Raw genomic sequence first — 1,004,125 nt, 5'->3', positions numbered from 1 at the left:
CTGTCTCTGTTCAAGTGAAGGGAAGAGCTTTAGGTCTCTCATTCTCAATTAAAAGCTAGAAATGAGCTTAGTCAAAAAGCCAAGATAGGCTAAAAGATAGATCCTCTTGCACCAAACAGTTGACCAAGTTGTGAATACAAAAGGAAAGTTCTTGAAGGAAATGAGAAGCCTACTTCAATGAATGTACAAATGACAAAAAAGCAGAGCAGCCTTAGGCTGAGATGAAGAAAGTTTTAATAATATGGAGAGAAGATAAAACAGTCACAACATTCCCTTAAACCAAAGCCTCTTCAGGAGCAAGGCCCTAACTCTCTTCAATTCTGTGAAGAAGGAGCAGTGGGGAAGCCACAGAAGAAAAGTTGGAGGCTAGCAGAGGTTTATTTATGAGGTTTAAGGAAAGAAGCCGTCTCCATAACACAGAAGAGCAGGGTAAGGCAGCGGGTTATTCGGAAGATAGAGCTAAGACCCAATGGAGATGAAGCCTTATATTGGAAGAGTCATCTGGGACTTTAATAGTCAGAGGAGTCAACGCCTGACTTCAGGAGAAAGCTGGCTCTCTGGCCAGGTGCTCATGCAGCTGGGAGAAAACCTGGATGACAGCACCTCTGTTTATAACATGGTTTACTGGGTATTTTAAGCCCACTATTGAGACTGACTACTCGGGGGAAAAAAAAAGAAAAACCATATATAACTGCTCACCCACAAGCTCTGATGGAGAAGGACAGCAAGGTTCATGCTGCTTTCATGCTTGCTGACACCACACTCGGTCCGCAGTTGTGGGTCAAGGAGTAATCTGGCTTCTAAGTCTTATTTAAAAAAAAAAAAAAAAAAATTGTGGAGCAGCTGACCGGTTCAGTCAGTGGCATGTGCGACTCTTGGTCTCAGGGTTGTGAGTTTGAATCCCACATTGAGTACAGAGATTATTACTTAAAAGTAAAAATCTTTTTAAAAAATGAAAAGAAATAGATTTCGTAAAGCTACAGCAGGCGCAGATAGTGATTCTTCAGATGGATCTGGGCAAAGTAAATTGAAAACCTGGAAGGGATTCACCATTCTAGATGTCATTGAGAAGACTCGGGATTCATGGGAAGAAGTCCAAATACCAACATGAACAGGAGTTTGGAAGAAGTTGATTCTGCCCTCTTACGGATGACTTTGAGGGGTTCGGGCCTTCTGTGGAGGAGGTAACTGCTGAGCTAAAGGACTGGAAGTGAAGAGAGTGGTTTTTTGTTTTTGTTTTTGTTTTTTTTTAAGATTTTGTTTATTCATATGACAGAGATCACAAGTTGGCAGAGAGAGGAAGGGAGGCAGGCTCCCTGCTGAGCAGAGAGCCCGATGCGGGGCTCAATCCCAGGACCCTGAGATCATGACCTGAGCCGAAGGCAGAGGCTTTAACCCACTGAACCAACCAGGCGCCCCAAGAGAGTCATTTCTTAAGATGGAATCTAGTCCTGGTTAAAATGCCATGACAATTATTGAAATGACTACAAAGAATTTAGAATCTGACATAAACTTAGTGACAAAGCAATGGCAAGTTTTGAGAGGATTGACTAATTTTGAAAGAAGTTCTCTTATGGATAAATGCTCTCAAACAGCATTGCATGCTGCAGAGTAATTGTCATGAAAGGGTCCACTGATGTGGCAGACTTCATTGTCCTATTTTAGGAAATTGCTCAGATGGTAGTTAGCATATTGTAACAATGCAGTATTTTTTAATTAAGATATGTACATTGGTTTTTTAGACATAACACTGTTGCACACTTAATATACTACAGCACCATGTAAACAATTTTTATATTCACTGGGAAACCAAAAAAGTCATTTGACTCACTTTATTGCAGGGGTCTGGAATCAAACCCACAGTATTTCCAAGGTAAGCCTATAACCATCTTGTTCTCCAAATTTGCCTTAGCTGTTCTAACTCTTCCTCTGTGAATTCTAGGATCATTGTGTCAAGATCAGTGAAAACACTGTTGGTACTCTTACTGGAATTGTTTGAATTTATATAATTTATATAAAATAGATTTATATAATCTATAAAGAATTAATTTGAGAATTAATAGGTTTTTTTTAAAGATTTTATTTATTTATTTGACAGAGAAAGATCACAAGTAGGCAGAGAGAGAGAGAGAGAGGAGGAAACAGGCTCCCTGCTAAGCAGAGAGCCCGATGTGGGACTTGATCCCAGGACCCTGAGATCATGACCTGAGCCGAAGGCAGCGGCTTAACCCACTGAGCCACCCAGGCGCCTGAGAATTAATAGTTTTTAAACATTCCCCTTATGAAATAGCTCTGCATTCATTTGTAAGACTTAACATCCATTGCCTTATTGGACTCCCCTATCTTGTTCTGATGGTTTGTCCAGTATGATCCTTTTGTCCTATGAGCTGTAAATAAGGTGACAGATTGGGAGAAAATTTTTGGAACTTATAAAACAAAGGATTCATACCAAGAACATGCAAGGAATTTTTGCAAGTTGGTGCAAAAATGAGTTCTGTAGAAAAATGTGCTAGAGGATGTAAATAGACAGTTTATAGAAGGAAGCTCATCTGGCTAATCTGTGAAAAGATGTTCAACCTCACTAGTAGAGAAATGAAAAGTAAATCACCAGGGAGGTATCACATTATATCTGTCAAACTGGTGAAAAATAGGCAGGTAATACCAGTTATGGTGAGGTATGTGGGTAAGAGTATAAGCTGGTAAGGAACCATGCCAGACACCTTCTGGACGATATTAGGGAACTTGTATTTGTATATAGAGCACTCCAACACTGCATGACCTTGAGCAAGCCACTCAACCTTCTCGCTCAAGTTTGTCATGTGTGGAATGTACACAACAGCAGAACCCACTTATCAAGCTGAGGCTAACTAAGCGCCTCAGGCCCTTAGAGCAGGACTCTGTGGCCCATAGGCAGCACAGGCAGTGTTATAGTTGAGGTCCCTGTCACACAGTCTGCTCTTTGAGTCAGGTGCAGGGAGTGGGATTAGGGAGAAAGGGGAAATTTTAAATAGAAGGCATCGGGGTCTTTGCTTCATTGAGTCCTAGTGAACTAAGAAATAACTTGTAAACCCGAAACCAAATAAGTAAGCTAGGTGTATTCATCATAGGCAAACTGGCAAGTAGAGAAAAACAAGAAAAGCCACCCATGAAAGAACCCCTGCTTATTACTGTTGATTATGAAGACCAGGAAGTATGTCACCCACGTTAGCGCCTATTTAAAACAGTGACAAAATTTAATTTAAAACCATGACTTCTGAATACCACCCCAGACTAGTTAAGTCAGAATCTGTGGTGGGTGCCCGGTGCTTGCTGAAGCTTGAACTCGATGTGGGTTCCTTTGCCCACGTCCCAGGCTCTGCAAGAAGTAACAGTTGCTGAATCTGCTGTGTTATTCCCTAATTGTCAGAATCAGGGTTTTTGTCCCGGTTAGGTTCAGAAACTTAGCATCTACATATTAAGCTGTTGTAGAAGAAAGACAAGCAAGTTGCTGTTTTTATTGCCAGGAACAGTTCTGAGATTTTAATATAAAAGCGGGACCCGCTGCTATTATTTATGACAGAAAAACCTGGAGATTCACTGTGAATCCTTGGATGGACATCCGCCAACCAGTAAATCCTGGAGAAGCCATGTTTCATGATCTCATACTACCTAAATCATTACCAAGTCTTAAACCACACAAACACGCAGTTAGAATTTCTATTTCAAGATAGGTAAGTGGCTGTATTTTGAGTGTGATCATATCTCACTGGGTGCTGGGAATAGACGACCTGGCAACAGTCCAGAGTGTGGCCTGGTGCGATCTGCATGGAGACCTTTGATTCTAGCCTAACTTGCTGTGATACAGCTAATGAAGTTCTAGGGCTCTTCACAGATCAAGGTAACTTACTGCACTTGAGTTACAGAAATAGTAGTGATTCCTTAGTTTCACTAAACTAAAACTGATTCCCCTCTTCCAAGAACACTCATTTCCAGTTTCATGGTTTTCTGTCTTTAAGGGGCTCATTTCCTATTTGCATATTGGTTAAGTAGTCCATGGATGCCCTTTGTTCTCTGAGCCGACGGGGGCCATTAGGGTCTTCTGCATTAAAGGGTCTTTCATAGGGACCCTTCCTGTTCCCGATGGGGACTTGAGGCTGGCTGTCGCAGTTTAAGCTTATTTCATCTGCTTCATCTATCTGAACTCATGGAAAAGGGGAAAGGACAGTTAACAGAACATATCAAATGTTGAGTGTTTCATAACATAGTGAGCTGTGTGTTTTGAAGCCATAAAAGGGACTTCCAAGTAACACTAACCTACAGTATTTAGAAACCATTGATACATCCTTGTTGCCAAAGGAGCTGATGAGCTTTCCAGCCCCACTTAAGCCCTAGGAGTGGGTGAGGAGTCTGGGTGGCTCAGCCAGTTAAGAGTCCGACTCTTGGCTTTGGCTCAAGACGATCTCAGGGTTATGAGCTCGGGGCCCACGTTGGGCTCCAGGCTGGGTGTGAAGCCTGCTTGGGATTCTTTCTCCTTCTACCCACCTCCTCCGCTTGCAGGTGCACTCATGCTGTCTGTCTGTCTGTCTCTCTCTCTCTCTCTCTCTCAATAAATGAATCCTAGACTGGAATATCCCCAACAGTGTCGAACCCAAGTCATCTCTCCTCCCTTATGCTTCTGTTTTTACAGTTTAACCCATCATGTTAGGTTTGGGTTTTTGTTCTTCATTTTATTTCAGTGTATGAATCTCACTGTTGGATTTCTATGTAATCATTTATAGTACACTTTTCTCCCTTCATATTTATTTAGATCAGTGATTCTCAACCTTGGTTACAATTTAGAACCATCCAGGGAGCTTTTAAAAATCCCAAAGCCCAGGCTGCACACCAGCCTAGCTTGTAAATAAGAATTGGTGGAGGGAGGAGTGGGAGGATATGATCTATGCATTAATAATTCTTTAAAGCTCCCCAGATAACAAGAATGGGTAGCCAGGCTTGGAAACCAGCATTTAAGTTGTTGGTCTCTAAATGTCCCAGAGACTTTATTTAGAACAGTAGCTTTCAAGCTTTACAAGGCACCAGAATGACCTGGAGGGCTTATTAAGACAGATTTCGGGGTCCTGCTCCCCAAGTTTCTGCATCAGCAGGTGCAGGGTAAGGCCTAACAATGCACCTTTCTAACAAGATCCCAGGCAGTGCCGATGCTGGGTCGTACGGTCCACACTTGGGGAACCATTGGAACTTAGAAACTGGGTTAGAAGGGAGCACTGGAGTGTCAGTCCTAGACTGAGAGTGCAGCTCCATCTCTCAGTGTGAAGGGACGCCATCCAGAGCACGACCCACAGCGTGGGGTGGGACCCAAGGGGGAAGATATCCCCCCCTGCCCCGGCCCAAGGAGGCAGAGTGTGTCGCATGACTGAGCAGCAGCCAGGTCCCCAGCTGCTGTGGAGCCCAGAGGTGAGGCTGAGGAAAAACCTTCACCTTTATCAGATCTCGGGAAGGTCAGGTCCTCCTGCTGCTCAGGGCTGGTTTCTCTAAGAGTGGATCGGTGACTCTTTCAGCCGCTGGCACAGTGCATTTACTCTCATAGGAATTATTTCAGAACATCCATGATCACCTTTTGCTCTCTAACTACAACAAAATAGCCTGAAGCAACATGGGAAAAAATTATCTTGTATTTGAATGCCTTGGGCAGGGCCATTCACTCCAGACCCCCGCACACCGCATCCCTTCCTATAGTCCCAAGACCGATTTTCTCCATTCATTTTTTTACGGACCTAGGTGTTGTAATGCGATCCCTGGAACTAGGCTCCCACTTTATGACCAAGAGAGAAGCTGGCCAGAAAGCAAAGCTGTCTTCAAAGAGAAGGGAAGATGGAAAGAACCTAGATCCTTAATGATTTCCTTGTGCTGCTGGATTAATCCAAGCTTGCGAGAGCCTGACTTTTAGACGCCTGTATAGTAATAATCTTCTTTTAAGAGAAAAAAGGAAGTGAAAGAAAACGGAAATAAAGGAGAAAAGGGAGAGAAGAGAAAGAAGGGATAGGAAGAGGAGGAAAAATGAAGGAAAAAAGGGAAAAAAGGCAGGCCGCCTCTAAGACTTTTACCTGTGCTAAGGAATGATGTAGCTGGAAAAAAAAAAAAAATAACTAGAGAACTGTCTCACGATTTCTGCTTCTGTCCCCATCTATTATAAATTTTTAGAAGTGCAACCAGGTGGTATTCACAATCTCAAAACAGGGGAGAAAAACACCTATTCCTTGTGGGTTTTTTAACTCAAGTAGGGAGGAAATGCAACCTCCGCAGGCAGTGAGGACATAAGTCCCAAACTGGGGACGGGTGCCCCGGGAACCCCGCCGAGCCCGGGCCAGGCTGTGACTCCCATGGCTTCAGGGCCCCACTCCGCAGCCCTCCGGCTCCAAAGGAATGTCCTGTTCCTTTCCTCAGGGAAAGTGAGCCCATGGGGAGCTGCACACAAGTCTGGCCGCCTCCTCCTCCCGGGCTCTGCTTGTGTCCCTGGGCAGCCCCCCGCCCGCTCTGGGCCCTCTTCTCTCTTTGCTAGAGACAGCACCAGCTTCTACCGAGATGCCGAATCCTCAAACTGCTGAAGCCAGATTGTTTCCCTCATTGCTTTTGTTTTGATGTGTCTTAAAATAATTAGGCTTTTACTCTCAAATATTTCCATTCCCTGCTGCTGGCTAATGAGGCCTCTGTCACACAGCCTCTGGGCGAGGCGTGCTACTATGGTAGCCAGTAAACAGTGGCTAAACAAAGCCCAAGGCTTGCTTACGATGTGTTCTCTCTTGTGCTTGTCTTTCTTCAATCTGTCCTGAGCTCTGTACTTGCTGTCAAAACATGTAACCTGGGGCACCTTCAGGAAAGCAGCTCCTTGAATCTTAACCGATGGCTTTCTTGAAACATCTTACTTATCCATTCATTGGTTAGCTAGTTGGTCTAGGAAGAAGTCTTTCTTTATTCTTGGAAAGGGTGTACTTGGGAATGGCCAGCAAGAAGCAGAAGGCACTAATCTTGTGCCGTGTGCCAGATGCCGGGGCATCAGAGGCTGCCTCTGAGCAAGGGTCCCCCAAGTCCGGGTGGGAACCGGGAATGACCCGTGAGCCGCCACCTGCACGAGGCCAGCTGCTGAGGTCAGACTCGGGAGGTCACTGGGAAGAAGGGACTCATTTCCGTGTCTGGCGGCGGCCACCAGCCCGTCACCCAGTCCCTGCACTGTGAACCCAAACCCTCCCCAGGCCCAGGTGACTAAGCAGCAGTCTTCATGCCGCCTCTTCTCTGGTGCTTCCCTCTGTGTCCTCGTGGTGCCCCTGCGAACACCAGCCAAGTCCCCGATGTCGTTCACGGACACGGCACAGTGGGATTCAGCCTCTCATCGCTGACGACGTGGTTATGATCTTATACGCAAGACTTCATTTATTCCTCGTAACCCAGTAAGGGCGGGATAATTCTGCCCAGATCACAACAGGAGACGTCAGACGTTAAGAAATTTGTGGAGCCAGGATTGAAACTCTGAGGGGTCTGGTTCTCAGCCCTGCTAGCGGCACAGACACACGGCAGATAATGCGATCTATGACGTGACCCAAAGAAAGAAAAACCCAGCAGCTTCCTGTTTTAATTATCCTTGCTAATAACAGTTTCTGAAGAAATCCGTGTGGTGTCAACACACAGACATAACTTTTTTCTCTTAGGGCCTGAGCCTGCCTCCCTGTGGGCCTTGCACTGTGGGTCCCTGGAGTTTTGCAACCGCTCTGCTCGCAGGACGGAGAAGTTCGCACGAGTAATCCTGAATTGCTTAAACGCCGCATGTGCCTACGAGACCAAGGAAGCTCTGCTTATTCGGAGGGGGCCCTGCACTATGACAGGAGGCGTCAGGGGAGGTCGGGAGGAACAGGCAAGTCCTACCTGTGGGAGGACTTAGGGCAGAGGAGAACTGAAAGCAAGGACTGGAGTACACAACTGAGGCTGGGAGGAGTTCACGCTGCCAAGTAAAAGTGGACACAGGTTAGACCCAAGCTGCTGAGGGCTTTACCTGCCAGGACGAGGAGTTGGACGGTGCTGGGAGAATAGGCAGGAAGGAGTTGTGCTCCAAGAGTGGGACAAAGCAGGTCTGTCCCCAAGTGGGTGCACAGGGGGAAAAAAAAAAACTGCAAAGCACTTTGAAGGAAGCATTCCCCACACCCCACCCGGTCCCATGCCCCGCGGTCCCTGAACTATGCTGAGCAGGACAGCCAGGAATGATGAATCCCTGAGTTGTTGGCAGGCGACGGTGGACCTCGAGAACCACACAATGTCCTTTCTGGAGCCAACATGGGATCTTCACTCCCAGGAGCCTCCCTGCTCAAAGGCCCATTTCCCTTGATTCCTTCTGTCCACTGTGCTTAACCTCTCAAGTCTTTAAATCAGCACGAAACAGTTCCTCATTCCTGAGGTTATTGGGAGGTCAACTGAGAGAATGCATGGAAAATGCAAAGCACGGGGCCTGGCGCGAGTGAGCAGTCAGCAGATGGGAGCCGCGGATAGGATGGCTCTGCTCCCTTGGTCAGCGGAAACCAGTGCCTCCCGGGTGACGAGCATGCTTTTTGAGGACTTGCCTGCTGTGGAAAGTGGCTGGGTCGCCACTTTCCACAGCAGGCAATTTAAAGTATCACTTTTGGGGCACCTGGGTGGCTCAGTGGGTTAAGCCTTTGCCTTCGGTTCAGGTCCCGATCCCAGGGTCCTGGGATCTAGCCCTGCATCCCGGCTCGATCCCAGGGTCCTGGGATCTAGCCCTGCATCCCGGCTCTCTGCTCAGCAGGGAGCCTGCTTCCCCACCACCCCCCACCTGCCTCTGCCTACTTGAGATCTGTTTGTTAAATAAATAAATAAAAATCTTAAATAAAGTATCACTTTCTAGGGCTTCCTATAAGATAAGCTGGACAGAGGCCACTGTCTCACACGAGGGGCAGAAGTCATTCCATGCTGACAGCAAAGCATGACTTCATAGTTACTTAAATTGTACATACAGACTTGGTTTCCCCTTTGTGTTTATGCTCTGAGGCTCTGGAGCCAAGCCGTAACAGGTCTTTGGGTGGGACTCCAGGATGCTTCTGGATCCCAGCTATAGAGGTCATGTCCCCAGAACACTAGGCAGACCCTTTCCATAAGACTTGACTCCTCTTCTTCTCCAATGCACTGTGCACAGGAGAAACAGAGAAACTAACATTTATCCATCTCTGTATGTCCGGACGCCACACTGTGCATTTGACAGATGCGATGTTTCGCAGTCCTCACATCAGTCCTGTGAGATAAGGATTGTTCTCCACATTGTGGATAAATGAGAAGATAGAATCCTGGTTGAAAGGTGTTGCCAAAACCCACTCCTTTAGCCAGTGTTGCAACAAAATCCTGTCTCTTGTGCATCTGGCTCGAGCCCCTTCTTTCCTGCAGGTGCTCCCCGCCCCCCTCCACGTTGTCTCAGGCCTCACAGTAAGCCCAGTACTGCTGTTCCGACTACCCAAGTTCAGCAAGTTTTTTGTTGCAGGAATCATGAGAGGCTTGTAGCTGCATAATGGTGATTTGCTGTAAGAATGACCTCCAACTGCATACTTGGGAAAGAATGTGAGCCCTGCAAGCTCTAATCAGCCCCAAATAGCATCGCAGGTCATGACAGGTAAATGACAGGTTGAACGAAAACAAAAGCTGTAGGACAGAATATGGAAAGATGTGGTAAAAAGGAATTTCTTGCTCATCACTCAAGAGTAGAGTGGCGTGAGAGTCGAATCAGACACGCAGAAGATCCAACAACCATGTGTTAGCTTGCTTTAATCATGCTGTTTACCAACAACCATGTGTTAGCTTGCTTTAATCATGCTGTTTACAGTTGGATTCCAAAGAGGATATATTTGCACTTCTTGCCTTTTCAAATGTCTTTGCTGATAAAGCTAGTCAATACATCGAGCGTCCCTGTGGTCGAGCTACCATACATTTCATAAAGGACGGAGGAGGAGGGACTGTGTCCCTGCTACAGAACACATGGCACTGTAAGGAAGAAGTGTAAAGGAAGGACTTATGGAAGACAGAATATGTACAAAGTAACTTACCAGCAAGCAGAACCAGAACCAGGACAGCTGCGAGTGTGGAGTTGCCGGGTTACACTATCCCATGGCTCAAGCCGAGCCTCAGAGGGCATCTGTGTCCCAGGGCGGGTCTGGTCTAGATCAGGCCCTTCGCTTCTGGATTTCAGGAACCTCAAGTAATGGATCCCCCCAAGACTGACTGGTCCCCAAGAGGTGAAATCCTCCCAGCCAAACTCACTGCGGACTGATAGAAAAACCAGAATGCTGGTTGAACTGACTGACAACGGAGGATGTGCCTTTCCAATTGCTTCTCCAGGGCCCCCTGGTACAGCAGTGTACCAGGAAAAAAGAATTTGCATTTTTAAAAATTACTTTTTATTTCTAGTTCAGCATGCAAGGGGCTTGGAAGTCACTTCAGTCCCAACAATAAGTAAGAAAAAAAAAATCTGAGGAACCTGAAAAAGCAATTCTTTTAAGACCTGTAAAAAAGGGGCACCTGGGTGGGTCAGTGGGTTAAAGCCTCTGCCTTCGGCTCAGGTCATGATCCCAGAGTCCTGGCATCAAGCCCCACATCAGGCTCTCTGTGCGGTGGGAAGCCTGCTTCCTCCTCTCTCTGCCTGCCTCTACGCCTTTTTGAGATCTCTCTCTGTCAAATAAAATCTTTAAAAATATATATATAAGATCCATAAAAGAAGGAGGAGGGCATAGGACATAGCACTGTCCTCAAGACAGGAGAGACAGGTGAATACAGGCATCACAGTTCGCCAGACAGATGCAGGAGCGGTGACCAGCCGGGAAAGAGTGGAATGAACTCCAGGTCGGAAAACATGAACTGTAGTTGATGATCTCTGGAGGCTCAGGGTGGACACCTGAGAGGTAAGAACCCTAGGAGGAACCTCATCATGGGCGAGAGGGAAGGGGCACCCTGCTGCGAAATTTGCCTCCAGTTTCCCACAGTGAATACCTGGGGGAAATGACCCTCTTGCTGCCAGCATGGGCAAAAGGAACCATTTTGAACTTTGGCCAAGAACTCTTCCTCTTAAGGCCTGCCCTCAGGAAAAACTAGTGAACTAGAGCATAGCCTGCTGGGTGGGGTATTATCAGAGCCTAGCTGACCTGGGAGGAGGCTAATATCCCATGCCGGCAGATTCTCACCATCTCACCCCAGCTAAGGGGAAAGGAAAAGAAAACAAACAAACAAACAAACAAACAAACAAAAAACACTTGGGAAGTTTATGGTCCAGAGGTATAGGCTCACCAAAAAGGCTGGGACCTAGTCACAGGAGTTAGAATGCCTCCCCTCCCCTGACACCTCACCACCTCATTACTAAAGGGCTATTCGGAGAAATTTCTCTTACCCAGGGTGTTGTGTTCAGCTATCCAGAAAAAACTGCAAGACACACAAAAATCAGCAAATCTGGTTTGAAGAGACAGAGCAAGCATTAGAACCAGATATGGCAGGGACGTTGGAATTTAAAGCAACTATGATTAATATGCTAAGGGATCCAATGGTTAAAGTAGACAGCATGTAACAACAGATGGGCAATGTAAGCAGAGAGATGGAAATCCTAAGAAAGAACCAAAAAGAAATGGTAGAGATGAAAAACACTGTAATAGCCATGAAGAATGCCTTTGATGGGCTTAACAGGACCCTGGACACAGCTGAGGAGAGAATCTTGGAGCCTGAGGATATTTCAGTAAAAACCTCCAAACTGAAGAGCAAAGACAACAGAGACGTTAAAAAAATAATAAATTTTAAAATAAAACTAAAGAAAACAAAAACAAAAAGACGGAACATCCAAGTTTTGGGAGACAACTGCAAAAAATGTAACATACTTGTACGGGAGTCCCAGAAGGAGAAAAAAGAAAAAATAGCTGAAAAAATATTTGAAACAATAATGACTGAGAATTTCCCCCCAAATTATGTTACACATCAAACCACAGATCCAGGAGCTTGGAGGACACCAACAAGATAAATGCAAAAACAAACAGAAGAGCAAGAATCCATGCCTAAACCCACCATTTTGAACTACTGAAAATCAAGAAGAAGCAATCCTGAAAGGAACCAGAGGGAAAATACACTTTACCTCTAAGAGGAGTCAAAGTACAAATCACATCTGGCTTCTCCACAGAAACCATGCAGGCAAGAAGAGAAAAGTGTTGAGAGACCAACACCACCAGCCTAGGATTCTGTATCCTGAGAAATTATTGTTCAAGAGTGACCAAGAGAGAAAAGTATTCTCAAAGAAAAATTGTATTTGTTGCCAGTACACCTATCTCGCAAGAAAAGTTAAAAGGAATTGCTTGGAAAGAAAAATGGGTTAGGAACCCAGATTTACACAGAGAAAGGAAGAGCATTGAAGGTAGGATAGGTGAAAGTAAAATTAAAACTTTATTTTTCTTGGGACGCCTGGGTGGCTCAGTTGGTTAAGCAGCTGCCTTGGGCTCAGGTCATGATCCCAGCGTCCTGGGATCGAGTCCCATATCGGGCTCCTTGCTCCCACGGGGAGCCTGCTTCTCCCTCTGACTCTGCCTTGCACTCTGTCTGCCTGTGCTTGCTCTCTCTCTCTCTGATAAATAAATAAATAAAATCTTTAAAAAAAAAAAACTTTATTTTTCTTAATTGATCTAGCAGATACCAGTTTGTTCAAAATAGTAATAGCAGCAATGCCTTAGCTTATGTATGCTTACATATGTATCTGTGCATATATATGCTTATGTATGCTAGTATCCAAAAATCTATAAAGAACTTATCAAACTCAACACCCAAAGAACAAATAATACAATCAAGAAATGGGTAGGGGTGCCTAGGTGGCCCAGTGGGTTAAGCTTCTGCCTTTGGCTCAAATCATGATCCCAGGGTCCTGGGATGAAGCCCCACATCAGGCTCTCTGCTCAGAAGGGAGCCGGCTTCCTCCTCCCCCTCTGTCTGCTTCTCTGCCTACTTGTGATCTCTCTTTCTCTCTGCCAAAAATAAATAAATAAAATCTTTAAAAAAAAAAAAGGATGGAGAAAAATATACCATGCTAATCCTAATTTAAAAAGAGCAGGAAAAGCTACACTGATTTCAGACAGAGCAGATCTCACAGCAAAGAAAGTGATCAAGGATAAAGGAAGGCATTCCATGATGATGAAGGGCTCAATCTCCAAGAAGACCTAACAGTCCTCCGCATTATGCTCCAAACAGCCGAACAGCCAACTACATAATAACTGCTTGTCAAGCAGGAATCGGGAGTAGGTAGTGAAGAGTGTGGGGCTCAGACTGTGGTAGAGTCTGGAATGCCTTCTCTACCATTCCCTTGACACCCCTGGATAAACACTAACTACATTCTTACTCTTCAGCCCTCTTTTCCCAGGCTCTACATGGGATGTTTCATACCTACTTTTTAATTCTCCTCAAATCAACTCTCTTCTCTTTATCTTCTCTTATTTGGTCATGACTTTACGTGATGTAATCTTCTGGTAAACATTGGGTTATCTCCTCTTTTTTTTTAAGATTTTGTTTATTTATTTGACAGAGATCACAAGTAGGCAGAGAGGCAGACAGAGAGAGAGTAGAGAGAAGCAGGCTCCCTGCTGAGCAGAGAGCCCAACATGGTGCTCAATCCCAGGACCCCGAGATCATGACCTGAGCTGAAAGCAGAGGCTTTAGCCCACTGAGCCATCCAGGCACCCTGGACTATCTCCTCTTAACGTAGCAAACCGTGATATCCTTAGCAGCACACATGCAAAACCTCCTTGAGGGCAGGCTGTGTCTGTAGATGGTTCTGTTAGTGAAGATTCTGTTAGCTTCTCCCTTCAACAGCTGACACCTTCTGATCCTGTCCCCAAATGCTCTCTACTGCCCACATAGACAACCGATGTGTTACGGACTCTAAAAGTGCTAGAAGATTCTGGAGGGAAAGAGGAACTGAATTTATTTTGGCCTGAAACAGAAGTCTGGTATCACATAGTTTTTTTTCTTCCACGTCTAATGCAGCTCAAGTGTTCAGATAATTCACAGAGCACCTCCTCTCTCCCCTGAATACTGTCTCCATCTGCTTGGGCTGCTAGTACAAAGTACCGTAGACTGACTGATTTAATAGACATTTACTTCTCACAGTTCTAGAGGCTGGGAAGTTCAAGATCAAGGTGCTAGCAATTTCTGTTCCTAGTGAGAACTCTATTCCTGCCTCACAGACAGCTGTTTTCTTGCTGTGTGCTCACAAGAAAGAGCTCTGGTCTCTCTGCCTCTTCTTAAAAAAACATTAATCTCAAGGGTGTCTGGGTGGCTCAGTCAGTTAAGCGTTGGACTCTTGGTTTCGGCTCAGGTCATGATCTCAGGGTTGTGAGATCGAGTGCTGTGTCAGGCTGCTTGAAATTCTCCCTCTGCCCCTCCCCTCCCTTTTATTTATTATATTATTTTATTTTATTATTATAGTATATATAATATATATAGTATATATAATATAGTATATTATATAGATTATATATTATATTTATATATAATCTATATAATATATATATATTATTTATTTATTTATTATAAAATAAATAAATCTTACTTTTTAAAGGCACTAATCCCAACTAAGGGGGCCCCACCCTCATGACCTCATCTAAAAATCGAGTTACCTCCCAAAGGTGGTTCCTCCAACTACCATCACAGAGTGGGAGTTAGAATTTCAAAATACGAATTTGGAGAGGACACAAACATATAATCCATACAGATACCCACTGGTCATACCAGGCATTTTCTGTGAAACGGGGAAACGGTGTTTTCAGTTTCAGAGTTTTCAGTTCTCATGCAGCCGTTGGTATAGAGCCCAAGGGAATGGTGGAACAGAGAGGTTTGTCTCCTGACCAGCTTATTAAGTGAGCTTCAAGTAAAGCGTATAGGAAATTAATGTGCCTAGGTTTTGGAACATGGTTTTGCTGAGGATTGTCCAGGGTCTTTTATGGCCATAATTAGAGAGCAGACCAGACCTTTCCATTCCTCATCTGCGCTTCTGGACTCCAAAGTGTTGCCTTTTTCCAAAAAGGAAAATTAAAAACACAAACTCTCAAGTGGTTTGATAGTAAGTCAGCCCAGCAAATTTTACTTTCCATTAAAAGTCACCAGCTGTCATGTGCTTAGCTTTAAATGGAAATAACTTGCTCTCAAAGAACATTTTTCAGTTGATGTCTCTTGTGAGTTTTATTTTCACCTAATGAAAAATGTATTTGCATTTGTGTGGCTTTGGTGACAGGAAAGCCCTGGACAGAGGCCTGACTGGGTGATCTGCCCACGCCCGCCCCAGGAAGCTTATTGCTCTAATCCATCTGTGGCCAGAGCAGTGGATTCCGGTGGAGGAGGCTCTGGGGAGCAGAGGGGAAGGGGGATGGTAACCGTCTGCCTTCTGGCTGTGAGGGTCTCACAGTGCTCCTCCCCTTAAAAAAAAAGAAAAGAAAAAGAACCACTTCAACAAAAAAGTGCATTCAAGTGTTGAAGAGGTTTGGAGAGGGGAGTGAATTAAGGTGATGAATGGTTTTAGGAAGGCGTGTTTGCTGAGAGGCTGCTGTGGCTGAGGCAGGAGCCCTCCCCAAGGTCTTCTCAAAGGAGGCCCCCCATGGGCCCTCCTCCCGCTGAACGCAAGTGCTTAGAATCTCTGGTCTGGTGGCTGCCGGAACCATCTCTCCAGACTCTTCAAGTACAAAATGAAAAGAAACCTCTAGGTGGACTGGCTCTGAGGCCTGAACCGTCATGCGCAGTCAGGACTGCGGCGTCTGATGGAGGAGCCGGGCCCCCCAGGGCTGCTTGGAGTGGGCACTGACCAGCCTTGGGGCCCAGCAGATGGATGAGGCGGGAGGGTGACACCCAGGACCCCCAGCTTTTCCTACTGGGTGGTCCCTGGTGGGGAAGACAGAGCCAGAGTGTCCCTACCAAGGAAAAATGACCCGAGGGGACCAGAGGCATGGGGAGCTGGTTAAGCCCTGGCAACCAGGCACCAGGGAGATGGCCTTCCACTGGACCCTCAGAAGGGACTGTCAGGCCTCCCCGGCCCCTGACATGAGCACACGTGCTTGCTCATAGGTGCCCACACATCCCAGGCCTGGGCCTGAGCTCCCCACGCTCCCAGGCCCGTTCTCAGAAGTGAAGAGTCCACAGACACTGGAGCTCCCTCCTCCTGCAGCCTGAGCCCCGGGGCTGCCCCCAGGGAGGACTCCCCTGGCAGCTCCCTGAGCGGCTGGGGCCAGCTCCAGGAACACTAAATTCTAGCTGCACTTCAGCCAAGGCCTGGTTACTTTAGATTCCCTCTCCTCCCCCCCTGTCTTCTGGAGCAAGAGCCAGCCAAGGGATTCGTCATATTTCCGAGCTCTACCCTGCTGCTTGATTTATGCCAGAAAGGGCAGGAGCGCAGACTCCAGAGCCCGGTGAGGGTTCGCTCCGGGGTGGGCGGTGGAGAGGCGCTGGAGGTCCTGTCACCTGGGGAGTGGAGGGGCGGTGGGGGGCACTGACAGGGTTCCGGGCTTTGAGATTGACATTCAGCTCAGTGAGGGCGGAGAATGACAGGATCCACAGACCGTGGTGGGACAGAGACGAAACTCTCTCGATCTCTCTGTCTCTGTCTCTGTCTCTATCTCTAGTGACTTGTGGCCATAAACGGAGTAAAGCTATCTTTGCCCTCTCAGTGGGCTTCACCTAAAAGGGCTTTCAGAAAAGTTTCCAGCGTTCTCCTTCAGGACATGGATGTGGTCTCTTTGGCCAAAGAGAAAACGAGTAACAGATGAAGTCCACGCGGAGGAAGAGGCCAAACCGAAATGTTAATCACTTCAAAGTATGTGCTGCTGCCTCCAAAGCCTCCCTTGGCTCTCCTCGGAGGCTCCCTGATTCGGGACGTTTCCCCTGTGGGGTAGGGGTTCACCGCCACTCTCTGGGAATGCATTTGAGGGTCCCACTTGCAAGAAGATAAAGAGCTGTCACCAGCGCGTCTACTGGGCTCGCGGCGGTGACTTCAAAGGGTTCAAATACCGACTGCAGCGCTTGCTTAAACTAATACTTCTGCGAGGCTCTCATAAAAGCTCGGGACGCTGTCATCCAAGATGAATAAAAATGCCTCTTTTTATTGCACTGCATATGAAAACATGAGATCATTGGAATATATTTAGAGTGAGGTTTGGCAGCCTATACATGTTTACGGTTCTTGGACTCGACGCTCTCCTGTGCACCGAAGGCTCTTTTCCCTCTTCACCTTCTTTCCTTTCTCGGGGATAGGGACTGCCTGCTCCCCGAGTTTATAATCCCTTCTCTTGCTAGGACCCGAAGCTACTCTTGCTCTCTGGCTAACAGCCTCCTCGGCAAGGCCGGCTAGCCACAGAGCCTGGGGCTGGAGACCTTAAGGTGTTACTGCCTCACCGAAGTGGCTCCCCATCACCCATCAGCTGGGGCAGAGCATCCAGGCGCTTTGAGCAGAATACCTGAAAATACTGACTTCGACTCCATGCTTTGAATCATAATTTGGTCTGACTCTTGGGTAGAAGTCTAAAGTGCCTTGTGATCACTGACGCTACATAGATTTCCGAGTTCTTTCTGGAAACTTCCGGAACAGCCTGGACTCAGCAGGGGGCAGCTTTCAGAGCGCCACCGTCTTTTTTTTTTTTTTAAGATTTTATTTATTTATTTGACAGACAGAGATCACAAGTAGGCAGAGAGAGAGAGAGAGGAGGAAGCAGGCGCCCCGCTGAGCAGAGAGCCTGATGCAAGGCTTGATCCCAGGACCCTGCAAAGGCTTTAACCTTTAATTTAAAGGCTTTAACCCCCTGAACCACCCAGGCGCCCTCACAGGGCCGCGGACTTGTACTAATTTGCCTCTAGAGTGCTGGTTCTCAACGCTGGCTGCGCCTCAGAATCCTCTGGGAAGCTTTAAACAACACTGACGCCAGGTCCCCCGCTCTCGGAGATTCTGATTGGACTGACCTAGGTATACCTAAGCATGGAAAGTCTTAAAAACAGTATTATACTCTACTCCCAATTCTGTTTTTTTTTTTTTTTAAATTATATATCACAGGAAAGAGATTTGGAAGAACTTTCCCCCAGGGATTGACTATCTCTGAGTAGCAGAATTAAGAGGAATCTTTATTCACTTAGATACTTTTCTGTGTGTCCTGATTTTTTTTTTTTTTTTTTTTTTTGCAACAAAACAAGTGTCAATGAAACAAACGTGTAAAGGAGGGAAAACCTGTTTCCCCATTTGAAAGGAAAGAAACTCAGGATACACACTGCAGAACTCCCCTTCTTTACCCCTTCCCTAACTCCATCCATCCAGTGACTTACTAAGTTTCTACATTCAGCTTCCTTCACACTGCTTCAATTTCTCTGCTTCCATCCACAGGCCCCCTTCCTCTACCACCTTCATTTGAGCCTCCCGCTATCTTGCGTCCCTATTGATGGAGCCGGCTGTCCGGCAGGCCCCGCCCTTGCCCCGCCCTGGCTCCGCCCCCTCTCCGCACCCCCAGCTGCTGTGCTCACTACAGACACAGCCATGGACCCGACACCCACTCCTGTTCCTGTCCCTGTCCCTCACCTGCTCACAACTTCAGCGACCTCCTCTTTCCAGAACACAGCTCCAGGTCCTGGTGTGGCTCCCAGGGCCCTCCCCGGCCGGACCTGCCCCTCCTCCCAGCCCTCACCTGCACCCTTCCTACTCGCCATGGACGCCTGAGTTCCTCACTCAGAACCCTTGTGCTGGGGCTCACGTTTCTGGAAAGCCCTTCCCTCCTCATTCTAACCTTTCCCCGGTGGTAAATTCCTGCTACGCAAGATTCCGTGGGGGCCTCCTTCTCCAAGAAGCCCCCGTTTTACGGGCTCCTCGACCCCTACCCCCCGTGTCTTTCACGCTCCTGTTTGCCGGGTTGGCGCTGGTTATTTTTTCTGTCTGTCTGCCCCACTACTGTCTGTCTAATGCGGAGCTCTCACTTTGGCCCCAGCACTGCTCACGTTGCCTAACAGTTTCCAGGCCGTCGGTAAATGTATTAAGGAAGGAATAGATAATACTAAGTCCTCAGGTTTATACAGCTCTTTATTTTTCAAAGTACTTTTACATGTGTTTGGTATTGGATTGTGTGCCCCAAAATTGTCCCCAAAAGTATCACTTGCCCTGTCTGCATTCTAGTTTAGCCCTGGGCAAGGTTGGGAGAGAGGAGGAGTGTATCCCTCCTCGGTATAGGGAGTGGAGTGCGGGGACTCGAGGGAAAGATACCACCTACCCCGCCCCCCCCCCGCCCCCGCCCGGTGCTCCCAACTCAGATGCTCCTACAGGCTATAGTGTGAAGCCCTGGGACAGACTGCCCCTGCAAGGAGCAGGAGGGCACATAACTGACTTCCATAAACTCTGAAAAAGCACTACAAAGTGCCAGATATTATGCTAAAGAGCCTGTCAGATGGAGACAAATTAGACATTGTACCTTCATCAGAAAAAAGGCACGTACCCCTGTAGACAGCCACCATGCAGGAAAATGATGACAAGGAATGCAAGTAAAGTGCCATGGGTGTTTAGGAAAGATGGTTTCCAGATGGGAATTCACCAAAGACTTCTTGGCAGAGGTGGCATTATTTCAGCTAAACCCCGAAGTGAGGGCACAATTTGGACAAGAGGCATCGCTGGTCAGGGATGGAGGGAGACCGAGCAGTTGAGACACGTGAAGGCTCTTCAAGTTGCAATGTGTACTATTAGCTCAAACCACATGAAAATGCTGATATTTTACTGGTTTTACCTATAATAACACCAATTTCGAACAATTCGACATAATACTTACCAGGAAAGTGGCAGTGGGAAAACATGGCATAGAGAGAAAACAAGACAGAAGTTCAGTGTTTTCATCAGTAGTCAGTATACTTGACACTGAATTTAACTTTTAGATAATTCATTGACAGAAATGTGCTAGGGGTGACATTTTCCTACTTTCTCAAAAGGAGACGGATACTGTAAGCTTTGTCTATTGTCCAGAGACTAGTCCAAGTTGGACTTGAACTTTAGAATCAGCCTGAATTTTGCAGGCACAGGAAGGCAGTATCGCACCCCTGAATCCGAAAGATGGGAGTTTGCACCCTGGCTCTACCATAACTTTCCGAGCTTGGCTTTTCTCACCTGGAAAATGGTAACAGTAAGAGAACTCTGCTTCGTCCCAAGATGGTGGAGACTTTACATGAGATGGTGCCTAAACATTGCTTAGCACAATCACTGACCCACGGAAGTACCCAGCGGCTGTTTGCGGGGTTGACCTGCTTCAGGAAGAACAGGAGGCATAGAGGGAGGCACCCGGCCCATAAGTTATAAAGGGAATTCCATCATTTTGCCTTGGAGCCATGGCTTGTTCAGGTGGTGACAGCAGGACTGTCACCTAAAGAAGATACAAGGAGACATATGACACTTGAGTTGCTCAGGCCGGAATAACAAGAATAACGAGGCCTCCTCAGGATCCTATAAAACCCTAGAGTTGCGGGAAGCCTGGGTGGCTCAGTTGGTTAAGTGGCTGCCTTTGGCCCAGGTCATGATCCCAGCGTCCTGGGATCGAGTCCCACGTCGGGCTCCTTGCTCAGCAGGGAGCCTGCTTCCCCCTCTGCCTCTGTCTGCCTCTCTGTCTGCCTGTGCTTGCTCTCTTTCCCTCTCTCTCTCTCTGACAAATAGATAAAATCTTTAAGAAAAAAAACAAAAAAAAACCCTAGAGTTGCTTCCAGCCCTCAGAGCAGACCTGCTGAGAAATTTCACACTCCCAGCTCTGTCTGGCAGGCACACCTGCCTCAGAGATGAGTTCTTTGAGCAAAGGGTTTCTGCAAGCTGCGAAGTCGCGCGCGCGCGCGCGCGCACACACACACACACACACACACACACCGGCCCCTGGGCAGTGGTGATATCCTTGAGGGCAGGCCTGCATGGGCACCAGAGGTTCAGGAAAAACAGGCTCCTGGCTTTCCAAGAAAAAGCCATCTTGGTCACTCAGGAAACAGCAAGTCCAGAGCAGTAAGGCACTCAAGTAGAGGCCCAGGCGGGCAGCACCTGGGCAGAACTTGGCTGTCCCCCTCGTGGAGTGACTTGCCTGTCTTGGCTCCCAGCCTTCTATTTTATTCTAAGCCATCTCCTGCTGCGATGGAGATGGTGTCCTACCAGCACCGGGAAGACTGGCTTGTGTATCTTACCAAAAATGTCAGTAGAATTTCTAGATGTCAATTAGAACTCTGAAGTAAATGGTGTTAATGATGGGGCACTGCCTGAGAGCAGGAAACAGCATCAAGAGAGGTTGTCTGCCTGTCCCTCCCCCTCCTGGCTGCTTCCTCCAGAACCCTCATCTCCCTGACCAGAGGGGTGGCAAAGCAGTCCAGAGGCCATCCAGTGAGGCCCTACTCCCTGCAGGTTCCTGAGGCCAGTTCATCTGGCACCTCTCCGTTTTCCTGCTCCTCTTCTACCACCTTTTTCTCCCAAGGAGAATGGATGGAGCCAAGCACCCTGAGGTAGCATCTGTTTTGGAGACTAGAGACCCTTGTAAAGGCCCCAAGAACAGCTCTTTTCTCTACAGCCCTGAAAAATTCCCCTGCAGCTTAAATTTTTCATTCCAGTCACCATTTCCAGCCCTGCTGACAAGTCCACAGGGTTGGAAAGTGACACTGGCTGGAAGCAACATGGTCAGTGGGCAGCCAAGGCCTGGGCCTGGGGCACTAACACGTTGGAGCCAATCCCAGAGGCCTGAGGCCCAGTGCATGGCGGGATGGGTGGGACCACAGGCCTCTGCTGCCTTCTGGAGAACCCCATGCCTCAGCACTTGGCAGGGGCTCTCCTCTGTCATTCCCTGTCATCGTCAGCAGGCCCTTCTCTTGCTGTCCCTCAGCTCACTTCATCCAAGATGCCCTGGAGAATTTCCCTCTAAATTAAAAGATGGCATCATCTTCTACTTGGTCCTGCATGACTGTCCTTCAGGACTAACCTGCCCTGGGAGATCAGTCTGTAGAAGTTCAGAGAGGTTCCGGCCTCACACCAGACTCTCCTGACACAGAAAGGAAGGACAAGTGCACAGGCGCATCTCAAAAGCCTTGAGCTGGAGGGGATGGGATGAAAGGGAGGACGTCAGAGGGTCAAGACACTTTTTCCTTGTGGATTCACACATCAGCCCTGGAACAGAGCCTTTCCCCAGGAGACGACACTGGAGTTGAATCTTGAAAGGGATTCAGGGGTGGGGAGCCTGGGTGGCTCAGTGGGTTAAGCCGCTGCCTTCGGCTCAGGTCATGATCTCAGGGTCCTGGGATCGAGTCCCGCATCGGGCTCTCTGCTCAGCGGGGAGCCTGCTTCCTCCTCTCTCTCTCTGCCCGCCTCTCTGCTCCTCTCTCTCTCTGCCCGCCTCTCTGCCTACGTGTGATCTCTGTCTGTCAAATAAGTAGATAAAATCTTTAAAAAAAAAAAAAAAAAACCAAAGAAAGGGATTCAGGGAAAGGCGGACAGCATTTGCAGAAAGCCAGGAGGCAGGAGTTGTGAAGCCTCTGGCATCAGTGTGAAAAGCAGGATGTGACAGGAGCTGAGCCTGGAAAGAGGCCAGGAGCCCCATCACGGATGGCCTCACCTGCCATAGTGCACCAGTCACCGTTTACCCGGCCGTTGTAAGCAGAGTTGGGGAAGTTGCTGATTTGCAATATTTGTGCCAACTTCTGTGGTGTAAATGCTTCCAGGCAGATTTCTATCTACTGATAGTTTAATAAGCAACTCACAAAAATTCCTGAAAATGGAACAGTCAGCTTGTGAGCTGATAAAGGCCCGTTCCAACACACTGCTGCATTCCTGAGTCACATAGAGACCTCTTCCCCTGCCCTGCATCCCTGGGGGAAGGGGCCCCCATTAGTTAGTTAGCCTGTAGCCTGCTGCTACAGGCTGTGGTGTCCTCACCTCGCCCTGCCCGTAGCTGGTCCTTCTCTACCCCTCAGGGACACAGGTAAGGAGCTCCATCACTTCTCCTGGAGTTCTGCACAAAACAGCCCACACTCACGCAGGGCAGCCCACTTGTGGAAATGGAGCCCATCCCAACAACGCTGATTTCACCAAACAAGATATTAACCTTCCCATTCTTAAAATCTTTCTTAGCCATTTCCACCGTCCTGAGTTTTGTTCTCCCACCATATTTCTTTGTCCCCCTCTCTCCAACCTTGACTAACTCCCTTTGCCCTTGACACTCCTCCTCCCTAAGTCCTCCCGTCTACAACCAGGAGTAACTCGGCACTTCCTCACCTGCTCCACTCAGGCACATGCTTTCTGGCGCGTAGTCAGACCACTGATGTCTCATCAGGTCTGCAGAGCTTCTGGGCAATGGAGAGGAATGTTGACTACTATTTACATGTGGTTTGATGCCTATTAAAAATTTTTTTTTAATTGAAATGTGGTTAACCTATAATATTAAATTAGTTTCAGGTATATAACATAGTGATTTGACAGTTTTATACATTTTGAACTGTAAGTGTATTACAATATTACTGATTATAGACCCTATGCTGTACTTTTCATCCCCATGACTTGATTGTTTTATAACTGGAAAACTGGACTTCTTAATCCCCTTCACCATTTCCCCCTACCCCCACCCCATCTCCCTTGGCAACCACCAGTTTATTTATATTTATGAGGCTGTTTCTCTCCCATTTTTGTTATTATTGTGTGTTTGTTATGTTTTTTAGATTCCACATATAAGTGAGATCATATGGTATGTTTTTGTCTAGCTTATTTCACTTAGTATAACACCCTCTAGGTCCATTCATACTGTTGTGAATGGCAAAATTTGAGTCTTATTATGGCCGAGTAATACTCCGCCTCTTCCGTATCCATTCATCTATGCGTGGGCACTTTGTTGGCTTCCGTCTCTTGGCTACTGTGAATAATGGAGCGATGAACATGGGGGTGCATGTATCTTTTCCAATTAGTGTTTTTGTTTTCTTCGGGTAAATACCCCAAAGTGCAATTACCAGATTGTATGGTATTTCTGTTTTCAGATTTTTGAGGAACCTCCGTACTGCTTGCCACAGTGGTTGCCCCAGTTTACATTCCAACAGTGCACAAGGGCTCCCTTTTCTCCACATTGTCACCAACACTTGTTATTTCTTTTGTGTTTTGTGCTAGGCGTCCTGACTGGTGTGAGGTGATATCTCATTGTGGCTTTGATTTTCATTACATTTCATTGTAAGTCATCATGAGACACCACTACCCACCTCTTAGAATGGCCAACGCCCCAAACAATGATAGTAACAAATGCTGGTGAGGATTTGGAGCCACAGGAACTTTCCATTCATCACTGATGCCCCAGTGGGGGGCTTACTGGGGGGCCATGCAAAATGATATCACGACTTTGGAAGGCAGATGGCAGTTTCTTACACAATGGAACGCACTCTCATATGATCTGGCGATTGTACTGCTTGGCATTTACCCAAAGGAGTTGAAAACTTCTGTCCATGCAGAAACCAATGCACAGATATTTATAGTTCATAATTTGCAAAACCTGCAAGCAAATGAGATGTCCTTTTGTAGGTGAACAGATGGACAAATTGTGGCACATCTGGACCGTGGACTATTATTCAGCACTCAAGGGGAGAGGGGGATGAGCTAGCGAGCCATGAAGACATGGAGGAAATGTAAGCACGTGTTACAGAGTGGAAAAAGTCCAAGTGTAAAGGCTACATATGGTATGACTCTAACTATAGAACAGCCTGGAAAAGGCAAAACTAGGGAAGCATAGAAAGATCAGGGGTTGCCAGGGACTAGTGAGGAGGAAAGGATGAGTAGACGGAGTGCAGAGGATGTTTAGGGCAGTGAAGCTCTTCTATAGGACTGTACAATGGTGGATACATGTTATTATACCTTATTATTATACCTTTATCAAGACCCATAAACTGTACACCACCAAGGTGTACAACCTAATGTTGGCTGTGGACTTCAGCTGATAATGACATGTCAGTGTGGGTTCATTGATTGTAACATGTGTCCCACTCTGCTGGGGAATGTTGGGAGGGTGGGAGGCTGTGTGCTGTTGTGGGAAGGGGGTATATGGGAACTATCTACTTTCTGTTCAGTTTTGCTATAAACCTGAAGTTGTTCTAAAAAAAATAAGATTTTTTTTTTAAATCATGCATTTAGCACATTGGATTTTCACAAACATTTAACACAGATTGCCAGCATAAAGAAACACCTCCAAGCATTTAAATACACAAATTTAATACAGCAGATCCTTTTAAAAGCTCTAAATGTATTAAATATACAGAACATCACAGTTCCAAAACTGCTTAATACCTTTATATCAAAACCTGTTATAAAAGTGCTAATAATATGGATTTCACTCTGTTTTTCATCCTAAATTCCACACCTTCCTGGGGCGCCAATTTTAACACCTTCCTAGGATTTCAGTGATTTTTACCAAATACTATTTTTACCTTCCTAGGGATTTTAACAATCTTACCAGACCAAAAGAGAAGCATCTCAAACCGCTAGAGTCTGTGAAAATCTGAGTGGTTGAATCAGTCCTGGGTCAGCCTGAGTCTGGGTTGCAAAGTCTGATGAGAAGAGATCAAATATGGGGAGAAGTTTCCTTTGTATAATTACACTTTGTTACTTCACTAAGACTTTTCAAGTCCGCACCTTTCGGGAACGTTTTCAGTTTTGTGGCATTACATTTTCCCCCCTAAAATGAGGTGAGCTGGCATTTTGCTTGGCCAGCCTTATGTCATGATATAGTGCCCTGGTCTGTTAGCGTTATTAAAAATCTGAGTCTCAGGGCGCCTGAGTGGCTCTGTCGTTAGGTGTCTGCCTTCAGCTCAGGGGTTTGAGCCTGGCATTAGGCTCCCTGCTCGGTGGGAAGCCTGCTTCTCCCTCTCCTCCCCCACTCCCCCTACTTGTGCTCCCTCTCTCACTGTCTTGCTATCAAATACATAAAATCTTAAAAAAAAAAAAAAAAAAGAGGTGCATCTCCTTGCTGATGTTGTGTTATCACCTAGAGGGGCCATCTCGAACTTTTTCTTTTTTTTTAAAGATTTTATTTATTTATTTGACAGAGAGAGAGACCACAGTTAGGCAGAGAGGCAGGCAGAGAGAGAGAGAGAGAGAGAGGGAAGCAGGCTCCCTGCCGAGCAGAGAACCCGATGCGGGACTCGATCTCAGGACCCTGAGATCATGACCTGAGCCGAAGGCAGCGGCTTAACCCACTGAGCCACCCAGGCACCCCCATCTCGAACTTTTATCCCCTAAGGAAGGAGGAGCCAAATCTCTGCATTTCCTGCCCCTCCCTGGGCCCACTGGGAACACAGGGGACCCTGCTTTGCTCAGTTGTCATGAGTGACCTCAGGACTGAGAAGCCCTTTCTTGGGACAGTGCTTACTTTAAAAAAACAACCACCACCAAAAATTTGGCTGACTCAGAGTTCCCTGCATTTATTGTTTCTGGCTTTCACAGTTAGAAACAAGCACATGTCTATCCTTTATAAGCAGATTTATAATTAGTAGAAGAAATAGAAGACCTGTTCCTATGAAATGCCTCACTTACTAAAGCTGAGACAAATTAACATAGCCCACTGTATTCACCCTCTTTTTGATCTCCAACCACTTCTCTGCACACTTTAAGGTTTTTAGTTGGGTTTGGTTTTGGTTTTGGTTTTTTGAGTATTGTAATGAACCCGCATTCCTTCTCCGGTTCAACCTGTTCTAATTAATGTCCTAATGGTCAAGGCTTGGTTCAGGAACCCCTTGGTTTGGCTCCTCGGTCCTCAGAGCACTGCCCTTGACATTGTTGAAAGCATTCTTGCTTTCTGGCAACAAGAAGACATTCCAGACCCCATCCTGATTTTTTCCCTGCCTCTTAAAGACGTGGAATCGGCTGTCCTCGGTGGAATCCTCATTCCTGTTAGTGGAAAATGATACTAGAGACCACAATCTGGGAGCTTTGGGCGCACGTGAGTATGAGACAGGGGGGTAGTGAGGGACGGGGGCAAGAGGACTCCCTTGGTGGTAACGGACACTGAAAAGTATTTATTTATTTATTTATTTAAAAGGTTTTATTTATTCATTTGACAGAGAGAGATCACAAGCAGCTGAGAGGCAGGCAGAGAGAGAGGAGGAAGCAGGCTTCCCACTGAGCAGAGAGCCCGATGTGGGGCTTGATCCCAGGACCCCGGGACCATGACCTGAGCTGAAGGCAGAGGCTTTCACCCACTGAGCCACCCAGGGACCCCAAAAATATTCATTTTTAAGATAAGGTGCTCATAGCCCTCTTTCCAGCATAACACAACGTGCCTTATAGCTTTCACCTACATTTTTTTTACAATATGAACCTTCAGTGACTGCTAAGTCTTTCTCTGTGCTGCCCTAAACAGTAAGTCACAAATTCAGCCATTCTCATGTATTCTCCCCACTGCTTCCTACAAGGGGAAGGAAGCGGGACAGAGATCTACATCCCCACTTACAGAGACTGGACCCTGCAATGAATGGTTTGCAACTGTTTTCTCCTCTGTCCCTGTCAAGGGAGTGGGGGCAGGGCACTCGATCAGCTTTATATTTTGGATGGATCCCCCTGGTAGCTGGGTCAAGGATAATTTTGAGAAGGGACAGGACAGAGGTAGGAGGATCATCAAACAGTGAGCTGTGACAGTTCAAAAGGAGACCCCTAAGCCCAGGAAGCAGCAGAAACGGGGAAGAAGATGGGGAGCTGCGGGGACTGCCTGGTGTCTGGATAGAAGAGACAAGGGCGTGTCCCACGTGCCTGGTTCCGGTTTCCGGGAGGAGAGCGGAACCCACCACCGAGTGAGAAAGAGTCAGAGAGAACAAAGTGGACATACAGGGCTGTCAGGGGTAGGGGGAGACTTTGGCTTTGACCTATTGAGGGTGAGGTGTTTCCATTCAGATGGAAATATCCAAGAGTCAGCTGGACATGTGGGTCAGAATTTCTCACCTGAGCCACAGGCCGAGAAAAGCTCCCCAGTTAAATGCAGGTGGTGCGGGGCTGGCTGTTGCCAAGGGGGGGTTCTCCAGGGGCCGTCAACAGCTTGGGCTGTTGTTGCTTACACTGCTTGGGAAGACCTGGACACTCTTCTGTTTTTCTAAGTCTCATTTCATCTGAGTGCCTGCCAGGAATCCCTGATGTTTTTACTTAACACCAGAGTTCAACCAAAATTAGCAAACAGCCCAGAGGCTGAGACCCAGAGAAGGGGCTGACCCCCTCCTCCACTGCCGACCCTAGGGAACATGGCGAGGGTGGTGGAGCCCCAGAGTCGAGGTGCAGAGGCATTTGGAGCGAGCCCTGGTCATTCCAGAAGATGGTCCCTGCCTCCCCTGGTTTTCCTGGTAGATCTGGAGCTTCTGGTGAGGAGCAGAGGTGAGGAACAGAGGGGGCATTGCAGAGAAAGGACCCTCTCTCACCTCCCAAGCAGCCACCCTGTTGGTGCTGTGCAGCGGGTCTAGCCTGAGCGTCACCTGCCCCCCCAACAAAGCCTTGTCCAAGGCAGTGGTTAGGCCCCGCCCTCAGAGTCCCTGCGGCCCCCTCGGGACCCTATGCAGGGCTGTGCTCATGGGAGACTGTAGTTTGAATTGAGACAGGCACTAGACAGCCTGTTTTCACTCAGGGTCTGGACTTGGCAACGTGGATCTCGGTTGTTTACCTAATCTAGTGTTGGGTTATGTTTTTCCCCTTGACTGATCACAAGAAGGTGCCAAATGTAATCAACCCCCAACCCTCATCACTGTTCTCCACTCTGAGCCAGAGAAAATCAGACATGGAAGAGGAGCTCTCTCCAGGCTAAGGGCTCTTCTGGGGGCCCTGTTTCCAGCCTGGTTTCTTTTCTCAATGCAGGCCCAACCTAGTGCATGCGGTCTTCTCACTGATCCCCCACTCACCCCACACACTCCCTGCCCTTTCCCCTCTCCCAGCCTGGCTTGCCCTTCCCATTTCTTTATACCAACTCAGATCATACCCATCCTTCAGAGCCGAGCTCAGGAGGCTGCCCCACAGTGGTGGAGACTCATCGATTCCCAAGGTTGAAGTAGAGTGTAACCCAGACCCTGCCTTCCAGAAGCTTCTCACCCAGATGGAGGCACAGTGCGTACATTAAAAATGATGGCCACGTTGGAGAGGGATAGGAACCCCCTCTGGGGTATTGACAGGAAAGCCCCAAGTGGACTTAGACCTTTGCCTTCTTCAGCTTTCAAGGGAACTTTTGCCCCTCACCTCATTGTCACTTCACCACCACGTCAACACCCCAGCCCCTCTTCCTGCCCAATGGGGTGTGGCTCCAAAGTTCCAGCTGCTTCCTGAGGTTGTTGGAAATGACAACTTTTGCTCTGTTGAGACTTCCTACCTCTCCAGGTCTTGGGAGTGATGGAAAGCTGACACATGCGGATTCGAGCCCATGATCACTACCTCCTAGAGGAGACAGCATGGGTCCTTCCTGGCCACCTCTGTCAAACAGCTACTCCAGCGTGTGAGGGGATGCAAGAAGCTCATTTGCATGCAGCATTAGGGTCGGGGGCACACGGTATTCACGCTGGGGTCCCCAACAGCACAACGTACACTCCTCCCCCCCACCCCCACCCTGCCGCCACGCACACTGTTCTGCATCCAGCGACTCTCCGGAAATAGCCTTCCGGGGTGAGTCTTCTCTTCACGGTCAAGTTTTGCAAATGTAAGCAGGAAGAGCACCAAGGGTCTCAGAGCCTGAGACCGCACAGAAGTTGCCAGAGCTGCACGGGCCGCGGCTGCCCACAGGGCGGTGGCCGGGAAGCCTGCTTCCTGACCCTGGCTGGGGCAGACACAGCCCAGGTGACAGAGGATCTGCCCGCACTCCCCGCCCCAGCCCAGCCCTTCTCATCCCACAGCCACACACAGCAGTCCTGGCCTCTGCGCCCCTGCAAAGGAAGTGTGTGACAGAAGCATCCCTTACGCAGTCACGTGTAAAATGAACCGCAGTTTCGGGCTATTGGGGAACGATTTGACCATGGCACAAACTAGGGGACAGAAAGACTCTGCAGATGCTAGATCCGAGCAGTGTGAGGACGAGCCTAGGAAAACGTATTTATAAGCTGGTTCGAAATAAAATAAGCAGAACACAAAATTGTTTATAAGCGCTGTAGTTAGAACACAGTTTTTAAAAAATGTACATTTCTCCAACTCAAGATTAGAAAGTGGCACGAAAGAAGACTGTGGAAGAGGAGTCGTTAAGATTGTACATTGTGCTGTTTTCTCTTTAAATTCCCTTAATGTGGGGTGTCTGGGTGGCTCAGTGGGTTAAAGTCTCTGCCTTCGGCTCAGGTCATGATCCCAGGGTCCTGGGATTGAGCTGCATCAAGCTCTCTACTCGGCAGGGAGCCTGCTTCCTCCTCTCTCTCTGCCTGCCTCTCTGCCTACTAGTGATCTCCGTCAAATAAAGAAATAAAATATTTTAATAAATAAATAAATTCCCTTAATGTTGTTTTAATTCCCTTAATGTTATGTTAATAATAAAACTGTCCTGTAAAATTAAAGTGCCAGCCCACTGTCCCAGGCTGAGTGTGTCCGTGTCGGGAGGATCCTCCCATGGGCTGGGTCCAGAGGGGCCCAGAGGAGTGCAGAAGACACCCCGACCAGGCTGTGGTGTGGGTTATCAGGCAGGACCGGAAGCAAGCCACTGAGATTTCAACAGAGGAGGAGGCCCTTAACAGGTGAAGGACCTTGGCCTTGAACAAGGTGAAGCTGGTACTGGGGGACATGGTGCTCCAGATGAGAAAGCAGGGACTTTGCAACCTGAGTTTAGATCCCAGTGCTGTGCCTTCATACCCAGGTGATCTGGAGCAAGCGATTAATCTCCCTGAGCCTTAGCTTTCCCATCTGTAAAATGGGCATTAATAATCCCCAACTGAGTACAGAGAGGCCAAGCATGAGAAGGTATCGTTCCTGCTAATGGCAGGCACTCAGCAAATACTGGTTTCCAGCAGGTGTTGGTGGTGGAGCTAGAGGGGAAGCAGGCAGTCGGCCTCCAGACCCATGATGCTCCCACCGAACTGCATGCTGGGATGGACAAAAAGAGCCCTGGGAATCAGGGCCAGGAGCGCAGAGACCCCAGAGAGCCCCCCAGAATATGTGGGGTGTGTATGGCCCAGAAGGCTCCCCTGGGTGTGGTTCTTCCTTCCAGATTTTTCCTCCAGCAAGTTCGTGTTTAACCTTTACCATCTTCATCAGCCTCAATACCAAGACACTCTACGCCCATGCTCAGAAATTGGGCAAGGTCTCCCTGAAGGACTTTGCCCTTTGGGTTTACTAAAAGTCAGGGGAGGGGAGTGGTTGCCCCGTGCAAGTTCTCTGATCAAAGTCAAGTGGGAATCTCACGACCTCTCTTGACCAAATCAGCCAACCCAAACCCTCCAGTTGTGGGTTTTCCTGGCTGGAGGGAGTGTCCTTATGTGCCCTCCGCCCGCCCTGTGTGACAGGATGAGCCCTGGCCTGGGGGTCAGGGCCCTGGAGCTGGAGGGGTCAGGGCCCTGGAGCTGGAGTCGTTTCCTGCTCCCACTGGGTATGCCATGTCCCCAGGGAGGTAATTGACTCTCTGGGCTGCAGGTGACTCGTGGACAAAATGTGGGCTTTGAGCTTGATCAGACCTCACCCCGATGCAAACTAGGATCACCTGGACACCTAACACAACCACAGACCAAAGGAGACCCAGGCACCCGAGAGCCTAGTTTCATGGGTTCAGGATAAGGCTAAGGCATGGGGATTTCTTTAAAGCTCCCTACATCACCTTTTTTCAAACCTGGCTGTACCCTAGAGTCACCTAGGGCATTTTAAAGGAAACTGACGCCTGGGTACCAGTCCAGCGCTGCTGTGACATGAAGCCTGGATGGGGGCATGGGGAGAGGGGCTGGGGGTGGAGGGCACGCTCAGCGCGCCCCAGGTGATCCTAATGGGTGGCAGAGACACACCTCACCTGGAAGTCACAGGAGATTTGCCTTTCATTCGTGCTCAGACACAGGTGCCTCAGGAGAGAGCCTGGAGGGTCAGAGGCTAGCCATGCCCATGCCCAGCTGCAGCTTGCAAAGCTGAGGCTCACCCCCCAGGATGGCCCCCGCGGCAGAGACCCGTACTGGGTGCCTGTGCCCTCCCCGCCTGGGGCAAGGTGAGTGTGCGGCCACACGCCAGCTCTGTGGGGCCGTGTGCTTGGGACCCCCTCCCCCCAAAGCGCCCGCAGACCCCTGGGACAGACCAGGGCAGGAGAACGCAACGCAGCTCACGCTGGAGACGGGTTTGGGGCTCAGTTTGAATACTGGGGGTCCCGGGTGGGCCCTCAGTTCTCCACTTCTTCATTTCTTCATACTTGTTTTCCACCAACGTTTATCCAACACTCTGCTGGGCCCAGAGGGAAAGGGGGAGGTGGTGTAGGTGATGGCCGGGCACAGGCGCGGGAGGAGACCTTGCAGGCAGGGGGCTGTCCGCCTCCACTTCTCATGCACGTGAGTCTCAGTTGAGTCGAGGAGCATCACGGTCACGAGACTGAACGGTGCTGGTCTCTATGTCCACCTGCCATCGTGGGACCCCTGCTTCAAGGGCCCCCCAGGGGTGTCTCAGTGTGTGCGAGACAGCTCTGCAGCACCCACCCCACTCCTGTCGTGCCTTCCTCCCAGCCCCTGGAAAGATTTCCCCTGCCCAGTGCTCCCCAGAGCCCAAGAAGGGCCCCTGGGATGGGCGCTGAGTTGTCTCTGTGCACTACCTCGTTTTGCAGGCCTCATCCCTGGCCTGACAACACTTAGGGGAACCCCTCCACCGCTTGTGTCTATTGATTTCCCGCTAGAACTCTCCAGAGGTACTTGAAGCCTCTCCTCTCCTTCAGACGGCCTCTCCAAGGCCTGTCCTTGACCCTTCCTACCCTGAGGACAAGTTCTCCCCTAAGAGGCTTCATGGTCCATCCTAGGAATATTCCCCAGTGTCCAGAATCCTGGGACCCACAAGTGTTGCTGGCCACCCAGAGCACCCAAGATGGGAAGGTAAGGAAAAAAAAAAAAATATATATATATATATATATATATATATATATATATATATATATGGAAAACTGCAAATTCATGTGTCGTCCTCAGGGCAGGGGCAGACTCACAAGCACCGAGACCTGAACAGCAAGGGAGATGAGGTGTCCCCTCCACAACAGGCACCTCTAGCTGTTAGAGCTGCACAGCTTAAAAGTGGGTTCACTGGCATTGTCTCACAGACTTCCAACAAGCCTGGGAGGTGGGAGTTGTTCTTGTCCTCATTTCACAAATAAGTAAGTCCAGGCTCAGAGAGGTTAGGTGATTTACCCAGAGTTGCACAGCTAGGACCAAGAATCAGAATTCAAGCATTTTGGCTCCAAAAAACTGGCTACATCAAACTGCTGACAGCATTTTTTAAACTATGAAGTGTTACACGAAAGTCAGGCATTAATAATTATTATCGCTCACACCATGCGGCGCTTGGCCTGACTCCCCCATAGAGCCTGCATTTCAGGTCTGATGCACTGTACGTGCTCCCTTCCCACTGGCCGGTCCCTCGTGGGTCCCACAGGAGGAGCCACCATCAGGAATGGGTAGAGTTATCTCGAGACTCTGGAGGCCCAGGCTCCAGGCTCCCCCACAAAAATGTGGACCCCTGTCTGGTTTCACGTATGTCTTTGTACTGTCTGGTTGTCCCAAATCCAAGTGTGTAAAGAGGCTTTGAGCTCCTTCAAGCTGCCTCCACTGTTTCCAAAGTAGAGGTCAGGGAGCGGGACACACATGGAGCAGTGGAGGGCAGCCCATGTGACACAGTGTGAGGCCTGGAGGTGATAGCCCAGGGGGGAGGGCGCCGTGGGCATCTCAGCAGTCCAGGGCCATTTGGCCTTCCCAGAGTATAAGCTTCCTGTTTCCCCCCAGGTTCACTTTTGCTGAAATGTGAATTCCTGTTTCTGGAGTGCTGGGGGTGCCGGAGACAGGGAGAGGAAAGTGGGAGAAGGTTCTGAGGGTTTTGCAAGTCAAATATTCCCTAGGAAACGGTTCAGCATATGAAAGGTTAAGAAACATATGGATTGAATTTTTCCGGAAAATACATATATAGGGTTTGGATTCTTTTTTTTTTTTTTTTTTTGGATGATTGGGTATTTTTTTTCCTCCGCACAAAGCACAATTGGAGAATTTTACTGGCAGCCAAACCACTTAATACCTCCTGAGATGTTAACCAGACATGGAATCATCCAGGTGACCCATCACCCAGCTCAGCAGGTCAGCAAGCTGATTGCCTGCCCCCCCACCCCGTTTCGGAGCACGCATTCCTGCCCTGCACCATATCCAGAGACAGCGTGTATGTAGGGAAATGATGACTGCATGTCTTCCCGTTGCCAGCTGGCGCGCTCTGACCGCGGCCCAGGGGTGGGGCTGGTGGCCTGGGTTCATCCCCAACGAATGTGGCTGAGCTCCGCCATGTGACTAGAAGTCCGGCAGAGACCAGTGGGTCTGGCCTCCATCTCTCTGTCCTGCATTCTCCTCCTGTGACAAACGGGAATAACAATAGCTTAACTTCTTATTCAGTTATTGAGGATTAAATGGGTAAGCACAACTCGCAAACTTCTAGGTGCTGGCATTCAAGAAAATCCTGACTATCATTATATATGATATACTTAGAGTGGGATTTTTTAATTCAGGACTTTAAAGGAGACGACAAAGGGATTCATTGACAACTCATTAATTTATTCGATATCTGTGGAGGGCCCACTGTATCCATCTGCAACAACAAATTCCCCAAAATCTTAATGACTCAGGACAGGGCTACTGAACCCTCCGGCTACAGGGACTCTGCTGCGCCCAGTTCGGACCAAGGGACAAGAGCAAACAAAGCCACCACCACCACCTGGCGAGGAACCATCGATCACTGCACCAGAATGACAGGGGAATTGTGACCAGTCACATGCCACCTCTGAAACGTCCCTTCTGGAAGGAGCACATGTCCCTCTTACTCTCCTTTCAGGAACCCAAACAAATGACATGGCCATCCCAGGAGCTGGGGAGTGTAGCTGCACACATGTCAGAAGGGGCACACAGGAAGCGGCAGCAGAGACTGCTAAGGCGGCCTGTGGTCCAACAGCTGCCTCGGAGGCTTGAGGTCTAGCAGCAAAGAAAACTGACCAAACCCCTGCCGCCAGGGAGCTGAGTGAAGGGAGAAAGACTAGCGGCCTAGAAAGCTACTGGCTGCAATTGTAAATAGGATGGTGGGCTGGGCCTCGTTAGGAAGGTGAACTATGAGCGAAGACTTAAAAGAGGTGAGGGGGCGGGCCACCCAGACTTTGGAGGAAGAGTGTTCTAGATGTGGGAGAAAGCCCGTGCAAAGCTCAGAGCCTGGCGTGTTTCAGGGAGAGCAGGAGGCCGCAGGGCCAGGGTGGGGTGTGCGAGGGGAGGGCAGCGGGGTGAGGAACCGCTGGAGAGGTGAGACTAAAAATTTAACAGGATAGTTAAGAGTGGTTTTCGGTCTCCTTATTTTCCTTTGTTCAATTGTGAGTTTCTTAAATTCCACATGTGAGTGAAATCATAAGGTATTTGTTTTTCTCAGATTTATTTCAGTTAGCCTAATGTACTCTAGATCCATCCGTGTTGTGGCAAATGGTATGATCTCATTCTTTATGGTTGAGTAATATTCCAGTATATATCACACGACGTCTTTATCCATTCATCTGTAGAGTTGTTGAATCACTCTCTTGGATGCCTGAAACTAATATAACACAGTACATTAATTATACTGGAATTTGAAACATTTTTTTTAAAAAGAGAGAAATTGACAAGTGAAGAAATGGGGATATAAGAGGATACTAGGTGGCTGTGTGGAGCATAGACCATGGGGAAGCCGGGAGACCAGTCAGGAGAGAAAGAGCAGCTCAGCCAGACTAGGTGACAAGAATGCACATGACCGGGACACATCTGCTTGTTACCTTGCTCAGCCCAAGGCCCACAGTCCTGGGCAAGTGGGGTCAGAGTTCCTTCTGCACTTCTCACGTGCACGGCTGGGGGAGTTCGGGGCAGAGAGTGTTGTTAAAGTGTTTTGAAAAAAAAAAAAAATCTTCTCGTACTTATTTCCCACCTGGATTTAAATTAGGCAACCCCCCTGCTCCCCCAAAACCCTGCCAAACATGCCCCACTCCCTGACAACACTAACCGCCCCCTCCACCCAGCAACAGAGACACAAGAACAGACTACTTAGTCACACAGCGGCAGGATTATGACCTACATCTTATTCAGGGTGAGACAGGGCTCCTCGGCAGACAGGTGGCCAGCACTCACTGGCCTTTGGGGACTCTGTGGTCGCTGAGTCTTCCCCAGGGTTGCGTGGGCCACTGGGAAGGGCTGCGGGCTGTCTCTCTGGCCTGGTTACCACTTCTGGCTCTGCCGCTGGTAACAACTGGGTTCATTTGAAACCCACAATAACCCTGGGAAAGAGGCCCCTCTTCATTATCCTCAGAGTCATGTCATAGAGGGACCAGCCCAGACAGGCTAAGTCACATGAGACCTACATACGAGAGAGGTGGGATTTGAACCCAGGGCCCCACACCGAAGCGTATGGTTGTTTGGCTACATCGCAAGGCTTCTGGGAGCTCCGCACACCCCTTTCTGCTACTCCTCCCATTGAAGCCTCCCTAGGTAGCTGGCCTGGCCCTATGGCCTCCTTAAACCAATAAAATGTGGCAGACGTGACCCTGCCTAACTTCTGAGCCTGGGCCTCCCAAGATCCACTGCTTCTGTGAACCTTCGCCATTTGGGACTCCCCCTCTTGAAAACTTGCCGCCATGTCGGAAGTCCAACTATTGATGGGCACCATTCTCTGAGCAAGTTCAAGCCTCATGGAGGGGGACAGGCCACATGGCAGAATGTGGGAATCCCAGCTGTATGACTGAAGTCTTCTTGACCTTCCAAGCCCCCATCAAATACAGCTAAGTGCATGGCTTCTGCCAGCACACGTGGAGGAGAAGAGCCACCCAGTGAAGCCCTCGCTGGGTTCCTGACTCACAGAGCAGGGGCAAATAAGATAGTTACTGTTTTCAGACACTCAGTGTGGGAGTGGTTCGGGGTGTAGCAATAGATCATCAAAACCCCTTCCTATGGCAAGAGCAGAGCAGCAGTCAACTTGATTCCTCTCTCCTTCTCTTCCTTCCTTTCCTCCTTCCCACCCCCCTTCCCTCTGCAAATGCTTATCAAGTACCTACTACATGCAAGGCATTATGCTAGGCGCCCAGAGAGAAAGGAGCAAGGCCGTCACGGCACTTCGGGAGCCTGGGAGATCGCAGCCGGGACTGCATGTAGGAAGACATACGTTAAATCACAAATTACAAAGCAAAGGGCACAGCCCCGGGAGGGCTCAGCTTCCTGGGAACACAGGTCCACAAAGACTTCACCGAGATGACATGGGAATGGAATGTAAAGAAAGGAGAGCGTGTTCCTGGACTAGACAAAAGCAGAGGGCCATTGTCGGTACAAGAAAGAGTTCAGGGACACACGTCACGAGAGCGTGGCACAAAGGGAGGCGGGGGGTCTGCACGTTGAGTTCCTCGTGGAAGCAGGCTCTGTGCTGGAGTTCCATTATCTGACCTGTAAGCTAGCCCTCTGCGCACCCCCAGCCCAGGGCAGACTTCACATGCGTTAGCTGCTTTACCTTTCACCGTGCAAATGATTCAGATGTGGGATGGCATAGGTCCAGGGCACGTGCACCCTGTATATGTTAATTTAGGTCTGCCCTGATCCCCACCACCACCACCCCGACCCTGATAGAATTTCATTAATCACTTTTCAAGAACTTTCCCTGAGCCAGCTACAAACCCATCTGTGTTCGTCTGCTTGGGCTTCCATAACTAAATAGCATAGACTGGGAGGCTAAACCACCAGATTTATTTTCTCACGGTTCTAGAGACCGGATGTGCAAGGTCAGGGTGCCAGCACGTTTCGGTTCTGGTGAGAGCCCGGCTCCTGGCCAGCTGCCGTCATGCTGTGTCCTCACACAGCAGAGAGAGAGCTCTGACGTCTCTGCCTTCTCCCACAGGGGCACTCAACCCATCACGAGGCCCCATCCACAGGACCTCATCAGAGCCTGATTCTGTCCCAAAGTCTCTACCTTCAAATGCTATGACATTGAAGGTTAGGGCTTCATCACGTGAACTTGGGAGAGACACTTGGGCGAGGTCTCAGTGGGGGTCTTCATTTAGGTTCCTGTTTCAACCCACAGCAAGACATCTCCAGTCTGGAGAACCCCATTATTAAAGGAAACAAGACCATTTCCTCTGCTAATGGCTTACAAATTACGTGTTTAATAATCTCTTCAGAAGGTTTTGTCAACGTTCAGATCGGTCGGTTTGGAATCTACCTCTTTTTCCATTTTTAAAACATCGGTTCAAAAATCTGCTAGTCTCCTGGCACCCTCAACCTTCCCAAGAGATGACTCAAAGAGGCCCAAGCCAAGGCGTGGAGATTCCTCTCAGGCTCTCGCCATGCTCTGGGACATAAAGGAACTAACTCGAGGATGCTGGGCACTCTCTTCCTTGTGTGATGGGATACTTTCTTGAAGTCTTAATGGGGGCATTTTCATCTTTAAATGTCCTAGTCCCCAGATGGGTGAGGGTAGCTGGATCTGTGTGCATTCCCTCCCCACAGGGGAGTTTTGTACAATGAGGCCCAAAATAGAAGTATTCACTTGGCTGTCTCTTCCCAGCATTGGTTGAAGACAAGATGATAAATATTTTTAATGGCAACTGATTCTCTGAGGGGGGAAAAAAACAATCATTAATCTGGGTAGAGGAGGGAGCAGGTCTGGGCAGAGCTGAGCAAGTGGTGCGGTTGCTGGGTGGCCGGCTGCGTGGTATCCCTGGTGCGGAGGGGGGCACAGGGGCCAGGGTGCCCCGTCTTAGCAATGGTTACCTCCTGTGTGGCATTGAGCCAGCCAAGACCTGTAAGGAGCTACTCCCCCCTTGAAGAACATGGAGGATGTTGACCACAACCACAATGGCCTGGAGCTGTGTGGCCTCAGGCGACTTCCTGAACCTCTCTGGGTCTCCGCCTCTTCACGGGTCAAATAGGGACATTAGTAATACTCGTCTGGTCTCAGGCCTGTCGTGAGTTGGTTGGTCCATGCAAGTACTCAGAACAGCGCCAGGCACACGGGATCGCAGGGGTCGTGGTAGGTAACTGTTTGGAGGGGCGGCCTCTGGATTCTGGGGAGAGGAGAAGCTTTGGTAATCATTCCTGTTGAGTTTCCTGCTGTACTGGCAGGATGGGGACTTGGAGTCAGGTTGAAATCAATTTGAAGAAATCAGCTAAATGTGGCCTTTCTTGCACATTCGAATTCCTGAGCCAGGATTCTTGTCTGCTCCGTTACCTCCTGGCTGGGTGGGATCGCAGCTCCCTCTCAACCCCGCCCGTGCTCCCTTTGTGGGCCTCCCAGCCTCTGCGTGGACTCTGACAGCCCCTCGCGCCTACCACCTTCCCCACACTGCGCCTCTGCCCCTTTCTCGTCCATCTTTCTTATTAGCCCTCTTCCCGCCAAAGACTCGCACACTTCCCATAAAACCAGAACGGTGCCCCAGAGATGAGCACACCCTCGCCCTCAGAATCGGTTAGGCTGCACGACTGAGATGCTAGAAGGGGGTTCATGGAACTTCAGGTGGAATTAAGGTTGCTTGGTCAGCAGCTCTTACAACAGGGAGATGAGCCTGGGGGCCCCCGAGGTCCTCACAGGGAGACGGGACGGGAGGCAGACATGGCTGAACATCCCTGGCCTTGCAGATGCAGGAAGGTGCCACCAGGCAAGGAATGCCGGCCACATCTAGAAGCCACGGTGAGGGCAAGGAAACCGATTCTCCCCTGGAGCGTCCAGAAGGAGTGCAGACCTGTGACACTTCAATTTTAGTCCAGTGAGACCGGCGTCAGACTTCTGACCTCCAGGATTGTCAGATTATGAGTTTGCGTTGTTTCAGGCCACTGTAATCTGGGGTGATTTGTCAGAGCAGCAACAGAAAACAAATACACAAACAACCACAGTAACAAGGAACAAAAAACTAAACAAACACCCGTTTTGGGTGCCTGGTGGCTCAGTCGGTTAAGCGTCTGACTTTGGCTTAGGTTGTGACCCTGGGGTCCTTGGATTGAGTCCCAAGTTGGGCTCCCTGCTCAGTGGGGAGCCTGCTTCTCCCTCTCCCTCTGCTCCTCCCCTCTGTTCATGCTCTCTCTCTCTCTGTCAAAAAAAAAAAAAAAAAAAAAACTTTAAAAACACTTGTTTCTTGCAAAGCTTTGGCTTTCCTGATGCTACTCAAGAAGTGTTCTCGAGTTTGACCTTGTCTCTCCGACCCTGCTCCAGGACTGACGTGAGTTTCTTTACATTCAGTGTTTTGTAAGAAGCACCTGCTTGTATTTCAACATGTCTCCTTCTTCACTGAGATTATCCCTGGTTATGTTCTCAGAGCCTTCTTATCTAGAGCCTCCTGTCCCTCTGGCATATTTCTTTTTCACATCTCTGGGGTCACACCTGCCCTTCCTCCTGACTTCTTGAAATTCTTTCCTAAAGCTAGTGCATGTGACCAACTAGTTAAAACCCCATACCAGGTGCCAAGGACACCAAGACACAAAGCTACTCACCTACAAGTAGCTCATGATCTAATGGGTCAGACCCCACGAAATTGCCTTTTTTTTTTTTTTTTTTTTTAGGTCTTAAAAAAAAAAAGTCAAGTATCAGTAATAATTCCATACGTTCAATCTAAGGAGATAGAAGAGCATAAAGAACTGTAAGTATGAGAACTACACAACAGAAAGCAGAAACAAGAAAAGGAATCATGACAGAAGGGACCAAAAAAATAAGAAAATAGTGCGTAAGGAGAAGTGCTGTGGAGAAAGCAAAACTGAACCGCCTCACAGAGAGCACCTGGGGGGCACTTTGGGTCGGTGGTCAGGGAAAGCGACTGGTGTGCCCCATGCTCCCCACGCAGGAGCCTGCCCTGGGAAGACTCGGGGGTAGGGAGAAGACTTCAGACGGGGAGGACAGGCCCCCACTTTGTGGCTTGCTCACTCTGGGAGGAAGGGGGGGCACGGGAGAGGGCCAGGCCAGGAGACTAGTCAGTTGGAGGGGTGCTTGCAGTAGCTCACTTGTGAGATGGCGGTGGCCTAGAGGAAGGCCGTGACAGGGTGGGGGGGGGGGTGTTAGGGAAGAGTAGAGGTATTCAGGACATGGAATACATGGGACTTTGTGGTGACAGCATGATGGGGAGGGGCAGGAAAGAAGAGGAAAATGTCAGGAAGCGTCTGAGTTCAGTGTTAAGGGCCTGAATGGTTATGTCACTCCTCAAGATGAGGAACGAAAAAGGAGAGGCCAACCAGGTAGTCAGAAACATGAGTAGAGGAGAATGGAGCGGGTAACAAGCCCCGGTTCTGGAAAGGCTTTGTGTGGTAGCTTGTGTCCCCAAATGGCCCCCAATGACCCATACCTCCCAGCATTCACAGCCTGGTGGTGTGTTCCTCCCCTTGAATCCCGGCCAGGCCTGTAGCTCTTTTTAACCAAGAGCCTCTGGGAGAAATGTTGCTGGACCAGGCCTGGGCCTGAGTCCTATGAATGCCTGGGAGCTTCTATTTTTGGCACCTCTGGGATCCCTGAAGCACCCTGTGTTCAGCTCCACTCTGTCTCCCCACTCCCGGGTTCATGGGAGATTTCCTCACACAGTCACATATATCGATCTGGCTCCTCACTCTCTTCCGCATTCACACGCTCAAGTACAGAGTCCGGCCCTGCTGACACGAGTTATAATGAAGCACAACCAGAGCAGCCAGAGCCGGTCCCATCTAGCTGCCCCGGGGCCCTCAGCAAGCCTGAGAGCGGGAAGGAAGAGGTGAGCAGCTGGGTGGAAATGCTGGGGAAGGTCCTGGGCTGCTGGGATCACCTGGGGGAGCTTCCAGAAATCTCGACCTGCAGGCCACTGCTCGTACCAGGGAAATCAGAATCTCTGGGTGTGGGGCCCAGGCCTCAGTATCAGCAGACTCAGAAGTCTGCTTCTCCTCCCACTCCCCCAGCTTGTGTTCCCTCTCTCGCTCTCTCTTTCTTTCTGTCTCAAATAAATAAATAAATAATTCTTTTTTTTTTTAAGATTTTATTTATTTGAGAGAAAGAGAGCATGCAGGGCAGGGGATTGGGCAGAGGGAGAGGGAGAAGCAGGGTCCCCGCTGAGCAGGGAGCCCGACTCCATCCCACGACCCTGAGATCATGACCTGAGCCGAAGGCAGCTGCTGAACCGCCTGAGCCCCCCAGGCGCCCCCCAGTTTAACCTTTTGAGAAGCTGCTCCCTTGTCTCCCACAGCAGCTAGACTGTTTCATGTTCCCACCAGCGATGCGTGAGGACTCTGGTTTCTTCCCAGGCTCAGCAACACTGGTTATTTTTCATCTTCCTGTTCTCGCTGTGGCCGTCCTTGTGGGCACAGGTGGCTGTGTGGCTGAGACTTTCCTGCTCACCAGCTCGTGACTGACAGTACGGAGCAGCTCTCATGTGCGCCTGGACTGTGTGCACATCTTCTCTGGAGAAATGTCCACTCGAGGCCCAGATATTCTGCAGCACCCACCCCAATCCACACACCACCACCAAGAGGAGAGGAGCCCATGTTTTTATAAATGAAGAAACCGAGGCTCAGAGAGGCTACGTTGCCTGAAATCTAGGTCACCCTGCTGGAAAGCAAGGTTGGTCTGATCCTGAAATTCACAGCACATGCTTGTCCCAGACTTTTAAGTTCACAGATGCTAGCATCAAATGGGAATTGCCAACAGAGATTCGGGGTGTGGAGGGAGGAGAGCCCCCAAACATGGAGCACCCCCCCACCATGGAGAGGGTCTTCAGATGAGAAGTTGGGAGGGAGTGGCACACTGGTTCCCAGCAAGAAAGTTCTCAGTGACAGAGAGACAGAGTTCTGGGCCCCGTGAAGGGGGCCCCTTTGGCCAGGCCTGTGTCTGCAGCAGAAAAGGACACAGCCAGGATGTGCAGCTGGGGCCACTCGTGCTTCGAGCTCTGGGCTCACGTCCCAGGAGCTCTCCCAGCTTGGCCATGCTCAGCTCCAGCTACAGATCGTAGCATGGGCTCAGACAGACCCAGACTCACCCTGGGTCACTCACATGGAAGCAGTAAGTCAGTGCCTGGTGCCAGGGGCCGCTGCAGCTGCAGGAAACTTGGAGGTGTGAGATGGTATTTGTGTTAAACTGTCAGCTTCATCAGAAATCTGCACCAGAAAATGGCTTTGCAGCTCTGTGTGTGTGCGTGTGCATGTGTGTGTGAACACAGACTCCAACACCCTTTAAGAAGCAACCTCTACCCCAAGAGGTGAGAGAGAGGTGGGGTGCACTGCAGGGGAATGAGAGGGCTCAGATGATCTGAGGCTGAGGAGAAATACAGACCAGAGCAGCTCTCAGGCCCTGGCAAGGAGCCTTTGCCTCTGCAAATGATGCTGACATATTTCAGCCTCTCTCCTGGGGCTTCCTGTTTCCTATTTGGTCTCTGGTTTCCAGGAAACACACGAGCACCCCCAAAGTCCCGACATGTGCAGGTCTCCAGTGCCCCCTCTGACTCCAGGGCTCACATCTGTAACGAGTTTCCCGCCTGCGGATCTCCCTGGGCAGCCCATCCCCTCTGTTCTCTCGGGAGGACAGGAGCCATTGAAGATGCCTTGTGGCTGGAGGGGGCGGGGGGGGGGAGTGGATGTTTTCCTCCTCTGTAGGTTCCTCCAGCTTAATAAATCCTCCTGCAAAGTCAGTTTGGCTGGATCTGGTGTGGGGGTGGGGCAGGAGATTTAGGGTTTGCAGCTTTGATTTAGTAAAGCGCTGATCTTGGCAGGAAGCCAGCAGCCTGGAAGGAAGGTGGGGGGAGAAGGGCAGAGCTTGACCCTCTGGGGCGCTGTTGGTCGCCTTCCTCTCTTCCAAGTCAGTGTGAGGACTGCTGCTGCTTTAGGTCACCCTGGTGGGCTTTACAGGGCTCCGAGCCCTTCCTTAGATGTATGGGGAGCCGGCTTCCCAGGGCAGAGGGCCTGTTGGGGAGCAGTGCAACATGATGGCAGGCAGAGTTTTGGGGACCTGTCCTTTGGGGGCTTAGCCTCATAATCCAGGGTGTGTGTTTTTCAAAGCGAAACAGTACTTCAAGGCTCCTGTCCTCCTCTGAGCCCCAACCCTAGGGGCTACCACCTTTATTTCCTTGAGCTGTGTTTTTCAAATTTACCTCCATATTTATAAGACCACTTGTCACCATGAAAGATAAGGATGAGTCTCCCTTGCACACACGTACATTTCACTCTCCCACCTTACAGTAAGATGCACGGCGGCGATATTTAAAACACAATGTTCAGTATTTGCCTCATGACAAGGTAAATGCTGTTCCCAGAGATACATCAGATGACATGTCCTTCCCTGTGCAGCTTCCTCACCTCCGCCCCACTCCCACATTAAGAACTGCCTTGTGTTGTGCCTTCTGTTCTCTATGTACCTATCACTAATTTTTCTCCAAAACCCCTTCTCTGTGCGTGATCCTGGTAATGGGCCATTTTTGTTTTTCCTCCGAGACATCTGTGCCCCAGCCCTCAGCCTCCCACTCTAATCTGGGCCTGGGAGAGCTCAGAGCCCTCATCTGAGACTTCCTACAAACTTAGCCCAGAGATTCTTGTCCCCTCTCTCCTGGATCCCTTACACCCCCATCTTTCCCTCTCTGGACACTCCCCCATTTTGGTGGGGAGCTCCTGCTCCAGTAACTCCTAGAAAGAGGGTGCAGGAAAGGTCAATCATTTTGAAGTCATGCATGCCTATGAAAATGCCTTTAGTCTGTTCTCCCAAGATTAAGAGTTTGGCTGGACACAGAATTTGAGATTGGAAGTCATTTCTCCCATTATTTTGGAGGTATGGTTCCCTGTCTCCGAGTTCCCGGTGGTGCTGGTGAGAAATCGCATCCCATTGTCATTACCAATCTTCATATGTGACTTTATTCCTCAGCTGCACACACCAATAATATTGTCTCCTTATTCTTGACGTTTTGACAATCCAAGATTAAGTGCCTTGGTGTAGGTCTACTTTCATTCTTCTTTCTGATACACTGTATCACTGTATCACTGGTATCTTTCAAACTGGTAATTTATGGCCTCCGTACTGAAAATGTTTCTTGTGTTCATTTATTGATAATATCCTCTCAATTTTTTCTGGTCTCTCCCACTGACACTTCTTTCGTATATTTGACCTTCTTATTTTCCATCTCTCTTTTTATTCTACTTTCTGAGAGATTTTCATGAGTTTATGCTCCATCCCTCCTATTTATTTTTGACCATTTTATTTTAAATTTCCAAGAGGTATTTTTTGTCCTCTGGGCATTTATCTATCTATACATATAAATATATATGTAGCATCCTCCTTTTTTATGGATTTTGATCTTCCTAAAAATCATTAAAATTGTTTTTTTTTTTTTCTTCTGCACATTATCTTTGTTTCCTGATTTTTTGTTTGGGCAGGGGGAGGTGCTTGTTTTGGCTCAGTCTTTAATGTTGGGGGTTATCTGGTATAGATGAAAAATACATAAGCAAAAAAAGAAAGAAAGAAAAAAATTAAGTCTCCCTCTAGAAATAAAATATGATAAAAATATGGAAGCTCCCCTCTTAAGAAAAAAAAATCAGATTTCTTTCAACAAAATGCTTTGCTAGGTAAAGTCACTAGTATAAAGTTTACAAATCCCAAATCAGATTGCATTTGGCTGTATTTTCTGTTCTTAAAAGCTCCTGACATCCAAGGAATAAAAAAATAAGAAAACATAGTTGCATTAAAACTTGTTTTTAATGTAGGAAATGCAAGAAAACACTTCCTAATATTAAAACAGTCACTAGAATTGTGAAATTTTAGATAATTACATTAATCATAAATCTATGGTTATGTGAATAATATTAACGATTCTGTCAACCTTAAAATTGTCAGCTATTTTAACAGCAAAAATGGGTCTATTCAGGAACAGCTAAAAATTGCAATTTGGGACAAGCAAGCTACAGCTAAGACATAAGCAAATCCAGAGACCAAAGGAGACAAATGCTCTTTCTTTGAGCAAAGAGTGAAGTTGGGAGGGCTGTTGTAAACAAAAGGCCCATTGGTGTAACTTGGGAGTTTCAAGTGTACTGGCTTCTCATTGGCTTGACTGTTGCTAGGGTGGAGGAAAACCTTTCTTACTCCTGCTGGCACAGTCAAGTAGTATCTTAAGGCATCTCTCTTCCTGTTGGGTCTGTAATTGATGACAAGTGGTAGGGTGTGAGAGCTCCCCCTTCTGGCCTCCTGACTTCATTTTATTTTATTTTATTGGTTCAAAGATTTTATATATTTATTTGAGAGAGCAAGAGGTATAATGAGGGAGCAGGGACAGGGGCAGAGGGAGAGACAGAGAATCTCAGGCAGGCTGCACTCCCAGAAACGCGGGGTTCAATCCCAGGACCCTGAGATTATGACCTGAGTCAGGTGCTCAATCAACTGAGCCACTCAGGCACCCCATTAAATGAGGTTCCCTTTAATTAATTTTCAAAAGAAACATCTTGATCAAAAGGGAGAAATATGAGTTTCTTTGAAAACATCATTGATTGAGAGTAGGGTTTTCCATATTTAGTGGCTTTGTCCCTCAGTGCCAGGAAGGACCTTTCCTGGTTGTCATGGCCCACAGGGGTGGGCAAGTACGTGGCCATTGGAAATCAGTTAAGGCCATGTTTGAGTAACTAAGAAGGTTATGAGGGAGCACTCTCAGGTACTTTCTATGTATCATCCATATTTATCAAGATGGTAAGCACTGGAGATCATCTCCTTATTGGGTACATCATTTTTATAAAAGTTTGACCGGAGTCGTGCCTGGGTGGCTCAGTCGGTTAAGCATCTTCCTTTGGCTTGGGTCATGATCCTAGGGTCCTGGGATGGAGCCCCATGTCATCAGGCTCCCTGCTTAGCAGGAGCCTGCTTCTCCCTCTGCCTGCTGCTTCCCCTGCTTGTGCTTTCTCCTTTCTCTGTCAAATAAATAAATAAAATCTTATAAATACATAGATAGAAGTTTGACAGGTAAATGCAAAATTTAAATAATTTTATAAGACTGAAGAAATCCCACAACAATTCCAAATTGAATGATGGTTCTAAGCTAGGAACCTAGGTCTAAAGGAACCAACTGAAATATTTCCTGGCATGTTTGTCAACTTCTGGGAAGAAAGTTCTCCATATGGGGACAAACCCAGAGTCACACACACCTCCTAGGAATCTCCATTTAGAGAGGCCATGAAGCAGAACAGTGACTATGGCAGGAGCATGCTGAGAGAGGGGATCAGGTGCATTTGGGAAGATATGGTGCTGTTATAAACACGAAGCAACAGATGAGGAAATTTTTGCAAAACAACAAAACTTCAAAGATGTTCTAAAACAGTACTGTCATATCAAAAGAACTGTTGAGAACAAATGTGTTAGCAATAATACTGCCTCTCAGGTTGCAAATTCAGAAACCATGAATATGGATAAGAATCCAAATTCAGTTTAGAGTTCAGATGAAGGAAAGGCTTTTGTGAATTCTGAACCTTCTAACCCTTCCAAAAAGTGTACAGGATCCAGATGATGCTGATTTCAAAAGGCCATAATCCAAGTAAGAGTTTCCCCCCCTTTCACAAGAGATTGGGAAATATGGACAAGATCATTTCCTTTTCATAAAAGGCATCAAAGAAGCAAAGAATGAGAAGAAGTCAGACAGGCCTTGGTCGGACATCTGGAAAAAGTTGTCTTGTCGCATGTCGCCTGCTTCAAGTCCTGGAAATCTTTCAGGTCCCCAGATGGGGGTGTAAGTCCATCTGGTTTGAGGCTGACTATAGATGAGTCCAAGAGTCTCCTCCCTGGCTCTTGGCAACCCAAGGGTTGGTTTATAATCCTTGACAAGGGCCTTTCCAGCAAGGTTGAGAGTCTTTCTGGAGGTATCTTAAAAAAAAAAAAAAAAAGTTGCATTTATTTATTTGACAGAAAGAGAGGGAAGGAGAAGCAGGCTCCCTGCTGAGCAGGAAGCCCAATGCAGGGCTCCATCCCAGGACCCCAGGACCATAACCTGAGCCAAAGGCAGATGCTTAATTACCTGAGCCATCCAGGCAACCTGGAAGTGTCTTTTGCAATAGAAAATATCTCCAGGTTGCAAACTGTGATGCCTGGGGGTTTTTTCTCTCAGGAGTGTGCTGTGAGAGGACTGCCCTACCAAAGCATGGTTATTTCTGATAGAAGCAATTAGGCCTTTGCAATATTTAGTATATCTCCTTTTATTAACTGTGGATCAAAGGAAGCAGAGGCCAAGAGCACTGGATGTCCTGTGACTATCTCAAAGCGTGATAGTCCAGAAGTTCCAAAGGAAGTGGAACTGAGATTCAGAAGCATCAAGGACAATGCTTTTGGCCAAGGTACTTGGCGGGTCTCTACAAATTTTGCTGATGACGTCTTGATGCTGCTCTTAGTGCATTCAACTCACCTGAGGGTTGAGGATGACCCACACAATGAAGCGTTGTAAAGTCAGCCAGATAACACAGACTTGGTCAAGTAGGCTCCCCAATCAATCTGAAGTTCAAGAGGGGTCTCCAGGTGGAGATAATGTTTTCTAATGGAATTTCAGCCACAGAAGAAGCATTGGCCTATCTACAGAAAGCTTTGGTCCAGTGAGAAAACAGACAAACTGAGACTAAAATATATGTATATTTGTGAGATGGGACAGCTGTGGGAAATCCATCTATGTGAACAGGTTTCCCTGAATTATACTTTGGACAAGCAGGGCAAGCAAGGTTGGCAATTTTGGAGCTTCTTATTACTTTCCCACCCAGGCTGGTTCAAACTTACCATTTTGTCAGTACACCAGTGGTTTGTGGCATATACAGTGGTAAGTTGTGGGATCTTAGAATTCCCGGTAGGGCCAGGTTGTTATCAGGTCTAAACCAGAGTTCTTTTTATTAAACCGACAATTATTAGATTTCCAATATTGTCTTTCCTTTAATGGGGCCAGTTCTTGGGTGTCCCTGTTCAATTTTCCCACGTTATCTTTTGGGAGAACATCCTTTCAGAACATGATGAGAAGATTAGCTATTGGTTCCCTTGACAGCAGCGGGGGTTTTTTGCAGAAGTATCGGGAAGTTGGTTTCCTTTGGCCTCCAGCGAGTCAAGTCCGAGATGCCCAGGAACCTTAATAATAGTAAGAGCTGCCTGCAAAAGTGCAGCAGCTCATAAATTTTGAACACAGGAGCCATTTTAAATTTTATCCCCATTGGAGGGTAAAGATATCTTGTTGTTTCCAAAATATTTCAAAGTCATGAGCTACCCCAAAGGCATACTGCTACCAGTATAAATGTTTGTGGTTTGGGTTTTACCCGTGGCTAAGGTACAAGCTTAGTAAGGGCACAGAACTCGGCCTGTTGAACTGAAGTGGCTACCAGTTAAGGTGCTGTCTCGATGACTTTAAAAGAACTTGCAGTAGCAGCATAATTACCTTTTTTGTACCATCAGTAGGAGCGCCCGTGTGGCCTAGTTGGTTGGCCGGCTGACTCTTGATTTCAGCTCTGGTCATGATCTCAGGATTGTGAGATCAAGCTCCAAGCTGGGCTCCCTGCTCAATGGGGAGTCTGCTTGAGGATTTCTCTCCCTCTCCTCTGCCCCAACCCCCACTCATGCTCTCTCTCAAATCGATACATAAATCTTAAAAAAACACACACACAAAAAAAATCTACATCAGTTAGAGGAGCTTCCTATAAATTGCCACAGGGTCAAACGCTGAACTGTCAGTATTAGGCAGTCGCGAGGGTTTTCATCTGAATCCAAATGGTACCAGATCAGGTCCCAGATCAGATGAAGTTGCATTTGAGCAAACCACAATTTTTCTTTGGAGACTCTATGTCCCTTTTGGTCCAAAAGTTTTAACTTTTGGATGGTTGGATGTTGGTGGATGGATGGATGGATGGATGGATCTACAAGAGGATGCTGTACCTGTAGAGAGGTTTGAGAAGGGGAGCAGAGAAGCAAGTCACCTATGTATTCGAACGAAGCAGAACCTACAGAGAACTTGCCATCACCCATTTCAGCTTTTAAGGTTTGTGAAAAACAAGAAGGACTCTGGGTGTTCCTGGGGCACGACCGTCCAGGTGTGTTTCTGTTCTTCGCAAGTCAAGGGAAGAGGAGACTCACCATCCTTACCAGCTGGGACACTAAAAACACAGTGCATCGATCAGTTGCAGTGAACCATTTGCTTTCGGTGACAAGGGATGTCAGTAGCACATGGGGGTTAGGAGCAGCAGGGCGCACCACGGTGACAGCATTGTTTATTGCTTGGAGGTCCAGGACAAGCCTCCATCCTTGGCCATTGGGTTTTCTCACGGGTAGAACAGAGATATTACAGGGACTAATGGGGGGGGGCGGGGTTGTGAGGTCCTGAGCTTTGTAATGTTCTATTATGGGCTTGGTGCCTGGAAGGGCTTCTTTATTTATAGGGTATTGATTAGTTCCGGGGAGAGGTTTTGGAGGATCTATCTGAATCCTGATGAGCAGTACCCTGTGAATTCTGCCAACATCACTTGGGGATTCTGCTCATACAAAGAGTGGAAGCTGGTGCAACAGGAGCAAATAATCAGCATCCTCAGGACCAACCATGGTGCTAGCAGAGACAGAGCGTCACCTAATCCACCTGTTGGCTCTTTTGATTATGGTCACATTCTAGAATCATCCTCCCTTTTGAGAGGAGAAATTCCTGCATGCCACTTTTCTAAGAAATCTCAACCCAATAAATGAAGAGGGGTGGAGGAACCAAGGAAAAAAGGGTGTGTACCTCTCCAGGGGCCTAGACAAGAGGGGACAGGCTCAGAGACAAGGATCTGTTGAGGCTTGGTGGAGAGCCCCCACTTCCTGAACTGGCTTCATACTTCAGAACTTAGGGACTACCTTAGAGCAGCAGGGCTCAGCACGGAGAGTATAGCTCTGGAGTCCGTGAGGGGAGAGAGTCATTCCCAGTCTGGAGAATGGTTTCTCTGAGCCAATTAAGAGGGAAGATTGGGAGGAGTCCCTGTAGTGCCTCAGAGCCCCATCAGTGGGACAAGGAGGAGGACATTGGCAAGGCTGGCCAGAGGGTTGAAGGTGCTTGAACTCTTAAATTTATAGTGATATTTTTCCCAATGTCCTGGCTCTTTGCAATAATAGCAGAAACTTGGGTTTTGTTTAGGGACCTTTATTTGCCGAGTTGAAAGTTGAGAATTTTGGCAGTCTTTCTTTTAGGTGACTCATCTAGGGTGCAAAAGAGCTGGCTTGCCTAATTAGTTAAATATGGAGTGGACAGGGTTTCTTAGTCCATCAGTGTTTCTTTTTAACTAAAAGAGAAAGATCTCAGTCCAGTCATTTAATAAACAGAGTTAAATGTTATCCAGGTGAATTTAATATCTAAGGGAAGACCATAATTTTCTCTGGATACAATTTGGAGATGTTAATATTAGTCATGAACAGGTTCGTTAGGCCTTTGTGTGCAAGCCTATGTTCTGTTCCAATCAACAGGCTTAGGAAAAGTTACTGCAACTGCTTCGTAGAGATTTCCAGCAAGTGTTCTAGCATCTTGCCAAAAGTTAGAGCTCTGGGGCACCTGGGTGGCTCAGTGGGTTAAAGCCTCTGCCTTCAGCTCAGGTCATGATCCCAGGGTCCTGGGATTGAGCCCCACATCGGGCTCTCAGCTCGGCAGGGAGCCTGCTTCCCCCTCTCTCTCTGCCTGCCTCTCTGCCTACTTGTGATCTCTGTCTGTCAAATAAATAAAATCTTTAAAAAAAAAAAAAAGTTAGAGCTCTGTTCCCTTTCAGGATGTTCCCATCAGGCTATTGTCATTCAGCATTTGGCCTGTCCTTCACCAACAGTCCTGTGGATTAATTGATATAAACCTGAGAAACCAACTTGTTAAGTCTGACTAAGTGAAACTCTTCAGCAACCCTATGGGTTCCTCAGTTACTTTGGGGAAACTGTGGCTCAAAATTCATCCTTAATCTAGAGAGCATAAGAAATTTGCAGTTTATTTGGATCCTGAGAATTCACTATTTATTTATTTATTTATTTGTTTGTTTGTTTGTTTGTTTTTAAGTAGGCTCCACATCCAGCCTGGAGCCCAAGGTGGGGCTTGAACTCAGGACCCTGAGATCAAGACCTGAGCTGAGATCAAGAGTTGGGGGTTTGGGGGGTGGGAGGAGAGTTGGGGGCTTAACCAGCCAAGCCATCCAAGCACCCTGAAAACTTAATTTTAAAGAGGCAGGTTTTCATGGGTTCAGAAAAAGAGGGAATGGGGAAAAGGGAAATTGGGTGAAAAAATGAGAATGAGGGAGCAGGCAGTACTGAGGGGCTGGGGAAGGTGCAGCCGGAATAGAGGAAAATGAAGCCTGGAGGGGGGCCTGAGCCCCAGGCAGCTGCACAGGTGCATGCCAACGTGGGAGAGGGGGGAAAAGAGGCCTCAGAAACCATTTTGACTTATTTCATTGTTTATTTGCCTCAGTCAAGTTAGAAATAGTATTTCGCAGAGAAGCAAACTTGGAATCCTGAAAATGTTTGGAAGCCTCAAGGTACCAATTAAAATAAACATCCCATTAAATTTTTTGTTCTTGCTTTTTTTGGAACTGTCGCTTTCAAATTTAGTTTGGAGTAAAACAAATTTGGGAAGATCAAAAGTTCCCCATAATGGCCACTGAAATTCTAAATTACTCTAGGTTAAGTTGGTCCATTTAGTTAGAAATGTGCTTGAAGTGGGACCACAGTTTTTATCCATAAAACCAGGCAGGAACCCAGAAGGGGCGACACTATCAAAGCCTTTTGATGACTGGTATCCCATTTCTTAGAGATTTTTCTCTAGAGTAAAAAGGAAAAGTTCCTAAACATTACAGTTTCAGTGGGAACAGCCTGGCTTCAAAAGGAATCAGACCGAAGGCCAAACATGTACTCTCAGAAAGGACAAGACCTGAGACCAATTCTGAATAAAACCTAGAGAGCTCAAAACACAAAGAAAGTGGAGCTTAAAAGCCCAGAGAAAACTTACCCTCAGACTCCAGAGGTGGCAAGACACACTGACCTCAACTGGTCTAATGGGTGTAAGTACTCGTTTGTTCACCAGCCTTGGAGTTGGGGGGATCTTCTCTGAATCCCACTTCCGATCACCAGGTGCTGTTAATCTTAAAACTGCCCATTATTTTGGGGGCTCAGTTGGTTAAGTGAGTGCCTTCGGCTCTGGTCATGATCCTGGAATCCGAGAATGGAGTCCTGCATCAGGCTCCCTGCTTAGCAGGGAGTCTCCTTCACCCTCTGACTCTCCCCCCTCTTATGGTCTCTCTCTGTCTCCCATCCTCTCTCTCTCAAATAAATAAAAACTTTAAGAAAACAAAAGCCTGTTATTTTAAGAGCAAAAATGGGTCTATTCAGGAATGGCAGAGAGTTGCAATTTGGGACAAGCAAACTAAGCCAAACCATCGGCAAGTCCAGAGAACAAAGAAGGCTCTTGGATAGAGGAAAGAGGGAAGGTGGGAGGGCTACTGTAAAGGAAAAATCCATCCCAAATTCCAAGGATACTGGCCTCTCATTGGCTGGGTTGTGAGTCTCTCATTGGCTGGGCTGTTGCCAGGGGAGGAGAAAACCTTCCTTCTACTAGGGTAGTAAAGTAACAGCATAAGTAGTATCAATTTATAAGGCGCCTCTCTTTTCATTGGGGCAGTGATTGATGAGTTGTAGGGTGTGAGAGTTCCCCCTTCTGGCCTCCCGCCTTCATTATAAATGAGGTTCCCTTTTACTAATTTTCACAATTTAAAGTTGATGTAAGTCTTTTTGCCCCCCATAAAATACAAGGCTTTCAACACTCAGCCCAGACTCCTAGCAGATAAGAATAATTCTACTTGTTCTCTTCTACAATACAGGGGTGGTTGTCTTTAAATATAGTGTTTTCTCAGCGTTTTCCCTACAAGTTGAACTCAAGGCAAAGCTTGTGTTTGTTTGGCCCACCCACGATTTTCTCCCACCTTGATGACCCTGGGCTGTCTGTGGGTGGTTGTACGGGGGCATCTCTGAGCACAAGGACAGGGCATGGGGACTGCATGCAGAGCTTATCTACAGAGTGACCAGTTTAAGACTTGGATATTTTGATGGGAGGACCCAAACTTCAGTCGCTGTAGGTCTCTTCTCTCAGGCTGGTCCATTTTTTCCAGAGAAGAATCCTCCAACTGCCCACCTGGAAGGTAACAGCCAGCCTTGCTCAGATCAGAGTGGGAAAGAGTCCCCGGGGCCCCAGGGCACAGGCTGGGGACTCCCAGTCCATTGTCCTGACCTCAGCTTGTGCCTTTCTCCCCCATCTGCTCGGCCTGGTGGCCTGGAGCTGGGTCTGGCTGGTCTTTCTCTGAAGAGTGAACTTCCTGTCTCCTACCAGAGTGAGGGGCAGAAAGAAAGATAGATTTTTAGGGTCCCTCTGTTCTCTGTGCCACCTCTTCCCTGACCCCTGAGGAAGCCGAAGCCCATGGCAGCCTCATTGTCCCTGGCTCGCCAGTTCCAATTATTCAGTCTACTAAGCAGCTGTTGACATATCTTATCTTTGTACTTGGGAGTGTACATGGTTTGTGTTTCTTAAGAAAACCTCTTACATGCAGCGTGGGGAAGGAAGAGAGATGTACAGCCGTTTCCCATCCATTTGGTTTAAACTAGAAATTTTCATTTTTCTTTTGTGACCTCCAGAGATTGTGCCTAATAGGCACCAGCCCCTTTCCCAAATGCCTTCTCGACTATCCAGTCACTTGCCTATCTAGTTATCTGACCAGGTTGGTTGGTTGGTTGGTTGGTTTCAGGGCCTCACCCCAGCCTTGGAGCCTGGGGGACTGCTCCTGTAAACAGACCAGTTAGAGGCCAGAGTGATAAAGCTCGTTGCTGACAGATGGGGGACTCAAATCTGGGTTTTGGGATCAGACCCAGAGCTCTTTCCACACAGGAAGCCAAGTAACAGATTCTTGAACAGACTTCCAAAACTCTGACCTGGGCAGGACACAAGAAACGTTATTTCCCACAGGGAGAAGATGAGCATAGCCCTCTGCAGGGCTGGGAGCAGTGGGGAACATGGGGGTCGGGTAAGGAGACAAGGGTGAGCCGTTGCCCGTCATGGGTGTTCCACAAGTGTGAGGTCGCTGGAGAGCCCCTCGGATGCCTTCCAATCCCCCATTCCATGCTATCCCCCAAGCCAAACACAAACAAGGCTGAGATCTCCACGTGGAGCGATATGGACCAAAAAGACATTGACATAAACCTAGCAGTCCTGCACCAGTGTCCTGGCCCCCAAACCGTGACTCTCTCTCAGTCCCCTAGTTTGACATTGGATCCTCACTAAGGCTGGAATAGCATTCCCAAATTCTTGAACAGATGGTTAACGTCAGAACACAGGAATAAGAAACTGGAATCCCGGGGCACCTGGGTGGCTCAGTGGATTAAAGCCTCTGCTTTCGGCTTGGGTCATGATCCCAGGGTCTTGGGATCGAGCCCCACATCGGGCTCTCTGCTTGGCGGGGAGCCTGCTTCCTCCTCTCTCTCTGCCTGCCTCTCTGCCTGCTTGTGGTCTCTATCTGTCAAATAAATAAATAAAATCTTTTAAAAAAAGAAAGAAAGAAAGAAACTGGAATCCCTGGGAATTCTTGGAAATTCCCCAATCCTAAGTTATTCTTAAAACACCTCCAACATTCCTCATACTCTTTACTCGTATGTATATCTTCACAATTTTGTTTAGCACCTAAGAATCGCTCAAGTTCGTGGTACTCATGAAACACCACTGCCTATGGCCGATATTCAAACCCTGGGAAGCCCCAGGGCACGTCGTTGGGGAGAATCTGGACATGCAACAGTCAGATCTTTTTTTTTTTTTTAAAGATTTTATTTATTTATCTGACAGAGAGAGAGAGATCACAAGTAGGCAGAGAGGCAGGCAAAGAGAGGGGGAAGCAGGCTCCTTGCTGAGCAGAGAGCCCGATGTGGGGCTCGATCCCAGGACCCTGAGATCATGACCTGAGCTGAAGGCAGAGGCTTAATCCACTGAACCACCCAGGTGCCCCAATGGTCAGATCTTTTAACAAAGCTAATAACGCTACACACAATTGTGTGTTATAATCTGTCAATTTAGGGATCTATTTTTGCTTTCAAATCTTGTTGGTTTTTTTTTTCTTGGAACACCACTCATAAGATCTGTAAAACATATACTAAATGTATAAACCTATTAATATTTATTTTGTTAGCAATACAACTCAGCACCAGAACAGGGACACACACACACACACATACACACAAAATACTAAAACAGCTACAAGAAAGACTGATGATATGATGAGCACATCCCTCCCATGTGTTCTTGTTCCCGTCCTCCAAAACATCAACCTTAACCTTCAACTTGGCGTTGTTAGCACTTTCCACTCCTGGTTTCACTTGACGTCAATGGAATCCTTCAAACCTGTCATGTCTCTATGTTGATTGCTAAGCTTCAGTTCTCACAGGAGAATTATAGTATTTTTCCTGTTTTCCCAATTGATTTTTCTCAGGACTCGTGGCTTGAAAAAACACGTAAATTTCCCAAGAAACTCTCAGAAGAAATCCCTGCATAAAAAAAAGCCAGGCCGTAAGTTGGTCTTTGCCTGATTTCTAAAGGAAGAACCTAGTTAAATAAAATAGCATCATAAATGAGAGCATGCACCAAAGGAGGAGATGAAGAGGGCTTGGCCCGCTTACCTAGTTGCTGCCAGGTATGGGCAGTCTCCTGGCCTTCACAGACCTGTAGCCACTCACACCCAATGCAGTCTTTCTTACTGCCTCTGGGGCCACGCGGGAGCAGTCAGATCCCACAGTCTCATTTCACTCTTCAGCATTCATTGAGCACCAACTATGTACCAAGAATCATGCTAGGAGCAGGAGACGCAGCCTCTGCCCTCGGGAAGCCTGGTATCTTCCAGGGAACAGCTCAGGATGGGGTCTGGGAGAGCCAAGTGGGGAGGTGGCCATGACCCCAGCCTTGGCCACCAGTTGCCCCGGCCTCTATCCTATTTGTCTACCTACTGAGTTTCACTCCTAACTCCAGGGATAAAAGCCCCAGGAGATCCTAAATCTGTTTTGCTTAGAAATATGGTTACTGACTTCAGGCCTCCAATCACAGCTGGGGGTGCATTGTAACACCTGTGTGTGACTTTGCCTCTCAGGGGCACGTCCGAAGAATTTGCTTTATTCCCTATGTCTGTGGTCTCTAGCTATTAACTCAATGGAAAGCTTAGAAGAGCTATATGTTTAGTGGAAGGAAGGCCAAGGCCCCGGAGAGGCTGGGGAGTGAGACCGGCTCTGCCTTCCGCCTGGAAGGAAACGAATTCTTCCACCAGAAACAACACAGGTTGGGTGGAGAAAAAAAAAGAAGACAAGGAGGAAAGAGTGATGGGTTCCAGACAAGGGTGAGTTTAGCTAATAAAGCTTAAGCTTTAAGACCCCTCACTTGGGGCGCCTGGGTGGCTCAGTGGGTTGGGCCGCTGCCTTCGGCTCAGGTCATGATCTCGGGGTCCTGGGATCGAGTCCCGCATGGGGCTGTCTGCTCAGCGGGAGCCTGCTTCCTCCTCTCTCTCTCTCTCTCTGCCTGCCTCTCTGCCTGCTTGTGATCTCTGTCAAATAAATAAAAAAAAAAGACCCCTCACTTGCACGGACCTCTTCCAAGTTCCTGGGAGAGACCCTTAGCAACTGCTTACAATCTAGAGAAGTGTGGTGTATATAAACCATAACCAGTTAAGACTCCAGTGTCTTCCCACTCTGACGTTCTTTGCTCACACTTCCTTTCATGTTGGGTGGGGTTTGGAGAGGCTGTAACATTATTAAGTGTCCGGCTAAGGGGAAACTGAGTTAAGAGTGCATTTATGTATATGATTTTTGTCACTTCCTAGTACAGTTCAATGATTTCTAGCATCTTCCCCCGAGGTAAGAGTGGTTTCCAGAATATTCCTACTGTCCCCTGTACTGGCTCATGGTCACGTGGCAACAGGAATGTGACCTGGGGCCCCTGGCACCCGAAGCAGGTGGGAAGTGTAAGAGAAACAAGGCTCAGAACATCCAGGGTCAGAAGCGAGTTTGTGGGGAAATTCTTTCAGTCATCGTACATGTAGAAGCAGGGTTTGTGCTTGTTGATGCTTTGTCAAAGTTGTCTTCTGCCAGGAGGTTCTCCTCTCAGGAACAGACTTCATAATGTGGCATATACAATTCTAAACGTGTAACATTTTTTTCCTCCTTGTTGGGGTTGACAAAACAGAATGTACCAACGTCCTGAGTTTGTAAGCACAAGCCTGTAGCATTTTACACCAAATTTTGACCAACCATCTTAGAGGAAGAGCTGGATTATCTTTCTGTTCTCCATGTGGAAAATGATGTTACCAGATCATTGGCAAATGAAGTGGTGATCAAAGAGCATACATCCAGGTACACCTGGGAAAGTATTCTAGAAGTCTGTCAGGCAGTTCATAGAAATGAGATTTTTCTGGATTTTGTGATATCTGCACTACTTGCCCCCTTATAAAAATTTATAATTTGATATGATCTATTTTCTCATTCTAACTAAATATTTGCTTTTAGGCCAATTTAACAGTTGTAGTGTAGTGTTATATTATTTTTCTTGAAAAGATCCTCAAATGGCATAAGCTTCAGGCCACATAAAGCCTAGCTCTGGGCCTGAGCCTAGGTTTGGGGTTCAGGGGTTTATACCAGCCAGTCCTGGCCCTCAGAGTTCCTTGGCCCTAGCCCCCTCTGGCCGGCCTCCAAGTCTCCACCCACACCTTCGCCTCTTAGGTCCTGGGAGCCATCAACAACCTGAGGTCAAGGAACCCCTAGTCCGTCTGGGGAGTGGGAGGGTCCAGGAGCCCGTGAGACGTGCTTGTGCTGGCTTCACTCTCTGGGGGCTTCCCCCCAGCAAAGCCCTGCCCAGCAGGAGGGTCGGCCACCTGCCTGATGTACGTTGAGCCTCCTGGGTCTGTAGTCCTGAAACCCAGGACCAGCAGGGGTGCTCTGCAGAGGACAGGAACCACCAGATGTTCCTGAGGGGTGTGACCCCCTGTCTTTCCAAAGTCACATAACTCAGCCATCTCCCTGCTCTGGTAGATCTTCCTGCCCACCCCTCACCCGTCCAGGTGAGCGCTCACTGTTGGTGAATCAGAGAGCATGGGGCCAACGGGGCCAACGTGTGCAGGGCATCTGGGCAGGGCCCCATGATGGCTCTTGGTGAATCGATGTGACTGTGGAACTAATCTGCTGCTCTTCCACCTTGCCCAGACCATGGGGTCCCTCTCCCCTCAGGGCCTATGTTGCTTCCAGGCTCAGCGAAGTTTTCTCCGTTAGCCAGAATTCTGCAGAACAAACTGTAGGGAGGCAACGGCCCAGCCAGGCTGCGTCAACCCAAGCATGAAAGCACAGTGACCCCGTGTGGCCACTTGTGGAGGTGCAGCACCACAGGAGAACCCGCGGACAGTTGGCACAACGTGGTCCTCTGGCTCTTTGACCTCAGCAAGGACCCCTTCATGGCCTCGGTGATCAACCCAACTCTGTCCCTACTCACAGCACAGAACCCCCAAGGAGGGATCTGACTTCCTCAGGACCTACTAAGTGTCCTCCTCTGGTGACATGTCCCCGTGAGGCACTCAGCTTTGTGCTGTGTTGGGCCGTCACTCCACTGACGACCCGCGCTCCTCTTGGGGGAGAGACGGTGTGCCACGGAGGGGGCGGGCATGAGCCCAAAGAACAGGGAACATTTTGACAGGGGGAGGGTAGCAGAGTTCTGTATCTCACTCATCCTCAGGCCCCAAAGTGCAAGAGAATGGGCCTGAGCAGAGGCAGGCGTGTTCGAACATACACGTCGGCTGGCCAGCAAGCTGCCTCTCCATGAAGGCCCCAGGTGGCCACGGGCCTAAGTGCTGCAGTCTGTGGAGGGGGACACATGGGTGTGAGACCCGGCAGCTGCAGCATTTCTGATTCCATTTGCATCCCTAATAGATCAAAATCAGGTTCTATTTCTAGATATTCATTCTTCATGGACACTGTGATCAAAGGTCCCTAAAAAGAAGGTGCCATGCTTGGGACAGCCAGGGGAGAGGCTCAGAAAATTTAAATACTATGTCCCAAGGCAAAGCGGCCACGCCAGGGTTTGAACAACACTATAAAAATGCAGCATAGGCAAGGCTGTTGGGCTCCTGGGTCCATGCCCAGCTCCCACTGGCACCCTGTAGCTCTAAGGGAACAAAAGCCTAACTAGGTAGTGTCTAGGGCTTCTGTCCCCTGCCCCCAACAACCACTCTACTTTCTCTAGTCATAAAAAAGAATGAAACGTTGTCATTTGCAATGACATGGATGGAACTAGGAAGTATGACACTAAGCCAAATAAGTCTGTTAGAGAAAGACAAACATAGTATGATGGCACTCGTATGTGGAATTTAAGAAATAAAACAGGGGCACCCAGGTGGCCTAGTTGGTTAAGTGTCCGACTCTCGATTTCAGCTCAGATCATGATTTCAGGATCGTGAGATTGCGCCCCATATCAGGATCCGCACTCGGTGGGGTGTCTCCTTGTCCCTCTCTCCCTCTCCTCCTCCCCCACCATGCTCACTCATGCTCTCTCAAATAATTTTTTTGAAAAGAAACAAATAAGCAAAAGGGGAAGGGGGCGAAAGAAAGAGACAAACCAAGAAACAGACTCTTAACCGTAGAGAACAAGCTGATGGTCACGGGCAGGGTGGGGGGGCGTGAACCAGGTGATGGGGATGAAGGAGGACACTTGTCGTGATGAGGACTCGGTGATGTATGAAAGTTTGAATCACTGTATTGTACACCTGAAACTCATAGAAGATTGTATGCTAACTAACTGGAATTAAAAATAAAACTTAAAAAAAAAAAAAAAAAACCACTCTCCCCATAGCCGCAGGGTTGCTGTCTAAAAGGCACATGTGATCACACCAGTCCCTGCTCAGAACATTCGGCAGCCCCTCCCGGAGCATTTGTCTTCACTCCTCATCCTTCTCTCCTGCTGCAGGAGCCCTCAGGCTTCCCTACAACCCAGGGCCTCTCAGACCTAGATGCGCAAGCCAATCACCTGGAGATTTTGATTAAAATGCAGATTCTGATTCCTAGGCCTGAGCTGGGGCTCTGGCTCCTAAATTTCTGACAGGCGCCCAGGTCATGCCACATCCATTCCTTAACAGACCATAGGTGAGTGGCGGGGGGCTAAACACACCTTCTCCCCTAACCTTTGACCTCTTACCTTTGACCTCTGCATGAACTGTTTTTTGGTCTCAAACCTTTTTTCCCCATGCCCCATCTCCTCCCCACTATCACTCTGACCTGGCTGCTACTCCTCTTCCTTCTCCAAGCCTCGGTTTAGATGCCACCTCCTCTGGGAAGCTTTCCAGCCCCCTCTGAGACTGGGTAGGGCCTGCCTCATTCTTTCAAGCACCAAACAGAAATCTGAAATAAGTAAATGATAGGGTATCTGGGATGGGTCTTTAAATACTCAAGAAAAAAAGAAGTAGGGGCAGGAAATGAAATAAGAATGACAGAATGTTGATAGCTGTTGAAACCAGGAAATGGATGGGTATGTGAGGAGTCATTATACTGTTCTCTCAACATTTGCATGTGTTTGGAAGTTTCCAAAAGAAAAGGTTTAAAAAAAAAACCAACAAGGCCTGGGACTGGAGTCTCTGCCCCATCCCCAGCCTAGCGCCTACCTCACTGCATGGGGTGTGTTCAAGGGCTGAGCCCGGCTGTGTTTGGTTCACTTTTGTACAATGGCCTCTAGCACACAAACTGGCACAGAGTCAATTCTCAATGTCTTTTTGTTGAATGAATGAAAATCCTGCCAGTTTGGATTCGTTGGCAGAAAAGAAGCAAATCCTTAAAAATACAGGTAGCGGCAAAACAATGCAACTTGCTCTGCCTCCATAGAGCCTCGCTGCCTGTGCTCCTGGAATCCTCTGTGAAGCCCAGGAAAGGCACAAGAGCACTTGAGAGAATCAATCTAAATGATGACGAAGAAGGCAAATGTGGATACTGGACCCTTCAGCGTGGGCATGTGTTTCAGAGCTGCTGGAACATGCATAGCACAGATTCATCTGTTCGATCCTAGATACGAGTTCAATGTCAGCGTGTCTGCATGTTGGAGGCATCTTTTCTCCAAAGTACTTACTTGCATGAGTTTATATGAACAGAAGTATTATTATTTTTTTTTTTCATCTGAGTAGCTTTTGAAGATCTTCTTGGCATTATTCAATGGTTCATGAGTCAGGCCACATCTAACCCAGCAGATAGAAAGGAACTCCAAGGAGCTATACAACAGGAAAGCCTGTTAAAGGCAGGAGGGAGCAGAATAAGGAAGTGACACTGGACAAAAAGGTAGATTGGTTATCGGGATGGCAGGGGTCTATCGGGCAGATTATCCGAGTAGCGCTGATCAGGGAGTCCTGGTTGACTGAGTTAAGGTTCCATTTCTGGGAAGGCTGAAACTGTAGTCAAGTCTCAGTTTGGTGACCTAGGGCTTGGCATAAGCAACTCTATTTTGAACCTGGTGTCTTTTTTTTTTTTTTTCTAAATGTTTTTTTAAAAAAATATATATTTATTTATTTGACAGAGAGAGATCACAAGTAGGCAGAGAGGCAGGCAGAGAGAAAGAGGAGGAAGCAGGCTCCCCGCCGAGCAGAGAGCTTGATGCAGGACTTGATCCCAGGACCCTGAGATCATGACCTGAGCCAAAGGCAGAGGCTTAACCCACTGAGCCACCCAGGTGCCGCTGTTGTCATATTTTTAACAGAAGCTTGTGTTTAGGCCAAAAGAAAGAGGCAGAAGTGGGGGAGGTTTTAGAAGGGAGGTTTCATGGGTGTCTTATGCAGGGGAACCTAAAAAAGAAAGAAAAAGGAATGGGACAATGGCAGGGATAGTGAGACTTCTGGGCCACATTCCAGTTGAATGAAAGGAGTAAGTTAGGGCCGGAGGATAAAGACCTATCTTTGTAGGACCCAGATGGCGCCACAGCTGATGAACCACTCTCTTCCACTCCATTTCTTATACCCACTTGCTCAGACCCATGCTGCTTTAATATTCGTGATTTCTGGCTTGAACAACAGGATGAATCGTGATGCCATTCAAAAGCACAAGAAACACAGTGGGAAGAGCGAGCTTGAAGGAAACACGGCAAGTTCATACATGGAGACTATTTACCAGATGATCCCCCTTACTCAGGAGTTTCCCCAGTTCCATGACTCATCACCTTAAGAGGCAGGATCAGAGGCTGGAGCTACACACAGATTCACAAAATGTGGGTGAGTCCAAGAGTCAGGGAGACACAGCTCAGGGGAATTAGGAGGCTTCATGGCAAGCTCCAAACTTCTGAAGCAGATAGTAAGAAAGACACCAGAAAAGAAGACATCCAGTGGGCCAATACACGTAGGACGAGACGCTCCACATCACTCATCATCAGGGAAATGCCAATCAAAACCACAACGAGATTATCACCTCACACCTGCAGAATGACTAGAATCAAAAAAAGATAAGAAATAGGGGCGCCTGGGTGGCTCAGTGGGTTAAGCCGCTGCCTTCGGCTCAGGTCATGATCTCAGGGTCCTGGGATCAAGTCCCGCATCGGGCTCTCTGCTCAGCAGGGAGCCTGCTTCCTCCTCTCTCTCTCTCTCTGCTTGCCTCTCTGCCTACTTGTGATCTCTGTCAAATAAATAAATAAAATCTTAAAAAAAAAAAAAAGAGGGGTGCCTGGGTGGCTCAGTGGGTTAAGCCGCTGCCTTCAGCTCGGGTCATGGTCTCAGGGTCCTGGGATCGAGTCCCGCATCGGGCTCTCTGCTCTGCAGGGAGCCTGCTTCCTCCTCTCTCTCTCTGTCTGCCTCTCTGCCTACTTGTGATCTCTCTCTGTCAGATAAATAAATAAAATCTTAAAAAAAAAAAAAGATAAGAAATAACCTTTGTTGATGAAGATGTGGAGAAAAGGAGAGCCTCGTGCATTGTGGGTGGGAATGTCAATTGTACAGCCACTTTGGGGAGAAGTATGCAAGATCCTAAAAAATCAAAAACAGAAATACCAGCGGTGCGTGGGTGGCTCTGTGGGTTAAAGCCTCTGCCTTCGACTCAAGTCATGATCCCAGGATCCTGGGATGGAGCCCCGGATCAAGCTCTCTGCTCGGCAGGGAGCCTGCTTCCTTCTCTCTCTCTGCCTGCCTCTCTGCCTACTTGTGATCTCTCTCTGTCAAATAAATAAATAAAATCTTTTAAAAATTAAAAAAAAAAAATACCATATGACCTAGTAACTCCACCGTTGTTACTTACCCAAGGAAAATGAAGAACATTCATTCAGAAAGATACACGCACCCCTATGTTTATTGCAGTGTTATTTACAATAGCCAAGATATGGAAACAGCCTAACTGTCCGCTGAATGATGAATGGACAAAGATGTTGTAGACACACACACACACACACACACACACACACAGGAACATGATTCAGTCATAAAAAAAGATGAGATCTCGCCATTTGTGACAACATAAATGTAACTACAAGGTCTTATAAAGCGAAATAAGTCAGAGAATGACAAACACCATATGACTTTACTTAGAATCTAAAAAGCAAAGCAAATGAACATGAATAAAAACCAGAAACAGACCCATAAACACAGAGACAAACTGATGGTTGCCCAGAGGCTAGAAGGAGGAGTGGCCTTCACTTTGGAGGAGTGGGGTGGGGGATGGGCAACCTGGGCAAAGAGGACTGGGAAGCACAGGCTTCCGGTTACGGAGTAAGTCAGTCACAGGGATGAATGGTGCAACCGAGGGAATATGGTCGGTGGTATTGAGACAGTGTTGTGTGGGGACAGATAGATGGCAGCTACACTTGTGGTAAACTTGACATCATGTATAGACTTGCCCAATCACCGCATTGTGTACTTGAAACTAATGTACACTGTGTGTCAACTATAATTCACTTGAAAAATGTATGTATGACATGAGTCATACAAAAAGAAGAAAGTCAACAGAGCCCTTTGACAGCACCTCTTTGTCCCAGAGTGGCAAGACTTATGCACTTAAGGGTCTCATGTTCAGAAGCTGGCTGGCTTCCACAAAACCATGCAATTTTGAGGACGGTCCCAATGTCTTAGCCATTTCTGTACGACAGGCCCTCGCACAATGTCGACCTCAAAGGAGGTGCTGAGTCAACATGAAAAATTAGCCAGTGACCTGAACGCGCTTGGCATGGTGTTGACTTTAGCTCTACCTCCAAGCTGGAAAGCTTCCTCGAACTCCTACTCCTCGTTGTTGTTATTATCTTGGCTACTGTGTCTCCCAAACTTCAGGGACGTTGATGCATCAGGAATGAGAGAAATCTTCACTGGATGGTTTTCTGTAGGAAGTCAGTCCCAGTTCACGTCTGGTGGCCTGAGTGAATTCTCACTGTCAGTGGGGTTCCTGCCTTTGTCCTTCTGCCTGCTAGATCCAAACCTTAAAAAAACAGACTGTCCTCTTTCCATTAAGAGGAAGTTCCCTCCCGGGATGCCTGGGTGGCTCAGTTGGTTGTACGACTGCCTTCGGCTCAGGTCATGATCCTGGAGTCTTGGGATCGAGTCCCGAATCGGGCTCCCAGCTCCATGGGGAGTCTGCTTCTCCCTCTGACTTTCTCGATCATGCTCTCTCTCACTGTCTCTCTCTCAAATAAATAAATAAAACCATTAAAAAAAAAGAGAGAGAGAGAAAGTTTCCTCCCATCTAGACTCTGTCTTACTTAGGGCCTGATTTTAGGTAGGCAGAGCCGAGAGAGGCGCCCGCAGTTGGGGTCGGGCTGTTCCAGGGTGAGGGGAGGCCCAGAGGCTAGAAGGAGGAGTGGCCTTCACTTTGGAGACCCCACCTGTCTGGGTGGGGCTCTCAGATGTGGTGGGCCTGGCTCTAGCCTCCCCAGCTGCCCCATTCTCTCTTCGGGCTCCCTGCTGGTCCTGATCTGCCCCCGTTCTTCGTGCTCCTCTGGACGTCTCTGCTGCTCGCTCCTCTAGCTCCCAGCCACTTTCCTTCACTCTGCATCCGGGTTATGGATTTCAAATTTAGGAGCAGTGCGACTCCTGCCCTTTGAACAGTGTTCATTCATTCAACAACTACTTATTGAGCCTCCAATACGTCGTACTAAGCACTGCTCTAGCAAGCATTGGGAATATAACAGTAAACAAGACAGATACATTCCTGCCCTCATGTGGTTTATATTCCGTTGGGGGAAAGCTATGTTATTGCTGAGCAAATGAACAGGCCCCAAACTTTCTAATGGGATGTGCTGAGAGGTGCATCCCTGAAAGGCGGTCGTTGACTCCACCCCCCTCACCAGCCACATTTAAATAGGTAAAGCCTGATGCACGTGAACCACTATGACAATGACCACCACAGCCACAGCTCCCATTTGGCAGAGCTGGGATTTGAACCCAAGCAATCGGGAGGCAGCGCTCATGTATTTGCCTTTCTGCTATACTTCCCAGGGGCAGGAAAGGAAAATAATCTCATTAAGAGACAATGCGCAATGCAGAAATGGCGAAAGAAAGGCTTTGGGGTCAGAGGGAAGTGAGAGGGTACAGATGGTCTGATTCCCTTCCATCCTAAACCACTGGTGTGTGTGTGTGTGTGTGTGTGTGTGTGTGCACACACGCGCACAGATGCACACACACATTCCTTGACTTACACCTAGAACTCAAGATCAGCACCATCTTCTTCTCCGTGGTCTTGCCTAATCCTTCTTCCTAAAGCTGGGAAGAAAACAGGGCACACAGGTAACTGGCTGATGAACAGGTCATTGAAACTAGTCTGCTTAGTGACATTTGTAGGGCTAGTGTTAGTTACTTGAAGCAACTATCATATCTCTTCTAGAATAATTTAAGTTGCTATTTGTACTACTGGAAACCAATACTGAGCATTTACTATGTCCAAATCACTGGACTGGGATGTTTTAAATATGAATTATGTATTGCCTTCAGAAAAGGCCAACCTGACTTGGAAAGGTTCAAGAGAGCCTGCCAAGTCCTCCATCCAACTTCTTTAGCTATGTTCCTTGTAATTGTGCTAAATTTATAAATTAAATTACAATTTCAAGGCCAGTGCCCATTGGTAGGTGAAATTGCTAGATGATACCTAATTCAGGTGAGGTTAACCATGCCACAACTTTTGCATGGTGGAGAGAAGAGACCCAAGAATATGAGGATCATGGGAATGGCTTCTGAAATAGCTCCAGCCACCTTCCCCTGAGTCCCACCCCCACCTTCAGGAACCCTGTGTTGATGGAACTGGGTTGGTGTTCTGACACCCTCCCCCCACTAGTTGTCACAACTGCAATGTTTAAAAACCATGATTCCCACCAGAATGGCGAAAAATTAGAAACTGACCATAGCAAGAGGAGCAATAGGAACCGTCATGAACTGCTGCTGATCGGAGTGGAAATGAGGACCGCCATTTTAATACCTCTCTGGCAATCTTGACTTGGAATGGTGTTGGTGAGCACGGGTATACTTTAATAGCCAGTGATTCCACACCTCGGTCTAGAGCCACACAGAGTGCATGAAATAGGTGCCTCACATGACATGATCAAGAAGGTTCAGAGTAGCACTTTCTGTAAGAACTCCACTAGAAACAACCCCCATGTCCAGCTACAGGAGGATAATGGCTCTGTGGCATAGTCCCTCCATGGAGGCTCTACAGCAAGAAGAAGAAACGGTCTACAGCCGCATGTAATCACATGAATGACTCAGTCAACATCATGTTGAGTGAAAAGGTCAGACAGAAGAGAAACACAACTGCGTGATTCCACTTACTTATCCCTGCACATGAAGTTTAAAAACAGGCAAAATTCATCTGTTAAAACCAGGAGTGGATACTTTTGAGGAAGACCAAGTAGAGACAGAGAGACACAGGCCAGGGCCCCGGGAAATGACCTGAGTGGTTGTTACCTGGATGTGTTCACTTTGTGCTCATTTTTTTTTTAATCTGTAAGCTTATGGTTTTTAAACTTCTGGAAACATAATTCATTTCAATAAGAAAAGTTTTCATAATTAGACTATGCTCCTAAAAAGACAGATGATGTACATATAACTTACACAGTCAGATAGGGTCACAGGCCCAAGGGCATAAGCAAGTGAAGTCTTCCGGCTCTCCCGTAAGCCCCCTTGGACACAGGGCTAGAGTCCCTGGATGTTACAACTCGCTCAGGGGTGTCTTACTGCATTAGAGAAGCAATTATGTCACTGGATAGCAACCTGTCTCATTCTGCCCACCAGAGAGGTCTTTCCTCAATAAAGAGCCTGGCCGGTTGTGAAGAGCAGTCAGCACTGTGTTCCAGGAGGAAAGGCCAGTCCCTCCCCAAATCCTAATCTCCCAGGATTTACCAAAGGGATTTGCAGAAAAGGGACTCTGAGGACCTTTGAGGTGGGTAGGTCAACTATACAGAACCTCCCAGTCCATGCAAGTTTTCAGAGATGACAGCTCCCCCTCTCTCTTCTACAGGAGAGTGTATAAAGGTGTTGAGGCATAGTCCTATAATGCAAATGACTCAGTATTAGGTCCTTTATTAAGCGAAATGAGACTGAGACAAAGTGAAAGTTATTTAGAGCTTTATTTTATAATAAGTATTAGAAGTTAGGCTGATCAGCCAGGGGAACGAGACTGAGACAAGGTGAAATTATGCAAAGCTCTATTCTATGTTAAGCATTAGAAGTCAGACTGACCAGCCAGGGCCGTCTCCGAAGAGAGTGACCACCCCCAGCTTACAGACTACCTTTTATAGAGCAAAAGTCTGGCCACACATAGGTGGCCAATGAAATTGTAGTCATGTTAGGTCACACGCAGGTGGCCAATTGAATCACAATTTACCCTATTAGTAGCTGTTTGACCTAACCTATTACTCTGGTCAGAATTGGTGCTCAAGGTTGGCACCCAAACGGCGGGGTTTACATTCTTTGGTGGTTAGGGGAAAAATATATGTGTTTCTTACTGATTGGATGTCTCTACCTGGCCCAACTCGTCCTTGTATTCTGGGCTCTGTTATCAAGAACTGGCCGACCTGGTCTTGTATTCTGGGCTCTGTTATTAGGAATTAGCTGACCTTATTTTATTGGTTTCCCAGACTTGCTTCTCAATAAGTTCCTCTGTGGGGAGGGGAGCAGGGTCAGTCTAAGTTTTACTGCATAAACAACAAAATGGCACTCAGCAATATAAACAAGCTTGAGATGTAAGTCTGGAGAGCAATTCTTTTGTGGAACTAGGGGGCATATGCAAGGAGGAGGTGCTGGAAATGTTCCCTATGATCACCCAGATGGTAGTTACAAGCCTGTAACCCTTTGTCTAGTTTTATCCTGAAGATAGCACATAAGTTCTACTCCAGTGAAAATGTGAAAGAAAGAAAAGGCAAATGAAGAAAAGAAGGTGAGTAGGAAAGAAGGGACGAATGAAGGAAGGGTCATCTGAACTCTGAAGGAACAGCTGAACTCAACTGCAAAATGGTACAACCATTCTGGAACACAGTCACGTCCTTAATAAGTTAAACCGTCACTTCTCATGGGGCCCAACATCTCACTTTCTGGTATTTATCCTAGAAAAATGAGAATTTATTTCACATCAAGCCCTATATGTGAATCTTTATAGCAGCATTATTCACGATGGCCAAATACTGGGGACAACAGAACATCTCCCAGAGATGAGGAGGCAAACCGTTAGATCCCTACAACAAAATACTTCTCAGCAACGCAGAGGAATGGGCTACTGAGCACACAGCAACATGGGTGACTCTCCAGTGTCATGCTGAGGGAAAACCCAGCCTCAAGGATTCCATACTACATGATTCCATTCACAGAACTTTCCAGAAATACAAAAATGTAGGAACAGAGAACAGATCAGTCAATAGTTATCAGAGTTTAGTTAGTTGTCAGAGTTTAAGGACAGGGAAAGTTCTGACTACCAAAGGGGCAGCATTGAAAGAAATCTGTAGGGTACTGGAAATGATCTGTATCCTGTTTGAGGTAGCAGTTATGAGAATCTGTATGTGGATAAAAATGCATAGACTGTACATCCCCATAAAAGTGACTTTGATTATTCACAAAGAAAACATGTTAGGAAAAGCCAAAAACAGCAAAAGCCCATGACAAAACTCTGACCTCTCCTCATGTACCCTGGCCTTCACTCCCAGCTCAAAGAACAAGATGGCAGAGGCCTTCAGGGACTAGGACAGGGCCTGACTCAGAGCAGACAGACATTCACGAGCTTAATTTCCTTTCTTTTTTTTTTTTTTAATTTTTTTTTTAAGATTTTATTTATTTATCAGAGAGGGGGGGGGAGAGCGAGCACAGGCAGACAGAATGGCAGGCAGAGGCAGAGGGAGAAGCAGGCTCCCTGCTGAGCAAGGAGCCCGACGTGGGACTCGATCCCAGGACACTGGGATCATGACCTGAGCCAAAGGCAGCTGCTTAACCAATTGAGCCACCCAGGCGTCCCCTTAATTTCCTTTCTTATACCATTTACACAGCTTAGGAATTACCACTGTCCTTTGAAATGCCATTAGCTTGCCGTCCATCTCCATGTGTCTGCTTTGTAATCCTCAGCCCTGAGCTCCCAGAAACAGTTAAGCTGCCGCCATGACTCCCTCAGGGAATTTCTTCTCTGAGATCATGGCGAACACGGAGTCCTTTTGGAGACACAGGGGAAAACATATCACCCACTAGATCCACCTTACTCACAACACAGGCTGGTGGGGCCAGGCCATGAGCTGTTGTTACTTCTCCACATGGAAAGAACTGCAGGGCGGTTAGCCTTGGTCATAGAGCCTTCCCGCCATTCCCCTGAGGGCATGTCCTGTCACCCCCTCAGCGCTTGCCTTTCTGTCAGACCCCACCACAATGCCATCTCCCCCCACAAGGTCTCCCCTGACCACCATGCCTGCCTTCCGTCTCCCAGGAACATCTGCTTGATTCAACAAGTAGTGGCCACACACCCCCTTAGCTGGGCTTTAGGCCAGTAACCAGGCTGGATAAGGACCTTGCCCCTGGGTGATGACATAGACAGGCACACTGTAGTTTCAGAATAACTGAGGTGTGGGGCTACAGGGCACGAGGATGGTTGTGGAGGCCTCACCGGGAGATGCCTCCCGGACAGAAGCAGGGGCCCCAAGGAAGCCCTTCCCCCACTCCGCACTCCTGAGCACTTTGCCTTCTTTATGGCCTCTCCTTGGGAGAGCTGCCAGACTTAGCAAATCAAATTACTGCATGGGACATACTTACACTAAAAGCATTGTGATTTGTTCATCTGAAATTCAAATGTAACTGGCCGCGCTGTCTTGTATCAGGCAACCCAATGTCTAGGGTCTTGTACCCTCAGGACCCAGCCCTGGGGGCCGCCTCACAGTGAGGACTCAGTAAATGATGAAAAAATGATCCAGTAAATGGATTCATGAGCAGCCCTCGTTACCCAGTGTTGCATTTTTTATTTGCATAGTGACTCCCCAGGACAAGGTAACCTCCTCCAGGGGGATGCGGCAGGGGGCGGAGGGGGTGGGCACACAGTGTCCGATGGCACTCTCGCTCTGTTTCTAATGCAGGGCCTGGAGGCCAGTAGCCCAAGGGTGGCCTGTGGGGGGGTGGGCTGTGACTGCGTCTTACAATCCCACCGTTGCCTCCTCTACTTCCCCGCATAATAATAAGGGTAATATTCTTAAATGTGGTGACCTGTGTAATACGTAAAACTAACATTTTTTTTTTAGTCTGAGACACAAGAAAGCATCTTTGGAAATCTTTGCTCTATTTATTAGTGTCTGATCTAAGAAGACACTGTTCCATCCAGTTCCCTGGCTACCAGCTTCCAACCCCAGGGGCTCCCCAAAGCCCCTCCGCTGTGTGGAGAGTGTGCCGCTCGCAGAAATAGCTTGTGGGTAGATGTTTGTTCAAGGAGCAGGCAGCATGAACAGACCGTCTTGTGAGTCTGGGGGTCGAGGTCTGTCTCCCCACCGAACTGATGCCCTCTGTCAATCCCAGGCCCAACATATGGGAGCAGTTCAGGAAATGTGGGTTGAAAGGCTGACTCTCAAGAGCCACAGATGAAAGTGAACCAACATTAAAGTTTCCACCTCAGTGGGCTTCCACAGAGGAAGGTTACTTCACAAGCAGCCCCACGTTGCCCTCTGGAAGTCAGCAATCCTATCAAGGCCCAGCCTCAGCCCTGGGTGCGAGCAGCAGCCCACAAGGGTGTGGTCTAACTGCCCAGCAAGTTCTATGTATGAATAAGCCCAGTCTTCACTCCCACTTCATGAAAGGAGTACTGTCCCAGAGCAGCCTCAGCCCCCGTTGGTTTCAACTCAGAAGAAGAATGTTGTTGCTTGAGCCTCTTTTGGGTTTTAGAAAGGACAAGGAGAGGCACTGTATAAAATGTTTTACTTCTGACTTCTTTCTTCACTACTCCAAATTGTTGGACGTTGAAAACCTTGCATTTACTTGTGAATTGCTGGTCTGTGTTTGTGTATGGAGGAGGGTAAAGACTGGAAGGGACAAACTTATTTTCATTTTCCTTGGAGGTTTCTCCATAACTTAAGGTTTTAACTGAGCAGTCTATATTTATTTCTGCATAATTATGTCATTATTTGGTGCATTTTATAACTGGAGATGCTGAGAGCTGCTCTCCCCCACAGGATGTGCTCAAGTCTAATGGGCCAAGATGGCGGGCGGCAGAGAGCCCACCAGAATTTAGAAGGGCCCGATTCATCCGTGGAAGACCATCACAGTGACTTAGCTAGGAGAACGAGCACAGAAACATTGCACTTGATAGTGTCAATGATTAACTCAAAGACATTAAATTATTAGCACGCTGTTTACTTGTGTGCAGGGAAGACAGTAATAGATTTATCTCATATATTGAAGGCAAAATTAGGAGTTAAATGAGAAATAGAGTAGTAAAGGGAGAAAGAAAAACTGAAAACAAGTTGAAAATAAGGAACTCTGCCTTTTCTCGGGTACAGGCAGCTAACTAAGAAGACATTCAGGATGTTCTACCCTTAGTAGGTGGATGGGTCATTAAAGAAAATTGTAGTTGCTTGTGGATTCTCTGGAGCCCCGGGGTGTGTAACTGTGCTGTGTGCATGACAAGCTGCCTCTGTGTTATCTGTCAGGGTCCTGGGTGAGCACCTCCATCTCTGTTATGCTCCACAACCCTCATAAAAATTTCTCGGAACAATGCAAACAGCCTAAATATCCAACAAAGGGAAACCTGGTACTATCCTCTGCAGGGAATGCCAAAGACCTTTTAAAATATTGCAGTAATTTAAGGAAATGTTGTAGTAAAAGAATATGTAATAATGTGGGAAGCAGGTTGTGATATACTGTTAAGTTAAAAACTTTAAAAAGTTGGGGCACCTGAGTGGCTCAGTAGGTTAAAGCCTCTGCCAGGGTCCTGGGATCAAGCCTGGAATTGGGCTCTCTGCTCAGCAGTGAGCCTTGCTTCCCACCCCCACCCTGCCTGCCTCTCTGTCTACTTGTGATCTCTGCCAAATAAATAAATAAAATCTTAAAAAAAATTTTTTTTTTAAGTTGACTTCAAAAATATATATATACAAGGAATTCTGGGTAAAGACGGCACAAAAAACACATGTGTGTGCTTTTTTTGGTTCCTCCCCAAACCCTACTAAATTAACAATATAAGGATTTTTCCCTAGATATAATAAGCTCTTTATCAGAACCTTAGCAATGAGATTAATAAACATAGATTCTATACAAAGGATAACAAGTAAATGAAACTTTGCTTTAAAACAAGGCCAAAGAAGCATAAACGTGGGCATGTAAGGAAAGCCCCAAAGGGTATTTTGAAAAACATATGTCTGTAAAGACAGGGATGAAGAAATAGACAAAAAAGATAAAATCTGGAAGCGTGTGCATGAGTGCCCACACAACAGGGAGATGCTCAACATGATGTGGAAGGCAGACCAGGGAAAAGGGGCAAAAAGATGGTGTGGGAATGCACCCAAGAACTCCAGAAAAGTTTTCTTAAGGCGAAAATGAGAATAACTAATATGTTTGTGTTTACAGAGAGGAGATACAGTTTACTGGCTGACATATTTGGATTAAAATAATAATAGTAGGGAAAACTCAACAAAATGAAAAAATATATATCATTAATTCCCAAAAGCAAACCAAACCGGGGCGCCTGGGTGGCTCAGTGGATTAAGCCGCTGCCTTCGGCTCAGGTCATGATCTCAGGGTCCTGGGATCGGGTCCCGCATGGAGCTCTCTGCTCAGCAGGGAGCTTGCTTCCCTCTCTCTCTCTCTGGCTGCCTCTCTGTCTACTTGTGATTTCTCTCTGTCAAATAAATAAATCTTTAAAAAAAAAAAAAAAAAAAAAAGCAAACCAAACCAAACCAACCAAACAAAACAAAAAACAAAACCAGAAGCGCAATCAGAAGAGGGTTATATCCATCAGGGTCCAACCAGAGAGTAGAAATTTAGTAATTTGAACAGAGAACGTTGGAGGCGAAGAGGCGAAGAATTATTCACTGCAGGAGTGGGTTGGAGTAAGGAGGGACTGGCTTGTAAGAAGCGAACAGAACTCTACAGAAAAGGAGAGAAGCAGCTACAAGAGGCAGCCGCCACCTTGTCCTGTGGAGCCAGAGCTCCAGGACAGCCCCTCCCCTCCCGGGGCTGGGATCCAGACTGCTGCAGAGGGCATAGCTGGGGCTCATTGGGGAGCAGCGGACAGACCATGGTGGTGCTGCGATGGAGGACTTGCTAGAAATCTCTAAACTTGCTGGAAACCCACCCTCTCTGATGCTCAGGAAAGCCAATCAGGCAGGCACCGGGAGGGGTGCGGGGTGAAGCAGCAGGCCCCTGGACTCTCCTAGAGTCTGGCGGTCGGAAGGGGATAGTGCCTCACTGGCGCCCTCTACTGACAAAACACAACATGGTGGCATCCGCGAAAGAAAAACTTTCACAAGGTCCAAGCTGCTTTTCCCAGGGCAGGCCATGAAAGCTGTGGCTTGGAGCTGAGAGGCCACACCTTGATCATTGGCGCGAAGATTTCGAGATTGTTGTGAGGACAAAATGAAACGGAGGTGCCGCTCTTAGCACAGGACTTGGCAAACAAAATGAGTTCTCAGTCAAGAATAGTTACTATACTGGGTGATTCCGTGACAACAGTAAAGAAGCCATTCAGTATACTCTTGGGCAGACAAATGAGTTGTCAAAGAAAGAATTTTGGTTGTTTTGGGATTATCCAGAAGACTTCAGAAGTTCAACTGAGAGGTGTATATGGCAGTTAATACTGCGAGTGTATGAGGGATAGACTGGAGTGGAAGAGCCCCAGAGGACAACACCCAGGCGCAGAGCAAGCAATCGTCCAGGACAGAAATGAGGAAGACCTGGATAAGAGCTGGCAGGGGTAATGACAAGGAAGGAACCTCTGTGCCACTCCCTAAGGAGACACGATTCCCCGGCTCCGGAGGTGGTGGGTGAGACACATATCAAAAAATGGTTGGCCTTTATTTTTGTTTTTCTTTTTTCTTTTTTTTTTTTTTTAAGATTTTATTTATTTATTTGACAGACAGAGATCACAAGTAGGCAGAGAGGCAGAGAGGCAGGCAGAGAGTTGTGGGGCGGGGGAAGCAAGCTCCCTGCTGAGCAGAGAGCCAGATGAAAGGCTCCATCTCAGGACCCTGGGATCATGACCTGAGCTGAAGACAGGGGCTTTAACCCACTGAGCCACCCAGGTGCCCCAATGGCTGGCCTTTAAAGAGAAGATGCCTTTCAGGGCAAGCCCCCTGACTTGCCCTTGTAGAGTGCCTTAGCCAGGAAGCTCTGGTCTGCACATAACAGAAACCAGCCATTGCTTGAACACTCAGGTCGGAAGTATACCATTCCGGGTTCGGTTAATGCCGTGGCTTGGAGAGCACTCAGGGGGCAAGAATGTGGGGCTACTGCCATTTGTACGCTGCTGATAGAGGTGTAAATTGGTTCCACTTTTTGGAAAACTGGCACTTTCTACTAATGCCAAACATGAGCATCCCTGGGACCTAGCCCCTCCACTCCTAAGTAAACCCAAACATTCTTCATGGCAGAAAGAATGCTTACGGCAACACCGTTTGTAACAGCCCAAATCTGGAAACTACCCACATCTCCAACGAGAGTAAAGCTGGATAAATAAATTGTAACACATTCTCCCAACAGAATTTTCTTCAGCTGAAAGAATGATCTAGAATTCTACAACAGGGATGGCCATGAGGTGTTGGATCCTTTCTCCCTGGGCTCAGAGTCCTACTGCGTCAAATATCTTGTCCTCCCCTGTTCTGAGCCACCTCTCTGTGCCATGAACAGCCATCTTCTAGGACAAGGTCACAAGCTGCGGGCCTGAGTGCCAGGCTTCCTCCATCCATGGGATTTATTTGGCCTGCCCTATATTTAAGATTTATGCATTCATCAATGTACATGCCTATGAAAGAGGGACCAGACTCTCTTCGTCATATTCCCTCAGAACTTCTTGTCTCACCCGTGGCCTGCTCCTTCCATTTCCCTCCCTGCACGGCAGCCCCGGGGCTGCTGAATGTTTCAGCTGCACTGGAAGGAGACATGCAGGCGGGTCTGGTCCACGGAGCTGGGGCATCTTGACCACCTAGGTCATTGGCCTCCGGTCCCATTTTTCTCACCCTCACACACTGCAGAGCAGGATTTTGGGGAGAAATGACTGGTTTCCTATGGAATACCTTCCAAAAGACCAATCTTTCCTCCCGCTCAAAAATATAAACCAGTTGCCTGAATATTAGATTGAATCATATGAAATTACCAATATTCAACCGGTTTTGCCCTCCAAAGACTGCAACTTCACACGGTTCAACATGATCTTGCCTTAGCATCTGGTAGAACAGCAGTCCTCAGCCTGGGTTGCAAATGAGAGTAAGCTGGGAGCTTTGTAAAAAAACCAAAAAACAAAAAACCTGGCTAGGCCCTCCCCCTAAGACAATTACACTCAAATCTTTGGGGGAGGGCAGGCATAGGGGTCCAGACTGAAGACTGAAGCTTTACCATATCCCCGGATTAGTCATGAGAGAGGCTCAAAGAGCCCTCAGCTTAACTCTTTGCACCTTACCTGTGGGTGAGGGGAGCTGAATTTGAGGAACTCAGAACCTCCAGGTGGCTGTAAAAACCTCATGCAGTAATTAATGCAATTACTTCATGCATTAAATTGAGCTAATAAAAATTAAATGGCTTCCATCACAGCAAAAAGAAAAAAAGATGTGTATTAAATACCCATGTGCATGGCTACGATGCTGAGCATGTTACAAAATGACTGCCTGGTGGGAATTAGCAATCTGGAGTCGGCAATATTGTCTCTGCCAAACCCACTGAAGAGCCCGCTGGCATGAGAGAAAGGCACAACAGACTGGAGAATGTTCCAAGACGTGGCCCCAGACGCTCACCTGGGAGCATATAACACAACGAAGTGTACATCTTGGAGTGGTTAATTAAATGACTACAGCCAGGCAATGGCAGCGAAGTGAAACAGCTTGGAGAGCTAGGATTTCTTTGCATTCTTCATCATTCTAGGAGTTCCACTGTCCCCTTGAGGTATTTTTCTTCTTGGCTCTAATAAACAAATTATAAACAACAACAACAACGCTAAACAAACATATATTTTCAGAAGAAAAGAAAATAGCCCAAATTACTTTTTGGGGTGAGGGACATGTTCTAGACTCATGTTAAGTGCTCAACTCCATACTTATACGAAAAACCATCAGACTGTCCAATTTAAACAGGCGAGTTTTATGGTATGTAAGTTATATCTCAATAAGGCTGCTTTGAAAAGAAATAACTAGGATAGAGAGAAACAACTGAAGGATCGGCACCACTTTTAGATATATGCCTCCTGAACGATTCCTTGGCGGAGAAGCGGGGGTAGGAGGGACTCCGGGCTTGAGAGGCTCCAAGGCTCGCTCAGATGACAGACATGCCCTGCGAAGGGTTAAGTGGGCAGTCCCAGTGCTGCAAGCAAGGGGTGGGCTAGGAGTAGCTCTGTAGAACCGGTAGCAAAGGGAGAGAGATAGGAGTTTGCCCAGCTGGGAAAGAAATGCAAAAGATGCAGTCCACAGAGAGCCCCATGCAGAGAACAATCCTGCCGGGAGGCAGAGGAGGCAGAGGATGAACTCCTGCTCCTGCAAGGGACACCTGTGTTCCTTCACTCAGTAATCCTTCCGTTCCCGTCTCCCTCTCCTCGGCTCCTACACCCTGGACTGGCAAGAACTGGCCTCCAGCTCCTTTGGACTTTCTTTTTTTTTTTTAAAGATTTTATTTATTTATCTGACATAGAGAGAGATCACAAGTAGGCAGAGAGGCAGGCAGAGAGAGAGGGAGAAGCAGGCTCCCCGCCGAGCAGAGAGCCCGATGCGGGACTCGATCCCAGGACCCTGAGATCACGACCTGAGCCGAAGGCAGAGGCTTAACCACTGAGCCACCCAGGCGCCCTCCTTTGGACTTTCTTGATGTAGTATTAATTTGTTTCAGTAGGACCCACCATTGTGGAGGTATTCTTTTTTTTTTTTTTTTAATATTTTATTTATTTATTTGTCAGAGAGAGAGCGAGCACAGGCAGACAGAGTGGAAGGCAGAGTCAGAGGGAGAGGGAGAAGCAGGCTCCCTGCGGAGCAAGGAGCCTGATGTGGGACTCGATCCCAGGACACTGGGATCATGACCTGAGCCGAAGACAGCCGCCTAACCAACTGAGCCACCCAGGCATCCCTGGAGGTATTCTCTTAAAAGCTGTGTGTGTGTGTGTGTGTGTGTGTGTGTGTGTGTGTTCTGTTGGTGCTGCTGTATACAGGCACCTTCAGACACTACTCCCCTTATACCTTGGGATTGCTGGACTGTTATTTGAGTCCTCGGGCTTGACAAATTGGCAGAGACCTGGAAATTGTGAAACAGGTTAAGGAAAACACAATGATGAAGAGGCCAAGAAAGATTGCTTCTGATGGCCCATGTCTACAAGGACCTGTTTTAAAACTTCTTTTCCAAGGGTTGCGTGTTCACCATGGGCCATGGACCCTGTTAGTGCTAAGAAAGATACAGTTGGGAATAAAACACTGTCCGTGGCCCTGAAGGGTTTACAATCCTGTGGAAGGGGTCAGAGACATCCCCAAAGATACCAACAAACCATACTCCAAAAGAGGCATGAAGGACTGAGTCTTAGAAGGCCAGGAGTGCACGGACAGTTGCAAAAGTCAGGAAAGGATTTGTGAGCAAATGGTATTTGAAAGATGTATAACATTTCCACAAGAGGCGATGGGGATGGGGTGCCGGTGGAGACCAGAGGAAGATGATCACAACCGTGGGTGCAGAAAAGGGGATGTTTCCAGAGCAAGTGAGTCTTTTAGGGTGGAAGGTAAGAAATTAGCAGAATATGGGCCTGGAAAGCTGCACTGGGCCTGGACATGCCAAGCAGAGGAGTTGCTATTGAGTTCTGCAGGCCGTGGACAAGGCCCTGGAGGATTCCGCCCTGGGCCACTAACCAGGATTCTTCTACTGAGGACATATGTGCACCGCCTTTGGCTGGAGGGGGTCCCACCAAGTTCTGGCTCCGATTTCCACTCAGGGCACCTCGACACATCAGGGAGGGGAAAGTACTCCACAAATGGAAATAAAGATGAAATAAAGTCAGTTTGTATCTTTAAGAGCCTTGCAGTTTGGGGAGAGGGAAGAGAGAGGCAAATGGGGGGAGATCAGACAAGGAGAGCTAGAACTACATCACGAGTTCTGAAAGAAGCATCCCAGAAGCCTCGGCAAAGTCTCAGGCCTTCCTAATGGGGGTTCTGCCTGACCTTCTGTTCTATTTCCCAAGACTAAACTGTCAGCTTCCCAAAGATAAGAACCGGGCTTTCTTTGGCCTTTCCATGGATGGGATCCAGCTCAGCATCTGGCATTGGGTAGACATTCACTGAAGGGCCAAAGGAAGTTAGAAAACTCCCCAGTCTCTATCATCAGATAAGGATGTCCGTCTTCAAATTCACACGGCATGACCTAACTTTAGTTCATTTTTTTTTTTTAAGATTTTATTTATTTACTTGACAGAGATCACAAGTAGGCAGAGAGGCAGGCAGAGAGAGAGGGGAAGCAGGCTCCCTGCCGAGCAGAGAGAGCTGGATGTGGGACTCGATCCCAGGACCCTGGGATCATGACCTGAGCCAAAGGCAGCGGCTCAACCGACAGAGCCACCCAGGTGCCACTTTGGTTCATATTGTCCCTCTCTTCTCCCACCCGTATTTTGCTCAACTTAATCCTCCCTCACTGGTGATACCAGCCCACATTATCTTCCTGGACCCTGCTTCTTTCAGTGATCACAGGGTCCGTGCTGCAAAATTTAAGTCCCCTGTATCCCTTGCAGCTGCTTCCTGTGTGCCTGTCATGTAAACTCTTTGAAGGCAACATCCCCTTCTTAAAGGACTGCATCCCCCACAGTATCTAGAATATACTGACTGTCGATTGGTTGGGAAACAAGGTGCATTCCAGGAAGAGAAGGCAGGAAAGAGCATGGTGGAGGGTCAGGATTGTGTTGGTGCAGCGTACACGTTCACAGAAGCCTGAATCACGTGGCCCAGTGAAGAGAAAACTGGGGGGACAGAAATTTTGCTGTCTGAAAGAAGGAAGGTCCTGAATCCTCGGCTTGCCATCTATAAAGACAGAAGAGGAGACAGTGTGACTCTTCTGCAGCCTGTGGAGTGGAAGGAAGGATCTGATGGATGTGAAATTAAGCCCTGGAATGGATTGCCCAGAGAGGCCGTGAACCCACGTCTCTCAGTGTCCCTAGTGCCAGAAGGGGTCACCAGAAAGCCGATGCTGCAGACTATGCTTGCCTTCTGAGCAGCGACTGTTCAACAGTCAACTACCCGTCAAGAGTTCCAGGCAAGAAAAGAGGAGAGGGCCCCTTTCAGATAAAGGATCTTAGAGGAACTGACCTTGGCTGTTGGTTTACGATCTGATGTCGCAAACAAGTTTCAGGGAGATAAACTGATGGCAGTCAGACCAATGCTCCTATGCAGAGAAGCTAGGTAGACTCTCATAGCTATCCAGCTCATTTCCCTAAGAATTATGTATGCATGGTCCGCAAATGACACCCAAGCCCTTTCAACAACATCCAGTTAAAAGCTGATACAACTCCTGTGTTTGACAGTGGACTCCTTGTAGGGATTGTTTTCTGCAGAGGGCTGCCTCCCTAACCAGACCGTCTGGAACTAGTGTCAAGCCCAGTCATTTCTCTAGGCTCTTCTGATGGTAGGTGCTCAGTAAACACACATGTGCAAAATAACTCATGTATTATACAATAGGGCGAAAGTACTTTCCCCACGCGTTTCCTAATTTGGACCTCACAACAACGCTGTGAAACAAGGACTCCGATTAACTCCCATTTTGCATATAAGGAAACCGATACTCTGAGTGGTTGGGTGGCACACCCAGTATCACACCACCAGTTAAGGAGGCGTTCTACCCACTACACCCTACTGCTTAAATGAACTACGCAGGGGCACCTGGGTGGCTCAGTGGGTTGAAGCCTCTGCCTTCTGCTCAGGTCAGGATCCCAGGGTTCTGGGATTGAGCCCCTTGTCGGGCTCTCCTCTCCTCTCGGCCGGGGAGCCCGCTTCCTCCAATTTCTCTCTCTGTCTGCCTCTCTGCCTGCTTGTGATCTCTGTCTGTCAAATAAATAAATAAAAATCTAAAAAAGAAAAATGTTTAAATGAACTACGCAGCCTGAACAGTGTCAGCTCAGTCTCACCATCTCATCCCACAAAGCAACCTGTGTTATGTTTCAGGCATACACTAAGTCCAAGCTTAATATATGGTGTACTATACAGCAGTTGGGAGAAAGGAAGCAACTTCAGGCAAGGGAGACTTTCATGCAAACCGTTTATAGGGAGTCTACTGGGTGTGGGGCATTGGAGACTGGGACACGACTGCCCTGCCCTCCTGGGGCTTACCGTCCATTGCAAGAGACAGACATTGAAAAACTAAGAGTACAGCAAACTAATCACAGTTTTGCAAAATGCTACTAACTGTAGCGGGGAGTTTGCTCTGGTTCCAAGGAAGAGCAACTTGTGCGCGCTGTAGGAAGGTTGGCCTCTTTTGGGTAAGGGGGATACATTCTAAAAGGCAGAAGCATCAGTCGAGGCGAATTAAATGGGCAGAAGGAGTAAGAAAATTGTTTCTCACAAGTAGAATTGGACCTAAAGAACCCCAACTCTCCAGTCCCGCTGCCTGGTCTCCTACCTGCTTACGAAAATCAGGAAAGGAAAAGCGAAAACAAGAGAGAAGTTCGAGGTCAGTTTCTGCAAGAGGGGAGGGCGGCAGGGAAGAGGAGGAGGAGCGATGGGAGCCGGAACCCAGGGAGTTAAACGGGGCCATGCTGGGACGGGAAGGGTTAAGGAGGGCCGTCCACAGCGAGGCGGGTAGGCCCGCCCACCAGAGGGCGGGGGCGGGGCCTCGCAGAGTGAGCCCTGGGATTGGTCGCGAGGAAGGCGTTACGCTAGGACGGTACCAACAGTCGGGCGCCGCGGAGGCGGGAGGGTGGGTGTGGGACCTCCGGCACTGCGCGGGGAGAGTGGCCAGGGAATGGCCGGGCAGGGGGTGGGCCGGAGCCGCAGTGGCGGCGGCGGCTGGGGGCGGTGAGCGCGGCGTGGGGCTGCCCCTCCCCGGAGGCGGCGGGGGCGGCCGGGCCGCACCGCACCGCACCGCGCGGGAGGCCATGGAACGAGCCTAGGGCCCAGCAGGTGAGCGGCGTGGGGGGGCGGGGAGGGCGGGCGACCCCCGCCCCCGGCGCGGCGGGCGGGAAAGTGCGGGCCGGCCCGCGGGCGGGGCACGGTGCGTGGCGCGCGCCGGGCTGGGGCCGCCTGGGGGCGGGACGCCTCCCAGAGGGGCCGGACGCCGGTGCCTCGAGCGGTCCCCGAGCGGCTGCGAGCGGGTCCGGGGTCCGGCCTGGCTACCGCCTCGGAGACCGGCCCGAGCCGCCCGCCCCGCCTCGCTGGCCCCCCGTTGGGCTCCTGCGGGCGGGCGCGGCTGGAGGGGCGCCTCCTCGGCCCGCCTGAGGCGTGGCCTTACCTGGGGCCGCCCGGGGTCCTTCTAAGTGAGCGCCCCTCGCGCCCAGGCGGCATCTCCAGAGGCGACTGGCCCCGGTGCCGCCCTCGAGTCCCGCCGAGCGCCCGTTGCGGCGGCCCAGGGAGGATCGCGCGCCGGCGGGCCCACCTCGTGGCGGAGAAGCGCAAGTGACCACCAGGCCCGAGGCGGGAGGCGGGGTAACCGTGCCCGGGGTCAACGGTCTCTCGGGGTCGTGGACCCCGTACTCGCAGTCGGGCACAACTTAAGGAAATGATACGTAGTCCGAAGTGGATTGCGCTTGAGATTTCATTTCCGGGTGTGAGAGCCCCGCGATTAAAAGCGAGCCGAAACGTTGCCATTAATGATGAATGTGAGCACTTGTCAAGCTGCAACCTTGATGGTCGGATCTGACTAGAGTTTCCTCCTCATCAGGCTTCTGTTGTCCGCAGGTCTTCTGGTGGGAAGACAAGGGATGGAAGGATGTTGGAGGGAAAGTGGAGAGGACAGGGCATGACTGGTGGTTATGGAATTTTAGTCCTTTAAATGGCTCTATCATCGCTCAAATGGGTGATGAGTTTATAATTTGGGAAAATTAGAGATGCTTGGTACCGCGACTTGTGGTTAGCTAGAAACAGATTTCAGGGTCCTCCCCTCCCCACACAGCCAGTTTCCCTCTGGAGATTGGATTTCTCACCTTGAAAAGAGGGAATAGGAATGTGGGATCTTCTAGCTTTTAAACTGTAGGACTTTATACATTTGTACTCTGGTGATTAAGATTGGTGTTTGCTAACTGTTCCCATTTTCCTGGTGTTATAAATTAATACATAAATTTCATTGGGGTTAATTTTTAAAATTGAGGTAGAGACCTCAGTGTGCCTTTTCCTTGAGTTTATGCAGGACTTTTGAGCAAAGCCATAGAGACCTTCCACGTATATTATTGGTCATCAAGACGTGGCTTTGGGAAGCTGTGGTACAAGTGTTAAGGATACTAGATTATTCCCCTAGACTCAGAGCCAAGGTAAATTTAAAATTAACGTTCTGTTTGAAGTTAATAACTTTTCTGAAGCTTATGAAGTCCTTGGACTTCAGTCCCTAGTACCCTGCGGTGGAATAAGTCAACAGGAGTGGATTCTGCATTTGAAAATGCTTACCAAAGGAGAATTAAAAGGCACAAGCAAGTAATTGGGATTCTCAGCCTCATGCACAAGAAAGTGTGGTGATAGAATGGATTGGACAAAAGATGGTCAAATCTTGGAGCCCACGGCTTCTCTTCAGTGTGGTTGGTGAAAATGCGGTATGGATTTGTTCTGCTCTTTCTCTGAAGCCAATAGGCAATTAACTAAGATTTGGTTAAAGAGTGAAAACTTGACAACACTTGCCCTGCTCGTCTTTCTGGGTACTTTGAATTAGGGAACAAACAAACAAATCACTCTCTGTACCATCTAACCTGGTACATCCTAGAATTATTTTATGTTGAGTTGATAACTCTTTGACTTTCAGTCCATTCTCTTCATTTCCATTTGTGGCCTCCAGCTCTCTCACAGAGCCTGAAAGCTTTTGCTTTCTGTCTTTTCTGAATTGTGAATTTCTAAATGAAGTTTGTTTGTTTACTTGCAGGGCAAACTTCAGCTTCCTACGCTTTGTGTGACCATCATTTCTGCGGTGTGAGCCCTGAAGCCAGACACTTTAGGTCTTGAATTGATAACTTTTTAAAATAGCAGCCACAGTGGTTGTCTCGTCATTGGTGCTGTCTCATCATAGAGACAGAGGCCGCTCCCTCTATCCTGTAGCCACAGTTGCAAGCAATGAAAAGGAGACAGTCTTCTGAAGCTGATGTCAGGTCACCCTGGGACTAAGTGCCATGTGGTTTTATAGATTGAGGTAGGAAGTGTACTTCACGACAAGGCACTACAGTATGTTTTAACAGTGATGATAATTGGCCTACTTTCCTCTGTGCACCTGAAATGCGGAGTGCATAGTAGGTATGCAGGAAATGTTTGGTGGTTGAATGAATGAATGGAACATAGTATGAAGGAAGGGGAAATACTCTAGTACATGAATTGGCTAGTTCCTCTCTTCGTTAAGAAAAAAAGGACAGGAAAACGTGTTGCAGATTACTGTTGAAAGTTGCCATTGAGCTGGGTATCTGTACATTGCTTTAAGGGTAGAGTTGAAGGCTTACCAAATATTAATAATCAGATTCAATTTCATGCAAAAGCAGATATGATCTGGTGCTTTCCATTTACTATAAAATCTTTAAGAGTTAGAGCTATGTGCTATTGTAACTGAGCCCCTTTGAACTGAAACCAATCTTGAAAATAGAAACATATAAAACATCTAATGTAATAGAACAAAATAGCTAAATAGTCCTTAAAAAAAAAAAAAGGGTGGGCATCTGTGAAGGGTATTCCATACTGGAGTTGCCTTGCACTTTGATTCTGTGACTGTTTGGTATTCTAGCTGTCTGGGGGCAGCTTGTGGTGCCCTGGTTAGGCACAGCTTCACAGACTTGGCTCCTGGAGCCTTTTCTGGCTAGACTAATTGAGCAGTTGGATTGGTAGTCGATATTTTTGCCCTAAGAGAAGAACTGGAGTTCTTGGTAATGGCCACGCCATTATCATTGACCCTGATAGCGCATCTTCTGTGGCGGGATGGGAAGGGAGAGCTGTCCCTCCCCGAAGTACTTCTCCCGCAGCTCCTCATTCCAAACCTGTATAATCTCTCTCCCTCTTTTCCGTACTTGAGCTGCCTCGGTGACCCCCACCAAGGACTAATGAATTCCTTCACCCACACCTAGGATCCAGGAGACCTTACTTTGCAACTGACCAACTTAAAATATCACTATGACTGCTTGAGCCATCTCGGAGAGAATATGATGCAGAGATCTCACTTGGGATTTTTGTCTTGCCTATTTAAAAGCAAAAGAGGAAAGAAAGGCTTTGTTCCAGGCTTGATGAGTCTTGGGGGTGCATCTTTCATCCCAGGAGGAGATAAGAAATGGAGCCTGCTGCAGAAAAGAGCTTTGGTGTGTGTTTGAAGGTTTGTACTTTCTGACAAGGAAATAAGCCCTACAGAGGGGACGGTGTATCATGTGTCATGGGTACATGATAAAAGGAGGTCAGGGAATATGAAATGGTGAGTGTGTAACAGGGCACGTACAGGGCCAGCCTGTCCTACCATGCCCTCAAATACTTTCCACCCTCTGTCTGTGGCAGTGCCATCCCTCTTCTGTTTTTAGGGAGTAAGGTGTTAACGTGTGGAAGCTCTTGTTTTGGCTATACTATTGTGGAAAAAAATTTCGCAATGTATTCCGTGGTTTGTTTGCTTCTCAAACAGTAGGGTTTCACCTTTCTCTCACTGACTTGAGGTGGTGCTACTAGTTTCCATTAGTGACCGTAATCAAGCAAGGCTTTGAAGCAATCAAAACATGCAGGCTGGGGGCGCCTGGGTGGCTCAGTGGGTTAAAGCCTCTGCCTTCAGCTCAGGTCATGATCCCCGCGTCCTGGGATCAAGCCCCACATCGGGCTCTCTGCTCAGCAGGGAGCCTGCTTCCTCCCCTCTCTCTCTGCTTACTTGTAATCTCTGTCTGTCAAATAAATAAATAAAATCTTTAAAAAAAAAAAAAACATGCAGGCTGTGTGCTCCCTCTGCGTTTTGAATTATTGAATCCGCTTTTAGTAGTCAGGCTCTTCTTTCAGAGGTGGGAAAGCTGAACTTCGGCTGTTGTTAGTGTCCCTGCTGCCCTCTCTAAATTGGCAGCTTCTGATCTTTGGTGGAGTAGCTGCCCAGATGACTGCTTCCCGCTCGAACGTAGAACAGCCAGGTGCGCTGGGCGAGGGTCTGCCACCCTTCCCCGTCTGTGGATGCACTTGGGGACCACAGCTTTGGCTGCCCGAGAGCTTTTTCTTATTGGTTCCTTATTTCTTATCCTTGGTTTAGATAGCGACCTTGCGCTCTGGGTACATTTGTGTTCCTGTGGGTCTTCTGCAGAACAGAGAAAATTATATAGAAGTACTAAGTGTCAGTTCGCATTTCAGAATGCGAGGCCAGATTGAAGATCTGGTTCCAGCCCCGTCTTGTGTCACTCTTGGGCAGCGTCTTGGACCATCTCCAATCTTCTTAGCATTTGCAGATCGTCTTCATTCCCAGTCCCAGTCAGCAGCAGGAACAAGGTTGGCAGTAGTCACTGCTTTGAAGGGTGGAAGCAGGGTATACAGAGGCAGCAGTTTAAAATTGGATGAATAACACTGGTATATATGTTTGATATTTCTACTTTTTATTTATTTATTTATTTATTTTTGCTGTACTGTATTTCTGAATTCATTACAGGACTTGGTTTCTCTTTACAAAAGAGACCATCTTTAGACCAAGGAGCCGAAGAAACTTTTCTGACCTTAAATCTTTCTCTCCCTTGCTCTCCCCTCCTTTTCTTCAGTAGGGATGTATCGAGCACCTCTCTTGCACCTTGCACTGTGCCAGCTTCTGTGGAGGTACGAAGAGAGTAAAATATATCCCCTGTCCTTGAGGAAGTCATGGAAGAGTAGAGGAGACAGGCATGCCCCAAACTGTGTGTGTGTGTGTGTGTGTGTGTGTGTGTGTGTGTGTGTGTGTATTTACACTCATATTTTAACAAAGGGATCATATCTGGAGCCACTCAGCCTCAGTTCAGCCCAGACCTGCGTAGGGGTTCTGCTGTTGCCATTTCTAGAGTGACCTGTGGCCCATCAGCTTGAGACACCTGGAACGTGAGGCTAATAATGTCAGGTGTTACTGTTGCATAAAGCTAATACACCTTTCCAAAAACTCTAATGAATTTAAAAGTAAAGATGGAAAACAGGAAAATGTTACATTTTTTGAAATCCATATTTCTGCACTATATGGGAATTACATTCTATGCTACAGTCTTCCATGGGGGTTATAAAGTGATGATTGAGCAGTGAAATACCTAGAACGTGGGAAGGTTCCTTTTACCTGGCCCATTTGAAACAGAATGCAAATTCTTAGGCATTCCTACAGGGTCTCTAGATCAGTGACCACAGCCTCTGTTGGTTTTTTAGAACAAACCTCACTAGAAGTATGAGCTAAAGATTTTTTCTTTTCATTTTTCAAGGAATAGGGTTAGAGAGTTGCCCTAAATCAAGGTTTAAATGGGACAGGTTGGGGTGCCTGGGTGTCTCCATTGGTTAAGCAACTGCCTTCAGCTCAGGTCATGATCCCAGAATCGCCGGATCCAGTCCCACATCGGGCTCCCAGCTCTGTGGGGAGTCTGCTTCTTCCTCTGACCTCTCCCTTCTCATGTGTGCTCTTTCTCGCTCTCAAATAAACAAATAAATAAATCTTTAAATGGGACAGGTTGCAGGAATTGAATTTTTTCAGAGGAAGCAAACACTCTTTATTGCCTGTTTCGTTTTTGCTCTCACACCCAGGAAGAAAGGCTACCTTAATGCCTCGTTAATGCCTAGTGATCATTTAGTTGGCTTCCTTCACAAGAAACTGTTAGAGGAGTTCATGTAGGGCATTGTGAGTTTATGGATATGAATAAATGTTTAAGTGGAAGTGAAAACAATGAGGAACATGTAACACTTGGGGTAATTTGGACTATGTGGGAATTCAATTTTCTATACCTGTAGCTTTAAGTTACTCTTAAGGCATACCTTAAGAACTTTTAGGACAGGGTACCTGGGGGGCTCAGTCTCTTAAGCATCCAACTCTTGGTTTCAGCACAGGTCATGATTTCACGGTTGTAGGGGTGAGCCCCATGGAGGCTCTGTGATGAGTGGGGAGTCTCCTTGAAGATTCTCCCTCTCCTTCTGCCCCTCCCCCACTCCCGTGCACACACATGCTTTCTCTCTCAAATCTTTAAAGAGAGAGCTTTAAGACATGCAGTGCTATCATCTTTAAAACAGAGAGCTAATTTTCCAAACTGAAGAAGGCATTTTATTTCAGCCTTTTTCATGGAATAGAAGAACCTAATGCTTTTAATCATTGACTGAAATTAGACTTGAACTTTGTAGAGAAGAGAAATAGGTTGGTCCAATTAGTGACGTAGCCTCCCAGTGTTCTGCTTCACACGGTACCCATTTTAAAGACACCTACTGGCCTGCAGTCTTAGCTAGTCTTCCAGTTGAGGAAAGGATTTGTTCAGGAATAGAAGACCATGGAAACTTTCTATAATGTGACTTGGGAATTTATTCCCACACTCTGCAACCCAAAAGACAACATGACTAGACAGGTTTATTTTCTTTGTCATTCAGATCGTCCTCTATGGGTTTGTGACCTGGTAATAATGACTAACAAGGGATCACGATGGGTTGTCCAGGCACTAATTTTAGCACAGTGTATATGGTAATGTCATTCATGTTTAGCAACTTTGTGAGTTAGATCATAGTGTTCTTATTTTACTTTTCATATGAAAGGACTGAGGCCCAGAGAGGTTACACATTAAGTCACTTTCCCAAGTCCCATCATAGGTGATAAAGTAGGCATTCTGAATCCAGTGCATCCCTCTTAACACTTCTGCCTTGGAAGAGTTTTTATTTGGAATAAGCAGGTGAATTAACCTATTTCTTTTTTTAATTTTATTTTGATTCCAGTGTAGTTAACGTACAGTGTTATATTAGTCTCAAGTGTACAGCGTAGCGATTCAACAATTCTACACATTGCTCATTCCTCATCTTGATAAGTGTACTCTTAATCTCCTTCACCCATCCTCCCGTCCATCTCCCCTCTGGTAACCACCAGTTTTCTATAGTTAAGGGTGTGGGGTGTTGTTTTTGTTTTTTCTGGTTTGTTTCTTCCCCCCACTTTGTTCTTTTGTTTTGTTTCTTAAATTCCACATATGAGTGAATCATATGGTACTTGTCCTTAAGCTATTTCGTTCTTCTTCTTCTTTTTTTTTTTTTTTAAAGATTTTATTTATTTGACAGAGATCACAAATAGGCAGAGACAGGCAGAGAGAGCGAGAGGGAGGGAGGCAGACTCCCCACCGAGCAGAGAGCCTGACGTGGAGCTCAATCCCAGGACTCCAGGTCCACGACCCAAGCCGAAGGCAGAGTCTTTAACCCACTGAGCCACCCAGGCGCCCCTCTAAGAAGCTATTTCTTAAGCAAAGAATTAGCACAGAAAGGAAAACTATGTGTAGATACTGGTTAATATGGTATTTTTGTTTTAGTTGAAGACTCCTATTTGAAGATGAAATAAAATGTGCTCTTGTGGTAGCAGTGGGTGGCAGTGCAGGAATGGGCTGGTTTTCTGGGCATACTCAGGATTTATTCAGGTGCTAAACACTTGATGCCGTTTGGTATTGGTGCTTTGACTTCCTATAAAGGAGAAGCATACAGTGCTAAGTGGAAAGATTTCTGAATGCTCTGATTTTACGTAGAATTGCCAGTAACCATCAGGAGAAACTGCATTTATTTCTAGGGAACAGTTAATAATAATGTAGCATAATGTTCTGATGTCACTTCCAATTAAAAAACAAAAGGGCATTATAACAGCCTCAGCCCAGGGTGAAAGTATATGTTTCTAACTTTTTTCGTACTGAAAGGTTGTGATATTTGCTACTGGTTATGCTTTGGCTAAAGGGTGAATGATAGGTTTTATAAATCGGGCATGTGTATTTGTGTGAGGGTGCTGGGTTAGCCTTGATTGTTCTGAAGTATGTAAATGGACTTTATTTAGTAAATGATCCAGGTAAGTATATTTTTTCATTGTGCTACCTTAAAAAGACCTTAATTATGTATCTTCCTAAGCATCTGCAATGACGACAAAAAAAAGTAGAAATGGTGTATAACTTTCATAATGAGCTTATTGCTCTGTAGAAGGCATTAATAATCATTTACAAATATAACCTAACAATTTATAATCCAATGTTTATTTATAGTTAATGGTTACTTTAATATTTCCCTTCTTCCTGAGAGAATTGTTTTCAGTGACATGATTTATTTCTCTGTCTTTTCCCTCAATATTTTTAATGTCTCCAAAATAGTTAATAAGGACAGACTAGACATGAGTGTTGGATTTTACAAGCCACCCCAAAATTTAGTGGCTTAAAATAGTTACTTGTTTTTTCTTACCATCATATGGGTCAGCTGGGCTCAGCCTGTTGGTTCTTCTGGATCACATGTATGACCCCATTCAACTGGGACCTCTGGTGGAACTGAGATGGCTTCTCTTCTGTGTCTGGCACCTCAGCTGGGGTTGGCCAGGCCTCTCTCTCCGTCTGGGTCCCTCATCATTCAGTAGTCTAGCCCAAGCTGCTTTACGTAGTGGCTGGGTCCCAGCAGGAAGCTGCCAGGTCTTTTAAGGAGTAGGCCCAGACTTGGCACACAGTTGCTTCCACTGCATTCTGTTGGCCAAAGTCAGTTACAGAGCCAGCCTGGATTCCAGGGGAGGAAAAATAGATTCTACTTTTTTCTTTTTTCCTTAAGATTGTAACTATTTCTTCATTTGAGACAGAGAGAGTGAGCACATGAGTGGGGAGAGGGGCAGAGAGAGCGAGAAGCAGCCTCTCCACTGAGCAGGGAACATGATGTGGGACTCGATCCCAGGACCCTGGGATCATGACCTGAGCCAAAGGCAGACACTCAACTGACTGAGCCACCCAGGCACCCCTAGATTCTACCTCTTGATGGGAGGAATTGTTGGTGTCTGTCTTTGTAGATAATCAACCAAAAACTCTTAAGTAAATTCAGGCATTACCGCTTCTTATACTCAACAGACCATCAGAGCTTTGTTGAAACCAATTGTTACTAAAGAAGAAGTTTATAAAAGGGTCCTTGTGACTCCTATGCAAGATCAAGGGCACGGAAGTTATGTGGTTAAATGTGATTATATACTAGTTATATAATAAATTCTACCTGCTGTGCCCGAAATTTCCTCTAATAGCCTTCTGCATGGAGTATTTCCTCGTGGTACTTTACAGTCACAGACATCCACATTCCATTTATGTGGAAAGAACTCGATTGGACCATTGAGCTGAAAGCACAAGAAAGGGTTAGTCCTGAAGCTTTCACTTTCAGTTACATTCTGCAGAAAGGTGGGGATTTCTTCTCCATGACCTGAGGAGAAATAGTGTGAAGATGTTGGTTGATCAGAGGGAGAGTCAAGGGAGTACCGCTGCCAGTGAGCCTGGAACATCACTGGTGGCTTGTGGGAGTCCCTAGTAAGGTAGTAAGTAAGGAGCCGGGTGTTCTCGTGTTCCTCGGCAGCCACAGATGTCATATTTTCTCGCACAGTGACATAGACACAGACGTCATATTTTGTCACACAGTGACTTAACCTGTGCACCGACGGGTTTCTGTAGCTGTTCCGCCAGGACTGAATGAAGGACTTCATACTAAGACCTCACTTTTGTTCTGTGGAATCTGTATCTCTTCTCCCCAAGCAACGTAATAGTCCTAAGTTTGTCCTCATAAAACAACTGTCAGATGTGTAGGATGGTGTGTGTGTGTGTCTGAGAGAGAGAGTGTGAGTGTGAAGAATGAGCCGCCGTAGCAAGCCTCATTGAACTGATGGAGCTGTGGGTGAAACCAGGGCTCAAGAGGAAAATTCTTCATAAAGAACTCCAACGTGAGAGTTTCTGCCAGCTTTTAGTATGAAAACTGTCATTTGCATTGCCTTTTTTTGAGCTTAACATTTTTTGACTTGTCTTATCACCTTGAGTCTATTTGTTCTTTGAGGTAGGCTATGTTCCACATAACAGAACCATTAAAATAAATGACTATAATATAAACTGGATGGTGTTACACTGTTGGAAACATTCAAGGGAGGAGGTAAAGGCATGAAACAGAGCAGGCAGAGTCCTCTGGGAATGCCAGTAAATTTTTCATGAAGAATTTGGAATATACTCTGGTCCTGCTTTAATTTCCTTAGTGTCTGTAATGGGGTATCTTCTTAGGAACCCAGTTTGCAGAGTGCATAACATGTATGCTGCTGTTTCCAATAACACAAGACGGTAACGCAGCGTGGAAACCCCATCCTGGGTATCCTCCCTTCTCGGGCATATAGGTAGTAAAAAGTATAATGTCACTGGTATGATTCCATATCATGCATCTCATACATTTTTCGGGAATAGGAGAGACTTTTTGCTAGAAATTCTACTATAATCTCTACAATGCTGATTTCTTAAAAATCTTTGTGCTTGCCCTGTGGGCTGAAGGAATAGCAGCTTTCCAGCTAAAAGAAAACATCTTTTCTGAACTGGCAGTGTTTCTTCAGAAAAGGAGACTACACTCTGCACTAAACCGAGTAGTCAGAGCATCGGTAGAGAAGTAGACTGCCAAACGAAAGAAGACAGCTGATAAAGGAGAACCAGCATGAAGAGGCCACACACATGTGATCCTGCATCTTGGAGGAAGTAAACATGAGTCCCAAAATACTTGTAGTGATTTGTTCAGTTTCCTGCTGGGCACTGTAGGGATCGTGAAGACAGTTGAGATCACCAAGGAGCCAGGTTTCCGAGACGGCAGTTGAAAACTACATACAAGGAGATACTTGGACAAGGCAGAATGTAGTTAAGCGCTGGTCTGAAGGAGAAAGATTACTGAAGGGTGTGGAGAGGGTACAGAAATGGCTTTGGGGATGGCCCTCAAAAAACAGATTAGGCCTTAAACAGGAGACAATGGGGAAAAAGGTAGGAGGAAGAGGAATTTTGAGGACATCCCAGGATGAAGACTGTCCAGGGCAGAGCTCAGGTCCACACATGGCGGGGAGGGCAGAGTACGGTCGCGGTCCGTTTGGTTGGAGCTGAGAAGATGGATGCCCGGGGAAGCAAAGCCATTTAGGGTAGGGCTTTTCCTGTCTTGCTGAGGAGTCTGTAGAAATCAGAAGTCGTGTGCCATCAGAACAGTGAGTGTGGCGTGTCATCTGGTCCGTGCTGGAGAACTGGAGGTCCAGAAGGCAGTTCTTTTAGTGACTCAGTAGAAGGGGCACTAAATGAAATTGGTGGCTGTGGGAATGAAGGGCAGTTGCAGAGAACGATGCCAAATGGCTGTCTTACTTGTTCTCCTGGGATGTGGTGACGAGTCACAAAAGAAAACATATTTCGCTTCTTGCAACCTGCGCTCACTCCTAACCTGCAGAGGTAAATGGTAAGATAATGCAACAGCTGAACTCTTCAGTTCACATCATGTGAACTCCTGTCCTAGTTGAGCGGGTGCATTGTTTGTAGCCCTGAATTGAGAAATGTGTTCTTCGGGGACCTAGTCAGAAGGTGGTAAGGTTTTGGAACTTAAAAGACTGCTGAATCAGTTTGTTTTGTTTGAATTTTGGAGTTTCTGGAACTTACTATTGCATTAGTGAGGGGGAAAAAAAAAACCACCTCAATCTCCCCAGCGTTTATGGTGAGTGTTTAGGTATGATACGTTTCTGTAGCACAAGGGAGGAATTTATGCTAAAGTCTGGGTTAACCACACTTCAGTCCTGAAGAATGCTTTACAGGAGGAGGAAGGCTGCTCACCCTGCTTACCTCTTGGCAGCAGAATTATCCCAGGCCTGTCACTCTCTGCAGCTGGAGGGGCTGAGAAAGGAACCACTGGCACCGCGGCCACGGCCTGTCTGCTCTAACAGATCGTTGGAGGAGCTGTGTGGTTGAGATTGGGCTGGGATGAGCAGAAGCCTCTGAAATCCACTCTCCTAGCACGGCTCGGCCCTGAAATCACACAGAACCCTTGTGCTGAGTTTCCCACCAAACTCACTACCCTCACAGTTACTCTAGATGCACTGGAATTACCGTGGCTTCAGCTAAAAGTGTTATGTATTCCCTGGGAGAGGAGGATGACACCAAACAGGTGGAGACCATTAGAATTCAAGCTGGACTCTGACGTTCTGCCTCTTCCTGCAAACGAGGAAAGGGGTGGACGAAGGATGAAGGGCCCGGCAGCATGCTCGTGGCCGCAAGTTGTTGCCCTTGGAACACATGGTTGCCCTGGTCTTCTGGGTTTCCATGTGTTTCCAGCTGTTACCAGGAGAGTAGTCTCCGGTTGGGCTGGGAGTCTGCCCTGTCATTCGTAGTGGCATTGTGTCTTGAGTTAATGTTGTGAGTTGTTAAGGAATTGGAGAGTGAAGGGGCTCCCACTTAGCATGCTGTCCTCTTTGTCTCGGCCCCGTGCTATGTCATCGGTAGGCATACAGCACAGCAGGCTCATGCGCGGAGCAGAAAGCTACCCGGTAGCATGCAAATGAGACTGAACCGTGTGTTCCTAATAGCCTAGCAGAAATCTTGTGTTTGGAATCTGTGAGCTTGAGATCTGACCGGAGTGCGGCCCGCTCCACACTGGAAGCAGGTGCTGCTTGACGTCTGTGTATCGGTCCCTTTGTCAGGTGCCCCACCAGCCCAGACTCCCTCGTGTTGCTACAGCACCACGTTTCTTTCACTTCCTGGTCATGTTCTTCTAATAGCCAGAGGGATAGGGCTAGGTTTTTCCTTTACTTAATTTATCTAGATTTGATTATCCCTATTTTACAGGGATTTTCATTTTGAAAAATAACTACTGGAAAACTGATGAAGTAGAGCTGTGCATGTGGGTGTTGTATTTAAATACGTGAGCAGCATGCTAGGCGCTCCCGGGGTGGCTGGGGGTTGGGATTCGGAGGAGTTACTGCTGTCCTCTGGATCCTCCGTGGCACTTTTAGAAGTTCCTGACTTACAGCGTGTCATAAAACTTAACATTGAGAGGAGATAAGAACTGGAAAGTTTCCAAATACTGGTGGTTTTAGATGGTCAAAAGTCCTGTATGGATTTTGAAAGGTAAAAATGAAAGTGAAGGAGTTAGGCGTCTCTTTGCGTTGCTTTCGTCATGCTCTTTCTCCTCGCTGTGTTGGTGTTCTGTTCTGGAATTTGTAGCCAGTCCGGGGCTTCCTGGCTGACTCTGCACCCTATTGAAACAGGAGTATTTGCTTTAAATTTTCCTTTGTACCCGGTTCTCACCTATGAAGTCCTTCTCCACGCTGGTTTGTTTTAAACTATTGGGTCCTCTCAGGCATGGGATTAGCAAGGATAAAAGAGTGAGTAAGATGCTGGAGGTTCACAGAAGATTTGGGGTGGAAGGGACGGGATTTCTGACTGAACATTGCTCTGTGCTTGGCCTTGCAGGCGTTGTGGGAGGCACTGCAGTGAAGAAATGAACCAGTGCGCGTAAGCATGGACTCTCCTTGCTGACTGTCACTACCTGCTCTCCTTGCTAAGTGAGAGAGAGTAGGTCAGGGGAGAAGGAAAAGAGGCCAACATGAAGCTAAAGCAGCGAGTTGTGCTCTTAGCGATTCTTCTTGTCATCTTTATCTTCACCAAAGTTTTCCTGATTGACAACCTGGACACATCAGCCGCAAACCGAGAGGACCAGAGGGCTTTCCACAGAATGATGGCTGGCTTGAGGGTGGAGCTGGTGCCCAAGCTGGACCACACCTTGCAGTCCCCCTGGGAGATTGCGGCCCAGTGGGTGGTTCCCCGGGAAGTGTACCCAGAAGAGACACCAGAGCTGGGGGCAATCATGCATGCCATGGCCACCAAGAAAATCATTAAAGCTGACGTGGGTTATAAAGGGACACAACTGAAAGCCTTACTGATACTTGAAGGAGGACAGAAAGTCGTCTTCAAGCCTAAGCGGTAAGTCTTCATCTTGGGAGTCCTCTGGGCTAGTTGGTTGATTCACGTAGCTTGTAATTTCTCTAAGACTGTTCCTCTCTTTCTCTTGGTATTCTCCTCAGTAAAATGAGGGGAGTAAACCACAAGATCTCTCAAGTCTTTTCTAGCTCCTACTGTTCCATGATTCTTTTTTTTTTTTTTAAAGATTTTATTTATTTATTTATTTGACAGAGAGAAATCACAAGTAGATGGCGAGGCAGGCAGAGAGAGAGAGGGAAGCAGGCTCCCCGCTGAGCAGAGAGCCCGATGCGGAACTCGATCCCAGGACCCTGAGATCATGACCTGAGCCGAAGGCAGCAGCTTAACCCACTGAGCCACCCAGGCGCCCTGTTCCATGATTCTTCGAGTAGAGGAGATTTATAGGAACGTGTCTTGGTTCTGTACAAGACTGCACAGAGTTCTCCTTGCTTTCTAAAGGTATCACACTTGTGCTTTGTGCCAGTTGTGATACATACAAAATGAATTGGTTAGGAAATAAGTGACTTGTCACCAAAAGTGTGCAGTTGGAAGCTGTATAAGTAACCACATGCCAGGGATAGAGCAGGAGCTCGCCAGAGCGGGAGTGGGTTCAGACAGTGACTGAAGTTCCTTTGCAGTACTGAAGCTACAATTCTTTCATATGGGTTTTGTTCCAATTAATAATCTTTATTTTTTGGAGCAGTTTTAGGTTTCCAGAAAAATCAAGAGGAAAGTATAGAGGTCCTTCCGTCTATCCCCAGGGTCCCCATTATTAACATCTTCTGTTAGTGTGGCACGTTTGTTACAGTTGATGGGCCAGTACTAGTTTATTAACTAAAGTTCATTGTTTGCAGTAAGTGTCACGCTTTGTGTGGTACTTTCTGTGGATTTTGATAAACATGTAATGACAGGTATCTACCATTACGATATCCTACAGAACAGCTTCCCTGCCCTAAAATTACCCCGTGTTCCACTTCCTCATCCCTCCGTCCCTCCCCTAAACCCTGGCAACCACTGATCTTTTACTGTCTCCGTAGTTTAGCCATATCCAGAGTGCTATATAATTGGAATCATACCTTTGTGGCCTCTTCGGATTGGCTCCTCTCATTTAGCAAAAATGCATTTACGTTTCCGCCATCTTTTTGTGGCTTGAGGCTAATTTCTTTTTATTACTGAATAATATTCCATTGTCTGGATGTACCACATTTTGTTTATCCATTTACCTGCTGAAGGACATCTTGGTTGCTTACACATCTGGGCAATTATGAATAAAGCTGCTATAAACATTCAGGTACGCATTTTTTGTAGATGAAAGTTTTCAACTCATTTGGTTAAATACCAAGGAGCATGATTGCTGAATCATATGGTGAGAGTGTGCTTAATTTTGAAAGAAATAGACAAACTGTCTTCCAGAGTAGCTGTACTGTTTTACATTCCCACCAGCAGTGAATGGGAGTTCCGTTACTCCATATCCTCACCAGCATTTGGTGTTGTCAGTGATTTGGATTTTAGCCATTCTGATAGATGTGTAGTGATGCCTCATTGTTGTTCTACCTGTTTTGAGGAGAAAACTGAACCATTTTAGTTACCTCAGTCCAAAATCCAAGAAAATGAGCTGAATTGTATGTTGTTAGACAGTGATCCCTTGGGCACTTCTCTAAGGCTCTGCAGAGATCATTTGTTTGGCAATTTTTTAAATAGTTTTCTGTGAGTATATGAATTTGAAATACGTTAACATGATGGTGATTTGTATTCTTTTGCCAGGAATTATTTACCAGTGAAGTTTCTCAAAGTTGGTAATGTCTAAAGTTTTCTGTGTACTAAACATTTTTTTCATTCCCTAACAGAGCTTTTGAGAGAATTATAACACATACCTTTGGGTCTCTTGCTGGGGTAGGAGAAGAAATATGGGGTAAAGATGTACAAAATTCAGCTGTGATGAAAGTGGTTAGCTTAGCTGTCTTCACAGCCCTACCGTCAGTAGATAATATGCAGCGGGAAAACAAATCTGTTGGGATCCTAGAAAGGGAAGAAGTCTGCATTTGCCTGGAACTGGGAGGTGGGATGTACGGAAAATACGGAAATTAGGAAAGTTAAATATACGGCATGCTTTTGGAGAACAGAAAAGTCTGATTGGCAGGTGATGTGGAAAAAGTGTGGGTATGTGGGTATATAACCTTGTGATATATTTTCCACTGGACACACACCATTCTCCAGGCACCACACAAAGTACTTTGTTTCTGTCTGTGCTTCCAGCCTCCATCACAGCTGTGGGCAGTTACAACTCTTGTGTCTAGAATGAGAAACTGAGGCTGAGGGAGAATAACCAACTGGACAGGGTCATCCTGTCGTAAGTGGCGGGATCGGAGTCTGAGCGGCCGGTGTTCTGCCACACACATGTAATTTTCTTCGGTTTGTCTGCCTTCCCGTAAGTGTGAGCGCTTGCAGCACCATCATCAGAAGTCGCTAGTTTAGTCTTGAAATGTAGTCCTTGACCTTGGTTGGTGGGCCTGGGTGAGCAGCAGCGTGAGCAGAGTGATGGAAAGAAGGCAGACGAGAAACAGAAATGAAATTCACGTACAGAGATGAGTTGTGGGCGTTTAACATGATGGTGTTTCAAGAAGATCTGTTTCAAGAAGATCCTCTCTGTGAGCCAGCAGGAGGCGTCAGAAGGCAGGTACTCTGGGTAGTGCACCCTGTCAGGCCTAATCCAGGCGCTTGGCAGGTGGAGATGGAGGGCGGGAGGCTCGGGAGGTGGAGAGCGGTGCAGCAGAGAACCGTACAGACCAACCCGTTCACTGTAGTTTCATCTCCTGTCTCTTTCCACCACCACATCCGTCCCCATACCTTCGTCTCCCACACCCTCCTGTGGATCCCATTCGTTACCCCTCCATGTGCCCATGTGAGCCCTGGGTTCTCAGCTTGAAAACATCCAAGGACCTCGTATTGCTCACCAGACAGAACTCGGCCTCCACAGCCTCATGGTCCACCCCTGGCAGTCTGGTCCTCCGTTCCACACCCTGTTCTCGATTCCTGTCCCACTGGTCCCAGCTCCCCCCATCCCCATGTCACTCCCAGCCCCAGGGGACTGTCCTGCCTCCCCCCCCCCCAGCTGCAGGGGCCCTGCAGTGGGGGGTCGCCCTCCTGGTCATGGCCCCTGGTGACCTGCACTGGATACACCCGGCACCGTCACTGGCTGTGGAGGAGGGGGGGTCCACATTTCAGTGCTTGTAGAAATTGACTCTGGCCCCGAGACGCCTAGCAAATTGCTATTCTGACCCTGGGGGCCTCCGAGGCTATTTAGTTCCAGTGTAAGCACAAATTAATGTCCTTGGTCAGATGCTGATGTCCTTCACCAGAAGGATAGGAGTGATTTATTGGCAGTTACTATATGAATTTTGCTGCTCTGTCAGTGACTTAAGATGGATCACTCTCTGCTGAGAGGAGGCTCTGCGTCCCAGCTGCTGAGACGGCACGTGCACCCCTCTCTACGAGCCGCTCATGGTTTCTGGGCTTCTGAAGCCCCAATGGCCATGTCCTCCTGTTAGAGATAGGAGATGTGCATGGTGGGTGGGATTTATAGGCAGACAGTGATGCTTATATTCGCATGTTTTTGCCTTACGTTAGAGAAGTGATTTTTTTTTTCCCTCATTGTAGTTGTCGGCGTTCTGGAGGTAGATGGGCTTTCACAGGCCAAGACTAGTTATGGTGGGAAGACAAGATAGCAATTTAGGCCTCAGAGTGGGGAGAAATAAGGGAGTGATCCTAGGATGTGCTAGGAGGGACCTTGGAGGTTTGTCCGGCCGGGCCAGCTGCTCCTTTGAGCGGTGAGACACAGAGTTGGGACTCGCCACAGTTCACACAGCCCACAGGGAGCCAGGGAGGCTGCAGCTCTTTGATTCTTTTTTTTTTTTTTTTTTTAAGATTTTATTTATTTATCAGAGGGAGAGAGGGGGAGAGAGCGAGCACAGGCAGACAGAATGGCAGGCAGAGGCAGAGGGAGAAGCAGACTCCCTGCTGAGCAAGGAGCCCGATGTGGGACTCGATCCCAGGACGCTGGGATCATGACCTGAGCCAAAGGCAGCTGCTTAACCAACTGAGCCACCCAGGCGTCCCAGCTCTTTGATTCTTATTCGAATCTTCCCTCTTCTTTCCCTCCCTCCCCCTCCAGGCCACCCGCAATGTCCCTGGATTCCTGTAGGGTTTAACATTTCACCCCTGAGCTGCCTTTCGGGGTATTGGAAAACTCTTGAACCTTTTACTGGAAGGAGTGGACTGCGCAGTGCACACATGTCCCTGTGGCTCCGCTGGAGCCCCGGCGCAGAAAGTGTTCCAGGATTGTCCCCCAGCTCTGTGGACAGCCTACAGCTGTGTTGGACAGAGACTTGCTCTAATAGTGTCTGCTTTTGCTGCAGTTCTATTTAAAAATTGAGGCTTTTTCAGGAGGCAGCCAGTGGAATCCTAGGTAGTCTGAATAAAGCTTTGACACTAGAAATGAGAAACGACGTTGGAGTGTACTGACCATGCTAAGAAGAAACTGGCCTTCCAGCCAGGGGGTGATGCACAGCTGTCTTCCGACAGAAGTGTTCTGTCACTTTGCCTTGATAATTTGTTTTGTGGGCATGATTTGTTTCACTTTTGACTCCAAGATCATTTACAGTGAAGCTCACAGCCTTTGACAGCACCGTCACCCACTTCCCCAGTTCATGTGTCCCCAGTGGAGCAGCTCCTCTTCCCTCCGGCCTCCGTTCATTTCTATTTTATACTTGCCTGGAAAGTGTAATAGGTCTTTTGATTCAGGGAAATGTAGGCAAACAGTAGTGGTCATAGGCAGCTTTAGTGTCTTCTTTCTTCCCAATTAATCATTAAATGGTATCTTTCTTTATGATTGGTAGAAAGAAATATGCCAGTTTTGATTATCTTTTGTTGATGTCATGCATGTGATGGAAAAATCATCAGCGTAGAGTTTAAGATGAAAGAGATCTTGGAAATTGCTACCTAGTCCAGCCCCTAGTATGTTATAAAAGAAGAATCTAAGACCCAGAGAAGAGAACAGTTTTGCTCAAGGTTACCCAGACAGGTGATGACAGAACTATATGCCTAGCTCCTGTGCCAGTCTGGGATCCCTGCCACTATAGCATTGTAAATGTAAACAGAGAAAAAGAGGATGGTTTGTCAAACAGATTTTTTCAAATGCACCTTTGCCTACTCATTAAACAAACACTGAGGCATATGAAGACCATTTATTTCCAAGAAATTTAAACTTCTCTTATAAACCTTGCCATAGCCATTCTGGTAATAGAGACATTTTGATTATAGGGTTCCCTTCATTTCTTCAGTTCAGTCTAATAAAAATGGTAGCAAACATTCAATAAGCACCAACTGTAGGCTTCACATCATGGTAGAGATACAGAGATAGTCCTTGCCTTCCAGAAAACGACCTTTGAGTTTTACTTAGACTACATGGAAAGTCTTTCAGAGGAGTAGAAAGAACGTCTTGTGTGTTCTATTCATAGAGTGATTGCTGAAGCAGATAGAGAAATCTAGGTTCCTTCTCCACTTCATCTTTACCCCCTCTTCCAGATTCGTCCGAATCCGCAGCCCCGCTCCACTTTGGCAGGGAAGCCCTCCGTAGGGTGGAGTCAGGCGTGTTTACTTCTGCTGTGCTGTCACGTGCGGTGCCGATGTAATTCACTCTCCATCTGTGCTTCCCGTTCACTCTGCAGGTATAACCGAGACTATGTGGTAGAAGGGGAGCCATATGCTGGTTATGATAGACACAATGCAGAGGTAGCAGCCTTTCATTTGGACAGGTATGTGTCATCCTGGAGGGTTACTTTGCTTTGTTTCCATTTAAAAACATCTTGGAGAGGACTTGTGGACTCTTTCGAGCAACTCATAACTTTGACTTGGTACCTACTCGAGGTAGCTGATTGACGGATTCCATTAAAGTCGCACGAGTCCTTCGTAATCTGGGTGGTTCTCGGAAAACCTGAGTACATATCTTCACTCTCCACTTTTTAAGATCATTTCCTTCTGGTATGCCCTCTGGCACCATGAGTGAAGATATTCTTGGTAAAGAAAATGGCAGGATGAAAACCAGAGCTGGAACTCAAGTCCCTGAACTGAACTGATCATTAACTGGGGCCTGACAGTGCTGGTTTTTTTGTTTTTATTTTTGTTTTAAGTAATACTCACTTATTCTAGAAGCATACAGCATGACATATATAATCAATTTTATTATCCTTCACACAGGAGATGCTTGGCTTTAGTAGCCAGAATAATTCCAAAAGCAAAACGGTTATAAATTCAAAATATGTAAGCTAACTAGGAAAATTAGTATTTTTTCAGCACAGGCCTCGCCAAGAGCCTGGTAACTGGAACGTCTGGTAGCTCACTTGCCCTTCTGAGCAGCTCCTTTGTCCAGGCATACTGACAGACTTTAGAAGAATTATTCACAATAGTTGTTAAATGAATACATAAAGGAAACCAGAAGAAAATAAAGGTGATTTTTTTCTTTTCTGGATTAGGAAGGATTTTCTAGGCATAAAAGCAATAATTGAAAAATTGCAAAGAAAAAGCTATTCCAGCAGACACAGCTAAATACAATTAACTCCAATGTCAGGAAACATCAAATGAAATTTGAAAGCAAGGTAGGAGAAAATACTTGAATCTAATGTAATCCAAGCATTAGCAACCTTAATATATAAATGTTTATGCAAATCTGTATATATGCTAAAACTTTAATAGGAAATGATCTAAGGGCACAGTTGACTGAATAGAAATGATCAATTGCTAATAAATATGGCGGGGGGGTGGTGGTTCATCCTCACCAGGAACAACAACAACAAAAAATCCATTTGAAACAATGGGATTCTTCTGCTGAGAATGGCCAGATTTAAAAAAAAAAACAAAAAAGGTAGTACTATATTGGAAGGAATGCATTGAGATTTGGATGCAGCTTGTGGCATTGTTAATCAGTTCCTTCTTTCTTTTTAAGAACTCTGGCATTATATATCGGAAACCTGAATGCTCCTGGCCTTTAGATGAGTAACTACCTTTTTACGCCAATATTGAAGATATTTTTAAGAATGTATTTCTAGGAAGTACCTGGAGAAATAATGGAATTCAGAGTTAACATATATCCAGGATCTTAGCCGTAGCGTGAAATTTTCAGTAGTGAAAAACTAGTGGCAGTCTAAATATCCAGTGATAATGGAAAAAGTTAAATAAGTGTTCACAATACCATGAGTTTTTCACTTCCTCTTTTTAAGACCTAGCGGTAGAGAATTGGGTAAATCTTGTTCCTCACTTAAAGGCCTGCTAGCATCAGTCTTTCCAAGAGCTCATTTTTTCCTCGTTTTCTTCATTCCCAACCTGATGTCCCAGTTGACAGACACCAGCAGCACGTGAAGATTGTTTTCCCCTACCGATACCAATATTTCATATACCAGTATTTCATCCAGCACACGAATTTGTGTTCATCTAAGATATGTAAAGGGATACCTCATTCTTAGTGATTTTTGTTTTTCCACAGCCATTATTAGCAAAATTTAACATGTCCGTATCTTTTCACACCCCAACACCTATTTGTTAACTTAGAGTGAAGTAGTCTTTGTAGTCTTTGTACAGAAATCACTCCCTTTGATGTTAATTAAATCTACTAATGTTTCAGTGCATGACCTGTGCTCTGGGAGGTCTTGCGTTTCAAAGGGAAACCTCCCTCAGAGTCTGAAAGTTCTTCTATAGCCAGGCCCCCTACCCCTTTTGTTAACTGCCACCCCAGCCGGGCTCACATGCCCCCACGACATGGCCCCTCGGCACTGGACTGGCTGCTAGTGGTTGTCCTGATGGTGGTCAGTGGGGAGAAAAAGGACCTCCCCGCTCTCTTTACCAGCCACGGCTCCTGCTCCTTTCTGCTCTGGGTTGCTGTTTCGCCACACGAGGATTTAACCACTTGTCTGACCACAGGAGACTTTCTCGATCTTTATGTTATTTTGACCCATCTGTTGATCTACTTTTGTGGCTTTTAGAAGATTGAGTTTAAGACCATCAGCAGCCCTGAACAATGCATTATTCCTTTATGTAGCTGTTTGGAAAGGTTTTATCATGACATGAGGAAGGGCTCATAATGAGTGAAAAGCAGGATACCCAACTGTGTTTGTATAATCTCAATTGTGTGTCTATACACAAGAATGTGTTTGTGTGTGTCTACATACATGTGTAAAGGAAAAAAATGCTCATATACCAAAATGTCAGTAGTTATTTCTGGGCTGTGCAGTTATGGATGATCTTTATTTTCTTCATTGTAACTTTTCTGTGTGGTCCAAATCCTGCCTCCTCCAACATTACTTCAGTGAGTGTATTTTGTAGCCAGGAAAATTCATTTTTATAAAAATGATTTTTTTCAACCATTAGGTTGATCTTTTAGACCATCAGAGAGAAGCATCTTCAAATACCTGTATTTAGTTGTTCCCTGGGTTTATCTTTTTAGATTAATCTGTATAGTTTTCTGCCAATGTGCTGTTTTATCCAAAGCTTTGAACACATGTATAGGTTTAAGCCTGTTTTTTTAATGCTTTGTTGAAATTTGTTTAAAAATTTTACTATGAAAAATATCTAAAGAATTAGAATAGTTTAATGAATCCATATACTCATTCCCCAAGTTTAACGGTTGCTCTCATTTTGCTAGGTTTGCCTCACCCTTTTTGCTGAAGTGCATATTAAAATACATTACGTACATCTTGATGGCTCAGTCAGTAGAGCATGGGACTTGTGATCTCAGGGTTGTGAGTTCAAGCCCCACACTGGGGGTAGAGATTACTTAAAAAAAAAAAAATTTTAAACATGTATAAATAGAAATATACATGTATATACCTACCAATCAGCAATATATTTTCTTTATAAAATACACCCCCCAAAGATTTTTCTCTTTTGTTCTTCAACCTCCCAAACCAGGATTCTGGGTTTCCGTCGCGCCCCCTTGGTGGTTGGCAGATTTGTTAATCTACGGACAGAGATCAAGCCCGTTGCCACGGAGCAGCTCTTGAGCACCTTCCTAACCGTAGGTAAGATTATAGAGGACATTTAACTAGGGGAGTAGTTAAAAAGTTAAGTGGGACATCATTGAGTAAGCTGGTTTGTGACTTTTAAGAATTGAAGAACTCGGGGCGCCTGGGTGGCTCAGTGGCTTAGGCCACTGCCTTTGGCTCAGGTCATGATCGCAGGGTCCTGGGATCGAGCCCCGCATCGGGCTCTCTGCTCTGTGGGGAGCCTGCTTCCTCCTCTCTCTCTCTCTCTCTGCCTGCCTCTCTGCCTACTTGTGATCTCTGTCTGTCAAATAAATAGGTAAAATTTTAGGAAAAAAAAAAAAAAAAAGAATTGAAGAACTCAAGGGAGTACAAAAACATATTGGGCCACTTGTTTTTAGGCTACTGGGGGATATGGATCCTAACGGTAGGTAGGTGGCCAGAAAGTGAGAGTTTTCCCTGACATGTACTTGGCTGTGTGAAGGTAGGAAGTGAGGTCATTTACTGATAGTGTAAATAGGTAATAACTTTGTTTCCTTCTGCCTGATCTTTTTATTTTTTTTTTTAATGTTTTATTAATTTAAGAGAGAACACAAGCTTGAATTGGGGGGACTGCCCGATGACAGGGAGCACGATAAAGGGCTCCATCCCAGGACTTTGGGATCATGACTTGAGCCAAAGGCAGCGGCTTAACCAACTGAGCCCCCCAGGCGCCTCCTCTTCTGCCTGATCCTAAAGTAAATCTCAGACTCAGATTTTGGCCTAAATCCATTACTGTATGTGTATCTTTGACTTGGTGGATTTTTCATATACATGTATTTTCTTGGGAACTGTCTCCTTAGAATTGAGGGAACTATAAGGCAGCTCTGAAAGAGGGTCAGAAATGCCCTTGGAAGGTTGGATCTGGGCCTGGAAGATGACCACTGCCTTCTAACCCGCAAGGGTCAGCCTGTAACCCACTGTGCATGAACTTGACTCTGGTCCCTGGCCTCTGTGCTCTGTTCTCTCACTCTGAGGTCAGGCATCTGAGCTAACATTCTCACTCCTGTTCTGCTCGTGGGCACGGTGAGAATGGGAAGAAGTCAGAGGTGCCATGGTCTCTTGTCTCAGCCTCATCGTGGTGACATTCTCAATGACACGGTGCTCCGCGTTACAATATGACTGTTGAAACAGACATTGCCAGATGAATTTCACCTTGCTTTGCTAGAATGAATGGATTTATATTTGAAATGAGGTGAAATTGAATATATTTTTTTAAGATTTCATTTATTTATTTGGCAGAGATTACAAGTAATCAGAGAGGCAGGCAGAGAGAGGAGGAAGCAGGCTCTGCTGAGCAGAGAGCTCGATGCGGGGCTCGATCCCAGGACCCTGGGATCATGACCTGAGCCGAAGGCAGAGGCTTTAACCCATTGAGCCACCCAGGTGCCCCTGAAATTGGATATTTAAAGGACTTGTGACGGAGTCATCTTTCAGAATTTAAACCTACAGGGCTAAGGCTTAAGCTGTTCTTACAAATAACCCAAAGTGAACAGTGTCAGTGATTTGTTTCATGTGTTTTCTAATTACTTTTGCTGGTCCAGTTCTGTGCTCTGGTAGACATGACTTTCTGATGGATGAGAGGAGGTCAAGAAGAGTAGGCCAGAGCCCCGCTCTCTGGAGACTCACAGGTTCACTCTCCTACATGGTGCCGAGTGTGGGGGTCGGAGAGGCCAGGATAAAGTTTGTAGAGGAGGCTATTAGCAACTAGGCTGAGTATTGAAGAATCAGTAAGAGCTACCCCGGCAGCAAAAGGAAAGGGCATGAGGCAAAATAATAGGAAGTCATCATGGGAACGAGAGCCTAAAAACCTGGAAGTACACAAGACTGGTACCTTTGGGGAATGAGCTTCTGGATACAGCCTGCAGCACACTCAGTGTTTGAGTGTGGGCTGCCATCACAAGACGTCATGGATGATGTGGCTTAAACAGTAGAGACTTATTCCTCATAGTTCTGGAGGTGGGGTATAGGGTCAGGGTGCCAGCATGCTTGGGTTCTGGTGAGGACCCTCTTCCTGGTTTATAGTCAGCCACTGTCTTGCTATGTCTTGCAGAGAGTCCTTCTTAGAAGGACACTAATCCCAACATGAGTGCTCCCCTCAAAAGTCCCACCTCTAGATACCACCACACTGGGATTAAGAGCTCAACATCTGAATTTGGGGGTATACAAAAATTAAGGCAGATAGAGGGATTGCACTGGAGATAGGTTTTAAATAATGAGCTGACCTTAGCACAGTTTTGGGTTGTTGTTGTTTTTTTTAAGATTTTATTTATTTATTTGACATACAGAGATCACAAGTAGGCAGAGAGACAGGCAGAGAGAGAGAGGGACTCGGCTCCCCACCAAGCAGAGAGCCTGATGCGGAGCTCAATCCCAGGACCCTGAGATCATGACCTGAGCTGAAGGCAGAGGCTTAACCCACTGAGCCACCCAGGTGCCCCATCAGTTTTTAAAAATATTAGATAACTTGATAAAACAACCAAATTCTGCATAACCCTTGCAACTTGACAAAGCACTTTCAAACAGTTACCTTATGTTGATCCTCTTGACAAAAGAGTGCAGTGAGTAAGGGAGATTTACCCACGTAAATCTCAGAAGAGTTGGAAGACTTTCCTGAGTCATGTAGCTACTCTTAGCCAGGATTCATAACTGGATTTTCAGACTATCTATATTTCATCTGCTAATATTCTTTCAACACAATTTTATTTCCCTTCTGTGTGGTGGGCTCTGAACTATCTAGAAATGAATGACACCTCCCTACCCCCAAGGAACTTCATTTGATGGGGAAGCCAGACATGTACAGAGGGCCCGTGGCGGCATGGACGGAAAGGGGAGATGTGCAGGTCAGGGTGGTGGCTCCCTGGTGAAGGTGGCGTTTCATTCAGGTCTTAAAGGGAGAGTAGCACTACCTCAGGGCGGTACAGTGGGAAAGAACGTCCTAGGTGTTGGGACTTTCAACCTTTTTTGTACTACAGACTCTTGGTATGCTGGAGAAGCTTGGGGATCTTTCCTTAGAATAGTGTTTTTTGGGGGCGCCTGGGTGGCTGAGTTGGTTGAGCAACTGCCTTCGTCTCAGGTCCTGATCCTGCAGTCCTGGGATCGAGTCCCTCATCGGGCTCCCTGCTTGGTGGGGAGTCTGCTCTTCCTCTGACTTCTCCACTCTCACTCTCTCTCTCTCAAATAAATAAGTAAAATTAAAAATAAAAAAGGGGGCGCCTGGGTGGCTCAGTGGGTTAAGCCGCTGCCTTTGGCTCAGGTCATGATCTCCAGGTCCTGGGATCGAGTCTCGCATAGGGCTCTCTGCTCAGCAGGGAGCCTGCTTCCCTCTATCTCCCTCTCTGCCTGCCTCTCCATCTGCTTGTGATCTCTCTGTGTCAATAAAATAAATAAAATCTTTAAAAAAAAAAAAAAAAGAATGTTTTTTAGGGGCGCCTGGGTGGCTCAGTGGGTTAAGCCTTTGCCTTCAGTTCAGGTCCTGATCTCAGGGTGCTGAGATCGAGCCCCACATCAGGCTTTCTGCTCAGCAGGGAGCCTGCTTCCCTCTCTCTCTCTGCCTGCCTCTCTGCCTACTTGTGATCTCTGTCTCTGTCAAATAAATAAATAAAATCTTTAAAAAAAAAAAGATTAGTGTTTTTTAAAGGCACACATTTGAATACATAGAATTTTACAAATGAAATCAATAATATTGAAATCTAGTTTCGTTATCAAAAATTCGAAGCTTGCCATCTATAAGCTTGTGCTTCATTATTATTTAACACATTAAATAACAGATCTAGCAGTGATCCAGTAACTGTCATAATTTCAGACAGTATAAATGATATTTTGCAAGAATGATTGATATGATATGAAAAGTCTGTGGTTTCTTCCGGCGAAAGAGTCACCGGTAATGTTAATACCGCCATGGTTTGCTTCCTACTGTCCTAATTGAAGGAACACTAAGTTTCACATAGAAGTTAATGAAAATAAAGGGGCGTCTGGGTGGCTCAGTCAGGTAAGCATCTGACTCTTGGTTTCAGCTCAGGTCATGATCTCAGGGTTGTCATATTGAGTCCCATATCAGGCCCCATGTTCAGTGAAGAATCAGCTTAAGACTCTCTCTCCTTCTTGCTCTGCCCCTCTCCCCCGGCTCCTGCATGCGCCTGCGTGTGCTCTCTCTTTCTCAACTAAATAAATCTTTAAAATAAAACAGTTGTTAATGAAAATAATGTGACTTTGTTCCCATCCAGTGCACAGGCTCCAGAGTCAAGTCTGCTTCAGGTGAGGGCAGCGTGTAGACAGGGGTGACGAGAAGCAAGAGAAGCCTGTGGCAAGCTCAGGGGAGTTGAGCTACAGTGAAGGGAGGCTCGGGGCTGGTGAAAGAGAAAGGCAGGTGGTCAGGACGGTGTCCAACGGGCCTCGTGCACCAGGCTTAGAAGTGGAGACCTTTTCCTTAGACACTGGGAGGCCATTAAAAGGGCTGGAGCGTGAGAAAACCAGATTGGAATTTTGGAAAACCAGCCACAGCAGTGTCGTGGAGGCTGCATTGGGACGGGGGTGGGGTGAGAGCTAGGAGCGCGTGGTGGCCGCCGTACTCTGTGCATATACAGGGCGAGTCATAGCTCGATCACGGACAGCCGGTAGGAAGCGTTAAGAGATGATCAGCAATTAGAATGGAATGAATTTGGTGAACATTTGGGCTGAGTGGGACAACTGAGAGAGAAGGAAAAAATTAAGAATGACTCCCAGTTCCTGAATTGGATGACTCAGTGTATTACAAAGCTGTCAGCTGTCTTAGGAATGTATGAAGAGGAGGAAGATCATGAATCAAATTTTGGACATTTTGTTTTCTTGTGTGAAATAACAAGAAAGATATATACCGGTTTCTGCCCCCGGTGCCTGAGGGAGAGCTCAGAAAACCCTGGTAAATTCCTAAGCCTTAAGAGCACGGGGAGTATCTCTTGTTCTAATGAGGAGGCTCTGTGTGGGCTGGTCACCGGAACGACAAGCGTAGCTGGAAGCCTGGAATTCTCAGCTCCCCACCCTCCATTTTCCAGGGAGGGGAGAGGGATTGAGAATAGAGTTTATAATAGATCGTGCCTACTGGAGAAAGCCTCCATAAAAATCCCAATAGTACGGAGTTTGGGAGTTTCCAGGTTGGTGAAGCAGGATGTTTCCATGTGCCGCCGGCCAGGCCCCAAATTCCATGAGGACAGAAGCTCATTGGTCTGAGACCTTGCCCTGTGTATGTCTTCACTGGGCTTTTGAAATGTGTCCTCTGCAATACACCTAGTAACCAGTGAGTAAACTGGTTTCCTGAGTCCTGTGAGCCTCCCTGGCCATTTCTTTTTTTATTTGAAGTGTGATTGACATTGAACACTTAAATTAGTCTCAGGTGTGCTTCGTAATGACTTGAAATTTTATTTATGGTGAAATGATTACCACAACGTCTGGTTAACATCTGTCATTATATACATAGTTATGGGATTTTTTTCTTGTGATTGGAACTCTTACGATCTTTTCACATAGCAACTTTCGTTATGGTCTACTAACTTAATAGGCGCATTTCTGTACTTCACATCTCCGGTCTGATTTATCTTCTAACTGGAAGTTTGTGCCTTTTGACCCCTTCACCCATTTCACCCACCTCTGGCAGCTACCAGACTTCTCTCTGTATCTAAGAACTTGGTTTTGCATTGGTTTTGGTTTTGGTTTTAGATTCTGCATATAAGATTATATGGTATTTGTCTTTTTCTGACTTGTTTCATTTAGCATAATGCCCTCAAAGTCGCATCCATGTTGTTGCAGATGGCAAGATTTCATTCTTTTTATGGCTGAGTCATAGTCCATTGTGCATATATGGCACATCCTCACTCACTCATCAGCGGACACTTAGCTTGTTTCCACGGCTTGGCTGTCATAAATGATGCTGCGGTGAACATGGAGGTGCAGATAGGTTTTCGAGTTAAAGTGTTTTCTTTTATTTTTCTTTCTTTTTTTTTTTTCTTTCGGATACTTAGAAGTAGAGCTGCTGGATCATACGGGAGTTCCATTTTTTTAGTTTTTTGAGGACCTCCATAGCATTTACCATACTATGATATATACCTTACTATGCCAATTCACATTCCCACCAGTGGTACCCAAGACTTGCCTTTTCTCCACATCCTCACCAGCACTATTTGTCTGTATGTTTGATGGTATCTTATTGTGGTTTTGATTTGGATTTCTCTGATGACCAGTGATGTGGAACATCTTTCATGCAACTGTTGGCACTTGTATATCTTTGGAAAGATGTGTATTCAGATCTTCTGCTCATTTTTTAATCAGATTGGTTTTTTGCCTTTGAGTTGTAGGAGTTTGTTTTTTTTTTATATTTTGGGTACTAGCCTCTTTTCATTTTGTCCATGGTCTCTGACTGTGCAGAAGCTTTTTAGCTTGATGAAGTCATACTTGTTCATTTTCGCTTTTGTTGTTTTTGTTCTTGGTATCATATCCAAAAAATCAAAACCTCATCACCCAGACTGACGTCGGGGAGTTGACTGCTGGTGTGTCCTAGGAGTTTTATGGTTTCAGGTCTGATGTTCAGGTCTTCAGTCCATTTTGAATTAATGTCTGTCTGTGGTGTAAGATAGTTCTTGTTCTTCTGCATATGACCGTCCAGTGTTCCCAACAGCATTTACTAAAGAAATTGTCCTTTCCCCATCATATATTCTTCTGTCCTAGCAAATCAAACCCCAAGATGGGGCTCATGGACCCCTGATATATAAGCCAGTCAGAAGCGCAGGTGACAACCCAGGCTTACAGCTGGCCTCTGAAGTGGGGCATAGTCTCGTGGGACTGAGCCTTCAACCGCTGGGACCGGTTCCTCTGGGTAGACAGTGTCAGCGTTGAGTAGAATTGTAGGGTGCCCAGCTGGAGTCGCAGAATGCAGTTCTCCACAGTGAAATTGGCTACAGAGTCTTACCGTGACAGGAGCATCCAGAAGTGAATGGTGACGAGTCATTTAGGGGCTTTAGACAGTCTACAGCTTAGGAGAGAAGTCTGGGCTAGAGGGTTAGATTTGGTTATTAGAGGTGGTGATTCATCCAAGAAGAGCACAGAGACCAGGGTGATCAGAAAGCCAGTTATAAAAGTTAAAAAATCCAGGAAATGAGAAAAGTTTCAGAGCCTAGGCAAATTAGATATTGAAGTCTGGAAAGAGATTGGAGTGAGATTATTAATAATAAATAGCCGGCATTGACTGGTCTCTGACACTGTGTCGGGCTTTGTGCTGAGCATTCCTGTGGATTATCTCACCCCTCACAACGCAGTGGTAGGGGACTGATACCCATTTTACAGAGAAAGCTTAGAGAGTTAGGATCATGTGCCCAAAGTCTTATGTCTAATGACTGGTGAAGGTCCATATTTTAACCCCAGAAACCTGATCCTGCTTCCCACTCAACCATCACACATTCTCTGTTCACTTACTGAAGGGTCTTACCAGACTCAGGAGTTCGGATTTTGTCATGTGTGCGCAGGTTTCCTGCACCCAGCAGGGTTTTGCTTTGTTTTCTAACTGCTTTTTGAATCAGTAATACATTCACCTAACTCAAAATTTTTAAAAAATATTAGAAAGATTGCAGTGCAAAATTTTCCTTTCTCCCTCCATTCCCTCCTTCCTCCCAGTGGTCATTTCTATTGGTAATTTCTTTGTCCTTTTGGTACGAAATAGGAATATATATTTTTATTTAACTGCCATTCTGTGAAACGTATGTCACAATTTGCGTACTTCTGCATCTTGTTCTTTCACCTAATCTTTTACCTAACAGATCTTGGAAATCTATTATCACATTAAGAGCGTCTTCATTCTTCTGTTGTGTCACCAGCTGTAAAGTGCTGCGTCGTATGGCTCTACCGTAGTTCATCTAACCAGACCTTTATTACACATACAAGTGCCAATCCTGTTTTTACAACCAGTGTTGCCCAGAATTAATGTGAACATATGTTACTTCAGACATGATCACATATATCCAGAAGTGAAAGCACTGGGTCAGAGGGCATATGTGTTTTTCCATGAATGTTCAACCAGTTCACGTTGCCGGTGGTGACGTGGGAGAATGCCTTTGTTCCACCAGCGGCATCAACGGTGTGTTTCCAAACTTTGGCTTTTGTCTGTTTCACACGTAACAGCTTTTTATTTAAGAGCCCTTTGTATTTTTCTTTTACCTGTCTTTCTGTATCCTTTGTTCATTTTCAGCTCTGCTTCTGGTCTTCTCAAGGTATAGGAGCTCATACACAGGGAGAATAGTTCTTTGTGATATAAATATTTTTCCCCAGGTCTTTAATTTCTTTTGACTTTGATAATGGTATTTTTTCTTTTCTTTTTTTTTTTTTTTTTTTTTTTTTTTTGCCTTACAGACATTTTTGTTTATTTTTAATGTAATGCATCTTTTCTTAAGAGACTTCCTGATTGTGAATCATAGCTTTGCTCACTCAGAGATTATGGAAGAATTCCACCTTTTTTTATTTTGACTACTTTTATAGTTTTATTTTTCACATTTAAGTTTTTGACATAGTTTAGAATTTATCCTAGTATGTGGGATGAAGTATGGCTCTAACTGGTTGGGGATTTTTTTCCCACTGAAATAAATTTTTGTTTCTATGTGTTTTAGTTTTTGGGTTTTCTGTTCTCTTATCTGTTACTGAGTTGATCTATGTTTTGATACCTGGTAAGATTAGTCCCCTCTCTCTGCTATTTAAGAGTTTGCTAGCAGTTCTTTCTTATTCCTTGTAACCTTAGAAATCATCTTTAAGAAAAATGACAGGAAGAAAAAAAAATAATAAAAATAAATTAATTGAAAAAAAAATCTTATTCAGGGGCATCTGGGTGGCTCAGTCGGTTAAGTGTCTTCCTTCAGCTCAGGTCCTGATCTCAGGATCCTGGGATCGAGCCCCACGTCAGGTTCCCTACCCTTTAAAAGATCTATTGCTGTTTTTGCTGGGGTCAAATTAAATTTATAAGTTTATATTTTTATAATTATGAACATTATATATGTGGTATATTGTTCCATTAGTTCAAATTTTCTTTACCTAAAAACGTCTTTAAGATGGAAGAGTGACAGAATCAGCTTTGCGGTTGGGTGTGGAGTGTGTGCTGTGCTGGGGTTAGAAATACTTGAGAGGCTTGAGGGCTGCTCATCTCTTCAGGGACACGTGTGTGAGAACAGAACAGTCATTAAGGAGTATGTGAGGGGGTTATAGGTAGGAAGTCCGCTCTTTTGATGGCTATATTTAATAGGTATGGAGTGCCAAAAAAGCATTACTTAAGCTTTTTCAGTTGTTTTGTTTTTTAAACTTTTTATTTTGAGATAATTTTGGATTTGTATAAAAGTTGCAGAGACGGTTCAGAGTCCCCCAGATTCCTTAACTGTTAACACCTTCGGACTGTTAACACATTTGAGAACAGTGTGCGACATGAATGCTCCTCACACAGGTGTGGGAAGACGTCAGTACCCCCAACCACCAGGGCCCACGCCTCCACACCCACATCCAGTCATCAGCAGCAAGAGACCGACCTCGCACAATGCAGCCCCGCATCGAACCCACGGGCCCTAGAGTGCAGATTTTGCCACTTGTCCCTGTAATGCCCTGTAGAAGTCCAGAACTCAGTCTAGGATCACATCATGTGTTCGTAGTCATGTCGTTTTAGTCTTTGTCCATCTGGAACAAATCCTCACTCTCCTTATTTTTTCATGACCTTGACATTCGTAACTGCACAAGTTGGTTACTTTATAGAGTATGCCTTTATTTGAGTGTGTCTGACGTTTGCTCGTGACTTACCCATGCCGGCGGGAACACCAGAGAAGTGCTCTTGTGCCCTTCTTGGCATGTCCTGTCAGGAGGCACGCGGTGGGGGTTTGCTGTCGTGGCCCGTTACTGGTGATGTTAACTTGTATCCTTTGATTAAGATGGTAAGTCTCTGTAAGGTTTCTCTAGTGTCCAGTTAGTATTTTATTAACAGGATACTTTGGAATGATATAGTCTAGAACTATGTAAATATTACACCTGCATCAAGCCTTTACCCACCAGTTATAGCATTCATTGATGACTCTTGCCTGGATCAATTGCTACTGTGATAGTTGTCCAATAGTTACTTGCTAGTTTTTCATTCCTTCTAGACTTAATAGTCACCAGTCTATTAAAGGGTAGAACTCTCCCCGTGTGACCCACATTTATGTAGTTATTTGTTTGTTTATATCACTATGAACTCTTAGACTCTTAATTGAGTCAGAGTTATGATTTGCTGTTATTTATTTTGATGCTCACGCTGTCCCAGGAACTCCTACACACTGTCTTGTAGATCCTTTGGAATGTCCCCGTCATTCTCTGAGTGCTTCTTTACCCTGGCATAGCAGTAAGACCCTTTCTCTGCTCCAGCCCTAGAGTCACCAGTTTCTCCAAGGAGCCCTGAGTCCCTTTAATACAGTAGTAAAATGATATTTAGAAATTAATATGTGAGTGCTGGGTGTTTACTGCCTTTTTTTTTTTTTTTTACTGGTTGTCAATGCTTCCAGGCTCTCTTGAGGGACAGAGGGAGGAAAGCCGTACACACACACACACACACACACACACACACATATCTGTCTTTTTCTGTATCTCTGTTCCAACCAATAGCTGCAGTCCAATTCTAATTCAACACCACAAGATTTATTCTGGCTTTCTGCCTTTCTGTGTGTTAATCTTCTCCCTCTGTGAGAAACCTGGTTTCCATTATCCTCAATATATTTCTTTATTTGCTTGGCACCCCCCCCCCCCAGTACCCACACTCCCAGCCCGAGCCTGTCCCTGGATGGGACCACTCTTCCCTCCCCTGGGTGCTCTGGCCAAAGTGTCGGCCCTGACAGAAGAGGAGGGGCATGACTTTCCTTAGAGTGAGTTCAGACGAGATCGGGTGCGTTCAGGGTGGTATGGCCGTAGACTTTAGAGTGAGTTCAGAAAGATAGTGGTGATGCCGCTTGACTCCTGGGAGGGGAACTGGGTGGTGGGGCCCCAAGGGCAAGGAGACTTCTATATACATCCTTTTCTGCCCTTTGACTTTTTTTTCACTGTATGCTTTTTTATAACATGTACAGAAAATAAATAAATGTTCAGATATCATTCAGGATCATTGTTTTTGCAGGTTCTATTCACTTAGCTACTCCCTTCTACATTGTTGGGGGAATTTGGAGTTTTCCTTTTTCCCTTAAGTGTTTTTGGCTCCTTTCTGTCCCGTAGGAAATAACACTTGTTTCTATGGGAAGTGTTATTACTGCCGAGAAACAGAGCCAGCTTGTGCTGATGGAGACACGATGGAGGGATCTGTCACGCTTTGGCTTCCAGATGTGTGGCCTCTGCAGAAACACCGACACCCATGGGGCAGGACATACCGCGAGGGCAAACTGGCCAGGTGAGTGCTCCCACAAACCTCCAGTTTGTTCTGTCCCAGGAGGTGGGTCTGGGAGCAAACCTGCCAGGCAAGGACATCTTTTCTCTATGTTGTAAACAGGGCCAGCTACAGAGACACCAGTGTGGCTCCCTTGGTTATATGTTGGACTCTTGATTTCGGCTCAGGTTGTAGTCTCAGCGTTGTGAGATCAAGTCCCACGTGGGGCTCCTTGCTGGGCACAGAGTCTGCTGGAGATTCGCTCTTTCCCTCTGCCTCTGCCCCACACTTGCGTTCTCTCTCTCTCAAAACAAAACAGAGCCAGGTACAGTGCTGGCACTCTGTAATGTTAGGGGTGCTCCTTGCCTCTAGGTGGGAGTACGACGAGAGCTACTGTGATGCTGTCAAGAAAACGTCCCCCTATGACTCGGGCCCACGCCTCTTGGACATCATTGACACCGCTGTCTTTGATTACCTGATCGGCAACGCGGACCGCCATCACTATGAGAGTTTTCAAGATGACGAAGGTGCCAGTATGCTCATCCTTCTCGATAATGCCAAAAGGTAGGACCATAGGACCATCCTCGTCAGTTAGGGCTTTCTGTGTATACAAGAAGGACATTTTCTAGGACATCCCGGGAAATGTCTAGGATACAGTGGATGGAAGGTGTCCTTCCCATTTCTGGTCAGGGTCTTTGCTTTTGGCACCCGTCCTTCCATCTTGCTCAGGGTTCGTACTCCCTCTGCCCTCAGGGTTCTGAGGACTTTAAATAATGGAAAAGTGGGGGTTTTTTCCCCCAGGAGTCTAACACTGACTCTCAACACAGACAGCTGGATGCCCAGGTCTTTCTTCTGTCATTCTTCCTTGACTATGGTGTCTAGAGTCTTGAGAAATACATATTTAATAGAACATGAAATTTAATTCCTGTTAAATTGAGTCTATCCAAAGGTTCATGTAGTTTAAATATCAGTTAGATAGGATGTTTTGCTATATTTATGGCAGTCTAGGCCCAGACTTTTTGTGATCGTAAGAAGAATAGTTCCTTCTGATACATAAAAACAAGTTACTTTTATCTTGACTAAGACAGTCTTATTTATTTTGAATAAATGGATGGTCCTTAATTTTTTCAGCATGGGCTCTTTGAAGAGCATATTATATTTTTATTGTGCCCCCTGCATTCTCCATGGTGCCCGATTCAGTATTTCATTTACAGAATTTCATTTCAGAACTTCATGCAGTTACATTTAATAAGTGTTAAATGGAACACTTCCTTGGAGCCCAGAATCGTCCAGGCTCTAGGTCGTTGGTCAACGTGGGTCAGTCCCACGTTGGTGCTGAGGCTCACCTGAGACCCAGGGGTCCTCAGCAAAGAACGCCCAAGGGGCGCTTGCTGGTAGCACCCTGTGTTACCCCGAGCCCCGGGGCCTCATGCTCCATGAAGGGGGCTGCCACCTGCAGAGCACGGAGGCCGGCACAACAGCAGAGCGGTGGAGGCCAGTGCTACATGCATTCCTAAAAATTTGTCTGGTTTATACAAATGATCTTTGTGTGTTTGTTTAAATGATTGTGTGTGCTGTGGAAATAGTTGCCTTAGCTGTTAATTATTGGAGGGCTGCACTGTGCTCAGAGCTCCCAGACCTTCCAGCTAAGGCTGAGCTTCCAGGAGAGAAGTAGAAGATTGAGTTTTTCCAGAACCACTTCTCGTGTACCTCTGAATTACTGCTGAAGTCATTTTTACAGATGCTTTGAATCACCGTTTTCTCAGCCTCCGTGAGCTGCTTGTCCTGTTTGAATCTGGCTATACTTACTTGTAGGGAAAGGATAATCCTGCTCTTTTCTGATTGGTGATTTCGAGGTAGAACAACCTGTTACAAGTGACGACCATCTGTGTGTTAGTGGGAACTGTGGGCATAGCCTTTTCCCCCCTGTGCCCGTAAAACCTCCAGGGGTTTGGGTCCTCCCTGTGGCCCATGGGCTCCACACCATGTGCCGTGGTTCTGCTTCAGCACCGTGCCATAGCCAGTGGGACACAGGAAGCTTGTACATGAGGACCTTTGTTGTTTGATGCTGCAGTACAGACTGTTAGGGATCCTGTGTCAGATTGGTCACGCCCTGTTTATTTTTAATTTAAGTGATCTGAGCCGTGGGAGCATGAAATTATCTAGGATCACATTTGGGTTGTCTTAGAGAATTTGCTCGCGCTTTGATGCTAAGAAGGCAACTGGAGCCACTAAGTAATTCACTAAGTTTTTTAATCTTAATTTTCAGCTTTGGGAACCCATCGCTGGATGAGAGAAGCATTCTTGCCCCCCTCTATCAGTGTTGCATGTAAGTTCCTCACAGCAAATACATTGGCCTGTGTCATCTTCCAGGCTCACCTAACAGTACATCCGTTTTCCAGGCCTTAAAACTTCCTAAGACCTGAGCAAATGCTTCTCATGCTTTTCCAGGCCAGAACCCCTGGAGCTCAACAGTCATTTCAAATTTTGTATGAATAGAAATTTTCAGTCTATTCAATACATATTCGTGTTTGTTTTAATATCGGGATACGGTCCTCTCCCCACCAGGACTCTAGTACAGTCTGCATCCCTGGCCCCTGTACCATGTTCACCCTGGGGTTCGAAGTCCTCTCACTGCCCACAGACCACCTGTGGTTTGCAGATCTCAGTCTGAAAGTGTGTAAGCCAAAGGTAACTTTTTCAGAGGCATTTAGCCTTGTATTTTTTTTAAAGTCTGTGTTCAAGAACAAAGAAATTAGAAGGCAAATCAAAATGAGATCAAAGAGCGGGATCTAAGGAGCTCCTTTTCAAAGCATTATGGCTGGTATCAGTTTGAAGGAGAGCCTTAAGAATCTGCTGGGTTGCACGTTGCAGAGCCACACAGAAAAAAAATGTGGGAGCACCGTGTCCTACTTTGAGCTCACCGCCTGAGACCCTCAGATCCCATCTAACTGCCCCTCATCACAGCCAGGCTGTTTCTCTGGCCTCTGTTTTTAGTAGCAGCAGTACGATATTCCGCAGGAAGTGTTGCCCTAAGAGCCCCTTAACTGTTTTCATCAATAGGAGGCAGTAGTATGGCCAGTCAAAAACCACATACATCTATGAAGGAAGATGTTTTTGTAATAATAATATTATCTGTCTGATCCAGTCAGAAGCTAGAAAAGACACAGTAGGTTAAATGGGAAAGTTTAAGCTGGTACAGCCACTCTGGAAAACAGTATAGAGGTTCCTCAGAAAGTTGAAAATACCCTGTGCCTAGCAATTGCACTAGTGGGTATCTACCCCAAAGATACAAGTGTAGTGATCTGAAGGGGCACCTGTACCCCAGTGTTTATAGCATCAGTGTCCACCATAGCCAAACTATGAGAGCCCAGATGTCCATCAGCAGATGAATGGATAAAGAAGATGTGGTGGGGACGCCTGGGTGGCTCAGTTGGTTAAGCAGCTGCCTTCGGCTCAGGTCATGATCCCAGCGTCCTGGGATCGAGTCCCACATCTGGCTCCTTGCTCTGCGGGGAGCCTGCTTCTCCCTCTGACTCTGCCTTCCACTCTGTCTGCCTGTGCTCGCTCTCGCTCGCTCTCTCTCTGACAAATAAATAAATAAAATCTTTAAAAAAAAAAAAAAAAAGAAGATGTGGTGTATATATACAGTGGAATACCATGCAGCTATCAAAAAATGAAATTTTGCCATTTGCAGTAATATGGATGGAACTAGATGGTATTATGCTAAGTGAAATAAGTCAATCAAAGACAATTATATGATCTCACTGATATGTGGAATTTGAGAAACAAGGTAGAGGATCATAGGGGAAGAGAGGCAAAAATGAAACAAGATGAAACCAGAGAGGAAGAAAAACCATAAGAGACTCTTAATCTCAGGAAACAAACTGAGTGCTGCTGGAGTGAAGGGGGTCGGATGGATGGGGTGTCTGGGTGATGGACTTTGGGGAGGGTATGTGCTATGGTGAGTACATGAATTGTGTAAGACCATTGATAAATCACAGACCTGAAACAAAAAATACAAACAAAAAAAACAAAAAATACCCCTGAAACAAAAAATACATTACATGTTAATAAAAATTTTTTAAAAATAAATTCAAAAAAATAAATGGGAAAGTTTATATAAAGAAGCTCTGATACAAGCATAACTATAAAAGGGCTGAGAGAGGGTACCCAAGGAAGGACAAACTTGGAAGAGAATCTTGTCACCAAGGCTAGGGTGTGGACCTCCATGGAGAAGGATAGTTTAGTTCATGGGATAGCAGAGAAGTTGGCTAGTTTGCAGGCCCTGCACAAGCAGGAAGCAGCCCTCTGGGATGCACATTCTGGCAGTGACTTGCATTGGGGTCAGGGCAACAGAGGGAGGGACAGCTCAGGAGAAACCGCCTCTGTCACAGGCAGGGCATGTGTGAGGGCCTGTCTTCGGGGCTCGGGTTTCCATGTCAAGAGGGCCTGCTCGTTCTGGCAGTGTGGACCAGGGCAGAGCACCGTTTGATGACCTGCTCTCCCTAACTATCGACCCACCTGTGCAGTAGCCTGAGGTGTCTGCACTTCCCTCCAGTGACCGCTTCGGAGAAAGCTGGACTGGAGAGATGCTTTCAGGAATTCTCTGCGTCATAGCAGGGCATACATCTCAGGAGGATGGGTGTGGGACTGAGAGGCAGACAAGTGAGGCCTTAGTTACACAGGGGAGGCTCTGATGCTGGGGGCGCTTGTCGTGGACTTGAGAATAGTAAAATCGTACCGCCTCTGTGCCTGTCTGCCCCTTCTGTGCTTTGTCCAAAGGTCGCTCTTCCTTTGTTAGTAGATGCGGACCCGGCTGCCTCTTGCAGAGTCAGACCTCTGTGCCTACCTCGTAATCCTCTCATTACCCACAGGAAGTGGATAGGATTATAATATTGATATTGCAGTTTAGTTATAATATTGCTGGTAGGAATTTTTTACATTCAGAAGCATGGAAAGAAGAGAGTTAAAACTACCTACTAAGATATAAAGCTAACTCCTATTAACATCATAGTGACTTCGTTCTAACTGTATGTGTATGTCTGGCTATATATGTGTGTGTGTGTGTGTACATACACACACATTCTCTTTTCCCATAGATTTGGAGTAAAACTTTTTTCCCACCAACTTTTTCCCCCCACCCAGTATTATATCATGGGTATTTTTCAAGCCATTAAATTTCCCAGAACTGTTTTTAATGGCTGCATGGTATTTCCTTGAATGGGTAAGCCATACTTTTAACTGTTTCTGAATAGATGAACATTCGTATTGTTTCACATTTTTCCTGTTACAAATTCAGTTGCACATTGGAGTGAACATTGATAAATCTTTGCATATACCTCTAATTAATTACCTAGAAAAAAAATCTCAAAATGTGGTAATGTAGAGGTCCTTTGGAAACAGATTTTTTTTTTTCCTTAGTTGAAACGTCTTACATAATTATTTCTTGACTTTTGCCCACCGAGCAGGCTTTAAACTCCTCTTGACAGTAAGAGGTTTCACGTCATCTCCCTTACAACTCTCTCTTCCAGCATTCGGGTGTCCACCTGGAACAGACTGAACTACCTGAAGAACGGCGTGCTGAAGTCTGCCTTAAAGTCGGCCATGGCCCACGACCCCATCGCCCCCGTGCTGTCTGAGCCCCACCTGGACGCCGCGGAGCAGCGGCTCCTGAGCGTGCTGGCCACGGTGAAGCAGTGCACTGACCAGTTCGGGGCGGACACCGTGCTGGTGGAGGACAGGATGCCTCTCTCCCACTTGTAATCCGCTCCACAGAATAAGCGAGACTCCTTTTTACAAAGCTAGAGAAACAGCACAATCACTTCCGAACGGGATGAGGGGGATCGGAGACAGCCGGCAGAAAGCTCTGGTGATGGGGGGCAGGGTGGCCTTGGATGCCTCTGGCGACTTCTGTAGGAGAAACGAAGGCAAAGATGACAGGTTTCAGACCACGGGAGCGCTCCCGCCGACCCCCCAACTTCCCGGCGGCGGGCCTCCTGGTTGGTCGGTCCTCGCTCGCATGCCACGGGACAGATAGAGGGGGACGTGCGGAGAGGTGAATGCTGGGCCTGCTTCTGGAGTGTGTGGTTTGAGTTCATCCTTAGAATCCTTTCTCCACCCCGATGGAATTTCTGAAAACCCTTGGCCATCTCTGGAGTCCTTTTTGCACCAGGACCGATCCAGCTGGGAATTTGACCACCTCCTGCGGAGTGGCAGCCGGGGAAACTGGGCCTCTTGAGCCCGATAGCATGCTCTGTGGGCAGGGATACATGTTCAGGATCGAATTAGCGGGAACAACAGCAGCAGGAAGGATGCTTGGGCTTTTAAGCGATTGGCTGATAGTGCTTTCCGTGAGCTCTTAGAGGAGGGAGGAAGAGACCCCCCGGTATTTGAGCTCCACGTGTGTAGAGAAAGCAAATAGGACTTGAACCTCAGTGGATCTGTGTGCTCACAGTGGTATCCCAGTTAGCCCGCAAATTGTCCAAGCAGGATGCTCTCATGGAGACTTTTCTTTTTCCCTTTGCCCAAAGCAGGCAAATCCTTTCTGAATTAACAAAGCAAACTGAGCTAACACCTTGATGAGAGTTAAGTTGCCTACGATCTCCACCATCCCAATTTCTCATCTGAAATGATTTCCACCTCAGCCTTTAAGGCATTCGGTCACCGAAGCTGCTGTTCCCAAGAGATTGGCAGTTCCTGTCTGTGCCTTTCTCGTGGGAAGAGCTAGCTCCCGCGCTCAGCCGACCACGCGTTCTGCTGGTGGCCGGACCAGTCTTGTGATGTGGGCCATGCCGATGACTGGGAACAAAGAGTTGAAGCTCTCTGAGCCTCAAAACGAAGGAGGTTACCAGGAAGAGCCTTAAGATTTTGGTTTATGTCAAGCCCTGATTTCTTCGTTTAATTTCATCGGGTGTTCAGAACTGGTGGTGGAGCGCCGCTGTCCCTGTCCCTGTCCCGGTAGTGACAGAAGGCCAGGCTCAGCTTGGTCTGTGTTCCTGCAGAGCCTCCCAGACCTATAAGCCGTTGCATCCTGTCTAGGGGCCGGTCCAGCCTTGTGCTTCTGTCAGGCAGAGGCTGCTGTTTCAACGGTGTGAGGGAGCAAATGCCGTGCCAGCCTCTGGAGACCAGTGTGGGGCAGCCAGCCTTTCAAAAACAGCTTAGAATCTAGGTCCTTGTTCTTGCATTGAAAGGCAGCTGGGCAGCCTGTAACTATTAACAACAGTCTGAGGTCAGGATGCTTTTGTACTTTGTAAGTATGTTTGGAGACATCCACAAGAATGGGTTGAGTTCTAAAAGAAGGTATTGAGTCTAAGGAGCCAGGTGTTAGCACAAAACACTGAAATGGTGTTAACAGAAGGAGGCCTTAGATTTCAGTTGTAGGACCATTTATTGTGTGCATCGAGCAGGATTCATAGCTGAGCTGGAGAATATCGTGGATGGTGCTCACCCAGAGGGTCAAGGAGCTGGCTGGAGGGAGACGGTGGGAGGCAGTGGGCTCGCCTGGGTTTATGTTGGTTCAACCAAATGATGGCCCAGTGTCTTTGCAGACACATGGTACCTGTTGTGTGGCGCAGTGGAATGGGTAAGACTTGTTCTCCAACTGGGAGCTTGCTTCCTAATGTTGAAAGCAGAAGATATTGCTAAGGAAACAAGCAGGAAGAAATATCCCATCCTTTTTTCAAAACATGGCAGAAAATGTATGAGTTCATTCTGTTTCCTGCTGTTAAAAATTCATGATCTTAAGAGGTGTTCAGATCTATCATGTTTAATGTCGTTTACTAATAGGGTGGTGTCACAGGACTCTTGGAACATAGATTTATGTTCTAATCAGGATTGGATTAAGTTAATCTTAGAGAAAACCAACCAAAAGCTTATAGCCCTGAAAGTCACAAAAACCAAATTCTGTTGGAAAAACAGGCTGATACCTTTTCTTTCTTTTTTTTTTTTTTTTTTAAGTTTTTTCACTGTGTCCTCTTTGTGGTTTCTTTAGCACTGTTAGACAAGTCACTAGAAGTGGTCTTGGTCAGTCCTAGGTTGGGTGTGCCTAGTCAACATCTAAAGGTAGAAGGGGATACATTTTAATACTATCAAACTAGGAAAATCAGAACTGAATGCCATTTCCTTACCTCCTCCCACTTCTTAAATATGTCTATTGCAGAGTTTGAATGGGGAAATATGGGTATAGAAGTTTTATTCTAAATTGTTCTTTAATATGAGGCTCTATTGTGGGTTTGGGTGTAAATAATTTTCTGTGCAAAACAAATTAATAGACAGGATCTGTGATTTGCTCAGAGTATTGTTCGATAATATATTAATAAGGCATTTCTCCCTGTTGCACTCAGGACTAATATATCAAATGAAATTTAAGGAGGAAATGGAAGAATTCAGGTACATCTATTGCATATTATTTGGGGAAGGATGAATCCTGTACATGTCAATTTTTTAGTGTCTCCTGAACAGTAAGTTCTTCCAAGGAAATTCATCTTTCTTTTCCTTAAAAAAAGAAAAGAAAAGAAAAGAAGAAAGACTTTTGGCTTTCCCTTCCCATCCCCCATATTCCTTCAGCGTCCATTCGTAATGGTCCCTTTCTTATTTGACTGTAAGTGACCACACCTCAGTGGCGATAAAAACCGCGTCTGTCACTGAGCTGTCCTGTAGGAGTGATCTTTTGAGCTTGAGCTTCAGGAAACATGAGTAAAGGCATATGTATGTATATAGTCATATCTGTTATTGTAGCAAGAGAAAAAAACGTATTTATTTTGACACAGGGAAACACTGACTTATGTTGCTGAAGAACTTGAAGCTAGTGAATGGGTCTCTCCTCAGTCTCTGTGAATGGCTCTGAAGTCACAGAGAGACCATTCAGCCGGCATTTTCTGGGCACCTTTGGAGAGCTGGGCGTGGCCAGGCACACGCAGGAGCCAGACAGACCTGACTTCGTGAAACCTATCGTCCAGGGGAAGACCAGTTTCTCTCCCTTCAATGCATCCAGCCTGGGTTGAAAAGGCAGGGGCTGGTTACTCCACTGCCACAGGTTTTTAAGGAACTAAGGTGTTACAAATACAAAGTGTAAGCAGGGGAGCTGGGGAGTAACTTACTGGGAAGCTAATTTAGTTTGCTCAAAAGGGAGGTGTAGGAACCGCTACCCTCGATTTTGATCTGCCAAGATTTCCTCTCAGAGCTGTCACACAGCAGGAGGTTGGGCTTGGTAAGATACCAAACAGGACAGATATGCACCCAGGTTTCTAATGTGTTCTATGGGTTTCAATTCTGAAAAAGAAGAAAAAAGTGAATAAAGATTTTAATAAGTATCGATGTATCATCTTTTCCTCTTACTCCTTTTTTTCCCTTCTTTGAAGCTATTTTCAGTGTTCTCTTTTCCAGCTTCCTGTCTGTTTTGTTAGGGGACAGAAAAAGACTCCTGCTCCCACTTAAACCTCCACAGGGACTGTTTCATGGTATCTGATGAGTAAGACCTTTGCACTTACTCACTAGCCTCCAAAAGGCTAATTCCAGGTTGTGACTCTACCAGAAGTTTCCATTGGATAATTCTTAGTTTCTTTTTGTATACTTAGTAGTTCAGCCCATTCCTGCAGCTTCTTTAGAAGTAAAGCATTACAAATCTTAATTTAGCCCAGTACTGTACAGATGTGGAGGAGACCAAGGACCTGATTATTATTCTTCAGACAGCCAGTTTTTTAACTTTTGAAATAGAAATCCAGCATCATAAACCCCAACTAGACAATGAAGCAGACTTTCTTGAGTTTTTACTTGGTTTGTCGCATTTTTGTTTGTGCCACCTTTTGTCCTGTGAACTTGAATACTGGTGGGAGGCTGCAGCCTTGTGTACTTCAGTGATCTTTTTAAGATACAGTTCAGGCTGTTTGCTTTTCAAGCATATCAGAAGGACTGGTATTAAAGCTCGGAAAAGGCAGCTGGAGTAGGGAGAGTTCATGTTTGGTCTTCAGTAGACATTTGGGCTTTGGGAGTCCCCTCAAGAACAGATGGTCCCAACAGAAGAAAACTGTGAAGCACCAAGTGTGTTAGGAATGATGTCAATGAATTACAGTAGAAATCAGAGCAGGAACGAATCCCAGGGGGTCAGGAGGGTGAGAGGTAGGCAGAACCCACGTGGAAGACGGGGAGAGTGAGCTAGGCCTGCCCTGTATAGAGAAGCCCGATTTCTGAAGTACACAGCCTCCTGGGCCTGTGCCCTGTTTCATTCCTTCAGGGGTGTGGGAAACCATGGAAAGGTTTCCATCAGGCGTGCCCTGTCTCTTGAAAGGACCCTCTGAGTCCAATGTGTTGTTTTAGTTGCTCCTTAGTATAAACATTAAACAAAGGAGCCACCAGTGTATAGATGAGCTGTGAAACATTGACTTTGTTTTCAGAATTTGCTTTTTACATGTCAAGTGTAATTGGAGATAAAGGCTTGATTTTTACTCAGAGATTGTTTTCAGGGCAGAGAAAGTTCGGTCTGCCTCCAGCCGGGGTTGAGAAGAGGTTCGTGGCAAAGCTTGGTACCATGTTGATGACCTCAGGATAGGTTTGTGTGCCCATTTTTCTCTTAGCCTTTGTTAAAATGCAGATTTTGATTGAGTGGGTTTGAGGCCTGAGATTCTGCCTTTCTAACAAGCTCCTGACCACACTTCAGTAGCCTGGAGAGGGGTTTGCCTGCTAAGGAATCATGGCGGCCTGTAGTTTTCACAACAGCCTATAGATGTCTCCATCATCCATGAGATCTCGTTCCTAGACTTGGAACCAACTGCCTCGGAGCCCTGAGAATGAAATGTTTTATTGAAATCTGAGGTTTGTCTAAAAACTGGTGTTTGGATCCATTGTTTCTGTGTGGAACTAACAAAGGTGAAGAAAAAAAACCACGTTTACTTTTACTCTTAGGGAAAAAATGTCCTCTTGAAATTAAGAACTTTCCAGCTGCCTACTTTATTTGCCACTAAATGCTAAATTCAAATCAGAACACTTCAGAAATTAGCAGTTAGTCCTACATGAAAGTTAACAGTAAGAGTGTTATTTTCACAGTCCCAAAACTTGGGTTTTTAAAAGAAACCAGTGTTACTATGAGTAATTTTATCACCATAAATTCATTTGTAAACTGAACGAGCTTATGGCCCCCAGTCAAGTGACTGTTTTATTATGCCATTTTCTAGATGGGGCATCAGGCCTAGGGCAAATAATACCCAGGATCATACATAGGAAATGGTAGAGGCCCTACTGGGTTGGCATTCAGGCTCATTCACTGATTGAGTTCATGTCTTCAATTTCAGGATAAGCATAAAGGTGTGTTCCTTGTCAAGAGTCCTTGCCAGGTTTCTCGGGCTTGTCTGCACATGGAGCAGGGCTGGGGAAGCTGCCCTGTGGGAGGTTTGGGCTCAGTGTTGCCATCACTCTGAGTGGCGGAGACCTACAGTGTGCCGCAGTGTAACTGTGGTGGTGTCTTAACGGGTGCTCAGGGGATTTCTGCAGCTGTTCTGAGAGGGCAGATGTGGGGAGCTGTTGAGGAAAGAGCACACGGTTTGCTGAGTGATCTGAAAGACTGGACACCATGAGGCCTGGCGTCGGGGTTCACCTTCCTGCCTGCAGAACCCAACCTCAAAGCCACCGAGCCTGTGCCGTTCATGCGTCGAGTCCCACGACCTCTAGACAGCACCTTGTTCCAAGGACAAGAGAGCCCCGCGAGGCAAGTGGCTTCCGTCACTCGGGTGATTCTGAAAAATGCATTAAGGTCTTCTGAAATCCGACAAGCAGGTGGCAGGCTCATGCTGTGGAGACCAGGTCCCGGAGGAAAGGCGCCCTCAAGTCCTGCCAGTGCCATCTGAGGAGCGGCTCGAGGTAACACGCACTTGAAAATTGCCAGCGTAGCCAAGAGAGCGGACACAGTGTCGCCGAACTTCCCTCAGTGGAGTGCCCCTGACGGGGGTTTCCAGAAGCCGAGCATCTCCAGCCTGGCGCCCTCAGGCCTCCGCTCTCCGCGGGCGGACTCCTAGCTGTGGAGACCTGCTGCTGCCTGCAGCGGTTTCACTTCCCGGGGCGGAGGAGCTCCCCGCCTCCCCAGGGCCTCTCTCCACCCCGCCGCCCCGGCTCCGGCTCCCGGCGACACGCTGCGAGCTGGCCCGGGGCTCATCCGCCGCCGGGGCAAGGCCTAGACGGAGGCCCTTACCGGGCCGGCCTCCACCGGTCCCGGGGCTGCCGAGGGGACTCTCCGGGTGGCCGCCCCTCCTCCGGCTCCCCAGAGAAACGCCCAGCCGGAAGCAAGCCCCGGCGGTGGGCGGTGCCTGCGGGCGGCCCCGCGGTGCGCTCGGGTCGCGGGCCTGGACCTGGGTTCCAGCGGCGGCGCCCATTCCCACGGCCGCACCCGCCCGCCGCCCCGGCACCACCGAGAGCGGCGGCGGGAGAGCCATGCCTTGCCTGCGCCTCCGCCTGCCGCTGCTGCCGCCGCCGCTGCTGCTGCTGCTGCTCCTGCCGCTCCCGGGCGCGCCGGAACCAGGCGACGATGCGAGCCAGCCGGTCGGGGCCCAGGAGCCCCTCCGCGGCCTGCGCGAGCGGCTGAGGGCGGCCGCGGCGCTCTCCCGACGGTACTGGGCGCTCCTGCGCTGCCGCGTGTGGCCCGAGGACTGTGAGCGCGCCGAGAAGGCTGGCCCGGGGCTCCTGGGTAAGAACGGCCGCCCGGGGTCCTTCGGCCGCGGCTCGGGGACTGGGGATTTGAGGGCGGCGGGGGGACGTGCGCCGGCCCGGGAAACCGGGCGCCAATGTCCCGGTCGTCGGGCCGCGGCCATCAGGTAGGCTCCCTGGCTACCCGCTCTTCCGCCCCGCCTGGCCTCGGCCCGGGCTGCAGGCAGGGGCGCCTCTGGGGACCGGGCCGCATCCCCGGCCTGTATCCATAACAAGGTCATCTCCTTCCCCCGGATGCACCCGGACGGGCCCCGGGGCTGCCGAGGGGACTGGTTGGGTGGCTGCCCTGCCCTCGGCGCCAGTCCTTGACCCCTCCAGACAGCTCACACTTCCTGGAGTCTCCCAGTCCACCATCGAGCTGCTCTTCCCCGCCGCCTTCTGGGATTTCAGCAGAGTCCCGGGCTGCACACGACCCCAGTACCTTCTCTCTTCTGCTGCTGAGAGCCCCGCACCTGCGTTCTGGTTCCCGCTAGTCAGTGACAAATTCTGCGCCGGGGTTATCTGTCACATTACTGTTATGGACCAGATGCTCTCTGAGGCTCCTTGCAGTCTGGGTCGAAAATTCCAGGTCCCTAATGCTATTCTAATGATAGTCCTACAATGGTACTGTGAACATTTTTCATTGAAATCAAAAGATTTCGAAGTCCCAGTGTTTGGGTTTTGTTTCGTTGTGGTTTTGCTAGTGCTGGGTATGTTCAAATTGACATTTGACAAAAGAATTGAGAGACCCTTGGGGTTGGCTGTAATCACATCGCTTTGGAATTCACAGCAAGTAGGCAGAATGAGCATCACCAGCTGCTGTTGGTCTCCCTGCTAGACTGGCACGAACTCCTTGTGGGCAGCTCTGGCTTTCTTACATTTCTGGCAAAGGCATTCTGTGTTGAACAAATCAAACCTTTGCCAGAGCTGTATTCATAACAAGGACATCGACTTCCTCCAAGCTGGGGGTGCCCCCTCCAGCTCATTCCCTGGCCAGGCACAAGCCAGGCCCATGGAAGAACAGTGCGGAGCAGCTCTGGAAGGAGGACCAAGGACAAGAAGAACCTCTCTGCTTGGTTGCAGTGAGACCGTGTCTACCTTCCCCGTGGCCCTGGGCTCTGTCCTTGTCTCACAGCTCCTTCTTTTCCAGGCTGGAGCCTTCCCCTGTTGGGCCAGCAGTACCTGGACATCCTGACCTCGTGGTACTGCAGCTTCCAGGCCTGCTGCAACAGCGGGGACTGCAGGATCTCCAACAACTTCACAGGTAGCACCTTGCATGGCCCTGAGGGGCTGGGGATCTTTGGGGAGGAGAGGCAGTCCAGGGGGAATGGCTAGGGTGAAGGCACCCTTCATCGTCCTGCCCACAGCTGACAGTATAGCCTCCCTCTCTCTGCTGGGACTCCCAGAACCCCTCTCCATACCCTGTGATCTCGTGGCTGGAAGGAAGGCAGGCCTCACAGAGGACTTTGAACACACTAGCCACCTTCAATAAGTGTTTGCTGAACTGAATTTATTCACGTGAGGTTGTCTCCATAAAGCACTTAGGGGTTCTCAAAATCTCTGGGTGGGAGCAATTTCTTGGGCATGGGGATGGACTTCCTCCTCCAGACAGGACTCTGCCAACCATTCCTTTTTTTTTTTTTTTTAAGATTTTTAATTTATGTATTAGAAAGACCTCTTGTGCTCATGCAGGTGCACGCACAAGTGGGGAGAAGGGCAGAGGGAGAAGCAGACTTCCCTTTGAGCAAGGAACCCCTAGGGGGCTTGGTCCCAGGACCCTGAGGTCATGACTAGAGCTGAAGGCAGATGCTTAACTGACTGAGCCACCCAGCCACCCTCTGTCAACTGTTCTGGGGGGTCTTCAGGACCTTCAGGGTGATTCCCTTCCCTCTCTACATTCAATTTTTTTTTTCTCAAACTCTTCAAAAATGGCCCTTGAATCCCTTTGGGCTGCAAGGTCTGTCCAGTGGTTTCTTATTCTGAGGCCAGATAATCCCCACAGCACCCCCTCAGAGATGTTCAGAGGGGCTCAGTCTCCCTGCTGTCATTGAGCCTAGGGGAGACCACATCTGTGCGACCTCACCATGGCTGCCTCTTTCCCCCTCCCAGGCCTGGAATCGGACCTAAGTGTGCGACTGCACGGCCAGCATCTGGCTCGGGAGCTGGTCCTGACCACGGTGAAGGGCTACTTAGAGCTGCCCCAGCCAGGCAAGGCCCTGGCCCTGTCGTTCCACGGCTGGTCCGGCACAGGCAAGAACTTTGTGGCGCGGCTGCTGGCTGAGAACCTGTACCGGGATGGGCTGAGGAGCAACTGCGTCAAGACATTCATCGCCACCCTACACTTTCCTCACCCGAAGTACATGGACCTGTACGAGGTGAGGCTGGGCAGGACTGGGGGCCTGGGCCGGTGGGACGGGAACGAGGCTCTGACAACCTGAGCAGCAGCTTCTGGGATGGGATAGAAGGCCTGAAATCAGCCCTTCCCTGCAAGGAGGTGGCCTCAGAGAAGCCTGGCTATGGGGGTTGGTGGCCCTGGTGACACCATTCCACAAATATCAGGCCCTGAGCATGTGGAGGAAAGACTGATATTCAAACACCGTGCATCTTGAGCTCTGTCTCCTTATCACCTGCACACCGAGCTTAAACAGAGGATCCAATGTTGGTTGTCTGTTCTTGAAGTAGTGGGAATTTTGCAGGAAATGTGGAACAGAGAAAAGCAAAAACTTGATCAGAATCTCCACACACAGACACAAGCACAGTTCACATTTTGTTGTGCTTCCTTCGAGTTTTATGTCATTGTGATTAACATTGGACAGAAAGTTGCAGATCCTGCTTTTTTGGGAGGATGGGGTACAGGGAGGGAGAGGGAGAATCTGAAGTCGGTTCCACGCCCAGCATGGAGCCCATCACAGGGCTCGATCTCACAACCCTGAGATCATGACCTGAGCTGAAATGGAGAGTCATATGCTTCACAGACTGAGCCACCCAGGTGCCCATATCCTGCCCACCCCCCTTTTTAAGGAGGCATATCATATAAGATTTTCCATATCTTCCCAAATCACCAACAAGTAGTGGGACAAAAATTGTCCTTGCCACTCTGCTCTTGTGGGTTTCTTCCATTTAGACATGTAGTATTTCAGATAAGCCAGATGATGAACAAAATGTCATGTCATTGCTGCATGACCTCTGTCTTTGGCTTTCAGTTCTGCTCTTTACAGTGTGTTAACCTGGGAAGATTACGTAAGTTTCCGAGGATAGAGATGGTTGAGTCAGCTGCCGCTTCAGTGCAGTGTTGGAGGGCAGAGGTGAAGTGTCCTAAGGTCTGGTGACTGGTGGCTGGTCTACCAGGGCTTCGCAGAAAGAACAAACCGGCTTTGTGGCAGAACTGCTGTGACTCTCCGCTTACACACACACACACACACACACACACACACACACATTAGGGAGATGGGTCTGAGGTCAGAATCTGGGAAGGCCAGAGGTGGATGGAGGGGGCCTCTGCTGACAGACCCACCTGTTGTGGACACTGGCCCTATTCTCCTGGTGAAGACTGCAGAGGGCTTTCGACTCTCTGGCTAGGGGTGGGGTACCCCAAGGGCCAGTTGGCTGAGTCCCAGACAGGTCCCACCCAGGTTTCTCCTCTGAGGTCTCAGTCTAGCCTGGGTACTAGTGAGCACCTGCTCCCGGGAGTTCAAGAAGGGGGACTTGGCCACCTGCTGTGAACCTGCTGTGCCTGTCTCCCCAATATTAGAGCCTGACTCCTACCCCAAGTGAGGCTGACTGATTCCTTCTGGGATGGGACCTCACCGTGGAACACATGAGGCAGGTTGCAGGCTAGGGCCTGTTTCCAAGGCCTGGCCAGCCCTCTTCCTCTCCACAGAGCTCAGGGTGCATGAGAATCTCCTGGGAAATTCATCAGAGGTGTGGGCGCTAGCCCCACCCCCAGAAGTGTGGATTGGCAGCTGGTGGGAGCCCTTGATGCATTGCAGATGCCAAAGCATGGCCTTAGGGCTGGAGGATGAGTTTGGGCCTCCCCCTGCTCCCCAGCTCCCGGCAGCTCCCTGTATTCCGTGCAGGAGAAGCTAACAAGTGAGATCAAGGAAACACAGGAGCGCTGCCACCAGACCCTGTTCATCTTTGATGAGGCTGAAAAGCTACATCCGGGACTGCTAGAGGCCCTTGGGCCACACCTGGCACAGCAGACCCCCAAGAACCACAGGGTCGAGTCCCCGAAAACCATCTTTCTTTTTCTCAGGTAAGGTCTGAGGAACAGTAGTCAGGAGGGCTGGAGGAGGGGAGGAGGAAGGACTTGGCCCAGGTGCCTCTTGGGCCAAGCTTGGGAGGCAGCTGATGGGGGGAGGGGAGGCTTCCGTGCTCCCCTGGGCCGCAGACCCTTCTCCACAAGGGAAACCAACACACACTCCAGCAGAGGAAACAGAAGCCTCGCTGCTTGGGTGGTAGCAATGGTGGGGGGCCATAGTCTCCCGGGTCCTGCTCTGATTCCACCACTGAGGCACCTGGGAAGACTCTGCCTCCCACCCCTCCCCCCCCACCACCGGCATGGGTGATGAGGAAGAGCAGCTGTCCCTCGTCTCTCCTCCCCAACCCTGTCCCCCATGGCTATCTAAGGGTTGTGAGGCTCTCCTCGGACTCCCTAGAATACCTAGCCTCCTCAGGGAGAGACAGCTCATACGCCAGGCCTCCCCTCCTAGAAGGGCATTTTGGGGATTTGGGGTCTTTTTTATTGCCCTATAATTGATAGTATAGTGTCAGGTGTGCAACATAATTCACTAGTTGTATATACGTGTATTGCCAATGATTGTAGTAAGTCTGGTTAACACCGTCATCATACATAAGTACACAGCTTTTGTCCTGTGATGAGTGCTGTGATCTGCTCCCTCGGCAGCTTTCAGGTCTTCCATGCGGTGTGACCCACAGTAGCCACGCTGTGCTCTGAGCCCCCAGCCTTACTCGTTCCTCACCGCCACTGCCTCTGGCAACCAGCCGTCTGTTCTCGGTATCTGGGAGCTTGGTTCGCTGCTGTTCTTGTCGCCAAGAGTCCACGTATGAGTGGGATCGTACAGAATTTGTCTTTCTCTGACTTACTTCATCTCACATGCTACTGTCAGGGTTGTTGTTGCAAATGGCAAGATTTCTTCAAGTTTTATGGAATTTTATAAATAATACTGTGTGTGTGTGTGTGTGTGTGTGTGTGTGTGTGTGTGTGTAGCACATTATCGTCATCCATCAGTGGGCACTGAGGTTGTTCCTGTATTTTGGCTAATGTAAACAGTGCTGTAAAGAACATGGAGACATATATATTATCTTCTTGAGTATTTTCATTATCCTTGGATAAATCCCCAGAAGTGGAACTGCTAGATCATAGATAGGGTGATTTTACCTTTTGCTCTCTGAGGAACCTCCATAGTATTTCCCACAGTGGCTGCACCAAGTTACGTTCCCACCCAGGGCACAAGGGTTCCCTTTCCTCCACATCCTCAGTAACATTTGGTATTTCCAGTCTTTTGGTTGTAGCCGTTCTCACTCATGTGAGGTGGTATCTTATTGTGGTTTTGATTTGCATTTTCCTGATGACACTGCTGTTCAGTGCTTTTTTTTTTTTTTAAAGATTTTTATTTATTTATTTGACAGAGAGAGATCACAAGTAGTCAGAGAGGCAGGCAGAGAGAGAGGAAGGGAAGCAGGCTCCCCACTGAGCAGAGAGCCCAATGTGGGACTTGATCCCAGGACCCTGAGATCATGACCTGAGCCAAAGGCAGCGGCTTAACCCACTGAGCCACCCAGGCGCCCCTGTTCAGTGCTTTTTCATCTACCTGTTGGCCATCTGTATGCCTCCTTTGGAAAAACATCTAATCGGATCCTCTACCCATTTCTAATCAGATTATTTTTTGTTACTGAGTTGTATGAGCTCTTTATATTTTTTGGATATTAACCCTTATCAGATACATGATTTGCAAATATTTTCTCCAATTCAGTAGGTTGCCTTTTCATTTTGTTGGTTTCCTTTGCTATGCAGAACTTTTTAGGATGTAGTCCCACTTGCTTATTTTTGCTTTTGGTGTCACATCCAAGCAATCATTGCCAAGACTGATGCCAGACAGCTTACTGCCTGTTTTCTTCTAAGACTTTTACGGTTTCAGGTCTCACATTTAAGACTAATCCATTGTAGTTAATTTTTGTGTACGGTGTGAGGTCCAGTTTGATTATTTGGAATGTGGCTGTTCAGTTTTCCCAACACCATTTATTGAAGAGACTGTCCTTTCCCCATTGTCTAGTCTTGGCTCCTATGCCATAAATTAATTGATCATATGTGCATGGGTTTATTTCTGGGCTATTTTGTTCCAAGACACAAAAGATGTATGTGTCTTTTTACGCCAGTACCGTACTGTGTTGATTATTGTGGTTTTGTAATATAGTTTGGAATATAACTCTCATACTGTGAGTCCCTTCTTAAAAGGGCATTAAGTTTTCAAACCAACACATTTGTTGAAAAAAAATTTTTTTCCTCACTATAGAATATACCCTCCCCAGTGGCCATCAAGCCACCTATCCCTCCTCCCTCTACCTCCCAGCAGCCCTCAGTTTGTTTCCTGAGATTAAGAGTCTCTCATGGTTTGTCTCCCTGTCTGGTTTCATTTTTCCCTCCCTTCCCCTATGATCCTCTGTCTTGTTTCTCAAATTCCTCATATCAGTGAGATCATATAATTGTCCTTTTCTGACTGACTTATTTCGCTTAGCATAATACCCTCAAGTTCCATCCATGTCATTGCAAATGGCAAGATTTCAGTTTTTTGATGGCTGCACAGTATTCCTCTGTGTGCTTGTGTGTGTGTACATACCACATCTTCTTTATCCATTCATCTGTCAATGGACATCTGGGCTCTTTCCATATTTTGGCAATTGTGGACATTGCTGCCAAAAACACTGGGGTGCAGGTTCCCCTTTGGATCATTACATTTGTATCTCTAGGGTAAATGCCCAATACTGCAATTGCTGGGTCGTAGCTCTATTTTCAACTTTTTGAGGAACCTCCATACTGTTTTCCAGAGTGGCTGCCCCACTTGCATTCCCACCCCTTTCTCCACATCCTCACCAGCATCTCATTCCCTGACTTGTTCATTTTAGCCATTCTGACTGGTGTGAAGTGGTATCTCATTGTGGTTTTTTTTTTTTTTAAAGATGTTATTTATTTGACAGACAGAGATCACAAGTAGGCAGAGAGGCAGGTAGAAAGAGAGAGAGGAGGAAGCAGGCTCTCTGAGGAGCAGACAGCCCGATGCGGGGCTCGATCCCAGGACTCTGGGATCATGACCTGAGCCGAAGGCAGAGGCTTTAACCCACTGAGCCACCCAGGCGCCCCTCTCATTGTGGTTTTGATTTGTATTTCCCTGATGCTGAGTGATGTGGCGCACTTTTCTGTGGGTCTTTTAGCCATTTGGATGTCTTCTTTGCAGAAATGTCTGTTCATATCTTTTACCCATTTCTTTTTTTTTTTTTTTTTAAGATTTTATTTATTTGACACACAGAGATCATAAGTAGACAAGAGAGGCAGGCAGAGAGAGGGAAGGAAGCAGGCTTCCCACTGAGCAGAAAGCCCAATGTGGGCTCCGTCCCAGGGCCCTGAGACCATGACCTGAGCTGAAGGCAGAGGCTTAACCCAGTGAGCCACCCGGGGGCCCCTACCCATTTCTTGATTGTATTATTTGTTCTTTGGGTGTTGAGTTTGATAAGTTCTTTATAGATTTTGGATACTAGCCTTTTATCTGACATGTCATTTGCAAATATCTTCTCCCATTCTGTTGGTTGTCTTTTGGTTTAGTTGACTGTTTCCTTTGCTGAACAAAAACTTTTGATCTTGATGAAGTCCCAGTAGTTCATTTTTGCCCTTGTTTCCCTTGCCTTAGCGCTATTTCGAGGAAGAAGTTGGTGCAGCTGAGGTCAAAGAAGTTGCTGCCTGTGTTCTCCTCAAGGATTTTGATTTTGATGGATTTTGATTTTGATGGATTCCTGTCTCAAATTGAGGTCTTTGATCCATTTTGAGTCTGTTTTTGTGTGTGATGTAAGGAAATGATCCAGTTTCATTCTTCTGCATGTGTCTGTCCATTCTTCACAACACAATTTGTTGAAGAGACTCTCTTTTTTCCATTGGACATTCTTTCCTGCTTTATCGAAGATTAGTTGACCATAGAGTTGAGGGTCCATTTCTGAGCTCTCTGTTCTGTTCCATTGATCTGTGTGTCTGTTTTTTGCCAGTATCATACTGTCTTGATGATGACAGCTTTGTAATTAAAGTATGGAATTGTGATGCCACCAACTTTGGTTTGCTTTTTCAACATTCCTCTGGCTATCCGGGATCTTTTCTGGTTCCATATTAATTTTAGGATAAGTTATTCCATTTCTTTGAAAAAAAATTGGTGGTATTTTGATAGGGATTGCATTAAATGTGTAGATTACTTCAGGTAGCATAGACTTTTGCACAGTATTTCTTATTCTAATCCATGAGCATGGAATGTTTTTCCATTTCTTTGTGTCTTCCTCAATTTCTTTCATGAGTATTTAAGTTTTCTGAGTACAGATTCTTTGCCTTTTTGGTTAAATTTATTCCTAGGTAGCTTATGGCTTTGGATGCAACTGTAAATGGGATCGGCTGTTTCATTACTCTACTGTCTTGTTGGTGTATAGAAATGAAACTGATTTCTGTGCATTGGTTTTATATGCTGACACTTAATTCCTGTAGGAGTTCTAGCAGTTTTAGAGTGGAGTCTTTTGGGTTTTCCACATAAAGTGTCATATCATCTGTGAAGAGTGAGAGTTAGACTTCATTGCCAATTCAGATGCCTTTTCTTTTTGTTGTCTGATTGCTGAGGCTAGGACTTCTAGTACTATGTGGAATAGCAGTGGTACCAGTGGACAGCCCTGTCGTGTTCCTGACCACAGGGGGAAAGCTCTCAGTTTTTCCCCGAGAATGATATTCACTGTGGCTTTTTCATAGATGGCTTTTATAATACTGAGATATGTACTCTCTGTCCCTACACTGTGAAGAGTTTTGATCAAGAAAGGATGCTGTACTTTGTCAAATGCTTTTTCAGCATCTATTGAGAGTATCATATGGTTCTTGTTCTTTCTTTTATTAATGTATTGTATCACACTGATTGATTGTGGATGTCAAACCAACCTTGCAGTTCAGGAATAAATCCCATTTGGTCATGGTGAGTAATCCTTTTAATGTACTGTTGGATCCTCTCAGCTAGTATTTGGTGAGAATTTTTGCATCCATGTTCATCAGGGTTATTGATCTGTAATCCCCCCCCCCTTTTTTTTTTTTTAAGATTTTATTTATTTCTTTGACAGAGAGAAATCACAAGTAGATGGAGAGGCAGGCAGAGAGAGAGAGAGGGAAGCAGGCTCCCTACTGAGCAGAGAGCCCGACGTGGGACTTGATCCCAGGACACTGAGATCATGACCTGAGCCGAAGGCAGCGGCTTAACCCACTGAGCCACCCAGGCGCCCCTGTAATTCCCCTTTTTGATGAGGTCTTTGTCTGGCTTTGGGATCAAAGTCATGCTGGCCTTATAAAATGAGTTTGGAAGTTTTCCTTCCATTTCTATTTTTTGTAACAGTTTCAGGAGAATAGGTATGAATTCTTCTTTAAATGTTTGGTAGAATTCCCCTCAGAAGCCTTCTGGCCCAAGGCTTTTGTTGGGAGATTTTTGATTACTGCTTCAATTTCCTTGCTCATTATGGGTCTGTTCAGGTTTTCTATTTCTTCCTGGTTCAGTTTTGATAGTTTACACATCTTTAGGAATGCATCCATTTCTTCCTGGTTGTCAAATTTGCTGGTGTATAGTTGCTTATAATATGTTCTTATAATTATTTGTATTTCTTTGTGTTGGTTGTGATATCTCCTCTTTCATTCATGATTTTATTAATTTGGGTCCTTTCTCTTTTCTTTTTGATAAGTCTGGCCAGGGAGTTATCAATCTTATTAATTCTTTCAAAGAACCAGCTCCTAGTTTTTATTGATCTGTTCTACTATTCTTTTCGTTTCCATTTCATTGACTTCTGCTCTGATCTTTATTATATCTCTTCTTTGGTTGGGTTGAGGCTTTATTTGCTGTTCTTTCTACAGCTTCCTTAGGTGTAGAGTTAGCTTGTATATTTGTTTCTTGAGAAAGGCTTGTATTGCTATATACTTTCCTCTTAAGACTGCTTTTGCTGCATCCCAAAGATTTTTAACAGCTGTGTTTTCATTTTCATTTGTTTCCATGAATTTTTTTAAATTCTTCTTTAATTTCCTGGTTGACCCATCCATAGCAGATTCTTGCTGCACTGCTCCTCCTGGAGGAGGAAGGTGAGTCTCCCTAGATCTGCTGCTACTTGTTGACTGTGCCTCGGATCATGGTTGATGGTAACCCTGAGCTGAGACCTCACTCCTAGGCTCTGTCTTGGCAGCCAGCTTCTCTGCTCTTATACCTGGGAGCTCTGTCACACTTGGACACCCCTGGTGTTTTAATGACCCCACAGGTCCTGAGACCACACTGTCCCTAAGAGGGCTCCACTCCCCACTTAGCCTCTGAAGCAACATCCTTCAGTGGAGCCAACTTCTAAAAGTTCCGATTTTGTGCTTTGCTGCTCTGCTGCTTGCTGGGAGCTGGCCCCTCCCCACCGTGGTCTACCTTCCCATGTATCACCTCGGATTCACTTCTCGATATGTCCTACCTTCCAGAAAGTGTTCGCTTTTCTCTTCCTAGAATTGCTGCTTTTCTTCTCTTCCATCTCCTGTTGAGTTTGTAGGTGTTCAGAATGGCTTGCAACTATCTAGCTGGATTCCTGGGACCTGAAGAAATTTAGGTCTCCTATTCCTCCACCATCATATTTATTTAAAATTAAGTACAGGGGCACCTGGGTGGCTCAGTGGGTTAACGCCTCTGCCTTTGGCTCAGGTCTTGATCCCAGGGTACAGGGATTGAGCCCCACATCGGGCTCTCTGCTTGGCATGGAGCCTGCTTCCCCCTCTCTGCCTGCCTCTCTGCCTACTTGTGATCTCTGCCTGTCAAAAAATAAATAAAAATCTTAGAAAAAAATCCTTTAAAAAAATAAAATTAAATTAAAATAAAAATAAAATTAAGTACAAACTATCCTTGAAAATTCCCAAGGTAGACCCAGTTGGAGGATGGTATCCCACTAAGTCCAAAATGGCCTGTTCTTTCTCCAGCCTTGGAAGGTCAGTTTCTTTTCTGATCACGAGAGGAAGTCACTGGCTCTAAGCTTAGGGTATGATGTGTTGAATGAAAAGCTCATGCTTTCACCTGTGCTGAGATATACCCTGATCATGCAGGACTCATCCCTTAGCCATTATATGTTGCCTGTTTTGTTTGCCTGTATGCTCTGGAAGTGGTTTTGTAAAGAATGACTTGAGAAATCAGCTTGTCCAATCCTATCTTTGTGGCGGCTCCAACTGGGATAATCCTGACCAACGTCTGTTAGAGGTCAAGTTTGGGTTCCTGTTGGCTCAGCCTGAAATGCTTCACAAGCAAGTTCTTGCACTCAGAGTGGAAGGGTTACCCATTGCTCCCTCCCCCTCAACCTACTTCTCACCTTCCACAGGCCCATACGCCAGCTAGGGGCTTTCATTCAGTTTTGTATGCACCTTGTGAAGGTAGAGAAATAGGGAATCTGGATTTCCATCCAGCTGGAACGTGTCAAGGTGCCAGGTGTGGAGGCAGAGCTTGTGTCATTGTGGACCCACAAGACGAAACCAGCTGGAACTTGGCCTGTTGGGATTTCAGTGTGGTGATGGCAAGCCCTTCCTGTTCTATGATTAAGGCTTATGGGACTCAACTGTGCACTGTGGAGGGGTGCAATGCTGGGGGGCGGTGCTCCCAAGGGGATTTTTTTATTTTTTATTTTTTTAAATATTTGAGAGAGACTAAGCGAGAGCACGAGCATGCTGAGGGACAAAGGGAGAAGCAGACTTCCTACTGAGGAGGTTGCCCAACACCAGCTCCGGGACCGTGACCTGAGCCAAAGGCAGACGTTTAACTGACTGAGCCCCCCAGGAACCCCCCCTCCCCAAAGGTGATTTATAAAAGAAAAGCAGAGAGAGAATCTGACCTTTCCCTGACTTGAGCTGTGATGCCAAGGTGCTGCCCTTCCTGGCAGTTCTCAGCTTGGAAAACCCTCACTCTTGCCAGGACCAGCATTTCCTAATGCGACCCAGGTGAACTTGGGCTCTCAGGGCAAACATTTGCCTTTGTACTATTTTGGTCATTGGCCTGCGGGCAGTGCCCTAGTCCCCTCTAGCCCTGCCCTTTCCCTCAGTGACCGGCCTCTGTGCACTGTCCGAAGCCAGGCAGTCACCAGGGAACAGCCATGAGGCTGGGGTGGTGGCTGGGCTTGGGGAGAGAGCTGCTGGGGGAAAAGCCGCCCTGTGGGGCCCACACTTGCTAGGGATGGAGAGGCCGTGCCAGCCCTCCAGGAGGAACCCCCTGGGAAGGACGCACACCTGTGACAGGGCCCACGAGGACATGGTTTCCAGTTCTGGTGTCTTCAGGGCAGGCCTGGACCCAGCCTAGGAGAGTCAGTGGAGTTTGACAGGCCTGGGACCCGACCCAGAGTCCTCAGGCTGGCCAGGCTGACTGTGCTGCTCCACACCAGCCTCACCCCTGCCCCCATGTGTCCAGAAAGCAGCACTTTTAAACCCTGAAGGTTTCCAGGTACACACCTTCCTCAGTTTGCAGTGGGATTGTGGCCCAGTGAGCTCATTGTAAGTTGAAAATGTATTTAACACACCTAAGCTACCAGACATTATGCTCTGCCTAGCCTGCTGTAAATGCGCTCTCAACATACACATTAGCCTGCAGGTGGGCAAAATCCTCCAACACAAACAAAGCCTGTCTTCTGACCAAGTGTCGTCTCATGTAATTGGCTGAAAGCCACATGGACGGAAACAGCGTGGTTGCGCAGATGTCACTGGCCAGCCCCTGTGAGCGCACGGCTGCCGCCCGACATCACAAACCAGGTTCGTACCGTGTGTGTCGCTAGCCCAGAAGATCGAAATTCAGAGTGAGATTTCTTCTGAATGCTTACTGCTTTTGCACCCTTATCAAGTAGAACATTCCTAAGTTGGGGACTGTCTGTATCCTAGGGATGGGTTGGGAAGACCATATTTGAGTCTCTGGATTTGATGCCTGTGGTGGCCTCATCCATGTGCTGAGTTCTTTTGTGTTTGTAAGGAAAGTAGGGCTGATTCAAACCGTTGGTGAGAACAAGTCACATTTGGTGAAGGCCAGCAGTGTAATCCCGAGAGAACTCCTAACCGTGTTGCTTGCTTGCAGTGAGGTGCGAGGGGCGTCGCAGTCTCCCCTGTGCCGGCGTTAGTCAGAGCAGGGGAGTCCTGGGCACCAGGCTTGAGGGCCTCCACTAACACAGAGGACTTTCACCTGTCCCTGCCATTCTAGAAGATGTTCCTGGAACAGGGTTGTGGAACTCTGGAAATCAGAGCTCTGTCCTCAGTGAATCAGTACAGTGAAAGGGTGATTGATGTCTCTTCGGGCTGTTGTCAGGGAAAGAAGAGGAAGGACTTTGAACAATTAAAAGAATATGAATATAAATTGTTCATGGAATCAAAGGTCCTATAGAATTGTGTATTTGTTGACCAATGAACCTAAGGTGACATAAGGGGGCAATCTGAAATTGGCCAATTTTCTTATTTTACAAATGAGGACACTGAGGCTGAGAGATAGTAACAGAGTGTTTACATCTCTTTAAGAAACACTTAGCAATTAGGGTTGGGATTTAAGAGTTCTGGAGAGGCCTTTGAAGTCCCCTTCCTTTGAAGTTTTAGAACTAAAGGCTGGGAGGAGGACCTGTTGTCCTGGCCCAGAGCCAGGGGAAGGGCTGGGCTCCAGAGGGGCCTTCAGACCCCTCAGCAGCTGCGGACCTGGGATGATGTGGAGAACAGACGTGCTCCGGGAAGGCCCCAGCTCTTTAACAGAGCGATCCTGGGGCCAGAGGGACAGCCCTGAGGAGCTGAAGACTAGGGCAGGTGAAGAGAGAGAGGGCCCAGTTGTCTGTCTGAGATAAAAGCCGTCCATTACAAAGAAAAAGAAGACATGGGCTGTGGGGCAAAACAAGAAGAGAAATTGAGAGAGATGGAAATGGTGTAGACAAATGTGCAGACGCCACAATTCGTTAAATAATGTTTACTAAGCAGCAAGCATGGTAGTCCCTGTTCCGGGGACTGGAGAAGTGCCCCCCCACTCCTCTCTCTGGCTGCCTGCCCTCCAGGCAACCCGTGTCCACCTCCCCTTGCCCATGGGGAATGCGGGGTGGGGCAACCCCTCGGCAGGGGACAGTTCTTGCCTCCATTGATGGAATCATGGCCGCTTGCAGCGTGTGCAGAGAGGACCTGGCTAGGCCTTCCTAGCCGGTCCCTCCCATTCCCTTCTTCTACATTCACACCACTTGTCAGCAGCTGGGGGACAGCGGGCAGCTCCCGACAGATGCTTGTGTGTTTTGATGACTTCCTTTCCCTCACTTCTCACATCTGTCAGTCACAAGGGCCTGGCAGTTGGGCCTCCTAAACTAATTCTTCAGTCTTTCTATCTCTATACATGGACTGCTGCAGAAAGCTCCCGCCCTGCTTTCTGTAACAATACCCTGCCTCTTCAATCCAACCTCTGTGGCTCTAGAATGACCTTTTTAGGAGGTAAAGCAAATCAGGTAACCCACCACCCTGCACTCCCAAGTACATACCCCTTCAGTGGTTCTCTTCGGTTTATAAGCTGACTTCTGTGTGTGCGGCAGACGGTAGCCTCCACCTGCCTTCGGGGCTCTGCTGCTCCCGGCCCCGAAGCCAACAAGCCCTCTGGTCATCCAGGCTGGGACATACGCTGCCTGGTCTGGAGATCACTGACGGGTCTGTTTGTACTCAGAAGCCTCATCCTCCCTCTTCAGTCATCGCCCTGGGCCTCAGGTGCTCCTCCCTTAGCACCTGCCACTCAGTCTGGAATCACAAGCCTCCTCTTCCCTACAGAGGTCAAGGAAAAGTCCCACATCATCCCATCTCTGTGTGCCTTGCCCGAGTGGCGTGTGTGTGTGTCAAAAGGGAGTGAGGAGTGAGGCAGGAAGACAGTGTCTTCTGTGTGACTCTGGGTTGTGACAAGATCTCCTGGACAAGGAGAAGCCCCTTGACCTCCATTCTTCCAATCACTAATGCACAGCCTCAGTGGTCTGTATAGCTAAATATAAAAAGAATAAAATGTGTTCACAAGCTCTTGTTTCTTTCAGTAACCTTGGAGGCAATACCATCAATGCAGCTGTCCTGAATCTGCTTCAGGCCGGAGGGACCCGGGAAGAAATCAAGCTGGACCAGCTGGTGCCCCAGCTCCAGGCCGAGATTGCAGAGTCCACGGGTAAGTAGCTCCTAGCCTCTGGGGACAGTTTGGCGGCGGGGGGGGGGGGGGGGGGGGGGGGGGGGGCCTCTGGGCTAGGATGTGGGCTCCTGAGTGGGACAAGGCCCAGAGGATATACCTCACAACACCTCACAAGAGACGGTCTAAGAAAGCTAAACTTTTTCTGAGAAGGCTTTGATGGTAGTTGGTTGCCCCAGCCCTGGAAACCCAGGCATTGGCTCTTGAGCAAGAGTGTCTGTGAGCTCAGTGGTTCACGCCTCTAGCAACCTCCTGCTTTCTGCTATGAAACAAAACCATAAACCTGCACGCAATGATTTGGAGTTAGAGGGGCACATTTTCCCTCAAAGGAAACGTGGCTCTATAGTTCCTGACATGAGCTTTAGGACTGGGGATGGACACTTTAAAACTCCAGCTGGGGTCAGCCCCAGGATGGGCACCATGTAACTCTGGTCTCCATTTCAGACACTGGCTTTGGCCACAGCTGTCTTGTCAAGGAAAATCTGATTGACTTCTTCATCCCCTTCCTGCCACTGGAGTACCGCCACGTGAGGCTGTGCGCACGAGACGCTTTCCTGAGCCAGGGACTCCCGTACACAGAAGCAGCCCTGGACCAAATTGCCAAGATGATGGTGTATCTCCCCAAGGAGGAACAACTCTTTTCTTCTCAGGGCTGCAAATCTATTTCTCAGAGAATTAACTATTTCCTCCCTTGAGGGCTAGAGGAGGACTTCCTGCAACTGCCTGCCTTTCACCAGTGGGACCCTAGGGTGGGTCACGGCACTGTCTGGGACTCTAAGGGCAGGAGGGGTAGGCTGGCCTCCATCCATCACTGACACACAAAACGTGTAAAAAGGAAGACCTTAAATCAGAAACAGAGCTAACACTTTTTAATCACTTGGTGCCTTAAAGAGCCACATTCCAAAACGTGGGCCAGTGGTTGGAGAAAGCCACAGGCCAGATTGAGTCCCAAGGCCTCGCTAGCATCTCCACTCTTGCCTGCAGATGCCTGGACTTGGGCGTTGAGGCTGGAGGTCACAGGGTCCTCCCTGACAGGGAAGGGAGAATCAAGTTCTGCTTAGCAGCTGCCAGGCTGTGCCTCAGGTGTGCAGGCTGGGGGCTTAGCTTTCAAGTTGTTCCAAGAGGGAAGCTGAGCAGCTTCTGTCTGTGAGCAGATCAGGAGAGAGCCTCAGGCTAAAGGAAAAGTACACAGAGGAATAATTTTTTATAATATATATGATGTCAGTGGAGGTTAAGACTTGCTCTCTTAGATTTAAAAGAAAAATTTAAGTAAGGCGCTTTGACATGGCTGTGTCACGTGTAAAGATTAAAGTTTGTATTTTTCTAAAACCCTCTCTCTTACTGAGACCTGGTCCTCGTGCTCACTTACCACAACTCCGAGTGGGCGGCGGGTGCTGGCGGACGGGGTGACCCCAGCTCTGCCAGGTCACTTCCCGTCACCTCATGCAGCGGCCAAGCTATTACTAAAGCCTCTGACTGAAGAGCCTCCCACAGCATCGTGCTCCTGTACGTGGAAACGCCACTCCCGGGCTCCCAGCCGTAAAAAATCTTCATTTTTGAGGTTAGAATGGCCATGTATAAATGTGAACATTGTGTTTCTAGACACAGGGGATGTGTCTTGTGTCTTCCCTGCTCTTCGTTCTTTTGCTTGTCTGGAATCACACACAGGTCTTTCTCTTACTTTTGTCATCACCTCAAGTATCGCCTCTTACTTAAAACCCTCCCCAACCCTCTTCCGTTTAGCCCTGGAAAAACAAAGCTTCGGGCTCTCTCCCATTGAGCACTTGACTGCACTCGTTTACACACTGTCTCAAGCTCAGGGAGTACCTGCAGCCTGAGCCACATTACCTTCTCAGTGTGCAAACAGGTGATTGAAGGGACTTCTCACTAACCACAGGACAAAAGTTCGGCTTCACTGCACAATAACATGGGCTGGGTATGTGGTTGGGGTGGGGGCAGTGTTAGCCACTGGCTGAGTGTCTCAGTCTAGACTATTTTGGGAAGAAGATGCAGCCCACCTGATCCTGTTACAACCCCAGCTCCACACTCTGTAAATAGGATTTTTTTTAGATTTTTTTGCAAGACAGCATGCAGGAGTCGGGGTGGTAGAGAGGGAGAAGCAGGCTCCTTGTTGAGCAGGGAGGCAGCCCAAGACCTGATCAAGGACAAATCCAGGAGCCTTGGGATCATGACTCGGCTCCACCGACTGCGCCAGCCAGGCGCCCCCATGATAGACACTTTACAAGGTAGAACTTTCTATCTTCCAGTCTCAGAGCCACACACCCGCTGCCATCCTTTAGCACTGGCTTATCACAGCTGATGGTGTAAACAGAGGGTGTGACCTGCTTGCACGTGAGGGATGAAGGCAGGCAGCAGGACACAGTGGCCTGGGTGCCATATTTTTTGTGCCAAATATGGCACAAAAAAGTGCCATATTTCCCTGGTGCTCAGTTGCTTAGTGCTGTGAGACCACAGAAGGCCACAGACCGCAGCTGAACCTTGCTTTCTTCCTCTGTCCCTGCACTTCCCTCGAAGAGCTTCTGTGAGGATCAAACGAATCCATCTTTATAAAGTGCTCAGGAGTGCTCGCTTCGGCAGCACATACACTATAAAGTGCTCAGGACACAGAGCTCTGGTGTCTAGTAAATCTAATAAAATCTAATAAAACTGCTGTCAGCTGACACCACACTCCAAGCCAAGGTGGGGCCCAGCCCCTGGCCCCACTAGTCCGCACAGCCCCAGCGGAAGTCTGCTGTTGGTAGCCAACACTTGAGGACCTCCCACGGGCCCCGCATGCCCTGTGCTGAGCACTTCATAGCCATTTCATGTCATCGTTAACGCTGACTCTGGTGATGAGGAAATCGAGGCTCTGAGAGGTAAAAGATCGTGCACGGAGTCTCAGAGCTAGTCAGTGGGCTGGAGGGGCTCAACCCAGGCATTCTGCCTCCAGCTCCCACGCTTTCATGACTTGTTCCTACAACAGATTTCCTCAGCTGTGTGGGATGTTACAAATAATACAAAAGAGGAAGAAAATCACAATGGAAGGTTCTCCTCCAGAAACTCTAAAACAAGATTTCCCAACTAAACCGAAACTGGGCAGGAGGAAAGGACTGCAGGGGGAGTGCGAGCGGGTATGCAAGGGGATGGTGAACAGCCCTTCCAACTGAACCTTACATGTGCGCTCCATGAATACAGCCTACTCCGACCTAATTACAGTGGTACTTCTAAAAGCAATGAATGTTTTTTAAAAAAAACGATGACCAAGTCAAGCAAGAGTAGGATGCTCCGACATTCTATACGTGCTTTATTAATGCTACTTTGCCTCAAAACTTTTTCAGAAACAAGGTGCCTGGGAGACTCAGTTGGGTAAGTGCCTACCTTCAGCTTGGGTCATGATCCCAGGGTCTTGGAATGCTGCTCTGCCTCTTGTGATCTGTCAAATGAATAAATGAAAAAGCTTTTTAAAAAAATACCTTTCTGGGCGCCTGGGTGGCTCAGCGGGTTAAGCCGCTGCCTTCGGCTCAGGTTATGATCTCAGGGTCCTGGGATCGAGTCCCGCATCGGGCTCTCTGCTCGGCAGGGAGCCTGCTTCCTCTTCTCTCTCTGCCTGCCTTTCTACCTACTTGTGATGTCTATCTGTCAAATAAATAAAATAAAAAATCTTAAAAAAAAAAAAATACCTTTCTGGGGCACCTGGGTGGCTCAGTGGGTTAAAGCCTCTGCCTTCGGCTCAGGTCATGATCCCAGGGTCCTGGGATCGAGCCCCGTGTCGGGCTCTCTGCTCAGTGGGGAGTCTGCTTCCTCCTCTCTCTCACTGTCTGCCTCTCTGCCTACTTGTAATCTCTGCCTGTCAAATAAATAAAATCTTAAAAAAAAAAAAAACCTTTCTAAAAAACTAAAAAATAAAAATTTAAAAATACCTTTCTAATAACACAATTGGCACTTGGATAGAGTAATTAAAAACACACACACTTACACTTTTTCAGAACCTATTTGGAGTGTCCCCAGAATGGACTCAGAGAATTAAGTCTCCCTTCACAGTCACCGTATGTTAGATACCCACATGCACATACACACATTGCCCACCATATGTACCTGTTGGGCTCCATTGATGCCTTTGGCCATTTCCAAAAGGTGTACTCCATCGAAGAATGAGCATTCACTCCCACAGAGGACAATTGAAACAATGTGCCAGAGGGCCATTGCTAAAACCAGCTTCTTTACCTTACAGACTTCTATTTTCCTGTGGGGAAAGATACATCCTGCACAGATTCCCTCTCAGTTAAAACTGTAGGAGAAACACTCCAATCAGAAGCCACTTTGCCAATAAAATATTGCAACCTTTATTTAAAATAAAACACAAGTTGGCAAGCCTTGTGAGACAACAGGCAGACAGCATTCCCCTTTCAAGGGCCTCATTTATTTACATCAAGTTTAACACTGTTAGCAGTTCACAGTCAGACAACAGGGTGAGAGAATTAAATTAGAAAAACAAAACACCTGAAAATATATTACAAGAACAAACACCTGACAACACTGGTAGTGTGACCCATGATTGATGTGTTTTCAATGACATCCCGTATTGTCTCACTGTGTCCCCTCAGCGGTAGGCACAGTGCCAGGCCCTCCAGGCCTCACCCCCGTGCACCCACCACGCATACACCTGTGGAGTGTGACCTTTGGTATAAACGCTAAACAAGTTTTAAAGACTGAATCATGGGTTTTAGGATAAAGGTTTGTCAACCACCATAAAACGTTCAAACTTATTTTTGACGAGCATTAAAACTGGGTTTCTCCACTGATAGTCATTACAGAATCAGATTGCAAGAAGGGAAAGTGTGGGGTCTACCGAGGAGACGGGGGTTCTGAGGATGCATACACAGCTCAGTCAGCCTACTTGTGGCCAACACACCAAACCAGGGCACAGTTTCTGTTCACCGTGGGGAAAGATCTGAGTGACTCCCCTTTCACCGACTCCCCTCATTTTTCAGCACAACAATGGTGCAGGTACAGAATGTGGACAGAACACGTACCCTTCTACACAGATCTGAGAGATGAGCGTTTTCAAACATATACCCTAAAGAACTCTGAGTACCTCACTGTCTTTTCTAGTTTCTGAATACTAATTTCTCCCAAGGACAATTGCCCTAACCAAGGTGATTTCTTAAGATCACAGAAAATCTCTCTCATAACGGAATTCCAACAGTGGCCACAGTGAAAAATGGCTTGTCAAAATGGAGGCAAGCTGGCTAACCTGGCCCTCGCCTACCAGAAAAATCTCAGTCTCCGGGCATTCTTGCCAACTCTCAATATATGGTATGGTGCTTCTTAATCATGCAGAACAGTATTTGGGATTCAACAGTGAGGACCCTTTATAAAGCCCTACATGATCCTGCAAGATCTTCTGAATCAAGAAGAAATTTATTTGGCATACCTGTGTTACTGTTGTGTCATGACTGATGAAAACTATCCTTACATGTGGAATCTTTATTAACCCATTCTCCAACTGAATTTTATGCTGCTTAATTACAGCATCTGAAATGCCTATCCTGAGGCTCAGAAAAAAAAAAAAAAAAACCAATAAGCAAGCTTCAACAATATGGACTATTTCCTTTCTTGAAGCCCACTAGTGTTGGACAGTTCATCGCCACCATGTCCTGAGGAACTGACTACAACCCTCCCAGACCTCAAGCCCTGTGTGTACAGCTCAGCAACTTGGAGGGATATGCAGGACCCGGAAACTTGCTCTTCTGAGTAAAATGATGAACAAAGGTTTTCACAGAACACATACAGAGGGCACGTATGGGGTGTAGTCTGAGGACAAAGTGGAGGTTAGGCTTTCGACTTAAAGGAGACACACTTTCCTTCCGATGGGTTGCAGGTTAGATCTGTTCACACGTCATCTGTGACCTTGGGCCGTACACATACTGTGCTCAGTATGTGTACTCAACAACGGGAAAGTTAAAGGATGTAAGTTCTCTAACAGACGTAAACAGTTTCAGATTCCTAACTGTACACAAGAGCAAAGATGTGCACTTGGAGGGAGGGAAGGGTGAAGGGAGAGCAGCCTTCCCCCAGCTCACCAAGTGGGCTGGAGAAAAGTGCAGTCTGTCACATCAGCATCCTATGGCGGGGTGGAGGGGGGGTTGGTGACAACTCAAGCAGGGACTCTCACTGACTGTGGCACTGAGCCACCACCACCCACCTAGCCCGTTCTAGCTCACTAATTGTACACCATCAACCCAGCTTACACGTCCCTCCTCCACAAAATGCACAAAACTCATCTTTGAAGGCACAATTCTCAGAGTGACCTTTACCACTCCAAGTCATCCTAGAATCAGGATGACCTGCCTTGGCCTCCTCACCCAGGGAGAAGCACGCGGTCTTCCTACCCTATCATAGGGTGGAGACTTCCCTAATGTCCTGCTCTTGGGCTCTAGGGTACAGAGTCAGAAATGAAGGAAATACCACTTAACACGTGTTATCTCAAGACAAAACCTACATCTTAGGTATGGCATGAGAAACAACAGCCCCAGAGCAGGTAAACTCTTTTTGGACACTGCAGTAAACTTCAAGTGAGACAGACTTGGATGCTTTCTTAGTCACCTGAGTAGACGCTCTGCACAGGTGGCCCATTGCACAGCCCGGAAATCCACCCACACTTCCTGGCAATACAGGAGGACAGGGAGCGGCAGCGAAGTTCTGGCAGTACCAGGGCAGGTAACAACAATCACTGCTACTCCGGCTGCTTGCCCAAAAAAGAAAGCCTTGCATTTGAATTTTTCAATTCTGGTAGTTGGAAAAGTGGAATTCTGTCCAAAGATTTAACTATCCTGACTATTAAGAGTGGGACAAGCTTGAGAACCAGCCCCAGACCCCTCCTCTCTGACTAGTGAAGCTAATGGCCAGTGGCAATTTCCTGGGTTGTCACACGGAAGGGACAGGCTTCTGTGGGGCTGCCTTGGCCTACCTTTGTCAGAAGGGTAGAGGCCCCCCTGAAGCTGTCTTTCCCTCTCTCTTTCCTGCTCCCACACATCCCAAACCAAAGCATTTACAAAAACCTGAGCTACTGGCTTGACAGAGCTGAGACAGAGCTGTAGATAGCTAAGCGGGGGGTCCTATTAATTCATAAGAAGAAACATACATCCACCTACATAAGAAAACTGTCATAACAAATGCTTAGGACTAGAAATGGACCCAAATCCAGGTAGAACAAGTTAATGCCAAGCAAGATGATGAAACCCAAAAATCGTGATGAACAAAAACATAGACAACCCTGTCGGCCCAATGCAAACTCCTGTAGAGACAGAGCCTGATAGTAACAATGACATTAACAGCAAAACTGGAAGCGAGAGGTCAGAATGTAGTGTAGCTGTAACTCAAAAGTGGCCACCAATGCAATTTACTCTGGGGTATTTTATAATCTAATAGGCAAATTGTTTGGCTACTCATTTCAGAAACACACACACACACACAGATGATGAATGTCAAGCTCATTTCTAACTGGCAGGAAATCCTAGAAAACTAATTCCCAAAGTGCACTGGTTCTACAGCCATCTGATCCCACCCCTCTCTCCTCCCCTCCCAAAGCCCCCAACAAAATCACACTGGACATCAGTTTAAAAAGACACTGTCAACATCAACAGGTACGAGTTTGCGCCCACCTTGTTGGGATGCTGTCTGAACACGTTGTGGAAAAATGGTCAAGGAAAAGAGGGCCTCAATTCTTCCTGAGTCAAGATCCCTGGAAGAGCTGCTGTATTCCAGAGTACACATTACTACTTTTTAATGATTACAACTGAACCAGAAATTTGTGGGCACCTGGGTGGCTCTGTCAGTTAAGCAGCTGCCTTCGGCTCCGGTCCTGATCCCAGGGACCTGATCAAGTCCCTCATTGGGCTCCCTGCTCAGCGGGGAGTCTGCTTCTCCCTCAAACCCTCCCCCTGTTCTCTCTCTCAAATAAATAAATAAAATCTTTAAACCAGAAAGTTGGTCCGCAGTTTTCTGAAGTAATTCGGCTGAGCTACAATTTTAGCAAAACACTTACTATGCCTGCACATATTCATTTAATAGTTTCCTATTTACAAATGTGGTAAGTCATGGGGTGATTACTTATATATTTGCATTTTCTGGTCTCCCACAGGCAAAAGCCTATTAAGTCAATCAGCATCTAACCGACTGTTTGATCTTCTAAATATAGACAGTAATAATACAACCTTATAAATTACATTTGATACTTTTCTCAAAGTGCTTTCATATATATTACCTCATAGTCATTAAAATGATATGGAATAAAGTTTTATTTTAAGAAAAAGGAATGTAGGACTAGGTTTTTTAAAAATGAAGTTGGTATTTTTTTTATTACAAAGTGCAGACTACTGCTGTGTTGCCAGGGTCTATCCAAATGAATGACCCCACACTTTTTTCTAAATACTGAGCTCTACTGAATGCCTGCTTCGCTGGTGTTGCCATGACTCAACATTCAAGACCCGTAAGGTCAGAGAGTGCCAGGCGCATGTGCTTTAGAAAGTGTGCAGCACTGTGCAGACTGATTGTCTATCTGAGACGCTTTGTTTTGTTTTGTTTTGTTTTGCAGTATCTCACAAGGCAGCAGGAAAGGTGGAAAGACCCCACAACCAGAAAGTCCAGAGACCTGAACCCAATATAACCTTGGCTCTGCCACTAACTAACTGAGACAGTGGGCAAGTAACTTCATCATGCTCTCTTCCAATTTCTGAAGCTGTGATGAAAAGGGCTGGAGTCCTGACAGTGTTCAGACAGTACTGGGTGTCTAAAACACCTGGAGGGGTTCTCAGCTGGGACCTTACCCCACTGGGAAGTCTGGTCTGGGGTAAGCCATGCATCAGACTGTTTTAAATGCCAGGGATTTCATTGCCCATCCCTGGCCAAGACTCACCAGACTGAGTGTTAGTGACAGCAGGAGCTGCGCCCGCTTATGGAGCGCTCGTTAGTGCCAGGCACTCAAGCTGAAAATCTCACATACATTATCTCACTGAATCCTTACAACAACCCTGAGGTAGTTACTATTATTATCCCTGTTTTCCAATGTGGAAACTAAGGCTCAGGCAGGTTAAATGACTTGCCTTCTAGACTGGCTTCAGAGTCTCAACTCTTAATCACTATCCTTTAAAACTCCAAAGCTCCATGACTTTAGTTAAATAAACATGGGCTATATGTTTTGTTAACAGGGCACTATCTTACTAGCCAAATTTCAATTCCATTGTAAGAAAATTCTAATTTAAGCCCAAAATACAACTGGCAAAGGGTCTCTAATGATATCAATGAACAGGGGTTCACTTGGAAAAACACCGAATGAATTTCTCAGGGCCAATCTTTTTTAAGGCTATTATCTCTGAAAATCACAATGGAAGTCTGTAGGAAAATATACACACTTCAATTTTACACAAAGCCTTTTAAGAAAATACTTCATGTAAAGCATAATCAAGATGTATTCTACACAAAACACTGCGTTTTAAGGTAAGAAATCTACACTGAAACCCTGTTATCCAGAGCTGAAAGGACGTAGGCGGTGCCAGCCCGAAGGTGCGCACATGTATCAGCCACGTGAGAAAGTCGTCAAACTCTTGCAGAAGGCCTCGTGCTCCTGGCTTTGCTTTTAAAGACGACTACGTTTTAAGTCTTGGAGAAGCAGTTTTCTCTGCTGTGAATTCAAACTTTTAAATTTACATAAGGTTATTTTAAAAATCTAATCCTTTTCTATTAGAAAAAGGAGCAATCTAAATGATATTTTTAGAGTAAGTTGACAGTGCCTCTTTCACTTGACCCTGGAGTCCCACACAGTTCAAGCATCATGTGGCTGGGCTGTGCTACAATCGTTCATGCTGCTCTTGACAGTGTTGAGAAAAATCAAATTCATTTCATGAACTTATTGAGCACCTACTGCAGGCAAGACAGAGCCAGGTGCTGCCCCTGAGTAAGACACTGTCCCCATCCTCAAGACTGTTCTGCCATGAGAAAACCAGGGAGCTTACACACACTCAGTAGTGTTCCTCCAAGGCTTATTTTCAGAGCTCTCAAGGAAAGATCCTTTGCTTTAAAAAAAAAAAAAAAAAAAGTCCCCTGAAAAAACGCAATTATAATTAACCCATCAACTTGCATCCCACAATGACAGATAAACTTAAAAAGCAGCATAATACTCTATAAAGTTTTAGCTTTCCCTGTCCCACCCTTAAAAAAGGCTAATGGCTAAAACGATTTCAAGTTCACAGAAATGACTGCTGAAAGGGAGTGGCAGAGAGTGGGAGGACCACGGGCCCATGTTCAGGTTAAAGGGAACTCGTCTCCTCATCCACCTACCACAGGAAGCTCTGCTGGATTGCTAGCGGCCTGTGCTGCCTGTTAACCTCTGGCCACGGCTCATCCACACCCTCCCAGGAAGGCCCGGGATTGTCTCCTCCCTTCTTACCCTGCTCCTGACCTGGGCCTCCTTCAGAGCAGCCACAGTAAGAATCAGGGTTTTCTGTCTAATGAAAACTGAATTTCCTCCTTGGTCAAAGATGACGAACTCTGTCCAAAACACAGTTTTTCCTCCTTAGTATTCTAGCCCAGTTAGGATCATCTCGGCACTTCAACATTTCCATGACTGCTACTGAGCAAAGAAGAGAATGCAAATCATTCAACGTAACAAGGCTGCACTGAAACGGCTCTCAAAGGGATAGAGCTATACACTTGTTTGCAAATGGCCCTTAAGAAGATGAAGCATTACCTTCATTCAACAGATTAAGAGATGGGGCTGTGGCTTGACAGTGGATCGATGACAGAGCCAGGAAGAAAAATCACAGGCCATCAGTGTTCAATTCTTATCTTCCTAAGTTAATATTCCTTTGGGAAGAAAATAATGTATTTATTCTCTTGTATCAGGTTCTCCTTGGGCAGGTGTGGGAGGTGGTTGTAAAGCTTTAAAAAGAGAATGAAGTGTTAATTAAAATTAGACCTGATATCAAGGATATTAGTAATGTCTAACTGATTAGGTTCAGTTAATATGATCTTAATTAGCTTCCATAACAGTAACTGAACAGAAAGGAAACGGCTCATTTTTCAAGGCAAAACACATTTGGGGATTAAGTTATTAGGTTTCTAGGATTTAATCAGTGTTTCCTGGAAATGACCTGCCCCCTCAATTATGCATTTTTCAAGGAGAGGTGAAATGACAAAATAAATATCAAAGAGTGTTCCCAATAAGATTATTTACAGATAAGCACAACAACAAGGGGGAGGAGGATATGTGAGATGAGAGAAGCATAGGAGAATAATTTGGGGTGATTCACTTGAAATCCACAGAGAGTGAGAGAATGTTTTTCCTTATCCTATACCTAGCCTGAGTCTAAGTTGATAAGGGAGGAGAAAGGTACAGAGAAATGGTGATTGGGACCAAGTTAGCCTCTCGAAAACTCTTGTCACAGACCTCTGAACCTCGCTGTTGGATTCCAAGAAGGGACCTCCCTCCCTGGTATTTTAGCTGATTAAAAAAATACAGAGCTGCTCAATTCCTTGGCCAGTATGTTGGTATGCAGGGACACCGTATCAGAAAAGGATTTCCAAGAGAACCTGTACATGACCACTATTTTCAAAATCAGCATTGGTGAATGCCCCGAATACTGCCAGAGATAAAGGAAGACAGCCTGCCCAGCGCAGAGCAGAGAGGAACCACGAAGGTCTACCCCCATGCCTATGATTTATAGATAGGCACCAGCAAGTAGAAACCCAATCCTGGTCCATCAGGAAATCACGAGACTGGGAGAAAGGACTTCTGCTCATCAGTGGAGAAGATGTGAGAAGGAGGTTTCAATCTCCCTGACTACTTCCTAGCATTCTTTCACTTCCTGCACCAACTAGCACACCATGGGGGAGAGGATGGGAGCACACCCAGCGATCTGATCTGCAGTTCCTACTACTGCAGGGAGCTCTGCAGAAACCGCTGCGCTCAGCAGCCTCAAAGAAAAGGTCCCTTGGTACATTCCCAGCTTTCCCTTCTTCTGTCCCACCCCATTCACTTGACGAGGTGGAATGACATTACCAATAGTACCTAGTGGAGCCGCAAGTCAACCCTCCTGTGTGGCACGGCCAGTCCCCGAGCAGGCGCGGGCCTGCAGCCCTGCCGAGAGCAGCCCCACGACATCACCGCGCAGCATCCTGGGTAGGAGTGGCCTGCACTGGGTTCTTCGCGGCCTGACATACACACATTCCCTGATGTTCCGGGGCACCTTCCAATCCTGTCCACGACTGCTCCGTCCCCATCTCATTTCCCTGTCCTACATGTTTTGTTTTTTGTTATTTTTGAGATGAACCTGTAAACGTGAGAACTCAGAGATCTGAGGTACTTCACATAAACACACTCAAGTATCAGTCTTTCATTTTTTGAAAACAAGAACACAGGAAAACAAGTCCCTCCCCTTCTCCCTCAGAACTGTGAGCATCTTCCCACGAGGCTCACAGTGGCTACCTCTGCACCACATCGCTGATCTCCTGCACACATGACAATAAGTTATTAAGGACAGGGTTGGCCCCGGGCACCCCAGCAGCGGCCGAAGACACCTGCAGCTCCTGCAGGCTGAGTTCCAGTTTGCTCACAGCCTCTCGGAAGGCAAATTTGTTGCGCGTCTGAGGGATGCAGTCCACATAGCCTGAGCAGTAGTCAAGGAGCTGGTGGCCAGTGTCCACCAGCTGGCTGTTGGGCACAGGTTCTGTGATGGCACTGGACAGTAGGTCAGCACATTCCAGCAGGGCCTCTTTGCTGATTTTGTCTGCTGAGATTTTCTCAGCTGCCTGTTTGGTTTTTCTCAGGGCCACTTTAGTACCTGCTGTGCCATTAGCCATTTTGGCTGGCGAGATGGAAGATGTGGGCAGAGGCACTTGAGGCGGAGGCATCACTGGCCTCCCGGCTTTCCCACCGCCAGGTACTGCCCCCAGAGCGGCCTTTTTCCCTCCGTCCTGTGTTTCTAGTGCAGGCTGTCCTGCAGTCGAGGTGGTCAGCTCTTCCGCGGGGTCTGAGCACAAGGACGGATGCTGCAGTAGTCTCATCACTGGGGGTGGGGGTGGGGCACACTTTGGTTTTACCCGTCGGGGTCGGTCCTTGTCTCCAGAGGATGTGACCTGATGCTCAGATAAGAGTTTGAATTTATTGCCCTGAGAGTCTGTGCCAATGAGCTGCACGTCAGCAGGAGTGTGCTTCAGAGTGGGTGAGATAAGGACTGGCACTTTGTGGTTGTGAGTGGTTGGGAGGGCTGCTGCAGCCTTGGCCGGAGAAGACCAGCCCGTCTGATCGCCGTCCTCTGGGACTCCAGCCATGCCGAGTCGCGCCCCACCATTCCTCTCCTTGCTCTTTGGGGCAGCTGCCACTCCAGCCACCCCCGCCCCTGGAGAGTCCTTCTCTATAATGGCTGGATCCCCAGAGGGGGTTCTGAGAGGAAGAGCCGCGGCTCCTCTGGGCAAAAGTTTGGCTTTTGGTCTCTCCCTGCTTGGAGCAGCACCTTCCTCTGATTTTTTTGGAAGCATGTCATTGGCCCTGTCCACATTCTCTTCTGGCTGAGAAGAGGTGGACACTGTCCTTTCCAGCTGGAGTTTGGACCTCTGGCAGTTCCTGGGAAGGGTCATTGCCATCCTATCCTGCTCTGGAAGCCCTGAGGACATGGAAGATGTAGAGTTTGACCTTGGAAAAGGCTTGGAAGTGTCATCAATGGCTGTGGGTTTCCCCGCTCGTAAGCCCAGTGTCTTTTTGATTAAGCGTGGTGTAAAGAAGCCTGTGATGCCAGACCACCCACCCCCAGCGGTGCCACTGCCCCCGCCCCCACCGCCATCGTCATTACAGAGGTTCCTCTGCGCAAAGCTCCCCCCATAGCACTTGGGTGGCACCAGATTCGCCTCTTGCTGGGCAGGAGTGAAAGAGAACCCATCAGCATGCTGCAGAGAAGCAACAGATGAGAAGTTACCCGTGAGCTCATATTTCTTGTGGGGTTGATTCTCCATTTCTCGGAAGGAGCTGCTGCGTTTGGGGGGTGTGGGAGCATTTCTCTTTTTCATGAAGGAGCTGAAGAAGCCTCCCTTTCTGTCTCTGGTGAAGCATGTCTCTTTGGCATCTTCCAAGAGGCTGCTAGGTGACTTGTCTCTTTGTTTTCGAGGCAGTGCTGGGGACCCAGTGGGGGCCTGTGCACCTCTAAGGAACCCTGAAGAGAAACAGCCAGTCAGTAATGTGAAAGACAAACAGTGACTCCATTACACTTGAGTAAATAAGGTTACATTTTAAGAGTTTTTTCAGGATCTCTTAAATGTCAGGCATTAGCAGGACTCAGAGAAAACTAATAAATACAATATCACCGATAATACTATTTCATACCCATGAGTGTCCCAAATACAACATGGGCTATAAATGCAAAGGAACAACCCACTGATTTTCACCTCGGCATCTGTCTTTTCTCTAAAAATGACAGCACGCCCTGGCCTCATCTATCAGGCAGTTTTTGCCAGAACTGTAAGGACGGTAAGCGGCTGGGATTCGGGAGCTGAGGAAAGAGAGCAGGAGGCTGAGCTGAGCAGCGGACGGAGAGGTCAGGACTAATGCCAGCACTGGGGGGCTGAGCCCAAGAGCAGGATCTGTTTCAATGCCGGCCGCTCTCTCCTCAGGGAAGACGGGCAGCACAGTGGAGATAAAGCATCATCCCCAAGGTTCTGGAAACGAAGACAGTTTCCTGCTACCCGCCTAGCGACCAATACCTGGTGCTGAACTAGAAGCAGAATTTTCTGTGGTGTCCTGTGCCCCTTCGATGTTCTCCTTGTTCTCCACCTGTTTCTTCAGCGTCCGGGTCTTGGAAGGAAGTATAGGCAGTCGGGGCAGGTATGGAACAACAGATGAGGAGGAGGCGGCTCTCCCAAGCTCCTCAGCTACCTCTGTGAGGACAAGGGTACTGATAAAAAACCATTTCGTGACACAGAAAAGGTTTTCTTCTCAGAAAAGATACACAACGGAGAAAAAAACTGGAGAAAAGAGCACTCAAATATGTAATGGAATCACAGAGTACAGACTCTTCTACGCCAGGCTTCGGTGGTCCAACATTGAGCATAGCCTCATCCACGATGTGATCTGTGGCGGGGGCTTTCTCTCAGGGTGCATCGTTCAAATGTGTGACTCAAACAAAATGAATCTATCTCTCTTTTACGGGTATTTAGGCTGCTTCCAGTTTGGGGCTACTGTAACTAGGCCACTAGGAACACCTGGCTACGTGTCTTTTGCTTCAGAATCATACGTGTATGTCTGCTGGCCCTAGGAGTGGGACTGGTGGGTTACAGGGCACACAACACTCAGCTTCGCTGGGTCCTGCCAAACTGTCTCCCAAGACGGCTGTACCAATCTATACTCCCACCCGCATTGTGTAAAAGCTCTGGTTACTCTGCATGCTTGCCAGAGTTTGGTATTATCCGTTTTGGGGGCTCAATTTTAATTTTAGCCATTCTGGTATTGGTATATGGTGGCATCTCACTGTTCTATTTTGGACTTCTCTGATGAGGAGTAATGTTAAGTAAGCACGGTTTCACAGGCTTTCAAATCATTTGGCTAGCCTTGTTTACTGAGTGCTTGCTCAGAGGCTGAACAAAGGCAACAGATTTCTGGAGTTATTTTCATTTTTAGGTTGCACCTTACCCAAAGAAGGAGGGTAGATACATTTCATTTCATGCAAATGAAGCAAATGAGGCTTGTGAAGAAGTGTTCACCCTTTTGAACATGGCTATGTGTTTTGTGGCTCCTACTGGGGCAAAGACATACTTTGGTATTCATTCCAGAACAAAAATGAACCAAGTGAGAGCAATTAAATTTCTGGGTAACTATTTCAAAAATCGGCTCCCTCACAAGAATGGGTACATGGCACATAACCCAAGCCATGCCACCAAGACTCTTTTCCTACACTGCTATATACAGCAGCTGGCAGAGAGACATAAACTATGAGGATATGACCTTAAGGATGCTAGCAACTGTGCCCCACGCCTCTTGGAAGATTCCAAGGATGACATCAATGCAGAGACAAAAGAAAAGTGATACTGCGTGGGAGAGGCTGTGGAAGGAGGAAGTCCCAAAGCTACTTGAGTCTGTGGCTTCTACTGACTTTGAACCAAACCAGGGTTTGGTTATGAGCAAGTAAATCCTCCTTTTATTGCTTTAGAAAGCTTGAGTTAGGTTTTTTCCACTCACAACCAACCAGTAAGTACATCCTTTTAAGGTAGGTACTGTGTCTTATCTCTGTTTCTTCAGTAATGTGCTTCCCACAGATTAAACGCTTAATAAAATGTGGGTTAAATAATCATATATTTGTTTAGCAATTTTGAATTGCAGTTACCTTTGAAAACGGTTTGAAAATGGTTGATTTTTTTTAAAAGGATAGAACATTTTCAAGAGAAACAAATACTTAACTAAGGAGTCAAAAGAAGTTAAAAGTTGACACAGAAGCATCAAAGAAATGGAGCCTGTTATTTCTACCACTTGAACGCCACATGAAGTAAAGCACAAAGAGGAAAGAAGAAGGTCGTGAGGGGCAGCTGCTCAATCTGGCCCAAAGGCTGATGTGCACAAGTTTGAGCTAGCAAAGTACTAGGAAGAAAATACTTTTCATTCAACTTCAGGGTTGTACTTTTCCCTTTCTTCTTGTCCAAAATGATAAATAGCTAATGGAAGACAACAAAATTCAACTTGCCTGATTTCCTCTTCTTGTATTTTAAAACCTGAACTTAAGTCATAAGCTCTTATGCTCAATTAGGAAGGAAAGAAGAAATTGGAAAAATATGTGCAAAATTCTGGAGCTATACTAGAGAATCCAATCAGCACACATAACTAAGAATTCTGTTTTTAGCTCCTAGGAATAGGCTGTCTCTGTAACAAGTGTACTGTCTCACTTCAGCACATAATTGTTAGAGGCACTGTGATACTGACGTTGGAAGCTGCCTGTATGTGCCCATACATTCGTTTTTCGGATATGAAAAGGGTTCTCACTGTTCACAGCTTAACATGCTCATTTTTAAACTATTTTCCATGTCAATATATCTAAGAGTATCATTTTAAATATTCAATTATATGAATATATCAATTAGCCCACTGGATTTTTAAATTGTTCATTTTTCAATATTAAAAACTACATGCTGATGTAACATCCTTGTAGCTAAATCTTTATTCACACCCATAATTATTTCCTTAAGATCTATTTCCAGAAATGAAATTTCTGGATATTGCTTTTATGATTTGATTCTGTCTTTGTAGGTATGGTTCATGGAGGCAGAATATTCTTCCTACTCAATTTTAATTCCCTTCCATATATGGTTAAGTGTTGGTGGTTTAAGAACTACCCAACTTCTCTATGATGAGATTGAATTTCTAATTAAAATACAATTTCAATATTAGAAATGAGCTTGAGACATAAAGACACATTTAAAAATAGCAAAACAGAGGGCAAAATAAGAATTAACGAAGGCCAAGAATTAATTCAGTCCTCTGAAATGGAGTCCCAAACTAGAGGAGTCTATCATTTTTGCAATATTATTATGACCCCTGCCACCACCAATAACCTGCCAGAGTCCCACCTTCGGAAATGCTGGAGTCATGGAACATGGTTTCAAAAGCCTGATGTGTTTCAGCAAAAGACGGCCGGTCAGCAGGGCTCCACTTCCAGCCTGTGGAACAAAAGAAGGAAGTGCTGAAAGCTTCTTGCAGAAACTAAATACCCGGGGGCACACCTGCAAGGGAGGCTACTGAGGCGGAGGTACAGCAGGTTCACAGTGAGCAAGGCAGCTGCTTCTCAGTTCCAGACTCAGGTGTAATAAACCCACTTCCCAGGGCTGGTCCTTCTATGTAGCCCCAGCTTCTGTTTTTCTTCTATAGGGATAAAGAGGGGTAGAGAGATGGTTTATGAAATGGAAAGTTGTTTTCTACTGGGAAAATGAAGGGCATGATGAGACCTGTCTTCAAACTTCTAACCTTACAATCAGCTGTCCATGTTCAGAAATATAACAGGATATCAAAAGGAGGAACTTAAGAGTTCACTTTGACAAAAACAGCAGTTTCTTATTAGCTTTATCATATAAGTGGGCTGGGGAAATTTAGTCAATATATGGGCCATGGATGACTGTGTCAGGATTCCAATTAAACTTGATGATTTATCATATATGCCAACTGGATGATGAATGATCAACCTTTTCTTTTCTTTTTTTAAAACATTTTATTTATTTATTTGAGAGAGAAAGCATGAGTGAAGGTGGCGGTGGAGGGCAGAGGCAGAGAGAGAAGCACAGAGGCTTGATCCCAGGACCCTGAGATCATGACCTGAGCTAAAGGCAGAAGCTTAACTGACTAAGCCATTCAGTGCCTGACCAATCCTTTATATGTCAGGAGGCTGGAGTCAACCTCACACTGAGAGGAAAACGGTTTCTTATTTCTTTAATCATCCTGAATCACTGACTTAAGTCTTCAAAATTAAAATACGAAAGAAAACACTCACATGCTCTCATAAGTTCATAAACCTTAGGGGGGCATCCTTCAGGTTGTTCCATTCGATATCCTTTCTCCAGTAGATCATACACCTGAGACAGGTCAATGCCTGGATATGGTGACATTCCATATGTAGCAATTTCCCACAACAGTACCCCAAAAGCTGCAAAGGGGATATAAAAAAAAGCTGAATGTTTCTTCTGATTTGTTATCTATTTTATACTATTAGGTGACTTCTCTTTCAAGTTTTGGATTAACATCCACACTGTTACAACATTAGTAAACTGTTCTAATTCTTAGTAACATTCTAATTTTTACAGCTGAACTTGTCCTAAGGTATCTGCAACAAAATGATTCAGATAGTCTGTTTTCTATAAATTTCCCAATTTTTTTTTTAGGATTTTTTATTTGACAGAAAGAGCACGCTTGAGCACACAGTACAGGAACAGGGAGGGAGAGAGAATCCCAAGCAGACTCCGCACTGAGTGCGAGCAGGGCTTGATCCCACATCACTGACACAGCAAAATCACAATCCAAGCCAAAACCAAAGAGTCAGACGCTCAACCAACCGAGTTACCCAGGTGCTCCATTAATTTCCCAATTTTTAGATTTAACTGTAGTGAGGGAGAATAAATTATGACCATAAAAAGTCTGGGACAGAACCAAACTACTCTTAGAACAATTGATGATCTATTTAATGAGTTCCAGTTTTTAGATCAGCTAATACTGAAGGAGTAAAATAGAAAATGGACTCTTTTAAAGTCAGAGGGGGAAAAAAATCAAACTAGCAAAGAAAATTTGCTTGAGTTTGTCACACATTATTTCTGAGTTTGAGATTTCTGTAAAAAGTGACTCGCCATCTTTCAACTATTTCTGTTGGCCTATAACCCAAATTTCTAGACTTGTTCAGTCCAAGAGCCTCTGCTAAATCAGACTGCTTTCCAGGGTAACAGAAACAAGATGAGTTAGTTACAAGGACAAACTCTAGGTGCAATTCCATCATGCCTTCCTTGAAGAGAAGAGGCTACTCTGTGTCACAGCACTTTGAAAATGAGCAATAAATTTAATATAGAAAACAGGGACTTTACAAAGAGAAGATCAGTAAAATTCCAATGCAATCCAAGATCTAGACTGTGAGCTCTTTGAAAGTGAGGACTTCCCCCCGACACTTTCCTCTTTACACTTCTATGCTAAGTGCCTAACACAATGCCTGGCAGGTAATAGGTATTTAATAAATCCTTCCTGAATTTAAAATGGGGGCCAAGGCAGAGTTTACTGATTGCATAAACGAGAAGCTCTAAAGAATTAAGAACATTAAAAACCTAAAATGACAGACACAGAAGAAGTTCCTTCCAACCTTACCCCAGACGTCAGATTTAATTGAGAAAGTATTGTAGGCAAGACTCTCTGGTGCTGTCCATTTAATAGGAAATTTGGCTCCAGCATGCGCAGTATAGGTGTCTCCCGTCATCAATCTACTTAAGCCAAAGTCGGCTACTTTCACCACATGGTTTTCTCCTACGAGGCAGTTACGGGCTGCGAGATCTCTGTGGAAAAGAGAACCCTAATGTGATTCCATTCAGATGTTGAGAAAAATGTCCAAGAACAGTCTCTTCTTGGTCCTTTGTGCTGTAAACAGAGTTGGTTAAGTCCATGCTGACAGACACAGTAGCACCTGATGATAGCTGCTAACACAGGAGAAAGCCACTAATTATGTATCACTTGTAGAGTCATCTCCAAGAGGCAGCAGTCATCTGATACTAGAATAAAGCCCACTTCAGAACATGGGTTCCTATTTACCAGTACGCTGGGAGAGGTTTCAGAGGTGAGCAAAAGATGCTTTTCTACAAGGCTTTACTAAGACAGCAAGCTATTTTTACAATTAAGCCATTAGGTAGAGCAAAAGGCTCTTGGAAATGGTCCTGGGCAAAATAAAGAGCATTCTGTTTTAAGAATCAGCAAAGGCCCATTAATACTTTAACCAAAATACTGTAGGTTTATAAACTGGAAATGACATTATAGTGGGTGGGTCCTGTAAAAGAGAAAACTGTTTTTCTGGGTCATCTGGAAATTTCCAGTAAGATTCTCACATTCTTTTATTTGCACATCAAGCAAGGTAACTTCATGGTTAGTCACAGGCCATAATCAGGCTTTACACACCTATGGATGAAATTCTTCTTCTCTAGATACTCCATTGCAGAGGAGATCTGAGTGGCCATGTACAGCAGGACCACTGCAGTCACCTCTTCTCGGCTGCATTCTCGGAGGTAATCGAGCAAGTTGCCATACGGCATGTACTCAGTCACGATGTAAAATGGTGGCTCCAAAGTACACACACCTGATAGTGGAAGAACAGAGCTTGTTTTATTAGGATATTTCCAAAAATTCCCAAGCACTTGGACAAGATTAACAGACACAATTTAAAGTCTAGCTCAGCAGTAATCTTTTCCCTTCTCGCCACCACACTCTCCTAAAATAACAGAGCAAAGTTCAGATAAAAGTGGTTGATAAGGGAGTCCTGGCTTTCACTACATCATTCACTACATCTGAGTATCTGCCTGCTTGGGGAAAAGCATTAATTTCATAAGGGGTCAAGAAGACCAAAATGTCCTTAGTTCGATATATGCCCACGATTCCCATCCTCACCTGTACACTAACAATGTTTATCTTTAAGTAACAGCAATTTTGTGTTGAAGACCAGGTGAGCCCAGTCTGTATCATGCTTTGTAAAAAGAATGTTTCCACAGTCAAGGATTTTACTGATACATGGCAGACTCCTTGAAAAGATTCAAAAAGAAACTGTCCCAAACTTCCTTTGGGACAGTATGGCTCAAGGTGAACAAAGAAACTGGTCCTCCTTTAAGAAGGGCCGAGAGTTCAGTCACTAGTTTCTCTGCGACCTGAATGGGTGAGAAGCTGTTCTGCAACAGGACAGCACCTGCTGCTGAGGAAGGTGAACCAATGTGTGTGGCCACAATTTGGAATCTGCTTCTTCTCAACAGTTCTTTGTTTCATGTCTATTTTGTAAAATATTTTTTGACAATGTTTGGTGTGGTATCATTCTGAGTATTCTTGAACCTTGATTCTGAGGCAATTACCATAAGTTGGCCAGTTTTATATATTATAATCAACCCAGGCCACTTTCCCGGGCAATTTTTATTAAAATTTTTTTAAATTAATTTGTATGTATCTATGTGATCTCTACATTGAACTTGGGGCTCAAACTCATGGCCCCAAGATTAAGAATAAGATGCTCTACTGAATGAGCAAGCCAGGAACCCCGTTTCAGGGCAATTTTTAAACAGAGAGCCTGCTGATTAAAATTAAGTGTCATTAAATATGACAACCACTTATTGAAGTAGATTTGTACTAGAGCTTCCACCATGGTGATACAAAAGCAGCATTTGGAAATAATGGGGTTGGGAGACAAGGACCTGTGAGGAAACCTATGGTTCAGGCAATCTTCCTCACCTAATAGTTGGACCAGATTAGGATGCTTGATTTCCTTCATCACTGCAGCTTCTTTCAGGAACTCTTCCACCTCCATGGTATCTTCCTGGAAAGAGGGAAAAGTAAGGAGGGGAAAAAAAATAATAAATAAATAAATAAAACCCAGAACAGGGGACAAACCCCTATTTTAATCATTTGAGTCAACTTATAATCCTAAAACTACAGTTTTAAAAGGAGGTATCTTTTGAATATTCTAGCAGATTACTTACAGAAACTTTATCAGAACCTAATAATAGGCTCCAGAGACATCGGATTAAGAGAGTGTCTCTAAATTTATCCAATATTTGAAATTGGAGTGAAAATTATCAGGGCAAGCATAATTCAGCCATCATATCCCATCACAACTGAGGCCTGGGAGACCTGGATGGATAACTCAGTTCTCTGACAGTTTACTTCCCTAGGTACCTCAGCCTTCCAAAGAGGAGACAGAAGAGTTAGCTGTTCATGCATTTGTCTTCCTGACAAGTTCCTTAAGGAGCAATACATGTGTGCAAAGCCATGTATACTGTCTCACACTCAAAGTATGCTTAATAAATATCTGCTGACTGAAACTGATCACACTCAGGAAGCCGAAGAGCAGCCCTTACACGTGATTCGCCAGAGCTACGAGGCATATGGGAGATCTTCAGAGAATGGAATGAGTGACAACTTTGTAATTAGATAATGGGACGCTTAAAGAAGGCAGTGGCATCAGAAAGAAGATTCCTTGACTATTAGGAGAAGAAGTGATCTAATCTCAGAGAGATGGGGGAGCACGAGGCAGAGAGCTCAAGGAGAAAAGAGAGAACACACAATTCTTGAGCACTGCATGAACAATGTCATCCAGCAGGGGTCATTCTCAGGAAGCAAAACAGCTTGTTTGGCTTTTATAACTTCTTTAATCCGCTCTAACCTTCCACTAAGACCTACATCAACACCCTCCAGAGACCAACCTTCCCCACATGTGGGTTTCACTGCGTCGCAATGAACAATCTGTCCCCGCACTGTCAGCAAGGGCACTGAGGTTACTCATCAATTTGCTGATGTGCTTGGCACCAGTGGGTGGAAAGTGCTCCAAAGTTAAAGAGGGGCGCGCTCATATTTCCCAGTGATTCAGCACAAAAGGGAAAAAAAAAAAAGGCCTGGAAACTGTAATTCTCAGCAACCCACCTTCAACGTCTTCACAGCAACCGTAAGGCTGTATTTCTTCCAGACGCCAACATAAACTTCTCCGTACTGACCACCCCCAAGCTTGTGCTTCATGGTAATATCCGTTCGTTCCATTTCCCATTTGTCATGGATGGGGGACACACCATAGACTGTGGGCTTATTACACTTGGGCGCTGGGTAATGTAACGTTGTCACCAGCCCATCAGCCACCGTGGAGTGATGGTGCACGAGCTCTGCCAGGGTGCTAAAGCGGCTCTCCGCAGTGACGTAAACCTGGTGAGAAAGGCAGGAGAAAAGCTAGCAACTTAAAGAGAGGTCTGAAAACCTTTTTCAAAGCCCATTATTTCACTGGTCTGAAGATATGAAGATAAGAGGCTCTTTTACGGAGGTAAGTGAAAGAATTAAGGGATGAGGAGAAAGGAAAACACAACTTCAGTTTAACCCTCTTTACACCACTCTTCCCAGGCAGAGTGGGGGAACGAGATTTCCAAGCTATCTTTCTGGATCATCAAGATCACTGGTCTTCGAGGGGTGCCTGGGTGGCTCAGTGGGTTAAATAAAGCCTCTGCCTTCGGCTCAGGTCATGATCCCAGGGTCCTGGGATGGAGCCCTACATCGGGCTCTCTGCTCAGCAGGGAGCCTGCTGTCTCCTCTCTCTCTCTGCCTACTTGTAATCTCTGTCTGTCAAATAAATAAAAAAAATCTTAAAAAAAAAAAAGATCACTGGTCTTCGAATATGTTGAAGCAACAAGACTGTGAAACCCAAATTCATAAGATAAAGGCAGAAATTCTGATTTAAGTGGAAAGGGGAGACCTGGTCTCTGAAAGGTCATGAAATCTTGCATAGAACATAATTTGAAAACCACTGGCTTCCTTTTTTTTTTTGGAAGGAGGAGAATATTTAAGGATCTTACAATTTTTACTTAATTAGGATGTGCTTTGAGTGGCTAGGCCATTAAAAAAAGAGCCACAATTTTATTTCAGGGTTGTTAGCAAAACAGTAGTTATTTTGTGGCAAGTAATTAAAGTATAAAAGATGAGCAGTCTTTGAACCCTATGTCCTGTGGGAGCTAACCTGTTTATTGTTTACCGGAAAAGAGACTTGTGCTGTATACAGATACATATTACATACAGAACTGATGATTTTTATACAGTGAACTCACCCACATAAACCTCTCCCACACCAAGAATTATAACACTACCAGCACCATCCCAGCTAAGCTATTCACTCCTTCAAAAGTAACCACTCTCCTGACTTCTCACAACTTACAATAGCTTTGCCTGCTTCTGAACTTACACAAATGGAATCATACTACATGCACTGTTGTGCCTGCTTTCTTCCATTCCACTCTTCTTTATTGTGAAAGAATTCACATACCATAATGCCCACCATTTTAAAGTATACAATTCAGTGGCCTTCCCAAAGTTGTCCAACACCACCACTATGTAACTCCAGAACACTTACATCAGCCTTCATTATGAAGAAATCCCATATCCTCAGCAGCCCTTGCCACTCCCCTCACACCCATCCCAACAATGACTAACTCCTTTCACTCAACTTTACATAGGTGTGAGACTCACCTACGACATGGGTCAACTAACTTTTCTGCAGAGAGCCAGAGAGTAAATATTTCAGGTTTGTGGCCATGGTGCCTCTGTGCTAACTACTCAAAGCGGCTATAAGAATGAGAAGGCAGGGGGCACCTGGGTGGCTCAGTGGGTTGATACCTCTGCCTTTGGCTCGGGTCATGGTCCCAGGGTCCTGGGATCGAGCCCCACGTCGGGCTCTCTGTTCAGCAGGGAGCCTGCTTCCCTTCCTCTCTCTCTGCCTGCCTCTCTGCCTACTTGTGATCTCTGTCTGTCAAATAAATAAATAAAATCTTAAAAAAAAAAAAAAAAAAAAGAATGAGAAGGCAGCCATAGACAATACATAAACAAGCGGATGTGGCTGTGTTCTAATAAAAATTTATTTACAAAAGCAGGAAACTAGGTGGGCCACAGATTTTCCTCAGAATGTACACAGCAGTATCACACTCATTTTTTGTTGCTGTATGAGATTCTATTTTATGAATATACCACAATTTATTAATTCATTCTGTTGTTAGACAATTAAGTGTTTCTAATCTGGGGCTATGACAAATAATGCGACTACAAACATCCTGGACATGTCTTCCGTACACACATGCACTCATTTCTGTTGGGTATGTAACCAGAAGTAGAGCTGCTAGGTCTCTCCTACATTATCACTTAATCTGATTCAATGTGATTTCATCAGGGAACAGTTGTGTCTGTAGGATGATGCAAAAAAGAAAGAGAATAATTACTTCCTACTTTGTACCAGCTATTATGTTTTAAGGAAATCATTTCATTTAATCCTCAAGACAATCCAATAAAGTGGGATGAGAAATTGAGGCTTATAGTAAGGTCACAAAGTTAACGAAGAGAAACGGTGGAGTTGTCCAGCAAACCAGGTCTGCTTGCTCTTGGCAAAGTCTGTGTGCTTTCCCCTACTATGCAGATCACATACAAGGAAAGAACAAATGATTCAATGTAAATTTACTGTTCCACAGAATGGACATAAATCTGTGCTTCACAGTTCAGAAAGTAAAACAGCTCCATTCTTACACTACCATTCTACAATGGTTGGTCTTTCTAACAGGTACATTGCTAAATATCCAAATTATCTATCTATACTACCCATCAATCCCAGTCTCAGAAGCCCAAATTCTTACTCTGCAAACTTTCTGGGAGAGATTATTATAAGTTTCAAAGATCCAAGGCTTATTAATTTGCCAATTCTGGGGCGTGTGGGGGGCTCAGTGGGTTAATAAAGCTTCTGCCTTCGGCTCAAGTCATGATCTCAGGGTCCTGGGATCAAACCCCGCATAGGGCTCTCTGCTCAGCAGGGAGCCTGCTTCCCCTCTCTCTCTCTCTGCCTGCCTCTCTGCCTACTTGTGATCGCTGTCAAATAAATAAATTCTTTTAAAAAAATAAAAAGGGTTAATTTGTCAATTCTGTACAACGTACTAGATGCACGTGTGTGTATGTATCTGTATATGATGATTAGAACCACTAACTGATATAGCAGTTCCCTTCACTCACCTTCAATTCTATTTCATCATTAAACTATAATGTAGTACTGTTTTTAAATCCCATTACCATATTCTTTTGAAAAAAGAAAGGTTCCACATGCCAAATAACCCAAATTCACATCAGTGATTATTTCGTTTTATGTCTGACATAAAAACTATATTCTTTAGTCATTCTGAGTATTTTTTCTAAAAAACAACAGTCCACACCTAGAGGCAGAGCTGGCCCGTCTTACCTTGCCATCTGTGGTCGTATTGATCCTGTAGTGATATACACGCCCCTCGTACCTGAGCGAGATGGACAGCTGCCCGGGGCTGCTCTCACTTTCTCGCACCAGGAAACTGCCATTAATTAGACTGCTGAGTAGATACTCTGCTGCACTGCGTGACACGGGTCCATGGTACCAGGAATGTTTCTCTAAGCTGTTCACTGGGGTGATGTAGTTGCTTGGCACCCAACCTTGTCCATTCTTGGAGCGAACTTCACTCCACTCACCATTCTGGTTATAACCAAGGACTCGAAGCTTTTCACCTAGCCATGAAGTCATCAGAGAAGAAAAGAGAAGGTGTTAGGACTTTATCTCAAGCAGTAGCAGTCTATTGTCAAACTCAGAGAAAAATCAATCAGTAACTCCTATGCCAACTTTTTTTAAAAAATTAATGAAAACTAACTTGGCTGTTCATCATATCCTGATCAACCTCTTTAGAGTGTAGCTTAAACAGAAGCAGCATAGTTAGAAATAACCTGCTGGCATTGACTAATGGCTTTTACACCAACTAAAAAAATGTCTTCATGCAACCCCATGTGTGGTATAGTACAGAGGCATACAAGGATAGAAAGGTTATGGACCTATAAATACAGAGTAGACACTGATGGTTGCCAGAGGGGAGAGGGAGGGGCAATGGGCAAAATGGGTTAAGAGGAGTAGAAGATACAGGCTTAAAGCCCTTTAGAGAATGAATAAATCACCAGGATAAAAGGTACAGCTGCATAGAGAATATAGCTGATAGTATTATACAGCACTGTGTGATAATAGATGTGTGTGATAATAGATGGTAGCTACACTTGTGGTGCGCACAGCATAATGTTTAGAATAAATTACTATGTTGTATACCTGAAAGTAATGTAATATTATATGTCAACTGTACTTCAGTTAAAAAAGAAAAAAAAAAGACAGAAAGAAATGGAAAATGGAAAATGGCACAGCCTCACCCCTCAAAAATAATTCATTTTTTTTTCTCATATAACAGTCTGTCAAGGAATATATCTTATATATGGTTCAATGTTAGTAATAATCAAGGCTTTGGTATGAGAATCATGAAATACAAAGTTACTTCTAAATTTTGTTGCCTCCAGTTGGCACCGAGGCAACAAAACCATTTATGTAAAAAAACAAATAAGAAAACAAGACAAAACAGAAGCAGACCAAAGGGCTTTGGGCAATGCTTTCAGAACAAAAACTGCTGGGGGTGCTGGGCAGGTAGAACTCCCAAAGCACATTCCAGGACTCAAGTTTTAACAGTTATAGTTTCCCAACTTCCCTCCCATTTCCCAAGAATATGAGTCAGTCCTATTCATTCCTCCAAAATTAGTGTGTGGGAAGGGAAGCTGACACTGAAGCTGGAACCTAAGACAAGTTACTCAGAATGTCTTTGCTTGCTATCAACGTCAATACCCTTGATTTCTGTTCAAGTTGTGAACTTTAAACTCACTAATATACATTTTGCCCCTGAATGTGCAACTCAGACAAAACAGGAAAGGTGATAGGTATCATTAGTAATAACTAATAACCTAAACCTTTTTTGCAGGGGGGTGGGGGGAGACTGTGGAAAAGGCCCTGGGCCCCTATCTCTGAGAGATGCACACCGTCCTACAGAGTTCATACCTACTTCTCAGTGTCGGCAGAAGAAAACCAAACCAATTAAAATCATATGGCCCACTAGCTGTCAGACATAGGCCACTGAGGAAAAGCTCAAAATCATTATTCTGGCAGTCATCAAATTTTTCCAGCAACCCACAGAAATGTTTACCATAGGATAACTTTATCACTCTCACCATTGACACCTGGACGTGAGACATTTAATGACAAAAACCTAGGAGTATGTACTCATACGATACACATATGTATAGAGGGACAGATAGGACTGTGTGTCCTGTGGCTGTGGAAATGCACCAGTATGCAGAGAAATACTCCCCAGCCATATCTGTAGGAAAACAAAAAACTCAATGCTACTAGAAAAGCTAAATAAAACTCGTTCCTGTGTAGCTTTCCTGTTGTACCACAAAAACCAGAAAATGTAAACATCAAGTATACCGTTGTTTCTGGTAACAGCAAGTCATCATAAGTAGGATACAGTAAAAAAAAAATCCTAGGTTTTTGTTTTCCTCTCTTTTGGAAGTTAGGAGAATATCCTACTCTGGAAGTTTTGAGTACCATGGAAATTGATGAGTCTGACTAATGGGGATGTACACATCAGCTCTACTGACAGAAATGTTGGGAGAACTCTTATTTTTTAATTCAAGCAAAAAAAAATCTTCAAAGAAGGAAGTAAAGTAGGAATCATTATTTTTCAAATATACTTTCTTGTCCTTTAAAATAGTAAGATAGCTTTAGCATTACATCACTTTATATCAATATGAACCTGATAGAAAAATCTGACATTTCAGGTTTGTTTTTTTTTTAAGATTTTATTTATTTGACAGAGAGAGATCACAAGTAGGCATAGAGAGGTAGGCAGAGAGAGAGGAAGGGAAGCAGGCTCCCTGCCGAGCAAAGAGCCCGATGTAGGGCTCGATCCCAGGACCCCAGGATCATGACCTGAGCTGAAGGCAGAGGCTTAACCGACTGAGCCACCCAGGCACCCCCATTTCAGGGGTTTTGAGACAAATCACTGTTCGCCATGAGAGAACAAGAATCCCAGCCTTTGAGCTGCACACCAGCAGCTGCCATAACTGGTAACTGAGGCAGCAACACAGTCTTGACTGGTATTTCCTTGGTGACAGAGCTATCTTGGAAAACAGTGACATGAAAAGTGTATCTAGGAAAGAATGTTCTGAGTCACTGCTTCACAAACTTCTCTCCTGAAGTATCAATAAAGGTAAAAGAGTGTGTTGTAGCCCAAAGAGACTACGCACAGTATAAAATTCTTTGAAATCCTTTGTTTTATCCTAAAACTTTGTGTAAAATTTTCCCCTGATACATAAACCTCACACACATACAAATACTATCACCATCCGTCCCCCAAAACTACCCAAAGTTTTCAAGTAACTTGCAACTAGGAGATCACACATGTTTACTTTTCCTTCACCTCCGACACCTCCTGGCACAAGTATGTATGTATGTGCCTCCCACCCACTCTGGAACACATCTATACCCCAGTTTGAGTTACAGGTTTCTGCTTTGGACTTAAAAAATAGAAGCACATAAAAATTTTATAAAAGGGTAACAATCCCTGAATGGAGGCCTATCTTAATCTGGTATATTCACTCCCATTTATTACCTCATTCTGAACCTTATAAATAAAAGGCATATGTCTGACAAATTATCACCTAAAGCACAATTTCATTTAAGTCAAAAATTATCCTGAGGGGCGCCTGGGTGGCTCAGTCCTTAAGTGTCTGCCTTCAGTTCAGGTCATGATCCCAGAGTCCTGGGATCATGTTCCATATTGGGCTTCTTGCTCAGCAGGGAACCTGCTTCTGCCTCTGCCTGCCACTCCCCCTGCTTGTGCTCCCTCTCTCTCTGCCAAATAAATAAACAAAATATTTAATAAAAAAAAAAAATTATCCTTGGGACGCCTGGGTGGCTCAGTTGGCTAAGCATCTGCCTTTGTTCGGCTGGGGTCATGATCCCAAAGTCTTGGGATCAAGTCCCGTATGGGGGGGAGGGCGGTCCTTGCTCAGCAGGGAGCCTGCTTCTCCCTCTGCCTATCGTTCCTCCTGCTTGTGATCTCTCTCTCTCTCTCACTGACAAATAAATAAATAAAATCTTTAAAAAAAGTTATCCTGAAATATGTTCTTTCCAGGAGGAGGCTTTCATAGGTTCAAAAGAACAAACTTGGGCAGATTAGCATTCCAATCCAAGGACACAATGAGAATGGTCCATGCCTCTTTCTTTCTTTCATTCCTTTTTTTTTTTAAGTTTTTAAGTTTTTATTTATTTATTTTTTAAAGATTTTACTTATTTATTCGACAGACAGAGATCACAAGTAGGCAGAGAGGCAGGCAGAGAGAGAGGAAGGGAAGCAGGCTCCCTGCTGAGCAGAGAGCCCGATGCGGGGCTCGATCCCAGGACCCTGGGATCATGACCTGAGCCGAAGGCAGAGGCCTTAACCCACTGAGCCACCCAGGCGCCCCTCCTTTTTTTTTTTTTTTTTTTAAGTAATTTCTACACCCAATGAGGAGTTCAAACTCATGACCCCAAGATCAAGAGTCACACATTCTACCAACTGAGCCAGCCCGACGCTCTTTCTCATAAAAGTTCCACATTCTCTATCGTTGTTCAGAAACACTAATATTCAATGATTTTACTTGGTCATATTCTTAATCCTCCCTTTTATAAGAATTTTCTACCAAAATAAACTACTGCTCTCTTGAGAGTATTAAAATTACTACAACAGAAACCTTTCCTATGACCCCTTTCAGTAAGGCACTTAAACAGAGATGAGAGATGGTCTCCGCCAGTGCTACTTGAAGCAGGTCCACAATGTGACAGGACACTTGCACTAGCATATGGAATCACTAGACTACTTTCTTCTTGTTGCAAGTCCTGCTCCCCCCCAAAAAAGAAAATGTCTCTAAACAAAATAAGTAGTATACCTAGTGATTAGTTCATTTACATATTGGGAACAAGTTCTATATCTTAACAATGAGGACTGGTAACGAAAGGTTCTCAGACTGGCAGTCAGCCCAGGGACAGCACTCCAAGTAGCAGCGGCTCTGGCAGAACGACTCGTGTTAGCCATGGTTCCATTAGAAGGGATGTACAATGAACCTTACCGCCATATAAGATGAATGCTGGCCTATTACAGAGAGAATTGAATCCTGAGAGTGAGAAAAGTTTAGTATAGACCGTGTGGTGCTTTTTCTAAAGTTCTTTATCTCCTCTTACCCTTAACAGGACAGATAAAGGAGACACAGGTTTTTTAAAAAACAAAACCAAACCAAGACAATGAACCCTAAAGTATTGGGGCCCAAATCACCTAATTTTGGTCAGAGGCAGAATCTAGAACAGACCCCTTTATTTCTTAACCACATGAAAACTAGAAAGTGAAGCTTACCTTTAGTGATGCTGAGTGTGTTATCACCACTGGCTACGAAATCGTAAAGTGCAACAAAGAGATTAGGGTCGCTCTCAGTGGCTCCAAGTAAGTTCTCCTTGGAGCTCCACCGGATGGCTTCATTCAGTGCCTGGGGTTCAACATCACAACTATAGGGGCGGTGCAAGGCTTCTGAAAGACAGAGAAAGGAATTCACAGTAAGTTCAACGGTTAAATTAAGTTCATTTAATTCAGTACATACACAGTATTTTAGCTGCTGGCATGTGTATACTGATGGCTCCAGGCCGGAAAAGAACTGTATAATATGGAGCCATGAAGAATGAGCAAATGGCACCGTCTCCTAAACATGAGAGAAGTCTACTTGTTGAAAACGCAACAAGACAGAGAAGAGATCACAAAGGAGCATTCAGCTGTGATTCATATGCACTCAAACCAGAATCAGAAATAAACAGAAAAAGCAGGGTTTCTCAAAATGGGGGGGAAAACCCCACACTCAAAAACATGGCAATTCATTTTATAAAACATATAGGCTACTTTGTGGTGGTGGTGATTTTAAATTGTTTTTAAAAATCCTCCCAAACTTCCCTTCTTCACTGACTCTCTCCACACAAAACAAATTGTGGAAAAGGTAACAGAAACTTTAAGAAATATGTACATATTTCATAAATCCGGATCCTCTGTGTACATACAGAAAAATTATAGAAACAGTGCTTCCAGAAAAAACCAAAAATACTAAAATTATCTGTTAAACAACAGAAAAATGTTTTGGCTTAATACAAATATTCTTGGCACTACAAAATACCTTTGCATTACTATGCACAGTGTATAATATAACAGCTTTTCCAACTGTTGTTTTTAAAAAGTTTTTACCTTATTTTCTTTTCCTAGGTGGTACATTTTTAAAAATATTTTGAGAACTTAATTGACAGCTCTAGAAAATATCACCAGCAATAGCCATTTGAGTATCTACAATGTGTAATGTTGAAGCCTTCTAAGACCTAATTCTTTTTTTACCTCGAGGCTTTATGGGTTCCTAAATTTAGTCACACTACACAAACAGGTGATCCCTATAAAGATCACCTGCTTTTTGCAGTTCAGGTCATTTACACAAAAAATACACCATGCCTTCAGCAATGATCTTCTTGATCACAGGAACTGTTTATAGTGGCTCTCTGCCATTCTCCAACTACCCAATGTGATGTAACACTTTACTATCATCTCTCTCTCTCCTCCCTGCACTCATTTTTAATTTAAAATTGACTTTACTACACCTGAAGAAGAAAAACCTTGAATCTGTGGTTTCATTTCTTTTCAAACCCACACCCTCCTCTCCATCTCTACTGCCAACACCGCAGATCAGACCCCCACCATCTCTCACCTGGACTACTGCCTCCAGTCTTGTCTCCCTCAAAGCCATCCTCCACACAGCTGGCAAAGTGATCTATTTAAAACAAAAATTTGACCAGGTCACTCTTTTTAAAATTCTTGAATAGTTCACCATCAAGCTAAAATCTCTTTAATTGCCTTCAAGGTCTTTTATGGTCAGGTCTCTACCTGCTTCTCCAGGTTACCTTCCCCCCTCCAAATTTCAAATTCTAAACTTTAACACACACCATGATGCTTCCTGCTTTTTTGTGCCTTTGCTCACGTAGTCCTGGCTACATGGAATGGGATCTCAACCCACCCGTCTTTCGACTGGCTCACGTCTCCTCATTTTGTAACACTCAGATGTATTTTAATCTTAAAACAGAATTAACTTGTTTTAAAAATGGCTTCATAACAGTCTACAGACATTCCTGCGGTAGGATGGATCATAATTTTCCTAATCGGTTTAGAGGTCACTTCATCACATTCCTTCCTCCTCTTAAACAGAATGTATCTTTACAGTTTCAGAGCTAATTAAATTTTGTTTCACATTAAGAATATTATGACTGGGGCGCCTGGGTGGCTCAGTCGTTAAGCGCCTGCCTTTGGCTCAGGTCATGATCCCAGGGAACTGGGATCAAACCCTACATCAGGCTCCCTGCTCAGCGGAAAGCCTGCTTCTTCTCCCTCTCCCACTCCCCGTGCTTTTTCCCTGTCTTTGCCAAATAAACAAAATCTTTTAAAAAAAAAATTATTAAAACAAATCTGAAGGTATGCCCAGATGCCCTGAAAAGCTAATGTGAATCAGATGCTCCTTGTTTAAATGCAGTTACAAGGAATGGAAACAGCTGTATTATGTATTAAGATAACCAAGTAGGCTTACCAAACAAAACACCATATTCTATGAAACAACCTCCAAACAAGTCACATGTACTGTTTTCCCTTATGCTTGAGAAAATATCCACTCTAGTAGCAAAATTTCCATGAGACTACAAAATGCCAATCTTTTATTAAAATGAAAAAAAAAAGACTGCCAAAAAGTATAGAGAATATTTGTAATATATATTAGATTCTATACTAAGTATCACATGATCCTCATTAATAAATGTTTCTTGTCAATGATGGTGTTTAACATTATAATGTTTTGTGATTATTACCCTGTTTAATGATTATCAAACAGTTCAAGAACATTTTCCTCTTTTGCAACAGAAGTCCCCCTTGTTTAAGGCTATACAAGGAACAAAAATCAAGGGCAATAAGAACTTCTCTACTATCATTGACAAAGTTAGAAACAATAATTAAGCAGATACTGAAGCCAACTCTTAAATCCCAAAACCAGCAGACCAAAACCAGCAACGTCATACAATTATACCTTGTGAAACCCAATACATGAAAACTTTAAGGTTTACAAATCTAATAATTTTAGAGAACATCTACTATATGTCATCAATCTGAGTTTCCGAATATAAAAATTATAAATCACTAATAACACTATTTAGACTTAGAAAAAAACACTCTCTGTTCTGTCCCCAAATCTGCTTCTCTCCCACAATTCCCTATATCTCACTTAACAGCAATTTCCTCTTCTCAGCTGCTCAGGCCAAAAACCGTGAAGTTTAAATACAAACTTCTTGCTATAAGGGATGTCTGGATGGCCAGTTGGTTAAGCATCTGCCTTTGGCTGGGGTCATGGTCCCAAGGTCCTGGAATCGAGTCCCACACTGGGTTCCTTGCTCACAGGGAGCCTGTTTCTCCCTCTGTCTGCCTCTCTCTCTCTCTCTGAAAAATAAAATCTTAAAAAAAAAAAAAAAAACTAATGGTGGCACCTGGGTGGCTCAGTGGGTTAAGCCTCTGCCTTCGGCTCAGATCATGATCTAAGGGTCCTGGGATCGAGCCCTGCATCGGGCTCTCTGCTCAGCAGGGAGCCTGCTTCCCCCTCTCTCTCTGCCAGCCTTTCTGCCTACTTGTGATGTCTCTCTGTGTCAAATAAATAAAATTAAAAAAATTTTAAAACCTAACGATATATTTTATGTTAGCTAATTGAACATAATAAAATAATTTCTTAAGAAAAATAAATATACAATTTATTTTTTAAAAGCTAGCTATAAGATGAGTAAGTTCTGGGCATCTAACATATACCACAGTGATTATAGTTAATAATACTGTATTATCTACTTGGAAATTGGCAGAGTAGATATTAAATGTTCTTACCACAAAAAAAGAAGTAATTATGTGATGTGATACAGGTATTAGCTAATGCTGCAGTGGTAATCATTATGAAATACCTAAGTATCAAATCAACACACTGTACACCTTAAACTTACGCAAAATGTCCATTATATCAATACAGCTGGGGGTGGGGACCAAAAGTAAAATCCTTAGAATCACTCAGGACTCTTTTTTTTTTTTTTTTTAAGATTTTATTTATTTATCTGACAGAGATCACAAGTAGGCAGAGCGGCCAAAAGAGGGAAAGGGAGAAGCAGGCTCTCCACTGAGCAGAGTTTGACATAGGGCTCAATCCCAGGATCCTGGGATCATGACCTGAGCTGAAAGCAGCCACTTAACTGACTGAGCTACGCAGGTGCCCCTCAGGACTCCTTTTCTGCACTCACATACTACATCTAATCCGTAAGGAAACCTTATTGGCATTGCCTTCAAAAACATACCCAGGATCTATTAATTTCTCACGCCCTTCACCACTATTACCCTGTTACCACCATCATCTCTCTCCTGGGTTTCACCACACTCTTGATTTCCACACTTCTAGCCCTTGTTCTCTGTCTATTCTCAACACACCAGCCAGTTTATAAAGCTTAAGTCAGATCATGTTACTCCTCTGCTCAAACTCTTTGATGGTTCCCTACCAGAGAGTAAAAAGCCGAAGGCTTGCGAGAGCCTGCAAGGCTCTTCACAACTTGTCTTGCCCATATTTGTCTATACTCCTCCGCGGGTTTACCTCATTCTGGATACTGGCCTCCCTGCCATTACCTGAACAAGGCAGGCACGCTCCTGCCTAAAGACGTTTGTACTGGCTATTTCTTCTAAAACATTCCTTCCCCAAGACATTCACATGACACTTCACTCAAGTGTGTCCCTCCTGATATAGCATTCTCTGACTACCCTATTTTAAAATGTGGCTATTCCTGACAACACTCCCACCTCCCCCCACGTCTCCTTCCCTATTTCTCTCCATAGCTCTTACTACCTCAAAGAATATAATTTACTTATTATATTCATGTATATTACCTAACTCCCCCCAACTAGAATATCGATTTTATGAAGACAAGGATTTTTGCCTGCTTTGTTCACTGATAAATTCCAAGCACCCAGAATAGTGCATGTATGTAAGAGTCTCTCAAAAAACATTTGTTGAATAATGAATCATGTGTAGTGTTATATTCACATGCTATGGTGCTATGAGAGAACAGGATAGAAAACAAAACTCTGGATCACAAAAGGTTTCAAAGAAGAGAAAGCATTTAAATTAGATGAGCAGGATCTGTGCACTGATGAGATAGCTGACAGGCTGTCAACGCGTAAGGACATGTCTACAACATGTGACTCATCTGTACTGGAGACAAGCTCCATCAGCTCAAAGAAGGTTTGTTAAAGGCAAGTTCAGCTTAAAAACCACATTACTTGAAAAAAGGCAGGGGCACCTGGGTGGCTCAGTAGGTTAAGCCTCTGCCTTTGGCTTGGGTCATGGTCTCAGGGTCCTAGGATCCAGCCCCACGTTGGGCTTTCTGCTCAGCAGGGAGCCTGCTTCCCCCACTCTCTCTACCTGCCTCTCTGCCTACTTGTGATTTCTCTCTGTGTCAAATAAGTAAATAAAATCTTAAAAAACAAACAAAAGGCAATGAGCACAATTTTATGTAAACAAGAAAAGATTATTATAGGCCAAACAATACTGTGAATAGTACTTTGAAGTCAAAGTACTAAAAGAACCATGACTTGGAAAACAATCCTTTTCATTTCTCACTCCCCTTCTTCCCATCTCTGCTTCTGTGATCTTTTTGGTCAAGTCAAAAATCGTACTTCCTGGGGCGCCTGGGTGGTTCAGTGGGTTAAAGCCTCTGCTTTCGGCTCAGGTCATGATCCCAGGATCCTGGGATCGCCCCACATCGGGCTCTCTGCTCAGCAGGGAGCCTGCTTCCTCCTCTCTCTGCCTGCCTCTCTGCCTACTTGTGATCTCTGTCAAATAAATAAATAAAATCTTTAAAAAAAAAAAAATCTTGCTTCCTTCCTTTCTTCTTTCTTCCCACTCATGCTTTTGTTCTCATAGAACTAAGGGTCAATTTCCTGTACAATCCGTCTGCACAGGATATCCACTTAAACACCATCCTATCCGCTAGCACCAAACAAAAGGAAAAATGTTCTGAAGACAAAAAACATCCTAACATTTTCCTAAGACCAAGAATGAACATGTATTAAATCATGAAGAGTTAAAGAACTAAATGCAGGAGAACAAGCTAAGGAATAAGGGCAAAAACAAACAAACAAACAAACAAACAAAAAATCCATAGGAAAGGCAAGTAAATGTCACCATGTTATTTATTCAGTGGGTCTAGTCTATGCCACTTTACTTGTCGGCTTAAAACAGACACAGCTGGATGATTCAGATGCACTGTGCCCTCACAAATCCAAGCGGGAAAGCTGGGAATGGGTTTCTGCTTTTTTGTTTTTGTTTTGTTTTTTTTTTTTTTTAAAAAAAAAAACAATGTGAAGTGACTACTATATATTAGGTGCCTTAGCGGGTTGATCTTTCATTTAATCACTATTACCGAGGTAATCATGGACTTAATTAAGATGAGACAATAGACTTGATTTTCACCGATGCAACACAGGACACAGCTAGAAGAAATATGACTATTAAGTAAAGGTAATTTTATTACTTTTATCTGAAAGACTTGCTGAAGACAATAAAAATAAGGCAAAAACACAGAAACAGCAGTTTGTACAAAGTAAATTATCATGATTAAAGAAGTTAAAAATCCAGAATAAGACTCAGGCTCAAGGGGCACCTGGGTGGCTCAGTGGTTTGGGCTGCTGCCTTCGGCTCAGGTCATGATCTCAGGGTCCTGGGATCGAGCCCCACATCGGGCTCTCTGCTCCGCAGGAAGCCTGCTTCCCTCTCTCTCTCTCTCTCTCTGCCTGCCTCTCTGCCTACTTGTGATCTCTGTCAAATAAATAAATAAAATCTTTAAAGAAAAAAAACAAAGACTCAGACTCAAATTCAGAGACAATTCCTAAATTTAATGTTTAATTTTATTAAAAAACACTTTTACCAATTAGTCATTCAATAACTTTTATCATTTTAATTAGAAATTCATCAGGAAAGTAACTGGAGAATTAAATACAAACATTTTTCACTTGAGGCATTTATTTCCAAGCATTTACAAATCTGTATCTTGCCAGAATTCCACTTTATCTGATTGCTTATTCTCTAAGAAGCTACTACTTTTTAATATCTCTTTTAACAACTATGTAAGGTAGGTGGATAAATCATTCAGCAGCTCTCAGTATAGCTTAAGTTCTTCATATCAAGCAAGACATATCTGAACATCACAAAATATTACATATTATTCACTATTCTTTCTTTCAGTAAGTACTTACTGAGACCCTACCTATGAAATACCAGAAACAAAGCACATAAAACTTCCCTGCCAATGAGGACAGTTAACAGTAGAGAGAATTTTTCTGAAATCTCCATTCACGCTTGATTACTGTGAATATTCACACCCCACCCAAGCTATCACCTCTGAACCATACCTGTCAAGTTGGGTACAGCAGTGTCTGAGGCCTCACTACTACACAGGCAGCAAAGCGAAGACGTGTCCTGATCCCTGCCATAATTATTGGGTGAAAGCAGGACTGTTCCAAGGACCATTCTTCTGACCAGAAGCACAAAAGTTAAACTGTTCTATGTAGAGGAAGTCTTAGAATTCCACTCCCTGATAAGCCATACCACATGCATGTGGCATTTACTCATGTATTCAGTGGCCACAGGGAACCAATAGGAGGGTAGGCATTTACAAGTCCCAAAGTGGGTGGAGAGTAACCTAAAGGAAAATGTCTAGTAATCAGCAAAGACTGAGTCACAACAAGGTTATTCAGAAGAACCTCTGCGAATGTTTTGAAGGAAAAGAAAAAAATAAGTAAAATAAAAACCAACACACATAAGAGTAACAAATAATAAAATATGTAGGGATCAGTATATATAGATGGGATTTTGTTCCTAAATGGATGATGATGTAAGCTGTAGAGAAAAGTTTCCTTGGAGAAAACCTGTTTACAATAAAATACCAAATATACTTTTAAAAGAGGAAACGCCCTAAGGAGACTCATCTTTTGCGTCCCTTAAATTAGTTCAAGTAACCACAACTCCAAAGTCAAAGAAATAGTTACAATCTGATTCATGAGCACAGAAGCCAGGAAATAACTGCCTTCACTAACATTTTGGCTCTACAGCTTAATACAGTTAAAAATATGGCATAAAGGGGCGCCTGGGTGGCTCAGTGGGTTAATAAGCCTCTGCCTCCGGCTCAGGTCATGATCTCAGGATCCTGCGATCAAGCCCTGCAGCGGGCTCTCTGCAAAGTGGGGGGCCTGCATCCCCACCCCCACCCCCGCCTGCTGCTCTGCCTACTTGTGATCTCTGGCAAATAAATTTTAAAAATCTTTTAAAAAAAAATACAGCATGATTGAGACAACACAGATAGACCTAGAGGGTATTACATTAAGTGAAATTTTCAGACTAAGACAAATATATGATTTCATTTAAATGTGGAATCTAAAAAAGGAAACAAACAAATAAAACAAAAAGCAGAAACAGACCCATAAATACAGAGAATGATGGCTGTCAGAAGAGAAGGGGGTTGGGGAGATGGGCGGCTGACACAGGTTTCCAGTTATGGAATAAGTAAGTCATGGGGATGAAAGCTATAGTGTAGGGAATACAATCAATGGCACTGTGATAGCACTGTGTGGTGACAGATAACTACACTTGCGGGGAGCACAGCATAACATATAAATTTATTCAATCACTGAAACTAATGCAACATTGTGTGTCAATTATATCTCAATTTAAAAAATAAATAAAATTTTAGGGGCACCTGGCTGGCTCAGCTGGAAAAGCATGTGACTTTTTTTTTTTTTACAGATCTATTTACCATTGGAGAAAGAGCGAGCATGAGCAGGAGGGGCAGAGGGAGAGGAAATCTCAAGCAGACTCCATGCTACTCGTGGAGTGTGGAGCTGGAGGCAGGGCTTTTATCTCATAACCCTGACTGACAGACAACAAGGTCCGAAGACCATGACCCGAGCTGAAACCAAGAGTCTGACACTGAACTGCCTATGCCGTCCAGGTGCCCCAAAAGAGCCATCTTGATTTCAGGTGGTGAGTTTGAACTCACACTGGATGTAGAGATTACTTAAATAAACTTAAACAAAATAAAATAAATAAACTTAAACAAAATAAAAATAAATTTTTTGAAAAATAAAAACATGTCATGACAGTGTTGAGAATTTCTGAATGTTAACACTTGAAAAAGCAAATCTTTACTAATATATAGGAACAAAGTTAAATAAAATGTAAAAATCTGAGATGAGAGTACTTTGTTGAGAATTAAACTAGTAAATCTGCAAATAGTACACTAAATTATTCAGTGGTATTATCTACAAAACTAACACAAGAATGCTTCTAACTGGGTGCCTGGGTGGCTCAGTCAGCTGAGCATCTGCCTTTGGCTCAGGTCATGACCGCATGATCCTGGGATCAAGTCCCCCATCAGGCTCCCTGCTCAGCAGGAAGTCTGCTTCTCCTTCTCCCTCTGCCTCTCACCCCTGCTTTACTCTCTCTCAAAAAACAATAAAATCTTTTTATTAAAAAAAGTATTTCTAAGAACACTCATTGATCAATATTTAATAAGCACCTACTTTGTACTAGCCACTGTGCTAGGTTTCAGGTCCATAATGGATGTTTCCATTGTATTGTAATATACCAGGACTGAAACAGTGTTTTATAAAGTTGAAACAAAATTACAATGTAACCTTAGAGAAAGACTGTCTCTGAATTACTAAGAGCTTAAAAAAAAACAAGGCTTATACTTTCAATGAAATTAACCTTTTATAAAGCCAGTATTGTTAACATCATGGGAAAAGCAAGAGTTAAATGACTAATAGTTACCTCAATTAATGACTCAAATACCAGGTGTTTCAAACCCCAGGTTGAATTTCTCCTTCCCTAGATAATCTTTAAAAATGTAACAGTAAGGGGCACCAGGGTGGCTCAGTGGGTTAAGCCTCTGCCTTCGGCTAGGGTCATGAACTCAGGGTCCTGGGGGAGAGCCCCGCATCAGGCTCTCTGCTCGGTGAGGAACCTGCTTCCCCCTTTCTCTCTGCCTGCCTATTTGTGATCTCTCTCTCTCTTCAAATAAATAAATAGTATCTTTAAAAATATATAACAGAAAGGAGCTCCATAATCCATATTCTATACACACCTATATTCCATACCACATAATTTACTATTTAGCCAGAAAATCTGCTCTTCAAATTACTAATAATAGCTACAACTCAGAAAACTAGAAAAATTAAGACACTACAAAAGTATAATATAAAGAAAATAAATACTTTTGTGATTCTATGCTGCTTTTAACTATCTAAACTATCTAATAACTTCTAAATATGAAAAAGAACACATGCAAAACTAATCACCAAAAAATAGTATATGAAACCTAAGGAAATTAAACTCAACAAAACCATTAGAAAGACAAGTTCTTCTTTTTAAAATTCTTTGTTTTCAGTTTATAAAAGTAACACATGCTTATTACAGAAAATTTGGAAACAATATATAAAAAGACAACAGCACATCACCCACTTCTACAGCCCCATTTGTTATATCATTAAAATAACATTGATAGGGGCGCCTGGGTGGCTCAGTGGGTTAAACCGCTGCCTTCGGCTCAAGTCATGATCTCAGGGTCCTGGGATCGAGGCCCGCATCGGGCTCTCTGCTCAGCTGGGAGCCTGCTTCCTCCTCTCTCTCTGCCTGTTTCTCTGCCTACTTGTGATCTCTGTCTGTTAAATAAATAAATAAAAATCTTTAAAAAAAAAAAATAACATTGATACCTTTGCATTTGGCCCTTTTTTTTTTTTAAAGATTTTTTCTTTATTTATCTGACAGAGATCACAAGTAGGCAGAGAGGCAGGCAGAGAGAGAGGAGGAAGCAGTCTACCTGCAGAGCAGAAAGCCCGATGTGGGGCTCAATCCCAGGAACCTGGGATCATGACCTGAGCCGAAGGCAGAGGCCCAACCCACCGAGCCACCCAGGTGCCCCGCATTTGGCCCTTTTAATCTGCATGTTTCATTCATTCAGCCAATTATTTCTTGAGTGGCTACTATGTGCAAAGCACTTCACCTTAAATATCAGGTGCTAGGCAAGAAATGAAGTCCGTAACAGATGAAGATAATGGGTTGGAGAGGGGAGGAATTTCACTACTTTAAAGAAGGTGAGGGGTGCTTGGGTGGCTCAGTCAGTTAAGGGTCTGCCTTTGGCTCAGGTCATGATCCCAGGGATTAAAGCCCATGTCATGCTCCCTGCTCAGGAGGAGTCTGCTTCTCTCTTTCCCTCTGCTCCTCTCTCTTTACTCCTTCCTGCTCCATTCTCAATCTCTCTCTCTCTCTAATAAATAAATAAAATCTTTATAAGAAGAAGAAGGGGGGAAGGAGGAGAGAAAGGAGGAGGGGGGGGGGAGGATACAGACATACAGCATACAGTGTTAACGCCATCTGTAGGAACTTTTCAATGCATGTAGATATATGACGACTACATAACACAGTGAAAAGAAAAATCTGTATGATGGCAAGGTTCCCATATTTCACTTGAGGTGGCAAAATACTGAATTTAAGTAGTGTGAAAAGTTCAATATGTATACTGAAATCCCTATAGTAATTACAGGAAAACCTATCCAAAGAGATAAATCCAGAAACTACAGGTAAGTGATATGGAATATTAAAAAGACATTAATAATCCAAGAGAAAGCAGAAAGGGGCAAAGAGATGAAGTAACAGAAAAAAAATATTGTAGACTGAAATCCAAACATATCAATGGTTAACATTAAATGAAAATGATCTAAATACAATTATAAGCTAGTTTGTCCTAATAGATACGTATGATAAAACTACAGGCTATCTAAAAGAAACTCACTTCAAATATAACCATGGAAGTAGGTAAAAATAAAAGGATGAAAACATATGTCCACAGAAAAACCTGTATATGAACCTTCATAGCATTATTAATAATAGCCAAAAGTAGAAACAACCGAAATGTCCCATCAGTTAATGAATAGATAAATAAAACAGCTCAGCAAAAATTTTTTTAAAAAGGGAGGGGGGGAATACTAATACATGCTGTAACATATATGAACCATGGAAACATGTCAAGTGAAAGAAGCCAGTCAAAATGAACGCATGTTAGTATGATTCCATTTAGATGAAAGGTCTAGAATTGGTAAATCCGTAAGACAGAAAGTAGCTTAGTGGTAGCCTAAGGTTGGGATGTGGGGAGGAATACAGAATGATTGCTAAAGGCTATGGGGTTTCTTTTTGGGGAGTTATGAAAAAAATTTTTTTAAAGATTTATTTATTTGACAGACAGAGATCACAAGTAGGCAGAGAGGCAGGCAGAGAGAGAGGAGGAAGCAGGCTCCCCACAGAGCAGAGAACCCGACATGGGGCCTGATCCCAGAACCCTGAGATCACAACCGAGCTGAAGGCAGAGGCTCTAACCCACTGAGCCACCCAGGCACCCCAGGGGTGATGAAAATATTATAAGAGTAAATTGTACTGATGGTTGAAGAACTTTGAATATACTAAAACCATTTTATCATACACTGTAAGAGGGTGGATCTGTATTTCATAAAGCATTAAAAACATTATGCTATGGGAAAAAGGGCCAGATTTAAAGTCTACATGTTGCAGGGCACCTGGGTGGCTCAGTTGGTTGGACGACTGCCTTTAGCTCAGGTCATGATCCTGGAGTCCCGGGATCGAGTCCCACATCAGGCTCCCAGCTCCATGGGGAGTCCTCTTCTCCCTCTGACCTCCTCGCTCATGTTCTCTCTCACTGTCTCTCTCTCAAATAAATAAATAAAATCTTTAATAAAAAAAAATAAGTCTACATGTTGCATGATTCCATTCATATGAAATACCCCAAAAGAGCATGTATATATAGACAGAAAGCAAATTAGTGATTACCTGGGACTAGAGCAGGAATGCTGACTGACTATAAAATAGTACAAGGAACATTTTGGGTGATGGAAATATCCTAAAACTAGACTGTGGTGAGAGTTACAAAACTATGTACATTTTTCAAAAAAATCACTGAATTATGTATCTTTTAAAACTTAAGTTTTATGAAATGTAAATCATAGCTCAATAATGCTATTTTTCTTAAAGAACAAAGGGTAAAAAACAAATTCAGACTTTTGTTCTCTGAAATGTATCATCAAATGATAAGCCACGGACAGGAGAAAATATTTGCAAGTTACATTTTCTGACAAAGGATGTATCAAGAACTCTCAAACTCAACAGTATGAAAACAAACCAACTTCCAGCGGACCAGGAAGTTCAAAAGCATAGATTCTTCAAAAGACAAAACCACTGTGGTTGCCAGGGGCCAGGGGTCAGGCAACCTGGTCCCTGCGGACCAGGAAGTTCATGACCAACTGACTAGTTCAGCGCAAACAATGGTTATTGATGTCCTTTATCCTGGAAAGGCAACAGTACCTAAGACAGAAATTCGGGAAAAATTAGCCAAAATGTACAAGACCACACCAGATGTTATATTTGTATTTGGATTCAGAATCCATTTTGGTGGTGGCAGGGCAACTGGCTTTGGCATGATTTATGACTCCCTGGATTATGCAAAGAAAAATGAACCCAAAGACAGACGTGCAAGACATGGCCTCTATGAGAAGAAAAAGACCTCAAGGAAACAGCGAAAAAAAATGCCAAGAACAGAATGAAGAAAGTCAGTGGACTGCAAAAGCCAATGTTAGTGCCGGCAAAAAGAAAAGAAGTGTCTAGCAGTAAGCTGGAGATTGAACAACAGAAGGAGTAAAGATGCTGCAGTGGCTTTATCTGTGGTGATTGTGCAGATTTTTCATGAGAGGATTAATAAACTAAGAATGTTAAAAACAAACAAATTTTCTAGTCCAAGGACCTTTTCAACTCCTGTACCTATTTCCAAAAAAGTTTACCACTTTACACTAATAACAATGTATAGATGTTCATTTCACCAAGGTGTATATATGTATGTATGTATATATAATTAAGATTTAAATAATTGACATTTAAATAAATATTTATTTATTAAAATAAAATTTAAATAATTTAATATTTAAATAAATAAATAATGTTTAAATAAAATAAATAATTTTTTTTTAAAGGCAAACAAAAGTAACTTGCTTAAATTCACAATTTACTTCCCAATTCTTTGGCTAACTACACAGTAATTTATTCCTCGTGACATAAAATATTTTCTCGTTTCTTTTGCTATTTGTTTCCTATTTTTCAAGCTGTTAAGAGGCACAAGCAATAAATCAAAATAATAAACAGGAAATATACAAATATATAACTTCTAGTGGCACTCTTCCCTCTAGATATGACAAAGAAAAAAATCTGATTCTTCCCTATGTAGGCCCTCAATTTCAAACAGTTCATCACTGGAGCTGTCATTTCTTTTCTTTTCTTTCTTTCTTTTCTTTTCTTTTTTTTTTTTTTTTTTTGGAGCTGTCATTTCTATACCAGCATGTATTCTTAGAGTGGACAGCCACACCAGATGAACTATCCCCAACAGATCATCTATCCGTTTTTCCTATCAGCATCACACAGACAGCATTACAGCATCCAATGCACAGAAAGGTACTTTCTAAGACAGGGGTCTTTTCAAGTAATATTTTGGGACGGAATGGTAGACCTCAAAACATGTTCAATTCCATTATTACAGAGTGAAAAAACAAAGCCAGTGTCAGAACCAAATGATCCCTAGTGTGGCAGGTGCCACAGCCCTGTCTGCTGCTAACCCTCACCCCTCAACCTCCCAACACGGCAGCTGACTAGAATTCTAAGAGAGCAGAGCACCAATTCCATGTCATGCTACTTCACTCTTGGTGTTCACCACCTTACCTTTCCTTTTGTGAATTCAAGGCTTCAGGAATAAAAACTGGCCTCTCATTACAAAAACCAATCCCTAATGTTAAGTTTTTTGTTTTTTGTTTTTGTAATCTAAGACCTCAGGCTCTGTTCTAAGTAGCCCTGGGCTCTGCCATTCAAAACATGAGGTTTCAACTTGGTTAAGTTATTTACAATATCTGAGTGTCCAGTTTTCATACATAAAATAGAAAGAAAATGGTAAGTACTTTTATGTAGTCCTTAAATGAGATTAAATGGATGTAAAGTGTTTACGGGAAAACCTGACACTGTAAGTTAAAACTTTAGTACCTTCTGTTCTAAAAGTATACCTTCCTGCCTGGAAAATACATCTACTAAAAGATAAGAATACATTTGTTGAGCTCGAGTTAGACGATCTGTATAGCTAACAAGAAGTCAAAGTTACAGAAATAAAAGTAAGCAACTCTAAACTTTTTTGCAAAAGTAACTCTCTTAAGGTCAGTTAGTAATAGTAGTTATAGATGATCTCCCAAGCTCTCATACACTCTTAATTTGAGTATATCACAAAAAGTCACAAGAATCAAAATGCTATTTTAATGAGGACCATACTTATACTCCTCCTTTGTCTATTCAAATTCTGTATTATCTTTCCAAGTGTAGCTCAAGTTCACAGATTTCTCCCTGAACCCTACCTCTCTGACCATTTCTGATTAAGTACTCTCTGCCTTTGCCTAGAACAGCAACTGTCATACTATATTGGGACATCTTCTATAGTGTATTTACTATAATTTACTACTTCCTTTTTTTGTCTTTTTTCATCCAGTATGATTAAGTTTCTACAGGTATAGAACCATTATGTTTCTCTGTCCTATGAAACCCAGCAAAGTACTTTACTAATAAATAATGACTGGTAAAAAGGATTAACTCATTTAAAAATTCAGTGAGACTTATTGTTACAAAAATAAAACCTATTAAGAGCATCTTTTCCCTTTTTCTACACTAGTGTTTCTGAAACTTTTTTTTTCATTACCACTACTCTAAGGACTAAAATTACATTTAACTTAAATTAACTAATAATTTAGCTTAATTCAATTTCTCCCTAACAAGAGAAAGTAAAAATTAAAAGGGTAAGTAAGATTTTATAAGGTAGCACTGAGATTTGGAGGGTCACAAACCACTGTAAATACCTAAGTTATTATCAGGCCTGTTGAGAATGCATGTTCTATACTTAACCAAATCCTCCAAACACTTGAAGGTCCGAACAGGACTCATTTGTTCCTATTAGAGTAAGAGCTTTCTCTAACTGCAAAACCAAAGATGTCAACACACTTCAGACTCAAAGTTTTCTGTTACAGAGAAAGGAAGAACACGTTTTCCTAAGCAGGGGGTAAGAACATAAACACACACGCATGCATACATGACAAAGGCAGAGAAGAAAAAGCATTGAGCATTTTAAGTTTTACAAGACCAGACCAAGACATGTGGGAACCTGGGTAGGCTATTAATACAGCTTCAAAACAACACTCCTTAAATGTATTCAACATTTACTCATCAAGAAGCCTGAAGTTTGTGCTAAGGGAGAAGGGAAAACAGAAACAAAGGAGTGATCTGGAATAACTCATCTCTAGCGCTAAACTCAGGAGTCCTGACTCAGCAAGAGACCCTGCAGTTAACCAGAATTACCCACCTCAGCAGGCACTTTCCCATGCCCTTTCGTGGTCTAAGGCTCTAGCCCAAACAGCTTATGAAAATATTCCCCAACACCACAGATAATACTCTTTATGAGAGGATTTTTAGAAACCGATTTCTTCTCCTTGTTTCACTTCAGGTGAACCTTTAGAAACACAATCTGGAGAGGAGCCCAGCTGGCCCAATCTTTAATCCAGCTCAGTGATTCTGCTGCATGAGAAACTTGGCCTGATTAGAAGAGACAAGAAATCTATGTGTCTTTGTCAAGCAATGGGAGATATTTATGAGCCGAATGACACAGACAACCTTGACAACCAGACAAAAGAAGAATTAAGACTATACTGAGATACAGTAAGTAATCATTGTAGATTTGTGAGAAGTAGTAACACATTGACTGTGCTATTTAAAGAACACTGGTCTAAGACACCTGGGTGGTTCTGTCAATTAAGGTTCTGGTTCTTGATCTCACGGTCATGAGTTCACGCCCTGGATTCAAACCAGACATGGGGCCTACTTCGGGCGAGGGATGAAATTGGGGAACCTAGATGGCTCAATCAGTTAAGTGCCCAACTCTTGGTTTGGCTCAGGTCATAATCTCATGGAACTGAACCTGGTGTCAGGGTTCACACACAGTGTGGAGTCTGCTTGAAGATGCTCTCCTCCTACCCCTCCCCACACAGGCATACAGACTGAGTGAGTGAGTGAGTGAGTGTGTATGTCTTGTAAATAAATTAATCTTTTTTTTTTAATATTTTATTTATTTGACAGAGAGAGACACAGTGAGAGAGGGAACACAAGCAGGGGGAGTACGAGAGGGAGAAGCAGACTTCCCGCTGAGCAGAAAGCCTGATGCAGGGCTCAATCCCAGAACCTTGGGATCATGACCCGAGCCAAAAGCAGATGCTTAACACCTGAGCCACCCAGGGACCCTAAATAAATCTTTTTTTTAAAAGAGTAAGGGAAAAAAATAAAAAAAATAAAAAAATAAAAGAGTAAGGGAAGAGGACTGCTCCTGATGGACCCCCTGCATTTACAGAGACCAACTAAAAGTTTGCCTCAGAAAACTAAGCAGGGATAATAGCCTGTTCATGGCATAGACAATGACATATTCAAGAAATGTTTTGAAGAAGGGAGTTGACAATTATCTAGTAATAGAGGATATAGGAAAGGAAACTAATAGGGGCACCTGGGTGGCTCAGTGGGTTAAGCCGCTGCCTTCGGCTCAGGTCATGATCTCAGGGTCCTGGGATCGAGTCCCGCATCGGGCTCTCTGCTCAGCAGGGAGCCTGCTTCCTCCTCTCTCTCTGCCTGCCTCTCTACCTACTTGTGATATCTCTCTGTCAAAGAAATAAATAAAATCTTTAAAAAAAAAAAAAAGGAAACTAATAAATCTATCTCTAGTTTGGAGCAAAATGATTTCAAAGCCAGAGTTGTAAGACAAGAAATATAAATGAGGTATATCCACTAAGGACATTACTTTAGGAATTGTCAACATGGTTCAACATTTAATACAAAAGGCAATGGAAAGCAGAATTTCATCAAGACATTTTTTAATCAACTAAAAAAGTGGCAATAATCACAAGGACTGGTATCACTGGGACAAAATGTAGTTAACAAGGCTTCGGCCCCCTTTAGACGCTCTGGGGAAGAATCCATCCCTGGCCCCTGTTAGTTTCTGGTTGCTACCAGCATCTCTTGGTTTGTGGTCACATCACTCCAATCTTCAAAATCAGCATCTTCAGAGCTCTCTGCTCCAGCTTCATATCATGTATGTGACGTTTCCCTCTGTCTCCCTCTTACAGAGATACTGACTGCATTTAGGGCTCACTCAGGTAACACAAGATAATCTCTCCATCTACAAAGACATCTCCTCTCCCCACTTTTTTGCCATGTAACATTTACAAATTCCAGGGATTAGAGCATGGGTATCTTTTGAGGGGGCACTTTTCACCCCACCATAGCTCCCAAATCTCTCCAACCCCAAATCTCTCTCCTGGTCAGTTGACTCCAAGAGCCTCTAAGTACACTCAGATATCCTAAAAGAACCAAAAACCCATTTTGTTCTTCTGCTTTTATTTCTTTTTCAGTTTAGCATGTGTATGTGCATGTGTGTTCTTGCTAATGGCATACCCATTCACCCAAGTATTTAATCCGGACACCCCATCATCATCCTAGAATCCTCTTTCTTCCCTAATTCCCTCTAACACTATTATCCTACAGATTCCAGCTCCTAAATCTCTCTCAAATCCATTAACTCTACTCCCTTACCACCTGTCCTCATTTAGGCCCTCTTTATTTCCGTGCCTGAGCTGCTACAACATTCATCCACCTGATCTTCTTGATTTCAGTTTCACTCTGCTCCAATCTAATACCCACATTGCCTCTAAACTGCAGTTTCAAAGGGCAAGACCACCTAGAGTTATGTTTCTACTTAAAACCTTTAAGGTTGGGATGCCTGGATGGCTCAGTGGGTTAAAGCCGCTGACTTCAGCTCAGGTCATGATCCCGGAGTCCTGGGATCAAGCCCAGCATCAGGCTCTCTGCTCAGCAGGGCACCTGCTTCCTCCTCTCTCTCTGCCTACTTGTGATCTCTGTCTGTCAAATAAATAAATAAAATCTTTAAAACAAACAAACAAAAAAAAACCTTTAAGGTTTAAGGGGCTGCTGGGGGGTGGGGGGGCACAATCAGTTGAATGTCTGACACTTGGTTTCAACTCAGTTGGTGGTGAGAGTCCTAGGATCAAACCTCATGTCAGGCTCCACAGCAGAGTCTGCCTGGGCTTCTCTCTCGCTCTCTCTCTCCCTCTGCCCCTCTTCAGCCACACTCCTGTGCCTGTGCTCTCTCTCCAATAAATAAATCTTTAAAAAAAAAAAATCTCTAAGGAAAAAAAAAATCTCTAAGGATTTGGGCTCTCTACTGCACAGAGTTAAATTCCAAATTTCTCACCATGAGCAAGATTAGCTATGATCTGGCACTTAGCCAGATCCTCAATCTTATGTTCATCTATATACAACTCTCCCAACAGTTCTCTGAATATATCAATTTGTTCAACCTTTGTTGCTAATTCTCTTCTCCCATAATCTTCCTTTCCAGTTACCTAGTGAACTCATTTAACACAATTCATATTCCTTCTGTTCAATGTTCTCAAAAGAATTTTCCCTCTCCCCTAAAATAAAGTCTGTAACTCTACACTTCATCACATTCACACAGATTTTAATTAGTAGTAGTTATTTGTGGGGGTGAAATACTGCATAATACAGAAAAATGCAAAGTATTATTATTTACAATGTATGACTCCAGCCTTACCCCCATGTAAAGGAAGGGATTATGTTTTATCCATATCTATTTGCCTAGGACATGCATTCAATAAACACTTATTGACATATCATTTTTTCTCAATCACAGAACCAAGACTTGCTCTTTTTTTTTTTTTAGAAACTAAAAGATACAGTATGAAGACAATTAAAAGCAGCCATGATCCCAACACCCAGAAATAATTACTGACAACAATGTTCATACATTTTAATACAGTCTTTTCCTCATTTCCTTCCTAAAGATGTTCCCTTATATACTCTCACAGCAATTTTAGCCTTAAGGCTAACCTTAAGGCTAAATAATAACCTACCAATTCCTGTAGGTTAAGGTTTAGAACTTGGCAACAGAATGAATTTAGTCACAGATTTGTCTGGGAAATGTGCAAATTTGATTTATCTCATTTAAATTTCTAGATATTCAGATCCCTAAGATCTAAGATCTGTACAAGTGTTATGGTTTTAAGGAATTTCAAAGCAAACTTCAACATTAGGTAGTTTTTATACATTTATAAAACAATTTTAATTTTGAAAGATGAACAAAATTTAAAATAAAACACAAGACGTGATCCATTCCTGAAGTAGTTTACCCATTTTATGGCCAAAATACCAAATGCGCAAAAGTATATAGTCCTTACAGACTGTCAAAATGAAACTGCAAAGTTTCCAAAGTGTTTCAGAGATTTGGTCTAATGAGCTTATAATTTTACTTTTAAATGGCATGCTTAATTATGTACTGGTCTTTGTGAAAGAGAAGTTGAAGGCTCCCCTCTCCCTTCCCAGATCTTCATTTTCTCACAAGTTGAATCAGAAGCTTGGCTTCCAATTCAACCATCAAGGAGACGGAGGACTTGTGATTTACTATATTCGAGACAATGAGTAAGTCACACTTTTTCCCATCTCTTGTGTTCTCCTCTTTTTTCTTATTAGAAGGTATAGTCTTTTCATGCAGCTAGAGGTAAGATCTATTAATTTGATCCTACATAATTGTATTTCTTCAATAGGGTCCAAAGCCAAAACTCTTGCTAACAAAGTGTTATCCTGCCTTGCTAAGTTCCACATGCAAGCATCATTCTTGAAAGAGGATCTTGTATGAAGGGAGTGATATAATATGGACTTAGGAATTCTTGTGTTATAAAAGCATCTCTTAGAACATCTCCCTAACAACACCCACTTCTCATTATTTCTTACATTATCATTTGCCCTCTTTCTGAAGGTATAGTTTTTTTGGAGGTATAGTTGCCTTTAGATAATATGAGGATATAGGCATTTGGGAAAGAATCACCTAGCCACAGATCAGACTCTTTAAACAGCTGTTTGCATTTAACAATATGATCACTAATTTTCTTCTGTATTAATCACTGCATCTTGCACATTGTAGGCCTGCAAGTATTTTTAAATTAATGTTCACAAATCTCTACCAGCATGAAGTTTTTATGCAAACTAAAAATGACTCAAAACAATTCTAGCCCTCTACAGTAGGAATAGAATGACAGCTACCATTTATGGAGCACATACGTACAAGGCACTTCACACACTTTTACTGATGTATTATAATTTATAATATCATTACTTACAGCTCTGAAAGAGAGGCATTATTATTACCTCCCTACAGCATGAGTGTTAGAAGTAAGAAGAAAAAAAAATAGTTCAAATTACAAAATTCTTTTGGTTTAGTACTCATATTAATATATACTTTTTGTTCAAATAATCTATTAAAAAATGCCCAGGATTTAATCCCTATTGCAAAACTCTGTATTTATCTCCAACTTAAAATAAGACTATCATTGAATTACAAAATTATTGAAAAATTTTAATGATATATCTTTGTTAATAAAGCTATTAAAGTTATTTTTATTTGAACATCTGTCAGCATCAAACTGTGAGTCCCTGGTATGCTAAGTGTGACATGAATACTATGTATTCACATGACTGTGCACAATAACTCATAGTAGAGTTGACTATTATCACTGGCTTATTTTATGATGCAAGGTAAAAACCCCAGGACAGCAGAAAAGTCTGCGTTCACACTCCTACAACTACCAATAATGTCTTCCCAGACTAATAGTCCAAATATCAGTTGAGAGCCATAGAGAATTAAAAAAGAAAGAAAGTGAATACTTTACAGGTATCTACAGATAAAAATACAGAATCCTTAAGAGCAGGAGTCAGCTAAGTTTCTTCACCAAGATAGCCAGGCCCAGGTCAAGAAAGAACTGGCTTCCCAAAGGTATGACTAATTTCAATTTTCCTTTTCAGTTTTGCTAGATTTCCACTGATTCTATACTGATGACAGAAGGGAAAATACTGTGCTCAGTAGCAACATCTATAGGACCTAGAAAGAACGTAAATCAGACATCAAAATTCTTCCTAAACGGTGAGCAGGATTGTGAGGAAAAGGGATAAAGGACAGAAAAAAATAGTAAGAATATGGGAGGGTAGGGAGAAGCAATGTTATACCAACCCTGTAAGAATAAAACTTGAAGTCTGGCTTTTTTTTTTTTTTTTTTTTAGATTTTCTTTGAGAGATAGAGCGTGTAAGCACAAGCAGGGGGAGCAGCAGGTAGAGGGAGAAGCAGGCTCCCCACTGAGCAGGAAGCCTGACGTGGCGCTCCATCTCAGGACTCCCGGGAATTCTGACCTGAGTTGAAGTTAGACGCTTAACCGACTGAGCCACTTAAGCATTCAAAGTCTGGACTTTTGAGCACCATACCATCTAGTAGAGAATAGAAGACAGAGATAGAAAATTAAAATCTAACAACTGTTGAGTACTTGCTTATATAAGCCAGGGAATTTACCTATATTATCACTAATTCTCATCTTAATACTGATAGGAGAATACTATTCCCCTTTCTCAGATGAATAGCCATGTGCTATAAAGCAGGGAGATAATTTAGTGGAATTTTTCAAAGATGTACTTAATTTATTTATTTAGAGAGTATGTGCACAAGTGGAGGGAGGGATAAAAAAACAGGGAGGGAGAGAATCTCAAGCAGAGCTCGAACTCAACGATCCTGAGATTATGACTGGAGCTGAAATCAACAGTTGGACGCTTAACTGACTGAGCCACCCAGGTGCCCCTACAGAGACAATTCTGGAGTAAGAGCTGAAATTATGCCTCTAGCACATACGAGCCTTGAAACCTTAAATTACCACGGGCAATTAATAACTAAAAATATAGCCATCCTATTATCAGCAAAGCACAATAGAACCATAATAGTCTTGCAAAAGCATATGTGCCTTATTAAATATCCTCCTGTGCCAGGGATCACCTGCCCTGGGCTGCCAAAGCCAGAATGTTTTAAAGGGCCCCATAACTGCCTAATTATTTGGCTGTCTGGGCCTTATGCAGTGAAACTGACCTCTGACTTAAAACTAGAGACGGGTGAGTAAAATAAGCCTCTTCCATGATGGGGGCAAAGAGAGTAGAGAAGGACTTCAAGAAAAGATAAAGCTGGGGCACCTTGGTGGCTCAGTGGGTTAAAGGCTCTGCCTTTGGCTCGGGTCATGATCCCAGGGTCTTGGGATAGAGTCCTGCATTGGGCTCTCTGCTCGGTGGGGAGCCTGCTTCCTCCTCTCTCTCTGCCTGCCTCTCTGCCTACCTGGGATCTGTCTGTCAAATAAATAAATAAAAATCTTTAAAAAAAAAAAAAAGATAAAGCTGAAGATACCACAAAAAAACCAAACATACAGACCAATATTCGTTATAAACATAGATGCAAGGGACACCTGGATGGCTCATTCAGTTAAACCACTGCCTTCGGCTCAGGTCATGATCCCAGGGTACTTGGGATCAAATCCCACATTGGGCTCTTTGCTCAGCAGGAAGCTTGCTTCTCTCTCTGTCTCTGCCTGCCACTCTGCCTGCTTGTGCATGCTCACTCTGACAAATAAATAAACAAATAAAATCTTTTAAAGGGGGGGGGCCTGAGTGGCTCAGTGGGTTAAAGCCTCTGCCTTCAGTTTAGGTCATGATCCCAGGGTCCTGGGATCAAGCCCCACACTGGGCTCTCTGTTCAGCAGGGAGCCTGTTTCCTCCTCTCTCTCTGCCTGTCTCCCTGCCTACTTGTGATCTCTGTCTGTCAAATAAATAAATAAAATCTTAAGAAAAAAAATAGATGCAAAAGCCCTCAATAAATTACAAGCAAACAAATCTAGGAGTATATTAAAAGGATTATTCACCATACCATGTAGGATACATCCCAGGAATGCAAGGTTGGCTGAATACACAAAAATCAATCAGCTAATACCCCGCGTCAATAAAATAAAGGGGGGAAGCATATGGTTATCTTAATATAATTCTTATTTTAAAAAAAAAATTTAGGACATCTGAGTGGCTCAGATCCTGATCTGAGGCTCCTGGAGGATCCTTTGGCTCAGGTCATGATCCTGGAATCCTGGGATCAAGTCCCACATCAGGCTCCCTGCTCAATGGGGAGTCTACTTCTCCCTCTAATCTCTCCCCATCATGCTTTCTCTCTCTCTCTCTCTCAAATAAATAAATAAATAAATAAATATCTTTCTTTTTAAATTAAAGCATGAATTCTTGATTTAAATACATAATTTCTGCATTTTTTTGTAAAGAGATGTTTAAAAGTAATGCTTTGCGCATGAACTCCCCCTAGTTGCGTTTAACAAAATATATAATATCATCTCTCAGTTATTGAGTACATAACACATGTGAAGAGTTAGGTACATGAAATTTAATTACAACCATCCTGCAAGGCAGCTGTTACAGAAGAGGCAGAACAGCCAGAACACAGTCAATAATAACATAAACTGCAGAGCCAGATTCCCTGGGTCTGAATCCTAGTTCTACCACTTACTAACTACATGACCTTCAACAAATTAACATATCTGTGCCTCAGTTTCTTCATCCAAAAGAGTGTAATAGTAGCACTCCTCTAAAAATAAGAATTAAATGATGCTTGTATGTAAAGACCATAAAACAGTGTCTGATATGAAGAGTTGTATAAAATGTTTTTTAGTTGATGAAGAGAAAAAGGCTAAATAGAAGAAATGTACACCGAGCATTACCTTCAAACCTTAACAATAAAATTTCCGTCTTTTCTAACAGACTGCACGGGATGCTTGGATGAAAGCTGGTTTCGATTTAATGTAGATAATATGCACACTCTAAGTACAGATAGTCTCTTTAATCTGGAATCCTTAGAACTTAATGTCCAAGGACAATTTTCTAGTTCACAGAGAGGGTTTATGCTAACCCCCTCATTTTTCACAAGGTAATACATGGTGAAACAGTCAAGAGGGTACATGACGATTATCACATCTTGCTGGTGAAGGAGTGGTCAGCAGTCCTAGACTGTATTGTGCTGATGGCTGTTTCATAAATTATCAGTAACAGACGTCTATAATGGAATTTCTGGCTCAGGTGATATCTTGATTTTCTGACCATATATTTAAGAGATTGCTCTGTTTCAGAAAGAGCTAGAAAATATAGTGTGAACAGTGCTTATCCTTTCAAAATTTGCTGATTCTGGTTGTTTTAACTTGCAGCCTTCCTGAAAATCTGATTAAAAGCTGTTAAATAGCTATACTTTTTTATACTTGACTAACACAGAATAGCACAGAATTACATTAATCTCTCAAATAATCTAGATTGGTATAATGTGTTTAAATGCAACTTCTCTGATGTTGCTTATATTGATACAAAATCATTTCTTATACAAGTACTCTACCTTCTGCACTGCTCCTATATGTCTACATATTACTTAAACCAAATGAGGGTTTGAAAAATGTATCAAGATACATGTAATTATCAGGGCACCTGGGTGGCTCAGTGGGTTAAATCCTCTGCCTTCGGCTCAGGTCATGATCCCACGGTCCTGGGATCGAGCCCCACATTGGGCTCTCTGCTGCAGAGAGCCTGCTTCCTCCTCTCTCTCTGCCTGCCTCTCTGCCTACTTGTGATCTCTCTGTCAAATAAATAAAATCTTGGGACGCCTGGGTGGCTCAGTTGGTTAAGCAGCTGCCTTCGGCTCAGGTCATGATCCCAGCGTCCTGGGATCGAGTCCCACATCGGGCTCCTTGCTCTGCAGGGAGCCTGCTTCTCCCTCTGCCTTGCCTTCCACTCTGTCTGCCTGTGCTCGCTCTCTCTCTCTGACAAATAAATAAATAAAATCTTTTTAAAAATAAATAAATAAATAAATAAATAAAATCTTTTAAAAAAAGAAAGAAAGAAAGATATATGTAATTATCCTATTAGTATGTATCTAATTGGTACCTATCTAATTATCAAATTCTCATAATTCTGTCAGGTAAAGAACTTAACCAGATTATACAGGTCTGCTCCAATTTCCTTTATCTTCCTTATATGCTATATTTTATGATAAAAATTCATCTTTGAAAGATAATACTGAGACATAGGTCTTTTTAAAATACTTAGATATGGGGCACTTCAGTGGCTCAGCTGGTTAAGCGCCCGACTCTTGATTTCAGCTCTGGTCATGACACAGGGCAGCGTGGGGCTCCAAGCCCAGCTTAGGGTGTAGATTCTCTCTCTCCCTCTCCCCACCTCCGCGCTTGCTCTCTCTCAAAAAATTAAAATTAAAAACCAAAGTACTTAAATATATTCTTTTTTTTTTTTTATTAAGACTGTATGTATTTATTTGAGAGAGAGAGAGAGAGAGAGAAAGCACCAGCCAGGGGAAGGGGCAGAGAAAGAGGGAGAAGCAGACTCCTCGCTGAGCAGGAGCCCAACACAGGCTGGATCACAACCAGAATCACAACCTGAGTCGAACAGACGCCCCAATGAATGAGCCACCCAGGCACTCCTTAAATATTTCTTAATAAAAAATATTATGGGGGCACCTGGGTGGCTCAGTTGTTAAGCATTTGCCTTTGGCTCAGGTCCTGATTCCTGGGATCGACCCCCACATTGTGCTCCCTGCTGGGTGAGAAGCCTGCTTCTCCTTCTCCCATTCCACCTACTTGTGTTTCCTCTCTTGCTCTCTCTCTGTCAAATAAACATATAAAATCTTTTTTTTAAAAAAAAATATTATGTACCTTATATGACAATTTGTAACTTTTCTAAATGTAATCATTTAATCCAGGGTTTCTCAACCACGACCCTACTGACATTTGAGCCAGACAGTTGTTTTGTGAAATGCTTAGCAGCATCCCTAGCCTCTCTACCCACTCAAAATCAGTAGCACCCTATCACCACTTGCAACAACCAAATACGTCTCCAAAGGTTATCTAGTCTCTTGGAGGGCAAGCTGAGAACCCCTGATTTTATCTTTATCTTTAATCCTATGATATACAAAGCTTTGATAAAAGCAGTAACTGAGTGGTGTACAAGCTTTCAGACTCTGAATCCAGGGCTCCCTCCTCTACAACACATCTGTCTCCCCTTATATGCCCCCAATTCATAGCCACAGTAAAGAAAACATGTGATAGGGGTGCCTGGGTGGCTCAGTTAGTTGGACGACTGCCTTCAGCTCAGGTCATGATCCTGGAGTCCGGGATCAAGTCCCGTATCAGGCTCCTCCATGGGGAGTCTGCTTCTCCCTCTGACCTTCTCACTCAAGCGCTCTCTCACTGTCTCTCTCTCAAATAAATAAATAAAATCTTTAAAAAAAAAAAAAAAAGAAAAGAAAACATGTGATAGTGTGACACTCCATACCAACATGTGCAAGTGAAATAAACTCATAAAACATTGTTTAACACAGGTGACGCTCTCATGGTCTCCTTCCCTTCCCTCTATATATTCTCAACTGCTGGTGGCTTCCCAATGAAGTGATTTCACAACCTACAATTGGAAAACTACTATCCAAGGCAAGAAAATGAGACAATCTGATCTATTAGTAGTGTTCTAATGCATTTTACAAAGTTTTTCAACATTAAGAGATAATACAGTAAGGTATTCTAGTTAATCCAAGTCACACCTAGATGATCTCAATCTTCTCAGATTTTTATTTATTTATTTATTTGTTTGTTTGTTTGACAGAGAGCGATCACAAGTAGGCAGAGAGGCAGGCAGAGGGAGAGGGGGAAGCAGGCTCCCTGCTGAGAGCCCTGAATCTTCTCAGATTTTGTTGCTCTGACAACAAAACCCTAAACTTAATGATTCCCTAGAGTGAGTTCTGCAATCACCTGAAGGACCTATTGGAAAACACAGATTATAAAGCATCATTCTAAGTTTCTGACTTGGTTGGCCTAGGGTAGGACCCAAAAAATATGCTTTCCAATCTCACCCAGAACTGATATTGAGGCTAAGGGTCTACAAATCAAACTTTCAATCCATTGCCCAGAACTTTCTCAAAAAGGGGATAGGACACATATGAACAGATGAAGGGGATTAAGATGAAGGGCACACTTACTGTGATGAGCATTGAGTCATGTACAGAACTGTTGAAATCACTATGTTGTTCACCTGAAACTAACATCATGTATTAATTATACTGGAATTTTTAAAAAAATAAATGAAGAAAAGGAATCATGAACAGAATATTTTAAAAAGAGGAAGATTATGTTAATCTACATAACCCATCCCAAAATAAGAGTTAATATATTTTTTAAAGATTTATTTATTTTAGAGAGAGCAAGAGAGCAGGAGGGGCAGAAGGAGAGGGAGAGAGAGAATCTCAACAGAGCTCGACCTTACAACCCTGAGAGCACATCCTCAGCCAAAACCAAGAGTTGGATGCTTACCCAACTGAGTCATCCAGGTACCCAAAGAGTTTATATATTTTTAAATGCTATTTCAAGACTTAAACTAAATGAATCGTGTGTGTGTGTGTGTGTGTGTGTGTGTGTGTAAATAATATTTATGTTACCACGTGCCACACTATTTGGGGTAACATGCTAAGTCAGTATTCCCCAAAGTGTGTTCCATACAAGCAGGTTAAGCACCTATGACATAGATGTCATAGGCCAAGTATTTCCACAGTTGAGTAAGATTGGAAAATGCTAAATAAAAGTAGTTCTACAACAAAAAGTCTAACTTACTAGAGCCAGTAATATACTCATGTTCATAGCTAGCCCTCCAAAAAGTGGCTATATCAAGTAGCCTATCTCAGATATAGCTAGCCCTCCAAAAAGTGGCTATATCAAGTAGCCTATCTCAGATTCATTGTCACTGAGCATTTTCAAAGACTAGTATTCCAGGGAATGCACTCTAAAATAGGAATTGAGGGGGGAAAGAAAGGCTTAGATAAAGCTATGTGCCAAGCACTTCATGTCTATCAATTAAAATTTTCTAATTTTTTTTAAAGATTTAATTATTTGACACACAGAGACTACAAGAGAGGGAATACAAGCAGGGGGAGAGGAAGAAACAGGTTTTCCACTGAGCAGGAAGCCCGATGCGGGGCTTGATCCCAGGATCATGACCTGAGCTGAAGGCAGACATTTAACAACTGAGTCCCCCAGGTGCCCCCAAATTTTCTAATTTTCATAATAATCCTGTCAGGTAAATAATTTGTCCCAGACCAGAAAGTGATTTACAGAGTAACCCACATTTAAAACCCAGCTGTTGGTCTGTCTCCAAAGTCCTGTCACACTGTCTTTTAATAAGAAAATAAGAAAACTGATGGGAACAAGAAACATTATTTACTGGGGCGCCTGTGTGGCTCAGTGGGTTAAGCCTCTACCTTCAGCTCGGGTCATGACCCAGCGTCCTGGGATTGAGCCCAACATTGGGCTCTCTGCTCGGCATGGAGCCTGCTTCCCCCTCTCTTTCTGACTGCCTCTCACCTACCTGTGATCTCTCTCTGTCAAATAAAGAAAATCTTTAAAAAAAAAAAAAAAAGGAAACATTTACTGAGGATATACATAGGCCAAACAAAAATGGGTAAAGACACTAAGAAAACACATATATAATAACAACAACAACAACAATAACAAAACCAGGCAAAACTCTACCAAAGAGGTTACATGAATGGCAAACAGGCACATGAAAAGATGAAGAGCAGCAGCCACTAAGGAAATGCAAATTAAAACTATGAAATACCACTACATGCCCATGAGAACAACTAATACAAAAACGACTGACTACATCAAGTACTGACAAGGATGCTGACCTACTGGCTCTCTCAGACTTCGTTAGGGAGGACATAAAACGATACAGGCACTCTGGAAAACAGCTGGGCAGTTTTACTCGTAAGTAAAACATACACTTACCACATGACCCAGCAATCCCACTGGTGGGTTATTTCACCACAGAGAAATGAAATTTTCTATTCACAAAAACCTGTACAGAAATGTTTATGGCAGAGCTATTTATGACTGCCCCAAAATGCAAACAACCTAACGTCCTTCAACAGATGAAGGGAACACACAGGGGAACACAAGCAGCACTAAAAAAGGAATGAACTATTGACACACACAGCAACTTAGATCTAAGTCTCAAAGATACCATGCTGAGTTTCCAACAGAAGCCAGTCTCAAGAAGTTAAATGCTGCATGGTTCTTTTTCAAGTGACATTCTGGAAAAGGCAAACCTACAGTGACAGAGAACAGGTCAGCAGTTGCCAGGAATGATGAGATAGAGAGAAGATGAGACTACAGAGGGAATGCACAACAAAGTTTTTAGGGATAATGTAATTACTTTGCTGCTGATTGTGGGTTTAAACAAATCTATAGGGGTTAAAATTCATAGAACTGTACAGATATAAAAATCAATTTTACTGTATGATAATCTAAAAAGTAGAGAAAAAAGGCAAAGAAATAAGTTGAAGCACATTTAACACCAGTTACATGAAAAAAATCAAAGCCATGTCATAAATATCAGATGAACAAAACACTAAAATTTAGCAATACCTACCTATAAGAATTTAAATAAGAATTTAAAATTTCCATACTTATTTTTAGATATAAATACCTTTCTGTTAAGAACTGTGACAGAAGTTTGGAGGAAGGATCCTTCCTAAACACATGAAATTTGTGGAATTTAGCATTCCAAGATCTTTGCATCTTAGCAGAGACACATCATTGCCTATGTTATTATGGCAAAAGATAATGAAATATCTAAGGGATGAAAGGAATGTGCCAATCCTCTTTCCCTCATGGAATTCCCAAAGTCAATGTAGCTGGCACCTGGTATAATAACTTCAATGCAAGCTCAGAGCTGACATTCTAGGGAGGAACTCACAAATAAACCTAGATCATTCCTAAAGGTCTACAATACAATCCTCTGAAATCCAAGCGGTCAGCTGTTTGAAACTATGGAAGTATGTAACAACTGCTTTTTTACACACACACACACTCTCTTTTCTATGCATGGAATGTTTATGAATGTGTCTGTATATCCAGAAAGAAATAAAATAACTCAATCCACAGGAAATAATGCAATGCCTAACTCTGAATAATTAATACACTGATGATTACTGAAATATTTACTGAATATCTACATTGAACCAAGCACTATTAACAAGCGCCAGGAATATATCAGTAAGTGGAAAGATGAAATCTGGCTCTCACATATCACCTCTGGTTTAAAGACAAGTATTCTGTATCAACCATCTGAAGCAGGTAAAGTGAATGAAGATAAAGACATTCCAAGTAAAGTATGATTAGTAATAATAAGCTACAAACTGGGAAAGAGGAGAAAAAAAAAAAGTGTGGGCCAAATATTTGAGTGGGTGGAGAAGTGTGTATGCATGAAATGAAAGTGCTCAGAAAATTAAAGCAGGAGAAATAAGCAAGGACTAGATCTTGGAGAACCTTGAATGCCACGCTAAGTTGTTCAGATTTATTTTGTTGGCAATTAGAAGCCATTAAAGAGCAGTAAGAATTTCAAGAGTTTTTCTCTCAAACAGATGCTTTGAATTTTCTGGATTATGGAAGAAGGGGAAAATATTTAAACCAAGGAAATAAAAAACACACAATACACACTAGGTCAGAGATAATAGTGTTTCTCTATTTCAATAAAATAATATTCATTTATTAACTCTTTTCCCAAGAAATTAAAACAAAGAACATCCTGCACAATATTAACAGTTGGCACTGTAGTAAACGTTACTATTTATGAAGCATTTTAAACATACATTGTTAATATTCACTGTTCTGTAAAATTAAAGACTGATGAAATGTAGTGAAAAGAAGGGCACATGCACCCCAATGTTCATAAAAGCAATATCCACAACAAACTGTGGAAGGAGCCGAGATGCCCTTCAACAGATATGGTCCAGATATACAACAGAATATTACTCAGCCATCAAAAAGGATGAATACCCACTATCTGCACCAACATGGGTGGGACCGGAGGGGATTATGCTATGTGAAATAAGTCAAGCAGAGAAAGACAATTATCATATGGTTTCACTCATGTGTGCAACATAAGGAATAGAGCAGAGGACCACAAGGGAAGAGAGGGAAAACTAGGAAAAAATCAGGGAGTGAGACAAACCATAAGAGATTCTGGGCTCCGGAAACGAAACTGAGAGTTACAGAAGGGAGGAGGGTGGGAGGAATGTGGTAACCAGGTGAGGGTATTAAGGAGGGCACATGTTGTGATGAGCACTAAATGTTATATGCAATTAATTAATCACTGAACATTACATCAAAAACTAATGTACTATATGTTGGCTAACTAAACAGAATAAAAGAAATACTGATGACATATATCAATTGAAAAAATGCCCTTGTTCTAATATTCAAATTATATATAAATGAGAAAATGTGACCAATATACTCCTTGGCTGAAAACAGTTCGAATTAGTTCTCTGTTGCTTAACATCATCTCTTTCCAGCCCTAATTCTACTCCCTTAGTTTCGGCCACCTTCATTCCTCACCTAACTTCCTGCAATGATCTAATCACTGGTCTCTCAGACTCTGATCTTCCTTAACAACATTCTAATGTTCATAAACAGTCAAAATGATTCTTTTTTTTCCTTGAGCACAAGAAAGTCTGACCACATCACTACTCTATTTAAAACATTCCAATGACTTCCCTACTGTATTGAAGTTAAAGTCTAATCTCCCTCACATGGCATAAAAGGCTCTTTTGCAGTGACCAAAGCCTTGGTCCTGCAAAATTCTTTTTGATAAACACCTGGCCTCTCACCCATGCTTTGGGCATACTCAACTCTCTGGTTTCCCAAACTCTCTCTTATTTTGATAAATACTATTTCCTCAGCCCCAAATATTTTCTTCCCACTTATCTCCACTGCCATTTTGCCTGGCTTAACTCCTACTGCTTCAGATCTCAATGAAGAGTCTCATTCTAATAAACGGTATCCACAGACACAGAAAAAAATACCTCTTTAAAGATGCACAAAATAGGGGCACCTGAGTGGCTCAGTGGGTTAAGCCTCAGCCTTCAGCTCAGGTCATGATCTCAGGGTCCTGGGATCGAGCCCCGCATCGGGCTCTCTGCTGGCAGGGAGCCTACTTCTCCCCACCCTTGCTTGCCTCTCTGCCTACTTGTGATCTCTCTTTCTCTGTCAAATAAATAAATAAAATATTTTAAAAACCAAAAAATTTAAAAAATAAAAAAAAATGCACAAAATAAGTTAAGATTTTTGTTCCCAATTTTTAAGTTCCTCACTGTTACAGAATTATACATGCGTATCTTTGGCCAAAAGACTTTACAGTTATGTACCACTGGAATGGGCAAAATATATTTCCCTTCCCCACTGATGCTGGGCTTGGCCATGTGACTTCCTCTGCCCAAGAGTATGGGCAATGTCCAATTTTGAACTGGGGCTTTACCAGGCCTCATGTGTGTTTGTTTCTCACCCTTCCTGTGCTCCCGCCATCTCTAGGAGATGATTCTCCAGTGGGACATGCAGAGCAGACCTGTGGGTGTGGAGCCAAATCTAGCTGAAACTAGGCAAGCTAAGCTGGGATCAACCAAATCCCAGCTGACAGAGAGACTTATGAGGAAAAACAAGGAATGCTGTTTTAAGCTACTGAGATTCAGATTATTTATGACATAGCATTTTTGCACCAACGGCTGATATAATGCATTTCCAATAAAATTTTACTTTTAATTATCAAAATATATGCTTATATTGTCTTGATTATGTACTAACAGGTTAAAATCTTAAATCAATCATAAAAATTTTAAACAGAGATACTGAAAGAAAAATCTAACTTCAATTTACTTACCTATCTTAGGTGCAGAGAATTATGATATGGCATTTGGATAGTCAAAATACATTAGAATAAACTTCTCTGAAGGAAGTGGAATAGAAATACAAATCCAAAGAAAAACACGAACAACTTACAACTTTAGGCTGTTAAAAAAGAGCCTATTCATGTACTTTGTAAAATGGATTATGGTAATGATGAATTACTATAGTATTTAGATTCCTAGATACATTTTTTAAATGATGTCTTATTTTAAAATGTCATTATTTATAATACACCAATAATTACATAATTTGCAATTTTTGAAACTTATGATGAAAACTTTTGTTATCACCCAAAACATGTGCAAGACAGTAGACAGCTACTTTCTTTCTCTTAGTATACAGTTCTGTGAATTTCATGTAATCAATACCTATTTGTATAAGATACAGAACAATAATCCCTCTCATGCTGTCCCTTCACAGTATATCCCTGTCCCTGTCACATTCTCTTCTCACCTAGATCTGTTTGAAGTTCTTTTAGGAAATATGTGAACAAAGAAGTTGAAGAACACTGCTATATGACACTAACGAGCATGATTTACTAGACTGGTTACAGAAGCTGCAAATTTTTAGCAGAATTCAAGTTCCTTGAGCAATATTAATAACACCCAAAACATCCAATAAGCAATAATAAAATCTACTCAAAGGGCAAAATAATATATCCAAGTCAGTCTTGAGTTGGTTAATATGCTTACTGACTCATAGTCCACTGCAGTCAATACTTAAAGTTTCTGGGGCGCCTGGGTGGCTCAGTGGGTTAAGCCTCTGTCTTCCGCTCAGGCCATGATCTCAAGGTCCTGGGATCAAGCCCCACAACAGGCCCTCTGCTCAGCGGGGAGCCTGCTTCTCCCTCTCTCTCTGCCTGCCTCTCTGCCTACTTGTGATCTCTGTCTGTGTCAAATAAATAAATAAAATCTTAAAAAAAAAAAAAAAAAGACTTAAGAGTTTCTCCACACTACTCATAAGGGATGCCTATTTTCATCTGAAAATTAGTATTTTTTAAATACATCTGTGTGGTTATCCCGACTGTATTAAACAACCTCCGAGTCAGAATTTTCTTCCATTTCTGCTTGCTTTAATTTTACAGGAAGTTTAGACTTGGATAAATATCACTTTTAAAGAGCAATTCCAAATGAAAATCAAGGAAGTATAACACAAACAAAAAATAAACCCTTTTGCACACAAAAGGGTTTCAACCAGTCTTTCTCAAAACTACCAAGCATACCACCACTAGGAGAAACATCAAAAGTCAAAGCCAGGCAGGGCCACTTACATGGCTCAGTCAGTTAAGCATGGAACTCTTGATTTCAGCTCAAGTCAAGATCCTACAGTTGTGAGATTGAGCCCTGGGACTTGGAATCCCTGCTCAGCAGTTTGCTTGAGATTCTCTCTCCCCGCCCCTCCCTCTAAGCGCACGCACACACTACATGCATTCTCTTTCTAAATATAATTAAAGTCTTTTAAATAAAAAAGTTAAAAGCAAAGGACTTCAAACAATTATGGAAACTGTAAGCAAGTAAGGTCAAATATAGGACATAACCTAAAGTGGCCCCTATTGAATTATTTAAGAACACTAATTTATTTCTAACTCTACAAAAAAAAAAAAAAGAAAGAAAGAAAGACTGACAATAAAGATGGATTTAGTCATTAAGGCCAAACAGTAAAAATCACTTTTTTCTAAAAAACAGAAAAACACAGTATAAACCCCAACACTGTTGTACTTGAGAATAACAAAGAATTAAATGGAAAGTAAGAACTTAATCATCTCTATTCGTATTAATACAAACAGAAATGCCCATTCACTCAAAAAATTCAGAACTTACTTTGCTCGAGAGACTACAGTTCTGAAATACTATGACTGGTGACTGGCTCTATGTCTACTGACTAACCATATTGGTAATCTTACTAACTTTTCCCTTTTTTTTAAAGGCTTTATTTTTTTATTTACTTGACAGAGAGAGGGAGAGAGAGAGAGCACAAGTAGGCAGAGTGGCAGGCAGAGGGAGAGGGAGAAGCAGGCTTTCTGCTGAGCAAGGAGCACAATGCGGGGTTCAATCCCAGGACCGTGGGATTATGACCTGAGCCGAAGGCAGCCCCTTAACCGACTGAGCCACCCAGCCACCCCAATTTTACTAACTTTAATTATATACCACATTTTTGGGGCTCCTGGGTGGCTCAGTCTGTTGGGTGTCTGCCTTCCGCTCAGGTCATGATCTCCAGGTTCTGGGATTGAGCCCCATGTCAGGCTCCTGGCCCAGCAGGGGGTGGGGCCTGCTTCTCCCTCTTCCTTTCCCCTCCTACTACTTGTGCTTTCTCTGCCCCCCTCTCTCAAATGAATAAAGAGAATCTTTAAAAAAGATATACCACATTTTGGACCCCACTTACAATAGGGTTCTGTTACTTAGATACTGGAAGGTACAAAGATGAAAGATACGAACACTACACTCAAGAAGCTTGATGTCTGAGAGATTTGGTTAGAATAAATTCATTTTACACTTAGGAAATAAAGTACAACAGGTACTTAATTATTCTACACCTAACTACAATGAAACAGAAATACAATTCTATAAGGAGTTCCATGACACTTCAAAGAATGGGTTTTCATGTTCATGTTGTCATATGTCCAGAAAAGTCCTGCATAATTTATGTTCTCATTTCTTTAAAAAAAGAATAAAAATCATCAAACCTAAGTACCAATGATCGCAAATATCCCTTATTTGTTGCTATGTTATCTTCCCCCCACCCAAAAAAATCCCAGCAGAAACCACAAATACTTTTCTCCTTACTAAAACTGATCAGAGTTAGAACTTAAAAGAATTCATGACAAAATGAAAAAACAAATTAATTTACCTCAAAAGAAAAAATAGGCAATCATTTTCAAATGGCAGACTTGAATTAAAAGTTGGTGTATGCTCTACTTTGAGATACATACTCCTTAATTTATCCTAGAAAAGATGGTAAAGTTGGCCTTGACAGGCAGGTACCCTCCTTTCCTAACCTCTCTCTATTTTCCAAGGCCTTTAACCCCTCGAGATAAACACGCCTACCTGAATGCACATACAAACTGCCCCAAGTCAGTCTATCTAAAGAGCTGAAGCTATTTTATGTTTTTTTTTTTAAAGATTTTATTTATTTATTTGACAGACAGAGATCACAAGTAGGCAGAGAGGCAGGCAGAGAGAGAGGAGGAAGCAGGCTCCCTGCTGAGCAGAGAGCCTGACGTGGGGCTCGATCCCAGGACCCTGGAATCATGACCTGAGCCGAAGGCAGAGGCTTTAACCCACTGAGCCACCCAGGCGCCCCTATTTTATGGGTTTTTTGTTTGTTTGTTTGTTTTTGTTTTTGTTTTTAGCAGACCCCAATGGGGGCCTTGATCTCACAACCTTGAGATCAAGACCTAAGCTGAAATCAAAGATCTGCTCAACAGACCGAATGAACCACTGAAGCACTCCTAATTCATCTTTGACTGGAGGGTAGTAATGGGAGGAAGAGAGCAGATTCCACTTATCGTTTTTTTTTTTAAGATTTTATTTATTTATTTGACAGAGAGAGATCACAGGTAGGCAGGGAGACTGGCAGAGAGAGAGAGAGAGAGAGGGAGGGAGGGAAGCAGGCTCCCTGCCGAGGAGAGAGCCCGATGCGGGACTCGATCCCAGGACCCTGAGATCATGACCTGAGCCCAAGGCAGCGGCTTAACCCACTGAGCCACCCAGGCGCCCCAGATTCCACTTATCTTAATAAAGATCTAAAGGTATTTACTCTTCTAAGGTCTCCAGAACAACTGTGCTCTAGAACCTTAGAATTGAAAGATAATCTATGAAATTTAAAGATAACTTCATAAGAAACATTTACAAAGTATAACGGTCCTGAATCCCCGCCCCCCCGCCACAACTCCCCCACACAACCAGCCACTGCAGTAATATTTACACCGTAATAGGTTAGGCAGTTAAAAATAAAAGAAATTTCCCCAAAGAAATAATTTTAATCATTAACAAGTAGGCAGGGAGACACTGCTGGTGTTCCTCAAATCATGCCATAAAGCTTGTTCTATCCCTGTAGAAATACATATGGGCTAGCTCTGTTTTAACAAGCAAATCTCCACTGAAGATACTAAATTAACAGGGTCCAACAAATGCCCACCCAGAATATTATGAGGAAATTTATAATATAAAATATGAATATAATATGCCCCATCTGCAGGGGGAGGGACAGAGGAAGCAGCAGACTCCCCGCTAAGCAGGGAATGTGATGCGGCTCTAGGGGCTCAATCCCAGGGCCCTGGGATGATGACCTGAGCCAAAGGAAGACACTTAACCAACTCAGCCACCCAGGTGCCCCGCAAAAGGTTTTAACCGTTTTTTAGAAGTGACAACCCTTTAGTGTACAAGGAAGAATGACAGGCAGAGAACCTACAGAGCAGAGATCTGAGATACCTATGAATTGTATTAGATACATCATTAAATAATTCTATCAATTATTAAATATATCACTGTGACAAACAGGTCTTGTCTGGATAGTAATTCACATAACCTGAAAAACAATGACATCTGAACACTGATTATGGGACTATAGCAAAACAAGTAAGCATTTTTTTAAAAAGTATAAATTACCATGGTGCCCTGTCAAAAAAAAACCTTGAAGCATGATATTGTTATTTGCAAGAAAAAAAAATTTCAAATGAACTGGCAAACCAGCATTATTATTACAGTTTTCTCTTATTACTGTGCTTGTATTCATATCAAATTTTATGTGAAGAAAAACATTTGCTGGCCCTAAAAGCAGCTACAGAGCCTCCCTCCTTTGCCCCATCAGGTTCTCTTCCTTTGTTTCCCTCTTAATGTTCCGCCACCCTCCCCTGCATGTCCTGGCAACATATGATGCTCCCTTCTCCTATGTCCTCACTTTAGACTAGGAATAAGAAGCTTATCCTCCTACGGTCCTTACAGACGCGAAATGCAAAGCCTTTCTAGTTACTAGAGTTCCTCTTTGATATTGCCCACTGCAATTCCCACATCTGCATGTACACTTGAAAATAAGTCTGAAATACTTTAAATATATATGCGTATATACATATAAATGAATATTACTTCATTTAGTCCAGTGTAGTCTTTAAACCTTCTACAATTTCATACCTCTCAACTTTCCAAGCAAAAAGGAGAAGTCTTTTAAATATCAAAGGGAGACTATCCCCTGTTGTCCCTTTAGTGTCTTTACATTTTGTTACTCCCTGTGAAATTTCTTAGAGTATTTTCTTATCTCAGTAAGAGGAGAAAAGATAGGGGCACCTGGGTGGTTCAGTGGGTTGAGCCTCTGCCTTCGGCTTGGGTTGTGATCTCAGGGTCCTTGGATCAAGCCCCAGTTGGGCTCTCCATTTGCGTTGGGCTCAGGTTGGAGCCTGCTTCCCGACACCCCCCACCCCTGCCTGCCTCTCTGCCTACTTGTGATCTCTGTCAAATCAATAAATAAAATCTTTAAAAAAAAAAAAAAAAAGAGGAGAAAAAATAGAGGAGATGAATTTTTTTGTCGTTGTTTTTGGTTTTGTTTTTTAAAGATTTTATTTATTTATTTGACGGAGAGAGATCACAAGTAGGCAGAGAGGCTGGCAAAGAGAGAGAGAGGGAAGCAGACTCCCTGCTGAGCATGCGAGACTGGATCCCCAGACCCTGAGATCATGACCTGAGCCGAAGGCAGCGGCCTAACCGACTGAGCCATCCAGGCGCCCCTGTTTTTGTTTTTGTTTTTGGTGCAGACTGGCAAAGTAGAAAACCCACATGGCCATAGCAGCAAGAAAGCTAGGGATACCAAAGCCAGGGACAGAAAATAAAGATGGACAGGATTGTTAGTCCAGGCTGAAAGATGTTCAGCTAGCTATTCCCTGGACCTGGTAAACTGGCCTTCTGTCCCCTGTCCAAATCAGAAACGAAAAGCTATCACCAGTCACTGACAGAGACCAGACTCCTGCCAAGGCTGTTTCACAATAGTAGAAGCTTAATAAATATTTGGTGGTGTATTTAGAACATTAGAACAGACAAGTGTGAAGCACCTAAAAGAAATAAATTAGCTATTTGAGGAGTGGGGTAAGAAGGGGAGGAACCACTCTCCCTGAATGGATGTCCTTAAGGAATAAACATCTAGCTCTTAATTTTAGTCTCCTAGCAGACAGATATCCTAGGAAGTTTTACTACTGTCTGGCATGCCACTATCTTGTAAGTCCAATAAATGGGAATGTGAGCTCATGCCCTAGGCAGTAACACATAAATGCTGATGAAAGGGAATGATGAAGCAAATTAATACAGGAGATCACAGGCTAGACAAATTCCTACCACAGTCTCTATAATCAAAATTAGTTTTAACAAATTAATGAAAATCAATTATCACTCCTTTTAATTATATGCATAAAAGAATTTTTACAGTTCTAAGAGTATTACACTTGAGAGATAAAGGCAAGTATCTAGGAGAGTGAAGTGCTATTCAAGAAAACAAAAATAGTAAGGCTATTATTAATAGCAGCTAGTTTTAATTTTTAGTGTTGTTACATTTTCCTATCCTAAGAAAAATAAAACAGAAGCAAGTGAGCATTTTTTAGTAGTAAAATGGATTTTGAGGATCCAAGTTTAGGAGTCAGTATGCCAACAGAAAGAATAAACTAGTTTCATAAGCCAGCCCAGGTGGAAGAGATGGACTAATAAGGAGGCTCCTATTCAAGAAGAAAAGGATTAAAACCACGGTAATGAGATTAAAAACTAATCAATCAAACAAACGAAAAACACAATAAGAGGACTGAGCCCTGATTGCAAGCCCGGCTGCTACACTAAGCATGTTGATTATTCCAAAGATGCCCTGAGATCCAACCCAACCCTTCTGTCTTCTGCCGGAGAAGCACAGTTAACAGCCAAGTCAAGTTCCAAGAATAGTCATAACATACCATCCCCTTCTAACTACAGTTTTCCTCAGGGAGACTGCTGGTCTTGGGAACTAGATTGTCCTGGGACTAATGGCACAATCACTGAAACTCAAATAAAGAGAAACCTTAAATTTAATAGCAATGCATGCATTTAACAGCAATTACCTCATGTAATTTACTGGGGGTGGAGAGAATAAGCTACAACTGTTACCTCTTTCACAAATCTTACTTTCAGGGGCTATCTGGAAAACAATTAACTACTAAAATCAACTCTGGGGCGCCTGGGTGGCTCAGTGGGTTAAGCCACTGCCTTCGGCTCAGGTCATGATCTCAGAGTCCTGGGATCGAGTCCTGCATCAGGCTCTCTGCTCAGCAGGGAGCCTGCTTCCTCCTCTCTCTCTGCCTGCCTCTCTGCCTACTTGTGATCTCTCTCGGTCAAATAAATAAATAAAATCTTTAAAAAAAATAAAATAAAATAAATCTTTAGAGTAAGAAAGAAAAGCAATAGTGATAAAAGAGAGTGGAAATTAGGAAACAGAAATGCATTAACAATAGTTACATCTTAAGTAGGAACAATTTAACAAGTCACCAACTTAAAATGTGCAAACTCACTTCAAGATAAAAACCTTTTTTTTTTAAGATTTTATTTATTTATTTGACAGAGATCACAAGTAGGCAGAGAGGCAGGCAGAGAGAGAGGAGGAAGCAGGCTCCCCGCTGAGCAGAGAGCCCGATGCGGGGCTCGATCTCAGCACCCCGGGATCACAACCTGAGCCAAAGGCAGAGCGCCCACCCAGGCGCTCCAAGATAAAAACCTTTTTGCACAGCAAAGGAAACAGTCAACAAAGCCAAAAGACAACGGACAGAATGGGAGAAGATACTTGCAAATGACATATCAGATAAAGGGCTAGTATTGAAAATCTATAAAGAACTTATCAGGGGCACTTGGGTGACTCAGTTGGTTAAGCCACTGCCTCTGGCTCGGGTCGTGATCAGGATAGAGTACCGCATTGGGCTCCCAGCTCCATGTTAAGTCTGCTTCTCCCTCTGATCTTCTCATCTCTCATGCTCTCTCTCTCAAATAAATAAATAAAATCTTTTTAAAAATTAAAATAATAAAAAACTTATCAAACTCAACATCCAAAGAACAAATAATCCAATCAAGAAATGGGCAGATGACATGAACAGACATTTCTGCAAAGAAGACATATAAATGGCCAACGGACACATGAAAAAATGCTCAGTATCACTCAGCATCAGGGAAATCCAAATCAAAACCACAATGCCACATGTTAATACCAAGCAGTATGGCTAAATAAAGTCAGAATGGCTAAAATAATTAAGTCAGAAAACAAAAGATACGGTAAGGATGAGGAAAAAGGGGAACCCTCCTACACTGTTGGTGGGAATGCAAGCTGGTGCAGCCACTGTGGAAAACAGTATGGAGGTTATGGAGGTTCCTCAAAAGTTGAAAATAGAGCTACCCTGTGCCCAGCAATTACACTACTGGGTATTTACCCCAAAGAAACAGATGTAGTGATCTGACAGGTTATCTGCACCCTAATGTTTACAGCAGCAATGTCCACAATAGCCAAACTATGGAAAGAGCTCACATGTCCACTGACAGATAAATGGATAAAGATGATGTGGTATGTACATACACACGCACACATGCACGAAGGCGTGCAAGAATATTATGCAGCCATCAAAAAAATGAAATCTTGGGGTGCCTGGGTGGCTCAATGGGTTAAGCCTCTGCCTTCGGCCCTACACTGGGCTCTCTGCTCAGCAAGGCGCCTGCTTCCTCCTCTCACTCTGCCTGCCTCTCTGCCTACTTGTGATCTCTGTCAAATAAATAAATAAAATCTTAAAAATAAATAAATAAATAAAATCTTGCCATTTGCAACAACATGGATGGAATGGGGGGATTATGCTAAGTGCAATGAGTCAATCAGCAAAAGACAATTATCATATGATCTCACTGATAGGCAGAATTTAAGAAATAGGGCAGAGGATCATAGGGGAAGAGAGGAAAAAAATGAAACAAGACAAAACCAGAGAGGGAGACATACCATAAGAGACCCTTAATCTTAGGAAACAAATTGAGAGTTGCTGGAGGGGAGCTGGGTGATGGACACTGGGGAGGGTATGTGTTGTGTGAGTACTGTGAATTGTGTAAGACTGACAAATCACAGACGTGGGCCCCTGAAACAAATAATACATTAAATATTAATAAAAAATAAAATATCAAAAAAGGAAAGAAAATGTGCAAACTCAAATGTACTGATCTAGAAGGGTATCTTGTCCAGCTATTTAAATGCTCAAATAATTCCTCTACAGGAAATTAAGTGTGAAATTCTAATTTTTGTACCCAACATCCCAATCCCCCAATAAGCAAAACCATGATGTATGATGTACAATATATACTCATTAAAATACTGATTATTTCACAAGTTAAGTGTCCATGTAATTTTCACTTAGGAAGGCCAAAAAAAAAAAAGAAAGAAAGAAAGAAAAAGGGCAGGAATACTGAACACATAACATTACATAATGTAAACATGAGGAAACAAAAACAACAGCTAACTTAAAGACTTATTTTAATAATAGAAGATGCCTATGAAGAACAGGGTAAGAGCTATGGGGTACTAAGGAAAATAACACATGGTACCTGGCCTTCAAGCATGTCATACACTTATGAGAGAAACAAAGAAGTCAATCAGCTATCATATACAGAGATGTGACCTGAATGTTTTGATATCATAGAACAAGAGTGCTTACAAAAGCAGAGAAGGGCTCTTGATAAAGGATTCTTGGCCTGAGTCTTAGCCATGGAATAAAAGTTATGTCAAAAACTACAGCTTCAAGATACAGACACAGAATAGACAGAGACAGAGAGAGATTCATTCTCTCCAGAAGGATTTCTGGACCATGTATGTGCCAGGCATACACCATACTGATGGAACTAAAAGGATTTTAGTGCCGCTGGGACCTAGAGAGCATGTACGAGACAAGGCAGGCACCAGATCATGAGAGCCTTGGATGGGGCTCTGCTAAGGAGTTTAGACATCATCCTTAAGATGATAAGAAATGAAAGCTTTTTTTTTTTAAAAGATCTTTATTTATTTGACACAGAGAGAGAGACCACGAGAGATGGAATACAAGCAGGAGGAGTGGGAGAGGAAGAAGCAGGCTCCCCGCTGAGCAAGGAGCCCAATGTGGGGCTCAATTCCAGGACCCTTAGATAACAACCTGAGCTGAAGGCAGATGCCTAACCACTGAGCCACCCAGGCGCCCCAGAAATGAAAGCTCTTAAGGAAGTAACAAGATCAAAGCTGTACCACTCAGACTCTGACTCGGGCTTTCTTATACATTCTCTCCAAGGAGCTGGCGCAAAGTCTCCAGGGAGAGGGAAGAAACAAGCAGATACAACCCCCATTTCACAGATATTGTAGGAGGGAGCATCAGCTACTAATAAGGTTTACCATTTCCCTAGCCTCCTGTTCTATCATCAGACTCCATTCTAGGGAGGTAAAAGGTTTCAGTACCAGTAGCAGGTAGGAGACAGAAAGTGGTAACAGATAAGGGGAGTTCTTCTGACCAAAGTGAATTTAAGGATCATCCATAGGAAACTATTCCTATTTTAAACAGGAAGAAAATATATATAATCTAAATATATAAATGTAAATATATATAATCGAAATATATAAATCCTGCTATTACAGGAACAAAATATATATAATCTAAAGCATATTAGAACATTATCTGAGAAGATGAGGAGTTTGATGTCGTGTGTCTTTTACCACAATTAAAACAACTTTTATTTTATTTATTTTTTTTTGAAGATTTTATTTATTTATTTGTCAGAGAGAGAGTGAATGAGAGCGAGCACAGGCAGACAGAGTGGAAGGAAGAGTCAGAGGGAGAAGCAGGCTCCCTGCGGAGCAAGGAGCCCGATGTGGGACTCGATCCCAGGATGCTGGGATCATGACCTGAGCCGAAGGCAGCCGCTTAACCAACTGAGCCACCCAGGCGTCCCTAAAACAACTTTTAAAAAAAGAAAAAAAGGGGCGACTGGGTGGCTCAGTGGGTTAAAGCCTCTGCCTTCGGCTCAGGTCATGGTCCCGGGGTCCTGGGATCAAGCCCCACATCGGGCTCTCTGCTCAGTGGGAAGCCTGCTTCTCTTCCTCTCCCTCTGCCTCCTTGTGATCTCTGTCTGTCAAATAAATAAATAAAATCTTTAAAAAAAAAAAAAAAAGCCTCTCCTTCGGCTCAGGTCATGATCTCAGGGTCCTGGAATCGACCCCCCCCTCCCCCGCATGGCCTCTCTGCTCAGCAAGAAGCCTGCTTCCCTTCCTCTCCCTCTGCCTGCCTCTCTGCCTGCTTGTGATCTGTCTGTCAAATAAATAAATAAAATATTTAAAAATATATTTTAAAAAAAAGAAAAAGAAAAAAAGCCTAAAATTTAGGCAACCTATTTTCATACTCTGGCAAACATTAAAAATGGTAAGTTCATATTATATTTAATTACAATTCCTTCATTCCTCCTTCACATTTAAAGAACTGTTCAAAATCTATCCCAAACACAAAACTAAATGTGTAAGAACACAAAGAAAAAGAATAATTACTATCTTGCTGGGGGACAGAAGACAATCATATCCCAAACAGATGTTATCTAAGAGCCAACTATCCGTTCCAAGAGATCTTGCAATGGTGCAAATTGCTTCCATAAAGAATGCACATGGATTTGGGCAGACACATTTGACAGCACAGCTGTCTGTCCAGGCACGCTGCTGAAAGAATAGTACACTCCTACTTGTCCTGTCCTCTACGCACCTTAACTCTCCTTACAAAAGGAGATTTAAACAAAACTGTCATACTTAAGCCTCTAATATGCGTGCGTGCAAGTGTGTGTGTGTGTGTGTGTTCAGTAAGGTCAGTTAGATAATATCAGAAGCAATAAACCCTTTAACATCACCCTTACCCTAAAGTTAGTCTCTGAAGACTTCTGAACAAAATAAATTTTGTTCATGTACATTTATTAACTCTTTTTTTTTTTTAAGATTTTATTCATTTATTTGACAGAGAGAAATTAGAAGTACACTGAGAGGCAGGCAGAGAGAGAGAGAGAGAAGGAAGCAGGCTCCCCGCTGAGCAGAGAGCCCGATGCGGGACTCGATCCCAGGACCCTGAGATCATGACCTGAGCCGAAGGCAGCGGCTTAACCCACTGAGCCACCCAGGCGCCCCACATTTATTAACTCTTGATTTGAGGTTGCCCTTCAGTTTCAAAGGGAAGGTAAAAAGCCACTAGCTTTCAGAAAATTGATACAGTACGGTAAAGGAGTGCATATTGAGAATCAGAGTAACAGAGTTAGGAGTCCTAACTTCGTTACCTTGGGGCAACTGTCCAACCTCTCTAAGCTTCAGTTTTTCATCAAACACGAATAATGATGCTTACACTAGTTACATTACAAAGTTGCTTGAAGATCAAAGAACTAAATGTAACCTTACCTTATCCACACACTGCAATGCACCCTTCTCAGCAATTTCAATTTCATGCAACCACTATTGAACACATCTTCTATCCTATTAGCTCATTCCTTCTCGTACAGGAGCTCCTGCCACCATCTGATCCCAGCAGAACCTCAAACCTATTGACCCAACCATCTTTTTACTCTCCCTCCCCGCTGAGTCCCCTCTTCTCTCCTTACCCAGTTTAAACTCCATGATGCATCATGAACATTCACACCTCTCTCACTTGGACATACTCACTTTGCAAAACCACAATCCTGCTTAAATTCAATTCTCTGTTCTCCTACTACTCAAGGAGAGTACTGGAGCAAAAAAGCACACAACCAAGCTGAATGGCCTCTTTTAACTCATGACCTTTAACCTCAAGTGAGCCCTGAGTTCTGCCTGGTAATCATAATCTATTTCCCTAGCCCATGCACTCTCCCACTTCTCTAAACACTTACATGCTCTCTCCTCTTCTCAAACTTCTAATATCTTCTTCCATGCCTTTTCCCACTCTCAGCTGATGACTTGCTTAGAAAATTAAAGCAGTCAGAAGAGGATTTACAGGAATTATCATCACACCCACCCACCGTGTATCAGCATCTCTCTGCACCCATATGTTCTGCCTTTCTTCTTGTTATGATAAATGAACTACTATCTTTTCTCTATCTAACCCCTTCCCTCCTGTACAAGCTCCAATCCCAACCACCACCAATTCTCCTCCTCTTCTGTATCATCAGCTTTTTTCCTTCCCTTTTTTCCCTCTCTACCACATCACTTCCATGAGCATACAAAATACCTATGAAAATGCTGTAACTCCTATCACAAAAACAGTATGAGCAGAAACAATGCCAGGTAGAACTAAAAAGAAACACAAAGAAAAATGAAAACAGGCCTCTGGATCCCCACATCTCTGAGCAGGAGACGCTGAAAGAAAAAAAATGACTCCATTGCAAACATGGGCTTCCTTCAGGGAAGACTAAAAAGGACTGAACAAAGGAAGCTAAGAAGGGCTACTTAACTTTTACAATATCATACTAAATAAGTAGCAGGATTAAGATATGAACTCAGAAAGGCTACATTCTTTCCCCCTCCCAGGCTTTAATTCTCTTTATTTTTCTTCTATAAAACTATAGTGGTGGCCACAGCAGGAGCCTGGGTCCTCTACACCCTCTAGTGTGGGTCCTTACAAGCTGGTTGGTGAATCCCCCGATAGGGAGATTTGGTGAACACAGTCTCTTTCAGAGGTTGGGACGGAGGGTGGGGAGGATGTGAGATAGCTGTAGGTCTTAGAAATGGCATCCAAAGTGGCCTTGGCAAAATCGCCCAAAGTGACAGTGCAGCCCCTGGCCAAGGTGCAGGAGCGGTCAGTATTAGCCATCATCAGGAGTTCCTTGGGCGGCTGAGACAATGCCAGCGCCTTTGGAAGCAGGGATGAGGTGCACAAGGAGAGCCACAGTGGCCGGTCACCTTGTGAGGGACAGTGTGGGGCTAGCTGATCTTGTTCCCCTTGTAGTTTCACAGCACAGGGACAACGGAGAGTTTAGCCAGGATCATGGCCCCATGGATGGCAGTGGCTACCTCCCTGAAGCACTTAACATCCAGACCAACATGTCCACTGTACTCTTCGATGGCAACAAATGCCTAGAATCTGGTCCACAGGGCAGCAGGCATCTGCTTCTGCACAGGCATAATCTTCAAAACCTCATCCTTGAGGGATGCCCCAAGGAAAGAGTCAGTGATCTCGGACTCCCTGACGGGCTGGGAGAAGAGATCTCCAGAGACTTGATCTTCATGTCCTTGAACAGGTGGCCCAGCCTGGTGACCCGGAACCACTCCTTGACTTCGGCTAGGCCTCAGCACCATCCCACCCATAGCCAAGACTCATCCTGGATGCCGCTATGTCCGCCAGCCTCCCACTGCAGCCCCCACACCCACTCTGGGTCTCTGGGTCTCTGGGCCCTTCTGCAGCACCAGCATCATCCATACATTGGTGTTTTCTAGAAGAAAAGGTCTACATTCTTAACACACATTATCTCATTAAACCTTTACAATGCTGTGACATAAGCACTGTTATTACTCCCATTTTACAAAAGGGAAAACTGACTTAGTGATTTAATATACATTTAATACTCAGTGTTTTAATACACATCCAAAATGTATTTAACAACTACACTATATTCAGAATTGAAATAAAACTTTCAAAACAAAAAGATACACAGGATATATATTTACAGTCCTCTAAAGTATGCTTTTACAAAACAATTACTCCATCAAAATTTTATTCTTAAGGGCCTCATTAATACTTTATTGGGAGTTAATAAAATTTGTCTCTACAAATCTGTAAAAATTTGGCTTGCTAAATAATCATGTCAAAAAGAGTTTGGGCGGGGGGAGGCACCTGGGTGGGTCAGTGGGTTAAAGCCTCTACCTTCCACTCAGGTCATGATCCCAGGGTCCTAGGATCCAGCCCCTCATCAGGCTCTCTGCTCAGCGGGGAGCCTGCTTCCATTCCTCTCTCTGCCTGCCTCTCTGCCTACTTGTGATCTCTCTCTGTCAAATAAATAAATAAAATCTTAAATTTAAAAAAAATGTTTAAGGATAAAGTTACTTAAAATTTTTAAAAGTTATTTGTAAAGACACTTTCTCTATTTAATTTAAACTATTAAATTAAAATGGTACTAAAAACATCCTTAGCTGTATGTTAAAATCAAGTGTCCCAAAGCTTACCAGCAAGACCATAATAATCTACTTTCAGTTATTTGCACCTCAAAAAATAGCAACAAATGCCCTAAAATTTTCCATAAATCAGATATCCTATAAAGCCAAACTGTTTCTTCATACTAAAATTAGTAAGGTTCGGGGGCACCTGGCTGGCTCAGTTGGTTAAGTTTCTGCCTTTTGCTCAGGTCCTGATCCCAGGATCCTGGGACTAATAAGCCAATTATGGCGCTCCTTAATCAGCGGGGGAGTCTGCTTTTCCCTCTGCCATTCCTCTTACCCACATGCACTCATGCTGTGGGTAAAAATCTTTAAAAAATAAAAATAAAATTGGTAAGGTTCTAGAAGATTTTAACAGATAAGTTGCCACTTATACTTTTGCACACTTAACTCTTCTAAATAACTTTAACTATGAAAAATACTAATTCAAATAAAAATATTTAAGGAAGCAATAAACAGTCATAAAGCTGGCAATTAAGACTGAAAGTTTAGATAATGTATTCCTACAAAATACAGGTTCACTTTCACTAACAAGACTTACTTGTTTTGATAACAAGACTGTTAGTTCTTAGCAATTTAACAACAAAATTCCTGTCTTTGTTAATATACAACTAAAATAGTCAAAAAACTGTAACTCAAAAACAAACATAAGGCAAAATCTGTGGAAGAGCACTGAACTGGAAGTCAAGACCTGAGTTCTAATCCTTCCTCCATCGTAACTGGATATGAAAATTTACCATTGTGTTTCTACTTCTCCAACCTGTAAAAATAAGGGGCAGGGGAAGGTTATTTTCAGCTCAAAAATCTTTTGATTCCATGAACCAAACTGAGGGATATATTTTGTTTTCGTATTTTAGGAACTCTAGAGAAGTGATCAAATTAGCAGAAATCAAGAATAAATAATCGATGCCCTTTTAGACTGTAACTACAATTATGTAGTATGCCTAAGTTGTACAAGATAGCTTTGGTATTCATTCTCAGAGTTCTTTTGGAGTGTACACGTTAAGTCATTTTAACTCTCTCTGAACTTGACTGGATCCAGCAATTCCTTATTTAAAAGTTTTCCTAAACTCTGAATATGCTAGGCTCTCCCTTTAACTTTCATTTTCTATTCCTCTTCTCCTTCCAACACTATCTACATTTCAGTATGCTTCGCAGTGACCATTTTGCTTATCTACTTCCTATACCTTTACCATGCCTGGTTTTTAATGCCTCCCTTATCCATGATTTCATTTTTCTTTTAAAGACACAATACACCTGAACACATACAAGGGAATGGGAGAGGGTCAGGGAGAAGGAGAGAGAGAATCCCAAGCAGGTGCCACACCTAGTGAGGAGGTGGGGCTCAATGTCAGGACCCTGAGATCATGCCCTGAGCCATAACGTGAGCCAAGATCAAGGGTCAAGTGAGCCACCAGGCAGCCCCATTTTTTTATTCAAAGTGTCCCTAAGTCTATGCCCCCCCCAAAGGGGGGGCTCTGTTGACCCAGTTAGATATTAAGAGTTCTGAGATCCTCAAATTTCAGATTTATTCCCTATGATGCAACTCCTTTCCACATTATCAGACATAGCAGGTTTGCTAGCAAATTCAGACATATTATTCAATCATTCAGAAGTTTAAATTTTACATGTTGACATTTTTATATTCCATTTGTTTTCATCACTAGCAACCTGCTTACTTAAAGTCTAAGAATTTTAACTTTTAAATACTTCTCAGCACATTGATACATGCTGGAGAAACCAAAGCAGCTTCAAATTTGAAATGTTACCTAGTAAAAATAGAGAGGAAAAAATAGCACCCAATATTTAATTTCTCAAAACTCTACTGCTCAGCCTTTTTTGGAAGGCCTAAGGAATAAAAATTTATTTCATGCTATAACTATAAAAGGTATTGAAGATTCTTTTAGGAATCTTACCACCTTTCTTCAAGATCCAAGTGATACATAGGGGATCTAATCAAATTTAAATCACTACAGAGTTTTGACTATAATTCCTAAAGTTACTATTTGAAAATATAAACACTTATTATGAATTCACTTTTATTTCATGCCCTGTCTTCAATGGTAGAAAGTCACATCCCAGAGAGAAATGACACCTAACTAAATTTGATAAAACCCACTTTACGTAGTACAGTGCTACATATTCGATGGCTATTTTAGAGTCATGTGTCTCTCTGCTTTCATCCCTGTCCCCAAGAATTTATTCTCCCCAAAGCAGTCAGACTGAAACTTTTAAATATAACCCCCATGGCCCAAGATTCCCATCCTACTCAGAATAAAGTCCTAATTCCTTACGATGGTAAGCAAGCCTTCTGTAAACTGGCCCTCAGCAGTCTCCCTCATCCCACATGCAACTTTTACCTTCTTTCTCCTTCTACAGATTATCTCTCAGCATTCTCCCACCAAGTCAGTCCTCTCTAGCCAGTCCTCCTCTACCACTCCAGAAGGATATCTCTGCCTTGAAAATGTTCTCCAGAGATGTCCTTGACGGTCCTCTCCCTGGAATACTTAACTCCTGAAAGCCCTAAGTCTCATTCCTTCAGATCATTCAGTTCTCTGCTGAAAAATCACCCTCTCAGCCAGAGGCTTTCTCTAACCATCCTATCATCAACAGTAGCACCCCTTGGGTCCGCTCTTTTACTCAGCAGTATTTTTCTCCTCGATCTCATCACCATAGTTATTTAGTGCCTGTCTCCAACCACTACCACTTACCACAAAGGCAGGAGTCTCATTTGCTCACTAACATACTCCCAGTGTCAAGAAAGTGTGTGGTAGGTGCTCAATAACAGTTAAATACAGGAAAATCTGAAATGCCTCACTCAGGAAGTCATGCTGTCATTATTATTCAAGCATACTAAAAAAGTCCTTTAAATAATAGTTAAAGTGTTATTTAAACTAGGAATGTCGCTTGCCTCTAAGGAAGAGAAACAGGTAGCTGAGGGCAGAGAGATGCAGGGCAATTAAATGTATATACCTCTGGGGCACCTGGGTGGTCCAGTAGGGTAAGCATCTGCCTTCGGCTCAGGTCATGATCCCAGGATCCTGGGATGAAGCCCTACATCGGGCTCCCTGCTCAGTGGGGAGTCTGCTTCTCTCTCTGCCTCTGCCTCTCCCCTGGCATGCTCTGACAAATAATATCTTTAAAAAAAATTTAAAAATAACTGTATACCTCTTATAATCTTGAACTGTCTTAATGTGTTAACACTATATTAATGTGCTAACTTCATTAACTATATTAATGTGTTAACTTAAATCTTGAACTGGACCAATGTGTGATTCGTCTTAATATTTATAAAATTTCAAATTTAATAGTAATATTGTTGCTTGACTTATGTAAACACTCCAGTTCAATCCTGCATTTTCAAGATATGGAATACTGGGGCGCCTGTGAGGCTCAGTCATTAAGCATCTACCTTCTGCTAAGGTTATGATCCCAGGGTCCTGGGTCCAAGCCTCCCCCTGCTTGGCAGGCGGCCAGTTTCTCCCACTCCCCCGCTTGTGTTCCCTCTCTTGCTGTGTCTCTCTCTGCCAAATAAATAAAACCTTTAAGGAAAAAAAAAAAAAAATATATGGAATACTACTTGCAAAAATACAGCATTCTTTATGTTGTTCTGGGATGTTTTAATATGATTCTTCAGGAATTTCTCAGAGCACAAGAAGTTTTATGCTCCTTCTTTAATGCTCCCTTTAGTCTTATATTTACTAGCAATCACCTGGTCACTAGGAATTTGTTAGCTACATTCACTAGTTCACTAGTAAACAAGATAAACAGTATGATAATACCTTTACTAATTATAGGGTTGTAAGCCAATGGTATTATCAGAAACTTGGTCATTAAAGAGCAATAACAAAGACTATTCCAAGGACAGGCTCTAGTGTATCAGGAAGGTAAAGTCTTAGGTCTGGTAATGGGATTGGGTGGGAAGAATGTTGGAAAAGGAGAAGTGAAAGCAGCTACTGTCACTCCCCTTATCATTGCAGCTAATACATAGTTAACCAGAAAGTCCCTCCCAGTTCTCTTGAAAACAGTGTTCCTCTCACAGGATAGGAAGGACACAAAAAGGTTCCTTACAAAAGAGGAAACCCGGCAAGATAGGGATAAACTCCTTCAAGGACCAATATTAACTCTAACAACCTTCCAAGTACTTTCTACTTGTATTTTATCACAAAGGATCAGAATTATAAAACTAACTTGGAAAGAATAAACACTGATTTCTGCCAAACAGATTATTATACTTCTTAGTTTTCAAATTCAGATAGTACTGGATACTTATCCAACTCTTGTATATTAAGACATTAGGTATTACATGGTAGTATGACAAGCATAATCTTTCTGTATTTAATCACTTAAACTATATACACCTATTTTCCCATTATTTAAATAATCTCTACAATTATTACTAAAAAAAAAAACTTCTCCCCTTGAAATTATTAAGAAACAGTCCACATAGTGTTACATGAAAGACGGAATCATTAATTACTCCCTAAACTGAAGTTAGAGAAAAAAGTTGAACAATCAACTGGAATCTGTCCTATAAAACTAAGTTCAACCGTAATTTAAATAAATAAATTAAGTTTGGACCTAAACAAAAGCACCATAAATGGTCTTTAGTTTCCTTTAAACACACACACATACATTTCACTGCAAACAAAAACATACAGAAACAAAAGAGCAACTGTAATACTCTGGACATTCTGCCTTTCCTCTATAGCCAAAATATAACAAAACATGAACCAGTGATAGTTCAAGTCACTGTATACAAGAGGGAGCTTACTAATCAGACTTAGTAGTTACAGAACTAATTAAGAAAAATGGCTCTAGTTACAGAACTAATTAAGAAAAATGGCTCTAGTTACAGAACTAATTAAGAAAAATGGCTCATAGGACTATTCTGGCTCTCATTATACCATAGGTATGTACAGCTAGCATCAAGGTCATGCCAGTCAATCTATCCAGAAGCACAACCAAAAAGCCATATTATCACATTCTCTAGCTCCTTCCCCATTTTGCTAGGGAAAAAGAGATAAAACAAAAAAATATGGAATCAGAATGTCAAATAAAATGTTTCCACACAATACTGTTACTTCTTTAATACCCTGTAAAGGTTATCACCCAACTCTAATCAAAACAAACTTACTGAATAATTCCTTCACTGCTTTATTTTCTGCGCAAGAATAAATAAACTTTTTCTTTTTTTTTTTTTTAAGATTTTATTTATTTGTCAGAGAGAAAGGGAGAGAGCACAAGCAGGGATGTGGCAGGTATAGGGAGAAGCCGGCTCCCTGCTGAGCAAGAAGCCTGATGGGGGACTTGATCTCAGGATCCTGGGATCAGGACACAAGCCAAATACAAATAAATGCTTGACTGACTGAGCCACCCAGGTGTCCCCTATATATACTTGTTCTTATCCCAGCCTGCCTTTCCATTTTCTAAATCATGCTGTAATGATGGCACATGATTTCACCCATTTGTTGGGTTTATAAATAGTAGAAATCAGGTAAACTGAAGAGTTAAATCAGAAAAGTCACTTAACCTAAAGATATTTGTGTGCACAGAAAAGTCATGTACATCCTATGCAGAAAATGTGTACAATCCTATAATAGACAAAAATTTTTAAATGAATCTAGAAAAAACAGTAAAATTTTGGTTAACTGAAGTACTTTCTGAAACATAAGTCTGATAACCTTTTCCTAATTCAAGAGACTAAATTTTTTGAGACTAAATTTCTTGAAACTTTGCTATTGTTTTTTATTTTTTATTAACATATAATGAATTATTAGCCCCAGGAGTACAGGTCTGTGAATCGCCAGTAAACTTTGCTATTTTAAAAACAGAACTCAATTTTTTACATTTTTTGAGAGTATTAAATAATTGCACTGTGTCTACTTAAATTACCAGAGAGAAATCAAGATAATACTAAATTCTGTTGAATGCCTTTAATAGCAGCACCAACGGTCCTGTGTTACATGTAGCTAAGGTCATATTTCATTTCTAAGTTAAGAGATTCAAAGATCATATATCATACAATGGAGAAAATTTAACAAACTCAAACCAAATATCACCTTTTTTGCCTTCCCAAGGAAAAGCACAATTTGAAAATAAATGAGAAACCTTTCCTGTACTAAAAAATAAAATAACCAGTTTTTTCTAAAGTGCTCAAAGAATTAAGTTTAAGGGACTACCATCAGAAAAACTGGCCAAGGAATCACACTGAGTTTCCACACTTTAAAAATGCAGCAAATTCCATTATCCCATTTATATGTGGACTCTAAAATAGTCAAATTCAGAAACAAAGAGTACAATGATGGTTGTTCTGGGGAAAGGAAGGGAATGAGAACATTCTGGTCAGAGGGTACAAAGTTTCAGTTATGCGAAATGAATAAATTCTGGAAAACTGTGGTCTAGTATGGTGACTATGCTTAATAAAATGGGTCACATACCCGAAATTTGCTGAGAGTAGGTCTTAAGAGTTCTCACCATACCAAAAAATAAAAAAAGAAAATGATTAGCTTGTGTTCACTTCACAAAATGTATGTATATCAGAACATCATGTTGTATCGTCAACATACAACAAAATATAAACATGCAACTTGATATTTTTGAGAGCTAGCAAATGTGTGGGCACAGGAGCAGGGGGAGGGGAAGAGTGAGAGAGACAAGCAGACTCCCTGCTGAGCATCCATCCAAGATCCAGGGATCACTGCCTGAGCTGAAGGTAGACACTTAACCGACTGAGCCACCCAGACGCCCACAACTTGATGTTCTAATCAAATGTATACAATTCCTAAAAAAAAAAAAAAAAAAAAAAAATGTATACAATTCCTATTTGTCAATTATACTTTTAAAAAGTTAGGAAAATCCTGCAAATTCTTCCACAGGTAACTATTATTGTTAAATTAATAGCCCAAACCAGACCAAAAAGTCTTTTTTTTTTCCCATATAAGCAAATAGGAAAGTAGTAATTTTTATAAAGAATAGGTAATTTTTAAAGACTTGTTTTTTAATTTCTTTATTTGACAGAAAGAGACACAGGGAACACAAGCAGGGTCGGTGGGAGAGGGAGAAGCAGACTTCCCACTGAGCAGGGAGCCTGATGTGGAGCTCAACCCTAGAACCCCAGGATCATGACCTGAGCTGAAGGCAGATGCTTAATGACTGAGCCACCCAGGCACCCCAAACAGGAGATAATTTTCTTTTTTTTTCTTTTTTTAAAGATTTTATTTATTTATTTGACAGAGATCACAAGTAGGCAGAGAGGCAGGCAGAGAGAGAGGAGGAAGCAGGCTCCCTGCTGAGCAGAGAGCCCCCTGAGGGGCTCGATCCCAGAACCCTGGGATCATGACCGGAGCCAAAAGCAGAGGCTTTAACCCACTGAGCCACCCAGGCGCCCGAAGTAATTTTTAAAACTTTGTATAGTGGCAACTGGATTTTCTTTCTAAGTCCTGGAGTATCCCCTAGTGGACTGGTAAGGAACAGGTTTCTTTTGCTTATTATAAGTTGAACTTCAAGTCTCTGATAGTAACAAATTCACTAACAGTACTAATCCCCAAAGCATGTATTTTTCCAATCTTCTATAATAATTTCCTAATAATTTAAAAGAAAGGAAATTATTCTGGAAATTACTCATACCATCTCACTGATCTGAAGGTCAATGAAATTATGAATATCAAGTAGAGTGTTTCCCAAAGAGCCAGAGGTTACCAGAAATGAATTTGAGAAACTATGAAAGGGGGTTGAAAATGATTCTTTTACATACTATGTAATTTCTGAAAACATGTGGGAATTTGAAGAACGACTAAAAAATAATTTTTAAGGCATCAACAACCTATACACAAATAAAAACAACACAATGACTATTTCATGTTTTTGCAAGCAAGCAAAATCTACTGAAGAGTAGTACACAAAAAAAGTAACAAAATCTTTCAATCATACTTGAATGCACTGAAAACAATGCTATCCACTAAATCAACACTAACCTCCCTGACTAGATACAATTCTATTACTGCTTCTCATAACATTATGTACCTCAACTTTTACAGATTTATTTAAGCAATGTCTGCTTGTTTTATTACAGGGTTATTTAGAGAGTCTATTATCTTACAGGGCTGTTGGGACAATTTAGTAACACCTCTGTAAACCACCTTTTAACAATGCCAGCCATCATGTAAACACTATTAGTACTGGCCCCATTAAACCTGTCAGAAATAGGGGCGCCTGGGTGGCTCAGTGGGTTAGGCCGCTGCCTTCGGCTCAGGTCATGATCTCAGGGTCCTGGGATCGAGTCCCGCATCGGGCTCTCTGCTCAGCAGGGAGCCTGCTTCCCTTCCTCTCTCTCTGCCTGCCTCTCTGCCTACTTGTGATCTCTCTCCCTGTCAAATAAATAAATAAATAATCTTTAAAAAAAAAAAAAAAAACCCCTGTCAGAAATAAAATGTGCTTCTGTCATTTAAGATTATTCCTTAGAGTTTTATTCTGTTGTTAAAAACCACTTTATTGGGGCACATGGGTGGCTCAGTCAGTTAAGCCCCTGCCTTCAGTTCAGGTCATGATCTCAGGGTCCTGGGATCAAGTCCCACATCGGGCTCTCTGCTCAGTGGACAGCCTGCTTCTCCCTCTACCTTGCTTGTACTCTTATGCTTTCTCTGGCTCTTGTTCTCTCTCTCTCTGGAAAATAAATAAATAAAATCTTTAAGAAAAAAACAAGAAAACAGTATGGCAGCTCCTCAAAAGATTAAAATACAATTACTATGCAATCCAACAATTCCACTCTGGATATGTAACCCAAAGAAATTAAAGCAGGGCTCAAAGAGACATTTGTATACATTATGTTCACAGCAGCATTATTCACAATAGTCAAAACGCGGAAGTAACCCAAATGGTCCACTGACAGATGAATAAATAAGATGTGGTACACGCATACAATGAAATATCATTCAGCCATAAAAAGGAAATTCTGAACATGCTACAACATGGATGAACATTGAGGACATCATGTTAAATGAAATAAGCCAATCACAAAGGGACTAATATTGTATAATTCCACTTTATGGTACTTAGTGTAGTCAAATTCATAGTTGTTGCCAAGGGCCAGAGGAAGAGGCAACAGGGAGTTATTTTGTTTAAAAGGTACAGAGTTTCAGTTTTGTAAGATGGAAAGAGTTTTGGGGATGGGTGGTGGTGATGGTTATACCATGTGAATATAATAATGCCCTCAAATGTATATTTTTAAATGGTTAAAATGGTAAATTTTATGTGTATTTCACAATTTTTTTTTAAAAAGCCAGATATTTTAAGGAAAATCAAATAGAACTTGCAGAAATGCAAAATATATTAACTAAAATGAGAAGTTAAATGGATAGATTAAACAGCAGATCAGACCAGCTAAAGGCCACTCTGAAGAAATACACAAAATGCAGCACAGTGATACAACAAATGAAAACACAGGACAGCAGTTAAGCAACATGAGGACAAAGCAAAAAATCCTACATAGCTCTAAACAATATTCAAGAAAAGAGTAGAGGGGCGCCTGGGTGGCTCAGTGGGTTAAGCCGCTGCCTTCGGCTCAGGTCATGATCTCGGGGTCCTGGGATCGAGTCCCGCATCGGGCTCTCTGCTCAGCAGGGAGCCTGCTTCCCTCTCTCTCTCTGCCTGCCTCTCCATCTACTTGTGATTTCTCTCTGTCAAATAAATAAATAAAATCTTTAAAAAAAAAAAAAAGAAAAAAAAAAGAGTAGAGAAAATGGGAAGGAGGCAATATTTGAAGATATAATTGCCGAGACTTCTCCAGAATTGAAGTTTTAGGAAGTACAAATAACCACTAGTAGGATAAACAGTAAGAAATCTAAACCTAGTTACTTAGCAATGAAAATGCAGAATATTAAGGACAAAAAGATGTGTAAAACCACAGCATAGAAATGACACTGTCTCTAAGAAGGATAATTATACTGACAGCTAAATTCTCAACAGCAATAATGGAACCCAGAGGGTAATAACATACTGAAAAAGATGAACACTAAATCATCAGACAAGCTTAACAGTTGTGCAATTTAGCCTACATGACTCTGAGAGGTCCTGTGGCCCAACAAAAAGAAAAGAAACTCTCATCACCCTATTGTAATGAACTACAGACCTTCCTCAACTTACGATGGGGTTACAGCTCAACAAAACCATCGTAAGCGGAAATACTGTAAGATGAAAATGCACTTAATACACTTAACCTACCAAACATCACAGCTTAGCCTAGGCTACCTTAAACATCCTCAGAATACTTACGTTAGCCTACAGTTAGGAAAAATCATCCAACACAAAGTCTATTTTATAATGAAGTGTTGAGCAGCTCATGCAATTTATGGAATAATGAATGTACTCAAAGTGACGAACAGGCTATCTGGGTACAGAATGGCTGTAAGGGTACCATCAACTGTTTACCCTCCTGATTACATCACCGACAGAACTCTGTGACTTAGCTCACTGCCACTGCCCAGCATTAAAAAGTATCATACCGCATATCAAATTAAATTTTGCAGTATGGTCTCTACTGAATGGTATCATTTTCACACCATGGTGAAGTTGAAAATCGTAAGTCAAGTCATCATAAGTCAGGGATCATCTGTATTTCTTCACCTGATGTGCACATCCAAATCACAAGGGAGGTTGTTTTTTCTTCAGAATATACCTGTTTGGTTCAGTAGGAACTTTTTTTTAATATTCTAGAGGTGATTTTATCTACACTCCTCGTTAAGGAGTGAGAAGAGAAAGAGGAAAAGGAGAGAGAGGAAATATGATAAAAACAAATGAGACAAAGTATTTACAACTGGGGAATCTGGGCAAAGAGTAAATGAGGGTTCTTAATGTTTTTCTTGCAACTCTTCTATAATCTTGAAACTTTCAAAATAAGTTATTTTATTTTTTAAAAGTTTTTTTAAGTAATCTCCACACCCACCAATGTGGGGCTTGAACTCACAACCCTAAGATCAAGAGTTGCATGCTATACCAACTGAGCCAGTGAAGGACCCATAAAAGTTATTTTAAAAAAACACAGATGCAGGGACGCCTGGGTGGCTCAGTTGGTTAAGCAGCTGCCTTCAGCTCAGGTCATGATCCCAGCGTCCTGGGATGGAGTCCCCCGTCGTGGGGCTCCTTGCTCGGCAGGGAGCCTGCTTCTCCCTCTGCCTCTGCCTGCTATTCTGTCTGCCTGTGCTCTCTCTCCGCCCCCCCCTCTGATAAATAAATAAAAATCTTTAAAAAAAAAAAACACAGATGCAGTACCAGAATTATACAATTCTGGGTGGGGTTTTTTTTTTCTGTTTTTTAAAGATTTTATTTATTTATTTGACAGAGATCACAAGTAGGCAGAGAGGCAGGCAGAGAGAGAAGAAGTGAAGCAGGCTCCCTGCTGAGCAAAGAGCCTGATGCAGGGCTTGATCCCAGGAGCCTGGGATCCTGACCTGGGCCAAAGGCAGAGGCTTAACCCACTGAACCACCCAGGCACCCCTACAATTTGGTTTTAAAATGCTACTATCAGGGTGCCTGGGTGGCTCAGTAGGTTAAGCCTCTGCCTTCACCTCAGGTCATGATCTCGGGCTCCTGGAATCAAGCCCCGCATGAGGCTCTCTGCTGAGCAGGGAACCTGCTTCCCCCCTCTCTCTGCCTCTGCCTGTCTCTCTGCCTACTTGTAATCTCTGTCAAATAAATAAATAAAATCTTAAGAAAAAAAAAAAAAAAAGGGCGGGGGCACCTGAGTGGCTCAGTGGGTTAAGCCTCTGCCTTCAGCTCAGGTCATTATCTCAGGGTCCTGGGATTGAGCCCCACATCAAGCTCTCTGCTCAGTGGGGAGCCTGCTTTCCCCCTCTCTCTGCCTGCCTCTCTGCCTACTAGTTCTCTCTCTCTCTCTCTCTCTCTTTCTGTCAAATAAATAAATAAAATATTTTTTTTTAAATGCTACTATCTTTGGAGCGCATGGGTGGCTCAGTAGGTTAAGACTCTGCCTTCAGCTCAGGTCATGGTCTCAGGTTCCTGGGACTGAGTCCCGCATCAGGCTCTCTGCTCAGCAGCGGGACTGCTCCCCCCGCCACACACTTCTGCCTGCCTCTCTGCCTACTTGTGATCTCTCTCTCACTCTCTCTCTTTCTGTCAAATTAAAAAAAAAAAAAAAAAGCCACTCTTTATAAACACTGATTCTAAAAATTCTAATAAAGTAATATGCCCATAAATTAATCCGAATTGTCCATTACCTGGACGAATTCATGGTAAGAAAAGAGAGGTTTATGTGTTGAGTCAGTTATTAAAACACACGAACTTCTTTAAAAAAAATAAAGGGGGGGGATGCCTGGGTGGCTCAGTCGGTTAAGCAGCTGCCTTTGGCTCAGGTCATCATCTCAGGGTCCTGGTATCGAGTCCCACATCGGGCTCCTTGCTCCACAGAGAGCCTGCTTCTCCCTCTGCCTCTACCCGCCACTCTGCCTGGCTGTACTCTATCTCTCTGACAAATAAATAAATAAATCTTTAAACACACACACACACACACACACACACAAACACACAGCTGTCAACTAATTCATGACAACCTCACCTTAAAGGTATGGAAAACATTCATAATGTTTCTGTACTTCTCATCCCCTTCTTTATTTTGTACTTAAGATATTCTTAGTTTTTTTTTTCAAGTTTTTAATTCCAGTTAGTTAACATACAGTGTTATATTAGTTTCAGGTGTACAATACAGTAATTCTACTGTTCCATACAATACTGTGCTCATCATCCGAAATTCTTAGTTCTTAAAATATTCATAGCTCTAAATATATATATATATATATATATATATATATATATATATATATATATTCATAGCTCTTAAAATAAACCAGGAAAAGTTCCACTGGGCAATTTCAGAGATAAATTTAAAATGGATAGATTAATCTAAAATTTAATGTTCTAAACTTTAAACTTTTAGATGTCTAAAACTTCCTCTTTACTCACTAACCTTGCTACACAACCTCACATTAAACCAATTAAAAGAGAAACACAAACTTCAGCTTCTCTTTCTCCTGCTTAAAGTTCAATCTCTCCACATCTTGGAAGAGCAGAAAAGGAATACTAACTATCTGATCTACTGTTGTATCAAGGGAAGGGGGTCCCTTCAACCCCCAGCTTTTGATGATTCACTAGGAAGACTCAGAGAACTCAGCAGATTGTCATACTGAATAGTAAAGCAAAAGGAAACAAAGCAAAAGCAGCAAAAAGAAAAGGCAGATGGTATAGAAGAAATCAAACACAAGTTTCCAAGAGTCTTTTCCCATAAGAGTCATACCGGATACATTTAACTCCTCCAGAAATGTTAAGTATAACACGTATAAAATACTGTCTACAGGGTAAGTTCATTAGAGATTCAGCAAGGTTTTTCCTGGCTTTTCCTCTGTCTACCATGCACCAAAATTCTAGACTCCTAGATGGAAAGCAGGTGTTTCACATAAACCACACTGTACAGTTTAGGCACAGTGAGCCACTCTTCACAGTTCAGAACTGTGAATTTCTCTTAAAATCTAGCCAAGAGCCAGCCTTATTGTAAGCAGACCATTCTAAGGATAGTAGTCTCAAGTCCACCATGTTAACTCTTTTCTGCACAAATGAGATGTTCCCTTTAGAAATAACATTTAGTGGGATGCCTAGGTGGCTCAGTAGGTTAAGCGTCTGCCTTTGGATCAGGTTATGATCTCAGGGTCCTGGAATCGAGTCCCATATCAGGTTCTCCTGCCCGGTGGGGAGCCTGCTTCTTCCTCTGCCTGCTCTGTCGGCCACTCCCCCTGCTTCTGCATACTCTCTGACAAATAAATCTTTAAAAAAAAAAACAAACACGCACGCATTTTGTTTTTAGCAGTCTTTTTTCTATATAATATGGGTCCCCATTTCCTGTCATTTTTCTGAGATTTGTATTTTTTTTCCTAATTTATCAGCTACTCATGCCCAAGTTTTAAAACTCTTTTATAAGCCATGGTATGATTAATTTTTGTATCTATCCGTGAGGAGAATACCTGTGAGGGGAAAAAATCCTTTTAAATTTTAAAGACAGGGGCGCCTGGGTGGCTCAGTGGGTTAAAACCTCTGCCTTCAGCTCGGGTCATGATCTCAGGGTCCTGGGATGGAGCCCCGCACTGGGCTCTCTGCTCAGTGAGGAGCCTGCTTCCATCTCTCTCTCTGCCTGCCTCTCTGCCTACTTGTGATCTCTCTCTGTCAAATAAAAAAAAATAAAAAAATTTTAAAAAACTAAAAAAATAGGGGCACCTGGGTGGCTTAAAGCCTCTGCCTTCAGCTCAGGTCATGATCTCAGGGTCCTGGGATCGAGCCCCGCATCGGGCTCTCTGCTCAGCAGGGAGCCGGCTTCCTCCTCTCTCTCTGCCTGTCTCTCTGCCTACTTGTGATCTCTGTCTCTCAAATAAATAAATAAAATCTTTTAAATAAATAAATAAAATAAAATAAATTTTAAAGACCGTAAAAAAATTAATCTTAACCACTGGAATATATACATCATTCAATGCAACTTAATACATATTACTGATCATCTATACTGTAACAGAATCAGTAACCATAAGCGCTCTTTAAAAAAGGTTTTTATAGGGGGGTGGCGCCTGGGTGGCTCAGTGGGTTGAGCCTCTGCCTTCAGCTCAGGTCATGATCTCAGCATCCTGGGATAGAGCCCCGCATCAGGCTCTCTGCTTAGCAGGGAACCTGCTTCCCCCCCTCTCTCTGCCTGCCTCTCTGCCTACTTGTGATCCCTCACTCTAATGAATAAATAAAACCTTGAAAAAAAAATTTTTTTAAGTAGGCCTCAGCCCCAGGAGATTTTTACATATTACCATTTAATATGTACATTTACAAATTACCTGTTAACACTGTGGGAGTGATATGCTTTTATAAATCACCACCTAAAAACTAGACAGTAAACCCACACTTTCCTCTTAAGAGATTAAACAACTCATGACATTTAAAAGAAATAAAAAATAACCTTACTACCCTCATTTTATTTTCAAAAGAGTTAATTCCTCAAACTAAGTATGTTCTGTTCAAAGGAGCATATTATAAAAAATTATAATCATAGGAATACTTTACTCTAGCTTTAAAAAAGGGAAGAATTTTAAATATATGTCTACAAATTTGTACTTAGTTTTTGGTTGTATCAGCAAATTGAACAATGCTGGACTGTAAGTGATTTAGTGATTGATCTATACCCTGAAATAACTGATGAAATGTCTTCTACTTGTTTCCCTACAATCTCTTCCATTAATGTACATCCTGTCCTTAAATTAACTTAACATGAGTCAGCAGAATGAAGAATACAGAAAACTCCAAGGAACTTAATCTAACTGAGGAAACAGGAATAACAATAAAAATTGCAAGGCAAAAGTATGGATATTAAACAGTGTGAGAAGTAAATACAGAAGTCCTAAAAAGAGGCCTCAAGGGGTGCCTGGGTGCCTCAGTTGTTAAGCGTCTGCCTTAGGCTCACGTCCTGGAATCGAGCCCCACATGGGGCTCGGTGCTTGGTGGGAAGCCTGCTTCTCCCTCTCCCACTCTCCCTGCCTGCATTCCCTTTCTTGCTATCTCTTTCTCTGCCAAATAAAGTCTTTTTTTTTTTTTTAAAGATTTTATTTCTTTATCAGAGAGAGAGAGGGAGAGAGAGCGAGCAGACAGAATGGCAGGCAGAGGCAGAGGGAGAAGCAGGCTCCCTGCCGAGCAAGGAGCCCGATGTGGGACTCGATCCCAGGACGCTGGGATCATGACCTGAGCCGAAGGCAGCTGCTTAACCAACTGAGCCACCCAGGCATCCCTCTGCCAAATAAAGTCTTTAAAAAAAAAGAGGACCCCCAAAAAACCCTTCCTCCCTTAAGATTTCTAAGGTTCAAAATATACATAAGGTGCAAAATATATACAATGGGTGCACTTATACATGGATTCTTCTCAATAAATACAGTAAATTACTATGAAATCTATTTTCCGGGCACCTGGGTGGCTCAGTCGCTGGGTGTCTGTCTTCAGATCAGGTCATGATCCTGGAGACCCAGGATGAAGCCCCGCATCAGGCTCCCCGCTCGGCAGCGAGCCTGCCTCCCCCTCTCCCTCTCTCACTGCTTGTGTTCCCTCTCTCATTGTGTATCCCTCTGTTAAATAAAATCTTTTAAAAGTAAATTGTAGAATGTATTTTCCTTAGGATCTTAATTTTTTTAAGATAGTTGACACAAGGGGCACCTGGGTGGCTCAGTGGGTTAAACCTCTGCCTTCGGCTCAGGTCATGATCCCAGGGTCCTGCAATCAAGCCCCACATTGGGCTCTCTGCTCAGTGGGGAGTCTGCTTCCTCCTCTCTCTCTGCCTGTCTCTCTACTTGTGATCTCTGTCAAATAAATAAAAATTTAAAAAAAAAGATAGATGACACAAAATGTTAATTTGTTTCAGGTATTCAACATTGATTTAGAAACTCCATACACTATGCTGTGCTCACCACAATTAGCTACCACTTGTCACCATGTAACACTGTGACAGTATCACTGATTATATTCTCTATACTATGCCTTTTATTCCAGAGACTTATTCTATAACAGGTGCCTATACATTCACCCATTTTGCCCATCCTCCATTTCCCCTACACTCTGGCAACCATATGTTTATTCTCTGTATTTACAGGTCTGATTCTGCTTTTTGTTTATTCATTGCTTTTGGTTTTTAGAGTCCACATTAAGTGAAATCATATTTATCTTTCTTAAGCTAAGTGACTTATTTCACTTAGCTTAAGACCCTCTAGGTCCATCCACATTATCACAAATGGCAAGATGTCATCCTTTTTAATGACTGCATAATATTCCATTGTGTACATATACCACATCTTCCTTACCCATTCATGTTACATGGACATTTAGGTTGCTTCCATACCTTGGCTATTATAAATATGGTTTTCTTAACATTTTCTCTATTTTAAGTGTACAGTATGTAAGATGTGTAACACACAAAATATGTATTAATTGACAGTTATGTCATTAGTAAGGCTTTTAGTCAACAGTAAGCTATTAGTAGTTAAGTTTTTGGGAAGTCAAAAGTTATATGTAGATTTTTAACTGCTGGGGAATTGGTACTCTTAATCCCCAAAGATCAAGTGTAAAGTGAAAAAAGTACCATGAGAGACTACGGACTCCGGGAAACAAATTGAAGGGTTTAGAAGAGAGAGGGGTGGGGGATGGGTGAGCCTGGTGATGGGTATTAAGGAGGGCACTGATTGCGTGGAGCACTGGGTGTTACACAATAACAATGTATCATGGAACACTACATCAAAAACTGATGATGTACTGTATGGTGACTAACATAACACACATTAAAAATTAAAAAAAAAAAAAGAAAAAAGTAATAAAAAATTATATGTTTTGTATGCACTTTGGTTAACAATACAAATTATATGCATGAAGAGGATTTCAAAGGATACATACCAAAACTTTAATGATTGTTGTCTCTAAATAGGAAGGTGGATTTTGAGGTTTCATTTGCTTTTACTTTTTTTTTTAATGTACTTTTTTTCCCATAATGAAATATATGCTTTTGTAATAAGAAAAAGTTATTTCCCGGGGCACCTGGGTGGCTCAGTTGGTTAAAGCCTCTGTCTTCGGCTCAGATCATGATCCCAGGGTACTGGGATCGAGCCCCACATCGGGCTCTCTGCTCAGCAGGGAGCCTGCTTCCCTTCCTCTCTCTCTGCCTGCCTCTCTGCCTACCTGTGATCTGTGTCTGTCAAATAATTAAAAAAAAAAAAAGATAAAGTTACTTTCCTTTCTGTTTAAAGAAATAAAGAGTAGTAAATTAGCTCTTTCCCCTTTCTTCTAATTTAAAAGATGAAGCAAGGAATTTATAATCTTTTTAAAAAAGAGTTTATTTGAGAGAGAGAGAGAGAGAGCATGTGTGCATGTGGGGGGAAGAAGGAAAGGGAAAGGTAAAGAATCTCAAGCAGGGGTGCCTGGGTGGCTCAGTGGGTTAAGGCCTCTGCCTTCGGCTCAGGTCATGGTCCTGGGATCGAGCCCCACATCATGCTGTCTGCTCCGCAGGGAGCCTGCTTCCTTTCCTCTCTCTCTGCCTGCCTCTCTGCCTACTTGTGATCTCTGTCTGTCAAATAAATAAATAAAATCTTTATTTAAAAAAAAAAACAGGGGCGCCTGGGTGGCTCAGTGGTTTGGGCTGCTGCCTTCGGCTCGGGTCATGATCTCAGGGTCCTGGGATCGAGCCCCGCATCGGGCTCCCTGCTCCGCAGGAAGCCTGCTTCCCTCTCTATCTCTCTCTCTCTCTCTCTGCCTGCCTCTCTGCCTACTTGTGATATCTGTCTTTCAAATAAATAAATAAAATCTTTAAAAAAATAAAAATAAAAATAATTAAAAAAAAAAAAAGAATCTCAAGCAGACCCCAACGTGAGCGCAGTCCCCAGCCTGGGACTCAATCCCACAAAACCATGACCTGAGCAGAAACCAAGAGTTGAATGCTTAACCAACTAAGGCAGCAAGGTGCCCAACAAGGGATTTGTATTTAATAAACATGTTATACTTGGATAAATAACAATATAAAACACAAACATACTACACTTGGTCATTCTGCTGGCTTTCTAAACTGTCCCTTAAAACTCAGTCAAATATAAAACTAAATGCTCCAGGGAAGATCTTCAAGCCAGAAAACAGTTAATATGCACCATCACCCTCCCTGTTAGTACAGACTGCCCTCTCACTGAGGTCCTCAAGGTAACTTTCTTTAAATCATTCTTCACTTCACTTCACTTTCTTTAAATCATCTTCCTCAAAGTAAACAGTTTTCTATGTTCACTGCAAGTAACAAAAGCATCTACATTGTCTTTAGAAAGCTATACACAAAAGCCCATGCATTAAAAGAGGCATCTTGGGGCACCTGGGTGGGTCAGTGAGTTAAAGCCTCTGCCTTCCTTCAGCTCAGGTCATGATCCCAGGGTCCTGGGATCAAGCCCTGCATCGGGCTCTCTGCTCAGTGAGGAGCCTGCTTCCCTTCCTCTCTCTGCCTGCCTGTCTGCCTACTTGTGATCTCTGTCAAATAAATAAATAAAATCTTTAAAAAATAAAAAAATAATAAAAGAGACATTTTGGTATACTAGAAAGTACAGTGGGGGCGCCTGGGTAGCTCAGTTGATTAAGTCACTGCCTTCAGCTCAGGTCGTAATCCCGGAGTCCCGGGATCGAGTCACACATCGGGCTCCCAGCTCCGCAGGGAGTCTGCTTCTCCCTCTGACCTTCTCCCTTCTCATGCTCTCTCAAGTAAATAAATAAAATCTCAAAAAAAAAAAAAAAAAAAGGCACAGTGGGTCAGAACCTTATATTACATTCCAGTTCAGGTTGTACCACTTATTATACATTACTTAATTTAGTGTGAACAGGACATCAGACAATCCTTTGTGATAGGTTGTGTTAACATTTCTCTTCACACAACATATATTCACCATGAAAAAAGAAATTCAAATAATATAGATATATGCAGAGTTACAAATGGAAGTTCCCTTTATATCTCCACTCCCACCACCCACCAAGGAGCCCAAGAAAATACTAATAAAATGTTGTTGTGGTGGTTAACAAACCAGCTAACTGACCTGTTTTATTCACAGCTATCTGGACCCAGACAAACCTCTGAATCTAACATCACTCAGAGATTCTAGAGTTTGAACTCGGCATAGTTACTAGATAGAAATTAGGGTTTTTTAAGTTAGTGTGTTGCATATAACACAACAGTTACTCAATATTTAGCACACAGGGGCGCCTGGGTGGCTCAGTGGGTTAAGCCGCTGCCTTCAGCTCAGGTCATGATCTCAGGGTCCTGGGATCGAGTCCCGCATCGGGCTCTCTGCTCAGGAGGGAGCCTGCTTCCTCCTCTCTCTCTCTGCCTGCCTCTCTGCCTACTTGTGATCTCCCTCTGTCAAATAAATAAATAAAATCTTTAAAAAAAAAATATTTAGCAAACAGTAAAGCAAACCAGGGTAATCATCACTGCTCTCCACTAAATATTCCAGCTGCCTTCGCAGGCACAGGCAAAACTGCATCTTCCCCAACCCTGTGACATGATTTAAGGCCACACAATTTGCTCTGGCCAATGAAATAGAAGAAGTAGTGATGGGGGCACCTGGTGGCTCAGTCGTAGGTATCTGCTCTTGATCTCAGGGTCATGAGTTCAAACCCAGCCCTGGGTTCCACACTGGGTGAGAAGCCTACATTAAAAAAAAAAAAAAAAAGGTGATATATGTCTCTTCCAACTTTTAAAGTTTCCACTAGTATTTGATTTCTCATTCCTCTTCCCCATGCAATGGCATCTGCCAACTTTCCAGCCTGGGTGTCTCATTACAAAAGATGGGCACAGCCCCTCTCTTACCTCCCGCCAAGCCCTTCCACCAACATACATGCAATGATCCACACTGAACATGTACTGTGAGTGACAAACTTTTGATGGGTTATTCCACTAAGATCAGCAGGGGAGCTATTGTTACCAACCCATAACCTAGTCTACCCTAACCAGACAGACCAACTGATTCTTAAGTTAATGTAAAAAAATAGGCAATAAAGGAGACCCAGGAATATTCTGAACATGAAGAGCAATGAAGAACCAGCCCTACTAGTTAGCAGCAATAATAAACTGGTAAAATGGTAATACTAACTATATGCCAAACACTGTTCTAAGAACTTTATATACATGAACTCATTTATACCTTATAACAACCTAATCAAATAGGTATTATCATCATCTCCAATTTACAAATAAGGACACAAAACTACAGGGATGTTAAGTAACTTGGCAAAGGACACACAGCTAAGGAAGTGATAAAGACAAGATTTTAAAGCAAAGCAGTTTAGCACAAGTCCATATTCTTTTTTTTTTTAAGAGTTTATTTATTTATTTGACAGAGAGAGATCACAAGCAGATGGAGGCAGGCAGAGAGAGAGAGAGAGAAAGAGAAAGCAGGCTCCCCACCGAGCAGAGAGCCTGATGCGGGACTCGATCCCAGGACCCTGAGATCATGACCTGAGCTGAAGGCAGTGGCTTAACCCACTGAGCCACCCAGGTGCCCCACAAGTCCATATTCTTAACCACCACGCTATCCCACACATTATAGAAAGTACCACAGGGCGCCTGGGTGGCTCAGTGGGTTGAGCCACTGCCTTCAGCTCAGGTCATGATCTCAGGGTCCTGGGATCGAGTCCCGCATCGGGCTCTCTGCTCAGCAGGGAGCCTTCTTCCCTCTCTCTCTCTCTCTGCCTGCCTCTCCATCTACTTGTGATTTCTCTCTGTCAAATAAATAAATAAAATCTTAAAAAAAAGAAAAAAATCTATAGAAAGTACCACAGTTAGGAGGCACCAGAGTGGCTCAGTCAATTGGAAAATCCAAACCTTGGTTTCGGCTCAGATCATGATCTCAGGATCATGAGACTGAGTCCCACATGGGGCTCCATGTCTGTTTCAGATTCTTTCTCCTTCTCCTTCCCCTTTTGCCCCTACCTGCTTACGCATGCACTCTCTCTCAAATAAAATCTAAAAAAAAAAAAAAAAAGATACCAAAATTAAAACAGCATGTACTGGCACATAATTAGACAGGCAAATCATCAGAACAGAAAATCCAAAAATAGAATTAAATGTGCACAGGATTTTAGTATACAATAAAAGATAGTTTATTTGGGGTGCCTGTGTGGCTCAGTTAATCTGTATTCAGCTCAGGTCATGATCCCAAGGTCCTAGGATTGAGCTCCACATCAGGTTCCCTGCTTTGCAGGGAGTCTGCTTCTTCCTCTGCCTGTCGCTCCCCTTGCTTGTGCTCTCTCTCTCACACTCTGCCAAATAAATAAGTAAAATCTTTAAAAAAAAAAAAAAAAAAAGATAGTTTATTCAATAAGTGGTTATTATGAAATATCCATATCCTTTCTTTTTTTTTTTTTTAAGATTTTATTTATTTATTTATTTATTTGACAGAGAGAAATCACAAATAGACGGAAAGGCAGGCAGAGAGAGAGAGGGAAGCAGGCTCCCCGCTGAGCAGAGAGCCCGATGCGGGACTCGATCCCAGGACCCTGAGATCATGACCTGAGCCGAAGGCAGTGGCTCAACCCACTGAGCCACCCAGGCGCCCATCCATATCCTTTCTTGTCATCAAGTTCAATTCAAGGCATTTATCCTAGAGCTACACTAACATGTTTGCAAAAAATAATAAGGCTTTTCACTGCAGCACTGTTTATAAAACAACCTAATTATATAATTTATCCCTATAATGAAATGCTATGCATGCATTAAAAAAAAAAAAAGAAAGAAAGAAACAGGGGCGCCTGGGTGGCTCAATGGTTAAGCCACTGCCTTCGGCTCAGGTCATGATCTCAGGGTCCTGGGATCGAGTCCCGCATCGGGCTCTCTGCTCAGCAGGGAGCCTGCTTCTGCCTCTCTCTCTCTCTGCCTGCATCTCTGCCTACTTGTGATTTCTCTCTGTCAAATAAATAAATAAAATCTTTAAAAAAATAAAAAATAAAAAATAAACAAGTTCTTTATTTACTAACATGAAAGAATCCCCAAGATAAATTAAGTTGAAAACGCCAAGGTGCAGGGGCACCTGGGTGGCTCAGTGGGTTAGGCCGCTGCCTTCGGCTCGGGTCATGATCTCAGGGTCCTGGGATCGAGTCCCGCATCGGGCTCTCTGCTCAGCAGGGAGCCTGCTTCCCTCTCTCTCTCTCTCTGCCTGCCACTCTGCCTACTTGTGATCTTTCTCTGTCAAATAAATAAATAAAATCTTTAAAAAAAAAAAGAAAAAAAAAAAAGAAAACGCCAAGGTGCAAAACAATGCATACATACATGTTTCCACTGGTCTTAAAAAAAAAAAAAAAAGGATTGGGGAGATACACAGGCATACACATACATATAAACTATATCTCTGGAAGTATACACAAGACGCTGGTGAATGGATTGCCAAAATTTGAGTGGCCAGAGGAAAGGAAGTGGCAGGAACATTTCCATACCATATGAATTCTAAACCATGTAAAGATACTGACCATTCAATAAACAGACAAATTATTTAAATTTTAAAAGAGTAAGGGGCACCTGGGTGGCTCAGTGGTTTAAGCCTCTGCCTTCGGCTCAGGTCGTGATCTCAGGGTCCTCGGATCGAGCCCCGCGTTGGGCTCTCTGCTCAGCTTGGAGCCTGCTTCCCCGCCTCTCTCTGCCTGCCTCTCCACCTACTTCTGATCTCTGTCTATAAAATAAATAAACAAAATCTTTAAAAAAAAATTTTTTTTAAAGAGTAAGACTGAGCCATTGAACAGCAAGGATTAATGCCAAAAGAATATATTGAGAGTTTTCATGATAAAAAGAAGCTCACAGCCATTACACTTCATATACAAGCTAAAACGGAGAAAGCCAGCTGGAAGAAAAGGAAAACTGAACAGATGTATACAGCAAAAAAGATGCCAAAACCTTGTAGCCTCTGAAAGAGAATGATGGAGCATGCAGTCTCAATTTCTAGTTGCTTACCGGCTCCAGTTTCCGTAAGGACCAGCTGCAGAAGGATTCCTATCTACGGAGTGTCATGATCCCCAGGGCACCCACATACAATTCTCCCTTCTACCACCTTCTGGAGTTAGCACCACTGGTTCGCCATTCCTTTTTACCTTAGAGCCCCTAGCTAGCTCTTCTACCTATATGAATGAGAAAGCACTTTAGGATGACTTCCAAGTGCCCCGTGTAGAGAAGAAAGATTATGATTTACCTAAGTGCTAGAGATAACTAATCAGAATGCTGATAATTGTGTCAAAACAGAATAAAACTACAAACTACACTTACCTATATATCCAGAAGCACTGAAATCTGATAACTAAACAGAGGCACATAACAAGTCTAAGTACAATATACTACCTTGTATTAAGGCCTCAACATGGTCATAATTGTTATTTAAATCATTTGGAACTTATAAAACTTAAGTATATTAACCAATAAAAATACCAGCCATTTTTGTTAAGTTGCTTTTCTACCACTTTTTTTTCTATCGCTTTGTTGCTTTTTTATCATTTTTTGAGCACTTTTATCATTCACCATGCACTCTCTGGGAATTTTATACATAATCATTTTCACAACAACTCTGTAAAGTAGGTACTATTAGCATGACTATCTTATAGATGAAAAAACAGAGAAAATAAGTAACTTGTCCAGAAATACTATTTCCAAGGTCTCCCAGGGTTCTAAATTTGTCATACCTTTGTCAAGATACCAAAGTCACAAATGTAATCCAGGCTTTAAACCCACACAGTCTAACACCAGAATCCTTGCTGTTAACAGCATGCTTAAAAATGGCTGCAACTCTGACTGATGTTTACAACTGAAAGCACTCAACTAGGGAACCCAAATGCTTCAAGAATTCCAAGTGTAAAAAATCTGTTCACATCAAGATCAGAGAGCAAACAGTCATTCTTGGTAGATCAGTAATCTCATAAATTTAATATGTATATATTTTTTTAGATTTTATTTATTTATTTGTTTGTTTGACTGACAGAAATCCAAAGTAAGCAGAGAGGCAGGCAGAGAGAGAGAGGAGGAAGCAGGCTCTCCGCTGAGCAGGGAGCCCAATGTGGGGCTCGATCGCTCGATCCCAGGACCCATGACCTGAGCTGAAGACAGAGGCTTTAACCCACTGAGCCACCCAGATGCCCCCGTAAGAGATTCTTAATCTCACAAAACGAACTCAGGGTTGTTGGGGAGGCGGGGTAGGGATAGGGTGGCTGGGTTATGGACACTGGGGAGGGTACGTGCCATGGTGAGTGCTGTGAAATGTGAAAGCCTGATGATTCACAGATCTGTACCCTGGGGTAAATAATGTATTATATGTTAATATAAAAAAAAATCTGTATACCCAAGGTGGGGCTCAAACTCATGACCCTGAGATCAAGAGTCACATGCTCTACTGACTGAGCCAACCAGGTGCCCCCTGGGGGGGAAATTTTTTTTTAAGTAAGCTCTATGCCCAGTTTGGAGCCCAACACTCACAACCCTGAAAGCAAGACCGGAGCTGACATCAAGAGCTGGACACTTAATTGACTGAGCCACTTAAAAGGGATACCTAAAAATACTTAAAAAGTGCTAAATTTATAGTTGCTACCAAAACCCAAAAATATTTATCCAAAGTCTGGAGTACCTAGCTCACAATGACTCTCCTGAAAAGTCCTTCTCATACATGGTATGCCCACAGCAGCCAAACACATTCTAGGTCAGAAGTTTTCCACCAGAGGTAATTTTACCCCCAGAAGGACACTGGCAATATCTACAGACATTTTTTGGTCATCACAATTAGGTGAGTGCTATTGGCATTTAGTTATTAGGAGCCAGAGTTGCTGCTAAACATCCTACAATGCATGTGATAGTCCCCACTACCACCACAACAAAATCCAGCCCCAAGTGTCAATATTATGGAGACTAAGGAATCCTATTATGGGTGAACTCACCACCAATCACAGTGACTGTCCAAGGAGTTTAGAAATGAGGCTAAGAAATGAAAGTTTACTTATAAACCATCCTCTTGATCAAAGAAATTTTAAAGAACTGGAAAGTGTGATATGAATTGAACGCCTAAGAGGGAAGAATCAAGTGAGTAAATAGTTAAAACAAAAGTCAACAAATAAATATTGCCTGAGTTTCTAGCAGCCTTTCACTTCCTGTTTCTGGACCAACCTAGCTGCATTATTGTACTTGAGCAGCCAATGTCCCATATAAATTTTCTATAGATTACATAATCTAGAATTGGTCTCTATTACTTTTAACCAAGAGTCCTACTCACACATATCACCCAAAGAAAACTGCTAAGGTAGAGAAGACTTGACTATAGTACACAATAGTTCGACACTGTTAAATCAGAAATAAATAAGTGAATCAAATCAATTTGGTGAAATTTTATAATAATGGAAACCAATGGTGAGATATAGAAAAAAGACCAATGACCACTAATCTATAAATATATATAAATATATGGATAGCAGAGGAAATAGGTTAGGCAAATAATGTGAAAACAGTCAAAACGTCCTAAACTAGCTAGGGAGGTGGGAGAGATGGGGTAGCTGGGTGATGGATATTGGGGAGGGTATGTGCTATGGTAAGTATTCTGAACTGATGAATCACAGACCTGTACCCCGGAAACAAATAATACATTATATGTTAATAATAAAAAAAAAGTCCTAAATTAGCAAGACAACCAAAATCCAAATATATAGGTAGTACATTACATAAAGATTCAGAAATAATCCTTTAAGATAGATTTCTCAAAGATTTACCTATTAAGCTCTTGAGCTTTAAAAGGAAAAATTTTATATAACTCAACAGCACAAAAATTCTATTAAAAAATGGGCAGAGGAGGGGCACCTGGGTGGCTCAGTGAGTTAAAGCCTCTACCTTCAGCTCAGGTCACAATCCCAGGGGATCAAGCCCTGTATCGAGCCCTGTATCAGGCTCTCTGCTCAGCAGGAAGCCTGCTTCCTCTCTCTCTGCCTGTCTCTCTGCCTACTTGTGTCAAATACTGTCTGTCAAATAAATAAATAAATAAATAAATAAATAATCTTTTTTAAAAAAAATTTTTAAACAGGCAGAGGAAATGAACATCTTTCCAAAGAGACACAAAGAGCCAACAAGGATATGTTTCATATCCTTGTGCTGAAAAATCACTAATCAGAAAAATGTCAGTCAAAAACCACAATAAGGGGCGCCTGGGTGGCTCAGTGGGTTAAGCTGCTGCCTTCGGCTCAGGTCATGATCTCGGGGTCCTGGGATCGAGTCCCGCATCGGGCTCTCTGCTCAGCAGGGAGCCTGCTTCCTTCTCTCTCTCTCTCTGCCTGCCTCTCAGTGTACTTGTAATTTCTCTCTGTCAAATAAATAAATAAAATCTTTAAAAAAAAAAAAAAAAACACAATAAGATATCATCTCACACCTGTTAGAATAGCTATAACCAAAAAAGATGAGATGACCAGTGTTATCACCCTTGTGCATTGTTGGTGGGCATGTGAACTGGTAGAGCCACTATGGAAAATAGTATGAAGGTTCCTCAAAAAAATTAAAAAAATAGAACTACCATATAAGCCAGCAATTCCACTTCTAAGTCTGTACCCAAAAAATGACACTTAAAATTACAACAATTATAAAATGCCCACAAATAAGCCTAACAAGAAATACCCAAAACAGTAACTGAAAACTCTTTTTTACTTAAAGACATTTTTTACTTATAGGCAAAAGGATACCTTACTCTTTGAATTAAGTACACAATGATGCAACAGTGTCAATTTGCCTGCAAATTAACCAGTAATTTTACAGATTTTTTTTTAAGATTTTATTTATTTATTTGACAGAGAGAAATCACAAGTAGATGGAGAGGCAGGCAGAGAGAGAGAGAGGGAAGCAGGCTCTCTGCTGAGCAGAGAGCCCGATGCGGGACTCGATCCCAGGACTCTGAGATCACGACCCGAGCTGAAGGCAGCAGCTTAACCACCCAGGCGCCCAGTAATTTTACAGATTATCCAAATCCCATCAAAATCTAAATTTCTAAATCTTAACAATCTAAATCCTAGTGATCTTTGAAGGTCATAATAATAATATGCAAATATATTTTGAAAAAGAACACAATGATGGGGAGCTACTCAAATAAACACATATGCTTTAAGCTTATAATCAAATTATTATAAATAAAACAATGTGTAGGAAGAGAAAGAGGAATGGAATCATGTAGATAATTTTTCAAAGGTGTGTACATTTAAGATTTTGACATATGAGAAATATGGCTCTTCAAAGCAGTGGGAACTGATAAGCTATTTTGTTAGTGCAATGGAAAAATATTAAGTTGGTTCCAACCATCAATGAATGAATGAATGAATGGATGGATAGATGGATGGATAAATATTTCACATAAGTTCAAGTTGGTAATGTAAAGGGAAAAAATACCAGAAGAGAAAAACAGATCTTTGATAATCTTGTAAACAAATATTCATCAACTTAGAAAAATGGCTAATATCTAAACAAAATGGTTATTATATGTATCTAAATGATGCAACACGATAAAGCTGTTGAAAAGAATGGCAGATTGACACATACTGGCATAGAAAGGTCTTCCAGATACATTAAATACAAAAAAAACAAATCCGGGAGAAAAAAATTCATACAGTTCAATACTATTTATGAAATGGCAAGAGAACTCTAAGTATGTACACTTTTATACATGTAAATATATACAACGTTCTGGAAAAATACAAATCAAACCACGAACAGTACTTACCTCTAACAACAGAACAGAATGGTGGGATTATCAAAGGTTAGTCTTGGTTTAGTCTTGGTTATATGCTTTTGTATTAATTTGGTCTTTTTATATTGCGATACCTCTTCATAGGTTTATATACAATTAAAACTACAATCTCAAAACAAAAAGGAAGCTATTTAACAAAAACCTTAATGTATCAACCTTTCTTTCCTGTAAGAAACACGTAAGTGGGTGTGCTTGGGTGGCTCTGTGGGTTAACCATTCAACTCTTGGTTTTAGCTGAGGTCAGGATCTCAGGGTTATGAGATCAAGCCCTGTGTCCGGCTCTGTGTTCAGCATGGAGTCTCCTTGTCCCTTTCCCTCTGCTCCTTCCTCTCTCTTAAATGAATAAAATCTTGAAAGAAACAAAGGAAGAGGGGCGCCTGGGTGGCTCAGTGGGTTAAGCCACTGCCTTCGGCTCAGGTCATGATCTCAGGATCCTGGGATCGAGTCCCGCATCGGGCTCTCTGCTCAGCAGGGAGCCTGTTTCCTCCTCCTCTCTCTCTCTGCCTGCCTCTCTGCCTACTTGTGATCTCTCTCTGTCAAATAAATAAATAAAATCTTAAAAAAAAAAAAGAAGATACGTATTAAAAAAAAAAAAAAAAAGAAACAAAGGAAGAAAGAAAAAGGGACTCCTAGGTGGCTCAGTCGGTTAAGATCTGCTCTCCACTCAGGTCTTGATCCTGGGGTCCTGGGATCAAGTCCTGCATCATCATGGGGCTATTTGCTCAGCAGGGAGCCTACTTCTCCCTGACTGCAGCTGTGCCTACTTGTGCTCTCTGACAAATGAATAAAATCTTAAAAAAGAAAGAAACAAACAGATGGGTGATACCAACTCTGCCTGTTAGTATGCTAGTTTTAGGAAAATGTTTTCTTAGTAATTATCTAGAACCACAAAATGCTAAGTGGCAATCTTTAGTCCTAACTCAGTATTGTTATTTTAATTTGCTGGAATTACTATAGAGAGAGGAACAGGCTAACAGACAGTATGCATACATACTATATATTAGATGAAGCCACAGATCATTTTCTTTGACCCTGACCACATCAAGTGAAAGGTTTCTGAAACTCCCCTGTCTTTGGAAAGCAAACCAGAGAATATAAATTGCCTGGCTGGGCCTGTGGAGCTTTGTGTCCTGCTAGATCAAAACCCCACACTGGCAGAGTTCACCATGGAGAAGCCAGCAATTCTACCACCACAGACTCAGCACATTTACAGCATGAAGCAAAGAGGCACAGGGGAGGCTTAACAGATTCCTAAGTTTTTAGCAATCATAATGAAATGTGGCACAGTATTGTACTTAATGTGTATCAACCTATGTATTTGAGTGAAAGTTTAAGCAAAACAATACTGAGAAATTTTTCTAACTAGTGTAATAATCATAAATTTACACACTGAAATTATGCACTCAACTCAAAAAGGCAGGATTAGCAACCAAGGGTTATTGTATACAGTATCACACTTCCATACATGCAGACACACAAACCAGTAAGGATGTTCACCAACATCTATTTTAGCAGCATCAGTCTCTTGGACAGCTGTTCTAAATTACACCTGATCATGATCCCAGGGTCCTGGGATCAAGCCCACATAGGGCTCTCTGCTCAGCAGGGAGCCTGCTTCCACTCCTCCCTCTCTGCCTACTTGTGATCTCTGTCAAATGAATAAATAAAATCTTTAAAGAATAAATAAATAAATAAATAAATAAATAAATAAATAAATAAATTACACCTGAAAAATTCTCTCAGAGGCATTAAAATAAGCAATTACCGGGGGCACCTGGGTGGCTAAGATGGTAAAGCATCTGCCATGGGCTCAGGTGATGATCTTGGGATCCTGGAATGGATCTCCACATCCGGTTCCCTACTCAGTGGGGAGTCTGCTTCTCCCTCTCCCTCTGCCCCCAATTTGTTCTAATAAATAAGTAAAAATCTTAAAAATCTTAATTTATAAAAAGCAAAGAGAGTTGTAATCTGTAAGATGGAGAAAGTATAAAATTATATAAAATATGACATATATTAATATATTAATATATTAATAGAAGTCCCATGTTAAATTATATAAAACATAAAATTTTAAGGGGTGCCTGTGTGGTTCAGCCGGTTAAGCATCTGCCTTCAACTCAGGTCATGATCCCAGGGTCCTGGGATCAAGCCCCATGTCAGGCTCTCTGTTCAGCAGGGAGTGTGCTTCTCCCTCCCCTTCTGCCTGCTATTTCACCTGCTTGTGCTCTCATTCTCCATCAAATACACAAAATCTTTAAATACATATATTTTTATATATAAATATATAAATGTACATACTACACAAACAAACATACACACACGGTTTTAAGTATGAAATACCAGTAACGCTAAGCCTCGAAGTTAGGACCATAGTTCCACATTACAGTGAGATTCCAAACAGCATCCTGAGTACTTACTGCTCCCTTTGTTATACCATAATATTGGGAGTCTCAATTAATAGCCACAGAATATACAGACCCAACTCTGGCCTACCATTCTGAAAACCTCATCACTGGTCTCAAGAGAGATTTTAAAAAACTAAAACTCACAGATACAGATGTACGTGGACACATCCTCCAAAAGGCCCAACATATACCAAAAATATAGTTACAAATAGGTATCCCAGTATCTTTGGGCTCTAATCTCTTTCAGCTGGCAAGCAGGGGGTTACGCTTTTAAATGAAAAAACATGCCTGACACATAGCAGTCAATAGGTGGCAATTCTTTCTTCACCACTTCTTCTAAAAACTGAGGCCCACCTAAATCTGTCAACAGAACCCTGTGTCCTACCTTCTTTCTCTCTAATACTCTAGATTCTTTCAAAGTAAGTCTCTCAACAGACCTCCAAACATATGAACTTTCAGAGATCAAAAAAAGCTGAGGCTAAAGCAAAAAGACATCTCTCTTTGTGCCACCAAAAGATGGTTTAAGATGGTGGACACTTGCATACAGACACACCCGACTTGGAACAAATGGACTTTTGAACCAGTTTTAAGTAGAACAGAATCAATACGTTAGATTTTCTGACACAAATGACAATCTCTGAATAATCCTGATTCATTACTATTCTTAATTTCACATCACTCAAAGTGTTCTCTTAGTTCTCAAACTGCTGCCCCCAATAAGAAGCATCAGCAAGGGGCGCCTGGGTGGCTCAGTGGGTTAAAGCCTCTGCCTTCGGCTCAGGTCATGATCCTGGGGTCCTGGGATCGAGCCCCGCATCGGGCTCCCTGCTCAGCAGAGAGCCTGCTTCCTCCTCTCTCTCTGCCTGCCTCTCTGCCTACTTGTGACCTCTGTCTGTCAAATAAATAAATCTTTAAAAAAAAAAAAAAAAAAAGAAGAAGCATCCAGCAATACCTGGAAATTTGTCAGAAATGCAAATTCTTAAATCCCACCTCAGACCTGAATCAGAACCACTGGGGATGGGACCCAGCAATCTGTATTTAACAAACTCCCCACAAAGTTTGAGAACTATTCTATAAAATCTGGTGAAGACTCTACAGTGAAACTCCAAATTCATCTATTCCAAAAGAAATCTGTTAACACCGACAAGGTTAACATTCTCAAGTATTCTGAAATCTATGTGTAGTATATGATAAAAAGCACATCTTTTTCTTTAAAAAGAAACTTTACAATGAGAGGTAAAAATAATGCAGGGAAGCACAAAAAGGTCTCAAAGGATATCAGATGAAGGAAGTTTTATTATGAAGTCATTAAATATTAACCAGAAAACAAATGTGCCAGCTCAGAATGAGGTCTCTACCTAAACATTACATTTGCATTGGCCTGTGTTTCTGGTTCACCTTCTCCAAGGGGGTGGGGGGGAAACATTCCTATAAAAAGAGTCAGTGAGGGCGCCTGGGTGGCTCAGTGGGTTAAAGCCTCTGCCTTCGGCTCAGGTCATGATCCCAGGTCCTGGGATCGAGCCCCGCATCGGGCTCTCTGCTCTGCAGGGAGCCTGCTTCCTCCCCTCTCTCTCTCTGCCTCCCTCTCTGCCTACTTGTGATTTTTCTCTGTCAAATAAATAAAATCTTAAAAAAAAAAAAGTCAGTGAAAAAGAACCATGGGCTATGTGTCCTCTGACTGACACCCAGCCCCTAAGACAAATCATTCTAAGAGAATAACACTTAAAACACTAATTCAGGGGCGCCTGGGTGGCTCAGTGGGTTAGGGCCTCTGCCTTCGGCTCAGGTTGTGATCCCAGGGTTCTGGACTCGAGCCCTACATCAGGCCCTCTGACTGGCAGGGAGCCTTCCTCCTCTCTCTCTGCCTGCCTCTCTGCCTACTTGTGATTTCTGTCTGTCAAATAAATAAATAAAATCTTTTTAAAAAATAAAATAAAACACTAATTCAGGGGCGCCTGGGTGGGTTAAGCCTCTGCCTTCGGCCCAGATCATGATCTCAGGGTCCTGGGATCCAGCCCTGCATCAGGCTCCCTGCTCGGCGTGAAGTCTCCTCCCTCTTCCTCTGTTGCTCCCCCTGCTCATAGTCTCTCTCTCTCAAGTAAATAAATCAAATCTTAAAAAAATAAAAAAATAAATATATGTGCACCCCTATATTTACTGCAGCATCATGTACAGTAGCCAAGATATGGAAGCAGCCCAAGTGTCCAACCACAGATGAATGAATATGTGGTGTACACACACACACACACACACACACACACACACACACACACACCCAATTAGAGTATTACTCAAGATGAGATCTTGCCATTTGCGACAACATGGATAGACCTGGAGGATATTATGTTGGTGAAAAACAAATACGATATGATTTCACTTACATATAGAATCTAAAAAACAAACGAATGAACAAGAAGAAGAATCAGACCTATAAACAGAAAACTGATGGTTGCCAGAGCAGAAGAAGTTGGGGGGGAAGGATGAGCAAAATAGGAGAAAGGGTGTGGGAGATACAGGCTTCCAGTTATTACAGGAATAAAAAGCACAGCATGGGGAATATATGCACTGGTCCTGTTATAGTGCTGTAAGGTGACATATGGTAGTTACACGTGTGGTGAGCATAGCATAATGTATATCATTGTTGAATCTCTATGTTGTACTCCTGAAACTAATGTAACATTGTGTACTAACTATAATTCAAATTGGAAGAAAGGAAAAAAAGGGGGTAACATTTACTTTCAGAGAAAGTAAGGCCTAATGTGAATTCAGGTCCCCAAAATTTCCCTACCTTTTTTTTTTTCTTTTTAAAGATTTTATTTATTTGACAAAGAGAGAGAAATCACAAGTAGGAAGAGAGGGAGGCAGAGAGAGAGTGGGGAGGAAGCAGGCTCCCTGCAGAGCAGAGAGCCTGATGTGGGGCTCAATCCCAGGACCCTGGGATCATAACCTGAGCCGAAGGCAGAGGCTTTAACCTACTGAGCCACCCAGGCGCCCCTTCCCTACCTTTTTGATGCTTTCTCAAAGTCAAGAGTCACCTCAGAGGAAAAAAAAAAAACTCAGAAAAAATAGAAACTTAAAATGTAAGTGGTAAGACAATGCTACGCTTTAGCATGCCCTCAAAATGACAACAGCAGTGTTTTATTTACAAAACATGTTCACATACAACTGACACAATCTCTACAACCATCTCAAAATAAGTGACAACACTCCTACTTATTGAATACTTAGTACATAATTTTATGAAGCTGGAAGCTGTAACTCTTTAGCAATGTCAGAAGACGAGATGTGAATGCAATTCTACTTCTAAAACCCATGTTCTCTAAATCTCTTCACTGGAGCAAAATTTGGAGGCAAAGCCATGAGTTTCAGGTCCATAATTTAACAGTTATGTGACCTTAGGAAGTCATTTAATTCCTTTAACTCCTCACCATTTATAAAACGGGAAGATTAATACCTGCCCCTACCTATTTCAGAGTAAAGAGAATTGTTTTAAAGATCAAATGAAATAGGGACGCCTGAGTGGCTCAGTGGGTTAAGCCGCTGCCTTCGGCTCAGGTCATGATCCCAAGGTCCTGGGATTGAGTCCCGCATCAGGCTCTCTGCTCAGCAGGGAGCCTGCTTCCTCCTCTCTTTCTCTCTGCCTGCCTCTCTGCCTACTTGTGATCTCTGTCAAATAAATAAATAAAATCTTAAAATAAATTAAATTAAATTCTCTTGCAACAGCCTTCCTATTCTTTTCTACACTACCATTTTCAACCTGGGGTGCCCACATCTTTCATTCTGCAAAGATTAAAACATGAAGTATAGATCCAAAATAAAGAAGTAAGTAAATAAGTCCATTTAAAATGATGAAATTGGGGCGCCTGGGTGGCTCAGTGGATTAAGCCCCTCAATAGGCTCTATGCTCAGCGGGGAGTCTGCTTCTCTCTCTGCTCTTCACCCTGCTTGTGCACCCACAGGTGCTCTTTCTCTCTGTCACACTCTCTCTCAAATAAAGTAAAATCTTAAAAAAAAAAAAAAGTACCAGAATATTTTTAAAGTTTATAAACACTCATCTGTCTAGAAGTAGTACTAGAAGTAAATAAAGTAACCTTTATTTCCTATATTATCCACTAATGACAGTCTTTTCTTACTAAACTTCAGCAACAAACTTACCCTGTCCCATCCTTTTGATCTGCTTCTGACTTCCAAAATTGCTTATTACTTAAGCCAATTTCAAAACTTCATAGTCTCTGACTCACCCCTAAAAATATACTATTTTTATAATAGTAGTGGTAGTAATCGCAGCAGTTAATAATATCAGCTCTTACTATTGGTCAGGCAACTAGTGCCTTATGAATATTAACTAATTTAGTCTTGGTACTATTATTAATGGTGCTCTTATCCCCATTTTACCAATGGAGTCCAAGGTATAAAAAGTTAAATAACTTGCCCAGAATCACACAAATAAACAGGTGAGGCGGGTTTCAAATCCAGGCAGAATGGCCGCAGAGTACATGCCCTTAATACTCCAAAGTGATCTCTCTTTCATCCTCTATACTGAATCATGAAGTCCTTCAAGTTCTATAAGGGACAGCAACATTCCCAGAGCCCAGTTAGGTAACAGGTAGTCAAAAAAACTTTTGTTCATGGAATGAAATATCCCTCAAACTTACTCCTATTTCCTTTGCCTCCACTTAAGGCCAGTCTTTCAGCATTACACACCTGGGTTTGTTGATATATCCTATGAATTAGCCAATCATGTAAACTGATATAAAGTCCTCTGCCACATTTTCCATCACCCAGGCCCAATCAAACATACCCAAAGCTTTTTTGCCATCACTTCAATTAGAATCATAAAATCTTAGAGTCAGAAGGTACCTCAGGGATCATCCAATCCTACATTTTGCAGATAAAGAAACCCAAAGATGGCAAGTAACTAAGTCACACAGCCAGGTGGAGCCAGGACCAGAACTTGATTCCTGCAGTTTTTGCTCTAGGATTGACTCCTGCAGAACTTGCTTCATTCCCAACAGATGTCTCCTCACCACCCCAACAAGAAATCATGTTAATTCCCACTGTTTATACTCAAGTTGTCCCTCCTGCCCAGCCTGCCCTCTTTTCCTTGCTCCATAGATCCAAATCCTTCCATCCTTCAAAATCTCTTGCTATTCTGTTCTTCATGACATTCCTCCTTCTCAGAAAAGTTTGTCTTCAATAAGGTGCTGGAGGAAGAAAATCACTGTTGCCTGCTGGGCCAAGTTTAATGCATTCTAACACTTACCATAAAGCTAGGCTACTTGGATGATCTTCCTTGAAAGCGTGCCATCCATTCCTCCATTGTTCTAGGAAGTCATTTTAATAAAGACTAACTCACATATAACACCTTCATAAAATGTGCATATATATGGAAGAGAAGCTCACTCACATCTTTAACAGTAGACATGTAACACCTAAATAGCCCCAAATCACTTGTTATCTTCTTCATATAGAAACAACTCAGCATATTCACAAAGTCCAAATCCAGAGCTCTTTGATACAACTCAGCTGGCAGCCACAGTTCCTTGGGATCATGGCTCACTGCATACTACCATCTATCATTACTTCCTCCCAAACTCCCATTTCTAACAAATATTTCACACTTCTTTTTCTTCCTCCTCTTCTGTACATTGTGCAATTTGGACACCCTCTTTTATTCTTTATTATTAGTGAAACGTATTTGCCACCCCTCATCCAACCTCAACTATCCAGTCCTTTGTATAATAAGTCATAGCTATCTCTTCAGCCTAAGGTCGTATGGTATCCCAACCCCATGAAGGTCAATTTGTTCTTCCCCCTCCCCACTCTTCCTTCCTCTAGAAAACTGGTCCCAAAAGTAGTGTGGATGCAGCTCAGAGGAAGCACAAAAAGATCTACTTGACTGCAGGAAATAAAAAATATTGGAAATCTCATTATAGGGGCACCTGGGTGGCTCAGTGGTTAAGCCTCTGCCTTCAGCTCAGGTCATGATCTCAGGGTCCTGGGATAGAGCCCCACATCGGTCTCTCTGCTCAGCAGGGAGCCTGCTTCCCCCTCTCCCCTCTGCCTGACTCTCTGCCTACTTGTGATCTCTTTCTCTTTGTCAAAAAAATGAATAAATAAAATCTTAAAAAAAAAACCTTTCATCATGTTTTCATCTCATCCCTTCCTAAATTCTGTTTCTGAGTGCATGTAGAAGTTACATAACATATTGATACAACAGAACAAGTACATATATAATTAACGATAACAAATTCTTGGGAGTGTGTGCTCTTTTACCGATAAGAGGATATGATCAAAAGAGTTGGAAGACAACCATTCTAAAAACACCTTGATAATGAGGTCAAAGTAATAGGTCCCAAACTATACAGAAGATTTATGTACACATGCACACACTGTAGGAAGAAAACTCCTGTGCATATCCAAAGTCCTAACCATGCCCACCAACCTCTAACCGCTGCCGGGTTCTCAGAATCGCGTCCTACTCAAAAGAAAACGTAGGACAGTCTGGCAATGCCTTTCATTTCCAGTCTGGGCTGAGGGGTGGAAATCCCAAAGCGCTGAGATACTACCCTTATCTTTGCCTTATCAGAGTATTTCAAGTCACTGCTCACTATTCTGACACTGTTCACAGTCTGACTTAGACGTGTGTATACTTTATACGCCACCAGCTCCAGAGATTCAGTTCCTATTTCCAAATCCCTCGAGGCACAACCGATTCCCTTCGCTAACGACCGATTTACACTAACACCTACTGGACTGAGCTCACACCTCCCAGCATCCTCGCCTCCCCAGCGGATACTACCCACCGTCTTCCCCGAGCCACACAGTGTGCCCCAGGGAAGAGGACAGTCCATCCACCGCCCCTCAGACCACTTCTCTTCCCTTCTCCGCCCCCAGGAGCTGCCAGCCAGGCTGGAGACGGGAGGGGGGAGGGGTGTGACTCGCCTCCCGCGACTGGCCCAGATGGCAGCGGATTCCGCCCCCACTCTCAGGCACCCCGCCACCCCTAGACCCCTTAGAGCTGCCTGTCTCCTTCCCACCCCGCCCCAACCCCACCCCCGGCCTCCCTCACGCCAGCTCCCACACACACTCACCATGCTGGGTGAAGATATTGAAGCCGGCCTCTGTGGTGCGCCCCGCCAGGTCCCGCCTGCGGCCGGAGGGCCTGGCTGCACTGCTGACCCGGATCCCGCGAGGTTGCGGCTGCTGAAGCCCCGGAGCCTCCCCAACGCGGCCCACCTGCTGCCCCATCCCTGCGCTCGCGTACTCCCGCGCCCCCGCCGACCCCAGGTCACATTCCTACTCGGCTTCGGCCTCAGGCTCCCGGCGCTGCTCCGGCCTCTCCTTCCCAGCCCAGGCCCCGGCCCCGAGCGGTAGGGCCGTCGGCGGTTCCGCACGCAGACTCCTCAAAGCAGCCGCCGCGCTGCCTCTCGGCGACTCACAGATTCTCCTTCTCGTTCCTCCCGCGGCTCCGCGTCCCCAACACCGCCGCCGCCGCCGCCATCTTTGAACCACCGAGCGCTGGGAAAGCGTGGGACAGAGCGTCTCCCGCCCCCCACCCGACCAGTCACCTCCGCTACTCGGAGGGAGGGCTTCCCGGCGACCCCGCCCCGCCCCGGCCCCACCCCGCCCGCGCCGCCCCCGCCTCCTCGCGGGGTAGGTCCCCCCACTGCCCACCGCGTCGGCCAGTCCACCGCTCCTTCGGGTTTTTCGGTCTCTGGGTGTCTTCGCGCCACCTGGGCCTCCCAGGTCTGAGTTCGTCCTAGCCGACCCCTCCCAGCTCCGGCTCTACATTGCTACCTACCGCCTTTTGGAGCTGGACGGTCTAAAGCCTTCCTTGTCCCACCTCCACTTGTCAAATGAGTCCGTTGCGCTGAGCCCCCCAGGTAGCTCTGCTAAAGAGCAGGCACAGTTGAAAAAGGAAAGCACAAGGCATTTGCAGCTTGCCATCCAGTTGAGGATCCCTGAAACGCCCAGGAGAATCCCTTCCAACTCCATTGTCAGCAGCAGGCCTAGAGTCGAAGATTATACAAAATTTACAGGAAGGTAGTAAAAAGGTACATTATTATTTTATTGTAATTTTTTGAAATTATTTCATGATGTTAAATTGCAGTCGCCTCCGTTGTCTGTACTCTGCCGTCTCATTGGAGAAGCAGTTGTGGCCCCATTCCTCATATTACCATGAATTTCTCTTGACTTCCTTCACCGTCTAACCATACCTGTGTTTCTGTTACCCTTACAATTCTTGACAGTAAAGCTAATCTTTGCACTGGTGTGATTTATATACAGTGCTCGTGGTCAGGTCTTCTTTCCATGACAAAGGGGAAAAGAAAATTTTTCTTTGACCCTGCTTCTGAGTCAGATCTTTTTTTTTTTTTTTTTTTTTTTTCTGAGTCAGATCTTATCATTAATTTATATTGCCTAAAGAGAGTGACGCCAACAGCTGTTTTTTATACATGCACCCGCATATATATGTACAAATATTCACTAATCATTGCCCTTTTGCACATTCTGCTTCTTAATACTGACCCAGTTTTTTTTTTTTTTTTTTTAATACTTATTAGGTATTTGCTCCTGGGCAAATATTTAACCTTCTGTGTGTCAGTTCTTTTATCCATGAAGCAATGGTTATAACAATAATACCTATAGGGCTGTTGTTAGAACTAAATTGGTTAACATTAAAAAATAATAATAATAAATAAATAAATAAATAGGTTAACATGAAGCTCTTTTTTTTTTAAACTTTTTAAAAGATTTTTATTTTTTTATTTGACAGGCAGAGATTACAAGTAGGCTGAGATGCAGGCAGAGAGAGAGGAGGAAGCAGGCTCCCCACTGAGCAGGGAGCCAGATGTGGGGCTGGATCCCAGGACCCTGGGATCATGACCTGAGACGAAGGCAGAGGCTTTAACCCACTGAGCCACCCAGGTGCCCCTAACATGAAGCTCTTAAAACAGTATTTGACATTTAATGAGCGTCATAGAAGTATTAGTTCAAAAAAATTAATGTTTTCAGAAGTCCATCAGATTTTCCAAGCCTAATTTTCTCAAGTGGTACAACTTAAATTATGGAATAAATGCTACAGTATTTATTCAGGTGAGCCCCCCTTCCACTTGCCACCAGCTAACAAAAAAACACCAATCAACCAATTAAAACATGTAGAATCAAATAGCACTTTATTAGTCATTCCTACATGGTTATGCACACATGGACTATATTATGTAATTCATTATAATTATATCACATATATTATATATATATAACATGATAAATGTGAGATATATATATATATCATGGACTATAATCCATGATTATTCCTACATGATTATGCACACATGGACTATATAATATAATTCTTATTTTGCATATGAGGATTCCTCTACCATTGATTCTTAGGATCCTTTCTAGACTAAAGCAAATATTCTGTAAGGGGAGATTAGGATATATGCATTATCTTGTAGATATTTTCCATTCTTTCATTTTCAAAGTGAATTGGGAACTTTAAGAATGAACCTTTAAGAATGGGAATTTTAGGGCGCCTGGGTGGCTCAGTGGGTTAAGCCGCTGCCTTTGGCTCAAGTCATGATCTCAGGGTCCTGAGATCGAGTCCCGCATCGGGCTCTCTGCTCAGCAGGGAGCCTGTTTCCTCCTCTCTCTCTGCCTGCCTCTCTGCCTACTTGTGATCTCTGTCAAATAAATAAATAAAATCTTAAAAAAAAAAAAAAAAAAGAGGGGCGCCTGGGTGGCTCAGTGGATTAAAGCCTCTGCTTTCAGCTCAGGTCATGATTCCAGGGTCCTGGGATAGGGTTCTAGGATCGAGCCCCGCATCGGGCTCTCTGCTCAGCGGGGAGCCTGCTTGCCTTCCTCTCTCTGCCTGCCTCTCTGTCTGCTTATAATCTCTGTCTGTCAAATAAATAAATAAAATCTTTAAAAAAAAATGGGAATTTTATAGGGGCACCTGGGTGGCTCAGTGGGTTAAAGCCTCTGCCTTCCGCTCAGGTCATGATCCCAGGGTCCTGGGATCGAGCCCCACATCAGGCTCTCTGTTCAGCAGGGAGCCTGCTTCCTCCTCTCTCTCTGCCTGCCTCTCTGCCTACTTGTGATCTCTGTCTGTCAAATAAATAAATAAACAAAATCTTTAAAAAAAAAAAAAGAATGGGAACTTTATAGACTAGGTAGAAACCTATTTCATTAGGCATGGGAAATTATTTCATCTCAATATAACCAAAGCAAGATGACTTACCTGAGGACAACATTTAAACAATCCCAAGTAGTATCATCTCAAATTGAACTGTGGGGCAGCTGTGAGCTCCAGGCAGGGGCAGAAACCAGATGAAAAAAAAGTAGCGGGGATGATACACAATAGCCCAGGGACAACCTCAACCAACCGATAGCCTGGGTCTGGCATGGAAGAGCAGACAGACCCATCACCAACATTAACAAAGCACACAGAAGACATAGATGCTTATCATCTTTACCTTCCCTGTAATAGGAGCAATACCACTATTTCCAGAAGCAAGGGACTTGTGAGCAATGCTCCCTTTCTTCACCACTCTGCGTTTCCAGGCTATCATCACACTCTTACTGTCTTTCATATCTATTTCTTTCTCTACCTCTGTGTGAACACAGTGTTCATTTAGACTCAGGTCATATCTACTGGATTCTTCTGCTATTATAAGCCTTTCCTTCCTAAATTCCTGACCTTTAGTACCAAGCAACTCACTAAGACAAAAACATTTCTTCCTCTCATCACTTGGACAATGTTTCCCCTGCCCTTCATTATGTGCAATGCCCAAATTTTTCACCTGTTTCAAAATTATTTTCCAGAACATCCTGGATTATAATTGTTTAAGGTATGTCATCTCTTGGTCCTCAAACCCCCACCCCTCCTACGGCATGCATGGGTATTTCATCCAATTAGCTTATTTCATGATGTTTTCTTTCTTAGTTATGACTTTTGCAATAATCATATTCTCCCCAATATGGCTCCCAGGTGACTCCTCTTATAGTACTCGGGATTCTATTCGGATCCTGCCTCCTTCGTAAGAGAATCCCAGACACATCCACAGATGCTTAATTTCCCTGGATTCTACCAGTCCATACCTAAAACAACCACAGCTGGTAACAATTCTCTGCCTTAACATTCAATTACCTTCCTCTAACGTAATTGGAGGGAGGGGAGTGTTGCAATGCTGCACTGATCCCTGTGCATTTTGATCCCTGCATCTCCAGGCTGGTAAATTTGCTTAATTTTGACATGGGGCTCAGCATCACAGGGTTGGAAAGAGCCTTCAAGTTCACCTAGGCTAATCTGGAATTCCCTTGACAGTAACTTCAGTGACGGAACTCATTTATTTGGAGGAGTTCTTTTGTTTCTGTTTCTGGTTTTTTTTTGTTTGTTTTTTAAGAGAGAGTCAGGGGCACCTGGGTGGCTCAGTCGGTTGAGTGTCTGTCTTTGGCTCAATCCTGGGATTGAGCCCAGTGGGTATCTGGTTCCCTGCTCAATGGGGAGCCTGCTTCTCCCTCTCTCTGCCCCTACTCATGCTCTCTCTATCTCAAATAAATACATAAAATCTTTTAAAAATAAAACAGAGAGGGGTGCCTGGGTGGCTCGGTGGGTTAAAGCCTCTGGGTCTTGGGATCAAGCCCCGCATTGGGCTCTCTGCTCAGTGGGGAGCCTGCTTCCCTTCCTCTCTCTCTGCCTGCCTCTCTGCCTGCTTGTGATCTCTGCCTGTCAAATAAATAAATAAAGTCTTTAAAAAATAATAAGATAAAAAATAAAAATAAAACAGAGAGCAGGCAGAGGGGGATGGAGAAGAAGCCTCCCAGCGAAACAGGGAGCCAGATGCCCTTTGGGCTTAGTCCCGGAACTCTGAGATCATGACCTGAGCTGAAGGCAGACACTCAGCCAACTGAGAAACCCAGGCACCCTTAAGGAGTTCTAATTGCTAAAAAGTTCATCCTAAAGATAAACTGACACCTGCCTCCTTGAAACTTCTACCTGTTTCACCCTGGTCCTAGTTCTACCCAGTAGCTGAACAAAACAAATCTAACCTTTCTTTTACACAACCACCCTTCAAATATTTGAGAACTGTCATGTGGCCCCAAATCTTTTCTTTTACTACTTGTGTACATGTATATGCTTCTTTAGTTATGTTTATCTCTGTTTATATTATCTACATGAGCTAAAAATATTTAGGTAGATAAATTGGAAGAAAAAAATGTCATTTTATACGTAGCCTTTTTCTTTTTCTCCCCAGCTTTATTGAAATGTAATTGACATACAACATGCGGTTTAAGTTGTACAACGTGGTGACTTGATACACATATTTTGCAAAATGATTACCACCGTTGCTTTAGTAAACACCTCCACCACATCATATAATAACCATTCTGTTTTTGTGGTGAGAACATTTAAAATCTACTCTTATAGCAACTCCCAAGTATATAATACAGTATTATTAGGTATAATCACCATGCTGTACATTAGATCCCCAGAGCTTATCCCCAAATTAGATGTTTTGGCCAACATCTCTCCATTTCCCCCACCCCACCCCTGCTACATTCTAGTTTCTGTTTCTATGAGTTTAGCTTTTTTATTTTTATTTCATTATTTCTCAAAGGTTTTATTTTTAAGTAATCTCTATACCCAACACAGGGCTCGAACTCACAACCCCTAAATTAAGGACTGAGCCAGTGAGTACCTCGAGTTTGACTTTTTAGATTCCACACTGAAGTGACCCACAGTATTTGTCCTTGTCTGTCTGACTTATTTCATTTAGCACAATGCCCTCAAGGTCAATATCTGTTGTTGCAAATGAAGGATCATATCTTTCTCATGGCTGAATGATATTCCCGTGTGTGTGTGTGTGCGTGCGTGCGTGTATGTGCGTATCACATCTTTTTTTTTTTTTTTAAGATTTTATTTATTTATTTGACAGACAGAGATCACAAGTAGACAGAGAGGCAGGCAGAGAGAGAGAGAGGGAAGCAGGCTCCCTGCTGAGCAGAGAGCCCGATGCGGGGCTTGATCCCAGGACCCTGATATCATGACCTGAGCCGAAGGCAGCAGCTTAACCCACTGAGCCACCCAGGCGCCCCGTATCACATCTTTTTTATCCATTCCTTTTAAGCTTTTTGTGCATGCTGTACTTTAGATTTGTTTATGTGTGGTTTGTCTCTGCAGTGTTCTTGTATTAAATCTTTAAAGGCCTGTACAGTGCCAAATACAGTTCCATTTATAGATCGATATTTTAAAAGTTTTTTTGGATGACAATGAAGAGGTGGAGGATTCTTATCTGGCTGGGATAGAGTAAGTCATTCTCTTTGAAGATAAGGAGTTGAATTAAATGACCTCTTGTTTTTTTAGCCCCATGGGTCTATGATTCAATATTTCTTTGATTAAAAAACTTTATTATTTATTAAAGATACTCTTTCAAACAATTAGCAAAATGCTATATAAAATGTTACAGGTTGCAGTAATAGCATCTATTCATTGTAAATTAATAAATTAGTACTCACTCCTTTTCTGTGGTAACAATAACAAGCTGGCTAAACAATCCATTTGACATAGCCCATCAGTAAATGTAGAGTAGTAGAACTGGGCCTAGTTTGTAACTTATGTGTCACTATACACATTGTTTCCATTAGATCCTGGATCCCAAGACCCTGAGATCATGATCTGAGCCAAAGGCAGATGCTCAACTGCTCATACACTTTGTTAATTTTTTTCAAGATTTTATTTATTTGAGAGAGAGACAGACATAGCAGCAGAGATAGCAAAAGATAGCACAAGAGGGAGAAGCAGGCCCCCCACCAAGCAGGGAGCCTGACTCAGGGCTCAATCCCAGCACCCCGGGATCATGCCCTGACACGAAGGCAGACACTTAACCAGCTGAGCCACCCAGGTGACCCTACATACATGTTGCTTCAATTGCGTAACAAACCATCCCCAAACCTAGGGCTTAAAAGGACAGTGATTTATTACTCCTTGCAATTCTACAGATGGCTGGACAGTTCTGCTGAGGGCACCTCAGCTCACTCATGTGACAGCATTTGGAGGAAGGGTCAGCTGAGCTGGAAGGTTCACAATGGCCTCATTCACATATCTGGCAGTTGGTGCTGCTGTCAGTTCAAGCTCGGTTCTCCTCCATCTGGCCTCTCATGGGCTGAACTGTGCCCTCCCCCAAATTCATAGGTTGAAGCTTATGACTCTATTTGAAGATAGGATCTTTAAAGAGGTGATTAAGTTAAGATAAGGTCATTGTGGGGCACCTGGGAGGCTCAGTGGGTTAAGCCTGCTTCCTCCTCTCTCTGCCTGCCTCTCTGCCTACTTGTGATCTCTCTCTCTCTGTCAAATAAATAAATAAAAATCTTTAAATAAAAGATAATAATGGGCACCTGGGTGGCTCAGTGGGTTAAGCCGCTGCCTTCGGCTCAGGTCATGATCTCAGGGTCCTGGGATCGAGTCCCGCATGGGGCTCTCTGCTCGGCGGGGAGCCTACTTCCTCCTCTCTCTCTCTCTGCCTGCCTCTCCAACTACTTGTGATTTCTCTGTGTCAAATAAATAAATAAAATCTTTAAAAATAATAATAATAATAATAATAATAATAATGAGGTCATTAGGGTGACTCTATTCCAATATGACCAGTGTTCTTATAAGAAGAGGAAGTTGAGACACAACCCACACCAGAGAAGATCACATGAAGACTTGGAGAGAGAAGATGGCTATCTACACACCAAGGAGAGGTCTTGGAAGAAACCAACCCTACTGAAATCTTCATCTCATATTTCCAGTCTCCTGAACTTTGACAAAATTAATGTCTGTTGTTTAACTCGCCCAGTCTGAAGTACTTTGTTATGGCAACACTAGCAAACTGAAACAAACAATCTAACCTTAGGGAGTCAGAGGTGAATTGGTTTGCTAGGGCTGCTGTAACAACACACCACCGCCACGGTGACTTACATGACAGAAATTCGTTTTCTCACAGTTCTGCAGCCTGGAAGTCTGAGGCCACAATGTCAGCAGGGCTGATTCTGAAGGCTGTGAGAAAGAATCTGTTCTCTCTCTGTCTCCTAGCTCCTGGCAATTTGCTGGTGATCTCTGGTGTGGAGAAGCAGCATCCAATCTCTGCCTATCTTCACAAGTTTGCTGCTCTTTCTGTCTAAATTTCCCCCCATTTGGGAGCGCCTGGGTGGCTCATTTGGTTAAGCATCTATCTTCCACTCAGGTCATGATCCCAGAGTCCTGGGATTGGGTCCCACATTGGGCTCCCTGCTCAGCAGGGAGCCTACTTCTCCCTTTCCCTCTGCCTACTGCTCTGCCTATTTGTGATCTCTCTCTACCTTTCTGTTAGATAAATAAATAAAATCTTGTGATCTCTCTATATATCTATATCTATAAATAAATAAATAAATACCCCCCCCCTTTTAAGGACCTCTGTCCTATTGGATTAGGGCCTATCCTAATGACCTGATTTCAACCTGACTGCCTCCCTACAGACTCTATCTCCAAATACATTCACATTGTGAGGTACTGGGAGTGAAGACTTCAACACACAAACTTTGGAGAAAATATTCAACCCCTAACACAGAGCTTCCTCATAGCATGGTGGCTGGTCTCAGGATTCTAAGACAGCAAGAGTGGAAGCTGCAAGATCTCTTGAGGCTTAGACTCCAAGACTCTGAAAACACCCATTCTACCACATTCCATTAATCAAAGTAAGTCACAAAACCAGCCCAGACTTGTAGAATGGGGAAAGAGACCCCATGCCTTAATGGGAAGATTAGCAGAATATTATAGCCATGTTTTCAATCTTCTATGGAGTCTTATCCTTTTTTACAATTAACTCTATGAATGTAGGCTAATCATAGACGCATAGATTCTCAGAATTGGAAGGGACTAAGGCCAACCTTATTTCCACTAATGCATATATTTCCTCTGCCCCTTTCTTATTCCCATGCTCCCCTTCTCTGTCCATTCTATGGGCTATTCCCACATGAACTCATCAAGCCTCTGTGTCTGAGCTTATGCTGTAACCTCTGCCTCGAAAGTCCATTTCCCCTTCCCTTATTTCCATCTTTTTTAAAAATTTCCATCTTTTTATTGAAGGATAGTCTTTATATAGGAAAGTGCGCACATATGTGTACTGCTTGACGAGTTTCATAAACAAAACACATCCCTGTCATCAACATCCAAATCCAAAAGCATAACACTAACAGCACCCCAGAAGCACTCTCATGCCCTCTCCCAATCTTTACCCATACCCTCCCACACAACAAAGATAACAAGTGTTCTGACTTTAATAGCATATGTTAATTTTTTCATGTTTTTTTGCTTTATATAATGGTAACATACAATATGTAACCTTTTGTGTTTGACACCTTTTCCCCAAAATAGTATATGTGTGATTCATTTCTATTTTTGTTCATACTTGTAGGTTTTTTTTTTTTTTTTTAAAGAAAGCTCTAGGCCCAACGTGGAGCTTGAACCCGTGACTCCAAGATCAAAAGTTGCTTGCTCTTCCCACTGAGCCAGCCAGGCACCCCGATATACTTGTAAGTTATTTTCATTGTTGTATAGTATTCCACTATATGAGGCTGTGTTATACTTCATTTATCCATTCCACTACTGATGAACATTTAGGTAGTTTTCATTTGGGGCTCTAATAAATACTGCTGTTATTAATATCCTAGTACGTGTTTTCTGATGACCACAGATAAGTATTTTGTTAGATATTTATCTAGAACTTAGAACTAAGTTAGAACTAGATACTATCTGATATTCCAAAGTGTTTTTACCAATTTATACTTCTGCAAATAGTGTGAAAGAGTTTTAGTTATTCCAGATCATTGTTCACCTCCATCCTGTAAGATTTTAACCCAGTTTACACTTCTTTTGTTGCCTAACTCCTATTCGTTTTTTTAAAACCCAGCTTAGGAGTCACCTTCTCTAAGAAGCCTGACCAACATCCTGGACTAGAAGTCGTTCTCTGGGCCGACAGTCACCATCATCTGTAGTTAGTCTGTTTCTATGTTTTAAGAAACATATGTTTCTAGTTGTTTGTTTCTTTCTTTATTTATTTGAGAGAGAAGGAAAGAGAGAATGAGTAGAAGTAGGGGGAAGGGCAGAGAGAGAGGAAGAAGCAGACTCCCTACTGAGCCCATTGTGGGACTTGACCCCAAGACCCTGAGATCATGACCTAGGCCACAGGCAGATGCTTAACCAACTGAGCCACCCAGGTGCCCCCTGTACCCTAGTTTTTAGAAGCTATCTGTTTAGAGTTGTTGAGGTTAGTGTGAAGAATGACCAATAGGCCCATGTTTGAACTGTAACACGTCTTTGGTGAGCAACTTACCAAAATCTATTATTATGTACACTCAGTATATATACATAGTATATCAATTCGTACATTCTTTTATCTAATAATTTCTTTTAATTATTTTAAATTACTCTTTAATTACTTTAATTACTCCAAATTACTTTTATACGTACACAAAGATACATGTTCAAGTACAGTTGCAGTATTGTTTGTTTTGTTTGTTTAAAAGATTTTATCTATTTATTTGTCAGAGAGAGAGAAAGAGAGAGAGAGAGAGACCCCAGAAGCAGCAGGCAGAGAGAGAAGCAGGCTCCCTCCCTGCTGAGCAAGGAGCCGGATGCAGGACTAGGTCCCAAGACCCTGGGACCATGACCTGAGCTGAAGGCAGATGCTTAACCAACTGAGCCCCCCAGGCATCCCACAATATTGTTTTTAATAGTGAAAAATTGAAAGCAACTAACCAACCATATTTTCAATATGGAAATAGTTAATGTAATGCCAAGCCCTGGTTTGTTTGTTTGTTTGTTTGGTTGGTTGGTTGGTTTAAAGGAGGTTGAAATAGGTACATGTGTATGGGCTTAGGAAGATCCAAAGTATATTAGAAAAAAAAAAAGCAAACACCCCAGCAAGTCACAGAACAATATGAAAGCCTCTTCAGGCACAGTATTGGGGAACAGTTCCCAGAAGAAGGGGGTGTTGTGTTGATAACCAGACCTGCTACCATCTTGTTTGGACAAATTACAGCATTTGCTATTATGTTTATGCCTCCTTCTGAAAACTCTTTCAGTTTCTTTACCTATAATATGAGACTAATAATAACATCTATCTTCAAGAGTTGGATGAGGAGTTAATATAAGTGAAGCTTCTAGAACAGTCACAGGAAATTGGTCTAGGGGTGGTCAGCTGACCCAACTTGACCGATTACAGTCCTTCCCAGGAAAATTTGACATTGAAATTGAAAGACCAGCCCCTCTTTGAGAACCTGGACCATGATCTGTAAAGAACAAAATATTTTGGCAGCCATGTTTCCTCTATCTGGAGTAGAGAAGAAGAGGGAACTGGCATGCAGGGAGAAAATGAAGCATTTATCTCTATAATCTATTTTTTGCTTCAACCAGCTTAAGCTGATTTTCTGCCATAATCCTCACCAATACAATCAATGCAAATGCTCTACTATAACGACTTTTCTAAAATTTTTTAAAATATTTTATTTATTTATTTGACAGAGATCACAAGTAGGCAGAGAGGCAGGCAGAGAGAGATGGGGGAGAAGCAGGCCTCCTGCTGAGCAGAGAGCCCAGGACCCTGAGATCATGACCTGAGCTGAAGGCAGAGGCTTAACCCACTGAGCCACCCAGGCGCCCTTCTATAACCATTTTTATTTGATGCAAATTACTTGTACACATTGGAAAATTGGAGAACAATATCAGTAAGCAAATAAGTTGTGCAGTGTCATTCAGACCTTTCCCAGCATGTTAATGTTTTGACGTGATCAGTAATAACCTTCCTCACAATTAAAGAGAAAGTTTTAGCAATCAATGAAGACTTAAAAACAAAAATTAAAGTGAATTTTAAAAAGCTGAAAATCCTTTTATTATAGTCTTTTTATAGTCTTTATTATAGTCTTTTATTATAAATATAAATGCCTTCCTTTATAAGTGCTTTCCTTTAGGAGGCAAGTGGCTAGTTTATTGGCTTCAAGAACTGCTGTATTTTCTACTGAACTATCTAGAAAAGCTCCAAGTGCTGATAAAGGAGCTACAAAGAGATTTTCACATGTTTCCCTCAGGATGCCTTACCAGGCCTTCCTGAGCCTCCTTGCTTCCTCTCCAGCTTCATAACTATATCTCTTGAGACTCTGCTTTCTGCAAAAGAAGCAAGCTGAATTTATTGCTCAATATTCCCCCTGCTAAAATGCAGTTCCCTTTCCAGGTTGCCTGGCTAATTTTTACTTAGCTTACCGCCCCAGTCTTCCCCTGGGGGGATATCCCAATCCCTAGTCTAGTCTCACCTTCACACTGCTGTGTGCTTTCGTAGCAACTGCTTTTCCCCTACCAGCATCCCACATTATTGTAATGACTTGTTTATTATCTGTCTTCCTCACTAGACTCTCAGCTTTATGAAGGCAAAGAGAGGGTCCGTCTCATTCACCAGCAACATGCTCCAGCAGCTAGTACAGTGCCTAGTGTACACAAAGCGCTCATTAAATATTTATTGAATAAAATAGAACATTAGAAATCTCTATTTTCTATATTGTCTACAAATAACTTTTCAAATATATTTCTTTTTTTTAAGATATTATTTTTAAGTAATCTCTAAACCCAACATGGAGCTTGAACTTACAACCCTGAGATCAAGAGTCACATGCTCTACCAACTGAGCCAGCCAGGTGCCCCCTCAATTATATTTCTTTTGAAAAGTTAAGTGGAAATCTATCAGAGTAATAAATTTTCATTTTAGGAGATTTGGAAAATGTGGAAAATTGTAAAGAAGAATGACAATGTTTCCTATAATCTCACCATTCAGATATAAATATTTTTGGTGGTTTTCCTTTGTGCCTATATATGCATGCGTTTAAGTTTTTTTTATTTTGTTATTTTTTAAAAGATTTTTAAAATTTATTCAACAGAGAGACAGTGAGAGACAGAACACAAGCAGGGGGAGCAGGAGGAGGGAGAAGCAGGCTCCCCACCGGGCTCAATCAGTTGCTTATTTCGATGCTCAAGTTTCCCAGATTCGAAAATGAGAGCGCATGTGAGTGAGCCCTTGTGCTCTGTTGACATGTCTCTTCATTCTCTGAGCATTTCTCTGCCCTCTGGCACAGCCCCAGAGTCAACTCTTTCCTGCTCCAAATCCATTTCAGACTATTTTTCCAAGGAGCTCTGGTTCCTTTTGGTAGAGGATGGTATTCAGAAGCCAAAATCTAAGCACTAGAAGTACTACTACTTTTGGTGTGTTGCTAATCTCACATATATTCATGAATAAAAGTAGGGAATATTATATATTTTAAATTATATATCACATTTCATAATTGTAAATAAATATAGATGTACATTGCTACCTCTATAGATAGAAAAACCATGAAAACATCTAGGGCTGGGGCGCCTGGGTGGCTCAGTGGGTTAAAGCCTCTGCCTTCGGCTCAGGTCATGATCCCAGGGTTCTGGGATCGAGCCCCGTATTGGGCTCTCTGCTCAGCAGGGAACCTGCTTCCTCTTCTTTCTCTGCCTGCCTCTCTGTCTACTTGTGATCTCTGTCTGTCAAATAAATAAAATCTTAAAAAAAAAAAATCTGGGGCTATCTTCAGGGACATCAGACCTGTAGTCACACAGGACTCTGCACTTAGAAGGACCCTGAGCTTGGTTTAATAAAAACTCGGCTCTCACCATCTTGAAAGTCTTCTATTTATTTGTTTATTTATTTATTTATTTATTTTTTAGACTTTTTTATTTAGTTTTAAAATTTTATTTATTTATTTTAAGTAATCGCTACACCCAATGTGGGGCTCAAACTCATGACCCCAAGTTCAAGAGTTGCATGCTCTACTGACTGAGAGGGCCAGGTGCCCTGAGGATTCCTTTTTCTCTCCATCCCTGCCAACATTTTTCAGTTCTTGTCTTTTTGATTCTAGCCATTCTGACAGATGTGTGGTGATATCTCATTGGGTGGTTTTGATTTGTATTTCCCTGATGATCAGTGATGTTGAGCATCTTTTCATGTGTCTGTTGGCTATCAATATGCCTTCTTGGGAAAAAATGTTTATTCAGGTCTTCTGCCCATTTTTTTTTAAGATTTTATTTGTTTATTTGACAGAGAGAGAGATCACAAGTAGACAGAGAGACAGGCAGAGAGAAGAGAGAGGGAGAAAGCAGGCTCCCTGATGTGCAGAGAGCCCGATGCGGGGCTTAATCCCAGGACCCTGAGATCATGACCTGAGTTGAAGGTAGAGGCTTAAGCCCCTCAGCCATGTAGGCAGCCCTCCTCTGCTCATTTTTAATCAGATTATTATTATTACTACTATTTGGTGTTGAGTTATGTAAGTTCTTTACCATTTTTATTAACCCCTTATCAGGTATGTCATTTGCAAATATCCTCTGCCACTCAAAAGGTTGTCTTTTAGTTTTGTTGGTGGTTTCTTTTCCTATGACAAAGCTTTTATTTTGGTGTAGTTGGTATGGTCCTAATAGTTTATTTTTGCTTTTGTTTCCTTTGCCTGAGGAGACACATCCACAACTGTGTTGCTAAGCCTACCCATCTTGAAATTCTTAATTTTCAACAGAGGACCCCCACATTTCCATTTTGCATAGGGCCTCCTAAATGAAGTAGTCTGTTCTGAATATACTAAGAACTTCCATTAGAAGGCAAGCTTTCTTTAAGCTCCTTCCCTTTCCACAACAGGTAAGTCCATTCTCTGCTAATAAAAAACCTGGTTGATTTTCTGACTAAATTTATTTCTTTAATCATGCCTCTTGTATGCAATAGATCTTCCATGAGCGCTGCTGCTTCCTCCCTTATGTGGATACTCTCCTCGTGACCTTTAGACTCTGTCACCTCAAACTGGGTCACCCTTCCACACCGTTGTTCACCTTATTCTATTCGGGTCCTGACAGTTCATGCAAGACTGTTGCTCCACAGAAATGCTGTCCTTACCCCACCTGAACTCTGACATACCCCCTCCCCACTGGCTGGCTGTTCTCCTAACATTTTCCTTCTACTTTGCCTGGCTCTGACAGCCCATCCTGAGTCACCTCTCTAGCACCATAGTGCTTAAACAAACAAAAATGGATATAGCCCAAATTAGACTAGAAAATATGAGTATATTACAAGAGTCAGTAGTGTTTCCTGATTTTTTTTAATTTTAATCATGTATCAGTGTATGTGTACAGGCACACATCGGCATGTATGTGTGTATATAACTGGATTGTAACATAAAATACATTTTTTTACTATTAAGTAGAACAGAATTCAAAAACCATATATATGCATTATGATCTCAATGTTGCTTTATTTTTTTATTTTTATTTTATTTATTTATTTTTTTTAGATTTTATTATTTATTCGACAGACAGAGATCACAAGTAGGTAGAGAGGCAGGCAGAGAGAGAGGAGGAAGCAGGCTCCCTGCTGAACAGAGAGCCTGATGTGGGGCTCGATCCCAGGACCCTGGGATCATGACCTGAGCGGAAGGCAGAGGCTTTAACCCACTGAGCCACCCAGGTGCCCCTATAAAATTCCCATTCTTTTTTTTTTTTTTAAGATTTTATTTATTTATTTGACAGAGAGAGATCACAAATAGGCAGAGAAGCAGGCAGAGAGAAAGGGGGAAGCTGGCTCCCTGCGGAGCAGAAAGCCCAATGTGGGACTTGATCCCAGGACCCTGAGATCATGACCTGAGCTGAAGGCAGAGGCTTAACCCACTGAACCATCCAGGTGCCCCAATTTTTTAAAAAGTACCACACACTTGTGATGCCTGGGTGGCTCAGTCATTAAGCCCCTGCCTTTGGCTCAGGCCTGTGGTCCCTGGGTCCTAGAATCAAGTCCCTGTATTGGGCTCTGCATGGTGGGAAACCTCCTTCTCCCTCTCACACTCCCCTTGCTTCTGTTCCCTCTTGCTGAGTCTCTCTCTGTTAAATAAATAAATAAAATCTTTAAAAAAAAAAAAAAAAAAGATCCCACACACATACACAAGGAGCAGGAACTATGTGAAGTGATGGATGTGTGTGTGTGTTTACGGATGTGTTAACTAACCTTATTGTAGTGATTGTTTCACAATATATACATAAAGGAAATTATCACTTTTAACAATTGGGAGCAGAGTTAAAGGACAACTTTCACTTTTAAATCTATGTTCTATAATATTTTAATTCTTAGGATGGAGTAAGTTGCATACTATTTGCTGAAAAAAGTAAAAAATATGGGACACATTGGGACGCCTGGGTGGCTCAGTTGGTTAAGCAGCTGCCTTCGGCTCAGGTCATGATCCCAGCGTCCTGGGATCGAGTCCCACATCGGGCTCCTTGCTCAGCGGGGAGCCTGCTTCTCCCTCTGCCTCTGCCTGCCACTCTGTCTGCCTGTGCTCGCTCTCTCCCCCTCTCTCTCTCTGATAAATAAATAAAAAAAAAAACATCTTTAATTAAAAAAAAATATATATGGGACACCTAGGTGGCTCAGTTGATTAAGTATCTGCCTTTGGCTCAGGTCATGATCTCAGGGCCCTGGGAACAAGTCCCACATTGGGCTCCCTGCTTAGTGGGGAGTCTGCTTCTCCCTCTCACTCTTCCTTTGTGCTCTCTCTCTCTCTCCCCCTCAAAAAATAAATAAAATCTTCAAAAAAAAAAAGATATAAGCAATTTTGAAAAAAGTAAATATATTCAGGATAATGGGATCCAGGTTTCTCACTATCAGAGAAGGATGTTACAGACATGGAAAGGGAGAAAACCAATGAATAAAATAAGAGATCCTAAGTCCATGCTGATATAAAACAATACATAAATAATTCAAAATTTGAAGTCACAAGTTATGTATATGTTTCAAGTTACCTCCCCTCAAAATATGTATTAATAGGTACTTATTAATGAAGAGACACTCTACAATGGAGAAAACTGACAGACACCAGACAGGTAATTGAAGTAAACAACATCATTGTGGGACTAATGAACATTGTGGCCCAGTCAATAGCTTGCAGGGAAAACATGGATCTTCCTACCAAAAATGAGTCATTGGAATCTAATCATTAGAAACCCCCAACTGAGGGGATGCCTGGGTGGCTCAGTTTGTTAAGCAGCTGCCTTCAGCTCAGGTCATGATCCCAGCGTCCTGGGATCGAGTCCCACCCACATCGGGCTCCTTGCTCAGCAGAGAGTTGGCTTCTCTCTCCACCTCTGCCTGCCACTCTGTCTGCCTGCGCTCACTCATGCTCTCTCTCTCTCTGACAAATTAAAAAAAAAAAAAAAAAAAAGAAACCCCCCAACTGAGAGTTGCATGGGTGGCTCAGTGGGTTAAAGCCTCTGCCTTCAGCTCAGGTTGTGATCCCAGGGTCCTGGAATCGAGCCCCGCATCGGGCTCTCTGCTCAGCACAAGCCTGCTTCCTCCTTTCTCTCTGCCTGCCTGTTTGCCTACTTGTGATCTCTTGTCTATCAAATAAATTAAAAAAAAAAAGAAGAAGAAAGAAAGAAACCCAAAACTGCAACCCACTGAAATCCCAAATGAGAGACATTCTACAAAATATCCTGAAATCTGCAAAAACGTATCATGAACTAAAAAAAAAAAAAAAAAAAAAGACTGGAGAACTATTTCAGAATAAAAGGTCTAAATACTAAAGAGACATTGCAATGTAAAGACAACATGTTATCCTGGTCAGATCTATTTATTATAAGGGATGCTCGGCAAAATTCGAATGTGATCTGAAGTAAAAGCTACCAGTATATGAGTGTTAATTAATTATGACTATATAGGTAAATGTTTATAGAAAATGCACACTAATATAGTACGGAATAAAGGCACATCAAATTGGCAACTCAGTCCCAGATGCCTCCCCACCCCCAAAACAAGATATATAGGTCTTTTAATATTCTCCTCATTGACTAATCTAGTAATCTTTTTTTTTTTTTAAGATTTTATTTATTTGTCAGAGAGAGAGAGGATGGGAGAGCAAGCACAGGCAGACAGAATGGCAGGCCGAGGCAGAGGGAGAAGCAGGCTCCATGCTGAGCAAGGAGCCTGATGTGGGACTCAATCCCAGGATGTTGGGATCATGTCCTGAGCCAAAGGCAGCTGCTTAACCAACCCAGGCGTCCCACTAATCTAGTAATCTTATTAAAAAAAGAAAGAAAGGAAGAAAGAAAGAAAGAAAGAAAGAAACAAGGTTACCTCAGAATGACTTATTTTTAATGAACACTGTATATCTGTCTGTTGCAGGGTTGTGGAGCTCAAAGGCCAAGAAAGAATTCTTGAGACATTGTACAGTGTAACTTGGTAAGTTTATTTAAGTAGCACAGGGACAGGACCCATGGGCAGAAAGGCTACACTTTTGCCTTATGAAGCTGGTGGGTATTCGCTTAGTGCTCAAGAGAGAAGGGACATGCAGGGATTGTTAAATCATAGAGGCGCTCTTAGAATTTCTACTTGTAAAACTACTTCTTCAAGATTTCTCTGGTGCTTATCATCCAGCTGGATATTAACTATCAGTGAAGTATACAGGCAGTCATGAGACCATTTAAGAATGTAGCAACCAGGGATACCTGGGTGGCCCAGTCAGTTAATCATTTGTCTGCCTTTGGCTCAGGTCATTATCCCAGGGTCTTGGGGTCGAGTCCTACATCATCGGGCTCCTTGATCCATGGGGAGACTGCTTCTCCCTCTGCCTGTCCGGCCTCCTGCTTGTGCTCTTCTCTCTCTTTCTCCCTCTGACAAATATGTAAGTAGGGGCGTCTGGGTGGCTCAGTCATTGGGCATCTGCCTTGGGCACTGGTCATGATCCCAGTGTCCTAGGATCCAGCCCCACATCAGGTTTCCTGCTCCAAAGGAACCTGCTTCTCCCTCTCCCACTTCTCCTGCTTGTATTCCTTCTCTCACAGTCTCTCTCTCTCTGTGTCAAATAAATAAACAAAATCTCTTAAAAAAAAAATCTTAAAAAAAATGTAGCAATGGGGGGTGCCTGGCTGGCTCAGCAGGAAGAGCATGTAATGCTTGATATTGAGGACATCAATCCAAGCCCTGGGTTGAGACTACTCAAAAAACAAAGTAAATTTTAAATTTTTTTTTTTAAGATTTTGTTTATTTATTTATTTGACAGACAGAGATCACAAGTAGGCAGAGAGGCAGGCAGAGAGAGAGGAGGAAGCAGGCTCTCTGCCAAGCAGAGAGCCCGACGTGGGGCTCGATCCCAGGACTCCGGGATCATGACCTGAGCCGAAGGCAGAGGCCTTAACCCACTGAGCCACCCAGGTGCCCCAAAACAAAGTAAATTTTAAAGAAAGAATGTAGCAACCAGCACATGTTTCTCCTTTATTGAAACCATGCTATGCAGGCTATAGGTCAACCTTCTGGGCTAAAGGTAAACATTTTTCTGTTTCTGTCTCTCATGTCTGTAGTGGTTATTGCATGTGTGTGTGTGCGTGCGTGAGTGTGTGTGTGCCTGGGCGTGCACACGTATTCTGACAAATTTTCTATTAATTAGCATTTGGTCAAGGACTGGTATTACAGTCTCAGAGGGATATATTTCTGAAAATTTCTCATTGCTAGTCTCATCACCATGTCTCTGATATTCTAGGGATTGCCGCTCATGCTCGAGCAAATCAGCCCTCCCAGTTTGCTGGGGATTGTCCCAGTTCTAGCACTGAAAATCCCACTTACTTGGAAACCCCTTGTGGGGACATGAAAAGTGTCAGTTGTTCCCCACTTTCTAGGGAAAGGTGCAAAAGCCATGTGGCAGCCCACAATAATAGAGGCTGAAAGCATTGGGTACCTAATGACTTGGACACAAATTATCCACCTTCTGTAGTCCCTGGATGCTGTTTTTCCCCTGAGGCTGATGTTGACAATCTTTTTTTTTTTTTTTTTTTTTTTTTTAAGATTTTATTTATTTATTTGACAGAGAGAGTTCACAGTAGACAGAGAGGCAGGCAGAGAGAGAGAGAGAAGCAGGCTCCCTGCTGAGCAGAGATCCCGATGCGGGACTCGATCCCAGGATCCTGAGATCATGACCCGAGCCGAAGGCAGCGGCTTAACCCACTGAGCCACCCAGGCGCCCTGATGTTGACAATCTTGATTAGCCACATTCACAGTAACAGATCATCCATTGTTGCCTGACCCCTCGTGTTGTAATTACAATGAAAAATTTACATGCTTTGTGTAACAATCTGGTTTTGGTTTTGCCTCTGCTTTAACAATAGTTAAATAGTGCTTTGTATCAAGATGGAGCACATTTAATTTTTTACACTGTGAATATTGTGACCATGCTTTCTAAGAGTTGAGTAATGAAAAACAATTGTAGTACCTACGGGAGCAAGACCTACACATGGCTGAAAAAGAAAGCTCCCCAACGGCTTTAATGAGAGGTGGGTAGGAGGGCCCATATCATAGGATTAAGGAGGTAAATAACCAAAACAGGGTGTACTGCACTATCTGCAGAGAAGAATTTGAGGATTGAACCTGGAGAAAAGCAAGGGAAAGTGCTGACTTTGACCATCTCACAAATTCAGGATAAGAAAGGCAAGTACTTCTATAACAATAAAAGGTTTTCATCTCCTCAAAAGACACCCTGGCTCATGTAATAGTTGCTGTTTAATGAGCTTGGGTGTGCCAAACTAACTTGGGATGAACATAGCTATTGTATCTTTCCTTGATTGTTTTATGAAACTGGATAAAGTTATATTTCTTAATTCAGAGCAACTAAACATCTTGTTGGGGCACCTGGGTGGCTCCGTTGGTTAAGCATCTGCCTTTAGCTCCCATTGTGATCCCAGGGTCCTGGAATCAAGCTCCAGGTTGGGCTTCCTGCTCAGGGAGGAGCCTGCTTTTCCTTCACCACCCTGCTTGTTACTTCTCTCTCTCTCTCTCTCTCAAATAAATAAATAAAATCTTTTAAAAAATATATCTTATTGGCAAACAGAAGGAAAATTTTTGATGACAGATACTTGGCCCCTTAGAATGTAGAGTGATTCTGACAGGCCCTACCAACAACCGTGCTTTCTGCAGTGTACTAAGGGATGCCTGAATCACAGAAACAACAAAACAGTCTCCCTAGCCCTTAGGCATTTGGATTTTTAAAAAGGAGTTTCAAAAGATCTTCCTGATTTGGCTGAAGATTTTACTGAAGCAGCATAATACATAAAATAAAAGATTGCTTATATCTTGTCTAAATGCAAACAACACTTTGGTCATCTACCTGTACATTCAGTAGACAGTGTTAAGCGTACATGCTAGGAAACTCCATTCGGTTTATAAACTTCTTACCGAAGAAAATGAAAAGAAGTTCACCTGTTAAAAATCCTGCATTGCATACCTTGTACGCAACACTGCTTTTAAAGACGTGATTTGTTTACCTGTGTTCCTGAAGATTTTACAAAAAAGTATCTGGTGACTCTTTTTTTTTTTTTTTTTTTTTTTAGATTTTATTTATTTATTTGACAGACAGAGATCCCAAGTAGGCAGAGAGGCAGGCAGAGAGAGAGGAGGAAGCAGGCTCCCTGCTGAGCAGAGAGCCCGATTCAAGGCTCGATCCCAGGACCCTGGGATCATAATCTAGGCTGAAGGCAGAGGCTTTAACCCACTGAGCCACCCAGGCGCCCCATATCTGGTGACTCTTAAGCTTCCTTCAAACATGCAGAAGCACTTAATGAGATATCTAACTTTATAGAAATGTAAAGAGGTAATATCCTTGAAACATATGCCTTCAAGGTGACTATCATTGTCTGCCATAAAAAAGATGTTGGCCCACTATAACATCAGATTTTCAAAATGTGGGACAAGAAGAATGGTCTCCTCTACTTTGCAAATACATTGAGGATGGGAATGGAGAAAGGGATTATAGTAAAATAGAGATTTGTATCCTGTTTCTCCAAAACTGTTGATTTGTAAACAGGGCATAAGAGGCCTTAAAAAAAAAAAAAAGATAAATTGACCACCCTGAGTCATTCACTGTAATGTGTAAGTTGCAAAAACAACAAAAAAATCACACAGTAGGAAAAAAAAAGACAACTTGTTTTGGGGAATAAGACTCCTTCAACAAATTTTTTTTTTGTAAGATTTTATTTATTTATTTGACAGAGAGAAATCACAAGTAGATGGAGAGGCAGGCAGAGAGAGAGGAAGGGAAGCAGGCTCCCCGCTGAGCAGAGAGCCCGACGCGGGGGGGTCGATCCCAGGACCCTGAGATCATGACCTGAGCCGAAGGCAGCAGCTTAACCCACTGAGCCACCCAGGCACCCCAAGACTCCTTCAGAATGACAAGAAGAGTCACCATTGGAAAAAGAGAGCCAAGTCAAATAAGACTGTCAATATCACTAGTAAAACTGTAACGGATTTGGAATTGGACTTTAATTCCTCAAGTTCAAATTTAATAATTTCCTTAATTAATACAATTGACATAATAACATATATTAATATATACAACTCTCATATTGAAATATAGAATGAAGATAATGATAAGGAAATAAGTGCTATAATCCTAAAAAGTTGATGAGTTAGACAGCAAAGAAAAAGGGACTGTGGAATGCTAATAACTCATTTTCTTTTTTGGGGCAGAAGGAGAGAGAATCTTTTTTTTTTTAAGATTTTATTTATTTATTTGACAGAGAGAGACAGAGAGGGAGAGATCACAAGTAGGCAGAGAGGCAGGCAGAGATAGAGGGGGAAGCAGGCTCCCCGCTGAGCAGAGAGCCCGACGTGGGGCTCTATCGAGATCATGACATGAGCTGAAGGCAGAGGCCCAACCACTGAGTTGCCCAGGTGCCCCAGAGGAGAGAGAATCTTAAACAGGGTTCCACACCCACTGTGGAACCGTCATGGGGCATGATCTTTGACTCAGAAATCATCACCGGAGCCCAAAAACCAAGAATGGGTGTTAACCCGCTGAGGTACCCAGGTACCCCATCATTTTATTTTTCTGACACAATTACAGATATAAAATGAGAATCATTTAAATTTTTTCCAACATGTTAATTACCTTAATTATGGTAATTATTTTATAATGTATATGCATGTCAAAACATCATGCTGTAGGGCATCTGCGTGGCGCAGTTGGTTAAGCAGCCGACTCTTGGTTTTGGCCCAGTTCACGATCTCAGGGTTGTGAGATCAAGCCCCAAGTCAGGCTTAGAGCTCAGCTTGAAGTCTGCTCTCTCCCTCTCCTTCTGCCACTGCCCCCCCACCCTGCCCCACTCATCCACACTCATATGCGTGCTCTAAGTAAAGAAATAAAATCTTTTAAAAAAACCCATCATGTCGTATGCCTTAACTATATATAATTTTTATTTGTTAATTGTATCTCAACAAAGCTGGAAAAAAATGATGCATAATTGGCATATAGTGCTAAGGTGATGTGGAACTGTAAGACCTTTAGGTATTAGTTTCAATGAGACTCAGTTTCTTGCACTATAAAATGAGATAGGTTAGATAACTTGAATATATATATATATATATATATATATATATATAATTGGAAAGTTTAACTATAATCCTGACTATCAGTACCAAAAAGTACGCCCTTTTATTTATTTATTTATTTGTTTATTTTTTATTTTTATTACTTTTTAAATTTATTTATTTTTTAAGATTTTGTTTATTGGGGAGCACCTAGGTGGCTCAGTGGGTTAAGCCTCTGTCTTCAGCTCAGGTCATGATCTCAGGGTCCTGGGCTCTCTGCTCAGCGGGGAGACTGCTTCCCCCTCTCTCTCTCCCTCTCTGCCTGCCTCTCTGCCTACTTGTGGTTTCTCTCTGTCAAATAAATAAAATACTACAAAAAAAGAAAAAGAATTGCAGATAAAGAAAGAAATATATACATATGCAAACATATGTATGTATATGAAATAAGTTGATCAGAAATATATTAAGTGGGAGTAAGTGGGAAACTGTAATTAAGAACACAAAGGAGTGCCTAGTGGCTCAGTTGGTAAAGCATGTGACTCTCTGGATCTTTGGGTGATGAAGTTAAGCCCCACAATGGGCAAAGCACTTGCTTAAAAAAAAAATCCTTTTTAAAAAATAGGTTTTATTTATCTATTTGACAGGCAGAGAGGCAAGCAGAGAGAGAGAGGGGGAAGCAGGCTCCCTGCTGAGCAGAGAGCCCAGAGGCAAAGGATTAACCCACTGAGCCACCCAGGTGTCCCCCATTTTTTTTTTAAATTGAAAAAAAAAAAAGAAAAAAAGGGATATCTGGGTGGCTCAGTGGGTTAAGCCCCTACCTTTGGCTTAGGTCATGATCTCAGGACACTGGGATCAAGCCCTGCACTGGGCTCCCTTTTCAGCGAGAAGCTTGCTTCTACCTCTGCCGGCTGCTCCCCCTGCTTGTGCTCTCTCTCCCTCTGACAAATAAATAAAATCTTAAAAAAAAAGTTTTTTTTAAATGAAAAGAATATAAAGATTAACTAGTAAGTAGAAAATTCTTCCTGAGGAGAAAGAGCATTATAAATTATAACTTTTTTTTTTAAATATTTTATTTATTTATTTGACGGAGAGAGAGATCACAATTAGGCAGAGAGGCAGACAGAGGGGGAAGGGGAAGCAGGCTCCCTGCTGAGCAGAGAGCCTGATGCGGGACTCAATCAATCCTAGGACCCTGAGATCATGACCTGAGCTGAAGGCAGCAGCTTAACCCACTGAGCCACCCAGGCGCCCATAAGTTATAACTTTCTAAGAAATTGTTTTACCACAATTTTAACAAAAATCCTTGATATAAAATAAACACCTATTTTTAATATTTTCTATCAATTGAAGAGCACATATGTGTATAATTTTTAAGTACACACACACACACGCACGCACACATATCGAGGGAAAGAGGGAGTATGATATGGCTTATATTCAGTTTGGCTCTCTAAAAAGTTGGTCACCCTGTACTGGGCATTCATTCACTAAATATTTATTAAGTTCTTACTATGTGCCAGAGGCTGTGTCAGGGACTAAGGAGTAAGGTTACAGCTGTAAAAAGGTGAACAAAACTCCCTTCTCAAGAAGACCATATAGTTTAATGGGTACTCAGTTGAGATAACAGATATTATAATGTACTGTGTGGTAAGTGTTAAGGCAGGGGAAATGATCTAAGAGCACAGAGGCAGGTCAAGGAAGACCTCCCCTAGGATGGGAAACTGGAGGATGAATATGAGTCAGCCAGGGGAAGCTGGCGGTTGGGGAAAGGACACAAGGAAACATCCTTCAGGCCCTAAATAAGGCCAGTGAGATCATGGCACAAGTGGGGAGCTATGAAACTTTCTATCATGTTTTTTAACCCAGCATCAGCAAATAATTGTGTTTTCTGTGTGCCCTATGAGAAATACAAAGGGCAGCCAATAATTACAGAGTGATTACAATATGGTGGGAATGTATGAGATAAAGTGAAATTTTAGTGGAGGAACATCACAGCACAGGAAATGTCACAATTATTGAGATACAAATTCAGTTTACATTGAAGGGTGCCTGGGTGGCTCAGTCAGTTAAGCGTCTGACTTCGGCTTAGGTGATAATCTCAGGGTCCTGGGATCGACTCCAGCATTAGGCTCCCCGCTCAGCAGTGAACTGGCCTCTTCCTCTACCTCTCCCCTTCCTTGTGTGCACTTTCTCTCTCTCTCTAATAAAATCTTTTTTAAAAAATTCAGTTAACATTGTAAATTACTTAGGTCAATGCTTTCACATTCCAATTTGTTTATTTTGAACAATCTCGCCCTCCCCACCTAGATTCGCCAGCTACTAACACCTTACCATACCTGCTTCCTCTCTCTCCATATGTGTACACACACTTTCCTTTTGCCAAAACAGCTGAAGGTAGGTTGCCCACATCCTCCTACATTAGTCTTAAATATGTTATCCTGAATCTCCTAAGAACAGAAACATTCTCCAATACAAGCACAATGCCCTAACTACACCTAAGAAAATCAACACAAACTCAATCACAACAACCAACACACAGAGTGAACACTCTAAGTTCCCCAACTGTCCCCAAAATGTCCCTTCCTTAATCGTTCCACCTACCTATTACATTTAAAAAGTTCTAATTGGGGCACCTGGGTGGCTCAGTCGGTTAAGCTTCTGACTTAATCTCAGCTCAGGTCTTGATCTCAGGGTGGTAAATTCAAACCCTGCATTGGGCACCACGTTGGGCTTGGAGCCCACTTAAAAAGAACAAAGTTTTTCTGTATCTGTGATGTACTTTTGTTCCTAGAAAGTGAACATAACCTCTGTAGATCTGTTTCCTTCCCTATATGATTAGCTATACATTAATGTTTATTCTATCTGGTCTTATTGGATCTATGATTTATGACAGGATCTGTGAGGAAAACATTTGGAAAATGTTTCAGAATAGGCTTCCACATCACAAATAGCCTCTAGGTGTCCTCCTTGGATAGAGGAAACCTGTAGCTTACTGCTACAGAGGACTATCCCAGAGCAGTCACGGCCTGAAGAAATAACCTTTTTCTCTTGTCAGTGTAGGTCAGAGAGTCTCACAAATGTCTCAGCACAAAAATAAACTCACTTCATCCGGTTCTCCAAACATTTGGCATGCTTGACCTGGGTAACGAAGTGAGAGTGTGAGGATAATAAAGTGACAGAACAAAAATAAACCAGGTTAAGTAGTGACCGACTTGTTTTCCCTACTTCTGTGCTTTTTTAAAAGGAACTTTTTTATTGCTGGGTATTGTGCCCTGTGAGACTCCTCAGTTAAATGGATAGAGAAATAGACTAGAATGAGCCTAAGTAAGAAGGCCCAGGGGAGGGCTCCTGGCTGGCTCAGCTGGAAGAGCTTGAGACGCTTGTTCTTGGGGTCATGAGTTCGAGCCCCACATTTGGTGTAGAGATTACTTAAAAATACAGTCAAATAGGGGCACCTGGGTGGCTTAGTTGGTTAAGCATCTGCCTTCTGCTCAGGTTACGATCTCAGGGTCCTTGCATAGAGCCCACGGGCTATAAGCTCAGTAGGGAGTCTGCATCTCCCTCTCCCTCTGCCCCTCCCACCCCCCTTACACAGGCATGAGTGCACTCTCTCTCTCAAATGAATAAGTAAAATAAAATAAAGTCTTTTAAAAAAAAAAAAGAGGGAGCCATAGAGAAGATGTCTGTCAGGAGTGGTTCAGGAGGAGAGGAGAAGGGACCAAGAAAGGGTGGGAACTTCTGAAAAAGAAAGAAAAAAGGACTTGCGACCTTTCACCCTCTCCTTCCCTCTTTCTCTCAAAACCAAGGCACTGTAGGTTGCCCACTTCTATTCTTTGGAAGAACAGCAGCAGTGAGAAAATGGCCAACATTTCCATGTATGATTCAGAGAAATGCGTTCCCCACCATTGGAATAAACTCCTTGCCCAGTAGGGTAGGCAAATAATGCCCCTCTCCCCGGAGATAGTCAGGCCATAGTTTCTGGAACCTGTGACTATATTACCTCACAAGGTAAAGAGGATTTTGCAGGTGTGATTAAATTAAGTGTGCCGAGATGGGGAAATTTTCCTTGGCTATCCAGATCAGCCCCAAATCAACACAAAGTTCTTGTCAGGGAGTGGCAGGAGAGTCAGAGATGTGCTCATGGAAGCAGATGTTGGAAAAATGAGGGTCTACAAGCCAAAGAATTCAGGCAGCCTCTAGAAGATGGAAGAGGCCAGAACAGATTCTCAGCCAAAGCCTCTAGAATTGGTTTCAGCAGCCACAGGAAGCTAATAGGCCCAATGCAGGGTTGCACAAAATCCTTCAGGCCGACTCACAGTCACACTTAAAGCAAAAACTCCTGGTTCACAGGAAACCCAGTCCAAGCCCAGCCTGATGTGGGGGGTGGGGGGGTGGGGGTAGGGAGCAGGGGATGGGCAGAGTTCTCAAGGAGGCCAACTCCTCCACAGGCAGGGGAAAGGAGTCTCCCACATCTGTAATAATGCTAAAAATTCATACATTTTTAATCCTGCACCAGGTATGTTCTAAGAGGTTCTGCCTGTTACAACACTGAATTCTCACTGCAGATGAGGAAAGTGAAGCCCAGAGAAAGCAAATTCTCTGCGCCCCTGAACGCCTGCTTTATTTTTCTCCTTAACACTTAACTTTATCCTGGGATCTCTGGAAAACAGTCAGAGGGAATGATTAAGTGGCCATGCTTTCCCTCAGAGAAGGAAGTCAGGGCAGCCATCCGCAGAAGAAGGGAAAGTGAAAATGTGAGGAAATGTGAAGTAATGCAGGACGACTGACGTCTCACTTCTTGCTCTGGAGACTTAGTGGGTCTCCAGATCAGCCAGCTGGGCCGTCATGAAGGGACGTGAGTTGGTTGTCCGGCCCTGGAGACCTGATAGATGATCCTTTTTTCCTACATCGTCTCTCTTGGGAAAAAATATCCTTAAATATCACTTCCTCTTTTTCTTTTTTTGGTTGCTCTCAGGGTTCTGGAATTCTCCTGTTCTTTCTGCTCTGTAACTTCCAGGGTCCTTGGAGAAAGGAGGAGACTCCGACAAGGAGATCACAGGTCACACGGGGTCAGTACTTGTTTATTTCATTTCTGTTGGCTGAGGAAGCACACACATTTTTTTTTTTAATATTTAATTTATTTATTTGAGAGAGACAGAGATAGTGAGAGAGAACATGAGCAGGAAGAAGGCAGAGAAGCAGACTTCCCGCTGAGCAGGGAGCCCAACCTGGGGATTGATCTCAGGACCCCGGGATTATGATCTGAACTGAAGGCAGACACTCAACCAGCTGAGCCACCCAGGGACCCCTGTCCCACATATTTTTCTTTTATGTTAATTATGTGCCCATAGTCAGTAATCAGAAGTGTTGTAAGGTTGTTTTTTTTTTTTTTTAATTTATTTTTTATTTTTTTAATTTTATTTATTTATTTATTTATTTGACAGACAGAGATCACAAGTAGGCAAGGAAGGCAGGTGGCAGAGAGAGAGGAGGAAGCAGGCTCCCCGCTGAGCAGGGAGCCCGATGCGGGGCTCGATCCGAGGACCCTGGGATCATGACCCGAGCCGAAGGCAGAGGCTTAACCCACTGAGCCACCCAGGCGCCCCATGTTGGTTTTTTTTTTTTTTTAATATTTTATTTATTTATTTGTCAGAGAGAGAGCACAAGTGGGGGGGACCAGCAGACGGAGAGGGAGAAGCAGGCTCCTGGCCTAATGCGGTACTGGATCAATCGCAGGACCCTGAGATCATGACCTGAGCCCAGGGCAGCTGCTCAAAGGCCAGAGCCACCAAGCACCCAGTATTACATTTTTAAGAATGGTTTTTTATTAACAATCTCCTTCTACTTAATTGTTATGCATAAACAATATTTTACGTTCTTTAGCTGTAAATGCCTTTATAAGTGTGGTATAAGCATGGAACAGAATTACAGGGTGTGAGAGAAGCCCTGGGGTCCCAGGGTGACTCCTGGCCTGATCTTCCTGTGGAAGTCCCCTCCTCCAGGCTCTCACACATCTAAATTATTAGGAATTTAGGGTTTTCTATTCTGCTTCTAAAAATGCCCACAAAATGGTATTTAATCCATGGTAGTGATTTGAATTTTTAGCTTTGTAATGTAGTAAGTATTGATACAGGGTTTATGAGTGCCAGGGAGTATTCAAACTATTTTACAAATATTAATTTGTTTAATCCTTGTAACAACCCTATAGGGTATGTACTATTATTATCATCCCTGTTTTGCAGATAAAGAAATGGAGGCCCAGAGAGATGAAATTACTTGCCCAAAGGTTATACAGCTAGTAAGTAACACAGCTGGGATTGGAACACAGCTTCTATGACTCAAGAGTCCATGGACTTGACCAGCTGGTAATGATGCTTGCCAGGCCAATAAAGAGCTCATCTTCAAATGGCATCATTTTTTTTTTTTTTTAAATAATGCAGAGGGATGCTTAGAATAACAAAGTCATAATGCAGGAATAAAACTGTGGGAGGTCACTTAATCCTCAAGTACTGGATGAATTCCATTGATTTACATGCATTTAAAAATTTTCTTTCCAAAATTGGTAAAATGTCATGTCACTGTCTACACGCCTGAGCATTAAGGTTCTTATTTAAAGTACAATTAATTGGAGTGCCTGGGTGGCTCAGTCAGTTAAGCATCTGCCTTTGGATCGGGTCATGATTCCGGGGTCCTGGGATCAAGCTCTGGGTCCTGGGATTGAGCTCTGGGTCCTGGGATCAAGCTCTGCATCGGGCTCCCTGTTCAGCAGGGACCCTGCTTTCTCCTTCTCCCTCTGCCCCTCCACCCTGCTTGTGTACACACTCTCTCTCTCTCAAATAAATAAATAAAATCTTTAAAAAATAAATTAAAAAAGTACATTTGATCCCCAAATCTGAAGCTGGCTCTGGGACCAGCCCCAGCTTTTTAATGAGCTTGAATCAGGAAGGATCTAGGACCTAGTCAGTGCTCTGTACTAGCTCACTAAGGGAAAGGGTTCCAGGGAAGTAGGAAGCAAGGGGCTAGGAATGAGTTGGTTGAGTTGTCATTTACCAGCCTGAATTCATCCCTTTACTGATGAAAATATTCCAAAGTCCCAAAGTAAAAGTTAAATTTACTTTCTATACAATCAAAGTAAAATAAATTACTTTGATCTCGATTTGTGTTTTAGAGAAAAAGAGGATAGGTAGCCTTTGGGACTGGATCAGTTTTAATTCTTATCCCCATCCCTTCTACACACATCTCTCACCTAGGCGATGGTCCTTTTTGTTTCTAGAACATCTAAGCATGACACAGAATTATCTTTTTCCTGGAGAAGGGATATCTGTATCCATTATTTACAGGATGTGAACAGTCATATTGATGAAGTTCTAGAACCTAGGTGAGGTTTGGTGGGCTGAGGTCCGGAGCCGATGACCAAGAAAGAATTCTTGAGACATCTTTGGTGCAAAATGGTGGTTTATTAAATCACGGGGACAGGACCCGTGGGCAGGAAGAGCTGCTGCCCCGGGTTGTGAGGGATGGCAGGTTATGTACCCTGCTGTTGGGGGAAGGTGAGGGGAAGGGAGGTTTCAGTGGAGTTTTCATATGCTAAAGAGGGCCTACAAGGTGCCAGGATGTTCCAGGCCTGCCGGAGGCCTTGCCCTTGCTGCTGGATCAATGTTGTCTTTAGACCAGCCATTAACATTAAGATCTTTGGGAGACTTTTTGGTGGGGTGTCACAATCCTGCTATCAATCGTCTTTGTTAGTGAGATTTAGAACATTTGTAAGCCAAGGGAGACTCCGGTCTAGCAGGATTGTGAGCTCTGCAAGTTAACTATTTGCTTATTGTTCATGGCAGTCAGGGCTGCCTGAGGGATGCTACACATATGGAGGGGAGCGGATGAAGGGGGGGGTGCAAGGCGCCAGCTTTTGCTTTGTCCTCAGCCAGCCTCCTGCTCCCTCATCATTCCCCCCTGAACTATTTTGACCCTTAAATCTTTAAGGTGGTTGAAGGTGGAAGGTCTCCTCTTCTGTAACTTCTTCCTGCTGAATAGGGGCGTAGAGCTGTCCCTACCTACTGGGGTCAATATTGATCAGTGGAGGAATGTATAGGGGAGTTACGAAAGGCAGAGGCAGCCGAATCCAGCGCTGACAGTGAAGGAGTGTCTTTGCGCGTGGTAAGGATCATCTGTCGTGGTGAAGTCATTGCAGCAATGGAGTCTCGGCACCAAGTAGAGAAACATGGAACAAAGCAACATATTAAAGTTAATAAGGCGATAAGAATGAAAAGGAGATTTGGCCATAGTCCTCCTTCAAACCAGGAACTTAACCATTCACTGAGAGAGAAGGATCTTGTAGATCCTTAATCTGGGCATTCATGTCTTTTATTAGTCCTGTGACATTTTTGTGATAGTCTGGAATGTACACACAACATTCTGTCTTGATAATTGCACATGTGCCACCCTGTGCTGCTGTCAGGACATCTAAGGCCATCCTTAGTATAGCAATAAGGAGGGTTTTGGAACTTAGGCCCATATTTGATTGGGGAGTTATGGCTTGATAGCAATCCCCTTTCCTTCCAAATTGCTCCATGGGCATGTAGTACCAGGAAAGCACATTTGGAGTCAGTATAAATGTTAATTCTTAGGCTTTGGCAATTGCAAAGTGCTAGTGAGCACTATGGCACACTTAGCTTATCTTATTTTTTTCTATGAAAACTACTGTCATCAGAAAACCAACTGTCATTTGCATTTTTAACAGGGGCATCTTAAATCTGGACAAATAGAGTAAGCAAGATCAATAACCTCTGAACATTTTTGCTCTAGAGAAAGGAGTACAGGTCAGGTTCAGGCATACAGGTAACTAGGTTTAAAGTCTGACAAATTTTACGTATTATTTCTGGCATATCTGTAAGTATAGTCCAATAGTTAATTAGTTGGCCTACATCATCCATTGGTGGCCTTTGGCTTTCTAAGACAAATCTGGACCTGATGTGACATCATTACAGTCAAGGACTGTCCCATAGTGAGCTTTGAGGCTCTTTTTATGAGGAAGGCTGTTCTAAGTTTCGCTAAAGCATCTGTTTGCAATTGCACCTCAACAGAGGTGACTTCTAGGATAAATATGACTAAGGGATGAAACCAATAAGAAGACCTTTGAATGGTCCAGCCTTAAAAATATCCTGATTACAGAGGATCATTGTCAAGTGGGAGAAAACTTGTCAAGAGATAAGGGGAGTCCCCCATGCATCATACAATCCACTCATAAAGAAAGTGGGGTCATCCATTATCTCCACAAGTCCATAGTTAATCCTATGGAGTGCGGTATGCTGGCTTTTAAACAATTTCATTATTCCAGTTGTTTCATCATGTGCCGTGGGGTCTGCTAATATCCCCACAAAATAATAAGATCAACTAAAGAAGCTATTGTCCATCTTCTCTGAAGTTTACCTCAAATTGTTTAGCTTAGGTAAACAAACATTTAAAGACAATCAAATCTAGAATTTAACATCCATAAAGGTGTTACTAAAACAATTTTCCTCTCTAAAATAACCCTCATTTACAGAGATAGCCAAATCAGGACTAATTCACTTGTGAAACAAGTCCAGTTTTAACAAACTTGGCCTATTTACATAAGCTCAGCAAGAACAGGGAGTGTGATCAATAGATCTTTTAGAATCTGCTTTGCTGGAACTTTGTATAAGGAATCTCTAGGTTGAACTTTTAGTAGCCTCTCCGGGCCAGAAGCCAAGCCACATACTTGCCATCAGGCATGCCTGCAATACCTGTTAATTTGGGCGAATGAGTCTCCGCACCTACCAAAGAGTGACATTCTTTACTCACCTGGTGAGGCTGCTGGGAACCCTGTAAGCAAGGTATCAATCAGGCCAACAGTCCCAAGGGGCTTTATGGCTCCAGGTTTCATAAAGTCAACCTTAGTTCCTTTAAAGCTGTCTGGTCATATCTGAGTCTATGCATGTCTTTCTCAAATATGACATTCCAGCCAAAGCCTTGGTAAAATAACCCATGTTTCCAATGGTGTCCTGTTAAAGGAGAACAGACTCTTATTGAACTTATGCAAATGACTGATTGCCATGGAAGAAAGAATACTTAACTGAGACCTTTTGGTTTCAGAGGGTTCAGATAGAGAGAAAAGGTGAATGCTTTGAGCACTTTTTTACAAATGAGCACTTTTACATCTCTGTAAAGTTACAGATAACTTAAGAAAAAGTATCCCTAGTCTGGAAGAGCAAACATTAGAGAGAACCAGCAATGTTTAAAGTAAGACAAAACATTAAGAGACACAACACTATAATCTTTTAGTTCATTTAGTCCCATGTTACTAATTCTGGTGAATGCGGCTTTAGTCCGTTTTGGAAATTCTTACCCATTTCAGTTTTAGGATTTTCAAGTATATCAAATATCTGTATTTGTCCTGAAAGTCCTTTACAGGAATCTCCTTGAAGATAATTTTACAAGAGAATTAAAACAATTATAAATGACAAAAATTCAGAATGGATATGGTTAGAGTTGATGAGGAGAGTTTATACAATTTAGCTGCAAGGAAATCAGGTTACAATTTCTGTGACACATAACATTTTCATAATTACAGTATCAAGCGATGATCTTTCAAAACATTAAAACTTTAGGAAGTGCGTAGAATCTCTAGAATAGTTATAGCATTTTCCCAAATGTAACCCAAGGTTTATCATTGGTTCAGTAGTACTTCATGAGCAACTTCACATACCAAGGAAAAGCCTGAGTTAAAGAGATTTACAACTTAAATCTTGTCAACATTTGCTAAAATCTTAGAAAGTTTTAAAGCACATGCCTAAATATAATTAGGGATGTTAAACACCTGATAAAACAAAGCATAGAAACTGGTTTTTCTGGGCAGGCAAAGAGAAAACCATTTACATTTTCTTAACAGCAGATCAATTGATCTAAGAAAACATTGTCCTTTTGAACAGAGACAATTTCAGTCTTGTACCAACGTACCTTAAAACCCATTCATTTCAATCTTAATCCATTCTTGACCATCGCTAAAATTCCTTTTCTGAAGATTTCCCTTCACAAACCTTCTACAACTTTCCTTTGCATTCAGGTTTTGTCCCAAGTCATTTCTTTCTAAACAACCATCTCATTTAGGACAAAATTACCTTCCCTTACCTTCCATTCCTTAAGTCTTCCTTACATATCTCCTACTTTCCTACATACAGAGTTTCCCTTTATTTCCATCAGTCTTAGTTACACTAAGCAGAACTTTGTATTCTTAGAAACACCTTTAGTTATTAACCAATTGTGAACTGCTACCAACAATTCTTTAGATGACAAATTTATGAAACCGTGCAAATTTATGAAAAGTGCAAAACACGTTTACCAACAGATTTAAATACCCTTTCGTTTCTTTGCAGTTAAGTCAAAAGCACAAACCTACATCCAGTAATTAACAACTTAGCATTTTATCCTGTTTGGTTAGGACCTAGATGTCCACAATTCAATTCCATTTGTCATCCAAGCAAACTTTCAGGTTACCAAAGACTTTGAAAGTTACTTCAGCAATTACATTAGAACTTTGAGATAGACATTTAACCACCAGTTTAGTCATTTCTTTGCTAACAAATTTTAATAACACAAGCTTATTTAACCTTCAGTAAACTTCCAAGTTTCACATTACTGCTGATAACTTAAAAGACACATCTTTCTTAATTAAACCAACAAACTTAACTTAGTTCCAATAGTGATTTACTTTCCACCTGGGCCCACTCCACTTTGAATGTTTACCTGAGACATGCGTGGGAAAATCTGGAGTGGGGGTGTTCTTCTTGCTCCTTGACAGTGAAGAGAGAAGGAGCCGTGGTGCATGATCTAGAAGCTAGTCATGCAGGCTGCACGCACCTTGGTGCAGAAACAGAAGGGGAAAACAGAGGAAACAAGGTGCTGCCACGAGGCAGAGAAGGGATTCCTGGTTTCAGAGCTCATAAGCCCCAACAGAGGAGCAGATGCCATGCTTTCCCACCAGCAAGGGGGGAGGGGTTAGGCAGTCCAAGTCAGGCCAGAGAACACAGGGAAACTTCCCCGAAACAAAGAGAGTTTCGGCAGCTGCTTGGGAATATTCCTTATAGTCTCTGTCTCGAGTTAGACCAACCCCAGTTGGCTCCAGTTATAGCCATTAACACGGGAAGTGAGTGAGGGAGAAGCCCCCACACCTATTAGGAGTAACAGAGAGAAATAAAGCCAGAATCCCCTTTGCTAGGGATGGCCCAGCAACCTGGGTTTACTAGAAGAAGGCTTATTTACGTAATTATCATTGAATATGTCAGGAGAAAGTTTACTAGCTGACTCATTTGGGCAAACACATTTCACAAAAGCCCCTTAGTCTAGGGTCCTGGTGTAGAGCAATGAAGGCCTAGGTATGAGCAATGCAGGCACCCTAGGTCCATTTGCCCTGTTTCCTGCAGAGATCTAACTGATAGATGCAGCGTTACAGGAGCTCAGTCCTTTCCTAAGTTTTGCAATCCAAATTATTTCCAGTGGGTTAAAAGGCACCCCAAGGTAGAGTCCTTGGGAACTGAAGAAGCCTACTGAGGCCATGCTTCCAGAAAAGTAATGAAGGTCCATTACCAAATCCCCCCTGACTCCTGGGTAGCGTCCCACGCAGGATATGTCAGAGGTTCCTGTGTGTCAAAAGCGACCTGAGGCGTCCCTCAAGATACGCTATTGATCACCATCCTGCCTTCCCTGGGAAGACATTCCTGCCATAAAAGGCCCTGGAGGGGTGCCGGCGTCCCTCCACTTCTCCATCGCATCCTAGGCTGCTGATGGGTGCCTGGTGAATGGACTAAAACGCTTGTGCCATGCTATCATATGTCCTGAAGACTGCATACTGTTTTGTCATATTAACCCATGGAAATACTAGAAAAGTTTGGCAAGGGGAAATTACCCAATTTCATAGCTTTAGGCGGTTTGCAGAAGACACTGATGAGAAACAGTAATGATTGAAATCCATCATGGTCTATGCGACATTCCAACACATGTGGTCCTTACAGCCAACTTCCCTAGGAAACGGTCCCCGGTTGCGTTTTAATTCAATCGGGTACTGGTTTCGGCCGGCTCCCAGTGGAGGTCTCGCAGCCAGAAATGGCTAGACCGGGCATGTGGAGGGGATCACATTAGATCAATCAGGAGGAAACCTCACACGGGAGTCTTAAGATTGGCAGCCGTCCTGGTGACTTAGTTGGCTGTCCCGTGCCCAAGAGAGACAACTTTCTATAAGAACAGGAATAGAGTGAGGCCATCAAGTTTCTGGGTCTTATTGCCATTCCGGCCAGGGTACTAGCTTACAGCCAAAAGGCAGACGCTCTCCTCCCCATGGAGTAGCCACGGGCTAGAGGATTACAGCCTGAGCAACTGACATGCAAGTGTTCCAATAAGACCATACTCCTTGAAAAGCCCCTGAAATCAGAGTAAATGGAGAGAAAGTACTCACCAATTTTGCACCGAAGCTCAGAGTCCAAATGTAAAGACTCACAGCCCCACGTTGGGCACCATATGATGAAGTTCTAGAACCTAGGTGAGGTTTGGTGGGCTGAGGTCCGGAGCCGATGACCAAGAAAGAATTCTTGAGACATCTTTGGTGCAAAATGGTGGTTTATTAAAGCACGGGGACAGGACCCGTGGGCAGGAAGAGCTGCTGCCCCGGGTTGTGAGGGATGGCAGGTTATGTACCCTGCTGTTGGGGGAAGGTGAGGGGAAAGGAGGTTTCAGTGGAGTTTTCATATGCTAAAGAGGGCCTACAAGGTGCCAGGATGTTCCAGGCCTGCCGGAGGCCTTGCCCTTGCTGCTGGATCAATGTTGTCTTTAGACCAGCCATTAACATTAAGATCTTTGGGAGACTTTTTGGTGGGGTGTCACAATCCTGCTATCAATCGTCTTTGTTAGTGAGATTTAGAACATTTGTAAGCCAAGGGAGACTCCGGTCTAGCAGGATTGTGAGCTCTGCAAGTTAACTATTTGCTTATTGTTCATGGCAGTCAGGGCTGCCTGAGGGATGCTACACATATGGAGGGGAGCGGATGAAGGGGGGGGTGCAAGGCGCCAGCTTTTGCTTTGTCCTCAGCCAGCCTCCTGCTCCCTCATCAATATGGACATTTTCATTCCATACTTAAAACTGCCAGTGCTTTCATTCAGTCATTCAAGAAATATTTATTGTTTGATCACTGTGTGCCAGGCACTGTTCAAGGTAGCTGGGATACAACAGTAAAGAAAACAAAGATCCTGCTCTCACAGAATCTGTATGCTGTTTCAGGAGTTCTACTTACATTTCTGAGTCCCTGTCATTCAAACAATTTTTCTCTGGTTGTTTATTTAAAGATTTTTTTTTTAATTTATTTATTGGACAGATAGAGATCACAAGTAGGCAGGGCAGAGGGGTGGGGAGTAGCAGGCTCCCCACTGACCAGACAGCCCAATGGAGGGGATCGGGGGTGGGGGTGGGGTGCTCCATCTCAGGACCCCAGGATCATGACCCAGCCGAAGGTAGGGGCTTTAACCCACTGAGACACCCTTGAACCCTCTCTGGTTGCTTATTTCAAGTATGTACGGAAAATCTGTCTTTATTAACAGATGTATCAAAATGTTTCTCCAGCAGGTGACACTAAATTGTACTTTTTTTTTTTAATCTAGGGCTTTCATAACCATTTCCAGTCTTGTTCTAAAGTACTGATCTTGGGACACCTGGGTGGCTCAGTTGGTTAAGCATCTGTCTTCCACACAGGTCATGGTCTCAAGGTCCTGGGATCAAGCCCCAGGTCTGGCTTCCTACTTGGTGGATAGTTGGCTTTTCCCTCTCCTTCTGCTGCTCCCCTGCTTGTGTTCTCTCCCTCTCTGTGTGTCAAGTAAATCAATATTAAAACAAAAACAAAAGTTTTAAAAAAATAATAAAGTAGTGATCCGTAGCTGGGAAGCACTACTGTTCTCAGGTAGGGTTCCCAGATTTAGCAAATAAAAATACAGGATGTCCAGTTAAATTTGGGTTTCAGATAAATAATGAATTTTTTTTAGTATAAGTATGTCTCACATATTGCATATATCCTACACACTGTAGTTTTTCTGGCAACCCTACTGATGAGGGAGCAGGACTTGCTGAAGACTAGCAAAGCTGATCCCCTGTAACCCCCTCACCACCATTTGGGTGGAACAAGTGTTCCATTCTTCCAGGAACTCCCAACTATCTTAATGTTAATGCCTTGCTGGAGGGGGCGATAAAACAACCTTAACCTGACAATGGCAAGCCTATGTATCTTATAGGTCTTCTTTAGCATATGAAAGTTCTTTTGAAATCTCCCTTTTTCCATACCTCCCCCAACCCCAGAGTATGTAATCAGCCACCCCTCTCCCCCACCTTTTTGCACCAAAGACATCTCAAGAATTCTTTCTTGGTGGTCAGCCTTGGAGTCTACCCCACTGAACCCCACCTGTATTCCAGAACTACATCACTACCCACAAATGCCTGGAGACATTTTTGGTTCTCAAAGCTGGGTGTATGGTGCTGTAGGGCATCTAGGGAGTAGAGAGACCAGGGACGCTGCTAACCATCCCAAAACACACAGGGCAGGCCCCCCAGAGAAGAATGATTGGGCCGGAAATGTCAGTATTGCTATGGCTGAGAAACCCTGCTCAAAAATGATTTCCAAAAGAAACAGGACAGCTCAAAATCGCCTGAGAAGGTTTTTCAAAATGTACCTCACTACCCCTCCCCAGCCTGGAATATATCGGGGAGGTGTGTACTTCCAAAAAATAAAAAAATTCCCCCACTTTAGAGATGCACCCCAGGCCCGCCTTTGAAAACCAGTGTTCTGAATGAGTCCTAAGGAAATTAAGGAATGTAAGGGCGTATTTAGCCAGAGCGATTCCATACAGTTAAACAGTGATTTTGTTGTTTATGCAGTAAAATTTAAACTGTCCCTGGCCCCCTTTCCCCCAGGGGACTTACTTAAAAACAAGTCCCAGAAACCAGTCCCAGGTAACAAAGCCCAAATACACCTGTCAGGCCAGGTGCAGACATCCGATCAGTGGGGGGTTGCATACTGTCTCCCTAGTTACCAAGGAGTATGGGCCCCGCCCTTTGGGTGCCTTTTGGGAGCCAATTCTGACCAAGGTAATAGGCTAGTTCAAATATCTACTATAGGGTAAATTGTAATTCAATTGGTCACTTATGTGTGACCTAGCATGACTGTGCAGCTTTCTCTGTGTGTTACAATCTCATTGGCCACCTGTGCATGGCCAGGCCCAACCACATTGCCTTTGCCCTGTAAAAGCTAGCCTGTAAAGCAGAGAGGGGTCGCCCTCTCTGTAAGAAGCGCAGACCCAGCCGGTTGGTTTGATTCTTGATGCTTGGCGCGGAATAAAGCTTTGCTTGACCTTCGCTTTCTTTATCAGTCTCGCTCCTTTAATCACCGACCCATTAGTGGGGGACCTTTCAGGAAAAAAGAAATCCTTTTCTTTTCCTTTTACTGGACTGCATATTATTCATAACACAGGTAACATTTTACTTGGCATTATAAAGTTGGGGTACATATCATATCCTCTACCGGCCTTAAATATGTAGGAAATGTTTAACTGGAAAATGTGGGTCCCCAGCCCTTCTCTCTCCATTTACTGAAGTAGGTGCTAGAAAGTTACCTTGGTCCCTTTTATCCATTAATCCTGAAAGTGACTCCTCCTCCCCTCATCACACATGCATAAAAGGGAATGTGCAGCGACACCAGGAGGCAAGCAGGGCAAGTAGGTCAATTATCTGGGAAAGGTAGTGTAATTAGGACTTCTGTGTTTGGGAGTTGAAAATAAAATGTTGCTTAACCTGTTGAGCAGTGGATCACACTTGTGAGAGAAAAGCCTCTGGGTCACAAGTGATGAACATTTTAGCCCACACTGAATAAGGCGACCAAACATCCCAGACAGCCTGAGACCACCCCCCCCTTATCTCTTTGTCTCTTTCTCTGTGTCAAATAAATAAAACCTTTTAGAAAAACAAAAAAATGAAAACAAGAGAAACAACCTCAGATGAGCTTATCATTAAGTAAAAAGGCTCATCCTCCTTCAAGGTTCTACCAAGCCCTGTGCTGAGATCTGCGTCAGGAGTCTACCAGTATCTTCTCTCAGTAGAGTTAGAACAGAGGTCAATACTATCACCTTGTACAGTGAGAAACAATAGGAACAGTAGACTGGTCTACTTTAGGGGCTCCCCACTCAACTGTTTTATTAGTTCAGATCTGTTTCCCTAGATCAATGGTTGTCCAACTTCACTGTGCATCAGGATCCCCTGAAAGGCTTGCTGGGCCCCACACCCAGTGCTCTGGTCTGGGGGGGGGGGGGTCACACAGAATTTGAATTCCTTCCTCCCTTCTTTCCTTTCTTGAAAAGTTGGATTTCTAACAGGGTGCCAGGTGATACTGATGCTGCTGGTTTGGAGCCACCTTTGAGAGCCACTGACTTAGATGAGTCCTCAAAATCTCAGTGGTTTGATATAATTGTCATTCACCCCAATAGTCCAAAGTGTGTGTTTGGGGTTAGGTGGCTGTCTTGGGCAGTTCTCATCTGAATGGTGATTCAAATGTCCAGCTTCCTTCATGTTGGTTCTGCCATCTTCAGTGTGTCCCCAAGGTGGCTATAGGAATCATCATCTTCTAGTCATCTGGAAGGGGGAGAAACATAAAGGGTTGTAAGGGCCTATTTAGCTAGAGCAGCAGCTCCATCTCGCTTGAACAGCCATTTTTGTTGTTTATGCAGTAAAACGTACACTGACCCCCCCCCCCGCCCAGGAACTTAGAAGCAAGTCTGGGAAACCAGTAAAATGTGGTTGACCAGTCCCTGATAACAGAGCCCAAATACAAGGGCAGGGCAGGGCAGGTGGAGACAACAGAGCCTGGATGTAGGGATGAGTCGAGCCAGGTGGAGACATCCAATCTGTGGGGTGCGCATGCATACTGTCTCCCTAGCTACCAAGGAGTGTGGGCCCCGCCTTCTGGGCACCAATTCTGACCAAGGTGATAGGCTGTTCAAATAGCTACTATGGGGTGAATTGTAATTCAAGTGGCCACCCATGTGTGACCTAGCATGACTGTGCAGCTTTCTCTATGTTACAATCTCATTGGCCACCTGTGTGTGGCCAGGCCCAACCACATGGCCTTTGCTCTATAAAAGTTAGTCTGTGAGGCTAGGGGTGGTTGCCCTCTCTGTAAGAGGCAGCCCCGAACAGTCTGTTTGATTCTTGACGCTTGGCGCAAAATAAAGCTTTGCTTGACCTTCGCTTTGTATCAGTCTCACTCCTTTGATCACGGACCTCTCAGGGTCACTTCTGGGAAGTCTTTATGGACCAGGCCTAGAAGTCACTATATTGCCGAGACATATGGCCACACCTAACTGCAAAGAAGGCTGGGAGATGTTGTCCAGCCATGTGCCCAGGAAGAAGAGAATATAGATGAGGTCTCTGTGGTAGTCCACTTTTCTGGTCATCAAATATCTATTTCATACTTTTCACTATAGATAGAGTACAATCCTCTTTCTCTATCAAGAGAAACAATCTGGTCTTTTTTAGTCATCACACCAAGCTGGAAACAGGATCTCTGTCTTCCCCATTATGTTTGGATCGAGCTCCTCATGATCTAATCACTCTTGAATTAGGAAAAATGTTTTCTCTAAATTGCCCCTCTCCTCTTTTGTAGATACAATGGTAGAGCTAGGATATATTGTCCACAATGCAACAAACAAAAAGAAAAGTTAGGAAAAGGAAGAACAGGAGATAGACGCAGTTGTTGGTCCTTAGCAGTTTTGAAAAATGTCTGGGCAGGCTTTGCGGAGACCTCTGTCTTGGGATGGGAGAATCTCCTTCATTAGATCATGTCCTACCTTTTGGGAAGAGTTCCTGCTACTGTTTTCCTTGGGAGTCCCTGGCTCCATCTTCTCAGAGGCTCTTCCTTTTTCTTTATCCTTCATAGGTGAAATTGGCGTTGCAGAACATGTCAACTTTGAGGACTTTTCATAGTGTGCTTCCTGCCCAGGCAAATTTGGAGGCTTAATTTTATTTATTTTTTTAAAAAGTTTTTATTTCAATTCCAGTTAGTTAAGATACAGTTCAATATGAGTTTCAGGGGTACAATATAGGGATTCAACACTTCCATATAACACCCGGTGCTCATTATAGCTTGATGGTTGTTTTTTAAAGTTTCCTGGATATGCCAAAGGTTTTATAGACTAGGCTCTCGGTTTCTTTGCCAGTGCCACTCCCTCAAAAAAAAAACTTGGATGTTTCTGTGATGCCTGGGTGGCTCAATCATGTGAAGTATCTGCCTTCGGATCAGGTCGTGATCCCAGGGTCCCGGAACGGAGTCCCACATTGGGCTCCTTGCTCAGTGGGGAGCCTGCTTCTCCCTCTTGCCCTGTTTGTGTGCTCTCTCTCCCTGTCTCTGACAAATAAATAAATAATATCTTTAAAAAAACAACAACAACAACAACAAAAAAAAAAACTTGGATGTTCTGACCTATTTGCTTTCAGAAAGACTCACGTGCTAGTAACTATTCCCAAAGTTATTTTCTAGATGTAGGATTACCAGAAAAATTATTGGGCATCCCATATTTTTATTGGCTACATTTTTTTTAAAGATTTTATTTATTTATTTGACAGACAGAGATCACAAGTAGGCAGAGAGCAGGGAGAGAGAAAGGAGGAAGCAGGCTCCCTGCTGAGCAGAGACTCCCATGTGGGACTCGATCCCAGGATCCTGAGATCAGACCTGAGCGGAAGGTAGAGGCTTTAACCCACTGAGCCACCCAGGCACCCCATATTGGCTATATTTAAAAAAAAGAAAAAAGATTTTATTTGGAAGAGAGAGGGCAGGCAGGGGAGAAGCAGGCTTCTTGCTGAGCAAAGAGCCTAATGTGGGATTCAGTCCCAGGACCCCGAGATCATAACCCAAGCTGAAGGCAGTCACCTAACCAACTGAGACACCCAAGGATCCCTTATTGGCTAAATTAGACAATTATATCAAGGTCCGGTTCTTTTTTTTTTTAAAGATTTTATTTATTTATTTGACAGAGAGAAATCACAAGTAGATGGAGAGGCAGACAGAGAGAGAGAGAGGGAAGCAGGCTCCCTGCCGAGCAGAGAGCCCGATGCAGGACTCGATCCCAGGACCCTGAGATCATGACCTGAGCCGAAGGCAGCGGCTTAACCCACTGAGCCACCCAGGCGCCCTCAAGGTCCGGTTCTAAAGGCTATCTTATTTCTTGGCTTCTTTACCCCATGATTTACTCTTTCACCTAAAAGATGGTTGATTACCTGAAGGCTTGGCAGACAAGGGAATATCCTTAATCTAATTGCCACACAGCTGTTATTTTGTTTAATTAGTAATCTTACCTTTGTCACTCAAGGCTTTTACTACCTAATTCCTTAATTTTGGATTCTAGAAGCAGTAGGATTTTCCAGCCCTCCGAAGTTCATGATCCCTGGGTTTTCTTCATCCTCTCCAATCTCTGATTAAATTGAGTCTAGGGGCGCCTGGGTGGCTCAGTGGGTTAAGCCACTGCCTTCGGCTCAGGTCATGATCTCAGGGTCCTGGGATCGAGTCCCATATCGGGCTCTCTGCTCAGCAGGGAGCCTGCTTCCTCCTCTCCTCTCTCTGCCTGCCTCTCTGCCTACTTGTGATCTCTCTCTGTCAAATAAATAAATAAATAAAATCTTTAAAAATAAATAAATAAATAAATTGAGTCTAGCTCAATGGTAGCCTGTGTTTCTCCCTCTTCGATAGTAACTTGCTGAAGAGCATAAAGTTAAACCTCAAGCACGCCAGCAGTCAAATTCTTTCCAACCACTTCCCCTAGAACAGGAATTCTTGAAGAAAGCGTTATATAACTTGGATGGTGTATTAAGTCAAGTTTTCTGGAAGCAGACCCTGAAATGAGGCTTCGTGTGCAAATGGTTTACTAAGGACCGATCAGGAATGAGGGAAAAGCAGAATAATGATAGCATGCAATTTTAGGCAAATTCCCAAGCTCACCACCCTCATCCCAATGTAGGAAGCTGGGTTTTCATATATGCTTACCAGTCAGTCATTGGCTGACTTTGCCATGTAAACACCCATGCACTTCCAGCTTTCTGATCAAAGGTTTGCAGTAGCCCAAGGGTAGGCCTCTAAAGTAAGTCTCAGGTGAGAGCTGATTAAAAAAAAAAAAAAAAAAGGGACGCCTGGGTGGCTCAGTTGGTTAAGCAGCTGCCTTTGGCTCAGGTCATGATCCCAGCGTCCTGGGATCGAGTCCCACATCGGGCTCCTTGCTCGGCAGGGAGCCTGCTTCTCCCTCTGCCTCTGCCTGCCATTCTGTCTGCCTGTGCTCTCTCCCTCTCTCTCTGATAAATAAATAAAATCTTTAAAAAAAAAAAAAAAAAAAGGTAATAGAAGCTGTAGGATTAGCACATGGAGCCCCTAAAAAGGATCTGAGGGATCTGAGGGGATCAGGCAGACTACCAACAGTGTTCACCAGTATGGGGGATAAATTACTTCTTTTTTTCACCAACCCCCAACTGAAATGTAGCATTTGCTTCACTCAGTTTTAAATGAAGGCAACAAATCACAGTAGTATTAGCTGTTCCTGCGAATTATAAGTCACAGGTATTGTCATCATAGTAGTTGCACACATATTGCAACATCTCTCAAGATATCGTTTACACTCAGGGTGCCTGGGTGGCTCAGTGGGTTAAAGCCTCTGCCTTCTGCTCAGGTCATGATCTCAGGGTCCTAGGATAGGGTCCTGGGATCGAGCCCCGCATCGGGCTCTCTGCTCAGTGGGGAGCCTGCTTCCCCCTCTCTCTCTGCTGGCCTCCCTGCCTCCTTGTGATCTCTCTCTCTGTCAAATAAATACATGGAATCTTTAAAAATAATAATAACAATTTTTAAAAATTTCCTAAGTTAGCAAGACAACCAAAATCCAAATATATAGGTGGTACATTACATAAAGATTTGGAAATAATCCTTTAAGATAGATTTCTCAAAGATCTACTTATTAAGCTCTTGAGCTTTAAAAGGAAAAATTTTGGGGTGCCCGGGTGGCTCAGTGGGTTAAGCTGCTGCCTTTGGTACAGGTCATGGTCTCAGGGTCCTGGGATCGAGCCCCTCATCGGACTCTCTGCTCAGCAGGGAGTCTGCTTTCCCTTCTCTCTCTGCCTACTTGTCATCTCTTGTTCTCTGTAAAATAAATAAATAAAATCTTAAAAAAAAAAAAAGGAAAAATTTTATATAACTCAATAGCACAAAAATTCTATTAAAAAATGGACAGAGGAGGGGCACCTGGGTGGCTCAGTGGGTTAAAGCCTCTACCTTCAGCTCAGGTCACAATCCCAGGGGTTCGAGTCCTGTATCGGGTTCTCTGCTCAGCAGGAAGCCTGCTTCCTCTCTCTCTCTCTGCCTGTCTCTCTGCCTACTTGTGATCTGTCTGTCAAATAAATAAATAAAATCTTAAAAAAAAAAGATATCGTTTACACTCATCGCTCATCACTACTTTGAAACTGTGTTAGTCCCAAGATCTTTAGATAGCAAACCGAAGGCCTCAGAGAGCTGATGGTGTCATTCTATCTCAGCCCGATGGCCTTGATGTGGTTTTGGAATGTTGGTGAGGTCCGGATCCGACAACCGGGAAAGAGTTCTTGAGACATCTTTGGTGCAAAAAAGTGATTTTACTAAAGCATGGGGTTAGGACCTATGGGCAGAAAGAGCGGCTGCACTGGGGTTGTGAGGAATGGCTGATGATATACTTGGGGGGTTGGGGAGGTAAGACTGTTGAACTGCTTAAGGCCCTAAGTTAATTGCAAATTCAGGGAGAGAAGGAAGTCTGTACAGGGAGATCTAGACTTCCTGATTTGTGGGATTGAGACTAGTGCAATTTACTCAGGAAGATAAAGAGATGGGAAAATATTTGTATCATGTATTCACAAAGGGAATATGTTACATTACCAAGGGTCTTATGCTAGGGTATTTATGAAATTTCCATCCTGTACATACTTCTTTTTTTTTTTAAGATTTTATTTATTTATTTGACAGAGAGAGATCACAGGTAGGTAGAGAGGCTGGTGCAGAGAGAGAGAGAGAGGGAAGCAGGCTCCCTGCTGAGCAGAGAGCCCGATGCGGGACTCGATCCCAGGACCCTGAGATCACGACCTGAGCCGAAGGCAGTGGCTTAACCCACTGAGTCACCCAGGCGCCCCAACATACTTCTTTTATGGACTATGAAAACTCAGGGTGCCTGGGTGGCTCAGTGGGTTAAGCCTCTGCCTTCAGTTCAGCTCATGGTCTCAGGTCCTGGGATAGAGCCCTGCATGCGTCAGGCTCTCTGCTCAGCAGGGAGACTACCCCCCACCCCCGTCTATTTGTGATCTCTGTCAAATAAATTAAAAAAATATTAAAAAAAAAAAAAAAAGGACTACGGAAACTCCCCAAATGGGAAGTATTTTATATTTTTTAGACAGTGGCTATGATGCTGCAGACAGGCTAGAACACATCGGTGGGTGTAGATACTTAAAAGTCTCTGCTAATGTAGGGGACAGACACCAGTGGTCTGTGGCAAACCGGCATTCTGCACTACACTTTCAAACCAGGCAGGTTAGAGTGGTTGGTGATGTAGTTTTTTGACTGTAGGTGAGGTCCAGAGCTGACAGCCAAGAAAAAATTCTTGACACGTCTTTGGGGTGAAAAGATGGTTTTACTGAAGTACAGGGACAGAACCCATGGGCAGAAACAGCTGTTGTACTGGAGGGAGGTATGGCTGATGATATGCTTGGCAGTTGAGGGTAGGGAAAAAGGGAGATTTTCAAAAGAACTTTCACACGCTGAAGAGGACCTATAAGATATTGGAGGCCTTGTCATTGTCAAGTTAAGGTTGTTTTTCCCTCTAGCAAAGTATTAACATTAAGATAGTTGGAAGTTTCCTTCTGAAAGTTAGACTATTGATAAGAATGCTTTTTTCTTGTAAATCACCAACAGTTGGAAACTGGGAGAGGCTCCTGTTCCGAGGGACTGTGTTGTCTATAAGTTAACCCTTTGTTTTTCTTTCCCTTAGCTTCAGGGCAGCTAGGAGTACCTGAGGAATGTACCATATTTCCCACCTGGAAGCAGGGACAGAAGGGTACAGTTTGTGCTTTGCCCTCAACTTGCCTTTTCCTCCCTCATCAGTTGGCAGACAATGCAGAAGAGAAGACCTGATGATATTAATTCTTTGTAATCCCTATCCCTAGAGAATTTTGCGTAAGGTAGATATATAAAAGGTAGTTTCCAAAACTTCTAACTCAGACTCTACAGAGTTCTAAAAATACCAGCACTCTTCCTTAAAGCAGGGACTGTGGCAAGTCTTGGTGTACAAAAAAAACTTTATTACCTCAAGCCTGCCTGAACAAGTCAAAGACATGCCCAACATGTTCTATTGCAGTAGTGGGGGCAGGTGGGAGCCATTCAGCTTCTGATAGAAATAATGTTTCCCAGAATCTGAGGGTCTGATCTGGAATGACCTTTACATCCCCAGAAAAGAAATAAAATTTTTAATTAGGATATATTGCTGAAGGCCCAGAAAAGAGGCAGATAATAGAAGAAGATATTAGAAGTTAGGACAGGGGCGCCTGTGGGTTAAATCCTCCGCCTGCGGCTCAGATCATGATCCCAGGGTCCTGGGATTGAGCCCTGTAAAGGGCGCTCTGCTCAGCGGGGAGCCTGCTTCCTCCTCTCTCTGCCTGCCTCTCTGCCTACTTGTGATCTGTCTGTCAAATAAATAAAATATAAATAAATAAATAGAATATATAAATACTTATATTAAATATAAATAAATATATATTAATACAAATAAGATATAAATATATTATATATAATATATCAATATAAAATATAAAAATAAATAAAATACATATAAACAAATATAAATAAATAAATAAATCTTTAAAAAAAAGTTAGGACAAATTGCAGAAGTCCTGTAAAAGAGACAGATATCAACACAGTGCTTCAGTGGGAGTGCCCTGAAAGTTACTGGTGACCCTTTGATAGAAAATACCTTTATGGCTGTGCAAAGTATTTGGAGGTCCTTAAAAATATTTGGACAAAATAGTTTTTACCATTTTTATAAAAAAGCATGATTTTTATGTAAAACTCGCTCTTTATCAAAACTGGACATGAGCTATAGTTCTGTGAGTTTTGAGTCATTTAACATCCACCAGAATCAAGATATGTAAGTAACATTTCTATCTCCCCAAATCACTGCCCTTTGTAATCACCCTCTCCCCCGAGCCCCAGTCTGTGGCATCCACTGATCTCTTTTCTGACACTCTGGTTTCACCTTTTTCAGGATGCACATCAGTGTAATCTATATAGTACGTAACCCTATGAATCTGACTTGTTTCACTGAAGAGAACATTTTTGAGATTCATTCCTGTTGTTGCAGGTATTAGGATTTAAGACCTTAAAACTTAAAAAAAAATTTTTTTTCTTAGAATATAAAGAATCATCAGACATTTATTTATTTATTTATTTTTAAAGATTTTGTTTATCTCTTTGAGAGAGAGAGAGAGAGCGTGACAGCGCAAGAACCAGGGGGAGGGAAAAACAGACTCCCTGCTGAGCAGGGAGCCCAAAGTGGGGCTCAATCCCAGGACCCTAGGATCATGACCTGAGCGGAAGGCAGATGCTTCACCAACTGAGCCCCCTAGGCGCCCCGTGATGGGTATTCATAGAGGACTGCACAAAGGAGAACCTTAAATGATAAGCCATGTTTTGGAGTTTTCAGAAAACAAGGGTAAAGAGAAAGGAGGATCCCAAAGCTGATACCAGCTTTCCCTCCCTCCATAGGTAGCAAAGGATCCAAAACAGAGAGATGGCAGAGGCTCGAATGTTCACAAAATAATAGGGAATATGGGAGCTGGCCACATCCAAGCTAGATCCCCTCTTATTTTGCTGCCTAAATGGTAGTTACTATCCATTCTTTGAATCCCATGGAAGGAACCAAGAAAAGTCTGGGGAAAAGTGCCCATTAATATAAAGAAGGAGCTGTATCTTCCCTTCTGTGGGGCTCATAGACTTAGGGGGTGGTCATAATTATGAGGATAAAGAAAGCTTGGCTGGATAGTCAGGCTAGAAAATCAATGTATCTTTCTGTTTAGAGCTGAATTTGAAAGTAATGTGTCAGGTTCCCAAAGAAGAAAAGAGAACAATTAGCCAGAGCCTTGGGTTCATGAGGTGGCAGGTACCAGAATACATCCCAATTCTGGGCCTAAGGCCAGTTTATTGTCTATAAGACAGTAGTGCTTAAGGATGAAGGAGATTTTTATAAACAGGCATCGTACCAGCGCCTTAGCAGAAGCCAGAACCAAGCCCAGCCTTCTGCATAGGCCTGCTGCCTTTTTATTGTCAGTATTCTACTTTATGATAGCATAAGAAAGTCAGTGTACTGATTAATCTGGATTCTCCAAGAGTCCTAGATTACAGGGACCTAGGATGCACACTACGAGGAAAAGCTAGGGCTTGAGTAAACCCCAGTCTTGGAGACTAGGAGAATGGAGTCTCTAATTACATACACTGTTGTTGTTGTTTTAAGATTTATTTATTTTTAGGTGGGGGAAGAGGAGAGGGAGAGGAAGAGAATCCCCAGCAGATTCCCCACTGAGTGTGGAGCCAGACAAGGGGCTCCTGGGCCCAATCCCGTGACCCTGAGATCATAACCTGAGCTGAAACCAAGAGTCAGATGCTTAACCTACTGAGCCACTCAGGTGCCCCAGGTTACATATCCTTTCATAAAACTTTGTCAGACATAACTCTGCATCCCTCACAAAGCTTTTTAAAATTATTCATTTAATTAAATGTTTACTGAGTGTCTATTATGTACAAAGGTCTGTTAGGGAAGTCAAGTTCACCTATTAATCCCCTTTGCCCTGGTGACTTGAAACACTGATCCTATCGGTATAAACACTTATGGAGTACTAATCACAATGATGGGTTCAATAAACTGTTCCATAATTTATTTATGAATTATTCAGTGGGTTAAAGCCTCTGCCTTCGGCTCAGGTCGTGATCCCAGGGTCCTGGGATCGACCTGCACTGGGCTCTCTGCTTGGCAGGGAGCCTGCTTCCCTTCCTCTCTCTCTCCCTGCCTCTCTGCCTACCTGTGATCTCTGTCAAATCAATAAAAAAAATCTTAAAGAAAAAAAAAAGAATTATTCAAAAAGATGGGGCATCTGGATGGCTCAATTGGAGGAGATGCAAATTTGGGGCCACCTGGGTGGCTCAGTGGGTTAAAGCCTTTGCCTTTGGCTCAGGTCATGATCCCAGGGTCATGGGACCAAGACTTGCATTGGGTTCTCTGCTCAGTGGGGAGCCTGCTTCCTCCTCTCTCTCTCTGCCTGCCTCTCTGCCTGCTTGTGATCTCTCTCTGTCAAATAAATAAATAAAATATTTAAAAAAAAATAAAAAGAAAAATAAAGAAAAGAAAAGGAAAGAAAGCCCTGCTGGCATCACATAAACCTCACTATTCTATTTGAGGAACTCCTGTAAAAAGATAGGCTCTTGTTTTCAGAAAAGAGCACCTAATATTTTGTATTCAGGTTATAGGTGAACTCTAGTGAACTCTGCTTGATTACCCAAGAACTAACCTTTGGGCACGAGTACCTGGTTTACAGGCAAACCTTGCAAGAAGTAGGTAGATAAGAACATCAGGAACATTAAACACCTGTATTCTTAAATTTTCACTTTGGTATGGCTTTATCTATATGATCTGATTTCCCAGAATTTATCTTCTTATTCTCAATGGACATCACAAACAAAATAATCAACGTCACAAACAAAATAATTAAATCTAGCCAGAAAACAAATACTGTAGCTTTTTAAAAATTTAAATTTCAATTCAATTAACATATACTGTATTATTGGTTTCAGAGGTGGAATTTAGTGATTCATTGGTTGCATGTAACACCCAGTGCTCATGGTTCCAAATGCCCTCCACAAATACCATAAGTTTAAAAAGATCTATTTTCTATTTTCTCTTCACTGGGACTCCTAAATTTAGATGTTATTTCCAAACTGGCTTCTTACATCACTTACATGCACTATTGTAACCCCAGCTATCTAATTGCTTTTCCGGTCTCGTTTTGGGGCTGTCAAAGGTCAGTAGCTCTTTTATGCCTGGCTATACCTTATCTGTATTAAATTAATCAATTTTAAGTGATGATGTTACAATATTGACTTTTACCCTCTATTCATTTTACAATAAACTCTCCAGGATTATTAACAAACTATGTACATTCTTTAGATGAGAATGGAAAAAAAAATCTATTCTCTATTTACATATATATTCTACAATATTATTTATTTCACATTTAGCATAGAAATGCAACATAAAGATCATGCATGATCGTGGCTCATTACAGGATTTGTTCTGTGATCTTGATGGGGTAGCAGCAAGCCTGGGCCATTTCTCTTCCAGTCGCTTCTCATCATTCAGTAGCCAGCCTAAGCTTTCTTACATAGCCCCCTTGTTCCAGAAGAACAAAGGTAGAAGCAGCAAGTATCCGAAAGCATAGGCTCCAGAACTCATGTGCCATTTCCACTGTGTTCTATTGGTCCGAGCAAGTCACAGGGTCTGTTCAGATTCTAGAGAGTACAATGAAAGACTCTACCTCTCTACCTTTTTTTTTTTTTTTAAAGATTTTATTTTATTTATTTGACAGACAGAGACCACAAGTAGGCAGAGAGGCAGAGAGAGAGGAGGAAGCAGGCTCTCCGAGGAGCAGAGAGCCCGATGCGGGGCTTGACCCAGGACCCTGAGATCATGACCTGAGCCGAAGGCAGAGACCTTAACCCACTGAGCCACCCAGGCGCCCCAAGACTCTACCTTTCGATGGAAGGAAAAGCAACACCACTTTGCAAAGGGCTACAAAGACAGAGACTCATGATACCATGGGAAAATTATTTTGCTACATAGGGATTTGATCAAAAGTTCTTTCTTTTTTCCTTTTGAATTATTCAGGGAAAATCTTTAGGATAAATCCCATGTATTCATTCAGCATAAAATATATTCCTGAACCATTTTCAATGAACCTGGAAAGCAAAACTGAAAGTTCACCTAGAAATTGGCAAGAACTCTGCATTTTTCTTTTCCATTTGAACTCTGTGTCTGAAGCATAAGAATTCCCGGGGTTTGGACTCTCTGAACTACAAGCACTACTTAAACACTGATTAAAGGGAGCACTTACCGAAGAGAGGAAAGAAGTGATTTTTATCCTGTATAAGGCAAGAATAGAATGAATTTCTCAACATGATGAATGCTCCTCAAATCTGTTCTTTTCTACTTTTTTTTTTTTTTAAGTTTTTATTTATTTATTTGACAGACAGATGACAAGTAGGCAGGGGGGCAGGCAGAGAGAGAGAGGGAAGCAGGCTTTCTGCTGAGCAGAGAGCCTGATGCGGGGCTCAATCCCAGGACCCTGAGATCATGACCTGACCTGAAGGCAGAGGCACAACCCATTGAACCACCCAGGCACCCCAATCTTTTTTAGTTTTTATTGAACACTTTGGCTCATCCTATGCTTTGTGATTTCTTAGGAAACAATACATTTATCTGTATTGAGATGATGAATTTCAAGGTGAACAATACTTAAGCTTCTCTTCTTACTTGCCCCATACCTGCACATGCATATGATGATTTTCTTTATTTATGCTCCATTTAAGCAACAGTGAGGCACCATGGAGTCCTGTATAGCAAATTCAGTTTCAAGGTATATTAACTCAGCTGAAGCTAAATTCCAAAAAAGACTGAAAATGGTGTTGCCTGGGTGGCTCAGTCGGTTCAGCATCTGCCTTCAGCTCAGATCATGATCTCAGGGTCCTGAGATCGAGCCCCATGATGGGCTCCCTGATCAGTGGGGAGTCTGCTTCTCTCTCTCCCTCTGCACACACTCCCCCCAACCCTGCTTCTATGTTCTCTCTCAAATAAATTTTTAAAATATATTTAAGAAAAAGAGACTGAAGATGGTCTTTGCAATTAAATGGGTATAAAATGATCTGGAAATTTATAGGGTGAAAAGGATTATAGAGAAGTAACATGGTATACAACAGGATTATAGAAAAGGATATAAAAAAGAATGATAGGAGGCGAGCCTGGTGGCTCAGTGGGTTAAAGCCTCTGCCTTAAGCTCAGGTCATGATCTCAGGGTCCTGGGATCCGAGCCCCACATTGAGCTTCCTGCTCACTGGGGAGCCTGCTTCCCTTTCTCTCTCTCTGCCTACTTGTGATCTCTGTCAAATAAATAAATAAAATCTTCTTATAAAAAGGATTATAGGAAAGTAAACAAGGAATACAGTAACTAAAATATTTCTCTGGGTTCTGACTTCTTTTTCTCTCTTATGGTTTCTGTAGATTTTACTTTTTTTCCCTTTATTTTATTAATTGTAGCTCATTATGTGTATGAGAACATAAGGATTAATTTCCTCATCTATAAAATGCAAGTTTATATTAGGTAATCTCTACAATTCTGTGTTTTTTTTCTTTTTATTTGTTAGAAAGAGAGAGAGAGAGAGAGAGCGCGAACGAGGGAGCACAGGCAGAGAGAGTGGTAGGCCAAGGCAGAGGGTGAAGCAGGCTCCCCACTGAGCAAGGAGCCTGATGTGGAGCTCCATCCCAGGACTCTGGGATCATGACCTTAGCCAAAGGCAACCGCTTAACCAACTCAGCCACCCAGGCATCCCTGATCCTGGGAGTTTATTTGCCATCATGGGAAACATTCATGACTCATTCAGGCTGGCTTTGATTCTGATATTGATACCAAAGGATGTTTTGTGAGCAGATTTCTTTCCCAACTTCAACTGTAAGAAGATGATACGATTCTGAGATTTTAATTTTCTCAGTAAGTCTTTAAAATATCATGAAGTAAATTTTCTTTTAAGTTATTCAAGAAAACTCATTATTTTTTTTTAAGATATCTTATTTGTTTGATAGAGAGAGACAAAGAGCACTAGCAGGGGGGAGCAGGAGGGAGAAGGGGAGAGAGAAGCAGGCTCTCTACTGACCAAGGAGCCCAGCACGGGACTCAATCCCAGGACCCTGGGACCATGACTTAAGCTGAAGGCAGATGCTTCACTGACTGAGCCATTCCCCAACTTGTTTTAGAAAATGCAGTAAGTTGAATTAAAATTCACATGCAAGTGAAATTGATACCATAATGCCTTTTTTTTTTTTAAGATTTTATTTATTTATTTGACAGAGAGCGATCACAAAAGGCAGAGAGGCAGGCAGAGAGAGAGAAGAAAGGAAGCAGGCTCCCTGCCGAGCAGAGAGTCCAATGTGGGGCTCAATCCCAGGACCCTGGGACCACAACCTGAGCGGAAAGCAGAGGCTTTAACCCACTGAGCCACCCAGGCGCCCCTTATAATGCCTTTTAAAAAAATATTTTATTTTATTTTTTCAGTGTTCCAAGATTCATTGTTTATGCACCATACCCAGTGCTCCAAGCAGTATGTATCCTCCATAATACCCACCACCAGGTTCACCCAACCCCCTAACCCCCTCCCCTCCAAAACCCTCAGTTTGTTTCTCAGAGTCCACAGTCTTTAATGGTTTGTCTTCCCCTCTGATTCCCCCCTCTCACTTCTTCTCTCCATCTCCCAATGTCTTCTGTGTTATTCCTTATGCTCCCTACATACAATGGAGTATTATGTCTCCATCAGAAAGGATGAATACCCAACTTTTGTATCAACATGGACGGAACTGGAAGAGATTATGCTGAGTGAAATAAGTCAAGCAGAGAGAATCAATTATCTTACTTGTGGAGCATAATGCCTTTTTCATAAGGGGCAATATGGAGCTTGGGGAAGTAACATATTAGTTTGTTCATTTCTGGTAGTACATTTCACTGTTTTATAATCTTCATGGTGAAATAGTCTTACCTTTCATTTGTTAATATTTACTTTTCAAAAGCTTCTAGGTATGTCCTGGCCAAGTAGGCCAAACTGATAGGTGGAATAATGTCAAGGGTCAGGACCTACAAGTATATCTCATTTGGCTCTAATTCACATCTACCTTTGCTATCCCAATCCAGTTGTCGAGAATGTGGCTAGCAGGTGGAGAAATATCAGAAGGAAACGAAGCTTATTTTCAGGAAAATAATATAGGTTTCATTGTTTTATCGAAAAAACGGTGCTTGGTGACACCTGGAATATATTCAAAAAATAAATGGATTTATCTCAGTTTGAGCCTTATACAAAGAATTGTAGGGGACCCGGGGGGTGGGGGGTTGCTCAGTTGTTTGTGAATTCAACCCTTGATCTCAGAATGGTGTGACTGAGCCCTGTGTCAGGCTCTGTGCTCAGCGCGGTGTCTGCTTGTCCCTCTCCTTCTGCTCCTCCCCTACTCATGCTGTCCTTCTCAAATAAATAAAAATCTTAAAAAAAAATAAAAAAGAATAGACTTTTATTGGTCTAATGGGTCTCCTAGTAATGAAAATAGACCCCACTAAAAAAGAATGGAATCCTTGATGCAAGGGTTTATAAACTAACAAGAAAGAAGGAAAGGAAAAGAAAATATAAAGGACAAATTAGGGGCGCCTGGGTGGCTCAGTGGGTTAAGCTTCTGCCTTTGACTCAGGTCATGCTCTCAGGGTCCTGGGATAGAGTCCCGCATCGGCTTCTCCACTCCGTGGGAGCCTGCTTCCTCCCTCTCTCTCTGCCTGCCTCTATGCCTACTTGTGATCTCTCTCTCTCTCTGTCAAACAAATAAATAAAATCTTAAAAAAAAAAAAAGGACACAAATTAAAAAGTAGAGAAAGAAAAAAGGAAATTAGTCAAATTTAGTTGAAGCATCAAATGCAAGATCATTAAACACAAAAATGCATCTTTATTATTTTTTTAAGAGATTTGCTTATTTATTTGTCAGAGAGAGAGAGAGAGCACAAGCAGGCGGAGTAGCAGGCAGAGGGAGAAGCAGGCTCCCCATTGAGCAGGGAGCCCAATGTGGGACTCGATCCCAGGACTCTGGGATTGTGACCTATGCTGAAGGCAGATGCTTAACTCACTGAGCCACCCCGGCATTCCAAAAAATGCATCGTTACATTAAAAAAAAAAAAAAAAAAAAGAACTTACTGGGGCACCTGGATAGTTCAGTTTGTTATCCGGCTCCTGATTTGGGCTCAGGTAATGATCTCAGGGTCATTGGCTGGAGCCATGTGATGGGCTCTGAACTCAGTGTGGAGTCTGCTCGAGATTCTCCCTCTCCCTCTGTACCCTCTGCTCACACACTCTATCTCTCTCTCTCTCTCTCAAAAAAAAAAACAAAACAAAAACTTACTAAAATTAAAATTTGAAGCCTTTAGGGAAATGTTCACCTGGGTTTTCAACTAATAAATAGTATTACAGAAAGCGCTTGGTTAAACATCAAAAGAGTCCCAGTATTCAAAACCAGGCTCTTTCATTAACAACCTGAATGAAACTGAGCAAGCTAATTAAACCTGTTTATTTTCAGTTTCCTCATAGAGTTAAAATAAACAGGGATCTCTGATTCATTCAAGTGCTGTCGTTCTGTGTTATCGGTTATGGGTCACATCTTGAGCTGTAAATTCTATGTTGGAGTCTTTGATATTGATTGAAGACATTTCCTACCCTCTTGACCAACATAGGCGATTAGCAAGAGGACTCCTTGCATTTCACAATGGGCGGCGGACACAGTGAATCATATTGACCTTCACAGGTGTCATGTTATCTTTCTATGATAGATTAACTATCTTTAATAGGATCACGTTTCCTCAGACTGGCCTGAAGTGTGGCTTTTAAAACCACGTGGTTTGTTATCAGGAGCCTCTCACCTCCTTTTCTTCACCTCCTCCTACTAGTGTTGCCTTTGGCCTGACCTCAGGCGTTCCCATTTTCACAATTACTCTGCGGCTGCCTTCGCCCACCTAACCTCCTCTTCCTCACCTTCTCATGCCCTGCCTGTGAGTTTATCCTTTAATACAATACCCAATTATTAAAATTTTGTCATATTTACCCACAAAAACCAATGTCTGCTCTTAATGTTCCTAATTTGGTGGATACACCAAGGAAAACTATCTAAATGAAAGAAAGAATCAAGGGGTGCCTGGGTGGTTCAGTGGGTTAAAGCCTCTGCCTTCAGCTTGGGTAATGATCCCAGAGTTCTGGGATCGAGCCCTGCATCAGGCTCTCTGCTCAGTGGGGAGCCTGTTTGCCCCTATCTGCCTGCCTCTTTGCCTACTTGTGATCTCTGTCAAATAAATAAATAAAATCTTTTTAAAAGAAAGAAAGAAAGAATCAAGGGGCGCCTGGGTGGCTCAGTTGATTAAGCATCTTCTTTCAGCTCAGTTCATGATCCCAGGGTTCCAGGATCAAGTCTGGAATCGGGCACCCTGCTCAGTGGAGAGTCTGCTTCTCTCTCTCCCTCTGCCCCTGTCTCCCACTCATGCTCTCCCTATTTCAAATAAATAAATAAAACCTTGGAGAAAAAAAAAAGGAGGAGTCAATATTAAGTTATACATAAAGCTGCAACTTGTTTCAGAAGAGTATAGTTGGTGGAATTTCAGATTCAGCAGCAAGTAAAAGAATTTTAGGGAATGGAGGGAAATTCGGGAACATACAAGTGGCAGAAAGAGTGATATATAGTCCTAGAAGTGCTAGCAATAAAATCTACTGGGAGCTTGTTGGAAATGCAAACTCTCAGGCCCTCTCTGCCCTCCTAGTCAGGCTGTGGGAGAGGTGGTGGTAGTCCACATGCACGGTACGGTATGAGAAACACGGTTTATCATATTCCGCATAGGTGAATACCCTGTCCTTTCTTTACTGTAAAGTTGGCCAACTACTGCTTCATTCAAATGAAGATCCATTTTCTATTTCTAAGCAGCCTTCCTTCTGATTATTGACCCAAAGACATTATTGCTGCAAATACAGATTCCATCGTAATCTAATACATTTGGAGAGGAGTAGGCATTACAGAAAGCTCTCATTTAACACAGTATTGGAAGGAAGGATAGAAACCAAAAATTAGGAAACCAGGTAGGATACTCAAGTTGGAGTAGTGAAAGTGGAAGCCAATGGTTGACTAAAAGATCTCCATCCATATGGCAGTCCAAACAAGGTATTCCCAGGAACACAATCACGACACAGTTGCTAGGACTGCTATTTGGCTAGAGAAGAGAAGACGTTGAGTTCTTGTGTATGTTACAGGTATCAATTGAAGAAGGCAGCCAATCCAATCCGACTAATTTTTTTTTTTAAGATTTTATTTATTTAGGAGTGCCTGGGAGGCTCAGAGGGTAAAGCCTCTGCTTTCAGCTCAAGTCATGATCTCAGGGTCCTGGGATCAAACCCCCGCATTGGGCTCTCTGCTCAGCAGGGAGCCTGCTTCCCCATCCCCCTCTGCCTGCCTCTCTGCTTACCTGTGATCTCTCTGTCTGTCAAATACATAAATAAAATCTTTTTTAAAAAATTATTTATTTATTTATTCACCAGAGAGAGAGGGAGAGCACAAGCAGGGAGAGCAGCAGGCACGGGGAGAAGCAGGTTTCCTGCTGAGCAAGGAACCTGATGCAGGGCTCGATCCCAGGACCCTGGGATATGACCTCAGCCAAAGGCATACGCTTAACAGACTGAGCTACCCAGGCGTCCCTCCAACTAACTTTTTTTTAAAACGATTTTATTTAGGGGCACCTGGGTGGCTCAGTCAGTTAAGTGCCATGATCAGTTCATGATCTCAGGGTCCTGGAGTCCAGTCCTGTGTCAGTTTCCCTGCTCAGTGGGGAGCCTACTTCTCCATTTTTCTCTACCCCTGCCCCCTGCTTCTGCTCTCTCTCAAATGAATAAATAAAATTTTAAAAAGATTTTATTTATTCATTTGAGAAAGAGAGAGAGAGAGAGAGAGAGAAAGCATGCCTGAGTGGGGGAGAAAGGGCAGGTGAGAGAGAGAAACAGACCCCCACCGAGTAGGGAGCCTGACATGTGGCTCCATCCAGGATCAAGAGACCATGATCCAAGCTGAAGGGAGACCCTTGACTGAGACCCATCTAGGTGCTCCCAACTAATTTTTAGAGGGTCCTTTTCAATTTTCATTTCCTGTCTTCCATGAGGTCTACTCTGACTCCCCTTACAACATTGCCTTTGTTAAGGTGACCAACTGTCCTGTTCACCCAGTACTATCTTGGTTTTCTCTCTGAAGGTTCTGTGTTCCGGGAAGCCACTCAGTTTCAGAAGACCAGGACAGTTGGTCACCCCGCTCACACTCGAGGCTAGAAGAACTGATCCTTACCTTGAACTTCTTTAGCTATTTCAACTCTCACCCTTTATTTGGCACTTGCCATGTTTACTTTGCGTGGTAATCATTTGTACACAAGAAATGCTTCCCAGATTTGCTCGTAAATTACATAACAGCAGAACTTGTCTTTCATGATTTCTTTCACTGCACACAGCAAGAAACAAGTGTCAGGCACACAGGAACCGCTTACCAGTTTGAATGAAAGAAACTATTTGTTGGGGCACCTGGGTGGTTCAGGCGGTTAAGGGACTGCCTTTGGCTGGGGTCATAATCCCAGGATCCTGGGACGGAGTCCCACAGCGGGCTCCTTGCTCAGCCGGAAGCCTGCTTCTCCCTCTACCTGCCGTTCCCCCTGCTTACGCTCTCTCCCTCTCTGAGAACAAATAAATAAAATATTTTTTAAAAAATGAATGAAAGAAACTATTTGGAAAGGAAAAAAAAACCCAAACAACTGGGGCACCTGGGCGCTCAGTGGGTTAAAGCCTCTGCCTTAGGCTCAAGTCATGATCTCAGGGTCCTGGGATTGAGCCCCGAGTCAGGCTCTCTGCTCATCGGGAAGCCTGCTTACCCCCGCACCCCCCATACTGCCTGCCTCTCTGCCTACCTGCGATCTCTACCTGTCAAATAAATAAAAAAAATCTTAAAAAAAAAAAAAAACCAAAAAACCCAAACAACTATTGCCAGTTAGAATTTCATCCTACTGAATCACAAAAGTGACAATTTGGAAATACAAATAAGCTTACATGTGCACTGAAGGCTTTAAATGTGACCTCAACTTACTTTTCAATCTAATCTTTCCCTCCTCTGTGTTACTTCAACCATGACTGATGCAAGAATGTCCAGGGTAAAAGAGAGCACAGAATGAGCAGGGCACATTTTCCCAAAGACTAGTGTTTGTTTAAAGTTTTTGCTTTTGTTTTTGTTTTTTTTAAGAGTGGGGTAGAATGGGGAGTGTGAACGGCACAAATATACTTTGTCAGATTTTTTTTTCATTTGGGGTCTTATGGCAGATTAATAGTCTAGAGAAATCCTAATATGGCATACCTAAAAACACTAAAGCACACATTTGTGAATGTGTGTGTGTATGTGTGTGTGTGTGTGTGTGTGTGTATAGCTTTAAAATGTATGGCTGAATTGGTTGAAAACCTTGAAATCATTAGTGCAGTCAGGTTGGTATTTATTCTAGGGGCATCTATATACATAGGTGGCCTAATGTTTGAGTTCTAAAAGGTGTAGTGAGTAGGGGGAGAAAATTAAGACTTGCCCTGTTACGATGGAACATTGGTTAGAAACCCTCCCTTGAATGCGAAAATCCCCTCAAAGCTACTTTTCTTCAGCATATAAACCAGGAAAAAAAAATACCATAGAGAGTTTGCCAGTGACTCTTGTAGGTCTCCACCTAAGCGTTGTCGGAGTAAATGCATGACTCTTGAGGACTTCCCAGTCATTCAAAAAACAAAATAAACAAGACTCTAGCTAAAAATGTAGTTAAAACTGGTCTCCGATTGTTACTGCTTCACTTGGCAGAAGCACTTGACAGAGTCAATTTAAATACTCCCAGGAAGGACGCACTTTAAACCGGGGCCTCAAAACCAAAAAACAAACGACAAAAACAAGGAAATAAACCGGGGCCTCCGAGATTTCCCAAAGCATATGAGTTATAACTGTGCTAACTTCAAGTTTAACTTTTTGGGGGAACTGTCAAACTGTTCCCACATTGTGTAATGCGGGCTACACCACATTACATTCCTTCGAACAATGTGGCAGGATTCCAGTTCCTCTGTATATTTGCAAACACCTGTTGTTGTTATTATTATTCTTATTTTAAAATATTTATTTATTTATTTATTTGACAAGAAGAGATCACAAGTAGGCAGAGAGGCAGGCAGGCAGAGAGGTGGAAGCAGGCTCCCTGCTGAGCAGAGAGCCTGATGCGGGGCTCCATCCCAGGACCCTGGGATCATGATCTGAGGTGAAGGCAGAGGCTTTAACCCACTGAGCCACCCAGGTGCCCCTGTTGTTTTTATTATTATTATTTTTAATTACAGACACATTAGTCAGTGTGAAATAGTATCACATTGCGGTTTTCATTTGCATTAGTCCGTAATGACTAATGATGTTGGGCATCTTTTCATGTGGTGTTGACTGTTTATTTGGCTTTGGGGAAGTGTCATTCACATCCTTGGCCCATTTTTAAGTTAGGTTATTTTTCTTCTTATTGTTGCATCAAAAGTTCTTTAGATATTCTAAAAATGATTACTTTCTGATAAAGTACAGTTTACTCTTTTTATCCTTTTAAAAAAATATATTTTATTTATTTATTTATTTGGCAGAGAGAGAGGGAACACAAGCAGGGGGAGTGGGAGAGGGAGAAGCAGATTTCCCACCTAGCAGGGAGCCTGATGCGGGGCTCGATTTCAAGAGCCTGGAATCATGACCTGAGCTGAAGGCAGACGCTTAATGACTAAGCCACCCAGGTGCCCTTATCCATTTTTTTTCTATTGCTGCTTGTGCTTTTGGTGACTTTTTTAAGAACCCATGGAAGAATGTAAGGTCATTTATTTCTAGGAGTTGTGTAGTTTTCACTCTTGCATTGGGTTTTGATCCATTTTGAGCTGTGTTTTGTGTGATTGATGTGAAGTAGATGTTGAACTTCATTCTTTTGCGTGTGGGTGTCCAGTTGTCTCAGCATCATGTGTTGAAAAAGATTACTCCTGGGGAGGGGGGTTGGGAGAAGGGGGGTAGGGTTATGGACATTGGGGAGGGTATGTGCTATGGTGAATGCCGTGAAGTGTGTAAACCTGGCGATTCACAGACCTGTACCCCTGGGGATAAAAATATGTTATATGTTTATTTTAAAAAAATTAAAAATTAAAAAAAAAAAAAAAGAAAAAGACTACTCCTTGGGGCACCTGGCTGGTTCACTCAGTAGAACATCCAACTCTTGATCTTGAGATTGGGTGTAGAGGTTACTTAATAAAAAATTATAAAAAAACTAAAAGGGAAAAAAGAATATTTAATGATAAATTTTTAAAGAAGGAAGAAAAGAAAAAGACCATTCCTTTCTCATTTAAATAATTTGGCACCCTTTTTGAGACCAACTGTCCATAAATGTAAAGTTTGTGTTTGGACTCTCAGTTTTTTTCCCCTGACTTATATATCTAAATTTATGTCATAGGATCTTTAATAATGTCATCTAATGGCATATTATCACTTCTGCCGTGTTCTATTGATTATGCTGATCATCCCTGGTACAGTATGGGAAAAACTATGTAAGGGTGTGAAAAACAGGAGACAAAAATAATTTGGGGTCATCTTGGAGGCTAGGTACCACATAGCAATAACCATATCATTACCAAGACATATACAGAAAAAAAATGCTCTTAACAATTTATAACACAAGAGCATTTTAAAATCTGAAAAAAGTTAGTTTCAAAATACCCTATATGTATGGGGTGCCTGGGTGGCACAGATGGTTAAGTGTCTGCCTTTCCGTCAGGTCATGATCCCAGGGTCCTGGAATTGAGCCCCGCATCAGGCTCCCTGCTCAGTGGGAAGCCTGCTTCTCCCTCTCCCACTCCCCCTGCTTGCATTCCTTCTCTCCCTGTCTCTCTCTTTGTCAAATAAATAAATAAAATCTTAAAAAAAAAAAACCCCTAAATATCACATTCAATGGTGAAACACTAGAAGCCTTCCCTTTATTGTTTTATTTTTTTTTAAAGATTTTATTTATTTATTTGACAGAGAGAAATCACAAGTAGATGAAGAGGCAGGCAGATAGAGAGGAAGGGAAGCAGGCTCCCTGCTGAGCAGAGAGCCCGATGCGGGACTCGATTCCAGGACCCTGAGATCATGACCTGAGCCGAAGGCAGAGGCTTAACCCACTGAGCCACCCAGGCGCCCCGAAGTCTTCCCTTTAAAACCAGGAATAGGGGACACCTGGGTGGCTCAGTGGGTTAAGCAGCTGCCTTCAGCTCAGGTCATCATCCCAGCATCATGGGATCGAGTCCCACATCAGGCTCCTTTCTCCGCAGGGAGCCTGCTTCTCCCTCTGACTCTGCTTGCCACTCTGTCTGCCTGTGCTCGCTCTCGCTCTCTCTCTGACAAATAAATAAATAAAATCTTTAAAAATAAATAAATAAAATATAAAATCAGGAATAGACAGAAATGTCCTCTTTGCCCATTCTCTCTCTTTTTTTTGTTTAAATATTTTATTTATTTACTTGACAGTGAGAGAGATCACAAGCAGGCAGAGGCAGGGGCAGGCTCCCTGCTAAGCAGAGAGCCCGACATGGGGCTTGATCCCAGGACCCTGGGACCACGACCCGAGCCAAAGGCAGACGCTCCAACCCACTGAGCCACCCAGGCGCCCTCTCTTTGCCCATTCTTACTCACTGTTGTATTATCGGCTTTAGCTAATGTAACAAGGCAAGGCAAGAAATAAAGTATGTAAGAATTTGAAGGGAAGATATGACTATAATTCTTTGGAGATCATGTATTTTCTACATGAGGGACGTCTGGGTGGCTCGTCGTTAAGCAATTGCTGTTTGATTTCTGCTCAGGTTGTGATCTCAGTGTTCTGAGACTAAGCCCCCCCCCCCCACTTCCCAGGCTCTGTGCTTGGCTCGGAGACTGCTTATGATTCTCTCTCTCAGGGTTCCTGGGTAGCTCAGTCAGTTGAGCATCTGACTCTTGATTTTGGTTCAGGTTGTGATCTTGGGGTCATGGGATTGAGCCTGCGTTTGGGCTCCACTCTCTGCAGGAAGTCTGTTCAGGATTCTTTCCCAATTAGGAAGGATTCACGACTCTATTATCATTGTAACAAAAAAAAGTGTAAAATATTGAGGAATAAACCTGGCAAAAATGTACAAGATATTCGTAGAGCAATTTGTAGACAAAATAAATACGGAAGGGCACCTGGGTGGCTCAGTGGGTTGAGCCTCTGTCTCTCACTCAGGTGATGATCTCTGGACCCTGGGATCCGAGCCCTGCATTCGGCTCTCTACTCAGCAGGGAGACTGCTTCTCCCTGCCCCCCACCCCCGCCCCATCTCTCTGCCTACTTATGATCTCTGCCTGTCAAATAAATAAATAAATAAATAGGGAGACATAGCCTATCACGAATAAGAAAAATCAGATAATAGAGTCATGGCCTACTAGAGATATACATATATCTCTAGTAGTAGTATATATATAGTATATAGTAGTGTATATATATCTATAGATATATTATATATCTATAATATATAAGATATATAATATAATATTACAATATAATATAATTATATTATAATATATGTTATATATTATAATATAATTATATAATATATAATAATATATAATATAAGATATACAATAATATATAGATATACAATATATAATTATATAAGATATATAGTTATATATATTATATAGATATATAATTCAGGTTTAATAATTGAAACAATGTGGTACTGAAAAAAGGATTAACAAACTAATGGAATTGACAAGAAAGCACAGAAACAGGGTCACTTGGCTGGCTCAGTCCATATGTCACCTGTCCATGTGTCACAGCTCAGGGCTGTGAGCTCAAGCCCCACATTGGGTATAGAGATTACCTAAAAAAAATTTTTTTAAATCACAAGAGAAAGGTATATATTGGGGTCTCTGGGTGGATCAGTCTAATAAGTGGCTGCCTTCAGCTCAGGTCATGATTCTAGTGTCCTGGGATTGAACCCTGAATCAGGCTCCCTGCTCAGTGGGAAGCCTGCTTCTCCCTTCCTCTGCTTTTGTGCTCTTACTTGCCCTCTCTCTCTAATAAATGAAATCTTTAAAAAAAAGAGAGAGAAAGAATAAGGTGTACATATTTATATATATATATTTATATATATCATACATATTTATATATATATATATATTTATAAAAGGTGTGTGTGTGTGTGTGTGTGTGTGTGTATGTATAGGCACAGAAACAGACCATACTATGGCAACTTGACATACAATAGGGCTTTCAGTTGAGAAAAGATCCTGAATGAGACTTACTTTTACAAATTTACCTCACATCAGGGTAACTGGCTGGCTGAGTCAGTAGAGTATGTGACTTTTGATGGAGTTGTGAGCTTTAGCCCCATGTGTGGTGTAGTGTTAACTTAAAATTAAAAAAAAAAGATTAAAAATTTACCTCATATCAAACAAAATTAAATTCCAAGTGTGTGATTAAAGATTTAAATATGGGGGCGCCTGGGTGGCTCAGTGGGTTAAGCCGCTGCCTTCGCCTCAGGTCATGATCTCAGGGTCCTGGGATCGAGTCCCGCATCGGGCTCTCTGCTCAGCAGGGAGCCTGCTTCCCTCTCTCTCTCTCTCTCTCTGCCAGCCTACCTACCTGTGATCTCTCTTTGTCAAATAAATGAAATATAATCTTAAAAAAAAAAGACTTAAATATGAAAAACAAAACGTGTGAAACTTCTAGGATAAATTATAGGAAAATTTCTCTGTGATTTTATGATGGAAACATGTAAGACAAAATGCTCAAAACGTTAAGGAAAATATTGCTAGCTCCTGCTCATCAAAATACGATTTCAAGAGAGAGAAAAGGACAAGAAACACCAGAAGCGACATTGTAATAGATATGACTGACATAGTGTTAGTACTCATAATATTTTTTATTAAGTTTTTAATTTTAATTCTAATATAGTTAACATAAAGTGTTACATTAGTTTCAGGTGTACGATCTAGTGATTCCATAATTCTATACATTTTTTTTTAAGATTTTATTTATTTATTTGCAGAGAGAGATCACAAGTAGGCAGAGAGGCAGGCAGAGAGAGAGGAGGAAGCAGGCTCCCTGCTGAGCAGAGTGCCTGATGCGGGACTTGATCCCAGCACCCTGAGATCATGACCTGAGCCGAAGGCAGCGGCTTAACCCACTGAGCCACCCAGGCGCCCCCCATAATTCTATACATTACTTAGTGCCCATTATGGTAAGTAGACTCTTTCATTCCCATCATCTATTTCACCCATCTCCCCACCGACCTCCCCTTTGGTAACCTTCAATTTGTTCTTTATAGCTAAAGGTCTTGGTTTGTCTCGTTTCCCCCGCCCCCTTTATTCATTTGTTTTGTTTCTTAAATTCCACATATGAATCATACGGTATTGACCTTTCTCTAACTGACTTAGCATATACTCTCTAGCTCCATCCACGTTGTTGCAAATGGCAAGCTTTCATTCCTTTTTATGGCTGAGTAATATTCCATTGTACATATACACCACCTTTTCTTTATGTTTGTTTCTCAATGGACACTAGGGCTGCTTCCATAATTTGGCTATAGTAAAAATGGTACAATAAACATGTACGTTCATGCATCCCTTTGAATTAGTGTTTTTGTACTTTTAGGGTAAATATCCAGTAGTGCAATTACTGGATCTTAGGATAGGTCTTCTTATAGTTTTAAACAGTGATGATATTAGTTTGCATTCCCACCAACAATGTATAAGACTTTCTTTTTCTCTACATCCTCACCAACACTTATTATTGTTTGGGTTTTTGATTTGAGTCATTCTGACAGGTGTGAGGTGATATCTTATTGTGGTTTTGATTTGCATTTCCCTAATGATGAGTGATGGTGAGCATCTTTTCATGTGTATGTTGGCCATCTGTCTGTCTTCTTCAGAGAAATATCTGTTCATGTTTTCTGCTCATTTTTATTTTTATTTTTTATTTTTTTAAAGATTTTACTTATTTATTTGACAGACAGAGATCACAAGTAGGCAGAGAAAGAGGAGGAAGCAGGCTCCCTGCTGAGCAGAGAGCCCGATGCGGGGCTCGATCCCAGGACCCTGAGATCATGACTCGAGCCGAAGGCAGCGGCTTAACCCACTGAGCCACCCAGGCGCCCCAAAGTGAGAGTCTTTTAAGAGTTAGTATTTGAGCTAACAATGTAGATGTACAGACTTTTATATACTAGACTTCAAGTCATGTATAGTAACTTCTTTTTTCTTTTTTTTAAAAACATTTTTTTTTATTTATTTGTCAGAAAGAGAGAGAGCAGCAGTAGGCAGAGGGAGAAGCAGGCTCCCTGCTTGAGCAAGGAACCCAATGCAGGACTTGATCCCAAGACTCTGGGATTATGATCTGAACCAAAGGCAGATGCTTAAATGACTGAGCAACTCAAAAAGAGTAACTTCTGCCATACTCTGTTGTTGAAACAGTTACAAAACCTCACCCACTAACAAAGGGAGGGGACATAGACTCTACCTCTCTCTCTCTCTCTTTTTTTAAAGATTTTATTTATCTTTTTGACAGAGATCACAAGTAGGCAGAGAAGCAGGCAGACAGAGAGAAGGCCAATGTGGGGCTTGATCCCAGGACCCTGGGATCATGACCTGAGCCAAAGACAAAGGCTTTAATGCACTGATCCACCCAGGCGTCCCTAGGTTCTACCTCTTAATGGGAGGTATGTCAAGCTCATATTATAAAAAGAGCACGTGGATGGAAATTTTTTTTTTTAAGATATTATTTTTAAGTAATCTCTATACTCAGTGTGGGGTTCAAACTCACAACCTTGAGATCAAGAGCTGCACACTCCACTGAGTGAGCCAGCCAGGGACCTCAAATGGAAGATACTTTTGTAGGTACCTTTAGAAAATACTATCTTCCATAGGCAGTATTTACTGAAATGGAAGATGTGTAGACCTTATGATTCATAATTTCACTCCTGGATATTTACCCCATAGAAATTCCTTCCCATGTGCATCTGGAGACACATCACTTTGTAATTATAGAAAACTAAAAATAATGAAAATGCCTGGAAACACTGGAATGGATACATAAAGAAAGATATTTTTGTAAGTGAAAATGAATGAAATTTAGCAACGCAATTGACATGGACAAATCACAAAAACAATGTGGAACTGAAAAAGCAAACTCTAGAATACATATATCATTTATATTACGGTCACAAATAAACAAAGCTGCTTATGCTACTTTGTTATACTATTTAGGAACATCTGCGTTTGTGTTAAGCTAGCAAATTACAGAGAAAAACAGAGGAGGTGATTAATATAAAAGTCAAGATAGTGGTTTTAGGAATAGAGAACGAGTAAAAGAAGCAATCTGGAAGGGGCATATTAGAAGCTTTAAGATTCTGGGATTTTCATTTCTCAAGTTAGTGGTAGCTATTTAGTGTTTGATTTATTATTCTTTATTTTTTATTTTTTAATTTATTTTATTATCTATTTTTTTAAAGATTTTATTTATTTATTTGTCAGACAGAGATCACAAGTAGGCAGAGAGACAGGCAGAGAGGGAGGAGGAAGCAGGCTCCCCGTCGAGCAGGGAGCCTGACACAGGGCCTGATCCCAGGACCCTGGGATCACGACCCAAGCCAAAGGCAGAGGCTTTAACCCACTGAGCCACCCAGGCACCCCATATTCTTTATTTTTTAAAGAGTTTTTTTTTTTTTAAAGACTTTATTTATTTGACACAGAGAGAGAGAAATCACAAGTAGGCAGAGAGGCAGGCAGAGAGAGAGGAGGAAGCAGGTTCCCTGCTGAGCAGAGAGCCTGATGAGAGAGCTTGATTCCAGGACCCCGGGATCATGACCAGAGCCGCAGGCAGAGGCTTTAACCCACTGAGCCACCCAGGCGCCTGTTATTACTCTTTATTTTTTAAAGATTTCTTTATGTATCTGAGAGAGAGAGAGAGAGAGACAGAGTGGGAGGGGCAGAGGGTGCAGGAGAGAATCTCAAGAAGACTCTTCACTGAGCCTGGAGCCAGACTAAAGGATCAATCCCACAACCGTGAAGATCAGGACCTGAGCCAAAGACTGAGCACAATTTTAATTTTCATTCTATGTAGAATGTAAATTAGAAGGGAGACAGTCCTCTAATGTTTGTGCAAGTCTGCCTTCTGACCTGAAACGTAAGGAACTGCATTCATTGTTACATGCTAATCTTGCAACAGCGTGAAATGAGAGCTGTTCGGTGAAATTAACTGTTGCTTCACCTTATTCTCATTATTATTTAAAATGAGGTCAGGGGCGCCTGGGTGGCTCAGTGGGTTAAGCCTCTGACTTTGGCTCAGGTCATGATCTCAGGGTCCTGGGATCGACCCCCCCGCGTCGGGCTCTCTGCTCAGCGGGGAGCCTGCTTCCCTTCCTCTCTCTCTGCCTGCCTCTCTGCCTACTTGTGATCTCTCTCTCTCTCTGTGTCAAATAAATAAATAAAATCTTAAAAAAAAATGAGGTCAGCCTCAGGGTGCGTGGCTGGCTCAGTTGGTAGAGTGTGTGGCTCTTGATCTCGGGATTGTGAGTTCAAGCTCCACATTAGGTGTATAGAGATTACTTAAAAAAATTTTTTTTTAAAGAAGATTTTATTTATGTGACACACACACAGAGTGAGCACAAGCAGGGGGAACTGCAGAGGAAGAGGGAGAAGCAGGCTCCCTGCTGAGCAGAGAGCCCGACGCGGGGGTCGATCCCAGAACCCTGAGATCATGACCTGAGCCAAAGAGAGATGCTTAACCGACTGAGCGACTCGTGCCCCGCCCCCCAAAAAACGAAGTAAAATTAATTCAGCCCCAACAACCTAGTAGGAAATTTAGTCAAATTTGTAGTAGGTAGCTATTCACTATGTTGCTAAAACCACCACAATTATTACTTGAATTTTTACTGGTAATCTCTACAGAGTTAGATTCCTGTGAAAATAAAAACTGGATAGTTAAAACATTGCATAGAGGATCTTATATAGTTCTAGAGAGAGTGATTATTTTGGTTTTGTTTTTGGCTTTGTTTTTCCCTGAGCATGAGGTTTAATATTTTCCTCCTCTCCTTCTAAAGCAACATACCAAGAAGACATATGTCTCATTACTGCTCACTGGCCAGCCCAACTCTGGGTCAGTGAACTTTTCTCCTGTAGAAAATATTCACTGTGCCAAAGGATGCTTGGTAGTGACTCGGACTGGGTAAACTTGTTCTCTATTGCTTATACTTCACATGTCCTGAGGGCAAAAGACTTGACTTTTCATACCTATCACTCCCTCCCGCTTTTGGATTTCTTAAATCCACCATATCTAGAGAAATCTCTTAAAGTATACCTCCTACTTCCAACATGTGATTCAGTTAAATTCAAAACCTACTTACTGGTGCCTGCAGTCACTGTGATAGACACTATACCGGTGAATCAAGCATTGGTAATACTATCTCTGTTTGTCAGAAGCAATACAGAATTGTGTGTGTGTATGGTACTCGTGGGAATTTGGAGAAGGCAGTTAAAAAGTATATAGATGTTTGTAAACAAGGCAGCCATATGTAAGCCCATCAGTACCATTTGTAGGAGTGACGACAAAAGAACTAATTGAAGCCCACATGCCTTAAGTTTAATTCTTTAAAGGTTATAAATCAAGTTCACACAGACTATCAAAATCTATCCTCCTATTTTTATAAGGATCAAATAAGAGAATACATGTGATGCTATGGGTTTTTATGTGAGTGAAGGCCAAAAATGACAATTTAAGTATTATTGCATTTGTCTAAAATTTTGGCTGATGATCTAATGATGTTTGGATGAGGACAAAATTAAAACATATGCTATTTATATATTATCATGTATTTATTCCATAACTTTTATCTTGCTATTATTTGAATAAAATCATTAATTATTAGAAATAATTACCATAGAAGATTTTCATGTATTTGTGTTCTATCTGCTGTAATGATCTTAAGTATTAGTACACAAGTGTCCAAAATTTAAAAGTGTATGCGGCGGGGGCGGGGCACCTGGGTGGCTCAGTGGGTTAAGCCTCTGCTTTTGGCTCAGGTCATGATCTCAGGGTCCTGGGATTGAGCCCCAAAATGGGCTCTTTGCTCAGCAGGGAGCCTGCTCCCCCCTCCACTCGCCTGCTTCTCTGCCTACTTGTGATCTTTCTCTCTGTCCGATAAATAAATAAAATCTTTAAAAAAAAAAAAAAAGTGTATGCAGGGGTGCCTGTGTGGCTCTGCCTTCAGCACCTGCATTTGGTTCAGGTCATGATCCCAGGGTCCTGGGACCGAGCCCAAGTTGGGCTCCCTACTCAGCAGGAAGGCTGCCTCTCCCTCTCCAACCCCCTCTGCTTGTGTTCCCTCTCTCACTGTGTCTCTCTCTGTCAAATAAATAAATAAAATATTAAAATAAATAAATAAATAAAAGTATGCAAATTGAATGTGTTGAATATAGTTTCACTAAGAAAGCAAATGTAGGAGCACTTGGGTGCCTCAGTCGGTTAAGGGTCAGACTCTTTTTTTTTTTTTTTTTAAGATTTTTATTATTTATTTGACAGACAAAGATCACAAGTAGGCAGAGAGGCAGGCAGAGAGAGAGAAGAGAGAGGAGGAAGCAGGCTCCCTGGCTCAGCAGAGAGCCTGATGCGGGACTCGATCCCAGGACCTCGGGATCATGACCTGAGTTAACCCACTGAGCCACCCAGGCGCCCCAAGGGTCAGACTCTTAATCTCAGCTCAGGCCTTGATACCAGGGATGTGAGTTTGAGCCCTGCCAAAAAAAAAAAAAAAAAGAAAGTAAATGTATAAAAATTAATATAGGTTTTTAAATGTCATAGGAAGTGTAATTAATTAATATTAATATTTTAAGTCAAAATTATGTAAATAAAGATGACTTTTAAAAATAATTTTCTCATTGTTGAGGTATTATATGAAGTACAAAATCCTAAGTATACAGTTTGAAAAACTTTCACATTTGTGTACACCATGTAATCATCACCCTGACTAGGATATTACACATTTCTTGGGGTACCTGGGTGGCTCAGTGGGTTAAAGCCTCTGCTTTCGGCTCAGGTCATGATCCCAGGGTCCTGGGATCGAGCCCTGCATCGGGCTCTCTGCTCGGCAGGGATCCTGCTTTCTCCCTTTCTCTCTGCCTGCCTCTCTGCCTACTTGTGATCTCTCTCTGTCAAATAAATAAAATCTTTAAAAAAAAGATATTACACATTTCTTTTTTTTTTTTTTAAGATTTTATTTATTTATTAGAGAAAGAGATAGAGAGTGAGAGAGAGCACAAGGAAGGGGAGCAGCAGAGGGAATGGGAGAAGCAGGCTCCTCACTGAGCAGAAAGCCAGACATGGAGCTCCATTCCAGAACCATCATGAGCTGAACCAAAGGCAGATGTGTTCCTGGCTGAGCCCCCAAGTTGTCCCGATATTAACCATTTCTAATACATCTGAAGGCTCCCTCATGCCTTCTTTCAACTGATAACATAGCAAAAGGTAACCACCATTCAGACCTCTAGATTAGTTTGGACTGTTTTTAAAAAAATAAGTTTTTTTGAGATATAACCCACATACCTCACAATCCAGCCAGTTAAAGTATACAAATCAATGGTTTTTAGTGTATTCATACAGCTGAGCACCGTTCACCACAATTAATTTAATTTTAAAAAAGATTTTATTTATTTATTTGAGAGAGAGGATGAGAGAAAGCAAGCACAAGAAGGGAAAGGTCAGATGGAGGGAGAAGCAGACCCCTTGCTGAGCAGGGAGCCTGATGTAGAACTCGATGCTGGGACTCCAGGATCATGCCCTGAGCTGAAAGGGTGGCGCAACCAACTGAGCCACTAGGGTGCTCACCACATTTAATTTTAATACATTTTTATCACCCCTCCCAAGGAAACTCTGTATCTATTAGCAGTTATTCTGGTTTTTCTTTTTTAAAGAAAACTCTATTCCTAACATGGGACTTGAACTTACAACTCACAGATCAAGAGTTTCATGTTCCACACATTGGGACAGACAGGTACCCTTATTAGGCCCTTAATTTCCCTCCAGTTCTCCCAGCTCCATGTAACCACCAAACTACTTTTTGTTTCTATGGATTTACCTATTCTGCACATTTAGTATGAATGGAATCATACAATATGGGCTCCTTTGTGACAGACTTTTTTTTCCTTAGTAGAATGTTTTCGAGTTTAATCCAAGTCATAGCATATATCAGCACTTTCTTTCTTTCTTTCTTTCTTTTTTTTTTAAGGTTTGATTTATTTACTTCAGAGAGAAGAGCGAGAGAGGGTGAGCATAAGCATAGGGGAAGGGGCAGAGGGAAAGGGAAAAGCAGGCTCCCTGCTGAACAAGAAGACTGATATCAGGCTCGATCCCAGGACCTGGGATTCTGACCCTAGCTGAAGGCAGATACCCAACCGACTGAGCCACCCAGGTGCCCCGTACTTCATTTCTTTTTATGGCTCAATAATATTCCATTATATGGATATATCACATTTTATTTATCTCTTCGTTAGTGGGTGAAAATTCAGGTTGTTTTCACTTTTTAGCCACTATGAATAATGCTGCTATGTTTCGTGGTCATGCCACTTCGAAGAATGAAGAGGTAGACCAAATGAAGAGTGGTGGGCTGCAAAGCAGTTTACGGAGCCATAATAAAGTGGCAGTACAAAGCTCCCGCAAAGGGAAGGATCCCAAGGGAGTTGCCACCAGTGTGTCTAAGTCTAGGGGGGGTTTAAGGACTTGTGGGTGGGCTGCTTTAATCTAATTAACCCTCCCTGCACCTCTCATCCAATCAGATTTTTGCCATCTATCTTTTGAAAGGGTGGAGGGCTCCTTCCTCAGGGGGTGTAAAATCCTTTTAAGTATGGTTTCCTCTTCGGGTGGTGGGAGCTCCTGTCCCTGTCTGCCTTCCAAATGTCCTTCATCAACTCTGTTTAACTTTCACACTGTCTTGCTAAGTGGCACAGCATTTAAGCAATTTTTTTTTTATTTTAAAGATTTTTATTTATTTATTTGACAGAGAGAGATCACAAGTAGGCAGAGAGGCAGGCAGAGAGAGAGGAAGGGAAGCAGGCTCCCTGCTGAGCAGAGAGCCCGATGTGGGACTAGATTCCAGGACCCTGAGATCATGACCTGAGCCGAAGGCAGCAGCTTAACCCACTGAGCCACCCAGGCGCCCAGCAATTTTTTTTTTTTTTAAAGATTTTATTCATCCTGGGGTCCCTGGTGGCTCAATGGGTTAAAGCCTCTGCCTTTGGCTCAGGTCTTGATCCCAGGGTCCAGGGATCAAGGTCCAGGGATTTTATTCATCCATCTGACAGAGTTCTCAAGTAGGCAGAGAGGCAGGCAGAGAGAGAGGAGGAAGCACACTCCCTGCCAAGCAGAGAACCCGATGCGGGGCTCATTCCAGGACCCCGGGACCATGACTTGAGCTGAAGGCAGAGGCTTTAACCCACTGAGCCATCCAGGTGCCCCGAGCATTTTTGCCTTCAAGTTTATTTTGTCTGTGGGGCGCCTGGGTGGCTCAGTGGGTTAAGCCGCTGCCTTTGGCTCAGGTCGTGATCTCAGGGTCCTGGGATCGAGTCCCGCATCGGGCTCTCTGCTCAGCAGGGAGCCTGCTTCCCTTCCTCTCTCTCTGCCTGCCTCTCTGCCTACTTGTGATCTCTCTCTGTCAAATAAATAAAATATTTTTTTAAAAAAGTTTATTTTGTCTGATATTAACACCGACACTTAAGCTTCCTTATGGTTGCTTTTTGCACAATACATCTTTTTCCTTTTCCATTTAAAAAATGTGAACCTATGTGTATCTTTGAATCTAAAGAGTGTCTCCTAGGGCACCTGGGTGGCTCAGTCCTTAAGCATCTGCCTTCGGCTCAGTCCATGGTCCCAGAGTCCTGGAATCGAACCCTACAGTGGGCTCCCTGTTTGCTTCTCCCTCTCAAATAAATAAATAAAATCTTTAAAAAAAAAAGAGTATCTCCTAAAGATAGCATACAGCTGGATCTAATTTATTAATATTTATTAATGACAATCTACATTGGATTGCTCAGTTCATTCACTTTTAATGTTGCTACTATCGATGTAATTGAACTTAACATCTGCCATTTAAATTTTTCTTTTCTATGTCTCACAACCTTTTTGTTCTCTTCTTTGTTTTTGTTTATTTGTTTGTTTTCATTACCTGAATATTTTCTAGTGTAACATTTTTTTAAAAGATTTTATTTATTTCTTTGCCAGAGAGAGCAAGAGTGAGAGAGTGAACTTTTTAAAAAAGATTTATTTATTTGTCAGAGAGAAAGAGAGCACAAACAGGGGAGCTGCAGGCAGAGGGTGAAGCAGGCTCCCTGCTAAGCGGGGAACCTGATGTGGGACTTGATCCCAGGACCATGGGATCATGACCCGAGCCATAGACAAACACCCAACCGACTGAGGCCCCCAAGCATCCCTCTAGTGTAACATTTAAATTCCTTTACTTTTTTTCACTTTTTAAAAAGATTTTACTTATTTATTTGACAGAGACACAGCGAGAGAGAGAACACAAGCAGGGGGAGTTGGGAGAGGGAGAAGCAGGCTTCCTGCTAAGCAGGGAGCCCAATGTGGGGCTCAATCCCAGGACCCTGGGATCATGACCGGAGCCAAAGGCAGACGTTTAAGGACTAAGCCATCCAGTGGTCCAGCCACCCAAGTGCCCCTTTTCACTTTTTTTAGAGTTATTTTCTTATTGATTCCTCTAGGGTTTAACAAATTATCCTAAAGGTTCATAATCCTCTTTAGATTTATACCCACTTAATTTCAGTGAGATTAAAAAAAATAATCTGTGGTGATTCAGGAACTCTTTTTTTAAAAATTTTATTTATTATTTATTTGACAGACAGAGATCACAAGTAGGCAGAGAGGCAGGCAGAGAGAGAGAGGGAAGCAGGCTCCCTGCTGAGCAGAGAGCCCGATGTGGGACTGGATCCCAGGACCCTGAGATCATGACCTGAGCCAAAGGCAATGGCTTAACCCACTGAGCCACCCAGGCACCCTGATTCAGGAACTCTTGAGGGTGTTTCCTCTTATGTGTATATCCCTTGAACTATTGTTATATTTGAACTATTATTTTATTTGTGGCAGTGCCTAAAATGTGCTTCGCTATTTTGATAGAGAGAATCAACAGAGTCAAGTTTTCTGCCTGTTTAACTGGGGTAGATGGTGCTTGCCTATTATACACCAACACTTCTGTCTGTAGAAAAACAAATGATGATTTCAGAGCATGGAAGATGACTGAAACACAAAGAATGAAATTGTGCCTGACATCTGTTTTGTTTGGGATCTGCCCCACAATCTCAGGACTTATGCCTTCTGTTGGCTTCATTAACCCATTCAGTGTATTTATCTGGTGGTTCTTGCGTACTGTGCTGGGTGCTTCTGGAATACATTAATAAAGCAGGGTTCCAGCTCTCCCAGTGTTTTCAGGGACATAGCAATCTAGGTCGTTCTGATTTACACTCTTGACTCATTGTCCTTAGTGCTTAGCCACAAAACTTCAACTCCAGCTGAGTCTAACTCTTTCACTAGGCTGAAGTGCCAATGAAGAAATTACACAAACTTGGGCTGGGATAGTTTTTAAAAATCTTATTTATTTTATTATTATATTTTATTCATTAATTTAATTTATTTATTTGACAGTAGAGAGCGATCACAAGTAGGCAGAGAGGCAGGCAGAGAGAGAGAGAGAGGAGGAAGCAGGCTGCCTGCTGAGCAGAGAGCCTGATGCCGGGCTCAATCCCAGGACCTGGGGATCATGACCTGAACCGAAGGCAGAGGCTTAACCCACTGAGCCACCCAGGTGCCCCTGGGCTGGGATATTTATTGCTTGTTTGGTATCAGTCAGGGAGATGTGAACCTTTGAAGAAGTGAGATATCTGTATTTTATTTTATTATTTATTTGTTTAGGGAGAGAGAGCAAGTGAGAGAGCATGAGTGGGAGGGCTAGAGGGAGAGGGAGAGAGATAATCTCAACATACCCTGCGGAGCAGGGAGCCCGATGGAGGGCTTGATCCCACGGCCCTGAAATCGTGTGTCCTGCTGAAACCAAGAGTCGAATGCTCAACTGATTGTACCATCCAGGGGCCCCAAGATGTTTGTGTTTTAAACCCTGGTGTGGTTCCTTTTCAGTCTCCCTTTCTGGTTCCCCATAGAACCCAGGGCTTTCTTGTGACTGAGCTCAGTCCCAGGCTCAGGCCATTGTTTTCTTCCTTCCCCACATCAAATTTTAGGTGGATCTCTGGGTTAGCATTAGATGGCTTTTACCTATGACCTGTTCAACCTTTGGTTTTATTTCCCATAGTAAGTGTGCAATATCAACACAACCAGAAAAACAACAACAACACGTTAAAGTGATTTTATTCTGAAACCAAAACAAAACTTGATTGCTTCTTGTTCAGTTTCTTTAGGTCTCAATAAGAGATGGATGAGTTCAGCTGATATAGCAAGTAGTTTTTCTTGCCCTTTGTCCAGGATATATTTTCTTACCTCATTTAGCATCAACTTGGCAAACTCAATAACTTAGCCATTCTGGGGCATCTGGGTGGCTCAGCTGGTTAAGCATCTGTCTTGGGCTCAGGTCATGATCCCAGGCTCCTGGAATTGAGTCCTGTATTGGGCTCCTGGCTCAGCAGGGAGCCTGCTTCTCCCTCTGCCTGCTGCTCCCCCTGCTTGTTGCTTGCTCTCTTTCTCTCTGATAAATAAATAAATAAATAAAATCTTAAAAAAAACAAAACAAAACCCAGCCATTCAGCTTGCTAAGCTAGATATCCTAGCTACATCTTTAATCCCCACATCCAAACACTTACTAATTCTGTCAATTGTCCTTTTAAATAGCTCTCAGATATGTCCCCTTCTTCTCACCCCGCTTGCTGCTACCCTTAGTTTAAGCATTTGTCATCCTTCATCTATGTTACTGTAATGCCCTCCTTATTGAGCTCAAGTGCAGTTGCATTTCCCTCGAGTTCAGTCTCCTAAATAGTGACTCTTCTCTATGGAACGTCTTTCACTGGCTCTTCTGAGAGAGTCTATGTCAGATTGTCCCAGCATGGCCTACATGCTTCTTCTTCTTCTTTTTTTTTTTTTAAGATTTTATTTATTTGTCAGAGAGAGAGAGAGAGAGCTAGCGAGCGCACAGGCAGACAGAATGGCAGGCAGAGGCAGGGGGAGAAGCAGGCTCCCTGCCGAGCAAGGAGCCCCATTTGGGACTCAATCCCAGTATGCTCGGATCATGACCTGAGCCGAAGGCAGCTGCTTAACCAACTGAGCCACCCATGTGTCCTGGCCTACCCACTTCTTAAGCACTGACACCAAGTGGATCTCCTGCTGCTTCTTGTTCAACAACACTCAAACTGCCTTCTTTTCTAGTTGGCTTTGGTTCCCTCTTATCTGTTGGCCTTTGACTTTGTTTTTCCTTTGGTCAGAATGTCCCTCTTCCCTTGCCTGCCAACTAAACTCCTCCCCTACTGGTTCGGAAGGGGGAGTCAGTCCTTCTCCATTCAGCCTTCCCTCTCATAGAGTGCAGGCTGTGAAAATCATCCCATCTGCTCCCACTGTATCCAGAAGATAGCAACATCAACAGTGATGATGGATCTCGGGGTAGAAATTATAAAATAACTGTTGATGTTTATTGAACACTTTTATATGCCAGTATCTGTGCTTGGGGCTTCTTAGGTACTAATGTATTTAATCCTCACAATGACCCTGTTAGGTGGGCCTTTTTATCACTTCATTTTATTATAACACTTGGCCCGTTGTCTTTTTTCATTTATTCATTTGAGAGAGTGTACGAGTTAGGAGAGGGACAGAGGAGGAAGGAGAGGGACAAGCTGACTCCCTGCTGAATGTGGAGCCCAATGTGACACTGGAACCCAGGACCCCGAGACCATGCCTGAGCTGAAACCAAGAGGCATTAGCTTTAACTGACTAAGCCACCCAGGTGCCTTAACACCTTACAAAACATAAAAAGATGGGGCACCTGGGTGGCTCAGTCAGTTAAGCATTTGATTCGGCTCAGGTCATGATGTCCAGGTCATGAGATTAAGGCCTATGCTGGGCTCCACGCTGGGCATGGAACCTGCTTAAGATTCTCTCTCTTCCTCTCCCTCTGCCCTGTCACCCCCCAACATGTGTGTGCTCTCTTTCTCTCTAAAAAAGAAATAAAAATAAGATAGGACTTGGGACGCCTGGGTGGCTCAGTTGGTTGGAGGACTGCCTTCGGCTCAGGTCATGAACCGGGAGTCCCGGAATCGAGTCCCGCATTGGGCTCCCAGCTCCATGGGGAGTCTGCTTCTCCTTCTGACCTCCTCACTCATGCTCTCTCTCACGATCTCTCTCTCGAATAAATAAATAAAATCTTAAAAAAAAATTAAGATAAGACTTAACAACAAAAAGTCCAAACAGCATGGTTGACTCTCCTACCTCACTCTCCAACCTGTCTCATACCATCCACAAATGTGCTTCAGGCCTCCTGGCCTGTTCCTCACGTAAGCAAAACTATATATCAGCATCAGCACCTTAACACCCATTGTCCACTGTTTAGAATGCTCTACTTCCCCATGGTTGGCATACTTGGCTCCTTCATCTCTTTTTCTTTTCTTTTTTTTTTTTTTTTTTTTTTTAAGATTTTATTTATTTATTTTACAGAGAGAGATCACAAGTAGGCAGAGAGGCAGGCAGAGAGAGAGGAGGAAGCAGGCTCCCTGCTGATTAGAGAACCTGATGTGGGGCTTTGATCCCAGGACTCTGAGATCACGACCTGAGCAGAATGCAGAGGCTTAACCCACTGAGCCACCCATGTGCCCCTACCAGCTCCTTTTGCCATCTAGTTGGCAGAAGCACCAGTCACAGTTGTAGAGGAGGCAAGCTCTGAATCTGACTGACTGTTGGGGCCAGCTCTGGGGTGAACAGTGCTGCAAATCTTCTTGTTTAAAGGTTCACAGAGTAGTCAGTTCAAATAAAGCTGATCCATTTGTTCAGGGTGCTTTAATAGGGTCATGGGTGGCTATCTCAGCTCTTGGAGTAGGGTCTCAGTCATTAGGCAGGCTAGGATAGCTCGCAGTGGTTTGTAGGCTGAGTGTGACCCCTCAGTCTCTCCTGCTCTCATCCGTTGCTTTGTACCTACCTTTACTCTAAATTCACCTAAATCGGATTAACTGTTGCATCTTATCTACATCCTAAATCTCTCTGCATCATTAAGTTCCTTTGATTAGGAAGCCTCCTTTTAAATTTTTTTTAAAGATTTTATTTATTTATGATAGACACAGATCACAAGTAGGCAGAGAGGCAGGCAGAGAGAGAGAGCGGGTGTGGGGGAAGCAGGCTCCCTGCCCAGCAGAGAGCCCGACGTGGGGCTCCATTCCAGGACCTTGAGATCATGACCTGAGCAGAAGGCAGAGGCTTAACCCACTGAGCCACCGAGGCGCCCCTCCTTTTTAATTTCTTAATTGTTGCAATAAATTTCACTGTTTCCTTATCTAGTTCGCCTGTGAAGGCCACAGTCAAGTATAGTTTACGAAGCAGTAAAGCATCCCATGATGAACGCTGCTGGCTAAATGCTTCAGTTTTGTTCCTAGAGGGTTAGTTCCAACGTCAAAGATCCCGGGTTCTAGGGGCGGCTTCTCTGAGTCTCCGGAAGAGGCACCAGACCCGCCGGTCTGGAGCTATCGCGCCGGGTGCCGTTTCGGACGTTCTCTCAGCCTCCTCTCTGCCGCACATCGGGTCGCTGAAGCAAAACGAAAGCAAGCTGCAGCCACGGGTGTCACAACCCGATCGCGCGTAGCTCCCGAGTCCAGGAGCCGGGGCCAGGTGGGCTCTCCCCTCCCGGTACCCGGGAGCCCGGGAAGGGGCGGGGCGGCCGTGGGCGGTGGGCGGAGCCTGGCGGCGACCTGGGCCGCCAATAAAATCGCGAGCCGGAGCGGGCCGTGCGCTTGACGCTGCGTAGCGGGTTGCGGACTTGCGGGCGGAGGGGCCGGGGAGCGGGTGAGCTCCCGTCAGGGCATCTTTCTGCCGGCCGCGCGGTGCCGGCTTCCCTGCTTTGCGGTTCCCGACGAGGTCTCCGCTGTCGGGCTCCGGCCCCAGGTAATGCTCTTGAGGACCCGCGCCTCACTTCCCGCCCGGGTCCCCCCGCCTCAGCCGCAGAGGAAGGGGGAAGAAGTGGCGGCTTGCACCTCCGGCCCGGCGGGCCTGGCCTCGCTCTGGGCCAAAGGGTGGGGGAGGCGGCCCGGAGCCGCGGGCAGGGGAGGCTCCGTGAGTCCTGGGGAGTTTGGGGGCTGGGGTGGGCGGGAAAGTTACGGTGGGGGCGCCCTTTAAATCTTGGAGGTTTGTTACGTGCCCCCCAGATCCCGTGGCATCTGTCAAGCTGGGAGTAAAGTAATGAATTAGAAGACATTCTGTTGAAAAAGCGAAACCAAAAATGTGCCCAAGAAGCCTAGAATTGATTTGGGGGAAAAGTGTGTCAGGGGGCAGGTGGCGCCTCAAGGCATCGAAGGCTGGCTGGGCACCAAAGTAACCATGCTCATATTTTTAAATATTAAAGTGCAATTTTCTGTCACTGTTAAATGTTAATAGCCATTTAGTTTCTCTGATAGGTATATTTAGAAGTTATTTGTAACCGAGAAACAACTGTAAACGCTGTTTTTCTTATTTATATGTAGATGAAGTTCACTGGTCACTTTCTAAGTCGTAGTTGAAACTACTTTTTTCAGAGTACCTTCCTTTGGCACAGAATTCATCTTGAAGCGGTCCCCCCCCCCCCCCCCCCCGCCTTGATGTGGGTAGTATCAGTGAATGACTTGTTGGGGACGTTTGTGTGCTCTCTAGGCAGGAGAATGGCTTTTGGAAGGAGCTCTGGTATATTCAAGACTAATTACTTAAAAACGCATGTGTATCCATGTCTCACATGCTTAGAACTCTTTTTTTTAAAAAAGATTTTATTTATTTATTTGACAGAGATCACAAGTAGGCAGAGAGGAAGGGAAGCAGGCTCCCTGCTGAGCAGAGAGCAGAGAGCCCAATGTGGGACTCGGATCCCAGGACCCTGAGATCATGACCTGAGCGGAAGGCAGCGGCTTAACCCACTGAGCCACCCAGACGCCCCTGCTTAGAACTCTTAAAACACTTGATGTTCTCCTAGAATAAAGACCAAAATACTGCTGCCACTCTTCTCCATTTTATTTTGGGCCACTTTCCTTCTGGTTCTCTAGACTCAAGCCACATTGGTTTTATTTTTGTTCTAAGAAGTCCTCTAAACCATCTCCTGGTCTTTTGGGGTCTCCTCCACCTCTGATGTGCCATTCTTTTTTTTTTTTTTTTTTTTTAAGATTTTATTTATTTATTTGTCAGAGAGCGAGCGAGCGAGAGAGGGAGAGCACAAGCAGGCAGAGCAGCAGGCAGAGGCCCAGAGAGAAGCAGGTTCCCCACTGAGCAAGGAGCCGGATGTGGGACTTGATCTGATGACCCTGGGATCTTGACCTGACCCGAAGGCAGCAGCTTAACCAACTGAGCCACCCAGGCGTCCCTACCATTCTCTTTTTTTACTCAAATCCAACCCATTCCTCAAGTTATCACTTGGGGAAACCCAGCCTTATCTCTTTTAAGCCCACCTGGTAATCTGTTTTCTTTAGCAGCAGGTAATCATCAGTTGTAATGCTTGTTCTCTTTGTTTAGCTTGTACCTTTCAGGAAGGCTGGGCTAGTGCATCTGTTTGTGTCTTAATTACCAGAGTCTGGTCAAGCACCTGGCACAAGGAAAGAATGAATGAGTTGGAGAACAGAGGAAAGAACTTGTTTGAATGGAAAATGTTAACAAGGGAGTTAACAAGGGAGTTAACAAGGGAGTTTGGGGAAGGAAATGAAAAAAGTTTTTAACAAAAGGCAGTTAATGACTGTTTTTTTTTTTTTTTTTTAAATTTGTCACTTAGAGTAAATAATTATATTGCCCATACAGATGTGAATGAGATCTTGGGTTTTTTAGCTAAGTGACTTAATCATTTAGAGATATTTAAATGTTGTAGGGTTGTACTTGGGTTAAGTCTTTGTTGGGAAGGGAAGGAGGAAACTTTATTTTTGGAATTGTAAATATATCTGCAATTGTTCTCTTTTCCTTCACTGACGGTGGAAGTGACACAGTGAAGTTGGTCCCTGAGAGTTAGTTGGTTACTCTTTGTTTTATATAGGTTCTTTTGAAAGTTTTTTTTTTTTTTAAGGCTTTAAAAAATTTATTTGACAGAGAGGGCGCGTGCACAAAGCAGTGGGGTGGGGAACGGCAGGCAGAGGGAACAGCAGGCTCCCTGCTGGGAGCTCCCTCTTGGGACTGGATCCCCAACATTCTGGGATCATGACCTGAGATGAAGGCAGATGTTTATGGACTGAGCCACCCAGGCATCCCTGAAACCTTTCTTGCTTGCTTATTTATCTATTTTTATTTGGGACAGAGAATGAGAGAGAGAGAGCACAAAAGTAGGGGAGGTCAGAAAGAGAGGCAGACTCCCTGCTGAGCAACTTCCTTCGACTCAAGCATTGTGACCTGAAGGCAGTTTAACCAGCCGAGCCACCCAGGCACCCCTGAAAGCTTTTTTAACAGGTACACTGCATGCAGGCCAAAGTTGACATTCAGTTGACAAATCAGTTTTGTGTTGCTTCTTTTTTTTTTTAAAGGATTTTATTTATTGGGGCGTCTGTGTGGCTCAGGGATTTAAGTCTCTGCCTTGGCTCAGGTCATGATCTCAGGGTCCCACATTGGGCGCTCTGCCTAGTGGGGAGCCTGCTTCCTCCTCCCTCTCTCTTGCCTGCCTTTCTTCCTATTTGTGGTCTCTCTTTGTCAAATAAATAGATAATCTTAAAAAAAATCTATGCAAAAGAAAATGATTCTATTTATTAGAGGGAGAGAGGCTTGCAAAAGCAGGGGGAGGGGCAGAGAGGGAGAAGCAGGCTCCCCCATGAGCAGGGAGCCTGATTCCAATGCTGGCATGATCCGGGTCGCGGGAGGCAGACACTTGACGAATGGACTGAGCCACCCGGGTGCCCCCTATGTTGGCTTTTTAATGTCACACTGAACATGACAGAACCAGTGCATAGATTGGAATCTTTGTATGTTGTATTTTAAAATAGCTCTCTGATCAGATTTATGTCCCCTTGAGTGAAAATGTTTCCATTGCCACTTACTGGTTGTGTGACTTTGGACAGGCTTTATAGTGTTTCTGAATCTTTAGTGTCTTTTAAAATGCAAATGTTAAATGTGATCCGTTGTGCACCTGCCCTTTTCCCCAGTACTGTAAATGTTACTGGATTAGTAAACATGAGTTCCTGCTTCCTTTATTGCTAGACCTTCTGAGAGACTGGTCTTATGATCACTGTTTCTACTTCCTCAACTCATTTTGCAACCCAGTCCAATATATTTCTTTGTCCTTCTTCCTGAAACAGATTGTACAAGTAAAGTAAATTGTAGCTATTGATGTCCCTAAATTGTGAAATATTCTAGGTCCCACCTCCTGTTTTAGTTCCCTCCTTCCTTTTTATTTTATTTTTTATTTTTTTGGTCTAACTTGAATTTTCCATGATACTGATCCGATTAGTTCTTGAATCTTTTAACTGGATTTATGACATTGCTTGCTCATAGTTTTACTCTAATCTCTCCTAGGCTTTGGGTTTTCACCGTTGTTTAAGTGCCTTGTAATATTGGGAAAATTACTTAACCTCTAGTATGGGAAGATAGTATCTACTGCATAGGTTGTTGTGAGAATTGAATGAGCCATAGTATTTACTAGGGAAATGTTAGCTTTATTATTTCCTAGATATTTCTTGATTTATGGTCTCTCCCTAGGAGATTTCCTTCCTGTGCCTTGGCCTTAGCTGACACTTATGAGTCCAAATCTTTGTCTATAGTCCAGACTTGTACATTCACCTGTCTGCTTTTTCATCATCACTTGGCTGACCCACAGACAATCAGACTGAACTTAACTACTCCCTTTTCCATCTGTAGTTACTTAGCTTGATGGCACACCCATAACCTTTGTAAGGTAAGGTTTCTAACAAATGCCTTTGGATATAGCCACCTGGATATCCTAGACACCAGCCTAATGCTTGTAAATTTATCTCCTTTATCTCTAATTTGTTCGTGAAGTCATTTGTTCATTTAATAATCACATGCCATTTGAGCCCTATTTCAGGTCCATTTGTGTGTGTGTGCTAATTATTCTTGCCATTCTCTCATTCTTCACATTCTTGCCTCAATTATCTTACTGAAAGATAAATATCAAGTCACCCTCTTGTTTATTTTTTCTATATTTTGTAAAAGTTTTTTTTAAGGGGGCGCCTGGGTGGCTCAGTGGGTTAAGCGTCTGCGTTCAGCTCAGATCGTGATCTTGGGGTCCTGGGATCTAGTCCCGCATGGAGCCCTCTGCTCAGCAGGGAGCCTGTTTCCTCCTCTCTTTCTCTCTCTCTGCCTGCCTCTCTGCCTACTTGCGATCTCTCTGTCAAATAAATAAATAAATTCTTTAAAAAAAAATCTCAGCACCCAACATGGAGCTCGAGCTCACAACCCCAAGATGAAGAGTATGATCAAGATCAAGGACTGAAAAAAAAAAAATCAAAGACTGAACCTGCTAGGTGCCCCTGTCCTCTTGTTTTTTAAACTAACTCTGCAGCTCCCTGTTTGTGTGAAGTTGAAAATGTCTTCTAATCAGTTCTGAGCGTCCTTGATCTTTTGTCATGCCCTTCCGTGTATCCTGTGGAATACCGTATTCCTTCTCTTCCATTAAGATTTAACCTAGATTTTACTTTATTTAGGAGACTTTTCCTAGGCACCAGTCTTGTAATTCCTTAATACCCTGTACATCTCAGGTATAGCTCTGTAATACCACTAGGTGTTATAATTATGTTTTTGTCTTTTACCCATTAGAATTTCACTCTTTGAGGGCAAAGGCTGTTATGTAGTCATTTTTGTATCCCAGGGCTTGGTACTGTAGTAGACCTCCATAAAATATTTAAAATAGTGAATCCGTCACCAAGGTCTGTACTTAGGTTTTTCATAAAGTGCTCTCTCCATCCCATCCTGATTTGATACCTAGAAACTTCATTTCTTCTTTGAACTCTGGCTAGAATATCACCTCTTCGATGAGGACTTGTTGGACTTCCCTAAATGGTTTGTTATACTGTATGTGTGTGAGTGCGCGTGCGCACCTGCGCAACCAGTGTGATGGGGGTACACCTCTCTGTTACACAACACATTTATCTGATGTCATTGTAGAAGGAGGTTCTTAATCTACATGAATTTTCACATACTTGACATGTGCCTTTAAAGTGTCAGAACTTAAAAGAAATTTTTTCAGTTCAAATTACAAAGCTTTTTTCCTGCCTTCTAAGTTCATTTTATTTATTTTAAAGAGTTTATTTATTTGGCAGAGAGAAACACAGTGAGAGAGGGAACACAAGCAGGGAGAGAGGGAGAGGGAGAAGCAGGCTTCCTGCTGAGCAGGGAGCCGGATGCCGGGCTGATTGGGATCATGACCTGAGCTGAAGGCAGACCCTTAACCCACTGAGCCACCCAGGCACGCCCCCCCCTGCCTTCAAAGTTTAAACCAGCATAGACTTTTTAAGGTGCCAGGGTCATTTTTGAGCATGAACTTTCAAGGTCTAATTTGATACGCTGATGTTTTTTGGGCCTTATAAGAAACATAACCCTTCTGGTCCTTCATTGAAAGACTTACTCTTGCTCTCTCTCTTCAATGTTTATTTCTCCTTTTAAAGTTTATTGTTTTCCTTGGATGCCTGCGTGGTTCTGGTTAAGCGGCCACCTTCTGCCTTGGTCTTCATCCCTGGGGTCCTGGGATAGAGTTCCACATTGGGCTCCCTGCCCAGCTGGGTGCCTGCTTCTCCTTCTGCCTGGCGCTTCCCCTGCTTGTGTGCTCCCTCTGTCTTTCTCTCTCTGACAAATAAATAAATAAAAACTTTTTGTTTTTAAAGATTTTTATTTATTTATTTGACAGAGATCACAAGTAGGCAGAGAGGCAGGCAGAGAGAGAGAGGAGGAAGCAGGCTCCCTGCTTGAGCAGAGAGCCCGATGTAGGGCTCGATCCCAGGACTCTGAGATCATGACCTGAGCTGAAGGCAGAGGCTTTAACCCACTGAGCCACCCAGGTGCCCCTAAATAAATAAAATCTTAAAAAATGTTTCCTTTCTTTACTGTTGTCTAGAGTTAGGCCTCTGGCAGCCACTGCCTTTTTCTGTTTGAAGATGCTGACAGGATTACCTCCCTCCTATTGTTAGGATTAAAGGAGGGAATGTACACAAAGGTCTTTTAAAAAAAAATTTATTTATTTATTTGACAGACATAAATCACAAGCTGGCAGAGAGGCAGGCAGAGAGAGGGAGAGGGGGAAGCAGGCTCACTGCTGAGCAGAGAGTCTGATGCAGGGCTCCATCCCAGGACCCTGAGATCATGACCTGAGCCGAAAGCAGAGGCTTTAACCCACTGAGCCACCCAGGTGCCCCTACATAAAGGTCTTAATGAGAGAGTATAGCAAATAGTTAAGTACTCACTTAAGGGAACTCACTAACAATTCTTAATGTTTTTTTAATTATTTGAATCATTTCAGGAGAACAGTCTCTCAAGTTTGAGAGAATTTTCCAATGGAGTAAAGGGCATAGCATTTGTCAGCAAATTGTTGTTCAGAGTCTCTTAGGCAATCTCAGTTTAGAGTTGGGTCCTGAATAGAAGATGTCGATGAGAAGTCTGAAACTCTATAGAGCAGAGCACCTGTGTGTGTATGTATAAAAAAATGGAAATCGGGGCGCCTGGGTGGCTCAGTGGGTTAAAACTTCTGCCTTCAGCTCAGGTCATGATCCCAGGGTCCTGGGATCTAGCCCCGCATCGGGCTCTCTGCTCAGCAGGGAGCTTGCTTCCTTCTCTCTCTCTCTGCCTGCCTCTCTGACTACTTGTGATCTCTCTGTCAAATAAATAAAATTAAAAAAAAAAAAAAAAAGGAAATCCCAGGCTAGGCAAATGTCCTCATAAACTGTTTTATATTTATCTTTTAGCCTTAATAGGTAAAGTTAGGAATAAAAGTGAGTATCATTTCAACTCTCATGTCCTTCATGGACATGTGAAGGACCTTTGTTTCATTCCTTTAACATTCCTGAAAATGCTTGGTAACACTTTATCCACTTAATAAAGGTGTATTAAGTACAGAGTGTTCGGGCATGGTTCTAGATACTTGGAGAAAATAATGAACAAGACAGAATTGTACTTTTCATGGGGATTCTAGTCTGTGGGGTTGGTAGATAATAAAGGTGATAATGTGCTGGCAGTAAGGGTTCTGAAGAAAAATAAAGTAAGGGATAAGAGAGTAAGAAGGTGCAAGAGTGTTTAGTCAGGGTAGAGAGGGGAGTCCCTGAGGAGGGGGTGTTAGAACAGAGAACTTGGATGAGGTGAAGTTCGAGAAAGGCTTGAGAGTATCTGGGGGACATATTCCAGACAGAGGAAATAGCAAAGACCTGTGAGTAGGAATGAGTTGGCTTGTCCAAAACACAGCAGAAGGCCAAAGTAATTAAAGCAGAACAAGTGAGAATAGTTGTGGGAAGTGGTGGTGTGGGGGAGGGCCTGGGAGGTGAGTGGCAGATGATGGAAGAGTTACTAGACCATGGTGAGCACTTAGAACAAAATCTACTCTTTGGGGCGCCTGGGTGGCTCAGTGGGCTAAGCCTCTGCTTTTGGCTCAGGTCATGATCCCAGGGCCCTGGGATGGAGGTCTGCGGCCTGCATTGGGCTCTCTGCTCAGAAGTGAGCCTGCTTCCCCCTCTCTCTGCCTACCTCTCTGCCTCCTTGTGATCTCTTTCTCTGTGAAATGAATAAATAAAATCTTAAAAAAAAATCCACCCTTTGGAATTTTTTTTTTTAAAGATTTTATTTATTAATTTGACAGAGAGAAATCACAAGTAGACCGAGAGGCAGCCAGAGAGAGAGAGAGAAGGAAGCAGGCTCTCCGCTGAGCAGAGAGCCCGATGCGGGACTCGATCCCAGGACTCTGAGATCATGACCTGAGCTTAAGGCAGCGGCTTAACCCACTGAGCCACCCAGGTGCCCCCCTTTGGAGGGTTTTGATCGGGGGGTAACTTGCTCTAACTTACCTTAGAAGGGTTAGTCTGGGTGCTGTGTTAAAAGTAGAGCAGAAGGGAGAAAATGAAGACAGACCAGTTAGGAAGCTACTACTATGAGACGGGACCACACTTAGACTCAGGAAAAGTGGTGGATGTAGTGAGAAGGCGTCACAATTGGGGATTTATTTTGAAGGTAGAGTAAAATGGACTTGCTTTTGGATTGGATAAGGGAAGTAAAGAATTAAGGATGACTCCTGGGTTTTTAAAAAATCTGGGCAGAATTGACTGCTCGTCCCATTAACTGAGATGGAGAAGACTGCGAGAATGGACTTGGAGGGAACATCAGTGGTTCGGTTGCTGGGAATCAGAATTATGGTCATGGTAAATTGTTGGTTAACAGTAAGTTCTAGGGGAAGGTATAATTGGGACATAAGAAGAGTATGTTGGGGACAGAAGTCAAGGAGCTGGGAGGCCAGGGTATTGGATGGATCTTTGTACATGGGTGTTGAAGTTAAAGAAGTGTAGAGAAATTAGTGGTAGGGAGAGAGTACGGGGACTGAGTGAGGTTCAGAGATGTACCCTCATAATCTTATGAGTCACATGATCTGATGATCTGAGGACTTGCTCAAAATTGAGGTGAGCTTTTTTTTTTTTTTTAAGATTTTTTCTTTACTAGAGAGAGAGAGAGAGAGAGCGTACGCAAGCACGAGAGAGAGCGCAAGCGTGAGAGCCTGGGCTGGAGGGGCAGAGAGAAGGAGAGAGAACCCCAAGTAGATTTTGCTTTGAGCAGAGAGCCTGATGCAGGGCTCGATTTCACAAGCCTGAGATCATGACTTAAGCTTAAACCGAGAGTCAGACGCCTAACCAACTATGCCACTCAGGTGCCCCAAGGTGAACCATTTTAAGTAATTTGTCCTTCCTAACATCTGTATGTATGACAATAATAAAATTTAGTATTTTCTTGGAAGCCACATGGTGTTTGAGCTGCATTTGAGAAGGTGTATAAATATGGCCCTTTATTTACCCTCATCTAGTACATCATAAAAGCAAACTGTAGAATTTGACAGATGGTATGGTTTAATGTTTGACCACCACTTAGCATACAGGAGGTAGATACGTAGGTATCAGATTACTTGGTTAGTTTTGCAAACTTGGTTGTTAGTAATGATGACACTTCAGGGTATATTGTCTCTTTTGTTACAGCTTCCTGCAGTAGTATTTATCTTCATGTTTTAGATGAGGAAACAGACTCATGATAGGCTGGCAGATTTACTAAGGACACTGTGGTATGACAGAGCAGGGGTGTAAACTACCTTCTAGTGTTTGGATACCAAATCCGGTGCCTTTGGAATTCTCACTTCCTTCAAAGTAGAGGATATTGAGGCAATAGAAGTTAGTATTGACTTAAAAATAACTAGATTTAAACTCTGGTGGTGTAATTGTACAGACTCAGTACCTCAATAATAGCTTTTGAAAGAAGGCTTCGTTCTCTAGACTGTTTGCTCCTCTCATCACCAAGAATTTGATTCATTATTCCATAGGATACCCAGGCTTAAATTTTGGGGGGAGGCTGTTAAATACCATTTAGTTGTCACACTTGTTTCATTCAGTGGTTTTTTTTGTTTGTTTGTTTTTGTTTTTAATACTTACTTGAGGGAGAAGGAGAGGCAGACTCCCTGCTGAACAGGGTAGGGGGGCTATTAAACACCATTTAGTTGTCAAACTTGTTTCATTAAGTTTTTGTGTGTGTGTATGTGTTTTTTTAAAGATTATTTTATTTTATTTTATTTGACAGATGGAGATCACAAGTAGGCAGAAAGGCAGGCAGAGAGAGAGGAAGGGAAGCAGGCTCCCTACAGAGCAGAGAGCCTGATGGGCTTTATCCCGGGACCCTAGGATAGCGACCTGAGCCTAAGGCAGAAGCTTTAACCCACTGAGCCACCCAGGTGCCCCCCCCTTTTTAAATACTTAATTTATTTGAGGGAAAGGAAGAGCAGACTCCCTGCTGAACAGGGAGTCCTGATAGGGGACTCGATCCCAGAACCCTGGGATCATGACCTGAACCAAAGGCAGACACTCCATGGACTGAGCAACCCAGGTGCCCCTTTTATTAAGTATTTTTTTTCACCTTTTTTTAAAGATTGCATTTATTTATTTATTTGACAGACAGAGATCACAGGTAGGCAGAGAGGCAGGCAGAGAGAGAGAGAGGGGAGGAAGCAGGCTCCCTGCAGAGGAGAGAGCCTGATGTAGGGCTCGATCCCAGGACCCCGGGATCATGACCTGAGCCGAAGTCAGAGGCTTTAACCCACTGAGCCACCCATGCGCCCCTTTTCACCTTTATTTAAAGTAGGCTCCACAACTTGAATGAAACCCGAGGCAGGGCCTGAATTCACGACCCTGAGATTAAGACCTGAGCTGAGACCAAGAGCTGGATGCTCAACCGACAGAGCCACCCAGGTGCCCCGTTTATTAATGCTTTTAATCAACAAGGGATAATCAACATGATATAGTATCAGCCAAAAGCAAAGTAACATTGTTTTAGTCACCTGGTAGAACTTAACTTCATGTGATAAAAAGTGTAATTATCTCAGTTGCTAAAATATTTTAAGTTTTTGCATAGCCTTAAAAGTCTAGGGACCTCTTCTCACCCCCGATTAAGAACAATTCTCTTAGGTCTTGATGAGTAGGATGCAGGGAGCTCTTCATAGTAAAGATGATGCTCGTTGTCATCCTCCCAGCATCCGTTTTCCTCCTGATCCTCTGTGAGGAGCACCGTATCCTGTTGGAATAACTAGTCGCTCTGTACTCCTGCATGCCTGTCACGCTCCAGGTGCTCCCTTTCTATTTGAGGGTTAGGGTTAGGTTATTGTCCCTGTCTTGGAGAAGCTGATGCTTAGTGTAAGAGGCAGATGGTGTCGCTGAGTGTCGTGGTGTGATAGGATACAGAGTGCAGTGGGACCGCAGAGGAGGGGGTGATGTGAGAGATGGTGCTCAAAGAAACCTTAGCACAGGAGGTCATTCAAGGTCATCTGGTCACCACAGGCCAGGCTCTGGAATTCCTGGGGTCTGGTTTTGGATCTCAGTTCTGCCTTTGGAGAATTAGATGATTTGGGCAAGTTAAGTTCCTCTAAACCGCATTAGCCTGCTGTAAAATGAGGCTAGTACCTGCCTCTTAAGGTTGGAAAAATAAAGGACTTGGCAGTACAGCATCTGGTAGGTACATAATAGCTGCTTATTAAATCAAAACTCTGTTGTTACTGTGTTCCTGTTGCTGCTGCTGTGACCCTCACTTTGATGGGTGGGTAGGGCTCATTAAATCAAAGCTCTGTTGTTACTATTGCTGCTGCTGTGACCCTCACTTTGATGGGTGGGTAGGGTTAGAGGAATAAAGAGCAGAGGACAAACAGCTTTCTAGAGATAGGAAAGAGTATATGGAAAGACATGATGACCAAAGATAGTATTTGGGGAATAAAATAACAAACATATCTGCCTTACAGATTATGTTAAGAATAAAGTACATGTAAAACACATAAACATGGAAAAGTATAGTACCTTTCCTAGATGCCAGGAAAAAAAAAAGTACAGCCCTTATTTTTAAATTCCACATTACCCCTGTATAATTCCTTCATTTTTAAAACATCTTGGTTCTTTTATTGCATCTTTATATCTCTGTTATTTCTTCCCTGATTTTCTTCTCTACTTCTTGATGTCTGTCTTTGAGGCATCCCCCAGACTTTAGTTGTCTGTTGTCACTTCTCTTTTCTGTTGGAGAGGTTAGATGCTCTTCGGGCTTCCTCTGTCACTGTTACACAAAGCACTTTTAACTTCATCAGTGGCCCTGACTTCTTTCCTAGGTTCCTTTAAATTGGCTTCTACTGGTCTTCCTAAAATTTCGACCTGATCCATAATTCTGTTTCATTTGTTTGATTTCTGAAAAAACCAGAAGGGAAATGATCTAGATTAGTCAGATGTTTACATTGCTAAGGAATGATGCTTAAGAAAACAATCAGACTCCCCATGTACTACATTTCATACTGGAAAGGATTTTTTTTTTTAAGATTTTATTTATTTATTTGACAGAGATCACAAGTAGGCAGAGAGACAGGCAGAGGGAAGGAACGGAAGCAGGCTCCCCACCTAGCAGAGAGCCCAAAGCGGGGTTTGATCTTAGGACGCCTAGGAGCTAAAGGCAGAGGCCTCAACCCACTGAGCCACTCAGGTGCCCCTGGAAAAGACATTTTAAAAGTTTAGAAAGGCCATTAATACTAGAATTTAAAGTACGGAGCTTTAAAAATAATGTAGCGAGGACTTCATTATATTTCTTTTTGCCTGAGACTAATGAATATCTAGTAAAATACTGCTTTGGAGTCAGCCTTGTACTGTGTTGATATCAATCTGCCTAAAGTTGGACTGTGGACGTATTTTTCAGTGCTTAGAATGGCTCGCTGTTGCCTAACTAAAAAAACCAAAAACCAAAAAAACCCCCTCCTTTGGGGCGCCTGGGTGGCTCAGTGGGTTTAAAGCCTCTGCCTTTGGCTCAGGTCATGGTCCCGGGGTCCTGGGATCTAGCCTCGCATCTAGCCTCGCATTGGGCTCTCTGCTCCGTGGGGAGCCTGCTTTCTCCTCTCTCTCTCTGCCTGACTCTCTGCCTACTTGTGATCTCTGCCTATCAAATAAACAAATAAAATCTTTAAACAAAAAACAAAACCCTCCTTTCTTAGGGCTTTAGAGTTTAACTCTGGCTCTCCTTTCTAGTTTTTCCCTTATCACATTTCTGTTACCAACTTAAAAAAAATTCAGAGAGTGAATGGTGTTTGTGGTTTGGATTCTGACCCAAGTTCAGATCTGGCCCTGTGTGGTCTTGGGCAAGTTACTGTCAAGAGAAGAAAAGCAGCCCTTGGCATCCCGGAGCTGTGCTGGTACTGACAGCTGGCCTCGATGTTGTTGTGAGCTAGCCTGGAACCCATCATCTGGGTCTTGGTGTTCTGGTGTTGAACACAAACAATTTCACTGAATATCAGCATCAGACAAGGCTACTCTCTAACCATGGTGGATCAAGACAAAAACAAGAACATGCCATAATCATGTCTTGACCTAGACAAAACATGAACATTGTCCAACTCACAAAATACACAACATCCCTCACTCCAGGCTATGATGCGAATGATTATTGCTGTTCTACTGGTTACAGCTTTAGCCTTCGTAAAGAGATTTGTTGATCTATCCAGTTGTAGAATTGTTCCCACGTTCTGATAGTACCCAGACAGAGTGAACCCCTGCTACTTTGGACTCTTACAAAAAAAATCACCCAGCCAGTTCCCAAATCCTAAGAAGTCATTTTTGGTATTCTGGAATTCCTCTTGGTTTCCCTTGGTGCATGTCCTTAATAAATTCAACTTGTTCAGCTATAGGTATGTTCCTGGTGTGTGGGCAGAGTGTCTTGACAGTAACACTTTGAGCCTTACTTGTTTTAATATACAAACTGGGATTAATAAGATCTTTTTTGGCAGAGTTACTGAAGATTAGATGAGAAAATGTAAAGCACCCAGCAGAGTCCTCCAACTTTGAGCTGCTCAACAAAAGCTTGTTTCCTGTCCTCTAGTAAAGTACTCTGATTAGTCATGGTCCCCTGGCAGGGCTTGGAAGGACCTTGTTTTAACCCTTTCGCATCCATGGAGCACTCTGTTCTCATCCTTCAGGACTCAGTTCAGATACCTTTTCCGTGAAACCTTTCCCATCTCTTCAAGAGCTCTTGCATCTGAACTTCAGGTACTGTTTTTACCATTGACTTGCCTATTAATTCTACTCTATTTTGTGGCACCTTCTGTTAGCTAATTCTTTTTTTTTTTTAAGATTTATTTGTTTATTTGTGGGAGCAGGGAGAGTCTCAAGCAGACTCCCTGCTGAGTGTGGAGCCTGAATTGGGGCTCAGCCTCCCAATGCAACCGAGAGATGAAACCAAGAGTTGGACACATGACCGGCTGTGCCACCCAGGCACCCCTTCTTATCTGAATTTTTCATACTATGCCTGTTCAACTAAATTGTTCTCTAGGGATGAGGGCTTTGTTTAAACAAGGACCTTTGAAACCAGTTGTTTTATAAGGACTCATTTATTTGAATTTGTTACAGTATGTTAGAAAATGCTTAAACATGATTAAATTAAAACAAAAGGAAGAGAACACATCGTTTGTCACCTCCCATGAATATGGTGATACTGTGACATTTGCCTAAGCCATGTACTTCAAAGTAAAGTGAAGGGGTACAAAATACACCACCCCAAAATGTGCCGCTTTGGCATATTAATTTTGAGTCAAAGTTAACTTAAGAACATCCGTTGCATGAGGATGCTCTGAGCCTCCCTTGTCTTTCTGAAAACAGGAGGTAAATCTCCCATGTGAAACGTACCCTTCTCGTACCAGGATAGTAGAGGACATCCCTATCACCAGACATAAGGAATTTAGGTTTCCAAATGTTAAACAGCCTTCTTCAGTGATTTACTACCCCAAGTCCAAATCTCTTTGTCTTAGCAGTTAATTCTTCACACATTTATTGTTTCTTTGGAAAGATAGCAGCGTTCCATGTTTTTTTTTAAATTAATTAATTAATTTATTAGACAGATCACAAGTAGGCAGAGAGGCAGGCAGAGAGAGAGAGAAGAGGAAGCAGGCTCCCTGCTGAGCAGAGAGCCTGATATGAGACTCGATCCCAGGACCCTGAGATCATGACCTGAGCCGAAGGCAGCGGCTTAACCCACTGAGGCACCCAGGTGCCTGCGTTCCATGTTTTGATCCACATTTTTATGGGCTCCCCTCCATATGAAATTAAATGTGTTTTTCTCCTATTAATCTGTCTTAGGTCACTCTGATTGTCAGACCAGCCCAGCACCCTAGAAAGGAAGAAAGGGAAAGTTTTCCTCTCTTACAAAAGCTTTTTATATTTTCCTTCCTAGACAGTACAATGGTGGGTGAAGAGAAGACAACTCTAAGAAAACGGCTGTCAAAGTCCAGGGAAGATTCTGAGGAAAATGAAGACCAGAGAAGCCCTTCAAGGGGGTCTCTGGAGACATCTAGTAATGGTGAGGCTTTTAATTTTCTTCCTCCAGCTATTTAACTTTTGTTAACCTTCGTCAGTAAATACTTAGGATGTGAAGTAATTTTTATATTGAAGATTGCTGAGGACACTGCAGAGGACATGCTTCACTTCTGTTGACTCCGGGACCTTGCTGACAGGGGATGACTGCTTATCTGCTGCTTTGATAACTCAAGGACCATCGTTTGTGTCATGTCCCGTGCAGCAAAATGGCCTAGACCTGGGTACTCAGAGGAGGTCTCCTCACACATGGCCTTGCTGGGGGCTGTCTGTACAGTGGCCGCCTCACTATGCCTCAGGGCTTAGGGTTGTCCTCCAGCCTCTTGGCAGAGAGCTGGTCCGTGTTTTCCTTCTGTTCAGGAGATGTGAGCATGTGGTAGCCCAGCACTGCCGCTCTGCCCGGGGTGGTTGAGGACCATCACCTGTGCCACAGCATGGGCAGCCTCCACGGAGCAGTCGTTCCTGCTGTCTTTGGCCACTTCTCGGACACATGCTTTGTGTCGGAGTCCACGTGGTCATCAGGCAGGGCCTCCGGCAGGCCTCACAGGGCATCTCCACAGACTTGAGCTTGGGTGGCGACAAGGTGACCACCATCCCAGATTTTGGGCAGCTAGTCTCCACCCATCCCACCGGCATGGTGCCAGTGTTCCCGATCTTGTACATTCTGTGCAGAGCCAGCCTTAGGGGCTTGTTTACTGGGTGGGGGGCAGAGTCCAGAGACTTCTAGCAGAGTCACCTGGTGATGTTTCATTTACCCTCTTGACCTTCCAGCCAGGGCACATTGTTGCTGTGCCAGTTTGAGATGGGCACAATGGCCACGGCGACCAGGTTGTAGCCGATCTTCTTGAGGCAGGTGCTCACTTCTAGTGATCTGGAAGCACATGGTGCTGGAGGTAGGCTTGGCAACGTCCCTCTCGTTGATGGCCACCCTAAGCTGCAAGCTGCTTCAGGCCCAGCATATAGGCCCCAGTGCATGTTCACAGGTCTGCCTTTCTTAGAGATGCCTGCTTCAAACTTGAGCATACTGCCGCCATGATGAGCATGGCACACTTGGCCTTGGATGTCGAGTGATCACGTTCTTTCTTTTTAAAGATTTTTATTTTTATTTATTTGACAATGAGAGAGATCAAAGGTATAGGTAGGCAGAGAGAGGGGGCAGGCAGGCTCCCTGCTGAGCAGAGAGCCCAATGTAGGGCCCAGTCCCAGGACCCTAAAATCATGACCTGGGCCAAAAGTAGAAGCTTAACTCACTGAGCCACCCAGGTGCCCCCATTGATCACATTCTTGATGAATTAGCTGGGGCCTGGAGCATTGGTGGTGATGTCATGGTGGTTAGTCTGTTGACTTCCACAGGGAGGAGTGATAATGCCACGCTTGCTTTCCACCTTCAGCTTGTCCAGCACCTGGGTGTGTTTGAAGGGGCCCTTGCCCATCACTGCTCTCTGCCCTTGAACGTCTCAGTGGTTCCTTTATCAGTGCTCCCCTGCTTGTAGATGAGCTAGATCCCTGGTAGGGGCGGGGAGGGAATTAGAGGATTCCACATGGTTAAGGATAACGATACTGATAGGGTCTTTGCCCATGGGGTTAGGTTGATTAGTGCTCTAAAGAATCAGCAGCAAACTTGATTCAGAGATCAGCAAGAGCTCAGCAACTGTAGGAGAGACTTGTAATATTTTTGAGGTGAATTAATGAAAGAAGAACAAATTCAGTGTTTTTTAGAGCAGGAATTGCCATCTCTTTAGCTCTCTTTATTATAGGTGGGTATGCTGGCAGTGTGAAGGTACAGAGGTGAAAAATACATTGATAAAGAGAATAGAAAGGGGGCACCTGGGTGGCTCAGTGAGTTGAGCCACTGCCTTCGGCTCAGGTCATGATCTCGAGTTCCCGGGATCGAGTCTCGCATTGGGCTCTCTGCTCAGCAGGGAGCCTGCTTCCTCCTCTCTCTCTGCCTGCCTCTGCCTACTTGTGATCTCTGTCAAATAAATAAATAAAAACTTAAAAAAAAAAAAGAGAATAGTAAAGAACATCTTGATTTAAGTGCTGGTCACAGCCCCATTATGCTGGTGACACTGGAGTGTAAATTGCTGCATGTGTCAGATCAGAGGTGGGCTTTATTGATGTAAGTGGAATTTGCAGTGTGTACTTAGAAGATTTATATACATAAAATTTCTTGTATCTGGTAAGAAAGAAATTAGAAAATAAGCCTTTCTTGTTAATGAATTAAATGAACTTTTTTTGGGTATGTACTATGTTTATTTATTTATTTTTTTTTTAAATTTTTTTTTTTTAAATATTTTATCTATTTATTTGACAGAGAGAAATCACAAGTAGGCAGAGAGGCAGGCAGAGAGAGAGAGAGAGGAAAGCAGGCTCTCTGCTGAGCAGAGAGCCCCATGCGGGACTCGATCCCAGGACCCTGGGATCACGACCTGAGCCGAAGGCAGCGGCTTAACCCACTGAGCCACCCAGGCGCCCCAAGTACTATGTTTATTTTAAAAAATACTTTATTTATTTATATGACAAAAGAGACAGCGAGAGAGGGAACACAAGCAGGGGGAGTGGGAGAGAGAGAAGGAGAAGCAGGCTTCCCATTAACCAAGGGAGCCTGGTGTAGGGCTGGATCTCGGACCCTGGGATCATGACCTGAGCTGAAGGCAGACACTTAACGACTGAGCCATCCAGGCACCCAGTACTATGTTTTAGACACCATTCATCCGTTTATTTATTCCTTCAACACCTAACTTACCAGTGATTACTGGTGCCCTGCTAGGTGCTGGGTGTAGTGATGTATGTGTGCGTTTGCCCTCGCAAAAGTTCAGGTTAAGTGAATGAGAATTCCACCCCCAATTAACGTTAATTATATTACTACAAATAAGTGGTACTAATTACTCCTTGGAGTTGTAATGAGCATAGTAAGCCTAGTTAGCGGGGTACCTAACTTAAGTTAGTACAGGGCTATAAATCTTGGTGTAGGGAGAGATAAGGGAGTTTTATTAGTTCTTCAATCCAAGATTGCTTAACACACAAATACAAAGAATACGACACAGTGCTTGTTGTTAAGGTCAAGGCTTAATGCTTGAGATTGATAGACCTGTAAGCGCAACTCCAGCTGATGTCCCCTCTTGCATCAGCCTATTTATTTTTGCAATGACATTTATATAGGTTTGATTTCAAGAAGGATTTGAAATTTGAGCCTTGTTGGGTTAACAAGTAGGGATGGAACTTTCTGAGACAGGTTGTCTTTGGCATTGTGAGGCGTCCTACATAGAGAAACATGCTTTGCTTTTCCTACTTAAATCTAATTGTGAATACAGCAGCTGGATCCCACCAGGAATATAAATGTTGCTGCTTATATTTACATTATATTGTTAGGCTCTTCATTAGCTACTTACGAAATATTTATTTGTGTATTTTTAGTTTTAATATGTTAAAAAATGCGAAATTTGTATATAAGGATGAGTCCATATTGAGTAGAAACCTTACTGTCACTTTATAGTATTCATATATCTTTATATGTGAATAAATATAAAGTATCTTTTGTTTATCCAGTGCCTATCAGGTGAAATTATGATTAACTAGCTTTTTTGTATTTTGTGGCATTTGTTTGAAATACCCCTTCTGAAGATAAAAAATTTATGCCTAAATTGAAAAAATGTTACCATAACCTGATTTTAAAAGTAATACATACTCATCTAAAAAAAGTGTTGCTATGCCATTCAGTTTATTTACCTTCAGTTAAAGTGTTCAGTTGGTTCAAAGTACGTGGAAGAGGATAAACAAGAAAGCAGAAGTGACTCAAAATTTTTAATGGAAAAATGAGTATGTGTTGTCCAGACATTTCATTTCCATAAATTACTAACATCTTACATAAATAGAATACTTTATTAAAAAATATTTTATTTACTTATTTGCCAGAGAGAGAAAGAGAGAGTGAGCGTGCGAGCACAGGCAGACAGAGTGGTAGGCAGAGGCAGACCGAGAAGCAGGCTCCCCGCCGAGCAAGGAACCCAATGTGGGACTTGATCCCAGGATGCTAGGATCATGACCTGAGCGGAAGGGAGCTACTTAACCAACTGAGCCACCCAGGCGTCCCAAATAGAATACTTTTTAAGTTTTTTAGTAACTGGGATCCCAAGAACTCCATGATAGACATCTTTCCATTGTCAAGTAGTAAATAGATGAGTGGCTATAAAGTATTTGATATGTGTCATACTTGTTTCCCTGATGAATATTTTTTCTGCTATACACAAATGCTAATGAACATATTTACATATTTCTCAGATGCCTAAGGTAGAATTGCAGGTTTAAGTTGTTATTTTAAAATAAGTATTTTGAAATACTGTACTGGGTTGCAGCATTTACCTTACACTCTATTAATCTTTCCTTGTTTTTGGTGTTACTGTGTCCAAATTTTAAAAATCTTAACTTTTCCCTTACTACTAATTTTCATGACAGCATAACCAGCTTTTTTTTTGTTGTTGTTGTTGCTTTTACTCTCTGATTTGCATTTCTTGTAATATGCTGTGTAATGGTTTTTCTAAGAAGTATATAGAAATGATGGCCCTGTATAACTTAAGAGAAAAAGCTAATAACATTTAGAGTCTTATCCAGACCCAGTATTAGCTCTGCCATTTACCAGTTCTGTCTTTTTTTACGATTTTTTTTATTTGACAGAGTGAGCACACAAGCAGGGGAGCTGTAGAGAGAGAGGGAGAAGCAGGCTCTTGGCGAAGCAGAGGGAATGCCCTCTTTTTTTTGTTTTTTAAAGATTTATTTTTTTAGGGGCGCCTGTGTGGCTCAGTCGTTAGGTGTCTGCCTTCGGCTCGGGTCATGATCCTGGGGTCATGGGATCAAGCCCCGCATCAGGCTCTTTGCTCTGCTTCTCCCTCTCCCATGCCCTCTGCTCGTGTTCCCTCTCTCGCTGTGTTTTTCTCTGCCAAATAAACAAAATCTTAAAAAAAAAAAATGTATTCATTTATTTGAGAGAGAGAGCATGTGCACATGAACGGGGGAGGGCAGAGAGGGAGGGGGAGAGACTCTCAAGCAGACATAATGCTGAGCTTGGAGCCCGTCCCATGACTCCAAGATCATGACCTGAGCTGAAACCAAGAGTTGGCACCTCAGCTGACTGACCTATCCATTCGCCCACCAGTTCTGCCTTTATGCTAAATGTGGAAACAAGATTTGAGGTGAGCTTGGTCTAGGTTCTTTTTTCTTTTTCTCCTCATTTTCATCTCTTTTCTTCTTTCCTACTCCCTCCTCCTTACAGCTCTTTCTCCTCTTCCTTTTTGCTTCTGTCCTAATTTTTTATTGATACAATTCATATACCATAAAATTCAGTAATATTTTATTCTTTTTTTTTAAAAAAAAGATTTTATTTATTTATCAGAGAGAGAAAGGGAGAGAGCAAGCACAGGCAGACAGAATGGCAGGCACAGGCAGAGGGAGAAGCAGGCTCCCCGCCAAGCAAGGAGCCCGATATGGGACTCGATCCCAGGACGCTGGGAACATGACCTGAGCCGAAGGCAGCTGCCTAACCAACTGAGCCACCCAGGCGTCCCAGTAATATTTTATTCTAATTTTTAAAAATTTTATCTTGGTTTGACACAGAGGGAACACAAGTAGGAGGAGAGGCAGGCAGAGGGAGGAGAAGCAGGCTCTCCGCTGAGTTGGGAGCCTAACATAGGACTCGATCCCAGGACCCTGGGATCATGACCTGAGCCAAAGGCAGCCACTTAAACAACTGAGCCACCCAGGTGCCCCAAATTCACTAATATTTTAAATGCTTTTTTTTGTTTGTTTATTTGTTTTCTTTTAAAGATTTTATTTATTTATTAGATAGTGCAAGCAGAGACAGTGAGAAGCAGACTCCCTGCTGAGTAGGGAGTCCGATGTGGGGCTTGATCCCAGGACCCTGGGATCATGACCTGAGCTGAAGGCAAATGCTTAACTGACCAAGCCACCCAGGCGCCCTTCACTAGTATTTTTTTTTTTTTTAAGATTTTATTTATTTATTTGACAGAGAGAGACCACAGGTAGCAGAGAAGCAGGCGGGTGCTGGGGGTGGGGAAGCAGGCTCCCCGCTGAGCAGAGAGCCTGACTTAATCCCAGGACCCTGAGATCATAACCTGAGCAGAAGGCAGAGGCTTAACCCACTGAGCCATCCAGGTGCCCTTTCACTAGTATTTTAAAGGATACAATTCAGTGGTTGCAAATATGTTTACACTGTTGCATGGCCATTATCACTGCTTGCTTCTAGAACTTTGGTATCCCCCCAGAGAGACACTCTGTTCTTGTAATAGTCATTCTCCATTCTCCCTTCTCTCAGCTCTGGCAACTACTAATCAGTTTCCTGTCACTTTGGATTTGCCAGTTGTGGGCATTTCATACAAAAGGAATTCTAGAATATGTGATGTTTTGTGTCTGACTTCTCACTTAGCATAATGTTCTCCATGTTTTAGCAGGTATTAATACTTGATTCTTTCTGAAGGCTGAGCATTATTCCATTGTATGGATAAACCTTTGTTCAGCTGTTTATTAGTTGATGAATATTTGATTATTTGGGTTATTTTAAGTTTTTGGCTCTGAGGAATCATATTGCTGTGAATATTCATGTATAAGCTTTGTGTGAACTAATGATTTTACTTGGGTATATACTTAGAAGTGGGTTGTTGAGTTTTACTTGGGTATATACTTAGAAGTGGGTTGTTGAGTTTACATGATGTATTAATGTTTAACTTTTTAAAAATTTTTTTATTTTTTTATTTTTTAAGATTTTATTTAACTTTTTTTTTAAAGTGAAGATACAGGAAATGCTCTTAAGAGTGAGAGAGGGGTTCCTGACAGGACCTTTAGGGTTGGTCTTCTATAGAAAGCTAACCAGAGAACATCTCTGTTCTGTTTTAGCATCTCTGTTGACACCACCATTGAGCAAGGACTAGTGATGACACCTTCAGTGGCCCACCTCCCACCTCCAGTCTGGTTATTCTTTGTTAGTCATAGGTGATTATCATAAAAGACACCCCACTACACACCTGGGGCAGGGTGGTCCCCACATATTTGGTTTCCCTACACCTCCACATTTTTGGGATTTCTGTGAGCCTGATCACATAGCTCCTTACCTGTCTCTCCCTACCTAGCCCCCCGTCCCTTACCCAGTCCTCTCCCTGCAGTGGTAACCCTAACTGTCTTTAGGGAATAGGAAAAGGAGTACTTTGGCTGCTTCCTGCTGAAAAGGGATACTGGGCTGTATGGCAGGTAGAATCTATCCAGGGGGTCTGTCTGGGGGCCCACCAGCTGGCTCCAGGGGGATCCTGATGGGCAGCAAATGGTACATGCACCAGCACATGCAAAAAGGATGGACAGAAAACAAATTTTAGGCCCAAAATTATGATCACATCCCTTAGATAAGATCCCCAGTTACCAATTTTGTCAAATAGATCAGTGGATATTTTGATTTTAACTGATCACATATGTCCCCTTTTAATTGGGACACCTTGCAGGAGTTAACTGTAATGTTAAAACATATGTGAGGAAATTTTCCACACCTCAGATGGTCTATAATAGTGCAGTCAAGAGTGGTGTAGTTCTTGAGAAGTCCTTCTCTGACTTCATTTAATTCTTGGCTTGAGTGCATCCAGTGCCTGGGTATTATTATTTAGAGTCCTGCTGAGTGAGCATCCTGTTTGCTTGTTTTATATTGCAGTTCTCAGTTAAGCCCGAGAAAGCCCATGGTGAGCTTTGAGACTCTTACTGCCAGGAGGAGGGCTGTTGTATGCATAGCTAAAGCCTTTGTTTGCAATTGTAGGTCAATAGAGGTGGCTTCCAGGATAAATGACTATGAGGGATGAAACCATAAAGAAGCCCTTTTTGTTTGAGGTCCAGCCTGAACAATATCCTGATTACAAGGAATCACTAGCAAATGCAGGAAGTCTTGTCTCAGAAGATGAGGGCATCCCCAAGTGCATTATCCTATCTAATCATAAAGAAAGTGGGGCCATCCATTATCTCCATGGGGTACCCTCTGATTTTTTTTTTTTTTAAGATTTTTTTAATGTATTTGACAGAGATAACAAGTAGGTAGAGAGGCAGACAGGAATGGAAGCAGACTCCCAGCTGAGCAGAGAGAGCCCGATGTGGGGCTTGATTCCAGGACTCTGGGATCATAACCTGAGCCGAAGGCAGAGGCTTTAACCCACTGAGCCACCCAGGCACCCCCACCTCTGACTTTTTGAAAGAGCGATTTTGTCATTCCAGCCACATAGAGTTGATCAGGGTGATAGCTGAGCTATACAGTTATTGGGGAATCTATCCCATTTCCCAGTTCCAAGTAATCATATGCCCATGGGGTCCTCTTATCCCCACAAAATAACAAGCAAGGAGATTGTCTATACATGGCCTATTGTGGCAATGTCTCTGAAGTTTACCTCAAGTTGTCTAGCATAGGCAAACAACATTCAAAGACATTCAGAACTGAAATTTAGCACCTCCGCAGAGATAACCAAATAAGACTAATTTATTTTAATAATGAGTCCAATTTTAACAAACAGTGTCAATTATTTACATAAGCTCAGCAAGAATGATCATATAGAACTTTTAGAATCTGCTTTGCTAGAACTTTATTATAAGCAGTCTTTAGGTAGAACTTTTAGTGGCCTCTCCAGGCCACAAGCCAAGCTCAGTACTTGCCATTAGACATGACTGCAGGACCTGTAGATGTGGGTGAATTCCTTTTCACAAGGTCCCCAAAGTATCCTGAGGTTCTGCACCTGCCAGGAAGTAACATTCTTTACTTAACCTGGTGAGGCTGCTGGGCACTTTGTAAGTAATGTATCAGGCCAACAGTTCAAGGGGCTTTATGGTTCCAGGTTTCATAAAGTCATTCTTAGTTCCTCAGAACTGTCTGGTCATATTTGAGTCTATTCTGTTTCAGTTATGACATTCAGACAAAGCCTTGGTAAAATTTAACCAATGTTTCCAATGGTGCACTGTTACAAGGAGATGGGGTCCTTATTGAACTTATGCAAATGACTATCATTACATGGAAAAGAGAGTACTTAATTGAGATCTTTTGAATTTCAGAGGGTTCAGGTAGAGAAAAGTTAAGTGCTTTAATTTGTTTACAAATGAATACTTCTTACAAAAGTTCCCTTGATCTTGGAGAGCAAACATTAGAGAACCAGCAGTGTTTTAACCAAGAGTTCCAAAAAACCATAATCATTTTATTCCCCAATTCACATAGTCCCATGTTACTATTCTTGTTTAATTTATTTTTTTAAAAAAAGATTATTTATTTATTTATTTGACAGACAGAGATCACAAGTAGGCAGAGAGGCAGGCAGATAGAGGGGGAAGCAGGCTCCCCGCTGAGCAGAGAACCTGATGCGGGGCTCTATCCCCGGACCCTGAGACGAGGACCCAAGCCAAAGGCAGAGGCTTTAACTCACTGAGCCACCGGGGTGCCCTACCCATTTCAGTTTTGATCTGCTGAGTATCTGTATTTGTCCTAAAGTCCTTTTTATGAACCTCCTTTAAGATGAAACTCCTTTTGCAAGAGAGTAAGAAAGTTATAAATGACAAATTCAGAATGGACATGATTAAAGATCTGATGAGAGTTTTCAATAGCTTGCAAGGCAATCTGGTTATTTCTGTGACACTAACCCTTCAGTAGCTAGAATATGGAGTGATAATGACCTTATGCCAGAATGTACCATATCAAACAAACAAGCGTAATTAGTCAGAGACTTAGCTCATGATTTAGCTCTTGGGGAAGTTTGTTAAAGACCTTAGAAAGGCACGTGCCTAAAGAGGATTAGGGATCATCAAAGACCTGATAAAACCACAGTTCTTCTGCGCAGACAAAAAAGAGAAAATAGCTGTTCATGTTTTATCAAGAGCATCAACAATTCAAGAAAACTTAGTTTTTTTAAGATGGACTTTCAGTAAACCAGTGTACTTTTAAAATCCTTTTATTTTAATTTTAGTCCATCCTCACTGTGCCTAAAATTCCCTTCGAAAGTTTTCCCTTCACAAACCTACAACTATTTTTTGCGTTCAGATTTTGTCCCAAGCCATTCGTCTCCAAATAACCATCTGTTTAGGACAAAATTAACTTCTTTTGCCTTCAACAAAAATGGATTCCCATTCTTTGTATCTTCTTACATACCTCCTACTTTTCTGCATACAGAATTGTTTTGCACTCTTAGAAATCTCAGTCTCCAGTGAAGACTAAGTAGTAACCAGTTGTGAACTGTTGCACCAGAATTCTTCAGATGGCAAACTTGCGAACCAGTTAAGCACAAAATGTGTTTGCCAGCAGATTTAAATACCCTTAGTTTCTTTGCAATAAGTAATCAGAAGCACAAACCCACATCCAGTAAGCAATGATTTAGCAATTATTCTGTTTGAAAAAGACCTAGATGTCCAATGAATTTAATCCCAAAGACTTTGAAAGTTGTTTTAACAATTCCCTGTAAGAACTTTGATGGGACAAGTAACCATCATTTTACTCGTCTTTTTGCTAACACATTGCAACAGAAAGAACATGAGCATATTTGACCTTCAGCAAACCTTGGCAGAATAAAAGTTTCACATTTAATGCTGATAACTTTTTTTTCACTCTTTTTTTTTTTTTAAAGATTTAACTTATTTATTTGACAGATCACAGGCAGAGAGAGGGGGTGGGGGAAGCAGGCTCCCACTGAGCAGAGAGCCCGATGCGGGGCTCGATTCCAGGACCCTGAGATCAGGACCTGAGCCGAAGGCAGTGGTCTAACCCACTGAGCCACCCAGGTGCCCCTGTAGGTTTATTTTAATCAGGTGAGGGAATTCTCTACCTTTTTCTAATTTACAGGTTGTTTTTATTCTTGACTACCTTTTATTTTGCTGTTTTGTTCATTTTCATAACTTAATCAATATACTAATACTACTACTAGCTACTAACATCATTTTTATCATGTGCCAGGCATTGTTTTAAGGGTTTCACAAGTTAACAGCTCAGTTGATATATTTTAGTTCTATTCAGTTTCAGTATTTTTGATCCATACAGCTATTTGAATATCTGGAGAAATGCCTTTTGTAAGAAATTTTGAGACTCCTTTGGCAAAAATAACATGAGAAAAAGTTTTGAATATTGTTACTCATAATCATTCCCTGTCTTCAATATACACATGTAGGGCGCCTGGGTGGCTCAGTGGGTTAAGCCGCTGCCTTCGGCTCAGGTCATGATCTCAGGGTCCTGGGATCAAGTCCCGCATCGGGCTCTCTGCTCAGCAGGGAGCCTGCTTCCTCCTCTCTCTCTCTGCCTACTTGTAATCTCTCTCTGTCAAATAAATAAATAAATCTTAAAAAAAATATATATATATATACACATGTAATCCTAAAACTGGCCAGTTCATACAGAGCTTTGAAGAAGCAGCCAAGTATGGCCAGTCCAAATAGAGCTTTGAACAACTGAGTAGGTTGAAAGCACATTTTTTCCATTACAGTAAAAGCCAAAAATGTTTACTTTAGAAAATGCAGATAAGCCAAAGTTCAGGTGTTTACAATTCCTCTTTGGGTACATTCCTAGAAATGAGGTCAAAAGAGTATGTATTTCTGAGGGGTTTATGGATATAAATGCCAAATGGCTTTCTGGAAATAATGCTCTTGTAGTAGCAAAATGTGAGTGCCAGTTCCTTTGAACTTTTTCCCATCATAGATGATGTGAACTCTTTTTTTAAAATTTATTTGCTTTAAAGATTTTATTTATTTGATTGAGTGAGAGCACAAGCAGGGAGAAGAGGAGGGAGAGGGAGAAGCAGGCTCCCTGCGGAGCAGGGAGCCCAATGGGGGGCTGGATTCTAGGACCCAGGGGTCATGACCCAAGCTGAAGGCAGATGGTTAACCATCTGAGCCCCTTAGACACCCTGACTTTGACAGCTTTTTAACTTAAAAAAAAAAAAAAATTATGGTAAAAATAATCCTGAAAAGGTTTCAAATTCTAAGAGGGCAAACAAAATATTGTGTGATATATATATATATTTTTTTAAGATTTTATTTATTTAGTTGACAGAGACAGAGGGACATAGGTAGGGGGAGTAGGAGAGGGAGGGAGAAGCTGACTTCCTTTGAGCAAGGAGCCACATGCGGGCCTGAGACAGGTGCTTAATGACTGAGCCACCCAGGTGCCCCTATTTTTATATTTTTAAAAGATTTTATTTAGGGATGCTTGGATGCCTCTGTTGGTTAAGTGTCTTTGGCTCAAATCATGATCCCAGGACTTTTGGGATCAAGCTCCACATTGGCCTCCCTGCTCAGCAGGGAGCCTGCTTCTCCCTCTGCCTCTGCTCCTCCTGCTTGTAAAATCTTTAAAAAATACTTTATTTATTCATTTATTTGAGAGAGAAGACTGTCTCTGTGTGTGTGTGTGTGTGTGTGTGTGTGTGGCAGGAGCAGTGTGGAGGGAGAGACACTAGCAAGACTCTGAGTGCCGACGGCAGAGTGGGACGTGGGGCTGGTTCCAGGACCCAGAGACCATGAGCCAAAATCGAGAGTTTGTCCCTCAGTGGACTTAGCCATCCAGGTGCCCAAGGTACACTAATTTTTAAATAATGGGATATGAAGTACAACTTGACTATTTTGAAAGAAAATGAGGTCAGTAATTGTCTTTTGCTTTTAATGAGATACTTTTCCTGGTCCTACCCTATATGTTGCCAGGCCCAGGAACTGGAATAGAACTGCAAATCGTAACAATGTACTGATGGGGAAAATACATAGTCAACTTCGACAAAATTTTTTTTTTAAGATTTTTTTTTTTTAAATTTGACAGACAGAGATCACAAGCAGCCAGAGACACAGGCAAAGAGAGAGGGGAGGAAGCAGGCTCCCTGCTGAGCAGAGAACCCGATGCAGGGCTTGATCCCAGGACCCTGGGATCATGACCTGAGCGGAAGGCAGAGGCTTTAACCCACTGAGCCACCCAGGTGCCGCCTTAAAGATTTTTTTTTTTTTAATTTATTTGACAGAGATCACAACAAAATTTTTTTCTTGAAGAATTTATTTATTTATTGGACAGAGAGAGATCACAAGTAGGCAGAGAGGTAGGCAGAAAGAGAGGGGGAAGTAGCCTCCCTTCTGTGCAGAGCCCAGTGCGGGGCTTGATCCCAGAACCCTGAGATCACAATTCGAGCTGAAGACAGAGGCCCAACCCACTGAGCCACACAGGTGCCCCAATTTTGACAGTTTTTAAGGTCTACTTGCTAGAAATGTGTAGAGATGAAAAGTTTGAGGGAAGAGCTTGCTTTTTCTTTTTCTCCCTGAGATTTTATTTTCAAGTAATCTCTACACCCAACATGGGGGTTGAACTCAAAATCCCGAGATAGAGTCACATGCTCTGCTGTCTGAGACAGGTACCCAAAGCTAGCATTTTAAAATCTCTGTTCTGGGCGCCTGGGTGGCTCAGTGGGTTAAGCCGCTGCCTTCGGCTCAGGTCATGATCTCAGGGTGCTGGGATCGAGTCCCGCATCGGGCTCTCTGCTCAGCAGGGAGCCTGCTTCCCTTCCTCTCTCTCTGCCTGCCTCTCTGCCTACTTGTGATCTCTCTCTGTCAAATAAATAAATAAAATCTTTAAAAAAAAAATAAAAAATAAAAAAAAATAAAATCTCTGTTCTACCAGGAACATTCTGGAATCTAAATAGTTCTAATAATTTTATCAAAAGTTTCAATCTTGGAATTTTAAGTTCTTTTTTTTTTTTTAAGATTTTATTTATTTATTTGTCATAGAGAGAGAAGCGAGAGCAAGCACAGGCAGACAGAGTGGCAGGCAGAGGCAGAGGGAGAAGCCGGCTCCCCGCCAAGCAAGGAGCCCAATGTGGGACTCGATCCCAGGATGCTGGGATCATGACCTGAGCCGAAGGCAGCCGCTCAACCAATTGAGCCACCCAGGCGTCCCTTGGAATTTTAAGTTCTTAGAATAGGAATTGCTGTCAGCAAAGGGTGCCTCCTGGGCTTAGTTGGTTAAGCACCTGACTCTCAGTTTCGGCTCAGGTCATGTTCTCAGGGTCATGGGATCAAGCCCAGTGTGGTGCTCTGTGCTCGGTGTGGAGTCTGCTAGAGATTCTCTCTCTTCCTCTCCCTCTGCTCCTTCCCTGTTTTCTCTCTTGCTGTCTCTCAAAAAACAAAAACAACACATTTTTCTTAGCAGTTATTTAATTATGCCCTCCTATCCACACGTATATCTGAGATGAAAGTCTGTTACTGCCTTCTAGCCAACAGGTTAATCAGATGTCAGTTAAGTACCATTGATGTATAAATAAGGCATTGTAACAGGTTTGTTAGTAGGGGGTTTAGATGAATAAGATACTAAAGAGAAAGTCCCATGTTATAAATAATAGTTAAGGAAATTAATAGTGACTGAATGGTATAGAACACTAATGTGGTTGGGGATGAATGAGGCTTGCTCTAAAATGGAGGGAAGTGTCTCAACAGAAGTAAAATTTGGTTTTTGAAGAAGAGACCAGGAGACGGCTTCCAGCCAAAATTAGGGAATGAGTTTGCAAAGGCATGGAGTTGAAGACTAGAGACTGTTAAGTATTGGTGTTTTGTTTGCTTTTAGAGGATTGGTGAGGTCAGGGGGGAGGTGGTATAGATGGTCTTGTACTTGGTTTTCTTGAATGTGAAGACAATTGGAAAGGCAGGAGGAAGTAAAAAAATGGGGCTTTAAGTCTTACTGTGTATTCAGTCTTTGACAGACTGTTTCTCAATGCTTAACTTTTACCTCATGCAAAACCAAGGAGAGCAAATAGCATTAGATTCATTAAGGTATCTTAACCTTCTCATTGATGCCGTCCCAGCTCCTAAGAATGCTTTGTAATTATTCCTCGTTATATAATACATCAGCTGAGAAGTGTAATCTACATGAAATCTTGCAATTTTTTTTATCACAAATTATGTCCTGATTTGAAAATAAGATAATGGCATTGTGAAAGTTTAATCATAAGCAGGTTCATTCTCTCACTATGTGGCATCCCACCTACACAGTTGATAACAGGTATGGTGATAAAAAGAAAAACCGAATAAGTCTGGTTGAGGAATAGTGTTTCTAGATTATTTCAGTTACAGAATAGAAGCCTGTTTATAGCTTAAAAATATTATAGACCAATTGTGATTGGTATGTCCATTTACTTTTGTAGATTGGCCTGAATACACCTTTAAAATCTCAATCTTTTGTCCCCATTGTAAATAATTAGTTGTTGTTTTTTGTTGTTTTTGTTTTTTAATGCTGTTAGTTAATGTACTTAACAGAGAGACAGCGAGAGAGGGAACACAAGCAAGGGGAGTGGGAGAAGAAGAAGCAGGCTTCCCTCCGAGCATGAAGCCTGATGCAGGACTCAGTTCCAGGACCCTGGGATCATGACCTGAGCGGAAGGCAGACACTTAATGACTGAGCCACCCAGGGGCCTCTAATTTGGGGCTATTAGTCCTCCATTAGAAATACAAGATTGTTTGGTTTCATTAAAAGACAGATTGCTGGAATGTGCTTATAAAATTTTAAATTTAAAATAATATATGATACATGAAAAAATTCAAACACTAGAGACCATTATAAAGTAATAATTCTCTTTCCTTTAAGCAGTCATTATCTTTTTCCTGCTGTAGAATCATATTTGGGAATCTCTCCTGCAGTTTGCATTTCTAAACGTAGTAAGTCTTAGATGTCTTTTTATTCAGTATACATTAAATGCAAGTTTTTATTTTTTTTATTTTTTTATTTTTATTTATTTTTTTTTTTTTAAGATTTTATTTATTTATTTGACAGAGAGAAATCACAAGTAGATGGAGAGGCAGTCAGAGAGAGAGAGAGAGGGAAGCAGGCTCCCTGCCGAGCAGAGAGCCCGATGCGGGACTCGATCCCAGGACCCCGAGATCATGACCTGAGCCGAAGGCAGCGGCTTAACCCACTGAGCCACCCAGGCACCCCAAATGCAAGTTTTTAAAAGTATGTATGTGGGTATTTCTGTTCCACAGATACTTGGTAATTTATTTAACTTATCCATCACTGATGGGAATTTCAGTATCATACACAGTCCTGTAGGAAGCTTTCTTTTTTTCTTCTTTCTTTTCTTTTTAAGATTTTATTTATTTATTCATGAGAGAAAGAGAAAGGCAGAGGGAGAAGCCCCCCCACTGAGCAAGGAGCCTGATGCAGGACTCCATCCTAGGACCCCAGGATCATGACCTAACCAAAGACAGATGTTTAACTGACTGAGCCTCCCAGGCACCCTGCAGGAAGCGTTCTTGAAACAATATCATTGCTGACTTGTGCTAGTGTGCTTGTAGGACACTTAATAGTGAAATTTCTGGATCAAAGAGTTTTTTTAGTTCACAAATTAAGGTATTACTAACTTTGTTTTAAAAATTATCATATTCTGCACATTTTTGTTCACTACCTGGTAGCTGCTATTTTTCACTCATTCATTCATTTATTAAAAGATTTTATTTATTCATTTGAGAGAGAGAAAGTCAGCATGAGCAGGCCGGAGGGGCCAAGGGAGAAGGAGACTCCCCCAGCTGAGCAAGGAGCCTGATGCTGGCTGATCCTAGGACCCTGGGATGGTGACCTGAGCTGAAGGCAGAAGTTTTAATCCGCTGAGCTACCCAGGTGCCCCCCATGTTTAGTTTTTATATTACCAAATGTTCTTTTATTGCTCTTAGATTTCTTCTTATGCTTAGGAATCATCCAAGATTATGAAGAAGGAAAACATGAATTTTTTAATTTTTGGGGGGGCTTTTTGTACTTAAATATTTAATCTGTATGAAATTTATTTTGAATAATAAATGAATTAGGGATCTGATTTTTCAGTTTTCTAAAATGGCTGGCAGGTTTTTCAGTAGTATCTATTAAAACCTGTTCTGTATGAATACTTATATGCTGATCCTCATTTGTAGTTTTTATTCCTGTGCCGTTAGTACAGACATTTAATTAGTTGAGAATTTCAGATTTTTGAGGTCAGTGGAGTAGTGGAAGGTGGTGGGTGGATTATACTATCTCCCCTTTTGCTGTTAAGGTTAATTAATGATTGGGGCACCTGGGTGGCTCGCTCAGTTATATATTGAGACTCTTAATTTCGTCTCTGGTGGTTATCTCAGGGTGGTGGGATTGAGCCCCTTATTGGACTCTGTGCTCAGTGCAGAGTCTGCTTGAGATTCCTCTCTCTCTCTTCCTCCCTCTGCCCCTTCCTCTCAAGCAATCTCTGTCTTTCTCTCTCAAATAATCTTTTTTTTTTTTTTTTGAAGATTTTATTTATTTATTTGACAGAGAGAGATCACAGTAGACATAGAGGCAGGCAGAGAGAGAGAGAGGGAAGCAGGCTGCCTGCTGAGCAGAGAGCCCGATGCGGGACTCGATCCCAGGACGCTGAGATCATGACCTGAGCCGAAGGCAGCGGCTTAACCCACTGAGCCACCCAGGTGCCCCTCAAATAATAAATCTTTAAGAAAAGATTGACACATGATTGATTCTTTTAAGGAATACTTGTAACCATAATATCCTGTGGACTTGAAGCTACTTCACTTACTCTCTTGGATTACTTTTCTGTGGAGAGCGGAGTGAAGCTGGGATGAAGACTAAGGCATAGTCAATGAGAGCTTTTTTTTTACCCTCCAAAATAACCAGGATTTTAAAATGAATTTGAATTTCTCTAGGCAATAAAAATATGCTAGCCGGTGCCTACACATTAGCTAATTCTGTACTTGCCACAAAGAGACAAAGAAGATGTTTGTTAAAAGAACTGAAAGTTGAAAAAATGGTTATTAGTCACTGCTTAGAACTTAGTTGTCTTTAGGAATGTAGTCACTAAAAGTAGGCCTTGATTTTCTTTTTTTAAAAATTGTTTTATTTCAGACGCCTGGGTGGCTCAGTTGGTTGGACAACTGCTTTCGGCTCAGGTCATGATCCCAGAGTCACAGGATCGAGTCCTGCATCAGGCTCCCAGCTCCATGGGGAGTCTGCTTTTCCCTCTGACCACCTCCTCGCTCATGCTCTTTCTCACTGCCTCTCTCTCAAATAAATAAATAAAATCTTAAAAAAAATTTATTTCTCTGCTGCTTGTTGCATGACTTAGGGTTTAGAAGATGGGTATTAGTTCAGGCTCAGTTACTCAGTGGCCATATGACTGTGAGCTAGGTGTTTAATTTCTTTGAATCTTAGTTTTCTTTTTTAAAGATTTTATCCATTTGTCTGTCAGAGGGAGTGCAAGCAGGGGGAGCAGCAGGCAGAGGGAGAGGCAGGTCCCCCCAAAGACAGAGCCTGATGTGGGACTCGATCTCAGGACCCTGGGATCATGACCTGAGCCAAAGGCAGATGTTTAACCAACTGAGCCACCCAGGTGCCCCAATTTGAACAGTATCTCTAAGGATGTGGAAGGATCAGGGCAATAGTTTGAAGAGTTAGTATTGAAGATGAGATGGCCTCTGCCTTCTAATGGTAGGAACAACAGAGATAGTGAAAGTTAAGAAAGAAGACATTTAAGGAGTTAGTATCCAAGGTGATCACCTGAAGGTTGCTGGGTAGGTTACTTGGTTACTTGGACTTGGGGGAAGGTGGAAAATACATGGAGCTACAGGTGTGAGGATTGTTAAATTCATCAAGAGGCCAAGGTGAAGATTCCATTTTTTTTATTGCAGGACTGGTTAAGGCTTGACAGCATCAGTTTAGAGTGGGTCCATTTAAAAAATTATCTCTAATAGTTACTTCTGTAGTACGTGACAGTTTGAAATCTGAGAAAGCAAATAGAGGGTGGTATCTGGGATTTTGCTGTGGTGTGGTGGGTCCAGGAAATTGGTGGTGGTGATAAAATGATTGAGGTTAGTACCTCTAGGCTGAATAACAAAACTGGTAAGACAAACAGTCTAAATAAAAAACAAGAACAGTTTTGATAGAAGAGAAACTGTTTCCCTATGTTTCTCTTTAGAGCAATGAAGTTTTAACTAGACATTCCCCACTTTGGCTATAATTGGATTACAGGTTATGCCAGCTATTTTCCTTTTGTCTCTCTACTCTTCTCCTCGTTTTGTGCCCCAGGAGGCTGACCGGAATGGACTGTTACCAGTAAGGTGTGGTTGGGGAAGGGGTGGTGTGGAGAGCGTGGGCTGGGGTAGGGTTGGGAGAGGACTGGCAGAGAGAGTAAGGGGAGTGGGTTTGGTTGGTTTCCTCCTTGCTGGGTGACCGTCACTCCTGTCCAACAGTTCTCCAAGGGGTTCTCTTTGGATTTCCCTGTTTCCTTTCCTTGTCCTTTGAGGCCTAGGGATGGGAATAGCTTCCCCGGTAGTTTTTACTAGCTGTAGAATTAATTCCACACCATCTTTTGTTGCTTTTCTTAAATTCTGCCCACACATGTACATGTACACACATGTAAAGGGCCCTCTTTAAACTCATCTCAGTAAACTAGCTCACCTTGGTCATCTTTATGCTGCCCTCACTCTGGGAGACACTTGTGCCCGTTCTTAAATCAGTCTCTGGCAAGGGGAATGAAACACAGCCCTTACTGGGGAAGCAGCCAACAGCGTTGACCATGGTCTGTCAGCATGTACAAAGTCCCTTGTACTTTACCTGCCAGCTTTGTTGGGCAAATTTACAATTAATTTGCCATCTAGAACAGGAGTTGGCAACCATAGCCTTGTATGTTCATTTGTTGTGTTTGTAGTGAGTGGGCCATATGGCCTGCAAAGCCTAAAATACTTGCTGTTTGGCCCATTTGCTGACCCCTGATTTTAGAACTACACCATTCAGTGTGGGAGCCAGTAGTGTACTTCGATGTGGTCCAGCCAGTTAAGTGCTTGAAATGTGGCTAGTTGGCATTGAGGTCAGCACTCTAATTATAAAATACATACCACATTTTAGGAACTCACTTGTACCTACCTACCGACCCCTCCCTCCCTTTATTTCTTTTGAGAGAGAGTGAGTGTGCCTACGCTGGGGGGTGGAAGGGGCAGAGGGAAAAGGAGAGAGAGTATTAAGCAGGCCTGAAGCTCTGCAATGCCTGATCTCACAACCCTGAGATGGTGATTTCTGCTGAAATCAAGAGTCAGAGGCTTAACCCATTGAGCTATCCAGGTACCCCTCTTTTTTACTTAATGTGGCTCCTAGAAACTTTAAAATTACATAGGTGGCTCACATTATATCTCTCTGGGACAGCACTGAGCTGGCAAGTGACTGGTCACTTAGAAAATGAGTAGATAGGGGCACCTGGATGGCTCTGTCGGTTACGCCTCTGCCTTCCGCTCAGGTCATGATCTTGGTCCTGGAATCGAGTCTTGCATCTCCAGCATCTGGTTTCTTGCTCAGGTGGGTGTTGTTCCCCCTGCTTTTGCATGCATATATGCTCTTGCCCTGATAGACAAACAAATAAATCTTAAAAAAAAAAAAAAAAAAAAGGTAGATAAAAGCTAACCTTACCTTAGGCAAAAGCCTGTTAAACTTAGTTTGTAAAGCAAGCAAGCGTGGCATCTAGAGAGACATTTCACCCAGGTTTTTATGTCTTCATGTTCTCTCCTCTTCCTGAAACAATCTTTCTAGCACCTGTTACTATGATTTTCCTTTATTACCTGGGACTCAGCTCAAATATTTACTTACTCTGCAAAAGCTCCCTCCACTGCATAGTCCTCAGTGTGTTGTAATTATCTATGTTTGCACATTTCTCCTGAGATCCTAAAGGAAGGGTTTGGAGTACATGTGTACTACTCTATTTTGAGTACTCAGTGGGTTTTCATTTAATGAGTCAAATACGGAGTTATTGCTATGATAGCACAGTGCAGTAAGTAAAAAATCTTTTTTTTTTTAAAGATTTTATTTTATAGGGGCGCTTGGGTGGCTCAGAGGGTTAAATCCTCTGCCTTTGGCTCAGGTCCTGATCCCAGGGTCCTGGGATCGAGCCCTACATCGGGCTCTCTGGTTGGCGGGGAGCCTGCTATCTCCTCTCTGCCTGCCTCTGCCTACTTGTGATATGTCTGTCAAATAAATAAATAAAATCTTCAAAAAAATATTTTTATTTTATATACAGTCTTCTGTGCACGCACATGGATCTTAGCTGGAGGAGGGGCAGGTGCGGGGGCGAAGCAGATTCCCCACTGAGTGGGGAAGTGGGGTGGGGGGAAGGGGGCACACAGGCTCCATCCTAGGACTCTGAGATCGTGATCTGAGCTGAAGGCAGACACTTAACTGAGTCACCCAGGCATCCCTAGTCTTTTTTTTTTTAAGGTAGTATATAGCATATAATAATTTTTAGAAACCTCTTCATCAAAACTGACTAAAATGAGGCAGACTCTTGATTTCAGCTCAGGTCGTGATCTCAGGGTTGTGAGATGGAGCCCTGATTCTGCCTCCATGCTCAGAGGGAAGTCTGGGATTCTCTCTGTCCCTGACCCCACCCCACCCCCCTCACTTGGGTACATGTGTGTGTACTCTCTCTCTTTAAATAAATCTGTTAAAATAAGACTTTGGATACTTCAGGGAATAAATTTGTGGTATTTCAATTAAATATTGTAGACTTTACAAAGGTTAGATAATGTTCACAAAGGTAAATGTTGGATGCCTGATTTGTTGGAGATCAGAAGGCTAGGAGAAAACAAAATGTAAATTGGTTTTTTTATGGACTTATCCTTGGGTGTACTCCATCTGTTATCAGTTAGTGATATTACTAGACCTAGGCAGATCTTTCAGAAGTCGTATGACTCTCAGTCCTGGCTTATCACTATTTCAGGGTCAGTGTTTTAGAAACTTAAAAACCTTGACTTGACTTACGGGGTTGGATGTGTGTTCTTTAATCATTGGATGTTAGCTTTTAGGGCTTTCTTTTGGCTTTTATGACATTTGATTTTTAAATTTTGAGGTAGGAAGAAAGTAACTTTGTTTTGACTATTACATGAAATTAATTTTAAGGTGAAGAAAAATAAGTAGGATTGGCTTTTTTTTCTTTAAAGATTTTATTTATTTATTTATTTGACAGAGAGAGGGAGCAGGAGGTAGAGGCAGAAGCAAAGGGAGAGGCAGAGGCAGAGGAAGAAGCAGGCTCCCGCTGAGCTCCCACTGAGCAGGGATTCCGATGCAGGGCTTGATCCCAGGACCCTAGTATCCTCACTTGAGCTGAAGGCAGACACTTAACAAACGGAGCCACCCAGGCACCCTAGAATTGGCTTTTTAATATATTTTTTTCTACTATATAGCTTTGTAATGCTGCTTTAAAATTTTTTTATTTTAAAGATTATATTTATTGGGGCGCCTGGGTGGCTCAGTGGGTTAAAGCCTCTGCCTTCGTCTCAGGTCGTGGTCCTAGGGTCTTGGGATCAAGCCCTGCATCAGGCTCTCTGCTCAGGGGGAGCCTGCTTCCTCCTCTCTCTGTCTCTGCCTGCCTCTCTGCCTACTTGTCTGTCAAATAAGTAAATAAAATCTTAAAAAAAAATTATATTTATTTATTTGACAGACAAATTGCAAGTAGGCAGAGAAGTAGACAGAGAGAGGAAGCAGGCTCCCCGCTGAGCAGAGAGCCTGACGCAGGACTCGATCCCAGGACCCTGGGATCATGACCTGAGCGGAAGGCAGAGGCTTTAACCCACTGAGCCACCCAGGCGCCCCTAAAAAAAAAATTCTTTTTTAAGGTTTATTTATCTTTAGAGAGAGAGAAAGAGGTATGGGTGCATGGGGAGAGGAGAAGAGGGGGAGGATCTTTGAAGCAAACTTCATGCTGAGCGAGGAGCCTCCATGCAGGGCTCGATCCCACAACCCCTGAGATCATGACCAGAGCCAAAAAACCAAGAGCTGGATGCCTAAGCAACTGAGCCACCCAGGTAAACTTTAAATTTTTTTTTTTTTTTAAGTTATCTCTACACCCAACATGGAGCTAAAACTCAACAAACCCAAGATCAGTCGAGTCACACGCTCTACCATTTAGGCAGGCAGGTGCTTCATTCCACTAGGTAGCTTTGATATCATTCTGAGTGAGGCCTTCAGAGGGTAGTCTCACTGTGAGGAAAAATTCTCCCTGTCAAAAATCTCTCTCTGTCAAATAAATAAATAAAATCTTAAAAAAAAAATCGACTGGGAGAAGTTGAAATCTAATTGGCTTTATTGATTGATTCATGAATTGGACATCACCCTTCTGCCAAGTAGAGGGGAGTTGAGAGGAGAGGGCCATGTGAAGGCTGTTACCTCATTGATGCTGACCAGAAAATTCCTGATTGGTTAAAACTGCATTTCTGGAAGTGGTTGCAAATTTAAGTAGGTTAGGTTCCTAGTTTTGGTGACTTGTCCTACCATATGCAACTCCATTTTGGGCCTGTGGTTTTCGTTTTAGCACTGACAAAGTAAATATTTCTGGAAAATTACTTAAATCTTTGAGTGCCCTTCACTCTTGTAAGTATAATACGCAGTCGCAATTGTTGACACAAACAAAAATACTCAAGTAGATTTTGCCAAGGAGAATAGATGAGAAAATAGAAGTTCTCATTTAAAAATTATTACTAAAATGACAAGAAGTTACCTTACAGTTTTTTCAAAGACTTCGGGAGCTAGAAGTTTTAGTTTTCTACTTCACGTGTTTCAGCTCTCAGTCTGTTCTGTTTTATTCATTTGTGTGGAAGGTCTCTACACATGATGGTGGCTGATAGCCTTGGTTCCCATAGTACAACAAGTAACTTTACATTTCACTTAAAATGATAAAGTAACATTTGCTATCAGATTATGAAATTCCTTTTCTGGAAGAAGGTACTATTAATATTTGAAAATAAGCTTTGAAAAAGAGATAAAATGAAAGATCCTATAATGTTTGAAAATATGCTTTGAAAAAATATGAAATATACCATTTCAAGATAAGTGTATATCAAACTTAAATGGATTCCAGTAAAACTGTAACTCAGAAAAATCTAAGCATAACAAATATTTCCAGTAAGAGATTATTACAGTAAGAAGAGTGAGCAGTGTATGTGACTGTTAATGGGCACCAAGTTTAATAGAATGGACATTAGCTTTTGCATTACTATTTAATTGTTCAGTTACCTTAATAGTGTTGCATTATGCGGTGAATGTTTTGCCAAAGGCAAAGGTGCTCCCAGCTGTTTTTTTTTTTTTTTTAAACAGTTTGTTTTTCTTTCTCCAGGTAGGAAGGATACAAGTTAGATATTTTTCCAAAAAACCTTAAAACCACTTTTTTTTGTTTTTGAAGATTAGAGTGCCATCACAAGCAGAGGGAGAAACGGGCTCCTTGTTGAGCAAGGAGCCTGATGTGGGGCTCTATCCTAAGGACCCCAGGATCATGACCTGAGCCAAAGGTAGACAGACCCTTAACCAACTGAGCCACCCAGGAATCGTAAAATTTTTTTAGGGATGAATTATGTAAGATACTGTGTGTGAAGACAAACTGATGAATGAAGGCAAATCTCTCCCACATTGAAAGGGCAGACAGTCTGCTGCTTGCTTCAATTATAATAGTACTGTGATTCTGTATGAAAATTAGGAGCTGTCTGCAAATCTGTGACAGTAATAAATCAAGATATACAATGTATATGGGAGTCCTACAGAGCAACAAATTCTAATTAGAAATATTTTAGTACATTGAAAATCAGTTTCTCTTTAAAATATGAAAAAGATGCTCATGTTAGTTAATAATTGATTCTAGGGATGTCTGGGCGGCTCAGTGGGTTAAAGCCTCTGCCTTCGGTTCATGTCAAGATCTCAGGGTCCTGGGATTGAGCCCCATATCGGGCTCCCTTCTCAGCGGGGAGCCTGCTCCCGCCCCCCACCTTCCTCTCTGCTTACTTGTGATCTCTGTCAAATAGATAAATTAAAAAAAATAATTGACTCTAGGGGCACCTGGGTGGTTCAGTGGGTTACCCTGCCATCGGCTCAGGTCTTGATCTCAGGGTCTTGGGATCGAGTCCCACATTGGCCTCTCTGCTTGGCAGGGAGCCTGCTTCCCTTCCTCTCTCTCTGCCTACTTGTGATCTCTGTCAAATAAATGAATAAAAATCTTAAAAAAAAATAATTGACTGTAAACCTCAGTTAAACATTAGGAAGCTATGTTAATGTTACTTAGTATACAGAAAGGAATCTTTCAGAATAAGGAAATGAGTACAAAATGAATTTTTTTTTTTAAGATTTTATTTATTTATTTGTCAGAGAGAGAGAGAGAGCAAGAGCGAGCACAGGCAGAGTGGCAGGCAGAGTCAGAGGGAGAAGCTTATATGTGGGACTCGATCCCAGGACGCTGGGATCATGACCTGAGCCGAAGGCAGCTGCTTAACCAACTGAGCCACCCAAGCGTCCCACAAAATGAATTTTATTTATTTTTAAATACTTCATTTATCAGAGCAAAAGTAAGGGTGAATAGTAGACTTCCCACTGAGCAGGGGTCCTGATGTGGGACTCCATCCTAGGGATCATGACCTAAGCTGAAGGCAGATGCTTAATGAACTGAATCACCTAGTCATCTCAGAACGAAATGAATTTTCTTGCCCTCTGCAAGAACAAGTGAAAAACAAGTCTGTACCCATTAGCAGTCATTCCCCATTCCTCACACTTCTACCCTTGGTCCCTGGGCAACAATCAGCCTTCTGTCTGTCTCTGTAGAATCATCTCTTCTGCATTTCATGTAAATGGAATCTTAAAATATGTTGTTTTTTTTTTTTTTGTGACTTTTCGTTTAGCTATTTTCAGGTTTCATACATATTAAAGTGTGTCCCATGTTTCTCTCCTGTCTGCTGGGTAATATTTCATTATATGGATCAAAAACATTCTGTTAATGTATCGAGTTAATGGATATTGGAGTTGTTTTCAGTTCGTTATGGATACCGCACCTATAAACATTCATATTCAGGCTTTTGGCTGGACACGTTTCATTTCCCTTGTGTGTATACTTAGGACTGGGATTTGGTCGGGTGGTAGCTCTGTCAACCCTTTGGAAGAACTTTTCAGACTGGTTTTTAGAGCATCATTTTACATTCCCACTAGCAGTGGAGGAGGGTTTTAATTTCTTCATGTTCTGGCCAACACCTTTTTTTTTACTCCGTGTGCCCCCAAACAAAAAACAAACAAAACCTTTGTTTATTCTTATGAAGTGGATACCATTCTTGTAGATTTTCTTGTTACAGGTGTTTATAAACACTTATCTAATTGTATCACAAAAGAACTGTCACATCCAGTCCCTGAAATAACACTCTTCTCAAACAACTTTTTTCCTCTCCCCAGTTTTATTGAAATCAAATTGACACATTAACATTGTATAAGTTTATGGTGTACAGTGGCCAGCACTTGTTATTTTTGATTGTAGTCATACCTTGGGTGGGCATGAAGTGCTGTTTTGTCTTGGTTGTGATTTGTGTTTTACTGGTGGCCAGTGATCTGGAGTATCTTAGTATTGGCTATTTGGATATATTTTGGGGAGTAGTGTCAGAACTAGTAGTTCAAATACTTAGCTTGTGTTTAAACTGGATTACTTGTCTTTGTATTACTGAGTTGTAAGAATTCTTTGTGTGTGTGTGTGTGTATAAAGTTCCTGATTACATTTGCAAAAAATTTTTTTCTTGTTCTGTGGGTTGTCTTTTTACTTTCCTCATGTTGTCCTTTGCAGGAATAAATTTTGATGAAGTCCATTGTATCCAAGTTTTCTACTGTTGCTTGTGAATTTTTTGTAGTCACAGTTGCAGATCCGTTCAGAGTCTAATTTCTCATGGTCAAAATTGGATCTGAAAGCATCATATGATTAATACAGTTCTGATTACTGTGTGTACCTAGTTTTGTTTTTTCTTCTTAACATTTTTTGGGGTAAGATTTTATTTATTTGTTGGAGAGAGAGAGCACAAGCAGGGGAGGTGGCAGGCAGAGGCAGAAGCAGGCTCTCCCTGCTGAGCAGGGAGCCTGATGCAGGACTCAATCCCAGAACCCTGGGATTATGACCCGAGTGGAAGGCAGACACTTAACCAACTGAGCCATCCAGGTGTCCTTAACATTTTTTTTTTTTTAAGATTTTATTTATTTATTTGACAGAGAGAAATCACAAGTAGGCAGAGAGGCAGGCAGAGAGAGATAGAGAGGAGGAAGCAGGCTCCCTGCTGAGCAGAGAGCCCGATGTGGGACTCGATCCCAGGACCCTGAGATCATGACCTGAGCCGAAGGCAGCGGCTTAACCACTGAGCCACCCAGGCGCCCTGTCCTTAACATTTTTATGTGTAAATTTCCTTCTATTGATTCTGCCCATGCTGCATTTTTTAAGAGCTATATCATGTTTTGTGGTTGTATTATAATTTACATAGTCATCCTTCTGCTTGTTTTTCAACTTCATGATTTAAATAGTGCTGGTTAATAGCTATATCCATCAACTTAAGAGTTGCCTTGTTTTCTTTCTTTAGGTAGGATTAACTTAAAACAGTTGATGGCAAAGAAGATACAGTTGACAGCAGAGGCAGAGGTAAGTAGTAGCTTCCTGTTCTGAAACAAGAATGTAGAGTTAGGGTAAGGGATTTTGTTTAGTAAGTGTTTGATGCTCTGTTGCTTAAAGAATAATTAACCAGGGCGCCTGGGTGGCTCAGTTGGTTAAAGCCTCTGCCTTTGGCTCAGGTCATGATCTCAGGGTCCTGGGATCGAGCCCTGCATCGGGCTCTCTGCTCTTTGGAGAGCCTGCTTTCTCCTCTCTCTGTCTGCCTCCCTGCCTGCTTGTGATCTCTCTCTCTGTCAAATAAACAATAAAGTCTTTGGGGAGGGGGGGATAATTTACCTTCCTTCTCAGTTGACACTATTCTGCCACTTCTGTCGTCCTACACGTAAGAACCTGATTGCTTTTTTCTCCCCATCCTGCCCCCCTCCCCATTTTCTGGCTTTTATTTATTAAAAAAAATTTTTTTTTTTTTTTTAAGATTTTTAGCTGCTGCTTTGAGAGCGAAAGAGAGTGAGAGAGAACATGAGCGGGGGTAAGGCAGATGGAGAGGGATAAGCAGACTCCTGGCTGAGCAGGGATCCTGATGTAGGGCAGATCCCAGGACCTCAGGATCATGACCCCCGTGGAAGGCGCTTGACTAACTGAGCCACCCAGGTGTCCCTCATTTTCTGGCTTTTACCAGCAGAACTTGATTTTAGTGAACCGTGATATAGTTGAATGTCTGTACAAGTGCTATATGAAAGGTTCTGTGACCACCTGTCATGGTTTGTAGTGAATAGGCTCAGCAGTAAATCTAAAAGTGGATTCCTGTTGTTAGGGAGGGTATGGCCTGAGCAGAAGTATGGAGGTAGGAAGCTTAGACTATCTCTTGGAAATGGCACTTCAGTTGATGGGCATCTGTGCTCCTGTTAGAGCATGACAGAAAGAAAAATACAGTTGGACAACTGGGACTAGATTGTTAAGCATTTTCCCCCCGCTATCTTCATGCCCTCTTCATAAAGCTCTTTCTTCTTGAAACTTGTAACTTCTGTTTCACTAGTCAGAATACTGCATATCCATCAAATTCTAGCTCAAATGCTGCTGCTTCTGTAGTTTGCTAAGTACCAGCTTGAAATGGTGTCCTTCCTTCCTCCTTTTTACTTCTTTTTTTTTTTTTTTTTTAAAGATCTTATTTATTTATTTGACAGAGAGAAATCACAAGTAGGCAGAGAGGCAGGCAGAGAGAGAGAGGAGGAAGCAGGCTCCCCGCCGAGCAGAAAGCCCGATGCGGGACTCGATCCCAGGACCCTGAGATCATGACCCGAGCCGAAGGCAGCGGCTTAACCACCGAGCCACCCAGGCGCCCCAGGGAGACTCCTTTTTACTTCTAATCACCAAAATTTTTTTGGTGAGCTTATAGACTTAGGGATGTTTTAATTGGTAATGTGATATCTAATGAGTTGAACATTTACCATTGTTTATTAATTGGAATGTTTTTGAGGGAGATATATTAGGAATGCTATTTTGATAGCAAAGTTGAAGATAATGTATGGACTTTGGAGATGAGACAAGATAGGAAGCTATTGTAATATTCTAGTATTCTATAGGGTAAATGGGCAGGGAGGAGAGGGGAACTCCATTTAGCAGTCCTAGTCCCTTATGGGCTAGGCCGTGTACTAGGTGGTTTACATACATAATTTTATTACATTATCTGATTTACAAAGTTGATCTTTAAATGGTTACATTTGTTTTTTTATGGTTTGATACTTACTAATGTGAAAGGACCATTGAGGTTGAAAGGTATGTGAATATTATTTGGAGGCCATGAAATGTACTTGTTCTTCTCTTTTGTGGGCTTTTAGAAATAGTTGTTTCTTTTTTTAGAGAGGAAGAGGGTCAGGGAGGATCAGAGGGAAAAGGAGAGAGAGAGAGAATCTTAAGCAGGCTCTGTGTTGAAGACCCCAAGGCGGGGTTTGATCTTAATACCCTAAGAGTGTGACTTGAGCTGAGATCAAGAGTTGGTTGCTTAACCAACTGAGCCACCCAGCTGCCCCTAGAAATAATTTTTAAAACAAATGAAAATGAAAAATCTTTTTAGTCATTTGTAGTTTGGAGTCATACTCTGACCCAGTTCTCAACTAGGTTGGACCATCTTCCCCTAATCTTTTGAGGTGAAAACATGGCTCTAACCATCTCCAGGGTTCTGTTCAGCTCCAGTAGTCTGTGTCATTGCATAACTAATCTAAACTTTTGCTCCTAATTCACTGTTTCCTGGTGTGAAAGAAATGGATAATCTGTAGATTTTACTGGGCAACTCTTTCAGCTCCACAGAACTGGAATTGTCAGATAAAATATAGTATACTTAGTCAAATTTGAATTTCAGATAAATATTTTTTTAGTCATCATGCAACATTTGAGATATAATTATATTAAAAAAGTCATTTGTTTATCAAATTCACATTTAACTGAGTGTCCTATATGCTTATTTGCAAAATCTGGCAACCAACAAAGGACTTTCTGAAAGTTGAGCTACACAGATAGAAGAGCTCGTATTAAAGAAAGGTGTGGAAAGGTTGTCAGGTATTGAAACTCTAGACTGAAGGGAAGACAAATGACAGGATGATGAAATTAGTGCATTGAACTGATTGAATCTGTTAAGGTCATGGCTGGGTACAAATGCTGTCTGTCATTAAAAAGTTTTAAGTAATTTAAAAAAATCCAGTGCTAGTGGTATTATACAACATTATGTGTTTATTAATTATAATAATTATTATTTTTAAGGATTTTATTTATTTATTTGACAGAGATCACAAGTAGACAGAGAGGCAGGCAGAGAGAGAGGAGGAAGCAGGCTCCCTGCTGAGCAGAGACCCCCACCACCTTATTCGGGGCTCGATCCCAGGACCCTGAGATCATGACCTGAGCTGAAGGCAGAGGCTTTTAAACCCACTGAGCCATCCAGGTGCTCCCATGTAATTCTTAATCATGACCTTTTGAAGTCCTTAGAATTGTGTTATAATAAGACTTAAAAGCTCCAATGTCCAAGGGAGATTCAAGTGATTAAATCCCAACCAATTTACTGTTAATAATAGATAAATTAACTTTGTTTTAACATTGTGTTAATGAAACTATTTGAAACAGTTTCTTTGGTTGTAAATAAAAGAAACCTACTTCTGGCTTAAGTATAAAAGGAAACATTTGAAAGATATTAATGTATCTCATAGAACCCCAGAAGTTGAACACTTAAGTTTTGGAAATGGAAAGGGTTTAATAGTAAGAGATCATGTATTTCTGAATTTTTCAGTTAATCAGATTTTCAGTCTCCTCTCAGAGTTTCAGATTTTTGAGAGAGAGAGAATTGGGTTTTGGCCAGAAGGGCAGGGCCATATAGTATCACCCTGGTCTAACCACTGAGGACAGTTTCTGAGAAAAGTGAGTATGAGAAGAGTTAAAAAGGAGTGCCTTGATACTTACGAATATTTGTAGAACTTTCATTAATTCATACAACTTTATAGAGGGAATCCTAGATCTAACGTGAGGGGATGAAAAATTACTTCCTATTTCTATTTCTTAAAAACACATATTTATTGCAACATATTTCATTATTTCCTTCTGTTGTGGCATTTAAGATCCTATTTGACGCATCAGTACCTTATACTGTTGCGTAACTATTAAATGAGCAAACTGTAATGAGTAAGGCTCAGATGGCATATCTGCAAATGAAGACTTCTCTATATGGCTTATTGCTCATTCAAGTAACCTCTTCTAAAACAGTGAGTGGTTAGATAGGGCCAATCTATTTTTCCTGCCCAGAAATTGTTCGGTTATTATGTACGTTGAGGTTAGGTTGTTCTATAGGAGACTAACATAAGATGAACACAAATAATTGTGGCTTTGTGTATTGCCCTTCCATGTAAATGATCTAGAACCATCTAGAATGGTTACGGGGTGACTCAGTGGTCCTCCCAGGACTGTGGTCCCTTCTACCTCTGTGTTTTGGATTTTGTAGTCTGTGACCTTCCTATTCATTGTCCAGATGACTCCAGCCACTTCATCTGAGTTCCAGGGAGTAGGACTGAGTTAGGAAAACAAGAGAGGGTTGATAACTAACAGCCTCTACTACAACTTGTTCATTCTCCTTCCCTGCCCTTGATCCTTCTGGTCATGTCTTCTTTTGGCTGTGTCCACGTGATTGTATCATTCTCATCCCTCCCTTTCTGGCTTTTTCCATTTTGCTTAAATATATAGCTGTATCATTCTCTACTTTCCTTTGATGAACCTTGGGAAAATCAGTTTTATTATTGTTTATTATTTCAGCACTTAAAATGCAGGAAGGTGCCTGTCATGGTGCCCTCTCAGGAATGTTCAGTAATCCAGCTCCATGAATAACCTACTTGGTTCCTTTCTCAGGCACGGTGTTAGGTGCTGGGATTCCAAAGAAGTCACAGTTCCTGTCCTCATGTTAGCTGAAAACATCATGTATAAAATGGATAAAAAGAGGAACAACAACTGAATTAGATACTTCAGAAATGTTCTTTGAAAGCTGAGAAGTGATGTCAGTGTAGGTTGGTATTTGTGATAAGAAATTACATTATTTTAGAGCTTTATTGAGGTCCTTACATGTGGTAGTTACTCTCTATTTTACATTAACAAGAATGCAAAATATTAAAACTAGTCAGATGGTGATACTATGTATTTCGCTGATTGAGGGACATTTTGGTTCTGCCCCACTCCCAATATTTTGTTTTCCTTCTTCATTGTATACACAGATTCATGTGGACAGTGTAGACACTTCTGGGCTTATACTGCGTAAGTCTTAACGGCAAAAATAACATCATATGTTCAGTTACGTATTTTTAGACATTATTTTGTGGGAATTTTTGTGTTAAAATAGTTTTTGAAAATGTGATATAAAATGATTTCACAATCATTTGTATGAATGTATCATTAATTACTAGGAATGTATTTTTACTTCTCTCTGGTTTTCTAACATTTAACAATGGCTGAAGGAGGTTGGTAAAGATGATGAGAAATGGCAGAATATATGAATCGGGTAAGATAGGGGAGCTCCCTGAGTAGATGAAAATAAATGTGTTTCAGCTTAGTTTGTATTAATAATAATGTGATACCAGGAATATCGCAGTCTGACTTAAGCTGGGAGACCGCTCTGGATGTATTTTATTTTAAATGAAAAGGGATTATAGTTTAGAGCTCTAATTTCATTAGTTGGGTATCTTGTACCTTTGGCTTCTGGTATTAAGGATTATGCAGTAGTTAATGCTCAAGACTTGACTTCCAAACAAGTGTGTGTGTGTGTGTGTGTGTGTGTGTGTGTTTAATATGGAGGAGGAGTTTTATTACAGCACAGTGTTAATGACTTTAAACCTCTTTTACATTGGTGCATTCAAATGAAATGTTTGTCATAGGACTGATTTATTAGGTTACCTACCATTTTCAGGCTACCTATACACTATTGACTTTTTTTTTAGGTTTTATTTTTGGCTTATGGTACTAAGCATATAGAAAATTTTTTATTTTTTTAAAGATTTTATTTATTTATTAGACAGTGAGAGAGGGAACATAAGCAGGGGAAGTGAGAGAGGGAGAGGCAGGTTTCCCGCTGAACAGGGAGTCCGATGGAAGGCTCGATCCCAGGACTCTGGGATCATGACCTGAGCTGAAGGAAGACACTTAATGACTGAGCCACCCAGGTGCCCCCCTATAGAGAACATTTTATTTTATTTTATTTTTAAGATTTTATTTATTTATTTGACAGAGAAAGATCACAAGTAGGCAGAGAGAGAGAGGGAGGGAAGCAGGCTCCCCGCTGAGCGGAGAGCCGGATGCGGGACTTGATCCCAGGACCCTGAGATCAGGACCTGAGCCGAAGGCAGCGGCTTAACCCACTGAGCCACCCAGGTGCCCCTATAGAGAACATTTTAGATCAAGTACAGTGGAAAGCAGTATAATGTTTTATGAACTCAGAGTCATATAGATTGGGCGTTCGTTCTCATCCTAGTTAGCTTACAAGTTCTGTGACCTTGGACAAGTCACATTACTTGATTTGTTCGAGTTTGGCGCTCTCTTAGGCAGAATAGGAATTATGTTGCTTATTTCACAAAGATTGTTTTCTAACTAGAACTAGTAGTGTATAAAAGCCCCTAACAGTATCTGGCATTTAGCAGTCACAAGTGTTGAATAAATCCCAGGCATTACCGACAATGGCAACAATAGTGATTTTTAGTCTCTTCCTTCATAACCTTCAGAAAGAAAGCAGGGCTAGGAGTTCTTTTACACAAGTACTTTCTGCTTTGTGATAGAAGACACTGAGTAAAGTCAGCAGTGGTATGAGTAGGAGTTTCAGTGCCAGGGGTTGGTTTCAAAAGCTGTTTTGAAATATACTTAATGTCTGCAGTCTTGCCAGTTCCTTTGCTGAGTACTAGATGTGCAGTGGTTAACAAAAAGATGTGCTGTTTAAATTCAGGTTGGGGAGGCAGACATTAAGGCATCAAGAAATAGAAATATATAGAATTTCAGATGGCATCAAGTGCAGTGAAAGAAATGAGTAAGATGCAGTAGCTTTAGAGTGAATTGTTAGGGGAAACCTCTCTTGAGTTAATTTAGTTTAAGATCTATATATTGTATTACTTGTTCTATTGTGTGACCCCACAATATTACTGTGTTTTTCCCCAAAAGGTCCGGTTTCTGGTTCCACACCACTGTGGGTTTAAAAGATTGTTTGTATAAAGCGAGGCAGTGAGTCAGGGGAACAAGTAGTTCATGGTCTAGCAAGTAATATGACCTTGTGGAGTCGGAATATAATTTTTTATACCCTGTTCTCAGTGTATGTTTTTACTTTGTGTTTCTCTCTGCCTTTATTTTTTTCATGCCTTTGTACCTTTGAAAGGGTGATTTTATTTATCCATAAATGACCCTGCTCTTTTGTCATTCTAAGTAAGACTCAGTTCAAGGTAACCTCTCCTTATGCGGCTTATTAGAAGAATTATCTTTCTAAAATGCAGATCTGAGCATGTTATGTGTTTAAAACATAATTGGTTTCCAGTTGCCCTTTAGGAAAAAATAAAAAAATTCTTAAAATGGCCTAAGGGTCTGTCATGCTGTAGCCCGTTTGCTTCTTCAGCCTCATCTCCTATCAACTCAGTTCTAAGTGCTTTCAGTAGGTGTTCAGACTGTGGGATCTTGGCTTCATGGTGGTGGTTCTTAGATTATTAGAAGTTGTCCAGTTCAGCTGCTTATTTTATTTTATTTTTTTTAAATTTTTTTAAAAGATTTTATTTATTTATTTGACAGATAGATCACAAATAGGCAGAGTAGCAGGCAGAGAGAAGGAGAAGCAGGCTCCTTACTGAGCAGAGAGCCCGATGGGGGGCTCGATCCCAGGACCCTGGGACCATGACCTGAGCCGAAGGCAGAGGCTCAACCCTCTGAGCCACCCAGGCGCCCCTCAGCTGCTTATTTTAAAAATGGGATTTCTTTCAGAGGAGAGAGGGTAAGGGGATGGGCAGAATGGGTGAAGGGGAAAGGGAGATACGGGCTTCCAGTGTATGCATGCTCTGTCTTTCTGTCTCTCTGTCTCTCAAATGAGTAAGTCAAGTCATCGTCGTCTTTTTTTTTTTTTTTTTTTTTTAGATTTTATTTATTTAGTTGGCAGAGAGAGAGATCACAAGTAGGCAGAGAGACAGAGAAAGAGGGGGAAGCAGGCTCCCCGCTGAGCAGAGAGCCCGATGCGGGGCTTGATTTCAGGACCCTGAGATCATGACCTGAGCTGAAGGCCGAGGCTTAACCCACTGAGCCACCCAGGTGCCCCCCCCCCTTTTAAAAGATTTTATTTATTTATTTGACAGAGATCACAAGTACGCAGAGAGACAGAGAGAGGGAGGAAGCAGGCTCCCTGCTCAGCAGAGAGCCCGATGCAGGACTTGGTCCTAGGATCCTGGGATCCTGACCTGAGCAGAAGGCAGAGGCTTTAACCCACTGAGACACCCAGGCACCTCGCGCCCCACCCCCCTTTTTAAAGAGGTTTCTTGGGGTGCCTGGGTGGCTCAGTCACTTGGGTGTCTCATTCTTGATTTTGGCTCAGCTCATGGTTTCAGGTTTGAGCAATAGAGCCCTGTGTCAGAGGTTTCTTTGAGCTCTAAAATACAGTGATTTAAGCACCTGCTTTTCTAGTTTCTAATTCACTGCCTGCCTCCTTTCTTTGGTCGTCTTTCTGTCCCATCTGTCATCATGCTTGGACAATCATAATCCATGGGCTGAATGAAGTTAATATTCATAGAGGTGAGGTTGAGAAGATCAGCAGATTAGAAAGCCTGTAACACTCCAGTCTCCTTTTTCAGGTTACTAGTATCAGGTTGTTCTGATTTATAATGATCACAGTGTGACGTTCTGATTAATGACAGTCTCATATTAGGGAAGAACTCCAAAGGCAGGAGTGGAGCACTGTTTGTAATGTATTTTTCTGTATTTCCTCTTACATGGGGGAGTGATAGCAACAAGCACTCACTCTTTATATTCATTAGTATTTAGATACATGAAAGGAAAGGCTAAGGAAACTTGGTGCCCACAGCTGAGTTCTTCCTTGTGTCCTGGAGGCAGCAGCTCCTGTGCACTTGAATTCTCAGAAGAAGAGGAGAAATCTCAGCATTAAGAAATGAATATTAGTTATGCTGAGCGAAATAAGTCCATCAGAGAAAGACAGTTACCATATGATCTCTCTGACATGAGGAATTTGAGAGGCATGGTGGGGAGTTGTGGGGGTAAAGAAGAAAAAATGAAAGAAGGTGGGATCAGAAGGGAGACAAACCATGAGACTCTTAATTTCACAAAACACCAGGTTTGCTGGGGGGAAGGGGGTATAGAGAGGGTGGCTGGGTTATGGACATTGGGGAGGGTATGTGTTGTGGTGAGAGCTGTGAAGTGTGTAGGCCTGGTGATTCACAGACCTGTACTCCTGGGCAAATAATACATTGTATGTTAATAATATATTTTTTTAATTATTTGACCTTTTCTTTCTTTTTTTTTTTTTTTTAAAGATTTTATTTATTTATTTGACAGAGAGAGATCACAAGTAGGCAGAGAGGCAGGCAGAGAGAGAGGAAGGGAAGCAGGCTCCCTGCCGTGCAGAGAGCCCGATGTAGGGCTCCATCCCAGGACCCTGAGATCATGACCTGAGCTGAAGGCAGTGGCTTAACCCACTGAGCCACCCAGGCGCCCCATGTTAATAATAATTTTTTAAAAAAAGAAATGCATATTAGGCGTCTGGTTAGTATAATGCTGTGTACAGGGATGTGGTAGACTTGAATTATTTCCTTTTAATAGTTCTATTGCAGTGACATGGGTGGAGTATTATGCTAAGCAGAAGTCAGTCAGAGAAAGGCATTTCATTTATGTGGAATTTAAGAAACAAAACACATGAGCATAGGTGGGAAAAGAGAAAGACAAACCAACAGACTGAGCTGGAGAGAACTGATGGTCACCAGAGGGGAGGGGGTGGGGGTTGATTTAAACAGGTGATGGGGATGAGGGAGGGCACTTCTAATGAGCACTGGTGTTGTGTAGAAATGTTGAATCATTGGGGCGCCTGGGTGGCTCAGTGGGTTAAGCCGCTGCCTTCGGCTTGGGTCATGATCTCAGGGTGCTGGGATCGAGTCCCTCATTGGGCTCTCTGCTCAGTGGGGAGCCTGCTTCCCTCTGTCTCTCTCTGCCTGCCTCTCCATCTACTTGTGATTTCTCTCTGTCAAATAAATAAATAAATAAAATCTTTAAAAAAAAAAGAAAAGAAATGTTGAATCATTATATCATACACCTGAAGCTAATATTACTACACTGTATGTTAACTAACTGCAATTTATTTACTTATTTATTTTTTAAAAGATTTTATTTATTTATCTGACAGACCGAGATCACAAGTAGGCAGAGAGTCAGGCAGAAGAGGAGGAAGCAATCTTTCTGCTGCCGAGCAGAGAGCCTGATGGCGGGGCTTGATCGCAGGAACTTGGGATAATGCCCTGAGCTGAAGGCAGAGGCCTTATCCCACTGAGCCACCCAGGCACCCCTACTTACTTATTTTTAAAGATTTAATTTATTTGACAGAGCACAAGCAGGGGGAGGCAGAAGGATAGGGAGAAGCAGGCTTGCCACTGAGCGGGGAGCCTGATGGGACCCCAGAACCCTGGAATTTTATGACCTGAGCTGAAGGCAGATACTTAACCAGCTGAGCCACTCAGGTGCCCCCACTAACTGGAATTTAAATAAAAATAGACATAAAAAATAGTTATAGGATGATTTTTATTGTGCATTTTTCCCCCCCTCTTCATTGGTTGGTTCTGACTGGGTAGAGCAGCAGACAGCTGTAAGGTGATGACTGTGTCAGGTACTGTGCTGGGCATTTTTTGCAGGGGATTTGTTTTGGGGCTTTAAAAAAAATTTACACTAGTTTAGTAAGTTAGATGTTTTTATTCATCTCAACTTTGCACTTGAGTAACTGCTCATAAAAGTGAAAGAGCTTGCCTGAGGCCACCACACTCGGTGGTGGAGGTAGGTAGTATTTGAACCCAGGTCTGCCTGGCAGAAAGCTTCTGTCTCTTTACTACTTCACTACTCAGCATTAAAGACCTCTTTTTCCTTCCTGCATATAAATTTTATTGCAGGGAAAGGAGACACAAATTAATCATATTAAAATGGAACTTTTGGGGCTGCCTCGTGGCTCAGTAGGTTAAGCCTTCGCCTTGGCTCAGGTCATGATCTTAGGGTCCTGGGAACAAGCCCTGCATCGGGTTTTCTCCTTAGCGGGGGGTCTGCTTCCCCCCCGCCCTCTGCCTGCCTCTCTGCCTACTTGTGTCTGTCAAATAAATAAAATCTTAAAAAAAAAAAAAATCAAATAGAGCTCTTTTTATTTCACCATTCCTGAGATGTGTTCTGTCCTGTCTTTGGTGTGAGGGGTTGGGGTTGTAGACGGGATGTCGGGGCGAGGCTGTTGTGAAAGGAAGTTACAAGGAGACTTGACATCTGTACACCTTATGCTGGCTCTCACACTGTTGAGATGCCTGTGATTCTTCTTTTACTCTTTCTCTTCTCTTTCCCCTGTTCTATTAGTCGGAATGCCCCTTTGTGACATTCACTACACTGTGAATAAATTACGTCTTTCTTCATTGATGGACGGTGAGCTCAGTGAGACCAGGGCTGTGTGTATCTTGCTCAGCACCTTTGGTGCTGAATAAAAATATCCCTAGTCGTCCAGATCTGTTTGGTTCCTTGGGTTGGATAGTGGGTTTTTGGGGGGTTGGATACTGGGTTAGGATAACAAGTGGTACTCTTATTGGTGGAGTGACGGGAAAAGATTAAAAGATAGGAGTTTTTGGAATATGGAGCAGAAGGAAGGAAATGGAAGGGGGAAAAGAAAAGGGTACAGTTGACAAAGAGGGTGGGTGGGGGGTTGTAGGTGTTCTCACTATAGGACCGGAAGCTGCAAGTTCTGTCGTGTAAGGCAAAGGAGCGTGCAGGTGGGTTTTGTGGAAGGCCAAGCCAAGACTTGTGCTGGAAGACGTTGGCTGTGTGCTCTTCACTTTGGGTTGGGTGGATTAGGACCTGATATTTAATAGCTTTTACTGGAATTTGTGTAACATGTATTAATGATTTTTTTTTCATATTTCTGGTCTGCTTAATCCAGTACTTAACTGGGAAGGAGACTGGTTGCAGAGTAGGAGGAATCCTTGTTAAAAGAAATGGCTTGACATCCTTAGCAACAGCTAAAAATTCCAGGCCTCTTTCTCAAAGTCGAGTAAAATTTCAGAGGACTGATGTGAGTAGGGAGCAAAGTTTTAAAACCTTACATGGTTTAGCCGCCCCCCCTTTCTTCTTTATTTATTTTTATTATTTTTAAATTTTATTTTATTTTATTTTTTAAAGATTTTATTTATATATTTGACAGAGAGATCACAAGTAGGCAGAGGCAGGTGGGGGGGGGGGAAAGCAGGCTCCCCGCTGAGCAGAGAGCCTAATGCAGGGCTCGATCCCAGGACCCTGAGATCATGACCTGAGCTGAAGGCAGTGGCTTAACCCATTGAGCCACCCAGGCGTCCCTAATTTTTTTTTTTTTAGAGTAGGCTCTTCTTCCATTGTGGGGCTTGAATGCAGGACCCCAAGATAAAAAGTCACTTGTTCTACCTACCAACTGAGCCAGTCAGGCACGTACCCTACCCCTGCCTTCTCTTCTAATCTCAGGTCTTACACTCCTCTTAAGCTTTGACATCCTCCTTCCTTGCTGCTTCTCAAACCCGTCCAGGTTCCCTGCTTTAGGACTTTCCACGCTAGTGCTTTTTTTCTTCCTGCTACTTTTCCCACAGGTACCCACTAACTTGCCCTCTTACCTTCAAATCTCCAATGTTATGCTGTGTTTGAGGCTTTCCTTTGACCTCTGTGAAAAACACGTCCGCTGACCCCTCATACCTCTGCATTATTTTTTTTCTGTACCACCATTTGGCATTCTCTGTGTCCTGTCTACCCTCATTGGAAATTTAAGTTTCATGGAGGTGGGGACTTGGTTTTGTTCATTGTTGTATCTCTAGTGCCTGGAACAGCAGTGCCCAGAACTAACATTTCCCTTCTACGTGGGACAGTGTTTCCATTGTCTCTTCGTACCCCTTTTCACTTAAATCTTAATTCTTCCAATGTTTTTGAGGTTCCAGCTCAACTCCTAGCTCAGAGAAGACACTTTTAATCATCTCCTAGTAGCTGTTATATTGAAACCAATTTTCTGTTTTTACTTCTGTGAAGTGATTTAACATGGACTTCTTTGATCCATCTCTGTTTAAGAGAATTCTTTGGAAAAATGTTAATAATCCACAAGCGTGTGTTCATTCCTAATGTTTTTTGTTTTTAATTTGCTTTAAAATTCTAGGAATTGAAGCCATTTTTTATGAAGGAAGTTGGCAGTCACTTTGATGATTTTGTGAACAGTCTCATTGAAAAATCAGCATCCTTAGACAATGGTGGGTGTGCTATCACAAGCTTTTCTGTTCTTGAAGGAGAGAACAACCACAGAGCTAAGTAAGTATGAGTATTAGTTTCTTTTGGTGCAGACATGTTCTCTGATAATGCTCAGTGGTCAGAATCAGTACTGCAGTAAAAATGCCTGGTTTCACACTGTGGTGCCACTTTTTATTAGCTCTGTGTTGCCTTGGGCAAATTAACCACTTGAAAGGTGGATTTCTTCTTCTTCTTCTTCTTCTTCTTCTTCTTCTTTTTTTTAAGATTTTATTTATTTATTTGACAGATCACAAGTAGGCAGAGAGGCAGGCAGAGCGAGGGGGAGGCAGGCTCCCTGCTGAACAGAGAGCCCGGTGCAGGTTTGGTGTGGGGCTTGATCCCATGACCTGAGCCAAAGGCAGAGGCCCAACCCACTGAGCCACCCAGGCACCCTGGGTTTCTTCATCTTAATATGAGGATTATAATAAATCCGTACATCATTGAAGACTGTGTTGACTTACAGAACAAAAGAGCCAACACTTGTTGCATGTTCTACGTTTAAACCAATGAGTCCACGAGGTTGGTACCAGAACTGCTTGCTGCAAGTTAGGATGCCTGAAGTGTGGGACAGTTACATGTCCAGGATCATACAGTGGGTATTGGAAGCCAGAGCCTTGCTCAGGAGTCCATGCCCTTTGTCACATCAGTAAAGAGCCTCTTTTTTTTTTTTTTTTTAAGATTTTATTTATTTATTTGACAGAGAGAGATCACAAGTAGGCAGAGAGGCAGGCAGAGAGAGAGGAAGGGAAGCAGGCTCCCTGCTGAGCAGAGAGCCCAATGCGGGGCTCGATCCCAGGACCCGGGATCACGACCTGAGCCGAAGGCAGAGGCTTAACCCACTGAGCCACCCAGGTGCCCTAAGAGCCTCTTTTTTGTACTCAATCCAGTACTTGCAGTAAAGTTCAGTGCAGTTGGTGTATATATGTTTCTGATTGGTCGGGCATCCAGAGCAGCAGAAGGAAAGCTATCAAAGGCCAGTATGTGCTAATTGCCATTCTATGCTGTCTCCAGTTTTATGCCCCAGTGGTCTCTGACAGTCTTGTTCTGGATTACAGTTTGACCACTAATAGTTGGGTGGTTGTGCAGAAAGCCCTAAAAAAGGTAATAATGCTAGATACTCACTGTGTGAGATTTTAGTAACTGGAGGCAACCTATAAGATCAGGAGGGTGTTAGGGATTGTTGGAAGTCCTTTGACATTAGGGAGGGTGAAGGTCTCATAAATTTTCGTACAGTTTCAGAGGGCAGACCAGTAACAGCCTGTGAACTGGAGTATGGCTAGAGGCCTATCTCCGACCTTAGCGATGTTTAGGAGAAGGAAGAGGGGTTGCCAGTGTTTGATGCCAGGAATGTGTTTCCACAGGGGCCGGGCTGCGGTGTGCTTCTGAGCGCCGCTCTCGTGGGGTGTGCTTAATGTTTCTTCCTTCTCACCAGATCTGCATGTATCTACCTCATTGCATTTTTCAGGAGTAAATGACATGCATAGAACCCTTGATACCTGGGTCAGTGAGAAGGTGCTTTATTACATGCTGTAGTTGGTAATATATTCTTTCTCTTATGCATAGGTTTAAATGTCTTAAAATACTTGAAGTATTTATATTTTATTTTAATTTTTTGCTCTTCCTAGAGATTTCAGAGCACCTCCAGAACATGGAAAGATTTTTGTTCTAAGGCAATCTCTCTTAGAGTGAGTATTTTTAGTTGCTTTTATTAATTATAAGTTTGAATTAAAAACTACTCTGATTATTAAAATCACTGCTTAATCTTTACATGTTTAGTGAGTTTGTTCTGAATTCATGGAGATCATTAGTTTTGGTACTTCTTGTACATTTGCTGTCTTGCTCCTCTTTTGTGATTTTCTGGTTCTATATGTAGTTTCAAAGGCGGGGTTAGAGGTGAACATAGTTATCTGTCCTCTGACAAATTTCTTGAAGTTGTATATAGAGAAAACTGGTTACCCCCAAAGCTAGAACAAGTGTTTTCTAATTAGGTATACCCCTCATGAGTGTTTTGGTGGTGGTGTTTCTTGGTATATTATGTATTTTTTATCTCTTAATGGCTAGCCAGCTTAGAAACCTGATAGTTTTCTCAGACTTATTTTAAAACCCTGATTGTGTGAATTTTATAGAGAAAATTAGACAGTATAAATTACCTATGGGACCTCATGTGTGAACGGAAAAAGATGTGCTTTGGGTAGACAATGAATATTTCTTTTGTACTGTTCTCTGAGTAGATGATTTATTTATTTACTCAGTTGTTCCTCAGAATACTGCTGCAGTTTCACCTGTGTTAGGATAGGTCATCTGAAATAGTTGGGCTGGTGAAAATTACCTTGAGTGTCTTAATGTGCTTATTTATGTGTCAGTGAGAGAGAGAGAGAGAGCAAGTGGAAGTGCGATAGAGAGAGAGAGAGAGCAAGTGCAAGTGCGAGCGCACAAGCAGGCAGAGTGGCAGGCAGAGGCGCAGAGAGAAGCAGACTCTGCTGAGCAAGGAGCCCAATGTGGGACTTGATCCCAGGATGCTGGGATCATTACCTGAGCTGAAGGCAGCGGCTTAACTGACTGAGCCACCCAGGCATCCCTTAATGTGCTTTTTTAATTTTAATTTTAATTTATTGTTTTTAAAAGATTTTATTTATTTGTCAGAGAGAGAGAGGGAGAGAGAGCGAGCACAGGCAGACAGAATGGCAGGCAGAGACAGGGAGAAGCAGGCTGCCTGCTGAGCAAGGAGCCCGATGCGGGACTCGATCCCAGGACGCCGGGATCATGACCTGAGCCGAAGGCAGCTGCTTAACCAACGGAACCACCCAGGCGTCCTGTAATGTGCTTTTTTAAAAACAACATCTTACACTTACCACAGTTTACTTTCTGTACACCACCTTGATCTATTTGATGAGAAGGCCATATATCTAGGGGAAGATAAATTATTTTGAACATTAGAAGATTGTAATGATAGAATTGTACTATATGAAAAAAAGAGCACTTTAAAAAACAAAAAAGTTACTTTTTTACAGATAGCCAGACAGCAGGAACATGGAGTATTGGGAGAAGCAGGCTCCCTGCTGAACAGGGAACCCATGGTTGGGCCTTAGTCCCAGGACCCTCTAACCATGACCTGAGCTAAAGGCAGATGCTCAAACGATTGAGCCACCTGGGTGCCCCTACAGTGTACTTCAATTACAAAGCTTTTTATTTTTTTATTTTTTGTTTTTTGAAGATTTTATTTATTTATTTAAGAAAGAGAATGAGGGCATGCAAGCATGAGAGGAGAAAGGTCAGAGGGAGAAGCCGACCCCCTGCTGAGCAGGGAGCCTGATGTGGGACTTGATCCCAGGACTCCAGGATCATGACCTGAGCTGAAGGCAGTTGCTCAACCAGTTGAGCTACCCCGGAACCCCTAAAGTATACTTTAATTACAAAGTGTTTTTTTTTTTTTTTAAGATTTTATTTGTTTATTTGACAGACAGAGATCACAAGTAGGCAGACAGGCAGGCAGAGAGAGAGAGAGGGAAGCAGGCTCCCTGCTGAGCAGAGAGCCCAATGTGGGACTCGATCCCAGGACCCTGAGATCATGACCCGAGCCGAAAGCAGCGGCCCAACCCACTGAGCCACCCAGGCGTCCCAAAGTTTTTTTTTATTGTTGTTGTTGTTTTTTTTAAGATTTTATTTATTTATTTGACAGATCACAAGTAGGCAGAGAGGCGGGGTGAGGGGGTTGTGGAGAAGTAGGCTCCCCACTGAGCAGAGAGCCCAATGAGGGACTTTATCCCATGACCTGGGACCTGAGCCGAAGGCAGCGGCTTAACCAACTGAGCCACCCAGGCGCCCCTATAAACCTTTTTAAAAGAGATTTTATTTATTTTGGAGAGAAAGAGTGCGTGCACATGCACCAGTTGGGAGAGGGGTAGACGGAGCAGGGAAGCAGAGTCCCTGCTAAGCACAAAGCCCTGCCAGTGCCCTGCTGAAAGAAAGGCTAAAAAGAACAATACCACCTCACACTAGTTAGAATGGCTAAAATTAACAAGACAGGGAATAACAGATGTTGGTGAGGATATGGAGAAAGGGGAACCCTCTTAACACTGTTGGTGGGAATGAAGATGGTGCAGCCACTCTGGCAAACAGTATGGAGGTTCCTTAAAAAGTTAAAAAATAAAGCTACCCTACAACCCAGGAATTGCACTCTTGGATATCTGCCCCAAAGATACAGATGTAGTGAAAAGAAGGGGCACATGCACCCCAGTGTTCATAGCAGTAGTGTCCACAATAGCCACACTGTGGAAGCAGCCGAGATGTCCTTCAACAGATGAATGGGTAATGATGTGGTTCATACATACAATGGAGTATTACTCAGGCATCAGAAAGGATGGATACCTAACTTTTGCATCAACATGGATGTAACTGGAGGAGATTTTGCTGATTGAAATAAGTCCGTTATCTTAGGGTTTCAGTCATATGTGGGATATAAGAAATAGGGCAGAGGACAGAAGGGAGGAAAAAACTGAATGGGAAGAAGTCAGAGAGGGAGAAAAAAAACCATGACAGAATCTTGACTCCAGGAAAGAAACTGACAGTATGGAAAGGGAAGTGGGTGGGGGCTGGGGTAACTGGGTGATGAACTTTAAGGAGGGTGCATGATGGAACACTGGGTGTTACATAGAACTAATGAATCATTGAACACTACATTAAAAACGAATGATGTACTTGCTATATGTTGGCTAATTGAATTTAAATTAAACAAAAAATATTTTAAAAAGGCTAAATCATGACCTGAGCTGAAACTCAGAGTTGGATGGATGCGTAACCAACTGAGCCATGTGGGCGCCCCCTCAAAACATTTTTTTAACTAGGGAAGTAAAACACATATTTTATGGCTCAGGTTGATTTTTACTGGAATTTGAAGATCCTTAATCCAGGGTAATCTAAAATGTTTTTGAAAAGTTAATGTAGATATGAGCACACATCTTCACAAAAACAAGGCTAAAAAATTTGTTTTAGTGAAATACAAGAAATTACCTCTCGAAGAAAATGTCATCTGGAAAGTCACTGCTCTATTTTGGAAATAGCCCTGTTTTAATCAAATAAAAAGATAGGTGAGGATAGAAAATAACGATATTTGTAAATGGTTAAGTTTATAGACATGTAGGGTAGTAGTTGGATTATAGAATAGCACTTAATAGTAGTTAGGTATAGGGAGTGGAATGTAATAGGATTAAAGACAAACACTTGTTAACATTTGGAATAGCTTTTGTGTTTCCTGTTTTGCCTACCTGAGAAGCACTCACTTTCGGCAGGTTTTCAAAAATGCTCCCATTTGCTTAAGTGTTTGATACCCATACTGTTCTCTCAGGGTAGTATCATTTTATTGGAAAGAGCCTTACCCTAAGCTTTTACATTCAGTTTTTTTCTTGGCCGTGGCATTTATGGTCTGTGCTTCACGTTTCATATTCTGTCATTCCTCTTGGAGATGTTTAGTCATGATTACTATTTGAGGGTGGGTTAAGAATTTGCTGAACTGCCTTAAAGACTTTAATGTATGGTGCTTTAAAATGAAATATAATTTCATTTGTTCGAACTGTATTTACAGTGAGCTGTTTGAGGTGGACCACATCAGAACAATCTATCACATGTTTATTGCCCTCCTCATTCTGTTCATCCTCAGCACACTTGTTGTAGATTACATTGATGAAGGAAGGTAAGACAAGAAAAAAGACGTTTGGCTAGTTGATGCATGGGGTGTTGGGAGTTTTCATGGTATTATTTAAATTTTGGTAAATTTTGGTGTTTCGGGTGAATTTGCTTCAGAAAATCGCAAAGCAGCTGATTGGAGGGTGAGATTCTTTTCTCCCAAAAGGACAACTAAAAGGAATATTAGAAGTTTTATTACTTTTATTTATTTAATTTTTTACCTTTATTTTTAAAATGGTCTATTTTAGGAGTCCATAATTGGTAGTTTCTAGGTAATTTTCCAGATGGGACAATTTTGTATATATGATTTAAAATTTTCTCACTGTGGTATGCATTTCAGGTTATTATAAAAAATAAGTAGCTTATTAGAATTTAATGTTTGAAAACCTTTTCTTTCTTTTTTTTTTTTTTTTTAAAGATTTTATTTATTTGACAGATCACAAGTAGGCAGAGAGGCAGGCAGAGAGAGAGAGAGGAGGAAGCAGGCTCCCTGCTGAGCAGAAAGCCCGATGCGGGGCTCGATCCCAGGACCCTGAGACCATGACCTGAGCCGAAAGCAGAGGCTTTAACCCACTGAGCCACCCAGGCGCCCGAAAACCTTTTCTTTTAAAGATTTATTTTTTAGTGAGAGAGTGCATAAGCTTTTGTGCATGAGTGGGGGTGGGGGCAGAGGGTGGGGTGGGGAAGAGAGAGGGCAGTGGGGAGGAGTCTGAAGCAGAATGCAGATTGTAGGTGGAGCCTGACTCAGGGCTCGATCCCAGGACTTGGAGATCATGACCTGTTCTGAAACAGTCAGACACCCAACTGATTGGGCCACTTAGGTGCCCTGAAAAACTTTTCTTATTAATATAAAAGTGAAATAAAACTTTAAAAATGACAGTGTGGTCATCATCCACCAAATTACGTACATTATATTATATTTTGAGGTAATGGTATAATAGTGTATTAATAGATTTTTGAATTCTTATTTCTGAAAAATCATCTTTTTTTTTTTTTTAAAGATTTTATTTATTTATTTGACAGAGCGAGCACAAGTAGACAGAGAGGCAGGCAGAGAGAGAGGAAGGGAAGCAGGCTACTGGCTGAGCAGAGAGCCTGATGTGGGGCTGGATCCCAGGACGCTGGGATCATGACCTGAGTCGAAGGCAGAGGCTTTAACCCACTGAGCCGCCCAGGCGCTCCCTGAAAAATCATCTTTTGAACATAGGTGATTGCTGTTTGAATACTTTTATGTATTAAATTACTGAGAGTTTAAAATTTATTAATGATGGACTCTAATCACGGCTTGAAGTTTTATTATTTTAGGTCATCTTGGGTATCTTATGTTCAAATACTATATTACTTTAGGACTTTTAGAATATTTATTGTTGGGTTATATTGTGAAGCAGAGGCTTAGAAGCACCTTTTCTTCTCGTACAACTTTACCCTCTTGACCACAATGGATTAATGTTGTTGTATTTTCTAAGTTTGAGAGTTCTAGGTGTAAAAGTTTTGAGTTCTGTGAGTCAATTAGTGCATATTGAAAATTTACTTTTGTGCTCTTTCTCTGTGCTTTTTCTCTCCAGGCTGGTGCTCGAGTTCAGTCTCCTGTCTTACGCTTTTGGCAAACTTCCTATTGCTATGTGGACATGGTGTACTATGTTCTTGAGTACACTTGGTGTTCCCTATTTCCTCTTTCAACGTTGGGCCAGAGGTTATAGCAGGAGTACTCACCCACTGGTCCATTCTCTCTTCCATTGCTTCCTTTTCATGGTCTTCCAGATTGGCATTCTAGGTTTGGGACCAACATATGTTGTATTGGCATATACGCTACCACCAGCTTCCCGGTGCATTGTTATACTTGAACAGGTAAGGTTTTGAGGATTGCCCGATGCAATGCTATGTTTTGTCAAAATAATAATACTAGTATTCTTTTACTTTCAATTGTATTAGTTGGGTCAGTTTTCCTGTTAGTTCTTCATGCTAGTATTTATAAAATTAAAGTTTTAAACTAGATCATCTCGTGTCTTAAAATTCATACTAGCTTCAGTGTTCTTTGATTCTTGGTAATGAAATTATATTGAGCTGTTTAGGACGAATTCAGATTTTATTCTTGAACACTTTGTAGAAGTCACTTATTTTTATTTATTTTGTAGAAGTCATTTAAATGATAAAGTTGTTTTGTAATTAAAAACTCTGCCTTTAAAAAAAATTAAAAAAAAACTCTGCCTTTGAGGTTATCAGATTCATTGTTCTGTCATACAAACTGTTGCTGTCTGAATAAAGGATTTATTTTGTTTATACACCCTTCAGAATTTTTGGACTTAAATTGGCTGTCTGTTATGCTCTGAAGGACTGTTTCAGGAGACTGTCTTTGATCAGGCTTTTAATTTCTTACTGTAATATAACTATAATAGATAATGCTGTTAGATGTAAAATAATTTGAGTAATAACTTGTCTGTCTTTACACTTTGTTTTTCATTTGCTTTATTCCATAAACATGAATTCGAGTTGGTGTATGCAAAATTAGGAAGTTCTTCATATGATTTAGTGCTGTTCTGGGGTTGCTTATAGGAGACAAGACAGTGGCAGAAAAGTTCATCTTTTTTCCCCTCTCCCCTCCTTTTGTAGATTCGTTTCGTAATGAAAGCCCATTCATTTGTCAGAGAGAATGTGCCTCGGGTACTAAATTCAGCTAAGGAGAAATCAGGTATGTAATTTTGTTAGGTCAAGGATTATTCAATGGAGTATTTCAAACTTTTCAGTGGTATGGCGTTTTACATTCTGTGGATGTTATGTTGGATTTTAAAGATGTAGGATCCATATTGATTTGGAAGACTGTCTCACTATTTCTTCATTGTTCCCTGTTTTGACTTTGTACCTACCATTTAAAAACACTCATCACCGGAGTGTTAAACTTTACCTTACTTTCATAGAGTGTTAATAGACTCATTACCTCCATGTGTGCTTACTCTTTGAATTGCTGCTTCAAACTCTAGAAGGTATTTTGAGTCACAGAAATAGCTTAGTTTAGAGGAATTGGCAATACTGAATCAATATAAGGGTAAGAAGTCACTCTGGGAGATAAGAAATGCTACGAGCTAAGAGAAGTCATTTTTTTACTCTTCCCTATTATATGCTTGCTTATTTCTCCCTTTTAGTTTTGCTGGGAAAAACTGAAGAGTGTCTGATCTAACCAGAGTTTTCCTTTTCCAGAGACGATTCCAATACCCACAGTCAACCAGTACCTATATTTCCTGTTTGCACCTACCCTCATCTACCGTGACAACTATCCCAGGTATCCGTTCTGTGAACCAGAAATGTGTTGAGCAGCAGAAGTGTAGCATGAATGAGGTGGGATAGGTAGGCAGGGGGCCAGTTCATGTAGGGTTACGACGAATGTAAAATGAGTTTTAACTTTCTTGCTGGCTTGGGAAAGCCCCAGATGGTGATTCTAGCAGTCCAGTTTGATTATGGTAATTCTTGACAGAATTATACAGGCATTCCACGTGGGAAAAATGACGTGTTCTCTGTGGAGAAAACATTACGAGGATCTTATTAAAATACAACTTACTTTATTTAGAAAACTTATTTTGTTTCTTTTTAGGACTCCCACTGTAAGATGGGGTTATGTTGCTATGCAGTTTTTACAGGTGAGTTTTTTTCTTTATAAGTTTTGTAGATTAGTGGGGCATGTGTTAGGGTCCGTGATCAAAGGAACGAGACTGATACAAAGCGAAGGTCAAGCAAAACTTGATTTCGAGCCAAGCATCAAGAATCAAACTGACTGGTCAGGGCTATCTTTAAGAGATAAGGAAAAGACAAGAGATAAGGAAAAGACAATGACGATGATCCCAACAAGGTCACTCCCAAGAAGAGGCCATTCTGGACAAGACCGTTTCCCGGACGAGGCAACGGACGAGGCAACGATGACAGCGACGATGACAAGGAGGACAACCCGATGACAAGGAGGACAACCCGGATGACAGAGACTCTGCTCCCCACGATGCCACTCTGACAAGGCTGCCACCCAGAGGAAGCCACCGCTGCGGACAAAGCCGCTCGTGGCTTGGGGTGGTGAGGCATTTTGCGGTGAGGCTGCTGGCTGTTAGGGGCTGTTGGCATCTCAGGGCCGCTGGCATCTCAGGGCCGCTGGCGTCTCGGGACCGTCATCAGCGCAACTGCTGGAGGCTGCAGGCAGCCGCTCCGGGCCACCGGAGGCGGGACCACCAGAGGCTGGAGACTGTCAGCGCAGGGACTGCTGGCAGCGGTTATAGCTCTTACAAGAGCTGTTACAGCTCCTCCACTCTGCTGACTCTTCCACTCCACTGACTCTTCCTTCTGCTCCCGTCACAGCTCTCCTCTTCCCCTGCTAGCCTCGCACAGCAAACTTTATACGGTTGGTTGAGCCCCACCCCTATACAGGTGGCCAATTGGATCTCAATTCACCCTAGTGGATATACACATGCCACACCGATTGGACATCTCCACCTGACCTGCCCCACCCCTACAAGCGGGGTCCACAAGCAAGTTCCTCTGGGAGGGGCAAGCCCTTACACATGGAGATTCAAATTTATAATAATAATTTATTTAGAGTGTTGGTAAATTCATGTCTACTGGGAACTTTAGACCTCTTTCTTAAGTCTTTCAAACTCTTTACCAGTCCAGTAGATGGTGTTTGTCTTGCCAAAGTCAAAAGCAATAAAAGAGTTTAAATGCTTTCCGTTTGGTTACTTTAGTAAGCACCTACGTTAATTTCCCCCCACTCTTTACTTTTTTTTTTTAAAGATTGTATTTATTTGACACAGAGATCACAAGTAGGCAGAGAGGCAGGCAGAGAGAGAGAGGGAAGCAGGCTCCCTGCTGAGCAGAGAGCCTGATGTGGGGCTCTATCCCAGGACCCTGAGACCAGGACCTGAGCCGAAGGCAGAGGCCTAACCCACTGAGACACCCAGGCGCCCCTCCTTACGGTTTTTTATTTTGGGATATATTGTGGGTATGTTGTGACAGCTTCCCCATTGCCACCCCTGCCCTTCTCTATCAGAGTCATAAGTCCCAGGAGATCCATTTTAAACTTTCTTTTTTTTTTTTTTAAGATTATTTATTTATTTGAAAGATAGAGATCCCAAGTAGGCAGAGAGGCAGGCAGAGAGAGAGAGAGAGGAGGAAGCAGCCTCTCCGCTGAGCAGAGAGCCTGACATGGGGGGCTTGATCCCAGGACCCCAGGATCATGACCCAAGCCGAAGGCAGAGGCTTTAACCCACTGAGCCACCCAGGTGCCCCGCCCGTTTTAAACTCTTAATCTCAATCGAACACCCATGTGGTAAAGGGTTGGGAGAAAAGGTTATGACAGAAACTAGCTGTGTAACATCTCTGAAGGATTGCAGTCTGGCAGTCTTACATACTTAAGAACATACATATGAACATTAGTCTAAGGGTCACATATCTATCTTCCTTTGAAGGAAAAACAATCACTGTCTTTCCTTATATCAATCCATCAGTATTATAACTATATCTCTGTTATATTCCAGGTTTTTGGTTGCTTTTTTTATGTGTACTACATCTTTGAAAGGCTCTGCGCCCCCTTGTTTCGGAATATCAAACAGGAGCCCTTCAGCGCTCGTGTTCTGGTCCTGTGTGTATTTAACTCCATCTTGCCAGGTAACATGGGTACTGGTTAACATGGCCATTCATGAAGTTGTGAGGAAAAAAAGCTGTTGCACAGGCACACCTTTGACTTTCCTGGTTTTTGCTCGGAAGTCATCTCTGCATCTGTCCTCATCTCGACTTCTTTCCGTCTTGTTTTCATAAGTGAGTATACTTCCAGGTTCAGCCCAGTCTTTCTCTTTGTCGTCTGACTTCATTCAAGTTTTGTTTTCTGTGGCTGTGGGTAGTCCGTATTTATGCCTGGTCTTCCTGTTCAGTCTTCAGTCCATTGTAATTTTGCTACTAATCCAACCAGGATGCTGATGGCCTTGACTGAAGTCTCTCCGGATTCTAAATCTGGTAGATGGTTTAGCCCTTACTTCGTTTCATCTCCATGAAGCACTGTTTGGATCCACGGTGTGAAATTTCTTTCTTGCTACTCATTCTCATTCTCCTTTCTTTCTGGCCATTGCTCAGTCTCTTGATTCATATTTTTTTTCTAGGGATACATGAGTACCTATCACGTGCCAGGGGTTGAGGACCTAGCAGTGAAGAGGACATAACATGCTCTTTACTCTGAAAGCTTGCCGTCTAATTGCATTTACAGTTTCCTTTACTTACTCTCTTTTCTCTACCTGTCAGATGTTTGTCATGTTTTCTGTTACCTTCTTTCTTCCTTAACCTCCATCCCAGACTCTTAGGTAACCCTTCCTGATTGCCCCCCCCTCAAATTGACTCCAATGAATTATTTTATCTGTCCCTTTAACAGAATTTGTATTAAATACATATCTTCTTCACTAGGCTACAAATTCCTTGATCAGGGATTGTGTTTTAACAATGAGCTAGTCTTTCCCATATTGTCTAATGCATAAGAGATGGGCATAAAAATGGCTCTTTTGCAATGTAGTGTGTAGTAAGATAAGCAAAGTGCTAATGAACTTTGTATCATATTGGACATGACATTTAATATTGGGTATTGAGAAGTAGGTGTTTGGCAGAGAAGTAGTGGAAATGTGCTTCTAGGTAGTGGATGGAAGCAAAGGCATGGAGTATTTCAGAATGGCAGAAGTCCAGGTATGGACGATGTTTACAACACTGGGAATAGAGTCAGAGATAAGGTAACCTTGTCACTGGACATTTGGAGGCTGTCTTGTGCATTATAGGATATTTAGCAATATCCTTCCTCTAAAAACTAGATACCAGTAGTACGACCCTTACCCCTTGAATTGTGACAACGAAAAGTGTCTGCAGAATTGTCAGATGTTCTCTAGGGGGCAAAATCTCCCACAGTTCTCAGCACCTCGTTTAGAGGAATGCATGAGGGTCATATGTTAAAGGGCTTTGGGTACCACATTAAGCCATATATCCAGGCATTTCTATTAAAAACAGGCTGGGTCATTTGTTACCTATAAACCCACTTGGCAGGAATTTAATGCTTTCTAAAATGAAAAAACTTTCCAAAAGAACATGGTGTCATTTCTTGACTTGGTAAGCTAGAACAGTAACTTTTTTATTTTACAGAATAATTCTAGCTCTTAGGACCATCATGACATAAAATTAACTGCTTTGCGTGAGCTATTTGGAAAAGACTCTTAATATCGTTAATCTTATTTTTAGGTGTGCTGGTACTGTTCCTCACGTTTTTTGCCTTTTTACACTGTTGGCTAAATGCCTTTGCTGAGATGTTACGCTTTGGTGACAGGATGTTTTATAAGGTAAATACTTGGACTCCTTCCTTTTCACACTTTATTTGTGCACTTACATTCTCATTGTTGAGTATTGGAACATCGTTGGCTACTAGCTTTTTAGCATAAACATTGTGAAGTTCTTTTTCCATAAGTTTTACCAATATTAATTCTGAGATTCTGATGTTGATATACTTAGCACAGACTCACAGCCTTATCTTCTACCCTAATATCTGTTTTCTCTCTCTCTCTTTTTTTTTTTAAGATTTTATTTATTTATTTGACAGAGATCACAAGTAGGCAGAGAGGCAGACAGAGAGAGGAAGGGAAGCAGGCTCCCTGCTAAGCAGAGAGCCGGACGTGGGGCTCAATCCCAGCTGGGATCATGACCTGAGCTGAAGGCAGAGGCTTTAACCCACTGAGCCACCCAGGCGCCCCTAATATCTGTTCTCTTAAAAAAGCATATGGTTTCTGTTGGATCCTGTATTGGTGGGAAAGTGTGTGTTCAGAGGGCATCATGAGATTTTGCAGATCATTCTTTTGAAATTGACTGTCTGGTGCTGTAGGAGTGATCTTAGCAAATTATTTAAGACTGTTGAATAGTTCATAAAGGAAATAACTTTTCCCTCCTTTTTTTTGAAGACATTAATTATACTTAAATAGTATTCTCACACAGTTGGAATTAAGCTCTAGATGAACCGGGGTGTTCATAGTGTTCTGCAATGCTGCATAAAGCCCTCTAGGGTTTTGTTTGTTTGTGGTGGTTCTGGTAATACCCAGAACCTTGCACTCCTTCCTCCGAGAAATGGGGGTGTGGGTTGCAACATCTGTCTGATTCCATGGGTCTGATACTAAGATAAGGAAGGATATGTTACAGGTAACCATTGTCTCACTCCTTGTACAATGTAAATTTTGTCATTTATGGTACCAGTGGGGCAGTTCTTAGAATGCTCTCCCTATGTTTTAGCAGCGTAAGGGGATATACTGATCACTATTTAGGTGAGCCTTAGATTTAATGATTCTCTATGTTCTGTATCTTCCGTCATAACTTTTTTGATAATGGGACAAAGTGAAGTTAGGGACTTCATCATATATGGAACTAAAATTCATATATTGAGCACTAATAACCAAAATGTCTTTTAAGATTTTTCTGACATCAGTGTATAGACTAACAAATTGTCATAACACATTCTGGATATTATTTTGTGTGTGTATGTTCTTTAGGAATATTCAGGGGTTTTTGCTTTGTTGTGTGTGTGTAGTTCTAAATCTTTGCTTTTTTTTCCTCAGGATTGGTGGAACTCCACATCATATGCTAACTATTACAGGACCTGGAACGTTGTGGTTCATGACTGGTTGTATTACTATGCTTACAAGGACTTTCTCTGGGTTAGTGGCAAGATACATTTGATGTGAAAGAAATAAAGATCCTTTTCCAGAAAGTTTTTTTTTTTATTTTTTAAGATTTTTCTTATTTATTTATTTGACAGAGAGAGATCACAAGTAGGCAGAGAGACAGGCAGAGAGAGAGAGAGGAGGAAGCAGGCTCCTCGCTGAGCAGAGAGCCTGATGCGGGACTCGATCCCAGGTCTCTGGGATCATGACCTGAGCTGAAGGCCGTGGCTTAACCCACTGAGCCACCCAGGCGCCCTTACTTATTTATTTGATAGAAATCACAAGTAGGCAGAACGAGGGGGAGGAAGCAGGCTCTCTGCGATGTGGGGCTTGATCCCAGGACCCTGGGATCACGACCTGAGCCGAAGGCAGAGGCTTTAACCCACTGAGCCACTTAGGCGCTCCTCCAGAAAGTATTATTCTGCAGCTAGAAGTGGTCTTCATTTCTCTGTGGGCCATTTATGTCTTAAGACAGCTGACGCTTTGGACAGTACTGCTTAGAGACTAGTATGAACAGTGATGAGATCTAATACCACAGTTGTGCTCTGGATTTATTTTACACAATTAAGAAGTAAGAATGCATGGAGGCATCTAGAGAAGGTGAAATGATCTATTAGTAACAGATCATTTCTTACGAATCTCATTGCTAGTAAATAATCTAGCTCTCTGTGTGTGTGTGTGTGTTTCTCTGCTAAAGTAGGGAACTACTTAGTTTGGATTTATATGTCTCCATTGGTGATACGTGTCTTTGAGATATTCTTTAGAACGGAATGTTACGTAGACTGATGACTGTCATGATTGATGATCCCTGGTATCTCTGGATTGCGGGTTTTGGTTATTAAGTCACTATTTGGCCAAGTGATGCATGGCATGGTGCAGACAGTGCTGTGGTCAAGCGTTCTTTCATTCATAAATGTGGTGTCACTTAAAGGTCTGTAGTGCAGATGGAGAGGATGTGTGCCTTTTTTACCATACCGTGTTACTCTAAAGGTTGAGATTTGATGTGTCCATTTATATATGAAAACTATGTTTTGTCTACTGTAATGATTTACAAATACAGGTTACAGGTAGGTTTTTTAAAATATGCCCAATTTTTCCAACATGAATGTTTTTGACAGTGCCTCATTTTAGTATAATAAGGATTTTAAGCGTAGATTTTTTTGGTAATTATTTACTACATTTTTTTTTTAAGATTTTATTTATTTGACAGAGATCACAAGTAGGCAGAGCACAAGCGGGGCGGGGTGGGGGAACAGGCTCCCTGCTGAGCAGAGAGCCCGATGTGGGGCTCGATCCCAGGACCCTGGGATCATGACCCGAGCTGAAAGCAGGGACTTGAATCCACTGAGCCACCCAGGCGCCCCTATTTACTACATTTGGATTAACCCAAGGAATAGATTGGAAAAGTCAAATATAAAATAAACATAATAAAATAGGTGCCTTTAGCATGTGATAATTATAAGTCATATATACAGTTGACTCTTGAACAACAAGTGGGGCAGGCGAGCTGACCCTCCCATGCAGGGGGAAAATCTGTATGTAATTTTTTGCATCCCCCAAAACTTTTGCCTGGAAACCTTACTGATAAGATAAAACAATTGGTTAACATGCATTTGTATGTTCTGTGTATTATATACTATATATTTAGAATAAAGTAAGCTAGGGAAAAGAAAATGTTGATAAGAATATAATAAGGAGAAACACATTTACTGTACTGTGCTGTATTTTTTAATAATTTTTTATTTTTTATTAACATATAATGTATTAGCCTCAGGGGTACAGGTCTGTGAATCGCCAGGTTTACACCCTTCACAGCACTTAGCATAGCACATACCTTTTCCAGTTGTACTGTGCTCTATTAACTGAATAAGTGGCCCCATGCAGTTCAAACCTGTGTTATTCAAGGGTTGGCTGTGTCTACTTTGGGCTTAATTACTTTTTAAAAAATTGCTTTTTCATATTCTCCTTTTACCCTAGTTTTTCACCAAGAGGTTCAAGTCGGCTGCCATGTTAGCTGTCTTTGCTGTGTCTGCTGTAGTGCATGAATATGCCCTGGCTATTTGCTTGAACTTTTTCTATCCAGTGCTTTTCGTGCTCTTCATGTTCTTTGGAAGTAAGTATCTTGGCCTCCTGAGAGTACTGAGGGTCACGCTGAAAGAAAAGTAGACGATGACGTCTAAGGCAGGGTGGACAACTAGATCATAGCAACAGCATTTCAAGGCAGTGTTTATCAGACAGTCACAGCATTGACTTTGAGTAATTAACCACGCTCTGGTGCACAGCACTCATCCTTTGAAGAAGAGACATACACTTAAGTGTACTTGGATTTTGAAGGCTCTTGAAGACTAATGATAACACTAATTTGGGAGATCATGAAGACTATAAACAAGTTTCACACTCTGTTAGTGTTCACCCCAGAAAAACATGGACCCTTGTTTGGGTGTGTGGAGGGAAGGACAAGTTCAAATATGAATGATTCCATGAAATATATTTTCATCTGCTCTGAATATTCTCTGATTTCTTGTTAAATCACTGATTAATAAATTTCAACACTTGAAGCTTCAGTTTTAAAAAATTTTTAATTATTTTAAAAGATTTTATTTATTTATTTGACAGACAGAGATCACAAGTAGGCAGAGAGAGAGAGAGGAGGAAGCAAGCTCCCCACCGAGCAGAGAGCCCCACATGGGGCTCGGTCCCAGGACCCAAAGGCAGAGGCTTTAACCCACTGAGCCACCCAGGTGCCCTGAAGCTTCATTTTTACTTACAGTACCAGTAGCCAGAATAAAACCTGTATACCCATAGTTGATGCTCATTGTGATAACAACACGATTACAGCACATGTCTGAGGCCCCTTGTTTCCTGATAGATGATGTTGTGATAACTATATTTTTATCATTCTAACTTTAGTGGCTTTCAACTTCATTGTCAACGACAGTCGGAAAAGGCCAATTTGGAATGTTATGATGTGGACTTCCCTTTTCGCGGGCCATGGCGTCATCCTGTGCCTTTATTCCCAAGAGTGGTATGCACGTCAGCACTGTCCTCTCAAAAATGTGAGTCTTCGGTTAGGCTGGAATGGAAAAGTAAAGTTTTTGTCCCCTGATTGTGAGGCTTCGTGGGCAGTATTAAGAAGAAGAGTAGTGGAAATGATGCTGAATTAATGCTAAGGGGAGGTAAATAAAGAGTAAAAGGATTAGATTATTATCTGATCTTACTGTACTGGCTTTGAGATTTTTCTTCTCTTTGGTTTTCTTTACATTGAATGTTCCTAGTTCTTGGTTCTCTCTTTCTCTTTTTTCTTTTTCACTGTTTCTTGTTTTGTTTTGTTTTTTAAAGGGTCTTCTCATTTCCTTCCTGTGTCCTGAAAATGTAGGTGTTCTGTAGGGCCTTCTCAGTGGCATGTATATGCCCCCTCTGCCACCATCTACAAATACATGTATTTGTTCCCTCTTCCTTCCTAGAGTAATAAACTCTTTGTGAAAATGTCCAGCTATACTCCTATGTCTAAGATCCCATTTCCCTTGACCTTTGGTGGTGTGGTTGTTTGTAATTATGTAAGAGTCTCATTTTTAAATCTTTCACTTATAGTTGCATACGGATAACTCCCAAATATTTAGGGGGCACCTTCTTGGTATTTCTGACTATTTCTCACAGGTACCTGTAACTGAAGACGACACCTATAGACAAATTAATGTTTCTTTCCCAAAGCTGCTCCTGCTGTTTATCCTTCTCCTGCTGTTTTTCTTATGCTGCCTTTATGCCTCCTCCTTTCCTATTTATCCCCCCTTTGTGCATCTGAACTAGCTGCTTTGGGCTGTCTTTGGTGATCTGCACACCGAGTCCACCTGTCAGATTTTATTTTCTCAAAATCCACTTCGGATGCAGCATCTTCCAGCTTTTTCAGATTCTTGTTCCAGGCTTTTCCTGTTGGTGAACTTTAATAATGCTTCATGTGTTCTCATTTAGATAATTTAGTTATTCTAAACTTGTATTATAGTAATTTGTGTATATATTTTATCATCTTTACCCTACCACAGTTTAGATGTTAGGCAACAAACCATAGGTCTGTGCTAAAATAAAATGCAAGATCCAGCAGAGAGGTAGTGCCTGTTTGGAATTTGGTCGGAAGTCCATGTAATTGTATAGAATTTACTGGACTTCAAAATCTTTCTGTAAAACTTCTAAAGCACTATAATCTGTGTTACAGATAAAAATAATGAACATCTTTTGAATTAGCAAGCTGCTTATAGCTTAAAGGTTACTGAAATGATGGGAGGCATTGTAGAGGTACACAATGTATAAAATGAACGCATCCCTGTCTACCCTGACACCTTGCGCACACATGTGTGAAAATAAACTACTCTTCCATTCTTCTTTCCCCATTGAAGCCCACATTTCTGGATTATATCCGGCCACGTTCCTGGACTTGTCGTTATGTGTTTTAGAAGCTTGGACTTCGTTTCATTCCTTGATACTGAAGATGGGTATTCTGCCTGATTTGGGGCCAGCATCTGTTTCCAGTCGTTACTGACGTTACCTGTCGTATTTGGATCACTGCGCGCTTTACAGATGGCTTCCTCCGTTCCTAGGTCAGCTGAGATATTGCAAGTTTACTGGAATCTTGTGCACTTAAAGCAGGACTCTTTTTTTTTTTTTTTTTAACCTTTTTGGGAGAAGGGAGACTTAAGCTGACAACAGTGATCAATTTTTGCTGGGTTTTGTTTTTGACTCCCATCTAAACATCATGACTAAACCCCCATGTGTCCTTGGCCACTGACTTAGCCAAAACACTTAACGAAGAAATAATTTAAATATTTGGGGCTTAGAAATTTTTTTCAGGCGCACTGTTGGAATGTATGCTAATTAACTATGTACCTGGGAAAGGAAAGAAAATAATGTGGAACATTTTGCTATTTCTAGTAGAGTGAAAATCTCTAGTTTCCAAAGATAATCTTGTTATGCCTCCTATTTGTTTTTGTTTTTGTTTTTTTAAAAAGTTCGGTCTACTCAGTTTTTACCTTGTTTTCTCTATGAAGTGTAGGTCATGATTTTTGTGAAGCAAAATTACACCTTTCACCTTGAATTCTTGAGTTTGTATCTGAAATCTTACATATTGAGGGAACAGAAAGAAGTAGGAAGGGAAGAAGAGAGAAGTGGCACAGGACAAAGAAAAGACACTTCCTTTTACATCTTCCAAAATAATTTTTAAAAAAGACTTGCTGAGTCAGTCATATGTTTAAATTATTTTATCGTGGAACTTAATGTGGAAGATAACTTTTTTTGGTTGTAAACGCTATTAAGGTAATAACTTTCGGGAAGTTATTTAGAAGTACTCTTTGGTATACTTATTGTTTAATAAATACTGACTTGAAATAGTTGGCAGACTAGTAAGTCTGTAACATATAAGTATTAATCAAATTCCATTAATATTAAAGTGATTTTTAAAGATCCAGAAGCTGGCTTCTGCAGTGCTCAATTATTACACTTTTAATGGTAGTATGTATACTTTAGCTGAAACAAATTAATATGTTATCATTTTCAAGAAAATGTACTCTATTATGTGATGTCTCCTTGTTATAAGATGCTCATTGCTAATACAGTGTGGTGTGCAGGAATTATTTTGTCTGTATGGGGTGTGATTATGTTTGTCAAGACCAAGCATTGAATGGGATCATAGACCATGGAGTTGAATCTTCCACTCAAACAACTGAGACTTAAGAATTACCCAAAAGGTGATTTTTATTTGGAGCAGCCAACCCGAGAGGCTGTGTTGGTATTCTAATAGCCCTACTTCTATCCAGAAAGTTGTGGGACATCTTTTTAGAATTGTTTTAAAGTCAGTTTGAGTGTCATAAGGAGAATGGAGTTTCTTAGTCACAACTTAATTTGTATCACAAGTACCCAGCCTCATTACCCATTTTCTTCAGTGCCTTTGATGCAGATGAGTTGGGGCAATTTTCAAACATCAAACCCAGCTTTAACAGATAGGCTCCTGACTGTGACAGGAGGTTTTCACACATTCCCAGCAGTAACTGTCTCCCAGCAGGGAGCCATAACCTCCAAATGAGACTGCTTTATACGACATCTTGTAAATGTTGGTATATTTTTTTTCAAGTTAAAATGAATCAGTCATTTGAAATTTTTTTTAAAGATTTTATTTATTTATTTGACTGACAGAAATCACAAGTAGGCAGAGAGGCAGGCAGAGAGAGAAAGGGAAGCAGGCTCCCTGCTGAGCAGAGAGCCTAATGTGGGGCTCGATCCCAGGACCCTGGGATCATGACCTGAGTTGAAGGCAGAGACTTAACCCACTGAGCCACCCAGGTGCTCTTATTCACTTGAATTTATGACTACATTTTAAATATATTGAAGGAGTTAAGAAAACCAAATTGGTGTAAGATTTGTTCATGAGTGAGTCATCACCTGAAGGGAGAGAATGAAACCCTCAAATCTGTATTTCTGTTAAGTGCTGTAAATGTTGGACTCTTCATTGCTATTTGATTTTTGTTGCTCTCTATCAATTCTGAATATTGCATTTATTGGATTGATTAAGGCTGGTGGGTTTTTTGTTGTTGTTGATTTGCCTTTTTTTTTTTTTAGCATGATTTCATCTTCCCTTTACTAGTTTTTTTCCCCCCTGCCCAAGACCTTGAAGTGACAACAAAGGATACTTAAAACTAAGGGTTCTTTAGAACCCTTAGACCTTAAGACTGCCCTAAGAAATTTTCACAAATGTGTAAAGGAAGAGCTACTTTCTGTGACAAACTAGTTTGAAATCCATGGACTGCTAGCTGCTCATAGCAAAAGTCATTTTATTTAAACCACTATCTACACTCCTAAATAAAACTTCTGTTATGTTTTAGGAAGATTTACTGACTTTTCCTCTTTTGCTTATAGGATGATACTTTCTTTCTTTTTTTTTTTTTTTAAGATTTTTTTCTTTATTTATCTGACAGAGATCACAAATAGGCAGAGAAGCAGGCTCCCTGCAGAGCAGAGAGCCTGATGTGGGGCTCAATCCCAGGACCCTGGGATCATGACCTGAGCCGAAAGCAGAGGCTTAACCCACTGAGCCACCCAGGTGCCCCAGGATGATACTTTCTTATTTTGAAAAGGAAAGCTTTTAAAACTCCTTTCCTATAAGAAGTATTAATGATAGTAGCCATAATTGTGGGTGTTTCCTCCAAGGCAACAACAATATCTCAAACTTAATTTTAAAATCTGTTAGATGCTTTCATTCTCAGTCCTGGGTAGTGAAGGAAAATGGAGTTGTTTTTGGTGGATCAACCTCCTACAGTTGCCTAATAAGTGAAGTTGCTTGCTTTATGATAGAATTTAATTAGAAAATTCAGGCTGCTTTTAACCTTTCAGTAACTACTTTTTGATTTTGGAAGCATGAGGAGTGGGGGAAATGCCTTTTCCTTTTAGCTGTAGGGTAAAAGTAGGTGACATTGGCAGCTTAACAGGGTACAGTGTGTAAATAGTCTATAATTGGGAGCACAGATTGTTGCACAAGTCATTGATTTTGTGTAGGCGGTTTTCATTGAATTTTAAAATCATACTTGGCCTGAAGAGTGGACAGGCCTAATAGAACATTATGTATCTAAAAAGGTTTGTCATGTGGGCTATGTACCTAAAAAGATGTAATTTATGAACTGTTAAAGTCTTCTATGCAAAAAGATGTTTTATGTGGTCATGAGTAATTTTGAGCAAAGCTCATTATTTTGTAAGGGAAAAATAATGAAGGTAAACTAATAACAATTGTAGTAACCAGGTGGCCTGATGGAGTGTGTTTTAGTTATGAAACTATTAAAAAAATTGTTACACTTAAGCCCAGCATGCAAAACAGATAGAAAAGAACTGCTTCTGGTTGAGATTGGGATGCAGGGCTGGAGTCCTGTTGTTTGGGACACCCATTTTCTCCTACCCCCAGATACCAGTCAGAAAACCAATGATGCAGCAAAAAAGGCATGCACCGGTGTTTCAGATAGCCTCATACTTACTAAGCAGTGTGGCAGTAGGCACAGTTGCCTTGTTTATCAGAGCCACAGTTTCCCTCATCTGTAAAATGGGGGCAGTAACTACCTCATAGGGTTGTTGCAAAACACTAGCCCTGGCTGAAAGTGGGCCTCAGTATCTTCTTACCTTCTATAAATTCTAAACCTGAATCCTTGTTAACTCGTTGGAATCTTTCAAAAATGTGAATGTTTGAAATGCTGCACACTCCTGAGAGTATGTGCTTTTAAATAGACTCAATGACAATGTGAATCCCCGTTGTCACCTTGACTGATAGAAGCACTCCTGTAACAGGACTGACAAGAATTTAACACGATTTTTCTTTTCTTTCTTTTTTTTTTTTTAACGGTTTTATTTATTTATTTGACAGAGAGATCACAAGCAGGCAGAGAGGCAGAGAGAGAGGAGGAAGCAGGCTCCCCGCTAAGGAGAGAGCCGGGTGCGGGGCTCGATCCCAGGACCCTGAGATCATGACCTGAGCCAAAGGCAGAGGCTTAACCCACTGAGCCACCCAGGCGCCCCTTAACAAGATTTCTTAAAGGCACTCGTGTTTCCACCTCCGAAATTACTTTCAGATTTACCTGCTTAGTATTTTAAAAAGAAAAGCACGTCTGCTTTTACCTAGGTATTTAAGTGTTAGAAATAGTGTGTATACTTTATAGTTAAATTTTAGAATTTATGGAGAAGAAGGAAACCAATGAGACATTAACTTTTGCCTGTGTAAAGAAAGCTTCTAGTCTTGAAAGGCAAAATTCTTAATGGAAGATAGTTCACACTTTGGTTAATAATGTGTAATGGACTTGCTTGCTAACCTTGTGCAAAACTTTATGTGACTTATGTAGTTTTTATGAACAGTTTATATGTGTGTGCATAAATACTACAGAGACAGCTCTGTCTTGGACACTTGCATATCTTGTCTCAAGGCTTTATGTTTATGGCTCAGAAATTGAAGAAACTAGAACATAAAGGTTCTGAGGAATAAAATGAGTATTACTAGTAAAGCTTATATAAGAATTTGAGTAGTTTCTAACATCACTAAAGTTTCTATCAGGTAATAGAATTTTGGAACTCAGTTTATAAAGGAGGTAAAACACAATTTCAACTCTGGTCGAAAGGGGGAGAATGGAGTCCTTCTTGCTTGGTCTGCTCTTTCTCACCCTAAATTTAATGCCTGCTTGAACATCAATAATGATAAAAACTGGAAAGCTGTAGCCTATGTAATCTACGAAATCTTTCAATCAAGTTCTCACTTTGTTTTTCTGTAAAGCATAAAGACTTCTTAATAGTTAATTTGGATCTGAGAAAAAGGGTTAATCTCAGAAGTTATGTAGTTTAAAAAAAAAAAAAACACAACTAAGATTGCCTCTTCTGTATTCCTTTTTCTTCCCCAAATGTTTTCTTCCTTATTTTTACTAGCACTGCCAAGGGAGTGCTGATGTGACACTAGCCGGTAATCTCCTTGCTGTGGGGTCTGTTTGGGGTCTGTTTGTTTCAGTGAGGGGGCGGGTGTGCTCCCTCGTGGTTCTGAGACTTGAGGCAGTTTGTGCATGCAGTCGCGTAGGGATACAGTTTGGATTCCCGTGTGCAGATGTGCCAATTCTTGTGTGAGAAGAGCGCTGCAGCTCCAGCCACGGCTCTGCCCTTTGGGCCCGTGCGGCAGCTTCCTTCCTGTGTCTACGCTTGTCCAGCTTGTGCTTTGAAATCCGTCGTGTTCTGAGCATAGCAGAGGTCATGGACATCTGTGGTGGTTTTAAAGGTTTTCCTATAATTAAAGATGTCTTTTCTGATTCAGTCCTGTTGCTGTTTTCCAGAATTTCTATACAGGAACCACCCCCTCTCCCCAACACCCTGCCCTGTGTGTCTAATCACTGGTACTGTCACTTTGTTCAGTATGCACGGTCTTAAAATCTACATATATAAAATGGCAAGATATTGGATATGTGAAGAATGTGGTAAATAAAAATATTTGGGAAAAACTTAGTTCTGTTGTTTTTAAAAGTAATCAGTTCATTTAATATCTACATATTTCATAATTACAGATGTTTTTCAGTTTTCAAAGATTGTGAGAGCGTGCATGCACAAGCAGGGTGTGAGGGGCTGAGGGAGAAGCAGACTCCACGCTAAGTAAGGAGCCTGATGTGGGGCTCGAGCCCAGGACCCCGGGATCATGACCTGAGCCAAAGGCAGGCACTTAACTAAGCCACCCAGGAGCCCAGAATGATGGAGGGGGAATCATGTTGAAGATTACAAGTCAATAAATGGTACGGCCAGTTGTGACACTGCCACTTTGAGCCGCCTCTCTTTATTGTGGTCATTATTTGTTGCTTGACTCCTTTTGCAGTTGGCCTCTTAAAACTTGTGAATGGCTGTTTCTAAAAATGCATTCAGCTCTTCCCCTAATGGGTAGAAATGGACTTCCTTTTCTAATGAGAGTTGGGAAATACGTTGGTGGAAAAGTGTCCCTTTTCAGACAAGACTGGGGGAAACTGATTTTGAAGCAAGATTCATTGCTTTCATTCCTCCAAAGAATCTCATAATAGAAACCTATTATGAGTAGGCTTTGACATCAGAACATTCTTCCCATAGAAACATCATCATACTAAAAGCTAAGAAGTCTTCTAATCTCCCCTGCTCTGGCTCTAGCCACCTGCTTCTGCAGGGCCAGAGGACAGGGAAGGGTGCAGTTCCTTCAGAAATAAGATGGGCCCCTTTCTGTTTCTTCGACCAAGTGAGTATTCTTTGGCACCAGGGCAGAACCATGGTGTGGCAGTTTTCCTTAATAAATTTAATGAAGTTGAGGGTCTTGACCCTTTAGACTCAGCTTGCATTTGGACTCCAATGAATGAAGTTCATGAAACTTTTAAAACTGGAATACCAGTTTGTAACTATACCATGAGAAATCAATCAGGTTGGCAACAATTGTTCTGTATAAGACCAGTTTATGGTATGATGAGAAGGAGGAATTCTTCTAGAGTGCATCAACATCACATGCCAGGTACTGCGCTGTGTACTGAAGATAACGCTTGTGAACAAAACCAAAAGCATCTTCCATATGCACACTCACGTGGAATCAGAAGGAGGGGACTTAAATGAATGATGACGGAACAGCTGAGGCATCATCTCGGTTTTAGGAATGTCCTCCTGTGGAAGCAACACTAGAAGTTACTCTTCCCTGAGAGATGCTTGGCTGGGCAGTGTCTGGCTGGCTTTCTCAGTGTCTCCTTCACAGCACTTAGGGATACCTTCAGTGTTAAGCTACACGAAGTACAAATATTGGCCTCTTCCCCAGACTGACTCCTTCAGGAAGCTATGCATGCTATTTGTAAGTGCCCATGAATGAGTGTGTAATCCCTGCGCACACACTTAGAAAGGGAATTGGTGAGGGGTGCCTCAGTTGGTTCAGTCAGTTAAGCATCCAGACTTGTTTTTGGCTCAGTGCGGTGAGACGGCACTGAGCTTGGATCTTGCTTAAGATTTTTTCCCACTCCCCAACTCTTTCTCTCTCCAAAAAAAAAAAAAAAGGAATTGATCAAAGAGATTGGTGCAAATGCACTCCTGCTTTTTCCCCAGCTCAGGGCATGTTCAGTGATCACACTGAATCTCCTCTGAGGTACCCTCTGCTTGAAGCCGGAGGTCCTTACTACTGAGCTGGGTGTGTGTTAAGCTGCCATAGAATTCAGTCAATGCCAACAAGCTCAGTTAGCCATGTTATAACTACGTGACAATTTTTACTATCATAAGGTTTTCCATTTAGGAAGATTACTACCTGCTCATCTTGGATTGTGTTGTGATAGTTTCCATCAAAGACCTCAGTATTTTTACCTCTCTCCACTTCAGGGTTCCCTTGGTATCGAAATAGGAGTTTTGCCAAGAGTGGCAACTGTGTTGTTCGATAGCTATGATCTTATTGTAATATATATGTTTTTAAATTTTATTTATTCATGAGAGAGAGGCAGAGGCAAAGGGAGAAACAGGATCCCAAAGGAGATGCTTTGTGGGACTTGATTCCAGGATCCCAGGATCATGACCTGAGCCAAAGGCCGACACTTAACTATCTGATCCACAATAAACTAATATTCTTAAGTTCTGACCTGTTTTTGTGCATTTACCATATACTTCTACAACTTTAATGCATACCTTTGCTCAGGAAACTATATATAATCACACCATTGCATAGGATGGAAAATGAGAAGTGGCCTTTGATGTCTTTTTAATACCAAAGATCTAACCGCTTAACCAAATTCGATAGATTTTATTTTCTATGTGTCCTTGAATCTGTTCACTTGTCTATCTCTTCTATCCATCCCCTACTTAGATACTTTTTTTTTTTAAGATTTTATTTATTTACTTGAGAGAGAGACAGTGAGAGAGAGCATGAACGAGGAGAAGGTCAGAGAGAGAAGCAGACTCCCCATGGAGCTGGGAGCCCGATGCGGGACTCGATCTCGGGACTCCAGGATCATGACCTGAGCCGAAGGCAGTTGTCCAACCAACTGAGCCACCCAGGCGTCCCTACTTACTTTTTTAAAACTAGGTTAAGAATATGAAAGATTATTTACCTTGGTCTTCCAGTACCCAAAGGCTTGATAAACTTTAAGAGGAGCGCTCAGAATTTTAGCATTTCTGAATTCAGTTAGTCGTCGTCGTCTTTTTTTTGTTTTTGTTTTTTCAGTTAGTCTTCTGGTTATGGTTCCAAACTAGAGTGTAGAGTCATGCCACCAGTGAGGAAGGCAGAAGGCAAGCTGAAGGGAAGTTACCTTCCACCGGCTTGTGCATTGCTTTTGCCCTTCACCTGCTTGATCACTGCCAATCCTTAGAGGGAACTAGGTATGTGTCATATGAGTGTTGTGTGTCCTCTGTTGATTTCTTGGGAAATCTAGAGAAAAATGAGTGATGGGATAGGGCTAAAGGCTATAATGCTCAGCTAGCCAAGGTGTTTGAGTAAGAATTACAATGGGCCACAGAGATTGTGTATTTTTTTTTAAGATTAAAAAAAAATTTATTTGACAAAGATCACAAGTAGGTAGACACGCAGAGAGACTGGGGAAGCCGGCTGCCTGTTGAGCAGAGAGCGGGATGCAGGGCTCAATTCCAGGACCCTGAGATCATGACCAGAGCGGAAGGCAGAGGTTTAACCCACTGAGCCACCTAAGTACCCCTGTGTGTGTTTATTTTTTAAAAAAGATTTATTAAATTTAAAGACCGGGATGGGGGAGGGGAGGGACAGAGGGAGAGAATCTTCAAGCAGGAACCCCCCTCCCCAACATTGCAGAGCTCACTGGGGGCTCTATGCCATAACCCATGAGATCATGGCCCAAGCTAAAACCAAGAGCTAGATGCTTAACTGATTTTCAACACTTAGGTCATATTTTTCGTTGCTATTATCCTGAAAACCAGAAACCAGAGACCAAATCCATCAGCACAGGAGAACTGTCCAGTTGATTTTCAAAACACCACATAGTTTGGGCCAGGCACCGTGCTTGGTCCTAGGGAATAGGAAAGTTGGAAAGATAAGTTATCTTCCCTTCTAAAGTTTATTTGCCAGACTGGAATCACCTGGACACTGGGATTCCACCCGCACTCTTTGGCATTAAGGCTCCCCTACCCTTTTTTTTTTTAAGGTATTGAGTGGTATTAGGGAATTTGTTCATAATATTGCTAGGATTCTAAAAAGGTGTATTTTATTTATTAGAGAGTAAATCAGCAGGAGCAGGGGGAAGAGGGAGAAGCAGACTATCCCTGAGCAGGGATCCCCATGTGGGGCTAGATCCCAGGACCCTAAGATCACGATCTCAGCCCAAGGCAGATGCTTAACCCACTGAGCGCCCCCAAGGTTCCATATTAATAGAAAATGACCCCCGTGACAGTAAGGGGCAGGGCTTCAGCTCCTCCATGCTAGTGCGTTTATGCCATTCTTTCCTGAGAACAGCTTTTTGGGAAGCCCCAACTATTTTATTCGGGTGGGCTCATCCTAAAGCGCAATCTTCTTGCCTGCCTCCACCCAAAAGCAGCCCTACGAATGCCCTCAGGGTGCTGGGTGGGGTGGGGATGGGGGTGGGGTGGTGCGGGTAGTGCGTGGGTGCCCAAGGAAACCTTCACCAAGAGATCAAGGGCAGGGGCAGCATCCGCAAGGAAGCCTCAACAGATGGGAAAACAAGAGCTTTTGGTTAAGTTCACTTTGAATTTGGCTTTGTGGGGCGTGTGTGTGTGTGTGTTTGTAAAAATAGGAAAAACAACAAAAAAGTGGGAGAGAGCGATGGGAAAACAAATCTCTCACAGCCTGCTAGCTCCAATACGGCGGCTGGCGCCTTCCCCCGGAGCCGCGAAGGTCGTCCCGGGGGGAGGAGGGAGAGCGACCCGGCCCCCGCTGGAGCCTGCGCACTGGCGACAACCTGGGGCGGAAGCGCCGGCATCTACACTCTTGCGCATTCCGTGAGAACCGCCCGATTAAATATGTTTGTTTTCTAAGGCTGCTGAACCTATCCCACGGTGAGAGATACCGCATCTCCGGGGGTTGGGACTCTTCGCTATCCCCCTCCTCCGCCGGCACTCCGAAGACAGCCCCCCGTGAGGGCGCCCAAAGCTCGGGGTCCTGGGTTTCTATGGCGACACGCAGGCGCTCCGGGAAAGGGCGAGGCGCGATGTCTGGCGGGAAACACAATCGGCCGGTAGCGGCTGTCTCTGTTTCCCATCACTTCTGGTGAGCGACGCGGCGCGGATTCGGCCCTACCCGAGTCCTTGCAGCTGGTGTGTCCCGGGGCGCTGCGTGGGGCGGAGGTGGGAGGCCGCGGAGCCCAGCTCCCTGCCTGGAGCCGGGGCGCCCTCCGGGTGGGGCCAGGGGCCGGTGGGTGGCCCGAGCGTGTCCTTCCGGGCCTGGGCCCGGACCCAGACCCAGCCGCAGGCTTCTCAGCCGCGTCAGGTGACCTGAGAGAACGCGGAAGGCTCCCCAAAGAAGGAAAACCCACGCCAGAGGAATTATAAACTCTGATCCTAACACAAGCACTAAATGGGCCTCTCTCGTTTTTTCTTTCTTCCTTTTGCCTGCAGGACTGTCAAATCCCAGTAGGGGGCTGATTTGTTTCTAAGTCCGCTTTCTGGAGCGGTATTTCCAATGACCAGAGAGTGGTAGGAAGCCTTGACTAATATGTCTCTTCCGAAAACGTCCTCCACATCGCTAACCTCCATGTTAACGCATGAGGGCAAAAAATTAAAAGTCTCTGCATCCAAGGAGGAGACAGGTAAATTTCTTCAAGGATCCCGCAGACAGAAGTAACCATGCTGTGGACGGAACTCACAGCCCCTTCCCTGTTCAGCCGAATCTTGAGATTTCGGGATACCTTAATTAGTTTTGTCTTTCTAATACACTTGTTTCAACAAAATCAAAAGCCATTCCTTGGGGCGACTGGGTGGCTCAGTGGGTTAAGCCACTGCCTTTGGCTCAGGTCATGATCCCAGGGTCCTGGGATCGAGTCCCGCATCTGGCTCTCTGCTCAGCAGGGAGTCTGTTCCTCCTCTCTCTCTCTGCCTGCATCTCTGCTTACTTGTGATCTCTCTCTGTCAAATAAATAAATAAATTCTTAAAAAAAAAAAGCCATTCCTTTTATAGTACTTTTGAGTCAGAGCCCTGCCTCAGTACTCCACCTAAAGACTGTACTTTTGTTTTTAGATTTTTAAAAATGTTATTTTTAAAAAGATTTTATTTATTTATTTGACAGACAGAGATCACAAGTAGGCAGAGAGAGGAGAAGCAGGCTTCCTGCTCAGCAGAGAGAGAGATTCAGATTCGGGGCTCGATCCCAGGACCCTGAGACCATGATTTGAGCTGAAGGCAGAGGCTTAACCCACCAAGCTGCCCAGGCGCTCCTGTACTTTTTTTTTTAATATGATGATGAGTTTTATTTGTTTTAAATCTTCTTTTTAAAGGTTTATTTATTTTAGAGAGAGAGAAAAAGTGGGGGGAGCGGCAGAAGGAAAGGGGGAAAACGCAAGCATAGTCCCAAGTGCAGAGTGCAGCGGCAGGGCTGGATCTCACCACCCTGAGATCATGACCTGAGCCAGAATCAAGGGCCATATTCTCAGCGGACTGAACCACCCAGGCGCTCCTAGTTTTATATTCACCCTTTTTTAGTTCCAGTAGTTGCACGAAACTATTTTTTTTTGTAACTGGGCTCTGACTTGAAGGAACCAGTTTGTATGAGGTTTTAATAATTATTCTAAGTAACAGTGATTCCTTAAGATTTTCATTCATATAGAGATAAATGCAGGTCTGCTCTAGAATAAGAATCAGACTCATCCCTACTCCCATTATGCCAAAACTTCCTTTAAGGGGAGACTGTGCTGAAACCCCGACCAGCTTTTTTTTTTCCCCCTTCCTATTTCTTGTGATATTCTACCTCCATTTCAAACATTCAAGAGATAAAGAGATTTGGTAATGGGAACTTTAGAACTTTTGCTGGTGAACAGGGAAGGCATGCTACCTCCTTATAGAAATTAATGAGGGAGCAGAGGGCAAGCTGGGGCAAAGTTAAGCTGACACCTGAAACCCACCCAGCACCTACCTGCTCCTTGGTGGGATGTGTGTGACACTCTTCAGATACTGCTGGCTGCCCTAAAGCCAAGGGACGGGAAAAACAAATGGTTCACTAAGAGTGATCACAGTCCCACCAGGCAGGAGTCTCCATCATTTTACCAGTGTCTTAGTGATTTACAAGGAAAAAGCATTCGTATCAATAGTGTAACTTTCAGAGACCCATAATTCAATTTTCTGGAGTCCTATCATCACCCTCTTCCATGAGTGATGTGGGAAACAGAGGCAGAAGGAAATGTAAACAAAGTTAAGTTTCTTTACCACCTGCTACTTATTGACAGAAAGTTGTAATAGAAAGATACAGCATTCCTCCAAAAACCTCCCCAGACTGACTTAATGTTAATGCCTTACTAGAAGAAAAACACTATAACTCAGCATTAGCTAGGCCTCCAGTATCCTATAAATCTTTAGCATATCAAAGTCTTTTGGACACCTCCCTTTTTCCTTACCTCCTCCAAGTCCCAGGTATATCATCAGCCATTCCTCGAAACCCCAGTTGCAGCAGCTCTTTCTGCCCACCGGTCCTGTCCCCGTACTTTAGTACAATCACCTTTATTGCACCAAAGACATCTCAAGAATTCTGTCAGCTCTGGACCTTATCAACATTCCAAAAATATATCATTAACATAAGCCATACTTTGTGAGGGGCATAGATTAGTGGAGAGTGCTATAAGCAACAACCCCACTCTCCTTGACTTCACAGGAGGGCTTTTCCTGTTTGTCCCCATTCCCTATCTTTACAACAACTTTGCCCTCCTCAGGCTGAACGGAGCACTCTCCATGTTTCTTACTCTGCCGCTCGCTCAGATTATTCCACTCTCTTCATTTCCACCAATCCTCATTCTGCTTTTACTTTTAAACCGGACTCAGATCTTTTCCACTGTAGAAATGCCCCAATTAAATCAGTTCTTCTCACCTTTGAATTTACATAGAAATAATTACTAAATAATTTGACAGTTTCAAGGAGAGGTTTCTTTTGTTCTTTTCACATCAAAGGGGAAATAGGCATTCCCATCATATTAAGGCTGGTCCACTTAATTGGGCAGGTGATGTGAATTTAATTTTCGATTTTGAATTTGGAATAATGAAGGTTCATCTTTGTGCCTCGGTTTTTGAAACTGTGTGACGTTAGTGTGAGGAGGGAAGGCAATATGAGGTTTTTTTTTTTTTTTTTGACTAGATGATGTTCAATATTTAAAATACTGTTACTAGGGACACCTGGGTGGCTCAGTTGGTTGGACGACTGCCTTCGGCTCAGGTCATGATCCTGGAGTCCTGGGATCGAGTCCCGCATCGGACTCCCAGCTCCATGGGGAGTCTGCTTCTCTCTCTGACCTTCTCCTCGTTCATGCTCTCTCTCACTGTCTCTCTCTCTCAAATAAATAAATAAAATCTTTAAAAAAAAAATACTGTTACTATTCTTGGCAACCAGAAGCAGTGTTTGCTCTGTTAGAAACGTACAGGTGGTATTGATGAGGTAGCCTGGGAATCTCCAACTAACTACTGAAAACTGCACCAAGTTTTTCTTTCCTGTCACTTTCTTAGGACTTCCTGAACTAAAGGAAAAAAAAAATATGGTGGATCGTTCAAAACCCCTTCCTACATCCCTTCAGAATGAGTTCATCCCTGAGGAAGTTCTTCTTTCTCTGACCTATGCCGCCAATGCTGGTCCTTGTCCTGAAAACTTATTGCCCCCTAAGAAAACTAAAACCCCAAAAGTGAGTATATACCTATACGAAGTACATGGAAACCCATCTCTTTGGTATCCAGTTCATTAGGTATTCATTGAGCATGTTCTTTGTTAAAAACCAAAATTCAGCTGAGTAAATTTCAGGAGCATTAAAACTGGCTTTATTCAACAATTCATGAATCAGATTGCATCCCATATAGGAAGTAGAAAGGAGTTCTAAGAAGTTGTACAAAATAGAGGTTTTTTGTTTTTTGTTTTTGTTTTTGTTTTTTTTGGCAGAAAAGGGCAGGGACAGGGATGTCATAAACAAAAGAAAGGATTATTTTGGGCAGGATCATCTTCTGGGGAAGGGTGGGAGCCTATCAGGCTGATTACCTCCTTTGTGCTGATCAGGAACTTCCAGATGATTTGCTTAAAAGGCTGCTCTTGGGAGATGCTAGAACTGCAATTCCAGTTGCTTTGCTGATGTGAGGCTTAGCACAAATGCATTCAATTTGGGTTTGTTGTTTCTTTTTTAATGTTTTATATATATATATATATTTTTTTAAAAGATTTTATTTATTTGTCAGAGAGAATGCGCAAGCACAAGCAGAGGGAGTGGCAGGCAGAGGGAGAAGCAGACCCCTAGCTGAGCAGCGAGCCTGATGTGGGGCTCGATCCCAGGACCCTGGCTGGGATCATGACCTGAGCCGAAGGCAGAGGGTTAACTGACTGAGCCACCCAGATGTCCAGTGTTATATATTCCTGATTGTCTTTCAACATACTTTAAAATTAATTTCCTAGAATGAAAACTAAAATCATTTGCTAGTGTTGCCAAGGAAATGCTATTTAAAATGTGATTTACCTAAGTGATCATTATTACTGCTCAGTCTTGATATTTTTTTTTTATTTTTTTTTTAAAGATTTTATTTATTTATTTGACAGAGATCACAAGTAGGCAGAGAGGCAGGCAGAGAGAGAGAGGAGGAAGCAGGCTCCCTGCTGAGCAGAGAGCCCGATGTGGGGCTCGATCCCAGGACCCTGGGATCATGACCCGAGCCGAAAGCAGAGGCTTTAACCCACTGAGCCACCCAGGCGCCCCTCAGTCTTGATATTTTTCTTTCACTTTTGAATTGTCCCAGTTTCTGTTTTTCTGCATAGTATTGATTAATCATTCTGCTTTCTCTTTTTTTCCCACTGACTACCCAAATGCCTTTCCAAAGGATTAACAGATTTCATTTGACTAGAGCTCCCTCTGCTGTGTATTCATGTATTTGCTTTTTCTTAGGGCACTCTTCCGCGTCAGACTGACCAGGTCTGGTATCACCCTATTCGAAGAAATAAGTTCAAATACCTGATTGATCATCCTGTTTCACTAACTGGTGCCGGAAGGTAAAGAAGGCAGATGGTAGGGAGGATGCTGATGAATAGAGTCGTTTTCTCATTCCTTGGGGAGGGGCACAGTTTGGAAAATTACAGAGTCAAAGATTTTACTTTATTTTAATATATTTTTTTTAAGATTTTATCTATTTATTTGAGAGAGAGAGAGAGAGAGAATGAGGGAGAGAGCGAGCATGAGAATAGGGAGAAGCAGACTCCCTGCCGAGCAGGGAGCCAGATGCTGGACTCAATCCTGGGACTCCAGAATCATGACCTGAGCTGAAGGCAGTCACTTAACCAACTGCGCCACCCAGGTGCCCAGAAGCAAAGATTTTAAAATTTGAAGTTTACAGTATCTTTGTTGATCAGAATACAATTTGAAGAAGACACAAGACCATCCTTCTGTGTGTAGGATTATTAACTCTACTGGCTTTTGGTTTGTTTAGATTTGCTTTTTGCATGCCTTTGTGTCCTTGTCCACTTGCTCCTCTGTCCCATGTTGTACCCTAGTAAAAGGGACAAGATCCGAGAGGCAGAGTGCCTTAGAGTGCCTCTTTCATCTGCATGTTTAAGAAGAGTGAGGTAACATAGCTTCATGAAAACCTTGAAAAGCAAGTGCTTACTCCTTGGTTTTCCTCTCCACCTTTAGATCAAATCAGCAAATACTATTTGTTGTTTTTACATCATTCCTAAAAATATTCTGACTGTCCAGGGTTTCCCTGTGAAGATTGTGACCAGCTCATTTCCTATGTGTAGTCCATTCATCAGTTGCACACCCCTCATGAGATATTATTTCATCCGAATGCAGTAATATGTAATATTATCACACATTAATGACACATTAATTTGGAATAATAAACATTAACACATGCATAAGTTATTTAATCTTTCTGAGTTCCATTTTTTTCATCTGTAAAAAGGGAATAATAGACTTAGTCCATTTTGTGGACCTTTCAGGGATATTGTAAAGCACATATTTTAAAGGAGATAATGGACAGTGCTATTTATGTATGTATATATGTTTGTATGTAAGCTCTACACCCAACATGGGTCTCAAACTCATGACCCTGGGATCAAGAGGCATGCGCTCCACTGACTGACCAGCCAGATGCCTCTATACAGTGCCATTTAAATATAAGTTATTATGGGGCACCTGAGTTGCTCAGTGGGTTAAAGTCTCTGCCTTCGGCTCTGGTCATGATCCTGGGGTCCTAGGATCGAACCCTGCATCGGACTCTCTGCTCAGCAGGGAGTCTGCCCCCCCCCCCGCCCTCTGCCTGCCTCCCTGCCTACTTGTGATCTCTGTCAAATAAATAAATAAAATCTTTTTAAAAAGTAAATAAATATGTTATTATTACTTAGCTATGTCTCAGTGCTAGAAAAAGTGGCAGGAAATTAGGCTATTAATTTTTGTGTCCTGGGGCTTAAGTGTCAAAGTATCTGTATTTTATTTTATACATTTAAATCATGGTTATAATTATCACTAGTTATGATTAGTAGTTATGAGATGTTTGAAGTACTTTGAAAAAATATTAAGCTATATCTGAATACAGCAGTAACCCAGTATTAAAGTTTTAATGTCAAATGACTTCTGACTTAGAATTTTGAAACTGTGATCTGTATTGTGGTAAACAGGGTAATGGCCTCCCTACAAAATGTTCTCACTGTACCTCAGAATTCGAATATATGCCTTACGTAGCCAAGGAGATTTTGTGGACGTGATTAAATTAAGGACCACAAGATGGTGAGATTAACCTGGATTCTTGGATTGGGCCCAACCTAATGGCCTGAATCTTTAAAGTGGAAAAAGAAGGAAGTTGAACAGATCAGAGATGGAGGAAGACACAGTGGAAGTGTGAGAGAGAAGGAATTCAGCCTACTATTACTGGCTTTGAAGATGGAGGTAGGGAGGACACAAGCTAAGAACTACTCTTGTCTTCTAGAAGCTGGGTATGGCCCTCAGCTGGTAACCATCAAGGAAACAGGGATCTCAGTCCTAGAACCGCAAGGAATTGAGTTCCTTTAACAACTTCAGTGGGCACGGAAATGGATCTTCCCCTAGAGCATTCCAGAATGGAATACAGCCCTGTCAACACCTTGATTTTAGCCTGTGAGTCCTATGTTGGACTTCTGACCTACAGAACTATAACATAATAATTTGTGTTGTCTAAGCTGCTAAGTTTGTGGTAATTTTTATGACACCAGTAGAAAATTAATACACATGTATAACTAATGGTATTTATAACAAGAGGTAACTTGTCTGGCAACCTTAAATATTTAGAGCACAGCAGTAAAATATAAAACAACCTAGCAATAACCTCTGAGTAATACTTTTCGACAGCTTTATCAGTCAGAATTCAATGCAGAAAATAAAATTTTAAGCGGTAAATCAAGTGTTTACAAAATTCTTGGAAGGGCTAGAGAAGCAGGTATGTAGCAATACTTTTGGGAATAACTCTCAGAACAAGGTGGAATTAACCTACTATCCAGGCTGTTACCTCCAAGGCTGTCACTAGAGTTCAGAAGTGTGCCCGCTTGAATAGACATTTGTACAAAGAAGGTAAAAATGGGCCATATGCACATGAAAAGATGCTCAACATTATTAGCCAGAAGCAAATGGCAATCAAACCTGAAAAGATACTATTTCTCACCTACTAGGATGACCAACGTCAACAAGCAGACAATAACAAGGATTTGTGAGGGTATCGACATCGGAAGTGTCATACGTCCTGGTGGGAATGTAAAATGGAGCAGCCTTGTCGGAGAATAGTTCCGCAGTTCCTCAAAAATTTAAACATAGGCTTACCATATGACCCAGCACTTCCACACCTAGGTTTATACCCAAGAGAATAGACAATATGACTGCACAAAAACTTAGAATGAATATTCATGGAAATATTATTCATGCACCCCAAAAGTGAAAACAAACCAACTGTCCATCAGTTGATGAAAAAATAAACAAAATGGCATATACAATGGAATATTCTTCAGTCATAGAAAGGAATGAAGAAGTACAGATACTTGCTACAACACTGATGAACCTTGAAAACCTGCTAAGTGAAGGAAGCCAGTCATTACAGGGCACATGTATGTTTCTATTTATATGAAGTGTCAGGATAGGGAAATCCATAGAGACAAAAAGTAGACTGGGGGTGGGACTGGCAAGAAGAGTGGAGAATTACTGATGATGGGTAAGGGTTTTTTTGGGAGTGGTGATAAAGATAATCTGGAATTAGATACTGGTGATGGTCATAACAACCTTGTGAATATATTGAAATTGTAAATTGTGAATATAGTAAAAACTTGTAAACTGTACTCTTTAAAAAGATGAATTTTATGGTATGTGAATGATACTGCAATTAAAAAAAAAAGTCCCTTAACTGTGATCCAAGGATCTGGAAGCTGAAATCAAGAAGCTGTCCCTGCAGTTACTGCACTGCCCCTATGGACTGGGGTAGCTGGACAGTGGATTCTGGAATGTTTCAGGAAAACCACTTTTTCATGTTGATGTTGGTAGAATCCGCCAAAGACATGACAGGGAAGCAACTCCCATTTTACTTCTACCTCTGAAATCTTGCAAAAGGGCATCTACTTGCAGAAGTTAGTTCATAACCCTACCTGCAAGGGTGTCTGGGAAGTGCTTTCCAACCATTGAACTCAAAGAAGGACCCAACACACACTAGGGCCTGCCATATTCCAGTACTGACTTAGGTGTCAAAAACATAACCAGACTGTCCTCAGGACACTTCTAACTTCATAAGTCATTACTTGAATTGTCAAGAAAAGATTATATTGTGTTACATACACTCTGCTTAAGGAAGCTGTCAAGTTTTAAATACATTTTAGAAAGACAGTGTTTTGTTTTTTTTTTTTTAAAGATTTTATTTATTTATTTGACAGAGAGGGATCACAGTAGGAGAGAGGAAGGGAAGAGATCACAGAGAGAGGAAGGGAAGCAGGCCCCCTGCTGAGCAGAGAGCCCGATGTGGGACTCGATCCCAGGACCCTGAGATCATGACCTGAGCCGAAGGCAGTGGCTTAACCCACTGAGCCACCCAGGCGCCCCGACAGTGTTTTTTTTTTTGTTTTTTTTTTTTTTTTTTTTAAGATTTTATTTATTTATTTGACAGAGAGAAATCACAAGTAGATGGAGAGGCAGGCAGAGAGAGAGAGAGGGAAGCAGGCTCCCTGCTAAGCAGAGAGCCCGATGCGGGACTCAATCCCAGGACCCTGAGATCATGACCTGAGCTGAAGGCAGCGGCTTAACCCACTGAGCCACCCAGGTGCCCCCCGACAGTGTTTTTTTTTAAAAGCATATCTCAGCTCTTTAGAAAATCGATCTCTCTGAAATACCTCATTCCTTGACGTCAGATAAAAAGCATGCTTATGTGTGAACATAACCAGTGATTATTTGAAGAAAAATTTGAAGTATGAACTCAGTGTAATAAACTGGGGGATCCAGTTTTTGTGTTATGGCTAGGAATCAAAGTGGTTTTTTTTTGTTTTGTTTTTTTGTTTTTGTAAATAAAGATAGATTTTCCAGGGGCTTCTGGGTGGCTCAGTGGGTAAAGCCTCTGCCTTCCGCTCACATCATGATCTCAGGGTCCTGGGATCAAGCCCCACAATCTGGCTCCCTGCTTGGCGGGGAGCTGGCTCCCCCCGCCGCCCGCCTGCCTCTCTGCCTACTGTGATCTCTGTCAAATAAATAAATAAAATCTTAAAAAAAAAAAAAAGATTTTCCAGAGGAGTAGAGACAAGTGATTTACCACAAGAGTTTTATCAGAAATAAAACAGATTAAAAAAAAAAAGATTTTATTTATTTAATTGACAGAGACAGAGAGATCACAAGTGGGCAGAGAGGCAGGCTGAGAGAAAGGGAGAGGAGAAAGCAGGCTCCCCCCACCCCTGGGGTAGAGAGCCCAATGTGGGGCTTGTTCCCAGGACCCTAAGATCATGACTTGAGCCGAAGGCAGAGGCTTAACCCACTGAGCCACTCAAGCGCCCTAAAACAGATTATTATTTAATGAGATTTACATACCAACACATAAACCAAATGTTCCCTCTAAAAATAAAGATAAAAATATAAAAATCAAGTAAGATAACATATTTTTTATTTTTATTTTTAAAAAGATTATTTATTTATTTGACACAGAGAGATCACAAGTAAGCAAAGAGGCAGGCAGAGAAAGGGAAGCAGGCTCTCTACTGAGCAGAGAGCCTGATGTGGGGGTTGATCCTAGGAACCTGAGACCACGACCTGAGCCAAAGACAGAGGCTTAACCCACTGAGCCACCCAGGCACCCCTATAATTTTTATAATAGAAACAAAAGAGGGCCCTATAATTACTTTTTGAGAAAATTTGACAGTTACCAAACTGACATTTCCTTTACAAAGATGTGTATGTGTGTATATGTATATGTATGAACCATTCATGTTTTTATATAACAAAGTTGTGTTGGCCAATCTCTAGGAGTTATTGGTATAATAGTGACTAATGTCCCATAATCCTGTTCAATCCTGGAAGCAATTTTATTTTTTTATTAAAAAAAACTTTATTGAGATAGTTTTGACAAAAAAATTGTGAATATTTAAAGTGTACAACTTAGTGTTTTTATAAATGTATACATTGTAAAAAGAGCACCACAATCAAGCTAAAGAACTTATCTGTCACCTCTATATAGTTACCATTTGTGTGGATTCGTGTTTGTGTGTGTGTGATAAGATAAATTTAAGATCTGTTCTCTTAGCAGATTTCAAATATACAATACAGTATTGCTAACTATGATCATTGTGCTATACATTACATCTCCAGAACTCATTCATCTTGCATAACTGAAACTTTTGTACTTTTTGACCAACATCTCCTCATTTCCCCTTTCCTCCCAGTGCCCTCATCTGACACAAATGGAATCATATAGTATTTTTCTTTGTCTGGCTTATTTCACTTGGCATAATGTTCTCCAGCTTCATCCATGCTGTCACGAACGGCAGGATTTCCTTTTTTAAAGGCTGAATAACATTCTGTTCTCTCTATTTATACACATTTTCTTTATCCAGTCATTCATTAGTGGACATTTAGGTTGTTTCTATGTCTGGGCTCTTGTGAATAATGAGGCAATGGACAAAGGAGTGCAGATATTTTGTCAAGATCCGGTGCCTGGGTGGCTCAGTTGTTAAGTGTTTGCCTTTGGCTCAGGTCATGATCCCAGAGTGCTGGGATCAACACCTGCATCAGGCTCCCCACTCAGCAGGAAGCCTGCTTCTCTTTCTCCCTCTACCTGCCACTCCCTCTGCTTGTGCTCTCTCTCTCTGTCAAATAAATAAATAAGATCTTTAAAAAAATCCAGATTAATTTTCTTTTGGATATAATCCAGAAGTCGGTTTGCTGGGCCATATGGTAGTTCGATTTTTATTTTATTTATTTATTTTTTTTGAGGAAGCTCCATTCTATTTAACTGGGATAATGGCTATCCCAGTTACAGTTGGGGGAGGGGCAGAAACGTGAAAATCATGTGCAGTAAGTGGTGTGATTATAACTGCTATAGGATGGTGAATCTGGCAGAAGTGTGTAGAGTATACTAGAGAGAATTGAGAGTCCACATAAAAAGTAGGTATAGCTTGGACTAGTGATTTGGTATTGGCAACAACAGGGTCAATGCTGGAATGCTATGAAGGAGACTATAAAATTAATGAATGTGAGTGGTGGATGGGAATTTAGAGCAGTGGTTGGGAAGAAGTCAATTATGTATGCTGAGCTTTTGATGGATAGAGTGGTGGTACTTCCTGACAGAACTAATGACAATAGGAGGGTGGAGAGTTAGAATGGAGGGAGGTTTATTCAGAGGTATGTAGAGGTAACAAATGTGATAAGGTGAGATTTGATGGCATTGCTCAAAGAGAAAGTGTAGGGTCAGGAGACAGAGAGGTGGGGTGTAATGTTGCAGAGCATTTCCATTTAGTAGACAGGAAGTCACAGAGGAGTTCAAGAAGGAGAGGTTAAGGCAAAAGAACCATGAGTCCAGTAACACAGAGGATAGAGGAAGTGTTTTTAGAAAGAGAGATGGTCAACCCTGGAAATATTACAGGGAAATGGTGGAAGAAAGGAAATGATGACTTAGCAGTAGAAGTCATCAGCTTTCTAGAGTGGTTTCAGAAGAGAGGGATGGAAATTAGATTGCAAGGAAATTTCAAGAAATCAGATTTCAAGAAATCTGATTAACGGACAGTGAGAGATCTGATAGATCCTGATAACATGACAGCCATGCATGGTCAAGGAAGGACTTTTAGAAGGAGAACAAATTTGAGTTACAGATCAAAGTGATTATTCCAAGGGAGGAGGAAGCAAACAGAGAGTAGATTGGTGGAACGAAATCCCAAAGGATGTCGGTAAGGATGAAATCAAGGATGTCAGTGGAGGAAATAACCCTGGGGAAGAGAATACATCTTAACCTGAAGTTGACGGAAGGGAAAGGATTTGTGATATGAAGGAGAAAAATGAGGTGGAAAAGAGGAAGAATGGGGAGGGGGGTGGCTCATGTCTAACGCCTCCGCTCTTAGTGAAGCATGAAGTAAGGAGACTGGTTTTGTGCCTCATTTTACCCACTAGAAGGATGTGTGTGGATCTTACCCACTCTTGTCCAGTAGCCAGACAGGAAATTTATTTTGTAAATATATTTTTTGTATTTTTTAGGGATATTTCTTTCCTTTATGATGTTAAATACGTTAAAGGTGAGGCCAGGGAGGGTTCACTTTGTCCCCCACGCTTGGAACGATCATTACAGTCACATGATGGTGTCATTGTGCCTCATAAGGTAAATAAAGTATTTTTCCTCTCCTTCTAATTTTTAAGTTATTTCCTTAAAAATATAAAGCAATGTTGTACTATAACTACAACCTGTATTACTTGTCAGTTTTCGTAGCACTTTCTAATTATTTCTAGGAAAGAGTATTTAGTGGGAAAGGATCTATGATACCTTTTTTTTTTTTTTTTTAAGATTGTATTTGTCAGAGAGAGAGCACGAGCGAAAGTGAGCACAGGCAGACAGAGTGGAAGGAAGAGTCAGAGGGAGAAGCAGGCTCCCTGTGGAGCAAGGAGCCCGATGTGGGACTCGATCCCAGGACGCTGGGATCATGACCTGAGCCGAAGGCAGCTGCTTAACCAACTGAGCCACCCAGGCGTCCCTATGATACCTTTTTTTAAGCCATTTTCCAAACAACAGTTACCACTTTAATCTAGAAAATACAGTATAGAAGTTTAGATTTTTTTTTTTTTTTAGGTTTACAGTTCAAAGTTGTAGAATTCTTAGTTTTGGCATGTTGCTAAGGTAAATTTAAAATTTCTATTGAATTTTAAAGAGTCAATGGATTAACTGAATATGTGGGACATGTGTGAATAACACTAAACCCAAGATTGTTCTTTAATTCGTGGTTATTTTAAAAATGTGTGCTGAATGTTTTTTTATTACATCCTATGGTCCATATTACTAATGCTATTAGTTCTATAATCAAAACTTCTTAATAAATAGCATCCCTGTGGGGGTAGGAATGTTGATTTATGCAATTCAACTTTTTTTCATTTACTAATTTTTCATTCTTGTCTTTCTTTCTTTTTAAGACAAAGAAACTAACAGATACTTTGGTTCCTGAAGAATTTCATATTGTGTCAAATACAGGAGTTTCAGGTTTAGAGTGTTACGATGAGTGAGTACTGTAATCTATCCCAGGTAATATGTACATTACAATAAGGAAATATTTAGCCTTCCATCCTAAATTTAAGAAAGGTGTCAAAATGAAAATGTTTTATTGAAAAGAGTTTGGGGGACGCCTGGGTGGCTCAGTTGGTTAAGCAGCTGCCTTCGGCTCAGGTCATGATCCCAGCATCCTGGGATCGAGTCCCACATCGGGCTCCTTGCTCCGCAGGGAGCCTGCTTCTCCCTCTGACTCTTCCTTCCACTCTGTCTGCCTGTGCTCGCTCTCACTCACTCTCTCTCTGACAAATAAATAAATAAAATCTTAAAAAAAAAAAAAAAAAGAAAAGAGTTTGGGATTTTAGTGATCAAATTGTTCTCTATCTTTTCCAACTATTTAATTTTCAATTAAAAGAGTGTATCTTTGTTCTGAATGCTCACCTAGGCCTCCTTAGGAATGGTTTTGGCCAAGGAGACAAAGGAAAGTAGCCCTCTGAGCTGATGTCTCATAAGGCACACTCTAGGGCTTGGCTCCAGCCTTCACACTAGTCATCTCCAGTTTTCTTTGTTTTCTGCTTAGGGGATTAAAAATAGGATCTTGCTTGTATGTTCTGAAACAACGTTTGAATGTTTCGTAGTGTAAAAAACTAGAACTTTGGACTAAGGTTTTATAATAAAATATCCAGAGGCTGTCACTCTTTTTACTTTTCCAATACACATGCTGTGGCATTTCCTTATGATGGTGGGTTTCAGAACAATATTTTGTCAAAAAGAACTAAATGGAATTCATTTTAGGGGAACTTTTTATTTTTATACAATTTCAAGATTATAAAACTGTTACAAAAAAATGAAAAGCAACTCTCAAGTACTCTCTGTTTTAACTCACTAAGTATTTACTTTTTGCCTTATTTGCTTTGATACACACATTAAAACTATTCAAGAGTAAGTTGGAGATATGATCCTTTACTACCAAATACTTCAGTGTTTATTTCTTAGAAGTCCACCAGTTATAGATCTTTTTGATGACTTTTTTTAGCTTCATTGTATCTTCTCTGTTTATTAGTTAACATTTTACCATATGGATTCATGGATTACTGTTTTTTTCAGTGGGGTATAGTTCTTTTACTATGATTATTTTATGCTAAAAGATTTTTAGATTTGGTCAATGTTAGCTCCTTTGAACTGGCTCTTATATTTTTTGGACCTGTCCCATGATTCTTTGAGTATTACTTTATTTTCTAACTTGATAAAATTTCCAGGTTCATCTTATATTTCCCAGCTCCAGCTGTGGAGTGAGCTATGTCACTTCTCTAGGGAGTGCAGATTCCTTTTAGTGGAGAATGGTACTTAGAAGTCAAGATCTGGGTGGTGGGTGTGCTCGTTGTGCCTGGACTATCATTGTTTCTGGTTCCTCTTACTCATTTTTGAGAAACTTTATTTTGAGTCTTCATAGTCCCTGGAGAGTTTCACTGCTCTAAATTCTGAAAATGGACGTTACTAACCAGCTGAGTTCCAGTAGGGAGCAGAACCAAAGGAAATGCTTATTAACTAGGGGAAGAAAAATGTTGCATGAATAATAATGAATTAGAAGGATTACCATGTGATTCTCACTGTGATACTCATTTAGGTGGAAATGGGCACTTTTCAGAGGACAGATTTGGCTGGGAGTTAGGAAAACTGGGTTCTGGTTTTGTCTCTGTTGATTAATTTTATAGCCTGTTTATTCATTTAACTTTGTTGACTTCAGTGTTTTTAGAACATCCTTCCACCTTTGAAAAGGCATTTAAAAAAATGAATCAAGGAAATGTTCATTTTTCACATATGAGGAATGTTATTAAAACTCCTTTACTAAAAATATTCCAAATATGATAAATGTCATTACATCTATGTCTGTAGTTATCTAGGTGTGATCTTCTGTGTAAAATGATGGACCTTTTAAATTGCCTCCAAGCTTCCCAATTTTATGAGGTGTTAGGTTTATCATGCTGTGATATGTGATAAATAGTCCTGTTAATTTTCTTATGATAATATTTATCTATCTTATTTATTATAGCAAATATACTACTCTCCTCACAGATAGTGAAAACAGGCTGTTGCTCTTCCCATCCATGTAAGTATGGTTTATTTTTGAAAATATTTCTCAGAAGGAACATAGACACATGAATATATCTATTTATTTTAATATACATATTTATTAATCTACATATGCATATTTATTCATACATATTTATTTTTCTTGTATATATATAAATTTACCTTAATACTTTATTGCACAGAAAATATTAAAATTATAGCAGAAATCCAAAACAATAATTGTCTATAATTCTATCATCTAATCAATGTTTTAAATTTTTACATATTTATAATAATATTTAAGTGCTATAAAATAGTTCTTTTTACAGTTTAAAATTTTTTTTCTAAAATTTTATTTTATTGTGGGAGGAGCACTTAACATGAAGTTTATCTTCTTAACAAATTTTTAAGTTTTCAATACAGTTATCACTGAATCTAGGCACAATGTTGTACAACAGATCTGTTTGCTATAGTCTTTTTTTTTTTCTTCTCTCTCCCTTGTCCCTTTTCTTCACTTACATTGTGAAGTAACCAACATTAACAGCTTGGTATTTATCTCTCCATATTTCTTCTATGTTCTTACAATCCTACACACGAAGTATATAGAAATATTGGAAGGAAGCATTATTTTCTTTACACAAAAGAGGATCATACTATTTACCTTTCCCTTTTTCTTTTTTTTTTTTTTAACTGTATTACTGCTATATAACCCACTAGATCAGTACATACAGGGCTATACTTTAAAGTTACATTAATATTCCAGGGGCACCTCGGTGGCTTAATCTGTTGGGTGACCTCCTGGTTTCAGCCCTAGTCATGATCTCAGGGTCCTGGGATTGAGCCCTTTGTGGTCTCTGTGCTCAGTGGGGAGTCTGCTTGGGTGTTCTCTCCTTCTGCCCCTCCTCCAGCTTGCTCTCTCCCTAAAGTAAAAAATATACCATTAATATTCCATAGTATATACATTTTATTTGTATTATAGTCTTTTAGTCACTTGATGATGACCTGTTACACCACTTAATTACATAAATCTCTCCCTTTAATCCTCTAGGAAACCTAATAAAAGAGTTGAAGTGGTCCAGCTGAATGACGTGATGGATGCTATGCTAGAGAGGGCTGGTGTAGAAAATCAGGAATATACAGGGCCAACCAAGGTACTTGCAAAGTGGTTGAGAGCATGTATTCTGGAGCCAGAATGTCTGGACTGGAATCTTGGCCCTGCAGTTTATTAGCTAGTGACCTTGGGCAAGTCACTTAATGTATTTGTGCTGCAATTTACTCATCTTTAAATAAGAGGTAATAATAATACCTACCTTATAGGGTTGTTGTGGAGATTAAATGACACGTGAATGTAAAGGGCTTAGAATAGTGCTTGGCATGTGGTAAACACTGTATAATTATTGCTATTATTATTATTACTGCATTTCATTGACTGTAAAGTACCATTGATTATAAGACCTTTAATGTAAAGTTTTTCTGGCGAGATAAACACAACACCAGGCAAATTGGGTGCAAGGCAAGATTTATTAAAAACACTCTCCGGTGAAGTTTCAGGGCTCAGGAGAAGGGGAGCCAGGAAAGTTGCTCAGGGAGAAGGTGGGCACCCTCCAGCGAGGTTCCTGGACTCTGGAAAGCAGAGTGGCGGAAGTCACACCCAAGGCAGGGAGGAGGGGGCTTTTAAGGGGTCTTGGGGAAAGTTCAGGGGTCTTTTGGCAAGTTTCCCTTATTCGGATATCTTGCCGGCTCGTCGGGGTCCCATTGGTCCACAGGAGCCTGGGGCGGGGATCTCAGATTCCCGCTTGGGCCTTTGTTCTCCTGTCGGAGCTCAGGTCTTGTGGCGGGCTTTCGCCATCTTAAGCAGCCCTTTCTGACAGCCTAACCCCTGAGCTTTCCCCAGGAACCCTTAAAAGCCCCCTTCTCCCTGCCTTGGGCGCGACTTCCACCACCCTGCTTTCCAGAGTCATGGAAACACGGCCGAGGGTGCCCATCTCCTCCCGGCGCAACTTTCCTGGCTCCCCTTCTCCTGAGCCCTGAAACTTCACTGGAGAGTGTTTTTAATAAATCTTGCCTTGCACCCACTTTGCCTGGTGTTGTGTTTATCTCGCCGGAAAAAACTTTACATTTATTATTTTATGTACCACTAAGAAACCACTGCCAATTAAACCATGCTTTCTTAGCACTTAAAATTTTTATTTTGCTAATGAAAGCACTCTTTTAATTTTAAAGAGACACAGATAGTTTTCTTTATGAGGGCTCTTTTTTATTTCGTAAATTTTTATTTTTACAGAATTTAAAAGTTAAAGTTCAGTATAAAACATTCCTATGTAATCTTTATCCAGATTTACTCGTTTACATTGTGCTCTACTTGCTTTGTCATTCTCTCTTCTTTACACACGTATCTGTATATGTATATGTATAGTTTCTTCTCAACTGATTTGCAGTAAGCGGGTGACATGCCTCTTTATCACCAAAAATTTCAGGTGTTATCCTACGTTTCCTATAGATAAGGACATTCTTTTACATATTTGTAATACAGTTATCAAAATTGGGAAATTTAACATTGATGTGATAGAATTATCTGTCCATATTCAGAATTCAAATTTTGCCAGTTGTCCCTATAATGGTTGTTTTAGCTCTTGTCCCCTCTGTTTCAGGATCCCAGGATCACATAATACTTTCCGTTGTCATGTTCCTAGACAACTGTAATATGAAACAGTTCTTTGCTTTTCTTGACCTTGATATTTGGAAGAGCATATGCCAGTTATTCTGTAGGACGTTCTTCAGTTTTCATTTGTCTAATGTGTACTCATGATTAGGTTCAGGTTATGTACTTTTGGCGGGGATGATATAGAAGTGATACTGTGACCTTCTCAGTGCATCGCGTAAAGAGGTACATAATGAAACAGACTTCTAAAAAAAATATATTATTTTTGTAGTTATATTTATAAAGAAAAATATAAGTGAAATAAATTATCAAGGTGTTTCTAAAACGTTTACATTCAGCATACTTACTTCCTAAAGTGCTATTTTGCTGATAAGACTGCAATAAATACTAATGATATTCCTTATCTTCTGCCAGATGCACAAACTACTACATATGTTAAGGAAGGAACAGAACATTTACAATACAGTATTTCATGAACTAATTCGGCAAGTCAGTGTGGACTGTGCAGATAGAGGAGAACTACTGTCTAAAATCAGGTTAGAGCTATTTTTGGAATATCCCAGTTTCCTTGTGAGTTTTATATTACAATTCTTTTATATCTGCTTTTAAGAAAATAAAAAAAGTTCCCTTCTCTATTCTATTGATAATAAGGAACTGAATTGCATTTCTGTTTTCTATAGTAAAAAAAAAAAATAGTTGAGGACTTTTTTTTTTTAATATTTTATTTATTTATTTGACAGAGATCACAAGCAGGCAGAGAGGCAGGCAGAGAGAGAGGGGGAAGCAGGCTCTGGTGATCAGAGAGCCCGATACGGGGCTCGATCCCAGAACCCTGGGATCATGACCCGAGCTGAAGGCAGAGGCTTCAACCCACTGAGCCACCCAGGCGCCCCAGTTGAGGACTTTCTTAAGATGATTTCTTTTGAGATGTTGGACACCATATTCTTTTTTTTTTTTTTCCCCCGAAGATTTTAAAATTATTTATTTATTTGACAGACAGAGATCACAAGTAGGCAGAGAGGCAGGCAGAGAGAAGAAGGGAAGCAGGCTCCCTGCTGAGCAGAGAGCCCAATGTGGGGCTCAATCCCAGGACTCTGAGACCATGACCTGAGCTGAAGGCAGAGGCCTAACCCACTGAGCCACCCAGGCACCACTCTTTTTTATTTATTTATTTATTTTTATTTTTTATTTTTTAAAATTATTTATTTATTTATTTATTTGAGAGAGAGAGAGAGCATGAGAGGGGAGAAGGTCAGAGGGAGAAGCAGACTCCCCATGGAGCTGGGAGCCCGATGCGGGACTCGATCCCGGAACTCCAGGATCATGACCTGAGCTGAAGGCAGTCGCTTAACCAACTGAGCTACCCAGGCGCCCCAACTCTTTTTTATTTTTAAAGATTTATTTACTTTAAAGAGAGAGTAAGGGAGCATGAGTCAGGGGCAGAGAGAGAGGAAGAGAGAGAATCTCAAGCAGACTCCATGCTGAGTGTGCAGCTTGATGGGGGCTTGATCCCACGACCCTGAGATAGTGACCTGAGCTGAAACCAAGAGTCTGATGCTTAACCAGATGTGCCACCCAAGTGCCCCAACACTATATTCTTTTATGATTGGGAATTTGTCCCAATTCATTTGTCCATTTGTCCATTCATCAGTCAGTTGTGTCTGTGGAGTATGTACTCTGTGTCAAGTATTAAAAAGCTTCATAGGATTGTGGTGAGGTTAAATGAGAGCACAGAAGTAGATGCCTTGTATATATAATTATTATAGATGATCATGATAAATACTATTAAAACTGTAATGCTTTGTATGACTGTGGTACTTAACAAAAAGCTGGAAGGAATAGTGTAATTAGAATATTGGGTTCAAATTACATATCTGCAGCTTACTTGCCATGAAACCACAGGAAGATTATTAGATCTTCTGAAAGTATTTCTCCTGAATGAGAACAAGTAATATAAATTCACCCTATTTTCCCACTGTCTGCTTTATGGAATGAGAATAAATAACATAAGTTTGCCCCATTTTTCCACTGTCTGAGTTATGGATTTATGGAGATATGAGGAGCAAAGCCATTAATAAGATACTTGTCAAGATTGGATACTAAGGAGTCAGTTCTTGGAACACCTCAAGAGCTGGAGAATGCAACTTGAAATGAGGGTCAGAACAACTGAAGTCTGAGTTGTCAATCCAAGAACAGAGCTGGGAGGGACAGATGAGGAAGCATAGTAAAGGAGCTCAATGACTAATGGCAGATCCAGACTTTCCCCTTATGAGGCGTAGAAATGAGTGGGACTCTTCTAGCTGATTTCAGGAGTTAGCCTTTAGGGGCCAAAATAAGGTCAGGTCCAATCCCAAAAGTCTAGACAGAAAGAGACGGGCAGTCCTAAGCTAAGTACTTAGAATAGGGTAAAGTTGGGAATTAAAAATGTAAAGCCTGGCTTGCTCAGTCAGTAGAGCATGTGATTCTTGATCTCAGGGTGGTGAGTTCAAGTCCCACTTTGGGCGTTGAGCTTATTTTAAGTAAGTAAATATATACATACATAAGTAAATAGAAAGTATACATGAATGTGGAATATTCTTTTTTTAAAAAAAAGAATACAAGGTAGGTGAGAATAAGCCATGAGGTTTTAGGCTGATTATGCAAACATTCACTATGTGTTTGTGGAATGGTGAAACACGGTAGTTCAGAATAATCTAGTGGTCAGCATTTTGTTGTGGTAGGAGATCTTTTGAAGGGGTAGGGCCCACCTTCCATGGGGAAGACTACGGTTGTCCTGAGCTTGGTATCTTAAAGTGTTTTCTCTGCTTCACGAGATCATTGTGAGGATCCAATAGAAGTCCCCAGAAGATGTAATACCATTCATGCCTTGGAAATACTTGACATCAGCCTCTGACTTCCTCTCTCCGTTTGCCTGTTACCACAGTTTTCTGCCTCTGGTCTCATTGAGTGCTTTCTGATCTGCTTGTGTGTGTCTCTGCTTTTCATGCAACTGCCTCTGAGGCCTGTTACAGCAGAAGGAAGTTTTGTTTGTTTGCTTCTTCTTTTTTTATTTTTTATAAGATTTTATTTATTTATTTGCCAAACAGAGAGAGAGAGAGAGAGTACAAGAAGTGGGAGTAGCAGGCAGCAGGAGAAGCAACCTCCCCCCTGAGCAAGGAGCCTGATGCGGCACTCAATCCCAGGGCCCTGGGATCATGACCTGAGCCAAAGGCAGACATTTAATCAACTCAGCCACCCAGGAGCTCAGAAGAAAAAGTTTTCATATGCAACAGAGTTTCATAATAATGTTTTTTTTGTTTGTTTGTTTTTGTTTTTTTAAAAGATTTTATTTATTTATTTGAGAGAGAGAGACAGTGAGAGAGAGCATGAGCAAGGAGAAGGTCAGAGGGAGAAGCAGACTCTGCATGAAGCTGGGAGCCTGATGTGGGACTCGATCCCAGGACTCTGGGATCATGACCTGAGCCGAAGGCAGTTGTCCAACCAACTGAGCCACCCAGGCGTCCCCATAATAATGTTTTTTATAGGAGGAAGAATAACTGCCAGGTTGAATATGAGCCGAACAAGATTCTCACATTACAAAGAAATAGGGATGTTGTTGCAGTCTTTTTGGTTGACACTATAAATATCTTTGGTTGCAGCAGGCACCTGACGTTTTTTCAGTTGTTGTTATTTTTATTTTTTTACAATATTTTATTATGGGAATTTCCCAATATCTATAAAAAGGGAAAGAATTTTACTTTATTTTGTTTATTTTATGATCTTAAAAAATATTATTACTTTTAGAGAGCGACAGAGAAAGAGTCGAGCAGGGGGAGGGACAGAGGGAGAAGGAGAGAATCCTCAAGCAGATTCTGTGCTGAGCAAGGAGCCCAACACAGGGCTCGACTGAGCTGAAATCACTTAACCAATTGAGCCACCTGCATGCCCCCAAATGGAAATAATTTTAATGTGAACGCACAAATACCTACTATCTAGATCTGCCATTAACATTTTACTCTGCTTTATCACTTGTCTATCCATCCAGCCATCCTTCTATCCATCCAGCCATTTCATGTATTTCAAAGTAAATTGCTGACCTCAGTGTATTCCACCTAAACACTTTGTCATGTATATCATTAACCAGACAGAGTTTTTAATTTGCCTTTTTTCCATTTTGAGTAAAATTTACATGTATCGAGAAACACAAATCTTGTCTGCCTTTATTGACTTTTGACAAACACAAACTCTTAAGATGTGGAGGCTTACCATTCCCCCACAAAGTTCCCTAATGCTCTTTCCCAGTAAATGCCTACCCCCTTCTCCAGGAGTTTTGACCTCTTCTCCCCTTAGATTAGTTTACCTATTTAGGAACTTCATATCAATGGGATCATGTAGCATTTATACAGTTGACCCTTGAACAACATGGGTTTGAATTTCACAGGTTCACGTAGAACAGATTTTTTGTAGTCCGGTACTATAAATGTATTTTTTCTTCCTTATGATTTTCTTAGTAACGTTTTCTTCTTCTTCTTCTTCTTCTTCTTTTTTTTTTTTTTTTAAGATTTTGTTTATTTATTTGACAGACAGAGATCACAAGTAGGCAGAGAGGCAGGCAGAGAGAGACGGGGAAGTAGTCTCCAGCTACTCAGATGGTACTGAAGTGGGGCTCGATTCCAGAACCCTGAGATCATGAGCAGAGCTGGAGGCAGAGGCTTAACCCACTGAGCCACCCAGGTGCCCCTACCTATTCATTTAAAAATTTTTTTTTAACTTACTCATTTTTCTTAAAAATGTGCCCGTGGGGCACCTGGGTGACTCAGTGGGTTAAAGCCTCTGCCTGCGGCCCAGGTCATGATTCCAGGGTTCTGGGATTGAGCCCCGCATTAGGCTCTCTGCTCATCGAGGAGCCTGCTTCCTCCTCTCTCCCTCTGCCTGCCTCTCCGCCTGCTTGTGATCTCTGTCTGTCAAATAAATAAATAAAATCTTAAAAAAAAAAAAGTGCTCATCTGGCATTTATTTATTTATTTATTTATTTTTAAAGATTTGTTTATTTTAGAGAGAGAGAGAGCCCATGCCTAAGTGGGGGAAGGGGCAGAGGGAGAGGGTCAACCTGACTTCCCGCTGAGCAAGGAGCCAGATGCAGGGCTTGATCCCAGGACCCTGAGATCACAAGCTGACCTGAAATCAAGAGTCAGTTGCTCAACTGACTGAGCCACCCAGATGTCCCTGGCTTTCTTTAAAAGATAAAAGGTTCTTTTAAGAATAGTTTTAAATTTACAGAATTGAACAGATAATAAGGAATTTCCACTTATCCCCCCTTCTCCATATACAGTTTCTTTCATTATTAACATCTGTTATTAATGTGGCATGCTATTATATACTCTGATATCCTATGGTTAACTTAAGTCCATAGGTTACATTATGGTTTATTTTTTTGTGTTGTATTCTATGGGTATAGACAAATGCATATTTTGCATATTTTTCAATCATAAAAAGGAATGAAGTATTGATACATGATATAACAAGGATGAGCTCTGAAAACATACTAAGTGAAAGAAGCTAGTAACGAAAGGTCACAATATTGTAAGATTCCATTTATATGAAATGTCCAGAATAGGTACATCCAGACAGAAAGTAGATTAGTAGTTTCCAGAGACTAGGAGAAAGAGAAAGGAAGAGTGATCGCTAATAGGTACCATAAAGGATTTTGGCAGGGGTGGGGTGATGAGAAAATACTCTGGAATTAGTGCTGATAGTTGCACAACTTTTTGAATATACTAAACAGTATTATATACTTTAAAGGGTGAATGTTATGACATATAAATTATATCTCAATAAAAAATTATAGTGTTCACAGTCATTTCAGCACTGTGATTCTTCATTTGCACATATTCCTTTGTGTATCAAATTTCTCCTACTAAAAAAATTTAACAGCTACTTTATATAAATGTAATCTGCTTTCCTATAAATTTACCCACTTACCCTCATTTTGTACTGTGAAAATACTCAGAATAACTTGGTTCTTCCTTTTACCTTATAGCTCTTTAAATATTTGAAAATAGCCATTTATTATTTTTTTATTTTTTATTTATTTTTTTTTAAAGATTTTATTTATTTGTCAGAGAGAGAGAGGAAAACGAGAGCGAGCACAGGCAGACAGAATGGCAGGCAGAGACAGAGGGAGAAGCAGGCTCCCTGCTGAGCAAGGACCCAATGTGGGACTCGAACCCAGGACGCCGGGATCATGACCTGAGCCGAAGGCAGCTGCTTAACCAACTGAGCCACCCAGGCGTCCCTGAAAATAGCCATTTTTTAAAAAGATTTTTATTTATTTATTTGACAAACAGATTACAAGTAGGCAGAGGAGATAAGCAGAGAGAGAGAGGAGGAAGCAGGCTCCCCGTCGAGCAGAGAGCCCGATGCGGGGCTCGATCCCAGAACCCTGGGACCACGACCTAAGCTGAATGCAGAGGCCTTAACCCACTGAGCCACCCAGGCGCCCCTTGAAAATAGCCATTTTTGTTTTCCCTGTTACGCATTCCCTTATTCAGGCTAAATATCCCCAGTTTTTTCAGGCTTTCTTGGTGAAATATACCATATGTGGGAAGCACGCTAATTAGTCAGTGTCGATTTCATGCAGTATCACCACCATTACAGAACAGTTCCACGACCCTGAACCCCTCCCCCCCACCTATCACCTGTTCATCCCTCCTCCATTCCCATTCCTTCAGACCCGCAGCAACTACTGATCATTCTGCAGTCTCTATACTTTTTCCTTTTCCAGAATGTGATCTAGTTGGGATCACACAGCAGGTAGTCTTTTCAGACTGGTTGCTTTACTCACACCACAATTTTAACTGCTGAAATGTTTTCTGACCATTATTTTGTAGAATTCACTGAGTTGTGAGCGTCATATCATTGCTTTTGAGCAATTTGATTATGATACACCTTGGTGTAATTTTCTTCATATTTCTTGTGCTTGGTGTTCATTGAGCTTTTTGGATTTGTGGGTTTATGTTTTTCATCAAATATAGGAGTTTTTTGGCTAGTTTTTCTTCCAAGTATTTTTTCTTCCCTCCTCCCTTTTCAGGGAAGTCCATTTACTCATACATTAGGCCACGAATAATGAGATAGTCCCAGGGATCACTGATGCTTTGAACATTTTTTCATATTTAAAAAATATTTTTCTGTTCATTTTGGATAGTTTCTATTGCTCTATCATCAAGTTTACTAATCTTTTCTTCTACCCTATCTAATCTCCTTTTCTAATCTACTCTACCCAATGATGTTCAACTCAGACATTGTAGTTTTCATCTCGAAAAGCTCAGTTTGGGTCTTTTCAAAAATATCTTCCATGTCTCTACTTAACAATGCAAATACAGAGAATATAGTTATAGTTTTTTTTCCCCCAAAGCTGATATATTCATTTTATATTGGAAGCAAGTGCTTTCAGTATTTTTATTTGCTGCAATTTAAAAACATCTGGGGTGTTTGTGTGGTTCTTCCCAAACCCTCAATCGTGCCCTCGCCAGTTTAACATCCAAGGTCCTTTCAGGATTCCGGGTCAGGAAGTTGTGGGAGGGACCGTTGAATCCTCAAAGACATGATAATGATGTCCCTACCCAAAGTTTCTCCAAGCAGAGCCAACTGCTCCTCCAAACAGGGCTGGTGAGGCTGTCTCAACACTCTTAGGAAGTGGGAACCCTGAAGGCAATACTTGGAGGACTGCTGACTGATGGGGGAGGTTTCAGGCTAGTCTTCCTCAGATCCTCAGTGTCCACCAGAAAAGTCAAGCTGCAAAAGTGTTTTTGTAGCTCAGGCAGGGCCTGGAAGTGATGGAAGGCGGCATTCTTCTCAGCTCTGGGCATCTTTGCATATGTCTGCTTGTATCCATCAGGCTGAAAGCAGGGGTCTCAGCCAAAGTTCTGGAGGCCTTGGAGCACCACGATCTGGTCCCTGAATAGGGGCACTGGCTTGCTGGGGTCCTTGGTGCTGAGCACAAATGTGTAGAGCACACAGGCAAGTCTGTCCTCAAACCCAGCAGGAGCTGGCAGAGACCTTCAGGCTTTAACTTCTCCAGAAACCACTTTATGTAGGGGCCAGGGGGCTCCCAAAGGAATTGAAGCAGCTAGGTGTCCTCCACCAGTACAAGCTCTTGTACCTGGTGAGCTGTTTCCTGACACTTCTGTACACAAATCTCCTCAGGCTCTCTCTGGAACTCTGGCAGGTCAATTTTCTGTGCCACCCAAGATCATGGAAACTATTTCCTAGAATCTGAATGACCTCCTCCAGCTTTTAATATCTGTGTCCATTAATTCTAACATTTATGACAGTTCTGACTCATTTTTTTCTCTTCATAAATGTGTTTTCTGACTTTTTTGCATGACTAATAAATATGACTGCATGGCAGGCATTGTGAGTTTTAGTTTTATTGGATGCTGTGTATTTTTCTATTTCTAAAAATATTGAACTTTGATCTGAAACATGATGAAGTGATGATGAACTACTTGAAAATAATTTGATCCTTTTGGGCCTTTAGGCGGGACCAGAACAGTGCTTAATTTAAAGCTAATTATTTCTGCCTATTTCTTAGGCAGACTCTTCTTTGTACTGTATCCAGTGACCCATGAATCATGAGTTTTTCCAGTCTGACTAGTTGGAACCAGCACTATTTCGAGCCACCTGTGAATCCTGGATGCTCTTAGTTATTATTGATCCTTTCAGCTGGCTCCTTCCCTGGCTTCAGACAGTTTCTTCACATTGATCCTCTGATCATTACTTAGCTGAATACTTGAGAAGGACCCTCAGCAGACCACCAGAGGATCTTCCTATACAGCTCTTTTCCCTCTGGTACTCTGTCCTCTTTTTCTCCTTAGACTCTTAGCTCTGTCTCCATAACCCAGAATCTACTGGGTTTCTCCTGGGTTCTTTGTCCTTATGCTTTGGCCTTTCAAGTCCAAAAGATGGAATAATCATAGGGCTTACTTTATTTACCTCTAGTCAATAATTACTTTCTTTCAGTGCCTTAGGTGAAGGGTCTTGAAAATTTTTCTTTCACACATGTCTTGAAAATTGTTCCATATACTTTGTCTTTTTCTGGTGGTTGTTATTTCATGCAGGAGAGTACGTTTAGTTTCTCTGGATTTCTTTTCTTTTTTTCCCCCTGTACCTATTTATATTCCACAATCCTATTATAGATTAACATCCTTAATGAGTGTTGCAAGATTATCAATGGTGATCTCTTCGATAAATATCTGTTTTCAATTTTCTCTGTTTTCTTTTTCTGGAACTCTGATTAGATTTATATCGGATGCTTTCATCCTATGCTTTTTGTCTCTTAATATCTCTTTCCTCATTTCCATCTCCTTGTCTCTGTGCTGCATTCTAGGTAGTTTTTCCGAAGACAATAATAAACCACTTCAGGTGCATCTATTCCAAAACCCATCTTTTGAGTTTTACAATTCAGTAATTATACTTCCCATCTAAGAGGTTTCTATTGGTTGTTTCCATATCTTTCTCATCATAGTTAATATGTTTTTATTGCTTATTTATAGATTCAGTCTTTCATTTCTCAAACATTTTCTGCATAGTTTTATATTTTAAATCTCATACTTCTAATATATGAAAACTACTAGTGACTAAAATGACTGTTGTTTCTTCTGAGTCTTCGTTTGTGATGATTTATTTAAATGAGTATTTTGCAGTATTTGCTTTTATAGGTAACATTTGGCTAATCTTTTTTTTTTTTTTTTAAAGAAGTGAGGTAACTTGCATTACACATTTTTTATTTTATTTTATTTTATTTATTTGACAGAGAGAAATCACAAGTAGGCAGAGAGGCAGGCAGAGAGAGAGAGAGGAGGAAGCAGGCTCCCTGCTGAGCAGAGAGCCCGATGCGGGACTCGATCCCAGGACCCTGAGATCATGACCTGAGCCGAAGGCAGCGGCTTAACCACTGAGCCACCCAGGCGCCCCACATTTGGCTAATCTTAATCATGAAATCCTCAGGTTGTAAACCATGCTTCTTGAAGAGAGGATTTCCATTTTCTTCCTTCTGGAATCTTCGCTTCATATAGTGGTCCAACACTCAGGTTTTCTACCTTGAAGCTGGTCCAAGGCTTAGTCTTGAACAAAGTGTTGGTATTTTTTTTTTTTTTAAGATTTTATTTATTAGGCACCTGGCTGGCTCAGTCAGTTAAGCGTCTGCCTTAGGCTCAGATCATGATCCCAGGGTCCTGGGATTGAGTCCCACATCAGGCTCCTTGCTCAGCAGGGAGCCTGCTTCTCCCTCTGCCTCTGCCCTTCCCCCTGATTGTGCTCTCTCTCTTTCTCTCTGAAAATAATTAAATATTTTTAATTTTTTTAAAGATTTTATTTACTTATTTGAGAGAGAGCACAAGTAGGGTATGAGAGGCAAAAGGAGAGGGAGAAGCACACTTCCTTCTGAACAGGTAGCCTGGAAATAGGGCTTGATTCCAGGACCGTGGGATCATGACCTGGGCCAAAGGCAGCTTAACAGACTAAGCCACCCAGGTACCCCTCAATGTTGGTATTTTAAAAAAAATTATTTATTTTTAATTGAAGTATAGTTGACTACAATATTATATTAGTGTTAGGTGTACGACATAGTGGTTTGAAACTATGTATATTTTATGAGATATTCTCCATGATAAGTCACCATAAAGTTAATGTAATATTTTTGACTATATTTCCTGTGCTGCACTTTACATCCTCATGACTTATTTATTTCATAACTGGGAGTCTGTACCCCTTAGTCCCCTTCAACTGTTTTGCCCAGTCCTTTACACCTTCCCCTTTGGCAACCACCAGTTTGTTCTCTGTATTTATGAGTCTGTTTCTGTTCTCTTTGTTTTGTTTTTTAGATTTCACATATAAATGAAATCAAATGATGTTTGTCTTTCTCTGCCTGACATATGCCACCTGGCATAATACCCTTTAGGTCCATTCATATCATGAATAGTAGGACTTCCTTTTTTTTTTTTTTAAGATTATTTATTTATTTATTTGACAGAGAGAAATCACAAGTAGATGGAGAGGCAGGCAGAGAGAGAGGGAGGGAAACAGGCTCCCTGCTGAGCAGAGAGCGACGCGGGACTCGATCCCAGGACCCTGAGATCATGACCTGAGCCGAAGGCAGCGGCCTAACCCACTGAGCCACCCAGGCGTCCCAGGACTTCCTTTTTTAATGACTGAATAGTATTATTTTATACACACACCACCATTTCTTTTTTATTTTAATTAATTAATTAGTTAATTAAATTTTTTTACCACCATTTCTTTATCTCTTACCATTCATCTTTCAATACTTAGGTTACTTCTATGTTTTAGTTTTTAAAAATAATGCTACAAAAAAAATAATAATGCTACAATAAATATAGGAGTGCATATATATTTTCAAATTACTATTTTCATGTTCTTCAGGTAAGTATTCAGAAGTGGAATTACTAGATCATATGGTATTTTTATTTCTAATTTTTTGAGGAACTCCCATATTACTTTCAAAGTGCTGCACCAGCAATGCTTGAGGGTTCCTTTTTCTCCACATCCTCACCAGCACTTGTTATTAAGGGTCTTTTTGATTCTAGCCATTCTGACAGGTGTGAGGTGATATCTTATTGTGATTTTGATGTACATTTTCCTTATGGTTTAGTGATGTTGAACATATTTTCATGTGCTTTTTGTACATCTGTATGTGTTTTTTAAAAAGGGTCTATTCATGTCTTCTGCCAATTTCTTTGTTTCTTTCTTTAGATTTATTTATTTGTTTATATGAGGAGAGAGAGAGAGAGAGAGAATGAGCACATGAGTGGGGAGGACAGAGAGAAGCAGGCTTCCCAAGAGCAGGGAGCCTGATACGGAGCTCGACGCTAGAACACTGAGATCATGACCTGAGCCAAAGGCAGATGCTTAACTGAATGAGCCAACTAGGTGCCCCTTCTGCCCATTTTTAAATCAGATTGTTTCATTAGTGTTAAGTTGTATGGTTTATTTATGCCTTTTGTATATTAGCTCCTTATTGCGTGTATCATATGCAAATATCTCCCATTTAGTAGATTGCCTTTCATTTCATTGATGATTTCCTTCACTGTGCAAAAACTTTTTATTTTGGTATAGTCCCACTTGTTTATTTTTGTTTTTGTTGTTCTTTTCTGAAGAGATAAATCCAAAAAGATACTGCTAAGACTGATGTTAGAGAGATTATGGCTTATTTTTTATTTTTTAGGAGGTTTTTTTTTTTAAAAGATTTTATTTATTTGACAGAGAGAGAGAGATCACAAGTAGACAGAGAGGCAAGGCAGAGAGAGAGGAGGAAGCAGGCTCCCCACTGAGCAGAGAGCCCAATGTAGGGCTTGATCTCAGGACCCTGGGATCATGACCTGAGCCGAAGGCAGAGGTTTAACCCACTGAGCCACCCAGGAGTTTTATGATTTTAGGGCTCACATTTAAGTCTTTAATCAGTTTTGAGTTAATTTTTGTATATGGTGTAAGAAAGTGTTCTGCTTTCATTCTTTTGCTATGTTTGCCCAGTTTTCTCAATACTACTTATCAAAGAGACTGTCTTTTCCCCATTGTGTATTCTTGCCTCCTTTGTCATAGATTAATTGACTATATAAATGTCGGTTTATTTCTGGGTTCTCTGATTTATTCCTTTGATCTATGTGTCTGTTTTTGTGCTACTACTACGTGGTTGTGATTACTAATGCACTGCAGAATAATTGGAAATCTGGGAGTGTGATACCTTCAGCTTTATTCTCCTTTCTCAAGATTGCTTTGGCTATTCAGGGTCTTTTGCGGTTCCGTATGAATTTAGGATTATTTGTTCTAATTCTGTGAAAGATATTATTAGTATTTTTTAAAAGATTTTCTTTATTTATTTGAGAGAGAGAGAGTGAGAGCAAGCGCATAAGCAGGGCAGAGGGGGAGGGAGAATAAGACTCCCTGCTGATTGGGAAACCCCCTACCAACATGGGGCTTGATCCCAGGACCTCAGGATTATGACCCAAGATGAAGGCAGACGCTTAACTGACTGAGCCACCCAAGGCCTCCCCGTTGTTAATATTTTGATAGAGATTTCATTGAATCTGTAGATTGCTTTGGGCAAAATGGATATTTTAATGATATTAATTCTTCCAATCCATGAGCAGGGTATATCTTTCTATTTGTGTTACTTTTAATTTTTTTCATCAGTATCATACTATTTTTATAATATAGGTCTTCTACCTCCTTGGTAAAATTTATTCCTAGGTATTTTGTTATTTTGGAGCAATTGTAAATAGGATTGTTTTCTTAATTTCTCTTTCTGCTTGTTTATTAGTATATAAAAATACAACTCATTTCTGTATATTAATTTTATATCCTGCAAATTGGCTGAGTTCATTTATTCTAATAGTTTTTGGTGGAATCTTTAGGGTTTTCTATATTTAGTATTATGTCATCTGCAAATAGTGACAGTTTTAGTTCTTCCTTACTAATTTGGGTGCCTTTGTTTTTGTTTCTTGTCTGATTGCTATGGCTAGGACTTCTTGTACTATGTTTAATAAAAGTGGTAAGAGTAAACACACTTGTGTTGTTACAGATCTTAGAGAAAAGCTTTCACCTTTTCACCATTGAGTATGTTAGCTGTGGGTTTGTCATAGATAGCCATTATTATATTGAGTTTTATTTCCTCTATATCATTTTATTGAGAGATTTTATCGTGAATGGATGTTAAACTTGCCAAATGATATTTCTGCATCTAGTGAGATGACTGTATATCGTTTTATCCTCCATTTTGTTGATGTGGTGTATCACACTGATTTGTAGATATTGACCCATCCTTGCATTCCTGGAATAAATCGCACTTGATTGTGGTGGATGATCCTTTTAAGGTTTTGTTGAATTCAGTTTGCTAATATTTTGCTGAGGATTTTTGTATATGTGTTCCTTAGGGATATTGGCTTCTAATTTTCTTTTCTTTTGTGGTGTTTTTGGTTTTGCTATCTGGGTAATGCTGCCCTTATCAAATGAATTTGAAACAGTTCTTCCATTTTCATTTTTTGAAATAGTTTGAGAATAGATATTGACTCTTCTTTAAATGTTTGGTAGAATTCACCTCTGATCCTGACTTCTGTTGGTTTTGAGAATTTTTTTTTTGTTTATTGATTCAATTTAATTACTAGTAATTAATCTGTTTAGATTTTCTACTTCTTCCTGCTTGAGTCTGGGAAGATTGTATGTTTCTGCTTCTACTTCTAGGTTGTTGAATTTTTTGAGAAATAAATTGCTGTATCATTTTGTTGAATTGTTCCCTTTATCATTATGTAATACTGTTCTTTGTCCCTTGTTATGTTCATTGTTGTAAAGTCTATTTTGTGTGATATAAGTATCACTACCACAGCTTCTTTTCACTTCCATTTGCATGGAATATCTTTTTCCGTCCCTTCTCTTTCATTTTGTATATGTCTTTGTATTTGAAGTGGGCCTCTTGTAGGCAGCATATAGGAGTCTTCTATTTTTATTGAATTTATTATTTATTTATTTACATTTAAAGTAATTATTGGTAAGTTTGTATTTATTGCAATTTTATTAATTGTTTCTGGCTCTCTCCCCCCCCCCCCAAGATTTTATTTATTTATTTATTTATTATTATTTTATTTGTTCATTTCACAGACAGAGAGATCACAAGTAGACAGAGAGGCAGGCAGAGAGAGAGAGGAAGGGAAGCAGGCTCCCCGCTAAGCAGAGAGCCCTATGTGGGGCTCAATCGCAGGACCTCGAGATCATGACCCAAGCTGAAGGCAGAGAGTTAACCCACTGAGCCATCCAGGTGCCCCAAAGATTTTAATTTTATTTCTACACCTAACATGAGGCTCAAACTTAGACCCCCGAGATCAAGAGTTGCATGCTTACTGACTGAGCCCCCAGCCAGGCACCCTCTGGTTCTTTTTATAGTTCTTCTCTGTTCCTTTCTTCTCATGCAATTTGATGATTTTCTTTAGTATTATGCTTGGATTCCTTTCTCTTTATGGTTTCTTGTGTATTTATTATAGTTTTTTTGTTTTTTTAAAGATTTTATTTATTTACTTGACAGAGAGAGAGACATCAAGAACAGGAAAACAAGCAGGGGGAGTGGGAGAGAGAGAAGCAGACTTCCTGCCGAGCAGGGAGCCCAACGTGGTTCTCAATCCCAGAACCTAGGATCAGGACCTGAGCTGATGAAGGCAGATGCTTAATGACTGAGCGACCCAGGCACCCCTATTTATTAGAGGTTTTTGGTTTGTGGTTACCATGAGGTTTATCTGTAATACCCTATGTATTTAACAGATATTTATTTATTTATTTACTTTAAATATTTATTTATTTATTTGAGAGAGAACATGCATGTGCTCCTGAGCAAGAGAGAGGCAAGGGAGAGGGGGAGAGAGAATCTTAAGCAGGCCTCATGCCCAGTGCAGAGCCTGACATCGGGCCTAATCTCATGACCCTGAGATCATGATCTGTGATGACCATGAGGTTTATATATAACACCCTTTGTAGGGGCACCTAGGTGGCTCACTTGCTTAAGGGTCATGATCTCTCTCCCTCTGCTGCTCTCCCTGCTTGTGCTCTCTTGCTCTGTCAAATAACTAAATAAAATTTAAAAAAAAGACCTTTTTATTTAATAGTCTGATTTATTTATTTATTTAAGAGAGAGCATGTGCCTGTGCATGTGAGCAGGGGAGGGACAGAGAGAGAGAGCATGAGAGAATCTTAAGCAGGCTCACACAGGACTCAATCTCACAACCCTGAGATCCTGACCTGAGCCAAAATCAAGAGTCTGACACTTAACCAAGTGAGCCTCAGGTTCCCCTTAACAGTCTATTTTATTTTATTTATTTATTGTTTTAAAAGATTTTTATTTATTCATTTGAGAAAGAGAGTGTGAGCAGGGGCGGAGAGGCAGAAGGAGAAGCAGAGTCCCCATAGATTTCCTGCTGAGCCGGGATCCTGACATGGGACCAGGAGATTCTGACCTCCAGGACCAGGAGATCATGACCTGAGCTGAAGGCAAATGCTTAACCATCTTAACCACCCAGGTGCCCTATTAATAGTCTACTTTAGGGGCGCCTGGGTGGCTCAGTGGGTTAAGCCGCTGCCTTCGGCTCAGGTCATGATCTCAGGGTCCTGGGATCGAGTCCCATATCGGGCTCTCTGCTCAGCAGGGAGCCTGCTTCCTCCTCTCCTCTCTCTGCCTGCCTCTCTGCCTACTTGTGATCTCTCTCTGTCAAATAAATAAATAAAAAATCTTTAAAAAAAAAAAAATAGTCTACTTTAACTTGACAGTTGTTTATGAGACTGATGCGATTCCTACTGCGCTAAGGAGGCAGGTGACAGTTGTTTAAATTTAAACTCCCCATGCAGCCCTTTATGTATTTGACATCCTGTTTGACATTTTTATATTTTATATATCCCTTAATTAATTTTATATAGACCTTAATTAATTATTATAGATATAATTGATTTATTGCTTTTGTTGTTAACCTTAATTCTACTTTGTAAGTGATTGGTATATTACCTTTAGCATATGCTTGCTTTTACCATTTTTTTAATTTCATAATTTTCTTACTTCTACTTGTGGCCCTTCCTTTTTTGGTTAAAGAAGTCTCTTTAAAATTTCTTGTAAGGCTGGATTAGTGGTGATGAATTCCTTTAATTTTTGTCTCTTTAGCTCTCCTTCAGTTCTGATTGATAACCTTACCAGGTAGACTATCCTTGGTTGTCAGTTTTTTCCTTTCAGCACTTTGAATATATCAAGTCACTCCTGTTGGCTAGCAGGGTCCTGCTGAAAAGTCATCTGCTACACTTATGGGTGTTTTCTTGTACATAACTAGTTGTTTTTCTCTTGCTGTTTTTAATATTCTCTTTTTCTTTAGTTTTTAGCATTTTAATTATTTGCATTGGTACAAACCTCTTTGGGTTCATCTCTTTGTGTTTTCTGGATCTGGATGTCTGTTTCCTTCCTCAGTGCTACTGCTCCTCGGAACAACTTGTTACTTAAACTGTAACCTCTGGAGGATTTTACTAGTTGCCAAGCACATTTAGATAGGGCCTTAAGAAACACTGATACTGACAACAGGTCTTTGGGGAGAAGGACGATGTAGGACCGTGAAGCTGGGCAGCTGGGGATGCCCGGCTCGCTCAGGGCGGAATGCCGCCCCTTCACCGAAGCTGGGCAGCTGGATGCCTGGCCCGCCCAGGGCAGAGCGCCGCCTGCTTCAGTGAAGCCGAGCACCCGGGAACGCCTGGTCAGCTCAGGGTGGAACGAAAACCGCCTGCTTCCCTTTTTAGTGATCGCTCCTTTCTCTTCCCAGAACTGCTCGTTGTTGGTTAGATGAGTCCTTTGAATGTGCTTGGTTAACTATAAACTTTATCCTCCTCCTTGCTTGCCTGCAAGACGTGACTAACGTGTGACCTTCATCAATCCTTCTGTTGGCTATTATTTTCTATCCAATAAAAGTGAGACTGTAGAGTTGCTCGTGGCAGTAGTCCTTTTGGACTGTTGTCCCCTGCTCCCAGTCTTTTGCAGCTGACTTGTTTGTGCCTAATTCTTCTCTCGTCGCCGTCGCCGACTGGAAGCGACTGGAAGCGGCACTCAGATTACGGAAGTTTTGAGTTATTATTTATTCAAATCAGTTTTTGTCCCTTTCTCTCTCCTCCTTCTGAGACCCCTATAATGTGAATGTTAGTGCATTTGATGTTGCCTAGTGGTCTATTACCCTGTCCTCATTTTTTAAATTCTTTTTTCTTTTTGCTGTTCACCTCAGATGATTTTCACTACCTCGTCTTTAGATTTCTGAGCCATTCTGCATCCTCTTTTCTGCTTTGGATTCCCTTTAGTGTATTTTTCTTTTCAGTTATTCTTCAGCTTCATTTTTAAAAAAAATTTTTAAATTCTCTGTCTTTGTTAAAATTCGTAATGAGTTCATCCATTCTTCTCCCAAGCATCAATGACCATTGCTTTGAACTCATTATCAGGTAGGTTGCTTATCTCTGTTTCATTTAGTTCTTTTTCTGCGGTTTTGTCTTATTGTTTTGTTTGGAACATGTTCTTCTCTCTGTTTTGTTTAAGTCTGTATTTATTTGTATGTATTAAGTAGGTCAGCTCTGTCTCCTGGTTTCAAATGAGTGACCTTATGTAGAAGGCATCTTGTCGGACCCAGTAACACAATCCTCGCTGGTCTTCAGAACTAGGTGCTCCAGGGATGACCCCTCTGTGAACTGTGTGAACCTTCTTGATTGGGCCATAAGTGCTGTGGGTGCACTGTAGGTAGGTGGGGTAGGCTCCTGGCATGGCCAGCTGTGAGGTTCTGCAGGACAGTTGTAGGCATGGCAGTGGGTGGGGCTGGCTCCTTCTCTCCCTGGGGTAGGACTCACTTTGGAGGCATGTCTTTCCTGGCTGAGGCTACCTGCTGGGTGTGATACAACAGTAGTCACTTTGGAAGACACAGCTGCCAGGGTGGGCAGGTTGTGCAGGGACCTCCACACCTGTGATATCCCTCCTTGTGGGTCTCTACACCAGGGATTTAGTTCTTGATTCTCTCTCTGCCCCTCCTACCCTTTTTCATGTAGGTTTTTATTTATATCGTTATATAAAGTGGAAGTACTGTTGGAAGTACTGTTCTGCTCGTCTTCTGGTCTTTCGCAGAGTAAGTTGCACTGTATGTAGTAGCAGACTTGGTATGTCCATGGGACGATGTGAGTTCAGCATCTTCCTACTCTGCCATCTTACCCTTTCTCCCCAATGTTGTTATTTTCACTGGGGCAACATGACCTTGGGTTTGCCTAGTGAACACAGATTACCATTTCCCAGTCCACTCTTAGTTTATTGTATCTTGTTCATAGTTTTTGTTCGTTGCCCCTGGAGACATCTGTTCTTTTTCTGCAAGCCCAGTAATGCTTCTGAAAGTATGCTCTGTCATGGATCTAGTTGTAGTGTAATAAGAAGATCCTTCAGATTATTTTGTCCTTGTATTGCCAGCAGGGGAAGTCCTAAAGAAGGTGTGTTTAAAATCGATATTTCCAGTATATGAACTGCATATCAAACTGATAAACTCTCTGTGACTCTAGGTGTTTGAGCAAAGCCTGGATAATTCTTTCTGTTATGGGTGAGATATTAAACTAAATGGCCATTCCAATTCAAAAATACTATAAATTGCCAGTCTCAGGTTTAGGATATAACACCTAGATCACTTTTAATATGAAGAAAGGCTGCTTAGAATGGTATTTGTAATTTTTCATTTGTAATCATTTCCAAATATTTAGTTTTATTTGAAACTGAAAGAAATGGCTTCTTTGGATTTAGGGTCTTTATTCATTTTTTGAACAGTTGGTGTCTTTTGACACTTAAACAACTTGGGGAAAGTGGTTTTACTCATTAACTCAACTATTTATAAAAAATCCCGTTCTAGGGGCGCCTGGGTGGCTCAGTGGGTTAAAGCCTCTGACTTTGGCTCAGGTCATGATCCCAGGGTCCTATGGTCGAGTCCCGCATCGGGCTCTCTGCTCAGCAGGGAGCCTGCTTCCCCTCCTCTCTCTCTGCCTGTCTCTCTGCCTGCTTGTGATCTCTCTGTCAAATAAATAAATGAAATCTTTAAAAACAAATCCCATTCCATATAAATATATAAGACATGGTTTCTATCCTCATAGAGTCTATAATTTAGAAGGAGATGTAAAAGGATTTCTCCTCTTGCTTTACATCTCAGACATCACATTCCAAATGATTGACTCTGCTTAAAATCTTCCACAATTTATTAGCTTGTGTAAGCATGGCAGGAATATACATGTTAGATCCCTTTCTTTTCCTATTTTGTTCTTCTTGCATATCTTTTATGAGTATCTACTGTTTTTTTCCCTAACATTACTTTTTCTTTCATATATTTTCTGGCTCTTTTTCCCTTTTTTCCTTTTTTTGAATGATACCTTGTTTTCTTTCTCATGCAGAGAGCGGTATGTACAAATGCTTGACCAAATTGCCAGACAGATGATTGAGTTCTACAAAGACTTGGTAACTCAGCGAATGATGGACCAGCGCATTCTAGAAGAGCTGTACAATTTTAAGAATGTTATTGAAGAACTGACCAGGTAAAATCTGTGATTATCTTAAACACAAGACACTAGTCAAAACCGTGTCTCTGAAGAGAATAAAAAGAAGAGTAGAATGGTTAAAATAGAGGACTCTCTTTTTTCTTTTGGGGGTTTAGGAAGAGAATGGAAAGGACTAGATGTAGAAGTAGAGACCTGGGTTACACAGGTTAACACAAAACTAGGGATCTATGTATGTTTAATAGGGAGATGATTCCTGTTTTTTCTGCAGAATTGAGATGTTGATCGTAATCATGTTTACAGAGCAGTGCCATGATTACAGATGTTAAGGATTAAATCCAAAAGAGGATAAGCGTTACATAGCAGTCAAGGTTAGTGCTAATGTAACCTGTGTCAAGAATGATTGGTAGCAAGAATGAAGAGGGTAAGATAGGCATGTCAGAAGGTAGGATAGAGGAGCCTGGTGGCCTTGCCTATTAGCATCTGCCTTCTTCCAATTTGAGAAGATCTTTCACATAATCTTTCAGTCCTTTCCAGCTAACCGGATTCCACTGGCAAACCTGACATAATTCCATCTAAATGGACATGAGATTTCTTGATTTGGTTTACAAGGTGTAAAAACTAGGAAGAGAGATACACATAACTGAGAAGATTCCTGAGTATAAATCGGATTTCCTGGGTAGAAGCTTTCTGGAACTCTTCAACTATGGACATAAAATTTCTTCACTCTATTTCAGGGAGTTGTGTCTGGTTCGTGCACATGATATGAAATTAACAAAGGAAGCAGAGAAGGCACACAAGGATTTGGCGCAAGCTCTTTTAGATGCTGAAAAGAATGCCAGGTGAGTTAACAAGATGTTAGCCCTTATGTCATACATGCTTCACACCTTACTTGAAGAAACAAAATTTTATAGAAACATTTGAACTTTTTTATTACAGCAGTGCCTGGAAGAGTTAATATATATACAAGGATCTTATTTATTTATTTAAAAATTTTTTTTTAAGATTTTTTATTTTATTTATTTGACAGAGAGACATCACAAGTAGGCAGAGAAGCAGGCAGAGAGAGAGAGAGGAGGAAGCAGGCTCCCTGATGAGCAGAGAGCCTGATGCGGGACTCCATCCCAGGACCCTGAGATCATGACCTGAGCCAAAGGCAGCGGCTTAACCCACTGAGCCACCCAGGCGCCCCTACAAGGATCTTTTAATCAATATATTTAATATATTTAATCAATATTAACTCCTCAGGCACTGTTTAATACACATCTCATTAGTGTCTTCTTGTGTGAATTTTCCAGGGGTTTATCCCTAGAAGTGGAATTGCTGGGTCATAGGCTCTGCATGGCCTTGTCTTGCTGGGATATTGCCAAATGCTCTAGTCAAACCAGTATATCCTCTCATCAGTGCATGAGATTTCCCCTTTGTCCATATCTTTTATCAGTCCGAAGGGTACGAAAAGGTTTCTGGTTTTTGTTTGTGTTTTCCTAATTAGTGTGAGTCTAGTTCTTTTTAAGATTTTAATAGATCTACTATGATCCTAATGTTTTTATCCTATTTTAGAGGTTAGCAAACTTTACCTGTGAAGGGTCAGATGGTGAAATACGGTTTCTGAAGCAACTACTCAATCAACTCTGCCTTCGTAATGTGTGCTACTACATTGTAAAAGCAGGCAAGGGCGATACCAGCACATGGCTGTGTTCCAATAAAACTTAATTTACTGACACTGAAATGTGAAGGTACAAACCTTTACATGTGTCTCCAAATACTGTTATCCTATTGCTTTTTTAACCATTTAAAATATAAAAACTAAAAATCTAAAATTCTTAGCTTGTATTCTATACAAAACGCATAGTGGCAGATTGTGTTTAAACCCACAGGCTGTAGTTTTCTGACATTTACTCTATTTCGTGTTCAGTTAGAGTTCTGATTACTATGAATCTCTTGGATCTATTATCAAATGATATATCTGATTTTTAATTTTTCTTATTTTATTGATTAAAAATAATATTATGCTATCATAGAAGGATTTTATGTGCCTTGTAGTAAAAAATACAAACAAGCAAAAATGAATTAAAAATATCAGTTTCACCACCCATAGATTACTGCTGTACATGCTTTAGTGCATATCCTTTTTTTCCTATGTATGTGTGCATACATGGGTTTTTTTTTTTTTAAGATTTTATTTATTTATTTGACAGAGATTACAAGTAGGCAGAGAGGCAGGCAGAGAGGGGGGGGGGGAGCAGGCTTCCTGCGGAGCAGGGAGCCCGATGTGCGGCTCGATCCCAGGACCCTGAGATCATGACCCGAGCCGAAGGCAGCAGCCCAAACCACTGAGCCACCCAGGTGCCCCTACATGGGTTGTTTTTATATCGTACTGTATATACCGTTATACAGGTTTTTTTTTTTTTTTTAGTCAACAGTCTACCTATTTGAGTTAAGTTCACTTTCCAAGTTACCCAGGTCATATTCAAAATTTCCCAGTTATTCCTAAAATACATTTTACATTGGGTTGTCCAAATGAGTGTCCAATATAGGGCCACACATTATATCTTGTTTTAGGATCCTTTTAATTCAGCATAGTCTGCTTTTTAAAACGATGTGTCAAAGAGTAACTGTCTTTTTTTTTTTTAATGTCAAGAAAACCACAAATGTATACAAAATCTAAATTCAGAGATATATTCTTAGCTTTTATTCTGTTTTATTCCTTACTAGAATGATCTTTTTTCATGTACTGATTATACTGCTGTTTTCTGTAGATGATTCACCCTTCTGGTCTTAGTAGAAAACTATTCTTTTTTTTTTTTAAAGATTTTATTTATTGGGGCGCCTGGGTGGCTCAGTGGATTAAGCCGCTGCCTTCGGCTCGGGTCATGATCTCAGGGTCCTGGGGTCGAGTCCCGCATGGGGCTCTCTGCTCAGCAGGGAGCCTGCTTCCCTCTCTCTCTGGCTGCCTCTCTGTCTACTTGTGATTTCTCTCTGTCAAATAAATAAATCTTAAAAAAAAAAAAAAGAAAAAAGATTTTATTTATTTATCGGGGGGGAGGGGGGGAGAGTGAGCATAGGCAGACAGAATGGCAGGCAGAGGCAGAGGGAGAAGCAGGCTCCCTGCTGAGCAAGGAGCCCGATGTGGGACTCGATTCCAGGACGCTGGGATCATGACCTGAGCCAAAGGCAGCTGCTTGACCAACTGAGCCACCCAGGTGTCCCCATAGTAGCTATTTGAACTAGCCTATCACCTTGGTCAGAATTGGCCCAAAAGGCGCCCAACCGGCGGGGCCCACATTCCTTGGTAGCTCGGGAGACCCGTATGCACGCCCCACTGTTTGGTTGTCTCCACCTGGCCCAACTCCTCCCTGCATTCGGGCTGTTATCTCCACCTGATCTGACCCGCCCTTGTATTTGGGCTCTGTTATCAGGGACTGGTTGATCATATTTTACTGGTTTCCCGGACTTGCTTTTTAAGTAAGTTCCCATGGGGTGGGGGGTGGGGCAGGGTCAGTGTGGGTTTTACTGTATAAACAACAAAATGGCTGTTCAACCAAGGTGGAGCTACTCTGACTAAATAGGCCCTTACAATAGTTTTATTACGTTGCCAGGCAAAGGAGGCCAGAGCAGGCTAATGCCTTCAAAACTGCGGACTGCCCCAGGGAAAAGGCTGAGGGGTTTTATAGGAAAATACAGGATCTGGGTGGTTTCGCTGGGAATCTGGTATGTGCCGCCAGTCACGTTCCTCACGTCTTCAAGGTTGTCTTGTGACTGGTGATTGTGCCGGCTGTGAGTCTGGTTACTAGGTTTCAACATTCATACTAAGTTCCCGGAACAGAGGATCCCAGAGAAGCACAAGTGAATGGGGGAGGGGGCTTCAAGAACGAGGACAAGAAATATTCCTTCAACTCAGAGAGTCAAACAAATGCTGAAGCATTAGTACATCCATCTTGATTTCCATCGGTCTTTACAGTTCTATGTGGTTTCAGTATGATCTTTTAAAATATGACTCCAATAATGTCATCTCTCTGCTCTAAATTCTGCAGTAGCTCCCCATCTTAAAGGGCCATGTTTTTTAAAAATGGTTTACAAGATTCATCCTACCAGTATTTCTCTGACTTCTCCCACTTTATTTTAGACCTGCTGCCTTTGTATGCTCTTCTTTGAACATACCAGACAGACTCCCACCTTGGGGCCTGGAATCCTCTTCCTTTCCTTTTTTTCTTCCTTTCTTTCCTTTCCTCTTCCTTTCCACAGTGTGTAGCTTCCTCCCTCCTTCCTTTGGACCTTTACTCATCCCCTTCCATTTAAAACCACAATACATTTTGTACCCTCAGTCCCCTTTCCCTGATGATTTTTTATCTATTGTACTATCACTGCTTAAGATGTTTTACTTTTTTATTTGTTGATTATCTCTTCTCACTAAACTTTATAAGGGTAAAGTTTTGTTTTGTTTTGTTTTGAATAGTATCTGGCATGTAGTAGGCACTAAACAGATATTTATTGAATGAATTAATAAAAATAAGTTAGAACTTTTTAGAAAAGATTTTATTTATTTATTTGATAGAGAGAGCAAGAGACACAGGCAGAGCAGCAGAAGGAGAGGGAAAAGCAGGCTCCCTACTGAGCAGGGAGCCTGATGCAGGGCTCCATCCCAGGACCCTGGGATCATGACCCGAGCTGAAGGCAGTCACCTAACCAACTAAGCCACCCAGGCTCTCCAAGTTAGTACTTCTTTTATGCTAATGTCCATTATAAGAACATCTAACACCAGAGAAAAAGGGAAGGAAATAGAGAATATCTGAAGTAGGATGGATTAGAAATGATTAGAAATTTTTAATAATACTTTAAAAAATAATAACAGGGGCACCTGGGTGGCTTAGTGGGTTAAGCCTCTGCCTTTGGCTCAGTTCATGATCTCAGGGTCCTGGGATGGAGCCCTACATCTGGCTCTCTGCTCAGTGGGGGGGTCTGCTTCCCCTTTTCCCTCTGCATGCCTCTCTGCCTGTGATCTCTCTCCCTCTGTCAAATAAATAAATAAAATCTTAAACAAATTTATAAAATAATAACATTTTATTGAAAATTAGGAAAATAGAAACAAGTAAGGAAAAAAGAACACCCATAATTCTTTCTCTCAGAAGTAAACACTATTAATATTTTCATATATTTTTCACTTTTTCACTTCTATGGATTTTTTTATATACATGAGATCAAACTGAATGTATAATTTTACCATTTGGGTTATCTCATGTTACAACATGAAAAAATTTTCCCATGTACCAGAGTATTAACAACAACAAAATCTTTTAATTAGTTGCAGAGTATTTTCGTCATAGAGCTATATCATATATTTTATGTGACCAATCCCTTATTATTGAACATTGTGGTTATTTCTGAATTTTTTCTTTTGCTATTATAAACAAGGGTCATTAAAAGTATCTGCTTTTTTAAAAATAACTGGGTTGCCTGGGTGGCTCAATCAGTTAAGTGTCCAATTCTTGATCTCAGCTTAGGTGTTGACCTTGGGGTCATGAGTTCAGGTCCTGCATTGGGCTGTATGTTGGGTGTGAGCCTACCTGAAAAAAAAAAAAAATCAGTGACTAACTTTTAGGTAGTAATGTGCACAAATTGTAAGGGCATATAACCTGAATTTTCATATGTATATTCACCTATGTGACACCTAGGTTGATTACTTTATTAGTTACTCTGAACAAATGGAAGTCTCCAAAAAGAAGACTTTTAAGAACTGATGCTGGTGGTTCCTGGCTTTCACCAAAATTAGAATAATTCTATGCCACAGGCTTTTAATTCTTAAAAAAATTTTTTTTAATTTAAATTCAATTAATTAACATAAACTATATTATTAGTTTCAGATAGAGTTCAGTGCTTCATCATCAGTCATTTATAACAGCTAGTGTTCATTATATCACATGCCCTCCTTAATGTCCATCACCCAGTTAACCCATCCCCTCAACCACTCCCCTCCAGCAACCCTTAGTTTGTTTCCTATGATTAAGAGTCTCTTATGGTTTCTCCCCCTCTCTGGTTTCATCTTGTTTTGTTTTTCCCTCCCTTCCTCTAGGCTCCTTTATTTTTTTCTCAAATTCCACATATGAGTGAAATCATATGATAATTGTCTTTTCCTGATTGACTTGTTTCACTTAGCATAATCCCCTCTAGTTCCATCCATGTCATTGCAAATGGCAAGATATCATTTTTGATGGATGCATAATATTCTGTTGTATATATACACCACATCTTCTTTATTCATTCATCTGTCAGTGGATGTCTGGGCTCTTTCCATAGTTGGGCTATTGTGGACATTGCTGCTCTAAACATTGGGGTACAGGTGCCTCTTTGGATCACTACATTTGTATCTTTGGGGTAGATATCCAGTAGTGCAATTGCTGGGCACAGGGTAGCTCTATATTCAACATTTTGAGGAACCCCCATACTGTTTTCCAGAGTGGATGCACCAGCTTGCATTCCCACCAACAGTGTAGAAGGGTTCCCCTTTCTCCACTTCCTCACTAGCATCTGTCGTTTCCTGACTTGTTAATTTTAGCCATTCTGACTGTTGTGAGGTGGTATCTCATTGTGGTTTTGATTTGTATTTCCCTGATGCCTAGTGATGTTGGGCATTTTTTCATGTTTCTGTTGGCCATTTGGATGTCTTCTTTGCAAAAATGTGTTCATGTCTTCTGCCCATTTCTTGATTCGATTATTTGTTCTTTGGGTGTTCAGTTTGGTAAGTTCTTTATGGATTTTGGATACTAGTCCTTTATCTGATAAGATATCTGATAAGAAGACATTTAAAAATATCTTCTTGGGGCGCCTGGGTGGCTCAGTGGTTTGGGCTGCTGCCTTTGGCTCAGGTCATGATCTCAGGGTCCTGGGATCGAGCCCCGCATCGGGCTCCCTGCTCCGCAGGAAGCCTGCTTCCCTCTCTCTCTCTCTCTGCCTGCCTCTCTGCCTACTTGTGATCTCCGTCTTTCAAATAAATAAATAAAATTTAAAAAAAAAATATCTTCTCCCACTCTGTCAGTTGTCTTTTGATTTCATTGACTGTTTCCTTTGCTGTACAAAAGCTTTTTATCTTGATGAAATCCCAATAGTTCATTTTTTTGCTTTTGTTTCTCTTCCCTTCAGAGACATATCTAGCAAGAAGTTGCTGTGGCTGAGGTCACAGAGGTTGCTGCCTGTGTTCTCCTCTAGGATTTTGATAGATTCCTATCTCACATTGAGGTCTTTCATCCATTTTTAGATTATTTTTGTGTATGGTTTAAGGAAATGGTTCAGTTTCATTCTCCTGTATGTGGCTGTCCAGTTTTCCCAACATCATTTGTTGAAGAGACTGTCTTTTTTCCATTGGATATTCTTTCCTGCTTTGTCAACGACGAGTTGACCATAGAATTAAGCATTCATTTCTGGGTTCTCTATTCTGTTCCATTGATCTATGTGTCTGTTTTTGTGCCAGTACCATACTGCCTTAATGATGATAGCTTTGTAATAGAGCTTCAAGTCCGGAATTGTGATGCCACCAGCTTTGGTTTCCTTTTTCAACACTCCTTTGGCTATTTGGGGTGATTTTGTTCCATACAAATTTTAGGATTATTTGTTCCAACTCTGTGAGAAAAAACTTGATGGTATTTTGATAGGGATTGCATTGAATATATAGATTGTTCTGGGAAGCATAGACATTTTAAGAGTATTCTTGGGGAACATGGGTGACTCAGTTGGTTAGGTGTCTGCCTTTGGTGCAGGTCATGATCCCAAAGTCCTGGATTGAGCCTTGCTTCAGGCCATCTGGTCAGTAGGGAGTTGTCGTCTTCCTCTGCCTCTCCCCCTGGTTCATGCTCATGTGCTCTTTCTCTCTCTCTCAAATAAATAAATAAAATCTTAAAAAAAACCCCACAATATTTGTTCTTCCAATCCATGAGCATGGAATGTTTTTCCATTTCTTTGTGTCTTCCTCAATTTCTTTCATGAATATTCTGTAGTTTCCTGAGTACAGATCCTTTGCCTCTTTGGTGAGGTTTATCCCTAGGTATCTTAGAGTTTTCAGTGCAGTTGTAAATGTGACCCACTCCTTAATTTCTCTTTCTTCAGTCTCATTGTCAGTGTGTAGAAATGCAACTGATTTCTGTGCATCGATTTTATATTCTGCCACTTTGCGGAATTCCTGTATTGGGCCTTTAATTCTTGTTGCAAAGTTAATATTCCTTGGGAGGAGGTGTTTCAAATGGCTTGTACAACAACTTTGTTTGTATTTAATCTCAGAAGCATTTTTAATTCTAATTTAATTCTAAGCTTTAGTGTAAGTTCGAAGGAAAATGTATATTCTGGTAAACATGAAGAAAAGATAGTTAGGAAAAAGGCACTTACTTGATTATACTTAATCTTTTAGTTGGTTGGTAGAGAATTTCTTTAAATCATATTCATTATATGTAATTTAAAAGTATAGTGGCTCATAATTACTGTTTTTTTTTTTTTTTTTTTTTTTTGTCTTTAATAAAGAACCCTAATTTGGTCGCCTGGGTGGCTCAGTGGGTTAAGCCTCTGCCTCTCAGGTCATGATCTCAGGGTCATGGGATCAAGCCCCACATCAGGCTCTCTGCTCAGTGGGGAGCCTGCTTCCCCCTCTCTGCCTGCCTCTCTGCCTACTTGTGATTTCTATGAAACAAATAAATAAAATCTTTAAAAAAATTAAAAAGAACCCTAGTTCTATTTCGTATTCAGATTTTTAAAATTAGATATACTGCTGTTATTCTATTGGAATACCATGTTGTGAAAATTCTAGTGAATAAACAATATGAAGAAAAGAGCTCAGAGCAGGGAACAATATATGTAATTTTTTACTTTAAGACTTTTATAAGATTTATAAATGAAATGTGACTGTTTTTTCTTCTATTTTACTTGGTATTAGTGGTATTAATACTTTATTAATACATAATTACTTTATGATAACTTTTAAAGGAACAAATTGCCTATTGTAGAACAAAGTTGTTTATTTAAATGTCTAATATCATAATAATTATCCAATAAATGTGACTTCTCAAAAACAAAGTTTGTATATACGTTTTTATTTTTCTTTCAGGGTTGTAGAAGAATACCATGACTTATACACATTGCAAAGAGGAAGGATGGAGAGTGATATTAAACAGTTAATGGCCGAAAGAGATCTTTGGAGCTCAGCCACATATGAACTGGCCCTAAAGGTTGGTTCCTCTGGAATCATAACTCAGACTTCTTTTTTGACTGAATAAAGTTTTGTTTTACAATTTTCAATAATCTAGACAAAAATTTTAAAAATGAGGATGTATATTTAATTTATGAATAATGTAGCTATTTTGGGCCTTGAAAAAGGAAAGTTACATTTTTTTCTTTTGTTTCTTCTCTATTAAGTACCTGGCTATCGCCAAGTTAAGGGATCTTTTTCTCACCAGAGTCTATGAAGTATGAGCAAGAATTCTTTTTCTGTTGTTTGTGAAAAGGTTAAAACTTTAACTTCAGGGCACCTGGGTGGCTCAGTGGCACCAGGGCACCTGCCTTCGGCTCAGGTCATGATCTCAGGGTCCTGGGATCGAGCCTCGCATCAGGCTCTCTGCTCAGCAGGGAGCCTGCTTCCTCCTCTCGCGCTCTGCCTGCCTCTCGGCCTACTTGTGATCTCTCTCTGTCAAATAAATAAATAAAATCTTTAAAAAAAAACAACTGCCCCCCCAAAAAAACCCTTTAACTTTAATTTATGCTAATAATAAACTAGAAAAGTTGTTTGTATTTTTTTACACAGTGTAACCATATTAGGAGTATATGATTTTGGTTCTATTATCTTGGCATCCAAGATGACAAATGAGTTAAAATCTGGCAGTCTGTGGGCCACTGATATAATACTTTAGGGAAGTATCATAGTTCACAATATTCTATTTTTTGAAATGTTTGCTGGTTGGTTGCCTATTCTCACACCTGGGACGTGATGTTTACTAAGAATTAATAGCACATTATGACCATCACCGGATTCAAATTTCTGTCTCATTTTCCTCTGGAATAGTCAGATCTCATTTAGGATACAATGTTTCATCCTGATGCAGAATTTTAAAATGTCATGTCAAGAGGAAACAATCAAGATAGTAAATGTATAATATATTTTTAGAGGTAGACCTACCTGTTCAGTGGAATAAAGAAGAAGACAAGTAAGTTTCTTCACTCTAGAAGTATTTTAAATAGAGAACTGACCCCTTGTAGTGGTTTCTGTGGAAAAATACTTTGAATTTGTGGAGGCTTTGTGTCAGCTCATGCCTAAAGTCCTTTCCAATAGGAAATGAGTGACAGCTAGGATGTCACTTCCCTAAAAAAAAGAACTTTGTCTCTTTTGTTCATGGTTATATGCACAGTGTCCACAACAGTCATTCATTAAATGACTATATAATTGATTTGATGTACTGGTGGTTCTCAAAATATGGTCCAAGGACCTGCTGGGGATATGTGAGACCCTTTCATGAGGTGAAAACTAGTTTTATCACAATATTAAGATGTTATTTGCCTTTTTCACTCTCATTTGCATATGAGTACATCAAAATACTATTTATGTTAATATATATTGGATTTATTGTTACATATAAGTGAATTAACAAATACATTTTTTTTTTTTTTAAGTCCCATTCATTTATTTGACAGAGGGAGATCGGGAGAGAAGGAACACAGCAGGGGGACTGAAAGAGGAAGAAGCAGGCTCCCCGCTGAGCAGGGAGCCCGATGCGGGGCTCGATCCCAGGACCCTGAGATCATGACCTGAGCCGAAGGCAGAGGCCCAACCTACTGAGCCACCCAGGCGCCCCAACAAATACATATTTTAAATAATTTTAGTTTTAAGTTTCAATACAGAGAATATCAAGTAGATATAGTGCATATAAATGAAAGTTCTTTGGAGTCTTCACTAATTTTTCAGAGTATAAAGGGGTTTTGAGATCAAACTACTTCAGTTTGATTTCAGTTTAGTAGGTTTAGAAAGCATGAATTTATGATTAAGATTAGTTCAAGATCTAAACAAAAGATTGTGACTGAATTAGTGATTCAGTGAGAAATTGATATTTGAAATTGGTTTGGGTTTAATAAATCACAGTGGTTTATTAATGTCTTAGATTCCTCATTTTAGTACTTTTTTCAAATAGGTAATTGAAAAAAATAGAGTCATATTGGCCAAAAGACTTTACCTCAATGAAAAAGGTTGGAATAAATATACTAAGCATTTCATCATACTGCTGTCAACCAAGGTAAAGCTCAATTCACTTACATTATAAGAAAAGAGACTCTAGCCTTTGAGGGTATAAGAAGACTTTGCTAAGTTTGTAAATTGTAAATACAGTTTTGTGTTTGCACTTAATTGTGAGTGGAATGAAAAATCTAAGGAAAGCACCTGCTAGGTGCTTGAGTGGTTCTGTGGTTTCTTTGTATTTGTCTTCTAGCCTAATTAAAGCAATTTAAATAATTTCTCTAAGTTAACAATAGTGCAAATATTATTTATAGACTTATTCTATTTGTTAGTATTTAAATTGAAAAATGTAAGTAGCTGTGTTCATTGATGTAGTGGTATTCTTGATCCATTTTATGCAATTTAATGCAAAAATTCAATGCGCACACTTGGTTAAAAAGGAGAGATGTGTCATTTAGTGTGTTTCTAGAATCATACCATTTACACTGGTCATTTCTTTTTTTTTTTTTTTTAAGATTTTATTTATTTATTTTACACAGAGAGTGAGATCACAAGTAGGCAGAGAGGCAGGCAGAGGCAGAGGGAGAAGCAGGCTCCCCGCCGAGCAAGGAGCCCCATGTGGGACTCAGTTTCAGGACCCTAGGATCATGACGTGAGCCGAAAGCAGATGCTTAACCAGCTGAGCCATCCAGGCATCCCTCATTTCATTCTTCTTCTAAGATTTTATTTCTGTATCTGAGAAAGAGAGAGAGAACATAAGCAGGTGGAGTGGGAGAGGGAGAAGCAGGCTTCCCTCTGAGCAGGGAGCCTGATGCGGGGTTTGATCCCAGGACCCCCAGGATCACAAGCTGAGCCAAAGGCAGATGCTTAAAGACTGAGGCACCCAGGCACCCCCTCACTTCATTCTTATAAAAATCCTTTGAGATATATATTAGGGTCTTTATTTTATGGATTAGAAAAATTAATCCTAATAAATTAAACAACATCCTGTAAGGTTACATAGCCAATAATTGGCTAGGATTCACGTTTGGTTTTGTTTGACTTTGAAATTCCTGTTCTTCCCAGTGTACCACATTACCTCCCATGAACGTTGCATGGGGAAATTAGGCTCATGTTGGAAAGGAAAAATATCTTGTCTCCAATATTTTATGTACCATGGAAAATCCACCAGCAAAGGAACTGTGTGATGTTATGATGATATTTTGAAAGAGGAATACCTTCTCAATTTTGATCCATTTGATCCAAATTTGATCTCAAATTTGATCCATTTTGATCCATTTTCCATGGACATTTCTAGTATTATAATATTAATACACTAATTAATATTGAATTAAGAATACTGAGAAGTATTCTTTATGTGAATGAATGGTTTGATTCCATGCGTATTACCTAGGACACTGCAGATCTTGCACTATTGCAGAAATTGACACTGAAATGGAGAAGCTCAATGAATAAATTTAAAAATGAAGTGGAACAAAATGAAGAGTCTACAAGGGAGAAATTGCAAACTATTATGGATAGTCTTACCAAATGGCAGGAGTTCCTCCGAAATGACGGGTGGGTCTACAAGAATCCTGGTTTTTATTATGCTGTGTCATGTTGGATAATGCAGTCCAATTCTTTCTCTCTTTTTCTCTGCCTCTGTTTTCTCCTGTGATGACTCTAACATTGATTTGGTCGGATAACTAGGAGCCCTTCCAAGGCTGTGGACCTGCTAGGTGCTTGAGTGGTTCTGTGGTTTCTGGTGCTAACCATCTCTGTGGTCCATCCTGCTCCTTCTACCCTCCTGCTGCTGCCTCTGTGCTGTTCAGCTGGTTTGTTGTTTTCTTCTTTCCTTTTCTTTCCTTTTCTTTTTCTCCTCTTCTCTTTTTAAAAAATCACATCAACTTATGTCATTATTATTGGAGCCCCTGAACTTCTTGAACCATCTACAGATTCTATAGCATAGTGCATATGCAGAGAAATAGAATCATTGGGTCGCCATTATAAGGTGACTGATTTTGTTGGATATTATACTTTGTAGCAATTAGAGAAATCTGACAGGGGACAAGGCTGCCTATACAGTACTTAAGCCAAGGTGGGATGATTAAATCACAGCCAAAGTTAGTGGGAATCCGGACTTGGAATGCAGGCTTGATTCAGTGATTTTTAAGGTTTTGTGTGGGGGGAGGTTGTTTGTTTGTTTGTTTGTTTACTTTAAGATGTTCTGTCTGTTGAAGAAAAATGTTTAGGTGCCATTTCCATTTCAAATTGAGGACAATGGTTTTGATTTTTCAGATCCTCTAAGGTTTCTGAGTTAGCAGAGTTAGAAGTTCTCGAAGCTGAAGCTGGCATATATCCAAGTTGTTGGCTGCTGCCATCCCTGTTTGCTGACTTGGCTGGGAGGGGAGCACAGATCAGGCAGGGATTCTTTTCTCTTTCTCTTCAGAAACTTTTATCAAGAGGTTTCTCCTTATGAGACTTCAGAGATTTTTTTTTTAAGATTTCATTTATTTATTTATTTGACAGAGAGAGAGAGAGAGAGAGACAGAATGAGAGAGGGAACATAAGCAGGGGGAGTGGGAGAGGGAGAAGCAGGCTTCTGGCTGAGCAGGGAGCCCAACACAGGGCTTGATCCGAGGACCCCAGGATCACAAGTGAGCCAAAGGCAGTTGCTTAACAACTGAGCCACCCAGGCACCCCAAGACTTCAGAGATATTAAAGGAAACTTTCTTACCAAAAGTTTGGGCTCCTGACCTAAATGTTGCATCTTAAATATTCTTTAGTCTTCCCCTCTATTTACAAATTGTTTTGTCTGATGTGTTCAACAGGAATTGCTCTCTCTTTTTTAATTTTAATAATGCTTTATTGGAGAATTGAAATTTGCTAAGGGAGTACATTTCAAAAGTTCATATCACAAGAAAAAAACCTTTTAACTGTGTGGTGATGAATGTTAACCAGACCTACTGTGGTGATCATTTTAATATATACAAATGTCCAATCATCATGATGTACAACTGAAACTAGTATCAATTAAATCTCAGCTTTAAAAAGAGGGGGAGGGGGACAATGAGGTATTTGGACTACATGATTTCTAATTTCCTTCCTGGGACTAAATTCTATTCCATGTTCTTTTTTTTTTTTTTAATAAACATACAATATATATTTATCCCCAGGGGTACAGGTCTGTGAATCGCCAGGTTTACACACTTCACAGCACTCACCAAAGCACATACCCTCCCCAATGTCCATAATCCCGCCCACCTTCTCCCAACCCCCCTCCCCCCAGCCACCCTCAGTTTGTTTTGTGAGATTAAGAGTCACTTATGGATTGTCTCCCTCCCAATCCCATCTTGTTTCATTTATTCTTTCATTTTACTCCTACCCCCTTAAGCGCCCATGTTGCATCACCACTTCCTCATATCAGGGAGATCATATGATAGTTGTCTTTCTCCGTTTGACTTATTTCGCTAACCATGATATGCTTTAGTTCCATCCACATTGTCGCAAATGGCAAGATTTCGTTTCTTTTGATGGCTGTATAGTATTCCATCGTGTATATATACCACTTCTTCTTTATCCATTCATCTGTTGATGGACATCTGGGTTCTTTCCATAGTTTGGCTATTGTGGACATTGCTGCTATAAACATTCGTGTGCACGTGCCCCTTCGGATCACTATGTTTGTATCTTTAGGGAAAATACCCAGTAGTGCTATTGCTGGGTCATAGGGTAGTTCTATTTTCAACATTTTGAGGAACCTCCATGTTGTTTTCCAGAGAGGATGCACCAGCTTGCATTCCCACCAACAGTGTAGGAGGGTTCCCCTTTCTCCGCATCCTCGCCAGCATCTGTCATTTCCTGACTTGTTAATTTTAGCCATTCTGACTGGTATGAGGTGATATCTCATTGTGGTTTTGATTTGTATTTCCCTGATGCCGAGTGATATGGAGCACGTTTTCATGTTTCTGTTGGCCATCTGGATGTCTTCTTTGCAGAAATGTCTGTTCATGTCCTCTGCCCATTTCTTGATTGGATTATTTGTTCTTTGGGTGTTGAGTTTGCCAAGTTCTTTATAGATTTTGGACACTAGCCCTTTATCTGATATGTCGTTTGCAAATATCTTCTCCCATCTGTCAGTTGTCTTTTGATTTTGTTAACTGTTTCCTTTGCTGTGCAAAAGCTTTTGATCTTGATAAAATCCCAATAGCCCTTGCTTCCCTTGCCTTTGGCGATGTTCCTAGGAAGATGTTGCTGCGGTTGAGGTCGAAGAGGTTGCTGCCTGTGTTCTCCTTAAGGATTTTGATGGATTCCTTTCTCACATTGAGGTCCTTCATCCATTTTTGTGTGTGGTGTAAGGAAATGGTCCAATTTCATTTTTCTGCATGTGGCTGTCCAATTTTCCCAGCACCATTTATTGAAGAGGCTGTCTTTTTTCCATTGGACATTCTTTCCTGCTTTGTCGAAGATTAGTTGACCATAGAATTGAGGGTCTATTTCTGGGCTTTCTATTCTGTTCCATTGATCTATGTGTCTGTTTTTGTGCCAGTACCATGCTGTCTTGATGATGACAGCTTTGTAATAGAGCTTGAAGTCCAGAATTGTGATGCCACCAACGTTGGCTTTCTTTTTCAATATTCCTTTGGCTACTCGAGGTCTTTTCTGGTTCCATATAAATTTTAGGATTATTTGTTCCATTTATTTGAAAAAGATGGATGGTACTTTGATAGGAATTGCATTAAATGTGTAGATTGCTTTAGGTAGCATAGACATTTTCACAATGTTTATTCTTCCAATCCAGGAGCATAGAACATTTTTCCATTTCTTTGTGTTTTCCTCAATTTCTTTCATGAGTACTTTATAGTTTTCTGAGTATAGATTCTGTGCCTCTTTGGTTAGGTTTATTCCTAGGTATCTTATGGTTTTGGGTGCAATTGTAAATGGGATTGACTCCTTAATTTCCCTTTCTTCTGTCTTGTTGTTGGTGTAGAAAAATGCAACTGATTTCTGTGCATTGATTTTATATCCTGACACTTTACTGAAGTCCTGTACAAGTTCTAGCAGTTTTGGAGTGGAGTCTTTTGGGTTTTCCACATATAGTATCATATCATCTGCGAAGAGTGATAGTTTGACTTCTTCTTTGCTGATTTGGATGCCTTTAATTTCCTTTTGTTGTTTGATTGCTGAGGCTAGGACTTCTTGTACTATGTTGAATAGCAGTGGTGATAGTTGACATCCCTGCCATGTTCCTGACCTTAGTGGAAAAGCTTTCAGCTTTTCTCCATTGAGAATGATATTTGCGGTGGGTTTTTCATAAATGGCTTTGATAATATTGAGGTATGTGTCCTCTATTCCTACACTTTGAAGAGTTTTTTTTTTTTAAAGATTTTATTTATTTGACAGACAGAGATCACAAGAAGGCAGAGGGGCAGGCAGAGAAAGGAGGAAGCAGGCTCCCTGGTGAGCAGAGAGCCCGATGTGGGGCTCGATCCCAGGACCCTGGGATCATGACCTGAGCTGAAGATAGAGGCTTTAATCCACGGAGCCACCCAGGCGGCCCCACTTTAAATAAAGAGTTTTGATCAGGAAGGGATGCTGTACTTTGTCAAATGCTTTTTCAGCATCTATTGAGAGTATCATATGGTTCTTGTTCTTTCTTTTATTGATGTGTTGTATCACATTGACTGATTTGCGGATGTTGAACCAAACTTGTAGCCCTGGAATAAATCCCACTTGGTCGTGGTGAATAATCCTTTTAATGTACTGTTGACTCCTATTGGCTAGTATTTTGGTGAGAATTTTCACATTTGTGTTCATCAAGGATATTGGTCTATAGCTCTCTTTTTTGATTGGATCCTTGTCTGGTTTTGGGATCAAGGTGATGCTGGCCTCATAAAATGAGTTTGGAAGTTTTCCTTCCATTTCTATTTTTTGGAACAGTTTCAGGAGAATAGGAATTAGTTCTTCTTTAAATGTTTAGAATTCCCCCGGGAAGCCGTCTGGCCCTGGGCTTTTGTTTGTTTGGAGATTTTTAATGACTGTTTCAATCTCCTTACTGGTTATGGGTCTGTTCAGGCTTTCTATTTCTTCCTGGTTCAGTTGTGGTAGTTTATATGTTTTTAGGAATGCATCCATTTCTTCCAGATTGTCAAATTTGTTGGTGTAGAGTTGCTCATAGTATGTTCTTATAATTATTTGTATTTCTTTGGTGTTAGTTGTGATCTCTCCTCTTTCATTCATAATTTTATTTATTTGGGTCCTTTTTCTTTTCTTCTTGTTAAGTCGGGCTAGGGGTTTATCAATTTTATTAATTCTTTGAAAGAATCAGCTCCTAGTTTCGTCGATTTGTTCTGTTGTTTTTTTGTCTTGGGTTTCTATTTCATTGATTTCTGCTTGATCTTTATGATTTCTCTTCTCCTGCTGGGTTTAGGGTTTCTTTCTTGTTCTTTCTCCAGCTCCTTTAGGTGTAGGGTTAGGTTGTGTACCTGAGACGTTTCTTGTTTCTTGATGAAGGCTTGTACCGCTATATATTTTCCTCTCAGGACTGTCTTTGTTGTGTCCCACAGATTTTGAATCGTTGTGTTTTCATTATCATTTGTTTCCATGATTTTTTTCAATTCTTCTTTAATTTCCCGGTTGACCCATTCATTCTTTAGAAGGATGCTCTTTAGTCTCCATGTATTTGGGTTCTTCCCAAACTTCCTCTTGTGGTTGAGTTCTAGCTTCAGAGCATCGTGGTCTGAAAATATGCAGGGAATGATCCCAATCTTTTGATACCGGTTGAGTCCTGATTTAGGACCGAGGATGTGATCTATTCTGGAGAATGTTCCATGTGCACTAGAGAAGAATGTGTATTCTGTTGCTTTGGGATGAAATGTTCTGAATATATCTGTGATGCCCATCTGGTCCAGTGTGTCATTTAAGGCCTTTATTTCCTTGTTGATCTTTTGCTTGGATGATCTGTCCATTTCAGTGAGGGGAGTGTTAAAGTCCCCTACTATTATTGTATTATTGTTGATGTGTTTCTTTGATTTTGTTATTAATTGGTTTATATAGTTGGCTGCTCCCACGTTGGGGGTATAGATATTTAAAATTGTTAGATCTTCTTGTTGGACAGACCCTTTGAGTATGATATAGTATCCTTCCTCATCTCTTATTATAGTCTTTGGCTTAAAGTCTAATTGATCTGATATAAGGATTGCCACTCCTGCTTTCTTCTGATGTCCATTAGCATGGTAAATTCTTTTCCACCCCCTCACTTTAAATCTGGAGGTGTCTTCAGGCTTAAAATGTGTTTCTTGTAGGCAACATATAGATGGATTTTGTTTTTTTATCCATTCTGATACCCTGTGTCTTTTGATTGGGGCATTTATCCCATTAACATAAAGGGTAACTATTGAGAGATATGAATTTAGTGCCATTGTATTGCCTGTAAGGTGACTGTTACTGTATATTGTCTCTGTTCCTTTCTGATCTACTACCTGTAGGCTCTCTCTTTGCTTAGAGGACCCCTTTCAATATTTCCTGTAGAGCTGGTTTGGTGTTTGCAATTTCTTTCAGTTTTTGTTTGTCCTGGAAGCTTTTAATCTCTCCTTCTATTTTCAATGATAGCCTAGCTGGATATAGTATTCTTGGCTGCATGTTTTTCTCATTTAGTGCTCTGAATATATCATGCAAGCTCTTTCTGGCTTGCCAGGTCTCTGTGGATAAGTCTGCTGCCAATCTAGTATTTTTACCACTGTATGTTACAGACTTCTTTTCCCGGGCTGCTTTCAGGATTTTCTCTTTGTCACTAAGGCTTGTAAATTTTACTATTAGGTGCCGGGGTATGGGCCTATTCTTATTGATTTTGAGGGGCGTTCTCTGAGCCTCCTGAATTTTGATGCTCGTTTCCTTTGCCATATTGGGGAAATTCTCCCCAATAATTCTCTCCAGTATACCTTCTGCTCCCCTCTCTCTTTCTTCTTCTTCTGGAATCCCAATTATTCTAATGTTGTTTCGTCTTATGGTGTCACTTATCTCTTGAATTCTCCCCTCGTGGTCCAGTAGCTGTTTGTCCCTCTTTTGCTCAGCTTCTTTATTCTCTGTCATTTGGTCTTCTATATCACTAATTCTTTCTTCTGCCTCATTTATCCTAGCAGTGAGAGCCTCCATTTTTGATTGCATCTCATTAATAGCTTTTTTGATTTCAACTTGGTTAGATTTTAGTTCTTTTATTTCTCCAGAAAGGGCTTTTATATCTCTCGAGAGGGTTTCTCTAATATCTTCCATGCCTTTTTCGAGCCTGGCTAGAACCTTGAGAATCGTCATTCTGAACTCTAGATCTGACATACTACCAATGTCTGTATTGATTAGGTCCCTAGCCTTTGGTGTATTGCCTCTTGTTCTTTTGTGAATTTTTCTGCCTTGTCACTTTGTCCAGATAAGAGTATATGAAGGAGCAAGTAAAATACTAAAAGGGTGGCAACAACCCCAGGAAAGTATGCTTTAACCAAATCAGAAGAGATCCCAAATGTGAGGGGGGAGAAAGGGGATAAAACAAATTTCGGAAAGAAAGAAAGAAAAGAATTAAAAAAAGAAAATAAATAAAGAAAAGTATAAAAAAGAAAAAATATATATTAGATAAACTAGTTTAAAAACGTTAAAAAAGAAAAGGGTAAAGGTTAAAAAATTTTTAGCAGAATTAGAGAAAAAAATGAAAAAGAAAAAAAATTAAATTAACTGCAACACTAAAGAATCATAGGGAGAAAGTCATGAGTTCCGTGTTTTGCTTTCTCCTCCTCTGGAATTCTGCTGCTCTCCTTGGTATTGAAACTGCACTCCTTGGTAACTTGGTCTTGGCTGGATTTCTTGTTGATCTTCTGGGGGAGGGGCCTGGTGTAGTGCTTCTCAAGTGTCTTTGCCCCATGCGGAATTGCACCGCCCTTACGATGGGCCGGGCTGAGTAATCCGCTCGGGTTTGCTTTCAGGAGCTTTTGTTCCCTGAGTGCTTTCCGCAGAGTTCCAGAGGACAGGAATACAAATGGCCGCCTCTTGGTCTCCGGCCTGGAGGAGCCAAGAGCCTGGGGCCCCACTCCTCAGTGCGCCCTCAGAGAACAGCACCCAGTAACTCCCGTCTGACTGACCTCTGGCCGCACTCCGAGCTCACCGAGCCTGCGACTGGTTCAAGGTACCCCCGAGCTGTGAGCTCACTGTCAGCAGATCTGTCTCTGTGCCGGCTTTCCCGTTCTAATACCTGTAAGCTCTGCGACACTCAGACACCCCGATCCTTCTGTAACCCTGCGGGACCTGAGGCCACGCTGACCCCGCATGGGCTTCACCCCACTTTAGCCTCTGGAGTGATGTCCCTCAGCGGAACAGACTTTTAAAAGTCTTGATTTTGTGCTCCGTTGCTCTGCCGCTTGCCGGGAGCCTCCCCCCGGGGTCTGTCTTCCCGTCGCTTTGGATTCACTTCTCCACCAGTCCTACCTTTCAGAAAGTGGTTTTCTGTTTTTAGAATTGCTGTTCTTCTTCTCTTCGATCTGCCGATGGATTTGTAGGTGTCTGCAATCTTTAGATACGCTATCTAGCTGATCTCCTGCTAGCTGAAATAGTCTCAGCCTGCTACTTCTCCGCCATCTTGACTCCTCCTCCAGGAATTGCTCTTAAGATGATCTAATTTTGGATGGCCAAAAGGGACCACCCTTTTGATACTTGCATGATCTCCAACCCTGTAACTTGATTGCTTAGGGCTGGTTGGAGCCTGAACGTATATTTATGTTTGTAAATGTCAAGATGAATGCTTATGAGGCATTCATGGAAGGCATGTTTGAAAATCCTTCAGGAGAAACCTAATATTCTTCTGTAGTGTATGGATTCATGGTTTTCTTTGTTGATACATTGTTCTGAGAGCCTGCTCTTACTCCTTTTCCTTCTTCCAATAGAAAAGACATTTCATCTCTTAATAAAGAAAATACATTTGAATCAGTTATTGCAGACTTCAATCAGTGGCAAAAGGTAAGACTTTCTCATAAAACATTTGGTAATCAGAAAGCTGTCTGTAAGCTTGCTGCTTGTCACCTGCAACTGAGTCACACCTCATCCTTTCAAAATGCCATACTGTGTTTTATGAAAGACAAAGAAAACAGCAAGATTCCAGGGGCTTTAAAAATATACCAAAATTTTTTCGTTTCAGTTCTATTTTATATTTTTGAGGCAAATAAATTTAGGCTGCTGGAAAAAACTGGGAAATGATAGTTGGGTGGGAGTGAGGGTAGTTCTGATTTTCTCCTCTAATCAACAGATGTGACATTTGTGCCTCTCCTGTACCTTCCTTCTGTCTTAAGGACAACTTGGACTTTTAAAATTCTTGCGACCTTTTCATTTCGTTTTATTTTTTAATTTTTCAAAAGATTTTATTTATTTATTTGACAGAGAGAGAGAGGTAGTGCACAAGTAGGCAGAGCAGCAGGCAGAGGGAGAAGCAGGCTCTCCACTGCGCAGAAAGCCCCATGCGGGACTTGATCCCAGGACCCTGGGATCATGACCTGAGCCAAAGGCAGCTGCCCAACCAACTGAGCCACCCAGGCGCCCCTCATACCATCTTTTTAAAAACGTGTGGTACAGTATATTCATGACATCACATTGACCATCTTAGTCATTTCTCAGTGTATAGTTCAGGGACATTAAGTACTTTTACATTGTCGTACACCGCCCCCACCATCCATGTCCAGAATTTTTTTGTCTTCTTGAACTGAAACTCTACCCATAATACAAGAACCCCTCTATTTCCTCCTCCCCCAGTCCCTGGCAACCACCATTCCACTTTCTGTCTTTCCAAATTTGACTATGCTAGGGGCACCTGGGTGGCTCAGTCGTTAAGCATCTGCCTTCGGCTCAGGTCATGATCCCAGGGTCCTGGAATCAAGCCCAGCATCCAGCTCCCCACTCAGCAGGAAGTTTGCCTCTCCCTCTTCCACTCCCCCTGCTTGTGTTCCCTCTCTTGATGTCTCTCTCTCTCTCTGTCAAATAAATAAATAAAATCTTTTTTAAAAATTTGACTATGCTAGACACCATATGTCTGGACATATTTGTCCATAGTATCTGTCCCTTTGTAACGGGCTTATTTCCTTCAGCAAAATGTCCTTAAGGCTTGTCTGTTTGGTTGCCTGTGTCAGGATTTCCTTCCTTTCAAAGGCTGAAGACTATTCTGCTGTAGGTGTATACTACACTTGGTTTATTAGTAACGTCTCCTTAAAAGAGTTGGAGCTTTGAAAATAGCTTTCATTAATCAAATTACTATAATGTCATAGCAGGCTGACAAAGGAAACCATGTAAGATATTGAAATACCTCCGAAGTGAGTGTCAGACTCAGCCTGACGAAGTCTCCTCCAGATCCCAGGAAGCTGTTTTCTTATCTTCTGGAAAGGCAGGAGCAGAATAGTGTCAGAATTGAAGATGTTTGTAGTCCTGTTTGTATGTAGCAGGTTTAGTGACTCTGTTTATCCGGCAGTTTTGACATTTCATAGATAAGACTGAAAAAGAATCACACAGCTTTATTTCACAGGAATAATAATAATCGGGGGTGCCTGGGTGGCTCAGTGGGTTAAACCTCTGCCTTCGGCTCAGGTCATGGTCTCGGGGTCCTGGGATCGAGCCCCGCATCGGGCGCTCTACTCTAGCGGGGAGCCTGCTTCCCCTCTTTCTCTGCCTGCTTCTCTGCCTACTTGTGATCTCTCTGTGTCAAATAAATAAATAAAATCTTTAAAAAAAATAATAATAATCGGCCTTCATTAAGCACTTACCCTGTTGGGCGGGAGGTGCTTTCCACACAGTGTGGTACTTTTCACCTCAACCACCTGTTGTAGGTTTTTTATTCCCAGTCTCACAGACGTGAAAGGGAGGCTTAGAAATGTTAAGTCACTTGCCCGAGTTGTCTATAAATGGTTAAGTGGTGGAGTCAGAATAAGTCCAGGTCTCTCCACCCCCCAAATCCTTGCTCCTAAGTGCTCTGCTACATGGCTTCCCTGTGCTGATTACTGTTTTTGAAGCAGGGGTGATTCGTTTGCATTATCTGAATCACATCTCTGTCAATTACACTTTGTTAAAAGACTTGGACTCTGGGCTAGACAAATAAAACACAACCTATACATTCTAGCAACTTTCCCAGTCCAATGGGGATCATGTAAACAGATAGGTGATATCCTCACTGAAGCAGGTAGTAATTAAACATGCTCAGTAATTAAACATTCTGGTCCTAATTTGCTTGTTACTAATTTTTACCCATATAGGATTTAATATAATTATTTTCATCTGGTAAAATATGGGTTATCTTACAGGGTATTATAATTAATCTAAATTCACTTTAATTTTTTAAAAAAGATTTTATTTATTTATTTGATAGAGAGCCCAAGCAGAGGGAGCCACAGGCAGAGGAAGAGGGAAAAGCAGTTTCCCTGCTGAGCAGGGAGTGAGCGTTGGGGCTTGATCCTAGGGTCCAGGGCTGAAGGCAGACACTTAAATAGCTTTAATTTTGAAAATAATAATAATAATAATTTTTCATGTCACATGAAAAAATTGTATGAACAAGTAATAATAGGGTATATAACTCTAAAATAATAGGCAGTCATTGAGAAATAAGGATCTTGGGTAGATTTTGATGAAATCATTAGTGAATAATAGTCTAATTTCCTCACCCTCTTTCATTCTCTAGGTGTTAACTGAAGATAAAGACAAGTATACTGGGTATTTGCTAGTGTCAAAATACGATTCTCTCAAGATTATTAAACATTTACAGGAAAACTGGACAGATATTGGGTTTGGGATATTGAATCGCCACAAAAGTATGGAGGGGGATATGCCATCAGAGCTACAGTACATGCAGGAAATTGTGAAAACCATAGGAAGACTCTATAAAGAATTTGAAATAAGAATAAATGGGGATAATGGTAAGAAAAAAAACAATGACATGTTGTTTGACATTATAAAGCATTTTAATCATGATTATTATTTGTAATACAATTAATATTTAAAATCTAAATAATGTGGGGCACCTGGGTGGCTCAGTGGGTTAAGCCGCTGCCTTCGGCTCAGGTCATGATCTCAGGGTCCTGGGATCGAGTCCCGCATCGGGCTCTCTGCTCAGCAGGGAGCCTGCTTCCCTCTCTCTCTCTCTGCCTGCCTCTCCATCTACTTGTGATTTCTCTCTGTCAAATAAATAAATAAAATCTTAAAAAAAAAATAAAATCTAAATAATGTTACATACAGTTTTAAAAATCAAACAAGGGGCGCCTGGGTGGCTCAGTTGGTTAAGCGGCTGCCTTCAGCTCAGGTCATGATTCCAGCGTCCTGGGATTGAGCCCCGCGTCAGACTCCCTGCTCAGCAGAGGAGCCTGCTTCTCTCTCTCCCTCTGCCTGCTGCTCTGCTTACTTGTGTTCTCTATCTCTGTGTCAAATAAAGAAATAAAATCTTTAAAAAACAAAAAACAAAAACCAAAATAAAGTATTGAGCACTGCTTCTTTTCTTTTCTTTCTTTTTTTTTAAAATCAGAGAGAATGAGAGCACAAAGCAGGGAAATGGCAGGCAGAGGGAGAAACAGGCTGGGATCAGGACTTGATCCCAGAACTCTGGGATTATCACCTGAGTTGAAGGCAGCCATTAACCGGCTAAGCCACCCAGGTGTCCCTGAGCACTACTTTTTTTGAGAGATAATTCATATGTAGTACAATTTCCCATTTAAAGTATATAATTTGGGGGCACCTGGATGGCTTAGTCACTTAAGCATCTGGCTTCACCCCTCAAGTCATGATCCCAGGGTCCTGGGACCGAGCTCCGAGTCAGAATCCCTGCTCAGTGGGAGTCTGCCTCTCCCTCAGTTCATGCTCTCTCTGTCTCTCAAATAAATAAACAAAACCTTTTTAAAAAGTATATAATTTGATGATTTTTAGTACATTCACGGACTTGTGCCACCATTATCACAGTTTTAAATATCGACCCCCAGTGTATGAGGGCTATGATTTCTCCACATCCTTGCCATCACTTGTCTGACTTTTGATTCTAGCCATATGAGTGGGTATGTAGTAGTATCTCATAATGGTTTTGATTCATGGTTTCCTGATGACTACTGATGTTGAGCATCTTTTTAAAGCTTACTAGCCATTTATATATCTTCTTTGGAGAAATGTCTATGCAGATCCTTTGTCCATGTTTTAATTGTTTTTGTTTTTGTTTTTCTGTTACTGATTTGTTAGAGTCATTTATATACTCTATATACAAGTGTTTTTTCCAGCTATATGAATTGTAAATATTTTCTCTTACTCCATGGGCTATTTTTTCATTTTTTGGATGGTGTCCTTTGCAGTCCAAAATTTTAAATTTTGATGAAGTCCAATTTACCTTTTTTTCTTTTTTTTTGTTTGTGCTTTCAGTGTCATATCTTTGAATCCTTTGCCAAATTTAAAGTCATGAAGCTTACCCTTATGTGTTCATCTAAGAGTTTTGTAGTTTTTGCTCTTATATTATGATATTTGACCATTTTGAGTTAATTTTTTTAAAGATTTTATTTACTTATTTGCCAGAGAGAGAGAGAGCGAGAGCGCACAGGCAGACAGAGCGGCAGGCAGAGGCAGAGGGGAAGCAGACTCCTTGCCAAGCAAGGAGCCCGATGTGGGACTTGATCCCAGGACGCTGGGATCATGACCTGAGCCGAAGGCAGCTGCTTAACTAACTGAGCCACCCAGGCGTCCCATTTTGAGTTAATTTTTATACATAGTATGAGGTAAAGCCTTCTTTTGCATGTGGATATTCAGTTATCCCACTACCATTTGTTAGAAAGACCATGTTTTCCACATTTAATGATCTTGACACTCTTGTCAAAAATTAGTTGACCATGGATGTATGGGTTTATTTTTGGACTTTGAATTCTATTCCATTGATCTGGATGTGTGTCCTTGTGCCAGTACCAGCCATCTTGATCACTTATAATAGATTACTGCCTGTTTCCTTCTAGGAGTTTTATGGTTTCAGGTCTTACATTTAGTCTTTAATCCATTTTGTGTTTATTTTTGTGTATGGTATAAGACAATGGTCCAGTTTCATTCTTTTGCATGCAGCTGTTCAGTTTTTCCAGTACCATTTATCAAAGAGATTGTCTTTTGTCAATCATATATACTTACCTCCTTTGTCATAGATTAATTGACCATATAAGTGTGGATGTACTTTTTGGTTTTCTGTTCTGCTCACAGTTAATTTTTAAAATTCATGCCGGATAATTTGGTACTATCTGGTTCTCCTATAGGTCTTTTTTTATTGTCTGTATTTTGTCTTGACTCATAAGAGTCAATTCTTTTCACATTCTTGACTGTTTCTGATTGATGTTGGACATTGTATGTGAGAAATCCTAGAGATAATCTGAGACTCTGAATGATACTGTATTTCATGAGAATGATGACTTTATTCACTGTGTCATATGTTACATAGGAATCCTTCTCAGCTAGGCTGCCTGGCGAGCTCACTTGGTAGAGCATGTGACTCTTGATCTCAGTGTCATGAGTTCAGGCCCATGGTAAGCAATGGAGCCTACTTAAAATTAAAAAAAAAAAAGGGGGGGGGAAGAATAAGCAGTGAAATGTTAGGGCAATCCTGGTTCATTGACTGGCACTGTTGTTCAACATAAAACTACTTCATTGGGAAAATGCAATCTTAATTATCTATGGCATCAGTAATATGTTAGAGATAAGAAGCTAATAATTCCCATGAAAATATATAGTGGGAAGAGAAAAAAATGAAGTAGTAAATGGTTTAAAATAAATGAGGAAGTCAAAATGATGAATGAATAGTGAAATTAACAGATCATTTTGAATACTCATAAGAGATCAAAATTTCCTAATGAAGTAAAACATTTCATTAATTAAAATATTTCATAATATTTCATTAAGTTATTTCATAATATTTCATTAGTAAAATATTTCATTAAGGACAAAAAAAGTTTAGTTTTTAACCATTTCTCTTTATAAATCTCTAAGGTAGGAGCATTTCTTTTCTTTTTTTAAAGATTTTATTTATTTATTTGAAAGAGAGAGAAAGAACACAGAGGAAGAGTAGGAGGGAGAAGGGGAAGAAGCAGACTCCTTGCTGAGCAGAGAGCCTGATGTGGGACTCGATTCCAGGACCCTGTGATCATGACCTGAGCCAAAAGCAGATGCATAACTGACTGAGCCACCCAGGTGCCCCTGAGATAGGAGCATATCATCTCTTATTTTGCAAATGAGTTAAGACAAAAGTATAGAGGTGATATTTTACCATGATTTCACAGTGAATTTGTCAAAGATTAGGATCCAGACTCAATCTTTATTCAGACCAAAACAATAAGCTTTATGAAAACCTGAACAATGACCGAAAAAATGACTCAAGTGTTAAACCATTCTCATTTCTGTTATTAACTACCCTATGGTCACAAAGGAGCTGCTTATCATCATTGTCTTAACAGAATGATTGAGTGAGTTAATGCCTGTTATAGAAAACTGTAATTTGTAGTTTCTGCATTTGGTTCTCTGCTGAGAAGACAAGAAACTTAAGAGTATAAACTGTCGTCAAAGAAACAACTAGTCCGAAAGTCAGGAAAGCACTGACTGCACTGTGTTTATTTACTGAACATTTGTTTAAGAACTACTCTTTGCAAGGTTCCCTGCTAGGCAAACTGTAGGGTAATAAAAAGATGAAAGAAGATAAGGCCCTCCCCATTGGTATTTTTGTAATTTATTATTGCAATGGTAGACTTATGAATGCTTTTTAAAGTTAGTACTTTCCTCACTTTTCTAGGTATATCTAAAATTCTTTCAAGTTTGGTTAGTTCTCTAGACTTCTGTTCTTTCAAGTTGGTAAATGGCCTGCAGTTTCCTGATATGCTTCATGAAGAATGGGAAAGACTTAATGGAAAAGTTAATGAAATGAAATCGCAGTTGGATACATCGATAAACATTATTGGTACTGTTCCTCAGTATATGGATGTGGATTCTGGCCCGTAAGTTCCCACAGCTTTCTTCTGGACAGAAGGGAATCCCCACTTCTCAGCTACATTTTCCCAGTACGTAGCCTCAGCAATAGGTAGCTGGGGTCATGTAAGAAGCTTTGGAAGTCTGGTGCCTCCCAGGAAGAAAGCCCTCTGACTTCGAGCTAGAGGGTGAGGGAGGGACTTCTGTGTTCTTGGCTGCAGCAGTCTGGGGTAGAGTTTCGCCTTACTGAGCTGAGAGGGGGGAGAGAGAGAGAGAGAGAGAAGGCTTGTTTTAAATACCACAGGCTCGGGGTGCTTGGGTGGCTCAGTGGGTTAAGCCTCTACCTTCAGCTCAGGTCATGATCCCAGGGGCCTGGGATCGAGTCCCGCATTGGGCTCTCTGCTCAGCAGGGAGCCTGCTTCTCCTCATCTCTCTCTGCCTATTTGTGATCTCTCTCTCTGTCAAATAAATAAATAAGATCTTAAAAAAATAAATAAATAAATACCACAGGCTCTTCTTACCTTTCTTATTGAGTTTTCATAGATTGTCTTGAACACATGTTTCTTCAGTTGCTCTTTGTCCTTAGGATGTTTCCAGAGGCTTTCAGTGTTTTGGTTTTGTTTTGTTTTTTAAGTAATTCTCACCAGCCTCACTTGGTGGGGTGGGGGGTTGGGGGCTGGGTAGGGGGGTTCAGGGAGGGTGGCACGGATCAACTTTGCTCCTCAAACTTTCATGTTGGAAATTGATCTCTTGAGAATTTCAAAATTCATTCTCTTCACTTTGTGGCCTCACTGCCTAGAAGTGAATGTAAAGAGTACGAGGGTGAGTTTTTATAGTAGAGAGCTAGCACCGAACATAAGATTCACCTTGTTTAAAGTGCATAATGCCAGTTGTTACCTGCCCAGGGTTAGGAAGGCTGTGATAATGAGTAAGCCATTATACCAGGTAATTCAGGGCTTTCATTTCCCTTTCTCTGAATTCTCAAAGAGTTGTCAACACCAACATTTCTAGGCCCACCCAAATAAAACCTTTTCTTTTAGTTGATAGGCTTTTATACTCTATATCTTATATTTATTTTACTTGATTTTTTCTTTCAGGGTACTTCAAGCACAAATATTTAACATGATTCAACAATGGCTTTTGAAGATAAGCAATGAAATTAACAATGGTAACATTGAACTTCAGCGCCATGTATGTACTTATAGGGGTTTGTGAAATTATATTTTGCCTTGGCTGGGAGTTTTCTTCAAGGAGAGACTAGGTCATGACTATCCAACTGAAGCAGGAGGTTAGGAGGGCACACTGGGAATTTTTGTGATATTATTACTCAAATGATTTGCAGGGATTTTATTTTTAAGATTTTATTTATTCATTCGACATAGAGAGGAGCAAGCAGGCTCCCTGCTGTGCAGAGAGCCTGATGTGGGGCTCGATCCCAGGACCCTGAGATCATGACCTGAGCCAAAGGCAGAGGCTTAACCCACTGAGCCACACAGGCGCCCCGATTTGTAGGGATTTTTATTTTATTATTTTATTATTTTTTAATTAAAAAAAAAAAAGATTATTTATTTATTTATTTGACAGAGAGATCACAAGTAAATGGAGGCAGAGGCAGGCAGAGAGAGAGAGAGAGAAGCAGGCTCCCTGCTGAGCAGAGAGCCCAATGCGGGACTCGATCCCAGGACCCTGAGATCATGACCTGAGCCGAAGGCAGTGGCTTAACCCACTGAGCCACCCAGGCGCCCCTGTAGGGATTTTTAAATGTAGTATATTCCTGCACTAGGAATGAAGTTTCAGAGATGATCAAAAGTTTCAAGTTCTAATTATTATCTTTACGCTTTACTCAGTATACTGATTTTTTTTCCTTTATAGTATTAGTCTGGAATGTGAACATTTTAAGTATTTATGTTGGTGTTCCTGCTGAGAGATGACAGAAACATGATATTAGGAAGAAAGATAAGATGCCACCATATATATTAGTCTATCATTTTTAGGACAAATAGAATTCTTCTGCAATTCTGAAGAAGTGAACCTGTGAACTTCTTTTCCTTTTTTTTTTTTTTAAGATTTATTTATTTTAGAGATAGAGCATACACATGAGTTGGGGGAGGGGCAGAAGGAGAGGGAGAGAGAATCCCAAGCTGAATCCCCACTGAGCACAGAGCCAGATATGGCTCTGAACCAAGACCTGAGCCAAAATCAAGAGCCAGGTGATCGGGCGCCTGGGTGGCTCAGTGGGTTAAAGCCTCTGCCTTTGGCTCAGGTCATGGTCTCAGGGTCCTGGGATCGAGTCCCGCATCGGGCTCGCTGCTCAGCGGGGAGCCTGCTTCCCTCTATCTCTCTCTCTGCCTGCCTCTCAGTCTGCTTGTGATCTCTCTCTGTCTGTCAAATAAATAAATAAAATCTTTAAAAAAAAAAAGAGCCAGGTGATCAACTACTGAGCCACCCCGGTGCCCCTGAACCTGTGGACTTCTTAGCCAGCACAGCATGAAATAATAATTTCCAAAGGCATAGTTTACTGCATTTACTCCTATTGCCTAGTCTTAGTTATAATCTAGATTCACACAGGAATCTCTTACTATAATTAAACAATATACAAATATTTGATCTTACAAAATTGGTAAAGGAACTTATTTTATTTAAATATTGCTTAAATTTGAAATTTAAGGAGTGCCTTGGTGGCTCAGTCAGTTAAGCAAGTGTCTTCAGCTCAGGGCATGATCCCAGGGTTCTGGGATGGACCCGTGTGACTGGCTTCCTGGTCAGTAGGGAGTTTGCTTCTTTCTCTTCCCACCCCCTCCACTCATGCTCTGTCTCTGTCTCTTTTGGTCTCTCTGTCTCTCAAATAAATAAAAAATTTTTAAAAAGGAATTTGAAAGGCAGAGACTGTGATGTTATATGGAAATGCTATTTTGAAGCATTACGTTATATCAGTCTATGAATATATTGCAAATATATAGACACCAAGAGTTGAGGCGCACATATATAAAGACTGGAAGACTGAATCCAGGGGATCCCCAGACTTAGGAGAAATTTCTATGACTTGGAAGACAACCAAAATTAAGAAAAAGGGTAACAAAGTACTGTCGCATAATGAGACTTAATAAATACTTATTGAATGAAGAAAGAAAGAACATTCCAGCACTGTTGTCTTATGGTATTGCTACATTAACTCCTTCTTCGGTAAATAATTTACTATTAGGTATTTATCTTCATGAAATCATTTACTCAATTTTTTATATTATTGAATTCAATCTTTATAATAATATAGGCTTATTTAGAAAGTGCCTTAATATACCTCTATTTTAATACTACATTATGGTGTTATAGTGTGTAGAAACCTTGCAAGATTATCAATTCCCAAAGGAACTGTGTATATCCATATTAGCTGCCATAACTATATAAAAATGAAAAAGTTTCCTTTGTTTCACCCATCATTCATTTTCTTCTCTGATTCATTTTCTTACCTTCAGTTTTGTTTTTTCCTTTATGTCATAAATTCCATCTACTCTGTGCTGCTTGATGGGCTAAAACACTGATCCTCAAACCCTGTCCACTATGTGTCTCAGCAAAAAGATCTTTGTCTTTTGTATATAACTTACGCGTATAACACACATGCAAACAGTGGAACAGGCTGAAGTAAAAAACACTTTAAGATAATTTTTAGTAAAATGTGAGAGAACAGGCTTCATAATTTTTTATAATCACAAGTTAATACTTAGTGATAAAGTCATTTGAAGGTCAGCTTCAGCACTTGCTTTTAAAGACTGTCACTCTGAAATGATAGCTCACAAAGAAACATGAATCAAAATTGAAGAAGTGCATAATTGACTGTCTTTATTAAATAATAAGTCTCAGCCTTTAATTCCATGAGTGTTATGCAGAGGTTTCTATTAAATTGTGACTAGTTAAATTTTCCCTCTATCGTAATGTCAGTCAGTTGTTCTTGCTGACATTAGACGTTGGGGCACTTCTACATTTTAACAAAAGATTCTCAGCCAGATGAAACACTTTAACTGTAAGATTTTAGAACAATTAGAAACTTATTTCCAGGGCACCTGGGTGGCTCAGTGGGTTAAGCCGCTGCCTTCGGCTCAGGTCATGATCTCAGGGTCCTCTCTCTCTCTCTCTGCCTGCCTCTCCATCTACTTGTGATTTCTCTCTGTCAAATAAATAAATAAAATCTTTAAAAAAAAAAAGAAACATTTCCAGATTTTCAAGTATATAAATTAGAAAGTTTTAAAAAATGAGCTATTTGTCATTTTCAGCAGCAAAATCATACCAAGATAGAAATTCTTCTATCCATTTTCAAAATGACCTGTCCATAACATAAATTTCTCTTACTCATTATTAAACATCACTTATATTTTGAAGGGACAAATTAAATATGATTTAAAAAATCAGCTAGAAGGTGGCTAAGTAAGCTACTTGTCATCCCTGACAAGATTAGTAAATTTGGAGCAAGTCTTTTCATAAATGAAAAAACACTTAATTCATTAAAAATTCTCTTAGGATTTTGTATCCAGATCACAGTAAACCTCTGGTTTATTATAAAACTTATCATATGTACTCTCTATCTAATTACAAATAATGCTTTCATATCTTTGTGAAAGTGAAAGATATACTTTCGTGCTTAATTTGATTCTAATTTTAAATTCACCTATGAACTATTGCATGCCCTAGATTCTACCATTTAGTCTCTCCAGTATAACTCTGAAATGAAGATAACATGTTTCTTTTTGTCTATTAGGAAGAGTTCAAGGATTGATTTATATTTTGTATAAGCACAAATGAGTAGTTTCTATGACAGTATAATCCAGGCCATTGGTATAAGAAAGAACAGTTAGGAATTTATTTACTTTGAGAAGCAGAAGGGGCATAGCTTGTGAATGTGTGTGTGGGGGGGTATCTTTTAACTTGTAAAATGGATAACAATCTTTTTTAAACCATTCCTCAGGAAGAGTTGCCCTTTTCCTGATGTGTTAATTAAGGTGTAAAATACATTAATCAACATTGCTTTAGGTCATTAATAATGTTTCCTTCTGAGGTGGGGGGCTTGTGTTTTACTATTAGATGGGCTACGAAGTTTGATTATTATTTATCGATTTAACAAACATCTATTAAGCACTTAATTCTTTGCCAAGTACTGTGTGTGGTTTTGAGTGATAAAATGATGGGCCATGTCTTAAAGAGATGCACTGGCTGGGATGCCTGGGTGGCTCAGTTGGTTAAGCAGCTGCCTTCGTCTCAGGTCATGATCCCAGCGTCCTGGGATCGAGTCCCACATCAGGCTCCTTGCTCGGCGGGGAGCCTGCTTCTCCCTCTGCCTCTGCCTGCCATTCTGTCGGCCTGTGCTCGCTCTCTCTCCCTCTCTCTCTCTGATAAATAAATAAAATCTTTAAAAAAAAAAAAAGAGAGAGAGATGCACTGGCTAATTGAGGTCACAGATGTGCAAACTGTTAAAATAGGGATGTACAAAGAAATGTGGGCAAAGGAGCAAATTAAAGCTAGGGGAAGTTAAAAAGACTTCTCAGAGTAGGTCATATTTAAGCCTAGAGAAGAGTACTGAGGAACTCATCAACAGAGAAAGGGGAGGGAGCACGTGAAGAGGATGGTGTGCTTGACGTTTGCATTTCATGAAGTTTTCTGCATTTGATTTCTGGGTCCCAGCTTCTCCAAATAGCATAATGCAGAGGTTCCCAAACTTGACCAGTTACTGCTCTTTGGGTCTCAGTATTTTCATACTCTTCAACCAAAAGAAGAAACTCCAGAGTTCAGTATATTAAGTAGCTAGGTTCAAACAACTTACTAAATATTTCTTCCTAATAACTTAGTAACTGTTTGAAAAAGTAATACATGTTAAAACAATTAAACAAGGAGGCCATTAGACTGGGGTAGCTCTTGGGCCACTGGTAGCTTCTATAAACATAAATATTTCTTTCCTAATAACTTAGTAACTGTTTGAAAAAGTAATACATGTTAAAACAGTTAAACAAGGAGGCCATTAGACTGGGGTAGCTCTTGGGCCACTGGTAGCTTCTATAAACAAACCAAGGCCAGAGGAGCTCATGAAGAGCACTTGAACCTGAGAAAACAAAACTCAAGAACAAATTATAGGGGCGCCTGGGTGGCTCAGTGGGTTAAGTTGCTGCCTTCGGCTCAAGTCATGATCTCAGGGTCCTGGGATCGAGTCCCGCATTGGGCTCTCTGCTCAGCAGGGAGCCTGCTTCCTCCTCTCTCTCTCTCTCTCTGTCTGCCTCTCTGCCTACTTGTGATCTCTCTCTGTCAAATAAATAATAAAATCTTTAAAAAAAGAATTAATTATAAACAGTCAACTAGATTCTCTTGATTATGAAAAAATGAAACACAAGGACAACTATCATGATATCCAAATACCTGAATTTTCCCAAATAGGGCAAACATTTGAGTTATAATCAATTAAATAATTTCTTTTCTCTACTTTAGCATCTTCTCTATTAAAATGTTTATCCTGGCCCCAACCTGCAGAATGTCCCTAACCACTTTTTGGTTTTGATGCTGCCTGATTCTAATTGCTTATTCAAATAAGCTTTGTAAAATATAATGTTTTAATTTAACTTCTTAGATATACATACATTGAGAAAAAGAGAATCTTTTATTTTGTTTTCCTCTCATCAAAATCATTCATCAATGGAACATACGTATTTGAACACTGTACCACTTTAACCTTGGAAATGGGTTGGACAGTACCACCCTCATTGCCTGTTGTACCTTGATTTTCCCAAAGTACTTTTTTTTAACCACAAAACCATCAATAAAACCAGCTTTGCAAAGGTAAGAAGCCATCAAAAGTGGTACAGTGCATCTAATGTTGGAACTGCGATCTATGTCAAGTTCGTGCTGTGCTGATAGATGTCACATAACACTATCACGTCCCTCAAGAATTTAAAGTCCCATGACATCCTTGAGGTTTGGCTGCAGAGCCCTTCAATGCCTTGGTACACGATTGGGGAACTCCGGCTTCCATAGGTTAATACCCTTGACCAAGCTAAAGAGGAGGAGGAGGGTAGTTTAATGGAGTTTGCATAGTAAACAACAGAAACTAAGTTTACCCTAGCTGAGTAGTGATGATTTGATGTCGTTAAGAATGAGAGTGTTGTTTAAAGTTGGACACAGGTGTGATTTCTTTTTTTAAATTTGTATGGTTTTCACTGTTTGATTTATTTAAAATAAGTCATTTATATTATAATAATTTTTTAACAGATGGATGAATTGCATATATCTATGATCCAGTGGATGGTAAGCTTGTTGATTTTAATGGTGCCTGACTTCACTGACCAAAACACTCTCCCAAATTTGAGGGAGGAAAGTGCTGAGAAACATGATCTGGGAGTTGCAAAGTTGGAGCTAGATGCAATTGCACTGGCCAGAAGGTTGGCGCAATATTCCAGCTATTTGAACAGGTGAAACTCTCTGTTGTTTTATTATTGTCCTTTTGAAGATTAAATATGAGTAGAGGAGATAAGGGTAGGGAGGTAACAGTAGTGTTTTCCCAATGGCTTTCGAATTCCTTTGAACAGTGTTACCATAGGTAGGGTGGGAAGTATATGCTTATATTGGAGTGAGAATTAGTAAAAAGAAAACCAAATTAAACAAAAAATGTCAATTTGTTTGCATTAAGATATATCTTGCATGTTTGCATATAATGGGGAGCATTTATGAAGAAGCTTGTACTTCCTGTGTCATTCCATACAAAACTGATTGTACACTTATATTTCACTAAATATGCTTGGTCTCACTGAACACCAACTGAAACATCTCTTTTTTAAAAAAAATTATTTATTAGCTATTTGAGAAAGAGAGAGTGGGTAGAGGGAAAGGGAAAGGGAGAAACAAGCTGAGCGGCGAGCCCAATGCGGGGCTCCATCCCAGGACCTCGAGATCACAACCTGAGCTGAAGGCAGACGACACTTAACTAACAGAGCTATCCAGGTGCCCCCAAAACATCTCTTAAAAAATGTCAACTGAAAATTCCTTATATCTGAAAAAGTGGGAGATTCCTACCAAATACAGATGAGGTGTGAAAAATTGTAATTTATTTACTAGGAAGCATGTGTCACTAGGATTGTTTCAAATTCAGGAAGTAGCTTTTATGGTCTAGCCAAATTTCTGCTTCATTTCCATTCAATGTTACCAGTGGTCAAGAATGAGAAAAATGGGTGGGGGACAGATAAGGGTGAGAAACTGAGAAATTATTCTCAACAGATTAATTATTATGGTAAACCTCCACTGTATAGGGATTTGAAACACTTAGAAGAGGAACCAACAATAAATCGATCATGTTGTGTGTGTACTTTTTGTCCCCCCAGTTGTTGCAAAGGCATGGTAACAGCTATGGCCCTGAATAAGGCAGGTCACTTAGAAAAAAATCCTGCTAAGGAACTTCACGAGCTGAATGAGATGAAGGTAATAGCACTATCTTCCCTTTACTTTTGTTTGTTTTCAGCAAACTTCTTAGGTTGACTTGATTTACTAAAAACTACACATATATAAAGTATACAGTCTGATAATTTCTGAATTATGGATACACCCACAAGACGGTTATGACGATAAAAAGAAAATACCTAACACACTCAAAGTTTCCTTGTGCCCCTTTATCATTTCTCCTTCCAGCCTCATCCCTTCCCCAGGCAATGTCTGATGCACGTTCTAATACCAAAGATTATTTTTAATTTTCTAGAATTTATATGAATAGAATTATACAGAATGTACACTTTTTTGGTCTGACTTCTTTGAGGAGTCATAATTTCTTTTGAGATTCATACACATTGTTGCTTTTATTAAAAGTTCATGAATTTTAGTGCTAAGTAGTATTTCCTTGTGTGGATGTACAATGTCCATTCTATACATTCTCTGTTGATAGGCATTTGAATTGTTGCTGTTTTGATTATAGCAAAGTTCCAATGCATATTCACATACAGATACATTGCTTTCATTTCTCTTGAGCAGGTATCTAGGAATGGAATGTCTAAGTCACAATGGTATGTGTGTATGTTTACCTTTTAAGAAACTGTCAAACTGTCTTCCAAGGTAGTTGAAACATTGTACACTCCCCCCAGTGTGTAGGAATGTGGCAGTTGCTTCACTTCCTCGTCAACACTTGATATGGTCTGTCATCTGTGGTGGATACTATTCCAGACATTCTGTTGTGTTCTGTTAATGAGACTGTCTTAAGACTGTTAATAAGACTGCAGTTTTACACTTTTGAAATCCAGTAGTGTATCCTCCAAATTTGTTCTTTTTTTTTCCCCTCAAAGATTTTATTTATTTGAGAGAGTGAGAGAGAGAGCGGGGGAAAGAGCAGAGGGATAGGAAGAAGCAGGCTTCCTGCTGAGTAGGGAGCCCTACGTGGGGCTTGGTCCCAGGATTCCAGGATCATGACCTGAGCCAAAGGCAGACGCTTTATTGCCTGAGCCCCTCGGTGTCCTTGTTGTTCTTTTTCAGGACTAAGCAGGCCATTCTAGGTCTTTTGCTTTCTATATATGAAATTTTTTTTTAAAGATTTTATTTATTTATTTGACAGAGAGAGATCACAAGTAGGCAGAGAGGCAGGCAGAGAGAGAGAGAGAGAAAGAGGAGGAAGCAGGCTCTCTGCTGAGCAGAGAGCCTGATGCGGGACTCGATACCAGGACCCTGAGATCATGACCTGAGCCGAAGGCAGCGGCTTAACCCACTGAGCCACCCAGGCACCCACTATATATGAAATTTTTAAAATTAGCTTAGCAATTCCTCCAAAAAGCCCTGTTGGGATTTTGATTGTGATTACATCTTATTCATTGAACAATTTGTGAAGAATTGACATACTGACGATGTTCAGTCTTTGAATCTCTGAAGACGGTGTATCTCTCCATTGATTGAAGTCCTTTATTTCTTTTGACAAATTTTTATTGTATATAGGTTTTCCATAATAGTTTGTAGAGTATAGGCATTACACATCTTTTTTTAAAAGATTTTATTTATTTATATGAGAGCACACATGAGGGAGAGCACATGAGAGAGAGAGTGAGAGCACAAGAGGTGGGGAAGAGGTGAGGGAGAAGTAGGCACCCCACCCAGCAGGGAGCCCTACATAGGCCTTGATCCCAGGATTCCAGGATCATGACCTGAGCGGAAGGCAGACACTTAACCAGCTGAGACACTCTGGTGCTGCTACACATCTTTTGTCAGACTTATCCCTACATAATTCATATTTTGGTACTATTATAAGTGTTTCATTTGTTTTTTTTTTTTTAGTAAGTGGTTCATTTGTAATTTCAATTTCTGATTATTTATTGATAATATATAGGCTTATAATTGATATAAAAAATATATTGATTTCAGGGGTGTCTATGTGATTCAGTCGTTAAGCATCTGCCTTTGGCTCAGGTCGTGATCCCAGGGTCCTAGGATCGAGCCCTGTATTGGGTTCCCTGCTCAGCAGGGAGCCTGCTGTTCCCTCGCCCACTCCCCCTGTTTGTGTTCTCTTTCTTGGTGTCTCTCTCCCTCTCTCTGTCAAATAAATAAATCAAAATCTTTTAAAAAATGAAAAATAAAAAAAAATGTACACTGACCTTGCTGAACTTATTTTTTTAAGCAGTTTTTTCCCCCCATTTAGGATCTTTAGACTTTTCTTTATATACAGTCACAGCATCTGAAGATAGGAGCAGTCTTCTCTCTTTCCAATCTGTGTGGCTTTTATTTTTTATTTTATTTTATTTTTTTAAGATTTTATTTATTTATTTGACAGAGAGAGATCACAGGTAGGCAGAGGGGCAGGCAGAGAGAGAGGAAGGGAAGCAGACCCCCTGCTGAGCAGAGAGGCCGATGCTGGACTCGATCCCAGGACCCTGAGATCATGACCTGAGCCGAAGGCAGAGGCTTAACCCACTGAGCCACCCAGGTGCCCCTGTGTGCCTTTTATTTAGTTTCCTTGACTTTTGTACTACCTAGACTCTCCAGTACCAGGTTGAATAAAAGTGGTAAAAGCTCATATCTTTACCTTGTCTGTCTTAGGTGAAAAGTGCTTATTCTGTCATCTTTAAATAGAACTGTGGCTGTAGGTATTTCACAGATGTCCTTTATCAGCTTAAGGAAGTTCCTTTTTAGTCCATGTTTGCTGAAAAAACTTCTTAAATATATTTATTTATTTATTTATTTATTTATTTATTTATTGGAGAGAGAGTGAGAGGAAGAGAAAGCCAGCAGGAAGAGCATAGGGAGTGAGAGAGGGAGGGGAAAGAATCCCAAGCCAACTCTGTGTTGAGCACAGAGCTTGATGTGGGGCTGGAGCTCATGATCCTGCAATCATGACCTGAGCCAAAACCAAGAGTCTAACACTTAACTGAGCCACCCAGGCATCCCTGAAAAAGCTTTTTAAAGTCAAAGATAAATTTTTTAAAAATATTTTTATTTATTTATTTGACAGAGATCACAAGTAGGCAGAGAGGCAGGCAGAGAGAGGGGAAGGGAAGCAGGCTCCCCGCTGAGCAGAGAGCCCGATGTGGGACTCGATCCCAGGACCCTGGCTGGGATCATGACCTGAGCTGAAGGCAGAGGCTTAACCCACTGAGCCACCCAGGTGCCCCAGTTTCACTGGTTTTAAAAACTAGGCTGTAAAATATTTTATGTGCACTATCTTACTAATTTCAAAATCTCTAGTAGATGGAGACTTTTCTTGGAAAATATAAATTAAGTAAAATTAACTTTAGATGGTAAAATTGGCCAATTTTCAGAGAGGAAATGAATGCATTGATTAAAAACAGAAACAAAAAAATACTAAAAATTTTGCCTGTACTCCACAGACAAGTGTTTTCAGACTTTCAAGAATCAGGTAATCCCTATCCTATATAAACAATTTAAGGGCTTAGATAATGACCAAAAATTTTCCCATTTTATTTCATATAGCAGTCAAGGTTTAAAAAAATCTCTAGGGCGCCTGGGTGGCTGAGATGGAGCCCTGCATCAGGCTCCTTACTTAGCACAGAATCTGCTTGAGATTCTTGCTCTCTGCCCTTCCCCCTGCTCCTGCTCTCTTTCTCTCAATAAATGGATAGACAGATAGATAGAAATAAATATTCAAGACAAAAAACTAGATTAGGGCTTAGCAGATCCCATTGCCCTGGAAGTGCCTCAGTACTCTATAAAAAATGGAATGCTTAGTTTCCCTCATCTCCTGGGCACCCTGTCTGGTACATGAATTTTTATTGCATCTGGCTCAGGGACTCCTGTGGCCTCATCCGGATCCCGCATCATGTAGAGTGGAAGATGGTCCTCCAGAGAAGCCTTGTCTAACATGGGTACACTGTGATGCTGTGTGGCTTGTGCCATTCTCCATCCGCATTCCAGCACTGGAAGAATAACATCTTGCCAATCTACTGCAGTGATGATATAGTTTCCCACAATATAATATTTCTTGGGCTCCTTTCCAGTAAATGAGAGTTGTCTAATACTGGACAGATTCTGGAGTGGGAATCCTCTTAAGTAAGCATCTTTTGGAGGAAGCGTGGGCATGGAGGCGGCTGGGGATGCCGAGCCCAGGGCTGGCGCCACTGCCTAGGGCGCCCCATGGGCTCTGTGGGGGCACAGCCCAGTGCTGCACAGATGGCCGTCCTTCCGCTGCCCGCGCTCGCCCTTGTGATCCTCCTCTTTGTGTCCACCGCTCTCAGGTGCCAGGAGCAGGCCCAGACCACCTACTGGCGGGCCACCCTGAAGACCATCCAGAACGGCGTTCACAAGGTAGACATGTAACTGAACGCCGCTTGGGACCTTCTGGGAGGTGAGGATGGGCTCTGCCAGTACAAGTGCAATGAGGGGTCTAAGCCTTTCCCGGGTTACGATTAAAACCCCTCCCTGAATGGATGTGGCTCTCCACTGTTTGGTGTTCACCTTAATATTGGCATCCCTTCCCTGACAAAGTGCTGTAACCAACATGGCAGGTGCTATGAGACCCACAGCAAAAGCGAGAACGACTGCAATGAGGAATTCCAGTCTTCCCTCTCTAAGATCCGCCGGGATGTGCAGAAGACACCAGGATTGGCTCAGTACATTCAGGCCTGTGAAACCACAGCAGAGCTCTTGTTCAACAGTGTTATGCACTTAGGCTGTATACCTTACCTAGACAGCCAATGAGCTACACGTAGGTGTTGCTGCGAAGAAAAATACGATCTTTAAAGAATATGCTGACAGTTGGTAACAGCAGATAAGGACAGAAGAGTATAGCCTTTGACAAAAAACTACTGTTTTTACCGCATAAAGCTGCCTTATTTTTGTGAGAGGAATATTTTAAGACTTGATTTTGGCACTAAAACTACAAACTAGAGGGAAAAAAGTGGGGGAGGTGATCTTCCTGGATGTTGCTGCCCCATTGTACCGAATTGCCTTGACCAATCTCAGAAAAGGTGCATGTTAAGGGGAGAGTATTTTTTTTTTTAAGATTTTATTTATTTATTTGACAGAAAGAGATCACAAGTAGGCAGAGAGGCAAGCAGAGAGAGAGAGAGAGAGAGAGAGAGGAGGAAGCAGGCTCCCTGCTGAGCAGAGAGCCTGATGCGGGACTCGATCCCAGGACCCTGAGATCATGACCTGAGCCAAAGGCAGCGGCTTAACCCACTGAGCCACCCAGGCGCCCAGGGGAGAGTATTTTAAAAGAAGGAGTCTATAACTCAGTTTTCACAACTGTATATACCAAAACACTGAGGTCAAAATATAAAATTGATTACAAGGTATGTTGAACATAATCTTATTTGGAAATACAGGAAAATCTTCACTTTGAAGTATACATTTATAAAATTTTAAATATACATTTATTCCTGGAGAAAAAGTAAGCATCTTTTGGATTTTGATCACTTTTATTGATGGTTGTGAATCAATTCTTCCATCATAGCTGCCCAGATAAATTACTTCTTTAAGAAGTCTTGGGGATTGGGGCGCCTGGGTGGCTCAGTGGGTTAAGCCGCTGCCTTCAGCTCAGGTCATGATCTCAGGGTCCTGGGATCGAGTCCCGCATCAGGCTCTCTGCTCAGCAGGGAGCCTGCTTCCCTCTCTCTCTCTCTCTGCCTGCCTCTCCGTCTACTTGTGATTTCTCTCTGTCAAATAAATAAATAAAAACTTAAAAAAAAAAAAAAAAGAAGAAGTCTTGGGGATTATTTAGTTTCCCAAGACCATTGAGATTGGCCAGGGGTTAATGATTCTATTTGCTTACCATCTGATCTTAGCGTATCTTGATCCAGTCTGATTCTTAATAACTCTATTACCACCTTAGTCTCCTTATTAGTACCTTATAAAAGACTATCTCTTTTAACTTTTTTCTCCTGCTTTTGATCCACAGCAATAGGCTTAACATTTAGCACCATCCCTTGATTTCTAAATTCTTCTTTAGCCCAGACGCGAATTTTAGTGCTTTTACTTTACACCAGAAGCATTTATTGACACAGCTCTGAATTAGACTTTATCAGAATTAAATAAGAATATTGATGGAAAGAGATCTGTATGTTTTGATTAATAACCAAACTATCTGGTCTAGAGCTGGTCAAAGGTGATGTTGAAGGTTTTGAAGGAAAACTTGCTTAACTCCACAGATTACAGTAATACTTTCTTCAAAAGATTCCTACTGATTATTTTTTTACCCCCATCAGAAGTCCGATGGTAGTATTTTCAGTATCTCAGAAGTTTATGAGAAAATGACTAGGAACTGGTTCACAGTAGGCAAATTCAACTAGAGAACAGTTTATTTCTCATGAATGGTGAATTAACTCCGAGGAAATAAGATTTCAAAACTATTGTTACTATTTTCAAAATTAACCAATTCTTTGTTCTAGATACAATAAAGTTAAATAATACATGCTTCAATTTTGTAGCTGGAAAGATCCTTAGGGGCAGTGTTGTGCTGGAGATTCACAATGGCAAGCAGGAACTGACTATGCACATGCATCCCCGGCTCCACATTCACTGAGAACATACTGAACATTGAAATTGAACCACTGAAATTGCCTTGGTGGGATGTATATGGCATGGAAATCAACAAATGCTACAAATTAGGACTCCTTGCCCCACAAAATGGTTTTCACCAGTTCCCCACTGCATAAGGGTCACCTAGAGTAAACCAACAAACTTATTTTTCCTTTAAGATTTTATTTATTTGACAGAGAGACCACAAGCAAGGGGTGCAGCAGGCAGAGGGAGAGAGAGAAACAGGCATCCTGCCGAGTGTGGAGCCTGATGGGCAGTTTGATCCCAGGACCCTGGGATCATGACCTGAGCTGAAGGCAAACACTTAACCGACTGAGCCACCCAAGCGCCCCCAACCTCATTTGTTTTTAGTAGATAGAAAACTTTTAAGGATTTACTCAAGAAGTCAAACATTAGATGAACTTAGAACTAGAACCCAATAGTTTCACATCCCTTGTTTGGTCCTCTTTCTGATATACAATAAGACATTATCCTAACTCTTGAATCCAGAATTGAAATTTATCAGTGACATTAACGAAGCTGTGTTAAAATTACTGTACCCCCATAGGCTTCAGTTTCCTTATCTAGAATATAAGGTTATAGATTCGGTTTCTAAAATTTTTTTACTCTGGCATTTCATAATCCCACAATTAGAATTGGATCTAATAATAAGAAAAATAGAAGACATACTAGAGTTCTTCCTGGTTGGTTTCAGGAATCTAAAGTGGGTCATTATTTCATCACACAGTACAGTTTTTCGATGGTTAAAGTGACCATATCTCCATCCCCAGAGAAGATAATGTTTCCTGGTTTTCTCTGCTGTTATTCAATAATAAAGAATAACAACTCTTTTAAATATTGAGGCCAGATCTTAGCTGTTAAGAGATCTTGGTTAAGTGAATGTAGTATTATTACACACTTGAGGTGAATGAGACCTGTTGTAGATCTCTCCTGTATCACAGCAGATAAAGGGTGAACACCTTTTCCAAAACAGTGCTGCTTCTGCTTTTTTTTTTTTTTAAGATTTTTTCTTTATTTATCTGACAGAGATCACAAGTAGGCAGAGAGGCAGGCAGAGAGAGAGGAGGAAGCAGGCTCCCTGCAGAGCAGAGAGCCCGATGTGGGGCTCGATCCCAGGACCCTGGGATCATGACCTGAGCCGAAGGCAGAGGCTTAACCCACTGAGCCACCCAGGTGCCCCTGCTTCTGCTTTTTTTAAAAAAATAGCCCCCCCCCCCCAAAATGCTCCACGCAGAGCCCAGTGTGGGGCTTGAACTCACGATCCTGAGATCAAGACCTGAGCTGAGATCACGAGTCAGACACTTAACTGACTAAGGCACCCAGGCACTGCCCCCCAAACAGTGCTTCCGATCTGTGCTTATTCATTTTAATGGGGGCTGGAGAGTTTTTTAGTAGTTAAAAGTCCATACCACCTGGATTAGAGCCCAAATGCTATCCTTAACTATAAATATGACCTTGGGCAAGATGTTCAGCTGCTCTGTTCTTCAGTTTCTTCATCTAAAAAAAATGAGAATAATAGTAGTACATAGTTCCATTCTCATCACAAGAAAAAAGTTTGTAACTTTATATTAACTAGACTTTATTAGTGATCATGTTGCCATATATAAGTATTGAATCATTATGCTGTTCACCTGATATTAATGTTATTTCTTTTGTGTGTGTGTTTTGGAGTTAATCCATTTTTTAAAATTTAAAAATAATTTTTAATTCAATTCCAGTTAACATAGAATGTTACAGGGTGCCAGGGTGGCTCAGTGGGTTAAAGCCTCTGCCTTCAGCTCAGGTCATGATCCTGGGGTCCTGGGATCAAGCCCCACATCAGGCTCTCTGCTCAGCAGGTAGCCTGCTTCCTCCTCTCTCTCTGCCTGCCTCCCTGCCTACTTGTGATCTCTGTCAAGTAAATAAATAAAATCTTAAAAAAAAAACAATGTTATATTAGTTTCAGGTATACAATATACTGATTCAACAATTCTATACGACACCCTGTGCTCATCACGACAAGTGCCCTCCTGAATCCCCATCACCTATTTCACCCAGTCCCCCCACCCACCTCTCCTCTAGTAACCACAAGTTTGTTCTCAATATAATGTTATTTCAGTTACACCTCATAAAAATCATAGCCCGTATTTCATACTGAAGATAAAATGAGTTAATATTACACATGCTTACAGCAGAATCTGTCATATAATTAATGCCATGTAAATGTGGGCTATTTTTATTGTTACTGTTACATAATCCCAGTTGGCCTGGTTGGTTGCGAACCATTTTTTGGGACAGACCATTTGCCCATAGTAAATCCAGCAATCTTTCTTTACCTTGTTTTATGACACTTCACTGCTCCTTGTCCCAGTACGACACTGGATAAGAGAAGATATGATTTCGGGTCTGTATACACAGAGAGACATTTCTGCCTAAATCTTCAAACTGAAGTGATAACAAGTTAATTGAATGGAGTTTTATTTAGAAGAGTTGTACTTGGCGGCTCTTCAATAGACGTGAGTTGGTATAGTCTGACTTTTTTCCACTTAATAATTATCTTTTCTCTTTTCTCAGAAAGAATGTTATGGGTGGATCACCACATGTTCCCACCTTCTTTCTGGGATCAAAGGCAAGAAAGTAACGTTACTGACAAGGGAAGAAAAAGAACATCTATTTGGAGAAGAGGTATTTGCCATGTGTTGGCACTGATCATTATTCAGGTTCTTCCTATATTTGTTGCCCCCCCTGTGTTTCAGTAGATAAGGATTCAGTGATTTCTTCCAATCAGTGTTCTAAGTCCTCATTTATTTACTCTGCCAGAAGAGAATTTTGCCCCTGGCCGAAAGCATTGGCAGTTCTCCCTTCTAAGGGAGAGAATCATCCACCTAAGCTTCTCTCCTCGCTTTTTTAGAGCTCGATTTTGTTTCATCCTTCATGAAGGGAAGGATGGCCTTCCAAGGGGGAGCTGCCTGCCGCTTCCTGAGGCATGCCTTCAGACTGGTTGGCTGCACACACTTCCTCCTCCCCTCCAGGCTCCGTCTTCCTATTTAAGGTTATTTCTTCCTTTGAGCACCTAATCCCACCCCACTGTCCTCTCTCTTTTGTATCTTTTTTTTTTTTTAAGATTTTAATTATTTATTTGACAGACAGAGATCACATGTAGGCAGAGAGACAGGAAGAGAGAGAGGAGGAAGCAGGCTCCCCGCTGAGCAGAGAGCCCGATGCAGGGCTCGATCCCAGGACCCTGGGATCATGACCTGAGCCGAAGGCAGAGGCTTTAACCCACTGAGCCACCCAGGCGCCCCTCTTTTGTATCTTTTTAACATCTTCCTCTCTAGTAGTTCCATTGTATATGTATAAATAATCCAATATATAAGCAATAAGCATGGCCATTGCCTTCATTCTAAAATATACATCCCTTGAGCATGTCTTTTTTTCCCTACTACTTAATCTTCTCCTTCCTATAAGAATCATTTCTCTTAAAACTTTGAAACTATCACAAGGTGCTGTAATGACACCTTATTGTCAGATCCAACAAACCCCAATGCCGTATTTAGCTTGACTTTTCCGTATTTAGCATTAGACCCTGTTGACTAGTCATTCACTTCTTTTGTAATGTCTCCTCACAAGACAAATTTTTTCTCCTACTTCTTTATTTCTTTTCACTCTCCTTTTGGTCTTCCTCCAACTGCCTGCCTCTTAAATGTTGACATTCTGTCTTTCACTTGCTTTCACTTTTCGTTCTACACCCCACACCTGACTGTGCTAATGCTGTGGTATTAACTACCACCTGTTTACTGAGGATTCAAAATTAATGAATATCCTGTACTTTGTGGCTGTCTCAAATGCTTAGCTTTATTTCAGTGTGTTTGAAGGAGTTGGTTTCCAGTAAAGACTGCAGAAGCCCGCATTGCTATCAGAGCTGGGAACGGTAGAGGAGAGAGGTGATGGCGTCTCTGTCAGAGCTCCAGGGTTTGCCAGGGAGGGTTCTACCTACACATACGTGGGACTTTCATCTTACATTTGAATACTAAAGAAACACCATCTTTCTAAATTATACATCTTGGGCACCTGGGTGGCTCAGTGGGTTAAAGCCTCTGCCTTCAGCTCAGGTCATGATCTCAGGGTCCTGGAATCGAGTCCTGCATCAGGCTCTCTGCTCAGCAGGGAGCCTGCTTCTTTCTCTCTTTCTTTGGGCCTGCATCTCTTCCTACTTGTGATCTCTCTCTGTCAAATAAATAGTCTCTTTAAAAAAATAAATAAAATATACATCTTTTACAATTCCTTACTTTTCCATTTGCTGCCCAGGTCTTGGCCAGAATTATTTTGAATTAATCACTGAATGATTTCATCAACATTATAAATCTTAAATTATATGGGGCTCCTGGGTCACATAGTTGGTTAAGTGTCCAGCTCTCGATTTCAGCTCAAGTCATGATTTCAGGGTTGTGAGATGAACATGTGAGGGTTGTTGGGCTCCATGCTGGGCAAGGAGCCTGGTTAAAAGTCTCTCTTCCTGGGGCACCTGGGTGGCTCAGTTGGTTGGGCCACTGCCTTTGGCTCAGGTCATGATCCCAGAGTCCCGGGATGGAGTCTTTCATTGGGCTCCCAGCTCTGTCTGGAGTCTGCTTCTCCCCCTGACCTTCTCCCCTCTCATGCTCTCTCTCTCAAATAAATAAATAAATAAAATCTTCGAAAAAAAAAATCTCTCTCCCTCTCCCTTTGGCCCTCCCTGCTCCCATGAACTCTCTCTCTCAAACAAACAAACAAACAAATAAAACTTAAATTACAGTATAGTTTTAGAAAATTAAGTTCCACAGACATGATCTTGGCTACACAACACGTCTATGAAAAAATTAAATTCAAGAACTAAAAAGCAGATTATGGAATGCAACAAATGTGATTATCTCATTTACATTAAAATGTTTAGATGTATATAAGGCAGTCTAGAAGAATGTAGTCAGCAATTGTTGCAGTTGATAGCAGTTGTTACCTCTGAAAGGTTGAGATTTTTGTTTGTTTTAAAAATGTATTTTTTATAAATCAAACAGAGTCAATTATCATAGGGTTTCACATACTTGTGGAGCATAAGGAATAACAGGGAGGACATAGGGAGATGGAGAGGAGAAGTGAGTTGGGGAAATCAGTTGGGGAGATAAACCATGAGAGACTGTGAACTCTGAGAAACAGGGTTTTGGAAGGGAGGGGGTGGGGGGGATTGGGTGAGCCTGGTGGTGGGTATTATTAAGAAGGGCACATATTGCATGGACCACTGGGTGTGGTGCATAAATAATGAATTTTGGAACACTGCAAAAAATAAAATAAATGTATTTTTTAAAAGTTAACATGTTTATAAAGGAAACTGAAAAACATAAGAAGCAAAGAACAAAGTCATCCATAATCACAAACAGTTTACAGTTTGACTTCTACGTTCTTAATTTCTCTGTATTGTCTATTTTACAGCATTATCAGGGAAAAAATTTATTTGGTAAAAACATCCTAACATATTTTGAATATTTTTCTATACCATGTGCATATTTCTGCAGCATAATTTAAAATTGCTATAAAATATTTTATATAGGGCGCCTGGGTGGGTTGGGCTGCTGCCTTCGGCTCAGGTCATGATCTCAGGGTCCTGGGATCAAGCCCTGCATCGGGCTCTCTGCTCAGCAGGGAGCCTGCTTCCCCCTCTCTCTCTGTGCCTACCTCTTTGCCTATTTGTGATCTCTGTCTGTCAAATAAATAAAATCTTTAAAAAATACCTTATATAGTTTATGTCATTTATTTATGCATATTCCTATTACAGGCATTGAACTTCTTTTTAGCTTCTGTTTTATATACATCATTGCAATAAACTGAAGGACATTCGTCAGTCAGTATGACTATGAATAGACTCATTTGAGGTACTCAACACTATTGACTCCTTTCTCTTCTTTTGACTTTTCTGGTGGTTCTGTCAGACTTCTGACACAACTTCTGGCCTTTGTTGCGGCTTGTCCTTCCCTAGTCCTTTATGTGACTAGGTTCCTGTCCTAAGACCTCATCCTCTAGCAGCTTCACAACCTTACCTTTGGTGATACAGTTCCCTTTCTTGGCTTCAACTAAATGCAGATAACTGTTAAATGATTATCTTTAACCCAAATGCCTCCATCATTACTCTACAGAATATTTCAGTATACTGAATATACTGAATATTTCCACTTGGATATATTTAGGATACCTTAAAGTCACATGGCCTTGTCTGAACTCACCTATCTTCCTAAACCTGCTTATGCAACTTTGTTCATTATCTCTGTGAATGGCATTATCATCTGTGTAGTGGCCTGAACCATTCACCAGGTATCATTCGAGATGCTTCCTTTCCCTAGCCATCCCACATCATCTGAACTCTCCAGCACTAAGAGTTAACTCATAAACATCTCTTGAATCCTTATCCTCCTCTTCATTCCTGCAACCCTGTGCCGTTCATTCTCTGCTCTTATTTTTTCTTCCCATTCTTTCTCCCTCTTTCCCTTCTTTCTCTTTAAATCTGCTCTCCTGCTGCTAGAGTGATTGCTTTAAAATGCAGAACAGATAAGTCGATTTTTTTTCCATATTAAGTCAATTTATCAGTACCTCATTGCCTTCAGGATAAATTCCAGTTTCCCTGGAATGACACTCTAGGCCTTCCTTTATGACTGTGCTCCGGTCCATCTGTCCCTAAGTTTCTGTTACACTCACTGCTTTTGTTCTCAAAAGCTAGTCATGACCATTCAACATCCTTTGCCTAGAACCATGCTATCTTTTTTCCCTTACTCATCCTTTAAGAAAAAACTCAGACATTACGTCCTCCAGGAAACCTTCCTGACCAATCTACTCTCTTATTTTTTACTTTTTTTATTTTTAAAGATTTTACTTACTTACCTGAAAGAGAGAGAGCATGAGAGGGGAGAGTCAAAGGGAGAAGCAGACTCCCTGCTAAGCAAGGAGCCCGATGCAGAACTCGATCCCAGGACTCCAGGATTACGACCTGAGCGGAAGGCAGTCGCCCAACCAACTGAGCCACCCAGGCACCACTGACCAATTCATTCTTTCAGCCACATCCACTACCATAGATTATGTGCTCCTACCATGTGACTCTATGTATCCATAGCATTTTCTTGTCCACTAAATTTTTAAGCTTTTTAAGGGCAGGGGCTATTCTCTCTTTTTTTAAAAATTTAAATTCAATTAATTAACTTACAATGTATTATTTGTTTCAGGGGTGCAGGTCTGTGGTTCATCAATCTTATATAATACCCGGTGCTCATTACAAGACATACCCTCCCCAATGTCCATCACCTAGTTACCCCATCCCACCACCTCCTTCCCCTCCAGCAACCCTCTGCTTGTTTCCTATGATTAAGAGTTTCTTATGGGGAGGGGGGTGCCTGGGTGGCTCAGTGGGTTAAAGCCTCTGACTTTGGCTCAGGTCATGATCTCAGGGTCCTGGGATCAAGCCCCGCATGGGGCTCTCTGCTCAGCAGGGAGCCTGCTTCCCTTCCTCTCTCTCTGCCTACTTGTGATCTCTGTCAAATAAATAAATAAAATCTTTTTTTTAAAAAAGTTTGTTACGGTTTGTTTCCCTCTCTGGTTTCATCTTTTTCATTTTTTCTTCTCTTCTCCTCTTCTCCTATGATCCTCTGCCTTGTTTCTTGAATTCCACGTATCAGTGAGATCATAGGATAATTGTCTTTCTCTGATTGACTTATTTCACTTCGCATAATATCCTGTATGTAGTTCCATCCATTTCATTGCAAATGGCAAGATTTCATTTTTTTTCGATGGCTGCATAATATTCCATTGTATATGTATACCAAATCTTCTTCATCCATTCATCTGTCGACAAACATCTAGGCTCTTCCCATAGTTTGGCTTTTGTGGACATTGCTGCTATAAACACTGGGGTGCAGGTGCCCCTTTATCACCCTCAACGCGCAAGGACGACAAGAAGCCCCAGTTCAGATGCATCTTCTCTCTCTTTATTTCCGCAAGTCTACGCACTTATATTCGCTTACATGACCAGTCAGCGAGCAGGGTACAGGAGGGAGCGAATCAGGCTGCGCACCTATATTCATATCTTTTGGGTAAATACCCAGTAGAGCAGTTGCTGGGTTGTAGGAGGACAGGGGGAGCAGCAGCATCACTTGCATGCCTGTCTGCAGCTGATTTACCCGTTTTGTCCAACGTTAAAAAATTCAAAATAAAGAGAATGGTGTTGAGCTTATCTTTAGGGGACCTGAAGGTGTCCCCTATTCCCCCTTTTTGTTTATAAAGCACATTTTTTATTGTAAGATGTGCGCACTCCACAAAACTCTGTTCTTGTGGGTTATAGGGTATTCCATGTATCAAGTGAATGTCAAGTTTTAGAGGGTTGTGAGGTGTAGGCTGGACCATTATCTGTCTTTAACTGGCGTGGCTTTCCCCATGCCACGAAAGCCTGTAGGCAATGGGCGATAACATCTCTGGATCCCCCCCCCACCCGTATGCACTGAGGCGAAAATTATTCCAGAGCAGGTATCTACAGAGACATGAACATATCTTAACTTTCCAAATTCTGAAACATGTGTGACATCCATTTGCCATATATGATTAGGTAACAAACTTTTAGGATTAACCCCCAAGGATGGTGCAGGTAGTAAGGTCACACAGTTTCTGCAGGAGACTGCTATGTCCGGGGCCTGTGCTTTTGTTATGTTAAATTTGAGGTGAAGAGTTAAAGCATTCACATGGAACAGCTTATGATAATGTCTCGCCTGTTGCACCGGGTTCTCAATGGCAAAGACAAATTCTCCTCTGGTTAAGGAGTCTGCTAACTGATTACCTTTTGTCAGGGGGCCTGGTAAGGTTGTATGAGCTCGTATGTGGCCAATATGAAATGGACCCTTCCTGTCCCAAACTAATGTTTGGATTTCTTGTAATGCCTTAGAGATAGTAGACCTGGCATTAATAGAACCTACATTTTCAATGATAGAGACAGCTTGCACTACATACCTACTATCTGATAAATGGTTGAAGGGTTCTTGATGAAACATTTGAAATGCTTTTATCACTGTGAGCAGCTCGGTTTCTTGGGGAGAGCAGCTTTGAAATAGGAAGGTCCAACTCTCTTCTTTGTTAACTATAGCTCCTACAGGTGTCCTGGCTTCTTGCAGTAATAGCAAACTCCAGGAGTACCCCTATGTTTATATTGTTGAGCTCCCTGTAATCCTTGTAAACCTTGAGTGATAGCTGCAGCCATAACCTGCCCTTGAATAACACTACCGTTGATATCCCTGCAAACTTTAATATATGTACTCAAGTCTTTGCTTTTCCAAGGTCTGATGGCTTCTTTACACCATTTATTAGCTTGCTTATAAGCCAGCTGTCTTATCAATGGCATGGCTGCCTCTACCTCCCAAATATTCGACCAGCTGTTTGCATCAGCCTCGCTACAAAATCAGCATATGCTTCATTTGGTCCTTGTATTACCTCAGACAGCTGACCCTGTGAATCCCCACTGCCTTGAATTGTCTTCCATGCTTTAGTGGCCGCCGCGGCTATTTGCAGATAGACCGCAGGGTTGTATTGTATTTGGGCCTGCTTTCCCATGTACGGTCCTATTCCCATTAATATTTCTAGGTCCCACTGAGGATTTCCAGCCGCTGCATTATGGCGGGCAGTGTCCTGTGAGTATTCTTGCCAGGCTGTTTTCCATACTAGATATTGCCCTCCCGACAAGGTTGTGCGGGCTAGGTTACCCCAGTCTTCAGGGACTAAGTTCATTCCTGCTATGGTCTCCAACAAAGATACCGTAAAGGATGCCTGAGGGCATTACTGCATGACTGCTTCCTTTAATTGCTTAACTAGTTTAAAATCAAGAGGCTGATGATACCGCTGGTGGTTTTGGTCCTCTGAAACCGGAAAGGCAGAGGCCAGGTCATGATCTCTCCAGCTCGAAACCCTGTCACTACCACATGTGGTGCAGCAGCTACAAGCTCCTTGGCACGCCATAGGATTATATGGCGGAGGGGCACTAGGCGTCGCTGGAGTCGACAGTTTCAACTGTTCAAACTTGGAGTGCATTTTACGGTCTAACTCCTCCCCTGACATTTCTTCTTCCTCTTCACTAGAACTACCCCCCTCTGAGGCATGAGAAGACCGCTCCTCTTTCACTTCCTCCAATGCCTCTGCTCCCTCTTGTAGAGCTGATTCACGTTTGGGTTTCGGCCCACCAGGCATCCCCGGACTAAAGTCCATATTACCAGGGTCCTGGGTGGCAAAGGCGTTTTATTGTCCTGTTTCTTCAAATCCTCCCCTAAGTGGTCCCATTGAGGTATGTTTAGCAAGCCTTCATCTAGGAACAATGGAGCCGCCTTTTCCACTGTATTCAAAAAGGCCCGAGCAGTTTTTGCTTTTAGTGAAGTTCCATTGGCTTTCAGCAGGTCTTTTAAAGACTCTTCCAACTGCACTTTAGATACTTCAGATCCCATTATGAACACACAGACAACAGACGCGGACGTTAAAGACACTAACACATTAACCTTTTACACGCATATAATTCAGTCGACCTTTACTCCCCGCTTTACCGCGGAATTCCCACTTTTGAATGTGGCTAATGTCCCCGCTTACCTGCGGACTCTTACTCCCCGCTTTCCTGCGGATTACCTGCAAGTTTCCTTTATTTAGTTCAAGGGGGGCCGGCGCCATTTATCACCCGCGATGCGCAAGAATGACAAGAAGCCCCAGTTCAGATGCATCTTCCCTCTCTTTATTTCCGCAAGTCTACGCACTTATATTCGCTTACATGACCAGTCAGCGAGCAGGGTACAGGAGGGAGCGAATCAGGCTGCGCACCTAAACAAACAGCTTTTGCTAGCAACCAATGCTGTTTACCTCCTCTTTGGGCGTTCCGCTTAGTCTCATGAGGCAACTTTTCTTGGCAACTCGCCAGGCGCCATCTTTTAATGGTGGAGGCCTCCCTGGCCAGGGGCCTGCCTCCGACACCCCTTCAGATCACTATATTCGAATCTTTTGGGTAAATACCCAGTAGAGCAGTTGCTGTGGTGCAGTTGCTGGGACAGGGGGTATTCTTATTACCCTTTTTGTCCTTATCCCTAGCACAGTGTCCAGTTGCAAGATTAGTGCTCATTAAATACTTTTGAATGAGTAATCAGCATATACTACAAGTTATTAATATACACTAAACTATAATCGTACTATTATTTCATCTCAGGATTTTTTAAAAGAATTAATTGAACCTGAAATAGACAGCCTTTTTACTTTTGGAGAAGAGGGAGAAGAAAGCATGAAGGATAATTTTCAGATGCAAAAGGAAGAAGAGGTAAGATGATTTCGTATTATATTTCCCTTTCCCTTTATATTTTTAAAGAATATAAGTATAAGTACTGAGGTGCCTGGATGGCTCAGTTGGCTAAGTGTCCAACCCTTAATATCAGCTCAGGTCATGGTCTCAGAGTCGTGAGATCAAGGCTCATGTCAGGCTCCGTGCCCAGTGCAGTCTGCTTGAGATTCTTTCTCTCTCCTTCTCCCTCTGCCCCTCCCCTTCACACTCTCTAAATACATACATACATACATACATACGATCTTAAAAAAAAAAAAAGAATATATATAGGTTCTATTGAAGATAGAAATAGGTCATCTGGAATAAACACTTCAGCTCCTTTCCTTTCTTCATAGAGATTTAACTGTATCTGAGACATCCTTATCTCATTATTTTCCAAGGTAGGGATATCCTTTTCCTTTTCAAAAATTGGTCACTTCCCCAAAAGCCTCATCCACACCTGTACTCCCATTATCTACATAATCTACCTCTCACCCTTATGCTGTTTCTTTGTCCTTGCATTACCAGATTTTTCAAAAGTAATTTAAACTCTATGTTTCCAATTTTTTCTTCTTCTTTTGTTTTTTTAACTAATGGGGCTTGAACTCATGACTCTGAGATGAAAAGCTGAGCTGAGGTCAGGAGTCTGATGCTCAACCATCTCAGCCACCCAGGTGCCCCTGTATCCACTTCAGTTTCCATTCTGGGCAGCTTTCCCCTTCCTCCCAGGCCCGTCTCTGCACCGCCTTTCTCCTAATCCCGTCTCTACACCTCCTTGGGAATTTGTAGTAATAAAACCCTTTCTCTGCATTTATAATGGTAATGATGATGATAATGATAAAAATGCAATGATAACTACAAATAATTGAGTACCTATCTTGAATTATATGTTCTGCATGTGCTACTTCTTATCTGTACAACACAACTTCAAGGTAAAAATTACTGCCCCATTTTATAAATAAGAAGCTCAGAAAGGTTGACTCTGACTTATCCTAAGTCAGAAAGCTTTCAGTGGTGGAACCAGTGTTCAAACCCAGATTGGTCTGGCATAAGAGCCCTTGCTGATTCCTAGGTTGACTACTACTGTCCTTGGCTCTCAGAACTCAAGATCACCAAACACTCTCTAGACTGTTTTAACTTACTTCCTTGATGTTTCTTCTCTCTGAATAGTTTAAATGTTGGCATGATCCCAGGCTGTGACTAGGTTCTCTAGACCCATGATACATGCTAGACAGCAGAAGAAAAATTTTATACAATATCTAAGCCTCTTTTGGCCAGCATTTTCTGTTTATTTCTGGTACAGTGCTTGGGATATAGAAGGCACAAAATAAATGGAAAACAGTGTTATTTGGGCACTAAATTCTGTCATACCTTTTATTTTTTTAATTAAAAAAATTTTTTTTAAAGATTTTATTTACTTATTTGACAGACAGAGGTCACAAGTAGGCAGAGAGGCAGGCAGAGAGAGAGGGGGAAGCAGGCTCCCCGCTGAGCAGAGAGCCCGATGTGGGACTCGATCCCAGGACCCTGGGATCATGACCTGAGCCACCCAGGCACCCCTCTCATACCTTTTAAATGTGTAATGCATTTCCTCTTTTCTTCCTCTTGTGGCCTTAGTTCTGGCCCTTTCCTTTCTATGTTACAAAGTGGTTTTTTTCTTTTTAATAAGATTTTATTTATTTTTTGACAGAGAGAGAGACAGCGAGAGAGGGAAAACAAGCAGGGGGAGTGGGAGAGGGAGAACAGGCTTCCCACAGAGCAGGGACCCTGATGCAGGGCTCGATGCAGGGCTCGATCCCAGGACCCTGGGATCATGACCTGAGCTGAAGGCAGACCCTTAACTGACTGAGCCACCCAGATGCCCCTATGTTACAAAGTCTTGTTTGGTCCCCCGATATCCCTTTCTCTGTAAAAACTTCCCTGGGTGTCTAGGCAGAATTTAGGGCCCTTTTCTGGGTGCACAAATCTGTTGGAACATACCAATCATGCGTACCGTAATTAATTCCTGCTCCATCTCTCCTACTGTGCTGTGAATTCCTAGGGTCTGGAAGACATCCTCTTTGTTTCTTTCACCATTGTCTCCCCTGGTCTCCACTTCCCCATCCCCACTAATTTCTCGGTATTTGCTGTACACCTTCAAAAATGCTTGTTGAATGACTAACGCAAATGGAAGATTAAAGCTTCAGATATTGCTCCAGGGAACTTGCCACGCCACTGAGTCACATACCAGCTCCCTAACAGGTCCTTTGTGTTTCTATGCCCTAGAAACCTTCAACATCCAAGGAGGAGGAAAAACTCATTCGAGTAATTGAAAAAGATGAAAATATTTATTCTAAACCTCTATTTGAAGCAAATATATTCTCTTCCTGGGTATGTATCTGAAACCCAAGTAGGAAATTCAAAACCAGAGAAAAAAGCTAAGAAATTTAACATTATGTAAAAATGATATGGATTTAACATAACTTTTAGTTCTAGGAGGGCCAGGAGCTCCTACATAATGCATTTTTCAGATTTTTTTTCTTTCCAGCATCATTTCTGGAAAACTCTTGTTTTTTACCTTAATTTATAAAAAACCTCTCATTCTCTTCTTTGAACCTCATTTTAAAATTAGCATTTTATTGCCTTCCTTAATTTAACAATATTTTTGTCAAAATTTGACCTATTTTTTAAATGAATTCATTCAGCAGACTTTATTGAGAACTGTGATTAGCATATACCTCTGAACACAAGAATTATTGGGAAATTGGAAAACTTTAGAAACTCAGCAGGAAAACAGATTTAAAATTCTTCCACAGAAAATTGTAGGACTATGGTAGACTTAAGTCAGTTCTAGATTTCAGTTCTAGATTGATATGTCTTTCTGTGAAGGTTGTCATGCCTTGATCCCATTAATCCCCCGAAATGGCATATAGCATTTTGCGTGTATGTTTCTACTGTGCGTGTCCTTGCGGGGGAGGCAGGTACCAGAAATCCATAGACTTAGTCAAATTTCTCAGCCTCAAGGTTAAGAACCACTTGACTATTAGAGATCTGATCCACCTGGGTTGTCAGGGGCGTGTGGAGGGGTGGGAGCCAGACCGAGCATGGCAGCAGAGGACAGTGGGATGACTGAGGCAGAGGTGTGGCCCAGGGGGGAGGCAGTTTGCGGGGATGTGTGTCCAGGGAGGTTGTTGGAAATAGGCTCCAACTCTTGTAGGAAGAGCTGGGAGAAACCATGTGGAGAGTCAGGGAGGCGCTGCAAACTGGGGTGAGAGCAGCGCCGAGAGGGGTTGCAATCACATTCTCCCCAAGTTACATCTTTTCAACAAGTTTTCCGTATAGTATATTAATCTATCAGTCTTTAAGACTGGGTGAGGCAAAGATGTAAGAGAAAGCAGGGCCATGAGCCCTGTAAGGAAAAGAGAGATAAAGGGTAGCACTGTTTAACTGTTTAAGCACCCCCCCTCCCCCCCCCCCCCCCCCCCCCCGTCCCACCTAAGCCTTCCTGCCTCAGAGTTTCTCCCCTGCTGTGTCACCCAGGCTAGGAGTCAGGGTCAAACCTTCCCAATATCCTCAAGACAGGTAGGAAGCAGGCAGGAAAACAGCCTATAGTCGGGGTGGGGGTTGGGGGGGCGTGGTGCTTGTTTTTGATGGTGGGGGGCTTCTTCTCCAGGACCTTTCCATCTGACATGGTGTGGTGCCACGTGACTAGCTCACCTGAGGCCGATGTGGCCCAGGAAGTCTATCTCCAGGCTCTGGAAGTTTGCTAATGTTGCTACTCTAGATCACTGAAGCTCTTTTTTTTTTTTTTTTTTTTGCCAGATAGCCTCTGGTCCTAAGGACATAAATAAGCATTTTGCAGGGATACCAGACCTTTCAGGCGGCAGAAGTCTCTCCTGCTGCTCTAAGAACACAACTCCCAGGAGGCAGTACGTTTGATTAACACTAGGGAGGAAAAGGAAAAAGAAGGGCTCGGGAAGCAGAAAGCCTGTGGCATGCAGGTGTAACCTGTCATGTCGCTGGGAACTGAGCTGTGAAACTTGGAGAGCTCCGAGAGATAGAGGGGTCCCAGGTGTCTAGCCATAAATGGCTCCAGACCCCTGAGAAGCTACAGACACGAGCATGGAGTTTTCAGTTAGTAACGCCTTCTGCAGGTGACTCTGGATGGGATTTTCTGGGCATTGAGATAAGAAATAGCTCAGCAGGAGAGGTGGTGTGTCACCACCAGCTTGGGCAGACTAGGGGCTTGGCCTCATTCATACCATTATCTGATGCCTGGTGTTCACCATAATGGGGCTGGACCACCCAGTATGCAAAACGCTCCTCAATTGGCTGGGAGGTAGGACTTTGTGAGGATTCCTGAGGATTGTACTCAAAGCAGACCCCATGTACTTGGTCTGCTGTGCCTGAAATGGTCACGCCCAATTTGGCGCTGGGCCCGATTCACTGGTTTTCCCAGTAAGTTGCACCAACTTTGCCGCTGCCCCTCCTGGGATAAGGCTGCTCTGCCTCAGATGCAGCCCAGTTCAAGAATCTTGCCGCACAGCACCGCTTGGGACCCTCTCTGAGTCACAATCATTCCGACACTGTTGCTGCAGGACAAGCAGCCAGAATTCTCTAACATCTCAGCTGGCTGGAGGGGCCATGGGGTGACTAAATCCACCAGCTTTCCCAGAGGCAATACCAAAAGTACTCAGAGCGACCCTGGCCCCCAGGTGCTGCGGCTTGACCGCAGGAGTAGCGTTGCCTACGGCTCAGCGACCCCAACAAACAAGGTGTCTGGAACAGTCTCTCTCAGGCTCTTCTTCACACCATAGATTCCTGCTGCCTGTAAGTGTTCAGTGTGTGAGGGAGATGGGAGAGTTTGCTGGATCATTTGCTGGATCACCTGTGAACTGGGGAAGGATGAACAGGGGCCAGACTTGGGGGCATCAGCAGTATTTTTTTTTTTTTTAAAGATTTTATTTATTTATTTGACAGAGAGAGGTCACAAGTAGGCAGAGAGGCAGGCAAAGAGAGAGAGAGGAGGAAGCAGGCTGCCTGCTGAGCAGAGAGCCCGATGCAGGACTCGATCCCAGGACCCTGAGATCATGACCTGAGCCGAAGGCAGCGGCTTAACCCACTGAGCCACCCAGATGCCCATCAGCAGTATTTTTAACATAAGATTAAACTTTCTGCCTTTCCCTCTGTTACTGGGCTGAATGTGGCCCTTAGATGCCTGTGTTTCCCTCTCACCTACCAGAGTACACCAGAGCAGCTACTAATTTACCTATTTAAAACAGCAACAGGGAAAGGCCATTGGAATTGGTCCAAAGCTGATGAGGGGCTTTGTCAGTGCTTGGATCCCAAGGAGCTGGGCCTGGAGCCAGATCTTCCCTGAGATAGACCCAAACTACAGATACTGTACAGTCGGAAGCCCATAAGTAGAGTCAAACATGAGGAAGACCAAGTCAAAAAGGCCAAAGACAGAATGGGAGTCAGAGACCGCGTGCAAAGCTACAGCAGATTGGCACAAACAAGAGGGGGGCTGAGGCAGGTACTGCCAAGAGCCATGAGGCCAGTGTTAACAATCACCAGCCCACTGTTGACCTGAAGCCTTACAGAGAACATAAACAGTGAATGAACACACATTCTGTATGTTCTATGTGTTATATACTGTATTCTTACAGTGAAGTAAGGTAGAAGAAAGGAAATGTTATTAAGAAAATCATAAGGAAGAGAAAATACGTTATAGTAGCAGACTGTAAAAAAATCCAGGTACAAGTGGACCCGCATAGTCCAGACCCACGTAGCTCCAGGGCACACTGCTTGTATCTTGAGTGAACGTGGAGTCTGAAGGATCACATGTACAGAGTACAGTCCTGCCTTACTCTGGTTCCCACCGATCAAGTTGTTTCATACAGTTAGAAACCATGCGTGGAATTCCAGTTCTAGAAGCCTCTGCTCTGAAAACCATTCTTCTGGGCTCAAAGAACAGCTGTTAGTGGCATGTGTGGGTCCAGGCTGGACAGTGATCACCATTTACTTCTCAAACGTACTACCCAAGGAAAGGGAGCAAAACAGAAAGAGGAGAATAGATGACTGGGAAAATAAGAGAGTAGAAGAGTGAGAGTAAAAGTGAACATGTTTAACATTGTTTCTTTTCTCTGGTTTTCCTTTAGAAAAAGCTAGCAGGGTACACTGGGATGTGTGGTGGAGAAGGAAGAGGCCTCGATGAGGGGTTTGCTTTACCCCACTAGATCCTTCTGTGAGGATGGCAGGCTGCCTACCCTCTTCCGTCTCCCTTTCCATCTGTAACGTGGGGCTTACCTTTTACGTGACTCAGGCTGGGAAGCATGGATAAATGAGATTTTAAACACAGTTCTGGGCAAAAAGGGCTGAAGGGGACTCAGAATTTCAGGCTTCCAGTGATGGAATGAATAAATTCATGGGGATGAAGGTAGGGCATAGGGAATATAGCCAGTGACACAAGTAGCACTCTGTGGTGACAGGCGGTAGCTACACCTGTGGTGGCTCAGCGTAATGTTGAGATTTGTCCAGTTAGCCTGCTGTACGCCTGAAAGTAATGAAGCATCATGTGTCAACAAAGAAGTGCACAGTCAACAGTTAACAAAGAAGTGCACAGTTCTGGGAAAATGGTATAATATTTATTTTTAAATATGCTTATAATTTTGGTTTTCTAAATACCTTCTTTTACCTTCCTCTTATTTTGTTTCCTGGAATGTATTCGGAGTCAAAATAAATGAAAGAGGTGTTTTTTTCCTTCATATTTTCCCTGTCTTGATATTTATGAAGTTCCCTAAGGAACTGAAAGATCCGACTGGATTTTGCGATGTTAAGAGCTTAATGAGGTGAGTTAATAAGAAGAATAGAGTTAATCTCTTTGATCATTAACTTGATTTATTACAGGAGCATGTTTACCCTTCTCTTTATTGCCCTTTCTTCCTTGTTTCTTTTTGTTGATATTATTTTCCCTGCATTTTTTATAATTCTAATTAAATTTTATCCACCTGTAGCATGAATAATTTGGAAGCCGGTATGCTATGTGCCACAGGTAGTCCCTATTCTTTTTTGGTGTTAAGATTGTGCTTAATCATCTACTATATAAATATGGACAGTAGAAAAAATATTCTGGAAGATTTGGTCCAGAACATCCCGAAGAAGTAGAGTATTAACTGTTGGGACTCTCAGTTCATTCATACTACACATTTCCTTTGTCAGAGAGAATCAGCGAAGCAAGGCACATTGGCCCCAAAGTATCTCGAAGCAATGGCTATCATTGAACGCACACAGGAGAAGTTACTGTGAGTATGAGGCACCACAAGGGTAATTACAAAGATTGTTGGCCAGGAGGTGTTGCTGAGAAATCCACACCTCTCGATTTACCTTTGTTTCTTCTGCTTCTTTTATCCTTATTAGTGGGATCAGTACCTCCAGATCTTCTGCTGGAGGCAATGAATTCTACTGTTCTTGTAGACACCATCCTCACCCACAGTGGAGGTGGAGGAAGTGGAATGTGTGTAGGTGGGGAATAGGGTGTTAGGAGTGATCCATCCAGTCTGTTTCTAAGAGATGAGCTAGAGATGGGAATGAAACTGGGAGACACTACTCTGCAAGAAAGAGTGCTATATACGCCGAAGAATAGGAAGGGCGGTATAGTAAAGATGGTCGAGAATGCCGAGAGAAGAGCATAGCCATGTGACATAGACCATGTGCTCGAGGAAGTAAGAAGCGCATTTCAAATTAGTTTTCTTGACTGTAAAATCTGGTTTTAGAGGTGTTGGCAAAGAAGGGAAACTATTGGATTTAGTTTGTTGGATCACATCAATGAAGAGAAGCCAAAATTAGCTCCTGGAAAAGTGGTTCCTTGGCTATTGATGGATCCAAATACCCACAAGTCAGGTTTCACTAAGAGCTGATAAATACATTGTGTTCTTAAATCACAGCATGACTGCCATGCTGACATTACCACCCAGTTCTTGCTTAAGGATTGATGCTGCTGCCTCCCTTATGTGTACCTTTCAGATGCAGTTAGCTAATTCTACTGCCTCTTCTCAACAATGAGTTCCTGTATGTGAAAGATACTTTTTCAAACCTTTCCATTTTGTTGTGTTTCTCTGGACTCTGTCCCCATCAGAGAGGTTGAAAGCAGAGCCAGACAAGCAGAGGAGAAGTTTGATGATGTAAATGAGAAACTTCATTATGCCCTTATAAGAAATAAAGACCTGGAGAGAGAATTAGAGACTATTTTGACAAGTTCTAGACAGAAGGAGTTTGAAGGAAGGGAAGAAGAAAATGAAGGAGAAAGAGAAGACAGAGAAGATGAAGAAGATGATGACGACGATGATGAAGAAATCAAGCCAATAGAACATTCGCCAAAATCTCTAAAGAGAGGTGAGGCTTGCTTTCTCATTTTGCTTCATTTAGGTTATATTCATGAAACAAAACATGTTTGGGTAGCAAATATCTTAGAAGAATATTAATATCCTTAGTACTGATTTACTGGTTCATATTTTTCATAGGAATACATATACATTTAACTGTATAACTATCTTATTCAGACAATTCACAAAAAGAAAACAAAATGACTAACAATTGTAGACTAAGAAACTAACATAAGATACAAGTTTAGCCTCTAAAACTAGCAAATATTTTTATTTTATTTTATTTTTTGAAATTATTTATTTATTTGACAGACAGAGATCACAAGTAGGCAGAGAGGCAGGCAGAGAGAGAGGAGGAAGCAGGCTCCCCACAGAGCAGAGAGCCTGATGTGGGGCTCAATCCCAGGACCCTGGGATCATGACCTGAGCCGAAGGCAGAGGCTTTAACCCACTGAGCCACCCAGATGCACCTAGCAAAGATTTTTAAAAACAAAAGAATGTAATGCTAGTTAGAAGGGGAAAACTGTTTTATAGATAATACTTGTGGGTGGATGGAATATAACTTTTTCAGGTAATAATTTGAGCATATGTATAGATATCCCTTAAATACATGCATCTCCTTTGACCTTTGACCTAATACTTTTACTCTTGATGATCTAGTCCAAGGAAATAATCCTAAATATAGAAAAAAAGATTAATGCACAAAAATGTAGGATGTATCATTGTATATAATAGAAGCCACCTACCTCTCCAATCATGGAAGAAAGGTTAAATAAATTATATTATACTAATATACTTGAGTATTATACCACTATTAAAATGGTTTATAATGACATGGAAATTTTTTAAAAAGATTTTATTTATTTGAGAGAAAGAGAGAGCAAAAGCAGGGTGATGGGCAAAGGGAGAAGCAGATGCCCTGCTGAACAGGGAGCCTGATGTGGGTCTTAATCCCAGAAAACCAGGATCATGACCTGAGCTGAAGGTAGATGATTCATCAACTGAGACACCCAGGTGCCCCAAGGAATTCTTTTTTAAAATTTATCTTAGGGGGGCGCCTGGGTGGCTCAGTGGTTAAGCCGCTGCCTTCAGCTCAGGTCATGATCTCAGGGTCCTGGGATCGAGTCCCGCGTCAGGCTCTCTGCTCAGCAGGGAGCCTGCTTCCTCCTCTCTCTCTCTGCCTGCCTCTCTGCCTACTTGTGATTTCTCTCTGTCAAATAAATAAATAAGGGGCGCCTGGGTGGCTCAGTGGGTTAAGCCGCTGCCTTCGGCTCAGGTCATGATCTCAGGGTCCTGGGATCGAGTCCCACATCGGGCTCTCTGCTCAGCAAGGGGCCTGCTTCCCTTCCTCTCTCTGTGATCTCTTCCCTTCCTCTCTCCTACTGTGATCTCTCTCTGTCAAATAAATAAATAAAATATTTCAAAATAAATAAATAAATAAATAAAATCTTTAAAAAAAATTTATCTTAGGGAGAGAGACAGACAGAGAGACAGAGAGACAAAGAGAAATGAGAATGAGCAGAGGGGTGGAGGAGAGAGAAACCCAAGCAGATTCCATGCTGAGCACAGAGCCTTGATCTAACGACCCTGAAATCGCAGCCTGAGCTGAAACCAAGAGTCAGATGCTTAAATGACTGTGCCACCTAGGTGCCCCAGAAATTCTTATGTGTAAATATCAAATGCAAGAAAACATACTTTTTTAAAGCTAGAAAAAAGACCAGAAGAAAATTGTATCCAAATATTGATAGACAATGTCTCTGGTTGATGGAGGTTTGTGGGGAATTTTGACTTTGGTTTTTGGTACTTGTTTGATTTTCTATGAAAATAATCACCATTATTCTATGGGAAAACGAATTTAACTCTTTACTTTCTTTTCTCTAATTAGCGCAATAACCTGCTTTTGGGCAGTTCTCAGTATCCCCAGGATTGAAGGCTGGTTTTTTTAATATTTACTCTCACCTTCACCCTTTAGTGTGTTCCCAGGACAGCTCCTGATGGAAGGGATAGGAAAGGGAGAATAGCGACTTCTGTTTCTCTGTCACCCCAGTCTTCACCTATGCCCCCAGCCAAAGCGGTCGCTAAGCCAGCGCCCTACGGCCTAAGTGCATTTTCTCTCCTGTTACCTCTCAATGGGTAAGATGCTAATTATTCCAAGTATGACAATCCTTTGAATTTATGTGAGATAGTTTTCATGGCTTAAAATATTTTCACCTTACACTGTGTAATTTTATCCTGATAATTTAAAAACTAGGCTTTTTCCAGATTACAGAAAAATAAATATGCAAACCATGCAAAAGTAACCATGTTAAACTGGAGAGGTTACCTCAGTATGGAATGAGTGATGTTATCTTTGTCCATTTCCATAAAGATCTTGGGGATGAGGTTAAATCCAGAATGGAAAGTATTAAAAATTTTAAGCAGAGGAAAACTATATGCATTAGTCACCATCCTATAAACAATTACCTACACAAACATAGCAACCTTTCACCTTCCTTCCAAATATTCCTTCAGAGTCATTGCCGGGGGTGGTGGTGCTCAGAGGTGAAGGAGAGGCTCTGCAAACCTTAGGGGAATCAGCTCCTTGGTCAGGCCCTTCCCATGCCATGCAGGAGACCTGAACGTTTTCTCCAGAAAATCCAGAAGTTGGACATTCCTTAGGGGCAGACGCCCCACCCCCACCCTGAGCAATGTGAGTCTCCTGTGGCACATGCAGCGTCATACGTGTGCGACTTCCAGCACGAGATCACATTTCCCTCTAGAGCTGTGCGGTGAAGAACGGACAGTTACGTACAGTGAAGGAGAGAGGCTTGTACATGCTGGGCAAGGGGAAGATCTGGACAGAGCAGAAGACATAATTTGTTTTGTTTTTGTGTCAGTTTTTAATAATTAGCAAATCACTGTGCTCTGAGCTGTGAATGAAGACAGGGATCCAGAGAGATGTTTAGGAAGATGAGTAGTGGCTTAGACTCTGATCTCGGTGAAGCCTGCAGTTAGGAGCTAAGAGCAGGGAGAGACACTAAGAGCAAGACAAGGGTGTGAACAAGATGACCGTATGTGGGATGGAGATGGAGGCAGCCAGTCAGAAGGATTTAAAGTGAGAAGCTTGGTGTCATGGAGCAGCTGGGGAAAGCTGGCTTATGGCTGGAGACCTCCTGCCCCCATCCCCAGGGCCGGGCCTGAGTCAGGTCTGTGCACGGGAGACTGGAGAGAGGGACCAGGAGACAGAACAGGAGTGCAGAATGGGTGTGGGAGGATGTTGGATACTAGCTCTCTTTGAAATTTTTTTCCGCCAAGTTTGGGATATCTATAGAAGGAAGGCGGCAGTGTTCTTTCTGTTTCTTTATTCTCCTTGACCACATAGCCCTCTTTCCCAGGACCCAGAACTCAGGTAACTAACTAACTAATTACACTTTAAATTTGGGAAAATATGGGGCACCTGGGTGGCTCAGTGGGTTAAGCCTCTGCCTTCTGCTCAGGTCATGATCCCAGAATCCTGGGATCAAGCCCCGCATCGGGCTCTCTGCTCAGCAGGGAGTCTGCTTCCCCCTCTCTCTCTGCCTGCCTCTCTGCCTACTTGTGATCTCTGTCTGTCAAAAAAATAAAATAAAATCTTTTTTAAAAATTGGGGAAAATGCATTCTGAATCCCAGTAACCAACATAGAGTCAAATTTTGCACATACTGCCTGTTTGTCGCTTGGGAGTTACTCAGGCAGAATGGAATTTTAAGAACACTTTTTAAAGTTAAAAGTCCTTAGTAAATATTAGATCTTGTTACTACAATACTCCGATTGTTTTTGTCTTTTCAGAGGTACAACATAAGGAAGGTCCTCTCAACCCTAAACCCAGAGCTCGGACTAAATCCAAGACCAAGTCCAAGTAGCATCCTTTGGGCGCTGGGCTTCAGCAGGGCTCCCCTCACTGACCTCTGTGTGCTACTGAGCTGACTGTGGCTCAGCTGGAGGGACTCCCTGTGCAACAGCTACTAGAAAAGTCACGACGTATAATGCAAGAATATTTTCTCTTTGAACGTCACAGTGAAGGCTGTAGGGAATAAGTGTGTTAGTTTATCTCCCAGATTAAAAATGGCTTGTTCAAAAATTTGCTGGCCTCTTCAAATGATTTCCTAACAGAGGTCTGTGAAAAGGGTCAGTTTCTGTCAAGAAAATAATGCTTTTTGAAGACTCTGAACTCTGCAGAGAGGAGTGGCAAATACAAAGGATTATTTTTTACAGTTTAAAAGAGAGGAGCCTGATAATGTTCTTGGGTTTGGGCAGCATTTTCAGACTTCTTGTGATTTCAGGCATGTTTATGATTTGATTTTCACAATAACCCTACAAAGAAGATGGGGGGAGATGCTGTTATTATTGCCATTTCTCAGATGAATTGAGTCCCGCCCCCTCCCCCACAAATGGTTATAAGACTCCCTAAGGTCACAGAACTGATGGCTGTTGGAGCCCACTGCTTACTGGACCTGTGTCTGGATGTTTGACAGTGGTGATGGGTTACCAGGCCACTGTTCAGATGGTTTCCTTCACAGGGTGAGGACGGAAGATTGTACTGAAATTTAAGAATGCTGTTGAAGATTCACCCAGAATCGCCATTTTTTGCTTTGATTGCTTCACTTGTCTGCTCTGTTCATGACCTCGGATCCATCGAGGCATTAGAGATGGACTAACCGGCAAAAATAAGTTGCGAGTGACAAGTGGACATTTGGGGCCGGCACTTGGCAAGGACTCCTTCTCTACTGCTCCCGGGGCACTTGGATTTCCTCTAATTTCTGGGTCCAAACACCTAGGTGCCTGCTTTGACTCCACATATTTGGTGTTCTTTTGAATTTATCTCCTGGAATTTTAGACCCTTGCCTGTTGCCTAAGCCTCAGAAACCCTGTGACCCGGAGTCCCCAGCCATTTTCAGCTCATTCCCGGGCCAGGCCTACCTTGACCATCATCGAAGTGTAGTGTAGAATGTAGTGTAGGAGTAGTGTAGGGGTTAAAAAAAAATGCATGGGTTCTGTCCACCTCAGCCCACTGGGTGACTCTTGAAGTCTGAGGGAGGAAAACATGACTTCAGACAGTTGGCTGTGCTCGTGGCTCCGCTGAAAGCTGGAACTGACACTGTGAGCTCGTGCTTACAGTCCTTGCTTTCTGCTTTCCCAAAGAGATTCTTAGGTGATTCTAGCAAATTTGGAGGCTTTTTGGTCGGCCTTCTGAATACTTCTTTTTTTTTTTTTTTTAAGATTTTTTTTGTTTTTTAGAGAGAGCGCATGAGCAGGGAGAGCAGTGGGCAGAGCAGGCAGAGGGAGAAGCAGGCTCCCCACGGAGCAAAGAGCCTGATTCACCAAACTAGAACACAGTGTGGGCAAAGGAAATGCCCAGAAGAAAATGAGGGTGGTGGTAAGAGGGCATCACAGATGTTAGGTTTTAAAAAGCAGGGTGCTACAGGAAAGGTGTCTATGCCGGTGCCCCTGAAAATTCGCTCAGGCAGCTCTGCTTTCCCAAGCAGCTGATGGGTGGGAAGGTTGAGCTAGTCCTCCAGACCTTGCCACACTTTCTCAGAGGGACCCTGCGCCAGGCTCCCAGACAGAGTGGAGGGAGGGGCACTTGGCGCACGTGGCTTGGTGTCTGGGTTGCCAGGGGAGGCTGTCCTGCTTGTGCAAGGGGAGACCAGCAACCCTGCTCAGATGTCCAGACAGAGGCGCACAGCTCAAGGAGCAGCACACCTATAAAACAAATGCTTGAAATAGTGAGGTGGGATTCTAACACAAGAGACCCCTGTGCCAGTTCTTAACCTGGTTCTGTCCAAGAGCAAGCCCCCTGGGGGCCGGAGCTGCTGGCCCTCAGGGCAACCATGGGAGCATGGGGGGCCCTGTGGAGGGGCCAGACTTCCATCCGGATCCAGCTGGATCACTGCCATTTAGGGCTACTAGTTTTAACTAGAAAAACATTAACAGTCATTTCCTGAGGATTTACTTCGTGTAAGCACTGTACTAAGCGCTTCGTATGTTCTCTCATTCAATCACCACAACTCTGTGATGTGGGTTATACTTTTATCCCCATTGCTGCCTGGACAAGTAGCACGGTTACGGTTACACATCTCGTGAGTCTGGAGTGAGTGGTGTCCAGCAGCAGAGCCCAAGTTCGCAGTTAGAGTGCTCTCTTGCCTCTCCCAGTCAGAAAAAGCTGGATGTGCAGTTGATAACCCCTCTTTTTAAAGGATCTGATTTCCGTATCCTTTACTTATTGCTCTGCTCAGCCAACCACTGAGTAGCTGCACGGGCACACAAGCCAAAATTCTAGACACACCAGAACTTCACAGACCCAGAAGACTCTGCCAAAGAACACTGGAGCCACCAGGAAGAATCTAATAAGGAGGATTGTACCTCCTCAGCCATCCTGACCTGGTCCTCAGAGAGACCGGATGCAGATGCAAAGACTGGGCCTCCCTGATTTAGGGGAGTCTAGACGCTAGGGCTCCAGCGCCACGCTGATTCTCCTGGGGAGCCAGGGTGGGCCTTGAAGTTTCTAAGGAGGGCCTGCAAAGCCTCCTTCGAGCTGACCTCTTTCTGGTGAGCTGGAGTGCCATCGACCTGCAGGCTGCCAGCCACTCAGTCACATGCCTGCAGGGCAAATGCAGGTCTGGACAGACCTAAGAGTCCCTGCCCATTGCCAAGTGCCCTGGAACACCACCGTCACAGAATCTGTCAATCGTGCCACTCTCACGGCCATGTCATTTTGGTCATGGTGGACTCCAGCTCCAAACTGAAACACCTTCTCTCCTTTTATCATCTTACTCCCTCCCATACACTCCAACTCCAGTGTCACCCCAGAATTCCTGTGTTGAAATCCTAACCTCCAAGGTGATGGTCTGAGGAAGTGGGGCCTTAAGCAGGTGATAGGTCATGAGGGTGAAGCCCTCATGAATGGGACAAGTGCCCTTTTACAGAAGACCACAGAGAGCTCCCCCCCACTTGTGCCATGTGGGGACACAGTGAGAAGACACCTCTCTCAGAACCAGACCTTGGGCCAATACTAGATGCCAGATCTTTTGGTATCTTGGACGTCTGAGTCCCAACTGAGGAATTTCTGTTTTTCGTGAGCCAACTTATGGTAGTCTGTTAGAGCAGCCTGAACTGACTAAGGTACCACTGCTCTATTAATATTAAATTTCTAGAGAAAAACTTCCCCAGTACATATCTTAGTCTTGTATTATACTGTCCAACTTGTCCTCCACCTGTCATTTCAAGGTCAGTAACCAGCCAGAAGGCAGCACCTGGATGTCAAGAGGAGACTGCTGCTGGGACCTTGCAGACAGCACTGTCAGCTTGCTAGTCTCTGAAGAACGTCCCTTGACCATTCACAGCTTCATACAACTTATTTCCCATCCATCAAGCACTCCCATGCCAATGGTCACTTAATAGCTGAAGATATCACAGGCTGCTTGAGCAGACCTGGAAGGAGCCTTTTGGCAAGCTAATGAGTAATTTAAATGTTGACTGAGCCAGACAGCAGAGGAAACCAGATAGTGGGTGATACCCAGACCTGTAGGTAAATCTGCCTTTGACAAAAAGAGTGATGCTACAAGGAATTCTTAAGGGTCTTAAAAGCCATTATCATTACCTTATTATAATTATATTATTATCATTACCTTATTATAATTATTCTGTTCCTAGCTCTTGCTATGCCCGAATCAGCATGACCCTACCTCCTCCTCCATTATTTATGACAACATCTGCCAACCTGAGATCAGGAGCCATCTCTATGGGGTAAAAACTGACCAAAAACCCTCAATGCCATCTTAACTCCAATAACCAGTACATTGGGATGGGTGTGGGCCAGCACAGTGGTCATGAGAAGTACTTCCCACTTCAGGGATGCTCTAACTGGTCCTTTAAATGGGCTGGTCCACAAAAGCAAACTGCAAACCCTAATCTGTTAGATATTGTAGGAAATCACCCAGGAATTTCCCCCATCTCTCGAATCCTATCTATTGCTCCTTCCTCAATGCTTGATTTCCTCTCTGTTACCATATTTTTGGCAGATTTTGGCACCTGTTTTTGGCTTACTTGGATTTGACACCCTTTTGGATTCCATGTTTTGTATTTTGGCACTTCAGCGTGGTTTAAAACTTTGCCTGCCCCTTTGGCTTCACAATCTCCCATTGCCTCCAGCCAACACTAATCAGTCTATGCCTTTCGGTGCTGCTACTCTCCCACAAGCAACTATGGTTTTTGGGAGTAGGGAGGGAAACTTCTTTTAAGAGGGTCTGGAAATATTGTTCAGAGCTGGCTGAAATAGTTTTTTGGAACAAAATTCAAAGTTATCATTTCAGTACATAGTAACCATAGAAATTGATTGTTAAATGAATCGGGCATGATTGTATGCATATGTAGGGTTTGAAATCATCTAACATAATCTTGGGAAGATGTGTTGCTTGCCAATGCCCTTGGGCTTGCAGGCATGGGCTAGAGTGTGTGGTTTTCCCAGGTGTGGATGGAGGTGAGGGGAAGGCTTAGAGGTGTATGACAGAGACAATCCTAGGACGGTATCATTATATACTGATATGTTATCATGTACCGCGAGGGAGTTTTTGGTCTTTTGTTGTTGGAAAACAGAAGGAATGGCAGGGCAGAGATGTGAAAGTGATCAAGAGAGAGAACAGGAAAGGCAAAGCATCCTTGATCTTGGGCCCTGATTTTTGTCACTTAAACATAGTGGGAAACCAGACTTTCCTCAATAGACATAATGTTATAAAAGTTTCTAGGTCCATTCCTGGGAGCTCAGAATACATTTTCTCTCTGAAGTAATGCTCTACAGGGTTTTATGAGTTAACATTAATAAAACAAAAACTCTTTACAGGTGTGTTTATGTAAAATGTTCTAAGTTCTCACTTAGGGGTAGCAGGAACACATCATCAATATAAAATACTAACCTTGGATAACATGAAGAGTAAAAAGGTACAACCACCAAATAATTACCCCTATTTCTCTCTGTTCTAGCTACATGGAAATTTTAATTATAAGTCCTGTTTTACTAACACAGGATTTTAGTAATATTTTTGGAATGTTAGTAAGATTTTATAAATTATTGATTTTTTAAAAGTCTATAGAGGATTTGCTACCTCGGGATGCTTTCTCATTTATTTGGCTAATTTTTTTTCTGTAGAATCATATTTTTATTTTTTAACTAACATATAATGTATTATTTGTTTCAGGGGTATAGTTCTGTGAATCGTCAAAATCTTACACAATTCACAGCACTCACCATAGCACATACCCTCCCCAGTGTCCATCACCCAGCCACCCCATCCCTCCCCACCCTACCCCTCAGCAACCCTCAGTTTGCTTCCTGAGATTAAGAGTCTCTTATGGTTTGTCTCCCTCCTGGTTTCATCTTGTTTCATTTTTCCCTCCCTTTCCCCCCAGGATCCCTGTCCTGCCTCTTAAATTCCTCATGTCAGAGAGATCTTATGATAATTGTCTTATTTTCTTTCTCTGACTGACTTATTTCACTTAGCATAATCCCCTCTAGTTCCATCCACTTCATTGCAAATGGCAAGATTTCAGGGTTTATTGATGGCTGCAAGATCTATCTATCTATCTATCTATCTAGATAGATATCACATTTTCTTTATCCATCCATCTGTCGATGAACATCTAGGCTCTTTCCATAGTTTGGCTATGGTGGACATGACTGCAATAAACATTCAGGTGCACGTGCCCCTTCGGATCACTACATTTGTGTAGATACATATTTCTAACTGAGTAAGACAACTTAGTGGAGAGTAAGACTTACAAGAATATATTTATAGTAAAGAATATCTGTACTAGCAAAGAATGCTTCTGGACATACATAGGTCACATACTGTCAGTACTGCTTGAGAAATAAGCAAGCTGGTAAATACTATACTGAGAATATGAGACCCATGTTTATAGCTATGCTTCTTAAGATTTTAAGCAACATGTATCAGGTAAATGTTTTTGTCCTTTTATTTCTCTTTTAAGAATTTTTAAAAGGTTTTTATTATTCATTTAACAGAGAGGGAGAGTACAGGCAGGGAGAGCAGCAGGCAGAGTGGGAGGGAGGAGCAAGCTCTCTGCTGAGCCAGGAGCCAGGTGTGGGACTCGATCCTAGGACCCTGGGATCACGACCTGAGCTGAAAGCAGCCACTTAGCAAACTGAGCCACCCAGGCGTCCCGTATTTCTCTATGATAAAGTCTCCATAAAAAAAATTCTTTAAAATTCTTCTAATTAGATGTAAATTTTATATCCAGCCCAAGTACAACTTGTTTTCTTTCAGTCGCTCAGGAACATTTAAGTGTCAGTGTGGTGCACCTATCGGGGTTGGATGTGAAGACCATAGGGTGAACATATAAGGTTGAGTGGGGCTGGTGGTGGGGGGAGGTGAGGGGCAATGACCAAGAGGTGCCTTAGAGGAGTAAGCCACAGTACAGCTGGCGAGAAGACTGCGTCTTAACTACAGGTTTACAATAACGTGTGATGAGCACAATAAAAGGGACACATAGAAAGGACCATGGGAGCACTACAGACCTTGCCAAAGGGGCCAGGGGGCATTCAGCCAAAAAAAGACACTTGAACTACATCTTTGGAAGTCAGAATTTAGCCACCTTTAGACACAAAATTCTTTCCCAAGTAGAATGTTGGCTAAAGCTCTTTCCCATAATCAGTCTAATTTAAATGATCTATCTAAACTTGTCATCACATGACCTCACTGTCTCCTCACAGACAATTGCTTCGGATTGCTGAGCTGTGACTGCGTTCCCAGGGCATTCCGTATGGCAACCGAAGCAAGCGTGGGAAGTGAGGGCTGTGTGCCTCCCTCAGGGATGTGGCTGTCACCTGGCAGGCCCCTTCCAGGCACCTTACCCTTGGCTCCTCCTATAGCATGGGAGAGTCTTTCTTTTTAGGATTTGGGGGCTCGACAGGTTTGGAAGGATTGGGGAAAGGGAGGCTTCCTTGAGTTCTACTGCTGGGCGAAGACAGGAAATTGAGCAAGTCAAATGGTAGAGGCAAAACCACGGTGGAAGGTTTGTCTGTGGACAGGGATTGGAGGGTGTGGAGGTACCGCAGCTGAACAGCGGCCGGAGTGCCGGCCAGGATCTCCGCTGCCCGTCTCAGGGACTCCGACGCAGCCCTCTCTCCTTCCGCAGCGATTACCTGGGGAGCAGATGCGAAGAGAAGCTGAGTGATCTTTTTCCTTTTCATGGCTTCAAGGTTTTCCTAGATGGTCAGTGTTCCTCAGCCAACAAGCACAGCACGTCCGCCAGGCTCCAGGCACGGTGAAGGCACATGGCAGACAGCCTCCTCTCACAAGGATCCTGATCTAGGGCGGATCAGTGGCACTCTTCATTGTAATTTAAGGCCGAATTTGTCAAGGGCCCTGACAAGTGTAGTGATGTGTGTGGGGGTGTCATTAATTAGGTCCTCTGGGCCTTGAGAAATGAGTAGGAGTTCCCATACTGAGAAAAAGTTGGCCAGCATTCTAGGTGAGGATGTGGCAAAATGAAAGAGTGAACATTTCAGAGGAAAAAGCCACAAAGCTTTTTGTCCACCTTAACGTGGACAAAGAGACTAGTCTCAGATCTAGACGCAACTCTGCCCAGAGGACCACTTTCTTCCCCTTCCTCCTCTCAACACTCCCGGGATCCCGAACTTTTCGGTGGTGCGGTGGTTCTTCTTTGCTTGCTTTCTGTTCTTTACGAGCAGTATGTCTCCCCTTCAGTCCATCCTCATTTCCCTTTTCCTCCCACCCCTCCTCCCACCCCCACTTCCATCCCCAGGAGCTGCTGGCGGCCACACCACAGCTGTGCTAGGCTGGGCCTGGCCGCACCTTCTCTCGACTCCGGCATTGAGGGAACCGGGCCTCATCATGGTCATCCCTGCACAGCCTGCACTGAGGGAGGAAGGCGGGTCTTTGACATTAACTCATTAACAGATTGGGCTTGGGGCTGATATTACTAGGGAAAGAGGCCTTCATGAGAGAAGAGGGATGGAGGGTGGGAGAGGCCTTTCAGGAGAGAGAGCAAAGGCAAGACTTGAGGAGGAAGAGAAGCTCACTGTTACCAGAGGCTTCAGAGAGCGGGTGTCGTGGAGGAGGCCATGTGGCATTAGTCAGGTGGCTGTGAACACGCTTTGAGGGAATTAGTAGGATGGGGTGGCGGGCACGAGCTCGGGGATGAGCCGGGGGTGAGGAAGCTGCAGGCCATGTGCCTGGCCTCGGTGGGAGGCTGCCCGCTCGGCGCTGGCTCACCCGCACTTTGGCCTGTCTCTGCGCTTCGGCCTCCACAGCCAGGGAGTGCTGGAGCCCCACCGGCAGCCGGACGTCCTTGCTAGAAAGGAAAGAGGGCGGGCAGGTGTGTGAGCCGCCCGGCTCTTAGCAGCCAGGGCTTCAGCTGGGCGGCCAGCGTCTCTGCTGGCACTTCAGGATGCACAAGCCATCTAAGAGAGTGGCCGCCCCTAGGCCTCTAAGGTCAATGGTGGGCAGAGAAGAGCCGCTCGAAAGCCAGGGCCTCAAAGTCAGACACTCATGGTCGGTGATGCTACGGTGGCAGCACTCGGGTTTGTCTGTGCAAGTAGAACACATTCTTTTGTTGATGGAGGATTATGACTTTTCCTGCTTAAGGTTTAATCTAAACCTCAGCTATTAAATTTGAACAATAAAAACAGCTTTGATGGGCTACCTGTATGGCTCAGTCAGTTAAGCGTCTACCTTTGGCTCAGGTCACGATCCTGGGATGGAGCCTCCCGTTAAGCAGGGAGCCTGCTGGGCGCCTGGGTGGCTCAGTGGGTTAAGCCTTTGCCTTTGGCTCGGGTCATGATCCCAGGGTCCTGGGATCGAGCCCCGCATCGGGCTCTCTGTTCAGCAGGGAACCTGCTTCCTCCTCTCGCTCTGCCTGCCTCTCTGCCTACTTGTGATCTGTCAAATAAATAAATAAAATCTTAAAAAAAAAAAAAAAGATACAAAATTGTATTTTACCCAGTTTGCAACTATGAAAACGATACAGCTCGAAAACAACTGGTACTTCCATGGAAAGTTAAACATGGAGTTACCATAGGAGCCAGTAATTCTGCTAGGTATATGTGAAAACACGTTCCCACAAAAGCTTGCACATGAACGGTCACTGCGGAATACTCCTAATGTGGAAACAACCCAAATGCCCATCATGAGTGAGCAGGTGATCCCAATGGGCTGTACCCACACCATCAAAAGGAATGATGTGCTCATTCCTGCTTCACCATGGATGAACCTTGAAAAAAAAATCCTGAGTGAAAGCAACCAAACACAAAAGGCCATGTAATAGATGACAGCTTTTGTCTGAGACGTCCAGGACAGGTGAGTGCACATTAGTGTCGTCGGGCTGGGGGGCAGGGGAGCGATGAGGAGTCCCTGCTTGATGGGTGTGGGTTTTCTTTTGGGGGCAATGAAAATGTTATGAAATTAGATAGTCGTGATGGTTACACCACTCCGTGAATACAATAAAAACACTCCGTTGTACTTTAAAATGGTTATAATGGTGAGTTTTATCTCAAAAAAGTTGTTTTAAACCTCATGGAGAGAAATATCATGAAAGTAACCTGCCTAAATGTTATGGAGGTTGTGTTATGGCTGTGAGTACTAGGTAAATGTTTTTGTCTCAATTTATGCCAATGTGGCTATAGTGCTAAACTCATTGAAAATAATTTAAAAAATTATTTTAAAATAAAACCAGAATATTTTCCTTTGTCACATTGCTTTTCTTGCTTAATTTCCTACCCACATTTCTGTTCTCTCCACTTTGATTCCCCAAATACAGGTCACTGCATCCAAGGCCACCTGTGAAGGAAAGAGTTGAGATGTCAGTGAGAACCTCCAAGTGAGTAGAGCACCCATGTGCCCTCATGGCCATTGTTCTGAACTGAGAAAGTGCATTTCCTTTGAAGAGACATTCATCTCCTATTTTGTTTAAACCTTACGGAGTCTTGCAAAAAGTTGCTTAACTTGGGGCACCTGGGTGGCTCATGTCATTAAGCATCTGTCTCTTGATTTTGGCTCAGGTCGTGATCTCAGGGTTGTGAAATCAAGCCCCACACTGGGCTTCGTGCTGAGTGTGGAGCCTGCTTGAGATTCTCTCTCTCTCTCCCCCTTTGCCCCTCTCCCCACGCTCTCTCTCTCTTTTTAAAAAATAAACTTGCTTAACTGCACAGTGCCGCTCAATAAATATTGGGGAATTAGAGATGGTGTGGTAGGCTGAATAATGGCTCCCAATCCATGTCCTAATCTCTGGAACCTGTAAATGTTACCCCAGAAGAGACCTTGAAGATGGGATTAAGTTTAAAGGATCTTAATATGGGGGAGATTACCTAGGATCTTTCCTGTGGGGCCCAAAAGCAGTCACAAGTGTCCTTTTAAGAGGGAAAAGAAGGAGATGTGACTATGGAAGAGGAAAAGGTAATGTGATTCTGGAGGCAGAATTTGTTGGGATAGGAAGGAAGGGGCCAGGAAGCTGGGGAAATGGGCAGCTGCTAGAAACTGGGAAAAGCAAGAAAATGAATTCTCCTCTTGGAACCTCCAGAAGGAAGCAGCCCTGTTGCCATCTTGACTTTGGCCCCAGTGAGACTGCTTTTGGACTCCTGGCCTTCAAAACCTTAAGAGATCAAACTGACATCATTGTAAGTCACCAAACGTGTGGTAATTTGTTACAGAAGCAATGGGAAACCAATACAGACGGTGAACTTGTTAAATGTTTGAAGATGCACTTATTAGAGAACCAGAGTCTAGGCTCTCCCAAATGGTTTCATTTAGAGTTGCTTCCTGCCTGCTGGTGGCACCAATTTGCCGCACTTCCCTGTCCCAGAAGGCAGAAGACAATGAATTGTGGGCTCTGGAAAGGTGGGGCAGGGCATGGCGTACCCAATGGTCACCCATACTCTTTTCCGATTCACTCATTTCTGAGGATTTCTGTGGCTAGACAGCTAGCTAGTGACTAATCTGGGGGGTAGTGATGAGAGGCCGTGTTGAAAAAACCTCATGTAAGTGGTGGCATCTTAAAAGACAAATAGGATTTTGCCTGTGGGGAAAAGCAAAGCATTCCTTGCAGAGGCACTGGAGAGCAGGAAGTGCTGAAGGCCAGAGAAACACTGCGGGAGTGTGGGGTTGGGGAGGAGGGTTGGAGGGTTAGAACATGGGGGGGGGGGTGTAGGGAGATGGCAAGAGATTGGGCTACAACAGCTGGCTCATTTGTTCACTCATCTGGAGAACATTGTCTGACTGCTGTGTGACAAGCCCTGTGCCGGGTGCTATGAACAAAGAGATGGATAAAATATGACCCCTGCCATTGTGGAGTCCATAATCTGGGAAGACACATGTGGACATACATAAATTATAATCCAGTGTAACAAAGGCAAGCTTGGGTGTCCAGCCTCTGGACCTTGTCTTGCATCCTTTAGAAGGAGTGATGAACAGGAAGAGAGGCTGAGGGGCCAAGGGGAAGTGCACACAGGTGGGATGAAGGGCAGAACCAGTGGCAATGACTTTCAACTTCTCACTCTGCTGTCAGCTCCTTGAAGGATGGCACCTTCAACAGTGAATGCCTGTCAGATGCTTCCATTGCATGTGCATCAATAAATGACCAGGGAAGAGATGAATAAAAGAGAAGGAGGTATTTCAACATATTCAATGACAAACATTTCGAAGTACCTTTATATCTTGGGCAATGCTCTTCCTCTCTAGAAGAATTTCAGTGAGGGATCGATGTGCTAGGAGACGTTTCATGGTGGTCTGCACAAGAAATTGAACTGCTCTGGGCACGTGAGCAAGACTGCTTAGGAGGAGAGAGGCATTTTCCATTCGGTAGTAGCAGATGGCATCTATCTCCATTATAAACATGTCTTTGGTCACAACCTGGGCAGAAAAAAAGAGTTTGGAGAATTGACCTTATTTTAGGTCTCTTTTCCCAGGTGAGGATAGTGAAGCTAAATGTGTTCAAGGGAAATTTTCTCAGTAGGATTACAGGGGGAAAAAAAAAAAAGAGTCTTTGGCCCACCCCTTTATTCAAAATAGATGTGTTTTTGGAGATTATGGAGTTTTTATGAAATATACTAAACAACTTACTATTTAAAGGATCCTGTTGTAAAAAAAAAAAATAAAGGATCCTGTTGTAAATAGTTTTAAAATTTTATTTATTTTTATTAATAATTATTTGATTCAGGGGTATAGGTCTGTGAATCATCAGTCTTACACAATTCACAGCACATACCCTCCCCAATGACCATCACCCAGCCACTCTCCACTCCAGCAACTCTCAGTTTGTTTCCTATGATTAAGAGTCTCTTATGGTTTGTCTCCCTCTCTGGTTTCATCTTGTTTTATTTTTCCATCCTTCCTCTATGCTCCTTTGTTTTTTTCTCAGATTCCACATATGAATGAAATCATATGATGATTGTCTTTCACTGATTAACTTATTTCACTTAGCATAATCCCCTCTAGTTCCATCCATGTCATTGCAAAGGGCAAGATTTCAGTTTTTGATGGCTGCATTGTGTATGTGTGTGTATATATATATATATATGTATATATATATATACTTATCACATCTTCTTTATCCATCTGTCATTGGACATCTGGGCTCTTTCTATAGTTTGGCGATTGTGGACATTTGGGTACAAGTGCCCTTTTGAATCACTACATTTGTATCTTTGGGGTAAATACCCAGTAGTGCAATTGCTGGATTATAGGGTAGCTCTTTTTTCAACTTTTTGAGGAACCTCCATACTGTTTTCCAGAATGGCTGCACCAGCTTGCATTCCCACAAACACTGTAGGAGGGTTCCCCTTTCTCCACAACCTTGCCAACACCTGTCGTTTCCTGACTTGTTCATTTTAGCCATTTTGACTGGTTTGAGGTGGTATCTCACTGTGATTTTGATAGTATTTCCCTGATGCCAAGTGATGTGGAACACTTTTTCATGTGTCTGTTGGCCATTTGGATGTCTTCTTTGCAGAAATGTCTGTTCATGTCTTCTGTCCATCTCTTGATTGGATTATTTGTTCTTTGGCTATTAAGTCTGATAAGATCTTTATAGACTTTGGATACTAGCCCTTTATCTGATATATTATTTGCAAATATCTTCTCCCATTCTGTCAGTTGTCTTTGGTTTTGTTGAGTTTTTTCTTTGCTGTGCAAAAGCTTTTGATCTTGATGAAGTCCTAGTAGTTCATTTTTGCCCTGGCTTCCTTTGCTTTGGTGATGTTTCTAGGAAGAAGTTGCTGTGGCTGAGGCCGAAGAGGTTGCTGCCTGTGTTCTCCTTAAGGGTTTTGAAAGATTCCTATCTCACATTAGGTCTTTTACCTATTTTGAGTCTATTTTTGTGTGTGGTGTAAGGAATGGTTCAGTTTCATTCTTCTGTATGTGTTTGTCCAATTTTCCCAGCACCATTTGTTGAAGAGACTGTCTTTTTTCCATCAGACATTCTTTCTTGCTTTGTTGAAGATGAGTTGATCATAGAGTTGAGGGTCCATTTCTGGGTTCTCTATTCTGTTCCATTGATCTGTGTGTCTGTTTTTATGCCAGTGTCATACCGTCTTGATGATTACAGTTTTGTAATAGAGCTTGAAGTCCAGAATTGTGACGCCACCAGCTTTTCTTTTCTTTTTCTTTTTTTCAAGATTTTATTTATTTATTTGACAGAGAGAAAGAGAGAGAGAGAGAGTGATAGAAGGAAAACAAGCATGGGGAGTGGGAGAGGGAGGAGGAGGCTTCCCGCTGAGCAGGGAACTGGGTACGGGGCTTGATCCCAGGACTCTGGGATCATAACCTGAGCCCAAAGGCAGAAGCTAAATGACTGAGCTGCCCAGGCACCCCTGCTTTTCTTTTTCAACACTCCCTTGGCTATTCAGGGTCTTTTCCAGTTCCATATAAACTTTAGGATTATTTGTTCCAGCTCTGCAAAAAAAGCTGACAGTACTTTGATATGGATTGCATTAAATGTGTAGATTGCTTTAGGTAGCATAGACATTTTCACAATATTTATTCTTCCAACCCATGAGCATGGAACGTTTTTCCATTTCTTTTGTCTTCCTCAATATCTTTTGTGTATATTCTATAGTATTCTGAGTACAGATTCTTTGCCTCTTTGGTTAGATTTATTCCTAGGTATCTTATGGTTTTGAGTACAATTGAAAATGGGATTGACTCCTTAATTTCTCTTTCTTTTGTTTTAGTGTATATGCAACTGATTTTTATGCATTGATTTTATATCCTGACGCTTTACCGAATTCCTGTATGAGTTCTAGCAGTTTTGGGGTGGAGTCTTTTGGGTTTTCCACATAATGTAAATATCAGGAATAATTTTTCTTAGATTAAAGCATTCAGATAATTGTTTTAACCTAATGCCAAAAAAAAATGTGCTAAAAGGAAAGCATGTTCTAGGAAACAAGTGCTCTGATATGTTGTTTGCTGAGTATATACTAGGCAGCAGACGGGTGCTACACACCCAGAGCCTAAAAAGCTGCTCCTTCTCAGTATTTCCATTTTTAGACACTTATAACAAGGACATAGTTTAAGGATTTAGCTGCAAGGATGTCATTCATAGTGTTGTTTATTATAATGAAAAATTAAAAATTAAAAATATGTTAATATTCACAATAGGGAATTGTGAATTGTGGTACATCCATACAATGAAATGCTATGTGACCATTTAAAACAAAGGGCGGGGGCACCTGGGTGGCTCAGTGGGTTAAAGCCTCTGTCTTCAGCTCCGGTTATGATCCCAGGGTCCTGGGATTGAGCCCCGCATTGGGCTCTCTGCTTGGCAGGGAGCCTGCTTCCTCCTCTCTCTCTCTGCCTGCCTCTCTGCCTACTTGTGATCTCTGTCAAATAAATAAATAAAAAATCTTAAAAACAAAGGGCGCCTGGGTAGCTCAGTGGGAAGAGCATGAGACTTTTGAGCTTGGGGTTGTGAGTTCAAGCCCCACGTTGGGTCTAGATATTACTTAAAAATAAAATATTGAAGAAAATAAGACAAAGGGATAGAAACATAGCTTGAAAACATGATCCAACGGAGTTGGATCATGGAGTGTTGAGTGGAAAAAGGCATGTTATAAGATAGTATATGTAACCTGTCTGTAAATACAGCCACATACATAGAAAGATTTGAAAAGATAGACTCCGATAAAAGGGGAACTTAGCTTAGCCAAGCTGACCCATAAAATTAACCATCACAAAGTCCTTTGCCCATTTTTAAGTGAGTTGTTTGCTTTCTTGTAGATTTGTAAGATTTCTTTATATATTCTGGGTATTAAACCTTATCAGAAGCATTATTTGCAAATATTTTCTTCCACCCCCATAGGTTACCTGTTCATTCATTTGATCGTGTCCTTTGATACACAGGAGTTTTTAATTTTGATATAGCCCATATCTCCACTTTTCTACTTTTGAGTTTAATAGTCATTTTGCCTTGGACCAGAATTGGTAGCTCAGCCATATGAAACGTAGAGAGAAAGCAAAATCCATCATTTGACTTACCTCATGAAAGGGTATCTCCAAAGTTTGGAGACGAAGGTCAACCTTGTGATAGGTATCCAGGCAGGGCAAAAAGAAGAAAAGGCCTAGAAGAGGGGGGCAGGGAGATTGACAGGTGAATGGTTAGTATGGAGATTGTTTGGGCTTTACCTCTTTGAGGTCAGGTTGCCATATTGCATTGCTTTTTTTAGCCTCCAACTACAGATCAATTGGGTAATCCCTCTCTACCCCTATAGTGAGTTTGTGGTTGCTAAGTTACCATGTAATTTTTTGTTTAATCTAAGACATTTTTGAGGATGAAAGGAAAGCATTGTTACAATTTACTCTAGGATAACAGATATAAACAGGGATTAACCCCAGCAAAATGGGCTGTATGGTCTCCTTGGTTATAGTGCAGACCCCTCCAGATCTTGAGTAACATGTCTATCTTCTTCACTAAATTTAACTCTCTAACAAGAGTGTCTTATGAACATCTATTAGTCTTAGTGCCTTTGGGGGGCTCTGTAAAATTATTTTTGAATCCATGCATGTACCATTATGAACAACTTTAGAGCTGGCAAACTCCGGAGCCCAGGACCTCTCAGAGGAGCAGACTAGCTACTAGCCCTTTCTAGTTGCAGTAAAGAAGGATGCTGAAAACTAGAACTAGAACAAATGCTCCCTGTCCTAGACCACAGGCTCTGGTTCTACTTTTGTGTGGATCCATCTGCTTGTTCTGCATTGTCAAACTCGGATTTGTGTCTTCTAGTCTAGTCTAGTCTCTATTCTCTACTTGTTTCTATAGAGCTGGCTTGGCTCTTGGATGCTTTCTAATATATGCACCTGGGACTTCACTCCTTCCCATGCCTTTCTGGCTGGCAGGGATCTGCAAACTCCAACTACTAGACTTTGTGGACTAACTATACTTCTGCCTGTGCTTGGATCTCTGGACATCTCTGCTAAACTTTAAGGTCCTAGAGATCAGAAACCACGTCTCATGTATCCATCTTTGCCTCCTGGGCAGTTAGACATTGTCTAAACCACAGGAAGTGCTCAGTCTATGTTTTCTAAATTCCACGAACTGAAGGCCAATTTGTCACTCAGATGCTGGACTTTGCCTATCTCTGGTTTGTTCTCACTGCCACCCCCCCACCCCCCAAAACAGATTCTGAACTAGCTCACAGCACTCTAACCAAAACATGTTCTGCTCAAAACAGTGCCTAGCCATGGGTCTTAGGCCTACTTGCTACTCCAGCCAGCCCAGCCCCGGCACTTGACTCTCTATGCCCATCCTCTCTCTTGGCCATTTTGACAGGATAGTAATGCTCTCTGAAGACTCTTTCATAACCTGTGTTACAAGTAACAGATTAGTCAATGCAGATATCACAAACCAGGTGACTTTATATAATCTGAGGTTCATATTACAAATATGCACGGACTGAAGAAATTGGCAAGTCTATGGCAGGGGTAGAAGGGTGTTTCTTACCAGGGCCTTTGGCTCTTCCAGGAAGCAGGTGTCCCAGTCGGAATATTAATACTCTCTCATACTCCTGTGCAACCTAAAGGGAAAAATAATACTTTCGAAACACTCCAAGAAAGAAAAAGTCTTCAAAAGGCCTTGGCACATGAGAATGATCCTAGATATCAGAAAACTAGTTTGGAACTAAGAAAAAATTTCTATTAACATTTACATTTCCAGAATGTACACTTAGTAAAGGTAGAACTTCAGAAACCAGTGCAAGTATATTGGCCCTGTTAATTTTTGAGCCCATGAACAGAATTTTGATTAAAGAGTCATGATGATCTAAAAAATAATGCTTCTACGATGTCCAACATACAGAAATCAAGAAAATCACAGTGTGTTTAATCTTGTAGTTTGCTGTAACTTCTCCATTATTAGCTTTTATAATGATCCCACATTTGCTATTTAATGGAAAGAGGGAGTATATTTTAATACCTCATGTGATAATTGTTTCAAACTGCAATTTCTTCTGAGGTTGATTCACAATGATTCAACTAGATCTCAATTTGCCAATTGCCATTGGTGATCGTGTCTAGAAAAATGAAAATTGTGTAGCATTTTTAAATGACACAAAGGAAGATTCTCTTTGTGTAGAAATATCTGTATGTTAGAAGAGAAACAGGGAAGTTAACACATACTACTTCAAAAATAAACTTCATTTTTTCTGGCCCAGTATCAAAATCTGGGTTCTACTGTTTGCTTATCATTAGTTTATTTGGTCTGTTGATTTGTATATGTGCCCCACCTGTGAACTCTTGTTGAATGAACAAATGAATTATTTGTGACTGTAGACATGCTTTCCTTCTTCATCCTTCCTCCACTTTGGAAAGCTCCACTGAATAATAATTAGTCAAATATGAAAATGCAGTAAAAAGACAAAAAGTAACACATTTTGAAGTGTGATTCCTAAGGGAAGAGCTCCGCCCCCCCCTCCAAAGTCCCTTGGGACATGGCTTGTTGATCTTTCTGAGGTTTATAAGTCCTGTACCTGAATCCTGCCTTTCTTGTTGAAACAATGAATGAGAAGGAATGCCTACCTAGATTTGTCTCCTAGAGCAGGCCCCCGGCATCTCTGATTTCCTGGTCCCCTGGCATTACTTGTTTCTTTTCTGCCTTTACTGGAAGAAACAAATTCTTCCTAGAGATGCAGAGGAGACTTACTTCTTTGAGATCTTGCTCAAATGTTACACATCATTCTGCTTTTGTATCCTGTACCTAATTGACTTTAAGGTTTACCATCCCCCCCCCAAAGGTTTATTTAATTATTTTAGAGAGGGAGAGTGTGTGCACATGTGCATGTATAGGCAGGGGCCGAGGGAGAGGGAGAGAGAATCCTTAAGCAGGCTCCCTGCTGAGCACACAGCCCAATCTGGGCTTGATCCTAGGACCCTGAGATTGTGACCTGAGCCAAAATCAAGGGTCGTGTGCTTAACCCACTGAGTCACCCCAGGCACCCAAGACAAAATGGAATTGAAAACAAACACACAAAAATGTGCTAGTGATAAAGAGGGACACTGTATAACAATAAAAGGATCAGTGTGTTGGGAAAGTATAACAATGATAAACATATATGTACCTAAAAATAGAAATCTAAAATATAAGAATCAAAAATCAAAAGAACTAAAGGGAGAAACAGACAATTCAAGCAACAATAATAATTGGAAAATTTAATATTCCACTTTCAATCATGGAGAGAACAACTAGGCAGAAGATAAACAAGGAAATAAGATTTGAATAACACTATACACAAACTAGACCTAACAGATATCTCCACACAACACCCAACAATAGCAAAATACACTTTCTTCTCAAGAGCACATGAAACATTGGGCTGCCTCTGTGCTTGGTCGATTAAGCATCTGCCTTCAACTCAGGTCATGATACCAGAATACCAGGATTGAGCCCTGTATTGGGCTCCCAACTCAGTGGGGAGTCTGCTTCTCCCTCTGACTCTCACCCCTCTGGTGTCCTCTCTCTCACACTCTCACTCTCTCAAATATATAAGTAAAAATTTCAAAAAAAGGTAAAAAGAACACATGAAACATCTGTAGGATAGATCAAACGTTAGCCATAAAACAAACCTCAATAAATTTAAAGCTATTGAAATTACACAAAGTATGTTATCTGATTACAATGGAATGAAATTGGAAATCACTAACAAGGAAATTTAGGGAATTCACAAATATATAAAAACTGAATGACACACTCTAAAATAACAAATGGGTTGGGGTGCCTGGGTGGCTCAGTGGGTTAAAGCCTTTGCCTTCAGCTCAGGTCATGATCCCAGGGTCCTGGGATCAAGTCCCACACCGGGCTCTCTGCTCAGCAGGGAGCCTGCTTCCTCCTCCTCTCTCTCTCTCTCTCTGCCTGCCTCTCTGCCTACTTGTGATCTCTGTCAAATAAATAAAATCTTTAAAATAAAAGAAATCTTATTTAAAATAAATATAATAAATAAATATATAAAATAAATAAAAGATAAATATAATAATATATAATATATAAATAAATAAAATAAAAATAAATATAATAAAATAAATCTTATTTAAAATAAATCTTAAAAATAAAATAACCAATGGATCAAAGAAGAAATCAAAAGAGAAATTAGAAAATAGTTTGAGTTAAATGAAAACAAAAACTTAGATACCAAAACATGAGGGATGCAACTAAAGCAGTGCTTAAGAGGAAAATTTATAGTATAGATGCCTATGAAAAAAAGATAAAAAATAAAACCCCAGTTGTCTACTGTAAGATGCTGGAAATAGAAGAGCAAACTAACTCTAAAGCAAACAGAAAGAAGAAATTAATGGAGATTAAAGTGGAAATAAATGAAATAGAAAATAGAAAAACAATAGAAAAATCAACCCAAAGCTCATTCTTTGAAAAGATCAACAAAATTGACAAATATTTAGTTAACTGGACCAGGGAGAAAAAAAGAAGACCCAGATTTCCAAAATCAGGAATGAAAAAAGGAATTACAGGAACATCACTACTGTGAGTACTCTGTACTCCTTAGAGGGGGAAAATTTAAAAAAAGATAATAAAAGAAAATACTATGAACATCTATATGCCTCTAATTAGATATAACTTAGGTGAAATGGACAAATCCCGGTATAGTTGCAAGTACTAAACTGACCTGAGAAAAAAACAAACTGAAAAGACCCAGAAGTAAAAGACTGATTAGCAGTTTTGAAATTTCCCACAGAGAAAAGTCCAAGACTAGATGGTTTCACTGATGAATCGTGCCAAACATTTAACAAGCAAGTAATACCAGTTCTTCACAAATTCAGAAAGAGAAGAGCAGAGAAATCTGTCCAACGCTTCTCTGAGACCAGTATTTCCTGATGCCAAAACAAGAGATCGACATCACAAGGAAACTAGACCAATACCTCTTATGAATAAAGATGTAAAACCCTCCACAAACTACCAGCTGCCTGAACCTGGGAACATAAAAAGAGGATTAGACACCATAACCAAGTGGGATTTATAACTAGGAACACACAGTTGGTTTAACATCCAAAATTCAATGAATGTGATACACCATCTCAATAGAATAAAGGGCAAATAGCACGTGATTATCTCAATGGATGCAGAAAAGGCACTGGACAAAATCCAATACCCTTCTGTGAAGAAGGATGGCTGGGCGGTGGGATGGGCGCTGGGGGCAGAGGAAGAAGAGGAGGAGGGTAGAGGGGGAGGGGCGTGCATGAGAAGTGCCATCAGCAACGGTCCCAGCAGCTCCTGTAGCCTTCCAGTCAAGGACTTGATCTTCCCAGGCAGCTCCGCCAACGACAGCAATGGCAGGGGTACTCAGGCCTGGCCATTTCTGCCCATCACGGAACTCCTCTTTGAAGCAGACTTTGCTCTGGAGTTTCCCCTCAGGCTGGCCAACACTACACCCCAGTCTGAGGCTCTTTCTGTCCCATCCTTCCTTCACTTCTCATAGCGCAGGTGTCAGACCTGCATCATTGTCTGACGGCTCTCTCTGCCTACCCTTACTCTCTCTTCCTTAATCTTTCACAGACAATGCCTCCCAATGATTCCCAATGACTCCCAGAGGAGTGGGGGTGAGGCCATTCCATGCAGAGCAGACAGCACGTACCAAGTCACAGAGGACTGGACCTGGGGTCAGTGAGAGGCACCAAGAAATTCCTTTCTGGGCTCTCATGGAATCTTACCTTTATGCAGAACCAGATCGAAAAAGGGAAGGTCACGATGATGAAGAGCAAGGATGTGAGGACAAGGAGCCATTCACAGACCCCTAAACCTGAAGACTTGGTACCTAAAACAAAACAAAACAAAACAAAGGGAAAAGAATACTTACACTGGAAATGTTACCATATTCACTGACCAGTACTTGTTCGTCCAATTCTTGGTAGGAGGGTCAGAGCAATGTGTAGACTTTGCTAGAAATTTAGAGGGAGCTGGATATCAGTGGTCAGTTCACATGATGGGACATTGTCTGGGCAGGGCTCTGTGGGGCTGTGGAAAGTGGAACAGACTTCTGGAAAGGCCATAGTGGGGTACCTGAAAAAAGCACAGAATCTTGGCAGAAGGTCTGGATCGAGTTCTGGCTCCACCATTTTCTGTCCAGTGAACTTAAGCAAAGCACATGACCTCTTCAAACCTGTTTCACTGGGGTGCCTGGGTGGCTCAGTTGGTTAAATGTCTGCCTTGGGCTCAAGTCATGATCCCTGGGTCCTGGGATCAAGCTCTACATCAGGCTCCTTGCTCAGGGGGGAGTCTGCTTATCTGTCTCCCTCTGCCCCTGATTGTGTGCTCTCTCTTTCTCTTTCTCTCACTCACTTTGTCTCTCAAATAAATAAATAAAATCTTAAACAAACAAACAAAAAAAACAAAAAACAAAAAAACAAACCCAAAACCCGTTTCCCCATCTATATGGTGGGGATGTTAACTAGCTCATAATAACTATCTCATAACTCTCTCATGAGATAGTTTTTATAGCATTGATATAAATAGGAAATTTCATATTTACATAAAAATCACTTAAGTGTACTTATTGGGTATCAAGTATTAATTCTTATGTGTTTCAAACCACATAGGTGCCTCATCTTCCTGGAAATGACTTCCCCATCTACTACCTGCCCCAAATGTCTCAAATTCCTCCATTAGTCTCTTCTTTGGATTAGGGTGTGGCTCTCCAGATAGTCTTTGAAAAAATCATCCCTATGGGGTAATATCAGCCTTGTAGCATCTATAAATTAAAGTAATGAGGTACTGGACTGCAGAACTCCAGATTGCTTGAATAATAAAGGAAAATGTTTCAGGAAAAGCTAATCAGAAGAACACAAGCCTCCTGGGTTATTTACGTTGTATCCCTAAGGGCCTAGAATAGTGCCTGACCCAATATAGGTGCTCAATAAATATTTGTTGACTTGTAAGGATGAAAGAGAAATAGATAGTGAAAATTATTTAAATGTATTAGTTATGGAAACCTCAAGAATTTTAATCTCCAGGTCCTGGGAAGCTGGCCAAAGGGATGCTGTTTCTGAGTTTAAAAACATCATGGATGACCAGAAGTTGCCTATTTTCAAGGAATGGGGGGGGGGGGGGACTAGTTGGTAGCCTTGAATATTTGATTTCTGTGACTAGAAAATAATTGGAAAGGTCATCAACAAATCAATCACTTGCTACACAAGCATCAGCCCAAAATTAACATCAGCACTAAATGCTGAAGTACGGTAGTTCCTAAAAAGTGTGTCTCATCAAACAAAAAAAATAGCTCAGCGGGCTCCACAAGAGTTCCCTCTCCAAACAAGTTTAGGAAATCCTTTGTTCCCTGTCCTACTTCTAGAGATCCCCTGTTCATATGCATATTGAGGTAGAAGAATCCCTGCAGTAAAGAAGCATTCTTAGCTTTGTTTAACCTAAGATTTCCCAAACATTTGACCAGGCAGTGTTTTCTCCAAGGAAATTCATGTCCCATAATATTTATTTCTCACACAATCTATTTTGGGAAATGCTGCTTTATCAAAATCATGTTGGTTTTGTACAATATTCTTCCTTAAGGACAATAAGGGTGGTATTACCATGTTTAATTAGTTTATAAACGTATTTTAATTGCCAGTGGTGACCTTGGCAAGTAAAAAGAAATAAATACACCTACGGACAAAATAGCATTTTATAAGGGAAGAAAATCCTCAAAATGCCTTCACAGAGGAGTTAGAGATGTGAACAAAAAAACTGATATTTAATACCCCAAATCTAACTTATAGCTTTACTCACAAAGTATTGTTCTCTTGGAATGAGTTCCTTGAATAGTCAGTTTGTTTGGTTTAAGTGAATAGTGAAAATATTAAATGTTAAGGGAGAGAGAGTCTTAGATAGGCCATAGTCTAAGAAGCTCCAACATTTTGGTAAGGTGAAGCTCTTTTCATCTCTCCCTGTCTATTTTTTTTTTTTTAAAGACTTTATTTATTTGACAGAGATCACAAGTAGGCAGAAAGGCAGGCAGGGGTGGGGGGAGCAGGCTCCCTGCTAAGCAGAGAGCCTGATGCAGGGCTGTGATGAGGGAGCAGGAGGCTGGCTGAGGACAAAGCAAAAGCTGGCGCCTTGCACCCCCCCTTTCATCCGCTCGCCTCCATATGTGTAGCATTCCTCAGGCACCCCTGACTGCCATAAAATGATAAATAGTTAACTTGCTGAGATCACAATCCTGCAAGACAGGAGTCTCCCTTGGTTTGCAAATGTCCTTGAGATTACAACAAAGAAGTTACCTTATCAGTAGCCCAATTTCCAAAGACACAGAACTCCGTTCCTCAAGCCTAATGTCACCCTCCCCTCCATAAAAAAGCGAAGGAGGTGGAAGTAGAAGGAAAAGTAAATAAAGTTAAATTTCTTCTAAACCTAAATCTCATTAACAAGGATGCTTGATAGCAGGAATGTAACATTCCACCAGACTTCCAATTGTCTTTACTTGATAGCAACTAAGCCTTCAATATCCTGATAGTATTCTTTGCCCCAGTAGCCCTTCTGAACACCCCTTTGTCCTCACCTACCCAACTCCTGTGTATATAACCAACCACTCCTAACAACCTGGGGCAGCCGCATCTCTGCCTGCCCACGGACCCTGTCCCCGTGCTCTAATAAATCACCTTTTGCACCAACGATGTCTTAAGAATTCTTTCTTTAGTCGTCGGCTCCGAACCTCCTCACCCCACCGAACCTGACTTAGGTTCTGGGACTTCATCAGCTGGATCCCAGGACCCTGGGATCATGACCCGAGCTAAGACAGAGGCTTCACACACTGAGCCACCCAGGTGCCCCCATTTCTCCCAAGTCTTAAGTCTTAAGGAGCCTGGCTGAGGGACCATGGTGCTAGATGAGCAGGAGGAGGGGCTGTTGCTCCTCTACCTTCCAGGACCCTTGGAAGCCACAGAAACTTCCCAGACAAGGGCTCAGCAAGGCCACCTCATTCTCAATGGGACTTCACGTCTATTGCTTAGGGTCTTGGGCTCCAGTCACTTTATAGCTGGAGAGACTGAGGAAGGTCGGCAAATTCCTTGCCTGAGGCCACACAGATGGTAGCGGTGCTAGGACTCTGAGGAGGAAGCAGGGGCAGCACCATGCAAGGAGGGGCGGGCTCTGGAACTCCCTCCCTCCCCCGCTTCCAGCTGTAGGTCTTTGGCAAGGCACTTAATTTCCCTGCAAGTTTCCCTATCAGCCATGTGGAAACAATAATAATACTCAGTAAAACACAGAGTGTGTGCCTGGCAGATATTAAAGGGGGGCTCCGTTCCTTGCTTACCCCAACTGATGTGGTCTGAAGCACTATACCTACAAGACAGCTCACCTCAGCAATACTGCAGCATTGAACCTAACAAACCCGAAGTCTCTGACGGATGAAAAGGCATCAGTTGGGCCAAACAGCATTAAGATGATCCATATAAACTGCACCAACTGCACGAATCTTTGTCAAATCATACCTTTCAATGCTCCCACATATACTGCATTGCTGGTAACTAGGAAATGATGTTAAAATTTCATAGCCCGCAGAAAGCAAAATAACACTCGCTTCCTTACCGACTTTCCGTTAGACCTCTGCCATTCTACACTAAAGGTGTAAGGCATTTTTTTCTTCCATTTACTCTAAAAAGGATTGGGAACAGATAAATTTGTATCTAAGAGTTGCTCCACCCACAGAAGCCAAAAAGACATCTTTTCCCCTTGAGTCCTTCCTTTGGTCTAACCTTCCTCTATTTTAACTTGCAAGGATTCTGTTCAAATTGGGTCTGTTCTTTGCTCCCAGCTCTGTGCAAGGTGCTTTGAGTGCCACATCTCCTTTTATCCTCACACCTGCCCTCCCAGGTAGGTACAGTTGTTATCCCCCTGGCATAGCTGGTGAAGGCCGCACCTCTGATCCCATGGCTAGCTAGCTGTGGTTTAAATTCAGGTCTAGCTCTTCTCCACTTGGCTCCGCTGCCAAATGATCACCCTGAAGAAAGGTTAAAGTACTTTTAGGTAAGACGGAGGGATGGGGATGCTGGGGGCGAGGGGGGGGGGGCGGGAATAAGCTGCTTATTCGCCCAGAACCACCAGTTCTTGAATGTCTGCACTTAGTCTAGGTGCCCATACACTCTTCCTTGGCCACAAAAACCCCTGCAAGATTCCTTTGCCAGAAGTGCTCGTTGGTCCCCAACCTGGACTACTCTCCCTCCCACCTGTCATCCAAGGCTAGCCTCTGAGACCAACAGTATTTTGTTGATGTCATCTGTATTTCTTCTGATGTATTTGGGTCCCCATCACTGGGAAGGAGGATGGCGGGTCCTAACTCAGGCCTTTCATTTTCTGGGAATCTGAGCAGGTCCAGCAGGCTGCTCTGGCCTTGGTGGCTCCCAGCGCCGTGACTCGTTCCCCTCGACCTGCTGTCCCTTGGGTACCATGCGGAAAGGCCACCCCATTTCCCGCATCTCGGACCTGCTATACCTTCCTCGGGCCGCTCGCTCTCCAGCAGCGCCACCACCTCGGTGCCCTCCTCACCGGAGCCCCGGACCTCATCCACGTCCACCACGGTGGCTGCGGGCGCGGGGGATTCCCCCCGGCTCCCCGGCTGCTCGCGCCCGGCGTCCCGGCGCCCACGGCTTCCACCGCCCCTCTCGGCCCTCGCCCTCTTGTTCTCCTTGTGGGGGGACCTGCCGTTTCTTCCATAGGCCTCTCTGGAGGAGCTCCGAGCCCTCCTCTCCATCGCTGGGAGCCAGCCCGGGAGCGCTGTCGGGGCAAAGTGACCCTCAGGCACTACCGGGGAAGGTAATGACCGCGGGCGGGGCGCGGGGCGGGGCGCGGGACGGGGCGGGGGCTCTGCTCGCCGGGAGGCAGGACCGCGGGTACCAGTCCCCGGGTCTCCGGGGATCTCCCGCGACGCGTTTGCGTGAAGGCGGTGTGCCGCTTCGTGGTGTTTGAACGCGGGTTTCTACAGACGGCGATCTGAGCCGTGCAGCAGGTTCAATGGTCTGAGCCACCCCCGAGGCCCGCAAACCGCCGAAGGGGCTGGGGGCTCCGCGCGGAGTTCGTGGACACTGGAGGGACTAGGGGATGTGGTCCGCGTGCAGCGCCAGGCAGCTGGAGGGGAGAGAATAGGTCGCCGAATTAGGTCTTTAAGGAAACATTAGAAACTTCTCCCCAAGCGCCCCCCTCGCCCTCCCGGAGGCTTGCCGAGGGCGCCTTTCCCCTCCGCCTCACTTTTTTTTCTTTTTATTTATTTATTAAAAAAAAATTTTTTTTTTCAGCATAACAGTATTCATTATTTTTGCACCACACCCAGTGCTCCATACAATCCGTGCCCTCTCTAATACCCACCACCTGGTTCCCCCAACCTCCCACCCCCTGCTTTATATCCTGGCCCTACTCTTTGCTTTACCAGCGCTGTCGGTTGGGCGACAGCATTTACATTTCAAAGGTTGTTGGGGGGGTGGGGGTGGGAAAACTCTTCTAGGCCCCTTTCCTCTCTTTCACATGCACACACTCTTTTACTTGCATTTATATTTATTTTTATTAGCTTACGATTGTGCTTACTAATGTTTAAGCCTGTTGCTGATGTCATGCTTCTTGAAGAATTGTAGAAGGGAAGGGATCTGCTTTAACTTTTGTTTTTAGGAAGGGGATGCTTTTGCTCTTGGCTATTCCTTGTTTGCCTGTCTGCTTGATGAAGGCCTGACTTGGACTTTGTCAAGGTTCGTTGGCCACTCTCCATCCAGCAGCGAACTGGGGGAGCTGCCCCACTTGCTTCTGAGGAGCTTGAAACATGAAATACATTTATTTACCCTTTACCCTCTGTTAACCACTTGTCTCTCACTGAATGGGTAACCCTTCAAATTCAAGATTTATGAGTCTATTCCAAGCTCAGATCAGGATGGCAGAAATAAGGTTCATTTATTTGTATTTTTCAAGATTTACTGAGTTCACACAGGTGTTCCTCTCAAAAACCTTATTAAAGAAAGAGGACCGAAGTAACTTATGTGACTCTGAAAAAACCATTGCACTTCTTTCTTCCATCTATTCCAAGTTAGGCCACTGGGGATAGAATAATTATAAGATTGGTAATAGAATAATTTAAATAGATTTGTTTTTACTCTCCAAACCTGATTATTGTGTGCATGATGTAAGGGAGGCAAATGTTTCCTTCGAGCTCCTGTCTCAATTAATAGTTCCTGCCTATTAACAGACCTTTAAGTCTGTTATCCACTTGGAATTGATGTGTGTGTTTCATGGAAGGTAGAAGTGCATTTTCCTTCCTTCCCCAGTTGTCCCAGCACAGGCGACTGGAAAGACCTGCTTCTCCCTGCCCCATGGTGGTGTCGGCTTGTACGCCAATAATCAGGGACCCACAAAGGGGCCTCTTAAATATTTGTTGGGTCTGGCCTGAAATAAATCAGCATTTGTTAGGTATCTATTTATAAGTCCTGCTATGTTTTTGAAGGAAACTCAGTTATTAACAACTTGTATCTCCTTTAGTATCCCCCACCCTGAGAGATTGTAAGATGGTCTTCAGGGAAATACTGCACAGTCACGGAATCTTTGCTCAAATTTTGTGTGCTTTTTGAGCCACTGGCCCATTGTTCATTGTGAGGACGCACGCCAAAAGAGGGCCCTGTTTGTCCACGTGAGCAAGGGAGGGCCCGGCCCTTGAAGGAAGACAGCCTGTCTGAGGGCCTGTCTGCCTTTGATGGCAGGACTTCCCCTGCAGGACTCCAGTGTTCCCTGCCTTGGGCCCTGTTGTTCATTCCTTCTCTCCTGTCCAGTGGGCCAGAGCCAGAGTCTGGGCAGTCATGAACGCACGGCTCCTCTTTAGGAGGCTCCAGGACAGGCCAGGCCCAAACTCACAGAACCGAGCATGGTGGAAGCCAGGTTTCTCAACGCTGGCACCACTCACAGTGTGGGCCAAATAACCCGTTGTGGTAGGGATCTGTCCTGTGCCTCATAGGATGTCGAGCAGCATCTCTGGGCTCTACGCTCTCTCTAGGTGCTGGTAGCACCCTCCCCCATTGTGACAACCAGAAAAAGTCTCCAGATACTGCCTGTTATTCCTCTAGAGGGCAAAACAAACCTCCCCCTGTTGAGAACCACTGATCTAGTGCAATCCCACATTTTGTAGATAGGAAGCCAAGGCCACATGAGGGAGATGACTTTCCCAGGGTTACAGCTAGTTGGGGTGAGAAGCAAAGACGCTTACAGTCCACGCACGCAGGGACAGCGGTCTGCTCGGCAGTGCCTTGCCCATGGCATTGTTGGTTTCTGTTTTGGTTTTGGTTCTAGCTCCACATCTGACCCCTCTCTCTCCTGTTTCCACTTTATAGTCCTTTTCCTTTAATTTTGTTTTTCTTATTGCATAACTGAAATGAATTCATGGCTAGAAAACCCAAAGAAGCAGAAAAAAGAAAACAGAAACCACCTTGCCACACAAATTATTAATAATTAATAAAATTAATATTGATTTTATTTAAAAAATAGTTCCTGCCTAGAGCATGACATTGAGAAAAATTCAGAAGCTGCGTTTGGCCCGCAGAGGGAAAAGTATTGTGATTACTTACTTACTCATCAAATGAGCTATTGCAATTAAACATAGTTTATCATTCTGTAAAGATTTCCCTGTTCAGAGAAGCATGAAACTGATTGTAGCATTTATTAATTTTTTCTCAGCATTTGATTCACTTGCAAATTAATTTGATCCAGGGTTGTAGCTGTACATTCCTAAAATAAACTTGCACCTCAATTTTTACTCTAAGAATTGGCCAGATGATAATCTCAAATCTAAACTGTGTCTGCCAATAAGATAGAGGGATTTCTTGCAAGAGAAAAACTGATGAGAAAGTCTAACTTGGCATTAGAGTGCATATTGGGTGCTTCTTCTCAATCTCCTTTGCGGTGGGACCATGGATAAGTTACAGAATCTGTACTTCATTTTCTATATCCACGCATAACAGTAATGCAAGCACCTGCTTATAACACAAGGCTGTCGGGGTTATGGATGGCAATGATGATATCTGAAAAAAAGTGTGGCATTCCATGGAAAAGTTGGTCAATCCAGCATTTCTGAAAGGTGGAGGGGTTGTGGAATGCTGAGGTAGCAGAATGAGTCCCTAGCTGGCTGTACTTACAATGATGTTGCTGTTTTCTTTTTAGATTCCTTTTTAATTGAAAGTATTCTCAGCCCTTTGTTGAAAGTATATGTACACATTTTTGTACTCTTAATACTTTCCTCCTTGTTTGGATTTGTTATGAGACTGGCATCTGTGAGGAGGTTACTGGGAAGGGAAGACCAATTACAGTTGTTTACTTTTGAGTTTGTTTCCAAGACAAAAGGCCATGGATGGTTTCAATGCTTTCTAAATTATAATTATTTCTGTTGAGTGTTTTGAAATTTTATATCCATATGGGTAAATGGAAGGAGTATTGACATGAATTATTTGACCGAAAATCTGGAATTCATTGTCACTAGATAAAATTGCAAATCTTATCATTTTACAGCTGGAAGAAACTACAGGGACTTAATTTGACTTTCTCAACTTGTAGATGGCAGAGAGGCCAAGGAAGATGGTACAGAAGAGTGGTGCTCATGGGAGCTGGCCATGGGCTTTGGGGATGGCAATGGCCAGGGAGCTATTTCTTAGGTAGAGAATCAAAAGAGAATTTGGTAACCATGTGGGTTAATGAGAGAGGTGGTGAGGAGATAGAAGGTGTGAGAAAGGTGGCTATTTTGACCTTTATGGGCCAAGTAGTTGGTCAAAACTGTAGGTATCTCTGCCAGACCCACTTCCCTTTATTATACTGATTTTGCACATATGTGTTCTCACCTTCTTCTCCTGGAGGAAGAAGCTGCTGTTGTCAGCTTGTTAGCCACAGTGGTGAGATAAGACTGACTTGACTTTTCTCTCATTAATTCACTTCACAGAAACTTAATGAGCATCTACTGTGTATTTAGCCCTGCTCACCTCTGAGGATGTAAAGGTAAGATAAGGTAACTGCCCTTGAGGAATTTATAGTGTAACAGGGAGATACAAATGTATAGTCAGGTGTGACTAAGTGAAACTCTCAGTTTCAATGACCAAAAATGTCTCCAGACATTGCCAAGTATCCAATAGGGACAAAATTGCTTCTGGTAGAGTACTTCTGATCTATATGGTACCATGAGGATACAGAGGAGGGAATAATTCTGTTTGGGTGGAATCAGAAGGGACCCAGTTTGAGCCATATCCGGAGATGGGCATGTGGATCCTCAGGTGGGTTTCAAGAACTGAACTTTCCACTGGAAAAGACTGTACAGAAGGTAGAACTTCATATATGTCCAGTTGTTGATGAATTGGTAAAGGAGGAGACCAGAGACATAGGCGGCCCAAGAAATGAAAAGCCTTTAACACCATAGGAGAAAATTTGGATTTTATCTTATAGCAAAAGAAGCTATCAAAGCTTTATAAGCAAAGTGTAATATGGTCAGATTGGCAATTTTGAAAAGTGAGTTTGTAGACAAGATTGAAGGTGAGTTGAAATGGGCAGAGGATGGAGGTAAGAGACCCAATAATCCAGGTGAGAGGGGGATATGAGTTATGTTTTGATGAAAATGTGATGACTCTTAATATTGTCTGGTCAAAGTGATTGGGTGAGTGGGGCTGATGTCCAACTGAGGGGACACAAGGGGTTCCATTTCAGGACTCTGAGATCATAACCTGAGCCAAAGTCAGGAGTCAGATGGTCAACCAACTGAACCACCCAGGTGTCCCAAGTGCACTTTATTTTTTAAAAAGGTTTATTGATTTTTAGAGAGTGGAGGGGAAGGGGCAGACGGAGAGGGAAAGAGAGTCTCAAACAGACTCCCTTCAGAGCACAGAGCTGGATGCAGGGTTCGATCTCAAAACGGTGAGATCATGACCTGAGTAGAAACCAAGAGTTCATTGTCTAATCAACTGAACCATCCAGATGCCCTAAAGTACACTTTATTTAATTATTTAAAATTTTTTATTTATTTGAAAGAGAGAGAGAGAGCCCAAGAGCAGGATGAGGGGCAGAGGGAGAAGCAGACACCCCACCAAGCAGGGAGTTGGACATGGAGCTCAATCCTGGGACTCTTGGGACCATGACCTGAGCTGAAGGCAGATGTCCAACTGACTGAGCCATCCAGGAGCACCCTCCTCCCAAGTACACATTAAATGAGAAAAAAGAAGCATGAGCTTGCTTCCACAAATATAAATTGTTTGAAATAGTCACATAAAATTTCTTTTTTTTTTTTTTAAAGATTTTATTTATTTATTTGACAGAGAGAGATCACAAGCAGGCAGAGAGGCAGGCAGAGAGAGAGGCAGGCAGAGAGAGAGGAGGAAGCAGGCTCCCCGCTGAGCAGAGAGCCTGATGTGGGGCTCGATTCCAGGACCCCAAGATCATGACCCGAGCCGAAGGCAGCGGCTTAACCACTGAGCCACCCAGGTGCCCCGTTCGTGCAATTTTTAAAAAAAGATTTATTTGAGGGTGTGGAAGGAGCGAGCTTATGCTCCCCATGCGTGGGGGAGGAGCAGAGGGAGAGAATCGTTTGGCGGGCTCCCTGCTGAGCTCGGAGTTTGAGGTGGTAGCCTTCATCCCATGATCCATGAACTCAAGACCTGAGCCAAAACCAAGAATCCGCCGCTTGACCAACAGAGCCACCCAGGCATCCCGTGTTCACACAATTTAAAGTTTTTATTTTCCAACCTTGAGGAGTAATTGACAAATATTATATCTATTTAAGGTGGACAATGCAATAATTCAAAATAAATTGTGAAATGCTTAAAAAGTTTTTAAAGCTATTTTTGCAAACACTTGAAAATTTATGCAAGTTAAAAAATCATATATTTTTTCTTTAATCAACAAATGTAATTCTGACATTCCTCGTGATGATGCAAATAGATTTCAAACCCAGTCAGACTTTGTCGTATGGAATCTATCAAAAATGAAACTCTGAGGAGCCTCTGAGGAACGGAAAGCACAACGAGAGTGGAAGCTGCCGGAAGTGCGGGGTGAAGGGGCAGGGCCCAGCAGGAGCCACGCCCCCTGCCCGGGCCTTCTTTCCTGCGCAGACTGTTTTGCGTCCCTGTAGGGGGGGACCTTCGTCCGCAGCCGCAGAGGCGGCCCTGAAGCAGTAGGTCGTTCTGCGCCCAGCTCCTCGAGCCTAGCAGTGAGTTTGAATGACCCTTACGTTAATACCTGGGGGCCCTGCTTCGTTGCCTCAGAAAAGGCAGGGTGGAGGCTACTTTGGGGTGGTGGGCTCCCAGCACCTGCTCTTCCCCCGGCCCTGAAGCTGCCCCGGTGGGGCGGGAAAATCAGTATTAGGCTTCACATCTGTCATGTGTCCATGGTACGTGAGGTGGGAGACTGCTTTACAGTGGCAGTTCTCGCTTAAGCACGCATCAGAATCACCTGGTCTCCAGAATCACCTGGAGGTCTTTTTAACACGTTGCTGGACTCTCCACCCCTGCCCCGCGACCCTTTCTGATTCCGCAGGATCTCCGGGCTGGGGCCCGAGAATCGGCACAGCTCATAAGTTCTCAGGTTCTGCTGCTGGTGCTCTGGAATCACACCTCGAGAACCACTGTCCTAGAGGTTAAACAAAAGTGTTTCCTAAATACAGCATCCCCTTTTCACTCCCTTACCCTGGTTTATTTTTCTCAAGAGCGATGATCATTACTTAATGTTACATATTTGTCTGCTTTTGCTTGTCTTTGGTAAGATTCAGGAGAACGGGCACTTTGTTTTGCTGTTTTAGTCCCATCTTCTAGAATAGTGCCTGGAACATAGGAGCAGCTGAAAGGTAATATGCTTTTTTGGAAGGCAGCAGCCAAAGCTGAGACCATGAGAGTGAAAAAGGTTACTCAGGAAGAGGGTGAACAGTAAAAAGGAAAAGGGCCAAGGACAGACCCTGGGGTATGTGGGCATTTAATACCAGAAATAGGAAATGAAGCAGAAAACTGGGAGCAAAGCCTGGTGCAGCAGCATAGAAACCCACGAGGAGAGATTTTCACAAAAGAGGGACCACCAAGAATAAACATCAGAGATCATCTGAAATGGAAAGACTGAAAAGTCCTTAAAATTTGTGAATTACAAGATTTGTCATTGATGATTTTGGTAAAAGTAACTTAAGAAAGCTGTGTAGAGTGGCAGGCTCTTTGCTTAGTGATGGTGGATGAAGAGTGGGAAAAGTTGAGTGTGGACAGTTTATTCAAGGTTTTAGCCACGCAGAAATGGTTACAGAGGTTTACAGGTCAAAAGAGTGTGCTTCTGTCTCCCATTCCCTGTGTCTGTGTTGTTTAAGATAAAAAGGTTTAGAGCATAATTTTACATTACAGGAAAGGGATCTGTAAGGAGATACTGAATATACAAGACTGGGTAATCATAGCCAAAGGTCATGGTCCTAGAGGAGTTGGGGGGATAGACTCAGGAGTGGGATGGACGGGCCCTCACCTGCTGAGACCAGGAGCAAAGATGTGAGCGGGGCTGGTGTAGATGCCAGTGTTGAAAGTTGAGGAGGTTCATACATGAGAGCCTCCATTTTCCCTGGGAGTCCGAGCAAAGTCTTTTCTAGTGGTGAGGCAGGAGCAGGTAAAAAGTGTAGGAGGGGTGGCAAAGGTTGGAGTAATTGCTGTGGGAACTAGAATTGAACTGTGACATCAAATGGTCCCGAATCAGAAGTAATGTTAAAAACAAACAAACAAACAAAAAACCAGCTTTGGGAGGCAGGAATGCTATATTGGTTCTATAATGAGCTTCAGCTCACCCACTCCCTCTCTGTTTATCTACAGATCCTCTCATTCCTGTCATGAGGCACATATTAAAGCTGCAGAAGCTTAGCAAAACACAAAAACTCTTTACTGGCTGTTTTCTAAGGCAGCAGTGCTGTAGGAGCAGCTGCAATTGAAACACACTCCCAGATGCAGGCCCGGCTGGGAGGAGGCCAGCTGGAGGCAGCTAATTAGCAGAATTAACTCTGATCATCACCATAGACAGCAGGGTGGAAAACACGATGGTTTAACTCACAGAACTCTCTGGTTGTGCTCCATTAATGGCAGGATCCCAAGGAATGAACTCAGTGATAACCCACTAAGTCTTTTTGGTTTGTGTGACAGCAAAAGCAAACAAAGCAACAAAACACAACTCCAGGTCTGGGGAACAGAGGTATCTCATGAGTGAGAGATGGGGCTTATCACTCTATTCCCAGAGCTAAATTAATCCCAGACCCAGAGCCTGTTGAATGTAGCCCAAATATTCTTTCTTTTTTTTAAAGAAAGATTTTATTTACTTATTTGACAGACAGAGATCACAAGTAGGCAGAGAGGCAGGCTGAGAGAGCGGGGGGGGGGGGGGGGGAAGCAGGCTCCCCGCTGAGCAGAGAGCCTGATACGGGGCTCGATCTCAGAACCCTGAGACCATGACCTAAGCTGAAGGCAGAGGCTTAACCCACTGAACCACCCAAGTGCCCCAGCCCAAATATTCTTAAGGATGGTACTGAAATGCTGTTCCCAAGCCCTGCAAACCTTTGTCTCCCAGCTTTCCCCCAAAGGCCTTGTGATCCTTTTAGGATAACTACTCTGAAGAGAAGGAAGTACCTATATTTTTCAGTGACTGTAATTTATTAATTCTAAACTAACATTAATTTCTGGGACCCCAAACGTCACGGTTTGCTATTAACATTCTGAGCTTACAAGGGTTCAGTGATAAATGAATTGACTTCTGGCCCAAGTTTACCTTTTGGATAGGGCTGGTGGGACTGTGAGTCCATCCTGTGGTTATATATGCTACTTGCCCAGTGAAGAGCTGGAATGGGAATCCCAGTAACTGACAGGATTCCTGCACTGGCACATTCACTCATTGAGCAAAGGCTATTCTGGTAGGAAATGCCAAGCTGAGGGCCAAATAATACATCAAAAGCATTACCACATACTGGGAGAATTGAGGTGAGTGGCACCATCAAACGTATTCCCATGTCATTCCCTTTCACTTCCCAGGTTAGCTACCACAGAAGACAGTGCATTATTGGAAACCCAAGCAAGTGATGACTCCAACTGCAACTACTCTTCCAAAGGGGTCTCCTTGCCCAAGTAACTCCAACAGCCCTTGACCCTTGGTGTGCAGGTATTGATCTGGGATTTAGCTCCAGAATATCTTTTTAAAGCTCTCCTTTTTCTCATTATGCACCGATACCTTTCTAGATTCAGTTATTATGTTTTATGTTTTTATTGCCAATCTTTCTTTGTTCCATTTTCATTCATGTCTGTGTATCAGTTTCTTCACTTTGAAGTGGGAATCATAATTCTGTCTCAGAGTAACTGGGAGGAAAATTGGATAATCTTTGAGAAGAGCATTGAGTTAGTGCTCAGGATGTGGTAGTTAGCTGTTGGGATACTCTTTTTTCAATTCATTATTCATTTTGCAGGAGTCATTCCCAAGTTACTTAGTGAGTTGATAAACTTTTTGAATCTTATGTCTGACAGTGTCTTTTCTTTTCCTGCACATAATGCTGATTTGGCTGGGTAAAGGATTCCAGTTTCAGCTTTGAAGGTACCTTTCCATTGAGAAATCCAATGGCAATCTGATTTTCATTGCTTTATAGGTAACCTCTTTCTGTATAAAATCTCTTGATTTCCTTTCTCCTAGGCTTTGTCTAGGATGGAATCTTTTTCGTAAGTTATTCTAAGGACTCAGTGGGCCCTTTTTAATCTGAAAATGCGTTTTCCTTCACATCTGGGATATTTTCCTTCTTTTTAAACTCCCAAACCTCACCTCCATTCTTTCTTTTGCTTTTATAACATTTGCCATTCAGATGTCGGAATGTCTGGATTCATTTTTCACGTCTAAGCATTTTCCTTTTTGTTGCCTTGTTCATTCTGCTATAAACCCATACATCTTCTCTATGATCTTTCAGGGATTCCTCAATATAACTGGCTCACTGATGGAACATTTTGTTCCCAGAGCTTTTTTGGATTTTACACATCATGGAATTTTAGATGGAAAATAAAGTACAGGTGTGCGCACATGTTTTCTTAATTCAAATTTATGTTTTGGTTTGTCGTGTTCCTTTAATTAGACTGTACATTTTGAGGTCTTTATACTGTGCCTCTCTATTTGGTACCTCTTAAACTGTTTTCTGGTTTTCAAGGACTTTAGAAAACTATCTAGTAAACACATCCCCAGGTTATTTCTTCAAAATACATTCTCTTCTTTAGTTTCCCAGCTCGTTTGTCTCCAGTGGCACTTGGAAGATTCTTCATACTCATTCAAGAAAATCTCCGCGCCCCACCGGCTCTCTTCTGGAGCCCAAACTGCGTCCGGCTCTGCCCTGATTCTCCACCAAGCTTCAGGATCGCCTGTAATTTTACTCCAACCACGTTAAACCTGCTGAATCAGAATCTCTGACGACCAGACCTGGGTATCATTCCCTTCCCCCTCCAAATTCAGTAAGCTCCACAGGTGATTCTGAGGCACACCCAAGTTCGGAACCTCGAGGCCCCCTCCCCCCCTCCCCTCTGCGCAGGGCTGGGGCGGGACGGCCCACCTGTTCTCGCCCCTGCCGGGCCGGGGAGGTGATCCGAGACGTTCTGGAACCGCAGTTGTCCCAGCCACGTCGGAGAAGGGAGATCCCGAGGGAGCCAACGCTGCCCGAGGACCCGGCCTGGCGGCCCCGGCCCCGACTCCCGAGCGGGCGGCCCTGCCCAACCGTCCCACCTGCCTCGCGCCCTCGGGGCTGCAACCGGGCGCCGGGTCGCACGCCCCCTGCCCTCCGGCGCTGGTGCGCAGGCGCGCAGGCGCCTTGGCGTGGCTATTTTGTCGGCCGCTGGGCAGGAAAAGCCCTTTGACTCTCCTGGCCCCGCAACGGCAGCGCCAGCTCTGTGGGCGCCACGGGTGAGAGGCGGTGCTCACCTGCCTGGATCCCGCCGGCCTTCCACGGTGGCCTGGGCTGTGTTTGGGGTCGCGGGAAGGAGAGCTACTCACACCGCCTGGGGCGGGGAGAGACGTTGGGGCCGGGGAGGAGACCCCCTCACCCCGGCAGAACAGAGGTCGTTGACTTGGTAAGAGGAAGCGGGTGGCCTCCCCGTGGGTCTGGGCCGGCCCAGGTATGCTGGTGCGGGGACTTCACCGGGAGCCCTCTCCCTCGAGCGCTGGGGAAGGCGGCATTGCGTTTGCCTCCCTCCCGGGCCTTTTCCCAGCATTGGCGAGGGATATCGGATGCCAGGATGCCAGGTTTTCGGTGTAGACTTAAGGTCCCAAACAAACCCTTGTTAAAGCTTCAAGCAAAACAACAACAACAACAAAACAAAAAACCAAAAACAAAATAAAAACAAGCCGGGAACTGGGGATATAATGCCCATTAGCCAGGGGTATGCAGGTTAATCACAGCATGAGATTTCGAGTTTGAATTGTGTGAGTGTTTGTGAAATGCAGCCTTTCAGAGAACCCTTACGGTTTTGCTCCTGCTTCATCACCTTTAGAACTTGCTTCTTGGTTGTTTATATTTCACGATTGATCCTTTTAAAGCCGTGCCCCCCCCCTCCCGCCTCCAACTTGGGTTTGTCTGCTTGTCTCATGAGCCACGTTACTATCTTAAATCCCGTAGGGTGCAATGTCTGAACAGGAGCGTGTTCAGGAATGCCTAAGGAAAGAAATAAGGTCACTTCTCATTTCCGCCAAAGATGGTTTGACCCCCCAGCAATTGGAAAAGGAGTACCTTTTGATGGTTGGCAGCCATTTGCCACTCCGAATCCTTGGCTATCGGTCAACTATGGAGCTGGTGTTGGACATGCCTGATGTTGTCGCTGTCTGCCCCTGTGGGGATGGTACTGTAATACTGAAAGGTAAGCTTAGGTTTTAAGATATATAAGCTAAGCAGTAATTATTACTTGGTAAGGAATTATTCTAGCAAATAAATAGGTGATGGGGATTATGGAGTGCACTTGTGATCAGCAATGGGTGATGCATGGAAGTGTTGAATCATTGTATTGTACCTCTGAAACTAACACTGTAGCTTTAACTGGAATTAAAAACTTAAAAGGAATTGTTATAGCAGTTATCCCGCATATAGCAATTACCCTGTGTTCCAGGGAGGGGATTTTAACATTTTGAGAGGAAGAGGGTTCATGGTTACCTTTGAGGTTGTGGGAAGAGTGAAAGCTTTAACAAAATGAAGAAATCTTTCCCTGGAAAAAGGTGCATTCACAAAAACTACATTTTGCATCTGATTTCAGATTATTGCACCTTAAATTGGGGGAAGCATAACAATGGGACTTTTAAATTATGAACTCATGTTTTAAATTTCATGAAACATAAACATTACAAGGAAGTTTATTCATCTTGAGAGTTTCAGATGTTTCACCAGTCAGTGGTAATGCTAAATAGTAGGATTTATCTTTCTGTCTTCATCCTCTGGTAGAGGAGTTAACAAGTGGTCATCTGTAATGTACAAGAAATGGAGGAACCAAAGGTTCACTTTTATAATGCCACCTAGATACACAGCTCCTTGGAGAGTTAAAAATTGTCTCTATAACGACAGATGCACAGGATAAGAAAAGGAGTTAAATTTTCATCTAAAGATGATTTCTTTTTCCAAACCTCCCTAGCCATTCCAGATGAATCTACCAAAGGAATAGCAAGTTTGGTTGCAAAACAGAGAAGCAGCCATAAGGTTCGAAACTCCGTGCAGAAGGGAAGGGCCAGTGTTTGCTCTGGCCCAAGCTCATGCCGGCGAGTACCTTACCGAGGAAGGGTGCCCCCCATTCTTCCAGCTTTTGTGAAGAGTGAGTTGAAAGACCTCTTGGCGTTATCTCCCGTTCTCCTTTCTGATTTTGAGAAGGCATTTGTCAGACGATTTGGACGTTCTTTCCAGTACGTGCAGTATGGATTCCTTTCTATGTTTGAAGTGCTTAATGCTGCTTCGGATGTCATTTCTGTAGAGCAGACCAGAGCAGGTTCTTTGTTGATGCTAAAGAAGAGCGTATCAGAGAAAAAGCAGAGAGGATGGCCAGCAGGTAAGCATGTGTGCATTAGTCACTGTATTGTGGGGTAGCAGAATTTGGAGCAGTAGTGGCAGCTATGGAGATGTGCAGTGTCTCAGCTCTTAGAGTGTGATGAAAGTTGCATCCTGGTGCTCCCACTTGCTGGCTGAATGATGTTGAGCAAGTTACTTAAAATGTCCAAGCCATAGTTTCCCCTCTCTAGAATAGGAATAATAATAATTGCCTCTTGGAGCTGTGCTGAGGATTAAATGAGATGAGCTCTGAAAAGTGCCTGGCATTTAGTAAGCTTATAGTAAGTGGTAGCTATTACTATAAAAACACAAGATCTGCTTTCTCTGGGACACTGTAAGTGAACATGAGTCATATGTGTTCATGTAAAGATATAATGTGGAAAATGAGTTTATTTTTTTTCTAATTGTTTATTTTTTAAAAAGACTTATCTATTTATTTGACAGAGAGAGACAGCAAGAGAGGGAACACAAGCAGGGGAAGTGGGAGAGGGAAAGGCAGGCTTCCCGCTGACCAGGGAGCCTGATGTGGGGCTCGATCCCAGGACCCAGGGACCATGACCCGAGCCAAAGGCAAATGCTTAATGGCTTAGCCCACCCAGATGCCCTGAAAATGAGAGTTTAAAAAACAATAGTAATCAGTAGCATTTACCATCTGATTTTTTTTTTTTAAGATTTTATTTGTCAGAGAGAGCACAGGCAGGGGGAGTAGCAGGCCGAGGGAGAACCATCCCAGAGCCCTGGGATCATGACCTGAGCTGATAGCAGACACTTAATAGGCTGAGCTACCCAGGCATCCCATGCCATTTGATTTTTGCTGGCACAGTTCTTTGATATCCTAGCAGGCACTGCAGTAATTTAAGTAGTGTAATGATAACCACCGTATTTAGCATTTTACCTTGGATTCTCATTGCCACATCATAGAAGGGTGAATAATCCAGTTTTAGAGATAAGGAAAAGAAAGCTCAGGAAAGTTAATTGACTTTTCCAAAGTTGCATGACTAGAAAAGTGTTACAGCCAAGGTTTGATGCACAACTCTTAATACTGTTCAGTGCTTTCCTTTCCCAATACTTGTCCCTCTTGTTTGTTTGTATTTTTTAAAATATATATATATATATATATATGTGTGTGTGTGTGTATGTGTATATATATATATATATATATGTTTAAGTATAGTTGACATAAAATCTATTAATTTCATGTGTACAACACAGTGATTTAACAACTTTGAATATATTTTATGTTCACCACAGTGTAGCTACATTATTACAATACAATTGACTTATTCCCTATGCTCTACCTTTCATCCCTGAATCACTGTCTCAAAGTCTCAGAAGACCAATGTGATCATTTGAATGGTGCCTCTCTAGACCCTTGACAGTACAGAATCTAGACACTGAGCCTATCTGGAGAATTTCTATGCCTAGTTCAGTGATTTTTCTTTTTCTTTAAAATATGTAATTAGATTAATATAGGTGAAACCATGAGAAGGTCCCAAGTGTAGAAACCAATACTTAAACTATGATAGGAAGTATAATTTGATGAAGATATTAGGGTGTTTCCATGCTCTGGTCAGGGAAGACTGCAGGGGCCATTGAGTGTTTTTTGAGTTTAACCTTGAACCATCAACAGTATCAGTATTCTTGAGTTGTTCAGACTTAGGGAGACAAACTTATCATGCTGTTAAACTTACAAGAGGTTGACTTGTATAAAGCAGTTTGCCAACCTATTGAATGAGGGGAGCGATATTCCTTCCCAGTGATTGGATTGTTTATGTTACCCATCTGTGGACCCTTCTTCCACAGGATATATTGGAAACTGTGTGTGTGTGTGTGTGTGTGTGTGTGTGTGCACGCGCGTGCGTGCGCATGCACGCGCGTGTGTGCTTGATCTTACGGTAAAGAGTTAGGCTATAATGAAGTCTAGTGATAAATTTTCATGCTCTACCTCAACATTTATCTTTCCAGTGGTATTTCCCTCCCTTCAAATGCTGAAGAAAAAAAAATGTGTACTCTAGAATATCCTTAATTATATAGCTTTTTATTGCCTTTCCTTGTTCCCATACTACTAGGTGATTGTCGGGTTTGAGAAACATAGTTTTTTTTTTTTTTTAAAAGATTTTATTTATTTATTTGACAGAGAGAGATCGCAAGTAGGCAGAGAGGCAGGCAGAGAGAGAGGAGGAAGCAGAGAGCCCGATGTGGGACTCGATCCCAGCACCCCGAGATCATGACCTGAGCCGAAGGCAGCGGCTTAACCCACTGAGCCACCCAGGCGCCCGAGAAACATAGTTTTAAGTAGACTCCTTACTTGGAGACTTTTTGACCTCCTGTTGAAATCTGCTTCTATTTATATTCAGGTGGCCTTAAGTGGAGTTTTTAGGTAGCCCCATCCTTCTCAGTATCACACTTAATGATCTCTTGGTTTTCTTCTATAGATGATAGATATTTTCCATTGCACGTAAATTATATTTGGTAATACAAAAACATAAGCTCACTTTTTAAAATTGTTATTTCAAAGTTGAGGGCAGTTAGGTTATATCCTCTATAGATAACCACCAGAAAATAAAGTAGAAATTGTTATTGACAACTTTTCTCTGTTCTTTTTTTCACAAAAGGAGGTAAAATGTTTACCCAGCCTTTTAGAATGAAACCACACGGATCGTACTCCGCAGGTTTCCCAGTTGTAAAGTCTCGCTTTTCACAACCTGCTTCAAACATGGAACCGCCGAAGCAAATATTGAACGTGGAAAAGACTTTTAAGTCAAATGTAGTAGAGACTTCAAGGCTGAATCACACTGAAAAATTAAATCAGGTAAGATATGTAAGATATCTGATTTTACAGATATAAATACTAAAAATGCATTTAAATTAACTTTATTGCTTAGATCTGATGGAAGAGCTTACTTTTAAAAAAATTCAAGTCATTTCAGATTTAACTTGAGCATTTTCTATGGTTGTGTGGATTATTAGCTAGTAAGAGGTGGCAGTGAGAAAACAGTATAATTTTATCAGTTCCTCTGGTTTCTCCAACAGGTTTCCCCTGCTGTTTGTAAGTAGAGTGTTCCTAGGAAACCTTTCTTGGCTTGAACTGGTATAAAGCAAGGAGACAGTTACCATTAATTTATATGGAAAATATTTTGAACATTCCCAGACCCTCAAACTAATCTCTAGTGGACATTTCTGATATTTTACAATATATCATGCTAATGGTTTTTCTGATACCTTAGGACATATCTTGCTAATTGATACACAAAATAAATAAACGGAGATAAAGTACAGTTTCAAGCCACCATAGCTTGATGCTGAATGAAGTTCTTGGTGAAGGAGGCAGGCAGTGCCCCTCCGACTGCTCAGAGCAGCCCCTGTGACCACTCACTGCAGAACGAATGCTGGATGCTGTTTTCACTTCTGGCCTTTTTTGGTAAAAGTGAAAATCCTCTTTCAATTTCTTTGAGTTAGCCAAGTTTTTTTTTTTTTTTTTTTTAAGACTTTATTTATTTATTTGACAGACAGATCACAAGTAGGCAGAGAGGCAGGCAGAGATGGGGGTGGGGGGAAGCAGGCTCCCTGCTGAGCAGAGAGCCTGATGCGGGGCTCCATCCCAGGACCCTGAAATCATGACCTGAGCTGAAGGCAGAGGCTTAACCTACTGAGCCACCCAGGCGCCCTGCTTTAAGTTAGCCAAATAGCCAAAGCAAGAACTAACCCTACCCAGATCCTTTATAAAAGCAAAGTGGCATAATGTGAACTTTTGAAAAGTGAGGCATACATGTACTTTCTGCAGATGACTCTCAGATCTCTCTCTAGTTCCAGCTTCTCACCAAAGTGGTAGAAATATATTTGCAACTTGCCTCATGGATATCTTCACTCGAATGACTGGCCTGAACACTGTGGTGCTTTTAGTTTTTTGGCTATATATACACACTAAAGGATTTTTTTTTTTAAGATTTTATTTATTCAGGGGCGCCTGGGTGGCTCAGTGGGTTAAGCCGCTGCCTTCGGCTCAGGTCATGATCTCAGGGTCCTGGGATCGAGTCCCGCGTCAGGCTCTCTGCTCGGTGGAGAGCCTGCTTCCTCCTCTCTCTCTCTCTGCCTGCCTCTATGCCTACTTGTGATCTCTCTCTGTCAAATAAGTAAATAAATAATAATAATAATAAAGATTTTATTTATTCATTTGACAGACAGAGATCACAAGCAGGCAGAGAGAGAGAAAGGGAAGCAGGCTCCCTGCTGAGCAGAGAGCCTAACACGGGGCTCGATTCCAGGACCCTGAGATCATGACTTGAGCTGAAGGCAGAGGCTTTTAACCCACTGAGCCACCCAGGTGCCCCTACACTGAAGGATTTTTGAACAAAGTCATGGCAACCAAGAAAAGCCTGCTTAAATTAGCAAGATAACAGCCTTTTTTTTCCTTTTTTTTTTTTTTTTTGCATTTAAAAAAATTATATTTTATTTAAATTCAATTAACATAGTGTATTATTAGTTTGAGGTAGAGATCAGTGATTCATTAGTTGTGAACAGCCAGTGTTCATTTTATTCTGTGCCCTCCTTAATGCCCATCACCCAGTTAACCCATCCCCCGAAACTACTCCCCTCCAGCAACCCTCAGTTTGTTTCCTATAGTTAAGAGTCTCTTATGGTTTGTCTCCCTCTCTGATTTCTTTTTATTTTTCCTTCCCGTCCCCTATGTTAATCAGTTTTGCTTCTCAGATTCCAGATATCAGTGAGATTATATAATTGTCTTTCTCTGACTGATTTCGATTAGCATAATACCCTCCAGTTCCATCCATCTCCTGGCAAATGCAAGATTTCTTTTTTGATGGCTGCATAGTATTCCATTGTTTGTATGTATGTGTGTGTGTGTGTATATATATATACACACATATATATGTGTGTGTGTGTGTGTGTGTATATATATATACCACATCTTTATCCATTCATCTATCGATGGACATCTGGGCTCCTTCCATAGTTTGGTTATTGTGGGCATTGCTGCTATAAACATTCGGGTACATGTGTTCCTTCAGATCACTACATCTGTATCTTTAGGGTAAATACCCAGTAGTGCAATTGTTGGTTCATAGGGTAGCTCTATTTTCAACTTTTTGAGGAACCTCCATACTGTTTTCTAGAGTGGCTGCACCAGCTTGCATTCCCACGAGAAGTGTGAGAGGGTTCCCCCTTTTCCACATCTTTGCCAACTTCTGTCGTTTCCTGACTTACTAATTTCAGCCATTTTGACTGGTGTGAGGTGGTATCTCATTGTTGTTTTGATTAGTATTTCCCTGATGCCAAGTGATATTGAGCAGTTTTTCATGTCTCTGTTGGCCATTTGTGTGTCTTCTTTGGTGAAGTGTCCATTTTTTAACTGGATTATTTTTGGGGTGTTGAGTTTTGTTAAGTTCTTTATAGATTTTGGATACTAGTCTTTCATTTGATAAAACATTTGCAAATATCTTCTCCCATTCTGTCAGTTGTCTTTTGTTAGTGTTGAGTGTTTCCTTTGCAGGGCAAAAGTTTATCTTGATGAAGTTCCAATAGTTCATTTTTGTCCTTTTTGCCCTTGCCTTTGGAGACCTGTCTAGCCAGAAGTTGCTGTTGCTGAGGTCACAGAGATTGTTGCCTGTGTTCTTTTCTAGGATTTTGATATATTCCTGTCTCACATCTAGGTCTTTCATCCATTTTCAGAGTATTTTTGTGTTTGGTGTAAGAAGATGGTTCAGTTTCATTTGTTCAGTTTTCCCAGCACCATTTGTTAAAGAGACAGTATTTTTTCCATTGGACATTCTTTCCTACTTTGTTGACTATTAGTTGACCATAGAGTTGAGGGTCCATTTCTGGGTTCTCTATTCTGTTGCACTGATCTATGTGTCTGTTGTTGTGCCAGTACCATGCTGTCTTGATGATGACAGCTTTGTAATAGAGCTTGAAGTCTGGAATTATGATGCTACCAGCTTTGCTTTTCTTTTTCAACATTTCTTTGGCTATTTGGGGTATTTTCTGGTTTCATACCAATTTTAGGATTATTTGTTCCAGCTCTGTAAAAAAAGTTGATGGTAACTTTGATAGGGATTGTATTGAATGTATAGATTGCTCTAGGTAGCATAGACATTTTCACAATATTTATTCTTCCATTTCATAAGCATAGAATGCTTTCCCATTTCTTTGTGTCTTCCTCAATTTCTTTCATGAGTGTTCTATAGTTTTCCAAGTACAGATCCTTTGCCTCTTTGATTAGGTTTATTCCTAGGTTATCTTATGGTTTGGGTGCAATTGTAAATGAGATTGACTCCTTAATTTCTCTTCTGTTTCATTATTAGTGCATAGAAATGCAACTGATTTCTGTGCATTGATTTTATATCCTGCCACTTTGCTAAATTCATATATGAGTTCTAGCAATTTGGGGGTGGAGTTTTTTTGATTTTCCATGTAGAGTATCAGGTCATCTGCAAAGAGTAAGAGTTTGACTTCTCTGCCTATTCGCATACCTTTTATTTCTTCTTGTCTTTGTGAGGCTAGGACTTCCAGTACTATGTTGAACAACAGTGGTGATAGTGGACATCCTTACCATGTTCCTGACCTTAGGGGATAAGCTATCAGTTTTCTCCCATTGAGAATGATATTTGCTATGGGCTTTTTGTAGATGACATTTATGATATTGAGGTATGTTCCCTCTATCCTTATACTGTGGAGCGTTTTAACCAAGAAAGGATGCTGTACTTTTGTCAAATGCTTTTTCTGCATCTATTGAGAGGATCATATGGTTCTTGTCCTCTCTATTATTAAAGTAGTATGTCACATTGATTGATTTGCAAATGTTGAACCACCCTTGCAGCCCAGGAATAAATTTCATTAAGTCCTGGCGAATAATCCTTTTAGTATGCTATTGGATCCTATTGGCTAGTATCTTGGTGAGAATTTTTGCATCATCAGGGATACTGGTCCTTAATTCTCCATTTTGGTGGGATCTTTGGCTGGTTTTGGGATCAAGGTCATGCTGACCTCATAGAAAGAATTTGGGTTTTCCTTCCATTTCTAGATTTTGAAACAGATTCAGAAGACTAGGTATTAATTCTTTAAATGTTTGGTAGAATTGCCTTGGGAAGCTTTCTGGCCCTGGGCTCTTATTTATTGGTAGATTTTTGGTTACTGCTTCAATTTCCTTGCTAGGTAGGGTTTGTTCAGGTTTTTTATTTCTTCCTGGTTCAGTTTTGGTAATTTATGTGTTTCCAGGAATGCATCCATTTCTTCCGGATTGTCTAATTTCTTGGCATATAGTTGCTCATAATGTGTTCTTATAATTTTTTTCTATTTCTTTGGTGTTGCTTGTGATCTCTCTTCTTTCATTCATGATTTCATTAATTTGGGTCCTTTCTCTTTTCTTTTTGATAAGTCTGGCCGGGGGTTTATCAATCTTATTAATTCTTTTTTTTTATTTTATTATTTTATTTTTTTAAAGATTTTATTTATTTATTTGTCAGAGACAGAGGGAGAGAGAGCAAGTGAGCACAGGCAGACAGAGAGGCAGGCAGAGGCAGAGGGAGAAGCAGGCTCCCTGCCAAGCAAGGATCCTGATGCGGGACTCGATCCCAGGACCCTGGGATTATGACCTGAACCGAAGGCAGCTGCTTAACCAACTGAGCCACCCAGGCGTCCCTCAATCTTATTAATTCTTTCATAGAACCAGCTCCTAGTTTCCTTGATGGGTTCTACTGTTCTTTTGGTTTCTATTTCATGGGTTTCTGGTCTAATCTCTATTTATTCTCTTCTGCTGGGTTTAGGTTTTATTTGGTGTTCTTTTTCCAGCTCCTTTAGGTGTGAGGTTACATTGTGCATTTGAGACCTTTCTTGTTTCTTTGAGAAACAAAGTGGTCTTAGGACCACTTTGGCTTATCCCAAAGATTTTGAAAGGTTGTATTTTCATTTGTTTCCATGAATTTTTAAAATTCTTAATTTCCTGGTTGACCAGTTCATTCTTTGGTAGGATGTTCTTTAACCTTTGTGTTTGTTTTCCTTCCAAATTGGCTCTTGTGATTGAGTTCCAGTTTCAAAGCATTGTGGTCTGAAAATATGCAGGGAATGATCCTAATCTGTTGGTACCACTTGAGACCTGATTTGTGACCCAGTATGTGATCTGTTCTGGAGAATATACCATGTACACTCGAGAAGAATGTGTATTGTCTTGCTTTAGGATAGAATGCTGTGAATGTATCTGTGAAGTCCATCTGGTCCAGTGTGTCATTCAAAGCCCTTCCTTCCTTGTTGATCTTCTGGTTTAATGATCCGTCCATTGCAGTGAGTGGGGTGTGAAAATCCTCTACTATTTTTGTATTATTGTCAATGTGTTTCTTTAATTTTGTTATTAATTGGCTTATATAATTGGTTGCTCCCGTGTTAAGGGTATAAATATTTATAATTGTTAGATCTTCTTGTTGGATAGACCCTTTAATTATGATATAGTGTCCTTCTTCATCTCATATTAGTCTTTTGTTTAAAATCTAATTTGTCTGGTATAAGGATTGCCAGCTTTCTTTTGATGTCTATTAGTGTGATTAATTGTTCTCTACATCTTCACTTTCAATCTGGAGGTATCTTTGGATCTAAAATGAGTCCCTTCCACACAGCGAGAGACTTTTTTTTATCTAATCTGATACCCTGTGTCTTTTGATTGGAGCATTTAGCCCATTTACATTCAGAGTGACTATTGAAAGATACTAATTTAGTGCCATTTTATTACCTGTTAAGTCATTATTTCTGTATATTGTCTCTGTTATTTTCTCATATAAGTTATTTTTGGGTTTTCTCTTTTCTTAAAGGATCCCCTTTGATATTTCTTGCAGGGCTGGTTTAGCAACCACGAATTCTTTTAGTTTCTCTTTATCCTTGGGGATTTTTATCTGACCTTCTATGCTGAATGATAGCCTTGCTGGATAAAGTATTCTTGGCTATGTGTTTTCTCATTTAGCACCCTGAATGTATCATGCCAATCCTTTCTGACCTGCCTGGTCTCTGTGGCTAGGTCTGCTTTCAGCCTTATGTTTTTTCCTTTGTAGGTTACAGATCTTTTGTCCTGAGCTGCTATCAGTACTTTTTCTTTGTCTCTGAGACTTTAAGCTTCACTATTATATGTTGAGGTGTTGACCTATTTATATTGATTTTGAAAGAGATTCTCTCTGCCTCTGGGACTGAAAGCCTGTTTCCTTCTCCGGATTAGGGAAATTCTTAGTTATAATTTGCTCCAGTATACCTTTTGTCCCCCCTCCCCTTTCTCTGCTTCCTCTGGTACCCCAATTATTCTAATATTGTTTTGCTTTATGGTATCCCTTATCTCTTGAATTGTCCCCTCATGATCCAGTAGCTGTATATCTCTCTTTTTCTCAATTTCTTTACTCTCCTTTGTTTTATCTTCTATATCACCAGTTCTCTCTTCTGCCTCATTTATCCTAGCATTTAGAGCCTCCATTTTTTTCTGCATCCCACTAATAGCCTTTTTTATTTCAACTTGATTAGATTTTAGTTCTTTTATTTCTTCAGAAAGGAATTCCCTGTGTCTTCTATGCTTTATTCAAGCCCAGCTAGTATCTTTATAATTGTTATTCTGAATTCTAGGCCCAGCAGCTTATATCCATATTGATTAATTCCTTGGCAGTTAATACTGCCATTTGTTTTCTTTTCTGGGGTGCATTTTTCCATCTTGCCATTCTGTCTAGAGAAGAATAAATGAACAAGAGAATAAAATACAAATATAGCGACCATCCCCATCAAAATATATACTAAAAAATCAGAAGAGATCAGAAGCCAAAAAAAAAAAAAAAGAGAGAGAGAGAGAGAGAGAATATAATCCAACAGGTCAATTGAACAGAGCAGTGTACTCAGTCCTGGGTGTATTTTGGTCTGTTAGAAGAATCTAGATCCCAAAATTATAAGGAAAGAAATCTATATATATAGAAAGAAAGCCAAAAATAAAGAATATATATATAAATGTAAATATAAAAATGAAAATTAAAAAAGATTTAAAGAGCTCATAAAATAAGAAACTAGTTGAAAAGGAAAAAAAAATTGAAACCGAAGACTAAAGAATCATAAGAGACCCCAAATCTACATACTGTTTTATCCTAGTGCTAGAGTTTTGCAGTTAGGTGTGATCACAGATGTTCCTGCTGGTCTCCTGGGGTGGGGGCTGTTGCACTGATTCTCAGGTGTCTTTGACTTCAGGCACTGCCCTTGCTTGGGGGCCAGGTTCAGTGTAGCTGCTTTGCATTGCTCTACGTGACTTTTGTTTCTGAAGGCTTTCTGCCCCACTTTGGGGATGGAAATGAAAATGGAAATGGTGATGTCCTGATCTCCAGTCCCTGGAGCTGAAAGTTTGTGCCCCCAGTCTTTAGTGCACCCTTGGGGAGAAGGGGTCAATCAGTCTTGTCTCCCTGGTTTCTGTCCATACTCTGTGTTCACCCAGACTGTGACCAAGTGTTTTTATCTCAGGCATGTGACCCTGCGTTGAGTCTCCAAACTTAACAAGCTCCTGCCATGTATACTACGACTGTTTCTCCCATGGAAGGGATGAGGTTTCGCTGTGGTTCTGCCTCTTGCTGGGCCCCTGCTTGGAGAGCCATCACCCTGTCATGCCCTCATTTACGGTTTAAGGCAGCATCGAACTGCAAGCGCACTCCTGGGCTCAGTGATAGCAGCTGGCTTCCCTGCTCTGATGCTTGGGAACTCTTTTGCACTCAGGCATGCCTGATCTTTCTGTGACTCCAGGGATCTTGAGACCACACCGCCCCACCTAGGATTCTGCCCATTTGGCCACCTGAGCACCTTTCAAGCAGGGATGTCCCTCACTGGAGCAGATGGCTTGAAGTTCCAATTTTGTGCTCTGCGGCTTTATCACTTTCTGGTAGCTGACTCCCTCCCTCCGGGGTTTATCTTCTGATATATCTCCACACCTCCTACCTTGAAAAAAATGGTCATTTTTCTATTAATTGTAGCAATTAATTCTTTCCTTAGATCTCCAGTTGAGTTTGCAGGTGTTCAGAATGATTTGATAGCTAGCTAGCTGAATTCCAGGAACCAAATGAAATTAGGTTCCCCTCTTCCCCCACCATCTTCCTTCTCAGTCCACACAAGATGGTAGCTTAAATCGAGTTCAGAGTAAGCACATGGAAATTAAATTCAAGATATAAAAGTGCCTTACCTGTATAAGTTTAAAAAAAATTAGCTTTAGTAAAAATTTACATACAATAAAATTTACCCATTTAAAATGGTACAGTTTGAGTTTTGACAATATAGCCAGTCATGTAATCACCATCAAAATTAAGAAACTATTTCCATCATTTTAAAAAAGTTTCATTATGCTGCTTTGTAATTGACCTCTTTTCTCAGCTATAGCCACAGATATAAAAACCATTGCTTTCTATGAGTTTGACTTTTCAAGAGTTTCACCCACATGGAATTAAGTAGTGTTTGGCCTTTGTGTCTAGCTTCTTAGCATGAAGCTTTTGTTACTTTTTTTGATTGCATATCATTCCACTCTATTGATATACTTCAACTTGTTATCTACCCCCATTAGATGATATTTGGGTTGTTTCCTTTTTGGGATATTTATATAAAAAGCTACTATGAACCTTTGCATATACTTGTATGACTGTGGACTTCAGTTCTCTTGAGTAAATACCTAGCAGTAGGATTGTTGGGTCATTCAGTAAGTATGTTTCACTTCATAAGAAGTTGCCAAACTGTTTTCTAAAGTGGCTCTATGATTTTACACTCCCATGAGCTACAAAAGAGAGTTCTAGTTGCATCTTTGTTAACATTTGGTATTGTTAATTTAAAAAATATTAGTCATTTGAATGGATATGTGGTGATATTTCATTGTGGTTTTAATTGGAATTTCACTAACAATGAATAATTTTGGGCATCTTTTCATATGCACATTTCCTTTTGTACATCTTCTTTAAAGTGTGTCTTCACATCCTTTGCTCATTCTTAAAACTTGAGATTTGTATTGAGTTGGAAGAATAATATATGAATGTGCGTGTACAAGTCCTTTACCAGAGACATGTTTTGCAAATGCTTTCTTCTGGTCTGTGCTTACCTCATTTCCTTAGTTCTTCTTAAGTTTATTTTCCATCTCAAGTTAATTTTTTTTTAAGATTTTATTCATTTATTTGACACAGAGAGAGAGAGAGATCACAAGTAGGCAGAGAGGCAGGCAGAGAGAGAGGGGGAAGCAGGCTCCCTGCCGAGCAGAGAGCCTGATGTGGGGCTCCATCCCAGGACCTTGAGATGATGACCTGAGCTGAAGGCAGAGGCTTAACCACTGAGCCACCCAGGCACCTCTCAAGTTAATTTTTATATAAGGTACCAATATGGATGAAAGTTTTTTTGCAATGGATAGCTAATTCCTCTAGCACTATTTTTTGTAAAATACTGTTTTCCTCACTGAACTACCTTATTACTTTGGCATCTCTATCAAATCTATTAACCTCTTGTATGTGTAGGTTTTAGGATTCTTTATTCTGTGCATTGATTTACATGTTCTTTTGCCAATACCACACTATCTTGATTATTCTAGTTTTTTAACATCTTGAAATTACATAGTTAAGTCCTACAGCTTTCTTTTTCAAATTGTTTTTGCTACTCTAGGTTCTTTGCATTTTCAGATAAACTTAGTTTGATATAAACCAGCTTATTAATTTCCACCAAAAATAAATATTGCCTCTTGTGATTTTCATTAGAATTACATTGGGTCTATAGGTAAGTTTGGGGAGAATTCACATCTTAACTATTGATTCATGAGCATAGTATGTTTTTCCATTTGGGTCTTTAAGTTTTCAGTACTCTTTTATAGTTTAAGTACCCAAGGCTTGCATATATTTTGTTAAGTTTTACCCTTGCATTTTTCATATTTTTGATACCATAAAGGATATTTTCAATTTATTTTCTAGTTAATTGTTGCTGGTATCTAGAAAATTAATTGGACTTTTTTGTATATTGACCTTGAATTTTGTGACCTTGAATCAAGGTATCTGGTAAACTCATTTCTGTAGTTCAGATCATTATAGTAGCTCTTTTATAGAGTTGGGGTTTAAAAAAATAGATTTATGTATTAGCGAGAGAGAGAGAAAGGGAGACAGGAAGAGAGAAGGGGAGGAGGAATGGGGCACAGGAAGAGGGAGAGAGAAAGAAATCCTCAAGCAGACTCCTGACCCTGAGTGTGGAGCCTGATGTGATTGGTGGGGGGGGGGGGGGAGGTGGTTGATCCCAGGACCCTGAGCTCATGACCTGAGCCAAATCAAGAGTCAGACGCTTCACCGACTGAGCCACTGTGGTGCCCCAGAATTGAGATTCTCTGCATAGATCATTATATTTTCTGGGAGTAGACATTTTTACTTCCTTTTCAATCTATATGGCTTTTTCTTTCTTCTTAGGCTCTCTGGTATAATAATGCATAGAAGTTGTAAGAGTGGAAATTCTTGGCTTTTTCCTGACTGTGGGGGAAAAACATTAGTTTTTCATCATTAACTATGGTTTTAACTGTACCATTTTTATAAATGCCATAAACCAGGTTGAGGAAATTCCTTTCTGTTTCTAGATTCTGAGATTTTCCCCATGGATGTATGTAGAAATGTTCTCCATCTATTAAGATGATTATAGGATGTGATATTGTGATTTATTATATAAAATTACATTTTTTCTCTCTTTTCTGGCACAGAGCTCCTAAAACCTTGCAGTTTTTAAAGAGATGAAAGCTATAAAGGTGTCTTTTATTGTTAATGACGTGACTTTTGGAAAGCACCTAAGAATGGGGGCTAGTTGCCAGTTTGAGCCAACAATGTGACTAGAGGGTTAGAACTTTTTAGTTCTACCTCCAACCTCCTGAGAGAGGAAAGGGGCTGGAGATTGAATTCATTCACTAGAGGCTAGTGAATCAATCAGTTATGGTGTTGGAACAAAGCCTCCAAAAAAATCCTAATGTGTTGGATTTGGAGAGTTTCCAGGTTAATGAAGAGTAGAGATCTGGGGGGAGAGTGACATGTCTGGTGACAGTGTGGAGCTCTGTGCCTCTTCCTACATACCTGACTGTATGTATCTCCATCTGTTTCTGAGTTATATCTTTTAAAAGAATTTTTATTGATTTAAAAAAAATTGAGATATCACTGATATTAGTTTCAGATATTTAACATGATGCTTTGGTATGTTTATAATATGAAATGATCATAGCAGGTCTACTTAACATCCATCATCACACATATTTACAAATTATTTTTTCTTATGGTGAGAACTTTTAAGATCTAGTCTCTTAGAAATTTTCAATTATACAATATAGTGTTATTAACACTGTGTTAACTATTATGTTACATAATTATATAATGTATATTATGTAATGTCTATTATTCTATATTATTATTACATAGAGTATTAAATATAGTTGCCGTTCTGTACATTACATCCCCAGGATTTTTTTTTTTAAGATTAAAAAACAATTGATTTGACAGAGGTAGGGGTAGTGGCAGAGGGAGAGGGAGAAACAGGCTTCCCACTGAGCAGAGAGCCTGACTTGATTCCAGGACCCTGGGATCATGACCTGAGCTGAAGGCAGATGCTTAGTCAGCTGAGCCACCCAGAGCACCCATCCCAGGACTTTTTATTACTGGAAATTTGTACCTCTTGACTTTCTCCACTTATTTCACCCATTCCTATACTCCTGCCCCCGAATACCATCAATGTGTTCTTATATCTATGAGCTCAAGTTTTTTTGTTTTGTTTTGTTTTTTAGATTCTACATGTAAGTGAGATCATACAGTGGTTGTCTTTCTCTGACTTATTTCCCTTAGCGTAATGCCCTCAGGGTCCATCCATATTGTCACAAATGGCAGGATTTGTTTACTGAATAATATTCCTATGTGTATTGAAAAAGTTGGTGGCATCACAATTCCGGACTTCAAGCTCTATTACAAAGCTGTCATCATCAAGACAGCATGGTACTGGCACAAAAACAGACACATAGATCAATGGAACAGAATAGAGAGCCCAGAAATAGACCCTCAACTCTATGGTCAACTAATCTTTGACAAAGCAGGAAAGAATGTCCAATGGAAAAAAGACAGCCTCTTCAATAAATGGTGTTGGGAAAATTGGACAGCCACATGCAGAAAAATGAAATTGGACCATTTCCTTACATCACACACGAAAATAGACTCAAAATGGATGAAGGACCTCAGTGTGAGAAAGGAATCCATCAAAATCCTGGAGGAGAACACAGGCAGCAACCTCTTCGACCACAGCCGCAGCAACATCTTCCTAGGAACATCGCCAAAGGCAAGGGAAGCAAGGGCAAAAATGAACTATTGGGATTTCATCAAGATCAAAAGCTTTTGCACAGCAAAGGAAACAGTTAACAAAATCAAAAGACAACTGACAGATGGGAGAAGATATTTGCAAACGACATATCAGATAAAGGACTAGTGTCCAAAATCTATAAAGAACTTAGCAAACTCAACACCCAAAGAACAAATAATCCAATCAAGAAATGGGCAGAGGACTTGAACAGACATTTCTGCAAAGAAGACATCCAGATGACCAACAGACACATGAAAAAGTGCTCCATATCACTCGGCATCAGGGAAATACAAATCAAAACCACAATGAGATATCACCTCACACCAGTCAGAATAGCTAAAATCAACAAGTCAGGAAATGACAGATGGTGGCAAGGATGCGGAGAAAGGGGAACCCTCCTACACTGTTGGTGGGAATGCAAGCTGGTGCAACCACTCTGGAAAACAGCATGGAGGTTCCTCAAAATGTTGAAAATAGAACTGCCCTATGACCCAGCAATTGCACTACTGGGTATTTACCCTAAAGATACAAACGTAGTGATCCAAAGGGGCACGTGCACCCGAATGTTTATAGCAGCAATGTCCACAATAGCCAAACTATGGAAAGAACCTAGATGTCCATCAACAGATGAATGGATAAAGAAGATGTGGCATATATACACAATGGAATATTATGCAGCCATCAAAAGAAATGAAATCTTGCCATTTGTGACAATGTGGATGGAACTAGAGCGTATCATGCTTAGCAAAATAAGTCAAGCAGAGAAAGACAACTATCATATGATTTCCCTGATATGAGGAAGTGGTGATGCAACATGGGGGCTTAAGTGGGTAGGAGAAAAATCAATGAAACAAGATGGGATTGGGAGGGAGACAAACCATAAGTGACTCTTAATCTCACAAAACAAACTGTGGGTTGCTGGGGGGAGAGGGGTTGGGAGAAGGGTGGTGGGGTTATGGACATTGGGGAGGGTATGTGCTTTGGTGAGTGCTGTGAAGTGTGTAAACCTGGCGATTCACAGACCTGTAACCCTGGGGATAAAAATACATGTTTATAAAAAATAAAAAATTTAGAATATTATAAAAAAATAATATTCCTGTGTGTGTGTGTGTATGTGTATGTATATTGTACTCACCCTCTGACCTCATCACAAAATACATCACACTGAGGGTTAGGGCTTCAACATGGGAATTTTAGGAAACACAGTTCAGTCAGTATAGCACTAACAAAGTAAAACTCAAAATGATTTGAGTCCAAATAAATTAACTGTGTAAAACTCAACAATGAAGGATTAGTTTGCTTTGTTTTTTCTAGTGTTTGAAGTTCTTCTATCTTCCAAATTTATTTTACTGACTAAAAATTCCAGAAAAAAATATTAATGATAGTACATATTTCTTTTTCAAAGACTTTAAACTCCATAAAATGGGGTGGGGAGACTCTGCCTATAACCATCAGAACAAGGCACTATTTAGTGCACTGTTTAGGACCTTTGCTCTTGGCATGGCCTCAATGAGAGGGTGAGAGGGAAGCACAGACACTTTTTCTCTAACTGTTTTCCTTTAAGTTTCATGCAGCTCCAAGAATTCCTCATATATGCAGTCTAGCAACCACATTTCATGGCCAGTTGAAGTTTTTGCCATGGGAGCTGTTTGAATCTTTTCCAAAGTGTGGGTTCTAATTTCTAAACTATGTACTTTAATTTGCTAGCAGGACAGACTCCATGTAATTATCAGATCCTACGTAATCCTATTTGTAAATGTACAACTTGCCATTTCTTCAGAATTACAGATTTAACAGTTTACTATGTGGTCCTACTCAGAATTCTAAAATATATATATTAGTGTAGAAAAAGAACACGTATAACGCACTTAAATTATAAATTTGCAGACTTTTTTATACTGTATTTTATGTTTTCCACAGTGAACATATACTGTTTTGTAGTAAGAAAATCACGTTATTAACAAGAAGAAACATAAATTTCTCCTTTGTAAGATGATTATTTTATTTTATTTTTTTAAAAGATTTTATTTATTTATTTGACAGAGAGAGATTACAAGCAGGCAGAGAGGCAGGCAGAGAGAGAGAGAAAGAGGGAAGCAGGCTCCCTGCTGAGCAGAGAGCCCGATGTGGGACTTGATCCCAGGACCCCGAGATCATGACCTGAGCCGAAGGCAGTGGTTTAACCCACTGAGCCACCCAGGCGCCCCTGTAAGATGATTATTAGTATTTGTTCATCTTTTACCTCTAAGAAGAACAGCCAGGCGTGGTCTTTGGTATAACACCCTTTGCCCATTGCCATGCTTTGTTTCACAAAGCAAATGGTTAGAACAATTTAAACTCTGTTTTGCAAGATAGGAATAATCTTTTTACCACATTCTATTACATTTCCTTTATACTGGCTGAGAGGAAGTTTACATGGAGAGTGACAGTGTGAGTGGATGAGCACGGATTAGCCATATTTTGTAGAAATGAAGCCTCAAATAATCTGTCTGTGTGTAGTCCCAGATCACAGCTAACCATAGTGTTCCTTTGCTCCATTGATAGGTCATTGCCTGTGATAATGTTTGGTCAAGGAGCAGGGATCTGGCATTTCTGGGTTCTCTAGCCTTCATACCATCTGGAGTGCCCCCATGCTACTCTGCTCCCATCTTCCACATTAGAAAACTTCATTGTAACATACAGTGTGAGGTTTAAAGTAGGTGAACATGGAGTTCTAAAAGAAGCTCTGGTCTTAAATGAATTAAAAATCAGGGCTGGGTGTTAGTTTGCACTGAACTTTTAATTTGCGACCAAGGAGTTGATCATTCTTATGTGAATTAGGTGGTGTGCTTGGTGTTGCATGTAAGAAAAAGAGGCTTTTTGCTTTTTTATTTTCCTTGATGACCTGGCCCAGCTGTCTTTTTAAGAGTATCATGGACAAGCAAGCAACTGGGTATATTAAACAGTTACTCTCAGCAGGAGCTGTTTTTGGGTTCATTAATGCAGTTTTGGAAGTTGTGTTCCCTGGCCAACTAAAAGGAGCTGTTCCCTATCTGTTTTCTTGTGAGTTTGGATGAAATTTTTAGTATGGCAAGGCACATTCCATACTGTCTGGTTTCTTGTCAGATGAGGTACCTAACAAGTATTTCAGCAGTCAAAGACTTTGCTTCTATGTGTGTCAGTGCCAGTTTTGTGATCTTGATCACAAGTGTATTTATGTTTTACCATATGGTCGAAGGGCTGCAGAATATTCCTCTAAGATGTCTTTTAGCTTCGTGCCTCTTCTTTCCAAAATGCTTCCACCCTCATGTTTCCAAATACCACCCAGGTGTCTGTTTTTAAAATTGTTTCTTATTACAAAGTAATAAAGATTGATTGGAGAAGATTTGAAATACAGGAAAGCACAGAAGAAAATAAAAATCACCTATATTTTTATCACTCAGAAAAGTTAACTTTTTCTTTGAAAATTTTTATTTAAATTCCAGTGAACATGCAGTAGTATATTAGTTTCGGGGGGTACAGTGTAGTGGTTCGGCACTTTGTATGTCACCCGGAGCTTGTCACAAGTGCACTCCTTCATCTCTATCACCCGTTTTTCCCATCCTACCATTCCTTCCCCTCTGGTGACCATCAGTTTGTTCTCTACAGTTAAGTCTGTTTCTTGGTTTTTCTCTCTCTCTTTTCCCCCCACTTTGCTCATTGGTTTTGTTTCTTAAATTGCACAAAGGACTAAAATCATATATTTGTCTTTCTGACGGACTGATTTTGAAAGGCATACATGCACCCCAGTGTTTATAGCAGTATTAGCTACAATAGCCAAACTATGGAAACAGCATCGATCAACTGATAATGGATAAAGAAGATATGGATAAAGAAGATATGGTGTATATATACACAATGTAATATTGCTCAACTGTAGAAAAGAAGTAAATCTTGCCATTTGCAATGACATAGATGGAGCTAAAGAGTATTATGCTAAGCGGCGCTCTCTTTCTTTCTTTTTCTTTTTAAATAAAATTAGAATCATTCTGGCCCAGGTTTGTGACCTGCTTTTTTTTTTTTTTTTAAGTCCTAACTGTAAGTTGTGAACATCCCACATTAAGTATTGTAATGCAACATAATTTTTATTGGTAGTAGGATGCACGGTAATTTAACTTGTAACCTTGATTAGGCATTAAGCCTGTTGCTAGTGTTTGTTATTAAAAATAGTCTTGTGATGAAAATCATTACTTCACAGGATAAGTTTCTGGAGCAACAATCGCTGCATCAAAAAAAATTGTGTTTTTAGGGACGCCTGGGTGGCTCAGTGGGTTAAGCCTCTGCCTTCGGCTCAGGTCATGATCTCAGGGTCCTGGGATCGAGTCCCACATCGAGCTCTCTGCTTGGCGGGGAGCCTGCTTCCTCCTCTTTCTCTCTGCTTGCCTTTTTGCCTACTTATGATCTCTGTCTGTCAAATAAATAAATAAAATCTTAAAAAAATTATTTTTATGTGGTTAGGTTGTCCTTCATAAAAGTTGTTTTAGTTAACACTTAGATAAGGTGTGTGTATGGAGAGTGCTGCTTTTTTTGTACCTTTGCTAGTACCCAGCATAGATGACCTCTCCCTCCCCACCAACCCAGGCTATTAGATCTCCCATTGCTTTCCTAATGCTTTTAAGGATATTACCCTTTCATGACACTCTGTGAGTCTTTTCATGATATTTATCATAATTACAATTATATATTTATGATTATTTCATGTTTGTCTCCCCATACTAGACCACCAGGTTCCAGAATGGCAGTGACCATTTCTAATTTATTTACCCTGTATATCCACTGTGGAGCACATAGTATGTGTTCAGAACATTTTTGTTGAATGAATAAGTGGGCATTATTGTAAAAATAATTTTCCACTTTGATAGGCAAGTAACTATATCTGACTAGTGTCTCTTTATTAGAGGTTAAGCTTCATGCTTTTATTGCTTAATGTTACTATTTATCAATTGCCTATTTATGTTTTTGTCCATTTTTTTTGAGGAGTACCATTTTCTGACTCAAAGTTCTTCTGTCTCTTCTCTAATCCTAGAGACTCCTATTTGAATATGGTATTTTTTCTCCTGTCACTTTCCATCTTTATTTATGCCTCTGTAATATAATTTTTGTTTGATTGATTTATTATCCATTCTTTGTGTTTGCTAGGTAGGCATCTGAGACTGAATATTATTGAAATCAGTGTTGCCTCAGATTATTTCCTTGTGTCAATCACTGATTACCTTCCTTTCTCACTGCCCTTAGCCCTATAACTTCTACCCTCCAAGTATAGATATCCCCAAGATTAGCTGCACTTTAAGAAATCTTCCCTTTCCCATTCAGCTTAAAGTCATCTTAATTTAGTGATCTAGCTTGAGGCAAAAAACATTTTTTTTCTTCTTGAGAAGCATTCTATTCCTAGCTAAGAACCTATCATTTTGACATCTTAAGCCCAGGCCTGGTGACTGTTTTCTTTAAAGGGCCACATGGTAAATATTTGAGGCTTGAGGACCAAATGGTCTCTTTTGTAAACACTCAACTCTGCCCTTGTAGTGTGACACACAGTCATGTAGGTAATGTGTAAATGAGTGAGTGTGGCATGTTCCAGTAAGATTTTATTTATGAATACTGAAATTTGAGTGTCATATAATTTTCATGTGTCACAATATATTCATTTTATGTTTTTCCCCCTACTACTTAAAAATATTGAGACTATTCCAAGCTTACCGGCAGTACAAACACAGATGGCAAAGGCCAGGTTTGGCCCCTGGGCTGTCCTTTCCTGACCCTGTCCCCAAGCCATGCTCCAGAGAGAAAAATCACATTTGTAATTTTCATCCTGTCATTACCTCTCAGTTTCCTGAACTTTTGGAATTTGTTAAAAAACAGCAAAAACCTACATCTGTGTTCCAGGGTCCTTTAGCTTTCCTCCTAAAACTTGCAGTCTTAGAGCCTGTTCCCCTGGGCCTCCTATTATTCATCCCTATCGAATTAGCAGTTCCCTTGCCTGTACTGGAATCTTTCCTAATTTCTACAGATTCCGCGTTCCAACTTTTAATGTCCCCTCGTCTTAGCGACCCGGTGAAGACTCCCTTCCAGAGAGTTGCAGTGGGTTCCCTGTTGGTTGTCCACCTCTCTTATATCATTTTCTGCTGACGCATTAAAATTCTGATTATGTCTCTCCCTTGCTGAAAATCTCAAGGTGTTTTTTTTTTAATATAACCAAGTAAAGCTCCTTTGTTTGGAGGTATTCTGTAGTCCTTCCTTCTCTGTTCTTCATTATTATCTCCTACTACTTCCTTAGTGCCTTCAGGCGAGTTATTTTTTCCCCCTTTTCTCCTGTGCTCATTAAGTTCCTTATGGCTTCCTTGCCATCTCTACCACCCTTCAAGGCCCTTCAGAAAGGAGGCTTTCCTTGTATTTATAACCTAATGTGATAATAGATCCCTCTGCATTTCTCTCCCTCTTCAGTGATGCTCTGAGACGGCCTTAGGTTATAGCAGTTTATGCTTTTATCTCCTTTCCCTACTTAATTTTAAGTGGCTTGAGAGGAATGACACTGATGTGTCCCTTTTTTTTGGTCCCTTGCAACACCTAGCACAGTAATAATATAAGAAGTTGTTATACTGACTCTTCTCATGGGGGGAGCATGTCGGGATGTGAGGAATCTGTTCCCTTTAGATTTTCTTAGCTGTTCCCTGGGAGAGCTTTGGCGAGTTCTCTGATGGCAGATACAGAAGAATCATGAAGAACATGAGCCCAGGGCTGAGGCTTTTTGTGAAAGCTAGTGATATAATCCTAAGAATCTAGTCTCCCCCCCATCCCCTTTTCCTGTTAATCTTACAAGATACTGAAACTGTCTTCATTTTCCAGATGAAGAAACTGACACCTGAGAGGTTATACAGTTTGTAAGTAATGACAGGCCAAGTGACAAGAAGAAAGATGAAAAAATAGAAAGTTTAGAAGGAAAAAATATTAATAATGATTCTATGTGGTAGGATTTTAGCGTAGTGTGTGTTTTTCATTATACCTTTGTGTCTTTTCTAGCATCTATTTTTCCCACTTACTTTAAATATGTATATTTAAACATACATGCTTTAAATATACATGTTTAAACATTACTATCTTTAAACATACATTATGACTCTTCTGCTTTAAATCATCCCATCTCAGATGTTGTGGTTTTACTGGGAGAAATGTGAATCCATGGTCTTTGATTCACTTAGGTCTCCCCTGCCATGGCTGTTTACCGGGTGGGAATGTCTTCATAGGCGCCATGCTTCCCTGACTGTGACTGCCTGTGTTTCTGGCTTATTTTTCCAGATAGTCCTGTATATCATCTTCTACCTTATTGGGAACTCTATACCTTTGGTTTGTCTCAACAAACATCCTTAGATCCCTGTTGTCTTAGCTCATGCCTCTCCTGTCTTTATTCCCTGCCTATCGCATTCGGATAGTCCTCCATCACTTCCTCACCTTATTTTTCTGCTTTCTCAACTCCCTGAACTGTCTCCCCTTTCCCTCCAACTCTAAGGACTGGGCCTTGCTGCAGAACTCAGAATACTGAAGCCATCAGATAGTTACTCCACCTTCTGACCCACGTTCTGTATCCCGCCTGGTTCTTTCTTCTTTCCTGTTAGAACAGAAGAGCTTTTCCTCCCTGCCCTGGCGCACATTCTTTCCTGCCTCCCAGGACCTTCTGCCATTCAGTCCTTTCCTTGCATTTGGCATTCACTAGGCATGTGTTTAACAAACACCGAACTTTTATAAACAGAAAAAAATTAGCAAAAATCCTTTCTGGGTAAGAGTAGGAGATTGAGTAGGAGTTTGAAAAATGGAACACTCTAGAATCTGATTGTTTCAGAGAATGTTAATTACCCTGGAAACTTGCAGAGTGTTTAGTTTTATAGATTTCATCTACTCTAAATATATATTTTATATGGTATGAAATGTAACAATGCCTCTTAAGAATTTACCCATTTGATTGAAAGACATTTCCTGTGGTAGGTGTTTCCTTTTACATATTGTTCAGATTTATCTTTGATCTTTTTCTTTTTGGATTATAACTTGAATTTTTTTTTTTTCATAGCTGGAGAACACATTCAAATCAGTTATTGCACAGATTGGACCTGGCGGGACTATTAATCCAGAACTAAAACATAAGATACAATTTGTAAGTATTTTCTGTTTCTGGGAAATGAATAGGAATAATCAATTACACATTTAGATCTCATTTGTGGTTAAATTTTCTTTGCCTGTGAGTATTTATTTTATACTTAATATCGGATCATTTTAAATGTATTGCAAATGGAATGGCTATTCCTTTAAGATCAGAAAAAAATTACTCCTAATAATTTTTAATGTTCTCGAAATTATTTAGCAAATGGAATTCTTCCATGCTGTCTTCTTTTTTTCTTCCTCTTACCCCCATAAATCATTGTTAGCAAACAGTTCAAGGTATTTCCAGTATCAGTTTCATATATATGGATGTCAAATATTCTAAACATTACATGGCATTCCACTCTGCCAGTGCACTATCTTTCATTTATGAGATCTGGGGTTGATTATGTTGCGGTTTCTAGCTTTGGCTATTAAAAAAATGTTACAGTTAATGTCCTTGAACATGTGTCTGGAAGCAGACTTGTCAAAGGCATTGAATAATTTAGTTTTGGTCATTAATACTTAATCGCCCTCTAAAAGATCTGAACAGATTTGTATTCCCATTGATGGTGAAATGTTACTATCCAATAATGTTTAATTTATACCTCTTGATTTTTATATTGAGCATCTTTTCATATGCTTAGTAGCCATTTGTATTTATTTATTTTTTAAGATTTTATTTATTTACTTGAGAGAGAGCACAAGAAGGGAGAGGGTGAGAGGGAGAAGCAGACTCCCTGCAGGACTCAGTCCTGGGACTCCAGGATCATGACCTGAGCAGAAGGCAGTCGCTTAACCAACTGAGCCACCCAGGCACCCCTCCATTTATATTTCTTATGTGAATTACCTGTTCATATCTTTGGCCTAATTTGTTGTTTTTCCTTTTTAATTTGTGAAAGCTCTTTGGCTGTTAATGTATCAGGCTAAAGGTTATGTACACTTAAAAGTTGGTGGAAGCTATTCTTACCTGAATGATCAGAGTGCCTTTACGACTCTTACTCCTTTTATATTATTCCATTTCAGTTGTCGTGGTTTTATTGGGTGAAATGCAAAAACCCTATTTTTTCATTCAAACCCTATTTTTTTGTTTGGACATTTGGCCATGTACCCAATGATTATTTATTTAAGGATATTCAATATGATTTTTTTACAGTGACAAAAAATTAAAGAAAAGTTAAACATTCATTGGTAAAGGATTGGTTAATTACCCAAACTACACAGTATCATGAGGCTTATAAGAAAGTTTTTGTATATTTTAGTTAATTTACATGGCAGTATCTTCTTGACATATTAAAACAGATTTTATAGAATAGCATGTTTAGTATTGTCCTTTCATGTAAAATCATGTATAATGTGTGTGTCTACATGAAGAGGTTCTTAAAGGATGATTTATGAAAAGCAGCAACAACTATCTCTGGTCATAGGATTTTGGAACCATTTTTATATTTTTCTGAAGCTTGATTTAGACTTTCTAATGAAACGTAATATTTGGAAAAATCTGGATGACACAAAGCTTTTTATACTTTGAGATAGAGTAATTTAGGAATTTTTCCTAAAAAATAGTTGGACAAGTGTGCAATATGCAAATATGAAAATAATTATAATTGTGACAATAAAACACAGGACACAGCCATAAATAGAGGATCAAGTAAGTAAATTTAGGTATATCAAATAATCTTAAAACTCTATAGCTAGTAAACATGTTGATCCATATTTACTGACATGTAGAGTTGCTTATGGTATGATAATAAAAAAACTTGTTATAGAAATGATTATTTTATTTTTATATTAAAGACCAATATTTTTATGTGCATACGGGCAACAAAAACTATGATAACTTTTTCTTTGCTTAACTGAATTTTTCAAAGTTTTCTATAGTATTCATTTTCTTTTCTACCATTTAAAATGTTTGAGAGGTGCCTGGCTGACTCACTCGGTAGAGCATGTGACTCTCGATCTCGGGGTTGTGAGTTTGAGCCCCACACTAGGTATTATGATTACTTAAATATAAAATATTTAAAATAAAATGCTTGAAATTATGCTGTAGAATATTTACTTTATGTAAGCTAAAGCTAACTATGTTTTTTAAAGAATTGTAGGAATTTCTGGAGAGCTATGGCATTGCAGTACTGTGCAAGAACGATTTCTCAACTCTGGAAATGTTGGAAGCCTTTTTTTTGTTATTGTTTTTTAAAAACTGATTTTAAAAGTATTGTGACTTTTAATTCATTCACTCACTAATCTTATTTTTTTCTTTGTTATTATTTAAGTTTATAGTGTTTTTATTTTGATATTTTGTTAGCCAGAATCCTAATAATGTCTATTTATATTGTATTGTATTTTCTATTAGGTAGTATCCAAGTTTCCGGAGGGTTTGCTTATTTCTAAACTGCTCAGAGAGTTTGAGGTGAGTATTTTATTTTTCATCAACCATGTTTATTTTTTTATTTCTTAGGTTTCTTTGATGTGTAGAAATTTTGTGTCTACTCCTTGGCTCCTCCAGGTCTATGTGGTAATTCAACATTTTGTTTTGCATTTTGCTATCATTTTCTTTACTAAAAGAGTTAAGAATATGGTACTTTATAAGTACCTCATTATACATAGGCTATCTTTACCATTTATGTTATGATAATAGAATAAAAGTTGATTTTTAAGGTCTGGCAATGCCAGTTGTCAGTGAGGATTTGGAAAAACAGAATATGTCATCCATTTCTTGTGAGACAAAACCCCTTTGGAGTTTTGACAGTATCAGAGTTGAAGATAAGCACCCCCAGTGGTCCAGCATTTCCACTTCTACATACATACTATAGAGAAACTCTTACGTGTGCGCGTGGAGACCTGCATAAGGCATGTGCATCTGGCAGCAGAGACAAAAACTGGAAACAGATTAAATGACTGTCAATAGGAGAATGGATAAATAGAGACTGACATTTATGTGATGGAATAATACATTGTAGATAAAATAAACTAGGTTTATTCTGCAACATGGATCATCATCTGTTTAGTGAAAAAATCAAGTTGCAGAATGGTAATTTAGACCCTGTCACATAGCCAGTTTAAAAAAATGGTAAGATCTGGGTACATACTAGCTCTATGCTGGGCTCTGTTCTGAATGCTTTTCATATTGTAGTTCATTTGATTTTTCACAACAGACAGAAGCACAAGAAGTAACTTGCCTAAGGGGCAGGTAGTAACAGATGGAGTCAGGATTTGAATCCCAGGTTTTGAATCCTGAATCTTAACTTCTGTGCCATGGAAACTGTCATATATATAAACAGATATAAACAGGTTTTGTGAGATACTACAGCATAATGGTTAAATACATTAGCTTCTATGTGCTGGTTTATAAATGATATCTAAAGTCAGGATAACTAACTTAGAGAGTTTTGCCAAGTTTCAATGGCTTAAAAATGAAATACTTAGAACAGTGCCTGCCACATAGTAATTGTTCAATAAATATTAACTCTTAGAAGAAAGAAAAGGTTGAAAAGATAGGCATCATCCCTTGGAAATGATGGAGAAGACTTAAGTTCCCATTGTTTTAAAAATTGGAATCTTTTTGTGCCACAAAATTTTAGACTTAAAACAAAGGGTCTTGGTGACGAACCAGCAAATTAACTTACCTTATAAGGAAATTCCAGAATAAAGTCTGTAAGAGAATATGACTTATCACAAAATTTATGGGTAAAATCAGTCTCCTATGCCAGAGTCACAACTGAAAGTGAAGAGTTTTATACCACAGTCAAATGTAGCTTGTAATAACAGTTCAAGGAGTTAAGCTTACATGTCAGCAGTCTTGGAGAAGTTAAAACCTTTTAATGTTATAGCGAAGCTCTTTGCTTTTCTTAGTAAACAGGCAGAAATTCAGCTTCATGATTAGAAGTATACAGTAAGTACATATTTATTTTAACTTTTGTTCTAACTTATAAAAACATTTGCTTAACCCTTTATTTATCCAGTGTGATAAAAAGCTACCTGTTTGATTTGCCCTCTTGAACTACCTGTTTGGTAGTCTGTGTTCAAAATGGCTTGTTCAGTTGTTAATTGAAGAGAAAATATTGTAGTGGCAGCATAGTTTTTGGCTTTTCCTGAGGCTCCACATAAAGACAGAGAAACTAGATAGCAAAACTAAAAGTCCACTGATAATATCTACAACAAAATTGGGTAATATATTTTCTAAGAACAGTTTTGTGGAGAGTAATTACCAGCAGCTACAAGGTCTTCATGTTACCAGTGTCTGTGACAGGAGAAAATAGAAGGATATAAGGGAGCCGATTTCTGATGGATCTGGGAATAAAAAATTACAGAGTAACTGTAAGATAATTCACTAGACAGTATAGCAAGCCATTTTAAAAATGGCAGCTGAAACTGGATAATACTTTACTATATCTAATAGCAGAGAGTGTTTCATGGTAAGGCTTGAATCAGGCTGGAGCATTGTAGCCTCTGTGTATTCTTGAAATGGACAGGCCAGAGTTCCCTTCCAGATAGGACCAGAAATGAGAGAAAAATTGAGCAGGATAGGGACCATAGAAAAAGAAGGTCCAGATGTAAGGCTTAAAAGAAAAGAGCCAGGATATTTCAAAAACAGATATATATATATATATATATATATATATATAGAGAGAGAGAGAGAGAGAGAGAGAGAGAGAGATTTTTTTTAATTTGAGTGTTGTTGACCATGTTATACTTGTTTGAAGTGTTCTTCATGGCAACTCAACAAGTTCAAATATGATGCTATTCTCACTACTATTGTAGCTGCCATCTGTCACCATACAGCACAACACTATTACACCATTGACTATATTCCTTATGCTATGCCTTTATTCCTGTGACTTACTCATTCCATAACTGGAACCTGCATCTCGCACTCCCTTTGACCAGTTTCCCATCCTCCCCATCCACTGCCTTCTGGCAACCATCAGTTCTCTGTGTTTACAGGTCTGATTCTTCTTCTTCTTCTTCTTTTTTTTTAATATTCCAACTATGAGTGAAGCCGTGTGGTATGTCTTTCTCAGTCTGACTTATTTCACTTAGCATTGTACCCTCTAGGCCCATCCATGTTGTTGCAGATGACAAGATCCTCTCCTTTATTATGGCTGTGTGATACTCCTGTGTGTACACCACATCTTGCTTATCCATTCATCTATTGATGGACTTTTGGGTTGGTTCCATTATTTTGGGTATTGTAAATAATACTGCAAGAAACATAGGGGTACATAGATTAAATTAATGTTTTCATTTTCTTTGGGTAAATCCCTAATAGTAAAATTATTGGATCATACGGTATTTTTATTTTTAATTTTTTGAGGAACTTTTGTGGCTCTACTAAGGTACTATATTTCTTAACAGTATATGAGAATAGTAGAAGGAGGTCTGAAGCAGAAAAGCAGTCCAGAATGTTATACAAATTAGGAAAATGAATTTCACCTAAAATATGCAACAGAAGAGGATCAGAACCAAACATCTTTACTATGTTTAGAAAAAAAGAGAATAAGGAGAAGAGTAATTTATCTATAGATAGTGAAAGCATGTCAGAAATGCATGCCCTTAATACAGATCAAAACTGAAGCCTACTTTTTCAAAAAGATATATTAAGATACATAAGATACATTAAGAAGTATTGTTATTTCATGAACAATATAAATCTGAAGTATATGAATTTGAAAATAAGGTGATAATAGACTGGGCAGAATTAGAAAGAAAAGAAAAAAATCATTTCCAAAATGAATACTAAACTGCAAAGATGACAAGAGCAAAAAATACGACAGATAATGCCCTCAGGAAAAAAGAAAACAGGTAAGTATGAGGAACATTTTGAAAATTCAGAGGAAATGAAGGAGGCTCTGGGGATCTAGGCATAAAAAGTCTCTGTAATGTTTTTGAAATCTAGTGAGAAACTCAGGCATGCAAATAAATTAAGATGATATGTATGAGTAGCTTATATTGGAATAATCTTGAAGATAAGTATTATAAATTCTGGACAAAGTTTTAAAAAACCACTGTCTGAAGGTACTAAATCAATATCTAAAAGTAGGCAGAGGCGCACCTGGGTGGCTCAGTGGGTTAAAGCCTCTGCCTTCGGCTCAGGTCGTGATCTCAGGGTCGTGGGATTGAGCCCTACATCAGGCTCTCTGCTCGGCAGGGAGCCTGCCTCCCCCTTTCTCTCTGCCTGTCTCTCTGCCTACTTGTGATCTCTGTCTGTCAAATAAATAAATAAAATCTTTAAGAAAAATATAAAGTAAAAGTAGGCAGAAACTGGACAGGATTCACCATCTGGAAGAGGGAATGACACCTTTTTTATTTGTCTAGATTTTGGCCTGATGGCAGGCCTCATCCAATGTTTGGAATTTCAGATTTGGACAAAAACCAGAAGTATATACTGGCTTGAAGAACCAGAGGACAGTGTTTAGAGCTGTGTAAGCAGCTGAAAAATGAAGGGAGAAATTTTAGGATAGAGAGAGCTACAGAGGAGGAACAACAAATTCTGCACATAAATTCTGCTCAAATCTCTGGTTGATAGTTGAACTATGCATGGTTGCAGCAGGGTCAAAGTAGTCTAGTAAGTCTAAAAGAATTAACTATATTTCAGCTGTTGACCATCACAGAGAGGCAGAATTTAAGTTCGGCCAAATTCATGGCCTGCTTAAACAAAGCAAAAAGCAGTTGGCTTAAAAGGAATATGAACAATTCCAGAGTCTTTTTGGTATATCATTCATCATGTCCAGGATACAAACCAATTTACTAAATCAGAAACAAAATATAATTAAGAAACAAAATATGATCCTTAGTGAAGAGAAAAAGTAATCAATGGAAATATTGGTGATGCAGATGTTGAAGTTAGAAAAAGGGTTTTAAAAAGCTTTTATAGTCCTGTTAAGGGATGTAAAGAAATATGTGTTCATACTGGATGACCAGGTAACATGTCTTACTGGAGAAAAACTATAAAAAAAAAGATTTTCTAAAAGTTAAAAAAAAAATTCACTGAAGTATTTTAACAAATTGGAAGTGGCAGAAGAAAGCACTGATGAACTTCAAGACAGATCAATAGAAATGGTTCAGTCTGAAGAATAGAGAAAATAAATGGAAAGATTAAAAAAAGCAGAGTCTGGGTACGCCTGGGTGGCTCAGGGGGTTAAGGCCTCTGCCTTTGGCTCAGGTCATGATCCCAGGGTCCTGGGATCGAGCCCCGCATCGGGCTCCCTGCTCAGCGGGGACCCTGCTTCCTCCTCTCTCTCTGTGATCTCTGTCTGTCAAATAAATAAATAGATAAATAAAATATTTAAAAAAAAATCAGAGTCTGAGAGACTGGTGGGACAATATCAGGTGGTCTAACATAGATATAATTGGTGATGAGTGAAAGAAAGGAGAGAAAATAGGAAAATATTTGAAAAAATAATGGCTGAAAATATTCCAAATTTTTGTGAAAGAAGTTTACAGATTTAAGAAGCCCAGATAACTTTACACAGTGAATATAAAGAAAACTTCACACAGGCACATCATAGTCAAACTGCAGAAAACCAGAGATAATTAGAAAATTCTGAAAGCACCCAGAGAAAAATGATTTTCAGAGAAAATCCTGAAAGCAGTGAAATGTATACAGAGGAATAATGACACAAATGATGGCTGACTTCTCATTAGAAACAATAAAGACTAAAAGCAAGTGGAGAGACATCTTTAAAGTGCTGATAGGAAAAATAATGTTAGGCCAAAATTTTATACCTATTGATAGTAGTGTTCAAGAATGAAGGTAAAATAAAGACATTTTCAAATTATCAAAAATTGCAAATTAATAGTAAGCAGCCATGCACTATAAGAAATTCTAAAGAACATTCTTCAGGCTGAACAAATGATGCTAGATTGCACTTAAATCCACAGGGAGAATTGAAGAGCATGGGAAATGGTAAGTGGTCTTTTATATATAAGACTCTTCTTTCATCACTTAAATATATGACTGCTTTAAGCAAAAATTATAACATTGTGTAACTGGGTTTATAGCATGTAGATGATGTGGATGTAATGCACATGAAAACCAGAGCATAATTGGAGTACATTGAGCTATGAGGTTCTTTATATTTTATGTGAGGTAGTACAGTGATATCGAAAATTAAGGGTGTAAAAAATAGCCATAAAAATGCAGAGTTGCAGCTATAAAAACAGTAGATAAATTAAAATGGAATTATACAGAGATACTCAGTGAACCCAAAGGAAGATGGGGTTTATTGTTCAGCTGTCTTGCTTGAAAGACAACAATGGAACAAAGTTTGAGAGGAACGGAATACAAATGGAATCAGAAGAAATTAAATAGAAAAATGTTGGGGCATCTGGGTGGCTTAGTCAGTTATGCATCTAACTCTTGATTTTAGCTCAGGTCTTGAACTCAGGGCTATAAGTTCAAGCCCCATATTGGGCTCTACAGTGGGCATGGAGCTTACTTTAAAAAATAGCAAAATAGTAGCTATAAATCCAATTATATTAATTTCATAAATGTAAGTGGGTGAAACATTAGAATTAATGAAATTGTGAGAGGATGTAAAGATGCAACTAGCTAACATTAACAAGAAACACAGTGTAAATATAAAGACAGAGACTAAAAGTAAAAGATGGAGAAGACATACATGAAATAAGCAAAAAAGAACTGAATTGATTTTAAAAATTGAGATAAAGCAGAGTTCAAGGCAATATGTATTATCAGAGGGCCATTATATAAGGATAGAGGATCGATTCTTTTGTTTTGTTTTGTTTTTTTGAATTTATTTAATTTTTTTTATAAACATATAATGTATTTTTATCCCCAGGGGTACAGGTCTGTGAATTGCCAGGTTTACACAGTTCACAGCACTTACCATAGCATATACCCTCCCCAATGTCCATAATCCTACCCTCTCCCTTCCCCACTCCCCCCAGCAACCCTCAGTTTGTTTTGTGAGATTAAGAGTCACTTACGGTTTGTCTCCCTCCCGATCCCGTCTTGTTTCATTTTTTTCCTTCCCTACCCCCAAGCCCCCCATGTTGCATTTCCACTTCCTCATATCAGGGAGATCGTATGATATTTGTATTTCTCCGATTGACTTATTTCACTAAGCATAATACCCTCTAGTTCCATTCACGTTGTTGCAAATGGCAAGATTTCATTTATTTTGATGGCCGTATAGTATTCCATTATGTATATATACCACATCTTCTTTATACATTCATCTGTTGGTGGACATCTAGGTTCTTTCCATAGTTTGGTTATTGTAGACATTGCTGTTATAAACATTTGGGTACACGTGCCCCTTCGGATCACTACGTTTGTATCTTTAGGGTAAATACCCAGTAGTGCAATTGCTGGGTCATAGTGTAGCTCTGTTTTCAACTTTCTGAGGAACCTCCATGCTGTTTTCCGGAGTGGTTGCACCAGCTTGCATTCCCACCAACAGTGTAGGAAGGTTCCCCTTTCTCCGCATCCTCGCCAGCATCTGTCATTTCCTGACTTGTTAATTTTAGCCATTCTGACTGGTGTGAGGAGATATGTCATTGTGGTTTTGATTTGTATTTCCCTGATGCCGAGTGATATGGAGCACTTTTTCATGTGCCTGTTGGCCACCTGGATGTCTTCTTTGCAGAAATGTCTGTTCATGTCCTCTGCCCATTTCTTGATTGGATTATTTGTTCTTTGGGTGTTGAGTTTGCTAAGTTCTTTATAGATTTTGGACACTAGTCCTTTATCTGATATGTCGTTTGCAAATATCTTCTCCCATCTGTCAGTTGTCTTTTGATTTTGTTAACTGTTTCCTTTGCTGTGCAAAAGCTTTTGATCTTGATGAAATCCCAATAGTTCATTTTTGCCCTTGCTTCCCTTGCCTTTGGTGATGTTCCTAGGAAGATGTTGCTGCGGCTGAGGTCGAAGAGGTTGCTGCCTGTGTTCTCCTCCAGGATTTTGATGGATTCCTTTCTCACACTGAGGTCCTTCATCCATTTTGAGTCTATTTTCGTGTGTGATGTAAGGAAATGGTCCAATTTCATTTTTCTGCATGTGGCTGTCCAATTTTCCCAACACCATTTATTGAAGAGGCTGTCTTTTTTCCATTGGACATTCTTTCCTGCTTTGTCAAAGATTAGTTGACCATAGAGTTGAGGGTCTATTTCTGGGCTCTCTATTCCATTCCATTGATCTATACGTCTGTTTTTGTGCCAGTACCATACTGTCTTGATGATGACAGCTTTGTAATAGAGCTTGAAGTCCGGAATTGTGATGCTACCAACTTTGGCTTTTTTTTTTTTTTTCAATATTCCTTTGGCTATTCAGGTCTTTTCTGGTTCCATATAAATTTTAGGATTATTTGTTCCATTTCTTTGGAAAAAAATGGGGAGATTTTGATAGGGATTGCATTAAATGTGTAGATTGCTTTAGGTAGCATAGACAGTTTCACAATATTTGTTCTTCCAATCCAGGAGCATGGAACATTTTTCCATTTCTTTGTGTCTTCCTCAATTTCTTTCATGAGTTCTTTATAGTTTTCTGAGTATAGATTCTTATCCCTTTGGTTAGGTTTATTCCTAGGTATCTTATAGTTTGAGGATCAATTCTTTAGGAAGACACAACATTTAAATGTGTATTTACCTAATATTTTAAAATAAATGATCCAAAAATTGACAAAATAATGAATTCCACAAATACATTTTCTTTTTCCAGCAATTGATAGAATAGTAAAAAAATGTATAAGGATGTAGAAAATCTGAGCCACCCTCTTTACCATCTTGGTCCACTTTTTAGAGCAAGAGACTCAACAGTGCAGAATATACTCTCAATTCAAGTGCATATGAGACATTTGCCAAGATAGAACATTAGTTGGCTATAGAATTAAGTTCTAACAAATTTCAAAATACCGAAATCTTAGAGTATGCTTTCTGATTATGAAGGGATTAAATTATAAGAATTATAAGAATTATAATTATAATTATAATTATAAGAATTTAACCTTTCAAATAATTTGAAAATTAAACACCATTTTTCTAAACCATTATTAGAGAAATTAGAAAATATTTCCAACTGAATGATAATGAAAATACAGCATATCAAAATCTGTGAGATGTAGCCAAAGCAGCCCTCACAGGAGAATTGATAGTTCTGAAATGTCTAAATTAGAAAAGAAGAAAACGATAAAATCATCATTGACCTAGGGGTCTACCTTAAGCAGGCTAGAAAAAGAGGGGCAAAGTAAACTCAGAACAGGTAGGAGGAACAAAGTGATGAAGCTAAGGATAGAAACCAATAAATTTGCACTTAAAATTAAGCCAAATGTTGATTCTTTGGAAGTTCACCAATTGGTGAACCACTGGAAACTTACAAAGAAAAAAATGACACATTACAGTATCATGAAAGAGAGAGACTTTGTCATTATAGATCCTATAGATATAAAATGACAAGGGAATATTATAAACAACTGTGCGAGTCATTTGATAGCTTAGAAGAAATGAACAAATCCCTTAAAAGATATAAATTGAACCTGAAGAGGAGAAGTAAAATTGTCTGTATTTGCAGGAAATATGTTTATCTAGGTAGAATATATTCAGGAATCCATGAAAAAACTACTAGAACTAACAAGATATGGTTAATATTTGAAAAACTTGTTACATTTCTATATAATGGCAGAAAATAAATAGAAATTTAGAAATTTCTGTCAAACTTAAGTAACTTGAAAATAGGATTAACAAAGAAATATAAGACATCTACACTGAAAACTACTAAACATTGCTGAGAGAAATGCAAGAGGTAACACATTCATGGCTGAGAAGTCTTAATATTATTGTTAGGCTTTAGATGCATTATATTCTTCATCAAAATTCCTGCAGGCTATTTGTAAACATTGAAAAATCCATGAATTTGTCATATAGGAGCATACATGAAGAGATCCATTCATATGTGCTCAAGTGATTTTTGACAGAGTTTCCAAAGGAATTAAATGGGGAAAGTAATATCTGTTCAGAAAATGGTGCTGGAACAACTGAATATCCCTAAAGGAGAAAAATGAACCTCAACCTCGTACCGTGTACAAAAGTTAATGTGAGAGATATTATAGACTCAAATGAAAAGGTTGAAAATTAAAGCATCTTGAAGAAAACACATGTTCATAACCTGGGGGTAGATAAAGAGTTTCTTAGGACATAGAAAGCAATAATCGTTTAAAGGAAAATTGATAATGAGATTTTATTAAAATTAGGAGACTACTTAAAAATTAATAGGCAGATCATAGACTGGGGAGAAATATTTACAATCATACATCTAAAAAAAGGCTTAAATCCAGAATACATAAAGAACCTTTTGTAGCTCTGTTACAGAAAGCCAGACAATGTATTAAAAAAATTGCAAAAAATGTACAGTTTGCAAATGCAGATATGTGCATGCATGATAGTAAACTCTCATACATTTTTAATGCAAGTATAAAATGGTACAACTACTTTCAAAATTGTTCTGTTTCTTATAAAATAACCATATATTTACCCCCTTGACCCAGATGTTTCCCAAGAAAAATCAAAGCTTGTGTCCTTTCCCCAAAAGACTTGAACGTATTATTCATAACAGCATTATACTAAATATCCCAAACTGAAAACAGCCCTATCACCAGTGGGAAAATGAATAAAGAAATTGTATATTTTTACAGTCAAATACTTATTCACCTTTAAGAAGACATAAACTAATACATGAACTAACATGGATGAATCTGAGAAGCACTTGCTGGTGTACAAAGCCTTACGCAGAATAGTACTGTAGGAGGTTTTCCTACTAGAATAGCTAAATAAACACATAAATAAACTCTGTGGTGGAAAAGACTTATTTGTCTCTAGGCAAGGAGGACTTGCTGAGCTGAGGGAAGTGTTCTATGTATGGAACAGGGGTTTGGGTTATACAGTTTAGCTTTTATCAAAGCCATTGAATGGTCACCTGAAGTTTTGAAGTGTTTCAGTGTATGTCAGTTTTACCTTAAAAAAACTAACATATTGAAACCAATTAATTATGTGCATGCTAACTTACTTTGGGGTTACCGTTACTGATGTTTGGAGGTTACTCTAAAATGTACAAAGGATAACATGATTGGTAGGTGGATGGGTAGATGATAAAGCAAATATAGGAGAATACTAATAATTATATCACTGAGCCTGTAGGTGTTCACTGTCCAAGTTTTTCACCTCCTGCCATGTTTGACTTTTTTTTTTTTTAAAGATTTTAATTATTTGACAGAGAGAGAGAGAGAGAGAGGCAGTGAGAGAGGGAACACAAGCAGGGGGAGTGGGAGAGGGAGAAGCAGACGCCTCGCTGGGCAGGGAGCCTGATGCGGAGCTCGATCCCAGGAACCTGAGATCATGACCTGAGCTGAAGGCAGACACTTGACAACTGAGCCATCCAGGCGCCTCATATTTGAAATATTTTATAAGAATATGTTAGAAAAAATGAACAAAGGTAAAGATGTAAGAGAAAGTAACAGATTTTGAAAACACACAGAGAAGAGCCAACATATAAATAATAAAACCAAAGAGTGAAATAGAACAAATACTGAAAACTATAGTTTGAGTGAACTTTACTAAAATGGAAGATTTGAAGCTGTGTATTGAAAGAACACATGACATACTTGGGAATGTTCACCAGAAAGACCCACATCAAATTATTGGACTTAAAGGAAAAGAACAATCCTTTGGACATCTAAACCAAAAGAGCAAGTGATTTATAAGGGAGACAGAATTAGATTATGGATATTTTCACAGCAGTATTTTATGCTAGAAGAAAAGGGCATAACATATTTCATATACTCAAGGAAAAAAAATGTAGCTAATGGTTTTATAGCTAGCAAAATTAACCTTCAAGTATAGAGCACCAGAGAAGCTGTCATCACCATGCGAGAATTCAAGAACTATTGTTCTCATGAGTCCTTCTCAAAGAGTCTACTGTTGAATGAACTTAAGAAAACTGGAACTGTTGAGAGGTAACAACAAAAGAACTGACAGTGACCGCTCCTTGTAAAAGTAAGAGCAAATGAAGGTTAGAAGGAGATAATATAGTACATGATGGCTATATAGTCTGATAATGTAGATAAAGAACAATTCCACAAAATGACAGAGAAGTAGTCAGCATAGGCATAAAAGTTTAATTGCTTTTATTATATTGATGGTCCTAGTGTTAGTCCTGTTACTCAATTTGGAGATTGTTGTATAATGTGGTATAGAGTATAGTAATAATTATGGGATAGATGAAAGCAATTACAGGATAATTTTAATTGTGTGTATAAACATATTATAGTTGCATAAATAGAACCTGGAATATCTTTTCATTCCAGACTAATAAGGAACCTATTAAAGACTAGGTTCACATCAGAAGGGCTTAGGAATCCACTTGAAGACTTATTTTGGGAATCGTCAGTAAGATTAATACATGCAGTGGTTTGAAGCCCATCAAATGTTTAATTCTTTGAGTTTCTATGATATTGGTCATCATGGAGGATGATAGAGAACCGATTTATTTTCTTGAAAAATAATAAAGAGAAAGCCAATCACTTATCCTGGCTTTGCTAAATGAACTGGTATAACTGGGTAACCCGGTAGCTGATGAGGGGAGCATATCCATAAAATGTTCCAACTAAGTAACAAAAAAGAATTGATAGAATTTCACTATGTTAAAACCCTTAATAAAATAGCAGATCTAGGTATGGACCAGGAATGGCTCCTGACACCACCAAAAAAGAGACAACCAGACATTATATGCCCCTTTATAAATTATTTAGCATTACTTCAATCACAGAGCATGAGTCTGACCAAGCCTTTGATCCAGAAAACAGAAAACAGTTTTTGCACTGGAATGTCATCTTGCAAAATCCACACAGTGAAGAAATAAATCACGTAATAGAATATATTCATATATTTGAGGGCACAAATATAAACTCTAAGTTGAATTGGAAGAGAGAAGTGCTTATGGTTGGGGGTCTGTAAAGCTGGAGACGGAACAAAGAAATTAAGGAAAAAATGTCCTTAAATATCCATCAATGGACAGAACCAACTTAGTAATACTAATTCTCCATCTACAAAGTAGAACTCAACTGTGTCATGTACTGATAGGGGATTATCTCTGTATTAACTGAAACATGTACAATAGATATAATCTATTATGCCGAAATATGATGTGTGTTCAGATTTTGACAATTTCTAGAAAGTCGCTCAAGAAACTGAAGATGAGTGTTTATGCAAGAACGTGGAGTAATTGGTTACCTCCAGGGAAGAGATCTCCTGTGCCACTGAAGGATGGGATTGGGTCAGAGACTTAGTTTTGCCATATACTTTTTTGAGACTCCTAAATGACATGTATTAAAAAATTAATGAAATCCTTCCCAGATTAGTTATGTGCTTGAATGGCCTGCGTATTCATCATACTAGGCACTTTACAGAGAAGATAAACCAATAAAGAGACTAATGAACACAAAAGGGAAAGAAGCCATAATATATAATGTGCTAAGAAGGAGAGATTCAAGTCTCATTCACCATCATCCTTCCCCTTTCTTCTACCAGACTTTTCTCTCTTGGGATATTCATGACTAGCTATAGATGTATATTAGCGACCCTTTAGAACAATGACTTGGCTGATGCTGGGCCTCTGTTTTTCAAGTGTCTTGGGAGAAGTCATAAAGAGTTGAGTTGGGTCCCATACTGTCCATGAACAAGAAGGTATACAGCAGTTCTATCCTCTGTCAAGAGTTAGTTCTTTTAGAGTGTTTACCTTCTGTGTTCCTGCCAGTTTTCCCCAGGGTGTTGAAGTCAGAGCAATTGTTTATTTCCTGGTCTAGCTAAAGGAACAGAAAAAGAATTATGATTAGTTCATTGGCTTTACCATGGTTAGGGAGACAGAGGTTTAGGAATTTGAACATTTTAATGGGGGATCTCACTAACAAGGGCAAACTTCCAATTCATTGTGCAGTTTAAACCAAACGTATTTTGTATATATCCCATATATATTTTTCTATATTTGGTAAAATTTTTCTTCTTTTGCAAGTCCAGAAAATCGAGCAGATACACTGACACCTGCTTATTTATTTTATTTATTTTTTATTTTTTTATTTTTTATAAACATATATTTTTATCCCCAGGGGTACAGGTCTGTGAATCACCAGGTTTACACACTTCACAGCACTCACCAAAGCACATACCCTCCCCAATGTCCATAATCCCACCCCCTGCTTATTTTTTTTAAAAGATTTTATTTATTTATTTGACAGAGATCACAAGTAGGCAGAGAGGCAGGCAGAGAGAGAGAGGAGGAAGCAGGCTTCCTGCTGAGCAGAGAGCCCGATGAGGGACTCGATCCCAGGACCCTGAGATCATGACTTGAGCCGATGGCAGTGGCTTAACCCACTGAGCCACCCTGGCGTCCCTGACATCTGCTTATTAATCCAAACATCTAGGATGAAATCATAAAATTTTAAGGAAATATTTTAAGATAGTATTATTACTTGATTACATGTTGAAAGTGGTAGAGAATACTTTATCTGAAAATAAGAAATAGACATGGGGAGATGGAGAGGAGAAGGGAGTTGAGGGAAATTGGAGGGGGAGATGAATCATGAGAGACTATGGACTCTGAAAAACAATCTGAGGGTTTGAAAGGGAGAGGGTGTGGGAGGTTGGGGGAACCTGGTGGTGGGTATTATGGAGGGCACGTATTGCATGGAGCACTGGGTGTGGTGCATAAACAATGAAATCTGTTACACTGAAAAGAAATTAAATAATTTTTAAAAAGCTAGTTTTATTATGACTTTTGTATTTTGTGCATCGCCCCCCTCTCTTTTTAAGACTTTTGCTTTATAATCTGACTGTTAAAAATGAGAGGCCAAAAGCCCTCCTAATTTTCACTTCAATTTACCATACACTTTATTTTATTTTTTTTTTTAGATTTTATTTATTTATTTGACAGAGATCACAAGTAGGCAGAGAGGCAGGCAGAGAGAGAGAGGAGGAAGCAGACTCCCCACCCACCAGAGAGCCCCATGCGGGGCTCGATCCCAGGACCCCGGGATCATGACCCGAGCCGAAGGCAGAGGCTTTAACCTCTGAGCCACCCAGGCGCCCCTTAATATACTTTAAAAGGAACTTGAAACTGGCCTAGAAATGACTTTAGGTCTCTAGGTTGGTATTACTGGAATACATGAGTTCACTGACTCTTACAAATTTAGTTTGACTAAGTCCAAATTAAGGGGCATTGTTTAAGGGCATATGTTGTATTCCTATTATGTATGTTTTAAGTTATTTCTGTTTTTTTTTTTTTTTTTGGACAGGTAATCTTTAAAGAGCAACTTTCACCAAAAAAATTGGGCTTCTTAAATGTGACAGAACTTGTTGGAGCTCTTAGTGACATTCTCCATGTTGAGTTCAGGGAAGGAGAACAAGACTTACTGGTGTTTGATGCTGATATGAAGCCACTACCACCTGGTGAGTTGAATCACAATCTGAGGCAAACCCTATTTAAAAAAATTGACATGTAGTTGACATACAATTATATTACTTCTGGGTGTACAACATAGTGATTTGGTAGCTCCCCATACATTCTGCTGTACTCACCATGGTAAGTGTAGTTACATTCTGTCACCATACAGTGTTACTGCACTATTATTGACTGTATTCTCCATGCTGTATTTTTCATTCCTGTGACCTGTTTATTTTATAACTGGAGGTTGTACCTCTTCATATTCTTCACCTATTTTGCTATCTCCCCTGACTGCCCTCCCTTCTGACAACTGTCAGTTCTCTGTATTTGTTATTGTTTCCATTTTGTTTTCATTTTTAGAGTACACATAACAGTGAAATCATCCGGTATTTGTCTTTCTCTGTCTGACTTAACTGTACTTAGCATAATACTCTCTAGGTTTATCCATGTTGTCACAGATGGCAAGATTTCATTTACTTTTATAGCTCACTAATATTCCCTCGTGTATACACTAGAGCTTTGTGCATTCATCTGTAGATAGACACTTAGGTTGCTTCTGTAAGTTGGCTATTGTAAATAATACTGCCGTAAATGTAGGGGTGCATATATCTTTTTGAATTAGTGTTTTCATTTTCTTTGACTAAATACCCAGTAGTGGAATTACTGTATTGTATGCTATCTTTATTTAAAAAAAAATTTTTTTTTTGAGGGAAACTTTTTTTTTCAACAGTGGTTGCACAATTTACATTCCCACCAACAGTGCACAAGGGTGCCCTTTTCTCCATCTCCATGTCAACACTTATCTATTTCTTATCTTGATACTAGCCATTCTGATGGGTATAAGGTGATTTCTCACTGTGGTATTGATTTTGCATTTCCCTCATGATTAAAAATGTTCGGCATCTTTTCTGTTGGCTATCTGTATGGTCTTTTTCAAAAAATGTTTATTCAGATTTTCTGTCCATTTTTATTTGCATTATTTTTAGTGTTGAGTTGTAGAAGTTTTTTATGTATTTTGGATATGAACTCCTTATTGGATATGTCATTTGCAAATATATTCTCCCATTCAGTAAGTTGTCTTTTCATTTTGTTTTCCTTTGTTGTGCAGAAGTTCTTTAGTTTGATGTGGTCCCAGTAGTTTATTTATGCTTTCATTTCCCCTGCCAGAGGAGACATATCTAGAAAAATGTTACTAAGGCTGATGTCTAAGAGATTACTGCCTTTGTTTTCTTTTAGGAGCTTTATGGTTTGATGTCTCAAATTTGGGTCTTTAATCTATTTTGTATTTGTTTGTTTGTTTATTTATTTATTTTAAAGAATTTGTTTATTTGACAGAGATCACAAGTAGGCAGAGAGGCAGGCAGAGAGAGAGAGGAGGAGCCGGAGGAAGCAGGCTCCCTGCCAAGCAGAGAGCCCAATGCGGGACTCCATCCTAGGATCCTGAGATCATGACCTGAGCCAAAGGTAGAGGCTTAACCCACTGAGCCACCCAGGCGCCCTTGAGTTTATTTTTGTGTATAATGTAAGAAAGTGGTCCAGTTAAATTCTTTTGCATGTAACTGCCAAGTTTATTGAAAAAGACTTTCTTTCCCCATTGTACATTCTTGCCTCCTTTGTTATAGATTAATTGAACATATAAGCATGAGTTTATTTTTGGGCGTTCTGTTCAGTTGATCCATGTGTCCAATTTTGTGCCAGTCTCATACTATTTTGATTACCATACCTTTGTAGTATGTCTTGAAATCCAGGATTGTGATACCTCTGACTTTGTTCTTTTTCAAGATTGCTTTGGCTGTTCAGGATCTTTTGTGGTCCACATCAATTTTAGGATTATTTATTTAGTTCTGTGAAAAATATTGGTGGTATTGGAGCACCTGGGTGGCAGTCAGTTGAGTATCTGACTTTTGGTTTTGGCATAGGTCATGGTCTCAGGGTCATGAGACTAAGCTCTGCATCAGGGTCCATGCTCAATGGGAAGTCTACTTGGGATTCTCCCCCTCCCTCTGCTATGCCTCCTTTTTTTTTTTCCCCCTCTCCTCTCTCTCAAATAAATCTTAAAAAATCACTGTTGATATTTTGATAGGAATTGGATTGAATCTCCAGATTGCTTTGGGTTGTGTCGACATTTTAACAATATTGGTTCTTCTAATGCATGAACATGGTGTATCTTTTCATTTGCGTCATCTTTAATTTCTTTCATTGGTGTTTTATATTTTTCAGAGTACGGGTCTTTCACTTGGTTAAGTTTATTCCTAGGTATTTTGTTCTTTTTGGTGCAATTGTAAATGGGATTGTGTTAATTTCTCTTTCAGTTACTTCATTATTAGTGTACAGAAATGCGACAGAGGGGCGCCTGAGTGGCTCAGTGGGTTAAAGCCTCTGCCTTCAGCTCAGGGTTCTGGGATCGAGCCCCACATGGGGCTCTTTGCTTAGTGGGGAGCCTGTTTCCCCCTCTCTCTCTGCCTGCTTCTCTGCCTACTTGTGATCTCTGTCTGTAAAATAAATAAATAAAATCTTTAAAAAGAAGAAATGCAACAGATTTCTGTTATTAATTTTGTGTCCTGCAACTTTACTGAACTCATTTATTCTAAAGATTATTGATGGAGTTTTTAAGGTCTTCTGTATATAGTATCATGTTATTTGCAAATAGTGACAGTTTTAGTTCTTCCTTACCAACTTGGGTACCTTTTATTTCTTTTTCCTTTCTGATTGAAGTAGCTAAGACCTCTAATACTGTGTTAAATAAAAGTGGCAGCAGTGGACATCCTTGTCTTCCTGAGAGGGGAAAGCTTTCAGTTTTTCACTATGGAGTATGATGTTAGCTGTGGATTTGTCATACATGGCCTTTATTATATTGAATTACGTTCTCTCCATATCTGCTTTGTTGATATTTATCATGAACAGTTGTCGAATTTTGTCAAAAGCCTTCTCAGTCTATTGAGATGACCATATGGTTTTTAACTTTCATTTTGTTAATGGGTTGTATAAAGTTGATTGATTTGTGGATATTGAACCACTCTGGCATTCCTAGAATAAATCACACTTGGTTGTGATAAATGAGGCTTCCAATGTGTTGTTGAACTTGGTTTGCTAATACTTTGATGAGGATTTTTGTCTTGTATTTTCTTTAGGGATATTAGGAAAACCTATAGTTTTCTTTTTTTGGTAGTGTCTTTGGTTTTGGTGTCAGGGCAATTCTGGCTCATGGAATGAATTTGGAAGCATTCCTTCATCTTTTATTTTTTGGAGTAGTTTGAAAGAGTAGGTATTAAACTCCTTATTTAAATGTTTGGTAGAATTCACCTGTGAAGCCATCTGGTTCTGCACTTCTATTTCTTGGGGATTTTTTGATTACTGACTCAATTTTGTTACTAGTAATTAGTCTGTTTATATTTTCTATTTCTTCCAGATTCAGTTTTGGGAGATTGTATGTTCTCAGGAATTACCATTTTCTAGGTTGTCCAGTTTGTTGGCATATAATTTTGTGTAGTATTCTCTTAGAGTTTTTTTGTATTTTTGTAGTATTGGTTTGTTTTGTGTTTCATTTTTGATACTATTTGTTTGAATCCTCTCTTTTTACCTTAATGACTCTGGCTAAAGATATATCACTTTTGTTTATCTTTTCAGAGAACCAGCTCTTGGTTTCATTGATCTTGTCTATTGATTTTAATCTCCATTTCATTTATTTCTATTCTCACCTTTATTATTTACTTTCTCCTACTAACTTTAGGATTTGTTCTTCTTTTTCTAGCTCCTTTAGATGTAGTTTAAATTGTTTGAGATTTTTCTTGCTTCTTGAGGTAAGGCTGTATCCTTATATACTTCCCTCTTAGAACTGCTTTTGCTACATCCCAGAGATTTTGGATCATTGTGTTTTCATTTTCATCTGTCTCCATCCATTTTTTCATTTACTTTTTGGCTTCTTTATTGATTCATTTGTTGCTTAATAGCATGTTGTTTAGCCTCCATGTGTTTCTGGTTTTTTTGCAGTTTTGTCTTGTAATTGATTTCTAGCTTCATACTGCTATGTTTGTAAAAGAAGCTTGATACAGTTTCAGTATTCTTAAATTTATTGAGTCTTATTTTTGGCTTAACATGATCTATTCTGGACAATGAAAAGAACTTGAAAAGAATGTGTATACTGCTGTTTTTGGATGGAATGTTACATTAATATTTGTTAAGTCTGTCTGGTCTGCTGTGTTGTTCAGAGCCATTGCTTCCTTATTTTCTGTTTGAGTGATCTGTTCATTGATGTAAGTGGGTGTTCAAGTCCCCTACTATTACTGCATCATTATCAGCTTCTCCCTTTATGTCTTCTATTATTCACTTAATGTATTTAGGTGTTCCTATGTTGGGTGCATAGATGTTTACAATGGTTATATTTTCTTATTGAATCGATCTCTTTATCATTATGTAATGCCTTTATTTGTCTCTTGTTACAGTTTTGTTTTAAAGTCTACTTTGTCTGACATATTGCCACCTTATTTAGTTCTGTGAAACTAATACTAAACTAAATGCAAATGGTATTAGTTTTAGTTTACTAAACTAAACTAAACTAAACTAAAAGTAAACTAAAACTGATACCATACAAATGGAAGTATTTAAAAAAGAAAAAAGGCTTTTATCTTTTTTCTTTTTCCTTTTTTCTTTTTTAAATACTTCTTTTTCTTTTTTCTTTTTTAAATACTTCCATTTGCATGGTATATTTTTTTTCCGCCCTTTACTTTCAGTATGCATGTGTCTTTAGGTCTGAAGTGAGTCTCTTGTAAGGCAGCATGTAGATGTGTCTTAGGGGTTTTTTGTGTTTTTTTTTGTTAAAGATTTTATTTATGTATTTGACAGACAGATCACAAGTAGGCAGAGAGGTAGGTAGAGAGAGAGAGAGGGAAGCAGACTCCCTGCTGAGCAGAGAGCCCGATGCGGGACTTGATCCCAGGACCCTGAGATCATGACCTGAGCCGAAGGCAGCGGCTTAACCCATTGAGCCACCCAGGCGCCCCTATTTTTTGTTTTTAATCCATTTGTTATCCTGTGTCTTTTGACCGGAGCTTTTAGTGCATTTACGTTTAAAGTAATTACTGATATGTATATACTTATTGCCATTTTGTTAATTGTTTACTGGTTTTTTTTATGGTTCTTCTCTGGTCCTTTTTTTCTCTTTATCTTTGTGATTTAGTATTTTTTTAGTGTTCTGCTTGGATTTCTTTCTTTTTATTTTTTGCATATCTATTATAGGTTTTTGGTTTCTGGTTACCATGAGGTTTATATATAATATCCTATGTATGTAGCAGTTTTATGTTGGTGGTTGCTGAAGTTTGAACACATTCTAAAAACATAAAATTTTTTTATCCCCCCTCCAAGTTTCATGTATATAATGTCATATTTTGTATCTTTTTATTTCCTGGACCTTAACTAATTTTTTAGATATAATTGATTTTACTACATTTGTCTTTTACACTTTCATATTAGTTTTATAAGATATTGATTTACTACCTTTACTCTATGTTTGCTTTTACTCATTAAATTTGTTTCTAATTATTGCCTCTTATTTTCCATTTAGATATCCCTTTAACATGTCTCATAAGTTTCTTATAGTGGTGATGAAATTCTTTAACTTTTGTTTGTCTGGCAAACTCTTTCTTAAATTCTGAATGATAACTTTGTTGGGTAGAGTATTCTTGGTTATAAGGTTTTTTTCATCACTTTGAATATGTCATACCATTCCTATCAAAGCTGCTACTCCTATGGGGTTTCCTTATATGCAACATGCTTTTCTCTTGCTGATTTTTAGCTTCTCTATCTTTAATTTTTGACATTTTAACTAATTTGTGTCCTGGTGTGGAACTCTTTGGATCCATCTTGTTTGGGCTCTTTGTGATTCCGGACTTGGATGTCTGTTTTCTTACCCAGGTCAGAGAAGTTTTCACCTATTATTTTTTTGAGTTATTTTTCTGCCCTCTTCTCTCACTTTCTGTTTGGGAGCCCTATTATGTGGGTGTTAGAATGCTTGGTATTGTCCCAGAGATCTCATATGAAAAAGTACTTTTTTTGTTCAGCACATGTGCTTTCCATTACCTGTTTTCCAGATCATTGATATATTCTTCTATACCTTCTTATCTGCTGCTGATAACCTCTAATGTATTTTGCATTTCAGTTATTATTCTTCAGCTGTGATTTTTTAAAATATTATCTATCTCTTTGTTGAAGTTTCTCTGAGTTCATGCAGTCTTCTCTGAAGTCAAGTGAGCATCTTTATGATTATTATCTTGAACTCTTTATCAGATAGATTGCTTATCTCCATTTGATTTAGTTCTTTTTTGAGGTTTTATCTTACTCTTTCATTTGGGGTATATTTCTTTGTCTCCTCATTTTGTTTGACTCTCTGTGTTTGTTTCTATGAATTAGGTGGAAAACTACTTATCCTAGACTTGGAGGAATTGCCTTGTCTAAGGGCATTACTGTATAGATTATATGTGTCAGGCAGCTGGTTGGCTGGAGCTTTAGTGGGTGCAGGCTGGGTGTCCCAGGGCACCTTGCTCTGGGACCACTCTGGTATGATGACTGGAGCTGAAGTGGGTAGAGACCAGAGGATTCTGGTGCTCTCTGTGCACAGTATGTCCTGGTGGTACAAGTGGAGCTGAAGTGAATGTTTGCTGGGGCTTCTTAGAGTGTTGTGCATAGTGGGTACCCCAGTGAATTATCTATAGCTGAAGTGGGGATGGGCCTAGAGTGTTCTGGAAGATGCAAACCTGATTTTTATTTGTCCCTGAAAGGACAAGGAAAAATAAAGCATTGCTCATGTAATATTCTTTATTGTAACCACATCAACCACATAGATAACACATTAGCCTCAAAAACACTTTGTATATGATGACCATTCTTTTTGGTGATATTTATTATAGTAAGGTTAACCTGTATCATTAATGAAGACCATCTAAATTTTTTTATTAACATACAATGTATTATTTTTTTCAGGGGTATAGGTCTGTGAATCGTCAGTCTTATACAATTCACAGCACTTACCCTCCCCCATATCTATCACCAGCCACCCCATTCCTTCCACCCTCCTCCCCTCCAGCAACCCTCATTTGTTTCCTGAGATTAAGAGTCTCTTATGGTTTGTCTCCTTCCCTGGTCCCATCTTGTTTCATTTTTCCCTCCCTTCCCCCCACAGTCCTCCACCCTCCCTCTAAAATTCATCATATCAGTGAGATCATATAATAGTCTTTCTCTGATTGACTTATTTTGCTTAGCATAATACTGTCTAGTTCCATCCACATTGTTGCAAATGGCAAGATTTCGTTTTTTGATGGCTGCATAGTATTCCATTTTGTGTGTGTGTGTGTGTGTGTGTGTGTGTGTGTGTGTGTAGCTTAAAGTCTGGAATTGTGATGTATGTGTGCGCGTGTGTGCGTGCATGCCACATCTTCTTTATCCATGCTTCTGTTGATGGACATCTAGGATCTTTCCATAGTTTGGCTATTGTGGACACTTCTCCTGTAAACATTCAGGTGCACATGCCCTCTCAGATCACTACATTTGTATCTTTAGGGTAAATACCAGTAGTGCAATTGCTGGGTCATAGGGTAGCTCTATTTTCAACTTTTTTAGGAACCTCCATACTCTTTTCCAGAGTGGCTACACCAGCTTGCATTCCCACAAACACTGAAGGAGGGTTCCCCTTTCTCCACATTCTTGCCAACACCTGTCATTTCCTGACTTGTTCATTTTAGCCATTCTGACTGGTGTGAGGTGGTATCTCACCATGATTTTGATTAGCATTTCCCTGATGCTGAGTGACATGGAGCACTTTTTCATGTGTCTGTTGGCCATTTGGATGTCTTCTTTGCAGAAATGTCCGTTCATGTCCTCTGCCCATTTCTTGATTGGATTATTTGTTCTTTGGGTATGGAGTTTGATAAGTTCTTTATAGATTTTGGACACTAGCCTTTTATCTGATATATTATTTGCAAATATCTTTTCCCATTCTGTCAGTTGTCTTTTTAGGTTTTGTTGAGTTTTTTCTTTGCTGTGCAAAAGCTTTTGATTTTAATGAAGTTCCAAGAGTTCATTTTTGCCCTGGCTTCCCTTGCCTTTGGTGATGTTCCTAGGAAGAAGTTGCTGTGGCTGAGGTCGAAGAGGTTGCTGCCTGTGTTCTCCAGGATTTTGATGGATTCCTTTCTCACATTGAGGTCCTTCATCCATTTTGAGTTTATTTTTGTGTGTGGTATAAGGAAATGGTCCAATTTCATTTTTCTGCATGTGGCTGTCCAGTTTTCCCAACACCATTTATTGAAGAGGCTGTCTTTTTTCCATTGGACGTTCTTTCCTGCTTTGTCAAAGATTAGTTGACCATAGAGTTGAGGGTCTATTTCTGGGCTCTCTATTCCATTCCATTGATCTATATGTCTATTTTTGTGCCAGTACCATACTGTCTTGATGAAAGACAATTTCATTCTTCTGTATGTGTTTGTCCAATTTTCCCAAAACCATTTGTTGAAGAGACTGTAATCTGTTCCATTAGACATTCTTTCCTGCTTTGTCGAAGATGAGTTGACGATAAGAGTTGAGGGTCCATTTCTGGGTTCTCTGTTCTGTTCCATTGAACTATGTGTCTGTTTTTATGCCAGTACCATACTGTTTTGATGGTTAGAGCTCTGTAGTATAGCTTAAAGTCTCGAATTGTGATGCTGCCAACTTTGGTTTTCTTTTTCAGCATTCCTCTGGCTATTTGAGGTCTTTTCTGGTTCCATGTAAATTTTAGGATTATTTGTTCCATTTCTTTGAAAAGAAGTTGGACCATCTAAATTTTTTAAAGATTTAAGAGAAGGAGGGAAAGACAGAGTGAACCAGTGTGGGGAGAGATAGAGAGAGGGCAAGAGGGAAAGCTGACTCCGAGCTGAGCACAGAGCCTGACTTAGGGCTTGATCCCACAACTCTGAGATCATGACCTGAGCTAAAACCACACGAGTTGGATGCTTACCCAACTGAGCCACTCAGGTGCCCCAATAGACCATCTGAATTTTTAAAATATGCTTTTTTCCTGATCCAAATACTTGGATAACTCTGAAGAAATAGTGATCTGATGGGGAAGCACCAGATCAGTGGTTGTTAACTCTGGCTGTGCATCAAAAGCTCTTTTAGAAATACATGAATATTTGGAATAAATGGGTGTGTATTGGGACCTATCACTTGTATTTATTTTTAAACAAACTTTTTATTTTGGGATAATTTTAGGTTTAGAGAAAAGTTGCAGAGATATTAACGAATTCTCATATGCCCTTCATCCATTTCCCCTAATATTAACATTTTATATTGCCGTGATATATAAATATACCAAAACTAAGAAATTAACTGACACATTACTATTAATGAAACTCTAAATTTTATTTTGGTATTACCATTTTCCCCACAATTGTTCTGTTTCTGGATCCATTCCAGGATACCGCATTGCATTTAGGGCACTTGATTTTTGTTTGTTTCTTGTGTTTGTCTTCGACTTAGTTTTTTTTTTTTTCCTTTTGAAATTTTTATTGAGAGTATTACATGTTTATATACATTTATAATGAATGAGTGCATAGATTCCATGTACTTTCTCCTCTGTTTTCTCAGTGGTCATGCTAAATGATAGTATACTATGGTACTATTGACTCTTGAACAATGTGGGTTTGAACTGGTTAGGTCCACTTAAATATGTATTATTTTTGGTAAAATCAGTACAGTACTGTAAATGTAGTTTCTCTTCCTTGCTTTTTTTAAGAATTTTTCTTTAGTTTTATAAGAATACAGTATATAGGGACGCCTGGGTGGCTCAGTTGGTTAAGCAGCTGCCTTCGGCTCAGGTCATGATCCCAGCATCCTGGGATCGAGTCCCACATCGGGCTCCTTGCTCCACGGGGAGTCTGCTTCTCCCTCTGACTCTGCCTTCCACTCTGTCTGCCTGTGCTCGCTCTCCCTCTGAAAAATAAATAAATAAAATCTTTAAAAAAAAAATACAGTATATAACATATGACATACAAAATATATGTTAATCAACTGTTTATATTACAGTAAGGCTTCTGGTCAGTAGTAGACTATTATTATAAAGTTTTGGGGGAGTCAAATATTATATGCAGATTTTTGATGAATGGGGGCTTGATGTCTTTAACCCCTGCATTATTCAGGGGTCAATTGTACTTATACTTTTATAAGCTTTTATTTTATTTTATTTTTTTTTAAGATTTTATTTATTTATTTGACAGAGAGAGATCACAAGTAGGTAGAGAGGCAGGCAGAGAGAAAGAGAGGGAAGCAGGCTCCCTGCTGAGCAGAGAGCCCGATATGGGACTCGATCCCAGGACCCTGAGATCATGACCTGAGCCGAAGGTAGCGGCTTAACCCACTGAGCCACCCAGGCGCCCCTACTTTTATAAGCTTTTAAAAATGATTTTGATGTGTAGCAATTTTTTGTCCAAAATATTAGTGTAACTTTGCTGATTTTCCTGATTATTAAAATAACTCATGTTCATTTTATAAATTATCACAGGTGAGTGTAAAGTTGGAAGTGAATAATTACCATTATTTTACTTCCCCCCAAAATGCTGTTAAGAGTTTTTACATAGTCTTCCAGATTTTTTCAACATGTATGTAAGCTTAGCTAGATTTTTGGAAAACTTATAAAAGCAACATTTACTTATTTAAAGAATTCTAGCAATGTAGAGTGGTAACTAGTAATTTTTTTTAATGGGTCCTTTTTGGACTTTTTATATATAACATAGTTATTTATCATATGTATAATTTTCTTGCATAAAACAGTATTATATAAATGTATAAGTTCTTGCTTTTTATACTTCATATATTATGGATATTGTTCTATACTAGCATAAATAAGTTTATTTCATCCTTTTTAACTACATGTAATTCTTTTATGTGACTGTATTCATTCAATCAGTTTCCTATTCACAGGCATGTAGAATGTATTTTTTTATCATTATAAAAGATACAAATGTAGATACCTACATCTTTGTGCACTTTTATTCGTTTTTCTTTGGAGTCACTATAGTTTTAGGTCTATTTGAAGTCTGTTTTAATGTGTCAACCGCTTACAATCATCATGCATATGTAATTTGAACAAAATAATATGATTGATTTGGTAATTCCCTAAAAATTAAGGCTCTGTGTTATGGAATATTAAGTAGTCACATACATTGTATATTAAGCAACAATGCGCATTCACTGCTAAAGTTGAACAAAAAATAAATTGAAATCAGGATATTGAAAAATAAAACCTTTAGTCAAAGTTACCTTGCCAGACTTACTCTGTCCCTGCCAACATAAATAATTTAAGATTTGTTCCCTTCTGGAACTTTTATCTCTCCGTAATGAACGTTCTGCAATGACAGGTTCATGTCTCTTCATTTATCATTATTTGTCCAGTGCCTGGCCCATAGAATGTACTTGGTAACAGTTATACAGATTGTTATAGTAGCTATCCACAATCTGCTCTGTTGATTATTTCAGATGGAGACGTTTCATCAGTCAGAAATTCATGTTTAGTTCAATCAGATAAGAAAATAGAAGTCAAAGCTTATGTCTCCAGTCCCCCTAGAAATTCACTGTCTACTACTGCTGTCAAGGAGACTGCATGGGATTGTCCTAAAAGCCATGAGGAGCCAGAACAGAAGATTTGCAAGAAGCCTAATCTGGTGGTAAAGCCTTTACAGTTGGTAAGATTTAACGACTTTGTATACTGGAGATTCAGCATTATGAACTGAATGAATTTTTCTTTAAACCAAAGTTCTATTTTAGAAAATATTTATTTTATAAATATATTATAAAAATATTTATTTCTTGATAGATGATTTCTTAGAGCAAAGATCTGGTCTGAAGTCACCTTAAACGGCATTTTTTCTGATTTTCAGTCTTTGTATGACTAATTTCATTCAGGTCTCATTTTAAAGTTTTCAGATGGCTTTAATGATTTGCCAGTTTTCTCAAGAGGTTACAGCCAGTGCTCAGTCCATGTTTTTTAAAATGTGGGCTGGAAAACCCTTGAGGGCTTCAGAAGGAAGAATCGAGGAGCTTTGTTTTTGCTGTATGTCTCAGCTGCTGCAGTGGCTGCTGCCCCTGTCCTCAGTTATAGGGTGCTTTTCCTTTTTTCTTTTTCATTATATGCCCGCACAATTCTCCTTTTTTGTGTTCTCCTCTTCTGTTATTTATTGTTAAGGAATTAATTGCTTACTCTTCTTTTCTTCTACCATCTATACCTGGCTTCTTTCATGAAAGGAAAACATTTTGTTTGGAAAGAGTACTGCATATTTTCTAGAGAACAAGAGAAAGGCCTAAAGGAAAATAACATATTTTAGAATAAGAGTGTTTAAGAAACCCTATTTTTGGTTGGAAGACTAGTGTGAAATTTAGCATTCTTTAAAGTTGCCTTTGTTGGTAGGGCTGGGTAAGATGACAGTCTATGTTGCCTCAGCCTGAATATTTTAAGTACATATTTGCAGTTTTGTATGGGGCAACTGTATAACATACTTTTAATATCATAAGGCAGTAGTTTTCATATATTAATGTAGTAAGGATCACCTAGGGAATTTTTTTTTAAAGATTTTATTTATTTATTTGATAAAAAGCACAAGCAGGGGGAGTGGCTAGCAGAGGGAGAGGGAGAAGCAGGCTTCTTGCTGATGTGGTGCTCCATCCCAGAACGCTGGGATCATGTCCTGAACTAAAGGCAGATGCTTAATCCACTGAGCCCCCCAGGCTTCCACCTAGGGAATTTATGAGTGCATAATCGGAGGCCCCACTTCCAGGTGCTCTGTTTCAGTCTGTCCTGGCTAATGCCTTAAGAGGCTTCATTTTTATAATTCCCCTGGTGATTCTGATAAAGACTCATGACAAATACTTTGAGAAATGTCACAGTTTGAAATGCCACTTAAATTTTTAGAGCAGTTTCTTTTCTTTTTTAACTTGTAGCAAGTAGAAGTTAAGTCACAGCTCAACCTGGAGATGGCAAATCATGATATCCCACCAGACGCTGTACGGGACAAGCAACTATGTAGACTGCCGCCATTAGATACCAGTACCCTTGTGGGGGTCTTTGTGGAGTATATCATCTCTCCAAGTCAATTCTACATCCGAATCTATAGCAGGGATTCATCAGAGTTACTTGAAGACATGATGATTGAGATGCGGTAGGAGTCCGTTGTTTTCAGTGTATTTTTCATGTATCTCATTCTAAATCAGAAGTTCTCAATATTTTGGTTTTAGGGTGGTTAAAAATTAAGGACTCGAGAACTTCTGTTAATTGATATTTATCTTAGAAATTAAAACTAACATTTACATATTTTTTGTCTAAAAATAATGTTGTCCATTTGTGTAAATATGAATAACATAGTTCTATGAAAAATAACTTTTCCAGAAATCAGAATATTGCCATTTTTCTACATTTTTGTAGATCTCTTTAATATCTGTCTTAATAGAAGAAAGTTTGATTTTAATATCTGCTTTTGTCTTTAATCTCTTGAGGTACATTGTTTTGGTTGATGTATGGGAAAACATCTGGCCTCACACAGATGCATAGTTGGGAAAAGGAGTATTTTAATAGCTTTTCAGAAAAATTGTGAAAATTTTTGATGTTTTCAGAAAATTTAATATAGATACCTTTGATATTTTCAGAAAATTTGTGAACATTCCAAAATCTGGCAAGTGGTAGTTCTTTAAAGATTAGTTGCAATGTGGAATTTGAACTTTTCACAGTCTACTGTGTTAAGTCCATTGGTCTTTGCACCTTGAATGAATCCAGGATTGGTTATGCAATTGCAGGCTCCAGCACAGAATTAAAATGCAAGGTGCCAAGTTTAAAAATCATTAAGAATTTCGGGACAATGGCAGAACATTAAAGCAAGCATAAGGCCCTTCTTCTTTTTTTTTTTTTTTTAACATAAGACCCTTCTAAGTGTGGACTCAATACAGCTGGCCCTGAAAGGATCTTTTACCCCTATTAATAATTTTAAAACACCATGCATTGGTAATTTGGAAAATACTGGTTTGCTGAGTTATGTAGATCTTCCACATTTATTAATATCATCACTGATCTCATCAGATAAGTATTAGGGAGCTTTTGAGCTTTTGGTGGTAGACGCAACATTTCCAAAATCCTAATTTTCACTTGAAAGCCTTAAATTTTATCAGTGATGACAAATATTCTCAGTGTTTTCCTTGAAGTGACAGGCTCATCTCATTTTTTTGAGAAAATATGTGTCAAATGCCTAAGTCTGAATAAACAAAGTTTGATAATGGTCCTTTCAAGCAAAAATGGTGTTCCTTGCAATGGCTAGTTCATTTTCCAAGTAAAATATTGCACAAAAAGAGTAGCTAGTTCAATTCACAACTCAAATGTATAAGTGCTTTTCTGTAAGACAACTTGAGAAGTGATTTCTGTGTATAGTACTTCCACTTTTGTCACATAGAACATTGAAAAGCTGGTCACTCAGTGGTTGAGATTTAATAAAACTTCATTTTTATTTATCAAGAACATTCTTAAGTGATATTGGTTTCTTTTTTTCTTTTATCATGAGTGCGTGGCAGTGACATGTAAATGACAGCTAGTAAAGTTGGTGCTGTTGCCTTGATTTGGCTAAGGCACCTTGCTTTTTATACCATCACTGCAAATACTAACACAGTGAAAAAGGCAAATTGCTATTTTCACAATAATACAGAAATATTAAAATAGTCTTTATTTTATGGACTTGTTGAAAGGGCATCAGGGTCTCAGGGTTTTGGAGAACTGTTATTCTAAATTAATCTCTTTTCTCTGCTGAAAATGATGCCCTTTCTTAGTAAAAATCATGTAAAATACGTACATTTCCGATTGCTTTAGATTTATTCAGGAACAACAGTATCATTTTTGCATTGTTGTCACATGTAAGAATAATTTATTATATACCTCTCCAAGAGCAGTCCATTTTAGCACATTATATACTTCACTGCCCTCTTACCAAGAACACCTGGCATTATGTAAGTCACATAATAATCACTCAGTACAAATATTATCATATATTCCATTTCAGTATACCTATAAGATTTAGTATGTTTTAAAGCACACTTGCTGGCTCTGTGACCTTGAAGTTACTTTAACTCTCTAGGTCCTAGTCTCCTTATCTCTAAAGTAGGGATAGTAATAGTACCTGCCTCACAGAGCTGTGAAGATTAAAGTACTTAGGATGGAGTCTGGCTCAAAAGTTGGCGGCTGTTATTGTTAATACCAAATCTGCTGTGTGCTTGGGATGTTGAGGCATGAGGAGTATGAGGAGAAGACAGACATGGTCTTTGCCTTTGTCAGCACCACGATTGTCTGGGAACATAGGGGATGTGTGGGGCATTGCATGAGGTGGTAACTCTGCCTGGGCAGGTAGAAGAGAGTTTCACAAAGGAGGTGCTTGAGCTCTGCTTAAAAAACAAGTAAGAATTTGCCAGTCAAGGAGGTGTGAGTGGGTATGTGCAGACAGTCACTGGCACCAAGGCCAGTGTTGGCATTAACGACGGGAGTAGCATTGTGCTCTGGGAGCAACAAGTAGGGACGTGAAGTCACAACTGTGTGAGGTTGGGTGGACAGTGACCGAAGGTGAAACTGGAATACTAGGGAAGAGCTGGAGTTGGGTTACATTTTGTTCAGAGAGTATGAGCTTCTTTTTATTTGAAGAAGTTTATTGATGAAGAGAAGGGATTTGGATAAGAAAGAGGAAAATAAAATTAATTAGTATTAATAAGCATTGACAAATCAGAAATCGGAGGGATTCTTTTCCTTTCTGCCAAGACTTACTTGCTCTTGATACATCAGTAAAAATGATCTTGGTCTTTTCTTCCTCTGTGTGATTCCCTGTATTATGGAATTCTGTAGGCGCTGCTACTCTAATCAGCTGGTTTCTGATCGGTACGCCATGCCAGAGTATTTCATCCAACCAGGACATCTCTGTTGTGTAAGGATTTCTGAGGATAAGTGGTGGTATCGTGTCATTATCCATCGAGTCCTTGGGAAGCAGGAAGTTGAAGTATTCTACCCAGACTTTGGAAATATAGGAACTGTTCAGAAGTCCTCCCTGAGATTTCTCAAGTGAGTTAACAAATCTTATTAAATTATTCTTAAGGTTTGAATCCTTGTGCTGAAGCCACGTGGAGTTAGGATCACTCTTCCTTTTCTCTTGCCTTCCTCATTCTATTCTTCCCTCCTTTCCATCCCTCTCTGTTCTTAGTGCAGATGGCCTTGGCATGCAGTTCCTTAGTTTCACAGGGGGATTATAATATCTTATGTCTTCTTTCACATGACTGTGAATCTGAACGGACCATGAGACTAAATTCCAGTCTCTTATTAAGAAAATTATTTTTTGGGTCATATTTATATAGCATGAAGGTTGGTTTGTTTCTACCTATATTTTAATTGCACGACTTTCAGAGATTATGTTTTAAAATTTTATTTCTTAGATTGCTTTGAAGTGTAAGACATTATCTTAAAAATGCATGAATAAAATACTCTGAAGTGGTGTGAATAGCTAAAATCAAGAATGGGTTAGAGATTCTGTGAAATGTATTTAAAAATATGATTCAGTAATTCGTGTATTTGCTTTTCTCTTACAGGTGCTGCTACACAAAGCTTCCAGCTCAGGCTATCCCTTGTTCTTTGGCTTGGGTGAGACCAGTAGAGGTATGTTTGTTCCCCATTTAATCAGCAAACATTTGATGTTGCGAGCAGTTCTAGGATCTCAGGATACAGAAATAAAACATGGAATGAGCCCTACAGTGAGAAGTCACTGTAGATACTCTGGAAGGTAGACGTGGAAATAGAAATCAGGGTGCTGTGTCGTATTTGCTGTAGAGCTGTTTATAGGGTACGCTAGGGCTGCAGAAGGAGGAATGCGCTTCTCTCTCGAGGGTAGTCAGGGATGACCCTCCAGTCGAGGTGGTGTGGAGTAGAATTTCAAAGGAAGACTAGACAAGAAAAGAAAGACGTTCCAGCCAAAGGGAGGGTAACATAAAATACCTCAAATTTGAGAAATGATAAGTGGCTCAGTTTGCTTACATGGCAGCAGAGGAGCTGGTGGATGGCAAGTGATGTGAGAGAAACACACCCTGAGTGGGGATGTGTGTCTGTGTTCAGGAGTCTGGACATTGTCCTTCAGATGCTGGGGAGCAACTAGAGGACCTACCTAGGAAACCGCTATACTCAGTTATCTGTTTTTTAAAGGATTCTTTAATAACATAGTTGTGTGAGATGACTGGAGGGGATGAAGCAAGAGGAATTTTCATCCATGTAGATAATACTTTTTTATGTAGTTATCAATATCATGCACCTAACTTTGTGTTTTTCCCTCAGAACTCTTTTATCTTTTTAAAAATATTTTATTTATTTATTTGACAGAGACAGAGATCACAAGTAGGCAAAGAGGGGGGGGAAGCAGGCCCCCTGCTGAGCAGAGAGCCTGATGTGGGGCTCAATCCCGGGACCCTGAGATCATGACCTGAGCCAAAGGCAGAGGCTTAACCCACTGAGCCACCCAGGCGCCCCCCCCCACCTTTTTTTTAAGATTTTATTTGAGAGAGAGAGTGCGCATGAGCAGTGGGAGCGGCAGGCATATGGAGAGGGAGAAGCAGGCTCCCTCCTCGGGGATCATGGGATCCTGACCTGAGCCAAGGACGGATGATTGACCTATTGAGCCACTCAGTCACCCCAGAACTCTTAACTATATATGCCATACATACTTACTACACTCCATTTGTTTGTTTAATCTTAAGTTACCAGTTGCTTATATACTACACGTGTTATTACTTCAAAAAATTATCTTGAGGGGCGCCTAGGTGGCACAGTCATTAAGCATCTGCCTTTGGCTCAGATCATGATCCCAGGTCTTCGGATCTGGGCCTGCATCAGGCGCCTTGCTCAGTGGGGAGCCTGCTTTTCACTCTCCCAGTCCCCTTGCTTGTGTTCCCTCTCCTGTTCTCTCTCTCTCTGTCAAATAAATAAATAAATAAAATCTTTAAAAAAATTTTTATCTGAAAACCACAGTACAGAAGAAAGAAAAATAAAGAAAACATTACTTATTATTCTACTTTTCAAACACATTCAATTTATAACTTTGATGTGTGTTTCTTTCAGTTTAATTTATTGAGTGTTGGGGGTCAGTTTTTGTAGGGTTGTCAGGATTACATAAAACTAATATTATTTTATATTCTTAACTCAGCATTATTTTAGCATAAATTATTATGTTACCATAGTTATCAGTTTTAATAGATTTGTATTAATCTGTTAGGTAAATTTATATCATAGATTAACTGTCCCTTTATTGTTAGACATTCAATCTGTTCTGATTTTTTAAAAATTTTTTTATAAGACTTCATTTATTTATTTGACAGAGATCATAAGTAGACAGAGAGGCAGGCGGGGTGGGGGGGGGAGCAGGCTCCCTGCTGAGCAGAGAGCCTGATGTGGGACTTGATCCCAGGACCCTGGGATCATGACCTGAGCTGAAGACAGAGGCTTAACCCACTGAGCCACCCAGGCACCCCTCTGTTCTGATTTTTAAGTATGTAAATCATGTATGCAGTTACAGTTTTTGTGCAAATAAGTATTCAGGATTGTGTTTTAGGGTGCATTTTAGCCTTGGTTTCTTTCTTCCATCAGGAGCTCAGGGCTAAATTTGGCCCACTTGGAGCCAGTGTTCATTACTGTCACATTAGCCAGATGGCTTCCATTTTCCTGTCTCTTTTTGTTTTCTTTTTTCCTTCCTGAAGTGATTCTGACCTTAAGGCTTTTGCTCACTCTGTTCCTTGGAATAGCTTGTTCAAAGCGTTCTCATGCTTGGCCCGTTTTTGTCACTCAGATTTAAGCGCAAATGTTATTTCCCTAGAAGGACTTCCTTGACCAGCCAATTTAAAGTACACGCTCCTACTTTAGTCGTTCATTGCAGTTTTTTTTTTTTTATCTTTATAACACTCTATCTGGTATTATTGCAATTATTTGTTCACATACATGGTGTAAGCTTCTGAGATGAGGGGCCTTGTCTCTAGTGCCTGGTTCAATGGTTGCATCATGGTAGGTGCTTAATAAAGGTCATCAACTAAACGAATGAATCTCAACTTTTTAATCTTTTTTTCTGGTTTCAAAAATAGTTAATGTGTTTGGTAATGGCAGAGTAACAACAGAGTAGCATGGTGGGACTAATACTCCCATAGGCAAAATCCAAAGCAGGCGGAAAAGCAGAGACCTACCCTTGGGTGTCAAGCTGTAGGTGGTAAGATCAGGAAATTTTCAGCTTCTATGCTGGGGTCAGTCCCCCAGTCTGTAGCCTTGCTGGCTTGAAGAGTTAGAGGACATTATTTGGACTGGCAGAAAGCTAGGAGTTATAGGAGAAATACTTGAAGGGAGGGAGCCACAGGATGGCTGTTTCAAGATCAGTGACTGCTGTCTGCCCATATCCTTAGACAGCTACTAAACTGCAGGCAGTAAACTCCAGTGGCCTGAGTGGAACATCACAGTCTTATCTGTTCTTTCTGTCACCTTGCATGCATTATTTTGAAAAGTTTTTTAATCATTCTGCTGACACACTATATTATTTTAGGGATTACTCTGGGAAATAAAACACATGTTGTAAATAGCGATCCAAAGACATTAGAACACTTTCTTTAACCTCCTCTTCTGATCTATTTTTGTTGTCTGATTATTGTTTTAAACCCCTCAAGAGGGGCGCCTGGGTGGTTCAGTGGGTTAAAGCCTCCGCCTTCGGCTCAGGTCATGATCCAAGGGTCCTGGGATTGAGCCTCGCATCAGGCTCTCTGCTCAGCGGGAAGCCTGCTTCTTCCTCTCTCTCTCTGCCTGCCTCTCTGCCTACTTGTGATTTCTGTCTGTCAAATAAATAAAATCTTTAAAAAAAAAACCCTCAAGAAATGGACCACATAAAATGGTGTTCATCTAGATTTAGTCATGTGTTTCTCAACTTCTTAGCTCTTTATTCTTGCCGCCCAAACCCCTTGAGAACATTTTCCTTTTATTTGAACTATATCCTTTAAGATTTCATCTTGCGAGGGTTTGCTGATGGCAGACTAAGTCATGTGTACCTAGACACAAAGTTTTGCTCTTATTTTTGGCAGATACATTCACTACAATTTTAGGTTGGCAGGTAATATGTTTAGTGCACTGAAGATATCATGACAATGGCTTCTGGTCTCCCTTACCTTATTGGAGAAGTCAGCTGTCAGGGTGGTGGATAGTCTTTTGAAGGCAGTGTCCTTTTTGTCTATCTGTTTCTTTCTTTTTTTTTTTTTTTAAAGATTTTATTTATTTATTTGACAGACAGAGATCACAAGTAGGCAGAGAGGCAGGGAGAGAGAGAGAGAGAGAGAGAGAGAGAGAAGCAGGCTTCCTGCGGAGCAGAGAGCTCGATGCGGGGCTCGATCCCACGACCCCGAGATCATGACCCCAGCCCAAACCACTGAGCCACCCAGGCGCCCCTGTCTATAACTGTTTCTAACATTTTCCTGTTTATTGCTGGTGTCTTCAGTTTTAGTATGTTTATGTGTGGATTTATGCTTATTTATCCTGCTTTGTGGTTCATTGAACTCCCTTTATCTGCACTTTGTGACTTTTTATTAAATCTGGCAAATTCCCAGCCACTCTCTCTTCAGTTAGTATTGTCTTTCTCCCATTATTCATATTTATATTCCCTCTCTCTCTGTTTCTGCATCTCTTTCTCTGGGACCACAGTTAAAAGTATGTTAAACTTTCTCAATCTTCCATGTTTTTTAAGCTCTGTATTTTATGTATTTCTCTCTTTCCATATTTGCATTCTGGGTTTTTTTTTTCTTCCCAAATTATCTTCCACTTTACTGATTTACCCTTTAATTCTTTCTAACCTGCTACTGAGTCAGTCTTTTAGGTTTTAAGTTTTAGTTATTATATTTTTACTCTCTAAAAGTTCTCTTTGTTCTGTAGTTTTGCTAGATGAGTTTTTATAGATTGCTGGTCTCTGCAAAGCTTTCAAATTAATCTTTTTTTAAGTGTAGTATGTTTAGTTGCTTTATAATTATCTAAAGTTTTTGAAGGTTTACTTATATTGTTTCTGCTTGTTCTTACTTGTGATTAGTTGTTTCTTTGTATGCCTTTTATCTTTGCCCATGTGCTGTTGATTATCTTTTAAAAATTATTTGTGAGAATGTTTGAATAATATAGGATAAGATTGCCTACCTCTATAGAGAGATTTGCATTCACTTCTGCTAGGAAGTGGAAGTACCAGGAAGTGAAAGTACCTAGGAATACTCCCTGTCTGGAATCATGTTAATTTGAATGAACAACTTGAGGATTTGTCTACTATCCAGGTGATAATTGAACTGCAAATCCCTGTGAAGGCTAGTTTATTTCTTTTCCTTTTTTTTTTTAATATTTTATTTATTTATTTGAGAGAGAGAGAAAAAAAGCAGGGAGAGGGAGAAGCAGGCTTCCTACCGAGCAAGGAGCCCGACTCGGGATTTGATCCCAGGACTCTGGGATCATGACCTGAGCCGAAGGTAGTCACTTAACCAACTGAGCCACCCTGGTGCCCCTCTTGTCCTTTTTTAAGGCAAATAGTTCACACTTTTCCTTTAATTCTATCCTGAGAATCTTTTTTTTTTTTTAATTTTTAAATTTTTGAAATAAACATATAATGTGTTTTTATCTCCAGGGGAATAGGTCTGTGACTTGCCAGGTTTACACATTTCACAGTACTCATCATAGCACATAGCCTCCCCAGCCCCATATCCCCACCACCCTATCCTGTCCCCACTGCCCCCAGCAACCCTCACTCCTGAGAATCTTTTACTCTCTTGACAGTTCTTTGATGCTTTTGGACATATTTAGAAAATATTTTATCTAGAATTTTAGTGGTTTCTGTGGAAGGATTAGTCCAGTAATTTAACTTACTTATTTCTGAAAATGAAAGTGTTTCACCACATAAATAATAAATGTTTTGGGTGCCTGGGTGTCTCAGTGCCTTCGGCTCAGGTTGTGATCCCAGGATCCTGGGATCGAGCCCCACATCGGGCTCTTTGCTCGGCGGGGAGTCTGCTTTTCCCTCTCTCTTTCTGCCTGCCTTTCTGCCTAGTTGTGATCTCTGTCTGTCAAATAAATAAATAAAATCTTAAAAAAAATAAAATTTTTTTCCATAATCACATTTTAAATAATTTTTCCTTTACTCTGACTTTTATCCTGCAGTGTGTAATTCTAGTACTTTTATGGCTTTATTTTTACATGAAAATCTCTAGTTCATCAGGAATTTATTTTTGTATGTGGTTACTATAATTCATGTTTGAATTTGTTGTCTGAATCTCATGTCTTGATTACATTTCAGGAACATTGGACATCCAGAGCTATTTTGCAGTTTCAGAAGTTGTGTGGTTTGAAGCCATTAGTGGGGGTAGTGGATGAATATGTAGATGGAATCCTTAACATTTTCCTGTGTGATACATCGTCAAATGAAGACATCTATTTCCATCATGTCTTGAGAACGGAGGGCCATGCTATTGTATGCCGAGAAAATGTCCCTTCTAAGGTAGAGCAGTCTGGATGTGTTTTGTAATATATTTTATTTACTCTCAATATTTGAAGGTGTAAGATAATTTAATAAAGAAGGTATTTGATGTATTCTTTAATCTTAGAGACATCTGTGAGATGCCTGCCTTCTTAATGCAGAGCAGTCTCTTAATTTTCAAATGACCACAAAAAACCACCTTTGGCTGATGAGAGTGTAAATACTTTTAAGTAACTAATTTGAGGATTCTATCTTACCTCAAATAATTTCTTTGAGGCCTTCTTAGAGAAGACAGCGCTCTTCTTTTGCAGATGTTTATGGTGATGTCTGCATCACTGTTAATAATAATTTTTGTGACTCGGAGAAATTATCAATATGGAAAATTTTTTAACTGTTAAATTTTAGAAGACAACATTTCCACATTTGAAAATTATGAAGTGCTAAATTTTTCACTTTTTCTCTAACTGATTAAACCCTTTTTTTTAAATCCCAGGGTTTCAGAGAACTCAACCCTTTAGCTTTATATACTAAATCCAGTTCAGGGCCAGAAGATGTGGTTCTGACAGAACTGGGTTATCCTTCCCAGCAGCACTATTTTAATGAAGACCGAGAGATAAGTCCACAATCAAAAGAGAGTGAATTATATACCCTGGTGAGAGGTTTTTGCAAAAATTATTATAATCTTTCTTATTATTAACATTTAATGAGTTCTTATTATATGCCAAACACTATGAAAAACAGTGTGAGCATAATATGTAATTTAATCCTCATAGAATGCTTGTGATATAGTTGCTGTAATCATCCTTGCTTTATAGGTGAGGAAACTGAGGCTTTCCAAACCTAGGAAAGTTCAGGAACTTTATGCAATGATCTTAACAGTACTTTGTCTCTCATTATTTGCTGGTTTAAATTTTTGCTACAGTCATGTTTTCTCCTGTACAATTTCTCACATATATTAAATTCCATTACTGCCTTGGTGCAGTTGTGACTTCACCTACACTAATCTAATTGCTGTTCTTCTCTCTGCATATCTCAGACTTTTCTAGTGTTCTTATTTCTTATTTTTTCTGTAAGTCTTTAAGTGACTCCCACTCACAGTAATAACATTATTATTATTACCACTATTACTATTCCATACTATTCCACCCAACAGTAGGAGTAATAAAAATAATAAAAAAAAAAAACCACTAGCAGCATTTATTGAACTTGAACTACATGGGAGGGGCTGTTCTAAGCATACTCATGTGCTAATTAATTTTATGATCACTTTACCAGGTTGGTACTTTCGTATCCCTGTTTTAGATAGGAGTAAAATGAAGCACCAAGTAAAGACTTATTTAAGACCTTTGAACAAATAAATGAACATGCCCTCTGAGTCTTATATTCCTCATGACAACAAGTACTGGGCTAAGAATATAGAATGCGTTTGATTGAGTGCTAAAGGGGTTTTGGGCCCAGGAAGGCTTTTTATTTTCACTGAATAAAATATTTTGCCCAAATGTGTTTTACATATCTGACTTGTAAAATAAAATTGTAGAGATGATCTTATGTTTTTAGTAGATATTTGCTAACTATTAGATGAAAAGGGAGGGCCAGTTTGACTACTGGGAGATTAACCTGTTCTGAAAAATAGGTATGAATGTTTAGTGCTGCATGTTTGAAACAGATAAGAATATTAGATTTCTACTTAATGTTAAAATTAATTAGACTTATTTGGCCCATAACACTTTCTAAAGCCTGAATTTTTCTTAATCATTATAACTTAATTGGAACAATTATGTTTCCTAATTCTTAAATAGTGATTTGAATACAACCTTTATCATCACTGTGTTATATGTTCCAATAATCATAGTTCAGTCTTGAAAATGAAATAAGGCCATCTTTTCTGCTAAAGAGATAAGAATTAAAATTCTTGTATCCCACTCCAGCCTGTATCCAATGGACTTCATACACATACACACACATACTTACCCACCGAATCCCTACCTATGTATACCTCGTTCCCTATAATTGCTACTCTCTTTAAAGATTTTTATTTATTTTTTTTATTTATTTGACAGAGAGAGATCACAAGTAGGCAGAGAGGCAGGCAGAGAGAGAGGAGGAAGCAGGCTCCCTGCTGAGCAGAGAGCCAGATGCAGGACTCGATCCCAGGACCCTGAGATCATGACCTGAGCTGAAGGCAGCGGCTTAACCCACTGAGCCACCCAGGCGCCCATTGCTACTCTTTTTAAATCCTGTTTGTGGGGGCGCCTGGGTGGCTCAGTGGGTTAAAGCCTCTGTCTTCGGCTCAGGTAATGATCCCAGGGTCCTGGGATCGAGCCCCACATTGGGCTCTCTGCTCGGCATGGAGCCTGCTTCCTCCTCTCTCTCTGCCTGCTTCTCTGCCTACTTGTGATCTCTATCAAATAAATAAATAAAATCTTTAAAAAAAAATAAAAAAATAAATCCTGTTTGTGTTACCTCCTTCATTGAATCTTTTTAAGACATCTTCCTCCCCAACAATATTTTGGTCATATCTCTGCAATGGCTCTACACTGAAGGTTGTACAGTGATTATCTGATTTTGTGTCTTCCTGCTGTATTTGGAGTTCCTTTATTTGTTTTTTTTTAAAAAGATTTTATTTATTTATTTGACAGACAGAGATTACAAGTAGGCAGAAAGGCAGGCAGGAGGAAGCAGGCTCCCTGCCGAGCAGAGAGCCCGATCTCTGGGGCTCCATCCCAGGACTCTGGGATTATGACCTGAGCCGAAGGCAGAGGCTTAACCTACTGATCAACCCAGGTGCCCCAGGAGTTCCTTTAGAGCTGCAATCCTCAGTATTCATCTTTACATCCACAGAGTTACCCTACACACATTTCATAATGTATGCTCCGTAAGTGTTTGTTGGCTTGAACTAGTTTAGCAGGATAGGAAGGTCATGGATAAAGTTAGAAAATAATGTAGCATCTGTATGAGCCATAGTGAAAAATTCTTCCCAGAATGTATAGGCATGCAGATTTTAGAAACAGCATTAGTATGGAAAATACAATAATGTTTCTTTCATATCTACTAGCAAGATATTAATGATGAAAAAGCTTTCACTCACCTTAAATCTGAATTAAATGAGCCATTAAAGGATTCTGAATTCGCTTCTATGGAAAACCAAGATAAGTGCTGTGAAGAAGACCCAACGTGGTCCATCCCAGAGCTAAAGGATCTGAAGGAAGAAAATGAGGTAGGAGAAGGAAGGAGTTTTTTGAAAATATAATTCATATACTGAACTCATAAGTGAAGGAGACGGGAATGAGGTCGCTCTTTAAATTCTGCTTTCAGTGCCATCAGAGCATCTTGTACAGATGAATTACATTTTCTCTTCAGCAGTCACCAATATGAAAGTTGAAACAACAGAGTCTTGATCACAAAAAAGGAAAGGCATTATCTGGCTTTGATGTGTCAGTTTTTTCTATCTCGTTGCTTTGGGCAGTCTTCAGGAATTTTGTGGTGATTAGAAATGAGTACTGAGATACAGTATCAGGAGAACACAACAGGAAAAACTTCCACAGCTTTCGAGGATATATTTTATTTTTAACCTAATATTTACATACACATAGCTTGGAGGGCCCCATAACCCCTTCCTCTACATTTTGTATTTCACAGAGCAACCATTTTCATCTCTTCCAGCTGCTGCTTTTGGGGTTTACCTGTTGCTTATTTACAATGTAGGCATGTAAATAACATGCTTACATTGTTATTTCCTGAGCTTTCAGTTTTACGCCCTTCTGGAAAAGAGGAAGGTTTCCTTCTCTTTTATCCTTTTTCCCCACCACACACAAATGTATCCTTTCTGTCCCCGGTCCCCCATCTTACTAATGTCGTACCACCATTTCCATTAGATCACCGTTCAGTGTTTACATTATTACTGTAAATGCTATTGACAGTCAAGAAGTATGCTGTGGCAACATAACAGATTTTTGTTAAAGGTAATGAGGAGTGATGTGGTAAGTGTAGGCCAAACTGTTCTAGTTGTTTGTTATCTTGCCAGCACTAGGTCTTATCAGTAATTTTCATTTTTAGCCATTCAAATAGATATGTAGTAGTGTCACAGTGTGACTTTAACTTGCATTTCCCTAATGAGTGCTGTTGAACATCTTTATGTGTGCTTACTTGCCATCCATATACATACTTCTTGGGGAAATGGCCAAGCCTTCTGCCCATGTTTTGGTTGGGTTGTTTGTTTTCTTGCTAGTAGTTTTCGAGAGTGCTTTAAATCTTCTGAATCCTAGTGCTTTGTCAGATATGTGATTTTCAAATGTATTCTCCTGCTTGTAGCATGTCTATATTCTCTTTATAGTGGTTTTCATACCACAGAATTTTAACTTTAAGAAATTCCAGTTTATTAGGGTTTTTACTCTAGGATTTTGATGGATTTCTGTCTCACATTTAAGTCTTTGATCCATTTTGAATTTATTTTTGTGTGTGGTGTAAGAGAGTGGTCCAATTTCATTCTTTTGTATTGTCCAGTTTTGCCAGCTCCATTTGTTGAAGAGACTCTTTTTTCCATTGGCTCTTCTTTCCTGCTTTGTCAAAGATGAGTTGACCATATATTTGTCAGTCCATTTCTGGGTTCTCTATTCTGTTCCATTGATCTATATGTCTGTTTTTGTGCCAATACCATGCTATCTTGTTGATTACAGCTTTATAATACAGCTCGAAGTCTGGAATTGTGATGCCTCCAGCTTTGTTTTTCTTTTTCAACATTACTTTGGCTATTTGAGGTCTTTTCTGGTTCCATACAAATTTTAGAATTCTTTGTTACAGCTCTGTGAAAAAATGCTGGTGTTACTTTGATAGGGATTGCATTAGTGTGTAGATTGTTTTGGGTGGCATAGACATTTTAACAGTATTTTTTCTTCCAATTCGTGAGCATGGAATGTTTCTCTGTGTGTGTGTTGGGGGGAGGCTTCAGTTTCTTTCTTAAGTGTTCTGTAGTTTTCAGAGCACAGATCTTTTACCTCTTTGGTTAGTTTTATTGCAAGATATCTTACAGTTTTTGGTGCAGTTGTAAATAGGATCAGTTCCTTGATTTATCTTTCTACTGCTTCATTATTGGTGTGTAGAAATGCAACAGATTTCTGTACGTTGATTTTCTATCCTGCGAATTTGCTGAATTCTTATATCAGTTCTGGTAAATTTTTTTGTGGAGTCTTTCAGTTTTTCTAAATAGAGTTATCATGTCATCTGTCAAGAGTGAAAGTTTGACTTCTTTGCCAGTTTGGATGCTTTTTATTTCTTTTCGTTGTCTGATTGCTAAAGCTAGGACTATGTACTATGTTGAACAACAGTGGTGAGAGTGATATCCCTGTCATGTTTCTGACCTTGAAGAGGATATTAGCTGTGGGTGTTTTGTGTATGACCTTTATGATGTTGAGATATGTTCTTTCTAACCCTACTTTCTGGAGGGGTTTTTTTGTTTTTTGTTTTAATCAGGAAAAGATGCTGTGTTTTGTCAAGTTCTTTTGCTGCATCTATTGACAGGATGATATAATTCTTATCCTTTGATTCTTATCCTTTCTTTTATTAATGTGCTGTATCACATTGATTGATTTGTGGATTTTGAACCACCCTTGCAGCCCAGGAATAAATCCCACTTGGTCATGGTGAATAATCCTTTTGATGTACTGTTGGATTCAATTGGCTAGTATCTTGTTGACAATTTTTGCATCTGTTTATCAGGGATAGTGATCTTTAATTCTCTTTTTTAATGGGGTCTTTGTCTAGTTTTGGAATCAAGGTAATGCTGGCCTTGTAGAATGAGTTTGGAAGTTCTCCTTCCATTTCTAGTTTTGGAACAGTATCAGAAGAATAGGTATTATCTCTTTAAATGTTTGGTAGAATTGCCCTGGGAAGCCATCTGGCCTGGGACTCTTATTCATTGGAAGATTTTTGGTTACTGCTTCAATTTCCTTGCAGTTATGGGTCTGTTCAGGTTTTCTATTTCTTCCTGGTTCAATTTTGGTAGTTATATGTTTCTAGGAATTCATCCATTCTGTTTCATTGATTTCTGCTCTAATCTTTATTAATTCTCTTCTCCTCCTGGGTTTAGGCTTTATTAGCTCCTCTTTCTCCATCTCTACGTGTAAAGTTAGATTGTGTATATGAGACTTTTCTTGTTCCTTGAGAAAGGCTGAATTGCTTACTGTGTACAATAGGACTGCCTTTTGCTGCATTCCAAGGGTTTTGAACAGTTGTTTTCATTTTCATTTTTTTCTATGAATTTTTAAATTCTTCTTTAATTTCTTGGTTGACCCATTCATTTATTAGTAGGATGCTTTTTACCTTCCATGGATTTGAGTTCTTTTCAACTTTCCTCTTGTGCTTGAGTTCAAGTTTCAAAGCATTGTTGTCTGAAATTATGCAGGGAATGATCCCAATCTTTTGGCACCACTTGAGGCCCACTGTGTTTTCCATTCTGGAGAATGTTCCATGTGCACTCGTGATGAATGTGTATTCTCTTGCTTCAGGATGGAATGCGCTGAATATACCTGTTAAGTCCATCTGGTCCAGTGTGTCATTCAAAGCCATTGTTTCCTTGTTGATCTTATGTTTAGATGATCTGTCCATTTCAGTGACAGAGGTGTTAAAGTCCCCTATCATTATTGTATTATTATTGATGTGTTTCTTTAATTTTGTTATTAATTGGAATATATAATTGGCCTCTCCCATGTTAGGGGCATAAATATTTACAATTGTTAGATCTTCTTGTTGGATAGACCCTTTGATTATGATATAGTGTCCTTCCTCATCTCTTATTACAGTCTTTGGTTTTAAATCTAATTTATCTGATATGTGTTGCCACCCTAGCTTTTTTTTTTTTTTTTTTTGATAACCATTAGCATGATAAATTGTTCTCCAACTCTTCACTTTCAATCTTTGGATCTACAATGAATTTCTTGCAGATAGCATATGAATGGGCCTTACTTTTTTATCCAATCTGATACCCTGTGTCTTTTTTTTTTTTAAGATTTTATTTATTTATTTCAGAGAGAGAGAGAGAGAGAGAGAGACAGAGTGAGAGAGCATGAGAGGGTTGATCAGAGGGAGAAGCAGACTCCCCATGGAGCTGGGAGCCTGATGCAGGACTCGATCCCAGGACTTGGTGATCATGACCTGAGCCGAAGGCAGTCGCCCAACCAACCGAGCCACATAGGCACCCTACCCTGTATCTTTTGATTGGGACATTTAACCCATTTACATTCAGAGTAATTATTGGAAGATAGGAGTTTAGTGCTATTGTATCACCTGTTAAGTCACTTCTTTTATGTTGTCTTTGTTACTTTATGGTCTATATTACTTTTGGGCCCTCTCTTCACTTAAAGTATCCCCTTTACTATTTCTTGTAGGGCTGACTTGTGATCACAAATTCTTTTAATTTCTCTTTGTTCTGGAAGGTTTTTAATCTCTCCTATTCAGAATGACAGCCTTGCTGGATAAAGTATTCTTGGCTGCATGTTTTTCTCATTTAGCACCTGAATGTATTGTGCCAGTCCTTTCTGGCCTGCCAAGTCTTTGTGGATAGGTCTTTTGCCAGTCTTATTATTTCTACCTTTGTAGGTAATGGAATTCTTGTCCTGAGCTGCTTTCAGGTTTTTCTCTTTGTGTCTGAGATTTGCAAGTTTCACTATTATATGTTGGGGTGTTGACCTATTTTTATTGATTTCGAGGGGGTTTCTCTGTGCCTCCTGGACTCGAATGCTTGTTTTCTTCCCATGTTGGGGAAGTTCTCTGCTATAATTTGTTCCAATATACCTCTGTCCCCTCTCTTTCTTTCCTTGTCAGTTTTTTTCCTCATGTATTTTGGAGTTTTATTGTCAGGTGACATGTATTTAGGATTGGTATGTTTTCTTGATGAACTGACCCTTTCATCATTATGAAATGTCTTTATCCATAGTTACTTTCTTTGCACTGATGCCTATATTGTCTGATAACAGTATAGCCACTCCAGCTTTATTTTTTTAACTGTGGCATAATATATCTTTTTTCATCTTTTTACTTCTAACCTATCTATGTCATTATATTTGAGGTAAATTTCTTGAGACAGCATATAGTTTAGTCATTTCTTAAATCCATACTGATGATATGAATTTTAGTTAGTATGTTTATACATTTTACATTTAATATCATTATTGATATATTTTGATTATAGGTCTATTATAATATTTTTTTTTTACCTCGGCTTTTCATTCCTTTGCTTTTCCTTCCTCCTTTTAGTGTTATTCTTTTTTTTTTTTTGTATTTTTCTTACTTAGTATTCTTTTTTAATAGTTTGTTTTAGTTTACTTAATTATATTTTTATTATATCTGCCTGTATAGCATTTTGACTGGTTATTCTAGGAATTACAGTATACATCTTGGCTTTACATAGTAGATGTAATTTATATGGACTAATTCAAGTGGTATGTAGATATCTTACCACCATTTAGGTATTTTACCCCTTTCCACCTCCTTTATGCTGTTTATATATAACAAGTATATAGTTTGAGAGTTTATAATGTTATAGTTTTTGCTTTCTACCTTTAAATATATTATAAACAATTCAATAGAAGAATAGTCCCATTACACTTCCTCAGATACTGATCGTTTCTGTTACTCTTTATTTCTGATATACCAACTTTCCTTCTGGTATCCTCTCCTTTCTATCCAAAGAACTTCCTTTAGCAATTATTTTAGAGTATACCTGTTGACAATAAATTTTTTTAAGTTTTTTTCATTGGGAGTGTATTTATTTTATCTTTATTCTTGAAAGATATTTTTGCTGGATGTAGAATTCTGGGTTGCTAGTTTTTTTCTTTCGGGCCTTTAAAAATTTCTTTCCACTTCCTTCTGGCTTTCATAATTTCTGATGAAAAATATGCAGTACTGGAATTGTTGTTCCTTTATAATAACATGTCATTTTTCTTTGTCTACATTTAGGATTGTTTGTCTTTAGTTTTCAAGAGGTAGATTATAATCTGTTTAGATGTTAATTTCTCTTTGCGGTTTGCTAAGGTTTTGAATCTTTAGGTTTATGTCTTTCATCAAATTTGTGCCATTTTCAGACACTGCTTCGAATACTTTTTCTGTACTGTACTCTTTCTTTTCTCCTTCTGGTACTACCATGAAGCAAATGTTAAACCTTTGGTATTGTCCTCTATGTCCCCAAGGCTCTGTTTTTGCTTTTGTTTTCCCAGTTTTTTCTCTTTCTGTTCAGATTGGATCATTCCTATGGATCTCTCTTCAGGTTCATGCATTCTTTACTTTTATTTCTGTCCTGCTATTGAAAACAGACCTAGGGGTCTTGATATTTGGTATAAAAACCGTTGCTGAATTCCCCTGTGTTTATGCTTGCTCCACCCTCCCTTTTACCCTCCAGAAGACCCTCTGGCTTTCCAGCATGAAAAAGAGGTGTGGCTTCCTTTGTATATGGAATAGGGTGGGGTATCTGGAGATTTAATTGCTTCTGACACAGACTTTTTATCAGTGCTTTTCTTTTTGTTCCCACTTTACATTCTCATTTCCAAAAACCTTGTAGTAGCAATTTCTGAGCATTTGCCATTTTGGTATAAATTCAGGTTGCGTCTCAGTTTTTCCTGCTATAAGCTCAGGATTCTACTTTCTCAGACTTCTTAGGTTATCACTTACCTTCTTTTCTATATCCAGAATGTATGTTGTGTTTTCTTCTGGTCTAACAGTGAGTTTATATCTAAAATCTGAATATTTTGGTGATGTTTCAGGAGAGAGAGGGTAATCAATTATGTATTCAAACTGCCATCTTTACCTAGAATCCAGAAAAAAAATCGCAAAACTAAATTTTAAAATATATAGCAACTGTAAGTTAAAAGTTTTCTTTGTCTTCTGATACATTCTAGGATGAGATTCCCACTGGAATGCCATGCCTGGAATCAGTGACTATCGGTGATGATGTTTGGGATGAAAATTGGTTACCTTTGCAGGCTAAAATGGAGAAAGGGGACGATGCTGCCTCCCACTTATTTGCCTCAAGCCTTGGTGGAAAGAAACCATACCCATCATGTAAAGAAATGCCGCAAAAGGTTAGATCCCTGGGAAACAACAGATCATTACTTAAAAATGGAAATGTAAATTTCTTCAAGAAATCTATACACTCTGGAATGCAAAAGGATATATCAAATGATAATTCAGAAGTATTCATTTTTTTTCCCCAAAGATGGTAGTGATAGGGAGGAGGACAAGTTGAAACAGGGAAGAATAAATCATGGACTTATTATCCCATCTAACCTTTTAACCATTATAACTTTTGTTTTATCACTGGAATCTTAGGCCTTGGGATCTATAAAAATGCTGTTTTCAACTAATTTTATTTTTATTGTATTAGCATTGTAATATCTCTGGGACTCTGCATTGAGAATAGTAGCTAATATTGGCCCTAAAATATATTTAAAATATAACTTACTTCCCACTGTTTCTTAGAGGAAATAGCTATACTTAAATTGCTCCTTATTATTTATGCCATTTAAATACTAGATGATCATTTAAAGTCATCTGGCCATGAAAATAGTATTGAAGAAAATACTACAAACCACAGTTGTATTTATTTTTATGACATCTGTGTGTTCCAAGGAATTCAAGATATCAGATATGGACCAATAAAACAAGGGAGGGTGGGGAAGCCTCACTGATACAGGAACTTAATACACATATTTTCTCGTTTAATCAACTTTGCCTCCTCGCCTTTACCTTGCCCATGTTCTTCTCTGTCTGGATCACGTGGCACTATGCCTTGGTTTGTGTTTGCAATTTTTTCTCCATAGGATTGGTGCTTTTCTGGACCCAAAGATACATGGGATGATTCATGGCAGCCTTCAGGCCTTGTGAATGGAATGAAAGGAGAAGTTCAAAAACAAGAGGCATTAGATGCTCAGGAAAAAAATACTGGCGCAACCAGGATTCAAAAGGTAAATGTCTAATGAATGTTACTGACAGATTCTCATGAGGAAGTGCTTTCATTTTTAGAGAGTAAAATTCTGGTTAATGATCCCACTCTAGCATTTGGTAGAATACATATACACAACGTGTAGGTTGATTTTAAAATTAATTTCAGTCAACTTAATTTATTTATCTCTTCAGAAGAAAATCCCAAGCTTAGAATTGAAAGATTGATAAAATCTCTATGTAAGAGATGTAGAAAACGGTTATTTTTATATAATTTAGCCAAAAATAAAAATAATAATTTTTTTCTTTTATGTTCCTGTAGTAGAAAGCACTAATCATGAAACAAAATATATTTGTTTTCTGTTTTTTTAAATATATTATGAGCATCATGAAATCTGGCCACCAGGCCTCTGCACTTTTATATTTTCATGTGTCACATTGAAAATAAAGGGCTCAAGACTGGGAGACTTGTTGAAAAGCAGATTTGTGGAAGAGGAGTTTTCTGAATGATATACTTCCTTCAAAATATGGTTATTTTGTATGAGAGCATTGATAAAGTATTTTATATTATATAGGATACTCTGTTCCAGAAACAGAGTCCTTAACAGCACAGATTTAGTTTTAGGGTAACACCTCAACCCATCAAAAAAACCCAGTACCCATTAGCAGTCACACCCCTTTCCCATCCTCCCATAGCCTGAGGCAGCTACTAGTCTGCTTTCTGTCTCTATAGATTTGCCTCTTTGGGGCATTTCATATAAATGTCATATAATACGTGGTCATTCGTGATTGTGTTGTTTCTTTTGCCATGCTGAGATTTTTAGTTTCATCTAGTCCCACTTATTTATTTTTGTTTTTGTTGCTTATGTTTTTGGTTTCATATCCAATAAGTGATTACCAAAACCAGTGTCCTAAAGCATCCGTCCTGTGTTTTCTTCCAGGAGATTTATAGTTTCGGGTCTTATGTTTAATCTTTAATCCATTTTGAGTTAGTGTTTGTGCGTACTGTAAGATAAAGGTCCAGTTTCATTCATTTGTCTGTGGATGTCCAGTTTTCCCAGCAACATGTAGTGAAGACACTGTCCTTTTGAAGAGGAAAATTACCCAGAGCAGGCCCAGGCCAAGCATCCCCAGGGGATGGAAGTTACTAACAATAAGCTAGAGATAACCAGAAGCCCTACTGGGAGCAAGAGATAACCAGCGGCTTCTGCTTCTGTGAACAGGCTTCCAGCCACAGGCTCCCTGCTTTACTGTTCCCGCCTAAAGCAGCCCTGTTCCCTTGTTTTAAACCTGCCTACCAGGAGTCAGCATAGCCCTTGGAACCTGACTGCCTGCAGTGCCCTATAAAAGCCCTATAATCCTGTTGACCTCGGCCCAGAACTTGGAGCACGATCTCATTTGGGTCCACTGGCGTAAAATAAATATGAGTTCTCCTCCTTCTCAGAGTGTCAGTTGGTCTCTCACAGGTCTGATTATTTTTCCACAACACTCTCCCCGTTGTGTAGCCTTGGCATCATTACCAAAGATTGGTTGACTGAATATGTGTGTTTTTATTTCGGGGCTCTCGATTTTATTCTTTTGGCCTATGTCTACTTTGTGCTAGTCCCATAATGTTTTTATTACTGGAATTTTGTAGTATATTTTGAAATCAGGAAGGGTGATTCCTCCTTCTCCCAACCCTTAAGACTATTTTGGCTATTTGGGGTCCTTTGTGGTTTCATATGAATGTTAGTATTGTTTTTCTGTTTTTGTGGAAAATGCCATTGACATTTTGATAGGAATTGCTTTGAACCTGTAGATCACTTTAGGTAGTATGGAAATTTTAATAATATTAATTCTTCCAATCTGTGAGTATGGACTGTATTCCCATTTATTTATGGCTTCTTCCATCAGTGTTACATAATTTTCACCTCCTATTCTTTTTGGTATTATTGTGAATGTTATTTTTTTCTTAATTTCCTTTCCAAGTAATCTCTACACCCAGTGTGGGGCTTGAACTCACACCCTCCGAGATCTTGAGGCAACATGCTCAGCCAGCTGAGCCAGCCAGGCACTCCTTAATTTCCTTTTCAAGTAGTTCATTTAATGAACTAATTTTGTTTGTTGATAATATGAGTATTCTCCTAGTCTAGCTAAGGATTTATAAATTTTTTTATAGCTTCAAAAAAACTAGCTCTTATTTTCAGTGATTTTTTTTGGTGTATTTCACTTATTTTTTACTCTAATTTCTGTTATTTCACGCCTTCTGCTAACTTTAGCCTTAGTTCTTTTTTTAATTCCTTAAGGTATAAAGTTGTTTGTGATTCTTCTTCTTCTTCTTCTTTTTCTTTATGTCAGTATTTACTGCTATAAACATTCTTCTTCATCTACCTTTGGCTCAGGTTGTGATCCTGGGGTCCTGGGATTGGGCCTTGCACTGGGCTTCCTGCTCAGCTCTATCTGGCCCTTCCCCCTTTTATGCTCCCTGCCCCCCCAAAGAAATAAAGTCTTAAAAAAAAATTCCACTTAGTTCTCATTTTGCTGTATCCCATTGATGAAGTTCTAGAATATAAGTTCGGTTCAGTGGGGTGAGGTCCGGAGCTGATGACCAAGGAAGAATTCTTGGAGACATCTTTGGTGCAAAATGGTGGTTTATTAAAGCACGGGACAGGACCTGTGGGCAGGAAGAGCTGCTGCCCTAGGGTTGTGAGAGATGGTAGGTTATGTACCATGGGGGTGGGGGAAGTAAGGAAAAGGGAGGCTTCAAAGAACTTTCATATGCTAAAGAGGACCTACAACATACCAAGATACCTGATACCAGAGGCCTTGCCATTGCCAAGGTTGTTTTGCCCTGTAGCAAAATATTAACATTAAGATGGGTGGGAGATTCCTAAAGAATGTCATAATATGTCCCACCCAGGGGTCGGGTGGGGGAGGTTGTAGGGTGCCAGCCTTTTGCTTTGTCCTCAGCCAGCCTTCTGTTTCCTCATCACCATTAATTTTGGTATGCTGTTTTCATTTGTCTCAGGATATTTTCTAGCTTCTCTTTGATTTCTGTTTTGACCCATTGGCTGTTCAGGAATATGTTGTTTAATTTCCCAGGTTTCCAAATTTAATCTTTGTTTTTGATGGATATTTTCCCTGAGTATTGAATTTTCGGGTGTTACTTTTTTTTCTCAGCCTTTGAAGTTGTCCTTCCATTATGTTCTGGCTTCTGTTGAATTGTCAGCTGTCAGGTATCATTGCTCTGTTGATAGTGATGTCTTTTTTCTCTGGCTTCTTTTAAGATTTTTCTGTCTTTTGCTCTTTGATACTGATATATCTAGATATAATTTCCATTGGGTTTACTCTACTTGTGTTTCACTGAGCTTATTGAATAAGAAGATTGATGCCCTTCATCAGTTTTATAAAGTTTTATAAAATAGTGCTTTTCCCTCATTATCGCCCTCCTACTGGCTTTCCAGTTATCCGTGTGTTAGCACTTTGGCTGAGTCCCACATGCCTCTTGGGCTCTTTTCTCATGTTTACATTCTTTTATCTTTTCTTCTCTTTTCTTTTTTCTCAGTTTGGAGATTTTTCTATTGATTCTTCTGGAATACTGGTCCTCTCATCTGCGGATCCATTCTGCTGCTAAACCTACACATTGAATTCTTACTTCAAACCTTTTTCCTTTCAGTTCTATAATGCCAATTTGATTCTTTTTTTTTAAATTTGGATTCTCTGTTTTAATTCTCCATATTTTCATCAATTTTTTATGTCACTTCCTCTACATTCTTGATCATGCTAATTGTAGTTATTTTAAAGTTTTTTTCTAGATAATGCCAATATCCAAATCAATTTTGGGTATGTTTTCTCCCCCCTGTCTCCCCATCCTGTTTTTGGCAGGGGGCAGAGGGTGGAGAAAGTGGGAAGCATTCCTTATGATTTTTTTAAAATTGAATATTGGACATAATGGATAAAAAAATTAGAGAGGTTCTGGGTGAGTTCCCTTCCTCCGAGGCTGATTGAGATGTCCTGTGGCTGGCAGGTAGCTATAACACACACACTGAGGTTTGGCTTTAGACTTTGTTAGGACTGCTATATTTCACTTTTGTCCTTACTCCTTAGATGTGGCTGTTACTCCTGATGGGGGATCTTTTGGGGATCTCAGCTGAAAACCCTTGATGGGGCTCAGACTCCATCCCCTGAGTCCTCAGCTTTATAATGTGTAATTTATATTCCATATAGTTACCCATCTAAATTATACAGTTTAATGGCTTTAGTATATTCACTAGTCCATTCGCTTATTGTATATTCATCCCACAAGCAGTTGTAAAATGTTTTCATTATCCCCCCAAAGAAACCCTGCATCTGTTAGCTGACACCCTACGCCATATCTTCCAGATAACCACTCATCTACTATCTCTCTCCATTGATTTGCAACATTTCATGTAATTAGGATCAGTACAGTCTGTGACCTTTTGTGTCTGGCTTCCTAACATCATAATCTCAAGGTTGACCATGTATCAGTACTTTATTTCTTTTCATGGCTGAATAATCCATTGTATGGATAGACCACAATTTGTTTATCCATTCATCAGTTGATGGACATTTGAGTTGTTTTGTTTTTTGCTATTATGAATAATGCTGCTGTGACATTCATGTACATGTTTTTATGTAGAAGTGTTTTAAATTTTACGAGGGTATATACCTAGGAGTGGAATTGCTGGATCATATGGTAACTCTTTATTTAATGTTTTGAGGAATTGCCAGACTTTCCTAAACAGACATTCCCACCAGCCATATAAGATTGTCCCAATTTGGGGCACCTGGGTGGCTCAGTGGGTTAAAGCCTCTGCCTTCGGCTCAGGTCATGATCTCAGGGTCCTGGGATCGAGCCCCGCATTGGGCTCTCTGCTCAGTGGGGAGCCTGCTTCCTTCCTCTCTCTGCCTGCCTCTCTGCCTACTTGTGATTTCTTTCTGTCAAATAGATAAATAAATTATTAAAAAAAAAAAAGATTGTCCCAATTTATCTACATCTTTGCCAGTACTTGTTATTCTATTTTTTGTTTTTTAAAATCATAGCCAACCTAATGGGTGTGAAGTTGTATGTTATTGTGGTTTGAGGCTGTGCTTTTGATTATGTATGTTAAACATGTTTCTTGAAAATCTGTCATTTACCTCTAGTTCCATGAGGTGAATTTTCAGATAACTATGATGGAGGCAGTCATTGATAACTACAGAGAACTAAAGCTGGTAGAACAATGCTTCTCAAAGTACAATGTGCCTACACATCCCCTAAGAATCTTGTGAAGCTGCAGGATCTGACTGAGCAAATTTGAGATGTGGACCTAGGTTCTGCATGTCTGGCAAGCCCCAGGTGGTGCTGCTGGTTGGCAAACCCGGCTTTGGGTAGCAAGGCTGGAAAACACTCTTTGAGAAAGAACCTTGATTGTCAAATAAGTGCTCAAGTTGATTTGCAGGCATTTGCTTTCAGAGTGTCTTTACAAATTTTGAAAGCATTCACCTGTGTTTGTTTGTTTGTTTTCAGAATACGCTATCAGAATGCATTTTAAAAATGCATCTTTCTTCAAAGTCATACTTACAAGGAAAAAAGGATATAGCCTTAAAAATTTGTTTCTGATTTAAATTTTTGTTAAACTACTGATGTGTAAAAAACACTTGGTCTGGTTGGTCTGCAGTCTATGGCTTAGCCTCACCGCAGGCTAAAATTTACTAGGTGGGCACAAGGTACATTTTTGGAGCCTGTTTGTCCATCTGCAAAGACCAATTTAGGTAGTGATCTTTCCAGCTCTGAAAGTTTATTGTATTAATATTCATCTACATACCTTTGGAGCTTTATTTAAAGAACTCACCAATGGGGCGCCTGGGTGGCTCAGTGGGTTAAGCCTCCGCCTTTGGCTCAGGTCATGATCTCAGGGTCCTGGGATCGAGCCCTGGATTGGGCTCTCTGCTCAGTGGAGAGCCTGCTTTCCCCTCCCTCTGCCTGCCTATCTGCCTACTTGTGATCTGTCAAATAAATAAAATTAAAAACAAAAAAACTCACTAATGCTTAGCCTCATTCTGAGAATAAATTTACAGGGTAACTAAAGCACACATGAATTGTATAAGCCAAGTAACAATTTGAATCTGGATCTTTAATTTCCTGAAGTAGCATATTGTGTGGCTAATATAGCTATCTGGAATGTGAATTTCACTCTTGCTGTCAAAAAAGGCTACACACATAGCTCTTTATATATTGTATAATTGTATAACCACATTCATGCCAGCCATGTTTGAAAATGAGCAGGGGTTTTTGTTGTTGTTGTTGTGGAACAAAAAAGAAATGGCAACTGATATGAAATGTCTACTATATAGGATCCTGAAGAACAGACAAAGCTACCTTTTCTGTTTGTGTAATTACTGGTTCATTTCACTCAGGGCAAATCCTAGACTCTCAGCCTTTATAGGTGGGGTAGGGCTGGCTTTAGTCATATTAATGCCAGTTACCATCACAGAAGATAAATGCTAAATTACCGTAGATCGTATCTGCTTTAGCAATGACTGTATGGTAGGATATCGGATCTCATGGTTAAAATTTGATATTCCATTCAGTTAAGTCCAGTTTCGTCTCCATATGGGACGTTCATCTTTTTCTCTAAAATCCTGGTTCTTAATACTCCATTTTGTCTCTTTTAAGGAGCCTTCCTTTAACTACTTTATGTTCTAGTGTGTTCACACTGCGGAATGCGGGAACGCCTCCGTTCATGGCTGGCTGCAGGACCCACACTGTTTTCCCATCTGAGGGCTGTGAACTTAGGGACAGGTATCCTGTCTTACTGGGAGATGGTGAGAACATTGACTGGGCTGAGTTACCATCTCTGCTTTGTCACCTGCTGGTTGACACTGGATAACTTCGCCTCTTGTGAAAAGTGTTCTGTTAAGTGAAAGGGCCTCTAGCGAGGACGACAGAACCCCGGAGTTAGAGCGGTCGGTCGTCCCGAGGTTGAAATGAGGAAGCATGTGTAGGGAACCTAGCAGTGTGCCGGCCAGTGTGCTGTCTTTGCTCACGTTTCCCGCCACCCTGCTGCAGCTCTGTGCGGCAGCTTTCAGCACCGTGTTTGCTCGTAATGTAGGTCCAGTAAATGCTTCTCGAATTAAGTTGATGGCCATTAAGTTAGAAAAGGACTTGGTTTTTTTTTTTTTTTTTTAAGAGAGGAACTAGGTTCTTGAAAGTGAGTAATGGTATTCTATGTGAAAAAAGTATGTCTTGTCTATACAACTAAGGAACTGAAACAGGGTTAATTCTTCTGTTATACTAACAACTGCTTTTCATGCTTTTGCCCAACTTTTCTCATACTGCAGCAGCCAAACATAGAGAATTCTTCAGATTCTTCCACATTGCCCAAATTGGAGGAGTTCTACATCTCTCTGATCCAGTCGCAGCAGTCAGTAAAAGGGAGCCAGCCCGAGCCCAGCAGTGTTCAGACTCAGGCAACGCCAATCCAGCTCTCCGCGGCAACCCTCAGTGCAATTCCCATGGCACTTGATTCTGCAGAAAAAAATTCTGCTTCAGGTAGCTTTACACGTAATTGACAAATACAGTGGTGTGTCATCTTGCTGAAAACCTTCATTTATCTTCTTCGGAACCTAACTTGAAAAATTGCTGACTTTAGCATTTGTCTCACGTCCTTACTGGGTTCTGTTGTTCCCTTCTGTTTTGCTACTTCTCTCTCTCTCTCTCTTTTTTTAAAAAGCAGTTTGGTTGGGGGAAGTCTGTTTTACAAACAATAGAACTTGCCAGTTTTTAAGTATTCTGTGAGTTTTGACACTTGTGTACAGTCTTATAACCACCACAGTCGTGACATAGAACAACGCCACCAGTTATTTGATCCCTCTGCGGTCATTCTCTTCCCTTGCTTCCTGGTTCCCAGCATGTTCCTTTTTTCTTTTCTGGAATTTCATAAGAAGAGAGTCCTGCATTACACAGTTTTTAAGTATGATCTTTTTTCCTGAGCATGACGTTTTAGAGATTGATTTATGTTGTTGCTAGTTTCAAAAGTTTGTTCTTTTTGCTGAGTGGTATCCAGTTGTATGGACATCTGTTCATCAGATGAACAGATTTGGGCCATTATGAATAAAACTGCTGTGAACATTCACACACAGCTCTTTGTGTAGACATATTCAGTACATACCAAGGAGTAAAATTGTTGAGTCATGTGATCACTGCATGATTAACATTTTAAGAACTGCCAAAAAGTTTTCCAAAGTGGCTCTTCCATTTTTTATTCACACCAATAATACATGAAATCTGATTGCTCCATCTCCTTTTATTGTCACTGATGCTATCTATCGATCTTTTAAAATCTTGCTATTCTGGTGTGTGTGCAGTGGTATCTTACTGTGGTTTTAATTTATATTTCCTTGTTTGCCAGTGATGTTGACCATCTTTTTATGTGCTTATATGCAATCTGTAGATCTTCTTTAGTGAATTACATGTTCAAATATTTGCTCATTTTTATTGGATTATAATCTTTTTATTCTTTATTCTGGACACAAAAGCTTTGTCAGATATATACAGCTATATGTATGTGATACATATATCACAAATATTCTCAAGCATGTGACTTCCTTAACAGCATATTTGAAAGAGCAAAAGTTGTCATTTTGGTGAAGTCTGATGGATTTTTTTCTTAATATGAAGTTTGTATTTTTGTGTCCTGTTTAGAAATCTTTCTTAACCCAAATAACTGATTTGTTCATTTTCTTATGAAAAGTCTTGTAGTTTTAGTTGTTAAAATTAGGTCTGTGATCCAATTTGTTGATTTTTGAGTTACGGTTTGTGTTAATATAATGGTGTGATGTAAGGATCAGTGTTTATTTTGATTACATTTAATATTCAGTTGATCTAGCACAATTTGTTAAAAGCCTTTTTTAAACTGCCTAGATATAAAAATCTTAAAAAAAATAATAAACTACCTAGATATCTTTGTCAGAAGTCAGTAGGCTGTATATGTGAGGGTCTATTTCTGGACTTCCTATTGTGTTTTAGTGGTTTATGGGGCTTTATACCACTGCCTTGATTAGTGGGGATTTATATCTTGAAATTGTACAATTTTGTTCTTTTTCAAATTGTTTTGGCTATTTTAGGTCATTTTCCATATGAATTGTAGAATCAACATAAATTTGCACAAAACCTAAAATGTTTATTGGGATTTTTTTCATGCACTGTAATATTAGTTTCAGGTGTACAGTATAGTGGTTCAACAATTCTGTACATCACCCAGTCCTCATCACCACAAGTGCTTCCTTAATCCCCACCCCCCACTTCCTTAAACCCCACCCCCTACAGCCCCTCCCCCCACTTTTGGTAACCAGTTCTTTTTTTTTTTTTCCAAGTTTTTATTAAATTCCAGTATAGTTAATATACAGTATAATACTAGTTTCAGGTGTACAATTCAGTGATTCAGCACTTCCATACCTCACCCATTGCTCATCACAAGTATACTCCTTAATTTCCATCACATCCCCCCACCCATCTCCCCTCTGGTTACCATCAGTTTGTTCTCTATAGTTAAAAGTCTATTTCTTGGTTTGCATCTCTCTTTTCTCTCCCAGCTCATTTGTTTTAATTCTCAAACTTCATATAGGAGTGAATCGTATGCTGTATGTCTTTCTCCTACAGACTTATTTTACTTTGCATAATTCTCTCAAGCTCTATGTCATCACAAATGGCAAGCTTTCATTCTTTTTTATGGCTGAGTAGTAGTGCATTGTATATATGTTCCGCCTCTTTATCTTTTCATCAGTCCATGGACACTTGGGCTGTTTCCATAATTTGGTTATTGTTGATAATGCTATTATAAACATCAGGGTGCATGTATCCTTTTGAGTTTGTATTTTTGTATTCTTTGGGTAAATATTTAGTACTATAATTGTTGGATCATAGAGTAGTTCTATTTTTAACTTTTGAAGAACTGCCATACAGTTCTCTGGAGTGGCTGCCTCAGTTTGCATTCCCACCAATAGTGCAAGAGGGTTCCCCTTTCTCCACATTCTTAACAACACCTGTTGTTTGTATATTGTTGATTTTAGTCATTTTGACAGGTGCAAGATGATATTGCATTGTAATTTTTTTCTTTAAGATTTTGTTTATTTGACAGAGATCACAAGTAGACAGAGAGGCAGACAGAGAGAGGGAGGGAAGCAAGCTCCCCATGAGCAGGGAGCCCGATGCGGGACTCGATCCCAGGACCCTGGGATCATGACCTGAGCTGAAGGCAGGGGCTTTAACCCCCTGAACCACCCAGGCGCCCCAAGCATTATAGTTTTGATTTACATTTCCTTGATGTTCAGTGATAATGAGCATCTTTTCATGTGTCATCTGTATGTCTTCTTTGGAAAATGTCTATTCATGTCTTCTGCCCATTTTTTTAAAAAGATTTATTTGACAGACAGTGAGAGAGGGAACACAAGCAGGGGGAGTAGGAAAGGGAGAAGCAGGCTTCCCACTAAGCAGGGATCCTGATGCGGGGTTCAATCCCAGGACCTGAGCAGAAGGTAGATGCTTAAAGACTGAGTTACCCAAACACCCCTTCCCATTTAGATTATCTGTTTTTTGGATGCTGAGTTGTATAAGTTCTTTTTATATTTTGGATACTAACCCTTTATCAGAGATGTCATTTGCAAATATCATCTCCCATTCCATAGGTTGCCTTTTAGTTTTGTTGCTTATACCTTTGCTGTGCAGGAGCTTTTTATTTTGAAGTCCCAATAGTTTATTTTTGCTTTTGTTTCCCTTGCCTGAGGAGACATATCTAGAAAGAAGTTGCTATGGCTGATCTCAGAGATTACTACATGTGTTCTTATCTACGTAGATTTCTAGCTGCCTCTTCTCTGGTACCTTCCTCCCACAAATTCCAGAACCTTGGCCTTTTTTTTTTTTTTTTTTTAAGATTTTATTTATTCACTTGACAGAGATCACAAGTAGGCAGAGAGAGAGGAAGGGAAGAAGGCTCCCCACTGAGCAGAGAGCCCAAAGTGAGGCTCGATCCCAGGACCCTGAGATCATAACCCGAGCCGAAGGCAGATGCTTTAACCACTGAGCCGAAGACAGAGGCTTTAACCCACTGAGCCACCCAGGTGCCCCCACCTTGGCCTTCTTGAATTCCAAGCTCAGTCTTTTCAACCCAGTAAGATCTCCAGGCTCAGTTTTGATTCTCTGTTCTTGTACTGAAGCCTAGAAACTATTTCAGCAGGAGCGAAGGCCCTTGTAGAGCTCACTTTGTTTCCTTTCTCTTAGGGATCACTGTCTTGCATGCTTATTGTTCAGTATATGAATCTGCTACCGCTTCATACATTTTGTCCAGCTCTCCAGTTATTTAAAGCAGGAGAGATTTTTTTCAATCACTGTTGAGTTAATGTCATAACTGGAAGCAGAAGTTTTGCTACTCTTTTAAATTCTTTGATCATGTGTCCCTGTTTTCATATATTTGTACCTTTTAAAACCTGAGCTCACCAAAATTGTGTAAAACCACTTATTTTATTAGAACTCACCAGCAATTTTCCTCTCTAGTGGGCATTAATTATAACTTTTGATCAGAGTTTTACCTTTTGGAATACCTGTCAAATTCTCCTTGAATATAATTCATCACAAATGCATAGAACATATACCACCTGCTGCTATGTTAGTTGCTAAAAATGTAAAGATGAATAATGTACTGGATTATGCTGGTGTTTTCTCTAGATTTTTTTGAGGTCTAGAGCAGTACTTTTCAAAATGTAATCATATTCACACCAGTCTGTGAAGTCTTTGCTTAGATGGGCAACACATTAGCACATTATTTAGCTCACCTGGCTTTTTTTTTTTTTTTTTAAACTAAAGCAGAATTTTCTTGAAAAAAGCACTGTGTTTGCTTAGATGCTTGCAAAAGCTCCTCTCATTGTAGGTAGGTAATAAAGAGTTCACAGACCAGTCACTTTGGTCACCGTGGTCTAGAGTATATGTATTCCCTTCCTTGGCTATTTGGAATTTTTGGCACTAATTCTAAGGAATTTATTTTATGTCTGATAACTGGTTTTTGGAACTTCTTACAAACATCTTGGTCAGTTTTGTTTTTACACTGATATAGACTCAAACTGAAACCATTTTGGCAATAGAAAACACCTCTGGGACGCCATTGTGCTTACTGCTGTAAATAGGGGAGCTTAAGGACTCTGGAATTAGAATTATATCCAATTTATTTTTATGACATCCTAGAAAGAAATTTTCCCTTCCCTGTTCATAAGTACATTTTTCACTCAAACTGAAACCATTTTGGCAATAGAAAACACCTCTGGGACGCCATTGTGCTTACTGCTGTAAATAGGGGAGCTTAAGGACTCTGGAATTAGAATTATATCCAATTTATTTTTATGACATCCTAGAAAGAAATTTTCCCTTCCCTGTTCATAAGTACATTTTTCCCTCTCCCCACCCCCATTCTGACAAGGATTTATTTCTACTCAGTTCCCCTTTTTCATTTCTTTCTATTTATTGACTGGTTTCTGAGTCTTATCCTCTCTAATTATAACAGTGGATGTCAGCCTCTATAGAAAATGATTGTCACACACATTAGGAAACATCTAGAATGGGAAAGAGAAGGCAATGAGTGTGAGAACCCCTTGAAAAAACTTGTATGTTCTTTCTTTTTCAGTGGAGGACTCTTCAGAGAGCTTGAAGAACGATTTCTCTAGTAGCCGTGCTATTACAGTGTTCAAAGACAAGAGTCATGAAGCCATGGACCAGCTCTCTTTGATCTTGTCTCCTGAGCACCAGATTTCCCAGAAGCTCTACATTCCTCGGAGCACAGCCACTGCTGCCTTGGGAGCTGCGGCACGGTTGGCCACCTCCAGGAGCCTCTTACACTGGTACCCCAGTGTGAAAAGAATGGAAGCATGAGGGAGTGAGTAGGGGAGAAAATAATAAGCCAGGTGCGTTAGGACTTGGTGATTTCCCAAGGCCAAAACATGGAGGAGGAGGTATTGAGACAAAACACTATTTTGATGGTTGATGCCTTTGTCTTTCTTTGTGACCATATGTTAGCTTTGTTTTGCTAACAGTCCACTTTGTTGTGTAAGTATTGATATTCAGTGTTAGTTTTAATTTTTATTGATGATGTTTCTTATTCCGCATAGTTTTGTTCATCTTGACAGAGTGGTTTAAAGGCATTTTTATTTTTTGTTGCTTTTGTGTATGTGTGTTTCTGTAAATGTTTTTCTTGTACATATCATGACTGATAAATGAAAGCTGAAAAACTAATGTTTTGCGATCCATATTTAGTAAGACAAAAATTATCTCAGATTCTTATGTCCAGAAAAAGGATGTCTGAATTGTAAGGCTGCTTTTTCTTTCTCATTTGAAATTTTCTTTATCATAGAGATAATGCAGGACTCCAATTCTACCATTATTATTTATTTGAAATGCTAGGATCAGTGAGAAAATACACATTCTGAAGCTGTGGTCATGTAAACACTTCCACATTTAAAAGATTTAAGTTCTCTTTCAGTACAGGCAGTTTCCTGAAGACCTCTAACAAAATTCCAGAGACTGGTTGCTCAAACTTGGCCATGCCGTCTCTCTCGGCCTCACAGTTCCAGGAGCTTCAGCATTGAAGCATCTGTGGGACATGGTGTTCTCTGAAGTCAAACTGTGTGAGTATGAACCATCAAGTATAAATAGGAGACCGAAAGGTGAAATTAAAGAATATGAATGGTACTAATTTAAATTATTTGTGGTAAAGTACCAGACCTATCCCCAAGTTTTAAAAAATCCAATACAGAAGCATTTCTTGAAGTAAAACCCTAGAAAGAGCTGCAAATTACTGGTGTGCTGAATATAAGTCGATTCTCACCTTCTGGGCCCCTCCTCTACCACCTCCTGTTTCAGCATTACATGGCAGAGCTGGCCCTACTTCCTTCTCTCTTTCTACAATAAGGAATTTCTCCTCAACGACTTAATCACTCAACTACTTAAAATGTCCACTGAGGAAGGGAATGAGATGAAATAAATATGAAGTACATTTAAATTTAGACTATTACTGATTGAAACTTCTTTCTTAGAATTAAGAAATCATGAAACAAAGTTAAACCCTAAGTCTCTGAATACTGATGGTTTTGGTTTAAAAACTTTAGAGGAAACATGTTTAATGGCAACACAATTTAAAAATCCAGATTCACCTTAAATTCCAATGTATCTGTAAGAATGATATTCTAATTGAGCAAAAATAAAGTAATCTGGAAATATCACTGATAGTTGATCCAACAGAAAGAACAGGTTTCCATTTGGGTTTTTGTGAATTTGTATCAGACATCTTGATTGGAGAAGAGAGAAAGTTACACAGAGTTATATGGAGAGTTAAATATCATATGACAGTTAAATATCACTTATGATACTCTAATTATGATATGAACTGGAAAAGTTCTGTTTTTCATGTAGGTTTAGGTAATTATCCACAATTTGTTTCTAAAGAAAATTTATTTTGGAATTATGCTACTTAGACTCCTTCCTTTAAAGAAACCAAGTTTGAATAATATGCTTCACTTCTCCAGATGGGCAGTCATTGCGTTTGGGACAAAGTGCATCTGGTAGTATTTACATATTTAGTAGGTCATCGTATAACTCTGTGTAATAGCATGAGCTACCAGGACGAACTCTGCCAGTGCTCGGTGACCTGACAGCAAGTAATTTTACACATTGCCAGTTAGATGGGGTTATGGAATCAGTGTGCTAATAAGGCTCTTTGTAATCCCATCCATTTGCAAATGGCCAAATAGAGGCATCTTTCAAACTAATGAGTGTCAATACACTTTGAAAGAAGCTTATTTAGAAATTAATAGTTAACATCCTGCGTGAGCAGAGTGTAGAATGAACCTCTGAGAGGTTTGGACATATTTTGACTACTTGGTTTTGACTAAGATTGCCAATCTGCCAAATTGTTTACCTGCCTTCTCCCATAAGGTGGGTTTTGCTTGGCAGTTAACTGAAATAGCCCAAAGCATCATTTAAAAAAAAAAGTACTAGATCATTTGATTCTGAGTAAATAGATTCATGTATATGGGCAGGAATAGCAATAAGAAATGTTAAAAAGATAGGTAGATGTTCTGTGGTTTAGGGTTAAGTTAATTATATCTTATTGTCTAAAGATGGGTTGACATATATTATACTTAGAACAGTCCTGCTCACCATAGAAGTAATGGAGTTCCCTAAGAAGTGTTGATTGTCAAGTTTGAGCTTCAAGTGCTTGAGAGGGATGGAGATGAGAATGTAAAAGAAAATCCTAGTTATAAACTCTTTAGGGATGGAAGAGGGAGTAGCTTTACTAACAGCCACTGGGGCTTTAAATCTAGTGACTCAGCCAATACCCATCTCCCATCTAAGAACACACCATGGGGTATCAAAAGAGGGGCCCTTCCAGCTGCAGTCAGCTATGCCTGTACCCACCATCTGACTCTCACACATCTGAGATGCCAGTTGCCCATTTCAAGGTGTGGGGATAACTCGAAGCTTCTGCCTTTAGACAGGCTCCATCCAACCTGAAGACTTAGAATTACAGTGTTAATCTAAAGGGGACCTTAGATGAAGAAATTTGAAGACTAGAAAGACTGACCCATCTATGGTCACATGCCTTAAATTTCCTTCTCTGCTGACTCCTAACTTAGCACCCTTTCCACAGGAAAATACTGCAATTCTGTCTTGAGTAGTTTAAATGATTTGGTGCCAGAAGACATAGTTCGGCAGATAAATCCAAAAGAATGGTGGTTCTGATATCTGGGCAAACCCCTGGTGTTGGAGGGGAAAGAGATTGATTTATAGGATCTTGTATTCTTAAATGTGGCTAGCTTAAATAATAATAGTGGGCCAATTCCGTGGTTAAAGAATCTGAATGATGTACAGGGCATGGTAAGGGATGAGAAACCAACATCTTATAGAGCAGTCTTTCTGAAGCTTCCTACTGACATTTATACAGGTGTAGCAAGACTTTTATAACCAATTTTTTATCTCTTTTCAGAATTAAATTCATCTTATTTATATGTACAGTGTTGTGGACAGCATTATTCATAATTTTGCGGGAGCCATCACTAAGACATTTAAAAATTTTGATTTCCTGGAGCCTGTTCTGATCTTGACATTTTCCAAGATGCCAGCAAACGTGTATAACAACTCAGTCTGCTTATATTATTATATTCTTATAGCCCTATTCCTAACAATTAGATGTTATTTGTCTCTTTTAGTCATTCACCAGTCAACCTAGGAAGTTCTTGGTGTCATTAGCTTATTGGATCCAGAATACTTTAAATTCTGCTCTTTTTAACCAGATAGACAAATTATTTTAACTTCTCAGTCAAGATCTTCTCTAACATTTAGAATCACAATTGATTTGTGTGCCACTTTTCACATGAAATTGAGTGTTGGACCCACTTCAAACCTGAGTGGAGAATTTATTCAGAACTAAAATTTCTTGGTTATAAGCATAGTTTTCAGGAAATGCTTTTAGCTTTCTGTTCAGTATAAACTTTGTTTTATATTTTGGTTAAAATTTAAAAAGTTTTTAATTTATAGAAAAATGTTTATAAGAAATAATGTTTACTTGATTGTTACATCTTTGTGCAATTTAGATAAATAATTTGATGAGGAAACCAAGCTTAGGACTCTTTCTCTGCTCTCTAAACTTTTGTTATGGGACTAATGGGAAGTTATTGGGATCAAAGAATTATGATGGGCCTAATGTTTAGAGTTTGTAACAGCATTTTATTTGATTTATATATTTGTGAAGCTGGAATTTGTTTTGTCAAAAAATGTCAAGGTGTTTTTTTGTAACTAGTTTTTATTGTGATGATTCTGCTGGAAGGAACACTTCGCTTAAGTATGTGACCCAAAGAACTTAGTTGACTAAGTTGTGCAGACAGAGGTTTGACACTCTTCTTGGCTAAAATATTTGTCTTCATTTTTGGCATGACCTTTTTATTCTTGACCTTTGTAAATGTTTGCTCTGTTGTAGGTAAATACTTTATTCCATGAAGTTGGAGTTCACACCAGAGCCATGTCTTAAGTAGCTGACTGCCACATTTTAGACTTGTTTTATTTATCTTGCTAATAGCAACTTGTCAAACCCTTCTCAGCCATGTTCCAGTGTCTTAAGTTCTCTTCTGAGACTTTCCCCACACAGACTAGCAAGCCTGCTCTCCACTTGCCGCTGTATTTCAGTGTTTTCTCAACTGCTCACTTGATTGCCCGAGTCCCCATTCAGAGCCTTCATTTGCTGTAGTAGCTCTTCTGCCGGGAGCTGAACCTATTTCTAGGCGATTCTCAAACTCCCTTCAGGTGGTTTGGTCAAACTTACCCTTAATCTGTCATTCCACAAGATAGTAAGTAGACAGCAAAGTCAGCTCAGTTCATTTCTTACTGCAACAAATGACTCCCTGACTAAAGTATTCTGCTACTGCAGTTGTCACTCATGTGAAAAATCTCTTCTGATACCATATATAGGAAAATACCCATCAGCTAAGTGAGACTGTGTGTGTACCAGGATATCGACTATGAGGCAAAGAGTATCCTCACAGGATGTTCCCTATTTCTTGCCCATGATATGTGTCTTCTCTTTTGCTTGGAAGGATGAAACTTAAACATACATGATATGGGCCAGAGTCAAAAGTTTACCCCTTCTTTTCTGAATTTTAAAAATAAGAACATTTCTGTACTGATCTGGAGTAAGAAAGTTAAATTGGGAGTAGGGGGGGTGGAACATTTGGCTATAATTAAGTGATAGCATCCTTTCCGCACTTCACGTTTTAGGCAGTGGAGCATCTGTTTAGGATCAGCTAGAATGTGATCTTTCAAAACCTTTTCTACAATTGATGTTGATTTATTTTTGTTAAACTTTCTAGATGCAGAAACATAACTCCACCAACACTTTTTGGTCTTTATGTTGTTTTTGCTTGGAATTGACTTTATCCAGATTCATGAGGCTCAGCAAAGTTGTTGCAAAACCTTAAGAGCAAAATGGCGAGTTTTTCAACAAAAACCAAATCAGGTGTAGCAAACATCAGTGTAGTTAAGTATCCGTAAACCTGCCTTCTGTATTGGCTTTGCTTAGGATCTTTTTGGATTTACAGAGTCATTCAATACTGGGGAGTCAACTTGTATCAAATCTAGAGTTCTGTGGAATTTTTGTTGTTTGGCTAAGTTGAAAGAAATAGGAGCTCACTGATACTACCTTGTCCTTGTCATAAGCATGGAATACTTTTGAGCCTTAGCCTTATTAAAGACCATTTGTTTGAACAACTTGGTAGAATCGTCTGTCTGACATGAATATGATGTCTGAGAATTTCCAGGTTCTATATGCAATGGACTGGTAATCCCTGACCTTTTATGGGGTCATTAACGTTACTTTAAATGTCAAATAGTAAGGGCAGTTCTCCTGAGAAAGTGCACATTCATACAAAACTGTTTCCTAATTTCTAGGAGTCCATGCCCCCTGGAACCTACCTTACACTTTCTTGAATAGGAGGAGTTTGGAAAGATCACCCTCCTTCACCTCCACTGTCCCCCCAGCCATCCACTAGTTGCCTCAGATGAAAATCTAGGAGCAGAATCATCCTTGACTGCTCCCAGCCCTTCATCTCCGCATTCGATCCATTATCAAATCCTGCCAAATTCTACCTTGTAAGTATCTCAGTAACCCACCTGTTTTTCTGTAAATCTACTGCCATCACCTTAGGCCAAGCCACCTTTATGTCTTTTCTGGCATGGAGTAGATGTTCAGTAAGTTTTATTGAGTGAATAAATGAGTCAACAAGATAGAATAGGATATAAGCAAGGTTCATTGAAATCTTGATCTTTTTTCTACAGTGCTGTGTTCTGAGTGTCTATAAAACAGAAGGCTCTATTGGGAAGAGTCTAACCAAACACGAAGAAACATCCTACTTAAACTGCATAAGGTTGAATAGAGAGCATGTTCTCCACCTAAGAGAACTAAGTAGAAAGACCACATATGTTGTCTAGGTTAGTTTTCTGCACAAACCATACTTGGTTATTTTTTTCTGGTTTGTGAAAGAAAATGGGCAAAAAATAAATAAAAAGGCAGCTTGATAATTTGCTGCTGAGTTCTCAGCAATCAGCGTCTGCGGCCTCCTTTGAGAAAAGTTTGATTTATCAAATTGGCTCTTTTTAGTTTATCATTCTTTATTCGTGGAGTTATACCTCTGACATCCCTGTTCATTTTCCAGAAAATCTTTCAGCACCTCAGACCCAGGTTCAATGATGAAACAATAAATTAAAAGTGCTCTTTAGGATTAATATATTAGTTTGGTTGTAAACCGAGTTTTTTGGACTTTCTGGTGGCCTCTCTTGAGTTTGGGGCTAAAATGAATTGTAGTAAGGAGGGTGGGGCAGGCCTGTGGCAATGCCATACTCTGCCAAATGATGACTGCAAAAGTGAAATGAGGGGCACCCGGGTGGCTCAGTTGGTCAGGCATCTGCCTTCAGCTCAGGTCATGATCCCAGGGTCCTGGGATCAAGTCCCATGTCTGTCCCGGTCCTTGATCAGTGAGGAGTCTGCTTTTCCCTCTCCCTCAGCCCCTGTCCCTGCTTGCACTCTCTCTCTGATAAATAAAATCTTAAAAAAAAAAAAAAATAATGTTAGTGAAAGAAAACAAAGAATCTATTCTGCTTACCAAGAAACCCCTTTTGGGTTTTTTTGGTGACTCTTCTGCCATTCATTCCTTTTAATTAACACCCCCCTCCACACACACTTCCTCTAAACTTTAGAGGGGTGATTCTCAAGGGAGGGGCTAGACCCGTGAGGAGAACACTTTTTCAGATGGAGTCAGGCTGCCGTCTCCAGCTGGCCCTCTATCTCCTCCTCTGCCTTTTTGCCTGAGCAAGTGGAGCCAATCATCCACCTGTCCTCTCCCAGGCACCACAGCGCAGGGAGCCATTGGGACAGAGACTTTGAGAACTCTTGGGTTCGAAATAGGGTCGTGACAACCTATGGCAACTGACTTTTTCAATTAATTTTAAGAGTGCAGATTTTCTGGAGCACAGGACAGTATTAACTCTAAGCCCTGTGTCGTAAGGCAGCTCTCTAGAACTTACCCGTCTTGCATTATTGAACTTTTAACCCCACCGTTTAACCACTCCCCATTTCCCACATACTGATCCTAACTCGGTCATCATGTTCTTATATTCCACTAAGTACTGTAAGGCTTTAATGTGAGTGGGATTACGTGCTTGACCCATGTGGCGGCCTTTCCCCCCCACTCAGTAGGACCAGAGGTGATGGCCACCTGGAAGACGTTGAGGACACGCGCCCTGTGGTGGCGCCAGTGCGACACTCGCTCTTGGGTCCTTTGCTGACCAGACAGCAGCCATTTTATCGGGGAACCAGGACAGGAAAGCTGAGCAAAGCTGAATTTCCTGCCGCCTTTGGAAGGAGACTGCAGGAGTGTTAGGGTGGTCTGGCGTCAACTCAGGGCTTTAGCTGAGGGCCTGTCGGCCGAGCGGTCCCGGGCTTTTCCTCCCAGACAACACACGACTGAGCCTTCAGGAGCAGCTACTGAACAGCGGCTGCAACAGGAAGCGGAAGTAGCGCATGGAAACCTCGTGGGCATTTTAATTTTAAGGATTATAAACCTAGGATTTCTTTACTTGAATTGCTCCTTAGAGTTGATGAGGGGACCATGTCACCAACGCTGGATTTAAAAACCAAAAACCACTTGTTTTGCTCTTCTCAAAGTGAAGGAAGCCTTCTTTAGAGAGCCGGTTTTGCCCGCCCCTCACTGCCAGGGGGCGCTCTAGGACAGGCGTTCTGTGGCCAAGGCCCGTGGCCGCTCCTTTTCTTGAAATCCTTCCTACTTCCCCTGCCCGGGAGAGCAGCTGAGCTAGAGGGGGTGCTTGGAGCTCACTCCTTTCAACTTCTCTTTTTAAAAAACAAGCTGAGTGACATACAGTGAATTTGGGTTGGGGGGTGGGGGTGGGGAATAAGGGTCTTAGAGCAATTTTCATTGGGTGATCTTTTTGATCTTTCCCAAAGTTTGAAATTTCTCCAATTTGACCTTACTCATGTAAGCAGCTTTTTTACACAACTCAGACTTTACTGCTTTGTTTCTATTTTTATGCCTTGAAGGTAGTGGGGATATACCAACAAGCCTCTACTCATATTCAGAAGCGACAACCACTAATTCTATCTTGTTACATTGAAAAAATTCTAAGGGTCCCCCCCCCCCCCCCCCATTTTCCACTCCAGGGCAGACAGGTTCTTAACTCCTGTATAAATTTCTGTTGTAGGGAAAAGAAATTAAAGTTCATATACTTTAGGCACACTTTGACTCTTAAAGGGATTTTCTTATTCCAGTGCCTTAAGTTTTGTGTACGTGTGTTTTTTCTGGGGGAAGGTTCCTCAGATTCTCAGAAGTGATTAAGAATGCCTACAGGAGGGGCGCCTGGGTGGCTCAGTGGGTTAAAGCCTTTGCCTTTGGCTCAGGTCATGATCTCAGGTTCTGGGATCGAGCCCCACATCAGGCTCTCTGCTCAGCACCTCCTCTCACTCTCTGCCTGCCTCTCTGCCTACTTGCGATCTCTGTCAAATAAATAAATAAAATCTTAAGAAAAAAAAGAATGCCTACAGAAATTCTGTATCCTATGTTATAAGACTGAAGGCTCTCCAGGTTCTCCCGGGAGATAGAAAACAACCATTAACCCTTGTGACTTCACTCTCAAGGTTTAACTCACAATGAGATCTTGAATCTGTTATAGTGTCTGTCACTTGTAGAGGGCCTTCCACATCGCAAAGCAGTGGAGACAGCTGCCATCAAAAGTTGATGAGTTTAGATCACACTATCACAAGGATAGCACTACTCAAGACAGGAAATTGTTTTGTAAGTTCTGCACCCTGTTCACTTCTTAGACTAGCATTCCTAAGAGAATTGCTTAGATAGTAAGAGCTTTATTACATTCATATAATGTGCCACAAACTGTTGGTTCCAAGTGCTTTCTGTAGATTATTTCATTGTTATAACAATACTATGGGGTAGGTACTCTATTACTCCCATTTTACAGATAGGGGAATTAACACAGAAAGGTTAAGTATCTTACTACACTGACAGAAATTAATACTGTGTCATAATGTTAATATCAACTTACTAAATACTTAAGATATGCTGTACTTTACATAATTTAATTTTCACAGCATCCTTATTACTCTTTCTTTTCCACAAGAGGGGAAATTTGTAGCTCAGAAAATGAAGTAATTGACTCAAAGTCACATCTAGTAAGTTGCAGACTAAATACGAGTCCTCCAAAGAGTAACCTATATTGTCTTTTTTATTTATTTATTTATTTATTTATTTATTTATTTATTTATTTTCATGTTTTTTTCTTATTTTTTTTTAATTTATTTTTTATTTTCAGCATAACAGTATTCATTATTTTTCACCACACCCAGTGCTCCATGCAATTCGTGCCCTTTATAATACCCACCACCTAGTACCCCAAACTCCCACCCCCCACCCCTTCAAAATCCTCAGATTGTTTTTCAGAGTCCATAGTCTCTCATGGTTCACCTCCCCTTCCAATTTCCCCCAACTCCCTTCTCCTCTCTAACTCCCCATGTCCTCCATGCTATTTGTTATGCTCCACAAATAAGTGAAACCATATGATAATTGACTCTCTCTGCTTGACTTATTTCACTCAGCATAATAATCTCTTCCAGTCCCGTCCATGCTGCTACAAAAGTTGGGTATTTGTCCTTTCTTTCTTTTTTTTTTTTTTTTTTATAAACATCTTTCAGAAAGTGGTTGTTTTTCTGTTTCCAGAATTGCTGTTCTTCTTCTCTTCGGTCTGCCGATGGATTTTCAGGTGTTTGCAATCTTTAGATAAGCTATCTAGCTGATCTCCGGCTAGCTGAAGCAGTCTCAGCTTGCTACTTCTCCGCCATCTTGACTCCTCCCCCCTATATTGTCTTTTGTTATGCTTCTCCTGTGCCCTCTTAAACCCACTCCAGTTCCACTCAACGGGCTCCTGGTCAGGTATCCAGTGATCTCTGCCGAATTCAGTAGGCAGTCCTCACTGTGCCTGACCTGTATCGGTAGCATTTGACTCTTCTTTCCTTCAGGGACGTCACATTCTCTAGGCTTCCCTCCTGCTTGTTGGTCAGTCCTCCACACCTCCTTTTCTGGTTCCTCCTCTTTGCCCTGACCTCTTAATGCTGCAGGACAGCAGGCCTTGCTTTTTCAAGGTTTATGGCTTTTACTACCATCTACATCGCAAAGATTGGGATTTATATTTGTATCTCTAGCTCTGTGCTCTCTCCTGCTCCATATTCAAATTCCTATATAATCTTTCCATTCAGATACCCAAACGCCATTTCAAACTTAGGAGGTCCAAAATGGCACTCATGATTTTGGCCCCACCTGTGCCCTCAACCACGCCATCTCCAGAGTCTTCTGTAAACTAGTTGTTGTAACTCCCTGCACCTAAATACACAGACCAAAATCCTTGGCATTATTGCTGACTCTTCCCAATTTCTCTCATAGCCTGCACCCGCTGAGCCAGGAGATCCTATTGGCCATACTTCCAGAATGTGTCTGGCCTTGCATCTCTTCCCACTGCCTGCGTTTCTGCCACCTGGTCTGAATCGAGGTGTTTGGCCCCAGTTGCTTCAGCCATTTTATCTCGTTCCCCTGCTTCCTATGGCGCTCTTTCCTCTGATCACAAGACAGCCTGGGAGAAAAGTCAAATTCTAAGTCTATGGGAAGCCCTCTTCTGCTCAAGACCCTCCAAGGGCTCCCAGTCTTCCTCAGAGTCCCTGCAATGGTGCCCAACTGTTGGTATTGGCCAGATAAAACACAGGATGCCTGATTCAATTTGGATTTCAGATAAATAGTACTTTTTTAGTCTTACATATGTCTCATGCAATATTTGGGACATAATCATACTTTTAAAATATTCATTATGAACCTGAAACTCAAAATAACTGGGAATCCATGTTTTTGTTTTCTAAATCTGCCAACAGTACTCCAAGGTCCAACATGGTGCCCACCCCTCCCCCCACCCCCATTGCCTCTCTGACCTCCTCTCCCACAATCTGCCCCCTTGCCCACTCCTTTCCACCCACACTGACCATAATTTCAAGAGCACAAGGAGGCAGCTCCCACCTTTGACTTTGGCTGTTCTCCTTCCAGTATCTGCATCTTCTCAAAGAGATCATTTTGAAAATTACTACTTAATCCCCATGCTCCTGATCATGCCCTGCCCCCGCCACTTGACCTGCTCTCTTTTTTTCCCCATAGCACCCAACTTCTAACACAGGACATACGTTTTTATTCTGTGCTGTGTTTGTCAACCATCATGTAACTCCCCACAAGGCAGGTAACTTTGTCTGCTTTGTTCATTATCAAATCCCGCAAGGCTAAAACAAGAGAACATGGGTACATGATAAATATTTGTTGAATAATGGAATGATCTCAAAAGCCTGTGTTCCTTTCCCTTGCATTTTATCTCTGTTTCAATTTGCCTTAGGACAAGTATTTGAAGAACCTGAGAGTATAGAGGCTGGAGAGATTATTGGCCGAGGTAGGGAATGCACATTCATTCCAGCTGCAAGTCTTTTTGTCCTGGGACATCCTAAGTCAGGGCACAGGTCTGTCCACACCTCTCTGCCTGGGCAATTATCTTGCCCCAGGAGCCTCTGCATTACCCTCTATTCAACAAAAAACTTGCTTCTTTTCTTTTTCTTTCTTTTCTCTTTTTTCAAACTTGTTTCTTTTCTGTATGCCAGGACTTATGCAAAACTCCAAGAATCCAAGGATAAACAAGATAACTCCTACTTAGAAGGACCTTACAGTGAGGTTCCTGCCTGTGTGATCAAAGGAAAGGGAATGGGGCCTGATGGGCCACATTTGCCCCCTTTCCAAAGAAAGCACCATAGCTTTCCTGGTCCCCCTTATATCCTATCATCTTCCCCTGGTTTTTGTTTTTGTTTTCTTCATTTGGTAACCCCCAAGAGAAAAACCAAGCAGCTAGGAAGCCGGAGCAGTGAGAAGTACGTCTGCTCTACCCTCTCGGTGACCTCGCGCGGTAGTCCGCACAGATCAATTACAACGCACGCAGGAAGCCTGTTGGCGTCAGTCTCCAATGACGCCAACAGGAAGGTGTTGCGGGAGACGGAAGACGGGGCACGGACAAGCAGATTGGCTGCTGAAAATCACTGCCCTCCACCACATCCCAGGAGCAAAAGTCATAACAATGGGGATAATGATGTTTACTCAGTGGCTTTATATACATTTTCAACCCACCCGATTTCTGCACTCTTCTGTTCCTGAATTACTGGATAGAGAAATGACCATCTTAATATGCCGTTGCTTACTAGAAAAATCTGGGGTAGTTTACAGAAGTGTCATGGTCACATGGCTAAAACACATTAGAAAGATGGAGAAAGAAATCTCTTGGGGGGAGAATGGTTTTCTCTTCTCTCTTCCCCCTACATTCTAGCCGGAACTGCTGCCTCTCTCTGTCCCTAGATGAGAGGGCTGTCATTTTCTAATTCGATGAAAATTTATGATGGGCCTGTTTGACACAGGCTGTGTAACTTCCTGTTTCCATGGTATTAAATTTATTAAAAGAGCTCATCCTTTACTAAAAGAAGATAGCTTCCTAGTGCAACTGATCAGGCATTCAGGGGGAAGAAAAAACAGCAACAAAAAGCAGGCCGTGGGTCAACTATATGCCAGTAGCAAGAACTTGTTCCTTCTTTCTTTCTTGGGGAAAAAAAAAAAAAAAGACCAGATGCTAGCTAGAACTCAGGACAGCCCAGGGGTGTGGCAGGGGTGTGGAGGGGAGCCTCGACGGGCAGATCTTGTAAGGCACAGCTGGGCGACACTGGGAATGGCCATTCTCTCATTTTCATGTTCAGCTCTTCCCCCTCTTTGTCCACTGAGCTCCACAACTGGCCATGGGATGCCCTGCCCTGCCCTGTCCCAGTGCAGCTGGGGCCCTAGCTTGCCCCCCTTCCCTGACCCTGGGGGTGCCTCTTACAGTCAGGATCTTGCTGTTCCATTCAAACTTACCCATTGCTCTTAGTAACTCTTAGTGTCTTACAGTCAAATCTATGCCCCTGACTTAATCTCCCCCGCCCCTGCTTTTCTTCCTTGTGATGTATATAAAAAAGGGATAGAATCTCTGCTCTCTGAGCACTTGCTTCAACAACCTGAAGGTTTTTCCATCAGTGTTCATCTTTGGCTTAATATAATGCTTTTCTATTCCTTGGTAATAATGTTCTATGAGGAAATATTTTAAACTTGTTTTGACACTGTACATTTATTATTCCTATTACCTGGGGCAGTGGGATTCTGGAAATAAGAATTTAATTGCAAAAAAAAAAAAGTTTTTAAAAAGTGAGATCATTTTACTGGGAAAAAAAAATTACACTTTGAGCACCAAATCAAGAATATTGTTTTCAGTCGGTTTGGTAGATCATGTCACAAGAACAAAATGCTCAGGGTGGGCCCAGCAGACTGTTGGTAATGATCTGGAATGTTCAGGCCTGAGGGTCCAGTGCTGTTACTTTTATTTTAAAGATTTTTTTAAAAATTTATTTGACAGAGAGAAATCACAAGCAGATGGAGAGGCAGGCAGAGAGAGAGAGAGAGAGAGAGAGAGAGGGAAGCAGGCTCCCCACTGAGCAGAGAGCCCGATGCGGGACTCGATCCCAGGACCCTGAGACCATGACCTGAGCCGAAGGCAGCGGCCCAATCCACTGAGCCACCCAGGCGCCCCTGTTACTTTTATTTTCAAGGCTGATAAGATTTCCACAGTTACAGGATCCACTTATAACATTATCCCCAGCCCCACCCTTCTTCCTATAAAAATTCCCAGAAAACTTGGCTATTTAGCAGGGGAATGCGACAAAACCAAATCAAAAGGTGCACCCATGGCTATGATGGTTTTATAAAGGGTTATATACCCTTTATGGAGTGCCAGCTTTATGAAGAGTCAATGAATGGATAAAGAAAGTGACATTCTAAGTGTCTAGGACCAAAGAGGTCCTTCTTATATCTTATGCTTCCAAGTGCCCTCCTTTATCCTCTCACCCACCAACTCCTCTCTAGTAACCATCAGTTTGTTCTCTATTGTTAAGAGTCTATTTCTTGGTTTGTCTCTCTTTTTCCCCCAGGATCATTTGTTTTGTTTCTTAAATTCCACATATGAGTGAGATCATGTGGTATCTCTTTTTCTCTGATTACCTTCTTTCGCTTAGCACAATACTTTCTAGCTCCATCCACATCATTGCAAATGGCAAGATTTCATCCTTTTTTATGAATTGAAGGATTTCAAAGCCCTTTATAAACATCACTTTGACAGCAAATTTGAAGCATAGACTGAGAGATGAGAGATAGGAAACAGGGTCATTGATTAAGAGATTTTTGCAATATCCATTATTCATGTAGAAGTAATGAAGGCCTAAAGGAAGGTGTGGGGGGAGAGAGGATCAGATGACCTCTTTTTGAAACAGAGACAGTTCAAAGAGCTTATCAGAAAAAGTAACTCTTCTCCATGTCTTGTCTCCACATATAATTATATGAAATCAAAGAGACAACAACAAAATCCTAAGCAATAATTTTATCTATGTGTCTTGAATCAATATCCATTGACATTCGACCTCTCCAGCTGTATCTAATACTGTATGTGTATTTAAGCACTGAAAGTTCATAGAACTTTCCCCACATTTCTACGAAGAATGCCCTGAGAAGAATTAGTCTTTTTTTTTTTTTAAGATTTTATTTATTTGTTTGACAGAGAGAGAAAGAAAGAGAGCACAGGCAGGGAGAGCAGCAGACAGAGCGAAATAGGCTCCCCACTGAGCAAAGAGTCCAATGCAGGGCTCCATCTCAGAACCCTGGGATCATGACCTGAGTCGAAGGCAGACACCCAACTGACTGAGCCACCCAGGCACCCCAAGAAGAATTGAACTATAGTTATCTCTCTTCCAGTTTTTTGGAAACAGAAGTTTCCATTTTCACAATTCCAGTGAATCACTTAGAACTAATCAAAGCTCCTTTTCTTAAAAAATGCATAGACTGAAAGACAAAAGATAGGAAACAGGGTCACTGATTAAGAGATTTTTGCAATATTCGTTATTCACATAGAAGCAATGAAGGCCTAAAGAAGGGCGTGGAGTAGAGAGGATCAGATGACCTCTTTTTGAAACAGAGACAGTTCAAAGAGCTTATCAGAAAAAGAGATTTCTTTTGCTAAATTTGATATTTTCTTTGACATACAGTGGAAAGGCAGATAAGTTTTCTTAGCCCAGGACCTAAACCCATCTGAGAAAAAAACCCATACTTTTTTTTTCATAAAAGCAATGAAAACACTGGCAAAATTGTTAATTAGCTTTTTCAAAACTCTGGCTTACAACAATTCAGAGAATGATTATTCAAGAAAAACTTGGTATGAGGAGCAAGCTTTGTGGCATTTACTTGCCCCTCTTTCCATCGCCATTTCCCTAGCATCATAGTACTCTTAAAACCAACAGCCCATACATAGTGAAAACCAGCAGGGTGGCAGTATCACAGGAGGGGTACAACAGAATTGGAGTTCTTTCAAAACTCCAAAGCGGGGAGTCTGCTTCTCTCTCCCCATTTCCTGTGCTTTCTCTCTCTTTCTCTCAAATACATAAAGCCTTTAAAAAAAAAGAAAAAAGAAAAAAGAAACTATTGATGCCAGAAGGTGGTGGTATGACATATTCACAGCACTGAAAGAAAAAGATTGCCAACCAAGAATTCTATATCCAGCAAATATATTCAAGAATGAGCGAGAAATTATGACGTTTCAAAATAAATAAAAACAGAGAACTTGTTACTAGCCAACTTGTTCTGCAAGAAATAATATAGTGAATCCTTCAGGCTAACACAAAAACAAATTAGACAGGAACTCAAATCCACATGAAGAAATAAAGGGTACTGGTAATGGTGACTACATAGATGAATATGGAAGATGGTAAAAATACACATTTTGGTGACTGTTTTTCTTCTACCTTATTTAAAAGATGAATCTGTAAAGTAGTAATTTTAAATTTGTGTTGATGGACACAAAATGTATAAATATGTAATTTATATGAATACTGTAATACAAAGGGGAATGGAAATACATGGGAGCAGAGTTTTTGTATACTGTTTGTATTAGGGTTCTCCAGAGAAACAGGATATATATATATATATATATATATATATATATATATATATATATATATATATTTTTTTTTTTTTTTTAAAGACTTGACCTCTGTGATTATGGAGTCTAACAAATCCCCAAATCTGGAGTAAGTCAACAAGATGGAGAACCAGGAGAAGAGCCAGTGGTCCAGTTCATGTCTAAAGGCTAGTAGGCTCAAGACCCAAGAAGAACCAACATTTTGGCTTCAGTCTGAAAACAAGAAAGAGATGATGTTTGAGGCAGTTTGAGGCAGTCAGGCAGAAGGAATTCTCTGTTATTTGGGGGAAGGTCACTTCTTTTCTATTCATGTCTTCAGCTGATTGAATGAGGCTGGGAGGTGGGTAGGGAGGAATTGGGGAGGATGCTTTATTTAATCTATCAACTTAACAATGTTAATCTCATCAAAAAGTCCTTGCAGAATCACCAAGAATAATGTTTGACCAAGTATCTGGGCACATGTGCCCTAGTCAAGTTGATACATAAAATTAACCATCACACTATTGAAATGAATTTGAAATCAACTTGAAAGTTGGTATTAGTCTGAAGTAAATTGTTTAAGTTGCTAATTGTAATCCCTATGGCAACCATTAAGATAATAACTCAATAATATATAAAGTCTTATATATACATGATCATCTCAATAGATTGAGAAAAACATTTGACAAAATGCAACACTCTTTTACTATTGAAACACTCAATGAACTAGAAATAGAAGAGAACTTTCTCAGTTGATAAAGGGCCCACATGAAAAACCCACTGATAATGTTGTACTTAATGGTTAAGGACTGAAAGCTTTTTCCATGAGATCAGGAACAAGACACAGATGTGCACTCGTGCCTCTTCTATTCAGCATTATATCTGAGGTTCAAGTCAAGGCATCCAACAACTAAAAGAAAGAAAAGGCATTCAACTTGGAAAAGAGGAAGAAAATCTATCTCTGTTTGTAAATAACATGGCCTTGTATAAATGAAAATCCTAATATGTACATACATAATCCATTAGAGCTGAGAAATTCAGAAGGTTTCAGGTTACAAGATCCATATGAAGAATCAGTTGTATTTCTAAATACTAGCAATAAATAATCTGAAAATGAAATTAAGAAGATAATTCCAGGAAACAAACTGAGGGTTACGGGGGGGGGGGGTGGCAGGGTGGGGGAGCTGAGTGATGGGTATTAAGGAGGACACATGTTGTGATGAGTTCTGCATGTTACATGCAACTAATGAACCTGTGACACTACATCAAAAACTAATAATGTACTATATGTTAGCTATTGGAACATAATAATTAAAAAGGATAAAGAAGATAATTCCATTTATAATAGCATCAAAAAGAGTAAATCAAAATAATCAAAAAGAATAAAATACTTAGGAACAAAGTCCAGGAACTATACACTAAAAACTACAAAATGTTGCTGAAAAAATTAAAGAAGACCTAAATAAATAAAAAGACAGTCCATGTTGATGGTTTGGAGGACTTAATATTGTTAAGACATCAATATTTCTAAATTGATCAATGAAATTCTTATCAAAGGATAAAGTGTTTTTTTTTTTTTTTTAGATATTGATAGGCTGATTCTAAAATTCATATGTAAATACAAGGGATTTAGAATGGCCAAAACAATCTGGGGGAGGGGGGGAAATTGGAGGATTCACACTTTCAGATTTCAAAACTTACTATAAAGCTACAGTAGTAAAACTGCATGGTACTTAACACAAGGATAGCCATGTAAGTCAACAGACTAGAGAACAGAATTTATAGTCAAGAAATACACCCATACATCTGTGGTCAGTTGATTTTTGACAAGGGTACCAAGATGCTACATGGAGAAAGGATCATCTTTTCAACAAATGGTGCTGAGACAAATGGATAGCCACATGAAAAAGAATGAAGTTGGACCCTACCTTGCATCATATATAAAATTAACTCAAAGTGCATCAAAGACCTAATTTAAGAGCTGAAACTATAAAACTGTTAAAAGAAAATATAGGCATAAATCTCAGTGATCTTGGATTTAGCAATGATTCCTAGGATATGACACCAAAAACAAAAGCAACAGAAGAAAAAATCAATTGGGTTTCAACAAATTAATTTTTGTTCCTCAAAAAATATATCAGGAAAGACAGTCCAAAGGATGAGAGGAAGTGTTTATAGATGTATATATGATAAGGGACTTGCACCTAAAATATTTAAGAATCTCTCACAACTCAATAATAAAAAGACAAATAGCCCAGTTAAGATGGGCAAAGATCTTAACAGATATTGCTTCTAAGAAGATAAACAAATGGCCAATAAGCACAATAAAAAGTGCTAAACATCATTAACAATCAGGGAAATGCAAAGCAGGTTCGCAATATAACACTTCACTCTCACGACATTGGCTCTAATAAAAAGAACAGATAATAGCAAGTGTTGGTAAAAGTGCGGAGAAATTGGATATTTCCATATAATATATATAATTAATATATAATAAATATATATAAAAAATAAATATATAATAAATACAATAAATATAGGAAAAATCCTATATTTCTGGTGAAAATATGAAATGATGCAGCTGTTTTGTAAAACAGTCTGGCTACACACATGATTACCCTGTGACCTAAAAATTTACCTCCTAGCTACTTAAGAGGAATAAAAATTATGGACATGACTTGGATGTGAATGTTCATAGAAGTATGATTCACAGTAGCCAGTAAAGTAGAAGCAACCCAGTGACTCATGACAACTGAGGCGTGAATAAATAAAACGTGGTCTGTCTGTAAAGTGGAATATTACACAGCTACAGTGATGCATGGAGTAGTGACACATCTTACAACATAGATGAGCCTCGAAAACATGCTAAGCAAAAGAAGCCAGGCACAAAAGGCTACATACTGTGTGATGCCATTTATATGAAATTTCTAGAATAGACAAATTCATGGATACAGAAAGTAGATTAGTGACTGCCAGTGGTTAGGGGGGAAGGAGAAACCAGGAGCAAATGCTAATGGGCATAGTGTTTCCTTTTGGGGTGATGGAAATATTCTGGATTAGGTAATGACAATGGTTTCACAATTTAAAAAATAAACTAAAAACCACTGAATTGTACATATTAAAGGGGTGAATTTTATAGCATATGAATTAAATCTCAGTAAAGAAACTGCTAATAAAAAACAGTCTTTTCAGAGGGAGCAAAGCCTGTGTCTGTTCAAGCAAGGAGAGGTTGGCTTCACAGACTCCAGAGGAATCTTACGACAATATGCTGGACAGTGATCGGTCTCAAGTAGACGTAAGAATCACGTATGGAACTTTCAGAAGATACTGACAGCTGGCCCACTTGGGAGTTTTCTGCTTTAGTGGGGCCTCTAGTAAATCTTGAGTGTTTCCATGCCCATACCACCTTGTCCCTAAAGTATGGATAAGATCGAAACTAGGATTTTAGATGTTCCTATTTTAGATGTTGATGACTGCCCAGTTATTAGAGAACAGCATTAGAACTCAGAATTAGGAAATCCAGATGCTTCTCATTGGAAGTCATCTGGGTTCTATACCAAGGTTTCTGGTCTACAGTCTAAGAGCAATTGCTGTCTACTACTCCTGTTTCATGAGGAATATCTACATAGTATCTTTCTCACTGATACTTCTTTTCTTGAATTCAGGCCAACATCTTAACTATGTCAGGCATGTAGGAGGTGCTCAATAAATGTAATTTATATTGCCTCCTTTATATCAACTTATGTCTGAGACCCTAAATCTTTAGGAATATAGCTTTCCCCTAGAATAGCTTTGGAATTTGGAATAGTGGTTTTTATAATAATATTGGGGGCCTTTTTGGAATAAAAAGCATTTAGATAAGGATTAGTATTGGTTAATCTAAAAGTAAATATATATTCTAGTGAAGATGGGAAATCTCCTTCATTGCCGAATGGCTTTATGTATGTAATTCTGTTGTTCACAATCTGTCTTGGCAAATGGCCGAACACGAATCCTCTAGGGTTGTCCCAAACACAGTGGGTCCCCAAAAAAGAAGAATGACTTGTGACACAAACCCTGCGGAGTCCCTCAATCTGTTTCTGTGATTTATGATTCCATTACTTCAGTGATGACGCTTACCATTTGGTCCAGACCTACAGAGGCCATGTCTGACATTTTGGCAAAGAGAAGGGCATGTACCATCTTGAATCTATCTTGGGCTCACGAATCACCTTTCTTCCCTGCAAAGTTATCAGCTGCTTAATTATGGATGAGAAGTTGACATCTGTGGCCAGAAACCAGGGCCAGGTATAATAAAACCTGAGCTGGCTCCCAGTTTCCAAGGACAGTCAACATCAAGGAATCCCACTGCATGCTTTCCCAGGCCTGTAAGGTGGATGAAAAAATGCCAAGTCTTCCCAAGGATAATGTTTTCACAGATCCTCACATGGCTATTGACGGCGTCCGTCAAGCAGCTGCTAACGCATCTGGATTTGAGTGTGAGATGGTAAGAAAACCAAGATGGACTATCAAGGACCTACAAAAATTACTTTCCATCTGTCTCCACTCCTCGTCCTCTAAAACAATATGTAGTGCAGTTTGGTGGGACCCTGTAAAAAGGTAGGGGAGAAGAATGAATGACTTCTGCAGATTCTTCAACTTCCCCTACTATAAATTCCAGTGTTTGGGAAATTTTGTGTGATGATTATTTTTGTAGCCAATAACATACACATTGTACAAAACTTAAAAGAATTTAAAGGATCTATAGAAAAAGTCTCCCCCCCCAATCCATTTCCCTTAATCCCTTTTTTATCCGAGGGCCAATGGCACCGAGCGCTGTTCTAGATCCTGAGGATAGAGCAGTGAATGAAACAGAATCTCTGTCCTTACTGGGCTACATTCTAGTGTGGAGAGACACAAAGCAGCTTTGGGTACTGAAAAATCCCATAAGAAAAATAAAATAACCGAAGAAGAACCAGCTTTTGAGGCTCTCCAGGTGAGTATGGTCAGCTCTGTCAATTGTTGCCAAAAGGTGAAGTATGGAGTAGGATATAGTGATGGTCTTCCTATGGGAGGATGGTTGGTGACCTTGACAGTGGGTGAAAGACTGAATGGGAAGTGAGACAGTGGGGACAATGTCAGCTCACTCGAGAGGCTTGCTGTGAGGGGACAGAAAATGGGACAGTGGCTGGAATATTGTTGCATGGGTTAAATCAAGCAGAGCGTAAACTGCGCTGAGCCCAGTGCCTGGTACAGAACAAGCACATCCCTATTCTGAGCGTATTTCTTACCCCTAGTCTCTGCTGTCTGTTCAGAGTCCTTTTTCTCCTAAAAATGTTTTCAATCTGTGATTGTCTTATATTAGTCCTGAGAAATGCACAGTCACTCAGAGGATTATCCACAGTTACATACTCTCTGGATAGAAGACACATTTCCAGCAATTGTAAATGGAGAGGCTTTGTGTTTCAAGTGACCCATCAGGGTGCACTTGGTGCTGGCAGGATGAGGGGCCATGACTCTCTCTTTCAGCCTGGAAGAGGGCTTTGGAGGAGCTGGAAAACACCAGATTTCAGCTAGTAAATGATCTTTCTCCTTCTGTCTGTGGCTCTGTCTCACGACCACCTGGATCGTAGCGCGGATGTGAGAGCACCCAGAGAATTTGTGGGCTCAAGACAGGTTTTCTGGTATTTCCATATTTTCCTGGGACCGTTTGGAAGAGGTGGCATTGGCGTGTTTGTGGTTGGTTTGCTTTTGGTCTTTTGTTTGCTGTCTGCCAAACAGACATGTCCCCAGTTGTCACCATTTATGAACACTTGTATGGCCAAAGATTAGCCACAGGGATAAAAAGGCAAAGCAATCTGGGTAGCTTACAATCAACACAAACTACGCTAGCAGAGGGGAAAGAGGGCTGACAGGGCTCCTCCCAGAGTCACTGGGATCCTGTCCCTCAAGGCACCAGCTCCTGTTCCAAGCACTAGATCCAAACTGGTTCCCAAACGCGGGCCCACATGCCAAAGGTCAGTCCTGTTAAAGAACCAGCAAATCCCAGATTTTCAATAAATGCATCTATTTTGTACCCAGCTGAGTAGCTTTTGTTCTGGGAGAAGAAAAACATTCTTTCTCATCTTCAAGGTGACAGCGTCAGACCAGACCCTTCTGTTTCTCCACCCGTCAGCTGAGGACGTGCGGTGTACATTCGTTGTGGAACACCACGTATTTGGGACCGCACTCAGCCGTCGCCTTGTATCGACATAGTTTCAATGCATTGACCCACAGGGATCTTAGATTTGCAGCAGCCGGGGGAGGCAACAACTCGGTGCTAAAGCACAGGTTGTGTGCTGAGAACACTGGTGAGACTGAGCCAGTCTGCAGAGGCTCTTGCTTGCTCGTCACAGTTGTCACCTACGCTGACAAAGTCAGAAGTCGCTTTCCAAGCCGGCCTGGTTTTACAAATGGGCCTCCCTAGCAGCACAGCATCGCCACGTCGGTCATGACATCCTTCGCTCTCTGATCTCCCTGCTTCCTCTAAGGAATCGGTTCTTCAGACAAGCTTAGCTCCTGGCCCCTGGAAATCTCACCACAAAGTCTATGTCCGTCCTCTTTTTCCACTCACTGAAGCCCTTTCATCAGCGTGATGTTTTTCTTAAGCCTCTGTTTCTCTGCAAAGATTTATCTTATGGTTCAGCTCTCTAAAACATTAAAAAAAAAAAAGAAGAAGAAAAGTAAAAGAGCCGAGAGCAGGGGAAACGGGTGGGGAGAGGATGCGGACGCTGTCCTGCACTGCTTTCAGGATGCTGCATTTGGGCTTTTAATCCGTCTGCTGTCAAGCTCCATTAGCAGATTTGAACATCAGCCTCCCACCTTTGGGGCCTGGCCTCCTGTCAGCCCTGACTGGGAGGAGCTCAGTGTTTGAGGTCAGTAGCTAAGATGAGAGACAAGTTGGGTGCTGCAAAGAGCCCTCACTCCCCGTCCCCACAGCCCAGTCTCCTTTCATTCCCTATGGGGCAAGGGTTGGAGGAGGGCATTGATTCCCCCACGTGCAAGCATCGGGGAAAGCCCTTTGCAAATAGCACAATAGGAGACAAGGCTAAGCCTCCAAAACCTTTGCATACCTGTGAAAAGAGATTGCCTCTTTCTGGGAAACACATGCTGGAGGAGGATAGCATATCCACACCCACTGAAGTGGCAGAAGTCATTCCAAAGGGTCCTGGGGGTCACCAGGCGACAGATGGGCTACACAGCCAGCCTTCACCTTTGGCCTCTGATGTGATGTGGCTTTGGTGGATCCGAGCAGTATTTGGACTCTTGCCTTAGGGGCCAGGCAGCAAGTTTCTGGGGAGGTAAAGCCCCCTGGCAACATTCTCTTTGCGTTTGATAGAAAGTAGAAACCAGTATCCCAAGAAGAATCTATGAGGGGAGGGGAAGGTGTTTGTTTCTCAAGCTGAAATGAACACTTGTGGTCATCAGGCAGAAAATAATAAGCGCCCAGCTCTGCAAGTTATTACACCGGATCTGAAACCAGTGTGTGTGTGCGCACGCCTTTAGTGTAAAAAAGCAGTGTAAAAAAAGGATTTGCTTTCAGCAACTCTTGAAAATTCTATGAAAAAAACAGATTGAATATAAAACTCAAATCATTGTTGGTAGGGAAAACAAATGGATAGATTCTGTGTTTAACCCTGTGTTGTCCCCACAGTTAATTATTTCAGTAAATGCCGCCTCTTTGAGGAAAGCTCCAAGTTTATGAAGAAGTTTGTTTGCCGAATTGGGTATTGAATTTGGAATTTTAATGTCTTTGTTATTTAATTAGAAATTTTGAAACAAGATGGGATTGGGAGGGAGACAAAACCATAAGTGACTCTTAATCTCACAAAACAAACTAAGGGTTGCTGTGGGGAGAGGAATTGGGAGAAGGGGGGTGGGGTTATGGACATTGGGGAGGGTATGTGCTATCGTGAGTGCTGTGAAGTGTGTAAACCTGGCGATTCACAGACCTGTACCTCAAGGGATAAAAGTATATTATATGTTTATAAAAAATAAAAAATGTAAAAAAAAAAGAAATTTTGATGTATTTTTTTATGGAATTTGGCATTACAATGAATTTGCAAAACAAGTCGTATGGTTCTTTTTAGTATCTACGGTTCGTTTTCGTGATACAAATCCAACACACTCATTTTTTGAAATGGTTAGTTGTGCTTCATTAAGTTAAGCAAAACTCTTCCCAATATTGTGTGTAGAGTCAGTGGACAAATCGATGTTGCGTGGGAGGCTTGAAACACGGGCAGACAGAATGGCCTGTTAGGGGGGGGAGGTTACCTCTTGGGAGGTAATATGCCATGAAAATCTTGGATGGGAAGTAGCGAAGGAAGGACGGAAGTAGCTGTAAATGTCCAAATGACAATGAGCAGATCACCTGGGATGCGAGAGCCTTGGAGAGCAGTTCTGACCCAAGTCCAGGGACTGAGGGTTCTTTCCCGGACGGCGGTGATAGCAGTGGGAGAGCAGTGCCAACCTTCCGGAGGAACAAGGGCAGCCGCCTCTACCAGATAAGAAACAGGAGACGGCAGTGAATTTATATGGTCGATTTTAAACTCTACCTTCTGGTATAAAAAGAAAACATTGACGAGTGTTGCCCACCTTGGGCCAAACAAACAATGCTCTGGACGTGGGCGGCTACGGCAAGACTGAGCACTGTCCCCACGGCGGTGTCTAGAACAGCCATCACGATTCCCTGTGTCTTCACACGGTTTGCCTGTTGTTAGAACACCATCTCTTCCCTTGTGCCCTTCTACCTGCTTACAGATATGCTATATAAAGTCTCTAGGGGGGCACATCCTTTTTTTGTTGTTGTGAAGTTGCTGTCCTTTATGTGTTTTTCTTTCCAGATGCACTGAGGTATAAATGACAAATACACACTCATATATTTTTATATGTACAAGGTGATGGTTTAATATGTCATGTGAAATGATTGCCACAATCAGGTTAATAAATATAGCCCTCATCTCACAGAGTTACCTGTGTGTGTGTGTGTGTGTGCACGCGCGCGCACGCGCACACACGTGAAGTGAGAATATTGAAGGTCTTTCTTTCTTTTTTTTTTAAAATTTATCAGAGAGAGGGGGAGAGAGCAAGCACAGGCAGACAGAATGGCAGGCAGAGGCAGAGGGAGAAGCAGGCTCCCTGCTGAGCAAGGAGCCCGATGCAGGACTCGATCCCAGGAACCTGAGCCGAAGGCAGCTGCTTAACCAACTGAGCCACCCAGGTGTCCCGAAGGTCTACTTTCTTAGCAAATTTCAAGTATACAATACAGCATTATTCATCAGAGTGACCATGCTGTATTTTGGATTCCTCCAAACTTATTCTTATAACTAAAGACTTGTACACGTTGACCAGCATCTCCCCTTCTCTCCTGCTCCTCAGCCCCTCGCAACCACCATTCTACTCTCTTTCTGAGTTCAGCTTTTTTAGATTTCACTGTAAGTGGTATCATGCAGTATTTGTCTTTCTTTGTCTGGCTTATTTCACTGAACATAGTGTTCTCAAGGCCCATCCATTTTTTTTTTTTTTTTAACAAATGGCGGGATTTCCTTTCTCATGGCTGAATAGTATTCATACATTAAATATACGACATACATTACATCTCCTTTATCCACTCACCTGTTGACAGACACTTAGGTTGTTTCCATATCTTGGATATTGTGAGTAAGACTGCTGTAAACACAGCACTGCAGAAACTTGTGACATAATGATTTTCTTTCCTTTGGATACATACTCAGAAGTGGGATTGGTCATTGTATGGTAGTTCTATCCTTAATTTTTTGCAGAACCTTCATTCTGTTTTCCAGAGCAGCTGCACCAATTTACATTCCCTTTGCTCCACATTTTCACCAACACTTGTTATTTCCTATCTTTTTGATAAAAACCATCCTAATAGGTATGAGATGATACCTCAATGTGGTTTTGTTTCCATTTCCCTGATGACAGGTGATGCTGAGCACCTTTTCATGTACCTGTTATCCATTTCTATGTCTTCTTTGGAAAAGTGTTTATTCAAGTCTTTTGCCCATTTTTAATGGAATTTTGTTTTGTTTTGTTTGTTTTTTGCTATTGAGTTCTGTAAGTTCCTTAGGTATTTTGGATATTAACCCCATATCAAATACAAGGTTGTAAATATATTCTGCCGTTCCGTAAGCTGCCTTTTCATTTTGATCTTGGTTTCCCTGGCAGTGCAGAAACTTTAATTTCATTTAGTTCCACTTTTATTTTGCTTTTGTTGTTTGTGCTTTTGGTGACATATCCAATAAATTATTGCCAAGACCAGTGTTAGGAAGCTTTCCCCCTGTTTTTTTCTAGAAGTTTCACCATTTCAAGCTTTACCTTTTAGTTTTTAATCATTTCTGGTTAGTTTTGTAAGATCGGGGTTCAGTGTTACACTTTTGCATGTGGATTTACAGTTTTCCCAACACCATTTATTAAAGAGACTGTTCTTTCCCCTATTGCATGTTCTTGGAGTCCTTTCAAAGATTATATATGCATGGGTTTATCTCTGGGCTCTAAAATTTGTTATTCTGGTCTAGGTCTTTTTTTATGTCAATACCATACTGTTTTAGTTATTACAGTTTGTGTGATCTTCCAGGCTTGTTCTTTTTCCAGATTGCTTTAGCTGTTGGGGTTTTTTTGTGGTTCCATATGAATTTTGGAATTTAATATTTTTTTCTATTCCTGTAGAAAATGCCATTGGAATTTTTATAGAGATTGCATTGAATCTGTAGATCACTTTGGGTAGTGTAGACATTTTAACAATATTAATTCTTCCAATCAGTAAACATGGGATACCTTTCCATTTGTTTGTAATTTCTTCAATTTCTTTCTTCAGTGTCTTGTAGATTTCATCATACAGATCTTTTGCTTCCTTCTTAAATTTAATTCTAAGTACTTTTTTGTATGTTTGTTTTTGATGCTATTGTACCTGGGACTGTTTTCTTGACTTCTCTTTCTAATGGTTTGTTGTTGGTATATAGAAATGCAACTGATTTTTGCATGTTCATTTTTTATCTTGCTACTTTACTAAATTTATTAGTTCCATCAATTTTCTGATGGAGTCTTTAGATTTTTCTGTATAATATCATGTCATCTGTAAATGGAAACAGTTTTACTTCTTCCTTTCCAATTTGGATGCCTTTATCTCCTTCTGTAGTCTAATTGCTCTGGCTGGGACTTCTAGGACTGTGCTGAATAGAAGGGGGGAGAATGGGCGTCCTTGTCTTCTTCCTGAGATCAGCATTATTCTGATACCAAAGCCAGATAAGGACATTACAAAAAAAAAGAAAACTACACGCCAATATCCCTGATTTCTTTGAAGAAATCATCAACAAAATACTAGAAGCAGAAGAAATCATCAACAAAATACTAGAAGCAGAATTCAACAGCACATTAAAGGCACCATACACCATGATTAAGTTGGATTGGTCTTTTGGATGTAAGGATGGTTCAACAAACACAAGGCAATAAATACAAATATCATGTTAACAAAATGAGACAAAAATCATGTGATCATTTTAATAGAAATCACTTGGCAAAATCAGCATCCTCTCATGATAGAAACTCTCAACAAATTAGTTATAGAAGAAATGTACCTCAACATAAGAAAGGCCATATAGGACAAGCTCAAAACTAACATCATACTCAACGGGAAAAGCTCTAAGTTCCACTAAGATCAGGACGAAGACCAATATTACATTTTTTTTTTTTTTAATTTGACAGACAGAGACCACAAGTAGGCAGAGAGGCAGGCGGGGGGGGGGGGTGGGTGAGGGAAGCAGGCTCCCTGCTGAGCAGAGAGCCCGATGTGGGTCTCGATCCCAGGACCCTGAGATCATGACCTGAGCTGAAGGCAGAGGCTTTAACCCACTGAGCCACCCAGGTGTCCCCCAATATTACATTTTTGATGGCAAAGAGAGACTTAGTGTCAATGATGAGCTCCTAGGTTTATTGGGATCTTTTGTATAACTTGAGTAAGTCACTTATATACTCTATCTCATGTGTGAAATGGACTAATGTGAATTAATTGCTAAATGTATAATTGTGTTGGAAAAGAAAAATAAGCTAGTATCTTGCCTATGTTTTAGCTGGCTAAAAATAGACCAAAGGCCAACTAATTCCATTTCTTTAAATGGCCCTCCTATAGTTTAATATTTTACAGAAGTTTCAGGAACCAGTTATAGAGAGAGGATACAAATATGAATATGAAATTGCTATCTGTTCATTTACTGAATTATCTTATAGCTCTTTTGTGAATTTCTAGTTAAGAACTGATTCACCCTTAAATGTCTTCTGGAGGCCCATGTTGACATGGAAATTGGATGTCAACTTTGCTTTCTATGTAAATACAGATGCCCCCACAGCTCTCTGGGTTTGGTGGAACATTTAGGGTATGGGCATTGGTACTCTGTCCCCATATAGCCACAGACACTTTCTTAATTCCCACTTTGCTGTAACCCATTATTTTAATTCAATGATGAGAAAGTACTTGGCTATGTTTATAGTGTTCTTCAGCACATTGTTTTAGTGAGTCATATTTGTATCCTCCTAAGGTAAGAGGCTGACCATGGCAGTCTTGAAAGTAGCTGTAAAGAGGTTAGGGAATCTCACGCATCAGCCAGGCTACAGGGGCAGACAAGAGGAGCTCAGTAATTCCTGATTGCCGTGGATAATTTTTTCTTTGATATAGTCTTATTGATGTTTACCAAAAAGTCAGTATTTTCATCCAATAGAAGTCCTTCCAGATTAAAACAACACATTCACATATGCAGCTGAAGCACTTCAACTTCTGACAAGGGCAGAGTAAGCTGTTTATCAAAACTTTTAGGGGCGCCTGGGTGGCTCAGTGGGTTAAGCCTCTGCCTTCAGCTCAGGTCATGATCTCAGGGTCCTGGGATCAAGCCAGGCTCTCTGCTCAGCTCTCTGCTCAGCAGGGAGCCTGCTTCCCCCTCTCTCTGCCTGACTCTCTGCCTACTTGTGATCTCTCTCTCTGTCAAATAAATGAATAAAATCTTTAAAAAAACCTTTTAGATAACTAAGAGTTTTGAGACAATGTTTAAAATAATCTTAAAAGCATCAAAGAGCCAACAAGGTCATAAGGAATTACTAGCTCTAAGCCTCAAGAGAAGATAGAAATTCACACTGATGAGCCTTACATTTGGGGCCACTGGGGGGCATTTGGTAATCAAATACTGGAGCTTATGTTTCACCCAAGTTATGGATGCTAGGAAACAACCTCCTGCCTCGGGTTGGGAGTCTAAAGGACTTCTACTGGAGGGTAGCGTGAATGGGGGTGGAGGAGTACTTGTACTTGAATGTGGGCTAGATTTGGTAACTCACTTCCAACGTGTAGTGTGTGGCCAAAGTGATGCTCTTTTGCCACTCATCCTGGGTTTCTTTACACCATGGTCATCTCAGGGGCTCATCATACTTAGTGGTGAAAATTCTGAAGTTTTGCTTACATGTTCATATGTGAAAAATGTCATTATAGCTCAAAAATACATGAAGCAAAAACTGATGGAATCGAAGGGAAAAAATAGACAATTTAACAGCAAATGTTGGAGACTTTAATTTCTTTTTTAATTTTTTAAAGTAAGCTCTTTTTAAATTTTTTTATAGTGGGGCTTCAACTCATGACCCTGGGATCTCAAGAGTCACAAGAGCCAGCCCCATGCCCCGAAAAGAAACTCTTTAATCAATAATCTAAGCTTCCACCTCAAGAATCTAAGGGAAAAGGAGTAAAATAAACCTAAAACAAGAAGAAAGGATATAATTAAGACAAGAAGAAGTCAATAAAATTGAAAATACACTGTTTCTTTGAAAAGATTGATAAAATTAATGAACCTTTGGCAAGACTGGCAAAAAGACAAAAAGGAGGGGGACAACACAGATGACCAATGTTCCAGGAACATGACACTGCAGATGTCAAAGGAAGAAAAAGGGAATACAATAAGCCCGTCTACACACCTAAATGTGACAACTTAGAGGAAATGTCAGTTCTTTACAAAATACAAAGTACCACCTCTCACCCAGTCTGAAATAGACAATTTGAATCACTGTTAAGAAAATCAAACTTATAATTTCAAGTTTTCTAAAAGGCCCAGGCCCAGAAAGATTCACCAGACAAGTCTACCAAACATTTAAATGAGCCTTAACATCAAATCTACCTAATTTCTTCCAGAAAATAGTAAAGGAGGGAACACTTTCCAATATATTTAATGAACCTAGTATTACTCTGATACCAAAACCAGACAAAGATAGTACAAATAAAGAAAACCACTGACCAATATCTCTTGTGAATACAGATGCAAGAAATGCTCAACAAAATGTTAGCAAATAGAATTTAGCAATACATAAAAAGAATTATATACCATGACCAAGAAGGTTTTATTCCAGGGAAGCAAGGCTGGTTTAATTTTCAAAAAGCAATGGACACATCCACCATATTAACAGGCTAAAATGGAAAAATCACATGCTTCTATAACCTAATGTAAAAGCACTCAACAAAATTCCACACCCATTTATCACAAACATTTTCACAAAAATAGGAATAGAAGCTCTTCCTCTCAGCGGCCTGGGGTGACCTCTGAAAATGGTTCGTTATTTGCTTAACCCGAAAAACCCTACGAAATTATGCAAGTCAAGAGGTTCAAATCTCTGTGTTCACTTTAAGAACACACGTGAAACTGCCCAGGCCATTAAGGGTATGCATATCTGAAAAGCCACCAAGTATCTGAAAGACATCACTTGCAGAAGCAGTGTGTGCCCTTCCGTCGCTACAATGGTGGAGTTGGTAGGTGTGCCCAGGCCAAACAGTGGGGCTGGACACATGGTCGGTGGCCCAAGAAGAGTGCTGAATTTTTATTGCACATGCTTAAAAACGCAGAGAGTAATGCTGAACTTAAGGGTTTAGATGTTGATTCTCTGGCCATTGAGCACATTCAGGTGAACAAAGCCCCCAAGATGCGGCGTAGGACTTACAGGGCTCATGGTTGCATTAACCCATACATGAGCTCTCCCTGCCACATTGAGATGATCCTTACTGAAAAAGAGCAGATTGTTCCCAAACCAGAAGAGGAGGTTGCACAGAAGAAAAAGATATCCCAGAAGAAACTGAAGAAACAAAAACTTATGGCCCAGGAGTAAATTTGCACAGAATAAATGCAAATTAAAAAAAAAACTAGGAAGGGCGCCTGGGTGGCTCGGTGGGTTAGGCCACTGCCTTCGGCTCAGGTCATGATCTCAGGGTCCTGGGATCGAGTCCCGCATTGGGCTCTCTGCTCAGCAGGGAGCCTGCTTCCTCCTCTCTCTCTCTGCCTGCCTCTCTGCCTACTTGTGATCTCTGTCAAATAAATAAATAAATAAATCTTTAAAAAAAAAAAGGAATAGAAGAAAATTTTCTCAACTTGATACCTACAGTTAGAAGGAAAAATTGTGAACGTGATATCTACAGCTAATTTATATTTAATGATGAAAGGCTCAATATTTCTCCATAATATCAAAATGCTGGCAAGGCTCTTGTAGATATAGAGAAGATTATTCTAAAGTATAAGTGGAAAGGCAGAGGAACTAGAAGGCCTAAAACAATATTTAAAATTTTTTATTTATTTTTAAATATTTTTATTTATTTATTTGACAGAGCACAAGCAGGGAGAGTAGTGGGCGGAGGGAGAGGGAGAAGCAGGCTCCCTGCTGAGCAGAGAGCCCGATGAGGGGCTTATTCCCAGGATCCTGAGATCATGACCTGAGCCGAAGGCAGATGCTTAATGACTGAGTCACCCAGTCATCCTGACCTAAAACAATTGTGAATAGGAAGAATAACATGGGCCAAATCAGTCTGCTCAGTTTCAACCTGGTATTGAGTGGAGGAAATAGATCAGCAGAACAGAAAAGAGAATCCAGAAACAGACTCACACAAGTATGCTAACAAGTTCTTGACAAAGGTGTAAAGGCAAGTCAATGGAAGACAGAGTTTTTAAACAAATGGTGTTAAAGCAATTGGACATACTGAGGCAAGAAAAAAATCTCAACCAAAATCTCACATCTTATATAAAAATTAACTCAGGTCACAGACTTAAAGGTAAAACTTGGAAGAGAAAAAAAAATGGGAGAAAATCTTTGGGATGTAGGGCTAAGCAGAGAGTTCTTAGACTTGACAGAAATTCCATGACCCATAGTAAGAAAAACTGGACCTTATCAAAATTTACAAAGTCCTCTGCAAAATCTATGTAAAGAGGACAAAAGACAATTTACAGAATGGGAGAAAATATTTACAAACCATGTATCTGCAAAAAGACTAGGATCGGGGTGCCTGGGTGGCTCAGTAGGTTAAGCCTCTGCCTTCAGCTCAGGTCATGATCCCAGGGTCCTGGGATCGAGTCCTGCATCGGGCTCTCTGCTCAGCAGGGAGCCTGATTTCCCCCCCTCTCTGCCTGCCTCTCTGCCTACTTGTGATCTCTCTATCAAAGAAATAAATAAAATCTTAAAAAAAATAAAAGGATCTCCAGGCGCCTAGGTGGCTCAGTTCGTTAAGCATCAGACACTTGATTTTGGTTCAGGTTATGATCTCAGGGTGTGAAATCGAGCGCCTCCTGGAGCCTGGCCTCAGGCTCTGGGCTGAGTGTGGACCCTGCTTAGGATTCTCCCTATCCCTCTGTCCCTCCTCCTGCTCGTCGCACTTTCGCTCTAAATAAAAACAAAAAAACAAAATAAAACAAGAACAAAATCCAATAACTAGTATCTAAAATATGTAAAGAATTATCAAAACTCAGGAGTAAAAGAACAAACAATCTAATTAAAAATGTCCAAAAGGTGGCTCAGTGCGTTAAGCCTCTGCCTTCAGCTCAGGTCATGATCTCAGGGTCCTGGGATCGAGCCCCACATCGGGCTCTCTGATCTGCAGGGAGTCTGCTTCCTCCTCTCTCTCTGCCTGCCTCTCTGCCCACTTGTGATCTCTGTCTGTCAAATGAATAAACAAAATCTTAAAAAAAAAAAAAGTAAAAGAAAATGTCCAAAAGGCATAAACAGACATTTCCCCAAAGAGAGCACTTATTTGGAAATACAGATGCCAAATAAGTACATGAAAAGATGTTCAACATTATTTGTCATTAGGGGAATGGAAATTACAACCACAGTGAAATTATCACTATACATTTATGAAGATGGATTAAATTTTTTAAAACAGTGACAACACCAAATGCAAGGATGTGGAAAAACTGGGTACCTCATATATTGCCAGTGTGAGTCCAAAAAGGCACTCTGGAAAACAGGCTGGCCATCTCTTTTATAAAGGGAATGTGCAACTACCACACAGTACAGCAACTGCACTTCTGGACATTCACCCCAGAGACATGAAAACTTACGTTCATACCAAAACCTACACACAAATATTTATAGTGGATTGATTTATAACTGCTCAAAACTGGAAAAAAAAACAAACAAACCCAGATGTCTTTCAGTGAGTGAATGAATGGTTAAACAAGTCTTGGTACCTTCCTACCTTCCAATTAATAAACCTGGATCAACCCCCGAAGAATTATGCTGACTGGGGGAGAAAAAAAAGCTTACATACCATATTATTTCATTTACTTACTATTCTTGAAATCACAGTTTTAGAAATGGTAAACAGACCAGTGGTTTCTAGGGATTAGGGGTGGGGAGTGGGAAGTAGGTGTGGCTATTAAAAGGAAACCTGAGGGATTCTTGTGCTTATAGAAATGTTCTGACTCTGGAAATGTCAATCTCCTGGGTGTGATATAGTTTTGCAAGACGGTAGCAATGCGGGGAACTGGGCGAGGGTACCGAGGACCCTTGCATAATTTCTTAAAATTACTTCTGAATTTACAGTGATCTCACAATGAAAATCCCCCTTTAAAAAATTATTCCTGATCAAAAGATGAAGATTAATGAAGGGGAGAAGATACTTGCAATCTATAAGTGACAAAGTGACATTCTATATAGCTAGAATATACAAAGAACCTTTATGGATCAACAAGAAAAAAAATCTGATGACTCAGTAGAAAAATGGGTAAAGATTTATACAGGCACTTCACAAAACAGAAAATTCAAATAGGCTCTAGGTACATAAAAATGCACACCATCTTATTGGTAATTAGGGATGTGAAATGAAGATCACAGGTTTGATATCATTACATAGCCACCAGATTGACAAAAATTAAGAACTCTAACAAGATATTTGGGCAAATATGTAGAGTGACTGCAAAATACATATTTAGTGGAAGTGTGAATTTTATGACCACTTTGGTAAACAACTTGGCTTTATCTAATGAAGTTAAATATGGGCATAGACTGTGGCCCAGCAATTCCACCGCAAGGTGTATACTTTAAAGAGAAGTTTGCTTCTGCACACCAGGAGATGCATACAAGAATGCGGTTAGCAGTGTTATTTGTGATAGCTCCAACGAGAACAATATATAACAAAAATGGATGACCTCACAAACATAACCAAATGAAAGAAGAGGCCAGATACACAAAGAATTTATGCTCTAGGGGTGCCTGGGTGGCTCAGTGGGTTAAAACCTCTGCCTTCAGCTCAGGTCATGATTTCAGGGTCCTGTGATCAAACCCCACATTGGGCTCTCTGCTCAGCCGTGATCCTGCTTCCCCCCCACCTCTGCCTACCTCTCTGCCTCCTTGTGATCTCTCTCTCTGTCAAATAAATAAAATCTTAAAAAAAATAATTCACACTCATATCATTTACATAAAGTACAAAAATAAGCAAACACAACCGTGTTTGGGTAGACATACATGAGGTAACTACCGTGAAGTCAGGAAGGCTGTTGCTTTAGGGGGAAGGGAAGGGTTTAGGAAGAGGAATGGGGCCAGTGGTAGGGGTGATGTCAGTGACCTGGCTGAGTACACAGGTTTATGATGGTGGCTCAGGCTGCACCCAGCTTCTTCCTCTCTCTGTGTAATTGTACCTAAGAAAATAACACATCTCTTTATATTGCAGCTTTGCCTTTGAGAAGAATTGAGACAAGGAAAGAATGTAGGTGTGAGGTTTGACTGTGTGAGAAAAGGCAGCGCATGATGATCCGAGATCAAACTTGAAACCTGTAAAGAGAAAGAGGAAAAACATGGAGTGTTGGAAGCAACAGGAAGCCTGCTGGACCCACTGGGTGTGTAGCTTGCCCTTGGATAGACGCATATTTTTTTAGAGTGCTTCAGGAATAATAAAGATTGCTCCAAGTTGAATAATAAAGGTTGCTAAATTTCTTACTCCTCTCCTTTACAAGGTGGACCTGGACTGAGGGACCAGTGTTTTTCCTTCTCTCCAGAAACTGATAAAATGCTCATGTTTGCTCTGAATTCTCCAGACTCTCCAGAGTATGAAGAGGAAAACATATTTGATAAGAACAGCACCCCCCCCCCCCCCGACCTTGAGCATTAACGTTGGTGACCCTCTCCCTCCTTCCCTCCCTCTTCCCCTGTCTTTAGTCCAAGCCTGATGAGTAGGGTCGGGGGAAGGGGGGAAGAGGGGAATGAACACATAGGAACAGGCAAAGGTTCCATAATGAGATGCTTTGGAGATGCGAAAAAGTGACCGTTTCCTTCCATTTCGCCCCGCCATGTTCTCCAAACAGACTGATGTCAGAATTTACGGTTTGGGGGGCGGGGTACAGCACATAAGCAACTTGTAGAGCTTGAAAACATTACAGTATGGTGATTTCAGAGAAGAAATCTAGAGCACTGTTAACATTTCTCCTCGTGTTGGGGGAAGAGGACGACATTGCGTCTCCTTTCCTGCCTCTTCCTGCTAGATCTCACCATCATAATTCTAATTTGCATTTACTCCCTCCCTGCCCCGCTACAAGGACGCGGTGTCCCTCCACCGCGGGGACATCCAGGTGTGACTGGACTTCCAGGGACCAGCGCTGGCCAGAAATGGGGAAACAGAGGAGCCTTTCGGGAGGCTCTCCAGGCAAAGTCCAGGGGACAGCGACACTCCGTGGTCCTTAAAACTATCATTCTTGCAGGACTTTCCGTGCTAGACTTGAGTGGTGGCTCGCGAAGTTCTTAGGGCGCTGACTCCTGAGCTCACATTTCTTGGGCAAAAAGACAACGGAGCTAAGGGACTCGTTGGAAGGCACCAGCCTGCGCCGTTTTGTCCCTTCCCTTCGCCTTGGTGCAAGCGGCCTCTCGGGTGGGGGATTCTCCCAGGACTCCGGCCAGCGCCAATCAGGTTGCTCGGTACCTGCCCCCAGCCCCGGCCACCTGGAGGGGCGATGAGGTTCCCGGCTCCGTGCGGTGCCAGTGCTCGGAGCGCCGGGGAAGGCAGAGGAGCCTCGCGCCGGCAGCCCCAGGCCCGGGCGCTCGGAAGGACGCGCGCAGACCCGGTGCCAGCCGAACCCAGGAGCGGCCGCCGGAGCGAAGCGCCGTGGTAACGGGTTAGGGCGCTCTTGGAGCCGAGGTTCCCGGAAGGAAGAAAAGGAGGGAGGGAGCAGAGGGGGGCGGGCCGAGGATCCCGCGGGGTGCCGGGCTCGGCGCGGGGAAGTGCCGGGCCGGGGCGTACTTCCGATGGCGCCTTAGTATCAGCGGCAGCGAGCCCCGGGGCCGCCTTCCCCGCACGCCCCTATCTTGACCGTGACCGGGCAGTGCCGAGTCTGGTTCGGCGCTCGGCTCTCCGGCTCCACATCTGCAGCCGCGTGCTTCGAGGGGGTGGGGGTGGACGTCTCCCGCCTAGTGGCCAGGCCGCTGGGCGCGCTGTCTCCGCCTCCGGGCCGGACTTGCGGGGCTCCTGTCCCCGCCTGCGCCGCTGCCGCCCGCTCCCGCTCCGCGAGCGCCTTCCCCTGGCCGGTGCGCACTCGGACGCGGCTGCTGCACCCGGGCGCCCACGACCTCCCGGGAGCATGCGGCGGCCCCGGCTCGCGACGCTGCACACTCGGCGGGACCGTCCGGCGCGCGTGAGTGAGCGGGGCCGGGGCTGAGCACGGCGGCGGGTGGGAGCCGGGCGGGCGGGCAGAGCCACCGCCGTCGGTCCGTGCGTCCGGGTGCCTCGGAGCGCGCGGGCGCCTCTGCGCCGGCCTTGCAACCTGGGTGCGGTTTGCTGGGGATTTTGCTGAAGTTTGACCACGGAAGGAGGGCGGAGGTGCGTTTGCGGCTCAGGGTCGCCATCTCCAAGGCAACCGGGGCCGAAGTCTGCCTGAGGGACGGAGAAACCGGACTCTCACCCGGGCCGGGGTCCGCTCGCTCCCGAGGCCGGAGGCGACGTCGCGCACCGCTCTCCCCCGGGCGGTGCGCCGAGGGCTTCGCTGGGGGCGCCGGGCCACATCGAAGCTTCGCTCAGCGGCCGGGAGGAGGGCTTGGCCCAAATAGAAGCAGGGCAAGAGCTGAAGGCAGTGCTCGCGTCCCCATCACCCGTCTGGCTGGGTGGCCCGGGGAGAGTGCCCGGAGCGGCGCCCGGGAGACCTCCTGCCGGGGTGGCTTCCTCCGGTCTCTGCGCTGCCTAAGGCGACCGGGGAGCGCAGGAGTGGAGATCTGTCTTCTCTGTCGGTGTCCCTGGGTTACATACACCACCCGTGCTTTTCTGTCACACTTGGGCATCCCTTTTTTCCGGGTGGAATTGTGGGGCCCTGAAAGTTTGCTCTTTCTAGCAAGTTTGAGGCGGAGAGTGGAGGGTGGGGTCAGGCAGCCGCTCTCCCCCCGCAGTCAGCGGAGGCACTTTCTCCGGTTCTTTCCAGTCTGCCCACCCCCGGACCCTCATTCAGCCCCGGGCCACACTCGTGGCCTGGCCGGAGGACCCGGATGGAGCTGGGGGTTCTCACCCGCAAGACTGGGGGGCCAGCGTAACTGGCAGGGGTTGAAGTCTACGCAGTCGTATCTCTGTGTCCTGTGTCGGGTCCTCCAGTGGCGGAGCCGGACCCACGTTTTATACCGCGTGAGAGACAAACGGGAAGGGAGCGGGGGGGGGGGGGGAGACTTCAGGTCTGGCAAGAGCGCTTTGCCCGAGATTCGCTGGGATCTGGAGTCTTCCTGGGGGCGAGGTGGGGGCGGGGGAGGCAGATTCCTTTCTGTATTCCTGAAGTACTCGGGACTCTATGCAGCTCCCGCCCCTTTCCTTTAAACTGACAGAGGCCGATGAAGGGGAAGAAAGAGTAGAGGTATATTCTCGGAGAGCGACGGTAATTTCTCAGACCTCTCTCCAGTGGTTCCAGCTGCAGTGCCCGCGAGGATCTAAACCAGCATGTAGAGATGGAGGTGGGGGGTGGTGGAGTGGACACCCAGGGTGGACCAGTGGTGGGGGATCGCAGCCCCCTCCTCAAAGTTCTCCCCTCATGAGGAGCATGGCTAGAATTTCTGCCACCTGGGGGATAAAATGAGAGAAGACCAAGTGTGAATGAGAAAAGCCTCTGAAAAGGCTGCTGGGGGCAGGATGTCTGTGTCACACACACAGAAACCCCAGTGGTGGGCATCCTTGGCATTCTTGCCAGAACTAGAAATTTGCCTTTAGTGCCCTTATCAAAAATTGCTGAGGAAAAGCTGAATGGGCTCCAGGGCTGATGGGAGCAAGTCCCTCCTTCTTTGCTCAAGGATCTCTGTTTTGTCTCCAGCAGATGGGTCTGTAATTGGAAATGAGCTCCTCTTGGCCCAGAGATTTGTGGGGCTGCGTGCAGACAAGCTCTGGCAACAACAGAGCCACCGGGGCCCAGGAAACGCCCACCCTCACCCAGAGGCCCGGGGTGGGATTGTAGTGGCCTCTCCCGGCAACTCTGGAAGGAGGCTGGGATGGATCCGAGCAGAACTTGGGAGTCGTCTGGGTGGCTTCTTAACAGAACGGCCCTGGCTGGGCCATTCCAGGTCTTGTCAATTGTGAAAAGTGCCCTGAGGTCTTGAATCCAGCCTGATGATCATTAACACTAATGAAAACTGCTGCTACTTATTAAGTCCCTTCTCCGTGCCAGACACAAGGCTTTGAAAAATCAATATGATTATCTCTGTATTTCATGCAGAGGAGACTGAGTTGGGGAGAAGTTAGATTATTTGCTAAGAGCATCAAGCCAGTCAGTGGCAGAGCTGCTGCGTGAAGCCGGGTCTCCCAGTTCCGAAGGCCCTTTTCCTTCCATGATGCTGGTCTCCTGTTAAGTACAGAGTCGGGTGTGGAAGCTGAAAATCTGGAGCCGTGGTGAACATACACCAAGAGATGCTGGGATCCTGTTGGGCTTTAGGGAAAGTGCTGGCCTGGTAAAACAAAACAAAACAAAACAAAACAAAAAACAAAAAAACAACAAAACAACAAAAACTACATGCTCTTCATTCCCTCGAGGACTCAGGGGTTTAACTGTACACAGAAGATCGATTCTTTAATAGATAAAGTGTAAACTGCAATTTACTTTCAATGAGCATCCAAAAGGTTTATAAACTGCTGATGAAATCCTGGAGAAACAGTCCCTTTCCTGTGTTACTGTTGGAAGAGAAAATGGGTACAACTTCTTTGGAGAGTGTTTTAGAAACATCTCCCAAAATTAGAAGTGCCCACCGTCAGACCCAGTGACTCCATTTTTAGGAATTGAGCTTGCCCTTGTATTGGCTCCAGTCACAAAGACAGACGCACAGTATAGCATCATTTGAAAGAACAATTTACGTGCTCGTCTGAGAGGGACTTTTTTTTTTTTTTTTTTTTTTAAATCTCATGGTACCTCCGGGTAGTTGAATACTGTCCTATTATTTAAAAAAAGAAAAAAAAAAAGGACTTGGGAAGTTTCTTCATAATTGACAGGGAATGATTTCTAAGATATATGGCTAGGTGGAAAATATGCATAGAGGGTTTCTAACACGCTAATGTCTATGTTATAAGAGAGGAGGCAGAGAATTCCCTTATCCAGGAGACGCTGCTAGCCCCTGGGCAGCATGTGGCTGCCCATCAGCAAGGTCAGTAGGTCTATTTCTGGTGTTACAATTGGGCTTCTGAAAGGAGAAGAGGAGAGATACGATTGAAAGAAAAGTTTTGAAAATTGCTCTGGTGTCTAGGGCCAGATTGTCCCGGAGGAGGAAGGAGGGTTATTGACACAGCTGTGGAGGCATCCATCAGTGTGTTCTGGAACGCCCCCTCGGGAAACTCCCGTCAGCACAGACGGCCAGCTCAGCACTCCCTTTCCCCAGGATTTCCCTTCTGATGATCCTCGCCCTTCTGCTTCTAGGTGCATGAAGGGCATGAGGGCAGGCTTTCCAGCACAGTTAGGGGGGAAGCCTTCCTTAAGAGCTAAGTTCCAGCTATTCTGCTAAGTACTCTGCCTACATCATCTCATTTAATATCGAGATCACGTATGTGGGGGAGCCCAGGCTCTCTGCCATCAAGCAGCACCTTTCTGCTCTTCCCCCGATGACTTTCCTTCTCGGCACGGTGACCTGAAGCAGGGGCACAGGAGCATCACAGGTGCTTGGAGACTCACTTTGGGTTCTAACAGCATGTGGCTGAACGTTACACACTTTGATGGGTGAGCTGGAATGTTTGCAGTCTGGAGAGGTTTGTACAAGGCACAGTTCAGGGACAAAGCAGTCAGTTTTCTTATGTTGAATTTCCATCTTTCCTGCTCCTGTCTCTGTGGCGTGTGTGTTAGTGCTGGGCCCTGTGGACCGTGAGCGTGATCTCCTGTGGGGATGGAAGAGGGGGAAAAGGAGGGGTTGTCTCTGCTTTGCTCCAGATGTTAGTGGCATCGAGATGCTCGGAAGGCCCTGTGTCTGTCCCACCCCAAGGGACCTCCGGAAGAAGGTGGGCAGGGTGGCCCCCGAGGCCCAGGTCTGTGCTGGGAGCCTGCCTGCTATTTGACAAAACAAGTCTGAGAGCCACGGGCCTGGCTCACTGCAAACATTTCTCTTCCCACACAGCTCACTGGCTAGGGCTCACCTCTGACTCCCATTCCACTTCAAAAGGTAACAGCTTGAATTTTTCCCCAAATGAATTCTAGAGCAAGGACAGCTGTTTCTTCTATGTTCTGCTATGGCTCATGGGGGTGAGAGCAGGAAGCTGGATGGGGCTCTCAGGTAGGGCTGCTAGAACCTTGCCACAGCCGGGGGGTTGGGGCAAAAGCCAGATGCCCCAACTATTTAGGGAAAAAAGTCACCTTAGGACACACAAAAATGGTGTTTGCGTAGCATAGCAAATGGTAGTCTAACATATTTCAGTTCGGAATATGAGTATTGTTCAAGGCACTGGGAAGACAGAAAGATGAGCAAGTCGTGGTCCCTGGGCTCGAGCTGCCCACAGAGCAGTGTGGGAGAGGACCATTTACATCAGCAGCTGTACCCTGCAGACTAAAGAAAGAAGGGCTAAGTAGAGCCACAAATGACTTACAGTCACATGTAGTAGAGCCCAAGTAAACCTGGGGCTGGCCCTGTAATTCCAGAAGACTACTGAAGTCTTTCTGAAGGAGGTGATTTTTGAGCTGGGCCTTGAAGGTTAATTAAATTTTGATAGACAACCTCAGGAGAAGGGGCAGAAGAAGCCAAGAGAATGGGTTTTGATAGGCTGTGGGGCGTTTAAAGATACATTAATATCAGTAATGCCAATATTTACTCAAATTCTGCTGCAGACAAAATACATAGTATTTTCAGATACTTAGAGTAAAACCGATTATATCTCCAGAAGATAGGCAATCACTGTGATATTTATTTATTTATTTAGGTGGTAAAATCAACAGGGCTTGGTGATGGATAAATAATAGAAGTGACTTCCACAAGCTCAAGACTATAAAACTATATTAAGTTTACATCAGATTCATTTTACTTGTTACAGTAACAGCAGATGGTAGCTTACCTGTGTAAAATTGACATTTCTGTTGTATGTGACCGCTGCATGACAATGAGCTTCCCCGTGGAGAAACAGCTGAGCCTCACGAATGGGAATTCAAGCTGTACCCCACCATTTTGTTCAGCTGTTCATTCACTCCTGGATTCACTCGTTCATTTATTCCTACGTGCAACAAAGATGATGCTTGTGCCTGAGCCATGTGCTGGCCTAGCTGGGGGGAGAGAGAGAGAGAGAGAGTGGGAGAGAGAGACAAAAGAGAAAGCATGTCCCTGCAGCCTCCAGGAGTTTGCAGTACGTGGGAGAGATCACAGAAGCTGATAAATGCCACAGTAAGAATAGCAATGAAGGACGGTGGGAAAACATAGTATGTGCTCAGTAAATGCTGGTTGCTAAAATGAATAAGCAGCCTGAGAAACAGAACAGATACAAGAGTTATACAACCTGATAAACAGATACAGATCGAGAGCACAGAGGGCTAAAAATGTTTCTTTGGATTTGGCCAGTGGGTCTCAAATACTTGTTCATGTTGTGAAACCCACGGGAATCGTGGTGCTTTCTAGAGAATACCATAAAATTTTGAAAGGGCTGAATATAAAATTTTGAGCTATATCAGAGAGCATCTCCTGCTACATTTGCCCACAGACATAGACTAGCAGACACCAAGTTTTGAGAAAGAAAACTTTATGAAACAAAAGATTTAAATTGAGGATAGTCTGTCAGTTCATTTTTTTTTTTTTTCTATGAATTGGGGAAAGACTGCCAAGGTTCTATTTTAGTGCTGGAAACCCATGGTCCAGCTGGTAGAACACCAGGGATCCACAGTCGTACAGTTCTGGCAGTTTGAAGGTTGTTGATGACTTTAGCAAGGGCAATTTCAGAAGAGTAATGGGGCCAGAAGCTGGGTCATGTCTTCATGATGTCAAGCAAGTATTTATTGAATGTCACGGGGGATACAAGGTGGAGGGGGGAAAACCAGAGCAGTCAAAGCCCCAGCCTTCATGGAACTTGAAGTCATTTGGGGAAACAAATCTGTCACGAGTAAATGTAAAATGATACTTATAAAAGTAGAGGCCCAGGACATGATAAGAGTGTTTGACAGGAGGTCCGGGCCCCCTCGGGGAGGACCTGGGAAATCACCCTCAGAAAACAATGGTTCAGCCGGGACCTGGAGACTGAGTAGGAGCAGAGTTGCTGCAGGGAGTTTGGGAACTGAGAAAGGATATTCCAGGAATGGGAGAGGGTCGTGGCTAGAGCACGCATGGTATTTGGAGATGCCCAAGGCCAGTGGACTAGGGTGCAGAGAAGGAGAGGGAGAAGCACGTGAGCTGAGCAGGAGAGGCAGGAGGGAGTCTTAGCAGCCACAGGAGGGACTCTGATGTTGATTCTAGAGTGACAGGTAGTCACTGAAGTACTTAAGCAGGAGGGTGACACAGCCAGATGTCCCATTTCAGAAGGATCACTATGACTGTAGAGCGTGGGGAGTAGATTCGAGGTGGCCACGGGAAGATTCAGGGAGACCTATCGGGAGACAGTTTTTCATGCTGGGACATTTATTGTGGGGTAGGAAGAAGCAGATAGATTGGAGCGGTTTAGAAGGTCAGATGGATAGAACGTGATGGTTTGGATGTACGAAGTGAGAGGGAGATATTGGGGATGAGCCCTAGGGACCAGCTTTGTAGCGGTGGATGGAGGTGTAGATTCCTGCAACGGGAACCGTCAAACATCCCAAGTTCAATCCCACTGTGTTGTACGTGAGGACCCTTTGAACCATCAGAGTGCAGAGGTCAAGAAGCCAGGGGGCTATAGGGACAGGAATTTGGAGAAGGAGAGGTCTGGGCAGGAGATGTGCCCCCGTAAGTCATCAACACCCAGGGGTAAAGGAAACCATGGCGTCGAGGAGGCTGCCGAGGGAAGAAGGATGGGTGTGGAAGGGAAGGCCTGGCGTTGACTTTGAGTTAGGATGAGCCTAGAAGGTAAGCAGAGAAGGATGATCTAGAGAGACAGAAGGAAAGCCAGGAGGAGGAAATGTCATGACAGCCAAGGGCAGAGTGTTTCCCGAATAAGGAGAAGAGGAAGCATAGGGGCTGCGGGGAAGTCCCTTCCATCGGATTCAGAAACAGAGGTCACAGGTGATTTAATCAAGAGCAATGGGATTTGATGGGCTAGAGCCAGACTGTAGTTGTTGGAGGACCAAGTGGACCCAGAACCCATAAGTGAGTCTTTCCAGAGGTTTGTCCCTGATCGTTGAAGAGACAGGCTGGTTTTGTTCTGTTTGAATGGGAGAGAGTTGAGCACCTCTACGTGTCAATGGGAAAGATCCATTCGAATGAAAATGTAATAGGTTCAAGGAAGGATAAGTCATAATGTGAGGTTTCTTTCTTTTTTTTTCTTTAAGATTTTATTTATTTATTTATTTGACAGACAGAGATCATAAGTTGGCAGAGAGGCAGGCAGAGAGAGAGAGAGAGAGAGAGAGAGGAGGAAGCAGGCCCCCTGCTGAGCAGAGAGCCCGATGTGGGTCTCGATCCCAGGACCCTGGGACCACGACCTGAGCCGAAGGCAGAGGCTTAGCCCACTGAGCCACCCAGGCGCCCTAATGTGAGGTTTCTAAGAACATGGACAGACAGCCTCAAACGTGAGGGTGGAAGGATAGGCCTCAGGATGGAGAGGGGTCATTCTTTTGGACAACTGGACTGAAGGAGGGTAGGATGTGGACAGGTGTGAGTTTGTATGAGGTGTTGGAGGTGACAACGTTGCTGTCTGATGCAGAGCAGGAGGGGGGTTAGTGGGGAGGCAGGACGGAGGAAGAAGTTTATTTTCAAATGAGGGTGATGAGGACAGCGAAGGGACAGGGTGAAGAAATTAGCGAGAGGTGATACCGTTGGAGCATTTATTAGCCATGTGACATCGAGCCTGTTTTCTTACCTGTGAAATGGGAATGATCACCAGGATGCCGACTCCACAGGCTGGTGACTGGCTCGTAGAAGGTGATCAGCAGACGTATTGCTGCTGTTTGAACTTTTCTTCTTACCATCAGCGGCTAGTACAGGGCTGAACACAGACTTGATTGTAGTATGAAATAGTCATCAATACTCCTGGGTATTTAGTACCTAAAAATCAGATAGACCTCTCTCCATATGCCGCCTGTCTACCTTCCTATCTGTGAAGCACCAGTCTCTTTCTTCTCTAAGCAGTCAGAAGCTTTTTTGCTACTTAATGCTGAAGGATTTATTTGTACGTGGTGCTTAGCCAGGGCAGATTCTATTAGGGGAGTCAAGCATATGGGCAGGGCACTGGGCCAGGGTGAAGAGTGAAGAGGTTCAATTAATTCAAGAGCCCAATCTCCTCTGACCTCATTGATCTACAGAGGACAGGGCATCTACTGAAGTCACTCCTTCATGTCTTTTATAACATCCAGTGAAAGCAACTTTGAAACAGGCCTGTACCCGGGGCCGAGATACAGAGTGAATAGGAATGGTTCCTGCCCTTGTGATAGTCATTTGACCAGACAAAAGTTGTAAAGACAGCATCACGTGTTGGAGAGCACAGAAAAAAGAGCCCTTAGATGTGCCCAGACTAGGCAGGGAAGGCTTCCCAGAGGAGGTGGTGTTTGAGCTAGAATGTGAAGGTTAACATCTGTGTGGGCCAGAAGGGAAAGAGACAAGGAGGGGACATCCTTGCAGACATGAAGGGAAGTCTTCTGGGCCTTCGAGGCCCAGTGGGGGTCAGGAGACGGTGGGGGTCGGGGGAATGGAAAATGGATTTTGTCCGAAGTCAGAACAGGAAATGCCAGGTTGCAGGAATGAGGTGAGACCCGACAGCAGGCTGGTGTTCTGCGTCCTGGCCTAAGGACCTGGATTTGAACTTGTAGATGTAAAGCCACTGTAGAATTCTGGACAGCAGCACACTCATTGGTCAGGAGGCAGTGGTCATGGTCTAGGTGAGGGTTGACCTAACGGCAGTTTCAGTGACATGGGTCCAAGGTGGGGTCATGCTAGTGGATGAGTGAAATGAAACTAAAAGCCACTGGCATTGTGGAAGTCGTGGAAATAGAGGCTGGGGTGTTAAGAGAGGCTATCTGTGTATATTAGAACTTTCTAGGATGATGGTAGAACCTCAGATGAAAGGGAAACAATTGCTAGAGTCCTCAGTGAGTGAAGGAGAGGCAGTGATGGGGAGAGGGATGTGGTAAAGAATAATAAAATATCATGGACCTCAAAGGAAATGAAACACTCTAGAGTCTAATTCTGGAAAACAGACTAGACTCCTGAAAAGACTGAATTGTTGCTTATTTCCAAGGGGAGGTGGCCACCATAAAACAGGTGGGATGTAATTCCAAGCCTTTGGGTCACTGAGTACCACTGGAGTACCACTATAGCCTACAGATGGGGACCCTCAGGTTCAAAACCTCAGAAATTGGCTGAGTCCACATGATGACTCGACAGTCCGTGATGTTGTCCTTGGTGAAGTCTCTCTCCCAGATGTCTCAGAGAATCATTTCCAGCCTCTTTGCTGAGGTCTCGCTGATCCCAGGCATGTCCTCTCGCTGTGGCAAAGGAGTCAGGCCAATAGCGCCATTCATCTTGGGGGGCTGATATTTCAACAGCAGGCTTCTCTTGGCAGACGGGATTCATCGCCGACTCTCTTCTCTGTTGGGCAAACTCTGTACCCAGTGCTATGCTGGGCACATTGGAGGAATCTGAAAAAATACCAGACCTGGTCCATGCCCTCAAAGATCTCATAGTCTAAGTAGAAAAGCCAGACTAGTACACTGAGAACAGTTAGCAATACTGACCTTGTCTGGCTTAGTAAGGGTGGGTGGTTGGGTACAGACAGGTGTATTGCCCCTGTCTGGTCAAGAGTTGAGAGGGATGGAAAGAGAGAGTAAGGAATCCAAAATGACCTTCAGATTTTTGAATGGGGGGAGGAGGCCTGGGGAGCCATGGTGCCATTCTGAAAGGCAGGGAGTACAACAGGGGAAAGACTTGGAGAGGAGGTGAAGACTTGAGAATGGTGAGTTCGCAACCTTATTTAGGTGGAGATAGATGCAGAATTCAGTTGCCTTTGTTGATGTGAGTGTACTGAGTGGGTCAGTGTTTTAGCAAAGGGGAAAAAGTTAATGAGGCAAATGGAGATAATGGTAATAGAAGGATGGGGAAGGGATATACCCTTGAAACATTTAAGGGATGAAGTGGATAAGATTTAGTAGCTGAGTGGATTTGAGGGGAGAGCTGGAGGGAGGAGACTGAATGACTCACAGGTTACTGGGCTTGGGGACTGGGTGGATGGCGGTACCATTTACTAGGAGGAGGAATGCTGGAGGAAAAGTGGGCAAAGAGCAGATAAAATAATGAGATCTGTTCGAGACCATTCGAATTAACAATGGGAGAGCTAAGGATGTAGTGTCTAGGAGCCATTTGGTGGCGCAAGCTGGTAGCCCAGGAGAGTTCAGCCTAGTGACATAGCTCTGGGAGTTGACCATGGACAGGCATGGGGGAGCAAGGATGGGGCCTGGGGAAAGACTCATGTTTATGAGGGGAGTGGTCTAGAGGAGATAGTCTATGAGGCAATAGTCAGGGTTGCATGAGTGGTGGTGAGGAGAAGAGTTAAGGGATTGAGGCTTCAAGGAGGTGTGGGTAGTCAGTGGTAGACTCTTTGCGAGGGGCAACACGGAGGTCATTGAAGACTTTTGTCAGAAGTGATTTCTGAGTAGTGGGTGGGAGTTGGAAGCCAGATTTCAGTGAATTCACAATGAATAAGTTCTGAGAAAATAGAAATGGAAGTATACACAAACATGTGAGAAATTTTGCTGTGAAGGGCAGAGAAATGCACCAGTATCTGGATGATTATTGTGAGGGTATGAAGGCACCAAGTGTAGACTTTTATTCCTAGCTTTGCTGGGAAAGAGAAGAGGCAGCTGGGATAACAGTGAGAGGGGTGTGTGAGGAGAAACAATGGGTTGTTGTTCAGAGTGGAAGAAACTCGATCATGTCTGTGGGCCAAGGTGATACCTCAAAGAGGGGAAGTGAGGTAGGTAGAGGCAGAGAGAATATTCAATGGAGCCTGGACTGGAAGGAGAGAGGGGAGGTGGGATCTGGACCCCAGGTAGGGGGATGGACTGACCAGGAGGGAGGAAGTTTTCAGCTTTTAGACACAGAGGACGAGGACAAGCATTGGCATAACCCTGGATAAGACTTTGGGTTAGGTTAGGGATGGGGGCTGGAAGACCAAGGTTCGCCCTTGGTGGCGTCAGTACCCCCCATGATGTAGACAAGGTTATGTGAAAAGAATGGGAGTTGGTGGAGGCCATGAGAAGAAGGGGGAAGGTTTGGAACAATCCCTAAGGGGAATGGATGTGTTAGCATCCATGACTTCAAGTTTTTGAGCCCAGACAACAGAATAGTGGTGATTGTGTTGACAGCTGTTTGGGGGAGAATTTGGAGGAGGGCGCTAAGGTTTTTGAGGATGTCAGAATCGAGGCAGTGGCATGAAATCCACAAGTCATACAGGTGATGAGAGTATCTCAGGAGTATGTGGGTGCTAAAAGCCAGCATCCTCTCAAGCCTCCAGACTCTGCGAACAGAGCTGTTTAGCTCCGCTGCTGGGCAGAAGCTCCTCTTGGACTGAGAAGGTGTTGGAACCAGTGAGAAGCCCAGGAACCTGCCGTTGGCATCTCTGAGCCCCGGGTAATACAGGCTCCTGGGTGTTGTTATTGTTACTGGATTCTTGATACCTTGTTAATCGAAAGGTCATAGCGGGAGCTGCAAGAAGTCTTCTTGTAGCCTTTTGTTCCCTTTCTGTCTCTATGAACAAAGCCTTGCTCCGAGAACATGCCGATCTGCTCTGGGAGAGAATTCTTACTGGGATTTCGGAGCTTTTCTCAACCAGATCATCTCCCCAAATGCGTCCTCACTGGCGGACACAGGCTAACTCCATCTTCTGGATTCTTTAGACTCTAAATCAAGGTATTTCCCCACAGTAATTGCGGAGAAAAAGCTGCAGTTTCTTGGAAACAGGATTTTAGTGGTTTAGGAGACGAACAACAGGAAGAAGAAACACATCAATGCTGCCCCCCCCCCCCCACTTCGGCTTTCTCTCCGTGCCCTCCGTGCGTCCGCTCAGACCCCCTCCACATCACCCCTTCACTCACTCGGTGAGTGTAAGTGTAAAAGGCACAGAGATTCTGGGTCTTCAGAGACCCTAGTACCAGTACCTTCTTGCCCCTTTCCTCTCTTCACCTCATAAGCCACTGCCCAGTGGTCCCTGGCCTTCTGGACACCCATCCCTCCGTCCAGGGCTGACGTTAAGGCGGTGTGACTTGGGAGGGCGGTGCAGGGTGCCACAGTGTTTATATGCTTTCTTGTCATATTGCGAATGGCTGCTTCCTGGGGTTCCTTGAATCCCCCCCACCTGGGGCTGCTCCAGCCTCTCCCTTAGGACACCCAGACTCCCCCCACAGTCCAGCACTGAGGGGATCATGCCCGGCATGGCAGGGACTGCCTCTTGCCGGCCCCCGGGCTGTGGTGGCATCACTTCCGACTGGTCCCCGTGTGCCCCTCAGGCGTTCTCGTGACTCTCCTTCACCACCTGTTTTTCCATGCAGCTCTATCTGGGGGTTCACTGTGTGTCAGGCACTGAGCCGGGTGCTGGAGATAAAATGGTGGATGAGGGAGGCGGGGTCCCTCCCAGGCTTCGGGGGACCTGCAGTCTTGAGCAGGGCCTGTCAGTCGGATCCCTGTGGACAGTCCTTTGCCGTGGGCAGCTGTTCCATGTCTGGTTGGGGCTTCGGCGGTCTATGGCTTCTACACACTAGATGCTGGTGAGCAGCGCCCTCCCCCAGTGGTGACAATGCATGTGCAGACCTTGCCAAATGTCCCCGTGGGGGACATAATACCCCCTCCCCCACAGAGAGAATAGAAAGTATTCTCAAACAACTGATCACAAGAATAAAAATGCAATTACTAAGTATAAAGAAGCTCTGGGAAAAAATATGAGCATGTGCCCTCCTAGAGAATGAAAGGAGACTTATTTTAGGTGCAGTTCTGAAGCCAGGCCTCCCGGGGGAAGTAGCCGTAAAGCAGAAGCCTGTGGGACGAGAAGGAGCCAGTCCCATGAGGAATGATGGATTGAATGTTCCTGGCAAGAGAAGATCCCAAGAAGATCCCACAAAGGGCCTTGGCTATTTGAAGAACAGAAAGAAGGCTTGTTAGCCGGGGCCTAGAGACCAAAGGGAGAAGTGGTATAAGCCGAGACTGGAGAAGTGGGTAGGGACTGGGTTATCAGGGCCTTGTAAACGGTGCTGTTGTAGTAGTAATCCAAATATTTGTGCTGTTATAAGAAGGAAAGAGATACACACGGACTGATGTGTGAGGGAGGTCGTCTGTCTGCTGAGTGGCAGACAGTTGGGAAAGGACTGAATGGGCCAGGCAGGAGGCTGAGGGTAGCCTGGAGCTTGGCAGTGGAGAGGGAGAGAGATACAGATGGATTTGAGGTCTGTCCCCCACCCCCATTCATGATATCTCAAATGTTATGATCATAGCCAAGGGTTGGCAGTACGGGTATTGGTCATACCCAAGGGTTTGGTCATGCCCAAGGTCATACCTAAGGGTTGCCAGTACTGGTCATACCCAAGGCTTTGGGTACTGGGACCACCTTTACCTTTTTCAGTAACATTTATTAGGTACCCACTGTCTGCCCAACGTGTAAGACACTGACCCAGGCAACTCCAAGTCTAGTAGGGACATGGACATAATGCACTCAGACTCAAGATGTCCTGTGAAGAGGGAGCTAATCCGGCCTGGGAGATGGGGAGGGTCAGGGAAAACTGGAGGAAGTGACACCTAAACTAATTGATTAAAAAAAAAAATCAGTTCATCAGGTGAGAAGGGGGAGGAGAAGGGGCACGCTGGGCCTAGCACAATCTAGCAGAGACCCAGAGCATCCACATGGCATGGCAGGGCAGAGACAGGTAGGGAAGGAGGCTGGAGGGGCAGGCAAGGGCCAGACCATGGCAGCAAATGCAACCTTTGGGTCTCAAAGGGCAACTGATTGTAAGGTGAACACAGGGGTGGAGGGAGGTGTGGGGTCTCTGCTGTCGTCCCCTACAGGGCACCTGCTCCTGTCTTGCTGCCAGACGGTCCTTGCAAAGCCTAGAAGTGCTGAAGGCCTCTGTGTGTTCCCCTCCTCTTGTGTGTCCCTGGAGGTTCCCCACAAGGGCCCCTGGGTGTCCTCATCCTACTCCACCTCTGGGCAAAATCCGAAAGCAGAGAAAATGCTCAATGGTTCTCACGGTGAAAGCAATTCCTATCAACTTCACTGTTTCAAATAAGGAGGGATTTCTCCAGCAAACCAGCAGCCACATAAAATGATGTGGAAACGTTTTACATGAGAAGATATTCGCAATCTATTGCTAAATTATAAAATGGTGTGAGTGTACGTGTGTACATGCGTGCGTGTGTGTACATGCGTTGGGGGGGGAGGTGGGATGACATAGTATCACCAGCGCTTATCTCCCAGTGGACGGAGTCGCAGGGGAATTTGACTTACCCATTTTTAAAAATCTTCTAATACGCAATTAGGACTTTTATGATGAGACTCAAAAGATGTACAAAGCTGCTCTAGGGGTCTGGTTTCAGCAGCGTTCCCAAGAGTCCCTGACCTCGAGTTGGTGACCTTGACTGCTCTTCGGAGATACTTGGTGTCCTTCTCCTGGAGGATACAAGCAAGAAGAATTCATTAAGTGTTTTCAGTCCCGAAGATGACAGGAGCTAGGAAGGCATAAAGTCTTGTTACGACGACAGCCAGCCGACAGCCCAGCCGGTGGCCTTGATGTCTGTGTGTTTATTTATTAACAAGACTTTACGTATCCATCCTCCCCAAGCTCCAGGAGCTTCCCGGCTGACTTCAATACAGATCATAGTCTCAGAATGGTGCAGCCCATCAGTCCGAATAAAGACAGGCCTGGCTCACCAGTGGATTAAAACCAAAAGCACACTGTCCTGGGAAGCAAAATAAACATGAAGGGATATTGACTGGGGTTGGTGAGGTGTTAGGACAATAGAGTGTGGAGGAACGTGCTCGATTCTTGGGTCACTCTTTTTTTTTTTTTTTAATTTAAAAAATTTTAAATAAACATATAATGTACTATTAGCCCCAGGGGTACAGGTCTGTGAATCGCCAGGTTTACACACTTTGCAGCACTCACCATATCACATACCCTCCCCAATGTCCATAACCCCACCACCCTCTCCCTTCCCACTACCCCCAGCAACCCTCAGTTTGTTTTGTGAGATTAAGAGTCTCTTATGGTTTGTCTCCCTCCCGATCCCATCTTGTTTCATTTATTCCTTTCCTACCCCCCAAACCCCCCACCCTGTTGCCTCTCAACTTCCTCATATCAGGGAGATCGTATGATAATGTCTTTCTCTGTTTGACTTATTTCGCTCAGCACAATATTGGGTCACTCTCTTTAACCTAACAGTTACTAAGTACCTTTTCTGTTCCAAGCCCAGAGTCTGTAACTATATACATTTACTATATACATCAGGACAATTCTTCCCACAGTCCCTGTTTGGAACTGTTGAAACAGGCTCAGAAGGAATAAATAACTAGTTAACAACAGCTTAGGTTTTAACATAGCCCCTCCCACCCCAACCTTTTTCTTTTTTTTGATGAACACCACCCCGGCCTACACCTCCCTGCTTGACAGAGACTGTAAAGACAGGGAATTTTAAAGCTTGGAAAATGTCCCATTGACTTTGGCTTAGACGTTACTCAGCGTGGAGTAGATGCCACATTCTCCTGTTGGATGGATGGGTGGATGGGTGGATGGATGGATGAACAAAAGAGAGAATGATTTGTGAAAGGCAGAGAGACATAATCACATTACAAATCTATGGCGTAGATAGTTCTACAAATGAATGTGGCCAGGATTCGCTCATAGTCTGTTGCTTCCCCAAGAGTTATGAGGAATGGCTGTAATGGGAGTAAACCTCCGGAGAGTCGTTTATCGAGTGCTGGGGAGAACTGGGATCACGCTGGGTATGTGGGTCAGGCCGTGCTGTCACGGTTCCGGAGAAGAGAGGTGCTGGCCTGGTCGAGTTTCCATGCGCAAAGCTAGATGTTTGCAAATTGGTTACCAAGGTCCTCCTGTGACCTAGCACTTTGCCTGTGCCTGCAAAGGAGGCCCAAACAGCTAGCTTTCCTGGGCCACTGGTGAGAGAAATGCTTTATTTTTATTTTTATTTTTTTCAAGGTTGTAGCAAACGGATGGCCTTCCCTGAACTCACATGAAGAGCTGTTTTTCTCCACGTGGGCTGCTCAGGGCTTGGTTATTGGCTCAGCAAGGAGAGATGGAGGAGGAAAGCAGAGGTTCACCTCTCTGATCTCCTTACTCATCTTCCTTGCTGTGCAGAGAAAAAGCTCACCTATTCCTTGTGCCGCCTCTGCCTTTGGCAGCCAGCAGCAGGAGTGAAGGCCGTGGTGTCCACACTGCTGTGGGGGCTGAGAAGAGAAATGGTTCAGGCCGGGAGCTCAGTTTCCTTGAAAAGAGAATATACAGTGCTCGTAGGATCCCAGAGCAATGCCACTGACTCATGGACTTCTGGGAGCGAAGGGGCTGCTGGACACAGGGTTGGCTAGTTTCTTCTGAGAAATGAGGCTATTGGGATGGATTCTGCCTTTTTCTCTTCTCCTTCTGCTCTAAGACCCTGCAGTTCTCCAGTCCAAGACTAATAAGGTTAATCAGCAAAGACCTACAGGAGCTGACTTCTTAGGAAGGGTGGAGGGAGCATTTAGAGACCTGCCTCTCCGCCCCAGAGATGTTTGGTGGTAGGCTGGGGCAAGTCCCATTTTACAGATGTGGAAATTGAGAGCAGAACAGCCCCTCCCCCAACTCTCACCACCACCACCACCCCCAAAAGGCAGGGAAATCCCAATGCATGGATCTCTGCAAAGGGCGTGATCCAGCTGCCTTCCCTTACCTGAGAAAAGGTGCTCTCCCAGACCTCCCAGAGGCCTCAGGCAGGTGTGTGGAGGAGTCTGCATTCTTCTCTCTGAGCCTCCCTCTGACTTTGCCTCTGGGGCTTCCTCACCAGCCGCATCCAGTTTGGGTTGGGGAACCACTTTGAAAAATTATTTCTGAAAGATCACACACACACACACACACACACACACACAGGCTGAGTGTGCTCTTTGTATTTTATAATGGAAATCATAAATGGCTCTCAGGGTAAATGAAATCTGAACCAATCAAACAACTTTCCCAGGGGCTCAAAAGAAACAAGGTTCACAGAACTGGCTGGCAGTACAGCAGAAAATAGAGCTGATGGAGAGACGCCCATGTGGGCATAGGGTGACCTTGACAAGGGAGACACAAGGCAGTATTTTTATCTGCTTTTCTTTCCTCGGGACACTGACGCTGTCCCATGCCGCAGCAACAGGCTCTGTTTCATGTCCTGGCAGCTGGGCAGGAGGGACGGGGAAGTCAGCAAGGCAGAGGACAGCCATCGGAGGAGCAGGGAGACCAGGCCATAGCTGCAGACTGTGCCCTGTCTGGAGTCCAGCGGACAGGCTGTGGGGCTCCCCGCATAGAAACAGCTTGCCCAGACTCTGATTCAGAGCTCCAGCGCTGGAATTCTATATAATTTCAAGGCTTCTCACTACATTTCCTTTCCTTTCCTTTTATTTCTCTTGTGTCGTTCTTCTGTGGGAAATAAGGTCTGGGCCTTGGGTACCCTAGGATAACCAACTTGCCTAAGACGCCCTCTGTCTTAGCACTGAAGTTCTCACATCCAGGAAACCCTCCCAGTCGTGGGCAAATGAAGACAGGTGATCACTGTGAGCGTGTCCCTGCTTCAGAGGGAATGCCTGGGGTGGGGACAGTGTTCCCCCAGCTCCCTCCTGAGGTGTTCTCACCTGGCAGTCGTCCATGCCAGCTGTGAAGCAAATCACTTGACCTGTCTGTGCCTTAGTGGCCTTACCTGTAAAATGGGTATAATGATAACCTAGTCTCAAAAGGTTGCTATGTGAAATTATAGAAATCACATGTAAAACATCTTGATTTTAAAACAGGGCCTGTCTTATAGTAAGGGGGCAGCCAGTGTTAGCTCCGGTCATCATTCTGCCAGTGTCTGCCTATTAATAAACCCAGGGTTCCAGGATCTCAGGACTGATGGAGTACCTTCTTAGAATTCATCTCAGTGTCCCCAGATTTATTTTTTTATTATTTTATTTTTAAAAAGATTTTATTTGTCAGAGAGAGCGAGAGAGAGAGAGAGCACAAGTAGGGGGAGTGGCAGGCAGGGGAGAAGCAGGCTCCTTGCTGAGCAAGAATCCTGATGCGAACTCGATCCCAGGACCCGCAGGATCGTGACCTGAGCTGAAAGCAGTTGCTTAACCTACCGAGCTATCCAGGCATCCCTCAGTATCTCCAAATTTAGGTGCACTTTGTTCACTGTAGCAACTTCTCGTGTGTGTCTCCCCCGCCCCACCAGCATAGGGATGGCTGCAGCTGGTGGAAGCTGTTTTGATCAGCCCGGGCCTCGGAGTGGATGCTCCTCCACTTTTCTACCAGGTGGCGGGGGAGGTAGGGTGCGATGTCTCAGTGCGGTCGCCCTCAGACTTGACCATGCACAACAGCCAGCGGAGGATCTTGATAAAACCTGTTCAGTGTGGATTCTGATTCATCAGGCCCGAGTTTCTGCATCTGTACCAAGCTCAGGGTGAAGTTGTGGGCCCGGGACCCACGGCGTGAGACCAAGGCCATGCTGTGTGACAGTCTGGGTGAGCCCAAGTGAAAGCCTGTGGAATTCATGCCCATTAGTGGGGGATGGGGGTCGTTTAGATGTGCTTGGAGTGGGTTAGGAGAGCAGCTCAGTGAGTGGGGAAGCCCCCTGGCTCCCAAACCACTAGCGGGTGTGGACATCTCTAGGGAGGAATGGGTGCAGGTAGTTAATAACACTGATCAAGGAAATACACATGGGAAGTCATTTTTTTTGCTTATTTTAAACACCAGAACTGGCTTAAGACTTAGAGCTTTAATCCTATTATTCTCACTTCTGTCCGTGGATTTGCTCTCTGGAATGGTAGACATAGGGATGTGGTGCCCCACTCATGCCTAGAAAGTCACACGTGGAGAGTGTGACAGGCATGGAAGGTGACTGCACAAAGGTTCAGAGCTGCTGCGTGAAGAGACCCAAACCCCCAGATGAGGCTGGCCCCCACCCAACACCTCCTCACGGTGACATTGCCCAGCAGGAACCTAGACCCTGACTTTCATGAGCCACCTGGCTCTTAGGCCTCCAGTTGCGATGGATGGACCCAACTCTCCCAAATAATCTGAGTAGCCCCGTGAGCATCACTGGTGCCCCTCACATTCGAGACACCTTTATTCCTTTTTCACAGGCTTGCACGTGAGTCCTTTGTGCCGTCCCTCTCCCGGTCCTCTTCTCCTAGACACTGTGGCGGGCACCGAGATGATGTTATTGTCCAGTGCGGAGAATCTGGTCTCTGCTCTCTGGCTGCACTGATTCCGGGGGAGCCTTCCTGGGAGACGTAGGAGACACGCAGCTGGACCTCCAGTCCTGTCTCCTGCTGCCTGGATTCCCTTGGGCCAGGCTTGCGAGAATCTGAAAAATAGCTTTATGATAATGTGCCCTAAAAGCACTCTGCAGACCTGGGTGCCTGGGAAGAGATTTGGGGACTCGGTATTGCCAGCTCCCTGCCCCCTCACCCCGTCTTGCCCGCTGTCAGCATCCACGCACTGCTAATCTTCCCCATGTCTGCCCAGTGTACTACACATTTGTATCTGTCACTTCGGATCCCCCCGCATGGCTGCCCCCGGCCAACTGGGCTTTCTCCTTTCCTTCCAGAATGTTCCCGAGGACAGCCCAGCCTTGGATAAAGGCTTTTGCTTCCCTTTGTTTCTCTGACTTGGCCAACCCCCACTCCTTGCCCCTAACAAGTACCTTACTGAGCCTGCCCAGCTCCCCGGCCCCTGCCTGCAGCCGCTGGGTGCCCCCTCTTGTTTCCGGGGTGCGGGGTGTGTGTGTGTGTGTGAGAAAAGTAGAGGAGGTCCCAAACACGGCTTCCCTCCCACCCCACTCTCTGAAGGAGCCTATGGAGTTCTGAGGTGCCTTCCAGCACAGAGCAGAGTGAGGTCTCAGAATTAGCATGTCCCTCCAATTCCTACAGTTAGGATGGACGCCAGAAGTTTTTTGTGTTTTTACTTGTGGTGAAAGACGTACCATAACCTTCACTCTGCTAACCATAGTTGACTGCACAGTTCAGCAGGGTTCAGTATGTTCACGTGGGCGAGCCACAGATCTCTAGACCTTCCTCACCGAGCGGCACTAAAATTCTATACCCACCGAACACTAAGTTGCCTCCTGCCTTCCCCCAGCCCTTGGCAACCAGCTTTCTACTTGCTGTGATTTCTGACGACTTTAGATCCTTACATGAATGCAACCATGCAGTGTCTGCCCTTCTGCAACTGGCTTATCTGCTTCGTGTAATGTGCATGAGGTTCAGCCATGTTGGGGTGTGTGAAGGATTTTCCTTTTTAAGGCTGTGTAATATTCCTATGTGTGTGTGTGTGTGTGTGTGCACGCGCGTGCGTGTGTGTCTGTGTGGGTACACACACCACGTGTTCTTTATTTTATTTAATTTTTTAAAAAGATTTTATTTATTTATTTGACAGAGTTCACAAGTAGGCAGAGAGGCAGGCAGAGAGAGGGAATGGAAGCAGGCTCCCCGCTGAGCAGAGAGCCTGATGCGGGACTTGATCCCAGGACCCTGGGATCATGACCTGAGCTGAAGGCAGAGACTTAACCCACTGAGCCACCCAGGCGCCCCAACTGTGTGTTCTTTAGTAATTCATCTGCCCATAGACCCTTGGGCTGGTTCCTCAGTTTTTTTTATCCCCTTATTTTGCAGCTAGGCACCCATGGAGAGTGACTTGCCTGCGACCACACAGTGGATCAGATGTGTGTTTGCCCAGGATTCTATGTTGTCTCCTGGGTCCTGGCATCAGGATGTGGGGGGCTCTGGTCCCACCTGGGTGTACTAGGGTAGGCCCCCACAGAATCCGACATGCTGTGAGGCCCACGGTGATGTGCCGGCTGGTGCTGATGGCTGCGTGCCTGTGAGAACACCCAGCTTTGGCTTTGACTTTGGTGTGGTCCAAGGGTCTATGTGTATGGACGCCAGATTTTTCTTAATCAAGTGATGCAACTATTGCTAACTTGTTTAGGCATGCTGATGACAGTGTATTATAGTAAAGAGAGCTACTAAAAAAAAGGCATACCACAATGGTTATGAAATTCAATGCATGGTATCTAAGATATGCTTCAAAATAACAATCAGAGGTTTGGATGAAAAAGGCTGGGGCGCATTATACCACTCTCTCTACTTTTGTATAGGTCTTCAGTTTTCTGTAATAAAAAGTTTTTCATCTTAAAAATTAGGAAAAAAAGGGGGGGCGCCTGGGTGGCTCAGTGGGTTAAAGCCTCTGCCTTCGGCTCAGGTCGTGATTCCTAGGGTCCTGGAATTTAGCTCCACGTAGGGCTCTCTGCTCAGCAGGGATCCTGCATCCTCCTGTCTCTCTGCCTGCCTCTCTGCCTACTTGTGATCTCTGTCTGTCAAATGAATAAATAAAATCTTAAAAAAAATTAGAAAAAAATCTTACACTTGGCTAGGGCCACCCTGTCCACTCCCCAGGAATTTAGCAGGTTATTGCAGAAATAAGAGCAGTATGGACCACGATCAATGTTTGTGAGCAAAATACCACCGCCCCCGGGCCAGGTGAAAACAAACACACAAAGAGACTTGCAGGCCATTGGGGGGCATCGGCGTAGAGCCACACGCAGGGCGGCCAGGGGCAGGAAGGCCCAGATTTCTCTCCTGAGGCCCGGGCTCAGGCCTTCCTGCTTTGACCCAGGTAGTCTCTCCCCACCAGACCATCCTGTCCCCCGTTCCCAGCTTCCTAACTGACGTCTGTTTGTCCACAGTAGGAAGTAAATATGATTGTATGTGTTCAGTCGCCCATCCCTCGTTCCTTCCCAAAGGTCCTGTCACCCAGCCCTGCTCCAGGAAAACCCAGAACTTCTTCCCTCTGCCCACAGAGGTAGTCCTCACTCCAGCGGTGCCTTACTGAGTCGCTGGGGACTTGACTCTACTTGTCCCTCCAGTTTGTCCCCCCACCCCCGGCCTCTCTCCCCCCATGCCCTGGCCACCCTGAAGTTCTTTCACGTGCTCAGACACCATGCTCTTTCTCGTTTCCAGGCCTTCGCACATGCTGTTCCCTCTGCCTGGATACTCTCACTCCCGCCACAGCCTACTCTTGGGTAACTCATTGTGGGCAGGTCTAAACGAAACCTCACTCTGCCTGGAAGCCTTGCCCTAGGCATTGGTGATCCTGCTCTGAGCTCATCCCCTAACGCCCCCAGCCCGGCTCCCCCAATGCATTTAGATCCCCATACTGTAGATGTTTTATAATTATTTTTTGAATCAACAGAATATATTTGATCTAAAAGCAAGGAGAAACAAAGCAACGCACAAGGCACCAAGCAGGCAGCACTGTCTCAGGCCGCAGACACCCACCCTCCTGTGCTCTCAGTCATCCCACATGTACTCTACTCCCATGGCTGATTACCGGAAGCTGATTCCAGCTGCTGCTGGCGGGGCCTGCTGGGTGCTGGTGCAGGACCACAGGGCGCCATCTACACATGGTCCTCTGGTGGTCCCACAGCTCCAGGCCCAGTAGGTAGAGGTTCCTGCCCAGGTGCGTGTCCTGGGTTTGCCTCCCGTCACCTCTGCACCCAAGCCTCGTGTGACACTGAGGTCCCTCCCTGCCTGCCCCTTGGATGCTCAGAGTCCAGCAGCCTTCTCTTCCTGCTCTCCGGGCCTTGCTGTGCTGCGTTTGTGAGAACGCTGTCACGGTCATCTCTCCTTTCCAGAGGCTCTGTTCTCTCATTGTCTAGTCCTGTCTCTGAAGGGTCCCTCTGGCCCGTGCGTCCATCCTCTTCTTCCTCACTCAGGACGCTGCGCCATCGAGACCCCCATTTTCCTAGTATCTTTCGTCTGCCCCCCCCTTCCCGTTCTTTCCTTCTGTCTACACCTGTGCAGGATGTCACCTCTCATGAAGCTCCCCCTGTCCTCGTGACCCCACAAGCTCTCATGCTGGCTCTCTCCCCCTTTCCTCACTAGACCCGTCTCCATGCAGCTGCCTGTGCCTCACCGAATCCCAGGTCTTCGGGAGTCTCCTTGGCCTCCATGCCTCCTGGAGACTGATCGCAGCCTCTGCTTTCAGACATTCTCTTCAGGCTCCCGGCTCTGCACCAGCCGGCCTTCCAGCCTCGTCCTCGCCTTCTGACTCATCTGCTGGCACATCCCTGCCTTCTTGGCCTCTGAAAGCGAGTTTCATTGAGACCCTGCCCTCTGCCCACACCATCTACAGGGCTGCTCCAGAACATCCCTCTTGGAGGCAGCGGGCCCCAGGTCTCTATGCCGACCTCTCCTGCACTTAGTTAGCTTTTCCGCTTTGCCAAATAAGGCCGAACTCCAGCACTAACCCCCTGAATGGCAGCTTCTCTGGAGTTTCTCTTTCTGGTCCCATGACTGCCATTCTCGGTTCCCTCCTACCTGTGGCCCCTTCTGTGGCTTGCCTCTGTGAGGCCGGAAGTCCCGTCACTGTCCCTGAGGTTCCCCTATCCCCCTCCTCTGAGTTCCTTTACCCAATCTTCACTTGGCAGAAGCCTTTTGTTCCCCTCTCTCCTGCCCTATTTGCAGCCTTTACGCTTCCAGTTCACTGTTCATGCTCAAGGTTCTTAAGGTGCGATCCCTGGACCAGCAGCTGCAGCGTCATCTGGGACTGCATACTCTCAGGCCTCATTCTAGACCAGCTGGTTTGGAAACTCTGGCCAGGCCCAGCAATCTGTGTGGGGAGATGCTGATGTACACTGAAGTTGGAAAACTGCTGTCCTAAAACACACCACTAAATACACATGTTTACTTAGGATTGGTTTCAGCTGGAGGTAATGACTGAAAAAGTGGCTTAAACGAGATAGGAATCTATTTCTCATCCCAAGATAGGAATCTATTTCTCATGGGCAGTGCAGAGCTGCCGTAGCAGCTCTGTGGGGTCACTGAGAACACCCAGCTTCATAGCTTTCTGTTTCGCTCCTGGAACATGACCCTCTGGTCATCAAGTTTCCTCATGATTCAGGATGGCTGCTAGTGCTCCAGCTATCACATCTTTCTACAGATAGCCTCAGACACCACAGGCTAAGGGCTTAGTCTTACAAGTCAGCCCTTCCCACAACTTCAGGTGCCAGTTGCAAGTCCCCGTTATCACCAGTGTTTGTGTAGATTGGAGGCTCTGTCAGCCTCCTCCTTGGGTTTAGTCAATTTGCTAGAGCAGCTCACCAAATTCAGAAAATAATTTTACTCACTAGACAACTGGTTTATTACAAAGGATATTAAAGGATACGAAACACCAGCCAGATGAAGAGATACATAGGCAAGGTGTGGGGGGAAGGGCACAGAGCTTCCATGGCCCCTTTGAACCCACCACTCTCCCCAACCTCCACAGGCTCCTCGGTCTGAAAGCCCTTGGGACCCCTCTCCCAGGAAGCTGGACTGAAAGTTCCCAACCTCTAATCCCAGGGTTAGTTCTCTTGGCAGCCAGCCCCCATCCTTTGGTTACCTAGGGACTTTGCAGAAGTTACCTTATGAACATAACAAAAGACACTTTTATTGCTTTCAAGCTTTATGATATCCCAAAGGTTTAGGAGCTCTGTGCCAGGAATTGGATAAAGACCAAATTTACATTTCTTGTCAAAAATCACAATAGCACACGTCCCAGTACAGACCAAGAGGAACAGAAGAGCCGAAAGGTGGACTCTTCCAGCTGAATGGGCTCTAAGCTTTAAGCAACCTTCCCATGAGACCCAAATAAAACTTGCGCTTAAGTCTGGCTGGTCAGAATGTGGTCACATAGCCACACGAAATTAGAGGGAACCTGGGAAATGAAGTGTTTATTCTGGGATGGCAGAATGTCCAGCTGAACACTGAGGTTCTTTCAAAAGGTTACATCCCGTATGATTCTGTTTCTATAACATCCTTGAAAGGATTGGTAAGAAATGGATACAGAAATGGGTAAGAGGTCCATGGTCACCAGGAGTTGGAGCATGGGGAGAGAGGGAGGTGATGGGGGCTGTCAAAGGGTCGCTCCGGGGGGCCTAGTCACGGAACTGTTCTGTGTCTTTGGTGGTGGTCACATGTATCTGTACCCGTGATCACATTATAGAGAAGGAAATATACACAGCCAAACAAGCACGGATTCTTATAAGACTGGTGAACTTTGCTGGTTACTGGATTGTGTTCATTTCAGTTTCCTGGTGTGATGGTGCTCACAGTTTGGCCAGATGTTACCATTGGGGGAAATTGGGTAAAGGGTATATGTGATCTCTAGTATTTCTTTACACGGTAACTGCAAGTAAATCTACATTTTTTTTTTTAATTGAAGAAACAAAAACAGAATTGAGGCTCTATTGTTAATAAGGAAGGGGAGATGTTATAAGCAACTAACGGTTTCCTCCAAACACCAAAAACCCAGTGTCCTGCTGTGAACAGTCCCAGTTTATTAGCAAACTTAAGACCTTTAAGATCCCGCAGTAAGGTGCCTTCTGGGCAGCCCATACTTTGCCAGTGCAGGGGAGGAAAGACTCTCCTTTTTTTGTTCATTTGTTAGGTCTTTATTTATCTCCCCAAATTGTTATTCAAATTCTAGTTAGTTAACATATAGTGTAATTTTGGTCTCAGGTGTAGAATTTAGCAGTTCATCGCTTACATACAACACCCAGTGCTCATCAAAACCGTGCCCTCCTCAATGCTCACCTCTCATTTAACCCATTTCCTGCCCATCTCCCTCCAACAACCCTCAGTTTTTTCCTCTATCATTAAGAGTCTCTTGTGGGGGCTCCTGGGTGGCTCAGTTGGTTAAGTGACGGCCTTTGGCTCAGGTCATCATCCTGGAGTCCTAGGATTGAGTCCCGCATCCGACTCCCTACTCAGTAGGGGCTCTGCTTCTCCCTCTGACTCTACCCCCTCTCGTGCTCTCTCTCCCACTCTCTCTCTCAAATAAATAAATAAAATCTTGTAAAAAAAGGGGGGTCTCTTAGGATTTGCTTCCCTCTTGCTTTCTCTTTTTTTCCCCTTCCCATGTGTTCATCTGTTTTGTTTCCTAAATTCCATATAAGTGAAATCATAGGGTATCTGTCTTTCTCTGACTGACTTATTTCACTGAGCAGAATACACTTCTAGCTCCATCCATGTCATTGCAAACGGTAAGATTTCGTTCTTTTTGGTGGCCGAGTAGTATTCTATTGTATGTATATGACATCTTCTTTTTCCACTTACCAGTTGATGGACATTTGGGCTCTTTCCATAGTTTGGCTATTGATAATGCTGCTACAAACATCGGGATGTATGTACCACTTCCAATCCGTATTTTTGTATCCTTCAAGTAAATACCCAGTAGTGTGATTGCTGGATCGTAAGTCAGCCCTATTTTTTTAACTTTTTGAGGAACCTCCATACTGTTTCCCAGAGTGGCCGCACCAGTTTGCATTCCCACTAGCAGTGTAAGAGGGATCCCCTTTCTATGGATCCTTGCCAACATCTGTTGTTTCCTGCTGACTGGTTAATTTTAGCCATTCTGACAGGCATGACGTGGTATCTCATCGTGGATTTGATTGGTGTTTCCCTGATGATGAGTGACGTTGAGCACTGGAAAGACTCCTTCTATAGTCCTTGGTTCAGTAACTGGGTCCGTGAAGAAAACTGACAACCAGCAGATTAACAAGAGAAAAGGCATACAGATTTATTAATTTTTAATATTATGTGCAAGGGCGCATCACAGGGAAAAAGAGTGAATACTCCAAAAGGCAGTGAGATTTAAGAGCTTATATACGGTCTTAATAAGGAGGAGGAAGGCGAATGGGGAACTAGGGGGAGAGTAAATGATTTTGATGAAAGACAAACGGGCCCTGGGAGAGGATTTATGATCGTTGAGTTCTTGTTGGATGGTCTGTCTTGTCGCAGGTAAGAGGAGTTCAGGGAAAGCCCCTCTGTGTGCTTGCTGATTTCCAATGCCTTCGGCTCAAAATAATCCACATACCAGAGTGGCATATTTTGGGGTGGCTCAGCCTGAACTCCTTCACCAGGTCAGTGTTTTCATTAAAGCCTAGCCTCTAGCCTCTCGGGGGCAGGCCCCACAGGTATAAACGCTATTCGTGAAGCATTTCCCTCTTCACCTGTAGGGTCCTGAATAACGCCAGTGAAACAGATTTTTCTACCTTCTGGAAGTTTCCATTCTGAGAAAGCACCAAGATTCTTAGGTGTGGTGCCACATGAAAATGCAATAAAAGAGAGTGAGAAGAACCTTTTCTAAAGGAAAGGGGCCATGAACGGAGAGGGGCTGTCTCCATCCATATGTTTCTGTAGGGACCGCAGTGAGGGGAGACGCAATGAAGCATATTTTAAGGTAACTTCAAAGAATTCTGTCTTGTCATCTCTCTCCATGCTCTGGGCTCCTTCCTCAAGGCATTGCCCAGCATCAGCTGCTTCCTCATCCCTGGGCGGCTCTGCTGAACTTGACTGTGACCCCATGGGAAGGAATTAAGCCGCCTGTCAGGAGCTTCTGCTCAACTAGAATCCTGCCCAGAGGCATTTCCTAGCAGCTTTCTGAGCTGCTCCATTAGGGGCCAAGAGAGGTGCTGACGTGGCCTGGGGAAGGAGGGCCCGGAGGGCCGCTCCACTCGGGAGGGGTGCCTCGGTGGCAGAAAGATGGTGAAGGGAGGGGTGATAGGCATCTGGAGAAAGAATAAAGGGGTGCAGACAGAGATCTGGGGGAGTTAGGGGAAGAGTCAGGCAGAGCTCGTGTCAAAGAGCCAGCATGGACGAAGAACGGGGCAGCCCACCTGGAAAAGCAGTGGCCCTGGGGGACAAGCATGTTGTGGGGGCAAGGGCTGCCCGCTGGGGGCACTGCTGGCTGCCAGGCCTCCTAGGCCTCTGGAACCCATGGACTCATAGAGGGGTTCAGCGGTGGGCCTTCGGGGCTCCATGAATTCCCTGAACTTGTAGGCAGAATTCTTTATGGGCTTTTGTCTTCAAGGAGAGCACCCATGTCTTACATCAGATTCTCAAAGGCATCTGTACACCCCTAAAAGCTTAGAATGATACCCAGTGACATAAAGAAAGAGGGATTTGGAGGAGGAGTGGTAAGGGAGGGGCAAGGAAGGGCCAGGTGGAGCAGAGAAGTAGCCAGAGTGGAAAAGCCTGGAGAAAGTACTTTGCTGTGGCCCGTAGGTGAAGCAACACTGATTCTTCCCCACCAGTGTGCACTCCCCCCAAGTGAGGTTAGATGGTCCGACCTGCTCTCAATCTGGGCAGAAGTCATCTCCAGGACAGCCTGTTTCCACTCCCAGGTCCTGGAGGAGCCCTTCTCCTTAATGACTGTCAAGTTCAGGGAGATCCCTGAACCCCTGGACCTGTGCGTTCCTGCAGCCCCCTGCGCTCCCCTCGAGAGCCCCCAGCACACTTGTAATTGTGCTGGTGCCTCTGTTTCCCCGTGTAGGGGCGTGCTGTCTCTCCTGTCCACACTGCAGCCCACTGCTCCCCTGGCCCAGCGCCCGGCACCGGAGACACGCTCAGTATTCAGTAAGTACTAATTCAGTGCATGAATGAATTCAAATATAAAAGAGCGTGTCATTTTCTGGGGGAGGGCTTGTCCCCCGGGGAATGGTTTGAGGGCTCTCAGGAAAACGGCTGACACTGGACCTTAATCCAGCAGAAAAGAACAGGAAAACGATACACCTGACTTTGTGAAGTGACCCTCTGGAGGTTAATCTTAATTCTACCCACAGTAGATACTCCATGGCATCCTGGACAGGAAAGGTGTAATTGTAATTACACCTGTAATTCTTGTAATTGTTTGCTATAAATTCAGAGGCGAATGAGGCTGAATGACTTGATGGGGGCCGGGGGTTGGGGGTGGCGTTAGGGAAATAGTCATGTATGTCATTCTGTGAGTCATGAGTTCAGAATACAGACGCTGACACTTGACTTGTGGTCTAGTCAACCAGTCCATGTGTTAGGAGCACTAACTGTGGGCTGAAGAGATAAAGGCAGTGTAAACCCAGGCAGGAATCCCAGGAAAGAGAACCGACCTGGCCCAAACGTTCTCTTCTGGCCGCGTGCCCCTCAGTTCTACTCTGGGAGGGAGTATGTGCATGCGGGCCCCCACGAAGGTTTCCGTGGTCCTGAGGATGTCAACTCTACCCTCTGCTCCCTCAGTTGCCGCTTGGCAAAATGGCCTTTTGTGGCCACCATTGGTGGTCTAACCTCCAAGGGTTTCTGTTTTATTAATTGAAGTGAAATTTACATAACATAAAATAACCACTTCAAAGTGTGAAATTCAGTGGCATTTCATACATTCACAGTGTTGTGCAATCACTTCTGTTCAGTATCCATCACTCCAGAGTAAAGACCCAGGGACACCTGGTTGGCTCAGTCAGCTAAGTGTCTGCCTTTGGCTCAGGTCATGATCTCCAGGTTCGGGGATCGAGCCCCGCATCAGGCTCCCTGCTCAGTAGGGATTCGGCTTCTCTCTCGTTCTCTTCCTCTGCCCCTCTCCACTGCTCATTCTCTGTTTCTCAAAGAAATAAATGAAATCTTAAAGCAAAAGCAAAACCCCCAGACCTGTTAAGTAGTTTCTCCCCAATCGGCTTCCTGTGTCTATGGATTTGCCTATTCGCGAAATTTCATATAAATAGAGTCTTGAAGTATGTGAACTTCAGTGTCCGGCTTTTTTTCATTTCATGTAATGTTTTTGAGGTTCATCGCTCTTGTAGCCCGTATCAGAATGTCATTTCTTTTTATGGCCGAATAGTATTCCATTCTATGTATATACCATAATTTTTTATCCCTCCATTGATTAACTTTTGGGCTGCCTTCACATTTTGGCTACTGGAAATAGTGATCCTGAGAACATGTGTGCACATGTATTTGTGTGGCTACCTGCTTTTCATTCTTCTGGGTAATCTCCAAGTTTTTGTTCCAAAATTTAACCATGAATTTAAATTCTGCTGGCAAAAGCCCATCAGCATCTCAGTGAGGAGAAATATTACCCATGACAGGTTCTTAAACTTCGGGTTTTTTGATGCAAAACCCTTTTGTCAAACAGCTGACCCCAAACTCTAAGATAGAAAACAGAGAAGCAGAGTGCTCTGGGTGAGGCAGAAGAGAGGCCAGAAGCGCCATGAGATCAGCCTCCACACGCTGTCCCCCACTCCCATCTGTGCCCCAAAGATCTGAGGTGGCTCAGTCCTCCCTGGCTCTGGGCAGCAGCCATCAGAACCCCTGTTCTCAACATGCCGAGCCCCAGGTCGGGCTCGTCCGGGAGGCCTGAAGACTTGAACACCACCACCTCTGGGCACACTTTCTTTCAAAGATAGGTCTTGGGTCTAGGCTCTCAGACTGCCCTGGGAGATTCAAGAAGCTGCTTTTTAAAATATATGTGATGATGTAGATCTACTTTCTCCTGTAGATCTCAGCCTCTCCCTTTAAGAGGATTCCTCTCAAGGCTTAGTGGAAAGAAAACTGAGCTCCTCTTAAACTGGGATTTGTTGTAACTGACCCTATTTCCCTTTTTCCTTTGGTGGCTAAGAAGCCCAGAGTTGGATTTGCTGCCTACATCCCACCATTCTGAATACCAGCTTACAGCTGGGCGCCTGTTGCTAAGAGACCCTCCTTGCTGTCTTTATCTACTTATTTTATTTATTTAATTCCTACCCTACTGAATGATCTGTATTTCTGAATCACCTAAAATTCATTTTGGGTTGAGGTAAGATACAAAGAATCATTTTCTCATCTTGGTAGTCTTGACCATACACCGTCTCCCACCGGGAACTCCGAGTGTAGAATCTCAGTCGGCCCAGATAAGATCACAAGTCAGCCAGAGAAGCTTCCTCATGTACTACTGGCCTGGGTTCTAGAAAAGAGAGAGTGCCTAGGACAGATCAGGTGAAGGTGGATGGTCCCAAGACCTCAGACTTTCATGATAGGCTTCGGTCTAACCAACCCTCTACCTCTGCTGTGAACAGCATTTATGGAATAAAAGACAACACGAGGATGATATTAGGCCCCGGGGAATTCCAGAGGGTGAGACCACATGCGCAGAAAAGACAGTGGTTAGGACATGAAAATGGAGTGGAGTATCCCATTGCCCAGGAGCAAAGGGGAGGAAGAGATTTTTCTGACCATGGGATCTGAAAAAAAAAAAAAAAAAAAAAAAAAAAAAGATATGATCTGGGTTTTCTGACCAGTGGTAGGAAGGATAACAGCATTCTAGGCAGGGGAAATCGCTTGCGCAAAGGCTTGTAGACATACGTAGGGGAAGATACATGGATCCGTGTACCAGACACACAAGCTGCGATCTCAACTGCAGATGTATGCAGTTAACCTGTGTGTATAAGGCTGCGTGTATGTGTGTGTGTGTGTGTGTGTGTGTGTGTGTGTGTGTGTAAGGTACTCGGGGCCAGGTGCTGCCAACCCCACCTAGCAACACTGTCCTTTCAAACCCTGGGAGCCATAACAGACCAGCCAGCCAGGCGCACGCTTGATGTCTGTCTCAGGTTCTGAACTAGAGTCCCCCTGTCTTGGGAATAAGGTTCAAAAGGAGACACAAGACTGACCCAGGAGGGCAGCAGTTGTTTACCAGAGGTGGGAAGAGCCCTTGCAAGGTTTAGGCAGGAGAGCAACATAGTTGTATTTTATTTTATTTATTTATTTATTTATTTATTTTTAAATTTTTTATTTTTTTATAAACATATATTTTTATCCCCAGGGGTACAGGTCTGTGAATCACCAGGTTTACACACTTCACAGCACTCACCAAAGCACATACCCTCCCCAATGTCCATAATCCCACCCCCTTCTCCCAACCCCCCTCCCCCCAGCAACCCTCAGTTTGTTTTGTGAGATTAAAAGTCACTTATGGTTTGTCTCTCTCCCAATTCCATCTTGTTTCATTGATTCTTCTTCTACCCACTTAAGCCCCCATGTTTTATTTTATTTTTTAAAAAGTATTTTATTTATTTATTTGACATAGAGAGGTCACAAGTAGACAGAGAGTCAGGTAGAGAGAGGGGGGTGAGGAAGAAGGCTCCCTGTTGAACAGAGAGCCCGATGTGGGGCTTGATCCCAGGACCCTGAGATCATGACCTGAGCCAAAGGCAGAGGCTTAACCACTCGAGCCACCTAGGCACCCCCATAGTTGTATTTTAGAAAGAAGCTTTCAAAACTAAATGCTGTCAATAGATACTCCCATATTGAAAAATGATCTAAAATATTAATAGTGATTATCCTAGTTATTAGAAATCTAGGTGGTTTTTATTTTCCTTATTTAAAAAAATTTTTACTAATGTTTATCTTATTAGAAAAGGAGTAAAAGTTATATTAAAATAAACATTGAAAATATTTTATACTGGCAATAGTCTGTAAGGGGTCACAAGGCTCTGAACCTGTGTATTGGTGGCCGGAGTAGAAAGAAGGTGTTGGATTTAAACATTTTGAAGAGGGAGGTAGCCTAGGGATAGAGTGAAGGAGGGATGGGGGGGCGGGAGAAGGAGAGAGGATGGATGGATGGATGGATAGATAGATAGGCTGGAGTGGTCAGAGTCAGGGTTACACCTTTCCTTTGTAGTAAAGCAGCCCCTGAAGAGCCCAAGTGCCTCCCCAGCCCATCAGTGTTCCTGATCCCCTGGTACTTTAATGAGAACTAATGAGATTGGGGACTGCGAGTGGCTCTTAGCTAAGACAGAGAGTTGCTTCCTCCCACATGCCTTAAAAGCCCCGTGGGACTTGGTTAGTGGGTCTCAGAGACAGAGCCCAGGCAATGACAAGATGATGTTTCAGCTAAATGAATAGACTGAGATGTTCCAGGAAACATGGTCTTGCATTTGGTGCATTTGAGACTAAAAGCTGAATACTAATATGCATTCACATTTTCTGCTTATCTGCACCCATTGGTTTTTGCCATTCTACTATAAACAAACAGATTTATGTTGTTTTCAAGTGGAGGTCCCAAGACCTCCATCTCGACAGATGGGGTTTTAACTCTGAGAATCCACGAGAATGGTAAAGTGCTGTTAAGGGGCCATGGCTGACTTTCCAAATGACTGTGGGATCTTGGGAAAATCACTTCAGTAAACTGAGTCTCCGTTTATTTATGGATTAAATAGAATAGTAATGCCATCCCATCCTATGTCACAGGGTCCCTTTGAGCTTTGTATTAGATGATGTAAAAATACTGTATAAACTATAGAGACCATGCGTGTGTGTGTGTGTGTGTGTGTGTGTGTGTGTGTTTACTGTTACGAGAATTACTGTTTCTTTACGGAAGAAGTATGGTTGTTTTCTTCGCAGAGTGCCTGCCCTGAAGAGTGTCTGCCCATAACTCAAAGTCTGGTCTTGGCTCCATCCCTGGAGCGAAGCACATGGCAAGGGGGGGGGGGCACGCAGGTTCATGTGGATATTATGATACAAGCCTTGACACACATGTTCAGAGGAGAACCCTATAGATGATGCACCCAAAGGGTTCAGGGCTATGCACATACGTGCTGATGTTATGGGTAAATTATTCAGTATTTGATGGTGCCCCTTGCAAGCACATTAAGGATTCTGACCTCAGCTCCCTAGAGTGTAATGGAAAATTTTGAACATAAAACATACTTATGATGGGGCGCCTGCTTGGCTCAGTCAGTTAAGCATCTGCCTTCGGCTCAGGTGATGATCCCAGGGTCCTGGGATCGAGCCCCAGATTGGGCTTTTTGCTTAGCAGGGACCCTGATTCTCCCTCCCTCTTGGCCTGCCTCTCTGCCTGCTTGTGTTCTCTCTCTCCAAATAAAAAACCAAAATCTTAAAACAAAACAAAACAAAACCTGCACATACTTATAAAAGTACAAGAAATGTTGTTTACCAATGAGGATGATCAAGACGACTTCAACGTAATCATTTAGCTTGAAGAAGTGATGTATAGACAGAGCCAAAAGCAAAAGATTGCAAAGTCCCTTGGTAGCCAGTCATGACAAAATGCCCAGATGGAAAGCAGGGAAAGCAGGTATGCCTGGTGAGTCTTAAACCCAGTGATATAATGGAGATAGAAGTAGATTAGTGGTTTTCCAGGGCCCCGGGGGTAAGGGAGGATGGGCAGTGACCCCTGAATGGGTCTAGGCTTTCTTTTGGGGACGATGAAAATGTTCTGGGGTCAACAGTGACGGCTGCACAACACCGTGGGTATTCTCATACACTGCTGAACTGCACACTTCACAATGGGTAAATTTTGAATGTTGTGTGAGTTTTATTTTAAAAAATGTTTTTATTTTTATTTTTTAAAGATTTTATTTATTTATTTGACAGAGAGATCATAAGCAGGCAGAGAGGCAGGCGGAGAGTGGGGTTGGTGGGGGAAGCAGGCTCCCTGCTGAGCAGAGAGCCCAATGCGGGGCTCAATCCGAGGAACTGAGATCATGACCTGAGCCAAAGGTAGAGGCTTAACCCACTGAGCCACCCAGGCGCCCCTCAAAAATGTTTTTCTGTAAAAGAATGTTTTCCTTGCTGGTTGTTTGCCAGTTCTGATCCTCCTGAGGAAGGGGTTCCATTGAGCAGACTCCTGGGAACTCCGGAGGCTGGACTGTGGTTCCCTGAGGATGGCTCCCTGAGGCAAGTGTACCCTTTCTTGGCGGAAATCCTCCCCGCCCCGGTCTGGAGATTCCCCTGGGACTGTGGAGGGGCAAAGTGAATGCGGCTCAGAGAAAATGACTTTTTGCTCTGAGAGTGTGTGGTTTCCAGGTCGCTGGGGTGAGCACACATTTGTTTCTGCCGCAGACCGAAGCGGGGGAGGCCAGCTGCTCCCTCCAAGTGGAGGAGGCGCCTCTCGGGGCTGGGCTGACTTTTGCCGCTGCAGACAGCCCCAGGGAACCGGGCGGGATGAGCTCACGGACCTGGGTGGGTAGAGCATCCCGGACAGGGACCAGGCCCCTCTGCTCGCAGATGTAATCAGCTTTGATGGGCAGAGGCTGGGGCTGATTTTCCAATTAGGGCTGTTAGAAGATCTGGCGAGGGCAGCAGTGGGCTTAATTGGACAGACCCGGACTCATTGAATTAGCAAGCATGGAGGGGAGAAGGAGGGTCCAACATGGGGGCAGCCGGGCCAGAGGCTGGAGTGGGGGTGGGTGGGTGAAGGGGTCCAGGAGGTCGGTCAGCGGGGACACAGTGAGGCCTGTCTCCTCCCCTTTCTAGAACAGGCAGTTCTAAGCCCACCGCATAGTTGGAGAGTAAAGAACGCTTGCACCGAGCCATCCTGAACTGTCCCGAGTCTATACCTTCTTTTGCAGGGAAACAAACTGTTCTCGAGAGAAGTTTAGGAACTTGGGCTCTTTAGAGGTGGTGACAGGATGGCAGTCCACGCCTCCTTCTGTCTATCTTTCCTATCCCCAAACATTCCACAGAAATAGTAGAAGACATAGGAAAAGATAATTCAATTTTATATTGAGAAAAGCAGGCCAGGGAAAGGTTTCAAGATTTATCTGATGTCCTGCAGATATTAAGTAGCAAATCTGGAATCTGATCCTAAGTCTCGGCCACTATGTGAGATGGTCATGCCTAGCATGTTTTTATAGTTTCCATTTTATCCCCTCTGTAATTGAGCATGTAAAAAAACATACTTCCTGTTGGGCTAGGCTAGGTGGCTGTAAGGACCATTTCCCTGATTATACCTTCTGGCTCCAGAGTTTGCTCGAACACTGGTCATCTTCATTCTTGAAGACATAGTTGGTTGGAATCGAAGTCCCTACGGAGAAACGGGCAGTGAGCTTCCTGTGTCCTCTGGCCCATCTGCATCAGAGCCAGAGGCTGTCTCTGGTCTGCACTGACCAGGCTGCAGGGTTGCTAGAAGGGCAGTTCAGGGTTGGTTCTCTTTAAAGACAAGCAGCCCTTGACCCACCAGAACCCTGGGCCTTCCAGAACTTTCTGTGTTTTCCAAGAATGACCTGGCCATAGCTACATGTGTCCCTGTCCTGCGTTGGGCCAGGAAATCCACCCTGCTTTTTTATGACCTAGCTGTGTTGCTTCCTAGGGTGGTGACACAAGCAAGTTATTTCAATCTTTCAGAAACCCTTGTCTTATCTGAGAATGAAGACGATTCTGCATTATAGAATTTGTTGTGAGGGTGAACTAAATTTGCAGTTAACTCAGTGCCGGCACATCAAAGATGTCCCTCTGGTGTAACCTTCTAGAATTCCCTTCCTATTCTGTGTTCGGCATTGCCCCAAATCCCTGGATCCCCAGATGCAGAGAAAATATCACCTGGTGTCATCCTTTGAGGGGCTTATCACCTGGGGAAGGCAAAAAACCTTGCGTATATGAAACACAAAATTAGAAACAAAATTGACTAACATTTGCCAAATTCCTGTTTTGTGCCAGAGAAAGAAAAAAGATCCGGCATCTCATTTCTTGCATGTGGAAGATAACCCAGAATTGAGACCCATCACGGGTGCATAAAAGCCCAGTGCTGGGGCTCTAGGCCATTCTTTTCCGGCTCCTGCCTTGTGATGATTTTATTTACTGACTTACCAAGTGATTTGAATCCTCCCCATTCCTGTCCTTTCAATTTTCTGAGGTAAGCTGGACTCTTCTGTTGCCTGGCTACCAGGCAGGTGGTCCCAAATGTGGAAAAAAAAAAGCTGTCCATCCGTAGAAATTGGCCACGGATGTCACTGCGGGAGGACAAATAAATATAGAACATCAAGAGATTATTCACTTAGAACCCAGTCTCTCCACCATCTCCTCACTGTGATGCACCAGATCAATTAAAGGCACCGTAATTCAGTGTGTCAGGGAGGTTGGGAAGAGAACAGGTCCAACCTCTCCCACCACCCCCTTCCACTCCCCACTGTCCACATTCCCTCCCCCCACCCCCTCACCCGCCCCCTGCCCCTCCAGCCCTCACCCTCCTGGCCTCTGATGGGATTTGTTCTTCCCTTGCCAGGGATATAATTTACTGCTGCTTGTTTCAAGAAAACCAATTAAGAAACCATAAATTGCGGTCGACGAGAAAGGTCACTGCACAGGCTATAAATACAGGCGTTTCTAAACTCCGAGTGCAAGTCTGCAGTGCATTCTCTCCTCCATACCCACGTCTTCCAAAGCAGAGGTTTTCCTGGGGTAAAATGAAAGAATATCCAGCCAGGGCTCAAAAAGGCATCCCCTGGGTCTTCATTCCGCAGCCTGCCGTGTGGAACGCGCTGGGGAATTCGAAGCCTCTCGTGGGACTCTATGCCTTACATACCCCAACCCAGACTCCAGGTTTGTTTTTGTTTTTCCCCATAACAGTGATTGCTTCGTGGTGTCTAAAGTGTGTATGAGCTCAAGGTTAAAAACTCGGAAAACACTGAAAAGCACATGGGGAAGTAACTCCAATCCCATTCCTTAAAGCAAACAAAAACTATTAACATTTTACTATAGATTATTCCAGACTTTCCTCCCTCCCCAGACTGTAGGTGCACACATTTGTTTTTTTTTTTACAAAAATATATTTAAAGGGTGTCCTTCAGTAACACTGGTTTGTAGCCTGCTGGCGGAGGAGTATTTATGTGAATTTTTTTTATGGTATTCTCTATGTTCCCTAATGTATGTTACTTTCTCCTGCTGTTCAGCATTCTGACTGGACTGTCCCCCAGATACACGGCTACAGCGGACATTACTGACTTGATGTTTGCATAGAACCATAATTAGTTCTTTGGGGGTAAAAAAGTGAAGTAGAGTTGCTGGACCCTTGATTTTTACAAGCGGTACATATTGCCAGATTGCCTTCTGGGAAGGTTAAAGGCACATACACTTCGCTAATGTATGCTTCTGGGTATCCTCGCCCCCCCGCTGCCCTGCGTTGCCAAAAACGGACTCCTCAGTACACATTTTTAAAACATGGACTGCTTTGTTGCAGTAAAAACAAAGATGTCATGTTGTTTTAGTCGAAATGGTCATGTAACAGAAGGCTCCCAGAACCACCAGGAACTTAACCCTGAAATGGGCTCACCCCTGCCCACTCCCCCACCTCTCCTTTAGCTAGGTCCTTCTTAGATTCTTTCCCTCAGGAGGGTGGCAGTGACAGACAGCAGTGGGGTCCCAGTTTCCCCCAGGGTGGATCCAGAGCCAGGTACAAGTTGGTTGAAGGGTCTGTGTTCTGATTAGCCTGAAAGAGGAAGGACCCTACAGGGCCCACCACTGTGGTCAGCCGCAGGCCCCAGGGGTCATCGGCAGAGAGAAGTGCAGACTTGAGCAGGAGCCTGAGCTAGAATGTGGGCTCAGTTGCAGGGCTGGGCTCTTCTGCTGCCCCACCAAAGCCTTTGGCTGGGCAGCAAAGCGCGATCTCCGGGCCGCATCTCACCAGCCACCTGCGTGTAGCGCCCCACCACCTGCTAAGCCCCTTGACATAACTGGGTTATTCAATCCTCAAGACAGCCCAGTAAGGAAGATACAAGTATTATCCCTGTTTACAAAGGAAAATATCTGAGTTCAGACATTGAATAACATTCTCAAGGTCACAAGGAGAACCAAGATTTAAATGCAGTCTTCAGACCCCCTATGTGGAGCCTTTCCAGTGTGCTCTGTGACATATTAGGTTCCTGGCATTTCTGGGCCCAGCATCTCTGTCCTTGTCCTTACGCATTAGTGTGAGTTTCAGGGCCCTCTCTGAAGAGTCCCGTGGTGGGACGAGCTGGCTGGGACAGGCCCTGTCTGCATCCCGCCCCCATCAGGCTTGCTGTTAGGAAAGGGGAGCAAGGCCTCCCCAAGCACCAGGGATGTGGGATCGTGGATTAGAATAAGCCCATTAGGTGAACCCTGACATCTTTTGATTTATCAAAGCAGTATTATTAATAGGATTTTAAATGAGATAATTTAAAAAACGTAAGTGGCCCATGGAACCAGTGATATCAAGCCCAAAGCTGTCTTCTAGTTCCTAAACTTTCACCCCAGGCTCCTCTTAATTTACAGTAAATACAGTAAACTGTTTGGCTGTGCTGTTAGCCCTTTGAGCAAGGAGAGCTCACCCTAAACACAGATGTTCTTGTGACCTGCTTGATCTAAAGCAAGCAATGACAGCTCACAGCACCTGCTGGTGCGCGCGTTCACTTGTTCACTCATTCCGTTGGTATTTATAGAGCCCGTACCTTATGCTAGTCCCTGACCAAGCAGGAGGGATAGGGAAATGAGCAAGACACATACCCTGCCCCGAAGGCCCCCTCCCCTTCACTCTTGTGTGGTTACGTGGGTCTGTAATTGAAAACCGCACAACACCGAGAGTGGTGCTAATAGAGCACCTGCTACAGGCCTGGGGTGAAATTGGGAACCCCTCCACAGAGCAGCTTTGCACGAGGAGGGGGCTGGAGGTTGACAGCAGGGTCTAGACATGCCCCTCCGCAGCTACCCTGGAGTACCAGGCGGCAGGCAGCGGGACGGAGTCAGGGAGGGACCCGATCAGGTGTGTTTCAGGGAGCTGAGTCTGGTGGTAGAGTGAAGAAGGGACCCGGTGGGGAAGGATTGAGGATGGTAACCCTACAAGGAGCCCAAGGCGGGGCCACATCCACAGACCATGGGAGGCGGTGGCCGTTGGCCTAGCTGAGAGCTGTGGTGCCCAAATCCAGTGACCCTGGGGAGCCTTGTGGGGGGCATTTAACCCTGGGGCTTCCCACTTGAAAATATTTTGATTTTTTTGTCTGGGCGAGGTCTGGGATCTGCATGGAAACCGAACTTCCCGATGAGCAGGGCCAGTGTGTCCTCCAGCTCAGAGATTCTGGGGATGATGATGTAATAGGTTGGCTTTGTAAGTTGTAAAATGCTACACAGATAGGAACGATCATGTTTCCTCAGGGTTTTCTCCGAAAAGGTAATTTTGCCAACCGCCACCTGACCACTCCTCTCAGTGTGTAAAGAGCAGCAGGTTTGACCTTCAGGCTCAAACCCTTCTGCCCCTATTTCGTTGCTCCTCCAGCCTCCGACCAGTCAAGGTGAAAAGGGATTCTTCTTCAGTCAAGGGAAACAAGAAGGGAGCCATTTTGAAAGTGAATAATCCTCCTCCTTTCCCACGGCCCACTCACCTGTTCCTATATTTGGACTATCCAAGTGATAGTCCTCTGGTTTTTAAAGAAGACGGTGACTGCCAGACTGCACTGGTTAACCTTTCAGAGCCCATTTCCCTTCTCCCAGGGGTGCTTCCTTGACATAAGCCTCATAAGGAAAACCTACTCTGGCCCAGACCTGCTCATCCACTGGCCCTATGGCCTTCTGGTACATGCCAAAGCCTGGGAGGATCCTTACCGAACTCCAGTGGGCTGAGCCCACATAAAATCTATGTAGGGCGTGTGGGCTTTGGTGCCTGTGCACTTGGGGAGAGATGCCAGCCCTGCCTCTGACAGGTTGTATGGGTTTGGACAAGTAATTTTATTTATTTTTTAGAGATTTTATTTATTTATTTGACAGAGATCACAAATAGGCAGAGAGGCAGGCAGAGAGAGAGGAGGAAGCAGGCTCCCTGCTGAGCAGAGAGCCCATGCGGGACTCCATCCCAGGACCCTGAGATCACAACCTGAGCCGAAGGCAGCGGCTTAACCCACTGAGTCACCCAGCCACCCCTGGACACGTAATGTTAATTGCTAAGCCTCAGTTTCACCATCCCTGGAGAGGGAAGAATAAAACCTACACCCCAAGGATCTTGCAAAATTCAAAGGAATTGACGCATGCTACCTTTCAGGTATGACGCTGCATAAGAATATATAATTGTGGAATTGGAGCTTTTGGAAGGAGCAACATCTCCAAAAGTAAAAGGTTCAATTCTGCAAACAAGTGCTTTCTGGCTTTGTGACTGTTCTCAAGCAAGGCTTGACCCTCTAGCTCACTTCACTTATCTGGTGCTTATACACATCTGGAACAAGGAACTGCCCCTCACTGGGCCCTGAGTGCAGGGCACAGCCCTTGCTATCCTCCCCTGTCCCTTAAGACAGCCTCCTCAGTTAGCACACATCAGCCACCAGCCTCCAGGCCCATGCCAACGCAGGCGACATGGTCTCTTTGTGGACGTGACGGTCCCAGACCCCCTTCTGTAGTAAGCCCAAAGATGGCTCTGGTTGGTCATGACATCAATTTTTCTTTAACTGCATGAAAATTTTTGGTTACTTCATCTGAGAATCTTCCAGTGTGTTCCCAGGAGAGGAGATCAGGTTCTCTCTTCTCTTCTACAATCCTCTTTCATCTTTCTCTTTCTTTTTCATTTTAACACATTGTTAGGTCCTGAATCTTATCATCCAACTAGGAGTAAGTTTGCCTGGAGGTGTTCCTTAAAAGAGAATGACAAAGAGCATCCTGGATAAGACTGTCAGTGACTAAAAACTCAATATATTTGCATGGTGATTTAAATTTCAAAGTATTGTCACACTATTTTAGTTGGTCCACAGAACCATCCAGGGAGAAAGGTAAAGTCATTTAATAATAAAGTCATGTCACCATGCCCATTTTTTTTTTTAAAGATTTTATTTATTTATTTGACAGAGATCACAAGTAGGCATAGAGGCAGGCAGAGAGAGAGAGAGGAGGAAGCAGGCTCCCTGCTGAGCAGAGAGTCCGATGCGGGGCTCGATCCCAGGACCCTGAGATCATGACCTGAGCCGAAGGCAGCGACTTAACCCACTGAGCCACCCAGGTGCCCCACCATGCCCATTTTTCAGACTCAGATATGGTTAAGAACCCTGCCCAAGATTGCACACCAATAAATGGCACACACTGGACTTGAACCTGGCGCATCTGACTGCCAGGGTCCACAAATAGACCAGTCTGGCTTGAGATAAAGACTCATATTTTGGAAGGTAGGGAGTAATGATGGAACGGTAGGACTGGGACCACATTCTGGAGGGCTGAGCTGATGAGACTGTGTTTTATGTGGTGGGTGATGGTGAACCCCAGGGTGTTTTAGAGGGAAGGGACATGCCCAAAGAATGATTTCAAAAGGTAAATACAGCAGCATACAGAAAAGATGGAAAGAAGGAGAGATAGGTAGGAAAGAGACAAACCATTTGAAACATGACCCTTAACTCATTTATTCTTGTAATTTATTCATGTAAATATGCATGGAATGTTTATTCTGTATTAGGTGCTGAAATGCAAAATTGTGTTCTAGCTCCTGCCCTCAGGCACTCAGACTCCAGTGGATGAGACACAAAGATATATATATATTTTAAAGATTTTTTTCATTTATATGACAGAGGGAGAAGAGTGATCACAAGTAGGCAGAGAGGCAGGCAGAGAGAGAGGAGAAAGCAGGCCCCCCACTGAGCAGAGAGCCCGATGCAGGACTCGATCCTAGGACCCTGAGATCGTGACCTGAGCCGCAGGCAGAGGCTTAACCCACTGAGCCACCCGGGCACCCCAAAGAGATAATATTTTTAAAAAAGAACACAGTGTGATAGGCGCTGGCAGCTTGAAGGAGGGGACAACAGGCCCTGCCTTGGGAAGGTTTTATAGAGGAAGTGGAACTTGAGAGAGGTGGAGGCAGTGGTGGAAAAGGACTATCATGAAGAAGGAAGCATGGAGTCACACAGTTTTAAGGAACAGAAATATAGAATAAAACAAATCCTTCTTTCAAGTGACAGGTCTTCAGATATTAGAAGTTATCATAGCCTCTCCTCCCATTCTTTATCCAACATCTTTAGGCAGACTCAACAAGACTGATTTCTCCAACCATTGCTCACCTAATTGTTTGTAAGTCTCACTGGCCCCTCTCTAGGAATGGTCCATTCTCCGTATTCTCCAATGACAGGAGATATTCAAAGCCCTACATATATTATGTACATTACTGTAACCACTTTGTTAGTGATAACATAATTAAAACCTTAAAAAAAAAAGCTGCTTATGCTTTATTTGCAAAATTCCAAGAGTCTATAAACTAAACTAAACTAAAAATTAGAAGGCTCATCATGCATTTATATACTAACAAATTGGACAGCCAACAAGAAATGGATAAATTCCTAGACACCTACAATCTGCTAAGACTGAATCATGATGGAATTGAAAATCTGAACAGACTGCTTATTATGAGGAGATTGAGTCAGTAATCAAAATTTCCCCCAAAAAATAAATGTCTAGGGCCAGAAACTTTTCCAGTAAATTTTATCAAACATTCAAAGAAGACTTAAGACCAATTTCTTTCAAACTTGCAAAAAAAGAAGAGGAGAGAGCTTTTCCCAACTCATTTTATGGGACAGATTATCCTGATAACAAAACCAGACAAGGATGCCATGAAAAAAAAAATTATAGGCTGATATCCCTGGTAAACACAGTTGTAAAAATTCCCAACAAAATATTAGCAATGCAAATTCAACAAAAACAATTAAAAGATCATATGCCATAATCAAGTGGAATTTATTCCAGTGATGCAAAGATTTTCAACAATTTTCTGCATACCAGTCAATTTGATACATCTATTAAAAAAAGAAAATAAAAGTCATAGGATCATCTCAGTAAGTGCAGAAGAGGCATTAGACAAAATTCAGCATCCATTTGTGATAAAACCATCAATAATGCAGGAATAGAGGTAACTACTTCAACATAATAAGGACCATATATGAAAAGCACACATGTAACATCATACTCATGTGAAAAGCTGAAGGCTTTTTTTCAAAGATCAGGAACAAGACAAGGATGTCTACTTTTGCCACTTTAATTCAACATCATATTGGAAGTTCTAGCCAGAGCAATTAGGCAAGAAAAAGAAATAAAAGTCATACAAATTGGGAAGGAAGAAGTAAAACCATCACCATTTGCAGATGACATGGTATTATATATACATGAACCATAAAGAACTCATCAAAAAACTGTTAGAACTAATAAATAAATTCAGTAAATTTTCAGGATACAAGATCAATACAGAAAAATCAATATGCTAGTAGTGAGCTATCACAAAGAGAACTTAAGAAGACAATCTCATTTACAATAGCATTTAAGAGAATAAAATACTTAGGAACAAGTTTAACCAAGGAGGTGGAAGACCTGAATATTTGAAACCACCAGACATGAATGAAAGAAATTGAAGAGGACACAAACAAACGGAAAGATACTCCATGGTCATGAATTGGAAGAGTTAGTATTGTTAAAATATTCATACTACCCAAAACAATGTACAGATTCAGTGCAACCCCTATCAAAATATCAATGGGATTTTTCATAGGAATAGAACAAATCATCCTAAAATTTGTATGGAACAGAAGACCTTGCATAGTTAAAGCAACCTTGAGAAAGAAGACAAAACTGGATGCATTATGCTTCTGATTTCAAACTATATTACAAAACTATAGAAATTTTAACAGTATGACATTAGAATAAGCCTGGACACATAGATCCACGGAACAGAATAGAGAGTCCAGAAATAAACCCACATATATAGTCAATTAATATATGACAAAAGAGTCAAGATACACAATAGGGGCAAAAGAATCTCTTCAATAAATTGTTTTGGGAAAACTGGAGAGCTGTATACAAAAGAATGAAACAGGACCACGATGTTATATTATACACAAAAATTAACTCAAGATAGATTAAAGGGGGCACCTGGGTGGCTCAGTGGGTTAAGTCTCTGCCTTCAGCTCAAGTCATGATCTCAGAGTCCTAGGATCAAGCCCCACGTCAGGCTCTCTGCTCAGTAGGGAGTCTGCTTCCCCCTTTCTCTCTGTCTGCCTCTCTGCCTACTTGTGATTTCTGTCAAACAAACAAAATAAAATCTTAAAAGAAAAGAAATACCATATGATCCAGCAATTTACTTTTGGGTGTTTATCTGATGAAAATGAAAACACTTACTTGAAAAGATATTGGCACTCCCATGTTCACTGCAGCATATTTACAATAGCCAAGATATGGAAACAACCTAATTGTCCATTGAAGGATGAATGCGTGAAGAAATTGTGATTTACATATTTAAGGAAATACTATTTAGATACATAAATATATAAAAATATAAAAAAGTGAAATCTGGTCATTTGCAACAACATGGACCTTGAGGGTATGATGCTAAGTGAAATAAGACAGAGAAAGGCAAATACTGTATGATCTGTCTAATATGCGAAATCTTAACAAACAAATGAACCTTCTAAAACAAAAGTGTAGATATGGAAAACACATTAGTAGTTGCCAGAGATGGGTGATGGGGAGTAGGTAGGAGAAATGGGTGAGAAAAAATTTAAATTAAAAAAAAATTGAGGGGCACCTGGGTGGCTCAGTGGGTTAAAGCCTCTGCCTTTGGCTCAGGTCATGGTCCCAGGGTCCTGGGATCAAGGCCCACATCAGCCTCTCTGCTCAGCAGGGAGCCTGCTTCCACCTTTCTCTCTCCGCCTGCCTCTCTGCCTACTTGTGATCTCTGCCTATCAAATAAATAAATAAAATCTTTTTTAAAAAAGAGAAAAAATTGAATACTTTGTAATAAAAAGCATATTTTTCAAAAAATTTAATTAAAAAACAACATTCTCTTGCTTTTGTGAAGGGCTTATATGTTATATGTGAGACTTTGATTTAACAAATACGAGTACCCATGATGTACAGAGCCCTTTGCTAGATGCTGTGGGAGTTTTAAGATAGATAAGACAGGTCCCTGCATCAAAGGAGTTTATGTCTGGAAAGGAATTCAGACAGATATTACGTGAAGATATTACTCAGGGTAACAAAGAAATGCCAAAGGGGGACATTTACACAATGGTGCAACATCGTAGGTAGGAAAAGTACTGCCATAAGGAAATGGAAAGTGGGAATTCAGCAAGGCCGCGTGACTTATCTAAAGTTCCACTGACCAGGAACTGAACCTGGGCCTTTTAGCTCCAAGGCCTGGGCTTCTTACCACAGATTCTGCATGGAAACATGTAACCACAGACATCATCCTGTAACTTCCAACAGAAGCAAGCGCATGAGAGGTGGTAGGAACAGGGCATGGGAGAGGGTCATCAGACTCTGACTAGAATTACTGAAAAACAAGTAAAAATTTATTTAGAGACACCTGGGTGGCTCAGTTAGTTAAGCATTTGCCTTCAGCTCCAGTCATGATCCCAGGGTCAAGTCCCACATTGGGAATCCTTGCTCAGCAGGGAGTCTGCTTCTCCCCTTCTCCCCCTTTCACTGTGCTCGAACTTTCTCTCTCAAATAAATAAATCTTTAAAAAATTTGGGCGCCGGGGGGCTCAGTGGGTTAAGCCGCTGCCTTCGGCTCAGGTCATGATCTCAGGGTCCTGGGATCGAGTCCCGCATTGGGCTCTCTGCTCAGCAAGGAGTCTGCTTCCTCCTCTCTCTCTCTCTCTCTGCCTGCCTCTCTGCCTACTTGTGATCTCTCTCTGTAAAATAAATAAATAAAATCTAAAAAAAAATAATCTAAGGAGGATTTGTAGAACAACAAAGAATTTATAAGACTTTATTATAAAACAGCATTACAGAAAGTGATGAAAATAAAGGGAAACATTATCTACAATCTTTGCACATCACTTCCTCCCCAGCCCAATACCATATAGTACATTCTTTTATTCATTTATATTCTATGTTTTGCCTGATTGTGATCATATTTTACATGAGTTTATGACCAAATTTGTCCTCTTAAATGTTTCCCCATGTTAGTATAACATGTTCGTAATTATAACTTGGTAACTATACAATGTTTCATTGAGTGTTATCCATAAGCAAATAACTTCCTTGTCACTAGATATTTAGCATTTCCATTTTTTCCCCTCAATTATAAATAATACTACAAGTTAACTTTTTCTCTGTTTCTAGCTTTTTCCTTATTTTGGATCATTTCCTTCTGGATATATTTCCAGAAACTGGAATGTTGGGTCAAACAATATGAACACTTTTAGGTGTTAATCTCATATGCCAATGTTTAAAAAAAAGATTTTATTTATTTATTTGAGAGAGAGAGTGAGAAAGAGGGAGAGAGAGAACATGAGCAGGGAGAGGGGCAGAGGGAGAAGCAGACTCTCCACTGAGCAGGGAGCCTGACTTGGGGCTTGGTCCCAGGACGCTGGGATCATGACCTGAGTGGAAGGCAGATACTTAACTGACTGAGCCACCCAGGTGCCCTCATACACCAACTTTTAATGCAAATAGAATCTTACTCTACCTCAACTCCATGGGAGAACTTTAATTCATTTAACTTTTGCTCTACCGATGGCTCTTTATCAAGTTTTTGCAGTTACAAATAATACTACAAGGAATGTTCTTGTACCTGTATTCTGTGCACATGTGTATAGCTATGGGATGGACTCTTTAGAAGTAGAATTGGCTGGGGCAAACTGTTTGTACCTTTCAAATTTGGGCACATATTATCAAATTGCCCTCAGATTGGCTCTGCTGGTTTATAGCCACCAACAAGTGCATGCAAAGACCCGTAACCCCCGCCTTCAACAACACTGGTCTTTCACATTTTAGCCAATCAGATGGGCAAATAGTGCCACTTCATTATTGTTTCAACATATATTTCCTGATTACTAGGAAGAAGAACAATAATTGACTTTTGGGTTTGGGGACTGTCCATCCATCCTGATCATTAGGGTACAGCTTTGTTTATGTAACTTTAGTGTCTGTTCTGGGGAATTCCTGTAGTGAAACTCCTCCTTCAGAGAGCCTTAAACTTGAGCTTTATCCCACAGGCAAATGCCCACGTCATTAGCTCAGGCAGTAGGGGGAGGGGTTGGCTCAGTTAGTTTGTCTGAAGGCCTAAGTTTGATGCCTAAGGCCATTTTCTTTCCCAAGGTCCAATGCATCTGATAGAGGGATTTGCCAGAACTCTGGTAGGAAAACCACTTGGTTTGGATGTCCTCTTTGCCCTCTGTTAGGGGGTCATAGGTTGTTGGGGTTCACCATCAATCTGCTCCCCTCAGCTTCAACTCATCCAGAAATTCCTAATTGGAGGTACACCATCCTGGTTTCCTAGTGCTGCTGTTAAGGTTATGTTTTCATATGTCTCTACTATTTCAATGAGATGTTGGGAGATAGGAAAGATAAATACAGACTTTTGCTCAGCTGTTTAAAACTCGACGCCTTTGTTATGTATATTCCTAAAATAAATATTGCCACATATTTTACCACAGAGTTCTACAAAATTTTCATCCAGCGATATAGAGTATTAAACCCCAGTCTAATCAGCACCAGATATTATAATTTCCCCTAATTTGGTAGAAGGAAGAAGTATGTCTAAATTTGTACTTCTTTGACTATTAGTAAGATTGTATATTTCTACATATGGTTTTTAATTTACTTCATCCTGTATAACCATCCATTTCTGTACTTTGCCCATTTACCTATTTGGTCTTAATATATTCCTTTATCATCAAACTATGCTCTCATATTTTTTGTAGCTAATTTCCCAATTTATTATTTACCTTTTCATCTATTTTTATTCTGAGTTCTTTCATATGTAAGTTTGAATTTTGAATGTAGTTAGGTTTTTCTTCTTTGTAACTAATTTTTCACTAAATTTTCACCTCGCCAGTTTGGGGTACAAGTGAGTTCCTAACTCTTTATTCTCTAATTAATTACTCAACCTTCAAATGTTCTTGTTGGCTGAAAGCTCCATATCTTCCTCTCGAGACCTCTCTTACCTTCTTTCCCCAACCCTTAAGGGTCTTAGTTAACCCAGAGGAGGCTACTCCTGTTTTAGATACAAAACCAAGAAGGAAACTAGAAATCCTGCTGAGTCGTCTTGCACTAATTGATACTACATGACAGACTATTGAATGTTAGCTCTATGTTGTCCGTGGACGTGTATGTCCACTGCTGTGGCTAAGTCCTCCCTGCAGATGTGGTGAATAGGACATGGTCTCAAGTTAAATATCTTGGTTCCCATAAATCATTGTCCCCCAAATTCCCTTACTATATGCTAAGGCAACTAGAGAAGGAGAAGCTTCTGGCCCAAGCCAGGTGACATGTCATCTCTCCACAACTGTTATGCCTTTGTGTTAAGCCTGAATCCTTCACAGATATGCCCTGCCCCCCAACCCTCTGCCTCCACTCCTGTAGTTCTTTACTTCCAGCAGACCTTGGTGAGGGCCACTCCACAGGATTCTGTAACTTCACATCTTGGGCAGAAGGAGATAAAGTCTTGGTTTCTGTCCTCTAAGAAGAATCTTGGTATCCTTTTGCAAATTCATACCCTAAATTTTCAGCTCTGGCCTCAAGAAAAGTGATACACTTTTCATCAAACTACAAAAGTCTTGGGTTACCTTTCCTGGAGGTCAGTGGATGCCTATTCATTTGGTCAGGTTGCAAAAAACAGAAGTCACTCTACATATTGAAAAAAAATTTTTCCTTTTTCTAGTTGTCTTTATTTTTGTTGATTTCATTTCAGCTGTTTCGAGGGGGTGTATTTAATACAGGGGATTAGGTGCTTACAAATCATTGGGAGATCCAAAGGGCAGGATCTAGGCTGAGTCCCTTCAGATGAGTCCTGGGATGATAGGATCATGTCAGGAAGTGGAGTGTTCATAAAGCTGAGACCGTGGCTGCTGGCCATAGCTTCTCATGGCCTTAGCTGTATTCCAGAGATCAGGAAGCTGCCACCACAACTGTTGGCTTCTGAGCCACACAGATCCTGCTGGATCCACCACTGCAAAAATAGATGCCACTCGCCCTGCCTTTTGAGAGACACTGAGACTCTGATAATCCCGAAAATTCCATGTCTAATAACCTCACTTGCCATCAGCCAGCAGAAAAGCAGTTTCTGCTTTACTTCCACTTCCCAAATCTCATGCAAGTACATCTGATTGGCTACACTTACATCATGTCCAGAACCTTAGATACAAGGGAGTCTGGAAAATGTCACATTTAGCATTCTGGCTTTGGCCTAAGACAGGCAAGTAGGAGGATGGGAAAGATGTTGTGCTCCACCTACCACACCAGTCATGTATATTTCTGTGGCAAAAAAAAGGCTACTCAAGTGATTCTCCCACTAGGAAAGAAAATCTGCTGCAAAGTGACCGTGCCCATCTAAGGACAGAGAAGCATTGGGCATAATTTTCAGAGTCTCACATAACCCAGCAATACCTTACACATCTAAACTTAACATCCCTCCTCTAAGGTCTTTAAAATATTCTATTAGAGTGGATGATTCCTGGGTGAAATAGTAGAGGTGTGTGGCTGGGGGAAAGGATTCCAAGAAGAAAAAAGGGTCTATGGCCATAGCTGAGACCTGGTCCTCCACCTGCTGTGGATTTATCAAGCAAAGGGGCAAAGTCAGTTCAGTGAATCAGCGCCAATCAGTTCAACCCAGAGCACCCTGTTCAGATCCTTGCCTCCACATCTGATGGGTGGAGATATATTGGAGCTCATTCTGAAGATGGAGACAAGGATGGTGGAAAACCTGGCAGTTATGCCACCTGGGGAAAAGCAGAAGGAAATGAGAAGGTTTAACCTGAAGAAAAAAAGAAATTGAGGGGGAATATCTCCATGTATATAATTCATTCATTCATTCATTCATTCAATCAGTGACTGTTTTACTGAGTCTTCTTTGTTTTAGGCACTCTGCGAAGCAGATACAGAGATAAAAAGATCATTCCTGCTTGAACCTGGGCTGGCAATTTTGCAAAGGAGGCAGATTTTTTGATGATTAAAAACAATGATAAATTATGAATTATAAATTATGCCAGTGCTGCATAGGAGGTTTCCATAAGGTAGAGAATAAGAAGGGTTTACCTCTTCCTAGAGGAGTCAAGGAGGGGGTTCTTGAGCTGATTCCTAGAGGAGTTATAGAAATTTGCCAACTAGGGTGGAGAGGGTGGTTTAGGAAGTGTAATAGTCTGTATAAGGATGGAGAGATTGGAGAGAGAGTGGCTTACCTAGGAAATGACATACATTTTTGGTATTATTGGAGCAAAAGTGCAAAGAGATAATGCCAAGAAATAAGGGTGGACCAGGATTTAGGGACTGTGCTCCTCCTCCTTCCTCCTGGGTGTGTAGTGTCTTTATGTCTCCCAGCCTCCTCTGTGGTTGGGCATGGCCTGTCAACGGCATGTGAGTGGGAGTGAGTGCTCCCCTTCACAGTCTGGCCCACCAAACCCTTCCTGCAGTGATTGCCCACTCTTCCTCTGTCTGGATGGCTACAAGCAGACTCACTACATGGGAGGACCCTGAGTCTCTATATGATCACATGGAAGACCCAGGTCCCAGATTTGGGGATTTTTCTGTCCCAGCATCTAGCAGAGCATGAAGGACCTCATATGCCCTGCTGTCTGTCTTGAGATGTTGAGAAAGCTGTCTTTTGAAGAGAGATACATCTATCATAAATGACCGTTGGGGGTAAACCTGTTTGAACAAATGACAGTTATAGACAGGCAACTTTCAGTTCATCTTCTTTTATCTGTTACCCAAATGTTGTCTTTCTCCCTCTCCCCTCTCCATCCACCTCCTCCAGAAAATTTAATAAATACAGAAGTTGGCTCTATCCAGTCACAAGGCAGCCACGAGCATCAGCACCTCCTCATGGTACGCTCCTTCTCTTCCTCTCCCTGCCCTTCTCAGCTGTTCCACATTGGTGTCTCTCCCCCCTGGGACTCTGGGCTCACTGGCCGTCTCATGCCATGCTCCTCTGCTACATTAGCCTGCGTGCAGCAGTGCAGGGGGAGAACAAATGCACCCTCACCATTCCTGGCTCATCCCTCTGACCACCCCACCCCAGGTCTTGAATGTGTAACAGATTTGATGGGCATTTGGTAGTAATTAGAGGGGAGGTTTCTGCAGGGAGGAGGAAATTTCAATGGATATTTAGTCTGGCCAGTTCAATATTGTAATCTAAAGGGAGAAAAAGCAAGTTATTTCTTCCTTCTTCCTCCTCTGTCTCTCTTTCTCAGAGGGGACCATTCTTCGGTCCTTGACTCATAGGGCGTGTGTGTTCCTTAGGGTCCATCTCTCTGTCCCTCCATGGCAACGCAAGGACACAGTGGGTCCGCAGTTTATTTCACAGAGTCTGAGCCCGTTGGTGTTGAATTCCATCAGGCAGAGCAGTCAGAGGTGGGTTTTGGCACTCCATGTCTGGTTCTCTCTGTCTCTCTCTCAGGCAATGCCATGTGCAGAGATGCCTACCACAGTTCTCCAGAGGGTTTGTGCTGGTTCAGACGTGTGCATGTGCACACACACTCATACCACATAGCTTCCAAGGTCACATCATTCTTAGAGACAGTTAAGTCTAAACTCAAATTAAGAAAGAAAAATATTTTCTGAAACACAGAATCACCCAGAAAAATTCCCCTGTCTACAATATTCCCCTATCTACAAAACAATCCCTTCTCTTAAGTCATGGAGTTTTACAGTATTACCCAGAGTGGCTCTGATTTGGGGCCAGGTGTCCTCCCCTGGCAGCTCTCTGTAAGGGAGAAAAAGGCAGCAGGCTTGGCGCTTGCCCATGGCCCCTCGCCCTCTCAAGAGGACTGTGTCCCAGATCCTCCCCATCTCACTGGCCTGGATAGCGGAGCTCGAAAGGAGAATGGACCAGCTCTTCCTGCTGTTGATAAGAAACAGTGAGGGTATAGACTTTGGGAGTTTTTCACTTTTGTTCATTTACAGATGACTTGATTCTGTGCCCCACTGGTGGAAAAGGCCTAGAACAGTACCCCCATTTCTTTTCTCATGATAGTCCTGCCATGACATAGTCCCTACCTTGACTTCCTGTTCTGACGCCCTGAACCATCATGTGAGAAGCTATAGCCCAAGAGCCAGCAGCAAAGGAGCTAGTGGCCTTGGGAAAGTCTGTATTCATATGCCCTCTAGCAGAGCTCTGCTGGGGTCAAGCAGACCTGTAAGCCAGAGTTCCAGGGGAGACCAAGGGTGCAAGTTACTTGGTGTGTTCAATGATGCTTTTTTATGACTTGTCCACTTTCTGTATGTTGCCTTTCAATAAAAGGCTAAAAGATAGTCTTACCAGGTATTAAAATTTATTATGAGGCAACATAATAAAGACAGTAGGACTTATTAATAATTGTAGGTAAATAGGTCAGTAGAACTGAATAGCAGATTCACACATAGATCTGTATATAAATAAATCTGAAATTAGTATGTATGTAATATGTACATAAAGATGATAATTTAGTTCTAAGAAAGGAGTGCCTGGGTGGCTCAGTGGGTTAAAGCCTCTGCCTTCAGTTCAGGTCATGATCCCAGAGTCCTGGAATCGAGCCCCACATTGGGCTCTCTGCTCAGCAGGGAGCCTGCTTCCCTCTCTCTCTCTCTCTCTCTCTGCCTACTTGTGATCTCTGTCTGTTAAATAAATTTTAAAAATCTTTAAAAAAATATTTAGTTCTAAGAAAATTGGGCTCAACTGGCAGAATTGATTCTCTGTCTAAAAAAAAAAAAAAAAAAGTACTGAAACTGAAACCTTCATCCTTCACACTGGATGAAGAATTATATTTTAAAAATGAGAAATCCCTGACATAAACTTGTGTGCAAGAAAACTTCCTAGACAAGGTAAGAAAGAAAAAGTAATAATAGATTTAGCTCCCTAAAAACTTTAAATGCTTGCGTAGAAAAGGAGTCCATTGTAGGACAAATATTTATAGTACTTATGACACCATAAGTGTTAGTATGCCTAATTGGTAAATTTTCAAAGAAATTGATTTTTTTTTGAAGATTTTATTTACTTATTTGACAGAGATCACAAGTAGGCAGAGAGACAGGCAGAGAAAGAGAGAGAGAAGCAGGCTCCCCATGGAGCAGAGAGCCTGATGTGGGACTCAATCCCCGGACCCTGAGATCATGACCCAAGCTGAAGGCAGAGGCTCAACCTACTGAGCCACCCAGGTGCCCCTCTAAGAAATTGATTTTAAAAAGCACAAAATAACAAGTAGGAAAATGTGTGAAATTAAGAAGTGATCATGCACATAGAAGGAGGGCTTTTAAAAACATCCCCTTTGGGGGTTAAAAAAAAGTCAGAGACCCAGATGTGTGCTGTTGCCTTGGCCACATGTCATTGGGGACAGTCGGCTCCTCCCAGAGGGGTTCCTCCTGGGAACGTTTTAAGGTGCTGTTTATCATTCATGTTTCTACCAAATCCCTGACTTCTTTATGTCTTTTTACTTTCTTCCCTCTGCCTGGCTAATTTTTGCTTGTGGAAATGACATCTTGTCTTGACCATGCATAGATGGTTTAAATTTAATGATTCTTCATTCCTCTACTTGTAGGTCCCAAGACAGGAGTCTCACTTCCCCCTCCTTCCCTCCCTTCTCCCTTTCTTTCTTCCTTTCTATTTTTATTTTTATTTTTAGAGCTGCTGTCTTCTTTTTTAAAGTCTTTTTTTTTTAAGATTTTATTTATTTGTCAGAGACAGAGGGAGAGAGAGCGAGTACAGGCAGACAGAGAGGCAGGCAGAAGCAGAAGGAGAAGCAGGCTCCCTGCTGTGGGACTCGATTCCAGGACCCTGGGATCATGACCTGAGCTGAAGACAGCTGCTTAACCAACTGAGCCACCCAGGCGTCCCTAGAGCTGTTGTCTTCTAATCTATCTATCCAGCCATCCCATTCCTCTTTTATAGTCTTTTTATACGTCATCCTTAAATTCTCAGAAGTCACAGAGTTCTCTGATACTAAGGAAATCTCCATACAGCCACTCCAGAAGCAAGCACATGCACACACGCATACACACACACACACACACACACACACACACACGTGCATGCACACACACATACACATGCACAAACTTAAAATTTTGGAAGTTCGTAAATGCTTTTTGACTTTCCTCAAAGTGGCACGGATTGAACTAAGTTGCTCCTGATTATTTTTCTTTAATCAAGTCGTCTTCCTTTATGAATCACCTGTAAAAGAAAAGAAGCTACTCCATAGTCTCAGTCCCTTCAAGGAGTCTTATCCCAGGAAATTCCAATCCTCTATGCAAAAAATCCCACCACATTTGGAAAGCAATTTAAATCTTGATTGCATGTTTTGGGAAGATCCCAATGGGAGAAACTATATTCGTAATATTTCAAAAACTTTCAAATATCATCTCCTCCTGTCTCCACCTTTCCCAGTAACTCAGGCACATGGCAACTGTCTTGAACCTCCTCTTTTCTCTGTCCTTCCAGAATGCGTTTCAAATGCCTCTCATGCTGGCTCTTAGATTTTCTCCTCCTCTTCTCTCATTGTCCAAGTGTATTCAGGTCAGCACTCTGACCTTTTTACGTCACATAAATTCAAACAGCATGGGATCTCCCAGCCTCTCTTTTACCCCAAATCTGCCCACTCCAGGAGATGAGCTTGTAGACACAATTTAGCAGAAAGCAGAGGAGGAGAGAGCCTATGAACGTTCTACCTTCACATGTTTTCCTGATATGCAAAAGAAGAGTAAATGTACTCTTTTTTTTAAAAAAAAGATTTTATTTATTTATTTGACAGACAGAGATCACAAGTATGCAGAGAGGCAGGCAGAGAGAGAGGAGGAAGCAGGCTCCCTGCCAAGCAAAGAGCCTGATGCGGGACTCAATCCCAAGACCCTGAGATCATGACCTGAGCCAAAGGCAGAGGCTTAACCCACTGAGCCACCCAGGCACCCTAAATGTGCTCTTCCTAATCTTCCTAACCTGTTTTCTGGCTGATCTGGGTCGTTCTGTTCTGGAGGCTCCCCTGATAGGTCAGGCGGCCATGTGCGGTCCCCACCCCACCCCACCCCTGCCTCAGCCCTTCGGTTCCTGTGGATGAAATGGGGCTCCTGTCCTTCACCTCTATTTCTGGGGAAAGAGTTAGGAGCTGCTGCATAGAATCTACAAAAGCCTCCCCAACCCCATCTACGAGATGCAGAGGGATAAAGATTCAGCTGAAAGAACCATCACAAGACCACCAGTACCAGAGAAGTCTGAGTATGTCAATCAGACAGAAATACCATTGAGATACAGCTGCTGTTCCCTTAGTTTTTGTTTCTCTGCAGTATCGACCCTAATTGTTAAGTAGGTTCATTTCTTTTTTTTTTTTTTTTTTTTTTTTTTTTTAGCAGGTCCATTTCTAAAGGAGTTTAGCTTGGTCCTTCACAAAGACACCCAAAACATTGGTTGAGAAGTACTAGACCCCGAACGTGGAGCAGGAACCATATATATTGTGGTATGCCGTGGACTTGAGATGCATCTGGACGTGAACTCCCCATTTTTGCTCACTAAGTCCGGGCAGTTGGGAGGCAGAGCTCCAGTCTGTGTGGCTGAGGGGATGGTTTTGTTCTGATCCACTCGCATGCCTTCTGTGCAGATTCTGCCGGGCCTCTCCCCAATCCTGCTGTGTCTGGGCTGGGCTTGCCCATGGGGTTCTGCCTGGAGCCCTTGCTGAAGCCCTTGGTTTTGGCTCCCGTGGTTCCCATAGAATGTCACAACCCAGCACCCCAGCAAAGGCCTGGGCTCTCATGCCTGTTTTAGAATGTTTTGCCCGTTTTAGAATGCTCCTCCTTGGGCCTCTCTTGCCCATTTTAGAATGTTTTTTCTGAAATGATGAAATATTCTGAACACATTCTGCTGCCTTTTTTAAGGTCTCTAAACCCAGAAGCTGCCTTGTTCCAGTCCCACCATCCTCCTGCCCTCAGTCTGGCCCCATCAGACTCGACTGGTGTAGAAAGAGGCCCGGTCCTCTGGACAGGAGGGCAGGAGAGCGACCTGCTTTGTAATGCTTCTAAGCCTCCCTGTGAGACGTGAGCCCACAGCCACAGTTTTCCCATCTGTTACACTTGCTTATGTCCTGTGAGAATTATCTTGGATTTGGTCTAAATTTCCTTTGGTATAATCTTATCCCTACTTCAACTCCTGACCCCCTTGGGAAGCCTTGAGCAAGGCTTCTAATTCCTCTTTCCCTGCTTTGACATCTCGGTCTGGACTAGCCCTGTACAGGCTAGCCCTCTCCCAATGCTATGCCCTCCTAACACCACCTGGCCTCAAAAACCGAGCTCCCCTTCCCTAGCATGGCCTGTGTTCTTTTTTTTTTCCCCACCTTATTTTATTTTATTTTTTAAATTATTTTTATTAACATACGATGTATTATTTGCCCCAAGGGTACAGGTCTGTGAATCATCAGACTTACACATTTTACAGCACTCACCATAGCACATACCCTCCCCAGTGTCCATCATCCAGCCACCCTATCCCCACTTCCCCAGCCCCCAGCAACTGTCAGTTTGTTTCATGAGATTATGAGTCTCTTATGGTTTGTCTCCCTCCCGATCCCATTTTGTTTCATTTTTTTCCCTCCCTACCTCCCACGACCTCCCGCCCTGCCTCTCAAATTCCTCATATCAGGAAGATCATATAATATTTGTCTTTCTCTGACTGACTTATTTAGCTCAGCATAATACCCTCTAGTTCCATCCACATCATTGTAAATGGCAAGATTTCATTTCTTTTGATGGCTGCATAGTATTCCATTGTATATATACACCACATCTTCTTTATCCATTCATCTGTTGATGGACATCTAGGTTCTTTCCATAGTTTGGCTATTGTGGACATTGCTGCTATAAACATTGGGGTGAACGTGCCCCTTCGGATCACTACATTTGTATCTTTAGGGTAAATACCCAGTAGTGTGATTACTGGGTCATAGGGTAGCTCTGTTTTTAACTTCTTAAGGAACCTTCATACTGTTTTCCAGAGTGGCTGTACCAGCTTACATTCCCACCAACACTGTAGGAGGGTTCCCCTTTCTCCACATCCTTGCCAACATCTGTCATTTCCTGACTTATTAATTTTAGCCATTCTGACTGGTGTGAGGTGGTATCTTTTTGTGGTTTTCATTTGGATTTCCCTGATGCCAAGTGATGTGGAACACTTTTTCATGTGTCTGTTGGCTGTTTGGATGTCTTCTTTGCAGAAATGTCTGTTCATGCCTTCTGCCCATTTCTTGATTGGATAATTTGTTCTTTGGGTGTTGAGTTTGATATGTTCTTTAGAGATTTTGGATACTAGCCCTTTATCTGATATGTCTTTTGCAAATATCTTCTCCCATTCTGTCAGTTGTCCTTTGGTTTTGTTGACTGTTTCCTTTGCTGTGCAAAAGCTTTTGATCTTGATGAAGTCCCAATAGTTCATTTTTGCCATTGCTTCTCTTGCCTTTGGCGATGTTTCTAGAAAGAAGTTGCTGTGGCTGAGGTCAAAGAGGTTGCTGCCTGTGTTCTTCTCCAGGATTTTGATGGATTCCTGTCTCACATTGAAGTCTTTCATCCATTTTGAGTCTATATTTGTGTGTCGTATAAGGAAATGGTCCAGTTTCATTTTTCTGCAGGTGGCTGTCAAATCTTCCAAACACCATTTGCTGAAGAGACTGTCTTTTTTTCCACTGGATGTTCTTTCCTGCTTTGTCGAAGATGAGTTGACCATAGAGTTGAAGGTCTATTTTTGGGCTCTCTATTCTGTTCCATTGATCTATGTGTCTATTTTTGTGCCAGTACCATACTGTCTTGATGATGACAGCTTTGTAATAGAGCTTGAAGTCTGGAATTGTGATGCCATCAACTTTGGCTTTCTTTTTCAACATTCCTCTGGCTATTTGGGGTCTTTTCTGGTTCCATATAAATTTTAGGATTATTTGTTCCATTTCTTTGAAAAAGCTTGATGGTATTTTGGTAGGGATTGCATTAAATGTGTAGATTGCTTTAGGTAGCATAGACATTTTCACAATATTTGTTCTTCCAATTTATGAGCATGGGACATTTTCCAATTCTTTGTGTCTTCCTCAGTTTCTTTCTTGAGTATTTTATAGTTTTCTGAGTACAGATTCTTTGCCTCCTTGGTTAGGTATAATCCTAGGTATCTTATGGTTTGGGGAGCAGTTGTAAATGGGATTGACTCCTTAATTTCTCTTTCTTCTGTCTTGCTGTTGGTGTATAGAAATGCAACTGATTTCTTAGCATTGATTTTATATCCTGACACTTCACTGAATTCCTATATGAGTTCTAGAGTTTTGGAGTGGAGTCTTTTGGGTTTTCCACATGAAGTATCATATCATCTGCAAATAGAGAGAGTTTGATTTCTTCTTTATGGTCTGTGTTCTTATTGGGCTCTCTTCCAGCCTGCTGACACCTTGCTAGAGAGGAGACCCAAACCCCAATGATGTGTCTCCCTTTCCTAACAACCCTGCTTAGCCATCATCAGGCTGGAGGACTGCTGCCTGGGGGTCTTGGAACACCTTCCAAACAACAGTAGACATCAAATACAGTTGGAGAGAAATCCAAGCCCATGGTGCAGAACAATGAACCTCATGGAAAGGAAAAGCCAGTCCCTTCCCACAACACAGGCCATGGTGCTGCCTTCCCTCCTGCAAATGGTCAGGCTGGGAAAGAGCATTGAATGTGGGGGTTGGGGAGGGAGAGGAGCTGGAGGGGCACAGGGATGGGCCACTATGTGTGTTCCCACAGGAACCACCATTCGTGGGAGAACAATGCAGACAGGGCATTCCCTCTCACCCTGAATTAGCTGTGTGGATGGCTTTCCCGAACTTCATGTTTTCTGGAAAAGAAATAAAAAATGGCCATGCCTGGAGATTAGACAAGATGAAACACAGGAAAGTTCTATAAGCGATAATGGACATTGTTTGGAAAGGCAGCAAGGGAAACAAAGCCAAGTGCGGGGTGAATCACAGCCTTAACAAGTGTATTGACCTCTGCTCTGGTCTCTCTGAAGCAGAGAGGGCAGATCCACGATCAGGGACCCTGAGTCCAAGAGCTGCAGAGACAAGGATCCCCTGTACAAAATAGCCTCCGCCCACCAAAAATGACACGTAATTAAATTAAGCTCATTGTGTCTACAGACTATGAGCACATTTGGGGTTTGCCGGAGGTGAGCTCAGAGAAGGCTGTGAGCTGGGACAGGTGGGACCCCATCTGTGTCCACTGCTCTTCGGGACCAGCGCAGTTTTAACTGAGGGACTATGCAGAGGGGTCCATCTTTGGGCCTCCCCAGACAGGGAAGAGGTAGGCTCAGCCTCACCTCTGCGAGAGCCATCAAAGATGCAGGTGACACCATTGGGTTGGCCCTGGGCTGAGACAAGCAGGACCCCCATCTTTTCTAGATATCTGTGGCAAACATTTACTGCTAACCCCAAGCTCTGAACAAGAAGCTCAGCCTGCTCCAGGGAGTTTACAGGCTCTGATAAGGACTGCAGAATGGCCCCAGGACTTCCATCTGAGGGTCCAGAGACCATGTTCTCTATTATTTACTACTCATCTACCCTCTGTAAGCTTCTTGAGGGTGCTCAGTCCCATCACATTTGTGTTCCCAAGGTGGGGCTCAAAACCAGGCTCTGTGCTAAATGACTAGTAGGCAAAGAATAAGTGAGGGGAATGGCATAGGTTTCCCATGAGTATCATGTTGAGACACAAAGGTCTCAGTGGAAATGCTAGTCAAGGCCATGATCAGGGATCTTAGGGATGCATTGTATCTGAGAGGCAGGTCAGGACCAGAATGGAAGAGGAATGACAAGCTATTTTCACAAGAGTTCCCCAAGGCATAACTCTTACAGAATCTGGGGTCATGTGTTCTAAGGATCTAGATAAGAACTGCTCAAATCCCCATCTGCTGAATTAGTCCTTATTGTGTCACCTGCGTCCACCAATGTGCACCCCGTTCTGATCTCAGCCCCTTCATCTGATTGCCACAAATGAGAAAAAGATCATTCCATGTTACCGGCAGTCTGAGAGGACAACACAAAAACCATAGAGACCCCCCAGATCTTAAAAGCTGTTTGCACTCACTAACTGCTGGGATTTTTAATGGGCCAAAAAACTCAACTGAGCCCCACCAACCTCAGCCAGTTCCTTCCTCTGGATCCCCTTTCTTCCTTATTCCACCCTCTCTATCCACCTGCTACCATGCACCTGAATAACTCTGCTCATTCTGTTGTGTGGAGTGGTCCAGCTCTGACCAGATCTACTCCCAAACCCTGGCATGGTCAACTCATGATGGGCCAAGTGAGAATGAAAGGCTATCTCTTCTGTTGGTGGGACAGAGGACCGCAGGGAGTCCAAGTCCTTGGAACCACACCCACTCTCCCTAGAAGACAATATAATTAAAAATAACAAAATAACATTCCCCTTCCCGTCACCTTTACCATGTAAGGAAAGGTGTGTCATTTGCAGATGAATCTCTTAATTGTCCAAAGTCATCCAGGGGAGTGTAGAAGATAGAACTGCCAAATTTTGGTACTCCTTTCTTAGTGCTCTTCCCACTGTCCACAGCAGATGAGCCCAGAAGGAAAGGCTGTGTGTTGGGCTGGCACACTGCATACAGAGACTTCCCCCATCAGAGCTGGTCATTCCTGTGTCTAGAACGCACAGAACTCCAGGCAACTAAAGTAGAGCTTTACGAAGACACAGGATTCCAAGTCTGTGCCCGCAGATGGTCTGTAATCTAAGGAAGGAGGCAGAGTATGCCCACAGGACAGAGTGCATGAGCAAATACGGTGACCTGGGGATGGAGAGGAAGGCTCAAAACATGTGCAGCATGAAAAGCGTCGTGGAAGGCTTCCCAGAGGTGGTAATAGCCGGCTCCTTGCTTTCTTTTCTCTTTGTTCAAGTTGGACCTCAGGGGCAAAAGGTGAAGTTAACATATTCCACACATCATAGCGGATTATCATGGGTCTATGCCAGGCTCCTTTCATGCTTTGTATGCTTTTCGCTTCGCTTCTCTCCATCCCGTTCCCTTCCTTTCACAGACAGCCATTCTAACATTGAGTGTGACCCATTTTTTTGGTTATGTTCTTGAAAATAGGAATTGTTGATCTGTATACTTGCATTTTAAATTTATGGAGACAGTATTAGCTCACTCTGTTTATTTTAGCTTTTGGTTGTTTGTTTTTTCACTAAGTGCCATGCTAAGATTTACCACGGTTTCTCTGGTCTGTCTGGCCCAGTGCTTTCAACAGCTGTATTACTCTGCGAGGTGGCATCAGCCTGACATGACTCCCCCAGTCCCCCATGATGATCCCTTGAGCTCGCTTCCAATTCCCTGCACCATAAACAACATAGCAATGTGCATCTTTTACCCGTGACCCCTTATATTGCGTTGATAAGGTTTGGGGACATAGACTCAGGAGCAGAATTGCTTCTTGTGCAGACTTACCATGGCTAAGGGACATGGGTCTCTCCCTCCAGGGGCTGCTCTGGCTACACCCTTACCAGCCCTGCCCCTAAATTCCTACGGCCACTCCATCCCTGGGCACAAGCCCATTTTCTTTTTCTTTCTTTTTTTTAAATTAAAAAAATTTTTTTATAAACATATAATGTATTATTAGCCTCAGGGGTACAAGTCTGTGAATCACCAGGTTTACACACTTCACAGCACTCACCATAGCACATACCCTCCCCAATGTCCATAACCCAACCACCCTCTCCCTCTACTCCCCCAACCCTCAGTTTGTTTTGTGAGATTAAGAGTCTTTTATGGTTTGTCACCCTCCCAATCCCATCTTGTTTCATTTATTCTTTTCCTACCCCTCAAGCCCCCCACGTTGACAAGCCCATTTTCTGATTTTTGCTAGTCCTACCAGAGTAAAGTAAGAGCCCACCGTCCGCATTCCTCAGATTAGCCGTGAGTGTGGGCATCTCTTCACTTTCTTGGTAGCCTCATTGCCCCTTAGGACGTCAAGTCTCCCTTCTGTCTCTTGACGATTTGCAAGGATTCCTTGTATGTCCTGAAAAGACCTCTTCTCCACTGCTGTCGTCACCCGCCGGGGACAAAGGAACCCATCTGGCTGCCCTTTTTCACGCCCTCCTTCCGGGGATATGGGCTTGGTCAGGGCCACAAGCACAAAGGCATAGGAACCCCTTCCCCTCCTCCCCTCTGCGGACCTGGCCTGAGGACTGCAGTCTAGGAAGACTGGTAACAGACAAGAAAACCTGGCCCCTGTCTCCCTGGCTGCTAACCTGCTGTGTCAATTTCACGAGTTAATAAATGATTGCAGAAGCTTTAATTGCCTCAGAAGAAATTGAGATCAGAGGTGCTTAGGCCTCACTCAATTAACTTGTGCTCCTCAGGGGGGCCTGAGCAGGGAACAAGGGGCAGCCGGTCGTTAATTACACATTCTGTGGCCAGCTGTGGCTGCCTTGTCTGCCCACGTCGCTCAAGCAGGTGACTCTGCCTCAGTGAGCTGAAGTCACAGATCCCTGGCCTTGCGGGGGAGGGGGGGGGGAGTGGGACCCTCACTTCCCAGTACATCTTCTCTGGGTGGCCTTTCTCTCTGCAGCCCCTCCCCTCCCCTCCCCCAAGCCTCACCTGGAAGAATGGCCTTTAAAATTCCCCATCACTGGGAGGGAGACAAACCATAAGTGACTCTTAATCTCACCAAACAAACTGAGGGTTGCAGGGGGGAGGGGGTTTGGGAGAAGGGGGTGGGATTATGGACACTGGGGAGGGTATGTGCTTTGGTGAGTGCTGTGAAGTGTGTAAACCTGGTGATTCACAGACCTGTACCCCTGGGGATAAAAATGTATGTTTTTAAAAAATTAAAAATTAAAAATTAAAAAAAAAAAGATTCCCCATCACTGACCTTTTAGGGGGCCCCACCCCCTCCCCGGAGTTGCCACGTTCCTATAGCTCTCCTGTACTCCTCCTTTCCTCTTCCCTTCTGGCCCGGTATCCTCAAGGACACAGTCTAGAGCCAGTTTTCTGGGCTGCAGCAGATGATGCCCCAGGCTCTGCAAGGTCACCTACCCCCCCCCCCCCACAACCCCCTGCTGCCTGCAGCCTGAAATCCTCCCAAAGACTTTCATTCCTACATCATCTTTAAAAGGGGCCAGATGGGGAGACGCAAGCCCGTTAAAAACACAGATTCCTGGGCCCCTTCTCTGGAGATGGGGCCCCTTCTCTTGGTGGGTCTGGAGTCTGTTTTTTGACACCTGACTCAGGTGATTGTTACTGTCAAGATAATTTGGAAGACCCTACTTCAGCCACCTTAGCTCCTGGTGAAGTAAGTGCGGGAGAGACTGCAGCCTCATGGCCAGCCTGGCCTGGGGCCAGGAGGTCCACTCCCTGTGGCCCTGCTGCTCCGTCTCTATCTTGCTGTGTGTGGTGAAGCCAGTCACATGTCCTCTCTGATTTGGTTTCTTCATCTAGGAAATAGATACTGGGCCAGATCTCAGAGTCCTTCCATTTCCATGGATCATTTTTCTCTCAGTAGTTGGTAGGTTAAATAAGTATAATGTATGATTTGTGCTTAAGAAACATCTTTCTTTCTTTCCTTCCTTCTTTTTTTTTTTTTTTTTCTTTGAGCATCCCTTTACTTTAGAATGTATTCCGTGGGGGCACCTGGATGACTCAGTGGGTTGAAGCCTCTGCCTTCAGCTCAGGTCATGATCCCAGGGCCCTGGGATCGAGCCCTACATTGGGCTCTCTGCTCAGCAGGGAGACTTCTTCCTGTCCACTCTTTATCTCTGCCTGCCTTTCCGCCTACTTGTGATCTCTCTCTGTTAAATAAATAAATAAAATCTTAAAAAAAAAAAAAAAAAGAATGTATTCCATGGAAGAAATTTTCTCCTGCCTCTGGATGAAAACGTGGGCCAGTCCCATTTCTTGTCACCCACTCTTAGACGATAGCCTGTGGTACCACTCAGCTACAGCTACAATCTCAAAGTAGAAGTTGGAATCGTTGGATCACTGACAGCGTGTTCTCATTTGGGCCAGTTTGGATCTGCTTTGGGTTGAAAGCAGCAGGGGTGGTGTGCCGTGTCCCTCTGCTGTCTGTACTTCCCCACCTCTTCCTTTCCTCCCACCACCCCCAAGAGGGTCTGTTTCACGAGCTGCCACATCGAAATGGGGAATTCTTACCGGTCAGAAAGCAGGGGAAGCTTCAAAAGGGCTCTTGCTTTTGTATATTTTTTGTGTATGTGGGCTCTTTGGAGGTTGCCTGCTGGGCCCCTCTCTCCTGCAGCTCCCTTACCCCAGGCAGACACATCAGCCCTGTCTCAGGCATCTCTTGAAGCCTCTTGCTCAGGCCCAGGGCACCTGATGTCCAGTCGCAGTTCTTGTCACGCCTCCGGGGGGCGCTCCTGGACAGGACTCAGGAGAGCCAGCCCGGCGCCAGCCCCAGGCCTGCCGCCCTTGGGGGCTCAGGTAAGGGATTAATGGTTCAGCAGCAACTTGCCAAGGAAACCTTCCACACCATATCTTCACAAATTTTTGACCCATCTGTATTTTTCAAAGTGGGAGAAAGGCTCCTGGATCCTGAAATAGACTATTGACATTTCCATGTGTGTTCCCCTGCATGGGGCTAGGGAAGAGGGACCTGTCCCAAACTCATGGGGCGTCCTCTTGTTTCTATCAGTTGACATCTCAGTCAAAACTTAGATAGGAGGAGTGCCTGGGTGGCTCAGTATGTTAAGCCTCTGCCTTCAGCTTGGGTTATGATCTCAGGGTCCTGGGATTGAGCCCTGCGTGGGGCTCGCTGTTCAGTGGGGAGCCTGCTTCCCGAGACTGCCCCCCCCCACCTGCCTCTCTGCCTACTTGTAATCTCTGTCTGTCAAATAAATAAATAAAATCTTTAAAAAACAAAAAACAAAAAACCTAGATAGGAAACATCTCCTTGGATATCCAGCTACCCATGACTGCCATTTTAATGAGAATAAGAACATCTTTGAGAAAAAGAAAGCCTGGGCGCCCACAACATCCTGGGTCGATCATAGGCAGGAAGGCCTTGATCTAGAGGAGACGTGAGGGTGGGCCTGGGCCAAATCTGTGGGTGAACGTGGGCCTTCTCAGCTTTACCCAGAGTTCTGCTCCTGAGGCCTGCTGAACTAGATGAGATCCAGGACTTGAGACATTAGTGTGCCCTTGACCTCCAGCTTGCAGCTGCCACAGAGAGCCCTGCGCTGGTCAGCCCATCCCTGTAGAGGGTGGCTGTGGGGATCCAGTTATCAGTTGGGTTCCCTTCCCAGTACAAGACCCCCAGCGGGGCCTTACCCTCTCAGGGCAATGAGCCGAGGGAAGCCTCACTGGAGAGTGTCCTCCTTCCCACTCTTCTGTTCCCAGTCTAAGGCCCAGACTCTCCTGGAAATCATGTCGAGTGGATATTTAAAGAATTTTCATTTTAAGGGACCTCAGGGAATGATTGGCTTGCACTGGATTCGTAAATGTCCTGGTAGGACTTCGCCACCCCTCCTCCATCGGCACACCAGCGTGAGCGTGTGACCCAACTGTCCTGTAGGCATGCTGTCCTGAGGCAGGTTGGGATTTAGGAGTGAGAGACAGGAGTGTGGGGCTGTGGGCACTAGGAGTATGGACAGGCCCAGGGAAGGATGGGGAGGGAATGGGAGAGAGGTATGTGCGGCCATAGAGAAAAGAATCAGCCACGTAGGCAACAAGGACACATTTGCCAGGGGACAGGCCAGAATTCTCCAGGAGAATGTGACAGAAGTAGCTAGACCCCCTTCCCCACCTTAAGCCTCGCTTCCCAGAATAGGCAGAGGCTCATGCCCAGCGTCCTGCTACTGTGTTGGGCCGTGGGTTCCGCACAATGGCACTGAAGGAAGGAATCAAGGACAGAATGGTATGTGGCCTTACAAGCCTGTCTTCAGGTTCCTAGGCTGGGGGGTCTCAGAGACTGAGGCAGCCATGGAAGCCAACAGACAAGTCCCTTTGGGGGACGTTCACTCAGTCTCGGAGTCTGTCTGTGCTCTTGCCCTCCCTCTCCAGCTCTCACAGATCTTCCTCTCTCTTCTCTGGCAGGAACTGATGCCCATGGCCATGATGCACCCCCAACCTCTGTCTGCTCGGGCGCAGCCTGCATGACCGAGCCGTCACTGCCCCGCTGTTTTGCGTAAGTGTGAGGAGCAGGCTGAGCCTCACCCCCAGGAGAAGGTGACTGGGCCCTGGGTGGGGAGGGATGTTGGTGGGGAGTGAGGTCCAGAAAACCTTGGTCTCAGGGCAGGTCCTGGGAATCTTTAGTTGGCAATGGGTTTGTCCTCTTTGGCTGCCCTTGCTCCCTGACTTGGCTACCACAGAACCCATCTGCTGGGCCCTGGGAGGGAACCTCTTGCTTCCGGCCTTGGGAAGCTCAGTAGAAGGCAGCTGGGTAGGATGAAAACTACACAACACTGACCCTTGGGTCCTGACTTGCTATTGTATGACTTGAGGGGAATCACTTAAAGGTCCAACTTTCTCTCCTGCATGTGGGGGTTTTATGGGGTTCCGAGGTACATCTGTTATCTTTTGCAGCATGACAGACTCCCACAAACCTAGCAACTTGACACAACACACACGGACCAGCTCACAGCATCTGTGGGTCAGGGCTCCAGGCATGGCCAGCTGGGTCACCATCTCCGGGCCTGTCATCAGGCTGCCTTCAAGGTGTCTTGGGGCTTCAGTTTCATCTTGAAGCTCGCCTGGGGAAGGACCCACTTCAGCTCTCACTTGTGATTGTCCAGCTTGATTTAGGTCACTGGGCGGAGGGCCAGAGGCCACCCCTGTCCCTGGCCACAGGGGCCTCCCAACATGGCAACTTGCTGCGTGCAAACCAGCAAGGGAAGGAGTTGGCAGCAAGAAGGTGGCCAAAATGGCATACAGTCTATTCACAGAGGTGACATCCCATCGCCTTTGCTGTGATCTGTAGGTTAGAAGCAAGTGTCAGATGCCCCTCGAGAGCAGGGGAGCACACTAGGCATGACTACAAGAGGCAGGGCTCATTTGGGGCTGTCTTAGAGCCTGCCCCTCCCAGGAAGAGATGGAAATGGAAGCAGTGTTTAGACTGGAGAGTGCCGTTTAGATTCATTTGCATTAGTTGCAAGAAAATGAACCCACCTGCAAAGACAGGAGCCCTTGGAGATGGGGATTTAAATGCTAGATTGTACTGTGACCACAGGGTCTGCAGGACAAGAGGCTGGGTCCCGGCCTGTTCCCCACGTGTCCTTCACAAGTGACTTCTGGGTTCATGACTATAAGGCCACATTGAAGCCGACATCTAAAATGTCTGGGCAGTCCTTTTCCCCCGCAAATGACTGGTTTGAAGGATTCTCTTATAGTACCCAAGGGGCTCTTGCATACGTGACTCCCACTTTTTCCTCACAAGCACACTGGTAAGCTGAGTTTTTTTGTTAAGCTTTCTTTCGCAAGTGAGAAAGGAGGTCAGCCTCCAAGATGGGGCAGCCACTAAATGGCACAGCTGGGCCTCCGATGGGCCTTCAGATGTGTGCCTCTGCCATGCACCCCCACTTTCCAGGCACTTCTGTGGAACCGCTGCATGTTACCCAAAGAGGGGAGGCCAGGCGTGGAGGTCAGAAGGAGGGAGGGCTATGTTCTTATATAGCTTCCTCACTCCCTGTATCCTAAAACAGGCTAATATCTCAGGGGGCAAGGCCAAGACTTGCAAGTAGAGTGAGTCACTGCTGCCTTCCGCTTCAGGTTACTCCACAGGCCTCTCTTGGCTCAAAGGGCCCTACGTGGTGAGTGTCCGGGCAAGCAGGGTCAAGGGCAGACATGTTGTCATGAGGGCACATACATTCTCCCAAGGCTGAGGTTCATCTCCCGCCCCTTATCACGCCCCCCACAAATGCCTAGCAAATCCCGGAAACAAGAACCATCATGCATCTGGCAAAGTCAGTCAAATTGGACTTGAACAGGGGACGCTCCAGTCTGTGAGACCGGATGGGAGCTGAGCCATGCAACTTGCTGCCCCCCGGTGGTCGGTCAGGGTCATCACTGTCAGGCTGGGGAAGGAAGGCCTATACTTGGCAGAGGATTAGCAGACACCGGTTCATCAAGCACGTTGCCATGTATATAACACTGCAGGGGCAGGAGCCCCATCGGACACAGCTCCTGATCCCAAAGGACTTCTCATGTACCAGAGGAGTCAAGATGTTCCTACATGAAAGCAAACAAGTATCCTACCAAAAGAGGGTTTGGAAAGTGGCCCATGGAAAGGTTTTGAAGTGGGAATCCAGGGAAAGAGAGAGAGAGCACTACGATAGGGGTTCCAGGGGGTCTCTCAGAGCGCTGGAGGGTGGGCAGGATCTAAACAGGTGGACAAAGCAAGGCTCATGCACTCTGCTACCAGCGGCCCCTCAGGAACGGCTGTGGCCTCCGAGAGAGTGGGATGCCAATCCTTGCCTGGCTCTCAGCCTCTCCCACTTGATGCCTACCCTACCCGGCCTTTACAGAGTCCTTACAGCTCCTGGAGGCCCCCATGGTCTCTCAGGCACCTGGGCTGTTGAGCCTGCCCTCTCCCCTTGTCTACCTACGGGTCAAGTTCCCACTCAGCTTCTAGCACCCAGCTTGAGCGAAACTGCTTCCAGGAGCCTTTCCCAAGTAGTTAGTCGCTCCCTGCTCGGTGCCCCCACAGCCCCTGCTCTGTGTGTCTTAGGCCGTACCACAAGGTACGTTAAAGTGCCTTGTCAACCCTAGGCCCAGAGCCTCCTAAGAACTGGGCCTGCTTGGTGGAGAGAGGATTCATGGAGGGGGACCGCAGGGGGTGAGCATGCCGGCACGCGGGGCAGGCAAAGCGTGGCGGGGTGCATGAGGATGGCGAGCCACAGAAGGTATCTGAGTGAAGAACAAGGCACCCCTCCTCCAGGCGGACACAGTAGGGCCTACGGCTTCTGGCGTGGACTGTCGCTCGCCTAATAGCCCTGCTTGGCCTCCGAGTAACGAGCAGCCTCCTCTGGCGGAAGCACGAACGGGGGGTGGGGGGGGGCCGGGGTGCCCACCTCGAAAGAGGGTGATGACTTAGGCTGTCACATCAGGTACCAGAGTATCAGAGTTGGACATCCCAGGGGGACACCTGAGTGAAATGTCCTTCAGGCTGCAGTGGGAGGCACAGGGGAGGCTGACTTGGGAGCTGTGGGCTTGTCTGTGACGCTCCCAGTGACCAGGGCAGAGTGTGGGTGGTAGGGAGGGGGGCTTGCGGACTAGTCTAACTCTTGGGGCCTTTTTCAGGGGCAACAGTCTTCTCCCAATAGCTCTGTTCCTGTTATTGTCTTGCAGGTCTCTGTTCCCGTCACTGAACGTAAGTGATCATGGTCATTCTTCCTCAAGATGCCAAGGCTCCTCCCGCCCTCCCGCTGCAGGGGCACCACCAGCCTTGTCCCCATGTGCCTGGGGGGAGGTGGAGCTTCACCCCCATTAGCAGGACCATTCTCTAGCCTCGCTGCCACGGTCCGGGGGCCAGAATGCTGCCTGTTGCCCACTCCCTCTGGGTTCACCTTGCCCTTGTCTTGCACAGGAGTTGGAAAGAGGACAGAGATGCCCCCAAAAGGAGTGTGGGTTGGAGTCAGGGCAGAACCAGGTGGAACTTGGGAGATTCAGCCCCTGTCCCCTCCACCTGAGTCCGGGGCTCGGGGGGCCACTGCTTTTTGTGCGATTGAGAGCATGGCCTCGGGGTGAGCCAAGCTGGGCAGAACCTCAGCCAAACCAGTTGAAGCCGCAGTTCATCATGTGTGACACAGGGGTAATAACGAACTGTCCCGAAAGGTATTTTGAGGGTTACCTGAGAGGAGCGGGGAGAGCTTAGGGCAGTGCCACAGACTAAGCCCCCAGGAAAGGAAGCTGTCATCTTCGTGCCTTGGATGGAGCCATGAAGTGAGGCCAGGCCGAGCAGGATGCGAGAAGGAGAATTAGAGAGAGGCACGGCAAGCTTTGAAACTGAGCAGAGGCCAAGAGCGGAATTTTGCTCTCCGTTAGTGCTCTGCTTCCGCTCTTCCCTTGCTCAGCTGTGACCGCCCCAACTCCCACCTCAGCTGTGACTCCCCCACCCCCACCCCCCAGGTTAGCCTGGCCCAGGCTGCAGCCTCTCTCTGCCTTCAGGAAGCCCCCGGTGTCTCAGTGCCCGCGGCCCTTCTCGTCCCGCTGCCCTCAGGTCCTCCTTGCCTCCACCTATGCAGGAAGTCCCAGGAGGCCTCCCCGCCCTCCCCCTCCCCTGCGCGCAGTGTGGCGGCTCCTCACCTCCCTGTGCTCACACGTCTTTGCAGAGTTTGATGGGGTGTCGGGCGGATGACAGCGGGAACAGTTGTGATCACTGGCGGAATCCTAGCTACAGTCATCCTCCTCTGCATCATTGCCGTCTTGTGCTACTGTAGGCTCCAGGTCAGTCCCCGGAGGCCACTGGCAAACCATGTCCCCATTCTAGGGGCAGAAACTGGACCTGCTTCCAGGGTGACAAACCTCAAAGCCAGGAAGCGTGGGGGCTGGGCTGGGAATCGAGGGTAGCCAGACCGGAGCCGTGTGTCTCTCACACTCTGTCCACTTTAGGGGTTCTCCAAAGAGGCTGTGCTGGGAAGACAGCTGGTCCCTATGTCGTGTCTCTGGCATAGCTGAGATTTCGGGAGTGGTGGGAAGGGCCCTGTTCTTAGTAGACATGGAGGTCCTGCCTCTCTCTACCTCATCCTGCAGGGTTAGGGTTAGGGTTAGGTAGGGGGAAGGAAAAGGGAAGGTATTGGTTTAGCAAGGCTGGGAGTATGTGCTGGTGGGACGTGGGTGTCTGGTGCTGAGTTTTAGTCATCAAAAAGCGCTCTGTGCTGTGTCCTTGGTGGACAGGGGCATGGGTGCCTTTGTGCCCCACAAGGGGAGCCTCGGCCCTCAAGCGTCCCTCCCCACTGTCCCCTCAGTACTACTGCTGCAAGAAGAGCAGAGCCGGAGATGCAGACGAGGAGGAGGAGCGCGACCTGCCTCCACACCCCAGAGGCCCCAGCTGTAATGCCTGCAGCTCCCAAGCCCCCGATGGCCGAGGCAGCCTGGCGCCTCTCACCAGCGAGCCCTGCGGCCAGCCGTGTGGGGGGGCGGCCGGCCACTGCACCGCCTGCTCCCTGTACAGCTCCCCCTTTTACATACGGACGGCTGACATGGTGCCCAATGGGGGCGGAGGGGAGAGGCTCTCCTTTGCTCCTACGTACTACAAGGAAGGGGGACCCCTGCCCCTCAAGTTGGCAGTGCCCCAGAGTTACCCGGTGACGTGGCCAGGCTCTGGGCATGAGGCCTTCACCAATCCAAGGGCTATTAGTACAGACGTGTAACCCCCTTCACCCCTGACCCCTCCACGTACCTACCTACACTGCTGTCCCGGCAGGAACACCAGGGAGCAGCGGGGGTCCCCTCCAACAGCCCACAAGGACATCTCCGTGTTGTTTGTTTGTTTGTTTTGGCTTTTCTTGCCCCACAGTGGAATGAGAGCTGCCCAGTGCATTGAGAACAGGGCAGGGCCTGGCCCCATGGCCCGTAGGTGGGGGCTGGCAGGACGAGTGGGCAGCCGGGCCTCTTTCTGTGCCTGAACCTTCTTCCACCAGCACCAGCCCCACTGCAACCCCTCTTGCTTCCCTTGCTACCCCCCAGCTTTGGACTGTGAGAGGACGAGCAGCAGGGAAAGCTAAGTGAAGGCTGCCTCCACCCCAAGACTCCTTGAGGGATGGAAGAAAAAAGGGACCCGGGGTGAGGAGAGGTGTGAGAAGTAGGGCACGTCAGCATCTGAGAAGGGGATGGAAGGTGTTCAGGGGACCTCTTCGGGACCTGCTTGCTGAAATGACACCGAGGCCCAGGTCCCAAGACAGTATTGTATTTGGTGATCATGGGGACTGTGGTCCCTGCCGCTGTTCCAATTGGACATTGATTCTGGAACCTGCTATGTTCCCCTTCCTCATGGGACACCCTGAGTGGACTTGGAAGGCCATGGTATAAGGTTCTTTGTGGGGAATGCATGAAAAAAGGGAAGCCTAACCTTGTCTCCCCGCCCCACCCCTCCCCAGTCCTCCTTCTCTGCCTCCGGAACCAGCTGCCGCTGCTGGAGAACCTTGTTGAAGTTTTGTTACTGAGTTTGAACAGCTGGGCGAATGAGACCTTCTTGCTGAATGTCTCTGGGGCCCGGGTCGGCCACCCTGAGCGATGGGGGAGCAGTGCTGTGAGGATGTGTGTGTTCTCAGGTGGGCACACACCTGTCACCGCCCTCACACATCACAGGGGGTGGGGGGCTGTGCAGCCTCTGGGAGCCCCAGAGTGGAAGGGCTCTGATGCATGGACTAGAAAGGGAAATCTGACCTCAGACAGCGTGAGGGAAAGGTGACTGACGTGGCTAGTCCCCTAGCAAGCAGCTGACGGGTATGGGGAGGGCCTGCAGTCTCCCAGGGACAGTGCTGCAGCTGTGAAGCCCCCAACCCCCTTCGGAGGCCCAGCGCTCTACTTGGGCACCCAACCACATTGTCATAGGGCTGGATGACTTCATTGCCCTGGGGACAGCACCCCCCCACCCCAGATTCTATGCTCACTGACCTCCCTCCGCTGGACTCCCCCCAACCCTCCAGGCTCCAGTGAGGGCCTGTTAATTGCTCGAGCCTGGCCCTCAGTTCCCACTTAGAACTCCTCTGTGGCCTGAGGGAAAATACCTGATGAGTTTTCCAGTTGCCTCTAAACTTAGGGGTCCTGCTCCCCCTTCTCAGGGCACGCCTAACCCCTGGCGCTTCTGAATCAGGGCCTGCTGCAGAGGGTGGGGCAGGGAAGGAGCTATTGAGAGAAGCTGGGCGCACCTGGGAGAGGGGGAGGAGGGGGAGCCTTCACCACACCTCTTGTTTCCTCTGTCTGGAACCTGTCACTTTGCATCTCAGCTGTCATTAGGGCCCACTGGGTGAGGATCAGTGGACCTGGGGTCTGGTCACACTGAGGTCATTCATTGGCTCTAGGAACAGTCATTTATCTTCTCTGAGAGCCAGTTTTCTCCAGGAAAAGGAGACCTGTTCAGATGGACCCTAAGAAACAGCCAGGACTCCCTGAAGAGTTCTGCCAACCATGCGGCTCCTCCTTGCCTGAGTCCTGGAAGGAGCCGGATGCACCTGCCAACTGCCTGATCCAGGGACGTGGACTGAGGACTAAGCCAGCACCTTGAAATATGGGGTCAGCAGGCAAAACGATTTTAATTGTTCAGTGAAAAGCAAACACGTTTGTCTGATTCTCCCCCTGGGTGATCTCAGACGGTTACACGTCCTTATACCAGGAGGCAGTTCTAGGCAGGAAGTCATGAGGTCTGTCTCCCAGTCCAGACAGACCAGTGTAGAACAGCAATTTTAACACATGCCGTCTCATCACCAGTCCTTATTGGGCCAAGCCCACTCCCTACTTGATATGAGTTGCTGGGTCTGACAGGCATTGTGGCCTCCTGATGACCAGCCCTTGTGCCTTGCTGCCCAAGAATTCCACAGCCAGTCAACCACAGCAAGGGCCATTGCTCCTCACGAAACCATAGTATTGTTGTTCCTCCTCCCTTTGGAGAAATTAAGACAGTCCAGTCAGCTCTCACCTGCTTCTGGTTTTGATCTATGGGGTCCCTGAGGGAAAAGCATCTTATAGAGTCCCCTCTCCTCCCGTAGCTTTCCCAACCAAGATCTTGTCACCCTACATGTGAAATCTGGGTTTGGGGCACTGGAGAGATGATGGGCCACAGCTCTCCCCTACACACCCCCACAGCGCATGGGGCATGATCTCCAGATTGCCTGTCCGCCCCCCTGTTGTGGGGAGGGCCTTACCCATGGAAGAGGAATTTATGCATTCAACTGTGCTGCACACTCTTGTTGTGGTGTCTGTGCTATGGGACACAATCTGGACACTTTTCAGATCGTACCCTAACAGGAAGAGAAGGAGAGGCTATGAAGACCCTATCCTCTCCGCCATCTTGTCTCTGCCTCCATGTCACTGCTCCCGCTACAGATTTCCCATCCTGCATCTTTGATAACTTGGAGTCACAACCAAGTGAATGTCCAAATAAATGAGGAATTTGAAATAGAAATCCCACAGAATCCTCAGTTATTCACCCAAGGAGGGGGCAGCCGGGCATGGATTTAAGAGTGAATGCTCCTTTTTATTTCCCCAAATGTCCATTTTCAACACCAAAATCTACCAGCTTCTTCTCCACTCCTACTTCTTCATCAACAGGGCGTCCACCACGTTGCCTCCATTAGAGCTCACGCCCAGGGAGGATGTGTTATTTGTTGGGGAAGGGCTGTGAAGTGTAGTTGCCGTTGCCCCTGAGGGGAAGGGGCCCAGGGAGCCTCACTGGAGAGCTGCCCAAGCTTCAGCCCTGCTCCTTGCCCCCAGGGGACTCCCCCCACCTCCTGACAGGCAAAGGGCCTTCTCCACTACAAGTGTGGAGCAATTTTCTCTCCCTCAGGTCAGTGGTTGGAAGATCAGAGGGAAAACAAGGTTAACTGGCCGTGGTTCATATCGTGTATATATATATATATTTTTTTTTTTTGCAATTTTTTTGTTGTGGTAAAATATATACATAACATAACATTTACAATTTTCACCATTTTGAGGTGCACGACTCAGTGGCACTAATTACATTAATTACATAAATTATCACCACCGTGTCCAAAGCTTTTTACCCCAAATAGAACCTCTGTGACCACTCATGTTTGAATTATTTTTAACAGCTGTGTTTTACCATGGAATGAAAACCAAGCTTTGGAGGAGGGCCCCCTGCCTGTCCTGCCAGAAGCTGGGTCTTAGCAAACCAGTAGGAAGGTGGGCTGTAGAGGGGTCGTCCCTTCCCTTTTCCCGCAATGGACTCTCCTAAGCAAAACCTGACTTCAAGGGAACTCCACAGATGAGTGTGTTGGAATGTAACTCTGCGGGAAAGGTGGGGGGAGGCCTGGGCAGGCAGCATATTTTAAGAAGAAAAGGAAGAGGATTTGCGCAGTGGAGAGCATGAACCAGCCGGGAGGGGCAAGGCTAGGTGAGTGGAGCCCAGCAGCGGCAGTGGGAGCTTGGAGGCCTGGCCTCCTTCCTCCCCGGCCACCTGCATGCTCAGGTCCTGAGCTCAGGTCCACTGGGTGGACGGCAGAGGCCTCAGGGAGACCACTCACAGGTCCCCAGACAGAAACTGGGCACGAGGGCCATCCCGGCAAACTTCTCGGCAGTAGACCTTGCTGCACGGGGCCTGCTCCACTGAGCAGCCACCTGTCCCCTTCCTAGTTCTCACACTGCCACAGCAGGTGGACCACTGGCCACTGAGAGGGGAGGGAAAGGGGGCAGGAAAGGAGAGCAAACCAGGTGCCCGCTAACCGTCACCAGACTCCCCCCAGGGACTCAACCAAACAGCGGTTTGAAGGCACATGGGGTTTCTGAACACCCGGGGAGTCAAGGGAATGTGTGTGCATCAGGTATCGGAAAAGCATTCAGGCAGGGGCACCTGGGTGGCCCAGTCTGTTAAGCGTGGAACTCTTGATTTTGGCTGAGGTCCTGATCTCAGGGTCATGAGATCGAGCCCCTCAACAGGCCCATGCTCAGCAGGAAGTCAGCTTGGGATTCCTTTTTTCTTTTCTCTGTCTCGCTCTGCTGACCCTTGCATGAGTGCTCTCTCTTTCTCCACAAATAAAGGAGGATCCCTGCCTCCCCCAACCAAAAAAAAAAAAAAAAAGGAAAACAAAAACAAAAACACCAGGAATTTTCATCCAACCTGAAATGACTTTTCACTTACAACCCGTACCCCATGCACCCATCTCCACCTGTGCAAATCTCCTTTGTCCTTTAAGCCTTTCCACGATTTAACATTTTACTCCTCTGACCACACTTGCAGTGATCTCTCCCTTTTTCTGGATAACCCAAACAGCCTATCTCTACCTCCCTGTGGCATTCTAAGTTGGAGGGCTGATCCTGCCCTTTATCTCCTCAGTAGACAGAATGTTCACAGAGGGCGCTGAATTCACCACTGAGCTCAGCACTATGCTCGCACGTGGTCTGCAGTGCCCAAAGTCTGCTAAAGGAAGCAGGATGCATTTCTCCCTATCATGAGACCATTCTTAACATTAAAAAAACTAAAAAACAAAAAAACAAAAAAAAAAAAACCCCAAAACCCCCAAACAACAAAACAAAACAAAACAAAAAAAACCCAGGTGTATTCAGAAGGGGAGAGAAAGAAATAGAACCATACCATAAATATAAGTGAACTAGAAAAATTTGAGTGTAGGGAATACCCCTTTGTTCCCTTTGTACATGTCCTTGAAGTGGGCTTAGGTGACAATAATGGAGAATAGGGAACAGCAGGTTTTATTTACACGAAGCCCATGACTATGGCAGACATGTAATAAGGTTGTCGCCTGAGCCCCTGGAGGAAAGGATTCCATGGCCAGTTTGCAACGGAGCGGGTAACGGGCCTGAGAGCCGGGTCCTGGGCTGCCTGCGGCGGGGGCGGGTGGGGGCGACCTCAGACAGCTCTCCGAGCCGATCCGGAGCGTGGAGCTCAAACCATTCAAAGCCACGCTCCTTCGGTAACATCTGAGGTTTCCGGTTTCCCTGTCACCTCCTCGCTAGGCTCGGTCTCTTTTGGGATTTGCTCAGCCACCAGGACAGACCCTAACCAAATTAGCTGGTCACTCACTGGTTCTTCCAGTGAGAAGCTTCCCAAACTCTTGCAAAACCACCCCACCATTCCTCCTGCTCCCACGCCCAGCTGGGAGAAGGCGGGAATCTAAAGTCACCCATCCGCCGCTCAAGGCTTGGCTTTTCTCCGATGCGTGTTTTTCAAGAGTCCTAGACCGACCGGGTAGAGTGGCGTCCACCCACCCTGGTGCCTCTCAAAGGCCTTGGGTTTGAACCAGAAGCACCATGGCTGCTCAGAACTCCCTGAGCTGGCTGGGCAAGGCCGCAAGCCCAGGAAGCCATGGCTATTTCCCAGGACTTGGCACAGTGCAGACTGTCTCCTCCTGGGGCAGCAGGACCAACAGTAGCTCTGTCCCTTGAGTGGGAGCATGGGAAACAAGCACACATGCGTGCAAACTGGGACTCATGTCTAGACACTGTTCCCAACCTACCTCCCAGAGACTGCCGGGAGCAACCCCTCTTCTCTAGCTCCACACCAGGCTCTGCTCCTGGGCCCTCCCTCCCAGCCTGGAAGCTCTGCCCCACCTGCTGCCCACACTCTTGGTAATGCCCAGATTGGCTGCTGCCTGGAGGGCTGGTTTGGCTCTGGGGAGATGGGAAGCAACAGACCCAGGTAGCGAGGGAGGGGGACAGGAACTGTGAGTCAGTTGGGTAGATGAACTGACCAAACAGGGGCTCCTATAGCTCCCCCTCCACCCCTCCTTCCAGCTGGGCTGCTGGTCCCATGGTCTCAGGGATTAAGACAGTAAACATGACAAATCTGGGGGTGTGTGTGGGAGCTCTGAAAAAAGTCCAGAGTGCTGGTAAAGCCATCAGTTGGGGCAAATAGCAATCTTTCATATCGCGGGATAGTTCAACAGTAGTTCCTCTCTCTCTCTCTCTCTCTCTCTTTTTTTAAGATTATTTATTTATTTATTTATTTATTTGGCAGACTGAAATCACAAGTAGGCAGAGAGGCAGGCAGAGAGAGAGAGGGAGAAGCAGGCTCCCTGCTGAGCAGAAAGCCAGATGTGGGGCTCGATTCCAGGACCCTGGGACCATGACCCGAGCCGAAGGCAGAGGCTTTAACCCACTGAGCCACCCAGGTGCGCCAGCAGTAGTTTCTCTTACATATGTATTTATTTATTTAACTTTTTAAAAGTTGAGATATAAGTGACCTAGAGCATTGTATTAGTTTTAGGTATACAACATACCAATTTGATATCTGTATTTATTGCAGAATGGTCACCCCAATAAGTTTGGTTAACACCCATCACCACATATAGGTATAAATTTGTCGTTGCTGTATAGTGATGAGCCTTTTGAGATCTACTCATGCCCCAAAAATGGGTCATACTGAATGTTAGAATGGCATCTATGGAAGGAAGGGAATGGGATGGGGAGAAGCAAGCAAAAAACATACAAAGCATGGAAGGAGCCTGGCATAGAACCGTGGTAAGTGATAATCGGCTACGGTGTGCGGAATATGTTGACTTCACGTTCTGCCCCTGAGGTCCAACTTGAACAAAGAGAAAAGAAAGCAAGGAGCCGGCTATTACCACCTCTGGGAAGCCTTCCACGACGCTTTTCATGCTGCACATGTTTGTTGAGCCTTCCTCTCCATCCCCAGGTCACCGTATTTGCTCATGCACTCTGTCCTGTGGGCATACTCTGCCTCCTTTCTTAGATTACAGACCATCTGTGGGCACAGACTTGGAATCCTGTGTCTTCGTAAAGCTCTACTTTCTACAGTATTGTTACCACACTGTTCATTGGATCCCCATGACTTGGCTATCTTTTTTTTTTTTTTAATTTAAGATTTTATTTATTTATTATTTGAGAGAGAAAGAGTGAGAGAGAGCATGGGAGGGGAGAAGGTCAGAGGGAGGAAGAGACTCCTCATGGAACTGGGAGCAGGACTCAATCCTGGTTCTCCAGGATCACAACCTGAGCCGAAGACAGTCCCTTAACCAACTGAGCCACACAGGTACCCATGAATTCATTATCTTATAGCTCAAAGTTTTACCTTTTTTTTTTTTTTTTTAAGATCATTTATTTATTTATTTATTTGACACACACACAGAGAGATCACAAGTAGGCAGAGAGGCACAGAGGGAGAGAGGGGGAAGCAGACTCCCTGTTGGGCAGAGAGCCTGATGCGGGGCTCCATCCCAAGACCCTGAGATCATCACCTGAGCCAAAGGCCGAGACTTAACCCACTGAGCGCCACTCAGGCACCCCAAAGTTTTACCTTTTTAAAGTTGATGGCAATTTAAGTTTGGATGCAAAGCTCTACATTTTTACCCTCCTCCTACCCCCTCTTCCCCCCTCCCCACCCACTCCCCGCCCCGTCTATGTTTTTGATATAACAGTAGGTTCTTTTAAATATTGTGCTTCTCTAATTCACTTGCTAGGTGTCTCCACAGCAGAAATAACAGTGGCCTAGGGGCCAGGATCTCGGGTTTGGTCTCAGTTTTGCAGTGACAAACACATGGCTTTAGATGGCCATGGCGTCCCTCAGTTTCCCAAACCTGTAAAAGGAGGGGGTTTGACTATATGACCACTTGGACCATTTTATTTTAGTATTTCATGCTCTCTTTTCTTTACAGCTTCTTGACTGACAGGCTTTATGCAAAGAAACTTAAAGCTAAAGTGTAAAGAACCTATTGGTTATTCAAGTGTTGGGAGGTTATTGAGAGACTATGAGCTGGACCCTGACACTCAGAGGCTCCTCATCCTCTCCCCTTCCTTGGGATGTGGGTTCCACTTGCCTTCCCAGCTCTCAGAGGCTGTTCCCCAAGGACAGAGCCTTGAGATGGTGCTGTGGTTGAGACCCTCTGGATGGTGTACATGCCTCAATTCAGTTCAGGATCTATAGCACATCTATAATGTGACAGATTTGAAAAGCTATCATTTAATCCTATCAATCATATCAATTAATCATTTAAGCTAACAAATTAGTATCACCAGAGTAAAATGTTACAATAAGTTGTGACACTGAAAGTTGCTAATTCAATGTACAAAAAAAATTGTGTACTTGAACACAATAGGGTAACAAATTGACAGTTGATATGGGTCTTAAGAGGGATTTTTTTAAAAATAAGATGAGACAAACACCACTTAATTAAAATATAAACAATAATGAGGAAACATAGATCAAAGGGCACACACTTTCAGTTATAAGATGAGTAAGTTCTGGGATTTAATGTATGGCAATAACAATGTATTGCATACTTGGAATTTGCTAAGATCTTCAGTGTCCTCACCACAAAAAGAAGGTAACCAGGGAAGGAGATGAATGTGTTAATTAGCTTGATTGTGGTAATCTTTTCACAATATACATACATCAAAATATCACCTCATATACCTAAATTATTTATAATTTTATTTGTCAATTATATCTCAATAAAGCTGAAAAAAGTAAATAAAACAAAGCATTAAGTGATTAGATATCCTCATTCTAATCTTCCCATGATTATTTGGGATACTATTGTTTAAAACCACATTTAATTTTTAGATATTTATTTCCATTTAGGCCATGCATTTTTAAAGAAAAGAGTCCCATTAGAAATTCTTCACAACCTGTAAGGATTCATTAAAAATTGGATGTCAAAATTTCATGGGAAGGAAATAACTCCAAAATTATGTATAAGTGCATCTATGAATCAGATATAATAAAGAATCCAGTCTGAAGAAAAGAAGTGCAATATAAATGTTAACTTCCATGATTAAATAATATTCAGTACCATGTACAAAGGGACATTTGAAAACCACTGGTAATGGTTTTGACAGCATGGTAGATTCATGAATTCATCGACACTTCTGTTTTTCTTGCTTTCTGAGAAATTTCTGGCTCTGTCAGGAAGCAATATGGTGAAAATCTGATTGAAGAAATAGAATGGAAAATTGACAAAGTGGCACCCAATTATCCCTGCCAATAGAGCCAACAGGGGGATTTAGTAACTAGAAAAATATGACATGTGTTCACACTGCCTAGTAATGTGTCTGGTGTGTAATTATCACCCCACATTGTGTAACAAAATTACTGTCTATAAGCAGAAGGACAGTAGCTCAGGTTCATAATCACCTTGTTCAGCCAAAGACATACTACATCACGTATAAGAAATTATGAAACTGGCTTATAGCATACTTACGGGGGGCTTTCAAACCAGATTTTTTTTTTTTAAAGCTGCTGGAAGCAACATAATTACTGAGTATTTGCAAGTAACACCACCAGTGGCAGGAGTTGCCAACAAGCCCTCTTGCTTATGTAACTAAACTCCCTCTGCCTTCCAGGGGGCAGCCTTGTTCCCAGCGTCCAGCAGCCCCTGCCTGATGGGATGCAACGTCCTTGTGGCTTTGCCACTTTGTTTTTATTCTGTTTTTGATCCTCAAAGATGCTTTTTTTTTTTAAAAAGATGTGTTTATTTGAGAGTGGGTGTGCACCTGCACCCATGAGCAGGGGGTTGGGGGGAGCAGAGGGGGAGAGGGAGAGAATCTCAAGCAGACTTTCTGCTGAGCACAGATCTTGACCTCGTGACCCTGAGATCATGACCTGAGCCGAAACCAGGAGTTGGATGCTTCACCAACGACTGAGCCACCCAGGTGCCCCAAAGATGCGTCTTTGTTTTTCAGTCTGGCTCTGTTTTTAAAGTTCCCTTGAAATATTTTATCTATTATTGTTACATGTTTGGAGTGACAGAGGGATGTTAACGTGAGATCTTAACAATGCCACCTCGGGTAACTTGGTAATAACAGACATTGCTGTATAGATGTCTCCCCTCAAATAGTGATTTGCATTGATGCTAGAAAATCAGGGATCCTAGAAAGTGTCAGGTTACAGGTCAGAAAAAGTCCACCTAAGTGTCTCATTTTTAAGTGTTTGTGGGTAGGGGGCCTCTGCAGTCCCTATAGATCCCATGGGGAGGGTGGATTTCTCAGTATGGAGTGCCCTGCGCCTCTGCTAAAGGGGATCTGCCCACTCTGTTTCCTTTTCACAGAGTAGCCTAGGGTCACTCAGTAGCTAATATCCTTTTTCTAGTAGCTTGATGAAGCTACATTGTTAGAGAATAAAATGTTCAGGGATACTTGTTAAGGATGGTAAGGCAGACCGTGTTCAGGACCCTCGTGCTAGGCATAGGGACCCCTGCTGTGGGATTTTCTGGGGGTCAGGATGGTCAGGCTTGACTCTGGATACAGCAGGGGCAGGGACACATGGGGGGTGAGGGAAGCTTCTGATTAAACCCACCCGACAGGATTCTTGCTGGAGACCAGCTGTGGGGGACGCTGGAGGGTGAGGAGCCAGATGAGATATTGGGGGGCAGGTAGGGTTCAGGTTAAACTGACTTAGCAGGGTTTGTACTCAAGCTGTATTTTACAAGAAAGTGCACAGATGGACCTATAGGAAGGTTGTGGAGCATGACTAAAGTTTGGTCAAGAATCTTTGTCAGCTTCTGTATCAACCAATCTATGACTCAGACTGCAACTTGCGATTGATAGCCTCTTTATTACATACAATAGGTAAATAATTCACAGCCCCACCCATCCTCCCCGGTCAGTTTTCACAGTATGGGAGCCTCAGTCTGTTCCAGTGTATTTGGAGAAGTATATAACACCCTCCAGTGGTGAGTTTATGTATTGAAAAAGTCACCTCCCCACAAACCTGCGAGGCTGAGAACGACTATTTTTTTTTTCAATTTATTTATTTTCAGAAAAACAGTATTTATTATTTTTTCACCACACCGAGTGCTCCATGCAATCCGTGCCCTCTATAATACCCACCACCTGGTACCCCAACCTCCCACCCCCCCGCCACTTCAAACCCCTCAGATTGTTTTTCAGAGTCCAGAGTCTCTCATTATTCACCTCCCCTTCCAATTTACCCCAAGTCCCTTCTCCTCTCTAACACCCCTTGTCCTCCGTGATATTTGTTATGTTCCACAAATAAGTGAAACCATATGATAATTGACTCCCTCTGCTTGACTGATTTTACTCAGCATAATCTCTTCCAGACCAGTCCATGTTGCTACAAAAGGTGGGTATTCATCCTTTCTGATGGAGGCATAATACTCCATAGTGTATATGGACCACATCTTCCTTATCCATTCATCCGTTGAAAGGCATCTTGGTTCTTTCCACAGTTTGGTGACCGTGGCCATTGCTGCTATAAACATTGGGGTACAGATGGCCCTTCTTTTCACTACATCTGTATCCTTGGGGTAAATACCCAGGAGTGCAATTGCAGGGTCATAGGGAAGCTCTATTTTTAATTTCTTGAGGAATCTCCACACTGTTTTCCAAAGTGACTGCACCAACTTGCATTCCCACCAACAGTGTAAGAGGGTTCCCCTTTCTCCACATCCTCTCCAACACATGTTGTCTCCTGTTTTGTTAATTTTGGCCATTCTAACTGGTGTAAGGTGATATCTCAATGTGGTTTAATTTGAATCTCCCTGAGGGCTAATGATGATGAGCATTTTTTCATGTGTCTGATAGCCATTTGTATGTCTTGATTAGAGAAGTGTCTGTTCATATCTTCTTTTGATATGTTTGCCTGTTTCGTGTGTGTTGAGTTTGAGGAGTTCATTATAGATCCTGGATATCAACCTTTTGTCTGTACTGTCATTTGCAAATATCTTCTCCCATTCCGTGGGTTGCCTCTTTGTTTTTTTGACTGTTTCCTTTGCTGTGCAGAAGCTTTTGATTTTGATGAAGTCCCAAACGTTTAATTTCGCTTTTATTTCCTTTGCCTTTGGAGACATATCTTGAAAGAAGTTTCTGTGGCTGATATCGAAGAGATTACTGCCTATGTTCTCCTCTAGGATTCTGATGGATTCCTGTCTCACGTTGAGGTTTTTTTATCCATTTTGAGTTTATCTTTGTGTACGGTGTAAGAGAATGGTCGAGTTTCATTCTTCTACATATAGCTGTCCATTTTTCCCAGCACCATTTATTGAAGAGACTGTCTTTTTTCCACTGTATATTTTTTCCTGTTTTGTCGAAGATTATTTGACCATAGAGTTGAGGATCCATATCTGGGCTCTCTGTTCCACTGGTCTATGGAACGACTATTAACACATCTTGTGTTCTTTGCCTTCAGGCTCTTTTTTGCCGCATTCTTGGGAGCCCATTTCAATGAAAGCTTGCCTTTTAAGACGAATTCCTGAGGGTTCCTGTTTTTCTAAACTGCAGGACTGAATCTTTGAGATTTTCAAAACTAAATTCAGATTTGGTAGAGAACTATTTTACAAAAGATGTCTGTCAACAGATCCAGTGTTCGTTGGGTGTGGACAGGGCAGCCGGGAAGCCAGGAGAAGGGTAGGTGAGGGGTGTGGAGGGCTATTCGGCTCGTTAATTCTGGTTGGACAATATTCTAAGGCAGGAATTCTGAAGACACTCTGGCTTCTTCCACTCCAGACACACAGCTGAATGTTATTCACACTTAGGGTTAACATATGCCCAGCCAGCACACCCCAGACTGCGAGTAATTCGGGCCTGACTTGCAACCTCCCTCTCTCTCTGATTCAAGAAAGCCTCGTGAATAAGAACAGGCACACAGGAAATAGTGAAGGAGGGCATAGCAGATTCCAGGCCTGGTGACTGCACTATGTCACTCCACTGATGGCCACGGGTGTCACGGGGGTCACCTGACCCTTGCAAGATTCTTTGGCTCTTAGACTTATTGCTAAAGGAGGGCGGTTTCTTGTCCCATCCTTAAGGACACATGCCACTTGTATAAACTGGGTCTTTTTGGAACCAATCAAGAATCAGTTGACTGAGAAAGACGAAAAAGATTCCTTCTCAGTAAAACAAGACAACCCATGGGAATAAGGCATTTTCTTCAACATCCATAAGAAAGAAATGCAATTTATTGGTTTTCTTAATAGTGCCCGCCTATGGTCATGGTAAGTGAGCGCAGTAGCCAAAAGTATATGTATGCATATGTGTGTGTGTGCAAGTGTTTATTATATAGGTCATTTTAACTAATAGTTAATAGTCTATTAGAGTATTTAAATAATAGTCATAGTTCATGTTCAGGCAAACATTTAAGTACCTATAATGCTTTAAACATTGTAATTATTGTAAATTATAAATTTGCATTGTAAACATAATGCTACAAAATAAACCACCAGAAAAATCTCAAAAAAGGAAAGAAAAGAAAAGAAAACAAAAGAAAAGAAACAGATGCAAAAGCAGTCAGGGTTGCCTAAGGAAAAAGAAGGAATGCCAAGAAATTTGACATGAATATTGGCAAAACCCATTTTTTTTTAAACTAGAAAAAAGGCAAAAGGCACCTGTATTTGGAAGTCAGGGTGAGAGATGCTTCTTTCTTTTGTGACAGGGATGGGAAATAAATTTAAATTGCTTCTAATCTGACCAACAGGGACAGCTGCCGGGAGTTTTGTGCTGATAACACTGGGACGGAGTTTGGGGCAGGGAGAAGGCCTAGAAAGGGAGGGCTCACGTAGTATGGACCAGCCGTGGCAAGCATTCCATCCTCTTGCCAACACTGCCCTTTTGCAGGCCGCCACTCCTCAAGTGCACAATGCACTCTTCAGCTCAGGAAAGTGCTCCTTGGCTAAGGGTAAGTTTAGTTGATGAGCCTCCATAAGAAGGAGTGGGAAGTCTTTTCCCAGTACTGGACTGAACTATGGATTTTTAAAGACATCAAAACAAATAGACACTGCAGGTAATACTGGAAAGAAAGGCATTGACTAACATGTTTTTATGGATTGAAGATGAGAGGATACTGGCTGGTTTACAGATAGGGCTAAACTGGGCAAACTGGTGGTGGTGTACTCCAATAAGAGACATCTGGGAGCCTTCTTGTACCACAAGGCCCAGGACCCCAACAGGTCCACTGGGAACTCTCTGTTGTTGCCCATTTCAGCTGATGACTCAGTGCAAGTAGTCGGGGATACGCCCAACTTCCACAGGCCTGGCCCCCCTCCGCCAACTGCTCAGAGGCAGCTGATGATACACACTGCTCCTGTGTGAACCACGCAGCTCAGGGAGCTAGAGACTCGGAGCCCGGCAAGTGCCTGGGGAGGTGAGCTCACAGGAGTGAGCGCCTGGGGCTTTGTATTGTTGAATTCCAAGCCTTGACCTACACAAATGTGCATCTGTATTTTTTAAAGATTTATTTATTTATATTTATTTGCGAGAAGAGGGAGAGATTGCACTCATGCACGTGCACGAGCTAAGGGAGGGAGAGGGGCAGAAGGAGAGGGCGAAGCGGATTTCCTGCTGAGCCGGTTTCGGGGTTCAATCCCAGAACCCAGGATCATGACGTGAGCTGAAGGCAGATGCTTAACCGACTGAGCCACCCAAGTGCCTCCCCACTCCCACCCCCAATGTGATTATTCCCCTGGAAGGCAGAGAGAAAGAATCTGGACTGCCTCGCCAGGGCTGGATGGGAGGTCTGGCCAGGGTCGCCTTCAATAAGACACACCCGAGAGCCTTGATTGTGGCACAGGCCCATCAGGGGTTCTGTTCTCGAGGGGGCTGATTGTCCCTCTTTGCAGCTGCTGCCTCAGAGCAGTTTTCAGGAGGTGGGATCCCGAGTTGCAGAAGGCTACGCAGGGCGTCTGGCCTGCGCTGTATGGGTTTGGAGGGCTGGGTCGGCCCAAGGCAGCTTAATGGTGCATATGGTGCATAAGCAGGCTTCATAGCTCAGGCTAGCCCGGAACCTGGCACAGGGTAATGTTGGACGAGGTTAGTTCACAAAAAAAGGCTCTGGGGGGGTGGGGGTGGTACCTGGCATCTGGCTAGTTCCAAGGCTTACCTACACAAATGAGCCTATTTCCCTAAGTACAGAGCTATAGAAAACTCAACTACATAACCAGCATGGGAAGTGTGGGATGGTCAAAATGACGCCAGTGGGCTGGGTCCAAGGACCTGGGGCCGGCTGTGGGGGGTGGTCCCAGGAGACTCGGTAAGGAAAGCACCCTGAGTGTTATCTGTGTTTCCAGTCTGGTGTACGTGTCCTCTCAGGCATCCAGGAAGTGGCTGGGATGAGGACAAGATCCAGGTGTCTATCATAAGTCACTCATTCTTTGAAGCCAGGGGTCTTGGCGTCAAGATGTCTAGTGCCCATGGTTTAGAAACCACTGTGCTGGAAGACCTCAGAGACATCATTAACTCTTTGTTCCACACAAGGAAGACGTGGCTGGAAGCATGAGCAGGATGGGGTGCAGGTCCTAGTAAGAACAGAAGCAGGGGAAAAAAGCAAAGGGGAAAAGCAGTTTTTTTTCCCACTGGGACTGATGATAGTTTAACACTGATACCTCAGAAAGATTTTCGGGGGAGGGGGCACTCTGTATCCTGGAAGCTATGCAGGTGTTGGGGACCAGCCTGAACCCCGAAGTCCTGATATACTCCAGCAGCCATAGGCCGGCTGCAGAGTATAGACACTCATGCACAAGCAGTGAGGGTCAGTCGAAGGAGCCGTTTTGGCCCAGGAACTTGGGAAAAGGTGGCTGTAGGGAGTGGGAGTTACAGGAGCAGGTTAGGAGTGCCTGGCATTGGCCTCATTTCAAGCCTAATCACACACAAGTGCACATAATCGCCCTGAAGGCTGAGCTGGAGGAGGAAAGTGCATACTTGAGGCCATTGCCAGCATGTGACCCAAGGCACAGGATGGAGTAAGCCAACAGATCACCTCTGGGAGTCTGGACTTCTGGAAAACCCCCAGGAGGCTATGCAGGTGGTTCAGCTCATGGACCTGGAGGACCATACCCTCCCCCACCCCCCAGCAGCTAACGGCCTGAGTTCTGCACGTGGGGAAGCCAGCAGGTAAGGGTCATGAGGGACCTGGAACTGATCAAGTGTCTGGAGAGGCTGGGGCAGGGTAGTGGGTTACCCCACCTAATCCAAGCCCTAATGGACTCAAATGTCCATATTCCCCCAGAAGGCAGAGCTGGAGCAAATCGGACTGCTTTGATACCCTCCAAAAAGAGATCCCTGGGAGCCTTGATTGCTGGAGAACCTCGGACACCCTCAGGCAGCCAGTCCACATGGGGACTATCACCAGTTAAACTGGCCCCCGCAAAAGTATTTTGCCAGCCCGGGCTTCCTTCACCCAGAGGCCGTTCAGGGGGTCAGGTCCTCCCATAGCTCCAGGGGCTGGAGCGCTCCTGCAAACCACTGTGGGGGCGGGGGGGGGGTGGCTGACAAGGTGTGGATTGCACATGCGCAAACCGCTCAGGCCAGGGTGGCTGTGATACCAGAAACAGGGCAGGTGTAGAGAGAGGCCTAGTCAACAGGAGCAGGCTCTTTGGGGTACAAGTATCTCAAGTGTTATACAAATGCCCCTAGTCACCCTGAAGACAGAGTTGGAGGAAACGCACTGCCTGATTAGCATCCAGCCTGGCAGACCGGCCAGAGTATCCTCCAATAAGAGACACTTGGGAGCCTCCATAGCTACAGAAGCCAAAGGCTCCCCAGGCAGCCAGTCCTCATGTGGACTATCACCAGCTTAAAGTCACCCCCTCATAAAGGTTTTCGGGAGCAGGATCCGTCCACGCAGACTATGTGGGTAGCTCCGGCGGCCCCAGCCACACTTAGAAGACACAGGGCGCACTGCGCATGTAACAAGCCGTGCAGATTGGTCCACATAGTCCGGGTGTGGAGAAGGACGTGCAAGGGGCTAAAGAAGCCAGGTCCCGGGCATGGGCTGTTGGTGGCATAAGGCATCTGGCTAATTCTGAGCACTAACCTGCACAAATTCGCATATTCTCCCAGAGGGAAGAGTTGGGGGAAACTGGAAAGGTCTAGCCAGGTGGACCACACGGGATGGTTAGGATACCCTTCAATAAGAGACATCGAAAAGCCTGCATTGCTGGAGAAGCCTGGGACACCTTCAGGCAGCCAGTCCAACTAGGGATCGGCAATCCCCAGTTTCAAGCGGAGACTCAGAAATATTTTCCTGGCGTGGGGTCTCCGTACCCTGAGGCCATTCTGGTGATGGAGGACCTGCCCAAACTCATTGGTCCTGAAGAACTTCTTGCAGTCCAAGCCTTGTTACCATGGTTTGGACTGTGCATGCCTGAGCTGAGGGGTGGCGGGAGGACAGGTTAGGTAGGGTACCAGGGTCCTGAGAAAAGACAACATCAGCTGAGGCTGGTCAGAGGAGGGAGCTACCTGGCCTCCTTCTAATTCTAAGCTTTAACCTACACAAATACACATATTCCCTCTGAAGGTAGAGCTGAAGAAATCTGGCCTGCCTTGCCAGAGCAGTGCTGGGTGGGACTGCCGGGGTACCATCTCTTAAGCAATATTTGGAGCATTGATTGCTGGACAACCTTGGGATTTTATCAGGCAGTCAGTCCAAATGGGAATTGAAAATGGCCAATTTAAGAAGCCTTGGAAAGATTTTGGAGGGGTGGTCTCTCTCCACACTGGAGGCTGTGGACCAAGAAGACCACAAGCCTGTAAATCCCACAAATGTTGCTTTAGGGCCTTAGGGATTGCAATCTTGGGAGACACAGAGTTGACCAACATGTGAATTATAAAAGTGTGGGCCCAGAAATGCAGGTTTATAAAGGCAGAAGCCACAAAGTTACATAATTTGTTTTGAAAGAATTATGATCTGTGCAGATGCAGTTAAACTGACAGATACAGGATTAGTTATTTAGTTAGCAGATGTTACATTATCTCTAATTCAGTGAAGTCGAAGGGCACATTCCAGGAAGTGGTCCTAGTTGCATTAAAAAAAAAAGTTTTTTTTTTTTTAAAGATTTTTTTATTATTGATCTCAAGTATTGATTTCTTGGTAAGCAGCCAGGTCAAACCAGTCTGCCTTCTCTAGTCCCTGGAATTCTGGAGAACAAGATCTTCTCCATTTCATTACACATATACCTGCATTTAACCTTTCTAGGTATAAGTACTAAAAGTTGTTTTAAACCTTTTCTTCAGTTTCTGGCAAATTTTGTGGGCTTAAAATATATATACTTCTCGAGGGAGGAGTCAAGATGGCGGAGAAGTAGCAGGCTGAGACTGCATCAGCTAGCAGGAGATCAGCTAGATAGCTTATCTAAAGATTGCAAACACCTGCAAATCCATCAGCAGATCGAAGAGAAGAAGAACAGCAATTCTGGAAACATAAAAACAACCACTTTCTGAAAGGTAGGACTGGTGGAGACGTGAATCCAAAGCAACGGGAAGATAGACCCCAGGGGGAGGGGCCGGCTCCCGGCAAGCGGCGGAGGATCGGAGCACAAAATCAGGACTTTTAAAAGTCTGTTCAGCTGAGGGACATCGCTCCAGAGGCTAAACCGGGGCGAAGCCCATGCGGGTTCAGCATGGCCTCAGGTCCCGCAGGGTCACAGAAGGATTGGGGGTGTCTGAGTGTCACAGAGCTTGCGGGTATTGGAACGGGAAAAATGGCTACAGAGACAGAGCCAACAGTAAGCTCACAACTCGGGGTTACCTTGAACCGGTCGCAGGCTGGGTGAGCTCAGAGCATGGCCGGAGGTCAGGCAGATGGGAGTAACTGGGCGCTGTTCTCTGAGGGCGCACTGAGGAGTGGGGCCCCGGACTCTCAGCTCATCCGGGCCAGAGACCAGGAGGCTGCCATTTGTATTCCCGTCCTCTGGAACTCTACGGAAAGCGCTCAGGGAACAAAAGCTCCTGAAAGCAAAACCAAGCGGATTACTCAGCCAGGCCCATGGTAAGAGCGGTGCAATTCCGCCTGGGGCAAAGACACTTGAGAATCACTACACCAGGCCCTCCCCCAGAAGATCAACAAGAAATCCAGCCAAGACAAAGTTCACCTACCAAGGAGTGCGGTTTCAATACCAAGGAGAGCAGCAGAATTCCAGAGGAGGAGAAAGCAAAGCATAGAATTCATGGCTTTATCCCTGTGATTTTCTTTTTTTTTTCCCCTGTGATTTTTTTAGTCCTTCAGTTAATTTAATTTTTTTCTTTTTCATTTTTTTTCCTCTTCTTCTGCTAAATTTTTTTTAACTTTTACCCTTTTCTTTTTTAACGTTTTTTAACTAGTTTATCAAATATATATATATTTTCCTTTTTATATTTTTCTTTATTCTTTTTCTTTTTTAAAATTCTTTTCTTTTATTTTTTTTCTTTCTTTTTAAACCACTTTTTATTTTATTATTTTTTTTTTTTAAATTTTTTTTTTTTTAAACATTTTATTTATTTATTTCACAGACAGAGATCACAAGTAGGCAGAGAGGCAGGCAGAGAGAGAAGAGGAAGCAGGCTCCCTACAGAGCAGAGAGCCCGACATGGGACTCGATCCCAGGACGCTGGGATCATGACCTGAGCTGAAGACAGAGGCTTTTAACCACTGAGCCACCCAGGCGCCCTAAACCACTTTTTATCCCCCTTTCCCCCCCTCACGATTTGGGATCTCTTCTGATTTGGTTAAAGCATATTGTCCTGGGGTTGTTGCCACCATTTTAGTATTTTACTTGCTCCTTCATATACTCTTATACTTGCGGAAAAATTCACCACAAAAAAAAGAACAAGAGGCAGTACCGAAGGCTAGGGACCTAATCAATACAGACATTGGTAATATGTCAGATCTAGAGTTCAGAATGACAATTCTCAAGGTTCTAGCCGGGCTCGAAAAAGGCATGGAAGATATTAGAGAAACCCTCTCAGGAGATATAAAAGCCTTTCTGAAGAAATAAAAGAACTAAAATCTAACCAAGTTGAAATCAAAAAAGCTATTAATGAGGTGCAATCAAAAATGGAGGTTCTCACTGCTAGGATAAATGAGGCAGAAGAAAGAATTAGTGATATAGAAGACCAAATGACAGAGAATAAAGAAGCTGAGCAAAAGAGGGACAAACAGCTACTGGACCACGAGGGGAGAATTCGAGAGATAAGTGACACCATAAGACGAAACAACATTAGAATAATTGGGATTCCAGAAGAAGAAGGAGAGAGGGGAGCAGAAGGTATACTGGAGAGAATTATTGGGGAGAATTTCCCCAATATGGCAAAGGGAACGAGCATCAAAATTCAGGAGGTTCAGAGAATGCCCCTCAAAATCAATAAGAATAGGCCCACACCCCGTCACCTAATAGTAAAATTTGCAAGTCTCAGTGACAAAGAGAAAATCCTGAAAGCAGCCCGGGAAAAGAAGTCTGTAACATACAATGGTAAAAATATTAGATTGGCAGCTGACTTATCCACAGAGATCTGGCAGGCCAGAGAGATCTGGCATGATATTTTCAGAGCATTAAACGAGAAAAACACGCAGTCAAGAATACTATATCCAGCTAGGCTATCATTGAAAATAGAAGGAGAGATTAAAAGCTTCCAGGACAAACAAAAACTGAAAGAATTTGCAAACACCAAACCAGCTCTACAGGAAATCTTGAAAGGGGTCCTCTAAGCAAAGAGAGAGCCTACAGGTGGTAGATCAGTAAGGAACAGAGACCATATACAGTAACAGTCACCTTACAGGCAATACAATGGCACTAAATTCATATCTCTCAATAGATACCCTGAATGTTAATGGGCTAAATGCCTCAATCAAAAGACACAGGGTATCGGAATGGATAAAAAAACAAAACCCATCTATATGTTGCCTCCAAGAAACTCATTTTAAGCCTGAAGACACCTCCAGATTTAAAGTGAGGGGGTGGAAAAGAATTTACCATGCTAATGGACATCAGAAGAAAGCAGGAGTGGCAATCCTTTTATCAGATCAATTAGATTTTAAGCCAAAGACTATAATAAGAGATGAGGAAGGACACTATATCATACTCAAAGGGTCTGTCCAACAAGAAGATTTAATAATTTTAAATATCTATGCCCCCAATGTGGGAGCAGCCACCTATATAAACCAATTAATAACAAAATCAAAGAAACACATCAACAATAATACAATAATAGTAGGGGACGTTAACACTCCCCTCACTGAAATGGACAGATCATCCAAGCAAAAGATCAGCAAGGAAATAAAGGCCTTAAATGACACACTGGACCAGATGGAGATCACAGATATATTTAGAACATTTCATCCCAAAGCAACAGAATACACATTCTTCTCTAGTGCACATGGAACATTCTCCAGAATAGATCACATCCTCGGTCCTAAATCAGGACTCAACCGGTATCAAAAGACTGGGATCATTCCCTGCATATTTTCAGACCACAATGCTCTAAAGCTAGAACTCAACCACAAAAGGAAGTTTGAAAAGAACCCAAATACATGGAGACTAAATAGCATCCTTCTAAAGAATGAATGGGTCAACCGGGAAATTAAAGAAGAATTGAAAAAAATCATGGAAACAAATGACAATGAAAATACAACGGTTCAAAATCTGTGGGACACAACAAAGGCAGTCCTGAGAGGAAAATATATAGCGGTACAAGCCTTCCTCAAGAAACAAGAAAGGTCTCAGGTACACCACCTAACCCTACACCTAAAGGAGCTGGAGAAAGAACAAGAAAGAAACCCTAAGCCAAGCAGGAGAAGAGAAATCATAAAGATCAGAGCAGAAATCAATGAAATAGAAACCAAAAAGACAATAGAGCAAATCAACGAAACTAGGAGCTGGTTCTTTGAAAGAATTAATAAAATTGATAAACCCCTGGCCAGACTTAATCAAAAAGAAAAGAGAAAGGACCCAAATAAATAAAATCATGAATGAAAGAGGAGAGATCACAACTAACACCAAAGAAATACAAACTATTATAAGAACATACTATGAGCAGCTCTACGCCAACAAATTTGACAATCTGGAAGAAATGGATGCATTCCTAGAAACATATAAACTACCACAACTGAACCAGGAAGAAGTAGAAAGCCTGAACAGACCCATAACCAGTAAGGAGATTGAAACAGTCATTAAAAATCTCCAAACAAACAAAAGCCCAGGGTCAGACGGCTTCCCGGGGGAATTCTACCAAACACTTAAAGAAGAACTAATTCCTATTCTCCTGAAACTGCTCCAAAAAATAGAAATGGAAGGAAAACTTCCAAACTCATTTTATGAGGCCAGCATCCCCTTGATCCCAAAACCAGACAAGGATCCCATCAAAAAAGAGAGCTATAGACCAATATCCTTGATGAACACAGATGTGAAAATACTCACCAAAATACTAGCCAATAGGATTCAACAGTACATTAAAAGGATTATTCACCACGACCAAGTGGGATTTATTCCAGGGCTGCAAGGTTGGTTCAACATCCGCAAATCAGTCAATGTGATACAACACATCAATAAAAGAAAGAACAAGAACCATATGATACTCTCAATAGATGCTGAAAAAGCATTTGACAAAGTACAGCATCCCTTCCTGATCAAAACTCTTCAAAGTGTAGGGATAGAGGGCACATACCTCAATATTATCAAAGCCATCTATGAAAACCCACCGCAAATATCATTCTCAATGGAGAAAAACTGAAAGCTTTTCCGCTAAGGTCAGGAACATGGCAGGGATGTCCATTATCACCACTGCTATTCAACATAGTACTAGAGGTCCTAGCCTCAGCAATCAGACAACAAAAGGAAATTAAAGGCATCCAAATTGGCAAAGAAGAAGTCAAATTATCACTCTTCGCAGATGATAGGATACTATATGTGGAAAACCCAAAAGACTCCACTCCAAAACTGCTAGAACTTATACAGGAATTCAGTAAAGTGTCAGGATATAAAATCAATGCACAGAAATCAGTTGCATTTCTCTACACCAACAGCAAGACAGAAGAAAGAGAAATTAAGGAGTCAATTCCATTTACAATTGCACCCAAAACCATAAGATACCTAGAAATAAACCTAACCAAAGAGGCACAGAATCTATACTCAGAAAACTACAAAGTACTCATGAAATAAATTGAGGAAGACACAAAGAAATGGAAAAATGTTCCATGCTCCTGGATTGGAAGAATAAATATTGTGAAAATGTCTCTGCTACCTAAAGCAATCTACACATTTAATGCAATTCCTATCAAAGTACCATCCATCTTTTTCAAAGAAATGGAACAAATAATTCTAAAATTTATATGGAACCAGAAAAGACCTCGAATAGCCAAAGGGATATTGAAAAAGAAAGCCAACGTTGGTGGCATCACAATTCCGGACTTCAAGCTCTATTACAAAGCTGTCATCATCAAGACAGCATGGTACTGGCACAAAAACAGACACATAGATCAATGGAACAGAATAGAGAGCCCAGAAATAGACCCTCAACTCTACAGTCAACTAATCGTCAACAAAGCAGAAAAGAATGTCCAATGGAAAAAAGACAGCCTCTTCAATAAATGGTGCTGGGAAAATTGGACAGCCACATGCAGAAAAATGAAATTGGACCATTTCCTTACACCACACACAAAAATAGACTCAAAATGGATGAAGGACCTCAATGTGCAAAAGGAATCCATCAAAATCCTTGAGGAGAACACAGGCAGCAACCTCTTCGACCTCAGCCGCAGCAACATCTTCCTAGGAACAATGCCAAAGGCAAGGGAAGCAAGGGCAAAAATGAACTATTGGGATTTCATCAAGATCAAAAGCTTTTGCACAGCAAAGGAAACAGTTAACAAAATCAAAAGACAACTGACAGAATGGGAGAAGATATTTGCAAACGACATATCAGATAAAGGACTAGTGTCCAGAATCTATAAAGAACTTAGCAAACTCAACACCCAAAGAACAAATAATCCAATCAAGAAATGGGCAGAGGACATGAACAGACATTTATGCAAAGAAGACATCCAGATGGCCAACAGACACATGAAAAAGTGCTCCATATCACTCAGCATCAGGGAAATACAAATCAAAACCACAATGAGATATCACCTCACACCAGTCAGAATGGCTAAAATCAACATGTCAGGAAATGACAGATGCTGGCGAGGATGCGGAGAAAGGGGAACCCTCCTACACTGTTGGTGGGAATGCAAGCTGGTGCAGCCACTCTAGAAAACAGCATGGAGGTTCCTCAAAATGTTGAAAATAGAACTGCCCTATGACCCAGCAATTGCACTACTGGATATTTACCCTAAAGATACAAACGTGCACCCGAATGTTTATAGCAACAATGTCCACAATAGCCCAAGTATGGAAAGAACCTAGATGTCCATCCACAGATGAATGGATCAAGAAGATGTGGTATATATACACAATGGAATACTATGCAGCCATCAAAAGAAATGAAATCTTGCCATTTGCGACAACATGGATGGAACTAGTGCGTATCATACTTAGCGAAATAAGTCAAGCAGAGAAAGACAACTATCATATGATCTCCCTGATATGAGGAAGTGGTGATGCAACATGGGGGCTTAAGTGGGTAGGAGAAGAATCAATGAAACAAGATGGGATTGGAGGGAGCCAAGCCATAAATGACTCTTAATCTTACAAAACAAACTGAGGGTTGCTGCGTGAAGTGGGGTTGGGAGAAGGGGGGGTGGGGTTATGGACATTGGGGAGGGCATTTGCTTTGGTGAGTGCTGATTCATAGACCTGTACCCTGGGGATAAAAATACATATTTATAAAAAATAAAAAATTAAAAAATATATATATAAAAGATTTTTTTATTATTTATTTGACAGAGAGAGATCACAAGTAGGCAGAGGCAGAGAGACGGGAAGGGAAGCAGGCTCCCTGCCAAGCAGAGAGCCCGATGTGGGACTCAATCCCAGGACCCTGGGATCATGACCTGAGCTGAAAGCAGAGGCTTTAACCCACTGAGTAGGGGCACCCCTAGACTCTTTTGAATGAGTCTCTTAACAATGCTTACTTCACGCTGGAATTTTTTCTCACATTTTCCCCTTTTGATCAAGATCTTTTGGGCAGAAAAGCATCTGTGATCAAGTCCATGGTGGTGGAGTTCCATTTCGTTGCTGGAGTGGTTGGCAGCCTGCTCCTTGTCCATCTTATCTTTCAGGAGGGGGTACATTTCGTAGCTGGTTGATATTTATTATATCCAAGTAGGTCCTAGGTGAGAGTCTTATGGCCACATTTGAGTAACAAGGAAGTTTGAGGAAATAAGGTCTAGCCGTCAATCAGGTTCTTATTTCTGTTAGTCAAATGGTAGATTTGATTAATGGTTTTGAGTCTTTGAGCAATTACCATTGACATTTTGAGTAGTAGTATAGCAATAGGCAATGTGCTGTATAAGCAATTTGAAAATAGCATATATGGCACAAATTAAAGTAATCCAGCTAAAAATGTAAAAAAAAAAAACTTAAAATTAAGCCTCCTGCTATCAGACACATGAAAAAACATTCATCATCACTAGCCAACAGGGAGATTAAAATTAAAACCACATTGAGATAACACCTTACACCAGTTAGAATGGCCAAAATTAGCAAGACAGGAAACAACATGTGTTGGAGAGGATGTGGAGTATGGGGAACCCTCTTACACTGTTGGTGGGAATGCAAGTTGGTGCAGTCACTTTGGAAAACAGTGTGGCGATTACTTAAGAATAAAAATAGAGCTTCCCTATGACCCTGCCATTGCACTACTGGGTATTTACCCCAAAGATACAGATGTAGTGAAAAGAAGGGCCATCTGTACCCCAATGTTTATATCAGCAATGGCCACGGTCACCAAACTGTGGAAAGAACCAAGATGCCCTTCAACGGATGAATGGATAAGGAAGATGTGGTCCATAGACACTATGGAGTATTATGCCTCCATCAGAAAGGATGAATATCCAACTTTTGTAGCAACATGGACTGGACTGGAAGAGATTATGCTGAGTGAAATCAGTCAAGCAGAGGGAGTCAATTATCATATGGTTTCACTTATTTGTGGAACATAACAAGTAGCATAGAGGACAAGGGGATATGGAGAGAAGGGAGTTGAGGGAAATTGGAAGGAGAGGTGACCCATGAGAGACTGTGGACTCTGAAAAACAATCTGAGGGGTTTGAAGGGGTGGTGGGTGGGAGCTTGGGGAACCAGTGGTGGGTATTAGAGAGTGCACGGATTGCATGGAGCACTGGGGGTGGTGCAAAAACAAACAAACAAAAAATTAAGCCTCCTGGGGTGAAGCTCAAATGCCCTTTTAAGGATGTGGCTAGTTTGAGCAACAGAGTGGTTTCTAATACTACTTGCTGTGAGGTTTTTACCCAAGTACAGCAAGAGGTATTACGTGTGGCACAGACTCCTCCGAGGGCTGCAAGTAAGTGATATAAAGCCATCTCATTGTGAAGGGCTACCCATACTAGGGAACATAAAGGTCTTTTCTGGGTTCCCATGGCTCTGGGAGTGGTGCAGCTACTCTGTTAACAGTTCTGGTAAGACTTCTCGTCATAATTTCCAAGTCTGATGTGCCTACCCTAAGCCACAAACCTGGGACTCAAAGATATTTGATCTCTAAAATATCTGGCAAGAAGATCACAGCCTTGGCTGTGGCCACAGTTATTGTCTTCATATTTGGAAAGGTAACCATTCACCATGGATGAGGCTCTTTTTTTTTTTTGAGTGACATTCAGGAGGCCATTTTGAGAACAGTAAAAGGAGATGTGAAGTGCCCCCCAAAACACGCACCACCAAGGCCTCTCCAAATGGCAGGACATTCATAGACCCAAAACTGGTGACCATGTCCACAAAAATATATGCTCTATGCACAGAGCAAGCCAGACATGTTGACAATATTTATAGATTCCATGACAGGCAATGAAGAGGAGGTGAGTTCAAGGTCGGGATCAGTCTTAGGAAGTTCTCCACAAATTTCATTAAGTTGACAGGCTTGGGGAGGGCTGGCCAAGGGAAGAGGGTTGGATAAGAAAGTTTCACAAATGGCAAATTCTTATCAGGAAAGATGGGTCCATGCGTTTGTATTTCAGGTACAAGTAAGCCTGAAAACCCACCTTCCAAGAGCTTACTGGTCTTTTTAGAGGGAAAAAAAGTGGATAGTGTGTAGGGTAGTGCTTTTTTTTGGGAGAAAGCAAGGAATGGGAGTTTGGGGCTGAAAACCTGGGCTCAGTAGGCTAGAGCACAAAGCTTTTTATCCAAAGTTACCGTAAAGTTTGAGAACATTTGAGAAGTTAGAGACTGGCAGAACTATTAGGTCATTAGTCTTTGCAAAACTTTTGTGTGTGTGTGTGTGCAAAAACTGGGTAATGATTGCAGATTCAACAGTTATACAGATCCCCGATAAAGCTGGGGATTGAGACACTTGAACAATCACATTTTCCTTCCATGTGTGGAAGAAGATGAGAGAGGAAAACTATTAGGATCAAAAAAATTAGTAGTGTTGATATATGTAAAGGCAGGGAGGGAACAAGAGTAGGTAAACAGAAACCTTGGAGATTTGGTTACCGCCAGTGAAGAAATCCTACAGAGTATAAAACAGCAAAAATCCATGAGAATTCCTACACAGAGGAACAAGAGTCCAAAGTTCTCAGGGAGTTTTGTAGTTTCCACTAAGGTTTTGGTAATTGTGTAAAAATTATTGTACTGACCAGGTTCTGACTCTTGGGAAAGCAGATTTGTCTGCTTCTTTTCCCTGGGATATAGTCAGTTTGAGTTCTTTGGTTGGTTTAATAGATCAGTTGGATGTTGGAGCCCTCTTAAAATGAGAAATGAATCCATGAGTCAATGCCTTCTGATTTAGCAGTGCAGATTAGTTAGCAATACCTGGTATGGTCGCTTCCAGCGATGCTGAAGGGAGTCTTTTGGGAGATGTCTTTTCAATAAACCAGGTCTCTAGGTTGAACACTATAATGGTCAATGTCTTTGTCTCAGGAACATGCTGTGGAAAGGACGTTCTCCCAAAGTTTGATTATCCTCTATAGATTTGATTAAGCTCTTGAAAATTTGAAGTATATCCCTGTTTATCAGCTGTAGGCCAAAGGAAGCAGGGGGTAAGTGCATTGGGCATCCTGTTACACAGAAAACAGATTTCTATTGAACTTGTGTCAGAATTTTAGGAATGTCATACATTTTTTGGAACACTTATATTAACATATGCACATGTAAATATAACAAAAAGAAAATTATTTTTTTTAAAGATTTTATTTATTTATTTGACAGAGAGAGATCACAAGTAGACAGAGAGGCAGGCAGAGAGAGAGAGAGAGATAGAGGGAAGCAGACTCCCTGCTTGCAGAGAGCCCGATGCGGGACCGATCCCAGGACCCTGAGATCATGACCTGAGCCGAAGGCAGCAGCTTAACCCACTGAGCCACCCAGGCACCCTAGTATTACTTATTTGACAATGCTTGTCAGATTTATCATATCATGTAATTTATCATATCAAATAAGCCTAATTAGTTTAATAGATCCTTTGGAATGTTCCAGAGACTCTCTAGAAAAAAAAAATCCCAATTTTTCCAGGTTAAAAAACTTTATTTAGAATTTGATTTGGGGAAGTTTGTTAAAAATATCAAAAGGTTTAGATGTTTGACTAAATAGGATTGCAGAAAATTATGATAGTACCTAATTATCTACTTAACCAAAGTGACAAAAAAGAATTCAAATATAAATATAGAAGATTACATAGATTGAATAGAGAAGACTCAGTTTTGAAGTAATAAAAGACATGATAAATACAAAAACCCAGAGTCATTGTTTCCAAGGCAGATTACATTAATGGTAAAGAAACTTTGTTGGCAAGGGTTTTTTTAAAAAATATATTTATTTATTTGAGAAGAGAGCGAGGAGGGGCAGAGGGAGAGGGAGAGAATCTCAAGCAGACTCCTCTGCTGAATGTGGAGCCCAATGCTGGGATCGATCTCATGAGCCTGAGACCATGACCTGAGTGGCTATCAAGAGTTTGACACTGAACTGACTGAGCCATCCAGGCACCCCTGTTTACATCTTCTTATTAAGAACAGACCAATATCTAGGATAATTTTGTTGTCTTAACAGAGAGAAAACCAAATTCTAGTTTGATATTAGTACACAATTGAGCTCACTTAAAAAACCTACAAATACATTCAATCTCAACAAGCTTTGGCCACACAACATAAAATTCATGTTCTTCAAAATTTCTACAACATCCTGCATCCACTTTTGTTGGTCCCTTTTTCTTTCTCTTTCTGAAATAACCAGCTTTGTATTACAGAACCAAAAGCACATATGCAAAGGACAATTAATTTTTTGTGTGTGAATAATCTTCAATTTTAGGTTCAATTCCTTGGATTGCCTCAGAACTTAAGGGGTATCTTTTGATATTGGGCAGAAGCTTTCTTTAAATAATCTGGATTTTAATGAGCAGTACATAATAAATATGACTAAATTGGGTGGAATTTTTTGACCAAATAGTCTTGGGAATAGAATGCAAGAGGGGTTCTGGTTTAGGGTCTTTCAGAGAAAGAACAGGGACAGATATTAGGGTGTCTAGATTGTCTTGAAATTTGGTATTTGGGGGTCCCATATTTTAAAATATTTCCAACTTTGGGGAAAAGGAGCTGTGTGACTGAGGGGCTTCAAGAAAATCTTGACCCAAGAAATTCATAGGAGCTGAAGAGGAACAGATAAACAGATGGGGAGCCAAACTGTATACTCTGAAGAAGGAGATAGGGGAGGCATTGGCTGACTTTTCTAATTTTGAGAACCTCTCAGAGCTATGAATTAGGTCAAAAAGTTTAGAGTTAACTGCCTGAAGAGAAACAAAATCTCAGTGTTTCTTCTTGAGGCCTCCAGATGCCAATTAAAGTAAGCTTCCTACTCATTTTGTTTGGTGTGTAATCCTTTCCAGTGGTGCATATAAGTAAATTACTTTAGGGATATCAGAAGTGGTTCATTTTGGCCAGTGAAGTTTTAAATCATCCCAGGTAATGTGAGTGATATAAATAACAGGAGTGATGGGGCAAAAATTTACAGCAAGAAGAGCCATATTCCTTAAGCATAAATCCTGTAGGAGTTCCATAAGGGGGATGATTATCACAAGCCCCCTTAGTAGAATTACTGAGCACTCACCAACCATCTGAAACTCGAATTTTCCACTCAAAGTGAATACAGGTGGAATTCCCCTCTCAGAAATGAGTGAGAACAGAAGCCAGCAGCAGAGGACCCCCAAAGAAAGGCTTAAAGTTCAATCAACGCAGATTTGGAACCAAGAGGAACCACCACCATGACCCAAAGCCACTGAGGGGATAATAGAGTGCAGTACATTCTTGTAAGCCCTTGAATCTGCTGTGGTTCCAGTGACAGAGGTCAGACACTTTGGATCCCACTTTTCTAGTATCAAGTCATGTCAGCCAAAAAGATGACAAGGCTGTAAAGCAAGGGAAGGTCAAATAAGTAAGGTTTGTGCATTCTTGATCCCTTCTGTGCAACTGCAAGAATTCTTCCTGGTTTCCTCTAGTCTTTGCTTATTGGTGGTCAGTCAACTTCTACAAAACAACCTCATAAATCTAATTGATTGACCTGAGTTTTCCTAGATAAAAGAATTAAGCATTTATTAACTAGGCATGTCAGTTTCAGGCCCCCCATCATTTGATCACGTGTAAGGTTTGAAGGATCGGAATGACAATTGCCCAGACTACTTCCTGCTGGAAAGGGGCTTGAGGAATGAAACACCTTTGTACTTTGTTGGAAATACTTTCTGGTACTTACCTTAACATGTGCATTCTGCATGACCAAAATATTCTTTCTTTCTTTGTTTTGGAGCAACATCAGAAAGCATGTTTGATTATTACATACCCAAGTAATGAAATGCACAGGATAGGTAACCCAAATCTTAGAAAACAAGTAAGTTTCTTTTGCCCATCAGGAAATTAATTTTTATGATTCTAACTCTTTTTGCTTTTACATTATTCCTCAGCATCTAGCATAGGCTTTTTTGGTCATACATCATGGTAAAGTTGGGAACAATTGAAAATGTGGTCACTGGGATTAGCAAGAGGTCATTATGATGATGTTCCAAATAAGGTTTTGAGTGACAATCAACATCTAGAGAGATTTCCCAAATTAGCTCAGATCTGGGAAATCTTAATCACGGAATTATCTTCCCAGGCTTAGGGGGTCAGAATCATCAGGGAATTATGATAAAGAAGAAAAAGAGCTATATGTTTGTACTTAAATATGAGCACCCAATGTAATTAAATCAAAGCAATGAGAATGATAGCATGAATATTATTCATATACTTATATTTTTGGTCCATTGGGGTCTGTCTTCTAAACAGCACTTGGAGGTCTAGCAAAGCCTCAGTGGTCCATTTGGAGAAATCAGTGTCTGGGGTATGAAACAAGCCAAGATTGGGATGATCTGGGCTGTTATGTTCTTCTATGTCATGGTTTCCATTCCTGGTGGCATTCTGACAGGTGGGGCATGGTGGGTCTGATGATTCCCAGGGAACCATCTCAACTTAAGAGTGATGGATCCATGGCTTGACACCTTTTAACTTAACATAAGACCTCATATGGTCCCACCTCGTGGGGATGGAGTTAATCTAGGTGCTCATTTGTTTAGGATTTTAATGGGACCCAATTTCCAGGAAACAAGTGGTAGAGAGGAACATCGTAGGATATAATAACCTGTTAGAAGCAAAGTCATGTATAGTAGTTTGAGTATCTTTCAAAGACTACATATGGTGTTCAGTCACTTAATATGAGTTCCCTCTGGTAAGCTCATACCATGCTCACAGTATAGGAAGGACTTCTCATACAGCATTTGGTAGGGGCTTCTAGGGGCCATCCTTAGTTAGAGCAGGACAATTAGCAAAATCTTAGTTCAAGTTAAATTCATTTCCTCACAAATTTTAGCCAATGTATTTTTAAGGGCATGATTCACTTTTTCCTGTCTTTCCAGTAGGCTGTGGTCGCCAAGATGCCTGTAGTTTCCAATGAATATTCAAGGCACCTGATATTTTTGGATTATTTTGCTGTCAAAACTCCTCTTGTTGTCACTTTGAATAGACATGGGTAGCTCAAAGTTGGGAACTATTTCCTCTCAGGGGGCTTTAACAACCTCAGAAGCTTTTTGAGATAAGCAAGGAAAGGTTTCTCCCCAGCCAGTAGAGCGGTCTAGAAACACTAATACATAGCTGAAGTTTCCAGTTGCTCTTGGCATCATAGTGAAGTCAATCTGCCAATATTCTCCTGGTCCAATGCCTCTAGATCAGACCTCTTTAATTGGTGGTCCCACCTTTGGGTTGTTTTTAGCACATATCATCTATTTTTAAATTACCTTTTGAATAGTCCTGTGTGTGTTTGGTCTTATGATGAATTTTTGAATTCACTGGAGAGTAGCATCTCTCCTGTAATGGGTGTTCTGGAAAATGTAGCTTTTTTTTTTAAAGACTTGATTTATTTGAGAATGAGAGAGCATGAGTCGGTGGGAGGTGGAAAGGGAGAAGGAGAAGGAGACTCCCTGCTGAAGCAGGGAGCCCAATGTAGGACTTGATCCCAGGACCCTGAGATTATGGCCTGAGCTAACACTTAACCAACACTTAACCGACAGGGCCACCCAGGTGCCCCTAAATGTGACTTTTGACATCTTCTGTAAGATGCTCAGGGATGAGGAATTTCCCCTGATTATTATAATCCACCTCTTTGGGGGTATATTTGTAATTAGCATCTTGAGAACAATCAGGACTCCCAACAAAATTCCCATTCATTAGCTCTTTCTAAATCATCAGAGAAGTATTTGGGGCAACATTTTGTCAAGTTTGTATGCGGGATTAAAGCCATCATTGATGATTTAGGCAACTTTGTGTGGCTTGATCCATTCGATTGTTTCCTTGGGCAGCCAAACAAAATGATGACTGGGACAGTGGACAATGACCACTTCTTTTGGTTCCATAACAGCTTCTGACAAGTCTAGGATTTCTTCGGCATGTGTAATCTCCTTTACCACTGTAGTTAATAGTCCTCTTTCTTTCCAGATGGTCCTAGGAGCATGTGCCAGTGAAAAAGTGTATTTGGTTGGAGTCAGTAAAAAGAGTCACTCTTTTCATCTTATCTTGATGAAAAGTCCATGTTACATTTTGCTTTCTGTGCTTAAGTATTGTAAGGGCCTGCCCCTCCCAGAGGAACTTGCTTGTGGACCCCGGATGTAGGGGCGGGGCAGGCCAGGTGGAGATGTCCAATCGGTGAGGCAGGCATATATCCACTAGGGTGAATTGAGATCTGATTGGCCACCTGTGGAGGGGCGGGGCTCAACCAATCCCATAAAGGTTGGTGTGCGAGGATGTCAGGGGAGCAGGAGAGCTGTGGCGGGAGTAGAAGGAAGAGTCCACAGGAGTGGAAGAGTTGGCGGGAGTGAAAGAGTTGGCGGGAGCGGAAGAGTCGCAGGAGCAGAAGAGTCGGTGGAGTGGAGGAGCTGTAACAGCTCTTTTAAGAGTTATAACCGCCGCCAGTGGTCCCGCCGCCGGCGGTCCTGCCTCTGGCGGCCCCACCTCCAGTGGTCCCACCTCTGGCGGCCCCGAGCTGCCTACAGCCTCCAGCCACCTGTGGTACCGCCTCCAGAGGTCCCACCTGCGGCGGTCCTGAGACACCAGAGGTCCAGCTGTCAGCAGTCCTGACGCCTGCAGCCCCAAGATGCCAGTGGTCCCAAGACGCCAGTGGCCCTGAGATGCCAACAGCCCCTAGCCACCAGCAGCCTCGCTGCAAAATGCCTCGCCACCCCGAACCAGGAGCGGCCTTGTCTGCAGCGGTGGCCTCTTCTGGGTAACAGCCTTGTCAGAGTGGCGTCATGGGGAGCAGAGTCTGTGTCATCCGGGTTGTCCTCCTTGTCATCATCGCTGTCATCATTGCCTCTTCGTCGTTGGGAGCGGCCTCACCCGGGAAGCGACCTCGTCCAGAGTGGCCTCTTCTTGGGAGCGGCCCTGTCTGGGGAGCAACCTCATCAAGCAGCGGCCTCATCCTGGGAGTGGCCTTGTCCGGAGTGGCCTCTTCTTGGGAGCGGCTCCGACTGGGGAGCGGCCTCATCTGCAGAGCAGCCTCGTCTGGAGCGGCCTTCTTGGGAGTGACCTTGTCGGGATCATTGTCCTCGCCTTTTCGTAAGAGACAGCCCTGACCGGTCAGTTTGATTCTTTATGCTTGGCGCAAAATAAAGCTTTGCTTGACCTTCACTTTCTATCAGTCTTGTTGCTTTGATCACGGACCCTAACAGTATATGGTGGAAGGTCATCTGCTTCTAGGACCTCTTGGTGAGTCATTACAGCATATCCAGCCCTACGGTGACCTTGATATATGAAACTGCTTTCATCAATGACCACCTTGAGGTCTGGCTGTTCTAATAGCAACCCATCAGGTGAGGGCAGCTGAAATAACCTTGTTCAGTTATTTGTATATGGTCATGTATGGGTTCTTCTGTACTGGTTGGAAGAACTGTGCCATGACTTGGAGTTGAAACTGCCTTTAATGTAACATTTGAGTTGTCTAGGAGGATGGCCTGATATTTGCCCAGTCTTCTTGATGTGAGCCAATAACCCCTTTTCTGTTCCCAGAGGGGAAGCACATAGTGGGGTGTGCACACTGTGGGAGACTGCCCCAGTGTGAACTTCTCTTTTTTCTGGCAGTAGATCATGGGTGACAAGCATAGCTCTCAAGTAGATGGGCCATCCCTTAGTCACTGTATTTCTGTTGTTTTGAAAAGGAGACAACTGGTCGCCTGTTGTGGCCCAGATTCTGGGTTAAAACTTCCAAGATGAATTCCTTGTCTCTCATGAAGAAACAAACCAAATGGTTTTTTAATATTTAGAAGACCCAGAGCAAGAGCTGTGAGTAACTTTTCTTTGATCACTTGGGAAGTGTTATGGCATTCACCAGTCCAGTTGAGGGACTCACTATCTCCTCCTTTGAGAGCCTCATCAAAGGGTTTGGTTATTAGCTGGAGATCCAGATATGGCAGATGTCCAAGAATCCATGTAACTGTCTTCTAGTGGTGGGCCTGCTATCCACACTCATACTTTCTCCTAACAGAGAGTAGACTCCTTTGCCCCAGTGACAGTTGAAAACCCAACTATTTGATGAATGGTTGGGAATTTTTTTTTTCTTTTCCCTTTCTTTCTTTTTTCCTTTCTTTTCCTTTCCTTTTCCCTTCCTTCCTTCCTTCCTTCCTCCCTTCCTTCCTTCCTTCCTTCCTTTCTTCCTTTCTTTCTTTCTTTTTTTTTTTTTTTTGAGACCCTCTAGCCTTGCTTGGCTAGGAAGTTTAGAGTTAAGATTGTGTTTTGATCTGAAGTTTCTTTAATCTTAGTGGCTATCAGAATGTTGTCTACATCTTGGAGAAAAGCTTCTTCTTCCAAATGAAGGTCTCTCAAATTCTTGGCCAGGCTTTTGCCAAAGATAGTGGGAGAATTCTTGAAGCCCTGGAGGAAGAACAGTCCAGCAATATTGTTCCTTGACTCTGGTACTGGGGTATTCCCATTCAAAAGTGAACAAATCTTGGGGATCAAAAAGAGGCATTTTTAAGGTCCAAAACTGTGAACAAACCAAAATCTCTGGACAGAGTTGTGAGCAGGGTGTAAGGATTGGGCACCCCCAGATGGATGTCTTCTACAATCTGATTAATTGCCCTTAAATCTTGGATAAAACAGTATTCTTGTATGCCTGGCTTTTGCACTGGCGAAGCTGGGGTGTTTAATGGAGCAAAGCAAGGGCATATGAGGTCACATTCAAGGAACACAGTGAATAAGACAATATCTTGTCTTAGCAAGCTTCTTCAGAGGGTACTATTTTAAGTCTAAAACCTTTGACTCGGAACAGACTTTAATATGTGTAAGGACTACCATTTTTGCCCATCGCATCCTCCCATCTGCCCACACATCTCACAGAATCTCTACTGGGATCTTGGCCAGTCTCTAGTCTGTTGCAACAGTACTGCTTGGAGGAAGTAAGCCTGATCAGGTAAAAACTTTGATGACCATTTGTCTGGGTGCAAGGGTGACTCTAACATTTAATATGGTCAGTAAACCTTGCCCCAGCAGTGGAACAAGACTTTGAGGCAAATACAAAAACCCTGTGTTTCAGATGTATTTTTCCCATTTGACAGTCTAAGCGTTGGAGAAATGACTTTTTCAAGGTTTTTCCCCAAAGTCCAGTCATTAACACTCTCTAGACAATTTGGAAAATGAAGTTTTGAGTACCAAATAGCTAGCCCCAGAATCAAACAAAAAGTCCAGGAGTTTGGGGCACCTGGGTGGCTCAGTCAGTTAAGCATCTGACTTGTGATTTTGGCTTAGACTGTGATCTCAGGGTTATGAGATCAAGCCCTGCATGGGGCTCTGTGCTGGGTGTGGAGACTGTGTAAGATTCTCTCTCTCCCTCTGCTTCCACCAACGCCCCCGCCCCGCAAAAAAAAAAAAAAAAAAAAAAAAAAAGTCCAGGAGTTTGATTCCCACTGGTCATGTGGAGTCCATAGGGGAAATCTTGGCTGTGTCTATAAGGTCTAAGGGAGCTCATGGGTTTCCTTACAACTGATCACTTCCAGTGATCGCTGGCATCTAGTGAATGGCGGGCTGCTTGCCTTTTTCTGGGGCTTTGTTTAGGCTGGGGTATTCTTTTCTCCAATGTCCTTCTTGCTTGCAGTAGGCAATTTGGTGGGGTGCCACTGTGGCATGTCCCCTAAGGTTTGGGGCTTGGAGTCCATACAGCTGACCTTAGATGGAACTCTTCCTTGTGGCAGAGAGCGAGGTGGTCCTGGGTCCAGAGTAGCCCTTGGCCAAAACAACCTGTTTCACCTTCTGTCCTTTTCTTTCTTGAACTTGGTTTTTGCCCTTGAAAAATTTAAAGGCTCTTTCAACCAAATGAGACACAGACATGTCTAGAGCTTCCTCTACTTTTTGCAATTTCTTTTGACTATCTTGAGCACTTTGACAAATAAAGGTCATTTTTTTTTATCATTTTTAAATCCTGGGGGCCCCTGGGTCCATGTCTATGTATTTTCTATAGACCTTAAAAGCAATTTCCAAACATTTTGAAAGCTCTTCATTAGGCTTTTGTTTTATCTCCTGAACTTTATTTTGCTTCTTTGATTTGGGATTCCCCCCTTTAGCCCTTTAAATATAGAGTCTGTAATGCTTAAGCTTGTTTCTATGGTGTCTTAAGGGCTCCATCTAGAGTCGGCTGTTGGCATGGCTAAGGTTGCAGGGGCTCTCTGGATTATTAGGGGCTTCTTCAAGAGTCTTACCACCTTCAGCAAGAGCATCTTGGAAGATCATCCTACCTTCCTCTGATGTGAAGAGGGTGGGAGGGTTTGAAAACATGCCCAAGTTTTATTATGGGTAGCCAAAAAGAGAGGCAAACAATTTCTCCATTCTAGGGGCACCTGGGTGGCTCAGTTGGTTAAGCATCTGCTTCCAGCTCAGGTCATGATCCTGGGGTCCTGGGATGGAGCCCCACGTTAGGCTCCCCGCTCAGCTTTGCTTCTCCCTCTCTCTCTGCCCCTCCCTCCCCGTTCCTTCTCTCTCTCTCAAATAAATTATTAAAATCTTTAAAAACTTCTCCATTCTATAGGGTCATCTCAGTAAACTGGCATCTTTTTCCAGTTAAACAAATCCAAGGATGAAAAGGGAGCTTAGAGCCAAATCAAAGCTGGTTGTCCACACCTCTATAAGGACTTACCTTAAAGCAAATTACCCTGCTTGAGATAGGATGACTTCCTCGTTTTTGGAGTTCACTGCTTGTGACAGAGAGAGACCATTCCTAATTTTGACCCTAGGGAAAGTGGAGGGGCTGGGGCTGAGGCTGAGGTGGTGGCGGAGCAGCAGTGCCCCCATGTGGAGCTGCCGGAGGCCAGCAAACCAGGCACCTATGGGCACATGCAGGTAATTCAGGTCAGGCTAAGTATGATGCCTCAAAAAGGGCAAGTGATGGGAGAGAGTGTGTCACAGGAATGTGCTCTTGGGGTGTTCATGGGAGCTGCTTAATTCCAAGTCCTAACCTACACAAATACACATATTTTCCTGAAGGGCAAGCTGAAGGATTCTGGACTGGTCTATCAGTAGGCGGCCAGGTGGGCGTTCAGAGTTCATCAGGCAACCAGTATCAAAGGTGATAAATGTTGCCCATGTAAGGCAGCTTCTCAGAAAGATTTTCAGAGGGTGGGCTCTGCTGACACCATTTAGTAGGTTGGGGCAGAGCTCCAAGACCTGGGGAGACCCTGAGGCCCAAAACCCGTGGACATGGGGCACAAAGTGCTTTTAAGAGGCCTGTAGGATCAATCACTCCGCGTGATGCACTTACTGAAATGATCAGGCCAAGTTTGGGCCTCCAAAACATGGAATGGCAGAGCACAACAGGTCATCCCAATTGTTCTAACTCTGTCTGAAAGCTCTTCAAAGTTGTATGGGAATTGTTGTTTATGAAAGACTCGCAACTGTTTTAGTCGGTGGAAACATCGAATCTGCTGGAGGTGCCTGGGTTTTGAAACAATGGTGAGTCACTTCCAGGGCCCTAATCTCAAACATCCATACCAGGGAGCTTAGAAGTTCTGTGTTCACTGAAACGACTTCAGAGGGACACCCATTCGTGGCAGTGCGTTCCCAGTAGAGGAAAGTAGATAGAACAAGGATGTACAGAGGGCAGGTTGGATACTTTGAGTAAAGTGCAGGCAATGGGCCTTAGACTTACGTAACATGAAATGGCAGAGCACGACTTGTGGTCAATGTAATCTGTCTACCTCTGTCACAAAGGCTTCAAACGTGGTAAGAGAAGTCTGTTTTGAATCGTCTCATAGCAGTATTGCGACCGTGGAAATCTGGAAGGTGTTGGAAGTTACTGTGCTGAAAACATGAATAGTTGCATACCGGTGACCATTGGAAGTTCTGTGTCCATGAAACTTCTTCAGGTGGACACCATTTCAAGGCACTGTTCCCAGTTCAGTAAAGAAGTTAGAACAGGGACGGACTCAGGACAAGTTAGATACTCTGGGGTAAGTGCAGGCCAAGGCCTTTGGGCCTCCAAAACATGGAATTGCAGAGCATTACCACAGGTCATCCGAAATCTTCTACCTCTGTCGAAAAGGCTTCAAAGTGGTATGGGAAGTGTGGTTTAGGAAACACTCACAACTGTTTTAGTTAGTGGAAACATGGAATCTGCTGTAGGAGCCTGGGTTGAAACCATGGTGAGTTGCTTCCAGGGCCCTAAGGGAGCTTAGAAGTTCTGTGTTCAGTGAAACGACTTCAGAGGGACACCCATTCGTGGCAGTGCATTCCAGTACAGGAAAGAAGATAGAACAAGGAGTGACTTGGCACAGGTTGGATACTTTGAGTAAAGTGCAGGCCATGGGCTTTAGAGTTCTATAACATGGAATGGCAGAGCACGACCTGTGGTCAATGCAACCTCTCTACCACTGTCACAAAGGATTCAAAGGTAGTAAGAGAAGTCTGTTTTGAAAGGTCTCACAGCAGTATTGCTACCCTGGAAATCTGGAAGATGTTGGAAGTTACTGTGCTGAAAACATGAAGAGTCGCATACCAGTGACCATTGGAAGTGCTGTGTTCCATGAAACTTCTTCAGGTGGACACCCTTTTATGGCGCTGTTCCCAGTTCAGTAAAGAATTTAGAACATGGATGGACTCAGGATAAGTTGGATACTTTGGGTAAGTGCAGGCCAAGGCCCTTGGGCCTCCAAGACATGGAATGGCAGAGCATGACCACATGTCATCCAAACTCTTCTACCTCTGTCGAAAGGCTTCAGAGTGGTATGGGAAGTGTGGTTTAGGAAAGATTGCAACTGTTTTAGTTGGTGGAAACATCGAATCTGCTGGAGGTGCCTGGGTTGAAACCATGGTGAGTCACTGCCAGGGCCCTAATCTCGAACATCCATACCAGGGAGCTTAGAAGTTCTGCGTTCAGTGAAACAATTTCAGAGGGACACCCATTCGTGGCAGTGCGTTCCAGTAGAGGAAAGAAGATAGAACAAGTACGGACTCTGAGCAGGTTGGATACTTGGAGTAAAGTGCAGGCCATAGGCCTTAGACTTCCATAACATGGAATGACATAGCACGACCTGTGGTCAATGCAACCTGTGTACCTCTGTCACAATGGCTTCAAACGTGGTAAGGAAAGTCTGTTTTGAAACGTCTCACAGCAGTATTGTGACTGAGGAAATCTGGAAGGTGTTGGAAGTTACTATGCAGAAAACATACAGAGTGGCATGCCGGTGACCATTGGAAGTTCTGTGTTCCAGGAAACTTCTTTAGGTGGACACCCATTCATTGCAGTGTTCCCAACCAGGAAAGATGTTAAAACAGGGACGGACTCAGGACAAGTTGGATACGTTGGAGTAAGCGCAGGCCAAGACCATTGGGCCTCCTAAACATGAAATGGCAGAGCACAATAGGTCATCCCAATTGTTCTCCCTCTGTCGAAAAAGCTTCAAAGTGGTATGGGAAGTGTGGTTTAGGAAAGACTCGCAACTGATTTAGTCGGTGGAAACATAGAATCTGCTGTAGGTGCCTGGGTTGAATGATGAGTGAGTGAGTCATTTCCAGGGCCATAATCTCGATCATCCATACCGGGGAGCTTAGAAGTTCTGTGTTCAGTGAAACGACTTCAGAGGGACACCCATTAGTGACTGTGTGTCCCCATTAGAGGAAATAAGATAAAACAAGGACGGACTGTGAGCAGGTGGGATAATTTGAGTAAAGTGCAGGCAATGGGCCTTAGACTGGAATGGTAGAGCGTGACCTGTGGTCAATGCAACTATCTACCTCTGTCACAAAGTCTTCAAAGGTGGTAAGAGAAGTCTGGTTTTGAAAAGACTCACAGCAGTATTGCGATCGTCGAAATCTGGAAGGTGTTGGATGTTATTGTGCTGAAAACATGAAGAGTGGCATACCAGTGACCATTGGAAGTTCTGTGTTCATGGAAACCTCTTCAGGAGGACACCCATTCATGGCAGTGTTTCCAGTTCAGGAAAAAAGTTAGAACAGGGATGGACTCATGACAAGTTGGATACTCTGGGCTAAGTGCAGGCTAAGACCTTTGGACCTCCAAATCATGGAATGGCAGAGCACAACAGGTAATCCCAATTGTTCTACCTCTGTAGAAAAAGCTTGAAATAGGTACTGGAAGTGTTGTTTAGGAAAGACTCGCGACTGTTTCAGTCGTTGGAAACCTCAAATTTGCAGGAGGGGCCTGGGTTGAAACCATGGTGAGTTGCTTCCTGGGCCCCAATCTTGAACATCCATACCAGGGAGCTTAGAAGTTCTGCATTCAGTGAAACGAATTCAGAGGGACACCCATTCGAGCAGTGCATTCCCAGAAGAGGAACGAAGATAGAACAAGGACGGACTCTGAACAGGTTGGATACTTTGAGTAAAGTGCAGGCCATGGGCCTTACACTTTCATAATATGGAATGGCAGAGCGCGACCTGTGGTCAATGCAACCTCTCTACCATTGTCACAAAGGATTCAAAGGTAGAAGAGCAGTTTATTTATTTTTTTATTTTTATTTTTTTAGAAGAGCAGTTTATTTAGAAAGGTCTCAGCAGTATTGCGACTGTGAAAATCTGGAAGGTGTTGGAAATTACTGTGCTGAAGATATGAAGAGTCACGTATAGGTGACTATTGGAAGTGCTGTGTTTCATGAAACTTCTTTAGGTGGACAACCTTTCATGGCACTGTTCCCAGTTCAGTAAAGAAGTTTGAACAGGGATGGACTCAGGACAAGTTGGATGCTTTAGGGTAAGTGGAGGCCAAGGCCCTTGGGACTCCAAGACATGGAAAGGCAGAGCACGACCACAGGTCATCCAAACTCTTCTACCTCTGTCGAAAGGCTTCAGAGTGGTATGGGAAGTGTGGTTTAGGAAAGATTGCAACTGTTTTAGTTGGTGGAAACATGGAATCTGCTGGAGGTTCCTGGATTGAAACCATGGTGAGTCACCTCCAGGGCCCTAATCTCGAACATCCATAACAGGGAGCTTAGAAGTTCTGCGTTCAGTGAAAGGACTTCAGAGGGACACCCATTCGTGGCAGTGCGTTCCCAGAAGAGGAAAGGAGATAGAACAAGGATGGATTATGGGCAGGTTGGATACTTTGGTTTAGTGCAGGCCATGGGCCTTAGACTTCCATAACGTGGAATGGCAGAGCACACCTGTGGTCAATGCAACCTGTCTACCTCTGTCACAAAGGCTTCAAACGTGATAAGGGAAGTCTGTTTTGAAAAGACTCACAGCAGTATTGCGACTGAGGAAATCTGGAAGGTGTTGGAACTTACCGTGCTGAAAACAAGAAGAGTGGCATGCCGGTGACCATTGGAAGTTCTGTGTTCCAGGAAACTTCTTCAGGTGGACACCCATTCATGGCAGAGTTCCCAGTTCAGGAAAGAATTTAGAACAGGGACAGACTCAGGACAAGTTGGTTACTCTGGGGTAAGTGCAGGTCAAGGCCCTCAGGCCTACAGAACATGGAATGGCAGAGCACAACAGGTCATCCCATTTGTTCTGCCTCTGTTGAAAAAGCTTCAAAGTGGTATGGGAAGTGTGGTTTAGGAAAGACTCGTGACTATTTTACTCGGTGGAAACATCGAATCTGCTGGAGGTGCCTGGGTGGAAACCATGTTGAGTCACTTCCAGGGCCCTATCTAGAACATCCATACCAGGGATATTAGAAGTTCTAAGTTCATGAAACGACTTCAGAGGGACACCCATTCGAGGCAGTATGTTCCCCAAAGAGGAAAGAAGATAGAACAAGGACGGATTTTGCGTAGGTAAGATACTTTGAGTAAAGTGCAGGCCATGGGACTTAGACTTCCATAATATGGAGTGGCAGTACGTGACCTGTTGTCAATGCAACCTCCCTACCACTGTCACAAAGGATTCAAAGGTGGTAAGAGAAGTCTGTTTTGAAAAGTCTCACAGCAGTATTGCGACCGTGGAAATCTGGGAGGTGTTGGAAGTTCCTGTGCTGAAAACATGAAGAGTGGAATACCGGTGACCATTGGAATTGCTGTGTCCCATGAAACTTCTTCAGGTGGACACCATTCATGGCAGTGTTCCCAGTTCAAGCAAGACATTAGAACAGGGACGGACTCACGAAAAGTTGGATACTTTGGGGTAATTGCAGGCCAAGGCCCTTGGATTTCCAAACTTGGAAAGGCAGAGCATGAACACAGGTCATCCAAACTCTTCTACCTCTGTCGAAAGGCTTCAAAGTGGCATGGGAAGTGAGGTTTAGGAAAGACTCGCAACTGTTTTAGTCGGTGGAAACATTGAATCTGCTGGAGGTGCCTCATTTAAAATCATTGTGAGTCGCTTCCAGGGACTTAATCTTGAGCATTCATACCAGGGAGCTTAGAAGTTCTGCGTCCAGTGACATGACTTCAGAGGGACACCCATTCATGGCAGAGCATTCCCAGTAGAGGAAAGAAGATAGAACAAGGACCGACTCGGCACAGGTTGGCTACTTTAAGTAAAGTGCAGGCAAAGGACCTTAGACTTCCATAACATGGAATGGCAGAGCGTGTCCTATGGTCAATGCAACCTGTCTACCTCTGTCTCAAAGGCTTCAAACGTAGTAAAGGAAGTGTTTTTTGAAAGGTCTCACAGCAGTTTTGGGACCATGGAAATCTGGAATGTGTTGGAAGTGACTGTGCTAAAAACATGAAGAGTTGTATACCAGTGACCATTGGAAGTTCTGTGATCCATGAAACTTCTTCAAGTGTATACCCATTCATGGCAGTGTTCACATTTCAGGAAAGAAGTTAGAACAGGGACGGACTCAGGACAAGTTGGATACTCTGGGGTAAGTGCCAGCCAAGGCCCTTGGGCCTCCAAAAAATGGAATGGCCCAGCACTACAGGTCATCACAATTGTTCTACCTTTGTTGAAAAAGCTCAAAGTGGTATGGGAAGTGTTGTTTGGAAAGACTCGCAACTGTGTTAGTCAGTGGAAACATCGAATCTGCTGGAGGTGCTTGAGTTGAAACCATGGTGAGTCTCTTCAAGTGCCGTAATCTTGAGCATTTATACCAGGGAGCTTAAAAGTTCTGCGTTCAGTGAAACTACTTCAGAGGGACACACATTCGAGCCGTGCGTTCACAGTAGAGGAAAGAAGTAGAACAAGGACTGACTCTAAGCTGGTTGGTTACTTTGAGTAAAGGGAAGGCCATGGGCCTTACACTTCCATAACATGGAATGGCAGAGCACGACCTGTGGTCAATGCAACCTGTCTACCTCTGTCACAAAGCCTTCAAACGTGGTTAGGGAAGTCTTTTTTGAAACGTCTCAAAGCAATATTGTGACTGAGGAAATCTGGAAGGTGTTGGAAGTTACTGTGCTGAAAACATGAAGAGCGGCGTACTGGTGACCATTGGAAGTGCTGTGTTCCATTAAACTTCTTCAGGTGGAAAGAATCGCAACTGTTTTAGTTGGTGGAAACATGGAATATTCTGGAGGTGATTGAGTTGAAACCATGGTGAGTCGCTTCCAGGGCCCTAATCTCGAACATCTATAACAAAGAGCTTAGAAGTTTTGCGTTCAGTGAAATGACTTCAGAGGGACACCCATTTGTGGCATTGCATTCCCAGAAGAGGAAAGAAGATAGAACAAGGACAGGCTCTGTGCATGTTGGATACTTTGAGTAAAGTGCAGACCATGGGCCTTAGACTACCATAATATGGAATGTCAGAGCACGACCTGTGGTCAATGCAACCTGTCTACCACTGTCACAAAGGCTTCAAACGTGGTAAGGGAAGTGTGTTTTGAAATGTCTCACAGCAGTATTGCAACCGTGGATATCTGGAAGGTGTTGGAAGTTACTGTGCTGAAAACTTGAAGAGTCGCATACCGGTGACCATTGGAAGTGTAGTATTCCATTAAACTTTTCCCGGTCCACACCTTTCCATGACACTGTTCCCTGTGCAGTAAAGAAGGTAGAACAGGGACAGACCCAGAACAATTTGGATACTTTGCTGTAAGTGCAGGCCAAGGCCCTGGGGCATCCAAGACATGGAAAGGCAGAGCACGATCACAGGTCATCCAAACTCTTCTACCTCTGTCGAAAGGCTTCAAAGTGGTATGGGACGTGAGGTTTAGGAAAGACTTGCAACTGTTTTAGTTGGTGGAAACATGGAATCTGCTGGAGATGCCTGGGTTGAAACCATGGTGAGTCGCTTCCAGGGCCCTAACCTCGAACATCCATACCAGGGTTCTTAGAAGTTATTTGTTCAGTGAAATGACTTCAGATGGACCCCATTTCAAGGCAGTGTGTTCTCAGTAGAGGAAAGAAGATAGAACAAAGACCGACACTGACCTGGTTGGATACTTTCAGTAAAGTGCAGGCCATGGGCCTTAGACTTCCATAATATGGAATGCCAGAGCGTGACCTGTTGTCAGTGCAACTTCTCTACCACTGCCACAAAGGATTCAAACGTGGAAGACTTGAAAGTGATATGGGAAGTGTGGTTTAGGAAAGACTCACAACTGTTTTAGTCGGTGGAAACATGGAATCCGCTGGAGGTGCCTGGGTTGAAACCATGTTGTGTCGCTTCCAGGGCCCTAATCTAGACTTCACAGGGACACCCATTCATGGCAGTGTCTTCCCAGTAGAGGAAAGAAGATAGAACAAGGACGTACACAGGGCATGTGGATACTCTGTGTAAAGTGCCGGCCATGGGCCTTAGACTTCCATAACATGGAATGGCAGAGCACGAACTGTTGTCAATGCAACCTGTCTACCTCTGTCACAGAGGCTTCAAAGGTGGTAAGAGAAGTCTGTTTTTAAAGGTCTCACAGCAGTTTTGCAACTGTGGAAATCTGGAAGGTGTTGGAAGTTTCTGTGCTGAAAACATGAAGAGTCGCATACCGGTGACCATTGGAAATTCTGAATTCCATGAAACATCTTCAGGTGGACACCCATTCATAGCAGTGTTCTCATTTGAGGAAAGAAGTTAGAACAGGGACGGACTCAGGACAAGTTGGATACTCAGAAGTAAGTGTAGGCCAAGGCCCTTGGGCCTCCAAAACATGGAATGGCAGAGCATGACAGATCATCCCAATTGTTCTACCCTTGTCGAAAATGTTTTAAGGTGGTATGGGAAGTGTTGTTCAGGAAAGACTCGCAACTGTATTATTCAGTGGAAACATCGCATCTGCGGGAGGTGCTTGAGTTGAAACCATGGTCAGTCCCTTCCAGGGACTTAATATCAAACATCCATACTAGGGAGCTTAAGTTCTACATTCAGGGACACGACTTCAGAGGGACACCCATTGGTGGCAGTGCATTCCCAGTAGAGGAAATAAGAGAACTAGGACCGACTCAGCGCAGGTTGGATACTTTGAGGAAAGTGCAGGCCATGGACCTTAGACTTCAATGACATGGGTTGGCAGAGCACGACCTGTGGTCAATACAATCTGTCTACCTCTGTCACAAAGGCTTCAAACGAGATAAGGGAAGTCTGTTTTGAAATGTCTCACAGCAGTATTGCGACTGAGGAAACATGAAAGTGGCATAACGGTGACCATTGGAAGTTCTGTGTTCCAGGAAACTTCTTCAGGTGGACACCCCTTCATAGCAGTGTTCCAAGTTCAGGAAAGAAGTTAGAACAGGGATGGATTCAGGACAAGTTGGATACTCTGAAGTAAGTATAGGCCAAAGCCCTTGGGCCTCCTAAACATGGAATGGCAGAGCACAACAGGTCATCCCAATTTTTCTACCTCTGTCGAAAAAGCTTCAAGGTGGTATGGGAAGTGTGGTTTAGGAAAGAATCGCAACTGTTTTAGTCAGTGGAAACATCGAATCTGCTGGAGGTGCCTGTGTTGAAACCATGGTGAGTCGCTCCCAGGGTCATAATCTCGAACATCCATACCAGGGAGATTAGAAGTTCTGCGTTCAGTGAAACGACTTCAAAGGGACACCAGTGAAACGACTTCAGAGGGACGCCCATTTGTTTCAGTGCATTCCCGTAGAGGAAAGATGATAGAACAAGGACGGTCTGAGCAGGTTGGATACTTTGAGAAAAGTGCAGGCCATGGGCCTTAAACTTCCATAACATGGAATGGCAGAGCACGACCTGTGGTCAATGCAACCTGTCTACCTCTGTCACAAAGGCTTCAAACGTTATAAGGGTAGTCTGTTTTGAAACGTCTCACAGCAGTATTGCAACTGAGGAGATCTGGAAGATGCTGGAAGTTACTGTGCTGAAAACATGAAGAGTGGCATACCGGTGACCGTTGGAAGTTCTGTGTTACAGGAAACTCTTTCATATGGACACCCATTCATGGCAGTGTCCCCTGTTTAGGAAAGAAGTTAGAATAGGGATGGACTCAGGACAAGTTGGATACTCTGGGGTAAGTACCAGCCAAGGCACCTGGGCCTCCTAAACATGGAATGGCAGAGCACTACAGGTCATTCCAATTGTTCTACCACTGTTGAAAAAGCTTCAAAGTGGTATGGGAAGTGTTGTTTAGGAAAGACTTGTGAATGTTTTAGTCGGTGGAAACATTGATCTCCTGGAGGTGATTGAGTTGAAACCAATGTGAGTCCCTTCCAGGGCCCTAATCTCGAACATCCATACCAGGGAGCTTAGAAGTTCTGCGTTCAGTGAAAGGACTTCAGAGGGACACCCAATCATGGCAGTGCAATCCCAGTAGAGGAAAGAAGATAGAACAAGGCTGGACCCTGAGCAGGTTGGATACTTTGAGTAAAGTGCAGGCCATTGACTTAGACTTTCATAACATGGAATGGCAGAGCATGACCTGTGGTCAATGCAACCTGTCTACCTCTGTCACAAAGGCTTCAAAAGTAGTAAGGGAAGTATGTTTTGAAATGTCTCAAGCAGTATGCAACCATGGAATCTGGAAGGTGTTGGATGTTACAGTGCTGAAAACATGAAGAGTCATATACCATCGGAACTGCTGTGTTCCATTAAACTTCTTCAGGTGGACACCCTTTCATAGCACTCTTTCCAGTTCAGCAAAGAAGTTAGAACAGGGACGGACACAGGAAAAGCTGGATACCTGGGTAAGTGCAGTCCAAAGCTGTTGGGCCTCCAAAACATGGATTGGAACAGCAGCTTTGGGATCTGTGTGTGTTGAAATCATGAATTGTTGCATTAAGGCCCCTTACAGGTGATTCATAGAAATGTATCTTTCAGGGATACTGCCTGAGGTGGATACTCATTCATAACAGTGTCTTCCCCTTTGAGGAATGAAGATAGAACAAGGACGGACTATGGACGCATTAGGTACTGTGAGTAAGGTGCAGCCTAGTGCACTTAGGCAACCCAAACACATATTGGATGTTCACGACCAGTGATAATCCGCACTGTCTTTCTGTGTCAAAAATGCATCAAATATATTGAGGGAAGTGTGCCTTAGGTGGGATTCATGGCATTGTTGAGTCTGTCAAAGAAGGAAGCTATTGGGACTGACTGTGTGGTAAACTGGAATAGGCGCATATAGGGGTCTAGTCTACGCCTTCAGGCAGATTCTCATTTCTGACAGTTGGAAGCTGTGGGACCTGTCTGTGTTGAAATCATGAAGTGTCGCATCAGGCCCCTTACAGGTGATTCATAGGAACGTATTGGTTCAGGGATGCTACTTTGGGTAGATACTCATTCATAACAGTGTCTTCTCCTTTGGAGAGTGAAGATAGAACAAGGATGGCCTATGGGCACATTAGGTACTGTGAATAAAGTGCTGTGTATGGATCTTAGGCATCACAAATGCATATTGGATGTTCACTACCAGTGATCATCCGCACTGTCTTTCTGTGTCAAGAACGCATCAAACATTATGAGGGAAGTGTGCCTTAGGTGGGATTTATGGCAGTGTGTAGTCTGTCAAAGAAGGAAGCTGTTGGGACTGACTGTGTGGTAACTGGACTAGGCGCATATACGGCTCTCCTCTCAGACGTACATCCCCTTGACCTGAGGAAGTTTTGTTTCCCTGGATTGGATTCTCCTTTCTGACAGTGTTTTTCCAGTGGAGGAAAGAAGATAGAACAAAGACGGACAGAGGGAAGGTTGCATACTGTGAGTGAAGGTAAGGGTAAGACACTTAGACCTCTAAGACACATACTGGAAGTTCACCACCTGTGAAGTTCCACCATGTCTACCTCTTCTCAAAGCACTTCAAATATTCGAGCGAACAGTGCTATAGAAGGTACTCATAACAGGGATGAGTCTGCGGAAAGTGGGAAGCTTTGGGACCTGTCTGTGTTGAAATCAAGAATTGTCGCATACAGGCCCCTTACAGGTGATTCATAGGAACGTATGTTTCAGGGATACTGCCCAAGGTGGATACTCATTCATTAGAGTGTCTTCTCCTTTGAGAAATGATGATAGAACAAGGATGGCCAATGGGTACATTAGGTATTGTGAGTAAATTGCAGTCTATGGCACTTAGGCATCCCAAACACATATAGGATGTTCACGACTAGTGGTCATCCGCACAGTCTTTCTGTGTCAAAAAAATATCAAACATTGTGAGGGAAGTTTGCCTTAGGTGGGCTTCTTGGCAGTGTTTGGTCTGTCAAAGAAGGAAGCTGTTGCAACTGACTGTGTGGTAATTGGACTAGGCGCGGATAAGGCTCTAGTTTCAGACGTCCATCCCCTTGACCATAGGAAGTTCTGTTTCAGGGAAACTCCATCAGGTGGATTCTCATTTCTGATAGTTTCTTTCCAATGGAGGAAAGAGGAAAGAACAAGGACGGACAGAGGAAAGGTTGCATACTGTGAGTGAAGGTAAGGGTAAGACACGTAGGCCTTAAGACACATACTGGAAGTTCACCACCTGTGAAGTTCCAGCGTGTCTACCTCTCCTCAAAGCACTTCAAATGTCTGAGTGAATAGTGCTATTGGACGTACTCACATCAGGGATGAGTCTGTGGAAAGTTGGAAGCTGTGGGACCTGTCTGTGTTGAAAACATGAAGTGTCGCATACAGGCCCCTTACTGGTGATTCCTAGGAAGGTATATGTTCAGGGATACTGCCTGAGGAGGATACTCATTCATAACAGTGTCTTCCCCTTTGAGGAATGAAGATAGAACAAGGATGGCCTATGGGTACATTAGGTACTGTGAATAAAGTGCAGGCTATGGCACTTAGGCATCCCAAACACATATTGGATGTTCACGACCAGTAATCATCTGCACTGTTTTTCTGTGTCCAAAATGCTTCAAACACTGTGAGGGAAGTGTGCCTTAGGAGGGATTCATTGCAGTGTTGAGTCTTTCAAAGAAGGAAACTGTTGGGACTGACTGTGTGGTATACTGGAATAGGCGCATATAGGGCTCTATTGTCAGATGTCCATCCCCTTGACCATAGGAAGTTCTGTTTCAGGGAAACTCCTTCAGGCGGATTCTCCTTTCTGACAGTGTCTTTCCAGTTGAGTAAGGAAGCAAGAACAAGGACGGACAGAGTGTAGGTTGCATCCTGTGAGTGAAGGGCAGGGGAAGGCACTTAGGCCTCTAAGACGCATACTGAATGTTCACCACGTGTAACGTTCAACAGTGTGTACCTCACCTCAAAAGACTTCAAATGTCGCGACGGAACTGTGTTATAAACGGTACTAAAACAGGGATGAGTCTGTGGAACTTGGGAAGCTGTGGGACCTGTCTGTGTTGAAATCATGAAGTGTCGCATACAGGGCCCTTACCGGCGATGCAACAAAGGTATATGTTCCGGGATACTACCTCAGGTGGATACTGATTCAAAACAGTGTCCTCCCCTTTGAGGAATAAAGATAAAACAAGGACGGACTATAGACGCATTAGGTACTGTGAATTAAGTGCTGGGTATGGAGCTAAGGCATCCCAAACACATATCGGATGTTCACGACCAGTGATCATCCGCACTGTCTTTCTGTGTGAAAAACACATCAGACATTGTGAGGGAAGTGTGCGTTAGGTATTCATGGCAGAGTTAAGTCTGTCAAAGGAGGAAGCTATTGGTACTGACTGTGTGGTAACTAGACTAGGCGCATATAGGGCTCTAGTCTCAGACGTCCATCCCCTTGACCTAGGAAGTTCTGTTTCAGGGAAACTCCTTCAGTTGGATTCTCATTTCTGACAGTATCTTTCCAGTGGGGGCAAGAAGATAGAACAAGGACGGACAGAGGGAATGTTGCATACTGTGAGTGAAGGTAAGGGTACGACACTTAGGACTCTAAGACACATACTGGAAGCTCATCACCTGTGATGTTCCACAGTGTCTACCTCTGCTCAAAGCACTTCAAATGTGCAAGGGAACAATGCTCTTGGACGTACTCACGCCAGGGTTGAATCTGTGGAAAGTTGGAAGCTGTGGATCCTGTCTGGGTTGAAATCATGAAGTGTGGCATACAGGCCCATTACAGGTGATTCATAGGAACGTATCTGTTCAGGGATACTACTTCGGGTGGATACTGATTCATAACAGTGTCTTTCCCTTTGAGGAATGAAGATAGAACAAGGACGGACTATAGACGCATTAGGTACTGTGAATAAAGTGCAGCCTATGGCGCTTAGGCATCCCAAACACATATAGGATGTTCATGACCAGTGGTCATCCACACTGTCTTTCTTTGTCAAAAATGCTTCAAACATTGTGAGGGAAGTGGGCCTTAGGAGGGATTCATGGCAGTGTTGAGTATATCAATGAAGGAAGCTGTTGGGACAGCATGGTAATCTGGACTAGGCGTGTATAAGGCTCTAGTCTCAGACGACCATCCCCTTGATCTTAGGAAGTTCTGTTTCAGGGTAACTCCTTCAGTTAGATTCTCATTTCTAACAGTGTCTCTCCCGTGGAGCAAGGAAGATAGAACAAGGATGGAGAAAGGGCTGGTTGCATACTATTAGTGAAGGAGAGGGGAAGGCACTTAGGCCTCTAAGACGCATACTGGATGTTCACCACCTGTAATGTTCCACAGTGTCTACCTCTGCTCAGAACACTTCAAATGTCCGAGGGAACTGTGCTATAGGACGTACCGGTGACAGAAATGAGTCTGTGGAATGTGGGCAGCTGAGGGACCTCTCTGTGTTGAAATCATGAAGTGTCACGTACTAGGCCCTTACAGGTGATTCTCAGGAAGGTATATGTTCAGAGATACTTCCTCAGGTGAATAGTCATTCATAACAGTGTCTTCCCCTTTGAGGATGAAGATAGAAAAAGGACGGATTATGGATACATTAGGTACTGTGAAAAAAGTGCTGTTTATGGAGCTTAGGCATCTCAAACACATATTGGATGTTCACGGACAGTGATCATCCGCACTGTCTTTCTGTGTCAAAAACGCATCAAACATTGTGAGGGAAGTGTGCCTTAGGTTGTATTCATGGCAGTGTTGAGTCTGTGAAAGATGGAAGCTGTTGGGGCTAACTGTGTGGTATCTGGAATAGGCGCATATAGGGCTCTAGTCTCAGACGTCCATCCCCTTGACCTTAGGAAGTTCTGTTTCAGGGAGACTCCTTCAGGTGGATTCTCATTTCTGACAGTGTCTTCCCAGTGGAGGATAGAAGATAGAACAAAGACGGACAGTGGGAAAGTTGCATAATGTGAGTGAAGGTAAGGGTAAGGTACTTAGGCCTCTAAGACACATACTGGATATTCACCACTCGTGATATACCACAGTGTCTACCACTGCTCAAAACACTGCAAATGTAGAGCGGGAACCGTGCTATAGAAGGTATTCACAACAGGGATGAGTCTGTGTAACGTGGGATGCTGTGTGGCCTGTCTGTGTTGAAATCATGAAGTGTCGTATACGGGCCCCTTACAGGTGATTCATAGGAACGTATTTGTTCAGGGATACTACTTCTGGTGGATACTAATTCATAACAGTGTCTTCTCCTTTGAGGAGTGAAGAGAGAACAAGGATGGCCTATGGGCACATTAGGTACTGTGATTAAAGTGCTGTGTATGGATCTTAGGCATCACAAATGCATATTGGATGTTCACGACCAGTGATCTTCCACACTGTCTTTCTGTGTCAGAAACGCATCAGACATTGTGACCAAAGTGTGCCCTAGGTAAGATTCATGGCAGTGTTGGTCTGTCAAAGATGGAAGATGTTGGGACTGACTGTGTGGTAACGGGACTAGGTGCATATAGGTCTCTAGTCTAAGACGTCCATCCCTTGACCCAAGGAAGTTCAGTTTCAGGGAAACACCTTCAGTTGGATTCTCCTTTCTGACTGTGTCTTTCCAGTGGAGGAAAGAAGATAGAGCAAGGCGGACAGAGGGATGATTGCATACTGTGAGTGAATGTAAGGGTAAGACACTTAGGACTCTAAGACACATACTAGAAGATCACCACCTGTCAAGTTCCAAAGTGTCTACCTCTGCTCAAAGCACTTCAAATGTCCGAGGGAACAGTACTATTGGACGTACTCATGCCAGGGATGAGTCTGTGGAAAGTTGGAAGCTGTGGGACCTGTCTGTGTTGAAAACATGAAGTGTCACATATAGGCCCCTTACAGGTGATTCCTAGGAAGGTATATGTTCAGGGATACTGCCTGAGGTGGATACTCATTCATAACAGTGTATTCGTCTTTGAGGAATGAAGATAGAACAAGGACGGACTATGGACGCATTAGGTACTGTGAGTAAAGTGCAGCCTAGTACACTTAGGCAACCCAAACACATATTGGATGTTCACGAGCAGTGATCATCTGCACTGTCTTTCTGGGTCAAAAACGCATCAAACATATTGAGCGAAGTGTGCCTTAGGTGGGATTCATGGCAGTGTTGAATCTGTCAAAGAAGGAAGCTATTGAGACTGACTGTGTGGTAAACTGGAATAGGCGCATATAGGGGTCTAGTCTCAGACGTCCATCCCCTTGACCATAGGAAGTTCTGTTTCAGGGAAACTCCTTCAGTTGGATTCTCCTTTCTGACTGTGTCTTTCCAGTGGAGGAAAGAAGACAGAACAAAGACGGACAGAGGGAAGGTTGCATACTGTGAGTGAAGGAAAGGGTAAGACACTTAGGCCTCTAAGACACATACTGGAAGTTCACCACCTGTCATGTTCCACCATGTCTACCTCTGCTCAAAGCACTTCAAATGTCTGAGCGAACAGTGCTATAGAAGGTACTCATAACAGGGATAAGTCTGTGGAAAGTGGGAAGCTGTGGGACCTGCATGTGATGAAATCCTGAATTGTTGCATTAAGGCCCCTTACAGGTGATTCCTAGTAATGTATATTTCAGGGATACTGCCCGAGGTGGATACTCATTCATTACAGTGTCTTCTCCTTTGAGAAATAATGATAGAACAAGGACAGCCAATGGGTACATTAGGTACTCTGAGTAAATTGCAGGCTATGGCACTTAGGCATCCCAAACACATATAGGATGTTCATGACTAGGGGTCATCCGTACTTTCTGTGTCAAAAACGTATCAAACATTGAGAGAAGTGTGCCTTAGGTGGGCTTCTTGGCAGTGTTTGGTCTGTCAAAGAAGGAAGCTGTTGCAACTGACTGTGTGGTAATTGGAATAGGCGTGTATAAGGCTCTAGTCTCAGACGTCTATTCTTTGACCATAGGAAGTTCTGTTTCAGGGAAGCTCCATCAGGCGGATTCTCATTTCTGACAGTGTCTTTCCAATGGAGGCAAGAAGATAGAACAAGGACGGACAGAGGAAAGGTTGTATACTGTGAGCGAAGGTAAGGGTAAGACACTTAGGCCTCTAAGACACATACTGGAAGTTCACCACCTGTCATGTTCCACCGTGTCTACCTCTGCTCAAACACTTCAAATATTCGAACGAACAGTGTTATAAGAAGGTACTCATAACAGGGATGAGTCTGTGGAAAATGGGAAGCTTTGGGACCTGTGTGTGTTGAAATCATGAATTGTCGCATTAAGGCCCCTTACAGGTGATTCCTAGGAATGTATATTTCAGGGATACTGCCCGAGTTGGATACTCATTCATTACAGTGTCTTCTCCTTTGAGAAATGATGATAGAACAAGGACGGCCAATGGGTTCATTAGGTGTTGTGAGTAAATTGCAGGCTATGGCACTTAGGCATCCCAAACACATATAGGAAGTTCATGACTAGTGGTCTTCTGCACTGTCTTTCTGTGTCAAAAATGTACCAAACATTGTGAGTGAAGTTTGCCTTAGGTGGGCTTCTTGGCAGTGTTTGGTCTGTCAAAGAAGGAAGCTGTTGCAACTGACTGTGTGGTAATTGGACTAGGCGCGGATAAGGCTCTAGTTTCAGACGTCCATCCCCTTGACCATAGGAAGTTCTGTTTCAGGGAAACTCCATCAGGCGGATTCTCATTTCTGACAGTTTCTCTAATGGAGGAAAGAAGAAAGAACAAGGACGGACAGTGGGAAGGTTGCATACTGTGAGTGAAGGTAAGGGTAAGACACGTAGGCCTTAAGACACATACTGGATGTTCACCACCTGTGAAGTTCCACCATGTCTACCTCTCCTCAAAGCACTTCAAATGTCCGAGGGAACAGTGCTATTGGATGTACTCACATCAGGGATGAGTCTGTGGAAAGTTGGAAGCTGTGGGACCTGTCTGTGTTGAAAACATGAAGTGTCACATACAGGCCCCTTACTGGTGATTCATAGGAAGGTATATGTTCAGGGATACTGCCTGAGGAGGATACTCATTCATAACAGTGTCTTCCCCTTTGAGGAATGAAGATAGAACAAGGACGGCCTATGGGTACATTAGGTACTGTGAGTAAAGTGCAGGCTATGGCACTTAGGCATCCCAAACACATATTGGATGTTCACGACCAGTAATCATCTGCACTGTTTTTCTGTGTCCAAAACTCTTCAAACATTGTGAGGGAAGCGTGCCTTAGGAGGGATTCGTGGCAGTGTTTGGTCTGTCAAAGAAGGAAGCTGTTGGGACTGACTGTGTGGTATACTGGAATAGGCGCATATAGGGCTCTATTGTCAGACGTCCATCCCCTTGACCATAGGAAGTTCTGTTTCAGGGAAACTCCTTCAGGCGGATTCTCCTTTCTGACAGTGTCTTTCCAGTTGAGTAAGGAAGCAAGAACAAGGACGGACAGAGTGTAGGTTGCATCCTGTGAGTGAAGGGCAGGGGAAGGCACTTAGGCCTCTAAGACGCATACTGAATGTTCACCACGTGTAACGTTCAACAGTGTGTACCTCACCTCAAATGACTTCAAATATCACGACGGAACTGTGTTATAAAAGGTACTAAAACTGGGATGAGTCTGTGGAACGTGGGAAGCTGTGGGACCTGTCTGTGTTGAAATCATGAAGTGTCACATACAGGGCCCTTACAGGCGATGCAGAGGAAGGTATATGTTCCGGGATACTACCTCAGGTGGATACTCATTCAAAAGAGTGTCTTCCCATTTGACGAATGAAGATAAAAATAGGACGGACTAAAGACGCATTAGGTACTGTGAATTAAGTGCTGGGTATGGAGCTAAGGCATCCCAAACACATATTGGATGTTCACGACCAGTGATCATCCGCACTGTCTTTCTGTGTGAAAAACGCATCAGACATTGTGAGGGAAGTGTGCGTTAGGTAGGATTCATAACAGAGTTGAGTCTGTCAAAGGAGGAAGCTATTTTACTGACTGTGTGGTAACTGGACTAGGCGCATATAGGGCTCTAGTCTCAGACATCCATCCCCTTGACCTTAGGAAGTTCTGTTTCAGGGAAACTCCTTCAGTTGGATTCTCATTTCTGACAGTATCTTTCCAGTGGAGGCAAGGTTGTGGGGAGCCATGCAGCAGAAACAAGGAGTCACGTACTAAGCGAGGCCTGAGGAGTGAGGGATGACCGATTGACCCTAGGAATGCAAGGAGTCCGGTACCAAGCAGAGCCTAGGAGTAAAGACTATAGATTAACTTAAGGAATGTGAGTGCTTTCACGGGTGACGTTTGATGGATACCAGGAGTCCTGGGAGAGGCACATGATCTGGGGAGCCATGGAAACCTATGGAGTCACATAGGTGCTCACGAGCGCGCCGTATGCACACAGATAATGTCATAGGTAGCCCTTCTGATTGGTAGTTATGTTAACCGTGGTGTACTCTTATTGGATATAGTTTGTACTCGGTGGGTATATACTGGGGGTCTTAGACTAGTGCCGGGGTCCCGGTGGTAATTATCAATAAAGAAGCTTGCCACTCACCTCGTCTGTGGGTCGTTCTTGCGGGCCGAGAGCGACATCTGGTGCCGAAGACCCGGGACCCGAGACGCCGGACGCAGAACGAGGATTGAGGTAAGAGCAACGATAAGGAAAGTGTGCACCCATTTCTGTCTTTGGACAGGGAAAGCTCCCCGGGGACGATTATAAATTAAGCTACTTAGGCTCCGCGGGGACTATAGTAACGAAAGATTTCCAGGATGGGAAACGAGCTTGCTAGGTATAGGATGGAGGGTCCTTTAAGAGATATCCTCAAAGCAAACGGCACTCCTTTGAAGTCAAAGATAGCTCGCGCCTTCTTGAAAGAGGCAGGGGAGATTGCCCCTTGGTTTATAGAGGAGGGACTTCTGAATGTGCCTCAGTGGGAACATCTGGGGGAGGATTTGAGGCAAAGCCCCACCGTTACTGCCGGAACTCTTGCTGTGTGGGCCCTTGTGAAAGTATGTTTGCAGTCATCTCGGGAGCGACTAAAACAGGTAGTGCAGCAAGGAGGGGAGATTTTAGAACAGTTAAAGGAAGAGTCGCACAAGGGGTCCTCTCTAGGCTCCGATGCAGACAGTGAGAGCTCAGAAGGGCTCCTCGATGAGGAGGTACAAGTACTGAAAAAGGGGAAGGAAAAGAAGAGTCTAAAAGTTTCGTGCTTATCTACGGAGAAAAAACCTGCTGCCGTAATACAGTCAGCAGCTAAAACAGATCCCACGCCGCTTCCTCACTCCAGCCCTACGGCGCCACCTTGTGAGTGGCCCCCACCATATCGGTCAGGCTGTGCGAAAGTCTGCCATTGTTCAGACTGCACCGCGGCGAACTGGAGAGAGGTCTTAGGCCCGGGAAAAGGGTTTTTCCCAGTACTAGAAGATCAAAATCAGCAGAGGTATCACCAGCCACTAGATTTTAAACTGGTGAAACAACTCAAGGAAGCAGTTAGTGCTTATGGACCTCAGGCAGCTTTTACAGTATCTCTTGTGGAATCGTTAGGGGCACTTTTTCTTGTCCCCGAGGATTGGACCAATTTAGCCAGAGCAGTTTTGAGCGGAGGGCAATATCTGGAATGGAAAATTCAAAATCAGGATAACTGCCAGGATACAGCGCGGAGAAATGCAGCTGCTGGAAATCCCCAGTGGAATTTAGAAATGTTAACAGGTACCGGACCATATCTCGGAGCTCAAGCACAGGCCACCTACCCCCCTGCCGTATATCAGCAGGTTGCCACAGCGGCTGTTAAGGCTTGGAAGACTTTAAGGGGTGCAGGTGATTTGCAAGGGCAACTGTCTAGAGTAGTACAGGGGCCAAGTGAGCCCTATGCTGATTTTGTGGACAGGCTCATGCAGACCGCGGGCAGAATGTTCGGAGATGCTGACTCTGCGATGCCTTTAATTAAACAATTAGCGTATGAAAATGCTAATAAATGGTGCCGTGAGGCCATCAGACCATGGAAGGCTAAGGATCTTTCTGCCTATATTAAGGTGTGCAGAGACATCACAGGGCCCGTGATTCAGGGGCAGGTTATGGCTGCGGCCTTCGCTCAGGCTATGCAGGGAGTCCACCCTCGGAAATGTTTCCAGTGTGGACAAGAAGGCCACATAAAAAGAGACTGCCCCCAGAGAGGAGCTCAATTTGGAAAGGCCTCCTCGACTAAGCCGGCGGGGATTAAACCCCAGCTTTGCCCACGGTGTAGAAAAGGAAACCATTGGGCACATGAATGCCGTTCCGTGGCAGACATTGAGGGGAACACTTTGCCTCCTAACAATTGGGGGAATTCAAAAAACGGGAGGCCGGGCCCCAGCCCCCGGGGCCCGAATCAAATGTACGGGGTGGCAATGTCCCTACCTACCAAGCCGCGATGGGTTTTCCCACCCTCCGATCAGGGGAGTCAGTCCGCACAGGGCCTAGGAGAGCCACAACAGGCTCCGCCGGACTTGACGTCTGTGCCACCACCCGAATGGTCTTAACACCTGAAATGGGGGTGCAGGCTGTGCCATCTGACCTACGCGGAGGGCCTCCAAGAGGAACGGTGGGACTCCTTCTTGGAAGAAGTTCTTGCACTTTACGAGGGCTTCAGGTCCATCCGGGAGTTATTGATCCTGATTTTGAAGGGGAAGTTAAAATTTTGATTTCATCTCCTAGGGGCATTAATGTTATAAATCCAGGGGACCGGATCGCACAGCTCTTAATTTTGCCTAGTAATCATGAAAAATATCCCTCTACAGGCCAGACTAGAAAAGGTGGCCTGGGATCCACAGGATCTTCCCTCGCATGCCTTACTATGAGCATGAAAGAGAGACCTATGCTTAAATTAAAGATTAGGGGTAAACTATTCTGGGGGCTCCTAGATACAGGAGCAGACAAAAGCATTATAAATTGTCTAGATTGGCCTAAAGCCTGGGCTCTAGTTAAAGCCAGCCAGACCCTCCGAGGACTAGGGATAGCTACCAGTCCTGATATTAGTGCTGCATCTTTGGACTGGGAGGATGAGGAAGGACATAAAGGCATTTTCCAACCATATGTCTGTTCCACCCCTGTTTCTCTGTGGGGACGCGATGTGCTGGAGCAGATGGATATTAGACTTACTACTGAAAAACTGTATAGTGAGGCCTCCCAAACCATAATGAGAAACATGGGACATAAGCCTGGCCAGGGCCTTGGAGCCAAGGGCCAGGGAGACCCCGTTCCCCCTTCCATGGGAGGTCGGGTTTTTTCCTAGCGGCCACTGAGGCAATTCGCATAACTTGGAAAACACAAGAGCCGCGCTGGGTGCCTCAGTGGCCTTTAACAAAAGATAAATTACAAGCGGCAAAAGAGCTAGTCCAAGAACAACTCAAAGCAGGACATATTCAAGAATCCACGTCCCCGTGGAATACACCCATATTTGTAATAAGAAAGAAATCAGGCAACTGGCGATTGCTACATGACCTGCGACAGATTAATGATCAAATGCAGGTCATGGGACCCATTCAGTTGGGACTTCCAGTTGTGACGGCACTGCCAAAAAACTGGCCCTCTATTGTAATTGACATCAAGGACTGTTTCTTTTCCATTCCACTACACCCTGCAGATACAGAGCGCTTTGCATTTACTCTGCCATCAATTAATCATGCTGAGCCAGATCAAAGGTATGAATGGAAAGTACTCCCTCAGGGGATGGCCAATAGCCCCACCTTGTGTCAGTTGTATGTAAGTCGAGCACTAGAGCCTTTCCGGAAAGCATTTCCAGACTTGCTTTGTTATCATTATATGGATGATATCTTGATTTGTGGGCCAAATGAGAGGTCTCTTCCTTTAGCTCTAACCTTCCTACAGAAACAGTTAGCAAAATGGGGACTAACTATATCTCCTGAAAAGATCCAAGCAGGAGACCTACAAAATTACCTTGGTATGCAGCTCTCTAAAACGTCAGTAAAGCCTCAACTGATTCAAATCCGTAGAGATCACCTGCATACACTGAATGATTTCCAAAAACTTTTAGGGGACATTAACTGGATTTGACCATACATAAAAATTACTACTGCAGAGCTGAAACCTTTATTCGATATTCTGCCTGGGGACCCTGCATTGGACTCCCCAAGAGTACTCACTCCAGCTGCTATTAAATCATTACAGTTAGTTGAAAGCAGACTAGCTTTAACAGCAGCAGATAGATGTGACCCGGAAAAGCCTATAAGTGTCATAATTATCCCATCCCCTGGATCACCCACGGGGGCCTTATGGCAAGGAGGACCCCTACTATGGATTTATCTACCCCATAATCTTAGCCGCGTCATCACCCCGTATGCTACGGCTGTAGCTACAGTGGCAAATAAAGCCTTTAAAGCCAGCATACAGGTCCTCGGGAAACTGCCCGATGTTTGTATAATCCCTTATGATAAAACCCAAATAAGCATTTTAACGCATGAAAATGACGATTGGGCCATTCTAACAGTTGCTTATCCTGTTACGTTTGATAATCATTATCCCTCACACCCTCTCATTGAGTTTTATAAGAATACACCCCTTATTTGGCCTAAATCTTGTCGATTGGAGCCATTAATCGGGGCCCTCACAGTATTTACAGATGGCAGTAAATTAGGAACTGGCGCCTATGTGGTAGAAGGAAAAATAATTCCTGTTGTTGTGCCCTCGACTTCAGCTCAGAGAACAGAATTGTTGGTGATTATGTGTGTTTTACAAAGGTTTCTAAATCAACCTATTAATATTATCTCAGATAGCAAATATGCAGTTGCAGCCACCAGGTCTATCGAAACTGCTATTATCTCAGCCAGCCAGTCAGAAATTTCCTCCCTGCTGGCTGAATTGCAACACCTTATACTCTCCCGTGGTGCCCCTTTTTATATTGGACATCTTAGAGCACACTCAGACCTTCCAGGACCTATGGCTGAGGGAAACCGAATGGCTGATGCAGCTGCGCGCTTTTATGTTTGTAGTGCTCTAGAAGATGCTAAAAGATATCATGATAAATGGCATGTGAATGCCCAAACATTAAAGGCACGCTTTCACATCTCCAGAGCTGACGCACGAGATATCGTAAAGTCTTGTGGCAATTGTGTGGTGCACTTGCCCATGCCCTCCTTAGGGGTAAACCCTAAAGGGCTATTGCCTAACCATTTGTGGCAAATGGATGTAACACATGTACCTTCCTTTGGGCAACAAAAATACGTTCATGTGAGTGTGGATACTTGCTCAGGGGTCGTTAGTGCAACCCCCCTGCGAGGAGAAAATGTTAAAAACGTGATATCTCATTGCCTGCGCAGCTTTGCCTGCTGGGGAGTACCTAAACAGTTAAAAACAGACAATGCTCCTGCTTATACTTCTAAAAGCTTTTCAAACTTTCTAGCCTGTTATAATATTCACCATGTTACAGGCATTCCTTATAACCCTCGAGGCCAGGGCGTCATAGAGCGCACTCACCTGACCTTTAAAACTACCTTGCAAAAAATACAAAAAGGGGGAATAGGAGAGGAGTATCACACGCCTACAGACCTTACCAACTTGACCACTTTTATTTTAAATTTTCTTACGCTTGACAAGGATGGCGTTTCAGCCGCGGAGCGCCATTGGGGTCAACAGAAAACGCAGCAATCTATGGTGAAGTGGAAGGATGTCCTTACTGGTTCATGGAAGGGCCCTGACCCGGTGCTCCGGTGGCACCGAGGTTCCCTTTGTGTTTTCCCACAGGATGCGCCCACTCCACTCTGGGTACCAGAACGGCTCACCAGGCTGGTGGCCATGGAACCTGTGGAAGATGCTGCTACTGCGGATGACAGTGACGACGATCGTCCTGCAGCCTGCCCCCGTGAATCCGGAACCAATCCAACTGTGGCCGAGACAAGAGACTGCCCAGCTTCAAGCCCTTCTTCAAATGACTCAGCATAGAGTGCATTTTTCTCTTCCGGACTCATATCTGTCACTAATGCTTGTTTGTCCCTGACGCATGTATGGTATGTTATAGGAACTATTATAGGCGTATTAGCAATAATCGTTATTCTTATGTGCCTTTTGCCCTGTGCAGCTAAGTTTATGCTTGTGGAGATTTACAAGCTAAGAGCTGTCGTACGTAATCAACAACGGGCCACTCGTGGCAAACTCAAAGAACGGCCTTAGTTGTCACCTAGATGCCTTTTGACCCTGGTATTAGTAATAAGAACTTTATAGTACTCCTCCTCAGGCTAGACAAACGAACAAGCCTAATGAGTGTGACTCAAATGTTCTTAAAGCTGTAGCTGCTGATTATCATGGCAGACATGGCCATGGTGGCTCTGGAGGCTAGCACCTCCCCCCAGATATGGCTTAGCATGCTGGATCGGTAGTCAAAGACGGGTAAGACTGATCCCTCACCATAGCAACCTAAGACAGGGGCTCCTCGGCTAGGGGGAGTACCCGATGACGGGTAAGCATGTGTGTTGAGGATTGGCAACCTAAGACAGGCACGATCCCTGCCATATAAAAATACAAAAAGGGGGAGCTGTGGGGAGCCATGCAGCAGAAACAAGGAGTCACGTACTAAGCGAGGCCTGAGGAGTGAGGGATGACCGATTGACCCTAGGAATGCAAGGAGTCCGGTACCAAGCAGAGCCTAGGAGTAAAGACTATAGATTAACTTAAGGAATGTGAGTGCTTTCACGGGTGACGTTTGATGGATACCAGGAGTCCTGGGAGAGGCACATGATCTGGGGAGCCATGGAAACCTATGGAGTCACATAGGTGCTCACGAGCGCGCCGTATGCACACAGATAATGTCATAGGTAGCCCTTCTGATTGGTAGTTATGTTAGCCGTGGTGTACTCTTATTGGATATAGTTTGTACTCGGTGGGTATATACTGGGGGTCTTAGACTAGTGCCGGGGTCCTGGTGGTAATTATCAATAAAGAAGCTTGCCACTCACCTCGTCTGCGGGTCGTTCTTGCGGGCCGAGAGCGACACAAGGTGATAGAACAAGGACGGACAGAGGGAATGTTGCATACTGTGAGTGAAGGTAAGGGTATGACACTTAGGCCTCTAAGACACATACTGGTGGTTCATCACCTGTGATGTTGCACAGTGTCTACCTCTGCCAAAGCACTTCAAATGTCCGAGGAAACAATATTCTTGGATGTACTCACACCAGGGATGAGTCTGTGGAAAGTTGGAAGCTGTGGGTCCTGTCTGGGTTGAAATCATGAAGTGTCGCATACAGGCCCCATACAGTGATTCATAGGAACGTTTTTGTTCAGCGATACTACCTCGGTGCTTACTGATTCATAATAGTGTCTTCTCTTTTGAGGAATGAAGATAGAACAAGGACGGACTATAGACGCATTAGGTACTGTGAATAAAGTGCAGCCTATGGCGCTTAGGCATCCCAAACACATATAGGATGTTCACGACCAGTGGTCATCCGCACTGTCTTTCTTTGTCAAAAACGCTTCAAACATTGTGAGGGAAGTGTGCCTTAGGAGGGATTCATGGCAGCGTTGTGTATGTCAATAAAGGAAGCTGTTGGGACTGCGTTGTAAACTGGACTAGGCGTGTATAAGGCTCTAGTCTCAGACGTCCATCTCCTTGATCTTAGGAAGTTCTGTTTCAGGGTAACTCCTTCAGTTAGATTCTCATTTCTAACAGTGTCTCTCCAGTGGAGTAAGGAAGATAGAACAAGGATGGAGAAAGGGCTGTTTGCATACTATTAGTGAAGGGCAGGGGAAGGCACTTAGACCTCTAAGACGCATACTGGATGTTCACCACCTGTAATGTTCCACAGTGTCTACCTCTGCTCAGAACACTTCAAATGTCCGAGGGAACTGTGCTATAGGATGTACTGGCGACAGAAATGAGTCTGTGGAACGTGGGCAGCAGAGGGACCTGTCTGTGTTGAAATCATGATGTGTCGCATACAGGGCCCTTACAGGTGATTCTCAGGAACGTATATGTTCAGGGATACTTCCTCAGGTGAATACTCATAAATAACAGTGTCTTCCCCTTTGAGGAATGATGATAGAACAAGGACGGATTATGGATACATTAGGTACTGTGAAAAAAGTGCTGTCTATGAAGCTTAGGCATCCCTAACACATATTGTATGTTCACAGACAGTGATCATCCACACCATCTTCCTGTGTCAAAAACTCATCAAACATTGTGGGGGCAGTTGCGTTAGGTTGGATTCATGGCAGTGTTGAGTCTGTGAAAGAAGGAAGCTGTTGGGACTGACTGTGTGGTATCTGGAATAGGCGCATATAGGGCTGTAGTCTCAGACGTCCATCCCCTTGACCTTAGGAAGTTCTGTTTCAGGGAAACTCCTTCAGGCGGATTCTCATTTCTGACAGTTTCTTTCCAGTGGAGGCAAGAAGATAGAACAAGGACGGACAGAGGGCTGATTGCATACTGTGAGTGAAGGTAAGGGTAAGACACTTAGGCCATTAAGACACATACGAGAAGTTCACCACCTGTGAAGTTCCAAAGTGTCTACCTCTGCTCAACGCACTTCAAATGTCCGAGGGAACAGTTCTATTGGATGTACTCACGCCAGGGATGAGTCCGTGGAAAGTTGGAAGCTGTGGGACCTCTCTGTGTTGAAATCATGAAGTGTTGTATATAGGTCCCTTATAGGTGATTCCTAGGAAGTTATATGTTCAGGAATACTGCCTGAGGTAGATACTCATTCATAACAGTGTCTTCCCCTTTGAGGAATGAAGATAGAACACGGACGGAGTATGGACGCATTCGGTACTGTGAGTAAAGTGCAGCCTAGGGCACTTAGGCACACCAAACACATATTAGATATTCATGACCAGTGATCATCCGCATTGTCTTTCTGTGTCAAAAATGCATCAAACATATTGAGCGAAGTGTGCCTTAGGTGGGATTCATGGCAGTGTTGAGTCTGTCAAAGAAGGAAGCTGTTGGGACTGACTGTGTGGTAACTGGACTAGGCGCATATAGGGGTCTAGTCTCAGACGTCCATCCCCTTGACCTTAGGAAGTTCTGTTTCAGGGAAACTCCTTCAGTTGGATTCTCCTTTCTGACAGTGTCTTTCCAGTGGAGGAAAGAAGATAGAACAAAGACGGGCAGAGGGAAGGTTGCATACTGTGAGTGAAGGAAAGGGTAAGACACTTAGGCCTCTAAGACACATACTGGAAGTTCACCACCTGTCATGTTCCACCGTGTCTACCTCTGCTCAAAGCACTTCAAATGTCCGAGCGAACAGTGCTATAGAAGGTACTCATAACAGGGATGAGTCTGTGCAAAGTGGGAAGCTGTGGGACCTGCGTATGTTGAAATCACGAATTGTCACATTAAGGTCCCTTACAGGTGATTCATAGGAACGTGTCTTTCAGGGATACTGCCTGAGGTGAATACTCATTCATTCAGTGTCTTCTCCTTTGAGAAAAGATGATAGATCAAGGACAGCCAATGGGTACGTTAGGTACTGTGAGTAAATTGCAGGCTATGGCACTTAGGCATCCCAAACAAATATAGGATGTTCACGACTAGTGGTCATCCGCACTGTCTTTCTGTGTCAAAAACGTATCAAACATTGTGAGGGAAGTTTGCCTTACGTGGGCTTCTTGGCAGGGTTGGTCTGTCAAAGAAGGAAGCTATTGCAACTGACTTGTGGTAATTGGATTAGGCGCGGATAAGGCTCTAGTCTCAGACGTCCATCCCCTTGACCATAGGAAGTTCTGTTTCAGGAAAACTCCATCAGGCTGATTCTCATTTCTGACAGTTTCTCTAATGAAGGAAAGAAGAAAGAACAAGGACGGACAGAGGGAAGGTTGCATACTGAGAGTGAAGGTAAGGGTATGACACTTACGCCTCTAAGACACATACTGGAAGTTCAACACCTGTGATGTTCCTCAGTGTCTACCTCTGCTCAAAGCACTTCAAATGTTCGAGGGAACAATGCTATTGGACGTACTCATGCCAGGGTTGAGTCCGTGGAAAGTTGGAAGCTGTGGGGCCTGTCTGGTTTGAAATGATGAAGTATCGCATACAGGGCCCTTAGAGGCGATTCAGCGAAAGGTATATGTTCCGGGATACTAACTGAGGTGGATACTCATTCATAACAGTGTCTTATCCTTTGAGGAATGAAGATAGGACAAGGATGGACTATAGACGCATTAGGTATGTGAATAAAGTGCAGGTTATGGCGATTAGGCATCCCAAACACATATAAGATGTTCACGACCAGTGATCATCCGCACTTTCTTTGTCAAAAATGCTGCAAACATTGTGAGGGAAGTGTGCCTTAGGAGGGATTCGTGGCAGTGTTGAGTATGTCAATGAAGGAAGCTGTTGGGACTGTGTGGTAAACTGGACAAGGCGCATATAAGGCTCTAGTCTCAGACGTCCATCTCCTTGATCTTAGGATGTTCTGTTTCAGGGTAACTCCTTCAGTTAGATTCTCATTTCTGACAGTGTCTCTCCAGTGGAGTAAGGAAGATAGAACAAGGACGAACAAAGGGCTGGTTGCATACTGTGAGTGAAGGGCCGGGTAAGGCATTTAGGCCTCTAAGATGCATACTGGATGTTCACCACCTGTAACGTTCCACAGTGTCAATCTCTGCTCAAAACACTTCAAACGTTATGAGGGAAATGTGCTATAGGACATACAGAGGACAGAAATGAGTCTGTGCAAAATGGGAAGCTGTGAGACCGGTCTGTGTGGAAATCATGAAGTGTCGCATACAGATCACTTACAGGTGATTCATTGGTACGTACCTGTTCAGGCATACTACTTGGGGTGGATACTCACTCATAACCGTGTCTTCCCCTTTGAGGAATGAAGATAGAACAAGCACGGCCTATGGGCACAGTAGTTACTGTGAATCAAGTGCAGGCTATGGCGCTTAGGCATCCCAAACACATATTGGATGTTCACGACCAGTGATCATCCGCACTGTCTTTCTGTGTCAAAAACGCATCAGACATTGTGAGGGAAGTGTGCCTTAGGAGGGATTCATGGCAGTTTTGAGTCTGTCAAAGAAGGAAGCTGTTGGGACTATGTGGTATACTGGACTAGGTGCATATAGGGGTCTAGTCTCAGACGTCCATCCCCTTGACCTTAGGAAGTTCTGTTTCCGGGAAACTCCTTCAGTTGGATTCTCATTTCTGACAGTGTCTTTCCAGTGGAGGAAAGAAGATAGAACAAAGACGGAGAGAGGGAAGGTTGCATACTGTGAGAGAGGCAAGGGTAAGACACTTAGGCCTCTAAGACACATACTAGAAGTTCACCACCTGTAATGTTCCACAGTGACTACCTCTGCTCAAAGCACTTCAAATGTCTGAGCGAACAGTGCTATAGAAGGTACTCATAACAGGTTGAGTCTGTGGAAAGTGGGATGCTGTGAGACCTGTGAGACCTGTGTGTGTTGAAATCTTGAAGTGTCACATACAGGCCCCTTACAGGTGATTCATAGGAACGTATCTGTCAGGGATACTGTTTGAGGTGGATTCTCATTCATTACAGTGTCTACTCCTTTGTGGAATGAAGATAGAACAAGGACAGCCTATGGGCACATTAGGTACTGTGAGTAAATTGCAGGCTATGGAACTTAGGCATCCCAAACACATATAGGATGTTCACGACTAGTGGTCATCCGCACTGTCTTTCTGTGTCAAAACGTATCAAACATTGTGAGGGAATGTGCCTTAGGTGGGCTTCTTGGCAGTGTTTGGTCTGTCAAAGAAGGAAGCTGCTTCGACTGACCTTGTGGTAATTGAAATGGCGCATATAAGACTCTAGTCTCAGACGTCCATCCCCTTGACCATAGGAAGTTCTGTTTCAGGGAACCTCCATCAGGCGGATTCTCTTTTCTGACAGTGTCTTTCCAGTGAAGGATAGAAGAAAGACCAAGGACGGACAGAGGGAAAGTTGCATATTGTGAGTGAAGGTAAGGGTAAGACACGTAGGCCTCTAAGACACATACTGGAAGTTCACCACCTGTGAAGTTCCACAGTGTCTACCTCTCCTCAAAGCACTTCAAATGTCCGAGAGAAGAGTGCTTTTGGATGTATTCACGCCAGGGATGAGTCTGTGGAAAGTTGGAAGCTGTGGGACCTGTCTGTGTTGAAATCATGAATTGTCGCATACAGGCCCCTTACAGGTGATTCATAGGAACTTATCTGTTCAGGGATAATACTTTGGGTGGATACTCATTCATAACAGTGTCTTATCCTTTGAGGAATGAAGATAGAACAAGGACGGTCTATGGGCACATTAGGTACTCTGAGTAAAGTGCGGGCTATGGCACTTATGCATCCCGAACACATATAGGATGTACACGACCAGTGGTCATCTGCACTGTCTTTCCGTGTCAAAAACACTTCAAACATTGTCAGGGAAGTGTGCCTTAGGAGGGATTCGTGGCAGTGTTGAGTATGTCAGTGAAGGAAGCTGTTGGGTCTGTGTGGTAAACTGGACTAGGCGCGTATAACACTCTAATCTCAGATGTACACCCCCTTGATCTTAGGAAGTTCTGTTTCAGGGTCACTTTTTCAGTTATATTCTCATTTCTGACAGTGTCTCTCCAGTGGAGTAAGGAAGATAGAACAAGGACGGACAAAGCACTGGTTGCATACTGTGAGTGAAGGGCAGGGTAAGGCACTTAGGTCTCTAAGACGCATACTAGATGTTCACCACCTGTAATGTTCCACAGTGTCTACCTCTGCTCAAAACACTTCAAATTTTGAGAGGGAACGGTGACATAGAAGGTACTCATAACAGGGATGAGTCTGTTGAAAGTGGGAAGCTGTGGGACCTGTCTGTGTTGAAATCATGAGGTGTCACATACAGGTCCCTTACAGAAGATTCCTAGGAAGGTATATGTTCCGGTAAACTACCTCAGGTGGATACGCATTCATAACAGTGTCTTCCCTTTTGAGGAAAGAAGATAGAACAAGGACGGACTATGGACGCATTAGGTACTGTAAATAAGTGCTGGCTATGGAGCTTAGGCATCCCAAACACATATTAGATGTTCACGGACAGTGATCATCCGCCTTGTCTTTCTGTGTCAAAAACGCATCAGACATTGTGAGAGAAGTGTGCCTTAGGTGGGATTCATGGCAGTATTGAGCCTGTCAATGAAGGAAACTGTTGGCACTGACTGTGTGGTAACTGGACTAGGCGCATATAGGGCTCTAGTCTCAGACGTCCATCCCCTTGACCTTAGGAAGTTCTGTTTCAGGGAAACTTTTTCAGTTGGATTCTCCTTTCTGACAGTGTCTTTCCAGTGGAGGAAAGAAGATAGAACAAGGATGGACAGAGGGAAGGTTGTATACTGTGACTGAAGGTAAGGGTAAGACACTTAGGCCTCTAAGATACATACTGGAAATTCACCACCTGTAATGTTCCACAGTGTCTACCTCTGTTCAAAATACTTCAAATGTCCGAGCGATCTGTGCTTTAGGACGTACTCATGCCAGGGATGAGTCTGTGGAAAGTTGGAATTTGTGGGACCGGTCTGTGTTGAAATCATGAATTGTCGTATACAGGCCTCTTACAGGTGATTCATAGGAACGTATCGGTTCAGGGATACTACTTCGTGTTTATACTCATTCATAACAGTGTCTTCTGCTTTGAGAAATGAAGATAGAACACGGACGGACTATGGGTACATTAGGTACTGTGAGTAAAGTGCATGCTATCGCGCTTAGCCATCCCAAACACATATTGGATATTCACGACCAGTGGTAATCCGCACTGTCTTTCTGTGTCAAAAACGCTTCAAACATTGTGAGGGAGGTGTGGTTTAGGAGGGATTCGTGGCAGTGTTGAGTCTGTCAATGAAGGAAGCTGTTGGGACTGACTGCGTGGTAACTGGAATAGGCGCATATAGGGCTCTAGTCTCAGATGTCCATCTCCTTGAATATAGGAAGTTCTTTTTCAGGGAAACTCCCTCAGGCGGATTCTCATTTCTGACAGTGTATTACCAGTGAAGGAAAGAAGATAGAACAAGGACGTACAGCGGGAAAGTTGAATATGTGAGAGAAGGTCAGGGTAAGGCACTTAGGCCTCTAAGACACATACTGAAAGTTCACCACCTGTGATGTTCCACAGTGTCATCCTATGCTCAAAACACTTCAAATGTCCGAGGGAACTGTCTGTAGTATCCAGAGTCTGGCACTTTAGAGAGTGTCTCTGAGGTGTGTTGTGTGCACAGTGCTCCGTCCTTCAGTCCAGTTATCTGCAGAGACTCTCCTTGCCTCCTGTGTGAAGTGCTTAGTCCCTGGCCTGAATGTGGCATGTTTTAACTAGGTCTGCTCTGGTCTGCTTGAGAAATGATACCTGACACCAACTCCACTAGAACTGAGGCCTGCAAAACTCTCTGGTCAGGAGATGGGGTGTGAGTAGGGGTTTGTGCTGGTCTTGGGGGGTGGTGGTGAGCACTGTATTTGGACTGAGGCCTGTTTGCCTGAGAAGGGCAGTCATGCCAGTATACTGGAAAGTGGGGGTGGGGCTTGGTGTAAGCAAGTGAAGCAGCCAGTGTTGGCTCTATGCTGCCTCCTGCTAGTGGCTCTGTGTTTATGTTGATAGGCTGGGAAGGGAAATGGCACTGGCCAGCTCCCTTATTCCCAGAGAGATGTCTCTATGAACGTTGCCTTGTTGCCTTGTAGGGATGCTGAGATGTGCAAATAATCTCTCTGCTGTGTGTCCCAGGTGCTCTTCACATTGCTGTTTCCACTCTGTCTGTCCCTTGTGTTGTTTGTCTGCCTTCTTCCAAGGAGCAAGGCAGTACTCTCTGGGTTCTACCCCAGCCAAGCCAGCTGATCTTTAGAACTTCAGGCTTTAAGCCCTGATGGTTGCAAGAATTCAAGAAACCCAGCCCCTCTCATTTTCCAAGCCAATGGCTTTGGGGAAGCCTTCTCCTTGTGCATTCCCCTGTGAGATCCCCTCTCTTACTCCTCTATGACCATGGTTCCCTCCCCTCTGCAGCACCTGCAGTACGGTTCTCCCTTAAACCATGTTTCCATACTTCCCACCTACTTAGATGTGACCTCTTTTCTCCCTTTAGTTATGGAGTTTGTTTTATTAGTCTTCAGGTTGATTTCTGGGGTATTTGGGATGATTTGATAGTTACTTAGATGTGTTCATGGCATGAGATGACCCTAGGGTCCTCCTACTCCACCAGCATCTTGTGCTCTAACATCCATGAAGATGTTTTAAGAGGTAATATATTACACACAGGCCATCTTGATCTCCAGGTTGGTGCTACCTAAACAAAGATCTCTATAAAATAGTATTAATTTCTCCAAATGCTATAAGGTGTTGATTCAATTTAGCATCAATGGTGACAGCTCCAAGTTGTACAATCTCTGCTCCTTGAATACCATGTTTTGGCTGTCTTTGGACCGTAAATCTAATAGCCACTGGGTTTCTGCATCCATTTAAATTTGTTGGAATTCTAATTTTTATCATTTCTTGTCTGATATAAGCTTGTTCTTCAGTGAATCTGATTGGTTCTATATTCTTTTTTTTTTTAAATATAATTTTTTATTTTTTTAAACATATATTTTTATCCCCAGGGGTACAGGTCTGTGAATCACCAGGTTTACATACTTCACGGCACTCACCAAAGCACATACCCTCCCCAATGTCCATAATCCCACCCAGGTTCTATATTCTCATTTGTTATGGTTTTCTATGTTTTTTGTTTGTTTGTTTGTTTGTTTTTGGCCCTAGTTTCTAGTTACAGTTACCAGGGTCAAAAGCATGGAAATAATCTTTGTCCTGGGGTGTGGATTGGTGCCCTTGGAAGCAATGGGTTTTGGGTTTCTTCCTACTCTGGAGATGACGTTTTGTGCAGGTACTTCTCCTTTCTGCCTGTCAGCATCTGTGTTACTTCACACTCCTAATAAGGGTATTGATATGTTTTCCTTAGTTGCTCTTTTTATTAGAATATAACTCCCTGGGTTGTGTAATCAGGCCAACATCTGGAGATTCCTTAATTTTAAGTTTTGTCCTAAGTCTTCAGTAGGTCTCCAGTGATGCTCAGAAATAAATATATCATCAATTCTACCCTTAAATCACCTCACAGATAATTTTGGTAAAGTCAGTGAATGAGTCCTATGAATTACTCTCCTGTTGTTCACACCTGTGTTTTAAATGTTTTATTGTAGTGGGGAGGAGTCAAGATGGCGGAGAAGTAGCAGGCTGAGACTACTTCAGCTAGCCGGAGATCAGCTAGATAGCTTATCTAAAGATTGCAAACACCTGAAAATCCATTGGCAGATTGAAGAGAAGAAGAACAGCAATTCTGGAAACAGAAAAACAACCACTTTCTGAAAGGTAGGACCGGCGGAGAAGTGAATCCAAAGCGATGGGAAGATAGACCCCGGGGGGAGGGGCCGGCTCCCGGCATGCGGCGGAGCAACGACGCACAAAATCAGGACTTTTAAAAGTCTGTTCCGCTGAGGGACATCGCTCCAGAGGCTAAACCGGGGTGAAGCCCAAGCGGGGTCAGCGTGGCCTCAGGTCCCGCAGGGTCACAGAAGGATCGGGGGTGTCTGAGTGTCGCAGAGCTTGCGGGTATTGGAATGGGAAAGCCGGCTGCAGAGACAGAGCTGACAGTAAGCTCACAGCTCAGGGTTACCTTGAACCGGTCGCAGGCTCGGTGAGCTTGGAGCACGGCCGGAGGTCAGGCAGACGGGAGTAACTGGGCGCTGTTCTCTGAAGGCGCACTGAGGAGTGGGACCCTGGGCTCTCGGCTCCTCCAGGCCAGAGACCAGGAGGCCGCCATTTGTATTCCCATCCTCCAGAACTCTACGGAAAGCGCTCAGGGAACAAAAGCTCCTGAAAGCAAACCGGAGTGATTACTCACCCTGGCCCCTGATAAGGGTGGTGCAATTCCGCCTGGGGCAAAGACACTTGAGAATCACTACACCAGGCCCCTCCCCCAGAAGATCAACAAGAAATCCAGCCAAGACAAAGTTCACCTACCAAGGAGTGCGGTTTCAATACCAAGGAGAGCAGCAGAATTCCAGAGGAGGAGAAAGCAAAGCACGGAACTCATGGCTTTTTCCCTGTGATTTTTTTTAGTCTTGCAGTTAATTTAATTTTTTTCTTTTTCATTTTTTGTTTTTTTTTTCGCCTTCTGGTAAAGTTTTTTTTTTTTTTAACTTTTACCTTTTTCTTTTTTAACTAGTTTATCCAATATATAAATTTTTTCTTTTTTATATTTTTCTCATTTGTTTTCTTTTTTTAAATTCTTTTATTTTATTTATTTTTTATTTTTTTTCTTTCTTCCTTTTTGAACCTCTTTTTATCCCCTTTCTCCCCCCTCACAATTTGGGATCTCTTCTAATTTGGTTAAGGCATATTTTCCTGGGGTTGTTGCCACCCTGTTAGTATTTTACTTGCTCCTTCATATATTCTTATCTGGACAAAATGACAAGACAGAAAAATTCAACACAAAAAAAAAAGAAAAAGAGGCAGTACCGAAGGCTAGGGATCTAATCAATACAGACATTGGTAATATGTCAGATCTAGAGTTCCAGAATGACAATTCTCAAGGTTCTAGCCGGGCTCGAAAAAGGCATGGAAGATATTAGAGAAACCCTCTCGAGAGATATAAAATCCCTTTCTGGAGAAATAAAAGAACTAAAATCTAACCAAGTTGAAATCAAAAAAGCTATTAATGAGATGCAATCAAAAATGGAGGCTCTCACTGCTAGGAAAAATGAGGCAGAAGAAAGAATTAGTGATATAGAAGACCAAATGACAGAGAATAAAGAAGCTGAGCAAAAGAGGGACAAACAGCTACTGGGCCACAAGGGGAGAATTCAAAGGATAACTGACACCATAAGACGAAACAACATTAGAATAATTGGGATTCCAGAAGAAGAAGAAAGAGAGAGGGGAGCAGAAGGTATACTGGAGAGAATTATTGGGGAGAATTTCCCCAATATGGCAAAGGGAACGAGCATCAAAATTCAGGAGGTTCAGAGAATGCCCCTCAAAATCAATAAGAATAGGCCCACACCCCGTCACCTAATAGTAAAATTTGCAAGTCTCAGTGACAAAGAGAAAATCCTGAAAGCAGCCCGGGAAAAGAAGTCTGTAACATACAATGGTAAAAATATTAGATTGGCAGCTGACTTATCCACAGAGATCTGGCAGGCCAGAGAGATCTGGCATGATATTTTCAGAGCATTAAACGAGAAAAACACGCAGTCAAGAATACTATATCCAGCTAGGCTATCATTGAAAATAGAAGGAGAGATTAAAAGCTTCCAGGACAAACAAAAACTGAAAGAATTTGCAAACACCAAACCAGCTCTACAGGAAATCTTGAAAGGGGTCCTCTAAGCAAAGAGAGAGCCTACAGGTGGTAGATCAGTAAGGAACAGAGACCATATACAGTAACAGTCACCTTACAGGCAATACAATGGCACTAAATTCATATCTCTCAATAGATACCCTGAATGTTAATGGGCTAAATGCCCCAATCAAAAGACACAGGGTATCGGAATGGATAAAAAAACAAAACCCATCTATATGTTGCCTCCAAGAAACTCATTTTAAGCCTGAAGACACCTCCAGATTTAAAGTGAGGGGGTGGAAAAGAATTTACCATGCTAATGGACATCAGAAGAAAGCAGGAGTGGCAATCCTTTTATCAGATCAATTAGATTTTAAGCCAAAGACTATAATAAGAGATGAGGAAGGACACTATATCATACTCAAAGGGTCTGTCCAACAAGAAGATTTAATAATTTTAAATATCTATGCCCCCAATGTGGGAGCAGCCACCTATATAAACCAATTAATAACAAAATCAAAGAAACACATCAACAATAATACAATAATAGTAGGGGACGTTAACACTCCCCTCACTGAAATGGACAGATCATCCAAGCAAAAGATCAGCAAGGAAATAAAGGCCTTAAATGACACACTGGACCAGATGGAGATCACAGATATATTTAGAACATTTCATCCCAAAGCAACAGAATACACATTCTTCTCTAGTGCACATGGAACATTCTCCAGAATAGATCACATCCTCGGTCCTAAATCAGGACTCAACCGGTATCAAAAGACTGGGATCATTCCCTGCATATTTTCAGACCACAATGCTCTAAAGCTAGAACTCAACCACAAAAGGAAGTTTGAAAAGAACCCAAATACATGGAGACTAAATAGCATCCTTCTAAAGAATGAATGGGTCAACCGGGAAATTAAAGAAGAATTGAAAAAAATCATGGAAACAAATGACAATGAAAATACAACGGTTCAAAATCTGTGGGACACAACAAAGGCAGTCCTGAGAGGAAAATATATAGTGGTACAAGCCTTCCTCAAGAAACAAGAAAGGTCTCAGGTACACCACCTAACCCTACACCTAAAGGAGCTGGAGAAAGAACAAGAAAGAAACCCTAAGCCAAGCAGGAGAAGAGAAATCATAAAGATCAGAGCAGAAATCAATGAAATAGAAACCAAAAAGACAATAGAGCAAATCAACGAAACTAGGAGCTGGTTCTTTGAAAGAATTAATAAAATTGATAAACCCCTGGCCAGACTTAATCAAAAAGAAAAGAGAAAGGACCCAAATAAATAAAATCATGAATGAAAGAGGAGAGATCACAACTAACACCAAAGAAATACAAACTATTATAAGAACATACTATGAGCAGCTCTACGCCAACAAATTTGACAATCTGGAAGAAATGGATGCATTCCTAGAAACATATAAACTACCACAACTGAACCAGGAAGAAGTAGAAAGCCTGAACAGACCCATAACCAGTAAGGAGATTGAAACAGTCATTAAAAATCTCCAAACAAACAAAAGCCCAGGGTCAGACGGCTTCCCGGGGGAATTCTACCAAACACTTAAAGAAGAACTAATTCCTATTCTCCTGAAACTGCTCCAAAAAATAGAAATGGAAGGAAAACTTCCAAACTCATTTTATGAGGCCAGCATCCCCTTGATCCCAAAACCAGACAAGGATCCCATCAAAAAAGAGAGCTATAGACCAATATCCTTGATGAACACAGATGTGAAAATACTCACCAAAATACTAGCCAATAGGATTCAACAGTACATTAAAAGGATTATTCACCACGACCAAGTGGGATTTATTCCAGGGCTGCAAGGTTGGTTCAACATCCGCAAATCAGTCAATGTGATACAACACATCAATAAAAGAAAGAACAAGAACCATATGATACTCTCAATAGATGCTGAAAAAGCATTTGACAAAGTACAGCATCCCTTCCTGATCAAAACTCTTCAAAGTGTAGGGATAGAGGGCACATACCTCAATATTATCAAAGCCATCTATGAAAACCCACCGCAAATATCATTCTCAATGGAGAAAAACTGAAAGCTTTTCCGCTAAGGTCAGGAACATGGCAGGGATGTCCATTATCACCACTGCTATTCAACATAGTACTAGAGGTCCTAGCCTCAGCAATCAGACAACAAAAGGAAATTAAAGGCATCCAAATTGGCAAAGAAGAAGTCAAATTATCACTCTTCGCAGATGATAGGATACTATATGTGGAAAACCCAAAAGACTCCACTCCAAAACTGCTAGAACTTATACAGGAATTCAGTAAAGTGTCAGGATATAAAATCAATGCACAGAAATCAGTTGCATTTCTCTACACCAACAGCAAGACAGAAGAAAGAGAAATTAAGGAGTCAATTCCATTTACAATTGCACCCAAAACCATAAGATACCTAGAAATAAACCTAACCAAAGAGGCACAGAATCTATACTCAGAAAACTACAAAGTACTCATGAAATAAATTGAGGAAGACACAAAGAAATGGAAAAATGTTCCATGCTCCTGGATTGGAAGAATAAATATTGTGAAAATGTCTCTGCTACCTAAAGCAATCTACACATTTAATGCAATTCCTATCAAAGTACCATCCATCTTTTTCAAAGAAATGGAACAAATAATTCTAAAATTTATATGGAACCAGAAAAGACCTCGAATAGCCAAAGGGATATTGAAAAAGAAAGCCAACGTTGGTGGCATCACAATTCCGGACTTCAAGCTCTATTACAAAGCTGTCATCATCAAGACAGCATGGTACTGGCACAAAAACAGACACATAGATCAATGGAACAGAATAGAGAGCCCAGAAATAGACCCTCAACTCTACAGTCAACTAATCGTCAACAAAGCAGAAAAGAATGTCCAATGGAAAAAAGACAGCCTCTTCAATAAATGGTGCTGGGAAAATTGGACAGCCACATGCAGAAAAATGAAATTGGACCATTTCCTTACACCACACACAAAAATAGACTCAAAATGGATGAAGGACCTCAATGTGCAAAAGGAATCCATCAAAATCCTTGAGGAGAACACAGGCAGCAACCTCTTCGACCTCAGCCGCAGCAACATCTTCCTAGGAACAATGCCAAAGGCAAGGGAAGCAAGGGCAAAAATGAACTATTGGGATTTCATCAAGATCAAAAGCTTTTGCACAGCAAAGGAAACAGTTAACAAAATCAAAAGACAACTGACAGAATGGGAGAAGATATTTGCAAACGACATATCAGATAAAGGACTAGTGTCCAGAATCTATAAAGAACTTAGCAAACTCAACACCCAAAGAACAAATAATCCAATCAAGAAATGGTCAGGGAAATACAAATCAAAACCACAATGAGATATCACCTCACACCAGTCAGAATGGCTAAAATCAACAAGTCAGGAAATGACAGATGCTGGCGAGGATGTGGAGAAAGGGGAACCCTCCTACACTGTTGGTGGGAATGCAAGCTGGTGCAGCCACTCTGGAAAACAGCATGGAGGTTCCTCAGAATGTTGAAAATAGAACTGCCCTATGACCCAGCAATTGCACTATTGGGTATTTACCCTAAAGATACAAATGTAGTGATCCAAAGGGGCACATGCACCCGAATGTTTATAGCAGCAATGTCCACAATAGCCAAACTATGGAAAGAACCTAGATGTCCATCAACAGATGAATGGATCAAGAAGATGTGGTATATATACACAATGGAATACTATGCAGCCATCAAAAGAAATGAAATCTTGCCATTTGCGACAACATGGATGGAACTAGAGCGTATCATGGTTAGCGAAATAAGTCAAGCAGAGAAAGACAACTATCATATGATCTCCCTGATATGAGGAAGTGGTGATGCAACATGGAGGCTTAAGTGGGTAGGAGAAGAATAAATGAAACAAGATGGGATTGGGAGGGAGACAAACCATAAGTGACTCTTAATCTCACAAAACAAACTGAGGGTTGCTGGGGGGAGGGGGTTTGGGAGAAGGGGGTGGGATTACGGACATTGGGGAGGGTATGTGCTTTGGTGAGTGCTGTGAAGTGTGTAAACCTGGTGATTCACAGACCTGTACCCCTGGGGATAAAAATATATGTTTATAAAAAATAAAAAGTTTAAAAAAAAAAAAAAAAAAAAAAAAAAAAAAAAAAAGAAATGGGCAGAGGACATGAACAGACATTTATGCAAAGAAGACATCCAGATGGCCAACAGACACATGAAAAAGTGCTCCATATCACTCAGCATCAGGGAAATACAAATCAAAACCACAATGAGATATCACCTCACACCAGTCAGAATGGCTAAAATCAACATGTCAGGAAATGACAGATGCTGGCGAGGATGCGGAGAAAGGGGAACCCTCCTACACTGTTGGTGGGAATGCAAGCTGGTGAAGCCACTCTAGAAAACAGCATGGAGGTTCCTCAAAATGTTGAAAATAGAACTGCCCTATGACCCAGCAATTGCACTACTGGATATTTACCCTAAAGATACAAACGTAGTGATCCAAAGGGGCACGTGCACCCGAATGTTTATAGCAACAATGTCCACAATAGCCCAAGTATGGAAAGAACCTAGATGTCCATCCACAGATGAATGGATCAAGAAGATGTGGTATATATACACAATGGAATACTATGCAGCCATCAAAAGAAATGAAATCTTGCCATTTGCGACAACATGGATGGAACTAGAGCGTATCATGCTTAGTGAAATAAGTCAAGCAGAGAACGACAACTATCATATGATCTCCCTGATATGAGGAAGTGGTGATGCCATATGGGGGCTTAAGTGGATAGGAGAAGAATAAATGAAACAAGATGGCATTGGGAGGGAGACAAACCATAAGTGACTCTTAATCTCACAAAACAAACTGAGGTTGCTGGGGGGAGGGTGTTTGGGAGAAGGGGGTGGGATTATGGACATTGGGGAGGGTATGTGCTTTGGTGAGTGCTGTGAAGTGTGTAAACCTGGTGATTCACAGACCTGTACCCCTAGGGATAAAAATATATGTTTATAAAAAATAAAAAAATTTAAAAAAATGTTTTATTGTAGATCTTGTGCAAATAGTGCATGTGTGGGCCATGCAGGTCAGGGTAGCCAGGCACTTATTACAGGGAACATTCCGGTAGAAGCCTGGTGATAGGAACACTACAAGTAATCTGCCTAATTCCAAGCCCTCATCTATACAAATGTGTATATTCACAACAAAGAAGCACTGGAGAAAACTTTACTGACTTACCAGGATAATGGCAGGCAGACCAGCTGGTGCAGCCTCTGATAAGGGACGTCTGGGAGCTTCCATTGCTGAACTCCAGAATTCATCAGAAAGCCAGCCAAATGTAGACTGATGTCCATAATTTAAAGCTGATGCCTCAGAAATATTATCAGAGTTTGACTTCCACTTCCCAAGAGGTGATACAGATGGTTGGGGACCAGCTGAAGTTCCACATGCCTTGGGGCTTCTGGCTTCCCAGGGCTGCTGACAGGTGTATATGATGCATGCATGACCTGTGTATGACACAATAGCTAGGGATCTGGAAGAGGACAAGTGTCATGAGGGTCCAAGTTTCAACAGCACGATCCTGGGCACCTGTGACTTCTGCAAAATCTAAGCCTTAATATACATAAATATGTATATTTTTCCTAAAGGCAAATCTGGAGGAAACTGAACTGCCTTGCCAGGGCACTGCTGAGCAGGCCAGTCAGGGCAACCTTCATTAAGAGATACCTGAGAGCACTGATTACTGGTTTTGGAGAAGAAATTTTCCCCCCTACGCTTCAATATTCTGCTAAGTGATCCAAAAATTAAATTGACATGAGACAGATTAACAGGAGAAGAAAACCCTGAAGCTTTATCATGTGTATATGGATGCATGATGATGAAATTGACTCTCAAAAAATGACCAGGTTATGCAACTTTTTTATCCAAAAAACAAAATATGTGAGCAATTGACAGGATAAATAAAACTTATGTTCTGGAGCTTAATTAGTAGAGAATTATAAATAACATTTGGGCTGATGTGGTAAATTAGTAAAAGTAACAAAGTTTGATAATACAGCCTTTTTGACTCTGAATTCCTTAGCTCTGATGATTCGGATATCTCTGCCTGGTACAGGGAGGGTACCTCTCACATGGGAGATTTATTTCTTGCTGTCTGCAGAATAAAGGAGTGTCAGAGTGTCCATACAGTAGTCTCTCTTAGTAACTTTAATTCAAAGTAATCAGTATGCCAAAGGGGCACATTTTGGGGGATAGCCTGCCTTTAATTCCTATGGTTCCCTCTTTTCAAACTTCCCTAGAAGTTTTTCATACTAAAATTGGTTCTTGTTGAACCAGTCCCTTAGTCCTGACAAGAGATCAGTTCAGTTAAAATCAATTCAGGAGGCAGCGTCCACGTGTTTCTCCAAAGTTATGCCTATGGTTTAAGTAATCAATAATAAGTAATCTTATTAAATAAGAGACATTTCAATGGAAATAAAATAAAACAATGGTTAATGATTGGAGCACATTATGAACCAGATCCCAAGTTCTGAGGCTAGCCAGTTGAGGAGATTTCCAGATGTCAGGATCAAAGTATTTTTAAAAAATTATCTTTATTAATATATAATGTATTATTTGCCCCAGGGGTACAGGTCTGTGAATCATCAGATTTACACATTTCACAGCACTCACCATAGTACATATCCTCCCCAATGTCCATAACCCAACCACCTATCCCTACTCCCCAACCCCTAGCAGCCTCAGGTTGTTTTGTGAAATTAAGAGTCTCATGGTTTGTCTCCCTCAGTATCAAAGTATTTTTATATGGAACAAAGGCAGGAAATGGTGTATCTCTTTCAAATATGACATTCTAGTCAAAGCCTTGGTTATATAACCAATATTACCAATTGTGTCCTGTCACAAAGAGAATAGATTCTAATTGAACATGGAAATAAATATATTATCCTGAAATAAATAAAAATTTATATTCTCTGGAGTTTGAATCTAGAGGGATCAGGTAGGGAGAAAGATAAATGTTTCAATCCTGCTTACAAAGGTATGATTTACCAGATTAGTATAAGTCATAATTAGATTAAGATGAATGATTTTCTTATATTTAAGAAACAAAAGATTAAAGATCCAGCAGTATTTCAAGCAAAAGTCATAAAAAGTATAATCATCCTCCTCAGTTTGTGCAATTCTGTGTATTTGATTTTGATTTTTTGTTAGTAGTTGTATGAAGCCATCAGTTTTGTCTTTAGAGGTCTATAAATCCTTACACAGTACAGTAGCATGATCTTAAAAGTGCTACCTATTACCTGTACTATATAGTACTTGTCAGAATCTTTCCCCCTGAATCTCCTTGAGGAAGAGTTTATTCAATTTGTTGACATATAATTTTTTATAATAGTCTCTTAAAACCCTTCGTATCTCTCTGGTGTTGGTTATTACTTCTCTTTCATTCTGGATTTAATTTATTTTCCCACTTGATGAGTCTGGCTAAAGGTTTATCAACTTTGTCTTTTTAAAGAACCAGCTGTTGCTTTAATTCATCTTTTTAAAATTGTTTTTATAGCCCTATTGCATTTATTTTTACTCTAATCTTTCTATTGCCTTCCTCCCACCAACCTTGGATTTGCTTGTTCTTTGACTAGTTCCTTTAGGTGTAAGGTTACATTGTTTATTTGGGATTTTTCGAATTTCTTGAGGTAGGACTATATCATTACAAACTGCTCTTAAAATTGCTTTTGCTATGCCCCAAAGTTTTTGGACTGTTTTCTCTTTCATTTGTCTCCATGTATTTTTAATTTCCCCTTTGATTTTTTCATTGACCCATTGATTGTTTAGTAGTACATTGTTTAGCTTCCACATGCTTTTTGTGTGTGTGTGTGTGTGATTGATTTCTAGTTTTATATATTGTGGTTGCAAAAGATGTAGGATATGACTTTAGTCTTCTCACATTTATTGAGACTTTTTTGGTGACCTAATATGTGATCTTTCCTGAAGAATGTTCTATGTGCATTTGAGAAGAATGTGTATTTTGTTGTTTTGGATGAAATGTTCTATGTGTCTCTTAAGTCAATCTGGTCTAATGTGTCATTCAAAGACATTGTTTCCTTGTAGATTTTTTTTCTTAAATTAACATAAAATGTATTATTTGTTTCAGGGGTACAGGTCTGTGATTCATCAGCCTTACACAAATTACAGCACTCACTATAGCGCATACCCTCCCCACTGTCTATCATCCCAGCATTCCAACCCACTCATTCCCCTCCCCTCCAACAACTCTCAGTTTGTTTCCTATGATTAAGAGTCTCTTACCGTTTGTCTGCCTCTCTGATTTCATCTTGTTTCATTTCCCCCTCCCTTTCCCTATGATCCTCTGTCTTGTTTCTCAAATTCCTCATATCACTGAGATCATATGATAAGTGTCTTTCTCTGATTGACTTATTTCACTTAGCAAAGTACCCTCTAGGTCCATCCACGTTGTTGCAAATACAAGATTTTTTTTGATGGGTTCATAATATTCCATTGCATATATATACCAGATCTTCTTTATCCATTCATCTGCTGATGGACATCTAGGCTCTTTCCATAGTTTGGCTATTGTGGATATTGCTGCTATAAACATTGGGATGCATGTGTCCCTTTGGATCACTACATTTGTATCTTTAGGGTAAATACCCAGTAGTGTGATTGCTTGGTCATAGTGTAGCTCTATTTTCAACATTTGAGGAAACTTCTTACTGTTTTTCAGAGTGGCTGCATCAGCTTGCAATCCCACTAACAGTGTAGGAGGGTTCCCTTTTCTCCACATCCTTGCCAACAGTTGTTGTTTCCTGACTAGTTCATTTTAGCCATTTTGACTGGTGTGAGGTGGTATCTCATTGTGGTTTTGATTTGGATTTCCCTGATGCTGAGTGATGTGGAAAACTTTTTCATGTGTCTATTGGCCATTTGGATGTCTTCTTTACAGAAGTGTATGTTCATGTATACTGCCCATTTCTTGATTGGATAATTTGTTCATTGGATGTTGAGTTTGATAAGTTCTTTATAGATTTTGGATACTAGCCCTTTATCTGATATGTCGTTTGCAAATATCTTCTCCCATTCTGTCAGTTGTCTTTTAGTTTTGATAAGTTCTTTATAGATTTTGGATACTAGCCCTTTATCTGATATGTCGTTTGCAAATATCTTCTCCCATTCTGTCAGTTGTCTTTTAGTTTTGTTAACTGTTTCCTTGCAGTGCAAAAGCTTTTGATTTTGATGAAATCCCAATCGTTCACTTTTGACCTTGCTTCTCTTGCCTTTGGCGATGTTTCTAGGAAGAAGTTGCTGTGGCTGAGGTCGAAGAGGTTGCTGCTTGTGTCCTCCCTCAGTGTTTTGATTCCTATCTCACATTGAGGTCTTTTCATCTATTTTGAGTCTATTTTTGTGTGTGATGTAATGAAATGGTCCAGTTTCATTCTTCTGTGTGTGACTATCCAATCTTCCCAACACCATTTGTTGAAAAGACTATCTTTTCTCCATTGGGCATTCTTTCCATTCATTAATTCTTTCCTGAGAGCCCAGGGGCCCCCTCTTCAGTGAGCCCTCAGAGAAGAGCAGTCAGTTATTCCTGTCTCCCTGGTCTCTGGCCATACCCCAAGCTCACCCAGCCTGTGACTGAGCATTTCTATCTCTGGCGCATAGCTCTGTTTAGAGAGATTTCTGCAGCATGCTTCTGTGCCACTCATCCCAGTGGAGGAAGTGGGGTTGTGGGGGTAGTTTCCCTAGAAATGCCACTTGTGGGGTCCCTGCTCAAAGAGCAGTGGCCCAACTGTGCCAGGGATCACAGTTTATGGCAACCCTAAGAGCCCATTCCTTGATTCCATCTTTGCAGCTGGCTTCCCTGCTCTGACACCTGGGAGCTCTGCCACACTCAGGCACCCCCAGTCTTTTGGTGACCCTGAGGGTCCCAAGACCACACTGACCCAGCAAGGATTCCACCCCACCCCCCAACTTAGCTACTGGAGCTATGTCTCCTCATGGAGGAGACTTCTAAATGTTCTTTGTGCTTTGCTGCTCTCACTTGCCAGTAGCCAGCTCATGGAAGCTCTCTCCTCCTGTGGTCTGTCTTCCTGTAAAGCACTTCAGATTCACTTCTCTGCACACCCAACCTTCCAGAGAGTGGTCACTTTTCTGTTCATAGAATTGTTGCTATTCTTTTCTTCAATCCCCTATTGAGTTTGTAGGTGTTCAGAATGCTTTGAAAACTATCTAGCTGAATTCCTGGGACCAGATGAAATTTAGGTTTCCTACTCCTCTGCCATCTTGCTCCTCTCTCCTTATTGATTTCTGCCTGGACAGTCCATCCATTGATGTAAGTGGCCTGTTAAAGTCCCCTAGTGTTATTTTATGACTACCGATTTCTCCCTGTAGGTCTGTTAGTATTTACCATATGTATTTAGTATTCCAATGTTGGGTGAATATTTATAATTACTATACTTTCTTGTTGGATAGATCCCTTATCATTATGTCATGTTTTCTTTCTCTCTTCTTATAGCCTTTGATTTAAAGTCTATTTTGTCTGGGATAAATATTGCTACCCTAGATTTCCCCCCCTTGCTTTCATTTTTAAAAAATATTTTTCCATCCTTTTACTTTCAGTTTGTACATGTCTTAGGTCTGAGGTGAATGTCTTGGAGACACTAGATGGGTGGGTCATGTGTTTTTATCTTTCTACCACCTTACGACTTTTGAGTTGACTCTTTAGACTATTTACATTTAAAGTCATTGATAGTATGTACCTATTGTCATTGTATTGTTTCCTGGTTGTTTTTTGTAGGTCTTTATTCCTTTCTCCTATTGCTCTTTTCTTGTGATTGATTTGTTTCTGTAGTGTTGTGTTTGGCTTTCTCAATATTTTTTGTGTATCAGTTATAGGTTTGGGGTTTGTGGTTATCATGAGGTTTATATATAACATCCTCAGTTTATAGTAGCCTCTATTAAATTGATGGTCACTTAAAGTGTGAACACATTCTAATAACTTTTTTTTAAAGATTTTATTTATTTATCATAGAGAGAGAGGGAGAGCGAGCGAGCACAGGCCGACAGAATGGCAGCAGAGGCAGAGGGAGAAGCAGGCTCCCCGCTGAGCAAGGAGCCCGATGTGGGACTCGATCCCAGGTCGCCAGGATCATGACCCGAGCCGAAGGCAACCGCTTAACCAACTGAGGCACCCAGGCGTCCCTAAAAACTTTTTTTTACTGTCCCTCCATGTTTTATGTATATGTTGTCATATTTCACATATTTTTACTCAGATTTTTCTTCTAATTACAGTATTTTTTTTTCTACCTTAAGAACTCCTTTAATTTTTGCTTGGAAAACTATCCATTTCTGAATGATAACAATGCTAACTAAGTATTCTTGGTTGTAGATTTTCTTCTTTCTGTTCTTTGACTATATCAAGTCACTCCACTGTGGCCTGCAAAGTTTCCCCTGAAAACAATCATTTTTTATATCTTTATGAGGTTTCCCTTGTACATAACCTTTTGTTTCTCACTGCTTGTAAAATTCTCTTTAACCTTGGGCTTTTTTTTTTTTTTTTAACTAGGCAAAGAACTCAATTAACTTTGTTTCAAATTTTATTCCCTGCAAAGAATGACTTGTGTATAAGCAAAAACTGAAGCAAAAACTGAAAAGAGCTATAGTATCCAAGGAGTTTGGACTTTAAAAATATTAGAGATCTAGACTGTATCAGATCCATGAACAAACATTTAAAAAGCAGTCATAATATAAAATAGCAGCTCCCAGTAACTTCAAGTTTTACCTTCTTCAGAAGTTGACTCAGTTCAATTTGCTTTATTCTTGGAAACCTCATCAAAAATCTCTGTAAGGTCTGGAATTTCATCATGATCATCCTTCCTGGTAGTAAGTGATACTTTTCCATCCACAGATTGTGTGGGTAGAGCTTCAGCCAGTCTTCTTCAAGGAGTTAGACTGTCTGCACCAAGTTGGCTTAAGATACTGGTTAGCATTTCTGTCAGCTGCTTTGTCTTAGCATGGCCTCTAAGTGTTTGCTGCCGAGATGCCTGAACTCCAGGGTTGTTAAAGTGGATTGCTGTCTTTGGGTTGTGAACATATTCACCTTTTCAATACCAGAAATATTGTTTGCCCCAACTTCTTTAAGGAGAGCTGAAATTTTTTATCATCTGCTGTAGCCAGTCTATGAACTACCTTCTCTCAGTGAGCAGCTTTTACCCCCTCCCATCAATGTGCATGTGTGCTTGCAATTTGGCAAGTTTCTTGTTTCTTCAAGTTTCCCCAAGTTTCTTCCATCTTGGGGGTGGAAACGAGGTCCCTTGGGGGACTAGGTAGGATTGGTGCTCAGGGGTTTCAGGTAGACCAGCTGAGATTAGGTGCACACATGAGGATGCAAGATAGCCTAACCATTGACATTTTAATTATTATGTGTCTTGGCGTGAGCCCTTTTGGGTTTATCTTGTTTGGATCTCTATTCTTCCTCAACCTGGATGTGTTTCCTTCTTCAAATTGGGGACATTTTCAGCTATTATTTCTTCAAATACATTTTCTGCCTCTTTTTTCCCCCTCTCTGTCTGGGACCATTATAATGCAAATATTTGTTCACTTGATGCTGTCCAAGAAATGCCTTACCTATCCTCATTTAAAAAATTCTATTTTTTAAAAAGACTTTATTTATTTATTTGACAGAGATCACAAGTAGGCAGAGAAGCAGGCAGGGGGAGCGGAGGTTGATGGGGGGGAAGCAGGCCCTCTGCTGATCAAAAAGTCTGCCATGGGGCTCGATTCCAGGACTCTGAGATCATGACCTAAGTCAAAGGCAGAGGCTTAACACACTGAGCCACCCAGGTGCCCTTAAAAATTCTATTTTCTTTTCACTGTTCAGCTTAGGAGTTTTCATTACCCTGTCTTCAGTTCACTAATCCATTCTTCTGCATCTGCTAAAGTGTTGATTTCCATTTGAATATTTTTATTTCAGTTACTGTATTCTTCAACTCTGATTAATTCTTTTATATTTTCCATCTTTTTGTTGAAGCTCTTGCTCAGTACTTCCATTCGTTTCTCCAGTCCAGTGGGCATCTTTGGATCTTTACTTTAATGCCTTATAGGCATGTTGCTTTTCTCCATTTCATTTAGTTTTATTTCTGAGGTTTTGTCTTGTTCTTTCATTTGGAGCACATTCCTCTCTCTCTTCATTTTGCCTCACTTTCTGTTTTGTTTCTGTGAATTAGATGGAACAGGTACATCTCTTAAACGTGAGAAAGTGGTCTTATATATGGTCAACTTCTATGTAGACTGTGTGCCTGGTGACTTTGGCTGGAACTATGGCGGGTGGGTCCCAGAACACCATTCTGTGCCTGCCTTGGTGGGATAGCCACAGCTGAAGTGGGTATGGGCTTGGTGGTCCTGGGGTTCTCTGTGCAGAGGGTGCCCTGATGGGGCAGGTGGAGCACAGGCAAGCATAAGCTAGGAGGTCCCAGAATGCTGGGCACTAGGGGAGCCCTATAAGCCAACTGGAGCCAAGTGGTATGGTCTTGGAGTGCTCTGGAATGCTTTGCATCTGTGCCACCTTGGTGCAATGGGTAGAACTGTAGTAAACACTACCAGGGGTGTGTGTGACACTGGGGTCCCTCAGTGAGATGACTGCGGCTGGTGTGGGCTCAGGGCTGAAGGCTCAGTGAGGTGGTAGGCCAGCCAGGGCACCTGGACCCTGTACTCCCATCCTTGTTGTCAAGGTGGAGGGGGAACATACACTATCCTTGGCAGCCCCTCTGATCCAGGGAGAGTTCCAGCAGCTCTACAACCATTTAGTAGGGTTCTAGGACTAGTTCCTTTGTATTCTAGTTGCTCTTCTAAATGTCAGGTTTTTTTTTTCTATGTTCCAGGGTACCTTGGGCTGATGTGGCAGGCCAGGAATGCCTCCCAGACCCTTGTTCTCCTCTATGCTGTCAAGGTGGAAGAGGAACATAAAGTGTGGTACTTGACAGCCCCTCTGGCCCAGACTTCTAGCAGCTCTATTTCCATTTGGCTGAGTTCTAAGACTAGATCTTCTATATTCTAGTTGTTCTTTTAAATCACAGCTTTTTGCCAGTACTCCAGGGGATCCAGGGCTGGTATGTGGTTAGGGCCCAGGGCTCACTGAAGCAGCAGGTCAGCTATGGCCCTGGACCCTGCTTCCATCTGCATTATCAAGGTATATGTGGGAATGTATATCATGGTGCTTGACAGCCTGTCACCCCAGAGAGTTCCAGCAGATCCCTCACCATTTGGCAGGGTTCCAGGGCTTGTTCCTTTATATTGTAGTTGATCCTTTAAACTGAGGTCCCCCCACCATGCCCCAGGGCAATGAGATCTGCTCCTAGTCCCTTGGTATTATTCTTCCCTGCTCCAATTTCTAGCATCAAGGTGGGACTACATTTCATGTGGTGTCTGCCATTCTTTCAATCTAGCTGTTGATTCAGCCCTCAGTTCTTCAGGAAGAACTAATCTTTTTTTAATAATTTTTAAATTTTTTTTATAAACATATAATGTATTAGTAGCCCCAGGGGTGCAGGTCTGTGAATCACCAGGTTTACACACTTCACGGCACTCACCATAGCACATACCCTCCCCAATGTCCATAACCCCACCACCCTCTCCCAACGCCCCTCCCCCCAGCAACCCTCAGTTTGTTTTGTGAGATTAAGATTCTATTATGGTTTGTCTCCCTCCTGATCCCATCTTGTTTCATTTATTCTTTTCCTACCCCTCATACCCCCCATGTTGCATCTCCACTTCCTCATATCAGGGAGATGATGATAGTTGTCTTTCTCTGATTGACTTATTTCACTCAGCATAATACCCTCTAGTTCCATCCACAATCGCAAATGCAAGATTTCATTTCTTTTGATGGCTGCATAGTATTCCATTGTATATATATATACACCCCATCTTCTTTATCCATTCATCTGTTGGTGAACATCTGGACTCTTTACATAGTTTGGCTATTGTGGACATTGCTGCTATAAACATTCGGGTACACGTGCCCCTTGGGATCACTATATTTGTATCTTTAGTGTAAATACCCAGCAGTGCAATTGCTGGGTCATAGGGTAGCTCTATTTTCAAATTTTTGAGGAATCTCCATGCTGTTTTCCAGAGTGGTTGCACTGGCTTGCATTCCCACCAACAGTGTAGGGGGGTTTTCCTTTCTCTGCATCCTCGCCAGCATGTCATTTCCTGACTTCTTAATTTTAGCCATTCTGACTGGTGTGAGGTGGTGTCTTATTGTGATTTTGATTTGTATTTCCCTGATGCCGAGTGATGTGGAGCACTTTTTCATGTGTCTGTTGGCCATCTGGGTGTAGGAAGAACTAATCTATAAATAGGTGTAAATTTGGTGTGTCTATGGATGAGGTGAGTTCAGGGTCATCTTACATCAGCATTCTTAAACCAGAGCCTTTCCAGGTTGCTTTTGATATTAAACTCATTTTTAAATAAATTCATTTTAATCTTAAGTAGCTTGGCTACATGTTAAAATTAAGATTCCCTTTTCACAAATTTTTTGTAACTTTCCTGTTTTGTGTTCAGATTTGTCCTAAGTTTTTTCCTTTTTAAATAACCAGCCTCATGTTAGGACAAGATTAGTTTTTTTCTCCAACCAAAAATACATTCCCATTCCTCATACCTTCTTCACCAAAAGCACACATTTTACTTTTCTTACATATGGATATGTTTCCCTTATTATTTTTTAGGTTTAACCACATATATTAATCAAATATTTAACCCTTAGAAATTTAACTTCTGGCAAAATCCAGATAGCAAACAATTGTGAATCTCTTATGCCAGCATTCTTTAGATTGACAAATTTATGAATATATTTTCTAGAAACATGTGCTTTTTTTTATCCTTTTTAAAAAATTTTTTATTATTTCTTTTCAGCATAACAGAATTCATCGTTTATGCACCATTGCATGGAGCACTGGGTGTGGTGCAGAAATATATGCTTCTTAATACAATCTTTCAATAAAGCATAAAAAGTGTTTCATAACAGATCTAAATTAATCTTTAATCTCTAATAAGGAAGCCAAAACTAGGTAAATTTTTATTCAGTAATTAATATTTTACCTTATTTAGAAATGATCTAGATATTCAATGAATTAATTGATACTTAAAACCTTACAGTTTCAGCTTACCAGGAACATTGGGAAACTATTGAAACCTAAAAGCTTTTTAACTTATTTATACCTAATTCAATTTACTTGTTCTTAACAATTATATTTAGATCATCCACAAAAACTTCATGAGCTATCAGACAAAATCAGCCATTCTCCTAAGCTATTGTTTTTATAATAAGAATTTAAATTTTAGTAACTAAGCAGAGAGGTTTTCATTTTAAATCTGATAACTATAAGACATGTTTACTTTAAATCAAAAACCTTAAATTACTTTTAATACCATGTTTTTACAGATCATGAACCTGAAATTTACTTGGATTAAGTTTTTATTTTAGTTTTGATAGTTATGAATACTAAATTTATATAAATGCTTGAATATTCTTTACGCCAATTAAATAGAACTCTTTTACAGATTTTGGCAATAAAAATATATCTATAAATGACATACACACATATACATCTAGCCAAACATCTCATAGCTTCGGTTTTAAAACAATATAAAACTCACTAGTTTGTGAACAGTCATTAGAATAAGTTAAGTTTACTCAGATGATTCAAGTCTTTTGCTATTTTTGGAGAGGACTGTTAAGATTTGTGTTTGTCCCTGGAAGTAATCTTAAGGAAACTATGGTCTAGAGTTAGACACTATGTACAAGACACTATGTACTTTATATTTTTAACAAGGCTGCTCCCCTCACTCCCTACCCACCCCCCCACCCTGCCTCAAAGATGCAATCAAATTTCTACGATGGAGAAGGAAAGAATCTGTGTTTTCTTAAGTGTTTTAAGGTGAGTGTTAAAGTATTCCTTTAAGTACATGTCAATTTTGTTTCAAAATCCTGATCTTTTATAATATCTATAAGCATTTTGAGAGGAATGGGTCACATTTAGGGATTGGTAAAGATAGCTGGGTTTTGACCTTTCTCCTAGATCTGCATTTCCAGTTTTGTAGGGATTTGCAAGGCAAAAAAACTGGATTACAACCCCTCAAGGGACTAACCCATCTTTCTAACTTCTTTATATCAAGGATATATAAGATTTATGCCTTTGTAAAGTCTATTTAGAGCATTTGAAGTACACAATTCAGCCTTGGCTTCTATCAGCCTCCAGATATTGGCCTTTGGCTGATCATTTGTAGGAGGGCCTAGGAGGAATTTTGGTCAATTCTTTCTCTGTTAGGGGGGTGTTGTGAATGGTCACAAATCTTTCTGATTTTTCTCTAAATTTTGTAGGATCTTCTGAAATTGCAGGTAAAAGATCTGCTTTCCAGGGGACACGAATTTCTTTTTAGGGGGGCGTCTAGGATTTATCTGCAAAGGACATTGCATAGGAATGCCTAAAGCTGGCAGAACCTGATTACAGAACCCTGAAAAGTAGGAGGAATTTTGAGGACCAGCTTCTGTTAAATTCACTTTCTGACTTTCAGCATTTACCTGAGTAACCTGTATACCTTGGCATAAAGATTAGACCAGAGTGCTCTCTGTAAATCTTATAGGAAAAGGCAGTTGGAGGCCAGATTTTTTAAAATAGGAGAATTTACATTGACTGTAGATATTAAGACCAAAAAAAAAAACCCACAACCCAGACATTAGACTTATTAAAGGAGTCCTTAAGGCCAGCCATTCCACAAAAGTTTTCTTTTTTTCTTTAAAGCATCCATCATCTGGCCATTGATGACTAGGATCTTATTAATCTTAATAGTGATTCAAGCCCATAAACACTTTTTTAATGGAAAGACTGAGGCAACTTTCCAGTCTTAGACCTTGACCCACATTATTAAAAATTTTATTCCCCAAAATAGTACAAAAAAGCTTGTGCCTTCACTGCACAAGCAGTAAAAATGATGTAGTCAAGATAGTGTCTCTGGTCTCCTGTGAAAATATGAGACCCTCCAGTCACAGACGTGCTAGTCTATGATACTGAACAGGCACCACTAGAAGGGTACATTCCAGCACTAACATAAATATCAACAAAAGGTGAGATGAAAGATGTGCTTTACAGGGAAACTCTGCTGAGAGCTGGAATGACCAGAAAAAGAATGCTTCTTGTAATTGCGTGTCTTCAAACCTCAATCTATTTGGCCACCAAAGTATACTTGGTGCATTAAGTGTACACAAGGTACACTTAAGTGCATTCTCTGGCTGGTGGAAACCAGAGAGTCTTCCCACTAGTCACAAAGCCAAGCTCTCAATGCTAGAACACAAGACAAAAGGAAAATCTTCACAGATTTTTTTTTTTCCCATAGAGGACCCACAGCAAAGTTTGTCTAAACAGATACTAATGTGATGAGAACTATGAATTCCCCAGCCTGCAAGGCTGACTCAAACAGCAGACTTATAAGGGCCTATACCTGCATTCTTTCTGTATGGTAATTCCTTTTTATGAAACAAACAAACAAAAGAGTTATTCCATCTTTAGGAGGAGATGCATTATTCAAACCAAGAGTAGTCCATCAAATTTACAAAAGTGGCTAAGCCCAAGGAACTAGTTACACAAATATTTTCTTCTGCTGATCTAAATTTAGAAAGAGAAAAAGCACCCTCCCCCCATTCTTGCTCCATTAGATGCTGTAGGCAGAGAGCCAGGAGGCTGATGGGGTAGATTCTTATCTTCTGCTAGTTGTCTGTCAGATGAGCTGGGATGTCTCAGCTACTGCAGCCTCAAAATAAACAGTGTCCAGCCTGGAAAATTATCCTGCCCCTATGCCAACTGTTGGGGAGGTAAATTTTTTTCTCTATCTTTAAAGACTCTTCTAGGGGGCTGGAGAGTTTGATTGACATTGAGAGTGACATGAGAAGATTCACAGGAGAAAAAAAAGTCAAATTATGTGTGCATAGAGCCAAAGAAATGACTAAGGCAGGCAGTTTTTAAAAAATGTTTTAGACACCGGGGCGCCTGGGTGGCTCAGTGGATTAAGCCGCTGCCTTCGGCTCAGGTCATGATCTCGGGGTCCTGGGATCGAGTCCCGCATCGGGCTCTCTGCTCAGCAGGGAGCCTGCTTCCCTCTCTCTCTCTGCCTGCCTCTCTGTCTACTTGTGATTTCTCTCTGTCAAATAAATAAATAAAATCTTTAAAAAAATGTTTTAGACACAAATATAAATTTGAGGATTGGACAGGACAGATGAAACTTACATTCAAGAGCTTCAATTAGTAAAGAATTCTAAACAAGATTTGGGCTGGGGTAGTAAATTAGTAAAACGGTTTGTTTATGCAGGCTTTTTTAGCCCTAAATTACCTGTTTTTGAGGATTAGGATGTCTCTCTTCCTCCTGGTGTAGGGAGGGTATCTTTCACATGGGAGATTTATTCACTGTTTTCAAGAAATGAAGGAAGTTCACTGGCCATTTTTTAGGTAACTTTAATTCAAAATAATATGCTACTGTGGAAATGTTTTGGGTGGCCTCCTCTGAGTCCCTACACTGATAGCCAGCAGGTAGCCAGACCAAATGGACTCCAGCAGGTAGCCAGACCAAATGGAGACTATTGCCAGTTTAATGCTGCCATCTCAGAAAAATTTTTAGGGGGAGGGCTCCCTGTGTTCTGAAGGACGTGTAGATAGTCTGGGATGACCAGTACTATACATCCCTGAAGGCTGTAGGCTGTCCAAGGCATGCACTGCACAAGTATGGGCCACAGAGCTTAGGGTAGCCAGGGACCTGTTTAAAGGCAAGCATCTATCAGGAGAGGCTGGGTCACAGGAACAGGCTGTAAGATGGTAGCAGGCATCCGCTTAATCGCAAGCTCTAACCTACCTAAATGTGTGTTTTCCTCTTGAAGGTGGAACTGGAGGAAACTGAACTGCCTTGGCAAGGTGTGGACTGGATGACTGTTGTGGTATCCTCCAATAAGAGACACCCCTAGGTCGGGACGCCTGGGTGGCTCAGTTGGTTAAGCAGCTGCCTTCGGCTCAGGTCATGATCCCGGGGTCCTGGGATCGAGTCCCACATCGGGCTCCTTGCTCGGCAGAGAACCTGCTTCTCCCTCTGCCTCTGTCTGCCTGTGCTCACTCGCTCTCTCTCCCTCTGTCTCTGACAAATAAATAAAATCTTAAAAAAAAAAAAAAGAGACACCCCTAGGAGTTTTCATTACTGAGTTTGTTCTGGAAGGTCAGTCTCCTTTCTTTCAATGATGCCTTTAGGGGGAATATGAACATTTGTGTAGGTTAGGGCTTAGAATTAGGCAGATGTCATGCCTCCCCAAGAGCCCACTCTTGAGATCTGAACTCTCCCAACATTACCCAGTTTCAGGTTCCTGGCTACTCTGACCTGCATGGCTGGTGCTGGCTGGTATGCAGACCATTCGTCCACGAAGGGTAGCTAGGGCCCTCCTGTCCTGTGGAACTGAGGCCAGTTCCCAACCACCTACATAGACTGGAGGGAAAAGGGTAAAAAAGGGCAAAGGGACCCCACACTCTTAAACTGGTAACAGTTTTATTTTATTTTATTTTTAATTTATTTTCAGCATAACAGTATTCATTGTTTTTGTACCACACCCTGTGCTCCATGCAATCTGTGCCCTCTATAATGCCCACCACCTGGTACCCCGATATCCCACCCCCTGCCCCTTCAAAACCCTCAGATTGTTTTTCAGAGTCCATAGTCTCTCATGGTTCACCTCCCCTTCCAATTTCCCCCAACTCCCTTCTCTTCTCTATCTCCCCATGTCCTCCATGCTATTTGTCCATATACACTATGGAGTATTATGCCTCCATCAGAAAGGACGAATACCCAACTTTTTTTTTTTTAAAGATTTTATTTATTTATTTGACAGATAGAGCTCACAAGTAGGCAGAGAGGCAGGCAGAGAGAGAGGGGGAAGCAGGTTCCCCGCTGAGCAGAGAGCCGCATGCAGGGCTCAATCCCAGGACTCCAGGATCACGACCCAGGCCGAAGGCAGAGGCTTAACCCACTGAGCCACCCAGGCGCCCCTGAATACCCAACTTTTGTAGCAACATGAACGGGACTGGAAGAGATTATGCTGAGTGAAATAAGTCAAGCAGAGAGAGTCAATTATCAAACTGGTAAGAGTTTTATATTATGTTAACCCAATCTGGCCTGTTAAAAGAGAGATCAGGGCGCCTGGGTGGCTCAGTTGGTTAAGCAACTGCCTTCGGCTCAGGTCATGGTCCTGGAGTCCCCGGATCAAGTCCCGCATCAGGCTCCCAGCTCCATGGGGAGTCTGCTTCCCCCTCTGACCTTCTCGCCTCTCATGCTCTCTCTCACTGTCTCTCTCTCAAATAAATAAATAAAATCTTAAAAAAAAACACAGATCATATCAATTTACAATAGAGGATATGCATTTAAACAAACCCTCTCTTGGGACAAGATGGCGGGGGAGTAGGAGGAGGCGCCTTTTCAGCTGGTACCCCAAAGTCAGCTGATTACCTACCAAAGAACTCCGATCACCCATGAAATCAGCCTGAGATCAGAATTAAACAAACCCTCTCCCCAAATTGAGGTAGCACTCTCAAATATAGGTGCTATCACAAATGATATCACCACTGGATCTGGAACTGATTACCTGGTGGTAGATTTATCTGACATGTTCTTTACTATTGTAATTGAGAAGGAGAGCCAACCCATGAGTGCATTCACATGGGAAGGCCAACAATAAAGGTTTACTAGTGCACCACAATGATACCTTAATAGCTCAGTTATAGCCCAGAACCACCTAACACAAGACATTCAGGCCTTCAATGAAAACATAACACACATAAACCAGCATTTCCCATGTGAATGACATCCTTATATGGAAGAACAGAAAGGGTCAAAAATAGTTAACTGAATTCCATCCCCCTGAGGATGGTCATTAATCCAATGTCCAAGGACCCCATAGTACAGTAAAATTTATAGGCATGATTGGAAAATATCAGATGCAGTCATAAAGAGCATAGATTGCTTACCAGTCAATTGAAAGGCTCCCTGGGTGATCTAGGAGGCCCTATAGAATACAGAGCCACTAACAGAAAATAAACCAATTAAACATCGACACCTTATTCTGGAATGGGTAAAATGCTCCTCGCAGAGGGAAACTATTCCTGACCATAAAGCCTTAACATGGAAATGGTCTATTTCTTGGTGGAACAAGTGAATGGAGGATCAACCTACTGCATGGATTGAAGTAACCTCAATCCTTCATGAGTGAAGCCAGTAGTGGTGCCAGAATTTTCAAGGGGTGAGCCCATCCAAACTCAAGAAGTTGGGAAATCAGAAGCATCCTGACTTATGGCTCAACAACACAGGTCTATGAATAGATCACCTCCATAAAACCATGTGAATTATGTTGTTAGTTGTGGCCTTGAGGACTAATGACAGTATAATCCTGACAAAATCAAGCTCAGAGAATCAGCACGATAGGCTAAACAGAACATCCTGACAAAGCATTGAATGATCTGTTAATGAAAATCAGAATGTGGTCTATTTTTTCTCAGACAAATGAGCAGTAGATCATAGAACAGTTTTGGTCAGGAACATGTTGAGGAAATGACTGGAAAATGAGAAGAATATATGGGAGAAGGACATATGGCAGAATGCATGGCACAGGCTGACATCTCTGTGTTCATCACACAAGTCTCCACACATCAAAAGGACAATGCTGAAGTACGCCAATTTAGTAACCAGGTAGACAAATTCACTAAGGAAAACTAAAGAGGCAAAGATTCCTAAAATTTAAAGGGGGAGTGATTCATTGCTAAGGAGGGAACCAGCACAAAATAGAACCACACCTATTCAAGAGGGGCAATGCAACATATACATTGAACCCACAGACATGCCAGTAGATAGGATCACTGCATGGGCACATCACCAAGCAGGTCTTGCTGCACACATGGCTGCAGAACTCAGCTAGAGAAAAAAAAAATGTATGTATATGCCTACCAAACATCTCCAATTTCGGATTAAGAAATGTAAGAACTGCCAAAAGTTTAAAGTTTGTAGGTCACGAATGAATATACTCTAATAAAGAGTATATAAAAATAATAAAAATAAATAAAATAAAAAATTCAAAAATAATAAATTAGAAAATAGGACTCTTCCAAATTATGCAAGTTGATTAGATAAAACCCTTACCTACCTCAGAGAATAAACTATGTGCCCACACAACTGTAGGTACAGGGTCAGGCATAGGACTACCCAATCCTTGCAAGAAAAATGATCAAAAGTTCACCATCAGAGCATTAGACACCTAGATTGCTGGCTATGGTATACTGACCATTATAAAATTAGATCAGGGTACCCAGTTCATATGAAAGATAACATAAAAAATATGCTAAGGAAAAAGGGATAATGCGGAACTTCTATTTACCCTACAACCCAACTGCTTCGGGTTCATTGAAAGGTCTAATGCTTGCTCAAGCAAAAGCTTAGGTTGCTTACTAATAATCTAGATATCAAAGCTTGGATTACATCAAAATATCTAAATCCTAGCTATGGAAAAACTGGAAAAACTCCTATTGCATTCACATTTCAGGCACCCACAGAAATAAGCATTAGCACTAACAGCAGCCCAGAATAGATGTTAAAAGGAAAGGCATTAACTTAAAAATAATGATACATACAGTTTGGGGAAATTATAGCACCTGTTACTAATAGAACTTACTGGGTAACTGAAGGAAAAGCATATTACATCCAGTTAAAATAGATGCATTTATAAAAATTTCAGGCATGAATTCCAACTTTCATTGTATCAACACTAGATGTCTAATATTTAGACTCGCTCTATTTAGGGCTATTACACTGGGGGAAATATTGTCAATAATGTCCACAATAACTAAAGATATTGTAGAATAGAAAGAAAAAGAAAGAAATATTTATAGGACACTATCTTTATTTTGCAGGCATGAATCTGCTATTCATATTTGACCCTGCTAAGATTAATAAACTGGTCAGTCCAGTACGTTGCCTGCTGGCTATTTTGGACTGCCTGTTGCTCACTATTGGATACCATATTCTTTGCAGCCATGGGTACTGGTGACAGCTTCAGCCACAGCAGCTGTGCTGTCATTCCAAAGTGGGATGCCACCCTCTGATCCAGGTATAACTCCACTGTCTGTGACATCCTCTACTTCCTCCATCCCGGTCACCTTCTTGTACCTGAGGACTCAACAGCATTGTCAACATCACCAGTGTGTCCTAGCCCAACTCTCGCCCCACTCTTCACTATGTGTACCATCTTTTCCCTGGGAAGCCTTCAACCAATGGAGAAACCAAGCATGGAGGGAAGCTGAAGTGGAAACCTCCACTTCAATCTCTGCAAGACGTAACGTGGATCCCGAACACCATGCCCAACAGACACTGACTTGGGAGGTGATGACTGGTCTGTACTATGAAATGGCTCTTGGCAGTAGAGCACAGCATACATATCAAGACAACTCGGTACTGGCTTTTTCCCTGCTATCTTACTGAATTGAGTATAGCACTGGACATGTGACTAATTTCCTATTTACTTTGTAATCGAACATTTTGTTTAAAACAAAAAGCTGAATACACAGAATGGGTGATTATATCTTTAAATAGGCAAAATATGATTCTTTACTATACTTCTGACTTACACTATCCATAGTGACCTATTAGGAAATGAATAGATCCATGGACTGTATGCCCAGATCTTAACAGAACAGGGACACCTTGCAAGAGGTAAAGAGGACTCAGAATACATCAGACTCCTAGCTCATACCACAGATTCCTACCCTAAGAATATGGGAACCTTTGTTAGTAAAACTTTTCCTGGTTACACTGGAACCTGCAACAGTAGCCAATACCTTGACATTTAGTGTACCTGACCTTCAATTCAGATATAGATCTCCAATCTGTGCTTAGTTTTATCCACCTTCATCTGTGCCCAATTTATAACTTAAACCAAACTTATACCAAAAGGAAGGAAAAACCTTACTGTTCATATTACACTGATAGGAGTTCCATTGGAGGAACAGTGGCAGCCACTTTTTTGGAATTCCAAATTGACCAAATAAATTAAAAAATATTGAAACCAAACAGCTTCAGTTTAACACACATGCAGTAACAGCTCTGTCATCATTGGGTATATTGGTGGACATAATAGGCAATGTAAATGAATTTCACTCTGGACGAAACAGAGCAGTAGAAATCTGACATAAAGCAGTCACATAAAAAACTAAAAATAATGAAATAGTAAGAAAGGATTTTAAAGATGCTTCCCTAAAACAGCAGGTTGTTAATGTTGCAGTTAATATTTGGTTGATGTGGGGAATACTCTTAGAACAGCTATAATCTGAGGGCAACACTGGTCATCTGAGATAACACACAACCAGAAGTCAAGTAGATACCACACATCCTAATGACTGTGATTCCTTGGGCAGCTGTAACATGAATATTGGCACTTAAAGGAGGAAATAGGACATGGGTTACCAAACTTTTGAGGTTCTGTAATATCAAAAGGGAGAGTTAAGGTCACAGAAAGTCTCCTTATGATAGAAGGAAAGCCTGTTCTTAAGGATGTGTTGTTGAACAGAACCAAAATACCTTTATTCCCACTAGACTGTGGTACAGGTACCCATGACTATAGCCCTGATGTCTCCTCAACCAGGAGGAAGCTGGATTAGAATATTTGCTTTCAGCCTAAGCTACTGGAATCAAGGCAAATCAAAGAACACAACATGATGGAATGTGTAAAACAAGGTAGTGACTCTGACCATAGATGATAAAACAAGTTGGTTGTGGTCAATGGAAGAGAAAGGAACTATGAAAATAACCAGAGACATATTTTACACTGAACCTCCTAAAATCTAATAAATGCAAATTCTATATTAGAAAACTTAAGGCATACTTGAAAGATGAGACTAATAAAGTCAAAGTGACTTGTCAGGAATTGAAAAGAGAACAGAAACACACATTCCCTAAAATAAGATTGCCTTGAATTCTCATGTTACGGCAACTGGCACGCACTTGATAGGGTTTTATGAAAGCTTGCACCCCCTGAAGCTTTATAAAAGTGATCTTGATTTAGAAACATGTTGGTCAAGAAAGTTAATGAGAATGTTTAACAAAATGTTTGTGATTAAGATTGTAAGTGATGTAGAACCACAAGGTGGAAGATTTTTGTGAACTAAGATCTGTATTGGGCTTTAAGCCCTTAGTGGGGAAGATCTGAAAATTGAAGGGTGGATATTATGTATTGGTTTAATAGGATTTCATATCAGCTTGTTTGTGGCAAAGACAAAAAATGGGTTAAAGTTGTTCTGACACAAGAATGAAGTAAGTTGTGTGGGCTGTCCTTCTCATCTGTTCTCACCCCTAAGAACTCTGTAGCTCAGCTCAGGAGGGGCCCTGCTGGGAGCTTGTTAATAAAAACAAACAAACAAAAACCTATGAAGCAGCAACCGTGCAAGGCACCATCAGGCTGTAAATAAGGGTTTCTGAGGATGCAGAGAGCGTGCTTAGTCTGCGCGAGGCTACACTTCTCCCGTCTGAAATAGCTCTCTGAAGGCCAGGGAGTAATTAGCTCCTGCCTGGAAAAGGCAACTCCTTCACCTGCAGTGGCAAGAGCTACGCAGTCACCCCTTGACGACGGTCATCTTGTCTGTCTACACCGGCACTGTCAGTCCTTAGCAATGTGCTCTAGCAACGGGAGACTTTTGTACTCTTGCATTGACCACAGGACCTGGAATTAGGTTGCCAGTTACTGCCACCAGCCTGCTCCTGTGTCCTGGTCTTGTCTGCCATTGCCCTGTTCCAGGTACCTGGCTACCCTGACCTCCGATGTTAGAACCCTACCAACTGCTCTTGGCCTGCTGGGGCTGTCCAGGCCTGTGAATCTAGGGTCCCTCTCTAAGCGCCTGCCTGGCCTCAACGGTGGAGGAAGCCCGCTCTTCCAGAATCGTTCTGAGGGGACCACTGCAATGAGTGATAGTCTCCACTGGCACTTACTGTTTGGGAGGAGCCTGGGCTTCTGCAGGACTCAAGCTCCTCAGTGTCCCTTTGGGGGCATGCCTTGGCCAGCCTACCCAATCCAGCCATGGGAAAGCAGCTTGGATTCCTGTGGCTCTTCCTTCAGGGGAAATACAGGCATCTGTATAGGTTAAGGCTTGGAAGAAGGCAGATGCCAGGTACCCCCAGTACCCCCACCAGCCCCCACCCAGCCTGTGTCCTTGCCTGCCATTGCGGTGTTCCAGGTCCCTGGATCCCCTGACCTCTCCTGGTGGGCGCAAGCAGTCAGAATCCTGCCAACTGCCCTTGGCCAGGGGGGGCCCTCCAGACCTGTGGATCTTGGGTCCATCTCCAGCCTTGCAGGACACTGGCCCGTTCCAGGTCCCGGACTGTCCTGACCTGCACCTCCCACGCAGGTGCTGTTTGCACCTTGTCAGCCAGCCATCGGCAGAGAGCGTTGACAGGCTGTGCCACTCAGCCCACACCCATCCTGAAAATTCTTAGGATGGAGAAAGCTTTTTCTCCCTGAACATCTTGTTTAGGCAGCAGCTTTTTAACTGTTGACAAACTGTCCCCATTTGTAGTGGCTGCCTGATGAGGTCGAGAACTTCACTAGCAATCAAGGTTCCCATGTGTTTGTTCCCAAAGGGTGCCCTGGCCATCCCACCTTGCCCACCCTGGCAAGACAGTCCAGTTGCTCCTAGTTTGCCGTCAGGGGGAATATGCCCATTTTGTGTGGAGTAAGATTAGGCAGATGCCTTGTAACCTCGACAGAGCACTTCTAGGACTCTGCCTCCGATGCTTGTTCTGTTCCAGTTTCCTGCCGACCCTGCTCTGCACGGCCTGCACATGGGTAGTACCTACCACCTAGAAGCCAGCCTTGTGCAGACCTGGTGCTCCAAGCCTGTGGAGCTCCAACCAGACACAAACTACCTGTAAAGCCTCCAGCATGGAGGGACGTCACCTTCCAACAATCATTCTGAGCGGACAGCTCCAAACAGACAATAGTGGCTCCATATGTAAACTTGCTATCTGGTGGGTCCAGGACTTCTCCAGGAAACAGGACTCAGGCATTTCCTTATGGAGGACACTCTGTCTTGTTTGCTTTTCCTTGGAAAAGCAGTTGTAAACCTATACCACTTCTTCCTTCGGGGGGAATAGTCCACAAAGGGTGAGAAGGCCTTGCCATTAGGCTGATGTTTTATACACAGAAGAGCCCACTCCTGTGCCCCTCCCTCTCCTGATATTTGCCCTGTTCTAGGTCCCTAACTACCGCACTTGCATGGCTCATATATATGTCACACATATCACACATATATCACACAGATCACCCATTCAGCTGCTCTTGCACAGCTGGGGCCCTCTAACCTGTGGAGATAGGGCCCATCCCCAAACCTGCACTTCCTCAAGGACAGAGGGAGCCCAACCCCCAAAATGGCTCTGAGTCATCAGCTAAGGAGCAACAGTTCAGCCCCATCTAGAATGACTAGTCATCTAGAATGACTAGTCATCTAGAATGACTACCTGATGAGGTCATCAGCTGAAGGAGCAACAGTTCAGCCCCATCTAGAATGACTAGTGATCTAGAATGACTACCTGATGAGGTCCCAAGTTTCTGCTGCAACTGAGGCCCTCACAGGTCTCTTTAATGGGGGATACCCCAGCCAGCCTGCATGGCCAAGCCCTCACAAGGCCGTCCAGAATCCTCCAGCATTATCTTCAGAGGGAATAGGTACATTTGTGTAGGTTAGGGCTTGGAATTAAGCAGATGCCATGAACTCCCCAAGAGCCCATTCCCATGACCAAGTATCTCCCAATACTTGCTCTGTTTTAGGTCTCTACCTAGCCTGGCCTATCTGGCTATGCACACTCAGTACCCACCTATTTTGCAGCCATGGCAGCTGTCACCCTCCAGGCTGGGAGACAAACACCTGCATAGATGTCAGGCCCAAAGCATCTTCATGGAGAGAGAGCAGACACTTGGACAGATTTTTCTTGTTTATAGTTTGACTGTCTCTGGTGATCTTCTGGAGTGGCCTATAGACCAGAAGGCATGAAGGCAGTCTATATACCAGCTGAAGTTTCTTGAAGTTTCTTGAAGTTTACATGAAGCCATTCATATTCAGTTCGCAGAACTTCAGGAAAAAAGGAAGTTTTAGGTTTTCAATGATTCCAAGTCAAAAGGACGGGAAAAATTAGAAAGGTTATTTTGAAGACCTGTAACCAGACTATGGTGGAAACTAGAATTTGGAACTTAGTCTAGTTTACAGGTAGGAAACAAAACTTCAGGGACAAAAGAACCATAATGTAATACTCACAAAGCTGTGTTACTGAGACATAATTTTTGTCTCCAAAGTCACCCTATTTTCAGAGTTAGCCAGATAAAGACTCATTTGTAAAATAAGTTTAGATTTAGCAAACTTGATCTGATTATTTATAAAAATGCAGCAAGAATAGCAACTGATCATACATGCTTTTTTAAATCTTTGCTGGAACTTTTCATAAGGAAAGTTCAGATTAAACTTTCAACAGCCTTTCTAGACTAAGATACCAAATACCCGTCATCAGTCTTTACCTGAAATAACTATAGATTTGGGTTACTTCCTCTCTTCATGGTCCCCAGGATATCCTGACAAGCAAGGTATCTTATACATGCCAGGAAATGGCTTTCTTTACTTACCTTTTAAGGCTTCTGGAATCCCTGCAAGCAAGATATTAGGCTGTTTTTCCAGGGGCTTTATTTAACTCCATACATTCAGTCTTAGCATTCTGGTCATATCTGAGTCCATCCATGTTTCTCTTAAATATGACTTTCTAGTCAAAGTTTTGGTAATATAACCAGTGTTTCCAACTGTGCCCTGCTGTAAGGAGAAGAGATTCTTATTGAAGGTATGCAAATAAATATATGGCCGTGGAAATTTAAGAATACTTGCTTAGTGTTTCTAAATTCTGGAGGGATCAGGTAGGGAGAAAAAGAGGTTTCAATTCTGCTTACAAAGGGGTAATTTACCAAACTACTGTAAGCTAGTTAGCTGAAAAAAAGAGTTTTCTTAAATCTGGAAAAATAAACCATTTAAAAAAATCAGTAATGTTTCATACAAAAAGGTCTTAAGAATTAGAATCATCCTCTTCAGTTTATTCCATCCCAAGTAATTCCTGTTTTGTTTGATCCTGTTCTGTTAATTCTGGAAATTTTTACCCGCTTCAGTTTTGTGACCTTCAAGTTATGACAAACCTGTATTCTTGAGTCTTTTTCATGAATCTTTTTGAAGATGAGGCATTTCTGCAAGAATACATTTGTAAAAGCATCCAAGTAAAATCTAACTGTCTATAAATGATAAAAGACTTAGCAACAGCCATGGTTAAAGATCTGATTCAAGTTCATTACAGTGCATTTGACAAGAAAATTCAGTTATTTCTGTTACACAAACAGAAGATAATTTGATAATTAGAATTAAGGGAAGAAATACACCAGGACTCATACATGGAATTTAAGAAACAAAACAGAGGATCACAGGGAAAGGGAAGAAAAAAATAAAATAAGACAAAATCAGAGAGGGAGACAAGCCATAAGAGACTCTTAACCAGAGGAAACAAACTGAGGGTTGCTGGAGGGGAAGTGGGTGGGAGATGGGGTGACTGGGTGATGGGCATTAAGGAGGGCACTTGATGTAGTGAGCACTGGGTGTTAGGACACTGATGAATCACTAAACTTACTTCTGAAATTAATAATTTACTATATGTTAATGCATTGAATTTAAATAAAAATATATATGAAAGAAAAAATAAAAATAAAAAAATATACATATATATGTACACACACACATATATATGTATAACTCCAGCACACGCGCATGCACACACACACACAAACACACACACACGTATATATATGTATGTGTATATATATATATATACCCCCAAATAATGTGCCAGGATATACCAGATTCTTAGGAGTTTTATACACTTTTCAAAATTCATATTTCAACAAGATATATTTATACAAAAACAATCAAAGAAGGTTTAGCATAACTTATTTGACAATGCTCCCCGTGTAATTTAACATACACAACAAACCTAATTAGTTTTATGTCTTTCTTTTATGTGGAGAACAAATTCTTTCAGTTGTTACAGAGACCCTTTAGAAAGCCTCAAATTTAGTTTATTGTCAAAAAACTTCAGTTTGGAATTTGATTTAGGGAAGTTTGTCAAAAAATATCAAAAGGTTCGGACACTTGATTAAATCATTCCACAGATTACAAAACAATACTTATTTACCGGCTCCCGCGTCCGGCTCCCGCGTCCGGCTCTCGGCTCCCCACTCCACGCTGCCCGCCGCCCGCCGCTCGCAGCTCGCTGCTGGCTCCCCGCGGCCGGGCATGTAGCGGCGGTCAGGCGCCGCGGCGGAATATGGGCGGGAACCACTCCCACAAGCCCCCCGTGTTTGACGAGAATGAGGAAGATGACATGATCTTATATATAGAAACCTGTGAAGAATCTTCAGTACAGCTCTTAGAGCTAATAAAAAAGTTCAGCATAGAGAAGAGGAGTCAAGATGGCGGAGAAGTAGCAGGCCGAGACTACTTCAGCTAGCCGGAGATCAGCTAGATAGCTTATCTAAAGATTGCAAACACCTGCAAATCCATCAGCAGATCGAAGAGAAGAAGAACAGCAATTCTGGAAACAGAAAAACAACCACTTTCTGAAAGGTAGGACCGGCGGAGAAGTGAATCCAAAGCGACGGGAAGATAGACCCTGGGGGGAGGGGCCGGCTCCCCGCAAGCGGCGGAGCAACCGCGCACAAAATCAGGACTTTTAAAAGTCTGTTCCGCTGAGGGACATCGCTCCAGAGGCTACCCGGGGCAAAGCCCACACGGGGTCAGCGTGGCCTCAGGTCCCGCAGGGTCACAGAAGGATCGGGGGTGTCTGAGTGTCGCAGAGCTTGCGGGTATTGGAACGGGAAAGCCGGCTACAGAGACAGAGCCGACAGTAAGCTCGCAGCTCGGGGTGACCTTGAACCGGTTGCAGGCTCTGTGAGCTCGGAGCGCGGCCGGAGGTCAGGCAGACGTGAGTAACTGAGCGCGGTTCTCTGGGCGCGCACTGAGGAGTGCGGCCCTGGGCTCTCGGCTCCTCCCGGCCGGAGACTAGGAGGCCGCCATTTGTATTTCCGTCCTCCGGAACTCTACGGAAAGCGCTCAGGGAACAAAAGCTCCTGAAAGCAAACAATACTTATTTAACCAAAGTGACAACAAAAGATTTCAAAGGCAAGTGCAGAAGTTTACACAGTTGTGAGCAAAACTCAGGTCTTGTAATATTATGAGGGTTAGTTTTCTTAAGTAATCAAAGATAGTAAGGATAGCATGAAACACAAGAGATTATTTTGATAAAACATAAAATTTCTGTTTCCTGGGCAGATAATTTAAAAAAGTAAAGAAACAATACAAAAGAAACCTTTTACAATCCTTTATCAAGAGCAGACCAATAATTTAACAAGATTACTCTTTCAACAAAGAGTAAACCCAGTTTTAACTTTGTACCAGTGTGCTTTTGATATTAAAACTCATTTACTGGGGCACCTGGGTGGCTTAGTAGGTTAAGCATTGAATTCTTGATTAAAGTTTAGATCATGATCTCAGGATTGAGCCCTGTGGCAGGTTCCATACTCAGTGCAGAGTCTGCTTGTCCTTCTCCCTCTGCTCCTCTTTTGTTCTCTCTCTAATAAATAAGACCTTAAATAAAAATAAAAATAAAACTCATTCACTTAGATTTATTCCGATCTTTGTCAGTCCTGATCACCCATACAATTCCTTTGTTAAGATTCCTTTTCTGTAAATCTTTTACAACTTTCTTTTTTAAACCTAGATTTGTCTTATATTTTCCCTCTTTTCTAACCTCTCTTTGTTTTCCCCTCAATAAAAATGTTTTTCTGTTCCCCATACCTTCTCTTACTGAAAATATATATCCTACTTTCCTTGCATATGAAAGTGTTTTCCTTATTTCTAGCAGCTTTAACAACACATATTAACTGGAATTCTTGGGTGCGTGGGGTGGCTCAGTTGCTCAAGCAACTGCTTTGGCTCATGTCATGATCCCAGGGTCCTGGGATGGAGCCCTGCATTGGGCTTCCTGCTCAGTGGGGGATTCTGCTTCTCCTTCTGCCCCTCCTCCCCTCTCATGCATGCACATGCTTATGTGCTCTCTCTCGCTCTCTCTTGTGAAAATAAATAAAATCTTTAAAAAAATAATTGAGATTCTTAACTGGTAGAAACTTTGATTTTTAGTGAAACCTAAGTAGTAAGTATTTGTGAACTGTTATGCCAGCATTTTTTTTGATTGGTAAATTTATGAATACATGTTATAATTTCTAGAATTATTTGTCTTTATAGTATAATCTTTTAATAAAACATGTTTCAACAGACCCGCATTTTAGCTTTAGTTTCTCTGTAGTAGGAAAACCAAAAGTAGATAAATCTATATTCAATAATTAATGTTTCATTATTTTATTTGAAAAGTATCTATATATTCAATGAATTTAACCTAAGTCATCACTTAGCAAAACTCTAAAGTTTCAGGTTATTAAAAATGATTTTGCACCTATTCTTAAGTATACATACCATAAAATATAGTTGTTGCTAAAATGATTATCTACAAACTCTTATTCCACTTACATCTATCTAAAACATTTGCTCCCATGTCCACAATAGCCAAACTACAGGAAGAACACAGATGTCCATCTGCAGATGAATGGATAAAGAAGATGTGGTATATATATACAATGGAATACTATGCAGCCATCAAAAGAAATGAAATCTTGCCATTTGTGACAACATGAATGGAACTAGAGGGTATTATGCTTAGCGAAATAAGTCAATCAGAGAAAGACAATTATCATATGGTCTCCCTGATACAAGAAAGTGGAGATGCAACGTGGGGGGTTGAGGGGTAGGAAAAGAATAAATGAAACAAGATGGGATCAGGAGGTACACAAACCATAAGAGACTCTTAATCTCACAAAACAAACTGAGGGTTGCCAGGGGGAGGGGGTAGGGAGAGGGTGGTGGGGTTATGGACATTGGGGAGGGTATGTGCTATGTGGTGAGTGCTGTGAAGCATGTAAACCTGGTGATTCACAGACCTATACCCCTAAGGCTAATAATATATGTTAAAAAAATTAAAAATAAAGTATTTCTATAAAAAAAGATGTGGTGTGTAAGTGTGTGTGTATGTATATGTGTATGTTATATATATATATATATTTATGTATATGTAACATATATGTGATACATATATACATATATATTTGTGTATATATATACTGGAATATTACTCAGCCATCAAAAATGAAATCTTGCCAGGGTGCCTGGGTGGCTCAGTGGGTTAAGCCGCTGCCTTCGGCTCAGGTCATGATCTCAGGGTCCTGGGATCGAGTCCCGCATCGGGTTCTCTGCTCAGTGGGGAGCCTGCTTCCTCCTCTCTCTCTCTCTGCCTGCCTCTCTGCCTGCTTGTGATCTCTCTCTGTCAAATAAATAAATAAAAATCTTTAAAAAAATGAAATCTTGCCATTGGCAGAGATGTGGAGCAACTAGATGGTATTATCCCAAGTGAAATAACTCAATCAGGCTTCCACAGTATGGCTGGCGACATTAGCTAGCGCTCGCTCTACTCTCTCTAACGGGGAAACAGCGGACTACAAGAGACTGAACTATATCTGCCTCTATTTCCAACAGACTCACGTTCAACTTTCGCTCACAAAAAAAGCTGGGAAAATTTTATTAATCCTTTTTTAAAAAAAAAGTTAATATAAAATTATAGCAAAAAAAAAAAAAAAAAAAGGAACCTGAACTTTAGTAACACAGCTGGAACAATCTGCAGTGGTGGCGGCAGCGGCAGGAGAAGAGATTTAATTTAGTTGATTTTCTGTGGTTGTTGGTTGTTCGCTAGTCTCACGGTGATGGAAGCTGCACATTTTTTCGAAGGGACCGAGAAGCTTCTGGAGGTTTGGTTCTCCAGGCAGCAGCCCGATGCAAACCAAGGATCTGGAGATCTTCGCACCATCCCCAGATCTGAGTGGGACATTCTTCTGAAGGATGTGCAATGTTCAATCATAAGTGTGACAAAAACTGACAAGCAGGAAGCTTATGTACTCAGTGAGAGTAGCATGTTTGTCTCCAAGAGACGTTTCATTTTGAAGACATGTGGTACCACCCTCTTGCTGAAAGCACTGGTTCCCCTGTTGAAACTTGCTAGGGATTACAGTGGGTTCGATTCAATTCAAAGCTTCTTTTATTCTCGTAAGAATTTCATGAAGCCGTCTCACCAAGGGTACCCACACCGGAATTTCCAGGAAGAAATAGAGTTTCTTAACGCAATTTTCCCAAATGGAGCAGCATATTGTATGGGACGTATGAATTCTGACTGTTGGTACTTGTATACTTTGGATTTCCCAGAGACTCGGGTAATCAGTCAGCCAGATCAGACCCTGGAAATTCTGATGAGTGAGCTTGACCCAGCAGTTATGGACCAGTTCTACATGAAAGATGGTGTGACTGCAAAGGATGTCACTCGTGAGAGTGGAATTTGTGACCTGATACCAGGTTCTGTCATTGATGCCACACTTTTCAATCCTTGTGGGTATTCGATGAATGGAATGAAATCAGATGGAACTTATTGGACTATTCACATCACTCCAGAACCAGAATTTTCTTATGTTAGCTTTGAAACAAACTTAAGTCAGACCTCCTATGATGACCTGATCAGGAAAGTTGTGGAAGTCTTCAAGCCAGGAAAATTTGTGACCACCCTGTTTGTAAATCAGAGTTCTAAATGTCACACAGTGCTTTCTTCACCCTAGAAGATTGACGGCTTTAAACGTCTTGATTGCCAGAGCGCTATGTTCAATAATTACAATTTTGTTTTTACCAGTTTTGCTAAGAAGCAGCAGCAACAACAGCAGAGTTGATTGATAAAAATGAAGAAAAAATGCAAAAAGAGAACACACATAGAAAGAGGTGGTGGCTGCTTTTTAGATATTGATATTGGGGGCCATGCTTTCTATAACCACCATCTTGTAGCTGCAGAAAGCCCTAGATGTAATGATAGTGTAATCATTTTGAATTGTATGCATTATTATATCAAGGAGTTATATATCTTGCATGAATGCTCTCTTCTGTGTTTAGGTATCCTATGCCACTCTTGCTGTGAAATTGAAGTGCATGTAGAAAAAAACTTACTATATGAAACTTTACAACACTTGGTTTATGCACAGTGTAATATTTCTCCAGGTCTCATCCAAAATTCCCCACAGACAAGGCTTTCATCCTCATTAGGTGTTGGCCTCAGCCTAATCATCTGGGACTGTTCTATTAAATTGCTGCCAGGATTTTACATCCAGTTACCTCCACTTTCTAGAACATATTCTCTACTAATATTACTGAAACCAGTTTCTATTTCATACAGATGTTTTTTGCAACAGCGATTAAAGTTTATCTTCCACGAGTCAAGTCCTCTTAAGAAAATGATTGCAGTTTTCCATTTTGTGTCTTACTGTTTTAACATTATTGCTTCCTGTACCTGTACTTCCCTTAATTGATTTTGTTCTCATCATGGTGTCTTGCCTCCCAAACACCCCCCCCCAATAAAGCAATACACTGTTACACTGTGGGTTTATACTAATCTTATACCCGGGAGGGGGAAGGGAGAGTGGACCCTGGGCTTAATTTTCTTTTTAAAGTCAAGAGAGTTTAGCTTCCTTTTATATTGACATGGGCTCTTCTGGGAGATAGTGACAGAAATAAACCTATTGATGAGCAAGGACGACACATCCATTTATATTAGGGTATACTGGCAGAACTGTTCCAGAAACTATGCCATTCTGTGTTCCCATTAAATGAGATTAGCTTCTCATGAGTACCGTGCGTTCAGTAACTTGCTAGTAAGTACGTATATAATTGTACCACTTAAGTTTATTAGCAAAGAAATTAAGAATAAAGGTTGTAAGTCAGCTCAGATCATTCACCTTAACTTTTACTTTAGTGGCTATCTCCAGTCCTCTTCATTCATAATATACCATAACCTTTGGTTGAAAATGGAGTTTCTCCTTGTCCTCTTGTGACTTAAATTCTTGGACTTTGTCATGCATTATGATAGTGTTCTGACTTGAACTGTTTCTCTTCCTGGTGTTGCTTTCACCATGATTTCATAGCATCAGGTGAAACTTCCCAGAATGAGAACCGTTCAGGTTATTCAGACATACACAATGAAGCAGAATGCTATCCATAAGACAAAATTCCAAACTGGTCAATGGGAATACAGGCTTTGAAGAGTTGGTATCTTTTGGCTATATTTGCAAATACAAGATTTAAGCAGCTGAGAAAACACCGAAGTTGACTAAATGTTTTATATTCTTGTCCTCACAAAATTTTTTTGGATTCTTTCTGGACTGATGCAGTGATGTTTTTGTTCCTTCTGTATTTATAAATGAAACCCTTTTTTTAGTGTTTCTAAACATAAAATCTACTTGGTTTGAAATCAAGCGGTTGGAACATAAATTTTGACTTTTATTTTAAGCATGTTAATTCAAAGTTTCATTGAAGAAACTTTCAGTCAGTGGATCAGTTTGATTCTGTAATTAGCACACGGTATCTGATGTTTTGGTACTGTTTCGAGGACCAATGCTCAAAGTGGACTTTGTTCTTGAACAGTGTCCCAGTAGATTTGATGACATTTGTTGGCTTGAGGTCTGATTTTTTTTTCTCCTAATAGATTTCTATCTAATGTTGAAAAACTGCACAAATTTGTATGGAATAAAGCCTAGAAAAATTAAAACTATAGATTAAATAGTAATTGAAATTAATTCTAGTGTGTATGATAGAAGAGGGAAAATTTTGATACCATTATTTCTCTCTTCATGGTGTTGGGCTTAAATCAGTTGAAATGTATTTCTGTACCACAATTTAAGCTTCAATAAAAGTTTGCTTAATTCATTAAAAAAAAAAGAAATAACTCAACAGAGAAAGACAATTATCATGATTTCACTCATATGTGGAATTTTAGAAACAATACAGAGGATCATAGGGGAAGGGAGAGAAAATAAAACAAGAAAAAATAAGACTAGGAGACAAACTGTAAGAAGGAAACAGACTGAGGGCTGCTGGAGGAGAGTGGTTGGGGGATGGGGTAATAGGGTGATGGACATTAAGGACGGCACGGGATGTAATAAGCACTGGGCATTCTGTAAGACTGATGAGTCACTGAACTCCATCTCTGAAACTAATAATATGCTACATGTTAATTAACTGAATTTAAATAAATTAAAAATAAATTTTTCAATAGTGGTATAAATAAGTAAATAAATAAAACGTTTGCTCCCATCAGTTATATTTAGATCACCCGTGAAAACTTCAGAACAAGATAACAGATTAAACAAATCAGTTATCATTCTGTTGCTTTTGCTGACAACTTCTGTAACAGGGATAACATGAAGTTATTTGATTAGTAAACCTGGGTAGGATAAAGGTATTATATTTAATACTGATAACTCTAAAGATGTGTTTATTTCAATTAAACAAATAACCTTAAATTAGCCTTAATACCAATTATTTTCCAGATCATATAAATCTGAATTTCATTTGGATTAAGTTTCTATTTTATTTTGGAGAATTTCTATGAATACCAGATTTATACATGCACTTAATTTTCTTTAAGCCAATTAAATAGAGCTCTTTTACAAATTAATTCTGGCAACACCATCTGGAGGTAGAAAGATACCATATCTCTAATACACAAGCATGCAAATACATAGAGACAAACACAGACATCTTATAGCTTCCTGTTTTAAAACAATATAAAACTCACTAGTTTATAAATAACAGAATAAATTAAGTTTACTTGCTCAGATGGATAAAGTCTTTTACTATCTATGGAGAAGACTTCTAAGATTTGTATCTGTCCCTAGAAATAATCTTAAGGAGGCTGTGCTACAGTTTGGGCACAAGAGGCCTTTCAGCAGTTTGTTTTTTAAAAAGTTCTCTCTTTTTTTCCCCCTTTGGTCTCAGGTTGACTGTGGGCTGTGTGAATAGTTCAAAGACATGGTAAAATTTATAAAATTAAGGGAAAGAGAAAGAATTCAAGTTTACTCTGTAAATCATGTAGGAGAAGGGAAGTAAAATCAGCAAACGGTGCCAGACTGGGAGAAGGGAATTTTACACTGGAGGTAGACATTAATTTTTGTCTTATATCTAATTTCTTTTCTTTTGTGTTGTCATGGGAGTCCCTAAGTGTAGCATTTCTACTAGTAAAGGAATTGTTATGGGGAAAGAATGCAGGCAGAGGCCCTATCAGCCTGTGGTTCAAGCCAGCCTCCCACGCTGGTGTCTGCGACATGATTCTTGCCAAACTGGCATCCGTTTAGACAAACTTGGCTATGGGTTTCATATGTAAAAACCAGATGAAATTTTACTTTCCTCATTTAGTAGCCTTTCCATTAACAAGACAATTGAATACACTCTCTGAAGAATTTCCTTTTTGTTTCAAATTTGGCCAATTTAAAGCATCCATCATTTAGCCATCGGCAAATGCAATCTTATTAAGGAAAAGATCTTCATCACCCAGGTGGTAAGGTGCGGAGAACAGTATTTCTAGTTGCTCATGAAAATATGAGATGCTTCTAGTCACAGACCTGCTAATCTGTGACACCAGGCAGGCACTCCTGCAGTGAGACTTTTCTAGCACTAACAAGCAATGCAGGTTAAGATGACTAAGGTCCCTTATGCACTGGGACCTCTTATAACAAACCCCTTGGGAGCTGGGATGTCTGGGCAGAGGCAGCTAGTAAGGGCACATCTTGCAACCCCAGTCTACCTGCCCAAGTTGCATGCTGGTAAGTTTACCCTGTTGGTTGTGAAGGCCAGAGAATATTCTTCCTGGTAATAAAGCCAAACTCTTAGGACATAGAACAAAATTAAAGGAAAACCTCATTTAGATTTTACATAGAGGACCCCAGGCAAAGTTTGTTTAAACAGATGCTAGTCTGAGGAGAACCTTGAACTCAGCAGTCTGTGAGGCTGGCTGGAACAGCAGGATAATGAGGTCTAGGTCTGTGTTCTTTCCCCACGGTAATTCCTTTTTATGACAAGTGACACAAAAGACAAACAGTGACCACCTCTGGGAAGAAATGAATCATTCAAAGTAAGAATACTTTACCAAATTTATGAAAGTTGGCAAACCCAAGGAACTAGTTCCACAGATATTTTTCTCCCGATGACCTAAATTTGGAGAGAGAAAAAGGACTCTTCCCACGCTTGCTCCATTAGCTTCTATAGGCAGGGAGCTGCCGCGGGTAGGAGTGGTGGTGTTTGCTGACATAATAAGGATTCCTACCTTCTGCTGGCTTTTTTCAGATGTCTCAGGGTCTCTCAGCTGCAGCAGTGTCCAGCCAGGGAAGCTTACCTTGCCAACTACAGCAACTTTTGGAGAGAAAAAATATTTCCCTACATTTCAAGGTTCTTCCAGCTGGCCTAAGAATTAAATCGATGAGACAGATTAACAGAAGAAAAAACAAAGTTCAATTAACTGGGGCCAGAGGCCCACTATTAAAATTGAAAGCCAAAGAAATGACAAAAATAAGCAGCCTCTATACTTTTTAGACCAAGAAATAAGAAATCTGTGAATAATTGACTGAAGAGACAAAGTAGAATTAACAGTAGAAAGGCAGTAAGAAAACTAATGTTTGGGAGCTTTAACCAGTATGGAATTCTACACAGAATTTGGGCTGCTTTAGTAAATTAGTAAAACTTACAAGGTTTTTGGGGGTGATTGGGTGGCTCAGTCAGTTAAGCATCCAACTCTTGATTTTATCTCAGGTCATGATCTCAGGGTTGTGAGATCAAACCTTGCATCAGGCAAGCATTCAGTGAAGAGTCTGCTTGAGATTCTCTCTCTCCCTCACACCCTCCCCCCCACTCTTTCTCAAATAAATATTTTTTTAAAAAGTAACAAGGTCCCTATATATATTATATATCTATAATATGTATGTATGTTTATACACACACATATAAACTTCTTTTGCCTTGAATTACTTGTCAGCTGAGGAATATCATCAAAAAGAAGGACTGCTGGGATGCCTGGGTATCTCAGTTAAGTGTCTGTCTTCAACTCAAGTTGTGATCCCAGGGTTCTGGGATCAAGTCCCACATCAGGCTCCCAGCTCAGCAGGGAGCCTGCTTCTCCATCTGTCTGTCACTCCCCCTGAACAAGCTTGCACTCTCTCGCTCTAACTCCTTGACAAATAAATAAATAAAATCTTTAAAAAAAAACCTTAAAAAAAAAAAGATAGGACCACTGATTGATCTATGAGCTGAACTGGGCTCTTGGAGGCTTCTTACCTCCTTGGAATGTTCTTGGAATGATTGGTTCCAGGTTCCACTTGCCTTTCCCATTCCCAGAGGCTGCTCCAAGAACAGAGCCCTGAGATAGTAATGTGTTGAGTACACCGGCACTGTATATGTGACTTAACTCAATTAAGTCCTCTTTATAAGCTTTTAAGATTTGGTGGGCAAGTGTCAGTATCTTTTCCTCTTGTGGCTACCCAAGATAAGCCTCGTATGTAAGAGTTCAGGGGCTTGAAACCAGGCAGATGCTTTTGTATCCCAGATGCGTTGCTCCAGGAACACAGAGTCTCCAGACACTTGCCCAGTTCCAGGTCCCTGTTCTGATCTGTGTGTCTTGCAAGCACAGAGTACGCAGCCTGTCAGCCCTTGGAAAGTGGCCTGGGCCCTCCAGGCTTATGGAGTTCTTGTCTGTTTCCAATCACTTGTAGAGCCTCTTGAGTTGGGGGAATCCCACTCCTGAAAAATCTTTCCAAGGTGGCAGCTTGAATGTCTCCCAGGCATCTCTTACTGGAGACTACCCAGACCATCCCGACCTGTCCCACCCTGGTAAGGCAGTCCAGATTCTTCCAGCTCTGAAAGCTTGGAATTCAGCGAAATAGCCCTCTCCTGTGAACCTGCCTTGTCGGACACTGACCTTTTGTAGGACTCGGGATTCCCTGCTCTGTCCCATCCCTGCACCTGCAGTCCCCACCTCCTCACAGGCCTCGGGCAGGAAGGGGCACCCAAGGCCTGTGAAGCTCTGGCAGGACCCCAACCCTCTGAATGGCCTTGGGGTTTAGAGTCCATACTCTGGAAATATCCTGGAGGCTTGATTTCAAACTGGGATTTTTGGTTTCTGATTGGATAGTCCAGTCGTATCCTGGGCTCCTCCAGCAATAAAGGCTTCCAAGTGTCTCCTGTTGGAGGGTGTCACGTGTAGGTCCCCTCTGCCCCCAGGCAAGGCAGTCCAGATTGCCCTAGCTCTGTCTTCAGGGGGAGTATGAGCTTTTGCGAGGGTTAGGATTAGGCAGATGCCTTGCGCCCCCAACAGCTCACTGTTGTGGCCAGGCTTCTCCTGACTCTTTCCCTGTCACAGGTCCCCAGCTTTGCTGACAAGTGTGGCACATGCGCCCAAGGGGCACCCATCAGCTAGCCTCGGGCAGCCAGAGCCCTCCAGGCCTGAGGAGCGTGGGCCTGGCCAGTCACCTGCATAGCTTTCTGGGCACGTGGCACCCCCCTCCAAAAATGTTTCTAAGGAGGCAGCTTTAAACAGGTGATAGCACACATTTAACACTGGCTGCCTGAGAGGCCCTTGGCTTCTATAGAAGGCCCTCAGGTGTGTCTTATTTTGACTACTCTGGCCAGTCTGCTGGGCTGCTTCCTTCAGGGGGTAAGACAAACATTTGTGTATGAGAAGGCAGAAGCCAGGGACCCCAGCTGGCTTGCTTCTGTGACCCAGCCCTCTCCCAGCCCTTCTGCCCTCTCCCAGCCCCAGGGTCGTCTGACTCATACAGTGGGCACATGTCCAGGTTGTACCACTCCAAGAGCAGCCAGGGCCCTCTGGGTCTTGGGCTTGGTGTCAGTCCCAGTCACCCGCATAGCCTCCAGCAAACAGAGCCCCCAGCCTCCACCCCAAATCTTTGTGTGGTGGCTGCTTTAAACTGGCAGCAATCCAGTCCCTATTTGGAGCAGCTGCACAAGGCGGGGGGGGGGGGATGTGTCCCAGACTTACCAACAATCTAGGCTCCCAGATGTCTCAGTGTGGGATATCCCAGCAGCCTGGTGGTCTTGTCTTGGCCAAGCAGGCCGTACACTTCCAGTGTCAGCTTCAGGGGCAAGAGACGCATTTGTGCAGATTAGGGCTAGAGCTAGGCAGATGCCTTACACCCCCTTGTCAGCCTGCTCCTAGTACCAGGCTTCTCCAGACACCCCACCTGCAAAGGGTCCCTAGCTCACCCGACCTGTGCAGCATACGCATGCGTAAGTAGGCACCGGGCCCCCAGCCTTGGGTGAGGCCTGTGGAGTTAACATTCCCGGCCCCAAACACCTGCATAGGCTTTTGGGTTTATGGAGCCCACCCCTGAAAATCTTGCTGAAAAAGTAGCTTTAAAATAGTGATAGTCCAAATGTGGGCTGGCTTAATGATGGGGTCTCTTGCTTCTACGGAGATCCAGGCTCCTATGACGGTCTTATGGGTGTGTGTGTGTGTGTGTGTGTGTGTGTAAGGGAGATACCCCAGCCAGTCGGTTGGGTGTGTGTGTGTGTGTGTGTAAGGGAGATACCCTAGCCAGTCGGCTGGGTGTGTGTGTGTGGTGTGTGTGTGTGTGTGTGTGTGTGTGTGTAAGGGAGATACCCCAGCCAGTCGGCTGGGCCAAACGATAGCAGGGCAGGGTGCTTTTCTCTGACTCTGCCTTCAGAGGTAATATGTGATATGTGCATTTTTGTAGAATGAGGCTTGGAACGAGGTAGATGCCAACGTACCCTAAACAGCTTGCTCCTGTGAGCAGGCCTCTCCCTACCAGGGTCTTCCAGAGATCCCCGCCATCCTGGCCCGCGCGGCCTGCACATGCGCATTCCTCAGGTCGTCTGCCAGCTTTGGCCTGTAGGGGGCACTCCAGGTTCGCGTAGCTGGGACAGACACTCAACCTCCTGAAAGTAATCGAGGAGGGAACTCACACCAGAGAACAATTTTGAACAAGATTGTCCGTCCCTACCCAGACAGACTGCCCAATGGGGTTCTGGGCTCACCGGTAATCAAGTCTCCCACGTGTCTCTCAGTGAAGGATACCTTGTCCGCCCATCAGGCCCCTGCCAGGCGGTGCAGACTCCTGCAGATCTCTCTTGGGAAGAATACACGCGTTTGTACAGGTTGGGGCTTGGAACTGGGCAGACACCTTGTATTCCTGGGCTCCCAGGAACCCACTCTCTTTAGACATTTGCCCTATTTTAGGTCCCTGGCGACAATGACCTGCGCGGCTGGAGATGCAAAGCACAGACCTCATCAGCCAGCCAAGGGAGCTGGGTAGTCCCGAACCATCTCTGTAGCCTCCTGGGCGAAGGGAGCGCACCCTAGAATTCTTGCTGTGGGGGCAGCTTTACATGGAGGGTAATCAATGCACACATGGACTGGCTGCCCGATGGGTCCCCAACTTCTCCAGCGATTGAAGCTCTAAGGTTCGTCTCATTGGAGCTTACGCCAGCCAGCGGGCCTGGTGGGTTCGTCCATCTCTACTTCGGGGGAGATAAGCATACTGGTGTCGTTTGGGGCTGGGAAGGAGGCAGAGGCAGGTGCTTCAGCAGCCCGCTCCCATGCCCGTGCCCCAGCTTCTCACTGTGGCTGCTGTTGCAGCCTTCCCGACTTGCCTGACAGGGTCCTGGCTCTGCAGCTACCATGGCCTCCAGAGAGCCTTTATTAGAGGCTGTCCTGCCCAGTCTGCCTGGCTACCCCCTCGCCAAGCCATCTGGCATTCTCGAGCCCTGCCATCAAGGAACATGGGCATGTGTGTAGATTAGGGCTCAGAATTGGGCATACAGTCCTGCTCCTTCCTGTGACCAATGCGGTCTGGGCTCCTTGCCCCAAGTCCCTGGCAACCCTGGACAGCTCCGCCTATACATGGGCAGCATGGATCCCTCTCCCAGGTCTGGGATGTCCTGTGCCAGGTCTCAACTCCCTGCAGAGTCTGGAAGGTGGAGGGATCCCCCCCCCCCCCACCAAAGAAGCTCTATGAGGATGCAGCTGCATACTGGGGCAGAGAGTCCCCATATGGAGTTGCTGCCTGAAGGGGTCCCAGGATTCGCTGCCAACCAGCACTCCCAGGTGTCTCTTATTAGATCTTTTAAGCCCATCCTTCCCAGCTCCCCCCTGGCCAGGCAGAGTCAACTGGAGCTCTGCCTTCAAGGGGAATAACCCCTATTTAGTAGGTTAGGGCTTGTCCCCTAAAAGCTGCTCCTCTGAACTGCTCTCTGCAGACCTAGGCCTCGTTCCAGATCTCTGGCTACACCTAAGTGCAGTCCATACCTCTTTAGGTGCCTTGGGTAGCATGGCCCCTCCCGGCCTGTGTACTCAGGCACAGACCCAACCACCCACAGTGCACCTAGTGTTGAGGGAGCTCACAGCTTGAAGATTACTCTGAGGCAGCGCCTCGGACTGGGTGACAGGAGGCCCCATTTGGACTTGCTGCCTTATGGGTACTAGGTTTCTTCCAGGAACCAGGGCTCCCACGTGTCTCTCACTGCCGTTTCCCCCCTTGTCCCACCAAATGAGGTTTAAATGCCAATATGGGTGTGTTCAGAATGATAAGGTCTTTTGTGTAGGTGTAGCTCAGACACAGAGATGCTGGTTCTTCCCCCCCCCCCAAGAGTCATGATCCTGACAAAGACTTTTCATACCCTCCACATACTTAGATGATACCAGGGGAACACATGGAAGCTAGAATCCCCTATTTTTCTGCCCAAGTCATGTCACTAATTTAAACACTCTTTCAAACTTTACTCAGAAAGAATTATTACCAATCGTGTGCCAGGTCCGTTTCTAGGAGCATAGGGAGTATATTGCAATCAAAGCTAGAATTATGGTGTAATGCAAATGATGATGAATGAACTCCTCAGACTCAAGAAGTGAGGAAGGTACATAACAGAGCAGGTGAGCTTTCTAGGACTCCCAAGGAAGGGTTGTTTTATAGTCAATAGGACAGGCATGAGGAAGGCCTTGCTGATGGAGTGACCAGTAAATAGAAAGGCAGGGAGTTGTGAACTAGAATAATGCAGACTGGGAGGCTGAATGTAGATTGTAGGAAGGATAGGAGTGTGATGGGAAAGGAGAGGGGGAAGTAAGGCTAAATATGTAGGTAGAAACCAGACAGCCCCAAGCTTTAGGTGTCTTTTTAGTGTTTTGACTACGTTCTGCGTTGCATGAGGAAGCACTGAACAATTTTCAGTGGGAGAAAGACAATCACATATGCATTTTTAAAGGAGGATCTGAAATTAGTAGGAGGGCTGGATTGGGGGATGATGAAACTGGCTTGTGAGACTTGTGAGGACGTGGAGAATCTGGCCTCCTGTGCTTTAGTCATCCAAGAGCATTCTAATGTAGACTTTTCCTTTTATTTTTCTAGGGGTGCTTTTATTTACCATAAGTATATGATTATTATTATTAACCTTATTCTACTAGAATTTCTTGGACTGATTAATGTTACCGCTATTTTCCTTGATGCTTTACAGTGTTTAGCATTGCACTTTGCCTAGGCATAACATACATGTGTACCTAAACCACAAATTAAGCAAGTGCTTAGCTGACGAAAATCAGAAACTTGGCCTGAGATGGGTTTGCGGTCTCTTTGGCAGAAACATAGAACATGATACTGTTCTAGGGGCACGGTGGTGGGAGCAGAGAGGGTGGTGCCTAACAGCAAAGGGGAGAGGCTTCACTGAAAACAAGATTTCCACTGGATCTAGGAGAAAAATCCAGAAGAAAAAAGTTGCCCAAAGGAATCGTTAATGAGAAAAATGTAATTCAAGATCAGAACGTGAGAAAGCACCTCTGAAGGTCAGCTAGAACGGGGTGGAGGTGGTGGGGGGAGGGAGTGGTGGGAAACCAGGCTAAAAGTTTGTGTGGCTGTGGATGTGAAGAGCCTCGTAAGCCATGCTACCTTTAGGTTCTTTTTCAATAGTATTTTAAATATCGGGTCGTTACATTTACCATCTGCATTCTATCTTCACTCAGCATAATGGGGAGGAATAGAGGAAATGAGCTCAGGCTAAAACATTAGAGAAATGGATTGTTATTAAAGTTGCTATATTAGAAGTATAGACAATAATGTACATTATGGGTTTCAGCACATGGTAGTGGTTAGAACTCCGCCTAAAATCTCTCTCCATCCAGTTACCTGGCCTAAAATTTCAGCATCTAGATTTCATTTCATAGATGAATAAGAATCCTAATTAAAAGGCAAACAAGCTACAGAATTATATACTCTGCATTGGAAAGCACCACCAAGACTGTCCCCCACTACACACCTAGCAAGTAAAACTCTTGAATTCATGTGCTGTGAATAGGTAACTGGTGAGAAGGTGTGATTTATTCACATCAGTAATTTTATTCCATTTTTTTGAAAGATAGAATTGACAGAAACTCTTTCCTCTTTGCAGCTGCACAGCATTAAATTTCTCTCCCACAAGAAACCCCATGGTGGTTTTCAACTCCTACACCAATTCTTAACAGCTTGGTATGACAGTACCCAGCAGAAATCTCAAACTTCCTCCATATTCATCAGGAAGAAGGATGGTTCAATGGCTATGCAATGTATAAAAAAGTTTACTTGTCAAAATAATCTAAGGATTTAGGGTTTCATAAACTTAATACAAGTCAGGGGATTGATGTCAAAACAAATCCTAAAGTGGTATTAAAATTAAAAAGGGAGGGCACCTTGGTGGCTCAGTGGGAGAGGGGCAACGTACAGGACTTTATATTTTTGTTCCAAACGGAATTATATTTTTGTTCCAAACGGAATTACTGGAAGCTAATAGCTTTAAAGAGCTCTGCCACCTGTGTGTTAAGTGGTTCCTAAATAAACACCTAGAATATAGCAAAATTTGAATACAGGTCTTATCAGTGGGTTCAGAACATGGTTTCTAACTACCCCCTCCCTCTGAAGTCATCCTTGAATATTCTAGATTCTGTCTACCCTAAAACCTTGATGTTGTATTTCTCCTTTTCTACTGTGCTATTGGTTTATTGGATTTCAGCATGGGGTTTTCCATTTCCATTAAATTTCATCTGATTAAAGTTGTTGCAATGTATAAAAAAGTTTACTTGTCAAAATAATCTAAGGATTTAGGGTTTCATAAACTTAATACAAGTCAGGGGATTGATGTCAAAACAAACCCTAAAGTGGTATTAAAATTAAAAAGGGAGGGCACCTTGGTGGCTCAGTGGGTTAAACCCTCTGCCTTAGGCTCAGGTCATGGTCCCAGGATCCTGGGATCAAGTCCCGCGTCGGGCTCTCTGCTCAGCGGGGAGCCTGCTTCCTCCTCTCTCTCTCTCTCTGCCTGCCTCTCCACCTACTTGAGATCTCTCTCTGTCAAATAAATAAGTAAAATCTTAAAAAAAAAAAAAGAATTGTATTTCCCTGATGCCGAGTGATATGGAGCACTTTTTCATGTGTCTGTTCGCCATCTGGATGTCTTCTTTGCAGAAATGTCTGTTCATGTCCTCGGCCCATTTCTTGATTGGATTATTTGTTCTTTGGCTGTTGAGTTTGCTAAGTTCTTTATAGATTCTGGACACTAGTCCTTTATCTGATATGTCGTTTGCAAATATCTTCTCCCATTCTGTCAGTTGTCTTTTGATTTTGTTAACTGTTTCCTTTGCTGTGCAAAAGCTTTTGATCTTGATGAAATCCCAATAGTTCATTTTTGCCCTTGCTTCCCTTGCCTTTTGCGTTGTTCCTAGGAAGATGTTGCTGCGGCAGAGGTCGAAGAGGTTGCTGCCCGTGTTCTCCTCAAGGATTTTGATGGATTCCTTTCACACATTGAGGTCCTTCATCCATTTTGAGTCTATTTTTGTGTGTGGTGTAAGGAAATGGTCCAATTTCATTTTTCTGCATGTGGCTGTCCAATTTTCCCAGCACCATTTATTGAAGAGGCTGTCTTTTTTCCATTGGACATTCTTTCCTGCTTTGTCGAAGATTAGTTGACCATAGATTTGAGGGTCTGTTTCTGGGCTCTCTATTCTGTTCCATTGATCTATGTGTCTGTTTTTGTGCCAGTACCATGCTGTCTTGATGATGACAGCTTTGTAATAGAGCTTGAAGTCCAGAATTGTGATGCCACCAACAATGCAAGCTGGTGCAGCCACTCTGGAAAACAGCATGGAGGTTCCTCAAAATGTTGAAAATAGAACTGCCCTATGACCCAGCAATTGCACTATTGGGTATTTACCATAAAGATACAAATGTAGTGATCCAGGGCACCTGGGTGGCTCAGTGGTTAAGCCGCTGCCTTCGGCTCAGGTCATGATCTCAGGGTCCTGGGATCGAGTCCCGCATCGGGCTCTCTGCTCGGCAGGGAGCCTGCTTCCTCCTCTCTCTCTCTCTGCCTGCCTCTCTACCTACTTGTGATTTCTCTCTGTCAAATAAAAAAAAAAAAAAAACAAATGTAGTGATCCAAAGGGGCACATGCACCCGAATGTTTATAGCAGCAATGTCCACAATAGCCAAACTATGGAAAGAACCTAGATGTCCATCAACAGATGAATGGATCAAGAAGATGTGGTATATATACACAATGGAATACTATGCAGCCATCAAAAGAAATGAAATCTTGCCATTTGCGACAACATGGATGGAACTAGAGCGTATCATGCTTAGCGAAATAAGTCAAGCAGAGAAAGACAACTATCATATGATCTCCCTGATATGAGGAAGTGGTGATGCAACATGGAGGCTTAAGTGGGTAGGAGAAGAATCAATGAAACAAAATGGGATTGGGAGGGAGACAAACCATAAGTGACTCTTAATCTCACAAAACAAACTGAGGGTTGCTGGGGGGAGGGAGTTTGGGAGAAGGGGGTGGGATTATGGACATTGGGGAGGGTATGTGCTTTGGTGAGTGCTGTGAAGTGTGTAAACCTGGTGATTCACAGACCTGTACCCCTGGGGATAAAAAGATATGTTTATAAAAAATAAAAAATTAAAAAAAAAAGAAAAAAAAAGAAAAAATTAAAAAGGGAGAAGCGCCTGGGTAGTGTAGTCAGTTAAGCCGTTGACTGCTGGTTTCAGCTCAAATCATGATCTCAGGGCCCTGGGATCAAACCCTGCATTGGGCTCTGCGTTTAGCATGGAGTCTGCTTAGGATTCTTTCTCCCCTCTCCCTCTGCCCCCGTACCTTGCACATTCATGCGCTGTATCTCTCTCTCAAATAAAATTTTTTTAAAGAAATATTTTATTTGAGAGAGAGCACACGAGAGAGTGAGACCGTGCAAGCAGGGGAAATGGCAGAGGGAGAAGCAGGCTCCCCACTGAGCAGGCTCAATCCCAGGACCCCAAGATCACAACCCGAGCTCATGGCAGTCCTTAACCGACTCAGCCACCCAGGTGCCCCGTAAATAAACAAATCTTTAAAAAAAATGTATTGAGGGATACAGAATCCACAAAGAGGTATTAAACTTACTCCAGTAGAGAAATCACTTGTCTCCTAAATCCTATTTGAAATTCAACTTATCTTTTAAGAATCCATCTACATGCCAATTCTTGAAATTTTCCTCAATTACCCCATTATCCCACTTCTAACGAATCATCCTTACAGCAATTTGTATATACATAATTTTTGAGGAGGCTGCTATTTTCTTTCTTACTAGTTTGTAAACGTGTAAAAGCAATCCAGTTTTAATGCATTTTGGTATCTACCTTAGGTCAGGTTCTCTAGAAAGAGACTGAGAGGAAGGTTCTTGTGTAAGTAATACGTTGCAGGAGTACTCTTGGATGAACAGCAGAGAAGCTAAATAAAAAAAGGCGGGTTAACTATAGTCTTACCTCAGCCTGATCCTGAGAAGAACTTCAGGCAGGAAAAGAGTCAGAGAATCAGCCCATCCTGAGGTGAGGCAGCCTTTTGTAGCCCTATGTTAGTCAATCAACTGGTTGCAGCCTTTCTCCAGGCAGAAGTCCTAACAGTGCAAGCGCATCCCCTCAGCTGAAGGCAATCCTGAGGAGGCTGCAAGCTATGGGCTTTTAGGAGCCAATACTCACAGCCACTGGGGGGATGGGTGCCCCGAACAGGCAAAGGGAATCTGGGCCACCACCAGCAGTGATCACAGTGATCAGTTTCTCTGCAGAGCCAAGCATGGCATCTTACACATACTGGGACACAATAAATGTTTATCAATCTGCACTGTTCGAAGTATTCAACCAAAAGAACGACTTTTCTATTAAACAAAACTTTTCTTATTGGTAACTGCTTATTTAGCTCTTCTGTTTTCTCAGCCAATGATGGCCCTGATTGGATTTGTCATTTGGTATTAATGTAATGGAAGGAATAAAAAAAATTATTAAGACATCATAAAACTCTATTCCTTAAAATATTCAGTGAAAACAATTTTATAGAATTCTTAGCCTATGATTTACTTCTTTGGCCTTTATTCAGTATAGAGAAGTCGAATTTGCTTTCATCAACTGTAAGAAGAGTTAAAGGAAGAAAATGTGGATATGAAAAGGTAGACACTCATGTAGACCTCTTTTTCTTTTTTTTTTTAAAGAATTTATTTGCAAGAAGGGGAGTGAGAGAAAGAGCAGGAGCTGGGGTGGGGGGAGGGGCAGAGGGAGAGGAAGAAGCTGAGAGAGCTGGATGCGGGGCTCCATCCCAGGATCCTTGAATCATCACCCAAGTCTAAAGCAGATGCTTTACTGAGCCACCCAGGCACCCTAACATGTAAACCTCTTTAATGACTTGCAAATCTTCTGAGATCCTATTGCCAAAGCTTTAGGTAATTTTAACTGTTTGAAACAGTGCCAAGATTACAGAAAAGTTGCAGGTAGAAGTTGAAGAGATTTTTTTTTTTTTTTGTGAGCCATTTCAAAGTATGTTGCCAACATAATGTCTTATTACCTGAATATTTTAATGTGTATTTACTAGAAATAATGATAATTTGCTAATAATCACAATACAACAATCAAAACCAGGATATGAACACTGAAACATCACTATGATCACCAAGGCCAGCTCTATCTTGATACCAAACCAGAAAAGAACACTAACACTACTAGAAAAGAGAACTGCAGGCCAATATCCTGAAGAATATAAATGCAAAAATTCTCAATAAAACACTAGCAAGCTGCACTTAGCATCTCATGCAAAGGATCGTTCACCATGATCAAGTGGCATTTATCCATAGGAAGCACATCAATCAATGTGATATGTTACATCAACAGAAGGAGAGAAAAGAATCATATGATCGTCTCAATAGATGCAGAAAGCATTTAACAAACTGAATGCCCATTCATGATAAAAACCCCTAACAAATTAGGCATAGGAGAACATTTATCAACATAATAAAGGCTATGTATGCCAAACCCACAGCTAACATACTCAATGGTAAAAGGTTGAAAGCTTTTCCTCTAAGATCAGGAACAAGACAAATTTGTCTACTCTTAACACTGTTATTCAACATACTACTAGAAGTTTTAGCTAGAGGAATCAGGCAAGGAAAAGAAATAAAAGGTATCAGAACTGGAAAGGAAAAAGTAAAACTGTCTCTCTTTGCAGATGACATGATTTTATAAACAGAAAATCCTGAAGATGCAACCAAAAAATAAATAAAGAAATAAGAAGAAGAAGAAGAAGAAGAAGAAGAAGAAGAAGAGCACTAATCAATGAATTCCACTGCTGTATACAAAATAAAGTTTCAGAATACAAAACAGATACAGAAATCAGTAGTGTTTCTATACGTTAACAACAAATTTTCTGAAAAAAAAAAAAAGAAATTGATCCCATTTACAGTACTATCAAAAACAATAAAATACTTAGAAATAAATTTAACTCAAGTGAGAAACCAACACTGAAAGCTACAAGATACTGATGAAAAAAATAAAAGAGAAATAAATAGAAAGGTATCCTGTCAATACCACCCAAATCTACCATCAGTAAATTCAGTGCAATCCCTATCAAGACTCCAGAAGTAGAAAACACACTCCTCAAATTTATTTGGAACCACAAAAGACTCCAAATGGAAGGTGTTGGCGGTTACTCTGCTGAAAACATGTAGAGTCGTATACCAGTGACCATTGGAAGTTCTGTGATCCATGAAACTTCTTCAAGTGTATACCCATTCATGGCAGTGGTCACATTTCAGGAAAGAAGTTAGAACAGGGATGGACTCAGGACAATTTGGATACTCTGGGGTAAGTGCAGTCCAAGGCCCTTGGACCTCTAAAACATGGAATGTCAGAGCACAAGAGGTCATTCCAATTGTTCTGTCAAAAAAGCTTCAAAGCGGTATGGGAAGTGTGGTTTATGAAAGACTCGCAACTGTTTCATTCGTAGGAAACACCGAATCTGCTGGAGATGCCTGAGTTGAAACCATGGTGAGTCGCTTCCAGGGCCCTAATCTCAAATAGCCATACCAGGGAGATTAGAAGTTCTGCGTTCAGTGAAAGGACTACAGAGGGACACGCATTCTTGGTAGTGTGTTCCCAGAAGAGGAAAGAAGATAGACCAAGGACGGACTCTGCGCAGGTTGGACACTTTGACTAAAGTGCAGGCAATGGGCCTTAGACTTCCATAATATGGAATGGCAGAGCGTGACCTGTGGTCAAAGCAACTTCTCTACAACTGTCACAAAGGTTTCAAACGTGATAAGAGAAGGCTGTTTTGAAAGGTCTCACTGCAGTATTCCAATATTCAAAATCTCGGATATGTTGGAAGTTACTGTGCTGAAAACGTGAAGAGTGGCATACCAGTGACCATTGGAAGTTCTGTGTTACATGAAACCTCTTCAGGTGGACACCCATTCATGGCAGTGTTCCCAGTTCAGGAAAGAAGTTAGAACATGGACGGACTCAGGACATTTTCATACTCTGGGATAAGTGCAAGCCAAAGCCCTTGGACCTCCAACACATGGAATGGCAGAGCACAACAGGTCATCCCAATTGTTCTACCTCTGTCGAAAAAGCTTCAAAGTGGTATGGGAAGTGTTGTTTAGGAAAGACTTGTAACTGTTTTCGTAGTGGAAATATAGAATGTGCTGGAGGTGCCTGGGTTGAAACCATGGTGAGTTGCTTCCAGAGCCCTAATCGCGAACATCCATACCAGGGAGCTTAGAAGTTCTGCGTTCAGTGAAAGGACTACAGAGGGACACCCATTCATGGCAGTGCGTTCTTGGTAGAGGAAAGAAGATAGAACAAAGACGTATGTAGGGCATGTTGGATACTTGGGCAAATTTAGCAGGCCATGGGTCTTAGACTTCCATACCATGGAATGGCAGAGCACAACTTGGGGTCAATGAAACCTCTCTACCACTGTCACAAAGTCTTCAAAGGTGGTAATAGAAGTCTGTTTTGAATGGTCTCATGGCAGTATTGCGACCGTGGAAATCTGGAAGGTGTTGGAAGACACTGTGCTGAAAACATGAAGAGTTGCATACCGGTGACCATTGGAAGTGCTGTGTTCATAAACTTCTTCAGGTGGACACCATTTCAAGGCACTGTTCCCAGTTCAGTAAAGAAGTTAGAACAGAGACAGACTCAGGACAAGTTGGATACTTTGGGGTAAGTGCAGGGCAAGGCCCTTGGACCTCCAAGACATGGAAAGGGAGAGCACGAGCATAGGTCATCGAAACTCTTCTACCTCTTTCAAAAAGGCTTCAAAGTGGTATGGGAAGTGAGGTTTAGGAAAGACTCACAACTCTTTTAGTCGGTCGAAACAATGAATCTGCTGGAGATGCCCGGGTTGAAACCATGGTGAGACGCTTCCAGGGCCCTACTCTCAAACACCATTCCAGGGAGATTAGAAGTTCTGCATTCAGTGAAACGACTTCAGAGGGTCACCCATTTGAGGCAGTGCGTTCCCGGCAGTGGAAAGAAGATAGAACAAGGGCATACATAGGGCTTGTTGGGTACTTTGGTTAAAGTTCAGGTCATGGGCTTTAGACTTCCATAACATGGAATGGCAGAGCACGACCTGTGGTCAATGCAACCATTCTACCTCAGTCACAAAGGCTTGAAAAGAAGTAAGGGAAGTCTGTTTTCAAATGTCTCACAGCACTATTGCGACCGTGGAAATCTGGAAGGTTTTTGGAAGTTATTGAAAATATGAAGCGTGGCATACTGGTGATTGTTGGAAGTTCTGTGTTCCAGGAAACTTCTTCAGTCAGACACCCTATCATGGCAGTGTTCCCTGTTCAGGAAAGAAGTTAGAACAGGGACAGACTCAGGAGAAGTAGGATACTCTGGGGTAATTGCAGGCCAAGGCCCTTGAGCCTCCAAAACTTGGAATGTCAGAGCAGAACAGGTCATCCCAATTGTTCTACCTCTGTCAAAATAGCTTCAAATTGTTATGGAAATGTGGTTTATGAAAGACTCGCAACTGTTTTAGTCGGTGGAAACAGAGAATCTGCTGTAGGTGCCTGGGTCGAAACCATGGTGAGTGTTTCCAGGACCCTTATATCGAACATCCATACCAGGAAGCTTAGAAGTTCTGCGTTCAGTGAAAGGACTTCAGAGGGACACCCATTCGTGGCAGTGCATTCCCAATAGAGGAAAGAAGATAGAACAAGGACAGACTCTTGTTGGATACTATGAGTAAAGTGCAGGCCATGGCCCTTAGACTTCCATAACATGGAATGGCAGAGCACGGCCTGTGGTCCAGGCAACCTGTATACCTCTGTCACAAAGGCTTCAGACATGTTAGAGATGTCTGTTTTGAAAGGTCTCACAGAAGATTTGCAACTGTGGAAATTGGAAGGTATTGGAAGTTACTGTGCTGAGAACATGCATATTCGCATACCAGTAATCACCGGAAGATCTGTGTTCCATGAAACTTCTTCAAGTGGACACCATTCATAGCAGTGTTCCCTGTTCAGGAAAGAAGTTAGAACAGGGATGGACTCAGGACAAGTTGGATACTCTGAAGTAAGTGCAGGCCAAGGCCCTTGGGAGTCGAAAACATGGAATGGCAGAGCACTACAGGTTAACCCAATTGTTCTACCTCTGTCAAAAAAGCATCAAAGTTGTATGGGAAGTGTTGTTTAGGAGAGTATCGCAACTGTTTTTGTCGGTGGAAATATCGAATCTTCTGGAGGTGCTTGAGTTAAAACCATGGTGAGTACCTTCCAGGGCCCTAAACTTAATCATCCATACCAGGGAGCTTAGAAGTTCTGCATTCAGTGAGACGACTTCAGAGGGACACCCATTAGTTTCAGTGCGTTCCCAGCAGAGGAAAGAAGATAGAACAAGGACGGACTCTGAGGAGGTTGGATACTTTGAGTAAAGTGCAGGCCATTGGGTTTAGACTTCCATTACATGCATATGAGGACACGACCTGTGGTCAATGCAACCTGTCTACCTGTCACAAAGGCTTCCAACGAGATAAGGGAAGTCTGTTTTGGAACGTCTCACAGTAGTATTGCAAACATGGAAATCTGGAAGGTGTTGGAGGTTACTCTGCTGAAAACATGAAGAGTCGCATACCGGTGACCATTGGAAGTGCTGTGTTCCATTAAACTTCTTCAGGAGGATACCCTTTCATGGCACTGTTTCTAGTTCAGTAAAGAAGTTAGAACAGGGACAGACTCAGGACAAGTAGGATACTTTGGGGTAAGTGCAGGCCAATGCCCTTGGGCCTCCAAGACCTGGAAAAGCAGAGCACAACCACAAGTCATCGAAACTCTTCTACCTCTGTCGAAAAGGCTTCAAAGTGGTATGGGAAGTGAGGTTTAGGAAAGACTCACAACTGTTTTAGTTGGTGGAAACATAGAATCTTCTGGAGGTGCCTGGGTTGAAACCATGGTGAGTCGCTTCCAGGGCCCTACTCTTGAACATCCATACCAGGGATATTAAAAGTTCTGCGTTCAGTGGAATGATTTCAAAGGGACACCCATTCGAGGCAGTGCGTTTCCAGTAGAGGAAAGAAGATAGAACAAGGACAGACTCTGAGCAGGTTGGATACTTTGAGGAAAGCGCACGCCATGGGCCTTAGACTTCCATAACATGGAATAGGAGAGCATGACCGGTGGTCCAGGCAACCTGTCTACCTCTGTCACAAATGCTTCAAACGTGGTAAGAGAAGTCTATTGAGAAGGTCTCACAGCAGTTTGCAACTGAGGAAATATGAAATGTGTTGGAAGTTATTGTGCTGAAAACTGTAACAGTCGCATACCAGTGATCATTGGAAGTTCTGTGTTCCATGAAACTTCTTCAAGTGGAACCCATTCATGGCAGTGTTCCCTGTTCAGGAAAGAAGTTAAAACAGGGACAGACTCAGGACAAGTTGGATACTCTGAAGTAAGTGTAGGCCAAGGCCCTTGGACTCAAAACCATGGAATGGCAGAGCACAATAGGTCATCCCAATTGTTCTACCTCTGTTGATTAAGCTTCAAAGTGATATGGGAAGTGTGGTTTAGGAAAGAATCGCAACTGTTTTAGTTGGTGGAAACATGGAATCTGCTGGAGGTGCCTGGGTTGAAACCATGGTGAGTCTCTTCCAGGGCCCTAATCTCGAACATCCATACAGGGAGCTTAGAAGTTCTGTGTTTAGTGAAACGACTTCAGAGGGACACCCATTCATGGCAGTGCATTCCCAGTAGAGGAAAGAAGATAGAACAAGGACGTCAAGAGGGAATGTTGGATACTTTGAGTAAAGTGCAGGCCATGGGCCTTAGACTTCCATAACATGGAATGGCAGAGCACAACCTGTGGTCAATGCAACCTGTTTACCTCTGTCATAAAGGCTTCAAACGTGATAAGGGAAGTCTATTTTGAAACATCTCACAGCATTATTGTGACCGTGAAAATCTGGAAGGTGTTGGAAGTTACTGTGCTGAAAACATGAAGAGTGGCATACCGGGGACCATTGGATGTTCTGTGTTCAATGAATCTACTTCAGGTGGACACCCATTCATGGCAGAGTACCCAGTTTGGGAAAGAAGTTAGAATAGGGACGGACTCAATACAAGTTGGATATCCTGGATAAGTGCAGGCCACGGCCCTTGGACCTCCAAAACATGGAATGGCAGAGCATGGCAGGTCATTCCAATTGTTCTATCTCTGTGGAAAAAGCTTCAAAGTGGTATTGGAAGTGTGGTTAGGAAAGAATTGCAACTGTTTTAGTAGAGGAAACATTGTGTCTGCTGGAGGTGCCTGGGTTGAAACCATGGTGAGTCGCTTCGAGGGCCTAATCTCGAACATCCATACCAGGGAGCTCAGAAGTTCTGTGTTCAGTGAAACGACTTCAGAGGGATACCCATTCGTAGCAGTGTGTTCCCAGTAGAGGAAAGAAGATAGAACAAGGATGTACACAGGGAATGTTGGATACTTTGTGTAAAGTGCAGGCCATGGGCTTTAGACTTCCACACCATGGAATAGGAGAGCACAACCTGTGGTCAATGCAATCTCTCTACCACTGTCACAAAGTCTTCAAAGGTGGTAAGACAAGTCTGTTCTGAAAGATCTCATGGCAGTACTATGACCATGGAAATCTGGAAGGTGTTGAAAGTTACTGTGATGAAACATGACGAGTCACATACCTGTGACCATTGGAAGTGCTGTGTTCCATGAAACTTCTTCATGTGGACACCCATTCATGGCAGTTTTCCCTGTTCAGGAAAGAAGTTAGAACAGTGACGGACACCGAACAAGTTGGATACTCTGGGGTAAGTGCAGGCCAAGGCCCTTGGGCTTCCTAAACATGGAATGGTAGAGCACGAACACAGGTCATCCAAATTCTTATACCTCTTTCGAAAAATCTTCAAAGAGGTATGGGAAGTGTGGTTTAGGAAAGAATTGCAACTGTTTTAGTCGGTGGAAACATGGAATCTGCTGGAGGTGCCTGGGTTGAAACCATGGTGAGTCCCTTCCAGGGAGCTAATCCGGAACATCCATATGAGGGAGTTTAAGTTCTGCATTCAGTGAAAGACTTCAGAGGGACACATTCATGGCAGTGCGTTCCCAGTTAGGAAAGAAGATAGAACAAGGATAGACTCTGAGCAGGTTGGATACTTTGAGTAATGTGCAGGCCATGGGCCTTAGACTTCCATAACATGGAATGGCAGAGCACGACCTGTGGTCAATGCAACCTGTCTACCTCTGCCCAAAGGCTTCAAACATGGTAAGAGCAGTCTTTTTGGAAAGCTCTCACAACAGTTTTGCAACCGTGGAAAAATGGAATGTGAGGGAAGTGACTGTGCTGAAAACATGAATAGTCATTTACCAGTGACCATTGGAAGTTCTGAGTTCCAATGAAGCTTCATCAAGCGGACACCCATTCCTGTCAGTGTTCCCTGTTCAGGAAAGAAGTTAGAACAGGGACGGACTCAGGACTAGTTGGATACTCTGGGGTAAGTGGAGGCCATGTCCCTTCGGCCTCCAAAACATGGAATGGCAGAGCACGAACACAGGTCATCCTAACTCTTCTACCTCTGTCGAAAAGACTTCAAAGTGGTATGGGAAGTGTGGTTTAGGAAAGAATAGCAACGGTTTTAGTTGGTGGAAACATGGAATCTGCTGGAGGTGCCTGGGTTGAAACCCTGGTGTGTAGCTTCCAGGGCCCTAGTCTCGCACATCATACAGGGAGCCTAGAAGATCTGTGTTCAGTGAAACGACTTCAAAGGGACACCCATTCCTGGCAGTGCATTCCCACTAGAGGATAGAAGATACAACAAGGATGTACATAGGGCATGGTGGATAGTTTAAGTAAAGTGCAGTCATGGGCCTTAGATTTCCATAACATGGAATGGCATAGCACAACCTGGGGTCAATGCTACTTCTCTACCACTGTCACAAAGGATACAAACGTGGTAAGAGAAGTCTGTTGTGAAAGGCCTCACAGCAGTATTGCGACCGTGGAAATCGGGAAGGTTTTGAAAGTTACGGTGCTGAAATATGGAGAGTCGCTTACCGGTGACCCTGGAGTACTGTGTTCCTGGAAACTTCTTCAGGTGGACACCTATTCATCACAAGGTTCCCAGTTCAGCAAAGAAGTTAGAACAGGGATGGACTCAGGACTAGGTGGATACTCTGGGGAAAGTGCAAGGCAAGGCCTGTGGGTCTCAAATACATGGAACAGCAGAGCACTACAATCAACCCAATTGTTCTACCTCTGTTGAAAAAGCTTCAAGGTGGTATTGGAAGTGCTGTTTAGGAAGACTAACAACTATTTTATTCTGTGGAAGCATTGAATCTGCTGGAGGTGCTACAGTTAAAACCATGGTGAGTCCCTTCCAGGGCCCTAATCTCGAACATCCATACCAGGGAGCTTGAAGTTCTGCATTCAGGGAAACGACTTCAGAGGGACACCCATTTGTTTCAGTGCATTCCCTGTATAGGAAAGAAGATAGAACAAGGACAGACTGTGAGCAGGATGGATACTTTGATTAAAGTGCAGGCCATGGGAATGCATGAGCACGACATGTGGTCAATGCAACCTGTCTACCTCTGTCACAAAGGCTTCAAACGTGAAAAGGGAAGTCTGTTTGGAAACGTCTCACAGCAGTATTGTGACCGTGGAAATCAGGAAGGTGTTGAACGTTACTGTGCTGAAAGCACTAAGAGTGGCATACCGGTGACCATTGCAAGTTCTGTGTTCCAGGAAACTTCTTCAGGTGGACACCCATTCATAGCAGTGTTGCCAGTTCAGGAAATAAGTTAGAACAGGGATGGATCCAGGACAAGTTGGATACTGTGAATTAAGTGGAGGCGAAGGCCCTTGAGCCTCCAAAACATGGAATGGCAGAACACGGCAACAGGTCATCCAAATTCTTTTACCTCTGAGAAAAATCTTCAAAGTGGTAGGGGAAGTGCTGTATAGGAAAGACTCGCAACTGTTTTATTCTGTGGAAACTTCAAATCTGCTGGAGGTGCTTCAGTTAAAACTATGGTGAGTCGCTTTCATTGCCCAAATCTCGAACATCCATACCAGGGAGCTTAGAAGTTCTGCGTTCAGTGAAACGACTTCAGAGGGACACCCATTTGTTTCAGTGCATTCCCAGTAGAGGAAAGAAGATAGAACAAGGACGGAATCTGAGCAGGTTGGATACTTTGAGTAAAGTGGTTCTTTCTTTATTTGCATATATATATATATTTTTTTCTCTTGTCATAAACTTGTATCAGTTTTTTTTAATCTCTTTTTGTTTGTCTACTTCATAAATCTTACCTTGGGGCCCATCTGGGCTGGACCTTCTTTTTCATCTTCCCTTTCTTTCCTGTCTCTCTCTCTCTTTTTTCTTTTCTTCTTTTCTTTTTTTTTTCTTTTTCTTTTTCTTTTCTATTGTCTCTCGCTTGGGTGGGAAATCTGATGGCTCAGAAGTGTTCCAGGGTGCACCTTGACTGCACCACAGTTGATACATCCAGCTACATCTGTTCAGTCATCTCCCGCCAAAATGACTAGGAGGAGGAATGCCCAACAGAAGAAAAATACAGAGGATGGACCTTCTGCAACAGAGCTAACAGCTATCAACATAGACAATATGTTGGAAAGAGAATTCAGGCAAACAATTATCCAGGCAATAGCTAGTTGGAGAAAGCCATAGATGACCAAATGGAATTGATTAGGGCCGAACTGAAAGCGACCAGACAGGATGTTCACAATGTTAGGGTGGAGCTTAAAGCCACCAGGGAGGAGGTTCACAATGCTCTCAATGAGTTCCAATCTAATCTAAACTCTCTCAAAGCTAGGGTACCTGAGACAGAAGATAGAATTAGTGATCTGGAAGACAAACAGATAGAGAGAAAGGATCAGGAGAAAGCCTGGAACAAACAGCTTAGAAACCACGAAAACAGAATCAGGGAAATAAATGATGCCATGAAGTGTCCCAACGTCAGAATTATTGGAATCCCTGAAGGGGAGGAGAAAGAAAGAAGTCTAGAAGATATAGTGGAACAAGTCCTTCATGAAAATTTTCACAAGCTTGTGAATGGAACCAGCGTTTAGGTACTAGAGGCTGAATGGTCTCCACCCAAGATTATACATTCCAGAAAAACATCATGACACCTGATAGTCAAATTGAGGAATTATAATTGTAGGTATAATCTCTTGAAAGCCGCCAGGACAAAGAGGCTCCTTACTTACAGAGGGAAGCCCATCAGAATAATGTCAGACCTGTCCACAGAGTCCTGGCAAGCCAGAAGAGGCTGGCAAGATATATTCAGGGCACTAAATGAGAAGAACATGCAGCCAAGAATACTTTATCCAGCAAGACTGACATTCAAAATGGATGGAGAGATAAAGAGTTTTCAAGACCGGCAAGGCTTAAAAGACTATGCAACCACCAAGCCGACACTGCAGGAAATATTAAGGGGGGTTCTATAAAAGAGGAAAAATCCCAAGAATAGCATTGAACAGAAATATAGAGACAGTCTACAGAAAGAAAGACTTCAAAGGTAACTCGATGTCAATAAAAATGTATCTATCAATAATCACTCTTAATGTGAATGGCCTAAATGTGCCCATAAAACGTCACAAGGTTGCAGATTGGATAAAACGACAGGACCCATCCATATGTTGTCTACAAGAGACCCATTTTGAACCTAAAGATACACGCAGACTGAAAGTGAAGGGGTGGAGAAGCATCTTTCATGCCAATGGGCCTCAAAAGAAAGCTGGGGTAGCGATTCTCATATCAGATAAATTAGACTTCAAACTAAAGACTGTAGTCAGAGATACAGAAGGACACTACATAATCCTTAAAGGGACTATCCACCAAGATGATCTAACAATTGTAAATATCTATGCTCCCAATATGGGAGCAGCCAATTACTTAAGAATACTGTTAATCAAGATAAAGAGTCATATTGATATGACTACACTAATCGTAGGAGATCTTAACACGCCTCTCTCAGAATTAGACAGATCATCGAAGCAGAAAATCAATAAAGAAACAAGAGCATTGAATGACACATTGGACCAGATGGACCTCATAGATATATACAGAACATTCCACCCTAAAACAACAGAATACTCATTCTTCTCAAGTGAACATGGAACCTTCTCCAGAATAGACCACATACTGGATCACAAATCAGGACTCAACCGATACCAAAAGACTGAGATTATTCCTTGCATATTCTCAGATCACAATGCTCTGAAACTGGAGCTCAATCACAAGGAAAAGTTCCAAAGGAACTCAAACACCTGGAAGCTAAAGACCACCTTGCTTAAGAATGCTTGGATCAACCAGGAGATCAAAGAAGAACCGAAACAATTCATGGAAACCAATGAGAATGAAGACACTTTGGTACAAAGCCTATGGGATACAGCAAAGGCGGTCTTAAGGGGGAAATACATAGCCATCCAAGCCTCCGTCAAAAAAATTGAAAAATCCAGAACACATGAGCTGTCTCTACACCTTAAAGAACTGGAGAATCAACAACAAATCAAACCAACTCCACACATAAGAAGGGAAATCATCAAGATTAGAGCTGAGATAAATGAGGTAGAAACCAGAGATACAGTAGAATGTATCAGTGAAACTAGAAGCTGTTTTTTTGAAAGAATCAATAAGATAGATAAACCATTGGCCACACTAATCCAAAAGAAAAGAGAGAAAGCCCAAATTTATAAAATTATGAATGAAAAGGGAGAGATCACAACGAACACCAAGGAAGTAGAAACAATCATCAGAAGTTATTATCAACAGTTATATGGAAATAAGCTTAGCAACCTAGATGAAATGGATGCATTCCTGGAAAAATATAAACTACCAAAATTGAACCAGGAAGAAATTGACAACCTGAATAGACTGATATCTAAGAACGAGATTGTAGCAGTGATCAAAAACCTCCCAAAAAAACAAGAGCCCAGGACCTGACCGACTCCCTGGGGAATTCTACCAAACCATCAAAGAAGAAATAACACCTATCCTCCTGAAGCTGTTTCAAAAAATTAAAGCAGAAGGAAAACTTCCAGACTCTTTCTATGAAGCCAACATTACCCTGATCCCCAAAACAGGCAAAGGCCCTACCAAAAAGGAGAATTTTAGACCAATATCACTGATGAATATGGATGCTAAGATTCTCAACAAGGTCCTAGCCAACAGGATCCAACAGCACATTAAAAAGATCAGGTGGGATTCATCCCTGGGCTACAAGGATGGTTCAACATTTGCAAATCAATCAATGTGATACAACAAATATGAGAAGAGAGAAGAACCACATGGTCCTCTCAATTGATGCAGAAAAAGCATTTGACAAAATCCAGCATCCCTTCCTGATTAAAACGCTTCAAAGTATAGGGATAGAGGGAACATTCCTGAACCTCATCAAATGTATCTATGAAAGACTCACAGCAAATATCATCCGCAATGGGAAAAAGCTTGCAGCCTTCCTGTTAAGATCAGGAACAAGACAAGGATGCCCACTTTCACCACTCTTGTTCAACATAGTATTAGAAGTCCTAGCGACAGCAATCAGACAACAAAGAGAAATAAAAGATATCCAAATTGGTAATGAAGAGGTCAAACTCTCTCTCTTCGTAGATGACATGATTCTTTATATGGAAAACCCAAAAGACTCCATTCCCAAACTACTAGAACTGATACAGCAATTCAGCAACGTGGCAGGATACAAAGTCAATGTGCAGAAATCACTGGCTTTCTTATACACTAACAATGAAAATACAGAAAGGGAAATTAGAGAAGCGATTCCATTTACTATAGCACCAAGAACCATAAGATACCTGGGAATAAACCTAACCAAAGGGGTAAAGGATCTGTACTCAAGGAACTACAGAACACTCATGAAAGAAATTGAAGGAGACACACAAAGATGGAAGACCATTCCATGCTCTTGCATTGGAAGAATAAACATTGTTAAAATGTCTATGCTGCCTAGAGCAATCTATACTTTTAATGCCATTCCAATCAAAATTCCACCGGTATTCTTCAAAGAGCTGGAGCAAATAATCCAAAAATTTGTATGGAATCAGAAGAGACCCTGAATCGCTAAGGAAATGTTGAAAAACAAAAATAAAGCTGGGGGCATCACGTTACCTGATTTCAAGCTTTATTACAAAGCTGTGATCACCAAGACAGCATGGTACTGGCATAAAAACAGACACATAGACCAGTGGAACAGAGTAGAGAGCCCAGATATGGACCGTCAACTCTATGGGCAATTAATCTTCGACAAAACAGGAAAAAATATGCAGTGGAAAAAAGACAGTCTCTTCAATAAATGGTGCTGGGCAAACTGGGCAGCTATATGTAGAAGAATGAAACTCGACCATTCTCTTACACCGTACACAAAGATAAACTCAAAATGGATAAAAGACCTCAACGTGAGACAGGAATCCATCAGAATCCTAGAGGAGAACATAGGCAGTAATCTCTTCAATATCAGCCACAGCAACTTCTTTCAAGATATGTCTCCAAAGGCAAAGGAAACAAAAGCGAAATTAAACGTTTGGGACTTCATCAAAATCAGAAGCTTCTGCACAGCAAAGGAAACAGTCAAAAAAACAAAGAGGCAACCCACGGAATGGGAGACATTGTGAGGAAGTGTGCCTTATGTAGGATTCATGGAAGTGTTGAGTCTGTCAAAGATGGAAGATGTTGGGACTGACTGTGTGGTAACTGGACTAGGCGCATATAGGGCTCTAGTCTCAGACGTCCATCCCCTTGACCTTAGGAAGTTCTGTTTCAGGGAAACTCCTTCAGTTGGATTCTCCTTTCTGACAGTGTCTTTCCAGTGGAGGAAAGAAGATAGAACAAGGATGGACAGAGGGCTGGTTGCATACTGTGAGTGAAGGTAAGGGTAAGACACTTAGGCCTCTAAGACACATACTGGAAGTTCACCACCTGTGATGTTCCACAGTGTCTACCGCTGCTCAAAGCACTTCAAATGTCCAAGGGAACAGTGCTATTGGATGTACTCATTTCAGGGATGGCTCTGTGGAAAGTTGGAAGCTGTGGGACCTGTCTGTGTTGAAATCATGAAGTGTCACATACAGGCCCTTTACAGGTGATTCATAGGAACGTATCTGTTCAGGGATACTACTTCGGGTGGATACTCATTCATAACACTGTCTTCTCCTTTGAGGAATGAAGATAGAACAAGGAAAGACTAGGTATATTAGGTACTGTGAATAAAGAGCTGGCTATGGAGCATAGGCATCCCAAACACTTATTGATGTTCACGACCAGTGATCATCCGCACTGTCTGTCTTTCTCAAAAATGCATCAAACATTGTGAGGGAAGTGTGCCTTAGGTGGGATTCATGGCAGTGTTGAGTCTATCAAAGAAGGAAGTTGTTGGAATAGTGTCTTTCCAGTGGAGTAAGGAAGAAAGTACAAGGACGGACAGAGGGAAGATTGCATACTGTGTGTGAAGGGCAGGGGAAGGCACTTAGGCCTCTAAGACGCATACTGAATTTTCACTACCTATAATGTTCAACAGTGTCTACAACTGCTCAGAACACTTAAAAAGTCGCGAAGGAACTGTGTTATAGAAGGTACTATAACAGGGATGAGTCTGTGGAACGTGGGAAGCTGAGGGACCTGTCTGTGTGAAATCATGAAGTGTCGTATACAGGGCCCTTACAGGCGATTCAGAGGAAGGTGGAGCCTCATTCATAACAGTGTCTTCCCTTTTGAGGATGAAGATAGGACAAGGATGGACTTTAAACGCATTAGGTACTGTGAATAAAGTGCAGGTTATGGCGCTTAGGCATCCCAAACACATATAGGATGTTCACAACTAGTGGTCATCCGCACTGTGTTTGTCAAAAACGCTTCAAACATTGTGAGGGAAGTATGACTTAGGAGGGATTTGTGGCACTGCTGAGTATGTCAATGAAGGAGGCTGTTGGGACTGTGTGGTAAACTGGACTAGGCGCGTAGAAGGCTCTAGTCTCAAACGTACATCTTCCTCATCTAAGGAAGTACTGTTTCAGTTTAACTCCTTTTGTTAGATTCTCATTTCTGACAGTGTCTCACCAGTGGAGTAAGGAAGACAGAACAAGGATGGACAAAGGGCTGGTTGCATACTGTGAGTGAAGCGCAGCATAAGCCACTTAGGCCTATAAGATGCATACTGGATGTTCACCACTAGTAATGTTCCACATTATCTACTTCTGCTCAACACTCTTCAAATGTCACGAGGGAACTGTGCTATAGAAGGTACACATAACAGGGATGAGTCTGTGGAAAGTGGGAAGCTGTGGGACCTGTCTGTGTTGAAATCATAAAGTGTCGAATACAGGGCCCTTACACGTGATTCCTAGGAAGGTATATGTTCAGGGATACTACCTCAGGTGGATACTCATTCATAACAGTGTCTTCCCTTTGAGGAAAGAAGATAGAACAAGGACGGACGGACTATGAACGCATTAGGTACTGTGAATAAAGTGCTGGCTATGGAGCTTAGGCATCCCAAACACATATTAGATGTTCACGGACAGTGATCATCCGCACTGTCTTTCTGTGTCAAAAACGCATAAAACTTTGTGAGGGAAGTGTGCCATAGGTGGGATTCATGGCAGTGTTGAGTCTGTCAAAGAAGGAAGCTGTTGGGACTGACTGTGTGGTAACTGGAATAGGCGCATATAGGGCTCTAGTCTCAGACGTCCATCCCCTTGATCTTAGGAAGTTCTGTTTCAGGGAAACTCCTTCAGTTGGATTCTCATTTCTGACAGTGTCTTTCAGGGGAGGAAAGAAGATAGAACAAGGACGGACAGAGGACTGGTTGCATACTGTGAGTGAAGGTCAGGGTAAGTCACTTAGGCCTCTAAGACGCATACTGCAAGTTCACCACCTGTGATGTTCCACCGTGTCTACCTCTGCTCAAAGCACTTCAAATGTCCGAGCAAACAGTGCTATTGGACGTACTTACGCCAGGGATGAGTCTGTGGAAAGTTGGAAGCTGTGGGTCCTGTCTGTGTTGAAATCATGAAGTATCGCCTACAGGCCCCTCACAGGTGATTCAAAGGAACGTATCTGTTCAGGGATACTACTTCGGGTGGATACTCATTCATAACAGTGTCTTCCCCTTTGAGGAATGAAGATAGAACAAGGACGGACTATAGACGCATTAGATACTGTGAATAAAGAGCAGGCTATGGCGCTAGGCATCCCAAACACATATAGGATGTTCACGACCAGTGGTCATCCACACTTTCTTTGTCAAAAACGCTTCAAACATTATGAGGGAAGTGTGCCTTAGGAGGGATTCGTGGTAGTGTTGAGTATGTCAATGAAGGAAGCTGTTGGGTCTGCCTGGTAAACTGGACTAGGTGCGTATAAGGCTCTAGTCTCAGATGTCCATCCCCTTGATCTTAGGAAGTTCTGTTTCAGGGTAACTCCTTCAGTTAGATTCTCATTTCTGACAGTGTCTCTCCAGTGGAGTAAGGAAGATAGAACAAGGACGGACAAAGGGCTGGTTGCATACTGTGAGTGAAGGCCAGGTAAGGCACTTAGGCCTCTAAGACGCATACTGGATGTTCACCACCTGTAACGTTCCACAGTGTGAACCTCTGCTCAAAACACTTCAAACGTTTCGACGGAAATGTGCTATAGGACATACAGAGGACAGAAATGAGTCTGTGGAAAATGGGAAGCTGTGGGACCGGTCTGTGTGGAAATCATGAAGTGTCGCATACAGGTCACTTATAGGTGATTCATAGGAACGTACCTGTTCAGGCATACTACTTGGGGAGAATACTCATTCATTACAGTATCTTCCCTTTTGAGGAATGAAGATAGAATAAGGAAGGACTATGGGCTCATTAGGTACTGTGAATTAAGTGAGGGCTATGGCGCTTAGGCATCCCAAACACATATTGGATGTTCACGACCAGTGATCATCCGCACTGTCTTTCTGTGTCAAAAACGAATCAGACATTGTGAGGGAAGTGTGCTTTAGGAGGGATTCGTGGCAATGTTGAGTATGTCAATGAAGGAAGCTCTTGGGTCTGTGTGGTAAACTGGACTAGGCGCGTATAAGGCTCTAGTCTCAGACATACATCCCCTTGATCTTAGGAAGTTCTGTTTCAGGGAAACTCCTTCAGTTGGATTCTCATTTCTGACAGTTTCTTTCCAGTGGAAGAAAGAGATAGAACAAGGACAGAGAGAGGGAAGGTTGCATACTGTGAGTGAAGGTAAGGGTAAGACACTTAGGCCTCTAAGACACATAAGGGAAGTTCACCACCTGTAATGTTCCACAGCGTCTACCTCTGCTCAAAGCACTTCAAATGTCCGAGCGAACAGTGCTAAGAATGTACTCATGCCAGGGTTGAGTCTGTGGAAAGTTGGAAGCTGTGGGACTTGTCTGTGTTGAAAACATGAAGTGTCACATACAGGCCCCTTACAGGTGATTCATAGAAACGTATCTGTTCAGGGATACTACTTCGGTTGGATACTCATTCATAACAGTGTCTTCTCCTTTGAGGAATGAAGATAGAACAAGGACGGACTATAGACGTATTAGGTACAGTGAATAAAGTGCAGGCTATGGCGCTTAGGCAACCCAAACACATATAGGATGTTCACGACCAGTGGTCATCCGCACTGTCTTTCTTTGTCAAAAAAGCTTCAAACATTGTGAGGGAAGTGTACCTTAGAGGGATTCGTGGCAGTGTTGAGTATGTCAATTAAGGAGGCTGTTGGGTCTGCGTGGTAAACTGGACTAGGCGCGTATAAGGCTCTAGTCTCAAACGTACATCCCCTTGATCTTAGGAAGTTCTGTTTCAGGGTAACTCCTTCAGTTATATTCTCATTTCAGACAGTGTCTCTCCAGTGGAGTAAGGAAGATAGAACAAGGACGGACAAAGGGCTGGTTGCATACTGTGAATGTAGGGCAGGGTAAGGCACTTAGGCCTCTAAGATGCATACTGGATGTTCACCACCTGTAACATTCCACAGTGTCTACCTCTACTCAAAACACTTCAAATGTCGTGAAAGAATTGTGTTATAGAAGGTACTATAACAGGGATGAGTCTGTGGAACATGGGAAGCTGTGGGACCTGTGTTGAAATCATGAAGTGTCGCATACAGGTACCTTACACATGATTCTTAGGAAGGTATATGTTCCGGGATACTACCTCAGGTGGATACTAATACATAACAGTGTATCCCCTTTGAGGAATGAAGATAGAACAAGGATGGCCTAATGGCACATTAGGTACTGTGAGTAAAGTGCAGGCTAAGGTGCTTAGGCATCCCAAAACATATTGGATGTTCACGACCAGTGATCATTGGCACTGTCTTTCTGTGTCAAAAACGCATCAGGCATTGTGAGGGAAGTGTGCCTTAGGTAGGATTCATGGCAGTGTTGAGTCTGTCAAAGAAGGAAGCTGTTGGGACTGACTGTGTGGTAACTGGATTAGGCGCATAGAGGGCTATAGTCTCAGACGTCCATCCCCTTGATCTTAGGAAGTTCTGTTTCAGGGTAACTCCTTCAGTTAGATTCTCATTTCTGACAGTGTCTCTCCAGTGGAGTAAGGAAGAAAGAACAAGGACGGACAGAGGGTAGGTTGCATACTGTGAGTGACGGGCAGGGGAAGGCACTTAGGCCTCTAAGAGGCATACTGAATGTTCACCACCTGTAATGTTCCACAGTGTCAACCTCTGCTCAAAACACTTCAAATGTCGTGACGGAACTGTGCTATAGAAGGTACTCATAGCAGGGATGAGTCTGTGGAACATGGGAAGCTGTGGGACCTGGTGTGTTGAAATCATGAAATGTCAAATACAGGGCCCTTACACGTGATTCCTAGGAAGGTATATGTTCAGGAATACTACTTCAGGTGGATACTCATTCATAACAGTGTCTTCCCCGTTGAGGAAAGAAGATAGTCAAGGACGGACTATGGACGCATTAGGTACTGTGAATCAAGTGAGGGCTATGGCGCTTAGGCATCCCAAACACATATTGGATGTTCACGACCAGTGATCATCCACATTGTCTTTCTGTGTCAAAAATACATCAAACGTGAGGGATGTGTGCCTTAGGTGGGATTCATGGCAGTGTTGAGTCTGTCAAAGAAGGAAGCTGTTGGGACTGACTGTGTGGTAACTGGAATAGGCGCATATAGGGCTCTAGTCTCAGTCGTCCATCCCCTTGACCATAGGAAGTTCTGTTCCAGGAAAATTCCTTCAGTTGGATTCTCATTTCTGACAGTGTCTTCCCAGTGGAGGAAAGAAGATAGAACAAGGACGGACAGAGGGAAGGTTGCATACTATGAGTAAAGGGCAGGGTAAGGCACTTAGGCCTCTAAGACGCATACTGGATGTTCACCACTTATAATGTTCCACAGTGTCTACCTCTGCTCAAAACTCTTCATATGTCACGAGGGAACTGTTCTATAGAATGTACTTATAACATGGATGAGTCTGTGGATAGTGGGAAGCTGTGGGACCTGTCTGTGTTGAAATCATGAAGTGTCGCATACAGTGCCCTTACACGTGATTCTTAGCAAAATATATGTTCAGGGATACTACCTCTGGTAAATACACTTTCATAACAGTGTCTTCCCCTTTGAGAAATGAAAATAGAACAAGGAACGACTATGGATGCATTAGGTACTATAATAAAGTGCTGTCTATGGTTCTTAGGAATTCCAAATACATATTGGATATTCATGACTGGTGATCATCTGCACTGTCTTTCTGTGTCAAAAATGCATCAAACGTAAGGGATGTGTGCCTTAGGTGGGATTTATGGCAGTGTTGAGTCTGTCAAAGAAGGAAGCTGTTGGGACTGACTGTGTGGTAACTGGAATAGGCGCATATAGGGCTCTAGTCTCAGACGTCCATCCCCTTGACCTTAGGAAGTTCTGTTTCAGGGACACTCCTTCAGGCGGATTCTCATTTCTTACAGTGTCTTTCCAGTGGAGGCAAGAAGATAGAACAAGGACAGACAGAGGAAAGGCTGCATACTGTGAGTGAAGGTAAGGGTACAACACTTGGGCCTCTAAGACACATACTGGAAGTTCACCACCTGTGATGTTCCTCAGTGTCTACCTCTGCTCAGAATACTTCAAATATCTGAGGGAACTGTGCTATAGGACTTACTGGCGACAGAAATGAGTCTGTGGAACGTGGGAAGCTGAGGTACCTGTCTGTGTTGAAATCATGACGTGTCGCATACAGGCCCTTGACAGGTGATTCATAGGAATGTATCGGTTCAGGGATACTACTTCGGGTTTATACTCATTTATAACAGTATCTTCTGCTTTGAGGAACGAAGATAGAACACGGACAGACTATGGGCACATTAGGTACTGTGAGTAAAGTGCAGGCCATGGCGCTTAGGCATCCCAAACACATATTGGATGTTCACGACCAGTGGTCATCCGCACTGTCTTTCTGTGTCAAAAACGCTTCAAACATTGTGAGGGAAGTGTGCTTTAGGAGGGATTCGTGGCAGTGTTGAGTCTGTCAAAGAAGGAAGCTGTTGGGACTGACTGTGTGGTAACTGGAATAGGCGCATATAGGGCTCTAGTCTCAGATATCCATCCCCTTGAATATAGGAAGTTCTGTTTCAGGGAAACTCCTTCAGGTGGATTCTCATTTCTGACAGTGTATTACCAGTGAAGGAAAGAAGATAGAACAAGGACGTACAGAGGGAAGGTTGAATATGTGAGAGAAGGTCAGGGTAAGGCACTTAGGCCTCTAAGACACATACTGGAAGTTCACCACCTGTGATGTTCCACCGTGTCGTCCTCTGCTCAAAACACTTCAAATGTCCGAGGGAACTGTCTGTAGTATCCAGAGTCTAGCACTTTAGAGAGAGTCTTTGATGTGTGTTGTGTGCACCCTGCTATTGTGTTTTAACTGCTTCGTCCTTCAGTCCAGTTATCTGCAGAGGCTCTCCTTGCCTCCTGTGTGAAGTGCTTAGTCCCTGGCCTGAATGTGGCATGTTTTAACTGGTCTGCTTGAGAAATGATACCTGACACCAACTCCACTAGGACTGAGGCCTGCAAAACTCTCTGGTCAGGAGATGGGGTGTGAGTAGGAGTTTGTGCTGGTCTTGGGGTGGTGGTGGTGAGCACTGCATTTGGACTGAGGCATGTTTGAGAAGGGCAGTCATGCCAGTATACAGGGGAGTGGGGGTAGGGCTTGGTGTAAGCAGGTGAAGCAGCCAGTGTTGGCTCTATGCTGCCTCCTGCTAGTGGCTCTGTGTTTATGTTGATAGGCTGGGAAGGGAAATGGCACTGGCCAGCTCCCTTATTCCCAGAGAGATGTCTCTATGAACGTTGCCTTGTTGCCTTGTAGGGATGCTGAGATGTGCAAATAATCTCTCTGCTGTGTGTCCCAGGTGCTCTTCACATTGCTGTTTCCACTCTGTCTGTCCCTTGTGTTGTTTGTCTGCCTTCTTCCAAGGAGCAAGGAAGTACTCTCTGGGTTCTACCCCAGCCAAGCCAGCTGATCTTTAGAACTTCAGGCTTTAAGCCCTGATGGTTGCAAGAATTCAAGAAACCCAGCCCCTCTCATTTTCCAAGCCAATGGCTTTGGGGAAACCTTCTCCTTGTGCATTCCCCTGTGAGATCCCCTCTCTCACTCCTCTATGACCATGGTTCCCTCCACTCTGCAGCACCTGCAGTACGGTTCTCCCTTAAACCATGTTTCCATACTTCCCACCTACTTAGATGTGACCTCTTCTCTCCCTTTAGTTGTGGAGTTTGTTTTATTAGTCTTCAGGTTGATTTCTGGGGTATTTGGGATGATTTGATAGTTACTTAGATGTGTTCATGGCATGAGATGACCCTAGGGTCCTCCTACTCCACCAGCATCTTGTGTTCTAACATCCATGAAGATGTTTTAAGAGGTAATATATTACACACAGGCCATCTTGATCTCCAGGTTGGTGCTACCTAAACAAAGATCTCTGTAAAATAGTATTAATTTCAAATATTTAAATCTTAAAAAAAATAGTCTTTCTTTGCTCTGGGCAGATGCAGCTTTATACTAAGACACACAGCTTGAGTACCCAGCATGCACGCACTGGATAGCTTTCCCCACTCACTCTGTTAGCTGGGCAGCTTCGAACATGTCCCAAAATGCAACGAGTTTATGCAATCCTGAGTTAATGCCACTAAAATGGATGTCAGAGTAGTAAAATATTAATTAGAAAATTAGTAAGGTAATATTGGCATTAAGATATTCAAAGAACTCCCTTTTGTTTTGTTTCCCTTCCCCCCAGGAAGACTTTATAAAAGATGAAGAAAGATTAATTGCATTTTGAAGAATAGGTAGGATTCACATAGGCAGAAAAAAAATATAGAGATATTTTCAGTTGGGTAGATGAAACAGAGTGCACAAAAAGTATGAAGATTGGAGAGAGAGATTTGTGAGAACAGCTGGTAAAAGCATTTGGTTGGAATTGTTGTATTGAGTGTGAGAATTAGGATAAGAGAAGAAATACAGTTTGCTGCTAAGTGACAGAGGACTTTGAATATTAGAATAAAGAATTTAAACTCTACCCTTTGGGAACAACAAATCACTGAAGCATTTTGAGAAAATGATTGATATAATTAAAAGGAATCATTTTAGAAAATGTCAGTACAATATAAAAGAAAATTTTCCACTTAAAATGAAAATCAGTAATGGTTGCTCCTGAGAAATGCTAAACTGCAGATTAGGTAAATAAAATCATCTCCAATTCACCTACAGTGAGGTAAGGAGTACTAATGTTTTAGTGTACTTAAATCTAGATTTGTTCCATGCATGTAGTGCATTTTACAATTATATAAGCATATATGTTATAAAAATATTGTTTCACTGTGCATAATATTTTAAAGATACTTTGTCATTACATCAGATAATATGGATTTATAGTTAATAAGGAACACATCTCCTATTGAACTACATAAAAGTTTTACACACACACGTGTGTGTGAGTTCAATTTAATTACAAACAACACAAACACATACTGTCATTTGTACACAGATATACGTATGAAACCTGGAAGGAGACTGAAGACCTAGACACAGGCAAATGCTGGGAATGGCCAGCAATCCCTATACCAACAAATGAAAGGTCACTCCAGACTTGGCTGTGAAAGAGAGTAGAAGGCAAGGGGGTCAATGCCCAGAGCAAAGACCCTTTGCTCTTCTTTGCTCCTCCTTTTATTGATCCTTCACAATAATCACAAATCCTTATCACTGTTTCTGAGGCCTGTGATGTTGACAAGGGGTCTTTCTGAAACTAGGAGGATCTGTTTACAGGAAAGATGAGATATGCTAATCTGCCTGTCCTCCTAGACGTAGCTTAAGGGACAATGCATATATCTCTTAGATCACAGGGTGGCTGTTTGGGTTAAGAGAGCCTTGGGGAAAGCAAGTCTCTGCAGCATTCCAAAGGCAGAGAGGTCAATCAGGCCTAGGCATTCCAAAGGCCTATCCCTTCTCTGAAAACTTCCTTCCCCCCAGCAGCCTTAGTGTTACATTTTAGCAAGTCCAGTATTATGGCTGATTTCATGCTGAACGTTAACCTCAAAAGGCAAACTTCTATCACAACTGACTAAAGATAAATAAATAAATCCCCAAACAATATTGGGTTTGAAAAATTGAAAATAATTCTGGATATATAAATGAAATTTAAAAATCAGAATTGGAGTGCCTGGATGGCTCAGTAGGTTAGCCTCTGCCTTCAGCTCAGGCCATGATCTCAGGGTTCTGGGATCCAGCCCCACATTGGGCTCTCTGCTCAGTGGGGAGTCTGCTTTCCCCTCTCTCTCTGCCTGACTCTCTGCCTACTTGTGATCTCTCTCTCTCTCTGTCAAATAAATAAAATCTTTAAAAATAAAAATAAAAATCAGAAGAAATTATAAACAACTTCAAATGATATATAAGAAAAAAGGTAAAAATGACATTTCTATCAATATATCTTTATAAATTTTCTATACACACACACACACACACACACACACACACACACACACACACACACATAAAATCTAAATATAACCAAAGCCATAAAAGAGATTAAATCAGCAAGTAAAAGTTACCAAAAATATTATTTGTTAGTTCAAAAATGTTTTATAAGCTAATGCCAGGGAACCTTCAATAAAGTAGCAATTCCCTTATTGTACTATTGGGTCCATGGAAGAGGGGGCAAGACTGATCCAAAGAGAAGGTCGAGCAAAGCTTTATTTTGTGCCAAGCATCAAGAATCAAACTGACCAGCCAGGACCATCTCATGCAAAGCCTTACAGACTAGCTTTTCAGGGCGAAGGCCATGTGGTTGGGCCTGGCCATGCACAGGTGGCCAGTGAGATTGTAACACAGAGAAAGATGTATAGTCCTGCTAGGTCACACATAAGTGACCAATTGAATTGCAATTTACCCTATAGTAGATATTTGAACTAGCCTTTCACCTTGGTCAGAATTAGTGCCCAAAAGGCACCCAAAGGCGGGGCCCATACTCCTTGGTAGCTAGGGAGACAGTATGAGCCCCTACTGATTGAATACCTCCACCTGGCCTGACCCACCCTTGTATTTGGGCTTTGTTACCTGGGACTAGTTTCCAGGACTTGTTAAACAAGGTCATTGTTTAACCGGGTGGAATTGCTCTGGCTAAATAGGCCCTTACAGTACTTATTTTTTTTTTTTTAAAGAAAAACACAGCATGAATATTTGTTCAATAAATAAGAAGAAATGGCTAACAAACTTTATAAGGATAGAATAAGATTTAAATCAAACAAAGTAAAAAGAGATAAAAAAATATAAAAGACCAACTCTCTTACAGAAAAAAATGCAGTAGTAATAATTATAAAAATAGAAAAAAACATAAAATTTCATCCGTATTAGTTTATTTAATCCTTAAATATACATGTGAGTTAAATGATATCTTAGTTTTTATAAAGACGTGATTTGGGTGACAAAGAGAGTAAATGCTTTTGCTCATGTTTCAGCTACTTTTGATAGCACCAGGTAGTCTAGGAAAAATATATGTTTCTACTGATTTCATTATAATTCACCTTCATATTAAATAAAGTATGCTAAATCAAACACAACAGTATATTTTGAAAAAAAAATCTAAGTTCAAATAGTCTTTATCCCAAGCATAAGATGTATTTCAAGAAAAGATTATGTATTTATGCAATATGTATTATTAAGAGAGTAGGGGAGAAAATGTAATTGTATCAATCCATGAGGATAAACTACTTGATAAAACCCACAGCTAACATCACACTTAATGATGAAAGACCAAAAATTTCTCCATAAATTCAAAACAACACTAGGATGGCCACTCTCATTATTTCTATCTAATATTTTAAAAGATTGTAGCCAAAGCAATAATGCAAGAACAGATAAAAAGATATTAAGATTAGAAAGGAAGGAATAAAACTATCTGTATTTTCATGACATGATCTTGTGTATATAGAAACATATGAAATGTTTCTAGAGAAACATATGAAAATATACAAGGAAATTTAGAGCAAATAAATTCAGCAAGGTTTCAGGATACAATATCAATATACAAATTTAGTGGTGATTTTATACAGTAGAAATGAACAATCTGGAAATGAAATTAAGAAATCAATTTAATTTTCAATAGAAAAAATAATAAATTAAGTGGAAATAAACTTAAAAGAACTACAAAACTTGTACAGTAAAAAATACGAAAATCACTGAAAGAAATTTTATAAAATACTAAATGCATAAAAAGATATACTATGTTCATGAGCTGGAACATTTAATACTATTAAAATGGCAATCCTATTCAAATTGATCTATAGATATAATACAATTTCTATCAAAAGCAGCAGGGCTCCAAATAGCAAAAAAAAAAAAAAAAAAAAAAAAATTAAAAGAACAAAATTAGAAGACTCATATCTCCTGAATTCATAACTCATCACAAAGTTAAAAATTTAATTATGTGTGTTATTGGATTAAGAGTAGATGAATGAATTAATGGGATAAAAATTAATGTTCCAAAATAATACCATATATCTTTGAGAAACTGACTTTTGATGAGGGTCCCAAGACAACTCAGTAGGTGAAAGAATAGTCTTTTCAACAATTAGTGCTGAAGGACAGCTAGTAATCTTATGCAAAGGAATCAAGTTGGACTCCTACCTTATACCATATATAAAAATTAACTATCTAATTTTTTAAAATAACTATCTAAATAAATAAATAAACTATAAGAGCTAAAACTATAAAACTCTTAGAATAAAACATATGTGTAAATATTTTTGATCTTGAATTAGGTAATAGTTTCTTAGAAATAATTCATAAAGTCCAACATACAAAGAAAAAACAGATAAATAAGATTTCACCAAAGTTATTTTTTTCTCCATCTCCAAGGACATGATCAAGAAAATGAAAGACTATCCACAGAATGGGTGAAGATATTTGCAATTCATATATCTTGTGACTTTCACATCCAGAGTATATCAAGAACTCTTACAACATGACAAAGAGACAACCACCCAATTAGAAAATAAGGAAATAACTTGAATAGACATTTATCCAAGAATAAATAGCCAATAAGGGCATGTGAACAGGCACAACATCACAAGCCATTAGGTAAATACTTATTAAAGCCACAATGAAATGTTACTTCATACCAATCAAGATGGCAATAATCAGTAAAGTCAGAAAATAAAAAGTTTTGCCATATATGTTGAGAAATTAGAATCCTCATCTATTCCTTGTTGAAACATAAAATGGGGGTGATGGACATTGAGGAGGGTATGTGCTATAATGAAGACTGTGAATTGTATAAGACTGATGGATCACAGATCTGTACCCATGAAACAAATAATACATTATATGTTAACTTAAAAAAAAAAGAAAGAAAAGAAAACAAAGAAAAAATAAAAAATCAAATGCATTTAAGATTTAAATAATTCCACACCTAGGAATTTATGCTAAAGATATAATCAAGTATCTGTACAAAAATTAATCTATAAGAATGTCAACCATAGTATTATTCATCATAAAATAATTGAAAAACTAAATATTCTATACAAATGGAGTAATTAAAAGAAAAAGAAACATAAAATGATGGATTTCCTCTGTAAAACAACTTGACAGTTCCTCAAAAAGTCAAATTTAGAGTTATCATATAAACCAAGAATTCTACTACTAGGTATATATTTCTAACAGAACTGAAAACATATGTTTACATAAAGAAAACCATGTATATGAATGTTCATAACAACATTATTCTTAACAGCTCCAAATGGAAACAACACAGATGTCCAACAAATAAAAATGGGTAAACAAATTGTGATATATCCATACAATGGAATACTATTTGACTATTAAAAGAAATAAAATATTGTATGTGCTACAATACAGATTAATTTTTAAACCTTATGCTAAGTGAAAGAAGATTGACACAAAAGGCTGCATATGGTATAATTTCATAAAAATGAATTGTACAGAAAAAGCATATCTAAGAGACTGAAATCAGACTAGTGGCAGCCAGGGCTGGGGGAGGGGAGAATGAAGTATAACTGCTAGTATATATGCAGTTTTTCTTTTGAAGTAATAAAAATATTCCAAGCATTAAATAGTGGTGATTTTTATACAACCTTGTGAATATACTAAAAACCAAATAAGTGCAAAAAAAAAAAAAAAAACCAACAACACTCTAATGTCATGATATGTAAATTACATAGCAATAAAAAAGATGGCAGAGAAAGAGGAAAAAGATGGTAGAGAAGTAGGGGACCCTATTTCAACTGGTCCCCTGAATTTAGCAGGATATCTACCAGACCAGTCGGAACACCACAAAATCAGCCTGAGATATAAGAAGATATATCTGGATCTCCACAAACAGAATATCTCTGGTGGTTGGTATTGAGGTATGAAGCAGGGATCCATGATTCTGTGAACAAATATTGTAAGATAAACAGAAGGAGAAGAGACCTGCTTCTCTCTTCAGACTGGAAGGTGAAATAACACAAGAGCACTCAAAAGCTGCCCACACTATGGACCAGGCACAGACTTGAAGATCCATAGCAGTAAGGAAGGACTTTAGGACAGTCCACCAGACTTATACCTAGAGCTTTAGGAGCACACAAGCAACCCAAGGGTGCCTTGCAGTTGTAGAAGCACAAAGGGTAGAGACATGCCTGGACCTAGAAGCAAGGGCTGGGAGTGCTACTGTGGGGTGCATTACCCAGAACACTGTGGTTTTTAGCAGCATATACAAAAGCAGAGACAGTGTGGCCTGGAGAGTTCCATGAAGATCAGACTGCATTCTCTCTATTCTGAGACAAAGGTTTGGATACAATCACTTCTGCTCTGACTCTCAGAAGAGATGCACAAAGCTGCCAAGGAAAGATGCCAGATAACAACAACAACAACAAAAATCAAAACTAAAAAGGTTTCAATGAATACATCCCCTCCCCACAGGGGGCAGGGTAATTTCGCCCAAACAAGTTTGCTTGAGTAATAGCACCACAGGTCTATCCACCATCCACCAGAAAATAGGCTGGAAGAACAAGAGGCCAACATCCCTATGGTCCCTATAAAACAGGTGCATCTTGCTTGGGTTGTCGTCAATAATTTGGACTCTGTACATCCCTTCAACCACCCCTCAACAGAATGACTAGGAGAAGGAACCCTAAAAGAAAGAACCAAAAAAGTGGTCTCTGCCATAGAACTACTGGATATGGATACAATCAAGATGTCAAAAATTGATTTTAGAGTAACAGTTATCAAGGCAATATCTAGGCCTGAGAAAAATATTAACAACAATGTATAATCTCTAAAGACAGAGATGGGATCTAATCAGGCTGAACTTAAAAATGTGGTGAATGAAATGCAGTCTAAGCAGGATACATTGACTGTCAGAGTAAACGAGGCAGAAGAACGAATTAGTGAGATAGAAGATAAGATGATAGAAGAGATGGAAATTGAGGCGGCATGGGAAAAACAAATTAAAAACCAAGAAATCAAACTGGAAGAGATTAGTGACAGAATGAAATGTTCAATTTAAGAATTATTGAGATCCTTGAAGGGGTAGGGGGGGGTTCTAGACGATATATTTGAGTAAATTGTAGCTGAGAACTTCCCTAATCTGGGGGAAAAATATAAGCATTCATGTCCAAGAGTCAGAGAGGACCCTTCACAAGATCAACAAAAACAGACCAATGCCACAGCATATAATACACAATTTGCAAATTTAGATCCAAGGAAACAATCTTGAAAGCAGGAAGAGGGAAGAGTTTCTTATTTATAAAGGGAGGAAAATTAGAATAATGTCATACCTGTCCCCAGATACTTGGCAAGCCAGAAATGGCTATAAGACATATTCAGGGTAATAAGTGAAAAAACATGCAGCCAATGATACTTTATCCAGCAAGATAACAGAATGGATGGAGAGACAAGGAGCTTCCAAGACCAGCAGAAATGGAAAGAATTTGTTACCATCAAGCTAACCCTACAAGAGATATTAAAGGGGGGTCTATAAAAGGAGAAAGACCCCAAGAGTGATATAGAACAGAAATTTACAATCTATAGAAACAAGGACTTCACAGGCAACATGATGAAAATAAAATCATATCTTTCAATAATCACTCTCAACATGAATGGCCTAAATGCTCCCATGAAACAGCACAAGGTTGCAGATTATAAAAAGATAGGTCCCATCCATATGCTCTATACATGATACTCATTTTCAACCTCAAGATGCATCCAGACTGAAAGTAAAGGGATGGAGGGCCATCTTTCATGCCAGTTGACCTCAAAGTAAGCTGGGGTAGCAATTCTTATATCAGACAAATTGGGTTTTAAGTTAAAGACTATAGTCTTTACAGAAGGACACAATATAAATATTAAAGGGTTTATCCAACAAGAGTATCTAACAATTGTAAATATGGTATGCTACCAACATGGTAGCAGCCAATTACATAACCAACTATTAACCAAAATAAAGAGACATACTGATAATAACATGCTAACAGGAGGAGACCTCAGCCCTCAACTCAGCAATAGGCAGGTCATTGATGCAGAAAATCAATAAAGAAACAAGAACTCTGAATGAGATACCACACCAGATGGACCTCATAGATATATACAGAATCCACCCTAAAATAACAGAATATTAATTTTTCTTGAATGCACTTGGATATTTCTCCAGAATAGATCGCATACTGGGTCACAAATCAAGACTCAGCTGATACCAAAAGACCGAGATTATTTCCTGTATATTCTAAGACCATTATGCTTTGAAACTGCAACTCAATCACAAGAAAAATTTGGAAGAAATTCAAACACTTGGAATCTAAAGACCATCCTGCTAAGGAATGTTTGGGTCAACCAGGGAATCAAGAAAGAACTTAAACAATTTATGGAAACCAATGAGAATAAAAACACATTGGAGAAAACCTATGGGATCCTGCAAAGGCAGTCCTAAGAGGGAAATACATAGCCATCCAAGCCTTAATCAAAAAAATAAAAAAATAAAAATAATTATATATATGTATATATACATATATATAATTTGTGTATTCAGGATATATCCTGAATACACAAATTAACTATACACCTTAAAGAACTGGAGAAAAAGCAGCAAATAAAGCTTAAATCATGAATTAGAAGAGAAGTTATTAAGATTAGATCAGAGATCAATGAATTAGAAGCCAGAAATATAGTATAGGGAATCAACAAAACTAGAAGTTGGTTCTTTGAAAGAATTAATAAGATCGATAAACCACTAGCCAGATTTATTCAAAAGAAAAGAGAAGGGACCCAAATTAATAAAATTATGAATGAAAGGGGAGAGATCACAACTAACACCAAAGAAATAGAAACAATTATTAGAAATTATTATCAACCACTATATGCCAATAAATTAAGCAACCTGGAAGAAATGGATGTCTTCCTGAAAACCTATGAACTACCAAGACTGAAACAGGAGAAACTGACAGCCTCAGTTTCCACAAACAATAACCATAAACAAGATTGAAGCAGTGATTAAAAAACTCCCAAAGAACAAGAGTCCAGGGCCTGATGGATTCCCTGGGGGATTCAACCAAACATTTAAAGAAATAATACCTATTCTCCTGAAGCTTTTTCAAAAAATAAAAGCAGGAGGAAATCTTTCACGCGTTCTATGAGGCCAGCATTACCTTGATCCCAAAACCAGGCAAAGACCTCATCAAGAAGAGTTTCAGACCAATATCCCTGATGAATATGGATGCCAAAATTTTCAACAAGATCCTAGCTAATAGGATCCAACAATACACTAAAAGGATTATCCATCATGAGCAGGTGGGATTTATCCCAGAGATAGATACAAGGGTGGTTCAACATTTGCAAATCAATCAATGTGGTAGAACACATTAATAAGAGGAGAGAGAAGAACCATATAGTCCTCTCAACTGGTGAAGAAAAAGCACTTGACAAAATAAGCATCCTTTCCTGATTTAAACTCATCAAACTGTAGAGATAGAGGGAAAATTCCTCAATTTCATAAAAACCGTCTATGAAAGCCCACAACAAATATCATTCTCTTCCCTTAAGATCAGGAGCATGACAAGGATACTCACTCTCACCACTATTGTTCAACTTAGTACTAGAAATCCCAGCAACAGCAAACAGACAACAAAAAGAAATAAAAGATATTCAAACTGGCAAAGAAGAAGTCAAACTCTCTCTCTTTGCAGATGACATGATACTTTTCTGTGGAAAACCCCAAAGACTCCACCCCTAAATAACTAGAACTCATACAACAATTCAGTAATGTGGCAAGATACAGAATTAATACACAGCAATCAGTTGCTTTTCTATACACTAACAATGTAACTGTAGAAAGAGAAATTAGAGAATTGATTCCATTTACAACAGCACCAAAAACCATAAGATAACTCGGAATAAACTTAACCAAAGAGATGAAGGATCTATACTCTAGATAAACTACAGAAGACTTATGAAGGAAATTATAGAAGACACAAAAAAGATGGAAAAACATTCCATGTTCATGGGTCAGAAGAATAAACTTTGTTAAAAAGTCTATACTGCCCAGAGCAATCTATACTTTCAACGCCATCCCAATCAAGATACCAATGGCATTTTTCAAAGTGCTAGAATAAATAATCTTAAAATTTGTATGAGACCAGAAAAAAACGTGAATTTCCAAGGAAATGTTGAAAAAGAAAAACAAAGCTGGGGCATTATGTTTTCTGATTTCAAGATACATTACAAAGCTGTGATAATCAAGACAGCATGTACTAGCACAAAAACAGATACAAAGATCAATGGAACAGAATAGAGAGCCCAGATATGGACTCTCAACTCTATGGACAAAGCAAAAAAATATATCCAATGGAAAAAGACAGTCTCTTCAATTAATGGTGCTGGGAAAATTGGACAGCCACATCCAGAAGAATGAAAATTGACCATTCTCTTACACCATACACAAGATAAACTCAAAATGGATGAAAGACCTCAACATGAGGCAGGAATCTATCAAAATCCTAGAGAACATAGAAAGTAACCTCTTTGACATCAGCCACAGCAACTTCTATCAAGACATATCTCCAAAGGCAAGGGAAACAAAAGCAAAAATGAACTTTTGGGACTTCATCAAGATCAAAAGTCTGCACAGCAAAGAAAACAGTCAACAAAACAAAGCAACAACCACGGAATGGGAGAAGATATTCACAAATGACACTACAGACAAAGGATTGATATCCAAGATCTATAAAGAACGCCTCAAACTCAACACACACAAAACAGATAATCACGTCAAAAAATGGGCGGAAGACATGAACAGACACTTCTCCAAAGAAGACACACAAATGGCTAACAGACACATGAAAAAATGATCATTATCATTAGCCATCAGGGAAATTCAAATCAGAACCACACTGAGATACTATCTTACAACAATCAGCTTGGCAAAAATTAACAAGACAAGAAAAAACAAATGTTGCAGAGGTTGTGGAGAAAGGGGATCCTTTCCCCAGTGTAACCTGTTACACTGCTGGTGGGAATACAAGCTGGTAAAACACTTTGGAAAACAGTGTGGAGGTTCCTCAAAAAGTTAAAAATAGAGCTATCCTATGAACCAGCAATTGAACTACTGGGTATTTAACCCAAAGATACAGATATAGTGAAAAGATGGGCCATATGCACCTTGATGTTCATAGCATCAATGTCCACAGTAGCCAATCTGTGGAAGGAGCTGAGATGCCCTTTAACAGATGAATGGATAAAGAAGATGAAGTCCACATATACAATGGAATATTACTCAGCCATCAGGAAGGATGGATGCCTAATATTTGCATCAACCCAGATGTAAGCGGAGGAGATTATGCTAAGTGAAATAAGTCAAACAGAGAAAAGCAATTATCATACAGTTTCACTTATTTGGGAACATAAGGAATAGCATGGATAATATTAGGAGAAGGAAGGGAAAATGAAGGGGGAGAGGGATTCAGAGGGTTCGATGAACCATGAGAAACTGTGGACTCTGGGAATCAAATGAGGGTTGGGGGGTGTAGAGGGGATGAGTAAGCCCAGTAATGGGTATTATGGAGGGCACATTTTGCATAGAGGACTGGGTGTTGTACACAAACAATGGATCATGGAACACTACCTCAAAAACTGATGAGGTTTTTTAACATTAAAAAAATGTAAATAAATAAAATACCAATGCAAAAACATTACACAAATGCCTGATGCTTAGTAAATACTCATTAAATATTAGTTTTTATTAATAAAAAAGATGCCAAATCTAAATGTGAAATGTGATTCAAGATTGTATCATAGAGCAGAAATATAATTTTTGCCGTAACAAACATTATTGAGACAATCTACAAAGCTTGAAATCTAATGGGATCAGAAGGAGACAAACCATAAGAGACTCTGAATCTCATGAAACAAACTGAGGGCTGCTGGAGGGTGGAGGGGTAGGGATAGGATGACTGGGTATGGACAATGAGGAAGGTATGTGTTATGGTGAGTGCTGGGACATGTGTAAGCATGATAATTCACAGACCTGTATCCCTGGGGCAAATAATAAATTGTTAATTAAAAAAAAACTTGAAATCTTTACTTAGCCAATATTATTTTATTAATATTAAGTTTCCTATTTGTGGATAATTTGGGGATCTGAACTGACATATTTAATAGGAAAGGAGTCCTGTGATTGCTGCCTACTCTCTAATGAATCATAAGGACAGTAATAAAATTGAATATGACAAAATGTCAGCAATTGCAGAATCCAGGTGAAGGGCAAAAAGAAATTCTTGGTACTTTTCTTGTCATTTTTATGTTAGTTTAAAGTTGTTTAAAGATAAAAATGCTTGCCATAAAGTGAAAAAAAAGAAAGAAAGAAAGGAAAACTTAATTTATCTAGCAGCATGTGAATATGGTCCTTTCTAGAAAGAAGTGATGTTGAATTCAATGATTCTTAAAGGTTGGTGGAAGTTTTCTCAGCCTCCTGTTACCAGTAAACTCATAACATGTTAGATTAACTGTTGAAAAAAAAAAGTCCACTATCTTGTTAGGGGAAAAAAAAAAGATATTTATCTGATGGTCTTATAAAATTAATTTTACTGTCAATATTTAACTTTATTTACATTAGTGAAGTTTATAAAAGATGGATGATTATTTTATGATTCAAATGAACTTCACTCAGAATTCTAGAGAAATGAGAAGATTTATGGATTGATAAAATATTATGATTAAATATTGATACAGTGATTATGTTTATATTTCCTGACTTTGCTTTATTTTACTTATTAGGAGTATTTCTAAATCACCAAATATTAATATTTTATTTTCAAGTCTCAGGTATTTTTCCCCTACCTCTATGAATTATTGCATGATTGTTGACATAGCTTTAAATTTGTGTTTTTCATGACTAGATTATAGTAGATATTCTAAATGTGAGTTTGTAGTAAAGCCAAGAAAAAAAGTACAGATGATTAAAATAATTCATTTTTATCTACCCTCAGATGAAAATAAAATTTATCTTCACTTTCTCTCCATTAGCCATATCAGTATTTCTCTGACATTGAGAAATATCTGATATCAGGCAAGTGGATTGGCACTGAAAGACAGGAGAGAGGATGGCCCAGTCCCGCCCAGCACTTTTAGGTCACCAGATGTGTGCTTGCACTGAGTATCTGTCACCTCAGTCCTTCAGAGCTTTAACCTGTATTTCATACTCTGGCCTTCTTTACTTTCCATTTTTCTCATTTCTTCCCCACCCTTCCTGCTTCTGAACTTATTTCTCATCAAAGTCATTAGAAGACCCTTAATAGCTCAAAGTATATACTTTTAATATTCCAGGCTTTGAGTTAATCATCACATCATGTAATTCTCACAAACATTATCTCAATTTTTATTTTATTCTAAAAAAATAGGGCAACGTAGATGGATTTCCAATTCTGTCAATGTGTAATAGTCCCATTCCTCATGGGTCTTCTCACACATAACAAAAAAGCCCTACACATAAAGCATGGGAACTCTCTGAAAGATGGGAATAAGAAAACATGGTGCTTGGAGAATGGAGGACTTGAAGAATAGCATGTCAGGGGGTTCCCTGGATTTCTTAATGTCCTACAGAAGCATCCAATCCTGAATCACCAATACAAACAAACCAAAAAATCTCCAATAAAGCCTGCTACTATAACCAAATGGCCCCAAACTGGACAACCCAACATTAGATGTTGTCTGGTAATCTATTTTCTACTCCAGCTAAATGCTAACAGAAAAACCAGGATGCTTCCCTCCCTCCCCACTATGGTTTTATTGGCTCTGGGCAAGAAGTTGATGATTTTTCTTCCACCACATCTCTTCTTACCCCTTTCCCACCCTTCCAAGCAGGAGTGTGCGTTTCTCAGAGTACTTCCAATTAAAATAAGGTCACTGAAAAAGAAATCTTTGGGCCTACATTGCTTCTCTAGAGAATTTTACCAAATATTTAAAGAAAAATTAATACCTATTTTATAAAATTACCTCCAGAAAACAGAAGAGGAGGAAACACTTCTCAAGTAATTTTCATGAGGCTAGTATTATTTTGTTACCAAAACCAGACTAGGACAATATAAAAAGAAAAAAAAATACAGATACTGTCTCTCATGAACTTAGATACAGAAGTTCTCAACAAAGTATAGCAAATCCAATCCAGCAATGTCTACAAAGAATATATATATATCATTGTCAAGCAGGATTTATTCCAGTTATGCTAAAGTGTTTTAACATTCAAATACCAATCTTTATAATCTACCATCTATATGAACAGACTAAAGAAATCATATTTTGATATCAATTGATAAAGTAGTATTTTACAAAATCCAAAACCCCTTCACATGAAAACTTTTACCAAACAAGATACATATGGGAACTTCTTCAGCTTAATAAACAGCATCTACAAAAACTTCCTATAACCCACATTATATTTAGTAATGAAAGACTGATAACTTTCCATCTAAGATTGGCAAGAGGGCAAAGATCCACTCCCTCATTCTTATTTAAACAAAATATGAAGGTTCTAACCACTACAATGAGATAAGAAAGAAATATATAGACTGGAAATAAGTAAATAAAACTGCTCCTATCTGCTGATGGTATGACTGTCTATTAAAAATCCATAGGAAGCTAACAACAACAATAATAAAACCCTAGAACTAATTAGTAGTTCAGCAAGGTCATAGGATACAAGACCAACACACAAAAAGTCACCACATTTCTGTATACTAACAATGAGTATGAAAACTAAAACTAAAAACACAATATCCAAGAAAGCATTTTTGCAAAGATAAACTCATAATAAAATTTAAACAAAAAGGCACACATCCTGCAATAGCAAAAACAAACTTGACAAAGAAGAATATGGTGGGAGGAATCACTGTACCTAATATAAAGCCTGATAAGCACCTACAGATATATATTAAGGCGGTATGATGTTGGAAAAATGGAAAACACATAGATCAATGAAACAAAACAAGATAACCCAGAAGCAGGCCCATAGAAATGTACCTAAATGATTTGTTATAAAAAATGCAAAGAAAAACAAACAAACAAGCAAAACACAATTCAGTTGAGGAGAGCCTTCTTAGCAAATGGTACTGAAGCAGCTGGGTACCCATAAGCAAAATTTTTTATTTTTATTTTATCTCTATTTTATTTTTATTTATTTAGAAAAGGAGGGGGAAGGGCAGATAGAGAGAGAGAATCTTAAGCAGGCTTCATGCCCAGCTTGGAGCCCAATGTGGGTCTCGATCTTACAACCCTGACGTCATGACCTAAGCCAAAATCAAGAGTCAGACATAATCAACTGAGCTACCCATAAGGAAGTTTTTTTTTTTTTTAAGATTTTATTTATTTATTTGACAGAGATCACAAGTAGGCAGAGAGGCAGGCAGAGAGAGAGGAGGAAGCAGGCTCCCCGCTGAGCAGAGAGCCCAATGCGGGGCTCGATCCCAGGACCCTGAGATCATGACCTGAGCCGAAGGCAGCGGCTTAATCCACTGAGCCACCCAGGCGCCCCCCATAAGGAAGTTTTTAAAAGAACCTCAGCCTAAGCCTCACATTGTACAAAAAATTAATGCAAAATATATCCCAAATTTAAATGTAAAACATAAAACTATAAAAGTCTTAGACAAAACAAAATAACAAATAATAAAAGAAAAATATCTTAGGATCCAAGATCTAGGCAAGATTTCTTTGACTTGACATTAAAAGCATGATCCATAAATGAAAGAACTGAGCAACTGTACTTCATCACACTTAAAAACATTTGTTCAACAAAAGACCCTGTTAACGGGGGGGCGGGGGGAGTGAAGGTACAGAATGGGAGGATAAAATATTTGCAAATCACATATCTGACAAAGAACTTTTGTCTAAAATACAAAAAAAATCAAAACTCAATAATATGGAAACAATTCATTTAGAAAATGAACAAAAGATATGAATAGACGTTTCACCAAAGAATACATATAAATATAAATTAAGCAAATAAAAATATTCAACATCATCATCAATCATGGAAATGTAAATTAAAATCACAATGAATTTTCACTTTGTACTTATCACAAAGACTGAAATTAAAAATAATAGTCTCAACATCAAATATGCATGAGGATATAGGAAAACTAGATCATTCATAGGTTGTTGATGGGATTATACAACGGTACAGTGATTCTGAAAAACAGGGTGTTAATTTCTTTTTTTTTTATGATATTCCATGTATTTTATTTATTTTTTTAAGATGTATTTATTTATTTGACAGAGAGAAACACAATGAGAGAAGGAACATAAGCAGGGGGAGTGGGAGAGGGAGAAGCAGGCTTCCCACTGAGTAGGGAGCCTGTTGCAGGGTTTGATCCCAGGACCCTGGGACCATGACCTGAGCCGAAGGCAGATGCCCAATGACTGAGCCACCCAGGTGCCCCCAGGGTGTTAATTGCTTATAAAACAAATTATGTAACTATCAAATGACCCAATTGCATATTTGGTCATTTATCTCCAGGAAATGAACATTTATGTTCACCCAGAAACCTGTACACAATTATTCCAAGAAGATCCATTCATAATTGCCAAGAACTAGAGATACTAAACACATTCTTTAAGGGGTGATTGGTTAAATATCCTGGGTTCATCCATATCAAGGAATAGTACTCAGTAACAGACTCCTGATGTACACAACTACTTGGATAAATGTCTATGTAATTTTCCGAGGGGGGGAGCCAATCCCAAAAGTTTATATACCCCATGATTCATTTATATGACATTCTTACAAATTAGCTGTCACTGGCATTCAGGGACCAGAAGAGGGAGGTGGGAAGAAGATGGATGTAGTGTTAAAAAAGCGACAGGAAAAATCCTTGTAGTAATGGATCTGTTCTGTATCTTGACTCTATCAATGTCAGTATCCCAGTTGCGATATTTTACTCTATTGTTGCACGATGCTACCATTATGGGAAACCAGGCATGTTAGTTTTCTAGGGCTGCCATAACAAAATACCATACACTTGATGACTTAAGCAAAAGAAATTTATTTCCTTGCAGTTCTAATGGCTGGAGGTCTGTGATTAAGGTGTCAGCAGGTGTGGCTTTACGAGAGAAGGTTCTTTTCTTTCTTTTGTTCTTTCTTTCTTTTTAATGTTCAGTTAGCTGTTCTAGGCCTCTTTTCTTGGCTTGTCAGTTGCTGTCTTTTCCCTATGTCTCTTCATATCATCTTCCCTCTACGTGTCTCTGTCTCTCTGTCTAAATGTCCCATTTTTATCAGGATAACAGTTCTTTTGGATTAGGGGCCACCCAAATGGCCTCGGTTTAACTTAACTCTATAAAGATCCCATTTCCAAAACAGAATCACCTTCTGAGGTGCTGGAGATTATGATTCTAACATATTTTTTGTAGAGTATAGGGGACAGAATTCAGTTAGAACAAAGAATATGAAGTAATTTAAATGGATAGCCTCCCCTATACTCACATAGTTTATAATTACTGTGATAGAAATGGATACTACTTTTGAGTCAGATGGGTCAGTCATTTATCTCATCCCCAAATTGGGGATTGAATATGTGTTAAAATGTACAGATAGACTGAGAAGTATTTTCCTGATTGGCAGTCATATATATATAATCAGTAATGTTATTTGACCTTGTGTACCAGGTGTTTTCCTGCATAATACTCTAGGGTAATAGTTGAGACCTTCTGCCAATAGAAGGGTAGAAGATATTTTCAGTTAGGATTATTTCTTTACCCTTTTACTGAAAAGCTTTGCTACTGTATGATTCTGATGTTACAACTACTATTTCTAGGGCTGGGTCTCTCTCTCTGTCTATATACTGAAGGAATAGAGTCTAGAGCCTTTAACAGCAGAAATATATATGTATAGAGAGGTTCAAATATAGCCAGGAACCTGTACTATTTTTACTTCTTGCGTTACCCTGATTGTTTGATATTTTAATAAAGTTAGAGTTAGAAATTAAATTTGAACTAGAAATTATACTAAACTCAGGGTTCCTGGGTGGCACAGTGGGTTAAGCCTTTGCCTTCAGCTCAGGTCATGATCTCAGGGTCCTGGGATTGAGCCCCGCATCGGGCTCTCTGCTCAGCAGGGAGCCTGCTTCCCCCTCTCTCTCTGCCTGCCTCTCTGCCTACTTGTGATCTCTGTCAAATAAATAAATAAAACCTTTAATAAAAAAAGAATCACTGCTCAATATACTGATTGTAACATCTCATATGGGTACAAATATGTACATAATGACATAAATATGTATATTTATGTATATATAGAAATATAACTATTTTCTCATTGATGGAAGCATGAGAGTCAAAGTTGTTCTTCTGTTTATCCTTCTTGTGCCATAAATGTGTGATTATTTTTACCCCACCTGATCCGAAAAATGATTTGAGATAACCTATACAATGAAATCAGTCCAACAGTGTAAAGGTAATCCAAAAACTTGTAATAAAGGAAAAGGTCAGTAAAATAATATAAATTCAATAGTATGTTTACTATGTAAAATATGGTAACACATTACATTACATTACATTACATTACATTACATTACATTACAGAAAGAATTTAATCCAAATATTCAAGGATGATTTATCATTTGAGTATCAGGCAATGGTTCACTGTGCTAAAAAAAATATGTATCTTGGTAGATGTCATTTTTTAAAAATTTTTTATTTTTTATAAACATATACTTTTATCCCCAGGGGTACAAGTCTGTGAATCACAGGTTTACACACTTCACAGCACTCACCAAAGCACATACCCTCCCCAATGTCCATAATCCCACCCCCTTCTCCCAAACCCCCTCCCCCCAGCAGCCCTCAGTTTGTTTTGTGAGATTAAGAGTCACTTATGGTTTGTCTCCCTCATAACATTTTAAAAAAGATTTTATTTGAGAGAGAGAAAGAAAGCACAAGTGAGGAGAGGGGTAGAGGAGAAGGAGAAGCAGACTCCTTGAGCAGGCAGCCCTACATGGGGCTCCATCCCAAGACTCCCAAATCATGACCTGAGCCAAAGGCAGATAGATACTTAACCTACCAAGGCACCCATAGGCCCCATAACATTTTATAAAGTTCAGTATTTTCAATGATTACAAAATTTTAAAACACTAGGCATAAAAGGGAACTTTTTTTTAGCACAACAAAACCTGCATATTTAAAGACATCATATATGCAATGAACAAATTTTAAGACATCCCATCCCTTGCCAGTTGCTCTTTTGTTGAACTTATTTCTCTGACTTTTCAGGAATTCCACATTTGGAGCTCTCTAGTTTACTTTCCAACCTTGGAATTCAGAACTTGTTAATACCATTAAACTAATAATTCCTGTTTTGGCCCTGTCTGTCACCTTTGGAGGCTAGAAGATATATACTTCCTAAGGAGATAATTGGCCATTCAAAAAAACCTCCAATTTGCTAATAGGCCAACTATAAATTTATGAAAACTTGTACAATTTTAATTGATATGAACCATTCCTTCTTTATAAACTATTTTCCTGGTTTATTTCTCAATTTGTGTATGCATTTTATATTCTTGTTTTTGTAAGAATATGAGTATATAGTATACATGTATGTGCACATATTATATAAACAGAGAAATGTCATAAATTTATGATTCTCAAATGATGTTTATGAGTACATTGGTTTTGGTTTTATTTTTAGAACATTATTAGAAATATTAAGAATACAGATTCTATTAGGCTATTTCTGACCTAGAGTGTTGATCTCTGATCAATAGATCAGACAGATCTCTATAAAATAATTTGGGGAAAGGAAGATACAAATGGAAGAAAAAAACAGAATTTGGACTCCTTGAGATTACAAATAATAATGTCAGCTCTTAATATATTTCTTATTTAGGGGATTTAACCACACCCTAGCCTTCTGGTCCTTTGACAGAGCCTAAGTGACATAAGAGGAGCAAAATACTCAATTCCATTCCATTGGAGCCATATTGTCCCACCTAATAGTGTAAGTTTTTGACCCTCCATAAGATTGAACAAGTACAGACAGACATTTACTGTGCTTTTGTTTATTTGCTCATTCATCTAACAAATCTTTATTGTACATCTGATGTGTGCTAGGTACTGTATTCAATGAGGATATAGCAGCAAAGAAATACAGTTCCTGCCCTCCTAAACTTGATATTCTAGTGTAGAAGAGAGATGGCAAGTAAGTAAACAAACAAAGGCACTATGTAATTTTATGTGTTAAAATTTTCCATAAGGAAAATCAATTAGGTTAAAAACAGTAATGCATGAAATGAATTATCATAAAGTTTTTGCCTTTGTAAGTGAACTGTGTTCATAATGTTTGATATGCCTACTATGGAAATGGAGGTACATAAAAGCAAAATTCCATGTGGACGGTGCAAATATAAAGCAATTAAGAAAAAATAAAACCCTGAAATGAATAAGTTATTGAGTTATATTGGGTTAACTATGTGATTTTGCTGTTTAGATATATTGTGATATGGTGTTGAAGTGAAATTACTATGTTTGCATTGGAAGCAAGTTCTATAGTGGTTTCAAAGGCCAGGTCCTCAGACCCCATGATAGACAGCAACATTGAAATATAAGAAGAGATCATGCTTAAGTCGAGCACATTAGCAAAGTGACAAAAATCGAAGTTCTCCTATTCCTCAGCATACACAGAGGCAAAATTTTAATGACTCACACGTATGAAATTACCAGTAAGAACTTGCCAATGATGAGATTTATTAAAACATTTTGTTTTTGTTCTAGAGATTTAGAAAGGTCTGCAGATAATAAACAGGATGTCTGCTGTTTGACTGTATTGATTAAATTTCTTAATTAGTATCTTTTCAAGGTGTAAAGGGAAAAATGAATGAAACAAAACAATTAAAAGACCACAATGAACACATTATTAGATAACTAATTTATTTCAGGTACCAGGTAAAGCACTTTTGTATAGATTATCTCAATGCAAAGAGGAGAAAAAAAGAAAATAATGACCTACGTGGCAGTGGATTTTAGTGACTCTAAACCTTCCTTCCATTTATCATTAATAAGGGGTTAAATGAAGGCAAACTCTGGATGTTTGTAAGCAATGTTGATTTCTGTAAGTGTGTCCTACTGGGAGAATGGAGCCATAGGGTCTAATTCTTAGTCCCAAGGATTGAGGTTGCTTTGAAGTTCTCACAAACTTTTTCTTTTAACTGAATCATCTATTTTACTGCATAAAAACTGATTTTTATCTTGAAAAACCTGAGGCTAAAAAAAAGGATGTCTGTCAGTATCAATTGAAATGGTGGGGAACAGAAACATTCAGTGAATCTTTGCTGTTCATTGGGACATATCTTTATAAGCATATAACCCCCCTAAGACAGACCATGGAGATTAGATCAGATCTGGCTATGATGTGCTGAATTTTGGTGCAGAAATGAAGGGTAAAATATTTGTCCCCATGGGGACAGATCCATGACTGCATTTTTCAAAATGTCAAGGTTACATTTGAAAAGTAGTTGCAATTTTCTCCCATTTCCTAAAGATAATTCTCTGCTTGTACTTCACACATAAAAATCATGACTTCATGAAAAATTTCTTCACAGTATTAGGATAATAATTCCAACCTAACATGGCTTAGAGTAGAGTGTATTTTTTTCTTAATCTCCAGATTCCAGTGGATAAAAACATAGTATTGTTCGTGATTTAGTAATATTTTGTCTTTTCAACCACTTCAGTTTTGTAGGAGGTCATAGTTTGTTTCAAAAACTTTGTCAAATAAGCTATCTCTTTTTGGAAGTATTAATCTATAAAAGAAAAAAAACATATTCCTATTTGTTCGAGATACTTTTATATAAAACAGTCTACCTCAGATAAATTGAATCTTACTGGATAAAAAATGTACATTTGTGTATATTTGGTATGCTTTACCAAGTCCTGATTTTATATGCAATAGCAGTATAGCTAAACATTGCAGTATACTTTGACAACTATTAAACCATCAAAGTTTATTGTGGTATAAATGTTAAAAATGCTAGTAGCTATTTGAAGGTAGACATTAGATAGTGATGTTTAATGAGATGGAATAAATGGCAAATGCAAAATAAAATTCTCAAATAATTTTAAGGAAAATTAATTTCAATTTATTAGAAATATATATTTTTTAAAGATTTTATTTATTTATTTGACAGGCAGAGATTACAAGTAGGCAGAGAGGCAGGCAGAGAGAGAGAGAGGAGGAAGCAGGCTCCCTGCTGAGCAGAGAGCCTGATGCGGGGCTCAATCCCAGGACTCTGGGACCATGACCTGAGCCGAAGGCAGAGGCTTTAACCCACTGAGCCACCCAGGCGCCCCTAGAAATCTTAATATAAGAATTATTTTTAAAAATCCATGTAAGAAAATTTTGGAGGATGGTCAGTTGTAGAAAATCAATAACTAGAAGCATTAATTAAAAATTCTGTCACCATGCTGGGAAGTGAGAGGACATATGGACAAGATTTTAAAGATTTAAGTCATTTTGCAGATGTCAACAGGTAATTTGCCTTTATATTGGGCAATTATTTTTAGTCCATAAACCACTGATACAGAAAAATGGTACCAAAATTATGGCCTTTCTGCAGAAATTAAACAGTGTATCTTTGTAAGAAATACTCAAACATGAAACATCATTTGGATTCGACTAAATATTATAAATATTATAATTTGTATATGTTAAAAACAGACATTTTCACATGGGTCATCTTTTTTTTTCAAGATTTCATTTGTTTATTTGAGAGGGAAAGAGAGGGAGAGAGTGTGGGCACACAAGTGGGATGGAGCAGGGGTAGGGGCAGAGGGAGAAGGACAAGTCAACTCCCCACTGAGCAGGGATCCAAATTCTGGGCTTGGTCCCAGGGCCCTGAAATCCCACCTGAGCTGAATGCAGCCACTTTAACAGAGTGAGCCACCCAGGCACCTCTTCATGTGGATTGTCTTAGGTCATCTTCACAAGGACCTTGTGGAGCAATTATTTCAATTTTAAAGATAAGCAGATTAGATTTAGAGAGTTAGAGAGTCTAAGGAACTTGTTCAGAATCTCAGCTACTTGATGGTCAATGTGAACCTTAACTGAGCTATTCTACCCCCAAATATTGTGATTTTCCCACTACCTACACCAACTGAAGTAATTAATAGCCTCATTTGGACATCTCAATAAATATCTTATCTCTTTAGTAAATATCTACAAGATTTCTACTATTTCTGACATCTCTGCGTTACATCGTGGAGATTGAAGAGTTACCTTGACTGATCTCAAGTAAATTTTGTTCTTCTGTATGTTGTTTAATATGTTGTTTTTCTCTGGCTGCTTTCAAAACTTTCAAATGAAGCATACATTTGACTGTATGTGTGTAGATGTTATTTTCCTTGCATTTACTATGCTTATGTTCTAATGAGCTTGAATTTGTACATTTATGTTTTTTACCAAATTTGAGAAACAAGCCACATTTCTTCATCCATTTATTCTGTCCCTTTATTTTGTTTTCCTCTCCTGGTACAATCACTGCATATATGTTAGGCCATCTTCAATTGCTGCACTTTTTCTGAGTCTGTTCATTTTTTGCATTTAATTCTCTCTTATCTAATTTATTATTTATCTGTCTTAAAGTTCATTTACTTTATCCTCGATATGTTGTTAATCCTGTCAGGTGAAATTTTTATTTCAGATTGTATTTTCCACTTTTTAATTTCTTTTTTATTCTTATAGCTTCTATTCCTTTGCTGAGATTTGTATTTTTATTCATCATCAATGTATTTCCATATCCATGAAGATAATTATAGTAGCTTGTTTAAAATCTGTTCTGATGCCAACATCTTGATCCATCTCTACTTTTGTCTTTGCTGATTGTTTTTTTCTTTGAGTGTGGCATTTTTCCATTTCATTGGAATTTGTGTAATTTGGATTTGTGTTCTGGGTATGAATTATACATTGTAGAGATTCTGGATTAGGTTATATACTTTCAAAGAATGTTGTTGTTGTTGTTGTTTTTGAGTGTGCAGTTTGACAGAACTCAAACTACATTTTTTTTTCCATGTGGTGCATGGCAAGTTTGCCAAATATTTAGGCATAATGTGATGTTTCTACCTTATCTCTCTTTTTAGAAATCCTGCCCTCACTCTACTCTGCACCCTCTTAATTTTTAAGCTGTGTAGTTGTCCCAGACTCTGCTTTTCTTGGTTCATCAGTCTATTAAAAAAGTTTTATCACATCCGTATTGTAGTTGCACAACATTGCACTAATGTTGGTGCTGTCTGTCCTCGGGCTCTGAGTGGTGAAACTAGGAAGCTTACCTAGGATTTTTCTCTTCTAGCAAGTGTTGACTTACCTGTGACATATGTCTGCTTTGCTCAGGCTTCAGTGACCTTAGATAATTGCTTTTCTTTACACATTACACTGTAGTTTATGGAATCATATAACATCTGGTGTTTTTACCTGGCTTCTTTTACTTAGCATAATGCTTTAAAATTAATTTGCAATGTTGTATGTATAAGAGATTATTCCCTTATGTTCATATTCTTTTACTATTGAGTAGTATTTTGTTGTGTGAATATGCCACAATGTGTTAATCCATTAACTATTTAATGAACACTTGGGTTGTTTTTAGTTTGGGCTATTCTGAATAAAGTTCTTTAAAAATTCAAATAGAAGATGTTGGGTGGAAATATAGTTTTTTTTTTTTTTTTTTTTTTTGGAAATACTTGGTCATGTGTAGGTGTTACATGTAACTTAAAGTATAAATTTTTTTTCAAAAGCAATGACATTATTTTATATTCCCATCAGTAATGTTTGAGATTTCCTGTAGATCCACATTTTCACTTGGTATTATCAGTCTTTAAAACAGTAATCATTCTAGGGGTGCCTGGGTGGCTATATCCTCAGAACCTATTCATCTTTTACCTGAGAGTTTGTACCCTTTGACCAACATCTCTCCACATTCCTCAGCACCTAACTCTTTGCAACCACCATTCTACTCTCTAAGTAGAAAGCCTTTTTCAGATTCCAAATATAAGAGAGAACACATGATATTTTTCTTTTCTGACTAATTTCACTTGGCATGATGCCCTCAGTTTCCACCTGTGTTGTTACAAAAGGAAGGACAGGAAAATACCAGGGACTGACACTGACAGAGTCACCACGATATGGAGCAATGCTGATCAATGTTTCTGGAGGAAGACAATATAGCACTGCCTCTTGAAGTTTTCTGGCATCAAAGCAACACATGTTGCTTCTGCTCTTATTTTATTGGCCAGAACAAATCACATGGCCCGACCTATCTTCAAAGCACATTCTTACCATGAATCTGGAAGGTTATTGGTTATTAGTCTTCATGTCAACCATCACTCATTAAAAATAACATTAGATAAGGATTCTAATTCAAAATGTGTAGCCTGCATAATCATTTTAGTCTGGTGGTTTTAAAGTCAAAGGTCAAAAGATTATGCATAATATTGGAATATTTAAGAGAACTTGATGTCCATCATGTCTATAAGTTTAATTTATTATGTATAGAAGAGTTAAATATATGAAAGATTTTAAATATGTCTGTAAATTGGACAATTAATTATCCAAATAGATATAGATGCAATTAAAAATATTTAAAGAAATCTAAACTAACATTTAAAATTTTTTAAAAAGATTTTATATATTTATTTGAGAGGGAAAGAGATGGTGTGTGTGCATGCATGTTCCTGAGAGCAAGTGGGAGGGGCAGAGGCAAAGGGAGAGGTACAGGCAGACATGCTGGGTGAAGTGCCCACCTTGGGGCTTTCTCATAGCCTTGAGATCACCACCTGAGCCAAAACCAGAGTCAGATGCTTTACTGACTGAGCCACTCAGGTGCCCTAAGCTAACTTTTTAATGTGTTTATAAAGTAATCTTAGTCTCCTGAGAAGTGATTGTTAATATTTTTTGAGTTATAAATGGAGTAATAAATTTTGCCTGTTGAACTTAAAAATATAAGAATGAATTAGGTTTATGAATTTATTACTCAAATAAATAAATATTTGTTTTTAAAACCAAAGTAAACTTGAACAAATGCTATCCTTTTTGGGTATCAAATTCTCACATTTAATACTAGTCAATGCTATTATAATCTCAAAGTCTCCTTTATTTTCCTTTCTGAGCACTAAAGCCTGTGAAATGAATACTATTAGAGATTTAGTATGAAGGACATACTAAAAATATATGTTATAACAGAGGAAGACCTGAAGATGCAGTTGGCTAAGTTTCTAACAGAATGATTATCTTTTCTTTTTAGCTTAAATTAAAAAAGAGACAAAATTTTAGAAGGAAAAAATACCATGTTTTCGAGACTTTTTAACATTTCTTTTTTACAAGAATAACCAGTACAGGTTAAGTTGATGGGATTTAGTGTAAGTAAAGTACTTACTGGAATTGGATGAGGGTACAAAGAGAAGAAAAATATTATATTTGATAAAGCCCACTGTGCACACTTCCTTTAAGTATAGGCCTATGCAGTGATTTACCTCTGATGAGTAAGAGCAAGTAAGATACTCAAAAACATATGAGGCAATTTATGTAATATGTGTATATTTATAAATATACTTATTTATAAGTATAAATAAAGTATAAAGTATATATATAAATATACTTATTTATAAATAAATACAAATATATTTATTTATGGCTTCATCTGTACCACAAGAGAAATTGTAATGACTCTGCAAAGACCACAAATCTTTTGCATATAAGTCAAAGTGTCTATTCCATATGGCTTAGGAATATGTGTAAAGCTTCCATATGGGAAAAAGATTTTCTGATACCCAAATAAAGAATCAGGCATCAAAGAACCTACTGAAAAGTTTGGCAAATATTGACAATTGTCACAAAACTTTGAATTCCAATTTGAAAGTCTACATATTCTATTTTGCAATATTCTCTATCATTTTATATTAGAGCTGTTCAGAACTTTCTTCCAAAGCCATGGGATTTAATATATGATTATACCGTATAAAAATGCATACATGTATATGGATGTATATACTAGCATTCATTTCAGTTTGCTTCCAGTTTACATATCCTACTAGGTACCCCAGTGACTGGTTATTGCTCTCACAGTGAAACTAAAGATATGCCAACTCTCTTGAAGCAAAGTCCAAAACTTTAGAATAATGCTTATATATTTGATTTATATAGTTTATTTCTCCCAGAGTGTTCATTTTAAATTAACTCCACATTGAAATAAGTGATCATGCTAATAGCTGACAGGGCTAGGTTAGGCTGACTTTGTCTTCATGTCATTGACAGTAACAAGAAAAAAAAAAGAAAGTCATAGATCCCTTTTTAAAATACATTTTTTTCTTTAAAAGTATTTAAGTTTTTTTTCAATTTTTCTTTTTTTAAATTTTTATTTACAGCATAACAGTATTCCTTGTTTTTACACCTCACCCAGTGCTCCATGCAATATGTGCCCTCTCTAATACCCACCACCTGGTTCCCCCAACCTCCCACCCCTCACCCCTACAAATCCCTCAGATTGATTTTCAGAGTCCTTAGTCTCTCATGTTTCACGTCCCCTTCCAATGAATTTAATTTACATTTTAAATTTTAAATTTTAATTTGTTTTTTAAGTTTTAAATTTAAATATATTTACTTTAAATTAATTTAAATTTAATTTCATTTTTTTTCTTTTAAATGCTGATAAATGCTGTCAGCCCCCAAAACTGTGGTCGCATAAAGCACATGCAAAATGAGAAAATGGAATGCAGACTCACAAAAAAGAACCATTTCGCTTTTCTAGGTCCTTGTTTTTAAAGAGTAGAAAATTTACTTTTCCAAAAAGGAACAAATTTAGAAGGAAAGAGTAGGATGAAAGTCACCTTCATCAGCCTATAAACATATACTCAAACCAAAAACACTGTAAACTGCAAAAAGATGCCAACTGTTTTTAAAAATAAATGGCAGACGACTTTAGGTAAGAATAACTTTCATGGAAATTGAGGAGGTAGAGGTGTTCAACTTGTTTAGGAGGCACCAAAAGCATACGAATCATATTCTTTTTTTTTTTTTAAGATTTTATTTATTTATTTGACAGGCAGAGATCACAAGTAGGCAGAGAGGCAGGCAGAGAGAGAGAGGAGGAAGCAGGCTCCCCACTGAGCAGAGAGCCCGATGCGGGGCTCGATCTCAGGACCCTGGGAACATGACCTGAGCCGAAGGCAGAGGCTTTAACCCACTGAGCCACCCAGGTGCCCCACGAATCATATTCTATTGAAAGGAAGGAAGACTGAGATTCTGAACAAAAATGTTTTATTAGGCAAAAAAAAAAAAATCAAAAAGTATATGTACATATAAATATAAATGTAAATATAAATATATATAGAGAGAGACATACACACGTGTGTGTGTGTTTGTGTGTGTATGCATATATACTATCCCAGTCCTAAACCCCAGCACCTGGGTTTGTGACCTTATTTGGAAATAGGGTCCCTGGAGATGTAACTAGTGTGGATGAGATCATATTTGAATAGCCTGGGCCCCTAATTCAGGAGGACTTGTGTCCTTCTAAGGGAGACTGTGGATACAGATATGCACTGAGGGAGAGGGCCATGTAAAGAAGTCCAAAGTCCAAATACATCAAGCTGGGAAAGGGGCCTGGAACAGATCCTCCCATAATACCTCCAAAAGGAGCATGGTCTACGAGCACTGTAGCCTCTAGAACTGTGATACTGTCCACTTCTGTTGTTTCAGCCTCTAGGCTTGTGGTATCTTGTAATAGCACCCCTACAAAACTAATACAACCCTGTTAGAGGAAAAGTAACCAATCAGAAGCCCATTAGGAATTGGAAAAGAGAAAAAAAATCTACCTATATATAGATATGTCTATATCTATATCTACATAAATTACTCTTTAAAACATTGAAAACGAATGGACATTTGAAAACCATGTGAAAAGGAAAGCAAGCAAACAAACAAACAAATAAAAACTGAGCCCCAGGATTCACTCGAATTTTCACCTGGAATAGTTCTGGATGGTGCGCATAGGGAGGAGATTCCAAGGAAAAGATGGAAGTCTCCCTGCTGTGAGGAAAGAGAGATTGGGATTCAGGAAGGCTGGAGTGATGAAAAGGCAGTTGTAAAAAGGGTCAGAATTACCTACTAATCTCTCACTGCCCATGTGACAGCCAATAAAAGAAGGCAGACAGTAGCCTCCAAAGGACTCAGGTTATAAAAAGGAAGGCAGTTCAAAAGGGAAAGGGAAGAAGGAATAGACAGGAAAAAGAAAATATGCCTAGCGAGGTAGTAGACTTCAAATTTAATATTTCAGCAATGACCTTCAGAGTGAATGACTCAAATTCTGTCCACTTTGTTGTTTCAGCCTCTAGGCTTGTGGTATCTTGTAATAGCACCCCTAGAAAACTAATACAAACCCTGTGAGAGGAAAAGTAACCAACCAGAAGCCCATGGGGAATTGAAAAGAAAAAAAGTATCTATCTATCTATCTAGATATAGATATGCCTATATCTATCTATCTATATATATCTATATATCTAACTCTTTAAAACATTGAAAATGAACGCACATTTGTGAACCCTGTCAAAAGAAAAACAAGCAAAAAAATAAAAAAAAATAAACTGAGCCCCAGGATTCACTCAGCTTTTCACCTGGAGGAATTCTGGATGGTGAGGGTAGGGAGGAGATTCCAAGGAAAAGATGGGAATCTCCCTGGTGTGAGGAAAGAGAGATTGGAATTCAGGAAGGCTGGAGTGATGAAAACGCCATGGGTTTCAGAGAGACGGAATTCAAGTAGAAAACAAGCTCTTGAAAATACACACTGGAGTCCTCTTGAGTACTTGGTCCATAGGAAGCAGTGTGTGTCTTAGAAAATGCTCCAGGGTTCTGACAAAGAGTCAAGGCAACGGAACCAGATGGTTGCCAAGACTCCTACAAGGCTAGAGGTCATTGGAGTTCCTACCAGCCAGAGGGAAGTGTTCTTCTGGCTAAGTCACAATATTCAGTAGAGACCCGGTAGGAGTGGGATGAAATGATCCCTCCGAGAAAGCTGACTCTAGAGCTTCCCTAAAGAAGGGGGGAACAACTGTAAAAAGGGTCAGAAATACCTACTAATCTCTGACTGCCCCTGTGACAACCAATCAAAGAAGGCAGAGATTAGCCTCCAAAGGACTCAGGTCATCGAAAGGAAGGCAGTTCTAAAGGGAAAGGGAAGAAGGAATAGACAGGAAAAAGAAAATACGCCTAGCGAGGTAGTAGACTTCAAATTCAACATTTCAACAATGACCTTCAGAGTGAACGACTCAAATTATATTGAAAGAAAAGACCTCAATAGGGCAGTGAAAAATAAACTCTACTTAGAAGGATGCAGAGGCTACTATAGATTTTGTGGAAAGAAAAAGGATAAAAAGGACTAGACCTTACCCAAATGAATCCTCAAAGGCTGCTTTTCCTAGGTCTTGAGAAGAGACAATGGAAAGACACCTGATAAATGAACAGAGAAAGAAGACATTTCAGAACACAAAAGGACCCTTTTAGAAACACATGGCTATCCTCAAGTTGTCTGCATCCAATGAGAAAACTCATTGAGATCAACCATATTAAAGCCCATAAAACAAGGCTAAAGACATTTTTTGGAAAGCTTTTCTTTCTTTGTGAGAGAATGAGTGAGAGAGAGCACGAGAGAGGAGAAGGTCAGAGAAGCCAACTCCCCAAGGAGCTGGGAGCCCGAGGGGGAGGAGATCCTGCAAGACCGGGGTCATGACCTGAGCCCAAGGCAGTTGCTGAACTAACAGAGCCACGCAGGCACCCCTCTCCAGAAATTGGTCCACAACAGCTGAGGGGCACCTGGGTGGCACCCTCAGTGAAGCGCCCAACTCTTTGGTTCTGGCTCAGGTGGTGATCTCAGGCTCTTGAGATTGAGCCCTGAGGCAAGCTCTGGGCTCAGGGCAGAGTCCACTGGGTCTCTCTTTTTGTCCTGCCCTTCCTCCCTCACACTCAATTGTGCTCTTGCCCTAAAACCAAGTATGAAAACCCTTCACAGAAGGGAACAATGGTTGAGAGTGGGAGGGGTGGGGAGAGAAGTGATAGGCCCCAGGGCAAGCGGGAGGTGCCCGAGGTGCTGCCCGCCCTGCTAGGGCCGGGCTCCCTCAGCGGATGCCGCCTTCGCCCCCGCCGCCCTCGGTGCTGCCGTGGCAGGGAGCAGCAGGGAGCAGCTGAGCCCAGGGAGCCTTGGGGCAAGCCTCCTTGAGAGCCTCCAGCGCCCTCTGAGCTTGCTCGTTGGGAGGGGGCGGGGCCACAGGTCGGTCCAGGGAGGAGGTGAGGGCGGCACCCAGCTGCCCCCGGTGGGGGAGGGGCAGGCAAGACCTGCAGGGAGATCCCCTTGGGACTGCTGGAGCTGCTGCAGGGCTTCATGCTGGACTTGGCGAGGCAGCAGCCTGCGCACCCTGCCCTGCATCTGGCTCTTTCCTTAGCAGGGAGCCTGTTTACCCCTCTCTCTCTGCCTGTCTCTCTCCCTCCTTCTCCTCTCTGTCTGTCAAAGGAAGAAAGAAAATCTTAAAAAAATCATCAAACAACCCTCCATATTCTTGTCGTTCTTTAGGGCCCCATGCATCAACATTTGATTTTTACTTCTTGAATTGAAGGAATTGGTTGATTGATTAACGAATTGGACAGAAAGACAGAGACAGCGAGAGAGGAAGCCCAATTTGAGAAGGAGTAGAAGCCATGGAAGTGGGAGAGGGAGAAGCAGACTTCCTGCTGAGCACAGAGCCCCAGGAGGATCTGGAGCCCAAGACACTGGCACCAGGACCCCAGCAGAAAACAGCCACCCAGGTGCCCCACTCCATGATTAAATCCATTTTTCACGATTCAATCCATTGGATTAAGCAACACTCTTTGGGGTCTGCCTCCTTGAGTTAACACTAACACATTGTGTTTTCCTTTGCTCTTTTGTGATCACTGAGGATTTCAGGAATCTTTTCATGTTTCTTGGCCGATGGTTTTCTCCTTGGGATATTTCTGCTCTAGGATTTTCATTGTTTTGAAGTTACCTTTCATTCCTAGTTCTCCTATCTAGAGTTGTATACAGTTCCTTATCTGGTATCTCCATAGAGCCTTTCATAGTTTTAGTCTTGTCATTTGTTGGGCAAGATTTTTTGTTTGGAACCTTGGAATGAGTAGAGTCCAACTTCCCAACTGCTGCTGCCCCTCGGAACAATTTGTTACTTAAACTGTAACCCCTGGAGGATTTTACTAGTTACCAAGCACATTTACATATGACCTCTAGAAATACAAATACTGGCAACAGGTCTTTGGGGAAAAGGATGATATATGACTGTGAAGCTGGGTAGCTGGGGATGCCCAGTTTGCTCAGGGCGGAACATCGCCCCTTCACAGAAGCTGGGCATCAGGGGATACCTCGCTTGCTCATGGCGGAATACCGCCCCTTCACAGAAGCTGCGCTGGCTGGAAGCCCGGCCGGCCCAGGGCGGAATGCCGCCTGCTTCAGGAAAGCGGAGCACCCGGGAATGCCAGGTCAGCTCAGGGTGGAATAAAAACCGCCTGCCTCCTTTATCCTTTATCCTCCTTTAGCCTTTCTCTTCCCAGAAGTGCCTGTTGTTAGTTAGAAGAGTTCTTTCAATGTATTTGTTTAACTATAAACTTTATCCTTCTTGCTTGTTAGCAAGATGGGATTAACATTTGGCCTTCGTCAATCCTCCTATTGGCTATTGTTTTCTATCCAATAAAAGTTAGACTGTGGAGTTGCTCCTGGCAGCCGTCCTTTTCGACTGTTGTCCCCTGCTCCCAGTCTTTTGCAGCTGACTGGTTCATGCCTAATTCTTCTCTCGTCGCGACTGGAAGCGGCACCCAAGCTTTCTTGGGCTTCCTGTTTTTGGTGTTCTGTTCCACTCATCTCTGCCACCTCCCCCAGGTCCTCAAAATGGTTTTCTATTGTATCTTCCAGAAAATTTCTGATGTCCTGTTTAGTATGTAGGCTACATCAGTAGGGAATAGCGTTAAAACCTCTTAAGTTCCATGTGGATATTCACGTCATTGAGCACGGCTTGGTCAAAGTCTGCCCTTTTCTGTTGGTCTGTTTTCTCTGGTCATTTCAGGAGTCCTTTTGTAAGAAATCCTATCCCATCAGATGCTCCTCTCACTCTCTTTCTCCCTTACTCTTGCTCTCGCTTTTTTCTTCAGATTTGCCGGGGAATGACGAGTCCTTTTCATTCCTATGAAAATAGAAGAATTGGCTGATCCACAGATACCACTTTTAGTGATATACAAGTGTATATATAATAACTGATATGGAGATGTACATGTGCACCTACATATATATTCTTTAATCTATAAAGTATGGAGGTTGGATTAAGTCTGAAGTCTCTCGTACAGCTTGATAACCTGTGACTCTTTGATCAATAACTTCCATTTTCCCACAGGTCAGAGAAACGGGAAAAAATGCACATATGAACATATGTAGCACGTTAAAAAATGATCACAAATCCTATGACTCCCCATTCCCTTTGATTCACATGGGCTATGTGACTGTGTTAAACAGTGGAAGAGAGTGGAAGAAACATGTCAGTTTCAGGCCCAAGTCCAAAAGGAACCCCTCTGTTGGAACATTTGCTATTGGAGCTCTGAGTGGACAGGAAAGAAGTCCAACATCCTTGTTACAAAGACTGCACGGAAGTGGAGAGCCAGCTGAGCCTCATCTCCCAACTGTACCCATCAAAGTGACAGGCATGTGCATAAAGTCATCCTGAATCCTCTAGACCAAGCAGCCGCCTGCTGAACGCCACCACCCACTGACCTCAGTTAATGCCATATTAAGCATAAAAATTGCCCCATGAGATCCTGCCCTAATTTCTGACCCCCAAAACATATGTAATATGACAAAAGTGTTGTTTTAAGCCCCCAAATTTTGAAGTCATTACATAACTAATTGGGTAACATGGCAAATACGTATCCAAAATAATGTAAATCAAGGAATATGTTTAAAGGCACCAAGTTATCTTAAAAAGTTCTCTGAACACACAGAAAAACAGAAAGAGACCCATAACTATAGAGAACAAATTGATCATTTCCAAAGAGGAGGCAGCGGGTGGACAGGCAAAATGCGTGAAATACAGTGGGAGATAACAGGCTTCCAGTTACAAAATTAATAACTTGCAGGACGAAAGGCACAGCATAGGGAATATGGTTGGTGGTACAGTACGGCAAACACAGCATAACATACAGACTTGTCAAATGTTGTGTTTTATATCTGAAACTAATGCAACATTGTGGGTAGGCTATACTTCAATTAAAAAAATCAAAGGAAGTTTAAAAAAATTAAAAGTGAGTTCTGTTATCCAAATAGGACATACGAGATGGATTTCCCATCATACCATAAATTGAAAACGACTTCTCTTGATAGAACAATGCTTTCCTTAGTCTTAGTCCCTACTCCCTCCACAAAAAAAAAAAAAACCTACTTTCAAAAAACATCTTGGTATTTTGAAATTATAACTGCAGTGAGTGATGAGAGTGAAAACAAACTGATAATCCACGTTTCCTCATTTCTTATCCCTTTTATAAAGATGAACAGTAAAATCATATGTAAGAATTAACCAGAGAGAGTTCCATTTTCCACTCACTATAATCAAGCTGGAATTCTCAACTATTATTTAGTATTAGTTGATTCTGGTGGCAAATGCAAATATGGTTTCACTTCTTGGGCACATGAGGAAGATTTGGTCGGTGAAACAGACATACCAGGTTGGCCCAGGCCTGCACTGCCAGGGTTCAGGAAATTGCAAGATACAACCTGACACTTAAAACTTACCATCAACAACTACCAGTGCCCCCCCAACATCTTGTTTCTTCCCACAGACAGCTCATACTGAGACCTGTCCACTGTCAGGGTCAAGCTAAAGGGGGATGCCCACAAAGTAGGTGGGAAATGAGAGGATGCAACTGCAGCTCTGTGGGGATGCCTAAGGCCAGTGAATGCCCTGTCATGATTCTCCAGCACAGATGGGGGCAGCCTGCACCACGTGGGTAGAGCTCTAGGACACAGAAAGTACTGGAGTGGCAGTCAACAAACAAATGTGTTTGTGTAATATATAAACCCCCATAAGGTTGTCAGTTTGTGGGATTCACTTTTTCTAACTGTTCACCCCATGACATACAACTTCAGGAAACCCAGAGCCCATTGATTATTGTTGAAGGGCACATTCGGACTCAATCAAAGTGTAACTAAGCGTCATCATACACATAAATACAAATATCATTAAAAAATCAATATCACCTCAAACTTTCTTTTTCATTCCCAAATGAGCTTTTATGGGTTTTAATATCAATTAATGTGCTTATAGAACTGGTAAAAAACAGTCACTGATGAAATTTTAAAATTACCACTCTGCTTTCCCTAATTTCTGTTGATGTACTTTTATCTCACACAAAAATGAATTACTAAGGAATAAATCATACTTCACTGAACACATTTCAGCTGAAATGATGCACCAAGATGTACAGCTTTGGTCAGGCTTATACTGTTGTTGTCAACATAGTATATGGGGTGTAAGAGCTACTGTCTTTTTCTTCTCCCATGAATATTAGTCCTAACAGATTCTTCGCGTGGAAAGAAAACTTAGTCTAGAAGATACACTAATTTCTCTCCTCCCTGGTGAAAAATACTGTTAGAGGTATTAGTTTTAGATAGAGAAGCAAGTTCACTTTGGAAAAAAGCACACACACACAAAACCCTCCAACATGACCTTTAATACAGTGATAAGGGTGAAAGTGTAAACTTCATTTGGAAACAGCACCCCAAATACTGTTTTGAAGGGCCTTTACAACAGCGGTATACTCTTTGAAAAGATTTTTCAGATCAACTGATTGAATCATATTTAATTTACCTAGGGACAATTAGATAAAATTTAAAATTCCAAACAAAAACTTTTAGGACACAAATAAAATTATATGTGCTTTTATTCCCACAACTATCTCTAAAATTTAATATTCAATGGTTTAAATTGCTGCATTTCTCATTTGCAATGCAGATGAAGAGAGGAACACAGCAGACACATGTGAGATGAGGTGTGAGGCATAAAAGGGAGCACAGGAGGCAACTGATCAGCTGAATAGTGACTGCCCCAAAGATGACCATACCCTGAGCCCAAGAAGCTCTGAGTACTTTACCTTACCTGGAAAATGGGATTTAGCAAGCATGATTAAATTAAGGTGTGAGGGTGGAGAGATTATCCTGGATTACCTTATCCATAAGGAGACAGGAGGATCAGAATCAGAAGGCAATGTGAAGTTGGAAACAGAGGGATAAAAGGTGGTGCAATGAAGGGCCACAAATCAGGGAATGCAGGCAGCTTTAGAAGCAGGACAAGGCAAGAAAGTGGCTTCTCCTCTAGAGCCTCCAGAAGGAACACAGGCTGTTTACACCCTGATTTTACCACACTGAGACTGATTTTTGAACTTCTGATCTCCAGAACTGCAAGATAATCAATTTGTGTTGTTTCAAGCCACTGAGAATTTGTCATTTGCTACAGTGGCACTAAAAAACTACTAGAAGAACTCACTGAGACATATTGAGTCTGTACAATGGCAGGGACCATTTTTAGGTAGGACTATCTTCATTCAGGGTGTGGTAGTACTGGGTCTTGAGAGTTGACTGCCAGCATCCTTCCTTCCTCCCCCTCCCTGAACCCCAGTGCACTGTGTGCCTCCTCCACTGCAGCCCAGGTGACTCACAGGAAGCTGGCCCCATCCACACTACAGGGAAGGGTTCTGTCATGGAAGCCAGTCATGTTCCTCCTGGGCCATTCACACAGCCAGCTGCATGACAGTCAGTGCCTTGTTACTGTTCTATGAGAGACAGTAACCTAGGTTGTCCCCCACACACAAACGGGAAGGGCTTTACAGAAATATCTGGGTTTTTCTGAATGTGAACAAGGAAAGCAGTGCCCCCACTGCGGGCAGCCATCACACAGTCAGCAGGGGGTGGAAGACAAACTGGCCAGAGGGAAAGGGCAGAGTAGGGAAAAATGGAGAAAATCATGGAGACAGTGTGAATAAAATACATTCTCTGCAAGCCCTGCCATGAGCTGCTTCTTCATGAGATTGAAGTTTTTTTTTTTTTTTTTTTTTTTTTAATCTTTAAGACAGTTTGAGTTAGGATGAGACAACCATCCAAACTGATTCAGGAGGTCAGACTTTACGGAAACTAAGAAAGCCAGATAATAAAAGTAGATGACTCACATGTGTGAAAGTTTCCTTTCCAACTAAGGGCGGGGGGAAAACTAGAACCTTGAATTTGTGGTTATTCCGCTATTATTGCTATTTTTCATCACTCAAATGTATTTTTCAAGAATGAGGAACTTATTCTCAATAAATACAGTGATGGTTCCCTGAAAATTTGTAACCAAATAGGGAACAGTCAGAGTCTCTAAACAGATTGTTTTGAATTGACTTAACAATCACACAAGATAGACTGTAAAATTTATCAAAGAGTGGGGCTGAGTTTCTTATATATGATTTCATGCAAATTTTTGTCTACCTGATGATTTTTAGTTTTTGTCTACAGGGTGAGTGAATAAAGGTGTCTCAACATGGTCCAGAACTAATGGTGTTCCCTGGCTCACTATGAAATCCAGGGTCATTTCTGTTTCCTTTTCCATGAACTTCTCCTTCCTCTCATTTGGTCTGTTTTTCAATTGGACTGTTTGTCTTCTTCTCAATTTGTAGGCACGTCAGAGACATGAACTCCTTGAACAGCTGATGTTACAGATGCTTTTCACAGCCTATTGCCCACATGCAGCTTTACTCTTTATTGATATACAAATATTATTCAATTTTTTAAAATAAAGTGGCATGTCATTTCTTCTATGGTCTGTGGGTCTTATCTCTACCTAAGGTAGTCTACCACTTCCCAAATTTTTACATGCCCCTAGATTGTCTCCAAATTCTTTATCATTTTGTTTGTAGAGTTAGAACTTAAACCAATTTACAATGTTAATCAATCTGACATCTGCTTACATATGTGATAGGAAGCAAGAGTTCTAAGAAAGAGAGTTCTTTCAGCTCTGAGGGATAGAGCTTAAAGTCAATATTCAATGATACTCTGTCTCATTTTCTAGAAGGAACTGGTGGTTTCTGTTTGGAACTCTGACAATTTTTTCTTAGTCCCTGAAAGTCAAATAGGTTTATGTCTGTTTTGGTTTGAGTCTGTTCAGCTAATTCTCCCTGGGACTTGAAGGCTTTATGAACTGAAGGCATGACTGTATTTCAGCTCAAGTAAATGCTGCATTAGTTCAGTTATAACTTCTGTTATTTTCTCCTTTTGTCCTCAGGATACTTGCAAGGTAGATTTGGACCTGACCTCAGATCTTACTTATTCGTTTCTCATTTCCATCTCTTTGAAATTTTCCTCAGTGTTCTGGGATATTCCTTTGGAAAATCAATTTTGTGGGGCACCTGGGTGGCTCAGTGGGTTAAGCCACAGCCTTCAGCTCAGGTCATGATCTCAGGGTCCTGGGATCGAGTCCTGCATTGGGCTCACTGCTCGGTGGGAAGACTGCTTCCTCCTCTCTCTCTCTGCTTGCCTTTCTGCCTACTTGGGATCTCTCTCTGCCAAATAAATAAAATCTTTAAAAAAATCAATTTTGTTCTCAGCAGTGATCATTACTGTTTACAGGGTTCCTATTACATGTTACAACTAGTGAATTTAAGTTTCAAATCTTTCTTGTATTTTTATGTTTTAAAAGATTTATAAAATTTATTTGACACAGAGAGACAGAGAGAAAGTGAGCACAGACAGGGTGAGTGGCAGAGGAAAAGGGAGAGGGAGAAGCAGACTCCCCACTTAGCAGGGACTCCCCACCCCCCACCACAGGGTTTGATCTCTGGCAGACATTTAACCAACTGAGCCATCCATCCAAAGCTCCCTTTCAAAATCTTCAGTAAGTATTTTGCTGCTCTTTACTGTAACTGTATCCCCCTCAGACTTCTTGACAGTAAGTTTCTCTAGCTCTGTAGTCAGTTCTTAATCAATGAGGGCACGTGCTCTGGACCTCAGTTTGGTGCTCCTCCACCAAGATGCTACCTGCCACTCAGGTGTGTGAACTCTTGCAGCTCAGGCCTAGTCACACTTTTGGAAACTCTGGGGCATCAGCGAACCTGCTCTAAGGGACCATGCTTTGTGCATAAAAGCAGGCCCCTGCCATGAAGCAGCTCCTCTCAAACCTCCCCACGTTGTCCTTCTCTACACAGCACAAAGTCTCTAAGCAACTCAACCTGCTGGGAAAGCCCATTTCTCTATGACCAAAGACCACAGGAGAGGGAAGGTATACCATGGGTCCCACACAGAAAGAGGTCTTCACTGAAAGCCTTCGAAAGAGAGTCTGCCTTTTCTTCCAGGCATTCCATCATGGCACCTCAAAATCCTGAGATGCTCTTCCACTCCTCCCCCTGAGATGCCAAAAGGCACTTGGCAGTCGAATAGGTCCTTCCCACAGCCCACCTACATGATTCTTGAGGGCCTGCCTGGTGCTTGGGATGGGTGAAGGCAACACAGGCCCCTGGTCTTATGCTCTGATGTCACTGGTTCTTGAGCAAAGGAAGGAAAATGAGAGGGTCCAGGAGACTGCACACAACACCATGTTCTCAGAACATCTCCCTGGCCCCCAAGATCACCTTGTCATGGCAATGTCAGCAGAGCATGGCAAGTGCTACCTCAGAAGTCCCTCTGACACCTCAGCAACAGAGAGAGAGCCCACCCATAAACATAATCCCTAGAACCAGCATTCTTTAGGAACCAAAACCCCTATGAGTTAATTACTTTGGTATGTGTTAGTGTATTTTTACCTATGTAAAATATAAGAAAAAGAGGAATGACATACCTGTATGATTTGGGGCAGTACAGCAACTTGATTTTGAGTGTTTTGGATTATAGCTAGATACCTTTTTTCCAAAAAAAAAATTATAATCCATTTAATAAAAACAATGTGAATTGCCATGTATGGAATTTTTATACTATAAATGTTTTCATTGTCTTGAGTTGTAGTAATGTACATACACTGGCGCTGGTCTCAAATGGGGGATGTCTGGAAGGAAACAGAATACATGATTAGGGGAGTGAGTGTAACCCACCACCCTAAACAGTTCAATTTCTCACAAACATATACCTCAGCTATATATTTGTTTGGATGAATATCAACTAAAACTTTAAAATTAAAGTACCAGAAATTATTAGGGATGACATTTTTTGGTAGACTTGTTTCTAATTCTGCCTTATGACCTGACAAAGGTGGGATGGTGGCTCCTGTTACTGCTTGCTTATTACAGCTATGGCATACAGCGGTGGAAGTACTAAGTACTAAGCCACTAAAAATTTTGAGAAAGGATAAGCAATTCTAATAGTAAGGATATTTTCACATACATTATAACTAATTTAATATTTTAGGACTGAAACAAATCTAGAAGAATGTACAGACATTCTTCATCATTTCAGGTACTTTAACATCCAACACTACCCTAATCAAATCCATGGGACTTTAGTTTTATAGCCTTTTCCTTGTAGATGAATCTGAAGAATAGAATCAGTATAAACTACTTTATGTCTGAAAGAATTCATCTTTGAGTATCAGACTTGACCAGCTCCACAGAATTAATAACAAGTCCCTTTCTTGGTGCAGCCACATTGGGAAACAGTGTGGAAATTCCTCAAAAAAATTAAAATGGAGCTGCCCTATGACCCTGCAACTGCACTCGGTATATACCAAGAAGATACAGATGTAGTGAAAAGAAGGGCCATCTGTACACCAATGTTCATAGCAACAATGGCCAAAGTCACTAAAGTATGGAAAGAACCAAGATGCCCTTCAATGGATGAATGGATAGAGATGTGGTCCAGATACAATATGGATTATTATGCCTCCATCAGAAAGAATAAATACCCAACTGTTATATCAACATTAACTGGACTGGAAGAGATTATGCTGAGTGAAATAAGTCACCAGAGTCAATTATCATATGGTTTCTTACTTCTGGAGCATAAGGAGTAACACAGAGGACATTGGGAGATGGAGGGGAGAAGTGAGTTGAGGGAAATTGGTGGGGGAGACAAACCATGAGAGACTGTGGACTCTGAGAAGCAAACTGAGGGCTTTAGAAGGGAGGCAGGTAGGGGGTTGGGTGAGCCTGGTGATGGGTATTATGGAGGGCACGTATTGCATGAAGCACTGGGTGTGGTGCATAAACAATGAATTCTGGAACACTGAAAAGAAATAGAATAATAAAAAAAAAGTTTCTTTCTCTTTCTTTAAATTTCATAATCAATACAAAAAGTTACATGGTATTGGACTTGAGCTACTACTTGCTGTATGTCCAGCTCTCTTACTGACTTTCTTTTTTTTTTTTATTTTCAGCATAACAGTATTCATTGTTTTTGTACCACACCCAGTGCTCCATGCAATCCGTGCCCTCTATAATACCCACCACCTGGTACCCCGACCTCCCAACTTTTATATACCTGGAGGCACTTGCATGAGGCAGACAAGTTCTCAATAAAGAACTTTAATTTCAATATATTAAAGTATACTATGTTTTCCACAGTGAATATAGACTATTTATCAAATCAGAAACAAGTTCTGAAAAAAATACCCATATACAGATAGCTAACAAATACACAGCCCGGTACCTCTAAAGGTTAGTACTTCCACATATTTCAAAAGGCATCAAGTTTCTGCTGTTTTCCCCTGATCCAAGCATGCACATTTGTGTGTATGTAAGTAAACACCCAAAGACAACTGAATTAATAGTCCACATTCACCACATGGATTAATGCCTGTTGTGATCTCTTTCCCTCCCAAATTGTTTCTGATTATTCACTTTAACTAATTTTGCCTGCTTTCCAATAATAGGGAAAAGAAAATTTGCTTCCCCACCCCAGCACCAATCAAAGGGATACTTCTGTCCTGTGAGCCTTCATTTTTCATAGGGGAAAACAAACAAACAAACAAAAACCCAAAAAACCCTGAGCAGTGAAACTAGAAATTCCCTCATGTTTCCTTCCTTTCTGGAGCTTACTGCCCTTAGGTTGCACAGTTGCCCAAATATTGGCCCCTCCAAAAGAAGCTGTAAGTAGCACGTAGTGGATGAAAGATCCAGGATATAAGGAAGGGCTACTCTGGGCAGTTGCATGGCCTGGGATGGTCTGCCTCACCACTGGGCAAGGTCTGGGGTCTGGGGTCACCATACCTCAACACCTTTAAGAGAAGACTTCAACAAGAATGTTTATTTGAACATCTTTGCATGAGAAAGTAAACATTGCCTTCAATAAACTGTTTCAATTAAAAATTAAAATTTTAAAACATAATTTTAAATATAATTATACCAAGAAGAATCATGACACATGTTGAATTATTTTAGGAGCCACAGTCTTCCTGAGGTACAAATAAATAGTTTGTACAAATAGGTAAAATCATTTATTAGGAAACTTAAAACCTCTTACAATAAAGTTACCATTAAATATAAGAATAAAGTGACTATTTTGCTTAAAAATAAACAAAAGTCACTTTGAAAGAGAATGGCAGCTTCCCTGTGGACATCCTCTATACCCAGCCCAATCAGTACTTACCAAGTACAAGTTTGTAGATTTTGCTAACATGGTAAATGATGGAAATAAATGAGGAAGACAATATTTTCAAAACAGTGTAAAAAGAACTTTAAAACAAGTAGCTTGATTCTCATTATCCTTCCACTCTAATTTGTAGCCTTTGGATAATATGTGGGAAAGAACATATGTACATTTAAATTTTAACTTAAATGTCTACTGAAATAAAATGCTATCTTATTAAAATTCCTATCCGAAATTAAAAAAAAAAAGTCATGGTGACAAATAATGTTGACAATCATGTAATGTAATCCTATCTTAAAACTCAAATGATGCTAAGAATGAATATTTCAAAACTAAATGGTTCACTTTGTTAAAAATATTCTTACTGAGTATTAAAAAAAATCACCCAATGGTATCATGTTTTTAAACTCATTCTACTCATTATGCCTGTATTTTATCCCACCAGTTCTCTCTAATGACTTAGCATTCTTTCTTGTCTGCTCTCCTCTCTCATTTCCTTTCGCCAGCACCAAAAACACAAAGACTCCAAAGTCGTGAGAGCAGACTGGAGTATCCCTTTGTCTTCTAGAAGCTGTGCATTTTGACCCTACTGGTCCATTACACCTGCCCAATAGGCAAGATTGCCCAATAGGACAGTGCAGTCAGGAAGGGAGGCAAGGACAGAATCTTGAGGATAGCAGAGAGAAAGAATCACCTTAAGAAAACTGGCAAGAATTCCTATCTTACATTGAGGTCTTTCATCCATTTTGAGTTTAATATTTTGTTCTAATAACACAACTCTGGGTGGGCTTCCAGATGGCTCCTCAGTGGGGACACATCACCAGGAAGACAATACCATGATTAGAATTTAGAATCTTCAGCACCCCCACCCCAACCCCTACATTCCACCAGAGAGGGGAGGGGGCTAAAATCAGAGCACATCTATGTAAGGAAGCCTCCATAAAAATCCTCATAGCAGGGACGTCTGGGTGGCTCAGTTGGTTAAGCAGCTGCCTTCGGCTCAGGTCATGATCCTAGCGTCCTGGGATTGAGTCCCACATCAGGCTCCTTGCTCAGCAGGGAGCCTGCTTCTCCCTCTGCCTCTGCCTGCCATTCTGTCTGCCTGTGCTCGCTATTTCCACCCCCCTCTCTGATAAATAAATAAAATCTTTAAAAAAAAATCCTCATAGCAGGGGTTTCAGGAAACTTCCAGGTAAGTAAACATATCCAGGTACCAGGAGAGAGATGAAACCCAGCTCCACAGGAATAGACATTCCTGTGCTTGGGACCCTCCCAGACTGTGCCCTTTGTGTCTCTGCATCTGACTGTTCATCTGTATCCTTTATCATACCTTTCATAAATTGTAAATGAAAACAAATGTTTCCCAGAGTTCTGTGAGCCACTCAGTTGAACCAGAGGAGGAGTTGAAGGAACCTCTGATTTGTAGCCAAGTTGTAGAGAAGTTGTGGGTAACCTGGGCCCCTCCTACTTGTGACTGGCACCTAAATGTGATGGAACAGTCTCACGGGACTGAGCCCTTAACCTGTGGGATCAGATGCCATATCAAGGCAGACAGTGTCAAAGCTGAGTGAAACTACAGGACACCCAGCTGGTGTTGCAGAGTTGCCTGGTGAGGGAAAAATCCACGGCCTCAGCCACAGTGTTAGAAGTGAAGTGTTCTGTGTGAATATGGTAATATGAAAGCAGATGGGAGAACTGAAATGTTTCCTTGACATAAACTCTCACACAAAATATTATGTATGCCAGGTCTTTGCTGATGTGATATAGCACATATTCAAGTTCTAGTGAAATATCATAAAGAGTCAACTCAAAAAAACAAACAAACAAGCAAACATACAAAATATGGATGAGCTGGGAGAAAATAAGCAATGTTTCCTCTTTTCTATCAAGAGGAAGACCATTCATGAATTATCCAAGATTTTGCTTTTACCTGAATAACCATACAGTTCAATAGTACTTGAAGGAAAAAGCATGTTTGGTCCTCAGTGATCCTTTCCCCTTATATGGCCGGCAAGAGTGGAGTGATTCTTGTGGATATATCTTTGCTCCAGAGTGGGGTAAAAAAGGAATTCTTCCACCAACGTTCAAAGGGTTTTTAAAAAATGGCCTTCATTAAAATACATCTGCCCCTCCTTTGGAACCTGCTCACACTACACTCCAGGCCAGCGAGCATAAAGGGGTTGGAAATATGGTACAAAGTCCCATGAAGCCACCGCTTCCTCTAAACTATTCTTCTCTCTGCCAAATTCTGCTTTGGTCAGCCTAAGGATCAAATACCTGTCTTTGGGCAATAAAGTGATGTGCATTAATCAATCATTGGCCCTAACTGGCAAGTTCCTTAAAAACTCATGGGACACAGATGGTTGCCATGACTTTCCCAGGAAGCAGCTACTGTCTTTCCATGAATGCAGCATGAAAATACACAGCTGGGTGAGCAGATGAATGTCCACTCGTGAAACAATCATGCTGAGGACAATAAACAGTAGTTTTGGATGGCAGATTTAAATTTCATTCACAGCCAAGAAAACACTCCAGATACATGATGTGTCTCCACTTCCTGCTGTTTCCAACATCTGAGTCCTCCCTTCCATTCCTGTTTCCACCACTTCAGTAAACGTCTCCTGTCCTCATTGCATATAAAAAAGGCTCTGATTCTTTCTATTCTAATGTCTGTAAGACATTACTGTGAACAAGAGCAGGGGATAATTCCTCCTCCAAACCCATCTATGAAATAAAGGGTTCTATTCAGGATCATGACAAGCTGAGGAATCCCTCAAGAGAACTTCCAGAGTCATTTCAATCTGTAAGGCTGGCTAAAATGTTCCTCACCATCCGCCACACCAGGGCTAGGACTGATGAATGTCTCCACCATGCAGGTCCCTCTGGATGACATGATCGCTGGGAAACCAGGCACGAGGCAAGCAAAAATCAGCACCTGCTCTTCTGCAAAGTTTGTCTGAAGTGCTTGAAGCCACAGAAGAAAGAGATTGACTCCTTCAGATCTTACCTAAAAACAAAATTAAAGGTGACAAAATTAAACACATGTTTATGCAGAGATGCACTGCAATGCAGATTCAGTTCTGAGAAAGAAAAACTAGAAGTTAAAGGTACTGTTAAACTCCTGCACCAAGTTCTTAGTGACAAGGAAGCAGGCGTGCTGCAAGAAGCCCAAGGGTGAAGAGTTGGGGTCTGGAGCTACAGTGCCTGGTTCCAATGCAGGCTCTGCTTTTTGCTTTTTGCTAGCTTAGCTGTGGCCAGTGGAGAACCACCAAACTTCTCCCTTTGCATCAGTCTCTACCTCTGAAAAATAAGGATGATAAAAGAATTTACTACAAAGTGCTGGCACAGGGATAAGTGACTTACAACAGTGCCTGTATCATCAACTGTCATTTAATCACAAAAATAATGCAAAGACAATCATCCTCCAAATTTACAGTGTGCTTTGAATAGGGTTTTTTCTATAATATGCATATGTATCATGGAAAGTTCTTGAAAAATCTCAGAGCTAAATAAGACCTTAAAGACCTGGCTCAGTTATTTGACCTTGAAACCCATTCATCAGGCATTTCTACACCAGCCCTCCTTTTTTTTTGCCTATGCAGGTAGCTACCTCGAGGGCTGCCACCAAATCATCACTCCCACAAAGAACTATTCAGAAATTTCTGGAACTCATATCATTGCTTGACTTCTGGCATAAGTCCATTGTTCCTGGTGGATGCTTCCAGTAGTAGGAAATGGAACATGCTCAATGAGGGCAGGGGGTTGTGTCTGACTTGCCCACTGCCATATCTCCAGCACCTAGAAAGGTGCCTGAAACACATAGCTGGCATCCAGTAAATGTGTGCAATAAATGAGTGAACTAGACAAGAATAGATATGCACTGGTAGATGTGGCCTGTGGAGTACAGCTTCAAAAGCAGGAGAGTATTGAGACTCCTACATGGTAGGTTGCATGGCACTGAGTTAAAGAAAATGGGTCCTACAATCAGACCAAAGGTTAAACCTCAAAAGCTGTGTGATCTTGGACAAGTCACCTACAAGAACAAAGACCCCTGTCTTCTATTGATAACAACTGGGAAGAGAGAATCCATTTCAGAAGGAAAGGGGACACAGGACGGCTGTGTACGACACTTATATTGTGGTCAAGATGGCAGTGTAAATTCACTTCATGGGGTCCCACACCATCTTCCCCCACTACCATTTGAAATACATGGTAATGATAGATGAAATATATATATATATATATATATATATATATATATATATATATATATATATTTTTTTTTTTTTTCCCAGTGTAACAGTATTCGTTGTTTTTGCACCACACCCAGTGCTCCATGCAATCCGTGCCCTCTCTATTACCCACCACCTGGTTCCCCCAACCTCCCACCCCCTACCCCTTCAAAACCCTCAGATTATTTTTCAGAGTCCATAGTCTGTCATGGTTCACCTCCCCTTCCAGTTTCCCTCAACTCCCTTCTCTCCATCTCCCCTTGTCTGCCATGCTATTTGTAATGCTCCACAAATAAGTGAAACCATATGATAATTGACTCTCTCTGCTTGACTTATTTCACTCAGCATAATCTCTTCCTGGAAGAGATTATATATATATTTTTTAAAGATTTATTTACTTATTTATTTGACAAAGAGAGATCACAAGTAGGCAGAGAGGCAGAGAAAGAGAGAGAGAGGAGGAGGAAGAGGGCTCCCTGCCAATGCAGGACTCAATCCCAGGACCCTGAGATCATAACCTGAGCTGAAGAGACAGGCTTAACCCACCCACTTAGTCACCCAGGTGCCCCTAGATTAAACACATATATTTTTTAAAGATTTTATTTATTTATTTGGCAGACAGAGATCACAAATAGGCAGAGAGGCAGGCAGAGAGAGAGGAAGGGAAGCAGGCTCCCTGCTGAGCAGAGAGCCTGATGTGGGGCTCAATCCCAGGACCCTGGGATCATGCCTTCTACCCGAGCCAAAGGCAGAGGCTTTAACCCACTGAGCCACCCAGGCACCCCTAGATTAAATATATTTTTAAAAGAAGAGAAAAGTTAGCAAGTGAACCTCGGTAAAAAACAAAACAAAACAAACAAAACCCAAAACTGACAAACATCTCCATGAAGCAGCAACCGCAGAAATTCTCAGTGATGCGCAGATGTGTAGCGACAGGAAAAGATGTCTGGAGGCTGACTTCAAGGAGGACAAGTCGCTCCCACTGGAGATAAAGGCAGACAGAAAGGCCTGCTCGCTTGCTGCCTGAAGCCACAACTTCAACTGGGCTGGCGGACTTGATTGCACACCACTTGTTTCACCAGAACACTGTGAGGTTTCCAGTGGCTCATTACATCTAAACACTACTGCCTCCTTTAACAAGGTTTCCCTTCCGGATTGCCCCTGACTTACAGGGATAGGCAGTAGGTGTCCCTACACATGCTCCTTCCAAATTCTCTCCTCTCTCTGCTTTCTTCTGATCCACTTTTTATTTATGGGCTAGCTTTACAGGATATCCCTTCTGTGATTAAACAGGTCTTAATAATTCTACCTTTTGTAAAGGAAGCCTTCCCCAATTATTTATATGTTGATAAATATTTACCTCTGAATCTCCATAAATCATCACTTTATATGGCACAAACATGTAGAAAATAAGAATGAAGTTACCCAATTTTCAGAATGAACCATACAAATTACAACCTACCATCTAAAGCCAGAGACAAAAAGAGAACATCTGCATAAACTAAAGTAATGCGGGTTCCTTATTCATTCATATTTAATATGCAAAATGGAAGTTTTAGGACGATTAGAATAATGCATACTTGTTCTATAATATAGGCAACTAATCCTCTGTAGATGGTAATGTATCCATAACTCCATCTCCAATCTAGAATTTCTGAACACGAGGAGAGGTTATTAAAATCTCCTCTGTGGGAGGTAGAGCATTACAGTGTCTGGCTCTGGCCTTCCTGCTACTGTTGGGCTGGCAGGAAGGGCTACCAAAGATGGCAAAAGTTCCCGCCACAAGACCTGAGCTCGGACAGGAGAACAAAGGCCCAAGCAGGAACCTGAGACCCCCGCCCCGGGCTCCTGTGGACCAATGGGATCCCGATGAGCAGGCAGGATATCCAAATAAGGGAAACTTGCCAAAAGACCCCTGAGCTTTCCCCAAGACCCCTTAAAAGCCCCCTCCTCCCTGCCTTGGGCGCGACTTCCGCCACTCTGCTTTCCAGAGTGGCGGAACCTCGCCCGAGGGTGCCCACCTCCTCCCGAAGCAACTTTCCTGGCTCCCCTTCTCCTGAGCCCTGAAACTTCGCCGGAGAGTGTTTTTAATAAATCTTGCCTTGCACCCACTTTGCCTGGTGTTGTGTTTATCTCGCCGGAAAAAACCTTACATTTGGTGCCGAGACCCGGGAAGGAGATTGAGCCCCCACACAGTGGGGAGGCTCTCTCCTTTCCCTGGCTGAACCGGACCTGCCCTTCCGAACGCCACTTCTGAAGCTGTGGTGAGTTTCCCCGATTCCGCGCCTCCTTCTGGAAAGCCCTGCCCTAATCGCGGCCGCGTCAGGGTGGACCCCGCCGGTCACCAGGTGACCTCCGTGACTCCGAGAGGCTGGGAGACGCCCTAACCTCTACGGCAGTCGACACAGTTTTTCCGCAACCCAGTGGTGGACGAGGGGACGCCTTCCTCCAGCCCTCGGGTTGCCCGGCAACGAATCGTGGGGACCTCCCAATCCAAATTCGACCCTAAAACATCCCGGGGCTGTTTTAGGCCTGCTGGCCAATCTTAAAACCCTGGAACTGGACCAGGACCTGCGAAAACGACGTTACTGTACTGTCGCTTGGCCACAATACCGATTAGACAATCAGTCCCAATGGCCTCTGGAAGGCACGTTTAACTATCAGACTTTCATGGACCTAAATAACCTTGGCAGACACCAAGGCAGATGGGCCAAGGTCCCTTATGTCCAGCTTTCTGGACTCTGCACTCTCGCCCCTTCCTCTGCTCTCACTGCTCCATCTCTCAGGTCCTCTTGGCCCGCTCCCCCCCCCTCCCCTGCCACCCACTGCTCCCAAAGACTTGGACCTCTCCTCCCCGTCTCCTCTCTCTGAACCCCCAGAGAGCTTCACCCACCCACTGACAAGAGGGCCTCTGGTTCCTCCTCCTCCTCCTCTTTACCGCAATCCTTCACCCCAAGGTCCCTTAAATTCAGGATTTCTGAACCGGGGCTCTCATCAACCCCTTCTTCTCCCCTCCCCACTCCTATCCGAACTCCTGACAAATTTATCCGCAGTAAACGGGAAACTCCAATCAAAGTTTACTGAAGGTCAAATAGGCTCTTGTTATTTGTTAAAGTCTGCTAGCAAAGAGATGACTAGAACTGCTGGTTAATTGTGTGTCTCGGAGTTTTAATGGGTCATTCTTAAGGTAGCATTCAAAGTCTTTGGTAACCTTTAACAGAATGGGATAAAATACCCGAGCGCTGGTCGCCAGAACTAGGTTTACGCTTTTGAAATCTGTTGGTAAACACCTTTTGTGTTTAATTGAATTCTGTTGTAACAACCGCAGGGCTACTGTTTGAGCTAGATCCTTTCGTAAAGAATGGAAGGGGAGACTGATCACCTCCCATTAGCCAGGGATACCCAAAGGGGAGGGTGTCCAATCTGTTTGAATCTGAAGAGTGCCTGACTGCGTGAATGTGTCTGTGTGGCTCCAGCCGCACTAGGGCTCGAAAGCCCCCCCGCTGAGTTAGTCTGCCCCCCAAGGGAGGTTGCTGGAGTTAAGGAAGTTTGAGTTCATGCGCCCTTCTCTCTACAGGACCTTTCCCAAATTGAGAAATGTTTGGGCTCCTTTTTGGCCAGTCCTGATAACTATATTAAAGAATTCCAATATCTAGCCCAAGCCTATGACCTCACCTGGCATGATTTACATGTGGTCCAGACCACCACCCTCACCATAGAGGAGAGGGAACGCATCCAGGCTGCTGCCCAGGAGCACGCGGATCAGATCCAGCTCACTGATGCTGGAGCCCGGGCGGTCCCAGCTGTAGAACCAGGTTGGGATTATCAGGATGGCCAAGATGGCCACTGGCGCCATGACTGCATGGTCCAGTGTCTCATAGCAGGCATGTGGCCAGCCTCTAATAAGGCCGTTAATTACGACAAGATTAGGGATATTGTCCAGGCCCCTACGACAACCCCACCATGTTTCTTAACCAGTTGACCTAACCTTTAACCCAGTACACTCGCTTGGACCCTGCCTCTCCTGCGGGGGCCACGGTACTGGCTACTCATTTTATCTCTCAATTGGCACCAGATATACAGGGAAAGTTAAAGAAGGCTGAGGAGGACCCTCAGACCCCCATTTCTGACTTGGTGAAAATGGCATTTAAGGTCTTTAATTCCCGTGAGGAGGCGGCTGAGCTTAAACGACAAGCCAGACTCCAGCAAAAGGTTCAGTTGCAGACCCAAGCCTTGGTAGCAGCCCTGCGGCCGGCCGGCTCCGGGAGCCAGCAGAGAGGGGCAACCAATCGCACCCTGCCGGGGGGCCTGTTTCAAATGCAGGGCCAAGGGACATTGGGCTCGCCAGTGCCCCAATCCAAAGCCGCCAACTCGGCCTTGCCCTCAATGCCATTTGATGGGCCACTGGAAATCCGACTGCCCTAACCTCGGGGTATCTTCGGCGCCTCAACGTGGGGGACCCCCCGAGATAGTAAGTCTGGCCTTTCAACTGCTTGGATTGGAGGACGACTGACGAAGCCCAGACTCAGCCACCCCTCTCACCCAGGCCGAGCCCAGGGTTATGCTCCAGGTAATGGGTAAGTCCATCTCTTTTTTGCTGGACACGGGGGCTACCTACTCTGTTCTGCCTTCCTACTTGGGACCTACTCGAACCTCACCAATTACTGTTATGGGGATCGATGGGACCTCCTACAATCCTAGGGTGACCCTTCCCCTTACCTGTAGCCTGGATGGGTTTCCCTTCCCCCACTCGTTCCTATGATTCCTTCCTGCCTGGTCCCTCCACTGGGTAGGGACATTCTCCAGAAACTAAGGGCAACTATCTGCCTCTCCCCTTCCTCTCCTCTATCCACCTCAACCCGTCTCATCCTACACCTCTCCACTCCCTCGACCCTCACTCCAGATGACCTACCTACTGTAGACCCTCAGGTGTGGGACACCTCAGAACCCATCATTGCTTCCCACCTTACCCCGGTTAAAGTACAGCTTAAGGATAACTCTAAGTTTCCCTCAAGCTCAGTTCCCTATTTCCTTAGCCCACCGCCAGGGCCTGAAACTATCGTAGAACGGCTTTAACATCAGGGACTCCTGAACCCCATCATTTCCCCCTGTAACACTCCATCCTCCCAGTATGCAAGCCCTCAGGGGCTTATCGACTGGTACAAGACCTTAGGCTTATCAACGAGGTCGTGGTCCCCCTCCACCCAGTCGTTCCTAACCCTACTGTCTCGCGTTCCCCCAAACACCTCTCACTTTACTGTACTGGAGCTAAAGGACGCTTTTTTCACCGTCCCCTTGCACCCTGATTCCTATTTTCTTTTTGCCTTCACCTGGGAGGATCCTGACACGCATGCTTCTGGACAATTAACTTGGACTGTTCTACCCCAGGGGTTCAGGGACAGCCCTCACATTTTCGGCCAGGCCTACAGACTTAACAGCAGTGCGTCCTTAAGGCCAATACTCTACTACATATGTGGATGACCTCCTCCTCTGTAGCCCCTCCCTCTCGGTCTCCCAAGACGACACCTCCACCCTACTTAGTTTTCTGGGGGCCAAGGGATATCAGGTACCCCCCTCTAAGGCCCTCAACATGACCTTAGGGCAGCCCATCACGGTCTACTCTCCTGCCGACTCACAGATCTCCTTAGCCACCGATACCTGGCCCATCTGACCCTCGTCTCCAGCTATTCCACCTGCTATTCCTAGAAAACCCGCATGTCTCTTTCTCTCTACCTCCCCCCACTTAAACCCTGCAACTTTACTGCCTATACCCTTGCCAGATAAGGGGTGGATCTACATCCAGGACAGGATTGCCCTGCCAGGCAATCTGGTGCACACCTTGATTACTGACATCCACCAATCCCTCCATAGTGGCCCATAGGCTCTCCACTAATTTCTTCAGCCATTGTTCTATCATCCTTCCTTATCTAAGGTAATCAAAGTTGTCCACAGGGTTTGCAAAACCTGTTCCGCCGTGAATTCACAAGGAGGAATCCGCAGACCAGAGCCTAACCAACAGCTCTGAGGGCATCAGCTGGGGGAAGACTGACAACTGGACTTCACTCCCATGCTTCGCCATAAAATACATTCACAGGCTGGATTGAAGCATACCTCATGGCCTGGGAAACAGCGGACGTAGTGGCTACAATACTCATCGAGCGCATCATCCCGAGGTTGGGATTGCCCCGGACCCTCCAGTCGGACAACGGACCTGCCTTCATCTCCAGTGTAACCCAACAGGTAGCTAAGAGCCTCAACATAACCTGGAAACTTCACATCCCATACCACCCACAGTCATCGGTAAGGTAGAAAAGGCCAACGGGCTGCTCAAAGCCCAACTCACCAAACCTACCCTAGAAACACGTCTTTCCTGGCCTACACTTCTGCCTATGGCTCTCACCAGACTCCTGGCTACGCCCCGCGGGTCTTCAGGCTTAAGCCCATTTGAATTACTATACGGCCGCCCTTTCTTAGAAATCATAGCCCTCCAGCCATTTCCCCGCCTCTTTTATCCTATCTACCTTACCTCACTCTACGTCCTGGGGATACCCCTCCCTATTGACTGGCCACTCCCCAACTTCAGGGCCACAAATAATACGGTCCATATGGGCCCCATGGGGGGAAACATACATATTATTAATGTGTCCTCCATTACCATCCAGCTGCCATATCACTAATTCCTCCCTCCTGTACTGTACTCCCTCGGGAATATTTCTCTTGTGACCTCAGGGAATCTATCGCTGCCTGACCACTAACGACTCCCTGGGCTGTATATTCATCCTACTATCTCCTTCTACCACCATCTACTCTGAATCCCAGCTGCTGTCCATCCTATTTCCCCAACACCATGGAGGAAGGGCTGCCTTCCTCCCATTCATAACAGGGGCAGGAATAGCCACAGGGGTGGCAACTGGAACAGCGGGGATAGAAACCTCCATAGACTTTTTTCTTACAAACTCTCCCAAGCCCTGAATGATGACACAGAACGGGTTGCTGACTTCCTCACAGCCCTACAGACGCAAGTCACCAGCCTGGCAGCCTTAGCTCTACAGAACCGAAGGGCCTTAGACCTTCTGACCGCCGAAAAGAGGGGGACCTGCCTATTATTAAATGAAGAATGTTGTTACTTTGTTAACCAATCATATAGTTACCTCCAGGATCAAAGAGCTCAGGGATCGGATCCAAGCACCGTGGCGAGACACGTCCTCCTGGGGCCTGGACCCCTACAACTGGGTAACCTGGCTGCTCCCTCTGGCGGGACCTGTATGCATAATCCTCCTTCTAATCTCAGTTGCTCCCTGTCTTTTCCAGTACTTGCAGGGTCGCCTACAAGAACTTGCCTGAGTATCTGTCAATCAACTCCTCCTCCAGCCCTACTCTCGCCTGCCCACTTCCAACTACCCCCATGACGATGCCCCCTGTCAGCAGGAAGTAGCCAGAACCGAGTCGACGCCCCTGACACCATTATATTAAGCAAAAGGCCGGAATGTTGGGCTGGCAGGAAGGGCTACCAAAGATGGCGAAAGTTCCCGCCACAAGACCTGAGCTCGGACAGGAGAACAAAGGCCCAAGCAGGAACCTGAGACCCCCGCCCCGGGCTCCTGTGGACCAATGGGATCCCGATGAGCAGGCAGGATATCCAAATAAGGGAAACTTGCCAAAAGACCCCTGAGCTTTCCCCAAGACCCCTTAAAAGCCCCCTCCTCCCTGCCTTGGGCGCGACTTCCGCCACTCTGCTTTCCAGAGTGGCGGAACCTCGCCCGAGGGTGCCCACCTCCTCCCGGAGCAACTTTCCTGGCTCCCCTTCTCCTGAGCCCTTAAACTTCACCGGAGAGTGTTTTTAATAAATCTTGCCTTGCACCCACTTTGCCTGGTGTTGTGTTTATCTCGCCGGAAAAAACCTTACAGCTACAGGATGAGACTTGCAATTAGTGATGGCAAATGGAATTCACAAAACATTTCTGGGCTTTAGAGGACATCAGAAAACTAACAAAGGACGTAGAAAACAGTAGGAAAGGAAGCAGGAAGAAGGGAGGTGGCAGAAACAAGTGAGCCAAAACCTGATCTGTAAGCAACAAGCTCAAGAGAAACAAATCAGGGTGCCAGAGAACAAATGCCATTTTCACTGTAGGATCTCTACAGGCCTGTGCCCTCCAGACCCCATTCCCACCACATGGTAAGTTGGGGGAGCTGAACCTGAGATTTCCTTAATAAACCAGGACCCTCAAATGGAACCAAAGTGATCCCAACCAAGAACACTCCCAGCCTCCTGGCAAAGGAAAGACAAACCCAGGAAAAAACAAACAAACAAACAAACAAACAAACAAAAAAGCCACAAAAAAAAACCAGAATTAAAAGAGGGGCGCCTGAGTGGCTCAGTGGGTTAAGCTGCTGCCTTCGGCTAAGATCATGATCTCAGGGTCCTGGGATGGAGTCCCTCATCAGGCTCTCTGCTCAGCAGGGAGCCTGCTTCCCTCTCTCTCTCTGCCTGCCTCTCTGCCTACTTGTGATTTCTCTCTGTCAAATAAATAAATGGAAAATCTTTAAAAAAAACAGAATTAAAAGAGATTACATCTATGTTCCAATAAATCTGGTCTCAAAATCCCTTCACAAGAGCATGCGAGAAATGAGGCCACTGTGAGAGACAGAAGACTGAGGGAAAATGAAGACTTCAGACACTGGAATGATCAGATACAGAATAGAAAATATTGCATGTTAATTGTTTAAGAACACAAAAGAGGTTTAAAAATGAAGAAGGATCAAGAGCCTATCAAAAGCAACAGGCCAAGTGTGAACATGGAACTGAAGGAAGTTAAACAGAGACCAAAAATCACTGAGACGTAAAACACAACAGAAAACACACCAGAATGGTGCGGCAGTAGATGAGCCCCAAATGAAGGACTTCACAACACTGCACCAAGAAGTGAAGACATTCCCCAGAATGCAACACAAGGAGGCAGGAGAAGAGGATGAATGCCAGCTTGAGAGACATAAACAACAGATGGCAGGTTTAAATAAGAATCCTGGGAAGAACAGCAGAAGGACAGAGTCAACATTTCAGAAGAAAACAGCTGAGGATATTACGGAAATGATAAATCCAGAAATACAGGAAATGCTCAGATACCAAGCAAGATGAGAAATCTTCAATTAGACATTTTGTGGTAAAGCTATAGAACACCAAAAACTAAGAAAAAGGTTTTAAGGAAAGCCAGAAAGAAAGGGCATTTAAAGGAATGAACAGGGTGGAAACAGGGTTTAAAGCTGCTACAGTGGTAAGGAGAGGCTAGTAAAATGGTACCTGTAAAGGGTGACAGGAGTATTTTTACTGCCACTACTGCTAATACTGTGTCTAATGCACATAACAACTGAAGACTGCGAAGGTTAAGCTGGAGCAGAAAAAAATTAAACGAATTATGACCCTCAAAAGAAGGATCATGTCGGGGCGCCTGGGTGGCTCAGTGGGTTAAGCCTCTGCCCTCAGCTCAGGTCATGATCCCAGGGTCCTGGGATCGAGCCCTGCATCAGGCTTTCTGCTCTGCAGGGAGCCTGCTTTCTCCTCTCTCTGCCTGCCTCTCTGCCTACTTGTGATCTCTGTCTGTCAAATAAATAAATAAAATATTTTAAAAAAAAAAAGAAGGATCATGCCAATGAATTTCACAACTCTGGTGATCACTTTAAAAGCATCTCTTCTTTTTATCATAGCATTTGTATCATGTCCAGGATGAGATATTACAGCACACATGATAGAATATTTTAAAACAATAGTCCATTTTGCTCAAACTCCATGTTGAAAGCAAATGACTCTGTCAAACACTTTGAAGAAGGTAAAAGTAGTGGAACCATGTTTTGTCAAGAAAGCCCAGGGAGAAAAGCAGGTAGTAAAACCAAGTAGCAGTACGGAGGAAGGGCAGCCTCAGGAAGAAAATGAACACCGTTTTCTTCTGCTTTGTTCTCTTTTTTGTTTTCTTGTTGTTGGTATCTTTTTTTTTTTTTTTTTTTGGTCTTTCCCAGAAATCACTTCATATATATACATTTATCTGTTCAACTTCAGTGAAAGTTGGGAGGAAAAGGTGCCAGAACTTTTGAATGGTTGTCTTCAGCTGAGTGCTTATTTTCTTCCTTCAGTTTCTCTGGGGTTTCCCACTATTCTTCAATAAACATGTGTTGCTTTCTGGCAGGGTAAAGCCAAACACATTTTTAAAAGAAGTAATGGCAGGTCATCCGTCCATCCAGATCAGGAGAGAGCCCATACCAGGGAAGGCAGAGAGGGTAGTAGACTCCCCTCTGTGAGTTCCTGCCCTCTTGGTCTTTCCTCAGCCCTTGCTCTCTGCTATGTCTCTCCAGTCACACCCCAAACCCAGAGCAACAAAAGGACTGTTCAAAACTTAAACCCTGGGAGAAGGGCCACGCAGAGGCAAGGAGAGCCCTGTAAGACTCTGAGCCATGTGGTCTGTATCTGAGACTGCACATCTCCTTGAGCCACGTACCATTCCCTCCATGCCTAATGTTGGCCTCACGTTCTACAGAAGCAGTCAGGGCATCCATACACTCCTCTCTGTGTGCTTTTCTGTATACCTGATCCCATCTCAACCCACAACACCCAGCACCATGCACCATCTGTCATCTCCCTTCAATCAACCTGCAAATAGGTAAACACAGCCTGTAAAACCCACCCTTGTCCAAGCTGTCTGGAGTTATGATCGTCTGTGTCTTTACCATCAAACTTTCTAAAAGGCTATTCTTGTGTGTGACCTCCATGGTCTCACGCCCAGTCACTCTATCTCTCTGTCTGGCTTAGGACTCCACTACTCACCTCCCATTTTCTTTCAGTATTCAGTGACAACCTCCTCGATCTACCCCCACCCCCTAATCAAGCTGCTTTGCAACTTTTCACATCATCGAACATTGCTGACATTTCATTCCTTGAAATCTCTCTTCTCTAGACATCTGTGCAAAAATGCCTTCCTGGCATCAAAGCCACGTCTCTCCCCTTCCATCCACTACTCCTTTATTCTTCCCCTTTATCTGCCCAAGAAAAGAAGGAATTACCCTAAATCCTTAACTGTCACTCTCTCTACAAGGAATATATCCCTTGGCAACAGCATGATTGCATCTCTTTTCCCCCAAGCACCCATCCCTACATTTTGACTGTCCAACCAGAACCTACACCTGTGGGTCCCACAGACACATCAACTCAGATTGCCTAAAGCTGCACTCCTCCTCTTACCTCCTGGACCTGGCTCCCTTCCTGAGTTGCCACGACTGTTGTGGCAGTTGACACATCAGACTCAACATTCTGAAAGCACAGAGGCACCCCTAAGCCTACTGCAGCATTTTTTTTCCCATAGCCGAGATATGGAAGCAGCCCACGTGTCCAGCAACAGAAGACGAAGTGGTACATACACACAATGGTATATTACTCAGCTATCAAAAAGGATGAGATCCTGATATTTACAACAGTATGGATGTACCTAGAGGGTATTGTGCTAAGCAAAATAAGTCAGACAGAGAAAAACAAATACTGTATCTCCAGGGATGAATCCTTTAAAAATGCCCTACATATTCAAGTTTTAATGCAGGACCAGAAGCAACAGTTTTAGCATATATCACCACGATATAAAATAAAATCTTAAAAAAAAAAAAGGGAAATAATAGGACAACAGCAATTAGGGTAAAAAGACTTAACAATTGTCTTGCTCATCATCACCAGCACCACACCAGTTACACGTCTGACCCCCAGGCCAGCATAGCAGGTGTGAGGACAGGTCCAGGCAGAGAAAGTGTTACTTGTCACATATTTTGAGAAATGATAAACAGAAGGGATGCCTGGGTGACTAGGCTGGTTGAACGGCCAACTCTTGATCTCAGCTCGGGTCTTGATCTCACGGTGGTGAGTTTGAGTTCTGCACTGGGCTCTGCACTGGGTGTGGAGCCTGCTTTAAACTAAACTGAAATAACTAAACTAAACTAAACTAACACCTCTGTCAAAAGTACGTGAATTCACAACTTACATGTAAGTCAAGTTCTACTTGTTCTAAGACAGCATGAAAACCAAGATGTCATTATCAAGACAGGAAGCAAGATAAATTGTGTATTCCATGTGCCGTGAGATGACCCCTACTGCATCCAAGTCAGCCATGGCCCTCCACACATCTGCAAGAGAGGGTTTATTATCCCCATTAGCACAGAGGAAACCAAGGCTCAGAGAGGTTAAAAAAAAAAAAAAGAGTCCAAGATCATAGCATCACTTAGCAGCATAGCCAGAATGTATAGGAATTACCTCAAAACAGGCCACACTGGTGGAAGAATACCTTAGTGTGGAGTTATGAAAACCCAGGTAGAACACTGCCTCAGAAAGGCAGATAATCAATAAAGGAAAAATAAAGAGGCGCCTGGGTGGCTCAGTCCATTAAGCATCTGCACTGGGCTCAGGTGATAATCCTGGGATCTTGCCCTATGTCAGACTTACTGCTCAGCAGGGAGTCTGCTTCTCCCTCTGCATCTGCTCCCCATTCATTCTCATAAACAAACAAATCAATAAAATATTATCCAAAAAAAAAGAAAAAAATAAAGATTATAAGCTTACAATAAAGATATGAATGATGAGTCAAAGCTTTTAGTGACACACACACACCTGCCTACAGTTCTCTGGCGAAAACATGGGTAGAATTGATGGGGTTAGAAGAAAAGGAGGCACATAGGCCCGGACAGCACAGCCCCAGCAGATGCAGAATCCTGGTGTAGGTTTAGCTAGCTTTCATTGTCCTTTAAAATGTCAAAGCTAAAGAAATCTGGTAGGGTTATTGAAGTCTGATCCTGGGGGATGCCTAGTTGGATCAGTCTGTTAGGCAGCAGCCTAACATGACTCAGGTCATGATCACAGGGTCCTGGGATCAAGTCTGGCATCAGACTCCTTACCCAACCAGGAGCCTGCATCTCCCTCTGCCTGTTGCTCCCCCTGCTTGTGCTCTCTCACTGACAAATAAATAATCTTTAAAAAGAAAGAAGAAAGAAAAAAAGAAAAGAAAAATAAAATCTGATCCACAGTATAGAACAACACAAAGGATGGTACTTTCTTGGGCTGATTTCTGTTTGTTTGATTTTAAGTAGGCTCCACAGCCAGCATGGACACTAGTGCAGGGTTTGATCTCAGGACCCTAAGACCATGAATTGAGCCAAAGGCAGACAATCGATTAAGCCACCCAGGCACCCCACTTTCTTGGGTTCTAATGGGACTTTTCCTAGGTTCTAATCCTAGCTGTACTTGCTGCCAGGAGGAATGAAGTCCAGCACCACAAGAAAAGCATCCCAAGGCAGCAGTCCTCTGCAGAAGATTTGCTGGTGGCTGCCATCATCAAAGAGTCAGTGGGTGAAGTTGTTGAAGCACAGTGGGAACAATGATAGCCACTGCATTTTGGGTGTCACTGAATCATCCTACTCATCTTCAGGAAGCCTGGCCCTTCTCCAGTCAACGCAGCAAAAGCAAACTTGTTAGAAGAACAGGGAAGGGGGTCATCTCCCTCCCTCCCAGAAACTGAAGCAACCAGCCAAACAGTGCAGCACTGGAGTAAAAATGAAAATATGAAGGAATGTGGGGGCACCTGGGTAGCTCAGTCTGTTAAGCATCTGCCTTTGGGTCAGGTCCTGATCTCAGAGACCTGGGATCTGAGACCCACATCAGGCTCCCTGCTCAGTGAGGAGTCTCCATTTCCTTCCCCCTCTGCCCCTGCTCCTAGCTTTCTCTCTCTCTCTCTCAAATAAATAAAATCTTTAAAATAAGAAATTTAAAAATGAAGGAATGAATCAAAATGCAGAATTCAGAAACAGAACTACAGATATAAAAACTACATATAAAAACCTGAAATCTGACCCGGTGAGTGAGGAAGGATTATTAAATCATGATACTGTATGAATTGATTGCCAATTTTTTCTTAGAACATAGAGCACACTGCACTACACGAAAAGAAAAACACAAAATTAGGATTGAATACAAAAACAAAATCAGTGTTATTCCATCAGGTGTTTCTCTAACCTACTGATCAAAACCTCAGTTCATCCTCCAAAAGAATCTGGGCACCACCTTAGCACACACGAACACATTTTCAGGCCACAGTTCACACTGCTCCAGTCCCCACTCTAAGTCCTGAGCCATGGGCTCCTCCAGGCAAAGCCACCACCAACTATGTCAGGGACCCTGCCCTAGAAATCCCCAAAGCCAACCACTTCACAACAGGGAGACTCAGGGGGATTCAAATGGGCAGAAACGCAGGACTTTGACTTTTTTTTTTTAATTAAAAGAAAAATACAGCAAGAAACATTTCTAGCACAAAGTGAAGAGCTAATCTCTCACAATGTCGAAAGTATTAGAATTATCAATACACCATCAATAGTTTGGTAGGTCAAACAGGCCAAAAGCTGGAAACACAAGAGGAAATGCTCACAGCAAACAGACCTGAAAGCCAGGGCCTGGACCGGCTGACATGGCTCTGCCGCTTACCACAGCGAGAAAGTGTAACTTTCCTGGGCCCCAACTTCCCTCCTGGCCAGCAGGAAAGTGGCAACACCACAAAACTCATGTCTGGTCGGGGATTACGTGAAAGGAGAATGCTCGGTGAGAGCCCCGCCACACCGCCCGTCCAGCCACAGTCTGTGCCCAGTAAATGGGAATTTCCTCTACTGCAGCCACACGAAGAGCTGAAGGATCTGCACAAGATGCCTGTTTATTTACCAGTCACAAAACCACGTTCTTCCATAAGCAGAGAGGGCAAGAGACCCCAAGAGATGGGAATATCCCTCACCCTGCCTGGACCAGGCTTTCAAGACAAGTTGGAAAGCCCACAGCAGCTCTGCCACTGACTCTGAATGAGCCTTTGGAAGACAACACCATCCCAAACAACAGTTTAATTTACTTCTCTTTAAAAAGCAGTGAGACATTGGGACGCCTGGGTGGCTCAGTTGGTTAAGCAGCTGCCTTCGGCTCAGGTCATGATCCCAGTGTCCTGGGATCGAGTCCCACATCTGGCTCCTTGCTCCGCAGGGAGCCTGCTTCTCCCTCTGACTCTGCCTTCCACTCTGTCTGCCTGTGCTCGCTCTCACTCTCTCTCTCTCTCTCTCTTACAAATAAATAAATAAAATCTTTAAAAAAAAAAGCAGTGAGACAAGGTCTTGGCTACATCTTCATAAATTAACAGCTTAGGAGGCTAAACCCCAATGATTTAGTTATGTCCCCAGCAGGCACACCTCCACTTGTGGGCAGCTTCAGGGAGAAAGGGTGCCTCCCCATCTATGAGGACACCCTCGGACATTCATCTGCCTGAAGATGCTTCCTACCCATGGGCATTTACTCCCTGGAACCCTCCCCATCTAAGTTCCTCTCTGGATGCTGCACGAGGCAACTTCCTCACACCCCTATCACCACTGGCAACACCGCAGCCTCCCCTGAGCCTTCAAGCAGGGTGCACCTGTCTTTGCTGCCAAGCGTCCCATCAGCCCAGCTCCATCACTGATTTCTGTACCCTTAATTAATTAACTTATGCATGTATGTATTTATTTATTTTTACAGATTCATTTATTTTAGGGAGAGACAGAGACAGAGATACAGAGAGAGCACACACACACAAATACAGGGAGATAGAACCTCCAGCAGATTCTACACTGAGAGCAGAGCACACCTCAGGGCTCAATCCCACCACCCTGAGATCATGACCTTAGCTGAAACCAAGAGTTGGATGCTTCAACGACTGAGCCACCAGGCACCCCTCTGTACCCTTAATCTTAAGAAAAGACAGACACCGCTTCTTTCTGTTAGCCACGGCCTCATAAGCCATCTGTCACACAGTCAAAGCTTCCAGAGGGTAGGACCAGGTCTGCAACACCAGTGATGCCAGAGTATCACCATAAAACTACAATCTAGTGAGTACCAGGCTCTGCTCTAAGCTCCTAATATGGCCTTCTATTTTGTACCCCTCACAGACCTACATGCTAGGTATTATCCCCAGTGCACAGAGGAGGACACTGAGGTCCATGGCTTACCCAAGCGATCTACTTTTATGTGGCAGCAGCAGGGGCCTGAACCCGTCTGTGACTCCAAGACCCCTCCGTCAACTCTGCTACTCATGCAGCCCCAACACAGTCATCAAATACCTCCCTAAACCCTCATCCCTCCTGTGAAAAAGCATGGTCTTCTGCCATTTCCCAGATGGGAAGAAAGCCGGCGTGAGCCAGATATAGTGACCTGCCCATGATGGTACAGGCGATGTCCCCCCTGTTCTCCCTCCAACACCCATGTCATTCTGCACAAGGCCCCATGGGGTCCTTCATGCTTCCAGTGGAAAACTCTGGTGAGACCACCAGTCTCCTGGCAGGCCTTCATCTTGACCCTGGAGGACAGGACCAGTTAGGAGAAACTGGCTAGTTAAGCCTCTGAAATGGGGTCCTACCACCCAGGAAAACCCCCTTTATCTCCAGGGCATTGCCCGTGTGAATTAGCTGGCTTTGTAGAGGGCTCCACAAGCACCAGCCTTGCTGAGTCACTTTCTCTAAGGTGGTGGCTGAGACAAAAAGGACCCAGGAAAGAAAGGCATAGGCTGTTGTGGAACTCCAGTGCCTTGGCATCAACAATTAATGTGAGCAGCTGCCTCTGCTCACCAGATCTGCACTTTATGTGGGGCACACTGTTCAAAGTTTACACCCCCCATCTCTGTAACCTTCACGACAACCCCCGGAGCTCCCTGCACCATCATTACCACCTCACAGACAAGGAGACAAGGCATGAGGGGTGTGTAGAATGATGCAGCTCTGTGCTGGGGCCAACCTGGGGAGGACTCCCACAGGCTTGCTCTTCCCACTGCTGCAGAAGCAGCTGAAAACAACGAGTTTTTCAGTTTGCATTATGTAGAGTGGAAAAGTCAACCATAAAGGTCATTCAATTTTTAAATGGATTATTCCTCAGGATAAAAACAGTTCCAAAAAATAATTTCCGAGAAGTTCAACATATTCCTCCTTACAGGTGCCTGGAATGTGATGGAATGTTTTTAAAATAAATTCTGGCCCATCAGCATACCAGACAGAAACTGGAAGTAAGCTGTCACAACCCTAAGGAGAAGACATAAAACTTTCACTGTCCCAAAGTGGTTATGTTTCAAAAAAAAAAAAAAAAACAGGCACAGGTGGAACATTTTAAATTACAGACTTTCAATGCAGGGGCAGTGGGGGCAGGGGGGTGTCCCCCCACTACCCCCAAATGTTTCAGCTATATATAGTGACTTACCAAAGTGACTCATCACAAGTACCTACAAGGCAACTGACCGATGAGGAAGGTATTCGGACCGCTTAACAAAACCAACACAACTTAGAATCTTCATTATTAAGAAGAGAAAACCATTTATTAAACACTCGCCAGGCACCAAACCCGCTAGGCACTGTCACACGCCCTACTCATCACAAGGCTGCCAAACTCAGTGCAGAAACTAAGGCTGAGTAAGTCACCTAAGGTCATGCAGCACCAGAAACTGGATTCTAACCAGGTCTGACATCAAAGCCCATCCCAGCTTGCTGCAATGCTTCACAACCTAAGCTTTGTGATGATCAATAAACTACATGCTTAACAATGTTTACACATCTCTGTTAGAATTCAGGTTAAGGTTTTTAAAAATGACATACACAAGGGGAAAAAATAATGCAGGTTCTGGAGGCAGGCTGCCCAGGATTCACATCTTGGCTCCTCCACTTGCAAGCTGTGTGACCTTGGACTCCTTTAGCTCCCCTGTGCCCATATTTCCATGCATTAAAATGGTAGCCATAACAGACCCTATCTCCTAAGGAAAATAAAGCATTTTGGTGTTGTTGTTGTTGTTGTTGTTGTTTTAAGATTTTATTATTTATTTGACAGAGAGAGAGAGACAGGGTGAGAGGGAACACACACAGAGGGAGTGTGAAAGGGAGAAGCAGGCTTCCCACTGAGCAGTAAGCCTGGTGAGGATTAGATCCCAGCACCCTGGGAGCATAACCTCAGCTGAACAACTGAGCCACCCAGGTGCCCACAAATAAAACATTGAGAATCATTCCTGGCATGAGTTAAACCTCAGAAGGTGTGGGCTGGTGTTACTTCTTGCTGGGCACTAGATAGGGTCAGCAGCCTCAGGCCCACTGTTTTAGCAACTCATTTGCATAAACAAACCCCAGGCTCAGCCACTTTGTGCTTACCCTATGGTTTCTTCCTGTCACTAACATCTCTCCTCACTCCTGCTCTGTGGCACTAAGCTCTGGGCCTCAACTTCCCATCTGTCAAATGAGGTGAGGAGCCCAGCTGATCTATCTGAGGTCCTTACAGCTGGGCAACCTAGGATTCTTGGTAACTCAGGGCCCATAAATTTCAGAACCATCCTACCACAAACATTACCAGATGACACCCACTCATTTTCCTCAAATCTTCTCTTCCGTATTATGTATAAATGCTTATTTTCATGGCAAATCTTCTCCAAGATCCCAGAGCTCCACGAGCACCCAGAATAGGCTGGGCAGGCATCCCCAGTGCTGAGGCTGGGGACATGATGGTCAGAAGCTCTGACCCCCAGAGGAGACGGATTCCAAATCAAGCTGCTCTGATAAGCAGGTCCTCCCTGTTAGAGAGGATTTCAACAGAGCACAGTTAAGAGGAAGTGCAGGCAAGAAACTCAGAACTTGGCCCACTGGACAGAGGGCAGTAGGACAGTGGGACAGAGGGGTGACAGAGGGATGGAGGAACGGCACGATCAACAGAGGCCAGCCAAGGCAGCACTGATGCTCAATGTGAGAGGGTGGGCTGGGGACACACTGTGAAAATGGCGTCACAGGCAGGAAGCAAGCCCAGCTCAGCACAAAGCAAAGTCCTGAGCAGGAACCTTCTGGGACCAGGTTGGACACTAAGGTGAGCTGAAAATGGCTGTGGGACCCAGTGCAGTCTGAATCTCACCCATGCCTCTCACAGGCTGGGTGACCCCGGACCAGTTATGCTACATCCTTTAATGTTTCCTAAAGGGTATATTCACTCCATAACCCTGAGCCATGTTCTCATTTCGGTGAGTGTGGGAGGCCGCAATAAGGCTTGAGACAAGAACCAAACCAGACCCTGACTTGTGCCTCCTTTAAAGTCCAAATAACCTAACAAAAGGTTTAGGACATGAAAAGTTGAGTAGCACTGGGAAAGGGTCTGTGCTATGTGTTGTGCACTCGCCTACGTGACTTCCCACATGCTTGCTAAACAAATGAGAACAATTCGGTTGGGCTATAAAGTTCGTTGCTGGCCCTTGCTGCCTTAGTACAGCCCATAAATTACTTTCAGGTGTGCTGTATTTGTACTGGCATCAGCCATTTGGCGTCATGAGGAACTGTGGTTGCTTAACTAGACACAGATGTAATGTCACTATATATATGGCCTTAATGCTTTGAATAAACTTAGCACTGTTAGACATCCTCCTCAGTGCTCCTCTTGCCCCCCATCTCTTTGCTTCTAGAGTTCTTTTCTTCATCCTCTTACCCTCATGTTCCTGGTTGATTTGTTGCGCCGGCCACGGCAGGTGAGGATCTGATGGTGCCCACAATCTACAGGGATCCAATATATACAACTAGGGCAGCCTGGAGGGGGGTGGGCAATGCAGGCTGGACAGGGAGTTAAGAAGGAGTCAGGAAGGGCGCCTGGGTGGCTCAGTGGGTTAAGCTGCTGCCTTCGGCTAAGGTCATGATCTCAGGGTCCTGGGATCAAGTCCCGCATCGGACTCTCTGCTCAGCGGGGAGCCTACTTCCTCCTCTCTCTCTCTCTGCCTGCCTCTCTGCCTACTTGTGATCTCTCTCTGTCAAATAAATAAAATAAAATAAAAAATCTTAAAAAAAAAAAAAGGAGTCAGGAAGAAGTCATTCCCACACTTGAGGCATGGGTTGGTACTGACCAGAGACACTGGGCAAGAGATGGTGTCCTAAGACCCGGCTGGGTCCAGGCAAAGCACCTAACAGTGTGTAGATGTAACCCATCTGTAAAAGGGGGGCAGGGGGTGGTGGTTGCAGCTGGTTGAGCATCTGACTCTTTGTTTTGGCACAGGTCCATTCACCTGGCCCATTCACCTGTGCCTGCATGTGTTCTGTGGTGTGCTCTTTATCTCTCTCTCTCTCTCTCAAATAAATAAATCTAAAAAAAAAAAAAATGGAAGTCAGGAAGAATCAGGAGACCTGCTGTTAAGGTCCCAAAGACGCCACCCTCCTCAACTAGCCTCCGGAAATAAAGTAAGTGGATGCCCAGGAGCCTCCTGGACACAAAAATTTCCAAAGCAAAGCTTTCAATTTCATACTGGAGAAAAGGTTGCTGTGCAAATTCAAGACAAAAAAGCCGGCCAGGGTGGGGTGGGTTTGGACGGGGTTGGCCCTGTAGGGCTCTGGCCACTAAATGCCCACTGCCCAAGCCAGGAGCCTGGAGTCTGTGCAGCCAGTGCTTCCTGAGGCTTCCACATCATGGCCTCGCCCTGAAGTTTCCTCCTGGAAGCTCCTTACCCAGGGAGGCCACCTGTGAGCACCCCCTCACACACACCCCAGCTTCTGCCCCTCCATCCAGCTGGAGTGAAGGATCCCCAATCCTGCTCTCTCTGGTCTCTCCTGCACAGAGAGGAGTATGTGCCCCGGAAAGGAGGGTCCCTGAGGATATCTGAGTCCCTGGCCCGAAGACAGCTGGCTTGAGAATGTGGGGTTTCGGTGCTCTAGGTACAGCAGTTCCTAGAGGAAACAGGGTAGGGAGCTCCATGGTGGAGGGGAGTCCCGGGAGTCTGGGATCGCAGATGCCAGTGGCCCCCTAGTGGAAGGGTTTCAGTGACTCCAGAGGTGAGAGGGGCCAGGGGTCAGGCCTGGAGGTGGACAAGGACCTGTGGGGTAGGGGACCGGAGATGGAAGTGATCCCAGGGTGGTTGCAGCCCCAAAGTAGAGGTGTGGGGGTGGGGGGAAGGGGTCCATGGGCCAGAAAGTAATGGTATCCTGGGGCTCCTGGGTAAAAGGCACTTGAGGTGGAGGGGGCCCAGTGGGGCCCAGGCTGTGTGGGCAGAGCCAGCTCCTCTCGGGCTGGGGAGCCCGGTGATTCTGAGGGACAAAATTTTCCATCAAGTTCTGGAAAAGAAGCCTGTCAGCACAGGCGTCTCTCTGGGGGTCAGACGAGCCCAGTGGTGCTGAGCCCCTTGATGTCAGTAGGGCCCCACGGGTTCCCTGGATACCGAGAAGTGGAGCGAGGGCTGTGGGGCAAGGGCTGTGGGGCGTAGGAGCACCAGGACGCCAGGAACCTGTCCGCCAGGCCCCCCTCCCGGTCCCGCGGACGAAGCAGCAGGTGGCAGCGCGCAGGAGGGCCCCAGCCTCCCTCTCTCCCTAGCGCCCCTACCCCTCCCCAGCCCCTCAGTACCTGAGTCAGTGGGGCTCCGATGCAATCCCCCGCGCCCTGCCCCGCCAGCCCAGAACCCCTGCCTCCCCGGGAGGCGCTACTTGCTCGGTGAGTTCGCTGGGCCCACAGAAGGTGGTGGGTGGGGCAGGCAGGTGCGGGTGCGCTGCGGCGGGTGGGAGGCGACAAACAGCGGTGCAGGCCTCTGCAGGCCCATGCGCCCTCGCCCAGCCTCCTGTTCTGTCCTGTCCGGTGAGGGGGCTGGCTGCGCCCCCTGCCGGCTCCCACTGCTCTTCTGCTGACTCCAGGACCCCAGTCCCCCGCCCAGTCCCGGCCTCCCTGCCGCTGCTTGAGCTCCAGCCTAGGCCCGCTGCCTCTCCTGGGCGGCCGAGCTGCGGCCCCCGTGAGGTGTGGCCGGCCCTTTTCTCTCCCCAGGGCACAGTGGAGCCACGAGGGAAGGCCTGAGGGGATCCTCCATCTGCTCAGCACCAGTGGACACTCTCCAGGGGCCTCTCTACCTGGTGGGCTCCACCCATGGCCATCTTGGAACCCCCAGAATCCCCTTCAGAGACCAGGTGAAGCCCTCCTTGGGGAATCCAGGCGCCTGGGGCCAAAGCGAGTTGATCTTGTGTACTTCTGTGTTTGTTCCCTAGCCTGGCATGGATTGACAGGTCATCAAGGGCAGAGGAAAGATTTCAGGGCTGGGATCCCCAGGCCTGGGGTCCACACAAGGCTTGGAGCCCTCTTGGCTGTCCCTGACAGAATGACCAAAGAGGAACCCTCAGAAACATGGATCTGCCTTGAACTGGCAGAGCATTCAGGGACAGGAAGGGGAATGTCTCCTTTGCAGAGTATCTGGAAGCCTGCAGTGGAAGATGGATTTGTCTGAGCCATGGTCATTAGTGTTGGGCCAAGGAACTCCTGGCTTGCTTCTCCTACCTGCATCCTAGGTCTAAAAGGGTATCTGGGTGGCTCCCTCAGGGCAGCATCTGTCCAGGGTCCTGGGATCCAGCCCTGCATCTGGCTCCCTGCTCAGTGCTCCCTTCTCTTTCATCCTCTCCCTCTACTTGTGCTGTCAAATAAAATTAAAAAAAAATTAAGAGGGGAGACAAAATGGCGCAGAAGTAGGAGGAGGCATCTTTTCAACTTGTACCCCAAAATGAGCTGATTACCTACCAATCACCCATGAACTCCAATCACCGATGAAATCAGCCTGAGATCAGAATTATACACGTCTGGATCTCTACAGGGGGAGAAGATGTCAGTGGGGGAGAAGTGGAGTGGGAACTGCGAACTGATATCAGAAGATAAACAAAAGGGGGAGGGAGCTACCAGAGGCGACCAGTTGGAAAGTAATACCCCAATACGAGCGAGAGTGCCCTGCATCTGGGGGCCAGCATTAACTCGGAGACTGGTTGAAAGCACTCCAAAAGAGCAAAGGATCTCGGGGGAAATTGTGGGAATCGGGGTGGCTAGGGACAGGGGCTTAAGTTCCCGGTCCCAGGACAGCCTCCCGTGGCGCTAAGGCAGAGAGAGTGCGGCGGAGAAACCAGCTCTTGGTCCCTAAGCTGCCAGTGCACCTGTGAGGGGATGGGAGCCACACCAGGCAGCACAATTTGAGTCCTGCTATAGAGCCTGAGATACTCCCCTGAGAGAGGTATAAAGGCCCAGCCGGTGCCCTTTGTTTCAGAGCCTGCACCAAACTCTCCCCCCAGAGAGGTGCGCGAAGGCCCAGCCTGGTGCTCTCAGACCTGTGCCCCGTTCTCAGAGCCTGAGACCCACCCAGGAACCTCTGCCTTCCCTGAAATTGGTGCGTGCAAGGTGGGCGCTCTTAGACCCAGAAAGACCAGGCACTCCCAGCCCAGGCCAGCGGGAAAATCTCAGTGTGCAATTGCTGCTTGGAACCTCTCTAGCGGTCTGGAGGTGCCCAAAGCTGCTGCTGCCGTGGTTTTGGGTACAAGCAAAAGATCCTCCATCCCCAGGGACAGCGACTTGGAACCTGCTCTGCCAGCAGCCAAGGCGGAACTTATTTGGGCTCTGCAGCCAGACTGAAGCTTCTCTCTGAGAGGGAGATCAGGGTGCGGTTTGTTTTCCTCTAAAACTACAAAAACCATCAAAAGCGGTCAAAGTGAGAAAAAAAAAGGTGAACAAACAAAAAACCGCCAGAGAACAAAAGCCTGAAAAAAAAAAAGTTTCCTCAGAGCCCAGCCCCTTGAGGGGGGCGGGAAGACTTAAGTCAGGGAACATCATTGACTGAAAACCCACATGGCAGGCCCCTTCCCCAGAAAACAAACCAAGAAAGAAAAAAAAAAAAGAGAGAGAGAAAGAGAGAGAGAAAAGTACTACAAGAGAACCACCACTACTTCATAGGAAAACTTTTATTTTTTCATTCATTCCCACTATTCTGGTTCATTTTTTTTTATATATAGGTAATTTTTTTAACCCCAGCAGGATGGTGGAAGGGGTACATGGCTGAGTGCCTCCCGGGTCTGACCCTGTGTGACACCACCCGGTGCCTGCAGCTGCCCTCTGGAAGGTGTTGCTTTAGCGGCAGAGCCAGAGGGCACCAAGCGTGTGTCTGTCTCCAAAGTCCTGGGCACCACATCACAATGTCTTCCTGAGAAGCAGAATCAAGGACAGTTGCTGATCTTCATTCCTTCCCACCAAAGGTATCTCATACACCATCTTTGGAAGTTGGAGCCAGGGGGCGCCTGGGTGGCTCAGTCGGTTAAGTGTCTGCCTTCAGCTCAGGTCATGATCCCAGGGTCCTGGGATCGAGTCCCACACATTTGCCTCCCTGCTCAGCAGGGAGCCTGCTTCTCCTTCTCCCTCTGCCATTCCCCCAACTTGTGCTTTCTGGCTCTCTGTGTGTCAAATAAATGAATAAAATCTTTTTAAAAAGTTTGGGCTATACTCTTTAGCCATTCTACTTTCCCTGGGGTAATTTGCCACTTCCCTGAATTTACCTGCATCTTTCCCAAAAACTACTTATCTTCCAGCCTTCTTGACCATAATGAGTCTATAAATTTTCAATAGATAGTGTGAACTTACACTTGCTAATATTTGCATAACATGCACCTCTTTTGATCTCAAAGAAATGCTTCACACCACAATGGTCTCTAATCTCCAATTAGGTTCTGTTCTGGGATCCCACTGGAATTCTACGTGCCTGTCCCCTAAGATGCCATAAATTGTGGTCCAGTTTCCCAGCCAGCCAAGGAAAGCACATGGGAAATCTTGCTGAAGTATGAGTAAGAGCCAATGAAAGGGAACATATTTATCTGCCTCGAATGCTGAGACCTGAGGAAAGCAAGTTTCATTACAGACAAATCAGGAAGGAGGTGCAGATTGCTTTTTATGTCACTCTGGAGTGTAGGTCTGCTCACTCACAGAAGCTTAAAATCTTCACAAAGGACAATGCCCCCCACCCCCAAAGTCAGCTGGGGATTCTCAGGAAAACTTTAATTGAAAGTATTACGGATTCTCCAACTTCCCAAAATGCAGGAGGAACATCTACAAGCAAGACTGTCACCACTTTTAGACAATTACACTTATTTACATTTTTTCTTCCTACAAAATCATCCTCTCTCCCAATCCATGATCTTCTTTTTGTAACAGTTTCCTAAAGAAGGAAACAGGTGTCCTCTCATTCCAGTTCCATCCAAAATAATAAAATAAAAATCTTTAAAATTAAAAAAAATTGTGATTTGTTGAGACAGAGCACATAAGCAGAGGGACAAGCAGACTCTCCCACTGAGCAGGAAGCCCAATTTGGGGCTCGATCCCAGGACCCTGAGACCATGACCTGAACTGAAGGCAGATGGTTAACCAACTGAGGCACCCAGGAAGCCCCCAAATAATTCAATTTTTAATCACTTTGCCATAGACACTTTTGGGTGGCTTTGAAACACCAGAATCTCATTGACTTATCAGTGTCTTCTTCACCATCTCAGAAAAGGACTGGGTGCCTCTCAGAGGCCTCTCTCTTCTCCTGACCCAGGTCCCAGCCAAAGGTCCTTCACATTAGAGTATGAGGAACTGAGAGGCTGCCAGGAAGCGGGATGGGGTGTGGAAGCACCCTGGGGTGGGGTGGGGGGCTCTGGGGCCCTCCCACTCCCAACTTCAAAGACAGCGCCTGCTTTCCCCTGCCTCATATAGGTACCCTGGGTTTGCCCTCTTTAAGGTTCCTGGTTGCTGCAAAGGTCTGAAAATCTCCTAAGTAGCACAAAAGCCATCATGTGCATTTTGGCCACACGGGACGGAGGGAGTTTAAAGGAAGAAAGATAAAGCTCCCCAGAATGAGCCAGCAGCTCTGGGCTTCCCCGCACATCTTTCCTGACCCTCAGAACCCTGGGAAGGAGCCCCTTGGTGCAAAGTCACAGGGTGAGCCCACGCACAGCCCAGGCCTCCTGCCCCAGGTCCTCTCCAGCCATAAACTGACCCCCTAGCCCCTTCCAAACTGTCTACAGCCTCAAACCACCAATGTGCAGTTCAGCACCCATCTCCAGAGCGCCGGATGCACGTGGCTTCCCGGCACCCTTCCCTGGCCGCTCCCAAAATCACCGTGGGAATGTCGCAGCAAGGAGACAGGGAATGGATTTTTTTTTAAGATTTTATTTATTTATTTGACAGGCAGAGATCACAAGCAGGCAGAGAGGCAGATAGAGAAAGAGGGGGAGGCAGGCGTCCCGCTGATCAGAGAGCCTGATGTGGGGCTCGATCCCAGGACTCCAGGATCATGACCTGGGCCGAAGGCAGAGGCTTTAACCCACTGAGCCACCCAGGCACCCAGGGAATTGATTTTTATCCTCTGGGTTGTCTTCCCTCGTAGCCCCTCAGGAGTCCCCACGCAGCAATGCCGCGTGGTCCCTACTGCTCTGAATCCACTTCCCCCGAGGAATACGCTTTTCTTCAGCGTCTGTGTCTGCAAACCCGGCTCCTCTAACACCCCCACCAAATGTACCATGAACCAACTGGGGAAGAAGTTCATTTCTGGCCAATAAGCCTTTAATCCCTGAGAGCTGTGGCTGATGCGGGAGCAGCTTTTCTCCAAATGGTGATTTCAATACGACGTCCTTTTGCGTGCCGGCCTCCAACATCCCTGACGTGTGGTTCCGAGGGGCCTCCCCGCGGCCAGGCCTGAGAGTGGAGCCCACCCTTGGGCTCATTTTCCACCGCCCTGAATCCAGGCAGTGGCCCCATCTCACTACAAAGGGTGCTGAGTAACGAGGTGCCACCACCAGGAAGAGAGGCAGCAGGTCAGACAGATCTGGAGAATGACACTGGCCTTCAAGGGCCCCTCACAAGGGAAATACCATTAATTAGCAGATCTGACCAGATATACTGTGTTCCACATTCACGCCGTAAGGATGGGGTTTCCTCGAGCCCTAATCAAAGGAACTCTTTCACCCGAGATCACTTGACCAATCAGTGACTCAGTTTCCTTATACTAAAAATGAGGATAATAATATCTCACAAGATTGTTTTGAGGAGCACACATGTTACAAAGTGTTTAGAGGCACCTGGGTGGCTCAGTGGGTAAGCATCTGACTTCAGCTCAGGTCACGATCTCAGGGTCCTGGGATAGGGCCATGTCAGGCTCCTTGCTCAGCGAGGAGTCTGCATGTCCCTCTCCCTCCCTCTTCACTTCCTGCCCTCTCTCTCTCTCTCTCTCTCAAATATATAAATAAAATCTTAAAAAAAAAAAAAACGAAGTTCTTAGAACACTATCTGCACATAGTACAGGACACACAAGCACTTGTTAAACAGATAAAAGGGTACAAGAGGCTGGATTCCCTTCAGATTTCTAATAGGCTCCTGTCTGGGGGTCTCTAGCTCTTAGGAAGTGGGCAGGCCGCAGAAGCCCAAGGTTGTAGAGTTCCTCCAAGGCCAAGTTCAGTTTTCTATGCAGGACAGAAAACCTGTAATACATCCCAGACTTGCTTCGCTGCCTTCCTAGTAGGGAATCTGTTCCCTCAAGAGTGGTCCAACCTCTCTTCCACTATTTGGGATGTAGAAAACGTTTAGACATTTCTCCATTGGTGCTGATTCCATCCTCATTTTTAACAATCTAGCTGTGTGTTCATCTGGTTTTCTGTTAGTTCCTTTATTCAACAAACACAGAGGACTCACCGTGTCCTAACTGTGACCAAGACATCCAGCATCTCATCCCACAAGGGAACCATATTAGCAAATGTGGCAGCAAAGAGGGATGGGGTAAGGCAGTGACATCTGAATCAAGACCAAACTAACAAGCAGAGCCTGCCATGAAGAACATTCCAGGTATGGGCCCCATAGGCATGAAGGCGGAAATGAATAGATTATGTGCAGATGGCAGGACAGGGGACTAAGGGGACACTGGAAAGGAAGGCTGCGGAGCAGCTGTCGGCATTGGAGGCCTTGCGAAGGACTCTGGAATTCCCTTTGGTTTCAGCCGGAAACTACATGAAGGTTTAAGCGGGGAGTCATCAGATTAGCCTATATTTGTAAAAGATCGCTCCTCTTCCACAGAAGAAATGAGGATGGGGTGGGGGTGTCCACAAGCCTAGAAGCTGGAAATGGAAGCAAATGAAGTTTCCAATATCCTGGCCAAGGAGTGAGTCTGTCGCAGTGAGAGTGTAAAGATTTGCAGTTCTAAACTTTTTAGTAAAGTGGCTTATTAAACACACAGCTAACTATGGCCTGGGGTTCCTACTTTTGTAATAAGTTTTTTCTGAAACTCAAAAAGGGGAGAGGGGCTCTCTGCACCACGTGCCAGTCAGGGCGGAACATCATCGTCACATTACAGGGTGTTTTTGGAGCCTGTTATCCTTTTAGTACAACATCCCTCCCACCGTGCCTCTTTACGCCAACAGAAGTTGAGTTTTTCCCTTTCCCTCTTCCTTCTTTCGAGGGCAGAGCTCAGGGCTTCTCCAGAGATTCCATCCTAAGTTCGTAGATCTCACCGAGCTGACCACATTCCCCTCCCCGTGGGCGCCAGGAAAAGCCGGAAACATCTGTATCTGTACCTGAACATAGGACCTTGGATCCCAGCTACAGTTACTTGTGCTGTGGTAACAATGACATCATGTCGCTTTGTTTCAGGACATTTTTGTAAATAAGGCCTCGGGTCGGGATGCTCAGGGTAGGAAAAGAATGGGTCCGCCCTGGGCAGAGTGGCATACCTTCTCTCTCCTCCTGTCCTTTGCCCGAGTTGGAGATGCCCTGTTCTTTCCTCTTCACCTGAGTAATCATTATCTCTGCTTCCAGAAGCAGCTCAGGGGGCCACTTCCATCAGAGGGGGCACCTCCTCCTCAACCCCTCTGGACCAGGTGACCCTCCCCAGAATTCCATATAAATCCCTGTTAACGTTGATCCCACTGCTTCCCAGAGGCTCTTTCTCCTTGTCTTTACTTTGTCTCTCCTGCTTGACCCCAGAAGACAGGTCTCACTCATCATTTTATCCCAGAAGGGGTCAATATGTTGCTGATTTAACACATGGCATGTCCCGCACATCGCTGGCAGCTGGATGATCTGGAACACAGTGTGGCAACATGTACTGAAGCAGGGGTTCTCAGAGCACCAGGGGGCTCAGTCGATGAAGCATCTGCCTTCGGCTCAGGTCATGATCCTAAGGTCCTGGGATCCAGCCCTGCGCCAGGCTCCCTACTCAACATGGAGTTGGTTTCTCCCTCTCCCTCTGCCTCTCCCCTCCCTCTCAAATAAATAAATAAAATCTTTTCAAGAAATAAATTTAAAATAAATTAAAAAAAATTAAGCAGTTGTTCTCAGCTGCAGGTGATTTGGCTCCCCAGGGGACATATGGCAATGCCTGGAGAAACGTTTGGTTGATGTAATTGGAGGAAAGGGCGCCACTGGGCATTTGGTGGGGAGAGGCCGAATGGAGGCGGCCAACATCTGGCCATGCACAAGACAGGCCTCAGCAAAACATCACCCAGTCCACGAGGTCGACAGTGCAGAGGGGGAGACCCGCATCTAATCTAGGACCTGGCAAACCTTTTCCTAGGTTTACATGCTCAAGGGAAATGTATCTGTCCGTCAAAACCACAAGAATGTCTGAAGCAGCTTATCCTCAGAAGCCCCAAACTGGGCGCCATGTAAAAGACCATTAACAGGAGAACGGATAACCGACTACAGTACCTATGTGATGGAAGACAACACACGATAATGAAATTTAAGATGCCACATACGCGACAACAAGAAGGAATCCACAGATGTCCTGAGGAACCGAACCACCAGAGCAAGGTAACAGGCAAACTTGATCGCTGGTGATGGAAGAGAAGCAGGGGGCAGGGAGTGACTGACTGGGAAGGAGCAGGAGGGAACCTCTGGTGTGCTCAGAACATTCCTGATCCTCATCTGGGTAGTAGTTACACACAGCGTGCCGCATGCTAGGACTCATGTGCTGTGTGTGTGTATTACACCTCAGCAAGCTTTACCAAAGGCAATGGTCCTCTAAGAGCCCCAGCGGGCAGTAATCACACACTGGAGCAGGTCCTCCGAGCATGACTTTCTAAGGATTTCGGTGCACAACCGGCAGGAGCATTGTAGATATGTTTCTGGAGACCTATTTCACCACAGACACCAAAAACCTTACAGTGGGTCCTTGATTCAATTCTACTTCGGTCATTTTCTGCTAAGGATTGTGCTACAGATGTGCACACAGACTTAGGTTTCAAGAATATTTATCACAGCAGAACAAATACAAGAGGGAGGCAGCAACAACACCGACCAACAGGAAACTGTGTGATACCACGGACTCATTAAAATCGACATTTAAAAATGTAAATGGAAAACGACTACAATATATTAATTACAATTAAAGAGCAGGTCACCCAACAAGGTGACACCTAAGATATATGAAGAATATACTCAATATGATTAACTATGATTAGCTAAGGTCATGAGGGGTTATGGGATTTCTTAAAATTTTATCATTTTTTCCTTAAAATGTACATATATTACTTATTAATAAGAAAAAATACACAATCACACTTCTTAAAAATAAAGGTGAGTTTTCAACTCTAAAACTGAGTACCAGGGGCGCCTGGGTGGTTCAGTGGGTTAAAGCCTCTGCCTTCGGCTCAGGTCATGATCCCAGGGTCCTGGGATCGAGCCCCGCATCGGGCTCTCTGCTCAGCAGGGAGTCTGCTTCCTCATCCCTCTCTCTGCCTGCCTCTCTGCCTACTTGCGATCTCTATCTGTCAAATAAAATAAATAAAATCTTTAAAAAAAATAAAATAAATAAAATAAAACTGAGTACCAGACCCCACACAACCCCCAGATTCCCCATGGATTCAGAGCCCTGCTGCCTACAGAAGTGCTCTATGGACGCTCATCACAGTGGTTGAGACAGATTAAATAAAGAGATAACATTCCAGATTTCCTGTCTCTTATCCAACTGTGCAGATTGGTTACACAAATCCAAATCCATACATGCATTAGACCTCACTGAACTGCGTACGCCCTGAGAAAAAGTTACAAGCAATTTCCTGTAAAAATATGAAAGTATTTCTGACAGCAAAAGTTTTCAGATGCTGAAAAGAAAAAAAAACTAAAAAGGCACGACCTTCCCTGATTAATCAAGTCTCCCTCAAGAGAAGGCTACCACTTCCCCAGGTAATCTCATTGCCTCAGACGAAACCATGTTTCTCTGTGAAGTGGAGGTGATCGCGGCTCTCTCAGAGTACTCGCAAAGGTTTGGCGTGGTTATGAAATGGAATGCTATGACTGGGGCCCTCTGGTTGTGGTCACTGTCATGCCCACAGCCTGAACACCACCTCCCTCCAGGAAGCTCCCTTCTCTGAATTCTGTGTGGTAGGGGCACGTGGCTGACTATTAGGGAGCACTGCATAAGGCGTACCCTGTCGCTCGCCCAGATGCCCAGCTCCTCCTGGAGCCACCGAATGCCATACAGAGCTAAAGCTGGGAGCAGGGGCTCACCATGGACACCAATGACGAGGGCTCAGGTACCTCAGCTCACAAACCCATTACGAGCGTATACATTTAACTCTAGCTTTAAGATGTTTCTCCTCTTACTTCTCAGTCAAAAAAGACTTTAAGCCGAGTAAACCAACAACAAACCCTAAGATAAAACATTTAACTGTGTTAATTTCCAAAGCCCTATGGTCGTCTTCAGCTTCTCAAGGTCACACCTCCCTGCTGAATGATTACCGAGGGTTGCTGACACGGTACACAGAGAAAACACTCTGAGGATATCCAGCCTCTCAGAGAAAAAGCAAACAGCTCAGAATCCAGTCAGCCACGGCAAAGGAACCACCGACAAAGCCAAACACAGAGGGGCCCCTGAGCCTGTTCCTTTGCCTCCTCAGAGGGAACGAGTCACAAGACTGCTCAGAATGGGAAATGAAAAGGGCAGAAGCCCAGAAAGCAGCGGGTCCTGAATTTCGTGCTGCTTCCAAGGAGTGAGCCCGCCTGCTGTGTCGGTTATTTACACAGTGGGCAGGTGAGGCTGACAGCTTGAGGGGGTTATTTTAGAGGGAGAGCTGTAAGTCTGATCAGGAGAAGGTTCTGGACCCTGGGGTCCCAGCACGAATCTCCAGCTTCCAGGCTGACCCTCCCTTCAGACAGGGTTTAAGAGGCAGCTGGGCAAGCAAGGTCTTTGTATTTAAACCACCTCAAGGGGGCCCATATCTCCAGGCACAACCAGAACCCAGGGAGGAGAGGGTGAGGGTACCTCCACTCCTATCTGCTGGCTGCACTTCTGGAGCGCCTGATCCAGGAAGCTAAATGCGTGGACGAACAGAAGGAAGAATCTGGAAAGACTGGAAGACTAGAATAGCTGCTCGCGGACTAGTCTCAACCTGAACCACAGAAACACCTCTGCCTCCCTGCCCTCCTCCCCTCGGCTGGGCACCAGGTGCCTCCCTACTGCACTCCAAATGCAGATCCAAGCTCAGGGGTGCCCAGTGCCAATGCCTCTCTCCGGTGCAGGGACTCTAGGGCATCAGCGGGACTCCCAGACAGCACCTGTGATCTGTAATTTAAAACCAAAACCAAAATCCCCAACCAGCCCAAGCCAGCACAAGCAATACATATTTATGTGTAAGACACCTATGCACACATACACATTCACTCATCTACACACACACACACACACACACACACACACACACACTTTTGCAGCAGAAGGCAGGCAGGAAACCTGTTCCCTAAGTCCTTTGCTTTCCTCATCTGCTTCTAGCAGCAACAGCCATTTCTGCTACGGATTTTCCTATTTGAGGGTTGATCACAGATCCAAATGCCACCGTCCTGTTTGCCACCCTTTCCTACCCCACCGGCCCGCTGACGTCTGTCAGTGAACCAGGGAACAAAGATGGAAGACAGGCCCAAGCTGCCTTCCTTGAAAGTGGGGTTATATTTGACACCTTAATAAACCTCAGAGCCTGAGCCTCTCTGCTCTCAGACTGGCCAGGGTGCAGCTCTCACTCTTAACAAACCCGTCCATCTCTCTCCCCCCACCGTGGGACACAAGGGTTTTCTCTGCCCGGCATCTATTTCCAGGCCCCATAAATCATATCCCATTGTTCCAGGCCATCTGAACTCATGCTTAATAAACCATCCACCTCACCCTTCCGCCACCACCCCGAATTTCCCACAGGGAAAGACTGTTTCAAGAAGAAAAGGAAATTCGTCATTAGGGCTGGATTTTAAAAGCAAGCTTCCACAAAAAAACGGAAAACAAAATTGGGTATAAGTACCATCCAATAACCACTAAATGTCTTTGGTTAAAGCACCTGCCTGCCTGTGATTCTCGGGTCCAGATGTGAGCTCAGTGCACATCCAAAGGAAGCAGAATTTGAACCTGATGCTAAATGACAAATGATCCTGAACTTCATGACCATTTAAGTGCCACAGTGGCTAGACTAAATTGCTCTGATGCAGAATTTCTCCCACGTATAGGTTACTGAGAAACATAATATTGCTTGAAAATGTATTTAGGTGCGCTCATCCTTCTCAGACCAACACTCATGGCTCTTAGTCATAACCAGGCTTAAGCTAACACGATTCCCCTATTTTCCCCAGAGAGGGAGGGAAACAAGAGGACATGTCTCTCATGTTCCAAGATCAAAAACTGGATCACAGCACTCACAGCATCACGTCTGCCAAACCAGAGCTCTGGGTACATACAATTTTTAAAGAGCTAATTGAATGGAAAACAGCCATCTGGGGCTGGAAACCCTTATGACATTCTGGGAAATGTATGGGGTTTAAAAGGATTATGCAGGGTGATGTGACTTTCAAAATTCCCAAACTCTGGACTGAAGCCTAAATGAGAATATGTTAAATTCACCCATTCCAAAACACAGCACAGTTGACTCGGACCCTAGAGCCCAGCTGTAGCTCAGGGTGTCCACACTGCAGCTTGTCCGTGGGAGGTCTGCAGACCACTCCCTGCTGAGAGAGTCCAGCCAACCCAATCAGCCTACCAGCAGGCTGTGGCACAAGGTCCAGATCCAAGCCCCGGCACCAGCCAGGGTCCCTTTGGCCTGCCCTCCTATGGTTGAACAACAATCATGGAGAGCCACAGGGAGAGCGGCATTGGGTCCAGTATGGCCACTCCCTGGTCCTCCACAACACTGGTTGCACACTCTTCAACACAAGAAAATGGTGTGCAGAAACAAGGGCCTGCCACAGTAGGCTGTCGAGCAAGGAACAGAAAGCATCAGGGGACAGGTGGGACTGCTGGCTGGTCTCCACCTCTCCCAGAGGGCAGAAGCCACAGAGCTTCTGCAGGCTAAGCAGAGACGTGTCAGAATTACCTTCCCAAAAAGTAGGCAGTAAAGGAGGATTTCAAGCAGCCACAACCGCCAGCAAGCCTGAGACCTCCAGATATCAGGGGCTTGACCATGACCGTGTCGGTAAGCAGAACACACAAGTGCCTTCTGGAGCGAGAGCAGACAGCTTAACGCTGATAACTGGTCCTCTCACTCTTCTCTGCTCTCAGCAAGTGATCCTGAAAGGCATGGACAATGTTGGTCAGATTCACTGGAGAAAACACGAGCCAGTGAAGACATCCCGGCTCACACTAGGCCTCCCTCCAAAGGCTGGCTGCCCCACCCATGGCACCTGGGTAACGCTGCTCTGGGGCCATCCACACAAAACAATTTACGTACCCCCCACCCGCAACAAACACACACAGACACACACACACACACACACACACACACACACACACAAGCTGAATCGGGCTTTAGGAACCTAACTCAAACGCACCCCTAACGAGCAACCCCACAGGTGTGACTGGGTTGGACACTCCCAGCAAGGGAAGGAAGGCCCCCCCCCCTTGGGTCCTTGCCAGCGGCAGGGTGCCACCTGGGCCTCCGCCTCATCCTCTCCATCTGCGGGGAAGTCAGAGCGGCGCCCACCAACCACCACCACGCAACCAGATTGATTCTCCCACTTCAAATCCCCGCTGCCAGGGCCCCATTTGCGTGCTGACTGAAAAGCCGCCCTCAAGCAGCCCGCCCGCGGAGCGTCTGGAGTTCTCCCAGCCCCGCGCTCACGCCTCCCCAGGCCGCCCCCGCCCCCGCGGGCCGCGCCTTACGGCCAGTGTCCACGAAGCGCGGGGACGGGCGGTCCCGCAGCGTGGCACTCCAAACCGCGCTGGCCTCGTCCTCGTCGGACTCCTGCGCTTCGGGGGCGTAGGGAGGCAGCGGGGGGGCCGGGGCGCTCCTGTTCGGCGTCCGAGGAGGCGGCCGAGGAGGAGCGCGAGGCGGCAGACGTGCTGTAGAAGGGGTTCCCCCGCTGTCCGGGCCGGACTCGCCAAACGCGTCGTCCCAGATGTGCAGGCTCTCGTAGCGCGCGCGGGCCGCCTCGAGCAGCGCCGGCGCCCTCCTCCGCGCGCTCCCGCCGACCTGTGCTATGGCCCCGGCCGCCGCCCGCGCGCCCGCCCCCCAGAGCGCCTCCCAGCCTCACGCGCCGGGCACCGGGCCCGCGCCGGGGCCCGCCGCCCCCCACCAGCGCAGCCCGCAGCACAGCGCCCGCCGCCCCGCGCCCGGCCGGCCCGCCGTCTGGGCCGTCTCGGGCCCAGCGCCCGAGGAAGCGCCCTCGGAGCTCGGGCGCCACAGGCTGCAGGCCGCGGAGGGACGCAGGGCGCGAGGGCGGGAGGCAGGGGCTGCGGCCGGCCCAGGCGCCGCCGCTACCACCGCCGCTGCGTCACCTCGGCGCCCGCTGCGTCCCCGCGCGCCCTCCGCGGCACCCCGCGCTCCCTGGCCGACCTTCTCGGGGGCGAGCCGCCAGAGACGACCCCGCCTCCTCGCACGTCCGGCCCGCCGGCCAATGGGGAGCAGGCCGGGGCGGGGCCCGCGCGGGGCCCGCCCCACATCCCTGGGCGGAGAGGGGCGAGGAGAGCAGCGGCGGCGGCGGCAAGGGGGAGGGCGGCCGGTGGCTTCCTCGCCTGCGGGACGTGTGGCCCGGGATGGCCACCCGCAGGCCCCGCGCGGCCCCGCAGGGGGAAGGGAGGAACCGAGTGGGTGTCCGGGGTTGGGGGGGACGCAGCCGGTCTTCCCGCCGCCCGAGCCGGCTCACGGTCCCCTTCCGCAGTCGGCGCCGGCGGTGGCGGGGAGCTGTCCTACCCGGTGGTTCATGAACCAGGCGCTGCGGAAATTCCAGGTAGGCGCCGGCCAGAGGGTCACGATTCCCGCGGCTGCTGTGGCTGCTGCTGCTTCCGTGCTCCACAGCCAGCTGTACCTTGAGCTCTTGCAAGCACAAGAGCTATCTGGCTTCCGGGAGCCTTGCTCTAATAAGGAGCCCGCCTCGCCAGTTCATTCCTGGGTTCAGGTGGTGACTCAGTCTCGCTTCAATACCCCTGTAATTTGAGGGGGTCAACATCCGATCTTAGTCATTCCTCCCGTCTTTGACCTTTGACATCTTTAAACTCAAAATATTCATTACCTTCCAAATATTAATTACTCTAACAGCACCATTGCAACATCTTCACCCATACATTTGACACACTTGTCTGTTAAAATACGGCACAATCACCCAGGCTTCAGTGTTCTGATAAACAATAGATCAGAAAGGTTTCATCATCCCTCTGCCTTGGCCAGGAGTGCGTGGCACTCATTCCGTTGATGACGATACACATGATCAGGCGTTTCTTGCTCCTCTCGCTCTCCCACAATAATGCAATAAGTCACAATGATGGTAATTGGGCAATAAAGTCACTTGCACTCTGAAATAAAATAAATCCACAGAGATGTGAAGGGCTTGCAAATCATACTGGGTATTAACTAAATAAGGATTACACGAAAGGGAAAGGCATATTGCTATTTCATGCATAAAGGATGCAGATGCATAAAGGGTGAGGATGTTGGGACCACCAGCTATGGTCAGTTCTAACAACAGGTGAGCAGCTTCTGCTCTCGCCCTCCCCTTGCAAGCCCCTGTTTCCTCCTCCCAAACCAGAGTCTCTGTACCAGCATGAATTCCTGATCATCACTGAAAGATGATATATAAAAAGGAAAGGATTCACATGACATTGCTTTGTATATGAATTGGCTGATGTACGTGAAATTGTTTGCAAAGCATTTCAACTCCGTTGGAAGAATTGTGTCACAGAAAAGAACTGGTTTCCAGCACTTCTCTATACTGTGTTAACCAAGGAAAGATTCTGAAGAGAGTTCATACAGGTAATTAGACTTAAAAAGGTCAATGACACATAGATTGAAGACGAAAAGTAAGACTGTGTAGCTCAAGTTCAAATCCTGCAATTAGGAATTCTGTAATACTCCTGTAAAATTTAATGATAGATATTTTAAAAAATAATTGAAAGGGATCAAAACACTGAAATACATAGGCAAGAACTCCTTCTCTTCTCCAGGCATCCAATGAAAAAGTCAGCAGCTAAAGTGAGTGTGTATTTTAAAAACAGTGGCTTGCTTTGCTACCCAGAGGAAGCAGGAAGTAGAGCAGTAACAGTTACAAGGATGGACACAGTCTTCCATTGTCCCAAATCTGCATTTGTATGGTGCTAATCCCAAAGAAACCTTAGAGTCTTTGTGCTTATGAGCTCTCAAGTGCTTGTAGCTCACAGAGCATGCAACACTGGGAGAGGATTATATGGTCACAAAAAAAACAGACTGGGAAATCAAATTGTTATCCAAACCCTGGCCCAACAAAAATCAGATGGCTATGTCCA

The 1,004,125-nt window shown here is 42.8% G+C and overlaps 8 protein-coding genes, 5 long non-coding RNA genes and 5 pseudogenes across 65 annotated transcripts; 13 read left to right on the top strand and 5 right to left on the bottom strand.

Moving 5' to 3' along the window:
* Window positions 1–32,032: 32,032 nt before the first annotated feature.
* LOC309850249 lies at window positions 32,033–34,404 on the top strand. Its single transcript, XR_014304152.1, has 3 exons — window positions 32,033–32,150; window positions 32,943–33,015; window positions 34,161–34,404. It is a non-coding gene; the product is annotated as an uncharacterized lncRNA (long non-coding RNA).
* Window positions 34,405–82,567: 48,163 nt separating this feature from the next.
* FAM20B (FAM20B glycosaminoglycan xylosylkinase) lies at window positions 82,568–126,522 on the top strand (the record flags this gene model as incomplete). Of its 14 annotated transcripts, XM_082704107.1 has the most annotated exons (11): window positions 83,603–84,457; window positions 85,961–86,202; window positions 92,050–92,157; window positions 93,371–93,520; window positions 96,257–96,766; window positions 102,490–102,576; window positions 105,722–105,831; window positions 117,061–117,232; window positions 117,581–117,772; window positions 119,478–119,537; window positions 122,743–126,522. In XM_082704107.1, exons 5-11 carry the CDS (start codon window positions 96,390–96,392, stop codon window positions 122,972–122,974), a joined length of 1,230 nt encoding a protein of 409 aa, XP_082560233.1. In that variant the 5' UTR covers window positions 83,603–84,457; window positions 85,961–86,202; window positions 92,050–92,157; window positions 93,371–93,520; window positions 96,257–96,389. The 14 variants fall into 14 exon arrangements, with proteins under 14 accessions (XP_082560237.1, XP_082560225.1, XP_082560229.1 ...); XM_082704109.1 differs by lacking the exons at window positions 83,603–84,457; window positions 92,050–92,157; window positions 93,371–93,520 and adding exons at window positions 82,701–82,838; window positions 84,781–85,044; XM_082704105.1 differs by lacking the exons at window positions 85,961–86,202; window positions 92,050–92,157 and adding an exon at window positions 84,781–85,044 and having other exon boundaries at window positions 82,984–84,457.
* A 2,348-nt stretch (window positions 126,523–128,870) lies between these two features.
* TOR3A (torsin family 3 member A) lies at window positions 128,871–146,664 on the top strand. Its single transcript, XM_082704126.1, has 6 exons — window positions 128,871–129,881; window positions 131,031–131,144; window positions 131,990–132,255; window positions 133,957–134,135; window positions 145,193–145,317; window positions 145,780–146,664. The coding sequence occupies exons 1-6, from the start codon at window positions 129,629–129,631 to the stop codon at window positions 146,028–146,030; spliced, it is 1,188 nt and encodes a 395-aa protein (XP_082560252.1). The 5' UTR covers window positions 128,871–129,628; the 3' UTR covers window positions 146,031–146,664.
* A 2,990-nt stretch (window positions 146,665–149,654) lies between these two features.
* ABL2 (ABL proto-oncogene 2, non-receptor tyrosine kinase) lies at window positions 149,655–263,969 on the bottom strand. Of its 4 annotated transcripts, XM_082704075.1 has the most exons (13): window positions 263,471–263,909; window positions 178,247–178,309; window positions 176,869–177,039; window positions 171,825–172,120; window positions 168,500–168,772; window positions 167,312–167,396; window positions 166,001–166,178; window positions 165,203–165,387; window positions 163,851–164,003; window positions 162,937–163,026; window positions 160,087–160,260; window positions 159,306–159,539; window positions 149,655–158,996 (listed from the first exon to the last, which is right to left on the bottom strand). In XM_082704075.1, exons 1-13 carry the CDS (start codon window positions 263,625–263,627, stop codon window positions 157,816–157,818), a joined length of 3,240 nt encoding a protein of 1,079 aa, XP_082560201.1. In that variant the 5' UTR covers window positions 263,628–263,909; the 3' UTR covers window positions 149,655–157,815. The 4 variants fall into 4 exon arrangements, with proteins under 4 accessions (XP_082560201.1, XP_082560199.1, XP_082560202.1 ...); XM_082704073.1 differs by having other exon boundaries at window positions 149,655–159,539; window positions 263,471–263,969; XM_082704076.1 differs by lacking the exon at window positions 178,247–178,309 and having other exon boundaries at window positions 263,471–263,904.
* LOC309850336 (small ribosomal subunit protein eS24 pseudogene) lies at window positions 189,949–190,292 on the top strand (annotated as a pseudogene). Its single transcript has one exon. The product of its transcript is annotated as a small ribosomal subunit protein eS24 pseudogene (transcript).
* Window positions 216,034–424,854, top strand: LOC309850341. Its single transcript, XR_014304198.1, has 2 exons — window positions 216,034–216,229; window positions 423,605–424,854. It is a non-coding gene; the product is annotated as an uncharacterized lncRNA (long non-coding RNA).
* On the top strand, window positions 272,817–293,189 carry LOC309850340. Its single transcript, XR_014304197.1, has 5 exons — window positions 272,817–272,933; window positions 280,262–280,317; window positions 281,615–281,671; window positions 291,801–291,852; window positions 293,026–293,189. It is a non-coding gene; the product is annotated as an uncharacterized lncRNA (long non-coding RNA).
* SOAT1 (sterol O-acyltransferase 1) lies at window positions 344,543–420,314 on the top strand. Of its 6 annotated transcripts, none has more exons than XM_082704094.1 (16): window positions 344,543–344,665; window positions 359,906–360,031; window positions 387,421–387,479; window positions 400,345–400,493; window positions 402,098–402,157; window positions 406,054–406,161; window positions 407,720–408,002; window positions 408,765–408,843; window positions 409,350–409,431; window positions 409,741–409,786; window positions 411,665–411,794; window positions 413,397–413,494; window positions 414,755–414,853; window positions 416,837–416,972; window positions 417,770–417,915; window positions 419,251–420,314. In XM_082704094.1, the coding sequence occupies exons 2-16, from the start codon at window positions 359,914–359,916 to the stop codon at window positions 419,305–419,307; spliced, it is 1,650 nt and encodes a 549-aa protein (XP_082560220.1). In that variant the 5' UTR covers window positions 344,543–344,665; window positions 359,906–359,913; the 3' UTR covers window positions 419,308–420,314. The 6 variants fall into 6 exon arrangements, with proteins under 6 accessions (XP_082560220.1, XP_082560219.1, XP_082560218.1 ...); XM_082704093.1 differs by lacking the exon at window positions 344,543–344,665 and adding an exon at window positions 344,723–344,839; XM_082704092.1 differs by lacking the exon at window positions 344,543–344,665 and adding an exon at window positions 344,730–344,938.
* Window positions 424,855–428,043: 3,189 nt separating the features above from the next.
* On the bottom strand, window positions 428,044–432,394 carry LOC309850339. The gene is made up of 3 exons (XR_014304196.1): window positions 431,915–432,394; window positions 431,437–431,486; window positions 428,044–428,364 (listed from the first exon to the last, which is right to left on the bottom strand). It is a non-coding gene; the product is annotated as an uncharacterized lncRNA (long non-coding RNA).
* AXDND1 (axonemal dynein light chain domain containing 1) lies at window positions 429,221–545,004 on the top strand. Of its 7 annotated transcripts, XM_082704083.1 has the most exons (27): window positions 429,223–429,578; window positions 429,926–430,116; window positions 433,011–433,183; window positions 434,423–434,526; window positions 442,205–442,325; window positions 443,129–443,214; window positions 445,255–445,311; window positions 446,323–446,425; window positions 448,351–448,472; window positions 467,896–468,036; window positions 468,735–468,839; window positions 477,083–477,203; window positions 479,154–479,255; window positions 480,588–480,751; window positions 489,097–489,169; window positions 491,865–492,099; window positions 495,972–496,173; window positions 497,242–497,335; window positions 503,387–503,586; window positions 504,493–504,589; window positions 513,683–513,793; window positions 522,342–522,449; window positions 524,715–524,819; window positions 529,650–529,732; window positions 530,566–530,822; window positions 544,624–544,683; window positions 544,865–545,004. In XM_082704083.1, exons 2-26 carry the CDS (start codon window positions 430,023–430,025, stop codon window positions 544,647–544,649), a joined length of 3,084 nt encoding a protein of 1,027 aa, XP_082560209.1. In that variant the 5' UTR covers window positions 429,223–429,578; window positions 429,926–430,022; the 3' UTR covers window positions 544,650–544,683; window positions 544,865–545,004. The 7 variants fall into 7 exon arrangements, with proteins under 7 accessions (XP_082560211.1, XP_082560209.1, XP_082560208.1 ...); XM_082704082.1 differs by having other exon boundaries at window positions 544,624–545,004; XM_082704081.1 differs by lacking the exons at window positions 544,624–544,683; window positions 544,865–545,004 and adding an exon at window positions 534,619–534,910 and having other exon boundaries at window positions 429,224–429,367.
* Window positions 455,604–465,757, bottom strand: LOC309849534 (inosine triphosphate pyrophosphatase pseudogene; annotated as a pseudogene). The gene is made up of 2 exons: window positions 465,734–465,757; window positions 455,604–456,207 (listed from the first exon to the last, which is right to left on the bottom strand). The product of its transcript is annotated as an inosine triphosphate pyrophosphatase pseudogene (transcript).
* LOC309850334 (group XIIA secretory phospholipase A2 pseudogene) lies at window positions 508,689–509,367 on the top strand (annotated as a pseudogene). The gene has a single exon. The product of its transcript is annotated as a group XIIA secretory phospholipase A2 pseudogene (transcript).
* On the bottom strand, window positions 540,787–572,027 carry NPHS2 (NPHS2 stomatin family member, podocin). 7 transcript variants are annotated; one of them, XM_082704120.1, is made up of 11 exons: window positions 571,856–572,027; window positions 567,727–567,903; window positions 560,764–561,405; window positions 556,005–556,108; window positions 551,794–551,866; window positions 550,332–550,414; window positions 546,507–546,710; window positions 544,588–544,643; window positions 543,081–543,159; window positions 542,661–542,723; window positions 540,787–541,987 (listed from the first exon to the last, which is right to left on the bottom strand). In XM_082704120.1, exons 3-11 carry the CDS (start codon window positions 561,029–561,031, stop codon window positions 541,709–541,711), a joined length of 1,209 nt encoding a protein of 402 aa, XP_082560246.1. In that variant the 5' UTR covers window positions 561,032–561,405; window positions 567,727–567,903; window positions 571,856–572,027; the 3' UTR covers window positions 540,787–541,708. The 7 variants fall into 7 exon arrangements, with proteins under 7 accessions (XP_082560246.1, XP_082560247.1, XP_082560245.1 ...); XM_082704121.1 differs by having other exon boundaries at window positions 567,744–567,903; XM_082704119.1 differs by lacking the exon at window positions 567,727–567,903.
* A 129-nt stretch (window positions 572,028–572,156) lies between these two features.
* Window positions 572,157–661,977, top strand: TDRD5 (tudor domain containing 5). The gene is given in 19 exon segments (XM_082704087.1): window positions 572,157–572,369; window positions 572,915–573,152; window positions 573,915–574,322; window positions 576,937–577,133; window positions 597,738–597,821; window positions 600,159–600,215; window positions 615,106–615,259; window positions 626,754–626,959; window positions 628,212–628,429; window positions 631,138–631,350; window positions 631,872–631,938; window positions 637,613–637,813; window positions 638,286–638,444; window positions 640,848–641,009; window positions 647,680–647,862; window positions 648,601–648,744; window positions 656,045–656,255; window positions 661,375–661,601; window positions 661,603–661,977. Coding segments are annotated over 18 exon segments (3,252 nt in total). The 5' UTR covers window positions 572,157–572,369; window positions 572,915–572,920; the 3' UTR covers window positions 661,732–661,977.
* A 30,534-nt stretch (window positions 661,978–692,511) lies between these two features.
* LOC309849683 (large ribosomal subunit protein uL22 pseudogene) lies at window positions 692,512–693,095 on the top strand (annotated as a pseudogene). Its single transcript has one exon. The product of its transcript is annotated as a large ribosomal subunit protein uL22 pseudogene (transcript).
* Window positions 693,096–698,168: 5,073 nt separating this feature from the next.
* FAM163A (family with sequence similarity 163 member A) lies at window positions 698,169–773,509 on the top strand. 10 transcript variants are annotated; one of them, XM_082703808.1, is made up of 6 exons: window positions 698,169–698,319; window positions 727,322–727,404; window positions 765,484–765,574; window positions 768,733–768,754; window positions 769,716–769,830; window positions 770,352–773,509. In XM_082703808.1, exons 5-6 carry the CDS (start codon window positions 769,738–769,740, stop codon window positions 770,754–770,756), a joined length of 498 nt encoding a protein of 165 aa, XP_082559934.1. In that variant the 5' UTR covers window positions 698,169–698,319; window positions 727,322–727,404; window positions 765,484–765,574; window positions 768,733–768,754; window positions 769,716–769,737; the 3' UTR covers window positions 770,757–773,509. The 10 variants fall into 10 exon arrangements, with proteins under 10 accessions (XP_082559934.1, XP_082559933.1, XP_082559932.1 ...); XM_082703813.1 differs by lacking the exons at window positions 698,169–698,319; window positions 727,322–727,404 and adding exons at window positions 698,370–698,842; window positions 767,088–767,195; XM_082703807.1 differs by lacking the exon at window positions 727,322–727,404.
* Window positions 773,510–880,421: 106,912 nt separating this feature from the next.
* Window positions 880,422–882,444, top strand: LOC309850314 (S-adenosylmethionine decarboxylase proenzyme pseudogene; annotated as a pseudogene). The gene has a single exon. The product of its transcript is annotated as an S-adenosylmethionine decarboxylase proenzyme pseudogene (transcript).
* Window positions 882,445–949,734: 67,290 nt separating this feature from the next.
* LOC309850337 lies at window positions 949,735–1,002,132 on the bottom strand. Of its 6 annotated transcripts, XR_014304190.1 has the most exons (6): window positions 1,000,746–1,000,939; window positions 978,590–978,731; window positions 965,458–965,646; window positions 965,176–965,353; window positions 959,609–959,812; window positions 949,735–952,945 (listed from the first exon to the last, which is right to left on the bottom strand). It is a non-coding gene; the product is annotated as an uncharacterized lncRNA (long non-coding RNA). The 6 variants fall into 6 exon arrangements; XR_014304189.1 differs by lacking the exons at window positions 965,458–965,646; window positions 1,000,746–1,000,939 and adding an exon at window positions 1,001,531–1,002,132; XR_014304191.1 differs by lacking the exon at window positions 965,458–965,646.
* Between the last annotated feature and the right edge of the window lie 1,993 nt (window positions 1,002,133–1,004,125).

This window comes from Mustela nivalis (assembly GCF_964662115.1).
Source record: "Mustela nivalis genome assembly, chromosome: 16".
NCBI classification, from domain to species: Eukaryota; Metazoa; Chordata; class Mammalia; order Carnivora; family Mustelidae; genus Mustela; species Mustela nivalis.
The sequence above is the reverse complement of the archived record's forward strand: the minus strand, read 5'-3'. Positions and strand labels throughout refer to the sequence as shown.

What these genes read in the sequence shown, in the direction of transcription:
- TOR3A (XM_082704126.1), top strand. Translation starts at nt 129,629, where the DNA reads ATGCCTTGCCTGCGCCTCCGCCTGCCGCTGCTGCCGCCGCCGCTGCTG. An exon ending in GGCTGGCCCGGGGCTCCTGG is followed by an intron (nt 129,882 to 131,030) that starts GTAAGAACGGCC and finishes CTTCTTTTCCAG; the next exon opens with GCTGGAGCCTTCCCCTGTTG. An exon ending in CGAGATTGCAGAGTCCACGG is followed by an intron (nt 145,318 to 145,779) that starts GTAAGTAGCTCC and finishes TCTCCATTTCAG; the next exon opens with ACACTGGCTTTGGCCACAGC.
- ABL2 (XM_082704073.1), bottom strand. Translation starts at nt 263,627, where the DNA reads ATGGGGCAGCAGGTGGGCCGCGTTGGGGAGGCTCCGGGGCTTCAGCAG. An exon ending in ATACGACCACAGATGGCAAG is followed by an intron (nt 168,773 to 171,824) that starts GTAAGACGGGCC and finishes CTTTCTCACCAG; the next exon opens with GTTTACGTCACTGCGGAGAG. An exon ending in TAATCTGGTCCAACTATTAG is followed by an intron (nt 166,179 to 167,311) that starts GTGAGGAAGATT and finishes TTCCACTATCAG; the next exon opens with GTGTGTGTACTTTGGAGCCA.
- SOAT1 (XM_082704094.1), top strand. Translation starts at nt 359,914, where the DNA reads ATGGTGGGTGAAGAGAAGACAACTCTAAGAAAACGGCTGTCAAAGTCC. An exon ending in AGTTGACAGCAGAGGCAGAG is followed by an intron (nt 387,480 to 400,344) that starts GTAAGTAGTAGC and finishes TTAAAATTCTAG; the next exon opens with GAATTGAAGCCATTTTTTAT. An exon ending in CTTACAAGGACTTTCTCTGG is followed by an intron (nt 414,854 to 416,836) that starts GTTAGTGGCAAG and finishes CTTTTACCCTAG; the next exon opens with TTTTTCACCAAGAGGTTCAA.
- AXDND1 (XM_082704081.1), top strand. Translation starts at nt 430,023, where the DNA reads ATGTCTCTTCCGAAAACGTCCTCCACATCGCTAACCTCCATGTTAACG. An exon ending in CATATGAACTGGCCCTAAAG is followed by an intron (nt 477,204 to 479,153) that starts GTTGGTTCCTCT and finishes TTTTTCAAATAG; the next exon opens with GTAATTGAAAAAAATAGAGT. An exon ending in AGATGCAAAAGGAAGAAGAG is followed by an intron (nt 522,450 to 524,714) that starts GTAAGATGATTT and finishes TCTATGCCCTAG; the next exon opens with AAACCTTCAACATCCAAGGA.
- NPHS2 (XM_082704120.1), bottom strand. Translation starts at nt 561,031, where the DNA reads ATGGAGAGGAGGGCTCGGAGCTCCTCCAGAGAGGCCTATGGAAGAAAC. An exon ending in GCCCGAGGAAGGTATAGCAG is followed by an intron (nt 556,109 to 560,763) that starts GTCCGAGATGCG and finishes GTTTTGTTTTAG; the next exon opens with GTACCAAGTCTTCAGGTTTA. An exon ending in TGGAGATACCCTTTCATGAG is followed by an intron (nt 546,711 to 550,331) that starts GTAAGTCAAATG and finishes TTTTCTGCCCAG; the next exon opens with GTTGTGACCAAAGACATGTT.
- FAM163A (XM_082703807.1), top strand. Translation starts at nt 769,738, where the DNA reads ATGACAGCGGGAACAGTTGTGATCACTGGCGGAATCCTAGCTACAGTC. An exon ending in TGTGCTACTGTAGGCTCCAG is followed by an intron (nt 769,831 to 770,351) that starts GTCAGTCCCCGG and finishes CTGTCCCCTCAG; the next exon opens with TACTACTGCTGCAAGAAGAG.